The sequence below is a fragment of the Diabrotica virgifera genome, chromosome 4 (genome assembly GCF_917563875.1).
Source record: "Diabrotica virgifera virgifera chromosome 4, PGI_DIABVI_V3a".
NCBI lineage: Eukaryota > Metazoa > Arthropoda > Insecta > Coleoptera > Chrysomelidae > Diabrotica > Diabrotica virgifera.
This window is the reverse complement of record NC_065446.1, coordinates 74,056,760-75,208,426: the sequence shown is the minus strand read 5'-3', so window position 1 is coordinate 75,208,426 and position 1,151,667 is coordinate 74,056,760. Positions and strand designations below refer to the sequence as shown.

The 1,151,667-nt window shown below is 32.9% G+C and overlaps 5 protein-coding genes and 1 long non-coding RNA gene across 6 annotated transcripts; 4 read left to right on the top strand and 2 right to left on the bottom strand.

Moving 5' to 3' along the window:
* The first annotated feature begins 38,154 nt into the window (after positions 1-38,154).
* LOC126883593 (dnaJ homolog subfamily C member 2-like) lies at positions 38,155-57,526 on the top strand. The gene is made up of 4 exons (XM_050649245.1): positions 38,155-38,380; positions 43,820-44,629; positions 52,143-52,894; positions 57,479-57,526. Exons 1-4 carry the CDS (start codon positions 38,155-38,157, stop codon positions 57,524-57,526), a joined length of 1,836 nt encoding a protein of 611 aa, XP_050505202.1.
* Positions 57,527-58,373: 847 nt separating this feature from the next.
* On the top strand, positions 58,374-161,620 carry LOC114335281 (ribosomal protein S6 kinase delta-1). The gene is made up of 12 exons (XM_028285495.2): positions 58,374-58,583; positions 67,615-67,772; positions 83,839-83,950; positions 98,632-98,799; positions 113,459-113,783; positions 126,208-126,326; positions 126,419-126,550; positions 137,415-137,542; positions 140,654-141,217; positions 146,011-146,215; positions 152,973-153,068; positions 161,231-161,620. The coding sequence occupies exons 1-12, from the start codon at positions 58,488-58,490 to the stop codon at positions 161,345-161,347; spliced, it is 2,220 nt and encodes a 739-aa protein (XP_028141296.1). The 5' UTR covers positions 58,374-58,487; the 3' UTR covers positions 161,348-161,620.
* Positions 161,621-206,084: 44,464 nt separating this feature from the next.
* On the bottom strand, positions 206,085-1,044,947 carry LOC114335279 (nephrin-like). Its single transcript, XM_050649180.1, has 13 exons — positions 1,044,745-1,044,947; positions 761,568-761,678; positions 581,513-581,728; positions 575,511-575,662; positions 511,710-511,854; positions 418,451-418,581; positions 403,411-403,570; positions 384,528-384,821; positions 299,432-299,544; positions 285,487-285,682; positions 252,502-252,732; positions 231,119-231,372; positions 206,085-212,043 (listed from the first exon to the last, which is right to left on the bottom strand). Exons 1-13 carry the CDS (start codon positions 1,044,923-1,044,925, stop codon positions 211,780-211,782), a joined length of 2,448 nt encoding a protein of 815 aa, XP_050505137.1. The 5' UTR covers positions 1,044,926-1,044,947; the 3' UTR covers positions 206,085-211,779.
* LOC126883543 (uncharacterized) lies at positions 680,340-684,711 on the top strand. The gene is made up of 2 exons (XR_007697698.1): positions 680,340-680,899; positions 684,641-684,711. It is a non-coding gene; the product is annotated as an uncharacterized LOC126883543 (long non-coding RNA).
* A 15,852-nt stretch (positions 1,044,948-1,060,799) lies between the features above and the next one.
* Positions 1,060,800-1,061,882, bottom strand: LOC126883412 (uncharacterized). The gene is made up of 2 exons (XM_050648957.1): positions 1,061,710-1,061,882; positions 1,060,800-1,061,346 (listed from the first exon to the last, which is right to left on the bottom strand). Exon 2 carries the CDS (start codon positions 1,061,320-1,061,322, stop codon positions 1,060,927-1,060,929), a length of 396 nt encoding a protein of 131 aa, XP_050504914.1. The 5' UTR covers positions 1,061,323-1,061,346; positions 1,061,710-1,061,882; the 3' UTR covers positions 1,060,800-1,060,926.
* Positions 1,061,883-1,092,307: 30,425 nt separating this feature from the next.
* LOC114330981 (NPC intracellular cholesterol transporter 2 homolog a) lies at positions 1,092,308-1,151,387 on the top strand. Its single transcript, XM_028280431.2, has 4 exons — positions 1,092,308-1,092,587; positions 1,127,173-1,127,283; positions 1,143,368-1,143,540; positions 1,150,631-1,151,387. The coding sequence occupies exons 1-4, from the start codon at positions 1,092,491-1,092,493 to the stop codon at positions 1,150,715-1,150,717; spliced, it is 468 nt and encodes a 155-aa protein (XP_028136232.1). The 5' UTR covers positions 1,092,308-1,092,490; the 3' UTR covers positions 1,150,718-1,151,387.
* Positions 1,151,388-1,151,667: the final 280 nt, after the last annotated feature.

Below are 1,151,667 nucleotides of genomic sequence, written 5' to 3'. Positions count from 1 at the left end.
TTTCTCTAAAACGTTTTGCGTTAGTCCAGGAAAATTTGACCTTTAAATCTAATTTCTTTGGATTATTTTTATAAGTGTTTATAAAAAATGTGGAGAACTTCACGTACCTTGGAAGTGTCATAACAGAAAGTGGAGGTACAGAAGACGATATTCGTATGAGGATACGAAAAGCTCAACAAGCTTTCAGCATTCTTAACCCTGTTTGGAGGTCTGGAGAACCATATACTACAAGGACAAAGATCCGAATATTCCAGTCAAATGTTATGTCTGTTCTACTCTATGGATGTGAAACCTGGAAAGTGACAAAATACCTTACAGACAAATTGCAGGTCTTTGTTAACAAATGTCTACGAAGAATTGTTCGTATTTTCTGGCCAAACACCATCAGAAACGAAGATCTGCTACACCTGACCCAACAAAAGAGGGTAGAAAATGAAATCAAATACAGAAAGTGGGGGTGGATAGGTCACACACTCCGAAAAGATAGTTCCAGTATTGCAAAAAATGCCCTAGAGTGGAATCCCCAAGGAAAGAGAAAAAGAGGTCGCCCAGCACAAACTTGGAGAAGATCCATCATGGACGAGATAAGAAGTCAAGGAAAGTCTTGGAATGAGGTGAAGGCCCTAGCGCAAAATAGAACCCGATGGCGCGTTTTCACTGAAGCTCTATGCTCCACTTAGGAGTTCAAGAACATTATGTATGTGTATAAAAAATGTTACTACAGTAAAACCTGTCCATAACGGCCTATAAAATGAAATAACTATTGGCCGTTATAGGGAGGTGGTCGATATTGCTAGGTCTTGTAGTTCACAAATACTTAGATAAAATATAATTGGGACATTTATTTTGTTAATTAAAACAAATACAATTCTATACAGAAGGCAGAACGAATTACTAACGAAGAACCGAGAATTACTAACGAAAAAGGCAGAACAAACTACCGAGCGAATGGAAAAACAGCATAACAATCCCCATTTTCAAAGAAGGGAGAGAAAACACATCCAGGAAACTATACGGGAATATCACTGTTTAACAGCACTCTCAAAACATTCACTGGAAGAAATCGCCCAAACTATAACCATACGGGAAGAACAACAAGGTTTCGGGAAAAATAGATCTACAATTGATGCAATATTTGTTATCGGACAGATAGAGGAAAAATCCACAGAATTTAAAAAAAGTTGGAAAACAGAGGCCTGCAATGGTACGGGCATGTGCAAAGAATGCCAGAGCACATATAGCCGAAAAGAATATTGGACTGAGATCCGCCGGGAAAAAGGCGGAGAGGAACCCTGCTACGAGATGGAAAACTTACATGTGAAATGCTATGATAGATAGGGACCTCAGAGAAGGGAACAGGGAGAACAGAGTGGAGCTTTTGCACTGGAGAACAGAGTGCTGTGGAGGACCAAAAACAGCGAAGTTGTATTGGGAAAAGCCGAAGAAAAAGAAGACAAAAACTTTACCAAAAGCGTACGTCATACTTGACTTTTAGCGTTCTGATGTACGCTCAAAGTACATCAAGTGTAGCGTTCAAAGTACTTAATGGAAACCAATTCAGGTTCCAATTAATGTAGTGACTGTGCAGATAGTTTATCTGCGAGATTATAAATACAGAGTGAGTTTTATGTATGGAAACACTCAATTATCTCGAAATCGGCTTGCACGATTTTTATAGATTTTGGTAGATAGGGGTTTTCTAATGCGGCCGATATTATAGTGTTAATTACATTGTTGTCATATTTTCCTTTCCGTTTTTCTGGAAATCTAATGAACTTTCTTATTTTAAATGAAATACCCTGCATATTTTTTGTATTTTGATGTCCTTAAGAAATACTGATTATTTTTCATGTTATATTCCCTATACCTAAATGCCATAATTTCGAAGTTATTGCTACATTTATTCCAAAAAAAATTTTTTAAACAAATTATAAAAATCAATTTTTTGGCCCGGGTAAACACTATTTTGGGTTCTTTGGATCATTTTGAACAAAAAAGATATTTTGTAATTTTTCTCTAAAATTAATCGTTTCCGAGTTATAAACAATTTAAAACTGAAAAAAAATCGAATAATGACGATTTTCAAGGTTTAAGAACACAAATTAAAAATATTATTTTTGAAACTGCGAAGTACCCATATTCAAGCCTTATTTTATTAGTTACCGATAATTAATTTGAGATTCATTTTAAAACATTAATTTTTAGTTGTTAAGAGGACACAGTAGCGATCAACAGGTAGCGAAAACGCGTTCCAAGATTGCAGCTGTAATTGTGAATATTTTTTCGAGATATTTGGCACACGTATTCGTAATATAATAAAGAATGGCGGTACAGAGCCCAATTTGAAAAATATATTAATATGTAGAAATTGCTCTGTAATTAAATACAATATTAAAAAACGAGCCTGTACCGCCATTAAGAAGCACAAAAAAATACACTTTCTTCAAATAAACTTTTTTATTCCATGCCTAGATTTTCTGTCATTTTGGAACTACTAAAATTTTTTATTTCATTAGTAGTTCCAAAATGACACAAAATCTAGGCATTGGATAAAAAAGTTTATGTGAAGAAAGTGTATTTTTTTGTTCTTCTTAATGGCGGTACAGGCTCGTTTTTTTAATATTGTATTTAATTACAGAGTAATTTCCACATATTAATATATTTTTCAAATTGGGCTCTGTACCGCCATTCTTTATTATATTACGAATACGTGTACCAAATATCTCGAAAAAATATTCAAAATTACAGCCGCAATCTTGGAACGCGTTTTGGCTACCTGTTGATCGCTACTGTATCACCTTAATGCTAGCCCGATCGCCCGTCCTCTCATAATATGTACTTCATTAAAAATTAAAAAGCAATGCTTTAGAATAAAACGATCCAAAAAATCTTATGGCAAGCTATTAGAAGAAAAGTTGTACTTGAATTCAGGTACTTTGTAATTTCAAAAATTATATTTTTTACTTGTATTTTTTAACCTTGAAAATCGTCATTATTCGATTTTTTTTGTCAGTTTTAAATTGTTTATTACTCCAAAACGATTAACTTAAGATTACCAAAAATTACGAAAGACCTTTGTTGTTTTCCATGATCCATAGAACCTAAAATAATGTCTACCCGGGCCGAAAAATTTGATTTTTATATCAAAAATAAATAACCATTTTCAATTTCGTTGCAACACGAAACTACAGCCGCATCATTATTCCAGTTCAATCAGAGAGTGCAGCAAGCACCTCTACCGGTTTCGAAACTTATTAGTCTCTCATCAGGAGGCGCATATGCTGCTCTCTCTGACCCAACTAGGACAAACGCCGGCGTGCAGTCACGGATTGCAACGAACAAAATGGCAGGGATGCCCTAGCGACAACTGATAGCAAAATAAAACTAAGTTTTCAATCTAATAGCACATAAAACAACATCCAAAAATGTTATTCTACATTCTACCAGACTGAAAACAATGGGAACCTTCTCTGGTAACACCTCCGAGGCTTCTACAATTTGCAAGTCATAGCGGATGCTGAGACTAAGGAAGATGAGGGAATTTTACAATTTATAATTCACGTCCCATCTGCTCAGCGCGGTAAAGTTCCAACGAGAATGGTTCCCTTCGTACTCAAATCAGAGTAAACATGTAAATCAAAAATGAATACCCATTTTCATTTTCGTTGCAACACGAAACTACAGCCGCATCATTATTCCAGTTTTTTTATTTTTATAATTTGTTTAAATTTTTCTTTTTAATAAATGTAGCAATAACTCCGAAATTATGGCATTTAGATATAGGGAATATAACATGAAAAATAATCAGTATTTTTTAAGAACTTCAAAACGCAAAAAATATAAAGGGTATTTCATTTGAAATAGGAAAGTTCATTAGATTTCCAGAAAAACGAAAGATCTGATAACAATATAATTAGAACTATAATATCGACCGCATTAGAAAACCCCTACCTACCAAAATCTACAAAAATCATGCAAGCCGTTTTCGAGATAATTGAGTGTTTCCATACATAAAACTCACACTGTATATACGATTTTAAACAAAATTATACTTAATTCCCAATAAATACATAAATATAGTAATTTATTTTTATGAGCAGAAAGATAATATTCTATTATTGCAGTGTAAAGTAACAAAACAAAATTTGTGGCATGCTTGTCGCGGATAACGAAAATCGCGGATAAGCCGTAAATGGAGGTCAAATACATAAATGCAAAACATAAAAATAAAAATCCAAAGTCTAAATAAATGCGTGACTTTGGATTTTTATTTTTATTTTTTGCGTCTATGTATTTGACCTGCGGCCAAAGAAAATTGTCTGTAATGAATACATACTTCCAACACCACCCACGAAGACTCTACACTTGGAAATCCCCAGGCGACAGAACAAGAAATCAGATAGATTTCATAATGATCAATTCAAGGTGGAAGTCCTCAGTTACTGACGCAAAAAACTTATCCAGGTACAGATTGTGGAAGCGACCACCAACTCCTTATAGCTGTATTCCGAATCCGTTTTGGAAACAAACACAAGCCCACTCCTAGAACTCCCAGGTTTACAGAGACTGAACTTTTAACTTTCAAATAAAGAATAAACCCAGTGTTAACTGAGACCAGGTTTACCCCCATAGATGATATCGAGACCTTCAGGGGACGTTTTAAAAGAGATATATTAGATGCAGCTAAGCAAAGTCGCCAGCCCATAAAAAACAACAGTGGTAAACCATGGATCAGTGACCAAACATGGAAAATTATAGAACAAAGAAGGCAACTTAAAGTTTGCAGTTTTGATTTAAACGACTATCGAAGCCTATCAAGAAAAATTGCCGGAAAGATAAAGACAAATATTTGTCTAACATTTGCCAGGAAGTAGAAATCCACTTACATCGAAATGAAATAAGAGATCTCTTTCAGAAAGTAAAGTTACTGGCTCGGGAAGTCAAACCCAGAAATTACGCTATAGAGGATGAGACAGGTAATATGGTAAGCGATATGGATGCGGTTCTGGAGACTTGGAAGAAATACTGCACAGAACTCTATAAAGCTGAAACCTCTAACATTAATCATATAACAGCACTGCAAGTCTCAACAACAACCCTAGAACCAGATATTCTAAGGTCTGAAGTCGATGAAGCCATAAAACACCTTAAAAGAAATAAATCACCTGGTTGCGATGATATCACGGCAGAACTTTTACAGAACATGGGTGAACATGGTCTCCAATTAATGTGGAGACTGTGCAATCTGTATGGAGAATCGGCAAATGGCCCAGTGATTGGTGTACTCCCATTCATAAGAAAGGCGTAACCACAAAATGTAGTAATTACCGAACCATTTCACTAATTTCACACCCAAGTAAAATTCTGTTGAGAATCATTAAGTGTCGCATGCAGACATACCTGGATAGACAAATACCACAAGAACAGGCAGGCTTCGTGAAGGGTAAAGGCACAAAGGAGCAAATTCTTAATATATGACAACTCATTGAGAAAGTACAAAAATTCAAAATTCCGATGATCATCTGCTTTCTGGATTATCAGAAGGCATTTAACTGTGTAAACTGGACAGTTTTGTGGAAAGTGCTACATGAGATGGGGGTTCCTGATCATCTGTCAGCTCTGGTGAAAAGCCTATATGAGAACAGTGAAACCAGAATAAGAATTGAAAACCATAAGTCCGATCCTTTTAAAATAGGTAGAGGAGTCCGACAAGGATGTATTCTATCTCCAAGTCTTTTTAATTTCTATGGGGAATATATAATGAGAAAAGCACTCGACAAATGGAATGGCGGTATTTCTATCGCAGGAAAGAAGATCTCAAATCTCCCATATGCAGATGATACAACATTAATAACTGCATCCGAAGAAGAAATGTCCAGCCTGCTGCAGCTAGTGGAAACCGAAAGCAATAGATGTGGTCTCAAGATCAATAAACAAAAAACAAAAATTATGATAGTAGATTATTCAAATTCACTTCAGACAACAGGAGCCTTAGACCAGTTTGAAGTGGTTAACGAGTTCAATTATCTAGGATCCTACATCAGTAATACAGGATCTTGTGAAACAGAAATACGTAGGAGAATAAGCATGGCCAAAACGCGGAGTCGATTACCGAAAATCTGGAAAGATCGCTCCTTGTCGAAGAACATCAAAATAAGATTAGTACGTGCCTTAATTTTTCCCATATTTAATTACGGATCTGAAACATGGACAATGAAATCGGACGACAGAAAAAGGATTGACGCCTTTGAAATGTGGTGCTGGAGAAGAATGCTTCGGATCTCATGGACGGAACACAGAACAAATCACTCAATCCTCCAAGAACTTAATATTCAGACTCGACTTTCCTCGATTTGCATCTCCACCGTCTTAAAATATTTCGGCCATATTGCAAGAAGAAGTGATGATAATCTTGAGAGACTTATAATTTCGGGAAACGTTGAAGGGCGCAGAAGTAGAGGTCGCTCACCTACTCAATGGACGGATCAAGCACAGGAAGCCAGTGGAAAAACATTCACTGAATCCATGAGGGAAGCTCAGGACAGAAGCCGATGGAAAGAGATAGTTGCTCGTATTATAGGGAATCACGACACTCAGCAATGAGGAAACGACTGATGAGAGAAGGATTTGACCTCCATTTACGGCTTATCCGCGATTTTCGTTATCCGCGACAACCGTGCCACCCAACCCCATGGATAAACGGGAGTTGGCTGTATTTAAAATAGCTGGATTTTTTGCCGATTAGTATAAAAATAAACTAAGCAATATTTCATCAAGAGTAAGATCGGTAAAAACTGAGATAATTCCTCATTATTAATTAGCCTTTCAGTGACATTCTTCAGATATATATGTGAGCGGCCGTAGCGTAACGGCATAATCGCTGGCCTCATACGCCAGTGCATGTGGGTTCTAGCCCTGCCAAAGACAAACAATGTTTCATTTCTAAAAATGATACGAGCCGTCTCACCGTGCCTCGGAGAGCACGTTAAGCCGTCGGTCCCCCTGAGCTAGTGTACATCGACACTAGTTACTTAAAACAGGGTTAAAGATGTAAATAGCGCCGGAACAATCCGAAAGGATCTCCCCGGCAAAAATGCCATAAGATATTATTATTATTATTCAGATATATATGAATTTTTACTTGTTAGCTAATAATACTGGCTCTAGTTTGTGTAGAATAAAAGAATATTTTCTTAAGTATCGATTACTGGTTACGATTTTTTCATTTCTATGCAACTTTTTAAAATTACGAAATTAATGAGAAATTATTGTTAAATTATATTCAACTTTAAAGTGGATCAATTTCTAAAAAAGAATAAAAAATATATATATACTCTTTGATGTATACCTAATATTATTTCACATCATAAGCTACTTTTTCTTTAAAATTACTTTTTAGATTTCATCTCTGAACAATTTCTGTTAAAAAGTTCTGCTCCGAATAAAGTTTAATTTCACCTAGTTGCCATTCTTACAACAATATTTGTATCGTAGCTACTTATTGGATATTTATCAAGATATTTAATAATAAACAGGATTTTCTGACGAGACTTGATAGAAAAGAATTCAAACAAAGTTACAAGAAATCTAAAAAATAAAAAAAAACTACAGACAAATACCTATGAAAAACTACAAAAAAGAACTAATGTTAGGCTAGGATTTTTTCAATTCAATAGTATGGTAATAACAGTAACCGGTACCTTTTGCGTACACAAAGATATAAATAAATACAAAAGGAGAGTTAAGAAGAATAGAGAAATCTATTATTATGAATACCTAACTACATACTAATAGTAAATAAAATACACTGCGGGCCAAAATTAACGCATAATATTAAAAACCCTGGTAAATCCAATAATTTTAATGTTACGATTTTTGCGAAAGGATCTACAATACCGTGGATACAATAGAATCCAAATAGTTTTTATGATACGGGCGCACTATAAAGAGGGACAGTAGAACTGCTCTCCGAAAAATTGGAAGTAAAATATTTCAACGCGCATGGCGACCGCGCAAGCTTCCCAGTCGCTAGACCACCAATCTTGCATTGCTAGTCGCATAGAAACGTACGGGTTTTAACAGAGAAAACCCGAATCCACATCCATCACTGCGTCCTGCCGGTATTACTTCTTGAGATCAAAGTGCTGACATAGAAGAGATTTTACTGTCCATCTTTATACTATGAACGATGGCCAAAACAGGCTTTAAACTATGTTCCATGGAATAGAAGAAGGAGAGGAAGACCAGCACTGGAATGGAGAGAAGGAATCAGAGGAATAATGAGAGATAGAGCCATAAATGAGGAATATTGGACCGCCCGAAAAAGGTGGAGATCGAAATGCGGGATGCGGCAGAAGCTGTAGGACACCCGTAGATAGATAGATTTTTTCGATAATATTTTATTGTTTTTCAGAAAGCGACTGTATTAGAATCGTTACTCTTCGCGACGGATAAGTAGGTCAAGTAGAACTCGCTGAACGTTTTAACGTCACTCAGTCAACCATTTCAAAAGTTTTAACACGTGTTTCTCTGTTACTGGAAGTAACTCAATCTTTCCTTGGATGACTAGTTGAGGGATTGCGTATTTTTCTCCTCGTAGGATATGGCCCAGGTATCCAATTTTTTGTGGCTTGATCTAGTTGAGCAATTCTTTCTCAGTAGTTGCTCTTCTTAGGACTTGCTCGTTTCTCACCCTATATGTCCATAGTATGCGGAACATTCTTCTCAAGGTCCACATTTCGAGAGCTTCCGTATAACAATATCGATCATACACAGCTCTTAACCATTTTGTAACGGAGATTGAAGGAAAGATTGCGGTTACAAAATAGCAGTTTAAATTTAATAAAAGCTTGTCTTGCTTGTTCGGTACGGTATTTTACTTCGTGTTCAGGATCCCATTGGTCATTGACCATCATTCTTAAGTATTTGATTGTTTTCAGTTGCCTGATTGGAGCATTATCTACTTGTAGTTGTACTCTATAAAGTACGCCCTTTCTTATTGCCATGCGTTTGGTTTTTCCATCATTTAATACATTCCTCTATATTCTCTATAATATATATCCTATATTCTCTATATTCAATTCTTTCATTAAAGAACTTACTTAACTTTGAATAATTCTTGATAATTATAGTAAATTCTTTCACGGTTTTTGCTCTAAATTTTATACAACCGCTTGGATTGACATGAAATTTGGCATACGTATAGCTTACATGTCAAAGAAAAAAAGTGATATTGTGCCGATGTGTGCTTTCGCCCTGGGGGTCACTTTCACCCCCTCTTGGGGGTGAAAAAATATATGTCCAAAATAAGTCCGGAAATGGGCAAACTGACTAATTTTAAGTAACTTGTGTTCTATAGAGCTTTCTCGCCAAGTCAACAAGTTATTTGCGAGTGAATATGTTCATTTTTCAACAAAATAACCACATTTTTAGACGGTTTTTCGCAAATAACTCAAAAAGTAAGTATTTTGTCGAAAAAAACGTTCTTAGCAAAATATAGCCTATAAAAAATTTAAAAAAAAATGGCGTACGCGTTAGGTCTCTGCATCTCGTAGAACCAGAGTTATAGCCAATGAAAAATAGATTCATATTCACCAAATTTCAAATAGAATATTTCGACGTGAAATATCCAAAAAATTATGCACTTTTTGGGGAAAACCCGTCATAACTTTTTTAAAGTGTTTAAAAAAAGCTTTATTTCTGTTTTTACAAAAAGTTCGGAGCGTTAAATTTAAGCAAGTTACGCTCAAAATAAAGTTGGTCCCTTTTGTTTTGGCAAAAAAAAATCGGGAAGATCACCCACTAATGAGCTACTTAAATGAAATTACTCCTTACCGCTCCACAAATTATTTTACTTATGTTGTGTTTATATGATCTGTAAGTTTCATTGATTCAAAGTGCTTATTTTTGAAAAAATTTGGTTTCAAAGTAAAATTTTTAAAAATTTTAATTTTGAAAAATATGCTTTTTTTCAACATAACTTAAAAATTGTTAGAGATACCAAAAAGCTCGAAAAACAAAAAAAGTCAGCATTGCTTTTCTGAATATCATGCATTTTTTTGTTTTTCTGTTAGACAAAAATTAATTAAGATTTGGTGTTTCTAAATTTGCATACATTCGTGATCAGTGACTCGTTCAACCACTTTTAACTACAGCCTTTTCAATAATAAGGACTTTGAACCGATGAAACTTACAGATCATATAAACAAGACATACACGAGTCAAGAAACTTGTGAAGTCGTAACGATTAAGTTCATTTAAGATACTAATTAGGGGGTGATTTTCTCAATTTTTTTACCAAAACAAAAAGGGACTAACTTTATTTTGGGCGTAACTTGTTTACTTTTAACGCTAGAAATTTTTTTATAAAACAAAAATAAAGCTTTGTTTAAACACTTTAAATAAGTTGTAATGACTTTTCCCCGAAATGTGCTTCATTTTTGGTTATTTCACGTTAAAGTATTCCATTTGGAATTTGACGAATATGAACCTATTTTTCATTAGCTGTAACTCTGCTTCTACTAGGTATAGGAACGTGATATATACAAAAATTTTTTAATTTTCTTACAGGCTATATTTTTGTTAAGAATGTTTTTTCGACAAAATACTTACTATTTGAGTTATTTGCGAAAAACCGTCTAAAAGCGTGGTTATTTTGTTGAAAAAATGAACATATTCACTGCCAAATAACTCGAAAAGTATTGACTTAGTGAAAAAACTCTATAGAACAAAAGTGACCTAAAATTTCCTGACTTACTTTGGAGGAATATTTTTTCACCCCCAACAGGGGGTGAAAACCACCCCCAGGGCAAAAGCACATATCGGCACAATATCGCTTTTTTTCTTTGACATGTTAGCTATGTGTGTGCCAAATTTCATTTCAATATAAGCGGTTCTTTATAATTTAGAGGTTTTTGCGATATTTTACTTAAAGAACGGACTATTAATTGAAAGAATAATTATTTATGAAATAATATATTTATGAAAATAAGAATTATTTTTGATTCGCTGTTAAAATAATCGGTAACAATAAATAAGAAAATATTCTTTTCGTATTGATCTGCTCACCACACAACACCTCACAATGACCTTTCCTTACAATCAATGTAAGAATATTAATAAAGTAATATATGTTAAAATTGAAATTCACCATAACATTAAGTTATTTTTTTTTGAAAAAAATTATAATTCTGGTTGATAATCATCATGATGTAGATATGATTTATAGACTCAACTTTTTGTATAAATAAATATTTAATGTTTAATATTGTCTTATTTACTAAAGAATTTCCTGTTTAACACAATTCGAAATTTTAGATCCGATAATCTACTGAACTGGACTAATTTCAGGTGACAACCCAAATTCATTCCTTCTAAAATTTGCAACGCAAACGAACGATAAAAAATAAGAAGGAGACTAGATAGTCGGAGAGATAGAAGCGGATTTTGTGCGTGATAAGTAATATGGAAAAACTATATGGGGATATGTTGAACTAGTTGTGTACATTACTTTCCCCAACGGCCGGAAACCAGAGTGGGGACCGAGGGTAGATATAAGGGGTCAAAGTCGCGGTTTTTATTATTTTTGTTGTGACGCTCTTGATAGAGATAGTGCACCAAAATTTGGGAATAAGTAGTTCATGACGTAACTAATTAAAATCTCCAGGGGCGGAACGCTGCGTGGCCGACAAAGGGGTGGGGGAAGGGGTGAATATAAAAATTATAATTGGGTTTTTTGTGACGTTCCTGATCGAGATAGTGCACCAAAATTTGGGAATACGTAGACCATGACCTAACTAAGTAAAATCCCCAAAGCCGGAAACCAAAGTGGGGGACGAGGGTAGTTATAAGGGGTCAAAGTCGCGGTTTTTATTATTTTTTTTGTGACGCTCATGATCGATATAGTGCATCAAAATTTGGGAATAAGTAGGTCATGACGTAACTAATTAAAATCTCCAGGGGCGGAACGCTGCGTGGCCGACAAAGGGGTGGGGGAAGGGGTGAATTTAAAAATTATAATTGGGTTTTTGTGCCGTTCCTGATAGAGATAGGGCACCAAACTTTGGGAATAAGTAGATCATGACATTACCAAGTAAAATCTATAGGTGCGGAACGCTGCGTGGGGGACAAATGTTGTGATGCGTCACAAAAAAACAATACAAACTGTGACTTCGACCTCTTAAAACTACGCTCATCCCCAACTCTGGTTTCCGCCCCTGGAGATTTTGCTTAGTTACGTCATGATCTACTTACTCAAACATTTTGGTTTACTATCTCGAATGTGAACGTCACAAAAAATCCCTTATAATTTTTATATTCACCCCTGTCCCCACCGCTTTGTCGGCCACGCAACGTTCCGCCCCTTGAGATTTTACTTAGTTACAAGATGACCTACTTATTACCAAATTTTGGTGCACTATCCCCACGACGAACGTCGCAAAAAACCCTTTATATTTTTTTTATATTCACCCCTGCCCCACCCCTTTGTCGGCCACGCAGCGTTCCACCCCTGAAGATTTTACTTAGTTACGTCATGACCTACTTATACCCAAATTTTGGTGCAATATTTCGATCATGAGCGTCAAAAAAAAAATAATAGAAACCGGGACTTTGACCCCTTATAACTACCCTCGTCCCCCACTCTGGTTTTTGGCTCTGGGAATTTAACTTAGTGTCTACTTATTCCCAAATTTTGGTGCACTATCTCGATCAGGAACGTCACAGAAAACCCAATTATAATTTTTATATTCACCCCTTCCCCCACCCCTTTGTACCCCAAGCAGCGTTCCACCCCTGGACATTTTACTTAGTTACGTCATGACCTACTTACTCCCAAATTTTGGTGCACTATGTCCATCAAGAGCGTCACAAAAAAATAATAAAAACCACGCTAATAAATATCACGCACAAAATCCGCTCCCAGCTATGCGTCATTAGCGCTAGCCCTAAATAGTCTTTTTCCCTTATTTGCCAGTTCTTTTCCGCTTCTTGCAATGAGAATCACATCATCAGCATACGCTAAGCATTGGTCTTCCTTCCTTGTAGAAAAGAGTCTGGGATCTATTTATTCCACTATAAATCACAATTTTTTCTACAGCTATTTTGAATAACAAAGTGGACAATGCGTCTCCTTGACGAACCCCTTTTTTAACTTCAAATTCTTCAGAGACTGTACCATTGCATTTCACAGCACACCTGGTTTTTCTAGAGGTAATTTTTACCAATTTTATAAAAATATTCCTTAATAGAAATACTTATACATAGGTACTATTCTTGGGCAGCCTACGGAAAGCTGAGAAACAAATTTAGGAGCAGTATACCGATTAGTTTAAAAAAATACTGTTATATCAATGTTGATACACTGTTTTATCAATGTGTGTTACCGGTAATGACATATGGAGCAGAGACATTGACTCTAACCAAGGCAACAGCGTCAAAAATGAGGATTGCTCAAAGACGTATGGAAAGATCCATGCTGGGCGTAACCCTACACGGGATAAAATAAGAAATGAAGATCTCAAACAAAGAACTGGTATGATAACCAGATGATATCAGGCGGATTAGTAAAAACTGGCAACAATCAGCACAAAAACGTAAAGTGTGGAAACAATTTGGGGAGACCTATGTCCAGCAGTGGACGTAAATTGGTTGGATGATGATGATGACGATACTATGATTACCGCACTTAGATCGAATTCGAACAACTCATGTAAAGTACAGATGTCCTGTCTACAAGATGACGCCACCAGAAGTGATATTTCCTTAAAAAAGTCATCAGCTCGACATACTTCCACTATCTCTAATTCCACCGAAATCCATTGATTTAAAAAAAAGGATAGTAAAACTTATTGGAGACATTATTTATGTCTAATTGGACGCCTTGGGCTCAAGATAAGATCTGCAAACATTAGTTGACAGTGTCAGTGTCGTTGAAAGCTGTAAGGAAGCAGGTCTGGATCTGAACATACGGAAAACCAAAATACTCGTTATAAGTTAAACAACAGAATACAAAACCGACTAAATATGTAAATAGTACCAAACTTGGGTAAGTTGATCAAATTGTTTACTTTGAATAACAGTTAAATTGTAACGCAGAGAGTCACGGTAAAATTAGATCCAGAATTGGGCAGGCCAGAGCTGTTTTTATTAGGATATCCAAGATATATTATGTAACAGAGACCTAAAATTGAAAGATTTGAGAGAACAGTGGATGAAAAATTACTAGAAGAAAACAGAGCAGAATCCACAATAGAAAATCAATGGAACACCATAAGCAGTATCATACTAAACACAGCGAAAGAAGTCATAGGAACAAAGACACAACGGAGAGAAGAAACATGGTTCGATGAAGAATGCAAACAAGCTATACAGGAAAGAAATGAAGCACATAAGAGTTACATACTCAGACGTACTAGAGAGAGAAAAACAGAATTTGAGAACAAAAGACGAAGAGCAGATAAACTGTGCAGGCAGAAAAAGAGAAAGTACGAAAACCAACGGATACTAAACATAGAGAGGGAGTTTTAGGAAAACGAAACACGTAGTGCATACCAACTTATTAAACATTTAAGACAGGGATACAAACCGAAGACTAGCCTCTGCAAAAATAAGAAGGGTGAAATCATTAGCGATATGGACGAAATTAAGATAACCTGGATGACATATTTTAAGGAAGTATTAAACAAAGGGACACAACCACCATTACAACAACAGAGACAGCAGCAGGCACGGCAGGAGGTACAACAACAAGAGCTGGGGGAAGATGGAGAAGAAAATGAATTAACTAGACCCCCAACGCTAGAGGAGGTCCAAACGGCAATCCACATACAAAAAAGCCATAAAGCACCGGGAATAGATAAAATACCGGCAGAACTGCTCAAGCAAGGAGGAAGGAATTTGACACAACAGATGTATCAGCTAATACGAGAGATATGGATAGAAGAAGAAATCCCCAACAATGGAAGAAAAGTATAATCTGCCCTATTCATAAAAAAGGAGGCAAACTGTTGTGTCAGAATTATAGAGGCATCTCTTTACTTTGTTCGGGATACAAAATATTCACAAACATCCTTAATCGAAGACTTCAACCTCTCACGGAAAAAATCATCGGGGAATATCAAGCAGGGTTTAGGCAAAATAGATCTACCATTGACCAACTATTTACAGTTAAAATAATACTAGCTAAAGCATGGGAATATGACATGGACGTTTACAATCTCTTTGTAGATTTTAAACAAGCCTATGATTCAATAGATAGAACAATTCTACCTAATATATTGGAAGAATTTGGCATACCATCAAAATTAATACGACTAGTGCAAATGACAATGACAGAAACAGAAGCACAAGTATGTATTCAAGGACAGATCACTGATGCGTTTACGATAACGCAAGGACTGAAACAAGGCGACGGACTGGCTCCAACGCTTTTTAATCTTGTTCTTGAATATGTAATTAGACGGTTGACGGTAAGAGGAAATAACATACTTACAAACAAATCTACCCAATTAGTAGCATACGCGGATGATATAAACATAATGAGCAGAACAATGAATGCAGCGGAAGAAACCTACGTTGAGTTGAAACAGAGTGCAGAAGCAGTAGGGCTAGCAATAAACACAAATAAAACAAAACTACTCATACAAACCAGATCAAATAGACCGGCGCAACAACACTTTAGTGACTATATAGAACATGTGAATAGATTCACGTACCTAGGAATGGATCTGGTTGCAAGCAGTGAAGAAGAACCGGAAATAAATAGAAGGCTTGTGCTGGCAAATAAAGCCTATTTCGCGATGGGCCACATATTCAAATCGCGAGACGTACACCGGAAAACAAAACTCCGGGTATATAAAACAATAATCAGGCCCATAGTAAGTTATGGCTGCGAAACATGGGTGGTGACACAGAAATCTGCCAATGCATTAGATGTGTTTGAAAGAAAAGTATTACGTAGGATACTGGGCCCAATAAGGGAAAATAACAACTGGCGAATTAGGTATAATAGAGAAATATACGAGCAATATAGCGAACCAACTCTAGCACAACACACTAAACTGCAGAGATTACGGTGGACAGGGCACGTGGTCCGCATGCATGAGAATAGAATCCCCAGAAAATTGCTGAATGCAAGAATTCAGGGAAGAAGACCGGTTGGAAGACCTAAAAAGAGATGGGAAGACGAAGTCGATGAGGATGCCAGGAACTTCCTGGGAACGCGTTCATGGAAAAGAACAGCGGTAAATCGAAATGATTGGAGAAGCTTATTGAAGGAGGACAAGGCTCGATTTGGGCTGTAGTGCCATTGGATGGATGGATGGATGGCAACAATCAGCACAAAAACGTAAAGTGTGGAAACAATTTGGGGAGACCTATGTCCAGCAGTGGACGTAAATTGGTTGGATGATGATGATGACGATACTATGATTACCGCACTTAGATCGAATTCGAACAACTCACGTAAAGTACAGATGTCCTGTCTACAAGATGACGTCACCAGAAGTGATATCTCCTTAAAAAAGTCATCAGCTCGACATACGGCCACTCTCTCTAATTCCACCGAAATCCATTGATTAAAAAAAAAAGGATACTAAAACTTATTGGAGACATTATTTATGTCTAATTGGACGCCTTGGGCTCAAGATAAGATCTGCAAACATTAGTTGACAGTGTCGTTGAAAGCAAGGAAGCAGGTCTGGATCTGAACATACGGAAAACCAAAATACTCGTTATAAGTTAAACAACAGAATACAAAACCGACTAAATATGTAAATAGTACCAAACTTGGGTAAGTTGATCAAATTGTTTACTTTGAATAACAGTTAAATTGTAACGCAGAGTCACGGTAAAATTAGATCCAGAATTGGGCAGGCCAGAGCCGCTTTTATTAGGATGTCCAAGATATATTATGCAACCTCTCTCTCCTGTCGTTTCCCCATTACTGAGGATCGTGATTTCTTCCAATATTCCTAACAATGTTTCTCCATTGGTCTCTATCTTCAGCTGCTCTAAGAGCTTCGCAGAATGAGTTTCCAGCTGAATGCTTTATTTGGTCAGACCATCTAGTTGGTGATCGTCCTCTTGATCTTCACCCCGGAACGTTTCCAGAAACAATTAATCTCTCCAAACTGTCGTCACCTCTGCGAACCACGTGACCAAAGAATTGCAGAATTCGTTGCAGACATATTGTGGACAGCCTTTTTTTAATATTGAGTTGGTTTAGAATGGAAACGTTTGTCCTATGAGCTGTCCAAGATATGCGCAGCATTCTTCTCCAGCACCACATCTCAAAGGCATCAATTTTTTTGCGCTCGCATGCGCGAAGAGTCCAAGTCTCTGCTCCGTATAGAAATATTGAGAATACAAGGGCATTCACCAGTCTCATCTTGATATTTTGAGAGAGAGATCTGTCTTTCCAAAGTTTAGTTAGGCGACTCATCGCATTTTTTGCCATACCAATACGTCTCCGAACTTCTGCTTCACAGTTACAATCGTTAGTTATACTAGACCCGAGATAGACAAAGGTGTTTATTATCTGGTATTCCTGTAATATGTTAGTCAGTTGAATAGTGTCAAATCTGTCGACCACCATTATTTTTGTCTTAGCTTTATTGATTTTCAGACCAACTTTATTGCTTTCGTACTCAACTTTTCGCAGAAGATCAAACATTTCTTGCTCATTTGCTGCTATAAGTGTAGTGTCATCAGCAAATCTTAAATTGGAGATTTTTCTACCAGCCACTGTTACTCCACCGGTCCATCCTTCTAAAACCATCCTCATGACACATGTTCACCATAAATGTTAAATAAGTCATGTGACAACACGCATCCTTGTCTAACACCTCTCGCGGTCTTGAATTGGTTTGAGAACTTCTGATCTAGTCGTACTGTCGCTATATTAGACTGGTACAGATTTTTAATAAGTGTCACCAGGTGCATTGGTGCGCTCATTTCTATTAAAATTGACCACAGATTTATCCAGCTTACACAATCAAATGCCTTTTGGTAGTCAACGAAGCATATAATCATAGGTACTTGAAATTCTCTAGACTTTTCAATGAGTTGTCTCAGGTTCAGGATTTGTTCCCTTGCACCTTTACCCTTTACAAACCCCGCTTGTTCCTGAGGTATTTGGTAATGTAGATAGGTGTTTAATCTGTTTTTGATGATATGCAACAAGATTTTACTAGCATGTGTTATTAGTGACAGTGTGCGGTAGTTTTCACATCTGGTAGTAGTTCCTTTTTTGTGTAGTGGGATATAAATTGAGGTACACCAATCAGATGGCCATTTACCTGAATTCCAAACAGCGACCCAGATAGAATGGATGATATGTAATCCTTTGTCATCTAGTAACTGTAGTATTTCACATATGGTATTGAATCAATGCCTGGGGATTTATTTCTCTTTAGTGATTTAATTGCATCTTTGACTTCAGCGAGTAAGACAGTAGGTTCTCTAGGGTAGTCAGAAGGCCACTGATTTTCTGCTGATACCTCGTTATTTTTATATAGCTCGCCACAGTAGTTTCGCCATGTTTCCAATATTTCATCAGTATCGGTCTTTAAATTACCTTCCTTATCTATTACAGACCACGTTTGAGGTTTAAATTCTCTGGTAAGGAGTTTGATCTTCTGGAATAAGTCTCTCGGTTCATTTCGACAGCCATGTTCCTCTATCTCTCTGCGTATTTGAGAGATGTAATCAGCTTTATCTTTGCGGCACTGTTTTCTGATTTCTCTCGATAACGTTCTGTATTCATCGTTTGTTCCGTATCTAGTTTTATGTTCTTTTCAGCGTTGAATCACAGTCCACGTATTATCGGATATCCATGGCTTACGGCCAGTGGAAACCGCTGCCTCACAGTCTTTTGCAGCCATATTATGCAACAGAGACCTAAAATTGATCCGCCTACTTCGCTGCTACGTGTTATCGATCTTACTTTATGATGTCGAGTCTTAGACTGTGAATAAAAGTGATCTAAATCGCCTTGAGGCTTTCGAAATGAGGTTTTCGTACTGAGATTATTAACACGTTGACAGGCAGAACGTCTATAGACGTTTAATTTCCATTAATTTAATGTCACACAACGTCTATAGACGTTGCATTTTCCCCTATTCTACTTTGCAAAATACATATAGTGTCACAACACGTGTTTATACATTTGACGCACTGTCCGTCAACGTATTAAAAGCCGCAAGAAGAGAAACTTGGAGTACTTCGGACAAGTAATGAGAGGACCCAAATATAGGTTGCTACAAAATGTTATTCAACAGGAAATAGCAGGCAGACACAGTTCAGGACGAAGAAAGACTTCATGGTTGAAGAACTTGCGAGATTGGTATGATATTGATACAAATATGTTATTTAGGGTGCCAGTGAATAAAATTAAGACAGCTAAGATAATAACCAACGTAATGAAAGGGCATGGTACAAGAAGAAGAACAATAGGATGCTTTCGAATTTATCTCCCGCGGCCTAAAGAGATGCAAGCAGTTTAAAAATTGACAATGCATGAACCGCACTAGCGTATCAGTAGTATTCTGAAGAAAAATAAAAAATATAAAAAATGTTACAATGTAAAATAGTCCAAGTAATGAAGCTTAAAATAGGACAAAACCTCGCAATTTTTACAGAATGGATCGATTTGCTTGAAAATTTGAGAATAAGTAGTGGATAGTCCAAGGATCAAACTCTATATCATGCCGAAAGGCGCTTTTACCATGGGGGTGGTTGCCACCCCATTTTAGGGGTGGAAATTTTTTATTATATTTTAATTGCAAAATGTGGTAAAAACGTTCATTCTAAGTAAAAAACGTTCTATACATTTATTTGCTAAAATTGATAGTTTTCGATTTATTCGCTATCGAAAGTGTTAGGTTTATATCGAAAAATCAGTGTTTTTAATCAGTTTTCTGCTAAAAACTCCAAAAGTTTTCGTTTTATCAAAACAACTTTGTTTAACAAAAATGTACCTTTATAAAAAATAAACAAAACCGTTTTTTTAAATGTTCTTTAAGACCAATAGTAATCGAGCTGTACTTTATTATATGTTGGCTCTTCTTCGTTAAATGCTAAATATTCTAGATTCAAAGTCAAAAGACTGGAAAACTGTGCATTTTTCGAGGACAACTTATTTAAACTAATTTAAAGTACTTAAAAATATCTATCTCGAAATTAAAAACAAGTCTCTATCTCAAAAATTAAGTGACTTATAATGAAAAGAACGTCAATCCCCATTTTTTTCATCGAAAAAATGATCGCAAGCAACTCCCTAATCACCACCCTAATTAAAATTAGTCATTAACCTTATTTGGTCTTTTTTATTTATGTATTTTTAATAGGTTCTAGAAGTTTGATCGGCTCAGAATGATTAGTTTTTAAAAAAACGGAGTTAAAATTGAATAACGAATTTTTGTAATTTGGAAAACAATGGCCTTTTCTTCAGAATAGCAAGATTAGCATCAGAGATACGAAAAAGTGTTTAAATATGAAATTGTAGCTTGTCTAATTGCCAAGAACACAATTTATAAAAAAAGTTTCTGCGGTAAAAATTGAGTGAGCTATTGACAATTAAAGCTTGTAATGACAAACAAAAACCACCTTTACCATCCCTCTAAAAGTCACCTCTTTTTGCGATTGAGGATTACAAAAAGATTTAATATTAATAGCCTTATAGATCTTGTAAAAGCCTACAAATTTATTTTTTACAAAACTTTCTAAGATAAAAAATAAAAGTTACGGTTAAAAAATCAATATATCTTTTTGAAAAAAAAAAAAGAGAAATCCAATTGGAAGCATAATAATGATAGTTGGCGGTATTTTTAGTCATTGATCTTATTCATTCTTATTTATTTATGTATTATTGATAGATTCTAGAAGTTTAACTGGCTTAGAATGATTAGTTTTGAAAAAAATGGAGTTAAAAGCAAATAAGGAATTTTTGTAGTTTGGTAAAAAATGCCATTTTCTTCAGAATAGAAAGATTAGCATCAGAGATACGAAAAAATGTTTCCATATAAAATTGTAGGTTATTTAATTCCCAAAAACTTGGTTTGAAAAAATTTTTTCTAAAAACTGAGTGGATTGTAAATGAGTATATATCGAAAAACATTGATTTTTTTCTATACAAAACTAACACTTTCGATAGCGAATAAATCGAAAACTATTAATTTTATCAAAAAAATGTATAGAACATTTTTTGCTTAGAATGAACGTTTTTATTAACTTTTTCGGTCAAAATATAATTAAAAATTTTCACCCCCGAGATGGGGTGGCAACCACCCCCATCATAAAAGCGCCTTTCGGCATCATATAGATTTTGATTCTTGGACTATCCACTACTTATTCTAAAATTTTCAAGCAAATCGATCCATTCTGTAAAAATTGCGAGGTGAAAAGCTTGAGTTCCTGGCCTAAAATGTATCTACCTAGATATTTAGGTAATATCTGCAAGTAATGAAAAAGGCATGACTAATGCAAAAGGCAAAGCTAATACTTTAGCTTTGCATGGTTTGTCTTTATTTAGTGTGTTTTTTTTACGTTATTCTCAGGGTTTCATTTTGAGTCTTGCACGAGTTATGTAGGTATATATTGGGACCGTCCAAGTTCGGAAGAGCGACAGCTGGTTTCATAGCTCAGCAACATTTTTAGAACTTGTAATTTTATTGGCCAATTATATTAGTCCTGGTTACTGGATAATTGTCAAGGCCATAGCCCAAACAAAGAATAAGAAGAAAAAGTAAAATTAATTAAAATGCAGTACTACAAGCAAGAAAAAATTTTTGGCTTAGATGGCATTATACGGGAGTGAATGGAAGCGTTGTATTTTCTCCTAACTTTAAAAAATTCTGTGGAAAAATTGGAGGGTTGGTTTTGTTACATACTCCTTTTGTATTATCCTGGAGATATTTCTAAGATTTTGCTTTTTGAATTATCCGATGAGTATCTCTTTTCTTGTAAGAGCTGTTTAATTTTTTGTAAATAAAAACACTGATTGACTCATAAAAATACATATTAGAGGTTGGAGTGATAAAATTAGAATGGCCCGCATGCAGCCCAGATCTCAATCCTATTGAGCATTTATTGGATGAATTAAAAATAGCTATTCACGGTCTGCTAGGTCTCCATAAAATTTGGTACAGTTATGGTCCTGGTAGAGGAATATCGGGATATTCCCCAGGCAAGGATAACACATCTTTATTCGATGCCAAACAGATTGCGAGCAGTCGTTGCTGCAAGAGGTGGACATACCCGCTATTGAATTGTTTTGTTGTTAATTTTAGTGCGTTTGATATTTTTAATATACTAAACCTTCAAATCAATGTTTTTATTTACAGCTTTGAAAAGAAAAGAGATATTCGGATAATTCAAAAAACAAAATCTTGTGAATACCTCCAGGATAATACAAAAGGAGTATGTAACAAAAATCAGCCCTCCAATTTTTCCACAGAATTTTTTAAAGTTAGGAGAAAATAGAACGCTTCCATTCACACCCGTATAATGCCATCTAAGCAAAAAATTTTTGTTACCTGAATAATAACAAACGACATTAAAACATGTACCTACAAACTGATGCAAGAATCTTGAAAATCGAAGTACAAATAATAAAAATAAAGTTATAAATTGTCAAACTTAATCAAAAATTTTGGGTGGCGGAATTTTGTGCCGGTGAGTGTATGTTAAAAAGTTGCAAGATTTCTCCGATACTCGCGCACGATCGTTTCTCGTATCCCCTCCCGCCCTTTGTGTTAGATAGCTGTATCCAGTATTTATAGCGGTATCCAGTTTTCACTGGTATACAGTGATGAGCGCGCTAATAACCGGAAAAATAGCTGAAAAGATGAAAAACATAACACATTGCCAAACAAAAAGAGATGGAACTAGTGGAGGTAGAAATTATCGTTATAAACGTATAAATTAACATTACATTACATAGTTCCCCACCTTTAGACGTATCAGAGGAGTATGAAAGTGTCACTTAGTCCAGAAAGCCACTGCGCATCCGCTAGGAAATATATTCTAATTCGGATTTTTTGCACAATCTTACTCAAAAAGGACTCCTTTTAACAAATTTGCATGTTGCCAGGACCAAAAGGTGGTCAAAAATTTTTTGAACGTTTTTTTTTGTTTTTTTCCTAAAATTATTTTTTTTTGCATGGAAAAAAGTTTTCTTAAGTTTTTTGGATCATTCCAAACAGAAAAGGTCTTTACTGACTTTTTTCTAAAATTGATAGTTTTTGACATATAAGCGATTAAAAATTGAAAAATTGCGAAATCGGCCATTTTTAACCCTCAAAAACTATGTGAAAAACTAAAAATTTGAATGTTACCAAGGTGGGTAGATATTCTTTAGACATCTATTGATGAAATCCCGAAGAGTTTTTGCAATACAATATTCAAAACTCCTTTGTTTTTTAATTGCTAATCAAGCGTGCGCGACACTTTTCCACCGACAGTATGGTGCAAATGAAAGGAATAAATTCGTTATTTCGTAAACCGGCGACTTTAAGGAAAAATCCCGAAACAGGTCGATTTTTATTTTTAAGTTGTGATATTGTGGCATATATGGTATACTAGTGACGTCATCCGTCTGGGCGTGATGACGTAATCGATGATTTTTTTAAATGAGAACAGGGGTCGTGTGGTAGCTCATTTGAAAGGTTCTTTAATTCTCTATTCAGTAATGTAAACATTTATATAATTATTTATACACGGTGTCCTTCTACTTCTTTTTTTGTCAAATAATTTAATTTAATAAAAATCTTTTGAATACCCTGTATAAATAATTATGTAAATGTTTATATTACTGAATAGAGAATTGAAGAACCTTTCAAATGAGCTAGCACACGACCCCTATTCTCATTTAAAAAAATCATCCATTACGCCATCACTTCCAGATGGATGACGTCACTAGTATACCATATATGCCACAATATCATAACTTAAAAATAAAAATCGACCTGTTTCGGGATTTTTTTTTAAAGTCGCCGGTTTAAGAAATAACGAATTTATTCATTTCATTTGCACCATACTATCGGTGGAAAATAGTGTCGCGCACGCTTGATTAGCAATTAAAAAACAAAGGAGTTTTGAATATTGTATTGCAAAAAACTCTTCGGGATTTCATCAATCGATGTTTAAAGAATATCTACCTACCTTGGCAACATTCAAATTTTCAGTTTTTCACATAGTTTTTAAGGGTTAGAAATGGCCGATTTCGCAACTTTTCAATTTTTAATCGCTTATATGTCAAAAACTATCAATTTTAGAGAAAAGTCACTAAAGACCTTTTCTGTTTGGAATGATCCAAAAAACCTAAAATAACTTTTTTCCATACAAAGAAAAATCATTTTAGGAAAAAACAAAAAAAAACGTTTAAAAAATTTTTGACCATCTTTTGGTCCTGGCAACATGCAAATTTGTTAAAAGGGGTCCTTGTTAAGTAAGATTGTGCAAGAAATCCGAATTAGAATATTTTCCCTAGCGGATGCGCAGTGGCTTTCTGGACTAACTGTGATATAGTATTTTTACTACAAAAGCGATATTACGTAGGTCAAAATTTTTGACGTAAGAGAACTGTCAAAACATTAGAATGTGACCTTTCATTATTGCCATGTTTATAATAAACATGGCAATAATGAAAATCACATTCTAATGTTTTGACAGTTCTCGTACGTCAAAAATTTTGACCTACGTAATATCGCTTTTGTAGTAAAAATACTATAGTAGACTTTTATAAAATACTCCTGTCACAGACGTCTAAAGGTGGGAAAGTATGTAATGTAATGTTAATTTATACGTTTATAACGATACTCCATTTATAACGATATCACCTCCACTAGTTTCATCTCTTTATTTCGCAATGTAGGTATTACGTTTTCCATCTTTTGAGCTATTTTGCCGGTTATTAGCTCGCTGTATCACTGTATACCTAATTTTATTCAAGTCTGACCCGTGACAATGAAAAGTTAGGCAGTAAAAAATATAATTTATTGTCCAAGAAATCCATTACCTGCTTCGTTTCATCTATTATCCAATTTTTATTGGGTTTTTGCTGTCTGGATATTTAAGTACTTTTAATCGATGAACGAAGGTATGTATGGGGTAATTTAAAAGTGATGTCCTATAAAACTAAGATTATTGATCTAAACGCAAATTAGTCTGATAACTATTTATGTGTTTTAAATGGAATGAAAATAAATTAAATTTTATGATCTCTGGAAAATACGGATCAGTTACGAAACTGTGAAAAGAACTATGGATCTGTGCCCTATTTAAATTGGTTACTATTGGAAAACATTTTCTGTTTCCTTAAACATTCATCTACTTTTCGTAAGACTGTCGTATTCAGATAGCATGAGAGATTTTTTCATTGCTAGAGTAGGCATGAGAGTAGATAATTTGTCCATTAATTTATCGACTCCCTATATCCTGTTATACCAAAATCACAATAAAGATGCACTATTAGAAATAAACAAACAAAAACACGTTTAATGTTACGAGTACTCCCGAATCATGATTTACAATGTACAAACTTTGTAAATCATGATTTGGGAGTGCTCCTTATAGCATTCAACGTGTCTTGGTTTGTTTATTTCTAGTGCATCTTTATTATGATTTTAGTATAATGATGGTAAATTTTAAAAATATGTAAATTTCTTTTTGAGTACTAATAAAGTATAATATTACATTTATACACAATAGGAATTTAACTTTAACTTAAACCTTAATATTTGCTTAAACCTTCCACATGAAAACAGTTTCAGAATCAAGACAGTTGCTTTTATTATAGAAAAATAGTTTTGAGATCTGCCTCTTTGTGATATAAACCTTATTAGGTTGTAAGCTGTAAAACCGCTTCTGACAAAAGACTTAATATTAACTATAGATGTATAGTTTTTGTGGAAGAGCAAAAGAAACAGCCTATGTAATATTTACTACAACCACAATCAAGATGCACTAGAAATAAACAAACCAAGATACGTTGAATGTTACTATATAGGAGCACTCCCGAATCATGATTTACAATGTATAAACTTGGTAAATCCCAAATCATTATTGAAATGCGTTTTGCGAGAGACAACCATAAACACTTGACTTTTTGCTGCCGACTTCAACTTCAAAAATTGGTTCGTCTGTAAGGGACCTAATAGTAATCGCATAAAAATAGAGCGCGGGGTTAAGCAGGCTGTATGACACTATGCATTTTCTTGTATCGTTTCTGAAAAAATGCATAGTGTCATGAGTGTCATACACAGATACAAGAATTTGTGTCAGACACAGATTCTTGCATGATATAATGAAGCCCTAACCTAAATTTATTGTATCATGAGATTCTTGTACAAGAACTGCGCCAATTTCTGCGCAAAGAGCAAAAACGTAAAACCTGCTGGTAAAACATCTAAATGTCATAATGGCGGCTGAAAATGGGATCATAATTCTTGATCAATTTGTGTTTTTGTAAGTATTATTTATAAATCTTTTATTGATACTTAAATATATGAACTACTGTTCTACTAATAACCATATATTTAGCTCCTAGTAAAGTTCAAACTGTAACTTTGGATTTCATATTGCATAATTTTTTAATAGAGGAAAATACAATGGTTGAATATAGTCCTGTCGCCAGGGGGGGTACAACGGCCTCCTTAATTCAGATGGACTTACCCAAGTTTTTTTTATATATTTTGACCCGTAGAATACGAATTTTTTGGGCAACAGTTGATCCGGATGTCGATAAGATTGTTATAGACAAAGAACTTGAGGAATTACATAACAGCGATTTCTCGCAAAACAAAACATCTTTTTGTATTTTTTGGGTCATTTTAAGCAAAAAATATTCCTACAAGTTTTTCCGTAGAATGCATAGTTTTCGAGATAACCGCGGTTGAACTTTAAAAAAATCGAAAAATTGCAATTTTTGAACCCGAATAGCTTTTGATTAAAAAATAAAGTAGCAATTCTGCTTACCGCATTTGAAAGTTTAAGTCAAATTATATCGGTTTTGATTATTTGCATTGCTAAAAATTAATTTTTTTATTGTTAAACTAATCTATAAACACATAGGTTTCCCGTGCCTAATACATGCGTTTTAACGCATGCTACGTAGAAATTGCCTCGCTTGCACTTGTAGCTACTCTACCTACTTGTTCGATTTTAAATGAGAAATCATAGAAAACATCACTCACATACTAGGTGTTTACTACAGTTTACAGCTTTGTTTAACAATAAAATAATAAATTTTTAGCAATGCAAATAATCAAAACCGATATAATTTGACTTAAACTTTCAAATGCGGTAAGCAGAATTGCTACTTTATTTTTTAATCAAAAGTTATTCGGGTTTAAAATTTACAATTTTTCGATTTTTTGAAAGTTCAACCGCGGTTATCTCGAAAACTATGCATTCTACGAAAAAACTTGTAGGAATATTTTTTGCTTAAAATGACCCAAAAAATACAAAAAGATGTTTTGTTTTGCGAGAAATCGCTGTTATGTAATTCCTCAAGTTCTTTGTCTATAACAATCTTATCGACATCCGGATCAACTGTTACCCAAAAAATTCGTATTCTGCGGGTCAAAATATATAAAAAAAACTTGGGTAAGTCCATCTGAATTAAGGAGGCCGTTGTACCCCCCCTGGCGACAGGACTAATAGTTCCTAATTTGGATCAAACTGAAGATAATTCTAATGCAAATATTTTAGCACAAATATCAAAACAAAATAAAAACACAAATAATCAACCTCAAACAGTCAACGTAAAAATTCTGGTGCACACATTAAATTGTTAAATTTATAAGTTTTTAAAAGTTTATAAATTTTATAAAATCAGCTGTAGACGCAGTACTACCATACCAATGTAACGTGACACAGGGTGACAAACAAAATTTCTAACAATCACGTGCCGAATTACATACAATTTTCGATACAAGAACTTGCAGTGTCATACAGGGCACAAATGTACGTACAAGAAAATGTATATAACTTTCTAATATCAGAAACGATATTAGAAATGATACAAGATAATGCATAGTGTCATACAGCCTTTTGACAAGAAGACCCAATAATGTCACCTAAACTTTTTAATATGGTGATGGAACATGCTTTTAAGAATTTGGATTGGCCAATAAAGGGAACAACTTAGGAGAATATCTAAGCAACTTACGTTTTGCAGATGATATATGTATTCACAATAGCTGAGGATCTAGAAATTACAAGAGAGATGGTACAGGAAGTCGTTGTGGCTACAGAAAATGTAGGTTTAAATATAAACATCGCGAAAACCAAAATAATGACACATTTAGTACCCAACCAGAACATCAGTAGGTAATGGTAGACAAGAAATTGATCTCGTAGATAAATATAAATATCTGGGACATAAAATTATGATTGTTAGGGATAATCGGACCAATGAACTGAAGAGAAGAATCGATATTGGGTGGGCAGAGTATAGAAAACTGAGAGACACTTCACTTAAAAGTGAATAATGTCTCAACACAATAATATACTTGATGGATTCGACCTATACTTGATGGAATTCATTTTACAATAAAGCTTTCACCAGCTTTCAGAACTAGCAGGAACTTAAGTAAATACATTAAGAACAATAAGAGCCGAAAGAGAAAGCAACTACAGAGGGTGTTTACAAACTGACTTGTGGCTGTTCGAAAACTTACATCGGTCAAACTGGCAGAACCCTTGAAAATCGGATAGCAGAACACAAACGGACTTTCAATAATAGAAAAACAGACACTTCTACATACGCACTTCACCTTCTAGATCATAATCAATCTTTTAATCATCCAGCCTCAAAAGTCCACTGCTGAACATAGGCCTCCTCCCCTCGTTTCCAACCCCATCTATCCTGCGCCGCTCTCATCCACTTTTTATTTACCTTTTTTAAGTCGTCAGTCCATCTTGTAGGCGGTCGACCGACGCTTCTCTTGTCTTCCATTCCAATAACCTCTTCGTCCATCGCCCATCTGTCATTCTGGTCATGTGTCTTGCCCATATCCACTTTAACCTGGCTATCCTCTCGATGACGTCAGTCACCTTTGTTCTTCTCCTGATTTCTTCGTTTCTGATTCTGTCTCGCAGAGTTATTCCTAACATTGATCGCTCCATTCTTCTCTGCGTGACTCTTAGTTTGGTAGCCGAGGCTTTAGTTAAGTTAGTAAGTGTTTCTGATCCGTACGTCAAGACAGGGAGGACGCACTGATCAAATACCTTTCTCTTTAGGCATGTGGGCAACTCACTTTTAAAAGTTTCTCTCAGTTTTCCAAATGCTGCCCACCCAAGACCGATTCTTCTCTTCAGCTCATGAGTCTGGTTATCCCTGCCAATCGTAATTTCATGTCCCAGGTATTTATATCTATCTACGAGTTCTTCTATATCTATCATTCTTTTAATGAACAGTTTCAAATTCCTCATATTCAAAATAAAGGCCTTAAGCTATCTTTATTAGAATCTATGGAAATTAATAAATTGAAAAATACAGATATAATTCTGAATCACCAACTTGAGACAAACTGCTTCCCACTCCTCAACCTATTCAGTTAGAGACTTTAAAATGCAAACACATTAAAATCGATCACTTGAGAAAGGCACTTTGCGTAAACAGCTGTAGTCACATAGTTTTATAATAAATTTTGTGGAAGTATCCAAAATATAAGTTTTCATTGTTTTATTGCTAGATACAATAATATACTCTTATTTAAACTTGATGTATATTACAAAATTATTCTATTACAAAAACAGTCTTTCAGTAAATAAAAAAAAAAAATAAATTCACTACATATTTTAGAAAGATACTTTTAGAAAGAAATATTTACAAAAAAAACTAGTTTATACAAACATTTATATTATTGTAACAATTTCCTAGTTTATTATATAAGAGGTTTTGTACATTCTGCTAGTCAGTACATAATCAGTGTAAAAAACAATAATTCATTAATAACACATGAATGACAACAAATAAGGTAGTTAGAATGGCGAGAAACGGTTTCCAAACAGGAAGACGATCAGTGGGAAGACCACAAATACGACGAAATGACAACTTACTAGAGGCACATTGAAAAAAAGACAAAGATAATATTTGTATCAATTACGTTGGTATTATTAACACATTGCGTGCCACGCCTTAATCGGGATAATACTCTCGGGGGCCACGGCATATCCACAGCAATGAAAGTCAGTCGTACGTGTATATCAAAAATGAGCGACGTGGCCCCTGGCAGAACATCTGTGTCTCTCATATATGAGCGACGTGGCACGCAATGTGTTAAGAAACAAAAATTACAAAGTTTGATTGAATGATCCTTCGGTCAGGATAGTTACAAAATAATATCTGGGATTTTTTAAATTATATTGGCGATTTATGTAATTTTAGTAAATTGTTTTGTTTTCATGACTCGTTGTAAGCTTTGTCGATAAAATTGTACAATTTTCCATGACAATAAAGCACATTTCTATTCTATTCTATTGACCTCGGAGGTAAACTACACTATGTCGACATGGTGTTGCAATAAATTCCTTTAATCCACTTATTGCTCCTCCGCTATAACTTTTCCCATGCGTCACGATTCATTTTCAAACAAATTTAGTCAAAACATAAAGTGAAACGTACGCCGATGTGTGTAGTATATAGTATACAGAATATGAAATGTATATACACATCGACGTTCGTTTCACTTTATGTTTTGACTTAATTTGTTTGAAAATGAATCGTGACGCATGGGAAAAGTTATAGCGGACGAACTATATGTTATTAGTTGGATTATACAAATTGGTTATATATTATCATTGAAACATGGTCATATTGTCTTTCAACCAATTATGGGATATATAAGATTTTTATTAACATCCTATCCTAAGTTCTCTAAACTGTGTTGCAAAAACAAACTAAACAGAGTTGCTCGAAATGAGATAGTGTAGTTTGTCTCCGAAATAGACATGTACTTTGAGACTGGAGATATGACCCGAAAATTATTTAAAATTATTTAATACAAAATTATAGTAAAATAAAAATTACAGAAAAATAGTATAAAAACATGTTTAGACCAGGCGATATCTGTTATGGGTTCGGTAAGTCGAATATCATCTATTCTTTTTTTTTGCTTAAATCGCCTCCAAATATTATTAGCAATACCTAATAATTTCAATTTAAAAGGTGGGCCAAACCTTTCATTAAACAATTTGTGAAAAAAAAAAGAATGTTTTCTCCTTCTTTCGTTTAGTTGCAATATCTTGGAAGCCATGCATTTAAAAAAATGTGGAGACGGAAAAGTGTTGCAATTAAATTTCTTACAAAATAGAATTGATTACAAATTGAAAAAATTACGATTATTATTTCAAATTAGCAAAAACCATTAAAAAAAGGTTAAAAAAATACATATGTTTTTTCAATAATATTTTTTCAGGTATTTAAAAGCTAGTAAAATAAAAATTCTACAATATTTATAAATTGCCGATTTTCCCTATAGAATAAAAAAAAATTACATAAAAATAGTATAAAAAACATGTTTAGACCAGGCGATATCTGTTATGCGTTCGGTAAGTCGTATATGACCTATTCTTTTTTTTGCTTTAATCGCTTCCAAATATTATTAGCAATACTAATTTCAGAACCAGTACATACTTAGAACCTTCAAAAATTATTTAGAAAATCTCTTTAATATAAAAAACACTACACAAAATTTCAGCTTAATAGTTTTTGCAAAAAAAATTGCATTCCAACTTTTTGAAAAAGATCTTGAAATCGCGAAAGTTATTTTATAAACAATTTAGCACACCTTTTGTGGTAGGTATCTGTATAGTGAAATTATCATTTCTAATAATATTTCAATACAAAGCAAAAAAATAGGATCATATTTATACGATTTACCCAAATGAGTGTTTTAGAACAGATACTGCCTTTCTTAATTAGTCTATCTAGTAAATATGCAATTGAATCCGTCAATTCAAAAAGGACACCAGTCCACAAATGAAACTTCTGTTCCGTTACCTAAGAAAGGGTGGCCAGAAGTCCAAGACTGGTGTCATTTTCAAACAGACTTCAATTTCTGTTTGCCTTGTATGTTGACTTGTGGTATATAAAGATGTGCCCTTTTCACAGAAAACATGTAAGTAAAATGCTTTAAAAAATAAAATGGTACCAAAAAGTGATTTTTAAAAAATGGGACTTATGCCCTTTTCGAAATGACGGGTTCAATTAACAACAATCATGGTGGAACATTGGAAGACACAATAGACCAATACACACTTTGATTTTTCTCTTATCTACCACAATTCACTTACAGATTTTTTATTTATAAAACAATCTTTAAAACCCTTAACTAAATCTTTATACTTATACCAGGTTAGATTTTCTAACTGTTCCGTATCACAATTGACTTTATTAAATATATTTAAACTATTATTCGAATCTTCAAAAACTGCTAAATTCTTACAACAATTTTCATCTGGTGCTACATCTGAATATAAAGATATTTGAACATGTTTTGTTTTGGCCGAAAAACTAAGGGGAGCTGTTGGTAAGAAAGAAGTTGAATGTTTTTCTGCATCTTCATTTGACTCATTTGCATCCTTTATTAAATATATGTAAATGTTCGTACATGATATGGATGCATCAATTTTGTCCAGCCAGTCTTGGGAAAGAAATATACTCCTATGGACAAAAAAATAAATTGTAATTATTGCCTACTATATACCGGAAATAATATACAGGGTGTTAGTAAACAAGTATGAAAAATTTTAAGGGCTAATTCTACATGAAAAATTAATACCAGTTTGCTCTATAAACATATGTCCGCAAATGCTTAGTTTCGGAGATACGGGGTGTTGAAATTTTTATTTCAAACTGCCAATTTATTTATTGCTCTAAGACCAGTTGAGCTATGAAAATGAAATTTGGTGAGTTTTAGGAAGTAGTTATTACGAATTTTTTGACATACAATTTAGAATTTTGTATTCATCATTGGCGCGCCTACGGGCAATGGTCTGAATTATTTTAAAGAAAAAAATAGTACGCCACTGAGATATTTCGAATTAAAAATTATTTTTATATTCCACGTCTAATTTATGATAAAAAACCTTTCTTGCCTTTTTTTCATATGATGCACCGTTTTTATGCAGAAAAATAAAACATCTTGGCGCGTATTTTTCATTTCTTTACATCATCAAGAACTATCCAATATAATAATACTAAACTAGAACAATAACAGAAAATATTACTAATAAGATTTCAACTAGGTGCAAAGCTGCAAGAAATGTTTAAAATGATCTCCTTTGCAGATAACAGAAGAATTTTATATTCATCATTGGCGCGCGTACGGGTAATGGTCTGAATTTTTTGAAGAAAAAAATAGTACGCCACTGATATATGTCAAACTAAAAATCATTTTTGAATTTCTCGTTCAATTGACGACAAAAAATCTTTCTTTCCTTATTTTCATACGAGGCGCCGTTTTTATACAAAAAAATAAAACATCTTAATTACCAAGTATTTGAGGTAGTTTCCATATGCATAGAAACTTAGTTCAAATACTTTGTAAACGTTAAGATGTTTAATTTTTTTTGCATAAAAACGGCGTCGCATATGAAAAAAAGGCAAGAAAGATTTTTTGTCGTCAATTGAACGAGGAATTCAAAAATGATTTTTAGTTTGAGATATCTCAGTAGCGTACTATTTTTTTCTTCAAAAAATTCAGACCATTACCCGTACGCGCGCCAATGATGAATATAAAATTCTTCTGTTACCTGTAAAGGAGATCATTTTAAACATTTCGTGCAGCTTTGCACCTAGTTGAAATGGTATTAGTAATATTTTCTGTTATTGTTCTAGTTTAGTATTATTATATTGGATAGTTCTTGATGATGTATTAAGAAATGAAAAATATGCGCCAAGATGTTTTATTTTTCTGCATAAAAACGGTGCAGCATATGAAAAAAGGCAAGAAAGGTTTTTTATCATAAATTAGACGTGGAATTTAAAAATAATTTCTAATTCGAAATATCTCAGTGACATACTATTTTTTTCTTTAAAATAATTCAGACCATTGCCCGTAGGCGCGCCAATGATAAATACAAAATTCTTAATTGTATGTCATAAAATTCGTAATAACTATCTCCTAAAACTCACCAAATTTCATTTTCATAGCTCAACTGGTCTTAGAGCAATAAATAAATTGGCAATTTGACATAAAAATTTCAACACCCCGTATCTCCGAAACTAAGCATTTGCGGACATATGTTTATAGAGCAAACTGGTATTAATTTTTCATGTAGAATTAGCCCTTAAAATTTTTCATACTTATTTACTAACACCCTGTATTTAAAATCAATTATAATAGCCCAGTCATTAGAGACTTGATGTCTAAAAACGAGACGAACAAGTTGGATTTTGCTGAGAATGTTCATTTTGGGACATCATGCAAAGAAATAAAACCATTCTAGTAGGGGAGGATGGGAAACACCAGTGCTTTACCAAGAATCTGTACACAAAAAAATAGTGGAAACAAGAAATATAGCTTAGATAATTTTTTTAACAGCACAACCAATTTCCTAAATAAATTTTTTATCAACTTGACAGTAAAAATTTGTTATCTTTTGATCAGACTGTCCTATTTACTAAAATCAGAATGCATTTTAACCTTGGATTCGTTAATCTAAAATTTTAACACATTTGCTGCCACTTATACTCAATTATTTTAGTATGGAGCCATATGTAAAGAACCTTATTTAATTCCACAGGTTATGAATGCAAAAAGGTGTCAGTGGCATCTGACTCACGCACACAAAACGCCTTTTGGCCTCAGGTGGCAACAAATGTGTTAAAGGTGAAGAGTGCCGCTTTCGTATACAAGTTTTGCATTTTGCGACAAATGAAGTCCACCTCTGTACTTAAAAAAGCTATTAAATAAGTACCTACATGTTGCTCAATTTTTGCCATTTTTGATAATTGACATGAGATCCATAAAATTTATTACTTTCATTGACCTGTTGAGGTGGAATTTCCATTAGAGCCTAAACTTCGAAACCTATATCATGAAATTTCGATGTTGAGTTCTGACAACAAATATGAGGCATTTGAAATAGGCCTAGCAAACTATGAATGTAAACTTTCACATTACAAAATTATCTCACATCACGAGAACTGGTTTCACTAAGAGAGCAGTGAATGGAATTTTTAACTGAAGTTTCGTAGTTTTGGAAAACATACTTGTGTAATCGAAAAGAAGAAGTTTTAAACCTTTTAGATGGTTTGTAATTTCAATGTAATGTGAAACACTTCCGTATCAGGTACTATGTTATCTGTCATTTCTCTATAAACAATTATACTAATTTCATGTTATTCTGAAGCTATTTCCTTGTGGCATTTTTTATAATGAACTATTTTAAATGGGAAATAAGCCACAATTTTACCAAAAGAATGAATTTATTAACGTTTCGACGCCCAAGTCGGGCGTCGTTGTCAAAATACAAAATAATACTAAATAAACAAAAATGTTGTGGCTTAGTAAAAAATTCTTCTAATAATTTATTTAATCTGACTCATTTATATCGGCAATTCAGGCATGTATTATACAATAATTCATATTGAATTGCCGATATAAATGAGTCAGATTAAATAAATTATTAGAAGAATTTTTTACTAAGCAAAAACATTTTTGTTTATTTAGTATTATTTTGTATTTTGACAACGACACCCGACTTGGGCGTCGAAACGTTAATAAATTCATTTTTTGGTAAAATTGTGGCTTATTTCCCATTTAAAATACTTCATACTAATTTCACTCTTAATATTACTTTTCCCTACATAACACAATTTGTATCCTTCACCTACTTTTTGCACCCTTTGCTCATTGCACCTCATCTTTTGAATGCATGCAATGGGTGAGTTCAGACAACCTCAGCAACTAGACAGTTAACTAAGTGGTATCGTTTTAAGCCACCTCCATGGCAAGCCTCTTTAAGTCAGCATTTGTTAAACTTACTAAGCATACTTTATATCCTCTAGAGATATATTTTTGCAACCTGCGAGAGTAGTCACAATACTAAGAAATAGACATTTAAGTTTAAGTAGACAGTTTATTACCGACATTTTCAAAAAATTTCGAAATAGCAACGTGCACAAGACTTTAACGTTTTTCAATAATGACCACTTAATTGCTGAGTCACAACATGGGTATCTCAAGGGAAGGTCTGTTGAAACAGCTACATACGAATTCGTGGATAAGATTTTGAATGGATGGGATAACGGGGAGATTTCCTTGGGAATGTTCCTGGACTTATCAAAAGCATTTGACAGCATAGATCATCATATTTTGATCGACAAACTGGAAAGATATGGAATTCGTGGCCCTGATCGGGACTGGATAAGAGATTACCTCACCGACAGACGACAAAAAGTTATTGTAACTCGAGAAGGACAACAGTTTTCTTCAGAAGAAGGGAATTTACAACTTGGTATTGCTCAGGGCAGTGTCATGGGACCACTTCTTTTTGTTTTCTACATTAACAATCTTGGTAGCGAAATACTAAGCAGTGAGTCACACCTTGTAAATTTTGCAGATGATGCAAACTTATTAACATTAGCATCAACATTTGAGGATCTTCTGAGTATTTCTTCAGATCATTTAAAAACAGCTTAGAAATGGTTCTTAAAAAATAAATTGGTTTTAAATACCGAGAAGACTAACTGTGTTTGTTTTCACACAAAGCAAAATAATGAGATACTTCCAGAGGAGATTGAGTTGGATGATCAAACTGTTGTATTATCGACAAATACAAAATTCTTGGGTATTTACATAGATCAACATCTGAATTGGTCAGAGCATCTGTGTGTTGTTCGCAAAAGAATCAACACCGCATGTTATTCATTACGAGTAATGTCTAAGTATTTGAATTTACAACACCTTAAGACAGTTTATTTTGCGAACATCTACTCAGTGCTCAGATATGGTATTATTTTCTGGGGCGGAGGAACTGATGTTGATAGAGTATTCATTGCTCAGAAGAGAGCAATAAGAACAATGCTCAAGATAAAAGCTCGAAGGACTTATCAGGGAAAATTTAAGGAGTTAGGATTATTAACGGTGGCAGGGCTTTATATATATGAGTGTTTACTGTTCCTGTTCAAGAATAAGGATAGGTTTACACATTCCGAGCCAAAACACAGTATACCCACTAGGTATGTAGGGCCCAATTTCCCTATATATAGGCTAGTCACAACAGAGAGAGGACCTACATATTCGTGTATAAAAATTTTTAACAAATTACCTGTTAGAATTAAATTGCAACATAATTTTAATATATTTAGAACTGAAATAAAAAGCATTTTATTGAATTTAGAACCATATTCTGTGTATGAGTTTTTAAATCACATATTTTAACATTTAACTTATAGTAGTTGTAATTGTAATTTTGTATGTACATTAGGCACTTATTATTCAATTGTGACAATTTGCTATAAGTGTGTTGTTTACAATTTTTTTAATAAAAGATATTTTGAATTTGAAGTTTTTGTCAAAACTTTTTAAACTGTACTTTGTTTCAAGTTAAGAATAGAATGTTACGTTTATGGAGATCAGTGTTGAAACCTCTCACGCATGGGTGGATACTTGATTGCTGATATACGATTCATTCTAGTTGGTACGGAGTGGCATCAGCACACTTCTATCGTTCATAAGAAATACATGGGGCTATCTTCGCAATGTTCTATTCTTAATGTGAAACTCTCTATAGAGAATTCTTAGATTATTTTTAATTTCATTCATTTATGTAGGCTAATTTAAATAAATAATTTTAAAAGCAATATAATGATTTGTTTTGTTTACACAAACCCATTAGCCTGTTATTAAAGTGTGGCCCACACCCAGACCAAAAGTTTCTAGTTTGGTCATCAATACCTTGTAGGTAAGTTGGAAACCTCTGTGCTACATGAACTCTGAGTTCATGAAAATAATGAGATTTAATTAGGTATAAGTTTTTAAGTAAAATTTTCGATTGATTGTAAAAATGAATTTACAATAGAATTTTGGAAGTACAGTAAGAATGGACAACGACAGAACACCTAGAAGAACACTAAGCACAACTATGGTGGGACCTCGGCCAGTAAGAAGACCAAGGTAGAGATGGATAGACACAGTGAGAATGGATGATAAAGAGATAATATTGTGGGTGGGTCATTGGAGGAGAGCAGTCAGGGACAGATATACTTGGGAGGCGGATGTTAGGAGAGGCCAGGGCTGTAGCGCCATGGAAGAGAGAGTAGAAGGGCAGTATGGTACTGAACGAGAAAAATTTATTTACACAAGTATTCATGTAAATGAGGTGCGTTTCTTTGAAACATCAAACATTAAATGCAATTGCCAGACAAGTGAGTTCAGAAGGTTTTTCTCTACTGGTTATAAGCCACTGGTATGGTGTATTCCACGAATATACGTCTGTTTTGGATTATCGCGACAACGAATATTTTAGTGTGCAACATAAGAAGTACGAAAGTATTTTGCTCTAATAATTACTCCAATAAACAACAATATAATTTGCAATTTACTTTCGTTCTTCATATTTTGCACAGTAAAATATTCGTTGTCGCGATAATCCAAAACAGATGTATATTCATGGAATGGGGTATAACAACCAGTAAGCCGCTCTGTGCTTAAAGTCAGCTGATGAGGGCTAGTGAACATATGCAAAAGTGCATCTATCAACTTGATATGACTTCCAGGTAAGGGCGCATTCTCACGGTTCAATTTTAAGATAAAATCGGTCAAGTTTTGTTCACACATTTGTTCACAAAATGGCGCCCAGTATATGTAAAAGTATAAATAATATTAGTAATTTACTGATTCAGCAACTCACGAAAATTATATTAAGATGGAACAAAGAACATAAAAAACGTCGTTGAACGAAATTATTTATTATTATTTTATTTATCAACGGGCAATCACCCAATTAAAATACAGTATAAACAATAATCACAGGAGATTTTTAACCTAACCCACATTAAATTTAAAAATTTTAATCATATAAACTAGGAACATTCAATAACAAAAAATGTACAAAACACAAGGACATTAAGCTATCACACATAGTTTTTAAGCTGAGCTTGAAATTCTTTTGGAAAACTATAACAATCTAAACTTTGGGAATAGTGGTTAGCAAACCGTGGTGTTATAGACATGAAGGAGTTGTGTCTGCAATTTGTGTGATGGGGTCTAACGTAAAAGGGTTGATTTAGCCTCGTTTTTCTACTGGGAACATGGAGGCAAATTTTCTCCAATAGTTGAGGACCAAAATTATTGGAGTGTAGTAAACTATATAACATTGTGAGATCCTTATGCATGCGTTGGATTTGAAGAGAAGTTATGTTGAGACTTTTCCATATTTGAATAGTTAATTTCATCAACCTCTGGTTTTGTTTAAATGCAACAAATCTTAAGAACTTGTGTTGAACTCTCTCAATAGCTTGAATATGGGTGTTATAGTATGGAGACCAAACACATGAACAGTAAACTAGGTGAGGCTCTCTCAATAGCTTGAATATGGGTGTTATAGTATGGAGACCAAACACATGAACAGTAAACTAGGTGAGGTCTCACAAGTGAACAATATAATATTTATATGGATGGGATATTTAAAAAGTCTTTAGCACAACGTTTGATAAACCCTAAAAGTTGAAGTGATTTTGAGACAATAGATGAGATATGGAGGATGTAGGATCAGCTGGAATCGAGCACAACACCTAGGTCTTTTATCTGAGATACAGAGTCTAAAGGACAATCCTTAATAGTATAGATATGATTTGTAGGAGTTCTATTTCGACCAAAAACCATTAAGTGGCACTTTTTAACATTAAGTTCCATTCCGTTGCTATCACACCAATAGCTCAACCGATCCAAATCAGATTGTAATATTTGATAGTCACCATCATTCTCGATTTTCAAATATAATTTTAAGTCATCAGCAAACATTAGGAAAAAATCAAAGTAGAAACAGGAGGCAATATCATTAACATGATATTGAATAGAAGGGGTTCCAGATGTGACCCTTGTGGTATGCCTGAAGGTACCTTAATTTCAAATGAGTGAAAACCCTGAACACATACTATTTGTATTCTTTCAGATAGGTAGGATAACAACCATTCTAAAAGTTCACCCTGGATACCCAGAGTTCTCAACTTATTGATTAAAATCTTGTGAGTTACCTGGTCAAACGCCTTCGTAAAGCCTTTGTATACAGCATGAACCTGGAAACCACCTTCCAGATAATCCATAAGGAAGTCGGTAAATGTCAATAAATTAAGTTCAGTGGAGCGGCTAGAGAGAAATCCAAATTGCTGGTCGATGGTGATGTAAGAAGAGAATATTCTCGGCGAGAATTTTCTATATTTACAAAAACCGAAATAAAAATAAAAACTAGATATGGGTCAAAAATATTGTAATTTAAAAAATATGTATATTGTTTTTTCGATTACATGTCCATTACATGTAATTATTGTTTGATATATTAAGCATGTCAATGACTGAAAGAAGTTTCAGTACTTATGGTTTTTTATTCACTCCTCTAAAATAAACCGGCTTACTGCTGAACAGGCTAGTAAGATTGCTTACAATTGAAAATTGTTAGACGTACTGTCGTAGACCAATCCATGATTGAGCAGGCGACTAGTGAAAAACATAATCCCACAACTTCTTATCAGTACATTTAAATGCAGAATGTAGATGACCAGCATGAGCTAATGATAGAAATAGGTTCTGAATCTGGGGCCTCATCTTTTTCAGATTACGCACATTCATTATTTGCTGTTAAGAAGAAAATTTAATTTTTTAATCAAATAAATTTTGTGTTTTCCTCTGTTTTTGTATTTTCTTATATACAAAGAACACTGTTGTTTCGTCTCATAATTTTGTATCTAATTTCATGATACTACTGGTGGATAAAACAGCCTTTGAAACTTGCTGGTAAATAATAATAATAATAATAATAATATTTATTTTCGAAAATTGTACATACATATTATTGTGTTTTCAATTTTATCAATCAAAGGCAAAATAAAAATTAAATTAAATTTTTTTTCAAATAACGCGGGCACATAAATTTGATACACCCTGTATATTGAGCTGTAAATATTTATTAGAATTTAGTTTGGATGTAAGTAGATTTCTCTTATTATGAGCTTTCCGATGAACCATTAAAGACTTTTGTGAATAATTAAAGTGAAAAGGACGATGTATTTAGATTTAAAATGAAAATAGATTGTTTATTACGAGAACTATAGAATCCACAGGTAGATGTAATTATCACTTTTTGGGAAAGTGGTTTAAAAAGAAAGTTTGGAATTTTAATATCTTTGTTCAACACGAGTAAATGTTGTAGAGTTTCCCCGAAAGTAATTAGGATGGTCGAAATAATTTTGAAAATGAATGTTTGTTTGTCGAATGGAAAAGATTGTTTCTGATTCTTGGCAAGTTGGAAGGGGAAAGGTAGTTTGAATGATTGAGAGAGTTTGAAAAAGAAGTCATTATGTTTTTGGCATCGCTTAAGAGCAGTTCGACGTTTTCGTGGATAGATAGTTAGCAAGTACCAGTGGCTGTTTGATAGTGGAGAATAGTGTTGAAAAGTGGAACGAGAGACAGATCAAATAGAGACGAAATACCTCTTTGATTCTGTATTATTGTGAGAAGGAGAGCAGAGAATTTTTGGAGTTTTTTTTGAATCGAGTACGTGTCAAAAGAGGCCCGACTTGTTGGAGAATTGGTGCTGGTATGCTGATAGTTTTGAAGCTGGAGAACGGAGAGGGCTTTGATGAGTAGCCTTTAACATAGTCAACGAGGGAGAGCTGTTTTGGGTCACGAGAAGACATCAGAGTGAGTGAAGCAAAAGGTCAGTCAATTTATGTGAAAGATATTTTTATGTTCGGAAACTAAAATTTTGAGTAAAAAGCATATGAATTAAAATTCCAATATTTCTAAAAGTAAATAGGAAGTATAGCTAATCTTGCGAATACATAAATTGGTTTTGTTTAGTCTGTTTTACCAAAGTCATCGGGAACAAACCGATAAATTGTTTTTTTTAACTATAATAAATTTAAGTGGTAAAAATTTCATTCGGACATCTGTGTCCACAGGTTTTAGATTTGATAGATTTTAGAGTATTGATTTTGATAAATAAAAGACAATTCTGTATGTTTATTTTAATATTTTGCTTTATTTCTTTTCCCTATTTTATCCCGATTAGGATCAACTCAGAGATACTGAACCCACGAGAGAAGATAAGTATAACGTGAGATAATTTAGATTTTTTTTTAATAGTATAAAAAGGCACCCTGAGATTTTTTATTCATTTTTTATGTATGATTTGCGACAATTAAATAATTAATCAAATAAATAATAATTAATATAAAAGTTATAAAAAGCAGATCATAACAACATGGCGAACCAACGTAGGACATAAAAGTATCTCTAGTTGTGAATTTGAAGGGAATAGGAAACGGAAAAACAGGTGAAGGAGAATTTATTTGCCCGTCGGAAAAAGTTTGATATATTTAAAATTTTTGAAATATTTGTTTGACTTAATTTTTTATCTAGGTACAATTTTACATATTTATTTTATTTTTGATTGATTTGAATTTTGAAATATTTAAAAATTTGTGGGATAAATTGATTACATTTGGGGAGAGAAAAATTTTCGTCTCGACAGCATACAAGGTATTTTCGAATTTCATATTAGGCGGGGATAAATTTTAAATACATGTCGATAACAACCAGAAGCAAAAGCAAAGAAAACAAAAAACAAGAAGAACATATAGAACAAGAAGACATTTTTAAAACAACAATCATGGCATCAGAACAAGAGGAATTATCAGGAATAGATAAAGTAATACAACTGATGCAACTCCAGTCACAAAAAATGGAACAGAAAATGGATGAAACACTACAAAAATGGGATGAAATATTAAATAAAAGGGATAAAAATCAGGAAGAAACATCAAAGAAGATGGATAAAGTGAATAAAATGCAAGAAAATCAGGAAGAAACAAAACGAGCGATGAAGGAAACACAACAAAAAATGGATAACAATCAACAGGAAACAAAACAAGCAAAAGAAAAAGAACGGGACATTCTGGAAATGGACAAGGAACATGAGAAACGGAAAAAGGATAATTTTGACAAAAAACAAACGGTGGAAATGAATTTGGCAATGAAGCAAGGACAGAGAAGAAAGAGGAGAAAGCAACAGAAGATAAATAAAAACGATGAAGCCTGGGATTCCTCGAAAAAAGAGATGAGCCCAGAAGAAGAAAAAGAAGAAAAAAGAGTGACAAAGGAAATTGACGATTGGAATTCCTCGAAAAAAGATATGAGTCCAGAAGAAGAAAAAGAAGAGAGAAGATTGATAAAAGAAAATGAAGATAGGATTCCTCGAAAAAAGAGATGAGCCCAGAAGAAGAAAAAGAAGAAAGAAGATTGTCAAAAGAAAATGAAGATTGGGATTCCTCGAAAAAAAGAGATGAGCCCAGAAGAAGAAAAAGAAGAAAGAAGATTGTCAAAAGAAAATGAAGATCGGGATTCCTCGAAAAAAGAGATGAGCCCAGAAGAAGAAAAAGAAGAAAGAAGATTGACAAAAGAAAATGAAGCTTGGCATTCCTCAAAAGAAGAGATGAGCCCAGAAAAAGAAAAGGAAGAAAAAAGATTGACACAGCAAAATGAAGCTTGGGATTCCTCAAAAGATGAGATGAGCCCAGAAGAAGAAGAGATCAGAATAGAAAAAGAAGGCGAAAGAGATACCTTTGAAACTGTGTTATTTGAAGAAGAAGTAAACAAGGGAGAAGCCAGAATTGAAAAAAGTGGTATTTGCACAGCAGTCGCGCTGAGATATTATTTTATTTACGAAAATGTAGGCGGAGGAGAACCTGAACTTCGTTTTGTGCAACATCCCTTAATCGAACTAGAAGTTGATATTCCAAAAGAGGACAAAGAGGAAGAACTAACTCCAGAAACCGTGGACTATGAAGACGATGTAGAATATTTGAGAAGTTTAGACCCTAAAGAATGGAAGTCACAAGATCATTACAAAGTCCTAGGTATTCCAAATATAAGATACAAAGCAACAGATGACATTATCAAAACTGCCTACAGGAAGAAAGTCTTAAAGCAACATCCTGACAAACGTAAAGCGCTAGGGGAAGAAATCAAAACAGATGATGATTATTTTAACTGTATAACAATGGTTTATGAAACTCTAGGAAATATAAGTAAGAGAAGAGCGTACGATTCTGTTGATCCACAATTCGACAATGATCTACCTTGTACTAGTGATAAAAAAAAAGACTTTTATAAAACGTTTACGTATTATTTTGACTTAAACTCCCGATGGTCTGAAAAAACACGGGTGCCCAAATTAGGGACTGAAAATTCGACAAAGGAAGAGGTGGAACACTTTTATTCGTTTTGGTATGATTTTAAATCATGGAGGGAATATTCCTATGAAGATGAAGAGGATAAAGATAAATGTCAAGATCGTGATGAGAGAAGGTATGTGGATAAGTTAAACAAAGCTGAGAGATTAAGAAAGAAAAAAGAAGAAATAAAATTGATATGTGGAGAAGAAAAGGAGAAGGAACTGCGTGTAATATGGAGGGAATGTGAACATTTAATAAATGAAGAAAACAGAGTAGCCAAAAAGTATGAAAATTCATTTGAGACTAAAGACTTAGGAAATTTTCGATCGAAAACTTATCCTATCCCATCTAAGTACAGACACTGGGAAAAAGAAAGTAATTGTTTTTCAGGTGGGACCAAATATTTTGACACAATAGAAAAGTGTTGTTGTCGAGAGAAAATCATATTTTTGTTGCACTTATTAATACTGATTTTATCTCAAAACAAGGCGGGGATGTTATTGTGTTTTCAATTTTATCAATCAAAGGCAAAATAAAAATTAAATTAAATTAAATAAACCCTGTATATTGAGCTGTAAATATTTATTAGAATTTAGTTTGGATGTAAGTAGATTTCTCTTTTTATGAGCTTTCCGATGAACCATTAAAGACTTTTGTGAATAATTAAAGTGAAAAGGACGATGTATTTAGATTTAAAATGAAAATAGATTGTTTATTACGAGAACTATAGAATCCACAGGTAGATGTAATTATCACTTTCTGGGAAAGTGGTTTAAAAAGAAAGTTTGGAATTTTAGTATCTTTGTTCAACACGAGTAAATGTTGTAGAGTTTCCCCGAAAGTAATTAGGATGATCGGAATAATTTTGAAAATGAATGTTTGTTTGTCGAATGGAAAAGATTGTTTCTGATTCTTGGCAAGTTGGAAGGGGAAAGGTAGTTTGAATGATTGAGAGAGTTTGAAAAAGAAGTCATTATGTTTTTGGCATCGCTTAAGAGCAGTTCGACGTTTTCGTGGATAGATAGTTAGCAAGTACCAGTGGCTGTTTGATAGTGGAGAATAGTGTTGAAAAGTGGAACGAGAGACAGATCAAATAGAGACGAAATACCTCTTTGATTCTGTATTATTGTGAGAAGGAGAGCAGAGAATTTTTGGAGTTTTTTTTTAATCGAGTACGTGTCAAAAGAGGCCCGGCTTGTTGGAGAATTGGTTGCTGGTATGCTGATAGTTTTGAAGCTGGAGAACGGAGAGGGCTTTGATGAGTAGCCTTTAACATAGTCAACGAGGGAGAGCTGTTTTGGGTCACGAGAAGACATCAGAGTGAGTGAAGCAAAAGGTCAGTCAATTTATGTGAAAGATATTTTTATGCTCGGAAACTAAAATTTTGAGTAAAAAGCATATGAATTAAAATTCCAATATTTCTAAAAGTAAATAGGAAGTATAGCTAATCTTGCGAATACATAAATTTGTTTTGTTTAGTCTGTTTTACCAAAGTCATCGGGAACAAACCGATAAATTGTTTTTTTTTAACTATAATAAATTTAAGTGGTAAAAATTTCATTCGGACATCTGTGTCCACAGGTTTTAGATTTGATAGATTTTAGAGTATTGATTTTGATAAATAAAAGACAATTCTGTATGTTTATTTTAATATTTTGCTTTATTTCTTTTCCCTATTTTATCCCGATTAGGATCAACTCAGAGATACTGAACCCACGAGAGAAGATAAGTATAACGTGAGATAATTTAGATTTTTTTTTAATAGTATAAAAAGATACCCTGAGATTTTTTATTCATTTTTTATGTATGATTTGCGAGAATTAAATAATTAATCAAATAAATAATAATTAATATAAAATTAATAAAAAGCAGATCATAACAATATATACAGAGACACATACATATACGCAGAGCGAAATATTCGTCAACATAAAAAACAAAATTAAAATTACAGAAATCCTGTTAAATATTAGAATTCATAAAATCTATTACCTAATATGGTTCAATCTGCAATAGTAATTTACGCACAGCTTTTTTATATTGAGTTAATTGTGTTATTTTTCTAATGTCGTGGGGCAATTTATTAAATAATCTCATGCAAGAATATTTGGCACCCTTCTCTGTCACAGTTAATCTGTGAATAGGATAAATATACTTAATCTGCCTATTGTTGTAACAATGTGTAGGTAGATTCATTTCAAACAGATATTTATTTCTAAAGAGGAATAGTAGACATTCCTCGATATATATTGCAGGTATTGTTAAAATATTATTAGATTTGAAAACTCCTCTGCAAGACGCTCCGAATCTCATTTTTTTAAATAATTCTTAGCACTCGTTTCTGACAAATAAATATTTTATCAAGTTCATTGCTTCCACCATAAAAAATTGCTCCATAACGGACTAAAGATTCAAAATTTGAAAAATAAATTGTTTTAAGGTCATCTTGACTTAAATATTGCGATAATACTCTAAAAGTATAGCATACTGAATTCAACTTTTTATTAAGTTGCTGTATGTGACTTTCCCATGACAATGTTATATCAATTGTCATGCCTAAAAATGTAGTTTTAGTGCCAAATTCAACGTTTGTATGATCTAACAGAAAATCATTTGGACATTCCACATTTGATCTAGTTGTTCTAAAAATTAAACAATTCGTTTTTTGTTTATTAATAATTAATCCCTCACTGGAGAACCACTTAGACATTTCTTCATAAATATCAACAGATTCATTTAGTAGAATCTCCAAATGATCTCCTGTTACTAGAACATTCGTATCATCAGCATTATTAATTAGACTACAGTTGTTACTAGTAATACAATGCGACATATCATTTATACACAAAATGAAAATTATCGGTCCAATTATGCTTCCTTGACTAATTGTATAGGTCTAATTTCGGATTTAACATTCTTATTATCTTTTGTTAAAATTACTCTTTGTGATCTTCCTGATAAGAACGATTTAAACCAATTATGAGCTACCCCTTTTACACCATATAAGTTTAGTTTTTTCAGTAATAATTCGTGATTCACACAATCATATGCTTTTGTTAAATCTAGAAATAACCCTAGTACAACCTCATTCTGTTCTAGTGATTGTAAGACATTTTGAGTGAATTGATATATTGCTGTATGTGTCCCTTTGCCCTTTAGATATGCATGTTGACTATTATGAAATACATTGTTTTGTAACATATATTCCATCAATCTGTTACTCATACATTTTTCAAAGACTTTCGAGAAACTTGGCAACAAGCTAATTGGTCGATAATTCTCAATTTGTGCCACACTGCCTTTCTTGTGTAAAGGTCTAATAACTGCTAATTTCAGTTTATCTGGGAAAACACCCGACTTAAAAGAAATATTTACTGCATATGTTAATGGAATAACAATCTCATTTAAACAAATTTAAACAAAAAATTTAGACAAATAGTCACAAACAAGGCTCTCAAAAATTTTCTCAAAACAAGGCGCTCAAAAGCAACTCAGAATGCTAATCGGATGATAATTGTTCACTTGAGACTTAGGTATCTCCAGATTTTAGTATAGGGGTAATAAAGCTAGTTTTCCAGTAGGCTGGGAACATCCCTGTCTTTAATGACAGGTTAAAAATGTAAAAAAGAGGTCTAGAAAGTAAAAAGCTTGAGTGTTTAAGAAAAGGTGGAAAACCATCTGAACCTGGCCACTTGTTGCTATCCAAAATGGAAAGTTTTTCATATATAGATGAAATAGAAATGCCAAATTGAGATATAGTAAATTGTGATCAGTTGATGTCACCAGAAAATAAAATATTATCCTGCAAAATACAGTGTCTATTACTATAAGTTTTTGAAAAGTATTCAGCAAACAAATTAATAATTTCTGTACCACTAGAACCAGTGATATTATTACAGTGTACAACTGATGGTATATTCTTCTTCTTGTAGTGTCTATCCGTTTCGGATGTTGGCGACCATCATGGCAATCTGTACTTTGCACACTGCTGCTCTGAAAAAATTTGTAGTAGTTGTGTTGAACCACGTATGTAGATTTTTCAGCCACGAAATCCTCCGCCTTCCTGGTCCTAGCTTTCCCTCTACTTTTCCCTGTAAGACCAGTTGCAGCAGTCCATATCTTTCACTGTTCCTCATGATGTGACAGAGGTATTCGATTTTGGCTGTTTTTATTTTGATTAACAGCTCTTTTTTTTGCATTCTCAGCAAAACACCCTCATTAGCAATGCGGTCAGTATAAGATATCTTCAGGATTTGACGATAAAGCCACCTCTCAAAAGCCTCAATTTTCTTGCAGGTGGCGTCTGTAAGAGTCCATGACTCAACTCCTATACAACAGTATAGGAAAGATATAATGTCGTAGATGGCATATTAGGTTTGCTATTTTTATTACTAACAAATTTCCAAAAATTTTTTATATTATCCCTGAGAGATAATTCAGTTAATGCAATGTAATCATTCTAAAATTGTTGTTTTAAGCGTTTATATTGAGCCCTTAATGCAGAAAACTCTTAAAGATGATTTAGTTCTCAGATATTCTTTGTGAACTTTCTTTTTCTGAATAATTGTAACTTTGAGATCTGAAGAAAACCACACCGGAAATTTCTTTGCTGAATACTTTTTAACAGGAACATAAACATCAATTGTTAAGTATATAACGATGGTTAAGAGCACAGATATAGTATGTCCACTTTTTGCTGATTTTAAGATAACATTATAAAAATATTCAGTAGGGTCATATGAATGTTCTGCATAATTATTGCAAGTCCAGAATGATTGTAAATGGGTTAAACGGCCTTGCCAAAATATAGTATTTCCCATTTGTACTAAAAACCGACTTGCACAGATATTTTATGTCCGTTTGGAAGTGAACAAACATAGTATGTTTTGGGACATACAATATTAGTGCTCACGCGATCAAACTTATCATGGCTGTAAATACTGTTTGTCCGGGCATGCAGTAACATACCTTATGTTGTATGTCCATACACATTTTCAAAAAAAATATTTTTTAACCCAATAATACATATTATTTTAAAAAATATCTACATTAAGCTAATAATGATACCCAAACTTATTACCCAAACATTATGATATATCGGTATATCAGCAGTATCAAACAAAAAGTAAAGTGAAAACTTCAAAACGTTCTCCTCAACAATTAAGATATTTGGACATACTATATCTGCGCTCTTAACCATCGATAATATGGTAAAAAATACTGATCATATCATCAAGAGTTGATCAAATTGGATTAAAAGAAGAAATTAATATGGTGTTTCAGAAACTTTGCTAAACAAATTTGGGTAAATGTTTACATTAGTTAGGATCCCTAAAAATGCGTATTTTTTTCAGACTTAGCCTAAAAATTGGAAAAAAGGCAAAATTTTCATTACGGAACATACAAAAAGTATAGAAATGTTTAAAACCATTGAAAAAAAAATTATAAAATTTAGAAAATTGAAAATTAACCAGATTAAAATGCTATCAAAGTACGAAATCACGCTTTAGTTATTATAACATACCTAAACAAATTATAAATACCATTCATGATTTTCGCATTAAATTATACAAAAATAAACAATATTGTAAAATGGCCAAAAATTAATTGTTTGGAAAAGAAGTCCAGCGCCTGCCTTTGCCCACAATATACCATATTCTGATCATGTTCAACATTGCCAAATATACATTTAGAGTAAATATTAAACTTCAATTTTAATCAAAGTTACCTATTATTATGTGTTGTTTTTTGGGATTACATAATTATTATGTTGAATTTAAATATTAACAACAGCAGCACATATGAGTTATTTTTTTGGGGTGTAAATAAATAATTGAATTTAAATTTGAAGTACAGTGGAACCCCGATAAGTCGGCCCCCGATAACCCGGAAGTCCGGCTAACCCGGACCGATTTTCATCAGATAAACATTTAGATTCTCAATATTTTGTATTTTTCAATTTAATTGTGGCTTATTTCCAATCAAAATAGTTAATTATCAGACAAACCTTTCAACAATAAAAATGTATGTAATATAATATTTGAGAGATAATGTGTATATGTGTATGACTAAAATGACTCATAGCACACGCCGCATAAACAACAGCCACCTGTCTGTAGTATCTATTCCTTTTTATTTCAAACTGTCAGCATTGTTTAGGAAATACTATTTAAAAAATTATTTTATAAACAATGGTCTTTAGTATTGTGTGTCTTGTATTGTTGGGTTTGGTGTTTTTTTTAGTAATTTTAATGAATAGATACTGTGCATATTTATAAATATATTTCATGTTATTTCAATTCTAACGGAGTTTATCTGTAAGTATACCGTATTTTATTAATTTTTACCATATTCTCTGGCTATCTCGGATTTTCGATAACCCGGATTGGTCGCGGTCCCGATTAATCCGAGTTATCGAGGTTCCACTGTATTATTAAAATTACGGAGTAAATAATATTCATCATTAAAGTTGAATGTTCTGTTTTATTTATTAAAAAGAACTCATAAATAATAAAAGTTTACTCTCAAATATAGGTTATTAATGTTTTGGCTAATATCAACTTCTATATTTCAGTGTTTTCTCCAGTAACTACTTCAATATTACGTAAAACAACAAGGTAATATTATTCTTTGAACAAAAGGTAACTAGCATTTCATTCCACATGTTAATATGAGAAATCTCTTCAAAATACCAAATGTTCTTTCAACAACAATTATTATTCTTCTCTAGTATTGGAATTAGTAATTTCGCAACAAACAATAATTTTGAAAGATGTGGCAACATTGCTTCAAAAAAGTATGCAATAGGCACATGCATGTCGTTGACAGCAATTAAAATGGCGGATTCGGTTTGAAATGGATGTCAAAATATCAGTTTTTTTGAATGAGAAATACAGAAAAACTATAGCTCAGCGCGAAAAAATGTATAGGATATAAAGTGAATAAAAAGTAGCCAAGAATATACTGTGCAAATTTCAGATCAATCCGAGTAGCCTTACTAATGTAGCAATTTACCCAAATTTGCTTTGGAAGATAGAGGATATAAAAATCTGAACATAACACTCTCTGACCACTTTAAACTCATTTTGTTGATTTGAAGGATAGCTCTTTAAACAAATTGACGTGAGAATAGTGATTCAAGTCTAACAACAAACGTTCATATGCTAAAAAAAGACGTCAAATAAACGTCAAACTGATAGTTATAAATTTAATCTGCTCTCAAAAAAAATTAACTTTTTTAATAATAAAAGTGTGTCAGTATATAAAAAAATTAGTGAATTTGACGAAGAAAATCGTGGCTTTAAACTGATGAACTAACGTGCTAAATATAAACTAATTTAACTATTTTATTTGTGTTTATAAGTGACGAACAAAAAAAAAAAACAAGAACAACAGTGTTAAGTGCTAAACAACAGGACAGAAAGGGGCTCTTGGCCCACGAAAGAGCCTTCCAGACACCGGATGACGACTAAGCTAAGTACCTTAGATGATTTTATAGACAATAATATTTTTGAAAGCTTGCCTGAATTGACAGATGACGAATTAGCTAATGATTTAGAAAATTCAAAATTAAATAAGACAAATAAAGTAAATTCAAATCATACTAATAAACTAAAAACAAAATTAGGTCCATCAGACAATTTAAAAATAATAAATAATTCACAAACAAATAAAAAGAAAATAGATATTGCAAACATTGAATTCCTAAATAAAGCTAATTCTACATATTCTGTAGGTAGCATAGTAACATTAGTTACTGATTCCATGTCTAGTAATAGTAATATATCCACATGTATTTCCCATAATAATTCTAGCGAGGGTGAAATAAGTGAAAGGGAAGATGAAATCAGTGAAAATAGTACAAATATAAGCAACGTACAAAAAGAGAAAAGAAAAAGACTCAATTCCTTAGGAAGCGGCTCAGACAAAGGAGAAATTAAACGTGCCAAAGAAATGGACACATACCACAAAGAACTAGTTCGATCATTGGACACATTAACTGAACAGATGAAAAAAATGGAGGCGGAAAATAAGCGCCTAATGAATCAAATCCATCAAATGCAAGAAGAAAACAAGTTCCAAATGGTCAAACTAGAAGAGAAAATAACCGGCAAAGATCAAGAAATACAGAAACTAACTCAAAAGCTACTTGAGATGATAGACAAACATGCGGAAAAGGAAAAGCTGATTTTAAAATCGAACGAAAAACCAACGCAAGCTGAAAAACAAACGCAGAAGAAAACGACGGTAGAAGAACCAACAAATATGCATGAAAAGGAAAGACGTAGAACTTCTGCTAATAGTCCAAATAAAGAAAACTTAATTGAAATGGAAAACAACAATGCTGAATGGACAACCCAGCAGCACCAGAAGAAAAAACAAAACAAAAAAACCAAAATAACAGAAAAAAACGTCACAGAAGAAGAACCGAAAAATATTAGCGCTGCTGAAAAGCAGACATTAATAATACAAAAGAGAAATGAAGAAGCATGCGTAGCCAGAGGAATGCTAAGAAAGAAATATGAACAAGAGAAAGATCAACACACTGAAATAGAAATGGAGACTGAAAACGAAAATGAAAAAGAAAAATCGAAAAACAGTATTCCCAAATTACCAGCGCAAAAACAAAATACCGTAACAACAACAGAAAAAGAACAGCCAACGAAGGCTGCACCTAGACCACCGGCGATTATCCTCAAATCGATAGGAAAAAGCCAAGAGATATTACAAAAAGCCGCAGAAAGGGGAATCGGATCCGCTAATAAATTCGCTAAATCTGGAAGGTCAATCGTGATCCAGACAAATAATAGAGAAGGGTACCTAGCAATGATCAAGATACTTGAAGAACAAAATACAAAGAACCCTGAAAGCCCTATTGAATACATCGCATATCCAATAGATTCAGAACGCACCACAAGATTAGTAATCAGAGGATTACATGAAACAACAGAAACAAGCAATATACAAAAAGAACTTAACAAAAACGGAATCATGGCCATTAAAGTAACAAATATGATCTCCAAGAAGGAAGACAAGAAAAAATTGCCACTTTTCTTAGTTACAATAAACGAAGAAGATAAAGAAAAAATGAAAAGCTTGACAACTCTCTGTTACATGAAAATATATATCGAAGAAGAAATAAGAAAAAATACAGAAGTTATGCAGTGCTATAACTGCCAAGGATTCTACCATGGATCCAAAGCCTGTCACTGTGGAACTAAATGCGTTAAGTGTGGCGGATCACACATTAGCAGCGAATGCACAAAGGACAGGAACACCGAACCAAAGTGCGCAAACTGTGGCGAAGCCCACACAGCTAATTACAGAGGATGCTCCAAAGCACCAAAAAGAAAAACATACACCGCACAGGCACAAACAAGAAACAGAACAGAAGAACACACACCTACAGACAGAAGTACCAACAAAAGCTACGCACAAATAACAAAGACGACAGATGAATCTAAACAAAACAACGAAACGGCAAATCTCATGGCAATTGTAAATGAACAGATGAAAAACTTCATGTTCATGTTCGAGAGGATGACCAATGTAGTGAGTGCTATGGGCAATATTGGTGTAAACAGAACTAACTAATCAGTTGGGCGATCTGCGTATAGGGTCATGGAATCCAAATGGGCTAAAACAGAAAATTAACACCTTGGACGAGTTTTCCAACAGACTCGAACTAGACATCATAGCCTTACAAGAAACTAAGATAACGGAAAAAACAAAAACAAAATTTCCAGGTTATGATGTCTATAGAAATGACTACACAGCCACATCAGGAGGCACGGCGATCTTGGTGAAAAAAGGAATCAAACACCAAGTAATTCCTACACCAGACGGACTCATCACTATGGAAGCCACCATAGTGAGGATCAAGACAGGAAAAGATATGCTGAAAATTGTTTCAGCATATGTTAGACCAAATGATCCAATCTTCAAGGAAGACTTAAATGTCATATTAGACACAGTAGAGCCCTCTATCATTATAGGAGATCTGAACGCAAGATCTCCGAACTGGTTCGATAGAACCACAAACCGCAACGGGAGAATATTGTGTGGCTATCTCGAAGAACGACCAAACACGATGGTGGCGGGACCCATAGAACCCACATGCTTCCATGGTGGAAACAGACTTCCCACATTCCTAGACATAGCAATTCTACAAAATGTGGGTCAACAATACGAAATATATTCAATGAATGAGGGTGACTCAGATCACAACCCAATTGTACTGACCCTGGGAGCAGTAGAAACAAACAACTTGCAAACCTATAAGAAAAAACGAACAAATTGGCCAAACTACAAAAGAATAGTAAGTGAAACTATTGGTGCAATACCAACAATAAATACAAAAGAAGAACTAGAGGAATGCGTTAAACATCTAGAAAAAACGATACAAAACGCTATCGAGGCCAGCACCACAGAAGAAAAAACTCCAACAACAAAAGGAAGATTCAGGGAAATCAGCAATGAGCTGAAAGAACTGATAAACGAGAAAAACAGGAAAAGAAGAAGAGCCAACAGAACAAGAAACCCAGAGGACAAAAGAATTGCTAATGAACTGAATAGGGAAGTCAAAAAACAATTAGACGATCATCGAAATGAAAACTGGGACAACTATATCCAGCAACTAAACCCAAATAAATCCGCGTTCTGGAAGCTATCTAAAATACTAAGAAAAGATAAAAAACCAATCCCTCCTTTACACGGTGAAAATGGAATTGTGTACACAGAAGAAGACAAAGCGGAAGTAATGAAAAACACGCTAGAAAGAGAATGTAGGGAAAACTATCATCCCGATGAAGATCTAGACTTCACAGAAGAAGTCGAACGAAGATGTAGAATTCTAAAAAGAAGAAAGGGCATTATAGGTATTACACACACCTCCCCTGAAGAGGTCAGACAGCTGATCAAGCGTACTAATGCTAAAAAAGCTCCAGGACCGGACAAGATTACAAACAGAGCTCTGAAAAATCTGCCAGGAAAAGCAATAGTGTACATAACAAATTTAATAAACAACATCTTAAGACTAAGACATTTTCCTGACAGATGGAAAGAGGCTCACGTAATCATGATTGAAAAACCAGGAAAAAATGGTACATTTCCACAGAATTATCGACCGATAAGCTTATTATCAGCATTAAGCAAAATCGCAGAGCGGGTCATATTAGTTAGGCTAAAAGAAGAATCTGAAGCAATCGGAACAATACCTGAAGCACAGTTCGGATTCAGATCCGAGCACTCGTGTGAACTTCAAGTGCTGAGGTTAACAGAATATATCACGAAAGGGTTCAACGAAAAGAAATATACAGCGGCCGCCTTTCTAGACGTCAGTAAAGCATTTGACAGGGTATGGCACGACGGCCTGCTGTATAAAATGAACCAATATGGTTATAGTGAGGCGATGACGTGTCTTCTCTCGTCATACCTAGCCAACAGGAGGTTCAGAGTTCGGATAGGGCCAACCCTGTCCGAAGTTGGGACCATGGAGGCTGGTGTGCCACAGGGGGCAGTGTTGTCGCCATATCTATATACCATATATACGGCAGACACCCCAACTGAACCCAGATCGTTGCTAAGTCTATACGCAGATGATACAGCGATAGCTTTTAGCAGTACCCACCCAGATTTTGCAACAAGACATCTACAAAGAGCTCTTGACGAACTACAAGAATGGTGTGTGCAGTGGAAAATAGCTGTCAATCCTGACAAAACACAGGCCGTTATGTACCAAAAAAGAAGAGGCAGACCAAATGAGGTACTATCCCTATTTGATACCCAAATTGAATGGTCAAATCAAGCCAAATACCTAGGCGTAATGTTGGACAAAAGGCTGACCTTTACAGAACACGTAAAACAAACGGTCAACAAAGCTAAAGCCCTTAGGAGTCAACTGTCATCGCTAATAGGTCGAAAGAGTAAACTGAGATTTAAGACAAAGATTAGGATGGCAAATTGTATAATTTTGCCAACTCTAACATACGCCTCAGCCGCATGGGGGCACACGTGTAAAACCAATAAGAAAAAAATACAAACCATCCAAAACCACATGATCAGGGAAGCTCTGAATATACCTACATATGTCCCATTAAGATATGTATTTGGACATACGCAACAAAAGAAAGTCCTGAGAATGATAGACGAAAGAGCACATGAAATATTTAACAATATCAGACACCATCCTAGCAGATTATTAAGAGAATTGACTAACTACGACGAAAACCAAAGAACGGTACATAGACGGCCTAGACAGCAGTTAGCTGGATATAGAGGAAACCCTTAATGAAAAATTGAGATAACCACAGAATATCGAAACACAAATGTCGCCCTTCAGGCACTAAGTACCCTTCAGGTAGGTCAAATGGACCATAGCCGCGGAATGTGAGCATCAAGGTCACGTACCGACAGACGTGGGCTTGATGGCCACACCTTTCGGGCGCTCAGCCGTCGAGGAGAACAAAATTTATTTTGCCAATTCGCCGGCTGAGTGACCGAGCACACACGGTCTGGACAGCAAGACACCGATTTAGATTGGTGCCTTGATGTCCGGAACACATTTTTTTAGGACTCAAGTCCAAAGTAAAGTAAAAAATTAACTTAGTCATTAATAGGGAGAAAAGCTCTTCTAGCTACCCCTAAAACCAGGTGGCTTAACCACATGAAGTAATACAAAGGGTGTCCCATTACCCAGGGCATCCAAAGTAACATTAAGATCAACGCCTCCCCATTCGGTATGTCCTTCGATGGGGAGGGGTGGAGGTATAGCTTGGGGGTCAGATAGGTACCACTCCATTACGGGGTGTGACCGGTTTGATCTTCGGACATGTGGGTTCCACTTTTCCATTGGAACACACATGTTCCCCGGGGCTGGGGTTGATACGAGCATGTGTGTGTGTGTGTGTGTGTGCGTTCATATGCTTTAAAAGTGATTCAACTTGAGTGAAAAATGTCAAGTTGACTGATTAAAATTGAAACATATCAGCTCAGTGAAACAGTGAACCTAGCTCTCACAGCTAGGTTCTAAATGATCAAGTAAAATCGAACCGTGAGAATGTGCTTTAACAGTATAGAGTTGATAGATGTGAAGAAGGAGAGTATTTACAAATTCTGTGAATTAGCATTTTGTACAATAAAAAATACTTACCTCAAGATCTTTTGTTGATATTTGTTCAATTGACTTATATGATTCCTTTCATTATGTCCATCAATTAGAGAAGATACAGAAATACTGAACACTTCACTTGGCGTCACTGGTGTCGTACCCAGCACAAATAAGACCTTTTTAAGACTTTTATTAAAATGGATAAATTCATTTTTAATATCAGTCATTACTGCTTCTAGAATATCAAACACCTTAGATACAGATCTGAAATGATTCTCAGCCTTAAAATTAGTTTTTCCACTTATTTCGATATCAGACTTTTCTCGTTTCTTTGTCACTATGGTTTTCATCCAGTTATAAGGATAAGGAATTTGGCACCTCTGGTAAAGAACTCCTTTTAGTACTTCATTGATTATGGATGCACATGAAAATGGTGTTAAAACAATATCTGTAACATTTACGTTTATATTAGACAAATCGTCAATACAACTTTCTGTCTTCATTTCGAAAATATCAGATATTTGTATAGTAGATGTAATTTGTAAGTAATTTGTATATTTGTTTAAAATTTTAAATTACATTTTCTGTTAACTGAAACGTTAATAAAAGGTTAATTCAAATGTCAACACTGTCAAAAGTCATATGCCTAGGCAATTTTTAAGTTTGTATGTACCCGTTTTGGGAAATTATACTTTTTTATTTCTAAAAAACAGATAAAAAAGGTAGTTATTAAATACAAGTTTATCAGAGGCACTTTTATCGCGTAACTATCTGCTGCATGCTTTAACTACTTGTATGATTATAGATTATTTAAGATTTTTCTAAAAATATAGAAACTGTTTTCTAAAAAATAGCTATCTTGTCATTGGTCATAAATGTCAATATCAGCTGTTGTGGGAGGTGTAATTTTGATTTGAAGTTGTTATTAAACTAAAAAATATAATATTTAAATAACCAAAAAATTGTTCAATTATGGTATCTGTTCATGATAAATGGATAAGAATTTTTGATGTACCAGATGTTCGAAAACACAAGAACGGTTTTACAATTTACAAAGTGGTTTCTATGGTAACTATAAACCTTTTGATGTATAACAACTGTCAGCCACAGCAAAGCTCTAGGCGAAAAGTTTACACATTAGATAGATAATTTGTAACAATAATACGGTAAAACATACAAAAGAAATGTAATAAGCACTAGAAACTGCACTGGGACAATATTGTAGTTATGATTTTTTAGTTTCATAGATAAACACCTTGATTTTTGTTAAAATTATATACATTTCAGTAGAAGTCCTACCCTCTTGCTAAACTAGTGCCATAATCACTTTTAACACTTACAATTAAAGTCAATTACAAGAAATTAACATTAATGTTGGAAAAAAATAGTTATACTGGATTCGCTCTACCGAGATTCACTTTGACACATTCGGAATAGGAAACATACAACACAAAAATTCCTACCTCACACTATTAACTGCTAAAATCAACTTAATCTTTCATTAAAAAAAGGAGAATTATTAGAAATAGTGGGAGTGTCTACTAATCTCATAAAATTTTGTGTGTTCTGTGAATTGTAGGTTCTAAGTGGTGAATTTATAAAATCACATCTGGCAACTCTGGTGGTAGCTGTAACAAATTTTCCCTGGCATTCTCTGTCTCTCTCTAGGACGTCTCTCTTGTATGTTGGCCGCAATCTCGCTTCACTGTTTGAATGGGACGGGGCAATTCCATCAGTATTGACAGTTCGTTGGTACTTATACGTTTAATACACCTTTGCCAATATTTGTAAATACTTCTTACATTTTCTTGGGGATATTCAGTTACACTATATAAATATGTAGCTATTATTCAGCTATACAGTGTCTGCGTACTAGTTAGAGGTGAAAACATGTAGAAACAGATTTGTCTGTCTTCACAAACATTTTCTTCTTATAGGTGGTACAAACTAAGATGTACATCCATACCATTCTCTTAGGTTGCTCAGTCATGATATTCTATGTCTCCTTATGCTTTTTTTTCCTTCAATATTTCCCTGCATATTCAGTTGGCCAGAGCAAGTTGTATCTCTCTCCACATGTAATATGTCAGAGATATTCCAATTTTCTTGCTTTGATTGTACTGAAGATTTCCATTTCTTGATTCATCTTTCTCAGAAGCTCTTTGTTTGTGACATGTTCTGTCTGCAATATTTTCAGAATTCTTCCAAACACCCACAACTCAAACGATTCCAGTTTTTTTTTTCATTGATGCCTCATTCAAGGTCCAATCTTCATTTTCATAAGACAAAGTCACCTAGCCAACCTAACTCGTAGCTCCAACTTCAAATCTCTTGTGCAGAGCACTCTTCTGATCTTGTTAAAGTTTGCTCTAGCCTTTTCTATTCTGATTTTTATTTCCTGGAAGTCCTTCCTGGAAGTAATCATTTGTGGAGTTGACCAAGATATGCATATCTGACTACTTATTCGACATTGGTTTCGTTTATGAGAAGATTGTTGTTATTTCTTTGAGTTTTTGATATTCTCATAAATTTTGTCTTCTTGAAACTCATTGTTAGACTGTGTTCTTCTCTATACTTTTCTATGTCTGGTCACCAGATTCTGAAGATCTTCAATATTTTCGGCTAAGATGACAGCATCATCCTCATAGATATATCTAATGTTTACTTACCTTTCACCTAATTACCTTTCCATTAACAATAGCTTCTATCTGCAGCCCACCACGCCACACCATCAATCTGGAGGAATACAGAGAGTTTTTTGAAGAACTTGGCTCACATTTCCTAGTGGCTGGGGACTGGAATGCAAAACATACAACCTGGGGAGCAAGACTAATATTTCCAAAGGGCAGAAATCTATTAAAGATCATACAGGATAATAACCTGAAATATCTAACAACTGGTACCCCACATACTGGCCCACTGATAACAACAAAATTCCTAATCTGTTAGACTTTGCTGTAACTAAGGGAATACCTGAAATACACAGCGACATCACCCCCAGTTTTGATCTACATTCCGACCACATTCCCATCTTGATTACCTTAAGTACCAATGTAATTTGGAAAACTCTTGCACCAAGGCTATGTTCCAGTAACACGAATTGGGTTCAATTCAAAGAATAAATCAATGAAAAAATATCTCTTGACATTCGACTCAAGTACATGAACGATATTGAAGAAGCTGTAAAATATTTAACGGAACAAATACAACAGGCCACTTGGAAAGCTGCTCCTATAAAGGAAAAAACCATTGATGAAAGGTATAGTATACCCCTCCACATTAGAACACTAGTAGAAGAGAGGAGAAGAGCCCGTCGCAAATGGCAAAGAACAAGAAACGTGATAGATAAAACAAATCTAAACAGGCTCACACACAGACTTCATTCCGCTATCCAAACAGCCAAAAACGAATTCTTTGAAAGATATGTCACAAACCTTTCTCTTGACGACAACTCTATTTGGAAAGCCACAAAGAAATTCAAAAAGCCGGTAGTAATGAAATCACCAATTAGGAAAAATGATGGAACCTGGGATCGATCAGATATAGAAAAATCCAACAGATTTGCAGAACATCTATCAACCGTCTTCTCCACCCCACAGGCCAACGATATTAACGACGAGAAAATTAGAGACTTCCTCAATGTACCCTGTCAGCTATCATTACCACTAAAATACTTCTCGCCAAACGAAGTCCGTAACGAAATCAACCTGCTCAACCCTCATAAAGCTCCAGGATTTGACCTTATAACTGGCGAAATTCAGCTATCATTACCACTAAAATACTTCTCGCTAAACGAAGTCCGTAACGAAATCAACCTGCTCAACCCTCATAAAGCTCCAGGATTTGACATTATAACTGGCGAAATCTTAAAAAAACTCCCAAGAAAAGGTGTCGTCTTAATAACCATAATTTTTAATAGCCTCCTGAGACTATGCTATTTTCCAATGCAATGGAAGTATGCACAAATTATAATGATACCTAAACCTGGTAAACCTCTAACTGAAGCCAGTTCGTACAGACCAATAAGTCTCCTTCCGACTTTATCAAAAGTCTTCGAAAGGTTAATCCTTAACAGAATAGAAACAATAATACCTATAGAAAACCTTATTCCAGATCGTCAGTTTGGTTTTCGCTCAAATCACTCAACCATACAACAGTGCCATAGATTAGCCAACAAAATAAAAGGGAGCCTAGAAGGGAAACAAATCTGTCTATCAGCATTCCTCGATATACAGCAAGCATTTGATAGAGTGTGGCACGAGGGTCTTCTCTTTAAAATAAAAACTCAGCTAACTGACCAAATCTACCTCCTCCTTAAATCATACTTGTCCGACAGATACTTCCAAATGTTGTTCTGAAGCTATTTCCTTGTGGCATTTTTATAATTACGTATTTTTTATGGGAAATAAGCCACAATTTTACTAAAAAATGAATTTATTAACGTTTCGAAGCCCAAATCGGGTTTCGTTGTCAAATTAATAAATTCATTTTTTAGTAAAATTGTGGCTTATTTCCCATAAAAAGATAGAATAGAATAGAATAGAATACTTTATTGGTATAGCTTTACAGCTGCCATCATAAAGATGGATATACACGTCAGATATACAACACAATATAGTCACAGACACATAATCAAATACCTATACATACACTTAAATTTTAGATTTAACATAATGTACATTGATAAATATGAAAATTATTAATATTAGACAGAACTCATAACAGCAATCTAGTTGCTAAGTATTCTTCTACACTGTAGAATGCATGTTTACATAGTATACTTTTCACAACTCTTTTGAATTTCACCGGATGCAAAGATCTAACTTCATTTGGAAGATGATTATATAGCCTGACCCCCACATAATCTGTGGACTTCTCAAATTTGGATAGTTTGTGACCAACAGTAACAAACTGATTGGCATTCCTAGTTGAGTATGCATGTAAATCAGAATTTCTCTTGAATGAATGTAAATTATGCTTAATATACAATATGGATTTCAAGATATATATGGAAGGCAACGGTGAGATATTGTTATTAATGAAAACTTGCTTACAAGTATGCCCAAAAGGAATATTGAAGATAAGTCTAATAATTCTCTTCTGTTTAATAAACACTGTGTCTGATTTTGTGGAATTACCCCATAACGTAACATTATAAGTAAGGTGACAATAAACCAAAGAATAATATACATTAATGAGAGTTTTAATACTGAGTGTTCTCTTCAACTGTACTAAAGCATAGAATGAACAATTTAGTTTCTTATTAACATATTCAACGTGAACATCCCAACTCATAAACTGGTCCAAGAATACACCTAAAAATTTTATGTTTGGAATATTTACAATTTCAGGAATAGACACAACTGGCATATTTCGTTTGCATCTAAAATGTATATACGATGTTTTATCAATATTCAGTTGTAGCAAGTTTTGTGTACACCATGTTTGGAATAATCTGATAACCCTTGACACTCTATTTTGAAGCTCTACGTATGTATGTGCTGATACAATCACAGATGAGTCATCTGCGTACATTACAATGTGGTCATGAGTAATATGATCGGGTAGGTCATTGACAAAAATAAGAAATAGCAGTGGTCCCAACACAGATCCCTGCGGCACTCCTACATCTACACTGAAGATGTCTGACCTTTCCTTGTTTAATTCAACATAGAATTTCCTCTCCAGAAGATATGAGTTCAATAAATTTAACATGTTACCTCTTATTCCGTGGACATACAATTTGTTAAGGACAAATTCAAATTTAAGACTGTCGAATGCTCTGGAAAGATCAAAGAAGATACCCACTACAAGAAGACCATCATCAAGATGCCTATAGACAGATTCCATAAATACTTCAGTAGCCCCCTCTGTTGATCTTCCGGATCGAAAGCCATGCTGTTCTGAACACAGTGCATTATTTTTTCCAAAAACTGTATGATCCTAGTGTAGTAAGCTCGTTCAAAAATTTTTGAAATTACATTTAACAAAGAAATAGGTCTATAATTATCAATACAAGTGTGATCGGATTTTTTATATACTGGAACAATTTTACTTAATTTTAGGTTTTCAGGAAATTCACCTGTGTTGTATACTAGGTTAATTAAATATGCCAGCGGTTCTGATATAACATCCTTGATGTGTTTGATCATTCTTGTGTTTAATTCATCATTTCCAAAAGAATGTTTATTTTTAAGACCACAAATAATATCAAGAACTTCATCAGATGTTACTGGAAAATAAACAAAACTGTCTATAGTCCACCTATGTGATAAAGTACAGTTTTGAGGGTTATTGTCAAGCCTATTTTTTAGTGCATTATTTTTGTCATTGAAATGGCATGCAAAATATTGAGCTAAATTTTTATCATCTGATATTAGTTTGTCTTCAATTTTGAGTTTAATTTTATTAGTACTTTGCTTTCTCCCTATAGTTTTATTTACTATACTCCACATAGTTTTTTGTTTATTATTACTACTTATAATTTGAAGATAATTGAATTCCCTTTTCTTTTCAGCAATAAGATTATTGTATTCCTTCTTGGTAGCTTTATACTCATTCCAGATGTTACTATTATTAGAGTTTTTAGCTTCATTAAATAGGTTTTTTAATTGTTTACTCCTAGCATATATGTCATGATCAACCCAACCTTTACTTTTATGCACGTCCTTACCTATTTTACTTTTAAGGGGACAGTTTGAAGTAATAGCAAAGTTTAAAGTATCCATAAATTCGATAAAAGCGTTATTAATATTACTTTCATTGTATACCTCGTAAAAACCAATCCTCATCAAGTCTTGTTTTAGGATGTCTAAATTATTATCATTTAAACACCTAAAACACTGCTGTTTTATATTAGATTCCATCCTATCCTGATTACGACTTACAACAATGTCAAAAATAATGGCAAGATGGTCACCCATATTGGGTTGATTGACTTGACAAGTATGATTCATAGTGATATTATTAGTAGCAATGTAGTCAATTTTTGTTTTAGTTACTTTATTGTTATTCATGAAAATACGTGTTGGTATATTTGGGATATTAAGAGACAAACCAAACGATTGAAAAAGATCATCTAATCGAAGTTTTTCATTGCTCTGAATTAAGTAGTTGATATTAAAGTCTCCACAGAGATAAATTTTATCAACACGGTTGTGAAAATGACCTAAAATATTAAAACAATTATTTATAAAAGAATCTAGATTGCTGTTAGGCGTTCTGTACACATTAATGACTAGAAATTTACAGTTACTGATTAAAATAGTCACAGCACAACATTCAAAGCTTTCTTCCTCAGAGAATTTACGGCAATCAACGACTGAGACTGCATACTTGTCTGTCCCAGATTTAGATAAAATAAGAGTTCCACCATGTATTTTATTTTTTCTAGTAAAATGGGTTACTAAAGTGTACCCTGGGATATAAATAAGATTAATATTATCCTCATTACACCAGTGCTCCTGAATACATAGAATGTCAGGTTTTTCAGCATTAGAAAAAAGCTCAAGATTTAAAAGTTTGTTTGTTAAACATTGTACATTAACCGAGATTAACTTCAATTTAAAGTCATTTACTATACGTGAAATAGTTGTATTGCTTGAGGACCCACCTAATGCGACAGCGTCCTCCTCATCTTGAAAAACGAGACTAATGCTCCACTGGGCCAGATTTCTCGCTTCCATGCATTCTTAATTAAGTCTCGTCTAATGGTCACTTTCATGGATGCATATATGTCAGGTTTTTTGGACTGATGGATTTCGCATTTTACGCCATCTAAATGATTTTCCAGGAACTTTTCTAATTGCTCCGGTTTTGTGTCAGGCTTTAGGCGAGTCACATGTAGGTTGATCATTTGTGGAACAGCCTCAATGTTGCAAGGTGACTCGGTACTTCCAACTAAGAACTTCCTCTTTTTTCTATGAGCTACCTGTGTCCACGCACCGTTGCTTGAAGACTCTGAAAGAACCGGAGCATTATTTTCAGTGTTCAATAGATTATGTAAAACAGTTTGAGTTTTGGCTTCTTGCATTGCGGCACTCATTTGTCTTGATGTAATGTATTTTTTTTCATTTGGCACTTCATTTCCAAAGTTTGTCGATGTTGAGGATCGCGCTAGCGTTCCGTCTGCGGGAATTTTAGTCACTACTAATTCAGTTTGTTTACTATTAGTAAGGTCATTAACATTTTGTAGTTGTTTATCATCTTTACCAGGGGAAGTCCAGTTTTTTCTTTTGTCAACGTTAATTACCTTGAATTCAGGTTCTTTAGTTTTTTGTTTTACTTTTTCTTCAAGGAGCTCGTTAGTTCTTTTTAACAATTGATTATTATCAAATAAAATTTTATATTTTTCCTCTTTTTCACTTAAAATTGTTTTTAGAAAATCAATTTCCAACTGTAGGATATGTGCATTTACCTCTTGAGTATGACTTACTGAGTTTCCTTTGGGATTTTCAGATTGTTCACATGTCTCACATACAATTCTAGTATCACATAACTTTATACATTTCTGCTTTTTTCTTGATGAACAAGATAAATGAAAAATACTTCCACATTTTATGCACACTATAACGTTAGTAGTTTTCTGGCAACATTTGAATGCTTTTTCCTTAAAATTCTCATCATTTACAGAGAGGAGTAATTTCACGTGCGCATCGTTCGGCGCCATCTTGATATATGAATATACTTGATACCTCTTGATACTTCCAAGTTAAATACGAAGGTACTCTATCCAACTACCACCAAATAAAATCCGGAGTACCTCAAGGCAGTGTACTTGGCCCATTCCTTTACCAAATCTTCACTGCTGATATTCCTGTTAGCGAAAATACAGTAATGGCAACATTTGCGGATGACACTGGTATACTAGCATCAGACATCAACGAAATATTGACATTTAACAAATTGCAAAATCATCTCAATGAACTAGAAAGACTGGCTTAAATGCTGGAAAATTAGAAAATTAACGTCAACATAAACAAGTCTTGTCAAATAAATTTCACAAATCGAAGAATTAGATGTCCACAACTACACCTAAATAATTCACCTATACCAATAAAAACAGAAGTAAAGTACCTGGGCCTTCATCTAGACGAAAAACTTACTTGGAAATCACATATTGCAGCCAAACGAGGACACCTCGACCTAAAAGTTAAAAATATGAGCTGGCTAATCAACAGAAGATCGCAACTTTCATTAGAAAACAAACTGACCATCTATAAAACAATACTCAAACCAGTGTGGACATACGGAATCGAGCTGAGGGGCTGTAGCAAACCATCCAACACCAAAATACTACAGACATTCCAGTCAAAAACTATTCGTATGTCAGTTAAAGCCCCATGGTATGTGTCAAACCAAACCCTTCATGCAGACCTCAACATCCCCTTCATTGATGATGTGATTGATGACCACTCCAGAAGATACAGGAATCGCAGCGCAGACCACCCAAACCATCTCATAGACGAATTATTCAACCCCCCACTGGTTGACAGACGTCTGAAAAGACTTTGGCCAGAAGACCTAGCTGCTAGGTAAATTCCAGAGAGTCGTCAATGGACGACACCTGCCACAAGCCAAGAACATACATCATATTTACTTATTACTGTATTGAAGTAGATTGTAAATTAGCAATAAATAAATAAATAAAATAAAAAATATCTAATGTTGTTAATGGGAACTCCATTCACCTTTCTTAGACAAAACACATCTCTGCCTCACCCCATGTCTAATTTCAATTTCCTCTGATAGCTGTTGGGTAACATACTTTTGCTCGCTGCTTATAGTATATAAACTCGATGTTCATTATACTCTTCCCTAAATTTATTTGTATAATGTACAAGTAGAAATGATCTTTTTGAGGTAATTTAACTAAAGTATTAATTATGTATTAACATTTTTCACCACTCAATATTTTTTTGGTTTATGCAGCTCTTGCACATTTTTATACTTGTGTGATTATATGGTATATCTGTGTATCTTATGGACTCTATGAACTTCTACATTTTTTATTTCATCAAAATAAAACATGTTTTGCATGTATGATACAAGACACATGATTTACTGGTGCAGTAACAGTAATGTATGAATTCTATTCCAGTTATATCCAGAGAACTGTCCAGATGCTGTGACAAGGGTTATTGTGTGGAAGAGATTTAATGACTTCAGGAAATTACATAAAGACTTAAAATCGCTGTATAAAAAGTTGACCAAAAGCAAGGATTTTCCAAGTCTACCTGCTAAAACTGTATTAAAAAGGCGAGTTATTCTTTTTTGTTACTTATTTTTATACTTCTTCAATATGTATTTTGCTGGCTTGGCTGTGAGTATGAGTAAATATTAATTTTATAATGGGGATGTAATTTCAAATATTGTGACCACTACATTATAGCGAAAATGGATATTATATTGTACTTAGCAGTGTGTTTCAATGCAAAACACATATGATCCTATGTTCTAGCCAAAATGGATATTTTGGACACTTGGTGAAACAGTAGATATAACCACATATTAATGTATAAAATATCATTACCTATGTAATTTACTGTTTTAAGTATTTGGGAAATAAGGCTACAAATAATAATTGAAAAATTAAAAATTAATTAAATAGTATTAAAACAAAACTAGTAGGTGTCTTATGTCTCAAAAAGCTACTTTGTCCCTGATCATGAAACCAAATATTAGTATGGACAACAGCGACATTGCTGCTCAATAATAAACACATAAAGAACACTGATGTAGACTTTTTTTGGATACACTTTTATTATGTAACAGGTGGGATGAAAAGTTCGTGTGCTGACACATAGATGGCACTACAGTTGACTACAGGTATGAAATCCATATGATGTTTAGTCAACCCTAACCTTTAAAAGATGCGTGTATAAATTTGACAGCTGTCTAACTTTATGAGATATAGCATTTTGAGTAAAGCAACTTGTGTTAGTTTAAAAAAAAAGAATGTGTGTGTAATTTGTACTCATGTAAGAAGTTATACTTCTATTATATGATTCCAACGAAATTAATATACAATACGTACTTTAAACAGTTTATTTATATTTTATTTAAATTTAAAATTTATTTATATTTTAATATTTACCACTTTCCAAACATTTTTATTAAAACAATACCAAAAATTAAAAGAATAAAACACACACAAACACATTGAAAAATGCCACAAAGAAATGATTTCTGAACAATAATTGTTGGCAAAAATTTTAACTAAATATGCATTTTCTGAAAAAAATATATAACAAATATATTTACAATCATAAAATGTATAAAAAAAATAAAAAACTTACACACACCCGTCACCCGACGTAACCACTTACACGTAATTGGCATGTGGGAAGATAGACTAACTCAAAGTGTTACTGTTTGACAGTTCTGAAGTGTGTGTGTGAGTGTGTGAGTGTGTGTGAGTGTGTGAGTGTGTGAGTGTGTGAGTGTGTGAGTGTGTGTGAGTGTGTGAGTGTGTGAGTGTGTGAGTGTGTGAGTGTGTGAGTCTGTGAGTGTGTGAGTGTGTGAGTGTGTGAGTGTGTGAGTGTGTGAGTGTGTGAGTGTGTGAGTGTGAGTGTGTGTGTATGTGTGTGTGTGTGTGTGTGTGAGTGTGTGTGTGTGTGTGTGTTCACAAAGGGAATTAAAATATTAAAATACAACAAAACATAGAGTAAGAAAACAATAGGTATATTAGATGAAGAGTGGTAGAAATTTTGTTGGTAATCAAATTGTAAATCAAATCATTGTTGATGTAAATCAAAGCATTACCTAGGTGTACCATGTTACCATTACCATGTACCATGGTACATATATTTTCCAAATAGGTAAGTACCTATATAATTTTTTAATACAATACTGAAACATTTACAATTAAGTACGTACCTGTTGCTTTTAAAAAATATTTCATTCCCATTTCAGAGGTCAACGAGTAAAGTACTCCTCGCTTATCGCGTCTGCTAATAGTATTTTATATAAAAACTAGTTAGTTAATTAACAAAAAGACAACCAAAAAATTAGGCCAGTTCTTACTGGCCATACATATTTAATATTTTGGCATCCAGAATATTAAAATTAAATTATGGCATCCACATCATCTCAAACATCATCACAAACAGTACAACGTAGCTTCGCTGCAGTAACAAAAATCACACCAAAAAAATCTACAACAGCAATATCATGTCCCAGTAGAACTTTCGCCATCGTTATGAACGCTCTTCCAGACGTCGTGCTATTTGATTACATCAAGGCAATTGGCGAGATTGTTACCCCTAAAGAAATAACCTTTGCTTCACGAATTTCTAACCAGCGTATATGCATATATCTTTCTTCCTTATCCGTAGTGGATAATCTTCTACAAAATTATCCGACCATTACTGTCAGAAATCAAACAATACCTATTCGCAGACTTATTACACCTGCAAAGAGGCTACTACTGTCCAACGTGAGCCCTTCGATCCCGAATTCACTCATAGAGCAAGCACTTAAAGACGAACTTCGATTACAACTTGCTTCCCCTATCTCTTTTATCCGATGCGGTTCACCTGAGGACGAATACGCTCACATTTTCAGTTTTCGACGCTCTATCTATATTATATCGGATAAAGAAAACTTTGAATTAAATACCTCAATTGTAATATCGCATGAAAATTCCAATAATAGAATCTTTATCACTTCGGATAAACTTGAATGTTTTTTATGTAAACAAGCTGGACACACGGCAGACTCCTGTCCTAACCCTCAAGAAATACTTAGCAATCCTTCTCAAAATACAACTTCTAGCCTAATCCCATTTGAACCTCCTTCTACTATATCTCCTACTTCCTCCTCCTCAAAAGAAGAAATCAATCCAACTAATACCGACTTAACAATTCCAAACGAACAGTCTCTAATGTCAGTGTCCTTGCCTTCAAATCCTTGCATCAAAAGAACTTATTCTACCGACACAAGCCTCGAATCACCCACTTTATCGGTTACTGATAACCCCCCAGACTTAAACCCTATAAATGCTCAATCTTCCACAGCCTTTGCAACTCCTAAAACAGCTCCTAAAAAGAAATTAAAAACTGATGACAAAGAACTTGGTAAAATTACTCCCTCTGCTCAATCAACTATTGAACAATTAATTAGTGCTAATCCAGAAAAATTTTCGTTGACATCATTAAAACTTATTGCCTTCCTGGAAAATTCCTTTGGTAGCAGTGATCCTCTCAAAGAAGCTCATAACTTTACCACCAACATTTTCTAATTATAGATGCTTGATTTGTTTTTTTAATTCATAACCAGGCTCTCTTTACTGTGTTTTTAATTGTGCATGTTTTTGTTATAATATGTTACTTGTATTTATTCCATCATAATTTTTGTTTATTTCTAACTGTACACCACGACACATTAATTGTTGGTGCAGTTTTGATGGGTGTATATACATTGTTTTCTCTTTATTTCTTGTGTTTTTTTTTGGACTCACCCTTCTGGTGAGCCATTTGTTTAATATATTGTTTTTTATATATTTTACTAGTTTTATTTATCTCCTCATAATAAATTCCCTGATAATAAATTACCGCTAAATATTTACTAATTAACTGTCTATATCTTTTCTTGTATTTGGTCCCAGAACCTCATTATCTTTCCTTACCTACCTGTTTTCGTTTCTAAGGTTTCTTAATTTTCCCCTTTCAACCCCAAAAAGTTAAGTGGCGCCCTGTATCTCTTCTCTTATCTTAGGTAACTTTACCTATCTATCTTTTTATCTGTTTCTCTCTCTTCTCTTATCTACCTTCTCTTGTCTTATCTTTACCTATTTCTTCTATTGGCTCCCTTCCACGTTCCAAAAGCTAGTTTCGAACCCACGACTCGCTCTCCACCTACCATCTGGCTGCCGTCGCAGTGTCTCCATTGGTGACCTTTCTAGCACCATCCAAAAAAAGGTTTCCGAGGTTACAACCTAATAAAATAAATAATATCTACTCATTTCAGAACAATATTAATTGGATTTCATATACTATTTGTTTAACAACCCAAGTAGCAATTTTTCGACGCATTGGTCGTCAGTACAAACAAATGCACTGTATACAACGTTGCCTGAGAGCATTTTCAGTTGTTTCGGCCAACGTCCCCTATCCCGACTGACATTACGATGTTACAACCTTTAGTTATACGGGCAACTAATTTATTACCATTGTGTCACAATGATTGTGACAACTACATAATATCACAGTTCAGTGTGGTTCAGTTTTTTCAACAATCACAACGAGTTAAAAATGTTATAATGCTAAACTAATTTACGCCTTGGCTGACTCTGTAGTTGTAGTTGAGTAGTTAGTTATCTGTCACGTCACGACCCTTGTGTTGTTCTAGAGGTGTGACACGTTTGCGGCAACTAGGAGAAAAAGAATTTACTTTATAACCTTATGTTTTCCTTATTATTATATATTTTATTTTGATGGAAATTTTCGATTTATTTAACAACCTGTTTATTTGTTTTTTTAATAGCTGGTTTCCATTCCATTGTTTTATCAGTAGATTTGAGATTTGATAATCTTTGTATCAGCTTTCGCAGACAGGGTTGCCAGCTCAGTTTTTACTCAGTAGTTTTGTTTTCACAAAATCAGTAGATTCTTTTTAGGCCATGTAAATATACAGTAATACAGTGATATGCACATCCGTTCTAAATGCCCCAAAAGGAATTCCACAAAATTGGAAACCTAATTATTCCAAACCACCAACTGGTAATTACCATTTTTTAGCTAAAATCTACTAAATCAAAAACTAAAATATACTTAAAGATTTTTGGGATATATTTGGGATTTTTTATAATAAAAACAACAGCTAACTTAAGGGGATAAGCGCAAAATATCGTCTGTTAAAATGTTCAATGTATTTTAAATGTTTTCATTTTTTGCGAATCCTTAGAAAACTAATAAGTATTTTTGAAAAACTTAAACGCACAAAGAAAGATTACGTTATTACCGAGGACCGAAAGTCCCTGAAAACTTCTATAATGTTTATTTTAATAAGTTACAGGGGTGAAAAAAAGAAAAAATTTAGTGTGACTTTTAATTCCAAATATCTCGTTCAAAAGAAACGTTTTGGTTTGTCTAAATAATGCAGTCTTTCATTCTGCGTTTAAATTTTTCAAAAATACTTATTATAGTTTCCTCATGATTCGAAAAAAATGGATCAAATTCTGTTGAAATATACCAAAAATCTACTAAAAAATATTGCCTACTAATGGTTTGTTTTTAACCAAGAAGAGTGATTCAAATTTACCGCGCTGTAATGCTTGTTTGTAATTGGTCCAACTGCAGGCAAGTTTACTCCACTCTTATAAAATTTTGACACTAATGACATTTATCAAATTTTGACCCTAGTGGAATTTCATAGGTTAGTTAAGATATACAAGCGATTTTTTGTGTTATCTGTGTTATTCCTTTAATTTTTAGATTGTTAGTCTGCTTTTATATAAAAAGCAGTCGTTTTTAGAACTCTTTAGCGACGTATTAATATAATATAATATTCATGGATTACCGTTGAGGGCCGACATGATCAACCAAAAAAGAAGATGTATTTGGTTATTATTCTAGTGACTTTCTTAGGCGTGAATCTGCCTTTTAAGTTTATTCCTCCTGGTTAAAAAATAAACTATAGAATTTAAAAAAAAATATCAAAAATCTACCAAAAAAGTAGAAATCTACTAAATGTGGCAACGCTGTTAATGAGAATGATACACTTTTGACACTGGTCACATGACCTCTGTCACCCAATAAGAGGGTGCGTTCTAAAATGGTTTTGATAGTCGGCGCAGCCGGGTTTGGTTGGCGATTGGACTTCTAAGTTGTCTTATCCGTCTAAAGGCTAATTTTCACAGATCCGATATCCGAAGACACGAAATACGAAATTTTTTCGTACGATTATATTTGATTGTCGTGTCCGAAATTTTTTGACATTTGTGTAATATGTCAGATTATTCCATGGATTGATATTTGATACAAATGTTTGCTGTTGGATATCATTGGATATTGAACAGGAACATATTATGTATAGATAGTTTTATTTCGATTTTATTCTTATTATTGTTTGGATCATCATGGATTCGTCAAATTATCTGTTTGAAGAGGATAAAAATGTGAGTTATTGTTAGAAGTACCATCACATCCATTTATAATTAACTGTTTTTAATGGGAAATACAATTTTACTAAAAAATAAAATCTTTTTTTTTTATTAAAATTGTGGCTTATTTCTCATTAAGAATAGTTAATTACAAAAATGCCACAAGAAAATAGTTTCAGAACAACATCCATTTATAATTACGATTTTGTTGTTCCATTTCAATATATCAAAAACATAAACACTTCACAAAAGTAAGGTTATCAAGACTTTCATGATAGAATGTCATGTCAAAATTCATCCGATTTTCGTGCAAAAGTTAAAATAATTTTAACTTCTTCCGATGACTTTTTAATTTCGTACGAATACCCAACTGTCACTTTTTAGCCAATGAAATTCTCTGAAATTTCTATCGTATCATCGTATCGTCGGACATCGGATCTGTGAAAATCCACCTTAAGGTTGGTGATAAGGTATTTTTTTAGTAATATTGGTAATATTGTTTAATGCGACATTTTGGTTTTACTTGAGATTTTTGGGATGTAAAGAAAATGAAAACACAGAATATAAAAAATGCAGGCATTTTCTGATATCTTTAAAAGCACCATAAATACATTAAATTTATACAGAACATCTTTAACATAAATTTTGACTTTTATATTAAAATTTGATTTTTTAAATTTGCATATTTTTTGTCAAAAGTGTCATAAAAAAAGGAGCGCGTGTGTTTTTTAAAGGTGAATATCCATATTTGACGGTAATCCGAGATGCGTTTATAAATTTCACATCAGGTAATAAGTCTTCTATGTATTTATATAAATTTAAATACCGAATACGATGTCAAAACAGTTTACTTTTTGGTTTTGGCATTCACCATATAGGTGTTAAAAATATAGGTAAAAAAACATAACTAGTCTGACTCCTTGAGCAACCATTGCACGCGCAGGTGCTTTTTATAGTCGCTTCAGTTGTCTTATGCAACGCGTACGAAACGATGTTGCTTAAACAGGAGGTTGCCTAGGCAACGTTAAGACAACTCAAAAATCGTCCACCAAATCAGTGCAGAATAGGGTCGTCTTATAGGCAATAACAACGTTGTAAGAAAACGTTGCCACGCGGTAGATAACGTTGTCGCGTCGACTAATTGCTACTTGGGAAGTCATATAACAACTGAGGTAAGTAAAAATATACCTAGTAAATTTTTTATTAATAATACCGGTTTTATACCGGTATACCGATATTTCAAATATCAAATAGCGGTATTCAGATTTTAGTTCGGTATTGTAAGCCCTAATTGAATCTAACTTCAGCCCGTGAGTAATGAACTATTACTCACAGGTCAGTAATGGGTGCTATTATCTATTAAAAAATAGCGAATAATGAGTATGTTATTAAACGGTTGTAGGAAAAGATAATATTATGTTACTTTAGAGATTGGCATCGGCCGCGCGCATGTCGTGCAAAACACTCGATAACGCGGCAAATCGAAACTCAATGCTCTATATAAACGGATATTACAGTAGGAAAAATGAAAGAATACCCATGAACGAACATATAAAACACGCTGTATTTTCCTGTCACCGGGTCATACAAAAAATTGGCCAGCGCAAGTACATGTAATAATTATTATTACATGTACTTGCGCTGGGAAATTTTCTTTGTGACACGGTGACAGGAAAATACAGCGTGTTTTATATGTTCGTTCATGGGTATTCTTTCATTTTTCCGACTTTATGTTATTTTCAAAACTTACAGTATAAATTATTGAGTCACTATCATCGATTTGAAAATAATCCACTTTGGTTTTTCACTGAAAAAATTTCATTCCGTACCAATTTTCATAGATATACAGGGTGTTTCATTAATAATTGTCCATATAGTAACTGGAGAAACTTTAGCACAAAATACGAAGATTTAACCTAAAACACTTAAATACAATGTGGTTCCTTACTGAGTTACAGGGTGTTTTATCTAAAAATTTAAAAACTATTTTTGCTCAGCATTTTAAAACTATTCGACGTATCTTTTTCATACTTGGTAGAAAGTATAGGTACTGTACAAACTACTAAATTACGTTAAACAAACGTTTCTGGCTATTACCAGAGGCGTACGACGGGGGAAAGTGAATGGTTGAACCTTTCCAAATTCTACGCCACTGGCGCAATTGCTATTTTAGTTCAATTTTTGGATTCTCCAATACTTTCTATGAAAATAATATACTCTTCATTCGTAACCATAAAGTCATTAGTTTTCGAGATCTTTGAAGTTAAAAATGAAACGACACGGTTATTTTGGTTAATGTATTGTGTCGCTTCATTTTTAATTTCAAATATCTCGAAATCTAATCATTTTATCGTTACGAATAAAGAGTATATTATTTATATAAAAAGTATTGGAAAATCAAAAAATTACACTAAAATAGCAATTTCGTCAGTTGCGTAGAATTTGGGAAGGGTCAACCAGTCACTATCCCCTGTCGTACGCCTCTGGTAGTAGCTAGAAACGTTTATTTATCTTAATTTAGTAGGGTGTACAGTGCCTACACTTTCTGCCAAGTATGATAAGGATACGCCAAATAGTTTTAAAGTACTGGGTACAAATAATTTTTAAATTTTAATCATATGAATCATATAAATTAATTAAAATAACTGTGCCGTTTCATATTTAAATTCAAATATCTCGAAAACTAATAACTTTATCGTTACCAATGAAGAGTATATTATTTACGTAGAAAGTATTGGAGAATCTAAAAATGGCACTAAAATAGCAATTCCTCCAGTGGCGTAGAATTTGAGAAGGGTCAATCATTCACTATCCCCTGTCGTACTCCTCTGGTAGTAGCTAGAAACTTTTGTTGATCATAATTAAGTAGCTTGTACAGTATCTATACTTTCTGCCAAGTATGAAAACGATACGTCGAATAGTTTTAAAATGCTGAGCAAAAATAGTTTTTAAATTTTTAGATAGAACACCCTGTAACTCAGTAAGGAACCACATTTTATTTGTGTTTTAGGTTAAATCTTCGTATTTGGTGCTAAGGTTTCTCCAGTTACTATATGGACAATTATTAATGAAGCACCCTGTATACTTACCTATTCACGTATTATCAGAAACTGTAGGAAAAACTTTTAACGCTCTCACTGGCTATGATATAGTTTCATCATTATTTTATATAGGCAAAATACTGTTTTTGAAAATGTTTGCATTGAAAAAATGTCAAATCTATGCAACGTGCCAATTGAAAGAGCCATAGAAGTAGTAACCCTTTTTATGTGTTACCTTTATGGTCTACAACAAAATTCCAAAGTTACACCAACAGATATCACTTCTTTAAGATTTCACTAGCTATTTCTGAAAATGTATGTATATGCAGTAAAATTTTCAAAAGGAAATATTTACAGCGACCAAAGATGCAGCGAAGTAAAGTGGAAAAATCATCTTAATTGATTTTTCGCATTTTTGCATAAAATTTTATTTTTGAACATGTTCCACTAATTCTGGATAAGAATAAACTTCATATTCGTATTCAGCGACCTCGAAAACATAAAGAGTGACCAAAATTCACCTTAAAGTTGACTGTCGTGGTCGGTATATGTAATATTATTTTAGGGGTTGCTGCCGCTCACCTACAAAATATGCATTACATTTATTTTAGGCTAAGTTATCCATATCATAAAACCTTGACATAGATAACGAATTTCTATGATACATTTTTTAAATAAAAGATAAACCCAAAGTATACAGTGTTTTAAACTTTTAACATTACACTATCATATAAAAGCTGATGTAGGTCATCTTATGTGCCCCTAACCATTCACTTGTCCACATTCTATGTACCAGATAGGCTAATATGTTCTTAGTAATTTTGTTGTTTTCTGCGTATTAATACCCAAGGATTTTTTAAGGGGACTTTTTGTTTAGGGCTTTTTAATTTGTATTGTTTTTTTGCAGCAAGAGTAATAAATTATTATAACATTTTCACCGGTCGTATGTTATAGAAAATTCAATTATAGCTAGTTTATTTCATTACGACTTTGCTCCAAAAGAATTGTTTGAAAATCATAAGCAAGGAAAGTAGAAACAATGTTAGTCATTTTTTAGTAAATATTTAAATTTTTTGTTAATATTCTCGACCTATTTGTACGAGAGGATAAGTGAATTATTATTACTGAAGTTATCACAGAACTTTTTCGGCAAAAATCGGAATACCACCTCTTACAATCCCCTCAAAACAGATTGGCTATGGTCTAAAATTTTAATAGCAGAAAGCAGTATATTATGATAGACTGTACTCCGATATAATAGTAATATAATTTTGATATAGTTTATATAATTATAAAATGATTTTGATATAGCTTACATATACAGGGTGTAACAAAAATACAGGTCATAAATTTAATCGCATATTTTGGGACCAAAAATAGTTCGATTGAACCTAACTTACGTTAGTACAAATGAGCACGGAAAAAAAGTTACAACCCTTTGAAGTTACAAAATGAAAATCGATTTTTTCCAATATATCGAAAACTATTAGAGATTTTTTATTGAAAATGGACATGTGGTATTCTTATGGCAGTAGTATTTTAAGAAAAAATGATAATGAAATTTGGACACCCCATAAAAATTTTATGGGGGTTTGGTTCCTTTAAACCCCCCCAAACTTTTGTGTACGTTCCAATTTAATTAATATTTTAGTGCCATTAGTTAAACACAAGTTTTTAAAAACTTTTTTGTCTTCTAGTACTTTTTCCAAAAGTCAGTTTTTATCGAGATATTTGAATATTTGTCAAATCCACCACATTTTGTATATGGTAAAGTACGATTATGGAGACTTGGTAATAATATGAAACTTTATTTATGATTTACATTTTTAAGTATATTTTGAACCATATTAAAAAAGAAGCCACATCTCGATAAAAGATGCTTTATCAAAAAAATACAAAGAGGCAAAAAAGTTTTAAAAACACTGTGTTTAACTAATGGTACCGCAGTAATAGTTTAATTGCGACGTACACAAACATTTGGGGGGTTTAAAGGAACAAAACCCTCATAAAATTTTTATGTAAACATATTAAAAAAGAAGCCGCAACTCGATAAAACTGCCTTATCGAAAAAATACTAAGAGGCAAAAAAGTTTAAAAAATATTTAATTTAACTAATGGCACCACAATAATAATTTATTTGGAACGGACACAAAAGTTTGGGGAGATTTAAGGGAACAAAACCCCCATAAAATTTTTATGGGGTGCACAAATTTCATTATAATTTTTCTTTAACATGTTCTTTCCATACAAATTCCACATGTCCATTTTCAACAAAAAATCTCTAATGGTTTTCGATATATTCAAAAAAATCGATTTTCATTTTGTAATTTCAAAGGGCTGTAACTTCTTTTGTGTGCATATTTGTACTAAGGAAAGTTAGGTTCATTCGAACTATTTGTTGTCTCAGAATATGTGCTTTAATTTATGACCTGTATTTTTGTTACACCCTGTATAGAAATTTATAAAAAAACATTCATAAATTCGTAAATAATTACATAACTTAAAGCGACATTGACTTACTTTTGCATATTGTTATCATTTTAAATTTTAAAAATAAAAACAGTTTATCTAATTAGTATTTCGTAAAGTTGGTGCTTCTATAATTATTAATGACAAATCAAAAATATAATAATTCCTATCATCAACAAAACAAATTATAATGTTTGGCTAACATTGTGCGTGTCATCAATATTTTTGTTTTTCGAAAGTTCTGCGAACTTTCAACAGTGAGGCAACAGTGCGTCGGTAATTCGACACTAACAGTGACATTTTTTATACTATCAAAAACAATAATTTTTATACTAATAGGCGCGAAATGTTGCCGAGTCAGCCACGTTCGATTTCTTATATAGAAAATCGATTTTTCGTAGATCCAATGTGACACAAAATCTAGGCATGGGATAAAAAAGTTTATTTGAAGAAAGCGTATTTTTTGTTCTTCTTAATGGCGGTATAGGCTCCTTTTTGCAATATTTTATTTATGTCGGTAAAGTCAGCAGCACCATTTTATAAGACCTAATTCCGACTAAGACTATAATTTATTGCTAATTTAATTTATTACCGAAAGAAAAAATGTATTGCTGTAGCTGTTTCCGAGATACAGTGGGTGCTGCTAGCTTTACGGTAAAGCTAGCAGCACCCACCCTATATCTCGAGAATGAAAAGGAGTACAGGACCCATTTTAACGGCATATTTTATTGCTAATTAATTGCTCTTGATTGGTATATTGAGAGGATGGGTACGTATTTTCGGCTGCAATGGCTATTCAAATGGGGCTTCATTTTTTTTGAATCCTGAGAAAACTAATAAGTATTTTTGAAAAATGTAAACGCAGAATGAAAGATTACGTTATTAGCGAGGGCCGAAAGTCCCTGAGAACTTCTATAATGTTTATTTTAATAAGTTACAGGGGTGAAAAACTAACAGAAAATTTAGTTTGATTTTTAATTTCAAATATATCATTCAAAATAAACTTTTTATTTATTCTAAGGGACTTTCGACCCTCGGTAATAATTTAGTCTTTCATTTTGCGTTTAAATATTTCAAAAATATTTATTGGTTTTTTCAGGATTCGAAAAAAATTAACACAATGTCCGTGGTAATATTTTCCAAATCAATCTTTGTCTTACAACGCACTCAGCCGAATAGAATATTGTCAGCATAATTGTCAATCAAACAGTGACAATCAGTGACAATTTTAAATATTTGACATGGTATCGGTAATATTTTGCGTTGTTGATTAAATAATATAGAAATATAGTGTATTTGATAAATAATTGATTTAAGACGTGAACTTAATAAAAAGGGATTTATTGTGTATTATTTGTGGAAGATCCAAGCAGAGAATACATCAGGATAATATATTCTGTGATCCAAGTATTTTGTTGTTAAAGATGTTCAAAATTGTAGGCGTTCCATAGTTATAATATATTATTAAAAAATCACTTTAACACTTTTCCTCTTTTCTCGATTGAGTATTGTACATATAAATTATTACAATCACTGAATACATAGTTAGTGAAAAAATGATCACATTTATTAACTGAATTAATAATTTGCAATTTTACAAATAACAGATCCAAGAACATTCAAAAGCCATCTCTTTAAGTTAATGATGACATTTTCAAGTAGAATGACATTCTAGTAATGTTTACATATCCATTCCAGTGTGAATTTTACTACACGTAATTTGCCGTATAAAGACAGAAAAAGTAGGGATAGCCGTAAAATATTTGCGAATTATGTACCGATAGCCTTAACGAATCCCGAAAAACTACCCCATCATACCCTAGCGTAAATATCACCCCCGAAAAAATGATTCAACCTCAAGGAATTAATTACTAATTTATTGCTAATTGATCACAGAAAGAAAAAATTTATTGCTGTAATCGTTTCCGAGAAACAGTGGGTGCTGCTAGCTTTACGGTAAAGCTAGCAGCACTCATCCTATATCTCGACAATGAAAAGGAGTACTTTGTCTTACAACGCACTCAGTCGAATAGAATATTGTCAGCATAATTGTCAAACAGTGACAATCCGTGACAATTTTAAATATTTGACATGGCATCGGTAATATTTTGCGTTGTTGATTAAATAATATTGAAATATAGTGTATTTGATAAATAATTGATTTAAGACGTGAACTTAATAAAAAGGGATTTATTGTGTATTATTTGTGGAAGATCCAAGCAGAGAATACATCAGGATAATATATTCTGTGATCCAAGTATTTTGTTGTTAAAGATGTTCAAAATTGTAGGCGTTCCATAGTTACAATATATTATTAAAAAATCACTTTAACACTTTTCCTCTTTTCTCGATTGAGTATTGTACATATAAATTATTACAATCACTGAATACATAGTTAGTGAAAAAATTATCACATTTATTAACTGAATTAATAATTTGCAATTTTACAAATAACAGATCCAAGAACATTCAAAAGCCATCTCTTTAAGTTAATGATGAAATTTTCAAGTAGAATGACATTCTAGTAATGTTTACATATCCATTCCAGTGTGAATTTTACTACACGTAATTTGCCGTATAAAGACAGAAAAAGTAGGGATAGCCGTAAAATATTTGCGAATTATGTACCGATAGCCTTAACGAATCCCGAAAAACTACCCCATCATACCCTAGCGTAAATCTCACCCCCGAAAAAATGATTCAAATCGAAAATTCAACCCCAAGGAATTAATTACTAATTTATTGCTAATTGATCACAGAAAGAAAAAATTTATTGCTGTAATCGTTTCCGAGAAACAGTGGGTGCTGCTAGCTTTACGGTAAAGCTAGCAGCACCCATCCTATATCTCGACAATGAAAAGGAGTACAGCGCCCACTTTAACGGCATATTTTATTGCTAATTAATTGCTCTTGATTGATATATTAACCAATCCCGAAAAACTACCCCATTATCCCCTAGCGCAAAACTTACCACCGAAAAAATTATGAAAATTTAAAATTCAACCCCAAGGAATTAATTGCTAATTTATTGCTAATTTATTACGAAAAGAAAAAAATTATTGCTGTAGCCGTTTCTGAGAAACAGTGGATGCTGCTAGCTTTACGGTAAAGCTAGCAGCACTCACCCTATATCTCGACAAGGAAAAGGACTACAGGGCCCATTTTAACGGCATATTTTATTGCTAATTAATTGCTCTTGATTGATATATTAACCAATCCCGAAAAATTCCCCATCATCCCCTAGCGCAAAACTCACCCCTGAAAAAATGATGAAAATCTAAAATTCAACCCCAAGGAATTAATTACTAGTTTATTGCTAATTTATCACGGAAAGAAAAAAATTATTGCTGTAGCCGTTTCCGAGAAACATTGGGTGCTGCTAGCTTTACGGCAAAGCTAGCAGCACCCAACATATATCTCTGCAATGAAACGTTTAGAAACTTAATAGAAATATGAAAAAGACTATATTTCCTACTGTTTATTTCCCTACAGCATATGTCTATCACCCACCGTTTAGCGGGGACGGCGCCCAAAATTGACAAGTTTTTAAAAAAGATGTTTAAAAAAATATTTTTCCCTAACTGTAATGGAAATTAAGAAGGAACCCTGCGGCAATTAATCACAAAAAATTGTCTGATTTCTGGTATAGGTTTTATTTAAGGGCAACTGCCCATTTTTTAATTACAGGGTGTTACATTTTAAAAAATCCCTTTTTCTACCATCTGAACCGCCTATGCTAGAGTAAAAAAACTTTCAGCAATTACCCATGTACTGGTGTTATTTCCTAATTTCTAAAATGCAACCCCCATTTTTTTCCCGGAACCACCCCAAAAAAAAGGGAGAATTAATAAAGAAGGTGATTTTCTTGGAATCTTTCACAAACCATGCCCTTTATTAAAATGCTTCATGTATCATTTTGTGCAAGTTCTTATTACTCATGCATGGACACTAAAAGCGATTTCTTGGTGCAACCCCTGTAGCCAAAAAAATAATAGAAAATGGGGGGTTGAAAAAAAAATTTTTTTTGCTTTTTGACCCATGTGGGCCTATGCTCCATCAACAGGGTTTTTCATAAATATATATGGTTATTGCAACATCCCTGCGGAAACTACCCCTATCCCTTGGCGAGCATGTTTTTACGATTTTATATTAATATTTTGCGTCACCCCAATTCCTAGATACATGTTATTAATGTTAACAAATTTTGTAATGTCCTAAGGATAAATTGTGTCAACATTTCGCTGTGCAAATTTGTGACAACTTCTTTATCAGTTTGGAAACATTTATTTAATTTGACAAAATTTTGGTAAAACCCATTTCAAAAATAAGTAACAAAGTTCCCATTCCAGTTCATCCACTAATTTTAATTTTATTTTACGTCTCGATGTTGAAATTTAGGTCCTAAAAGATGTTTGTTTTCACTTCAACGTTTGCATATGTTACACCATAAGAGTAAATTTTATTCCTTTGTCTATATTGTTTTCTAATTTTTGGACAGACTGTATAATGCCTTATCAGTAGACGCGACTCTTTGAACTCATTAGATATACATACCTTTATTATTATTTGAAATACACATGAGTAAGAAATACACTCTTTGACCTTCCAGTTTGATAAGAGACTATTTTAGTAATGTACCTTTACCAACATACTATTATTTTTAGTACACACTAACCTAACACTAACAAGTAAATACGCAACTTTTTTTTAGGTTTGATGATGACACCATTCATGAAAGGAAACAAAGTGTTTTAAACTTTCTAGAATTTGTAGGTGGAAATTACCAGTTGTTTACATCCAAAGAGTTCGTAAAATTTTTAGAGGTATGTAATGACACTAATTTCAAATTAGAGTTTCAGTTCTTGTTAGAATTAAGTATAGGGATATACGGTGTGGGCCAAAGAAAACAGTCCACCTCGATATTTGGCAGTATTTATTAGATTTTAAGGAAATTAAGAAACGTCGATTTTTGATCTAAGAGGGACACAATTTTACGGTACATACATCTGTCATTTGTCAACCCCCTCCCTTCCATTTCCCTCACCCCTAATTTTTAAATAGGAAATAGGGGCCGTGTGCTAGCTTATTTGAAAGGTTATTCAATTATCTATTCAGTAATATTAACATTGCCATAATTATTTATACAGGGTGTCCAAGAAAAATAATTTTGTATTAAATTAATTGACACAAAAAGCAGAATGTATTAGACAAGGCGAAAACGGCGGGTTCGTTGGAAAAAATATTCCCATGAGATTTTTTTGCATAATCACATTTGTGAGACACCCCAGAATAAGGTTCAAGAAGTCGCCCACGCGAAAACTGGTCCAAATTTTTTTAACATTTTTTTTAATAAAATTGTAAAAATAAGTATTTTTGGCCCAGACAATTTTTTTTAAGTATTTTGGGCCATTCTGGATAAAAAAGGTCTCTTGCAATTTTTCTCTAAAGTTGATCGTTTTAGAGTTATAACCAATTTAAAATTTGAAAAACGCGAATATGGCCATTTTTAAGACTTAATAACTGGGTTAAAAATTATTATTATGAAATTAAGAAAATGACCAAATCAAAGATTAAAGTATTCACTACATGATCCTGAAGAAATTTGTGTCATTAATTTATTACTAAGCTGTTATTTTTAATTATTAATAATGAGCCGTAAGATCGTATTGACGCGGCTGTAAATGTGAGTGCGAGTAAGATGCACCATTGACTGCCGGAATGGCATCTCTCCCGCACTCATCATTACCGGCCGCCCAATACGTGCATGGCGCTCATTATTTTTACTTAAAAAACAGCTTAGTGATAAAATAATGACAAAAATTTCTTCAGGATCTTGTAGGGCGGGCTTTAAACTTTTATTTGATCACTTTCTGACTTTCATAATAACATTTGACCGAGTTATTAAGCCTTAAAAATCGCCATTTTTCGTTTTTTTTTTTCAATTTTAAATTGCTTATAACTCGAAAACGACCAACTTTAGAGAAAAATTATAAGAGACCTTTTTGTCCAGAATGGTCCAAAAAACCTGAAAAAATATGTCCGGGTCGAAAACACTAATTTTTGCAATTTGATTAAAAAAAAATGAAAAAAAAATTTGAACCACTTTTCACGTGGGCGACTTCCTGAACCTTATTCTGGGATGTCTCACGAATATGATTATGCAAAAAAATCTCATGGGAATATTTTTTCCAACGAACCCGCCGGTTTCGCCTTGTCTATATGCAATTTATTTAACTCAAAATACATTCTTCTGCTGGCAGAAAACTGGGAAAAAATGTTTAGTTGATAAATAATCATTGTTTGTTGCTTAAATTCGATATTCAACCTATAGACTAAGAGCCGCTATAGGTGAAATTTCTTAATCATTTTAGGCACGATGGGACCCTATAACTTAAATAGTAGAACCTAAAAGAAAACGTTTGAACACTGTGCCGTCACTTTTCAGTGGCACATGCGTCGACAGTGGCGCATCAAACTTTCCACTTATGGACGGGATAAATAAATTAAAAGTTAACAGAACTTACTAACAGAATTAAATTTTTTTTATTTTTTTAAGTTCTATGTGATTAACACATAGGATTCATCGTGATTTAAACCCACCACCCCCTTCCCCCTGCCCCCACCATCAAAAACTTCATTTTTGGTTTTTATTTTTTTTTGGTGGGATGCAATCAATTTTAAAATTTCAAAAAATTCACACGCATAGTTGAGGCTTTTATAAAACATTCCTATTTTTTATAGACCCATAGGTAGAGTGTACATAACCTCAAAAAATTAAAAGAAAATTTTTTTTCCAAAAAAGCGTATAACTTTTTTTGAGGAATAGCTGCCGGTCTAATTTTTTCTTAATCTTGTGTGTTTTATCAAATACTATATTTTAAATTTTTTTCAGATTTTTCCGTAAGTCTCCCCACCTTCAAAAATCCGAAAAACTGTTTTTTGGGGGGCTTTGGGGGATTTTCCCTATTTTATAGACTTCATAATATATCAAATCAATTTTGTTTTTATAGGTTATATGTAACTTGAAGTAACTGAGTTCTTTAGAATATTTAAAAATCAGAAAAACACGTTCAAACCCCCCAAAACCCCCTTAAAAAACAGTTTTTTGGATTTTTGAAGGTGACCAACGTTACAGAAAAATCTGAAAAAAATTAGAAATATAGTGTTTGATAAAATACATAAGACTAAGCAAAAATTAGATCTGCAGCTATCCCCAAAAAAAAGTTATATACTTTTTTTCAAAAAAAAAATTTTAAAATTTTTTTGAGGTTATGTACACTCAACCTACAGGTCTATAAAAAATAGACGTATTTTATAAAACCCTTAACTATGTGTGTAAATTTTTTGAAATTTTAAAATTGATTGCATCCCACCAAAAAAAAATAAAATCGAAAAATAAAGTTTTTGATAGTCGGGGAAGGGAGAAGGGGGTGGTGGGTTAAAATTACGATGGATCTTATATCTTAATCACATAAAACTTAAAAAAATGAAAAAAATTAAATTCTGGTAATTAGGGAGGGTATTTTTTAATTTATGTATCGCGTCCATAAGTGGAAAGTTTGATGCGCCACTGTAGACGCATGTGCCACTGAAAAGTGACGGCACAGTGTTCAAACGTTTTCTTTTAGGTTCTACTATTTAAGTTATAGGGTCCCGTCGTGCCTAAAATGATTAAGAATTTTCACCTATAGCGGCTCTTAGTCTACTACTAAGAGGCAAATGGGTGACAGCTTGAACATTTAAATTAAACGAAAAGCAATGTTAATTTATCAAAAAACTTTTTTTTCGGTTTTGTGACAGCAGTAGAATGTATTTTGAATTAAATAAATAAATCACATACATTCTTCTTTTTGTGTCAATTAATTTAATTAAAATATTTTTTTCTTGGACACCCTGTATAAATAATGATGTTACTGTTTATATTACTGAAAATTGAATAACCTTTCCAATGAGCTAGCACACGTCCCCTATTCCCTATTTACAAATAAGGGGTGGAGGAAGTGGAAGGGAGAGGGTTGACAAATGACAGATGTATGTACCGGAAAAATGTGTCCCCCTTAGATCAAAAATCGACTTGTTTCGTCATTTCCATATCAATAAATCTAATAAATACTAAATTTATTATTTATTATTTCAAATCTAATAGATACTGCCAAATATCGAGGTGGACTGTTTTCTTTGGTTCACCCTGTATTATTAATTGTAGAGATATATGTACTTTAAATTAATTTTTTTGTGCTCTCACCCATTTTAAAAAAGGTGTTATAATGGGTGGATTAAATATGAGGATGTCAAAAATCAGTTCCATGATGAAGTACTGACCATCTACGACAGATGTTCCAGTAACGACATGAAGATAAAAATTGGAGATCTTAATGCAAAAATGGGGAAAGAGATAGAATATATAGGCCATACATCGGAAAATGAAGTGCTCATGATGTTACCAACTACAATGAAAATAGAATGATAGAATTTGCAGGTTCCAAGGGCATGATCGTTGGAAGTACCTACTTTTCCCACAAGAATATCCATAAAGTAATTTGCCTGAAGCTAATCAAACCAATATCTTTGAAATTGTTTAATATCTTTGAAGTGGTTTAATATCTCTGAATTGGTTTAATATCTCTAAAGTTTATACAGTCGCCATATACAGGAGTATTTTTACGTATACTTACCCTTACCCTTTTTCCCATTTAAAATGTGCTATACAGTGCGCTGGAATAAGTGTCACCCCCCTTATTAACTTATTTATTTTTAGAACATAAGCCAAACGCTCGGACAGGTCGATTTTTAAAATAATCATAGTATATTATAGCATCAGTGTTTCGAACTTTACGCGATCCGTCTTCAGGTGACAGGCATAATTTTGACTTTTTTAAATGGGAAAGTACATCAAGTGACATCTCATTTAAAAGCTTTTGAAATGCTGATTACAAAAATGTACAATACTTTACTCCTATTTGAGAGCGTAAACGCAAAATTTCGATCGAATTATTTTTAAACGCATTGAGTTTTTTCGAATACTGAGAAAACTAATAAGTATTTTTAAAAAATTTAAACGCAGAATGAAAGATTAGATGACTACGGAGGGCTGAAAGTCCCTTAAACTAAACAAAAAGTTTCTTTCTTTTAAATGATATATTTGAAATCAAAAATCAGACTAAAGGGCCTAGCCGGGTAAGATGGTGAAAAGTGCCCCCAGCTCGATTTAAATTCCATATAGGCCAATTTTTAGCACATATAGAGGAACTCACTTTCTGAAATTTTTAGCCCCCTAGGTGGTCACGTGACCCCCCTAGAGCCTAATTAGGCTTTTTATGTTTTTATTTTTTATCTCAGGCGCATCAAGAGCTAGCCAAAAACTTTATTAAAAAAAGTTGTAAGTTCCAAAAAGATCTATAAGAAAAAATTTTTTTTAAATTTTTTGGCGGGAAATTCGAATTTTTAGAACAATTTTAAACTTTTAAATGATTCTGAAAAAAAAACTAAGACACTCGTTTTTACGAAAATTAATTATAATGTGTATTTTTGCACAATCTTTCACCCTGAATTTTTTCAGACTTTTAAAATTGGTGAAACGTACCTTTAAAAATAAAAAACCGCATTTTTTCAGTTTTTTTTTCGTATTTTGAAACAATTTTATACATATTTTTCAAAAAAGGTAACACTGTTACTAGAATAGGTAAAAAACTGAAAAATAATTGGGGTTTGCTTAATAAAAATTTTTTGTAAAGCCATCCATTTTCAAAATACAGGGCGTTGAAGAAAACAAAATTTTACACATTTTTTACGATTTTGCTGAAACTACTGGCAACATTGTAATAAAACTTGGCGGGATTTAAGAGCTGGTTATTGTGCATATTTTGACATACAATTAATGATTTGATATTCATCATTGGCTCGCATAGGGGTAATGGTCTGAACTTTTTAAAGAATAAAGATAGTACGCCACTGACATATTTCAAATTAACAATCTTTTTTTAATTTCTCGTTCAATTTGTGACAAAAAATGTATCTTCTTATTTTTTCATACGACGCGCCATTTTTATTCAAAAAATAAAAGATCTTAACCCTTACAAAGTATTCGAACTTCTAGTAGTTTCTACATCTACATACATAATAAACTCATACATCCATTATCAAAATTAATTCGAATACTTTGGAAGCGTTAAGATATTTTATTTTTTGCAGCAAAACAGCGCGTCGTATGAAAAAATGAGAAGATAGATTTTTTATTGCAAATTGAACGAGGAATTCAAAAATGATTGTTAATTTGAAATATGTCAGTGGCGTACTATCTTTTTTTCTTTGAAAAGTTCAGACCCTTACCCCTATGCGCGCCAATGATGAATATTAAATCCTTAGTTGTATGTCAAAACATGCACAATAACTACCTCTTAAAACCCGCCAAGTTTTATTACAATGTTGCCAGTAGTTTCGGCAAAATCGTAAAAAATATGTAAAATTTTGTTTTCTTCAACGCCCTGTATCTTGAAAATGGATGGCGTTACAAAAAATTTTTATGAAGCAAATCCCAATTATTTTTCAGTTTTTTACCTATTCTAGTGACAGTGTTAAATTTTTTGAAAAATATGTATAAAATTGTATCAAAAAAAACGAAAAAAAACCGAAAAAATGCAGTTTTTTATTTTTAAAGGTACGTTTCACCAATTTTAAAAATCTGAAAAAATTCAGGGTGAAAGATTGTGCAAAAATACACATTATAATTAATTTTCGTAAAAACGAGTGTCTTAGTTTTTTTTTCAGATTTATTTAAAAGTTTAAAATTGTTCTAAAAATTCGAATTTCCCGCCAAAAAAATAAAAAAAAAAATTTTCATATAGATCTTTTTAAAACTTACAACTTTTTTAAATAAAGTTTTTGGCTAGCTCTTAATGCGACTGAGATAAAAAATAAAAACATAAAAAGCCTAATTAGGCTATAGGGGGGTCACGTGACCACCTAGGGGGCTAAAAATTTCAGAAAGTGAGTTCCTCTATATGTGCTAAAAAGTGGCCTATATGGAATTTAGATTGGGTTGGGGGCACTTTTCACCATCTTACCCGGCTAGGCCCTTTTCTCTTTTCTTCGCCCCTGTGAGTTATTAAAATAAACATTATAGAAGCTCTTAGGGACTCTCGACCCTCGATAATACTGTAATATTTCAGCCTGCATTTAAATTTTTCAAAAATACTTATTAGTTTTTTCAGGATTCGAAAAAAAAATTAATACATTTAAAAATAATTCGACAAAAATTTTTCGCCTACGCTCTCAAAGAGGATTAAGGTATTATACATTTTTGTAATCAGTATTTCAAAATCTTTTAAATGAGGTAACACATGATGTACTTTCCCATTTAAAAAAATCAAAGTTATGCCTGGAACCTGAAGATGGATCGCGTAAAGTTCAAAACATTGATGCTATAATATACTATGATTATTTTAAAAATCGATCTGTCCGAGCGTTTTGCTTATGTGCTAAAAATAAATAAGTTGTTAATAAGAGGGGGGGGTAACACTTATTCCAGCGCACTGTATATGTGTCCATGGTTGGAAAATAAATATACAGAAAACCAAAGTAATGATCATCGATAGAATCAGAAACAACCAAACAGAGATAAGAAACATGGCAGGGTACGAAGTGGTCAGACAATTTAAATACTTAGGCTCCGTTATTACTAACATTGGAGGATACGAAGACGAGATCCGTCGACGTATCACAATGACCAGATCGATAAAAACCAAAGTTAAAAAATATGGAAGAACACACATTACTTCTTGTCTTTTTTCCTTATGCCTATTACGGCGTCGGATACACTGACATTACAAAAAACCCAAAATTACGCCTTGTTCGAGTAATAATATTTTTCCTATCGACACCTACGCTTTAGAAACTTTATCTTCTTCTTTTTGTATAAACATGACTCTGTTTCTGTCATGTGTATAAATAGAACGACACGAAGAGACCGGATAGGACAAAATGTGACGGTAAACACCTTCAATTTCGAAAGAGTACAACGTTTTAAGTATAATCTGGGGGCCGTAATCACAGGTAACAACGATATTACTGAAGAAATAAAAAACAGAATCCAGTCAGCAAATCGCTGTCTATTCGCACTGGATAAGCTTATAAAGTTATCTAAGTACGGTAAAGTACAGTGACGTTATCTATAAAAGCCAAATTCCGCCTTACTACAATGAAATTATTTTCTAACAAGGTTAAAACATGTTATTTAAACTCACATTTACCGCCAAATATGTTTGATATACTTATTAAAGAGGAATGGTCAAATTTTCAGTACATATTTACCGATGGGTCAAAAGACGCAAATGGAACGGGCTGTGCAGTGTTCCACAAAAATAAAAATTACCATCATCAATATAGCCTACCTATTGAATGCTCAATATACACAGCAGAAATGATAGCAGTAATGTTTGCTGTTCAGTATGTACTACTGAAACCAACTAGTAATTATGTTATATTTACTGACAGTAAAAGCGTGGTGGACAGATTGAGTAACATTCAAACAGTCAAACATATAAACCACATTGAATTGAATATTCTTAAAACTCTGTTTGAAACTATACAATTGGGAGTAAATGTAACAATTGCTTGGATTAAGGGCCATTCTGGAATAAAAGGCAATGAAATAGTTGACAATTTTGCTAAATCAGCTTATATGATCAGAGAAAAAATAAACAAAAATTTAATTCCAGCTTCAGATATCGATACTTTTAGCAGACAAAAGCTTAAAAATAATTGGCAAATGTATTACAGAGAATGTAATACTGGCTCAAATTTTGCTCATTGTAACCCTAGGATATTCTCAGGAAGATGGTTTTACACAGAATATAATAGACATTTTATAAAGACCATTAATCGGCTGAGAGCCAATCATGCTCTTACGCCATTTTACATGCATAGAATCGGCTTGTCAGATACTCCTAATTGTACTTGTGGCAAAATCGGAGATCTAACACATGTCATATTAGAATGTCATTTACAAATAAATAATATAAACGACCTTTATAAGGAATTAAAAGATTTAAAATGTTTTTTCCCAATAAACCTTAATACTTTAATATTTACAAATGATATGGAAATTCTTCATCTCATTTATAAACATGTTAAATTATGTAAATACAAGTTGTAAATGTAATATATACCTACTAACTAGGCATAATTTGTTAATGTGGTTCGAAAACATTAAAAAAAAAGAAAACAAAAATATATAAAAAACACATAGTAAAATAATAACAAAAAAAAATAAAAAAAAATAATAAAAAAAAAGAAACAAGAATAAAAAAAAAAGAAAAATAAAAAAGTAAAAAAAGTGTTTAGCACAAATTAAAATATATATTAAAAAAACAGTAAAATAATTAAAAAAAAAACAAAATAAAAAAAAGCAACACAATGTACCTATGTATCTAAAAATAATATTGCAGTATGTACTTATGTTATGAAATAAGAAATTTATGACTATGAATCTGCAATCAATCACAAACAAGTCTGGCTAATTGGCTCTGCCAAAGCCATTTTTCAAAAAAAAAGCTTATAAAATCAAAAAATCTTACAAGAAGTTCCAAGAGCAAAATCTATAAATCCATCGTCAGACCTGTACTAACATATGGATGCGAAACGTGGATCATGACCAAATCAAACGAAGAAAAGCTCAGACGTTTTGAACGAAAAATACTTAAAATTTTCGGACCTCACCACGACATTAACACAAACCAGTATAGGATCAGAACTAACATCGAATTTAAAGCACTCTACAATGACACCGATATTGTCCAAGAAATTAAATCACAGCTACTAAGATGGGCAGGCCACGTGCACAGACTTTATAACGAGAGACTTGTAAGACTGGTATGGGAGGAGATTCCTACAGACAAAACACCACTCGGACGTCCCAGAATGCGATGGAAAGATAACATCCAATCAGATCTCCGAAAAATGAACATTCCACTTGACCCTAGGTTGATGGAAGACCGAACAAATTGGAAGAAAGTTGTACAGTCAGCCAGGACCCACCCAGGGTTGTAGCGCTACGTGATGATGATGATGACTCTGTCTGTTTTTTCAATGTGCCTCTAGTAACCACCACAAGAAAGCCTCTAGTAAGTTGTCGTACCATCGTTTTCGTGGTCTTCCCACTGATCGTCTTCCTATTGGGAACCGTCTCTCGCTGTCCTTACTACTCTATTTGTTGCCATTCGGCTTATGCGGTCATTCCATTCTATTCTTCCGTTTCTTACCCAGTTATTAATGTTGTCCACCTTGAATTTCCGTTGTATATCTGTACTTCTAGCTCTGTCCCATAGAGTCTTACCATCGATTTTTCGAAGAGTTTTTATCTCCGCTGTTTCAAGCAATCTTTTTGTCCTCTCTGTGTCTCTGTGTCGAGTCGTATTTCTGCCGCGTATGTCATTATTGGTCTGATGACTGTTTTGTAAATTCTGTCTCTCATTTCTTTTCCGATATTTTTATTTCTCCATATTGTGTCATTCAGGCAACCTGCAGCTCTGTTTACTCTATTCACTTGATCTTCCACTTCTGTTTCAAGCCTTCCGGAGCTAGATAGTGTGATGCCTAGGTATTTAAACTCCATCACTTGTTCTATTATCTGATCATCCAGCTCCAATTTACATCTTATGGATTTGCTGTTATAACCACGCATTTTGTCTTTTTTGGGGAAATTAAGACATGTTAAATTTTCTGACGGTTATGTTATATTAGTGCAGCATATGTTGTAAATCATCTTCACTTTGAGGGATTTGTATTGCATCGTCTTCATAGCAGATTATTGTTGTTTGTCTCCCACTTTAGAAACTTGGACCATCAAAAAAGCCAATTTGAAGCGTATAATGGCTTTTGAAATGTGGGTGTACCGTAGAATGTTGCACATACCATCTACCGAACATCGCACAAAAAATAATTTAATACTAACAGAACTTAACAAAAACTAGACTCACCACAAGAATTAATCAAAAAATACCAATAGTGCAGTCACTTGAGGTGGATATAAGCTATTATAGTCCGTTCGCTAAACTCAGACGCAACTGGCTAGATATTTTAGTCGATATTTTTTTTGTTTTTTGTCAATTTTGCAAAAATTGGCAAAATTACTAAATATTTAGTGATTATTAACTATTTAAAAATTATTTTTTGCCAATTTTGCTAAAATTGGCAAAATTACCGACTAAAATATCTATAAAGTTGCGTCTGAGTTAAACGAACAGACTATACCTCCGATTTGGCTGAACCTCAATCGATTTTCATGAAAATGGGTGACTGGTTAGAGGATACCTCAAAGAACAAAATTGACATGGTGCCAACTTGCGCTTTTACCGTGGGGGTGGATGCCACCCCTTCTCGGGGGTGAAAATTTTTCTATTAAAAAAACCACATAAATTGATAGAGAGTCAGATTATAAGCAAAATTTGTTATGTAGAGTTATTAAAATAAATCAATACTTTTTGAGTTATTAAAGATCAAAAATTTTAATTTTTATTGAGAGAAATGCATGTTTTAAATCGGTTTTTCATAAATAACTCAAAAACTATAAGTTTTAGCAAAAAAGTTATTATTGCCAAAATTGAAGCAAATAAAAAAATAAATAAACTCCTTACTTTAAAAACTATTGTTACTATGTTAACTAAAAGGGAGTTGCAGGTAATTGAACGTATATATTTTTTCCGCGTGTATGTAAATCTAAGTATTAAAGCTTAAATAACGGGAAAATTATGCATTTTATAACATATACTTATTAAACATTTGTCAAAGTAGTTAGAAATATCTATCAAATGAGCTCCCGTAGAAGTTTATGGCATGTGCTAAATAAATATGCTTAAAAACATAACTTATGCTCCAAAAATTTTTCAAAATAAATCTTCTAAAAATTTTTCCAGAAAATGTTATTTTTTTAGATTAATTTCGTTATTTTTAAGCTGCCAAGTTCATCTAAAAACCACTTGAAAGTTAATTTCATGGGCTATTAAACCCTATTAAATTTAATCTTCTAAACCCCTTACTTTTTTAAATATAAAAGGTTAAAGGGCCCCGGTTACACGGTTCTCGCAGTAAAATTTAAGCTTAAACGTTTCTATCTCGATTATTTGTTATCCTATAGAAATAGTAAAAAAAGTAAAATAGTTTTTAAAGAAAAAACTACAATTAGGTCTTACATCATGTTTCACGTATATTAAGTATTTTTGGAGTTATTATCAAAAGAATTTGAAAATTACAAAAAATTGGAAAATTCTGATTTTTTTAAATCATATCTTTTTTCAAAAATATGCATGCTATTCCGGTCAAAATTTTTGAGATCATTACTTATGCTCATAAAAAGAGATTCTAAGAGGGATTATTATAAATTTTAATTTTGGTGGAAATGGCGACTATTTTTCACTTTTTCCTAAAAAATCCGAAGAGGGTTCTGTTATTTTCATCAGGACTTGCTTAATTTTAATGCTATCAACTTTCTCTGGAGCTCATTTGATAGGTATTTAGAAGTACTTTGACAAATTTTTCTAGGTAGGTATATTTTATAAAATGCATCGTTTTCCCGTTATTTAAGATTGAATACTTAGATTTGGATATTCGCCGAAAAAAATATACATTCAATTACCCATAGCTTACTTTAAGTTCACACTAAATGATTTTTCAAGTAAGGAATATATTTAATTTTTTATTACCTTCCATTTTAATAACAATAAGTTTTTTGTAAAAGGTTACAGTTTTTGTGTTATATGTGAAAAATCGCTTTAAAACTTGCTTTTCTTCACGAGATATTAAAATTTTTGAACTTTAATAATTCAAAAAGTGTTGATTTATTTTAATAACTTGATATAACAAATTTTGCTTAGAATTTGTTCCTTGATCGATTTATGGGGTTATTTTTAATAAAATAATGTTCACCCCCGAGAAGAGGTGGCATCCACCCCCGGGGTAAAAGCGCAAGTTGGCACCATATCACCTTTGTTGCTTGAGGTATCCTCTAACCACTCACCAATTTTCATGAAAATCGATGGAGGTTCAACGAAATCTGAGGTGAATACCTTCAGTCACTGCACTACAAGATATTTTGGACATATAACTAGAAAAAAAGAAGACATGGAACGAATGATAGTTGAAGGCAACGTAGCCGGCAAAAGATCCAGAGGAAGATCTTTAATAGGACAAAATAAAGGTCATGATTGGTTACTCATTCTCCGAAGGAAAACAACACGCACAGGAGAGAGATGCTTGGACAGAAATAGTTAAACAGATTACATGACTTCACTACATCCTTCCGAGAAGGAGAAAATTTATTTATTTAGCGCATGGCTACATCACAGTTTTTATACATAAATAAAAAGTCATTGTAAATAATAATTAATTTTTACATACAAAAATTTAGTTGACATATTCAATCGACTGCCATCGTAGGATATGATGGGACAGTCCTCCACTAAATGTTTGCTCTTCTCATGCGTTCGATACTAAATTGCCATGCTCGAACAGTCCATTTATTAGTAGTTGTCTCATCTTTAATTACTTAAAAAACTGTTATATCTTTTTGCCTCTTGTGCTAGTCCATTTAGATTATCCAGGGTGCACGTGCAGTATTATCCTGCGTACGCGAACTAGCTTTACACCCCAGGAGAAAAGATAGAGGAGGATGCGTATAAATATATTCGTTGTTAATGCGGTTCAGAATCGATCTCTAAAAGTTTAGTTACCATCAAAAATATTCGAATAATCGAGTAATCGTGACATCACAGTTTTGTTTTTGTTTAAAAGAAATGAGTGGCAGCGAGTTATGCATTTCGTCGGCATACTGCCAAAAGTGACCAAGTCAAAAAAATCTCATTTTGATAGCCATTGACCAAATAACTTAAAATTATAATATCTTTTCAGAAAAAAATGCCCAAGTCGCAATACAAATATGGTTGCCTAATTTCAGGTAGCTCTTAGAATGCTCAAGTCATAATACTGGTATTCGCTACTGCGAAAACTGACCAAGTCGACTTGGTCACTTTTTTCGGTAGAGAGTTGATATTGAATTTGTCTGATCAATTTAACTTAGTAGACGTTACGTATAAGTATACTTAATTTTGTGTCAAAATCATTGGTCTAACGCAAAGAAATTTCAAAATCAAGGTTAGAACAAATACAGATATTAATTTTATAAGTGCAACTCTTGATCTACAATCTTTTGGTTTTAAATCTTCCAATGTCTGACGTTTCTCAAATGTATTATACAAGGAAGTTATCTACCTACAATTTAACTACTCATGAAACTGCGAAACCCAATAATGCTTATTGCTTTTCTTGGACAGAATTAAGTGGTCAAAGGGGAAGGTGAAATGGGAACTGCTTTACTCTGCTGGATTAAAAGTATTAAAACTACTATAAAAGAAATTAGTGTTTTTCTGAAAGCTGAAGTGGACAGAACCGAAATCAATTTATTTTGGCTCTTTTTTGTATATTTTGCAGCACATGCTGTTTGATGCTATCTAACATAACTTTTTGGAGAAAGGGCGCACATACATGGAAGTATACTCCAGACTGGATGCATTCTGCAATAAAAAAAAAGCAAAAAAATGTATGCATCTTTACATACAATGACCTTTGAAACGTTTTCCAACTTGCACGTTCCAAATGCAATAAAAATAAAAGTTGTAGTCCCTATAACGTTCACGAATTAAGATTTTCTGATTTCTTCTCTTCTTTGTGTGCCCTGTCCGTTGCGACCCTTGGCTATTAACATGGAAATTCTGATCTTGCCTATGGCCCTTCTGAATAGTTCGATCGGGTGTCTTCTCCTGCCTGGCCCTCGCTTACTGTCTATTTTCCCAAAGTTCGAATGCTTCTACTTTTTCATGCGCGTCTCTGTCAGAGCCCAGACCTCCGTACCATAGATTCTGATTTCATTTACTTCAAATATCTAGCAAGTAACTTGGTTAAAAATAAAAGCAAAGATAAAAGAGGCTATAATGTTGAATGGCTTAAACTGAAATGCATGAAGAATGAAGTGCCCAAGGATGTATTTTATTTAAATATAGATCTTCAGAGACCGAGTTTCATGTTTTTCGGGTATTTTTTTATCGGTAGCTACGTTCGTTTTGCTAAAGTTTGTCATGTCCACGTCATATTAATTAATTTTATCTTACATCGGAAGTGACCAAGTCATATTTATTGCATTTTTGTTAGCTTATGATAAGAGCTATTTTATTATTAACTACATTATTTGCTTCTAGATGACTAAGCCTAGGAACAAAAAACCTTCAAAACTGTGTAGTTATCATGTTGGATTATATAGTTCCTTCTAAAACTTTACACTTCATTTTCTCGAAACTACCCAAGACTTGGTCACTTTTGGCAGTATGCCGACGATTTAAGATTTTATGTATAATTAATCAATTGTTTCGTACTTCTTACGTACTAAATATCGTAGTGAAATCTTGTATCTTCTTTCAGCTTTTCATATTTAAATTTATATTTTTTTGTTGATTTTTAGACTAGTCATACACCAGCAGAACTTCTCAGTAGCAACATAAATAATATAAGGGCTGAACTGCAGTTACCTGAAGATCCCGAAGTATCTACTACTCTTTCTGATGATGACGTAACGATAAGTGATACCGATTCGATATCTACAATGTGCAGTTTAGCGAGCCCGGTTCAGGTTAGTTTTATATTTTACACAACACACTGGAAGTGATCTCTTTCCATTCTATGTGTTAAGATAAAATTAATATCTACAACAATAGGAAGAACATGAAGAACGTCCTAAAAGAGAGAGAGAGAGAGAGATGTACAAACATAAGTTGCTGGTTGAAAAATATGAGACTCTTACCTGTGTTGTTCTGAAGCTATTTCCTTGTGGCATTTTTATGATTAACTATTTAGATGGGAAATAAGCCACAATTAAATTGAAAAAATAATTTTATTAACGTTTCCAAGCCCAAATCGGGTTTCGTTGTCTAAATACAAAATACTACTAAAATAAACAAAAATGTTGTTGCTAAGTAAAAAAAATCTTCTAATAATTTATTTAATCTGACTCATTTATATTGACAATTCAGACGTATATTATACATTTTATAGAAGACTTTAAAATAATATTGCCAATATTTATGAGTTGCGTTCCTGGGACGACTTCACTAAAAGATAGTTCATTCGATTACATGAAATCAATCCCAACTCAAGAATATCCGTCACAAAAAAATCATAGCATGTGATCTGTCTTTAAAAAGACAACCAAATGCAACGATAACAGTAAAATTCTCGCGTTAGAGATTCCATAGTAAATCACGAGGGAAGACACCAGGAAAAAACCTCGTGATACTATCCTGACATCATATCTGGTCTTACATTTAATTTACTTTCAAAAAACTAATACCAAATTCTGACTTTAATATGTTTAAATTATAAATAATATTAATAATACATAGATATACAATAAGTAATATTAAAATATAACATTTGTACTAACTCGATATGTTAGTGACTTACTATTCGTTTTATTTTCTTTCTATTCACTTCCTCTTTCAGTATGGGTAACCACATCCTACTACATTCTACTGAGGAATTTGCGACACAATTGGTTTCAGTTAGCATAATTAGAGCTGCTTCTTTGATTTTTCTCTTTTTACTATCTGATTCTTTCAGGACTATACTTGAATCTCTCCACTGAACTCTATGTTCATTATCCCATGCGTGTTGACATATTTGAGATCTATCAAATTCTCTATTTTTAATATAAGACTGATGTTCACTTATTCTAACGTTTAATGGTCTTGACGTTTCACCTAAATAAAATTGTTCGCATTCACAAGGTATTTTATAAATGCAATTTTTTGTTCTTTCTTGTCCATTGTTAGGTTTAGTTTTAGATAGAATATATCTCAATGTATTTATTGTTTTGAATGTTGTTGAAATGTTGAATTTATTTCCTATTGTTTTAAGTTTCTCGGATAGTCCTTTTATATATGGTATTAATATTTTCCTCGTATTATTTCTTGTGAATGTTGTCGGATCCCGTTCTAAGTTGTTCTGTTCCATTCGATCCAATCTTGATAATTCCTTATTTATAAACGATAAAGGATAATCATTTTTTAATAAAACATATGTTAACAATTGTTTTTCTTCTAAAAATGAATTTTCGTTAGAACAAGTAATTTTGGCTCTATCATATAAGGATTTAATGATTCCCTTTTTAACGTTGATGTTGTGATTTGATTTGTAATTGAGATATCTGTTGGTGTGTGTTGGTTTTCTATACACTTGAGTCTCATATCCGGTATCATTATTTGAGACTAAAACATTGAGGAAAGGCAAAGTGTTATTGTATTCCTTTTCCATTGTAAATTTTATTGTCTCTTCTTGATCGTTTATAATATTCAGGAATGTATCCAACAATTCTGATCTATGAGGCCATATTGAAAACACATCATCTACATATCTCCACCATACTGTGGGTTTTAAATTTTATTTAGAAATGATATTAGTTTCGAAATCCTCCATAAATATATCAGCCAATAATGGAGATAAAGAAGAGCCCATTGATAGACCAAAATTTTGTTTATAGAATTCATTATTTAGTTGAAAATAGGTATTATTAGTACATAATGTCAATAACTCCATTATAGCTGAAACATTTAGTCTTGTCCTAGTTGTCAATGCATTATCATTCTCTAATAAATTTCGTTTTGATTATGTTTAAAGTTTTATCTAATGGCACATTTGTAAATATACTGTTTATGTCAAAACTTACTAAAATATTATTTGCATTAAATTCAATAGTTGATAATTTGTTTAAAAAATGTTTTTAGCAAATTAAAATAATTATTAGCAAATGGTTTTATAATGTTTAATAAAAATTTTGATAGTTCACTACAAGGAGAATTGATGGTACTACAAATGGGTCTAAGTGGTATGTTCGCTTTATGAATTTTCGGCACTCCATAAAAATGTGGTGTGTTACTGTAGTGAGGTGTCATAATAAATTGTCTGAATTTATAATGACACCTTTGTAAATAAATTATAAATGTCTGAATTGTCAATATAAATGAGTCAGATTAAATAAATTATTAGAAGATTTTTTTTACTTAGCAACAACATTTTTGTTTATTTTAGTAGAGTATGTTGTCAACATTTTGACAACGACACCCGATTTGGGCTTCGAAACGTTAATAAAATTATTTTTTCAATTTAATTGTGGCTTATTTCCCATCTAAATAGTTAATCTTACCTGTGATATCCTCATTCAATTTTCGCTTATCTACTACTGGACATAGATCTCTCTCATAATTTTCCATCTATTTCGATCTTGTGCCTCTTGTATAAAATTTCTATGACAACGTTTTTTTTAGGTCGTCAGTCCAACGTGTTGGTGGATGACCCCTGCTTAGGTAGGCATCATCTCTTGGTTTCCATTCCAGTATCCGCTTTGTCCATATATTAACTGTAATTCGAGCCACGTGACCTGCCCAGTTCCATTTCAGTATTGCTATTCTCTCTACTGCATCATCTACCTATTCTTTGTCGTAGCTGGTGGTTTGGGATGTTGTCTCATAGTGAAACAAAAAGAAAATAATCGTTTCGTTCTGATTCAATTCGAGTCTCTTGCCATCCTCTGACATCTGATGTTTCGGAATCTATTCCTTGTCAAAGAGGCTTTACAAGAAGACTGAATTGAACCATAACGAAACGCAGTGGCGGCTCGTGACCTCAGTATGCGGGTAGGCTACACATATACTTCGGGTAGGCGACAAAAAATATCCTACAGTTTGTAATACATTTTGAGCCGTCTTGCAATACTAAATGTAATCTATGAGCGCAACAATGTGTAAAAATTGTTTTTGGAGCATCTACTTTAATTTTTGATTGTAATCCGTTTAAAGAGCCAGCCATTACACTTACACCATCGTAAAATTCAGAAATTAATTTATTTTTGTAATCATATGGCTCAAGCACGTTTGAAATTAAACTATATAGAGCGTCTGCAGATCTATTATCGCTAACATCAAAAAACCCTAAAAATCCTTCTGTTACCTGACCAACTTTGTTAACAAAACGGATTGTTAAAGTACACTGTGATTTTTCGGTTATATCAGTAGTATCGTCAGCTAGTATAGAAAAAAATTGACTTTCATTAATTTCTGTTGAAATTTCATTTTTTACGTAATCGGCAAGACAATATATTAAATCATTTTGTATTGTTTTTGACAAACCCATGAACACCCCTTCTATTTTTTAACATGATCCTGGATTTCCTGATCGCGTTTAACTACTAAATTAAACTGATAAAATTTCTTTAAAATTACCCATGTTTGAAGAATTATGGCTCTCATCACGACCGCGAAATGTAAGTTCTTGTTTTGCTAAAATAATTGTAACATCAATTTCTTCAACTTCTTCAATCTTTTTCAACTTCTTCATTATATATCTTATTAGATAGAGAAATATGTCCAGCGAAAGCACTGTCAGTAGTTTGTTTATTTTTTTCTAACCGTTTTAAATCTAAGCAATTGTTTAAATGTTCTTTCGAAGATTCATGTTTTTTTTTTACTCATCCCTGACTCACCCAAACATTTTGCTTCAAATTTGAGAGCAACAGACAAGGCCAACAGAAAAGTGAATTTTTAAAATAACTTCCGCTTAGCCATTTATGATTTTCATACCATATTGTTTTAAACGATCTCGAAAATGGTTGATTGTCTTTTGTCTTATCTGTGGATAAAATTGTTAAATTTTGTAAAGGCCGGCCCATTGAAATAATTACTAATCTTTCTTGATTTTGGCGCCTTGAAAAAGGCGTCTCGATCAAACTGCATATTAAATGACAAACTGCATAAATAAACGATGACTAAAGTTTTTCCACCAATAAAACTAACACACCTACGTTTCAACAACGTCAAATATTACTTATTTTATTTATGTATCAAATAATAATTTACTATTCGAATAAATTGATAAGTTAACAATTAACCTCGCTTTAAATTTTTAATTATCTATATAATCTAATAACACATTATTCAGTTTTCATAAACAAATTTAAATTGTCCTACCTAGTTTTATTCAATACTTAACCTACTAATCCTAGCCAAAATCAAAAAACAATTATTTTAAAACAGTTTCACAAGACACAAGAGAAGCAACTGATAAAATTTTGTAGGTCCGGCTATAAGATTCTGTGCCTATCCGCCCGTTCAAAATCGTAGAATACGGTCGCTACGAGCAGACCTGCAGCAGCCCTGCTCGCGTAAACAGAGAGAGATCGCACGTCAATTCGGTGTTGGGGTCGTTCTATTTCTGGCTACGTTCCCGAGTGCCTGACCAAAGAGAATATAGAATCTATACAGTACTACTGATACTACAAGGAGCATACAATAATTATAACTACGGAGAAAATTTTTTGGATATTTTTAAAAATAATTTGGATAATTTTTGCTATTTTATTGTAGATATTGTGTCAAAATTTATAAATTACAATTTTGAAATAAGTAATTTATATTAATAATTTATATTATTGTACTACATTTGAAGAGGGTAGGCGGCGCCTACCTTGCCTACCCCGACGGGCCGCCCCTGACGAAACGAAGAGGAAGTGCAAATATTAAAATATTTGCACCGGAGTATGGTTAGACTGTCCTCTGACGGGGAATGATGAAATGAGTGAAAAATAATTTCGACCCCGTCCAAGTAATCTGTTAACCGAGATACACGAGTACCAAGCGGCGCCGCTAGAACACTCCAATAAGAGGTAACACAGACGGGGCGGCGTACGTCGACTGAACCCCCGCTGAGATGTCGACAGCGACGCATCCCTTACTATACTTTGATGCAGTAACACACACCAGACGCTCTTAAAATTTTCGATGCAGCGGCTTACTGGCGACATGTCCTTGAACCCATCCACCGCCAATCGGTTTTATGACTTCGACGGCATATCATAAATGCGTCTATCGTTGTATGACACACACGTTTGAGCTGTTTTCTAGCGAATTCTGTAGTGAGTGTTGTCAGATCGTGTTTTTGTGATGGTAAATACACATGTAGAAAAATTAATTAATGAAATTCAGATGAGACCAGCCATTTGGGATATGCGCATTGATGAATATTCAAACAAAATAATAAAAAAACCTTATTTATTATTTTATTTATTTATTTATTATTTTATTTATTATGCTCTACAGGCCTTGTATTTACAATTTTAGATAATACAGTTTATGCTAATAATTTATATATAATTTTATTTGATGTCTATGTAAAAATTGCTGAACTATGGTTCTCCACTATATCCTATTTTTCAGCTCCTCTTTCCAGTGTGTAATTTCCATCGATACTACACCTTCCTGAAACTTTCTTGCCGTCTTTTTCTTGGTCTACCTCGTCTCCTAGTCCCAACTGGTCTTCTGTGCAGTACCATCTTTAGCATTCTTCCCTTATCCATCCTCTCGACATGACCTGCCCACCTGATTCTTTATGACTTTGTGTATCTTGTTACACTTGGTTCCTTGTAAAGCATCATTAATTCTTGATTGGTGCTTCTATGCCAGCCGTCTTCTGTATCTGTATTCTTTCCCCTGAAAATAGCTCTTAGCACGTTCCGTTCTCAACTCTATATCTTTTTTTCTTCTGTTTTATTTAGCACCCATGTCTCACATCCGTAGGTGGCTGTTGCTCTTATTACGGTTTTGTATATTCTGGTTTTCGTCTTTCTCGATACGTACTTTGGCTTTAATTTGAATAATTTTTTTAATCAATTTAACACCTGTATTGGAATGCCTCTTAGCGTTATAAATAGTTTTTCTTAGGTGATATGCTTTCCCTCATAACGGTGTTATTTCTTGAACACGGCTTTTATTTTAATAATAAAATGGATTTTAATCTAAATAAAATATTATAAAAATATAATAATAAAATATAGTAATACTCACTAATAATTATTTTATTAATGTTAATATAATGTGTATAAAATCCCTTATAATTTCGTTCCTTTATGATCGGATGTATCCAATATCTGCGTTTCTTTTTTTTTAATCTAAGATAAAATACACTTGTATTTATTACAAAAGACAAATCGTCATAACTTTCAGACATCTTATCGTACAGCAGCCAACACGCGACTAAATTTGGCAACAACGAAATACAAATACTTTAAATCGTAGCATAGCTGCCGCTGTTATACCGCGCCATGTGTTTTACGCTGCCTCGACGTCGATTCGACGCGTGCCGCCTGGTGTGTCCTTGCTCTAATGCGTCGCAGATTACTTATATGATAGTGAAACGCCCAACATAGCACGCTCCATCGCCCTTCGAGACACACGGATGTTTTGTACTGTTCTCTTTGTCATGGTCAACGTTTCCGCACCTTAAGTCAACACTGACTAAATGTTTTTCTGGCTAAACACACTGATTAAAGGATTTTCTTTTTATGCATATTGGTATGTCAGACGATTTGAAAATATGGTTCAGCTTGCCGAAGGCTGCCCTAGTGAGTCTTATACGACGGAGAAGCTCAACGGTTTGGATATTTTTTCCTATGCGAATCTCACGACTTAGGTATTTATCGGCCATTACCAGGTGTATGGATCTTGTTCCTACGCATATATCTTCGCTGACTACAAGATTTGTCATCATCTGGATTTTAAATATATTTATTTTCAATCCCCCTTCTAGCGAGGAAAGGTAGAGCTGATTTAAAAGTTCTTTGGCCTCATCTATCCTATCAGCTATACAATGTCATCTGCAAACATCAGATTGCTAAGCTTTTCTCCGTTTATGTTTATGGCCTTGTCGGTCAGTTTTGCCCTTTAACGTATATTCCAAAAGTGTAGTGAACAGTTTCGGCGATATGGTGTCCCCCTGACGTACTCCACGTTCTATCGGGAATTTCTGTGTTTTACGATCACCCACTCTAACTCGGGCTGTTGCGTTTTGTTGTATGGGTTTAATTATATTTTGTGACGATAATATCATTTTATCGTCGAGAGTACGCCAATGAATTAAGTAAAACACGTTTTTGTACTGTTTCGAACGATATAAAAATCGGATCGAAAGGCCTAGTTGATTATTATTCTTGGAGCGTTGATCGAAGAATAATAGACAACAGCGAGGTACAAGAGGTGAGTTTATGTAGGTAGTATTTCCCGATTATTTTCCGCTGTCGTTTTGGCGAGCTGAGCGAATCCGACAGTTTTCTTCTTACCTATCCTTTTACCTATCCTTATATGAGCGGTGATCGTATATCCTTTTCAATCCGGCGAGGTGAGCGGGATCTCCTTTCTCCCCTTTCCTTATACATTCATGTCGTATTAATAAAAGCAATTCCTATTTCGCGCGATCGTCAAAATCATTCATTCATGTACAAAAATATCGTCACATCGGCCCGAACAGTAAGCTCGATTGCGTAGAAATTATAAATATATTTTATTAACGAACTTAATGAGTAATTAAGGCTAATTATCTTATCTTCTGTTTATTTTGATTCCAAATAAAAATGTTTTAAAAAGCGAACTCTTTTTCTTCGACTGATAGTTACCTGGAGCAACAGCAACGCAACGACCTCATTACATTGGCGCCCGAGCAGATATTTTAAAAGGGTTTAAGACATTTAAACCGATTGTACGAATTTTTATTAAAATATGGCGGAATCAGACGGCACGGTGGGTTTAGAAATAGCGGATGAGACGGTAGGCTGGGTATATAAATTAAAGAAAGAGGAATTAATCAACGTTTTGGCAGAATTTAACTTAGATACGACAGGTAAATTAGACGATCTTCGATCAAGAATGGTCTTACACTTACGCTCAAAAAAAGACTGACACAGTTACCAATATCGAAACTGAGGATCCTAAAACAGACAACACACAAACGGAAAATGAACACAGTCAAATAATGGACACAGTTAGAAAATGGGGCTTATATTTTGACGGATCCAAAGACCCCACAGAATTTTTGGAGAGGCTATACGAACTTAAAAGCTGTTACCGGATTCGAGACGATGTTTTATTGACAGCACTACCAGAAGTATTTAGGGGAAAAGCGATACTATGGTTCCGAAACAACGTCGACTCCTGGGAAAACTGGAACAATTTTACGGAGGACTTTAATCTTGCTTTCAAATCAGCAAGCTGGTATATATGTACCAGTATATACCCATAGTCAATTCGTCATTCTGTCAAGGCTTCCAACATTTTTTGTTGATTTTCTAAGTCAAAGGCCTTTTCATAGTCCACAAATATTAAAGCTAGTGGTTTATTTACTGTAGTATAGGTATATCTTAGCATCATGACTGTCTGTACTTTGCACACTGCTGCTCTGAAAATATCTGTGGTTGTTGTGTTTAACCACGTACGTAGGTTTTTCAGCCAGGAAATCCTTCTCCTTCCTGGTCTACGTTTTCCTTCTACTTTTCCCTGTTAAAATAGTTGAAGCAGTCCATATCTCTAGCTGTTCCTCAGGATGTGACCGAGGTATTCGATTTTGGCTCTTTTTATTGTTACTCTGGGCTAATTAGCAAAATACAAGAAAAATTTATTTACCAGCAATTTTATTGCTGGAATCGAATCTTCCGCAGATAGTGTGCTACTTTTTTATTGTCAAAATAGCGCCTGAAAATCGTGTTTTTTTTTTTAATTTTTGCTCTAGAACTCCAAATATTTTCACTTTACACCAAAAACACCCAAATAAAAATTCACGGTAATTAAACTCTGCATAGAGAACATGTTTTTCCCGATTTACTTCGACGAAAATTATTCCCGGAAAATGCGGGTTTTTCCAACAAAATCTTTAATTTTCAACTAAAATTTTAGATAAGTAATTGTCTATCAATAATTAAATAACTTGGCAATATAAAAGCTCTTTTCGTATAGATTATAATTCCAGAAACCGATGGAAATTGAATGAACAGTTTAGCAACAATTGAATTGTTAATTAAAAATTTACGGTCGATATAATAACCACAATAATTATGATACATAAGAATAACTATGATTTCTGTATAAAAAGACACTGTACCTATCTAATGTACTTTACAGAATTGAAATTGGACTATTTAAGCGGCCTCAGGAATATTTTAAAATTATAAACAATTTCTTGGCTTATAAACAAATAGAATATCTCGGAAAATATTAAATTAGATTAAATCATGAAAACGGTATTGGAAAAACAGCGACAAGACGCTTCTTTTAAAAGAAAAAACGTTTAATTGTAGTGAGCGGTTCCTGAGATACAACCGGTCGATGTTGACCGGAGTTTTCGGCAAAGATATAAACAATAGAATCATGATTTTCGCACCATCTCCTTTTCATTTTTGTCCTCTTTCTCCACACCAATTTTCATATCTTTAAAATACTCTATATATAACATATATTATTATAATAAAAACTATCGATTTTACGAGTGAAAATTGACAAAAATAGCAAAATTCCAATCAAAAATTAGGTTGGAGAAAATGTAATCTCAAAGTTCAAATTCGGTATACGTTAAAGAAATGCATTTTCTCGCCTTCCCATTCGGCATTCTTTTTTGTTCCTAAGTAACTCGAGTATAGCCATCTAACTAACGCATTATTAAGTGTCAAACTTGCTTTTGTTTTGTTATAATATATTAATTTATTTATAAGAAAAGAAAACTGTATATTTTTTCCAGTTGTAGACTTTTTTTTAGATAAACTTACTACAAGTGTACCTTTTAACGTTAAAAACACAAATATTCTCATTTAAAAGCTGTATAATTATTTAAACATTCTTTATTTAAACAAATTAAAAAATTTTGTTGTAATAAATAAATAAATTTATTATAACAATACAAAAGCAAGTTTGACACTTAATAATGCGATAGTTAGATGGCTCTACTCAAGTTACTTGAGAATAAAAAAATAATGAAGAAAATTGCTCCATGGAAAGCCGAGAAAATGCATTTTTTAACGTATACCGTTTTTAAACTTTGAGATTACATTTTCTCCAACCTAATTTTTGATTGGAATTTTGCTATTTTTGGCAATTTTCACTCGTAATATCCATAGTTTTTATTATAATAATATATGTTATGAGTATTTTAAAGATATGAAAATTGGTGTGGAGGAAGAGGACTCAAATAAAAAGGTGATGGTTTGAAAATGATGATCCTATTGTTTATATCTTTGCCGTAAATATCGGTCAACTTTGACGGGTTGTATCTCAGGAACCACTCATCACAATTAAACGTTCTTTCTTTTAAAAGAAGCGTCCTGCCGCTTTTTTCGAATACCGTTTTCATGATTTAATTTAATTTAATATTTCCCAAGGTATTCTATTTGTTTATAAGCCAAAAAATTGTTTATAATTTTAAAATATTCCCGAGGCCGCTTAAATAGTCAAATTTTAATTATGTAAAGTACATTAGATAGGTACAGTGTCTTTTTATACAAAAATCATAGCTATTCTTATGTATCGTAATTATTGTGGTTATTATAGCGACCGTAAATTTTTAATTAACAATTCAATTGTTGCTAAACTGTTCATTCAATTTCCATCGGCCTCTGGAATTGTAATCTATACGAAAAGAGCTTTTATATTACCAAGTTCTTTAATTATTGATAAACAATTACTTATCTAAAATTTTAGTTGAAAATTAAAGATTTTGTTGGAAAAACCCGCATTTTCCGGGGAAAATTTTCGTCGTAGTGAATCATAAAAAACACGTCTCTATGCAAAATTTAATTACGGTGAATTTTTGTTTGAGTGTTTTTGGTGTAAAGTTAAAATCTTTTGAGTTATAGAGCAAAAATTGAAACAAACAAGATTTTCGGGAGCCAGTTTGTTTATGAAAAAAGTAGCACACTATCTGCGGACTTTGCATACCTATATTATTAATATATACAATCATAAGATTCGACTCAAGCAATAAAATTGCTGGTAAATAACTTTTCCCAAAAACGGCCTATTCTCCGATAATTTGCCCAGACTATGTGGTTAACAGCTCTTTTTCTATTTTTGTATTCTTAATAAAACAACCTGCTTAATAACATCGTGGGTATAAGATATCTTTAGCATTCGACGATAAGGCCACATTTTTAAAGTGTCAATTTTCTTGTACGTGAAGTCTGTGAGAGTCCACGACTTAACTCCTTACAACAGTATAGAAAAGATAATAATATAACATCATAGTAACCTGACCATTATGGATATTGATAAATCATACTGGGGGACATTATGGATACTTAAAGAATGGGGAACAAAGAAATCCAAATATTATGTTATGAACCGACGCCGCATTAATCGCCGAGACAGAAGACGATCTCCAAAGATTAACACACATCTTCAATACAACAGCCAAGAAATACAATATGATAATATCAGCAGAAAAAACCAAATGTATGACAACATCTAAATACCCACTACGATGTAAAATCGAAATTGATGGGAAAATAATAAAGCAGGAAGGAAGGTTTAGATATCTGGGAATAAATATAAACAGTTACGGAGATGTTGAAGAGGAAGTACGACAACGAAGCTTAAAAGCAAGTAAAGCGGTGGGATCTCTTAATGACACAATCTGGAAGAACAAAAACCTAAGACAAGAGACAAAAGCAAGAATCTATAAAGCAGCAATTAGACCTATATTGACATGCACGGCGGAGACAAGACCTGACACTTCTAAAACGAGACGACTACTAAAAACAACAGAGATGAAAATACTTCGACGAATATCAGGAAAAGTCTGTTGGATAGGGAGAGAAGCGAAAACATAAGACGATCATGCGATGTAGAAGACATAAATGGATGGGTGACAAAACGGAAACAGGAGTGGAACGAACACATTAGTAGAATGGCAGAGGATAGGATAGTACGAATAGCACGAGATAAGTCACCAAATGGACGAAGAAGTATTGGCAGACCAAGAAAAAGATGGTGCGATAACTTAAACAATTTAGAAGGCTAATATTAAAGAAGAAACAGGCTTTCAAGCCCACATACAAGAAGGAAGAAGAAGAAGGTAAATCATGACATTTGAATAGCTAAGCCATTTTTTGAAATTCATATCTTGCTTTATCTATCCTACATTTGATTCCTAGTGAATTGCCCCAATTTTCATTGACGTTCGTACCAAGGTACATGTATGTTTTTACTCTTTCCATTTGTCGACCCTTTACACTGATTCGCTAAATTTACTGTTCCTTCTAACTATACGATAATAATTTGTATTGCTACTATTTTTTATATTTTTTTTAATATTGATTATTACATTTCAATTACCATTTACAATAATGAGTTTCTCGTGTTGATTTTGCGTTCGTAAGTGATTCTTTTTTTGTAAATATCTGATATTATTTACTGTTTATTCCCTTTAATTGTTTATTGTTCGTCATTTCTTATGAGTACAAACAGTAATTATTTTCTTTTATTTTGTGCTGCTTGTTATCAGCTATTTGTTATTATAGTAAATATAGAACTTTTCGACTATCAGTTCCTAATTAGACACTATACATTTGTCTTGATAATTACAATAATATGCATTATAAATAGGCTTGTATTGAACTGGAATAAATATTCATTTAAATAAATTAATACTAATAGTCCGTTCACTGATGGTAAAATATTGAAAAACCTATAAATTTTAAAGAACCGCTTATATTGACATGAAATTTGGCATACACATAGGTGATATGTCAAAGAAGAAAAGTGGTATTGTACCAATGTCTGCTTTTGCCATGGGGGTGAGTTTCACTCCTTCTCGGGGGTGAAAAAATATACGTTCAAAGTGAGTCCGGAAATGGACAAACTGACTTATTCTAGCAACTTTTGTTCCATACAATTTTTTCACCAAGTGAATAGGTACTTTTCGAGTTATTTACGAGAAAATATGTTTTTTCAAACATTTTTCAAAAAAACGCGTTTTTAGACGGTTGTTCGCAAATAACTTAATAAGCAAGTAATTTACCGAAAAAACATTCTTAGCAAAAATATAGCTTCTAAAAAAGTAAAAGAAATGGTGTGTGTATGAACTCTCTAGCTATACCCAGTAAAAGCAAAGTTGTAGCTAATGAAAAATAGTAGTGAAATAGAATATTTCAACGTGAAGTAACCAAAAAATGAAGCGTTTAAAAATGCTTAATTTTTGTGTTTTAAAAAAGCTTTTAGCATTAAAACTCTACGTTCAAAATAAAGTTCGTCGCTTTTTTTTTGGTAAAAAAAAAACGTGAAAATGACCCGCTAATTAGCATCCCAAATGAAATCAATCGTTATCACTTCACAAGTTGCTTTACTTGTGTACGTATTGTTTATATTTATGATCTGCAAGTTTCATCGCTTTCAAGTGCTTATTTTTGAAAAGGGTGTAGTTGGAAAAGAAAGTAGTCGATAATTACGAATGTATGCAAATTTTGAACAGCAATATCTTAACCAATTTTTGCCTTACAGAAAAACAAAAAATCCAAAATATTCAGAAAAGCAAAACCTACATTTTTTTATTCTTTGTGATTTTTGGTATCACTAATCAATTTTAAGTTATTTTGAAAAAAAAATCTTATTTTTCAAAACTTAAGCCTTTTGAACCGATGAAACTTACAGATCATATAAATAATACATAAGTAAAGTAACTTGTGAAGCAGTAACGATTAATGTGATTTAAGATGCTAATTAGGGGGTGATTTTCTCGATTTTTTTTTTGACCAAAAAAAGGACAAACTTTATTTTCAGCGTAGCGTAACTTGCTTACTTTTGATGCTAGAAACTTAAAAAAATTAATAAATATAGTTTTAAATACTTTAAAAAGTTGTAATGAGTTTTCTCCAAGAAATTGAAATATTCGCTTTGAAATTTGACGGATATGAACCCATTTTTTCACAAGCTACAACTTTGCTTCTACTCGGTCTAGACTGTTTAGACAGTTCCTACATACACCATTTATTTTTCACTTTTTTTAAAGCTATATTTTTGCTAAAAATGTTTTTTTTTTTCAATAAAATTCTTACTTTTTGGGTTATTTGCCAAAATCCACCTAAAAACGTGTTTCTTTTTGTTTAAAAATAAACATATTTGCTTGCAAATAACTCGAAAAGTATTAACTTAGTAAAAAAATACCACAGAACAAAAGTTTCTTAGAATCAGCCAGTTTTTCCATTTCCGGATTTATTTTGAACATAAATTTTTTCACCCCGAGAAGGGATGAAACTCACCCCCATTGCAAAAGCATACATCGACACAATATCACTTTTACTATTTGAAATATTATCTATGTGTATGCCAAATGTCATGTCAATCCAAGCAGTTCTTTAAAGTTTGGAGCAAAAACCGTGATTCAGTGTACTATAAGGTAGATTAGGCACTAGTTTTACGTTGTTTAATTTTTAGGTCGATATGTTTTCGGAATCGGCGAAGAACACTTTACCTCATCCAAAACTGAAAAAATTCAATTCTTCAACATCTATCAATTCCCATACTTCGTCAAATATTTCAGATTTATCTAGCGTAACCAACATTTTCGACAATATTAGTATAGTAGATGGACAAGGATTCAACATCCCTTATATTAAAAGTTTAGATGACAATATTCAGTATATTCTAGATGCTTCGGTTCATATAAACTTAGCAGCAGAATTGGAAGAAGATCGATCATTTGCTGAAGCACATGTAGCTTATAATACAGCAATTGATATTTTAATGAAACATGGAAGTGGTAAGTATATTAAAATTTTGTTACTGTTATATCGACTTTAAGTTGTTGAGATATTGCGAATCCAATCGTCACCTGTTTCAGTACTCCAAAAGCAAACTGTCGAGTTGCAGGGTTGTCATGTCGAGTTGTCGTGTTGGATCCTCAACGGGACGAAAGGGAGAGCCAACTATTGGACCTTGGGAAAACACTGACTCTAACTTATAACTTTATTTACAGGTTGCAACATCCATCAACGTAAGGTTACTAAGATGTTGTTTCGCGGGGTAGTCTTTCAGACACCCTTCTCGCACGACTACTAACTAGCATAGTAACGATCTTAATATTAACATGAATAATAATAACACTATAATGCCTATATTAATCCCTCTGTGGGCTTCTTATATCTTCTTCTAATTTGGACTTTGAAAGTACATGATACGTGAGTCTCCACGAGGTTACACAAACAAACTCCGTCAATCAACCTTCGTTTTGTTTGTGATTGTAGAAACAACATATTTTGTAACGACCTAATTATACTTAAAATATATACATTTTTTAGATACATATTATATTATACAGTAAGGGTTTTTCCCTTACTGTACAAAACATCCTTAGCATATTTTTCGTTATCTCTAATTACAACTATTTATACCAGCGGAGACCTACCTAACTAATGGATAGCCCAATTCATTGTTCATAGCTCTACCTAAGAAGACAACAGCAAAAACCTGGGCTAATTATACCACCATCAATTTGTTAAACCATTTTTAAAAAAATTCTGCAGGTAATACATAGCCGTATTTACAATAAATGCGAGGAATACCTAAGTGACACACAGTTTGGTTTCGGTAACGGGTTTGGAACGATAGAGGCATTGTTTGGGATGAATGTACTTGCTCAAAAATGTCGTGATATATCTGTTGTAACGGTTACAAAGGTCATAGAATATCACCCCTTTATTTTTTTTTTGTGTTAAGACCGTAAGTACGCCCCTAGTGTTATTTTTTGTTCCGCCCTGTATATTGAATCGATGAATTCTTATTTCTTCAGTTGTGTGTTTTGTCGATTCTAGGTTCTCACGAATGTTAAATTTATAATCTGTTGTTACGCAGAATGTGACAGTAGTTGTTTTTGAGTGTCCAAGTAGTGTTTGCCTGGAAGCTCACCACCAAAGAAGTTAAAAGTCATAAATCTTTCAGTAAATTGTTTTTATCGACATATAGTCTGAATTTTGTTTATATTATCTCACAAGTGTTTGGCGATAACAGCTCAGTAGAGCACACGTGCAAAATTACTGACTTAGCATTTTTGGTGGGAATAACATTCTCTGTGAGAGCCCAGAAAAAACAGCTTACCGATTATAAGAGGTCTTCTATTGGTGGAGAAATTTTGCATAGCGTCAAATTAGATGGTTGGCTTAGTATGATTTTGGTTTTGTGATTGGCCAAGATTGATTGATTGAGGAATTTGAATCTGTAATTGGTTGATGGGATGGATCCTGTGATGATTTTGAGAGGGCGTTGATTTTGAGAGATGTTAGTTCGAGGAGATCGAGTTAATCAGTTCTGTTAGGTCTTTCATCAAGTCAAGTTTAGTTTTCAAGTTGAGTTAGCCTGGGAGGGTCCGTTGCTTGCAGCGGTACCTGAAAGGTTGAGTTAAAAGTCTAGTTTGGAGTTGCAGTGACGTTAAAATGTAGTTACCAGTTCTTAGGCCGGCTGAGAACTCAGCGCGGCGATGCAGTGTGATTACAATGGAACTCCGGCAATTTTCGTTGCTGTCAAGCGAATTGTCGATAATTTATAAATACCATTTTTGGTATTCCTTTTTTTATGCAGTCAGATCCAGGAATTATGCAGAATAAGTTTTCTTTTTGTGTTCCAACACCCTAGTTAAAGCGAAGTTTGCTTTGATTTTAGTAATTTTAATCCCCATTTCATGTTACATAAAATGGCGCGCAACGTGCCGGCTATCTTTTGTCTAACTCTTATTAGCATTCTACAGTATTTTCCATTTATTTTTCAGTACCTATATTTGATTTTCGATACATTTTGTTTGTCTATTTGATCATAATATCATTACCATCAGCTGTGACCTATATTAGCGCATTATTTTTACCCGAATTCGTTGCGGTTGAATGTCATGCCATCTCCGATCGAGCATCGACCTTCGTTGGATCATCTGTGAAATCTTATAGTGCGAGAGCTTGCGACAGCGTCTCGTAATTTATTAATTTGTGTTTATGATTGATTTGTGAAAATAAATACTATTATTTTCAAATTTTATTATTTTTTGTGTTGTAACTTATCTACTCAGCTAAATATCTTACTTAATTTATTGTTTGTGTTTATTTTACAATGTGTTGTAAAAAATGTTTTTTTCGTTAAAGTAACGAAGAAAACCCTGTAAAATTTTTTTTATTTAATAGAAACATTCAGCTAAAATTTTGATTTTTGGACAATAAATTTTTTTGTCTAAAATAACATATATTCAATTTAATTTTCATTTTTTGTCGTTAATATTTTTATTTGCGACTTTAGTTTATTTTTGAATAACAATTTTTAAATATTTTCATATCATTTAACAGATTAACTATTAGGTAAAGCTTATATATTTTGTTTTGCCATTTTGTTTTCGTATTTTTGGAATCTGTTGAGATGTTCGACGGATTAATAATCTGTTAGGTTTGATAATTATTTTTTTTTTGAGTTATTTTGTGTTACGGTCCGAAATATTTTTTATTTTTTACTTTGTAGGAGATCTGCTTGATAAACGCGTTTTGTCTTTGATAGCGAACTTTCCTGTAAGTTTAATTTTTTAGTATGGTCGATTGTAGTACCTAATTTATTTTTTTTTGACATCAGTATTTGTGGTTTAATTTTTGTTTTCTTAAGAGATTTTCTGAAATTTTTCAGAGCCCACAGTCTTTTAAGTTCATTATCTTCCGATGGTAGATACACTCTACACGTTCGGTCATTATCTTCCGATGGTGGATTTTTGAGAAAAATCTACACGTTCAGTATATTTCGTTTCGATGGTGGATTTTTGAGAAAGGTCTACACGTTCGAATTTTTGGTTCGATGCACGTTTCGTCTGACGTTCTTAACAATCGATTTTGTTTGAGTTGTTATTAGAACAAATTTTTGGGTGTAGCCACAGCCTATGTTGTGTTTGTTTGTTAGTCAACTCACCTTATTGTTAGACCACCTTGATATTTTTGTACTACATTAGATTGACCCAGTAAGAAAATATACTGTTCTTTATATTATTTTACGTTTTTTTGAAGTTTTGCCGGTGGATGGTAGACATTTTTTGCTTTTGGTTTGCTTATGGGGCCTACGAGTTCCGATTTTTTTGTTGGTAGGAGTTGTTGTTTGGCGGTGTGAATGACCAGACACTGGGAAAGTTTAGGGTTTTGATTTGGGATAAACTCGCCAGTTTGACCCGTCGGAATGAGAAGTCGTTCATGGTTGCAATTCAGCAACTGATCCAGTGCTTTTCGGAATTCTTGCGCTTTGTTAGTAAACTTGTCACAAGCATATCTTTGAATCCAACCAGGTTGTGAAAATGTTTTGCTGTTCAGTTATTTTCTGTATGTGTAAAATCGCAATTTTTATTTTTGGACAGGACCGTAATCTACTATTTCAAATCAGTTTTGTTGTGAAGAATAGTTCTTAAAGTATTCTTTATTTTCTTTTTAGTTTTTGATTGTATCGATTCCTTTGACTGCTTGCTTATTTTTTTCATTTCTTCTTCTTAAAAAAAAAAAAATTCGTTTTACGCCTTTGCGTACTTTATCTTCCATAATTTTTATTTGTCCGTGTTACAGGAAAAGTTACACTTATGTGAACTTTGTCCTATTTTGTGTAAATATTTGTATATAGTTTAGTTTTTGCTTATTTTAGTTTAGTCAGATTTTAGTTCTTGCTACCCCGACCAAACTTTTTGTTGCTTTTAAGGATATTAGTAAAACTTGGTCTCATTTTATTTTTTTCTATATCTTTGGTGGAATATGGTATTTTTTTTGTTGTGTGACCCGGAATATTAGACACTACCGACTATGACCCCATCTACTGATTATGTCGGTACCTGATTATGAATTATCGAATATGTCCCTATTATAGGCGTCTGATAACGCGTTAAATATCATTTTTTCCGGTTACTACAGCAAAAATTAAGCATCCACCACCCCATTTATAGATACCTTTTTCCAGTTGCCAAGATAGTTTATCTTTGAGGAACTAAAATGGTTCGTAAACTATCGGTAACTCCTTTTTGTGTGTGTATGTGTTCGTTTTGTTTGATAACAGCTTGTAGCGTTATCAAACTATGTTGTCCTTGGAGTTAGTCGTAAATGAAAGACTACGCATCCAAAACAAGGACAACATGTTATTTTGTGTTTTTTATGGCGTTAATGATGCACACCATCATTATTCGTATGTTATTCGTGGTGTTAGTCAGGGATGAGATACTCCCATGCGTCCATTATAACGGTAACATACCTTGGCTAGATTTTGTTGATGATGACGTAGAACGTCGTCGTCTTTTTATGCGTTAATTTGTTAACGATGACGCGCAGTGTCGTCGTATTTTACGATTGAGTTTTATTTGTGTGTAGGATGACGCGTTGCGTTATCGCATTTTTTTGAGTTTATTTGAGCTTATGATGACGCGTTGCGTTATCGTATTTTGTGTTTCGATTTTGTCTATGCGTTGTGAGTGTATTTGTTAGCGTGAGCCTAAGGTCTCTGAACAGTTACACGACGATTTAGTTATTTGTGTTTTGGGACAACACTGTCGTGTTGTCATTGCTAAAATATTTTAGGGGTCCTGGGTCAATGAATCCTTGACATCTCCTGTATATAGTTATTTTAGTTTAGTTTGTCTAGCTCTCTTGTTACTAGTGTTACACTATGACAAATTACTATTTTGTTTATTTTAATTTTGCCTTTTTTTATTTTAGTTTTGCTTTGTTCTTTTGTTATCAGTGAACTCACTATAACGAATTGCTTATTTAGTAGTTTGCTTTTGTTTATTTTTTTTGTGTTGAATCAATTCTTTCTGTTTTGGTTGGATTGATATCGTTAAGAACTTTTCTTCTTGACATTTGTCCTTTTGTTTTCAAAATTATATTTTTGTTTTAACGTTTTTTATTAAGAATATATCTCTTGTCTTTCTGGGAGTTTCCTTATTTGTGAAATTTTCCGTCGCGATTAATCCCGGAAGATTTTTAAGGAACATTTGGCCATCCTTTCTTCTTCTTTTTGTTTTGTAGTTTCAACTTGTAGTTGGAAAGTTTCAATTGCTGGTTGGAAGCTGATTTTTTTTTACTTTTTGATGCGAATAGCTTACCTGTTGGCCACCCGCCTTTGCTGAGCTGGAAGCACCATACTTTTCCGTTTCCAGAAACTTCAGCACTGATCTGTGCCACCCTTTTGGTTAGGTTAGAGCCATTTTATTAGAAATCTGCCATTGGTAGTTGTGCTTAAGAGTCAACGAACCGCTCCTGGAGTCGACTCGTCAAGTCGAATGTCCGGTTTAACTTTTTTGTTTTGGGATTACATGATGTTAGCTTTTTTGTTTTGACCGTTATAATTTTTTTGTTTTGGTTCCGATTTCAATCTGTGGTTGGCACCAAGTTGAAATCGTGGGGGAGGCTGTGTAACGGTTACAAAGGTCATAGAATATCACCCCTTAATTTTTTTTGTGTTAAGACCGTAAGTACGCCCCTAGTGTTATTTTTTGTTCCGCCCTGTATATTGAATCGATGAATTCTTATTTCTTCAGATGTGTGTTTTGTCGATTCTACGTTCTCACGAATATTAAATTTATAATATGTTGTTACGCAGAATGTGACGTAGTTGTTTTTGAGTGTCCAAGTAGTGTTTGCCTGGAAGCTCACCGCCAAAGAAGTTAAAAGTCATAAATCTTTCAGTAAATTGTTTTTATCGACATATAGTCTGAATTTTGTTTATATTATCTCACAAGTGTTTGGCGATAACAGCTCAGTCGAGCACACGTGCAAAATTACTGACTTCTGATTGGCCAAGATTGATTGATTGAGGAATTTGAATCTGTAATTGGTTGATGGGATGGATCTTGTGATGATTTTGAGAGGGCGTTGATTTTGAGAGATGTTAGTTCGAGGAGATCGAGTTAATCAGTTCTGTTAGATCTTTCATCAAGTCAAGTTTAGTTTTCAAGTTGAGTTAGCCTGGGAGGGTCCGTTGCTTGCAGCGTTACCTGAAAGGTTGAGTTAAAAGTCTAGTTTGGAGTTGCAGTGACGTTAAAATGTAGTTACCAGTTCTTAGGCCGGCTGAGAACTCAGCGCGGCGATGCAGTGTGGTGTGATTACAATGGAACTCCGGCAATTTTCGTTTCTGTCAAGCGAATTGTCGATAATTTATAAATACCATTTTTGGTATTATGCAGAATCCAATAATTATGCAGAATAAGTTTTCTTTTTGTGTTCCAACACCCTAGTTAAAGCGAAGTTTGCTTTGATTTTAGTAATTTTAATCCCCATTTCATGTTACACTGTAGACATATACTGTTGTTTTATTGACTTCCAAAAGTAATTTGATCGTGTTAAGCACTCAATGTTAATCGAAGTTCTAAAAGACATTGGCTTGGATGGTAGAGACGTTCGCATAATTTCAAATTTGTAATGGAATCAAACAACATCAGTTTCAGTAGACGCTTTGGAATCACAGGCTTTTAATATTAAAAGAGGATTACGGCAGGGATGCTTCTTGCCGCCCCTACTTTTCAACGTTTACTCAGAAAGAATTTTCAGAAATGCACTTTCTGAAAAACAAGAAGGGATAATCGTGAACGGTGAAGTCATCAATAATTTGCGATATGCGGGCGACACAGTACTCCTAGCTTCTACCCAAGAAGATCTGCAAACATTACTAGTGTCGTTGAGAGTTGTAAGGAAGCAGGTCTGGATTTAAACATACGGAAAACCAAAATACTCGTAATAAGTAAATAACAGAATATAAAACCGTCTATATATGTAAATAATACCAAACTTGAGCAAGTTGATCAAATTATTTACCTTGGATATCAATTTTTTTTTAATGTTGTAATATTTACAATCTATCCTCAACTAAGAACAATAGGTAAATTATTTGACAAAAATTGAAAATTTGACCTATAGAGGGAGATCCAGTGATCACCCTCTTTACATAAATTAAATTAAAACAAATTAAAATAAGTTTAGTTATCACAGATTATTCGAATCTTCTTGTTAGGTCCACTACTTTGAATCTCTTCAGGCGTCGTACATCATTGTGGTCATCAGTGAGGTTGCTGGCTAACTCGTTTGGATGAGATTCTAGTCTCTTGGAATATTTTTTGTAATATTCCGTTATTACTGTTTTTATGGATGGCACATTGAGGTCTTGCTCTATCACATAGTTTGGCATGTACCAAGGGGCATTCAGCATTGTTCTAAGGACTTTGTTCTGGAATCTCTGCAATGATATCAATTAAATTGTAACGCAGAGACTCATGGCGTAATTAGACCTAAGATAGAGTGGACCAGAGCCGCTCTTAGAAGGATGTCCAAGGCATTATGTAACAGAGACCTAAAATTGGCATTGAGGATCCGCCTACTTCGCTGCTATGTGTTCTCGGTCTTACTTTATGGTGTCGAATTCTGGACTGTGAAGTATATCGACCTAAATCGCCTTGAGGCGTTCGAAATGTGGTGCAATCGAATAATTTTAAAATTTTCTTTGGTGGAGAAGATTCGAAACTCCACAATACTAGAACGTCTCAGCAAGACTACTCAGATTATAAGAAGCACCAAGAAGAGAAAGCTGGAGTATTTCGAACATGTAATGAGAGGTCCCAAATATACGTTGCTACAAAATATTATGCAAGGGAAAATAGCAGGCAAACGCAGTCCAGGACGAAGAATAACCTCAGGGTTGAAGAACTTGCGAGATTGGTATGGGGTTGACACAAGCATACTATATAAGATGGCAGTGAATAAAATTAAGATAGCTAGGATGGTAACGAACAAGGGAAGCTTTGTTCTCAATGTTAACATTACTTCAACGATCATGGGAAGTACAGAAACCAATTTACGTCTGCTTTATATATTTTGAGAAGGCGTTTGATAGAGTTCAACATGATAGGTTGTTTGAATATCTAGAAATGATTGGAATAGATGATAAAGATCTGAGACTTTTACAACATCTATATTGGAATCAAGAAGCTTCTATTCTGGTAGACGGCAAAGAAACAGACAAAATTTGCATTCAAAGAGGTGTCAGACAGGGTTGTGTGTTATCCCCAACTTTGTTTAACGTATACTCAGAAATAATTTTTAATGAAGCCTTGGAAGGACAATGTGGAGTTCGAATCGGGGGAGAAACTATTAACAACATCAGATATGCAGACGACACCGCGATCATGGCTGAAAATATCGAAGATCTTCAATTCCTTATTGATCGAGTCACTAGAGAATGCTCCAATAACGGACTTAACATAAATGCAACAAAGACAAAGTTACTTGTGGTTAGTAAACAAGACGTCGGCCCTATGCAACTAATTGTCAGTGATGAATCAATAACAAAAGTTAACCATTTTAAATACCTAGGATGTTGGATAAACGAGACACTAAATCCGGATGAAGAAATTAAAACTCGTATAGAAATTGCAAGAGGAGCATTTATGAAACTTAGATCTATTCTGAGCAACTCTCAGCTGAACTTACAACTAAGAATCAAGTTCCTAAAATGTTATGTGTATCCTGTATTACTATATGGATGTGAAACCTGGATCATGAAGGTTAACATGATGAACAAATTAGAAGCCTTTGAGATGTGGTCGTATCGTAGAATGCTCAGAATATCTTGGGTTCAACGCATTTCAAACAGAGAAGTCTTAAACAGAGTAGGTCAAGGCGAAGGTGACTTAATGAAGATGATAAAAAAGAGAAAACTTGAATATCTGGGGTATATAATGAGAGGTAGCAGATACAGGATGCTGCAGTTAATACTCAATGGAAAGATCGACGGAAAAAGAGGAATTGGTCGAAAGAAATATTCATGGCTCCGAAACCTTCGTCAATGGCTTATCAGCAGATCAATTGTTACATGTCGCACAAGATCGAGAACGATATCGGCAAATTGTTATGGAAGCTACCCACGCCTAAAAATTTGGGCACGGTACTTAAAGAAGAAGAAGAAGGATGGTAACCAACGTTCTGAAAGGACATAGTACACGAGGAAGAAGAATTACAACTAGGTTTTTTAGTCACTTTAATTAAATCGTGTCATTTGCACACTTTAATAGCTTCGGTAGACTATTTTATCGGTATTGTCATGTTGGGAAGCCATTACATTTCAATTATAAGGCGCTTTTGTTAGTGTATTGGCGTGGATAGTATCGGTTGTACACCGACGCCTGCAGTTTTGTTGGGTGTGTTGGGATACAAGTTCGGATAAAGGAGTATGGGGTTTACAGCTAGGTTAGCACCCTACTGACAGACTTTAAAACCTTACAGCTCATAGAGACAGGATTATGCCTCGTAACAGGAATTATTTCATTATGGTGACCAACGCGAGAAACAGGACAACGAATTTATGGAAAGCGAGAAGTACTTCGAATCGGTACTTGGAACGTGAATTCTCTAAACACAAGAGCCAAGGAAATTACAAAAGAATTTGTAGCAAAAAATATAGACAATGTGAACTACAAGACATGAAAAAAAAAAAAAAGAAAAGAGCCAAATTATGCTGGATGACTTTCTGATGATTTACAGTGGTGTTGCAAAAGAAGCGAGAGCCAAAGAAGAACCTTGTTAGTACAAAATTTTTACACCAAGTACAAGAATGTAAACGTATTTCTGAAAGAATAGTTATTCTAAAAGCGAAACTGGATGTTAAAACTGTGCATGTGATAACAATCTGTGTACCTAAGAACAAAAGATATACCATCACAAGAGACAACTTCTATGAACACCTTTAGATTCTAATAAAGGAAACACTTAATGACCAATTTATAATCATTATGGGTGATTTTAACGCCCTTGTTGGTAATGATATAGTTCTAGGAATAAGATAACGATATAATGAAAATATAAGAAATGAAAACGGAGGCATTCTGACGGACCTCTTCAGCATAAACGAAATACTTATTAATAATATATTTTCCCCCATACGTAAGAGCACTAAGATCAGAAGAAATAGGAAGCGATCATAAATTGGTATTATGCAAAATCCGAATGAAAGCACATATAATAAAAATGATAACAAAACACCAGAATATACCATAAAGATAAAAGTCGAAAACTTACAGTGTGACGGTAGTTCTTTCAGGACAACAGACTCAGTAAAACACAGGTTTAAAATAAATAAATATATTATGGGTATTTATCGTGCTATTAAAGTCATTTATTTAAAATAAACGTGATTGAAGACGATAATTGCAAACATTGTGGAAAACTGGGTGATCGTGATCATATCTTTTTTGAATGTATTAAGTTTCAGCAGCATTAAAACTCCCTCTATAAAAATTTAATCAAATTTTATATGTATTCAATATCCAATCTCTGCTGGCTACAGGCTCGCAACAAATATACAACATCATTATAAATTTCTTGTCAGACACATCCACGGTTATATAAGATTTATACGCGTGTATGGAATTTTTCATACTCGTATAGAAATTTAGATTTGCATCCTTTGTTTATCCTAAATGTTATAACACCTTATCCGTGGTCCAGTATTGTTTGTCTACTAAAAATGTCTTGATGGGCCCCTAGACGAGAAGCAAGTGGCCCCGTATTTTCCTAATCGTATTTTCTTCTATTAATTATCCGTTAATAGGTTTGTGTATTTGTCTGACTGAAAAATCTATTGCAACTGGCTGAATGAGTAATGTCGATGCCATAAAAAAGGATATTTATATAAAGATTAAAATGAAACTAATAAAATAAAATTAAATTATAGCTTCGCTTCGCTACGAAGAAAGCTCCCTTGGCGGACGTCGCGCGTCGCAAAAGAAAAAGGAAATTGTATTTACTATTATCAAAAGAAAGTGCAATTAATGTAATACAAGAAGCATTAAATTTAATACAGAATTAATTACGCACAGACCTCGCACCTCATTGCACTTCAATCCAGTGTAATGATATACGCTCTCACAATCAAAGTATCAATAACTATACAGATACTAATTTCTGATCGGAGATAGCAGTAACGCAGTCAAATAGCAGTTTTGTTTAGTTACGAGCGGAGCATCTCTTCACTACAGAGTTCCTCCACCCAGATTGGCCTATCGGTTCAGTACACTGGTTAGCCAGGGACTCTGGAGCTTAACGCCGCAAGGCTGATTTTTCTTCCTCGGTTCTCTTCTTAAATACCATTTCGGTGACCCCACACCTGGCTTCCATCGGTAGAGTGGAGGGAGTCTAGTGGAAGTGCGTTGGAATTGATGCGGGCACGGTATTTTGCTGGTGATCTGCTGAGAGGCCCATCGTTACAACAGGACGACCCCACAAGATACCTATTCCAAAGGAGAATAACAGAAAAATTGCTATTTTTGGAGGTCTATGCTGAGCATGCTCTTGTAACGATGTGATGCCACGACAAGCGATCAGCTGTTTTACTAGAGACGACTGGAGGAGCATCCGTGTTGGCGCATAGCGCCGCTGGGGGAAATCGAAGGAGTAGTGGCAGCCAGAGCATATTTAAGGCGAGCCAGGAGAATAATAAAATCAGTTGTGGCTAGCGAATTGAACTAACCATGGCTCAACAGCTGCTGCTAGCGTATTGAACTAGCATTAGCTGGCTTGGCAAAAGATGCACCGTATGTGAGGTGGGACTATGCCTAGGCGGACGCCAAAGTAGTGACGTGGGTCTTGCCATGATCGTTATCGCAGTAGTAGCGAGGAATGATCTCCGGATCGGAATATAGGGCTATATTGATTTAACGTAGCGAGATTGTTATTGTATATAAATATACTGTTTATCGTATTATTTTAATGTTGCTATTATGATCGGATAACTGTAATAAAGTTTAATATTGTTTTTCCTTTGCAGAAGACGGAATTATATTTTATTTTATTTGTTTTAAATTGTATATAATTATCTTTAATATATTTACTTTATTTTTAACTTGTGTTTTACTGAGTCTGTCGTCTCGAAAGAACTACCCGTTACACTCTATGTCTATAGATCTTATGTCAGAGATGAAGCAGCGCATTCTAAATGGTTGATTCCGTTTTTCTGAAGATCATGGTTCTGAAACTATTTTGTGGTGGCATTTCTATACTATCTACTTAATGGAAATAAGCCGTAGTTTTAATTTAAAATATGTTATATTTGACGTTTTGATTGAAACTGAAATTATGTGTGAAATTCCTATTGATTTCTGCGCAATTTTTTTTTACTTTTACCACTGCTCTTATTAATTTAAATATCATTTTCAGATGATCCAAATTATGATAGAAGGCAGTTAGTTAAGTATAAGATGGACAAATACAAAATACGCGCCGAAAAAATTTACAATATGTATTTGGCACCAGAAATTAAGAATCTTCAACTACTAGTAAGTGTCGATTTATATTTTTCACATTAAAAATGTGCATTTACTTTTTACACAAACTTATAAATATCTGCTAATAACTTTTTTATTTTTAGAATAGACCCGTTGAAGAAGACCCCTTTAAAAAACCATTATTTGATCTCTACAAATTTAAAGCAGTAAAGATTATAGATGGAAAAGGAATATTAGTATTACATTCAGAGCTTCAAAAGTTATTTTATATAAAAGTAAGTAAGAAAAATATTAAACATTCAAACTGTGAACGAATGCTTCTATTACATTTCTACATATTTCTTGAGAAATTAATTCTTTGCCTTAGCTCTGCAAAACTTGCCGGTTTAGTTTTATAAATGATAAATTTCAAGTATCCCCAATAAAAATAGTCTTTGAGATTTAAATCGGGTGAACAAAGAGGCCATTCAATACTACCTAATCTACCAGTCCATCTTCCGGGAAATGTCTGATCTAAATATCGCCTAACATTTACACTAAAATAAGCTGGAGCTTAATAAGAAAGTTACAATATATGAGTCACGTAATGAGGGGACAGCGATATGAAACGCTAAGACTGATAATATAGCTAAAGATAAGACGAGGAAGGAATACGCACCAACAAGCACATATAAAGATAAAGATATTGAAGACTTTTACGAAGAAATATTCTAATTCAAGTAATTCTTTTAATTCGTTAATATTACCTCACTTTTTATATTGTTATTCATTGATTTATACAGGATGTTCTAATTATGACATGCTTCAAATTCTCCAAAATAAGGCTATGCGAGTAATATTGAGATGCAATCGATATACTCGAATTCAAGATACGCTGAAAACTTTAAATTGGTTAAAAGTTGAACATTTTATGTATGTCCAATCTATGGCATTCTTATTTAAGATGGTAAACCATTTATTGCCTGAGTATTTGAACAGTCAGTTGGTCCCGTTAGCAAATGTTCATGAGCATAGCACTAGAGCTGCAAATTCAATAAATTTTTATGTTAGAACAACCAACAAGTCCAGTTCAATGAGAAGCTTGTTTCATAAAGGAATTGTACAGTTCAATAATATACCTTATCACATTAAAAATAGCCATAATGCAACTATCTTTAAGAGATTATTAATCCATTATATTAAAACTAAGACCTAGAAACCAATTGGCAATGTTTGTTGTACTTCCAGTGTTTTTATTTTTATTTTATTTTTTATTTTTTTTTATTTTTATATTGAATGTTTCTGATTAATTTAATTTGACAATGTTTATTTCTTTGTTTGTTTAGTCTCATGTTTTTAATTTTTGGAATACTTTATGATAATTATACAGCGCTCCTTGCCTTGACAATTCTTATGTAATTTGTGCAGGTGTGGAGTGCAATGTTTTTTTTTGTGTATTATCTATTATGATAAATAAATAAATATCTTATCTAATCTAAAAATAACACTCGCTGTAGAAGAAAAGAAAACTAAATTGACGCTAATAATTGGAGACTTCAATGCCAAATCAGGGAAAAGAATAGACGAAGGCGAACACAGAATAGGACAATATGGATACGGCGAAAGAAATAATAGAGGACATACATTAATGAATTACTTGGAGGAAAGACAACTTTTTGCTATGAACTCGTTTTTTAACAAAAAAACCTTAAAGAAAATGAACATGGATAAGTCCCAACGGTAATACTAAAAACCAAATAGATTACATCCTTACAACACAAAAAGCCATCATCAAAGATGTTACAGTACTGAACCGTTTCTCAATCGGTAGTGACCATAGACTTGTCAGAGCCAAACTCAGCATTAATAGCCAATTCACAACGAAAAAGAAAATGGAAAATAGATCGAAACGAGATATGGGAAAACTTAAGAAAGCAAAAGAGGAATATAAATAAAAAAGAAGGGAAAGTATACCGGTCACTAGAGATTTGGAAAACAAAATATCGATAAAATAAATCAGCTATTAATCGATACATTAGCAAAGGCGGGAAAAGAGGTAGCACAAACAAGTATAAAAAAGGAAAACTATATATCCCAAGAAACAAAAAACCTCATGAGCAAAAGAAAAACATTAATAGAACAAGATGAGAGAAACACAGCAGATTACAAAGAGGTAAACAAAGCTATCAGAAGTAATATCAAGAAAAGTCAAAGGAGAGTACAGGAAGAAAAAATAGAAAAAACCATTGAACAAAATTAAAATATGAAATACTAAAACCACAGCTTGGAACCATACAGATTAATAGTATAAAGAACAAAGAAGGTATAGAGACCAATAATATAGAAGAAATTAAACAGATAACACAAGAATATTATAAAAACCTCTACAATACAAAACAGAAACTAACACAAGAAATCCTTAAGCAACTACAAATAAAAATAAAAAATGTCAATTCCGACTTACAACCAGAAATCAGTAAGAATGAGATAAAAAGAGCACTCAAGGAGATGAAGAATGATAAATCGCCAGGAAAAGACGGGATAACTGTAGAAATGCTAAAAAATGGTGGGAAAACAACTGAGAAGTTTTATACACACTTATGAATAAAATATTAATGACAAAACAAATACCCAACACTTGGAACGAAGCAGTAACATTGTTACTATTTAAGAAAGGAGATAAAAAGGATCTAAAGAATTACAGACCCATAACTTTTCTAAATGTGATGTACAAACTATTAACCAAGATATTAACAAACAGATTAACAACTAAATTGGATGGATACCAGACAAGAGAACAAGCCGGATTTAGAAAGAGCTTCAGTACAAGTGACCACCTTTTAACGATGAAGATATTAATCGAAAAAGGTAACGAATATCATATCCCGCTATACATGGCATTTATTGACTTCGAAAAAGCATTTGATAGTGTGAAACACTGGGCAGTAAAGAATTCCCTACAAAACAGCAGAATAGACTACAGATATACCGACTTAATTACAAATATATATGATAGGGCAACAACAACTATTAAGCTAATGAAACAAACGGGGCCTATTAAAATAAACCGAGGAGTCAGACAAGGAGATACCATCTCGCGCAAGGTATTCAACCAAGCGCTAGAAGATGTGTTCAAACAACTACACTGGGATGGCTTGGGTATAAACATAAACGGGGAATATCTGAATCACTTACGATACGCTGATGATATTGTATTAATAACAGAAAGAAGTGAAGAATTGCAAAGAATGCTGGAAGAACTAGATAGACAATCGACAAAGATAGGACCGAAGATGAATTACAGTAAAACAAAAACCATGACCAATCAACAAGAAGAACTAATAATTACAGTGTCATAAACAAGAATAGAACAAGTAAAAGAGTATATATATCTAGGACAAATCACTAGATTGAATAAAGAAAATCAAACCGAAGAAATAAAGAGAAGAATAAGATTGGCCTGGGCATCATTCGGAAAACTGTCTTATATTCTAAAAAACAGAAAATACCCGCAATACCTAAAAACAAGAGTATTCAATCAATGTATTAGTATAAGAGCTGTGAGACATTTTTTAGTAGGTGTTTTAGGCAACCTGAAAATTTTTCAGGTGACTCTTCTATGGTAGCCTAATACAAAAATGCCGGTCTGGCTGGAGGGTAGCGGTTATTTTCCCCAAAAATCCCCCCCAAAAGTTAAAAAAGGGTAAAAATTGTTATTACAAAAAATATCATTGATATGACTTGAAAGTAAATTTAAATATTCGAATATAAAGAAAATAAACAGGCCAGGCGATTTGAGGACGATTTTAACTCTGCAAGATACATGCATGGGCGCCCCAGGATTATTTTCAGGGGGTGCATCTGAACTTCAGAAGATATCATCTGAATCTGTACATACTATTAACGAGTATAAAATATACAACTATACACTATACATGCATAGCTATGTACATTCGTTCCGGACAGGGAGGTGCAATTGTTATTTTGACAGGGTATTTTTTAATTTTAAAAATAAATATTCTACAAAAGACAGGTTTTTTTTGGTGAAATTTTCCAATTGCCATATGATCAAACAAATTACGCGTGCATATAAATGAAAACCGCTATAAGTAAGCAGCAGTGTGAGAAAGAGCGTATACCGATAGCTATTTGCGTCCTCTGTTGTAGTTGAGTGAGTCCGTTCACTCGAGAAAATCACGTGAACTGACGATATCCATGTTGTTGTGCCTCGAAACGTTAGAGTAATTATTATATATATTATAGTTTTTTAAGTAATTTTTCTTAATTAAAGGAAAATAATACATACTATACAATAGATTTTGCAAATATGACAGAAAAAGACAAATTTGTTATTATAAATATATAGGTAGAAAATATAAAACTATAAACTAAATTAATTCGGTGTCCGAATCTTGTACTTCTTCTTTAAACTCCTCATCTGAGCTTAAATGTTCATTCTGTTCTTCTTCATCAGACTCCCCTCGAGACTCAGATTCCTCTTCTACATGATCTGTAAATAGTTGTAATATGTATTTAGAATTAATTAAAAATTAATCAGTGATTAATTAATTGAGTTGCTACGTATTCTCTGTTCTTTTATACGGAGTCGAAGCCTGGACAATCACGGGCGTATCTGAAGAAAGACTTACCATTGTTGAGATGTGGTGTTATCGAATAATGTAAAAAATATCATGGACACAACACTTAAAAACCAAGGAAACATTAAGAAAGATGAAAAAGGCAAAAGAAATACTCAACACTATGAAGGAAAGAAAAATGAGCTAAAATAAATATTCATTCTCTTCTCCTTCGTCAGACTCCCCTCGAGACTCAGATTCTTCTACCTGGTCTGTAAATAGTTGTAATATGTATTTAGAATCAATGAAAAATTACCAATGCTTAATACTTTTCCTTATATAACCAATCACATCACGTTTTTTATTTCTTAGTGTAGGTATGACCAAAGTAGCTCATGTTTCTTTCCTTCATAGTGTTGAGTATTTCTCAACATCGATACATTATTCGATAACTCCACATCTCAACAACGGCAAGTCTTTCTTCAGATGCGCCCGTGATTGTCCAGGCTTTGACTCCGTATAAAAGGACGGAGAATATGTAGCAACTCTACTAGTTAATTACTAATTAATTTTTAATTAATTCTAAATAGGTACATATTACAACTATTTACAGATCATGTAGAAGAGGAATCTGAGTCTCTAGGGGAGTCTGACGAGCAAGAAGGTAATGAATATTTAAGCTCAGCTGAGGAGTTTGAAGAAGAAGTACAAGATTCGGGCACAGAATTAGTTTAGTTTATAGTTTTATACTTTTCTACCTGTATATTTATAATAATAAATTTGTCTTTTTCTATCATATTTGCAAAATCTATTGTATAGTACGTATTATGTTTCTTTAATTAAGAAAAAGTTATTTAAAAAACTATAATATATTATAATAAATACTCTAACGTTTTAAGGAACAACAACATGGATATCGCCAGGTCACGTGATTTTTCTCGAGCGAACGGACTCGCTCAGCTACAACAGAGGACGCAAACAGCTATCGGTATACGCTCTTTCTCACACTGCTGCTTACCTATAGCGCTTTTCATTTATATGCACGCGTAATTTGTTTGATCACCTGGCAGTTGGAAAATTTCACCAAAAAAACTGTTTTTTTTAGAATGTTTATTTTTAATATTAAAAAATAACCCGTCAAAATAACAATTGCACCTCCCTGTCCGGAAGGAATGTACATAGTTATGCATGTTTAGTTGTGTATTTTATACTCGTTATTAGTATGTACAGATTCAGATGAAATCTTCTGAATTTCAGATGCATCCCCTGAAAATAATCCTGCGGCGCCCATGCAAGTATCTTGCAGAGTTAAAATCGCCCTCAAATCGCCTGGCCTGTTTATTTTCTTTATATTTGAATATTTAAATTTACTTTAAAGTCACGTCAATGATATTTTTTGTAATAACAATTTTTACCCTTTTGTTTAACTTTGGGGGGGATTTTTGGGGAAAATAACCGCTGCCCTCCAGCCAGACCGGCATTTTTGTATTAGGCTAGCATGGAAGAGTCACCTGAAAAATTTTCAGGTTGCCTAAAATACCTACTCAAAAATGTCTCACAGCTCTTGGACCATATACTCCCTGTTCTAATATATGGCTCTCAGACATGGACGTTTACAAAAGAAAATATGGAAAAAATAGCACAGACAGAAAGATCCATGGAAAGACAAATGCTGAAAATTAAACTGTCAGACAGGAAAAGAAACGAATGGATCCTTAACAAAACAAAAGTGAAAGATGTCTGTACCCAAGTAGCAAAGCTTAAATGGAAGTTCGCCGGACACACCCTACGGCGGAAGGATGAAAGATGGACTAAGATGATTATTATACATTGGAGATCGTGGAACCACAAACGAAAAAGGGGAAGGCCACAGTCGGATGACCTGAAGAAATACACTGGGTCAAATTGGATGCAAATTGCCCAAGATAGAGCGGCATGGAAGGAAGAGGAGGCCTATATCCAAGGATGGATGTTTAGGGCTGATTAGATAGAAGACGAGAAACAAGTATAGGAAGTAGGAGGGGTCATGGTTGAAGAAATTAAGGAACTGGTTTAAATGCAGTTATATAGAACTCTTTAGAGCAGCGGTAGATAGAGTGCAGATAGTGATGATGATATTCAACATCCTATTGGGCGTCCGCACTTAAAGAAGCTGGAGCTCCGTCTTGCTGAAACCAAATATCTCATTAAAATTGACTCCAAAGTTATTTTCAAGGACAAGTACAATTTCATTCCTATGTAGCATTTCATAAAAAAAATGTCAGCTTTCAAAATTAATGTCAAATCGTTTAAAATAGATTTTTATATTTATATCTTATTCATATATATAATTTTATACATTTAAAGGGGTGTAACGCTAGTTCACGTCCGCAGGTAATACTGCACGTGCGTCGTGCACCCTGGGTAAATCAAAGAACTAGCACAAAAGGCGTCAGACAATCTTTCCAAAGATCTCCTGGCAGAAGTATATCGCAGTTTTTTTAGAATAATTAAAGATGACACAGTCAATGAATGGATTTTCCAAGGAAGAAATTACAAAAGAAATTGGATCCAATGTAAGAGTTTGCCAATTAAATAATAGAAGGTATAAGTAGAGCAAAATGTCAAATTCTATACAGACTATTAAAGGATATCGATGTTGATCCGGTCGCAATGCAAGAATCACTCACAGAAAACAAATTTCAACTAAATTTTCGTTTATAAAAATTCATTATTATTTATAATGTATTGTTATCTTTATTTGTATATGTTACAGTTCAAGTTGATTCTCAGTTAGAGTTGACTCCAACTAGTTGGAGTCAACTCCAACTGAAACGAGCAGTAAAAGTTGATTTTAAAAATTTAAATCAACTTTTACTAGTTGGAGTTGACTCTTCCTGGATCGATTCAGTAAATGTTGATTATACGAGAATCTCAAGTGCATTTTTGATGAGTGTGCGTTTCTTTGTTTTGACCGTTTCAACTACTTATTAGTATAGTCTGTAACGTCGCCCCCGTTGGGTAAATTATTCTGATTCGATTTTTTGCACAAACTTACTCAAAGAAATACATCCGTATAACAATCCTTATAACAAATACACAGGGTGTCACACGGTACCGCCGTCGAAAAATTGTTTAACCAACTTCAGTAAAGTCAGTCAGTAAAGTGACTCTTTATCGAACGAGTCTGATATTACGAGCAGAGGAACAGACGCGTTTGATAAAGAGTATTGAGGTGGTGCGTACAAAATTGTATCGTCAATCATAAAAAACATTAACACTTACTTACAACTTTGAGGAAATTTTTTTAGTTTTAGACGAAATAAAAAATTCGTATGACAGTAATGACAGTAATCACAGATCACTTTTGCATGATGGCCGGTTTTGATGATTAATCGATAGTTATCAATATTGTATACCTACCTAATTACTAAATCTGTAAAGTTTTGATTTATTTTGTATGAATATAATTGCGAAACACTACAGAATTTTACTTTTTGACATGAATTTTATTAATAATAAGATAAATTTTGTACCACATTTTTAATAATTAAAGTAAATAAATTTTAATTTCATTCAAATAAATAATCGATTGTTGCCATTGACCACTTACATTCAATCTCGGTTGATTAATTATCGCGGCAGGTAAAGTTACATTCTTCTTTCAATACAACAAAGTGTTACTTTACTGCCGAAAATGGGGGCAAATGAGTACAATAATGAATGATTTTAGTGACGTTCGGCGATAAACAATGATTTTAAACAAATTCGCAAAAATACACACACCGGCAAAATTAGCCGAACACGTTAAAAATGGGATATGTTTGATGTCTCGAGTTTCCTAAAACACTGATCCGATTTGAGTGATTCTTTTAGTACGTTATAAATTAGTACGTTATTATTTAAGAATATCGTTGTAGTGAAATTGTTGCTAGACAGGTAAATATCATTTTATACCGGGTGTACAAATCATGCTGTGTTTTTTTTCTTAAAGTTTGGAACACCCTGTGGAATATTCTAGCACATGAAAAATATTAAAATTAACACTCGATTGTGGATTTAGGCTCTCTTAACATTTTTCTTTTTGATTCATTAACTTATGTGAGATAAAAAAAAGTTATGTGTGTTAACAACTATCCATGTTTTTCATCAATAAATCCTCATAGTAGGGGAGGAAAATATACTAAATTTGCAGTTACTCGAGCTTTATGGGAACCTATTGGATTGTGAAGAGCATACTTTCCTCCCCTACTATGGAGATTTATTGATAAAAAACATGGCTAGTTGTTAAAGCACATAACTTTTTTATTTTCCAACATAAGCAAATGAATAAAAAAAGAAAATGTTAAGAAAGACTAAGTCTACAATCAAGTTTTAATTTTAAAATATATATATTAGAATATTCCACAGGGTGTTCCGAACTTTAAGAAAAAAACACAGTATGATTGTAACACCCGGTATAAAATGACATGTACCTGTCTAGCAACAATAATATTACACCGATATTCTTAACTAACAAGGCTATAACTTACTAAAAGAATCACTCAAATCGGACAACAGGTTTAGGAAATTCTAGACATCAAACATGTCCAATTTTTAAGGTGTTCGGCTAATTTTGCCGGTGTGTGTAATTTTTTCACTTCGTCACAAATTTTTTTTAGATCCGTTGGGCCTTTTTTTTCTCTAAAATTTACTGTTGTCGAGGTACTAGCGACTTAAAATTAATTTGAAAAACGCCAAAATAACCATTTTCAAGGTTTAATAACTCGGTTAAAGATAATTATTGTGAAAGTCGAGCGAGCGGCCGTGGAGTAACGGCATAATCGCTGGCCTCATACGCCAGTGCACGTGGGTTGGAGCCCTGCTAAAGACAAACCATTTCCATTTCCAATAATGACACGAGCCGTCTCACCGTGCCTCGGAGAGCACGTTAAGCCATCTAGACACTAGTTACTTGAAACAGGGTTAAAGATGTAATTGGCGCCGGAACTGTCCGAAAGGCAAAAATGCCATACGATATTATATATTATGAAAGTTAGAAACTAAAAAAAATCAAAGATTAAAGCTACCTCCATAAGATCCTAAAGAAATTTTTGTCATTATTTCATTAGTAAGATATTATTTTTAATTAATTATTAACAATGAGCGCTAACCGTGTATTGAGGCGGCCGTCAATGTAAGTGCGAGTGAGATTCACCATTGGACGGCTGAAATGGTGCATCTCTTTAGTACTCACCATTGACGGCCGCCTAATACGCACTTAGCGCTCATTGTTAATAATTAAAGATAAAGCTTAGTAATAAAATAGTGACAAAAATTTCTGCTGGATCTTGTAGATGAGGCTATAAACTTTGATTTGGTCACTTTCTGACTTTCATAATAATGGATTTTAACCGAGTTATTAAGCCTTGAAAATGACTATTTTTGCATTTTTCAAATTTTAAATCGCATATAACTCGACAACAATCAATTTTAGAGAAAAATCACAAAATACATTTTTTGCTCAGAATAACCCAAATGATCTAAAAAAAATTGTTCGAAGTGAAAAAATTATTTTTGTGAATTTGTTAAAAAAAAATTGTTTAAACAATTTATCGATCAAGGTACTGCCTGGCACCCAGTAGATTTGTTATAAGGACCTCTTTTTGAGTAAGTTTGTGCAAAAAATTTGAATCGGAGTAATTTACCTAACGGGGGCGACGATACAGCCTAGACTAATTTGAACAACATTTAATTTCTAAAATCGGCTGTTTGTCTGAATTTGAATCAACTTTTACTAAATGGCATTGGGAAGAGTATACTTTTCCTAGTTGGAGTCTACTTTTACTAGTAAATGTTGAATATAAATCTTCATTTTATATTTATAATCAACTTTTACTGAAACCAGCCGTTAGAGTTGACTCCAACTAGTTGGAGTCAACTCCAACTGGATAATCAACTTGAACTGTAACATATACAAAAACTGTGTTATAGCCATACGCTAAATAAAATAAATAAATAAATTTCATAATTATCGCTTGTTAAATGTCTTTCTATAAAAACGGTTCAGTTAACTGAGTACCCAATATACACGACCATATATTAGTCGGGGTGCGAGCTCCTACGTCACATAGCGTGGGCAGCGTGTGGGAAACTGAACTATGTATTTAAGTAAATCGGACTTACCCATATGCCTGAAAAGAAAAATCTTTGACGGTATGTTATCGGTAACTGGATACGAACCGCACAAAACAGCGACAGATGGAAAGAGCTGAGGCAGACCTATGTACAGCAGTGGATCCGTACGATTTGATGATGATGACATTTAGTTTTTGTGGTCTTTGAGAATGGTTTTCACATTGAATAATGCATTAACAGATGCCATCGATCATCATCAGCCTCTCTCAATCCACTGCTGGACATAGGCCTCCATAGGTTTGTCCCCAAAGTGTTCTATCTTGTGCTTTCTGTATCCAGTCTTTTGTTGTCTTTCGTAAGTCGTCTTGCCATCGTGTTGGGGGTCTTCCTCTGCTACGTTTATCGTATGGATGACGTGAAATCTAGAAATATACATAAAGTCCGATTGTTTTATCATGTTTTGTAAATAATGAAAACGTCTTTTTAGGTTATCCACAAAACGATGCAATTCCTGAACGAGAATTTAATATTGCCTGAGAACGTGCCTTACATGGTCAAACTAGATAGTCACTATAATTGCGAAAATGCATTATTTTTAGTCTTAGAATATTGTAGGTGAGTTCTTATATTCCAATCATAACTTACTATATTTTCTTTTTCTTATAAAGCGCCATGTTTCCTCCAGAAGGAATAAATAAATCATCAGTTTGTAAGAAAAATTTCAACATCCCGTATCTCGGAAACGAAACATTTGCGGACGTTTATAAAGCCAACTATCATTATTTTTTCATGCAGAATTACCCCTTAAAGTTTGTCGTACTTATTTAGAAACACCGTGTATTGATGAAGAACATGTCTAGTTGTTAAAGTACCTAACTTTTTTATTATTCAACATAAACGAATAAATCGAAAAACAAAATGTTAAGAAAACCTGAGGCTATAGTTGAGTTGCGAACTTTGAGAAAAAAACACAGTTTGATTGGTACACCCGGTATACAATGAAAATTTACCTGTTTAGCAACAATATTATTATTGTGATATTACGAGTGTGGTATTACTGGATACGAGGCCACCACTTAACACCACAAAGTATACGAATACTGGCCCTAGTATTTTAAAAGCGGAAGTAGAGAAAGCCATCAAACAGAGCAAAAATGGGAAATCTCCAGGCCCTGACCAAATACCATCAGACTGGCTCAAACTTCTGGATGACGATAATGTCTCACAATTAACAAACATTTATAACCATATATACGAGACTGGAATGATGCCACAGATGTGGTTGGAGTCTACATTTATTCCACTCCCAAAAAAGCCTAATACATCATCATGTAAAGACTTTAGACTAATTAGTCTCATGAGCCACTCTCTCAAGCTACTTCTTAAGATAATTCTTAATAGAATCAAGCAGAAATGTGAAGAGACAATGGGAAACAAACAATTCGGTTTCAGAGAAGGATTGGGAACAAGGGAAGCTTTGTTCTCAATGTTAACATTACTTCAACGATCATGGGAAGTACACAAACCAATTTACGTCTGCTTTATAGATTTTGAGAAGGCGTTTGATAGCGTTCAACATGATAGATTGTTTGAATATCTAGAAATGATTGGAATAGATGATAAAGATCTGAGACTTTTACAACATCTATATTGGAATCAAGAAGCTTCTATTCTGGCAGACGGCAAAGAAACAGACAAAATTTGCATTCAAAGAGGTGTCAGACAGGGTTGTGTGTTATCCCCAACTTTGTTTAACGTATACTCAGAAATAATTTTTAATGAATCCTTGGAAGGACAATGTGGAGTTCGAATCGGGGGAGAAACTATTAACAACATCAGATATGCAGACGACACCGCGATCATGGCTAAAAATATCGAAGATCTTCAATTCCTTATTGATCGAGTCACTAGAGAATGCTCCTATAACGGACTTAACATAAATGCAACAAAGACAAAGTTACTTGTGGTTAGTAAACAAGACGTCGGCCCTATGCAACTAATTGTCAGTGATGAATCAATAACAAAAGTTAACCATTTTAAATACCTAGGATGTTGGATAAACGAGACACTAAATCCGGATGAAGAAATTAAAACTCGTATAGAAATTGCAAGAGGAGCATTTATGAAACTTAGATCTATTCTGAGCAACTCTCAGCTGAATTTACAACTAAGAATCAAGTTCCTAAAATGTTATGCGTATCCTGTATTACTATATGGATGTGAAACCTGGATCATGAAGGTTAACATGATGAACAAATTAGAAGCCTTTGAGATGTGGTCGTATCGTAGAATGCTCAGAATATCTTGGGTTCAACGCATTTCAAACAGAGAAGTCTTAAACAGAGTAGGTCAAGGCGAAGGTGACTTAATGAAGGTGATAAAAAAGAGAAAACTTGAATATCTGGGGCATATAATGAGAGGTAGCAGATACAGGATGCTGCAGTTAATACTCAATGGAAAGATCGACGAAAAAAGAGGAATTTGTCGAAAGAAATATTCATGGCTCCGAAACCTTCGTCAATGGACTGGTTTATCAGCAGATCAATTGTTACATGCTGCACAAGATCGAGAACGATATCGGCAAATTGTTATGGAAGCTACCCACGCCTAAAAATTTGGGCACGGTACTTAAAGAAGAAGAAGGTATTGTTAAAGAATCAGGCTATAACATGTTCAAAAAATCACTTAAATCGGCCAACAGGTTTAGGAAATCAGGACATCAAAAATTACAAAAATTTTAAGCGGGGCGATTTCTATGCTCGTAAGTTTATTAACGAATTATTAAAATAATACACTACTGCACTGAACAGATATCAATGCAGATAACAGAACATAATATATAAGATAATCGTGCTATTACCAACGAACCGTCAAAACTGATGGAATGGCCCCGTCCCATTCAAAGAGTGAAACAAAATTGCGGCCAACATACAAGAGAGAGGTCGTAGAGAGAGACAGAAAAGAGTCAGGGAAAAATTGGGCCGTGTACCATGACCCCTTAGATCCTCCATAATCGGCCCCCCAAAATCCCCCAACCATTTCTGAGAAATTCCCCTAGACGTTTTCAAATTACTCCAAAATTGTGGGAAAATACCCCAATCAGTCTACCACTATCATTTTTTTGTTTGCAAAAGATGGCGATTATCTTCCCTCCTTTTCTGACTATCTTCTATCTCATCCTGGCCGCATTAAATTCGCTTCGTGTCCATTTCATCAGTATTGACAGTTCGTTGAAAGTGACTCTTTCTCTATGTTGCCTAATCAGTTATTAGTTATATGTTCGATTTCTTGTTAGAGATAAAATATTTTAGTAGTTCCGATGTGACACAATATCTAGGCATGGGATAAAAAAGTTTATTTGAAGGAAGTGTATTTTTTTGTTCTTTTTTAACGGCGGTACAGGCTAGTTTTTTTTAATATTGTATTTAATTACAGAGTAACTTCCACATACTAACATATTTATCAAATTGGGGTATGTACCGCCATTCTTTACTATATTACGAATATGTGTGCCAAGTATCTCGACAAATTCAAAATGAAAGCCGCAATCTTGGAACGCGTTTTCTGTTTTGATGGAGCGCTACTGTAGCCTCTTAAAAAAGTAATAAACTACTTTTATTTTAATATTTAGACGTTTCGGTTTGTTCCACTAGTTAGTAAATATTATTTCGTATTAAAATACATGATTTTACACAACACGCAATAAAGCTCTAAAATCTCTTTCAGTGGCATGAAGTTATCAGACTATCTTAAACGACAAGTTGATGATACAACCTTTAATAAAACCACCGAAGTTTTAACAAGCCAATTTCACGAGGAATCAGACAACGAATCCGAGGGTAGTTTTTCTGAGCTTGTCTCTGAGTATCACAACAGCAGAATATTGAATCGATCTTCTAGTCAAAATATGTTTAAAGACGAAATCAATGCAGACAAAGATGATATTAGTAGCGACGGCAGCTTTGAAAAACTTGATCTGGAAGACAACGCTCGAGACAAAATTATTTCTGACCAAATTTGGAGAGACGCTGAACCGCAATCTTCCAGTGATGCAACCCTTAACGAACAAATTTTTCATCAAAAGTACACTAGACGAAAAGAGACGGATTTGGACACAAGTATTATTAGTAGAAAACAAAGTACAACTAGTAGCCAAAGAAGTCAAGTTTCAAGTTTCGATACGGACTGTTTTAGAGATAGAGTAGTTGTCTCAGAGAAAGTTGTGATTAAATGGGCAGCTCAGCTTTTGCTTGCTTTAGATAAGTTACATACATTGGGTATTATATGCAGGTAAGTTTAGATATACATAGTAATATTTTTTCGTAATGTTTTTACTGTGGATAGTGTTTTCTGATAGGAAATTTTAATTAACCCATTAAATTTGACAATTGATTTATTAGAATGGATTAAAAACACATAAATTAAGACTAATTTTCAACCAAAAAAATTTTTTTTTCTCAAGAAAGGAAAATCAGATGGGTGCGTATACGCACCTTTGGCCGAATACGAGTACAATTTTTAATAAAGTAACATATTGTATCTTAAATGTAAATTAAATTTTAAGATGTTAATTTTCGAAACATTTGGGGGTGTATATTATGTGCTCTACACTTTTTACTTAAATAAATAGTATTAGGTACTTTTATTGTTGTTCTGAAGCTATTTTCTTGTGGCATTTTTACAATTTTAACTATTTATAATGGGAAATAAGCCACAATATTATTAAAAAATGATTTTTATTAACGTTTCGACGCCCAAATCGGGGCCGTTGTCAAAATACAAAATACTACTAACATAAACAAAAATGTTGTTGCTTAGTAAAAAAATTCTTCTAATAATTTATTTAATTTGACTCATTTATATCGGCAATTCAGATACATATGATACATTTTAAAGTAGAAGACTTTAAAATGATATTGCCAATATTTATGAGTTGCGTTCCTGGGACGACTTTACTGAAAGATAGTTCATTCGATTACATGAAATCAACCCCAACTCAAGAATATCCGTCACAAAAAAATCATAGCATGTGATCTGTCTTTAAAAAGACAACCACATGCAACGGTGACATTAAAATTCTCGCGTTAGAGATCTCATAGTAAATCACGAGGGAAAACCAGGAAAAACCTCGTGATACTATCCCAACATATTATTTATAATTTAAACAAAATTATAGTAAAGTCAGAATTTGGTATTAATTTTGAGAGTTAATTAAATGTAAGACCAAATACTTACGTTGTCGGGATAGTATCACGAGGTTTTTCCTGGTTTTCCCTCGTGATTTACTATGAGATCTCTAACGCGAGAATTTTAATGTCACCGTTGCATGTGGTTGTCTTTTTAAAGACAGATCACATGCTATGATTTTTTTGTGACGGATATTCTTGAGTTGGGGTTGATTTCATGTAATCGAATGAACTATCTTTCAGTAAAGTCGTCACAGGAACGCAACCCATAAATATTGGCAATATCATTTTAAAGTCTTCTACTTTAAAATGTATCATATGTATCTGAATTGCCGATATAAATGAGTCAAATTAAATAAATTATTAGAAGAATTTTTTTACTAAGCAACAACATTTTTGTTTATGTTAGTAGTATTTTGTATTTTGACAACGGCACCCGATTTGGGCGTCGAAACGTTAATAAAAAATCATTTTTTAATAATATTGTGGCTTATTTCCCATTATAAATAGTTAAAATAGGTACTCTTATATATCCTACATTTTTTTCTTGCGCTATTATCGTCCCTTTTTATAATATGGCCAATATTGCCGAATCTAGTTTCATCTGGTAAAGCAAATTTAGATGGACGTCCATTTACAGAGTTTGACACTGATGTAATGGTTTCTTCACTATTCTCTACATGTCCACTATATTTTAGTAAGTTAAGAACCAATCTCGAAAGAGACTCCAGTTGGGAAATTTTAGAACCCAATTTTTTTAAATCTATGTCATTCATTTCAAAATCCTGACGGTTATTCTGCGATGCATAAATATTTTTTGTAAAATATCGAATGCTCTCAACTACTTTTCTATCAAAAAAGAGTGAAAAAACTTCGATAGGTGATTTGCCTCCATGTATAGCTTTTATATTTTCTAAATATCTATCAGACTGATATTGAATTACTGCTGAGCATGAATCAGTATCTGATTTTACCCAACTTTGGACAAATTTGGACTTATTATGTTTCAAAACGGGAACTGGTGTATGTTTTGAAAGACTGATAGTGTGTAAATAAATTTATTAAAATCAGCTAAGTACTTTCAGCATTTTTAATGCCATCATCAGAGCTATCGTCTTATGGTTGTAAACCATAGGACGTATCGTCCATCAGGACGATAGCTCTGATGATGGCATTAAAAATGCTGAAAGTAGTTAGCTGATTTTAATAAATTTATTTACACACTATCAGTCTTTGAAAACATACACCAGTTTACATATAAATCAAAACATATACCGTTTTGATTTATATAGAAGTGTGTACAAGTCAAACAGTCTTTTTCTATTTATTATGTTTGCCTGGTTCTTTTTTTGGACGTTTTGATCTGTGGTTCATAGGAATATCATAATCAGAATCGTCAGAATTCCCATTCACTTCCATTTCATATGTATCTGCAATATTCGTTTTTATTCCTTCTTCACCAACAATATTATCACCAATCTCTTCTACATCGGAAATTTCATCTGTTTCTCATGGCAAATAAACCACATCAAGTGAGTCAGCATTTTTACAATCGGAGTCGTCTTCTAACAAAGCCATTAACCCTTTAGTCGTTAGTGCCCTCTTCATTTCATATTTCGCGAATTTACTAAAAGAAACAAAAAAAATGCCCTCCTAAACACGCATCCACATGATAATAATTTAGCTTACTTCATTTCAATTTATATGGAATGTAAAACAAATAAACACAAGGAAACCCCATATCAAACTGATTCAAGTTAAAAAGAAATCAAATATAACGTTTACAGCACATAGCAATTCTATAAATGAATCGGTTATTTCAGAAACAACCTAAGTCACATTTTAGCGATTTTGAGTTTATTACACTAACATGTTTTTCTGTGGGACTAAGGTGGTTTCCGAAATATATATAAATATTTTAAATCGTTATAAAATCAACTATGCTTACGGGACTTAGGTGTATTCTGCATTATATATATTATATGTAACCCACAGAAATATAATGTTATCGTATAAACATTCAATTATAGGCCTTATTTTTAAGAATGAGTGAATGAGTTTTAGAATAATAAAAATTTCAACATATGTGTATAATTATAGCATACAACATATGAATTATGTTTATAATTAGTTTCGGAAAAAATTGTGTATGAAGCTGTGCATAAATCATTAAATTATGTAAAATTATAATAATCTTAAAATATTTAAAAAGTAATATTTTTGTTAAAAGAAAAATGATACTATATACCTCAATCTATTGAGATGTTATTTAAACAAAAAGAAAACATTAAAAAAATTATCCTCGGGCCAAAAAAAATTAACAATAAAGGTTACTCAAAAATGAATAACCATTTTCAATTTCGTTGCAAAACGAAAATACAGCCGCATCATATTCTAGTCCAATCAGAAAGTGCAGCAAGCACCTCTACCGGTTTCGAAACTTATTAGTCTCTCATCAGGAGGCACATATGCTGCTCTCTCTGATCCAACCAAAACAAACCCCGGCGTGCAGTCACGGATTGCAACGAACGAAATGGCATGGATGCCCTAGCGGCAACTGCTAGCAAAAGACTAAGGTTTCAATCCAATGGCATATAAAACAATATAATGTTATTCTACATCCCACCAGACTAAAAACAATGGGAGCCTTCTCTGGTTACACCTCCGAGGCTTCTACAATTTGCAAGCCATAACGGATGCTGAGACTAAGGAAGATGAGGGAATTTTACAATTTATAATTCACGCCCCATCTGCTCAGCGCGGTAAAGTTCCAACGAGAATGGTTCCCTTCGTACTCCAATCAGAGTAAACATGTAAATCAAAAATGAATAGCCATTTTCAATTTCGTTGCAAAACGAAAATACAGCCGCATCATATTCTAGTCCAATCAGAGAGTGCAGCAAGCACCTCTACAGGTTTCGAAACTTGTTAGTCTCTCATCAGGAGGCACATATGCTGCTCTCTCTGATCCAAACAAAACAAACCCCGGCGTGCAGTCACGGATTGTAACGAACGAAATGGCATAGATGCCCTAGCGGCAACTGCTAGCAAAAGACTAAGTTTTCAATCCAATGGCATATAACCATTCCCGTTGGAACTTTACCGCGCTGAGCAGATGGGACGTGAATTATAAATTGTAAAATTCCCTCATCTTCTTTAGTCTCAGCATCCGTTATGGCTTGCAAGTTGTAGAAGCCTCGGAGGTGTAACCAGAGAAGGTTCCCATTGTTTTCAGTCTGGTGGGATGTAGAATAACATTATGTTGTTTTATATGCTATTGGATTGAAAACGTAGTCTTTTTAATAAAGGTTACGTTTACGCACCTTTGGCTATAAATGGGTTAAACTAGTTCGCAGATAGCCAAGCAGACCAGGCGCCCGAATTGTATTTCAGTTTACTGTAAATCTACGACTTAGACTAGAATACGCTGGTGTCAGATCGACGTATGTAAAAATGGTAATAATTTACCAAAATTTTAGGTAAAAATGTAATTGTCATTACAATCAACATTAGCTAATCCCATATAAACATAATATTTAAATTTTTTTAAGCCATCTGACCGAAATACTATTCGCTTTTTTTAACCTACGCACAATATTTGGACCGGAAATGAATGATTGGCGATCGCGTGTGCATGTCAACGCAACTATTACTTATTACTCATTAACTTATTATTTATTACTCGACGATTCCTTTTGAAGCGTCTCCAAAAAACCGCAAAATCACGGATCGTCTACAGTCATGGGCGATCATAGATGATCATGGGCAACTATAGCCGAGTATGCCCTCTACACAATCGTGCTCGCGCTTGATCGTCTGTAATCGCCGATTATGTAGAGGAGCCATTACACTATACCATGTTAATATTTAAACACTTACCAGTTCTTGTACTTTTAGAGATCTCGAATTGAAAAATTTACTCATAAATGACACAGGAGACTTAAGTTTGACGTATATGTGCAACAATAAAGAACTAGGGGATCTATTTTCTGTTAACATAAATTACAATCTTGCACCAGAAGTTTACAGTTTCACCCCAGTAACAAACTCTGCTGATTGGTTTAGCTATGGAACTATCCTATATGAACTTCTTGTGGGCATTGTAAGTATTTTTAAGAAACATTTTTAGCTTTAAATGAATGACGAGGACAGGCCAATAAGTCCGTGACTTTTTGAAATTCCCGCCTCTTATCCACAGCCAACTCTCATTTGACTCACAGGTCTAAATTTGAACAAGTTGCGTCATCCAATTTTTGTTTGGCAACCGCTAATAGCAGACTACCTCGCGTTTTGAAAAGAAAATCCGTAAAAGTTTTCACTAGTAATACCACTAGAGGTCAAATTATTTCCGGAAATTTTTTTGAGATCATGAATATTTTGAAAATTTCCCGAGTCGCAGACGAGGGAAATTTTCTAAAAATATTCATGATCAAAAAAAATTTCCGGGTATTAATTTGACTTCGCGTGGTATTCGGTAAGAAAATTCCACACCAAATTTGCATTTGAAAATCCATAGCTGCATGAACAGATTAATAGCGCGCCATAGCTTTGTCAGCAATTATTTAGGCTTTCAAATTCGTAATTTCTACTCATTGTAGTTGCATGGGAATACCATTTCAAGATAGAAAATAGTATATTCTTCAATTTTACATAAGTTTTGAGTAACTACAAGTGATAGAAAATGAATCAAAACTAAATTATGTAAACAAATAAAAACCAGTCTGTCAAAAATGTTCTGTTATTGTAAACGTCAAAAAATGTCCACTATAATTCGCTGTTGGGTACCCCACGAGCAAAAAATTTCCGATAAAATACCTCCGTTGCCATGGTGATCTGTCAAAATAACGTATTTTGATTGGTTCAAAATTACAGGTGTGGAATTTTCCGTAAAAAACCAATCACTTAAACCAAGGCTAAGGCCCAGTTTTTCAGTGACCGGTTAAAATTTTGGTTAGCTAACCTAGTTTAAATTTTAACCAATATTTTAACCCTCATAGCGTTTGTCAGTGCTTTAAACCAAGTTAAGAAACTCGCTAACCACTATTAGTGGTTAGCGAGACTACCAAATAGCTAACCAATATTTTTCTTCTGTTGGCAGCAGTGACTGTACTTGCGCATGTGCAATTCGAGAAATAATGATCAATTTGACAGAAAAATAAATAAATATCAACTTCATAACCCAATTAAAAAAATTATTAATGCATTATCAAGTTCGGAATCTTTATGTAGTTCATAACGTCTACCTCGGTTTCATAACAGAAGAGACCATTTACAAATACTGGGACGATTTATACTTTTTTTGCCGATTTCGTTTGACAAAGACCACGGTGTTATCACTATTTGAACAGATTGACCAGGAAATAAGGAGTCAAACTGTTTGGTAAATAATTATTTTGATGTATAGACAAATATAAAATTATCTTTTTAAAATACTACTGAGAATCATGCATTAAATTCTGTTACAGATATGTAAAAATAGGTACCTGTTACAGTTATAATATATTTCCTTATAATTCCTTCCTGTATAATAACGAATAATAATTTATAATTTAGATAAAAATATATTTTAATTTCCTTATAATAATAAAGAGGTAGAATACTTCCCGCGATAAAAACAAAATAACATAACCCAACTAATCTCTTCTGTCCGACAGGTACTCAAAATAAACATCTGATGCATTCACTGCATCCATGCGCAAACGTAACCGCAAAATTCGGAGTTAAACCATCTAACGAGGATCGGTTAAAATCTTGGCTAACTTAAACGAGTTTAAACTCTAACTTAGTACTGAAAAACTGATTAACCACGAATATTTCGGTGACCGAAAAATAAATAGGTTAACCCAGCACTGAAAAACCGGCCCTAAGCTTGACAAATATGGGAACTCTACGGATGACCGCATTTGGCCAAGAAAAAAGTTATTTTCCACCAGGACAATGCAAGATGCAAGGGTGCACACATGTGCAGTTTCCATCGCAAAACTCTATGAATTAGGCTACGAATTGCTGCCTCATCTGCCCCATTTTCCAGATTTAGCCCCCGAGTGAATATTTCTTGTTCCGAAACTTAAAAAATGGCTCGGTGGAAAGAGATTTGACTCCAACAACGATATCATCTCACAAACGAATGTCTATTTTGATGACCTCGACAAGTCATATTTTTTGAAGGTATAAACAAATTTGAGAAACGTTAGACTAAGGCCGTCCGCCCATGGGGCGACGCTCGAACTACTCGACTCGATTCCAGTCGCGTAAGTCTCTCCCCGCCAGTCAAGTTCCTGCGTTGTGGCATTGAGCTCCGTACACGGAGCGTTTAGGATTGCAAATCTCTTCGTCTTGTACGACTCTCGTCGCTTGCGATCCGTAGCGCACGAGAAAGTTCGAGTGAGACGCACGTTTCCAGTCATGTCATATAGGTAGTTTATTTTATTTGTTTCCTTCGTTTTTTGTTGTTTTTTTGCGCTGAATGAAATTTTAGTTTTATTTTTTAAAGATCGGTGCATGATATGTTCGTTGATTGTAGTACTACCTACTAGCTTTGTGGAAATATATTGTTTGTAATATAAAATTCTGAAAACATTGAACTTCTGTTTCTAGGTGTTTAATATAAAATTCGTTGGGGAAGTAGAAAATTGTCCACAGTATAATTATAATGCTCATTGTATTCAAGTTATATTAAAAATATAACAATACCGTACTTTTCACAGCTAATAGTCGTTCTGGTTAATATATTATTGTGTATCAATTTATCAATCAAAGATAGAATGAAAAATTTTATTTTTTTTTTAATATAACGCGGGCACATAAATTTGACACACCCTGTATATTGATTTGTAAATATTTATTAGAAGTTAGCTTTCACGTAGTAGGTTTCTCCTTAATGAGTTTTTCCCTGAAGACTTAAAGACATTTGTAAATAAAAGTGAAATGAAAATTATTTAGGATTATTATTTTAAACCGATTGTTTATTACGGGAAAGGTGGAAGCCATAGGTAATTAGTTCTTAGAAAATTAAGGTAAAGAAAGTTTGGAATTTTAATCTCTTTTTGTTTAACCCCGAGTAAATTTTGTAGAATTTCCCGAAAGTAATTATTATGATGGTAGGAATATTTTTGAAAGTATATGTGGTTTTTTTCGAATGAAAAAAAGAATGGGGAAGGAGAAATGTCTCTGATTGGTTTGGCAATTTGGAATAGGAAGGAGAGAAGGTGGAATTTTCAGATAGTTTTGGAAAGAGACATCATTATGTGATCGGCATCGCGGAAGAGCAGTCAATGTTTTCGTGGATAGTTAAAAAGCAAGTACCAGTGGTTGTTTTGATAGTGAGAGTAGTTGAAAAGTGGAACGAGAGACAAATCAAATCGAGAAGAAATACCTCTTTGATTCTGTAAAGTCCAAGAGAGTAAGTTACAAGAATTATCGTTATTAAAATTATTTGTGACACCAAGTAAAAAAGATACTTGGGTCTCAGGAGATTATTGTTGAGAGAAAAAGAGGAGAGAGTTTTGGAGTTTATTGAACGAGTACTGGCAAAAAGAGGCTTGGCTTGTGTTTTGGAGAAATAGTTGCTGGTATCTTGCTGGATTGTTTGCTGAGAACGGAGAGGGCTTTGATTGGTAGCCTAACATAATGGTCAAGAGGAGACATCATTGTGTGTGAATCAAAAAGGTCAGTCAATAACCTATTTGATAGATTGTCTTTATAATCAGAAGTTAATTTTTTTACGTAAAAGCATATGAATTTTAGATTCCAACATTTCAAAAACTTAATAGGAAGTATAAGTAATTTTGCGAATACCAAATTTGTTTGTTTAGCTTTTTTTATTAATGGTATCAAGAACAAAGCGATAAATATTTGTTTGAATTAGTTTAATTTATATGGTAAAAGTTTCTTTTGGACAGTTATGTCCACAGGATTTAATTGATAAATTTACAGAGCATTCCTTTTGATAATAAAGGTATTTGTATTTGTTTATTTATGGTATCTCTATTTATTTCCTTTTCCTATTTTATTCCAATAAGGATCAACTAAGAGATACTGAAGCCACGAGAGAGGATAAGACTATAACCTAAGAGAATTTAATTAAATTTTTTATGACAAAAGGCACCCTGAGATTTTTTCTTAATATTTTTTTATGTATGATTTGCGACAATTAAATAATTAATCAAATAAATACTAATTAATATAAAAGTAATAGAAAGCAGATCGTAACAATATAAAAAATGCGTTCTTCCTGGTTGGAAGATGTGAGCAAACTGAATCGACTTGTGTGCGGAGAACAATCGCTTGTGCCGCAGGGTTCGTACAAGACGAGTAAGACGCGCGAACTTCGAGACATGTCTTCGATCGACCCATGTGCGGACGGCCTAAGTGTATAGAACTCAAAGGAGACTATTTTGAAAAATAAAATAACTTTTTATATAAAAACCTGTGTTTCATTTAAAAAGTCACTGACTAATTGATCGGTCCTCGTATATTAATTTTTCTATGTAGTTTGTTTTGGTCAAGAATGTAAAAGTTTAAATTTCGATCAAAACCGATCAAGTATCAGGCGCTCAGAGCATCAGTGGCCAACCAATACTTGAGCCACTCTGCATCAGAAAATACTTAAATAAGGGATAACTTTAAAGTAATAAAAGCGTTTTGGTAAAATTGTGGGTTGTGGGTTAGGCCACTGTTGAGCCGGATTTATGTTAGGACGGGGCGTGGACGACACGGCTGTCTTACGGGGCACGTTGAAGAATCGTCTGGTATGAAAAGCATTGGCTAGTTTATGTTACAACGTGACGGAGCGACAACGGAGTGGGGACGTGCGCTTTCTATTGTTCTACGGTACGTATCGTACACGCCCCGTTCTAACATAAATCAGCCTTTGCTCTGAGCGCCTCATATTATGTAAAAGAGACTACGGTTTACAAAAGGACATCGCACACATCTTATGGAAAATATAATGTCACTCAAATTCAATAAAATTTATACGATTAGATTCGTTTTAATATAACGATCAATTCTTATCATTGCGCCAACTCTTAATTATGATTAATTACGGCGCAAATTGTAATTAAAGTTTATCGAAATCACATGTTTGGAGTCCATAAAATGTTAGTTTACAATTATTATTGCTCTGAGTGCTATTCATAACAGCTTAAATCCCGCTGGGCCTAAGCGGATTAGTGAAACTAATCCGCTGACTTATGGAGTACCGAAAATCTGGGTATTTTAAAATATTTTTTCTCTCTCTAACTTATGTACCTACCCATTTGATTTCAGATTTATTTATATCAATTTCTGCTCTTATTTTTGAAAATAGAGAGTTGGCGCAATGATAAGATTTGATCGTTAATTTAAAACGAATCTATTGGTATAAATTTTATTGAATTTGAGTGACATTATATTTTCCATAAGATGTGTGCGATGTCCTTTAGTCATATAAAATAATCGAGGTAAGAAAGCACTGAATCTCAGAAATAAAATCGACAAGACGGATCTTAATAATTTTTTTTGCATTCGATTCGTGAATGCGCTAGGAAACTTTGTGACCCCGAGCCATAATATAATATTGAAAAACTGCATACAAAAAATGCATTCTTAAAGTGCATCTCAAACAGACAATAAAAAAATTCAGAATTCGCCAATTATCGGCGGAAATGAGTTCAATTTTGTTACTCTGGGGTTTTGGGGTCGCTGAAAACGAATATGACGTCGTAAGTTATCTCCGGAGTACCTGGTGCCAAGGGTACCTACTGTTTACCTCGTCATTAAAATTCATTAAAAAATTAGTCAAAATCATTACTCGGGGGGTTTTTAGGGTCACTAACGATGAATATGACATCGGAAGTGATCTACGAAGTACCTCGTGCCCAGGAGCCCTCGTCTTGTGGAGTTTTCGTCAAAAAATGTATTAAAAAACTAGTCAAAAATCATTACTCGGAGGGTTTTTGGGGTCGCTAACGACGAATATGACATCGGAAGTGATCTCAGGAATACCTGATGCCCAGGATACCTACTGTTTACCTCGTCTTCCGGAGTTTTCTGCAAATTCATTAAAAACTTAGTCAAAAATCATTACTCAGGGGGTTTTTGGTGTCACTGACGACGAATATGACATCGGAAGTGATCTTCGGAGTACCTGGTGCCCAGGGTATTTACTGTTTATCTCGTGACTAATTTTTTAATGAATTTGCCGAAAACTTAAAAAGACGAGGTAAACACTAGGTAGCATGGGCATCAGGTACTCTGGAGATCACTTCCGACGTCATATTCGTCGTCAGGGGCCACAAAAACCCCCTGAGTAATGAGTTTTGACTAATTGTTTCATGAATTTGCCGAAAACTCCCGAAGACGAGGTAGACAGCAGGTACCCTGGGCACCAACTACCCCGTAGATCACTTCCGATGTCATATTCGTCGTTAGTGACCCTAAAAACCCCCCGAGTAATGATTTTTGACTAATTTTTTAGTGAATTTTAATGACGAGGTAAACAGTATGTACACTGGGCACCAGTTAGTCTGGAGATCACTTACGACGTCATATTCGTTTTCAGCGACCCCAAAAACCCCCGAGTAACAAAATTGAACTCATTTCCGCCGATAATTGACGAGTTCTGATTTTTTTTATTGTCTGTTTAAGAATGCATTATGCAGTTTTTTAATATTATATCATGGCTCGGGGTCACAAAGTTTCCTGGCGCATTCACGAATCGAGTGCAAAACGAATTATTAAGATCCGTCTTGTTGTTTTTTTTTCTGAGGTAAGGCCGATTTTAGTGCTTTATTGCTTCGCCTAAAAATACACTTTTGATATGAGTTTTAACATGCCTAGATCTGCGCAAAATTAACATATTTTTTTATTACTTTTAGCCATTTTCAGAAATTCATTTGAGTGGTCTAACCAGTAATACTTTCCTAAAAATTCCTCGATATGTTTCTCCAGAGGGAAGATCGATTCTTAAACAGGTGAGTTCTTGTAACTTTTAGTTACGCTTTTTATTTTTGGAAAACAAAACTTATAATTATTAATAATTGAAAGATTCTAGAAACGCCTAATTATTTCTTAAATGGATGTTACGAATTATAGACAAACTAAAATATGCCTATTCTGAATTAATAAAATTAAAAATAAACTTGGTTTTGGAGAAAAACGTTATGTATAAAAACAGAGTCAAAAATAATGTCAAGATTATCAACAAAAAAAAATGAAATATGATCAACTACAAATACAAAATAAAACACATGTGAGCTGATATGTGAAATTAAACATAAAATTAGAAACAAATATGTAACATTTATTTGGGCAAAAAGTCACAGCGGGATAAAAGGTAATGAAATAGTTGACAGGCTTGCTAAGAATTCCACGCATTCTGGTATACAAGAATATATTTACACTGTAACGTGTAATTAATAATTTGCTCTGAAAAATGAAAATATCCCGAAAACTAATAAATTTATGTTATATAAAAATTAAAGTACGGTAATGGTACTTTTCGATAGTGATATTAAAAGGGTGTTTTATTTAATATTACTGAGAAAATAATGTACGTGCGTTTTGACTCACCCTGTGTTCAATATAAAGAAAATTAGCAATATCGATCATTTATGAAAATTTTGACAATAAATAAAAAAATATGGCATCAATAAACCATTGTCGTTGTGCTCATTTTTGTTTATACAAGGAGTTAAACTTATTGCGATTTTCATATAAAATTGGTTATAACTTTGTAAATACCCTGTATAACATACCAAACCTTTATATTTTTGTAATGGAGAAGTTCTACGAAGATTGCGAATATAAAATAAAATACAGGGTGTTCCATTTGAAAAAATATAACTTTGATCTGCCACTATGTTATCGAACACCCTGAAACATTCTAACTAATTTTGTAATGTGTAGTTGGTTCAAAGTTGGCTACAATTTTTGTCATTAATTTTTATCGCTATCCATTACTATAACTGATATACGGAGCTTTACCCCACTAATCAATCACCCTACATAATAGCAGTTAAATATTGCATTGTTAGCTAGTTCTAAGCTGTTCTGAACGTTTCAGTTACCTAGGTAGCATATAACTATTTTTAAAATGAATTACAAAATTTGCGGAGTCCGTGACACAGACCAAGCCAAGTATATAAAAACGTTTTAATTAAAACAAGTTCTTGGTTCAAGATGGCGCTGTAAGTGTAGGTTGTGCTAGGTTGGCTCCTGTATATAATTGTGAAAAGTAGTGGTTAATATTTGTTAATAGTTAAAATTTATGATATTTGGTCTTCATCAAGTAATTATGACCGAAAATATAAGAAAAACCCGTCAACAACAGAAGGAGCAACAGCAACTTGAAAGTCAGGTTAAACGACTAGAATCTGACGTGAAAGGTGGCATTGAGGAACTAAAATCGCTTATAGGAGAACAAAATATGGATGAGAGTTCCAAACCCAATTCCAGTAGTAAGAATATCTTAGAAAGAATTAAAATGCTGGAAGATAATTTTAATAGATCCCTTAACAGTATCAAAAGCGAGATAGAAAAACTAAGAGACACGTCTAATTCCTCTAAAAAAAGGATGGAATATCAACATCAGAACTACTTGCTAAACGGTATTGTGTTTAACAATATTCCAGAGAGTGAAGAACAACTACATCAACAGGTAGCAAAAATCATTAGTAATAAATTAAACATACAAATATCCGAAAACGATATTAATTTTTGCTATCGAATTGGCAAAAAACAAGAACGAGCTGTCAGTCAAAGAAAACCTCGACCAACGGCAGTTATGTTTATAAACAAGTGGAAGCGTGATCTAGTGTTCACAAACAAAACAAAATTGAAAGGCAGTGGACTTGTTATGATGGAACTCCTCACAAGAGAAAATCAAGCTCTTTATAAATACGCGTGTGACAAGTTTGGCTATAAGTGCTGTTGGTCGTGGAAAGGCCAAATTTTTGCAAGTGTCGGTGGTGAAAAGAAACAAATCACGAGTTTGGATATGGGAGACTAAATCATAATTTAACCAGTGAGTAAAAAAATTTATTTGTTGATTTCTTGCTATTAACAAAAAGTTGAGCTGTGGGGCCAACTATGTGCCATTTTTGACAATCAAAAACACAAACTTTACGTAGAGTCCTAGTTTTTTTTTTGTTTGTTTTCCCATTAATTACTTGTTTCTGTTTATTTATTATTGTAAAAATAAATGTACAGTTCTACAAATTTAAATATTATGCCTCTACCTATTAGTGCGATATAATTATTATTCTCATATTAAATTAGATATAAATAAATTCTTCTTTTTATATTATGATTACTTTTGGTCATATTAATGTAAGATCACTGACTGCACATTTTATTGAATTCAAAAACTGTGTTCTCTTAAAAAAATTTGATGTACTAGCAGTTAGTGAAACTTGGCTTACAAATTTCATTACCGACAAGGATATAGGTATAGATGGGTATAATGTGATAAGAAGGGATAGAAATGGAAATGGGGGAGGTGTGGCATTCTATGTTAGATCTCAAATTAAATATAAAGTTCTACAAACAAATAATAACAGTATTGAACACCTTTGCTTGGAATTGTTCGTAAGTAATAAATCGTGTGGATTCTGTGTTGTATACAAACCACCTAAATTTAATGTCCGACATTTTTTTGACGAGTTTGAGAATATTCTATCTGATGTTTTGCCGTTGATTGAAACATTTTATTGTACTGGTGACTTCAATGTTAATTTGTTAAATACTGATTGCCCTGATACTAGAGTTGTCTGTGATTTTTTTGAAACAATGGGGTTACATCAAGTCGTAGATCAGCCGACTAGAATTACATCTAGTACGGCAACCCTAATTGATTATATTTTAACTACAAAACGAAGAACAATTCTTGATGTTGTCGTGGAATGTGTTGATTTTAGTGACCACGAGTTGTTGATATCTAATATAAATATAGAGATTAAAAAGAAAGAAATTGTTTATAAGACTGTAAGAAACTTTAAGGCGATAAATCAGACCGTATTCTATAAGGAATTACAATCTCTACCGTGGCGAAATATTTTTGATATTGAGGGTCTTGATGATAAAGTCGAGTTTCTTACCAATAATATAATATGCTTACTGGATCGTCATGCTCCCTATGTAACCTATAAAATTTCGAAAAATTATGCACCATGGATGACTGACACTTTACGTATTATGAAAAAAGAAAGGGACAAAGTATTGAGTTTATACAAGAAATACAAAAACATCCAAACTTGGGAGGAATACAAATCAATTAGAAATATGTTTACTTTAGCTGTCAGAAGAGAAAAAAAGGCTTTCTATTCAAAAAAATTGGATAATAAAAACGGGAAGGATCTTTGGAAATCCTTAAAAGTTATAGGTCTTGGTAGGGAAACTCAAAACAATACGCAACTGTCAGAAAATTTAAGTGATATTTCGGCAATGAATGACTACTTTATAAATTGTGTTCCCAATATGAATCCTAATTTAACACTTAAAAACTTTTATAGTCATAATTGTCGTGTGGACGTGGAAGCCAATTTTTCATGTGTTGAAGAAAGTGACGTTTTAAATGTCATTAAAAGTATAAAGAGTGCTGCTACCGGATATGATAAAATAAATATACTAACAATTAATATGTGCCTTCCCTTTTTATTGCCTTATTTGACACACATTATTAATGCTTGCATTCTAAGAGCCGAGTTCCCGTCAATGTGGAAAGTTGCAAAAATTATACCGGTACCGAAAACAACTAATCCGACAGGATATAACGAAATCCGACCAATTAGTATACTGCCCACTTTCTCAAAGATACTAGAGAAAATTCTAAATCAGCAACTACAGGTTCACTTGAGTCAACATAAAGTTCTACCAGAAAATCAGTCTGGTTTCAGAAGGGATCACAGCTGTACTAGTGCCTTGTTAAAGATAACTGATGACATATTTGATGCCTGCGATAATGGTTTAATCACAGTGCTGATACTTCTGGATTACTCGAAAGCATTTGATACGCTTGATCATTCGCTATTAACTTCAATGTTTAAGTATATTGGTATGTCTCAGCGGGCATCGGATATGATATCTAGTTATCTCAGTAATAGAAGTCAAGCTGTTCATTACAACGGTAGGACATCAAACTATCTTAATACAAATAAAGGGGTACCACAGGGCTCTATTTTGGGTCCCAAATTGTTTAGTATTTACACTTCAAACTTTCCTGCAAACTTTCTCTCTTGTAACCAACACTATTTTGCTGATGATACTCAAATATATTTATCTTTTAAGCCTGATGAGTCTGAACAGGCAGTGGCAGCAATCAACTATGATTTAGAAAGAGTTTCTCAGTTTTCGACTAGCCATTGTCTTCGACTTAATAACAACAAGTCGGTAGGCATAGTGTTTGGTTCAGCGGCGCGGAGAGAAATCTTTCTGAGAGACTTTGCTCACATGATCACCATCGATAATTCTTCAATAGAGTTTAAGGAAACTGTGAAAAACTTAGGTTTACATATAGATCAAAACCTAAGATTTGGTGGTCATGTGGCCAAGTGTTTGCAGAAAAGTTATTTGAACCTGAAGTTTTTATTCCAATCTCGTCATATATTTACTAAAAAATTAAAAAAATTGCTCTGTGATACTTTGGTGTTATCACACTTTAATTACTGTGATACCATTTATAATTCCTGTATCACAGAACGTGACAGTTATCGGATACAAAAAATGCAAAATTCTTGTCTGCGTTTGATACATGGTATCCGTAGATATCAAGCAATTAGTTACAAACTTAAAGAAACAGGGTGGTTAAGTATGAAACATAGAAGACATGTACATTCAGCTTGTCAATTCCAAAAAATTATTATTTTCAAAACCCCCCCGTATCTCTATAATAAAATAAAATTCCGTACTGATGTACATAATATTAACATAAGACATAAAAACACCATTTCTATTCCTTATCATCGTACACAGCAATACAAGCGGTCTTTTACATATCAAATAGCCCAAGTTATGAATAAATATACTACTGGTACTAATTTTACTCAAAACAAATTTAGAAGGTTCGTTATTGAAAAATTAGGAAATATTGCATGGGTAGAGTTGGCTGACATGGTATGAGTAGAGCTTACATTCAAAGCGCATATTGGTAAACTGTTAATTAATGTTACATTTTGATTTATTTTTATTTAAATGTTAGTAGGTAACCTATTATACATAATCCTAGATATATTTTTTTTTATTATTTGTTTTGCCCAGGTTAGCTGAACAGACAGGACATGTATTCTGCCCCGCATTATACATCTCCTGAGCTGAAACTCGCCTGGAGCTTTTTTTTTTTAAACTAATATTCATTATGTGAATAATATTATAGAATGAATAAAGGCCTTTATTATTATTATTATTATTATTAAAAATAAAACTACCCACCTCACTTTTTGAACAAACTCACAGTACATGTAAAGAGGGACAGTAAGGTCTGGCGCATATTGAACCTAAGCGAGTCACAACCTGCGCTGGTGGGACCGGTGACCTGTGCAGTTATTTTTCTAGCGTGGCGCATATTGATCACAAGCTAACCCGACCGTCGGCTGTCGCTGTAACGAATAGAGACGGGCAAAATAAGTGGAAACGTGTAACGGTTACTATTGATACCGGTTCTCAGTGGTACTGAGTACAAATACTGATTACAAAATACTGATGTATCTGATCCTTGTACTGAATTGAGTAGGCAACTAAAAAACGGTAGTTCCGTACATGTAACTAGTAACGTTTTAAAAATATATTACAGGTCCCTAGTAGTCGTAGCGGTATGACTTTCGAAAACATCGAATTTGATCATAAGCGGCTGCATAAAAAGATATCTTACACTGAGTATTCTATTTCTACATACCTTTATAATAACAAGCATAAGTTAAACACTGCATTGATTGTGATTGCAAAAACGGTTCGCATGTTTTAAATAAGATTTTTGCTGATTATGTTTTTGCTAAAATATTAAATAACACAAAAAATACAATTCACAACCATCATTTATTTTTACCATGAATCATTTTCCAATGATTGTGTGGATTTAGAAATACATACTAAACAATTTTTTGATCTGTATAAAGGAGATTATAATTATGACACATTATGGTACTCCTTATTTTTCAAATAATATGCTCTTGTTGTAAACTCATAACTTTGATTTATTGGCTAAAGCCACACTAACTACAGAGCCGTGCGGTACATCTTTTTAATATGATGCAAGTCTTCGAAATGCCGCCTCTTGATTATTACAGAAACTTAACTTTTATTTTTATTAAATGAACCTACACAAATTGAAGGACATCTTTTATTTTAAAAGCAAAACATACTTTATAGACCTGGATCCGGCAAACTGAAAATATGTTAGTAGCTTAACGGTGTCTATTCGGACAAACTTTGATGTACAGGAACACTGGAACAGGGGAAGGTTTAATAGTGGAACAGTTTAAAAATTTGGAACGTTACATTACGAAAACGTCCCATGTATTTTGTCGGACAGAACAAAAAATCGATTTGTTACCCTTTCATTAAACTCTCATGCAAAAATCAGACTGCTATTACTAACAAACATGATTCCTGTTATTTGACATTTTCTTCCTGTTTCACTCATTACAATGCCCAGTTAGTGATAAACACCAGTCTACTTTTTCCATGAGAGTTTAATGAAATGGTAACAAATCAATTGGAAGTTCTGTCCGACAAAATATATGGAACGTTTTTGTAGTCTGACGTTCCAAATTTTTAACCTGTTCCACAATTAAAACTTCCCCCGTTTCAGTGTTCCCGTACATCAAAGTTTGTCTGACGAGACACCGTTAAGCTATTAACAAATTTTCAGCTTGCTATTAATCAACTTTTTGTTGGTACGCGGGATCCAGGCCTAGAAATACTATGTCACAAATGATGGCGTATCCCTTTTCTATAGGTATAAAAATTTTGTAAATATCATTCATTTCTTAAATCTACACAACATTATCATTAAAAATGATCCATTACTAAAAACCGTTAAGCATATCTGTGAATATCGCATAACCCTCGAATAAAATGTGTCATCATACCGGGCTTGTTCATGCTTAAAAATAAAATATGTAGACAAGATATAAATATATGTAATAGGTAAGCAGTTTTTGCAACGACAATCTAATCACAATCAGTGTTGTTTATAATAATAGTAATTCCGAACGAGTTCTATTAGCTTTTCTACGTCCATCTCGAAAACAAAACCGCAACTGAGAATTGAGTCACGCGTCCCACGACACCAGAAAACTGTACGCCGATGACAAACGTTCGCATGGCTAGACCTGGCACCGTATTGACTGATATTAGGATGCGCAGAACTCTCTACGCAACTCGCAGGTGCCAGGTTGTGTTCGCTTAGGATCAATTTGCGCCGGGACTAAAACATCTTCCACGTCGGTACTTTGATCTCAAGAAGTAATACAGGCAGTACGCAATTGGTAATTAACCAGTGGTGGATGCGGGTTTTCCCTGTTAAAAGCCGTACGTTTCTATGCGAATACCAATGCGAGAGTGGGGCAAAAGCGACTGCCAACATTGCGCGGTCGCCATGCGCGACTATAGATTTTACTTCCAATTTTTCGGAGAGCGGTTCTACTGTCCCTCTTCATACTGTGACAAAATGTAATGAATTTTAGAGAGAGGCATGATAAATAGATGAAGGTTTTCATAAAAATATTCCCTTTCTATTATTTTGAAGTAACATTGACAGACGGAAGTCAAGAGACTGAGAGGGCGTGGACAACACAGAAATTTTATATGCCAATAATTAAGTTAGCTGTTGCATTTGAAAAAGATATGGACAGAAGATTATTAATTGAAAGATGAAACAGGATAGTTGGTTGATAAAATAATTAAGCGCCAACTATTTGGTGAAGAAAAATAGTAAAACAAAACAGAAAGTTAACAAATGAAGAAATTAGAATAAAATAATTATTATGTTATTATGTATTTTGTTTTATCTTCATTTTTATTTAGACCGATACCTAATTGTTCAAATCTTGAGAAAATATCCGTTCTTGTTTATATTTTGCAAATGTAATATGTGTACGGCATTTTAAATATTTTTATTAATCGTATAATTCTGTTTTAGCTATTGACGTACCAATCCGAAGATAGATTAGGTAGTGGTATAAATGGCACTGAAAACATCAAGTCACACCCTTTCTTCAAGTCAATATCGTGGAGTTCGTTAAATTATTCAGTTTGATATGTCGTGCTTTTACAGTATATGTACTTGATTTTATTGCATTTGTGGTATTATATTTATCTACCTATTTCATATGTTCAATTTGGTATCATCTTGGACACTTAAACGTTAACAATTAAAAGCACTTAAACCTAATAATACTTTAATACTCAAATACTATTTATTTAGTTTTAAGAAATCAGAAATTATAGTCTAAGAGCTAGTGAACCCTCCGACTAACGGTCGTCCTGTAAGGCTAGAAATCTGTCTAGTGATAATTCATAGCATACCAAGGCTAAAATCCATGACCTGGCAGGCATCAGCCGTGCACTTGTATCTACCAGGTGAATCGAAAAGTGCAAATTTAGGGGGTAAAATAAACTTTCTCCTGTAAAGTTTTAATTTAAGTATGTGTTTAAGTAAGTCATTTAGAAGAAATGTGTACAATGACAGGCTATTCTGAAGAGCATAAGACCTTGCCAGGCGAGGGGAAAGATTATGGGTTTTTCCTAAAATTATTTTTTTTTTGCATCGAACAGTTTTTTTAGGTTTTTTGAATCATTCCAAACAGAAAATGTCTTTGGTGATTTTTCTCTTAAGTTAATAGTTTTTGTTATACTTATAAGCGATAAAAAATTTTGAAAATTGCGAAATTGGCCATTTTTAACCATAAATCGGACATTTAACTAAAAACTTCAATGTTGCCAAGGTAGGTAGATATTCTTTAAACATTGATTGATGAAATCCCGAAGAGTTTTTTGCAATACAATATCGAAAACCCCTTTGTTTTTTAATTGCTAATCAAGCGGGCGCGACACTGTAGTATAAGTGAGGACGTTTGAGTTTGCATAAATTCATTATCTCGAGAAAGGGCAAATTTAAAGAGAAATCCTCAGACAGGTCGATTTTTATTCTTAAATTAGGACTTTTTGGCATATATATAATACTAGTGACGTCATCCGTCTGGGCGTGATGACGTAATCGATAATTTTTTTAAATGAGAGTAGGGGTTGTGTGATAGCTCATTTGAAAGGTTATTTAATTTGCTATTCAGTAATATAGACATTAACATAATTATTTATACAGGGTGTACAAAAAAAAATTTAATTAATTTAGACAAAAAGAAGAAAAAAATTGTTTGTACACCCTGTATAAATGATTATGTTATGGTTTATATTACTGAATAGAGAATTAAATAACCTTTCAAATGAGCAGTCACATAACCCCTACTCTCATTTAAAAAAATCATCGATTACGTCATCACGTCCAGATGGATGACGTCACTAGTATTATTATATGCCAAAAAGTCCTAATTTAAAAATAAAAATAGACCTGTCTGAGGATTTCTCTTCAAATTGGCCCATTCTCGAGATAATGAATTTATGCAAACTCAAACGTCCTCATTTATACTACAGTGTGGCGCCCGCTTGATTAGCAATTAAAAAACAAAGGGGTTTTCGATATTGTATTGCAAAAACTCTTCGGGACTTCATCAATCAATGTTTAAATAATATCTACCTATCTTGGCAACATTGAAATGTTTAGTTAAATGTCCGATTTAGGGTTAAAAATGGCCGATTTCGTAATTTTCAAAATTTTTAATCGCTTGTATAACAAAAACTATTAACCTAAGAGAAAAATCACCAAAGACCTTTTCTGTTTGGAATGATTCAAAAAACCTAAAAAAACTTTGTTCGATGCAAAAAAAAATAATTTTAGGAAAAACCCATAATCTTTCCCCTCGCCTGGCAACGTCTTATTCTCTTCAGAATCGCCTGTCATTGTACACATTTCTTCTAAGTGACTTACTCAAACACATACTTAAATTTAAACTTTACAGGAGAAAGTTTATTTTACCCCCTAAATTTGCACTTTTCGATTCACCTGGTAGATACACGTGCACGGCTGATGCCTGCCAGGTCATGGTTTTTAGCCTTGGTGTGCTATGAATTATCACTAGATAAATTTCTAGCCTTACAGGACGACCGTTAGTCGGAGGGTTCACTAGCTCTTAGACTATTAGGTTGATGACAGTAAAGATTTTTTTTATTTGTAATTAAGGTGTCTCGAAAGCTAATGATCATTGACACGAATACAGTTTACAGTAGTATACATATTATTATACATAGAGACTTCTTCTTCTTGTTCTGGTAGCACTACAACCGAGGGTGTGTCTTGGATGACTACAAAACTCGCTTCCATCTCGAACGGTCGTCCATGATAGTTGCGTCAGTGGGTAGCCCCAGTATTCTTAAATCTGACCATATATCGTCTCTCCATCGCATTCGTGGGCGTCCTAAGGGCCTTCTTTCTGTGTGGGCTTCCTCCCAGATTAACTTAGCAAGGCGGTTATTAATGAGTCTATGGACATGGCCAGCTATGGACATTAGACATCGAGATTTAATTTCTTGGACTACGTCGCTCGCCCTATACATCTGTTTGACCTCAGCATTTGTTCTCATTCAGTATTGGTTGATATTAGGGTCGTGATAAGATCCAAAGATTCTTCTGAGGATTTTTCTCTCAAAACATCTACTTTCAATTGCTTTGGTCTCAGAGTCCACGTCTCACACCCATACATAAGCACCGGTCCAATCACTTTTTATATATTCTGATCTTTGATGCTCGTGTTAAGCTCATAGATTTAATAATATTGTGGAGGCTATACATACATTTGTTTGCTGCCTGAATTCTCCTTTTAATCTCTTCCGTGATATCGTTATCTGCAGTGATTGTTGCTCCGAGATATTTAAAATTCCCCACTCTTTTAAAGTTATATGGGTCTATCGTAACGTTTTGTCCTATTCTGTCGCGTCCCTTTTGTCTGTTGATGCACATGTATGTATTTGGTTTTCTCTTCATTTACCCTTAAACCAGTTTTCTTTGCCTCTACCTTCAATTTATTGAAAGTCTCCTTCACGTTGGTGACTGTTTCCCACAATATCAATGGCATCCGCGTATGCTGGTAGTAATTTTGGTATATTTACTGTTGTCCGTACATACAAACATTTAGCATGAACAATTATTAGTGCTGAAACCGAACTAAAATACAAGGTGATTCAGTGAAACGGTACGATTTGACAACGCTTCTTCTTCTTCAAGTGCCATCTCCGCTACGGAGGTTGGCAATCATCATAGCTATTTTAATTTTTGAAACAGTAGCTTTAAATAGTTGTTTTGAGCTACATCTAAACCATTCTCTCAGGTTCTTCAGCCATGAAATTTGTCTTCTACCGATGCTTCGTTTGCCATCTATCTTTCCTTGCATTATGAGTCGTAGGATGCCATACTTCTCGCCCCGCATCACATGTCCGAGATACTGTAGCTTTCTTTCTTTAATTGTAAGTTCAACTTCCTTCTCTTTACCTATTCTTCTCCGTATTTCATTGTTCGTAACTCTATCTACCCAGGAAACCCTCATAATTCTTCTATAGGTCCACATTTCAAAGGCGTTAAGTCGTCTCATTATCTCTACATTTAACGTCCATGATTCCACTCCATAGTATAGTACACTGTATACATAACATTTTGTTAGGCGTACTTTAAGAGCTAATGTTAGATCTTTGCTACATAGGACCTTTTCATTTTTATAAAATTAGAACGTGCTTTTTCGATTCTGACTTTTATTTCTGTAGTGTGGTCATTATTTTCTGTTATAAGTGTTCCTAGGTAAGTGTACTTTTTTACTCTTTCGATCTGCTGGCCCTCTATTATCAAGATTTCGTTAGTATTACGGTTGTTTTTACTAATTTTCATAAACTTCGTCTTTTTGATATTGAGAGAGAGTCCGTACTCCCTACTACACCTTACTATTTTACTTTGGAGTCTTTGCAGGTCTTGTAAGCTATCGGCTATTATTACTGTATCATCTGCATATCTGATGTTGTTAACTAAGATTCCATTTACTCTTATGCCGACTGTTTCATCTTCCAGAGTTTCTCGCATTACCTCTTCAGAATAAGCGTTAAATAATAGAGGTGATAGTATGCAGGCTTGCCTGACTCCTCTATTTATTTCCATTTCTTCAGATGTTTCCTTTTCAATTCTTACTATTGCTCGCTGATTGTAATAGAGGTGTGTTATTAGTCTTAAATCTCTTTCATCTAGGTTTTTATTTTTTAGGATTTCCATGAGTCGATCATGTCTTACTTTATCAAACGCTTTATTGTAGTCTATAAAACAGACGTAAAGAGGAGGGTCAACATCCAAACATCTCTGTGTCAGCACGTTGAAGGAGAATAATGTCTCTCTGGTACCCATACCATTGCGGAACCCATATTGAGTGTCACTAATATCCAGCTCCAGTTTAGAGTGTATTCTGGCGTGGATAATTTTCAATAAAATTTTCCAGGTATGTGACAATAAGCGTATGGTTCGGTAGTCACTGCATTCTTTGGCATTCACTTTCTTTGGCAAACACACAAATGCTGATGTCAACATTTCTCTAGGGATGATTCCTGTAGTATAGATAGCGTTGAACAGTTCTACTATTATTTTTTTCTCCAGGTTTTTCTCGTTGACCAACTTTATCAGCTCGCTAGGTAATTCATCTGGACCAGCAGATTTATTGGTTTTCATAGAGTTTATTGCCTGACTAACCTCTGATTTGGTTATCTCTGGGCCTACATATCCCGTTTGGCTATCTACGGATGTACTAGCTTCTCTCTGGTCATGAAATAGTTCCTCGACGTACTTTTTCCATCGTCGTAGCTTTCGTTCTGTCTCCATTATAATATTTCCATTTTTGTCGAGCAATATATTTGAGGTTCTTCGATTTCCTATTCCGGCTAGTTCTTTGATTTTATGTAGGTTGAAGTTGTCATATGTGTTTTGCAGTTCTTCTATCTCTTTACATTTTTTTAGAGAAGTAGGTTTCTTTAGCCTACCTAATTTTTCTTCTTATTTGGTTTTGAAGCTGTTTATAGCGGGTCTTATTAATGGTTTGTTTTTTCTTCTTTCATTCATCAACTCTATAATTTCCTCCGTCATCCGGTCATTGACAACGCTGCTGATGATAAAATGAAGGAGCTGCGGGCTTACGACGTAAACGTTGTGAATCTAGAGAGTGGGAAGTTTAGTTATCATGAAGACGTGGCTGGATGAACAACGCGTATTTGCTATGAAAGCTTATTACAAAAATGGTGAAGCTTTGTGCATGTACAACAAGCATTGCGTTGACACTATCATTTGCCGCCCCACGCTGCAGTTTCTTCTAACACGGCTATTAAGACTTGGGTTAGGAACTTTAAAAGTAGTGGTTCAATGTCACAGAAAAGAGGTGACAGTGTCAGAACTGCTCGCACACCACAGAATATTGAAGCGGTGCCAAATTCATTACATGCGAGTCGTCGCAGAGATCTTCGAACACTCGCGTGTAATGAATTTGGCACCGTTTTAATATTCTGTGGTGTGCGAGTAGTTCTGATACTGCCACCTCTTTTTTGTGATGTTGAACTAGTACTTTCAAAATTCCTAACCCAAGTCTTGTGACTTGGTCTTGTGGACGGGGCGGCCAAGGGTAGTGTAAACAAAATGCTCGTTGTACACGCACAAAACTTTCACCATTTATATAACAAGCTTTCAGAGCAAATGCGCGTTGTTCACAAAACCACGCTTCCATGATAACTAAACTTCCCACTCTCTAGATTCACAACGTTTACGTCGTAAGCCCGCGGCTCCTTCATTTTATCATCAGCAGCGTTGTCAAATCGTACCGTTTCACTGAATCATCCTTTACAAAAAAAAAACGACCACCTTGGAGGACGCCTTAGATTACGATAAGCATCGTGTCTAGGCCTCCATTCTAAAATTTTCTTGGTCCATCTTCTGTCTTTGAATCTGACAACATGACCCTCCCAGTTTTATTTCGCGTTGTAATTCTTTTAACTGCACCCTCAACACCAGTTTTCCTTATTTTATTTGAAACTTTGCCTCTGAGGGATATAGATACAGACTGTTTGACTTCTACAAACTTCTATATAAATCAAAACGGGAACTTGTGTATATTTTTAAAGACTGATAGTGTGTAAATAAATTTATTAAAATTAGCTAAGTACTTTCAGCGTTTTTAATGCCAATATCAGAGCTATCCTATAAAAAGACTTAGTTGAAGAATCTTATTCATAAAAAATTATAAAATGAAACTTACGTCTTATAATTGTAACTACCTTAAATGAAGAGAAAACTTTGAACAAACACATTCTAATATTAAAAATTAACCCAGGTATCTAACCACTCGTCAGGGTAAAAACCCTTAAATGTATAAAATAATCACATTTAATGTGTTTTAAAAAATGGCTACCATTTTTACAATCAACAGCTGTTACTGACAATATGCAAAGACGACAGGATGCGCGGACGGAAACATAAGTTCCTAGCGTCATCTATGTTATTAAGAAATAATTAAAAATTTGAGAATGACTAAGTTGTCATATGTAGGTTAAATTGGTTTGAAGTTAGAAGTTAATATGAAATTTTAAAGTTAAATTTAAATGTTGTTCTGAAGCTATTTCCTTGTGGCATTTTTATGATTAATTATTTATATGGGAAATAAGCCACAATTAAAATGAAAAAAATAATTTTATTAACGTTTCGACGCCCAAATCGGGTGCCGTTGTCAAAATACAAAATATTACTAAAATAAACTAAATTAATAAACTTTAGTTTATTTTAGTAATATTTTGTATTTTGACAACGGCACCCGATTTGGGCGTCGAAACGTTAATAAAATTATTTTTTTCATTTTAATTGTGGCTTATTTCCCATATAAATAATTAATTAAATTTAAATAACAATCGTTAAGTTTAAAGTAAAACGTTAAATGTGAAAATTATCAAAACTATCAAAGTATTATTAAATTATTAAAAAATTAAAAAACAAAACAGTCAGTTCTGACCAAATATAGAAGTGAGATAGATGAAAAAACCAAGGAGATGTACCGTTGGACAAGCTCAGAGTTCCAAAGCTGTTTCTTTAAGAACAATATTACTATTAAATTATGCCAAATCGAAAATATTTACTTATTTGTAATCAATGAAAGAAAATTCAAACATATTATAAAGTAATGTTCAAAAAACTTGAGCAATTGTTGGGCATGCTGAATATAAAATTATTAAAGAAACTTCTTAAAGATTGGATCAAATTTACAATTTAATTGAATCTGGGTGTTAACACAATTTTGAGGGTTTTTTTTTAGTTCCCAGCTAACTTCTAAGCCTTCTAATAAATTAATTTTTGTATAGTTGTTAATGGGTATACTATGTAGAATCCTACTATCTCTTTGTTAGAAGCATGTAAGTGATTACCAAAACTAGATTTGTCAATCTTAGACAAATTTTCTTTAATGCGTGTTTCCAAAGGTCGGATAGTTCTACCCACATATGTAACAGGGCAGTCTCCACAGGACAATTTATACATATATACCACTTGTTGATGTTTTTTCAATTTTATCTTTGGTGTGAGAATAGATTTGATATTTTCTTTATATTTGAATGAAAGTTTAAGGTTGGGGATGTTATTTAAGATTTTGGCTATATTATCTGAAGGATAACCTATGTATGATATTGATTTCTATACATAACTGCTGTAGTGGAATTGTTAAGGACAGAATTGTAAGCTAGGGATCTATTCCTTTAATTCCTTAATTTGTTGAGTATGTTACCAACCAAAGTAGGGGAGTAACCATTGCTATATGGTATATGCTATATATTGGTAATCACTTACATGCTTCTAAACATAACTTTAGTCCCCAAAGAGATAGTAGGATTCTACATAGTATACCCATTAACAACTATACAAAAATGAATTTATTAGAAGACTTAGAAATTAGCAGGGAACTAAAAAAGAAACCCTCAAAATTGTGTTAACACCCAGATTCAATTAAATTGTAAATTTGATCCAATCTTTAAGAAGTTTCTTTAATAATTTTATATTCAGCAATTGCTCAAGTTTTTTGAACATTACTTTATAATATGTTTGAATTTTCTTTCATTGATTACAAATAAGTAAATATTTTTGATTTGGCTTAATTTAATAATAATATTGTTCTTAAAGAAATAGCTTTGGAACTCTGAGCTTGTCCAACGGTACATCTCCTGGGTTTTTTCATCTATCTCACTTCTATATTTGGTCAGAACTGACTGTTTTGTTTTGTTTTTTAATTTTTTAATAATTTAATAATACTTTAATAATTTTGATAATTTACACATTTAACTTTTTACTTTAAACTTAACGATTGTTATTTAAATTTAACTTTAGAATTTCATATTAACTTCTAACTTCAAACCAATTTAACCTACATATGACAACTTAGTCATTTTCAAATTTTTAATTATTTTTTAATAACATAGATGACGCTAGGAACTTATGTTTCCGGCCGCGCATCTTGTCGTCTTTGCAATTTTGCATATTGTCAGTAACAGCTGTTGATTGTAAAAATGGTAGCCATTTTTTAAAACACATTAAATGTGATTATTTTATACATTTAAGGCTTTTTACCCTGACCAGTGGTTAGATCCCTGGCTTAATTTTTAATATTAGAATGTGTTTGTTCTAAGTTTTCTCTTCATTTGAGGTAGTTACAATTATAAGACATAAGTTTCACTTTATAATTTTTTATTAGTAAGATTCTTCAACTTAGTATTTTTATAAGATAGCTCTGATGATGGCATTAAAAATGCTGAAAGTACTTAGCTGATTTTAATAAATTTATTTACACACTATCAGTCTTTGAAAACATACACCGGTTCCCGTTTTGATTTATCTGAGGGATATGTTCAGCATTGACCTCTCCTTTGCTGTCTGAGCCACTTGTATTTTATTGATTACTTTTCTGATAAGGGTCAATGTTTCTGTTCCATACGTTAGAGCTGGGAGTACACATTGATCAACGACCTTCCTTTTCAAGCACATGGGAATATCTGATTTAGAGAGTTCCCTCAGTTTTCCGTAAGCTGCTCATGTCAGTCCTATTCTCCTGTTTAACTCTGTTGTTTGATTGTCTCTTCCTAATTTAATCTCATGGTCCAGATATTTATCGGTATACACTTGTTCAATTTGCTTGCTCTTAGTTGATATATGTTTGGCCAATACAAGGTCATGTATTGTGTTTTGGAAATGTTAATTTTAAGGCCAACTCCTATACAAGAGCTCTGAAGGTCGTGAAGCAGTTGGCGGGATGATACATATTATATACTGTTTGCTAATTTAGAATGCTAATGAGCTAATTATATTAAGGTACTAGTACAATTTAGAAGACCAAAAATAAGCATTTCTTCAAGATTTGTTTTCTCAGAACCTGTATTAAAAATGAACATAAAACATTTTACATAATAATAGAGAGTTATCAAGTAACCCTAGGAGAATACGGTAACGCTATTTTACTGTATACTTTACATGTTATGTATAACGTTACCGTATTCTCATAGAGTTACTTGATAACTCTCGAATATCTAACTCTTAGAGAATACAAAATATATATCTTTTTTCATTTATGCACGTACACTAATATTGTAGAGGGCGCCAAAATCGAGGCCTCGAAAAAAAGTAGTTCCGATGGCGGACAGTTAATCTCAGGATTGGGATCTCTGAAATAAAAAAATCTTACGGCATTTGAAAAAGTAAGGTTTCTAACGTGACAATTTACCACCGTGAGTGAAAAATTCTGCAAAAAAAAATATTTTTTGGAAATTTTAAAAATTTTTGTTAAAAAATCGCCCGTTTTTCTTTAGTTTTTCATGGTTAAAAAATATATTTTTTTTATATTTTTTGGTCAAATTATGGTAAATTGTCACATAAGAAACCTTTCTTTTTCAAATGCAATACGATTTTTTTATTTCAGATATCCGAATCCTGAGATTAACTGTCCGCCATCATTTTTCGAGGCCTCGACTTTTGTGCCCTCTACAATATTAATGTACGTGGATAAATGAAAAAAGATATATTTTTGTACTCACTAAGAGTTAGATATTAATATGTAAAAAGTTTTATGTTCATTTTTAATAAAGGTTCTGAGAAAAATATTCTTGAAGAAAATGATTATTTTTGGTCTTCTAAAGTGTACTGGTACCTTAAATACTGAGAAACCTAATTTTTTGGTCAGTGATTGTAGTTATCGTTTCATAGTTTAGTTGCTATACGTAGTAAATTTAAGTATGAAGTAAATGCTTTAAAAATTTTTAATGTATGCGATAGTAACTGTGATTATCTCGTCTATTGATTATTTTCTAAAATGATACCAAATTATTATTTCGTAAAATGTTGCATTTTTATATTAAAAATAAAGCATGTATTATTTATAATTTTTTATTTTTTTTGCTCGATTTTGAAATATGAGTGAAAGACAAAAAAAAATTTATATGAAGCGGTATCAATAATTTTTCAACGACAATTTTGTGTTCGTTTATAAACAGACAAAGTCTGTTAGTCCATGCGTTGCCGCCCCTGTAATACTTGGAGCCGATCTACCGGTGAATTTCTTTGTCTCCTGATTCCGAATCTTAAAACGGCATTTCGATATCTCAAACCATCTTCGAGATAACCGACTTCAAAGTCAACTTTCTTCTCGGAATAGCAATTTAGGGTCTTTTAACAATTTTATATAGCCAGATAATTCTGCAATGGGACACTGCTAAAAACGCATTAAACTTAATGTGTGTAAAAATGTAAATGAAAATTTCATACGACTTCAAACTAGCGCGTGACTTCGACTGACATCGGCTCTAAACGCTTGTGATCAGGACCCTAAACTGTCCCGAAATTCAAACTCTAAATTTTTGTCCCGAAATTCAAGTATTTGTTTCGTTTGACACATAAACGTCAAGTTGAAATGTCAAATAAATTAATTTCATTTATTAATGTTAATATAAGGTTTGTTCTAGCATCAGTTTCAAACGGTTTGAAACCATCAGCGAAAAGTTATTTACCAGCAATTTTATTGCTGGAATCGAATTATAAGATCCTATATATTAATAATATAGGTATGCAAAGTCCGCAGATAGTGTGCTACTTTTTTATAAACAAAATGGCGCGGACAAATCGTATTTTTTTCAATTATTGCTCTATAACTCCGAAGATTTTAACTTTACAACAAAAACACTCAAATAAAAATTCACCGCAAATAAATTCTGCATAGAGATATGTTTTTCCCGATTTTCTTCGACGAACATTTTCCCCGGAAAATGCGGGTTTTCCCAACAAAATCTTTAATTTTCAAATAAAGTTTTAGGTAAGTAATTATTAATCAATAATTAAATAACTTAGTGACATCAAAGCTTTCTTGGTATAGATTATAATTCCAGAAGCCGGTGAAAATTAAACGAATATTTTAGCAACAATTCAATTGTTAATTAACAATTTACGATTGCAATAATAACCAAAATAATCATGATACATTGATCAAACTTATAAAGATTATAAAGATGAGATGCTTATGTAATATTTTGTCGACAAAATAAATTTTTCGTTTTTTTTGCATAATCTTTAAATTTTGAAAAAAAAAAATAGTTATAATACGCTCGTCTAATTAGTAAAGTACAAAGAAAGGTTATTTATCAGCAATTTTATTGCTGGAATCGAATATTATGATCCTATATATTCATAATATAGGTATGCAAAGTCCGCAGATAGTGTGCTACTTTTTTTATTATCAAAATGGCGTCCCCAAATCGTGTTTTTTTCAATTATTGGTCCGAAGATTTTTAACTTTACACTAAACACACTTAAATAACAATTTACCCCAATTTAATTCTACATAGAGGCATGTTTTTCCCGATTTGCTTCGATGAAAATTTTCCTCGGAAAATGTGGGTTTTCCCAACAAAATCTCAAATTTTCAAATAAATTTTTTAGGCAAGTAATTATTTATCACAGAATAAATAACTTGGTGAAATAAAAGCTTTCTTGGTATACGTTATAATTGCAGAAGCCGGTGAAAATTAAATGAATATTTTAGCAACAATTCAATTGTTAATTAACAATTTACAGTCGCAATAACAACCAAAATAATCATGAGACATTGATCAAACTTTGAAATATTATAAAGATGTGATGCCTATTTAATATTTTGTCGACAAAATATACATTTTTCATTTTTTTGCATAATCTTTAAATGTTTAAAAAAATAGTCATAACCAAATTAACATTTCTCAGAAATTGTTTATTATATTATAATTTTAAAAAATACTTAAAATGCGTATTTCAAAGGTTTTGAAAATGAATGCTTTAAAAAAATTTTCCAACCATTTGCAACAAAGTTATGAAACAGAAAAGTAAACATACGATTACTCCGTTGTTTATAATTTGTTTTAATTGTTTCAAAGCTTAAAAGTGAGTTTATGGTACTAACTAATTACTCTCAAAAAATATCAAACATTAGTTCAATGGCTATCTTTTAATGAAAGATTAAAAATGTTTTTTTTTTGTAATTTTTAGCGCGAAAGTAGGCTTGATACAGAGCCGGAGATTTTACTGCTATCAGAAAACAGGAAATAATGTTTATTTGACAAATAAATATTGTTTTTTTCTTAATTTCAATATCAAAGCCGCCACCCACCTTCCTCTGGACAGTTTGAACATTTAGTTTAGGCGAAAAGCAATGAATATTTTTCAAATAAACATTTTTTCGGTTTTCTGAGAGCAGTAAAATGTATTTTGGATTAAATAAATTACATGCATTCTTCTTTTTATGTCAATAAATTAAATTAAAAAAATGTTTTCTTGGACACCCTGTATAAATAATTAGGTAAATGTTTATATTACTGAATAGAGAATTAAATTACCTTTCAAATGAGCTATCACACAAACCCTATTCTCATTTAAAAAAAATCATCGACGACTTCATCACGGCCAGATGGATAACGTCACTAGTATGATATATGTGTCAAAAAGTCGTAATTTAGAAATAAAAATTGACCTGTTTCGGGATTCTTTTCCAAAATTGTTCATTCTCGAGAAAATGAATTTATTCCAACCTTTACGTGCTCACTGTATATGTGTATATTATAAATATGTGTTTCATATGTGTGTATATGTGTGTGTATATATGTGTATATTTTTAAGCATGACATCATATAAATAATTTTTTGCCCTTTGTATACATTCTCTTCTTTTCTCTTTTTGACAACGTTATGTGAGCCGTATTATGCATGACAGACTCGAAGTTACATCTACCAAGGAATTATACCGTGTGCACCGGGGGTGAAGGGGGTGGACTTTAGTTGGTAGGCAGTTAGCCAGAGGGTGCCAGTAGGCAAGATTTCTTCGGGGGCAATGCATAGGGGTAAACTCTTCCTTTCTGAAGCTAATACACGCTAAGCCATCCTTGAGTAAAAAAAAGGTAAAAAAAAGATGAAATAATTCTTTATTACATTTATTTAAATGTTCACAAGTAATTTGTTCAGATAACAGATGATTTTTGGTAAATATAAAACGTAATTATATATACAGTATGTACAATTTTTACATTAGTTACTACGCACACCTGCTGTTCCTCTTCACATAGATATATTAATTTTTAATAAATTAGACTAACAAGGCACAATTATTCTAGTTTGTAAGAAAATTAAATAACTTGTATTAGACCCTGTAGATACTACTAGATGGTAAGTTTCATACAAAATAAGGAAGTTGAATAAACTATATTGTATAATGGTCTAAATATATACGTATAGACATATACTTTACGTATACGTATATGATATACACGGAATAATAAGAGATAGGCGGAACATTTTAAAAATAACCCAACAGCTTTACAATTAGTTAAAATTGATCAAAATATAAGTCTTATTCCAGAGATGCAAAGACGTCAATTGCGATGTATACGCATGTCTTTTTAATTGCGAGAAAAGCGTTTGATCGAGTACAGCACGTAAAGATAATTAGTCTAGTCGCAACATAGGGGGTCCCGTGGACACTTTTAGTTCGTCGCGATTTGATGGTGGTATCATAGGTTTTTTGGGTCGCTGAATCCAATGGAAGTGGTCTGGAAGCCCAAATGTGGTGCGTTTATTTGTTATTAACAAATTATGGTAAAATTAGGTGTTTTTCAGGAATTATTAGAAGCCCTGTAAATAAATTGATAGTGTTAAGGTCTTCTCTGGTGTATTTTTGATCGCTGAATTCGAATACGACTAGTCGCGATTACTTAAACTATGTTCTTATTTTGTTACTACCAAAATAATAGTTTATTCGCCGAAAAGCTCGAAATGCGCTATCTACAGTAAGTTTGTAGTCTTTTCCATAGTATTTTTATACGCTAAATCGATTGCCGCGAGTCGTGATAGTTTAACCACGTTGCGACTTTGTTATTAATAAATTATTGCAAAAATAACGGTTTATAGTACGCTCACTCACGGTTTTTGCTCTAAATTAAAAAAAAACACTTGGATTGATATGAAATTTGTCATACACGTACAGTCGGAAAAATGAAAGAATACCCATGAACGATCACATCAATCACTTATTTTGTATTTGCTGTCTTTTTCTATAAATATCAAAGGTTTGTTATAGAAAAAGACAGCAAATACAAAATAAGTGATTGAAGTGATCGTTCATGGGTATTCTTTCATTTTTCCGACTGTAGCTAACATGTCAAACAAAACAAGTGATATTGTGCCGATGTCTGCTTTTACCCTAGGGGTGAGTTTTACACCTTTTCGGGGGTGAAAAAAGAAACCTTTAAAATAAGTCCGGAAGTAGATAAACTGATTAATTCTAAGCAACTTTTGTTCTATACAGTTTTTTCACTAAGTCAATACTTTTCGAGTTATTTGGTTTTTTTTGTTGAAAAATGAACATATTCACTCACAAATAACTCAAAAAGTATTGATTTAGTAACAAAAACTGTATAGAACAAACGTTGCTTAGAATTAATCAGTTTATCCAATTCCGGACTTATTTTAAAGGTTTCTTCTTTCACCCCCGAAACGGGGTGAAACTCACCCCCAGGGCAGGGCCGCCGAGAGGGATGAGAGGGCCCCGGTAAGAAGTGAAAAGCGGGCCCACGGCAAAAATTGAATAGCGAAAAAAATTGTATAATTTTTATAGAAACAAAAATTATCAATAATAAATAATAATAAACATTTCAAATATAACTTTTATTAAATTTTGATTATAGTTTTATAATATGTAGTGAAAATATTCACCATATCGGTACCTACTTTTAGAGGTTTTTGATTGGCAAAGATGTCTATAATTTTCGAAAAATCGCAGGATTTTACCAAATTATTCTCAATGCACAAAGTTGCTAGGCCAGTTACCCGATCCTGTTTCATTGTAGATCTCATAGTATTTTTTAGACGAGAAAGAAAACTAAAGGATATTTTCCCTTTTGCGACTACCACAGGTAATGTGCAAAATATTTTTGACGCTATAAGGACGTTAGGAAATAATGATTCCAATTTGGGATGTTTAATTTTATGTAAATCTATTGGAGAGAGTTGAGATTCACAAATATTCTCCTTGTATATCTCGATCGTCTCCATAGAGACTCTGAAGACTCTATCGTCTTCTTTATAAAACTCGCTTTATTTTTTTCTTGTGTTATTTTTTTTTTCTTAATATTGGCGTTATCTTCATCTCAGAATGTCCATAAAATGGTAAATAGCGAATGAATTTCATTTGCCGCATTAAATCTTCTGATTAAGTTGCTTATGATAAAATCTATGACAATATTAAATATTTGACAGTGAAATATTGCGTCGGGCTCAAAATTATCAGTCGCCTCAATAATAGGCCCTATATTTCAAAATAGAGGTAAAGGTTATATTAAATGTAGCTGAGTATTAACAAAATGCATTATGCACATAAAGTGAGGAGCAAAAGAAAACGGGAAAAATTACGTCTGTGGTCTGCTCGACGCCGGGCCCCGGTAAAATGTACCGGCTGTACCCCCCTCTCGGCGGGCCTGCCCCAGGGTAAAAGCACACATCGGCACAATATCACTTGTTTTGTTTTATATGTTAGCTACGTGCATGCCAAATTTTATGTCATTCCAGGTGGTTTTTTTTTAATTTAGAGCAAAAACCGTGCGTAAACGTACTATAAACCGTTATTTTTGCTATCACGACTAGTACAATCGATTTAGCGTATAAAAATACTATGAAACAGACTACAAACTTGCTGTAAATAACGCATTTCGAGCTTTTCGTCGAATAAACAATTATTTTGTTATTAGCAAAATAAGAACACATTTTGAGTAATCGCGACTAGTCGCATTCGATTCAGGGACCAAAAATACACCAGAGAAGACCTTAACACCATCAATTTATTTACAGGGCTTCTAATAATTCCTGAAAAACACCTAATTTTACCATAATTTAAACGCACCACATTTGGGCTTCCAGACCACTTCCATTGGATTCAGCGACCCAAAATACCTATAATATCACCATCCAAATCCTAAAGAATCAGGAATCACCAACCAATATCCGAAAATAATTAAAAACCTTTACTTGAATCAACCGCAAATCTTAGACTTAAAGGTGAACACAACGAATATGTGAAAATCATGCATGGTGTGAAGCAGTGGTGTGAAGACTGAAGAAGATATTCTACTAAACTGGTACCTGGTACCGCCTAAACAACATCAGGCATGCAGATGATAAGATTTAATGACAAGTATTTGATGATAACCTACAAGACCTACAATTCCTTATGAACAAAATCACTTATTACGGTCAAGAGAATAGAGTAAATATAAACGTAAAGAAGACAAATCTTATGATCATTAGCAAGAAAGAGACAACAGAAGGTCATCTCTACATCAACCGAATCCCCATAGAAAGACTGACGCACTACAATTACCTCGGCACCATAATAAATGAAGAATGGACCAATAACCAAGAGATAAGAGCGCGCACTGGAAAAGATACATCCACCTTCAACTGGATGGGGACCTTCTACAAGAGTCACAAGCTCTCCCTTGGCATAACAGTAAAAATACTGCAATACTACGTCTTCTCTGTTCTTTTTTATGGTGTTGAATTGCGGACCTTGAACGAAAATATGTGTAGAAAATTGGAAGTATTTGATACGCGGAGAATACTCAAAATCCCGTGAACTGACAGTCCCGTGGGTCACAAATGAGGAGGTCCTCAGAAGACTGAAAAAGAACCGAGAGGTACTGATTTCCACCAAATCTCGAACGTTACAATACTTCGGACATATTGGGAGAAGATAATCCAGATACGAACTCCTATACAAGCAATCCTACAAGGAAAAATATTTGGAAAGCTAGGTCCAGGAATAAGAAGAACATCCTTGTTAAATAACCTCAAAACCTGGTTCAACACAACATCTGTGAAGCTTCTCTGCGCTGCTACAGATAAGATAAACATTGCCATGATGCTCGCCAACATTCTTCACGGATAGGCACATCAAGAAAAAGAAAATTGACCAAATTGTACAAGAATGGTTGTCGACACAATTAAAACCACTTATAAACCAAGTTTACGAATAAATTTTAACCCTTTCAGTCAAAGAGTTTTCATAAGAGGACACAAACTATTTAAGGATCACCAGCATATCGCCAGGGCCGTAACTACCTTGGGGCAACAGGGGCAGTGCCCCGGGACCCCCGGCCAAGAGGGCCCCCGCAGAGGTCCTTGTTTGTTTGGCCGTGCATAGATTGTAACGAGGTCATATAAACTTTTTAAAGTACTTTCAGTCAAGTTCTACTTCGAGTAGTTGTCTGATTGTGAATAGTACACGGCATATTAATAATTCTAACAACTTCAATGGTCGATTTAAACCTATTTCAACTGCAAAGCAGCTCCGTCGTTTAAATGGCTTCTTATAATATCTTTGCAGTCTTCGAAGTTCTGCATTATGTTGGAATTTGTTTTTAAAGATTTTAATGAAAGGTACCGGATGTCGTTTCCTAATATCTCCGCCAAATTGGATTCTGCTCTCATTAGAGCTGTATACAATTAGTTCTCGGCGGTCTCCTCCTTTTTGGCATTTTCCTATCTCCTTCAATTTTTCTTTCACCTTTTCCATATCGAATTTTAACGCATTCTTGAATTTTTCTTTCACCTTTTCAATTTTCTGGATCTTCTCAGCAATGTGGTTTACCTCTTCCTGCATTTTCTCTAAACAAACCTTCATATCTTCATATTTTTCTAACTCCGAACGAACCATATCGTTCGTTAGGAGACACTGAAGTTCTCATACCAATCTGAAAGATGTTCCTCGAAAGTGACTCTAAAACCTCTCAATCCAACACGCTGGGCTGGAAGATTTGATGCAGTCAATACATTGAAACACACATTTTGTGATGTTTTGAAGTGCCTTTCAGGTCTAGTTCTGACTAGTAACAAAAGAAATGAAAGAGACAACTAAAAAAAAAAGAAACTAGAATCATTCAAATTTGTTTTGTTACTAGTTGTGCAAAATAAAATTCTTGAAATCCTTAACATAGTCTCAAAAAAACTGCAATCAAAATCTCTGGACCATATAACAGCTTACAGTTTACTTAAAGAAAGCCTCTTAAAACTAACTGAAATTAGAGGACAATTTGAAACCTTCTTTCAAGAGACTTCAAATATGTGTCAACTTTGGGGAATACCAGTAGGGTTCGCTCCAAAAATAATGCAGAAAACGAAAAAACGTTTAGATGAACTGTGCGAAGATGAAAGACTTCAAGATCCTAAGTTATGCTTTAGAGTAACCGTGTTTTACTCAATGATCGACACATTATGCCATCAGCTAGACACTTGCTTTTCAGGAATAAAAGCAGTGTTAGATACGTACCGAATTGTTCAACCTGATTTTATTTTGAATGCAAACGAATAAGACCTTCAAAACGAAGCAATCAACTCGTAAAACGTTTTCCAGATAATTCAAGATGAGAGATGTGGTTTAGCCACTCTTCCGCTGGGGGATAAACCCCCGAGACCCCCGGTAGGGGGCCCCCAGATCAGGTTTGCCCCGGCGCCCCCAACATCGTACTTACGGTCCTGCATATCGCCGAATGGTGGAATTTAATCTTCTAAAATAACATGTTCCCTGAGGAAGGACAGTATATTTACAGTAGTACCAGCTATCTAAGAGACTCATATTTAGCTCAGCGGTGTACTATTGTTCGACTTGTCGGATTCCATAAAAAAGGGATCTAACTGTTTTATGGAATGATCCTTTGTTTATGTAATTTCACACCTTACACAATAGTATTCCTCTGAGCTGAATATTAATTAATAAGATGAGTTTCTTAGATAGCTGGTCATACCATACATATTTATGAATGATGGTGCTACTTATAAGCGAGCGCAATACCAATGCCATAAAGTCGATCAGTTTCGCGCGAACTCTCTAACTAGACGGAGAGCTACAGCCGAAATCATAGTCATAAGTAATATGGAGTTTGTCTTGTGAAATGCTTTCATTGAATATGGATAATTCTGATCCCTTTCTGACTGACACCTCAGTGGATACAGGAAGTAGCAATAAGGGGTGAAAGTGGAAAATTAGTTCAGTGACTAAAGGTTTTCACCTCCGATTTCGTTAAACCTCCATCAATTTGCATCAAAATTGGTGAGTAGTTAGAGCAGTCCTCAAGAAACAAAAGTGACATGGTGCCAACTTGTACTTTTACCCTGGGGGTGGATGCCACCCCTTCTCGTAGGTAAAAATTATTTTAATAAAAATAACCCCTCAAATCTATAGAGGAAGTAATTTTAAACAAAATTTATCATATTAAGTTATTAAAATAATTCAATGCTTTTTGAGTTATTAAAGATCGTTTAATTTTTCGTGAAAAAAATTCATGGCGTAAAGCGGTTTTTCATAAATAATTCAAACTCTCTAACTAGACGGAGAGCTAGAGCCGAAAAATCATCGTCACTTAAAAAATAGTAATGCTTACTAAAATTAAAGGTAATAAAAAATTGAATAGATTCCTTACTTGATAAACATATTAGAATTAATTAAAAGTGAGTTTTTAATCACAATAAATACAGCCAAAAGCGAATACCTCGGTCACATCATGGGGAACAATGAAAGATATGGACTGCTGCAACTAATCTTGCAAGGAAAAGTAGAAGGAAAGCGAGAACTAGGAAGGCGTAATATTTCCTGGCTGAAAAATCGACGTACGTGGCTCAACACAAATCTGCGATTAGAGCAGCAGTGTGCAAAGTAAAGATCGCCATGATGTTCGCCAACATCCTAAACGGGTAGGCACTACAAGAAGAAGAAAAATGAGTTATAGGTGATTGTGAAATAGAACGAGATAAAACTAGTAGAGGTGTAAACTTATCGATATAAATCTATAAATTTACATTACATTAGGTACATATTGTTCTTCCGCTATAAATTTTCCCATGCGTCACGATTCATTTTCAAACAAATTAAGTCAAAACATAAAGTGAAATGAACGTCGATGTGTATATACATTTTGTATACTGTATACTATATACTACACATAGCGGCGTGCGTTTCAGTTTATGTTTTGACTTAATTTGTTTGAAAATGAATCGTGACGCATGGGAAAAGTTATAGCGGACGAACTATAGTTTTCCACCTTTAGACGTCTGTGACAGGAGAATTTTATAGAGTTCTCCTGCCAGTTGTCATACTCCTCCTATACGTCTAAAGGTGGGAAACTATGTAATGTAAATTTATAGGTTCGTATTGATAATTTTACACCTCTACTAGTCTTATCTCTGTTTATTTCACAATGTACTATGTTTTCCATCTTTTGCGTTATTTTGCCGGTTACTAGCGCGCATCACTGTATAATATTTAGAAGAATGAATACTGTAGTTTCTGAAACTGCCCCTTGAATTAAATATAGGATCAATAATTATTGTATATTTACAATACAATATATATTTTATTATAATATACCTAACCTTTTCTCTAATAAAACAAATTATTGTATTATTTCATGTATATCATAAAAATTTCAATAAAACTTCGCTTGTTTTAAACTTGTCGGTAAAGGTAGTACATATAACAATATTATTGTAAAGGTGTAATTGAAACAGCACGATGTTGTAGTTGTCTCCTTTTTACAAAATTAAGTTACATATATAAATCACATGGAAATTGTATATTCTTTCATTCAAAATATGTAACAAATGATATTTACAAACAATTGAAGATACAGATTATTACAATTTATTTTTGATAGGGAATAATTGTAACTTTTGTAAACTAATCAGTGATCAATGTCGAACTATACATTTCAGATGATCAATTGAAAATAAGTAAAATAAGTGTATTACTGAAAAAAAAGGTGGCCAGATATTTAGGTTTGATCTTTGAATAGCCCACACCCAACTCCTGAGTGTTGGGTGGAGGTAATTTTAAAATCTTAAATGGGAACCTTCAGTTTTTTTATTGCAGATTTGTACTGACTTCTGACTCTAGATTAGTTTTTATGCGATTAGAGCGCATCTACGGCAAATAGAAAAGAATCAGATAAATCTTGTTTACTTTTTCACGTACAATCCGAATCTACAATAAAAAATACGATGTTCCATTTAGTATCTCAAAGTCTCCCTCCGTTCCACGCCCAAGGGATGGAGGCGGTATTAGTTCTTGAAAAATATTGATTATCTATTTTGATTTAATAGATGTTTTCATGGTCTATCAAAGTACTTAGCTCGCAAACGTCAGTCCAAAAAAACTCATATAAACCTGTAGAGAACATCGATAGTCCCCGTTCTCACATATATGGATCAGAGGCATGGAACCTAACCAAAACAGATGAATCCTCTCTGTAGATGTTTAAACTGAGGTACCATGCAAATAATTCGGAACGATCTGTGGAAACGGAACACGGAGGCGTAGATGTAACTTTGAACTGCAGAATATCTACAAGCATACGTTTGGTGGAAAACATATTATAGTCTATTCTAACAAGCTAGCTAAAATACTCATTAATATTCAGCTGAGCGGGGCGCTATTGTTGAGGTGTGAAATTGCATAAACAAGGGATTAACCTGTTTTATGAAATGATCCCTTGTTTATATAATTTCACACCTCTAACAATATCATCCTACTCAGTTTAATATTAATGAGTCAGATAGTTAGTTAGACTTTATCTGCAGTGGGCAAAACATATGTATGTAGCCCGGGCTCCGGAAACGACTGAAATTGATATGACTAAAGATCTCTGCTTGTACTTGTCATGGAATACCTATTGCAATAAAACTTTGTATTGCTATTATTTTGATTTTATTATTTGTGCTAGCTGTCCTTTGAAAAAACTTGAAAGCCAAAAAAAAATTTAAAAGGCAAAGTTTTCAACCTAAAAGAAACATTAATAATAGGTTTGTTCTAGCAAACAGTCAAACTAGTCAGAAACCGTCAGCAAACAGCTGGTCAGTGAGAGAACATAATACAGTCACCAGTGTTATCCCCTCTACTCGCGCTGGTCCACTATTCGCTGATGGTTTCAAACCGTTTGAAACTGATGCTAGAACAAACCTAATATTTCTAAACGATTTTTAATTGAAAACTTATTGGTTCGTTTCCCTGGTAACACCTCCATGGCTTCTAAAAATTGCAGGCCAGATGGATTCCAGGAAATTCCAACGGAATATGGACCTAGTTAGTCAAAGGAGTAAAGACCAATAAAAAATAGAATAAAAATTCCATTTTTTTACGCAACTAAATAAAAATGGAATTTTTATTTTATTTTTAACAAAATTTAAATTAAACCATAAAATTCTGAGAACTCATTATTTACGAATCAACGGAATTTTCAAGTTTCGTGGAATTTATGATTTTTAGAACTATGTGGGATTTAACACTCAGATGGGATTCAGAAAAGGCCTGGGAAGCTCTGTTTGCAATTATCGTTCTCTCACAAAGATGCTAAGATATAAACCAAGAAATTTACACCTGTTTTATTGATTTCGAAAAGGCCTTTGATAAAGTACAGCATGAACCATCAAGGCAAGTTCTAATAAACAAAACAAACAACTATATTGGAATCAAACAGCAAATCTGAAGGTTGAGGGTAGGCTAACAGAAGAAATTCGAATCCGTCGAGGAGTCCGACAGGGATGTATCTTATCGCCACTTTTATTTAATCTGTATAGTGAAGCCACCTGTCAACAAGCACTCGCGGAAGAAGATGTTGGTCTGATAATAAATGGTGAGACGATCAACAATATATGGTGTATATGCTGACGATACGGTTCTCCTATTCGCAAAATTAAATTCCAACAGAGGGCGCTCAAAATTTCAAAGATGGACGACAACGCTAGGAAAACAATTCATTTTGTCATTTGAATTCACAGTTCTAAAACGTTAAATTAAAATCATTTACAGGAGTGTTTTGCCAAAGTAACCACTAAGTTTTGCAACTAAGACATCTTATAACTTAAAGACGACTCAAAATTATGTTTAATCTGTATGCATTCATTAAAATTTGATGCTAACTACTGATTTGTTTTTACCTTTTTTTCATAAAAAAATCTGGCCCCCGATAATCACACAGCGTTCTAAAAATTATTAATACATCTTAGGATTTCTAATTTTGTTTTTAATTTAATTAATAGGTGCACTACAGTTTATTTTACACCGACAGATAACAATTTTTAATTAAATAAAAACTGGAAACTAAGTAGGTGAATTTATTTTATAATAATTGTGTTCTGGAAATTACGAAGTGGTCGGGATATTTTTCATAACAATGTACATTCTATGTACAGAATATATACTACATTTTATGCATTTATTTAATTTTGCAGTCGCTTAAACATTAAAAAAATACTACGTTTAATCTTCTTCTTCAAGTGCCGATTGTCCTAATCGGAGGTTGGATATAAACATCACTATCTTTACTCTATCCACCGCTGCTCTAAAGAGTTCAAAGAGTTCTACAGAACTGCATCTAAACCAGTCCCTTAAATTCTTTAACCATGACACTCTCCTTCTTCCTATACTCCTTCCGCCTCTTATCTTTCCCTGTATTATCAGTCTTAGCATTTCATATCGCGGTCCCCTCATTACGTGTCCCAGATATTGTAACTTTCTTATTTTTATTGTGTTTATTATTTCGCATTCTTTACCCATTTCTCGCAGTACTTCCGTGTTCGTTTTCCTATGTGTCCATGCTATTCTAAGCATTCTTCTGTAACACCACATTTCAAATGACTGTAGCTTATTTATGTGTTCTTGCTTTAATGTCCAGCTTTCAAGTCCATATTGTAGTATCGAGAACACGTATCATCTCAAAGCTCTTGCTCTCAGTTCTAAGCTAAGGTCTTTGTTGCAGAGAACTGTTTTCATTTTTACAAACGCATTTCTTGCTATTTCTATCCTGGTCCTTATTTCTGTTGTTTGATCATTTTTCTCTGAAATCCAGGTTCCTAGGTATTTGTATTTATCAACCCTTTCTATCGGTACATTTCCCAAATATATGCTTGTTTGTATGTTTGTTTTCTTAATTATTATCATGTAGTCCTGTCGCCAGGGGGGGTACAACGGCCTCGTTAATTCAGATGGACTTACCCAAGTTTTTTTTATGTATTTTGACCCGTAGAACACGAATTTTTTGGGTAACAGTTGATCCGGATGTCGATAAGATTGTTATAGACCAAGAACTTGAGGAATCAAATAACAGCGATTTTTGGCAAAACAAAACAATATTTTGTATTTTTTGGGTCATTTTAAGCAAAAAATATTTCTACAAGTTTTTTAGTAGGATGCACAGTTTTCGAGATAAACGCGGTTGAACTTTCAAAAAATCGAAAAACTGCAATTTTTAAACCCGAATAACTTTTGATTAAAAAATAAAATAGCAATTCTGCTTAGCGCCTTTGAAAGTTCAAGTCAAATTATGTCGGTTTTGATTATTTGCATTGCTAAAAATTTATTGTGTTATTGTTAAACAAAGCTACAAACAACTAGTGCGTGAGTGATGTTTCTATGATTTCTCATTTAAAATCGAACGAGTAGGTAGAATAGGTACTAGTGCAATCAAGACTATTTCTACGTTACATGCGTTAAAACACATGTAAAAGCACGGGAAACCCTACGTGTTTATAGCTTTGTTAAACAATAAAAAAATAAATTTTTACCAATGGAAATAATCAAAACCGATATAATTTGACTTAAACTTTTAAATGCGGTAAGCAGACTTGCTATTTTATTTTTTAATCAAAAGTTATTCGGGTTCAAAAATTGCAATTTTTCGATTTTTTTAAAGTTCAACCGCGTTTATCTCGAAAACTGTGCATCCTACGAAAAAACTTGTAGAAATATTTTTTACTTAAAATGGCCCAAAAAATACAAAATAGTGTTTTGTTTTGCCAAAAATCGCTGTTATTTGATTCCTCAAGTTCTTGGTCTATAACAATCTTATCGACATCCGGATCAACTGTTACCCAAAAAATTCGTGTTCTACGGGTCAAAATACATAAAAAAAACTTGAGTAAGTCCATCTGAATTAACGAGGCCGTTGTACCCCCCCTGGCGACAGGACTAATGTATTTGGTCTTTTTTATATTCATTTTTAGTCCATATTCTTTACAGAAATTGTTTGTTTTGTTCAGTAGCAGTTGGAGTTGTTCAGCAGAGCTTGCTATAATCACGGTGTCATCTGCATATCTTATGTTGTTAATAGATCTTCCGTTAATTATTATTCCTTCACTTTGAGATAGCAATGCTTCTTCAAAAATGGCTTCACTATATGCATTAAAGAGTAATGGAGACATAATACATCCCTGCCGAACTCCTCTCCTGATTTTAATTTCTGGACTGGGTTCGTTATCTATTACAATTTGTGCTCTTTGATTCCAGTAAAGGTTTGTTATTATTCGTAAGTCCCTACGAATTAAACTACGTTTAAAACAAACGTTAAATTAACAAAATGTGTGATTTGGCATGGGTTAATTTAGGTCATTACGTAGAGCATAATAGGAATGAATACTGAGGAACACTGCAATAGTTTTTTTAAGTCGAAATTATTGTTAATTACAACATAAACTGACCGCAAATATGTACACAAGTTAATGGCAAAGTCAATGTTTTCCTTGAGTTGATGCTTTTCAAATGCGCCACCAGGCGTCGCCCACTTTGCGGTTCCTCGCCAGGGAACGCTAGTAGAACTATAAAATCTTGTTCAAAATATCATGGATGGACCGCGTCACTAACATGCAAGTACTAAAAACTTTAGACAAAAAATGCGAAATTATAAATGGTATAAAAACTAGAAGGATGGAATACTTGGGGCACATTATGAGGTGTGAAAAGTACGAATTAAGAAATATCATGCAGGGCAAAAGAAGTGTGAAAAGAAGAAACATATCGTGGCTTCGCAATCTACGTGAATGGTTCGGATGTAGTTCGATTGAACTTTTTAGGCGCGCTGCTAACAAAATCGCAGTGGCCATGATGATTTCCAATCTCCGCTAGGAGTGGCACGTGAAGAAGGAGAACTATGTGAACACTTTTGTAGTGTTCTAAAGAGTTTCGAAGATGTCTAAGGTCCGCTTGCTCATTCGGAGTTCAACTTAAGTTTAGCGCCATTACACAGTTCAAGGCATGAAGTGCGTACCACCGTACAACGCGCTTCATGCCTTGAACTCGGTTAAAGCGCTGAACTAGAGTTGAACTCCGAATGAGCAAATCCGTTGCAAGATAATTCGGACGGAATTAAGTACATATTTTGTCGGAATTCCACCAGAATTATCTTGCAACGGATAGTACTTACAGTGAAGTGTTTTTCTTAATAACGATGGAAAAATATCATAAGTATGTTCATATTGTTACATTGTAGAAAATATTATTGCTGGAAAATATAGCAAGCCAGGAGAATGTGACAAGAAAATTGAATCCCAGGCAACCAAGTGACGTCAATAACGTCGAGGAAACGTCAGTTTTTGGTTGAATATATACACGTGTTTGAACATTACGTCGTAGAAACGTCTTTTGTAGGTGATTTTAAATACGTAAGATTAATGACGTTAAAATACGTTTAAAAACAGGTTTTTACTTGATAGCCTAAGTCTGACGTCACAAAATTGGGAGGAGCTTAAAGACTTAGTTAATGCTTAAGACTCCAAACAATTTCTATAATAAATTTTTCATTTATTGTTTACACGCTCAAATGGATGACGTCACTAGTATATGTATGCCAAAAAATAGTAATTTAAGAATAAAAATCAACTTCTGTCGGGATTTATTTCCAAAATCGCCCATTAGTGAAAAAATAAATTTAATCCAACCTTTACTTCATTCTAACTATTTTATGTCATTACAAAATTTGTTTTTTATACATTTATACATTGAATTTTTTTTATTTTAAAAGTTTTGCAATCTATTGAGCGTCAACAATAAACAAAAGTAATCACATTGACTAATCGCTGCCTAAGTATTACAAGGGTGTATGTAACAAAATTAAAAATCAGCAGTTTTAATATAACCATGTTCTATATATCATAAGGCACCCATAGAACTTTGTAAATCTAAAATAGATGCATGCAATGCTCCAAAATTAATCGAAAATCATTGGTGTATGTTGTGAAAATATGTAAAGAGCGCAACATAGTCCTATGTTAAACATAGGACTTTGTTTTTCGCAAAATTTTAGTGAACTTTCCAAACTCAGTATAACATGGTCCTATGTACGAGGATTTCATAAAGGAGAAGGACTTGATCCAGTAAAAATTAATGTTTATCGCAAAATATTTTGCAATGAATTCAGTTATTCATTTAATAAACCTCCAAAATATCTATATGACCTATGTACTGAAATAGACTGCATGAATAAAGAAAGCACCCTTAATGGAGAAAAGAAAAAGGAATATGAAAAATACTTGTACTTTTATTGAGAGAAGAGAAAAAGACGGATATTGAAAATGGTAAGGCAGTACTGTGTTTTGACTTACAAAATGTATTGACATGTCTAAAACGAGACGTCAAAAATTTCTTTTATAAAAGTAAGCTAAATGTGTATAACATGACAGCCCACCTTTCCATAAACCGGACTGTTTATTGCGCGACATGGCCAGAGGCAATGCATGGTGGGGCTGGGAATGATATTGCCAGTGCTGTATACAGAATCCTGAAAAGAGTTGTAGAAGATTATCCGTTATTGGAGGATTTGACTTTGTTTAGCTATAGTTGCGTTCCGCAAAATCGCAATAAATTTGAGTTTTGCTATTGTACATATTTTAAAAACTAACACGAACTTAAAGAAAATTCAAATGAAGTATGACATTCCTGCATACAAGAGGTCGATTCAGTTCACAGCGCAATTGAAGGCAGTTTGAGAAAATCTGAATACTTTTCTCCACTTTCGTTATTAGGAGTCCTTTTGAAAGTAAACACAAGAAAGGCTTACACCATACTTCAATTGAAAGAGCAAGATTTTCTGGATTTTTGAACCTATTCATCAAAACTGAATTACACTGAGACATACTGCTGAAAATGACGAAATACCCATATCAATAAACAAAAATGATATTAAACCACCTTGGCATAAAACAAGGTGGAAGCTCTGAAATCTATGTACAGGTGGATGCCAGAATTAGACAAATACTTTTATGTTCATATGCTTTCCAACATAACTAAACATAAACAGTACAACTGAGATTGCTGATCAGAAGATACTGTTACAAAGACTTATGTTCCATGTTTCTGCATTTTTCGTTTTTTGTTAGAGTTGCAAAGTTCTATGTTATTTTATTTTTTCAATAAAAATATGGGAAAAATTAAATATTTTTTCTTCGTTTTTTTTTTAAATGTGCTCTTGTAGTTGACTTTTAACTATTACGTTTAAAGCAAAAGTAAATATACTTTGCTTTATATGAAATCTAAGGGTCAAAATATTTAAAGTTATTTTTCTCAGTTTCATCATTTTGTATCATAAAACCTTGTAATTCTTAGGCAGAGTAATGACAAGAAGGATTTTGCCCACTGGTAAAATCAAAGTACAATTTTTATAAAGTTGTATAAGAAATAGTTACATTTTGTAACTTCTAACTAATTAGTTCATAAGTTTACTCTCAATGGTAAGTCCAGTGGTTTGAACCTGTTTAACCTACGTTGTTCTTGGGAATTGTCTAGAGTCTAGAGTGTCTAGGAGGTTAAGTGCAAACTGGTTTTCATGATACTCCAACTTGGCAATGTATGCAGCGCTACGTTTTTTGATGAGTTCTTGTACCATACCCGTATTAAGGTCTTGATGAATAATTCTATTATTGATGTACCAAGGTGCATTAGTGACGGTTCTGAGGGTTTTTGATTGGAAGCGTTGGATGAAAATATATATACATTTAATACGTAGATATTTATACATTTGTATTTAATACAAAGTTATTTAATAATAGCGTTAAAATGTAAATTGACATTGTACCGATCATCATTTACCATGTATAGTATCGACAAAGATCAGCTACACGCATTCATTATCTTTATATATAATTTGGAATATTTACAAAAGGGAGAAATAGAGATATGTGAACACTTCTTTTTATATACATTCGAAGATTCCAAAAAACCTTCACGTTTTTGCATTTACATCACTTTAAGCTTACTAGTGAAAATGCTGTATGAAATAATTATTTTTGCTATAAAATGGTTTAACATGTATTTAAATTGTCTATATTTTATGGGGTTGAATCAACATTTTACACCATGCCACTTGTCTCATATAGAACACAGAGTAATACTTTTTTGTCCTAATTAGTTGATTAAGTACGCCAATCATTTATATTTTAATTTCTTTCTTTGCGTAGTTTTTGTTTTTTGTCAAATATGTCACACTAAGTGAATTATATTATAATAGGATCATAAATAAAGAACGTGAAATTACAGGATTCTTCTGTGTGCACATCAGTTGTAGTCTTTGATAATTTAGGTCCTGGGTTCATTTCATTCCTGAGGGGGTAGCTGCTATTTCATTGTATTTTATTAACAATAAATGTGCCAATATTTCAACAGTTCAGCAATTTAATGAACGACGTCAAGGTAAACATGTCAGTAGGAAGTAAGTTTTGGAGTGAGAAGAGAACAGTATAAAGAAAAAAAATCAGGAAATTAGGAATGTAGGTAATAAAAAACGAAAATTTGAGGTGCATGTAGTTAATGAAGCTAGTGAAGCTGCAATGTTAGGATATGTTCACCTAGATTACATGTTAAGTACTAGTCAACTAGGAATTAACCTAACTATGTAAAAGCCAGAGTTAGAATGCAGTGTTATTATTACGACGCGCATGGAATCGGCACAGTGGTAAATTGTTGTGTGCGCGTATATACCAGTGCTTAAATCCGGTCCTAATGCACCGCTCGGGGCAAACCGGCAATGTGGTCGGCCGTTCTCCGGTAAGAAATATCTGCTACCTGCACTGCATTCTAAAGGAGCAATTCCATTGAGGCAACACTGAATGACATGAGGCAAGATACACGTATCCACTTGTCGCCTGCTTCAAGGTTTGTGACTTTGAGCCACAAATTTTAAAAGGTCGCATGCGTCATTTGTCTCCCTTGATCGCATGCGCCTTGTCGTATGAGCTTGTAGCATGCGTCTAGACATGATTCCATTCAGGCGACTTCAGTTTAGTATGCTATGTCTTTGCAAGCAGTCGCGGCAGCATCATATTTAGTCATTGCTTTGAATGGTAAAAAGAAAAGAAGTAAACTACGGTGGTGGAAAAGAGAGCTATAATATGTTGGTAGTCAAGAGACGCAGAATAATTTCTATATAAAATTGATTGCAGACGACGAAGCTTTATTTCGAAATTTCACACACGAATGAGTTAAGACGATTTTGAGTACTTGAGATAGTGTGACCAAAAATAAAAAAAGATGATATCAATTTTTACGAATCATACCACCGCGTGTGAGTTCCTTATGTATTTGAATGACTGGGAAAAGAAAAGTATTTTTGAACTGTGTAAAATTTATTACTTCCTAGCTGAACCCTTTCGGCTTAAAAAAGCCATCTTCAAAGCTATGGTCAAATGTTTAAGTACCACAATAAAACTCCGAGGAAGCAGAAAAGAGAATCATGGAGAAGGTACTGTGAGGATATAGAAAGAACTCCAGAATACGCCAGACTCCATAAGATTCTCTCAAAAGGACCTCAGAGCCCGATATATACTCTCCAAACAGAAAACGGAGAGTACACAGAAACAGGGGAAGGAACTATTAGAGAACTGCTGAAAGTCCACTTCCCCGGTTCCCAAGTTACAGACTTAACTTTGGAGAACTGCCAGAAATCAGAACTAAATACCCCTCTGTGGGCATCCAAGGAGAAATGGCAGGCAGCAAAGAAAGTAGTAACTGGGGAAAAAGTAAAATGGGCATTACACTCATTCGAACCTTATAAATCGCCAGGATTAGATGGGATTTATCCAGTACTGTTGCAGAAGGGATCCGACCTTCTGGCAAATAGAATATGTACAGTGCTTCGGAGCAGTTTGGCTCTAGGATATATTCCAAAGGCATGGAGAATGATCAGACTAACTTTTATACCAAAACCTGGAAAAACTGGACAGGATGGGGCAAAGTCTCTGAGACCAATAAGTCTTATGTCTTTTCTGCTTAAGACGCTAGACAAACTGCTAGATAGGCATATACGGGATGGCGTATTGGAAAACAGACCGATACATAAGAACCAGTATGCATATAGAGCAGGAATGTCAACAGAGACAGCATTACATCAGCTTGTAGAAAAAGCTGAATATGCTCTCAAGCACAAAGAGGTACTATTAGCGACCTTTTTGGACATAGAAGGAGCGTTCAATAACATATCCTTAGAAACAATCTCAAGAGCATCGAGGAGAAAAGGGATCGATGAAATTTGTTGCAAGTGGATAGACCACATGCTACAACAGAGACTCGTATATACGTCCATTCTAGGGGAGAGCATTATCGCCCAGGTCCGACGAGGGTGACCGCAGGGAGGTGTTCTGTCCCCGCTAATATGGAACCTTGTCATGGACGATTTGCTTGAGTCCCTGGAATTGAACGGCCATGAAACCCTGGGCTATGCAGACAAAATGGTAGTCCTTGTTCAGGGAAAATTCCAAAACATAGTAAGGGAACGCATGCAACAGGCCCTTAATATTGTCACCAAATGGACTAAGGAAGAAGGGCTAAGAGTCAGTCCTTCCAAAACAGTCACAATTGCGTTCACCAGAAGAAGGAAGCTGGAGGACTTAGGGCCTCTGATCCTTAATGGTGAACAATTGGAGCTGTCTAAAGAGGTAAAGTATCTAGGGGTTATACTGGACCCAGAACTTACCTGGAACCGACAGCTTGAAAGAGTAATTAAAAGAGCGGAGGCGACATTAATGCTGACCAGACGCACACATGGAAAAACATGGGGACTCTGTCCGAAAATGGCGTACTGGACATATACAACGATAGTGAGACCCATGATAACATATGCATCCTTGGTATGGTGGACAAAGATGCAGCAAAGAACCGCTATAAACAAGATAAGCAGGATACAAAGACTTGCATGCTTGGGAATAACGGGAGCAATAAAAACAACACCGACGGCGGCACTGGAAACCATGTTAGACCTACCCCCTCTTGATATATTTATCAAAGGGGAAGCGAGGATGGGAGCATACAGGCTGCAAGGAAAACCAAGGGATAAATACGAGAACCTTGGGCATAATCAGATTTGGAACTATGGTGGGGTAAGTATATCTGATACATACACTGACCACATGGTACCAAAATACACATTTAATAGGAACTTCGGAATAGAAATCAATGACCGAAGGGAATGGAACAGCATCAGTAGCAAAATCAGAGGAACGATCTAGTATACAGACGGATCAAAAACCGATGAAGGCACTGGAGCCGGTATTTTTAGTGAAACAGAGAATGTAGGACTCAGTTTCTCACTAGGAACATACACAACTGTGTTTCAAGCGGAAATGTACGCAATTCTGCAGTGTGTCGCAATGAACAACTTGAGGGCCTATGAAAATAGACGGATCAATATACTCACAGACAGCCAAGCATCACTGAAGGCACTAATGAGCCCGAAAGTGACGTCAAGGCTGGTATGGGAATGCCAGCAAGAACTGGAAGAACTGGCCGAAAGAAATAGTGTAACTCTATTCTGGGTGCCAGGACACACCGGGATAGACGGTAATGAGAAAGCAGATGAGCTGGCAAGGAACGGTTCATCAACTTTATATTTTGGCCCAGAACCTGCTCTAGGAGTACCTAAAACAATAATTAGGGGACAAGTCAGGGAATGGGTCAAAAACAAACACAAAGAATACTGGGGGAACGTACCTGGTCAGCGACACGGGAGGCCCTTAATAAGGGAACCCTCAAAACGGAGAGCTGAGGAACTAATAAAATTACATAGGAGTCAGCTCCGCATAATTACAGGTCTTCTCACGGGTCACTGTGCCCTAAAAGGACACCTGAATAGAATTGGGCTGTACGAAGGGAACATTAACTGCAGACTGCAATAGGGGAACTGAAACAGCACATCATGTACTGTACGAGTGTGAGGCTTTGGATCACAAAAGACAGGCTATTTATGGACAACCAAAATTAAGTCCAGCAGAATATGCCACCCAACCCATGCTAGGGATGTAAAATTTGGTACGTGGAACCAAGCTTGTGGATTGGGTGACATAAAAGGTAGGATGGTTGGCACAATAAGCCCATGAGGCTGCAGTGCCATCGGAGACATATGTCAGACGACCTCCAAAAAAAAAAAAAAAAAAAAAAAAACACTATAAAGAAGGGATCCCATTTTGTGTGTTAAAAGTGTGTTAAAATTCCTTGTGTTGTTTTTAGCAAGCTTGGTCGGAGGTTGAATTTTGAATTTAATAAAGTTGTAAAAAGGTTAAAAACATCAGAACAGCACATGGGGCTTTCACAAAAATACATTTTAATCATGGTAGGGTTCAAAGACCCACCATCTTAAGATGAGGCAACTCGCCTCAACGAGATTCGAATGCAAACCTTTTCCCCTTTTTACTAGAAGATGAACCGCTCTTTAAATTTAGTTTTTTCCTCTCACTGTGAAATTCACACGGTAAATTATTGATTTTCTTTTTATATCACGGTACATTCATATTTATCTGATAACTGCTTCAACTTATCAATCTTTATCTTGTTGTCTTTATAAAAAATATTATTCTTATTCCATAAATCAGGTTAGTTATGGGAGTCTTCAGTAAATAATATTGTTTTTTCAATCTTCCACTCCATGTCGCACGATAAAAGCCGCACCGATCCGTTGACTGCCGGATAGCGGTGACACTGTTCAACACGTTGGTATTTGCCGAAAGGTGATGCATGCGTCCCAGCACCAACAGTCAACATGTAGCATGCGGGAAGGCGACTTGATTCGTGTCGCTTTCTGTCTCTTGAATGGAAAGACTTTGTGTAGCATGCGGCAATGACGCATTGTTACGGTTTTTTTTAAACCTTCACAATTAATTTATATGTGTTGGACTGAAAGATGTTTAACCCGGCACCTGCCACGTGGCTTTGCAAGGTGCCAACTGCCACGTGGGGTGCTCACAGCACCCCGTAAAAATTGTCTGTGATCTACTTGATTAAAAAACAAAATAATGTGTTCAGTAACACAAGAATATAAAAAAAAACATGTTTTATTAACTTATTAGCCACTAATATGTTATAAAAGTTAAAAAATAAAATGAAAAAGGTGTTATAAGCAAATTAGCAAGTACCAAGCCATAATAAATGAAATCAAGTAAAATATCTAAAAAAAAATAATATTTAGTGAGTATATAGTCTATATTAATAATTTAAATCAGTTATTTCAATAAAAATGTAAATTTGACCTGTTTATCAGAAATACAAAAAAAAAAAAAATTAAAACTTAAAGTGCCAGATGATGACACCCCAATTTGACTTTAGAGCTACAAGTTTAGAATGACACTAAATAACCACTTCAAACACTAACACATCTATGCTATATAATATTATAGAAAGCTACTATGACGCACAGCTCGGTTACCAAACTTGAAATACCAAATATTTGATAAAAATATGTTATGGGGTGCTGGTAGCACCCCACGTGACAGGTGCCGGGTTAAATGCTTTAAAACCCCCTGGTTAGCCTATGGTAGTTACTATAAAATGGTTGGTTCGTTTGCAAAATGGGTCTATTGAGTTGTTTTAGGAATGTCTGAGAACATAGAACTGCGTGTGTCTTTTTCTGGCTCACGGCCTTGGGTGGCTCACGGTGTAGGTTCTTGTCGCGTAACTGAGTCAACCATGGTGCACTTCGATGTTCGTTTGGGGATCGAATGACATGGAGGTAAGACGGATGACATCCGGTCGGTCCATCTTGGTTTTGGTCTTGACGACAGTGCTCGGAATCCTTTTTCCATCGGTGAGAAAATACGGTCCAAGTTTATGAAAACTTATCGTCTGGAAGAGTTTTGCTAGTGACGGAGTTGGGGCCGTATATTTTGTAGTGCCGGTGGAAATTTTAGTTTCTTACGAGCATAACCTCAACAACCCTTATTCTCTTGTGGCCGCACCTAATACCAACAGGCCAATTCCTTGGGGGCATTTACCACGACACCTAACAACTAGTCACCACGAAACCTAGCAAGTAGTCACCACGACACCTAGCAACTAGTACCCGGTAACAAGCACCACTAACCAGCCATAGTAACCGACATCTAGTACCAGAGTAAGCAAGGACAGAGAAAGTCAATACCCTTAAATATCTTTCTTTTTTATAGATACCATATTTATATTCCATAGTGTGTCTGTACCTACCATTTTTGTACAGATCTAGGTCCTTCCTCTACCCTCATTGTACACCTGGATATAGCTATAACCGAGTAATCACAGGGTGTATATATTAAATTGTACTTAGTTAATTTCACGGGTAGACTTACAGAAGTAGGTATTTGACACTTGATGGTATAAATTATTCACATTATTTTTGGTATAATAATATTAATATAGTATACTACGGTACATATCTGAGTCTTGCTGAACGGAGGTACATTTTTACTATTTAGGGTGTAGTGTATATTTATATTGACCATATTCCTAGGTATTAAGTTGTATACATATGTGATAAGTTAGGGTTTTTAAGCCTTAACAGTACTTTATATTATTTTATAGTTAATATTTCAATAGTCATTATACATGTTTTTATATTTTTAATTTAATTCCCCCATTCTATGTTTTATTTTATAGTTTTTTATGTTAAATAAATCTTCGTAGCTATGGGTTGTTTAATGCTCAGAAATAACCGGATCACCTTCTACTAACCCATAATAAATCCCTGAGATGAGATAGAGAGATTAAGAGCAAACAGTAGCGATCAACAGGTAGCAACAAACGCGTTCCAAGATTGCGGCTCTAATTTTGAATATTTTGTCGAGACATTTGGCACACATATTCGTAATATAATAAAGAATGGAGGTATAGAGCCCAATTTCAGAAATATGTTAATATGTGGAAATTACTCTATAACTAAATAAAATATTGAAAAAAGGAGCCTGTACCACCATTAAGAAAGACAAAAAAGACACTTTCTTCAAATAAACTTTTTTATCCCGTGCCTAGATTTTGTGTCACATTGGAACTACTAAAAATCGATTTTTTTATAACAAGAAATCGAACGTCACTGACTTGGCAACATTTCGCGCCTATGGGTATAAAAATTATTGTTTTTGATAGTATAAACGTCACTGTCAGTGTCGAATTACTAACGCACTGTCGCCTCACTTTTGAAAGTTCGCAGAAATTTCGCAATCATGGACCACGTTTGTTGCTACCTGCTGATCGCTACTGTGTGCTCTTAACTGAATTTTGTAATATTTGGAATATATATTGATACTCATTGTATTTATTCAGTAACATCTCTCGATCTTTATTTTTCTGTAACAGCATGCCTTATGTTACCTAAATGTTGCCTCAATGGAATTGCTCCTTAAATGTGGCTTCTACTTTTACCGTCCAAGACATTTTGAAGAAGAACAAATTCCATCCAAATAAAATACAATTACAGAACCTTAATGGAAATGATTATTTATAGTTTACAGTTTTGTGAAAAAATGAGTGACCGATTCACAGTTTCGCTTTAATATTTTTTTCTCCGGTGAATGCACTTTTTTCCATAAATGGAACTTTAAATCGTCACAATTTCAGTCACAACTCACAAATAAAACTCCAGGATTTTGCTTATGACTTGACTGATGTTATTGAAAATGATCAACAATATGATCAACAGAGACATTCTAAGGAATTACGACCACATTTTGGAGAAACCCAGCAAACAATCTTTTATTACAGGGGGACAGATTTTTCCGGTATCTTTGATTATTTTACTTTTACCTCTAAGGCAAAATAATAATCACCCAAACATTTTTTAACGGCAATGGGGGCCGAATAAAATATTGTTTGAAAGTCCTTGAACAATGGGGGTTAAATAAGATATCGTTGGAAACCCTAGCAATTCCCTATACATTAATCTTTAAAGATTTAACTTCGGTCTAATCCTTTATTTTATTTATTTGAAAAGACTTCTCAACTTTAAATTGTATACCCTACCTGATTAAGTAATTTATTTAGTACATTAATGGTTAAGATTTTAATTTTGGTTTTTTTGTCGCATTGGTCAGACTCATAAATGGTATGATACTAATATATGTACATAGAATGTGAAATTAGATCAGGATGATGATTAGATGATTACATATTACATGTAAATATCAGTTGAAAGCATTAATTTGTAGTTTTAGTAGTTGGCTCATTTTTTTACCTGGCAAGTTGACTGGCAAAATATATTTGCAATTACTGGAAAACGCGATTACTTATTTCTTGATTTATATTATTATAAATGATCAACAATATTATGAAGATTATTTGACTTTTTAACAGAACAGTGCTCCTCCGCAATTTGCTTTACTTGTTCGTTAATCTTTAGATCAAAAATTTCCACGGCATTGGATTGGTAGGAGAAACAGCATCAAATGGATTCGTAGCCAGATTTCCTCCAATGAATATTTTTTGGTGGTGACACCTAAGAAGTAAAATCTATATTACACCTCCCGTAACTTTAGAAAATATACGCCATCGAATTGTCAACGAATGTCTACGAATCACCGCGCAAATGATTCGAAACCTGGAAGAACGTTTCGAACAAATCTTTATCATTGCATGGGTGCCAGAGTTCATTAGTTTCACCATTTAATCAACTAAGAAATAAGTAACAAGTTAAAAAATATTAATTTTACAATGTATTTTTTTTAATAACTCAAAAAAAGTAATGGACCGAATATAACAGTTATTTAAAGACTTGTATAGGGAATTTCAAACAATATCTTTCAAACAAGGGCTTTCAAACAATATCTTATTCACCCCCCATTGCTAATAAAAAATGTTGAGGTGATTCTTATCCTGGCTTAGGGGCAAAAGTGAAATAATAGAAAATACAGAAAAAATGTGTTCCCCTTTTAATCAAAAAATGATCTGTTAATGGGGTTTTTCAAAAATTATGTAATAGTTCCTGATATTGTCTTTGTTTCATTTTTGTCCGGCCACCTGTATATGAAAATATTTTCTAGCGGTTATACTCTTTCTCGTACCTCTCTAATGTTTACTTAGACAAGTAGCATGTATGCTTTTGTTTATAACTTAAGATTATTATGTTACTCTTTACTCTAATCAAAACAGTCTAAACTTTTTTCAGATAAAAAAAATTATTATTTTTTTATATTATGTAGTTTATTATAATCGTTTCGAATTTGAGAAGCTCTAATACAGGTAGCTAGGTATATATCTATCTGAATGTGGATAATTTTAAGTTTCTGTTGCATTACTCAACTAATAAAATAAAGGGTGTCTCTGTGGGAAAGTACTGAGTTAACTGTAAAAACAATTAGACGATCTCAAAAATCCCATACTTATGTAATAGATTTTACTTCATCAATAATAAAGACACTGGGTGTTTCATCTTTTTTGCCAACTTCTTATTTCCATCATAATTCTTGAACCACACGGTATATCTTCTTTATATTTAGCTCGCGTATATTCTTTAGGATGTCCAATCGATTAATTTATTTATAATTTTATAAGATATCCACGTACGGATTGAAAAATATTGGATAAATATTCCGACCCAAAAACAATACCTTGTACATTAAACTGTTTAAAAGTGGATTCTCTATTTGAAAAGTTGATGAAAAACTAAACTTGGTAGTACATATTATACATACTTTGAATTTTCGGCAAAATGGTTTTTCTGGTAAAATTTTTAATTGGAATTCTGAAATTATGTGGATTGCGAAAGATCGAAGGAGAAAAAAATTTAAATGCGACTAAATTTTAACTAACACCATTCATCATCAGGATTTTCATTCCGGATGGAATGTTTGCCGCTCTTACTTAGAGCTCTCTGATTCGCTTATTGCGGCGAATCACTCCGCATTCCACTTATGTGTTGTCAAAGTTTGTTGTATGACTTGGCTTTCGTCACAATTTTCTTCCACTCATTTCGATATGTGCATAGTTCCCTCCAGTTTCTTACTTCCAGAATTTTGATATCTCTCATGACCTGGTCCTCCCATCTCTCTCTGAGTCTTCCCCTTGGTCTTCCAGTTTCTGGTTTCCATCTGGTGATCTTCTTAATCAGTAAGCCGTTTTTCCTTCCCTCTATGTGTCCCAGCCATCTCAGCCTCTGTGCTTTATAAATATAACTATACCTTCTCCCTTCATTATGTCTCTTAGTTTATGGTTCATTCTTCTTCTCATTTCTCCGTTGTCCATTCTTATCGGGCCCTAATCCGTCTGAGGATTTTCCTTTCGAATATTCTCAATTTTTCTTCATCTTTTTCCATAAGGCACACTGTCTCATCTGCGTACGTAACTACTGGTCTGATTGCAACTCTGTATATTTTCAGTTTTATATTTCTGGATAAGTTCTTGTCCTTCATAAGCCTATGATATCTCCAGTATGTTTTGTTGCCTGCTAGTATTCGCTCCGTTACTTCTTCACTTCTCTTGTTTTGACCATTCACTATTACTCCCAAATATTTAAATTGTTGGACTCTTTCAAAAGTGTAGTTTTCAATTTTGATTTCTCTCGTCCTGTTGTCTTCTCTTCTAGAGCAGAATAGATATTTTGTTTTTCCTTCGTTAATTTCTAGACCTATTTTCCGTGCTTTCTTTGCCAGTATTGTTACTGCTTCTTTTAAATTTTCCTTGTCTTTTCCCATAAGAACTAAATCATCTGCATATGCAACTATTTGTGTTGAGAAGTGGGCTATAGTTCCTTTAATTTTTCTTGACAGCCTTGACTGTTCCCTCGGCTGCTATGTTGAATAATGCGGTTGACAGGGAATCGCTTTGTCGCAATCCTGTTTCTATTGCCATTGATTTTGTGCGACCTTCCTCTGTTGTTACTTTAGCTCGAGATCCATCCATAGTCCTTTTTGCTAATCTGATTAACTTTACTGGTATATCTTGATTTTTCATTTCAATAAATAATTTATTTCTTCCAATATAGTCAAATACTTGTCTAAGTTCTACGAAAAGGATGTGGAGTTCTATGTTGTGTTCGTGGCATTTTTCGATTGTTTGTGTAATTATGTAGATCGCATCTGGATTTGCCTTCTCTGAATCCTTACTGGTAGTCCCCAATTTTTTTCTTTGTGAATTGAGTGGGTTTTTGTCTGATGAGAGCTGTTAGAATTTTATATGTTATACTCAGTAGAGATATTCCTCTATAGTTGTTACAGTTTGTTACTTCTCCTTTCTTAAATATTATTATAATTATATAAATAATATATATTCATCTTCAATTAATGAATACATAGTTTACCAATTTAGATTAAATAATGGTATTAATTAAAATTGAGTTACATATAAGTTTTTTCTCTACTCCGAGCTGTCGCAATTTACATAATTTCAGAATTAAAATTCAAAATTTTACCAGAAAAAACATTTTGGCGAAAATTCAAAGTAAACTACTACTTGAGTTTTCATCCTCTTTTCAAGGGAGAAATCTACTTTTATATATATAATATACAGGGTATTGTTTTTGGGTCTAAATATTTTTTTAATATTCTTTGATCAGGACCTGGATTTCTGATAATTATAAATCAACATCATCATCATCATCTAGCCGTTATAGTCCACTGCTGAACATAGGCCTCCTCCAAGTTTCTCCTCGTCTCCCTGTCTTGAGCTACCATCATCCAGTTTCCGACAGTTCTCTTTATATCTTTACTCCGGGGCGCTCGTGGTAGACCTCTTGCTTCGTTTGTCCGCCCGCGGTCGCCATTCCAATAATCTGCTAGTCCACCTGCCGCTCGGTGTTCTTGCCACATGACCTGCCCATCTCCATTTCTTTTTTGCTACATGTTGTACTATGTCTTTGATTTTTGTTCTTTGTCTTATGGCATTATTTGGTATCCTGTCTCTCCTTGTGATTCCTAGCATGGCTCTCTCCATGGTCCTCTGGGTCACTCTTATCTTTTGTGCTGACATTTTCGTTAATATTAGGGTCTCTGCTCCGTATGTTATCACCGTAATAAGCACTGTTCATAAACTTTTCTCTTCAGACATAATGGGCATATAATTTTTAAAAATTTTCCTGTATCTTACCAAACGCAGGGAGAGAAAAATGCAAAGAGCAATATATGGAGATGTGAAAATAGAAGGTCAGTGAAGAAGAAGAACCAATAAATAATTGGAAGAACTATATCAAGAGTCAACGATCACGACGACGATCAAAGCACAGAGAATACGATACTTGGGGCACATCGAGAGAATGGGAAGTAAACGAATGCCAAAAATGGTACTCTCACGAAGACCAATACAAAAGAGGAGGAAAGGCAGGCCAAGGAAAAGATGAAAGGACAGTGTGTATGAAGACTTGAAGAAAAGTAACATTGAGAGATGGAAAGAACTAGCATTGGACAGAAGGAGATGGAGGGAAGTGGTGAAGGAGTGTATAAAAGACTGAAGTGTAATTAAATAAAATCTGTAGGTAAGTTTTATAAGTTATTTAAGTTATATTAAGTTATTTATTCTATTATTTATGTAATGAGAAATGTAAACATTTTAGCCCTAGGCTTACAAGGCCTGTTGCGCGTAATAAATATAAAATACCAAACGCAGCTCAGCCCAAACCTATTCTGCGCTGTATCTCGTCCGTTTGGTTGTTCTTTCCAATTTGTATCTCATGTCCAAGATATTTATACACATGTACTTCTGTTATGTCGGCGTCGTCTATTCTGATGTTTTGTGCAAGCACTAAATATTTATAAAAACTTATAACTAAATTGGTTACAATAAATTGAAAGAATAGTCGCGTGATAAAAATAAAGAAAATATACAGTGTGGTTAAAAAGTAATGAACCAAATAAGAAGTTGGCAAAATAGATAAAACAATCAGAATTTTTGTTACGACCCGGGCCCTGACTCTAAATAAAATTTCGACACTAAACAAGTCGCTTTCAATATGGCGACGTCGAAATGCGACTGTGCAAGCCTTGTGGATTTTAGTTGAACTAACGAAATGACGTCATGAAATAGCGACTATCGAAATTAATAGCGACTCCAAAAAAGTGGTTGATATTATAATTTCGATGTCGAAATTATTTGACACGGAGATGAATGAATGGCCAAAAGCGAGGTTAGGTTTAGTTTAGATGTGTTTTGTTTATTTCTTGCAAGGAAAACTAAAGCAAAAGGTAATATGGCTGGGCTGGGTTTAATTGAAATTTGCTTGTTTTGAGGAATTATATAGAATAGTATTAAATTAGAAATATAATAATTGAGAATGTCCACAACATGAATCATCAACTCAATGAAAGATGTAAGGTAATAATCTGGGAAAATTAGTAAAATACAAGGAAAATTAATTACCAGCTATTTTATTGCTGGACATGCTGAAATCAAATCTTAAGATTTCCTATATTAGTAATATAGCTGTGCAAAGTCCACAGAAAGTGTGCTATTTTGCTTATAAAAAAATTAGCTCTCCGAAATCTTTTTTTAATTATTGCTCTATAACTCCGAAAATTTTAACTTTAAACCAAAACACTCGCATAAAAATTGACAGTAATTTAATTCTGCACATTGATAATTTATTCCAATTTCCTTCGACGGAAATTTTCCTCGGAAAATTCGGGTTTTCCAAACAAAATCTTTAATTTTCAACTAAAATTTGAGAGAAGTAATTATTTATCAATAATTAAATAATTCCCTAAAATTTTAATTGAAAATTGCAGATTTTTTGGGAAACCTCGGATTTTCTGAGTAAAATTTTTGTTGAAGGAAATCGGAAAAAAAATAACTTTGTGCAGAACGAAATTACGGTGAATGTTTATTTGAGTGTTTTTGGCTCAAAGGAAAAATCTTAGGAGTTACAGAGCATGCACTAATTGAAAAAAAAAAGAAGATTTAGTAGTGCTAATTTGTTTATAAATAAAATAACACACTTTCTGTGGACTTGTCATACCCCATATTACTAATATATGCAATCTTAAGATTCGATTTTAGCAATAAAATAGCTGGTAAATAATTTTTCCCAAAAATGGCATTTTTTCGATAATTTTCCCAGACTATCAACAAATTCCAATAAACCGGAGCGCCAACCCAAATTCTGAGTAGTGTCAACATGATAAGGTTAATATCCCCAGTTGTAACTAATATCGAAATGAATAAGAATCGCTATACTCTGCGGCTGTCATGGCGGTGTCGAAATGAAATTGCGACTGTCGAAATGAATTAGAATCAGGCCCCCGATGTTGACGTATTATTCTTTCCAAAAAAAAAACACCCGTTTATAACGCAATAACTTGTGTATCTGCAGGCGCGTAGATAGGTTTTTTTTCTAGGGGGGGTACTTAGTATCTTGTTGACGTTTTATAGTTGACATTTTAAAACTTAAAAGACAATGTAATAAAAATTGGTTTTTAAGCGAATAAGATTGAATTTTTTTGATGAGGGAAGTGTATCATTAATTTCTCCTACATCTTTTAGTATTTTATTGCTTCTATTAGAATGCTTCTTAGGGGGTGGGTACTGTCCCCCAGTACCCCCCTTATCTACGCTGGTGTGTATCTGGACCTGGATAGTCAGTAATAATACATAAAGTACTTAAAGGCACAGGCGCAACATTTCGGCTCCAGTGCTTTTTAAATGAATTAATGTTTGTCGAATCCTGAGAAAACTAATAAATATTTTTGAAAAATTTAAACGCAGAATGAAAGATTACATTATTACCGAGGGCCGAAAGTTCGTTAGAATAAACAAACAAGTTTCTTTTGAATGATATATTTGAAATTAAAAATCACATAAATTTTCTTTTTTTTTCACCACTGTAACTTACTTAAAATAAACATGATAGAAGTTTTCAGGGACTTTTGGCCCTCGGTAATAACGTTTTCTTTCATTCTGCTTTTAAATTTTTTAAAAATACTTAGTTTATTAATAAGTTTAGTTTATTAATAAATAGTAAATACCTAAATTAGTTTTCTCAGGATTCGAAAAAAAAAAAATGAATATATTTAAAAAGCATTGGAGCCCAAATTTTGCGCATGTCCCTTTAAAGTATTTGTAAATAATGAAACTATTATTATTTTTTAATTCAAGGGTAGGCAAGTGGTCATAAGTTCGTATCCTGTAGAGCTGATACTTACAATCATACCAAATTATCCATTCTTGTTTGTCAAGTCGACAATTCTATTGTAGTGGTGATAAATGGCTCGGTATTTAAATTCACTGCAGTGCTTGGGGCAAAAAATCTGAATGGGACAATTGCCAATGGATCGATAGATATAATTGCTATGGACCTAGCAAAAAATAAGTATCGTGTTCGTTTGTTTTTATTTGTTGAGTGTACATGACAGATACAAAAAAATATTCCTAAAAAAGTTTGCTGTATTCATTTAGAGTAAAGATCATACATAAATTTTGTAATTGATTTTACATGATAAGTGGAATGCAACCCATTTTTAAGAGATTTGTTGGCTACTTTAGCCAAATCAAGGATTTATAAATAAATGGTAGTTAAAATAGTAAAAGAAATATTTCGTGATAATTCAGATAAAAATTTTAATGTTTCTTCTGCTACTTTGTTCTCTTGGGAATAAATGAGTCGTCTTAATAACCAACATTATTATGTTAAAATAAGTATATTCCCGGTATTTATTAGATCAGAAAAATGAGCAAAAAAGCCTTTTTTACTCTAATACAGGTATCTAAGAACTATTTTTGATAAAATTGGTGATACCAATATGTAATAAACAAAACATGCAAATGATTAAACATTTTCATTCATTTTCAGCAATTTGTTATTTATAAATAGTATAATGTAAGATCGGTATTTGATTTTAAATACCAAAGTTGAACACTGGTAAATTATACGAAAAGGTGACACAATTTTACTGAAAAAGCATAGACAATCCTTTAAAATTACAGCTATATAAAGTTGTTTTTGCTAATTTGTTGCAAAAATAGCTTCAAAAGTCGATTTTTTTTCAAAATATTAATAACTATTCTAAAAATGCACAACAAACTTTAATTTCGCGTAAGAATGGGGACAATATCACAAATATTCAGTTATAGAGATTTCAAGTAGATTCACTTAATAGTTCGATATTGCAAAGTTAAAATTATTTATCCCAGAAAGTAGGTATCTGTTAATCTGTATAAACGTCTACATTTTTTTGTTTGTTTAACAAAAATTGGCATTGTTTAAAAAATACTAGTAGGTCAACACAATGAATAAATTTGTTTGATTCTAATAAATTGAGACAGTCAACAGATGTCACCACCATTTCTGTCACGTTTGCAATGTCACGCGTAACTAAAGTTGGATACGACCTATTCATAACACACCAACTCGCATACATATTAAGAAAAATAAATATATGGAAGAATATATTTAGAAATTGAATTAATGATATCACGCTACTTTACCTACATTATACAGTGCGCTGGAATAAGTGTTACTCCTCCCTATTAACTTCTTTATTTTTAGCACATAATCAAAACGCTCGGACAGGTCGATTTTTAAAATAATCATAGTATATTATGGCATCAATGTTTCGAACTTTACGCGATACTCTTCAGGTGACAGGCATAACTTTGATTTTTTTAAATGGAAAAGTACATCATGTGACAACTCATTTAAATTCTCTTGAAATACTGATTACAATATTGTGTAATACTTTAATCCTTCTTGAGAGGGTAGGCGCAAAACTTCGGTCGAATTCTTGTTAAATGCATTCATTTTTTTTTCGAATCCTGAGAAAACTAATAAGTATTTTTTAAAAATTTAAACGCAGAATGAAAGATTAAAATATTACCGAGGGCTAAAAGTCTCTTAGAATTAACAAAAAGTTTCTTTTGAATGATATTTTAAAATAAAAATCACACTCAGTTTTCTCTTTTTTTTCACCCCTGTAACTTATTAAAATAAGCATTATAGCACAAGTTCTACAGCTTGAAACCCTCGGTAATACTGTAATCTTTCATTCTGCGTTAAAATTTTTCAAAAATACTTATTAGTTTTCTCAGGATTAAAAAAAAATGAATGCATTTAAAAATAATTCGACCGAAATTTTGCGCCGACGCTCTCAAAAAGGATTAAAGTATTACACATTTTTGTAATCAGTGTTTTAAGAACTTTTAAATGAGGTGTCACAGACACGATGTACATTCCCATTTAAAAAAATCAAACTTATGCCTGTCACCTGAAGAGGGATCGCGTAAAGTTCGAAACATTGATGCCATAATATACTAAGATTATTTTAAAAATCGACCTATAGGAGCGTTTTGCTTATGAGCTAATAGTAAATAAGTTAATAAGGGGGTAAAACTTATTCCAGCGCACCGTTCATATGGGTGGCCGGAAAGCCCCTTTACATTAATGAATTGCTGTTGTTGTATTACAGAGGGAAAAATAATAATATAATTTTGTTTGTAAGTTAATTGTTAGTTATTTATTTATCTAAAATATCTGTGTGCATATATCCATTGTCGCAACACAACTCTTCCGTCTCAGCATGTTCGGAGTTACTTAGAGGAAAGTCGCCAATTATGGAATACCATTTTGTTTTGGGGATATAAAATAATACCTTTATAGAAATGAAAACAATTTAATGTTATGACACATCAGTCATACATTTTTATGTAGTAATTAAAAGCCTTCTATTAAATATCTTAATTAACAAAAAAAATCGAACAAAAAAACAAAATCCCAAATGGGTAACCAAATATGGAATAGGTACCCATATATGGAATATAGGCATAAACCAACATATCAATAACAAAAATAGACATAAACATCTGAGATCAAATAAATTTAAATAAGAAAATTTTGAAAAATGGAAGAAGTAGCTTAATTCACTTGCCGACATCACAGATCCATGTATGAAACTCTGGACCAGCACAATCATAATGAGCCCACTTACACTTAATCCACTATTCCATAATTAGGCACCAACGACTGTCCATATTTGGATTTGTACATTAGTTCAAACTAGTATCAACATTTTTTCAAGTCGTAATGTTTTAATTACAGAAGGTCATAAAATATCAAAATAAAGGTACTATTGATATACGCAACAGCATAACAAGTCTGTATTCATGCATAATAACCAATAATACTCGTTGAATATATTTACCTTTGAAATTTTCTGCGAGACGATATAACAAAACGCGCCTGTCAGACACGTATCGTTCGCGCATCTGACACAGAGGTGTGAATACGATAATAAAGAGAGCGACTGAAATAGAGGATGGTCTTGTAGTGCGCTTCCAACTTATATTTTCGGAGAAATCAAGGAATTCCATATTAGGGAACTATTCCATATTTGGTTACTTTCCTCTACGTAAAAGCTTGGCGAACTCCGTTTCGCAAGTCCTCATTTGAAACATATTATCTGCCTTTTCTAATCTCCTCTTTAATTAAACCACACAGTACATTGTCCGGCGTTGTCAAATATGGACTTTTTGGAAGCCAAGGATTGGACAACCTCGTCCTATCAATCGGTCAGGTAAAATTTCATTCAGGCGATTGCGAACAGTGAGAGCAAAATTAGGTGAGGCGCCATCTTGTTGAAAATAAATAAAGCGTTTCACCTTTCGCATGTGATCTTGCCTTGTTGGGAGGTCATGGGTCTTAATGGTGATTTGTGGGTTTACAATTATGGGGGGGGGGGGTCATGACCCCCGTGACACACCCCCTGAATCCGCCAGTGGCAATATCAAACTCCGCAGAGCGTTTCCGTGTCGACTTCATCGGTGAACGTTCAATGGATTAATCACTGCCGGCACATGTTTTCGAGTTCTTGTTCTTTCACTTCTTCGTGCATCGAGAACGGTTCCCAATGAAAAAGCCTTCTTCTCCCTTGATAGAAAAGTTGGTCTGGATGGTGACGGTTTTTCAAAACAAACAACAAATTCGTTCATACTGTCGGCCATTGTTTTATTGTTATTACGACGTTCGTGTATCTACACCGCAGCGACCAAACGGTCTTCAATTTGTAGGTATACTCACTTGTGTCCGCCATTACTTTTCAATCGCAACTATTGTTGTCTGTCTGCGTGACCAGATAGATGCCCTTGACAATGCGCATGCGTCAAACCGCCAACAAACATTGGCGCGGTGTTGAAACATTATTATTTTTAGTGTAAAGGGACTTTCCGGCCACCCTATAATAGCATGACATCATTAAATGAATTTCTAAATATATTTGTCCATATACATTTATTTTTCTTAATATGTATGCGAGTTGCTGTGTTATGAATATGATCGTATCCAACTTGGTGTGTATGCATTTTGGATTTTTCGTATGTACTTACGCGTGGCGTTGCGACCCTGACAGAAATGGTTGTGACTCAATTAGAATCAAACAAATTTATTCATTGCGTTGACCAACTATTATTTTTTAAACTTATGGCTTAAATGTGTTTATCTGCTTATGGGTTTACATAAATTCTAAAGATACCAAATTGAAGATAAAGGCTTGTATTATCAAATTAAATCTTTTAACGGTTAAAAAGTTAATGACAAACATTGTAAAATAGAGTTGCAAAGGTATTGTGGGTTTAACATTATAAATATTTAAAATAACTTATACGCATCAATATGTAGGAAGTAAATTTTTTTATTCGAAATGTTAGCTTTTTCACACGAACTTAAAAAAATATACAACATTCTACGACCCTTAAAACCCAGCGTTTTTTTAATTCACCAAGGCTTTATTTATATAAACATTAAGGCATTTAAAAACCAGCATTTGAAAGATTAAAAGTTTAAGTGTTAATAAAAAAATTTCAAAACGATTCCTTTGAACCCAAAAGATGAAGGTTTTAAAGGGAATCGATTCACCTCGCAAAAACTTGAAATTTATAAAAGTTAATGAGAAGATAACTGAAATTACAATTCAATCGAGTCAAATACACCCAAAAGTACTGTGTACAGTAAGAAATTTGTTTGAAAAGCTTTTTACTGACAATAAAAATATAATTTAATTCATTTTTGAATTATTTATTTAACTCAGTACCTATGTAATGTATTTAAATCCTTTAAAATAGTATATTGTACGACAAGTGAGAAAAAAGACATATTCCTCACGAGCGCAGAAGTTTGTTGGCACGAGCCGAGGCTCCAGTCGAGTGCTGCAAATCAAGCGAGGGAGAAATAATATGTCATTTTCTCATGTGTTGTACACTGTACTTTTTCTATGGATGCGGTTTTGTCAAGAGTTCCAACTTTAAAATTAAATTATATAGGTGCTTTTAGGTATATTATCTGCATAAATTGAAATAAAATACATGTACATGGAGGTATTTAATATTCTTAAAATTTCTATACGTTATTTAATTAAAATTTTAATTAACAATTATTTTTGAACAGTTGTGAAAGTTAATTCCTGGTAAGTTTTTTTGACATTATATTTAACAACATTAATTGTATTTTTATTGTGCATGTTACCATGGAAACGGCAATCATATTAAAGGAAAACCTGCGAGAACCCGTGAGAAAAAATATTTCTTAGTGCAATGGCCGACCTTTCTTACTGCGTGCGGAATTATTCGTTTTGAATTTATATAAGTAGTGAGAGAAGTTGCACATTGTATAGCATCCATAGAAAAAAAAAATTATTTCACAAAATTTTACATTTCCCTTATTAGTAGTAGAAAAGTTTATTAAATGCTAGGTAACTTAAATAATTATGCATTAAAGTTATAAATTATATCTCTCAAGAATAAATTTTACAAAATAATAATTTTTTATTTGAAAAAATAAAATTGATTTTGATATTTTTAAATACAAGGGTATTACCACATCTTCACATATTTTATAATGAAATCTCAAAGTGATGGGTAGAATCCACTCAACATGTTTATAGAAAATTAAACCTTATGGTCCTACTTTTAACACCCAGTTCAGAATAAAAATCACATTACACCAAAAACCGACATCTTTAATATTTAGAGAAACCCTGTCTTATTGTGCTGGATACTGATAACGATTAGATTGGAGAGATTTGTCAAACAGTGCTTTCTCTTTTATTTGGCACCAAAGGTGTTTCGGCCGAAGGCTCGTCTTCAGTCATCGATAACGGTTGTAACGCTATGGGGGGTTCCCTAGTCTGCGGATGGGACCGCTGCGATTGAAGTGGACCGCTTCGATAGGCTACAGGATACATCCCCGGAGGTAAGTGACTCATTGGACCGTAGAGCCACTGTTGGGGTGGTTGACGTGGCAGTGTGCACGATGTGTATGGACTCATCATTTGTTGCGGTGCCGGAATCTAAATAAAAAAATAAATAATTTGTTGTTAGCCTTCGTGTTTTTATTAGTTAACTAGCTAACTTCATAATATCAGGCCTACTATCAGACGAATTTAAAGACCATTGGATATAGTGCAGTCATTGAAGCTTAAAATAGGTTTTTACCTCCGAAATTTTTTACTATGAACCGATTAATACAGGGTGAGTCATGAGGAACTGTACATACTCCTACCTCGTATAGAGGCCCCTATGGGGAATAACAAATGACCATTAAAAAGTGTCTGCTCCCATTGTTTAATAATATACAGGGCGAGTTTCGCATTTTGACACAAAAATTGTATTCGTCATAATTTTTGAACGGTCAGATCGATGTGTCTCTTATTTTGGTCAATCGTTACACTATTGCCACCTAACCAACTGATTTATTCAAACAAGAAAAAAATCAGGTCCGGCTTTAAAAAAATTAGTTCGTTTGGGTCTTAGACAAAATTTCACCCTGTATAAGCTTTTTGAAAACTCTAATATGAATTTTACAAATTAGACAAATAGGCAATGAAAACAACATATTTATTTTTTTCCGCACACGATTGCTTAATTTTTTATAAAAAAATCAAATTTGATTATGAATTAAAAGTTTGGTAAGGTGAACCACAGATTTAACAAAATTAACTTTTATTACCAAAATTAATTTTTTTTGAACAAATATTTAATTTATGTTACCAAAAATCAACTGATTTATTCAAACAAGAAAAAAATCAGGCCCGGATTTAAAAAATAAGTTCGTTTTGGTCTTAGAAAAAATTTCACCCTGTATACGCTTTTTGAAAACTCTAATATGATTTTTACAAATTAGACAAATAGGCAATTAAAATGGCATATTTATTTTTTCCCCACACGATTACTTATTTTTTTATAAAAAAAAATCAAATTTGACTATGAATAATTAAAAGTTTGGTAAAGTGAACCATAGATTAAAAAAAAATAACTTTTAGTGCAAAAATGAATTTTTTTTTAACAAATATTTAATTTATGTTATCACCCAATCAACTGATTTATTCAAACTAGAAACAAATCAGGCCCGGATTTAAAAAATTAGTTTGTTTGGGTCTTAGAAAAAATTTCACCTTGTATACGTTTTTTGAAAACTCTAATATGAATTTTACAAATAAGACAAATAGGCAATTAAAATGGCATATTTATTATGCATAAAAAGTTTGGCAAAGTTTTTGCATAAATTTAAAAAGATTAACTTTTTTTACAAAAATTAATATACAAAAACAACGTTTTTCTTAAAATTAAAAGTTTCACCATTTTTTTCTATAACACGTCTACATTTAAAACTTCCCATAACACTTCTTTTGGACTCTATAGTTTAACATAGACGTGATCAAATTGATAAATTTTAAATTTTTCCACCTAATTTTTGCGATTTACAAGTTTGCAACTTTTACAAGAAGAAGACTGAAAGTCTACAACAATTTTCATAGTCTTCACAATGGTAAGAGGTATATGCTGTAAAAATTTCAGAAAAAAAATATTAAAATGGAACAGAGTTGTAGCGAGTTAAACCGTGGGTTCATTTTTTTTTCATTTTTAGGTTAAAATTCGGATTTTGACAAATTTGATTTTTTAATAAAAAATTAAGTAATCGTGTGGGGAAAAAAACAAATATGCCATTTTAATTGCCTATTTGTCTTATTTGTAAAATTCATATTAGAGTTTTCAAAAAGCGTATACAGGGTGAAATTTTTTCTAAGACCAAAACGAACTAATTTTTTAAATCCGGACCTGATTTTTCTCTAATTTGAATAAATCAGTTGATTGGATGGTAACATAAATTACTTATTTGTGCAAGAAAAATTAATTTTTCTAATAAAAGTTATTTTTCTAAACGCTTTTATTTAGTTCAATAGTTTGCGTCAAATCTTTAGACGTTAATTTGACTGCCTTTTCTTCAATGCAAATGAATGAAAATTTGCAGACATATGCATTAGCAGGAACAATATACGAATAATCATTAAAAAAATTTTCATGTTTATTAATTGTTTAAATAAAAAAACGATTTTAATGGAAAAGACTTAAATTCTCTTGTTTTTTACAATGTAAAAACTTAAAACTTTTACGAATTGTACAGCTAATGATATGAACAATACATAATTTCACTTTTTACGTTAATTGTTTACGTTATGCTTCATTAATAAACAATAAAGTTTCAAATTTTTTGCCGATTCCGACCACTTTTCATGTTAGTACATTCCGACCACTTTTCATGTTAGTACATCATATGTTTTATACATATTTTAATGGGTGAAGTCGAGTTCGCTCCGCTTCGTTCAGGTGTATTTTAGAAGGGTACGAATTGGCTCCCGCATGAATGCGGGTAGGCTCTCATATAATCGCGGAAACATTGAACATTGTTGCCAAATCGTGTAATATTTATACTGCTTAGGAAATTTACATAGTGATATAGACTTTTTATAGGAAAATTATACTTTTAGACAAATACTTTTAGAGTTTGTTTTAGTTCAACATTGGCATATGTGGCAATTTTAACACAAATTATCGGTGTCGGCGGGTATGCGCTCGACCGTTTTGCGCTCTTACCTGAAATCGGCCGGTTTGCGCTCTACACTCTAATACCCGAAAGTTAAGTTAGGACCGAAGGGTTAGGTCTTCCTCCTTTCCCATAGATATTTCTAGGAAGGTACCTGTTTCTAACAAAAAGAGAAAATTTGAAAGAAGTGACAACGCTGGGTGATATTTTCGACATGTTTAGGTAAAATAAATTTTGTCTATGGGAGCCAATTTGGACTCTACCTTTTTTAGTTCAGGTAAAATTCTAACCATTGGGAGCGAACTCGACCCCGTCCATTTTAATACACATGACGATATATTTTAATGTTTGAAAAGTGTAAGACTAAAAAGTAAAAAATAAAAAAATATGAAAAAAAATTTTTAGGAAACGCTTTTCTTTAGTTACGAGTGACTAAAATTTAAAAAATAGTAAAAAAAATCAACTAAAAAGCAAGAAATAAAAACAAATTGAAAAAATCTAACACATTCAAAGAATAGCGTGGGGCCAAAACCGTTTATTCGATGAACACGCCACGCTTTTCTTTGACGAAAGTGTTAGATTTTTTCAATTTTTTTTTATTTCTTGCTTTTTAGTTGATTTTTTTTACTATATTTTTAATTTTAGTCACTCGTAACTAAAGAAAAGCGTTTCCTAAAAATTTTTTTTCATATTTTTTTATTTAAATCTATGGTTCAGTTTATTTACCAAACTTTTAATTCATAGTGAAATTTGATTTTTTTATAAAAAATGAAGTTATCGTGTGCGGAAAAAAATAAATATGCCATTTTAATTGCCTATTTGTCTAATTTGTAAAATTCATATTAGAGTTTTCAAAAAGCGTATACAGGGTGAATTTTTTTCTAAGACCCAAACAAACTAATTTTTTTAAAGCCGGACCTGATTTTTTTCTAGTTTGAATAAATTAGTTGTTTAGGTGGCAATAGTGTAACGATTGGCCAAAATAAGAGACACATCGATCTGACCGTTCAAAAATTATGACGAATACAAATTTCTGTCAAAATGCGAAACTCGCCCTGTATATTATTAAACAATGGGAGCAGACACTTTTTAAAGGTCATTTGTTATTCCCCATAGGAGCCTCTATACGAGGTAGGAGTATGTACAGTTCCTCATGACTCACCCATGAGATTTTGGAATTAGGCTTATCTTTCCCTTAACTTCAAAAGTGATATTGACCCGACCTCCGTTTTTTTATTTTTAAGGGGTGAAAACAATCCCTTAACCTTCCGATGATCAACCTTTTTTTGTTACACGGATGACCAAGAGGGCGGGGGGAGAAATGACCCCAGGTGAAAAATGTTAAAAATGACAATTAACAAAAAAATGATATTTTTTTATATGGCATGGACTTTATGTCATTCAGCCAGTCACAACATGAGTATTAGTGTCATGTGCAGTGTGTATGTTGAGTAAGTGTCTTGTTACTTTGCAAAGTCGACGTCATTAGCGTAAAACTACTTGGAATTACACATAATAGACGGTATTTTACTAAACATCAACTTCAGAATATATTTTTTATTCGTAAAATATAGGGAATTTTTTTCATTTCAAAATATGACGATATCTAGAATAATATTAAAGTCAAATAAAAAAATAATGAGTTAAAAATTGAAAATACTTTTGAATTTATTAAAGAAAAACATACGCTGGAGTCACAATTTTCCCCGCTTGGTCATCCGAAGGTTAATGGAAAAATTGACATTGAGCAATTTTATCGCCAGAAAACGTGTTTAATAATAGAGATTGACATTGTGCAGTGTTTTATAACACAACAACCGCATGTTACACTCATTTTTATCCCCTTGAAAACCGTACAACCCTTGCAAACATCCCCTAAATCGAAAAAACTTACAAAAAATTAATTTAGAATGACATAAAAAGATTTAAATATAGAATATATGATATATTACGTTCTCTATCTTATTATCCTGTTAACCCTTTTAACCCTTAAAAACAACCCCCAAATAGAAAAAATTTAAAAAATATTAATTTGGTTTGACAAGAAGGCTTAAATATAGAGTAAATAATATTTTACGTTCTCTATCTTAATTATTTAAATGTTAACCCCTTTCAACCCTTAAAATCAACCCCTCGATTAAAAATTTAATAAAAAATTTCTTTTGATAAACTGAAAAGGATTTAAATATCGTTCCACGTTCTCGAAAAAGCTATGCTGGAAAATCATAAAGCTCCTTTAATTACCTTCAAAATGGTTTTTTATTTTTTTAAAGTTCTTTAACCCTTAAAACTAACGATAAATTAAAACATTGAATATTTAGCATTATACATTTAAAAATAATTCATTTATAGAGTAAGAAATCACCATTTATTGAATAAAATATAAACTTAGAGGAAAGGATGCAAATATGGGCTACCCATTTTATTTTTCTTTGTAAAAAAAGAATAAAAATTATATTTTATTTCCAAAGGTATGCAAGAATACCTACATTTAGTTACTTATAACCTGCCCAAAGTGCAAATTGATTAAAAAATATACAACTGTTTTAAATGTATAAATAATGAAAAATTGTACTTTTGCGCCGTTTGAATAATGATCCTAAATATGGGCTACCCCGAAAAATGTGTCTTAAATTTGTGTGAAATGAGATAAATGCGTGACAAATATATTTTAATATCTAAAATACAAAAAATACATTAAATATCTCATAGGCTAAAACTATTTGCAAAAGTCACACACATATTCTTCTTTTTCGGCCCCAGCGCACTCGTTATGTGCCCACAAATGGAACAGAAGCACTTGACCCATATTTCACCAAGATTATCCTCTGAAAAAAGTACTTCGCAAAACATACACGTTACGTCAGCTGCGTCTTGTGGAGGCTGTGTGGAAGGAAACTCATTGTAATCGCTTTCATCATCTGCAGGCACATATTCCTCCTCATCCTCGCTACTAGAAACCGATTTCTTTTTTTGGTTCTTTGTGACTTTGGTAAGCTGCTTACGTTTTCCTTTTTTTATTTCTTTTCCTTTTCTTTTTTCTTTGCCTTTTCCTACTTCGTTTTGCCTACATTGCTACATTGTTCTAAATATGGGCCACTAGCCCATAATGAAAACAGAGGCATAGCCCATATTGTAAACACGCTTGCTTTGCACAACAAAAGAAGTTATGTCAAAAAGCAGACAATTTGAAGAAAACTCATTAGCATATATCAAAGACTAATAATAGAGCTTCAACGTGACACAGACTTTTCTTTGAAATTCGTGTTTATTTTTAAATACTGGAATTTATCAACTTACCCGAAAAAGTTTTGACACTCGCACCAACCGACAAACAATTATTATAAACTGGGAAATATCTACCACAGTGGTGCCATCGCTACGGTGATGGTTTAACTTCGTCAAATACCATTTGAAATAGTCAAAATGTAGAGATCTGCAACGAATAGCTGTGAAACCCACCTAGCCCATATTACAAGACCAGCCCATATTTACAGCCTTTTCTCTACAAGTTACATGGAAGTGTACTAGATTAAATTAGTACTAGTTTTTGGGCCATAACTACTTCAATTTGAAGCTATCACAACTTATAAAAAACCATTTTGAAGGTAATTGAAGGAGCTACAACTTTTTTCATTATATTATGTAGTGAAAAACCTTTTATTTTGAAACGGTGAAGGGTCAAAATGCTCGAGAGAGTTTGTGGTTTTGTCAAAAAAACCTATTTTTTATTATTACACTTTTTTACGCATCTTTCATTATTTTTGAGATATTGTGAAAAAAAGGGGGTTTTTTAAAAATTCGAAAATTTGTTTCTCTTGAAATCGTGATTTTTTAAAAAAATATGTGTTCTAAAGCAGCGAAACTGCTAGAATTTATCAAACTCTTTATATTAAGTTGATTCTAGACGGCATACGATTAATTTTAATTTTGGTGTAAATGGCACTTATGAAATCCATTGATTAAAAAAAAACATTAGATGGTTCTCTTTTTTTCATTACAGCTAACTCATTTTAAGTACAAAAGACTTTTAACAGTGCTCGCTTTAAAGCTTATTTTAAGCACTATAATATCCTTTCTTTAACATGCATACAATTTATTCGCTCTCTGCTAGATGGCATTGAATACATCGATTAAATTTCATACAAAATAAAAAACGGCTTTGATCTTCAATATCTCGCTTAATATTGCACTTAGAAAACTCTTTAAAAACCAATTTGTTCATTTTTTTTACCTGCTACAATATTGTTCATTATACTATTATCGTTAGAATGTATATTTTTGGAGATATTTGCAAAAAACTGTTGAAAATCGTGAGAAAATTCCGAATTTTCAATTGCCAATAACGTGAAAAGTATTGGGTTTTTGAAAAAACTTTATACAACATTTTTTGCTTAAAATTAGGTCTTCCATCGATATATGAGGTTAATTTGAATAACAAAATTTCCACCACCGAAAAGGGGTAGCAACCACCCCCAGGGTGAAAACGGAGTTTGGGTCAATATCACTTTTGAAGTTAAGGGAAGGAATAAGCCTAATTCCAAAATTTCATGTAAATTGGATAAGCCTAATTCCAAAATTTCATGTAAATTGGTTCATAGCAAAAATTTCTGAGCTGAAAAGCTTCAATGACTGTACTAATAGTAAGACAAACTATGGAGCACATATTAATGTACGTATCCATACGTTGGTGCTCCGTGCTACGTGTATCAGCTCCACATAGTAGATACGTTGGTGCTCGATGCTATTCAACTGGGGATTCATTTTTTTCGAATCCTGAGAAAACTAGTAAGTATTTTTGAAAAATTTAAACGCAGAATGAAAGATTACGTTATTAGCGAGGGCCGAAAGTCCCTCAGAACTTCTATTATGTTTATTTTAATAAGTTACAGGGGTGAAAAACTAAGAGAAAACTTAGTATGATTTTTAATTTCAAATATCTCATTCAAAATAAACTTTTTATTTATTCTAAGGGACTTTCGGCCCTCGGTAATAATTTAGTCTTTCATTCTGCGTTTAAATTTTTCAAAAATATTTATTAGTTTTTTCAGGATTCGAAAAAAATGAAGACAATGTCTGTGGTAATATTTTCCAAATCTATCTTTGTCTTACAACGCACTCAGTCGAATATAATAGTCCAGAGAAATAAGATTTTTCTCGTGACACATCCCCCTCCAGGCCGAAACCAAATTTTTTGAGTAGAATGGACATCTATATTATTAACCTATATGTTTCCTGCAGCTGATTTTGATGATATACATAGTTATAAACAAATGAAGATCGAAAAACGGTAAATTATCGCTTTTTTCGTCTATTACCAAAAAGTTAAGCACTTTAAACAAATTTGAGAGTAAGAAACTCATAAATCGTATAAAAAACTTCAATATGGCATTCGCTGAATATGTCCATCCTTATTAGTTGCTTAGAAAATTGCAAAATAAATCATAAATTTTGAGTTTTTATAAATATTCATAACTTAGGTAAAAATTAACTTAGAATCTTCTTATTACACGGAATGCCGAGACTTCTTGTACTTAAATTATATTTTAAATTTCAAAGCAATTGGTCAAATAGTTTAAAAGTTATTTAATTTGTTTATTCCAAATTCATTTTTTTTGCAACACTATAAGTCAGAAAATTACGAGGTTACAATAATACTTCAGACAGTTTATGAAAGAAGAACATTTATACTATTACCTTAATTAAAAACAAATGACAAAAAATAATTTTAAACAGTGTAAAATTATTTTGCAAAAACATGTGGATTTTTTGCTTACTTATAAACAATTAGAATAACTTTTTAACCGTTACCCGTAGAAAAATTATTTTTTCACATTTAGAAAGACTGAATTTTTATACACATTTAGAAAGAAAAACAACTGTTCTAGGACATTTAGGGACAAAGTTAGCCCCCCCATTTTTTTAATTTACATGTTTTCGCAAAATTATTTTGCAATATTTATAATTATTTTTTGTCATTTTTTTTAATTAAATAAATACTGTAAATTTTCTTCTTTCATAAACTATCCAAAATATTACTGTAACTTCATCATTTTCTGACTTACAGTGTTGCAAAAAAAATTAATTTTGGAAAAACAAATTAAATAACTTTTAAACTATTTGACCAATTGCTTTGAAATTTAAAATATAATTTAAGCACCATAAGTCTCAGCATTCCGTGTAATAAACAGGTTCTAAGTTAATTTTTACATAAGTTATGAATATTTATAAAAACTCAAAATTTATGATTTATTTGGAAATTTTCTTAGTTACCCATAAGGATAGACATATTCAGCGGAAGCCATATTGAAGTTTTTTATACGGTTTATAAGTTTATTACTCTCAAATTTGTTTAAAATGCCCAATTTTTTAGTAATAGACGAAAAAAGCGAAAATTTACCGTTTTTTGATCTTCATTTGTTTATAACTATGTATATCATCAAAATCGGCTGCAGGAAACATATGGGTTATTATTATAGATGACTATATTACTCGAAAAATTTGGTTTCGGCCTGGAGGGGGTTGTGTCACCAACACGATATTTTTTTCCTTATTTCTCTGAACTAATAATGTCAGTCAGACAGTGACAATCATGCAGTGACAATTTTAAATATTTGACATGGCATCGGGAATATTTTGTTGTTGATTAAATAATATTAATATATAGTGTATTTGATAAATAATTGATTTAAGAGGTGAACTTAATAAAAAGTTATTTATTGTGTATTATTTGTGGAAGATCCAAGCAGAGAATACATCAGGATAATATATATTCTGTGATCCAAATCCAAGTATTTTGTTGTTAAAGATGTTCAAAATTATTGTAAGCGTTCCATAGTAACAATATATTATTAAAAAATCACTTGACCACTTTTCTTCTTTTCTCTATTAAGTATTAGTTTTTTTGTACATATAAATTATTACAATCACTGAATACAAGTTAATGAAAAAATTATCACATGTATTAACTGAATTAATAATTTGCAATTATACAAATATAACAGTTATCCAAGAACATCCAAAAGCCATCTCTGTTAAGTTAATGATAACATTGTCAAGTAGAATGACATTCTAGTAATGTTTACATATCTATACCAGTGTGAATTTTACTACACGTAATTTGCCGTGTGAAGACAGAAAAAGTAGGGGCAGCCGTAAAATATTTGTGAATATGTACCGAGGGCCTTAAGTAATTAGTATGTAAATATGTCACTAACTTTATCCCAATGTCATACAGAGTAATTTTAATACAGCTGGATGTCAAACCTGTAAATAATATAATCCAAGTTCTTGCTCCCACTGTTGACGCAGATGAGCAGAAAATTTAAGAATTCTACTATTAAATAGAAGAAGTGCCAAAAATAACAGAGAAACACGAAACAATACAAATTATAGGAGACTAATAGGAGATTACCGCTAAAGTTGGACAGATGATAAAGCAAAACATCAGCGGAAATTTTAATATAGGTACCTCCGGAGTTAGAAAACTGAAAAATGCTCACGCACTTACTTAAAAACGAAAACGGAAAAAATTTTGATCACGAGCAACAGTGCAAAGAATGGGAGAGATTCATCAGTTAGTTTTTTAAGATACTTCTCGAGAACTACACATTCACATAATATAGTCGGTTCGCTAAAGACATAACTGGTTAGCTATTTTAGTAATTAATTTTGCCAATTGGCAATAAAAAATTGGTAAAAAAAATAATTACTAAATAGGTAATAATTACTAAATAGTTAGTAATTTTGCCAATTTTGGCCAAATTGGCAAAAAAAAAAATACAAATTACCTACTAAAATCACTAGCCAGTTGTGCCTGAGTTTAGCGAACCGAGTATACTACCTGTGACAAATATTTAGACATAGGTCCCAGTATACTGCAATCAGAAGTCGGAAAAGTAATACAGCAAGCCAAAAAAAATACCTGGAGTAGATTAAATCCCTACTAGTCTAAGAGCTAGCGAACCCTCCGACTAACGGTCGTCCTGTAAGGCTAGAAATTTGTCTAGTGATAACTCATACCACACCAAGGCTAAAAACCATGACCTGGCAGGCATCAGCCGTGCACGTGTATCTACCAGGTGAATCGAAAAGTGCAAATTTAGGAGGTAAAATAAACTTTCTCCTGTAAAGTTCAAAATTTAAGTATGTGTTTGAGTAAGTCATTTAGAAGAAATGTGTACAATGACAGGCGATTCTTAAGAGCATAAGACCTTGCTAGGCGAGGGGAAAGATTATGGGTTTTTCCTAAAAGTATTTTTTTGCATCGAACAAAGTTTTTTTAGGTTTTTTGAATCATTCCAAACAGAAAAGATCTTTGGTGATTTTTCTCTTAAGTTAATAGTTTTTGTTATATTATAAGCGATTAAAAATTTTGAAAATTGCGAAATCGGCCATTTTTAACCCTAAATCGGACATTTAACTAAAAATTTCAATGTTGCCAAGGTAGGTAGATATTCTTTAAAGATTGATTGATGAAATCCCGAAGAGTTTTTTGCAATAGAATATCGAAAACCCCTTTGTTTTTAATTGCTAATCAAGCGGGTGCGACACTGTAGTATAAATGAGGACGTTTGAGTTTGCATAAATTCATTATCTCGAGAATGGGCCAATTTGAAGAGAAATTCTCAGACAGGTCGATTTTTATTTTTAAATTAGGACTTTTTGGCGTATATATAATACTAGTGACGTCATCCATCTGGGCGTGATGACGTAATCGATAATTTTGTTAAATGAGAGTAGGGGTTGTGTGATAGCTCATTTGAAATGTTATTTAATTCTCTAATCAGTAATATAAACATTAACATAATTATTTATACAGGGTATACAAAAAATTGTTTTCTTCTTTTTGTCTAAATTAATTTACTAAAAATTTTTTTTTGTACACCCTGTATAAATAATTATGTTAATGCTTATATTACTGAATAATGAATTAAATAACCTTTCAAATGAGCAATCACACAACCCCTACTCTCATTTAAAAAAAAAATCATCGAGTACGTCATCATGCCCAGATGGATGACGTGACTAGTATGATATATATGCCAAAAAGTCCTAATTTAAAAATAAAAATCGACCAGTCTGAGGATTTCTCTTCAAATTTGCCCATTCTCGAGATAATGAATTTATGCAAACTCAAACGTCCTCATTTATACTACAGTGTCGCGCCCGCTTGATTAGCAATTAAAAAATAAAATGGTTTTCGATATTGTATTGCAAAAAACTCTTCGGGATTTCATCAATAAATGTTTAAAGAATATCTACCTACCTTGGCAACATTGAAATTTTTAGTTAAATGTCCGATTTAGGGTTAAAGATGGCCGATTTCGCAATTTTCAAAATTTTTAATCGCTTATATAACAAAAACTATTAACCTAAGAGAAAAGTCACTAAAGACCTTTTCTGTTTGGAATGATTCAAAAAACCTAAAAGAACTTTGTTCGATGCGAAAAAGATAATTTTAGGAAAAACCCCTGACCCCTAATCTTTCCCCTCTCCTGCAAGGTCTTATGCTCTTCAGAATCGCCTGTCATCGTACACATTTCTTCTAAATGACTTACTCAAACACATACTTAAATTTAAACTTTACAGGAGAAAGTTTATTTTATCCCCTAAATTTGCACTTTTCGATTCACCTGGTAGATACACGTGCACGGCTGATGCCTGCCAGGTCATGGTTTTTAGCCTTGGTGTGCTATGAATTATCACTAGACAAATTTCTAGCCTTACAGGACGACCGTTAGTCGGAGGGTTCACTAGCTCTTAGACTATACTGAGATAGTTAAACTTTTGGACGAGAAAAACATTACTTAACGACTTAACCACTTGCTATAGAATGTTTACAACGTAGAAAAATACCAGATGACTGGTTGGAGTCCCGGTTTATAACATTACTTAACAAAAGCAGGCCCACCAAATTCAGCGATTTTAGACTAATCAGTTTGATGAGTGGCGCACTTAAAACACTTTTATGAATTATACAAAACATTATTTATAGGTGAAAGTAGAATGGGTAATGACCAATTTTGGTTTAGAAATGGTCTAGGAACTAGAGAAGCACTATTTTGTATGCGCGTTCCCTTACACAGAAGTTATGAGTTCCGAAAAAAATTTATGTGTTTTCATCGACTTCGAGAAGACATTCGACTGAGTCCAACATGATTTATTTCTCGATTGCCTGCGGGTAATACTACACACTACACTACAATATAGACTGCTAAAATACCTATAATCAAGTAGCCTGTATTCAAACTGGAGATAGTTGTACTGAAAAACTACCCATCAAACATGGAGTATGACAGTCTTTTCAATCTATACTTTACAGAAATCTTTACGGACGCTTTGGATGACAGACAAGAGGGAATAAGACTAAGCGGAGAAATAATCAACAATATGAGATACGCTGACGGTACAGCCGTTCTGGCATTGGAAGCATTCTAATTCTGGTGCTATCGAGATGTTCTGAAAATATCAAAGGTTTCACACACTTCCAATGAAGAGATTCTTAAAATGACGATTTCAGGACGTCTGTTTATAAAGAAAAAGAGGAGAAAAACTAAATACTTTGGCCATATAATTAAAGGACCTAAATACCATCTGCTTTGTCTTATAATACAAAGAAAAGTAGAGGGAAAGAGATGGATTGGTATGCTTTGTTAACGTTTATAAACACCTATGAAGGGTACTCTATAATTTTTTAGTCAGAAGTATTTTCACTTAGTTTCATCGGCTTTAAATCGTTTCATTTTTACAATGTGTTCCGTCCCCTTATAGTTTAGTTAATTTTAGTTTTTCAATTTTATTTTACGATGTAAATTCATATCAGACCATTCTTAAAGTTTGGGTAAATTATTTTCCAGAAATCTTTTAAAAGTTTAAAATACATTCATTCTTACCTATATTTCTGGGTAACATTTATCATAATCCTCTTTAGAAAGTAGGTATTTGGAGAGTTATGCGAGTGAAGCGATATTGTCAGCTTCTGAGAAGGACAGTGATGACGATTAGTTAATTACGTTTTTTCCAAAGTGAAATTTTGTAGGACAGATATAGACATTTTTTGTTTTCCCCACCACCAGGGGATTTATGTTCGAGAGCCGTTTTGTAATTTTAGTAGTATTCAGTAGCGAGCGAAAATTAGATCTGTAAACACCTATAGCAATCAATAAAGAGTTATTTTATAGCAATCAATAAAGTAATATTTTATAGCAACCTATACTCACGGTAAACTAATCGTGGGTCAAACGCAATGTTTTACAATTTTATAATGTATATTTCATATTAAATCCAACCACTCTTTGGTTCTGGGGCTATTTATCTGGGGCAAGTAAAATAAGTTCACTAGGATATACTGATAGGTCCGAAAATGTTCTGAACTTACGTAATCCATATGGATTTATTAATTTTTAATTCTTAATTTAGATTAAACCAATTACAAAAGGAGTTTTTACTTCGACGTTAAAAGTTATTTAACTAGGGGAGACCGGGGAATACAGGACCACGCCTCGGGGCATATAGGAACATTGACAAATATGAAATTATTTATTTAAATTTCGCATTGAATTTGTTTCGAATATTGTTACCAGAGGTTGGCAACAATAAACCGTGCTGCAGTATACAGAGTCAGTGGACGCAGGTATTGCAAAGTGTCAATTTTATGAGATTATTTCATTCATAGGAGATTCTGACCAATAGAAAGCTACAGAAATCTGAATTAAATCGATAATTTTTGATAATCTCCCGTCGTTAAGTATATTACGTCAGATGCCCTTCGTTGCTACGAAAAAATACATTCAGTGACATTAATGACAATTAATGTTTTAAAAATTATAAAAGTGATGACTACAATGATAAAAGTAATGACAATTAATGTTTTAAAAATTATAAAAGTGATGACTTTCAATCCTCAAATATTTATAAAAACTGTGTGTTTAATGGTACTTACATAAATAAATTACAATAAAATTTTGGTTTTGAACAGTTTTATTCATGAAATAATCGCAACAAATTGCACTCGACCTCTGAAATTAATATAGAATTTTTGCTCTCGTTACACTTTGACATAAAACTGTCAAAGTGTCACTCGGGAAAAATTCAATAACTTCAGAGCTCTTGTGCAATTACTACTGATAATTTGTCAATTTAAAGTAATTTTTCTAATCTTTACTAAACTTTCATGATATTTTATTACAAAATACAGTACATATGCAAAAACCCGCTGCACGTACACATTTCTCACCTTCGTTTCACACGTTAATCGTTAATTTAACTAAACTTTTTGTGAGGTTATGCTTGATAATGTTTTTCACGCAATGGGGCAATGAGGACTACCTACGTTGGGGCATATATTACCGCTGGTCCTATATATCCCTGTATATTTTGTAACGTTACAAACGTCACATCTTTGCTATTTTATTTTGAAATAATTATTTTACTTACTTTTTTTTTTCAATATTTCATTAATAATTATCTGCTGTATTCGTTTTAACTTGTTTTTCCTTTAAAAACCTGTTTGGTGCCCGTTCTATAGGCAACTCTCTTTTCATCTAACATCTATAGCATCATACGGAACGTACTTCATATTTTCTTACTCACTAGATATATATTTTAATACGGAACATGGTTGTCCACCTTTCTACAATTCACTTTATCATATCCCCGCAGACGTTCGGATACAATTAGCGTCTCTTTGCAAAGAGAATGACGTCGACTTTGCAAAGTAACAAGACACTTACTCAACACACACACTACACATTACACCTGAGTTAGTGATAAGTTATCCAATTACGTGGCTAAAAGTTCTAGTTTTAAACCAAGGCCAGAATCAGAGAAAAAAAACTTTATCATATCAATGAGTGCCACAATTCTCAAAATGGAGGTGGTAAAGTTATAAAAGCCAAAGGAGATTGAAAATAAATCATTTTTACTCAATAAACGATCTCTCTCTTGGGGAAAGAATTCTACTTATTACAATCATTATATTCCTATGTGCATACCTAGCTTTTTATAATAGTTTTTATAGTATCTAACCTCCCATCTTCTAAACCCATGTGTTCTGATATTTATTTTCATCTATTAATATGCGTTTAGTAATCACATTTTAAATAGTAGTATCAATCTTAATTCCATTTAATTTACCCCTTGCCATCTGTTACTTTTTAATACTTTTTGGCAAGGTACCTTTCTTCTTGATGTCAAAACTTATACACGTTTTGTATTCTAGTTTTTGAATATATTTGTTAATGCGTTTAATAAGTCATATTTTTTTATTATATCTTAATCGCACAGTAAACAGGTTAAAATATTGTTTTGTTTGCTTCCATTCTGAATTTTCATAGTTCATATTTAACATTATGACAAGACGAACACGCACCTTGAGAGACTGTGCTAAGCTAGGGTGGTAAGCGATAACTATCCTAGTTGGTTGAAGTATTATCTTCGGATATCATTTCGATTATCTAGGGTAGTCCAGCTTTTTGTTTCAATTTAGCAAAATTGCTTAGTGTATTATATCTTTTCAGATGCGGAATTACAAGAACAAAAAGGCTTGAATGGCATGAGTTTGCGAGCTGTAGCTGAAAAGTTCAAGATTCCAAAAACGTTCCTGATACAACGCTTAAAATTAGTAAGGTCTGACAACGGTACCATTCAGGAGGTATTTTAAGCCTCTTTTTAGTGAAGAAGATGAGAAAATTTAAGTAAAACATCTTTAAGATTTGCAAAATAGATTTTACGAACAGACATATCTGAATTTCTGACTTTCTGTCTTCAACAATATTTGATGCTTCTTCCCAAATTTTTGCATATCGGAAGATTTGTCCACGTCAGCATTGCATCAATCAGATCCGATAATTATTCTTCTTAACCTGGCACCAGTAAGCAGGCTGATGCAGACATCAGTGCTAGTTCTTTCACAGATATACTTCAACTGCTCTTTCGAAAACACAGTCAACATAAGAAAAAGCACAAAACCAATACTAAAAAGGAGATATCGAAAATTTTAACAAGCACCCCAAATAAAGATGGTCTTGAGAAACCAAGGGAAATTAGCAAAGCAACAAAAGCAAAACAAAAGAGGCAAAATAACAAAACCAAACCACGCAAAGAATTTCAGAAGCAGATCCAAAGAAAAACAGCCAGTGAAGGAAGCAGTGGTATAGTCCAGGAATCCAAGCTTTTCACCTCGCAATTTTTAGAGAATGAATTGATTTGCTTGAAAATTTGAGAATAAGTAGTGGATAGTCCAAGGATCAAAATCCAGATAATTCCGAAAGGCGCTTTTACCACGGGGGTGGTTTTCACCCCATCGCGAGGGTGGAAATTTTTTATTATATTTTGACCGCGAAAGTTGATAAAACATTCATTCTAAGCCAAAAATGTTCTATACATTTTTTTGATAAAATTAATAGTTTTCGATTTATTCGCTATTGAAAGTGTTTTGCCGTATAAATTTTTTTTTTAAAACCAATTTCTTGGGAATTAAATAACCTACAATTTTATATTTAAACATTTTTTCGTATCTCTGATGCTAATCTTTCTATTCTGAAGAAAATGGCATTTTTTACCAAACTACAAAAATTCTTTATTTGCTTTAACACCATTTTTTTTAAAAAGTAATCATTTTAAGCCAGTCAAACTTGTAGAATCTATTAATAATACATAAATAAAGAAGAATGAATAAATCCAATGACTAAAAATATCGCCAACTAACTATTACTAACTTACTAGTACATTATTATGGTTCTAATTGGATTTCCCCTTAAAATAAAAATATATGGATTTTTTAACCGTAACTTTTTTAGTTTTTATCTTAGAAAGTTTGGTAAAAAAGAATTTTGTAGGTTTTTATAAGACCTATAAGACTATTAATATTAAATCTTTTTAAAATCCTCAGTCGCAAAAAGAAGTGACTTTGAAAGGGTTGATAAAGGTGGTTTTTGCATGTTATTACAAGTTTTAATTGTCTCTCAATTGCTCATTCAATTTTTGCGGTAGAAAAAACTTTTGCAAACCAGGTTCTTGGAAATTAAATTAGCTATAATTTCATATTTCAACATTTTTTCGTATTACTAATGCTATTCCTTCTATTCTGAAGAAAAAACCCTTTTTTCCAAACTACAAAAATTCGATATTCGTTTTAACTCCATTTCTTTTTAAAAACTAATCATTCTAAGCCGGTCAAACTTCTAGAACCTATTAATAATACATAAATAAAGAAGACCAAATAAGGGCAATGGCTAATTTTAATTAGGGTAGTGATTAGGGGGTTGCTTCCGATCACTTTTTATCTGAAAAAAATAGGGACTGACTTTCTTTTCTTTATAAGTCCCTTAATTTTTGATTTAGAGACTTTTTATTTATTTATGAAGATATACATTTTTAAATACTTTAAATTAGTTTAAACAAGTTATCCTCAAAAAATGCATAGTTTTCCCGTCTTTTGACTTTGAAACTACAATATTTAGCATTTGACGAAGAAGAACTAACATATAATAAAGTATAGCTCTATTACTATTGGTCTTAAAGAAAATTAAAACAAACGGTTTTGTTTATTTTTTACAGGTACATTTTTGTTAAGTAAAGTTGTTTTGATAAAACGAAAACTTTTGGAGTTATTAGCAGAAACTTTATTGGATTATTATTTTCTCGATATAAAACTAACACTGTCGATAGAGAATAAATCGAAAACTATTAATTTTATCAAAAAAATGTATAGAACGTTTTTTGCTTAGAATGAATGTTTTAACCAACTTTTGCGGTCAAAATATAATAAAAATTTCCACCCCGAGATGGGGTGGCAGCCACCCCATGGTAAAAGCGCCTTTCGGCATCATATAGATTTTGATCCTTTGACTATGCACTACTTATTCTCAAATTATCAAGCAAATCGATCCATTCTGTAAGAATTGCGAGGTTTTGTCCTATTTTAAGCTTCATTACTTAAACTAATAGTAGCAAAGATTCAGATTCGGAATGTATCTATTGCAATGAACCTTATACCCGGAGCAAGAAGGAAGAGGGCTGGATAAAGTGTCAGCAATGCAATAAATCGGCACATGATGCATCTGCTGGTGTGGAAGAAGACAAAGATATATGATATATAAGTCTATGCGATATATAATGCGTCTTTGCGAATTGCAAATAAAAGTTGATGGCCCCATTTGCCCCGTATACTCTGGTATACAGGACCGGACGCCATTTTCATTTTAAGTTGTAGTTTTTTTAAACGCGTTACTTGCTTTACATTTTTTGTTAAGCATTATAATAAAAAATGTTGTTCAAAACTATCGTTAGGGTGGTGTTTTCATTACTTATTAAGTTTAACAAGATGCAAGTAAAAGAGTGTAAGGTGGTCCTTTTTGCCCCGGTCTCCCCTACTTATGATATACAGCCAACTCCCGGTAATTATCCCGTTTTAATTTATATTTCTAAATATAAACCCCTATAATATAATTAATAATAATTCTTTATACTACTTAATCTCCTATTCCCGAGAGTAAAGTAAAAATCAAATCAAATCACTTAATCAAAACAGCAATTACCAATTTTTGTTGAGCTGACAAATCATGCGATGGCATTCCATTTCTAAGTGTGCAATATCCCATATAACTAGAATTTCCAGGCTGATGCTGCATACCACGGCTGGGTGATGTTTCTATCGTAGACACGTGTTGTCTTTTTCTGGAATAGTCGGAATTCTCGTCTTCGTCTAGAGACTGAGGAATGATATCAGGATTCTTTTCGTCGCTGTCACATTCACCAGCGCTGGAATCGTGTTTGGAAATTGGACTGCCACCTGTAACATTGAAATATTCATTTATATGTTTTTTTTTGTTTTTTTTTCTGAAATATACCCTGAAATCACTAACTTAAAATTATCTATTATAAATTGCGCGCCAAAATTAACGCATAATTTTAAAAATCTTGGTAAATCAAATATGTAATTCTATTGGTTCAGTTTTTGTGATAATATTATAATATTATTATTACCTCAGATATATTGTAAAATTTATTGAAAGAACGGTAACAAAGCTGATTTTTGATCATTTTTTGCAAACAAATTAAAACATGCTACAGTTGTGATTTATTTTAATTCGAAGTTAGTTAGGTTGGAACACGTGGTGCGAAATGTTAAAAGACGTTTTTCAAGTTTATTAAGTGTGCTTTCCTTTGAAATGAATTAACCAGTAGCAAGAAAATCGAAATTTGTTAGAAAGTGACTGTATCAGAATCGTTACCTACTCTTCGCGACAGTGCCAGTTTATCCACTGGGCGCTTGGGGCGGGCGCCCAGGGGCCCGTTCCTTTTAATTGTAAAAAAATTAAGACGCTAAATAATCTACATATTCTCCGAAAAAAATCTCATACTCAAATACGCCAATACACTGCAAAAGCCTATGTTCTATTGTTACATCTCTTCATGCCTACACACAGTGGCGTAGCCTAGCCCGATAGGGCGGCTGCCCCAAGTAGAAACACTGTATATCCATTTTGTTCAAAATCACTTTTATTGCATTTTTGGAATACAGATAGGAGAACAAATAGCTAAAGTATGGAAAGAATACTATGAAAACAAATTTAGAAATGCAATAATAGATGATAGAAATGAAACATATCAAGATAACGAGAACAAAGAATTAGAGCAAATAAATAGAGAAGAAGTAATATTGGAAGTATCAAACGTAAAAATAGGTAAAGCTGGAGGGGATGATGACATAGACCCGGAAATGGTCAAGTACATGGGAGAAGAAGGGATAAACTGGTTGTTGAAAATATACAAAGAGGCATGGGAAAAGCAGCAAATCCCAAAAGACTGGCAAAGTATAGTGCCAATATACAAAAAGGGAGAACACGTCAACTGCGAAAATTATAGAGCAATATGTTTATCATCGGTATGTTTTAAAATATACACGAAAATAGTAGAGAAGAGGCTAAGACAAGAGGTAGAAAAAGAACTGGGAGAAGAACAAGCAGCGTTTGGACCAGAAAGACAGACAAACGATAACATTTACATCATTAGGAATATAATAGAAAGAAGTATTGACTCGGGGGGAAAGCTCATTCTAGCATTCATAGATCTAAGGGCAGCATTCGACTCTATAGTAGACAAATTATATGGAAATGCTTGCAGAACATGAAAGTACCAAGTACACTGATAAAAATAATTGAAAATATATACGGAGTAGTAAAAGGACGTGTACAGATAGCAGGAGAAAGATCTGAAGAATTCAATTGGGAAAGAGGTATCAAGCAAGGAGACAGTCTTAGTCCGCTACTATTCATAATAGTCATGAATGAATTGACTAGAAATACTGGAGAAAGAACGAACCAAATACAGACAACAATAGGATACCAAAGATTACAGCCAATAAAAATAGAAGCCCTATTGTATGCGGATGACATAGTCCTTATAGCAGATTCCGTGACAAAAATGCAAAAACTCATAAATATATGGACAGAAGAAATAGAGAAATTAAAAATGGAAATAAACATCGAGAAAAGTAAAATAATGGTCATCGGCGAAAAGGAAGAAAATGAAGTAATTATAAAATGCAAAAATACTCAACTGGAAATAGTTACAGCATATGATTATCTTGGAAGTATTATTACCAATGATGGGAAAATAGACCTCGAAATAACAAACAGAACTAAAAAATCAAATAAACTGTACTACGCACTAGCGCCAATTCTGAGGAAAAAAGAATTGTCCAACGAAACAAAAATTAAAATATATAATACGATTGTGATACCGACGATACTGTATACAAGCGAAAATGGGACTTTACAGAAAAAGCATAATAGTAGGATAAATGCAATTGAGATGAGACATTTACGTGCTATAGCCGGAAAGACCAAATGGGATAGAATAAGAAATGAGACAATCAGAGGGATAACTAAACAGGAACCAATAATGAATAAAATAATAAAGAGGCAATTAAACTGGTATGGACATCTGATGAGAATGAAACCTAGTAGACTAGCAAGGAAAATTCACGAAACAAGGAATATTACAAAAAAGAAAAAAGGCAGGCCGAAGAAAAAATGGATACAGCAAATAGTAGAAGCAGGAAAAATCAAACAGAAAACGCTAGAAGAAATGAAACTAATAGCACAGGACCGAAAAGAATGGAAGAGATGGGTGTCAAATCCGACACCTGAAAGGGTATAAGGAAGGGGAGAAAGAAAGAAAGAAAGAAAGTTTATTAAGTGTGCTTTCCTTTGAAATGAATTAACCAGTAGCAAGAAAATCGAAATTTGTTAGAAAGTGACTGTATCAGAATCGTTACCTACTCTTCGCGACAGTGCCAGTTTATCCACTGGGCGCTTGGGGCGGGCGCCCAGGGGCCCGTTCCTTTTAATTGTAAAAAAATTAAGACGCTAAATAATCTACATATTCTCCGAAAAAAATCTCATACTTAAATACGCCAATACACTGCAAAAGCCTATGTTCTATTGTTACATCTCTTCATGCCTACACACAGTGGCGTAGCCTAGCCCGATAGGGCGGCTGCCCCAAGTAGAAACACTGTATATCCATTTTGTTCAAAATCACTTTTATTGCATTTTTGGATTTAGGGTGTTGTTATCTACCAATTACCAAGGAAGAAAAAAATAAAAAATTAGTAGAACCACAATTTAACATTGCTATGAAACACATTATATCACATTCCATCTTAACTTCACCAATTTAAAACACATTATATCCACATCCCCAAGTATAAACACGGTAAATACGGGATAAACAATGTTTTTATTTGGTTTTTGGGATTTACAGTGATTTACCGTGGGAATCGCATGATTTACATTTTACATTCGCTAAGACCATTGATATTTCCAAGGCAATTTTTAGTTGTTTGTTAGTTATTGATGGTTAATGGTTATTGTGATAAGTGCAGTAGAAATTTGTCGTGCATAAAATATTTAAGTTTATTGTATTAATTATTTAAAATATATTTTTAAAATTAAACTCGGTGTTACCTATTAATTATCAAATATGAATAAAAATCGAATAATATTTTGACCTGCTGAATTCGAATTTATAACTTTCTTTTGCGCCGGAAGTGACGAGAATTTATTATAAACAATTTAATTGTTTAAGTTATTATAATTCGTAAACTAGCCAATATAAATAGTCTTTACAAAATGAATTTTGTTCTTAAAAAAATCTACAAAATAATGTTTGGTAAACCTTGACCAATAATTAGAAACACAGATGATGCAAAAACATTGCAAAATTACAGAATTTAGTCGATTATTCACTTGTAAGTCGGCTGAATTTTGAGTAACATAACTTTATAATAGCCCAAATTAATAAAAAAAACTACAAGCTGTAAAACTAAACCTTAATATAATTATTATATAATACAAAGTTATAACAATAAACGAAAATTTTTTATTAAAAACTGCATAATATAATTTGTTTATATAGAGAATTTAATATAATTTTTATAAATATGTACCTATACAGAAATAATAGAGAAATTTATTTCTTTGATGCCTGAAAACGGATCGTTTTGGCGTAATTGGTCAGTCTCAGAGACACTAATGGACAAGCTTTTCCATAAACCTGGATGACAGCAATTACATAACCCAGACACTGACCATTAAATCGTTGCAATTTGTTATTATATTTGTTAAAGGAACTTGAATAAAGTATCATTTGTGGTACTTAATGTCTTTAAAAAGTAGGAAATTTTAAACTATATTTTCAGGTTTCCCAAATAAAAACACTGTTTGTGTTCAAAACCTAGTCAGGAAATAAAATTCAGACATAAAAATATTTACTGAAAAACAGGAGTATTTTTTACTAAATTAATGTGTGTTCACTTTTATTTCAAACAAAATAGAAATTTGAAATGATGAGTCCTTTACGTTTTCTACTCTGGTGAACATTTTTCGAATTGGCGCTTACAGTGTTTCTACTTGGGACAGCCGAGGGGACCCGTGTCAGTGTTTGTGGCAGGGCCCTTTTCCAAAAACTACAGAAAGTTGTCAGATTTAGCTATGCCTCGAATTGTATCCAAAATAATCACATAAACGGAGTTTTTTTAGTTTCTAATAGTTTCATTTTGAATTGTGGGGCTTATATAATAATAGGTATATCCCAATTTTCGGCTTTAAAATAAGTTCTTTTAAAATAAGAAGAAAATAAGTTCTTTTAAAATAGTTAAACGAAAGACAAAAATAGATATACAGTAGAACCCCGCAAATCCGAACCCCGCAAATCCGAACTTTCGGCAAATCCGAACCAACGGAAAGTGAAAAATTTTTTAAAAATTCAAAATAAAAATTTAAAAACATGTTTATTATATGTACAGAGAACCAGAAAATTTAACAATGTAAAATTAATAGGAATTTGGACATGTGAAATTTATTAAAAATAAATACACGTAGTATCTACATACTTATAAAAACTTAAACACAATCAATAAAGGAATGTGCATAATACACATTTCCCATAGTATACTATGAACGAAAACATTGAAAAAGATAAGAAACATGAGAAACATAGTGTAATCAATATCCAGATTACAAATTAAATGAATCATTTACATAACCGAATTCCCATGTCCCGTGACTAAACAAAACTACTGGCGTTAGCGATTTAATATTTCAGTGATCTAAATATTTTTCAGCTTTAGAATATTGGAGGCATAAACGTGCTGATAAAGTTTCATAAAGGGATCGGTGGCAGTTCAAATCTTTTAAAAATCATCTTCGTTAGCTTCTTAGGCTAACTTTCGGATAATCCGAACTTTTCGGAATCCGAACAGGCTGTCCCCCCAATTAGTTCGGATTTGCGGGGTTCTACTGTACATACATCTAATTTATAGATAAAGAATAGATAATTCTTGAAAATGCCAATACCCAAACAATAGGTACACACTCTTTCAAACATTCAAAAGTAAAGCGATTACAAAAATTGCAATTTGGCATTATACAGTGGCCTCTAAGGCTAGCACTCCACTTGCGATTTGTAGTCGCGGCGACAAAAAAATTGCTGTCGCAAAAAATTTAGAGTCTAGAAAATTAGTCGCTGTTTTCAGAATCGCGAACTAAATGCTACAAGGGTGTGACATCAGCTTTTAGGTGTATTTTTTCTCTAGATAAAGAAGAAGTCAAGACGTCAATTAATACTTTATGCGAGAAACATAAAAACGATGTTGATGAAACCAAAGAGACTTGCATAATGAAATTACCCATTTTGTAACGTTATGCCAAAATTTGAATAAACATATAATTTATGAATAATTTTATGTCATCCAGGATGTAAAGACATCTTTTTCAAATATCTTAACTTTACTGCAAATTTATTTGACGCGTCAGGTGAGCGGTCTTTTTCGGCTTTAAAAAGAATAAAAACATATTTAAGGTTAAATTTGGGTCAAAAAAACCTAGACATTATTACTATTGTATATAGAGAATGAAGAACTGGAGAAACTGAATTGAGATAATATTATATGGCAGTTTGCGAGTGCCAAGTCAAGAAAAAAAGTGATCTAACTTTTGTCTTTATTTATTTTTTTGAATATGTTTTTTTGCTTGTGATGTGTGGTTTTTGTTGTTTTGTGGAACTTTCTGTTTTTATTTATGTTTGCAAAAATATTTTTTGGATTATTTTTTACGTTTGCTATTCTTCTTGCTTGTTTAAAACAAATTACTTTATGGATTTTACAATAAATCTTTATAGTTAATGCATGTGTTTTCTTGGTAAAAAACTGACAACGAATAGCAATGTAGGGGGCCCGTAAGCCTCCAGCGCCCAGGGCCCGAAGTTAGGTTATACCGGTACTGCTTCGCGAAGAAGAATATCGTCAAGTTGAACTCGCTGAACGGTTTAATGAGCTGGAAGTAACCCGAGAAGACCCGTTCAAGGCCGTAGAAGGGGTACAACTCCTAATCAAAACCGGTTTTGGACACTTCTTAACTAAGTACCCTTTCAGACCAACACACCGGCAGCAAAGCATTGTTTTAAACGAACGACTAAAGAGCCACTTGTTCTGAAATTGCAGAGTCTGGCTGATTTTAGTGGCTCAACAATAATCCAATAAATGACCGGTTTGGGCAATTTGGGTAATTTTCAGGGGCAACTCCGAATTGCATGAAAATTTGGATATAAGTTCTATTTATCCTCCACTTCAAAGTTGAATTTGTGCCGTTGGTTACTTTTACTTGGGGGTGACATTTACCCCTTCTAGGGGGTGAAAAAACATACGTTCAAGATAAGCCCAAAAATGGATAAATTGACTAATTATAAGCAACTCTTGTTCTATAGAGTTTTTTACGTGAGTCAATACTTTTCGAGATATTTGCGATTGAAAATGTTTATTTATCCACAAAAAACTACGTTTTTAGACGGTATTCAGCAAATAACTCAAAAAGTAAATATTTTAACGAAAAAAATATTCTTAGCAAAAGTGTAGTTTATAAAAAACCTAAAAAAATGGTGTATCAGTAAAGTCTACAAACCGAGTAAAAGCAAAGTTGTAGCTCATGAAAAATACGTTCTTATTCGTCTAATTCCAAATCGAATATTTCAACGTGAAATCACCGAAAAATTAAGCAATTCTCGGGAAAAACTGATTATCATTTTTAAAGTGTTTAAAAAAAGCTTTATTTTTTTTACACAAGTTTCTAGCATCAAAAATAAACGAGTTACGCTGAAAAAAAAGTTGGCCCCTTTTTTTTGGTAAAAAAATTGTGAAAATCTCTATTTAGCACCCTAAATTAAATTAATCGTTACCACTTTACCATTTACTTTAAATGTATGTATATTGTTTATATGATCTGTAAGTTTGAATGGTTTGACCTGCTTATTTTTGAAAAAATTAGGTTGTATATTAAAACAATTTTTTCTAAAAATTTTGGAAAAATATCCTTTTTTCGAAATAACTTAAAAAGTATTAGTGATACAAAAAATCTCAAAGAGTAAAAACATGTAGGTTTTGCTGTTATAAATATGGTAGTTTTATTTTAATTTTCCGTAAGACAAAAATTGGTTAGGATATGGCTATTCAAAGTTTGCGTACACTCGTGCGTAGTGACTCGTTAAAGCCCTTTCAACTAATAACACTTTCAAAAATAAGCACTTTAAACTGGTGAAACTGATAGATCATATAAGAACTAGAAAAGTAAAGTAAATTGTTTGTAAAGCGGTAACGACTGATTTCATTTGGGGAGCTAAACACGGGGAGATTTTCATGATTTTTTTACAAAAAAAGGGGGCCAATTTTTTTTTGAGCGTAACTCGCTTATTTTTAATGCTAGAAACTATAAACAATTAAAATGAAGCTTTTTGTAAACACTTTAAAAAAGTTTAAATGGATTTTTCCCGATAAGTGCTTAATTTTTCGGTGAATTCACGTTGAAATTTTCGATTTGGAACTAGACGTCTTCCAACGTATTTTTCATGAGCTAAAACTTTGCTTTTACTAGGTTTATAGATTTAACTGATACATCACGTTTTTAGTTTTTTTAAAAGTACACTTTTGCTAAGAATATTTTTTTCGATAAAATATTTACTTTTTCAGTTATCTGGAGAAACCCGTTCGAAAACGTAGTTTTTGTGTCAAAAACTAAACATTTTCAATCGCAAATATCTCGAAAAGTATTGACTTACATAAAAAACTCAATAGAACCAAAGTTGCTTATAATCAGTCAATTTATATGTTTCCGGGCTTATCATGAACGTTTGTGTTTTTACCCCCGAGAAGGGCTGACTATCACCCCCCAAGTAAAAGCAACAAACGGCACAAATTCAACTTTGAAGTGGAGGGTAAGTAGAACCTAAATCTAAATTTTAATGCAATTCAGAAATGACCCTGAAAATTACAAGGTATCGCCGTATTTCCCGTTCATTTACTGGGCTACCAATGCAAAGACACCAGTGTCTTAGTCTGAAAGGGCACTAAGACAAAGGTTTGTTACCAGTACGCCTCTACAAAATGAATTTTTGGATCGTTATAACTTTAGGATAAGTAAAATACGATAAGGAGAAGATTTGCAGCAAACTTTCTGCGCCCTGGAAGGGCACCTACTGACACATTATGGACCAGAGATGATAGAAAGCAAAGATTGCATTTTGCTGGTGAACATGTTGTTAGGAATAATGACGATTGAAGAAGAATATTGTTCACCGACGAATTTAGGTACTGTCTTTCGGTTCTGATGACATACAGACCAGAGTGTACAGAAAGCATGAGGAACGCTACGCACAGTGTAACACTGTAGGGACTGTAAAGTATGGTCTGGAATCGGTAATGGTGTGGGGTCGTGATTAATTTGTAGGCTCGTACGTAGTTAGTTAGAATAGATCACTGGCGGCTTATGTCACATAGGCACATTACAGACATTTTAAAAGAGCATGTCGTGCCATTTGCACCATTTCTTGTGGATATTTTCATGCTTATGCAAAATAATGCCAGGCCACACATTGCAAGAATTGTGCAGCAATATCGCCATGAGGTTGGGATTCCTGTCATGATTTGGCCTGCGAGAAGTCCCAAAAAAATTAATTTTTGCATGAAAAGTTACATTTTTTTACATATGTGGTTCACTTTGCCAAAGTTGTAATTTATAGTCAAATTTGATTTTTTTAATTAAAAATTAAGTAATAGTGTGGGGAAATATTAATACGCCATTTTAATTGTATATTTATCTAAATTGTAAAATTCTTATTAGGGTTTTGAAAAACCGTATACAGAATGAATTTTTTTTTATGAACAAAACGGGCTAATTTTGTAAAACTTGGCATGATTTTTTCTAGTTTTAATAAATTTGTTGATTAGGTGGTATTTATTTATTTATTTATTATTCATTTACGGACCGAAGTCCATTAGTACATGATACAATTAAAATTTTTTACAATTAAAATGTCACACAAATTAGAAAAATAAGATCTAGTAGATACAAAATTGGTAAATACATAACAAACAATAATAAAGAATAAACTTACTTGCTCTCATTCAACAATTGAGAGCTAGAACATTTTGAAATTGACAAATACAACTTATCCTAGAACAAAGACAATAACAGTAGTTGACAAATCAGTCTTGAAATTAGAACATTAAGTTAAGTATAAATATAATTGTGTGGAAAACGCAGTAAAGTCGTTCACAAAGAAATCAATTTGCGGAGATAATGTGTTTGCTAATTTAAGAGTTTTAGAGAGATAGGAACTTGAACTATAATTTGTGCGGTTAATGACCTCGTGGAAGGTGGTCACAGAACGGGTGGTTCTTGAAGGTACATGTAGACCAATTTTATTTAAAAGTGGGATACAGAATTTATGACCATGAATTAAGTTATATAAGAAGCAAAGATCTTTATGTTGACGACGACTCTGTAATGAGTCAAGTCGAATAATTTGCAGTAAAGACTCATAACTTTGACCAGTGAGATGCATCTTATAAGCATAATAACGTAAGAATTTACGCTGAACTTGTTCGATTTTATTAATATGACAGTTATATTGAGGTGACCAAACACATGATGCATAATCTAAATGTGGTCTAACCAAAGAACAATAAAGAAATTTTAAAGAACGACCAGTCGTAAAGTCATAGCTGCATCTTTTAACAAAGCCAAGCATCTTTAATGACTTAGAAACCATGCTATTAATGTGTAGGTTGAAATTTAAGTTAGTATCAAGAATAACACCCAGATCTATAACTGAGTCAACTAATTGTAACCTAGTGTCCCGTATAAAGTAAGAATTATTCTCAAAGTGTCTTAGTCGAGTAAAAGTTATAACATGGCATTTGTTTGCATTTAAGTCCATACCATTAAGTGAGCACCATTCCACAAGACCATTAAGATCTGATTGCAAATTGTAGTGATCCAAATCAGAGGTAATTATGTGAAATAATTTAAGGTCATCAGCAAATAGAAGAAATTGAGCAAAATTGAAGCTTTTATTTATGTCATTTATAAATAAATTAAAAAGGATAGGTATAGTATAACAGTAGATATAGATATAGTATAATAGGTATAGGTATTAGTATAACATTAATTTGACCAAAATATGAGACACATTGAACTTATAGTTCTAAAGTTATGAATCTGAAGTTCCTATGAAGTTATCTGTTACTATTAGCGTGTCATCAGCGTATCGTATACTGTTAATTAATTCTCCGTTAATGTTCATATCAATGTTTTGCTCCAGGAGCGCTTCCTGACATATTGTTTGGCTACACATATATTGAATAGTAATGGAGAAATAACACAACTCTGACACACATCTTGACGAATCTCCATCTTTTCGGTTCTCATTGTCAACCTTGATTTTCGCTGTTTGCCTCCAGTACAACCTGGATATGATGTCAATGTCGCGACTGTCGATGTTTTTGTTTTTTAGGATTTCATACAGTTTTTGTGCCCGACTTTATCGAAGGCCTTCTTAAAGTCTATGAAACCTACATAGAGATCTTGGTTGATATCCAAACATCTCTGAATTAACAGACACAGACCAAACAAAGCTTCCTGTGTTACCAGTCCAATTCTGAATCCAAACGGTGTGGCACTTATGTCCTTTTCTAATTTGTTAAATATTCTTTTGTGAATTATTTTTAAAAATACTTTCAATGCGTGGCTCATTAATTCTATAGTCCTGTGGTCTGAAAACTCTCTGGCGTTATTCGTCTTCGGGATTGTGGCAAAAGTAGAGGAGAGCCATTTGTTTGGTATGATGCCTGTTCTATCAATTGTGTTAAAGAGGTTCATTATTATTTCAAGTGTGTCGTCGTTTACAAGTTTCAATATTTCTACAGGAATTTCATTTGGTCCCACAGTTTTGCCCCTTTTAGTGTTCCTTATAGCATATTCTATTTCGCTTTTTAGGATTTCAGGCCCTGTTGTGTCTTCTGTAGGTTCTGCAACATCTATTTCTGGTCTTTCGCCTGCAAACCCTTTTTTAACGTATTCTGTCCATCTCATCAGGTTTTCATTTAAATCTGTAATTATTTTACCTTTTTTGTCTTGTACGATTCATGTTTGTTTTACTCTTTTACTTGTTATTTTACTTGATATTTTTATGCATAGCTATCGTACATTATTTCATACTCTTCTATTTCCTTGCAGTTTTCCAGAACCCACTTCTATTTGGATTCTCTAATTTTTTCTTAATCCCTCGGTTCACTTCTTTGTATTTTGTCTTGCTAGTTTTGTATCTTCGCCTTTCCTCGATGAAGTACAAAATTTCATTTGTCATCCATTCTTTTTCTTAATTTTGCTTGGAGCTAAAGAGCCTTCACCAGCTGTCAAAAGGGCCTTTTCTATCTCCATCCATTTGTCCGCTACCTTTGTGCCTATTTTGTATTGCTATCAGATACCATCAAAAGTCTAAAATTGAATATTTTGGATGTAGGTACGCATCCAAAGTGCAAATTTTCATATCTTTATTTTTCCGGTTATTTTTACATAATATGCCTTGGAGTGAAACCTCCTGTATTTTTGAAGTTATACTTCTTTAGGCGCGATTTCATTGAGGGTGAAATTTTATTAATCTGCGCGCATGCGCACACAGGCAGTATGGAGTTAGTTACTAAATGTTTTAATTTATGTATGTATCAGTCCAGAGAAGGTGTGGAAAGAATATATTAGTGTTTTTAAATATATTTTTCTACGAACGTGTTAAAAATGCAATTTTTGGCACTCTATAGGAGCGTTAAAAATGCTACTTTAAGGAACTAGTGCTTTAAAAATTTTAAGGCACTGCAGTTAAAAGTGAATTGTCAAATTGTGAAACGTCCAAATATTTATATTTCATTTATTAACATTAATATTAATAATACAACTTGCGCAATTTGAAAAAGGTGGTTTAAAACGTTTTTTACTATAATTTTGTGTCTTTGGATTTGTCTTCCTTGGGCGTAAAATAATAAAACATCTATTTTTATATTTCACTTGTCGCCGTGATGTGTAATTATGTATATCTGAAACGTCAGTAGCATGCGCCTGGATGGCCTTGTTGGTAGAGCATTGGACCACAGATCGAGAAATCGCGAGATTGCGGGTTCAAATCCCGGACGATTCATACTTTTTCTTTTTTTTTTAATATTTGGCATTGTTAAGTTTTGGTTAATTTTTGGTAATTATTGTTAATTTTTTGTATTGTAACTGTTAAGTAGGTATATTTATTTCGTTGAAATTATATTATAATAGAAGTATAACTTCTTACGTGCGTACAAAGTACACACACATTCTTTTTTTTTTTTTGAGAAAAAAAAAATTCATTCTCTCAAGTTCAGTGTTTCCCAAGGTGGGGCCTACGCCCCACTGGGGGACAATTTGATGATTAAGGGGGGCAATTTGAATATGGATTTGATACGATTTTAACCCTTTTACTCCGGACATTTAAATACAATGCTAGATTTGTGTTCTTGATGCTAGTTATCAAATTTCTTTATTCATCGCTAAAACTGGAAAATATACTATAGGAGAGAATTTAATAAAATTGTCAATAAAGTCGGTTCGCTAAACTCAGACACAACTACTGGCTAGTGATTTTAGTAAGTAATTTTGACAATGTCGTAAAACTGGAAAAAAATAATTACTAAATAGTTAATAATTACTAAATAGTTAGTAAATTTGCCAATTTTTTCAAAATTCGCCCAAAACAAAAAAAACTACCTACTAAAATCACTAGCCAATTGTGTCTGAGTTTAGCAAACAGACATTTTTTAAAGCATTTTTTAAAACGGTTCTTGAAAAAGACGACAAAGCTGTAATAGCTATGTTCCACACAATAGCAAAGCAATACTGTTAGCAGAATAATAGACGAAATAAGTGACGATATTTAAAAACAACTTGTTGAAAAGCTAAAAAGGAAGAAAGACATTTCTCAGTGCAAATGGTTGAATCAACTTTGAGAGACAGTGATGAAGTATTGATAACCTGCGTAAGATATATTGATAGGGGGTATTTTGCTGAAGAAATGTTATTCTGTAAAAGATTAGAAAGTACAACTACTAAAATAAGCTAAAAACTACTTAGATGCTAATTATATACGAATGAAAAATGTAACATATTGTGCTGCTGATAGTGAAGTAGGTACTGCAGTAAGATGGCTATCGAAAGGGAATTGCTGGAAAATATTTATGGAACTGTTTGATACTGTTAACGATTTCTTGAGCGACAAATCTGAAATGTGAGTACACCAGGGGCGTGCGCTCCATGGAAGCAAGGGAAGCATTGCTTCCCTTGGTTTCCTTAGGTAATACCGTACCAACTGAGTAACTGAGATTATTTAAAAAAAATGAAACATAAGCAGAAGCAGGATTTTAAGTTGCATACGGGAATATTTAATTAGGTAATAAAAGCAGTAAGTAATAAGAAAAGACAAACGTATTTTACTCTATTTTTGTCATATAGTAAATAACAAAGCAATGAAATACTCTAAAAGCAGCGCTGCATGCTGCATTTCTAGCTTTCGTTCCGTATGCGGACCCATAGGCCATGATCGTATTTCTACGTTGGTATTCGGAGTCATGTCGGCAGCAGATTCTGATTTCAAATTTGCTTCTCCTCAGCCTATGTAAAAATTACCGGGGTTACACGCAGAGTGGTGAGTTCAAATTTCGGGCATATCTATCGCTTATAGGCAATTTTGTCAACTGCATACAAGGAGCTGTTTTCGTGATTAACGTGATACAAGGAGCTGTTTTCGTGAAAAAAATTAGCGAATTTAAAGACGTTATTAACAAAAAGAGAGAGATGACTTTGAAAAATGTTGGAATAATATGATGGCAAGAAGTTTTGAGCCTAAAAGGAAACGCATACGCACTGATAATGTTGGAGATGTTTAATATTGCTACCGCCGACTATTATAGTCTATAATGCTATCAGATTTTACATCAAATATGCCAACGAATGGAAAATAGGTTTAAGAATTTTGATGACCGAGACTTTCGTTCGGGTAGAAGAATTGAATTACATTATAAATAGGTGTTTTTACAATATTTTTATAAATTGCTTCCCCTGTTTCAAATTTCACCGTACGCCCCTGGAGTACACATTTGTTAAAACTCGATGGTAAAGCATTTGTTATTTGCTATTTTGCAGATATATCCGATTTAAAACAAATTGTCGGATTAGATGCAGCCAATGTTATTGGACTTGTCTAATATATCAAATATGTAGAATCAAGACGAACTCGCAGAATTGCAAAATGATGAGTCAGTTAATACTTTTACTAAAAATTTAATATAAAAGGAGCAACGGCATGTCTTTGTGAGGAATCAGAAATCAAATACACAAATTCAACCCAACGTGCAATATAACTATTGCTACCGCTTCTATATTCATATTTAGCGAATTGTGGATTTAGTGCTGTAAATGATTTACAGGTAAAAAAATTAAATCGGCTGGATATAACATAACGTGGAGACTAAGCCTGAAGCTAACCAAATTGGAACCTAATATAAAATCTCTGTGCAGCAAGAATCAAGCGGAAGGTTTTCACTAAATTAAAATAATATATTAATACAGAAAAAATTTTATTAAAATTATTCGGAATTTGCATTTGAAATGTTCATTATACGTTTTGAAAAGTTACTTACTGGGTTTCGTTAACAATTCCTCGCGATTTCTTCCTATAACCTACGATTTAAGTTTCTTAGGTGAACAATTATTATAATATATATAAAACAGCGGTAATACATGCCTTATAGGCCTACGGCTTCTAAATTCTGGATAATATTTCTAACAATTAATAAACATAACAATTATTCAATTTTTTAATATTAAAAATTATGTATGTTCCATAATAATCCGGTCAACTTAGACATCAAAATGCTTGGCAAATAACAAAAATTGCCGGAGAGCCAAATTTTGGTGGAGAGCTAGGGTATAACTTAACAAATAAAGTTTAAAAAGTCCCCATCGATCCCATGTGTGCGTCAAAAGTTATTCGGGGTCAAAAGTCAAAATTTAAGATTTTTTGGATTTTTTTCGAAAACGGTAAGTTTTATCAAAAAAAAAAACCTTAAACCAAAGTTGTAGATCTTAAAATTCTCTACAAAAATAGTCCTTACTATTTTTTTCCTAAGAGTTGCCATTCCTGAGATATCGCGATTCAAAGAGTCACATTATACATGATTTGCACACGTTTTCACACCACCTGTGAGGTAGTGTACTCGGCGCGTTTTTTTTTACCGTGGTTTCCCCTGTAGGCCTACTCCACTAACTGTTTTGACAATTTTAGGATAATTTAAGGAAACAATACCGGTCAAGTTCTAGATATTACCTTATTATTGATATTGATTATTGATATTGCTATTGATTATTAGGTTTACTATTGTTTTGATTTCTTTAGATATTTTAATCAGATTCATATTCTTGAAAGTCTACTTCAACAGTCAAGTCTTCTTCGATTTCATCTTCTTCCTCTTCCTCTTGCTGGATGTTCAAAAATTGTTCAAATGTGACTGAGTCATTGGTCTCTTCATTAAAATCACAGGAGTCTTCCTCTGTTGAACTAAACTGGACATTTGAGCAAGACTGACCTTGGCAGTTGGTACACACTAGAGAACACAGCAACCCGACTTTTTACATCCACATTTGGCACTACAATCCTTTTTGCAATTGCAAAAAATAGTGTTAATTAAGAAGTTTTTCTGGAGCAGGTGGGAGTAAGGTTTTAATCGGTTCCAGAGTATTATCTATTAATTTCCAACCCCAGTCTTCTGGATTCAGTTCATTGCCTAGCCATGTTTGAACTTGATAATATACTCGATACAAATGTTGAAAAGCAGATGCTGATGTTGGAGGAAGACATGATAGTTGTACTTGTTTCATGTTTCGCGTATTTTTTACAAAAGTTAAGTATCGGTATTTATCAAGACAAATAATTTTTTTGGAGCTCCATAAACCGCAAGAAGAAAGCGAATTCCTTCCGTAATTATTGTTTGCGGTGTAGAATCAAGTTCTGTAAAAACTTTACACAGTCAGTCAAATCTTTTTTTTTTCGAATTAAGTACTGACGTTTTGTCCCTTCTGTACATTGCGGACGTAGTGTCGCAGCCGGTTATCGCATGTAAAAATAAAATGTACTTTTGGCATTTGGGATAAGCCGATAAACTATTCGAAGAATATATCTCTGTTCGCTGTTGAGCCCTTCCAGGTTTCAGAAAATAAATAACTTTATTTACTGGAGTCCTTGCAGTAATCAGTACCAACAAATCAACACCTTCACCAACTACAATTGTTGTGTTTGTTGCCTTAAATTCAATTGCTGTCTCAATTATAAGGACATCTGCGTCATTTTTAGCTTGTTTCACTTCAATATTCGCAGCTGTTAATTTGTCAGTTAACATTTCAGCCTCCTTTCAGCTTTCTTCTTGCGGTTTATGGAGCTCCAAAAAAAATTATTTGTCTTGATAAATATCGATACTTAACTTTTGTAAAAAATACGCGAAACAAGAGACAAGTACAACTATCATGTCTTCCTCCAACATCAGCATCTGCTTTTCAACATTTGTATCGAGTATATTATCAAGTTCAAACATGGCTAGACAATGAACTGAATCCAGAAGACTGGGGTTGGAAATTAATAGATAATACTCTGGAACCGATTAAAACCTTACTCCCACCTGCTCCAGAAAAACTCCTGAACACTATTTTTTGCAATTGCAAAAAAGGTTGTAGTGCCAAATGTGGATGTAAAAAAGTCGGGTTGCTGTGTTCTCTAGTGTGTACCAACTGCCAAGGTCAGTCTTGCTCAAATGTCCAGTTTAGTGCAACAGAGAAAGACTCCTGTGATTTTAATGAAGAGACCAATGACTCAGTTACATTTGAACAATTTTTGAACATCCAGCAAGAGGAAGAGGAAGAAGATGAAATCGAAGAAGACTTGACTGTTAAAGCAGACTTTCAAGAATATGAATCTGATTAAAATATCTAAAGAAATCAAAATAGTTAACCTAATAATCAATAGCAATATCAATAATCAATATCAATAATAAGGTAATATCTAGAAAATATAGTAATGAAACACAGACTTACTCACAATCATTTAATTATACTTTGACGACCGGTTTCGATCTCTACAATATACAGATCATCTTCAGGTCGGCGTTACAAGTAGTTAAATGCTACAATAAGAGAAAACTTGTGTTAGACCAGTGTCTGATTGAAGAGATGTTAATAGAAAGCCAAATTTAAAAAAATTTTTATAAAATTTTTTGACATAAAGGTTTGCAACTGTTGACATTTCAGAATATTGGTATATACAAAGTCAAACCTATGAGTAAAAATGCTCATAGTCATGTATGTGCAAATGGGTGCATACAGTTTGAATTTGTTGAAATTAAAATTTTTAACCATTAAAAAACAAAATAAACATAAACTGACTTAAATATGCTTCCAAATTCAAAGTAGTAATAATAAAAGAGATAGTAATATTGTTCTAATCTACTTACATGCCGTTACAAGGATTGCGTTGCAACTTAGTTGTTGTCATATTAGTACGTCCAAATTATGCTAATTGGTTTGTTGGGATAGTGATAGGGTAAACAGACATGTTACGTAGGTTAAGACACAGTAAGATTTCGAATTTGGAATGGATCCTGAAGGAAGATGCGTATGTGAAACGGGTGATGTTTTGTTAGAATGGAGAAAGACAATGCTCCAGGAGTTGCGTATTAATTGTAGCAAAGTATGAAATGTTATTCTAGGCTCTTGTACAAATGTGATGGTCTTAGCTCGTAGATGTTATACGATGCGGGCAGAGGTCAAAGCATAGGAAATGACAAATAGGAAAATGTTGTCATAAATTAATCTAATTTAAGATATGTTGTTCTCAGTAAGTTAACTGAGGGATGTCATAAGTATAATAATATCATAATATTATGAAGTAGTAAGTGCCATACACTGTGAAACTATGAAGTGTATAGAAATTAAAGGAAAGCTAGTTAGTTAAATGAAAAAATATTAATATCAAAACATCGGTTAAGAAACTTTAAATTGAAAAATTGAAAAAGGTAAGAAATTGATAAAATTAAAGATTATTTTGTTTGAGCTATTGTATAATGGGATATGTACAAAGAAAAAGAAAGAAACGAAATATTAATGGAAGGGTGTAGGCACTTACTTGAGAATAGTTTTTAACTAAATAAATAAATTAACACATAACACATAGGGTTTAAAAGCACAAAGACATAACAATTATTGGTAAAAGGTTTTTTTAAGGGAGGTAGCACTACATTTCCCCAATTACTATTTAACTTAGTTTTTACTTCCTAAATTGAAGTCTAGTTTTTGTGTTTTCAAGAGGGAATATTGACAGTGTAGGCAGATGTAGGTTATCTGAAATGTCAAAACACTTCTTCTCAAATGTTGTACAGTAGTTGCCTATTTTAATTAAATCTCTTAGTAACATAAAGTATACAGCATTTTCAAATTTTACAAAAAAGATAGTTGTTAATTTATAGCATTAATAACAAAATCTAAACTATATGTGTAACCACTATTGTGAAAAAACTGTTGTAACAATAATAAAAATACATGATTAATTATTCTACATTAGTATTCAAGTAGAGAAGAATTAAAGTAGAGAAGAAGTGTTGAGTTTAAGTTTAAGTAGGCAGTGCATAATCTAACGTACAAGCATATCACCTGTTGCATAATTGTAGATGAGTAAGATAAATTATGATATGCTTGTACGTTAGATTATGCACTGCCTACTTAAACTTAAACTCAACACTTCTTCTCTACTTTAATTCTTCTCTACTTGAATACTAATGTAGAATAATTAATCATGTATTTTTATTATTGTTACAACAGTTTTTTCACAATAGTGGTTACACATATAGTTTAGATTTTGTTATTAATGCTATAAATTAACAACTATCTTTTTTGTAAAATTTGAAAATGCTGTATACTTTATGTTACTAAGAGATTTAATTAAAATAGGCAACTACTGTACAACATTTGAGAAGAAGTGTTTTGACATTTCAGATAACCTACATCTGCCTACACTGTCAATATTCCCTCTTGAAAACACAAAAACTAGACTTCAATTTAGGAAGTAAAAACTAAGTTAAATAGTAATTGGGGAAATGTAGTGCTACCTCCCTTAAAAAAACCTTTTACCAATAATTGTTATGTCTTTGTGCTTTTAAACCCTATGTGTTATGTGTTAATTTATTTATTTAGTTAAAAACTATTCTCAAGTAAGTGCCTACACCCTTCCATTAATATTTCGTTTCTTTCTTTTTCTTTGTACATATCCCATTATACAATAGCTCAAACAAAATAATCTTTAATTTTATCAATTTCTTACCTTTTTCAATTTTTCAATTTAAAGTTTCTTAACCGATGTTTTGATATTAATATTTTTTCATTTAACTAACTAGCTTTCCTTTAATTTCTATACACTTCATAGTTTCACAGTGTATGGCACTTACTACTTCATAATATTATGATATTATTATACTTATGACATCCCTCAGTTAACTTACTGAGAACAACATATCTTAAATTAGATTAATTTATGACAACATTTTCCTATTTGTCATTTCCTATGCTTTGACCTCTGCCCGCATCGTATAACATCTACGAGCTAAGACCATCACATTTGTACAAGAGCCTAGAATAACATTTCATACTTTGCTACAATTAATACGCAACTCCTGGAGCATTGTCTTTCTCCATTCTAACAAAACATCACCCGTTTCACATACGCATCTTCCTTCAGGATCCATTCCAAATTCGAAATCTTACTGTGTCTTAACCTACGTAACATGTCTGTTTACCCTATCACTATCCCAACAAACCAATTAGCATAATTTGGACGTACTAATATGACAACAACTAAGTTGCAACGCAATCCTTGTAACGGCATGTAAGTAGATTAGAACAATATTACTATCTCTTTTATTATTACTACTTTGAATTTGGAAGCATATTTAAGTCAGTTTATGTTTATTTTGTTTTTTAATGGTTAAAAATTTTAATTTCAACAAATTCAAACTGTATGCACCCATTTGCACATACATGACTATGAGCATTTTTACTCATAGGTTTGACTTTGTATATACCAATATTCTGAAATGTCAACAGTTGCAAACCTTTATGTCAAAAAATTTTATAAAAATTTTTTTAAATTTGGCTTTCTATTAACATCTCTTCAATCAGACACTGGTCTAACACAAGTTTTCTCTTATTGTAGCATTTAACTACTTGTAACGCCGACCTGAAGATGATCTGTATATTGTAGAGATCGAAACCGGTCGTCAAAGTATAATTAAATGATTGTGAGTAAGTCTGTGTTTCATTACTATATTTAATATGGACTCACATATGCAACCCATTCAATATTTTAATATCTAGAACTTGACCAGTATTGTTTCCTTAAATTATCCTAAAATTGTCAAAACAGTTAGTGGAGTAGGCCTACAGGGGAAACCACGGTAAAAAAAACGCGCCGAGTACACTACCTCACAGGTGGTGTGCAAACGTGTGCATATCATGTATAATGTGACTCTTTGAATCGCGATATCTCAGGAATGGCAACGCTTACGAAAAAAATAGTAAGGACTATTTTTGTAGAGAATTTTAAGATCTACAATTTTGGTTTAAGGTTTTTTTTTGATAAAACTTACCGTTTTCGAAAAAAATCCAAAAAATTTCAAATTTTGACCTTTGACCCCGAATAACTTTTGAAGCACACGTGGGATCGATGGGGACTTTTTAAACTTTATTTGTTATGGTATACCCTAGCTCTCCACCAAAATTTGGCTCTCCGGCAATTTTTGTTATTTGAAATGTCTATATAGACCGGGTTATAAGGGGCATGACAATTTTAGAAAGGCTAAGGTGGGGCATTGTATAAAAAAGGTTGGGAAACACTGCCCTAGTCTAATCTAATGTAACTAAAAAATAAAAATGAAAAATAAAACCGTTTTAAAAAATGACAATAGCATACTCACCGCCTTTGTCACTCAGCGTTGGAAGGCTGCCCGATCCCCTGTGTTCCAGATTACTCCTGCTGACCACCGTGGCGCTATTTTTATGCCCTTTTAACCGGATCTCGTTGTGATGAGAGCACTGCATACGCAACACCATTATGACTACCAAAGCAACAATCAACAGAGCAGAAACGACACCAATCAGTATGCTCATCATAGGCGTAAAGTGGAAACTGCCAGAACGGCTGCTTTCTGCGTTGTTAAATGAAAAATAATAAAAAAGTTATTGAGTGTTTTTATAGTAATTACTTCTCACTAATGAATGCAATATATACTTTTTTAAAATGCATTTAAATTGTTTTAAAAAATGAAATAAAATCTAAAAAAACATCTTGTTAGAGATAATTGGAATATTTTGAAACAAATAAATTGCAAGTACTTTTTAAAATGGTTAATTACAAAATAATTTTAGTGAAATATAAAATGTTGGATATTTTGCGTATACGATAGTTTTTAATAAATACCGTTAAATAATATAAATTACACTTTTATAAAAAAGAACTTTTTTATAATAAAACGTTTTTATTATTTATAGGAGAGATTATAAAATAATTTTACGATATAAAATGCTTAAAATTCCAAAAATTACACTATAATAAAAAAGTACTTTTTATAATAACACGGTTTTGTTATATATAGGACACAACATGTTTCGAAAGAATAAAATATGAATTTTTAGTAGGTGTATTAACTGTTAAAATTATAATTCCAAAAATTACACTAATATAAAAAAGTACTTTTTATAATACCACGGTTGTTTAAAATGGTATAGATATATAATATTTATATATTAGTATATTATTCAATGAGCATGTAATGATGTGAGTCCATTACATGCGAGTATAATACTATACTTTTTCTACGACCTTTTTTTATTTTAATTGGTAAAAAATATAATTATCAACTACTCGAGATTTAAATTATAATAATTTACAAAAATACCTAAATGCTGTTTACCCCTAGTACGTGAATAAATAATTGGTTGCCTACTATTACCAAATTCTTATTTATTGTAAAAATACAACAAGAAATAGTCAATCCAAGTTCTATTCGTTTCCGAAAAATTATAAGCATAAATTTTTACCTACTGTCAGTGATTCTAATAAATAGGAAATAGCTATTGTCGGTGGACGTATTTTATAGTTATATATAATGTATATTTACATTTACCTATATAGTATAATATAATAGAACTATATATAATATGTTATCTAACATATTTAACACAATATAGCTTGAAAAATAAACACAATATTAGTTATAAATTCGAATTAACACAAACAAAATGCGCTAATGTCACTGTCACTGAAATAAATGATAAACGTCAAAATTTTTAGTAAACAAGATATAAATGTAAAAAATATACTGACATTGTTACAGTTAAAACTCCTTTAACAATTTTTCGAAGTTAATTATTGATATAAATTACAATAATTATTGTATTAAATAAAGAAGTTTAAGTAATTTTATTTGCAGTTTACATACGATTAATATTAAAAGTGACATGTGCCACTTGAATCTAACTTCAGCCCGTGAGTAATGACCCGTGAGTAACTTCAGTCCGTGAGTAATGAACTATTACTCACGGGTACAGTAATGGGTGCTATTATCTATTAAAAAATAGCGAATAATGAGCATGTTATTAAGCGGTCGTAGAAAAAATAATTAACTTATAAAATAGGAATTTTAAGTATATCAACTTTGATTTATTTATTAAAAAAATTATATACTAGGGAACTCTCGGTCTGCAGTCTAATGCCACTGACCCACCATCAATTTGTAGATATCGATTTATTAACGTACGTTAAAATATCATTGCAATAGCCACATTTTTAAAATGGGCGGAGGTAAATTCCTCACCAACCAGTAAAAACATATAATCCGACAGGTATTTTCCTCACCAAATTTAAAGGTTCCTATTAATCCGGTAGGTATTTTCCTCACCAACTCACTCAGGTAATAAAATAAAAATATAGGTTTAATTTAAGAATGTGTATTATGAAAGCATCCGAAATCCGAATACAAGACATTAATTTCCTTACATTATAATAATAGTTTATAATATAGAGAATATGCAAGACGTATAAATTATTATTTAATATTTACTATAATAAGACAGACACTTTACAAAATCCATTCTAGTCATTTGATTAGACTGATATCTTAATAATAAATTTACTATATTTTTCAATTTCAGTTTAACTTGTTTATCTTTGATAGGTTTTGCAATATGCAAACTTTAAATTTTAACATACGTATCTACCTGAAATTCTTTAATTTTTTCAAAGAAAATATATATGGATCGATGCGTATTACAAAACGATAAATTAAAATTCGAATGAAAAGATTCGCAAGCATTCGTAATACGAATAACAAAAGAATTTGCCTCTGTCCACAAATATGGGGAGAATATGGCATTTTCGTCTATATAAGTTTAAACTAAATAATCAACATATCTGTCTTAAATTTCATTTGGGGGCGTTCAAGTATTACGTAACGCAGTTTTTGACTCCCCCTCCCCCCCCCCCATGTAACGCGCCGTAACGTTATGCAAGACCCCCCTCCCCCCAAGATGCGTTACGTAATACTTGAACGCTCCCTTTCCTAGTTTGCATGACATTAAATCAAACACAAAACATTCTGATACGTCTTCTGGTTTTATATGTAAGGCCAAAAGTATGTTTGAGCCACTTGCCTCTTTCAGAATCATTTTTATATTCTGATATTAAATCAAGAGACCAAGACATTTCTATACCAAGCTTAGTGTAGGTGAAATTTACAACCATGTATTTCAGTGTTCGGACACATTTCAATAATTGCACTCCTTTTCTAAATCTTCAAAAATTTTACTAGCATTAAACTCAATTTTGAGAGCTTTAAAAATTTCTGATTTTAACACATAAAAAATATTGTTGTAAATTTCTGTTTTTTTGGTTGGTAGTAAACAGTATAATAAAGAAATATAATGCCCATTAATTAGCCCATGAATAATGAATAATTGCAATGTGCCATCCATATAATAAAATTCAATGTGGCTAAAAGTCTTATATTTGTTTCACAACTAAATACAATTATCCTACTTTTGACACAGTTTATAAAGAGAAAATTTTCTCTCTTGATTGTTTTTTGAGCACACCCCGTCACAAATTCTTGAACCTCATCAATATTGGAAGGGAGTCGACCAGGCATCATTTTTCGTCGATAATTATATATTTTTTCTTATGTAACTGACAACAATCGTAGTAATTGTTTCAGACAAATTAGCTGCAAGTGCTTGGCATATAATTTTTGCTGGTTTTTCAATTATCTTGGGCTTTACGTTTACAATAGTTATAAACAATTTTTCGATATAACTTCTGACAATTTGGTTCATGATTATGTTGTCGGCTACTTCTAGATATTGTAAAAGTTGCACCAATAGTAAAAAATTTCGCACTACAAGTTGTTTTATCCTCCAGAATATTTCTTCACTTTTTAAAACTTTCACTTTATAAAAAATAACATTTTCAAATACCAATACCGCGTAAGGTTTACCGCTTTCACTTTCTATTAAACATTCCATTTTTGTCAAAATTCCAATTGTCACTAAAAATAAAATACTATAATTAATTAATTAATTATTATAATTATAGGTACCTACTGTAATTTAATAGTAGATAAATAATTCAATTGAATGCCTTTTAGTAAAATCTACCTGAAATAACCATTTTGGTCTTGGTGAGGAAAATACCTGTGGGATTATGACAGACCCTTATAAAGGCAGGCAAAAGATTATTTTGGTGAGGAAATTACACCCGCCGTTTAAAATAGTTTGAAATAAAAAAAAATCGATTTATCCATTCAGGGTGATTGATTAGTGGGGAAAAGCTCCGTAGATCCGTTATAGTAATAGATAACAATAAAAGTTAATAACAAAAATTGTAGCCAACTGTGATTACAGATTGATAATCAGTAATCGTAAATTGTCAGTTTTAGACAATTCAGTTTACCTAAAATTTGGAAAGATTTAGACCCGTAATTAATAATTTGCTCTGAAAAATGAAAATATCTCAAAAACTAAAAAATTTAGACATGGGGAATGTTCGGGAAAGTACGGTAATAGTACTTTTCGATAGTGATATAAAATACAGGGTGTTTCATTTAAAGTTACTAAGAGAAAAATGTACTTGCGTTTTGACTCACGCTGTCTTCAATATAAAGAAAATCAGGAATATCAATCATTTATAAAAATTTTGACAATAAGTAAAAAAATATGGCATCAATAAACCACTGCCGTTGTGCTTATTTTTATTTATACAGGGAGTTGAACTTGTTATGATTTTCATATAAAATTTGTTATAACTTTGTAAATACCCTGTATAACATACCAAACCTTTATATTTTTGTAATGGACAAGTTAAGAAGATTTCGAATATAAAATAAAATATAGGGTGTTCTATTTAAAAAAACACAAGTTTGATCTGCCACTATGTTATCGAATACCCTGCAAAATTGTAACTAATTTTGTAATGTGAAAGTTGGCTACAACTTTTGTTATTAACTTTTATTATCGCTATCCATTACTATAACGGATCTACGGAGCTTTACCCTACTAATCAATCACCCTGTATAATAGCAGTTAACTATTGCATTGTTAGCTAGTTCAAAGCTGTTCTGAAAATTTCAGGTACCTACGTAGCCTAGAACTATTTTTAAAACGGATTACAAAATTTGCGGAGTCCATGACACTGTGACACCGACCAAGCCAAGTTTATAAAAACGTTTTAAAAAGAGGGATCATGTATAATTTATTATAAATTTGACACTACGTAAGTTTTGAAATATTGAATAACAATACCAATATTCAATATTGAAATTTCACTGTAAAACTGAACAGAGAGTCGCAATTAAATATTATGTTTACATGGGATTAAACCACAGTTAATTGCAATGAAAACTACATTTTTATACTGTTTGACGTTTCGACTTCCTCTCCGGAAATCTTCTTCAAAAAAAGATCTATTCTGACCAAAACAAAAGCTTACACATGTCCAAACAAAATGCCAAAATGCTAAAAACTTATCAGCATCCAACTGCTGCACTTTTGCTACCCATAATCCGAGAGGTATAGGAAACAAATCGCATTTCAGCGATCTAGAAAATGGTAATTTCCAAAAAAGGCAACCTCACACTGTAAAAATTGGAGAGGAATAGCCTTGCTTACCGCCATAAATAAAATTTTCACGACCATCCTACTGAGAAGATTAACAAAAAAGGTTAAATAAAGAATGTTTTAGACCAGAATCCTTCTGCATAGACCACATTAATACTGTAAGAGTAATATTGGTAAAAAAACAATCGGTTCAATGGAACATACCCCTATAGTTGGTTTGTGTTGATTTCAAGCTTATCTAATGCGGCTTTATGAAAAATTTTAAAGGTAACAAACATCCCTTAAAAAATAATTTTTATTATAAAGTCACTATATACTGAGGCTAAACGCAGCGTTCCAAGAGAGTATCTTGGAACAACAATAACTGAAGACAATAACGGATCACAAGAAATAAACAACAGGATGCAGGCTGGCAACAGATGTCTTTTTGCCCTCCAAAACCTTATAAAATCAAAACAACTAACAAGACGTACGAAGATACAAGTCTATAAAACAATCATACGACCCGTTGTGATGTATGGAAGCTAAACGTGGACGATAACAAAAGCAAACGAAGACAGACTACTTGTTTGGGAAAGAAGAATCCTAAGGAAGATCTTTGGTCCTTTGCTGGATGAAGCATCAGGACAATATATATATATATATATATATATATATATATATATATATATATATATATATATATATATATATATATATATATTCAAAGTGATTATTTCGACCAAAAGCAATAAATAAATCTGTAGGAAATATCAGGTATGTGGTCTATAATAAAAAATCTTTATTTTTTTTTAAAAACTCAATATTTCGCACATTTTTTTGATGGCTTCTTCAGGAGTGTACTGTAACAACAATTTTAACAACTTACAAAGACGTACAAACTAGATTTTAAAATACTTACAGAAAGTTAAGAGATTTCACAAATAAATAACATTGACATTAAAATAAAAATTGTTACTGTCATATATTAAAATGCATCTTAAAATTAATATAAGGGAAGGTCTGAAGCACGTTCGTTACAGTAATAAGACAAAACACATAAAATGACTCAAACGCAAAAAATAACAACAAAAGAACAATTAGAGGAATACTATTACTTTAATTATTAAGGTTAGTTGTTTATTAAGGCGAGTGTTAACTTAATGATTATTGTAAATTTTATTCAATATATTACAATATATGTTACTTAACTGTCCAGTGTCTGTTTTGTAATTTAAAGTTTTTTTATTTTTGTTAATGTGATACATCTCCAGAAATAATCTACTTTTATAGTTATCAGACTGTGCCAAAATACGAGTATTATTATAGTCTAGCATATGACCGGTGTTTTCATAATGCTCAACTACTGCACACGTATTTTTTCTTAAGCGGCAATCACTTTTATGTTGTGTGATTCTTTGCTTTAACCATTGTGATGTTTGGCCAATGTAACTATTCTGACATCCTAGACATGGTATTTCATAAACAACATTACTTCTATACAAGGTTGGTACTGGGTCTTTAATTTTTGAGAATAATTGTTTGCTGTTCATAGTATTGTATTTGGCTATATTAATATTGGGAACATCTTTAAATATGGATATGACTGAATGTGTTAGACCATTAATAAAGGGGAGTTTTTTGTATATAATTGACTTATTGTTGGAATCATGGACGGGACCATCATAGATGGTCTATGATGTATATAGTCAAAAAAATCTAGACATATTATACAAAATCTTCCGCAACAATGGATATCCTAAACATATTTTAAAAAAACTTATTTACAGCAGTAATTTCTATGATGGTCCCGTCCATGATTCCAACAATAAGTCAATTATATACAAAAAACTCCCCTTTATTAATGGTCTAACACATTCAGTCATATCCATATTTAAAGATGTTCCCAATATTAATATAGCCAAATACAATACTATGAACAGCAAACAATTATTCTCAAAAATTAAAGACCCAGTACCAACCTTGTATAGAAGTAATGTTGTTTATGAAATACCATGTCTAGGATGTCAGAATAGTTACATTGGCCAAACATCACAATGGTTAAAGCAAAGAATCACACAACATAAAAGTGATTGCCGCTTAAGAAAAAATACGTGTGCAGTAGTTGAGCATTATGAAAACACCGGTCATCTAGACTATAATAATACTCGTATTTTGGCACAGTCTGATAACTATAAAAGTAGATTATTTCTGGAGATGTATCACATTAACAAAAAAAAAAAACTTTAAATTACAAAACAGACACTGGACAGTTAAGTAACATATATTGTAATATATTGAATAAAATTTACAATAATCATTAAGTTAACACTCGCCTTAATAAACAATTAACCTTAATAATTAAAGTAATAGTATTCCTCTAATTGTTCTTTTGTTGTTATTTTTTGCGTTTGAGTCATTTTATGTGTATTGTCTTATTACTGTAACGAACGTGCTTCAGACCTTCCCTTATATTAATTTTAAGATGCATTTTAATATATGACAGTAACAATTTTTATTTTAATGTCAATGTTATTTATTTGTGAAATCTTTTAACTTTCTGTAAGTATTTTAAAATCTAGTTTGTACGTCTTTGTAAGTTGTTAAAATTGTTGTTACAGTATACTCCTGAAGAAGCCATCAAAAAAATGGGCAAAATATTGAGTTTTTAGAAAAAATAAAGATTTTTTATTATAGACCACATACCTGATATTTCCTACAGATTTATATATATATATATATATATATATATATATACATATATAGGATAAGAACTAACAAAGAGCTCGAAGAACTTTACCCAGACGCCAACATCATAAAAGAAATAAAGTCCAGAAGACTCCAATGGGCGGGACACCTCAGAAGACATTTTGACCAAAGAACAGTAAGACTGGTGTGGGAGGAAGTCCAAAACTGAAAGGAGACCACGCGGATGCCCACGACTCCGGTGGCGAGATAATATAGTAGGAGACCTAAGCGCGATGGGCGTGGAGAATTGGATGGAGGTTGGTCAAGACAGAAAATAGTGGAGGCATGTTGTCGACTCAGCCTAAAACCCACGAAGGGTTGTAACGCCACGGAGTGAGTAAGTAAGTAAATACAGCGTGACACACAACGAGATCAACAGTGACGAATTTAACGAACTTACTGGAGTCAGACAGGGATGAGTGCTTTCTCCGTTTCTTTTTAACATAGCTGTAGACTATGTACTCTCCGAACTAGAGTTCGAGAAAAGAGGGATACAATAGACGTTAACCACAGGCCTAAGCGATCCAAAATGTCAAATAGAAGGTCATTGTGTCTATGGGACAATGGTTCCAATATGTGGCTGAGCAATTCACTCATCCGGAAGAAAAGTGACAAAACTCAAAAAATGCACGAATCGAGTTATCTTGTTAAATTGACTCAAAATATCCTATACTTTTACCAGGAAAAATGTCACACAGATATCTACTACCAATTTAGAAAGATGACGGTAGTGTCATTATTCCTTTGGTGGTAAAATGAATACTTTTATTCCGGAAGAATGACACTTTTCAGTTGGGCTCTGACGTTCGAAGTGAACGTATCGATTTCTATCAAGAAAACCGTTGTATTTTGAGAAGTGTCCCAGTATTTTTCGGCGTTTCGACGGAGAACTGAGATATTTAGATTTGTGTCGTTTTTCTTGAAGAGGGAGTAGGTTTCTTATTACATTTTTATTAAAATATAGTCATATTTTGAGTTATGTAATTATTCATGAAGTATTTGATAAAATAAATTTTACGATTTTGTTTTTTTTTCACATGTGACATTGTTTTTGAAAAAATAGATTTACTATTTATCGTCACTGTTGAAATATTTAGAGAAATTACTTTTTCTCGTATATTTATCTACTTTTTTTTTAAATAAATGAACATTTATTTTAATAATTACTGATGGGCAGAATCAAATAACTACTTATAAGTTGATTTAAAAAATAAAAAAGACTCTTAGATTTACTGAAATATGTTTACAGAATTGGTCGTTTTGATGATCTTGAGTTCTTGAGAATAAGCATGATTTCTTTTTTGAATAAAATTTTTTAAAAATAAATAATAATACTAGTATCAGTTCTGCAGTCGTGAACGTTTATAATCTAACTATCTGCAACATTCAAACTAAAAATGTTCAATGTTACATGTCACATGAAGGAGAGGCTCTAAGAGGATTAAATGAAATAGGTTCATGTATACTAAAATACCTCAATAGTTTAGAAAAAGAGAAAAATAGGAATATTATATTTTTTCTGATAACTGTGCAGGCCAACAGAAAAACCGTTTTATGATAGCTGCATTCGTATACGCCATTTTGAATATCAATGAGCTGCAGAGCATAGCACATATGTAAGTTTTTGATTACAGGACACAGTCAGAATGAGGGAGATAGTGCTCATTCAGATATTGAACGTCAAATTAAAAGATCAAAAGGTCAGGACCTGTATGTATATATCCCTGATCAGTATGTGACGCTTGTACGTAGTGCTAAATAATCTGGAGAACCATACAAAGTTGATGAAATTTGTTATCAAAACATCTATGATCTGAAGCAATTAGCAGCTGATATGAGTTTAATCTCTTTTTCCAAGAATACTAATGGCGAACCCGTAAAAATTTCTGATATAAAAGTTATAAAAATCACAAAAGAATTCCCTGGAAGAGTGTTTCATAAAACCTCTTACCAGCAAGAACATTTTGATAGTGTGTTGCTATTGAATCAAAGAAAAAAAATATCAAACCAAAATTGAAAAAGGTTTACAAAAATAAAGTAGGGATATCAGAAAAAATGAAGAAAGGACTGATGTCATTATTTAAAAAAAATTGTATCCCCAAGTCCTATTTGCCAGTCCTATTTATGAGTCTTTGTAGATTACTATTTATGTACCTGTTATATTCAAGTATTTTCGTTTTATCAAGTGATAGACATAAAATGTTTATTTTCGTTTATATATGTTTAATAATATTTTTTTATACTTGTAAAATTTTATTTCTCAAGTTAATACTTTCATTAATTTTTAAAAAAGTGACCAACATTTTAAAAGAAAAGTGACATAAGTCAAAATTTTTAATCTTTTTTCTTAGTTAAATCAGATATCATATTTTTTTGGTTTTGCTTCTTACACAATTAGAAACATTCACTTATCCATATTCTTCATTTTTGATTTGAAAATTTTAGCAATTACCGTTTAAAACTGACAGTTAAATTAAGATCTAAAAAATCTATTTTTGTCTCTCCTGAAAAATGATGTTTTTTGACTTGTGACACTATTCTTCCGGATGAGCGAATTGGGAACACTTTTAACTAAATAAGTTAAGTAATAAGTTTAAATAAAAAAAAATAAGTTTAAGTAAAATAAGTTTGAAAATTAATTTAATAAAACCAAATACATGAGAATAAATGCAAGAAGCAACATACAATTTAACATTAACAAGATGCAGATTGAAAATGAGGAAAATTTTACGCATCTCTTATGTGTCAGAACAGAAAGCGGAGGTACAGAAGAAGATAATCATATGAGGATACGAAGAGCTCAACAAGCATTCAGCATGCTTAACCTTGTTTGGAGGTCTGGCCACTATACTACAAAGACAAAGATCCGGATATTCCAGTAAAATGTCATGTCTGTTCTACTCTACGGATATGAAACCTGGAAAGTGACAAAAACTTCTTCTTCTTTTCGGAGCACTATAACCCGAGGTGGGTCTTGGCTGACTGAACATCTCGCATCCATCTCGAACGGTGGAAAGAGAGTAGAAAATGAAATAAAGTCCAGAAAATGGAATTGGATCGGTCACAAATTCCGAAAAAATATCTACAGTTTTTCAAAGACTGAGCTACAGTGGCATCTCGAAGAAAAACGAAAAAGTGGCGGCCCAGAATAAACTTGAACAAGATCCATCATGGACGAGATAAAAGGTCAAGGAAAGTCTCGGTGAAGGCCTTAGTGCAAAATAGAAATCGATAGCGCGTTTTGACTGAAGCTGTATTAGGGATGGGAAAAACCGACCGGTTATAACCTAAAACCGGTTTTTTACTTCGAAATAACCGGTTTTACCGGTTGATTTTTGTCCCAGTTATAACCAGTTTTTTCATTTTAAAGCAATAACCGGTGAAAAACGGGAAAAGTTATTATGCATCTGAAAAAAATATTAAATTCGGAGAAAAAATATTGTTTGTTTTAAATTAACCGATATTCTTGATTTGTTTAATGCTTATATTTATATTCGGTAATTCCATTCTTTCACGGTTTTTGATCTAAATTTTAAAGAACCGCTTGGATTGACATGAAATTTGGCATACGTATAGCTTACATGTCAAAGAGAAAAAGTGATATTGTGCCGATGTGTGCTTTTGTCCTGGGGGTGACTTTCACCCCCTTTTGGGGGTGAAAAAATATATGTCCAAAATAAGTCCGGAAATGGGTAAACTGACTAATTCTAAGTAACTTTTGTTCTATAGAGCTTTTTCTCCAAGTCAACACTTTTCGAGTTATTTGCGAGTGAATATGTTCATTTTTCAACAAAATAACCACATTTTTAGACGGTTTTTCGCAAATAACTCAAAAAGTAAGTATTTTGACGAAAAAAACGTTTTTAGCAAAAATATAGCCCATAAAAAAGTAAAAAAAAAATGTGTACACGTTAGGTCTCTGGATCTCGCAGAACCAGAGTTATAGCCAATGAAAAATATATTCATATTCACCAAATTTCAAATAGAATATTTCGACGTGAAATATCCAAAAAATTAAGCACTTTTTGGGAAAAATCCATTATAACTTTTTTAAAGTGTTTTAAAAAAAGCTTTATTTCTGTTTTTACAAAAAGATTCTAGCAATAAATTTAAGCAAGTTACTCTCAAAATAAAGTTGGTCCCTTTTGTTTTGGCAAAAAAAAATCGGGAAGACCACCCCCTAATTAGCAATTTAAATGAAATTAATCGTTATCCCTCCACAAATTATTTTACTTATGTTGTGTTTATATGATCTGTAAGTTTCATCGATTCAAAGTGCTTATTTAAAAAAAAATTGGTTTCAAAATAAAATTTTTAAAAATTTAAATTTTGAAAAATATGTTCTTTTTTTCAAAATAACTTAAAAATTGTTAGAGATACCAAAAATCTCGAAAAACAAAAAAAGTCAGATTTGCTTTTCTGAATATCACGTATTTTTTTGTTTTTCTGTTAGACAAAAATTGATTGAGATTTGGTGTTTCTAAATTTGCATAAATTGGTGATCAGTGACTCGTTCAACCCTTTTAACTACAGCCCTTTCAATAATAAGGACTTTGAACCGATGAAACTTACAGATCATATAAACAATATATACACGAGTTTAGAAACTTGTGAAGTCGTAACGATTAAGTTCATTTAAGATACTAATTAGGGGGTGATTTTCTCGATTTTTTTACCAAAACCAAAAGGGACTAACTTTATTTTGAGCGTAACTTGTTTAATTTTGATGCTAGAATTTTTTTTTATAAGAAAAAATGAACATATTCACTGCCAAATAACTCGAAAAGTATTGACTTAGTGAAAAAATTTTTTTTTATAAGAAAAAATGAACATATTCACTGCCAAATAACTCGAAAAGTATTGACTTAGTGAACAAAAGTTACTTAAAATTAGCCAGTTTATCCATTTCCTGACTTTCTTTGGACGAATATTTTTTCACCCTTCATGAGGGGGTGAAAACCACCCCCAGGGCAAAAGCACATATCGGCACAATATCACTTTTTTTCTTTGACTTGTTAGCTATGTGTATGCCAAATTTCATGTCAATCCAAGCGGTTCTTTAAAATTTAGAGGTTTTGCAATATTTTACCGTTAAAGAACGGACTAAATGACTCTCACAAAATCGGCATCTACTGTTAAAATAGCTGCTGACATCCGAGTACCGAGACCGAATATCTTAGTTATCTACCTAATCAGCCCTAAACATCCATCCGTGGATATAAGCCTCCACTTCCTTCTTCCATGCCTCTCTATCTTGGACATCTTGCATCCATTTTGACCCAGCATGTTTCTTCAGGTCATCTGACCATCGCATTTGTGGCCTTCCCCTTTTTCGTTTGCGGTTCCATTGTCTCCAATGTATAATGATCTTAGGCCATCGTTCATCCTTCTGCGTTAGGTATGTCCTGCAAACTTCCATTTAAGCTTGACTACTTGGGTTGAGACATCTCTCACTTTTATTTTACGATTTTGTTTTTGTTAGCTAAACCTTATATAAGCTAGAGGCTTCGCCAGCTAGAGGTTTAAGTCTCGAGACATCTCGATACCTTGCAGGAATCGAATACTAGTCGTTTTTTAGTATTCGAGAACCCGATCACTAGAAAAAATGAGGAAATTTTTCGCCCTAAAAAAATAATCAAATCAGAAACCGATTTGAAAACATTAATGACTGACTGTCGATCCCAATTAGCTAGTTCGAACGTCCAGTTCCACCTTTCCTATCCCACTATGCAATACCCAATTCACGTCGACGCCGTTTATATAACGTGATTGAACGATATTACAAATCGGCACTTCATTAAAACCTTAAATAGGGCAAGGAATAAACATGGTTTATATCCAGTCCACAAAAATAAACTAGGGTTGGCCACTTCTCAAAACTGCACTTGCGGGGTACCAGATGCTGAATAAGCAGTTATGCAGGGTGTCCAGAAACTCTACCGACAAACGAAGACAGGAGATTATTCAGATAATTTTAAGATATTTTAACCTAATTCACCTAGTCCGAAAATGCTTCCTAAAGGAGCTAGAGCTCTTTGAAGATGGCGTCGTGTAAGTAGTTTTTCTTAAATAACTCCAGAACGCTTATATTGAGAAAAACGAAAATTGGTACACACATTTACCTTCCAGATATAAATCGACTCCATGCATTGCGAATTTCTATTACCGATCATAGGCGTCCGTTTTGGGTAGGGCAACAATTATTTTATCGCATAACTTTGTTATCTTTAACTTTTAAGCATTTTTGACTCTGGATTATTAAATTGTGAGATATTTTACAACTAAAAGATACTCTTGTTTTAGGTCGATAGGATACACCGTTTTCTAGAAAAATCGATTTGAAAAATTTTTCTTTTGATTTTTCAAAAAAAAAATTCAAAAAAAAAACTATTTAGAAATCTGAAAACTGGTACGTTTATTTATATTTCAGATATGAATCGATTTCATTAACTGCGAATTTCTAGTACGGGTCATATGCGTCCGTTTTGGGTAGGTCAACGGTTATTTTATCGCATAATATTTTTGTCCTTAATTTTTAAGAATTTTTGACTCTAGATTATTAAGTTATGAGGTATTCTAATACTAAAAGTTACTCTTGCTTTAAGTTTATACAATACACCGTTTTTTTTTGAAATTTTTTTCAATTTTTATTCAAATTTAAAAACGAAAAATTTTCAATTCGATTTTTCTAGAAAACCGTGTATCCTACAGACTTAAACCAAGAGTACCTTTTAGTACTAGAATACCTCACAACTTAATAATCCAGTGTCAAAAATGCTTAAAAGTTAAAGACAAAAAAGTTATGTGATAAAATAACCGTTGCCCTACCCAAAACGGACGCCTATGATCGGTACTAGAAATTGGGAATGGATGGAATCGATTTATTTCTGAAAGATAAATATACGTACCGATTTTTGTTTTTCTAAATTGAAGCGTTCTGGAGGTATTTAAGAAAAATTAATTACAAGAAGCCATCTTCAAAGAGCTCTAGCTCCTTTAGGAAGCATTTTCGGACTAGTCGAATTGAGCTAAATTGTCTTAAAATTATCTGAAGAATCTCCTGTCTTCGTTTGTCGGTAGAGTTTCTGGACACCCTGTATAAGAATCTACAAACAGTAGGAGTTACTCTCCTGACCAATTTAAATTCCATTTTATGTACACGAAATATAAATTTGTATAAAATTGTTTATAACCACTTAAAAAATATGAAAATTGATACTAAAAAAATATAAAAAAAAACAAAAAAAAATATATGAAAAAACCACAAAAAAAGAAAAAAAATAACAAAAAAAAAGAAATAAATATTAAAAACCAATAAAAAAAACAAAAAAAGCAAAAAAAAAATCAAAAAGAAGGCCTAAACCTCCGAGAGGTTGAATCGGGTTTAGGTCTTAGCGCTGAAAAAAAAAATTTAATATCAATTAGTGGTTTAGTATAAGTATTTAGTAATAGTGTTTAATATTAGTACCTATGTATTTTTAATGTAATGTATGTAATATATGTTTGTAATTATTAAAATATAATGTATATTAGTTAAAATTAGGAAATTGTGTCTATGAAAAAGATAAAAAAAAATTTGAGTTGGCCAATTGGTTCAAACCAAGGTCATACATCTAAACACACACACACACACACACGCACATAACAATTAATTATCTTGGTATCGATATCGGTAGTATCGATATGAATAATATTGATATCGATTCGACTGGAGCATCGAAAACCAAAATCCAATGAAAATGTAACGTTGTAACCTATTGGGCATTGGATATTGATTCAAAAAACCAAAAACCAGTGTTTTTAATAACCGGTTTTTTGACCGGTTATAACCGCCAGGTTAAACGGTAAGTAAAAAAAAAACGGTATAACCGAAAAACCGGTGTCAGTCAGTAGAGTATTAGTTCGAAACACCTGTAGACGCTAGTATGTAATTGAATATAGATTTCTGGTCAATACTGAGGAATGCATGTTATCAGAGAGTGGTGGGCATGAATCTGTCGGGCAGTGTGTCCGTGTGGTGTAGTGCGGGCCCCATCAATATGTCTCTTTCGCCCTTGTGAATGACCGAAAAACCGGTGTTTTGTCAACAACCGCCATCCCTTAGCTTTATGCTCCTCTTGAGAGTTCAAGAACCTTAAATGCAACACCATTATGACTACCTAAGCAACAATCAAAAGTAGATGGGAAACTGCCAGAACGGCTGCTTTCCGCGTTGTTAAATGAAAAATAATAGAAAACGGTACATATTGAGTATTTTTATAGCAAATCACTAACTGTTAGAAAAATGTAATATATACAGGGTGAGTCACCACTAACGGGACGGAAGATTACAGCGAAATGGTAAGAGATTTGAGAAAAATTTAAATTGAATAGTTTGTAAGTTGATTATAGCTACATTTTAAAATTATTTTGAAATATACAGGGTGTGTCAATAAATGGCGACGTATCAAAGTTATATTTTTTCTTATGGAATACCCTGTATTTTATTGCATTTTTTAATTATCCGCAAAAAATAAGGTATAGTTTCATAAGGCTTCCCTATACCTATGTACAGAGTGTTCTGAGTTATGTTGACTTTTCTTAAAATGTAAAGTTTTAAACGAAGGCTTATTCTCAAGTTATTTAAGAAATTACCAAAACATTACTTTTACATCTAAATAGTTGGATATTGGTTGAATGTATTCCATGATTAATTATTACACATTTGTCTACAGGGTGTTCAAAATTTACAGTTTCATTATTGGCCTTTTCAATGTGTCATATGATGCTTATTTTAAATGGAACACCATGTATATTAATACATAATTATACTAAATAAATTTACCTCTTTTGAATGGTATATGGATGTCCTATAGCTAGGTTTCATAGTTTTTGCGTAATTTAAAATTATTTAAATTCTTAATCTGTAAATCGATTTTAAAACAAAAGATGTAGTTAACTAATGTCATTGTATGACATTGTCAGTTTATGACAGTACGGTCTGGTAATTATCAAAACTATAAACATCCGTGTATGAAATTCAATTTTTTTACTTAAAAATGACTTTGGCAGAGCCAATTACATTCAAATTTAATTGTTCCTAAAAATGAATAATCACGCTATCTATGAAAGAGTGGACATGCTACTTTGCATTGGGGAATATTTTTAAAATTGTCTCAGCCTCTAAAGATTACGCTTAAAAGTATCCTGATAGAAGACACCCAAAAAGGATGTTTTTGAGAGATTTCTCGATAGATTCTGTGCTACTTGTAATGTTGCATAGGTACGAAAAGTTAAATAAAAATAAATCATTTATTTTTGATGACGTCAACGAACTTGATGTCCTGCTTTCTGTTACGGAAAACCCAAATACTAGTACGAGAAAAATTTCGGGTCGATTGGAAATCAGTCAAACAAGTGTATGTAGAATACATAAAAACCACTATCATCAGTATAAAACTCAACTACAACAGCATTAGACAGAACAGGAACGTTTAACTTTTCATTTATAGACTTTAGAATTTGGAGAAGACCCTAATTATTTTTAGAATGTGTACAGACGAATTTCCCTACTTTTCATAATAATCGTCTAGTTAATAGACATAGCTTTCACTTTATTATGATACAGGAAACAAACATTTTACTGTTGTTCGCCAACACCGATGTAGTGTTAATGTTTGGGGCAATATTCTGAGCGAGTACGTTATCGACCCATATTTTGTTGACGAAAATCTGAATGGAGCAACTTTTTTAAGTTTCTTAAAAAAAGTTTTTTGGATCCTTCTTAATACCTTCCACTTAGCGTGCGAACAAACATGTGGCTCCAATTGGACGGAGCTCCTGCTTATTTTTGACGTGATGTTAAGAACAACCTCAACATAAAATTTAGAAATAAATGAATAGATAGATTCGGTCCATATATTTGGCCACCTAGGTCACCAGGATTGACCAAGATGAATTTTTTTAAATGGGGTTATATTAAAAATATTGTAAATGCTACACTTCCTACCCTACTACTTCAGATGGGATTTTTATGAAATTAAGAATTTCGGACGCTTTTACGTCTATAAATAACACCAGCTATGTTAAATAATGTAAACAAATCATTTAAAATCGCTTGTTGTATAAACATTTTGAACATGAAATGTATTACATAAGTGGTGAATATCCATGGTGTTCTGTAACTGTAAATTTTGAACACCCTGTAAATAAATGTGTAATAATCAATCACGGGATGCATTAATTATAAGATAATTACCAGACCGTATTGTCATAAAATGACAATGTCATACAGTGACATTAATTAACTTCATCTTTTGTTTTAAAATCGATTTACAGATTAAGAATTTAAATAATTGTAAATTACGCAAAAACTATGACACCTAGGTATAGGACATCTATATACCATTCGAAAGAGGTAAATTTTTTTAGTATAATTATTAATTAATGTACATGGTGTTCTATTTAAAATAAGCATCATATGACACATTGAATACTTCAATAACGAGACTGTAAATTTTGAACACCCTGTAGACAAATGTGTAATAATTAATCATGGAATAAATTCAACCAATATCCAGCTATTTATATGTAAAAGTAATATTTTTATAATTTCTTAAATAGCTTGAGAATAAGCCTTCTTTTAAAACTTTACATTTTAAGAAAAGTCAGCATAACTCAAAACACTCTGTACATAGGTATAGGGAAGCCTTATGGAACTGTACCTTATTTTTTGCGGACAATTAAAAAATGCAATAAAATACAGGGTGTTCCATAAGAAAAAATATAACTTTGGAACGCCGCCATTTATTGGGACACCCTGTATATTTCAAAATAATTTTAAAATGTAGCTTTTATCAACTTACAAACTAGTAATTTAAAATTTTTTGCAAATCTTTTACCATTTCGCTGTAATCTTCCGTCCCGTTGGTGGTGACTCACCCTGTATATTTTTTAACGCATTAAATGCGTTTAAATTGTTATAAAAAATGAAACAAAATCTTGTTAGAGATAATTGGAAAATTGTATTACAAATAAACTGCAAGTACTTGTTAGATTCAGAAATGCCAAAGAACATAAAATTCATAAAAATTCAAGACAAAAAAAATATTTACTAATTTTAACTGAGACCCCAATCAAAATATTTTTTGAAGAAAACAACAGAAAAGACAAGAACGAGAAGAAAAGGAAAATAACAAACAATTAGTAAAAAGAGCAAAGAAGAAAAATGATAAAACCCCTAAAGAAAAATCAAAATAGAAGATTTTTGCGTTGTTAGTAGAAAACAAAAATAATCAACCGTTAAGTAAAAAAATCAGAAATAAATTAAAACCGCCAACAAAAGCCAAAAGTAAAAAAGTCGTGTTATGTTATTATTGTTATAATAATGGTGAAATATAATTCCTATATAGAAAAATACGTATAAAAACACGGAAATAACGAATAGCTGGAATCAAATTCACCTCGTATCGAACTCCAATTTACACTTTCTTTGAAAGAGGAAGTAGCAGTATCCACTTTATTAGTCCTCAATACCAATTCCACCACAAATATATTTAGGTTGTCGACTAAAGCAGTCCCCATAAAATCAAAATCCAATTTTTCCTTTGACTTGATCTACACAAACGTATTTTCGTTTTACAAAGAAAAAATACTCATTCAACCGTACTTGGCTTTTCGATAACCTCGGGACCTGTTCTTAATTAGATCAAGTGAACACGAGACTGGATGAAAGCAGAAAAGATGAAAAGTATAGTCGTACTATATAAAAAAATAATACGTTTGTTTTTTGTGAAATTTCCTTTCACTGGCATTTTTAACAGCTTTTTCAATTTGTATACGTAATTATAAGCCATAATGTATTAAGCCAAAATTAATATTACGCTTTTTACCAAAAATTATTAATATTTGATTTTTTCCCCAATATTAAAATTTGTAAGCATTTTAAAAATAATATTGGCCTTCTCTCTTTATAATAACGTGTGGTGTAGTCGGGATAGGCGGATATATTCCTAGTTATAGTATAATCAATTTTTTTGCACAGCCATGCTATTCCACGTCCCCATACTTCTATCAGAGATTCTCTGAAATAGATCACTCTCGAAGTTCCTTCCTTGATCACTGTGGATCTCCAAAGGTACCCCAAATCAGCTGATGTACTCTTTGATCAACACATCTGCAATAGTGGCGGTCTTATGATCTGAAATTTCGTAGATTTCGACCCATTTCGTGAAGTAATCCATTACGACCAACATATATTTGCATCCATTTTTACTTTCTGGTAATGTCCCTGCAATATCCAACGAATTTCTTTCTAACGGACTTCCAATATTCTACTGTCTCATAGGAACCTTTCTTTACTGGTAAGGTCCGTTATTCGTAGCACAGGTAGTACCTATATTTCTTACACCCGTCCTTTACAGCGTCGGAACTAATCATCCAATATAACCGTTCCCGAATTCTGTGAAGGGTTTTCTTAACACCAAAATGCCCATTTGATGGACTGCCGTGTAACGAGAGAAACAGACTGCCGAGAGGCCGAGAAAAGATGGCGGGTGAAGCAGTGGACACTTCACCTGCTCCCAATGAAAATGTAAATTATACATGTAAACATTGCTCCAAAAAAGTTAAAAGTAAAGTGACGTGCAAAAAGTGCAGTGAAATATTCCACCCAGCATGTTTAAAACAAGCTAGTGAACTAAAAAAAAACAGACTGTAAACATGAACCATCTCAACAAGTTGCTGAGATTGACATAAATGAAGACACCTTAGAGAAGAAATCAAATTCTTGAAGCAAATAATAACAGGCAAAGACACTATAATATCCGATAAATGTCAGGTAATCCTTTTGCTCAACGAGAAAATATCATCATTAGAAAATGAAATTTCATCATTTAATAAAAATCTACCAAGACTATATGAAAATAGCAACCAACCAAAAAACTTGCTTTCAATAGATAGGGTAAGTGATACAAAAACCTTATCTGTAACAAAAAACCAAATCAACAAAAATAAACATCAAGGCAATTTGTCATCACCAACACATATGGGAACTCCTAATTTACAGGGTGATCCAATAATAAAGGTTAACCAGGTAGCAACTGAAATCATGAGAGTACAAAGTGAACAAAAATTAAATGAAGTAATCAACCTAACCAATGACAATCTGGCAGGAATGAAATCTTTAACATCAAAAATAAATGAAGCTAATCATCACCCGTCGGAAGCAGAAGGTTTTACCTCAGTAAAAAGGAAAACTAGGAAAACCCGTAACCATAATATAGACAGTGGAGATGGGGATGAAAATTTCCAGGGTATAGGTAAAACTGAGAAGAAAATCTGGCTTTTCTTGTCACGAGTCCCTGATACTGTAACAGAATACAATATAAAGGCCTATCATCATCATCATCATCAGCCCATAGTCGTCCACTGCTGAACATCCTCGAAAAACTTCCATTCAGATCTATCCTGTGCTGCTGCAATCCAGTTGGTACAAATCCTCTTTATGTTGTCAGTCCATCTTGTGGGTGGTCTTCCCGGGTTTCGTCTATCCGCTCTCGGTCTCCATTCCAAGATTTTTTTGGTCCACCTATCATCTCTCATTCTAGCGACGTGTCCTGCCCACTTCCATTTAATTTTGGCTATGTGTTTTATTATGTCGTCTACACCACTTCTTCTACGAATTTCTTCGTTTCTTACCCTATCGCTTAACGTTATGCCCAACAATGATCTTTCCATTCTACGTTGCGTCACTTGTAGTTTTCGTGCAGATGTCCTTGTTAGGGTAAGTGCCTCTGCGCTATATGTAAGAACAGGCAGGACACATTGATTAAAGGCTCTTCTTTTAAGCTGATAGGTATATCACCTTTAAAAATATCACGTAGTCTTCGATATCCTGCCCATCCCAGAGTTATTCTTCTTAGCAGCTCAGCAGTTTGATTGTCTCTGCTAATTTTTACCGTATGTCCAAGGTATATGTAGCTGTCAACAACTTCAATTTCGACATCTTCTACCTTTAAAGGATGGCTGGGAACTAAATTCGTCATCATTTTGGTCTTTTTGTAATTAATATTTAGACCTACTTTACGTGCTGCATCGCGGAGTTCATTCAACATATCATTGGCAGTTTTTAGGTCATCTGAAATCAGAACAATATCATCTAAGAATCGTAGATGACTGAGCATCTCACCATCGATATTTATTCCTTTATTTTCCCATTCCAGTGATTTCAAAGCATGTTCAAGTACAGTAATGAACAACTTAGGCGACATAGTATCTCCCTGTCGAATACCTCTCCTGATATATATCTTATTGGTAGGACCGTGCAGATTTATAGTTGTTGTAGCATTTCTGTAAATATTTTCTATAATATTGGTGTACCTATGATCAATTCGACACTCTTCCAATCCCTTACGTAGTGCGGGTAATTCGATAGTATCAAACGCTTTATGGAAGTCTATAAACGGTAGAACTAGAGGTCTATTGTATTCAATTGATTTTTCAATCAAGACCTTGATGCACTGTAGGTGGTCATTTGTACCGTAGTTGGGGCGAAAACCAGCCTGTTCTTTTGGTTGGTACAGCTCAAATTTTGCTTCCAATCGATTGGTTATTATTCTGGTGTACAGTTTGTATAAATGGTTGAGTAGAGAAATTGGCCTGTAATTCTCTAGGTTCATGTTGTCACCCTTTTTATGCATAAGAATTGTAATTGGGTTATTCCAAGCTATAGGAATTTTTTGACTATACAAGCAGAGATTGAAGAGGTCTTGTATTTTTTCCGAAGAGAAGTTCCGCCAAGTTTTATAGCTTCTGTAACTATTCCATCATCTCCATAAAGGCCTATATTACGAAACAATCAGGCGAACAAAATACTTATGTAAAGAAACTTCCAACATACTTTGTCCGATCCAATAACCAAGCCTTTATGATAGGAGTCGATCCCTCTCTACAGGAAAAACTTTACGAAAAAAATTTCTGGCCGAAAAACGTATATTTTAGTCGATTCAACTTCAGGCAAGGTCAACGGTTCCTGGAACATCCTCAACCTCAACCAAGGGGAAACTTTTCAGATCAGTTGAATGGAAATTTTAATAGCTAGCAACTGATTTCGATATTTTTATACTTTTAACATTATTTTATCAGTCTCGTAATCTTGTTCTCTACTAAATGGTTGTTACCATTAATGTTTTTAATAAGATAACTTTAGTTTACTTTAGTGTAGTATTTTTTAATAACCTACTTATTGTACTATAAAAATAATTTATCTATCTATCTACTATAAGTATACCATGTTTGTGACTTGTCTTATGTCATGTAAATGATACAAAAAGATCAATAAATTTATCTATCTATCTATCTATCTATCTATCTATCTATCTATCTATCTATCTATCTATCTATCTATCTAACTTACAAAGTATTTTGGCTTTTCTGCTATTTGGAAACACCAACTATGCTTTATTCGCTGAACCATTAACATTTTCCAGTACTCTTTTAAGCAAGCTGTCTTCCATGATAAAGGAGTCCCACTGGGCCCAATATGTCTTATCAAATGAGCATAAGCTTGATATCTCTTGCCAAGATGGTCGACGATTTTCTTCATTCCATTTTTTTACTTGGTCTGTTGACCAGCGTTGTTCTTAGAATCGCTGTTTCCTTTGATGTTGTTTTGTTGCAGTGGGAACACTCTACAGGGCACGAACTTCTAGAAAGAGAATCAGCGTGCGTATGGCTAACTACGGCCCGATGCTCAGTCTTAAAAACATATTCTCTAAAATTGTTCAATCCAACTGGCTATCTGACCATCTGGATTCTTAAACTGCATTAACCACTTAAGGACAGCATAGTCGGTTCTAATTAGAAACTTTATTCCATAGAGGTATCGATAGAAGTGTTCTACTGATTTCACTATTGTTTGAAGTTTTATTCTTGTGACGCAATAATTTCGCTAAGGTTTTGAAAGCACTTTACTAAAATATGCAAAGACTCTTTCGTGTTCCCTTGAATCTGAGATTCTTAATTAGTTCAAGTGAACACGAGATTGGGTGAAAGCAAAAAAAAGATGAAAAGTATATACTACTATACCATATACTATACGTACAATATAAAAGAGTAATACTTTTTTTTTTTTTAGAAATGAATTTCACTGGCATTTTAACAGCTTTTTTAATTTGTGTACGTAATTATAAGCCATAATGTATTAAGCCAAAATTAATATTACGCCTATTACAAAAAATTATTAATATTTGAATTATTCCCCAATATTAAATTTTATAAGCGTTTTAAAAATATGTATTGGTATTCTATTTTAATAATAACGTATAGTAAAAATCGGGATAGGTGTATAATATATTTTTCTACGAGCGTGTAAAAATGTCTACTTTCGCGCACGCATTTTAGTTTAGAAAGTTTCACTTTTCCGCAGGCGTGTTACTTTTCCGCACGCGGTACTTACTTTTCCGCACGTGTGTTAATTTAGATATGTTAATATGGCCTTAAAGTAATTATAATACATGCAATAAACTAATATTTAGATATTATTTACTAATTTATTTCAAATACATCTTATTGTGTTCCTGTTTTAATGAAATTAACGCGACAATTCGATGAAATAAAATTATTTTGACATAATATTCGAAAGTCAAATCGGTAGACAATAACAGTCGTTTTGAATCATCGTCATGAAAACCAAGATCATCGTCATGCTAACTAATTATATTGAAAGTTTGGTTTTGACAACCTTGTCAAAGAAGTAATTTGTGTATGTATTTTCATATTAATTAAATTAATTGATTAAGATTTGGTAATTTTTTAAAGACTCTTAGAAAAAATATTGTTCCTAACTCTTGCAGAAAGTCTCTTTTCCGCACTCGACTGCTTGTCGAACTCCCGCTTCGCGTCGTTCGGCAAACTGCAGTCGCGTGCGGAAAAGAATGACTTTCTGCACTTGTTAGAAAAATAACTATTTTAGTTACAGTACGGTCAATTTTTTTGCACAGCCACAATATTCAACGTCTCCCTATGCTTCTATCTAAAGTTTCTTCCTTGATCACTATAGATCTCCAAACGCACACAAAAGCGGCTGATGTACTCTTTGGTCAATACATCTGCAATATTGGCGGCCTTCTGTTCTGAAATTTGGTAGAATTTGACCCATTTCGTGAAATAATCCGACAACATGTACTTGCATCCATTTTCACTTACTGGAAATGGCCCTGTAATATCCAAATAATTTCTTTCAAACGGTCTTCCAACATTCTTCTGTCTCAGAGGAGTCTTTCTTTTCTGGTAAGGTCCGTTATGCGGAGGCTTACCATATTAACGAAGAGCTAAACCGGACGCAGAAGAGGAGGAGGCTAATTTTCGTTTCGTTTTTCGCTTAATTTGTATTTTTTAAAGTTGAAATGCAGTGCAAACAGAGATAAAGTACAATTAATATGAACGACACTAAAAATTTGTCCAGTTTTATTATTGGCTCTTGCTTGTTTATTATTTTTCACTAGAATCTAGAATGCACATTCTTCAGAATATTCTTAACGTACTTAGTATAAAAGTCACTGCATGACATGTTCAAGTTGAATTTGCACGTAAGCAAAGCTTCCACAACGCATTTTTCCATCCTCCCCCGATCGTCAGACCATATTTTTTTATCAATGAAAAAATTATTTCCACTGGCGCTGAAGAACCTACCCGGTAGACACATTGCAAAGTCCACATTTTTTTTAAATTTGGCACCTCAATGCCTGTTGTGAAAATGGGTGAGTAGCTGGACCCATTTCTCGGATTAACTAGCTTCATTAGAATTTTAGCAGAAGCATCTTTCTACTAATTCCTAATCAAATAGCTCATCAATCATTATGATTTCGATTGACATTTTTGCATTTTGATAAAACTTAGTACGACAAAAACAGAGTATTTGGAATGTTCATTTAAAGATGGAGTTACTACAAATAAAATGGTGTCTTTGGATGGTGAAATGATTGTGAAAAGCAATAGTTTTAAGTACCTAGTATCGGTATTACAGAGTAATGGAGAAATAGATGGAGATGCATGCAGTAGAATTAGGGCTGGATGGATGAAATGGAAAGAAGCGAGTGGTGTGTTATGTGACAGAAAAATTCCAATGAAGCTGAAGGAAAAATTCTATAAAACAGCCATAAGACCGGCTATGATGTACGGAACTGAATGTTGGGCAGTGAAAAAGAAAGAGGAAGAGCGAATGCATTCGGGAGAAATGAAAATGCTTAGATGGATGAGTGGAGTGACAAAGAAGGATAAAATTAGAAATGAGTAACTATATTAGGGGAAGTCTAGGTGTGGTACCAATTGATGCCAAAATGAGAGAGCATAAGTAAAGATGGTTTGGTCATGTTCAACGTCGAGACGTTAATCACCCAATACGAAGAATAGCTGAAGTGCAGATTCCTGGAAGGAGTAGGAGAGGAAGACCAAGGAAGACCTGGGGGGAAACGATAAGGCAGGACATGTTGGTAAATGGGATTCACATTGATATGACCCAAGATAGAATTGTGTGGAGAAATGCAATTAGGGAAGCCGACCCCGCATAGGTATAAGGTAAAGAGAATGATGATGATTGATATTTTTGCATTTTATTTTATATTTCTGGTTGTTTTTTCGATTTCATTCCAGCTAAGCTCATTTTTCAAGCAGATTCTCTCAAAATCTTTGGCTCCGTCGAAGCTCTTCTCTCACAATTCTAAATATGAAATGCAGCGCTCATAAAAAGCGTGAACGTCACCCATGAAATTTTCGACATTTATGGAATCTTCCAATTTATTTAAGAGCTGCTTGTGGAAGAAATTTGCTTTTCATCTTGTTTTAAAGATTAGTTTTTAGCTTTGTCTACTTCATACCTACATCTGTCGCAGTTGAGTTAGTCTTCTCCATAGACTAAATGGTTTCGTTGGATACATTTAACTTCTTCTTCTTAAAGTTCCCTCTCCTATCGGAGGTTGGATATCATAATGGCTATGGTCACTTTGTTGGCTGCTGCTATGAATAGTTGTAATGAACTACAGTTTAACCATTCTCTAAGGTTCCTCAGCCAGGAGATGCGTCTTCTTCCTATGCTTCTTCTCCCTTGGATCCTTCCTTGCATAATAATTCTCAGCAACTCTTATTTTTCTCCTCTGGTAATGTGACCCAAATATTCCAGTTTTCTAGTTTTTATATAATATAGTTTTCATAATTTCTAACTCCTTATTTAAACGTCGTAGCACTTCAACATTGGTAATCCTTTGAACCCACTGAATTTTTAATATTCTTCTGTAACAATAGATTTCGAACCCTTCTATTCTTCTTATGTGTTGTTTCTTCAATGTCCAAGCTTCCATTCCGTATAGCAATAGAGAAAATATGTAGCATCTTAAAGTCCTCAATCTGAGAGGCAACTGAAGGACTTTGTTTGTAAGGAGTGTCTTCATTTTTATAAATGCTTGCCTTGCAGTTTCAATTCGGACTTTTATTTCTTTGCTTTGGATACATTTAACTGTCCGAGCACAAACAAAAAATAAAGTGCTCCAATTTCTGATTTTAGGCCTTCGTATAGTGTACGATCCTTCGTAGGATCTTTTCCACAGCTGGTAATAAAGACAGAAATCTTGTATTTCCATGTTTTACTAATTTTTTGCACTCGATATCTGCTGTCTCACAAAACTTTTTTATATTTGTAACGCGTACGGCATTTTTACAAAAATATTTGTATATTTTTAAAATGATAGCCTCTATTTCGGCAGGAAGGCCATAAATTGCATGATGTATTGTACTGTGAACTATTATGTGCGTTGCAACCAATGCCTTTTATGTTAATGCCGAGACATTTATTTTGCCTGGAATAGATGTTTTTGTTGCCTCTTCTGTTTACCTTTTCGAAATTCCTATTACAGTTATCACCACAGCCACCTCGTTTTCTAGTTCTTTTTTTTTGCTAAGATTTCAGACGTTTCTTCTGCGAAAGATCCAAAATCGAGTAACTTTACAAATATATCTCTCTCAGGTACAAATTACCTAACAACTATCAGTGCCAATTTAACATCTTGTCTGTTTGATGTATCTGATGAACTTCTCAAAATTGCAGTCTTTTAGATCGTTGTGTAAGTTCATCTTTTGCTTGTTAATCTCTTCATTCAAAATCAGATGTTTTAAAACCTGTATCTTGCATTGCTCTATGGAATGCAAAAGTAGCTTCTTTAGGAGCAATGGAAAGTTCTCAAAAAAAGATCTCAAACCGGGACCGTCCAGGTCAAACTGGGACGTATGGTAAGCCTAGTTATTCGTAGCACAGGTAGTACATTTCTTATATCCGTCTTTTACAGCGTCGGAACTAATCATCCAATAAAACTGTTCCCAAATTATATGAAGAGTTTTCTCAACACCAAAATGTCCTTTTGATGGACTGCCCTGTAACTGACGAAGTACTCCGGCTTTTCTGCTCTTTGGAATCACCAACTATGTTGAACCATCATCATTTTCCATTACTCTTTTAAGCAAGCTATATTCCATGATAAAGGATTCCCACTGGTCCCAAAACGTCTTAAATACTGAGCATAGGCTTGATATCTCTTGCCAAGATGGTTGACGAGTTTTTTCTTTTCATTTTCGAATTTTCTGTAAAACTGGATTTTTTACTTCTTTTACCTTGATAGTAGTGGGCGTCCACTGACTTGTCGTTGTCCAGTTTTGTTGCAATGAGAACACTCTGCTGGGCACGGTCTTCTAGAAGGAGAATCAGCGTTCCTGTGACTAACTCCGATGGCCCGATGCTCAATCTTGAAATCGTATTCTTGGAGTTGTTCAATCCATTTGGCTATCTGACCTTTTGGATTCTTAAACTCCATTAACCACTTAAGGACGGCATGGTCGGTTCTAATTAGAAACTTCTTTCCATAGAGGTATTGAGAGAAGTGTTCTACTGATTTCGCTACTGCTACAAGTTCTCTTCTCGTATGAAACATTGTATTTTATAAAAGGCAGCTATGGCTTTATAACTGCGGTAAATATTCAAGAAAAACTGGGCGAGGCCATTTCTATATTTGGGTCGAAGGCACAGTAGGAAAAGGAGTACAAGAACTAAGTTTAATTTGATTAAAATATTGCAATAGAACCTATAATCTCAAATAACTAAATTGATATTATAGTCTGACAGTTGCGGAGGACAAAACCTCAATATTAAAATTGTGATGCTTTTAAAATCTGCGCTTGAGCTTATACCATCTTAAAAAAATAATGATGCGCTTTCTAGTATCAGGACCAATATTATGCCCAATGACTCCGAATTTGGGGACATAGAGTCAGCATTGAAGCTTCAAAATCGGTTATATACTCTAGATCAGTGTTTCCCAAACTTATCTAAAGCGCGACCCCTTTTTGTTAAAAAAATTGTTCACGACCCCCTACTCATCACCCAAACCAAAATAGCGACAAAAATAGCGTGCCTAATTTACAACTGATGGTTTCTCAAATTTTATTTTACTTTACTGTTTAAATTCAAACTAAATACATTTAAAAAATTCAACAATTATTTTAATAATTGCGATCTGTCCCACTAGTACACTAGTAGTACTTCTGCCAGACTAGCATTTACAATAAAAATAAATAATAAAAAGTCGACTGCACATTGTACACCGCGACATCTTTGTGTCTATATCGCAATACTTTTCAATGATATTCACGAAGGCTCTACTCCTTACTTCGCTACTAGATGGCACTCTGGAACGTTCTCGTAGCCTCGTTTTGGCTTTATATAAGCGGCGATGTGCAATGAGACCTCAGTTCGAAACAGCACGTTGTGGCGAATGCAGCGGTATTAAGTAATGAGTAAATATTTTGCGACTTACGTATTCCCGTTTACGTATTTACGTCTACGATAAATTACAAATTATGGATAAGTTTTTAAAAAGAAGTGCAGAACCATCTACGTCTGAAAGTGGCTGTAATAAAAAGAAAAACAGACTTTACAGTGATGAATATCTTAAATATGGTTTTACCATTATTTCCAATAAACCACAATGTGTTATTTGTGGAGAAGTATTGTCAAACGAAAGCATGAAGCCATCAAAGTTACTTCGACATTTAAATAGCAAATATCCAGATAAAAAAGACAAACCCGTAGAATTCTTTGAAAGAAAGCTGAACGTCCTTCACAAACAGCAAGATACTTTTCAATTGGCAACCACTACTAACGAAAAAGCATTATTAGCAAGTTATAAAGTGGCTTATTGCGTTACAAAACTAGTAATCCGCACACAATTGCTGAAAATCTGATTTTGCCAGCAGCTGTTGAAATGGTACATATAATGATTGGTGAAAAAGAGTCTGCAAAGTTAAAAACAATACCTCTGTCAAATAATACTATCCAAAGAAGAATTAGTGATATGGCAGAAGATATTCAAGCGCAAGTTGTGGAAAATCTTAATAAATACACGTACTTCTCTCTTCAAATCGACGAATCCACGGATATATCTAACTGTGCCCAATTTATTACGTTTGTAAGATATGATACAAATAATGGCATTCAAGAAGATATTTTATTTTGTTCCTCATTGGAGACCAATACTACTGGAAAATGTTTGTTCGACAGTTTTGTGAAACGCACAAGTAAATATGTTATTGACTGGGGAAAATGTATTGCTATATGCACAGATGGCGCTAAAGCTATGACAGGACATCAATCTGGTCTTGTCGTCAGATTACAAGAAATAATGCCTAATGTCACATGGAAACATTGTTTTTTACATCGAGAAGCTCTGGCGTCAAAAGCTTTACCTCCTGAAATGGACTGTGTTATGAAATCCATCATTAAAGTTGTAAATTCCATTAAAGGAAAAGCTTTACAGACCCGTATTTTTCGAAAAATCTGCGAAGACATGGGTGCTATATTTCAAAATCTTCTTTATCTCACCGAAGTAAGGTGGCTTTCAAGGAGCAACGTCTTAAAAAGAGTATTTGACTTAAGAGCAGAGCTTTTAATGTATTTGAAAGATGAGAAGTCCCCATATGAAAATCAATTTTCCGATCCTATTTGGCTTTTGAAACTAGGTTTCCTTGCTGATATATTCGAACAATTAAATATTTTGAACAGTAATTTGTAAGGTCGCGACATTAATATAATTACAGCCACAGATAAAATTCAGGGGTTTATAAGAAAAATCGATTTATGGTCAACTTCACTTGGCAAAAAGCAGCTCGATTCATTCCAGTGCGTTTAGGAAATTATAGAAAATGTATGTTACAGTGCTACAAATTTTGAACAAGTTTATGCAGGCATGCAAGTTACTTTGCTTAATTTAAAACAACAGCTCTGTGATTATTTCCCCGAAGAAATTCAAAACAGTTACGACAGTTGCAGATGGATACTGAATCCGTTTTTAGCCGATTCCTTTCAACATGCTGAAATACCAATAAACATGAAAGAACAACTTATTGAAATATCAAGTGATGGAATGTTGAAGCTCCAATTTTTTTCCCAGAACCCGGACGAATTTTGGACCAAAAAGATGCAGGAATAACCTCAGTTGGCGAATGAAGCTGTAAAATGTTTGGTTCCATTTGTAACATCATATTTATGTGAGTTAAGTTTCTCGTCTATGACTGCCATTAAAACAAAAGTGAGAAATCGTCTCGTACTTGAAAACGATATAATTGTGTGTGTCTCAAATACACAGCCTAGATTTGAAAGACTAGTTTCAAAAAAACAGGCGCATGGGTCTCATTAACATTGTAATATTTGACTTTATTTTTTTCTTTTACTTTTAAGGACTTTTAATATTTAGTTTTATGTTTCGTTTGATAATTAATTGTTAATTTTTATTTACGGCTTTATTAAAATAAAAATACATGATTTAACAAAGTAGTGTTTTTGTCTTATTTTGGAAATTTCCGGCGACCCCCCTAGTACCTCATTGCGACCCCCCAGGGGGTCGCGACCCACACTTTGGGAAACACTGCTCTAGATGATTATATAAACGTTATCAAAAAATGTAGAAAACGAAACAAGTTAACGGTTCAAATGGCACAGAAAGAAGAGCTTAAAGGAGTTTGCGATATTTAAAAAATAGTGTAAACAGAAAGAACGATATAAATGAGAATTCGATTAACTGGCTTCAAACTAAAAAATACTGCTCTTGAAAGAAAATCCTTTCAAAATATATTTTAGCAAAAATCTCGGTGGAAATTTTCCAGAAGTAGACATAAGTAAACGAGTCAAAATGTACAACCAGAAGTACATAATTTTTGTATTCCTCCAAACTGCAAATTTTGTGGCCTAATGGAAAACCTGTCTCTATCCCAAAATAAAAATAAAAATACATAAAAGAAACTTGGGTAAGTCCATCTGAATAAAGGAGGCCGTTGTACCCCCCCCCTGGCGACAGGACTATCATGCATATCTTAAAAAATCATTAACGAATTAAACGGCCTTTGATCGAATAACGTTTAAAATATAAATTATTTTTAAAAAATTTAAACGACATGTAAGAATTTTTTTATATTAACCTGTCAAATACGAAACATGTCATTTATAGATTTTAGAAATAGCACCAAAAACAAATTTAAAATCTTTAAACCCGTTTATCTCAAAAATACATTGTGGTACAATCCGCTATTACATAAAGCGGTCCAATTGTTCTCTCGTCCGATCACCAAAGTCAAGCAGTATCGGGCGCGATTAACACTTAGATGGGTGACCGCTTGAGAATATTGCATGTTGTTGCCCCTTTTTTTTTGTTTAATTAGCGCAATTACAGAACTTTGTGGTATTTATATTTTACTAGAGTTAAGATTAAATAGGTAATTTTGAATAAATTTTTAAAATCTATTTAAATCGTAACAAAGAAGTATAACTTCTTACGTGCGTACAAAGTAGATACACTTTTTTTGTTGTTAACTTTAACGCTTTTTCACCATGTAATTATTTTATAAAATTTGAGATTAAGTTTTCTAAAGTGGAGTTTTTCTGTCAACTAACTCAACTTTCAACCATTAAGAATTTTATGCTATACTAGTAAACTCTACACTCTACCCTATATTTCATAAATTGCGGTGATTTCAATATGAAAAACCAAATTTACCTTTTTCTGCCGTCAACTGTTTTTCTGGAAGTCGCAAAGTCGCCGCTTGTATCACTGCCGGTTCACTTCGACCTTTAGCATTAAAAGAAAATAATACTGCATGGTACTGTAGCCCAGCTGCTAATCCTGTTACCGAAAAACGTGCTACAGGAGATGTTAAGTTATTTTTTAATTCCTGACTTTGACTTTCTCTAACCTAAAAATTAAAAATAATATTTTAATAACTTAAAGAGATATTACGTGGCTTATTCAATTGAAACCCATCTTTGCTTCATAAAAAAGTATTGGCACATATATCTTCGAATAATTATCAGTAGCACTTAACTACTGACGTAAATGTTTCTGGACGTAGATTCTGACATGCGGTATGTGATACCGTTGCCTATTCTGCTTTGTTTTCAGTATGAATTTGTCTTATTTTACTGTATTTGTTTTTACATCATCTACGGAATGACTCTTCACATTGCTGTAAAATAAAATATAGACAAGGCAACGGTGCATTAAACCTAGGAATTTTGTACAGTAGGATGAATCGTCATGCCACTTTTTGCATTCGATTCGAGAGAGTGTCAGGCAATTTTGTGAACTGAATTAATCTCCGGCAAAAATTTTTTGTGCGAGAAAATGCATCTAAAAATCTAAAGTGCATCTCGAAGAGATGAAAAAGAAAAAATTTAGATCTCAGGAAATATTAACCGAAATGAGTTCAATTTTTATACTTGGGGGCTTTGGAGGTCACTGAATACGAATTTCATGACAGCGATGATCTGTAACGGTCCATCCGTTATAATATCATTTTTAGCGCTTTAATTATTTTTTAAAATTATTTTCACTTGATCGCTTAATTAAATTTTTCTAATTTTCTGGTAATTCTCAATTTAGAAATACTATTTTCTCTTATATTTTAAGAAAGTTATTTATTTTCAATACGTCACCATTAAACCAATTTAAGGCAGCGGCCCTCTGGTGGTCGACATTCTTTCGCGTTCTGTGAGTTTGACATCGTACTCTTGGAAGGAGAGAGGTAGTCCAGAAAGCCACTGCGCATCCGCTAGGAAAAATATTCTAATTCGGATTTTTTGCACAATCTTACTCAAAAAGGACTCCTTTTAACAAATTTGCATGTTGCCAGGAACAAAAGGTGGTCAAAAATTTTTTAAACGTTTTTTTTTGTTTTTTTCCTAAAATTATTATTTTTGCATGGAAAAAAGTTTTTTTAGATTTTTTGGATCATTCCAAACAGAAAAGGTCTTTAGTGACTTTTCTCTAAAAATGATAGTTTTTGACATATAAGCGATTAAAAATTGAAAAATTGCGAAATCGGCCATTTTTAACCCTCAAAAACCATGTGAAAAACTGAAAATTTGAATGTTGCCAAGGTACGTAGATATTCTTTAAACATCGATTGATGAAATGCCGAAGAGTTTTTTGCAATAGAATATTCAAAACTCCTTTGTTTTTTAATTGCTAATCAAGCGTGCGCGACACTATTTTCCACCGACAGTATGGTGCAAATGAAAGAAATAAATTCGTTATTTCGTAAACTGGCGACTTTAAGGAAAAATCCCGAAACAGGTCGATTTTTATTTTTAAGTTATAATATTGTGGCATATATGGTATACTAGTGACGTCATCCGTCTGGGCGTGATGACGTAATCGATGATTTTTTTAAATGAGAATAGGGGTCGTGTTGTAGCTCATTTGAAAGGTTCTTCAATTCCCTATTCAGTAATGTAAACATTTACATAATTATTTATACAGGGGGTCCTTCTACTACTTTTTTTGTCAAATAATTTAATTTAACAAAAAATTTTTGGACACCCTGTATAAATAATTATGTAAATGTTTTTATTACTGAATAGAGAATTGAAGAACCTTTCAAATGAACTAGCACATGACCCCTATTCTCATTTAAAAAAATCATCGATTACGTCATCACGTCCAGATGGATGACGTCACTAGTATACCATATATGCCACAATCTCATAACTTAAAAATAAAAATCGATCTGTTTCAGGATTTTTCCTTACAGTCGCCAGTTTACGAAATAACGAATTTATTCCTTTCATTTGCACCATACTGTCGGTGGAAAATAGTGTCGCGCACACTTGATCAGCAATTAAAAAACAAAGGAGTTTTGAATATTCTATTGCAAAAAACTCTTCGGCATTTCATCAATCGATGTTTAAAGAATATCTACCTACCTTGGCAACATTCAAATTTTCAGTTTTTCACATAGTTTTTGAGGGTTAAAAATGGCCTATTTCGCAATTTTTCAATTTTTAATCGCTTATATGTCAAAAACTATCATTTTTAGAGAAAAGTCACTAAAGACCTTTTCTATTTGGAATGATCCAAAAAACTTAAAAAACTTTTTTACATGTAAAAAAAAATAATTTTAGGGTAAAAACAAAAAAAAAACGTTTAAAAAATTTTTGACCACCTTTTGGTCCTGGCAACATGCAGATTTGTTAAAAGGAGTCCTTTTTGAGTAAGATTATGCAAAAAATCCGAATTAGAATATTTTTCCTAGCGGATGCGCAGTGGCTTTCTGGACTAAGGAATGTTCGTTACTTGACTTGTGGCTGTATGTGAGGTTGGTTGTACCATAAAATGGCGAATGAGTTCCATCCTACTTATTTGATGTAACATCAATTTTAAAGTTTAAAGTAAAAAGTTACCACCAAGGATTGTCTGGAGTAGGGAGACATGTGTGTGACAAAACTCCTGTTGGAGCCTGAATAGGAATAATTCGGTGAAATTTATTTTTTTGTAATAATTTTTTAGGTAGCCATTGTCATGTTTTTTGTTGTGGAATATTTAAAATATTAGTCCCATCGTTAAACTTTATTAGTCAATCTATTAAGTAATGGTAGGGGAGCCCAAGCGGGGATTTTTATCATATGGGAGAAACCTGGTACCGTGCATATGTACCTCTACCATATATTGGCTCTTAACACAAGGGAGTTCGTTAAGGGGGGCCCGAAAAAAAAATATATCCTTAAAAAACCCCGAAATTGTCAGATTAAGATATGGTAAGTTAAGTACATGCAAAAGAGTGTATATTTCAAAAATCTGACGATTTGAGCCGGGCGTAAGGAAATGGGCGAGTCCCAAATTTTCACAAGAAAAAAGCGAATATTTCGCGAAATGAATGACAGATTGAAAAACTAAAAAATATGTGCTCAATATTTTTTAAAAATCTCTCGAATGATACCAAACACGACTTCCCACGGAGAGGGGTGGTGGGTAAATTTAATATTTTAAATACGAATCCCGCGATATTTCGCGAAATGAACATCAGATCGAAAAACTGTAAAATAGACTTATTTAATATTTTTAAAAAATATATCGAATAGCACCAAACACGACCCCCCACGGAGGTGGGATGGGGGGTTACTTTAAAATCTTAAACAGGAGCCCTCATTTTTTATTGCAGGTTTGGATTCCTTACGAAAAAATAAGTAACTTTTATTCGAAACATTTTTTCGAATTATGCATAGATGGCGTTATAATCGGAAAAAAGGATTGTTGGAAGTGTAAAATTAAATTAAAAAACGGCAAGCTCCCCTAAAATGGAAAATGTTACTTAACTTTTTTTGGTTTTAGGAGCTACTCTTCACAATTCAATAGGTCTCCAAAGCGCTCGAGTGACTGCATATTTAGCATACTTTGCTCCCCTACCATAAAGGATGTAGATTATTTTGATTTTATTTAATATTCATTTAAGAGAAATTATAAGTATATTAATATGTTTTTGCTTTTGCATAACCAAACATTTTTTGAAGTCCTCAAATTAATATTGGAATTAATTATCATTACTTCTCTGTACGTTTTAAACCGATTGAGCATCCTATATATCTATAAATTGTCAAATAACTATCTTTGCCTGATTCCATACCATTTCATAAAGGTATATAAAATGTATGTAGATGGCTATTATTATATGAATATCATATTTTCTCAGATAAATCATATTTTATATTCCAATTTCAACTTCAATGTCATTATTTGTTCATGTCTTCACACCCAAAATAGTTCAAGGTTACCTGAGATTAGTTTTTGTTCCATTTAATGGTTGTTTTTTCTATATTATTGCTTCTAAAAAGTTTCCTCAATTATTTCTTCTTCTCTTTACTTTTGCTCACCGGTTTATATGAGAAATAAAACTGGGAATGTTTTTTAGCCATTTTGGAGAAACCACATGGTGAAGTCGTAGCCCTTTGACCACCTAGGGAAACCATTACAGCCACAGTCAAGTCATCATGGGAATAGGTCTATTTGGGAACAAGCTATGGGACGTTCCAGTCCCATTTTCAGTCATCTGTACACCTGAACCTACAGGAAACATGGTTCAGCACCTCCTCTGGTGCTAATTTTATGGATTTCAGCATCGGTCTTCACCTTGAGGTCGTTCGATGAAGGGATTGGTTTGGGAACATTTAGTGTTGTGCTTTAAGTAACTATTGGTTTTTACATTTCAGACATTTGGTTTAATGCACTATGTTTTTTTTCAGATTTAGTTTACCTTTGTTTTTTATATGACATACTTGTGTATATTAATATTTGGTTCCCAAACTATTGTACTTGTCTGTGTAAGTTACTTGTGTGCACAAGGTAATAGCCTAGAAAATTAGGTTTTTATACGTTATTGGTTTGATATTTAGTTTGTAATATTACTTGCTTGTTTCCCAAATATTTATTTGTTTATTTGCATTATTTCATTCGTTCGGTTAATTTAGGTCATCGTTTTGGTAATTATCTTAGCTTCATTTTTATAACTTTTATTAATTCATTTGCTTAATTCTTCATTTAGTATTTTCCCTTAGTCAGGCTCATGGATATTTATATATAACGTGTGATCCAAAATTATTGTCACCATAGGTGGCTCTGAACGACAGAGAAAGCTATACAGTGCATGTCTATTATAAATTCAGATATAGTTTCTAGTTTACGTCAACTTTGACAGAAACTTGTCAGTGTACGAACGTCATCTTAAAGAAACACTATAATTGAACATAAAAAGTAGCAGAGGAAGCAAAATTTTAGATTTATATGAATGAAAAGGTCTTGAGATTGGATACTTATCTTTTCAAGTTGTTTTCAATCTGTATTCTTTGTTTGGAAAAGTCATCATAATAACACTGAACATAGCCGCAGTTGGCCGTGACGTCACACTCTGGTGGCCTTTCATTTTAAAACAAGACATACGTGTTTTTTTGCACGGATAGCTTTGATCCCAATAATTGTGGATCGCTCGTTATATTAGTCCTATTTTTCGGGTTTTAATTTTAGTCGTACGTAGCAAGCGTACTATCACCAGTTGGTAGAAGACTCATGTGAGTTGTACCCTATTAAGATGTATAATTTTGTACATGCAAGTACCAGTATTATTGTTATCTTGAATATATAATGTTTAAGTATAACGTATGTCATTTTAGAGTCACATTATATTCAATTTGATCTAACTCAGAGATTGTTAAAAATCTGGTAGTTAATTTTTAATAAATGTTTATTTATTTTGTATATCATTTATTCTTATTTCCTTTATATTTCCATATACTCATATATTTAATATATTTAATATTTGACAGCAGTGTAAGATACCTGGGAGAATGATCGAAGATCATTTTCATGGCGCCCATGATTAGTTAGGGGAAGGGAGGGCAAGATGGAAGGCTTAACTTTATGATGTGTAAAAAAATAAAACAACGTAATACAAAACTTTCATTTTAATCATTCTTTAAAGAGACCTTATACAGTTACAAAAGTCAGCCATTAAATATTATTAATAAGTAGAATTTTTTTTATGAGTAATTAAAAAATAATGTCAAAAATTCCATCTTGCCCTTACCCTGAGGGCAGGATGGAAAGCTTGTTCGGGCAAGATGGAATGTAGAGGAAAGCACTACATTTTACAGTTTACACACATAAAACTGCCATCTTCTGTGTCGGTACACAATTCATGTGCCCAACCATTACATACAGGACATTGTACCCAGTCCTCTGTGGGTGGTTCAACATAACGTTCACCACATACAAAGAACACATCATTTTGTGAAGACTGTTCTAAATGTTGTACAATATTTTTAACTTTTTCTGTTTTTGTCCCTTTTCCTTTACCTTTTCTTTTATTCTCGCAGGTTCCTATTTCCTTGCTGATATTTTTGCCTAACTATTATCTTCCAACTTGCCATAAGTTGCAATTTTCCATCTTGCCCATATGCCCCTTTCCAATAAAAATATCAATATTTTAAAAATGCTTTATTATTTCTCTTATTTAAATATCAATTCAGATAACCTGTACCTAGTAGATACTTTGTATAAATGCATAATAATAATATTATACACCTTGTTTAAATAATCGGATCACAAAAATTCAATAATTGCGTATTTAACTGCAAAAATAAGAAGGAAGCGTGTACACTCATTAGCTGACCTGAACTGATTGAGCCGTCGTTTGTAAATGGAAGAGGTTCGCCTGCATCTGTGTGAGTGTGGATCCGGGCGCTTTATTGCGCAGTTCGGGTTTTATAGGTAATTTCCATCTTGCCCTATCCTTCCATCTTACCCTCCTTTCCCCTAGTTTTATTTATTTTGTTCGTCTTTAGCAATTATTCATCTTCATTCATTTTCAGTACATTATTCTTATTTTATTATTTCACCTTTTAGTCATCATTACTATCTACTTAGAGCTACTGTTCTTCGACAGGCATGCAAACGAGCCGTATCCATCCTTGAGTGTCAAGTTGTTCTCTTGCATCTCTTGCTAGCCAACTCTATTCCGTTTGCCTCTGTCTCTTCATACTTCTACTTCTATCCCTTATTATTCCCTTTCTTCAGTACTACTGCAACGTAGTATTTTTCCCTACTGCGGTTTCTCCACATAGAAGCCACTTCACTCTCTTCTTTACATCCCAAGCCCCTTCATTTTTGTAGTACTAGTTACTGCCTTTTTCCTTACTTCTGTTGGAGTATATCTTTCTTTTTACTTTCACTCCAACAGAAGTTTTCTTTTACTTGTTACAGGTTTCCGAGGTACCTGGGCTGCAGGGTGGAACTCGTCACCTGGGACTACCAAATAATTCGCGGGACGATCGACCAATTCGGGAAATGAAGATTGAATCGAAAAACTGAAAAATAACTGTTTAATATTTTTCAAAAATCCATCGAATGACACTAATGACGACCCCTCCACTCCACCCTCTGGAGGTGGGGTGGGGGTAACTTTAAAATCTTAAATAGAAACCCCTTTTGTTATTGCAGATTTGGATTGCTTACGTAGAAGTAAGCAACTTTTATTTAAAATTTTTTTCCGAATTGTGGATAGATAGGGCTATAACCGGAAAAACGGGTTTTTAGTGATGCGATAGGTAAATTATAGAAACGGTCTAATATCTCGAGAAATACGCTTCCAAATAAAAAACCAAAAAATACGTGATTAATATTTTCAAGAAACTATCTAACATCATAAAACACGACCCTCCACTCCACCCCCTGAAGTTGGGGTGGAAGATAACTTTAAAATCTTAAATAGGAGCCCCCATTGTTTATTGCAGGTTTGGATTCCCTACGTAAAAATATGTAACTTTAATTGGGGACATTTTTTCGAATTATGGATAGAGAGCGATATAATCGGAAAAATACTATTTATTAGCGCCATCTATCAACAATTCTTAAAATGTTTCGAATAAATGTAACTTATTTTTCATGAAGAATCCAAATCTGCAATAAAATATGGGGATTCCTATTTAAGATTTTAAAGTTATCCCCCCCCCACCACCGTGTTTGATGTTATTTGATAGGTTCTTAAAAAATATTAAATACTAAACACATATTTCTTGGTCACCCCACATTGGAATCTTATTACCCAGGATTCCATTGTGAAGAGCATTTGACTACGATAGTTGTGCCCCCATCGCGCATCAGCGTGCGTGGGGTGATCTCTGTTTTAAACTCGGGTCAAAACACCTCGCCCCAATGAATTGTTACACCCGAATGTACCTTTTCGATAGGGTGGACATCTCCCACAGGTGGGGTTGAATCAAATTGCTTGCTTGCTTGCTTGCTTATTTCTTGGTCTTTCGTTTGGAAGTGTATATATTTCTCGAGATATTAGACCGTTTCTATAATTTACCTATGGTATCCCGATAACGTCTTTCCGATTATATCGCCATCTATCCCAAAATTCGAAAAAATGTCTCGAATAAAAGTTGTTTATTTTTACGTAAGCAATCCAAATCTGTAATAACAAATGGGAGTTTCCATTTAAGATTTTACAGTTATCCACGCCCCACCTCCGGGGGGTGGAGTGGGGGGTCGTCTTTAGTGTCATTCGATAGATTTTTGAAAAATATTGAAAACGTATTTTTCAGTTTTTCGATCCAATCTTCATTCTCCACCCGCGGCACCAGGTACTTCGGAGACCATCGCCGTCATGAAATTTGTATTCAGTGACCTCCAAAACCTCCAAATATAAAAATTTAACTCATTTCCGTTAATATTTCCTGAGACCTAAATTTTTCATTTTACATCTCTTCCAGTTGCACTTTAAAAATGCATTTTCTCATGCACAAAATTGTTTGCCGGAGATCAATTTAGTTCACAAAACTGCCTGACACTTTCTCGAATCGAATGCAAAAAGTTGCATGACGATTCATCTTACTGCACAAAGTTCCTAGGTTTTGGGCTTGTTAGTGCTTCGTTGCTTCGCCTAATACGGCTAGAAATAAAATAAACTTTATCTTTTCAAGAAAATTATGAACACGACATGCTTATTATTAAAAAATGGTGGAGGTTCTTACAAAATCCTTTATAAACTGAATTACAGTAGAACCCCTCTAATCGTCACCCTCGGGACTAGGAGTATGGTCGGAACGCAAAAAAGGTCGGATTATCAGAAAAAGTCATTAAATACGTCTGTACAAGATAAAAAGCCTGTATTATTCTCTTCAGTGATATAATAACCATACATATGTACATAATTATATTGCATTAAAATGCCAGAATTCTTTGTTAGGTATTTATTAAATTAATTGCAAAAAAAGGTACATATGTACTGAAAAAATTAGTAGTCTACTTGGAAAAAAAGTCAGTGATAGATTTCTGTTTACAAGACGAAATTCTGGACTTAGCTGCAACGTTTCTCCAATTTTTGATCCACAAGATGTCCATCGGTGTTGATGCTGGATTCTGCTCTATGTACTGAAGGCCGATTTCAAATGCATTCTTGGCATCGGTGTGTGAAATCTGGACAGGAGGTTCGTCAACATCACTGTCGGATTCTGAGTTCACGTTTTCATCACCATCACGTTCCAAAACCGCGGCAACAATGTCGTCATCATTCAGCACTTCACTGGTTTCGCAGTTTTTGTCGCATTGTTCAATCCACTCTTCAACTTCAGCAGCAGGGATTGAATTATTCAGGGTTTGAAGATTTTTAACGATTTCCTACATGTCGTTTTGCTCATCTTCGATCTGGTCAATTTCGGTCATAACTTCTGGCCAAAGCTTACGCCAAGATTTTCTCAGCGTGTCAGGATTCAGTTCTGCCCATGACTTTATTTGTGTGCCCATTGTATAGATAGCATCTTTAATGTTGAAGGATTTCATGGCTTGAAAAATGTCATATCCTTCTTCGGATTTTTCTAAGATAGAACTTATGTATTTTCGGCGATAACGCCTCTTAAAACATTCTATCACTCCCTGGTCCATTGGCTGGATAAGTGATGTGACATTTGGTGGGAGGAAGATAGCTTTTATATCTCCTTTTACTAAATCCTCCTCAGAGGGATACGATGGTGCATTTTCCAATAGCAGTAGAGCTCGAACGGGAAGATTTTTCTTTTTCAAATCCTTCTAAACACGTGGCACAAACTCGTCAAAAAACCACGATTTGAAAAGATTGCAGTCCATCCAGCAGATTTTTGAATGCGGTAATAAACCGGCAATAATGATAAATTTATGTTTTTGAAAGCCCTGGGCTTCTTAGATTTACGTATAACAAACAGGGAAAGCTTGTGTGTACCATCGGCATTGCTACAAGGAGCAACAGTTAACCTATCTTTTAAGAGTTTCGTTCCCGCTACGGTTTCATTTGGTGCAGTTAAGGTTTTACTGGGAAGAATTTTGTAATTTAGGCCTGTCTCGTCTATGTTATAGACTTGGCAAGGTAACAGTTCATTTTCTTTTACGATTTATTGAAACTTCACCGAAAACTCGTTAGCCGCCTCAGCATCAGCAGATAATTTTTCACCACAAATTGAGATAAACCGGATACCATGACGGGTTTTCCAGCGATCAATCCAGCCTTCACTAGCTTTAACTCACTTCCGACTTCTAGTTTTTTGTGCAAAATTATTGTCTTTTCTTTTATGATTGGGCCAGATATCGGAGTTCCCTTCCTTCTTTCTTGGCTGAACCACATCCATAATGCACTATCAAGCAGTTCAAGTTTAGGCTTTTTCAATGTTTTTCGATTCTTAAGAGCGTTTTCTCCATCTATCGTCATTGTATGTGATTCAATGTTTTTCCGATTTTTCCTCCAATCCTTAATTGTTGTCACGCCTACGTTCAGTTCCTTGGAAATTTTTTGTAGTGATTCACCTTTATCCAGCCTTTGAAGCACTGCAAGTTTTTTACTTAACGAGAGAGTAATGTGTTTACGTTTCGCAGACATTTTGAAAACATACGTACACACCACAAGGTTCGAAATAACACTGAAAGAATTTCGAGCAGGCACTGAAGGAATTTGCCGGGGCATGCGGGCAGGTCGGATTACCCGGAGCGTCGGACCATACGAGGGCGGATTAGAGGGGTTCTACTGTATATGTAAAAAACTTACGGCGGTATCACGTACGTGATACCGCCAGAAACTTTACGTCAACGTAGCTCAAAGACTAAACCATACTAAAACTGCAGCAGTTGAGAGCAGGTACAAATTACACACCACTTGAAGGTACACATATGGTGTTCTAGGAATCTGTTATAAAACAGGTTTTACAACAAAATATATCGGCGCGGTATAGTATACCGCATGTCAGAGGTTAAGGGCTAGAGGTAAGGAATTTATCCCATTGTTTTACGAACCGATGTACAGCCTGTTTAGAGAAGTCTTGCGGCTGCTGCTCGAAAAAATCTTTTACGCTGTGTCTAGGTACACGCTAACGTGTACGCAAATAAAAAAATTAGGTACACGCGAAACGTCAAGTCAGTGAATAAAATACTGCTCCAAATAAAATAAACTATATTTTTCAAAAAAATATGAACGCATGCATAATATTAAAAAATGGTGGAGGTTCTTACAAAATCCTCTAGAACTGAATTAAAAAAAAACTAGGATCGGTAAAGTAAAACAACTGGATGAACTTGCTGCCGTACTAATTAATGAAAGAGTACTGAATGGGCTGCTTTTAACTATAGAAACTTAAACAGTGACATGCTGTACGTGATACCGCAAGAAAACTTTACGTCAACATATCTCAAAGACTAAAGCGGGCCATTCATAATCTGATTTGTAGTACCTCTAGTGGTACGACATATTATGTTGGATCTAAAATCAGTCCGTGAATGGGTTGTAGTACTACTAGTAATACCACTAGTGGTACGACTAGTGGTATTACTAAGAAAGTTGGAACGTGAATGCCGATGTTGGATGTTGGATTAAAAATTTCTACTACACTGAAAGTCATAAGTTAAGGATATAGAAAATGTATGCTCATTTTCATAGTTAATTTTTTCGTGAACGGATTAACGGATTTCGCTAAATTTTTTTTATTATCTTAGATATTTCTTTAGTATTTACACAGTTGTGCAAAGATTTAATTAAACTTATTTTTGGTACTTATACCGGGTGGAAGAAAAGTAATGTTTTTCTTATGTTTGTAGTCTTACGTTTTGTGAACATTTTGTTTTTTGAATCTCCCTGATATCTTTAGCTATCTAAAGATAAAGAAAATAACAAAGAAAATAGGTGGTTTTACTCCTTAACGTGTATTTTAACTGACTAAATTAGCACTAACAAATAACAGTTAACAAAACCTTAGAAACAGAAAGGCACATAACGTAAATGATTGTCGATCAGGTAAGCGGTATGCACAACACAACATAAGAGAGACGAGATTGTTTAACGGAGGCTATATGATGTTTTGGGGTGGAATTTCCTTGAAAGTAATACGGATTCGGTATCTACCTGGAGGCTCTTTAAATATCGAGCGGTACATTACACATATTCTTTTTCTTTGAACACTCTTTTTCTTTAGCACTATATAAAGGAAATAATTTCGTCTTAGTGGTATGATAAGCCACGACCTCCTCACGTATCGCAGTCGTCAGTTAAAACACATATTAAAAAGTAAAACCGTCTAGTTTCTTTGTTATTAAAGATATCAGAAAAATTAAAAAAATAGACGGTTTACAAAAGATGAGCCTACAACACAGTATCGATGCGCGACACCACCATTTTACCTTTTCCTCCCTAAAGGGAGTCTCAAACTTTTGTTTCAGTTAAAACACATGTTAAACTACAAAACAGTATATTTTCTCTGTTTCTAAAGATATCAGGCACATTCAAAAAACAAAATGTTCACAAAACATAAGACTATAATAAGATTCCAATGCATACTCATTATTTTACCTCATCCTCCCTACAGGGTGTTTCAAACTCAACATAAGAAAAACATTTCATTTCCTCCACCCCGTATAAGTACAAAAAATCAGTTTGAGTAAATATTTGCACAACTGTGTTAATACTAAAGAAATATCTAAAACAGTAAAAAAAATTAGCGGGATCCGTTAATCCGTTCACGAAAAAATCAACTATGAAAATGAGCATAACTTTTCTATTTCCCTAACTTATGCCTCGCAGTATATTACGTATGGGTTGTCTACAAGTTTCTTTACGCAAACATTCCTAGTTTGCAAATATTTAATAAAAAATAAACTGTCACAAAAATTACCCTTATTAAAATACACGATTATTTATTATCTAATTTTTGTTGGGAAAAAACCTTTTTCCTTTCTGTAAATAAAGACCAGTTTCTTATTAATCTAAAACTATTTTCTTTTGGCATCTTATGCAAATTTACTATTCATTTTTAGATGCAAATCCCAGCTCTAGTTTAGTTTACTAAAATAGAATATAACTACCCTACATCTTAACAAGTCGTAAAAATTACAAGAGTCGTAAAAATTAATTAGTTCATATCAGCCCTAGACAAATGATAGAGAAACGAAACTTATGGCATGCTTAATTACGAAACCTCAACTCATGTACCCAATTTTTAAAAACACAAATCCTCCGAATTATATTTTGCATAGACTTTACTCGATACATTTTTTAGTGTACACCACCGTGAAAACAGGTGGCTGAAAGGTAAGACCTTTGTTGGCGACTAAAAAGATAAAATGTTGGGGCGTGAATAGTCTGGTAGTACGACTAGAGGTACCACAAAGTAGTATCACTATCTCTCTCTTGTCGTACCACTAGCAGTGGTTCCCAACCTTTTATGTCTGGCGACCCACCTTCTGATGTTTATTCATATTCGCGACCCATCCCTCACCCATGTTGATACGCTATTCTGTACTCTGTACGTCACTCAGCTACTGTAAGAGCCACGCCACGACCCACCCGAAATCTGTCCGCGACCCACTAGTGGGTCGCGACCCACCGATTGGGAAACGCTGCACTAGAGTTACTACAAATCAGAGCGTGAATGGCCCGTTTAAACCATACTAAAACTGCAGCAGTTGAGAGCAGGTACAATTACACACCACTTGAAGGTACACAGACGGTTTTCTAGGAATCTTTTATAAAACAAGTTTTACAAAATATAATTTTGGCGGGGTATGTCATACCGCATGTCAGTGGTTAAGGTCAGGTTAAGACCTTTGTGTCATACAACGTAATGATGCAAAAACAAACAATACAATATTTTTATGTACTTACTTCTAATAAAAATGATTGAGGAAGACCACCATTAAATCCTTCTGAACATCGAATATTAAACGACGTCATTGAGATATTGAGCAGAGTACAGTTATGAACTTGATCTGGTCGACCTGGAACAAAAAAAGGTATTTTAAGGAAAACAATTTTCAAAAAGGTCGGAAATTTTTTTCCCGTGGAATATATTTAATATTAAGAGACAAGAATATTTAATAATATTATGTCATAGAACCATAACAACCGTGTTAAAATAGTTATTTATGAAACAGTTCGCGAATTATGCTTTTTGCGAACGCACGCGATTTATATATACCGCGTAAGTTCGCAAAAAGTACTTAAAGCTCAGATTCATACAATATTTTATCTACGATAAACAAATAAATAAACTGTAACTCTTCGTCACTGCAATTCATTTCTATTCTACAATTTTTAGAACTTTGACATTTAAAAATCCTAACTAATTTCAAACCACAAAACTGTCAAAAATTCTGTTGTAAGTCATTGCTCGTATTGTCATCACCATGACAACGAGTAAGTTAGGGATATTTGATTATATGAAAGTGTGCCAAAAAACCCATTGATAGTGTGCGAAAAAGTAAATCCCATTTAAATTACATTGTTACTTCACGCACACTTTAAACCCTTCACGCAATGCTATCTATAATGACAGTTTTCACAAACTAAAAAATTATACATAATATGACATAGAGTAGATAAATGTAATTTTTAGCACTCCATACGAACGTTAAAAAAGCTACTTTAAGGCACTAGTGCTTTAAAATTTTTAAGGCACTGCAGTTAAAAGTGAATTGTCAAATTGTGAAACGTCAAAATATTTATATTTCTTTTATTAACATTAATACTAATAGTACAACTTGCGCAATGTGAAAAAGGCTGTTTAAAAGGTTTTTTTAAATTTAATTTAAACTGTATTATTGCATTTTTAACACGTTCGTAGAAAAAAAAATATTAAAATTTGTTAGAATATACAACAATAAAAGTAAGATGCTATTCTACAGTTATTATGATTTACGTATTGACAGTTTAGGCAGTTTTGATTTAATGTCAAGAAAAATATAAAAATGGAATATCAGTCAAGTTCAAGTAAACGTTTTTGTAGATATTGTCTTGTAATTGAGAATGAATAAATTATAATTGTTGATATATAAGACGTTTGTAGAAAAAATATTGTATGATATACGTGTTAAAAAGTACATTTTTAAGGCACTCATGTGAATTGCAGAATTCGCTTCGCTCATTCTGCAAACTTTCACGTGCGTGCCTTAAACGTGTACTTTTAACACTTATATAATAAATAACTATTATTGAAACAGTGTATATTTCATTATTTTTTTATTATTAAATATTTAATGTTACTTAATATGCTTGTGCAAGTACAGTCTGCAGCTTAAACATCTTTAATCCTTCTTCTTCCTCTTATATTTGTTGTAGATCTGTCGATCTGTTAATTCCGACGTTGAAGTATTTCTTGAAAGGTAAACTGCCATCTATCTCTCCATCTTTTTGGTGGTCTCCCAAATGCTTGTCAGCTGCTTTTCCTTCTAGCGCAACTCTTGGTAGTCTGTGCTCTTCCATTCTTTTTACATAACTGAACCATTCTCTTCGTCTTTGCATACCCCATCTTACTATATCTTGAACGCCATACATACCTGACGATGTTGTTTCGTATTCTATCACTTCTTGTCTTCCCCGCTATTGCTCTTATTGTCTTCATTTCTGCTGTTCGTAGCATGCTTTTGGTTTTATTGATGCCTTCTCTTGATTCAACACCAGAGGTCATAACAGATCTGATGCAAGTTTTATAAATTCTAACTTTGCTGTCCATTCTCATATATATGATCACATCTCTGAAACATCCGGGAATAATTACGGCCTTGTTTATTTGTTCCCTTAGGTCTCTGGCTGGGTCATGATAACTTGGTAAATCTACACCTAGATATTTGAACTGGTTTAGCTGTTCTACGGGTTTCCTCTCTACCACGAGCTGGCATCTAATTGAACATTTCGCAATAGTAATGCATTTTGTTTTTTTGCATGGATATGTTCATGGTGAATCGTCGACATACTTGGTAGAATCGGTGAAGTTGTCTTTGTAGGTCATCTTCATTCTCTGCAATGAGGACTGCATCATCCGCATAGCACACTATAGTGATTCTACTGTAACCGAGTGTATACTAGATGTAGCGATTCCACATCTATTATTTCATCCATTAGAATATAGCTGAGGCTATCTCCTTGTCCGATTCCCCTTGGTGTTGGTATGTTGGCCGTAGTGGTGTCGTTCGATTTAATTTTTGTTGTGTTCTTATTGTTCTTTTGTCTTATAACTTCCAAAATGTTTGCCGGTATCCTCTTTGCTTCATTTTCTGTAATTTATCGCTAAATCTGACTGTATAAAATGCTTTTGTTAGGTCTATGAAGCAAATATATGCGGGTTTGTTGTATTATATCGACTTCTTTTTCACTTGTTTAACCAAAGGTGAATTAACTAGGCAGTAAATTTAATAGCATATTTTTATTTCCCACCTCAGTTAATCCATTAAAGAGAGGACTTAAAAGATTATTGGTCAAAGAGCTTAGTAAGACAATTTTCGTTGTTTAGAATAATACCTTTTAGGGGAGTGCAATTAGAACGAAAATATGCATTGTTTCGGAAAAATTCAAACAAGCTTATATTTTTCTAAAACCTTTTTTGTTAATTTATATACATGTTAAAGTAAAAAGTTCTACTCGCGGATTTGGCTGCTAATTGTTTATTAATTTTTTAAACAATAACAATTGCTTTGTGTTAATAATTTTAAAAATATCGTTAAATTCATCATTTTACTTTGATCAAATATGTTTCTATTTTGTTTTTGATTATACTGAATCCGAATATGGCATTAAAATTTGAAAATTCTTATACATAAGCTATTATACAGTATGTCTTCGTAGATAGGAACCACATGGAAACATTTTTTTTTCAATTTTACGAAAAAAAGTTATTCTACATAAAATGCTCTGGATAGTCGAAAATCTAAAACTTAACCATCAGATATCAAAGTTTATCAATTTTATACGAGTTATGTCAAAAATATAAATTTCGTTAAAGAGTAAAGTACCTTTATATTTCAGAATATCAAAAAATGCTATTATGAAAAGTTGTTTGAGATTAAAAACTATGTTTAAATATACCATTACATTATTCTAATCAAAAATTGTTTTTCAATTTTTTCTCAAATTACGGATACTCATCATCATTTTATTACAATTATGATAACTATTTTATTATCATTTTAGGAAAAAAAATTATTCTTCATAAAATGCTCTCCCTGGTCTAAAATCTAAGATAAAATCATCAGATATTAAACTTTTTTTAATTTTATACGAGGTATGTAAAAAACATGCATTTTTCTTAAGAGTTAAGTGCCTTTATTATTCACAATATTTTAATTAGAAGGATGTAATTGAACACTAAAACAAATTCTATAACTCCAAACAACGTTACTTAATAACAATTTTCGATATTGTGAAATTTAAAGATACTTTACTCTTGAGTGAAATTCATATTTTTTGACATACCTCGTATAAAATTCATTAAACTTGATATTTGATGATTGTATCTTAGATTATATACGATGTAGAGTATTTTATAAAGAATAAATTTATTTCGTAAAAGTGATAATAAAAAAGTTATCAATAGGTTCCAAGTTACGCAGACATAATATATAAGAGCTTAAAAAATTTTTTTGCTAAACATTTATTATTTTTTAAGTTTATTATCAAATTTATTTTAGGTAAGTTTTACAGAACAAAGTTTTGATCACTTTATATAAACATTTTTTTAGCTGGTAATTTTCGGTTTTTGTATTACATTTTTGTTATCTGTCTTAATTTTCTCAAAAAGAAATAGTCTATTTCATTTCTAAAGTAAAATAATTCAGTGCATTTTCAATATTACATCCTAATCTTTAAAAAAGCACTTATAAAATTGTAATATATCTATTCAAACTTGAGTAATACCGTCTTAAAGTGGGGGTAATTCTATAAAACTACGAAGATTTCAAAAATTACACTTTTTAAGACGTCATGTCATTTGAATTAAATTTTTGAGATTTTTTTTAATGAAACATCATTTAGTACGATGCTTGAAAGGTAAGTTGTGCAAAATTGAGGATTTTATAAGAAAAATTGTATTAGTTACACATTTTTGAATCATTTTTAAACAAAATTCATGTAAGGCTCACTTTCCGCCCCCACCGTACTTATGCCCATACATTTTATTTCTTTTTATTATAGCCATAAGATAGCTTAATTACTCTTCTTTTAGGTTCAATTTGTAAAATACCATTTGATCCATTAGTTAAAGAATTACATTAAAATAACTCAACCGTGCACTTCGCCGTACGCTAGTTTACAGTGCGCCAATGTTTGTGAGAAGGGTGACTTTAGCGTTATAAATAAAAAATTATAGAAGATACAGATTTAATTTTAGAAAATTCTTTATATAAGGTTGTTTTTGTAAAATTTTCTGAATTTTTTAATGGTCAAATCAGTTTTGTTCTGAAATTTATATTTTCGGAGTTATTTAAAAAAACATCAAACTTCGTAGTTCATTTGTTTAATAAAAAATGAAGCACCCACTTCTCGAGTAGAACTTTTTGATATGTTGTTTATTAAACATTTCTTAATGAAATTACAAAAATATTGTTTGATTTTTTCCGAAGTGAAAATCTATATGCACTATATGCTATTTATCATTATTTGATATATTTGATACGGTATTTAAACTGCTCGTCAAAAGTTAGGAATATAGAAAATTATGCTCATTTTCATAGCTGATTTTTTCGTGAACCGATTAACGGATTCCGCTATTTTTTTTTATTATTATACGAGTATATTTTTATTTAGTATTTAGATTATTTACACAGTTGTGTAAAGATTTACTCAAACTTCTTTTTGTACTTATACCGGGTGGAAGAAAAGAAATGTTTTTTTATGTTAGTTTTGTGACACCTTGTAGGGAGGATGAGGTACAAATGTTAGTATACATTGAAATAGTATTGAGTCTTACATTTTGTGAACATTTTGTTTTTTGAATGTACCTGATATCTTTAGAAACAAAGAAGATAGGTGGTTTTACTCTTTAACATGCGTTTTACCGGAAACAAAACTAAATTAACAATAAAAAATAACAGTTAACAGAACTTTAAAAACAGAAAGGCACATAAGGTAAACAGTTCTTATTGACACCTATAAGAGTTATTTGTCGACTAGGTAAGCGGTAAGCACAGCGCAACATAAGGGAGACGAGATGGTTTAATGGAGGCTCTGTGACGTTTTGAGGTGAAATTTCCTTGAGAATAAGTACTGAGTTGGTGTCTACGTGAGGCTCTTTAAATATCGAGAGGTACATTACATAGATTTTTTTCTTTAAACACTCTGTTCTTTTCGCACTATATGTAGAGAATAGTTTCATGTTAGTGGTATGATGGCTTCCTCACGTATCGTATGTAGTCAGTTAAAATCCATACAGTCCAGGGTAATAAGGTTTTTTCCATGACACTTGAACAGCCAGGGTACTGAAGAGTTTTTTCGGCAGGTAATACCTATAAGAGAAAATTTCCTGCGTAGGATCTTGCGGCCATTTTTATTTATAAACAATTAAGTGTCAAAAATGTCATTTTTCATTTTTTTTTCAAATCAATGGAAAACAGGGAAATTTCTGGTTATTTTAGTACAAATATCTTCGAGATTATGGAAAAATCTTTAAAATGACGCATTACAAAGTTTGATATACTAATTTATTGTTAATATAATTGCGAAAAAAGGTCAGAATTGCAAAAAAATGATTTTCGCAATAACTGTTGTAAAAATTAGTGTACAGCTTTGAAATTGTCAAATAAGGGTTCTTTGGTGCTTAATATGTGACAAAAATTTCAAAACGATTCATTCAATTGTTTAAATTTTATTCAAATTATTTATCCCAGAGAGCATTTTTTTGCAATAACATAAGTCCGAAGGAAATGACGTTAGAACCATTCCACGAGTGTCAAATGAAAGAGCATAAGCTATATTTTCAACTTGGTTTAAAAAAAGTGAATAAATAATGCATTTATTAGTAATAAATAATTATGCAAAAGTATCGTAAATCTTTCCTTATAAACTTTTTATTCTGTTATATAAGAAATTATACATATTTATTACAATTTTTTATCTATTATGATATAGATTACATTACTTGGTAGTTGTGCACTTAAAACAGGGTAAAAAAGTTAATTTTTTTGGAAAAAGTTATTCAAAAAGTTTTTAAAGAAAAATTGACGATACTTTTGCAATATTATTTATTACTAATAAATGCATTTTTTATTCACTTTTTTAAACCATGTTGAAAATGTAGCTCATGCTCTTTCATTTGACACCTGTGGAATGGTTCTAAGGTAATTTTTTTTTGACTTATGTTATTGCAAAAAAAAATGCTCTCTGGGATAAACAATTTGAATAAAATTTAAACAATTGAATGAACCGCTTTGAAATTTTTATCACATATTAATCACCAAAGAACCCTCATTTGACAAAATTTTCAAAGCTGTATACTAATTTTTACAACAGTTATTGAGAAAATATTTTTTTTTTGCAATTCCGACTTTTTTCGCAATTATATTAACAATAAATGAGTATATCAAACTTTGTAATACGCCATTTTAAAGCTTTTTCTATAATCTCGAAGATATTTGTACTAAAAAAATCATGTTTCACTTTTTTCCGTTGATTTGAAAAAAAGGGAAAATGCCATTTTTTGACAGTTCTTCTTCTTCTTAAAGTTCCCTCTCCTATCGAAGGTTGGATATCATAATGGCTATGGTCACTTTGTTGGCTGCTGCTCTGAATAGTTGTAATGAACTACAGTTCAACCATTCTCTAAGGTTCCTCAGCCAGGAGATGCGTCTTTTGACAGTTAATTGTATATAAATAAAAATGGCCGCCAGATCCTACGCAGGAAATAGTTATAACTTGTTCCTATAGGTATTACCTGTCGAAAAAACGCTTGAGTACCCTGGCGGCTAAAGTGTCACGAGCAGGGTATATTTTTGTCTTATTACCCTGGCCTAATATTAAAGAGTAAAACCGTCTACATTTATTGTTATTGAAGATATCAGAGAAATTAAAAAAAAAATAAATATATTATCAAAATATGAGCCTAAAACATAATATTGATGTATACCCATCTTTGTGCCTTTTCCTCCCTACAAGGTGTCCAAAACCTTTGTTTCAGTTAAAACATATTATGTTAAACTACAAAACCCTCTATATTCTTGTTTCTAAAGATGTCAGGGACATTCAATAAAAAAAAATGTTCACAAAATATAAGACTACAATACTATTCCGATGTATACTCAAACATGTATTTGTACCTCGTCCTCCCTACAGGGTGTCTCAAACTTACGAAAACATTTATTTTCTTCCATCCGGTGTAAGTACAAAAAAGAAGTTTGAGTTAACCTTTGCACAACTGTGTAAGTACTAAAGAAAAATCTAAAATAATAAAAAAAATGAGCAGAATCCGTTAATGTGTTCACGAAAAAATCAACTATAAAAATGAGCATAATTTGATATATCCCTAACTTTTGACGAGCAGTTTATTTACCTTTTTTTAATTTTTTCCTAAGTATTTTATTTGCTTATTTTGTGAAATTTATCATTTTGATATTTTTGAATATAGTGAGTTATACCGTTTCTTATTTTAATAATATTTGCCTTCTTTTCCTTTGATTCGTAAACAACCCCTAAACAATGGCGCCCTTTCTCATCTATTTTTGGAAAAGCTGCTGTCTTCTTTATTTCCTTTTTTTGTTGTTAAGGTTCTATTCCTTACTGGGTTTCTCACCTCAAAAAACGACCCCGCCCATAATCTACGTAGAGTGAGCAACAGTGTCCTATAATTAATTCAACGTAATCTAGATCACTAGGTATATTGATTCAGTCAACTCTCCATCCATGCTAATAACTGATTGTTAATTGTTATCCTGCTATATTGGCAATTGGGACTCCCAATCGGGACAAAAGAGATCAAGTTTACATGGATAACAGGAGACATGGATAATATGCAATATACAGTTTCACCTATTATAGCGGAGTAAGTCTAGATTCTACGTCTTGAATCAGGAGCCTAGATAACAACTTCTGCTCAAGGTGACGGATACATAGTTTCCTCATATTGACTGGATTATAAACAACTGAGAAACACTGGATAATATGATTCTCTGCAAATTAATCAATACGTTCGCATGACAGTGGAGTCTCCACAGATATATTACACCAATTCCCATTACCGATACATTTTTATAATATACTAGCTGACCCGGCGAACTTCGTACCGCCTTAGAAATAAATCAATAATTTGTCAAAGTTCCATAAATAAAAATTAACATAAAATCAAAAAATACTTAAAAAATATACAGGGTTTTTGTTAAAGAATGGGCCATAGCTTAACCTTAGATTCCTGAGCTTAAAATAGGTCGATTTAAGCTAACTTACCTTAGTACGAAAGTTGATAATAACCGAAATACAGGGTCAAAGTTAAACTTGAATAAAATTCTTGAATATTTTCTGACAGGCATGGGATAACAACACGAAATTTGGTAAGCGGGGGTTTTTTGGGATAAGAAATCTAAATTAGCCACCAAAAATAAGGTATTGCCAAGAGGGCGCCACATACGTCTTTCAACGCTCATTTAATAAGTTTAATTTTTTTATTTCTCACTCTATATAGTCGGAGAGATAGAAGCGGATTTTGTGCGTGATAAGTAATATGAAAAAACTATACGGGGATATGTTGAATTAGCTGTGTACATGACTTTCACCAACGGCCGGAAACCAGAGTTGGGGCCGAGGGTAGTTATAAGGGGTCAAATTCGCGAATTTTATTATTTTTTTTATGACGCTCATGATCGAGATAGTGCCCCAAAATTTGGGAATAAGTAGGTCATGACGTAATTAAGTAAAATCTCTAGGGGCGGAAAGCTGCGTGGCCGACAAAGCGGTGGGGGTAGGGGTGAATATAAAAAATATAAAGGGTTTTTTGCGCTGTTCGTGATTGAGATAGTGAACCAAAATTTGGGAATAAGCAAATCATGATATTACTAAGTAAAATCCCCAGAGCCGGAAACCAGAGTTGGAGATGAGGGTAGTTATAAGGGGTCAAAGTCGCCGTTTTTATTATTTTTTTGTGACGCTTATGATCGAGAGATTGCACCAAAATTTGGGAATAAGTAGGTCATGACGTAACTAAGTAAAAGCTCCAGGGGTGGCACGCTGCGTGGCCGACAAAGGGGTGGGCAGGGGTGAATATAAAAAATATAAGGGGTTTTTTGCGTCGTTCCTGATTGAGAGAGTGCACCAAAATTTAGGAATAAGTAGACCATGACATAACTAAGTAAAATCCTCAGAGCCGGAAACCAGAGTTGGGCATGAGGGTGGTTATAAGGGGTCAAAATCGCCGTTTTTATTATTTTTTTGGTGACGCTCATGATCGAGATAGTGCACCAAAATTTGGGAATAAGTAGGTCATGAGGTAACTAAGTACAACCTCCAGGGGTGGACCGCTGCGTGGCCGATAAAGGGGTGGGTGTAGGTGTAATATAAAAAATATAAGGCGTTTCTTGCGACGTACTAGATTGAGATAGTGCACCAAAATTTGGGAATAAGTAGACCATGACTTAGCTAAGTAAAATCCCCAGAGCCGGAAACCAGAGTTGGGGATGAGGCTAGTTTTAAGGGGTCAAAGTCGCAGTGTGTATTATTTTTTTGTGACCCGGCACAAGATTTGTCCCCCACGCAGCGTTCCGCCCCTGTAGATTTTACTTAGTAATGTCATGATCTACTTATTCCCAAATTTTGGTGCACTACCTCGATCACGATCGGCAAAAAACCCCCATATATTTTTATACTCACCCCTGCCTACTACCCCTTTGTACCCCAAGTAGCGTTCCGCCACTAAAGATTTTACTTAGTTACGTCATAACCTACTTACTCCCAAATTTTGGTGCACTATCTCCATCATGAGCGCCACAAAAAAAATAATAAAAACAGCGAATTTTATCCCTTATAACTACCCTCTTCCGCCACTCTCGTTTCCGCCTCTGGGGATATTACTTAGTTATGTCATGGTCTACTTATTTCCAAATTTTGGTGCAATATTTCAATCACGAACGTCGCAAAAAACCCCTTACATTTTTTCATATTCACCCCTGCCATACCCCTTTGTCGACCACGCAGCGTTCCACTCCTGGAGGTTTTACTTAGTTACATCATGACCTACTTATTCCCAAATTTTGGTCCACTATCTTAATTACGAACAGCGCGAAAAACCCTTTATATTTTTTATATTCACCCCTACCCCCACCCCTTTGTCGGCCCCGCAGCGTTCCACCCCTAAAGATTTTACTTAGGTACGTCATGACCTACTTATTCCCAAATTTTGGTGCACTATCTCGATCATGAGCGTCATAAAAAAAATAATAAAATCCGCGACTTTGACCCCTTATAACTACCCTCGGCCCCAACTCTGGTTTCCGGCCGTTGGTGAAAGTCATGTACACAACTAATTCAACATATCCCCGTATAGTTTTTCCATATTACTTATCACTCACAAAATCCGCTCCCAGCTCTTAGACTAATATACTTTTTGAATCAAAACTTTTATTCTCTTAATATTTTTACTTAAAAAAGGTATACCACATTCATCTCGCTAAACTCAACTGTTTTCGAGATAAACGCATTTTAAATCTGCGATATAACATAATTTCTTGCATAATATTATTGTAGTTACACCCAAAAAATCAACTTGAAACCATAAGAATTATGCCAGTTCTCATATTTATGTCATTGCGTCGCAAATTCTATTTTAAGAAATTTGCGATACATTTTTGGAGATTTTTATGGTTTTAAATTGTTTTTCGGGTGTAACTACAGACTTAAAATGCGTTTATAGAGAATATAAGAGAATAAATGCTTTGATTCAAAAAGTATGTAGAGTGGGCAATAAAAAAATTGAACCTATTAAATGAGCGCTGAAAGGCGTATGTGGCTCCCTCTGTACACTACATATATCGGTTTGGTGGCGAATTCAGATTTTTTGTCCAAAAAACCCCGCTAACCAAATTTTGTGTTATTATCCCATGCCTGTTAGGAAATATTCAAGAATAAATAAAATAAAAGCTTAACTTAGACACCCTGTATTTTGGTTATCAACTTCCGTACAAAGGTAAAATAGCTTAAATCGACCTATTTTAAGGTCAAGAATCTATGGTTAAGCTATGGTCCATTGTTTACCCAACACCCTGTATGTATATATTACCTAATATAAAAGTATCTATTTAATTCATTCTGATAAGTAATATTTTTTGCGGTGCGTAAATATTAAACGATGGCGGTTTTTCAAGGCACGAATAATTTTCCTTGAAAGAAACATGGACACTCAAATTTTTCCGCAAACTCCCAAAAAACTTGCGATTATAAACGTCACTGCTAAGCTTGATACATACATACATCAAAAAATATATTACTGTTTACTAAGTATAAATAATTATGGGGGGGGGGACAAGCCCCCTTTTTACTTAGGTTGGAGGTACCAACTCATAAACTATCCCGGGCTCATGTACAACAACTTTTATTAAGGTCATCATATGATGAAATGCATAGTTTGCGAGTCTATAAGGTACATACATACATATAAACATTCATTTTTATTTATATAGAAGAGGAAATATTTAGATGGCTCTCAAAAAATAACGGTTGGTGATAGAAAAGTGAAAATTTAGAGTTAAACGTACATTTCGGTTCTACATCATATAAAATTAAAAAAGAACAGTTTAAAAAAAAAAAAAGTAATTATGGGGGGCAAACCCCCTTTTTACTTAGGTTGGTGGTACCAACTCAGAAACCATACCGGGCTCATGTACAACTTGGATTAAGGTCAACATATGATGAAATTCATAGTTTGCGAGTCTATAAGGTACATACATACATACAAACATTCATTTTTATTTATACAGAGTGGCCCAAAAGTCTGGAAACGGCCAATTATCTCGTAAATTGCTAGACATAATTGTACAAAATTTGAGGTCCACCTATTTTGGGATACGGAGATTCCATATTTGATATTTGCAATGTTGCCAGATTTGCCGTTTTTCTTATATTATTAGTAACTTTGGTTTTTCAAATTCATCATCCTGTATATTCAGTCACTATTGGAATCTCCTATTCAATACGAGTTCAACCATATGTAACACTAATGATTTTATGTAGTCTGGAAGGTCTTAAATACATAAAACAGAAGTCTGGCAACGCCTAACTGTCTCAATAAATTTTTTAATACTAACTATTTTCAACTACATTAAAACGTAACAATTGATAGATTACAACATTTTTTAACATAATGGTTACTTTATCAAGTGTTCAAAATATGCTCCATTTGTGAGTTGACAGTACCCGAGTACCCTAATCGATGGTAGAATGCGTCTACCACATTTCTCCATGATTGTCTAGAAATTATTCGTGATTCATCAATAATTCGTTGCCTCAGCTCTGCAAGACTTGCTGGTTTAGTTTTGTAAACTGAATTTTTCAAGTATCCCCAATAAAAATAATCTTTAGGATTGAAATCAGGTGAACGTGGAGGCCATTCAATTCTACCTCGTCTACCAATCCATCGGTCAGGAAATATCTCATCTAAATAACGCCGAACATTTACACCAAAATGAGCTGAAGCTCCATTTTGCTGAAACCATATCTGATTAAAATTGGCCCCAAACAAGTTTCTCAGTGTAGGTACAATTTCATTTCTAAGTAACATTTCGTAAGAATGGCCCAATTAACTGAGTACCTACTATACCTGACCATATAGTTAATTTTTGTGGTCTTTGAGTATGGTTTTTACGCATCCAGTGTGGATTTATGTCGTTCCAGTATCTTAAATTGTGTCGATTTACACTTCCACACAGTGTAAAGGTTGCTTCATCGGAAAAACATATTCTGTTACGAAATTTTCATCATTTTCAATTTTATCCATCATTATCTCAGTAAACTGTAATCTACGATCGAAGTCATCTTCACTTAATTCTTGCAATAAGTTAATTTTGTATGGTTTAAATTTATTCTTACGTAATACACGTAAGACTGAAGAACGACCTACATCATGTACTTACTTATGCAACCCTGCGTGAGGATGTATGTGGATCTTCAACAAAACTTTGTATTATATCTAAAGTTTTGTTGTCATTCATAACTCTTTTCGGTCTACCTGATCGGTATCTATCTTTTACTTCTCCAGATTCCTCAAATCGCTTTACAGTTTTTTGTACCGTCGCCTTATGAACAGGAGAACGGTTTGGGAAAGTATCATTGAACAAGTTGGCTACTTCACAATAAGATATTTTTCTGTCACCGTACCCTCTCATCATTAGAATAGTAATTCATTATTTTTCGTTAAGCGCCATTTTACAGAAGCAATTTATCTTGCAGAACTTTTCAAAACATAACTACTGTCAGTTTTAGTCAATAATGTAAATGGTGAACAAATGTCAAAATCACAGCATTCTACATTTAAATATTTAAATTTATTATAATCTACATATTTTGCACTGTTTTATGTATTTAAGACCTTCCAGACTACATAAAATCATAAGTGTTACATATGGTTGAACTCGTATTGAATAGGAGATTCCAATAATGACTGAATATACAGGGTGATGAATTTGAAAAACCAAAGTTACTAATAATATACGAGAAACGGCAAATCTGGCAACATTGCAAATATCAAATATGGAATCTCCGTATCCGAAAATAGGTGTACCTCAAATTTTGTACAATTATGACTAGCAATTTACGACATAATTGGCCGTTTCCAGACTTTTGGGCCACTCTGTATAGATTAAGATTCGGGCGAGGACTGAAGACATGATAGACTACGGCATTTAGCACAAAATTAATCGATTTTTAAATACAGCACCTAGGGACTTGTGTTCATTGTGTTCAGGATAATGTATGGAAATAAATCTACTAGAGAAAAATGGGTGGAAATGCATATATGCATTTTAAATTTCACAAAATGCATCCAAAAGTGCATAAACATGTCAAAATTAGTACATTAAGGGCCAGAGTTTATTACTCGGGAGTTTTTGGGATCGCTAAAGATGAACCGATAACCATCAGAACCGATCACCGCAGCACCTGGTGCCCAAGTTCACTGCTAAGGCACATCATCTAACGTTTCGAGGGTTTTCGGCACTAAATTGATGCAAAAAGCATATTTGGGGTGGGGGTTTGAGGTGTATGAGCAAGAATGCGCCATCAAAACCGACCCATCGGTACACCTGGTGCCCAAAAACCCTCCAAACTCAAGAACATAACATGCCCTAACCGTGACCTTGGGCACAGGTGATCTGTAGGTCGATTAAGGTGGCGTAATCGTCTTCAGCGATCCCAAAAACAGCCTAGTAATCTACTTGCATGCATTCAAGGCCGAAATTCTTCGAAACTCCTGAAGATAACGTGCCTTAGTAGTGACCGTGGGCACCAGATGCTTCAGGGGTCAGTTCTGATAGCGAATTAGTGTTCAGTAAGCCCTAAAACCACTCTGTTGATCTGTTTAAATCAATTTAGTGGCGAAATTGCTCGAAACTCTAGAAGATGACGTGACGCTAGACACCAGGTGGTCTAGGTGTCGGTTCTGATAACGTATTCGTTTTCGGCAACCCCAAAAACCGCCCGAGTAATTTATTTGCATCATTTTAGTGCCACAAGCCCTCGAAACTCCAGAAGATGACGTGCTTTAGCAGTGATCCTGGGTGCCAGATGCTCCGAAGGTCGGTTCTGATGGCATAGTCGTGTTCAGCGACCCCAAAAACCCCAAAAAGGGTTAAAAAAGTAACAAAATCTGACCCTTAATATGCTTATTTTGACATGTTTATGAACTTTTAAGTGAAATTATCATTTCCACCCATTTTTCTATAGTAGAATTTTTCCTGACATCATCCTGAATACAATGCAAAAAGTTGTAAGTGTCTAGGTGTTGTATTTAAAAATCGATTTATTTCGGTATTTTTAGTGCTAAATGCCCTGCTATGAGAAGCAATAAACCTACAAAATTTTTACATTTGAATGAATCTCAATGAAATTTTTTGCATTCGATTCGTAAGGCATATCAAAGAAACATGAAACGTAAATTACGTTTCATGGAAATACTGCTAAACAAATATACGTCCGGCCATTTATGAAACTCTCCGAAAATAAAAATGTGTCATGAGCATGAATCACACTCGTTTCATTGGTAGGCGGTAGATTTGTTTAGCAGTGTTTTATTTTCATGAAACATGTTTCACGTTTCATGTTTCATGTTTCATGTTTCATGTTTCTCGTTTCATGTTTCTTTGGTGTGCGGCTTGCCTGAGGGCATTAGGAAACTTGTAAATAATTTTTTTTTGAGAAAGGAAAATAGATGGTTTTGCTTGTATTTGTGTTTCAATTTGTTAATTTTTTTTTATTTGATACACTGTATTTTTACAATCTATTCTATACAAAAAGTAAGAAGTAAATGGTATGTAAGTCAATTAACGTGAGTTAGGTACCGTCCAGTGACAGTTATCTAAGTATTATTGTGGTAGGTCGTTTGGCCATATTCTCTTCAGTCTTCTTTTAGTAAGTGGTTGGGAGAATAAATTATTTATCATATCGTTGGTGTGGTCACTGTTGCAATTTTTGTATTTTATTGAAAGATTCTTTATTAAGTCCTTGATTAGTGGGGTGTCCAGATCATTGTCAAGTGTTGGATACGTACCATGGATCTTTACTTATCATATGGAGTATTTTGGGCTGGAATGTTGTGAGTATCTTCGTATTTGAAGGTTTATTGCAGCCCCATTGTTCTATTCCGTATGACCAAACTGGAATAAGTATAGCTTTGTACAGAAGCAGTTTATTTTCAAGGGATAACTGAGACCTCTTGTTAAATAGCCAGTTTATATTTTTTAGTTTAATATCTAATTGTTTACGTTTAGTTTTAATGTTTGTTTCCATATGAGTTTCTCATCCAGATGCAATCCCAAATATTTGACAACTGGTTTGATGGGAATCGGAGTATTATTTATAGAAACTTGAGGACATGCAGATTTTTTTGTTGAAAAAGTAATTTGTACTGATTTGCTGGCATTAACGTTTTTTATTTTCTATCGCTTGAGCCAAATTGTAATTGATCTAAATGATTTTGTACTTTTTGTGATGCTACATCAGGGTTGACATCAACTGCTAAGATTCCCGCATCATCGGCAAAAGTAGCTAAGAAGGTATCATTTCTGGTTGGAACGTCGGCTGTAAATATCAGTTACAGAAATGGGCCGACAACGCTACCCTTTGGTACGCCAGATTGGATGATGTGGTAATTTGAGAAGTTGCCTTTGAAGTTGACGTAGCTGCTAAGGGTGGCATAAACGTTAACTAACATAGTTGATTCAAATATTATTTTACAATAGTATTTCAATTTTCTGTGGTAGTTTACCGTTACACGAATGGCACCCAACGCCTTTAGAGGTGAGACGATATACGTTACACGTTCTTAAATCCTTCGTGCTTCTTCTTCTTCAGATGCCATCTTTGCTACGGAGGTTGGTAATTATCATAGCTATTCTAATTTTTGAGGCAGTAGCTCTAAATAGTTGTTTTGAGCTGCATCCAACCATTCTCTCAGGTTTTTCAGTTATGAAATTCGTCTTCTTCCGATGCTTCTTCTGCCATCTATCTTTCCTTGCATTATGAGTCGCAGGATGCCATATTTCTCGCCCCGCATACCATGTCCGAGATACTGTAGTTTTCTTTCTTTAATTGTAAGTTCAACTTTCTTCTCTTTAACTATCCTTCTCAGTACTTTGTTGTTTGTAACTCTATCTACCCATGAAACCCTCATAATTATTCTATAGTTCCACATTTCAAAGGCGTTAAGTCGTCTCATTGTCTCTACATTTAACGTCCATGATTCCACTCCATAGTATAGTATACTGTACACATAATATTTTGTTAGGCGTACTTTAAGAGCTAATGTTAAGTCTTTGCTACATAGGACCTTTTTCATTTTCATAAAACTAGAACGTGCTTTTTCGAATCTGACTTTGATTTCTGCAGTGTAGTCATTAGTTTCTGTTACAAGTGTTCCTAGGTGAAAGAACTTTTTTACTCTTTCGATCTGCTGGCCATCTGCTATCAAGATTTCGTTATTATTAGGGTTGTTTTTACTAATTTTCATAAACTTCGTCTTTTTGATATTAAGAGAGAGTCCGTACTCCCTACTACACTTTACTATTTTACCCATGAGTCTTTGCAGGTCTTGTAAACTATCGGCTATTATTACTGTATCATCTGCATATCTGATACTGTTAACTAAGACTGCATTTACTCTTATGCCGACTGTTTCATCTTCCAGATTTTCTCGCATTACCTCTTCAGAATAAGCGTTAAATAATAGAGGTGATAGTATGCAGCCTTGACTGACTCCTCTCTTTATTTCCATTTCTTCAGATGTTTCTTTTTAAATTCTTACTATTGCTCGCTGATTGTAGTAGAGGTGTTTTATTAGTCTTAAATCTCTTTCATCTAGGTTTTTAGTTTTCAGAATTTCCATGAGTCGATCATGTTTTACTTTATCAAACGCTTTATTGTAGTCTATAAAACAGACGTAAAGAGACCGTTTAACATCCAAACATCTCTGTGTCAGCACGTTGAAGGAGAATAATGCCTCTCTAGTACCCATAGGTACCATTGCGGAACACATATTGAGTGTCACTAATATCCAGCTCCAGCTTAGAGTGTATTCTGGCGTGGATAATTTTCAGCAGAATTTTCAAGGTATGTGACATTAAGCTTATGGTTCGGTAGTCACTGCATTCTTTAGCATTCACTTTCTTTGGCAAACACACAAATGCTGATGTCAACATTTCTCTAGGGATGATTTCCGTAGTGTACACAGCGTTGAACATTTCTAATATTATGTCCAGGTTTTTCTCGTTGACCAACTTTATCAGCTTGCTAGGTAATTCATCTGGACCAGCAGATTTATTGGTTTTCATAGAGTCTATTGCCTGACTAACCTCTGATTTGGTTATCTCTGGGCCCACATCTCCGGTTTGGCTATCTACTGATGTACTAGCTTCTCCCTGGCCATGAAATAGTTCCTCAATGTACTCCTTCCATCGTCGTAGTTTTCATTCTCTCTCCATTATAATATTTCCATTCTTGTCGAGCAATATATTTGAGGTTCTTCTATTTCCTATTCCGGCTAGTTCTTTGACTTTTTTATGTAGGTTGAAGTTGTCATATCTGTTTTGCAGTTCTTCTATCCTTGGTTAGTTTCTAGCAATATAGTTAATTCGCCTAGCCAGTATTGTTCTGATACTATATTAATTTGAAAACAATTGATAATAATTCCTCTCTACTTGAGTCATTTAGAAACAAGAATAGCTTATTTCTGGTTCTGAGTGGACGTGTCGAATATTTTTCAAAACATTTATTATAATTCCATCCTAAATAAACCACATTTTGGGGTCAGAGGATAACTCTCAGTTCAAACCAGAAGAATAAAAAGTGTAATACGAAATCAATAGGGTTTAAATTCAAACATATTCTTTTTGTGAGTTTCATTTAGGGCCATTTTTGAAGCTGGATGAACCGAGAAATGTTAATCCAACAGGCGAGCTAGAAACTACGCATATTGAAAATAAATCAGTTTTATTTTTTTTTGATTGACCAATCCTGTGTCGACTTCGATTTTGTTTTTTTAATTTACGGTTTTAACGGCATGGGAATATTTTCCTGACTGAGTAAACAATTAGAGCCTCGAAGTATTTTCCATAAATAAATTAGTTTGTTTAATGCCGACATTGGATCTGTAAATATACAGGGTGTTTGGTAAAGGATGGGCCATAGCTTAACCTTAGATTTCTGAGGTTAAAATAGGTCGATTTAAGCTAACTTACCTTAGTACGAAAGTTGATATGTAATAACCGAAATACAGGGTGTCAAAGTTAAACTTTTATTTATTCTTGAATATTTCCTAACAGGCATGGGATAATAACACGGTAAGTGGTAGTGGTAAAATTTGGTAAGCGGTAGTTTTTGGGCCGGCGTAGCTCAGGCGGTAGTGTGCTTGACTAGGGTGCTGGTAGGCCGGGGTTCAAACCCAATATCGCCGGCAAGAATAACTAGACATCTTTAAAAATATCTATAGACCGCAGGTCGACTCAGCCTGAATAAAATAAGTACCTTGGGTAAAACCAGGGGTAATAATATACGGTTGAAGAGTAGCACTTGCCCTTTTACCTTCCTTGTATACCGTAGGCACTAGATATAACAGACTACCCTGCTATAATCCCAAAACCACGAAAGCGGGATAAAATGGGAGACTATTATTAGTTTTTTGGGACAAGAAATTTAAATTTGCCACCAAAAATGATGTATTACCCAGAGGGAGCCACATACGCCTTTCAGCGCTCATTTAATAGGTTCATTATTTTTTATTATTTACTCTACATACTTTGTGAGTCAAAACTTTTATTCTCTTAATATTTTTACTTAACAAAGGTATAGTACATTAATCCCGCTAAACTCAGGGTGTCAGGTTTGAGGTAAACGCTTTTAAACTCTGCAAGGTAACATAATTTTTTGCATTATATCGTTGTAGTTACACCCGAAAAATAACCTAACACCATAAAAATTTACAAAAATGTATCGCAAATTTCTTCAAATGGAATTTGCGATGCAATGACATAAATATAAGAACTGGCACAATTAGTATGGTTTCAAGTTTATTTTTCGGGTCTAACTACAATGATATTATGCCATAAATTATGTTGTATCGCAGATTTAAAATGCGTTTATCACGAAAACAGTTGAGTTTAGTGAGATGAATGTAGTACACCTTTTTTAAGTAAAAATATTAAGAGAATAAATGGTTTGATTCACCATTCAACAGTATGCATCATTTTTTTGGCGAATTTAGATTGCTCATCCCAAGAAAACCCCGTTTACCAAATTTCGTGATGTTATCCCATGCCTGTCGGGAAATATTCAAGAATAAATAAAATAAAAGTTGGCATACAAGTTAGCTTAAATCGACCTATTTTAAGCTCAGGAATATAAGGATAAGCTATGGCCCATTCTTTATTAAACACCCTGTATAACAAATGAATAAATAAAAAATTATTAAGAAAACAATGTTAATACCAATTGAAAATTTATAAAAAGAGACTAAGTTTTCACTCTAATGACATATAAAACAACATAATGCTATTCTACATCCCACCAGAATGAAAACAATGGGAACCTTCTCTGGTTACACCTCCGAGGCTTCTACAATTTGCAAGCCATACGGATGCTGAGACTAAGGAAGATGAGGGAATTCTACAATTTACAATTCACGTCCCATCTGCTCAGCGCGGTAAAGTTCCAACGAGAATGGTTCCCTTCATACTCCACACAGAGTAAATGTAAATCAAAAATGAATAACCATTTTCAATTTCGTTGCAAAACGAAAACACAGCCGAACCATAGTACAATCAGAGAGTGCTGCAAGCACCCCTACCGGTTTCGAAACTTATTAGTCTCATTGTTTTCATCATAGAGAAGGTTCCCATTGTTTTCATTCTGGTGGGATGTAGAATAGCATTATGTTGTTTTATATGCCATTAGAGTGAAAACTTAGTCTTTTTGCTAGCAGTTGCCGCTAGGGCATCTATGCCATTTCGTTCGTTGCAATCCGGGACTGCACGCTGGGGTTTGTTTTGGTTGGATCAGAGAGAGCAGCATATGTGCCTCCTGATGAGAGACTAATAAGTTTCGAAACCGGTAGGGGTGCTTGCAGCACTCTCTGATTGTAGTAGAATATGGTTCGGCTGTGTTTTCGTTTTGCAACGAAATTGAAAATGGTTATTCATTTTTGATTTACATTTACTCTGTGTGGAGTATGAAGGGAACCATTCTCGTTGGAACTTTACCGCGCTGAGCAGTTGGGACGTGAATTGTAAATTGTAGAATTTCCTCATCTTCCTTAGTCTCAGCATCCGTATGGCTTGCAAATTGTAGAAGCCTCGGAGGTGTAACCAGAGAAGGTTCCCATTGTTTTCATTCTGGTGGGATGTAGAATAGCATTATGTTGTTTTATATGCCATTAAAATGAAAACTTAGTCTTTTTGCTAGCAGTTGCCGCTAGGGCATCTATGCCATTTCGTTCGTTGCAATCCGGGACTGCACGCTGGGGTTTGTTTTGGTTGGATCAGGGAGAGCAGCATATGTGCCTCCTGATGAGAGACTAATAAGTTTCGAAACCGGTAGGGGTGCTTGCAGCACTCTCTGATTGTACTAGAATATGGTTCGGCTGTGTTTCCTTTTGCAACGAAATTGAAAATGGTCATTCATTTTTGATTTACATTTACTCTGTGTGGAGTATGAAGGGAACCATTCTCGTTGGAACTTTACCGCGCTGAGCAGATGGGACGTGAATTGTAAATTGTAGAATTCCCTCATCCTCCTTAGTCTCAGCATCCGTATGGCTTGCAAATTGTAGAAGCCTCGGAGGTGTAACCAGAGAAGGTTCCCATTGTTTTCATTCTGGTGGGATGTAGAATAGCATTATGTTGTTTTATATGCCATTAGAGTGAAAACTTAGTCTTTTTGCTAGCAGTTGCCGCTAGGGCATCTACACCATTTCGTTCGTTGCAATCCGGGACTGCACGCTGGGGTTTGTTTTGGTTGGATCAGGGAGAGCAGCATATGTGCCTCCTGATGAGAGACTAATAAGTTTCGAAACCGGTAGGGGTGCTTGCAGCACTCTCTGATTGTACTAGAATATGGTTCGGCTGTGTTTTCGTTTTGCAACAAAATTGAAAATGGGTATTCATTTTTGAAAATTTATAAATTTTCTGAAAAAACTGATTTAGTTTAATTTCCCACAACTACTTAGCTATTCTGGTATAATGTTATGTACTATATAATAAATTTAATCAAATCGCAGAGTTTTATTAAATAACCTATAGGACGAACTCCCTATGATCGTAAGGGGGCAATTTGAAAATTAAACTTAATTGAATAGTTATAAGAAAACTTTTAAAGATACATATCGCTTATGTTAGTTTTATTTATCAGTTTTAACACGGATTGAAGTTTATTATGCAAATGTATGTTTGTATAATGATATTATACAAAAAATTATGTTGTATCGCAGATTTAAAATGTGTTTATCTCGAAAACAGTTGAGTCAAGATGAATGTAGTACACCTTTTTTAAGTAAAAATATTAAGAGAATAAATGGTTTGATTTAAACGGAATGAAGAGTGGGGGATAAAAAACATTGAACGTATTAAATGAGCGCTGAAAGACGTATGTGGCGCCCTCTGGGTAAAACATAATTTTTGGTGGCGAATTTAGATTGCTCATCCCAAGAAAACCCCGCTTACCAAATTTCGTGAAGTTATCCCATGCCTGACGGGAAATATTCAAGAATAAATAAAATAAAAGTTTAAATTTAAAATATTTCGGTTATTATCAACTTTCGTACTAAAGTAAATTAAATCGACCTATTTTAAGCTCAGGAATATAAGGTTAAGCTATGCCCCATTCTTTACTAAACACCCTGTATAACAAATGAATAAATAAATAATTATTAAGAGGCTACAGTAGCGATCAACAGGTAGCAACAAACGCGTTCCAAGATTGCGGCTCTAATTTTGAATATTTTGTCGAGATATGTGGCACACATATTCGTAATATAATAAAGAATGGCGGTACAGAGCCCAATTTCAGAAATATGTTGGTACGTGGAAATTACTCTATAACTAAATAAAATATTGAAAAAAGGAGCCTGTACCGCCATTAAGAAGAAAAAAAACTTTCTTCAAATAAACTTTTTTATTCCATGCCTAGATTTTGTGTAATCTTGGAACTACTAAAAATTTTTATTTCTAACAAGAAATCGAACATATTATAACTAAATAACTAATTAGGCAACATAGAGAAATTATCACTGTCATTTTGACAAACCTGCGTCAGATTTTCTCTAATCTGTTTTGTCATCTGTATCGATATCTGTTCAGTGCAGTAGTGTGTTAATTTAAGAATTCGTTTTTGTTGTTTCATAGGAAAGTAATAGTGTTTTCCGGAAATCGCCAGGAAATTTTGACATTCCTGTCAAAATTTCTTGAAGAAAAAGTCAGGATTTCCTTACTGTAAGGAAATGATATTTCCGTACAGTTGTTAGTGTTCTACATAAATGATAGAAAACACATTGCTATTAAAACCTTGTAAATTACCTTAATCATTAAATTTTCTTTATCTGGAGCTTCCTGGATAAATTTTTCAATTTCTTCCTTCGTTAAAATCTTAGATTTCTTTGCCCTATAACCTTGAGCTTGCCGTTTCAATAAAGAACGAAGTTTTGAGTATGTAGAATATCTACATTGTGTTTAAGTGCAAGGGTTGACTTCAGCATTGAATAACTGGCCCATAATGTTGAAGATTTCATCTTTAAACAAAGGTCTAGGAAGTATGCCATTACAACATTTTCTGAGAAAGAACTCGTATTTTTACTCATGCGATAATCCATAAAACGTCTGTATGCATTTTCGTACTTTTCTCTTGATTTCTTTGGCAATAATTCTAATGAAGCAGTATTCACTGCCTCAACCAGCTCTGGAAGAGTCCCAGGAATGGAAATTTCATCATCACTTATCATTTTACTTTCGAGAACACCAGCAATTAAATTTATAAGCGTAAAGTTTGACAATTCAACCTCAATACGTTTCCATAGTAACCCAAGTAATTTTATTAGGAATTTCAAAGCACCATTTATTTGGGAACAAAATTATCGCGTTTTTTTTTAAATCAATCAATATCTGTCGAATTTTAAACGATTTGCGGAAAAATAGTATGTTTACCTCGTAGGAAAAGCCACATTCCTGGACTCTGTGTTGCTAAGTCTCGGCTTGCGCCTCGACTTAGCAATCTTCACAGTCGTCCAGGAATGTTAAGCTTTTCCTACCCGGTAAACAATGTACTATTATTGATAGTTGATTTATTATATATTTGTTGTTGTTGTATAAGTTGTTTTCCTCTTTGAAAGAATAGATTGTTGTTAATTATGAGTTTTAGTTATACGTAGGTAGGTAAGTATATTTTACGTAAAAATGTTTCGAATTCTAATGCGAGTATATAAAGTTTTAGGAGGATTTTTTATTCTAAACTATTATCAATAGTTTAACAAAATGGAAATAGTAAATCAAACGAAAAATAAAGTGAAACCTTCCAAGAAAAAGTCCATTAACCCGCCGTTACACGCGTCTTCTATTGTGACGTGGTTGCACGCGTATGAGCGTCGCCCTCACCTACATAAATTCGACTTATTTCGAGGAAGAATGAATGTCAACCTGTATAAATATAAAATGGGTTGTACTCACATATTATAGAAAGTCTCGTAAACCATTTTTTTTTATTAATTTAACAAAACAAAAGTAAAAATAATATAGATCAAAAGCAAGTTTTCTTGATTTTCAATTTCAGCAAGCCACTGAAGAAATTAACGTTCTTTACGCGAATTAATTTTACTAAAAATACAAATTAAAATTAACAACTGTTCTGAAGCTATTTCTTTGTGGCATTTATGTAATTAACTATTAATATGTTGTATTTTGATAACGACGTCCGAGGTGGAATTCGAAACGTCAATAAAATCAATTTTTCAATTTAAATTGTGGCTTATTTCCCAATTAGAATAGGTAAATTTAAAAATGGGTTCTTAACCAGTGGCGCACCTAGAATTTTCCTCTGGGGGAGGGGGGGAGGGGGTTTGCTTGGGCACCGAAAGTTTTTTGTATTATTTGTGAAAGACAAGTTACATTTTCCTACTTTCTTTTATATATATTTCTATATGCTCTGGGTGGGATTTTAACCCCCAAACCTCCCCTCGGTGTGCCACTGTTCCTAACCTAATCCAAACAATAATATTTTAATTAAACCTACCTAAATATTAAATAAAAACCTAAAAGTTTCTTTGAGATAATAGAAACGTGATTTCACTGTGATTGCACGCGCAGTGAGGAATTCCCTCACTTGAAGAGGCATGTCTCTTCCTTCAACTATCACACAGCACACTGACCGCCTGAAATATTCTATAACTTTTTCATACCCTCTCATGAACCATGCTAAAGGCATTCCTGGGTGCTTAAGGTTATCGTATTAGTTTACACAATTTCATTGGTTATAAACAAATATGGTGAGGGATTCCCTCATAGCGCGTGTAATGGCGGGTTAAAAACCGTGCCAAAATTATGCGAAAATCGAAATTTGTTTCGCTTCACAACAAAAAATGATATTTATTATTGTTTTATTATTAGATATTTCATGCAAATACCTTTCTAAATACCTATCTTAACATAAAATGTTCACCCATTTTGGTTTATTTTTTATAAATATCTGTTTATTAATAATAAAATCGTTTTGTATTACTTCCATTTAGCGCGACTGTGATATTGTCAAAATATTAATCTTAAATAATGTCAAAGATTACCACTGTTGCCAAAGTTTATGATACTATTTCCCGAAGTTATATTTTGTTGCTACCTGTTGATCGCTACTGTTTACTCTTAAGAAAACAATGTTAATACCAATTGAAAATTTATAAATTTTCCGAAAAAACTGACTTAGTTTAATTTGCCTACAACTACTTAGCTATTCTGGTTATGTAGTATATAATAAATTTAATCAAATCGCAGAGTTTTATTAAATAACCTATAGGACGAACTCCCTATGATCGTAAGGGGGCAAATATTTGAAAATTAAACTTAATTGAATATAAGAAAATTTTTAAAGATAGATACATATCGCTTATGTTAGTTTTATTGATCAGTTTTAATACGGATTGAAGATTAGGACTTGATTTTTTATCAAATTGAACTTGTAAGCAAACAAAATGATTATTTTATGCCAAAACAATTACAAAGAAAGATACTTATCCTTTTTGAAGTTATACTTCTTTACCGGCGATATGAGGGTGAATTTTTATACGTTAAAACCTATGATCCCGGCGCATGCGCATTATAACTTTGTTCTGATTGGATGTTCAAATGACATTTCAAAAATTATTCAATATGGCGGCTGTGGCACAGTTATAGTTAGATTATTTATGGTTGTTGCGTTTTAAAATTTGTGTGAAAAGAAACAACAAACAAAAGTTAGTTAATAGTTATACTGCCTTTTTAAATAGTTTTCATATACCTACATTTTTGGACTTTTGGTTTTTATTATAATCATATTGTAATTATACATTTGGACTAGGTTGAAATACAGTAGAGCGTCGATTATCCGAACTAATTGGGGGACATAGGTGTTCGGAAAACCGATTTGTTCGGATAATCGAACTACAATAAATTGATACATATTTATAGTCATACATATTTATCCACAATTATATAAAAGCCATATTTATATACCTACATATTTATTTATATTTTGATAATGACAACTAGCAACTAAACAAAAAAGTGCAGTCTTTGCAACAACATAATTATTTTTGGATACAATATTGAAGAAAATTGAAGATATTTTAAGTGTCAATTACTAACTCTTGCTCGGTATTCGAGTGCGGGACGCGGGAGTCGATAGTTCGAATAAGCGGTCGTTCGGTTGATCGACGTTCGGATAATCGACGCTCTACTGTACATTTATTCTCTCAAGAATGGGGATTTTAGAGAGAAATCCCAAATTAGGTCCGATTTTTATTTTTAAATTATGATTTCTTGGCGTAGATTTATTTATCTAGTAGGTATGTAATGCTTTGATTTACATACTTAATTTGATTACCAACAAAAGTTCTACCAATCTTCATCTAATATATTGTTTTCTTACTGTGTTGTTATATTTTAATATTTTCTTCCATAAAATTTAAACTACATAATTTAATTATATTCAAAACAACTGTCAAACAGTAAAACGTTCAGTTACCCTATTTTTCCACATGACAAATAATGTGGAATTGGAATAGCGCCACGAAATTCACGGGTTCGATTCCCGATGCAAGTTTTTATTTTTTTAAACATTTTATGATTGTAAGTATATTTGTTATACAGTGCTAGTCAAAAGTCCGCACCCCCCCTTGTATCTTTTGAACGGTTATACCTATAATAGTGAAATTTGGAGGGAGGAAATAAACGGACGTAAGCTTCTTAACTAGTTGTGACAGGTGACGTAATAGTGACAGATGACGTTACAGGGCCACTGTGACCGATAATTTTAAATAGGACCTTACGGCAAGTGATACTTCGTTTGAAAGGTATTTAAAATACCTATTCAGTCTTACTAATTTTTTTGGGTTTAGGTTGGTTTTGATTTTGGTGAATAAATTAAATAAATATAATATTGTAGTTTCAAATTTAATTAATTAAAATTCAAATGTCCGCCTATGGATTTTTTGTCAACAATGTTGACGTTTTTTAATTCTCTAGTAGTTTTTACGTCAACGTCAACCTGTTTGACAAGTAATCATAGGCGGAATTTTGAATTTTTATTTATTAAATGCGAAACAACAATTATATATTTATTTCATTTGTTCGTCAAAATTAGCTTAAACTCAAACAAAATTAGTATGACTGGATAGGTATTTTCAATATCTTTCAAACGAGGTATCACTTGCCATAAGGTCCCATTTAAAATTGTCTGTCACAGTGGCGCTGTAAAGTCATCTGTCACTATTACGTCACCTGTCATGACTAGTTGAGAAGCTTACGTCCGTTTATTTCCTCCCTCCAAATTTCACTATTATAGGTATAACCGTTCAAAAGATACGAGGGGGGGTACGGACTTTTGACTAGCACTGTATAATTTTTTTTTCAGAAAATGCGTATTTAAAATTTTTGCCAACAATTATTATCGTTCAGAAATCATTTTTTCTTTGTGGAATTTTTCAATGTGTTTGTGTGCGTTTTATTCTTTTATTTTTTTAAATTTTTGGTATTGTCTTAAAAATCACACAATATGTAGTAGAAGTATAACTTCTTACGTGCGTACAAAGTACACACACATTCTTTTTTTATTTAATTAATTACTGTGTATATAGTTATGTGCATAATTTCCTTAACAATGAATTTCCTCAACTATGATTAGTACATTCATCCATATATTCCTTTATTTTGACACACATGATTGAGCCCTGAATTCAAAACTAAGCGATGAAAAAATTTTGTCATTGCACAGACAGATAACGACAACACTATTTCAAGCTTCTAAGCTTTCATCAAGCAGTTTATATTAAATTCCTTTTACTAAACAATTTAGTAAATAAATTTTAAGGAAATGAAGAAAAAAAAAACAGAATTGCTGATTGCTGAAATTGGATATTGATTTGTATTATATATACAGGGTGCAACGAAAAGGCAGGTCATAAATTAAATCACATATTCTAGGATCACAAATAGTTCGAATGAACCTCACTTACTTTAGCACAAATGTGCACATATTTAAAAAAGTTACAGTTCTTTGAAGTTACAAAAAGAGAATTTATTTTTTCTAAAATATCGAAAACTATTACAGATTTTCTATTTAAAACGGGCATGTAGCATTCTTATGACAGGAACATCTTCAAAAATATAACAGTGAAATTTGAGCGCTCATAAAATTTTTATGGTTCTGAAGGTGTTTCTTTGTGGAATTTTATGCAATTTACTTTTTTATTGGGAAATACGCCACAATTATTTAAGTTTAAACTGTAATTTATTCTAAAGTAAATTTAAGTTGAAAATGAAATTTATTCTAAAATATATTTCATTTTTAACTTAAATTGTGGATTACTTCCCCATAAAATAATAAATTTCATAGAAATTTTAGGGTGGTTTTGTTCCCTTAAACCCCCCAAAATTTTGTGTACGTTGCAATTAAATTATATTGTGATACCATTAGTTAAACACAATGTTTTTAAAACTTTTTTGCCTCTTGGTACTTTTTCAATAAGCCAGGTTTTATCGAGATATTTTGAACATTTTTAAAGTCCACCACATATTTGTATATGGCTAAGTAAGGTTATTAGTCTAGTAAAATAAAATTACACTACATGTAAATCAAAATGTAAATTCGTACAGGTTGAAACAAATTTTATGTCAAAGTTTAGGTGGGTACAAAAGATATTTTCCGCCGAGGTCATAATTAAAAAGGGGTCATTTTTGCAAAAAAATTACTTTTTTAACCGCTGAGGTCATTCAATTACTAATAAAGGTTTATAGGACTGTTTTCCGCAAAGTTTAAGGGTAAATCTTTCACATAAGACTTACTAAATTAAATTTGACCCCCTATTTATTTAAATAATAATACATAAAACTTTAAAAACAAATTTGCAAAAAATTATTTTTAGCGTTTTAAATAAGAACTATAAAATATCTTATTTTACAGGAGAACTTGAGCTATGTTATCAGTATTAATAAAGAAAAATTGGTCCAAAAATATTTAATATTTTTTGAGTTATTGAATTTGTTTTTTAAATGTTACTCTATTTTCAATTGCGAAAATGCGGTTGTTTCCAAAGAAATACTCACATGTATTAACTCTTATTATTTTTATTTTTATGTATATTTTCGATAAGTGTATTGATAAATTCAAATTTCAATTAAACTTCCCCCTAAAATGGCATTTGAAAATTATTCAAATTTGTGTATAATTTGTTTTTTTAATAACGTCGCGGGGATTAAATATTTTGAAATGCCGTTTCGATAATTGGGTTCCTAGGAATTTTTGACTAATTAACATTTTTTTTTCTTTTTTTCCTCTTCTTTTTTTTTTCTTGGAGTTATATTACTACGGGCCCTTTTAGGGTTAAGAATATCGAAGGCACATTAAGAATGTCGAATCTCTAAGTTGTAGATTCTAGACCTAAAAATATTAAGATTGATCTAAAATCACTTAAATAAAATGTGGCTACTTACTGAGTTGCAGGGTGTTTTATTTAAAAATTAAAAAAATATTTTTACCAAGTACTTTCAAACTATTTGACGTATCTTTATCATACTTGGCAGAAAGTGTGGGTACTATACAGACTACTAAATTGTGATAAATAAAAGTTTCTAGCTACTATCAGAGGCGTACAACAGGGGATAGTTAATGGTTAACCCTTCCCAAATTCTACTCCACTGAGGGAATTACTATTTTAGCAAAATTTTTAGATTCTCCAATACTTTCTATGTAAATAATATATTCTTTACTGGTTACGATTAGGTCATTAGTTTTCGAGATATTGGACGTTAAAAATGAAACGGCATAGTTATTTGGATTCATTCATTCATTCATTTTAAACTTCCAATATCTCTCAAACTGATGGCTTTATCGATACCAATAAAGTTATTTACGTACAAAGTATTGGAGAATCGAAAAATTTCGCTAAAATAGTAATTCACTCAGTGACGTAGAATTTGGGAAGGGTCAATCATTCACTATCCCCTGTTGTACGCCTTTGGCACTAGCTATAAACGTTTATTAATCACAATTTAGTAGGGTAAATAATAGCCACACTTTCTGCCAAGTATGATGAGGATACGTCAAATAGTTTGAAAGTACTTGTTCACAATAATTTTTAAATTTTTAAATAAAACGCCCTGTAACTCAGTAAGCAGCCACATTTTATTTAAGAGATTTTAGTTAAATCTTAATATTTTCAGGTCTAGAATCTACAACTCAGAGATTCGACATTCTTAATAAAATTTAACCCTAAAAGGGCCCCTAGTAGTATAACTCAAAGAAAAAAAAAAAAAAAGAAGAAGAAAAAACGACAAAAATTTTTTGTTACTTAGTAAAAAATTCCCAGGAACCCAATTATCTAAACGGCATTTCAAAATACTTAATCCCCGCTACGTTATTAAAAAACAAATTATAAACAAATTTGAATAATTTTCAAATGTCATTTTAGGGGGGAGTTTAATTGAAATTTGAATTTATCAATACATTTATCGAAAATATACATAAAAATAAAAATAATGCGATCTTAATCAGGTGAATATTTTTTTTGACAACAACCGCGTTTTTGCAATTGAAAATATAGTAACATTTAAGAAACAAAAATATCTCAAAAAATATTAAATATTTTTCGACCAATTTTTTTTTGCTTAATACTGGCAATATAGCGCAACTTAGTCTGTAAAATAAAATATTTTATAGTGCTTATTTAAAACGCTAAAAATATTTTTTTGCAAATTTGTTTTTAAAGATTTATATACAATTATTTAAATAAGTAGGGGGTCAAATTTAATTTGGTAAGTCTTATGTGAAAGATTTACCCTTCAACTTTGCAGAAAAAAATCCCATAGACCTTCATTAATAAGTGAATTACCTCAACAGTTAAAAAAGTATTTTTTTTTGCAAAAATGACCACTTTTTAATTATTTAAACAATTATCCCCTTGTATGATTTGGATACTTTTTTAAAAATATCTTTTGTACCCACCTAAAATTTGATATAAACTTTGTTTTAACCTGTACGAATTTACATTTTGACTTTTTTTTATTTTATTAGGCTATATAGAGACCTGGTAATATATGCGGCAAAATAAAGAGTACTGAAATGAATATTGAAATATTTATGATTATTTATAATCTTTAGTATACCTTGCATTACATAGCCTTGCAAACATTATTCACGACAAAGTTCCCGATAAAACAGATGTTGTTAGAGATGCTCTCTGGCACGAGAGAATCTTTAATTCTAAGCATTTCCCATATGTACGCATCATGTGGCGTTAGGTCCGGTGAGCAGCGATCTCTGAAAATGATCCTACAGTATTCGAAGAGACTCCCTGGCAGTGTCACAGGTTGTCCCGTCGTCGTGAAACCATTGTTGATTTTAAGCTGCGACCGTTTTCGTGACATTTTCCGTATGACCGAAAATAGTACTTCACGATAAAAATTTTTTCTGCAAAACTGAGGACCGTCCTGAAGCACTTAACATTAACATGACATTCATATACGTTATAACAACGTTCGGAAACCACTCAGTACTCAGTACGTTTCGGCGCATGACAATTCAAGTTTGAGGTATACGAATTTCAGTACTATTTTTTTTGCCACATGCTGTAATACGAAAATTAATTTATAAATTAACATTTTAGGTATATTTTGAAACAAAAAGAAGCCGCATCTCGATAAAAACTCTCTTATTGAATAAATACTAAGAAGCAAAAAGTTTCAAAAATATTGTGTTTAACTAATTGTACCACAATAATAATTTAATTGAAACGTACACAAAAGATTGGGGCGGTTTAAGGGAACAAAACCACCATAAAATTTTTATGAAGTGTACAAATTTCACTGTTATTTTTTTAAAGATGTTCCTGCCATAATTATGCTACATGTCCCTTTTCATAAAAAATTTCTAATAGTTTTCGATATATCAGAAAAAATCTATTTTCATTTTGTAGATTCAAAGGTAAGAACATAAAGAAATAAAAACGTTAATGGAAAAACGGAGAACACAAAAGCATCAAGAAAAAGATAAAAGAAGAGAAAATAAAGAAACAAGAAGAACAAGTTGAAAAAGTTATTCAACAAAACAATAGTATGAAGTGCTTACGACCAAAACTGGGAAAAAACAAAAATAAATGCCATCAAAAATACTCAGGGAGAAGAAACCAACAATATACATGAAATATTAGCAATAACACAACAGTAGACTTATAAGTATAAGTATAATATCAAAAGACATTATATCAAAAGACATTAGACTTATATCAAAAAAAGCAACCACCGACACAAAAAACTCTTCAAAAATTGAAAACTAAAATAAAAAATGCTAACTCTGACCTACAACCAGAGATTAGCAAATCAGAAATAAAGAAAGCCCTGAGAGTGATGAAAAATATTAAATCACCAGGAAGAGACACAATAATAAAACATTAACAGGTGGATAAAAACAAGAAAAAAACTGTAAAAACAAAAGCTGTATAGCAGAAGACCCGTTGAAAGGCCGCCGAAAAGGTGAAGACAATGTACAGTCAGCAACAATTGAAACAGAATAAGATGCAGACAAACAGGAGTAATCCCAGTCGCACGAAGAAGAAGAACGAGAAGGACGGAAATAATTTTAGTCCATATAACAAAAAGCTCACTATAATAAAAGCTCATAATAAAAACATCGCAAAGTTTCAAACAGTTGGTTATTTAGTTGATAAATATTACTTATTTGAAACTGGAATAAAATGTTACCAATAAAATACCTGCTTGTATGGAAAACATTAATAATTTAAAAAATAAATGTTTTGAAACACGTGCTAAAAGTTTGTAACTCGTTTGAACGAGTAAACATTCTGAAAAGTTTTTTAAAATGAACAAAGGGTGTTCAGTAAAATAGACAAAATTCAAAAAGTTGCATAAGCCGTTTTTCACGGGCCAAAATAATCACGTAAACTTTTATTTTATGAATAATTCGAACTATTTGAACAAATCGAAAACCCGCCGTGCATTTTCAAAAGATTTTATGTCGGTATAAGAAAAGTTTTCTTTATGTGGATACTTGAAAGTTGCAAGACTAGCATTGAAGGAAAAAACAACTGTCGACAAGTTGGGTAATAAAATTTAGGTTGTGAAGTTTCAAGATTCCAAATGTAAGCCCTCAGGAGCCGTTTATTCCAGTTCACGGTCGGTTAATTTTGATATGGCCAGACTAGTGCATACATCAGAACAGGAAGTTTAAAACGGATACAAAGAAAGGACTCAAAACATGTTAGCGGATTTATCTGGCCCTAGGACCCATTGTTAACGAAACGGAGCATTACTAAACAGATGAAATTTCAAAAAACAAATGAAGAGGTACATTTACAATTCACAGAATATTATGATAGTACGGGACTACGCGACTATTAAATTTAACTGATATCTATTAAAAAAAATTTATTCATAGTCTAGTTTGACTTCTATACCCAAAAAATAGGTGTATGTTAACTTGGGAAAGATCACTCAGGAGCAATGCAACCAATTTGTAGCTGTAATGTTAGAAGACCCTCATGAGTCGAGAGCAACAACTAACATATCCAAGGAGGAAGCTACAGCTATCTGGAAAGAAAATCCAAACGTTGAGAACGTTTCAAAGAATCAAACAACAAGAAGAGGTTAATGCTAGTTAATAGTAGATTCAAGGTGAAAGTAGATATCGGCATGGCTCGCAACAGGTATGAAAAAAACAAACAAAATATGCATAAGATGGAATGCAACCATAGACATGTGTTTCTGACTTACTAGTCGTCATCAGTATGGTATAGCCAAGTTAGAATGGTGTATATTAACTAGGGAAAGATCACTACAGGAGCAATGCAACCAATTCGTGGCTGCAATGTTAGAAGACCCTCAGAATTCGAGAGCAACAACTAACACATCCACGGAGGAAGCTACATCTTGTGCATATTTTGTTTTTTCTTTTCATCCTTGTTGCGAGCCATGCCGATATCTACTTTTACCCTGAATCTACTATTAACTCGCATTAACCTCTCCTTGTTGTTTGATTCTTTGAAACGTTCTCAACGTTTGGCATTCATTTTTCAGGTAGCTGTAGCTTCCTCCGTGGATGTGCTAGGTGTTGCTCTCGAATTCCAAGGGTCTTCTAACATTACAGCCACAAATTGGTTGCATTGCTCCTGTAGTGATCTTTCCCAAGTTAACATACACCTATTATAACTTGGCTATACCATACTGATGGCCACTAATAAGTCAGAAACACGTCTATGGTTGAATTCCATCTTATGCATATTTTGTTTCCTGTTTCTTAAGTCAGGTAGTTCCGCTTCGCGCTGTTGCTTGAAGTAAACGGAATATTTATTCGCGATACGGTCACTTATATTGTGACTGGCCCTCGTGATTGGCCCAGTATAGGTTGGGGAGGCAGGAGGGGTAAAACGCGTCAATGTTCTTGCCTGATTTATTTTGGTTTTTTTCTTCAGTACCGTTTTCCATGTTATAGGAAGCCATTGAGCATCGTCTCTTTGATTTAGTCCATTGGGAAAGAAAACATACTTATTATTGAAAAACAAAAAATAAGCATAAAACAAAAAATATCTCGAGAGTATTACCTCACCAAATGTCTAAAGAAAATATATGCAAAATTTTAGGTGGGTCGGTCCAGTAGTTTTTGAGTACAATGTCCGCTGCCTTTGAAAAATACAGTTTTGAGAAAAACGCGTTTAAAGTATTGTCAACTTTTATTTTCAATCTCTTTTTTGGCTCTCAAATCTTAAAGTGGCGTACACCGCAATATGTTTTTAAATCGCGTCGTAATTTACAAAAGAGAATAGGAACAGCTGTTGAGCGTTGCTTACTATGCTCAAGCACGCTGGTGCAAACAACTCTGTTTAGCAAGTTTCACCCATTTGTCTATCAATAAAATTTTATGGAAACTAAAAGTTAAAAATATTATTATAATATAGGTCTATGAGGTATTGCCTAGGTGTACACATTGGACTTCCTCGAAATAATGTTACCATCTATCAAATCTTATCATCTTCAAATTAATCATAATATTATGGTATTGTTTACATATATTATGTATTGTTGTAAAATGGTTTTTTGGAAAAATTCAGAAAATAAATTTATATCATGGATCACGAGATCATAGATTTTCTTCACCCTGTATATGACCAAAAATTGTATAGAGTATAATTTAGTTAATAAACAGTGCTTTTTCGGGGAAGGTGAAATCGTTAATGTGGTTTTCGTTAATGGGTTTTTTGACAAGGATTTACAGACAATGGTTCGAAAATTTTGAAAAGTGCATGTTATTTCGTTTTGTGAACATCAATAGGATTTTTGCAAATAATTCGTAGAAGGTCTAAACGATAAACAAATTTTATTGAGTTTCGAATGTAAGGCCTTTTTTAAGTTTTTTGAAAAAACGATAGTAATTTGATGTCTCTTAGAATTTTAACAAAATGGAAAGTTGGATACAAATTAAGTTGGTTTTCTTAGGAGAGGAAAGTATGCATGTTTTGGGTAGAGAGGTTGTTTTTGATTGGTAGAGAAAGATCGTGGAAGGGATGAGAATGTGGAGTCGGAATTTCAGAGAGAAAAGAGAGTCTGTTTGATGAATATCGGGAGAGAGCAGTCCAGTTTTTGAAAACTGAGAAGTCAGTGTAAAGTGGTGAAATCGGCCTTTGTGAGCAGAATCAAGTTGAAACGAAATTGTTGACCGGTTGAGAAGTAAAATTTTCCTGTGTCCGAGGAAGATTACTTTGTTTTGTCTAGAACGAGTAGCTGATTGGTATCTATTGGCACAAGATATCGAGCAAGGAGAAAACTGAATGAAGAATTCGAGCGAGTCCTGGCTTTGTTTGTTTTTGAAGCAGTTTGGACGAGAGGGACCTTGCCGCAACATTAAAAGAATACGTGTGGGAGAATCAAGGACAACGAAATCTGGGAAAAGAAGGAGTGAAGAAGCAAACAGGTTAGTCAAATCATTTGTCCAAACGGAGAGAGCTTGTTTATATCCACACCATAATATATGCTCATTTTTTGTGTAAGTATTGAACAGTTCTATAACTCAGTTTGTCATTCCAATTTTAAGTAATCAATTCAAAAGGAGAAAAGTAAATTTTATTAAATTTAGTATGAATAAACAATAATTTATTTAAATAACTTGTTTTTGTTAAAACAAGGAGACGGAAATCAGAATTAAAGCGTGATTTATTGAGTAAGAAATTGTTGCAACAAATTTAGATTTTAGTATTTTTTTTTCAAATCTTATTTATACAGCATATTGGATAAATATATAATAGATTACATTTATATGATATTGAATGTGTTTAATTTCCCTGTTTTATCCTGGAAGGAGTAAGCAACTAGAGATACTAGAAGCCACAAATCAAAGGTATTGCATCGAATACAAAATTAGCCCTAAGAATAAAGTTTATTAGAAAATTTAATTAGGAAATTAAAATAATTGAGTAATTAATTAAATTAAGAATTTGCTAATCAATCTAATAAAAGAGATAAAATAGAGCAGAACAGTATGTATATATTGTTTATAAGAAATTTAAAAAAAATCCAATCACATAAAATGTGTTGTAACTCGTTAAGTAAACAATACCAATATGATTAATTTGAATTACCATCGAGTAATAATCGATACTCATCATCGATGCCAACGAATGCTTAAATACACATATGCTGAAATATTAACAAATCAGTTTTGTGGTTTTGTGTTGACAAAATAAATTTAAATTTAGATTGCAATGAATTTAAAATCAAAGCCAGGATGAAAGTTGTCAGCCGTAATTTTGGTGAATTGAATTTTCTGAAACTTCTCCAACAGAAATATTGCATATTTTGTAAAATATAATAAAAATAAATGTTTAATAGGTTATAAAGAGGGATGAACTAGAAATTTAGATAAAATAAAACTAACCGTATAGTTTTTTGAAGTGAAAACTTCTTTAGGGACGTTGTGCACTTTTTAGATGGGGAAAAAGTATTGAATTAGCGACCGTCATTGCTTCGACGAAATAATGTTTTGAAGTGATTACTTCTTTAGGGACGTTTTGCCCTTTTTAGATGGGGAAAAGGTATTGAATTAGTGACCGTCATCGCGACCGTCATTGCTTCAACGAAATACATTTTTTAATTAAACACTTCTCTAAGGAATTTGTGTACTTTTTAGATGGGGAAAAAGTATTGAATTAGCGACCGTCATCACTTCGGCGAAATAAATTTTTGAAGTGAAAAGTTCTTTAGGGACGTTGTGCTTTTTTTAGATGGGGAAAAAGTATTAAATTAGCGACCGTCATCGCGACCGTCATTGCTTCGACGAAATAAATTTTTGAAGCGAAAATTTTTAGGGGCGTTATACACTTTTTAGATGGGGAAAAAGTGTTGAATTCGCGACCGTTATTGCTTCGGTGAAATAAATTTTTGAAATGAAAACTTCCTTACGGACGTTGTGCACTTTTTGGATGGGGAAGAAGTATTGAATTAGCGACCGTTATTGCTTTGGTGAAATAAATTTTTGAAGTGAAAACTTCTTTACAGACGTTGTGCACTTTTTAGATGGGGAAAAAGTGTTGAAATAGCGACCGCCATTGCTTCTGCGAAATAAATTTTTGAAGTGAAAACTTCTGTAGAAACGTTGTGCCTTTTTTAGATGGGGAACAGTACTGAATTAGCGACCGTCATCCCGACCGTCATTGCTTCGACAAAATAAATTTTTGAAGTGAAAACTTCTTTAGGGACGTTGTGTACTTTTTAGAAGGGGAAAAAGTATTGAATTAGCGACCGTCATTGCTTCGACGAAATAATGTTTTGAAGTGATAACTTCTTTAGGGAAGTTTTGCCTTTTTAGGTGGGGAAAAAGGGGTTTAGGACGTTTCATCGCCGCCGTTTCGATGCCGCCAGTTCGATGCCGATACCGACCGATTCATCGCCAGTCAATTAATCGCTATCTGATATATTTCCGAATTTTCGACAGTTACAATTATTAGTTATTTTTAGTATTAATTAGGAATTCTGGCAAATGCGAGATATGACGGCGATAAAATGGACTGGCGATGAACCGGCGGCATCGAAACGTCCCATTCCGGGGAAAAAGTATTGAATTAGTGACCGTCTCATCGCGACCGTCATTGCTTCGACGATATACATTTTTGAATTGAACACTTCTTTAAGGACTTTGTGCACTTTTTAGATGGGGAAAAGTATTGAATTAGCGACCGTCATCACTTCGGCGAAATAAATTTTTGAAGTGAAAAGTTCTTTAGGGACGTTGTGCTTTTTTAGATGGGGAAAAAGTATTAAATTAGCGACCGTTATTGGTTCGACGAAATAAATTTTTTAAGTGAAAACTTTTTTAGGGACATTGTGCACTTTTTAGATGGGAAAAAAGTGTTGAATTAGCCACCGCCATCGCTTCGATGAAATACATTTTTGAAATGGAAACTTCTTTACGGACGTTTTGCACTTTTTCGATGGGAAAAAAGTATTAAATTAGCGACCGGCATTGCGTCGAAGAAATAAATTTTTGGAGTTAAAACTTCTTTAGGGACGTTATGCCCTTTTTAGGTATGGAAAAAGTGTTGAATTAGTGACCGTCATCGCTTCGGCGAAATGAATTTTTGAAATGAAATCTTCCGATGACGACCGTCATCGCGACCGTCATTGCTTCGACGAAATAAATTTTTGAAGCGAAAACTTTTTTCGGGACGTTATACACTTTTTAGATGGGGAAGAAGTGAAGAAGAAGCGACCGTCATCGCTTCGGCGAAATGAATTTTTGAAATAAAAACTTCCTTAGGGACGTTGTGCACTTTTTTGATAGGGAAGAAGCATAGGCGTAACCAGGCGGTGGCTTTGGGGGTTATAACCCCCCCTTTTGGATGTACTTTGACCTCTATACGATTAACACCATTATTATTCCGTACCCCCCAAAGACCTTCAAGTAGATGTAACCCCCCCTTAGGATCATCCTGGTTACACCTGTGGGAAGAAGTATTGAATTAGCGACCGTTATTGCTTCGACGAAATAAATTTTTGAAGTGAAAACTGCTTTAGGGGCGTTGTACACTTTTTAGATAGGAAAAAAGTATTGAGTTTGCGGCCGTCATCACTTTGCCAAACTAAGTTTCGTACGTTTATATTATGTGTAGGTATAGCACTTCTTTTTGGATGGAGAAAAGCATTGAGCTTGTAATTTATATACTATAAGAATTTATCATTTCTGTCGGCACTCCCATGAGTGCTTCAATTTTTTTTTAACACAACTTTAATGCTACGTCAGTAAACTTTCAAAATGTCAACTATTTAAGAATTAAATAGGATATGATTGAATGCTCGAATATATGAATTTTGCAGAAATACCTGGCCTGTCTTTTTAGTTTTGCATATGTACCACCAATAAAACTGGTCGCCCATGTTTCTCCAACTGACATCAATACGACTAACTTCACGCGTAACTTTCATACGAGAATTATAAAAAAATATGCATTGAAATCCAGATCCCGTAATTTTTAGAGCGTTATAAAGTGAGTACAAAGATATACATATTTCTTTTTTTGTAATTACACCTTCAATTTACCGTACACTTCTCGACTTCTCGTAGAATCTGCCGATAAAGTAGAGTCGTGTTGGGGAAACCTGGCGTGCCCCAATAAAACCTTCCGGCACAAACGTAACCTCAATCTGTTTTTTACATAAATCGAGAGGTTCATTGCGATACAACAAATCGTGTAGATACAGTGAACATACAGTGAAATAACTGAGTTATTTAGTGAATTGGGGAAATGTAGTGCTACCTCCCATCAAAAATTTTTACCAATTATTGTTATGTCTGTGTATTTTTAAAATCCTATGTGTTATGTGTTAATTTATTTATTTATTTTAAAACTATTCTCAAGTAAGTGCCTACACCCTACCATTATCTTTCTTTCTGAACATACTCCATCATACAATAGCTCAAATAAAATAACCCTTGCCTTTTCAGATCAATTTACAGTTTCTTAACCAATTTTTTTTGACAATTTCTTTTTTTAAACTATCTTTTTCATCTAATTACTTTTCTAATAATTTCTATACATTTCATAGATTTCAAAGTGTTAGGCACCTACAATTTTATTAAATATATGACATCCCGTAGTCCTTTGACCGGGAACAAGACATTTTAATTTAATTTAATTAAAATTTTTTTCCTATTTGTCATTTCCCATGCTTTGACCTCTGCCCACATCGTAAAACGTCAACGAGCAAAGACCATCACATTAGTACAAGTGTCTACAATAAAGTGATTTCAAACTTGGCTACATATAAAACACACCCACTCGAACGTTGTCTTTCTCCTTTCTAACACAACATCCTCTGTTTCTCAGCACACATCTTCCTTCAGGATCCATTCAAATTTCAAAAAAATTTACTATGTTTTGACCTACGTAACATGTCCGTTTGTCCTGTACCTCTCCCAGCTAACCAATTCGCATAAGTTGGACGTATAAACATGTTATCAACGAACTGGCAACGCATCCCTTGTATCGGCATCATTTAACGCCGACCTGAAGATGATCTGAATAATGTAGAGATCGAAACCGGTCGTCAAAGTATAACTAAATGATTGTGAGTAAGTCTGTGTTTCATTACTACATTTAATATGGACTCACATATGCAACCCATTCAATATTTAAGTTGGTTTTCTTAGGAGAGGAAAGTATGAATGTTTTGGGTAGAGAGGTTGTTTTTGATTGGTAGAGAAAGATCGATCGAAGGGATGAGAATGTGGAGTCGGAATTTCAGAGAGAAAAGAGAGACTGTGTGATGAATATCGGGAGAGAGCAGTCCAGTTTTTGAAAAGTGAGAAGTCAGTGTAAACTGGTGAAATCGGCCTTTGCGAGTAGAATCAAGTTGAAACGAAATTGTTGACCGGTTGAGAAGTAAAATTTGCCGGTGTCCGAGGAAGATTACTTTGTTCTGTCTAGAACGAGTAGCTGATTGGTATCTATTTGCACAAGATATCGAGCAAGGAGAAAACTGAATGAAGAATTCAAGCGAGTCCTGGCTTTGTTTGTTGTTTAAGCAGTTTGGACGAGAGGGACTTTGCCGCAACATCAAAAGAATACGTGTGGGAGAATCAAGGACAACGCAATCTGGGAAAAGAAGGAGTGAAGAAACAAAAAGGTTAGTCAAATCATTTGTCGAAACGGAGAGAGCTTGTTTATATCCACACCATAATATATGCTCATTTTTTGTGTAAGTATTGAACAGTTCTATAACTTAGTTTGTCATTCCAATTTTAAGCAATCAATTCAAAAGGAGAAAAGTAAATTTTATTAAATTTAGTATGAATAATCAATAATTTATTTAAATAATTTGTTTTTATTAAAACAAGGAGACATCAGAATTAAAGCTTGAATTATTAAGTAAGAAATTGTTGCAACAAATTTAGATTTTAGTATTTTTTTCAAATCTTATTTATACAGCATATTGGATAAATATATAATAGATTACATTTATATGATATTGAATGTGTTTAATTTCCCTGTTTTATCCTGGAAGGAGTAAGCAACTAGAGATACTAGAAGCCACAAATCAAAGGTATTGCATCGAATACAAAATTAGCCCTAAGAATAAAGTTTATTAGAAAATTTAATTAGGAAATTAAAATAATTGAGTAATTAATTAAATTAAGAATTTGCTAATCAATCTAATAAAAGAGATAAAATAGAGCAGAACAGTATGTATATATTGTTTATAAGAAATTTAAAAAAAATCCAATCACATAAAATGTGTTGTAACTCGTTAAGTAAACAATACCAATATGATTAATTTGAATTACCATCGAGTAATAATCGATACTCATCATCGATGCCAACGAATGCTTAAATACACATATGCTGAAATATTAACAAATCAGTTTTGTGGTTTTGTGTTGACAAAATAAATTTAAATTTAGATTGCAATGAATTTAAAATCAAAGCCAGGATGAAAGTTGTCAGCCGTAATTTTGGTGAATTGAATTTTCTGAAACTTCTCCAACAGAAATATTGCATATTTTGTAAAATATAATAAAAATAAATGTTTAATAAGTTATAAAGAGGGATGAACTAGAAATTTAGATAAAATAAAACTAACCGTATAGTTTTTTGAAGTGAAAACTTCTTTAGGGACGTTGTGCACTTTTTAGATGGGGAAAAAGTATTGAATTAGCGACCGTCATTGCTTCGACGAAATAATGTTTTGAAGTGATAACTTCTTTAGGGACGTTTTGCCCTTTTTAGATGGGGAAAAGGTATTGAATTAGTGACCGTCATCGCGACCGTCATTGCTTCAACGAAATACATTTTTTAATTAAACACTTCTCTAAGGACTTTGTGCACTTTTTAGATGGGGAAAAAGTATTGAATTAGCGACCGTCATCACTTCGGCGAAATAAATTTTTGAAGTGAAAAGTTCTTTAGGGACGTTGTGCTTTTTTTAGATGGGGAAAAAGTATTAAATTAGCGACGGTCATCGCGACCGTCATTGCTTCGACGAAATAAATTTTTGAAGCGAAAATTTTTAGGGGCGTTATACACTTTTTAGATGGGGAAAAAGTGTTGAATTCGCGACCGTTATTGCTTCGGTGAAATAAATTTTTGAAATGAAAACTTCCTTACGGACGTTGTGCACTTTTTGGATGGGGAAGAAGTATTGAATTAGCGACCGTTATTGCTTTGGTGAAATAAATTTTTGAAGTGAAAACTTCTTTACGGACGTTGTGCACTTTTTAGATGGGGAAAAAGTGTTGAAATAGCGACCGCCATTGCTTCTGCGAAATAAATTTTTGAAGTGAAAACTTCTGTAGAAACGTTGTGCCTTTTTTAGATGGGGAAAAGTACTGAATTAGCGACCGTCATCCCGACCGTCATTGCTTCGACAAAATAAATTTTTGAAGTGAAAACTTCTTTAGGGACGTTGTGTACTTTTTAGAAGGGGAAAAAGTATTGAATTAGCGACCGTCATTGCTTCGACGAAATAATGTTTTGAAGTGATAACTTCTTTAGGGAAGTTTTGCCTTTTTAGGTGGGGAAAAAGGGGTTTAGGACGTTTCATCGCCGCCGTTTCGATGCCGCCAGTTCGATGCCGATACCGACCGATTCATCGCCAGTCAATTAATCGCTATCTGATATATTTCCGAATTTTCGACAGTTACAATTATTAGTTATTTTTAGTATTAATTAGGAATTCTGGCAAATGCGAGATGTGACGGCGATAAAATGGACTGGCGATGAACCGGCGGCATCGAAACGACCGGCGATGAACCGGCGGCATCGAAACGTCCCATTCCGGGGAAAAAGTATTGAATTAGTGACCGTCTCATCGCGACCGTCATTGCTTCGACGAAATACATTTTTGAATTGAACACTTCTTTAAGGACTTTGTGCACTTTTTAGATGGGGAAAAGTATTGAATTAGCGACCGTCATCACTTCGGCGAAATAAATTTTTGAAGTGAAAAGTTCTTTAGGGACGTTGTGCTTTTTTAGATGGGGAAAAAGTATTAAATTAGCGACCGTTATTGGTTCGACGAAATAAATTTTTTAAGTGAAAACTTTTTTAGGGACATTGTGCACTTTTTAGATGGGAAAAAAGTGTTGAATTAGCCACCGCCATCGCTTCGATGAAATACATTTTTGAAATGGAAACTTCTTTACGGACGTTTTGCACTTTTTCGATGGGAAAAAAGTATTAAATTAGCGACCGGCATTGCGTCGAAGAAATAAATTTTTGGAGTTAAAACTTCTTTAGGGACGTTATGCCCTTTTTAGGTATGGAAAAAGTGTTGAATTAGTGACCGTCATCGCTTCGGCGAAATGAATTTTTGAAATGAAATCTTCCGATGACGACCGTCATCGCGACCGTCATTGCTTCGACGAAATAAATTTTTGAAGCGAAAACTTTTTTCGGGACGTTATACACTTTTTAGATGGGGAAGAAGTGAAGAAGAAGCGACCGTCATCGCTTCGGCGAAATGAATTTTTGAAATAAAAACTTCCTTAGGGACGTTGTGCACTTTTTTGATGGGGAAGAAGCATAGGCGTAACCAGGCGGTGGCTTTGGGGGTTATAACCCCCCCTTTTGAATGTACTTTGACCTCTATACGATTAACACCATTATTATTCCGTACCCCCCAAAGACCTTCAAGTAGATGTAACCCCCCCTTAGGATCATCCTGGTTACACCTGTGGGAAGAAGTATTGAATTAGCGACCGTTATTGCTTCGACGATATAAATTTTTGAAGTGAAAACTGCTTTAGGGATGTTGTACACTTTTTAGATAGGAAAAAAGTATTGAGTTTGCGGCCGTCATCACTTTGCCAAACTAAGTTTCGTAGGGATATATTATGTGTAGGTATAGCACTTCTTTTTGGATGGAGAAAAGCATTGAGCTTGTAATTTATATACTATAAGAAGTTATCACTTCTGTCGGCACTCCCATGAGTGCTTCAATTTTTTTTAACATAACTTTAATGCTACGTCAGTAAACTTTCAAAATGCCAACTATTTAAGAATTAAATAGGATATGATTGAATGCTCGAATATATGAATTTTACAGAAATACCTGGCCTGTCTTTTTAGTTTTGCATATGTACCACCAATAAAACGGGTCGCCCATGTTTCTCCAACTGACATAAATACGACTAACTTCACGCGTAACTTTGATACGAGAATTATAAAAAAAATATGCATTGAAATCCAGATCCCGTAATTTTTAGAGCGTTATAAAGTGAGTACAAAGATATACATATTTCTTTTTTTGTAATTACAGCTTCAATTTACCGTACACTTCTCGACTTCTCGCAGAATCTGCCGATAAAGTAGAGTCGTGTTGGGGAAACCTGGCGTGCCCCAATAAAACCTTCCGGCACAAACGTAACCTCAATCTGTTTTTTTACATAAATCGAGAGGTTCATTGCGATACAACAAATCGTGTAGATATAATGAATTTTTGAAATTAGCAAGTCGGTCGAAAAATGGATCTTAGCCGAGATAATTTTCGAGCAATAATTTTTTACATTTTCGGAGAGGATTATCCCAACAGCAACGTCACGCTGAAATGGTTTCTTCGTTTGAAAATGGAGCCTCACACCAGTCAATTATTTCCCGCTGGTATTGCGAATTTCAACGTGGTCCCTCCAGTCGCTTCAAGTCATTCGCGACGAATCCAGGCCAGGTCCACCCAAAACATCAGTCACACGGCAAAACATTGATGCGGTTCGTCAGCTAATTAAGTATGACCGCCGTGAAATATACCGGGAGATAGAGGCATCTTTGGGCATTTCTAAGACCTCGATCCAAAAGATCCTACATAAAGAACTTTGTGTTAGGAAGTTGGTTTGCTGTTGGATCCCTCATTTGATTACAGAAGAGCAAAAAGCGGTTCGCGTCAATAATCCGGTCAACTTAGACATCAAAATAGTTGGAAAATAACAAAAATTGCCGGAGAGCCAAATTTTGGTGGAGAGCTAGAGTTTACCCGGTTTTGTTCCCGGTCAAAGGACTACGGGATGTCATATATTTAATAAAATTGTAGGTGCCTAACACTTTGAAATCTATGAAATGTATAGAAATTATAAGAAAAGTAATTAGATGAAAAAGATAGTTAAAAAAAATTGTCAAAAAAAATTGGCTAAGAAACTGTAAATTGATCAGAAAAGGCAAGGGTTATTTTATTTGAGCTATTGTAATGGAATATGTTCAGAAAGAAAGTTAATAGTAGGGTGTAGGCACTTACTTGAGAATAATTTTAAAATAAATAAATAAATTAACACATAACACATAGGATTTTAAAAATACACAGACATAACAATAATTGGTAAAAATTTTTGATGGGAGGTAGCACTACATTTCCCCAATTCACTAAATAACTGAGTTAGACATAACAATAATTGGTAAAAATTTTTGATGGGAGGTAGCACTACATTTCCCCAATTCACTAAATAACTGAGTTAGACATAACAATAATTGGTAAAAATTTTTGATGGGAGGTAGCACTACATTTCCCCAATTCACTAAATAACTGAGTTATTTAGTGAATTGGGGAAATGTAGTGCTACCTCCCATCAAAAATTTTTACCAATTATTGTTATGTCTGTGTATTTTTAAAATCCTATGTGTTATGTGTTAATTTATTTATTTATTTTAAAACTATTCTCAAGTAAGTGCCTACACCCTACCATTAACTTTCTTTCTGAACATATTCCATCATACAATAACTCAAATAGAATAACCCTTGCCTTTTCAGATCAATTTACAGTTTCTTAACCAATTCTTTTTTGACAATTTCTTTTTTTTCAAACTATCTTTTTCATCTAATTACTTTTCTAATAATTTCTATACATTTCATAGATTTCAAAGTGTTAGGCACCTACAATTTTATTAAATATATGACATCCCGTAGTCCTTTGACCGGGAACAAGACATTTTAATTTAATTTAATTAAAATTTTTTTCCTATTTGTCATTTCCCATGCTTTGACCTCTGCCCACATCGTAAAACGTCAACGAGCAAAGACCATCACATTAGTACAAGTGTCTACAATAAAGTGATTTCAAACTTGGCTACATATAAAACACACCCACTCGAACGTTGTCTTTCTCCTTTCTAACACAACATCCTCTGTTTCTCAGCACACATCTTCCTTCAGGATCCATTCAAATTTCAAAAAAATTTACTATGTTTTGACCTACGTAACATGTCCGTTTGTCCTGTACCTCTCCCAGCTAACCAATTCGCATAAGTTGGACGTATAAACATGTTATCAACGAACTGGCAACGCATCCCTTGTATCGGCATCATTTAACGCCGACCTGAAGATGATCTGAATAATGTAGAGATCGAAACCGGTCGTCAAAGTATAACTAAATGATTGTGAGTAAGTCTGTGTTTCATTACTACATTTAATATGGACTCACATATGCAACCCATTCAATATTTAAGTTGGTTTTCTTAGGAGAGGAAAGTATGAATGTTTTGGGTAGAGAGGTTGTTTTTGATTGGTAGAGAAAGATCGATGGAAGGGATGAGAATGTGGAGTCGGAATTTCAGAGAGAAAAGAGATACTGTGTGATGAATATCGGGAGAGAGCAGTCCAGTTTTTGAAAAGTGAGAAGTCAGTGTAAACTGGTGAAATCGGCCTTTGCGAGTAGAATCAAGTTGAAACGAAATTGTTGACCGGTTGAGAAGTAAAATTTGCCGGTGTCCGAGGAAGATTACTTTGTTCTGTCTAGAACGAGTAGCTGATTGGTATCTATTTGCACAAGATATCGAGCAAGGAGAAAACTGAATGAAGAATTCAAGCGAGTCCTGGCTTTGTTTGTTGTTTAAGCAGTTTGGACGAGAGGGACTTTGCCGCAACATCAAAAGAATACGTGTGGGAGAATCAAGGACAACGCAATCTGGGAAAAGAAGGAGTGAAGAAACAAAAAGGTTAGTCAAATCATTTGTCGAAACGGAGAGAGCTTGTTTATATCCACACCATAATATATGCTCATTTTTTGTGTAAGTATTGAACAGTTCTATAACTTAGTTTGTCATTCCAATTTTAAGTAATCAATTCAAAAGGAGAAAAGTAAATTTTATTAAATTTAGTATGAATAATCAATAATTTATTTAAATAATTTGTTTTTATTAAAACAAGGAGACATCAGAATTAAAGCTTGAATTATTAAGTAAGAAATTGTTGCAACAAATTTAGATTTTAGTATTTTTTTCAAATCTTATTTATACAGCATATTGGATAAATATATAATAGATTACATTTATATGATATTGAATATGTTTAATTTCCCTGTTTTATCCTGGAAGGAGTAAGCAACTAGAGATACTAGAAGCCACAAATCAAAGGTATTGCATCGAATAGAAAATTAGCCCTAAGAATAAAGTTTATTAGAAAATTTAATTTGAATTTGGTTTTGTTTTTACATAGGCAGAAATTAAAATAATTGAGTAATTAATTAAATTAAGAATTTGTTAATCAATCTAATAAAAGAGATAAAATAGAGTATAACAGTATGTATATATTGTTTATAAGAAATTTAAAAAAATCCAATCACATAAAATGTGTTGTAACTCGTTAAGTAAACAATATCATATAATTAATTTGAATTACCATCGAGTAATAATCGATACTCATCACTCATCATCGATGCCAACGAATGCTTAAATACACATATGCTGAAACATTAACAAATCAGCTTTGTGGTTTAGTGTTGACAAAATAAATTGAAATTTAGATTGCAATGAATTTAAAATCAAAGCCAGAATGAAAGTTGTCAGCTGTAATTTTGGTGAATTGAATTTTCTGAAATTAATAAAAAAATATCTCCAACAGAAATATTGTATATTTTGCAAACTATAATAAAAATAAACGTTTAACCCGGCACCTGCCACGTGGGGTGCTATCAGCACCCCATAAAACATTTTTATCAAATATTTGGTATTTCAAGTTTGGTAACGGTGCTGTGCGTCATAGTAGCTTTCTATAATATTATATAGCATAGATGTGTTAGTGTTTGAAGTGGTTATTTAGTGTCATTCTGAACTTATAGCTCTAAAATCGAATTGGGATGTCCATCATCTGGCACTTTAAGTTTTAAATTTTTTTTTGTATCTTTGATAAACAGGTCAAATTTACATTTTTTATTGAAATAACTGAATAATATAGACTCTATACTCACTAAATCTTAAAATTTGTTTAGATATTTTACTGGACTTCATTTATTATGGCTTGGTACTTGCTAATTTGCTTATAACACCTTTTTCATTTTATTTTTTAACTTTTATAACGTATTAGTGGCTAATAAGTTAATAAACATGTTTTTTATATTCTTGTGTTACTCAACACATTATTTTGTTTTTTAAACAAGTAGATCACAGAAAATTTTTAAGGGGTGCTGTGAGCACCCCACGTGGCAGTCGGCGCCTTGCAAAGCCACGTGGCGGGTGCCACATTTTTTATTGAAATAACTGAATAATATTGACTCTATACTCACTAAATCTTAAAATTTGTTTAGATATTTTACTGGACTTCATTTATTATGGCTTGGTACTTGCTAATTTGCTTATAACACCTTTTTAATAAACATGTTTTTTATATTCTTGTGTTACTCAACACATTATTTTGTTTTTTAAACAAGTAGATCACAGAAAATTTTTAAGGGGTGCTGTGAGCACCCCACGTGGCAGTCGGCGCCTTGCAAAGCCACGTGGCGTGTGCCGGGTTAATAAGTTATAACGAGAGATGAACTAGAAGTTTAGATAAAATAAAACTAACTGTATAGTTTTTTTAACACAACTTTAATGCTACGTCAGTAATTTTTCAAAATGACAACTATTTAAGAATTAAATAGTATATGATTTAATGCTCGAATATATGAATTTTACAGAAATACCTGGCATGCCTTTTATAGTTTTGCATAAATATGTACCACCAATAAAACGGGTCGCCCATGTTTCTCCAACTGTCATCAATACTACTAACTTCACGCGTTACTTTGATACGAGAATTAAAAAAAAAATATGCATTGAAATCCAGATACTGTAATTTTTAGAGCTTTATAAAGTGAGTACAAAGATATACATATTTCTTTTTTTGTAATTACAGCTTCAATTTACCGTACACTTCTCGACTTCTCGCAGAATCTGCCGATAAAGTAGAGTCGTGTTGGGGAAACCTGGCGTGCCCCAATAAAACCTTCCGCCACAAACGTAACCTCAATCTGTTTTTTACATAAATCGAGAGGTTCACTGCGATACAACAAATCGTGTAGATACAATGAATTTTTGAAATTAGCAAGTCGGTCGAAAAATGGGTCTTAACGGAGATAATTTTCGAGCAATAATTTTTTACATTTTTGGAGAGGATTATCCCAACAGCAATGTCACGTTGAAATGGTTTCTGAGTTTGAAAATGAAGCATCATACCAGTCAACTATTTCCCGCTGTCAAGTCATTCGCGACGAATCCAGGCCAGGTCCACCCAAAACATTAGTCACATTATAGCAAAACATTGATGCTGTTCGTCAGCTAATTAAGTATGACCGTCGTGAAACATACCGGGAGATAGAGGCATCTTTGGGCATTTCTAAGACCTCGATCCAAAAGATCCTACATGAAGAACTTTGTGTTACGAAGTTGGTTTGCTGTTGGATCCCTCATTTGATTACAGAAGAGCAAAAAGCGGTTCGCGTCAATAATCCGGTCAACTTAGACATCAAAATAGTTGGCAAATAACAAAAATTACCGGAGAGCCAAATTTTGGTGGAGAGCTAGAGTTTACCATAACAAATAAAGTTTTAAAAGTCCCCATCGATCACATATGTGAAACAAAATTTATTAGGGGTTAAAGGTCAAAATTTGAGATTTTTTGTATTTTTCTCGAAAACGGTAAGTTTTATTAAAAAAAAAACCTCAAACCAAAGTTGTAGATCTTAACATTCTCTACAAAAATAGTACTCACAATGTTTTTCCTAAGAGTTACCATTTCTGAGATATCGCGATTTTAAAAGTTACTTTATACATTATATTATGTGTTACCGTTAAAACCCGATTTCAGTTAAAACCCGAATTTACTAGGAAAAACTAGTTTTAACTATGCGCTTTAGACAATTCTAGTTTTAACTAGTCAAAACTACATTTGACTGCTAGATTCAGTTAAAACTAGAAATCCCGAAAAAATTTCCTTTAGAGTAGTTATACTAGTTCAAACGTTCAAAGAATACTAAAAATCGTTGAGAGAAGAGACAAACACGATTTGGATTTCTCGGGGTAGGGGTAGTGACGAAGGCGGCGGGTCGGTAAAAAACTAGTGTGTGCAATTGTTGATTTTTCTGCATCGTTTTTATTGGTTATACATATTACACTACTGTGTATTATTCACCATGAGTGATAATGTCGAAGATCAGGTTGAGAACAGAGATGTAAGAACATGGAAAGAACGATTTTTGGAAAAGATCTTACAAAAGGAACAGAGCGAAAAGAACGAAATTTACTACAATGTTGTGATCAAAAGCATTATATAATAAATTAATAGCCGAAGTACAAGATGCGGGACTGTCTGCCAAGAAAACAATAAAACGATTTAGAATAATAATTGTTGAAAGTGGCGCAATAAAAAAGTTGGCTTGTAGAATTGAACCCATCAAATATTATGTACCTACCTTCTGAAGAAATTTTTCTGTTGGTCATGGAAGTTGGGATAGGTTGAAGACTGAAGCCGTCAAAAATACGCAAATATAACAATTATTGATATGTTCAATAATTTTATATCAATTTGTGAAACCTGCCAACGGAAAAAGATTAATTTTTAGATGACAGAACTATAAAAATACGATTGAAATTAAAGTATGGTAGTAGAATTATTATGAGAGAAAAGCGTGGAAAATTAACATTTATTTGTTTTATTGACAATTACCAGGATATTTTAAGTCGAGTCTGGTCTGATAAAAAAGACTTAGACGAAAAAGACATTTCAACATTTGTATCGGGTATATTATCAAGTTCAAACATGACTAGACAATGAACTGAATCCAGAAAACGGGTTGAAAATTAATAGATACTAAAAATGTTGAATGGGTTGCATATCTCAGTTTATTTTAAATGATGTAAAGAAACACAGACTTACTCACAAATATTTAATAATAATTCGACGACCGGTTTGGATCTGAACACTATTCAGATCATCTTGAGGTCGGCGTTACAAGTAGTTAAATGCTACAATTAAAGAAAGCCAGAGTTAGAACATTATCTGGTTGTATCAAAATGCAAATAGAAAGCACAAAATTTTTTGAAAAGTATGCAACTGTTGACATTTCAGAACAACAAACTGATAAATACGTATGCACACATATGAGAAACAGGTACTCATAAGCACGCATACGCACATAGATGCATGCGGTTTATGACTATTTGTTGAATTAAGTTAAATTTTAAAAACTGTTAAAACTTTTTTTTAAAAAACTAAAACACTATATAATTTTGTTCCACTTACATGCCGTTACAAGGGATGCTTTGTAAGTTCATCGTAAACATGTTTAAACGTCCAAATTATGCTAATAGGATAGCTAGGTGAGAGAATAGGTAAGCGAACATGCTTCGTACGTCAAAACACAGTGAATTGGAATGGATCCTGAAGGCAGATGTGTGTTGTGAAACAGACTTCAATTAATAGATAATACTCTGGAACCGATTAAAACCTTACTCCCACCTGCTCCAGAAAAACTAGTATACACTATTTTTTGCAATTGAAAAAAAGGTTGTAGTGCCAAATGTGTATGTAAAAAAATCGGGTTGCTGTGTTCTCTAGCGTGTACCAACTGCCAAGATAAGTCTTGCTCAAATGTCCAGTTTAGTACAACGGAGGAAGACTCCTGTGATTTTAATGAAGAGACCAATGACTCAGTAACGTTTGAAAAATTTTTGGACATCCGGCAAGAGGAAGAGGAAGAAGATGAAATCGAAGAAGACTTGACTGTTGAAGTAGACTTTCAAGAATATGAATCTAATTAAAATATCTAAAGAAATCAAAACAATAGTTAACCTAATAATCAATAACAATATCAATAATCAATATCAATAATCAATATCAATAATAAGGTAATATCTAGAACTTGACCGGTATTGTTTCCTTAAATAATCCTAAAATTGTCAAAACAATTAGTGGAGGAGGCCTACAGGGGAAATCACGGTAAAAAAAACGCACCGAGTACACTACCTCACAGGTGGTGTGGAAATGTGTGCATATCATGTATAATGTTATTCTTAGAATCGCGATATCTCAGGAATGGCAACGTTTAGGAAAATAATAGTATGGACTGTTTTTGTAAAGAATTTTAAGATCTAAAACTTTGGTTTAAGGTTTTTTTTGATAAAACTTACCGTCTTCGAAAAAAATCCAAAAAATCTCAAATTTTGATCTTTGACCCCGAATAACTTTTGTTGCACACATGGGATCGATGGGCACTTTTAAAACTTTATTTGTTATGGTATATCCTAGCTCTCCACCAAACTTTGGTTCTCCGGCAATTTTTTTTATTTCAAATGTCTATATAGACCGGGTTACAATTGGTGTCGAAAAACATTGGAACGGTTCAGCAAAGGAAGCTCAAACAACGTTTATAATATTAATAGTGGCGATGGATCTTGGATTTTCTCCTACGGACCGAAAAATAAACGCCAATCCGCTGGTGGGTGTTTCACGATGAGGAAAAATCAACAAAAGTGATCCGTTCTCAAAGTGTGTCAAAGAAAATGGTCGCAACTTTTGTGTCAAAATCTGGTGATCTGGCAATAATTGCTTTAGAGGATCGAAGAACGGTTACTTTTGATTGGTATACAATAGTTTGTTTACCAGAAGTTATCGCGAAACTCCAACAATGCAACACACAACGGTGAATCATCCTACATCATGACAATGCAAGTGCTCACACTACCCAAAAGACAATAGAGTTTTTGAGGCTTCAAAACATCGAATTGTTCAACCATCCACCTTATAGCCCCAACTTAAGTCCCAACGACTTCTTCACGTTCCCAAAGATCAAGAATTCAATACGTGGGCGGCGCTTCCAGTCGCCAGAAGAAGCCATCGATGCCTTTAAAACAGCGATTTGCAAATGTCAACTGAAGACTGGAATGTTTACTAATTGGTTTGAACGTATGCAAAAGTGTATCGATCTTGGTGGTAGATATTTTGAATAGCAATAAAGTACTATATAAATCTATATATTTTTTGTTTTTATGGCTATATGCAAAACCAAACAGACAACCCGTGAAACGAATTAAATGCGGCTACTATATTGTTCGAAGATGGAGGTACAATGAATGTGAATTTTACTTCCATCTTTGAAAAATGTAGTAGCAGCATTTAATTTTAATCAGTTTGTCCTTTGTCCAGTGTGTGTTATATGTTAGTTTTTTACCATTAATTTCAAACAAATGTCTACGACATTCCGAGATATCTTCCTATCTGAAGAAATGCTCCTGATAAAGCTCTGTAAGCGAAAGTAAACTTGGGTAAGTTTTAATAAATTACGGTGCTCAATATCTGCCTTTTATTTCCCTAAAAAAATATCTAAGAATACACTAGACTAGACAATTGTTGGCTATCCACATATTATCTTCAAATGTGCCATCCAAAAATTGGTTTACCATTTTAGAACAATGAGGAGCTCGATTCCCCATATCCATAAAATAATATAATTGGACAAATTCTATTATATTATTGTAGCCTCTTTCCTTTCAAGTTTGAACTGGGGTGTAAAAATCTTTTTCTTCTTCTTATAATAAGCCTCTTGACCTGTTCCGACTTTGAGCTTGTTTTCGTAGCTGTGATGTTAACTACCAGCTATCTCACCACCTTTTAAAGAGCTTTTCTATTGGTTTCTTGCCTGTTGGCTCTGAATCTCTGGCTATATGGGCTATTATTCTGTCGCTGTCCATTCTCGTCACATGCTGATTCCACTCTCGTCTTCCCTGTCTTCTGCGGTGTAGGAATAGAGATGATATTAATATGCAGGAAATAAATATCTTTCCTTTAAACAAATAAATAAATAAACTACAATTATCTCAAAAAGTATTAACTTTCTATATAGGGAACCCTAAGACTATTTGAAAGATAAGTGACTTTTTTCTGACGCGAATAATTCTATGTGTCAGTATGAAGTTTTGCACGTGCCCGAAATCCTATTTGGCGTCATTCAAAAAATCGAGACGCGTGCAGTAGCCTTGCGGTATACAGTAATATACATAATATATATAATATATATTAGGCGCGTGCAGTAGCCTTGCGGTATACAGTCATATACATAATATATATTATACAGTTATTATTTTGATTTTATATAAAATATTTCTTTACAAAACTTGGGAACGAATGGACCGATTTGGCTAATTTTAATTTTAAAATAATAGCCTACAATAAGATAAAATGAATTAATGCCTGGTTGCACCAACAGATCTTAAGCTCCAGCTTAGCTAAGCTCTGCTTATAGATAGGACCACCGGAAGTATCACTTACGTTGCACCATAATTTTGGATTCTTACCTTGTTATAAAGTATATCTATTATTACATTATGATATTCCTATTATATTTTATTGTAATTATATTACATTAATTCTTATGATATTCTCGGCTTAAGCCTAAGATCTGTTGATGCAACCAGGCATAAAAGAATTAAAGAAAATTACATAAGATGAACTAAAATTATTTCGCCTCTCGCATTTAAATTTCCACCTTTTCCGGTCGGTCTATTCCTCCTCATTTATGGCTCTATCTCTTATTATTCCTCTGATTCCTTCTATCCATTGTTAACTAGAATTAAATTAAATCAAATAAAATTAAGTAAAATAAATAAAATTAAATAAAATTAAGTACCTAAAACTAAATAAAATTAAATAAAACTAAATAAAACCGGGGTTTGTAAAGGGTAAAGGTACAAGGGAACAAACCCTGAACCTGAGACAACTCATTGAAAAGTCTAGAGAATTTTAAGTACCTATGATTATATGCTTCGTTGACTACCAAAAAGCATTTGATTGTGTAAGCTGGATAAATCTGTGGTCAATTTTAACAGAAATGGGTGCACCAATGCAACTGGTGACACTTATCAATAAAAAAATATGTACCAGTCTAATATAGCGACAGTACGACTAGATCAGAAGTTCTCAAACCAATTCAAGACCGAGAGAGGTGTTAGACAAGGATGCGTGTTGTCACCTGACTTATTTAACATTTATGGTGAACATGTCATGAGGATGGTTTTAGAAGGATGGGCCGGTGGAATAACAGTAGCTGGTATGAAAATCTCCAATTTAAGATTTGCTGATGACACTACATTTATAGCAGCAAATGAGCAAGAAATGGTTGATCTTCTGCGAAGAGTTGAGTACGAAAGCAATAAAGTTGGTCTGAAAATCAATAAAGCTAAGACAAAAATAATGGTGGTCGACAGATTCGACACTATTCAACTGACTAACATGTTACAGGAATACCAGATAGTAAACACCTTTGTCTATCTCGAGTCTAGTATAACTAACGATGGTAACTGTGAAGCAGAAGTTCGGAGACGTATTGGTATGGCAAAAAATGCGATGAGTCGCCTAACTAAAGTTTGGAAAGACAGGTCTATCTCTCAAAATATCAAGATGAGACTGGTGAATGCCCTTGTTTTCTCAATATTTCTATACGGAGCAGAGACTTGGACTCTTGGCGCATGCGAGCGCCAAAAATTGATGCCTTTGAGATGTGGTGCTGGAGAAGAATGCTACGCATACCTTGGATAGCTCATAGGACAAACGTCTCCATTCTAAACCAACTCAATATTAAAAAAAGGCTGTCCACAATATGTCTGCAACGAATTCTACAATTCTTTGGTCACGTGGTTCGCAGAGGTGACGACAGTTTAGAGAGATTAATTGTTTCTGGAAACGTTCCGGGGAGAAGATCAAGAGGATGATCACCAACTAGATGGTCTGACCAAATAAAGCATTCAGCTGAAAACTCATTCTGCGAAGCTCATAGAGCAGCTGAAGATAGAGACCAATGGAGAAACATTGTTAGGAATATTGAAAGAAATCACGCTCCTCAGTAATGGGAAAACGACAGGAGAGAGAGAGAGAGAAAGAACGATAGAGAGAGAGAGAGAGAGAAACAAAACCGAATCGGATCGATCCTAATCTAATCGAATTGAATCAAATCGAATCGAATCGAATCAGACCACATGAGTAATAAACTTAGTCCCGTGCGTGTTTTGCTTTTGTGGCAATACAGACTACATTATGTCTACTCACCTTTTTTGTCTATTAAATTGTAATATTCTTAAAACACTCCAGCATAACACATTCAGGAATAAAAAAAACATTCTTCTTCTTCTTACGGTGCCTATCGGTTCCTGATATTGGCGATCAGCATATCTATCCTAACTCTGCTTGCTGCTATTCTGAGTAATTCGGTTGTCGATGGATTAAACCACTTTCTCAGGTTTTGAAGCAAAGATATTCCTCTTCTACCTGGTCCTCTCTTTCCAAATACCTTGATCTGAAGAATTATTTGGAATAAGCCATATCTCCTTGCTATCCTAAGCTATCAAGGAGACGAGGTAGACCAAGAAAAAGATGGCACGAAAAGTTTCAAGAAGATATAAGATCGATGGAAATTACAGACTCGAAAGAGAAAGCACAAATAGGATACAGTGGAGAAAAATAGTGCAGCAATTTTTACATAGACATTAAATCAAATTATATAATATATATAAGACATTAGTATATAATAATATCGTTTTCACCCAATTTTGAAAAAATGCGAAAACTTTGAATTATCCACGTCCGTCTGTCCGTCTGTCTGTCCGTTTGTAATCACAACTCTTCCCTCAATATACCAGCTAGAATGACAAATGAGATGTCAAATGAAAGCTTATAATCCAAGGATGGTAATAAAGGTGAGAAATTTTACATAGGCTGTCTTACCGTCGGTCTGTCCGACCGCGAATATAACTCCTACGTCATTGTACCAGGTAGAATGACAAATGAGGTGTTAAATGAAAGCTTATAATCCAAGGATGGTACTAAAGGTGAGGAATATTACCTAGGCTGTCTGTCCGTCGGTCTGTCTGACCGCGAATATAACGCCTCCGAGCTTATACCAGGTAGAATGACAAATGAGATATCAAATGAAAGCTTATAATCCAAGGATGGTACTAAAGGTGAGAAATATTACCTAGGCTGTCTGTCGTTCTGTTCGACCGCGAATATTATCTTCTATTGTATCAGGTAGAATGACAAATGAGGTGTCAAATAAAAGCTTCTAATCCAAAGATGGTAATAACAGTAAGAAATTTGACCTAGGATGTCTGTCCGTCTGTCCGTCCGACCGAGAATATAACTACTCCGTCATTTTATCAGGTAGAATGACAAATAAGATGTCAAATGAAAGCTTATAATCCAAGGATAGTACTAAAGGTGAGAAATTTGACCTAGGCTGTCTGTCAGTCTGTCCGTCCGACTGCGAATATAAGTCCTCCACTATACCAGGCAGAATGACAAATTGAGGTGTCGAAAGAAAGCTTAGAATCCAAGGATGGTATAAATGTGAGAAACTTGACCTAGGACTTCCGGTTTTAGAAATGCGACCAGAAGTACTGTTTTAAAGTCACCGGAATAGTAAAAGTGATATATTATTTGGCGCGACTTCGCAACAAGAGAACAAATTAATATATACTTCTGGTTTCATGACTGTCTGCCCGTCTGTCTTTTTTCTCCGTTATTAATACAGATAGAATGACAAATGAGGTGTCGAATGAAAGCTTATAACCCAAGGATGGTATTAAAGATGAGAAATTTGACATCGGACTTCCGGTTTTAGAGTTGCAACTGTAAGTACTGTTTTAAAGTGACCGAAATAGTATAAGCGATATTACACTCGAGGTGCCTTAGCAAGATGAGAACAAAAAATGTAAAATTTTGGTTTTTATATCATTTCCGGAAAAGTAGTTCTAACAAGTGCCGTTAAAGTTGCAGAAATATTACATGTAACACAACAATCGAAGCGTATTGAAAAGTTGAGTTTTGAATCTTTAGTTTCGGTTTTAAAATTATTTCTGTTTAAACAATGCTGACCTTAAGTTTAGTAAAAATGACTCAAACTTAGTAAAATCGCTTATCAATCGGCGCAAAGTTATATACACGAAGCGTTCAAATATCGACTTCCAGTTCTACTTTCGATTACTTTGGGTGAAAACCTAGGACTTGCGAAGTCCAATTACTTGTTGTCATTTGTATTATGTAAAATTGTAATTATTAAGTTGTAAAGCCCTAGGCCTACAAGGCCTGTAGAGCATATTAAAAGCTCTGTTTTCTGTTCATTCCTAATATTAAGGCGTTCCTAATAATAAAGAATATTAAAAGCATCTCTGTTCATTTCTAATGCCATGGCCAAGACATTCTAGTTTGCGCTGTTTGATGGTTTTAATAATCTCGCATTCCTTGCTTATTCTACGTAGGATCTCAACGTTAGTCACACGATCCACGCACGAAATTCATAAAATATGTTGTCTGTAACACCACATCTCGAATGCCTCGAGTTTTCTTAAAGAAGCCTCGGAAAGTGTCCAGGCCTCTACTCAGTATAATAACGTTGAAAATACATAGCATCTGATGATAGAGATTTTGGTAGTAAGTGGTAAGAGACTTCTGAAAAGAGTCTGTATTTAATATTTCGCGCTTACTGACTACCATGTACTTTGTTTTTTTCGTATTGAGATCAATTCCGTGTTCTCTACTTATATCTGATATGCGCGACATTATTCTTTGCAAACCATCTTGAAATCTAGACTATCAAAAAACTACTGTGTCGTCGGCATATCTAATGTTGTTTAGACGCATTTCGTTGACTAATACGCCTTCCTGTAGTTCTCCCAGCTCTTGCTTGAAGATATATATTCAAAGTACATATATATTAAACAACAGCGGGGACAGAATGCATCCTTGCCTTACTCCTCTATCTATGGAGACTGTCTCTGTCAATTGGTCGTCCACTTCAATATTATCGGTTTTATTTGCTAATATAAAAACATAACATTTCAAAAAATAAACAATTTCAAAAATAAACAAAAAATAATTATTGAAGATAAAATATGCATTTTAAATTAAAATTATATTAAAATATGCAATCTGTTTTTCTGTGAGTATATTTTAAAACAGTATCCATCTTAGATATTCTATAAAGTTTTGTGGCTTTTATACTAAAAATAATATTTTTGGATGTTATCAACGCAACCAAGCGCTTATCACAAAATAAAAAAGTTCGTGAAGAAGAGGTCGCCATAATTTACCCCTATAAGGGTAAAGACTGGCCATTACGTGAAAAACAAGAAACTTTTCACGACAGTAATGTATGCGGAGTGGTAAATCTGAAGCAATATTTCAACCACCCAAAAAGCAGACGCCGTCGATAAGAATATGAATCTACAGTATCTTGATCTATGTATCGGACATTCGATAAAGTTAGCAGGCTTTGAATTGACAGTGGCGTACACAGGAAAGGAAATATGCTCGATGTAGTAAGGTTCCTCACCCTTAATCATCGAACAGAAAATTATATGAATAATATAATAACATAATATAATATCATGTAAATATAACAAAAATATTAAATTATATCAAACAATAAAACATTGAGAACGTTTGGTTTCGATACTTCCACAAAATTTATTATGTACATCTATGTGACTACAGCTGTTTCGGCAGAGTGCCTTTCTCAAGTGATTTAGTTTACTATGTGTTTGCCTTTTTAAAGTCTTTAACTGAAGAGGTTGAGGAGTGGGGAGCTGTTTGTCTCGAGTTGGCCATTCAGAATTATATCTGTATTTTTCAATTTATTGATTTCCATAGATTCTAATAAAGATAGCTTAAGGCCTTTATTTTGAATATGCAGAATTTGAAACTCTTCATTAAAAGAATGATTATGATCTAGAAGGTGAAGTGCGTATATAAAAGTGTCTGTTTTTCTATTGTTGAAAGCGCTTTTGTGTTCTGCTATCCATTTGTCAAAGGTTCTGCCAGTTTGACCGATGTAAGTTTTAGGACAGTAACCACAAGTTAGTTTGTAAACACCACTCTGTAGTTGCTTTCTTTTTCGGCTCTTATTGTTCTTAATATATTTGCTTAAGTTGTTGTTAGTTCTGAAAGCTGATGTTGTTCCGTTCTTTTTATGTATCTGGCTATTTTTGTTGTTATCTTTCCAGTATATGTGATAGAGCAAAAGGTACTGGGTTCTTTCTGTGGTGGTTGATAGACTAATTTTAGGGCTTTCTTACGGAGTTTTTGGTTTAAAATTTTGTTAATTATTTGTTAGTTATAGCCGTTGATTACTGCTATTTGCTTACTGATGTTCAGCTCTATCTCGAAGTTATTTTTGACATGGGAACTTCAAGATGGAACCTGAACATCATTAAGCAAAAAGCAGTAAACAACGGCTATAACGAACAAACAATTAACAAAATTTTAAACCTAACACTCCATAAGAAAGCCCGGAAATTAGTCTATCCACAACCACAGAAAGAACCCAGTACCTTCTGCTCTATCACATATACTGGCAAGATAACAACAAAAATAGCCAGATACATAAAAAAGAAAGGAATAACACCAGCTTTCAGAACTAACAACAACTTAAGCAAATATATTAAGAACAATAGGAGCCGAAAGAGAAAGCAACTACAGAGTGGTGTTTACCAACTACCTTGTCGTGACTGTCCGAAAACTTACATCGGTCAAACTGGCAGAACCTTTGACAAACGGATAGCAGAACACAAAAGAGCTTTCAACAATAGAAAAACAGACACTTCTACATACGCACTTCACCTTCTAGATCATAATCATTCTTTTAATGAAGAGTTTCAAATTCTGCATATTCAAAATAAAGGCCTTAAGCTATCTTTATTAGAATCTATGGAAGTTAATAAATTGAAAAATACAGATATAATTCTGAATGACCAACTCGAGACAAACAGCTCCCCACTCCAGTTAAAGACTTTAAAAAGGCAAACACATAGTAAACTAAATCACTTGAGAAAGGCACTCTGCCGAAACAGCTGTAGTCACATAGTTATAATAAATTTTGTGGAAGTATAGAAAACAATCGTTTTCAGTGTTTCATTGTTAGATAAAATGAACTTGCATCAAGTAACTGCTGGACATAAGTCTCTCCCATTTTTCGCCACTCTCCACGGTTCTGTACGTCTTGTTGCCATTTCTTGGATATCCGTTTAATGTCGTCCATCCAGCGTGCTGGTGGTCGTCCTCTGCTGCGTTTGTCTTCTCTTGAGCGACAGTCAATTAGTTTTCTGGTCCATCTTGAGTCTTTCAGTCTCGCTATGTGACCTGCCCAATTCCATATCAGCTTGACTATACGTTCGACGGCATCAGTGATACCTGTTATTTTCCTTAGGTCTTGGTGCCTTATTTTGTCTTTTTTGTCAATCCGAGAATCCATCTTTCCATGCGCTTTTGTGCCACTCGCATTTTTAGTGCTGTTGTTTTTGTGAGCGTGAGAGTTTTTGCTCCATATGTCATAATAGGAAGAACGCATTGGTCAAATGTCTTCCGTTTCATGGCTATTGGGATTTTGCTCTTAAAGATGTCTCTTAGTGAACCATACGTTGCCCAAGCAAGTGTTATTCGTCGTTGAAATTCGCAGCTCTAATTGTCCTTCCCTATTCTGATTTCATGACCAAGATATATGTACTTTTCTGTCAATTCTACCACTTGATTTTGGATGGTTAGGTGTTGGCTGGGAACTAAATTTGTCATAAATTTGGTCTTACTGATGTTAATTTTTAGACCTATTGTTGAAGATACGATTTCTAGTTCTTGTAGCATTTGTTGTGCTTCACCCAGATCTTCGGTAATAAGTACTATAACGTCGGCAAAATGCAGACGATTGAGCATTTCTCCATCTATTTTTATTCATTATCTATTTTATTTCTTATCTGTTATCTATTTTCCCACTTTAGCATTTTAAAGGCGTATTGGAGGATCGTTATAAATAATTTAGGTGAGAGAGTGTCACCCTGTCTCACACCTCGCTTGATGTGAATTTCTCTGGTGGTATCATGTAGTTTTACACTCATTGTTATATTATGTTAATGTTTGATTGAACTTGAACTCAGGTTGTGTTGTCATTTAAATATGTATAAATAACGCCGACAATCAGCTCTGTGATGTGATGAATCACTCACGTTAAATATAACGTAAAGTTAACCTGTAGTTAAGTTATAATCCTCGAATTGGTGTGATGTATATCATATTTAACTTAACCACTTGCGTTACTTCTTGACAGTTCTTGAGTTATGAGATAACTCTGTAGTTATGTTAAGGATTGGAAGGTTAGGTTTATGTTTTGATTTGCTTTTAGATAGAAATCAAGTGAATATTTAACGTAGAACGCTGCTTCAAGTTGTCCCAGGACCTTGTGCGGTATTTTATTAATTTAATAAATCAAATTTAATATCAAATATAAAGCAGCACAAAATTATCAAAAATATAGATCTAAGATAACAATTAAAAACACGCCATTAAACACATGGTTATGGAAATTGGACAAATGCCAGACGAATGGAGAAGCACGATATTAGTACCTGTCTACAAAAACAAGGGAGACATACAACAATGTGCAAACTACAGGGCTATAAAACTACTTAGCCACACCATAAAAATATGGGAGAGAGCAATTAGTGATAGACGGATACGTGAAGGAACCGAAATATCCGGTAATCAATTTGGCTTTATGCAGGGTAGATCAAAAACAGATGCAATTTTCATTGTAATGCAATGATGAGAAAATACAGGAATAAAGAGACCAACGCTCATATGATATTCATTGACCTTGAAAAAGGATGTGATAGAGTTCCTTGAGAAATTCTGTGGTGGGCACTCACTAAGAAAGGAGTCTTTGGCGAATATGTACATATTGTGAGAGATATGTATGAGAGAGTAACGACTAGTGCTAGGACAGGTGTGGGAGAGACTGATAAATTTCAGGTGAAAGTAGGATTGCACCAAGGATCGGTGCTTAGTTCTTATTTATTCTCATTAGTTTTGGACCAGATAACAGCGAAACTACACGGTAGCATTCTATGGTGCCTAATGTATGCTGATGATGTAATGTTAATAAGAAATAGTGAAAGATACTTAGAACCAAAACTGGAACAATGGAGACAAGCTCTGGAGGAAAAAGGTTTAAAACTTAGTAGGACAAAAACAGAGTATTTGGAATGTTCATTTAAAGATGGAGTTACTACAAATAAAATGGTATCTTTGGATGGTAAAATGATTGTTAAAAGCAATAGTTTTAAGTACCTAGGATCGGTATTACAGAGTAATAGAGAAATAGATGGAGATGCATGCAGTAGAATTAGGGCTGGGTGGATTAGGTGGAAAGAAGCGAGTGGTGTGTTGTGCGACAGACAAATTCCAATGAAGCTGAAGGAAAAATTTTATAAAACAGCCATAAGACCGGCTATGATGTACGAAACTGAATGTTGGGCAGTGAAAAAGAAAGAAGAACAATGAATGCATGTGGTCGAAATGAGAATGCTTAGATGGATGAGTGGAGTGACAAAGAAGGATAAAATTAGAAATGTGTATATTAGGGGAAGTCTAGGTGTGGCACCAATTGATGCCAAAATGAGAGAGCATAGGTTAAGATGGTTTGGTTGTAACGTTTCAATCAGCCGATTGAACGCTACACCAAGCTCCGCTTGATATTTGTCCCTCGGACTATATATTTCTATAAGCGACCCTACTATCGTCAAATCAATTAGTACATCTCTTCGAAGGTATTTAATCCGATAAAATTTGTACTTGCTGGTTTTGCCATTGCCACGTAAATCAGGCACAATATTGGCATACATTATCGTGTTTGTGTGTAGACCGTTAAACAATGGCCCCTACCTCAAGAAGAAGACTTTAATCAAGCACTACCTGGAAAAGAAAACACACTACCTTGAAGAGCGGAACTGGCTTACAACCGTATCCTGATGCATCAGTAGAATGAATTAGACAAGACAGCCCTACAGAGACAAGACAGTCCAACAAGGGAGCCCTAGGCTTCCCATAACTGCCGGCGACGACGAATTCTGCAGGGATTGGGGACCTCCTTTAGGAACTGTGACGGAAAGACTTAAAGCTGAGTAAATTTTTATCTTTATAACTTTTGTACTGATTACCAGCAGGGTCTCGGTCACGGGCTCAGAAAATTAACTTGGTTGTCTGTATACAATAAAATGATTTTTGTGAAGTTTTTTTTATATCTGAATAAATAGTGCATTTAAAATGATTAGGTAGACTTTTTGTTTCCTGTACCTTTCTGGGATGGGTGTGAAGGAAGAATGAACAGGGAACGAACCCAGGGCTGAGCAGTCGGGCAGAACACCATTCTGATGGATGGAACGGTGGACGTTTTTCTTTTGAATATCCTAAGGGATGTTCGAGGAATTCCTCCCCTCGTTTCTCCCAGCAGTGTGGTGTTGCTTAATGCCCTAGTCTTGTTAGGATCAGGATGTTACATGGTTATGTTCAACGTCGAGACGTTAATCACCCAATACGAAGAATAGCTAAAGTGCAGATTCCTGGAAGAAGTAGGAGAGGAAGACCAAAGAAGACCTGGGGGGAGACGATAAGGCAGGACATGTTGGTAAAGGGGATTAACATTGATATGACCCAAGATAGAATTGTGTGGAGAAATGCAATTAGGGAAGCCGACCCCGCATAGGGATAAGGCAAAGAGAATAATGATAACAATTAAAAACACGTAGGCAATAAAATTAAAACAATAATAAAAATGAAAAAGCTTATAAATTTAAAATAGAAGGGTTATGCCTTTTTAAAAATTATACAAAAATCAAATCGAGAAATAGTATGGTATAGTTAGACCCAAACCCAGACATCCAAAATGAAAGTTATCCTCCAACACCAAATTGTTCTATATGGTCCACATAATGTTCAGAAAGAAGTCACACCATTTTAAGCGTCGGGTTTGGTGGGGGGGGAGAAGGGGGGAGAAATCGGTAAATTGGTAGTTTTTTACGTTTTTCGTCAATATTTCTAAAACTATGCAGTTTAGCATGAACCACCTTTTATACAAAAATGTTCTACATTAAATTTGAAATAAAAAAGGTCCTATGCATAATCCTTCTAAAATGAACGGTTCCAAAGTTACGGAGGTAGTATAATATAATTGGTCCAAAAAAAGGCCTAACATAGACATCCAAAGTAAAAGTTTTCCTTTTAACACCAAATTGTTCTATATGGTCCACATATTGTTCAGTAAAAAGTTACACCATTTTGAGCGTCCGGTTTGGGGAGGAGATGGGGGAGAAGTCGGTAAATTAGTAGTTTTTTTAAGTTTTTCGTCAATATTTCTAAAACTATGCTTTAGCGTAAGGAATGTTCTATAGAAAAATGTTTTACATAATATTAAAAACAAAAAAGGTTCTATACATAATTGTTATAAAATCAATGGTTCCAGAGTTACGGAGGGTGAAAAGTGGAGGTTTTCGATACTTTTTATATCTACCTATTTCTCCCCCCTCTCCCCCAAACCCGACGCTCAAAATGGTGTGACTTTTTTCTGAACATTATGTGGACCATATAGAACAATTTGGTGTTGGAGGATAACTTTCACTTTGGATGTCTGAGTTTTTGGTATAGTTATATCATAAATATTGCCCAAAGAATATAAAAAGTGTCGAAAACCTCGACTTTTCACCCTCCGTAACTCTGGAACCGTTGATTTTATAACAATTGTGTATAGAACATTTTTTGTTTTAAATGGCATGTAGAACATTTTTGTATATAACATTATTTACGCTAAAGCATAGTTTTAGAAATATTGACGAAAAACGTAAAAAAAACTACTAATTTACCGGTTTCTCTCCCATCTCCCTCCCAAACCGGACGCTCAAAATGGTGTAACTTTTTACTGAACAATATGTGGACTATATAGAACATTTTGGTGTTGGAGGAAAACTTTTACTTTGGATGTTTGGGTTAGGCCTTTTTTTGGACCAGGTATACTATACTACTTCCGTAACTTTGGAACCATTCATTTTAGAAAGATTATGCATAGGGCCTTTTTTGATTTCAAATTTAATGTAGAACAATTTTGTATAGAGGGTTGTTCATGCTAAACCGCATAGTTTTAGAAATATTCGCGAAAAACTTAAAAAACTACGAATTTACCGATTTATCCCCTCTCCCCCCCCAAACCCGACTTGACCTGATCTGATTCTATATAAGGTTGTCTTTTTAGAGAACTTAATATTTTCTTCCTTGTATAACGTCTAAGAAATAACTCATCTCATAACGGGGGATGCTCCATCACACGGAATTTACCTTTTAAAGTTACGGAGATAGTTATATGTCATACTTATCATAACTTTAAAGCAAACGTTAAAAATAACTTCGGTAATTAATCACAGGGCTGAATAGCAAAGGGAGAATAAGTCAGTATTGTTATAGTAATTTGATAACGCGTTCATAGGCGTTATGGTAGGGGAGCCCAAGCGGGGATTTTTGCAGTTACTCGAGCGCGTCAGATTAGCATATGGGGAGAAACCTGGTACCCTGCAGATGTACCTCTACCATATATTGGCTCTTAAGGCAGGGGAGTTCGTTAAGGGGGGCCCGAAAAAAAATATCTGTCCTTAAAACAACTCAAAATTGTCAGATTAAGATAAGGTAAGCTAAGTACATGCAAAAGAGTGTATATTTCAATAATCTGACGATTTGAGCCGGGCATAAGGAAATGGATGAGTCCCAAAGTTTCACAAGAAAAGTGCGAATATTTCGCGAAATGAATGACAGATCGAAAAACTAAAAAATATATGCTCAATATTTTTTTAAAAATCCATCGAATGATATCAAACACGACTTTCCACGGAGAGGGGTGGGGGGTAAATTTAATATTTTAAATACGAATCCCGCGATATTTCGCGAAATAAACATCAGATCGAAAAACTGTAAAATACACTTACTCAATATTTTTGAAAAATCTATCGAATGGCACCAAACACGACCCCTCGTGGAGGTGGGGTGGGGGGTTACTTTAAAATCTTAAATAGGAACCTCCATTTTTTATTGTAGATTTGGATTCCTTACGTAAAAATAAGTAACTTTTATTCGAAACATTTTTTCGAATTATGGATAGATGGCGTTATAATCGGAAAAAACGATTGTTGGAAATGGAAAATTAAATTAAAAAATGGCAAGCGCCCACTAAAATGGAAAATTTTACTCAACTTTTTTTGGTTTTAGGACCTACTCTTCACAACCCAATAGGTCTCCAAAGCGCTCGAGTGACTGCACATTTAGCATACTTTGCTCCCCTACCATTAGGTATTCATGGTCATTCTTTAAGTATTTTATATACACACGGCGAGTTACAAGTAGTAGCAAGAACCAAACAAATAATCTAATACAGTATATTAACCCGTCAGTGGTCGCTATATGAGATTTTCTCTCACGGTTTCAGAAAACTGTGCACAACTTTTTTTCTGGGAAATTATACGCCCTGTAGTTCCTTCTAGTCTCCAAACTATTCTCCCTCGACAATCTAATAGACTCGTCCACTCAGATAGTGACTCAGTTTACTTAGTATCGCCATATTGTTGAGTCAGTGCGCTTCATGTGAGAGATTCTCTCATCAAGCGACCACCGGCGTCACCAACTGTGTATAAAAATTAATTTTATTTTCCTCCTTAAAACCTAAAATAATATCCTTTTATGATGCAATAAAAGGCGCCGTGAATTTGGTCGATGATATGAACATCCTATATTCTGTTTCACAGGTTAGTGGTAGATGGTCACTTATCATATATTTTTCAATGTTAAATATTGGCGGCATCAGTAGTCACATTTTATATAAAGATAATAATAATAAAACAGAAAAACGTCGTGTCTTTTTAAAGCAAATGGCTTTATCATTGATGAAACATCATCTTTTTTGTAAAATTTTGTAAACAAAGGCAAAAGTTGATAATGTGAGAGAAAATCTCACGCGCGACCACTCGCGTAACAACCTACCTAGCGACCAATGCCGGGTTAAAAACATTTAATGAATTGATTTATCTAATGCCCAAAAGGATACCCATGTGCCAACGAGTAAATTTCTCACTACATCTAGTCATTTTTTCTAATCATCTTTTTCGATGAATTCGTCTGAAAGTTGATAAGAATTTTACTAAGAGGCAACAGTAGCGCGTGAAAAACTCGGTCGAAGATTGCGGCTGCAATTTTGAATGTTTTGTCGAGATATTTGGCACACATATTTGTAATATAATAAAGAATGGCGGTACAGAGCCCAATTTGAGAAATATGTTAGTATGTAGAAATTACTCTATAACTAAATAAAATATTGCAAAAAGGAGCCTGTACCGCCATCAAGAAGAACAAAAAAATATACTTTCTTCAAATAAACTTTTTTATCCCATGCCTAGATTTTGTGTCATATTTTAACTACTAAAAATCGATTTTCTATAACAAGAAATCGAACGTGACTGACTTGGCAACATTTATCGCGCCTATGAGTATAAGGTTTGTTCTAGCAAACAGTCAAGCTAGTCAGAAACCGTCAGCAAACAGTTGATCAGTAAGAGAACATAATACAGTCACCAGTGCTATCCCCTCTACTCGCGCTGGTCCACTATTCGCTGATGGTTTCAAACAGTTTGAAACTGATGCTCAGGGCCGTCTTAAGCACACACGGCGCCCGGGTGCAATACTCATCTTTGCGCCCCCTTTGGTCAGAAGATAATATAGGTTATAGTTACAGTAAAATTAAAACTAATTAAACTATATTAAAAAAAACGTGGTTTCAGTATTCAAACAAGATCAATTTTATAACACATATCAAAGTCAATTTTTCTAGCTTTTAATTTGGCAAAAGTTTTTATTACTTCGGTGGTATCTATTTTACTTGCTTTTCTATATTTAAGTATTAAAGCCGGGTTTGTTAATATATCTTGGGCCATTGTTGAGTGCAGATAACTTTTGATCAATTCAAGTTTAGAAAAAGACCTTTTATCTTCAGCTACTGTTACTGGAAGTGTTAAATATATTCTTAGACACATCGAAAATTTGGGAAAACACAGAGTAAATTATTAGAATATTCATATAACTGATAATATCGAGTGGGGTTATGTCTTTATTTATAAAAAATATTGGTAAGAAATTCTAATTCATTCTCATTTCATCCGCTAGTTTTATTTTTCAATTTAAACATTGCGTTGTTTTTAAGTTTTTTTCTGAGTTTTTCCAACTCAATACATTTTCCAGGAAAGAAAAATTATAATTAGGTTGCTCAACATTTTAAATCTTTCACCTAATTTTGCAAGGACAATGTCCAATAAATAATAATAAGTTAACTTTAAAATTTTGTTCTGAGTCTAAAAGAGGCTCGTATGCAGCCTCGTAATTGAGATGTATTTTTCGGGGACATGGACGAACAGTTTCAGAAAATTTAGTTTCACAATCTAGTTCTTTACCAATTGATACTGAGTCAATTAATATCTGCTCAAACGCAGTGTCAGTGTGGTTATTGACAGGGCTAGATTTACACATTGTCTGAATAGGCTATAGCCCAGGGCGGCAGAATTTAGGGGGCGCCAAAATTTCGCTCGGAAATAATAATATCGCTCGTTTGCAAAGTTTTGTTGATAATAATATTAAACCTTTGCTAAAATATTGTACCATGTCACGACAGAGCCGATAAACTTAAAGTTCTTTAATTTTGTCATCAATCAGCTTGCGATGTTTCTTGTGTCATTGTCGTAGTTGTTGTCAACATATGAGGATAATACATCGTAAATTTTCCCCATATTAAAACGAAGTATTTTTAATGAGTCAATTCTACTCTCACATCGCGTATTTGAAAGCGCTTTTAATGTAAAAGTGGGTATCTTATAGTCTGTTCGCTAAACTCAGACGCAACTTTCTAGATATTTTAGTCGGTAATTTTGCCAATTTTAGTAAAATTGGCAAAAAATAATTACTAAACGGTTAATAATCACTAAATAGTTAGTAATTTTGTCAATTTTTGCAAAATTTGCAAAAAACAAAAAAATTATCGACTAAAATATCTAGCCAGTTGCGTCTGAGTTTAGCGAACCGACTATATTCATTATGACATTCAACCGTAATATTGTTTTGAAGCTATTTTCTTGTGGCATTTTTACAATTTTAACTATTTATAATGGGAAATAAGCCACAATATTATTAAAAAATGATTTTTATTAACGTTTCGACGGCCAAATCGGGTGCCGTTGTCAAAATACAAAATACTACTAACATAAACAAAAATGATGTTGCTTGGTAAAAAAATTCTTCTAATAATTTATTTAATTTGACTCATTTATAACGGCAATTCAGATACATATGATAGATACATTTTAAAGTAGAGGACTTTAAAATGATATTGCCAATATTTATGAGTTGCGTTCCTGGGACGACTTGACTGAAAGATAGTTCATTCGATTACATGAAATCAAGATTTGGGCGTCGAAACGTTAATAAAAATCATTTTTTAATAATATTGTGGCTTATTTTCCATTATAAATAGTTAAAATTCAACCGTAATGTTGATGAGAAAAAAACATAAATTTCTTGAACAATTGAAAAAACAAATTGTTATGTTATTTCCGATGAGCATTTAACAGCATAATTTTAGCACTAAATTAAGGTTTTGAGCTGCACAAGGAACATAAGAGCACCAGGATTAATCAAGGCTAAACATTTTTTTGAATGCCCATATTTTTTCCTCTGATATTTATCCCATTATCATACCCTTGGCCTTGGCGTCGTAAATCATCTAAATCAATATTAATTAATTTCAAACATTCTAACAAATAATTTGCTAATCCTTGTTCGGTAGTATCAGTAACCGGTAAAAAACTGACTAACTTTGGCCATCATAAAAGATTCTAAAAATTGTAAAAAATACCGAAAGTTCACTTGTATTATTTTCTTATTTGGAGTATTTTTAAGGACAAGAAGCGTAAGTTTGAGTCTAGCAAGAATTCGGCTTGCGCCCCTAGGACTTGTCGCCCGGGTGCTTCGCACCCCTTGCACCCCCGGGTTAAGACGGCCCTGCTGATGCTAGAACAAACCTATAATAAGTAATTATTGTTGTTGATAGTAGCATGACTCTCACTGTCGTTTTGCTGACGCACTGTTGCCTCACTGTTGAAAGTTCGCAGAACTTCCGAAAACCAAAATATTGATGACGCGCTACTGTGTACTCTTAAAATGTCTTCTAATGTATTAAATATAATAATTCAATTTATTATTATTTAAAGATCGTTTGATCCGTTTAATGGCGGGACACTTACCTTATACGCAATGTTTTCATTTTGCACATCATTTGCTATAAAGGCTTCTTTGTAGTATTGATTCAACTCGTGGTTGAACCTGAAGACAATTATAGTGCATACATGATTAAATAAACAATAATTGTAATACAACTGGATACTATTAATATGCTCATGCATATAACCTCAAGTAGTGATACTTTGACCTTCTATTGACGTAAGTTTAATTTTTTGTCCTTTGTCTGATTTTTCTTATAAGATTACTTTTTGATTGTAGCATTAGTTCCGATGACAATTTTGTCGAAAGCGCGTAGCTAAGAAAATAAATACATTTTATCGCCAATCGTCACTAAAGTTGTTCATTATTGTACTTATTTGCCCTCATTTGCGGCAGTAAATTATCAATTTATTATACTGAAAGAAGAATTTTACTTTACCTGCCGCGATTAATAAAATTAACCAAGATTGAATGTAAGTGGTCGATGGCAGTAATCGAATGGCGAGTATTTGAGTGAACAACATTTATTTACTTTAATTAATAAAAATAAAAATATTGTTATGTAAAAATATGTACACAATTTGCGATATTATCAATTTTTACGTCAAAAAGTTGAATTTTGTAGTATTTTGTAATTATATTCATATAAAATAAATTAAAACTTTACCGATTTAGTAATTATTCATTATTGATAACTATCGATTAAAAATCGAAAGCAGCCATCTTGCAAAAGTTATCTGTCATCACTGTCGTGAAATTATTATGACGTCTAAAATTTAAAAAGTTCTTAAATTGTAAATTGCAGGTAAGTGTTAGAACCAATATCACATTATTGTAGAAAGTGAAATTGTAGATAAAATATATTTTGGCATTGTCCAAGCTGCCAAGCTTTCAGCACTTCGTTAGTTTTTCATTCAGGGATTATTAAAATTAAAGATGATTAATTTGATGAAATAATGAAGATAATCAAATTAAAAAAAATTGTATAGTGTTATAGTGAGATTTTAAAGAAGTTAAATAAACGACAGATTTTTATTCAATTTTTTTTATAAATTTTATTATAGTTTTAAATAATTACAGAGACCAAACTCTTACGTTCTCAACTTTAAGGTGCGAATAATCGGAATTCAAATTCCAAGTTGATTTCCAATCAAATTATGTTGGCGATAAAATTTTGTATGCACCACATCAGTAAAGACTCTTTATCGAACTCGTCTGTTACTCGCCTCGCTCGCTACACTCGCTCTTCTCGTAATATCAGACTCGTTCGATAAAGAGTCACTTTACTGACTTGGTGCATAAATAACTATTGTACACCTTGACATACTATTTTTCACTTCATTTATTCATTTAAATCTGTACCTTTATCAGTCTTTCAACTATCTCTAATCTATGTAGATAAAAGGTTACATGGAGAAACCACATCTTTGCCAAAAGAAAGCAGACTCAAACTTCAAAAAATGTACTGGATTGTGGGTAAACATTCAAGACTGTCAATTGAAAATAAATTAGTGGTATATAACGCCATAATTAAACCTATATGAACATACAGCCCAAAGTTGTGCGGCTCAGCCAGCAACTCTAACTTGGAAATCATGCCACGTTTTCAAAATAAGGCATTGGGAACTATAATGAACCCTCCATGGTACTTCCCCAACTCAACGCAATAATAGAGAGGAACTTGAAAGTTCCAACATCAACGAAGAGATCAGAAAATACAGTAAAAAGTAGGTATAAAGAAAGACATAGTTAGCATCTAAGAGATTTCGAGAGGGAATTATTAAACGCGGAGGATGAAGTTCGCAGACTGAAGCATTATAAATCAACTGACTTATCAAGTAGATTTTTCATCAGTACAAAGGAAAGTTTTCATTGGAATTCTTACCTACATATTCCATTTTAAGAAAATCATAACTTCAACTTGGACGTTTCAAGACCAAGAAGGCAAAATATTACCAATAATGAACATAATTTCTAAATAGTAAACGAGTTTAAATATCTGGGCGCGGTAATCATAAATGACAACCACATGGAAGAAGAGGCCTCGGCAAGAATAGTTGCGGAGAATAGAGCATTATACTCCCTACCGTATTATTTATTAATGTATAAGTTGCTAAAAATAAAATCTAAATTGAGAGGGTACAGGTCAATTATATGCCTAGATGTTACATATGGAAGTGAAATATGGACTCTACATCAACCGGAAATAAAAAAGCTGTTGGTATTTAAAAGAAGGGTTCTCAGAACCCCTTTTTTACTAGAATATTTTTGTCACTCAAAGAGATGAATTAACAGGATAGTGGAGAAGACCAGTAGTTCTGAATTGGTGACTGTATGACACTGAAAACATAGTCAGATATACAAAAACTAACCGGATAAGACGGGCAGATCATGTGGTAAGATCAGAGGAAGACAGAGTGTTAAAGACAGCATTTCTTGAGAGACCAGACGGTAGAAGAGCAGTAGGCGGTCCCAAAAAAGGAAGGATATTGTTGAAGCTGATTTATCAAGGATTGGGGTACACCAATGGAAAATGTAAGGACAAGATCGTAGAAGATGAAGGGCTATAGTAGATGCGGCAAAGACTCAATCAGAGTTGTAAGGCTAGTCAAAAATAAGACAATATGAAAAAAACATTTTAAGAAACGCTTTTATTTAGTTATGAGTGACTAAAAGTTAAAATATAAAAAAATCAACTAAAAGGCAAAAAATAAAAAAAATGAAACTCGACGGATTATTCGAAAATAACGTTCGTTAAAAAATTTAAAAAATCTAACACATTCGTTAAAGAAAAGCGTGTGTGAATGTATTAGATTTTTTCATTTTTTTAACGAACGTGTTTTTCAATTAATCCGTCGAGTTTCATTTTTTTATTTTTTTCTTTCTAGTTGATTTTTTTATATTTTAACTTTTAGTCACTCATAACTAAATAAAAGCGTTTCTTAAAAATTTTTTTTCATATTGTTTTGTTTTTTACTTTTTAGTCTTACACTTTTCAAACATTAAAATATACCGTCACGTTTAAAAAAGGGATGTAGGTATATGACAGATACCTTTTTGCATTTATTTTAACTTTTGATACATACATTCTACATTTTCTGTAATTTCTTCATACATTTCTTTAATCAAAATCATTATTTGCGACTATTACAATTTTCGCAGTATTTCCATCTCTTGTAATACTTTACTATTGCACGGTATAGACGCTGTTAATTTCTCGCAATGCAGTTCTTCGATGCACAAGCCGTCTAAAGGTACGTATCCATACAAGGGTAAACCTCGCTCGGTGTAGTAGCTCCACTTAGTGGATACGTCGGTGATCGCCGCTTGGTGCGTATACTCTTCGTTTCAACCGGTTTGCGGTTTATATGTAACGGACGACATGCTGTATCCATTTGAGCAGCTACACCGAGCGGGGTTCACCCTCGTATGGATAAGTAACTTAATGATCGCACTCGGCTCAATGAAACGTAAGCTTTGCAGGCTCAATGCAGGTTTTTAAGCCTGTCCTCACGCAAACACTTTCGGGCCCAAGTTCACGACAGCGCAGCGTAGTCAACAGTCGAACCTTGTATTTTATGGACAGTCGAAGCCCACGACAATACTATGGGCAGCATTCGTCCCTCTACGGTACCATAACTTTTTTTCGCTGAAAACTGGATAGAAATCGGACAGAAACTGGATAAATTTGAAACTTTATTGTTTATATATAAAGCATAACGTAAACAAATAACGTAAAAAGTGAAATTATGTATAGTTCATATAATTAGCTACAATCTGTAAAAGTTTCAAGTTTCTAGATGGCAAAAAACAAGAGAATTTAAGCATTTTCCATTAAAATCGTTTTTTTTTTATTTAACCAATTCATAAACATAAAAAAATTTTTGACCGACTATTCGTCTATTGTTCCCGCGAATCCATAGGTCTGCAAAATTTCATTCATTTCCATTGAAGAAAAGGCAGTCAAATTAACGTCTAAAGATTTGACGCAAACGATTGAACTAAATAAAAGCGTTTAAAAAAGAATAAGATAACTTTAACTAATTGTTCCTTACGGTATAGATTGTACAATAAAATGGGGTAATAAAAAAATCCTTGCACTTTTTAAAAATTGTTTTTAAAGAGCTTTTAACTTTTTCATTTAAAATTAAGTATTAACAAAAGGTGCATTCCCACTATCAGCAAAAGGACCGCAATAGACAATATGCATTCTGGTAATTGTAATTTTTCCTTTTATGTAACCCGAGAAAACTGGCAGTATTACCTAATTTCGCTTCTGCACAATCTAAAATTCCCCAACAACGTTAGGAACAAAACACTTTGATCTTGGGGATTGAAGAAAAAGTTCTCCTTTAAACCGTCCTTATAACTGGGTAAAAAGAGGGTGCAAGTCTCCCCTTTGAATTATAGTTTACTTGAAACAATTACTTTTAAAAGAGGCTAAGTACGAAGCCGGGGCGCAACTCAATTACTGGAAAAGTAACTTTTTTGACATAAACGATACTCATTTTCCAGCTGCATCTCGATTACACATTCCGACTCCGGTTGGTGTTTTGTTTCTTTTTCTAGACGTCAAGATAAAATGCGATCTTTGCAAGTAAATGAAATTAACAGAGAAACGTTTGGACAAGGGTGGATGGGCCGGTTTGAGCCAGAGACTAGCTTTGGACGTAAATAAGTTTTAATTAAAATCTTTTAGTTAATGAGGATTTATTATTTGAACTGTTAATCAAGCGTGACAAACAATTAAATTTAAAACTTTAAACAGTGTAAACCCTGTAGTTCGCCGTATACCTTTCCCACATAACAATGATGTTCGCATCATGTTCAAAACATATACTAAGTACCAACATTCGTCGGAGTATATTCTTTTTATTATATGCGTAGTACATGCATAGCATGTACCTTAAAAACATTCTAAATTTCATGGTCTTTGCATATACTTCAAAGACTATTCTCGTACCGAATATACTGATCACATTCGTGTACGTAGTATCTCAGAATATTCGTAAAAGTTTATTCTTAGAATATACCTTTATCGAATATTCTTTAAAAGTATATTTGAGTATATTCTTAACACATACTTATAAGTACATACATAATTTTAAAATATCTTAAAAATATTATATAATAATGTTAGCTTTATGGATAATTAACTTCGTTATTTATAGAATAATTAATAAGATTTATGTATGTAGTAGTCCATTCTTTCACGGTTTTTGCTCTAAATTTTAAAGAACCGCTTGGATTTACATGAAATTTGGCATACGTATAGCTTACATGTCAAAGAGAAAAAGTGATATTGTGCCAATGTGTGCTTTTGCTCTGGGGGTGACTTTCACCCCCTCTTGGGGGTGAAAAATATATGTCCAAAATAAGTCCGGAAATGGGTAAACTGACTAATTTTAAGTAACTTTTGTTCTATAGAGCTTTTTCGCCAAGTCAACACTTCGAGTTATTTGCGAGTGAATATGTTCATTTTTCAACAAAATAACCACATTTTTTGACGGTTTTTCGCAAATAACTCAAAAAGTAAGTATTTTGTCGAAAAAACGTTCTTAACAAAAATATAGCCTATAAAAAAGTAAAAAATGGTGTACATGTTAGGTCTCTGGATCTCGTAGAACCAGAGTTATAGCCAATGAAAATAGATTCATATTCACCAAATTTCAAATAGGATATTTCGACGTGAAATATCCAAAAAATTAAGCACCTTTTGGGAAAAACCCATTTTAACCTTTTTAAAGTGTTTAAAAAAAGCTTTATTTCCGTTTTTAGAAAAAGTTTCTAGCATTAAATTTAAGCAAGTTACGCTCAAAATAAAGGTGGTCCCTTTTGTTTTTGCAAAAAAAAATCGGGAAGACCACCCCCTAATTAGCAACTTAAATGAAATTAATTGTTACCGCTCCACAAATTATTTTACTTATGTTGTGTTTATATGATCTGTAAGTTTCATCGATTTAAAGTGCATATTTTTGAAAAAATTTGGTTTTAAAATAAAATTTTTAAAAATTTATATTTTGAAATAATGCTTTTCTTCAAAATAACTTAAAAATTGTTAGAGATACCAAAAATCTCAAAAAACAAAAAAAGTCAGATTTGCTTTTATAAATATCATGTATTTTTTGTTTTTCTGCTAGACAAAAATTGATTGAGATTTGGTGTTTCTAAATTTGCATACATTCGTGATCAGTGACTCGTTCAACCCCTTTTAACTACAGCCCTTTCAATAATAAGGACTTTGAACCAATGAAACTTACAGATCATATAAACAATATATACACGAGTCAAGGAACTTGTGAAGTCGTAACGATTAAGTTCATTTAAGATACTCATTAGGGGGTGATTTTCTCGATGTTTTTACCAAAACCAAAAGGGACTAACTTTATTTTGAGCGTAACTTGTTTAATTTTGATGCAAGAATTTTTTTTATAAAACAAAAATGAAGCTCTTTTAAACACTTTAAATAAGTTGTAATGAGTTTTCCCCGAAATGTGCTTCATTTTTGGTTATTTCACGTTAAAGTATTCCATTTGGAATTTGACGAATATGAACCTATTTTAATTAGCTATAACTCTGCTTCTACTAGGTGTAGAGACGTGATATATACACCATTTTTTTTAATTTTTTACATGCTATATTTTTACTAAGAATGTTTTTTCGACAAAATACTTACTATTTGAGTTATTTGCGAAAAACCGTCTAAAAGCGTGGTTGAACATATTCACTGCCAAATAACTCTAAAAGTATTGACTTAGTGAAAAACTGCATAGAACAAGAGTTACTTAAAATTAGCCAGTTTATCCATTTCCTGACTTTCTTTGGACGAATATTTTTTCACCCCCAAGAGGGGGTGAAAACCACCCCCCAGGGCAAAAGCACATATCGGCACAATATCACTATATATATTTTTTCTTTGACTTGTTAGCTATGTGTATGTCAAATTTCATGTCAATCCAAGCGGTTCTTTAAAATTTAGAGGTTTTGCAATATTTTACCGTTAAAGAACGGACTATAGTTAGTATTAGACGAATTAATTTCTTAAAATTGTTTTAATTGTATGGTAAAAAAGTTGAAACATTAATTGTATTAACGAAAAAAAAAATGTTCGTTTTCATAATTGAAATGAATTTACCATTTCGAGTTTACCATGAGTATTTTTACACCGTTGGATTAGGTACATTCAGTTATAAAGAACTGAAAGAATACAATATCATCCACCATTTTTATCACCAGATCGTAAAAGCAAGTATTTATAAAAGATCGAATCGGAATTATATCGACGTGATATAGACCATTCCATTCAATTGCAAACGGTCAGTCTCATTCTGACCATTTCCTACCTGGATAGGGAACGGTACGCAATGGTAAAATATGAAAACGAAAACATACATTTGTGTCTAATTATGCAGTGTTAAGGATGAAGGCGAACGATAAAGTACTAAAAGGAGTAGGACTATTAGGAACATACATAATCTCTTTATTTTGTTTGCGGTGCTTCAAAATATGTTTCATTTTGGTAACTCTCTTACTTAAATAGTAGGTAAGTACATATACTTAAGTATATAAATTTTAGTTACTTATAGGTTATTTTAGACAAATATTATATAATATTTATAATAAATAACTGAAATTTATACATACTTACTTTTTAAGTAATATTGTAGAATGTACTAACTACATTCTTATATGCAATTAAAATATGTAACTAGGTACTTGGTAGAACCAGTAGAACCTAAGATGAGATTAGGTGATGCTGAAAACATACTTCTGAGCAATATAGCACTTCCTTGGGATATTCTTAAAAGTATATTCTTCCCAGATACTAAAAAGATGTACGGTAGTACGTTCTAAGTATATAAATAAAAGGTTTATAGCACGTTCTTGGAATATCCTAAAAAGTATATTCTTAGTATATACTGAAAAGAACTTCGGTAGTACATTCTAAGTATATACATAGAACGTTTAAGTACTGTAATGTAGTATATACTCAGTATGTGCTCTGCACATTCCCAATAGTAATTACGCATATTCTCAGTATATACTTTTTCTGAAAAGTATTTTCTATGAATCTACTAAGAACATGAAATTGTTATGTGGGTCGATAAGATAACGTAGAATGAAGTAAACACTTATGTTGTATTTAGGTATATGAATTTATTAAAAAAAGTTCCTTGAAATTTATCCACAAGGTAGTGTAAATTGCACAAAACGTTTTCGGCCAACACTGACCATCATCAGTGTGAACCTGAAAATAAGTAAGCCACTTAAATTGAAAGCAAAAGAGTGAACTTTTGATAGTTGAAAAAATAAAAAATGTGGTTACTTACGTCCAGTGTACAAGTGTTTCAAACTAGCTACTTCAATAGGTGTAAAAACCCCTAAATTGCATTACTGCTACATTAAACATTAAAACGTGGTCAACATTAACTCGATGTCTTAAGATTTGTGACATAACATGTGGATGTGGATGTACTTCATCCTTGCTCGAAATTGCACATAGGTAGTGCACAAGTGAGAGGTTGACGGCCAACTAGTTGCTAGACTGATAGGTGCCAAAGATGCATGACAAGATGTCACAGGTAGGTGGTTTTTCAAGAGTTATAACTCATAAGGTTTTCACAACTTTACTGTAACCCAGAATTTTATTATTATTCCGCTCAGTTAATTTTCGGAAAAACAATTTATGACGTCACAAAGCATGAGGGCAGAATTTTGCTATTAAATTACAGTTTGAACCAATTAAGATATTACAGCTCATTAACTTTTATTTACATAGTGGAATTCATAAAAAATTTTTAATAATGTCTATTAAGCCAGAATAGCCATTTCATAAGGGAGCTACGAGACTTATCCCATATTTTTTTGCTATTTTATTGCTAATTTATTACGCAAATTAAACATTTATTGCTTCAACCCCTTCAGAGGATCAGCCAACATTTATATTTCCGGAACGAAAGTAGATAGAGAGTCGCTTCCGGCTGCATATTTTATTGCTAATTAATTGCTGCAAGATTGGGTATACAAGAATATACAAACTCACCCCCTTCAACCCCTACCGATATCATCATTACCCGAAATCCACAAAAAGTGACAATAACCAGTTTAAAACCCTAAAACCAAGTGGGTATTTTTTTGCTAATTAATTGCTACAGGTCTACGCCAAAAATAAATTTTTTGCTTCATCCCCTAACGAGCAACAAAGTCTACTGTGGTTTAATACCTAAGCTACAATACCCAACACTCCTATTTCAGGAACGAAAGCAGGTAGGGGGTCGCTTCCGGCTGCATATTTTATTGCTAATTTATTGCTGAAAAATGGGGTATACAATAATTTACAAACTCACCCCCTCCAACCCCTACCGTTATTATCATACCGTAAGCTTTTTTTTTAATAGACACTTTTATCTATCTATTCCCAAATTTTCATTCTTGATCTATTTTTTGGGTAATACTGTTTTAATTAATCAAACAAAAGTATTATTATTGAAGAGCGATGAGAGCAACAAGGTTAATGTGAATTGGCTCATTTGTTTTTCATATAAAAATATTTTATTGGAGCTTGAGCTTATCGAGAGCAGAGCGATATTATTAGACAAGGCGAAAACGGCGGGTGCGCTGGGAAAAATATTCCCATGAGATTTTATTGCATAATCACATTCGTCAGACATCCCAGAATAAGATTCAAAAAGTCGCTCACTTGAAAAGTGGTTCAATTTTTTTAACAATTTTTTTTTAATCAAATTGCAAAAATCAATGTTTTTGGCTCCGAAAAATTTTTGTAGGTTTTTTGGACCATTCTGGATAAAAAAGGTCTCTTATAAGTTTTCTCAAAAGTTGATCGTTTTCGAGTTATAAGCAATTTAAAATTGAAAAAAAAAACGAAAAATGGCGATTTTCAAGGCTTAATAAATCGGTTAAAAGTTATTATTATGAAAGTCAGAAGTGACTAAATCAAAGTTTAATGCCCGCCCTATAAGATCCTGAAGAAATTTTTGTCATTATTTTATTACTAAGCTGTTATTTTAAAGTAATAATAATGAGCGCCATGCACGTGGTAGGCGGCCGTAAATGTGAGTGAAGTAAGATGCACAATTGGACTGCCGGAGTGGCATCTCTCTCGCACTCATTATTTACGACCGGCTACCACGTGTATGGCGCTCAATATTATTACTTAAAAATAACAGCTTAGTAATAAAAGAATGACAAAAATTTCTTCAGGATCTTGTAGGGGGGCGTTAAACTTTGATTTAGTCACTTTCTGACTTTCATAATAATAACTTGTGACCGAGTTATTAAGCCTTGAAAATCGCCATTTTTCGTTTTTTTCAAATGGCTTATAACTTGAAAACCATCAACTTCAGAGAAAAATTATAAGAAACCTTTTTTATCCAGAATGGTCCAAAAACCTACAAAAAAATTGCCCGGGCCAAAAATATTGATTTTCGCAATTTGATTAAAAAAATTGTTAAAAAAAATTTGGCCCACTTTTCACGTGGACGACTTCTTGAACCTTATTCTGGGATGTCTCACGAATGTAATTATGCAAAAAAATCTCATGGGAATATTTTTCCCAACGAACACGTCGTTTTCGCCTTGTCTATATGGCAGACAATCATGAGTGAAAGGGAAACCGGCATCAGTTACACAGAACTAACATCAATCAAATAAATTACGGGAAACGTCAATAAATGCATGTTGGTAGTATGGCATGGCGGTGCGGAAGAATAAAACAAAACATGCTCTCAGAGGACGCACGAACATCAAAGGAATCACACCGACTAATTAAAAGCGCGTTTTCAGACACGAAACAGAAACAAGCATGGCAACAAGTCTAGGGTTGAAACTTGTTTGGAATTAATAATGGGATTCACTAATATTAGCCTTTGCAGGGAAAATCTATCCTTAAGGCAGACCCGACTCACTACAGAATTTTCTTAAAGAAGTTGCTCACTTCATTAGTCGTCTTTTTAGAGTATTATTAACTTGAAATTGAACTCGTTGTTTGCTAATTATCGATCTTTTGATCTTTAAATTTTAAATAGACATAAAACCGAGCTTACAGTTTAAACATGAATATATTATAGTATCAGGTGCGGACTAGATCTGGTAACCAAAAAAAAATTATATTTCACAGAATAGTATGATAATTATGATATTAACTAAATTTTTTCTTTTTAATTTATTCTGCCGTTTAACGATCCAAAAAATATATAAATTTTTATTCAGGCATTTCAATTCTTATTCTGTAATAGCTATTTGTATAAAAAGGGAGGAAAGTGCTAGTTTTCATCCCGAGAATGAAGTTTACTGCCCGACGCGTAGCGGAGGGCAGTAATCATTTAAGAGGGGAAAAGGCACTTTACTCCCATGTTATACATATGGTTTTTCCACCTTCCTCAAATAACAAGTCATTTTTTTATTTCTACTTAATTTATTTACGTAACTAACTAACAAAATTTATTAGAACTAAAACAAACAAGTAGGTACAATATAACTGTCAACTGTCAAATATAAGTCAAATTATTAATGTAAACATTTTTAAATCAAAATAACAATTTACTGTTTTTTACCATTCTACAAAATACAGGGTGTGTTATAAATAAACGTTAAAATGTCTAGATACTTACGTAATAGAAAATAGATATTGTACAGGGCGTCCATAAGTTGTATTTCATGAATGAAGTACCATGACGTCACTTTTACTTTTCCTCCCTAGGGAGGAAAAGTACAACTTTTAATTTGAGGAAGGTGGAAAAACCATATGCCTAACATGGGAGTTAAGTGCCTTTTCCTCCCTTGAATGATTACTGCCCTCCGCTACGTGTCGGGCAGTAAACTTCATTCTCGGGAACAAAAATTAGCACTTTCTTCCCCTGTTATACAAATAGCTATTAATGTGCGCCTTACAAAAATTCAATCGGTAGTTTGTTATATACATTCAAATAACTTCGGAGCAAAACATTGTAGTGTCTCTTCGATTGGAATAAACAAAGTTCAACCATTGTTTATTAACATTGATAGCGGTCGCTAGCAAAATGCAGTGTTTATTTAATGCTCACTGAAACTGAACTTAGATCAAATTGCCGGCTTGAAGATATTATTAAAATAATTGAGATCTGGCCTTTGGCGACGCTAGTTCTGAGATCTTCAACACTCATATCATTCATTCCCGAATTAGATCTTGAGTGGGTCTATGAAGGAGACAAGCCACATCACATTTTTAGCCGAGCGCTTGTTTATTGTTTGAGTGCTTGAAAATCTTTTGAGATAAAAAGTGTCTTTGGCAGTAGTTGTATTTGGTGATGAAAAGTATTTTTGCACTCTATGAAGTTTTTGGTGAAAACAGGATAAATTGTAAGTTATAATATTTTTTTTTTGTTTTGTTTTTGTTGACATTTGGTTAACCCAGTTTTTTACCAATAATAAAAACTTGCCAGTGTTTAATGGTAGTGCTGTGAAAAATCCGATAGTACATCTGGGTTTTTTATATTAGAATATAGAATATAGAAAAAATAAGATTTTTCGAACCTTCATGAATTATTAAAAAATGTAGATGACTACTGATATAAAAATAAAAGATACTTTTTAATTATTTGTAATGGAGATTCACCAGCAAATGGTACAAAAACTACAAAAATCATATTATCTCCGTCTTTTTTTTTTTATCAAAATTATAGATTTAAACTTACCCGCAGCTATGATATGAAATACACAAGGACTTCGTTGTGCACCAATCCTGTTGGAGGCGTAGCATAGTAAAGTACCATAGTCCAGTTCAGTCATGGGAGTATAGGAAACTACGCTTGCAGTACCACTACGGGCAATGTAGGATTGACTAACATCAACCGAGTCAGCAGAATTATTGAACGTCCATTTGAATTCAATATCAGGTGGGTTGGCATCTACGTGGCAACTGATCTGCGCTCTCTCTTGTTTTGCTACACCGTAGATTCTAGTCTGATTCGGTTTACAACTAGGTGCATCTGAAATTAGATGTAAATATTTAGTAAATAAAACGAGTGTAAAGATCATAGTACAGAAAATGCTTTAAATAAACAGAAAGGATAAGAAATAAAGTATGATTAGTATTGCTGATTCCGTCCAGGACCAACGCTGGACGTAAAAACATGCGAAACGCCGGCGTCAATGATAGGGTTTGAAATAAAATCCGCTACCTATAGGTTAGCAGAAAAAACAGCAAGCGAGTCAAACAACAAGTTATTTACATGACGAAGGTGTTGTGCAGGAATATTCTTATAAGAGAAACGATCGAGACAGCGCATGAAATAGATTTTGTTCATTACAATACCTGCATGCAGAATTTTGTATGGAAGATATTTCGGCACATCAGGTCACCTAGGGTAATACGATGAGTGAGAAGAGAGAGACAAGAAGAGCATGCCTAGAGGATATAGAAAAGAATGTATCTCGAGATGGTGTCAAAATAGTGATATATTCTACCAGAATTTTCTTGAAATTGCAGACCAAGAGATCGCGAATGAAAATATCCATAGTCTGAGCGTCGCACGACAGCAAAAAAACTCACAGGCACTCGACAGTTGCAGAGAAGCTAAAAACCAAAAACAATAGTATTCAGAAACTCTGTGGCACAATATGGGGCGTATCGGCATGCACACTAAGGTCTTTAGGATTAGCTATTATTTATTTTGTAGCTGAATATTGCACCCAATATGGATCAACAAGGCTCACGTTTAAAATATTGATGTCTAGCTAAACAAACCATGAGAATGACCGCTAGAGTAATCAAATCCACACCAACCCATTGCTTACCAGTGCTGAGCGACATTCCATCACCACACGTTCGCCAACTCGATTTGCTAACCAAAGAATATAAAAATATCCTTATAGGGCAGTCAATGAGGGTATTTGGCTCCGAATTTCATCCTACTAGATCGATTTACTTGATATTTTTACAGTAAGTAGGGAATAGCTCAAGAAACAAAGTCTACCCTATGCCTATGTGCGCTTTTATCTTGGGGGTGGTTTCCACCCCTTCTCGGGTGTGAAAAATGTTTTGGTTAAAATAGCCACGGAAGAGGCTAGATAACCTAATTCTAAGCAAAAACTGTTCTATAATTATTTTTTGAAAACTCAATACTTTTTGAGTTATTCGTGGTTGAAAATTGGCAATTTTCATTGGAAAATGACACCTTTTCGGACGGATTTTTGCGAATACCTTAAAAACCATGCATCTACCAAAACAACTATATAAAATATTTCTGTAGGTTATAAAAAAACAAAGAGATTCGTTCCTTCATAAATCTTCTAGTTACAATACAAAGAGGGATATGGTAGGTAAGGAGAGTTTGTTTTTTGCTGCATGCTCAAATCGGTGTATTCAACTTGAAATAACAGAGAAACTTTCGATTTTAGGTGTATAATGATACTAATAACTTTTGTAGTGCTTGAAAAGAACTTTAAAGTGAGCAATATTAAATGTCGATTACGTTTAAACTAAGCGAGATATTCTGCAAAACAGTTGATGACTAATGTATTTTAATAAGAAATAAGAAGTATACGTACTCCTCATCCATCAGAATTTAAATACATCGTTTTCCTTCTACAATACTTTTTATTATAGTGTTATTTCTATGTTAAAAAAGTTAAACTGAATTAAAATGGTTTTTGAAAAATGTAAGATCAAATTATTGAGCGCATTTTTAAATTTTCTTAAAAATCTTCCTTTTCCTTCATGTAACTCGAAAAAATAAGAGATGCGAAAACAAGATACCACACAAAAATGTAGGACTTTTTCAGATAAAAATTTCCTTTTTCTTTTTCATTACTGTATCTCTTATCATTTTCAAGTTACATGGAGAAAAAGAAGATTTTTAAGAAAATTTAAAAATGCGCTCTATAATTCGATCTTTTTTTTTAAAATCATTTATTTTAAACCCGTCCAACTTTTTGAACATAGAAGTAACACTCTAATAAAAGGTATTGTGGAAGGAAAACGATGCATTTACATTTTGGTGGATGGGGGTTAAAATTACTTCTCATTTTTTCTTAAAATACATTAGTTATCAATTTTGTTTTCTGCATATCTCACTTAGTTTTAATGTAATGGACCATTAATATAGATCACTTTAAAGGTATTTTCAAGCACAACAAAAGGTATTAGTATCATTATACACCTAAAATCGACCATTTCTGTGTTATTTCAAGTTGAATACACCAATTTGAGAATGTACCAAAAAACAAACTATTTTCACCTACCATATCTATTTTTATATTATAACTAGAAGACTTATGAAGGCAAGTGTCTCTTTGTTTTTTTATAACCTACAAAAATGTAATATAGTTTTTTTAGTTAGATGCATAGTTTTTAAGGTATTCGCAAAAAACCTTTCGAAAAGGTATTATGTTTCAATGAAAATGGCCAATTTTCAACCACGAATATCTCAAAAAGTATTAAGTTTAAAAAAAAATTATAGAACAGTTTTTGCTTAGAGAACCACCCCTAAGAAGGGTTGGGAACCACCCCCAAGATAAAAGCACACATCGGTATAGGGTAAACTTTGAATTAGGAGATAAGTAGAAGCTAGGCCCAAAATTTCATTAAAATCCATGCAGTAGGATAGAATTCGGAGGTAATATCCTATTATTGCTCCCATTGACTGGCGTATTAAAAACAGGGCGCTGCCGAATCATAACCATATAGAAGATGCAATTAAAAGTAGACTGTGCTCTAGAAAATCTCCCATACAAACCGCAGAATCGGCCGCAGCCACTTGGTTGCGGAGGCGGATCAACATGATCACCAAATGGACCCATGAATGGTCGGAAGCTTATACAAATACAATTATAATTTTCATCACAGACACCTTCTGGAGTTAACCTACCACGTAAGACATGGTGCACACTCAATCGCATCAAAATTCCATATGGTCGATATGTTATAATTGCATAAATCATCAAGCACATTATTGAGGAGTGCCACCAGCGAGTCTACGAGGGCGGTTCCCAAGATTTCCTGTTTGTGACGCGATATGATTTATGATAAAAGTGACAATGGCGAAGATGATATCAGCAGTAAAAATTCAAAACGACTCGTCAACCCCATTTGAAATACATAGGGGGTTAAAGCAGGGAGATGCGCTGGCGTGTCAACTTTTTAATGTAGCATTAGAAAAGGTCGTACGAGACGCTAATATAGATAGCAGGGGAACAATATTCAATAGATCTGTCCAAATTCAAGCATATGCAGACGACGTGGACATTATAACAAGAACCAGAGCGAGAACTGCGGAAATCCTAACCGAGCTACTAGCAGCAGCACAACGAATGGGGTTACATATAAATCAAAATATAACCAAATTCATGGCGACTAACACAAACACAAGAGCTGGAAATATTGACGCAGATCTAATCATCAATGACCAAAACTTCGAAGCGGTCAAAGAGTTCATATATTTGGGGACATCAGTTAACCCCAATAATAACACATCAGGGGAAATAAAAAGACAAATATTAATTGCAAACAGGTGTTATCATAGTCTATCAAAGTACTTAGCTAACAAACGTGTCTAAAAAACTCGTATAAGGCTGTATAGAACATTGATAGTCCCCGTTCTCACATATGGATCAGAGGCATGGACGCTAACTAAAACAGATGAATCCGCTCTATCGATTTTTGAAAGAAAGGTGCTACGTAAGATATTCGGAGCGGTCTGTGAGAACGGAATATGGAGGCGTAGATATAACTTTGAACTGCAGAATATCTACAAGCATACGTTTGGTGGAAAAGATATTATCACTATAATTAAGCGAAACCGCCTGCAGTGCGCAGGACATGTAGCCCGGGCTCCTGAATCGAACATGATAAAAAAGATTCTAACAGCGCAACCCGTGGGAATGAGAAGACGGGGTAGACCAAAGCTGAGGTGGATGGACGGGGTAACGCAAGATACTGAGAAGATCGGATTCGGCAACTGGAAAATGCAAGCAAGGGACAGAAAAGAATGGCGTAGAAAGCTTGAGAAGGTCGAGGCTCTCTAAGGTCTGTAGCACCAAGATGATGATAATGATGACGCGATATGATTATTCTCGCGATTAAAGAGACCCTGGCTCTACTGGGTCTACAAAAAAGGTCAATTCAACTGAAAGGCAGTGGTTCGATAAAGTGTGTCGCAACATAACAGAGAGAAAAAATATTGCATATCAACGACTATAACAACGACATAGAACACGACAGGCCGAGGAGGAATACAGAATGCTAAGCAGAGAAGAGAAGAAAATACATCGCAGAAAGAAAAGAGAACAAATAGAAAAAGAACTCCGAGAAATGGAAGAACTAAGTAAACCAACAGAAACCAGCAAATTTTACCAAAAACTTAACAAAAGCAGAAAAGAATTTAAACCAAGAACAATGATGTGCAGAGAAAAATAAGGAGATATAGTAACTCAACAGAGTGAAATACTACAAAGTTGGAAATAATTCTTCAAAGAAAAGTTTGAAAAAGAAAACGGAGATCCTCTCTATGATGGAATTATACTGGATCAAACGGATACCAGAGAAACAAACCCATCTTCAGTAGCTGAAATGCAAGAATCAGCTACCAGACTGAAAAACAACAAGTCATCTGGATTAGACAACATTAGCATAGAATTAATAAAGGAAGGCGGAAACTCCCTATTGAATGCGATACACAAACTAATAGTGAATATATTGGGCGAGCAGCAGGCACACCTAAACTGACCATGTACTGACCACGGAGAGGTGAATGGCTAATTTTAGTCATACTTTCCACATACAGAATCTGCACTTTTTATTTTAAAAATTCATAACTTTTACTATAATAAGACTAAATGCTTAAAACATGTTACATTGTCTTTAAAAAAGTGAGCAATTATATTTATATTGTACACGCTTTAGAAAAAAAAAACATTAAAATAGGACAGAGTTGTAGCAAGTTAAACGCAAAAAAAGAAATTTCATTTTTTTTTATTTTTAGGGTAAAATTGCGATTTTCACAATATTTCCCCACCTAAAATTTAAAATAAACTTCATTTTAGTTTTCATCACCATCAGAAATATTAAGTAAAACCAAAATTAGCCATTTATCACCCATGGTCAGTTCTCGAAAAATAAGCGTTATTTTGGGGATTTATAACGTCGATAGTAAAAGTTGCACCATTTTTTTCTATAAAATATTTTGATCTAAAACTTTCCAGAAAACTTCTCTGTAGTCGACGTTTTAACACAGATGTGATTAAAAAGCTAAATTTTAAATTTCGTCACTCAACTTTTGCAATTAATCATTGCAATTCAGGAATCTGCACCGTTCACATTAAAAAATTCATAACTTTTATAGAATAAGATTGAAAGCTTGAAACAGGTAGCGTTGTCTTCAAAAAGATGAGTACTATATACTGCAAAAATTTCAGAAAAAAAATATTAAAATGAAACAGATTTGTAGCGAGGTAAATGCAAAAAACCTGATTTTATCTTTTTTTAGGGTAAAATTGTGATTTTGACAATGTTCCCCCAAATAAAATTCAAGATAAACCTCATTTTCGTTTTCAGCACCATCAAAAACATAAAGTATGACTAAAATTAGCCATTCACCCCACCGTGGCTAGTATCTCGAGAAATAAGCGTTTTTTTGGGGGTCTGCCGTTCGTCTATATGGAATAATAAACAACTGCCACAAGACTGGAATACCGGAGTAATGGCAGCTATGTACGCCGTTGCTCCCGATTGGCGGTGCTAGTGTAGTTGTAGTTGGAGGTCAACGTTTTGACAATTCGTGAAGTTTGTATATGGTGTTTTTGATTACGATTTAATAAATAATAAATTATTGCCGAAAAATACGGACCTTGGACTGCTTGTGCGTTAAAAAACGAATTGAGGAGAAGAAATGCGAGAGTTACTGGAAAAAGGGAAGCCCTTATCGAATGATAAACTATATTAATCATCGTCTCAATGTTGTATTTCTATAGCTCAGAGGGTATAGAACTGAGGGTATTTATTTGGTATTGATTCACTCCCCTCACGAGTCTAACAACTGTGTATATATCTGCCTTACTTTTTTATCAATTTAAAATTTTTTCAAATAAGTGCGCTCAGCATTAATTTTTGTGTTTATCTCATTTAAAAATGTGATATTTTTCACATATTTTCAAAATGTGGCCTCCATGACAGTTGCGCATTTGGTGTAAATTTGGTTTAAGCATGGGTTGAGCGCAGTTGATTCTGCAATGTTGCCTTATTTAAAAAAATATAATTCCTTATGGAAATATAGAATGTGTTAATTTAATTAAGTATAATTTTGGATGTTTGTCTAGGTGAAAGGCGACCTTAAATTTAAGGTGAAATTAGAAAAATTCAGGTTAGGTTTGAATAGGTTATGTTTTAGTCACTAAAGAATATTTGAAGGTCACTTTAATTTTCGGTTATTAACTTGTTTATATTATTTTCGATGACGCTAGGTTAGGTTTCGTCGGGTTTTGTTTTAGTGACTAAAAAATATTGAGAACTTGAGAAATATTTCAAATTATTATTTCACATTTTTCTATATTATTATTGCAAATATATTTTTTTATATTTTCACTCCGTAAAAAGCGATTGTACATGTGGCAACAGTGTGAATGTATATAAAATTGCATAAATATCTTAATCCCTGCGTTTATAATAAATTTTAATATGAGTTTTATAGTGAAGTATTCAATTTTTTACAGTCGAATCTCTAGGGGCAATACGTAATCTGTTCCAACAAAATGTTTATTGCAGATACGTGCATTTATTGTTGGCACATATTTATCCCTTCTTATTGCTACAATCCACTTTTTTCTCATCAGCATATCTTTGGGAAACCTGTGTCCTGACTTTCTCGATGAGCACAAATGCACAGCACAATATTGAGGGATTTTATTTTTTTAATTTTAATTCACACAGCGAAACAAATATGCAATATTTATTTACAAAAAGATTGATTTGAAGTATTGACGTAAGTTAACGTGACCTCCAACTACACGAGCGCCACCTACGTTGAGCTTTCCAGATTAGCTGCCATTATTCCACTACATAAAAAGGGAGATCAGCTTTAATGTAAAAACTACCGGGCAATAACGCTACTGACTGTGGCATATAAAATGTTGTCAAATATTGTGTATGAGCGATTGAGACCATATGTGGAACAAATAGTTGGGGGAAATCAATGTGGTTTCTGCAGGCAGTAATCCACAATAAATCAGATCGTCGTCTTGAGGCAAATCTTGGAAAAGACTAGTGAATTTAATATAGACACACATAATCTCTTCATTGATTTTGAGAGTGCCTGATGTGGCTCATGATAGCATCCATCGAGAATTTCTGATCCAAGCCCTAAAAGAGTTCCAGAGAAGATATTCCAACTCAATGATATAGTAAAATAATCACTTAAAGTAAAAAGCAAAATTCGAATTCAAAACGCACTGACAGATACAATCGATGTTAGAACGGGCCTACGACAGAGAGATGCCTTATCTTGTATTATATTCAACATCACGCTAGAAAAAATAATTAGAGAGTCAAAAGTCAACACCTGAGGAACAATAATAACAAAAAGTGTACAAATATTGGCATTTGCAGATGATGTTAATATCATAGCTAGAAGCGAAAGAGAGATGATAGAAGCATTTAATGCGATAGAAAGAGCGACACAAAACTGTGGCCTAAACATTAATGAAATAAAAACCAAATACATAAAGGCTAGCAAATCGACAGGCCAAATAAACTTACAGAATCTGACAATAGGAGACTATAACATGAAAAGCGTGAAAAAATTTAACATATATACATAGGTTCACTAGTTACCGCAGATAACAATGTCAGTGAAAAAGTTAAGAGAAGAATATATGTATTGCTAATAATACATATTATAATGCACTAATAATTAAACATCTAAGATCTAACATCATCACAAGAAAGACCAAATGCAAAATATACAAAACCCTGATAAAACCGGTTCTTTTATATGGATCAGAGACATGGACACTGTCGACAAGCGGTGAGAACCTATTAGGTACGTTTGAACGCAAAATCATTAGACACATATATAATGGGGTGAAAGAAAATGAGGTACGGCGCAGAAGATATAATTTTGAACTATACGCAGCATTCAACGAACCCGACGTCATAACATCCATAAAGATCGGACGTCTGCGCTGGATGGGCCATGTTGAACGGATGTTTGGAGACTAAAATAACAAAATATATAATGAGGCAGACACCAGTAGGGAGAAGGTCATAGGGAAGACCCAAACTTAGGTACGTGGAACAAGTGGAATATGATCTGAAAACACAAGGGCACCCGAAGTCCCATGTAAGGACAATATTAACATTATGTCACATAGCTCTGTAACCAAAGAACTTAGAGACCTAATTTTTTTTATTTTGACACTAGATGTATTGTCTAGTCCCGCCTAGAGTTTTGTAAAGTTATAGTGAAAAAAAGATTTATTTTAAGATTTTTTAAAATACTCTTACAAAAAGCTCAAAAGAGTTTATTTTTTATTGTACTTGTTTTTGTATATTTTTCAATAAAACTTTAAGCGGAACTTGATATTGTCTATCTACAACTACTATAAAAATTTGGACTTTCTATCATCTAAGGATCCAGATATATTTGGCATCAAAAGTTAAAACCCTAGTGTTCGGGAAATTGCAAAAACATAAAACACTCTAATAGGCTATAAAGGTACCGGTACATGGTAAGTTGAGTGCAGACTTTCAAAAAACAAATAATTCTGTAACCATGGATATTTTATACTATATTGTCTTATATATCGTTGGAAAGAGAAGATTTCAGAGAATAATTTTCAATCATAACCGAGAAAAACTTAAAAATTGAATTTTCGACCTTTGCTGCTTTGGCTTTCGGACTTTGGATTGCCAACTGGAAAAACAAAGCAAGCAACAGAACAGAATGGCGGAAAATCCTAGATCAAGCCAGGACCACAAAAAGGGTTGTCGAGCTACTGATGCTGATGATGATGATGACCTAATACTAATTACTCTTTGACTTTGTTAAACAGTTGGTGACCAACAATTCGAAAATGTGGTGTCGTTTATCAGTAGAACTGATTTTACTCTCCATACTATATTGCTGTGTCACATGGAAGTAATAAATATGTACTCCTATACATGTATAGACGACATCGGTTCCATATTCCACGTTAACACCGCTACCTTTGATGTTTGGAATAACCAACGACGGACAGCTTAACCCGAAACCACGGTTTCGATATAATGGATGAGATATCTGATCACACTTCACGTCGGCGTCGCTTCGTGTACAAAATCGCTGCATGTTGCAACATATACTGCTCAACAATTGAGGTGGATATTTTTATTACTCATAATTTTGCCTTAAATAAGTATTCCGACTGAATTGCAATGGATACGGCTCTGAACAAAAATTGATAGCCAATGCTTTTTACAAGCTACTTTTTATTTTTTGGTTTTTTTACTTTTCTGTAAATAAAACTATGGTTTAATACACTTGAGAGCAAAATAATCGACTCACTTGCTGAATAATTATACACGTGGAATTTCCTAAACCTGTTGTCCGATTTGAGTGATTTTTTAGTATGTTATAGCCTTATTATTTAAGAAAATCGATGTAATATTATTGTTGCTATACAGGTAAAGGTCATTTTATACCGGGTGTAACAATCATACTGTGTTTTTTCTTAAAGGTCGGAACACCCTGTGGAGTATTCTAGCATATAAAAAATATTTAAATTAAAATTCAATTGTAGGCTTAGGCATTATTAACATTTTCTTTTTTGACTCATTTGCTTATGTTGGATAATAAAAAGTTAGGTACGTTTAAGAAAAAAAAACACCCTATGATTGTTACACCCGGTATAAAATGACCTTTACCTGTCTAGCAATAATAATATTACATCGATTTTCTTAAATAATAAGGCTGTAATATATTAAAAAAATCACTCGAATCGGACAACAGGTTTAGGAAATCCGAGACTTCTAACGTGTACAATTCAGCAAGTGAGTCGATTATTTTGCTCTCAAGGGTAGTTATTTATGTATCAAGGGCAATAAATAGATGTTTATACCCTAAGGGCGACAAGCTAATAAACTCGAGGGCCTCTGGCCCGAGGGTATAAACATCTAATAATTCACGTGGTGCATACAAAACTTTATGTCATTACCGGTTCATTGCATCAAATAAAGTTTTAATTTTATTTTATATTAATTAGAAGTAATATTGTATCGCAGCAGGTATTTAGTACCGTTGCTAGGAAAGTAATGTTTGTTAGTAATTTGTTATCAGTAGTAATAACCCAAGGACATTGATAATTGTTCGAAAAAATTTTATAACAGATTTCGAAAGCTTGTTGCTTGGAAACAGACCGACGCCGTAGGCGGAGGTCTGTTGCCTGTAAGCAACAAGCTTGAGAAAGTTGTTAAAAAATTTTTGAGCATTTATCAATGTTCGAGAGTTATTCGGATAGAAACAATTTATTTAAATGTGCAATTAACAATTCTTCCACCGTCCGATTTCCATCTAATTCATATTTTCTATCATTGCAAAAGTCCATAAACGCTTTCCATACAAATTTTTTACTGTAAACAGTATTCTTTGGTATATTTGATTCGATAATTTCATTCATATTCTCATCAGTATTACAACCAAATCGTGACATTTTGAAATATTGAATATTTGAAATGTCAAAATCGAAATGAAACGAAATGTAGGTATCCATAGCTACATGATTGGTCGAGACGATGAACCGAACGATGGGTAAACACTTGTCCAAAGTTGTATCTGAACATCAGCGAGATTGGGATCAACACATTCATTTATTCCTGATGGCCTACCGCTCGGCCGTGAATGAAACTATAGGTCAAACACCAACCTGCTTGATGTTGGGTCGTGAAGTTCGTTTGCCCTGCGACCTAGAGTTTAGCTGCAGACCTTCCGAGGAACATGTTGCAGGCGAAGAGTACGTCGACCGCCTGAAGTTACGAATGAACAACATTCATGACCTTGCCCGACAACACATCCAGATAGCCAGTGGCAGAATGATAGATTCATGTGATTCTCGATGCAAGAATGAAAGCTTCGAAGTAGGTGATCTTGTCTGGCTTTATAATCCACAACGTCGTCGAGGCTTGCGTCCTAAACTGCAAAGACAATGGGAAGGTCCGTATGAAGTTAAGAAGAGAATAAATGACGTAATATACAGAATTAAGAAGTTGCCAAACGGTAAACCAAAAGTTATTCACACAAATCGTCTTGCACCATATGCTGGCTAAAACGAAACAGAATAAGCCCGAGTCCTCCAACAGGAGATGAAAGAAGCCGCACAGCCAAGTTTTAATCAATTTATGTCAAATTACGCAGAGAGAAAGAGTGCTAGATTCGGCGTGACCACAGAAGTTCAGTAAGATCTGTTTGGTGTTCCAGAAAACGTCTCTCTAGCCCACTGTGTTGCCCAAGACCTCGAGATGACTAAAGGAATCTCGTCCGTATTCAATAGAAAGTTCGGCCGCCTGGACCAGTTAAGAAATCAGCAGCCTAAAATTGGAAGAGTACTGCGATTGGAAGATGGTCCTCGATCTTTGCTGTATATGGTGACCAGAAAGTCTTATACGGACACGCCAAACTACGAGAACATATGGCGTGCTCTAACTAATTTGAAGAAAATCGTGTGTAATTATGGCATCAAAGATTTGGCTTTACCAAAAATAGGCCATGCAGTAGAAAATCTGGATTGGAAGATTGTGAGAAGCATGCTTGAAGTGATCTTCAGAGAAACTGGCGTACGAATTACTGTGTATTGCATGAACCCAAAGATGTCATACCCTTCAAAGACAGTAGACTGTTACTTCTTTTCTAGGGGTATATGCAGAGCTGGAGAATCCTGTAGATTCCGCCATCCTGGGCCATCTAGAGTTGCTGATCGGGACGCTCAGCTCTTAAAAAGGGAGCAATGTAGCAAAACAATGAATCACCGGCCGCCATTAGCACCTCGAGACGTAAGCCGAGAATATTCTGGTCGAAGCACGATATACGAGGAATCGACGCGCGGTGGTTGGAAGGTCACACGATAGTCAGAGAGCTAGCTGGCTTAGCCTGGAATGATCGAGAATAATGGCTAGGGTATAAACTAACCGAGAGTATTATTTTAACAATAATCACGCTACAATATAGAGGCACAAACTCGGAAAATAAGATTTATCGGGTATTCCAATTCCTTGAGTTACTGGCTATCCAACGGCGACCTTTACTTTGACCTTGACCTTCAACGGACATCATCTTCTAGAGTTTCGAGGGTTTTTGGCATTAACCTTTAACTACACGCGCTGGCGTACTTTTTACGCCAGATATAATAATTCTACTGGAAATATATTTAAAAATTTAATTTTTGACCTTGCTTATTTTTCTAACCTATCACTGGAATGTGCTTTACAATTTGGTTTTAGTTTCGTTATAATCGGCGTTCTGGAAAGATCGTAATTTACATTTTATTATTTGTTGTTTCCGGTGGTGGACAATATACCCCAGGATTATATTACTATAAGTCGTAATATAAGTACATATTTTAATTCTTTTTTAGTCATTATGGCAAAAAATATATTTTTCTTTGTAAACAATACTTTTTCTTCTGTAAAAAATCACATTTAAAAATTTTTTTTATTAGTAATTTTATTTATCATGGAATCTAGTTATTCCATGATTCCAGTTATAAATCCCAATTGGCTTACTGAAAAGGAACTCCAAGTATTCACTGATGCCGAATAAGGTTTATAACAAACAACTACGTGTATTTTTTCAAAAAAAAATTAAACAAATCCGCTGTTTTTAAGTGTATTTTCTTGTGGCGTACAAAGTACGCCACGCGTGTAGTTATGTTATAACTTGATGCGCGGTTAGTTAAAGGTTAAATTGGTATAAACAGATTACTCATGGGTTTTTGGGATCGCTAAACACGAATATGCCATCAGAATTGATCTCCGGAACACGTGGTGGCCAGAGCTAATGCAAGAGACGTCATCTTATAGATTTAGATGTTTTCGTCTTTTAATTGATGCAAATGAATTACTGGAGGGTTTTTGAGTTCGCTAAACACGAATATGCCACCAGAACCAACTCCCGGAGTACCTGGTTTCCAAGGTCAATGCAAGGGGCTCCCGGAGTATCGAGAGTATTCGGTACTACATTAATGCAATCGGATTAGTTATAGGTTTTTGGGTTTGCTGAACACGAATACGTGATCAGTACAAACACAGGAGCACCTGGTGCCTAAGACAGATTATCTTCTGGAGTTTTGAAGGAATCAAAAGGATTACTCTTAGGTTCTTGGGGTTTCTGAACATGCATGCACTATCAGATTCGACCCACAGATTCGGATTGGTACACACCGAGTACTCTGAGGTTTTCTGAGTTGCTGTTCAAAGAAAGCGTACAAATTGGTGAAAAGTTTTTTTCTAATTGTAGATTTTTATTAAAATAATGTTTATGTATATGGTATATGTAAACTCAATTTATATCTGTCAATGTTTTTCCTTCATTTATTTTAAGATCGATTTACTTATATTATATTTTGATAGTATTATTCATCGTGGTCACTAGATACTCCAGAGTCATTTATCTAAGTCATTTTCGTGTTCAGCAACCCCCAAAACACAAGAGTAATCAGCTTGCATCAATTTATTACCGAAAATTCTCGAAACCCCAGAAGATGACGTGCCTTAGGCACCAGGTACCCCGGTGTCTGTTCTGATGGCGTATTTGTGTTCAGGAGCTATTTAATTCCGAAACCTGTCGAAACTTCAGAAGACCTGCATTAGGCACCAGGTGCTCCGTGGGTCGGATCTGATGGCGTATTCACGTTCTGCAGCCCCAAAAACCTGTGAGTAATCAGTTTACATTAATTTAGTACCGAAAATTTTCGAATCTTTAAAGCATCACCTGCCTTAAGCACCAGGTACTCCGATGTCTGTTCTGATGGGGTATTCGTGTTCAGTAACTGCAAAAACCTATGAGTAATCCGTTTGCATCAATGTATTACCGAAGACCCTCGAAACTCCAGGAGTCCCTTACATTGACCTTGGAAACCAGGTGCTCCGAGAGTCGGTTCTGGTGGCATATTCGTGTTTAGTGACCTCAAAAAACCCTCCAGTATATCATTTTCATCAATTAAATGCCGAAAACCATCAAAACTCTAGAAGATGACGTCCCTTACAGTGGCCCTGGCCATCACGTCCTCCGGAAGTCAATTCTGATGGCATATTCGTGTTTAGCGATCCCAAAAACCTATGAGTAATCTGTTTATGTCAATTTAATGCTGAAACCCCTCGAAACTCTAGAAGATGACATCCGTTGAAGGTTAAGGTCCAAAGTAAAGGTCGCTATTGGATAGTCAGGAAAAAATCCTAGACTACTAGTACTTTTATTTAATCCAAACTTCTACATGTTGTCAGATAACCAGTAATTCAGGGAATTGGAATACCCGGTAAATCTTATAATTTTACGAGTTTGTGCCTCTATATCTTGAAATCACGATAACACGATTGAGATGTGACCATAAGAACTTTTTATCAGGATGCTTCAAAGAGTATTTTCCCAAAGTATGAACTAAATCCACTGGGACCTAATTTCCATAAGGTTTGTGCGGGGTAATTTGTTCGGAGTAAATATTAAAAAGGAGAGAGGAGATAACACATCCCTGTCGTACACCTTTTCTGATCCTTATGTTCTCTGTGAACCAATTGCCAACTTTTAGCCTGTCTGATTCCAGTAGAGACTTGTCACCATTCGGATATCCTTACCATCAATTCCTACGTTTTGGAGAATTTCGATTAGCTGGTCATATCTTACATTGTCAAAGGCCTTCGAGTAATCTACAAAGCACACATAGACATCCCTGTCGATATCTCTACATCTCTGTACCAATACTTGCAAGCAAAACACTTCCTTCGTTGTGTCCAGAGCGTTTCTAAAACCAAATTGTGACTCGTTGATTTCCGCTTCACACTTGTTGCAGATTCTGTTATATATGATTTTGGTGAAGACTTTGAAAATCGTTAAAAAAAGATTAGAAACTGTGCAACTTAAACAGATATTGCGTTGAATATAGAAACGATTGGTAAAATATGGGAAGTTTCTTTCAAAAATAGATACTTCGCCTCAACGCCTCTAAAATCCAAGTAACCTGTTTCCAACTAAACAAAAATTTGGCCTCCAGAACACTTAACGTTCACTTTGATAATACACGACCCAACCACAGTAATTAACAAAATACCTAGGCGTAACTTTGGACAGAACGTTAACTTTTAGAGAACAGCATTTAAGTATAGCTGTCGCGAATATAAAACCCATAAATTACATCATTCAGAAGCTCTGCGTCACAACATGGAGGCATTGGCATCCATACTCCGATCTTTACGCTCATCTATTATTTATTGTGTAGCTAAATATTACGCTCTAATACGGATCAACAACGCTTTTGGTCAAAAGATTGATTTTGAGCTAAACAACACTATGACAATGATCGCTGGAATAATCAAATTCACTTCAACCCATTGGCTATCATTACTGAGCGACTTTTCACCACCACACCTTCGCTGACTTAATCTGCTAACCTAAGAATACAAAAAGATCCTTAACAACACGCCGCTGCCGATTCACACCTATATTTACACCTCGTCTGCCTGCCATTCTGTGGAAAGTGTTTCGCTAGTATAAGTTCATTACATAAAACTTGCTGGTAAAGTCGAAGTATCAGTCATTCACTCACTAGTGCAATCTGATTTCTATCAAAGCAACCTACTGCATCTACTTTAAACAAAGTATAAAAATAATGCAATGGCAGAACCTGCTGATAAAGGCGACGTAAAGAGAATGCGCTTTCATACAGGGTGAGTCATGAGGAACTGTACATATTCCTATCTCATATAGAGGCCCCTATGGGGAATGACAAATGATCATTAAAAAGTGTCTGCTCCCATTGTTTAATAATATACAGGGCGAGTTTCGCATTGAAAAAATTTCACCCTGTATACGCTTTTTGAAAACTCTAATATTAATTTTACAAATTAGACAAATAGGCAATTAAAATGACATATTTATTTTTTTCCCACACGATTACTTAATTTTTTATAAAAAAATCAAATTTGACTATGAATTAAAAATTGGGTAAAGTGAACCATAGATTTAAAAAAAATTAACTTTTATTACAAAAATAAATTTTTTTAAACAAGTATTTGATTTATGCTACCACCCAATCAACTGATTTATTCAAACTAGAAAAAAATCCGGTCAGGCTTTAAAAAATTAGTTCGTTTGGGTCTTAGAAAAAATTTCACCCTGTATACGCTTTTTTAAAACTCTAATATGAATTTTACAAATTAGACAAGTAGGCAATTAAAATGGCATATTTATTTTTTTCCCCACACGATTACTTAATTTTTTATTAAAAAATCAAATTTGTCAAAATCGCAATTTTACCATAAAAATAAAAAAAATTAAACAACGTTTTTCTTAAAATTAAAAGTTTCACCATTTTTTTTTTCTATAACACGTCTAGATCTAAAACTCCCCATAACACTTCTCTTTGAACTCTATAGTTTAACATAGACGTGATCAAATAGATAAATTTTAAATTTTTTCACTTAATTTTTGCAATTTAACTTTGCAATTCACGAAGCTGAACCTTTTATTTTTAAAAATTCATAACTTTTACGAGAAGAAAACTGAAAGTCTACAACAATTGTCATAGTCTTCACAATGGTAAGAGATATGTGCTGTAAAAATTTCAGAAAATTTTTTTTAAATGGAACGTTGTAGCGAGTTAAACCATGATGTCATCTTTTTTTTTTCATTTTTTGGTTAAAATTCCTATTTTGACAAATTTGATTTTTTAATAAAAAATTAAGTAATCGTGTGGGAAAAAATAAATATGCCATTTTTATTGTCTATTTGTCTAATTTGTAAAATTCATATTAGAGTTTTCAAAAAGCGTATACAGGGTGAATTTTTTTCTAAGACCAAAACGAAAAAAATTTTTAAATCCGGGCCTGATCTTTTTCTAGTTTGAATAAATCAGTTGATTTGGTGGTAACATAAATTAATTATTTGTTCAAAAAAAATAAATTTTTGTAATAAAAGTATTTTTTTTTTAATCTATGGTTCACTTTACCAAACTTTTAATTATTATTCATAGTCAAATTTGATTTTTTTTATAAAAAATTAAGTAATCGTGTGGGGAAAAATAAATATGCCATTTTAATTGCCTATTTGTCTAATTTGTAAAATTAATATTAGAGTTTTCAAAAAGCGTATACAGGGTGTAATTGTTTCTAAGACCCAAACGAACTAATTTTTTAAAGCCGGACCTGATTTTTTTTTTAGTTTTAATAAATCAGTTGATTAGGTGGTAATAGTGTAACGATTGACCAAAATAAGAGACAGATCGATCTGACCGTTCAAAAATTATAACGAAATAAATTTCTGTCAAAATGCGAAACTCGCCCTGTATATTATTGAACAAGGGGAGCAGACACTTTTTAATGGTCATTATTTGTTATTCCCCATAAGAGCCTCTATACGAGGTAGGAGTATGTACAGTTCCTCATGACTCACCCTGTATATCGGTGGCTCATCAGATCAGGTATTCAGACGATACAGTTATTTTACGTGATGACATGAATGAATTACAATGCCTTTTAAATGCCATTGACACAGCGGAAAGAGAGTTTGGCCTAAACAACTGTTCAATTATAATTCAAAGAGTATCCAGTTTTAAATATCTTAGTTGCCATATTACTGAAGAACTTAGATCAAGAAAAAGAAATAAAATATAGAATCGAGATAGCTGGCACATTTTTAAAAATGCGGTCATTCTTCTGTAATGATAACTTGCAACTTAAACCTCGAAAGCGCATGATTAAATGTTACATTTTTGGTCAGTCCTCTTATACGGTGTCGAAGCATGGACATTAAAAATATCCACCATTAATCGTTTGGAGGCCTTTGAAATATGGCTGCACAGACGTACACTAAAAATACCATTGACGGCTATGGTGATAAATTAATGTGGCAGTCCTTATGAGAGGAAATGCTGCTCGCGAGCTGCTTGATAACATCAAATGTAGAAAGATGGCCTATTTTGGACACGTAGTAAGGGGAGACCGATATAATATTCTTCAACTTATTATGATACGTTAAATCGAAGAACGCAGAGGAATTGGTAGAAAACAGGCCCCTTGGTTGAAGCATATTAGGGAGCGGACGGGAATAAAGAAAGCAGTGCAAGTATTTAGAATGGGTCGAGACAGAGACAGTTTCGACATGTTAATCGCCAACGTCAAGGGGACTTGATAGGGCTCTTTAAGGAGATATCGGTGGTTAATACAAAACCCTGCATTCTAACATATTTCTTCACTTCAAGTGTTGAGCAGTATATTTTTAAATCAAAAGCACCTAGCGTTTTCATCAAGACTCTAGACTTTAAAGTACACAACAGATTTTCCTTCATTATGCTTATTAATCTTAATATACCTATAATTAAATATTTTAGTCATTAGGGTGTACATACATAGGACGTTGAGGTAGAATGGATTACTCTCTCCGTCACCTTCGGTATTGTACCCCACACATGTATAGTTTCCGGCTGTGGATCTTGATACGCCCTGCAGCACGAGACTTTGATTGCTGATAATTATTCCGGCATTCACGTTTATGTTCAGAAGTTTTCCCTGCAATGAAAGCAAATTATTAGAAAAGCAAAAAAGAACAACGATTTTCATTTTGATTAAAGTTTTCTACATGCTATGAGGAATAGAGTTCTTGCAAATATATTATTTCTAAACTTAAAATTTATATGTTTACCCCATTCCACGAATATACAACCCTCTTGGGTTATCGCGACAACGAATATTTTACTGTGCAAACTATGAAGAACGAAAGTAAATTGCAAATTATATTGTTGTTTATTGTAGTAATTATTAGAGCAAAATACTTTCGTACTTCTTATGTTGCACACTAAAATATTCGTTGTCGCGATAATCCAACACAGTCGTATATTCGTGGAATACACCATATCGCACTGTTGTACCAGTTGACAAAAACTCTTTTATCTTAAATATTTTGTTCAATTTTCCACATGGGAAAAATTATATGTTTTTGCTGTAACAAATCCTAAATTACCACGATTATTTTTTTCACCTGTCAAATTCTGACGTTTTTGCTTTTTCAGCAAATCACCACGCGTCGTTTTAGCCAATTATTGAGTGTAATACTGATAAAACAGCCTCTTCCTTGATAAAACAGTCTCTTCCCTGATAAAACTTAAGGTACCCTAAATTTCACATAATACGTACATATCTGTGTTTACTAACTTAATTTATGAACAGCCCTGGTACATAGATATTTTAAAAACACTAACCTCGATATACTCAGATTTTCTACAGTTTTTATTTTCAAAATAAATATTTCTAAACTTTTCATAAACGTTATAATAATTGTTAATTTTCGATTTAAACAGTTTTTTTTTAATGTATTAACAATATAATAAATAGGTGGACCGGCCCTGGCAAGGTATGGTGAAGTTGTACTGATATTGTTGTTTAGGCAATACGTAAAGTATCCTTAACAATAGTAACCTATACTTATTGTACGGTTATAGAGTATATTCCCATAGGTAAGCTGGTTAAGAGTAGATAACGATTTTTCATATGTAATTTAAAGTATTATCTGCATAAATGGCACAAAGAATATTTGCTACGAGAGGTATATGGTTCAAAATGCATACAGTATCACGACTAATAAGTTATGTTCACATACATGTAGAGTACTTACAGTTTTATTCCTTGATGACGTGTCACATCAGAGCTCTGATTGAATTCCATAATCCATTTGGTTCATTTGTAAGGCACTCACTAATACGCTAAATAAATCATCGTCGATAATACTGAGCAGATTGAATTATCTGAGCGGTATAAAACGATAGCAAAAAAAAGCCGGTAAAATGCGGCCTTTTTACGAATAGCGGGAGCGTCGATAGATTAGAGATGATTCTCGTTAGGAAGCTTTTGACGATCTGCCCCGGCGAGGGGTTCAAATGCGAGTCTCAACAATAATCTGGAGTTTCCAGAAAGGTTACATAAATACTACTTGAATTTTAAGTAATCAGTAGTACAGGGGCGTAACTAATTATTTTAGTGAGCCGTGTATAATATATTTATTGTACATATTGCCGGGGGCGACAGGCGAGAGAGATGGCCTATATCACCTCGAAGAGAGGGGATTGGCAAAGATGTGCACAACGATAAGAAATGTTTGAAGAAATTAGAGTTTATATACACAAGGGGTAACAACGATAAAATGGAGGAAAACGATAAGTTTTCCCCCTAGGGATAGATTTTAATCTTCCAGGGGAATCACAGCGATTTTCGTAATACCACGAAGAAAATCACCGTGAGTAGTGTGAATCTTGACAGTACGAACTAGACCATCCTTACCAGGCAATACATCTATTACCCTGGCAGTTGGCCATAAGAGTGGAGGAGTACCATCCTCCTTCAACAGAACCAAATCCCCGATCTTGACAGGGTCAGTAGGGTCGGTCCATTTATTTCTTTGCTGCAGGAGGCAAAGATAGTCTTTTTTCCACAATTTCCAAAATTGCTGTTGAATTTTACTAATACGCTGAAAAAGATTCAACCTATTTTCAGGTATCTCTGAAACACTTGGTTCAGGGGGCGCGGTTAAACTTCTTTGAACTAAGAAGTGAGCTGGAGATAGGAAAGCGAAGTCATTGGCGTCAGACGACATCCTAGTGATGGGTCTCGAATTTAGAATAGCCTCGATTTGGCATAATACTGTGTTAAACACTTCAAAGGTGAAGTGGGAATTTCCTATAATTCGATAGAGGTGATACTTCACACTCTTTATTCCTACCTCATGGAGGCCGAATTGATGGGGGTTGCGGGGAACACCCATCTTGAAAGTTATGGAGTTTTGAGTACAGAATTCCTTAATCTGTTCCGAATTATTTTGATTTAAGAAAAAATCATAGAATTCGCGCATTTCATTTTTTGCCCCATGGAAATTTGTGGCATTGTCGCTCCAAATAATACTGGGCGTGGATCTTCTGGCAATAAACCTTTTCAGAGTAAGAATATAGGCTTCTGCGCTTAATCCTGTGACGAGTTCGATATGAACACATTTAGTGCTCATGCAAATGAAATAGGCTACGTATGCTTTGTAAAGCGGTGCCTTCCTCAAATGTGAGGACTTAATTAAGAAGAACCCCCCATAGTCCACTGAGACGACTTGGAAGGGTCTAGTGGGGAGTACACGATCGGGATGCATATCTGCCATCTGTTGAACAGAATTGGGTGTCATGAATCGGAAACAGTTTACACACTTACGAATTAAGCGTTTAATCTGTCTTAATCCGTCAATTGGCCAGTACTTCATTTTGACATACGAAAGTACTGTTTGCGCGCCTGAATGTAATAACTTATGATGAGCTTGAGTCAAGATTAGTTCTACAACTCGACATTTAGAAGGAAGTAGAATGGGGTGTTTTTGATTATACGATATGGGGGCGTGTCGGAGACGTCCTCCCACACGAATCAGCCCATCATTATGTTGTAGGAAGGGGTTGAGTTTACGAATGGCTTTATTGGTCACGAGTTTAGCATTTTTCAATTCAAGAATCTCTTTTTTAAAGTAGATACTTTGGATATACCTGATGATCGCGTGATCAGCGATCTCCATTTCGGGTGGCGTCAATATATCCGTATCTCGTGGAGAGTTATTTATTTTCTTTTTAATATTACTGATGAATCTAAAAAGATAAGCGACAATTCTTTGAATTTTACGAAAAGAAGAAGATTTAGCGAATAGATTTTCAAAGGTGTCGTTGAGTTCGTGATTTGTTGCTATGTTTGAGACAACTAACTTCCTTAATTCAGGAAGATCATCCTGAAAATGAGGAATTTGATGAAGAGAAAAATCGATGGGATTGTCTCTAATAAAGCTAGGTCCGCATAACCAGTCTTCGGTGGTCTGGGGATTATCAAAGACATTTATCCCTCTGGAAGCGGGGTCAGCGATGTTTTCGTGACTTCTGACGAAATGGAAATCACAAGGAAAAGTTTCCAACAAGGAATTGACCTTTTGAATTCTGTTTTGTACAAAAATGTTCCAAATGTGTTTTTTAGAAAGTATCCAAGACAAGGCAATTGTAGAGTCAGCAAAGAGATGAGATGAAGATATACTCAAATTTTTCTTGAAGATGTGAAAAAGTCTATGAGCCAGAGTGACTCCCAACACTATTCCACAAAGTTCCAATTTGGGGATGGTGAGTTTATTTTTTAGCGGAGAAATTTTGTTTTTAGAAGCGATAAGCCGCGACGATACAGAAAAGTCTGAGTATGTCGCTTTGAGATACACACAAGTGCTGTATATTTTTTCCGATGCGTCGGTGAAAATAATTAATTGAACATCAACAACTTTCTTTTGTAAAAGTAAGCATCGAGGTACCTTGACCTCTTCTATAGTTTTGAATGTCGATAAGAGGTTTTGCCAATTTTTCATAATGATGGGTGAGTCAATGGGTTGATCCCAGTCCAATTTCTGGGACCATATTTCCTGTATCAAGAGCTTAGCGTTCACAAGGACAGGGGATAACCATCCTAGCGGGTCATACAAAGTAGCAATGTAGGAGAGAATAGTACGTTTAGTAACAACATTAGCCAATTTGAAGATAGGAGTTTTAAACGAAAAGTGGTCGCGTTCTGAATCCCAGAATATGCCTAAGACTTTATCAGATCCCGTGAAGTTAAGACTGACTTCAGAGACGGGATTTAAATTGTGTTGAGACAGAAATTCTGAAGAACTGCAGTTCCACTTGTGGAGGAGGAAACCATGGGTTTCTAGCAAAGAAGTTAATTGTTCGAAAAGACAACTTAATTCATGAAGACTGTCAGCACCGCTGATCAGGTCATCCATATAGATAGATTCTTGCAGAACACTAGTAGCAAGTTCGTGGGTATGTTTGTTGTTGTCAGCGATGTGCTTGATAACTCTTTGAGCGATAAATGGGCTACTTGGGAGCCCGAAGGGTAATCTTTGAAATTGATAGCACCGTAAAGGCTGCTGAATATTGTCCCTAAAGAGAAAATTTAACAGAAATGTTTCAGTGGGACAAATGGCGATTTGTAGGAACATAGCCTTGATGTCGCCTACTAGTGCGAATTTAAACTGACGAAACTTAGCGAGAATGTCAAAAAGTTCATGTTGGACGACATAACCTTTGTCTATGACGTCACTGAGGGAGATTCCCGTAGACGATTTATTGTTTGGATCGAAAACTATACGAGTGGAAGTAGTAGAGTTGGATTTGAAAACGGGAAAGTGAGGGAGAAAGTAATTAGGTTTACCTGAGTCATTTAGCATTTTTAACGGCACTTGAATTATTTGTCCGTTATTGAGATATTCCGATATAATGTCCTGATATTTTTCCAATAAATCAGGGTTGAGTTGAAAACGTTTCTCGAGACTGAGAAAACGTCTTTTTGCCGAGAGAAACGAATTTCCCATGTCTATATCTTCGATAGGGAGTTTGAGATTGAGTGTGGACTCATATCGTCCATTGGGGAGAACATTAACATGTTTTACAAAATTAATTTCAGCGGGGTGATCATTAATGAGATCGGTGTTCTGAGGAGCGGCTTCTTCCAGCTCCCAGAATTTTTGTAAATGATCGGATAGTTCCTCGTTGGACACTACCGGCTCATTTACGGCGGAAGGAGTGTTATGAGAACAACAAGTAACGAGAGAGTTTGAATAAAATTCCAAAGCCTTTTTAGTATTTTTCGACTTAAGAGCAAAGTCTGGAACTGACCCTGATATCGTGTACCCGAGTAGAGTGCGTTGAAGAACGGGAAGACCTTTTCCCAAACGAATTATTTCAGGTTGAATGATATCGTTATACAGGTCTGCACCGAGCAGGATACCAATTGGGGATGTTACATGGAACATCGGATCACCTAATGGTATCTCTGAGGGTATGTTTAGTTTGCTCGCCGAAATAGAAATTTGAGGAAGCGGATTTGTTATCTTTGGGAGTACAGAGCACGAGATGTCAAAAGGAACGTCGTTAGCGACAGCGAAAATTGTTGTATCTACAATAGATTGAGACGAGGATGAGGTGGAGTTAATTCCATTGATCCGTAATTTTCCATCTCTAGTGGTGAGTGACAGTTCCTTTACGAGGTCAGCACTAATAAATGAAACCTGTGAGGCCGAGTCTAAAAGTGCCTTTGCGAAGACCCTCTTGCCGCTAGGAGCGACAAGATAGACCTGGAGTGTGCTTAATAACACCAAATGATTATCAAGCGAGGCTGCAGATAGAGCCATTGAATGTGGAGTCGAATTTTGAAGATTAACTTCCGTTTCAGGAGCTCTAACATGTGAGGGCCCCTGTTGTGAATTACCCTGTGTATGGGAGTTATTTGAGATAGCGGTTTTATTATGATTATTTGAGTTGTGTTGGCCAACAGCCGCGGAAGGGTTACTATGACCCGTTTTGTCGAAATGGAGCAACGTGTGATGACGAGATTTACAAACTATGCAAGAGAATTTGGATTTACACTGATCGAGCATGTGAGACCCAAGACAATTAATACAAAATTTATTTTGTTTGACAAAACTAAAACGTTCTTTAGAATTCAACTGCTTGAACTGAGGACAAGAGTAGATCGAGTGAGAGTCGTTGCAATAGGAACATTTCTTAGGACCTAAGCGAGGCGAAAGGTTACTGGTAGAAGTGTCTGAGGCTAGGTGTAAAGAGTGTCTGGAAGTAGTAGTCGATTTTGGTTTTGATTGAGATTGAATATTCTCAAGATGAACAACGCGTGTCTCGATTTCCCCTAGAAAATGGACAAAATCAGGGGTAGCTTGGCTACCACCGGATTGGAACTCAAGAGCCCTAATGGTAGGTGCGTCGAGTTTCTGAGTAGCGATATGTATGAGAAGTAAATGCAAGAGATCTGAAGGGGGCCTATTCAAGTTCAATAGGGCCTTGAAATTATTTGACATGACCGTATGAAAATTTCTTAATTGTGAGTGATTTGCGTTTCCAGAAATAGGAGGCGCATCAAGAATTTGAGAGATGAGAGTTTTGATAAGCGATTTAGAGTTGGCGTACCTTTGTGTCAGGTTATCCCGGGCTATTTTGTAATTGTCACCTGTGAGTGGGATATGCTCGAGAAGCGTCAAAGGCTCGGAAGTTAGAAAACTTTTGAGGTAAATGAGTTTTTCCAGATCACTTAATGTAGTATCAGATCCTATTATTGTATCAAAGGTCTCAATGAATGAATTGTATTCAGTAACTAAGCCACTAAATGGTTTTAACTGAATACGAGGGAGGTTTACTGTTCGTTGCCTAGCCATAGACTGTGAGGTTAGAGAAGAATTAGGGTCAAATTGGAGGGAGGGGGTAGCAGTCACATTAGAACTTTCAATGACCTCTAACCTTTCTTCCAATAGAGAAATTGTATCCAAATATTTATCAAAAACCACAGAGGAATCAGTAGAGGGGGTAGGTTCCTCGGGGATCGTCTCCAGCACATTTTGAGCATCGCGGAAAAGTCCGTAAGAATGTTTGAGTTGTGAAATTATTTCACGAATTTTATATTTGTTTAGAGAATTAAGAGTTGTGGGAACCGAATCAGCCAACTTGGTTATATCAAGTTTTGCGGTGAGCCTCTGTCGGTTATATTTTGATCGGTCAGCCATGTTGCGAGAATGTGAGATTAGATAGATTATTTGCAAATGTCTAAACCTATAAATCGATGCGAAAATGAGAGAATATGTACAATATATTATATATTACACGTTTAATAGTGTGAGATTGGCTTAATAGTATCACCCTGTATGAGCGCAGATTAGTATATGAAATGCAAAACTATAAAATTTCAAAATATATGCAATTTTCCAAAATGGGTATTTTTCAGCAAGTGTGAGACACCCTTAACAAGTATTTAAATTAATTAAATTGAAGGAAAAAACAATTATTTATTTTCTATAGTTTTCTAGAAGTGTAAAATGAGCTTAAGCGAAGCTAAATGTAGCAAAAACTTACAATTTATGCAAGAAAACAAAATTATTTTTAATAATTTTTGTAACCTGTGAACCAGGCTTAATCGGATTCAAAATTATAAATTTAATTTAAATCAAAAGGTTGAACAAACAATGTTAAAATTATAACACCCGTACTATCAGCCAAGAAATGAGTACACTTTTTGTATACTATAAACAGAAAAATATATTTACGAAAATAAAATAATGTAATATATGCAAATATTTTTTCATACAAACAAAACGACTCCTTTATTTGAACAAAGCAAGTAGTTTCTGAAATTGCACGTGTAGACCGGGCTTAACAACCTACCAGCTATTGTAGAGACGTGCTGGGTTAAATACTGAGAATTTGAGTGCAGAAAGAGAGGAATATTTTATTTTTGTGCCGGGGCGGCGTGGCTTGGAAATTTCCAAATGCAACAGAAAGACACTATAAATGAAAAACCGTTATTCTCAGAATAGAGATTATCAAAATATGCAAATACGAAGGACCTTGAGGATTTAATTAATAAATAATTAATATGATACGGCTCGATGGAACAGAAATGTTTAGGCAATACGTAAAGTATCCTTAACAATAGTAACCTATACTTATTGTACGGTTATAGAGTATATTCCCATAGGTAAGCTGGTTAAGAGTAGATAACGATTTTTCATATGTAATTTAAAGTATTATCTGCATAAATGGCACAAAGAATATTTGCTACGAGAGGTATATGGTTCAAAATGCATACAGTATCACGACTAATAAGTTATGTTCACATACATGTAGAGTACTTACAGTTTTATTCCTTGATGACGTGTCACATCAGAGCTCTGATTGAATTCCATAATCCATTTGGTTCATTTGTAAGGCACTCACTAATACGCTAAATAAATCATCGTCGATAATACTGAGCAGATTGAATTATCTGAGCGGTATAAAACGATAGCAAAAAAAAGCCGGTAAAATGCGGCCTTTTTACGAATAGCGGGAGCGTCGATAGATTAGAGATGATTCTCGTTAGGAAGCTTTTGACGATCTGCCCCGGCGAGGGGTTCAAATGCGAGTCTCAACAATAATCTGGAGTTTCCAGAAAGGTTACATAAATACTACTTGAATTTTAAGTAATCAGTAGTACAGGGGCGTAACTAATTATTTTAGTGAGCCGTGTATAATATATTTATTGTACAATTGTACTCCTAGTTTTTACTAAAAACAAGTGGTATTATTAAATAGTTTTTTAAAATTAAAGTGTTTATCTACTAGATACTACTACGTAAGTCATCTATACGTAATTATTACTTTATTATTGTGAAAAGAAAACGTCAAATAATAAATATACACCACCGTTCAATCATTTTGCGAGGTTAGCTAGCATGCGGTTGGTTTGTCGCTTACCAGAGCCGGACTGAAGCTTTCGCCACCGCAGCTAAAATGACTTCACACAATGTAAACACACCTTCCGATCTAACCAGTCCAGTAAATCAACGTTCGAATATCACAAACAGTTATGCATCAGCCGCTTCAAACTCTTTTCCGAGTAAGACCCAAGCAATTGTATTTAGTTGTATCGATAATGCTAAATTGCAGGATTATTAAATTCCGTTGGGCACAATAATCAACCCAACAAATATTATTTTTTCATCTAGATTATCTCATAATAGAATCTGCATGTATTTGGCAAACAAAACCGTAGTAGATAATTTCATGCAACAACATGGCTCTATAGAAGTACTCGGCGAAGTTGTAACAGCACGGAGACTTGTCTCTCCAGCAGAAAGACTAGTCTTGTCTGGTGTCTGCCCGTCAATTCCTCATCAAGTATTAGTTGAAGAATTACAGAATATTGGTTTAAAGCTTATTTCCCCAATAACATTTCTGAAAATTAGCTCAACTCTTCCCGAATATAGTCACAGATTGAGCTTTCGGAGGCAAGTTTATGTAAGCCCTATAACATCACCAATTCCAGATTCTATTCTAATAAATTTCGACCAAACACCTTACCGCATATTTTTGTCACAAGGTACACTCACCTGCTTTATTTGCAAAAATACAGGACACATATCATCCCAATGCAATAACACTTCAGTAACGGAATCAACTCATATTGATTCAAACAATGAAGTACCAAATCAAACAGATCCAACAAGTATATTACACAAGTTACCAAACACTCAGCAGTCATCAAGTTATGCATTATCAAATCCGAGCATATCACCTACACCTACAAATCTCCATGACCAAGAAATTACTAATACTCCTACTCATAGCAACACTTTCAGTCATCCACATTCAGCGGCAATACCGTTTTCACAAACTCCTAAAGCAATATCCTCGAATCTATCAGCACCTCTTCCATTAGATACAACTGCAGAAAACTCCAAAAAAACTGATACATCACCACAATTTTCCGAAACAACCATTTCAACCAATCTTACAATCAAAACTTCAAGCTCGACTTCTGTCATTACCAATGAGTCTGCTCCAGTACTTCCAAAGGTAATAAAGCCACAACATCTAAGTGAAAACTCTAATAGCACTTGCGAAAACGCAAGTTCTTCCATAAAACGCAGTATTGGTGAGATCGATACTCCTCCTTCAGACTCAGCAATTTCATCACAAAATCTGTTTGCAAAACCCAAATCTTCTAAACCAAAAAAACCGCGCTCATCTAAAGTCCCATCTACACGGGAAACTCTTGAAAATTTGATTGATAATCATACCCCACCATTCGTTTTAAATTACCACCAATTGTCCTTACTGATTGATAATGTCCAAGGCTCCCCCGACACTATTAGCGTCGTTAAAGAATTTACAACTGATATGCCTGGTTTACTCTATCTTTTACAAAGCAGCTATCAATATGCAAATGATAGATCTACAAAAACTAAGTTTACAAAACTTAAAAAGAAACTTCTTAACCATTTAGGGAAAGAGATTTCTGACTTAGACAGTGACTCTTCTGTAGATAATTGCTCAGTATCATCTAACTCCGAATCTGTTAACAACATTCAACTCGATACTTCAATGGAACATTGATGGATTGTTCCATCGTCTTCCTATGCTACAGCTTCTTTTATCCGAATATTCTCCAGATATTATTTGTCTACAGGAGACAAACTTAAAGACCAATCAGTTGTACAATTCAAAACATTTCAATTGTTTCCGCAAAGACCGTACAGATGCAGGTCGTGCAAGCGGTGGTGTAGCGATACTAGTAAACAATCTTCTTTTCTATTTACCACCAGCATGTAGCACCATTTTCAGCTGAACTCTACGCCATATACCGTGCTGTGAAACTTCCTAACGAGCTTACACTCACCAAAGCCCTGATCATAACAGATTCCCTTAGCTCTCTAAACTCATTAAAACAGATTTTTCCGAAACATCCTTTTGAAAAGTTGCTAAAATACCAGCTTTCCCAAGCTCATGAACATGGAAGAAGCGTTCAATTTGTATGAGTTCCCTCACACGTCGGAATAACAGGAAATGAAGAAGCTGACAGGTCTGCACGAGAGGCAATTTTAAGTGATTTTTCGGAGCCGATAGACAAGTGTGTCTCCAGTGACTTAAAAGCTTATTTTAAAAATAAAGTGTTGTGTTTGTGGCGAAATGAGTGGTCTCAATCTAATTCTAAGTTAAATAAAATAAAAAATAATGTGTCTCAGTGGTTTCCATCGTCGCGCAATAGAAGAGAACAAATTGCGGTTGCGCGTTTACGTCTAGGACATACCAGGTTAACGCACTCTTACCTTTTCACAAAGAGTAATCCACCTATATCCGATCAGTGTAACGTCCGATTAACAGTCGAACACTTTTTAATAGTTTGTAGTAAATATGACCAAGAAAGACAGCGCTACAAGATCCCAAACGCTAGGTCAAAACTATTCCTGCGACAATATAGTTAATTATCTAAAATCCATAAACATTCTGTACAACCTGTAGTTGTTTACTTTTGTTATTTATATTTTGTTCCGTCGCTAATAACCTTTTGGTGGATGCGACTTCTTTTTCTAATAAAAAAAAAATAAAAAAAAAATATAATAAATAAATTGGTTCATTTTTAAATCACAAAGTAATTTATGAATTTTCTCTTTTTCACCTAGCACTACCTGGTTATCCTGATTAACTATAATAGTTGGTCTTCGTTTTCTGTATATTCCAGCAGTCTCCTTAAGCTTTTTATGTAAATTCCGATCGTCGTGCTGTCGTTGTAAATGTTCTAGATCGATACATTGTTGCTTAAGCCATTCATTTTTTGCTATTCTTATCTTTGCTTTTATTTGCCTGTTAATGTTTTTATACATATTGCTGCCATCTGGGTCATTTTTGTGTCGTCGTCGTTCATCCATTAGTAATAGTATTTCGTCTGTCATCCATTTTTGCTTCTTGTTCTTTGGTTTGTACCCCAAGGCATATAAGCGACTGAAAATTTAAAAATTGCAAAATCGGCCATTTTTAACCCTCACAAACTGTGTAAAACACCAAAAATTGCAATGATACCAAGGTACGTAGATATTCTAAGAATATCTATTGATGAAGTCCCGAAGAGCTTTTTGCGATACAATATCGAAAACTCCTTTGTTTTTTAATTGCTAGTCAAGCGGTCGCTACACTATTTTTAACCGTAGCATGTATACAACATTGTATGTTAATATGCGTAAATAATGTGCGGAAAAATATTCTGATTTAATTTTTTTTCACTATCTTGCTTAAAAAGGTTCCCTATTAACAAATTTGCAGGTTGCCAGGGCCAAAAAGGTGTCAAAAAAATTTGACACAATTTTTTTAAACTTAAAATGTTCTCCGATTACATATACACATGCAACGGTTGAAAATAGTGACGCTCCCGCTTGATTAGCAATTAGAAAGAAAGTAGTTTTCGATATTGGATTGCAAAAAGCTCATCGGGATTTCATCAATCGATATTCTTAAAATATCTATGTATCTTCGTATCATTGCAATTTTTGGTGTTTTACACAGTTTGTGAGGGTTAGAAATGGCCGATTTTGCAATTTTTAAATTTCAATCGCTTATATCTTGAAAACTATCACATTTACGGGAAAATTACTTAAGGTCTTTTCCATTTGGATTGATCCAAAAAACCTAAAAAAATTGTCCGATGCAAAAAAATTAGATTTGGGAAAAAAAACAAACCTTAAAAACTTTTGACTTTTTGATCCTGGCAACATACAACTTTGTTAAGAGGGGATCTTTTTAAGCAAGATGGTGAAAAAAATTGAATCGAAATATTTTCCGCACATATATTTAGGCATGCTACATATACATGCACTTGATTGGCAATTAAAAAACAAAGGGGTTTTCGATACTGTATTGCAAAAAACTCTTCGGGATTTCATCAATCGATGTTCAAAGAACATCTTCTTACCTTGGCAACATCGAAATTTTTAGTTTTTCACATAGTTTCTGAGGGTTAAAAATGGCCGATTTCACAATTTTTAAATTTTTAATCGCTTATATGTCAAAAACTATCAACTTTAGAGAAAAGTCACTAAAGACATTTTCTGTTTCAAATGATCTAAAAAACATAAAAAACTTTGTTCAATGCAAAAAAATAATTTTAGGAAAAAAACAAAAAAAAACGTTTAAAAAATTTTGACCCACTTTTGGACCTGGCAAGATGCAAATTTGTTAAAAGGGGCATTTTTGAGTAAGATTGTGCAAAAAATCCGAATCGGAATATTTTTCCTAGCGGATGAGCAGTGGCTTTCTGGACTATTACTAGGAAAAGAATATAATAAATCCACAAATCCATTATAACGTTCGTAAAGATTCATCTTATACTGCAACAACAATTTTATAGCAGAATCGTTGATACTTAATTAATAAAGACATATCGCATGTCCCTGGGGATGCATCAAGAAAATACAAATTATTATTGCAAGTACTACATCACTTGTTAATCAGAACAAACACGGTATGTAGAACTCGTCCTGAAGTTTGTAAAGTTTGTACATTAATACTAGAACTTCGCTACACACCAAACTTGAACAAATTCCGAATTGCATTACGCTCGCTGGTTTGACGTTTTCCTGTTACTAAGTATTATATTGCGAGTAATGAATTTCGATCCTCGCTGACAAATTATTTAGTTTAGTTTCATCTTCATTGGAACTGATCTAGATAGATATAACCAGAGGTCGGATTTATAGTCAACAAAAATTGATGATAAAGGCGCCTCGGCGCCTGTATAGGCAAAGTTTATTAAAAAAGCAAAAATCTTGACGCATAGACAATATATTGGTATTACAGGCACATAATTTATTATTTATTGTACAGAATAACTTAACTCTATAACGTAATGGGATAAGACAGGGGGATTCCTTGATTCTTTTATTGTTCAACCTGATCATTGACGAAATATTAAAAAAAGTAAGAACTAAAAAAGGATACCCAATGAGAGAAAAACAACTTAAAATAATTGGTATGCAGACGATCCAATAATAATCTCTCAAACTGAAGATGATTTACAACGTATGTTGCACCAATTTAACATAACCGCCAGAAAATTTAACATGTTAATTTCCCCAAAAAAGACAAAATGGATGGTTATAACAGCAAATCCAATAAGATGTAAATTGGAGCTGAAAGGTCAGATAATAGAACAAGTGATGGGGTTTAAACAACTAGGCATCACACTATCTAGCTACGGAAGACTCGAAAGAGAAGTGGAAGATCAAGTGAATAGAGCAAACAGAGCCGCAGGTTGCCCGGATGACACAATATGGAGAAATAAAAATATCGGAAAAGAAATGAAAGGCAGAATTTACAAAACAGTCATCAGACCAATAATGACATATTATGTACGTGGTAGAAACACGACCCGACACAGAGAGGACAAAAATATTGCTCGAAACAGCGGAGATAAAAACCTTTCGAAAAATTGATGGTAAGACTCTATGTGACAGAGCTAGAAGTACAGATATACGACGGAGATGTAAGGTGGATAACATTAATAAATGGGTAAGAAACAGAAGAATAGAATGGAATGACTACATAAGCCAAATGACAACAAATAAGGTAATCAGGACAGTGAAAGACTGTTCCCCAATAGGAAGACGATCAGTGGGAAGATCACGAAAACGATGGAACGACAACTTACTAGAGGCACATTGAAAAAACGGACAAAGTCATGTCTATACAAAAAGAAAAAGAAGAAGAAAAGACAAGTTTGTCGTGATAACATTTTACAACAAATTCAAAACCTATGAGTTATACATATACGAAAAAACTAAAACCAGATTTGGTTTAGTACATAAATACAAGACCTTCTACTAAAGTCAAACAAGTGTTGAAATTGAAGGAATCTATTGTGTTAATCTAAATATTATCAAAATCCAAGTAATACGCATATACTAATGTATTACATAAAATGTTATTTATGCCCTTACTTGAATTATTACTTATTATTTATACATACTTTAAAAAACCCGTTCTAAATATAAATAAAAACCATAATTAGGCCGTAACTACTTACATTATGTCTCCACTCCACTTTGTATACAGGAGGATGAGCTTTAAGAATGCAGTCAAAATAAACGTCAGTACCTTCCCTAATGGTGTTGGGATTAAGGGAAGTGCCCAGGAGAATCCTGGCCTCTGGAGTATCTGCAATATTAGAAATAATTAGGGAAAGTTGTAAAAAGCTTAGTTAGCCCAAGGGCTTATACATTTAACCCACTTTACTTGCAAAATGAGGATTTTCCTGTTGAAAAACACTTTTTATAAGCTTCGTAATTACCTCTTTGGAAAATGAATAATTTGTAGCGTAGTTGGTGGGCAAATAGTAGTCATATTCATTTGTCCACGACAGTTTTAAAATAAATCCTTTTTAATTTTCCCTTAAGTAAAATTTTTAAATTGAGCATTACTATGGTCTGTTTTTAAACCGAGAGGAATAATTCAAATTTACTGCGCCGTAATGTTTGTTTGTAATTGGTTCAACCTCAGGCAAGTTTAGTCCACTGTTATGAAATTTTGACACCAATGACATTTATGAAATTTTGATACTTCTGGCCTTTCATAGGTTAATTAAGTTATATCTGAAGTATTAGAAATAATTAGGGAAAGTTATAAAAACTTAGTTAGATCAAGGGCTTATATATTTAACCCACTCTACTTGCAAAATGAGGATTTTCCTAATCAATTACTTTTAATGGGAAATAAGCCACAATTTTACCAAAAAATGGTTTTATTAACGTTTCAAAGCCCAAATCGGGTTTCGTTGTCAAAATACAAAATACTACTAAAATAAACAAAAATGTTGTTGCTAAGTAAAAAAAATCTTCTAATAATTTATTTAATCTGACTCATTTATATTGGCAATTCAGACGTATATTATACATTTTAAAGTAGAAGACTTTAAAATCATATCGCCAATATTTATGAGTTGCGTTCCTGGGACGACTTACGATTACATGAAATCAATCCCAACTCAAGAATATCCATCACAAAAAAATCATAGCATGTGATCTGTCTTTAAAAATACAACCAAATGCAATGATGGCAGTAAAATTCTCGCGTTAGAGATTCCATAGTAAATCACGAGGAAAAACCAGGAAAAAACCTCGTGATACTATCCCGACATCATAAGTATTTGGTCTTACATTTAATTTACTTTCAAAAAACTAATACCAAATTCTGACTTTAGTATGTTTAAATTATAAATAATATTAATAATACATAGATATGCAATAAGTAATACTAAAATAACCTTAATAAAAGCCTTAAGAAATTTGTATGAAGGGTCAACATCACAAATAAAAACTGGAAACAGATTATCGCAAAGCTTCCTGGTTAATAAAGGTCTACGTCAGGGGTGTTGTGTATCACCGACCTTATTTAAAGTATATGTTGCAAAAGCATTGAAAGAGTGGAAACGAAAATGCAGAGGCATGGGCGTAGACCTTGGAGAGATTTGCTTATATACGTTGCAGTTTGCTGATGACCAGGTTGTTATAGCAAACGATAAAGATGATTTAGAGTACATGGCAAGGAAATTACAAGAAGAATATAGAAAGTGGGGACTAGAAATTAATACAGAAAAAACAAAATACCTGCCAATAGGTACCGAACTATCGATAATAAACATATAATGTCAAAAATAATGTATTTCGAATGTCACTTCTAAATATTTAAATTGTAAAAATTATTGTGAAAATGGATAAAACACCTTCAAAATATCATGAAAATTCTTATAGAAAACGAAGTCCCGCCAGAAGAATCCCGTCGGAAGTTTTTGCAATCCTTTGTTGAATTTTATTAGAAATTTTTGTAGGTCCGATAAACAAAATTTAACGTTAACTGAATTAGTAAGAAGAGGAGCCCAAATTTAAAGACAGATGAGAGAACAAGAATGAACAAGATTATATTCGATTCCTTTTTGTAAACTTTAAGATAAATTCATGTTGTTTTATAATCTAAATTTAACCCTCACGCACAAGTTGTAGTCCATGTGACTAACAACTTCAGTGAGAAACTGGGTTTATTTATTATGTACTAGGTTGCTACAAATAAACTCTATTATTATTATTATATTATTATTATCGAACATCACATTAGAAAATAATGAAATCATCATGCCCTGCGACCATTACACATATCTAGGAATCGTTTTTGACACAACCGGGAAAGATGATGAAGAAATAAAGAGAAGAATAACACAATCCAGAAAAACAATAGGTTGTCTAAACAGCGTACTGTGGAATCATGAAATAGGAAAAAGAAGAAAACACAATATCTACGAATCTCTTATTAAAAGCAGTCTATTGTACGAAGCAGAAACTTGGCGGATAACCGAAAACAACAGAAGAAAACTGGAGGCAGTAGAAATGGACGCTTTTAGAAGATCAGTAGGAGTGTCACGCAGAGAGAGAATACGTAATGATGAGATAAGACAGCGAATGGGGGTTGACAGCTCTCTAACAACAGACATAGAAAGAAAACAGCTGATATGGTACGGACACGTCCAGAGGATGGATAACTCAAGACTCCCTAAAATAATTATGCAATGGGTACCACCAAACCGCAGAAAGAGAGGAAGACCCAAGAAATCTTGGAGAGAGGGAGTAACGAAGGCGATGAGCGCAAGAGATCTTAGAGAGGGCCAATGGGATGATAGAGTGTCGTGGAAATTAGGCATTGGACAACGTCGCAAGACGTTTTAAAACTGATTGATATATATATATATATATATATATATATATATATATATATATATATATATATATTGTTATATTTCTATTTGATATAAAAATTAAAATTTGATAATTATAAACAAAATTCACTTTAATATAAAATATTTTTAATTTTCTCAACCTCGGGCATATAAATTTAGAACAACCTGTATACAACAAATTGTTATATTTAATTTTAAGAAGTGATTAGAATAAGCGTACGAAACTCGGAACAATGTGCTTAGATAAACAAAGTGAATGACGCGTACCATTATCGTTCTTCTCGGAAGGTCGATCATTAGCCTATGCTAAATAAAACTCAGTGAAATAGATGATAGTTCATTATCGTTTTTCGCGGAAGGTTTCGATCATTAGCCTATGCTAAATAAGACTCATTTGAAAGAGAGAATAGGTCATTAAAATTTGTAAATAGTTAGAAAGTATTTTAGAATGGGAATTAAATATTTTCTTTGGAAATCCATTAAGCATATTTAGAAAGTTTAAAAATTGGTTTTGAGGAATACTGCGAATGAGAGTTGGTGGTGGAAGGTTGATTTGTGAATCTGGAAGGGATATTTAGAAAGTAGGGGAATGAATGAAAAATAGAGAGCAGAATGTTTTGAGCTGTCGAGAAGTGAAGTCGAGTAGTAGACGGTAGTGTACGGAGAGTGAGAAAGCCGATGTAGTTCCGTGAGTGTGGAGTATCTATCGTGGAACGAGAAGTAGGCCAGGTCGAGAGTAAAAGAACCTCTTTGAGCCAAGAGTGTCCTGGTAGCTGATAGCAGTTTCGAGAAAGGTAGAACACAGCATCACGACAGACGCAGGAACGAGAGCTATACGAGCTAGTTTTTCAAAGGAGAACATTACTGGAAGCCAGGACGAGGTTTGATCGCAGCCAAGGATAGCAGGAAACGGGTCTTGTGTGAGGACAATTTCAGTTCACCAGGAAAAGGTCAGTCTCATTTGTTTGGACATGAATGTATGGGTTTTTCGTATTAAATTCCACATAAAAAATTGAATAACATAATCAATAATATCAGAAAAGCTTCATCAAACTTAAATAGAGTTGTTCCTAATAACTCCTAATAGTTAAATGTTAATAAAAACTTTCAATTGAAAACCAAAAGGAAATAAGATTCCCATTTGTAAATGTTATGGTTAAGAATAATAAGAAATAGCAAATATTAAGCATTGATTGCCTTTTTAAATAAAATAAAAAATATTTTGATTATAATTGTAACCCATATGTGTATTTTTTTTACTCTTTTCTTTTCTATCCCGATTAGGAACCATTAAGAAATATTTAGAAGCCACGAAAGTAAGTAATTAATTTATAATTCGCCCTGAGATTGAAAACATATTGATATGTGATCTGGTTAATTAATTAGATTAGTATTAATACATTGATTAAATTAAGTGACATATAAGAATATTATCTCATATCAATAATCAAGATCACATCAACTGTCGTCCAACGTGGAAAGCATTGTAAAGTATTTCTAGTGGCAAATTTGAAGGATAGAAAGAGTAAAGCCGATATTTGAAAATTTATATGCCTGTGGTAAAAAGTGAGATACTTACATTTGATAACATAAAATTTTAGATCTCTTTAGGTACAAATTTTACATAACTGATTTAATATTTTATTTTTACGATATTTACATTTGATATATTTATTGACAATTTATAATATTTGGGTAAAAAAAAAGTCGTATTGGTAACATACTAGTAAAATTTCATATTTGGCGGGGATAATACTTCTTGAAAACAAATATCTGTGACAAGAAGCCAAAGCAAGGATAACAAAAAACAAAAAGAACATTCAGACCAAGAAGATATTTTAGACACGACAATCATGGCATCAGAACAGCAAGAATTATCAGGAATAGATAAATTATTACAAATGATGCAACTCCAGTCACAAAGAATGGAACAGAAAATGGATGAAACACAACAAAAACTGGATGACAATCAAAGAGAAACAAAACAAACAATGGAGAAAAATCAGGAAGAAACATCAAAGAAAATGGATAAAGTGGATCAAAAAATGGAGGAAACACAACGAAAAATGGATGAAACACAACAAAAATTGGATCAAAAAATGGATGAAACAAAAAGAATAATGCAAGAAAATCAGAAGGAAACAAAACAAGCCATAGAAGAGAACAACAAGAACATGGAGGAACGCATAGAAAAGTATGAAATGAAAATTCAAGATAAAATAAAGGAGTTAACGAATGGCCAGAAAAAGGAACTAGAAAATTTGGAAAATAAGTTGGAAAATGCTATTCAAGTAGACAGAGAAGAAGTGGAAAAAAGAATCACAGAAATAGAAAAACAAGTCACCGAAAACCGGACGCAACAAAATGTCGGAGAAAGAAGAGAAATGGTTATACATAGCACAGATGACGTGAAGATAAGGTTTGGCGGGGATGGAAGAAGATTACACCCAGTGCCGTTCATAAATAGCCTGAAAAAGAAAATACAGCACATCGGAAATTTCGAAACAGCAAAAGAAACTATCAGAAACCATCTCAAAAATGAAGCAAGCCTATGGTTCGATTGCAAAGAAGAAGAATTTGACAGTTGGCAACAATTTGAACAAAAATTTTTGAATTATTTCTGGGGAAAAGTGCAACAATTGGAAATTAACAAGGAATTGCAAAATGGGAAATACAATGATAGGATGGGTATATCAGAAAGGACATATGCATTACAAATTTACTATAACGCAAAACATTTACAATATAATTACTCATCGGAACAATTAGTCGAACTGATTGCAAGACATTTCGAAGAAACGCTGGAAGACCATATCACATTGCAAAACTACAAAGACATAGATAGTTTATGCCAATTCCTACAAATAAGAGAATTACGTGTAAGAGAAACAAAATCAAGAAGGTCGCGAGAAGATTACAGGCCCCGAGAAACACAGGATTACAGAGATAGAAATCAAAATAGGACGGACTATACAAGACGAGATTTTAATCCCAGAAGGGAAAACGAAAATAGAGACAACGGAAGAGGAAATTATGAACAAAGAAATAGGCAATGGAATGAGGACAGAAATCGAGAATACCAGAATAGAAACACCACACGCTCAAATCAAGAAAACAGAAATAATGGTAGACAAAATGAACAGGGATATCAAGAAAACCGAAACAGATCCGACAGACCAAGAGAAAATAGAAGAGAAGTAAATAATACCCAGACAGATGGATATGACGGAGAGAGACATTATGACGAAAATATAAACAACGATGAGCAACCGGCGTTTTTTCACGACGGCGCTCACTAAAAACCAAAAATCAAACAGGAATCTTTTGTAACCCCAAGGAGTTTATTAAATTGGCAAGAAACAACGAAAAGAAAAATGGAGTTAATTTAAAATTTGTGGATGGATTTATCAACGAGAAACCAATTAAAATTATGATAGACACTGGATCTGAAATAACATTGGTCAACAGAAAACTAATAGAAGAAGTTAACTTAACAAATTTAATTTACAAAATACCTAGGGTAAATTTAGTGGGCGCAAACAAACGGACATTGGCAACTATAAATGAAGGCATACGAGTAATGGTACGACTGAGTAAGAAGATGTATGCACTACAATGTGTAATAATGCCAAACATGTCACATGACATGATAGTAGGAGTTGACGAATTGGCAGAAAAACATGTAGTGATAGATTTTAAAAATAATACGATGAATCTAACAGAAGAAAAAGAAGAAGAACAGGACAAGGAACAGGAGAAACAAAATACGGACGAATCAGGTAAAGAACAAACAGTGGAAATGAATTTGGCAACGAAGCAAGGACAAAGAAGAAAAGGGAGAAAAAGTCAGAAAAAGACAAAAGAAAATGAAACCTGTGGCTCCTCAAAAGAAGAGTTGAGCCCAGAAGAAGAAAATTTGAGAGTATCAGAAACAAAGGAAACCTGGGATTCCTCAAAAGAAGAGACGAGCTCAGGAGAAGAAGAAATAAAGCAAAAAAATGAAAGCGAAAAAGATATGATCGAAACAGTGGCATTTGAAGAGGAGGCATATGAAAACGAGGATGCAGAATACACGATAAAAGTATGTGAAAAATCTGAGGAAAAAGACAGAAGATTAATATGGGAAAAAGGGAAAGACAACATAATAGCCGACACTCTAACACAGGATGAGGACACTGAAAATAAGGAAACAATTACTCTACAGGTGGGACTAATTAGAGTAATACAAGAAGAAGGGGTATAAGACGTAGATTAAAGTAAGGAAATATACAGGGAGTTGGTTTTGCCTCGAGAAAATTTATTTAAAAATGCAGATAAATTTTATCGAATACAAGGCGGGGATTTGTTATATTTCTATTTGATATAAAAATTAAAATTTGATAATTATAAACAAAATTCACTTTAATATAAAATATTTTTAATTTTCTCAACCTCGGGCATATAAATTTAGAACAACCTGTATACAACAAATTGTTATATTTAATTTTAAGAAGTGATTAGAATAAGCGTACGAAACTCGGAACAATGTGCTTAGATAAACAAAGTGAATGACGCGTACCATTATCGTTCTTCTCGGAAGGTCGATCATTAGCCTATGCTAAATAAAACTCAGTGAAATAGATGATAGTTCATTATCGTTTTTCGCGGAAGGTTTCGATCATTAGCCTATGCTAAATAAGACTCATTTGAAAGAGAGAATAGGTCATTAAAATTTGTAAATAGTTAGAAAGTATTTTAGAATGGGAATTAAATATTTTCTTTGGAAATCCATTAAGCATATTTAGAAAGTTTAAAAATTGGTTTTGAGGAATACTGCGAATGAGAGTTGGTGGTGGAAGGTTGATTTGTGAATCTGGAAGGGATATTTAGAAAGTAGGGGAATGAATGAAAAATAGAGAGCAGAATGTTTTGAGCTGTCGAGAAGTGAAGTCGAGTAGTAGACGGTAGTGTACGGAGAGTGAGAAAGCCTATGTAGTTCCGTGAGTGTGGAGTATCTATCGTGGAACGAGAAGTAGGCCAGGTCTAGAGTAAAAGAACCTCTTTGAGCCAAGAGTGTCCCGGTAGCTGATAGCAGTTTCGAGAAAGGTAGAACACAGCATCACGACAGACGCAGGAACGAGAGCTATACGAGCTAGTTTTTCAAAGGAGAACATTACTGGAAGCCAGGACGAGGTTTGATCGCAGCCAAGGATAGCAGGAAACGGGTCTTGTGTGAGGACAATTTCAGTTCACCAGGAAAAGGTCAGTCTCATTTGTTTGGACATGAATGTATGGGTTTTTCGTATTAAATTCCACATAAAAAATTGAATAACATAATCAATAATATCAGAAAAGCTTCATCAAACTTAAATAGAGTTGTTCCTAATAACTCCTAATAGTTAAATGTTAATAAAAACTTTCAATTGAAAACCAAAAGGAAATAAGATTCCCATTTGTAAATGTTATGTTTAAGAATAATAAGAAATAGCAAATATTAAGCATTGATTGCAGTGGCGGCTTATCTTTATGTGCTGCTGAGCTGCAGAACTACCAAACAACCATAGCAAATCTTAATTATTAAAGAATAATTAATATAGTTTTATTTCAAATCTGCCATATTATCATATTAAACATCAACTGTTAATAATAATTCACCAACAACGATGATTAATATTATTTTTTTTACGTATTTACTCCTCTAGTGAAACCGTATAATTTTTTTACGTATTTGGTGCTCCAGTGAAGCAATCTTTTTACGTATTTGCTGCTCCAGTGAAGCCGCGTCGATAACAACCGAAACACTGGCAGCGGTAAAATGCATTTATTAGGCAAACGGCGATCTTAGCCGATGTGCTTCGGCAATCGGCTGATTAACGGCCTCGGAAATGTGTTTGCGAGCTGCAATTCACGACAGTTATTCGTGACCGTTGCATCTGTGCGGTGTTTAGAAATTCTTAGGTTACAATTTTGTTTAATTTGTTTTGTTCGAGCGTGTTTAAAACAATGGAGTTTCAATTTAAATTAGGTGTAAATAAATTTCAAAAACTTCACTATCAACAACAGTTGATTATAAAAGAACGTGGCCGTCCTATGCCTGATCTTAATATTGAAGTGTCCGGTAAAAGCCGTGGAAAAACATATACGCGTAAATTTAATAAAGACATGTATCTACGAAATCAGTGGATTTGTGGATGTTCCGAAAAAAATGCTTTTTTCTGTTTTCCGTGTGCATTATTCGGCGCAGATAAAGAGGAAAAATTGTGGCGCGAGACAGGAGTGCGGGATCTAGTGCATTTAAGTGAAAAAATAAAGAAGCATGAAAACACGCAAACTCATATGAACAATGAAATGCGATTTGCATTATTTGGGAAACTTAATATACAGGCCCAACTTGACTCTGCTTATTGGATAAATATACAAAAACACAATGAAGAGGTGACGAAAAACAGGTATGTTTTGTCAAAAATAATTGACTGTATAAAATTCTGTGGGGCTTTTGAGCTCGCCTTACGAGGACACGATGAATCTGAAACATCAGATAACCCTGGAATTTTTCGTGGTTTAGTGAATTTTTCTGCTGAACTTGATAAAACACTTAGTGAACACCTTACAAATGCGACAATTTTCAAAGGTACCTCAAAAACAATACAAAATGATATTTTGGATTGCATGCTAGAAGTATACGCTGAGGAGATTTTAAACGAAATCAATGAAGCCCCATTTTTAGCAGTGATAGCTGATGAGACAACGGATGTTTCTATGAAATTTCAAATGGTCATTGTTTTTCGTTATGTAAAAAACGGTGCTCCAGTTGAAAGGTTTTGGATTTTGGACTTTTTTGCTTCCAGAAAAACATGATGCTGAAACCTTAGCTAACACAATTTTGAATGTTTTAGACCCAATATTAAAGAATAACAAAAATAAGCTCATTGCACAAAGTTATGACGGAGCAGCTGTTATGAGTGGGATACATGGCGGAGTGCAAACAATAATTAAGAGAAAATATGAAACTGCTCATTTTGTGCACTGTTACGCCCATCAATTGAATCTAATAATGTCAAGAGCATGTTCTATTAATTCCCAAGTACGCGTATTTTTTGGAGATTTACATGATATACCTGGATTTTTTAGTCATTCACCTCAAAGAATAGCTGTCTTAAATCAAATAGTTGGAAAAAATATTCCTCGTTCAATCCCTACACGCTGGAATTTCAATATTCGTACAGTAAATGTCGTTTACGAATATAGAGACTTTATTATTGAGTGTATGGAGCAACTAGAAGAAGAGTCAAATGCTATTACTTCCAAGGAAGCAAGAGGACTTAGACGTATTCTGGAAGATCAAAATTTTACTTTCTGGCTGACTGTTTTTCATTATATTATGCCACATGTTGAAGTTTTGTACAATAATCTTCAAAAAAAGAACATGGACCCAACCGAAGCACAGAAAGCTATACATGTTTTTGAGCAAAGTATTAACAATGTCCGAAATAAAATAGACCCTATCATACATCAAGCTTCAAATTTAAATGCGGCGCCTAGTGTCCAAAAAAGGAAACGCCCAAATAACAGCCAACAGGATCACCGTATTGCCTGTCTAGAAGTTTGTGATGTTATTATAAACAATGCAAAAGAACGGTTTGCATATACAAATCATCTAGTTGCCGCAACACTTTTATCTTCAGAACATTTCGAAAAATATAATAATAAGTTTCCTGAAAATGAATTGGATTTAACTTGTACAGCTTATAACTTCTTTGATAAAAACCGTTTGCGAACAGAACTGTCAGTTTTGTATTCCAATATCGAGTGTAGAACATTAAAAGGTGCAGTGCCTTTACTAAAATTTATAATTTCTAATAATTTAGAGGACACATTAACAGAAACCAAAAAGTTGATACAAATTCTGGTGACTACGCCAATGACCACAGCAGAAGCTGAACGTAGTTTTTCAACTTTAAAACGGATCAAAACATTTTTAAGAAATTCAATGCGCGAAGACAGATTAACAGCCCTTTCCACACTCTCGATAGAAAAAAAGTTCATCGCTTCAATACCGAACTTTAACGATAAAGTAATCGAAAAGTTTGCGACAAAAAAGGACCGGCGTATTAATTTCCAATTTAGAAAAATGCAATAAATGTAAGTTAATCAGATTTTTATAGCATGTCGTTATTAGTTACTATTAATTAGTATTAAAGCTAATTTTATTGTTTTTGTTTTCGTATGTTATTCTATTTCTATTATTTTATATTGGCCGTGGTTCATGCAGCACACCCTATAGCAGATGTCACGAGCCGCCACTGATTGATTGCCTTTTTAAATAAAATAAAAAATATTTTGATTATAATTGTAACCCATATGTGTATTTTTTTTACTCTTTTCTTTTCTATCCCGATTAGGAACCATTAAGAAATATTTAGAAGCCACGAAAGTAAGTAATTAATTTATAATTCGCCCTGAGATTGAAAACATATTGATATGTGATCTGGTTAATTAATTAGATTAGTATTAATACATTGATTAAATTAAGTGACATATAAGAATATTATCTCATATCAATAATCAAGATCACATCAATATATATATAATTTTAAGTTTCTGTGGGTTGGAGTCAATAAAAAAGGGCTTTTAGAAAACTATTTTATATCTCTCAAGCTTTCGAATGTTAATTACATTCCTTTTCAAGAGCTAAAATACAGAGTTGCTAATAAAGTGGAAACAAAAATGATGTAAAAAATATAACTCACCAGATAAATTTAGGTTGGTTATTAAACTGCTAACTTAAGTAACATCAAATATAAATTATTATCAAAATGTATATTTCCCAGACTGTAAGGAAAATTTATGAATTTTTATTTAATTTTGAATTTAAAATTATCGATAAAATAATTTTTTTTTATAAAATTCAAAGTCAATGTCAAATAAAAAGTCATCCTACATAGACAAGTAAATGAAAGTGGGGTATATTTAAGTATATTACCAAATGATAATTTATTAAAAAGAAAGAAAAAGAAGATTTAAATAAGTAGAAAAATATTTTGTTTTTATATTATAGTTTACAGAAGTGCAAATTTTTTTTAAAAAAGGATATAAAAAATAGAATAAAAAAAAAAATTTTTGGAATCAATGTGTCTTATGGTTTTATTATTTCGCATAAAAGCGATTGTAGAATAAAAAAACCTTCTTGTGCTTTGGCAGAGCATGTAATTGACAAAAACCATATAATGGATTTCGATAATACTAAAATTTTGTGCAGTGAAGGTAATAAATTCAAAAGGACCTTTTTGGAAATGGTATTTATTAGTAAAAGTGATAATAGTTTAAATAAAAGATCAGAAATTCAAAATTTAAGTAAAATTTATAACTACATCATCTCTTTATAATTCAAATATTTCACCATAAAACCATAAGACACATTGATTCCAAAAAATTTTTTTTTATTCTATTTTTTATATCCTTTTTTAAAAAAAATTTGCACTTCTGTAAACTATAATATAAAAACAAAATATTTTTCTACTTATTTAAATCTTCTTTTTCTTTCTTTTTAATAAATTATCATTTGGTAATATACTTAAATATACCCCACTTTCATTTACTTGTCTATGTAGGATGACTTTTTATTTGACATTGACTTTGAATTTTATAAAAAAAATTTATTTTATCGATAATTTTAAATTCAAAATTAAATAAAAATTCATAAATTTTCCTTACAGTCTGGGAAATATACATTTTGATAATAATTTATATTTGATGTTACTTAAGTTAGCAGTTTAATAACCAACCTAAATTTATCTGGTGAGTTATATTTTTTACATCATTTTTGTTTCCACTTTATTAGCAACTCTGTATTTTAGCTCTTGAAAAGGAATGTAATTAACATTCGAAAGCTTGAGAGATATAAAATAGTTTTCTAAAAGCCCTTTTTTATTGACTCCAACCCACAGAAACTTAAAATTGTTTTTTAAATAAGTCAACATAGTACTTCTTTTTCTATATATATATATATATATATATATATATATATATATATATATATATATATATATATATATATATATATATATATATATATATATATATATATATATATATATATATATATATATAAATCCTACTATCAATTTGGCATCGATACATTATGCATTTACCATCAATTTGGCATCGTCTTGCAAAGTGGCATCTGTATATCGATGCCACTTTACACTACCTTAATAACTTTTTTCCTGTACTTGTTAGCAGAAGTCTAATCAACTCTGTAGTTAGAGATTTGATTCCTTGATGTTACTTTAATATATCAGCTTTCTTTGTTTATTCCTTACTGACTTATATAAGTTTATTCCATAAAATGTTTGAGTTCAAAATGATGGCACAGTGAAAATATTATATACATTTAGTTCAGTGTTTTACCGTTTTGTCGCTGCCGCTATATACATGAAAACGTATATCCCACTTTCATTATCAATCATTTTGGCATCAGAAATTTGGCATCACTGTTGAATACAATATTATCCACAACGAAAAATAGGCAATTTGAGAATGTATATATTATTTTCATCAACAAATCATTCTGGCATCAAGTTGTTTTCACCCAATTTTGAAAAAATGTGAAAGCTTATAATCCAAGGATGGTACTAAAGGTGAGAAATTTGACCTAAACTATCTGTCCGTCGGTCTGTCCGACCGCGAATATAACTCTTACGTCATTATACCAGGTAGAATGACAAATGAGGTGTCAAATGAAAGCGTATAATCCAAGGATGGTACTAAAGGTGAGATATTTGACTTAAACTTTCTGTCCTTCGGTCTGTCCGACCGCAAATATAACTCCTCCGTCATTATACCAGGTAGAATGACAAATGAGGTGTCAAATGAAAGCTTATAATCCAAGGATGGTACTAAAGGTGAGAAATTTGACTTAGGCTGTCTGTCCGTCGGTCCGACCGACCGCGAATATAGCTCCTCCGTCATTATACCAGGTAGAATGACAAATGAGGTGTCAAATAGAAGCTTATAATCCAAGGATGGTACTAAAGGTGAGACATTTGACTTAGGCTGTCGGTCCGTCCGACCGCGAATATAACTCCTCCGTCATTATACCAGGTAGAATGACAAATGAGGTGTCAAATGAAAGCTTATAACCAAAGATGGTACTAAAGGTGAGAAATTTGACTTAGGCTGTCTGTCCGTCGCGTCGGTCAGTCCGACCCCGAATATAGCTCCTCCGTCATTATACCAGGTAGAATGACAAATGAGATGTCAAATGAAAGCTTATAATCGAAGTATGGTACTAAAGGTGAGACGTCGGTCCGTCCGACCGCGAATATAACTCCTCCGTCATTATACCAGGTAGAATGAAAAATGAGGTGTCAAAAGAAAGCTTATAATCCAAGGATGGTACTAAAAGTGAGAAATTTGACTTAGGCTGTCTGTCCGTCTGTCCGTCCGACCGCGAATATAGCTCCTCCGTCATTATACAAGGTAGAATGACAAATGAGATGTCAAATGAAAGCTTATAATCCAAGGATGGTATTAAAGGTGAGAAATTTAACTTGGGCTGTCTGTCCGTCGGTCCGTCCGACCGCGAATATAACTCCTCTACTATACCAGGTAGAATGACAAAAGAGGTGTCAAATGAAAGCTTATAATCCAAGGATGGTACTAAAGGTGAGAAATTTGACTTACGCTGTTTGACCGTCGGTCCGTCCGACCGCGAATATAGCTCCTCCGTCAATATACCAGGTAGAATGACAAATGAGGTGTCAAATGAAAGCTTATAATCCAAAGATGGTACTAAAGGTGAGAAATTTGACTTAGGCTGTCTGTCCGTCGCGTCGGTCAGTCCGACCCCGAATATAGCTCCTCCGTCATTATACCAGGTAGAATGACAAATGAGATGTCAAATGAAAGCTTATAATCGAAGTATGGTACTAAAGGTGAGACGTCGGTCCGTCCGACCGCGAATATAACTCCTCCGTCATTATACCAGGTAGAATGAAAAATGAGGTGTCAAAAGAAAGCTTATAATCCAAGGATGGTACTAAAAGTGAGAAATTTGACTTAGGCTGTCTGTCCGTTTGTCCGTCCGACCGCGAATATAGCTCCTCCGTCATTATACCAGGTAGAATGACAAATGAGATGTCAAATGAAAGCTTATAATCCAAGGATGGTATTAAAGGTGAGAAATTTGACTTGGGCTGTCTGTCCGTCGGTCCGTCCGACCGCGAATATAACTCCTCTACTATACCAGGTAGAATGACAAAAGAGGTGTCAAATGAAAGCTTATAATCCAAGGATGGTACTAAAGGTGAGAAATTTGACTTACGCTGTCTGACCGTCGGTCCGTCCGACCGCGAATATAGCTCCTCCGTCAATATACCAGGTAGAATGACAAATGAGGTGTCAAATGAAAGCTTATAATCCAAGGATGATACTAAAGGTGAAAAATTTGACCTAGGCTGTCTGTCCGTCGATCCCTCCGACCGCGAGTATAAATCCTCCGTCATTATACCAGGTATAATGGCAAATGAGGTGCCAAATGATAGCTTATAGTTCAAGCATGGTATTAAAGATGAAAAATTTTACCTAGGCTGTCTGTCCGTATGTCTGTCCATCCGCGAATACAACTCCTCCGTTATTAATACAGATAGAATGACAAATCGGGTGTCGAATGAAAGCTTTTAACTTAAGGATGGTATTATTAAAGATGAGAAATTTGACGTCGGAGTTCCGGTTTTAGAGTTGCAACCGTAAGTATTTACTATTTTAAAGTTGCCGAAAGAGAATAAGTGATATATTATTCAACGTGGCTTAGCAAGATGAGAACAAATGTAAAATTTTGGTTTTTACGTAATTTCCGCTTAAATAGTTATAACCGGAAATGCCATTATTCGCGGTGTGCAAGTACTTGGAACGGATACGAGAAACGATCGTGCGCGAATAGCGGAGAAATATTGCAACTTTCTTAAATAATTCATATTGTCCATTGAAATTGTCAAATTGACGTACATTTCATACCTACTGTCATTGAAGAAGAAAAATTATATGTTGCTCTGCAATATTGATATTATATGCAATTATTATATGAAGGCAAATTAAATTAATTGTATTTTGCTTGCAGTACTGCATTTTAATAACTAATTTTATTTACTACATACAATTGTTTACGTTTTAATAACATAACCTGAATCTTATTTTTTCTTCTTATTATTTTTTTGGATTATGGCCTTGACAATTATCCAGTAACCAGGACTAATATAATTGGCCAATATAATTAAAAGTGCGAATAAAGTTGCAGAGCGTAGAAACCAGGTGTCGTTTTGCCGAACTTGCACGGTCCCAATAGACTCAGAAATAGTATACGAACACATAAATCGAAGCGTATTGAAAGGTTTGAATCTTTAGAGTTATTTCTGTGTAAACAGTTTAGTAAAAATGACTCAAAATTAGTAAATTTGTATATCAATCCACGCAAAGTTACACGAAGAATTCAAATATCGACTTCCAATTCTACTTTCGATTACTTTGGGTGAAAACCTAGGACTTACGAAGTCCAATTACTTGTTTTCTTTAAAAATAAGACATGTCATAAATATGCCTTAGGCATCATAGAAGACAATGACACAGAAAAATCAAACAAGCAGCAGGTCAAAAGGGCCTTAGTTATGTATCTTCGGTCCTATTGGTTCAATCGTGACGTACAGCGCCTGAAACGATGGGATTTAACTGGCAGAATACGATGGTGTAGACAAATGAAAATGACGGCATGTAATAACACTTTAAAATTGTAGAAATAAAATGGATTAACGCACATGGTATGACATATTATGTGAGAGTATTTAACAAATAGAATACGATTACATACGTCCAGTTTTTGACAAGCGACTTCTCTACATATGATAAACGCGAAAGGGCCCCAACGTTCACTGTTCGACATAGGCCTCCCGTTCACTGCATATACCCACTGCTTTCTGACGCTGTGACTTAAGAGGATAGGATTTAACGAATAAAACGACAAAGAAGACTAAACAAGGCAGATCACGGGAAAAACACAACTGTCCGTTTTATACTCCACAGGGAAGCATCAAATATTCAACGTAAGGATATATTATAGTATAACGGTATGATAAATCTTTTTCTTTTTTTTTTTTTCATTTAGTGCATTCCGTACGTTTTTTAAACATAATCAGGAGAAGTTGTTGAATTTCTGAAGTCTATAAAAGAATTTCTTAACAAACCTTTTTTTAATTGTGTTATGGATTATTTTTAAGAATGTGTTTAAAAGGTAGCTCACAGGCTTATTGTTCAATGGTCTTATCACTTTTAAACGCCTGTCTTTTTTGTAGGACTATTAATTGTGATTTCAAACATTCTAGCGGGACAATGCCTTTTGTGTAACTGAAATAAATATTGTTATCCATTTAATTTTTTTCCTCAATTAATTGAATGCCTCCTACTGGTGTTTGGTCTAAGCTTACCGCTTTTCCCCATTTAAGCTAAACTGCTCGTCAAAAGTTAGGGATATAGAAAATTATGCTCATTTTCATAGCTAATTTTTTCGAGAACAGATTAACGGATTCCACTAATTTTTTTTAATATTTTAGATTTTTCGTTAGTATTTACACAGTTGTGCAAAAGTTTACCCAAACTTTTTTTTGTACTTTTACCGAGTGGTATAAGTACAAAAAAGAAGTTTGAGTAAACCTCTTGTTAGGTATTAGTTACGTATCTTCACTCCCATTGGTCCAAACGTGTCGTACGGCGGCTCAAATGATAGGAATCAGTCAACAGAATACAATGACACAGAAAAATCAATTACAGTAAAATATTGAAAGGGCCTTAGTTACGTATATTCGCTGCTATTTTTCCAATCATGACGTACGGTGGCTAAAATGGTAGGAATTAACCAACAGAATACAATGACACCCAAATCCGGTGTCGGAAAGCTGGTCGAGAACACTTCGTCGACGGAAAATTGGTCGACAACAGTTGGTCGACAAACAGTTGGTCGAATGCACAATTCATCGAATGGACAATTCATCGACGAACATTTGATCGAATGGAATTTTCGTCGACAAACTGTTATTTATCTTTAGGATAAAGGGATTAATGGTGACAAACGACGGGTAACTGGAATATTGTATTATATATTTTTTTTTGGGTTTTGTTAATTTTGTACCTAAATCTTACCGGAGGTATTGCGCCTTTTATAAATGTGTAGTTGTGAATTAAGTTTTTGATAATAAAATCAAGAGGGTAAGAATCGCTTTACTTTTAAACTCTTCACTTTTGGCGCATCATGGACGGCTCGTTTTTAAAAGAATCGTTTTAATTTTTTTTTGTATAAACATGCTCTTTCATTCGTTTAAATGTTGCTTTTCAAATTTTCTAATATTTATAAACAAAGCCCCGGTGAATTTTTGAAAAAAGTGGCTAACTCGGGTTTTAAGGGTTGTAGGGCATTAAATTTTTGTTTCAGTTTCTATAAGAATACCAACATGTCGAATAAAAAAAATTAACTTCCTACGTGTTGTTGTTCTGAAGCTATTTTCTTGTGGCATTTTTGGAATTAACTAGTTTTGATGGGAAATAAGCCACAATTTTACTAAAAAAACTGATTTTATTAACGTTTCGACGCTCAAATCGGGTGTCGTTGTCAAAATAAAACCATTTTTTTTAGTAAAATTGTGGCTTATTTCCCATCAAAATTAGTTAATTCCCACATGTTAATGCGGTTGTTATTTTAATTGTTTATTCGCGAACTCAATCGACTATAGGTGGCAGTGCAGTTGCATGAAAATGGCCGATGTAATTGGGATAATGCATTTTGATATAATTAATATTTTTATTGATGTAATTAATTAATATAAATAAATCATTCATTAAATGAACACACCAGACAAGCATTCAATCGACATTGATATATAGGTTAACGGATGTTTTGTTTAAATCTTCATCCCAATTCCTCTAGTTCAAAATAAGCGGCAGCACCCTCGCTTGAGTTCGCGAATAAGCTTAAAATAACACTACTTTTTCAAAATTATTTTATAATTATTTATAATATTTATTATAAACTTTTTATTCAAGACTTGATCTAATTTGATAAATTGAACCTTTCTCTTTGGTTTGATGTCTTTAGAATTTATGTTGACCTAATAGTTTATGCATAATAACGCTGTAGATAGAAGCTTTTTGGGATAAACAATTTCAATTTTGCAATAACTATTAGGTAAAACTTCTTGAAATTTTAACGGCTGAATACTTCTAATATTGTTCCTTTACTTACGCGAAAATAAAGCTTTTAGTGTATTTTTAGAAAAGTTATTAATTATTTTCAAAAAATCGACTTTTGAAGCTATTTTCCCAATAACTAAGCAACAAATTAACAAAAAGAACTTTCCAAACACTCATTTTAAAGAATTTTCTATGCTCTTCAGTAAAATTGTATCACCTTTCCATACAGCATACCGGTCTCCACCTTTAATATTTACAATCAAATAGCGATCTTTAATTGTTTATATATTGTTTATAAGTTAAAAAGTACGTTTGATTTTTTGCATAATTTTTATATTGGATACTGTTGTAACTAAATTTACCCTAATGCCATAAGCAGTTCTTAGATACCTGTATCAACGGATGTCACGAAAGAGGCCATTTATTTGCTAATTTCTCTGGTCTATCACACCCTTTCTTATCTGTGTTTACAATCCAAATCATTAAGCCACATAAAGAGGTAGGGCAATAAACTCACTATAGCTATAGAAATGCTTTTACTACAAAATTTTAAAAGATAAGAGTTATAACGGAACAAGTATGCATACCTGCATTTTAAGACCCAGGTAGATTTTTGGGGATGACACAATGACACTAAAAGATGGCTTTGCCGATGATTGCATTCAATTGAGATGGTAAGTAGGTATGAATCACCTCTAGTTATATTTTAATGGCTTTGTAATTTAACTTCATGGGGTACGAAAGAATTAAGAAACTTTTAAGAATTTGAAAAAACATAGTTTTTGGGGGGTTTAGGTGTTTTACACAATTTTTGAATATCCCTAAAAACTCAGTTATTTCAAATTATATATACGTAACCTATAAAAAACCTTGAGTTAGTCTATTTTGAAGTATATAAAATGGAGAAAATCCCAAAAAACTACCGAAAAAACCAGTTTTCCGGATTTTTGAAGATGGCGCACCTTACGAATAAATCTGAAAAAAGTCAGAAATACAGATTTTGATAAAATTCACAAAACGCAAAAAAATTAGACATGCAGCCATCGCCAAAAAAAGTTATACGTACCTATTAAAAAAACAAAAAACATTGAGGTTATGTACACTCGACCTTCGGGTCCATAAAAATATATGTTTTGTAAAAGCCTCAGCTGTGCGTGTGAATTTTTTGTAATTTATAATTTAATTGCAAACCAACTTAAAAAAAAATAAAATCGAAAAATTGACATTTTTTGATGTGGGGAAAGGGGAAGGGGGTGGTGGGCTAAAATTGCGGTGATTCTTAATTTTTTTAATCACATAGAACGTAAAAAAATAAAAAAAAATATTCAGGCTGTATCGACTTCAAAATAATACAGCATCATGCCAAAAGGGCCTTAGTTATGTATGTTCGGCCCTATTGATCCAATCGTGACGTACGTCGGCTGAAATGATAGGAACTAACCAATAGCATACAATGACATAGAGAAATCAAATACAGCCTCATGTCAAAAAGAATAGAATAAACAAAAATTTCTTTTGAATTAAATATTTGAAATAAAAAATCACACTAAATTTTCTTTTTTTTTCACCCTTTCACTTATCAATATAAACATAAAAGTTTTTAGAGAGTTTCGCCCTCGGTTATAATGTAATCTTTCATTCTGCGTTTAAATTTTTCCAAAATTCTTATTAGTTTTCTCAGGATTCGAATAAACTGAATGCATTTAAATAGCATTGGTCATAATTTTGCGCCTACTCCCTTAAGGCTTAAAAAATGTAACATTTCAAAGGAATGGAGATATTTCAAAGATTCGCTGAGACTATAATTTTTATCTAATATACATATATCTGTAGTCCATCCACTCACGGTAAATATTGCAAAACCTCCGAATTTTAAACAACCGCTTGGATTGACATGAAATTGGGTATGCACATAGCTGACAGGTCAAAGAAAAAGTGATATTGTGCCGACGTGTGCTTTTGCCTTGGGAGTTAGTACAACCACTTTTATAATGTGAAAAGACATACATTCAAAATAAGTCCTAAAGTGGATAAACTGAGTAATTCTAAGCTAGTTTTTGTTCTATAGATTTTTTCTTAACATACTGTTTGAGATATTTGCAAGTGAATATATTATGTTCGTTTTTCAACAAAAAAGTCACGTTTTTAGACGGTTTTAGAAAAAAACTCAAAAAGTATTTTAACGAAAAATATTCTTAGCAAAAATATAGCGTATAAAAAAGTGAAAACAATGGTGTATGTATGAAGTCTGTAGACCCTGTAAAAGTAGAGTTGTAGTTAAGAGGAAACAGTAGCGATCAACAGGTAGCGAAAACGCGTTCCAAGATTGCGGCTGTAATTTTGAATATTTTTTCGAGATATTTGGCACACGTATTCGTAATATAATAAAGAATGGCGGTACAGAGCCCAATTTGAAAAATATATGAATATGTGGAAATTACTCTGTAATTAAATACAATATTTAAAAACCGAGCCTGTACCGCCATTAAGAAGAACAAAAAAATACACTTTCTTCAAATGAACTTTTTTATCCGATGCCTAGATTTTGTGTCATTTTGGAACTACTAAAATTTTGTATTTCATTAGTAGTTCCAAAATGACACAAAATCTAGGCATCGGATAAAAAGTTTATTTGAAGAAAGTGTATTTTTTTGTTCTTCTTAATGGCGGTACAGGCTCGTTTTTTTAATATTATATTTAATTACAGAGTAATTTCCACATATTAATATATTTTTCAAATTCGGCTCTGTACCGCCATTCTTTATTATATTACGAATACGTGTGCCAAATATCTCGAAAAAATATTCAAAATTACAGCCGCAATCTTGGAACGCGTTTTGGCTACCTGTTGATCGCTACTGTATCACCTTAATGAAAAGCAGGTTCTACTTCGTCAAAATACAAATCGAATATTTTAACATGAAATAACCATAAAACGAAGCACTTTTCGGGAAAAACTCATGACTTACAACTGTTATAAAATGTCTAAAAAGTTTTATTTGTATTTTTATAAACGTTTCTAGCATCAAAAGTTAGTTAGCATCAAAATGAAGTCTCTTTTTTGTTAAAAAAATGTAAAAATCACCGCCTAATTTACTTATGTATTGTTTATGTGATATGTACATTTTTTACTCTTTGAGATATTTAGTATCACTAATGTTTATGTTATTTTAAACCAAGGCATTTTTTTTCAAAATTAAAATTTTTTTATTTTAAAACCAATTTTTTTTAATAAGCATTTCTTGCCAATAAATCTTATAGATCATATAAACAGTATAATATAAGTAAATTAACTAGGGCGGTAACTATTAATTTCATATGGAATGCTAATTAGGTGGTGATTTTCACGATTTCTTTTAGCAAAAAAAGGGACATATTTTATTTAAAGCGTAACTTACTTTTGATGCTGATGGTGATAGAATAGATACTTTTTAAATAACAAAAATAAAACTTTTTTAAACACTTTAAAAAATTTGTGGCGAGTTTTCCCCGAAAAGTGCGTTATTTTTTGGATATTTTACGTTGAACTAGTCGATTTGGAATTCGACGAATAAGAACCAACTGTTGTTCAGCTCCAACTCTGTTTTTATTGTGTGTCCAGACTTCATACATACATAATTTTTTTTACTGTTTTATAAGCTTTATATTTGCTAAGAATAGTTTTTTCGATCAAATACTTACTTTTTGATTTATTTACGAAAAACCATCTAAAAACAAAAAATACAAGGAATTTAATTAGTTTATCCACTTACGGACATATTTTTACCTATATTTTTTCACACTCGAGAAGGGGGTGGTACTCATCCCCAGAAAAAAGCACACACTGGCACAATATCACTTTTTTCTTTGACATGTTAGCTATGCTTATGTCAAATTTCATGCCAATCCAAGCGATTTTGTAAAATCCAAAAACAGTGAGTAAATTGTCCAATGATATCTTTAAAAAAGACTAGTGCATTTTACAAAAACTTAGGTCAATAAATAATATGAAAACAGCGGAATATCAACCAATGTTGAATGTTTTTACAAAGTATTGTTTATTTTTCGCTACTCGAAGGGGACAACTATTAAACTGGTTTCTTCCACTTCCAGACAATTTTTTAACCGCATATGACATCAAAACCAGAATTAAAAAAATTCGGTTTCGACCTCTTAATACACGTAAATTGATCAAGTATATTTTTCTGTGACTATGTGTGTCACTTCCGGGTACACCATTTTAACCGGAAGTGGTGTAAAACTAAAAAAAGTATTTCTTTGTTCTCATTTTTCTAATGCGCGTCAAATTTCTAATCGCTAGTACCATCTATGGGTTATAATCTTTCATTCAACCTCTGTGATTATATCTGACAGACGGACGGACAGACAGGCATAAAACCGGACAGGCATAAATATTTGTTCTCGTCTTTCTAAGGCGCGTCGAGTAATACATAGTTTGTACTATTTCTGCGAATTTAGAACAATACTTCGGGTTGCAACTCTTTATCCTGAAGTCGGAGGCCAAATTTCTCACCTTTAGTACCATCTTTGGGTTATAAGCTTTCATTCCACATCTAATTTGTCATGTTTTAACCCGGCATCCGACAGGTGAACTTTTTTGCCACTAACAGACAGGTGGGATGTGACAAACCCCAGCATTGAAAGAGTTAAAGAATCTCAAAAAATATCTCTACGTTTAGATTAGTTAACAGAAACAGTAAAGATGCAGTAGAAATAAACAAACCAAGACACGTTAAATGATACTAGGAGCACTCCCGAATCATAATTTACAATGTGTAAACTTTGGAAATCATGACTTGGAATTTACAATGTATATACTGATGTGATCTTGATTATTGATATGAGATAATATTCTTATATGTCACTTAATTTAATCAATGTATTAATACTAATCTAATTAATTAACCAGATCACATATCAATATGTTTTCAATCTCAGGGCGAATTATAAATTAATTACTTACTTTCGTGGCTTCTGAATATTTCTTAATGGTTCCTAATCGGGATAGAAAAGAAAAGAGTAAAAAAAAATACAAATATGGGTTACAATTATAATCAAAATATTTTTTATTTTATTCAAAAGGCAATCAATGCTTAATATTTGCTATTTCTTATTATTCTTAAACATAACATTTACAACTGGGAATTTTATTTCCTTTTGGTTTTCTATTGAAAGTTTTTATTAACATTTAACTATTAGGAGTTATTAGGGACAACTCTATTTAAGTTTGATGAAGCTTTTCTGATATTATTGATTATGTTATTCAATTTTTTATGTGGAATTTAATACGAAAAACCCATACATTCATGTCCAAACAAATGAGACTGACCTTTTCCTGGTGAACTGAAAATGTCCTCACACAAAACCCTTTCCTGCTATCCTTGGCTGCGATCAAACCTCGTCCTGGCTTCCAGTGATGTTCTCCTTTGAAAAACTAGCTCGAATAGCTCTCGTTCCTGCTTTTGTCGTGATGCTGTGTTCTACCTTTTTCGAAACTGCTATCAGCTACCGGGACACTCTGGGCTCAAGGAGGTTCTTTTACTCTCGACCTGGCCTACTTCTCGTTCCACGATAGATACTCCACACTCACGGAACTACCGGCTTTCTCACTCCTCGAACACTACCGTCTACTACTCGACTTCACTTCTCGACAGCTCAAAACATTCTGATCCCACTTTGTCATTCATTCACCTACTTTCTCAATATCCCTTCCAGATTCACAAATCAACCTTCCACCACCAACTCTCATTCTCAGTATTCCTCAAAAACCAATTTTTAATCTTTCTAAATATGCTTAATGGATTTCAAAAGAAAATATTTAATTCCCATTCTAAAATCACTTTCTACTATTTACAAATTTTAATGACCTATTCTCTCTTTCAAATGAGTCTTATTTAGCATAGGCTAATGATCGAAACCTTCCGCGAAAAACGATAATGAACTATCATCTATTTCACTGAGTTTTATTTAGCATAGGCTAATGATCGACCTTCCGAGAAGAACGATAATGGTACGCGTCATTCACTTTGTTTATTTTAAGCGCACTGTCCCGAGTTCCGTCTAATCACTTCTTAAAATTAAATATAACAATTTGTTGTATACAGGGTGTTCTAAATTTATATGCCCGTGGTTGAGAAAATTGAAAATATTTTATATTAAATTGAATCCTGTTTACAACCATCAAAATTTAATTTTCATATCAAATAGAAATATAACAATACATTGTAAATAATTATGATTCGGGAGTGCTCCTAGTAGCATTTAACGTGTCTTGGTTTGTTTATTTCTACTGAATCTGGATTTTAAATTTAGTATAAATTTCTACGTATTATGACTGTTTCTTGTTGAGAATAAAGAAAAAACTTCACCAATTATGGTTTCATTTCGAAAACAACGCACACATCTTATGGAAAATATAATGTCACTCAAATTCAATAAAATTTATACGAATAGATCCGTTTTAATTTACCGATCAAATCTTATCATTGCGCCAACTCTCTATTTTCAAAAATAAGAGCAGAAATTGATACAAATAAATCTGAAATCAAATGGGTAGGTACATAAGTTAGAGAGAGAAAAAATATTTTAAACTACCCAGATTTTCGGTACTCCATAAATCAGCGGATTAGTTTCACTAATCCGCTTAGGCCCAGCGGGATTTAAGCTCTTATGAATAGCACTCGGAGCAATAATGATTGTAACTTTAACACTTTTAACACTTTATGGACTCCAAAAATGTGATTTCGATAAACTTTAATTGCAATTTGCGCCGTAATTAATCATAATTAAGAGTTGGCGCAATGATAAGATTTGATCGGTAAATTAAAACGGATCTATTCGTATAAATTTTATTGAATTTGAGTGACATTATATTTTCCATAAGATGTGTGCGTTGTCCGTATTATGACTGTTTCTTGTTGAGAATAAAGAAAAAACTTTACCAATTATGGTTTCATTTCGAAAACAACATAAGTCCACAAACTTTAAAACATAATATCAAAAAAATAATTAACATTTAAACTTTTTTGGTCTTTCAGATATAGGTCTGGATCCCGCGTATGAAAAAAAAGTTGATTAATAGCAAGCTGAAAATTTGTTAATAGCTTAAGGGTGTCTAGTCGGATAAACTTTGATATATGGGAACACTGGAACAGGGGCAGTTTTAATTTTGGAACAGGTTAAAAATTTGAAACGGTCACACCACGAAAACGGCACATGTATTTTGTCCGACAGAACAGACTTAAACTCTTCGAACAGAGATTAAACTCTCATGCAAAAATTAGACTGCTATTTATCACCAATGAGTAGAGCATGTAGAATATGTCAAATGACAGGAATTATGACAGGTGATAAATAGCAGTCTAATTTTTGCATGAGAGTTTAATCTCTATTCGGAGAGTTTAAGTCTGTTATGTCGGACAAAATAAATGTGCCGTTTTCGTGGTGTGACCGTTCCAAATTTTCAACCTGTTTCACAATTAAAACTGCCCCTGTTCCAGTGTTCCCATATATAAAAGTTTATCCGACTAAACACCCTTAAGCTATTAACAAATTTTCAGCTTGCTATTAATCAACTTTTTTTTCATACGCGGGATCCAGACCTAATAGATGCATTTATAACCCATAATACTTATATAAAATATAGTATTACTATCAGAATCTCTAACTACTAATGGAAAGATTTTTACGTTTCCTGAAAAATTTACACATTGTAACATACAGTGCTTCCATAAAGTAACGCATAATTTCATTATTTCGTAAACCGGCGACTTTAAGGAAAATTTTCGAAACAGGTCGATTTTTATTTTTAAATTACAATTTTTTGGCATATTACATATCATACTAGTGATGTCATCCATCTGGGCTTGATAACGTAATCGATGAATTTTTTAAATGAGAATAGGGGTCATGTGATAGCTCATTTGAAAGGGTATTTAATTCTCTATTTACTAATACAAACAATAACATAATTATATATACAGGGTGTCCAAAAAGAATTCTTTAATTAAATTAATTGAGACAAAAAGAAAAATGTATGTAACTTATTTAATTCAAAATTCGTTTTACTTTTGTCAGAAAATTAAATGTTAGAGCTGCCATCCACCTGCCTCTTGGAAGTTTAAGATTACGCTTAAGCGAAAATCAATATTTAGGTTTTAAATAAAACATTTTTATGTTTGCTGGCACCAATAAAATATATTTAGAATTAAACAAATTACATACATTCATCTTTTTATACCAATTAATTTAATTTAAATAACATTTTTTGGACACCCTGTATAAATAATTATATTAACAATTATATTATTGAATAGAGAATTACATACCCTTTCAAATGAGCTATTACATGCCCTTTATTCTTATTTAAAAAAATCAACGATTACGTCATCACGCCCAGATGGATGACGTCACTAGTATGATATGTATGCCAATAAATTGTAATTTAAAAATAAAAATCGACCTGTTTCGGTATTTTTCCTGAAAGTGTCCGGTTTGTGAAATAATGAATTTATGCGTTACTTTATGGACGCACTGTATATTGTTTCGCAATGACCCATTAAATTATTATAAATGCAATTAACCATTGACCATGTCATGAAAATGGCAATATAAAATTAATTTTTCAAATGTCAAACTTTAAAATTTGTTTTTGTTAACAAAAAAATAATTTAAATATCTATTATGAAATTCGTTACAAACAAAATCTGATATTTCAACTAAACGAAACAAAATACACAATAAAAGTGAATTATTAAACTCATTCAGGGACCCGTTCAGACAAAAGAGCCTACAACTGGTTTTTACCTGAGTGCGAGTGGAAGACTTGTAACGTGAAGCGATCGATATTATGTATCTAACTAGGTACTGTCTTTTCCGTAAAAATGTATATCTTGGCAACATCCTGTTGTTGCCAAAGTGATGTTTAAGCAATGTTTTTGACCTACGGGGGTCAAATTGTCGTTATAGTGTAAGGAATAAAATATATAAATAAATCGGATTACTGAAAATCCGACAACGGTGCCAAGCTTAAAGAAGTGTACTAAGCGAACATTCACGGATTATACCTAGAAAATGATAGCATTTCTAGGTGATGCCAAATGACTGCAACGTGAAAAGATGCCAATTTAATAGCGGGATGTATATATATATATATATATATATATATATATATATATATATATATATATATATATATATATATATATATACATCCTACTATCAATTTGGCATCGATACATTATGCATTTACCGTCGATTTGGCATCGTCTTGCAAAGTGGCATCTGTATATCGATGCCACTTTACACTACCTTAATAACTTTATTCCTGTACTTGCTACCAGAAGTCTAATCAGCTCGGTAGTTAGATATTTGATTCCTTGATGTTACTTTAATATATCAGCTTTCCTTGTTTACCTCTTACTAAGTTATATAAGTTTATTCCATAAAATGTTTGAGTGCAAAATGATCGTACAGTGAAAATATTATATACATTTAGTTCAGTGTTTTACCGTTTTGTCGCTGCCGTTATATACATGAAAACGTATATCCCACTTTCATTATCAATCATTTTGGCATCAGAAATTTGGCATCACTGTTGAATACAATATTATTCACAACGAAAAATAGACAATTTGAGAATGTATATATTATTTTCATAAAGAAATCAGTCTGGCATCATGTTTTATTGTTTTCACCCAATTTTGAAAAAATGTGAAAACTTTGTATTATCCACGTCCGTCTGTCCGTCTGTCTGTAACCACAACTCCTCCGTCAATATACCAGCTAGAATGACAAATGAGGTATCAAATGAAAGCTGATAATCCAAGGATGGTACTAAAGGTGAGATATTTGACCTTGGCGGTCTGTCCGTCGGGCTTTACGACCGCGAATATAACTCCTCCATCATTATACCAGGTAGAATGACAAATGAGGTGTCAAATGAAAGCATATAATCCAAGGATGGTACTAACGGTGAGATATTTGACCTAGGCTGTCTTTCCGTCGGTCCCTCCGACCGCAAATATAACTCCTCCGTCATTATACCAGGTAGAATGACAAATGAGGTGTCAAAAGAAAGCTTATAATACAAGGATGGTACTAAAGGTGAGATATTTGACTTAGGCGGTCTGTGACTCGGTCCCTCCGACCGCGAATATAACTTATCCGTCATTATACCAGGTAGAATGACAAATGAGGTGTCAAATGAAAGCTGATAATCCTAGGATGGTACTAAAGGTGAGATATTTGACCTAGGCTGTCTTTCCGTCGGTCCCTCCGACCGCGAATATAACTCCTCCGTCATTATACCAGGTAGAATGACAAATGAGGTGTCAAAAGAAAGCTTATAATACAAGGATGGTACTAAAGGTGAGATATTTAACTTAGGCGATCTGTGCGCCGGTCCCTCCGACCGCCATTATAACTCCTCCATCATTATACCAGGTAGAATGACAAATGAGGTGTCAAATGAAAGCTTATATTCCAAGGATGGTAATAAAGGTGAGATATTTGACCTAGGCTGTCTTTCCGACGGTCCGTACGACCGGGAATATAACTCCTCCGTCATTATACCATGTAGAATGAGAAATGAGGTGTCAAATGAAGGCTGATATTCCAAGGATGGTACTAAAGGTGAGATATTTGACATACATGGTCTGTCCGTCGGTCCGTCCGACCGCGAGTATAACTCCTCAATCATTATACCAGGTAGAATTATAAATGAGGTGTCAAATGAAAGCTTATAATCCAAGGATGGTACTAAAGGTGAGCTATTTGGCCTAGGCAATCTTTCTGTCGGTCCGTACGACCGCGAATATAACTTCTCCGTCATTATACCAGGTAGAATGACAAATGAGGTGTCAAATGAAAGCTTATATTCCAAGGATGGTACTAAAGGTGAGATATTTGACCCAGGCTGTCTTTCCGTCGGTCCGTACGACCGCGCATATAACCCCTCCGTCGTTATACCAGGTAGAATGACAAATGAGGTGTCAAATGAAAGCTGATAATCCAATAATAGTACTACAGGTGAGCGATTTGACCTAGGCTGTCTTTCCGCCGGTCCGTACGACCGCGACTATAACTTCTGCGTCTTTATACCAAGTAGAATGACAAATGAGGTGTCAAATGAAAGCTGATAATCCAATGATGGTACTACAGGTGAGCGATTTGACCTAAGCTGTCTTTCCGCCGGTCCGGACGACCGCGACTATAACTTCTGCGTCTTTATACCAAGTAGAATGATAAATAAGGTGTCAAATGAAAGCTTATAATCCAAGGATGGTACTAAAAGTGAGATATTTGGCCTAGACAATCTTTCTGTCGGTCCGTACGACCGCGAATATAACTTCTCCGTCATTATACCAGGTAGAATGACAAATAAGGTGTCAAATGTAAGCTGGTAATACAAGGATGGTACTAAAGGTGAGATATTTGACCTAGGCGGTCTGTCGGTGGGTCCGTCCGACCGCGAATGTAACTCCTCTATCATTATACCAGCTATAATAATAAATGAGGTGTCAAATGAAAGCTTATAATCCAAGGATGGTACTAAAGGTGAGATATTTGAGCTGGGTACTCTTTCTGTCGGTCCGTACGACCGCCAATATAACTCCTCCGCCATTATACCGGGTAGAATGACAAATGAGGTGTCAAATAAAAGCTTGTGGGTGAAAACCTAGGACTTACGAAGTCCAATTTAAAAATAGGGCATATCAGAGATATGCCTTAGACATCATAGAAGACAATGACACAGAAAAATCAAACAAGCAATATGTCAAAAGGGCCTTAGTTATGTATCTTCGGTCCTGTTGGTCCAATCGTGATGTATAGCACCTCAAATGATAGGATTTGACAAACAGAATACAATGAGAGAAAAATCAAATACAACCTCATGTCAAAAGGGCCTTAGTCGCGTATCTTCGGTCCTATAAGACCAATCGTGACGTACGGCATCTCAAATAAGAGGACTTGACAAATAAAATACAATGACACAGAAAAATCAAATACAGCAACAAGCCAAAAGGGCCCTAGTTATGTATATCTAGTCCTATTGGTCCAATTGTGACGTACAGCAGCTCAAATGGTAGGGTTTAATGAACAGAATACAATGGCACAGAAAAATCAAATACAGCAATATGTCAAAAGGGCCTTATTTACGTATCTTCGCTCCTATTGGTCCAATCGTGGCGTACAGCACCTAAAATAACTGGATTTGACTAATATAATACAATGACGTATGAAAATCAATTACAGCATCATGTCAAAAGGGCCTTAGTCTTGTATCTACGGTTCTATTGGTTCAATCGTGACGTACAGCGTCTGAAATGATGGGATTTAACTGGCAGAATAAGATGGTGTAGACAAATGAAAATGACGGCATGTAATAACACTTTAAAATTGTAGAAATAAAATGGATTAACACACATGGTATGACATATTAGGTGAGAGTATTTAACAAATAGAATACGATTACATACGTCCAGTTTTTGACAAGCGACTTCTCTACATATGATAAACGCGAAAGGGCCCCAACGTTCACTGCTCGACATAGGCCTCCCGTTCACTGCATATACCCACTGCTTTCTGACGCTGTGACTTGAGAGGATAGGATTTAACGAATAGAACGACAAAGAAGACTAAACAAGGCAGCTCACGGGAAAAACACAACTGTCCGTTTTATACTCTACAGGGAAGCATCAAATATTCAACGTAAGAATATATTAGAGTATAACGGTATGATAAATCTTTTTCTTCTTTTTTTCATTTAGTGCATTCCGTACGTTTTTTAAACATAATCAGGAGAAGTTGTTGAATTTCTGAAGTCTATAAAAGAATTTCTTAACAAACCTTTTTTTAATTGTGTTATGGATTATTTTTAAGAATGTGTTTAAAAGGCAGTTCGCAGGCTTATTGTTCAATGGTCTTATCACTTTCAAGCGCCTGTCTTTTTTGTAGGACTATTAATTGTTACTTGTGATTTCAACCATTCTAGCGGGGCAATGCCTTTTCTATAACTGAAATGAATATTGTTATCCATTTAATTTTTTTCCTCAATTAATTGAATGCCTCCTACTGGTGTTTGGTCTAAGCTTACCGCTTTTCCCCATTTAAGCTAAACTGCTCGTCAAAAGTTAGGGATATAGAAAATTATGCTCATTTTCATAGCTAATTTTTTCGAGAACAGATTAACGGATTCCACTATTTTTTTTTAATATTTTAGATTTTTCTTTAGTATTTACACAGTTGTGCAAAGGTTTACACAAACTTCTTTCTTGTACTTATACCGAGTGGTAGGTATAAGTACAGAAAAGAAGTTTGAGTAAACCTCTTGATAGGTATTAGTTACGTATCTTCACTCCCATTGGTCCCAACGTGTCGTACGGCGGCTCAAATCATTGGAATCAGCCAACAGAATACAATGACTAGGGAGCGGATTTATATGCGATCAATTTTGATGAAATATTCGCATATATATGCGGTAAAAAATTACGAAATATGCGCAAGATATGCACAAAAATTCAAAAAATGCGCATTTCGGGAAACCACAAATTTTCTGTCTTATTTAGTAATCTTATTTATTATTTTTCAAATAAAATCATTTTTTATATATGCAATTTATTCACAGTTTTTACAAAAACTGCTACCAATAGTTACCTATTTAAAATAAAACAACAATATCACTATAAATATATCTTCGATTATAATTCACTACAATGTGTTTTTCCAAATTCTTTACGAGGAAACATATTCTTTGATCAGATAAAATATTTTTATAACTTGAAAAACTCCTTTCAACATCGATAATTGGTGCGTATTTAAAATAACTTGTTAATTTCCGTTAGAAAATCGTAAAACTTTGGCTAAAGGTGTAAATTCTCTTAACAATAGAGGATTTAAAAAATCACCAGAATTATAGGTAGGTACCTACCCTAATAGCACAAGGACGTCCAATGGACGTCCTTCACGGACTTTAGGGACGTCCATTGGACGTCCGTTTTCGTCCGAGGAACGTACTTTATACGTCCTATTTTGGTCCAAATGTCGCGCTACCGAACGTCCATTGGACGTCCATCTAATGTCCGAGGGGACATATATTGGATCTTAATCGGACGTAAATTGGACCTTAATCGGACGTCCTAGGGGACGTAAATTGGACCCTAATCGGACGTAAATTGGACCTTAATCGGACGTAAATTGAACCTTAATCGGACGTAAATTGGACCTTAATCGGACGTAAATTGAACCTTAATCGGACGTAAATTGGACTTTAATCGGACGTAAATTGGACCTTAATCGGACGTAAATGGGACCTTAATTGGACGTAAATTGGACCTTAATCGGAGTAAATTGGATCTTAATCGGACGTCTTAGGGGACGTGAATTGGACCTTAACAGGACGTCCAATTTTGGTCCAAATTCCACGTTGCCAAACGCCCAATGGAGGTCCACCTAACGTCCGAAGGGACGTTCGGTGGACGTCAATTGGGCCTTCATAGGACGTCCCAGTTTGGTCCAATGTATTGCTGCCGATCATCCATCTAACGTCCTGGGAGGACGTTCGGTGGACGTCTAGAGACGATATTTATACCTGTGGAGAATGTATTGTGGGAAATAAAAAATATATTTTTTAAGGAACTTGTATTACATCTTATATTAATTTACAATTATTGGATATTAGATTATTTACATTAAATTATAATTACATTTCTCCAAGAAATTAACGCACCACCTTAAAAATGGGCCATTTTTGATGTCTCGAATTTCCTAAAGCCATTGTCCCATCTAAGTGATTTTTTTAATAATATTATAGCCTAGGCTATATGGGCTACCTCCATAAGCTTGTCATGCACGGGGAGCTATACTGTAATAATATTATATCACATCGCTGAGGGAACTCTACATTACATATACTTTTCGAATCAAAACTTTTATTCTCTTAATATTATTACTTAAAAAATATATACTACATTCGTCTCGCTAAACTCGAAAAATAACTTATAAACCATAAAAATCTCCAAAAATATAAATGACATAAATGAGAATTGGCACAATTATTATTATGGTTTTAAGTTGATTTTTCGGATTTAACTACAATATTATGCAAAAAATTATGTTATATCGCAGATTTAAAATGGGTTTATCTCGAAAACAGTTATATTAAGTTTAGCGAGATGATTGTAGTACACTTTTTTTAAGTAAAAATATTAAGAGAATAAAAGTAGACTGGTACGCAGTCTGATTTTTGCATAAGAGTTTAATGAAATGGTAACAAATCAATTGGAAGTTCTGTCCGACAAAATACATGGAACGTTTTCGGTAGTCTGATGTTCCAAGTTTTTAACCTGTTCCACAATTAAAACTTCCCCGGTTCCAGTATTCCCGTACATCAAAGTTTGTCCGACTAGACACCGTGAAGCTATTAACAAATTTTCAGCTTGCTGTTAATCAACTTTTTTTATTACGCGGGATCCAGGTCTATAAATGAATACAATAAATAAGTAGGTAGGTACATATTATACACTTATTTATACGAGTACAATTAATAGTAGAGCTGGTTTTTGGGATGTTACAAGCAGCATTTGCATTTCCACAGAGATACTTATGACAGAAATAATAAAATACCGAGACGGACTATTATTATAATAATTTACAATAGGACCCGACGGCCGACGCTATAGGGACAGGTAAAATTTATGACTGAACAATGCACCGAGCATCGATACAAGCAATATGTACTGGTCGAAGGTTATTTTTTATTGTGCCAAATGGACGTATATAGTACCTACCTTTAAAAATCGAATACACAAATTAAAAGATATTTAACAACCATAAAGATTTGTCAAACTCTATCACCGACTTCATGAAAACAAGTATTACTACATTCTTTGATGGTTTTTGCTGTAAATTTTAAAGGATTGACATGAAATTTGGCATACGCATAGCTAACATGCCAAAGAAAAAAAGTGATATTGTGCCAATGTGTGCTATTGCCCTGGGGTGAGTTTCACTCTTTCTCTGGGGTGAAAAACGTTCAAAATAAGTCCGGACTTCGATAAACTGATTAATATTAAGCAACCTTTATTCCATACTTACAAAGTATGTGTACTTACAAATTAGTATGTGAATTTGGGGGGTGAGTTTCACCCCGAGGAGGGGTGATATACAAAATATAGATAGATACACAAAAGATATACAAAAATGTTTCAAAACATCGAAAAAATGTGGTAAAATGCAAATATACATATCATATTATGATAAAATTGCGATTTTGGCGATTTGCCTTTTTGGATAGAATGATGATGATGTTGATTAGGATAAAATTGCGAAGAATTTTTTTATCGAAATATAGTAAAAAATATGAAAAATATACCAAAAAGCTTGAAAAAATATGTAAGTATGTAAGGAAAAACATAAATAATTAAATAAACTTTTGACAACACAACACAAAAGTTTGAAACACTCACTATTTGGATTGGTTGTCCTGGCTTGTGATTTTCTTCTTTGCAGATGACGCTCACGGATCGATGTCAATGTCCAACGGACGTCCGAGCACGGACGTCCAATGGACGTCCAAAGGACGTTCATATTTATTCAACACGTAAGTACGTCCAACGTCGGACGTCCGAAGGACGTTCATTTATAGTCCATCCGCATTAGGACTAAAACTGGACCTATTTTGGGCACACGTACGCTCAACTTCAAAAAGATGCTCTCAATATTCATCTGTAGTAAGGATACATTGATAAAAATTATATTTTTGCTTATTAGAATTAACCACCAAACTTCTATCATCTTGGTAACGGGAATAATAAAACATTATAAAGTCCACTTTACATCAACAATAATTGAACAAGAAATTGACGACAAGTTATTCAAGGTCAAATTTGGCTTATACAAAACACAATTCTACTTCCAATTTTGCCGTGAATAAACAGAAAATAAAGAAATTTGACAAAATAAAACATATCCAATTGTTCTATTTCATCAAATTCCTTCATTTTCTTTTACAAATCATACATTTTGTACTCGTCAAATTTGGCCTTGAATAACTTAGTCAATTTCTTGTTCAATTTATTGTTGATGTAGAGTGGACATAACGAATAATTTACCGATCAGATTTTCACACTTTACATAAAAACAAAAACATGTATTAGATATTAAACTACATATACAGTTTTGAATTAAATATGATTTATAATCTTTTCCATTTAAACTATTTTATTAACATAATTAAGTTAATATTTTATTAAATAATTTTGCTGTTTAATCCCCTTATTGGTAGAATATGTCCAATATGGACGATTGGAAAAGGTCCGTATTTCGTCCGAGTACGGACGTCCAAAGGACGTTCATATTTATTCCACCCGAAGGACGTCCAACACCGGACGTCCGAAGGACGTACATATTTAGTCCACCCGAAGGACGTTCAACGCCGGACGTCCAAAGGACGTACATATTTAGTCCACCTGAAGGACGTCCAACGCCGGACGTCCAAAGGACGTACATATTTAGTACACCCGAAGTACGTCCAGCGTCGGACGTCCAAAGGACGTCCGTTTATGGTCCATGGACGTTAGGACCAAAAATTGACCTATTTTGGACGTCCAAAGGACGTCGTGTGCTATTAGGGTATTAAATATAACAAAAGTATATAAAATTCGGATTTCCGGGTAAAACATCCTTCGTCATTTTAACATCCTACAATCATTTCATAACGGCGGCGTATTATCCTATAAGTACTTTGTGTAGAGATCGTTTATTTTCTAAGAAAAAATGAAAGGCGGTTAATGAGCTGTCTCTCTTGGTTCTCGAATTAATACAGACCACAGCCTGTGCGTGGAAATATTTTGTCGAATTAAAAAATTTAAATTTTGTTTTGGACTAATGAAATAAAACATTTTAGTAGTTCCAAAATGACACAAAATCTAGGCATCGGATAAAAAAGTTTATTTGTAGAAAGTGTATTTTTTTGTTCTTCTTAATGGCGGTACAGGCTCGTTTTTTTAATATTGTATTTAATTACAGAATAATTTTCAAATATTACCTAATATATTTTTCAAATTGGGCTCTGTACCGCCATTCTTTATTATATTACGGATACGTGTGCCAAATATCTTGAAAAAATATTCAAAATTACAGCCGCAATCTTGGAACGCGTTTTGGCTACCTGTTGATCGCTACTGTATCACCTTAAACAATTTTTTAAACAAATTCACAAAAATAATTTTTTCATTACGAACGATTTTTTTGATAAGTTGGGTTATTCTGAGCAAAAAAGGTATCTTGAGATTTTTCTCTAAAATTGATTTTTGTCGAGTTATATGGCCATTTTCGCATTTTTCAGGTTTTAAATCGCGTATAACTCGACAACAATCAATTTTAGAGAAAATTGACAAGAGACCTTTTTTGTTCAGAATGTCCAAAATTATCTAAAAAAAATTGTTCAAAGTGAAAAAATTATTTTTGTGGATATGTTTAAAAAATTGTTTAAACAATTTTTCGACCACGGCACCTTGTGAATATGTTATAAGGACCTCTTTTTGAGTAAGTTTGTGCAAAAAAATCGAATCGGAATAATTTCACTAACAGGGGCGACGATAAATCCGGGACTATAGCGCTAATTATTAATAATTAAAAATAACAGCTTTGTAATAAAATAATGACAAAAATCTCTTAAGGACCTTGAAGCAAGGGTTTGAAACTTGATCTGCTCACTTTTTAATTTCATAATAATAACTTTTAATCGAGTTATTAAGACTTAAAAATGGCCATTTTCGCATTTTTCAAATTTTTAATCGCATATAACTCGACAACAATCAATTTTAAACAAAAATGGCAAGACACCTTTTTTGCCCAGAATGACACAAGTTATCTAAAAAAAATTGTTCGAAATGAAAAAATTGTTTTTGTGAATTTGTTTCAAAAAAATTTTTTAAACAATTTTTCGACCAATGCACCGCCCGGCACCCTTTGGATATGTTATAAGGACCTCTTTTTGAGTAAGTTTGTGCAAAAAAATCGAATCGGAATAATTTCGCTAGCGGGGGCGACGATACTGCCCGGTCTACTTTTGATGCTGATGGTGATAGAATAGATACTTTTTATATAACAAAAATAAAACTTTTTTTAAACTCTTTAAAAAATTTGTGGCGGGTTTTCCCCGAAAAGTGCGTTATTTTTTGGATATTTTACGTTGAACTAGTCGATTTGGAATTTGACGAATAAGAACCAACTTTTGATTAGCTCCAACTCTGTTTTTATTGTGTGTCCAGACTTCATACATACATCATTTTTTTTACTGTTTTATAAGCTTTATATTTGCTAGGAATAGTTTTTCGATCAAATACTTACTTTTTGAAAAAGACTAAGTTTTCACTCTAATGGCATATAACATATCCCACCAGAATGAAAACAATGGGAACCTTCTCTGGTTACACCTCCGAGGCTTCTACAATTTGCAAGCCATACGGATGCTGAGACTAAGGAAGATGAGGGAATTCTACAATTTACAATTCACGTCACATCTGCTCAGCGCGGTAAAGTTCCAACGAGACTGGTTCCCTTCATACTCCACACAGAGTAAATGTAAATCAATCAAATTGACTTACTTTTTGATTTATTTGCGAAAAACCATCTAAAAACAAAAGTTACAAGGAATTTAATTAATTTATCCACTTACGGACTTATTTGGACCTATATTTTTTCACACTCGAGAAGGGGGTGGTACTCATCCCCAGAAAAAAAGCACACACTGGCACTCTGATGTTCATTTCGCGAAATATCGCAGGGTTCGTATTTAAAATTTTTAATTTACTCCTCACCCCTTTCCGTGGGGGTTCGTTTTTGGTATCATTCGATAGACTTTTGAAAAATATTGAACACGCATTTTTTAGTTTTTCGATCTGACGTTCATTTCGCGAAATATTCGCTTTTTTGTGAAACTTTGTGACTCGCCCATCATTTCTTCAGATTTGGGAACACTTAATAATCGGAGGGGGCCAAGTCAGGAGAGTAAGCCGCATGAGAAAGTAATTAGAACCCCAACTCGAATTTTTGCTACTGTCACAACGCTCTTGTGAGTCGATGTATTGTCTTAGGTCTGGAGAACACTTTTTTCTTCTGCTTATGGAGTCGTTTTTCATTCATCACATACCGGAACTCACCACATAAATTTTGAAGACCCTGACATCAAAACTGTATTAAATTATATGTGATCTAAGTAAGTTAATGAAAAGTCAGAATAGATAGAGTAGAACACTTATAAAAAAAATTGTAACAAGCAATTGGACATCGTAAGTTCTAATTTTTCACAAAAAGTGACCGGAAGTTGAACCGGCAGTCGATATTTGAACCCTTCGTGTAACTTTTTGTCAGCTGATATGACGGATGAATTTTGTTCACCTACAGATATGGACGAACAGACAGGCATGAAACCGGAAGTATGTATTTGTTCTGGTCTTTCTTAGTCGTGTTGACCAATAGTTTGTACTATTTCGACGAATTTAAAACAGTACTTTCGGTTGCAACTCTGGAACAGGCAGTCCGAGGTCAAACTTCTCACATGTAATATCATATTTTGGTTATAGGCTTTCATTTGACACCTTATTTGTCATTCTTTCTGTCCTACTAATAGACGAGTTGTGTTTATTGACGGACAGACATGGATAATTCTAGGTTTTCACATTTAATGATAAAAACAATAATTATACAATTCAGTTAACCTGACTATATCATTGTGATAATGACTTCTTATCTAAAAGTGACAACGGCAATAATTGCCGTTGTAATAATTATTATTCCATTCACTCACGATAAAATATCGCAAAACCTCCAGATTTTAAAGAACCGCTTGGATTGACATAAAATTTGGCACACACGTAGCTAAAATGCCAAAGAAAAAAGTGAGATTATGCCGATATGTTCTCTTGTCCTGGATGTGACTTTCACCCCTTCTTGGAGGTGAAAAAACATACGTGCAAAATAAGTCCGGAAGTGGATAAACTGACTAATTCTAATTCTAAGCAAATTTTGTTCTATAAAAGTTTTAGGTCAATACTTTTCGAGGTATGTGCGAGTGAATATGTTTATTTTTCATAGAAAAACACGTTTTGGACGGATTTTCGCAAATAACTCAAAAAGTAAGTATGTACATATTTTATCGAAGAAAATATTCCTAGCAATAATATAGCTTATGAAAAAGAGGTGTCAGTATAAGGTCTGTAGACCCAGTAGAAGCAGGGTTGCAGCTAATGAAAAATAGGTTCTTATTCGTCAAATACCAAATCGAATATTTCAACGTAAAATAACCAAAAAAATAAAGCACTTTTCGGGAAACACTCATCATAACTCTTTTAAAGTGTTTAAAAAAAATTTTTTTTGGTGTTTTTAAAACAGTTTCTAGCGTGAAAAGTAAGCAAGTTACGCTGAAAATAAAATCGTTCCCTTTTTTTTGGCAAAAGAAAGTCATGAAAATTAATTGTTACCGCTTCACACGTTACTTTAGATAAATGTATTGTTTATACAGGGTGTCTCCGAAAATAGTGCGTTCCTTTAAGGTGTGGATATAATACACAATTTAGAACAAAAAGGTGTTGTAACATTTTTTCCTAAAGTTAACCGTTTCAACAAAAATTACGTTGTTCTCCATAAGAGTAAATTTTTATTTTCATAAATTTATATGACCTGGCAACATGGCGTAGAAGAACCTGTGACTGTGAAATTTAATCTAATGGGACCCCTTGTTTATTTACTAATTGAGTATCAATTTGCATATCAAAATGTATTTTCGTTTTTTGGTCAAACGGCTGAATTTAGAATAAAATGTTATAAGACTTTTTTGCTCTACATTGTGCTTTCTATCTATACCTTTAAAGAACGCACTATTTTCGGAGAAACCCTGTATATGATCTGTAAGTTGCATTGGTTCAAAATGCTTATTTTTGAAAGGGGTTTTGTTGAAAGGCCTCGAACGAATCACTAGTCACGAGTATGTATATGCAAATTTTGAACAGCCATATCTTAACCAATTTTTGTCTTCCAGAAAATCAAAAAATTCCAAATATTTAAAAAAGCAACACCTACATTTTTTACTCTTTAAGATATTTGGTATCACTAATAATTTTTAAGTTATTTTGACAAAAGTCTTTTTTTCAAAATTAAAGATTTAAAAAAATTTACTTTAAAACCAAATTTTTCCACAAATAAGCACTTTGAACTGATGAAACTTACAAACACAAACAATACATAAAGTTACTTGTGAAGTGGTAACGATTAATTCCATTTAGGCTGTTAATTAGAGGGAGTTTTTAGAATATTTTTAACCAAAAAAAAAGGAACAACTGTATTTTGAGCGTAACCTGCTTACTCTTGCTGCTGGAAACTTAAAAAAAAATAAACGTTTTCTTAAACACTTTAAGAAAGTTGTAATAAGTTTTCCCAGAAAAGTGTTTCATTTTTTTTATTTCACGTTAAAATATTCGATTTGGAATTTGAGATATAAGAGCTTATTTTTCACTATAGTCTGTTTTTAAACAAGAGGAGTCATTCAAATTTCCCGCGCCGTACACCTTGTTTGTAATTGGTACAACCTCAGGCAATTTTACTCATATCAAATTTTGACACTATTGGCATTTCATAGGTTAGTTTATTTATTTTATCAGCAATTTTTGTATTTTCTGCGTTCTTCCTTTTATTTTTAGATTTTTAGTCAAGATTACCGTCAAAGGCCGATATGATCAACCAAAAAAGAAGATTTATCTGATGATATTTCTAGTGACTTTCTTGGGTGTGAATCTGCCATTTAGTTTACCTACTCCTCTTGGTTTTAAAACAAAGCTTAGCAATAACTCTGCTTCTACTGGGTCTACAGACCTGACACATATACCATTTTTTCACTTTTTTATAAGCTATATTTACTATTTGCTAATTTTTTTTTCAATAAAGTACCTACTTTTTGAGTTATTTGCGAAAAACCGTATAAAAACGTTTTTTTTTTGTTGAAAAATGAACATATTCACTCGCAAATATCTCTAAAAGTATTGACTTAGTGAAAAACGCTATAAAATAGAAGTTGCTTAGAATTAGTCAGTTTATCCAATTCCGGACTTATTTGAACGTATTTGTTTTCATACCCTATAACCGACGAAACTCACCTCCAGATCAAAAGCACATATCGGCACAATATCACTTTTTTTCTTTAACATATTAGCTATAGGTACGTGTCCCAAATTTTATGTCAAACCAAGCGTTTCTTCAAAATTCTGACCAAAAACCCTAAGTAAATTAAACGAAAATATAAAATGAATTTTTCAAACAAATATTTTAAGTCGGTATGAGAAATTTTAATTTAACAGATGAAATCAAATAAACACAATTCAACTCGTAAAATATTTAGACCCTTGCTTGGTAATCCAGCTGAACAGGTAAAGAACCTACCTTTTATGTAGTTTATAATCTGAGAGGATGGAATATTTTACCAAAATATTCCATCCTCTAAGTTTACAATAGACCTTTTCTACCTGTCCTCAAAAGATCGGTATTTTTAACTCGTGGCAACGTCGAAAAGCGGCAAAATGATGGGAAATACACATTTTTATGTGGTGGAAGTCAAAATGGTTATGAAGTGTAAAAATTTTTGTATATAATTTAAATTTTTAAAATTAAAATTTTAGAAAACTGAGCACGATACAGGGCGTTAAAAAATGCGCTCAACAAACATACACGAATTAAAATTCGAAAATGATAGTATTTCTTGGTGATGCCAAATGACTGCAACATGAAAAGATGACCTAATGATAGCGGGATGTATATATATATATATATATATATATATATATATATATATATATATATATATATGGCTCACAAATGATAGGAAGCCCGCTACAACCTGCCGATGAATGGAAGCCCGCGGTTTACGGGGTAAGGGGATTGTAGCACTGTCTTATTCCTACAGTCTTACGAAGCCCACTCGTATAAACGCGTTCACAGTGTATATGGATTACGCATTATACGAAGCCCGACGATGTTGCCATGTTTTAATTTACGTTTAAATAATACGACTGTTCTACGAGATCCTTATATGTGTATATAAGTCGTCATATTGCCTGTTATAAGAAGCCCAATTCTATTCAGCAATCTATACGAAGCATTTTAGAAGAGTCAAGATAGAACGAAAAGATGCATTGTTTCGGAGCAATTCAAACAAGATTATCTTTTTCTAAAACTTTTTTTGTTAGTTTATATACATGTTAAAGTAAAAAAGTTCTACTCACAGATTTTGCCGCTAATTGATTATTATTTGTTTAAACAATAACAATAATTGTTTTGTACAGTGTGTCCAATTAACACGTTGTCGGACACTGCGTCAAATGTATAAGCAAGTGTTGTGACACTATATGTATTTTGCAAAGTAGAATAGGGAAAAATTCAACGTATATAGACGTTGTGTCACATTACATCAATGGAAATTAGACGACTATAGACGTTCTGTTCGTCAACGTGAAAAGTTGTGCATGGTCTAAATTAAAAATAGAACCATCGGTTCATTTTTTTTAAGCCGTATACGAGATATTATGTCAAAAAATATGAATTTTACTCAAGAGTAAAGTAGCTTTATTATTCAAAATATTAAAAATTGTTGTAATGAAAAGTTGTTTGGAATTAAGAACTATATTCTAATGTTCCACTTCATCTTTCTAATTAAAAAAAAGTTGAATTTTTTTAATTATGGATATACAACATTATTTTCAGTTATTTCAATTATGATAACTATTTTATTATAGACCAGTAAGGATTTGTGAAAAAACGTCTATTTTTGGATGTGAAAGGTGGCATTCGAATTTTTGCAGATAAAGTAAGGTGATAACTTCGTTAATAATAATTTACTTATGCTCCTTCTCAAATATGGCCGGAACATTAATAAAAAAAATAAAATATTTAAAAATTCGAAAAACGTCGATTTTTTTCTGTTTCTTTGCTTATAACTTTAAAACGATTCGTTTTGGAACAAAGTCGTAGAGAAATAAAATAAAGATAATTGAATTTTGTATGATATCCGACTGGTCAAAAATGTCTTAACTTATTACCTTTTCTGCAATATAGCAATAAATACAAAATAAGGGGGCAAAATATGCCTGTTGTTATTCAATGTTTTTAACCACTTCGGTGGTACTTAGAACCTTAGTAATTCGCTTAGGAAATTCTTTGTAACATACTTAAACTGTGTACCAAATTTCATTAAAATCGACCTAATAGATTTTGCATAATAAATTTGCAATTTAAATGTTTTTAAAAAAGTTCAAATTTTTTAAAATCTTTCTGAACAAAAAGTAGACCATTTAGAAGTTATCTAATTTTTTTACATATAAAGAGGTGCTTTACCTATCTAATACACTTTACAGAATTAAAATCGGATTATTTAAGGGGCCTCAGCAATGTTTTAAACTTATAAATAATTTTTTGGCTTATAAACAAATAGCTTTGTTTAATAATAAAAAATTAATTTTTAGCAATGCAAATAATTAAAACCGGTATAATTTGATTTATACTTTCAAATTCTGTCAGCAGAATTGCTATTTTATTTTTTAATCAAAAGTTATTCGCGTTCAAAAATTGCACTTTTTCGATTTTTTGAAAGTTCCACTGCGTTTATCTCGAAAACTATGCATCCTACGAAAAAATTTGTAAGAACATTTTTTGCTTAGACTTACCCAAGAAATATAAAAAAGTGTTTTATTTTGCGAAAAATCGATGTTATGTAATTCCTCAAGTTGTTTGTTTATAACAATTTTATTGATATCCGGATCAACTGTTACCCAAAAAAATCGTGTTCCACGGGTCAAAAAATACATAAAAATCTTGGGTAAGCGCATCTAAATAAAGGAGCCCGCAGCACCCCCTCCTGGCCACAGGACTAATTTGTTTATAAGCCAAAAAATTGTTTATAATTTTAAAACATTGCTGAGGCTGCTTAAACAATCCGATTTTAATTCTGTAAAGTGCATTAGATAGGTGGAGTGCTTCTTTATATGTAAAAAGATTGACAAATCTTTGTATACACTAGTTTTTGTTGTGCAAGATTTTAAAAAAGTTTAATTTTTTAAAAAAAGTTTAGATTGCAAAATTATTATTCAAAATCTAGTAAGTCAATTTTAATGAAATTTGGTGTACGGTTTTAGCACATTACAAAAATTTTCTAAGCGAATTAGGAAGGTTCCAAGTGTAACCTAAGTGATGGAAAATAATTGAATAATAACAGGCTTGTTTTGCCCCCTTATTTTATATTTATTGCTATTTTGCAGCAAGGGTGATTAATTAAGAGACTTTTAACCAATCGCATCTGATAGAAAATTTAATTACCTTTGTTTTATTCCTATACGACTTTGTTCCAGAATGAATCGTTTTAAAGTTATAAGCAAAAAAATTAGAAAAAAAAAACGAAATTTTTTGAAATTTTTAAATATTCTATTTTTTTTATTAATGTTCCGGGCATATTTGAGACGGAGCATTAATCAATTATTAATAACGAAGTTATCACCTAACTTTATCCGCAAAAATCTGAATGCCACCTCTCACATCCATCTAAAAACAGATCCTTACTGGTCTATTATTAATTATACGAAAAAAAAGTTATCCTTTGTAAAAAGTTCTGCATGGCCAAAGACTTTAAATACAACCATCTTATATCAATTTTGATTAATTTTATACGAGGTATGTCAAAAAAGATAAATTTCGATCAAGAATAAAGTACCTTTATAGTTCAGAATATTTCAATGAGAAGGATGGAATATTGGAAGATGGTTTTTAGTGTTGTTCTGAAGCTATTTTCTTGTGGCATTTTTATAATTATTTTGATTCGGAAATAAGCCACAATTAAATTGAAAAAATAATTTTATTAACGTTTCGACGCCCAAATCGGATGTCATTGTCAAAATACAAAATATTACCGAGTAAATATTAGTAATATTTTATATTTTGACAACGACATCCGATTTGGGCGTCCAAACGCGAATAAAATTATTTTTTCAATTTAATTGTGGCTTATTTCCCAACCAAAGATAGATTCCCAACCTAGCGACCCGGCATTGGTCGCTAGGTAGATTGTTACGCGAGTGGTCGCGCGTGAGATTTTCTCTCACATATCCAAATTTTACCTTTTTTTACAAAATAAAGTTTTTAAAACAGTTTTTAAACTTTTTTTCTTAACTAATAATAAGAAAAAAAAAATGTAACATAATATAGATAATAATATAATAAAATAAAAAGAAATAATCGGAATTAAACCAATATTAATCAATCTCCGTATCTTGATAATTTACGGCACAGCACACAAATATAACAAGAATGCTCTGGAAAAATTGATTGATGACAATTACAATTTTTTTTACATTATTTTAGGTTTTAAGTGCCAAAATAAAATTAATTTTTATGTACAGTTCGTAACGCGGGTGGTCGCTTGATGAGAGAATGTCTCACTTGAAGCGCGCTGACTCAACAATTGGGTGATATTAGGTCAACTGAGTCACTATCTAAGCGGACGATTCTATTAGATTGTCGAGGGAGGATAGTTAGGAGACTAGAAGGAACTACAGATCTTATAATTTCCCAGAAAAAAAATTCTGTGCAATTTTCTGAAACCGTGAGAGAAAATCTCATATAGCGACCACTGGCGGGTTAATTATGGTTTTTAGTTCTAAACAACTTTACATAAGCACAATTTTCAATATTGTGAAAAATAAGGGTATATTATTTAAGTACTCTTGGGAAAATTCATATTTTTTTTATATACCTCGTATAAAATTGACAAAATTTGATATTAGACGGTTGTATTTTAGGTTTTAGACCCTGTAGAACATTTTATAAAGAATAACTGTTTTTTGTAAAATGAATAATAAAAGAGTTTTCCACCTACCTCTACCGAAAGTATACTTTTCCGGACCTGATTGTAGGGAGCAAAGTTGTACTTTTCCTCCCTAGGGAAGAAAAGTAAAAGTGACATCATGGTATTTCATTCATAAAAATATAACTTATTGACGCCCTGTACAATATCTATTTTCTATTACGTAAGTTTGTATACATTTTAACGTTTATTTATAAAACACTCTGTATTTCACAGAATGGTAAAAAACTGTAAATTGTTATTTTGATTTAACAATGTTTACATTTTTATTTTGACTTATATTTGACAGTTGACAGTTATATTGTACGTACTTATTAGTTTTAGTTCTAATAAATTTTGTTGGTTAGTTACACAAATAAATTAAGTAAAAATGAAAAAATGACTTGTTATTTGAGGAAGGTGGAAAAACCATATGTATAACATGGGAGTAAAGTGCCTTTTCCTCCCTTGAATGATTACTGCCCTCCGCTACGCGTCGGGCAGTAAACTTCATTCTCGGGAGGAAAAGAAGCACTTTCCTCCCTTGTTATACAAATATCTATATATATCATAATTGAAATAAAAAACTAAAAATAATGTTGATTAGAAAAATTTTCAAAATTTTTTTTTCCATTAGAAGGATGAAATTGCATATCAGAATATAGTTCTTAATTCCAAACAATCATGTTAAATTATATAATTTAAAATAATTTTAAAAATATCGTTGAATTTTGTTTCTATTTTGTTTTTGATTATGCTGAATCCGAATATGGCATTACTATTTGAAAATGCTTATAAAGAAGCTCTTCTACACTATGTCTGCGTAGCAAGGAACCATATTTGAAACATTTTTATTACAAATTTTACGAAAAAAAGTTTATTCTTCATAAATTGCTCTGCATAGTCTAAAATCTAAAACCCAATCATCAGATATCAAGTTTTATCAATTTTATACGAGGTATGTCAAAAATACGAATTTTGTTAAAGAGTAAAGTACCTTTATATTCCAGAATATCAAAATATGGGTATTATAAAAATTTGTTGGGAATTAAAAACTATGTTTTATTATAATTACATCATTATAATTGAAAAAAAAATTCAATGTTTTCTCAAATTACGGATACCCATCATCATTATTTTATTTCAATTATTTCAACTATTTTATTATTAATTTTACGAAAAAAAGTTATTCTTCATAAAATACTCTATTCTGGTCTAAAGTCCAAAAAACAACCATCAGATATCAAACAAATATGACTTTTGCTTAACAGTTCAGTATGGTTTGTTCAACAGTAAATGGTTGAGTTCAATTAGTGCGGTCGTAAATATTATTAAATTTATCTGACCTGGCCCATTGTTAAGACCCACCCGGAGCGATAAGCAACCGAGGTAGACAGAGTTGGGGTCTTTTGACAATTAACACTGACTAGACGGTAATCCCATAATAAAGCAAAGAAATTGTACCAGAAAACATATTTAAATTTTACCTGAAACCGGACCTTTTATACTATTATCGGTTATTCCAGGATGTTTATAGTGGTAACTAATTGAACTCGACCATTTACTGTTAAACATACCATACCTTTATAGTTCACAATATCTCATTTAGAAGAATGTAATTAAACAGTGAAACATATTTTGTAATTCCAACCAACTTTTTTTAATAACAATTTTCGATATTGTGAAATCTAAAGGTACTTTACTCTTGAGTGAAATTCATATTTTTTTACATACCTCGTATGTCAAAATGTAAAATCGTATGTAAAACCTCGTATGTAAAATTAATAAAATTTGATATTTGATGGTTGCATCTGAGATCATATACGATGCAGAGTATTTTATAAAGAATAACTTTTTTCGTAAAACTGGTAATAAAAAAGTTATTAATAGGTTCGAAGTTACGCAGACATAATGTTTAAGAGCTAAAAATATTTTTTTGTTGAAAATTTATTATTGTTCAAGCTTATTAGTAAATATATTTTAGGTAAGTTTTAGAGAAAACATTTTTGATCACTTTTTATAAACAATTTTTTAGTTGGTAATTTTCGGTTTTTGTATTAGGTACATTTTTGTTATCTTTCTTAATTTTTGTCAAAAAGGAATAGTTTCATTCATAGTTTCATAGTTTCATTTCTAAAATAAAATTATTGAGTAAATTTTAAAAATACATCAAATGCTTTAAAAAATCACCTATAAAATTGTAAAAAATCTTTTCAAACTTGAGTAATACCGTTTTAAAGTGCTGGTAATTCTGTAAACTACGTTTTTCCTTAAAACTTACGTAAAAGTTTTCAAAAATTGCATTTTTGCGTCATATCATTTGAATTAAATTTTTGGCATTTTTTTGAATGAAACATTGTTTAGTAAGATGTTTGAAAGGTAAGTTGTGCAAATTTGAGAGCTTTATAAGAAAAATTTTATTAGTTACACATTTTTAAATAATGTTTAAACAAAATTCAGCCCACACCGTACTTATGCCCATACATTTTATTTCTTTTTATTATAACCATAAGATAGCTTAATTGTTCTTCTTTCCAATTAAGCTATTCTTTCTTGTTCCTTCTCTTAATTTCCTTCTTTCTTGTCCAATTTGTAAAATTTTATTTGATCCATTAATTAGAGAAATACACTTAAATAACTCAGCCGTGCACTTCGCTAGTTTACAGTGCGCCAATGTTTGTGAGAAGGGTGACTTTAGCGTTATAAATAAAAAATTATAGAAGCTACAGATTTAATTTTATAAAAATTTTAATCTTATATTTAGGTTTTTTTCAATTGTCTGAATTTTTCAAGTCAAGTCAGTTTTTTTCTAAAATTTCTATTTTCGGGGTTATTTAAAGAAACATCTAATTTCGCAGTTCATTTGTTTAATAAAAAATTAAGTGCCCACTTCTAGACTAGAACTTTTTAATATGTTGTTTATTAAACATTTCTTAGGGCCATCGGTACATAATTCGCAAATATTTTAAGGCTATCCCCACTCTTTCTGTCTTTACACCGCAAATTACGTGTAGTAAAATTGTCACTGGTATGGATATGTAAACTTTACTTGACAACTTCATCATTAACTGTAAAGATGGCTTTTGAATGTTCTTGGATAACTTTTACTAGTATAATTAATTGCCTTAATTGTTAATTCAGTTAATTAATATGATTATTTCATATTTCCGACCAATAGAAAGCTACAGAAATACAAATTAAATTGATCATTTTTGATAATATCCCATCGTCAAGTATATTACGTCAGTTGCCCTTCGTTGCTGTGAAAAAATACATTCAGTGACATTAATGACAATTACTGTTTTAAAACTTATAAAAGTGATGACTTTCAATCGTCAAATATTTATAACAACTGTGTGTTTAATTGTACTAATTTGTACTTACATAAATAAATTACAATAAAATTTTGGTTTTAAACAGTTTTATTCATGAAATAATCGCAGCAAATTGCAGCTCGATCTCTGAAATTATTATCGAATTGTTTCCCTCGTGCCACTTGACGTAATTTCACTCCCCTTCGGGTCGTGAAATTAATACTGTCAAAGTGTCACTCGGGAAAAATTCGATAATTTCAGAGCTCTTGTGCAATTACTACTGATAATTTTTTCACTACCTATGTATTCAGTAATAATTTATCTACTGTACAACAAAAGCTAATAATCAATCGAGAAAAGAGGAAAAGTGATAAAGTGATTTTTTAATAATATATTGTTACTATGAAACGCTTACAATTTTGAACATCTGTAACAACACAATACTTGGATCACTGAATATATCCTGGTGTATTCTCTGCTTTGGATCTTCCATAAATAATAAACAATAAATAACTTTTTATTAAGTTCACGTCTTAAATCAAGTATTTATTAAACACATTATCAATATTATTTAATCAACAACTGAAAATATTCCCAATGCCAGGTCAAATATTTAAAATTGTCACTGTCTGACTGACAATATGCTGGCAATATTCTATTTACTACTGACAAAGATTTGGAAAATATTACCACGGACATTGTGTTCATTTTTTTTCAAATCCTGAAAAAAAAAACAATAAATATTTTTAAAAAATTTAAACGCAAAATGAAAGACTAAATTATTACCGAGGGCCGAAAGTCTCTTACAATAAATAACAAGTTTATTTTGAATGAGATATTTTGAAATTAAAAGTCACACTAAATTTTCTTTTAGTTTTTAGCCCTGTAACTTATTAAAATAAACATTATAGAAGTTCTCAGGGACTTTCGGCCCTCGCTAATAACGTAATCTCTTATTCTGAGTTTAAAATTTTCAAAAATAATTATTAGTTTTCTCAGAATTCGAAAAAAAAAATGAATTCCATTTGAGTAGCATTTCAGCAGAAACTACGTGCCCATACCCTTAATGAAATTAAAAAACCTCTATATTGTTTGATTTTTTCCGAAGGGAAAATCTATATGCATTATTGTATTAAATATTTTGTATTTGTATTAAATGAGGCGCTCAGAGCAACAGTGGCACAGTCCACAAATTGAGCATTTTTAGATTAATACATCAATAAAAGCAGAAAAATTGGATATATGGTTCAACAGTGGTCTACACAATCTAGCTCTATATTTGGCAATATGGCACTACATAATGTATTGTTGCCTTGACAAATACTAAAAATACGAATGAAACAGTGGCCTAACCCTCAATTGTGTGGCTCAGACCCATCAAACAAGTGTTCATCGTATCAGAATCAGAATAATACGCATAATTCATAAGAATGACTATTTTTAATTTTATAAAGTAATATTTAATAATAATAACTTTAACTCCGTCCTTGACTGAGTGGTAAGAGCGCCTACCTTTGGATCGAAAAATCCGAATGGTTGTGAGTTCGAATCTCACCAGGGTCAGAAATGTTTCATTTATTATAAATTAATAAATGAAAATAGTTTCTGTCCTTGTGGGATCGGTACTCACCGGAGGAACCGCAGACGTTCGGATACAGTTAGCGTCTCTTTGCAAAGACAATGACGTCAACTTTGCAAAGTAACAAGACACTTACTCAACACACACACACACTACACATTACACTAGGTACCTAACTGTTAAAAATTACCGTACCTACCATGCCAATGGCCATTAGTTGTCGAGGCATTAACCTTTTTTAAATAAAAAAAAACAATAATTTAATTTGTCATATTAATTTCCTATTTGGTAGCAAATTATGTGGCTTATTACAAACTAAAATAGTAAATTAGTAATACAAAGTATTAATTTGTATTAATTGTATCAATTAAAATAAATAATTCTTTTGCGATTCAATTTTTAAATCTTTTTTCTGTCGGTATCTTACTGTGTACAGGTAATGCTAAGAATTACCATAATCTGTTCTCGGGAGTCTTAGTACACAAGATTAATGACGATGAACGACCCAAAAATACAAAAAATGTGCATTGCCAGGTAATAATAAAAATGTTTACAAGCTAATAGTACTTTGAGGAATATGCAAAAACGTTGCCAAACTTCAGGGCTTCTTATAATCGGTAGCTCAATGTGGGCTTCCTAACGCTGCTGAACTTCTACAGAGTATATACTTCTTTTCGCAGCGCAAACTGGTGGTAGATACCATGAACTACGAGTGTATGTTTTGATAATAATTCCAGGCATAAGCAGCCCGGGCTTCGTATTGTTAATCATGATTTCAGAGCTACCTATGGTACATTTCTAAAATTTGTCCGAATATATATGAAGCCCAAGCGTATTCACATGTTCTGAACTTGGTTAAAATATCGAGAGATGGTGTAAAGTACGTTTTTTGGGGAAATAACATTAAAGAATTACGAAGCCCGAATCCGGGCTTCGTAAGGAGGTGTCGGGCTTCGTATGACCGGTGCGATATAGCGTTTTTGGCTTCCTAAAGTCGGAATCCATATATATATATATATATATATATATATATATATATATATATATATATATATATATATATATATATATATATATATATTATATATATATATATATATATATATATATATATATATATATATATGGCTCACAAATGATAGGAAGCCCGCTACAACCTGCCGATGAATGGAAGCCCGCGGTTTACGGGGTAAGGGGATTGTAGCACTGTCTTATTCCTACAGTCTTACGAAGCCCACTCGTATAAACGCGTTCACAGTGTATATGTATTACGCATTATACGAAGCCCGACGATGTTGCCATGTTTTAATTTACGTTTAAATAATACGACTGTTCTACGAGATCCTTATATGTGTATATAAGTCGTCATATTGCCTGTTATAAGAAGCCCAATTGCATTGCAAAGATGCATTGTTTCGGAGCAATTCAAACAAGATTATCTTTTTCTAAAACTTTTTTTGTTAGTTTATATACATGTTAAAGTAAAAAAGTTCTACTCACAGATTTTGCCGCTAATTGATTATTATTTGTTTAAACAATAACAATAATTGTTTTGTACAGTGTGTCCAATTGACACGTTGTCGGACACTGCGTCAAATGTATAAGCAAGTGTTGTGACACTATATGTATTTTGCAAAGTAGAATAGGGAAAAATTCAACGTATATAGACGTTGTGTCACATTACATCAATGGAAATTAGACGACTATAGACGTTCTGTTCGTCAACGTGAAAAGTTGTGCATGGTCTAAATTAAAAATAGAACCATCAGTTCATTTTTTTAAGCCGTATACGAGATATTATGTCAAAAAATATGAATTTTACTCAAGAGTAAAGTAGCTTTATTATTCAAAATATTAAAAATTGTTGTAATGAAAAGTTGTTTGGAATTAAGAACTATATTCTAATATTCCACTTCATCTTTCTAATTAAAAAAAAGTTGAATTTTTTTTAATTATGGATATACAACATTATTTTCAGTTATTTCAATTATGATAACTATTTTATTATAGACCAGTAAGGATCTGTGAAAAAACGTCTATTTTTGGATGTGAAAGTGGCATTCGAATTTTTGCAGATAAAGTAAGGTGATAACTTCGTTAATAATAATTTACTTATGCTCTTTCTCAAATATGGCCGGAACATTAATAAAAAAAATAAAATATTTAAAAATTCGAAAAACGTCGAATTTTTTCTGTTTCTTTGCTTATAACTTTAAAACGATTCGTTTTGGAACAAAGTCGTAGAGAAATAAAATAAAGATAATTGAATTTTGTATGATATCCGACTGGTCAAAAATGTCTTAACTTATTACCTTTTCTGCAATATAGCAATAAATACAAAATAAGGGGGCAAAATATGCCTGTTGTTATTCAATGTTTTTAACCACTTCGGTGGTACTTAGAACCTTAGTAATTCGCTTAGGAAATTCTTTGTAACATACTTAAACTTTGTACCAAATTTCATTAAAATCGACCTAATAGATTTTGCATAATAAATTTGCAATTTAAATGTTTTTAAAAAAGTTCAAATTTTTTAAAATCTTTCTGAACAAAAAGTAGACCATTTAGAAGTTGTCTAATTTTTTTACATATAAAGAGGTGCTTTACCTATCTAATACACTTTACAGAATTAAAATCGGATTATTTAAGGGGCCTCAGCAATGTTTTAAACTTATAAATAATTTTTTGGCTTATAAACAAATAGCTTTGTTTAATAATAAAAAATTAATTTTTAGCAATGCAAATAATTAAAACCGGTATAATTTGATTTATACTTTCAAATTCTGTCAGCAGAATTGCTATTTTATTTTTTAATCAAAATTTATTCGCGTTCAAAAATTGCACTTTTTCGATTTTTTGAAAGTTCCACTGCGTTTATCTCGAAAACTATGCATCCTACGAAAAAACTTGTAAGAACATTTTTTGCTTAGACTTACCCAAGAAATATAAAAAAGTGTTTTATTTTGCGAAAAATCGATGTTATGTAATTCCTCAAGTTGTTTGTTTATAACAATTTTATTGATATCCGGATCAACTGTTACCCAAAAAAATCGTGTTCCACGGGTCAAAAAATACATAAAAATCTTGGGTAAGTGCATCTAAATAAAGGAGCCCGCAGCACCCCCTCCTGGCCACAGGACTAATTTGTTTATAAGCCAAAAAATTGTTTATAATTTTAAAACATTGCTGAGGCTGCTTAAACAATCCGATTTTAATTCTGTAAAGTGCATTAGATAGGTGGAGTGCTTCTTTATATGTAAAAAATTGACAAATCTTTGTATACACTAGTTTTTGTTGTGCAAGATTTTAAAAAATTTTAATTTTTTAAAAAAAGTTTAGATTGCAAAATTATTATTCAAAATCTAGTAAGTCAATTTTAATGAAATTTGGTGTACGGTTTTAGCACATTACAAAAATTTTCTAAGCGAATTAGGAAGGTTCCAAGTGTAACCTAAGTGATGGAAAATAATTGAATAATAACAGGCTTGTTTTGCCCCCTTATTTTATATTTATTGCTATTTTGCAGCAAGGGTGATTAATTAAGAGACTTTTAACTAATCGCATCTGATAGAAAATTTAATTACCTTTGTTTTATTCCTATACGACTTTGTTCCAGAATGAATCGTTTTAAAGTTATAAGCAAAAAAATTAGAAAAAAAAAACGAAATTTTTTGAAATTTTTAAATATTTTATTTTTTTTATTAATGTTCCGGGCATATTTGAGAAGGAGCATTAATCAATTATTAATAACGAAGTTATCACCTAACTTTATCCGCAAAAATCTGAATGCCACCTCTCACATCCATCTAAAAACAGATCCTTACTGGTCTATTATTAATTATACGAAAAAAAAGTTATCCTTTGTAAAAAGTTCTGCATGGCCAAAGACCTTAAATACAACCATCTTATATCAATTTTGATTAATTTTATACGAGGTATCTTATATCAATTTTGATTAATTTTATACGAGGTATGTCAAAAAAGATAAATTTCGATCAAGAATAAAGTACCTTTATAGTTCAGAATATTTCAATGAGAAGGATGGAATATTGGAAGATGGTTTTTAGTGTTGTTCTGAAGCTATTTTCTTGTGGCATTTTTATAATTAGGTATTTTGATTGGGAAATAAGCCACAATTAAATTGAAAAAATAATTTTATTAACGTTTCGACGCCCAAATCGGATGTCATTGTCAAAATACAAAATATTACCGAGTAAATATTAGTAATATTTTATATTTTGACAACGACATCCGATTTGGGCGTCCAAACGCGAATAAAATTATTTTTTCAATTTAATTGTGGCTTATTTCCCAACCAAAGATAGATTCCCAACCTAGCGACCCGGCATTGGTCGCTAGGTAGATTGTTACGCGAGTGGTCGCGCGTGAGATTTTCTCTCACATATCCAAATTTTACCTTTTTTTACAAAATAAAGTTTTTAAAACAGTTTTTAAACTTTTTTTATTAACTAATAATAAGAAAAAAAATGTAACATAATATAGATAATAATATAATAAAATAAAAAGAAATAATCGGAATTAAACCAATATTAATCAATCTCCGTATCTTGATAATTTACGGCACAGCACACAAATATAACAAGAATGCTCTGGAAAAATTGATTGATGACAATTACAATTTTTTTTACATTATTTTAGGTTTTAAGTGCCAAAATAAAATTAATTTTTATGTACAGTTCGTAACGCGGGTGGTCGCTTGATGAGAGAATGTCTCACTTGAAGCGCGCTGACTCAACAATTGGGTGATATTAGGTCAACTGAGTCACTATCTAAGTGGACGATTCTATTAGATTGTCGAGGGAGGATAGTTAGGAGACTAGAAGGAACTACAGATCTTATAATTTCCCAGAAAAAAAATTCTGTGCAATTTTCTGAAACCGTGAGAGAAAATCTCATATAGCGACCACTGGCGGGTTAATTATGGTTTTTAGTTCTAAACAACTTTACATAAGCACAATTTTCAATATTGTGAAAAATAAGGGTATATTATTTAAGTACTCTTGGGAAAATTCATATTTTTTTTATACACCTCGTATAAAATTGACAAAATTTGATATTAGACGGTTGTATTTTAGGTTTTAGACCGTGTAGAACATTTTATAAAGAATAACTGTTTTTCGTAAAATGAATAATAAAAGAGTTTTCCACCTACCTCTACCGAAAGTATACTTTTCCGGACCTGATTGTAGGGAGCAAAGTTGTACTTTTCCTCCCTAGGGAAGAAAAGTAAAAGTGACATCATGGTATTTCATTCATAAAAATATAACTTATTGACGCCCTGTACAATATCTATTTTCTATTACGTAACTTTGTATACATTTTAACGTTTATTTATAAAACACTCTGTATTTCACAGAATGGTAAAAAACTGTAAATTGTTATTTTGATTTAACAATGTTTACATTTTTATTTTGACTTATATTTGACAGTTGACAGTTATATTGTACGTACTTATTAGTTTTAGTTCTAATAAATTTTGTTGGTTAGTTACACAAATAAATTAAGTAAAAATGAAAAAATGACTTGTTATTTGAGGAAGGTGGAAAAACCATATGTATAACATGGGAGTAAAGTGCCTTTTCCTCCCTTGAATGATTACTGCCCTCCGCTACGCGTCGGGCAGTAAACTTCATTCTCGGGAGGAAAAGAAGCACTTTCCTCCCTTGTTATGCAAATATCTATATGTATCATAATTGAAATAAACAACTAAAAATAATGTTGATTAGAAAAATTTTCAAAATTTTTTTTTTCCATTAGAAGGATGAAATTGCATATCAGAATATAGTTCTTAATTCCAAACAATCATGTTAAATTATATAATTTAAAATAATTTTAAAAATATCGTTGAATTTTGTTTCTATTTTGTTTTTGATTATGCTGAATCCGAATATGGCATTACAATTTGAAGATGCTTATAAAGAAGCTCTTCTACACTATGTCTGCGTAGCAAGGAACCATATTTGAAACATTTTTATTACAAATTTTACGAAAAAAAGTTTATTCTTCATAAATTGCTCTGCATAGTCTAAAATCTAAAACCCAATTATCAGATATCAAGTTTTATCAATTTTATACGAGGTATGTCAAAAATACGAATTTTGTTAAAGAGTAAAGTACCTTTATATTCCAGAATATCAAAATATGGGTATTATAAAAAGTTGTTGGGAATTAAAAACTATGTTTTATTATAATTACATCATTATAATTGAAAAAAAAATTCAATGTTTTCTCAAATTACGGATACCCATCATCATTATTTTATTTCAATTATTTCAACTATTTTATTATTAATTTTACGAAAAAAAGTTATTCTTCATAAAATACTCTATTCTGGTCTAAAGTCCAAAAAACAACCATCAGATATCAAACAAATATGACTTTTGCTTAACAGTTCAGTATGGTTTGTTCAACAGTAAATGGTTGAGTTCAATTAGTGCGGTCGTAAATATTATTAAATTTATCTGACCTGGCCCATTGTTAAGACCCACCCGGAGCGATAAGCAACCGAGGTAGACAGAGTTGGTCTTTTGACAATTAACACTGACTAGACGGTAATCCCATAATAAAGCAAAGAAATTGTACCAGAAAACATATTTAAATTTTACCTGAAACCGGACCTTTTATACTATTATCGGTTATTCCAGGATGTTTATAGTGGTAACTAATTGAACTCGACCATTTACTGTTAAACATACCATACCTTTATAGTTCACAATATCTCATTTAGAAGAATGTAATTAAACAGTGAAACATATTTTGTAATTCCAACCAACTTTTTTTAATAACAATTTTCGATATTGTGAAATCTAAAGGTACTTTACTCTTGAGTGAAATTCATATTTTTTTACATACCTCGTATGTCAAAATGTAAAATCGTATGTAAAACCTCGTATGTAAAATTAATAAAATTTGATATTTGATGGTTGCATCTGAGCTCATATACGATGCAGAGTATTTTATAAAGAATAACTTTTTTCGTAAAACTGGTAATAAAAAAGTTATTAATAGGTTCGAAGTTACGCAGACATAATGTTTAAGAGCTAAAAATATTTTTTTGTTGAAAATTTACTATTGTTCAAGCTTATTATTAAATTTATTTTAGGTAAGTTTTAGAGAAAACATTTTTGATCACTTTTTATAAACAATTTTTTAGTTGGTAATTTTCGGTTTTTGTATTAGGTACATTTTTGTTATCTTTCTTAATTTTTGTCAAAAAGGAATAGTTACATTCATAGTTTCATAGTTTCATTTCTAAAATAAAATTATTGAGTAAATTTTAAAAATACATCAAATGCTTTAAAAAATCACCTATAAAATTGTAAAAAATCTTTTCAAACTTGAGTAATACCGTTTTAAAGTGCTGGTAATTCTGTAAACTACGTTTTTCCTTAAAACTTACGTAAAAGTTTTCAAAAATTGCATTTTTGCGTCATATCATTTGAATTAAATTTTTGGCATTTTTTTTTAATGAAACATTGTTTAGTAAGATGTTTGAAAGGTAAGTTGTGCAAATTTGAGAGCTTTATAAGAAAAATTTTATTAGTTACACATTTTTAAATAATGTTTAAACAAAATTCAGCCCACACCGTACTTATGCCCATACATTTTATTTCTTTTTATTATAACCATAAGATAGCTTAATTGTTCTTCTTTCCAATTAAGCTATTCTTTCTTGTTCCTTCTCTTAATTTCCTTCTTTCTTGTCCAATTTGTAAAATTTTATTTGATCCATTAATTAGAGAAATACACTGAAATAACTCAGCCGTGCACTTCGCTAGTTTACAGTGCGCCAATGTTTGTGAGAAGGGTGACTTTAGCGTTATAAATAAAAAATTATAGAAGCTACAGATTTAATTTTATAAAAATTTTAATCTTATATTTAGGTTTTTTTCAATAGTCTGAATTTTTCAAGTCAAGTCAGTTTTTTTCTAAAATTTATATTTTCGGAGTTATTTAAAGAAACATCTAATTTCGCAGTTCATTTGTTTAATAAAAAATTAAGTGCCCACTTCTAGAGTAGAACTTTTTAATATGTTGTTTATTAAACATTTCTTAGGGCCATCGGTACATAATTCGCAAATATTTTAAGGCTATCCCCACTCTTTCTGTCTTTACACGGCAAATTACGTGTAGTAAAATTGTCACTGGTATGGATATGTAAACTTTACTTGACAACTTCATCATTAACTGTAAAGATGGCTTTTGAATGTTCTTGGATAACTTTTACTAGTATAATTAATTGCCTTAATTGTTAATTCAGTTAATTAATATGATTATTTCATATTTCCGACCAATAGAAAGCTACAGAAATACAAATTAAATTGATCATTTTTGATAATATCCCATCGTCAAGTATATTACGTCAGATGCCCTTCGTTGCTGTGAAAAAATACATTCAGTGACATTAATGACAATTACTGTTTTAAAACTTATAAAAGTGATGACTTTCAATCGTCAAATATTTATAACAACTGTGTGTTTAATTGTACTAATTTGTACTTACATAAATAAATTACAATAAAATTTTGGTTTTAAACAGTTTTATTCATGAAATAATCGCAGCAAATTGCAGCTCGATCTCTGAAATTATTATCGAATTGTTTCCCTCGTGCCACTTGACGTAATTTCACTCCCCTTCGGGTCGTGAAATTAATACTGTCAAAGTGTCACTCGGGAAAAATTCGATAATTTCAGAGCTCTTGTGCAATTACTACTGATAATTTTTTCACTACCTATGTATTCAGTAATAATTTATCTACTGTACAACAAAAGCTAATAATCAATCGAGAAAAGAGGAAAAGTGATAAAGTGATTTTTTAATAATATATTGTTACTATGAAACGCTTACAATTTTGAACATCTGTAACAACACAATACTTGGATCACTGAATATATCCTGGTGTATTCTCTGCTTTGGATCTTCCATAAATAATAAACAATAAATAACTTTTTATTAAGTTCACGTCTTAAATCAATTATTTATTAAACACATTATCAATATTATTTAATCAAAAACTGAAAATATTCCCAATGCCAGGTCAAATATTTAAAATTGTCACTGTCTGACTGACAATATGCTGGCAATATTCTATTTACTACTGACAAAGATTTGGAAAATATTACCACGGACATTGTGTTCATTTTTTTTCAAATCCTGAAAAAAAAAACAATAAATATTTTTGAAAAATTTAAACGCAAAATGAAAGACTAAATTATTACCGAGGGCCGAAAGTCTCTTACAATAAATAAAAAGTTTATTTTGAATGAGATATTTTGAAATTAAAAGTCACACTAAATTTTCTTTTAGTTTTTAGCCCTGTAACTTATTAAAATAAACATTATAGAAGTTCTCAGGGACTTTCGGCCCTCGCTAATAACGTAATCTCTTATTCTGAGTTTAAAATTTTCAAAAATAATTATTAGTTTTCTCAGAATTCGAAAAAAAAAATGAATTCCATTTGAGTAGCATTTCAGCAGAAACTACGTGCCCATTCCCTTAATGAAATTAAAAAACATCTATATTGTTTGATTTTTTCCGAAGGGAAAATCTATATGCATTATTGTATTAAATATTTTGTATTTGTATTAAATGAGGCGCTCAGAGCAACAGTGGCACAGTCCACAAATTGAGCATTTTTAGATTAATACATCAATAAAAGCAGAAAAATTGGATATATGGTTCAACAGTGGTCTACACAATCTAGCTCTATATTTGGCAATATGGCACTACATAATGTATTGTTGCCTTGACAAATACTAAAAATACGAATGAAACAGTGGCCTAACCCTCAATTGTGTGGCTCAGACCCATCAAACAAGTGTTCATCGTATCAGAATCAGAATAATACGCATAATTCATAAGAATGACTATATTTAATTTTATAAAGTAATATTTAATAATAATAACTTTAACTCCGTCCTTGACTGAGTGGTAAGAGCGCCTACCTTTGGATCGAAAAATCCGAATGGTTGTGAGTTCGAATCTCACCAGGGTCAGAAATGTTTCATTTATTATAAATTAATAAATGAAAATAGTTTCTGTCCTTGTGGGATCGGTACTCACCGGAGGAACCGCAGACGTTCGGATACAGTTAGCGTCTCTTTGCAAAGACAATGACGTCAACTTTGCAAAGTAACAAGACACTTACTCAACACACACACACACACACTACACATTACACTAGGTACCTAACTGTTAAAAATTACCGTACCTACCATGCCAATGGCCATTAGTTGTCGAGGCATTAACCTTTTTTAAATAAAAAAAAAACAATAATTTAATTTGTCATATTAATTTCCTATTTGGTAGCAAATTTTGTGGCTTATTACAAACTAAAATAGTAAATTAGTAATACAAAGTATTAATTTGTATTAATTGTATCAATTAAAATAAATAATTCTTTTGCGATTCAATTTTTAAATCTTTTCTCTGTCGGTATCTTACTGTGTACAGGTAATGCTAAGAATTACCATAATCTGTTCTCGGGAGTCTTAGTACACAAGATTAATGACGATGAACGACCAAAAAATACAAAAAATGTGCATTGCCAGGTAATAATAAAAATGTTTACAAGCTAATAGTACTTTGAGGAATATGCAAAAACGTTGCCAAACTTCAGGGCTTCTTATAATCGGTAGCTCAATGTGGGCTTCCTAACGCTGCTGAACTTCTACAGAGTATATACTTCTTTTCGCAGCGCAAACTGGTGGTAGATACCATGAACTACGAGTGTATGTTTTGATAATAATTCCAGGCATAAGCAGCCCGGGCTTCGTATTGTTAATCATGATTTCAGAGCTACCTATGGTACATTTATAAAATGTGTCCGAATATATATGAAGCCCAAGCGTATTCACATGTTCTGAGCTTGGTTAAAATATCGAGAGATGGTGTAAAGTACGTTTTTTGGGGAAATAACATTAAAGAATTACGAAGCCCGAATCCGGGCTTCGTAAGGAGGTGTCGGGCTTCGTATGACCGGTGCGATATAGCGTTTTTGGCTTCCTAAAGTCGGAATCCATATATATATATATATATATATATATATATATATATATATTATATATATATATATATAAAACAAATAGATGAAATAGAGAATGTGGAAAAATCCCCTTACGAACAATTCACACATCCACCATTTCGGGCTGGGAAAAATTTTTCGAATAGAATCAAAGATCCAAACACCAGTTCTTAGAAATGTGTTTCGCCCTCTTCAACCTCTCTGGGCTCGTCGGTAAAGACAAGAGGTTGAATATCTTTAGACACATTCTAATCAAAAAACAACATTCGAGACCTAGACATAGAAGGTGCGTAAGTCTACGACAAATCCGACAATGACAGTCTCAAGTTTTAATTCCCTAATTACTTAAAGTAAAATATATGTTTAAAAACATAAGATGTAGATCTTTGAAACACACTCAGTGAACCAAAGATCCAAGGTTATTGGTTTAACGACCACTCGTACGAATATATATATATATATATATATATATATATATATATATATATATATATATATATATATATATATATATATATATATATATATTTATTTTTAGCATCTTATGACGTCCCCCCATGTTAAACCGTAGTCTCTCGTGGCTTCCAGGTCTTCGTGAACTCCGATATACGGTTGCCACGAGGACTTTCCCTAAAATGTATCGCAAATGAAAGGTACCACTTCCTACAATGCTTACACAAAATATTGGCCGGACGTCCTCAGTCACGTTATCTGTATAATAATATACACATTACTTGGAGCAATTGCCGTCAGGCGCGCCATGTTCGCTTGCTGTATATCTAAAATCACTTTAACGGTTTTGATGGCATCCAAATATATATTTATTCAGTTTGCGGTTGTAGTGGTCTCCGTATATTTGAGTTTATGTCCTCATGGCTTCCACTGCGCTGTTGTCACCTCAAATGTTGGAATTTAGACTTCGGATATTTTTATAATTGATTATTGTAGTATGTTGAAAAAAATATTGTTGTGATATATTAATGATATTTTTTTGTATAATTAACAATGTATTTTTTTCACTGCAAAAATAAAAAATTAAAAAGTGTGTTCATTAAAATTGATGAATTTATCATAACCAGTTGCCGAATCTGCTGGTCTAATTGCTCAATTGTAACATATTATAGAAGTGTTAAAATTGAATTCTTAATTTTTTATTACAAAACATTTACCTCGACAGCGTAGGGTACAAGAGGACGGCTTAAGTAAAGTAAGTACAAAATTTTTAATAATATAATTTGTTCAACTAATAGGTGCAAAGGTGTCTGGAAAATAATAAAAATGTTTAAAACATTGCTTACTTATTTCATACACTCAATGTATTTTTTTATGTAAGGATATAGAAAATAATATTTTGAAAAATATTTAAAATATAGTAGTAAGTCTTAAATTTCACATTACATAAAGTAGTTAAGTCTGCTAGTCTACAAAATTAAAAACAAATAGAATACATATTTAAAAAAAATGAAAGCACTCATGCCATACCAAACGAACTACATTCTTACATATTTTAAAAAGAAAAATCTTTAATTTTGCCCAACCCGACTAAACTATCGGCAGGTAAAAAGTCTGCAGTATGCGGGGGCCCTACTGTTGAAATAGATTAGAAAATTAAAATAAACTTATCTACCATTATGAAATTCTAATTTGACACAAAAAACTATATCCTGGATTAAGAACAAGTGTGTAGAATACTCTCGTGAATTAAGAAGCGTTTCTACTGTAGGGTGACCATATCATAAATTTGAAAAAAACGGGACACATCCAAGCAGCAGTAAAGCACCTATAATTTTTCTCTGAGGGGAAGGGGGTTGGCTTGGGCGTCGAAATTTTTTTCTATATTTTGTGAAAGACAAGTTACATTTTCCTGCTATTATTTATATATTTTTCATATGCCCTGGGGGAAAGGGGGTTTAAATCCCAAACCCCCCCTGGGTGCGCTACTGCCAAGAAGGGTTTGGAGCGATAATACACAAACAGGGATTGAAACACCGTCTTTTAGCTAATTTGGAACCTATAAATCCTTTTCAATTTTAAATGTGTAATTTACGTACGATTAAGACTGCGAAACGCAGAAAACTAAAAAACTACGCTAGAATGACGTGGATAAACAACCAATCCGTCAAAACAAAACAGGGAAGAATAAAAAATAGCGAGAAACACAGCAAACTCAACAAATAAAAAGAAGAAAAATGATGGGTTTCGCTGGAGGACATTAAAAAAGACAGAAAACCATCAAATATAACAATTTTACAAAAAAGTCAGATAAAAAAATACGTCCAGCATTAAAACAAGAGTACTAAAAAACAAAAAAAAAAGAGAAACCCTGTTTGAAGACAAACAGATCAGCAGAATATGAGAAGAATATTACGAAAAAATGCTATTCGGTATGAAGGAAACAGATGAAGAAGAACAAGATAACAACGAAGTAGAAATTTTCACAGAAGAAAACGTACAAAAACAAATATTAAAAACATAGAAAACGGAAAAGCAGCAGAAGAAAATGAAATAACAGTGGAAAAAAATACAGAGGAAGAGAATTACATAAGGAAATAAACCAGCTAATACAACAAAAAATATGAACAAAACAGACTACCAGCCGATTGGAACGCAGATATTATAGTAGGTACCTATATACAGTAAAACCCCGCAAATCCTAACTAATTGGGGGGACAGCCTGTTCGGATTCCGAAAAGGTCGGATTATCCGAAAGTTAGCCTAACTAATAATTGAAAGTTTACTTTGTCGTTGATTTTGAGTCGCTGTGCCTGTCTCTCTCCCTCTTCCACCCATCTCAGATTGATGTCACTGATGCAGAGCCAGTGTCATCATTTGTGCTTAGTCGTTAACTCCATGGCTTGATTTCTAATTTGAATAAGCTCCATTTTTCCCCGTTCCCCTATACAAGATGGATCAGAAAACTAAGAAGAAAGTGTAATTACAGAATGGATTGAAGCTGACGACAAAGGGAGCGAAGAATTTACGGATGAATACATTGTAGACTTGGTTCAACCTCAAGGCAACCCTAATGACTAATGAAGATGAAGAAAGCGAGGAAGAAGTTTCCCTGTCATATTGAGTGTCACACGCAGATGCCACTAAAGCTCTGGGTGTGGGTCTACGTTACGTGGAGCATAACTCTGCTGCATTACCAGTAGATGTAATGTTTATGTGTAAATAGAATTAGAATTAAACAATGGTTTCGAATTCACCTATATAAGTTGCAAGTTGGGAGGGTCTGGTAGTAAAAAAGAAAAAGTTTTTCATTAAGAGTTACGAGTTGGCGCGTGTCCATTGGAAGAAGGAGAATGTCACGGTTAAAGAATTTAAGGGACTGGTTTAGATGCAGTTCTATAGAACTCTTTAGAGCAGAGGTGGATAGATTAAAGATAGTGATGATGATATCCAACCTCCGATTAGGAGACGGCACTTGAAGAAGAAGAAGATATTAGATTTTACTGATTATGCCGCTCCCTTGTGATGCCGCCTGATGCGGCTGCCTCACCGCATCATAGAACGGCACGGCCCTGAAAATTACAGTCTTTTCGTTTAAGTCGCTACAGGTAAAAATAAGTAATTAAATATCTTATATCAGATAGAGTATTCATTTTTAGTAGATGAACAAAGGTTTAAAAAGGCAGTTTTTGATTTTTGGTACGATTATTTGTTGCTTCGGAAGTTGCAAAAATAAACTTTTGCAAAAATAAACTTAAGACTGATATTACATGAAAAATTGGGTCAAACAGTCCATGTTCAGTCCAAATATAACAAAAAATTTCAAGGTGATTCGTCAATTAGTTTACATTTTATTCAATTTGTTTAATAAAAAATCCTTTTCTTTGCAATGATAAAGCATGCTTTTCTTCATAAAATAATAATGATACAGCAATTTTGTGGAAACTACATGAAAGAAGAATACTTATGTTTTCAAAGTTTTTAAAAAAATAATAAAAACTTATTTTTATCATTCCGAAAATATTTTAGTAAAGTAGAGTCATTTTTGGCTTATAAACAATTTGAATAACTTTGTTAGTATTGACTGCAAACTAAATTAATCGACTAAGGGATGTAAAAAACCTACCGGTTATAACCTAAACCCAGTTTTTTTAATTCGAAACAACCGGTTTTACCGGTTCTTTTTTTTGTCCCGGTTATAACCGGTTTTTTTCTTTTTAAAGTAATAACCATTGAAAAACCGAATAAGTTGCCTGTGGAAAAAAATTAATTTAGAGAAAAATGAAGAAATTTCTATATATTTTCGATCTTAATCATATATATATATAGTGGCTAAACACCCCTTTAGGGGTTACGCCGCTTACGCTCTCTAGATCTATGTTTTGAGGTAGATCAGTCCTCATGTTCGTTATTTAATTTTCTCTGTTATTTTTCTCCACTCTTTCCTGTCTCTGGTTTTCCCTTTCCAATGTCGTATGCCCGCATTGTTGAGATCACTTACTACTTCTTGTAACCATGTAGATCTTGGTCTTCCACGTCTTCTTTTGCCAGCTGGTGTCCATTCCAATATTGAGTATATCGTCGTAGTTGATCCGGATCTCCATATGTGTCCTAGCCATTTTGCTCTTTGCTGTTTTATTTTACATACTATATCCTCCTCAATTTCTTCCAGTAACTCAAGGTTCGTTCTTTGTCTAAATTCATTGTCATTTATTTTTATTGGTCCTAATATTGCTCTTAGTATTTTTCTTTCTTGTATTCTAAGGTTTTCCTCTTGTTTTTTTGTCATGCTAAGAGTTTCGGCTGCATACATCATCGTCGGTCGAATTATTGTTTTGTATACTTTCATTTTTGATTTCTTACTCAATAACTTATTTTTAAGTAATTTTTTATTTGTATGGAAGCTCTTATTTGCTGTAATAATCCTTTCTTTGATTTCGGTTTCTCTTTCTCCATTGTTTGTTATTAATACTCCTAAATATTTAAATTTTTCGACTTCTTCAAAAGTGTATTCTCCTACTCTAACCTTTCTGTTTTCAAAGTTTTTGTCAAATCTCATTATTTTGGTTTTCTCTTGGTTTATTTTTAATCCCATTACTTTTCCTTCTGTTACCATTTCGTTTAACATTCGTTCCATTGTTTTTCTATTTTTTGTTATTAGCACAATATCATCAGCGTATGCTATTATTTGTCCTTCTCTCGTTCGGAGGGTGCCTTTGTTGATCTTCCTGACGACGTATTCTAGGGCAAGATTAAACAGAGTTGCTGATAATGAATCTCCTTGTCTCACCCCTTTATTGATGACAAATTCTTCTGTGTCGCCTACTTGAGTTTTTATACTAACTACAGTTCTACTCATTGTCATTTGTATTAATCTTCTTAATTTATGTTGTATTCCCATTTCTTTCAGAGCTACCATTAGTTTTGATCTATTTATTGTATCAAATGCTTGTCGAAAATCTATAAAAAGCAGTTCAATTTCTATTTTATATCCATGAGCTTTTTCCATAATTTGTTTAACTGTATGTATGGCATCTGTTGTAGACTTTCCCTTAACAAATCCGCATTGATAGTGTCCTATGATATTCGTGGTAGCTTCGGTCAGTCTTCGTTGTATTAAGGCGGACATGATTTTATATGCTGTGTTTAATAGCGTCAGTCCTCTGTAGTTTTTACACATCTGTTGATCTCCTTTTTTATGAATCGTGATAATTTGTCCTTTGTACCATTCTTCCGGCATTTTTTCTTCGTCCCATATGTCTTTTATTAAATTGTATAATCTATCTTTTAATTCTTCACCACCATATTTTATAAGCTCCATATTGATACAGTCCGATCCTGAGGCTTTACCATTACGGCTGCTATTAATAATTTCCTCAACTTCCTCTTTTGTTGGTATTTGTAGCTGGTTTCCTAACATCATTGTCTCTTCTCCTCTGTTTTCATTTAGGTCTTGATCTTGTTGTTCTGTTAATAATTCTTTAAAATAGTTAGTCCAAATTTCTTTATACTCTTCATCGTTTTCTGATACTTTTCCATTTTTATCTTTTATGCTTTTTATCTTTCCTTTAAACGTTTTGTTCTGCTCACTAATTTTCTTATAGAATTCTTTTGTGTTTCTGTTCTTACTCTCTTTTTCTATTTCTTTTATCTTATCATCCAACCACTCACGTCTAATTTTCCTTATTTTTTTCTTACATGCATGCCTTATTATATTGTATTCTTCCCTATAATCCTGTCTATTTGTTCTTATCCACATTTGTCTCATTTCTACCTTCTTTTTTAACATTTTATGGCATTCTTCATTATACCATTCTTGTCTTTTTTTGTTTCTTTTTATCCCTACGTGTACTTCCGCTGTTTCATTTATACATTTTTTTATATTTCTCCATTCTGTTTCTATATCCTTTGTAGGTTTAGATTGTTCCTTCAGTTTTTTGTTCATGTCATCAGCATATTTAATCCTTATGTCTGGAGTATTCAGTTTTTCTACGTGCCATTTATTTTTTGTTGTCGTGTTTTTTAGTGTTCTTTTGACTTTTTGTCTTACTTTTGCAGTCACCATAAAATGGTCTGTGTCTGCATGTGCACCTCTGTAGGACCTCACGTCTGTTACCGATGTTTGCTTCCTTCTTGTAATCAGAATATGGTCTATTTGTGACCATGTTTTTTGGTCTGGGGAAATCCACGTCACTTTATGGTATTTGGGATGTTCGAATTTTGTACTAACGATAATCATATTGGTACTAGATGCTAGATTACATAATCGTTGGCCATTGTCGTTAGTTTTTTCGTGTATTGTGTGCTTACCTGCTACTTGGTTAATGTAGTCTTCCTTACCTATTTGGGCATTAAAATCTCCCATTACCAGTATTGTGTCTTCTCTAGGTAACTTCTCCATTTCTCGTTCGAGTTCCTCATACAATTTGTCTTTTTCCTCCGCAGTAGCACTTTCAGTTGGGGCATATACGTTTATGATTGATATATTAAATGGTTTGGCGTTAATTCTCAGGTAAGCCATACGTTCATTTATTGGTTTAAATTGCATAATGTTATTTTTTATTTTTCCCATAATTATGAAAGCAACTCCATATTGACCTTGTTTTTCATGTCCCGAGTACTGTAGTGTGTAGTTTTTTCTATTTATTTCTCCTTGACCTGCCCATCTGATTTCTTGAATCACTGCAATATCAATTTGGTATCTTTCTAGTTCTGAGACGATATCCTGCATTTTTCCTGGTTCAAGCATTGTTCTGATGTTCCACGTACTTATTTTTAGTTGATCACATTTTTTCGGTTTTTTATTATATTTTTTTGTGTTCGTATGTTTTATTTTATCTAATCTGTTCAGGTCCTTTTCCTTTGCCATTTTCGTGTCCGTTTTTTGTGTTGTATCCAATATTTGTTTTTTTATCAGTTTTTTGGCGTGTCCTGCTTTGCCCTTTCCAGTTCATTCTTCTCTTTGTTCCATTTCCATTCAGTCCCGTCAATAATTAATTTTTGATAACCTACTCTAGTGTTCTTACCGTTTTCTTTTTGAAATTTTGCAATTCTCCGTATTTCTTGTTGTATTTTCATCTCTTCTTGCGTTAGATCGTTATTGATATATATTTCCGGCTTTGAATTCCTTAGTTTGTTTTTGTTCTTCATAATTTTTATTTTTTCATTTTTGTTTTTTAGTTTTACAAGACATGTTTTGTCCCCTATTTTATAAGCTTCTTCTATTTCTACTTTAATACCTAATCCTCTTTCCACGAAATCTGCCATAACCTCATTGACTACATTTGGGTTATTTGTATCCATCGGTAGACCCTGGACAATAACATTGTTAGCTTTTCTCTCTTTCTCGAACTTTTCTACCTTCATTTTCACTATCTTTAGTTCCTGTTTCATTTCATCATTTTCTTTTTGTAGTTGTTGGTTACTTTGTTTGAATTCATTTATTTCTTTTCTTAATTCTCGGAGGTCATTTCTATATTCTCGTTGTTCTTCTTTTATTCCTTTTACCTCCGATGTTAAACTTTGTGTTTGATCTGTTAAATTTTGCATCATTTTTAAAAGCTGATCAATTTTGTTTTCATCTTTCTGTTGTTTGGTTGGTGTTCTGGATAGTTTCTTGCTCTTGTTAAAAATATTGTCTGCATCTATCTCTAGACTTCTCTTTTTACTGTCTTCTGAGGTGTAATCATTATCACTATCCACCATTTTTTATGTATTTGTACTCTATATTAAAGCAAGCGATAAGCTCTAGTTCCCCAGTCGACCCGGCGAAGGCTCTAGAACTTCTCAAGCAATAATTGAGTATGACTTTAAATATATTAAAATTCTTTTTACTTCGAAATCTTGTTTACTTAGTTTATTATAATTGATTGATTTCCTTTCTTGGATTTTTAAAACTTTTTGGAAAACCGGCAACGTCGCTTTTAATTTGATCAAGACTTGTTCTCTTATCTGTTGTCAAAAGAACTGGAATTTATAAAATGTCGTTTGTTTTGATTAACATAAAATGTTCTATAAGTTACTTATAGGCCGATTTTTGCCACTATTTTTTGCACTTTAGATAGTTTATGACCTTATACAAATGTTCGCATATAGTTAATATTTTATTTCGCACTATTACCTCAAAAATCGGAATAAACTCTGGTGAAAATGTTTAACACTTTTATTTCGCACAATGCGTTGTTGCCACCTCTTAATCATATAATATTATAAATAATAAATGCGAAGTAATTAACCCAAACAACCATAATTCAACTTTTATTTACTAATAGAGAACTGGACGAAAGTGTCACATCAGCTTTTATGAAACAATTTTGAGAATAGTTATTTAGATTAATAAATGTTTCAAAGACTGGTGAAATGGTGCATGTGATGATAATATTTACATAAAAGTATGTGATCTGCTTGAAATCGATATTCCAACCATCATCAGCTAAAAAATTGTTTATACTTGAGTACTTGAGACTTAAGACTCTTGTATAATGTGAATACCGAAATACGATTAGGAATCTCCATTTTGTAATTTTTAAACAATAAATAATTCTTACGAAATAAATGGTAGGTGTTATACAAACGTATTAAAAAATATTACCTACTGAAATTTTTTGATGGCAATAGAGAAGTAAATACTGAATTGGTTTATCGAATTTATTTTGTAAAATACCTATAAGTCATTTGGACATTTTTTAAAGCTTGATAGATCCAAGGGACATTTTGATAGATCGATAGGATCATCACTTTTGGGAATATCCCAATTATTGACAACGCAATATACGCCGACGCCGTCTACAACGAGCGACGAATCAGAGATTGGGGTACTCTGGCCCATTTTTAGGGTAACTTGAAAGCGCCTGGGAAAATTTTTATAGGTTGAATTGGTTGGGGAATTTTTCGGGAGGAAAATTGATCAAACTAAAGTGCAATATAAATGTAACATTATAACTTATTGAGTATTTGCTTTTGATTAAAAAAAACCGAAAACCTGTTTTTGGAAAAACCGATTTTTTGACCGGTTATAACCGCCAGGTTAAACCGTAAGTTAAAAAAACCGGTATAACCAAAAACCGGTTTTTTGTTCAACAAGCGCCATCCCTAGACTTTAGGATTTAAAAAGCTGGTACTTTTACATTATTATTATATTATCGGTTTATAACGTTCTTCGTCTTCCGATACCCGTTCGCCATTCCTCTCTGTCCGTACATTGATCTACTTGCAGACCTCTTTCATCCATGGCTTTGTTTATTCCTGCCTGCCAACTTTTCCTCGGTCTACCTCATCTTCTTCTATCTTGCAGTTTCCATTTTTGCCCTTGTTTTGGGATTCTGTCCTCATGCATTCTTTATACGTGACCAAACCATCGTAGTTGTATTTCGTTGGTTTCGTCATTTATTGTATGTGTGACCTTCATTATTTCTCGTATCCGTTCATTGGTGACATGTTCTCTTCTTGATCTTCCTGCAGCCCTTCTCCAGAAATCCATTTCGGTGACCTCTAACATTCGTTTTGATTTTTCCTTCATATGCCATACTTCGCAGCTGTATGTTATAATGCTTTTCACTACGGCGTTATAGATCTTTTTCTTGTTTTGGTTGTTTACCTGATTGTCCCAGAGTACTGAGTTTAGGAGCCTAATTGCTTTCCTGCCCTGAGTGTTTCGTTCTTTAACGGCTCCGTCTAGTGTTCCATCATTCGTGATTTTCATATTCATACCCAGGTATTTATATTCGTTACATTTACTGATTGTTTCTCCTCCTTCTATAGTCAAGGAAATGAAGCATTTTGACTCGCAATTTTTTCGTCCAGCATGGATTTACTTGAAATTTTCACAGAAGGTAGGGCGTAGGGAATAGGCCAAGGATCATTTTCTATATCATGCTGCTGTACGCTAAAAGCTTGGGGTGGTTGCCACCCCATCTCGGGGACGGGAAATTTTTATTGCATTTTAACCATGTAAATCGATGTAAAAAGTAATTCTAAGAAAGAAATGTTTTTTACAATTTCTTCGTAAAACTAATATTTTTCGAGTTATTCGCGCTTGAAAGTAACAGTTTTTCGACGAAAAAATCGACTTTTTTAGAGGGTTTTTTGAGAATACCTCGAAAAATATGCATTTTATCAAAAAATACTGTAGATATGAAAAATTTATCTTTTAGTAACACAAATTACCCCTGTAGTTATCACATTGTTTTCGATGTGTACTTTTACATAAGTGTTAAAAAAAAACTTTTACCTTGATTATTTACGGTCAAAGTTAGGCACTTTTTTTTATTTAATTCACAGCTAGTTTCTTTATAACAATTAAGAAACCTAACTAGCGCTATTTTAAAGTTCAAGGTATGTATATAGTTTATGTGTAAAAGTTTGAGTAAACTTGAACAGAGTTGTTAATATATCTTTAAAAATGACGTCCTAACGAAATCGACTCGTGGTCCGTGGAGCGGAATTATTAAAATCCGTGCACTCAAAAAATGAAATTAACTTTTCAAAGATATGTTGCGCTTAATATCTCCGGAGTTTGTTGATGGACTTTTATCATTATTTTTTTAATTTATATATACCTAATACCTGTAGTTTTGTAGAGTATGTTATGTACACATATACCCACCTAACAATACAAAATGTTATGTATACATATACAAGTATATGTATACATATATAATTTCATAAAAATCGTTCAAGCGGTATCGGAGGATTATGGCAACTAACATTACGACAGGAGAATTTTATAGATGTAAATAAATAGATAACTATTAAAAAATAGGGGTTGGTGGTAGAAAGGTGAAAATTAAGGGTTGTATATATTTTTAATGGTACATAATATAAAATGAAGGTAGACAATTTTCTCCAAAACAATAAAAAAGTGGCAGGGGGCAACCCCCCTTATAACGTATGGGTGTAAATAATAGATTACCACCTATTTTCAGTCCTACAGAATATACGTGTAAAATTTCATAAAAATCGGTCAAGCCGTTTCGGAGGAATATGATAACTAACACTGTTACAGGAGAATTTTATGTACATAGAAGTAACTGTGAATTAAATAAGTAATAAAAGTGGCTAACTTTGCTCGTAATTAATCTAGGCGAAAAGTTTTTTTTTTGAAAATTCGTGTAAAAATATCAGCTTTTCAAATCCCAACGCAGATTTAGTCAATATGTTAATATGGTTATTAAAATTGTTTAGAAGCCAAAAATGATTCTACTTTCGTAAAATGTTTTCAGAATGCTAAAAATGACTTCTTATTGATTTTTTAAATAAGTTAAAAATATAAGTATTCTTCTTTCCTGTGGTTTCCACAGAATTGCTGTATTATTATAATTTTCTGAACAATAACATTGCAAAAAAAGCTCTTTGTGATAAACAAATCGAATAAAATTTAAACTAATTGACAAATCGTCTTGAAATTTATTGTGCATTATGGACTGTTTGACTCAACATTTCATGCAATATCAAAGTCTTAATTTCATTTTTATAACAATTTTTTTATAAGTTATAACAATTTTTTTATTTTCGAAATTTAGTTTTATTTTGCAATTTCCGAAGTAACAAATAATCGGATCAAAATTTAAAAAATTTTAAACCTTTGCTTATCTACTAAAAGGTGAATAATCTAAATAAGATATTTAATTACCTTATTTTTACCTGTAGCGATTTAAACGAAAAACTGTCATATTTGACCCTTATTTGTTAATTACTAAAATTCTCGTCCGAACTGTGACGGGCATTGTTGTATTTATAATGTAATAGGTATAACTCCAAAAAACCAATTTGCAACCTGGCTGGTCAAGTGTCCCGACAAAAACCTTATTTTTCTGGACTATTGCAACTAAGAGAAGAAAGAAAGAAACTTAAAAAAAAATGTTACAAAAAGAAGCAACCGAAGAAGGAAAAAGCAGTAGAAAGGAAATACAAAGGAAAAATATAGCGGTTAAAAAGCAAGACAGGAAAGACAAAAGATACTATGTATATGATATGGTAAAAATGTCAGAAAAAGCTGCGCAAGAAAACGACCTGAAGATACAGTACAATATCATCCGAAATTTGACAGGGAAAACACTAAACAGTAATAAACAAATCAAAGATAAACAAGGAAATATAATTAAATCAGAACATAAAATAATACAAAGATGAAAACAACACTGCGAGGAAATATACTCCAAACACCAGATATAGACGAAGATAACGTAATACAGGAAATAAACATTAGAACAATTGAAATTACGAAAGAAGAAATACAAAACACACTGAATCAACTAAAAAAATGGCAAAGCCGCTGAAAGCGGCAACCTACCGATAAATTTAATAAAGGCGGGAACAAACAAATTAGTAGAAATGTTACACAAACTCAAGATATGGGCCTACCAGGAGCTCCCACAGAAATGGAACGAGGGTGTAACCATTAAGATACCAAAAAAGGGCGATTTAAATAAATGCGAGAATTGGCGAGCAATAACACTGCTAAGTGCCACATTCAAAATAATGTCAAATATATTGAATAGATTGAAGCCAGAAATAGACAAGAAACTAAGACTAAGAAGCAACCAAGAAGGCTTTCGCGCAAAACGCTCCACTATCGACCACATTTGTACTCTATCAGCACCTCTGTATCTTGTACCTGAACCGCTGTATCTCCTGTACTCTATAATTATCTTGGAACAAGCTAGTGAATGGCAAAAAAATATAAACATAATGTTTACTTTGACTTTGACTTTGAAAAGGCATTCGATAGTATAAAGAGAGAACAAATGTGGAAGATTCCAAAACTATATGGACTACCGATAAAATACATCAACTTAATCAGACTATTTGACAAGAAATATACAGCCAGACTAGAACATGCGGGAAAAATGGTAGTAGATGTAGTTATACAAAGCGGAGTTAAGCAAGGATGTGTGCTATCCCCGACATTATTTCTAATAATAACGGACTGGATCATGCAGAAAGTAAGCAATAATAAAACAGGTATTAGATTGAAATTGCATGACTAGTTGGAGGATTTGTAGTTCCCAGATGACATTTTTCCCCTAACCGAACATAGCAGCCATAAGCAAAAGAAGCTTGCAAAATACTCCAGGGTAATGGGCCTGAAGATACAGACAAAAAAAAACAAAACTTAAAAAACAGCAACCAAGAAACTAAAATTAAAATACAAGGAAGACAAATACAGGAGGTAGATAACTTTACATATTATCTGGGATCAACCATGGAAAAAAAGGCGCTAGTAGATCAGATGTAGAAAAAAGGATAGTAAAGGCACAATGTGCACTCATTATATATTCATAATGCATTAAGGAAAATCTGGAACACACGCGATATATCAGAATTAACCAAAATCAAAATATTTACAGGAAGAGACAGGAAGAAACAACTAGCAAAAAATTAAAAACCTTTATAAATAAATCGTTGAGGAAAATCCTAAAAATATACTGGCCAGATAAAATAAAAAACATAGATCTACGGAGAAGAACAAAACAAGAGAAAATAACAGTCACGATTAAAAATAGGAAATGGAAATAAATTACACGGACTCTGAGGAAGGATCGAAATAATATAACCAAACAAGCACTCGAATACCAACCAGACGAAAGAAGAAGAAGAGGAAGACTGATAATAGCTGGAGAAGAACTGTAATAAGACATCATGAAAGAATTGGCCTGAGATGGAGAGAAGTCAAACAGAGAGCGAGAAACAGAGAGCAATGGAAAATACTTGTATAGCAAATTTCGAAAGAATAAAACAGATAAGGATGCGCTGGGTAGGGATTACAGGAAGAGAGAGAGAGAGAGAGAGAGAGAGAGAGAGAGAGAGAGAGAGAGAGAGAGAAACAGTACCGATTATTATCAAAATAAAATTTAATAATATACCTAACCTAACTTATCGAAAGGCTCATCAAACAATTATTAACTTTAAAAAATAAAAATTTGTCAAGGGTATATAGTGGTATTGTTAAGTATATTACAATATAACTTATTCCATCGAAATCTTCCGAAATCCATAATCTTCTTCCATCGAAATAAAATAGAAATTCTAAAAGTTTAGAAAATACATCATTCATAACTACACCCAAGAAATAAGTTTTTCTAACCTGATTTAAGAGTATAAAAAAACGAAAACAAACAATTTACAGCAAATCCTTATCGTATATCCGAGCAAAACCACCTAATTGGCAAAAGTTATAAATAGAATTTGTCTGGGTTCTACACTAAATTTGCACTTAAACACGACCAAGGTTAAATATTTTACTTGATATTATAAGTACGTTGTTGCCAGTATAACGGATGCCAAAGCGAGCGCTAACTGTATGAAATTATTCTTGTTAATATACACGCTGTATATTGATCGGAAGTCACGAAGAGTCAAAACTATACAGAAGCCACGAGGGACGCAAATACAATATATATATATATATATATATATATATATATATATATATATATATATATATATATATATATATATATATATATATATATATATATATATATATATATATATATGCTTTCTGTTGTTTTCCGGGTTTGACTCCGCGTTGAATAATTTTGGTTTTGAGAAAAACCATTATTTTGACCTTTCTCAAAACCAAAATTATTCAACGCGGAGTCAAAGCCGGAAAACAACAGAAAGCACATATAGCTCCCGCGGAAACATCAAGTGTAACATATATATATATATATATATATATATATATATATATATATATATATATTGATGTGATCTTGATTATTGATCTGAGATAATATTCTTATATGTCACTTAATTTAATCAATGTATTAATACTAATCTAATTAATTAACCAGATCACATATCAATATGTTTTCAATCTCAGGGCGAATTATAAATTAATTACTTACTTTCGTGGCTTCTGAATATTTCTTAATGGTTCCTAATCGGGATAGAAAAGAAAAGAGTAAAAAAAAATACACATATGGGTTACAATTATAATCAAAATATTTTTTATTTTATTTAAAAGGCAATCAATGCTTAATATTTGCTATTTCTTATTATTCTTAAACATAACATTTACAAATGGGAATCTTATTTCCTTTTGGTTTTCAATTGAAAGTTTTTATTAACATTTAACTATTAGGAGTTATTAGGAACAACCCTATTTAAGTTTGATGAAGCTTTTCTGATATTATTGATTATGTTATTCAATTTTTTATGTGGAATTTAATACGAAAAAACCCATACATTCATGTCCAAAAAAATGAGACTGACCTTTTCCTGGTGAACTGAAAATGTCCTCACACAAGACCCGTTTCCTGCTATCCTTGGCTGCGATCAAACCTCGTCCTGGCTTCCAGTAATGTTCTCCTTTGAAAAACTAGCTCAAATAGCTCTCGTTCCTGCGTCTGTCGTGATGCTGTGTTCTACCTTTCTCGAAACTGCTATCAGCTACCGGGACACTCTTGGCTCAAGGAGGTTCTTTTACTCTCGACCTGGCCTACTTCTCGTTCCACGATAGATACTCCACACTCACGGAACTACACCGGCTTTCTCACTCTCCGTACTCTACTGTCTACTACTCGACTTCACTTCTCGACAGCTCAAAACATTCTGATCTCACTTTCTCATCCATTCCCCTACTTTCTAAATATCCCTTCCAGATTCACAAATCAATCTTCCACCACCAACTCTCATTCGTAATATTCCTCAAAACCAATTTTTAATCTTTCTAAATATGCTTAATGGATTTCAAAAGAAAATATTTAATTCCCATTCTAAAATACTTTCTAACTATTTACAAATTTTAATGACCTATTCTCTCTTTCAAATGAGTCTTATTTAGCATAGGCTAATGATCGAAACCTTCCGCGAAAAACGATAATGAACTATCATCTATTTCACTGAGTTTTATTTAGCATAGGCTAATGATCGACCTTCCGAGAAGAACGATAATGGTACGCGTCATTCACTTTGTTTATCTAAGCACATTGTTTCGAGTTTCGTACGCTTATTCTAATCACTTCTTAAAATTAAATATAACAATTTGTTGTATACAGGTTGTTCTAAATTTATATGCCCGAGGTTGAGAAAATTAAAAATATTTTATATTAAAGTGAATTTTGTTTATAATTATCAAATTTTAATTTTTATATCAAATAGAAATATAACAAATCCCCGCCTTGTATTCGATAAAATTTATCTGCATTTTTAAATAAATTTTCTCGAGGCAAAACCAACTCCCTGTATATTTCCTTACTTTAATCTACGTCTTATACCCCTTCTTCTTGTATTACTCTAATTAGTCCCACCTGTAGAGTAATTGTTTCCTTATTTTCAGTGTCCTCATCCTGTGTTAGAGTGTCGGCTATTATGTTGTCTTTCCCTTTTTCCCATATTAATCTTCTGTCTTTTTCCTCAGATTTTTCACATACTTTTATCGTGTATTCTGCATCCTCGTTTTCATATGCCTCCTCTTCAAATGCCACTGTTTCGATCATATCTTTTTCGCTTTCATTTTTTTGCTTTATTTCTTCTTCTCCTGAGCTCGTCTCTTCTTTTGAGGAATCCCAGGTTTCCTTTGTTTCTGATACTCTCAAATTTTCTTCTTCTGGGCTCAACTCTTCTTTTGAGGAGCCACAGGTTTCATTTTCTTTTGTCTTTTTCTGACTTTTTCTCCCTTTTCTTCTTTGTCCTTGCTTCGTTGCCAAATTCATTTCCACTGTTTGTTCTTTACCTGATTCGTCCGTATTTTGTTTCTCCTGTTCCTTGTCCTGTTCTTCTTCTTTTTCTTCTGTTAGATTCATCGTATTATTTTTAAAATCTATCACTACATGTTTTTCTGCCAATTCGTCAACTCCTACTATCATGTCATGTGACATGTTTGGCATTATTACACATTGTAGTGCATACATCTTCTTACCCAGTCGTACCATTACTCGTATGCCTTCATTTATAGTTGCCAATGTCCGTTTGTTTGCGCCCACTAAATTTACCCTAGGTATTTTGTAAATTAAATTTGTTAAGTTAACTTCTTCTATTAGTTTTCTGTTGACCAATGTTATTTCAGATCCAGTGTCTATCATAATTTTAATTGGTTTCTCGTTGATAAATCCATCCACAAATTTTAAATTAACTCCATTTTTCTTTTCGTTGTTTCTTGCCAATTTAATAAACTCCTTGGGGTTACAAAAGATTCCTGTTTGATTTTTGGTTTTTAGTGAGCGCCGTCGTGAAAAAACGCCGGTTGCTCATCGTTGTTTATATTTTCGTCATAATGTGTCTCTCCGTCATATCCATCTGTCTGGGTATTATTTACTTCTCTTCTATTTTCTCTTGGTCTGTCGGATCTGTTTCGGTTTTCTTGATATCCCTGTTCATTTTGTCTACCATTATTTCTGTTTTCTTGATTTGAGCGTGTGGTGTTTCTATTCTGGTATTCTCGATTTCTGTCCTCATTCCATTGCCTATTTCTTTGTTCATAATTTCCTCTTCCGTTGTCTCTATTTTCGTTTTCCCTTCTGGGATTAAAATCTCGTCTTGTATAGTCCCTCCTATTTTGATTTCTATCTCTGTAATCCTGTGTTTCTCGGGGCCTGTAATCTTCTCGCGACCTTCTTGATTTTGTTTCTCTTACACGTAATTCTCTTATTTGTAGGAATTGGCATAAACTATCTATGTCTTTGTAGTTTTGCAATGTGATATGGTCTTCCAGCGTTTCCTCGAAATTTCTTGCAATCAGTTCGACTAATTGTTCCGATGAGTAATTATATTGTAAATGTTTTGCATTATTGTAAATTTGCAAAGCATATGTCCTTTCTGATACACCCATCCTATCATTGTATTTCCCATTTTGCAATTCCTTGTTAATTTCCAATTGTTGGACTTTTCCCCCGAAATAATTCAAAAATTTTTGTTCAAATTGTTGCCAATTGCCGAATTCTTCTTCTTTACTATCGAACCATAGGCTTGCTTCATATTTGAGATGGTTTCTGATAGTTTCTTTTGCTGTTTCGAAATTTCCGATGTGCTGTATTTTCTTTTTCAGGCTATTTATGAACGGCACTGGGTGTAATCTTCTTACATCCCCGCCAAACCTTATCTTCACGTCATCTGTGCTATGTATAACCATTTCTCTTCTTTCTCCGACATTTTGTTGCGTCCGGTTTTCGGTGACTTGTTTTTCTATTTCTGTGATTCTTTTTTCCACTTCTTCTCTGTCTACTTGAATAGCATTTTCCAACTTATTTTTCAAATTTTCTAGTTCCTTTTTCTGGCCATTCGTTAACTCCTTTATTTTATCTTGAATTTTCATTTCTTGTTCTTTCATCTCGTTTTTCATTGTTGTCAAACATCCTTTTACTTCCTTTTCATACTTTCCTATGCGTTCCTCCATTTTATTGTTGTTCTCTTCTATTGCTTGTTTTGTTTCCTTCTGATTTTCTTGCATTATTCTTTTTGTTTCATCTATTGCTTGTTTTGTTTCTCTTTGATTGTCATCCAGTTTTTGTTGTGTTTCATCCATTTTTTGTTGTGTTTCATCCATTTTTTGATCCGCTTTATCCATTTTCTTTGATGTTTCATCCATTTTTTGTTTTGTTTCCTCCTGATTTTTATCCATTGTCCTTTTTGCTTCATCCATTGCTTGTTTTGTTTCTCTTTGATTGTCATCCAGCTTTTGTGACTGGAGTTGCATCAGTTGTAATAGTTTATCTATTCCTGATAATTCTTGCTGTTCTGATGCCATGATTGTCGTGTCTAAAATATCTTCTTGGTCTGAATGTTCTTTTTGTTTTTTGTTGTCCTTGCTTTGGCTTCTTGTCACAGACATTTGTTTTCAAGAAGTATTATCCCCGCCAAATATGAAATTTTACTAGTATGTTACCAAGACGACTTTTTTTTTTACCCAAATATTATAAATTGTCAATAAATATATCAAATGTAAATATCGTAAAAATAAAATATTAAATCAGTTATGTAAAATTTGTACCTAAAGAGATCTAAAATTTTATGTTATCAAATGTAAGTATCTCACTTTTTACCACAGGCATATAAATTTTCAAATACCGGCTTTACTCTTTCTATCCTTCAAATTTGCCACTAGAAATACTTTACAATGCTTTCCACGTTGGACGACAGTTGATGTGATCTTGATTATTGATCTGAGATAATATTCTTATATGTCACTTAATTTAATCAATGTATTAATACTAATCTAATTAATTAACCAGATCACATATCAATATGTTTTCAATCTCAGGGCGAATTATAAATTAATTACTTACTTTCGTGGCTTCTGAATATTTCTTAATGGTTCCTAATCGGGATAGAAAAGAAAAGAGTAAAAAAAAATACACATATGGGTTACAATTATAATCAAAATATTTTTTATTTTATTTAAAAGGCAATCAATGCTTAATATTTGCTATTTCTTATTATTCTTAAACATAACATTTACAAATGGGAATCTTATTTCCTTTTGGTTTTCAATTGAAAGTTTTTATTAACATTTAACTATTAGGAGTTATTAGGAACAACCCTATTTAAGTTTGATGAAGCTTTTCTGATATTATTGATTATGTTATTAAATTTTTTATGTGGAATTTAATACGAAAAAACCCATACATTCATGTCCAAACAAATGAGACTGACCTTTTCCTGGTGAACTGAAAATGTCCTCACACAAGACCCGTTTCCTGCTATCCTTGGCTGCGATCAAACCTCGTCCTGGCTTCCAGTAATGTTCTCCTTTGAAAAACTAGCTCGAATAGCTCTCGTTCCTGCGTCTGTCGTGATGCTGTGTTCTACCTTTCTCGAAACTGCTATCAGCTACCGGGACACTCTTGGCTCAAGGAGGTTCTTTTACCCTCGACCTGGCCTACTTCTCGTTCCACGATAGATACTCCACACTCACGGAACTACACCGGCTTTCTCACTCTCCGTACTCTACTGTCTACTACTCGACTTCACTTCTCGACAGCTCAAAACATTCTGATCTCACTTTCTCATCCATTCCCCTACTTTCTAAATATCCCTTCCAGATTCACAAATCAATCTTCCACCACCAACTCTCATTCGTAATATTCCTCAAAACCAATTTTTAATCTTTCTAAATATGCTTAATGGATTTCAAAAGAAAATATTTAATTCCCATTCTAAAATACTTTCTAACTATTTACAAATTTTAATGACCTATTCTCTCTTTCAAATGAGTCTTATTTAGCATAGGCTAATGATCGAAACCTTCCGCGAAAAACGATAATGAACTATCATCTATTTCACTGAGTTTTATTTAGCATAGGCTAATGATCGACCTTCCGAGAAGAACGATAATGGTACGCGTCATTCACTTTGTTTATCTAAGCACATTGTTCCGAGTTTCGTACGCTTATTCTAATCACTTCTTAAAATTAAATATAACAATTTGTTGTATACAGGTTGTTCTAAATTTATATGCCCGAGGTTGAGAAAATTAAAAATATTTTATATTAAAGTGAATTTTGTTTATAATTATCAAATTTTAATTTTTATATCAAATAGAAATATAAGAATATATATATATATATATATATATATATATATATATATATATATATATATATATATATATATATATATATAATACTAAAATAAAAAATTTATAATAACTCGATATGGTATTGACTTACTAATCGTGGTATTTTCTTTCTATTGACTTCCTCTTTCAGTATGGGTAACCTATATTACAAATATATATACGAAACCCGATTTAGGCTTCAAAAGGTTAATAAAATCTTTTTTTTTTAGTAAAATTGTGGCTTATTTCCCATTAAAAGTAATTGATTATAAAAATACCACAAGAAAATAGCTTCAGAACAACAATGAGGATTTTCCTGTTGAAAAACACTTTTTATAAGCTCCGTAATTACCTCTTTAAAAAACGAATAAGGTGAAGCGTAGTTAGTCGGCAAATAGTAGTTATATTTTGTCCACAACAGTTTAACATAAACTCTTTTTAGTTTTCCCTTAGATAATACTTTTAAGTTATGTGCGGCGGTTTAGAGCGCTGGAATGCCACTGGAGTAATATAAACCTACACAATGTACCATTCCAGTGATCAATGTAGTCAAGTTGAATGGAAGAGTGTGACCAGTACTTAATTGTGACATTAAAAGCTCAGTTACACGATGCTAGTAACTCGTACGAGTTATGGCCGGGATACACGAGGCTAGTTTTTCAAGCTAGGATAGCAAGCTAGATATCCGGGTATCCTAGCCTGAGTTACTGTCTTGGCTTGGCGCATGCTAGAATGGTTTACATGTGGCTAGGAAATTTTCAGCCAGTAGCTAGTACTATTGCGAGGTCAATAGAGCAACAAATCCACCAAAAATGGTAAATATTTCTAAAAAAACAATGTTCGAGTGAACAGACACTTTGGAAACTGCGTCAAATTGCATTGGATGAATTAACAGAAGATTTATCGAAAAAATGCGTTTTGACAAGGCTGAGTCACGAATACACTTATCCTTGCAATACATTTGTACAAAATTTAAATTAATCTCGGCACTTAATTTTGGCATATTAGTTTTAGAGGCACGGGGTTATCTGTTTGAAAAACTAAAACAGGTTGACAATACGCACTTGCAGTTCGAAAACACTAGCTTTGCCAGCCAGACGAGGGTGGTACACAAGCCAGGATAGTAAAACCAGTAGAGGGGGAAGCAAGTAGCTTAACAAAATAGAACTCCATGCTATTAAACTATCCTAGCTTATGACACTGGCTTACTGTCTTTCTCACTAGCTTACTAGCCTAAAAGCTAAGCTAGTTCTGTATACATGAAGCTAGTAATACTAGCTTGCTAGTTTAAAAGCGCTAGCTTGCTATCCTAGCTTGAAAAACTAGCCTCGTGTATCCCGGCCATTACTGAGTCGAGTACTGGAGGCTAGTGTTTCACAGGGATAGTGGCGTCTACACGCTAAAGACTTCTTAACACCTAAACGAATCACTGGTGCCAGCTCCTTAAATCGTGTAACCAGTCTCTACGTTCATAGTGCGTCATACAGTCGAGTACAGTCAAACCCTCTTATTGGAATAGCCTTCGTGCCAAGCAAAAATATTCTTATAACCGGGATATACTCTAATAACCAATCATTGGTGGCTAGCCGTAATAAGTGTACCAAATATACGTAATAATAATATATACTATGTTAATATGTATATGTATATGGTTTTAGGTCTTTTTATGTCAATAATACAATAGCGTAACGTATTTATTAAAGAACCAAATTACATTATATTATGTGGATGCGTACAGTAATTAACCCGCGAGTAGTCGCGCGGTGAGATAGAATCTCAATTTTTATCCTTTTTCGCGATAACTTGATGAAAAATTTTGCAATTTTGAAAAAATTTCGTAAGTGCCTCGAGAAAGGGTGTAGTAATGCGTAGGAATTTTTTTTCTTCTTCTTCTTTTTGTGGAATTTATGGCTTTGGGGAGAGCCAATTAGCTTTAAACCCGCGAGTAGTCGCGCCGTTAGATAGAATCTCACCTTTCATCCTTTTTCGTAATACAGTAAAACTTGTCAGTAACGGCCACTAAAAATGAAAGAACTATTGGCCTATATATAAAGGTGACCGCTATTGCCGGTTTATGTAGTGTACATATAATTGGTTTGGGAAATTTTTAAACTGGCCGTTAGGACAGGTGGCCGATGTTGGAAGGTGGCCGTTAACAAAGGTCTTTTTAATAAAATTGTTAGAACTATATATTTTTAATATAAAAAGTAGATAAAAATAGTACAAAATAAAAATTTGTTTTAAATTCGTATTTTGAGATAGAATCTCACACGCGACTATCGACGTTACAGAAGTGAGCGCGACTACTCCCGGGTTAATATGAAATGTATGCAATATATAGATTATGTAAATATTTTCGTATTAAAATACATAATATACGTACTTATAAGAAAATTACTTATTTAGTCTTGAAAAATAATCGGTAATTGTAGTTTGATTTTTTTTTGTTACATAAAATACTAGTCATTTTTGTTGCTCTGAATTATAAAAATTAGAAAAATCTACAATGGTTTGGCCACCCCAAAAACGTTTTATAACTTTACAAGCTATTAGGATGGGCGAACTGTTTCTTAAAAATTTTATTACAGGCAACTGGGTGGCAATATGTATAGTTTCTAGACAAAGGAAATTATTTTACGACTGAATTTGTCGGTAAACGATGGAATTGGTACTCATAAAAACGCAATAAAATATTTAGGTACTACCTATCTGACAAACCCAAATAATATAAATAAAAAACAGCACTACAGGCCTTCGAAACCCTTGACAAGAAATTATAGTACAAGAAATTATTTAAATTTTTAGGAATTTCGAAAGTATAGGTAAAAATTAATTTGTTGACCTGAAATATATTCTAATAAACGGTATTGTCTTATGAATACGTATTCCAATAAACGGATAAATTTATTAAGGAGTAAATGGAAACGTTTCTTGACCTCGAATTTATATTTCATAAACCGGGATATTCCTATAACAGGTACCGGGTTTGACTGTATTACGTAGGAAAAGTATTGGTGAGGAAACCTACTCATTACAGTAAATAGGATTGCTTTCTATTTACGCGACTGCCATGATCACTTGCAGCAAGTACTATACTGGAATATAAATCAATAATTTACAGTAGGAGAGTACTAAAAGTCAGTACTTGGTTTTAGTGACTCGTCCGAGTTACTAGCATCGTGCCAGTTACTAGCCTTGAATCATTGTCACTATAGTTTTGAATTATTGGAATAACGTGGACGATATATCAAGTCCAGCATTGTACTGGATTAACTCGCTGGATTGCTGGACTGGTATAATGTGAACCTAGCATTAAGGCTCAGTTACACGATGCTAGTAACTCATACGAGTCATTAAAACCGAGTACTGACTTTTAGTACTCTCCTTGTGTAAATTGGTGTTTTATATTCCAGTAGAGTACTTGCTGCGAGTGTTTACGCTGGTAGAGTAAGTAGAAAGCAATCTGATGTACTGGAACGAGTAGTTCCCCCACCAATATTTTTCCCACGCAATACTCGACTAAGGTTAATAGACTGGGCGTAGGTTGTCTCGTAACTATAGACCAATCAAAATGCTCGCTTTTTAAAGGCGGGAATACGTCACCAGTACGACACTTCTGAAATTGTCATAAGTTTCAATGCTAATAAAAGGTTCAAAAACTTTTTGCAATATGTTTTGGGATTTTTTGGATATAGATAATATATTAAGTGGTTCTTATATTGATAATTATATCAGTTTTTCCCTTAAAATCAATAGACTGCCGACAAAAAAAAAAATAGAATTAATCTGAAGAAGATTTAACATTTATTGTGTGTTTTAAATGGAGAAAACAGTTTAATTCGCACAAAAACCCAAAACAAAAAATAGAAAAAGCTTAGCAAAATTACATACTTATTATGGTTTTTCTGGAATGTGCAGTATTTTATCATGTATGTAGTCATCGGAAAAAAAACTAATAATATAAATAATTTATTTTCAGACTAAAATAAAAAAAATTATTTGTCCTTCAAGCACTAATCCATTAAAATGTACCATGTATACGTATTGATTAAAAATTAAACAAATAAAAAATATTAAAGAAAAGTATATAGAAATATTCGGAAACGCAACCACAACCTAAAAAAGAGGGTTAGGTTTGAACCAAAAACAAAAACTGTCAAGTGTCAACCTTGACTTTGTCGTACGAGTGACGTAGTTCTTCCCCTGACCCTCGCTTCCGCCAACATAGTTACGAGACAACCTACCTCCTATGTATGAACCTTTAAATTGTGCTCATAATGAGGCGCCGACCCTCGCTCCCTGGTATCCCTCGTACTATATTATAGATCGCCACATGCATTATTTTAAATGCGCGCGTTCACCAAAATAGGCGAGGATACCATCCTTTGGTCTCCGTAGTAAACAAACCCGACTCGACTATATGACGCTATGACGCACTACCACCGTAACGTAGAGACCAGCTACTCGGCTACACGCCTCTAGTAGCTGGTACCAGTGAAAAATGTTGTTTATGACACTCTTTGATACATGTATCTAACAATTTTTTTTTGATAAATTTGGTGAAAACAATATGCATTAAACAAGATATACAAATAAGTCATTTTTAATTACAGTGCGGTGGAATAAGTGTTGCCACCCCCCTATTAACTTGTTTATTTTAAGAATATAAGCAAAGCGCTCGGACAGGTCGATTTTTAAACTAACCATAGTATATTATAGCATCAACGTTTCGAACTTTACGCGATCCCTCTTTAGGTGACAGGTATAACTTTGATTTTTTTAAATGGGAAAGTACATCATGTGATACCTCATTTTAAAAGCTCTTAAAATACTGATTTCAAAAATGTATAATACTTTAATCCTGTTTGAGAGCGTAGGCGCAAAATTTCGGTCGAACTCTTTTTAAACGCATTAATTTTTTCGAATTCTGAGAAAACTAATAAGTATTTTTAAAAAATTTTAACGCAGAATCAAAGATTAGATTATTACCGAGGGCTGACAGTCCCTTAGAATAAACAGAAAGTTTCTTTTGAATGATATATTTGAAATTAAAAATAACACTAAATTTTCTCTTTTTTTTACCACTGTGATTTATTAAAATAAACATTATAGGAGTTCTCAGGGACTTTGGACCATCGAGAATACTGTAATATTTCATTCTGCGTTTAAATTTTTCAAAAATATTTATTAGTTTTTTCAGGATTCGAAAAAAATGATTGCATTTAGAAAGAATTCGACCAAAATTTTGCGACTACGCTCTCAAACAGGATTAAAGTATTATACATTTTTGAAATTAGTATTTTAAGAGCTTTTAAATGAGGTGTCACATGATGTACTTTCCCATTTAAGAAAATCAAAGTTATGATTGTCACCTGAAGAGGGGTCGCGTAAAGTTCGAAACGTTGATGCTATAATATACTGTGGTTAGTTTAAAAATCGACCTCTCCGAGCGTTTTGCTTATATTCTTAAAATAAACAAGTTAATGGGGGGGGGGCAACACTTATTCCACCGCACTGTATAAATAATATATAAAGAATGTAACATCGCTATTTGCACTGAATATATTACTAAATATGTGAAGCCCGGTAAATTATGCAGAAAAGTGGCACCTTAACAAAATCACAAAAAAACACACAAAGAAAAAACTATAACTGAGCACTCATGTTCATTACTTAATTTTTCCTTGATTCCAATTTCACAGAAGACTGCATTGATCTATGTTGTTGGTGACCATATTATATAGACAAAAGGGCCTTACGTATTCATATTTGGAATTTTCGGTTTAAGAAACGAGAGCATATTGTCATGTGCGTGTATATTTTATCCCTAAAGTTGATCAGTGTGGTAGTGATGTTGATTATAGTTACTTTCGAGTATTCGTTACAAATCGTTACTTTTGTATAAAGTAATCATTTACAGTATTTGTTACTTTGATTACTATGATTACTTTTGTTACTTTTTTATTTGAGTACCGGTATTTCTCAGTAGGTAGGTATTTTGTATAAAGTAATCATTTACAGTATTCATTACTTTAACTACTATGATTACTTTTGTATTTGAGTACCGGTAATCATATTATTGAGAATCATATTTCTCAGTAGGTAGGTATTTTGTATACGTATTCCGATATAACAACGACCTTCACCGATCTGTTTTAAGTATAAAAATGATCTGATTACTATGATTAATTTTGTTACTTTTGTATTTGAGTACCGGTAATCATATCGAGAATCGTATTTCTCAGTAGGTAGGTCTGTATCGGTATTCTGATATAACAACAACCTTCACCAATCTGTTTAAGAGATAAACATGATTTAATTACTATGATTACTTTTGTATTTGAGTACCGGTAATCATATCGAGAATCGTATTTCTTAGTAGGTAGGTATTTTGTATAGGGATTCCGATATAATAACGACCTTCACGAAGTATAAAGTAATCAGAGTAATCAAAGTAGATACAATAGTCATAGTCGTTACTCGCTCTGATACGATTGGTACGAAGTAATCAGAGTAATCAAAGTAGATACAATAGTCGCTACTCGCTCTGATACGATTGGTACAAAGTAACGAAGTAATCAGAGTAATTAAAGTAACGTTTTGCCTCTCTGTATAGTATTCGTTCCTTTTGGTATTCGTAAGTAACGAGTACTTTGTAACGAATAGTTACTTTTTCAACATCACTACAGTGTGGTTGTAGAAAAAGCATTAAAGATAATGTAATAATTTGTTCAATAGAAAGTTTTGTATTACGGACTAATATTTGATTATTGCTTAACACGGAATATGAGATATGAAGTGGTTTTATTTATTGTATATAATGAGAGGGTGATACATCTGGCTAAAATTATCAATACTAGTTCTTTTATTTAGGCTGTTTGATGTTTTGGAATAAGTCACATTTTAAGAAGGGATGTATTAGGACAATTTTGTTGATTGGAAAGTTTTGATCTTTGTGCAATCGATTAGGTGTTTTGTTGAAATGGCATATTGTGCAAGGGCACACGAGGTTTTGGTCATCCTAATTTCGCTATTGTGCGCTGCACAGGGTATATGACAGACAACATTACTGCCGTGCTAGGCCCAAAGGCGGTAACTAACATTTCACAAAATGGTGGCAAAATCGATTTCAAAATTGAGTGCTAAAATTTTGGCCCGTAAGGGATTTATGGACTAGCTAATAGTTTTTATGCATGGATGTATGCCCCAGTTTATTAAGGGAACCATTAATTATATTTTAAAACAAAGTTTTATATAAAAAGAGGTAGATACCGCTAAAACGTTTTATCAAAACTTACTATAAAACTAAGCCTATTAGCGGTATGTGGTTTACAGTTGTGATTGATATGAAATAAAAAGCTTTTCTGTGTATTACAGTTTATTAAATTGAAAGAATTAAAGTACTATTAAATGTTATTATTTTGTTGAGCTACAATATGACAACAACAAATTGACAATATTTAGTTGTAGTTATATCTGTTTCTTTCAAGAGTCAATAAATACATATTGGTTCATTAATATTAATGTTCTATTTGTGATTCAATATAGACAATTTCATAGACCACCAAACAACATAATTTTTGTCTGGTACATATACAAAACCTATTTAGTATTACAATACAATGGTATTACCTCATAATTAATATTTTTTATAAAATCTTTTATAGTGCGTCTAATAATTTGGGCAGAACTGTACTTATACTAAACAGAATTCGTTCAGATTGTTATAGATGTTTAAACATCTGCTGAAGCGTTTTAAAGAATTCTTCAACTGTGAATGTGATTGTAAACCATACTTTTGACTTTCTCAGCTATTTTTATTTTGTTTCTTAGCGACAAAGGTTTGCTATTTTACGACAGGCCTGAGTTATTATAGAGCTTCAAGATTTTTATGATCGCCGACACCTGCCCTAATATTATTATGTATTGTTATATTATTGGGTATTTCACAATATTATATTTGGGAAAATACCATAATTTACAGTAATTAGGGCAAATTTTAACATTTTATTAGTTGTATTGTACAAACTAGTTATATGTTATGATTAAAATATGATGACCATTGTCTTTTAGACCGAAAAATACCTAATTATGGGATATATAAGATTTTTAAAATATGCAAACAAATTTTTGGATTATTATCCAGATACCTGACGCATTCTTAGAAAATTTATAAAGGAATAAAACCAGCATTTTTGTATAAAACTTACGTAAGGAATTCTCAAAAGATTAAATAAAGATATCCCAAATCTACAATCCCGTATCTATAATAGCATTGTATAACTAGACTACTAGGCATTATCTAGTTAAACAATGATATTAGCTTGTATTTAAACAAAAAAAAATGCAATCAATGGGACTGCTAATTCTAATCCCATGTACGACCAACAAATGGTTTAAACATACAGAAAACTGAAACAAACCTTGAAACAAAGTATGAAACAAACCTTGCGCCTGTATAGGCTGAACATAGTTTTTTTTTCACCTCTTGTAATTGCTTTAAAATAATTTTTTCTCTTTCTACAATATTGTTTTAGTGGTATCACCTCGTGGTTCACAGCTCTTACTCGACTCTACTTGATTTTCTAAAAAAACATAATATGTTCCTATTTTAAGTCTCTTTTTCTAAAAATGTTTGTGGACAGCGTGTGGATATATTATTAAGTTTCTAAAACGTAATTAAAAAAAAGACATATTTTTTAAATATGAAAATATCTTACTGCCTAATTCAAGATATAAAAAATCATCCACTTGGGGCAGATTCATATTGTTTAGGACAACATAATTTGGTTAATTCTTGAAATATTATAAACAAAAATGAAAATACATTTCAATAGATATAATAAACTCGAAAATTTCTTACCATCCTCGCTAATTATTTCTTTTACTAACTATCTAATGCCATCCCCTCTTTGTGAACACACACACACAACTCTTTTAACTAACACAGTAATTTATTGTAAAGTTAGGCCGAATTTACTTTGTAATACTAAGGCGATTTGGCGGTTTCTAAATGTAGGCGTAGCATTCTTGAAAGTAGATTAGCGGTAAGTGCAATATGCTAAGGTATATGGACGGCAACTGTAGCAGATACCGTCAAAACGCCATAGTATTTAACATTTGCCGCCAAATGGCTTAGTATTTTAACTGAAAAGTGTAGATACCGCTAACAAAATTGCAATTTTATTTAAAATATAATGCTTTTACAACTCCAAAAACTTTATAAATATATACTAAATACCCTATTTTACCTAAAAATACAAAAATCTCATTTTCGATAAAAAATCAGTTCCCGCCTTTGGGCTTAGCACGGCAGATTAGTGCTCTTACTTTAATGATTTTCAATATCAAATCGACCGAAAAGAGTGAAACTGTCTTCAGTAAATATAAAAGAAAAACAAGTGAAATATACTTAAGAAGAAATAGTATTATATAATACCAAACGTTCTAAGCAACCTTCTTTATTTCAGAGTGGACATAGAAATGTATGGAAAAAGAAAACAGTCCTAGATAAAATAATATGTAAGAAATTGAGAGTTTCATTGAATTTTAAATTTAATCTTTTTTAGGGCTACTTACAGTGAATCTCCAATTTCCAGCCATCCTCTAGGACCACTGACGAAATCATTTTATTTTCTGCTTTACACGCGAGGTACTTCCCATCGTCTTCTTTTTTGGGTACGAAGGCCAGAGTGCTCGTAGTTGTGTTGCCATCCTTAGAAGTCTAATAAAAGATAAAAAAGAAATAGGTATTATTAGGAATCTTTTGATAATGATAAGTTTAGTTAAATACAAGGAAATTTTGATAAAATAAATTTTGCAGGCTACATCTGATCATATATTTTATAGACTGGAGAATATATGGAGAATAGTCTAAAATGTTCAAGTTTATATAGGTGTATTAAGCATAGCATGTATTTCAAACCAATATTTATTGCTATCTATGTATTATTATATCAGATCTACTGAGCTTTATCACACTAATCAATAGGCAAATATGCAAATTAAAATATATGAAATATGCGCATAAATATGCAGTATTTTACCCAAAAATATGCATGTTTATCTAGAAAATAGGCAGGTAATAAAAACAATATTTACAATATTTCTTTATTTACGATCTTCACAGTCGTAACATGTAGGTAGGTACCTATGTATTTTACAAACCAAGCTTATGTAATTAAATATTTAAGTATTTTAACAAATAAATGATACGGTTCATTCTACAAATATACGACTGTTTTGAATTATCGCGACAACGAATATTTTAGTGTGCAATATAAGAAGTACAAAAGTAAATGGCTCTAATAATTATTCCAATAAACAACAATGTAATTTGCAATTTACTTTCGTTCTTCATATTTTGCACAATAAAATATTCGTTGTCGAGGTAATTCAACACAACGAGGAATTGTGGTAACAATAAATTATCAAATGGTGTTCAAAATTTTAATTTTTTTTTTAAATTTAGATACTGCAATAGTTGGTTCTAAATTAAGCGGTTCGGAAAATGTCCCAGCTAGTACCTAGGTACTTGAACCACTTCATAAAGAACCTGGTAACTGATAACCACTGTTTATTTCCATGGTTGCTTTAAATTCTTGAAAAATTTCCTTTCCAATACCTATGTATGACTTTTAGTGTTTTGACACAATGATTCAAATTCTTTTATTAAAAATGTACTATCTAATTATTTATTAAAAATGTAATGTTTTCTAAACAAAACTATATAGTTTGATTTTATGAATGGCACTGAACTGTTTATTTTCGGCATTTTCAAAGCACAATAATTATTCACAATTACAAAGACACTTGTTCACGGATTATTTTACAACAACAGTGAAATGGACCGTCAAAATAAAAATTTTTTCCTAGAGATATAAATTGGCAGATGTTGGAACCCCTGTATCAAGGACAAAATATGACAAAACTATGTATAAGCAAGTATCTTTTATTAGTTACTACATTCCGATACCGACACCAAAAATTTGAATACCAAGAGATTATAAAACAAAATCAAATATTGAGATTTTCAAGCTATTTACCTGAATAAAAAAGATATGTATCTATAGTTACAACTAAAATTTCAAATTATATGCAATTTATGCACATTTATATAAATATATGCCAAATTGTAAATTTTTGCATTTTTATGCATAATATGCAATTTGCATAAGTCTACTAATCAATCACCCTGTATGTACCTATAATAATAATATAGTTTTGCTCATATTATGTCTTTGATTTTAAAACATTGAATAACTGATACTTAACAGTCAAATTTACTAATAAACAAGCCGAAAATGCGATTATTATCATAAAGAAAACTTTTTTTAATTGCGTATTTAAATTCATAATACGGAAAATGGCTATTATAAAAAGTTGTTTAGAATTAAAAACTACGTTTTATTGTGCAATTATATCCTTTTAACTGCAATAATGTAAACTATAAAGTTACTTTATTCTAGAGCGAAATTCATATTTTTTTACATGCCTCGTATAAAATTGATAAAATTTGATATATGATAGTTGTATCTTAGGTTTTAGACCATGAAGAGCTGTTTATGAAGAATAACTTTTCTTCGTCAAATTAATAATAAAATATTTATAAATGAAAATGATTTAAGGTACCTATCCGTAATTTCTGAAACATTTTCAGATTTTTTTATTCTTCTTCAGCTTCCTTCCCCTATCGGAGGTTGGAAATCATCATCGCTATTTTAATTTTATTGGCCGCACTTCTGAATAATTCTAATGAGCTGAAACCGAACCACTCTCTCAAATTTTTTAGCCAGGATATTTTGCGTCGTCCTGGGTTTCTCTTCCCTAGTATCTTCCCTTGCATAATTAACCTAAGTAATACGTACTTCTCGCCCCTCATTATATGACCCAGACATTGAATCTTTCTAATTTGAACATTTTTTATGACTTCACATTCTTTCTTCATTCTTTGTAACACCTCTATATTAGTTACTTCTTCAGTCCACAATATTCTGTGGATTCTCCTGTAGCACCACATCTCAAAGGAGTTTAATTTTTTGATTTCAGACTGTTTTATTGTCCACGCTTCCATGCCGCATAGTAAAGTAGAAAAAACGTAACAACGTAGCATTCTTGTGCGGATCTCTAGATTAAGGTTACGGTTGCAAAGTAAGTTCTTCAATTTTATGAACGTGTTTCTTGCCATTTCTATTTTAGATCTGATTTCTTTTGTTTGATCTCCATCTTCGGTTAGCCACGTTCCTAAATATTTATATGTTGTTACTCTTTCGATCGTTGTATTATTGATGATCAGGTTATCTACATTTTGTGGCTTTTTTGAGAATATCATTGATTTCGTTTTCTTGAGATTCATTTTTGCAGTCCGTACCTTTCACATGCATTGTATACATGTTGTATTATGAACTGTAAATCTTCCATATCACTTGCAAATATGACCGTATCATCCGCATATCTAATATTATTAATGCTATTTCCGTTGACCAAAATACTTTCCACAATATCCAATAAAGCTTCTTGAAATATCACTTCACTGTAGACGTTGAATAAGAGTGGTGAAAGTATGTACCCTTTCACCATTTGCATGCATTTTTTTTATTAGAATAATGTAATTGCATATATTAAAACGTAATTTTAATTTAAAACAAATTTTCATAACAACAAGCTTTTCATTATTGTAAGAAATAAACGTGTTTATTATTAAGCGAAATTCATATTTTCTGACATGCCTCGTATAAAATAGATACAATTTGATATCTAATGGTTCAATCATAGGTTTTATAACATGCAAAACATTTTATGAAGAATACCTTTTTTTATAAAATTAAAAATAAAAAAGTTACCCACAATAAATTATGTATCCAACTTCAGTAGACACGCTGTATATAATAACATAAATATAATAAATATAATTGGATAAACAGCTCAAATAAAAAGATAGTAAGCTTCCATTTAACATTACCTTCATCACACTAAGAGGCTACCTACAGTAGCGATCAACAGGTAGCAACAAACGCGGTCCAAGATTGCGGCTGTAATTTTGAATATTTTGTCGAGATAATTGGCACACATATTCGTAATATAATAAAGAATGGCGCTGCAGAGCCCAATTTGAGAAATATATTAGTATGTGGAAATTACTCTGTAATTAAACAGAATATTTAAAAAACGAGCATGTACCGCCATTAACAAGAAGAAAATAATACACTTTATTCAAATAAACCTTTTTATCCCATGCCTAGATTTTGTGTAAATTTGGACCTACTAAAATTTTTTATCTCTAGCAATAAATCGAAGATATTATACTTAATAACTAATTAGGCATTTAGTGTCCGCAGTCATATAAACCCAAACAAACAACAACTAATTAGGCAACATAGAGAAATTGTCACTGTCATGTTGACAAATCTACTCTACATAAAATCTACTCCTATTACTATTATTGAGATTGAAGCTAAGGAACCACCACTTACTCTACGTAGACAGTTTTGTACAGATAAGTTTGTAGCTAGAGCTATTTCAAAAAGCGTCAACTACTTAAGGACTATTCGTAACTTGAATATATTAGATTTAAGCCACAAATATTGGTGTACTAAAAAAACCCCCATATACGTTGAAAGCTATAGGAAATTGACAATGTATGAACACCAAATGTACAAAAATAAAATACCTCCAATTTACACTAAACCTCCTGAAACTCTCTTTTCCAAGATAATACAAACAAATTACATGGATTCAAACCTTCCAGGCAGTATTATCAACAAAATAATTAAAGACAAGTGGCCTATGTTTCAATATATTTTTACTGACGGCTCCAAAATTCAAAATAGAACCGGAAGTGCAATATATCACTGGAATTCTGAATACAAAGAATCATGCCGATTGCCTAATGAAGCTTCAATATATACTGCCGAATTATCAGCTTTATTACTTGCGCTAAAATATATAGCCTCTGTTGGTATGGACAATTATATCATTTTCACCGATTGTAGAAGTATTGTGGACAAACTCACTTCTATCCAATCGACAAAAAGTCTAAACCACATTGAGATAGAAATTAAGAGTCTATATTATGATATTACTTCCTCGGGCAGTTCAATTATTATTTGTTGGGTTAGAGGACATTCTGGAATATTTGGAAATGAAGAAGTCGACAAATTAGCTAAATCTGTAGCTTTAACCAAACGAAACATAAACAACATACTTCTACCAGTAACCGATATAGATAATATCAGTAAAAACCTTTGCAAACAAAATTGGCAACCTGTATATAACCAAAGTACAACGTGAATAAATTTTAGAAATTGCCAACCACTAATTCCCAATGAGAGATGGTTTAAACAAGAATCAAATAGGCTAGTTATAAAAACAATAAACAGAACGAGGTCAAATCACGCACTAATCCCAGCATACAAACACAGCATAGGTATCAGTGATAACCCATATTGCGCCTGTGGTGGAATGGGAGATCTACAGCACCTCATATTGGAGTGTGGACAGTACAGACAAAATATTAAAGTGATGTATGAAAAGTTAATTGATCTAAATTGTCCTTTACCTGTCAATTTAAACGAAATTATTTTTCCAAAAAATAAGCAGACGTTAAAATGTCTTTACCAATATGTAACGTCCTGTAAATTTAAGTTTTAAATGGGCTTAGATAATAAAATTAAAAATTGTAAAAATATCACACAAAATTGAAAAATGTATCCATTAATATATTATAACACCCTGTAAATTTAGATAATAAGTAGGCTTAGATATTAACTTAAAATTGTTATTGTAATACCATACAAAAAAAACAAATAGTCTGGCTAATTGGCTATGTCAAAGCCATTAATAAAAAAAAAAATGTTGACAAATCTGCATCAGATTTTCTCTTATCTGTTCTGTTATCTCTTATCTGTTCTTATCTGTTCTTATCTGTTATCTTTATCAATATCTGTTCAGTGCAGTAGTGTATTATTTTAAGAATTCGTTATTGTTGTTTCGTAGGAAAGTTGTGTTTATTTGTAGTTAATTTATTATATTTTTGTGCAATAGAACTAATTTCTTGGCCTATTTGAAAAAATATATTACATATTGTTAATTGTGAGTTTTAGTTATATGTAGGTAGGTAAATATATTTTACATAAAAATATTTCGAATTTTAATGCGAGTATATAAAGTTAGAGTGCCTTTGGCGCTCTATGAACTAAATAAAATAAGACAGCTCCTGTTTCGCTTCAAAACGAAATGATTATTTATTATTATTATTTCGAGCAAATATCTATGCTAACATAAAATTTTCACCCATTTTGGTTTATTTTTATAAATATTTATTTACTATAAGCAAATTGTTTTCTATTACTTCCATTTAGCGCACCTATGAGTACAATTATCAAAATATTGATCTTAGAATGTCAAAGATTACCACTGTCGCCAAAGTTTCGCAGACCTTACAGAAAAAGTATTATACTATTTACCGAATTTATATTGATGACGCGCTAGTGTATGCTCTTAATAAATAAGATTTATTCTTCTTCTTCTTCTTCAGTTTATTGGCCTCCACCTACTTGGGTATTTGGCCAGCTCATCGTCTCGTAATAAGGGAAAAGTCCCTTATTCACTTACAATTTGGAGTTAGTACATTGTACAATTTGCTTCTTCTTCTTCATCTTCTTCTTCTTGAGTTAACTGGCAATTTTGGTTGGTGTGGGACAAACATGACAAGATAAAAAAAATTCACGCTGGGGGCAACTGTCTATCAATACACAATCTTTTTTTCTTCTTTGATTTAGTAGACATTTTGAGTTGGCATGGGATAAATACAACTAAACTTTTTTTCAACGAAATTAAACTTTTTTCTCTCGGGGCAACTGATTTATTTATAACTGAATAAGATTTATTTATTTGACATTTCAACTTGACGTTTATGTGTCAAACAAAACAAATTTTGTTTTACAGACAGCAATTTAGGATCCTGATCATAAGAGTTTATAGCCGATGTAAATCGAAGTCACGTGCTATAGTTTTTTTTGGTATACCTATTTCTCATTTGCATTTTTACGTACATTAGGTTTAATGCTATTCTAGCAGTGTCTCTACTGTAGGATTCTCACAATATCTATATTTGCCAAAAGACCCTAAATTGCTGTCCTGAGATGCAAGTTGACTTTTGAGGTCGAAAAAAGTTGAGATATCGAAATGCTGTTTTCAGATTTGGATTCAAGAAATAAAACTAGAGGAATACATCTGTAGGTTGGCTACAAGTATTGTAGGGGCGGCGACGCACGAAGGAACGAACAGACTTTGCGAATTTATAAACGAAAACAAAATTTTCGTTGAAAATTACATACATCTCTTTCACTATTAAATAAGAACGCTACCAAATATATGACGGAAACTTATAAACATCATATATGAGAAATTCTACATCGCATTTTTAAATAATTCGTGACTGTGAATACATGGGATTACCTGAGTTTTCCGTTATGCAATGCAAGAAGCAATAAACCTTTGTTATTCAGTATTATAGGGGTCGCTTTTCTATCTGGGTTCATGTTATTTCTGTGTTTATGTTTTTTTATCCTCTGCTTGTATATTCGCACATACACTCACCTGCACGAAAAACGGCACCCCACAAAATGGGCCAATTTTGTTGTCTCGAATTTCCTAAACCTGTTGACCGATTTAAGTGCTTTTTTAATATGTTATGGCCTTATTCTTTAACAATATCGCTGTAATGATATTTGAAATAAATATAATGGTAAATTTTTAGCTAGAATTTTTTAGCTCTTGTTGCTAGAATGGTAAATTTTTATTGTATACCGGGTGTACCAATCAAACTGTGTTTTTTCGCATAGTTCAACACACCCTGTGGACTACTCTATCATTTATAAAATACTGAAATTTAAACCCAACTATAGCCTCAGGTTTTCTTAACATCTTGTTTTTTAATTCATTGGATAATAAAAAAGTTAGGTACTTTAACAACTAGCCATGCTCTTCATCAATACAGGGTGTTTCTAAATAAGTGTGAAAAATTTTAAGGGGTAATTCTGCATGAAAAAATAATGACCGTTTGCTTTATAAGCATATTATGTCCACAAATGCTTCGTTTCCGAGATACAGGATGTTGAATTTTTCTTACAAACTGACGATTTATTTATTGTTCTAAAACCGGTTGAGATATGGAAATAAAACTAGGTAGGTTTTAAGAGAGAGTTATTGCGCATTTTTTGATATGCAATTAAGAATTTTATATTCTCCATTGGCGTTCATACTTGTAATATCACGTGTAATACTACCCGTATGCAGATCGTAAGAGCTCTCAGATATTCCGTTTTCAATATCCCAATATGGACTTGAGCTGGACATTGAAACAAGAGCAGATAAATAAGTTAAAGTAATTTTAAATGTGATGTTACATAAGGATCCTTCAAATACCATAGACACAGAATAAAATTAACACGGAAATATTTCAAGAAATAAGCAAATAATTCAAAATAAAACACAATTAAAATAATAAAGTTACAATACCTGAGACACGCAATGAGAGGATAGCGATATGAAATACTAAAATTGATAATACAGGAAAGGATTTAAGGAGGAAGGAATGTGGAAATAAGGAGAGGTTGATGGAATAAAAAAATAAGGGAGTTCTTTAAATGCGGTTCAGTAGAACTCTTCAGAGCAGCGGTAGATTAGGGATGGCGGTTTTGAACAAAACACCGGTTTTCGGTTATACCGGTTTTTTTGCTTACGGTTTAACCTGGCGGTTATAACCGGCCAAAAAAAAACGGTTTTTCCAAAAACCGGTTTTCGGTTTTTTTAATCCAATAGGTTACAATGTTACATTAACAATGCACTTTAGTTTGCGATACTCCACTCGACTCGATGCTCAATATCAATATGATCAAAATTAGTACTATCGAAAGAACATCAATATTAATATAAATAAAACACAATTTTTAATAAGACCATTTTATTCTATTAATTATTATATTTATTTATTATTTTATTATTATTATCTATATTTATTGATTATTATTAACCTTTAACTACCCGCGCATCAAGTTATAACATAACTACACGCGTGGCGTACTTTATACGCCACAAGAAAATACGCTTAAAAACAGCAGATTTGTTTTTTTTTTTGAAAAATATACACTTAGTTGTATGTTATAAACCTTATTCAGCATCAGTGAATACTTGGAGTTCCTTCTCAGTAAGCCAATTGGGATTTATATCTGGAATCATGGAATAACTGGATTCCATGATAAATAAAATTACTGATAAAAATTTTTCGAAATGTGATTTTTTACAGGAGAAAAAGTATTGTTTATAAAGAAAAATATATTTTGTGCCATAACGACTAAAAAACAGTTGAAATATGAACTTATATTACTACTTATATTAATATAATCGTGGCGTATATTGTCCACCACCGGAAACAACAAATACTAAACTGTAAATTACGATCTTCCCAGAACGCCGATTATAACGAAACTAAAACCAAATTGTAAAGCACATTCCAGTGATAGGTTAGAGAGATAAACAAGGTCCAAAATTAAATTTTTAAATATATTTGCAATAGAATTATTATATCTGGCGTACAAAATACGCCAGCGCGTGCAGTTAAAGGTTAAATATAATATAACGTAAGATTAATGTATACATATTGCAATAATATACAACTTACCCCAACCATTTCAACTTATAAAAAATTTCCCAGACTCTTTCAATTGGGATTTAAAAAAATAAAGCAACATAAATATTTTACTTAAAAATAAATTGGATAATGCAATTTATCTTTTATTTTTACTACCACCAAAAAAAAATTATCATGTATATCTTTTAACACGTTTGTATCTTTGTATAATAGGTACATTTTAAGGCTATGTGTACATAATTCGCAAATATTTTACGTGTATCCCTACTTTTTCTGTCTTTACACGGCAAATTACGTGTAGTAAAATTCACACTGGTATGGATATGTAAACATTACTGGAATGTCATTCTACATGAAAATGTCATCATTAATTTAAAGAGTGTTATTGAATGTTCTTGGATAACTGTTATTTTTATAATTGCAAATTAATAATTCAGGTAATAAATGTGACAATTCTTTCACCAACTATGTATTTAGTGATTGTAATAATTTATTTGACAACAAAAACTAATACTCAATCGAGAAAAGAGGAAAAGTGTTAAAGTGATTTTTTAATAATATATTGTTCTTATGGAACGCTTACAATTTTGAACATCTTTAATAACAAAATACTTGGATCACAGAATATATTATCCTGATGTATTCTCTGCTTGGATCTTCCACAAATAATACACAATAAATAACTTTTTATTAAGTTCACGTCTTAAATCAATTAATTATTTATGAAATACACTATATATCAATAATATTTAATCAATAACTCAAAATATTCCCGATGCAATGTCAAATATTTAAAATTGTCACTGATTGTCAGTGTCTGACTGACAATATATGCTGACAATATTATATTCGGCTGAGTGCGTTGTAAGACAAAGATAGATTTGGAAAATATTACCACGGCATTGTGTTCATTTTTTTCGAATCCTGAAAAAACCAATAAATATTTTTGAAAAATTTAAACGCAGAATGAAAGACTAAATTATTACCGAGGGCCGAAAGTTCCTTAGAATAAATAAAAAGTTTATTTTGAATGATATATTTGAAATAAAAAATCACACTAAATTTTCTATTAGTTTTTCACCCCTGTATCTTATTAAAATAAACATTATAGAAGTTCTCAGGGACTTTCGGCCCTCGCTAATAACGTAATCTTTCATACTGCGTTTAAATTTTTCAAAAATACTTATTAGTTTTCTCAGGATTCGAAAAAAATTAATCCCCATTTGAATAGCATTGCAGCGGAAAATACGTACCGATCCTCTTAACTCATTTAATACTTCCTGTATGGGTGTATCGTTTTGAAAACGTAGGGAAATCCTTGAAGATTCGTATTCGTAATCGGTAATTCGATATTCATAGTCAGAACATTATTTTTGGTAATAAGAAAAAGTCATTCACCCACTTTCAATGTCAAGAGTCAAGTGTGAAAAAAAGATGATGTTTGCGTCTACTTCAACCAGATCACTTCTTATGTAAATATTATGATTACAAATACCTTTCCAACGAAATATAATAAAACTTAATTGTTTCTGGCTGATGTGAGTTTGCACTTTCAGTTTGCTTCTGTATTTTTATAAAATAAAATTTGAATTATGGTTTTGTTTGGAATACTTACTTGAGAATAATAATTATGATTGGGATCCAAAATAATACCTAACCTAATTTTAATCTCCGTAAAAACCTAATAGCCGGTTTTTAGTTTAAAAAGAACAAAACCGGTTATAACCGGGACAAACAACAACCGGTAAAACCGGTTATTGCGAAGTAAAAAAACCGGTTTTAGATTAAAACCGGTAGGTTTTTCCCATCCCTACGGTAGATAGAGTAAATATGTATAGATAAAATCAGGAAGAAGAGCGAGAAGAGGACCTACGATACGACAAGATGGAGAGTAACAAGAGTATTTGAAAGAAATGGAGGTACCAAACGTAGAAAAGGTAATTTTATTGTATGAACTTTTGAAGTCAGTTTATTTGGAGAAAGAAACATCCGATCATGTGGCTAATAGTAGAGCAGCCCTTGCTTATAACTGCGTTGCCGCTGTCTATGGTATATCAAAACAAGAAAAATAAACTTATAGAGAGAAGATTACCAGTTGACAGATGTCATGTCTTTTTCTGAATTTTAAAGACACAAAAGTTTTTACTATATTTGCATGTGGCATTTTTACAATTTTAACTATTTATAATGGGAAATAAGCCACAATATTATTAAAAAATGATTTTTATTAACGTTTCGACGCCCAAATCGGGTGCCGTTGTCAAAACACAAAATACTAATAACATAAACAAAAATGTTGTTGCTTAGTAAAAAAATTCTTCTAATAATTTATTTAATTTGACTCATTTATACCGGCAATTCAGATACATATGATACATTTTAAAGTAGAAGACTTTAAAATGATATTGCCAATATTTATGAGTTCCGTTCCTGGGACGACTTTACTGAAAGATAGTTCATTCGATTACATGAAATCAACCCCAACTCAAGAATATCCGTCACAAAAAAATCATAGCATGTGATCTGTCTTTAAAAAGACAACCACATGCAACGGTGATATTAAAATTCTCGCGTTAGAGATGTCATAGTAAATCACGAGGGAAAACCAGGAAAAACCTCGTGATACTATCCCGACATCGTAAGTATTTGGTCTTACATTTAATTTACTCTCAAAATTAATACCAAATTCTGATTTTACTATAAATTTGTTTAAATTATAAATAATATCAATAATACATGGATATATAAGTAATACTAAAATATAAAATATGTACTAACTCGACTATTGACTTACTAATTGTGGTATTTTCTTTCTATTGACTTCCTCTTTCAGTATGGGTATCCACATCCTACTGCATTCCACCGAGGAATTTGCGACACAATTGATTGATAAGACAGATCACATGCTATGATTTTTTTGTGACGGATATTCTTGAGTTGGGGTTGATTTCATACAATCGAATGAACTACCTTTCAGTAAAGTTGTCCCAGGAACGCAACTCATAAATATTGGCAATATCATTTTAAAGTCTTCTACTTTAAAGTGTATCATATGTTAAAAATGTGTGTACCATTTTTATATATTCGGCTGCAATACGAAGGAAAAACAATCTTACTTTTTAATTAGAATAAGGAGTGCAGCCAGTCCCTTTAACTGCAGTTTTCTGCTCTTATTGGAGCGTCATCAGAAGGAACTTAGGCACTGTTCTCCTTAATCCAATCAAATCGCATCGAAATGTTTTCCCAAATATTGCAGCCAAAATGATGGTAATGGGTGGCTAGCGCCATCTGGCCGTAAAAATACGAAGCAAGTTTTCAATCCTAATAGCAAATAATTAATATTGAAAAATATCAAAAATTACTAAAAGATTTTTAAATTGAAAACTTACTGGTACATCCCCATGTATACGCCTCCAAGACTTCTACAATTTGCAAGTCATATGGATGCTGCAGTAAAGACGATAGGGAAGGAATTCTACACTTTGCAATTCACATCCCCCGTCTGCAGCCGGCTAGGAACTGAAAAATGCACCATAGTTACTCTACTGAGTAATAAGAAAATAAAATAAAAATGTGTGTACCATTTTTATATATTCGGCTGCAATACGAAGGAAAAACAATCTTACTTTTTAATTAGAATAAGGAGTGCAGCCAGTCCCTTTAACTGCAGTTTTCTGCTCTTATTGGAGCGTCATCAGAAGGAACGTAGGCACTGTTCTCCTTAATCCAATCAAATCGCATCGAAATGTTTTCCCAAATATTGCAGCCAAAATGATGGTAATGGGTGGCTAGCGCCATCTGGCCGTAAAAATACGAAGCAAGTTTTCAATCCTAATAGCAAATAATTAATATTGAAAAATATCAAAAATTACTAAAAGATTTTTAAATTGAAAACTTACTGGTACATCCCCATGTATACGCCTCCAAGACTTCTACAATTTGCAAGTCATATGGATGCTGCAGTAAAGACGATAGGGAAGGAATTCTACACTTTGCAATTCACATCCCCCGTCTGCAGCCGGCTAGGAACTGAAAAATGCACCATAGTTACTCTACTGAGTAATAAGAAAATAAAATAAAAATGTGTGTACCATTTTTATATATTCGGCTGCAATACGAAGGAAAAACAATCTTACTTTTTAATTAGAATAAGGAGTGCAGCCAGTCCCTTTAACTGCAGTTTTCTGCTCTTATTGGAGCGTCATCAGAAGGAACGTAGGCACTGTTCTCCTTAATCCAATCAAATCGCATCGAAATGTTTTCCCAAATATTGCAGCCAAAATGATGGTAATGGGTGGCTAGCGCCATCTGGCCGTAAAAATACGAAGCAAGTTTTCAATCCTAATAGCAAATAATTAATATTGAAAAATATCAAAAATTACTAAAAGATTTTTAAATTGAAAACTTACTGGTACATCCCCATGTATACGCCTCCAAGACTTCTACAATTTGCAAGTCAGTTTTCTTTCAATTTAAAAATCTTTTAGTAATTTTTGATATTTTTCAATATTAATTATTTGCTATTAGGATTGAAAACTTGCTTCGTATTTTTACGGCCAGATGGCGCTAGCCACCCATTACCATCATTTTGGCTGCAATATTTGGGAAAACATTTCGATGCGATTTGATTGGATTAAGGAGAACAGTGCCTACGTTCCTTCTGATGACGCTCCAATAAGAGCAGAAAACTGCAGTTAAAGGGACTGGCTGCACTCCTTATTCTAATTAAAAAGTAAGATTGTTTTTCCTTCGTATTGCAGCCGAATATATAAAAATGGTACACACATTTTTATTTTATTTTCTTATTACTCAGTAGAGTAACTATGGTGCATTTTTCAGTTCCTAGCCGGCTGCAGACGGGGGATGTGAATTGCAAAGTGTAGAATTCCTTCCCTATCGTCTTTACTGCAGCATCCATATGACTTGCAAATTGTAGAAGTCTTGGAGGCGTATACATGGGGATGTACCAGTAAGTTTTCAATTTAAAAATCTTTTAGTAATTTTTGATATTTTTCAATATTAATTATTTGCTATTAGGATTGAAAACTTGCTTCGTATTTTTACGGCCAGATGGCGCTAGCCACCCATTACCATCATTTTGGCTGCAATATTTGGGAAAACATTTCGATGCGATTTGATTGGATTAAGGAGAACAGTGCCTACGTTCCTTCTGATGACGCTCCAATAAGAGCAGAAAACTGCAGTTAAAGGGACTGGCTGCACTCCTTATTCTAATTAAAAAGTAAGATTGTTTTTCCTTCGTATTGCAGCCGAATATATAAAAATGGTACACACATTTTTATTTTATTTTCTTATTACTCAGTAGAGTAACTATGGTGCATTTTTCAGTTCCTAGCCGGCTGCAGACGGGGGATGTGAATTGCAAAGTGTAGAATTCCTTCCCTATCGTCTTTACTGCAGCATCCATATGACTTGCAAATTGTAGAAGTCTTGGAGGCGTATACATGGGGATGTACCAGTAAGTTTTCAATTTAAAAATCTTTTAGTAATTTTTGATATTTTTCAATATTAATTATTTGCTATTAGGATTGAAAACTTGCTTCGTATTTTTACGGCCAGATGGCGCTAGCCACCCATTACCATCATTTTGGCTGCAGTATTTGGGAAAACATTTCGATGCGATTTGATTGGATTAAGGAGAACAGTGCCTACGTTCCTTCTGATGACGCTCCAATAAGAGCAGAAAACTGCAGTTAAAGGGACTGGCTGCACTCCTTATTCTAATTAAAAAGTAAGATTGTTTTTCCTTCGTATTGCAGCCGAATATATAAAAATGGTACACACATTTTTATTTTATTTTCTTATTACTCAGTAGAGTAACTATGGTGCATTTTTCAGTTCCTAGCCGGCTGCAGACGGGGGATGTGAATTGCAAAGTGTAGAATTCCTTCCCTATCGTCTTTACTGCAGCATCCATATGACTTGCAAATTGTAGAAGTCTTGGAGGCGTATACATGGGGATGTACCAGTAAGTTTTCAATTTAAAAATCTTTTAGTAATTTTTGATATTTTTCAATATTAATTATTTGCTATTAGGATTGAAAACTTGCTTCGTATTTTTACGGCCAGATGGCGCTAGCCACCCATTACCATCATTTTGGCTGCAATATTTGGGAAAACATTTCGATGCGATTTGACTGGATTAAGGAGAACAGTGCCTACGTTCCTTCTGATGACGCTCCAATAAGAGCAGAAAACTGCAGTTAAAGGGACTGGCTGCACTCCTTATTCTAATTAAAAAGTAAGATTGTTTTTCCTTCGTATTGCAGCCGAATATATAAAAATGGTACACACATTTTTATTTTATTTTCTTATTACTCAGTAGAGTAACTATGGTGCATTTTTCAGTTCCTAGCCGGCTGCAGACGGGGGATGTGAATTGGAAAGTGTAGAATTCCTTCCCTATCGTCTTTACTGCAGCATCCATATGACTTGCAAATTGTAGAAGTCTTGGAGGCGTATACATGGGGATGTACCAGTAAGTTTTCAATTTAAAAATCTTTTAGTAATTTTTGATATTTTTCAATATTAATTATTTGCTATTAGGATTGAAAACTTGCTTCGTATTTTTACGGCCAGATGGCGCTAGCCACCCATTACCATCATTTTGGCTGCAGTATTTGGGAAAACATTTCGATGCGATTTGATTGGATTAAGGAGAACAGTGCCTACGTTCCTTCTGATGACGCTCCAATAAGAGCAGAAAACTGCAGTTAAAGGGACTGGCTGCACTCCTTATTCTAATTAAAAAGTAAGATTGTTTTTCCTTCGTATTGCAGCCGAATATATAAAAATGGTACACACATTTTTATTTTATTTTCTTATTATTCAGTAGAGTAACTATGGTGCATTTTTCAGTTCCTAGCCGGCTGCAGACGGGGGATGTGAATTGCAAAGTGTAGAATTCCTTCCCTATCGTCTTTACTGCAGCATCCATATGACTTGCAAATTGTAGAAGTCTTGGAGGCGTATACATGGGGATGTACCAGTAAGTTTTCAATTTAAAAATCTTTTAGTAATTTTTGATATTTTTCAATATTAATTATTTGCTATTAGGATTGAAAACTTGCTTCGTATTTTTACGGCCAGATGGCGCTAGCCACCCATTACCATCATTTTGGCTGCAATATTTGGGAAAACATTTCGATGCGATTTGATTGGATTAAGGAGAACAGTGCCTACGTTCCTTCTGATGACGCTCCAATAAGAGCAGAAAACTGCAGTTAAAGGGACTGGCTGCACTCCTTATTCTAATTAAAAAGTAAGATTGTTTTTCCTTCGTATTGCAGCCGAATATATAAAAATGGTACACACATTTTTATTTTATTTTCTTATTACTCAGTAGAGTAACTATGGTGCATTTTTCAGTTCCTAGCCGGCTGCAGACGGGGGATGTGAATTGCAAAGTGTAGAATTCCTTCCCTATCGTCTTTACTGCAGCATCCATATGACTTGCAAATTGTAGAAGTCTTGGAGGCGTATACATGGGGATGTACCAGTAAGTTTTCAATTTAAAAATCTTTTAGTAATTTTTGATATTTTTCAATATTAATTATTTGCTATTAGGATTGAAAACTTGCTTCGTATTTTTACGGCCAGATGGCGCTAGCCACCCATTACCATCATTTTGGCTGCAATATTTGGGAAAACATTTCGATGCGATTTGATTGGATTAAGGAGAACAGTGCCTACGTTCCTTCTGATGACGCTCCAATAAGAGCAGAAAACTGCAGTTAAAGGGACTGGCTGCACTCCTTATTCTAATTAAAAAGTAAGATTGTTTTTCCTTCGTATTGCAGCCGAATATATAAAAATGGTACACACATTTTTATTTTATTTTCTTATTACTCAGTAGAGTAACTATGGTGCATTTTTCAGTTCCTAGCCGGCTGCAGACGGGGGATGTGAATTGCAAAGTGTAGAATTCCTTCCCTATCGTCTTTACTGCAGCATCCATATGACTTGCAAATTGTAGAAGTCTTGGAGGCGTATACATGGGGATGTACCAGTAAGTTTTCAATTTAAAAATCTTTTAGTAATTTTTGATATTTTTCAATATTAATTATTTGCTATTAGGATTGAAAACTTGCTTCGTATATTTATATGTATCATATGTATCTGAATTGCCGATATAAATGAGTCAAATTAAATAAATTATTAGAAGAATTTTTTTACTAAGCAACAACATTTTTGTTTATGTTAATAGTATTTTGTATTTTGACAACGGCACCCGATTTGGGCGTCGAAACGTTAAAAATCATTTTTTAATAATATTGTGGCTTATTTCCCATTATAAATAGTTAAAACTATATTTGCAATATATTATTATAGTCTATACTTCAATAACAAAATATAGGGTATTTGAATTCTATTAGTTGAATAAAGCATAAAACTGGGGAAGTACACGTAATCTTCTCTTATGAACGGCAAGCGATTTCGCCCTCTATTCTTTATAAGCCCTCATTTTGAAGTATGTTCAACTATTATTTTAGTTAAGTATGTAGTTAAATCCAGATATTTTTAACGATGAGTGCAGTATTATAAGGTGAAAAGGGTTCATTTAATGTATAATTGCAGAGGAAATACTATACAGTGATGAGCGCGCTAATAACCGGCAAAATAAATCAAAATATGGAAAACATAATTAAGTTGTGAGATGAAAAGAAATGAAACTATCACAGTTGCGAAATTCAGCGATAAAAACCTATAAATTTACATTATATTTATTGTTCCCCACATTTAGACGTATCAGAGTAGTAAGTCAACTAAAATTGTCACTGTCACAGTGGCAGTTGCCAAACTTGTCCGATACGTCTAAAGGTGGGAAAAATAAGTAGAATGTAAATTTACAGGTTATTAGTTTCATTTCTTTTTATCTCACAACTTAATATGTTTTCCATCTTTTGCGTTATTTTTCCAGTTATTAGGGCGCTCATCACTGTATAAACACAAGGGCTATTATTTTTAATTTTTAAAAGATAAATTTTGAAAAAAATTTTGGAGTGTAAATTTTAATACTACAACTTGTTCAGGGGCTCATTAGATAGATATTTCTAAGAACTTTGACAAATGTTTAATAGGTTTATGTTATAAAATGCATAAATTTCCCGTTATTTAAGCTTGAATTCTTAGATTTAGGTACTAGCCGAAAAAAATATACTAAAGTTTTAGTAAAAACTAAAGTTAAAAACATGCATTTTTCTCACGAAAAATTAAAATTTTTGATCATTAGTAACTCAAAAAGTTTGATATATTTTAATAACTATATATAACAATTTTTACTTAGAATTTGTCTCTCTATCGAATTATGGTGTTTTTTTAATAAAATAATTTGCACCCCCGAGAAGGGGTGGGATCCACCCCCAGGGTAAAAGCGTTGGCACCATATCACCTCTGTTTTTTGAGATATCCTTTAACCACTTACCAATTTTCATACAAATCGATGGAGGTTCAACGAAATCTAAGGTAATAGCTCATATCCACCTTCAGTGAATGCACTGTACATTTTATTATAATAAATATCAGTCCCATTGGCAGACATTCACCGTATATATTTGTTAAAAGTGGAGTAATAAAAAATATTATTTATTACAATTTTATGCACATAAGCTGTAATTTGCTGTGGGTTATCTACTTGATTATACTTTTTATGGGGGTATCGGTGTTATACTATTCCAATACTCATACTAAAAATTCGTTGCGTAAACCACAATCAAGAGTAATAAACATTGTTTGATGATAAAACCCAATATATTTTTTCCACCAAAGCTTTGGCTGGTCATCAAATAAAATAAAAGTAATGGAACACAAGCTAAAAATAGAGCGGTGTCAGCGTATTATTTTATAGACCACAGAGTCAACGATCATTCGACACACAGCAGTTTATTTAAATACTAATCAATAAATTAGTCTATCGAAATGTTACATTTAGGGTTGCATTTCTTAGAAGAGTCAATTTTATTTTTTTAACGTGTAGGGGGTTGAGCAGAAGCTTAAGTTCAAGTTTTTGGGGTCGCCACTCTTGTCCCCCCGGCCGCCTTCTTGGAAAAAGGGGTGAAAATGGCTTTCGCACTGTATCTCCTAAACTAGCAAACCTACAGAAAAATTTAATCACACATAAAATGTAGCAAATTGAATTTTCTACAATTTTATATCTATTACATTTTATCGTCAAGTGACCAACCAAACAGTTATAAACAAAAATAAGAGAAAATTTTGTAAGAAGTTTCCTTTTGGAGGTTATAACTTTTTTTTCCGTTAATTTCACAATAAAATAACATCATAGCAATTTCGTAGAGGATCTTTTAAAGAACAATTTCCACTATACAGTTGTTTAATTTTATTTATTTATCTAGGTTTTACAGCGCTCCGAACTTAACCAGATTCTCTAATTCTCATAGGAATACAATAAAAACAAAACCTTAGGCTTACTTTTCTATCTATATATTTATTTATTATGATCTTAGCATTCCTATGCTATTATTAAACTATTTTTGACCCTTTTCCCCGCCACCTATGAGGTAGAGTCTGGAGGCGCGTTTTTTGTGTGGTATCCCCAATAGGTCTAATCCACGGACAATTTCTAGACAAAATAATATTATTTATTATTATACAGGGTGATTGATTAGTAGGGTATAAAGCTCAATAGATCCGCTATAGTAATAGACAGCAATAAAAGTTAATAACAAAAATTTTAGCCACCTTTGAGCTTCACATTACAAAATTAGTTAGAATGTTACAGGGTGTTCGATAACACAGTGGCAGACCAAACTTTTATTTTTTTAAATGGAACACACTATATTTTATTTTAAATTCGAAATCCTGTTAACTTCTCCATGACAAAAATATAAAGGTTTGTTATGTTATACAGGGTATTTACAAAGTTATAACCAATTTTGTATGAAAATCGTAACAAGTTCAACTCCCTGTATAAATAAAAATAAGCAAAAGAGCAATGGTTTATCAATGCCATACTTTTTTACGTATTGTCAAAATTTTCAGGAAGGATTGATATTGCTAATTTTCTTTATATCAAATACAGGGTGGGTCAAAACGCAAGTACATTATTTTCACAGTAATTTTAAGTGGAATACCCTGTATTTTATATCACTATTGAAAAGTACCATTACCGTACTTTAACTTTTGGATAACATTCCCTATGTCTAAATTTATTAGTTTTCGAGATATTTTCATTTTTCAATTGACAAGTAGCGTGGCCACCCAAATCACCAGAATTTAATAAACTGGACTGATTTTTTTGGGGTTACGTTAATAATGAAATTTATAAAATACCTCCAACAACAAGGGATGAGATGAAAAATAGAATACAAAGTGTTGTCAAATAGAATACTGTCACTTTAGAACCACCCTGTAAATTTTTTGATATTTGGTACACATGTCTCATTATAAGAAAAATCCAGGTCCGGATTAACAAAAAATTATAAAGTAATTTTGAACTTAAAACAACACCCTGTATATTCAAATTTTGAAAATCTGTTTGCATATTTTGAAAAGAGCACAAAAAAGTAAGTTTAATGGTTAGCTTCAATTTTTCGGCCAGACAATTTTATGACTTTAATTTTGAAATTATATTGAATTTTTTAAGAACTCCGACATTAAAAAGCAGATATTATTAACTTTTAGTTATACATTATTAAAGATAATGAATAGAAACTCACTTTAAAAATAATCAATACTTATTTACCACATTGGAACGACCCAATTAGTAATCACAAGAAAAATCCAGGTCCGGATTAACCACAAAAATATAAAGTAATTGTGCCCTTGAAACAACACCCTGTATATTGAAATTTTGAAAATTGGTTTACTTGTTTTAAAAGAGCATAAAAAACTGCGTTAGAAGGTGCATGTCAAATTTTTGCGCAGATAATTTAATTACGGCAATTTTGAAATCATACTGATTAATTCTGTCAAGGTGACAAGAAGCTGCCAGAAAAATTAAGAACAATCCCAATGTAATTAAAAAATCGATTCGAAATCTTTTAAAACGAGCAAGGAAATGCATTGAACAAAATGGTGGACATTTTGAGCAACTGTTTTAGTTCAAATGTTTTTAATTTATGTTGAATTGTTTTAACGAATTTTTTTTTATTAGATATAGCATAGCTGTTCTTTTTAATAATTTATTAATCATTAAAATATCCAATTCTCGCAATTCTAATTTTTAATGATGTGCATACAGCTACAAATCCAGAGAATCCATGAAGCCAGCGTAGTAAATAAGTATTAAGTATTTTTAAAATAAGAAATATTTCATTTATATGAAATATTGATTCATTAACAATAAATTATTAAAAGCTAATAACACCTGGTTTTTAATCTCAGAATTCTATAAACTTTCAATATAATTTCAAAATTGATGTAATTAAATCAACGGCGCAAAAATTAAAATGAATCTTTAATCACAGTTTTTATGCTCTTTTAAAATTCGCAGACAAATTTTCAAAATTTCAATATACAGGGTGTAGGTTCAAGATCACAATTACTTTATATTTTTTTGTTAATCCGGACCTGGATTTTTCTTGTCGTTAGTAATTAGGTCGTTCCAATATGGTAAATAAGTATTGATTCTTGTTAAAATGAGTATTTATTCATTAACTTTAATAATTTATAACTAAAAGTTAATAATATCTGCTTTTTAATGTCAGAGTTCTTAAAAAATTCGGTATAATTTCAAAATTAAAGTCATAAAATTTTCTGGCTGAAAAATTGAAGTAAACCATTAAACTTACTTTTTTGTGCTCTTTTCAAATATGCAAACCGATTTTCAAAATTTGAATATACAGGGTGTTGTTTTAAGGTCACAATTACTTTATAATTTTTTGTTAATCCGGACCTGAATTTTCTTATGGTTAGTATGTCGGCCGTTTGGGTTTTAAATGAGACATATGTGTACCACATATCAAAAAAATATACAGGGTGATTCTAAAGTTATGGCTTAGGAAAAAAATGGGTAAATCGATAAAACACCCTGTAACTCGCTTATAAAAGTCGGTAGGGTAAAAAATGTAGTATACCTAAAACCTGCTCTGTGACCTCTATTCACCGTTAAAATATTTCCGTTTTCCAATGAAACACCTTGTATCTTTTTTATTGGTCATTTGACGATAAAAAGTATTCGAAACAAATTGTAGAAAATTTAATTGCTGTTTTATTACATTTTCCGTAGGGTTGGTAGTTTACGAGATATAGCGCGAAACCCCTTTGCACCCTTTTTTCACGATGTCGGCCGGGGGACAAGGGTGGCGACTCCAAAAATTTGAACTTAAGCTTCTACTGATCCCCCCTATACATTAAAAAAATTAAATTGACTCCTTTAACAAATGCAAGCTATGACCAAAAAAATGTAGCATTTCAATGGACTAAATTTAAATGAAAGGAAAATACATTGGCCTGGAAGAACGAAGAATGAGTTGGCTGTAATAGTTATTTTCCTAACTAGTGCGGAAAGTGATACTTTCACGCACGAGACTGCCGTTGACCCGAACGACGCGATAGCGGAGTTTGGGCAAGCAGTCGAGTGCGGGGAAGACACTTTCCGTATGAGTTAGGAACAATATTTTTTCTTCATGGTCTAAGATTTATGATGCAACCATCATATATCAAATTTTATTATTTTTATTAGAGGTATATAAAAAATATGAATTTCGGTCAAGAGTAAAGTACCTTTATAGTTCACAACATTTAAATTAGAATGCTATAATTGCACATTAAAACATAATTTTTAATTCTAAACAACTTTTCATAATAGTAATTTTCCATATTATGAATTAAAATACATAAATTAACAAAGTTTTCGTTATGATAACGCTCGCAATTTCAGCTTGTTCAATATGTATTAGTAAAACCAAGTCCATGTGAATAAATGCAAGGAACAACACGCTATTTACTATCGAAAACATGCAGATTGAAAATGTGGAAAACTTTACGTATCTTGGAAGTTTCATAACAGAAAACGGAGGTACAGAAGACGATATTCGTATGAGGATAAGAAAAGCTCAACAAGCATTCAGCATGCTCAACCCGTAGGTCTGTGAAGGACAACGATCCGAATATTCCAGTCAAATTCAGGGCCGTAACTACCATTGGGGTAACCGCGGCAGTGCCCCGGGTCCCCCGACCAAGGGGGGCCCCGTGCATAGATTTTAACGAGGAAAATAAAAATATGTATTTTAAAAGCCGATCCCAACGAAATATTTTCAAATGACACAATTTTAAAAAGACCGCAACATAGTTTTAATTTTTCACTGGGGAAATTGGTCTTTTAGACTAAAATGCAATTGGAACAGAACAGGGCCCCTGAGGACTGAGCTAAGCTGAGGCCCCCGAGACCTTTGGTAAACATATAAATTTTGACTGAGGAAATTAGTTATTTTGGCGAAATAAAAACTAAAATGCAACCGGAATAGGGACCCCAGGTCCCAGCTACTTTGTCTTAATCAATTTACTCCAGACCGCATCTTGGTACGTGAAAGAAACCACATATTGAAAAGAAAGGTATACATAAGATAAAATAAGCACATTAGGATCAGTCTCACCAGTACACTGACCAGCTTCACTAAGTGTGCTTGGCTCACACTGCAGTAGCTTAAGGCACCTCAAGGTGCTTTTAAATCAAGATGGATACGAACAAAGGAAGGATACCTACGAATTCGTAGGTGTTCGCTTGGTTATTCGGTCGGTACAAAGTAAGACCATTTACATTGTAGCGAACGAACGCATTCGTTGTTAATCCATTCGCAATGTCAGATACAAATGAAGCTGTAATCATTAGAGCTGCAAATTTTATAGTTATTGCAGGACATGCTGAAAAAAAAAGAAAGAAGGGAGTGTGGTGTTCACATAGGAGGGAAAATGCTCTTTCAAAGGGTTAAATATCAAACATTTTCCGGACCCCCCTTGCGTGGAGGTAAATACCGCAGACCTCCCGGTAGAGGGCCCCAGATCACATTTGCCCCGGGGCCCCCAACATCGTAGTTACGGTCCTGGTCAAATGTCATGTCTGTTCTACTCTACGGACGTGAAACTTGAAAAGGGAGAAAAACCCTTAAAGACAAACTGCAGGTCTTTGTTAACAAATGTCTATGAATAATTATTGTTCGTATTTTCTGGCCAAACACCATCAGAAACGAAGATCTACTACACCTAACCCAACTAAAGAGGGTAGAAAATGAAATAAAGTCCAGAAAGTGGGGTTGGATCGGTCACACACTCCGAAAACATAGTTTCTGTAAGGCAAAGACGGCCTTAGAGTGTAATCCCCAAGGAAAAAGAAAAAGAGGTCGCCTAGCACAAACTTGGAGAAGATCCATCATGGACGAGTTGAGAGGTGGAATGAGGTGAAGGACTTAACGCAGAATAGAGACCGATGGCGCGTTTTCACCGAAGCTCAATGCACCACTTGGGAGTTCAAGAACATTGAAATACACACACATCAAATTTTTCAAAAATATTTGTTAGTTTTTACAGGATTCGAAAAAAATGAACGCTATCTCCGTGGTGATATTTTCCAAATCGAACATTCGCTATCTTTGTCATACAACGCACTCAGTCGAACAGAATGTGGTGACAAGACAGTGACAAACAAGGCTACTAAATATTTGACACGGCTTCAGGAATATTTTGAGTTGTTTATTAAATAATATTGATAGTGTAATTGATAAATAATTGATTTAAGACCTGAAGTTAATAAAAAGTTATTTATTATTTATTTAAGGTCCAAGCAGATAATACGCCAGGATATATTCTGTGATACAAGTATTTTGTTGTTAAATATGTTCAATTTATATAAGTGTTTCATAGTAACAATATATTATTAAAAAATCACTTTTCACTTTTTCTCTATTCTCGATTATTAGTTTTTATTGTATAGTATATAAATTATTGTAATCACTGAATACATATTAATTGAACAAATAATCATATTAATTAAGTTAATTAATAATTTAAGCGATTATACAAGTAACGGCTATCCAAGAACATTCAAAAGCCATCTCTAAGTTAATGATGACAATAACACTGTCAACTAATATTTACATTTCCATACCAGTGAAAATTTTACTACATAGACGTAATTTGCTGTGAAAGAACGAAAAAGCAGGGATAGTCGTAACATATTTGCGCCTATATTATGTGGTTATTGAGATCGCCTAAGTGTCCCATTTTTTCAGCTAACATTATATTTGTTGCTCTTCCAAAGAAACACCCTGTTTTTATTTATTTATCTGCTTGTTTTATGTTGGAATTTATATGCTCTATCTTTGTAGGTTCAATTTTCATTCATACTAAATTTGAAATACAAATGTTAACAATAATAATTATTATGGTTTTGTATAAATGGTAGTTTTGTATTGCAATAAAAACCAAACAATATGTATGAATTATGCATGCAACCTAATAATGATAACCATTTTTTCATAGCGTCGTCCCAGGAGTGTCTAAATCTCGTCATTTTCCGGAATATGATGCAGATGCGGTCGTTTATATGCATAGAATATTTTCTCTAACTGGTTTTCTGTATACTGTATACTGCATTAATGTTTCAAATATTTTCTATTAATTCAGTCTGTTCTAAATCTGGGATCATTCTGGAAATACGGTTTTAGGTCACTAAATGAACGTGAAATACGGCGATACCGTGAAATTTTCCATGTCACCACCGAATTACAGAAAAATATAGACCTCTACTTTATTGTAGGACTTGAAACCAGGGTTGCTTTCACTTGGGGGGCCAAAGTTAAATTGTTCTAACATATATTCCGATTTTGAACTTACAGATTCTATTTTTTCAACCTAGATTTTGATTGGATTTTGGAATTTTTGGTATTTTTTACGAGTAAAACCGATCGTTTTTATTATTATAATATATGTTATGAGTCTCTCAAAAGATATAAAAGTTTGTATATAGAAAGAGTACCGAAATAAAAAGGTAATGCATTGAAAACTATCATCCTATTGTTTATAATTTCGTCGCAAATTCCGGTCAAATTTGACAGGTTGTATCTCAGAAACAACTCATTGCAATTAAACCTTTTTCTTTTAAAAGAATCGTCCTGTAGCGCCCTTTCCAATACCGATTTCTCAGTTTAATTTAGGAGGCCGCTTAGTTTTATTTGAGGCCACTCAAATAGTCCAATTTTAATTATGTAAAATACGTTACATAATTAAATAATTGGCCGTGTGGGATGCGGTCACTAAAAAGAATACTCCCACAGTATCTCCTACTGGTCGTAAGAGGCGACTGCAGGAGCAGCTGACCGCTGTTCCTACACAACATTCCATCTCGTCCTATACCCAACTATTTACCTAGATCCTATCTCAGCCACACCCCGAGTGTCGGATGAGTCCTCTTGACCGTGTTTGAGTGGAAGAGGTCCAATTTGCGCGGGGGGTGTGTGGCATGTACATGTCGCGCACCCTACACACAAGCCGCGCAACTTGCGCCGCTCTCCATTCATACACTCCTAAATTCCTCAATACCGAGTGATCGCCGGTATAAGCGATCTCCCACTTGCTGACCAACGGCTTCGGGCGGATTAGTTGGTAAGTGTAGGACACTCTTTTGTCCTGGAGTTGAGAAATCGGCTTCGAAGGCAGAGGAACTATTAAGTAGTCAACGGCATAAGGATGTGGAAAGCCACGGGATGACTACCACATTATATATCCCTAGTAAAACCATCATGACGAGTAGGAGATTTAAAGATGATATGCAATGCGACCCGATTAGCAACCGGCGTCGTCGAGTTTCCGGGCTGGACGATGTGAAATCAGAGACCGGCCACGCAACGGTGGGAACCAGGCCTTGCGTGGAAAATATGCGACTGGATAAAACAAATGAAAATGTCAGAAAATATACTGTTAAGATAGCTACATGGAACGTAAGAACCCTTTATCAGACTGGAAAACTAAACAACGCAATTAATGAAATGAAGAGGCTCAAAATTGATATTCTGGGGATGAGTGCAATAAGATGGCCAGACAATGGTAAGTGCGCGAAAGAGGATGCAACAATATTTTTTTCAGGCAGCAGAGAAGAAGATGTCAACCATCAATAAAATCAGAAAACATATAAAAAATTTTATTCCATATTCAGAACGTTGCATGTTGACCCAGATAAGTGCGCACCCTCTAGACATAAATATAATTCAGGTTTATGCTCCCACATCTGAGAGTACTGATGAAGAAATTGAAGAGTTTTACGAACAATTAGACGAAATCATAAAAAACCTAAAGAAACAAGACATAACTATGGTAATGGGAGATTTTAACTCCAAAATAGGAAAAGGCGAACTCAGTGACGTAGTTGGCAAGTATGGGTTGGGAACAAGAAATGAACGAGGTGATCGACTAATACAGTTTTGCCAGGAGAAAAACTTAATTATCACTAATACTTGGTTTAAGTTACCACTAAGAAGATTGTACACTTGGAGGTCACCACAGGACAAGTGTGGGTACATCGTTAGAAATCAGATAGACTTTATAACAATTAACAAACGATTCCGTAACGCAATAATATCAGCCAAAACATATCCTGGAGCTGATATAAACTCTGATCATAATCCTCTTGTAGCCCAATTACGAGTCAGACTAAAAACCTTAATCCAGAAACAGAATAACAAAAGATTAGATATTAGATATGGATCATCTTAGAAATCCCGAGATAAAAGTCAAGCTTACAAATAGCATTAATAGTAATGTTGCTTTAACAACAAATACTGATGATATTGAAAGAGACTGGATCAACTTAAGGGACGCTATATGCAACGGTGCGAAAGAAGTAATTGGTGACTACAATCGGAAGAAGAAGAACGAATGGATGACAGATGAAATATTACACCTCATGGACAGAAGGAGGGAAAATAAGAATATTCCCGAACAATATAAAGAACTGGATAGAACTGTCAGCAGAAAGATAAAAGAATCCAAAGAGAAATGGTTACAAGAAAAATGCCAAGAAATAGAAGAGCTAGAACGAAGACACATAGTTTTAACATGCATAAAAAAATTAAGGAGTTTACTTATACTTACAAGAAAAAACAGTTTGGTAAGTTAATAGACGAGAACAACAAACTTATTGTAGATAAAGAAGAACAGTTACAGATTTGGGCAATTTACATAAAAGATCTGTTTACGGATTATCGTCATATTTCTACGAACACTCTTGATCTGAATGGACCAAAAATATTGAAAAGTGAGGTGATAAAAGCTATAGATCAAACGAAAGATGGGAAAGCAACAGGATGCGATGAAATACCAGTCGAATTTTTAAAAGTTTTTAACGAGAACAACATGAATGTAGTATTGGAACTGTTTAATAAGATATACGATACTGGTCAAATTCCATCGGACTGGCTGAAATCTACATTTGTGCCCAAGAAAGTCCCAAGAAATCCAATTCTAAGACGTGTAGCGAATATCGCCTTATAAGTTTAATGAGTCATACCCTTAAAGTATTCTTGCGTATTATCCATTCCAGAATACGAGCAAAATTAAAACACAGTTCGGTTTTAGATGCGGTTTTGGAACTCGAGAGCCTCTATTTGCAATACAAGTCTTGATTCAAAAATGCCTGGATCAACAGAAAGATGTTTACGCCTGTTTTATCGACTACGAGAAAGCATTTGATACTATCAAACATGACAAACTCATAGAACTATTACATCTTTCAGGACTTGACACTAAGGACATCCAGATTATAAAAAATCTATATTAAAATCAAACAGCCCACATAAAGAATGGACATATGGTGAGTGAAAACATAACCATTTCTAGAGAGGTTAGACAGGGCTGTATTCTTTCCCCACTGCTTTTCAACCTGTACACGGAACAAATATTTCTAGAGGCACTGGAAGAGTACAATGAGGGCATCAAGATTAATGGCGTACCAATAAGTAACTTTCGATATGCAGATGATACTGTTATACTGGCCGATAATATCGAAGATTTACAGATGATGCTAAATAGAGTAAATACAACTGGCAACCAATTTGGACTGAAGATCAATAGAAAAAGAAACTAAATTTATGGTGATTAGTAAAAAGAACATTCAACATATCGACCTGAATATTGAAGCCGAACGTATTGAAAGAGTACACCGATTTAAATATCTGGGATATACAGTAAACGATAAGTGGGACCCAGACGTAGAGATTAGGATCCGAATTGAAATAGCAAGATCAAAATTCATAAAAATGAGAAAGCTCTTAAGCAATCGCAACCTAAGCGTTAACCCCCGATGGCGCGCCACAAAATGCTATGTACTCTCTACGCTCCTTTACGGAGTAGATGGGTGGATGTTAACAGTAGCAACTATAAAGAAGTTAGCGGCTCTAGAAATGTGGCTGTATCGACGCATACTGAGAATACCTTGGACAGACAGAGTGACCAACACAGAGGTATTGAGTCAAATGGGTAAAGAGGTGGAATTGTTAACAACTGTTAAAAGGAGGAAAGCGTCATACCTGGGCCATGTGTTCCGTAATGATAAGTACAGTCTGCTACAGCTTATCGTGGAAGGCAAGATTGAAGGTAGAAGAGGTTTGAGCAGAAAGAAGAAATCCTGGCTGAGAAACTTGAGAGAATGGTTTCAAATACCAGAAGCTGGAAACATAATACATGCGGCACAAAACAGAGAAACCTATCGTTTGATGGTCGCCCACCTTCGGTAGAAGACGGCACATAAAGAAGAAGAAAATAAGTTAGATTGGTTAGATAGTCATAATGCCTTTTTATACGAAAATCATAGTTATTCTGGTGTATCATAATTATTATACTTATTATTGCGACCGTAAATTGTTAATAAACAATTTAATTTTTACTAAACTATTTGATCAATTTCCACCGGCTTCTGGAAATACAATCTATATCAAAAAAGCTTGTAAGTTATTTTATTGTTAATTAAACCTAAAATTAAGCTAATTATGTTAACCTAAAATTTTAGTTGAAAATAGAAGATTTTGTTGGGAATACCACGATTTTTCGAGGACAATTTTTCGTCCAAGCAAATCGGGAAACAATATCTCTATCCATAATATAATAAAATTACGGTGAATTTTTATTAGAGTGTTTTTGGTGTAAATTTAAAATCTTCGGAGTTACAGAACAATGATTGAAAAAAATACACGATTTCGCATACCTAATATTCCAAGTTTATAATTAAAAAGAATTATTATATCTTCGATTTAATTTTTATTTAAGTTGTTATACAATTTTATTGACTGCAGTGATATATAATAATATAATGTGCCACAAATATACAAGGCGAAAACGGCGGGTTCGTTGGGAAAAATATTTACATGAGATTTTTTTGCATAATCACATTCGTGAGATACCCCAGAATAAGGTTCAAGAAGTCACCCACGCGAAAAGTGGTCCAATTTTTCTTTAAAAATTTTTTTAATCAAATTGCATAAATCAATATTTTTGGCCCGGACAAATTTTTTTTAGGTTTTTTGGACCATTCTGGACAAAAAAGTCTGTTATATTTTTGCTCTAAAGTTGATCTTTTTTGAGTTATAAGCAATTTAAAATTTTAAAAACGCGAAAATGGCCATTTTCAAGGCTTAACAACTCGGTTAAAAGTTATTATTATGAAAGTCAGAAAGTGTCTGAATCAAAGTTTAAAGCCCCCCTACAAGATCCTGAAGAAATTTTTGCTGCCGTAAATGCTGAGTGCGAGAGAGATGCCATTCCGGCAGTCCACGTTTACAGCCGCGTCAATACGATCTAACCGCTCATTGTTATTAATTAAAAATAACAGCTAAGTAATGATTAATGACACAGATTTCTTGAGGATCATGTCGTAGCGGGAGCTTTAAACTTTGATTTAGTCAGTTTCTGACTTTCATAATAATAACTTTTAACGAGTTAAGCGTTGAAAATGGCCATTTTCGCGTTTTTCAAATTTTAAATTGCTTATAACTCGAAAACGATCAACTTTAGAGAAAAAATATAATAGACCTTTTTTGTCCAAAATTGTCCAAAAAAACCCAAAAACAATTTGTCCATGCCAAAAACATTGATTTTTGCAATTTGATTAAAAAAATTATTAAAAAATTTTGGACCACTTTTCGCGTGGGCGACTTCTTGAACTATATTCTAGGGTATCTCACGAATGTGATTATGCAAATAAATCTCATGGGAATATTTTTCCCAACGAACCCGCCGTTCTCGCCTTGTCTAAAATAACTTCTAGATCAATTATCGTCTTGTCCACATGCGAGGCAAATATGTTAGGTACTGAAGTCACTAATTTATGTTATGTGCGATAATTATAACAAAATATGCAACCATTGTGATATATTTTCATGCTCTTAATCATATAGTTGATTCCGCATTGGTTTATGGAGTAGCTTAAATTGTTATTTTTTTTCTTATTTACATAGTGATTTGTTTAATTAAATTGTTTCCACTCTTTATTTTTTAACATACTGATTGTATACTACCTAAAAATGTATTTTAAATTTTTACCCTAGAAATGGGAAACTGATGGGTGATAAAGCAATGATTTATTTATTTATTTATTAATACATACGATCATAAGATTCGATGTCATCAAACAAATTGCTGGTAAATAACTTTTCCTTGATTTTTCCTAATTTGTCCAAAGTAATTATGATCGGTAATACGAAAAATCTCGAAAAGTAAGAAAATGTAGTTTTGCTTTTTCAAATATTTTAAAAAGGTTTTTCTTTGTAAGACAAAAACTGGTTAAGATAAGGCTGTCCACAGTTTGCATACACTCGTGATTAGTGACTCATTAAAGCCCTTTTAACTACAAACTTTTTAAAGATAAGAATTTAGAAATAGTTATTTATGAAACAGTTCGTGAAGTATGCTTTTTGCGAACGCACGTGATTTTTAGAGCACGAGCGACAACGGAGCGAGTGCTATACATCGCGTAAATTCGCAAAAATACCTCACGCAGAGTTTCATACAATATTTTATGTACGATAAACAAATAAAAAAATTGTAACTCTTCGTCACTGGAATTTAATTCTATTCTACAATTTTTAGAACTTTAACATTTAAAAATCCTAACTAGTTTCAAACTACAAAACTGTCAAAAATTTTGTTGTAAGTCATTGCTCATATTGTCATCACCATGACAATGCGAAAGTTAAGGATATTTGATTATATAAAAGTGTGCCAAAAAAACCCATTGAAAGTGTGCGAAAAAGTAAATCCCATTTAAAATACATTGTTACTTCACGCACACTTTAAACCCTTCACGCACTGCTATCTATAATGGCAGTATTCACAAACTAAAAACTTATACATAATATGACATAGAGTGGATAAAAATAATTTAAATGATTTAATTATCTTATCTCTTAATATAAAAAACCTACGAAATGTTTTTTTTAACATTTCATAGCTTGAAAACTAACCGAGTTCTGAGTAAAAAAACAGTAACATATTTTAGAAGCACTTAGCTTCCATTCGTCGTGGTAGTCAGACGTGCGTAGGAAAGAAGCTTGTTTTTTAAAACCGGTGTTTATAAATTAGATATTTAAATAAATATTTTCTGAATTTTAAAAGTAAATTAATTACACCAAATAAAAAAGCGAAATCGGAATAAAAACATTAAAAAGTTATGAGTGCAGTTAGCGGGGGCGACGCCCCCGATAAAAATGTTTTAGAAACCCAAATGGATACAGAACATGCAACATCTTCAAAGGAGGAGCTATTAGGATTCCAAAATCTTGTTCCAGTTACACAGATAAGTACCACAAAACTTGTTAATAATAAACCCATTATCGATAATGACTTTGCTAATGTACACACTTCAATAACAAATAACATTAACAAAGAAGTAGGAACAAAAAGGGAGGAATTTCTTTACCGACAAAACGACCTAGGACCTTTTTACGCGTATTTAGAAAATAATTCACCCGATTTTAAAGGCAGATTAAACGCGTTAAGGATAGGTGACATTATTATCACAAATTTTAAAGAAATTGATGAAAAAATTGTAAGCATTGATGCAGTAGGAAGAAATAAAATACGTATAAAATTTAAAGATTATAAATCGGCTAACTATATCATATCTAAAAAAAATGAAGCAATATTTATAAAAAATAATCTAGACATATACATTCCTAAGTTTCTTTTAGTTAGACAGGGCGTAATAAAAGATATTTCCACAGAATTTTCAGTAGAGTATGTTAAAAACAGAATAAAAATGTACGATTTACACTGTAAATTTGAAGTCCTTCAAGTCACAAGATTAAATCGAAGACAAGTAGATGAAAACGGTACTCAATACATTCCAACAAAAACATGCGTAGTTAGTTTTAAGTCACAAGTGCTACCAAAATATATAACAATCAACAAGGTACTAAAGAAAGTCGAACCATACAAACAAAAGGTGCTATTATGCTTTAATTGTCTTCGATTTGGACATACAGGTGGGCAGTGTAAGAGCAAGGCTAGGTGCGATAAATGTCAAGAATCCCACAACTCAAAAGATTGTAAAAAGACCGATCTCACTCCAAAATGTTTTAACTGTTCGGGGGATCATTTTACTACAAATTTAAGCGCGTGTCAAGAATTTCAGCGTCAAAAACTTATTAAAGACGCTATGTCTTCCAATAATATTAGTTATCAAGACGCAAACAAACAGTTCCCCAGAAACTCCTATGCAAAAGTAACATCCATAAATACGGAACAAACTACAAACCTCTCCTGCCTCAAAACTTTCCCTCCATTAAATCCCAATAATTATACACCCACCCAATTCCCATCAAATCCAATTAACAAAATGTCAACTAATAATATATTCTACAATAATAATTCAAATAGTACAAATTCTCGAACATTCAAAAGACAGAGACCAAATAGTCCAGATCCAACATTAATTTTGCATAATGAAATTATATCTTCCCCTAGATCTCAATTACCTACGGGAGGAATATTAGACAGCATTAACTATAAGGGAAATATTAATAATAATCCAGTTGCATCTCCTTCAGACTTGAGCATGATAAATTCAATATTAGAATTAGTTATAGAAATTGTCACAAAAGTTTTAGTAACAAAAAGTATAAACATAAATAAGGAAGAACTCGAAAACTTAGTCAAATTAACTATAAATGGAAACACGTCATCACATTCTCAGACCTCAACCGTGCAATAAATATCCTTCAATGGAACTGCCGTTCGGCAGTTTCTAATAAAAATAACTTAGAATATCTACTAGATAGGGGCAACTACTCCGTTGCACTTCTATCGGAAACATGGTTTAAAGCAGAAAAATACTATAATTTTAAAGGCTTCAACAATATTCGCTGTGACCGGGACGACGGGTACGGCGGCTCTGCCATTTTATTAAAATCAGACTTAATATACCAAGAAGTCTCAATTCCAACTACAATCAACTTTGAGCATACTTGTATCTCGGTAAATTTTCCATATATACATAAAAAAATTTACTTTGTTTCAGTATACATTAAACCGAGAACTAGAATATCATTACAACAGTGGATTAACTTTTTGGAACAAATTCCAAAACCATTCATAATTGGGGGCGACTTTAACGCACATAGTTTGGCATGGAACGATGGATATGACGATATCTATGGCAAGATTCTTTTGGAAGCTATCGAACAATGCAACCTAGTAATTATAAACGACGGATCACCTACATTAGCAAACAATAAGAAGTCAGCTGTAGACTTGACCCTCTGTACACAGGATCTGACACAACTAATTACGTGGTGTACTTTAGAAGAACCTTATGGCTCTAATCACTTACCAATACACATACAATTTGGAAGGAATATCCCACCTGCGCAAATTAAACAGACAAAACATAATATATGGAGACTCAAGGCTGCTAATTGGGATGTATACACCGCTACCCTTGAAGCAACAGAACCAAAATCATCACTAATGGGCATTATCGACAATATTAACAAATCTGCCGACAAAGCAATTCCGTTACGAAAATCAAACGCACAAAATAGAAATCATTGCTCAAAGGACTGGTGGAACGAAACCTGTAACATAGCTGCTAAAGCAAGAAAACAAGCTTTCTTAACCTACACACAGGCTCCAAATCTTAATAATCTAACAGAATATAAAAGACTTGATGCAGTAGCTAAAAAAACTTTTAAAGAAACTAAGAAAAAAAGTTGGATAAATTACTGCCAAAATCTAAATCAAAATACACCAATTAAAGAAGTGTGGAACAAAGTAAACCGATATAAAAACCGAAAACAAGCGAATAAACCCCTAATGGACCCCAAAGAAGACTGGATAAGCGAATTCCACACAAAAATCTCACCTCCATGGGTCGAAAACAACATAACTCAACAAATAGCTACTGTAAATAGGAACACTTCTTTCCTACAATCGTTATTTCAATTATGGGAACTCGATCATTGCATTAAATCAACAAATAATAAATCTCCCGGGGCGGATAACATTTCATATATGTTGCATAAAATGCCCTTAGACCATAAGAAAGCCCTGTTGGAATTGTTCAATTCGATTTGGATAAATAGGATTCCTTTTCCACCGATGTGGAAAGAATACATCATAGTACCTATCAAAAAACCTGGAAAACAGAATGGAAATGCAGATTCATATAGACCCATAGCTTTATCATCGTGTATATTTAAAACCATGGAAAGAATGATAAAGAACAGGCTTGAATATTGGCTAGAAAATGAAAAAATATTACCTGACTCACAATATGCTTTTAGAAAGGGAAGATCTTCCTTGGAACCCCTAACGATACTAGTAAATGACATCTATCTAGGATTCACACACAAATACAGCACTTTGGCCACATTTTTGGATATAACTTCAGCATATGATAATGTTCAAATAAATATACTGGAAGAGAAGCTCATCAATATTGGTCTACCAACCTCCTTTGCCAACTTCATAAAATCAGCTTACTCTAATCGATCAGTTTCCTTAAAGATAAATCAAGAAATTTCGGAATCAAGAATATGTAGATCTGGATTACCACAAGGTAGTATCCTGAGCCCAATCCTCTACAGCCTGTACACAATGGATATAGAAAATGTTATATCACAAAAGTCTAAAATCATTCAATACGCTGATGATGTTGTTATTTACACCAGTAGCAAATCAGAGGACAAATGTATAGAAAATATCAACACTGAATTTATAAAAATCCAAAAATACCTAGACAACATGGGACTTTCCATATCCGAGTCCAAAACCAATATATGTATTTTCTCTAGAAACAGAAACAACTATCAAAGACAATTAACAATAGGAAAATATAAACTCTGTATTAGTAACTCTGTAAAATATCTTGGTCTGCATCTAGATAGAAAACTATTATGGAAGGACTGTATCCACCAAATTATCAAAAAAACAAGTAATTCTATAAATATCCTAAGAGCGTTTTGTAGAGCAAAGTGGGGAGCAGACCCAAATACGGCTTTACTATTCTACAAAACAATGGTACGATCAATAATGGATTATGGAAGTCAACTCTATGGAACAGCAGCAGATACACATCTAAATAAAATCGAGATACAACAAAATAAATGCTTAAGAGTTTGCCTGGGATATCTTAAGTCAACGCCCATAAACATTATACAAGCTGAAGCCGTGGAACCTCCTCTTAAACTAAGAAGACAACTATTGAGCAGAAAATTCATGATAAAAACCATTTCAAAAAAAACTTCTTACCTCAATAGTGTACAGTCACTAACAGTTCAAGTTTTGACCCATAGATACTGGCACTTCAAGAAAACCCCCCTCATAGTAGAATCTTTCTCAGAAATAGCTGACATTACAGATATACTCTATTCCAACCAACTCCCTCCAGTTTTAATTTACTCACCTGAACAAATTTTTTCACGTGAAATTAGAACCTACTATTTTGAAAGTGAAGAAGTAGCAAGTATCAATCAAACAAAGTTCAACGAAACAAAAAACAAATACTGGCCAAACTATGATTCTATATTCACTGATGGATCAAAGTCAAAAGAATATACCAGTTGTGCCTTTTACCATTTTGAGGAAAATACTGACAAAAAATTTATTTTACCAAAGGAAGCTTCCATATACACTGCAGAACTAACAGCAATAGTGCAAGCTATGAAATACGTACTCGGCTCTAACCACGACAAATTTATAATATGTACGGACAGCAAAAGTGCAGTAGATAAACTTAAAAATGTTAAAATAAATAGATCAGTTAATCATATTGAAGCAAAAATCCTGTATTTACATCAAACGCACAAAATAGAAATCATTGCTCAAAGGACTGGTGGAACGAAACCTGTAACATAGCTGCTAAAGCAAGAAAACAAGCTTTCTTAACCTACACACAGGCTCCAAATCTTAATAATCTAACAGAATATAAAAGACTTGATGCAGTAGCTAAAAAAACTTTTAAAGAAACTAAGAAAAAAAGTTGGATAAATTACTGCCAAAATCTAAATCAAAATACACCAATTAAAGAAGTGTGGAACAAAGTAAACCGATATAAAAACCGAAAACAAGCGAATAAACCCCTAATGGACCCCAAAGAAGACTGGATAAGCGAATTCCACACAAAAATCTCACCTCCATGGGTCGAAAACAACATTACTCAACAAATAGCTACTGTAAATAGGAACACTTCTTTCCTACAATCGTTATTTCAATTATGGGAACTCGATCATTGCATTAAATCAACAAATAATAAATCTCCCGGGGCGGATAACATTTCATATATGTTGCATAAAATGCCCTTAGACCATAAGAAAGCCCTGTTGGAATTGTTCAATTCGATTTGGATAAATAGGATTCCTTTTCCACCGATGTGGAAAGAATACATCATAGTACCTATCAAAAAACCTGGAAAACAGAATGGAAATGCAGATTCATATAGACCCATAGCTTTATCATCGTGTATATTTAAAACCATGGAAAGAATGATAAAGAACAGGCTTGAATATTGGCTAGAAAATGAAAAAATATTACCTGACTCACAATATGCTTTTAGAAAGGGAAGATCTTCCTTGGAACCCCTAACGATACTAGTAAATGACATCTATCTAGGATTCACACACAAATACAGCACTTTGGCCACATTTTTGGATATAACTTCAGCATATGATAATGTTCAAATAAATATACTGGAAGAGAAGCTCATCAATATTGGTCTACCAACCTCCTTTGCCAACTTCATAAAATCAGCTTACTCTAATCGATCAGTTTCCTTAAAGATAAATCAAGAAATTTCGGAATCAAGAATATGTAGATCTGGATTACCACAAGGTAGTATCCTGAGCCCAATCCTCTACAGCCTGTACACAATGGATATAGAAAATGTTATATCACAAAAGTCTAAAATCATTCAATACGCTGATGATGTTGTTATTTACACCAGTAGCAAATCAGAGGACAAATGTATAGAAAATATCAACACTGAATTTATAAAAATCCAAAAATACCTAGACAACATGGGACTTTCCATATCCGAGTCCAAAACCAATATATGTATTTTCTCTAGAAACAGAAACAACTATCAAAGACAATTAACAATAGGAAAATATAAACTCTGTATTAGTAACTCTGTAAAATATCTTGGTCTGCATCTAGATAGAAAACTATTATGGAAGGACTGTATCCACCAAATTATCAAAAAAACAAGTAATTCTATAAATATCCTAAGAGCGTTTTGTAGAGCAAAGTGGGGAGCAGACCCAAATACGGCTTTACTATTCTACAAAACAATGGTACGATCAATAATGGATTATGGAAGTCAACTCTATGGAACAGCAGCAGATACACATCTAAATAAAATCGAGATACAACAAAATAAATGCTTAAGAGTTTGCCTGGGATATCTTAAGTCAACGCCCATAAACATTATACAAGCTGAAGCCGTGGAACCTCCTCTTAAACTAAGAAGACAACTATTGAGCAGAAAATTCATGATAAAAACCATTTCAAAAAAAACTTCTTACCTCAATAGTGTACAGTCACTAACAGTTCAAGTTTTGACCCATAGATACTGGCACTTCAAGAAAACCCCCCTCATAGTAGAATCTTTCTCAGAAATAGCTGACATTACAGATATACTCTATTCCAACCAACTCCCTCCAGTTTTAATTTACTCACCTGAACAAATTTTTTCACGTGAAATTAGAACCTACTATTTTGAAAGTGAAGAAGTAGCAAGTATCAATCAAACAAAGTTCAACGAAACAAAAAACAAATACTGGCCAAACTATGATTCTATATTCACTGATGGATCAAAGTCAAAAGAATATACCAGTTGTGCCTTTTACCATTTTGAGGAAAATACTGACAAAAAATTTATTTTACCAAAGGAAGCTTCCATATACACTGCAGAACTAACAGCAATAGTGCAAGCTATGAAATACGTACTCGGCTCTAACCACGACAAATTTATAATATGTACGGACAGCAAAAGTGCAGTAGATAAACTTAAAAATGTTAAAATAAATAGATCAGTTAATCATATTGAAGCAAAAATCCTGTATTTACATAATGAGATACACATCAAGAATAAAGTCGTCATATATCTATGGGTAAAGGGACACGCAGGCATAACAGGTAATGAAATGGTGGATGCCTTAGCAAAAACAGCTCCAACATCAGGAGAAGAACTAAATCTTAAACTACCCCCGTCCGATTTATTCTTAAATCAAAGGAACAAAATAAATAAGATGTGGCAAAACCTATACAGTGCATCAACAACTGGAACAAACTTTTGTAAACACCAGCCAAGGATCCCCAGAAAACCATGGTTTCACAAAATACCAAACAGAAATTTTGTCGCCACAATAAATCGAATACGTGCAAACCATGCACTAACACCTTATTATAAGCACAAAATAAAAATTACAGACGATCCACTGTGTAGTTGTGGTAAAATGGGTACATTGGTACATGTTTTACTTGAATGTCCAATAAATATTGTAAACATTAATAATCTATATAAAAACTTAATTCACTACAAGATAAACCTTCCAATAGACCTAAATTGTATTATTTTTTCAGGAAATAATAATATACTTTATGTACTTCATCAACACATCATAAACTGTAAACTAAAATTGTAAAATTACTAACCAATTTTGTAAGCAATTCTGCAAAACAAACTAAATGTAAAGCATTAAAGGAAAAAAAAAGGTGAATACAAAAAAAAATAAAAAAAAAATAAAAAAAATAAACCAAGTAAAAAAAATGAACCAATTAAAAAAAACCAAAAAAAAACAAAAAAAAAACAAAAAAAAACAAAAAAAAACAAAAAAAAAACAAAAAAAAACAAAAAAAAAACAAAAAAAAACAAAAAAAAAAGAAAACAAAAAAAAAAGAAAACAAAAAAAAAATAAAAACACACACAAAGAGGGCTAAAACCTCCGCGGCGTTGAACCGGGTTGATGCTCTAGCGCGGAAGGAAAAAAAAAATTAAACACCTTACACTTTACTAATGCTACATATTACTAACAAAACAAATGAATACATCATGCTCAAGTTTGATACTATGAAACAATTTACACAAACTATTTATACAATCTAACATAGTCTGGCTAATTGGTTCTCACCAAAGCCATAAATTCCACGGAAAAAAAAATATTTTAGAAGATATCAGAACACGTATACTGGAGCATTGTAGAGTATACAGGGTGTTTAATTAAAAATTGGAAATATTTTAACTGTAGATTCCTGGGCTCAAAACATTACGGTTTAATCCAAATCACCTAGTCCGAAAATGGTTCCTAGAGAGCTAGAGCTCTTTGAAGATGGCTTCTGATAATTAGTTTTTTTAAATACCTCCAGAACGCTTCTATTTAGAAAGACGAAAACTAATACGCTTATTTATCTTGCCGAGATAAATCAATTCCATACATTGCGAATTTTTAATACCGATCATAGGCGTCTCTTTTGTGTGGGGAAACGGTAATTTTATCGCATAATTTTTTGTCTTTAACTTTTAAGCACTTTTGCCATTGGATTATTAAACTGTGAGGTATACTAGTACTAAAAGCTTCTCGTATTTTAAGTCAGTGGGATACACAGTTTTCTAGAAAAATCGATTTAAATTTTTTTTTGTTTAAATAAGTACTACAATACCTCATAATCTAATGCCAAAAACGCTTAAAAATTAAAGACAGGATGGACGCATATGACCGTTACTAGAAATTCACAACTGATGAAACCGATTCATCTCTGAAAGATAAATAAACGTACCAGTTTTCGTTTTTCTGGATAGTTTTTTTATTTTTTTTTATTTAAAAAACAAAAAGAAAATTCAAATGGAATTGTCTAGAAAACGGTGCATCCTACATACTTAAAGGAAGAGTGACTTTTAGTACTCGAATAATTCATAATTTAATTAACCAGTATCAAAAACGCTTAAAAGATAAAGACAAAAAGTTATGCGATAAAATAACCGTTGCCCTACCCAAACCGGACGCCTATGACCGGTACTAGAAATTCCAAATTTATGAAATCGATTTATCATGGGAATATAAATAGGACTACCAGTTTTAGTTTGTCTAAATAGAAGCGTTTTGGAGTTATTTAAAAGAATACAAGACGCCATCTTCAAGAGCTCTAACTCTTTTAGGAAGCATTTTCGGACCAACTGATTTGGGTTAAACCTTAATATTTTGAGACCGGAATCTACAGTTAAAATATTTATAATTATTAATGAAACACTCAGTCTATAACAGAACCTACTTTTCATGAGCTACAACTCTCAGTGCCGGAATTACCACTAGGCCGACTAGGCCGCGGCCTAGGGCCGCAAGCAAAAGGGGGCCGCAGCGTTTTGTAAAAAAAAAATTTTTGGTAAAAAAATTTTTACTAATTGCATTGAAATCAGTAAACAATTTTTCAAATAAGAGAATCGCTCTTCTACTAAACACGTGGTACGATATTTTTCAATGTTTTGACAAGAGTAGCAAAACACAGACTTGAATGTGACTTGCAATGCAACATAAAAATCTCTAAAGGAGTACGCATTGAGTCTGAGAGACAACTTTGATTCCTATGAAAAAGAGGAAAAGAGTTGTCTAAAAATGAAACCTATATTCTTGAAATAAAAAGACGCCCGAAAAGAAAAGCTCTCCTTGGCCAAGACAAAGAAGATGAATCCACTGAACCCCAATTTAATGGCAAAGAAGACTTAAAGATTAATACATTCAATATTGTAATTGGCACGCTTTATTCAGAATTGAATGAAAGGTCCGAAGTTTATTTCAATCTTAATGAAAACAGTTTGGATTTTTAAAAAACTTATCGTCAATTTTCAATGAAGAAATCAGGGCAAAAGTTTCTATTTTGATTAAAAAGTATCGAATCGACATAGATGGTAACTTTGGAGAAGAGTGTGTACAGTTCAAAGGCTTTGTTGAAGGTATATTTGATGAAGAAAGAGAACCTCATGACAACAAGATTACCAAGCTTCCGAGGAATACCTACACTTTTGGAGTATCTGAAACTCATTCATGAAAAACAGTTAACAACATTATTTCCGAATATGGATACGGCTTTGCGCATTCTATTATGCGGTGATGACATCTAATGCATCTGAAGAAAGATCATTCTGACTTCTGACTGACTTCTGATTCTGACTTCTGACGAAGATTCTAATCTAGATTGTCTAGTTTGGCTAGTTTTGTTTCAAATGCTGAGCTTTTTCAAGTCTTAGACTTTAAATGTTTGATTAAAGATTTTCAGCCAGGAGCAGTTTCTTCTCTCTGAACCTCTTCTTCCTTCCACTTTCCCTTCCATTATGAGTCGTAAAAAATTTTTTCTTTCTCCTCTGTGAATTATGTCTAGATAATTCGTTGTTCTGCTTTTTACAATGTTTAGGAGTTCTCTCACAGTCTCCATTCTTCTCAGCACTTCGTTGTTGGTCACCTGATCTGTCCAAGAGATCGTCAGCATCCTTCGAAAAACCAACATCTCAAAGGCTTCTATAATTATAGAATTCTTTCTATAAACTTTCTTTTTCAAAATTTCTATAAATATAGAAATTATTGTTAGAGCTGTTTTGGGGTTTTAGCCAAATTTGCAAACCAAGATTATTTAATTAGTGAATACATTTCAACCTATTTATGTCCGTATTCAAATAGAATATTAGAGGCATTTCTATTCATTTATGTTATACTTTGTATTACGAAATTTTAAAAGTAAAATTAAAATAAAAGTTTTAATTATTACTAATATTATTAAGTCTTTGTGCTTTAATTTCATAATCGTGAAGTAGTCCTGTCGCCAGGGGGGTACACCGGCCTCCTTTATTCAGATGGACATACCCAAGTTTTTTTATGTATATTTTGACCCGTAGAACACGATTTTTTTGGGTAACAGTTGATCCGGATGTCAATAATATTGTTATAAACGAAGATATTTTTTTGTATTTTTTGGGTCATTCTAAGCAAAAAATGTTTTTAGAAATTTTTCGTAGGATGCATAGTTTTCGACATAAACGCGGTTTAACTTTCAAAAAATCGAAAAATTGCAATTTTTGAACCCGAATAACTTTTGATTAAAAAATAAAATAGCAATTCTGCTTACCGCATTTGAAAGCTCAAGTCAACTTCTATCGGTTTTGATTATTTTCATTGCCAAAAATTAATTTTTTATTGTTAAACAAAGCTATAAACGTGCTTGAATGGTGTTTTCTACTCGATGTGCCGTTGCTGGTTGCTTTTTGTTGGGTTACACATAGCTTTGTGTAACAATAAAAAAATTAATTTTTAGCAAGGAAAATAATCAACACCAATAGAATTTGACTTGAACTTTCCAATGCAGTAAGCAGAATTGCTGTTTTATTTTTTAATCAAAAGCTGTTCGGGTTCAAAAATTGCAATTTTTCGATTTTTTGAAAGTTTAACCGCGTTTATCTCGAAAACTATGCATCCTACGAAAAAACTTGTAAAAAACATTTTTTGCTTAGAATCACCCAAAAAATACAAAGAAACGTTTTGTTTTGCGAAAAGCCGCTGTTATGTAATTCCTTAAGTTTTTTGTTTATAACAATCTTATAGACATCCGGATCATCTGTTACCCAAAAAATGTTCTACGGGTCAAAATACATAAAAAAACTTGGGTAAGTCCATCTGAATTAAGGAGGCAGTAGTACCCCCCTGGCGACAAAACTAAAGTTATCGGGGGCCGCTCGGGGTAATTTGGCCTAGGGCCGCAAGTACCATAAATCCGGCACTGACAACTCTGCTTTAACTAGTGGGTCTACAGACTTCATAAGTACATCATTTTTTTTTTGTTTTTACAAGCTATATTTTTGCTAAGCAATTTTTTTTGATAAAATACATAGGTACATAGTTTTAAGTTATTTGCGAAAAACCGTCTGAAAACGTGGCTTTTTTATTGGAAAAAACTCTTTAGAACAGAAGTTGCATAAAACTGCTCCAATATTGATAAAAAGGAAGAGGAACCTAAATCCATATTTTCATGAAATTCGGTGGTAAAACGGAAAATTACACGGTGTCGCCGCATTTTACGTTGATTTACTTCTTCTTCTTTTTCTTCATGTGACATCCGCTGACATCTTTCGATACCGCTGCTATAAAGACATAACAGAAGTGCAGTTAAATCAAGCTCTCAAATTGTTTAACCAGGAGATGCATCTTCTTCCACGACTCCTATGTATTTTTCCTTTATTTCTTTCTTCATTTCATCATCATTCTCTTTGCTTTATCCCTATGCGGGGACGGCTTCCCTATCTTGGGTCATATCTAATTCTATCTTGGGTCATATCAATATTAATCTCCTTTACCAACATGTCCCGCCTAATCGTCTCTAATCACGTCTTCCTCTTATAATTCTTCCAGGAATCTGCACTTCAGTAATTCTTCGTATTGGGTGATTCCCGTCTCGACGTTGAACATGAATAAACCATCTTAACCTATGCTCTCACATTTTGGCATTAATTGGTGCCACACCTACATAGACTTCCCCTAATAAACTCATTTATAATTTTATCCTTTTTTGTCACTCCACTCATCCACCTAAGCATTCTCATTTCCGCCACATGCATTCGTTGTCTGCCTTATGGCTGTTTTATAAAATTTTCCCTTCAGCTTCATTGGAATTTTTCTGTCACACAACACACCACTCGCTTCCTTACACTTCATCCATCCAGCCAGCCCGAATTCTACTGCATGCATCTCCATTTGTTTCTCCATTACTTTGTAATACTGATCCTAGGTACATAAAACTATTGCTTTTCGCAATCATTTCACCATCCAAAGACACCATTTTATTTGTAGTAACTCCATCTTTAAATGAACATTCCAAATACTCTGGTTTTGTCCTACTAAGTTTTAAAAAATTTTCCTCCAGAGTTTGTTTCCACTGTTCCAGTTTTTGTATTAGGTCTCTTTCACTATTTTCCACTAACACTATATCAACAGCATACATTAAGCACCATGGAATGTTGCCCTGTAGTTTCGCTGTTATCTGGTCCAACACTAATCAGAATAATTACGGACTCAGCTCCGAGCCTTGGTGCAATCCTACTTTCACATGAAATTTATCATTCTCTCCGACACCTGTCCTAAAACTAGTAGTATTAGGACAGGTACATTAGGTGCACATATTTGTTCCTTCACTTACTGGCCTATATTAATTCGGTCGTTTCTAAATCTGAGATCATTCTGGAAATACGGTTTAGACAGTGCGCTTTCTATTTAATGAGCAAAAATAGAACAAAAATACATGAGAAAATATACAGATGTGACTCAGTTGTTTAGTTTAAGATTTCGCTTCGTGTTTAAGAATTTTCTGCTGGTGCAAAAATATTTGTCGAAGTTGTACAAACTTGTATAAATAGGTTAAAGTTCAACAGAAAGCTTTCCGTTTTTTTCCGAAAAAATTGAGTGGCTGAATGAATGACTGTTATATTTTCATTATTCTCTTCTCTCTTAAACAATGTTTAAAAAAGTAAAACCAGAAAGTGAATATTTCACTGTGATTATTAAAGTAAAAGCTTCATGCTCATGCTGTTTCGAGGTAACAGGTTAATTTTTAGATCAAATTTAAATGAAATAAAAAGATAGCAAACTAGCAAGATTTATAACTTCTACCTCAACAACGGTATACTCATACATATTATTTATATAAACAGAAAGGTTCAAAATTATGGAATAAATTCATTTTTCCGAGAATAGGTCACTTTGGAGAAAAATCCCGAGACAGGTCGATTTTTAGATTTAAATTATGATGTTGACATATTTATATGCCATAAAATAGTGACGTCGTCCATTTGGACGTAGTTACGTAATCGATGATTTTTTAAAATGGGAATAGGGATCGGGTACTAGCTCATTTGAAAGGTTATATAAACAAAAAAATAATTATCTATACTCTAGGGTGTTCAAAAAATTTAGTTTTGAATTAAATTAATTGACACAAAAAAGAATATATTTATGTAGTTTATTTAATTAAAAATAAATTTTATTGCTGCCCAAAAAAAAAGAAAAAAATGTTTATTTCACAAATAGTTTATAATTTTAACTAAAACACAACAATCAAATACATTTCATGAAGAAGTTTTTTGGAACATTTTAAGTCAAAAGTACAATAGGAAAAAAGTTATGTTACTTCATAGACAAACGGCACACCCCAAAAAACTCTTAAATCTCGAGATCCTGACCACGGGGTGGTGAATGGCTAATTTTGATCATACTTTATGATTTTGATATCAAAAATCGTTTTTTGCTCTTCTTAAGAATTTTGCATTTTGCGGTTGCGTCATTCTTCTGAACCGGCCAATTTGTCCTCAAACAACTTCTTGGGCCTTTTCTATATATGCTTAGGGTTATAAGTTTTATAGTGGGGAGAAAGGTCAAAAACAGATTAATAATAGCATAGGAATGTTAAAATCATAATAAATTGCATGAATAAAAAATATGTATAGATAGAAAAGTACGCCTAACTTTTGTTTTTATTGTATCCTTATGAGCATTCGAGAATCTGGTCAAGTTTGGAGCGCTGTAAAACCTATATAAATAAATATAATTAAAACAACTTTATAGTGGAAATTGTTCGCTCAAAAACCCTCTACAAAATTGCTAAAGTGTTATTTTATTTTAAAATGAACTGAAAACAATTTACAACCTCCAAAAGGAAACTTGTTAAAATTTTTTACATATTTTTGTTTATATCTTTTTTTTTTTGGTAACTTCACGATAAAAAGTAATAGAAACAAAATTGTAGAAAATTTCATTTTATGTTTAATCAGATTTTCCGTAGGGTTGGTAGTTTACGAGATATAGTGCGAAACCCCTTTGCACCCCATTTCCAAGATGGCGGCCGGGGGACAAGGGTTACGACCCCAAAAACTTGAATTTAAGCTTCTACTGATCCCCCTACACATTAAAGAAATAAGATTGACTCCTATAACCAATGCAAGGTATGGCTTAAAATATGTAACATTTTAATGGAGTAATAGTGCCACAGCTGTTTTTATAACTAAATATAGATTCTGAATTCTCAATTTTTGGGTAGTTTTAGCGATAAAGAAGACCCCAGCAATTATTATAGAGGTATAAATCTACTAAATACCGCATTTAAGATAACCACAAAAGTCCTAACCAAGAAAACCAATAAACTAACAACTTTATCAGATGAAAAACAAGGATTCAGATCCGAAAAATCCTGCGTAGACGCCGTATTTGTACTAAGACAAATCACAGAAAAGGCCATCGAGTACAATAAACCAGGATATCTATGTTTTATAGACCTGACAAAGGCTTTCGATCGCATCCAAGTTGAAGACGTCTTACACTTACTCTATAGAAGAAACATACCAATCAATATTATACAAACCATCGAAAATATCTACTTCCATAATCAAATACAGGCAAAGATAAATCGAAGACTAGCACAGTTTATACCAGTACAAAGCGGAGTCAGACAAGGTGACTCGTTAAGCCCACTTCTCTTTAATATAATAATGGACGAAATAATAGAACCAGTACGTAAAGGTCATGGTTACAGAATGGGGAACAAAGAAATCCAAATATTATGTTATGCAGACAAAGCCGCATTAATCGCTAAGACAGAAGACGATCTCCAAAGATTAACACACATATTCAATACAACAGCTAAGAAATACAATATATTAATATCAGCAGAAAAAAACCAAACGTATGACAACATATAAATACCCACTACGATGTAAAATCGAACACTCAACGAAAAAGGTACGTAATATCAATAAAAATGTTAATTCAGACAACAAACGCAATACTTAAAATTTGTCCAATTCTTGGTTTTATTGGAACAACAAAACGATGTTCATCAATTCATTATTTTCGTTCGTTGAGCCAATGTATTACGTTTATTAAATGGATGAACATTCATTATGTATACCATAATATCACTTTATTAGTATTAAGAACTCTGTTCACTGAGTCAACGAACACTATTTATTGATATTACGAACTCTGTTCACTGAGTCAACGAACATTATTTATTGAAACAACAATGTCGTTAATTGACCGACGAAGACTATTCGTTGTATCAATAACAGTGTTATTTCTTCTAACGTATTTCGTTTATTTCTACAATTATTTCCGTTTATTGTTACAATTAATTCCGTTTATTTCCACAATAAATACGGTTTTTCTTACAAGCAATTCTATTCATTCTTACAATCAGTTTTGTTCATTCCTACTATGAACGTATTTTATATTAATAATTACTGAATGCAATAGCCCAATGTATGATATTAATTGATTAATAATAATTTTTTAAATCCCCCTTTTTTGTCCTTAACCTAAAGGACTTTACACTGTGTGATTTTTCATATGATTTCACTTATAGAGTGTACTGGAATAAGTGTTACACTCCCCCACCCCCTTATTAACTTATTTATTTTTAGCACATAAGCAAAACGCTCGGTCAGGTAGATTTTTAATATTATCAAAGTATATTATAACATCAATGTTTCGAACTTTACACGATCCCTCTTCAGGTGACAGGCGCAGCGTAACTTTGATTTTTTTTAATAAGAAAGTACGTCATGTGACAGCTTATTTAAAAGCGTTTGAAATAGTGATTCCAAAAATGTATAACACTTTAATTCTTTTTGAGAGCGCAGGTGCAAAATTTCGATCGAATTCTTTTTAAACGCATTAATTTTTTTGGAATTCTGAGAAAACTAATAAGCATTTTTGAAAAATTTAAACGCAGAATAAAATATTACATTATTACTGAGGGCAGAAAGTCCCTTAAAATAAACAAAAAGTTTCTTTTGAATGGTATATTTGAAATTAAAAATCATACTAAATTTTCTCTTTTTCACCCCTGTGACTTGTTAAAATAATCATAATAGAGATTCTCAGGGACTTCAGACCCTCGATAATACTGTAATATTTTATTTTGCATTTAAATTTTCAAAAATAATAGTTAGTTTTCTCAGGATTCGAAAAAAATGAATACATTTAAAAAGAATTCGACCGAAATTTCACGATAATAGACACACAAAAACTTCCTTCTACTACGGACTACACTTGAAAACTAAATGCAATTATTATTCGGCACTTCGGTAGCACAGAGAAGCTAGGGGTATCACGATAAGGAAAAGCCGTTGACTTTCAAATGGTAAAGCAAAACATTTATTGTCTCAACAAATACGATTATTGTCACAATATACGCATTGATTGTGAGTATTAAATGCAGTAGTATTTTGATTAATGCATTCGTTGTCACAATAATCAATTTACATCTATTCAATAATCATATATTACTCTATATTAACAACATTTGTACATTGTTTTAATGAAATCTGTACGTTGTCACGATAAACCAAGGTAATTGCTTGTCATCTACAAAATCAAGAACATGAGATGCTGCCAGAATTAACAGTATTTATTAAATATACGAAACTAAGTTATTTGCTGAATAAATTGAGTGTTATTGATTAATGTACTCTAGTTATTCTCACAATTATTATTCAATCATTGTGACAATAACCAAATACATTCCTCAATGTCTAAAAGTTCGTTGAAACAACAAATTAAATTGTTGTGACAACGAAATACTATTCAGTAATCACTGTTAATCAATATTACGAACTAAATTTTTTGAGTGAAATTGATAGGAAAATAATAAAGCAGGAAGCAAAGTTTAGATATCTGGGAATAGATATAACCAGTTACGGAGATGTTAAAAAGGAAGTACGACAACAAGGCTTAAAAGCAAGTAAAGCGGCGGGATCTGTTAATGACACAATCTGGAAGAGCAAATACCTAAGACAAGACACAAAAGCAAGAATCTATAAAGCAACAATTATACTTATATTGACATACACGGCGGGGACAAGACCTGACACATCTAAAACGAGACGACTACTAGAAACAACAGAGATGAAAATATTTCGACGAATATCAGGGAAAGTCTGTTGGATAGGGAGAGAAGCGAAAACATAAGACCATGTACTGTAGAAGAATAAATGGATGGGTGACAAAACGGAAATAGGAGTGGAACGAACATATTAGTAGAATGGGAGAGGAAAGGATAGTATGAATAGCACGAGATTAGTCACCAAATGGACGAAGAAGTATTGGCAGACCAAGAAAAACATGGTGCGATAACTTAAACAATTTAGGAGGCTAATATTGAAGAAGAGACAGGCTTTAAAGCCTACATACAAGAAGGAAGAAGAAGAAGACTGGATTTGGGGTCATTTCAAGCCTATAGTGGTTAATTTATTCAGGTTTTAAAAAAAGTAAATTGCGATACATGATTTTATGCTAACAGTAAATATAGATTCCAAAATTTCTATGATTGAATGGCTGTTGGATGGTTTCAACCCTGTGTAATTGGTCCATTTTTTTCAAAAAATATGGTGCGACACATGTCTTTCTGGTAAAACAAAGTATAGATTCTAAATTTAATATCATTGGTTTAACCCTATATAGGGGTTGACTTTGTTCAGTTTTCCAAAAGATATAGTGCGACACATTTATTGTGGTAATGTAGAATAAGAATTTTGTATTATTGACTGGGTTTGTTGTTGCTCTAACCGTATAGGTGTCGATTAAATTAAATTAAAATTTAATGAAATAAAATTGAATAGAATCGAATCCTATCTAATCGATTCGGATCGCATCGAGTCGAATGGAATAAAATAAAATATTCACTTTTGTCGGCACTCTCCAAGTGCCACGCTCTTTTTTTATTGTCCTCTGTGATAATTACAATCATTTTTTCCTTCCTTTTTCTATTACTATCCCGTTAAAATTCAAATATAAAAGCCACATCACTCCACTGAAAATAAATATTTTCTTAAACATATTTTCGCTAACCCTAATTGATTTTGTCACATACTTTCGCATTTTTAGGAACCCATCGCATCAAACAGACAAAACTTTGATCGATCTAATAAAAAAGTTATTTGCGGCTCTGTGCCGCCGACCTATCAGCAAGGGAGAAAAATCGCGGCAAACTTTTTTATTGTAATACTGAACCATTGACCCAAAAAGTTATTGGTGTGTAACAAGGGGAATTGTAAATATTGAACATATATCGCTACAGACCTGTCACATAGTCAATTTTACGACTTAAATTTGGTCAAACACTATTTTCATTGTATTCCAGAATATATTGATATACCTATACATATAGCAGTTGTTAACAAAGAGTTTCTTATTTACACCGGTCTACAAAAAAAATCTCCGATCGTTTGAATGCATGATAACGTTATTTTTGGTGCCCTAAATTCGGAATTTACCATATGAATAAATAAACTAAATACATATAATTTTTATAAATTTTCATTTAATAAAATAAAAACGATATCAAAACCTGACAACTATAGAGGAATTGCAGTCACTAGTAGTATCAGCAGAATATATGGGACACTAATAAAAAATCTAATAGAAGAAGAAAACCAAGATATGGAAGCCGAAGAACAGTCTGGTTTCGCGTAGGCCGATCCACAATAGATCATGTTTTCTCCATTACTCAGATAATTGAAAAGAAAGTTACTCGTGGCCAAGAAATCCATCTGATATATCGCTGTCCCGGTGGAACATTGACGTAACTGCAAATTTATAGAAAATGAGTTTATGTGGTCACTGGGTCCAAACTTGGTTACCCCATTCGGCAGATCAGTGACAGACGTGTTGTTCAGCTTTTAGCCACCAGGGAGCAAATGCGTCATAGTTGAAAAATCAGCCGACTTTGGAGAAACAATGACATAATGTACAGTTGTGCTTCGATAAGTCGAGTATGTGCTTGTACCTACGGTGCTACATTGACGCAATTGTATTTTTTGTTATTGAAACCTTGACGTAACTGTATTCTGTGTCATTTTTCATCTGGATTTCTCCTTATTGTGGTTCAACATTGACGTAAATGCATTTTATGTAAGTACTATTTTTATAATATTATTAGATTTAAATGCATGATAAATATTCCAGGTTCCAGTGAACACTATCATCCTTCCACTACTGAGGTATCATCATCATCATCAGAAAAAGAAGAAGCAGACATAAATATACACCAAGATCCCCAAACACCAATACTTGGTAATGCTCTCTTGGTCAAGAATGAATTAATTAGAAATGCTAAAAAAAACCGGAGCTCCTTTAATGGTTAAAGAAATGGATTTCACCGAGTTTTACGATGTAAAGCGCTGTACAATGAAATGGACTGGATGTTAACTTAATGATAACTAAAGTAATGTTACTTTAAATCTTAAAAGGGAAAGATTACTTCCTGTATAAATAAAGTTATAAACAACTAACGTGGACGAAAGTTGATGTTTGCTAAAAAAAGAAAGAGTCGGAGTTCGTCCGAATAGTTTTCACCAAAATGCCTACTCTTCAAAAATTCCTTTAGGTGATAACAAACTAAAAGATTTGAAACAATTGCTTTGAAAACATATAATTCCTGGATTTTGTAAAGCTTTTTTTCTACGAGCCTGCAAAAATGTCTACTTTCGCGCACGCGTTTTATTTTAGAAAGTTTTACTTTTCCGCACGCGTTTTACTTTTCCGTACGTTTTTACTTTTCTGCACGCGTTTATATATTTTAATATATCCTTAAAATAATTATAATACATGCAATAAACTAATATTTAGATATTATTTACTATTTTATTTCAAATATATCTTATTTTATATGTATTTTCATATTAATTAAATTAATTGATTAAGCTTTGGTCATTTTTTTTAAAACTCGTAGAAAAAATATTGTTCCTAACTCTTGCAGAAACTCTCTTTCCGCACTCGACTGCTTGCCGAACTCCTGCTTCGCGTCGTTCGGCAAACTGCAGTCGCGTGCGGAAAAGTATGCCTTTCTGCACTTGTATAAATAACTATTACGATTCAATTTTTCGTTGATACTTTGTTTGTAATTTCAATTTTATTTTTAAGTTCCTTTTTCTTAAAAATGTTTGCTTTTACTACAATTTTCAATTTGGTTAAGAAACATTTTCAATGAATTTTTCTCCTTATTTCCACGCCACCTTTCAGAACTAGCTAGATAACCAAAAAATTTACAAAATGAGTATGTCTGTGGAAATTATTTAGAATATTATATGAAAATTTAGAGTTTAGTTTTAAAGATATTATCTTTAAAACTAAATTCTAAATTTTTCTTTCTAAAACTAAATTCTAAATTCTTAATTTTTCATCCCTTTTGATCTCCAATTGCAATTACGTCATTGTTGCCACAAAATTACAGTGGCAACAATGACGTAATTGCAATTGGGGATCAAATTTAGGAATGAAAAATTAAGAATTAATTTCGAATGTGTAGTAGAGTTACAATATATCACGGTGGCCAAGTATAACTGCAATACTAACCTAGTATCTCCATTATGCTTCATTGCATGAGGTATTAAGTAAAATAATTTTATATTTTTGGCTCTCCTGAAAAGTTACACTTTTGTAGTTGCGTCATTGTTCCACCGGGACAGCGATATGTAGAACTTAAAAAAGCGAATGAGAGTGTTCCGCTGGATAAATTATGGGAGGCACTGGGAAAAACAAAGTAAATATATCGACGCTGCCAAGGTAAAACGGCATAAACGCCAAAATGACCAGTTTTGAGGTAGATGCACGAAAAAATAGGATTTTAATTTCCGCACCAGACAGTCACCGCGGTATAACCGAAAACAAAGTGAAATAGGTGTAATATTGGTTTAAAGTTTTTATAAACGCCAGTCTAGTCACGCATGTGAAGGTCGACGTGAACACCGATTGACACAACCGCCAGTGCCCATAAGATTATCATTGTGTACAGTTCGGTCCAGTAATAATAGTAAAGGTATGTATTTTTACAATTTTTATGGATAAGTAACATGATATTACTTACCTCTGCAATATTTTCAATTTGTATTGATTTTTGAAGCGTAAACACCCTGAATTTCTTTAAAAACTATGAGGCGTTTATGCCAAAACCAAATATTTACATCGTGGTTGACACAAGCGCCATTCCTCAATGGTATTCTTATGCAGGTTTCTTTTTTAAAAATTGCGCAAATAAAAAGTTTATTTTAAAATATTTTATTATAACTTTGTACTAGTGTGATGAACAATTCTTTTTGTACTACAGCATATAGTTCAAATCAATTTTATATAGCTAAAAATGGCGATCGATTTTTGGCATTTATGCCATAATATTTTAGCAGAAGTAAAAAATAATGGTCTTACTAAATGAAAATAAATCATATACCAAAGTAGCACAAAATGATATACAGACTGGCAATAATTCCCCTATATTCCCCTTAGAGGTTTATGACATTTATAATGCCAACATTGCAGAAGCTTTTAGCAATGACATTATCATCTTTGAGGAACCACCAGACGTTGCAGCAGAAGAATAAATATTTAGTCACGATCTCACATCATGTTTCAACTTAGCAACAGAATTATTAAACCAGAGTATCATGCAGAATATTTATCTCTAAAAATGAACAACATAGTTCCAGATCAACTGGATGAAACAGATGTAGAAGATGAAACGGAGAGAATTTTTTTTTAAATTGTTTAAAAGTTAAAAGTTGTTAAATATTTTTCTGTTATTTTTCTGTTTTTTTTACTAACTTTTATTTTGAACTATATAAAATAAGTAAATCTTATGTTATTTTTGTGAATATTTATTTTCTTATTTGTTTTAGAAATTAAAAAATAACTATTTTTATGTACCTCTGATTTTTGTGTTTTCTTAGATTTTAAGTTGTTGTTCTTTGAAAGTGTTTTTTGAGTTTTATTTTTATACCAATTTTTGTATAGCTCTGCTATTTGAGTATTATTTACTTTTAAGTATATCATCCTAGCACCAAAAATATGTTTAAAGAATTTAGAGTTTTGTTTTTAACTTAGAATGTATTTTTGATTAAGAAAAATAGAACCAATCAAAAATCTTCGTAATTTCATAATTTTTCTTGTTGGCATAAACGACAATTTTTAATTTTCGTTTTTTTTTTTTCAATAATTGCATATATCCCTTTTAAGCGCCATTTTGGTTAACCTTACAACAATGCGATCGACGCAAACGCCAGAGGTAAGTTTGGCATATTCACCAATGTTATATATTGATTGGACATAAGCGCCATTTTCTAGTTTTTAATTTATTTCACATAGTATTTTCAGCCACATTAATGTTTACAAAATATTAAAATTTGAAAAAAAAATCACCAATTTTTTTGAGTCAGTTTGCAGATAAGCAGAATTGGTAAAAATAAAAATAATCAGTTTTTTGTGTTTCCTGAAAAATCAAGTTAATGTCGTTTATGCCGTTTTGGCTTGACAGCGTCGATATATAGAATTGGTCGAAGCAGTAAAAGCCTTGTACTACCAACAAACAACAAGAATTAAAACGGGAAATCTTATAACACCTGGATTCAAAGTAACTAAAGGACTAGGGCAAGAATGCTGTATTTCGCCAACACTATTCAAAATATACCTCGAAACAGCACTCAACAAATGGAAGAAAAATGTACGAATATGGACATACCACTAACGGACTCAACTTTGTACACGCTGTGCTTTGCAGATGACCAGGTGATTATCGCACCGGACTCTGAAGATCTTAGTTATATGATGAGAAAACTATTAGAAGAGTTTACACAGTGGGGTTTAAAAGTGAATATGCAAAAAACTGAGAACATAAGTATTAGAGGAGACCAGCATAGCCTACTAGTAGAGGAAAATCAAGAAATAAAATTATGCGAAGGCTACAAATACCTGGGAGTAACACATTAACCATTAAGGAACGAAATATACAGGGAAGGAAAGGTATATCCTTACTGAACAGCTTGCTGTGGGATAAATACTCTAAGAAAAATATAAGAAGAATATACAAAACTATAATAAAAAGCATCACAACATATGGGTGCGAAGTTTGGGCCCTAAAAGACAGAACAGAGAAACTGCTTAGAGCAACAGAAATTGACTTCTGGCGCCATTCTGCGGGAATACCTAGAAGCGACAGAATAACAAACGAGAGAGTCCGAGAAATCAAGGGGGTTACATATTACACATACTATTGTTGACGATATCAGAATGAAACAACTTACTTACCTCAGCTGTTACGGACACATAAGAAGAATGCCGGAGAATAGATAACCAAGACAGATTCCCGAATGGTAACCAAGAGGTAGGCGCAGACCAGGAAGGCCTAGAAGAAGTTGGAAAGAGGGAGTCGATAGAGAAATCAGGAACAAAGAACTGGAGGATAATCTATTGAATGACAGAACGAGCTGAAGATTGGAAATCGAAAGACGTCGAAGAATGTTGTGAACCGATATTATATACAGGGTGAGTCACCACTAACGGAACGGAAGATTACAGCGACACGGTAAAAGATTTGAAACAAATTTAAATTGAATAGTTTGTAAGTTGATAAAAGCTACATTCTAATTTTTTTTTTAAATATACAGGGTGTCCCAATAAATGGCGGCGTATCAAAGTTATATTTTTTCTTAAGGAACACCCTGTATTTTATTCCATTTTTTAATTGTCCGCAAAAAATGAGGTATAGTTTCATAAGGTTTCCCTATACCTATGTACAAAGTGTTCTGAGTTATGTTGACTTTTCTTAAAATGTAAAGTTTTAAAAGAAGGCTTATTCTCAAGTTATTTAAGAAATTATAAAAACATTACTTTTACCTCTAAATAGTTGGATATTGGTTGAATGTATTCCATGATAAATTTTTACACATTTGTCTACAGGGTGTTCAAAATTTACAGTTTCATTATTAGAGTATTCAATGTGTCATATGATGTTTATTTTAAATGGAACACCATGTATATTAATAAATAATTATACTAACCAAATTTACCTCTTTCGAATGGTGTATGAATGTCCTATACCTAGGTGTCATAGTTTTTGCGTAATTTACAATTATTTAAATTCTTAATCGATTTTAAAACAAAAGATTATTAATGTCATTATATGACATTGTCAGTTTATGACAGTAGGTCTGGTAATTATCAAAACTATAAACATCGGTGTATGATATTCAATTTTCTTTTACTTAAAAATGGCTTTGGAAGAGCCAATTACATTCAAATTTAATTGTTCCTAAAAATGAATAATCACACTATTTATGAAAGAGTAGACATGCTACTTTGCATTGGGGAATATTTTTAAAATTTTCTCTTAGCTTCTAAAGTTTACGCTTAAAAGTATACTGATAGAATACACCCAAAAAAAGACGTTTTTGAGAAATTTCTCGATAGATTCCCTGCTGCTGGTAATGTTGCATAGTTAGGAAAAGTTAAATAAAAATAAACCATTTATTTTTGATGTCGTCAACGAAATTGATGTCCTGTTTCTGTTACGGAAAACCCAAATACTAGTAGCTACGTGAAAACTGTCGAGTCAATTGGAGATCAGTCAAACAAGTGCATGTAGGATACATAAGAAAAACCACTATCATCCGTATAAAACTACACCAGCATTAAACAACAGGAACGTTTAACTTTTCGTTTAGAGACTTTAGAATTTGGAGAAGATCCTAATTTTTTTTTAAATGTATTGTGTACAGACGAATCTACCTACTTTTAATAATAATGGTCTAGTTAATAGACATACATAATACAGTAAACAAACATTTTACTGTTGATCGCCAACACCGATAAAGTGTTAATGTTTGGGGCAGTATTCTGAGCCAGTACGTTATTGACCCATATTTTTTTGACGAAAATCTGAATGGAGCAACTTTTTTAAATTTATTAAAACAAGTTTTTTGAATCCGTCTTAAAACCTTCCACTTAGCGTGCGAACAAATCTGTGGCTCCAATTGGACGGAGATCCTGCTTATTTTTGACGTGATGTTAAGAACAACCTCAACATAAAATTAAGAAATAAATGGATAGATAGATTCGGTCCATATATTTGGCCACCTAGGTCAACAGGATTGACCAAGATGAATTTCTTTAAATAAGGTTATATTAAAAATATTGTAAATGCTGCACTGCCTAACCCAGGAACCTGTGTTTACTACAATCTTTGATTAATATACATGGTGTTCTAATAAAATACCCATCATATTATGCTACATTAAATAATCTAATAATGAAACTGTAAATTTTGAACACGCTGTAAATAAATGTGTAATAATCTATCATGGAATGCACTAATTATAAGATAATTACCAGACCGTATTGTCATAAAATGACAATGTCATACAATGACATTAATTAAATTCATCTCTTGTTTTAAAATCGATTTACAGAGTAAGAATTTAAATAATTGTAAATTATGCAAAAACTATGTGACCTAGGTATAGGACATCCAAATACTATTCGAAAGAGGTAAATTTGTTAAGTATAATTATTTATTAATATACATGGTGTTCCATTTAAAATACGCATCATATGACACATTGAATACCCCACTAATGAAACTATAAATTTTGAACACCCTGTAGACAAATGTGTAATAATTAATCATGGAATACATTCAACCAATATCCAACTATTTAGATGTAAAAGTAATGTTTTTATGATTTCTTAAAAAACTTTAGAATAAGCCTTCTTTTAAAACTTTACATTTTAAGAAAAGTCAACATAACTCAGAACACTCTGTACATAGGTATAGGGAAGCCTTATGAAACTATACCTTATTTTTTGCGGACAATTAAAAATGCAATAAAATACAGGGCATTCCATAAAAAAATATAACTTTGATACGCCGCCATTTATTGGGACACCCTGTATATTTCAAAATAATTTTAGAATGTAGCTTTCATTAACTTACAAACTATTAGTTTAAATTTTTTTTCAAATTTTTTACCATTTCGCTGTAATCTTCCGTCCCGATAGTGGTGACTCACCCTGTTATATATAAAACGTTATTATTAGTGTTGGAACATAGGTGTTATTAGATAGTAGATTAAAATATTAATAGGTAGTTTAAAAAAAGGTGTCAGGCAAGAATGTATATTATTGTCTCCACAATTATTGAATATAGGTATACGGGGAGCATATTATGAGAAAAGCGTTTGAAGAATGGGAAAGGGGCATCTCAATACATGGCTGAAAAATAAACAATCAACGTTTTGCAGATGACACAGCCATTCTTGCAGGTATTCAAGAAAAGCTAATTGATCTTACATACTGGTTGAAAGCGAAAGTCAAATATTTGGTGTGCAGGTAATCATATCAAATATCATGATAGTGGATAGATTACATAACAATCACCTGATAGAAACCACGCTTGGTCGGTTTAAGGTTGTGAGCTCATACTTAATAATAGGTTTGTTCTAGCAAACAGTCAAACTAGTCAGAAACCGTCAGCAAACAGTTGGTCAGTGAGAGAGTATAATACAGTCATCAGTGCTACTCGCGCTGGTGCACTATTAGCTGATGGTTTCAAACCGTTTGAGGCTGATGCTAGAACAAACCTATTATATCTGGGATCATTGTTGGGAATAGGTTAAGATATGGCTGTTTAAAACTTGCATACACTCGTGATTAGTGACTCGTTCAAGCCCTTTCAACTACAGCCTTTTCAAAAATAAGCACATTGAACCTTGTGAAGTGATAACGATTAATTTAATTTGAGATATTAATTAGTGAGTGTATTCACGATATTTTTACAAAAAAAAAATGAGACCAACTTTAGTTTCAGCGCAACTTGCTTACTTTTGATGCTAAAAACTTTTTTAATAAAGGAAAATAAAGCTTTGTCTACATTTTAAATAAGTTGTGATGACTTTTTTTCGAGAATCGCTTAATTTTTTAGTTAGTTTTATACGAATAAGAACCTAGTTTTTATACAGAGGTGGATTCGCATTTTACGGAACCTCAACGTTCCGTCACGGACCGGCAACGTCTCGTCAAAATATTCTGTGGTGTAGTTTAAGCCAGAATGGTCTCATATTTCGGGTCGCGGAACGTCCTGGCTTAAAATAAACTAGAGAATAATATGTTGACGGGACGTGTCGGTTCGTGACGAGACATTGACGTTCCGTAAAATGTGAATCGACTCTGCTTCTACTGGATCTACAGACTTCATGCATACACCATTTTGTCACTTTTGTATAAGCTATGTTTTTGTTAAAAATATTTTTTCGATAAAATGCTTTCTTTTTGAGTTATTTTTGTAAAACCGTCTAAAAACTTGTTTTTTTTTGTTGAAAAATTAACACATTCACTGGCAAATAACTCGAAAAGTAGTGACTTACTACCAAAACTCTATGGAACAAAAGTTGCTTAGAATTCGTCAGTAAGTCTATTTCCGGACTTATTTTGAATAGATTTTTTTTTACTCCCTAGAAGTGGTGAAACTCACCCCCTGGGCAAAAGTAGATATCGGCACAATATCACTCTTTTTGACATTTTGGTTATGTGTATATCAAAGTTGCCAATCCAAGCAGTTCTTTAAAATTAGGAGGTTTTGCAATATTTTACCGTGAGTGAATGGGCTCTAAACCTGTTAGCCACTTGTACCTGCCTCTATGTACTCTTCACACTTCCCCAGGAATTTCTATCTTTGACATGATTTTTGCGAATTAGTATTTTATTATTGACATCTTTTTGTCATATTTTATTGTTGTCAACCTACTATTGTCATATTTTTTTACTGTAATCATATTGCTTTATAAAAACTTACGATGAATCAAAAATTTCATTTGTTCATCAGTTTTTACTTCATTGTAAGTTTTTGTTAATTATTTAATACTATTTAATAATATTTAATGAAGTTTAAGCCTTAACACCACTCACACTTAAACGTGTTTTATAAAAGATTTCTAGAACACCATTATGTGTACACCTTCAAGTGGCGTGTAATGGTACTTGTTCCCAACTGCTGCAGTGTTAGCATGGTTTAGTTTTTGAGCTACGTTGAGGTTAAGTTTTCTTGCGGTACCACGTACCGCATAAATGTGTTTACGTTTCTGTAGTTAAATGCAGTCCAGTGTATTATTTCGCTATTAGTACGGCAGCATGTTCATCCAGTTGCCCTATCTCAAATGGAAAGCAATATTTTACTATCTTTGAGTTACCAAAACTCAATTTTTTTTGTAAATAAGTTTAAGAAGGATTTTGTAACAACCTTCACCATTTTTTTAACATTATGCATGCATTCGTAGAGAGGCCTTGGACGAATCAGAAGAAGGTATTGCAGTAAATGGACAACTTATAAATAATATTGAATATGCAGACGATACAGTATTGCTGGCAGATAGTGCGCAGGGGCTCCAAAGGATCATGGATAATGTTGTAGAAGCATGTAACAAATACGGCCTAAAACTAAACTGCAAGAAGACAAAAATAATGATCATTAGTAAAAACACCAACATAAACGCCCAAATTACCGTAAACAATACACCCCTAGAGAGAGTACAGAAAATATGCTATCTCGGCTGCAACATTAAGGATAACTGGGATCATAGCTACGAAATAAGAACTCGTATTGAAAAAGCCAGAAGCTATTTTAACAGTCTTAAGAAAATTCTGTGCAACTTGTCTTTAAGTATCAATGTACGCATAAGAATTCTTAGATGTTACATCTTTAGTGTCCTTCTCTACGGAGTTGAAAGCTGGAGCCTGACAGAAGATGCCATAAAACGGTTAGAGGCGTTTGAAATGTGGTGCTACCGACGTATGTTGAGGGTCTCATATATACACCACACAACTAATATAACTATTCTCCGGAGGCTAAGAAAAGACAAAGAAGTGGTTAACACCGTAAAGAACAGAAAATTGGCTTACTTCGGCCACATTATGCGTAATGAAAAATACCGACTGCTACAGTTGATTCTACAAGGTAAGATTGAGGGCAGGAGAGGCCCTGGACGTAGACGTATATCCTGGCTAGCCAATCTTAGAAAGTGGACTGGTCTAACGTCAACTGATCTATTTCGAGCTGCCGTAAATAGAATAAGATGGGTCAATGTGGTCGGCAACATCTCCAGAAGATAGGCACATTTAGAAGAAGAAGATGCATTCGTAATATTCTTGGAAAAATAAAGTTTATTAAACAAACTGAAGAGTCTTAGATGCAGAATTCATCATTATAATAAAAATTAAAAGGGTAAATAGTTATTTAAACCTGAAACTTTTCTTGTTGAAAGTTCTTTCTGGTAAATCCTTAATCTGCGACTTTTACAATTTATAAGACAGCAGACGACGAATATAGAAAACAAAATGGACTCTACTATATGCAGTCATATTCCGTTTTCATTCGTATAGGAAAAGGACAGAAAGAAACTTCCTAGTAATCAAATCTGTGTAAAGATAGAAAAGTAAAAAGATGGTTTTGCTTGCTTTCGATTCAGAGGGATGCACAATCGCTGGACAGCTGTTTAAGCCATTGCAGGCTTCCTCAACTAGGAATGTTGCTAGGGAGGAATGCTAGAATGCAGGAAAAGAGACCGGTTTTAAAGCCAAGAAAGCGCTGGGAAGATACAGTAAACAGCGACGCAGAAGCCCTTTTAGGAGTCCGTGCATGGAGAAGAGCAGCCACAAAAAAGCAAGGGTGGAGGCAAAAAATAAAGGAGGCCAAGGCTCAATTTGGACTGTAGTGCCGTAGAAGAAGAAGAAGAAGAAGAAGAAGAAGAAGAAGAAGAAGAGGAAGAAGAAGGCTTCCTGAACGGCGCTGGCGCTCACACCTCTGAATCGAAAACCAGTTAGCTCATCTATTTGAGGGAAATTTCAAAGATCATTGAAATCCCCATTGGGACGCAATCCAGCGACATCTCTTAAACAAACTGAAGAAAAGTCTCAGAAGCAGAATTCACCATTATAATAAAAAATTAAATTGGTAAATTTTTTTGTTTAAGAGATGTCGCTGGATTGTGTCCCAATGGGGATTTCAATGATCTTTGAAATTTTTCTTCAATAAATGGGCTAGCTTGTTTTCGATTCAGAGGTGTGCACGCTAGCGCTGTTGAGGAAGCCTGCAATGACAGAGACAGTTGTCCAGCGATTGTGTATCCCTCGGAATCAAAATCAAGCAAAACCATCTTTTTACTTTTAAAGTTTATTTTATTTGGAGCAGTATTTTATCGTACAGTTGTGTGAAGAATCATTACGTAGTTGATGTAAAAAACATATACAGTGATATAAGACACTTTTATTAATATTTTCTTAAATAAACTGTAAGTTAATTTATACACATGCATGCATTTGGAACACATGCACTAATTTTTTAATAAAAAATTGCCATAGCTTCTAACAACTGGCCTAATTACAAAAAACAGTGACTACCTATATGTCGTGCGTTCTTATCCTTACCGTGTGATTCGTCCTTTCGAATCTCTGGCCGTTTTTCCACCATGTTATACTGGCAGGAGGTCGGGAACCGGAACTTTGACATAATAAATCGTGGCGTCTCCCAGCTGACAAGGGTTGATTGGATCCCAAAATTTTTACGTCCAATGGACCGACTGAAAAATTTTGAAGTTTCCTCATGTATGAAATGTATTTTAAAACAGTTTTAAAAGTATTATTAAAAGTAAAAGAGAGAATATACATTGGAATTTCTGAATAAATGCAAGTTAACCAGTTATTTTTCAGAGTATTCTTTAATATAGGGTGATATCCTAGGGATACATTATATAGGGGACTGCAATTAGAACGAAAGCATGCATTGTTTCGGAAAAATTCAAACAAGCTTATATTTTTCTAAACCTTTTTTTGTTAGTTTCTATACATGTTAAAGTAAAAAGTTCTATTCGCGGATATGGCCGCTAATTGTTTATTAATTGTTTAAACAATAACAATTGTCTTGTATTAATAATTTTAAAAATATCGTTCAATTCATCATTTTACTTTGATGAAATATGTTTCTATTTTGTTTTTGATTATACTGAATCCGAATATGGCATTGCAGTTTGAAAATTCTTATACAGAAGCTCTTATACAGTATGTCTGCGTAGATAGGAACCACATGGAAAACTTTTTTATTATCAATTTTACAAAAAAAAGTTATTCTTCATAAAATGCTTTGGATAGTCAAAAATCTAAAACTCAACCATCAGATATCAAATTTTATCAATTTTATACGAGTTATGTCAAAAATATGAATTTTGTTAAAGAGTAAAGTACCTTTAAATTCCAGAATATCAAAAATGCTATTATGAAAAGTTGTTTGAAATTAAAAACTATATTTAAATATACAATTACATTATTCTAATCGAAAAAAAATTTTCAATTTTTTCCCAAATTACGGATACTCATACTCATCATCATTTTATTTCAATTATGATAACTATTTTATTATCACTTTTACGAAAAAAAGTTATTCTTCATAAAATGCTCTCCCTTGTCTAAAATCTAAGATACAACCATCAGATATTAAACTTTTTGAATTTTATACGAGGTATGTAAAAAATATGAATTTTTCTTAAGAGTTAAGTGCCTTTATTATTCACAATATTTTAATTAGAAGGATGTAATTGAACACTAAAACAATTTTTTTAATTCCAAACAACTTTTCTTAATAATAATTTTCGATATTGCGAAATTTAACGATACTTTACTCTTGAGTGAAATTCATATTTTTGACATACCTCGTATAAATTCATTAAATTTGACATTTGATGATTGCATCTTAGATTATATACGATGCAGAGTATTTTATAAACAATAACTTTTTTCGTAAAACTTATAATAAAAAAAGTTATCAATATGTTCTAAGTTACGCAGACATACTGTATAAGAGCTAAAAGAAATTTTTTTGCTGAACATTTATTATTGTTGAAGTTTATTATTAAATGTATGTTAGGTAAGTTTTACAGAAAAAAGTTTTGATCACTTTATATAAACATTTTTTTATCTGGTAATTTTCGGTTTTTGTATTACATTTTTGTTATCTTTCTTAATTTTCTCAAAAAGAAATAGTCTATTTCATTTTTAAAGTAACATTATTCAGTGATTTTTAAAGATTACATCGTAAGCTTTAAAAAAGCTTTATAAAACTGTAATAAATTTGTTCAAACTTGAGTGATACCGTCAAAATTGTGGTAATTCTATCAAAGTACGAAGATTTATAAAATTACATTTTTTAAGACGTCATATCATTTGAATTAAATTTTTGAGATTTTTTTTGAATGAAACATCATTTAGTAGGATGCTTGAAAGGTAAATTGTACAAAATTGAGGGTTTTATAAGAAAATTGTATTAGTTACATATTTTTAAATAATTTTTAAACAAAATTCATGTAAGGTTCATTTTCCGCCCCCACGTACTTATGCCCATATATTTTATTTCTTTTTATTATAACCATAAGATAGCTTCATTATTCTTCTTTTAGTTTCAATTTGTATAATTTCATTTGATCCATTATTTAAAGAATTACATTAAAATAACTCAACCGTGCACTTCACCGTACGTTAGTTTACAGTGCGCCAATGTTTGTGAGTTGGGTGACTTTAGCGTTATAAATAAAAAATTATGGAAGCTACAGATTTAATATTAGAAAAATTTTTATATAAGGTTTTTTTGTAAAATTTTCTGAGTTTTTCAATGATCAAGTCGGTTTTGTTCTAAAATTTATATTTTCGGAGTTATTTAAAAAACATCAAATTTCGTAGTTCATTTGTTTAATAAAAAATGAAGCACCCACTTCTCGAGTAGAGCTTTTTGATATGTTGTTTATTAAACCTTTCTTAATGAAATTACAAAAAGTTCTATCTTGTTTGATTTTTTCCGAAGTGAAAATCTATATGCACTCCCCTAATATATTATGTTTAACATTATTTTTACATTACAAAACAGCTAGGGGGTGCCCAAAGGGGAAGTACTTTCTCCTCTCCTCTGGTCACTCAGGCTAGAACGTAAGTTGGATTTCTATTAGCCAAGAGAGCAAGCAAATGTGTGTTGAATATACAGAAGCCATTAGTCCTGATATTTTTTGACTTCGAAAAAGCTTTCGACATAATAAGTCATCAAACAATATTAAAATCCTTAACGGAGTGCCATATAGATCATCGCTATATAAACATGATCACATACATCTATCAAAATGAGACAGTAAGCATAAACTGGCAGATAAAAAGACCAACGCATTTAAAATAAAACGGGAAGTGCGACAGGGAGACACAATGTCGCCAAAATTTTTTACAACATTATTAGATCATATTATGTTTAAGAACGCAAATCTGAGTGAAAAAGGAATTAATGTCAATGGAGAAATACTTAGTCATTTGAGGTTATCTGACGATATTGTTCTTTTTTTCTGACAGCACCGATGATGCAGTATCGCAACAGGAGAAACTATACCTATAGCCCCCCTACAAGTTGGATTCAAATTCAACCATACAAAAGCAAAAATCATGAAAAATCTGGTTTTAAGCGAAAAGACTTCAGTAAATGGCATGCATATTGAAGAAACCACCGCTTATAAGTACTTATGTAATGAGATACGCATAGGAACAAATAAATAAACGTGCGAACTAAGCCGGCATCTAAGACTCACTTTACAGAAACTTTAACAGTAACCAAGAAAATAAGAAATAAAATTTGTGTTACCCAAACAGCCATGGAACGCTCGATGTTACGCATTTCTCGTAGGGATCGTATTACGAACAAGGAAGTACGACGGAGAACAGGAGTGACAGATGCCATAGAAAGAATTATGACCCTTGAGTGGAACTGGGCAAAGCACATAGCTAGATTATCGGATAACAGGTGGACACAGCGAATAATACACTGGTCTGATGACATACAAAAAACAGCACAAGATAGAGATACATGGAAAATACTAAGGGCCAATATAACAAAAATAAGAACACTTCTGTTGGAGTGAAAGTAAAGGGAAGGATATACTCCAACAGAAGTAAGGAAAAGGAAGTAACTAGTGGGACAAAATGGGACAATAATGAAGAGAGATTGGATGTAAAGAAGAGAGTGAAGTGGCTTCTATGTTGAGAAGCCGCAGTAGGAAAAAATACTACTTTCCAGTAGTATTGGTGGAGGAAAGTGGAAGGATGTAGAGACAGAGGCAAACTGAATAGAACTGGCTAGCAAGAGATGCAAGAGAACAACTTGACACTCAAGGATGGATACGGCTCGTTTGCATGCCTGTCGAAGAACAGTAGCTTTAAGTAGATAGTAATGATGACTAAAAGATGAAATAATAAAATAAGAATAATGTACTGAAAATGAATGAAGATGAATAATTGCTAAAGACGAACAAAATAAATAAAACTAACAAATCATGGGCGCCATGAAACTGATCTTCGATCATTCTCCCAGGTATCTTACACTGCTGTCAAATATTAAATATATTAAACCTGTAATAATGAATATAAAGAAATAATAAAAATAAATGATATACAAAATAAGTAAATATTCATTAAAAATAACTACTAGATCTTTGACAATCTCTGAGTTATACAAAGTGCATATCATGTGACTCTAAAATGACATAAGTTATACAAAAAGTTATATTTGAGATAACTACAATAATGTTATCTGTTACAAGATTACATAAGTACCTCTCACTTACATATAGTGTGTAAACTGGTACATATAGGGTGTGGAACTGGGCAAAGCACATAGCTAGAATATCGGATAACAGGCGGACACAGCGAAAAATACACTGGAGACCAAGACAAGAAGCATATCGAAATATAGGTCATCCGCCAACAAGATGGTCTGATGACATACAAAAAACAGCACAAAATAGAGATATATGGAAAATACTAAGGGAGACCTATATCCAGCAGTGGATAGATTCGGGTGGAATGATGGTGATTATGATGTAGTCACTCGATAGATGACTTGACGTACAGGAGATAGGTGTCGGCCTATGCGGATGATCTAGTAATTGTGATAAGACGCAAAGAAGGTAGTATTCCATCTCATAAACTCAAAAAAAAACAATAAGTATCCTTACTAAGTGGTACGATACTCTGTCATGAGAACACTACATCAAGTATACGACTACACGAAGAGTAGGTAGAGAAGATATAACTATTGACAGTAATACCATACAACAAACAAACACAAATATTAAACAATCAAACACATGAAATACAGAGGCGAGTAGGCATGACATGGACAGCATTTAAGCTTTTCGCTTAAATTAAATGTTCACACTGTCAAGAGGTAGGTGGGAGGCTGTTAGTGATTTAATTTAAGCGAAAAGAAATGTTTATTTGTGAAATAGACACTTTTATTATTTTCTGACAGCAGTACAATGTATTTTTAGTTGTCACAAGACCCCTATTTCGATTTAAAAAAATCATCGATTACGTCATCACGCTCTGATGGAGGACGTCACGTAGTATGAAATGTATCCCAACAAGTTGCAATATAATAAAAATAAAAATGGACCTATTTCGGCATTTTCTTAAAGTCTAATAGGTAAATAATGCCAAATGTCGAGGTGGACTCTTTTCTTTGGCCCACCCGGTATAAATTAAAATTTTGACCATTTGGATTTTTGACCATTTTTTCAGGCCTCTCACTCCTATATGACGTGAGTCTGCAACTCCACATTTTTTACTTCTTGTTCTACTTGCTAGGGGCTAACAATCAGCCAATATTCAATTTTTTTCATCCGTGCCCATCAGGGATGTAATGGGTCAAACTTTGACATTTTTCAAAAAATTACATTTTTGAGATTTTTTTTGAAAACATTTACTTTAGTCTCAAAGCTCAAACTCATTTTATTTAAAGTATGTACGTATGTCTTTTCCAGAAAAAAATTACAAACCATTATCGGATTGCCTTATGCTGTTAATAAAATGCTGAAAATGGAATTTTATCAGTTTACCTTTTCCAAGTTTGAGGTTCATTTAAGGCCTTACAGGTAGTTTAAAATTAAATAATGCTACAGGAAATTTTTTAGGGCATAATTTTCTAAAAAGTTTGGTTATTGATTTATTGTTCTAGGACAAACTTCAGTAAAAATATTGGCTAAAGAGCGAAGCCATGTTTCCCGTGAAAATGATCGACAGGCTTTAACAAAAATGGGCGTCATCGGTAAACTAAATTTTTTAAAAATCAAATTAAAAAAAAACCAAAAATTTTGTACTCTCTATAGACTGAAGTTTAAAAGGTAGAAAAATAAAAAATATTGAAAATAGTCAAGCAACCACCTTTGGACCACTTGGCTTGGATTGACCCTTGATTGTGATGAATATTTTTTTAAGCTGGATATTTTCTGCAACATTCTGCAAAATTCTGCGAAGAAAACCAACGAACATTTTTATAGTGCGATCATTTCCAGACAACGTTGATTCGGTTTGATCTTATTAACTTGCTAGCCGAAAATTTGTATACTTACAGTTCATGTCGATTTTCAGGGAGGCAGTTAATGGGGGTGTTCTTGGATTGTTCGATGCCTGACATGTCAGTTGCTTTCCAACATCGTGTCGACCTAACCTGTTGATCCTTAGTTCGCTCCGCACCTGGCTGACACCGGCGCTATTTCCCAATGATATGCTGGTATTGCTTACTAAGACATCATCACGGTACCACGTTACTGTTGGCAGTGGCTTGGCTGTAACAAGGAAAACACTTTAAATATTTTCAAAGTTCATAAAATGATTAAAGTGAAATAGGTACACCAAAACGGGAAAGTTTCAGAGACGATTATAGCTACGTTACGCTTTTAAATAACAATTTTGCGGTTCGATAAGAAAAACATAATTTTATGATTTAAAATATACTTTATTATTTAGCATAAGCTTGAACATCAATACACTTGTTACAACGAGACGATAATTTATAAATTCCATTCCTGAAGTGAGAATATGGAAGGACTGCCAAATACGCATTGTACAGTAAGGGAAAAACCTTTACTGTATAATATAACAAGAATAAAAAACCGCTAAACGTCGTAAAAATGAGTGGCGCATACAATATTCCAGCTACAAAAGATCTGATATGAAAATTACGTGGCGCGAAAATGCATTTTGATTTTGATGCAAAACAAAATTCTAGTTTTATTTTAAAAGATTTTTCCATAATATTTGCTAAATTTGAAGTAAACACGCCACAAAAGAATAAATTTGATACAGTTTGAATTTTGAAACTCTTTTGTGGCGCGTTTACTTCAAATTTAGCAAATATTATGGAAAAATCTTTTAAAATAAAACTAGAATTTTGTTTTGCATCAAAATGAAAATACATTTTCGCGCCACGTAATTTTCATATCAGATCTTTTGTAGATGGAATATTGTAAGCGCCACTCATTTTTACGGCGTTTAGCGGTTTTTTATTCTTGTATCAGGAGTTTTTCAAGTTATATGCAAATTAAATATATGAAGTTGAATGCAATTTTTCTCGATTACACGTTAAGCTTTATAAATGGTCACCTTTATCGCGTTATCTCCCAAATTATCTAGTGTCCATCGAATGTACACTAGATATTTTTTCTAGTCGAAATAGATTAAATGGAAATATTGGGATGGCCGGTAAATGAACTCGGATTGCCCGTTGCAGATCAAATTTAGCGTCGTAACCACTACAACTACATAAACCATTTCGGGAATAATCGTTAATTGGATTATACTTTTGTAGCTTAATAACTTATAAACGGCTTAACCGCTTTTGATCACTAAACATGAGTTTGAAACGTATTGACAAGTAGTATCTGATGCATCTGAGGTCAAGTATGAAAACTAAAGCTGTTACAGAAATTATTGAGCTTGAAAAACCGTTTTTCCCCATAGGAAATAGATTTGATCATATTTACATTAGATTCGCCTAGAGTCCTTCTACAAACGCTCAGTTATTGGCGCAATTCGTAGGTTGAAATTTTGAGTAATTACCGAAAAACCAAAATTTTCAAAGTTTAGTTTTTCAATTTTTCGGCTATACTGAGCCGTGTGTATGTCTGAGCTTGATCGCCTAGGCACCATTTGAAAGCTTAACTCAACCCTATTGATGTGGTGTATTTGCGATTTTCCTGTCTCTCCTTGAACCTAAGATATATACGCTAAAAAATTTGCCATTTTGTATCTACTTAGCCCTATAGCTAGCTGGCTTACGGGTAGTCAGAAGTCAAAAATTACACCGGTTCTGAATCGGCCCCCACACCCTCTTCAAACACAGAAAAAAAATTCAGATCGGTGTAACTTTTCCACATACATACATACATACATACATACATACATACATACATACATACATACATACATACATACATACATACATACATACATACATATCCACAAACATTTTCCCCTTTTTAAATAAAAATTGAGTTCTAATTCTGAGCTCGGTAACTTTTGAACGGTATAACCGATTTTCAAAATTAAACATGCGTTGGAAAGATAATGATCTTTACTATTAGAAGCCGTAAAGGGCAAACTTAAGTTTTTGAACTTTTTGGGAGTTTTGGGGACGTGAACGAAAAACAGACTCTAAATGGGAAGGGCCGTAAAATCCACAGCCTTGGACCAAAATGGAGAAGTAATATATGGATGGACGAGTCTTTTCCTAAAATTTAAGATGGGATTTGGCTTAACTTTCAATTCAGTCAGGTTTAGAAAATCGAAAATTTCGTGTATATTATAGTGTCGCATGTAGGGGTGTTGTGCGCCTCTGGCGAGAACTGCCGTTCTCTGGTAATTTTCAAAATTAGATGTGCGTTGGAAAGGTAATAATCAGTACTATCAGAAGCCGCAAAAGTCGAACATATATTTTTGAAATTTTTGGTAGTTTTGAGAACGAGAAAGAAAAACAGACCCTAAATAGGAATAGACGTAAAATCCACACCCTATGACCAAAATGAAATGTTCACATATGGATGGGCGAGTCTTTTCCTAAACTTTAATTTTTTAATTCAGTCAGATTTAGAAAATCGAAAATTTCGTGTATATATAGTGTCGCATGTAGAAGGGTTGTGCGCCACTAGCGAGAATTGCCGTTTTCTGGGGTCGCCTTGGTCTCTCCCAAATGATCTAATACTTACGACACCAGTGATAAGACAATCCGAGTTCATAACCCAGACATCCTAATAATTATGTAATTATGGCCGGCAAATGAACTCGGATTGCCCAATCAAACTTAGCATCGTAACCACTACAAGTACATAAACCATGATTGATTAATAACATTGATTTTTTCGATATAAACTAAGTTTCGATAACCAATAAATCGAAAACTATTAATTTTTTCAAAAAAATATAAAACATTTTTTGCTTACAATTAATGTTTATACCAACATTTGCGGTCAAAATATAATAAAAAAATTCCAACTTCGAAATGGGATGGCAACCACCCTATGTTAAAAGCGTCTTTCGGCTTCATATAGATTTTGATCCTTGGACTATCCACTACTTATTGTCAAATTTTCAAGCAAATCGATCCATTCTGTAAAAATTGAGAAATGAAAAGTTTCAGTTCCTGGACTAATTATACTTTTGGAGCTCTATAACTTCTGAACGGCTGAACTGATGCTGATCACTTAACATGAGTTTAAAACGTATTGACAAGTAGTATCTGATGCATCTAAGATCAAGTATGATAACTGAACGTATTACAAGAATTATTAAGCTTGAAAAACGGTTTTTCCTATAAGAAATAGATTTGATCATACTTATGAAGCCTATAACTAAAAAATTCAAATTTTTCCAGACATGACATATACACCGTTAGACGCGTCCTGAGTCCTCCTACAAACGCTCAGTTATTGGCGCAATTCGTAGGTTGAAATTTTGAGTAATTGTCGAAAAACCAAAATTTTCAAAGTTTAATTTTTCAGTTTTTCGGCTATGGTGAGCATTGTGTATGTCTCAGGTTGATCGCTTAAGCACCATTTGAAAGCTTAACTCAACACTATTGATTTGGTGTATTTGTGGTTTTCCTATCTCTCCTTGAACCTAAGATATATACGCCCAAAAAATATGCTATTTTGTATCTACCTAGTCCTCTAGCTGGCTTACGGGTAGTCAGAAGTCAAAAATTAGACCGGTTCTGAATCGGCCCTCACACCCTCTTGAAACACAGAAAAAAAAATCAGATCGGTGTACCTTTTCCACACACATACATACATACAAACATTTTCCTTTTTTTATATAAAAATTAAGTCATACTTCTGAGCTCGATAACTTTTGAATTGTATTTTCAAAATTAAACATGCGTTGGAAACGTAAAATGATCTGTGCTATCAGAAGCCGCAAAGGGCAAACTTAAGTTTTTGAAATCTTTGGGAGTTTTGGGGACGAGAACGAAAAACAGACTCTAAATAGGAGGGGCCGTAAAATCCACACCCTTGGACCAAAATGGAGATGTAACATATGGATGGACGAGTCTTTTCCTATACTTAAGATGGAATTTGGCTCAATTTTCAATTCAGTCAGGTTTAGAAAATCGAAAATTTCGTGTATATATATATAGTGTCGCTTGTAGGGGTGTTGTGCGCCACTGGTGAGAACTGCCGTTCTCTGTGGATATGTATCTAAAGAAATGTAGATAATTTAAGCATAATTAGGTCGTTACGTAGATGTTGTTTCGCGGGGTAGTCTTTCAGACATCCATCTCGCACGACGGCTAACTAGCATAGTAACGATCTTAATCTTAATACAGGGTGAGTCATGAGGAACTGTACATACCCCTACCTCGTGTAGAGGCTCCTATGGGGAATACGAAATGACCATTAAAAAGTGTCTGCTCCCCTTGTTTAATAATATACAGGGCGAGTTTCGCATTTTGACAGAAATTTATATTCGTCATAATTTTTGAACGGTCAAATCGATGTATCTCTTATTTTGGTCAATCGTTACACTATTACCACCTAATCAACTGATTTATTCAAACTAGAAAAAAAATCAGGTCCGGCTTTAAAAAATTAGTTCGTTTGCGTCTTAGCAAAAATTTCACACTGTATACGCTTTTTGAAAACTCTAATAAGAATTTTACAAATTAGACAAATAGGTAATTAAAATGGCATATTTATTTTTTTCCCCACACGATTACTTAATTTTTTATAAAAAAATCAAATCTGACTATGAATTAAAAGTTTGGTAAAGTAAACCATAGCTTTAAAAAAATTAACTTTAATTAAGAAATTAATTTTTTTTAACAAATATTTTATTTATGTTACCACCCAATCAACTGATTTATTCAAACTAAAAAAAAATCAGGTGCGGCTTTAAAAAATTAGTTCGTTTGGGTCTTAGAAAAAATTTTACCCTGTATAAGCTTTTTGAAAACTCTAATATGAATTTTACAAATTAGACAAGTAGGCAATTAAAATGGCATATTTATTTTTTTCCTCACATGATTACTTAATTTTTTATAAAAAGATCAAATTTGACTATTAATAATAATTAAAAGTTTGTTAAAGTGAACCATAGATTTGAAAAAATTTACTTTTATTACAAAAATTAATTTTTTTTGAAAAAATAATTAATTTATGTTACCAACCAATCAACTGATTTATTCAAACTAGAAAAAAATCAGGCCCGGATTTAAAAAATTTTTTCGTTTTGGTATTAGAAAAAATTTCACCCTGTATACGCTTTTTGAAAACTCTAATATGAATTTTACAAATTAGACAAACAGGCAATTAAAATGGCATATTTATTTTTCCCCACACGATTACTTAATTTTTTATTAAAAAATAAAATATTTCAAAATCGGAATTTTAACCTAAAAATAAAAAAAAAATGAAATCACGGTTTAACTCGCTACAACGTTCCGTTTAAAAAAAAATTTCTGAAATTTTTACAGCAAATACCATTGTGAAGGCTATGACAGTTGTTGTAGACTTTCAGTCTTCTTCTCGTAAAAGTTATGAATTTTTAAAAATAAAAGGTGCAGATTCGTGAATATCAAAGTTAAATTGCAAAAATTAAGTAAAGAAATTTAAAATTTATCTATTTGATCACTTCTATTTTAAACTATGGAGTCCAAAGAGAAGTGTTATGGGGAGTTTTAGATCTAGACGTTTTATAGAAAAAAAAAATGGTGCAACTTTTAATTTTAAGAAAAACGTTGTTTATTTTTTTATTGTATGGTAAAATTGCGATTTTGACAAATTTGATTTTTTAATAAAAAATTAAGTAATCGTGTGGGGAAAAAATAACTACGCCACTTTATTTGCCTATTTGTCTAATTTGTAAAATTCATATTACAGTTTTCAAAAAGCGTATACAGGGTGAAATTTTTTCTAAGACCCAAACGAACTAATTTTTTAAAGCCGGACCTGATTTTCTTCTAGTTTGAATAAATCATTTGATTGGGTGGTAACATAAATCAAATATTTGTTTAAAAAAATTAATTTTTATAATAAAAGTTAATTTCTTTTAAATCTAGGTTTCACTTTACCAAATTTTTAATTCATAGTCAAATTTGATTTTTTTATAAAAAATTAAGTAATCGTGTGGGGAAAAAAATAAATATGTCATTTTAATTGCATATTTGTCTAATTTGTAAAATTAATATTAGAGTTTTCAAAAAGCGTATAAAGGGTGAAATTTTTTCTAAGACCCAAACGAACTAATTTTTTAAAGCCGGACCTGATTTTTTTCTAGTTTGAATAAATCAGTTGATTAGGTGGTAATAGTGTAACGATTGACCAAAATAAGAGACACATCGATCTGACCGTTCAAAAATTATGACGAATATAAATTTCTGTCAAAATGCGAAACTCGCCCTTTATATTATTAAACAATGGGAGCAGACACTTTTTAATAGTCATTTGTTATTCCCCATAGGGGCCTCTATACGAGGTAGGAGTATGTATAGTTCCTCATGACTCACCCTGTATGAACATTAGTGCTTCTATTTTACCCCTTCTGCGGGCTTTTTATATCTTCCTATAATTTGGACTTTGAAAGTAAACGGTACGTGAGTATCCAAGCGGTACGCGAGGTTACCCAAACAAGCTCCGTCAATCAACCTTCGCTTTGTTTGTGATTTTAGAAACAACATCTTATGTAACGACCTAATTATGCCATCCACATTTTTTAGATACATATTATATTATACAGTAAGGGTTTTTTCCCTTACTATATAGCATCCATGGCAGTTATGACTTCGTCATTTGATGAAAAACGCTTTCCACGCCAAAATCATTTTTTTCTTCTGGGAACCTTATCTTTTCTTACGAATTTTTTCCATCAGCTGGTCTAAAAGTTTACAAGATACCGAGAATTTTTTATTTTATAAGATCGCAAGTAATCCACAAACAAAATTTGTCTTGCATCCCAAAAAACTTATGATAACGCCTTTTTGGCCGATTTTTGGACACAAGCACGTTTCGGAGCCAAATAATTAGGTTCATACAACTTTTTAGCCTTTTGTTTTGAATCAGGATTACAGTAGTATACCCAAGTCACATCCATAGTTATGAATCTATTAGTACGTTCTCTAAAGGTAAAATTTTGCAAATCCTCTAAATTTTAAAGAACCGCTTAGATTTACATCAAATTTGGCATACACATTGCTAACAAGTCAAAGAGAAAAGGTGATATTTGCCGATGTGTGCTTTTGCCCCTTTTGGTGGTGAAAAATATATGTTCGAAATAAGTCCGTAAATGGATAAAATTACTAATTCTAAGCAACTTTTGTTCTAAAAAGTTTTTTCACCAAGTTAATACTTTTCGAGTTATTTGCGAGTGAATATATTCATTTTTCTACAAAATAACCACATTTTCAGACGGTTTTTTGCAAATAACTCAAAAAGTAAGTATGTGGTCCAAAAAAGTTCTTATCAAAAGTATAGCACGTAAAAAGTGAAAAACATGGTGTATATATTAGGTCACTATACCTGTAGAAGCAGAGTTATCTATAGCTAATTAAAAATAGGTTCATATTCGTCAAATTCCAAATCGAATATTTTACCGTGCCATAACCAAAAAACGAAGCACTTTTTGGGAAAAAATCATTTTAACTTTTTTAAAGTGTTTAAAAAATGCTTATTTTTGTTATTTAAAAAAAATTTTTAGCATCAAAAGTAAACAAGTTACGCTAAAAATATAGTTAGTCCCTTTTTTTTGGTAAGAAATCAGGAAAATCACCCCCTAATTAGCATTTCAAATGAACTTAATTGTTACCACTTCACAAGTTTTTTACTCGCGTATTTTTACGCGATTTTTTAAGATTTTTATCTCTAACAATTTTTAAGTTATTTTGAGAAAAAAGCATTTTTCATAAAAGCACTTTTAAAACGATTTTAAAAAAAGTTTTTTTTAGTTTGTAAATTCAAATAGCTGTACTTTTTTTATGAGCACATTTGTACTAAAGGAAGTTACGTTCAATCGAACTATTTTTGACTCCAGAATATGTGTTATAATTTATGACCAATTTTTTCGGGACACCCTGTATAATCACTATTTTAAATATTTAAAAAATTTTAGATGAAGAATGGTAGGGGAGCAAAGTATGCTAAATGTGCAGTAACTCGAGCGTTATGGGGACCTATTGGGTCGTGAAGAGTAGGTCTTAAAACCAAAAAAAAGTTAAGTAAAGTTTTCCATTTAGTGGGCGCTTGCCATTTTTTAATTTAATTTTCCATTTCCAACAATCGTTTTTTCCGATTATAGCGCCATCTCTGCATAATTCAAAAAAATGTTTCGAAAAAAAGTTACTTATTTTTTCGTAAGGAATCCAAATCTGAAATAAAAAATGGGGGCTCCTGTTTAATATTTTAAGATAACCCCCCCCACCCCACCCCGTGAAAGGTCGTGTTTGGTGCCATTCGATAGATTTTTCAAAAATATTAAATAAGTGTATTTGACAGTTTTTCGATTTGATGTTCATTTCGCGAAATATCGCGAGATTCGTATTTAAAATATTAAATTCAACCCCCACCCCTCTCCGTGGGAAGTCGTGTTTGGTATCATTCGATAGATTTTAAAAAAATATTGATCACATCTTTTTATTTTTTTGAGACTTATTTGGCGAAATATTCGATTATTTCTTGTGAAATTTTGGGACACACCCATTTCCTTACGCCCGGCTCAAATCGTCAGATTTTTGAAATATACACTCTTTTGCATGTACTTAACTTACCTTATCTTAATCTGACAATTTCGAGTTTTTTTAAGGATAGATTTTTTTTTCGGGCCCCGCTTAACCCGGCACCTGCCACGTGGCTTTGCAAGACGTCAACTGCCACGTGGGGTGCTCACAGCATCCATTAAAAAATTGTTCAGTTACACAAGAATATACAAAAAACATGTTTTAATACCATATTAGCTACTAATATATTATAAAAATTAAAAAATTAAATTAAAAACGTGGTATAAGCAAATTAGCATAATAAATGAAGTGAAGTAAAATATCTAAAAAAATTAAGATTGAGTATAGAGACTATATTAATAATTTAAATCAATTATTACAATAAAAAGTGTAAATCTGACCTGTTTATCAAAAACACAAAAACAAATTTAAAACTTAAACTGCCAGACGATGACACCCCGATTCGACTTTAGAGCTACAAGTTCAGAATGACACTCAATAACCACTTCAAACGCAAACAGATCTATGCTATATAATATTATAGAAAGCAACTATGACGCACAGCATGGTTAACAAACTTGAAATACCAAATATTCGATGAAAATGTGTTATGGGTTGCTGATAGCACCCCACGTAGCAGGTGCCGGGTTAACGAGCTCCCCTGCATTAAGAGCCAATATAGGGTAGAGGTACATCTGCAGGGCACCAGGTTTCTCGCCATATGATAATCTGACGCGCTCGAGTAACTGCAAAAATCCCCGCTTGGGGTCACCTACCAGAATGACGTAACTGTAAAAAGGGTTGGCAATGGGATTAAATTAAGATAATGAAATTCGAACCAACTGGATAAAAAAAAATATGAAAAAAAAATTTTAAGACACGTTTTTATTTAGTTACGAGTGACTAAAATTAAAAATATTATAAAAAAAATCAACTAAAAAGCAAAAAATAAGGAAAATTTAAAAAATCTAATACATTCGTCAAAGAAAAGCGTGGCGCGTCTTCATCGAATAAACGGTTTTTGCCCCACGCTTTTCTTTAACGAATGTGTTTTTTTTTATTTTTTTTTTTATTTTTTGCTTTTTAGTTGATTTTTTTTATAATATTTTTAATTTTAGTCACTAGAGACTAAAGAACTAAAGACACTAAAGAAAAGTGTTTCTTAAAAATTTTTTTTCATATTTTTTTTTACGTTTTAGTCTTACACTTTTCAAACATTAAAATATATCGTCATGTTTCCTAAAATATGTATAAAACATATAATGTATCAACATGAAAAGTAGTCGGAATCGGCAAAAAATTTGAAACTTTATTGTTTATTTATGAAGCATAACGTAAACAATTAAAGTAAAAAGTGAAATTATGTATAGTTCATATCATTAGCTACAACACGTAAAAGTTTTAAGTTTTTACATTGTAAAAACAAGAGAATTTAAGCATTTTCCATTAAAATCGTTTTTTTTTATTTAAACAATTAATAAACATAAAAATTTTTTTTATTGATTATTCGTGTATTGTTCCCGCGAATGCATATGTCTGCAAATTTTCATTAATTTGCATTGGAGAAAAGGCACTCAAATTAACGTCTAAAGATTTGACGCAAACTATTGAACTAAATAAAAGCGTTTAATAAAAATAAAAGTCATCATTGTAAGAATAAATTCCATGCCGATGCTCCAGGACCTCGATTTTTGACCCTCCGCTTCGTTATCGATCATTCGCTACCTGTACACTAAACAGATACGAAGCGAATACCTTCGATAACGAAGCGAAGGGTCAAAAATCGAGGTCCTGGATGATTACTTCTCATTTTATCCCTATTTTAAATATTTAAAAATCGTTTTTTGCTCTCCTGAAAAATTTGGCTTTCTGCAGTTACGTCATTATTATTTCGGACCGGCGATATTATAGCATATTCAAAAACAAAACACATTAAACTATTTTGATAAAAACATTTTAGCTCGTTTGACACATGTGCCTTATTTAGTCGTAGTGAAAGATCATAAAAGCAATATGATTTTGAATGCCTTGCATGAATGCACCCCTTCTTAAATTTTCTTCCTTTTCTAATAGGCTAAATTTTTTTGGTCTCAGAAATGATTGGCCTTGGCCTAATAACTTGGTTTAATTAACTCAAATAATATAGAATATATAGAGGTATAAATATTTTAAGATATCTTGATAAACTAGACCACTTTTTTGTTTTTAGTTTTGCTTTTCATTCATAAATATTTTTGTTGTCTTATTCTATTTTTTTGATTACTTAGGCATAATATGTAACGATTTAATTTATTCCTAAAATATATTTACTTTATGCCAATTTGGTTGAAAAAATAAATAAAAAATTCGGCAAAGAAAATATTGCGACTGACATTTATTTCCTAAAATTTTAAGAAGATCGAATGAGTGAATCTGTGTGACCCGATTTGCCAATGTAATGTCGAAAATGTATGCGTGTTTGTCTGTTTTATGTAAATTGACAGGGATAGCGGTTCGTAGATAATGTCACAGGTACATTTGGAATAACAAATATATGCTCAGTATTTCATTTAAGGTTGAATGATAGGTTGTGGCTGATATGTGGCTTACGCTATTTCGGAATGCGTAAGGGTAGTAAATAGCCAAATTGGTAAGTCTGAATATTCAGTAATTTGTCAAAGGAATAACGATAGACAAACATGAAATAGAAATATTAAACATAGATAAATCCTGTTATCTTGACATTTTTTTAGTTTTCCCTGCAACTTTACTTATTTATTTTTTATTTTCACACTTTTATAAAACTAAAAAATCTACAGAATCGAAGAACTAAAGATTTATTATACTGGAAAATAAATTCTGGTTACACCTAAATGTGAGTCTTCTAAAAATTACAGAGCATCCGGCCGATAAAGGGATATACATGGGGAATCTACAATATAGGTACATTCCACGACAATTATACATTACATTTATCAAGGTAGAAATCCAACGAATTTTAGTTCCTAGTACTCCGTTTGTGAGTTAAGGCGGGTTGACATTACTAGTGAATAACGAACGTGGCTCACGCTTACGTATTTTGCCCGTGCTATTGTTAGATATAGTCCGTCCGCTATAACTTTTCCCATGCGGTACGATTCATTTTCAATCACATTAAGTCAAAACATAAATTGAAACGAACATCGATGTGTATATACATTTTGTATACTGTATGTATACTATATACTACATACATCGACGTACGTTTCACTTTCTGTTTGGACTTAATTTGATTGAAAATGAATCGTACCGCATGGGAAAAGTTATAGCGGACGGACTATATTTTATTATCTATTTTCAAATTCGAGCGGTAAATTTGTATTTATGCATTGCATAAATACAAATGTACTGAATATCATCTTTAGCCAAGACTTCCAACATAAGCTTTTCTAAATATTCTTGTTTCTTTTTACAAGAACACACAGCGTATTTTACAAATTATTTCTAAATAAAAATACTACAATTACCTTTTAAAATGTTGTAGAACCCGAATATAAAAGTGATCTTCGCCCCACGAGCATAGTACACAAATGCTCGCACGCGGACCGTCACTCCGCATAAACGACTATTGACCGAAGAAGTGAACGTTTTGACGACAAACTTTATAGGAATTCAAATCAACACAGTTTAGGAGACTACTAGCACGCACTTATTCGTTTGAGTGCGCATTAGGGAGTTATGGTCAAATTTTTAAAAGTGCGGAGCATGAGTCCGCCCTCGAGCTCTGAAAGGTTAATCAAGAAACGCCAGCATCTTTCGTAGAAATCCTTTTTCAAATCATCGTTTAAATCACTAATATTTTGCGTTACCTTAATTCCTAGATACATGTTGTTAAAATATCTTGAGGATCAGTTCGTTAACCTTCGGATGACCCAGCGGGGGAAATTTTGACCCCAGCGTATGTTTTTCTTTAATAAATTCAAAAGTATTTATAATTTTTAACTCATTATTTTTTTATTTGACTTTAATATCATTCTAGATATCCTCATTGAAATAAAAAAAATTCCTTATATTTTACGAATAAAAAATATATTCTGAAGTTGATGTTTAGTAAAATACCGTCTATTATGTGTAATTCCAAGTAGTTTTACGCTAATCACGTCCACTTTGCAAAGTAACAAGACACTTACTCAACACACAAACTACACATGACACTAATACTCATGTTGTGACTGGCTGAATGACATAAAGTCCATGCCACAAGAATAAAAATAAAATAAAAAAAAAATAAAAAAAAACTTAATTTTTTTGTTTATTGTCATTTTTGACATTTTTGACCTGGGGTCATTTTCCCCCCTTGGTCATCCATGTAACAAAAAAAGATTGGTCATCGGAAGGTTAAGGGGGCCCGCAAAAAAAATATATCCTTAGAAAAACTATTACATGCAGAAGAGTGTATATTTAAAACATCTGACGGTTTGAGCAGGGCGTAAGGAAATGGGTGAGTCACAAACTTTCATAAGAAAAAAGCGAATATTTCGAGAAATAAATGTCAGATCGAAAAACTAAAAAATACGTTTTCAATATTTTTAAAAAATCAATCGAATGACACCAAACACCACCCCCAACGGAGGTGGGGTGAGGGGTTACTTTAAAATCTTAAATAGGAGCCCCATTTTTTATTGGAGATTTGGATTCCTTACGTAAAAATAAGTAACTTTTATTTTAAACATTTTTTGAATTATGGATAGATGGCGCTATAATAGGAAAAAACGTTTGTTTGAAATGGAAAATTAAAAAATGGAAAGTCCGCACTTAAATGGAAAACATTACTTAACTTTTTTTGGTTTTAGGACCTACTCTCCACAACCCAATAGATCCAAATAACGCTCGAGTAACTGCAAATTCAGTATACTTTCGTCTCCTATTATTAGTTTGTCTCACATACAGTGGATCCCAGTAAGTAAGCAATAGATATTATACACTAAGCATCAAAATTAACGCACCACCTTAAAAATTGGACATTTTTGATGTCTTCTATTTCCTAAACCTATTATCCGATTTGAGTGATGTTTTTAGTATATTATAGCATTATTATTCAAGAATATCGATGTAATAATAGTATTGCTAAGCAGGTAAGTGTCATTGTATACCGGTTGTAACAATAATAGTGTGTTTTTTCTTCAAAGTTTGGAACACCCTGTGCAATATTCTAGCGCAGTGGTGCTCAGACTTTACTACGTGGGATCTACCACATAAACTGCAAGCGTCCAGCGATAGACTGCTAGTAAAAAGAACAATTATGAAAATAAAAAAACTTTATTGCACATTTCTATGTGATAAAAAGTTGTAAATATAGAGAGTTGGAATTAAGGTCATGTTTTTCATCTTAATTTTATTTGGATGTTGATGCATGGCACTGCATATCATCCACAAGTTTTTCATATGATGGTACGTAATTACCGAGGGACAAACGCAAGCATGATGAGAGATGTTCGTCAGTTAGCCGATTACGATACTTTGATTTCACCACCTTCATTTGGGAAAATGCAGACTCACACAAGTACGTTGATCTAAAGAATGCTGTGAGCTGCAGAGCTACTTGCCTCAAAGATGGATATTTCTCAGACGATATGAAAGACCAAAATTTCGTATCAGTCGCTCTGGATTTAAGGTGTATATCCAAAATTATTTTTAGTACCTCATTTTGGACGGACACGATTTCCATATTGAAAGTAACGGATATTTCAGTTGCAATCTTTTCCACGTCTTCGCAAGAAAATGGATTAGACATAAATGTTACAATATCTGTCAGTTTTTTAAGATCAGCGCAGCGTCTTTCAAACTCACTATGAAGTGCTTGCAGCTCCGTCTCGTAATAGACATAATTCAAATGAGCGGTTACCCTTTTTTTCAACGATGGAAAGTTGTTTAAATCCTTTCTGTTAATTTGTTTAATCAATAATTTTAATTTGTTGACAAAAAAATGTACTGCGCTCATCATATCGATAATTGTTTGTTTTTTACCTTGTAGTTCCAAACTAAGGACGTTCAAATGATTTGTTAAATCTGATAAGAAAGCTAGGTCACTCAGCCATTTTTCGTTCTGAAATAGATGAGTGTCGTCCCCTCGTTCCTCTAGAAAATAAATTATTTATTATTGTTTAGGGAAGTAACTCCTGGAACCTATCTAAAAAATTTCCACGGCTCAACAACCTCACATCTGTATGCAGAAGTAAATCAGTGTGTTCCGCAGAATCGCTAGCTTCCAATTGCGCTTTAAAAAGACGTCGTTGCAAGCTTCGCGCTCTTATTGAATTCACAATTTTTGTTGTAATATTCATAATGTCAATATTAAAAATTTTGGAACACAAAACTTGCTGGTGAATAATGCAATGAAATGAAAAAAACGATGGAAAGTCCTCGTTAGCTCGACATAATGCAACAAATCCATTGTTAACGCCAGTCATGGATGGTGCACCATCCGTTGTAATACACACTAGTTTGTAAATCGGTAGCTCGTATTGTTCCACAAAATTTATAAAAACGTTGTATATATCTTCTCCGCGAGTTTTCTCTTTCAGAGGCAGCATTGCTAACAAATTTTCTTTACATGACATATCAGAAAATACCATTCGAATGAAAATACACAACTGGGCGGTATCAGTCATATTGGTTGACTCGTCAAATTGCAAAGAAACGTATACACACTTCATAATATCACTTTTCACTTGGGTTTCCAAATCTTTGCCCATGATTTCGATACGTCTGGTGACCGTTGGGCGTGACAACTGGACTTCTTTGATAGCAGACATAATATCTCTTTTATTTTCGAAGTCCTCAAATAATACACACGCTGCTTCAATGAATGCTTCTTTCACTACCTCTCCATCTTCAAACGGTTTTTTATGTTGTGCCAGTATATAAGAAATTTTGAATGACGCAATCGTTGCAGCTACTGATTGTTTAACAGGCCTAGTCAACATTGATTGTTCCGTCTTCAAACTACTTTTCAAGTCTTGCACTTCCGTTTTCTAAACAAACTGTTTTGCGGAAAATCATTTTCATAGTTTTTGTGCAAAGTTTTATAATGCCGTTCTAAATTTCCGCGTATGGGAAGAGCAACGGAAGACCGACAAACAAGGCAAACACACTTATCTTTCACCATGGTAAACAGGAATTCTTCTTCCCAGGCATTATTAAAATGATATATTTTACTCTTTTTCGCCGCACTCATATCGAGTTTCAAATATTAACGTATAATGAAATCTTCGACTGGTTTTTAAAATACTTTGGTAATGAATGACTAATGATTGACTAACAGCCATACAATGCCGATACAGCACACTACCAGTTTAAGTTATCTATGAATGCTGATATGCCGAATCGGCATTATTGCAACTTTTGGGTGAGGAGATCGCATATTTTATTTCGCTCATACACGTGTAGTGAGTCAGCGCATTCCCCGTCTTTGCCATTTGTATTAAATACAAATACATACAATAAAAATAAATTTTATTTTTTCCGTGAATCGCGATCGACTTCAAAAACTTTGGCGATCGACCGGTCGATCGCGATCTACTCTTTGAGCACCGCTGTTCTAGCGTTTATAAAATATTGGTATAAAAAAGTTAGGTACTTTAACAACTAGCCCTGTTATTTATCAATACAGGGTGTTTCTAAATAAGAGCGACAAACTTTAAGGGGTAATTCTGCATGAAAAAATAATGACCGTTTGCTTTATAAACATATGTCTACAAATACTTCATTTCCGAGATACGGGATGTTGAATTTTTTCTTTCAAACTGACGATTTATTTATTGCTCTAAAATCGATTGAGATATGCAAATTAAATTGGTTAGGTTTTAAGAAGTAGTTATTGCTCATTTTGTCATACAATTAAGAATTCTATATTCACCATTGGCGTGCACACGGGATGTATTTAAAATGCTTATACCCGTATGTACGCCAATGGTGAGTATATAATTCTTAATTGTATGTCAAAAAATACGCAATAACTACCTCTTAAAACCTACCAAATTTCATTTGCATATCTCAACTGATTTTAGAGCAATAAATAAATCGTCAGTTTGTAAGAAAAAATGAACATCCCGTATCTCGGAAACAAAGCATTTGTCGACATATTTTTATAAAGCAAACGGTCATTATTTTTCATGCAGAATTATCCCTTAAAGTTTTCGCACTTATTTAGAAACACCCTGTATTGATGAATAACATGGCTAGTTGTTAAAGTACCTAACTTTTTTTATTCTCACACATAAGCGAATGAATCAAAAAGCAAAATATTAAGAAAGGCTAAGGCTATATAGTTAAGTTTTAATTACAATATTTTATATACGCTAGAATATGCCACAGGGTGTTCCAAACTTAAAAAAAAAGAATGTGTGTGTACTTTGTAACCACGTAAGAAGTTATACTTCTATTATATGATTTCAACGAAATCAATATACTTTAAACAGTTTATTTATATTTTATTTAAATATTAAACTAATTTTAATACTTACTACTTTCCAAAAAATTCTATTAAAACAATATCTACCAAAAATTAAAATAATAAAAGAACAAAACACAGGCAAACACATTGAAACATGAAACAACGAAATGATTTCTGAACAATTGTTGAGAAAATTTTAACTAAATACGTATTTGCTGAAAATAAAAATACAATAAATATACTTACAATCATAAAATGTATTAAAAAAATAAAAATTTGCATTGGGAATTGAACCTGCGTCTATCAGGTTGTTAGATTATTTTGAACTCACCCCACGCAGAATTTAACCAAAGAGACACGTGAATGAAGTGAGAAGATACTATCATTATGGCATCTAAACGTTTTAAAATTTTTTGACAGTTGCTTATTCTCTTAGTTTAATCAAATAAGTTTGATCCTCGTGGAATTAAAATACAACAAAATATAGACTAAAAAAGCAATATGTTAGATGGAGATTTTTGTTGGTAAATCAAAGCATTACCTAGGTAGGTAAGTAGCTAGGTTAGCTAGATAGGTACATTTTCCAAATAGGTATTTAATTTGTAATTTTTTATTACAATACTGAAATATTTACAATAAGGTCGTACCTGTTGCTTTTAAAAACTATTTAAAAAGTCACTACCATAATTATAAACTTGATTTTTGTCTCTGTCCTCACAACAATAAAAACTAATATACAAAACATTTGTTTATGCATAATATCCATTTGAACAAAATTGACAGATGATTTTAACACCCAATCAGATCCCATATAACGTTTGAGCTACTAAAACCATACTGTCAGTGTGCGCATGCGCCCGGCAAAATAAAAATTCACCCTCTTGCCTAAAGAAGTATAACTTCAAAAACACACTATCATTTTTACACCCGGTATACAATGACACTTACCTGTTTAGCAATAATATTAATACATCGATATTCTTGAAGAATAAAGCTATAATATACTAAAAAAATCATTCACATCGGACAACAGGTTTAGGAAATACGAGACGTCAAATATGTCCCATTTTTAAGGTGGTGCGCTAATTTTGATTGTCAGTGTACATTGTGATGCAAAGAAAATTAGGCAAGGGTCGCATTCAGGAGACGAAAAAGTGAGAGGGTAGTTCCCGATGGAGCGGTAACAGTTGTGTTTCGTCTTGTGAACGCTCCGCTCCGCTATGATGACTTTGTTAGTCGCTATACGGAATAGTTGTGTTGAGGTCTTTCTATACCATGCTCTCAGGTTAGCAAGCCAGGATATTCTTCTTCATACTGGGGCCCTTTTTCCTTCAATTTTACCTTGCAAAATGCACTGGAGTAGCTCGTATTTGCCTTGATTTCTCATTATATGCCCCAAGTACTGCACCTTACGGCCCTTCACGATGTTGACTAAATCTGCGGTTGTGTTCATCCTCCGTCGTACTTCTTCATTGGTGATTTTATCTGTCCATGGTATCTTCAGGATCCTTCTGTACAACCATAGCTCAAAAGCTTGAAGTTTCGATAGAGTTTCCGCCTTCAATGTCCACGTTTCTACTCCGTATAGAAGCACTGAGAACACGTAACATTTAAGAAGCCTTATTTTTGTTTTTAGAGTGATGTCATGGCTCTTGAACACAGAGCTCATAGTCAAGAATGCACTCTTTGCCTTTCCGATGCGACATTTATTCTCTTGAGTATTGTCCCATGACTCATTGATTATAGTTCCCAAATAGTTGTATTGTGAGACACGTTCAATTCTCATTTGGTTCACATACATTATATAATGCTTTTTTATTTTTGAGTAATTTTCTGTTTAATTTGATACCCCATTGTTGATGATCCAAATCTTGTAATAAGGTCCCAACTCAGCAATAGAAAAATGTAAATATATTAGGCGTCATAATGCATTTTAAATCACATGGTACATTATATGTAGGTACAACAGATAAGTAAGCTTTCTAGTTAGCAAGCTTAACAGTTGTAGAGCAATACGTTTATATAGTTACGATGTAATAGAAATTACTCTAAGGGATATATACGCTAAACTAACCCCAATAAACGGTGCCGGGGTATAATTAGTCAGAGACTGGAACTATATACCGAAGTTCCTTCCACTGTCCTGTCTGCTATGTAATAGAATTAGTTAGTCAAATGGACCGTGAGGTGGATGTGAATATGTTTAACTTTACAAACTACATTATTCTTCTTTAACACATGTGTGTTATTCAAAACTAAGAAATATCTTATGATGGAAAATATAATCATATTCTGTGAGCACATAAAGGTTGGAATAAATTAATTTTTTAATTAATGGGCAAATTTGGAAATAAATCCTGAAACATGTCGATTTTATTTTTAAATTATGATTTTTTGGCATTATATTATATCGTACTCTGTAGTGCTCCGCACAAGAGATTTGAAGTTGGAGCTAAGAGTTAGGTCGGCTAGCTGCTACGTTTCCTCGACTTTGTTTTATGGAATGTAAGCTTTTACATTGAATGCGGCATCAATGGAAAAACTAGAAGCATTCGAGCTGTGGTGGGTGTACAGAAGAATTCTGAAAATATCTTGGACAGAACACGTCATAAACAAAGAGGTTCTGAGAAAGATAAATAAAAAAATAAAAATCTTAAATAAAAATAATAATCAAAATTTATTCATCAGTAGGTAATCTTCTTCTTCATGTGCCTTGTCCGTTGCGGACGTTGGCTGCCATCATAGCAATTTTAATTTTGTTTGCGTCGTTTCTGAATATCTCGATCGATGTTAGTCCAAACCATTGACGTAAGTTTTGAAGCCATGAGTGTCTTCTTTTCCGCGTCCGCGTTTGCTTTCTATATTAGTAGGTAATAGGTATTGTCCTTTTCATGATCATTTTTCAGTGCGTAATAAATGATAGGAAAAAGGGTAAGTCCGTGATAATACACATTTATGACATTTATTCTAACATGACATTTTAGTTAAATCTGACAGTTGTCACATTTTATTTTCAATTTGGAATAAAAACAAATCAAATGTGTTCCTTGCATTTATAAAATGGTATTTTCTTTGATTTGTATAGTCTTAAAAATTATACAGATTATATTTTTAATATTATTATCTAATTAAAAAAAATTATTTTTTTATTATGGCGCCATTTATCGACAACTAGAATAACTAGAAGAAATGTTATAAAAATATCACCGACGAAATGTAATCACCGACGTGCCTTTTTTCTGTCACATACAATTTAATGCGTTAGAAAGAAATCGAAAAACTGTGACGCACTGAAAGATGATCATGAGAAATACTGTACACATTTTTTCAATATTTACATATATCTACTAAGTGAATAAATTAACCCGAAGGTATCCGAGGGGTGTGGATACACCTGTTTACAAATACCATCAAAACAAGAAAATTAGAATAGCTCGGATATATTACACGTGGATAAAGATACAACTTGCTCCAATTGATTATGCAGGTAAAGATTCAAGAAAAAAGAAGCATAGGGAGACGCAGAATATCGTGGCTGCGCAACCTGAGAGAATGGTACGGATATACATCAAACTAACTGTTCAGAGCAGCCGTCTCTAAAGTTCTAATAGCTATGATGATTGCCTACCTCTGTGGCGGAGATGGCACTTAAAGAAGAGGTATCGTACTAGTGACGTCATTCATCTGAGCATGATGACGTAATCGATGATTTTTTAAATAAAAATAGGCATCGTGTGTTAGATCATTTGAAAGGTTATTCAATTCTCTATTTAGTAATATAAACATTAACATAATTATTTATACAGAGTGTACAAAACATATTTTTTTAATTAAATTAATTGACACACAAAAAAGGATGTATACAATGTAAATTATTCAATTCAAAATACATTTTACTGTTATAAGAAAATAGAAAAACTGTTTATGTGAGAAATAAACATTACTTTTCGCTTAAATTAAATGTTAAAACTGCCAAGAGGCAAGTCGGTGGAAGCTTAAACGTTGAATTTAAGCGAAAATCAATATTTGTTTGTCAAATAAACATTTTTTTTTCTGGCAGCAGTAAAATGTACTATGTATTAAATACATTGCATATATACTTTTTTCAATTAGTGTATTTCGATAATTTTTTTGGACACCCTGTATACATACTTATGTTATTGTTTTTATTGAATTTGAAACTAAATCACCTTCCACATGAGCTAGCACACGACCCATATTCTCATTTGAAAAATCATCGATTACGTTATCAGATGGATGACGTAATTAGTATGATATAAGATGTACCTATATGACAAAAATCTTCTTTTCTTCTTCTTTTTGTGTACACATGACTCTGTCTGTTTGTCAATGTGCCTCCAGTAGGTTGTCATTCCACCTTTTTCGTGGTGTTTCCACTTATCGTCTTAATATTGGAGAACCGTCTCTCCTCGTCCTTACTACTCTATTTGTTGTCATTCGGCTTATGTGGTCACTTCATTCTACTTGTCTGTTTTTCAACCAGTGTTGTCCACTTTTGAACTTGCATCTGTTTGTGCAACAGTTTTTGTTCCAGCTAGATTTGACAAAACCTTGTCCGATTCAACTGAATTTCTCGTAGCTGCAACCCTTAGCGATATATTTTAGAGATAATTTATCTAACTTCTTGGGGTATTAATGGATAACTTATGCACCAACAGATCTTAAGCTCCAGCTTAGCTAAGCCCTACTTATAGATAGGGCCTCCTTGAGTATCACTTACGTTGCACCATAATTTTAGATTCTTACCTTATTATCAATTATATCTATTATTATATTATAGTATTCTTATTGTAATATATTATAATTATATTATATTAATTCTTATGATATTCTCGACTTAAGCCTAAGATCTGTTGGTGCAACCGGGCATAAGAGATTTTTATTTTTGTTTTCAAATTAGAATTCGACGTTTAACATCAAACTTTTTTAGAGGTAGCAGATATAAAATAAGGCTTTAAAATATCGTTAATAGTTTCTGAAATAACTCAGGTTTCAGCTACGAGAGGTTCAGTTGGATGAGGGGAAGATTTTGTCAAATATAACTGTAACAAAAACCGTTCCACAAATAGATGCAAGGCAAATATAATCCGCAATTCTGTCACCACAACACTCCATGGAAAAATAAGTAATTTTTATAATTGAGGTATAATTATTGCTCTTATAAAAAACGCTGTTTATTTTTTATAATATGATTGTCTGTATTACCAATTTCCATTAATTTTAACGACGAGTCATTATCTTGTAATAAAAATTATATTTTCCAATTACAGAGTATTTTATTCGGTTTATCTATTGATTTTGGTTTAGTAGGGTATATTATAATAGTTATTTATGAAACAGTTCGTGAAGTATGCTTTTTGCGAACGCACGCGATTTTTAGAGCACGAGAGACAACGGAGCGAGTGCTACATATCGCGTAAGTTCGCAAAAAATACTTCACGCACAGTTTCATACAATATTTTATCGACGATAAACAAATAAAAAACTGTAAGGCCGATGTCAGATTATGCGTTTTGACCGGATGCGTTTCCGCCGCATCCGGTGAAAACGCACAGTGTAACAGATCGGTCCGGTTGCTTTGGAAACGGATGCGTTTTGAGTCATCGGTACGCGCTTACAAACTGCACCAGACTAAACGCATAGTGTGACAGGTCGGTCCGGTTGCGTTGGAAACGGATGCGTTTTCACCGCATCCGGTCAAAACGCATAATGTGGCATCGGCCTAACTCTTCGTCACTGCAATTCATTTCTATTCTACAATATTTAGAACTTTGAGATTTAAAAATCCTAACTAATTTCAAACCACAAAACTGTCAAAAATTTTGTTGTAGGCCAAACTAGTTTATCATGTCGAGTTTAGAACTAACAATTTTGGCCTAGGCCAAACTAGTATATCCTAACGCGTTCAGAACAAAACAGTTTGAGTTGGAATAAATTCATTACTTCGAGAATGGGCGAATTTGGAGAGAAATCCTGAGACAGGTCGATTTTTATTTTTAAATTATGACTTTTTGCCATATACAGTATGTCCCTGTAAGTTGTATCCATATGGAAAACTTTTTTTATTATTAATTTTACGAAAAAAAGTTAGTCTTCATAAAAAGCTTTGCATGGTCCAAAACCTAAGATTTAACCATCAAATATCAAATTTTTTGAATATTATACGAGGTATGTCAAAAAGTTTGAATTTCACTCAAGAGTACAGTAGCTTTATTTTTCACAATATTGAAAATTGCTATTATGAAAATTTGTTTGGAATTAAAAACTATATTCTAATATACAATTACATCCTTCTAATTGAAAAACATTTTTTTTTTGAAAAATTATGGATAACTAACATTATTTTCAGTTATTTCAATTCTCATAAATCTTTTATTATTAATTTTACGAGAAAAAGTGACTCTTAATAAAAAGTTCTGGATGGTCTAAAACCTAAAATACAACCATCTAATATCAAATTTTATGAATTTTATACGAGGTATGTCAAAAAGATAAATTTATATCAGAAGTAAAGTACCTTTATAGTTCAGAATATTTCAATTAGAAGGATGTAATTACATACTGAAACATAGTTTTTAATTCTAAATATAACTTTTCATAATAACAATTTTCGATATTGTGAAAAATAAACGTATTTTACTCTTGAGCAAAATTCATATTTTTGACATACCTCGTATAAAATTGATAAAATTTGACATAAGATGGTTGTATTTTAGGTTTTAGACCATGCAGAACTTTTTATTAAGAATCACTTTTTTGCGTAAAATTAATAATAAAAAAAGTTATCTGAATTGAAATAACTGCAAATAATGTTAGTTATCCATAATTTTTCAAAAAAAAATTTTTTAATTAGAAGGATGTAATTGCATACTAGAATATAGTTTTTAATTCCAAACAACTTTTCATAATAGCAATTTTCAATATTGTGAAAAATAAAGCTACTTTACTCTTGAGTGAAATTCAAACTTTTTGACATTCCTCGTATAATATTCAAAAAATTGGATATTTGATAGTTAAATCTTAGGTCTCTGACCATGCAGAGCTTTTTATGAAGAATAACTTTTTTTCGTAAAATTAATAATAAAGAAGTTTTCCATATGGATACAACTTACAGGGATATACTGTATATCATACTAGTGAAGTCATCCATCTGGGCGTGAGGACGTAATAGTCGATTTTTTTAAATGAGAGTAGAGGTTGTATGATAGTTCATTTGAAAGGTTATTTAATTCTCTAATCAGTAATATAAATATTAACATAATTGTATATACAGGGTGTCCAAAATAAAAATTTTATTAAATTAATTGACCCAAAAAGAACAAAGTAAGCAATTTATTTAACTTACTAATGAAGTAAAAACGTCACATGTAGGTAGGTGGTATATAATTTATTAAAAAAATTTTTCTAAAAATGATCCAAGATGGATAAAATCACAAACGTTTTCGGACCAATCAGTCCATCATCAGGTGGTAGAAACCTAAAATAAGCAAACCACTGTATTAAAAAAGCCAAGATGAAATTTGACTGTCTGAAAGTTAGGAAAATTACAACATGTGGTTACTTACTTCAGATCCAAAGTAGTTGGAACTAGCTACATATTTAGGTCAAAAGACCTTAATGTAATAATAATTATGCCATTTAGGCTACAAAAATGTCGACAATAAGTCGATGTCACAAGAAATTAAATTGCAACGGTATTAAAAAGTGGTCTTCATCTTGGCCTCAAACTGACAGACTAAAATATGACATTGAACGGATATTGACAAGACCTTCTAGGGAATTTTATGTGTATGTAGTTATATTGTATTTTAGAAATGCAAAAAATATAAAAAAATATTTTTACTTAACTGAATGAATTTAATTAGATATTAAATAAATGAGTAAGAATAAACAATTTAAATTAATAGTCACATGAAATTATTTATGAAAATTTCATGGCGGTGAAAGCGAAAATTTTGCCAACAGGTAATGACGTCACTTGGTAAAAATAAGAACAAAAAGAAAAATAAACTGAAGAAAAATAAAAATAAAATAAAAAGAAAATTATTAGATAATAATTATAAGGTAAAAGAATTAGTGAATAAATCTGGAATTTGGCTATAATGAAATGTAATATAGTTGATAGTCATAATGTAACAGTATAACTGGTTGTCTAATTTCAAGTAGATGTAATGAAATTAGACAACCAGTTATACTGTTACATTATGACTATCAACTATATTACATTTCATTATAGCCAAATTCCAGATTTATTCACTAATTCTTTTACCTTATAATTATTATCTAATAATTTTCTTTTTATTTTATTTTTATTTTTCTTCAGTTTATTTTTCTTTTTGTTTTTCTTTTTACCAAGTGACGTCATTACCTGTTGGCAAAATTTTCGCTTTCACCGCCATGAAATTTTCATAATTTCATGTGACTATTAATTTAAATTGTTTATTCTTACTCATTTATTTAATATCTAATTAAATTCATTCAGTTAAGTAAAAATATGTTTTATATTTTTTGCATTTCTAAAATACAATATAACTACATACACATAAAATTCCCTAAAAGGTCTTGTCAATATCCGTTCAATGTCATATTTTAGTCTGTCAGTTTGAGGCCAAGATGAAGACCACTTTGTAATACCGTTGCAATTTAATTTCTTGTGACATCGACTTATTGTCGACATTTTTGTAGCCTAAATGGCATAATTATTATTACATTAAGGTCTTTTGACCTAAATATGTAGCTAGTTCCAACTACTTTGGATCTGAAGTAAGTAACCACATGTTGTAATTTTCCTAACTTTCAGACAGTCAAATTTCATCTTGGCTTTTTTAATACAGTGGTTTGCTTATTTTAGGTTTCTACCACCTGATGATGGACTGATTGGTCCGAAAACGTTTGTGATTTTATCCATCTAGGATCATCTTTAGAAAAAAATTTTTAATAAATTATATACCACCTACCTACATGTGAGGTTTTTACTTCATTAGTAAGTTTTTATTATGGTATACAGCCAATGAGAGGAATCTTTTCCTTTATATTCAATTTATTTAATTCAAAAAACATTTTACTGCTGTCAGAAAAACAGGTAATAATTTTTACTTCAGAAATAAACATTGCTTTTCGCTTAATTTCAACCTTTAAATAGCTGAGAGACAGGTGGGTGGCAGCTTTAACATTGAATTTAAGCGAAAAACAATGATTATTTGTCAGATAAACATTTTTTTCAGTCAGATACAAAAAACAGTATTTCTATAATTATCATATTTATATTACTTTTTCCATCTTTATCCAATTTATGTTGGGTCCACTTCTAAGCAAGTTATCAGTCATCAAACAGTTATCCTTAAAAAAGACTAAATTTTCATTCTAATGGCATATAAAACAACATAATGCTATTGTACATCCCACCAGAATGAAAACAATGGGAACCTTCTCTGGTTACACCTCCGAGGCTTCTACAATTTGCAAGCCATACGGATGCTGAGACTAAGGAAGATGAGGGAATTCTACAATTTACAATTCACGTCCCATCTGCTCAGCGCGGTAAAGTTCCAACGAGAATGATTCCCTTCATACTCCAATCAGAGTAAATGTAAATAAAAAATGAATAACCATTTTCAATTTCGTTGCAAAACGAAAATACAGCCGAACCATATTCTAGTCCAATCAGAGAGTGCAGCAAGCACCTCTACCGGTTTCGAAACTTATTAGTTTCTCATCAGGAGGCACATATGCTGCTCTCTCTGATCCAACCAAAAAAACCCCCAGCGAGCAGTCCCCGGATTGCAACGAACGAAATGGCATAGATGCCCTAGCGGCAACTGCTAGCAAAAATACTAAGTTTTCACTCTAATGGCATATAAAACAACATAATGCTATTCTACATCCCATCAGAATGAAAACAATGGGGACCTTCTCTGGTTGCACCTCCGAGGCTTCTACAATTTGCAAGCCATACGGATGCTGAGACTAAGGAAGATGAGGGAATTCTACAATTTACAATTCACGTCCCATCTGCTCAGCGCGGTAAAGTTCCAACGAGAATGATTCCCTTCATACTCCAATCAGAGTAAATGTAAATCAAAAATGAATAACCATTTTCAATTTCGTTGCAAAACGAAAATACAGCCGAACCATATTCTAGTCCAATCAGAGAGTGTAGCAAGCACGTCTACCGGTTTCGAAACTTATTAGTGTCTCATAAGGAGGCACATATGCTGCTCTCTCTGATCCAACCAAAACAAACCCCCAGCGAGCAGTTCCGGTTTTCCCATTTCGTTCGTTGCAATCCGGTAGAGGTGCTTGCTGCACTCTCTGATTGGACTAGAATATGATGCGGCTTTATTTTCGTTTTGCAACGAAATTGAAAGTGGTTATTCATTTTTAATTATCCTTCAGTTAATACTCTTAGAATTGTACACATATGTACACATTACATACAATTTTGTGTTCTTAGACGTCTATACGTATAAGGCCTTTCCCATTATTTGTCTAATTGTATTGATTTCATACCACTAATACAAACTCTATTGGTATTGTTGACTGCATAACTTCTGGTAACGTAAACATTTTATTTTCCTATTTGAATACTTAATTAATGGATTATTTCAAAGAAAAATTTTTTCATCTTTTTCGATCAACTTTAACTCCAACATGTAAATTTGATACTGTTTTTATCTTAAATATTAAAATAATCTTTAAACGTTGTGGCTGAAGTAATAATACAACTAGGTTTCATTGACAGTTCTTAATGTCATTTTGGGTTGCTCTTGAATTCAGTTGTCAGTTGACCATTGAAATCCAATATGTGAGGTTTTCTCAAAAAAAAAATCCAACCACGTGAGAAGAGTCCTGTGTTGCCCTGGGTAACATCCAGGCATATCTTTAACATAACTTGAATTTTATATAAATATGCAAAATAACATAATCGTTTACATTTAAAGGGTTTTTACCCAATACATTTTGGTGGCTCAGGCATGCAATTTTTGTGAGTATGACCTCTTGTTTTTAAAACCTCTGTCAATTTTTAACTTTTCTCTCAATTAATTAGGTTATACTTAATTTTAGGGCTTTTAAAACACTGATGATGGATTTCTTAATCCGAAAACGTTTTGTATTATTGTGACCCTTATTTAGGGTATTTTAAAATATACCTTTTACAAAAAACCTGGTATTTTTGTGAGTTATGGTATACAGCCAGCTACAGGAAGTTTATTTTCCTCGAGGATTTTTTAAATAAACATTTCTTTCTGTTTTCTGACACCATTAAAACGTATTTTAAAATAAATGAATTAAATACATTCTTCTTTTTGTCTCAATTAATTTAATTAAAATTTTTTTTTGACACCCTATATAAATAATTATGTTAACGTTTATATTACTGAATAGAGAATTAAATAACCTTTCAAATGGGCTGTCACACGACCCCTACTCTCATTTAAAAAATCATAGATTACGTCATCACACCTATATGGATGACGTCACTAGTGTGATGTATATGGCAAAAAGTCATAATTTAAAAATAAAAATCGACCTGTCTCAGGATTTTTCTCCAAATTTGTCCATTCTCGAGATAATGAATTTAATCCAACTCAAACGTCCTCACTCTATATTTTCTACCAACTAAAAGCGCTACAATCAAAATATTGTTATACCTATCGTAGAAAATTTAGATAACAATAGAAAACATTAGTTTTAATAGATGAACAATAAGGAACATCTTATTTACCATATCAATATGTTTACGATTATTCATTTGCTACACTTGGAGTTTCATAGGGATTCAATATCTCGCTCAGAAAATCCTCTAGGAGTTATTAGAGAACTGTGACTACGAATACTAATGACCTTTACAAATCCAAATGCATATGTAGCCTGTTTACGTCTCTAATTATTATGCTACATTTAAATAAATTAAATACTACTTGTTTGCATCCCTTACTATGCTTTTAACTACTAACTACTACTAGACGAAGCAACGAAGCACTAAAAAGCCCAAAACCTAGGAATTTTGTGCAGTAAGATGAATCGTCATGAAACTTTTTGCATCCGATTAGAGAGAGTATCAGGCAACTTTGTGAACTAAATTCATCGAGGGCAAACATTTTTGCATAAGAAAATGTATTTTAAAAGTGCATCTCGAAGAGGTAAAAATGAAAAATTTAGAACTTGGGCAATATTGATGAAAATGAGTTGAATTTTTACAAGTGGGGGTTTTGGGGATCGCTGAGCACGAATTTCATATCGGCGATGGTCTCCAAGGTACCTGGTGCCCTATGTGGAACTCGTCGCCTGGAGTTTTATGTTATAATAATTAAAAATCAGTCAATATCCATTACAGGGCGGTTTTTGGAGTCGCTGACCACGAATTTAATGTCGGCGATGGTCTCCAAGATACCTGGTGCCTAAAGTGAAACTCGTCGCCAGGAATTTATAGTTATAATTATTCAAAATTAGTCAAAAACTATTACCCTGGTAGTTTTGAGGGTCCCTGAGTACGAATTTCATGTCGGCGATGGTGCCCAAGGTACCTGGTGCCAATGGTTGGAACTCGTTGCCTAGCGTTTTATGTTATAACCATTTAAAATCAGTCAATAACCATTACTCGGGGGGTTTTTGGAGTCGCTAAACACAATTTAATGTTGGCGGTGGTCTCCAAGGTACCTGGTTCCCAGGGTGCAACTCGTCGCCTGGAGTTTTATGTTGTAACCATTCAAAACCAGTCAATAACCATTACTCGGGGGTTTTTGGGGTCTCTGAGTACGAATTTCATGTCGGCGATGGTCTCCAAAGTACCTGGCGCCTAGGGTGGAACTCGTCGCCTGCAGTTTTATGTTATATTCATTCAAAATCAGTCAATATCCATTACTTCGGTGCTTTGGGGATCGCTAAATATATTTTTCAATAATAATTTTTCTTAAAACACTTTTTATATTATATCCTAAAAAATTACCTATTTAAAAATTATTTTAAAATTTTGTGACTTTTAAAGCAGTTGTCGTTAAATTTTGACACTAGTGACATTTATGAAATTTTGACATAATTGGCATTTCATGGGTAATTAAGTTATATCAGCGATTTTTTTTTGTTTTCTGCGGTATTATTTTAATTTTTAGATTTCTAGTCTGCTTTTATATAAAAAACAGTGGTTTTTAGAACTCTTTAGCGACGTATTAGTATAATATAATGTTGATGGATAACCGTCGAAGGCCGATATGATCAACCGAAAACGAAGATGTATATTTTGGTGATTTTTCTATTGACTTTCTTGGGTGTGAATCTGTCTTTTTATTTTACTACTCCTGGTTTAAAAACAAAGCATAGTATATATGTGAATACCTCCAAGCTACACTTTTATGTAGTTCTGTTTTTTTATAAAATTTTAATTAATTATAAAAAAATATCTAAAAAGTGATACCGTATTTAAAGCAAAGTAAGTTTTTAATGTTGGTGTTTTGAAAAAGTCATATATTTTATACTTATTAGTTTTATTAGTTACAGAATATATAATAATATTATAATGCCAAGCCGTTTAAGAATGGTATTAAATGAATTTTCATTATCTACAGTCTATAGCTGCGCTGTTTTATAATTTTGGTTTTCGAAATTGCGGAAGAGAGAATTTTGTGTAACTTCAAGTAAGTAAATATATTTTTTTATTTTATTTTACTTTTTTGTTATTTTTTTCATTATATTATACAAATAAATTAATTATGAATACGTGCACTAACATTTACTTTAATACGTATTTTTTAGATTATTGTATACCTACCTTGAAGACCATCGCCAACATGAAATTGGTGCCCAGCGACCCCTAAAACCTTCGTAGTAATGGTTATTGACTGATTTTGTATGATTATACCATAAAACTCCAGGTGACGAGTTCCACCCTGGACACCAGGTATCTTAAAGACCATCGCCAACACTAAATTCGTGACCGGCGACCCCAAAAACACCCCGAGTAATGGATATTGACTGATTTTTAATGAATATAACGTAAAACTCTAGGGGCGATTTCCACCGTGGGCACCAGGTACCTTGGAGACCATCGCCGCTATGAAATTCGTGCCCAGCGATTCCCAAAACCCCCAATTATAAAAATTCTACTCATTTCCATCAATATTTTCCCCACGTTCTAAATTTTTCATTTTCACCTCTTCGAAGATGCACTTTTAAAATGCATTTTCTTATGCACAAAATTTTTTGCCCTAGATGAATTTAGTTCACAAAGTTGCCTGACACTCTCTCTAATCGAATGCAAAAAGTTGCATGACGATTCATCTTACTGCACAAAATTCGTAGGTTTTATGCTTCGTTGCTTCGTCTATACTGCTAACTGATAAAAGGAGTTTTGAATTCGAATTTAGGTATTTGGTAATTTCAAAAATAATATCCATTACTTGTGTCTTTAAGCCTTTAAAATTATGTTTTTTCAATTCATTTTCAGTTCGTTTAATTGTTTTTAACTCAAACACGATCAACTAACAAACAAATGCAAGATACCTGTTTTATTTATAAGGATCTAAACCAACGGAATTAATGTAAGAAATTAATGTTAGGAAATCAACGGATTTAATGTCAACAATCTCAGATACGCAGATGACACGGTATTGATTGCCTCCACCAATGAAGAAGACTTACAACGACTAATAAACAGGGTGACCGGATCATGTGATGAATATGAGCTAAAATTTAATATTTCTAAGACAAAACTTATGGTTGTCAGCAAAACGAAGTTACAACCAATGAACACCAAAGCGTATAAAATAACGTTATAAAAAGTCCACAATATTACTTTTTTGATCGCCAACGTTAACGATAACTGGGATATAAATGAAGAAATAAGAATACGCATTGGAAAAGACAGAGTTATCTTCTAGAAACTAAAGAAAATTAGGTCTAACACTGATTTTTTATAAAATCGAAAATGTTTTGTTGTGAAGCCCTTAAAGGGATTTTTAATAAAAAAATTTTATACGTTTTATAAAAATACTTTCCAATTTTTGTGATTGATGGTATACAGTCAACTACAGGAAAATTTTTTCTTTTCCTTGTGGATTTATTCTAAAGAAAATTCTTATTAAGAGAGATATCACGTTAAACTTTAAAATCCGATTAATACGCTGCTACATATTCTCCACATTGCTGTATGGCATGGAGAATGGACCCTTACAGAGACACTAATGAAAAAATTGGAGGCCTTTGATATACGGCTCTATCGACGGGTATTACGGATCAGTTGGGTTGTTTGACTAAGAAATGAAACAGTTTTATATCTAATGAATAATAGCACAGAAATAAAAACAATAAAAATTCGAAAGTTGCAATATTTCGGCCATGTAATGAGACACCCAGAGAGGTAGAACTTTCTACACCTCAATACAGGGCAAGATCGCCGGAAGAAGAGGCCCAGGACGAAGAAGAACATCCTGGCTCCGAAATCTTCTGGAGTGGTATCAAGAGACCACCGCTAATCTGTTTAGAGCTACCGTAAACAAAGTTATTATTGCCAATATGATCGTATCAGCTCATGCACCAACGGAAGAAAAGAACGAAGATATCAAGGATGACTTCTAGATGACCTATCTATGACGAAGATATCTAGAAAGAGTGACAGATACGCGCATACTCTGCGGAGATTTTAATGCTAAAATAGGCAAAGAACCTAGCCTACACCTCACAATCGGTAAACACAGCCTCCACAATATATCCAACGACAATGGCTTAAGACTCACAGAAACTGCAACAGCTAATAATATGTTAATAAAGTCAACTATGTTTCCGCATAAAGACATTCAAAATCAAACCTGGTATCAAACGACCATATTACGCGAAACCAAATTGTCCACATAATTGTAGATGTCCGGCATGGGAATATCATAGACAATGGAACATGGACGAAATACAGAATATAGAGAAACATCAAAAATATATAGAACAACTTAAACAAACCTTGAACTCTGAAACAGTTTACAATGATATAGAAGATCTGTGGGAAACGACTGCCGAAATAATAACCAACATAGCCGACAAGATTTATGGAAGGAGTAGTCAGAAGAGGGCAAAAACATGGTATGACGAGGAATGTCGGAAACAGCCGAAAAAAAGACAAACAGTAAGGAAGACATGGATACAACTACAAACAGACAAAAGTAAAAAGGAATACGACGACTGCCGAAAAGAAACAAGAAAAATGACACGCACAAAAAAAAAAGAAACTATGAAAATATGAAGCTATGGAGAGAGACCAACCCAAAACAGTCTCCAGAGAATTCTATAAAGCAATTTCCACTGAGAAAAGAGGACATCAAACCAATTCTATCCCTACACTGAAAGACAATCAAGACCATATGATAATCGACGGTAAAGAACGAGCAGAAGAATGAAAAGGGTATTTCAGGGACCTTCTAAACATCATACAGGAAGGACAGCACAAAGAAGAGATCTATATCACAGCGGAAATGATCGTCAAAAATCCCTCTTTTGAAGAAACCTTCTTCTTATGGTGCCTATCCGTTACGGATGTTGGACACTAACATGGCTATTCTGACTTTGTTGACTTCTGCCCTGAAAATCCGGTAGTGGTTAAGTTAAACCGTTTTCGCAGGTTATGCAGCCAGGATAATCTTCTTCGTCCTGGACCTCTTTTCCCATGCACTTTACTTTGAAGTATGGTCCGCAGTAGGCCATATCGTTGTTCATTGCGCATTATATGGCCCAGGTATTCCAGTTTGCGACGTTTTATGGTTACAACTAGTTGGCGCTCTATATCCATTCTATGTAGAACTTCTTCGTTGGTAACTCTGTCTATCCAGGAAATCCTCAACATGCGTCTATAGCACCACATCTCAAATGCTTCGAGTCTCTTCAGTGATGCTTCAGTTAAGGTCCATGACTCCACACCATATAAAAGAACGGAGAATACGTAGCATTTTAGTAAATGAAATTTATTTCCAATTTTATATCGTGGCTGTTAAAGATTTTTTTCATTTAGACGAAAGTTGATTTGCCTTCTCGATCCTTATCTTAATTTCCGTCGATTGATCCCAATGTTCATTTAAGTTTGCACCCAAATAACAAAAGTTGGTGATTTGTGTTATAAGTTGTTGGTTAACTAGTAATTGACCAGGTGGTATCCTATTTGTGCTTATAACCATGTATTTGGTTTTTTTATGTTAAAATCGAGCCCAAACCTGCTACTTACTTCTGCCATCTTGGAGACAAGTGTCTGCAGACCTTCAAGACTGTCTGCAAAAATGACAGTATCATCAGCGTATCTTATGTTGTTCAATCGTTCTCCGATTATAAGTATTCCCTCGTCTATGTCCGTTAGCGCTAGGTTCATAATGTGCTCTGAATATGTATTGAACAATAATGGGGACAATATACATCCCTGTCGCACACCTCTTTTTATCTTTATGTCGTCTGTTAACTGATCCCCTACTCTAGCAGCTGCTGTCACTATTTGACACTATTTGATTTCTTCCCCCCCATTCTCACAACATATCATTTTTCGTTTCAAGTTTTCGCCCTAGGTCCAACTTAATTCGAAACAAAAAAAATTCGTTCATATCATAATACTTCCACTCTTTTACCCTTAGAGTTTAAAGTATGATCTCTGGGTCTCCCAGCCTTTCTCATCACACCTCATTAGAGTAAATAATTTTGATATCTAACCATATATTTTTCATTAGTTATTAACTGATATTTACCAACAATGCCAGCTGTATTCCAAAACACCCTCATACATCCATCCAATTTTAAACCTTTTCAATTTAACTCAGTAACTTGTTAAAAATATACCCTAATTCATGAAACTTTTTTTAGTCCTAGATGTTTGTGTTACATAAAATGACCTATAATTTCTACCCAAGTTACGAGTTCAATTGATACCTTGTTTTCACTTCAATTTAATACACACACCTATCTTTAGCCAACCAACCTACATATCTTTATATCATATCAGCCTCCTCTTGTAAATTATACTACTTATCATAATTTCAACACTACTGTGATATCAGACCTCCACACACAATAGACTACCTAATTTACTCTTACAATTAGTACATTTAAACCATTTTTCATTCATAGTAAACTCAACTTTCATCAACACAGTTGGACTCGATTCCATTTTAAATTCGAACCACAATCATCAACCTTTACACATAAATAAAACATTTTAGCAAAAAGATTTTCCCACTTAATTACTGGGTCCCAGATGTTCCTATACATAAATGGATCCATTTCCGCTAATTTATTTATTTTCATTATTATTATGTATAGTTGGTTGCATACAATCTGGCTACTGCTCCATCCACATTATAAAAATCATTTAATACAACCTACAAAATTGGGGTAAACTTTATTATAGCCACATCTTTGTTGATGTTAGTTATTCCTGTTGGAAATTTTTTTTAAAAATATCATATCACAATCAGTTGGCTGAGGTAATACATGGTAACCATTATGTCACATTTTTCGGTTTGATCTTTGACACCTTTCAGAAACATCACCCAACTTTCCTTCAGTTGCCATAAAGTCATCGAAATGTAAACTCAATTTTTTGCATCCCACATGTTGGGAATTTAAATACCTCACCTTAGGACATTATTCCTGTTGCCTTTTGCCTATCACAAGGCATTTTAAGTAAATATGCATCTGTAAAGCATACATTTTATATTTGAAGGATTATTACCCCTATATTTCTTTGGGGGCTCAGCTAGCATCCAGACTGTGAGTATAACCACTTGTTTCAAACCTAAGTCAGAATTTAAATATCAATTTTACATTAATAAAATAGGTTAAACTTACTTTTAGGTCTTACACTGATGATGATTTTGTAATAAAATCGAAAACGTTTTGTTCTGATTTAGCCCTTTAGGGATTTTAATAAATTTTATACCTTTTACAAAGGATTTATTCCAATTTTTGTGATTGATGGTATACAGCCAACTACAGGAAAACTTTTCTTTCCTTGTGGATTTTTTAAAAAATAATCAGTATTTCTTAAGGATGTCAAAACGCAAAAAATATATATAGGGTGTTCTATTTGAAATAAGAAAGTTCAAATTTCAAACTGAAAATTGACTATAGTACGGGATCCGAATCTAGGTTGACCTTCACCCATCGGCTTTCCGGATGAAACATTTTTTTTATTAAATTTCATACTTAGACAATAAATATTACTTGCATGGGTTGCCTATCAAGATCTTGTCATAGCGGCTATCCTTAAGGTGATACAGTAGCGATCAACAGGTAGCCAAAACGCGTTCCAAGATTGCGGCTGTAATTTTGAATATTTTTTCGAGATATTTGGCACACGTATTCGTAATATAATAAAGAATGGCGGTACAGAGCCCAATTTGAAAAATATATTAATGTGTGGAAATTACTCTGTAATTAAATAAAATATTAAAAAAACGAGCCTGTACCGCCATTAAGAAGAACAAAAAAATACACTTTCTTCAAATAAACTTTTTTATCCGATGCCTAGATTTTGTGTCATTTTGGAACTACTAATGAAATAAAAAATTTTAGTAGTACCAAGATTACATAAAATCTAGGCATGGGATAAAAAAGTTTATTTGAAGAAAGTGTATTTTTTTGTTCTTCTTAATGGCGGTACAGGCTCGTTTTTTTAATATTGTATTTAATTACAGAGTAATTTCCACATATTAATATATTTTTCAAATTGGGCTCTGTACCGCCATTCTTTATTATATTACGAATTCGTGTGCCAAATATCTCGAAAAAATATTCAAAATTACAGCCGCAATCTTGGAACGCGTTTTCGCTACCTGTTGATCGCTACTGTTTCCTCTTAAGGACTGGCGTAGGGTTTGAAATCAACATGTCAAACACATTTTTATGATTTTTTTAAAGTACGGTAACAATATTTTATTTTCAAACTAAATAGGCATATGTATTCAGTATAATTAATAGAATATTAAAAGAAAAGAAATATTCAAAGAAAAATATTGAAAAATAAGCAAACGATGGTAAATTTTTAAAGACACCTCAAAAAGCAATGGATTTTGCGGTGGACATCAACAACTAATCATTGGATTATGTGAACCCAAAAAAAAACTTCAAAAACATTTCAATATCTCTTGAGAGATGCCTCTTTAATCAAGTCACGGTCAAGACATACCTCTATAGTCCAAAAATATCTGAATCAGAACTTTGCAGAAGTTATGCTGATGATATTAATCATTGGTTATTTGTATAAAATTAAGTATTTGATGTACACTCTGAGCCAGAACATATACTTTTTCCATAGAATCAAAGTTCTCTCTTATCCTTGCCTTGAAAAAACTATAAAATAAATAAATCATCTGGCGATTTTTAAGGACTAACAGGAAAATTTAACTTGTATTGAATGTCGGCTTGTATGTGTTTAGAATTTGGTCCTCATATTTATCCTTACATCTGAAAGCATTCCTATCTGAACGTAAAGGAATAATAAATAACGGAAGAACTATTGACAACATAAGATATGTAGATGACGCCATGATTATCGGAACTCTGCTGAACAACTACTACTAAACAACACAAGCAATATCTGTTAAAAATATTGACTAAATATCAATATAAAAAAGATTAAGTATGCGATAGTGTCAAAGAAAACAAACATAGACATTTGGGAGATGCTCTGATAAAAAGTGTTAATAAAAAAATAATATTCAAACAAAAATAAGAGGCAGGGTAGAAATAATAAGAAATACGTTTGTAAAAATGAAAATAATTCTCTGTAATAAAGCCCTTAGATAAGAACTGAGGTTAAGACCTCTGAGATGATACTTGGTTTCGATACTACTGACTTGAAAACTGAACACTGTAAAAAGAATACATGAATAAGCTACGATCGTTTGAAATGTGGTCTTACAGAAGGATACTTAGAATAGCCTGAGTATAGCAGATAGCGAACACGAAAGTATTTCGAGAAATGGGCAAATAAAGGTACAAAAAAATAATAAACACAATAAAAATAACAAAGTTAGAATATCTTTTTGCAACACGTAATGAGGTTTCAGCGATATGAAAACACAAATTGAAAATACCTGGAAAGATAAGAGGAGGAAGGAATATAGGAAGAAGGGTAATGTCATGATTGACAAATTTAAGGGACTGGCTTAAATGTAGTTCAACAGAACTCGTCATAGACCGGGAGATATTATACAGAAGTTCAGCCACGATTTTCTCAGTCCTGCCTTTTGCAATACTTGAAGGGTAGACAAAGTACTTACAATCTGTGGAAACATCCACAAATTTCCTGTGACATTTCCCTGTAAAATCTAGATTTTCCCAAAAAATAAAAATTTGCGATGAATTTCTGAGTCCTGCCATATCCGTAGAATGACAGGATACCATCGATTTTATGAAGAAAATTTTTTGGAAAGGAGGGTTGCAAACGGGCTAACGGAGTATATATGTATACAAACATGTAAGGAAAATAATGAAATTTTCATGATTTTCTGGGTCCTGCCAACTAAATAAATTAAACAAATTTATTTCAAAATGATCAAAAAACTATTGGCATGACGTCTCCTAATGTTTAAGTGTACTTGTCGCTTGGAAAATTCTGCGGAAAATTTTCACCCTGATTCAGTGATTTTCTGAGTCCTGCATTTAAAAAGTTTTAATACTCAAATGCAATCAATACTTTTCGGTACTCGACAGGAAGGTTAAACGGTTCTTGTAAGATGGCAAGAGTCCTAGATTTGTAAGAAAATTCGTGAAAAATTCCACGATGTTATGAGTCATGCCATTTTCCATATGTTTCAAGAATCTTAATATACGTCTATTTACAAAGAGACAGGATGGTTTTATGGTTATTTCGTATACAGGGTGGGGCATTAGTGTGACAAAGTCCAATTACTCGTTTGTCGTAAGAGATACGAAAAAAAGTTATTTAGGTAAAACGTGGGGCAAAGATAGGATCATAATTTAAAAATATTTTCTAATATACAGGGCTACCCGTATTGACAGGGCGACACAAACTTTTGTTTTTTTAAATGGAACACCCTGTATATAATTTTAAGATTCCTAAGATCATTTTAAGACAATTTAACACAATTCACCTAATCCAAAAATGGTTGCTAAGGGAGCTAGAGCTCTTTGAAGATGGCCCCTTGTAATTAGTTTTTTTTTGTATCTCCAGAACGCTTCCATTTTGATACACAAAACTGGTCCGCCTTTTTATCTTTTAGAGATAAATCGATTCCATCAATGGCGAATCTCTAGTACCGGTCATAGGAGTCCGATTTGGGTAGAACGACGGTAATTATATCGTATAACTTTTTTGTCTTTCACTTTTAAGAATTTTTGACACCATATTATTAACTTGTGAGGTATTCTAGTACTAAAAGGTACTCTTGCTTTGAGTCGGTAGGATGCACCGTTTTCTAGAAAAATCAATTTTAAATTTAGGAAAAATTTGAATAAAAAAAAAAACGGTGTATTTATCAACTTAAAGCAAAAGTAGCTTTTAGTACTAGAATACCTCATAATTTAATACTCTACTGTCAAAAATGCTTAAAAATTAAAGCAAGTTATGAGATTTCGTTGATCTACCCAAGACGGATGCCTATGACCGATACTACAAATTCGCAATTGATAAAATCGATTCATCTCTGGAAGAGAAATAAACGTATTAGTTTTCGTTTTTCTACATAGTTTTTTTTTATTTTTGTTTCAAATTCAAAAACCGCAAAATTTTTCAAATCGATTTTTCTAGAACCTGGCGTATTCTACCGACTTAAAGCAAGAGTACCTTTTAGTACAAGAATACCCCATAGTTTAATAATCCAGTGTCAAAAATGCTTAAAAGTTAAACACAGAAAAGCTATGCGATAAAATATCCGTTTCCCTGCCCTAAACGGACGCCTATGACCGGTACTAAAAACTGACAATTGATGGAATCGATTTATCTCTGAAAGATAAATAGGTCCTCGACACCGTAAGGTACAAGAGGACGGCTAAGTAAGTAAGTAAGATAAACAGGTGTACCAATTTTCGTTTTTCTATATAGAAGTGTTCTGGAGCTATTTTAAAAAAATTATTACAATACGTAACCTTTAAAGAGCTTTAGCTTCCTTAGGACTAGGTGAATTGAGTTAAATTTTCTTAAAATTATCTGAGGAATCTCCGGGCTTCGTTTGTTAGAAGAGTTTCTGGACACCCTGTATAATAGGTACAATCCCTACTATAATCAATTAATTGTAAGATTATTGATTTTCTTCCTATTTCTTTTATTAAGTTTACTTAGATATAAATATGATCTAATCGCTTAAAATAAAGATCTTAAAATTTGGTATTAGATTTGAAAGGTGTGTAAAAATCCGAGACATTACTCAGGAAAATAATATTTAATACCGTACGATTGATTTAACGATATAAAAATTAATTTTTATGTATTAAATATCTTTGCGATTATCCTGCCACGTCGTAAACGGTTTTAGATTAGTGCTTTTTAAGCATACTTGACATGCCATGACTCAGAAAATTGTGGTGATATGAATATGTTTTTATAACAAACTGCAATAATTTTACAGACTTAAAATTTTATTTTTATATACGAAATAATTACACAACCATCCTGCCTCTTTGTAAAGAGCTTTATATTAACATTCTTGAGATATGTGCAAAATGGCATGACTCAGAAAATCGTGTAACTTTCCACGAATTTTCTTACACATTTTTTAACTATGTATAGGAAAAAAAACAGTAATAAATTCGGTCTCTCTGGGAAGCGATCATAGAATGGTTAGAGCTAAACTGAGAATTGAGTATAGCAAACGTAGAACTAACTTTAAGAACATGACAAAAATAGATACAGAAAAGCTAAAAGCCGATAAAGAAAAATATGCTAGTAAATTAAAAACCGCCCAAGCACTGAAACTAGAACAACCCAGCATAAATAAAATTAACTCAGTTATAACAAAAGAGCTATTGAATACCAGCTCTGAAATAGCGACCCGTCATAAAAATAAAAAATCCAAAATAAGTGCAGAATCGCAGAATATGCTGAAATATCGAAGAGAGCTCTTGTCACGAAACAAAAGAAATACCACAGAATACAAGGAACTTAACCGAATCATACGAAAACAGATAAAAGACGATATTAGAAAACAGCAAGGAGACCATATAGAAGAAGTGATAGAGAAAAATCGAAGTCTGAAATATACCAAACCGAAATTAGGCAAGAAAAATATTATAGCTATAAAAAATCAACAAGGCCAACTAGAAACAAGCAAAACTCAGATATCGAAGGTAATTGAAAACTTCTATACTGAATTATACCATTCCAACAACGATCCCCCCGACTGTTCAAAGCAAAATCTGAAAAGACAAATAACAAACGTAAACTCTGAATTAATGCCCGAAATAAGCGAAGCAGAAATAGAAAATGCACTTAAAGAAATGAAAAAAATAAAGCACCGGGTAACGATGGAATTCTGGCAGAAATGCTGAAAGACGGCGGGGAAGAAGTTATCAGATACCTAAAAATACTTTTTAATAAATGCCTATTTGAAGGAAACATACCAAAGGAATGGAATACTGCTAACACAATCTTAATACACAAAAAAGGTGACAATACAAATTAGATTGACAACAAAGTTCGATGTATATCAACCAGTATGTAGAACAAGCCGGTTTTAGAAAAGGCTTCAGTACATGCGACCATCTTCACACACTAAAGATCCTAATAGAAAAAGTCAACGAATACAATTTACCAATCTACTTAGCATTTATAGATTACGAAAAAGCTTTTGACAGCATAGAATTATGGGCTACTGAGGAAGCACTGGTCAATAGCAGAATCGATTCTAGATATAGGATATTAATACATAATATATACAAACATGCTGAAATGGTAGTCACGATGGATAACGACATGAAAACTAGGCCAATCAAAATCAACCGAGGACTAAAACAGGGAGACACCATATCTCCAAAACTATTTACTGCCGCACTTGAAGACATCTTTAAATCATTAAATTGGGAAACAAAGGGACTCTCGATAAATGGAAAGTATTTAAACCACCTAAGATATGCAAATGACGTGGTACTAATAGCCGACAGCTGGAAAGAACTGAAGGTGATGATCGATGAGCTTCATAGAGAATCCTTAAAAAAGGACTAAAAATGAACTTGAGCAAAACTAAGCTAATGTCGAACAAAGATGATCAACCAACGATAACCATTCAAGGAACAAAAGTGGAACATGTAAAAGAATATATATATCTAGGTCAGAATATCAAGGTAAACAAAGAAAACCAAACTAACGAAATAAGCAGACGAGTAAGAATGGGATGAGCTGCATTCGGAAAACTCTCATATATTATATATGTATGTAGTATAATACTAAAAGACAAAAAGATACCACAATACCTTCGAACCAAAGTGTTCGATTCTTGTATCCTTCCCGTTCTCACTTACGTAGCTCAAACCTGGATATTCACAAAAATGAACATGGACAAGATTAGAAAAACTCAAAGAGCCATGGAACAACAGATGCTTGGTATCTCACTCATAGATCGGCAAACAAACGAGGCAACCCGAAACAAAACAAAAGTAAGGGATGCCGTGGAACAAGCGGCTAAATTAAAATTGAAATGGGCAGGACACAACGAACGTCTGGAAAATGGTAGATGGAGGAACGAAGTTGGAAACTGGCGACCGTACGAAGCGAAGAGACCAAGAGGAAGACCTCAAATGCGCTGGAGCGATGCCATCAGAAGAGTCGCAGGACCAATGTGGAAACGCCTCACACATAACAGAAATGAACGGCGAGAAATGGGAGAGGCCTTTATTCGACATTTCGAATAGAAAAAGGCTATAAAAAAAAATAAAAAAAAAATAGGAAAAAAGGTGTAAAACTAAACATACTGCCATTTCAACTAATGTCTACCTAAATGATTTATTTTATAATACAATTTATTTTATGACTCGGAAAATCACGGAACCAGGGTGAAAATTTTCCACAGAATTTTAAAAGGGACAAGTGCAGTTAAACATTAGGAGACGTCAACATTTTTTTCGATCATTTTCAAATAATTATGTGTAATTGATCAAGTTGGAACGACTCAGAAAATTATGAAAATTTCATTATTTTCATTACATGTTTGTATATCTATATACTTCCTTAGTCCTTTTGCAACCCTCCTGCCCAAAAAATTTTCTTCATAAAATTGATAGTATCCTGTCATTCTATGGATATGGCAGGACTCAGAAATTCATCGCAACTCCCCATTTTTTTCCTCATGAGAAATCTAATTTTCACAGGAAAATGTCACAGGAAACCGGTGGATTTTTCCATAAATTGTAAGTATTTTTTCTATCCTTCCAGTATTGCAAAGGGCAGGACTTAGAAAATCGTGGTTGAAGTTCTGTTAATATCTCCCGGTTTATTAGAGCTGCGGTAAATAGACTACCTAAAGATAGTGATGATGATCTAATCTGCGGTTGGAAGAGGGCACTTAGAGAAGAAAAAGAACGGGATTAAATTATGAAGAACTAACAAGAACATCAAAGAGTATCTATAGAAAAATTTGCCAAAGTGATCGCAAACATTCATTAATTGAAATGGTGCCATCAGAAAAAGAAGAAGAAAACTATTTTTATTATTATTTTTTTTTATCTAAAAAAGACAAAGTCGCATCCACCCGAAGGTTATTAGCGACATTTCTGTAACATTTGTAACAATATTAAATCAAAAATTGGTAAAAATGAATTACGATTTGTAGACAATTAAACCTTTGGAGCAATAATTAAATTCCAAGCACTAACACTTTATTTTTGAAATGAACTTTTAGATCGCTAGCGATACTCCGACACTCTCTTTCTGATGCATCATTAGTGATAGGGTTACGCGCACTACTATCTGCTTGTTCATATTTCCTTCCATGCCTATGTGGGATGGTATCCACAGGAAGTGGATTGTTCTGAAACTTTCTTGAGCTTCCATTAGTTCGGCCGTGGATCTTTTCTCAATAGGGTGTTTACGGTATATATTTTGCGTAGCTTTGACTATGCTAAGAGAGTCGGAAAGGACTGGACAACAAGGGAGGTTTTTAATATATACATGTTTGATGGCTTTAAACAAACCAAAGAGCTCTGCAGTATAGATGCTGGAATTCAGAGAAATATATAGGAGCGTAGCAAGGCGATGAAAAAATCCATCAATATTCTTTTGAAGTAGAAACTTTAATTTTAATGTTGGCTTAATTGAGATGTGTCACTTTCCCAGTCCGATGCCTCACTGCCAAGATAACTATTGATTTTTTTCTTTATGGACGTGAATTTTCGTTTTATGGATCTTTCCTTGAAATGGGGGTAAACTTGACTGAGCATATGGGACAAAGCTGATAGGTCTGCGGTATATTCTTGAATTGTGGTTATACGATCTGCTGGTCCCGTGATATTCGTTAGGAGCATGTTAAGTTATTCAAAGTTTAGAGGGAAAGGTAGAGGGTGATTTTTCTATGAAGTTTTTAGCAGGGTCAAGTAAGAGAGAAAATGAGCATTCAGAAGTTCCTACTGAACTAATTTTAGCTTTTTTAGATTTTGTTTGGGCTTTAGGTGGTGGAAAAATGTTACATTCTTTTGAAGATGGATCTGCTTCAGGTGAAATAATTTCATCAAATTTACGTTTTGATTGATTAATGATGTGATTGTCCTTATTTGATGCATCTACTTTGTTCGGTACCTCCGGGACATTAGAAATAGACATTTGTTCACACTGAGAAGAGTCTGTATCATTGGGTGCTTGTAAAGATATATTTGTTGCGCTAGATACCGATGCTTCATTGTTTTGGTTGGGGTTTAGCTGAGCTAGTGGTTCGGAGCACTGTGATGCAATGTGACCTAGCTTCTTGCATTTAAATCAAACTAAACTGTATCGAGAAATGAATATTCTATATATCGTGTTGTCAAAAACAAGAGTAAATGACTCTGTGGTAGACTGAGTAAATGAGTGGTAGACTGTGAGGACTGATATAGATTTGTCTTCAAAAACTAAGGATACGATTGTACTCAGGCATAGAAGCACTAATTTTGAGGAATGCCATGGGGAAGACAGGAACTATGCCGATTTTTTGTAACTCATTGATTAGCAAGTCGTGCGGTATTGAAGGACATACGCCGGAGAGCACAAGTGGTTCCGCTGGTGTTATTAACCTTCTTGCTCTGACAATTTCACCCTGTATTTCTATTTGACCATGATTATTCATAAAATCATCTACTATTTGTTTATTGGATAAATACATACATATTATGCGATTATTAGATAATCTAGAAGAGATTATATTTTTCGGTTGAATTATATTTCCAAGTGGGAGAAGGTAGTCTTGAAGTTTGGTGTTTTCTAAAGCACTAAAGATAATTGCTTGGGACTTTAAAGGAAATTGCACTCTCGACGCTGTCAGAGAGTATGACTATGATGCGTTTATTTGACTTTGATGGTCTTGTATTGTAGAACTGTTGTGTGATTCCATGTTTGAATTCATTTCGATAAACGTTAAGTGAAAAGTAAGTCCGGCCCTGTACACCTGCTAAAACAGGTATATCGGTCTTTACTAAAAGCAGTTATTTTAACTGGATATGATGTAAAGAGTTTGTACACTTACAGTTTATTTCAATATATCACTGAGATTCACAATTTATAATTTATATTAAACTTTGTTAATATTAAAATATTCGGAGCCCACATTGAAAACAACATTATAGTTATCGATGCAGGACCGGTCTCCTATATTTACTATTACATAAATTAATTTTCATTATAGGTAACAAGTTCATAATATATCATTATGTCAGGTACACAATTTCAATAGAACGCTACAAATACATGTTGTTTTGAATATCTGTAATTACTGAAACTTACATCATCAGCGTAGCTTATCAACATTTATGTACATCGAATTGATACACCACTCTATTGAATATATTGCTCCATTTCAGTCACTTTACTACGTCTTAATTTGGACCTACATCGATATGTTCAACAGCATCCTGACATATTAATGAAGATTAACGTGCATGCTAACTTAATGTTCTTATTAAGTGACTGTACTAACGTTTACTTACTCAAATCAATTACACTGGATGCGGGTAATTTATCACTTTAATGACATTTGTTAAATATGCTCATTAAAAATTACTTAAATACTTTATAATAAGTGCCAAGATTCTAGTTATTACTAAACCTGTTATTAGAATAATATATATTTATTTTAAACTAATTCTAGTACAGAGTGCACCTAAAATTAGGAAACGTCTAATTACTTCCTAAATGGATAATCCCAATTGTACAAACACCAAATGGGCCTATTCTGCTTCTTCTTCTTCTTTTTCTGTAGACATGAATCTGTCTGTTTTTACAATATACCTTCAATAAATTGTCGTTACATCGTTTTCGTGGCCTCACTGATCGTCTTCCTATTGGGGAACCGTCTATCACCGTTCTTACTACTCTATTTGTTGTCCCAGTTGTATCCAGTTATTAATGTTCTCTATCTGTATTTCTACCTTTGTCCAAAAGTGTCTACTATTGATTTTTTGAAGGGTTTTCATCTCTGCTGTTTCTATCATTCTTTTTGCCCTCTCTGTGTAAGACCATATTTCTACCGCGTATGTCATTATTGCTCTGACGACTCTCTATACTGTTTCGTTCAGACAACCTGCCTCTCTGTTTGATTTATTAACTTGATCTTACACTTCTGGTTCTAGCTTTCGGTAGCTGAATAGTGTGATATATTTTTTTATTGACATCCCAATTTATAACAATATGTAGTTTTTTACATAGTAATAAGCATAAAGTAATATTTATTGCGGTTAAACTATTGACATGTTGCGAACATATCCATTAATATGCCGCTGTTAATGTTAGTCTATTAAACTATTATTGGTTCCGGGGAAAGCATGAAATAGCACTACACTTTTTGTTAACTCACACTATACCACTAGGCACTTTACGTTTTAACCTGAGCACTGTACACATCTCCATTAAGTCCCTTGCTAGGTGGTTTGGGCGTTCCCGCAATCGGTCGTTGTATTTTTTATTCGATATTGAATTTCTTCCTTTACATAACTTATTTCTGCATCTCGATGTACGGCGATGTTGGTGATATACCACGGTATATTTAAAATCATCCTTAGCATTTTGGACTGGAACCTTTGTATAATTTCTGCATTAGAATTTGCCGCTGTTCTCCACAGTTTTATCCCATATTATATTGGGGTCTTTTTAATTTTCGAGTAGGCAGTTCCCCATAGGAAGCAGTTTGTTTGTTCAGTTGTATCTAGTTGTTTCAGGTATTCACTGAATTGTAGATTATTTTCCGTTGCTATCATTTCTTTTAGATCCCTTACAGCATTGTTCAACTGCGTTTTTGTTTGTGGCGCTATAGTTGCTTTCCACAGTTTGCTGAGTTTTATCTTCTGAATTATTTTCTATCTTATAGATATAGAAGTATATTCGCTCTTTATTTCATTGTTGCTGGGTGTTGCTAAGTCCCAGGCAGCTTGCTGTATGACTAAGTTTAAGTATTATACACCATGTTCTATCTCTTCATTGGTTTTTAGGAATATGTTTAGTTGGAGTCTCTCCTCCAGTAGATGTTTAAAGATGTTCCAGTTTATTTTTCGGTTATGCAATACACGTGGTTTTTCCCTGTGAAGGATTTTTTTATTTAGTGTTATAATAACTGGCGAATCATCGGAAGACAGTTTATAACATGACAGCATGAATATAGTTTCTGTTAATTTGTTTAGTTTTGCCAACATCCAGAAGATCGGGTGTTTAATTTAAGTCGGTTGGCCAGTACGTTGGTTCTCGTGTTGTTACTACTTCTACATTATCGTTGTTTATTGCTTTGTATAGCTCTCCTCCTCGGGCCGTATTTAGTCTAGAACCCTAACTCTGATGCTTGGTATTATAGTCGCCGCCACAAATGTGACGGTTGCCTAATTCGTCGAAGAACTCTTTAATGTCTTCTTTTGTCATTTGAACTGTGTAGATGCAAAATTCACATTCTCAAAATTTTCATATTTTCAGTTATGCATATAAATGAATTCGTCTTTTCAAGGCGAATCGAACCGTGATAATATTTTGAACCAAAACTCACATTTTAATATCGAAAAACCATACTGAAAATGAAGTTCTGAAACATAAGTCACATTATCCAACACATGATTTGCAGCATAATTAACATTCTCCAATTCGACCAATCAGAGTACGTAGGACGCATCACGTGATTGTCGTCACTCTGGTGATGTTTTGTCAACGGTTTTTTGAACCTCACCTCACTTGTTGCATTTACATGTGTTAAGGTTGATTAATGCTTTTATGATTGTGATTTAAATAATACTACTTTTATTACTAGTTAATAAACCAAATTATTGGTGCATAATGGATGAACTAGTAGAGCCTTCGACTGGTCAAACAAGGAAAAAGAAAATAAATCCCGGTAAGTGGAAACGAAACAAATCTGAATTAGCAAGGTTAGTTGTTAGTAGTCTACAGTCTAAAGCAAAGTTCAAATATTTTGCATCATAACTAACATTATCCATGAGATTTTGGTGCAAAACTCACAGTTAACCGCATTTTGGTACAAAACTCACATTGTCTGAATTTTATATTAAATTGACAAAACAATCTTCATTAAATACACCCATAAAGTTTAGGCAAACAGTTTCTATTACAGCAGAGTTGTTACACAAAAAAAATTGAAGGATCATACCATGGCCGTCAATAGTAAACAGTTTTTCTCATTTTTCCGAAAGTTGAGCAACGTGGAGAATGTGAATTTTGCATCTATACCATTCACTTTGTGCTTTGGAGGGCAATAAACTGCAGAAAAAGTAATGGGGCTTGTCCAGCCTTCTACAACTATGTTTGTGGCTTGTATATATTCTTTTTTAAGACAAGTTGTTGCGAGATGATGTTTAATTGTGGTTTTAATAATGATTTCAGCGCCACCGTGGGCGGTCCCATCAGGATGCATGGTATGGTGTATATAGTGTGATATCTAGATATTTAAACTTTACCACTTACTCTATTATCTGACCCTCCAGCTCTAATTTACATTTTATTCGATTTACTGTTGTAACCATGCATTTTGTATTTTTTGGGGAAATTAACACGTTAAATTTTTTAGCACTTATATTAAATTGGTGCAGCATACGGTGTAAATCATCTTCACTTTGAGAGATTATAATTAGTCCTGTCGCCAGGGGGAGTACAACGGCCTCCTCAATTCAGATGGACTTACACAAGTTTTTTTTATGTATATTGACCCGTAGAACACGAACTTTTTGGGTAACAGTTGATCCGGATGTCAATAAACTTGTTACAAACAAAGAACTTGAGGAATTACATTACAGAGATTTTTGGCAAAACAAAACCTTTTTTTGTATTTTTTTGGTGATTCTCAACAAAAAATGGTCTTACAAGTTTTTTCGTAGGATGCATAGTTTTCGAGATAAACGCGGTTGAACATCAAAAAATTGAAAAAGTGCAATTTTTGAAGCCGAATAACTTTTGATTAAAAATAAAATAGCAATTCTGCTTACTGAATGTGAAAGTTCAAGTCAAATTCTCTCGGTTTTGATTATTTGCATTGCTAAAAATTTAGTTTTTATTTGTTAAACAAAGCCATAAACACATAGTGTTTCCTATGCCTCGAAAACCCCACGCATGCCCCACGCATGCATGCGTTTTAATGTACGTAATCTACGTAGAAATATTCTGTATGCGCGCCTACTCGTTCGAATTCAAATGAGAAATGCATTGAAAACATCATTCAATCACTATGTGTTTATAGCTTTGTGTAACAATAAAAAAATTAATTTTTAGCAATGAAAGTAATCAAAACCGATATAATTTGACTTAAACTTTCAAATGCGGTAAGCAGAATTGTTATTTTATTTTTCAATCAAAAGTTGTTTGGGTTCAAAAATTGCAATTTTTCGATTTTTTGAAAGTTCAACCGCGTTTATGTCGAAAATTATGCATCCTACGAAAAAACTTGTAAAAACATTTTTTGCTTAGAATGACCCAAAAAATACAAAAAAAAATGTTTTGTTTTGCGAAAAATCGCTGTTATGTGATTCCTCAAGTTCTTTGTTTATAACAAACTTATCGACATCCGGATCGACTGTTACCAAAAAAAAATCGTGTTCTACGGGTCAAAATACATAAAAAAAACTTGGGTAAGTCCATCTGAATTAAGGAGGCCGTTGTACCCCCACTGGCGACAGGACTAAATGACGTCGTCTGCCTAAAAAATTGTTTTAAGTTGCTTTTCTCGCATTTGTTATCAGTTTTAGTTCTTCCTTTTTTTGTTATTAATTTCTTGTTTAACATCTTAAAAAGATAAAACGTAAGCCTAGAAACGCCTAAATCTTGTCACGCACGGGGAGCATATAATGTAATACAGTATATCTCATATATTACATCTCTTATCTCTCACTATTCGCTGTGTGCAAGTACTTGGAGGGGGTTCGAGAAACGATCGTGCGCATATAGCGGACAAATCTTGCAACTTTCTTAACATATACAGGGTGTAACAAAAATACAGGTCATAAATTAAATCACCTATTCTGGGACCAAAATAGTTTGAATGAACTTAACTTACCTTTGTACAAATATGCACATAAAAAAAGTTACAGCCCTTTGAAGTTACAAAATGAAAATCGATTTTTTCGAATATATCGAAAACTATTAGAGATTTTCTATTGAAAATGGACATGTCGCATTTTTATAGCAGGAATATCTTAAAGAAAAATTATAGTGAGGTTTGTGCACCCCATAAAAATTTTATGGGATTTTTGTTCCATTAAACCCCTACAAACTTTTGTGTACGTTCCAATTAAATTATTATTGTGATACCATTAGTTCAAATCAATGTTTTTAAAACTTTTTTGGCTCTTATTATTTTTTCGACAAGGCAGTTTTTATCGAGTTGCGACTTCTTTTCTAATATGTTTACATAAAGATTTTATGGGGGTTTTGCTCCTTTAAACTCCCCAAATGTTTGTGTACGTTCCAATTAAACTATTACTGCGATAGCGTTAGTTAAACACAGTGTTTTTAAAACTTTTTTGCTTCTTTGTATTTTTTCGATAAGGCACCTTTTATCAAGATGTGGCTTCTTTTTTAATATGGTTCAAAATATACCTAAAAATGTAAATCATAAATAAATTTTCCTACTATTATCAAGTCTCCATAATCATACTTTGCCATATACAAATATGTGGTTGATTTGACAAATATGCAAAATATCTCGATAAAAACTGATTTTTCGAAAAAGTACTAAGAGGCAAAAAAACTTTAAAACAGTGTGTTTAACCCTCGTAAGGCGGTGCTTAAATTCTTACGTAGACAACGGTGCGGGGTGCATTTGCACCCCATCTGTATATCCATTTTTTTATATGTGAATGTCGGGGAAATTAATTTGAAACATAGTTAGGACTTATTTATTATTGTATGAAACATAATTTTACAAAAAATTACTCATTTCTTCTTAAAAAAAAATATTATCGTTGCAAGACAAACACATGAAATTTTTCACAGAATGAGCAACACAAAGTTTTTACACACAATACAGTTATCCGGGACTTTCGGTCTTTTTTCTCTGACATAAGTAGATAACACCGACCTTTTCCCGTAGCTCTGTTAGCTCCAGGTGAAACATCAGAAACGTCCAATTCAGGATACGAAATTTTCATCATTTGCACCCTACAGTCATTTTCCCAAAAACGCACGTAAATGCAAAGAGTTTTAAAGGCTGTAATGAGTGGAATACGTTTAGAATTGAATTTAATACGAATAAAAAAATGGACAAAAATCAAACGAGGCCTGGGGTGCAGCTGCACCCCGCACCGCCTTACGAGGGTTAACTAATGGTATTACAATAATAATTAAATTGGAACGTACACAAAAGGTTGGGAGGTTTAAAGTAATCAAACCCTCATAACATTTTTATGGGGTGTCCAAATTTCACTATAATTTTTTGTTAAGATACTATTACCATAAGAATGCCACATGTTCATCTTCAATAAAAAATCTCCAATAGTTTTCGATATTTTGAAAAAATCGATTTTCATTTTGTAACTTCAAAGCGCTGTAACTTTTTTTATGTGCACATTTGTACTAAGGTAAGTTAGGTTCAATCGAACTATTTTTGGTCCCTGAATATGTGATTAAATTTATGACCTGTATTTTTGTTACACCCTGTATATCTTGCACTTCTTAAATAATTCATATTGTTAATTGAAATTGTCAAATTAACGTATATTTTATACCTACTGTCATTGAAGAAAATGGAATTTCGCAAATGATGTGTTATAAATTGTAAAAAGTATATGTTGCTCCACAATATTGATATGATATTCAATTATTAAATAGTGTAGGAAACAAAGGTTGAACCTTGCTAAATGGACACAAGTCCGGGTTTATTTTTTTTTTCTGGTATATCAAGGGGTGCTTATTATGAGACTAACTTTTTCTGAAAAAATTTCGCCCGGGAACCCCGCTTTTCACCCCTTTAAAGGGGGTAATTTGTGGTTTTTGCGGAACGTAGCCCTTCCTGTACCTTTCACTAAAAATGTCTTTTATATAAATATGAAGAAAACTATATTATATTCTACGATTTATTTCCCGACAGCATCTGTCTATTATCCACGTTTAGCGAGGGTGGCGCCCCAAAGTTGACAAGTTTTTAAAAAAGATGTTTTTAAAAAAAATATATTTTTCCCTAACTGTAACGGAAATTAAGAAGAAATTCTGCGGCACTTATTCACAAATAATTGATTGATTTTTTGGTATAGGTTGCACTTAAGGGTAATTGCCCTTTTTTTAATAACAGGGTGTCACATTTTAAAAAACCCCTTTTTATACCATCTGAACCGTTTATGCTAGAGTAAAAAGACTTTCAGAGATTACCCATGTACTGGTGCTATTTACAAATTTGTATAATGCATTCCCATTTTTTCCCCGAAACCACCCCAAAAAGAGAAGAATTAATAAATAAAGTGATTTTCTTGGGATCCTTTACACACAATGCCCTTTATTAATATGCTTTATATATCATTTTGTGCACGTTATTATTACCCATGCACGGACACCAAAAGCGATTTGCTAGTGCAATCCCTGTAGCCAAAAAAAAATAAATAAATAAAATGGGGGGTTGAATTTTTTTTTTGTTTTTTGCTTTTTGATCCATATGGACATATGCTTCATCAATAGTGCTTTTCAAAAATATATATGGTTATTGCAACATCCCTGTGGAAACTACCCATATCGTTTCAAATATACTGCAGAAACTACCCCTATCCCTTGGCGAGCATATTTTTACGATTTTCTCATTACCTATGCATTATTTTTAAACAAAACTAATACAGGGTTATAGACCACTATTTACTCTAAAAATTAGGTCCTATCAATTTTTTTCGTATAAGCAACCGTTACGGCACAGTGGCGCCGTAAACCTCATATATGCTTTGGCGGGCTCCAGTTTTTGTTTTTTTTCGTCATCTGTTTGTTTTATTGATAAAGTACTTACGTAAAATAAAACAACACAGTGTAACCTACAAATTATGACTTATGCACATTTTACAGTCTTTGCTCCCCAAAGCCACAGTGGTGGCCCAAAATCAATTTTTGCATATTTTCGCCACCTACACGCATTTTATTGCATTAATGCTAGCTTAATAGCACAATATTTACCCTTACGTGGTCGCTAAGCAGTGGCGGATCCAGGGAGAGGCGATGGGGTGATCACCTCCCCCCTCTCAAACCAAGTGGTATTCTATTCAAAGATTATAAAAATATTCTTTTATTTTTATAGAAATTTTGCCAATTGGCACCCCCCTCTTAACGATACTGGATCCTCCACTGTCGTTAAAGCATAAAAAGTACGCCATTCTTATAAAAATAATAATATAATATAAGTATTTCTATAAAAATTTATGAATGTTTTTATAATCTTTGAATATAATATCACTAGGTTTGTGAGGGGGCGGGGAGGTGATCATCCCCATCACCGCTCCCTGGATCCGCCACTGCTTAGCGACCACTTAAGGGTAAATATTGTGCTATTAAGGTAGCATTAATGCAATAAAATGCGTGTAGGTGGCGAAAATATGCAAAAATTGATTTTGGACCACCACTGTGGCTTTGAGGCGCAATGATTGTAAAATGTGCATAGGTCATAATTTGCATGTTACACTGTGTTGTTTTATTTTACATAAGTACTTTCTCAATAAAATGAACATATGACAAAAAAAAACAAAAACTGGAGCCAAACATAAAAAGCAAAAAAATGAATAGGACCTAATTTTTAGAGTAAATAGTGGTCTTTAACCTTGGTTTTGTTTAAAAAGAATGCATAGGTAATGAGAAAATCGTAAAAACATCCTCGCCAAGGGATAGGAGTAGTTTCTGCAGTATATTTTCAAGGATAGGGGTGGTTTCCACAGGGATGTTGCAATAACCATATATATTTTTGAAAAGCACTATTGATGAAGCATATGTCCATATAGGTAGATCAAAAACCAAAAAACAAAAAAAAATTTCAACCCCCCATTTTATTTATTTTTTTTTGGCTACAGGGGTTGCACTAGGAAATCGCTTTTGGTGGCCATGCATGGGTAATAATAACGTGCACAAAATGATATATGAAGCATATTAATAAAGGTCATTTTGTGTGAAGGATTCCAAGAAAATCACTTTATTTATTAATTTTTCTTTTTTTGGGGCGGTTCCGGGGAAAACATGGGGGTGCATTATACAAATTTGTTAATAGCACCAGTACATGGGTAATCGCTAAAAGTCTTTTTACTCTAGCATAAACGGTTCAGATGGTATAAAAAGGGGTTTTTTAAAATGTAACACCCTGTAATTAAAAATAGGGCAATTACCCTTAAGTGAAACCTATGCCAAAAAAGCAGTCACTTATTTGTGAATAATTTCCGCAGGATTTCTTCTTAATTTCCTTTACAGTTAGGGAAAAATATATATTTTTTAAAAACATATTTTTTTAAAACTTGTCAAATTTGGGGCGCCACCCTCGCTAAACGGTGGATGATAGACATATGCTGTCGGAAAATAAATCGTAGAAAATATAGTCTTCTTCATATTTATATAAAAAAATTTTTTGTAAAAGGTACAGGAAGGGCTACGTTCCGCAAAAATCACAAATTACCCCCTTTAAGGGGGTGAAAAGGGGGTTCCGGGGCGAAATTTTTTCAGAAAAAGTTAGTCTTATAATAAGCACCCCGTGATATAACGAAAAAAAAATAAAACCGGACTTGTGTCCATTTTGCAAGGTTCAACCTCTGTTTCCTACACTAAAAGGAAATTTAATCAATGTTATTTTGCTTGTAGTACAATGTTTACATTTTAATAACATAACCTTAATCTTACTTTTTCTTATTCTTTTTTGAGCTATCGCCTTGACGATTATCCAGTAACCAGGACTGATTATAACGTATGTATATATTAACATTACATATTACATTACATAGTTTCACACCTTTAGACGTATCAGAGGAGTATGACCAATGACCACTGTCACTGTGACAGTAGAATTTTATAAAATACTTCTGTCACAGACGTGTAAAGGTGGGGAACTAGGTAATGTAATGTCAATTTATACGTATATAACGATCATTTCCACCTCCACTAGTTTCATCTCTTTTTGTTTGGAAATGCATTATGTTTTCCATCTTTTGCGCTATTTTGCCGGTTACTAGCTCGCTCATCACTGTATAATATGATGTAGTCTATTATTGTATTTATGTATTATTATATACAGGGTGTCTACTTAAATGGGACACATATTATTATGGCAAACTTTTTTAATTTTAATTTTACGAAAAAGTTATTCTCCATAAAAAGTTCTGTATGGTCTAAAACCGAATATTCAACCTTTAGATATAAAATCTATATTATACGAGGTATGTAAAAAAATATGAAGTTCGATCAATATTAAAGTATCTTTATTTTTCACAATATTGAAAATTGTTATTATAAAAAGTTGTTTGGAGTTAAAAACTTACTTACTTACTTAAGCCGTCCTCTTGTACCTTACGGTGTCGAGGTAAGTGGAGAAATCAGACGTCTTCATGCCTTTCGGTCAGTACCTAGTCTTTCTGCTTCTCTCCACCCAATATTCCTTTTTAGGCAAGCCTTTCCAATATCTGCGTTCCACGTTCTTGCTGGCCTGGCTCTTCTTCGTTTGTTGTCGGATGCCGCTTTCCATACCCTCTTTACAGTTCTACCTTCACCCATTCTCGTCATATGTCCGAACCACGATAACTGTTTCGTTTCAAGTCTGTCTAAGGTCCTTCCAATACCGCACCGTTCACGTATGTCTTCATTTCTTATACGATCACGTCCCCGGATACCGCACGTAAATATCGCATTTCGCATGCTTGAATTTTACTACGGATGTTGTCATTCATTGTCCACGTTTCACTACCGTAGAGTAGCACCGGCTCGTAGACAGTTTGGAACACTTTCATTTTTGTTTTCAGGCTTACTTCTTTCTTCCTAATAAAATTTTTATTTAGCGCACAGTACAATTTTGTTGCACTCATTACCCTGCTGTTTATTTCTGGTTCTATATTTCCTTGTCCATTCATTGTTGATCCTAAATACTTGAAGTCCTGTACTTGTGTAATGGTCTCATTATTCAGCTTTACATTTATATTTTCTTGAGTTTTCGATATTACTAAAGCTTCTGTTTTTTCAATATTTATTTTCATCCCAAATTTCTTAAAGGCTTCATTCCAAACATTTACATTCACTTGCAAGTCTTTTTCTGATTTTGCCAAAATTACCAGGTCATCGGCATATATCAACTCTGACACGTGAACTTGTTGAAGTTTATACACCCCTACTCTAGTTCTTTTTACCTTACCCCTGCATTCTTTTGCAATTTCGTCCATTAGAGTGATGAATAACAAAGGACTCAGAACACCACCTTGTCTTACACCTGTCCTTGTGTAGAATTCTAGAGATGAGCGATTTTTCGTTCTTACATTATTACGTGTATATTTATATATACTCTTTATTGCTTGGATTAACTTCGGTTTCACATTTCTACGGTTTAATATTTCCCAAATCTTGTTACGTGGCGCCCGATCAAATGCTTTTTCCAAGTACACAAAACATAGAAACAACTTACTGTTATGTTGTAGGGCTTTTTCTGATAACTATCTCACCGTGAATATGAGATCGGTTGTACCTCGCCCTGGCCTAAAGCCGCATTGGTTGTCATCCAGTGTGGCCTCGATATTTTCTCGCAGCTTTTTCTCTAGTATTGTTTCGTAGATTTTACTAGCAACTACCAACAATGATATTCTCCTGTAGTTAGAACACTTATGTTTATCACCTTTTTTGTGTAATGGTAGAATAGTGGCAAGAGTCCAGTCTCTAGGTATGCATCCGGTATGCCAGCAGCTCCTTATGATTTTCCATAGTAACTCTAATCCTTCTCCTTCCATATATTTAATTAGCTCAGCCTTAATATTATCGTGTCCTGCAGCCTTGCCATTTTTAATTTTAAAATTGCTTCCCTATATTCTTCGTATGTTATGTCATCATTATCTTGTTGTTCATTTAAATTGTACTCCTCCCTGTCATTTTCTATTTCGTTGTTGTCTCCCATTAATAATTCCATAAAATGTTCTCGCCACCTTTCGGTAATTTCTTCATTTTTTAATAATATGTTACCATCTTTGTCCTCTAAACCTGTTACTCCGTTTGATTTCTTTTGTCTTAGGTTTTTTAGGGTCCTATAGAGCAACTTCGCGTTACCCTTACTATCACTTTCCATTTTATTTCCAAATTCTTCCCATTGACGATTCTTAGCTTCTTTAATTTTATTTTTAACCCTTATTCTCTGTTCCTTATATTCTTGATAATTACCTTCACTTTTGTTACTTATATACTTTTTCCACAATTTTTTCTTCTTCTAAACTTCCAATTTTATGTCATTATTCCACCAAGCTGTACTTTTCAGATATCTTCCTTTCGTTACACCCCATACTTTACTCCCAGTTGCATACACCAGCTCCTTAAAAATATTCCATAATATTTCTATATCCTCCTCATTTTTCCAATTTGTTTTTCGTATTTCTTCATTTAATTTACGACAGTATTCTTTTCTAATATTTTCAGACTGAAGTTTGTATACTTTAATACTTGGTTGTTCATAGCGATTTTCTTCATTTTTAATATTAAATGTCTGTTCTCTCCTTGTCTTTATTTTAGCTTCAACGAGAAAATGATCTGAACTGATCTCATAACCTCTTTTAACACGAACGTCCGCTATTTCATTTTTATATCTGTTCTGTACTAATACTAGGTCAATAACGGATTTTTCGTTCCGCGAATCCATCACTCGTGTGTATTTATGAATCTCTTTGTGTTGAAAAAATGTGTTACTAACTTGCATATCATTCATGATGCAAAACTCGATAAACCTTTGTCCATTATTATTCCTGACTATTTCTCCATATGGTCCTACAGGGTAGTAATATTCTTGACCCTACTCGCCCATTATAATCGCCTACTATTATGACCTTATGACTTATTTGGTCCATTTCGTCCTGCAATTGTTCCCAGAAGCTATCTTTGAGTTCCTTGGCTTCATTTTCCGACGGTCCATACCCTACAATAATTGTTGTCTTCTCGTTTTTACTGAGATCTATTCTAAGAAGTCGTTCCGAAATATTTTTCCATCTGGTGATATTTTTATGCTCATTTCTGTGAACCATTTAGGCAACTCCTGCCCTCGCACGTTCTGACCCATTAACACCTCCAAATATCATGTAGTGCTCATTTCTCATTTTAATACATCCACTTTCTTTTCTCTTTGTTTCAGTTAATGCTAAAAAATCAATTTTTGTGTTTTCAAACTCATCAATAAGTTCATCTTCTTTATCATTTAGACTTTGTATATTCCACAATCCAATTTTCCAATACTTATTTTGTTTTTCATTTTTTGTATTCATAGTTCTTTCATTGTTTGTATCTTTACGGTTTAGTTTTTGTATATTTTTGTCAAGACTCGTATCGATTTTGTTAAATTCTCTCATGTCCATAACCTGTGCCTCGTTCGTATCCATATCCATCCTCGAATTTGCATTAACTAGAAGTTTTTTGAACCAGTTGCTGCTACATTATCTCTGACTATTTCTATATTATTCGTATTATGGTTCCATCTCCATTTGGTGTCTTCAATAACGATAAAACCATAACCCATTTTTATTCTTTTGCCATTTGCCTTTTCTTTTGCTGCTATATGTCTATGGTTTTTCTGCATATCAATATCTTTAAGTGTTAAATCGCTAAGTTAAAAACTATGTTCTAATAATATGCAATTACTTGTATATCATTCTAATAAAAAAAATATTTGAAAATTTTTCTCACATTACGGATACCAATAAAATTTTCATTTGTAACACTTTTATTATTAATTTTACGAACAAAAGATATTCTTCATAAAAAGATCTGCATGGTCTAAAATCTAAGATGCAATATATCAAATTTTATCAATTTTATTCGAGGTATGTCAAAAAATATGAATTTCCCTCGAGAGTAGAATACCTTTATAGTTCACAACATTTAAATTAGGATATAATTGCATATTAAAACATAGCTTTTAACACTAAACAACTTTCCATAATAGAAATTTTCCATATAATGAATTTAAAACGTAAATAAACGAAGTTTTCGTTATGATAATGCCCACATTTTCAGCTTTTTTTCAATATTAAATTTTGAAACCATGTCACGCCACTGTTTCACCAAACGGGCGGCCATATCAAAATGTCTTGATCTAAACGTGACATATTTGTTTCTTGTCTTGTTATAAGGCGGCTTGACTTGACTATCTCTAAACTTCTAAATGCACATTATATAAGTGCGATAAAGAGTTTAGGGATAGAGTAACCCTTATCCAACCAACCCTTGTTCAATTTCTGTCTCATTAGTAATTCAGTCCATATTTAAAGTTGTTTCTGTTTCCGAATAATTTATACTAATAGTAGTTTTTCAATTAAGTTTATGATTACAAAATTAATAAAAATAAGAGAAATGGGTTAAACGCATTCTTCTTCTTCTTAAATAAAAATAAGAGAAATGGCTTAAACGCATTCTTCTCCTTCTTAAATGAAAATAAGAGAAATGGCTTAAACGCATTCTTCTTCTTCTTAAATGAAAATAAGAGAAATGGCTTAAACGCATTCTTCTTCTTCTTAAAAGGGAACACGGAAGGAGCCTCCACGCAAGTGATATTATAAGAACAAAATGTCACTGGCGCTCCCTGGAAACGCCCCTCGGGCGGCCAATCCTTCCACCACTGGATCCGAAGAAACAAACGAGAATCAACGGCTGTTCTCAGAGCCTACATTGACAATGATGACCATAAACATTGAGGGTATTACTAGTAATAAACAAGAAATTTTGTCTGAACTGTGTAAAACCCACAAGTGTGAAGTATTATGTATACAAGAGACTCACCGTGACATATCAGCACATAGACCTAGCGTTGAGGGAATGCAGCTTATCATTGAACATCCAAGTGCAAAACACAGAAGCGCCATCTTCGTGAGGAGAGATATTGATGTAACATCAGCTGAAAAAATATGCTACAACGACATTGAAATTCTGACCGTCGAAATAGGAGCCTGCACAGTGACATCTGTGTATAAACCACCCTGGATAGACTTTGTTTTCTCCCCTCCAAAAAATTTCGCTTCTCAAAAAATCAGATTCTTCCTCGGGGATTTTAATAGTCATAATGTTCATTGGGGCTACGCTTCAACTGACAAAAATGGAGATCTCGTGGAACCGTGGGCTGAACAAAACAACCTGGCACTGCTGCATGACCCAAAACGGCCCTATTCGTTCCAGAGCAAAGTGTGGAAGAAAGGTTACAACCCTGATCTCACTTTCATCAGCATGTCTTTAGAGGACCGTTGCGTTAGAAAGGTATATAATATAAGCCTGACCAAAGACACAACATAGGCCCGTGGGAATAACCGTATATAGCGCTATAAAAGCTCCCAAAATCACTTTCAAACGAAGGTTTAATTTCAAAAAAGCGAACTGGGAAAAATATAGTGATGAATTGAAAACACAAGTGAAAAACATAGTCCCGATCCCTAAAAACTATGATGCGTTCATCAAACTTGTAAAACGAACCTCATGTAAACATATACCCAGAGGATGTCAACAACATTACATATCTGGTCTGAATGACGAAGCAAAAGACATTATGAAAAAGTACACCGAAGAATATAGTAAAGACCCATTCAGCGAAGTTACGGCAGAGATAGGGGAGAGACTGCAGCAAATACTAAGCGCCTCCAGACAAGAACGCTGGAGCGAGACATTAAGTAAAATGGATATGACGCACAGTAGTAAGCAGGCTTGGAAAATGATCAAAAAACTTAATGGTGATCCCACAGAGATGAAAGAGCTATGTGCAATAACACCAAATCAGATAGCCCACTAACTGCTTCTGAATGGCAAAGCAAACCATCGTTGCAAAACGCCAAAGATCATAAGAACTCAAGACATGGTAACAACTCTCTAGCGAAACCCATTCACCATCTAAGAGCTCAAAAATGGTATTGACTGTATGAAAAATGGAAAATCACCTGGGGTGGACGAAATACTAACAGAGCAGATAAAACACTTTGGGGAAAAAGCGAGACAATGGGTGCTCGATCTATTTAACATCTGTCGCTCTACCTACCAGATTCCAAAACTGTGGCGTAAATCAAAAGTAGTAGCCCTTCTGAAACCTGAGAAAGACCCTGAACTACCGGGTGGATATCGTCCGATATCTCTGCTATGCATTTGTATAAATTATATGAACGCCTCATTTTGAACCGCATCCAGGAAAAATTAGATGCAAATCTAATCCCACAACAAGCAGGCTTCAGACCAGGTAAATCATGCACAGGCCAAGTGCTGAACCTAACAGAGTACATAGAGGAGGGATTTGAACAGAAAGAGATAGTGATAGCCTTGATAGACCTCACAGCGGCCTATGATACGATAAACCACAGAACCTTGCTAACTAAGATCTATAACACTGTGCTGGACTATGACCTGGTAAATCTCATTAGATCACTATTGTGTAATAGACGCTTCTACGTTGTGCTAAATGGAAAGAAGAGCAGATGGAGAACTCAAAAAAATGGCCTACCTCAAGGAAGCGTTCTGGCGCCGTCCCTATTTAACATCTACACTAACGATCAACCAATGCACCCTCAGACTGAGAGTTTTGTTTACTTTGACGACCTTGGTATCGCCGTAAAGGGGAAAACACTCACACAAATGGAGTCAACAATGGAAGAGGCTTTAAGCATGATGTCAACTTACTACAAACAAAACTCATTAAAACCAAACCCTACAAAAACCCAAGTATGTGCATTCCATCTCAACAACCATCTGGCGCATGCAAAACTGAGTGTTTCTTGGGAGGGACAACGCCTGGAACATACTGATAGGCCCAAATATCTTAGAGTGATACTAGACCGGTCACTAACTTATAAATTCCACTGTCAGAGCACAAGACAAATGGTTTCTACGAGAAACAACCTCCTCCGGAAACTTGTAGGGAGCAATTGGGGTGCAAACCCCCAGGTCTTAAAGTAAACAGCGGAGGCCTTATGTTTCTCAACAGGGGAATATGCTTGTCCCGTTTGGGGTAGATCTAGACACGCTAAACAAGTCACCACGGCGTTAAATGAAACATGTAGAATAATGACCGGTTGCATGAAGCCTACCCCTCTACCCCTACTGTACCGGAAAGCTGGATTCGCATCACCAGATGACCGTAGGTGCGCCTCACAATATGTGGAGAAGTTCAGGCAAACTTTCGATGAAAGGCACCAATTATACGGGTTTGACGAACCTCCAGGAACGAGCCGACTCAAATCAAGGAAAAAGTTTATGAGAAATGTCAGCGTCGAACCACCCGAACTGTTCCCCCTACATCCAGTATGACCTAATGGAATGAACCTGGACTGGAGAACCTGGCAGACACTCAACCGGATACGCACAGGTGTTGACCCTGTAAAACAGAACCTCATTAAATGGGGCATCAAGACAGATAACGACGCACTTTGTGAATGTGGGAAAATATAGAACGTGGAGCACCTGAGAGTATGCAGACTTTGCCCATCACAGTACACCCTCGATGATTTATGGCTCGCAAATACAAAGGGTGTAGACGTGGCCCGATATTGGGCAGAAAAAACTGTAGTCGGTTCCAGACACGAAAAAGTAAGTTCTTCTTAAAGTGCCCTCTCCTCAGGTTGGCTACTACAATTGCACACTATTCTCTGTCTTCAGTTGTTTTTATTAGCTGTTCAAAATTTATCCCTGTCCATTTGTACTTATTATTTCTCAGTATGTGGCCAATGTATGACGTTTTTCTAAGTTTCACTGTGTTGAAAAGTTCTCTTTCCTTTCCACTTCTTCGTTTGCGATGTCCATGAAATTTTGAAGATTTTTTTAGTAGATCCACATTTTAAAAGCCTCCAATTTATTTACGGTTGGTGTTTTAAGGGTCCATGTCTCAACTGCATATAGAAGAGTCGACCAGACGTAGCATTTTGATAAACGTAGTCAAATTTCGAGTTTTATTCGAGAATCACAAAGCAGTTTTTTATTTTTTTGAAAGATTTTTTTGTCTATTCTATTCTCGACCTTATTTCTAGATCAAGATTTAGGCTGCTATCGATCCAACATCCCAAGTACTTAAATCTGTTCACCTGTTCTAAATTGTGCCCATTTATTTTGCAAGGTACGTTTTGTTTTTTTTTTAGTTTGACGTCACTTTGGTTTTTTAATGTTTATTTTCATACCAAGTTGCTCACAGGTCGAGTTGATCTTGTCGATGAGCCGTTGTAGAACCAAGTCGGACTCTGCAATCAACACCGTATCATTGGCCTATCTGATGCTGTTGATATTTAAGCCATTCACCTTGACTCCATCGTTGGAATCATCCAGTAATGCTCTAAATAGAACCTCTGAGTAAACTTTTAACAGAAAAGGTAACAGAACACAACCTTGTCTAACTCCGCTCTTAATTTCTACTTATGCGGATGAGAAAACCTTCGATCCCAACTCTGGCGTTTTGGTTTCATTTTAATTTACACATTAATTTTGAAGTTTCGGTCAAAAAATGATCCGAATTTTTTTAAAGTGAAAATGTGGTGTGTGTGTATAATTGAATTGAAAAAAAAGTATTTTCACTGGCGTAGCACCTTTACTTTACCTGAGCGTGAGGCGATTTAATTATATTTTCTTCATAATCTACAAAAATATTCTATATAATATCTATATATTTGTTGGGAAAATAAGGCATAAAATAGTTCTAAGAATAAAAACACAATTCACTTCAAACTGCTTCAAATGCACTAACACTTAAATACGTAAATCTGATTTTACAATGTCTTAACACTGTCTGGGCAATAAAAATAGGATATTAAGTATGGAGATCGGTTACCCTTAACGTTCGACATGCTTATAACGTTTTTTGCACGACTGATATCATTATAAATTAAAAAATTAAACATTTTCGTCATATTGACTAGTTTCATTCATTTTATCAAGATAGATACTTTGGTTGTTAGTTTTCTTTATTCTTTCAAAAAATAAATTAAAATTAAAAGATTTTTTAACTCGACGGTAAGTGAATTACTTACCGTCGAGTTGGAGTACTTACCGTCGAGTTGGATTACTTACCGTCGAGTTGCTAGTAAATGTCACCTACTGACGTAAAATCTGTCACGGTAAACAGTCAAAAATGATCAATCGTGCAAAAAAGGTATTTATGTACCGCTACTTTTAATAATTCCACAAAATTCAATGAATCAATAATTGGCAATGGTAGAAAATATTTTTCTACGAGCGTGCAAAAATGTCTACTTTCGCGCACGCATTTTGGTTTAGAAAGTTTCACTTTTCCGCACGCGTGTTACTTTTCCGCACGTGTGTTACTTTTCCGCACGCGTTTTTTACTTTTCCGCATGCGTGTTAATTTAGATATGTTAATATGGCCTTAAAGTAATTGTAATACATGCAATAAACTAATATTTAGATATTATTTACTAATTTATTTCAAATATATCTTATTGTGTTCCTGTTTTAATGAAATTAACGCTACAATTCGATGAAATAAAATTATTTTGACATAATATTCGAAAGTCAAATCGATAGACAATAACAGTCGTTTTGCATCATCGTCATGGAAACCAAGATCGTCGTCATGCTAACTAATTATATTGAAAGTTTGGTTTTGACAACCTTGTCAAAGAATTAATTTGTGTATGTATTTTCATATTAATTGAGTTAATTGATTAAGATTTGGTAATTTTTTAAAGACTCTTAGAAAAAATATTTTCCTAACTCTTGCAGAAAGTCTCTTTTCCGCACTCGACTGCTTGCCGAACTCCCGCTTCGCGTCGTTCGGCAAACTGCAGTCGCGTGCGGAAAAGAATGACTTTCTGCACTTGTTAGGAAAATAACTATTTACAGCTATTTAGATATTTATACGCTTAAACAAATACAGCTTCGCAACTGCTTGAAAAATTGAAAGATTAAAATTTAATGGTCGCTCGTGTCAGAGTCGAGCGTGTACATTAGGGGGTTAAACAACGCATTAGAATCATAAATATCAAAGTGATTAATTTAAAACTTTGAAATTAAAAACATTAATAGGAAAAAATATTAGTTGGTCAAAGCTGTGGTGTATATTTTTACCTTAAATATACTTACGTTTTAAATACTGAATTTAAGTTTTTTTAATACATTGTAATATGTAACTATAAATTAATCTAAGCGCCATCTACATGATAATTGTGAAAGTATCCGAAGTAAGAAATGAATATTTCATTAATAGAACGTTTAAATCATTAGCAATACCTTAAAAAAATCGATTACAATTTAATTACTTTTTGCGTTGTAAATATTAAGCGATAACAATTAAATAATAAATTTAAAAATTACTGGCGAAAGTTGCATTAGTAATCCGCTAGTAGCGACACCAGCGAAGCTCAGGGCGTATACCACAATTAATAGTATAGAATTAAGGGGAACAAAGCAAAATGCAAATTTTTGACGCATGTAAAAAGTGTCAATGTGTTTAAAATATATTTATTTTTTTCGAATCCTGAGAAAACTAATAAATATTTTTGAAAAATTTAAGCGCAGAATGAAATATTGCATTATTACCGAGGGCCGAAAGTCCCTGAAAACTTCTATAATGTTTATTTTAATAAGTTGCAGGGGTGAAAATAAAAGAGAAAATTTAGTGTTATTTTAAAGTGCAAATACTTCATTCAAAAGAAACTTTTTATTTATTATATGCTACTTTCGACCCTCGGTAGTGAAGTAGTCTTTCATTCTGCGATTAAATTTTTCAAGAATACTTATTAGTTTTATCAGGATTCGAAAAAAATAAATACATTTAAAACACATTGAAAATTTTGACATGCGTTAAAATTTTGCATTTTGCTCTCATCCACTTAAGAAAATAATTTAGGTCATATTAAAACCTCTTATTGAGAAAATTAATCGTCAGTGCCCAATTTTGTACGAATGATAGTGTTGACATTGTTTTATTTTCTAATTTAACACTATTTTATTTAGTCTTTATATAAATTTAGTACAGTATTCGAATACCTATTTAAGTTCATTTACACTATAATTTTAATTTCTTTATACTAAAACATAATTAATTTATGTAAGAAAAATATATATTTCCAACTTAACAATACCAGTTTATTATTCAGACTGACTTCTTACAATCAAAATTTCTCTATATCTTTAGTGAACCATTTGGTAAATACACTTTGGTATAAAGTTGTAATTTTGTTTTAAAATTTTAAGATCTAATTGTATATATTATAAATTTTCCCAAAGTGGACCGATTGTCAATACTGAAGTTAATAAAAAAATTTCATTCAATAAATAACTTCAATAGGGTCGATGCTTAACTAAAAAATTTCCAATATTAGGATATTGTTTTCTTGGTAAATAATCTATCAATTTTTCAATGCTCCCCAAATTCCATTTATATAAGATTAATGATGTAACTTTTTGAACTTGCTTTATTGTAATGAACATTCGGCTTCCAACTAAACACAGCGACGTTTTGTCGATTACAAATTAATGGATTGCGACATAAATTGAGTTAAGCAAACAATAAAAAGGGTTTGGTAAGAACATATTTTAGAACATCTCAAATCTATTTATCTCAAAAGTTAAGGAAATATGAAATAGGTCAGTAAATGAACGTCACCACCGAATTTCAAAGAAAATTTGGATTTGGGTTCCTATCAAACATAAAAAACATTGGTTCAAAACAAGTCCGGAAATGAACAAACTAACTAATTCTAACCAACTTTTGTTTTATAGAGATTTGCCACTAAGTCAATACTTTTCGAACTACTTGCAAGTGAAAACGTTCATTTTTTAACAAAAAAACTCGTTTTTGAACGGAATTTCGAAAGTAATTCATCGAAAAAACATTTTTTACAAAATGGTGTATGTGCGAAATCTGTAGACCTAGTGGAAGCATACTTATAGCTTATGAAAAGTAAGTCTTATTCGTCAAATTCCAAATCGAATATTTCAAGCTTTATTTTTATTTATAAAAGTTTTTAGCATCAAGGCTAAGAAAATTACGGTCAAAAAAAGTTGGTCCTTTTTTGCAAAAATAATTATGAAAATCGCTCCCTAATTAGCATCTAAAATGAAATTAATCGTTACCGTTTTACAATTTGATTTACTTATGTATTGTTTATATATGATCTGTAAGTTTGTCTCGTTCCAAGTGCTTATTTTTGAAAGGGTGTAGTTAAAAATGCTTGTTAGAATCACTAATCATGAGTGTAAACAAACTTTGAATAACCATATCTTAACCAATTTTTGTCTTACAGACGAACAAAACCATCGAGAATATTCAGAAAAGCAAATCCTAAATTTTTTTGGTCTTCACGATTTTTCATATCACTAATACTTTTGAAGCATATCGCACCTCCGCTCAAATAGTGTCACAATTCAAAAAAGAATGTGTGTTTACTTTGTACGCACGTACGAAGTTATACTTCTATTATATGATTTCTTAAAAATAAATATACTTTAAACAGTTTGTTTTAATTTTTTTTAAACACCAAACTAATTTTGTGCCTACCACTTTCAAAAAAATAAAAATAAGTATAGGATTGCTCCGGATTCGAACTCAAGACCTCTCGATCTCTAGCCGAATGCTATACCAAATACGCTACGAGGACTGTGCCTGTATCGGTTCGGACGTACCTAATGACAATTCACGGTAACAAACAGACAAGATTGAAGTATAATAAATATACAATAAAATGTTTTAATAATACTCATCTTACTCCTGAGGAAGACAAATCCAAAGACACAGAAAATATAATAAATATATTTACTAAAAACACTAATTAGTCGAGGCATTGAAGCACAAAAAAGGCCTTACTGTCGATTTTTGGCGCAGTAAGACGGATTTTAATGCAGTTTGGTGCGTTGGATTCGTGAGAATGTCAGGAAATTTTGTGAACTAATGTAATGAGTAAGAAATCTGAAATTGCATTTGTGCATAAGAAAAATGCATTTCAAAAAAGTGCATTTTGAAACAGGCAATTATTATAAATTTGTAACTCGGTAAATAGTTGGGCAATAACTCGATTAATTATTTTAATTATTTTTAATCATTTTTTAAGTCCATATAATAGTCTAAGATGTCAATAGCCATTAATAATAAACAAAAAATTTTTCCTTACGGGGAATCGAACCAAGTACTAACACGTCCGTAACTAGATACACATACCGCTAGCCTACTCAGACACTTGCTAGACAAGGGCGATATTAGGCATAAGAACACAAATAGGTAAGCAAATTGTAAAGAAAATTACTACATACTTAACTTAAATGTATTATAAAATTAATATATTCCTAAATTTTAGAAGAAACATTCGTAAATAGGTACATTTATACAATGATATATTTATACATAACTTGAAAGATTTAGCATTTAGACGCCATACTGGCAGTGTGCGCATACGCGCAGTATTATGAAATTTTACTCTCAATCGCGCCTAAAGAAGTATAACTTCAAAAAAAAATAAAAACGGTTTTATTGCACCAACAGCTTAATAAAACTAAAAAAATCTTCTCTCAAAAAGTGTTACCTTTATAGTTCAAGTATTTTTCGTTAGATGACACTAGAGTCAATGTATGATTAACCAAAATCAACGGTGCACCGAACACAAAGAGTATATTGACTTGTGTAGGGCATTTTTCCATCTAAGATGTTTATAAAGCGTTGTTTGTCGAGTTAAGACAGTATAATATGTGATTACTTTATTCAAAACAATCTGCGTATGTGCTCAACAAATGTGACACATTTATGAGTTATTTATCTTTCTTTTTGCAGTATTTTTTGTTTAATGTTGTTAGTTGTATTTAAGGTTACATCAATAAAAATATAAGTCTGTTAACCAGATAATAACAATGATAATATATTTTTCCACCTACCTCTACCGAAAGTATACTTTTCCTGACCCGATTGTAGCGAGCAAAGTCGTACTTTTTCTCCCTATGGACGGTATGACGTCACTTAAAAGTGACGACATGGTATGTCATTGATAAAGAACTTATTGACGCCCTATACAATATTCTATTATCTATTACGTAAGTATCTTTACATTTTAACATTTATTTGTAGAACACCCTGTATTTTGCAGAATGATAAAAAACAAAATTGTTATTTTGGTTTAACAATGTTTACATTAATAATTTGACGTATATTTGACAGTTGACAGTTCTACTGTGCCTACTTGTTAGTTTTAGTTCTCTAATAAATTTTGTTAGTTAGTTACATAAATAAATTATTTAAAAATGAAAAAATGACTTGTAATTTGAGGAAGGTGGAAAAATCATATGTACAACATGGGAGTAGAGTGCATTTTCCTCCCTTGAACGACTAGTGCCCTCCGCTACGCGTCGGGCAGTAAACTTCATTCTCGGTAGCAAAAGTAGCACTTCCCTCCCTTGATTTACAAATAGCTATTGTACTGCAAGAGTCACTTTTAATAAATAATATTTTGAAATATTTCGTTATTTTATGTGTATATTGTTACAACTTTTTTAATATTCTTAGCAAACTTAATACACGATTTTGTAGAGCTTCAAAAACCTTGGTAACTGACTAAAATAGTTATTGTAGTCGGTTCGCTAAGCTCCGACACAACGGGTTAGTGATTTTAGTAAGTAATTTGGCCAATTTGGTAAAATTGGCGAAAAAAATAATTAATAAATAGTTAATAATTACTAAATAGTTAGTAATTTTGCCAATTTTGACAAAATTGGCCAAAAAAAAAATTACCTACTAACATCACTAGCCAGTTGTGTCTGAGTTTAGTGAACCGACTATATACCTAATAATTTTAACAGCTTTTGAATTAAACTCGGAAAAGTTCTAGCACAAATTTTAAACGTAGTTTTCACGATATTTTGCTTTATTGACTTATGACAATGTTTGAGCGGAGGTGCGATATATGCATTTAAAAAACTGGATTGGGCTAATAAAAAGATGAATAAATATTGATGGTGCATATTTGAGCCACTTGCTCTTTGCAGATGACATAGCCATTATAGTCGTGGGTTTAAATGAAGCTCACAAAATGATGGAAGAAATAAAACAGGCCTGAACATAAATTTTCAAGAAACAAAATACACTGAGCGGCACAAAAAATGGCCACCCCACAAAATGGGTAATTTTTGATGTCGTGAATTTTCTAAATCTCTTGTCCGATTTAAGTGATTTTTTTGACATTTTATAGCCTTATTTTTTAACAATATCGCTGTAATAAAATTAGTGCTAGACAGGTAAATGATCATTGTATACCGGGTGTACCAATCAAACTGTGTTTTATTCTCAAAGTTCACCACATACTGTGTAATATTCTAGCATTTATAAAATATTGAAATTAAAACCCAACTGTAGTCGCAGGTTTTCTTAACATTCTGTTTTTCGATTCATTCGCTTATGTTGGATAATAAAAAAGTACTTAAACAACTAGCCGTTCTTCATTAATACAGGGTGTTTCTAAATAAGTGCGACAAACTTTAAGGGGCAAATCTGCATAAAAAATAATGGCCGTTTGCTTTATAAACCCATGTAGGCAAATGCTTCGTTTCCGAGATACTGGATGTTGAATTATTTTCTTACAAACTGACGATTTATTTATTGCTCTAAAACAGGTTGAGATATGAAAATGAAATTTGGTAGTTTTTAAGACACAGTTATTGCACATTTTTTGACATGCAACTAAGAATTTTATATTCACCATTGGCGTGCATGCGGGTAATATTACCCGTCATATTACCCGTATGCGCGCCAATGGAGAATATAAAGTCCTTAATTGAATGTCAAAAAATGTGCAATAACTGTATATTAAAACCTACCAAATTTCATTTTCATATCTGAACCGGTTTTAGAACAATAAATAAATCGTCAGTTTGTAAGAAAATAATTTAACATCCAGTATCTCGGAAACAAAGCATTTGCCGACATGGGTTTATAAAGCAAACGGCCATAATTTTTTTATGCAGATTTGCCCCTTAAAGTTTGTCACACTTATTTAGAAACATCCTGTATTGATAAAGTACATGGCTAGTTGTTAAAGTACCTAACTTTTTTATTATCCAACATAAGCGAATGAATCAAAAAACAGAATGTTAAGAAAACCTGCGGCTATAGTTGGGTTTTAATGTCAATATTTTATAAATGCTAGAATATTACACAGGGTGTGGTGAACTTTGAGAATAAAACACAGTTTGATTGGTACACCCGGTATACAATGATCATTTACCTGTCTAGCAATAATTTTATTACAGCGATATTGCTAAAGAATAAGGCTACAAAATGTTAAAGAAATCACCTAAATCGGACAACAGATTTAGAAAATTCACGACATCAAAAATTACCCATTTTGTGGGGTGGCCATTTTTTGTACCGCTCAGTGTAGATACATGTTCAATTTAGTTCCAAGTGTAGTATGAGAGTAGGTGGACACGAAGTACATCAGGTTTTTAGCTATATCTATTTAGGGCATGAAATTAGTGAGATCCAACGTCGTATAGGCTTGGGATGGGCTGCATTTGGCAAGATACGACATATTCTAAAAGGATGTTATCGATTTGCTTAAAGAAAAAGTTTACAACCAATGCATACTGCCACTAATACCACATGGACCCAAAATTAAAGCTTTGACTTTTGACTAAACACTCTGCAAATAAAGTGAGAATAATCCAAATAGACCAGGGCTCATCTGTAAAAATAGTAGTACATTTGGACGTTGAGAGGTGACTCAAATTTTTTTGCAGAAATTGCTTGAAAATAAATCAAGTAATAATATTTGAGTTATCCTCCCTCTCAAAAAGGTCCGGAACATTGTTTAAATAATCAAAATGTCAAAAAATTAAGGAAAAAGTCGATTTTTTTCTTGGTTTTTTGATTATAACTTTAAAAGTATTCATTTTCAAAAAAAGTTGTACTGACATAAAAGTTGCGTAATTAAATTTACTACAATATAAAATTGGTTAAAAATTTAAAAAATAGTTACCCTTGTTGCAAAATAGCAATAATTGCGAAAAAAACCATACAAAAACAAGTATTCGCATTTTACGTTTTTCAACCATTTATGCTATACTTTCGACCTTCATGTTTGACCCAGAAAAACCTTATGACGTAATAAAATAAGACTGTAAATTTTATTAAGATCGGTTAAATAGATTTTGCAAAATAAATTTTGCAATCCAGCTTTCGTAAAAAATATTCATTTTTTCAAAATGTTACAGGACTGAAAATAAAGCAGATAGCAAGTTGAAAATTTTTTTGCGTATAGAAGTGTACTGTACCTTTCATTCGCAATTTTGCAAAATTAAAATCGATTAACACCACGGCGTCATGAATTTTTTTAAATAACCATTAATTATTGGTGCTACGCGCAGGACAGCGGATAGTTTGCTCTGATTGGGCATTGTAATGACCTTTGATAATGATTGATACAATTTAATTTTTATTACATTTCGATATAAATAAATAAATTTGTTTATTGCAAAATAAAAACACATACTCTATCTTTTGAAATAACACTTCTATTAGCAAAAACTTTATTTGTTCATATATTTTAACTTAAATAATAAAAGTTTATTATTTTTAAACATATGCAATTGTTTAAACAATATTTCACAAACAATAATAAAATTAGTTTGATTTTTTTTGAATTAAAATATTAAAACACAACAAAATATAGAGTAAGAAAATAATATATTAGATAAAGATTGGAAGAAATTTTGGTGGAAATCAACTTGTGTGAATCGAACACCGCTGTCCTGCGCGTAGCACCAAAAATTATTGTTAATTTCAAAAATTTTCTAACGCCGTGGTAATTAATCGATTTTAATTTTGAAAATTGCATATGAAAGGTACAGTACACTTCTATAAGCAAAAAAAAATTAACTTGCTATCTGCTTTATTTCCAGTCCTGTAACATTTTGAAAAAATGAATTTTTTTTGCGAAAGCTGGATTGCAAAATTTATTTTGCAAAATCTATTAAACCGATCTTAAAGAAATTTACAGTATTGTTTTAATGTATCATAAAGTTTTTCTGGGTGAAATATGAAGGTCCTAAATGTAACATAAATGGTTGAAAAACATAAAATGCGAATACTTGTTTTTGTATGGTTTTTTCGCAATTATTGCTATTTTGCAACTAGGGTGACTATTTTTTAAATTTTTAACCAATTTTATATTGTAGGAAATTTAAATACGCAACTTTCATGTCTGTACAACTTCTCTCGGAAATGAATACTTTTAAAGTTATAATCAAAAAACGAAGAAAAAATCGAATTTTTCCTTCAATTTTTGACATTTTGATCATTTAAACAATGTTCCGGCCCTTTTTGAGAGGGAGGATAACTCAAATATTATTATTTGATTTATTTTCAAGCAATTTCTGCAAAAAAATTTGAGTCACCTCTCAACGTCCATCTCAAAACAGATCCGCCCTGGACTAAAAGAAATATGAAAACAGCAATGTTGGGAATGACAACAAGAGATATGGTACTAAATAGGATAGTGAAAGAAAACACTAAAGTGACAGATGTCATAGAAAAAATTGCACAAGCCAAATTTACATGGGCTGGACGTAGCACATTTAACTGATAATAGGTGGACCAAAAGATTCATTTTAACTATTTATAATGGGAAATAATCCACAATATTAATAAAAAATGATTTTTATTAACGTTAAACTTAAACTTTTATAAACGCAATTCATAAATATTGGCAATATCATTTTAAAGTCTTCTACTTTAAAATGTATCATATGTATCTGAAATGCCGATATAAATGAGTCAAATTAAATAAATTATTAGAAGAATTTTTTTACTAAGCAACAACATTTTTGTTTATGTTAGTAGTATTTTGTATTTTGATAACGGCACCCGATTTGGGCGTCGAAACGTTAATAAAAATCATTTCTTAATAATATTGTGGCTTATTTCCCATTATAAATAGTTAAAATTGTAAAAATGCTACAAGAAAATAGCTTGAGAACAACAAAAGATTACTGGAATGGCGACCTAGATACGATAAACGACTCCGAGGTAGACCACCAAAAAGATGGATGGATGACTTGAGATAAATAGTGGGAAATTGGATACAGAAGGCACAAAATAGAGAAAAATGGAAGAATACGTATGAGGAGACCTATATTCAACAGTGGATGCAAGAGGTTAAGAAATAATGATGAATACTTCTAAAGATATTTTGAAAAAAAATTTTAATTACATTTTTTACCAATTTTTTTTAAATAAGCGATTTAAACCAGTGAAACTTACGGATATAAACAATATGTGAATAAAGTAAATTGTAAAGGGGCAAAGATAATTTTTTTTGTGGTACAAGAATTTGTGATGCTAGAAAGTCTTAAAAAAAACACAAATAAAGCGTTTTTAAAAAACACTTAAAACAGTTTTAATGAGTTTTCCCCGAAAAGTGTTTGAGTTTTTGTTTATTTCACGTTGAAATATTCCATTTGGAATATGACCAGTGAGAACTTACTTTTCATTTAATAAATAATTAATTATTAACGTTATCGACGGAATAACAAAAAAATTGTAATGTAGTTTTACGCGGAAAAGGTAACTTTATCCAATATTATTCAAAATTATTAAAGAACCGTCAAATATTGGCTTTGGCGATGTTGTCAGATATGCGTCGATATTAACCTAATCCAGAGTTCAGGATAAGCACACAATTAGGAGAGTTTAAGTTTGAGGAAATAGACGAATTTGTATATCTAGGAGAAAGGATGACAAACACGTGTGAAAAAGTGAAAGAAATTGATGCCTGATTAAGTAAAGCCACTCGATCTGCTGGAACCATGCCCCATTATTTACTAAGCTCAAGGCAGCTCTCATAGCCCTTATTACGCTCCTGAACGTAAATGATTTTAAATATTGAGTTAAAATTTTAGGATAATGTTAGTTTATACCTTAATAAGGAATCAAATTTTTTGCATTTCGAGGACTAGCACAATTGTGTCATACAGTAGCACACAGATAACTAGCACAATTGTGATAATGAAACCAATTTGAGAAAAATGAAACCAAATTTATTGAATAAATTTATTTGCAATGACATTGAACACAACAGTTTTGTTTGTTACTTAAACAAAGATAAACTTCACACTTACTACACCTTATTCTTGATCTACTTTGACAGGTTTCTAGACGACATGTGTTTGTGATTTTTTTGATTTTCATGAACAGACCAATGATCAAACCCATCATACCTTTTGTCACGACAGGGCATTGAAGCGTACTTAGCCGTTTTGATACTGGATTCTTCTGTGTTATCTTCATTGTCTCTTTTTGGTCTTCTGGTTTTTGTTCCACAGATCAAAAATTCACCCAAATTTAATCGAAATTGTAGCAGGTCCAAGATATCTTTTGTTTTGTATTTATTGTTTTTACAATCTTTTCGATATTCCATCCAGCTGTTAATGATGGATAAATCAAATAAATGAAGGATAGTATAAAAGTCCATTTACGAGTTTTAAAAAGGTTCTGTAATATTCAATCATTTGATCGCATACATCGACACCTCCCATCTTTTCATTATATATGTTAACAAATTTGGACAAGTTACTTCGACATGTTTTTTTTCTTGTGTGTCCCATCTCTTGACGTTTTGTAAAGGTTTTACTCCAAAAGCCGAGGAAGCCATAATTACGGATTAATTATATTTCCACTTTGTCAAGCATATCTTTTTGTCACTTCTTACGTATTCTTCTGACTGACCTCTTTTCATTTCTTTGTCTTTTTAAATACACATCCCTTTGTTCTGTTTGGCATAATTGTTCCCGTTCCTTCTATTTTCAGTTCAAGCAATTTATCAAATAATGACAAAGTCGAAAAATATCTATCAAAGAAGACGCAACTTTCCGGAGTCAAGGTTTCTACTAGGCGAAGAACGACCGACGGTCCTAAACCGAGTTCTTTATTTTTCAGCGGAGTCAGAGAGCCTTGGTAAATTTCAAAATCAAGTATTGTGCCACAAGATGTCGTCAAAAAAAATTTTTTAGGCCAACAAGTCTCGGCTTATTTTTTACAAATTGTCGTATTGAACATCGGCCCAAAAAGGGTATCATTTGTTCATCAATTGAAAATGACGTCCCACGTAGTCTCTGAATTTCTAGACATCTAGACATTCTAGACATTTTTTCTTGCTCTATCTATCATCGGCTGAATTTTCCAAAGGCGATTTTGTTGTTTTATCTCTTCAGTTACCGATAGATTATCTACAAGTTGAAAGTTTGTGCGTAATTTGTAAAATCTGTCTCAATTCATTACATCAGCTATGATTGGTAGTCGGTACTTTACACTTCAGTAAAGGTGTATTCTGGGAAACTTAAAACATCCCATGACCGCATGGATACCAAAAAATTGTTTGATTTCTTTGGGAGAAATATCTGGTTTTATTTCCTTGCCAGTCTCTTGCAAATAGTATTGCGAAGTTAGTTTTGCTCCCATTCCAAAAAAAATCATCAGCTATGATTGGTAGTCGGTACTTTACACTTCAGTAAAGGTGTATTCTGGGAAACTTAAAACATCCCATTACCGCATGGATACCAAAAAATTGTTTAATTTCTTCGGAAAAAATATCTGGCTTTATTTCCTTGACAGTCTCTTGCAAATAGTATGGCGAAGTTAGTTTTGCTCCCATTCCAAAAAAAATCATCATCTAAATATCGATTGAAATAACCAAATAGACTCAAAACGTCGTTGATATCATCAGTTCCATTGGATTCTTCCGAAATATTCCTGCTTGCGAATGAATCTTTGGTCCATTTTATGCCTACGGAAGGTACATTTTTGCTCGTAAAAGGTTCAGGATTTTCCTCTTCGATGTTATTTTCCTCATCAGACTCTTCATCAGCGATGTTTGGCTCAAAATAATCATCATCATAGTCGCTTTCAATCTGGAAATCGGACCCACATTCATCTATCAGTTCATAAATTTTATCCGGATTAGCCTTAAGTTTGTCCAAGTTAACCTTTCTTGTATCTCTTGCAACAAAAAACATAGCTGGTTCTGTCTGTTTTTTTTTTTCGATTTCTACTGTGTTAACTCCCGAACCCCACAATTGTGATCTAGCGCCAAAAGTAACTCATAAGAACATAACCTTTAATACATTTAATCATTTTTGTACGAAACTTAGTGAAACTAAACCTATTTAAAGCAATAATACCCATCAAACATGTTTTAAACTGATTCTTAGTAATACTTACTATTTTTTGCCATTGTAGTACACACAAGTCTAAATTATTACGAAATACGTCCCGGTCATACTCTAATCACGTCAAAGAGTGAGAAGGGAGACGAACAGAACGGTACCGATTCAGCGTGACTACTCGCACCTAGCACAGTCATGTCGTGCGGGAGCGATTCGTGAAAATTTGATTTTAAGCCTAAAACAGCATTTACAATAGATTAGACTCACACAATTATAACATCATGGAGCGTAAGGGATAGAATACGAAATTCAGGATTTTTAACACTATAATAAGACCAACAGCAATATATGGATGTGAGACATGGATACTCAACCAAAAAACAAAAGAAACAGTAAAAAGATGGGAAATAAAAATACTCAAAAGAATATTAGGAGGGAGATGAGCAGATGAATGGTATATGAGAAGGACAAGTGAGGGAGTTTATAATATTTACAAAGAACCACCAATAGATCGTAACAAAATCAAGAAGGTTGCAGTGGCTGGGCCATATAGAAAGAATGAGCGATGACAGAGTGGTCAAGAGTTGTCAAGGAGGCTCCGCAGACGACAATGGGTAGACCTAGAAATACTACTATCGGGGGATGTCAGGAGACAAATTTAAATCAAAACGAAACCGTATATTTTCTATTTTTAATAATGCCATACTCTGTATTATTAGAGTACAAAGACTCGATTCAGACAGGTTCTCTGAATCGCAAATTGGAATATTTTCCTAGCGGTGCCTTTTGTTATTGTCATACCTGTGTTAAACAGAGAACTTGAATCGAGTCGACATTCATTTCACTTATTCCCCGTTAGAGGGCGTTCTAACCATACTGCGGTATAAATAGTTTTATTTTATACCGAGAAACTACGGACGTGTTGGTGTAAATTTGTCTTCTGTGGAGCCTCCTCGACAACGGGTAGGCGTAGAAATAGTACTATCGGGGGATGGCAGGAGAACAATTTAAATCAAAACGAAATCGTAGATTTTAGATCTAATCTAATTTAGAATCTAAAAAAAATATTTTTCTGAGGAAAATAGGAGATTTTTTAAATAGAGCGCGCCGCACAGGCAAAAAGATCAGATAAACATGCATATTTGGCAATTAAAAAACAACGGTACAAATTAAAGTTAGACGCGATCACTCTTCAGAATTTTGAAGCTGAATATTTAACCTTCAAACTATGTATCTGGCAACCTAAAATATACTAATTTAAATGTGAGTGTGCCTCGAATATGTGTATTTTCGCATTTTTCAGCTTTCTTGTTTAGAATGACTCAAAAAACCTAAAAATATATAAAAAAAAATACCCGAGAAAAAATTTTTTTCTCGTTTCCTGTAGTTGGCTGTATACCATTTATTACAAAAAAACATTAAATCCTTTATTAAAGGTATATTTGTTAAAATCCCTATACAGGGCTGCATCACAGAACAGAACTAGTTTTCAATCGGTTGACCGATCATCATTAGTGTTTGCGTGAATCTAACATGCTAACCACCAAAGTAAAAAATAATTGGGTAAAAACCCTTTACAATTAATCTGCCATAGGAACATATAAATAAAGTGTGAAATTAAACATGGATATTTAAAATATCCAATGTTTCATGCTCTAGGTATCATTGAGAGGACAAGGACAAAATATTTATTCCCGATCGAAAACGCCTGATCTTTTGTATTTGTTTAAAAAATTTGTTTAAACAATTTCTTCCCAAAAATTCCGCTCGGAACCCTATAGATTTGTTTAAAGGGGACATTTTTGAACAGGAATCCACAAATAAACCGAATCAGAAATTTTTTTCAGACGGGGGCGGTCTCACCACATGGACTAATTAATATAATCAATTTGTATGAGTAAAAGAATTTTATTTTGAGAACGCCTTCGATGATTATAGCAAACGATAAATAGATAATTTATCTTAGAAGTCGTAGTTCATTTTTAGTAAGATATATGGAAAGTACCCTACACCAATTTTTATTGTTTTAGCTGAAACTACTCTAAAAGAGTGTCTCTATAACAGTTATAAATATAGAAGTTAAAATTTCCGGAAACGTCACGAAACAGATAGTATTGAAGCAGTACACTGAATACAGAATTGTTTTTAACCTATTTCAAGATCGGAATTTAAATCAGTTCGTGACGCCAAAATGCAAAATAGTTAGAGCCTTTTGCACAAAAGAGGAATGACAATTCAAGTAGACCGGAAATTCAAAGAATTTAAATGTTATGAAATGTCATGAAATGATAAAAAATGAGCTATTATTAAAAATATTTAATGCAGTTTGGAGAGAAAAACAGATACCGATGGACTGGCAGAATGCACAGATAGTGCCGATTTATAAAAAGGGCGATGGAACAGATTGCAACAATTACAAAGGAATAACACTGTTAAGCACTGCCATGAAAATATACGAAGAAATACTGAACAAAAAAATAATCGGAAAAATTGACAGCACACTAAAGGAATCACAAAGCGGTTTCAGAAAAGGCAGAAGCACCCCGGATCATATATTTACAATCAAGCAAATAATAGAAAAATATCAGCCACAGGAGAAAAAATGTATTCATGCAATTCAGCAAAAAATTGCGCACCCGTCAATATAAACGACATAGTCTAATTCTCAATATTTTGGCTAATACTCCATTGAAAAAAGTTGTATTTTAACTTACGTGTGCTATTTTAGCGTGAAAAAGGCAGTAACACTGGATACTCCCTATGTTAAATATTTAATTTCTTTATACTTGACGATAAACAAGGTTGTTAAATGAGTTACAACTTTGTTGCACGTATGTTTAATTTATTAAGTATTTAAACATATCGTGTATCTCATAAGTCAATTTATCTAAATGATTATAAAAAAAGGATTTAAATATTTTTTCCATATTGATATTTGCGGCGGACAAAATAAATATAGAATAGTTTTTGCTGCATACTTCTATATAGTGAAACAGTGTAATATTAACATTACACATGTATTTTTCGAAATAGCACATTCACAAAACGAGGGTGATTCAATGCATGCCCTTATAGAAAAACGGAAAAAAACATTAAGCCGTATATGCTCCAGACCAATGGATAACCATGATACGATATGCCAAAGCATCAGGCAAGCCTAAATCTGTAACTGAATTAAATCAGAACGAAATTCTAAATTTTAACCTATTTAAGGACACATGTTAATTTTGAAGTAGATAAGTAGATGAAGTAGATTTATAATTTCCAATTGAAATTATGAAAACTCTAAGTTGATATTTTGTTTAAATATCCTTTAAAAACTGATTTTCTCATAGCTCTACTGCAAATAACTCAAAACATACAACCTTTTAATAGTTAAACGGGAAAAATAATTAACAGAGAGAGAGTGTAAAATGGTTGTTAGGCGACTTACAACCTTTTTCTAGGAATACTCATGTTTAATCTCAAGGTTGTATCTCAATCAAACTCAAGATTTTCAATAGTTATTAAAATTACAAAACATACAGTATTGACAGTAATCCCTTATTATGATATAAATATCATACCACATTAGTGTAAAAGAGTCTAATCATTTCGCTACAAAATTTTTAAAAACTCATGTTTTCGTTTTTTTGGCCTCTCCTGTAAAATCGCTAAAACTGACTTACAACCTTGTTCGATGGGGGTGTCGATATAATATGTATAGCAGTTAGTTAAATTTAAGATTAAGTTGTTTTCGTTTTTCGTATTGTATTACAATGTAACATAATGTAATGTATTTTCGCCCTACACCACTATGTGGTAAAAAGTGTGGAAAATATATATAAGTTCTTGTCAATCATTGAAATATTTTTCTTATGTATTAGGTTAAATAATAATAATATCTAATATCTGATTAGTATAATATTCCAATCAACAGCCATTTTCTCGTGGAACTTTGAGAATCAAGGTCGATTTTCTTGAAAACTTGGATTTAGCTAGTATTTATAACCTTTGTTAAAATATAACCTACGCCGAAGCGGGCTCTTACCCTGGGGATAAAAACAACCCCATCTAGGAGATGAATTTTTTTTTAATCAAAATGACTATGGAAGTCGATTGATTAGCCAATTCTGCGTAAATTTTTTTCTATAAAATTTTTTGTTCGTACTTTCCAAGTTATTAGCGATTGAAAATATGCATTTTTAATTGAAAAAACTAACGTTTTATAACCGTTTTTCATGAATTACTAAAAAAAAATATTTCTATACAAAAATCATTAAAAATAAAATTCTAGCTAATAAAAAAACAAAGAAATTCGTGTTAGAAAGACCTATGTAAACCCAATAACAAGTGAGTTATTGCTCTTTAAACATGGTGATTTTCGAAGCACGTCGAAATGGAGAACTTTCAATCTCAAATAACTCGAATCTGGTCAAATTTTTTGGGACAACTTAAGGATCAGTTTTTAAAGCTGATTAAAAGAACTTTTTAAATAAGCTCTGACAAAAGTTTTTTGCTTAAGAACTGACTGACTTATGATGAAATAAAGTCGCTTCCTGCTTTGTTTTTGTTTTGAAATGTAACAATTAAACCCTCGTCATTACATACAATCCTAATAGTAATGAATAGCTTTCCACTTAAAATTAACTTAATTTAGGTTATAATTGATACGATACATGTAGTTTGACCGGTTTGGAATGCTTAGTTTAGATAAAGATAAATAAAAAATAAAGCAATGTTAGAAGAGATGCAATCCTTCAAAAAGAATGATGCTTGGAAAATGACTGACATTCAAGAAACACGCAGTGTAGTAGATTGTAAATGGGTTTTCAGAAGAAAGACCGACAGTGAAGGTATGACCAGATATAGAGCTAGCCTAGTGGCGAAAGGTTTCACACAACAATATGGTATTAATTTTCAGGAAAATTTTCTATAGTAGTGAGGCATTCCCCTTGTTGGTTATTGATAGCACTTTCGGTTAATTTAGGCTTAGATATAACTTATTTGGATATGTCTACAGGTTTTTTGAATGGTCAGCTGGTAGAAAATGTGTTTATGCGGCAACCACAAGGTTTTAAGAGGGTCAGGAAAATAAAGTTTTAAAATTTAAACGTGCTATTTATGGTTTAAGGCAATCGTCTCAGGTTTGGTATACGAGCGATGAAGTAGTTTTGACAGAATTAGGTTATAAACAGGTAAACTATGAATCGTGTGTTTTTACCAAACGAGAATATGATGTAACAATAATTGCTAAAAAATCATCTACATATTATGTAGTAGATGATTTTTTCCTTTTTTCGAATAATCCTCATGAAACTGAGTTTATTAAGGAGCAATTGATTTTAAAATTTAAAATCAAAGATTTGGGACAGGCTAAAACTGTTCAGGTGTTACAATTAATATTAACAAATATAAAAATTTTATAACAATTGATCAACAAAAATATATTGACAATTTATTGGCAAAGTTTAAGATGACAGATTCTAAAACTGTGACAACACCAATGGAAGTTAATCCAATTTTTGAAAAAGGCAATTATTGGCATGCGGTAAAAAGAGTTTTAAAGTATTTAAAGCCTACTAAGTTATTTTGTCTGAAATTTACTAAAAATAACAAAAATTTATAAGGTTTTGTTGATGCTGACTGGGCACACAATGTGAGTAAACTAACTGGATCTGTGATATCCTGGAAGAGTACAAAGCATAGTTCTGTGGCATTTTCTAGTACCGAATCGGAATATATCGCAATTAGTGAAGTTTCAATAGAGGCTATTTATTTGAGAAATATTTTGATAGAACTCTTGGGTAAATCTTTTACTGTTGTATTGTATAATAATAATCAAGGGGAGCAAAAGCTTTCTCTGGATAGTGTATTCCATATATATGATCGAAGAACATAAACGTGCGTTATCATTTCTTTAGGGATACAATATCCAGAAAAGAAATTTAACTGAGGTATTTAGAAACAGCTGATATGCCAGCAGACTTATTCACTAAAGCCTTGCATAGTGCTAAACATTATAAATTTACGAATTGTTTAAATATTGATTGTTTGGTTTCTTAAGGTCATATTGTATTTTGAACTAATGGGGGTGTTGGTAATATGCGGTCCAAAATAATGTTCTGTGAAGGCAAGTCACTTAATGTCATATGCCATATATTATGTGGGGTTATAATAATAAAGTACGGTTGATTATTGAACTCTAACAAGAGCAAATGAAGAGTGCAGGGAAAAAAAAGGAATGTCACTTTTTCATGTATTTTGGCTTTTCTCACCATGTGTTAGCAAAAACTGAGTACTATCGATTAGACTATCGATTCAAAACAATAAGCAGAAAGATCAGTCTATAATATAAATTTTCTAAGAATTTATATCCAGGCGAAGGACCAGGAGTGTCCGCACGTCACTGAACAAAAATACAGAATGTTAGCAGTTTTTTGGTGCATCATTAAATTAATAAGTTAATATAGATTAATATTATATTAATATTAGAGAATAAGAATTGCTAGAATTCTGCTAAGAATATCCTTAATTAGTTTTTAGATATCATAAAAGGACATCGCACACATCTTATGGAAAATATAATGTCACTCTAATTCAATAAAATTTATACCAATAGATTCTTTTTAAATTAACGATCAAATCTTATCATTGCGCCAACTCTCTATTTTCAAAAATAAGAGCAGAAATTGATATAAATAAATCTGAAATCAAATGGGTAGGTACATAAGTTAGAGAGAGAAAAAATATTTTAAAATACCCAGATTTTCGGTACTCCATAAATCAGCGGATTAGTTTCACTAATCCGCTTAGGCCCAGCGGGATTTAAGCTGTTTTGAATAGCACTCAGAGCAATAATGATTGTAAACTAACATTTTATGGACTCCAAAAATGTGATTTCGATAAACTTTAATTGCAATTTGCGCCGTAATTAATCATAATTAAGAGTTGGCGCAATGATAAAAATTGATCGTTATATTAAAACGAATCTAATCGTATAAATTTTATTGAATTTGAGTGACATTATATTTTCCATAAGATGTGTGCGATGTCCTTCGATACCTTCTGTATATTTCTATAGAGAATGATTAGTAAGCCATTTCTAAATAAGAGAAATATAAAATAAAAGCTCCATTTCCTATAAAAAATAAAATAAGAGAAATATTAGAGTGTGCGAAATATTTCAAAAGTTGCAATGCATTAGTTCTAAGAAATGAATGAGTAGATAAAACTCTCTAGAACTTTTTTAATTTAGCTCTTTTAAACAACAAAGAAGGTATTAATAAAGTTGAAATTGATATCTATTTGATCCTTATAGCTTTGAAAATATAAAAGTCTTTTTTAGGCTAAAAACTAAAAGTTTACTTGAAACTCTTGTAAGGTGTTAAGAGCACAATACCAGGAATTAATGTAATATTTCGATTGAAAATTATTTTTGAGTTGACAAGCGAATATTCAAAATTTTAAGCTATTTTAATATAGTAAATATTTGGCATAATATAATTTCAGTTTAATTTATATTTTCAGTTTTTTAACGAAACTGTTATCCACATAATACACCATCATTAGCATATTATGCATACCTACTCATATATAAATATACAGTGAGGACGTTTAGGTTGGAATACAATGATTTTCTCGAGAATGGGCAATTTTGGAGATAAATCCCGAAACAGGTCGATTTTCATTTTTAAATTATAATTAACTATTTTTAATGGGAATTATTAACGTTTCGACGTCCAAATCAGACGCCGTTATCAAAATACAAAAAATATTAATGAATTAAACAAAAATGTTGTTGCTTAGTAAAAAATTCTTCTAATGATTTATTTAGTCTGACTCATTTTTATCGGCAATTCAGACATTAAAACTCAGACATTAAATCAGAATTTAAACTAGAAGACTTTAAAATGATATTGCCAATATTTATGAGTTGCGTTTCTGGGACGACTTTACTGAAAGTTAGTTCATTCGATTTCATGAAATCAACCCCAACTCAAGAATATCCGTCACAAAAAAATATAGCATGTAATCTGTCTTTAAAAAGACAACAACATGCAACGGTGACAGTAAAATTCTCGCGTTAGAGATTCCATAAATCACGAGGGAAAACCAGGAAAAAACCTCGTGATGCTATCCCAACATCGTAAGTATTAGCTCTTACTTTAGTCTACTCTCAAAACTTTGTTTCCAAATTGTGACGTTAATATGTATATAGATTATAAATAATATTAAGAATACATAGATATACATATAAATACTAAAATATAAATGTAGTGACTCGATATATTATTGACTTACTAATTGTGGTATTTTCCCATTAAAAATAGTTAATTACAAAAATGCCACAAGAAAATAGCTTCAGAACAACATTCAATTATAATTTTGTGATATATTATACATCATACTAGTGACGTCATCCATCTTGGCGTAATTGATGATTTTTTTAAAATGAGAATAGGAGTCGTGTGACAGCTCATTTAAAAGGCTATTACATTCTCTATTCAGTAATATAAACATTAACATAATTATTTATACACGGTGACCAAAAAACTTTTTGGATTAAATTAATTGAGACAAAAAGAAGAATGTATGTATTTTATTTAATTAAAAATACATTTTACTGCTTTTAGAAACCAGAAAAAAATGTAAACCTTGCTTTTGGCTTAAATTAAATGTTTAAACTGCCAAAAGGCAGCTGGGTTTCAGCTTTAATAATTAATTTAAGCGAATAACAATATGTATCTGTTAAATAAACATTTTCTTCTTTTTCTCTCAATTAATTTAATCCAAAAATTTTTTTTGGACAGCCTGAATAATTAATTATGTTATTACTTATATTACTAAATAGAAAATCGAATAACTTTTCAAATGGGCTATCGCACGACCCCTATTCTTATTAAAACAAATCATCGATTACGTCATCACGCTCAGATGGATGACGTCGCTAGTATGATATATGCCAAAAAATTATAATTTTAAAATAAAAATCGACCTGCTTCGGGATTTTTTTCAGAGTTCCCCATTCTCGAGAAAATGAATTTATTCCAACTCAACCGTTCTCTCTGTATAGTTATATTATTATGAGGCCTGCCAATAGCAAAAAATAAATAGCAAATAAGGAAATACTCTAACACTCTGTGCATAGCAACTCTAAAGCAAATTTTATATTTTAATAATCAAAATTGTCGGTGATTTATTTTTGTTACTTAATATCTTCTCAGACTAGATAATATTTTTCAATTTCTTTGTTGAACATGTGATGAAAATAAATTGAATCCTTTCAGATTTAAAAAATAGAGCAAGAACAACAGACAACGGATTTTATTAAAATTTCTGTTCCATTATGTTAATTAACCATGTCTTGCCTGATCATGTATAACGAGGATTCGCCACTAAAGTGTTCATACATAACGTTTCTTTAGAGAACCTTTACATACCCCTTTAGAGAGCCCTGTTTGCATAATAATTGAATATCGTAAGGGCCCCGCTACAGTTTTATTTGGTCAAAAAACTTCTATATCTAGATTGTGGATTTCTAAAGGGCAGGCTCAAAATCCGTTTTGTTAAAAGGAAGTGCAAGATACCCTATTGTATCAGACTTACGTGGACAACTTCTTATCAGGCTGTAGTACTGAATAATAAATCATTTCACTGCATCGTTCGATAAGCTCTACTCTTTCTTCAGCTGGTTTCAGCATACACAAAACCAAATCCAGCGTAAAGGACCATGGAGAAAATGCAGGCAGTTCGAGATGGAACTCTGTTATTTCAGAAGCTTTCGAATCTTCTACAAACTTCTCCCGCCTGTTGAGTGGACCGTATTATTTGGAGTGTCTATAGTCGGAGAGATAGAAGCGGATTTTGTGCGTGATAAGTAATATGGAAAAACTATACGGGGATATGTTGAATTAGTTGTGTACATGACTTTCACCAACGGCCGGAAACCAGAGTTGGTGCCGAGGGTAGTTATAAGGGGTCAAAGTCGCGGATTTTATTATTTTTTTTTATGACGCTCATGATCGAGATAGTGCACCAAAATGTGGAAATAAGTAGGTCATGACGTAACTAAGTAAAATCTGTAGGGGCGGAACGCTGCGTGGCCGACAAAGGGGTGGGGGTAGGGGTGAATATAAAAAATATAAAGGGTTTTTTGCGACGTTCGTGATTGAGATAGTGGACCAAAATTTGGGAATAAGTAGATCATGATATTACTAAGTGAAATGCCCAGAGCCGGAAACCAGAGTTGTGGATGAGGGTAGTTATAAGGGGTCAAAGTCGCCGTTTTTATTATTTTTTTTTGTGACGCTCATGATCGAGAGAGTGTACCAAAATTTGGGAATAAGTAGGTCATGACGTAACTAAGTAAAATCTCCAGGGGTGGCACTCTGCGTGGCCGACAAAGGGGTGGGACAGGGGTGAATACAAAAAATATAAGGGGTTTTTTTGCGACGTTCGTGATTGACAGAGTGCACTAAAATTTGGGAATAAGTAGACCATGACATAACTAAGTAAAATCCTCAAAGCCGGAAACCAGAGTTGGGCATGAGGGTAGTTATAAGGGGTCAAAATCGCCGTTTTTATTATTTTTTTTGTGACGCTCATGATCGAGGTAGTGCACCAAAATTTGGGAATAAGTAGGTCATGAGGTAACTAAGTACCATATCCAGCGGTGGAACGCTGCGTGGCCGATAAAGGGGTGGGGGTAGGTGTGAATATAAAAAATATAAGGGGTTTTTTGCGACATGCTAGATTGAGATAGTGCACCAAAATTTGGGAATAAGTAGACCATGACTTAGCTAAGTAAAATCCCCAGAGCCGGAAACCAGAGTTGGGGATGAGGGTAGTTTTAAGGGGTCAAAGTCGCAGTGTGTATTATTTTTTTTTTGTGACCCGGCACAACATTTGTCCCCCACGCAGCGTTCCGCCCCTGGAGATATTACTTAATTATGTCATGGTCTACTTATTTCCAAATTTTGGTGCACTATCTCAATCACAAACATCGCAAAAAACCCCTTACATTTTTTTATATTCACCCCTGCCCCACCCCTTTGTCGACCACGCAGCGTTCCACTCCTGGAAATTTTACTTAGTTACGTCATGATCTACTTATTCCCAAATTTTGGTGCGCTGTCTCGATTATGAGCGCCACAAAAAAAATAATAAAAACGGAAATTTGATCCCTTATCTACCTTTCTTCCCCACTCTGGTTTCCGGCTCTGGAGATTTTAATTATTTATGTCATGGTCTACTTATACCCAAATTTTGGTGCACTATCTCAATCTAGCATGTCGCAAAAAACCCCTTATATTTTTTATATTCACACCTACCCCCACCCCTTTATCGGCCACGCAGCGTTCCACCCCTGGATATGGTACTTAGTTACCTCATGACCTACTTATTCCCAAATTTTGGTGCACTATCTCGATCATGAGCGTCACAAAAAAAAATAAAAACCGCGACTTTGACCCCTTATAAATACCCTCGGCCCCAACTCTGGTTTCCGGCTGTTGGTGAAAGTTATGTACACGACTAATTCAACATATCTCCGTATAGTTTTTCCATATTACTTATCACGCACAAAATCCGCTCCCAGCTCTTAGACTACTATGTGGTAATAAGTAAAGAATACGAGTATCTCTGTGTCTAAAATTTTATTTCTCATGTACTACAGGTAATAGGTCTGGATCCCGCGTATGAAAAAAAGTTGACTAATAGTAAGCTGAAAATTTGTTAATAGCTTAAGGGTGTCTAGTCGGATAAACTTTGATATATGGGAACACTGTAACAGGGGCAGTTTTAATTGTGGAACAGGTTAAAAATTTGGAACGGTCAGACCATGAAAACGGCACATTTATTTTGTCCGACAGAACAGACTTAAACTCTCCGAACAGAGATTAAACTCGCATGCAAAAATCAGACTGCTCTTTATCACCTGTCATAATTTCTTTCATTTGACATATTCTACATGTTCCACTCATTAAAACGCCCATTTGGTGATAAATAGCAGTCTGATTTTATGCATGAGAGTTTAATCTCTGTTCGGAGAGTTTAAGTCTGTTCTGTCGAACAAAATACATTTGCCGTTTTCGTGGTCTGACCGTTCCAAATTTTTAACCTGTTCCACAATTAAAACTGCCGCTGTTCCAGTGTTCCCATATATCAAAGTTTATCCAACTAGACACCCTTAAGCTATTAACAAATTTTCAGCTTGCTATTAATCAACTTTTTTTCATACGCGGGATCCAGACCTATAACAGGTACACTAGGTTATGGTTATAATAAATATGTTGTTACACAATTTTTTTGTCGTTTTCGAAAGCGCTGTGTGAGAGAGAGAGAGAGCTAGGAAAATTGGCGGCAAACTATGAAAGTCACAAGAACAAAATCACAAAATGCGTATTGAAAAGCAACCATGCTTTTTCCCCGAGAGCTTCTAACATAGTGATTTTTTATGGTAGCCGGGGTAAGTCGGGTAATCCGGGGTGCAAAAATGACAGTTCGTCAGCGTATCTTATGTTGTTCAGTCGTTCTTCATTTATAAGTATTCCCTCCTATACGTCAGTTAGCGCTAGGTTTATAATGTATTCTTGTGCTCTTCAGAAGAAACTATCCACCTTAAATAACTTTTAAACCACTGATTTTTAGAAAAAACGCAAAAACACATCAAATAATACTTAAAGGGGGAGACATTATGATATATTTAAGCTTGCCGGTAAAGGCACCCTCTCACGCCTCGTATCATCCCTTAATTTTTTTTTAATTACTACCCCCTTTTTTATTTTCAATTGGATTTTCCTCTTTGCACTGATTTCAAAAATGTATTACACTTGATGCTTAAATTGATTAGTTTATGAGAAAAATAAATACAAAAGCAAGAAAACTGGATTAAAAAAAATGATCTTTTTAACAATTTTATTACATACAAAAATTTAGAATGAACATTACCCAAATTTTTAACAATAATTATTCAAAATGACTTTTGAAATCTTGAATAATCATTATTGTTAAAATTTTTGAATAATTAATGTTAAAATTTTTGGTAGGTAGTGCAAAAAATGTTCACTTAAATGTTAGAAAATTGTTAAAAACATAAGTTTTCTTTCTTTTGTATTTATTTTTCTCATAAAATAATCGCTTTAAGCATCAAGTGTTACACATTTTTGAAATAAGTACAAAGAGGAGAATAAAAATATGAATTAAAAAAATAGGGTAGTAGTTAAAAAAAATACAGGGGTTGAGGGGGTGACTTTCCAGACAAGATTAAATATGGCATAATGTTTTTCCCCCATCAATTATAGCCCAATAAATGACCGTTTTGGAGTGTAATTTTCAGGGGCAACTCCGAAGTGCATGAAAATTTGAATTTAGGTTCTATCTACCCTCCACTTCAAAGTTGAATTTGTGCCGTTGGTTGCTTTTACTTGGGGGGTGACAGTCACCCCTTCTCGGGTCTGAAATATGCGTGTTTAAAATAAGCCCGGAAATGGATAAATTGACAGATTATAAGCAACTTTTGTTCTATAAAGTTTTTTACGTAAATCAATATTTTTGAGTTATCCACGACTGAAAATGGTAATTTTTCGAAAAAAAAATTAGGTTTTCAGACCGTTTTTCGGAAATAACTCAAAAAGTAAATATTTTATCGAAAAAAATATTCTTAGAAAAAGTGTAGCTTATAAAAAAAACGAAAAAATTGTGTGTCAGTAAAGTCTATAAATTGAGTAAAAGCAAAGTTGTATCTCATGAAAAATTCGTTTTTATTCGTCTAATTCCAAATCGAATAATTCAACGCGAAATCACCGAACAATTAAGCACTTTTCGGGAAAACCTTATTAAAATTTTTAAAGTATCTAAAAAAGCTTTATATTTGTTTTTACAAAAATTTCTAGCATCAAAAATAAACGAGTTACACTGAAAAAAAAAGTTTGCCCCTTTTTTTTTGTAAAAAAAATCGTGAAAACCTCCCTCTATTTAGCACCCTAAATAAAATTATTCGTTACCTCTTTACCATTTATTTTAACTGTATGTGTATTTTTATACGATCTGTAAGTTTGATTGGATTGAAGTGCTTATTTTTGAAAAAATTTGGTTTTATAGTAAAAAAAAATTTTCTGAAAATTTTTGAAAAATTTATTTTTTTAAAATAACTTAAAAAGTATTAGTGGTAACAAAAATCTTGAAGAGTAAAACAATGTAGGTTTTGCTATTATAACTATGATAGTTTCATTTTGTTTTTCCATAAGACAAAAATTAGTTAAAATATGGATTTGCATTCTGTTCAAAATTTGCATTTACTCGTGATTAGTGACCCGTTCAAGCTTTTTCTACTTTAAACCCTTTCAAAAATAAGCACTTTAAACCTGTGAGACTGACAGATCATAAAAAATAGATAAGTAGGTAATTTGTCTGTAAAGCGGTAGCGATTAATTTCATTTGGGGAGCTAAACACGGGGAGATTTCATGATTTTTTTACCAAAAAAAGCGGGTCAACTTTATTTTGAGCGAAACTCGCTTATTTTTAATGCTAGAAACTTTTATGAACAATTAAAGTAAAGCTTTTAATAAACACTTTAAAAAAGTTTCACTGTCTTTTTCCCGAAAAGTGCCTAATTTTTCGGTGATTTCACCTTAAAATATTCGATTTGGAATTAGACGAATAAGTACGTATTTTTCATGAGCTACAACTTTGTTTTTACTTGATTGATAGACTTTACTTATACACCACTGTTTTCGGAATTTTATAAGCTTCACTTTTCCTGAGGATATTTTTCGATCAAATATTTACTTTTTGAGTTATTTGCGAAAAACCGTCTGAAAACTTAGTTTTTTTGTCGAAAAATAAATATTTTCAATCGCAAATAACTCGAAAAGTGTTGACTTGCGTAAAAAACTCTATGAAACAAAAGTTGTTTAAAATCAGTCAATTTATTTATTTCCGGTCTTACCTTGAACGTATGTTTTTTCACCCCCGAAAAGGGGTGACTGTCACCCCTTAGGTAAAAGCAACCAACGGCACAATTTCAAATTTGAAGTGACGAGTAAGTAGAACCTAAATCCAAATTTTCATGCAATTCGGAGTTGCCCCTGAAAATTACATGGTTACGCCGTGTTTCCCGTTCATTTACTGGGCTATTAGTATTTGATGTGTTTTTGCGTTTTTTTTTTAAATCAGTGGTTCACAAGTTATTTAAGGTCGATTGTTTTATCTAAAGAACACTATATATTAAATAATACTGGGGACTCTATATAAAATCCTCTCGCATACTTATTTTTATATTTATATCTTCTGTTAAATGATCCCTAACTTTAATATCTGCAATAGTTTCTGTGTTTGTCCGGAATAGAACTTATTTTTTATTACGATATGTATTTAAATTAGGCCAGCCACTAGCAAAAAAATACATAGCAAATAGCAAAATAAATATTCGAACGCCCTGTGCATACCAGCTCTAAAGCAAATTTTATATGTTAATAATTTGTCGGTGATTTATTTTTGTTACTTACCTGCTCAGACTAGATAATACTTTTCTGTGTTGAACATGAGATGAAAATAAATTGAAATGTTTCAGATTTAAAAAATAAAGCAAGAACCACCACACACAATGGATTTTATTAAAATTTATGTTCCATTTGTTTACTAAACCATGTCTTGCCTGATCGTGTATAACGAGGATTCGCCACTAAAATGTTCATTTATTTTGGTAGTTAACGTTTCTTTAGAGAACCTTTACGATAATGCCTATCCCTATTTACATAATAATTGAATATCCCAAGGGCCCCGCTACCAATATCAGGAAGAAGGTTAATGGTGTCTGAATTCAATTTCAGATAACGTGAGTGATTGAATATTGCTTCAAATTGAAATTAGTAATAACGGAAATATATCAAAATATAGCATTATATTATACATATACGATTATATTCCGCGACATGTTTCGGATTTATGTAGTTTTCTGCTTTGGAGGTTTTATTTAATTTAAAATATCCTATATAAATATCGATAAAAGATATATCACGAAAAACTTATTAACTTAATATTTACTTAATAATTAAAAATATAGGCCAGTTTTATTTTATAAGGGAAAATGAAAATGTAGTATGTCAAAGTGTGTAAATAATTTTATTTCCTTAGCTGAGCGCTTTCGACATAAACGTCATCATCGGAGCTAATGATAAAATAAAAAAAAGAGATCTTGTAAGAACAAGAAGTACAAAACTCTTTTTTTACTTACGTCAAATACTAAAAAAGTACCGCTACATAGAGGTGTAAAAAAGTGCATCTTAGGAATGTACATTTGATTTTTAAATTTTGAATGCTAGCTTAGTCCTCCGTACAACAGCAAACAGCAAAAAAACAGAAAGAAACGGCCACATACACGTTGCACAAAAAAAACATATAAACTTTTTTCATGGTCCGGGTGTCGATATCACCCGTCCATCCTTGGCCTAGTAACAACAGCTGACTGACAAGGTCGGATATTCAAATCTGCTTTTATCTGTTCTGCGTTGACGTTGACAGCTGACGTTGAAACATGAATATTTTAAACATATTGAAAGGAAAATTGAAAATTTTTACAATGAAATTGATAAGGAAATGTACCTTAGATGTTTGTACTAATCAACTATTAAATTAATTGATGACATGCTTGATTTTGAGACTAATTGGCCCAACTTACATACACTGTGTTAAGTTCAAAAATTAAATTAAAAAACAAAAAAAAATTATTAAACAGAAAGTAATGAGAAAGATCAATTTTGATTGTGAATTCTCAAATTCAATATTCAGAAGATGTTAGCTTGTTGAAGTTAAAGATTGAGATAATATTATATTGTTGTTATTTATCATCTTTTTTTCATTTATGTAAGTCATTGCAATGACCTTGACTTGGTGTATGGATATTTTATTAAGTTGAAAACCTAATGTTTATGTAGAAATATTAAATGATTTTATTAAATGCTATGATGTTAAAATGGGTATATTCAGTGTCTATTGTTGTAAGACGTTGATGACAAAATAGAAGGATATACTGTTCGGTGGAATTCAATTTTTAACAAAATAGTTTCGAACACTTTTGTTGTTAGGTGTTTTATTTCTAAGGCTCTCATTACTTGTTGGTAGAATCTGTATTAATAATGTATATATAAATCTGACCAATAGTCAAATGTTTTCCTTTTTTTATATAAAGTTATAAAATTAAATTTTGAATAAAAATACAATAGTTTTTATATACATAAAAGATTGCAAGAGGTCACTACTCAACTGTCTCCCACAGATACTTGAAGAGAGGTTTATAATTACAATTTAAATTGATCTGAGTATTAACACAAAAATCAGGATTAGACTTCATCTCTCTAGAAATCTCCAGGTCCTCCAACAAATTCATTAATCTATAGTTTTTAGATGGGATGTTATGCAAAATTTGGCTGTCTTTAGTAGGAGAGAAGGAATGATTGGTAGATTTAACATGATAGCCAAAGTTTGATTTTTCTGGAGTTCTGACATGCTCCTTGATTCTCTGAGAAAGGGTTCTTATTGTCCTTCCTACATAGGTGGTACTACACTCACCACACGATAGCTTGTATATGCCACTCCTATTTAATTTATCTAATTTGTCTTTGGTTTTACTAAACAGTGATTTGATTGAATTTTTAGTTTTAAATGAAATTTTGAGGTTCTCAACTTTATTTGATATTACACTTGACAGTTTATCTGAAATTGGTCCCAGATAGGAAATAGATCTGTAAATGCAGTTTTTGGAAGTGTGTTCTTCTGTGTTAAAGGCTTGATTTAATTTTATTTTGAGCAATTTCTTTCTTATAATGTTGTCTATTATCAAAGGAGAGTAACCATTGTTGATTGCTAACTGTTTTAGTATAGAAACCTCATTATTGTAGTTGTCTTTGGACATAGGGATGTTCAACAGTCTATGTATGTAACAGTGAAAAGCTGACATTTTTTGTTGGTATGGATGATTAGATGAATTTGGGATGATGTGGTCAGTTTGTGTAGGTTTTCGGAAGATTGAGAATTCTAGTTTAGAAGGTGTCTTTTCAATAGTTAGATCTAGAAAGTTAATACTGTTGTTGATTTCAGTCTCTAGTGTAAATTTGATGGATGGGTGTAGACCATTGATCAAAGATAAGATGTGATTGGGTGTGTTGGTGGGACCTTCAATGAATGCTAAAATGTCATCTACATATCTGTGCCATAGAATAATTTCAGGACGTGATTGAACGAACTTAGTTTCAAGTGAATCTAGGAAAAGATCAGCTAGCAAAGGAGAGAGTGGATTTCCCATGGCTAACCCTTCTGGTTGTCTGTATAGTTTGTTGTTAAATATAAAAAAATCTTGAGACAGGCAAAATTGTAACAGAGATGTGATGTGAAGGATTTTTTGAGGATCTATGTTGTTGGATAATAATAAATCACTAATAATGGGTATGGTTTCTTGTCTTGGAACATTTGTAAAGAGATTTGTCACATCGAAGGAGACCATAATGAAGTTGGATGGCAAAGGTATGGAAGACAGTTTAGAGACTAACTCTTGGGTGTTTTTAACTGTATACTTGGGAGAATAGTTAATAAGATCGTTCAGTAGTTTGTTTACAAACTGTGTCAGGTTTGACAAAGGAGTATTAACAAAGCTGACAACGGGTCTAATTGGGAAATTTAATTTATGGATTTTTGGAAGTCCATATAGTCGTGGTGTTAGAGGATTACTGATAATAAATGACTTGGGCTTAGTTTGAAGATGTTCAAAGAAGGTTGAGTGATTAGATAAAATAGCTTTTAAGTCAGTGTTTAACTTATTCATTGGACTTTTGTTGAGTGGTATAAATGCGTTGTCTGATAGAAAATTTTCAACCTTATTTACGTAGTCTTTATTGTACATTATTATTAGGCAATTCCCCTTGTCTGCTTTAGTTATTGTGAGTTCATGTGTTCTTATTTTTTGAGCAATCGACTTAATAATTTTTGTTTGTGAGTGATAAGTAGAAATCAATTTTTTGTTGTTAGTGTATCTATGAGGAGAGAGTGGATTTCCCATGGCTAACCCTTCTGGTTGTCTGTATAGTTTGTTGTTAAATATAAAAAAATCTTGAGACAGGCAAAATTGTAACAGAGATGTGATGTGAAGGATTTTTTGAGGATCTATGTTGTTGGATAATAATAAATCACTAATAATGGGTATGGTTTCTTGTCTTGGAACATTACCCATTACTAGTGATTTATTATTATCCAACAACAGGTAAGAAACCATACCCATTATTAGTGATTTATTATTATCCAACAACATAGATCCTCAAAAAATCCTTCACATCACATCTCTGTTACAATTTTGCCTGTCTCAAGATTTTTTTATATTTAACAACAAACTACACAGACAACCAGAAGGGTTAGCCATGGGAAATCCACTCTCTCCTTTGCTAGCTGATCTTTTCCTAGATTCACTTGAAACTAAGTTCGTTCAATCACGTCCTGAAATTATTCTATGGCACAGATATGTAGATGACATTTTAGCATTCATTGAAGGTCCCACCAACACACCCAATCACATCTTATCTTTGATCAATGGTCTACACCCGTCCATCAAATTTACACTAGAGACTGAAATCAACAACAGTATTAACTTTCTAGATCTAACTATTGAAAAGACACCTTCTAAACTAGAATTCTCAATCTTCCGAAAACCTACACAAACTGACCACATCATCCCAAATTCATCTAATCATCCATACCAACAAAAAATGTCAGCTTTTCACTGTTACATACATAGACTGTTGAACATCCCTATGTCCAAAGACAACTACAATAATGAGGTTTCTATACTAAAACAGTTAGCAGTCAACAATTGTTACTCTCCTTTGATAATAGACAACATTATAAGAAAGAAATTGCTCAAAATAAAATTAAATCAAGCCTTTAACACAGAAGAACACACTTCCAAAAACTGCATTTACAGATCTATTTCCTATTTGGGACCAATTTCAGATAAACTGTCAAGTGTAATATCAAATAAAGTTGAGAACCTCAAAATTTCATTTAAAACTAAAAATTCAATCAAATCACTGTTTAGTACAACCAAAGACAAATTAGATAAATTAAATAAGAGTGGCATATACAAGCTATCGTGTGGTGAGTGTAGTACCACCTATGTAGGAAGGACAATAAGAACCCTTTCTCAGAGAATCAAGGAGCATGTCAGAACTCCAGAAAAATCAAACTTTGGCTATCATGTTAAATCTACCAATCATTCCTTCTCTCCTACTAAAGACAGCCAAATTTTGCATAACATCCCATCTAAAAACTATAGATTAATGAATTTGTTGGAGGACCTGGAGATTTCTAGAGAGATGAAGTCTAATCCTGATTTTTGTGTTAATACTCAGATCAATTTAAATTGTAATTATAAACCTCTCTTCAAGTATCTGTGGGAGACAGTTGAGTAGTGACCTCTTGCAATCTTTTATGTATATAAAAACTATTGTATTTTTATTCAAAATTTAATTTTATAACTTTATATAAAAAAAAGGAAAACATTTGACTATTGGTCAGATTTATATATACATTATTAATACAGATTCTACCAACAAGTAATGAGAGCCTTAGAAATAAAACACCTAACAACAAAAGTGTTCGAAACTATTTTGTTAAAAATTGAATTCCACCGAACAGTATATCCTTCTATTTTGTCATCAACGTCTTACAACAATAGACACTGAATATACCCATTTTAACATCATAGCATTTAATAAAATCATTTAATATTTCTACATAAACATTAGGTTTTCAACTTAATAAAATATCCATACACCAAGTCAAGGTCATTGCAATGACTTACATAAATGAAAAAAAGATGATAAATAACAACAATATAATATTATCTCAATCTTTAACTTCAACAAGCTAACATCTTCTGAATATTGAATTTGAGAATTCACAATCAAAATTGATCTTTCTCATTACTTTCTGTTTAATAATTTTTTTTTTGTTTTTTAATTTAATTTTTGAACTTAACACAGTGTATGTAAGTTGGGCCAATTAGTCTCAAAATCAAGCATGTCATCAATTAATTTAATAGTTGATTAGTACAAACATCTAAGGTACATTTCCTTATCAATTTCATTGTAAAAATTTTCAATTTTCCTTTCAATATGTTTAAAATATTCATGTTTCAACGTCAGCTGTCAACGTCAACGCAGAACAGATAAAAGCAGATTTGAATATCCGACCTTGTCAGTCAGCTGTTGTTACTAGGCCAAGGATGGACGGGTGATATCGACACCCGGACCATGAAAAAAGTTTATATGTTTTTTTTGTGCAACGTGTATGTGGCCGTTTCTTTCTGTTTTTTTGCTGTTTGCTGTTGTACGGAGGACTAAGCTAGCATTCAAAATTTAAAAATCAAATGTACATTCCTAAGATGCACTTTTTTACACCTCTATGTAGCGGTACTTTTTTAGTATTTGACGTAAGTATAAAAAGAGTTTTGTACTTCTTGTTCTTACAAGATCTCTTTTTTTTTATTTTAGCATTAGCTCCGACGATGACGTTTATGTCGAAAGCGCTCAGCTAAGGAAATAAAATTATTTACACACTTTGACATACTACATTTTCATTTTCCCTTATTCATTCAAGTGTGTACAAACTTATCAGTCTTTCAACTATTTTTATACTACAGTATGGTAGTGGACACCGAAAAGTACCTTAGACTGTCTACTAAGAGGGAACTACGTTATATTGACATTTGGTTCATACATCAGTGCCTCAATTTTCATCTAACTCCGAAGTTGGCATCACTTAAAACATCTAAGAACATTCCTATTAAATTAAAGTCTGAAATAGAGAGAAAACTACTTAAGAAACCAATATGTATTCATTATGCTAAAATTAACTCCTTTGACATTGAACTTAAAATTCTGTATGACAAGATTGTAGAGGTCACTCGTTTTCTAGTTTTTCAGCAGATACTTCAAGAACACCATGAAGAATTAGCACTAATTAAACAGGTCAAGTTTGATAAAATTAACAAGAAACTTAATTATTTAAAAGCTGAACGTTCAGGTAACAAATATCCTAATAACTGTAACAATAACAGCAGGAATCAGGTGAGTCACTTTTCTTCTCATAAATTTCATACCAGGATTAAAAACTTATCAAATTGCAACTTTAATAATGAAGAACTTGATTTTCTGAGCAAGGGTTTAAAATTCAGTACACAATCAAAACCAGATACTAACAACATTGAACTGTTATGTGTAGAGATAGATAACATTATAAATAGTTTAGATATTTCAACATCAGTCAAAAATAACATAAAAACAGCATGTCTTTTTCAATTGAATCAACAATATCATAGATACACTAACAACAAAAAATTGATTTCTACTTATCACTCACAAACAAAAATTATTAAGTCGATTGCTCAAAAAATAAGAACACATGAACTCACAATAACTAAAGCAGACAAGGGGAATTGCCTAATAATAATGTACAATAAAGACTACGTAAATAAGGTTGAAAATTTTCTATCAGACAACGCATTTATACCACTCAACAAAAGTCCAATGAATAAGTTAAACACTGACTTAAAAGCTATTTTATCTAATCACTCAACCTTCTTTGAACATCTTCAAACTAAGCCCAAGTCATTTATTATCAGTAATCCTCTAACAACACGGCTATATGGACTTCCAAAAATCCATAAATTAAATTTCCCAATTAGACCCGTTGTCAGCTTTGTTAATACTCCTTTGTCAAACCTGACACAGTTTGTAAACAAACTACTGAACGATCTTATTAACTATTCTCCCAAGTATACAGTTAAAAACACCCAAGAGTTAGTCTCTAAACTGTCTTCCATACCTTTGCCATCCAACTTCATTATGGTCTCCTTCGATGTGACAAATCTCTTTACAAATGTTCCAAGACAAGAAACCATACCCATTATTAGTGATTTATTATTATCCAACAACATAGATCCTCAAAAAATCCTTCACATCACATCTCTGTTACAATTTTGCCTGTCTCAAGATTTTTTTATATTTAACAACAAACTATACAGACAACCAGAAGGGTTAGCCATGGGAAATCCACTCTCTCCTTTGCTAGCTGATCTTTTCCTAGATTCACTTGAAACTAAGTTCGTTCAATCACGTCCTGAAATTATTCTATGGCACAGATATGTAGATGACATTTTAGCATTCATTGAAGGTCCCACCAACACACCCAATCACATCTTATCTTTGATCAATGGTCTACACCCATCCATCAAATTTACACTAGAGACTGAAATCAACAACAGTATTAACTTTCTAGATCTAACTATTGAAAAGACACCTTCTAAACTAGAATTCTCAATCTTCCGAAAACCTACACAAACTGACCACATCATCCCAAATTCATCTAATCATCCATACCAACAAAAAATGTCAGCTTTTCACTGTTACATACATAGACTGTTGAACATCCCTATGTCCAAAGACAACTACAATAATGAGGTTTCTATACTAAAACAGTTAGCAGTCAACAATGGTTACTCTCCTTTGATAATAGACAACATTATAAGAAAGAAATTGCTCAAAATAAAATTAAATCAAGCCTTTAACACAGAAGAACACACTTCCAAAAACTGCATTTACAGATCTATTTCCTATTTGGGACCAATTTCAGATAAACTGTCAAGTGTAATATCAAATAAAGTTGAGAACCTCAAAATTTCATTTAAAACTAAAAATTCAATCAAATCACTGTTTAGTAAAACCAAAGAAAAATTAGATAAATTAAATAAGAGTGGCATATACAAGCTATCATGTGGTGAGTGTAGTACCACCTATGTAGGAAGGACAATGAGAACTCTTTCTCAGAGAATCAAGGAGCATGTCAGAACTCCAGAAAAATCAAACTTTGGCTATCATGTTAAATCTACCAATCATTCCTTCTCTCCTACTAAAGACAGCCAAATTTTGCATAACATCCCATCTAAAAACTATAGATTAATGAATTTGTTGGAGGACTTGGAGATTTCTAGAGAGGTGAAGTCTAATCCTGATTTTTGTGTTAATACTCAGATCAATTTAAATTGTAATTATAAACCTCTCTTCAAGTATCTGTGGGAGACAGTTGAGTAGTGACCTCTTGCAATCTTTTATGTATATAAAAACTATTGTATTTTTATTCAAAATTTAATTTTATAACTTTATATAAAAAAAAGGAAAACATTTGACTATTGGTCAGATTTATATATACATTATTAATACAGATTCTACCAACAAGTAATGAGAGCCTTAGAAATAAAACACCTAACAACAAAAGTGTTCGAAACTATTTTGTTAAAAATTGAATTCCACCGAACACTATATCCTTCTATTTTGTCATCAACGTCTTACAACAATAGACACTGAATATACCCATTTTAACATCATAGCATTTAATAAAATCATTTAATATTTCTACATAAACATTAGGTTTTCAACTTAATAAAATATCCATACACCAAGTCAAGGTCATTGCAATGACTTACATAAATGACAAAAAGATGATAAATAACAACAATATAATATTATCTCAATCTTTAACTTCAACAAGCTAACATCTTCTGAATATTGAATTTGAGAATTCACAATCAAAATTGATCTTTCTCATTACTTTCTGTTTAATAATTTTTTTTTTGTTTTTTAATTTAATTTTTGAACTTAACACAGTGTATGTAAGTTGGGCCAATTAGTCTCAAAATCAAGCATGTCATCAATTAATTTAATAGTTGATTAGTACAAACATCTAAGGTACATTTCCTTATCAATTTCATTGTAAAAATTTTCAATTTTCCTTTCAATATGTTTAAAATATTCATGTTTCAACGTCAGCTGTCAACGTCAACGCAGAACAGATAAAAGCAGATTTGAATATCCGACCTTGTCAGTCAGCTGTTGTTACTAGGCCAAGGATGGACGGGTGATATCGACACCCGGACCATGAAAAAAGTTTATATGTTTTTTTTTGTGCAACGTGTATGTGGCCGTTTCTTTCTGTTTTTTTGCTGTTTGCTGTTGTACGGAGGACTAAGCTAGCATTCAAAATTTAAAAATCAAATGTACATTCCTAAGATGCACTTTTTTACACCTCTATGTAGCGGTACTTTTTAGTATTTGACGTAAGTAAAAAAAGAGTTTTGTACTTCTTGTTCTTACAAGATCTCTTTTTTTTATTTTAGCATTAGCTCCGATGATGACGTTTATGTCGAAAGCGCTCAGCTAAGGAAATAAAATTATTTACACACTTTGACATACTACATTTTCATTTTCCCTTATTCATTCAAGTGTGTACAAACTTATCAGTCTTTCAACTAGTTTTATTTTAGGTTTTTCAATTTTATAGTAATATTTTTGTATTGTATGTTTGTTAAAAAAAACATATATATTACAAATACAGACCTCCAAATTATTGATTTAAAGAAATGGAAAACCCACTACAAAGAAGAACTTCAAGAAAATAGACAGGAATAAATAAATACATCACCTAAACCCAACAATTTAAATGGACAAGAGGTAGAATTATTAAATAACGAATTCATGGAAAGCGTGATAAAACAACTAACAAATAAAAAAGGGTGTGGTCCAAAAGGAATCCCATCGGAACTTCTAAAAAAATGAAACTACAAAATTGATCAAATGAATAACCTTAATTATCAATAACTAAATATTTTGGAGAAAACATACCAAAAAATTTAAAAAAGGGTAGATAACCCCAATACACAAAAAAAGTAACAAGAAAGACTGCAAGAATTATCGCTGTATTACCGTAACCAGCACTTTTAGCAAATTATATGGAAAACTTTGGAAACTCTAATAGATAATGAACAAGCACCTTTCGAGATCGAACAACAAGAAGGATTCCGAATAGAAATATCCTGCATAGACCACATCTTCACGCTCAACCAACTCCAGGAAAAAAAAAGTAGCGAGAGACAGAGAAATACATTTACTATTCGTCGATCTAACTTAGGCATATGATACCGTACCACTGTGTAAATTATGGCAAGTCCTGGAAAATCCCCTATTAATGTAACTTTAATAAAGGCAGTGCAAAAATCCTGTTAGATATATAATAGAATAGAAATATCCTGCATAGACCACATCTTCACGCTCAACCAACTCCAGGAAAAAAAAAGTAGCGAGAGACAGGGAAATACATTTACTATTCGTCGATCTAACTTAGGCATATGATACCGTACCACTGTGTAAATTATGGCAAGTCCTGGAAAATCCCCTATTAATGTAACTTTAATAAAGGCAGTGCAAAAATCCTGTTACAAAACTCACTTTTCTATGATCTTTTAGGTACTAATGTTTAGTTTTAGTTGACTTCATTTATTTTTAATAACTTACTTCTAAATAAATGAAAAACACTGAATTTGTATCCTTTATTTTACAAACTACGAGATCTAATTTATTTATTACACTAAATCTAATAATTTATCTAACTACAAATTCAAAATATACCGCGCCCGTTACATATCAAAGTACACCGACGTTTTCAAATTCACAACTCAACCGCTAATTCCAAAACCCCTATTTATACATTACTACAATGTTCTAGAAATAAACAACATCTCGAAAAAGGTTAAATAATATTTACGACTTTAAGAGAATTTACTTCAGAAGTCTAGAACAATCTAACATCATAACTCATAATAAAAGAAAGGTATTGTTTACATTAAAATTATGATAAATAGTCCAGGTCGTGAGTAGCCTGCAGCGTCACAATTCTATAACACCCAATCAAACATAAAAATTAACAAAAGATTATCCGCAGGGTGAATAAGGGACTACGAAAGGGATGCAGCCTATCGCCAATACTGTTTAAAATTTTATATAAATGTAGAATTGTAAATATTTTATCTTAATTTTTAAGACTCCTGTATATGTTTTTTCTTTAATTATTATTACAAACACGAAGTGAGTGTCCGTCGACGCCCAGAGTGATAGACGTGTGGACAGATGTGTGAAACCAATCATCGGGTGGCAGTTAGAAGATTGTGTTTATTTTCTATCGTCCTTAAGACATAAAAATAACAAGTAGAGCCATTTCAACAAATTTTAATAGGCTAGTTCTCACGAAAGCGAAATAAACCATGAGAAGAGTGAGATTAGAAGTAAGAGAATTTTATTTAGCGTGGGGGTTCGATAGGGAGTCGATTTTAACATCAGGACCTCGACGGACGTGTTATTTGGGATAATCGAAAAAGACACAACTTAGAGACGCTTTAGGAAGGGTATTATGACAAGCCGGTTATAATATTCATTAGACGCAATTATTTCCAAATACATTTATTTTTATAAGAACACGTACAATTTTGGTCGCAATTACACAAACACTTTTACCTTTCGTCAATTTAATAGTATCTATAATTTTAGTTGTATATTTTAATAATTAAAACTGTTAAATATCACACGGACTTTTACTACGATTGTCTTTAACGAATCCTACAAATATGAGGGCTCAGCAGCGGATCTAAGAAAGACAATTTCGTCGTAAAGTTCGCGAAATACCGTAAAGTGACGTATAATTTAAAAAATTGACTCAAGTGACGTGAAGTAATTTTTGAAAACTGTTAATTCTTGAAACTTTCGGACTTTGGGAACTGTCGGTGACTTTCAGACTTCGGAAACTGTTGGTGAATTGTTGTGTTGGTGGAGTAGCAGGCTAGTACAGTGTAGACGACGCTGTTTAGGCAAATACGACGGCTGTTTGGGCAGTGACGGCGACGACGAAGAGACGCAATCATAGCTAGCAGTATTAGTCTAATAAAATAAGATTACACTACATGTAAATCAAAATATAAATTCGTACAGGTTGGAACAAATTTTATATCAAAGTTTAGGTGAGTACAAAAGATATTTTCAACAAAGTATCCAAATCATATAAGGGGATCATTTTTTAAATAATTAAAATGGGTCATTTTTGCACAGTATTTACTTTTTTCTGCTGAGGTAATTTACGTTTAAATGAAGGTTTTTAAGGTTTTTTTCTACAAAGATGAAGGACAAATCTTTCACCTAAGACTTACTAAATTAAATTTGACCCCCTATTTATTTAAATAATTATATATAAAATTTAAAAATCACATTTGCAAAGAAATATTTTTTGCGTTTTAAATAAGCATTATAAAATATTTTATTTAATAGGACAAGTTGCGCTATGCTACCACTATTAAGCAAAAAAATTGTTAAAAAGTATGTAATAGTTTATGAAATATTTAATTTGTTTATCAAATGTTACCATATTTTCAATTGAAAAAACGTGGTTGTTTCCAAAATAATATAAACCTGTTTAAAATCTCATTAGTTTTATTTTTATGAATGTATTCGACAAATGTATTGATAAATTCAAACTTCAATTTAAGTCCCCTCTAAAATGACATTTAAAATTGTTCTAATTTGTTTAAAATTTGTTTTTTTAATAACGTAGCGGGGATTAAAAATTTTGAAATGCTATTTTTTCCCTTATAGTAAAAGATATAGTTTTGCTTATAGAGGGGGTTTCATTAAAAATGTCCAATCTCTAAGTTGTCGATTATAGACCTCAAAATATTAAGATTTAATCAAAATCACTTAAATAAAATATGGCTACTTATTGAGTTACAGGGTGTTTTCTTTAAAAATTATTTTTGCTCTGTATTTTAAAACTATTCGACATATCCTTTTCATAGTTGGTAGAAAGTGTAGGTACTATACACCCTATGAAATTGTCTTAAATACTGGTTTCGGCTATTTCCAGAAGCGTACGACAGGGGAAAGCAAATGGTTGACCCTTCCCAAATTCTACGTCACTGGCAAAATTGTCAATTTAGCCCAATTGTTAGATTCTCCCATATTCTCTATGTAAATAACTTACTCTTCACAAGTAACGATTAAGTCATTAGTTTTCGGCATACTTGAAGTTAAACATGTACCGGCAGTTATTTTGAATCAATAAAACAAATATAGAGTGGTTGGTTTACATCCATACATCTTTGCATGTGGACGTTAAATCCAAATAAGGCCTCTCGTGTACACATGGCATTCCTAAATCCACATTGAGTTTCATCGATATGTTGTTCCACTTTTTTGAAAATTTTTAAATGGATAATTTTTAAGAATATCTTTAGTATAGTCGGTTCGCTCAACTCTGACACAACTGCCTAGTGATTTTATTAAGTAATTTTGCCAATTTGGTAAAATGGGCCAAAAGATAATTACTAAATATTTAATAATTACTAAATAGTTAGTAATTTTGCCAATTTTGGCAAAATTGGCAAAAAAAAATTACCTACTAAAATCACTAGCCGGTTGTGTCTGAGTTTAGCGAACCGACTATATATATATTTTTATATAGGGTGTCCCAAACGTAGCGGAACGGTCGAGTATTTCTCGAAATAAACATCGAATCGAAAAACTGAAAAATACGTGCTCAATAGTTTTCAAAAATCTATCGAATGACATCAAACCCGACCCCCACTCCACCCCTAGAGGTGGGGTGGGGGTTACTTCAATATCTTAAATGGAAACCCCCAGTTTTTATTTCAGATTTGGATTTCTTATGTAAAAGTAAGCAGCTTTTATTCGAGACATTTTTTCTAATTATGGATAGATGGCGCTATATACGAAAAAAAAACGATTAATCGTGATAGCATAGGTAAATTAGAGAAACGGTCTAATATCTCCAGAAATACACTTCCATACACATGAGAGGTGCAACGTGGATATCACATAACTAAATAACATCACTGCAAATTGATATTATGTTATGTGATTTCCACATTGCATCTCTCATTTTAAAACTTAATTACTCAGTCATTTGACAACCGATTAAAAAAAAATTATCGCTGAATAGGTAAATGACCGTTCTTTCAATTTACAAAAAAATATGCTGGGTGTTTCAATAAAAAAAACAACGTTTTTTTTAAATCCGCCATTTTTTATTTAAAAGTGATATAAAAATTTCAATCCATTCAAACAAAACTTTTACTAAAACAAAATATTTCAGCGAAAACAGCATATTTCTATCTTGAATCTTGTAGAAGTTATAGGCAGTTAAAATGGGGGAAAATATAAGTCAACACCCAATATATTATTGGATTATATTACAGGGTGTAACAAAAATACAGGCCATAAATTAAATCACATATTCTGGGACCAAAAATAGTTCGATTGAACCTAACTTACCTTAGTACAAATATGCACACAAAAAAGTTACAGCTCTTTGAAGTTACAAAATGAAAATCGATTTTTTCCGATATATCGAAAACTATTAGAGATTTTTTAATGAAAATGGACATGTGGCATTCTTATGGCATGACCATCCTAAAAAGAAATTATAGTGAATTTCGTACAGCACATAAACATTTTATGGGGGTTTTGTTCCGTTAAACCCGCCCAAACTTTTATGTACGTTCCGATTAAATTATTAATGTAGTACCATTAGTTAAACACAATGTTTTTAAAACTTTTTTGCCTCTCAGTACTTTTTGGAAAAACCAGTTTTAATCGAGATGCGGCTTCTTTTTTAATATGTTTACATAAAAATTTTATGGGGGTTTGTGCCTTTAAACCCCCCAAATGTTTGTGTGCGTTCCAATTAGACTATTACTGCTATATCATTAGGTAAACACAGTGTTTTTAAAACTTTTTTGCCTCTTAGTATTTTTCAGATAAGGCACGTTTTATCGAGATGTGGCTTCTTTTTTAATATTTTTCAAAGTATACCTCAAACTGTAATTTATAAATAAATTTTTATATTATTACCAAGTCTCTAAAATCGTACTCAACAGTATACAAATATGTGGTGGATTTGAAAAAATATTCAAAATATCTCAAAAAAAACTAACTTTTCGGAAAAGTACTAAGAGGCAAAAAAGTTTTAAAAACTTTGTGTTTAACTAATTGGGCCAAAATGATCATTTAATTGGAACGTACACAAAAGTTTGGGGGGTTTAAGGGAACAAAACCCCCATAATTTTTTTATGGGGTGCACAAATTTCACTATATTTTCTTTTTAAGATGTTCCTATCATAAGAATGTCACATGTCCGTTTTCAATAAGAAACCTCAAACAGTTTTCGATATATTGAAAAAAATCTATTTTTATGTTGTAACTTCAAAGGGCTGTAACTTTTTTTAGGTGCAGATTTGGACTAAGGTAAGTTAGGTTCAATCGAACTATTTTGGGTCCCAGGATATGTGATTTAATTTATGACCTGTATTTTTATTACACCCTGTATATATTATTATTATTTATAGGTCTGGATCCCGCGTATGAAAAAAAAGTTGATTAATAGCAAGCTGAAAATTTGTTAATAGCTTAAGGGTGTCTAGTCGGATAAACTTAGATATATGGGAACACTGGAACAGGGGCAGTTTTAATTGTGGAACAGGTTAAAAATTTGGAATGGTTACACCACGAAAACGGCACAAGTATTTTGTCCGACAGAATAGACTTAAACTCTCCGAACAGAGATTAAACTCTCATGCAAAAATCAGACCGCTATTTACCACAAAATGGATGTTTTAATGAGTGAAACATGTAGAATATATCAAATGACAGGAATTATGACAGGTGATAAATAGCAGTCTGATTTTTGCATGAGAGTTTAATCTCTGTTCGGAAAGTTTAAGTCTGTTCTGTCGGACAAAATAAATGTGCCGTTTTCATGGTGTGACCGTTCCAAATTTTTAACCTGTTCCACAGTTAAAACTGCACCTGTTCCAGTGTTCCCATATATCAAAGTTTATCCGACTAGACACCCTTAAGCTATTAACAAATTTTCAGCTTGCTACTAATCAACTTTTTTTTCATACGCGGGATCCAGACCTATTAAGTCTACTAATACATTGATCTGATCTTCTAATATTAATTTAATTATTTCCGTCGGAATTGTGTCAGGTCCCGCAGTTTTATTAGATTTTGCCAGATTTATTGTATGTATTACATATTTCAGCCTTAGTTATATTTGGACCTATATCGTGTTCCTAGCAATCGTTCATGCTATCTTGTTGTGTCGTGTCGTCCTCAAACAATTCTTGAACGTATTCTCTCCATATGTTTAGTTTCCCTTTGATATCAGCTATGGAATTACGAACACTCGATACGAATCGTATCCGCCATGTTTTACCGTAAGGCGCTACAGCGCTATTGGGACCGTGCAAATTCGGAAAGCGACACCTGGTTTCTACGCTCAGCAACATTTTTCGCACTTTTAATTATATTGGCCAATTATATGAGTCCTGGTTACTGGATAATTGTCAAGGCCATAGTCCAAAAAAACAATAAGAAGAAAAAATAAGATTCAGGTTGTTATTAAAACGTAAACAATTGTATGTAGTAAATAAAATTAGTTATTAAAATGCAGTACTGCAAGCAAAATACAATTAATTAAATTTACCTTTATATAATAATTGCATATCATATCAATGTTGTGGAGCAATATATAATTTTTCTTCTTCAATGACAGTAGGTATGAAATATACGTCAATTTGACAATTTCAATTGACAATATGAATTATTTAAAAAGGTTGCAATATTTCTCCGCTATTCGCGCACGACCGTTTCTCGTATCCCGTCCAAGTACTTGCACACCTCGAATATATATAATAATCTATATTCACTGCAGATATTATTTTACCATTCGTATCAACCAGGGTGTTACCTACTATTGTTAGATTGTCTTATACTTGCTAATTCTTATTTTTTTTTTGAATTCAAAACTATCATGATTTCTCCGTAATTCTTCTATTTCTGAACATTTCGTCGCCTCAAAGCAACAGTAAGATATGTCAAATATTGTAGTTTCGAGAAAAATGCAATTGAAATTTTTACGAATTCTTCATTAACTAATAACTTTTTTATATTTGAATGGATTTACATGGAATTTTGTTTGAATATATAACTTTACAGGCCTTACATAAATATTTATATTAATTCATAAAAAAGTGAAAAATAATTGGAAAAAAGTTACTTGTCCTACTGTTGCTCTAACAGTTAATCTGTTTTTTAACGATATCCGTAAATATGTGTTATTAAGTGAGGACGTTTGAGTTGGAATAAATTCATTATCTCTAGAGTGGAAGCATTTGGAGAGAAATGCTGAGACAGGTCGATTTTTACTTTTAAATTATGACTTTTTACCATATATATCATACTAATGACGTCATCCATCTGGTCGTGATGACGTAATCGATGATTTTTTAAATGAGAGTAGGGATGGTGCGATAGCTCATTTGAAAGGTTATTTAATTCTCTATTCATTAATATAAACGTTACCATAATTATTCATACAGGGTGCCCAACAAAATTTTTTGTTTATTAAATTAATTGAGACAAAAAGAAGAGTGTATGTAATTCATGTACTTTAAAATACATTTGAGTGCTGTCAGAAAACAAAAAGAAATGTTTAATTCATAAATAAACATTGTTTTTTGCTTAAATTCAATGTTAAATCTGCCACCCACCTGTCTCTTGGCAGCTTGAACATTGAATTTAAGCGAAAAGTAATGTTTATTTTTGAGATAAACATTATCACCTGTTTTTATGACAGCAGTAAAATGTATTTTTAATTAAATAAATTACTTACATTTTTCTGTTTGTGTCAAATAATTTAATAAAAAAATATTCTTTGAACACACTGTATAAATAATTAGGGTAATATTTACATTACTGAATAGAGAATTAAAAAACTTTTCAAATGAGCTATAACACAACTCCTACTCTCATTTAAAAAAATCATCGATTACGTCATCACAACCAGATGGATGACGTCAGTAGTATGATGTATATGGCAAAAAGTCATAATTTAAAATTAAAAATCGAATTGTCTCAGGATTTCTCTCCAAATTCACCCCTTCTCGAGATAATTAATTTATTCCAACTCAAACGTCCTTACTGTATAAACTTATATTTGTATGTACTGAAGTTTTGTTTAAAATTTTACACATTTTATTATAAAAAACAAAACAATTTTGTTCAAACATTTTATTAGATAAATTATAAACTCAATATACATGTTTTCCGACAATTTTAAAACTCGACAACTAAAATGACAAACAAAAGAAAATGGAAAATTAATCAGAATTAGTTGTGGTTACATCGAATGCAGACTAAAAAATATTGACTTATACTGGATATTTTAGATTATTTTTATAACTTAAATTGGCTGAGGCTGAGGCCAGTGGCGGATATAGGAAAATATTTTGGGGGGGGGCCAATAACCCGGGAATCCGGGGGGGTATGGAATAAGCAGAGGGGGGTTCGGGTATACTCCCACGAAAAAAAATTTAAAGAATTGGTATATTTTTATTTTAATTTAATATTTTAAGTTTACAACTTTATTACAACTTTTATATTTTAAGTTTACAACACAAAATCAAGGTTTCTTGGTACACTCGCAAACTTGTCAAGAACTTCTTCATTGCTTATTGCAAAGTCTCTGTGGATTGAAAGCAACGCTAGCCCATTAAGCCTATTTTCCGAAGTGCTATTTCTCAAGTATGTTTTTAGCCTTCTTAAACTTGAGAACGATCTTTCCACGGTTGCCACAGAAACAGGCAGAACTGCTAGCAGTTTTAATAGAACATAAATGTTTGGGAAGAAATCTTGGTCACATTTTTCAAGAGAGCTTACGGCTGACTTGGGAAGATTTTCATACTTCTCTTGGCTCCACCTTTCTTTCCACAGCATGAACTCGCTTTCCACAACCTCTTTATGGGACAAATCCTCTTCATAGGAATTGAAAGCAGGTTCCAATGCACAGAAATCAGTTTTGATACAAAATTCTGGAAGGATGTTTTGTAAGGATGCAACTGTTTCCTTGTGAGACTCAAAGCGTTCCTTCAGCGAATTGCAAAAATCGTCTAGGTAAGGTAAATAAACAGCTCGGCGATAGTACTCTTCTTTGGTACTGTATGGAACGTTGTTGCGGGCTGTTTGAAGGCGGCAAATTCTAGGAACCTCCTCTTTAATCTTAAGTTTGTCAGCCCGCTCCTGTATTTGACTATACAGGACTTTAAAGTTGTTATCGGCATTTTCCCTTTCTTTTGAAAGCAGATCTAAGACATTCGAAACATTTTTCACAGCCTGTGTGAGATCTAAGTTCTTTTTTTGAAGATTCTCAGATAAGTTATGTGTTTTAGACAGCATATGGCTCAAAACAAAAGTATTTACAAGAAATTGAAATTGAGTGATAGAACTACCTAGAGCGTGTGCCTTAGGCGCTGAGTCACTTGATTCTTCTTCAATTTTCAAAAGGGAAAGACTGACGGGTTCCAATAGTTCCTTAAATAAAAGCACCGAGTCATGCCTCTCCACCCATCTTGTTTCACATAAAGAAATAAGTTTCTTTTTCTTTTGTTCAGGACAACATTCAGTAATGGTTAATTTTAATACTTCAGTTCTTTTGGCTGACTTATGGAAGAATGCGCAGACTTCTTTAATAACGCCCATGCAATTTTTTATAGAAGGTATGTTACTTGCATCTGATAAACATAAGTTTAGGGTATGTGAAGAACAGTGTGTGTACAACGCTAGAGGCAGTTTCTGTTTGATGCACGCTTGCACCCCTCTGAAGGGCCCTCTCATCGTGGAAGCACCATCGTACCCTTGGCCTCTCAATTTGTTCAGGTCAAGCCCTAAGCTTGACAAGGTATCCAAAACTGTGTTAGCTAATGCTGCCCCAGTAACGTCATACACTGGAACAAAAGTCAGGAAATCTTCTCTGATTTTATATGATGAGTCGTCGACATACCGTACACAAAGAGAAAACTGTTCAACTTGACTAATGTCAGTTGTTTCGTCTGCCAAAACAGAGTAAAAAATAGATTTTCTGACATTTGTGACAATCTGACTTTGAATCAAATGACCAAACGTGCTAATCAGTTCATTTTGAATAAAAGAACTTGTGTACATACTCTTACCACCACTGCTCAATAATTGAAGTTTTAGATCATTGTCTCCACTGTTAGCCCTGTATCTGAGCAAAGATCGGAAATTTCCATCATTTTTTTCTGGCTCTTCTAAGCCTATTCGTCCACTGTCACGGTGGCCTCTTAGTGCTATTTGTTGCCTCCCGCATAATCTTATACTTTCTATTATAGGAATAAGCTTTTTCCTGTTTTCTTTAATATCTATTATTCTTTGAGCATTTAGTTGATTGATAACACTCTCCGATTTTTTAGTTACAACAGATTTTGTATTTTGAGCTACCAAAATTGATCGTTTGTGATATGTACATTTTTCGTGTTTACCAAATACTTCTTTTGCCTTTTTCAAATTAGTGAAAGCCTTATTTACCAATGCCCCTGACATTTGGTGGTCTCCTTTTCCTACAGTTTCGGAGTGAGAAAATATTACGCAGTATTTACAAAATGACCCAGATTTTTCCTCGGAATATGCTAACCACTTAAATTCTTCTAGCCATTTCATTTGAAAAGATCTAGCATGGTTTGAACTAGAAATAGTAGGAAATTTATATCCAATCGGAGGTTTCCAAACATTTTCTAACAGTGAATTTTTTTCTTCATTTGTTAAGCTTTGAGTAGAGTTGATTTGACAATAGTGTCCAATATCATATTTGTTTGCTCTTACTTGTAATAAGCCTAACTGGTTACGGTCCTCTGCAACTGGAAATGGATCGGTGCTCGTAGTAGCAACAACAGAAAACGCAGCATCATTGCTAACGGCACAGTTAACTTCACTAGGTTCACTTACGTTTAGCCTTTTCGTAAAAAAGGTTTCAATTGAAGCTTGTCTCTTCATAACGAAATGAGCTGAACTATATAACAACGGATAACAACAAACGAATAACAAATAAAGCAAACTCAACACCACTTAATTGCAGTTTGTAACTGACGCTTCTCTGAAAACAATCAACACAGCATGCGCCGAGAACGTTCCGCACAGCGTTGCCATATCGCTAAAATTAAAGCGGTAGTAAGTAAAATGTACTGGCTCCGTTAAGAACGACTCTGAGCAAAGTTGCCGTTTAGGGAGATCCCAAAAAAGGAAGGGGAGAATAATGCACGGACGTAAGTGAGGGGTTACCATAATTAGCACCTACTTCCGAGTCCGAGCTTTTTCCCCTTTTTCTTGTTTAATGTCTTAACAATTTTTCTATTACATATTTTTCAAAAATTTTGGAATTCATTTGACAATGATAATCTCCACTATAAAATAGTAGTGTAGGCTCTATAAACCAGTTATGCTCCTTGGATAAATCCTTCCGAACAGCCAGCATGCACAACAAACAGTATATATCAATCTCCATAAAATCAATCAATCTCCATCCACTTCAATATTTTGTGTTAACTTGTATTTTTTAACTTCATCAACCATTTTTCATTTATTTATTTTTATTTCGGGAGGGGCCCGGGTCCCCTCGGCCCCCCCTTATATTCGCCCTTGGCTGAGGCTAAATTATTCATTTTTATTCTCACAATACAACTTTTAATATGAATGTAGTAGTAGAACTGTGGTAAGGTTTCTGAAGATAATAAGTATTGTGGATGCAAGCTGTTTAATATAAACAAAGACAAATATTCGCAATTCGGCAATAACTACATTAACAGTAGGATGTGCGTAAGATAACTTAGTGTTGCATTAATATTTTGTGACCAAAATTAGTAAACGACAAAATACAACAGTAGGATATATATATGTTGTCTTAATGTTACATTATAGCATATGAGTTAAAAAAAAATTAAGCTACACAAGGATATGTAATATTGTGAAAAAAGTATTCCACTTTTTATTTATCTTAGTGCTACACTCAACAAAAGGGTTTATTTCCAATCATTTGAAATGGTTATCCCAAAAGTCATTTTTTTTACATATCCTACTTTTGCTTTAAAGCGACGATTTGTCGTTGTACCACTTTTCTTTAGCTGCCCGTATTTTTATCCTGATCTCCTTGTGTGTCGTTTTGTATTCGTTTACATTATTTTTGTTTTTGTGTGATCTTCTTTTGTCCATTAGTTGACAGATCTCGTCTGTCATCCATTGAGTCTTAGGTTCATCGATTTTGTGATTACTCAGCGTTTCTTTAATTGGCCTTATTAATGTGTCCTTAAGTGTTTCCCATTTTTCGTTGGAATCTTCATTTTTAATGAGCATTTTTTTGCCTAACTCCTGGTTTATTTTCAACGTTAGTTCTTCTTTTATATTCGGGTGTTTTAGCAGAGTGCTTATTTTTTGTGTCCTCTGACTTTGAGTTTTATGATTACCTACTGGATTGTGATTTATGACACATCTGTTCCTGGATATGTTTTTGCCGATTTGATGGAGTTACGATACCTTGTATCTATAAAGGCGGAGATACATATCCGCGCCGCGAACTCCGCGCCGTGTGAGCGCCGCGCGTTCGTGGCGCGGTTAAAAATTTTCATTTTGACGAACCTTCCGCGATCCAGAGGAAACTTACGAACATTTAGTAATTGTAGATAATTAGTATTAAATGTGGGTGCCTACATTGGATCCGTTTTTCTCCGATCAGATCAGATCCGATATCGGCCGACGTCGGGAGTAGCTTCTCCTATTCTCATCGAGAAGTGTTTGGTTTCATTCCGATTGGTTGCAAGTTGAATTGCAAGTTGGTTGCAAGTTGGTTGCAAGTTGGTTGCAAGTTGGTTGCAAGTTGGTTGCAAGTTGGTTGCGAGTTGGTTGCAAGTTAGTTGCAAGTTGGTTGCAAGTTGGTTGTAAGTTGGTTGCAAGATGGTTGCAAGTTGATTGCAAGATGGTTGCAAGTTGGTTGCAAGTTGGGGGTTGCAAACTAACATGTTTAAATATATTCAATGTCATCATCTCATTTTCATTTTCGACGGTAAACATCAATAAGTTTGATATTTCCTTCCGACCACTCCATTACTAACAAATATTCAACTCAGGCGCCCCAAAACCAACAAACCACTCGAAAACCCGTCCAAATACGTATTGCGAGCCATCAAAGCATTTGTTAAAAAGCCGACAGAAGTTAGATCGTGGTGCGCCGTGTGCGAGCCGTTTGTGTGCCACTTGAAAACACGTACTAATCTAACAAATATGCTGCGCGCGAGCGGCTCTCACACCGAGCAGAGCGCATATGTATACCCGCCTTAAGGATATAATTTATCTGGTTTCTGATAATTTTTTTCTTTGCTATCCGCAGCTGAACTTTTTTTGTCCTTTTTTGTCCATATGGGTACCTACACTATTTTTACAAAACATTTAAATAAATATTAAAGTATCTTTCAAAATAGATATACCTACATATAAGATAAAAAAAGATAAGGTTTTAATTTTTACTTTGTAATCCCTAAAGGGTTTATAAAAAACACTATGGATGGTACAGCAGCATTTATACCAAACTAAAAATTGTATTTAAATGAGACGCCAAAAATTTAAAAACTATAGTCGCCTAACGTTATTATGATGTTGTCAGCTCCATTGACAGTCATTGTCCAGCCGTGTCATAAAATCAGCGCACATAAATCCATTTGGTAAATAACTCGACCCAAGGCAGTTGTGTAAACAATAATATTATATAGTTCATATGCATTGTTTAAAAACCAGTTAACAAAAGCATCTGCACACGTGGAATATTTATGTGGGGTATGTTGGCTTTCCATCGACCTTTATCTGGCAAATATTATACATGCTATTTGAATATAAATACTGATGCTCTGAAAGAATTTGATTGGGTAATATGAAATAGTATTGTTTTACATACTTCTATTATTATGATTTCAACGAAATAAATATAACTTAAATACGAATGAAAGCGAAATGTGATCGTTTCCCTTTCGTTTTCTATATTCGTCGTCTGCTGTCTTATTAATTGAAAAAGTCGCAGATTAAGGATGTACCAGTAAGAACTTTCAACACGAAAAATCTCAGTTTTAAAATACTATTTACCATTTTTAATTCTTATTAAATTGTTGGATTCTGCATCTGAGATTCTTCAATTTGTTAGTAGATGTCGCTGTATCGCGTCTGATGGGAAATTTGAATTATTTTTCAGATTCCCTTTAAAATGATGGTAGAGCTGTTTTTCGGTCCAGAGGTAGGCACACTAACGAAAGCTACTGAGGACGCCTGAAATGGTAGAAACAGCCTGTCTAGCTGGTGTGCAACCCTCTGGATCGAAAACAAGCAAAACCATCATTTATTATTTTTATTTCCTTTACTCGGATTTGAGTACTGAAAGTTCCTCTGCTGTCCGTTTTTCCTAGACGAATGAAAGCGAAATGTGATCGTGTCCCTTTCGTTTTCTATATTCGTCGTCTGCTGTCTTATTAATTGAAAAAGTCGCAGATTAAGGATGTACCAGTAAGAACTTTCAACACGAAAAATCTCAGTTCTAAAATACTATTTACCATTTTTAATTCTTATTAAATTGGTGGATTCTGCATCTGAGATTCTTCAATTTGTTAGTAGATGTAGCTGTATCGCGTCTGATGGGAAATTTGAATTATTTTTCAGATTCCCTTTAAAATGATGGTAGAGCTGTTTTTCGGTCCAGAGGTAGGCACACTAACGAAAGCTACTGCGGACGCCTGAAATGGTAGAAACAGCCTGTCTAGCTGGTGTGCAACCCTCTGGATCGAAAACAAGCAAAACCATCATTTATTATTTTTATTTCCTTTACTCGGATTTGAGTACTGAAAGTTCCTCTGCTGTCCGTTTTTCCTAGACGAATGAAAGCGAAATGTGATCGGTTCCCTTTCGTTTTCTATATTCGTCGTCTGCTGTCTTATTAATTGAAAAAGTCGCAGATTAAGGATGTACCAGTAAGAACTTTCAACACGAAAAATCTCAGTTTTAAAATACTATTTACCATTTTTAATTCTTATTAAATTGGTGGATTCTGCATCTGAGATTCCTCAATTTGTTAGTAGATGTCGCTGTATCGCGTCTGATGGAAAATTTGAATTATTTTTCAGATTCCCTTTAAAATGATGGTAGAGCTTTTTTTCGGTCCAGAATTAGGCACACTAATGAAAGCTACTGAGGACGCCTGAAATGGTAGAAACAGCCTGTCTAGCTGGTGTGCAACCCTCTGGATCGAAAACAAGCAAAACCATCATTTATTATTATTATATTTATAATTAAAATAGTTTATTTATATTTTATGTAAATATTAAACTAATTTTAATACTTGCTACTTTCCAAAAATTTTTATTAAAGCAATACCAAAAATTAAAAAAATAAATAACACAAACACATTGAAAAATGCCACAAAGAAAAAATTGTTGGCAAAAATTTTAACTAAATACGTATTTTCTGAAAAAAAAATATATAATATACTTAGAATCATAAAATATATATATAAAAAAATAAAAACTAAAAATTTGTACCTATTGGGGATCGCACCCGTTTATATTGCATTATATTTGTGAATCAAGCACGTTAAAATGCACCCAATTAGACACGCCAACTGAATGTTTTAAACTTTTTGACAGTTGGTTATTGTATGAATTAATCAAATTAGTTTGAGTTTCGTGGAATTAAACTGCTAAAATACAACAAAATATAGAGTAAGAAAACAATAATTGGAATAAATCCTTTGTAAAAGGTATAAAATTTATTAAAATCCCTAAAGGGCTACATCAGAACAAAACGTTTTCGATTTTATTACAAAATCATCATCAGTGCAAGACCTAAAAGTAAGTATAACCTATTTTATTAATGTAAAATTGATATTTAAATTCTGACTAAAGATATATATCATCAAAGAAATATAGGGGTAATAACCCTTCAAATATAAAATGTATGCTTTACAGATGCATATTTACTTAAAATGCCTTGTGATGGGCAAAAGGCAACAGGAATAATGCCCTAAGGTAAGGTATTTAAATTCCCAACATGTAGGATGCAAAAAAATTGAGTTTACGAGGACTTGGAAATAATTAAAGAAAAGCAAAGAAGCCCTAATTGTGTCAACTGCCTTGTGTCCTTCAATCGTGACTTCAATCCCTTACATCGTCAACTTTTTTCTTAACTTAAATCTCTGAACTTCTTTGCTGTTTATAAATCCTTTTTTCATTTATATTAATTTTCCTCCATATCTACTTGTCTCACATTGACATTTAAAACATTAAATCATTACCCCTTATCTTCTACTGGTCTTCCAAATTAATCTACTTCAACTTTATTTCTCACAGTTTTGTTAAATCTGTCAGTCACAACTTTGACACTATTTGATTTCTTCCCCCCCATTCTCACAACATATCATCATTCGATTCAAGTTTTCGCCCTAGGTCCAACTTAACTTCGAAACAAAAAATTCGTTCATATCATAATACTTCCACTCTTTTACCCTTAGAGTTTAAAGTATGATCTCTGGGTCTCCCAGCCTTTCTCATCACACCTCATTACAGTAAATAATTTTGATATCTAACCATATATTTTTCATTAGTTATTAACTGATATTTACCAACAATGCCAGCTGTATTCCAAAACACCCTCATACATCCATCCAATTTTAAACCTTTTCAATTTAACTCAGTAACTTGTTAAAAATATACCCTAATTCTTGAAACTTTTTTTAGTCCTAGATGTTTATGTTACATAAAAGGACCTATCATTTCTACCCAAGTTACGAGTTCAATTGATACCTTGTTTTCACTTCAATTTAATACACACACCTATCTTTAGCCAACCAACCTACATATCTTTATATCATATCAGCCTCCTCTTGTAAATTATACTACTTATCATAATTTCAACACTACTGTGATATCAGACACACAATAGACTACCTAATTTACTCTTACAGTTAATACATTTAAACCATTTTTCATTCATAGTAAACTCAACTTTCATCAACACAGTTGGACTCGATTCCATTTTAAATTCGAACCACAATCATCAACCTTTACATAAATAAAACATTTTAGCAAAAAGATTTTCCCACTTAATTACTGGGTCCCAGATGTTCCTATACATAAATGGATCCATTTCCGCTAATTTATTTATTCTCATTATTATTATGTATAGTTGGTTGCATACAATCTGGCTACTGCTCCATCCACATTATAAAAATCATTTAATACAACCTACAAAATTGGGGTAAACTTTATTATAGCCACATCTTTGTTGATGTTAGTTATTACTGTTGGAAATTTAAAAAAAAAAATATCATATCACAATCAGTTGGCTGAGGCAATACATGGTAACCATTATGTCACATTGTTCGGTTTGATCTTTGACACCTTTCAGAAACATCACTCAACTTTCGTTCAGTTGCCATAAAGTCATCGAAATGTAAACTCAATTTTTTTGCATCCCACATGTTGGGAATTTAAATACCTTACCTTAGGGCATTATTCCTGTTGCCTTTTGCCCATCACAAGGCATTTTAAGTAAATATGCATCTGTAAAGCATACATTTTATATTTGAAGGGTTATTACCCCTATATTTCTTTGGTGGCTCAGCTAGCATCCAGACTGTGAGTATAACCACTTGTTTTAAACCTTAGTCAGAATTTAAATATCAATTTTACATTAATAAAATAGGTTATACTTACTTTTAGGTCTTACACTGATGATGATTTTGTAATAAAATCGAAAACGTTTTGTTCTGATGTAGCCCTTTAGGGATTTTAATAAATTTTATACCTTTTACAAAGGATTTATTCCAATTTTTGTGATTGATGGTATACAGCCAACTACAGAAATATCTGCCGCTTTTAAAAACTATTTAAAAAGTCACTACAACTATAAATTTACTTTTATCTCTGTTGTCATAACAATAAAAAGTAAAACACAATATTTGTTTACCAATAGCTGCCATATTGAAAAGTTTTTGACAGGTCATTGCAATGCCCAATCAGAGCAAACGTGTAACGTTCATCTGCGCGTAGGGCTAAGGATTTTTGATGAATTCGCGCACATTTACATTTACTTCCAATCGCGCCTAAAGAAGTGTAACTTAGATAAATAATATTGTTTTAGACAAAATTATACATATTTAAATTCTCACCTTAATAATTATTATTCATAATTAAATAATTATAATTTGTGATACCGGTTATTGGTTGACTCATACTTGGCGTGGTATTCATAAAGCGCAGCTTTCGTATGTAAAAATAAGTAAAACGTTGCAGGACGAATATTTATCACTTCCGTTGACTGGTCACAATGGAATTTTTATTGTTATAGCCTAATCTTGAAAAACCTCTAACATGAAATTTCAATTATTTTGAGTTATGGAGACAAATATGAGGCCTCTGGAATATGATAAAAACGCTGACATTTAAAAAACTTTTACATTACAAACGATCGAAAGTACTTAATTTTTTTTTCGATTGCACGTCTATGTTTTTGGAAACAACACAATTTCAGTGACAAATTACACCCAAATGCAGTCTTCCAAAAGCATTTTACTTGACGTGAGATTGTGGGTAATTTGAAAATTTAAATTATTCAAAATCAATGGGAAAGTCCCAGTAGCTGGCTGTATACCATAATTTAAAATCATACAGAACAAGTAAAAGTTTCGTTTGTATAATGGTATAAATATTTTATTGAAAAAATATTAAAAAGTCATCCAAAAGGATTCGCAAAACGTTTTCAATCTAGATCAGATCATCTTCAGTGCGTTCTGCTTAGTACATAAAACTAGCAACCTTGTAGAATAGGTGACATCAAGAAATATGATTTACATTTTTAAAAACTGATGTTAGTAGCGACTCTAAGTCGATGTTAAACGATAAATTTAAGATAAGTTGGTCTGTGTCCATCGAACTGGCAAGTACCACACGTTACCATCGAGCAGTGAATCATGTTGCCCTTTGAGCACTCTTAAGTTTATCGTTTAACATCGACTAAGAGTCGCTACTAACATCAGTTTTTAAAAATGTAAATCATATTTCTCGATGTCACTTATTCTATTAGGCACATCAAAGAAACATGAAACGTGAAACAATAAACGTGAAACATGAAACACATAGATTGTAAAAAAAGTAACCGTTTCATGTGATAAGATAATCGATAAAACAAAAATAAAATTTGTATAGTCTTCAATGGATAGTGACGTGGTCGTTGCTATCGGTGCCGCTCTTTAATTGCTTTTTAATATCCAAGAAACGTGAAATATGAAACAAAAATAAATTATGAAGAACGAAACCGTTTCATGTTCTATAGTGTAGAGTGTAGGAAACAAAGGTTGAACTTCGAAAATAAGTCCGGTTATATATTTTTTTCAGTACACCAAGGGGTACTTTTAATGAGACTAACTTTTTCTTAAAAGATTTCGCTCCGGAACACCCATTTTCATCCCTTTAAAGGGGGTAGTTTGTCGTTTTTGAGAAACGTAGCCCTTCCCGTATGTCATTGCATAATATTCCTCAATAGAAATATGAAGGGGACTATATTTCCTTCAATTTATTCCGCGACAGCATATACCTGTCACACACCGTTTAGCGGAGGTGGTGCCCCAAAGTTGGTAAGTTTGTAAAAAAGATGATTTAAAAAAAATTATTTTTCCCTAACCGTAATGGGAATCAAGAAGCAACCCAGCGGCAATTAATCACAAATAAATGTCTGATTTTTTGGTGTAAGTTTCATTTAAGGACAATTGTCCATTTTTTAATTACAGGGTGTTAAATTTTAAAAAGCCCTTTTTTATTTATACCATCTGAACCGCTTATGCTAGCGTAAAAAAACTTTCAGCGATTACCCGTGTATAAGTATTATTTACAAATTTGTTTAATTCACCCCCATATTTTCCCCGAAACCACCCCAAAAAAAAGGAAAATGAATAAAGAAAATATGCAAAAATTGACTCTGGGCCAACACTGTGGCTTTAAGGCACAAAGAAAGTTAAATATATATAGGTCATAATAGGTAGCAGACAGTGTGTTCTTTGATTTAGTATATTATTAGTATATTATTAATAAAATGAATAGGTAAAGAAAAAAAAAAAACAAAAACTGGAGCCCGCCAAAACATTTTTGGTTTGCGGCGCCACTGTGCCGTAACTGTTGCTTATACGAAAAAAATGCATAGGAACTTATTTGTAGAGAAAATAGTAGTCTTTAATTCTGTATAAACGTTGTTTCAAAAAAATATATAGGTAATGAGAAAATGGTAAAAACATGCTCTCCAAACTGATTTTCAGGGATAGAGGTAGTTTCCGCAGGGATTTTGCAATAACCATAATATGTAAATGTATTGTTACATTTCTATTTGATATGAAAATTAAATTTTGATAATTATAAACAGAATTCAATTTAATATAAAATATTTTCAATTTTCTCAACCACGGGCATATAAATTTAGAACAACCTGTATACAACAAATTGTTATATTTAATTTTAAGAAGTGATTAGAAGAAGCATACGAAACTCGGGACAATGCGCTTAGAATAAACAAAGTGAATGGCGCGTACCATTATCGTTGTTCGCGGAAGGTTCGATCATTAGCCTATGCTAAATAAGACTCAGTTGAAATAGATAATAGTTCATTATCGTTGTTCGCGGAAGGTTCGATCATTAGCCTATGCTAAAGAAGACTCAGTTGAAGTAGATAATAGGTCATTAAATTTTGTAAATAGTAGAAAGTAATTTTAGAATGGGAATTAACTATTTTTTTTGGAAATCCATTAAGCATGTTTAGAAAGATTAAAAATTGGTTTTGAGGAATACTGCGAATGAGAGTTGGTGGTGGAAGGTTGATTTGTGAATCTGGAAGGGATATTTAGAAAGTAGGAGAATGAATGGAAAAGATAGATCAGAATGTTTTGAGCTGTCGAGAAGTGGAGTCCAGTAGTAGACGGTAGTGTACGGAGAGTGAGAAAGCCGGTGTAGTTCCGTGAGTGTGGAGATCTATCGTGGAACGAGAGGTAGGCCAGGTTGAGAGTAAAGAACCTCCTTGAGCCAAGAGTGTCCCGGTAGCTGATTGCAGTTTCGAAAAAGGTAGAACACAGCATCACGACAGAAGCAGGAACGAGAGCTATACGAGCTAATCTTCAAAGGAGAACATTACTGAAAGCCAGGACGAGGTTTTGATCGCAGCCAAGGATAGCAGGAAACGGGTCTTGTGTGAAGACATTCTCAGTTCACCAGAAAAAGGTCAGTCTCATTTGTGTGGACATGAATGTATGGGTTTTTCGTATTAAATACCACATTATAAATTGAAGAACATAATCAATAATATCAGAAAAGCTTCATCAAACTTAAATATAATTTTTGCTAATAAATCCTAATAGTTAAATGTTAATAAAAACTTTCAATTGGAAACCAAAAGGAAATAAGATTCCCATTTGTAAATGTTATGTTTAAGAATAATAAGATCTAGCACATATTAAGCAGTGATTGCCATTTAAATAAAATAAACAATATTTTGATTATAATTGTAACCCATATGTGTGTATTATTTTACTCTTTTCTTTCCTATCCCGATTAGGAACCATTGAGAAATACTGAGAAGCCACGTAAGTAAGTAATTAATTTTATAATTCGCCCTGAGATTGAAAACATATTGATATGTGATCTGGTAAATGAATTAGATTATTATTAATGCATTGATTAAATTAAATGACATATAAGAATATTATCTCATATCATAATGTAGATCATATCAACTGTCGTCCAACGTGGAAAGCATTGAAAAGTATTTCTAGTGGCAAATTTGAAGGATAGAAAGAGTAAAGCCGGTATTTGAAAATTTATATGCCTGTGGTAAAAAGTGAGATACTTACATTTGATAACATAAAATTTTAGATCTCTTTAGGTACAAATTTTACATAACTGATTTAATATTTTATTTTTACGATATTTACATTTGATATATTTATTGACAATTTATAATATTTGGGTGATAAAAAGTCGTCTTGGTAACATACTAGTAAAATTTCATATTTGGCGGGGACAGTACTTCTTGAAAACAAATGTCTGTGACAAGAAGCCAAAGCAAAGACAACAAAAAACAAAAAGAACATTCAAATCGAGAGAATAATTCAGACCAAGAAGATATTTTAGACACGACAATCATGGCATCAGGACAGCAAGAATTATCAGGAATAGATAAATTATTACAAATGATGCAACTCCAGTCACAAAGAATAGAACAGAAAATGGATGAAACACAACAAAAACTGGATGACAATCAAAGAGAAACAAAACAAGCAATGGATGAAGCAAAAAGGACGATGGATAAAAATCAGGAAGAAACATCAAAGAAAATGGATAAAGTGGAGCAAAAAATGGATGACAATCAACAGGAAACAAAACAAGCCATAGAAGAAAACAACAGAAATATAGAGAGTATTAAGAAGGAAATGGTTAAAAAAATAGAAGAGATTGCAGAAAAGAGCGAGAAACAGGAGATAGAGATTAAAGAAATCAAAATCAAAATAAAGCAGATAACGAATTGCCAGCAAAAGGAAATAGAAAATTTGGAAAACAAGTTGAAAAACGCTATTAAAGCAGACATAGAAGAAGTGGAAAGAAAGATTGCGGAAATCAATATTCAACAAAATGTCGGAGAAAGAAGAGAAATGGTTATACATAGCACAGATGACGTGAAGATAAGGTTTGGTGGGGATGTAAGAAGATTACACCCAGTGCCGTTCATAAATAGCCTGAAAAAGAAAATACAGCACATCGGAAATTTCGAAACAGCAAAAGAAACTATCAGAAACCATCTCAAATATGAAGCAAGCCTATGGTTCGATTGCAAAGAAGAAGAATTTGACAGTTGGCAACAATTTGAACAAAAATTTTTGAATTATTTCTGGGGAAAAGTCCAACAATTGGAAATTAACAAGGAATTGCAAAATGGGAAATACAATGATAGGATGGGTATATCAGAAAGGACATATGCATTACAAATTTACTATAACGCAAAACATTTACAATATAATTACTCATCGGAACAATTAGTCGAACTGATTGCAAGACATTTCGAAGAAACGCTGGAAGACCATATCACATTGCAAAACTACAAAGACATAGATAGTTTATGCCAATTCCTACAAATAAGAGAATCACGTTTAAGAGAAAGAAAATCAAGAAGGTCGCGAGAAGATTACAGGCCCCGAGAAACACAGGATTACAGAGATAGAAATCAAAATAGGAGGGACTATACAAGACGAGATTTTAATCCCAGAAGGGAAAATGAAAATAGAGACAACGGAAGAGGAAATGATCGAAATAGTGGCATTTGAAGAGGAGGCATATGAAAACGAGGATGCAGAATACACGGTAAAAGTATGTGAAAAATCTGAGGAAAAAGACAGAAGATTGATATGGGAAAAAGGGAAAGACAACATAAGAGCCGACACTCTAACACAGGATGAGGACACTGAAAATAAGGAAACAATTACTCTACAGGTGGGACTAATTAGAGTAATACAAGAAGAAGGGGTATAAGACGTAGATTAAAGTAAGGAAATATACAGGGAGTTGGTTTTGCCTCGAGAAAATTTATTTAAAAATGCAGATAAATTTTATCGAATACAAGGCGGGGATTTGTTATATTTCTATTTGATATGAAAATTAAATTTTGATAATTATAAATAGAATTCAAGTTAATATAAAATATTTTCAATTTTCTCAACCACGGGCATATAAATTTAGAACAACCTGTATACAACAAATTGTTATATTTACTTTTAAGAAGTGATTAGAAGAAGCATACGAAACTCGGGACAATGCGCTTAGAATAAACAAAGTGAATGGCGCGTACCATTATCGTTGTTCGCGGAAGGTTCGATCATTAGCCTATGCTAAATAAGACTCAGTTGAAATAGATAATAGTTCATTATCGTTGTTCGCGGAAGGTTCGATCATTAGCCTATGCTAAAGAAGACTCAGTTGAAGTAGATAATAGGTCATTAAATTTTGTAAATAGTAGAAAGTAATTTTAGAATGGGAATTAACTATTTTTTTTGGAAATCCATTAAGCATGTTTAGAAAGATTAAAAATTGGTTTTGAGGAATACTGCGAATGAGAGTTGGTGGTGGAAGGTTGATTTGTGAATCTGGAAGGGATATTTAGAAAGTAGGAGAATGAATGGAAAAGATAGATCAGAATGTTTTGAGCTGTCGAGAAGTGGAGTCCAGTAGTAGACGGTAGTGTACGGAGAGTGAGAAAGCCGGTGTAGTTCCGTGAGTGTGGAGATCTATCGTGGAACGAGAGGTAGGCCAGGTTGAGAGTAAAGAACCTCCTTGAGCCAAGAGTGTCCCGGTAGCTGATTGCAGTTTCGAAAAAGGTAGAACACAGCATCACGACAGAAGCAGGAACGAGAGCTATACGAGCTAATCTTCAAAGGAGAACATTACTGAAAGCCAGGACGAGGTTTTGATCGCAGCCAAGGATAGCAGGAAACGGGTCTTGTGTGAAGACATTCTCAGTTCACCAGAAAAAGGTCAGTCTCATTTGTTTGGACATGAATGTATGGGTTTTTCGTATTAAATACCACATTATAAATTGAAGAACATAATCAATAATATCAGAAAAGCTTCATCAAACTTAAATAGAATTGTTGCTAATAAATCCTAATAGTTAAATGTTAATAAAAACTTTCAATTGGAAACCAAAAGGAAATAAGATTCCCATTTGTAAATTTTATGTTTAAGAATAATAAGATCTAGCACATATTAAGCAGTGATTGCCATTTAAATAAAATAAACAATATTTTGATTATAATTGTAACCCATATGTGTGTATTATTTTACTCTTTTCTTTCCTATCCCGATTAGGAACCATTGAGAAATACTGAGAAGCCACGTAAGTAAGTAATTAATTTTATAATTCGCCCTGAGATTGAAAACATATTGATATGTGATCTGGTAAATTAATTAGATTATTATTAATGCATTGATTAAATTAAATGACATATAAGAATATTATCTCATATCATAATGTAGATCATATCAGTATATATAAATATATTTATAAAAAACCCTACTAATGGAGTAGGATTTTTCCTTACCCCCTTTTAAAGGAGTGAAAATATGTGTTCCGGGGCAAATCTTAAAAAAAGTTAGTCTCATAATAAGCACATCTTGATGTACCAGAAAAAACATATTACCGGACTTGTGTCGAGTTTGCGAAGTTTAATCTCTGTTTCCTACACTAATATACTAATCAAAGAAAAAAAATAAAATTTGTATAGTAAATAATGGAAAGTGATGATGACGAGGTCGTTGCTGTTGTGGCAACTCTTTTATTACTGTCCAAAAATCATAACCATAGTATATAATATTTGGTTGAAAACGAATTAAATAATCATCTTGCTAAACAATCATTTTGCAGAATGAGTATTCAAGCATTTACATTGTTTTATTGTGTGCCCTGGTTTAATAAAACGATATTTTCTTGTTATTCTCTATTCGAGTACCACTTCAGGTTATAATTATTGTACAACTCTCCTTTCTGCTCCACCACAGAATCCAATACAATATTAAATTCTCGGTCGCATTCATTTTACGCATGTAATTAATTAGTTAAAACAATGAAACTGATATCGAAAAATAGAACACGCTCTATTTCATGAAACAGGTTTCAAGAAGATAAAAATGTTTCATGGGCATGAATCACACTCGTTTCAGAGATATGCGGACGTCTATTTGTTTAGCAGTATTTTATTTCCATGAAACGTGTTTCACGTTTCATGTTTCTTTGGTGTGCGCCTTCGGAAGATAAAAATGTTTCACACGCATGAATCACACTCGTTTCATTGGTATGCGGACTACTATTTGTTTAGCGTTGTTTTATTTTCATGAAACGTGAGTTATAGTACAACGACGGCTACCATCCAGTATATTCTACCACGTGGAATCAACACGAGGCTACGCCGCGTCGCAGCGTTGAACATTCTGGACCTAATTGCGACGTATTGGACAGCAAGATCAGCAATTATAAAATTATAAAACACCATGTAAAAATCAATATTTTTCAGTCTGATTTTAAATTATTGAGTTGTATCTAAAATCTTTGTTTGTCGAAATAAAAGTTTTAATTGTGAAGTTTAGTTTTTTAAAAAAGTGTTTTTCCAAAGAACATTCATAATTGGCGCAGTCAGTAGGATAGTGGAAGAGTCTTTACAGATCCTCGTCACTTTTAAGTGTTTGTCCACTGTTCCAAGAACCAGCCCCAGGGAAACCGTTGCAGAGTTCACCCAAGGGAATTAGCAGTTAGAAATAGAAGTTAGGAGCCTTCAGGAGCAAAGGAATGCACATCGGCATCGTCTTTATCCTGTAAGCGATTTTTATTATTACTTAGAATTAAGAAGATTAATTTTTGAAATAGATATTATTAAATCAGACTCCTCTGAGTCCTTAGATTGAATCAGAGCTAGATTAAGAAGATAAAAACAAAGATTTGAATAAATTAATAGAAAGATTAAAATAATTTAGAAATATCTCCTCTAAGTCCTTAGATTGACTTTAGAGCCAGATTTAGAAATTTATTTAAAGAAAAATTTGAATAGCTTAATAAATACTATATATTAATAAACACTAGAGATTAATAGATAAATAATAAACAGTTTAAGATTGATATATTTGAATTACTATACGTATTTGACTATTGACTATATATATTGAAATTTTTTTAAATATGGCAGTTCCACAATTTGACGTGAAAAATTTATGCATTCTTCCAAATTTCGACGGAAACCCAAATGAATTACATGAATTTATTAAAGTTTCTACAATACTTCTAAACCATTATTATGATAGACTAAATGCAGCTAATATCCAAAATAAATTTTTGCTTCATGGTATTATAAGTAAATTAACAGGTAGAGCCAAAGAAGTTATATCTGTATATGGATGCGAAACTTTTGACGAAATAAAAAATGCATTAATTCAAAATTTTGGAGACCAAAGAGACGAAAATTCACTTACAAGAGACTTAGTAAATTTAAGACAAGGAGCAACAGAATCTATCATGCATTTTTACGAAAAAATAATGGGACTTTTAAGCTGTATCAACAATTACTTAGAATTACATACTGTAAATGCACTGTAAATGCCGACATTAAAAGAAGCAAACAGGAATTTTTCCGTCAACAAGCTCTTACAACATTTTTAGCAGGCCTACGAGAACCAATGGGCTCTGTTATCAGAGCAATGAGACCAGGAAGTTTAGCTACGGCGATACAATACGTACAGGAAGAAAATAATGTTAGATATCTTCAAAAAAATCAAATAAGTCAACCTTCAACATCAGGAAGAAGCGAAAATTATCAAGAAAGCCGACCTCAGAGACAGCAAATGCCTTTACCTGTCCAAAAACCATTTTATCAACAGCAAAATTTTGCACCTCCGCAATGGCAGCAACCAATCAGGCAATTCTACCCACAGAATCAGTTTCAACAACCACATCGACAACAAAACTTCAACCAATTTAGACAAAATTCAAACCCTCCAGCATTCAGGACCCAGAACCAGTCAAATGTATGGGCACCCAAACCCGGACAGTCAAAGCAGCCTAGACCAACACCTATGAGTGGAATATCAGAAACCACAACAGGAAGCCGTCAAAAATTTACACCAAATTACCGAGCACAACCAAAATTCACCGTAGAAGAACTGTACAATATTCAATGCCACGGAGATGAGCCAGAAGAGAATGCCGACTACAATGATTACTATGAACCTGAATACGACAATTTTCTACAAGATACATACGAAAATCAACCAACCGAATACGAAGAAAACGTAAATTTTCGAGAGGACCCACCAGAAGCAGCCGAAACGTAATTGAACTTCATTCATTTCCCGACAAGAAGGAGCTACCTTACATTGAAATTTCTGAGCCTTCTTTGCGACTTTTAATCGATACAGGATCCACAAAGTCATTTCTTAATCCAGAAATAGCTTCTTCATATTTTCCAAATTATATAAAACACGAACCCTTCGTCGTCACATCAATTTTTCAAAATTATTCCCAAAAATATTGTGCTGAAATTCCTTCATTTTCAGAATTTAATTCTGACAGCAAAATTAAATTTTATCTCTTCAAGTTTCACAAAACTTTCGATGGCCTTATTGGCCTCGACAATCTAAAACTCTTCGAAGCCCAATTAAACTTTCCTAAATCACTTCTAGTTACAAAAGATTCTACAATCCCTATCAAATATTATGAAACAAACAAAACACAATTTTATTCCATCCATTTGGAACCAAATTCAATTAGCCAAGTCAAAATTCCAGTCAAAGAAGAAAAAGGAACCATCATTATTCCAACTCAAAAGGTACAAGGCGTCGTAGTACGAGAAGCCCTTACTAACGCCGAGAACCACCTCGCCTGGACCGAAATTGCCAACTTCACGTCAGAACCCATTCACCTTTCTCTTATGGAACCACTCGAAAGCCAGGAAATAGACGCTCAAGATTTCCATGTATATTCCATGGAAACAACCTCCGAACCAGACTACAGACAAGATATCGACGACTTAATTAAAACCGAACATCTTAACGAAGAAGAAGAGGATCAAGTTCGTCAGCTATGCCGAAAATTCTCCGATATATTTCATCAACCAGACACTCCTCTCAGCTTTACTAACGAAGTTAAACACCACATCAGAACCAAGGATGAAGAGCCTGTATATACGAAATCATACCGGTATCCGTATGTGCACAAAGAAGAAGTAAAGAAACAAATCTCTTCAATGTTAGAGCAAGGGATCATTCGACCAAGTCAATCGCCATGGTCCTCGCCCATTTGGATTGTGGCAAAGAAACCAGATTCATCCGGTAAAATAAAGTGGAGGATAGTGGTAGATTATAGAAAGGTCAACGAGAAGACAATTGACGACCGATACAGAATTCCTCACATTAGCGATATTTTGGACAAATTGGGAAGATGTCAATATTTTACGACCCTCGACTTAGCGAGCGGATTTCATCAAATCGAGATGGCTGAAGAAGACATTCCCAAAACAGCATTTAATGTGGAAAATGGACACTATGAATATTTAAGAATGCCATTTGGACTTAAGAACGCTCCGTCCACGTTCCAACGTATGATGGACAACGTATTGAAGGGACTTCAAGGAGAAATATGCCTCGTCTATATGGATGACGTAATAGTATACTCAACATCACTACAGGAACACATAGTAAATCTCACAAAAGTATTCCAACGATTAAGAGAAGCCCGACTAAAAATCCAAGTTGACAAATGCGAATTTTTAAAAAAGCAAGTTCATTTTCTGGGACACGTAGTCACACAAGAAGGAATAAAACCGAATCCAGCGAAAATTGAAGCAATAGAAAAATATCCAATACCGAAAACAGCAAAAGAAATTAGAGGATTCCTTGGACTCTTGGGATATTACAGAAAGTTTATTCGAGACTTCGCAAAAATCACAAAACCTCTAACAAAATGCTTGAAAAAGGACGCAAAGATCGAACATACACCCGAATTCGTAGAATGCTTTGAAACATGCAGGAAATTATTAATGAATGAGCCTTTATTGCAATATCCAGATTTTTCCAAACCGTTTAACCTCACAACAGATGCCAGCAATTTCGCTATCGGAGCAGTACTTTCCCAAGGACCAGTTGGCAGTGATAAACCAATTGCCTTCGCTTCCAGAACACTAAATGAAACTGAGACCAAATACTCAACAATAGAAAAGGAAATGCTAGCAGTGGTGTGGGCAACTAAGTATTTCCGACCCTACCTATTTGGAAGGAAATTTAAAATACTTTCAGACCACCGTCCCTTGCAATATCTATTTTCTCTAAAGGAACCCAACTCCAAACTAGTACGTTGGAGATTAAAATTAGAAGAATTTGACTACGAGGTAATTTACAAAAAAGGAAAAGCTAATACCAATGCCGACGCACTGTCTCGAATCGAAATTCACACAAAGGAAACTAAGGACATCGATTCACAAATTAAGGAAGTCTTTGACGACTTAGTAGACATGGAAGACGATGGATGGTCAACGACTAATAATCCAGATGCAGATCGAATAATCGACGCGATTGTAGAAGAAAAAGCAACAGAATTAATCCCAAAAAACATCCCAGAAGACACTGTTGGAAATGAAGATCAAAACATCCCAGAAGACACTGTTGAAAACGAAGATCAAAACATCCCAGAAGACAATGTTGAAAACGAAGATCAAAACATGGATGAAGATGGAAATGAAACAATACATACAGCAGTAGAAAACCCAATTCTTGGTATACCTATTTCGGAAAAACCACTTAACTTCTACAATAACCAAATTATAGTCAAAATCGTCAACTACAATCCACGACCTCCAGCAATTATACAAACCTTTCCGAACAAAAGACGTTATCATATCCAGCTATCGAAAGATCAGTTAAAAGCTGATACCATAAAGATTTTTAAGGAACACCTCAACCCGAAAAAGAAGTATGCAATTTTATTTGAAGCAGAAGAAGAAATTTTTGCAGAAATTTGTGAAATTATCAGAAAAACTTTCAAAAACAACGCATATGACTTAGTAAAATGTAATCTTTTATTGGAAGATGTTAATCTAGAAGAACAACAAAAAGAAATTATAAAAAACTATCATGAAGGTAAAACGAACCATAGAGGAATAGCTGAAACAGAATGCCAAATAAGAAGAAGATATTACTGGCCTAATATGAAGAAAGACATAGAAGATATCATAAACTTCTGCGATATATGTCAAGAAAATAAATATGACAGACTTCCTCCCAAACCAAAATTTATGGTTACACCAACTCCCACTAAACCACTGGAAATAGTTCACATCGATTTATTCCAGGCTGATGGACAGAAGTTTTTAACCATAATAGACGCATTTTCGAAGTATGGACAAGCCTATCCAATAAATGGAGGAAACGCAATCAATGTACTCAACGCCCTACTAATTTTTATAACCCATCATGGACTCCCAACAACGATAGTAGCCGATAATGGTACGGAATTCAAAAATGGAGTAATACAAGAATTTGTAGACTCCCATAAAATCTCAATCCACTATACGACACCAGAGAATCCGCAATCCAACGGGATGATTGAGAGATTTCATTCTACATTAATCGAACATCTTCGAATCCTAAGGAACACCAAGGCAAAGCTCCCGATAAAAGAACAAATGCTATACGCTATAATTGGGTACAATAATTCCATACATTCCGCAACGAAGTTACGACCCATTGACATATTAAACGGCCATATCGACGCAAAAGATCCCTTTGACGTTGACATACAGAAAGTAATACTGAATAATTATATTCAAAATCATAGAGAGATAACAAAGGAATTATACAAGGAAGTAAATCAGCATATACAAGAAAATAAAAATAAACTCATCGAAAATAGAAACAAATCGAGACAAGACCCTATTACGTATAAACCAAGTACAAAAATTTATACCCGAAAAACAGTCACTAGGAATAAATTACTTCCACGATATTCTGCAAAACTTATAAAGAAAAATAACAAAGTTACTGTAAAAACATCAAAAGCTACAGTACATAAGAAGAACATAAAACATCAACCTAAATCAAAAACTAATTTGGAAACTTCCCAACAAGATCAGCCAGACGATAGGAAAGAAATTAAAGATAAAGAAACTGAAAAACAAACCAGAAATAATTCCCCTCAACCTGGGACAAGCAAGGATTTAGATTACTAACAGACAAAAAAAAAAGATAAAGAAAAAAATAAATTTAACTTTTCAAAATATCCGGAGTTATTAAATTCAAGAGCAAACGTTCCAGATAAATCGCGAATACTTTCCAAAAATTAGGACTGCAGAAATTCAAACCATTCAGGATAGACCACATCCCTTTAGAAAAATTCCATAAACTCTCCGAAGGAAGAAGAACATCCAGAAAAAAATAACCCAAAATTATGGAATAGCCATAGCCATTTTTTGGTTAACTCCTGTATAGATTTTTATTAAAATTATTTGCCTTGTATATGTTACAGATACAAAAAATAAATTCTAGCAACGAAATTCCAAGAGATGCCAATCCAAAAGTTTTGTTCATCCCTTACAAAACTTCTTCAGGGGATGGAGTAGTTATAGTACAACGACCGCTACCATCCAGTATATTCTACCACGTGGAATCAACACGAGGCTACGCCGCGTCGCAGCGTTGAACATTCTGGACCTAATTGCGACGTATTGGACAGCAAGATCAGCAATTATAAAATTATAAAACACCATGTAAAAATCAATATTTTTCAGTCTGATTTTAAATTATTGAGTTGTATCTAAAATCTTTGTTTGTCGAAATAAAAGTTTTAATTGTGAAGTTTAGTTTTTTAAAAAAGTGTTTTTCCAAAGAACATTCATAATTCGTGTTTCACGTTTTATGTTTCATGTTTTACGTTTCATGTTTCTTTGATGTGCGGCTTGCCTAAGGTTGCTAGTTTCATGTACTAAGCAGAACGCACTGAAGATTATCTGATCTAGATTGAAAACGTTTTGCGAATCCTTTTGGATGACTTTTTAATAGTTTTTCAATAAACTTTTTATACCATTATACAAACGAAGTTTTTACTTGTTCAGTATGATTTTTAAATTATTCCTTTTTAAGGCATATTTCAAATGCCTTATATTTGTTGCCAAAACTCAAAACTGAAATTTAATGTTATTGGTTTTGAAGACAAGTCTCTAAAAATGGAGATTCCACAGGACTGGTCAATATAAGTGAAAAATTTTATTGATCTTTTATTGATTTTTATTGATAAAAATGGCAAAAATTGCTCAACGTTTATTTATTTGAGAGTATAGGCGCAAATGTTTTACGGCTATCCCTATTTTTCTGTCTTTACACGGCAAATTACGTGTAGTAAAATTCTCACTGGCATGGATATGTCATCAACAACTTACTTGACAATGTCATCATTAACTTTTGAATGATATTGGATAACTGGTACTTGTATAATTTCTTAAATTATTAATTCAGTTAATTAATAGGATGATTTTTCCACTAACTATGTATTCAGTGATTGTAATAATGTATATACTGTACAACAAAAACTAATACTCAATTGAGAAAAGAGGAAAAGTGATAAAGTGATTTTTTAGGAATATATTGTTACTATGAAACGCTTACAATTTTGAACATCTTTAACAAAACACTTAGATCACAGAATATACTCTGGACCCTGTTTTATTATTCTCTGCCTGGATCTTCCATAAATAATAATCAATAAATAACTTTTTATTAAGTTCACGTCTTAAATCAATTACACTATCAATATTATTTAATGAACAACTCAAAATATTCCCATATCAAATATTTAAAATTGTCATTGTCTTGCCACCATCTTATATTCGATACAGTGCGTTGTATGACAAAGATAGCGAATGTTCGATTTGGAAAATATCATCACGGACATGGTGTCCATTTTTTCAAATCCTAAAAAAATTAATAAATATTTTTAAAAAATTTAAACGCAGAATGAAAACTAAATTATTATCGAGGGCCGAATGTCCCTTATAAATAGAAAGGTTCGTTTGAAAGAGATATTTGAAATTAAAAATCATACTACATTTTCTCTTAGTTTTTCACTCCTGTAACTTATTCAAATAAACATTATAAAAGTTTTCAGGGACTTTCGGACCTCGGTAAGGACGTTATCTTTAATTCTGTGTTTCAATTTTTCAAAAACACTTATTAGTTTTCTCAGGATTCGAAAAAAATGAATCCCATTTAAATAGCATTGGAGCCGAAACTTTGTACCGATCCCCATAACAGGTTTATAGAAAATAACAAAATTTCAGCAAAATCCAAAAACTGCATTCCTACGGAAGCTGCACTCTTAGCCTTAACTCATTTTGGTTTTGTTGATAAGATGCTCTGATCAAAAGATATCGTATTTTTACCGTCGAGTTGATAAAAATTTTATTTAAAAAAATAATTTCGCGTGCGTAACTGAAATTCAAAATCGTTGGTAGCTTAAATAGTCGAGGAAATGAAGCATTTTGGCTCGCAATTTTTTCGTCCAGCATGGATTTAGTTGAAATTTTCACAGAAGGTAGGGAATAGTCCAAGGATCATTTTCTATGTCATGCCGCTGTACGCTAAAACCTTGGGGGTGGTTGCCACCATATCTCGGGGGCGGGAATTTTTTATTACATTTTAACCATGTAAATGGATGTAAAAAGTACTTATAAGAAAAAAATGTTTTTTACATTTTCTTCGTAAAACTAATATTTTTCGAGTTATTCGCGCTTGAAAGTAACAGTTTTTCGACGAAAAAATCGACTTTATTAGAGGGATTTTTGAGAATACCTCGGAAAATCTGCATTTAATCAAAAAAACTGTGAATATCAAAATTGTATCTTTTAGTAACACAAACCAAATTATTTTTCTGTTATATCTTTAAGACTAATACAAACCGAGATACGGCATGTTAAAAGTTAGCTTTTTTCGTCAAATGCATAATTTTAAATATTCAAAGTAAAATAACGGAAAAACGTTGCATTTTTCAAGGAAAACTTAAATAATCGTTTTTCAAGAATATAGTTAGACCTTTCAAAAAATAATATTAAAAAGTTTATAGCCTAAAAATTAAGCGACTTATGATCAAAAAAATGTCGGTACCTGCTTTTCTCTATAAAAAAATCAGTGAAAACAACCCACTAACTACCCTCCTAATTAAAAATTGGCCTTCACCTTTCTTTAATTCCTTTTATATTTATATTATCAATACACCCAAGAAGTTTGACCTATTTAAAAGGCCTAATTTTAGAAAAATTGGAGTTTAAAAAGAATTAATTTTTAGGAATTACCCATTTTTCACATTTTACTTCAAAATATCTTCGAAAATACTGGAGATACTAAAAAAATGAGGGACTACTAAATTGTAGCTTTTTAATAACTAAAATTCCCTTGTGCATATATTTTCATTACAGTGAACAGTTAGCGAGATATAGCTGTTTAGAACCTCTATTTACGAGCAAACACCCCCTTATTCGAGCCCTCTAAACCCACGCTAATTAAAAACTAAGGAATTTTACGAAATTTAGCTTACACAATCTTATTACTCTTCAAAAGTCCTACAAAGTCATTTTTCAAAAAACTTTTTATCGCCAAAAATGAAGGAGCTATATTTATAAAACGAGTTTTTTTTCGAATAATAATTCTAAATAAATAATAATAATAATTATCTGCTTATAAATAATTATCAATGTATGCATAATACCACAGAACCGGTTCGTATATTGGAAGATGACTAAAAAGCTATTTGTATTTGTATTTGTACATATTTGTAAATTCTAATTTTTGTGTAAATAAATGTTTTTGTAATTCTTTAATTCTATTTGTTTTTCTGTATTCTGTAAAGCAGATCTATTAAAATATCTACTTATAAAAATTGTAATGTTGTTAAGGGTGGTTGTTAAGGGTTAAAATATTATGAGATTATATCCGAAAGTATAAAACACTCATTATTTAACCAATCAAAACCAAATTTTACCCATATTAAAGTTTAAAATATTTTTATATAATTTTTGACAATAAGGGGTAGTTTACACCCCTAAAAATAATAAACGCCCATAAGAATGATATAGAATATGAAGTACAGGGTGAGATGATCTTAATCCCAAATTTTTATGTAAATAGGTGCAAGCCGAAATTATTCTTTTTGGGATAAGTAAATTTTTTAATACATAGCTCCAACAAGGTTGGTTTTAAGGGTTGAAATATTATGATAGTATATCTAAAAGCATAAAACAATCATTATGTAACTAATAAGAACCAAATGTTGACAAAATTAAAGTTAAAAATGTTATTTTATAATTTTTTACAATTAGGGGTAGTTTTCACCCTTAAAAACTAAAAGCGTACAACGGCTCAATATAGAAAATGAACTAGATGGTGTAATGAGCCTTATCCCAAATTTTTGTACAAATCGATGCTGGACGAAAAAATTGCGACGTTTTGCCATTTTTTCAGCTTTATTTCCTCGACTAAAAGCATTGTTTCTGAGAGAACGGTTCATTACCAATACAGAAGCAATACAGATTTTTGATAAATAAATGTTTTCCGTTTTCCTCCCCTACGAGGGTGTTTTTAGGGGAACCCGGGGATAAGATTGGCAACATTTTTGACATCTCAGAAAAATTCAGTGTGTTCATGTCGTTTTTAGAGATCAAATCTCTGACAACAGGGCTATAAGATTTGAGTGAAATAAAAGTTCGCTTTGACATGGTATTTCCAAAAAAAATTCGGTCTTCACTCGCTTACCTAATCGTTATTTATTTGTTGGTAACGAGCGATCCACAATTATTGGGATCAAAGCTAGCCGTGCAAAAAATTACGTATGTCTTGTTTTAATCTGAATTTATATCATTCGTTTATCATAAAAAACATAAAAACCTGGATAAAACATAAAAATCAGTCAAAAACTTTAACACAGAACTTAAATCAAAAATAAAAAGAATTAACAAAATTATAAGTAACAATAATAAATAAAATCAAACAATATGCTGTATATTATGTCCACCACCACACATAACCTAACTTTCCTTGTTAAGTTGACGTACACTGCAAAGTTGACGTAAACTTCAAAGTATATCTGAATTAAGAACAGACATGCACTGTATAGCTATATCTGTCGTTCAGAGCCACCTATGATGACAATAATTTTGTCATCATTCTTTTAATCGTTTTCGATAATCTTCTTATTTTGTGCTATGGTTACATTTCTGGAATCTTTCCTTACAAATATTTTTAGATTTAGCAGTCAAGTTTTTTGATAAAATTATGAGTAAAAATGAATCTCCAAAAATATGTCCCTCTAGTATCCATAAACCGTAATTTACTGTCTGTCAGGAAAGATATCAAATATTTGGGTATCCATATAGATAGTCACCTAAATTAGGTAACACAAAAATATGATCCAAACGACTACAACTGAGCAGGCTCTACCAGAAAATATATTGGTTTATGAATCGGAAGTTAGGTTTCAGTATCCAGAACAAACTTCTTCTCTATAACGCAATACTACGACCGATCTGGATGTAGGGATTAAAATCTGGAGAACTGCCAGTAATGTAAATATGCAATGACTGCAAAGATTCCAATCGAAAGTCCTTCGTAATGTCTGCAATGCCCCTTGCTATATTATGTCAAACTATGTTATTCATCAGGACCTGAATGTTGAAACTATTAAAGAAGCAACCGTTACTGAGTGTACAAACTACTTCAAGAGACTATCAGCTATTTTAAATCCACTTGCCAACGATCTAATGAGCCAACTACTGCTTATAAAACTAAAGTTGGATGCTTTAGATCTCTCGACCATCGCTAGGAACATAGAAAAAAGTGTTGTGTGATTTGGTAGAATGCGATCTTACCCTTCAAAAAATATGTCACGTATTTCAGCACCTGTTTAATTGGAAGGATACTACAAATCTGGCCTCCACATAAGTGGTCTGTAGCTTCTACATGATAGGTGTGAAATTTTAAACATTCTTGCTGTTGATTGGATAGGAAGAGTGGCATAATCTAGCCTCCATGCTAGGTACATCATAGCCTCCATACGGTACTTCCAGTATTTAATATTTTATTTATTCAAGTGGACAATAAAGGTAAAACACAAACAACTTTTGTTTCTTACTTATTTATTTAAACAATAATGTGACATTTTACATAGAAATATGAGTAATTTGAATTAAATAAATGTTTACTTGTCGAATTTTTCCACCGTCTGCACACAACAGCTGAACGGAGCCATTAGACCTAACAACAAAACGTGAAATAAAATGTGTATTTTAAAACTGTTGGATAAACAGTACCTACAATCAGAAAAACTTACCTTTAAAAAGGTACTCGAATATGAAATAACAAAAATATCAAAAAACACGACTGAATATCAGCTTTTTATGGTGACACAAACACATCACATAACCGACCATATAAAATAAGTACGACAACGAACGAACGAACACGAACACAGATTACAGATTCACAGATAGCGCAGGATTTGTCAAACGTCATGTTCCACCAATCACAAGGCCGACATCAGCGCCACTGACTAAATGGAAGGAAAATAAATACGATTACATGTTTTTTATTAGAGTGAGCGGGGCATGGCTAGGAACTAGATAGAAATTACCCATTTGTATTGGGACCGTGCAAGTTCGGCAAAGCGACCTCTATTTCTACGCTCTGTACTTTTATTCGCACTTTTAATTATATTGGCCAATTATATTAGTCCTGGTTGCTGGATAATTCCAAGGCCATAGTCCAAAAAAATAATAAGAAGAAAAAATAAGATGCAGGTTATGTTATGCAAACGTAAACAATTGTATGTAATAAATAAAATTAGTTATTAAAATGCAGTGCTGCAAGCAAAATACAATTAATTAAATTTACTTTTATATAATAATTGCATATCATATCAATATTGTGGAGCAATATATAATTTTTCTGCTTCAATGACAGAAGGTATGAAATATACGTCAATTTGACAATTTCAATTGACAATATGAATTATTTAAGATAGTTGCAATATTTCTCCGCGACTCGCGCACGGTCGTTTCTCGTTTCCCTTCCAAGTAGTTGCACACCGCGAATAGCGATCTGAAATTTGATAATATTTCTAAATATAAAATATTATATTCTGGGCTAATTAGCAAAATACATGGAAAATTTATTTACCAGCAATTTTATTGCTGGAATCGAATCTTATGTTTGTATATATAGGTAGACAAAGCCCGCAGATAGTGTGCTACTTTTTTTATAAATGAAATATCGCCCCCAAATCGTGTTTGTTTCAATTATTGCTCTATAACTCCAAAGATTTTAAGTTTATACCAAAAACACTTAAATAAAAATTCACCGTAATTAAATTCTCCATAAAGACATGTTTTTCCCGATTTACGTCGATGAAAATTTTCCTCGGAAAATGCGGGTTTTTCCAACAAAATATTTAATTTTCAAGTAAAATTTTAGGTAAGTAATTATTTATTAATAATTAAATAACTTGGTGACATAAAATACCTTTTGTTATAGATTATTTTAACAGAAGCCTATGAAAATTAAGTGGACAGTAGTTTAGCTACAATTAAATTGTTAATCAAAAATTTACGGGCGCTATAATAATTATAATAATTATAATAAATAAGAATAAGTATGATTTGTATAAAAAGGCACTATACATATCTAATGTAGGTACTTTACAGAATTGAAATTGGCTTCAGGAATATTTTAAAACTATAAACAATTTTTTGGCTTATAAACAAATAGATCTCTGCAACTATTAAATTAAATTAAATTATGAAAACGGTATTGGAAAGAACACGGCACGGAGCTTCTTTTGAAAGAAAAAACGATTAATTTTGATGAGTGGTTCCTGAGATAAAACCGGTAAAAATTGACCGGCATGTACAACGAAGATATAAATAATAGGATGGTAATTTTTGAAATATCACCTTTTCATTTCGGTATCATTTCTCCACACTAATTTTCATATCTTTAAAAGACTCATAACATATATTATAATAATAAAAACTAATGGTCATTCAACGAATATACGACTCTCTTGGATTATCTTGACAACGAATATTAAACTGTACAACATAAGAAGTACGAAAGTAAATGGCTCTAATAAAATTATTCCAATAAACACCAATGTAATTTTCAATTTACTTTCGTTCTTCATATTTTGCACAGTAAAATATTCGCTGTCGAGATAATCCAAGAGAGTCGTATATTCGTTGAATGACGCATATCGGTAAGACGGGTGAAAAATACCAAAATTTCAATCAAAAATCAGGTTGGAGAAAATGGAATATCAAAGTTCAAAATCGGTAAACGTTAAAAAAATGCATTTTTTCAGCTTCCCATGGAGCAATTTTCTGCATTTTTTTGTACCCAAGTAACTCGAATACAGCCACCTAACTAATGCATTACTAAATGTCATAGTTGCTTTTGTTTTTTTTATAAAAATTAATTTATTTATTTAAACAATAATTTGAAATTTGTTTAAACAGAGATTGTTTAAATAATTAAACAGCTTTCACATGAGAATATTTGTATTTTAAACGTTAAAAGGTACACTTGTGGTAAGTTTATCTAAACAAAAATCTACAACTGAAAAAATATGCAGTTTCTTTTTCTTATAAATAAATTAATTTATTTTAACATAACAAAATCAATTTATTTAATATTACGTTAGTAAGATGGCTGCATTTAATAATACGTTAGTAAGATGGCTCTACGTGAGTTACTTGGGAACAAAAAAATGAAAAAAATTGCTCCATGGGAAGCCGAGAACATGCATTTTTTTAACGTATATTGATTTGGAACTTTGAGATTCCATTTTCTCCAACCTAATTTTTGATTGAACGTTTGGTATTTTTGGCATTTTATTTTTCACTCGTAATATCGATAGTTTTTATTATTTTAATATGTGTTATGAGTATTTTAAAGATATGAAAATTTGTGTGGAGAAAGAGGCTAAAAATACAAAGGCGATGATTTGAAAATTACCATTCTATTGTTTATATCTTCGCCCTACATGCCGGTCAACTTTGACCAGTTGTACTTATCTCAGGAACCACTCATCGCAATTAAACGTTTTTTCTTTTAGAAGAAGCGTTTTCATAATTTAACATAATTTTAAAGTTGCCCAGATATTTTATCTTTTTATAAGCCAAAAAATTGTTTATAATTTTAAATTATTGCTGAAGCCGCTAAAATAGTAGAATTTTAATTGTGTTAAGTACATTATATAGGTGTAGTACCTTTTTATATAAAAATCATAGTTATTCTTATGTATGGTAATTATTATAGTTATGATAGCGACCGCAAATTTTTAATTAACAATTTAATTGTTGCTAAACTGTTTATTAAATTTTCATAGGCTTTTGGAAATATAATCCATACCAAAAGTCTTTAATGTCACCAAGTTATTTAATTAATGATAAATAATTACTTACCTAAAATTTTCGTTGAAAATTAAAGATGTCTCTATGAAGAATTTAATTGCGGTGAATTTTTATTTGCATGTTTTTGGTGAAAGTTAAAATTTTATAGAGAAATAATTGAAAAAAACACGAAAAAAGTAGCACGCTATCTGCGGACTTTGCATACCTATATTATTAATAAATATAATCATAAGATTCAATTCCAGCAATAAAATTGCTGTTAAAATAAATTTTTCAAAAATGGCCTATTCTCCGATAATCATCCCAGACTAATAGGTAAAGGGTGCCCACCATTGGGTGCTTAATTCTTCTATCTCTGTCAAACACAATATTGTTTATTGTTATATTGGTACCATATGGCAATAAATAGAGGAAGTTAGAGAGTATGTATACAATTTTCTATATTTTAGGCTTCGTATTTCCTTTATTATTTTTCATAACACATAAATTAATATTTAACAAATATTTATTTACATTAGTCAATAATTCGATTACCTTTGGAGCTAAAAGCTTTTGGAGCTTTGTGTTTGATATAAACATGAAAACCGAATTCCAAGAAATGGCTTCCACCACCTCAAACTTTAAGAAAGTAGTTTGAATCGTGGTACGAACGTCGTGAACGAGAATACGAAGACAAAGCTGCTACCCGAAAACTTCATACAATGCTGAAATATTATCCGCAAAGAACGTATCTTTCTTCTGCAACGGGTCATGTTTAGAGCCCTTCCCATTAGTCTCTAGAGTAATCTGAATGCTGCAATCTGTTAAGGAGACGCACTGTTGCCGGTTATGTTAATATTTATTTATGTGATTGCGAATTACTGCACGTCCCTAGAAATGGCAAGGGAAATATTTGCAGTAAACCATTATGAGGTATAAACATTAATATTAAATGTTATGTTTATATGGAATTGGACACAGTTTATTTGTAATGACAATGGCGTTTTTATAGTCCAAGAGGCAGCGCTGAAAAATCTCTTTGAATTTACTAAAGCTAGATTTTTCACAGTTGATTACTGTGATTGTGTAGAGAAACATACTGCAGTCGGTCTAGCGAAACGTAGAACAGGGGTTACTGAGAGGGTATCAAAGTTGCTTTCCTACGAAGGTAATTAAATCCATTTACTCAGTGGCGGCTCGTGATTTTTACAACAGGGGAGGCTATACCTAACTGTAAAATATCTAGACAAATTTGAACTAGCAAAAAAAAACCGCCAAAAAAATCAAATTTGAGGCCCCATTTTTTGACCATTTTTTATTTACTTTTTATAATATCATCATAATTCACAATTTCATAATATCATATCATTTTAAAAATGGTTAGTCTAATTGTAAAAGTGTATTACCAAAGTTTGTGTCGTTTATTTGTTAACAATTCTATCTCTGTAAGTACATACTCATATCAAAATAAATACAGATTTGAAGTTTTGCAGTCCATTCAGGTTGAAAGTTCACATTTTTTAAGATACTCAACTGAATTTTTTTTCATTCTAAAAGCGGCCTACTGCAAATCCAAAAACACTGTAAATTACCGATATTTTGCTTTGCATTACAGATATCGAAAACAGTTATTTGAACAAGTTGTTCCAAATATTATTCTAATCCCACATACCCAAAATTCATCACAAAATTCGCACTTTTAGTTTTTTCATTATTTGTAGTCAGGATCCTAAAATCGCAGAGGAGGCTGCTGGCCGATTAGCCGCCCTTGCCCAATCTCCGGGCAGCGTGTGCGTTAAGCGATAATGCAGCTCTAAGGAGACCGGGTCTCCTTAAACTACCAAGCTTAAACGCTGCTGGGCTGGGCGGAGCATTAGAAAGTGAGATTTTCCGGCCAGCAGCCTCCTCTGCGATTTTAGGATCCTGACTACAAATAATGAAAAAACTAAAAGTGCGAATTTTGTGATGAAATTTGGTATGTGGGTTTAGAATATTATTTGGAATAACTTGTTCAAATAACTTTTTCCGATATCTCTAACGCCAAGCAGAATAGCAAAGTAAACAAAACAGTGTAGCACATGTAAAAAATTTATGGGGAGGCTAAGCCTCCCTTGCCTCCTCTGACCAGCCGCCACTACATTTACTAAGGCTGAAAATCAGTACACACATTTTAAATTAAATATAAATAAAATTTATTATAGTCGGTCAGCTGTATGGCGCGACAGAGCCGGTCGGTCGGCCCCAGTGAATGTACAGGGTTATTCACTATATTTTGACCCCACTCTAAACTGCCTTATTTACAGAATTAGAAAAAAATGTAAAATAAAAAAGTTATTCGATTTTTAAATTATGATTTTTTTACATATATATCGTACTAGTGACGTCATCCATTTGGGCGTGATGACGTAATCAATGATTTTTTTGAATGGGAGTAGGGGTCGAGTGCTAGCTCATTTGAAAGGTTATTCAATTCTCTATTCAGTAATATAAACATTAACATGATCAATTATACAAGGTGTCCAAAAAATCTTTTTTAATTAAATTAATTGTTTAATTAATAATTGAAAAGTTTTTTTGAACACCCTGTATGAATAATGATCTTAATGTTTATAGTAATGTATAGAGCAGGGGTCTCCAAACTACGGCCCGAGTGCCACATCCGGCCCGCAGACAGATTTTGTCCGGCCCGCGGAGACATACTTGAAAACTCCTTAATATTTTTTATAGCAAATAAAATGTTTGTGATAAGTTGGATAAAGAAACACAGAATGGTAATGAGTAAAGACATGTATAATTTATGCAGTAAATTTAACTTCAGCATATAATAACTAACAAATTATTGAAATAAATCCAACTAACATTTTATACATTGTAAGTAATGAACAACACATACCTTATAACAAACATGACATATGAAATGCTAATGAGATGTATGTAATTGAGATTTTCCACCGACAATAGTTTGTAGTTTGTAGTTGTGGACTAATTTTACTTGTACCAATTATTAAAAGAGATTTAAGATGCTCGTCAGTTAATTTAGATCTGTATACATTTTTTGTGTACTTCATTTTGGAGAAGGTTTTCTCACACAAATAAGTAGTACCAAAAACGGAAAACAGCCCACGAGCAAATTTATGCAAATTATCAAATTGTACCAGTGGAAGACTCTTATAAAATTCCAACAAAGATGAGTTTTCATATTTGTTCTTAATTATATCACTGCACTGAAGATCAATCATTTCCATTTGAAGTTCCGGGGCTAGGGTTTCAATGTCAGCATCAAAAGGATTCTGAAAAATCTTAATTTGATTCGCAATGGCATCAAAGTCCGAGAAACGAGTATCAAAATTTATCTTCAAAGCACTCAAAGTTTCGATTGCAAAATCGATAGGAAACTCAGTCTCAGTAGTGTGGCTGAATATTTCACATGTTTTAAAATGTGAAAAACATTTACTTCGTAGTTGTGATTGAAACAGTATCAATTTCATCCGGAATGACTTGATATTAGTGTATAAATCAGGAAGATGCTGGTTTTCTCCTTGCAATCTCCAATTCAGTTCGTTCACATGTTTTGTCAAATCAACATAGAATGCTAACTTCCATAGCCATGCGTTGTTTTGTAATTCAGTAAGAGGGCGGTGCTTTTCATTCAAAAAAATTTCGATCACTGCTCGAAGTTCAAAAAAGCGCTGAAGGACTTTCCCACAACTAAGCCAGCGTACGGCAGTATGATAAGGTAAGTCTGTTTCTCCAATCTCTGCAATAAATTGTCGGAATTGTCGGTGATTCAGCCCAAAAGATCTGATGAAATTAACAGTTGATATGACTGGTTTCAGAACGTCAGACATATCCAAACATTTTCCGCACAAAGACTGTTGATGAATGACACAATGTAAGACTAATGATTTTGAGCCGCCGTCATTTTCTACAGCCTTTGACACAAGAGCGACCACTCCTTTATCTTTCCCACTCATGTTTTTGCCTCCATCAGTTGTAATACATTTCAAGTTTTTCCATCGAAGGTTCTTTTTATTAATGGCCATTTCAACTCCTTTAAAAATATCGATACCAGTAGTTGTGCCATGAATACTATACATATCAAGAAGTTCTTCGTGCACTTCATAGCTTTTATCTACTCCTCTAATATAAGTCAACACCTGAGCAGTATCTGACACATCCGTTGACTCATCCAAGGCCAAATAAAACCACTCAACATGTTCATTTTTGTCGAACAGTTGAGAGGATATATTTTCAGCGATGTTTTGTACCCTTCGAGCCACAGTGTTTGCTGACATACTGACAGTTTTTAATAAATTTACCTTTTCAGGGCACATTTCTTCGACTACTGCAATTATGCATTCCTTGATTATTTCTCCATCGGTGAATGGTTTTCCACGTTTTGCAATTTCAAGAGCCACACGAAAGCTGGCACGAGTTGCCGCCTCTTGTTCAGTTTTGACTTTTGTAAATAAAGATTGCTGCGATTTCAATCCGCACTTCAAAGCTTCGAATTTTTCTGTCCGCACAATTCCTGTATATTTTGAGTAATTTTGAGAATGTTTTGTTTCATAATGACGTTTCATGTTATATTCTTTGAGAACGGCTATGCTTTCATTGCAAATCAAACATAGCGCATTGTTACTGGACTCAATTACGAAATACTGAATGTTCCAATGATCTTTGAATTTTCTGCATTCACTATCAATTTTTCGCTTCTTTTCCATTCTACTAAATCACACACAAAAGCAACAATTCAAATCAAATCAAAATACTGTTACACGCACAAACTTGTTTTAAGGAGGTACGCCCTATTTTATTTCACAACAGTTTCATAGGAACTGACTTGTAGTTACGCCACTATTGTCATCGCCAGCTAACTTGGCGGAGCGCACAAACCCAAAATTGCTTACTGGCTTAGGTGGGGTCTTTAGTCTCCTCCCAGTTATCAGGGGCGTAACACTTAAGTGATTTGCGGCTATTATTTTTCAGACTTCTTATTATTTCGGATAGTTAAGTGTGTTTGTGACAATTTCTAACGATGGCGTTGAAAAATAGTAGAAAGAATAATTATGTTATTAGTGGACAATCTCGGGAGAGATTGGAGATTTCCACTGGTGGAAATATTTTGTTTGTTTATGTCTACCTTGTATTAAATTAAAATATATCAAAAATAGGTGAATATTTGACATACTTAATAATGTTGACAGCTTACCACACTTACAAAAAATTAAATTATTCGTTATTTTACGGGAAAAAATTAAATACAGGAAAATTAATAATATGCAGTGTTGCCATCTTGGCCCTCGGAACTTACAGGAGTAATCAGTATGGCCCTAAGGCTGGAAAGTTTGGAGACCCCTGGTATAGAGAATTGAATAAGCTTTTAAATGAGCTACCACACGACCCCTATTCTCTTTAAAAAAATAGTCGAATTACGTCATCACGCCCAGATGGATGACGTCACTAGTACTGTATATATGTCAAAAAATCATAATTAAAAAATCGAATCACTTTTGTATTTTACATTTTTTTCTAATTCTGTAAATAAAGCAGTTTACAAGGGGGTCAAAATATAGTGAATAACCCTGTACATTCATTGGGGCCGACCGACCGGCTCTGTCCCGTCATACGGCTGACCGACCATAATAACTTTTATTTATATTTAATTTAGAATGAGTGTACTGATTTTCAGCCTTAGTAAATGGATTTAATTACCTTCGTTGGAAAGCAAATTTGACACCCTCTCAGTAACGCCTGTTCTACGTTTCGCTTGACCGACCGCAGTATGTTTCTCTGCACAATCACAGTAATCAACTGTGAAAAATTTAGCTTTAGTAAATTCAAAGAGATTTTTCAGCGCTGCCTCTCCGCCGATTACCTAAAACCATTGACCACGTTTCGATTTCCACTCCGGAAATCGTTATCAACAAAAGAGAAATTTGTTGAAAAAAGGTAGGTATGCATAACCGCCAGTTTTGTTATTGAAGTTGTGTTATACAGTGGAGGATCCAGATATTTTGGGGGGTGGGTCATAAAGCTTGAGGGTGATTTATTTATTTTTCTCTGATGCAAGGTCACTTAGTCTTACCACCCCTAGGATACGTGGGTTTTCAATTATTTATTGTTAGACAGCTCTCGGTTGTTCTTTTTTTAGAATTATTGAATTTATTTTATTTTCGTTTGGGGGGGGTTATGACCCCATGACTCCCCCTCTGGATCCGCCAGTGGTGTTATATCCAGTCAACAAATATTGAGGTGTGAATGTACTTAGCCTATGATGGTTGTAGGCAACAAGCAACTTTGGTTATAAATGTTATGTGACTCTTTGTTTGGAATTGTTCGGAATAATCAGTTTTTGGGGTAAAAAAGTTGTTAATTGTGTACCTATTTATGTATTGTGTGTTGTATACAGGGGATTGATTAGTGGGGTAAAGCTCAATAGATCCGCTTTAGTAATAGATAGCAATACAAGTTAATAACAAACATTGTAGCCAACTTTGAGCTTCACATTACAAAATTAGTTAAAATGTTACAGGTTGTTCGATAACACAGTGGCAGACCAAACTTATGTTTTTTTAAATGGAACACCCTATACTTTATTTTATATTCGAAATCATGTTAACTTCTCCATCACAAAAATATAAAGGTTTGTTATGTTATACGGGGTATTTACAAAGTTATAAATTTTGTATGAAAATCGTAACAAGTTCAACTTCCTGTATAAATAAAAATAAGCACAACAGCAATGTTTTATTAATGCCATATTTTTTATTTATTGTCAAAATTTTGAAGATTTATCCACATTGCTAATTTTCTTTATATCAAATACAGGGTGAGTCAAAACGCAAGTACATTATTTTCTCAGTTATGTTAAATGGAACACCCTATATTTTATATCATTATTATTGAAAAGTAACATTACCGTACCTTAATTTTTATATAACATTCCCTATGTCCAAATTTATTAGTTTTCGAAATATTTTCATTTTTCAGAGCAAATTATTTTAGGTGTCTAAATTTATCTAAATTTTAAGTAAGCCATGACTAAATTGACAATTAACGATTACTGATTATCAATTTGGTAATCAATGTAACAATGTAGCAAATAAAGAAATAAAAATAATTTATTAGTATTACATTTTACAAAAAAAGCACAACCACAAAATGCAACATTTCTGAAACAATAAAAACTACTTTTTGATGTAAATGTAACAAATAAAGAAAGAAAATTAGTAAGAAATTTTACAAAAAAATACACAAACAAAAAATACAACATTTTGTGAAGACAATTAAACACTACTTTTGTATGGAAATGTAACAATGTAACAAATAAAGAACGAAAAATAATTTATCAGTAGTACATTTTGCAAAAAAAACATGTTTGAAAACATTAGAAGCTACTTTTAATAAAATATTTTTAATATCTAATCACATAAGGTGTTCAAAATTACCTCCTAACACGTTTATGCACGCCTAAAAACGATCATTGAATTAGCTACTTACTCTACGAAGAATTTGTAAATTAACACATTAAAATACATTTTGTATTCTATTTTTAATCTCATCCGTTGTTGTTGGAGGTGTTTTATAAGCTTCATTATTAACGTAACCCCAAAAAAATCAGTCCAGTTTAATAAATTCTGGTGATTTGGGTGGCCACGCTACTGGTCCATTGAAAATTCCAGGGAATTGAACTTGTTACGATTTTCATATAAAATTGGTTATAACTTTGTATAACATAACAACCCTTTATATTTTTATGATGGAGAAGTTAGCAGGATTTGGAATTTAAAATAAAATATAGGGTGTTCTATTTAAAAAAACATAAGTTTGGTCTGCCACTGTGTTATCGAACACCCTATAACATGCTAACTAATTTTGTAATGTGAAGTTCAAAGGTGGCTAAAATTTTTGTTATTGTTAACTTTTATTGCTAACGTGTGATCCAAAATTATTGTCACCATAGGTGGCTCTGAACGACAGAGATAGCTATACAGTGCATGTCTATTATAAATTCAGATATAGTTTCTAGTTTACGTCAACTTTGACAGATACTTGTCAGTGTACGAACGTCAACTTAAAAAACACTATAATTGAACATAAAAAGTAGCAGAGGAAGCAAAATTTTAGATTTATACGAATTAAAAGGTCTTGAGATTGGATACTTATCTTTTCAACGTGCTTTCAATCTGTATTCTTTGTTTGGAAAAGTCATCATAACAACACTGAATATAGCAGCAGTTGGCCGTGACGTCACACTCCGGCGGCCTTTCATTTTAAAACAAGACATACGTGTTTTTTTGCACGGATAGCTTTGATCCCAATAATTGTGGATCGCTCGTTATCTATTACCATAGCGGATCTATTGAGCTTTACCCCACTAATCAATCAACCTGTACATATTAGTGTACGATAGATATTTTTGTGCTCACATTTTCCTGTCCTCTATTGTTGGTATATTTTTGTTGTTTACTTCTTCATTGATTCTTGGCAGCCAAAGTCTGCTGCATTCTGCTGATGGATTTACTACACATTTTTCTTCATGTAGTAGGATAAGTGTTGCGTCTTTGATTTTTCTCTTTTTCATGTCTGTTTCCCTTCATGATTATTGATGCAACTTTCCACTGTGGTCTGTGTTTATTGTTCCAGGCATCTTTGCCTATCTGTGATTTGTCGAAATCCCTGTTTCTGATATATCTTTTAATAAAACAGATAATGGAAACATTCCGGGAATTTGATCGTGAGCTTCATCAGATGTTCATAGATTTTAAACAAGCATTTGACAGAGTATGTAGGGCTATACTGTGGACAGCGATGCAGGAACTGGGCTTTCCAAAAAAAACTAGTCAGGTTGATACGGATGTGTATGGAACAGTTACGATGTAAGGTGAGAGTTGGACAACAATACTCGGAGATACTTGAAATAAACAATGGACTAAAACAGGGAGATGCACTTTCACCACAACTCTTCAATTTAGCTCTGGACCACATAATCAGAAGTGCAAGAATTGAAAAACTCAATACAGTATTTCATCGACAAGGATCAAACTTACTACTGGCATTTGCAGAAGATATCTATCTAATAGGTAACACACGATTAAGAATGAAGGAGACTTTTGTGAGGTTCGAGAAGGAAGCAGAGAAGATGGGGCTCCAAATCAACGAAAACAAGACGAAAAATATGTATAAGAGCCGCAATAACCAAAGCAGAGACATAATTGGTCAGAACATCACAATCGATGACTTTAACTTTGAGGGCGTTAGAGAATTCAAGTATCTTGGAACAACAATAACTGAAGACAATAACGGATCACAAGAAATAAACAACAGGATAAAGGCTGGTAACAGATGTCGTTTTGCCCTCCAAAACCTTATAAAATCAAAAGAACTAACAAGACGTACATAGATACAAGTGTATAAAACAATCATACGACCCGTTGTGATGTATGGAAGCGAAACGTGGACGATAACAAAGGCAAACGAAAAGAGACTACTTGTTTGAGAAAGAAGAATCCTAAGGAAGATTTTTGGTCCTGTGCTGGATGAAGCATCAAGACAATATAGGATAAGAACTAACAAAGAGCTCGAAGAATTTTACTCAGACGCCAACATCACAAAAGAAATAAAGTCCAGAAGACTCCAATGGGCGGGACAACTCAGAAGACATTCTGATCAAAGTACAGTAAGACAGGTGTGAGTGGGAGGAAGTCCCAACTGGAAGGAGACCACGCGGACGCCCTCGACTCCGGTGGCGAGATAATATTATAGCAGGAGACTTAAGCGCGATGGGCGTGGAGAATTGGATGGAGGTTGCTCAAGATAGAAAACAGTGGAGGCATGTTGTCGAGTCGGCTAAAACCCACGAAGGGTTGTAACGCCACGGAGTAAGTAATTAAGATATATATCTTTTATGCCCGTTTTTTCTTCTTGGAAAGCCATTTAAAGATTTAATGATTCCTTTTTTGATGTCTATATTGCGATTTGAGAGGAAATTTAAATAGCTGCTGGTGTAGGTTGGCTATCTGTACACTTTGGTTGCATATCCTTTAACTTTTGGCGATCATCACATCCAGGAAGGGAAGTGCATTGTTTTGTTTTTCCTTTTCCACGGCGAATTTGATTAATTCTCCTTCTCCTCCTTTATTGCTGATTTCCGCTAGGAATTTATCCAATGCTTCTGGTCTGTGAGGCCAAATGGAAATGGCCTCATGGAAGGCCGTTTCCGGAGAGAATTAATCGAATTTCGTGTATTATTAACTTTACGAAATAATTGTACATAAAGAAAAATGGGGAAAACTAAATTTTATACAAGTTTGGTCTGCTTAATTTTTTGCTAAATTCAATATTTAAGTTCTTAAGTTCGTTTCTTGTTGATGGCTTGCTGCTGTAGACGTCAGCGTCTAGGGTTCGTTAATCGCTTATATCTCATTAGGCTTGTCATTGGCGTTATCATAAAAATGCTTGTTAATTGTAGCACAAAAAATCAAAGAAATCAAAATTGTATAAAATTTAATTCTCTAAATTTTTGTTTAAGTATGTACATTTATCCATTTATGTCGTAAAGTTGATAATAAATAAGATAATAATTCAATAGTTATACTTAGTCACTATCACTATTTTGCCCTTTACTCCAAAAATATCAACCACTATGGAATTTCTTTATTGGATTTAATTTTAAAGAAAAAAAATAGTCTTAAGTGGCATAAAGTGACATATTTAATATAACCTAACTTCTAGACCTACTGTGGCATTTCTTTATTGGATTTAACTTTTAAGAAAAAAAAAATAGTCTAAAACTCGTTTTAGGTGGCATAAAGTTATATAAAAATTAGACCATAGATTATTTAGTCCACTCGGGTTAGACAAAAAAAGGCCTAACATTGAATGACGAGCTAATTGAAATGTTATTATTCTAACCTTGAGGTGTATAAATGGTAGTGGAAATTTAAAATCGCGACTGAATTCTTCTGTTGCGTTAACCGCCATCTTGATTTGAAATTATAACCGTTTTGTTTAATATCTCTGCCATTTTCAACTTTTTGAAAAAATGGTACCTAATGACTGAAATTGTTGCAAATGCGGTTTCATATATTTTCTACTTTACTATTTAATATTTTTCGTTAGGGGGAAAATTTCGAGCCAGGGAAGAAGCCTAATTATTAATGACGTATGTCTGAAATAAATTTTATTTCGAATTTCTTCTATAGGAGTGATCAACAATCCAACCATCGATAAGTAGGGAGACTTTTTCCAAAGTTTGCTTTAATTAAGTTTATTTTATACACTCTGGGCCAAAATTAACCGCCCACCTTAAAAATATGTAACTTTTGATGTCTACAATTTCCTAAACCTATTGGCCGATTTAAATGATTTTTTTAATATGTTAAAGCATTATTCTTTGGCAATATATCTGTAATAATATTGTTGCTAAAAAGGTAAATTTTCATTGTATACCGGGTGTACGAATCAAATTGTGTTTTTTTTTCTCAAATTTCGTCTCACCTTGTGGAATATTCTAGCTTTAGTAAAATACTGAAAGTAAAGAACTATAGCCTCATGTTTTCTCAACATTTTGTTTTCGTGATTCATTCGCTTATGTTGGACCATATTAAAGTTAGGTACTTTAACAACTAGCCATGTTTTTCATTAATACAGGGCATTTTTAAATAACAGTGGCAAACTTTAAGGGGTAATTGTGTATAAAAAAATAATGACAGTTTGCTTTATAAACGTATGTCCGCAAATGTTTCGTTTCGGAGATACGGGGTGTTGAAATTTTTCTTAGAAACTGACGATTTATTTATTGCTTTAAAACCGGTTGAAATATGCTATTGAAATTTGGTGAGTTTTAAGACGTAAATATTGCACATTTTTTGACACATAATTAAGAAATATATATTCGCCATTGGCGCGGATACGGGTACAATGACCCGTCATATTACAAGTATGCGCGCCAATGGTGAATATTAAATCCCCCTATCTCAGAAAGGAATCATTTTCGGACAAACGTTTATAACATAAACGGTCATTATTTTTTCATGTAGAATTACTCCTTAAGATTTACCATAGTTATTTAAAAACACCCTGTATTGATGAAAAACATGGCTAGTTGTTAAAGTACCTAACTTTTTATGGTCCAACATAAGCGAATGAATAAAAAAACAGAATGTTGAGAAAAGATAAGGCTATAGTTGGGTTTTAATTACAGTATTTTACAAATGCTAAAATATTCCACAGGGTGATGTGAACTCTGAGAAAAAACACAGTTTGATTGGTACACCCGGTATACAATAAAAATTTACCTGTTTAGCAACAATATTATTACACTGATATTGCTAAAGAATAAGGCTATAAGATATTACAAAAATCAACAGGTTTAGGAAATTCAAGACATCAAAAATGACGCATTTTTTAGGTGGATTGTTAATTTTGGCCCAGAGTGTATACCAAAAATGATATAAACAAAGCTAGGACTATTTAAAAAAAATGTAGCTGGCAACATCGAAAGAGGTCAGATTACTTTTCGACGCAGTTCACCTAGGGACGCAGAGTCGGCATTACTAATTTTAATGTTAGTTTAAAACAAATAAACAAATAGGTTAACAGGGAATAACAAAAGTTTCGGGACGCTATTATGTATAGCTGATTGCAGTCCTAACTTTGTTTTGGTTTACTGCATTGGACTGTATAATCTCGTTGTCCTTTATAAAACGTTATGTAAATTATTTGTGTTTTTAACTATGTAAGCAAGGAAGTGGTATTCTAAATCTATAGAGGATTGAATATTGTAAAATTGTAAAATATATTGTTACAATTGTAAAATGTATTGTTACTTGTGGGTTAAGAAATTAAGTGAAAGACCAACTGGTTTAACTAATTTTATTTACCTCAAAGGCTCATTTAAATATAAACACCATAATTACTAATTACATTAATACTTATCGCTTACGAAACAATTCACATTGATGCATATAATCGCCAATAATAATATTAGTCCAAGTAATGAATCTTACAATAGGACAAAACCTAGCAATTTTTACAAAATGGATCGATTTGCTTGCAAATTTGAGAATAAGTAGTGGATATTCCAAGGATCAAAACATATATGATGCCGAAAAGCGCTTTTACCATGGGGTGGTTGCCACCCCATCTCGGGGATGGAAATTTTTATTTTATTTTTACCTCAAATGTTGATAAAAACATTCAGTCTAAGCAAAAAAGTAGTATAGGTATATTTTTTTGATATAATTAACAGTTTTCGATTTATTCGCTATCGAAAGTGTTAGTTTTATATCGAAAACATCAATGTTCTTAATCAGTTTTCTGCTAATAACTCAAAAAGTTTTCGTTTTATCAAAACAACTTTGCTTAACAAAAATCTACCTTTTGAAAAAATAAACAAAATCGTTTTTTTAATTTTCTTTAAGACCAATAGTAATCGAGCTATACTTTATTATGTCAAATGCTAAATATTGTAGTTTCAAAGTCAAAAGACGGGGAAACTCTGCATTTTTCGAGGATAGCTTGTTCAAACTAGTTTAAAGTATTTAAAAACATTATCTATCTGCAGAAGTAAAAAAAGGTCTAGCTCAAAAATTAAGTGACATAATGAAAAGAATGTCAGTCCTTACTTTTTTCAGTAAAAGTGATCGGAAGCAACCCCCTAATTACCACCCTAATTAAAATTAATCATTGACCTTATTTGGCCTTCTTTATTTATGTATTAATAATAGGTTTCAGAAGTTTGACCTGGCTTAGAATTATTAGTTTTTAAAAAAATGGAATTAAAAGCGAATAACGAATTTTTGGAGTTTGGTAAAAAATGCATTTTCTTCAGAATAGAAAAATTAGCACCTGCGATAAGAAAAAAATGTTTGAATATAAAATTGTAGCTTATTTAATTCCCAAGAACTTGTTTTGCAAACATTTTTTCTACGGTAAAAATTTAGTGAGCTATTGACAATTAAATCTTTTAATAACATGCATAAACCACCTTTACCAACCCTTCGAAAGACACCACTTTTTGCGACTGAGAATTTTAAAAGAATTTAATATCAATAGCCTTATAGATCTTATGAAAACCTGCAAAATTCATTTTTACGAAACTTTCTAAGATAAAAAATAAAAAAGTTATGGTTAAAAAATCAATATATTTTTATTAAAAAAAACAAAAGGAGAAATCAGATTGAAAGCATAACAATGTAAGTTAACGATGTTTTAAGTCATTGGCCTTATTCATTCTTCTTTATTTATGTATTATTAATAGATTTTAGAAGTTTGACGGGCTTAGAATAGTTATTTTTTAAAAAACTTGAGTTAATACCGAATAACGAATTTTTGTAGTTTGGTAAAAAATGCCATTTTCTTCAGAATAGAAAGATTATATATAGATAGGTCATTTATTTCCCAATAACATGGTTTGAAAAAATTTTTTCTGTCAAAAATTGAGTAAACAATAAATGAGTACCTATCGAAAAACATTGATTTTTTGGACAAAGTAACACTTTCGATAACGGATAAAACGAAAACTATTACTTTTATCAAAAAAATTTCTAGAGCATTTTTTGCTTAGAATGAATGTTTTTATCAACTTTTGTGATCAAAATATAATAAAAAATTTCCACCCGCGAGATGGCGTGGCAACCACCCCCATGGTAAAAGCGCCTTTCGGCATCATATAGATTTTGATCCTTGAACTATCCACTACTTTTTCTCAAATTTTCAAGTAAATCGATCCATTCTGTAAAAATTGCGAGGTGAAAAGCTTCGGTTCCTGGACTATATTGTAGCTAAAGAAAAACAAACCCTTAAATTAATTAATAAATTATAGTTATTTGCTTTCAGTAGGAATGTAACGTAAATGAATAACAACATTGTGTTATAATTTGATAATAAAACCAAGACATGTTTTGTATACTATTGCTAGATAAACTGACCTCGAAAACTAATATAAAAAGCATACAATGAAACAGCAGAAGTAGAATTCACAATAAATTGCTGATAGGTCGTAATGCGCTGAGCAGCATTAATTACCTTAATTGTTAACATCTACCCATCCTATGACGCTACAGCATAAGTCAGGCTCTAGCCTCATCAGCATCCGCCTCCAATTATCTCTGTCCCTTGCTCCTCTTCTCCAGTTATCCACCCACAATATCTCTTTAGTTTCGACTCTCACTTCGTTGTCCACTTCATTCTTGGTCTTCCTATTGGCAACGTCTCACCATAGTTACACTAACCCTTCTACTAGGTGATCTGTGATTATACATTCTTATAAGGTGACCGGATCTGCGCAATCTTTGTAGGAAGTAAATTGTGATAATAATAATAATCCTCCTCTATCCTTTATCCTTCGTAAGGATGTGGTGACGTTATGATATTTGACAAATGGTTGCTATCCATTCTTCTCTCTCCTGGGCGCGGTGTGTTGCCTCAGACAGAGAGTAACCGGTGGCGCATTTTATTTGGTCTGACCATTGGAGTGGCGATCTTCTTCGAGTTCTTTTACCCTCTGCCTTGCCTTCAACCACCAACCTCTCCATGCCTTCTCTTCGTCTGGTAATGTGTCCAAAGTACCTCAATATATTTTGGTTGATGATGGTGGTAAGCCTAGTGTTGATGTCGAGTTCTGATAATATTGAGATATTTGTGCGATGTGCTGTCCAGGGTATGCGCATCATTCTACGATATACCCACATTTCAAAGGCCATTATACGTCGTGAGTCGGACTTTTTAATGGTCCAAGTTCCTGAAGCATAGGTAGCGATAGGAAAGATAAGCGTCCGTACCAGGCGCAGTTTCGTGTTCCTGGTTATGGCCGTATCTTTCCATATTTTAGTGAGTTTGACCGTTGCTGATCTGGCCATTGTAAGGCGTCGGCGTATTTCTTCTTCGCAGATTTCTTGTTATAACAGAACCTAAGTAACTGAAACGGCTTACCACTTCAAACCCCGCTACGTCTCGTATTTCCGGCTGGTTATTTCTAATTCGATCGATTATCATTACCTTGGTCTTCTGTACATTAATTTTAAGTCCATATTCACGATTAATAGTATCTAGTCTGTACATGATATATTCAAGTTCATTTGTTGATGATGCTAGTACTAAAGTGTCGTCAGCATAGCGGAGATTGCTGATTTTTCGGCCTCCGACTGATATTCCTCCTAGCCATCCGTCGAATACAATGCGCATGATGTGTTCGCTATATATATTGAATAACGTGGGAGAGATAATACATCCTTGACGAACGCCGGCTTTTAGTTTAAAATTATCGGAATATGTGTTGTTGACTCTTACGTTTGCTGTGTTGTTGATATACAGTTGTTTCAGCAGGTATATTAGAAGTTCGGGGGTACCCATGTCTCTCAGTATTCCCCACATTTTATGCTACTTTACATTATCGAACGCTTTCGAGTAGTCGACGAAGCACAAATATGTTTCTAGATTAAATTCTCTAGATATTTCTATAATTTGTCTGAGATTAAGAATTTGTTCTCGTGTGCCTCTTCCAGGGACAAATCCACATTGTTCTTGTGGGATCTGTGGTAAAAGTATTGATTTTAATCTCTCGTTAATTATAGTTAGAAGGACTTTACTTGCGTGGGAGATCAGGGCTATAGTGCGGTAGTTATTACAATCAGTTGGTGAGCCTTTCTTATAAATGGGTATGAAAGTAAGCTTACACCAATCATCTGGCAATTTCTCTGTGTTCCAGATTTCATTACGCAGTTCGAACATCACTTCGACTCCTACGTCTCCCATTTCTTTAAGTGCTTCCGCCGTGATTCTGTCTTCTCCTTGAGATTTTCTAGTGTTCAATTTTCTTATTGCGGTTTCTATTTCCGATTTTAAAATATGTGGTTCCTTTTCGTCATTTATTTCTTCTGGATTCACGTCTTCGTGGTCACTATGAAACAGCATTTCACAGTATTGTTTCCATGTCGCTGCTATGCCCTCTGCATTGGTGATTATCGTCCCCAAGTTATCTTTAATGACCTGAGTTTGTGGTTTAAACTATTTAGTTAAGTATTTCACTTTGGCAAACAGTTCTCTAGATTCTTGACGGTCGGCGTGTTCTTCTAGTTGTTTGCATATTTCTTTAATGTGATTATTTTTGTCTCTTCTACTTAATGATTTTTTGCGTCTGTTTACATCTGTTAACATAGTAAAGTTGTATTAAAAAGTGCGAGAAGTAAAGTCTGTATTTTCTTGAGGGAAAATGTTGAATTGCATCTTTGTTGAGGTCGAGATCTAGGGGGAAGGTGAACAAGCATTACAGTATAATCAAAGGCCGTCTTGACCAGCTTATATAAAAACAACAGATTACCAGGGACGATAATATAAATGAGGGGTGTAAAATCAAAGGCAACAATCTCCACTTTTTCATGTTTTGAGTTTGGGACGCCATTTATTGCGTTTCTTTATTATCTGTTAGATAAAACTATTTGTAAAAACTAAAAGCGGTCTTAACTGTATACAAATCGCAGTGAAAAATTCATATTGCGATCAAAAGCGCCAATGTCCATAGCTGAGTGCGTACCAAACACGGCAATCTCCACTGCAGTCCAATAAGAATCACGTCGCTCCCGCACGTGATCAACTGTGAATGTCGTGAACTGTGTCGAAACCTGTGAATATATACCCGAACTTCTGGATATTTTGGTTTACGTGATATGCATATAAATTGCTTTTACATTATTTTTCAATACTAAAATATATTTTACTTCACTAAGTAACCGGTACAATGATGTTTAATTAGTTTCAAAACTGATAATATCCTTATACATCATTTTCATATTCGTCAATCTCCAAGCGTTGCAAACAAAAGCGGCAATCTCCAAAAAAATATTAAAAAAAGGAAAATAAATAATTTCTTAAGCTCCTCTTTCTGGACGAATATTTAATATTCGCATCGACAGAAAAGGTTCGTGAAATAATTCGGCGGTAAATGAGAACCATATGGCGGGACCAGATATACGGTCTCTCCTAGAGCCGCTGCAACTTGTGTCTCAGATCTTTTCTTCTTGTTGGTTGGTAGAGCCAGACTGCATCACCTTCCTTGAAACTAAGTAAGTAAGTGAATTTTTGATCAACTCTAACCTTCATTCGGTTACTTTTAGACTGCTGATATACTTGGTGAATATCTCTTAATCCGCCTCTACGTCTGTTAGTACGCATGGACATAATAGCATGGACACAAAAGAAAACGAACACCGAAGTATTGCCAGAAATGGGCAAAGAATACGAAATTATACACATAATAAAAATAATAAAGTTACAATATCTGCGACACGTAATGAGGGGACAGCGATATGAACTGCTAAGACTGATAAAACAGCTTAGGTGCTCGGCTGCGTTGATCTTTATCGGGTCAGGTAAACACTGCTCTGCAGACTACAAGAACTTTTTCAAATTTGGAAAGTTAGTGAACGACTCGTTTTCAATCCTTGCCGCCCACAGCTGGGACTTTTCTACCATAGCACTGATCTTATCTTCAACTTTGAACATGTCTACATTTTTCCCTGGCAAACTTAAGTTTAATATATTCAAGTGTTCAAACACGTCAGCTAAGTAGGCAGTTGAGCAAAGCCAAGAAAAGTGAGTGAGAACATCTGCGTACTTGGTGTCAAGAAGAAAATCACGAACTTCATCTCTAAGTTCAAAAAATCTTGTCAATATCCTCCCTCGAGAGAGCCACCTTACTTCCGTATGAATAAGTAGGTGTTCATGCTCACTGCCAATCTCTTTGCACAACAAAGAAAATAATCTGGATTGCAGAGGTCGAGTTTTAATGTAGTTAACGATTTGAACTACTTCGTTAAGTATCTTATGCAAAGGTTCAGGCAATGTTTTATCTACCAAGGTTTCACCGGTTGAACACCACAGAGGCGGATCATTTTATATTACAAATTAGACTTTTTGTATGATATGAATATTAGGCAATTATTTCAGATATTAAGCTTTTTAAAAAAGTTTTCACCATATCACCAAATGGGTTAGAAAATCACCAAATCTGGTGAATTTTCACCAGACCTGGCAACCTTGAGACAGCGACGCATTTTAACGGCATAAAGCCAAAGTAGGGTCCCATCTAGTTCCAGTGCCAGTGGTGGTGAAGAGGGGAGGCCGAATCTGTCTTACACGAAAATATTGTTTTTATGTTTATAAAAAAAATTATAGTTAACAATCTAAAATTTGATATAACTTTAGGTTTGCGCGATTTATAAAATCAAATCAATTAATAAATGTGTGTATTTAGGGTGTCCCGTCTTTGCATACAATTTTTTTGAGCTAAACTATCGCAAAAAGTATCCAAATTTGCGTAATTTTCCAGAGATTAGGAAAAACGTAAAATAAATACGATAACATGTCACCTTCAGGGCTCTACTAGACTTCCAAGTTTTGTAAATTTTACGTTTGTACAGACCTAAATCATATACCTCAAATAGTATACAAATTATATTTAAAAGATATTCAACAAAAACTTTTCGTTTATAAATTCGCAAAAGTGTGTGTGTTATTGCGTTGCCGCTCCTGCAATATCTAGAGGCTACCTAGCGATCGATTCCTATATAGTTTTGTCTTCTGAATCCAAATTTGAAAACGGCATTTCGCTATCTCTAACCATCTTCGAGATATCCGACCTCAAATTCGTCATTGTGACGTCACAAGCCTCCTTTAAATTGTCATTTTCTTCCACCATAGAAACGTCAACTCTACTTTGTTTTCGTCTGACGCAACTAAACATCAACATAAAATTAAAATGTCAGATAATAGTATATTATTCAACGAGCATGTAATGATGGCTTTTACTCACGATGATAAAGTTTGCGACACGAGCCGTAGGCGAGTGTCGTAATTCATCAGGGTGAGTACTAGCCATTATATGCGAGTAGAATACTATACTTTTTCTACGACCTTTTTTTATTTTAATTAGTAAAAGTTTAATTATTAACTACTCGAGATTTAAATTATAATAATTTACAAGAATACCTAAATGCTATTTACCCCTAGTACTTAGCTGAATAACTGGTTGCCTACTATTGCCAAATTATTATTTATTGTAAAAATACAGCTAGAAATAGTCAATATAAGTTCTATTCGTTTCCGAAAAATTATAAGCTTAAATTTTTACCTATTGTCAATTAATCTAATAAATAGGAAATTGCTGTTGTCGGTGGACGTATTTCAATAGTTATAATGTATATTTACATTTAACTATATATAATATAATAATATAACTACTATAAATAATATGTTATAACACATATACACATACAGTATGTGTATGTCATGTTAAGTCAACAAATCTATAGTTTAATGATATAGATGCACTTCTTATGTCATATTTTCAGTTGATCTTCAGGCATTTATTTGGTTACAGTTTTTTACACCACTTGTGGTACTACATTACTTGTGGTACTACATACCCACATGGCGTTCTCCATTAGCTATTGGGACGAGCCGTGTAGATGATGAGAATTTCTTGATCCAAGCTGGAGTACTTTTTTGAGATCTGACCGGTACAATGTTGACATTAGTATCTTTACTTGCAACCGATAGGAGGTAATACCATATGTAATATTATATTGTGTGCAAAGCAATGTCAGCGAAACATAGGCGTACAAGATTTAAAATACAATAAATAAATTGAAAAATAAAATTTGTTTTGATACCTACTTAAAAAAACTTTGTTACAGTTATAAATATTTTATTATTTATTAAAAAATGAACTATTTTATACATCCAAATTCGTTATTGTGCTTTCCTCTTTCAAAATTTTTACATATTTAAATATTTTACCTTTAGACGGAACACCGTAAAAGAGAAAATCTGGCCCGTCAAATTTTTAATATCTCAAGGTTTTACAACCGTTATAACTTCTCCAAGGACTGTCCCTTAATTTCTCCAGGATATAAAATTTAATTTTTCTAATATTCAAATAAACCTTATTTACGACTTAATAATGGCACGAAAAATCCAAGAAAGAGCATGTCTAATGTCAAGTATATATTATAAAGTTTTTCTTTTAATATGTTCGGTATAATTTTTGTGAATGGAGAGGCCCATTCAAAAGATTTATTACGAAAACGACGTCGAAATTTATAAATGTGAACAGATTTTTATTTAAAATCAAATTCCTTGAAGGAAGGAAGCCGTGGGTTATAAATTTCAAGAAGACATTAGAAAATTCCTTGCGGGACTGGCCCGAAGACGGTGAATAAAATCAAGAATGAATTCTTTGTACACAGGACAAAATCCTTTATATAATATGTTTTTCTGGTAAAAGTTTACTCTTAAAAAGCATAGTCAGATACTAATATTTAAATAAAATAATATACTTAATCCAAAAAGAAATAATTTTCAGAGTTACTTTCTCGTATTAATGATTCAGTGAATTTGTACTCTAGGAGCTCCCTAGTGGGAAAGTTTTGGGGTAGTTATGATTTATTTCATTATATATGGATTTTTGGCTGCTGAATCCGAATATGAGGTTTGCGGACAAATTTTTTTGCCGGAACATTGAAAAAATCGCGAAAAAAGCGAAAAATTTCAGCTTTTTTCCGCTTTTTTGCTCAAATCTCGAAAACTATTAACTTTTAGTAAATGGTCTGTCAACAGAAACTAAAGTACTTAAAATTATATACAAATATTACTATTTACTTTTTTTTCAGACGAACGGTTCGGTCTAAAGTGCAAGTTGAAAATTGCCAATTTTTAACGGTCTCGGCAAAACCCAATTTTTACATTCCAAAACTTTAGTTTTTATTAGAATGCTGTCATTTGATAAATTTCTCCTAGTTTTCTGTACAAATAATAAATGTTAGTTCATAATATGAATATGGTTAATCTCTTCTCACAGCTTCCATGAATCCATTCCATCCTAAAATACCGAAAATGTCTCTGCTTTTCTCTTAGAGCCACAGAAGATCAAGCACAGATGGACACACAGTTTCAGTTGGTGTGAACATTCCCTTCGGATCTTGATTTCTGATAAACCTTGAGGTTTTGTGCTTTCAAAATGTATTAGTTGAACAGCTCTCTGACTTCCATAAACCTCAGGTGCGGGTTTAGTTTTTAGGCGAGGAATGGATTGGTTATGAGTTATTGCATGTTTTGGTGCAATACAAGAAATGCCACCCATGACGTAAAAAGTGTGGTATCCGTCGATTGTATGTACGTTAACCCTTTCTGTTCCAACGCTACATATATATGATTTTGAAAAAGTGGGTCTGTATTCCCAGTCGCCGTATATATACGTTCAAGGTGTTATGGTCTCAATTTACCAAAGCCGAAAATATGCGCTTCTTATAAAATTTTAGACTCATTATTGTACTAATGCCGCAGAAATATGTCCGAAAATGTTTGATTATTGTTCCCAAAGCCTCAAAATATTTAGATACATGCTATATTGTAGCACTGGTGGCAACGCTTATAGGTAGCTGCTAGAAGGTGAAGCATTTGTAGCCACAGAAAAGACCAGAAAAAAAAGAAGCGAATCGAGATACATGTGCGCAAGATGCGGAGTCGGCCTTTGCGTAGTGTCATGTTTTGAAGAGTACCAAACGAAAGAAAACTTTTAATGTTAATATACATTACATTATTTTTTAAGTTAGTTACATTTTTTCAAGTTGGTTTTACTCTCTGATGAGTACTTTTGAAAAGAAAACGTTTAAGTTGGTAAAAAAAACTCATTAAAAACATGTCTTGGTCATTTATTTGTTTATGTATATGCGACGTATGTATAAGGCAATGGGACCCTAAGCATGAAAAAACCTTTGGGATTGAGGGACCAACATGCAAATTAAGGCCTGGCATAGAAAGGGTTAAAATCAGCGTTTTCGTACACTTGTTGTGTAAAGCACGGCTGATCAATTTTCTGCGGATTTCCTGCGATTGCTGAACTTCCAGATAAGCAACGCGCTTGCTCAAAGTCTTATAGCGGCAGTAAGGCCCAGATAGTTGGTCTCACCATTTCTTGAAGGGCCGTTTTCTCTACAAAAGTACGGCTCAAGAAAATAGGTTGATGTAGTTTCCTCTTTGGGGTTTTGTTCATCTTATACAGAAGCTGTTCGCCTGGAAGTGTCAGCATTCGCAGGCGATCCGCAGAAAATTGACCTGCCGTATTTTACACAGCAGGTGTACGATAACGCTGATTTTAACGTACATACAATCGACGAATACCACACTTTTCACGTCATATGTGGCATTTCTTGTATTACACCAAAACATGCAGTAGCTCCTTAGCAATCCATTCCTCGGATAAAAAAGAAACCCGCGCCTGAAGTTTATGGAAGTCAGCGAGCTGTTCAACTAATTCATTTTAAAAGGAAAAAACCTCAAGGTTTATCAGAAATCAAGATAACAGATCCGAGGGAAATGTTCACACCAACTGAAACTGTGACTCTAAGTGGTTAAGAAACTGTGGCTTTAAGGGAAAAGCAGAGACATTCCCGGACTCATGGAAGCTATCACAAGAGACATACCATACCTATGAACTAACATTTATTATTTGTACAGAAAACTAGGAGAAATTTATCAAATGACAGCATTCTAATAAAAAATAAAATTTTGGAATGTAAAAAGTGGGTTTTGCCGAGACCGTTAAAAATTGGCAATTTTCTACTTGCAGTTTAGACCCAACGGTTTGTCTGAAAAAAAAAGTAAATAGTGATATTTGTTGATAATTTTAAGTACTTTCATTTCTGTAAACAGACCCTTTACTAAAAGTTAATAGTTTTCGGGATTTGAGCAAAAAACCAGAAAAAAGCTGAAATTTTTCGATTTTTTCGCGATTTTTTCAATGTTCCGGCAAGAAATTTTGACCGCAAACCTCATATTCGGATTCAGCAGGCCAAAATCCATATATAGAGAAAGAAATCAAAACTACCCCAAAACTTTCCTAGTCAAAACACAATTTTATTGAATCATAAAGTTATAATATGTACTATGTTTAATTTTTTCCCACATCTCCAAATGCAGTGCTAACGGTAAACTGTTTTAAAATAGCTCCATGATATTACTCATTGTTTGGGCTATCACGAACAAAATTTAAAAAAACTGTTCGAAAGAGCAAAAAGCAAAAATTAAATAATTATATTATTGCAAGCACGCTTTTAATATCATATTACGTTAAGGCCTCGTTCTCATGAAAAGCGCTTAAGGCGCATTTTAATAATGGGCGATTGCAACTAAAATACATAATACATTTTACTTATAGTATGGTATAATTAGACCCAAACCCAGACATCCAAAGTGAAAGTTATCCTCCAACACCAAATTGTTCTATATGGTCCACATAATGTTCAGAAAAAAGTCACACCATTTTGAGCGTCGGGTTTGGGGGGTGAGGGGGGAGAAATCTGCAAATTCGTAGTTTTTTACGTTTTTCGTCAATATTTCTAAAACTAAGCGGTTTAGCATGAACAACCCTCTAGACAAAATTGCTCTACATTAAATTTAAAATAAAAAAGGCCCTATGCATAACCCTTCTAAAATAAACGGTTCCAAAGTTACGGAGGTAGTATAGTATTATTGGCCCCAAAAAAGGCCTAACCCAGACATCCAAAGTAAAATTTTCCTTTAACACCAAATTGTTCTATATGGTCAACAGATTGTTCAGTAAAGAGTTACACCATTTTGAGCGTCCGGTTTGGGGGGGGGGGGAGATGGGGGAGAAGTCGGTAAATTAGTAGCTTTTTTAAGTTTTTCGTCAATATTTCTAAAATTATGCTTTAGCGCAAGGAATGTTCTATAGAAAAATGTTCTACATAAACTTTAAAACAAAAAAGGTTCCATACATAATTGTTATAAAATCAACGGTTCCAGAGTTACGGAGGGTGAAAAGTGGAGGTTTTCGATACTTTTTATATTCACCGATTTCTCCCCCCACTCCCCCCCCCCAAATCCGACGCTCAAAATGGTGTGACTTTTTTCTGAACATTATGTGGACCATATAGAACAAATTGGTGTTGGAGAATAACTTTCACTTTGGATGTCTGGGTTTTTGGTATAGTTATATCATAAATATTGCCCAAAAAATATAAAAAGTATCGAAAACCTCGATTTTCACCCTCCGTAACTCCGGAACCGTTGATTTTATAACAATTATGTATAGAATATTTTTTGTTTTAATTTTCATGTAGAAAATTTCTGTATATAACATTGTTTACGCTAAAGCATAGTTTTAGAAATATTGACGAAAAACCTAAAAAAAACTACTAATCTACCGGCTTCTTTCCCATCTCCCTCCCAAACCGGACGCTCAAAATGGTGTAACTTTTTACTGAACAACATGTGGACCATATATAACATTCTGGTGTTGGAGGAAAACTTTTACTTTGGATGTTTGGGTTAGGCCTTTTTTTGGACCAGTTATACTATACTACGTCCGTAACTTTGGAACCATTCATTTTAGAAAGAATATGCATAAGGCCTGTTTTATTTCAAATTTAATGTAGAAAAATTTTGTATAGAGGGTTGTTCATGCTAAACCGCATAGTTTTAGAAATATTGGCGAAAAACTTAAAAAACTACGAATTTACCGATTTCTTCCCCTCTCCCCCCCCCCAAACCCGACGCTCAAAATGGTGTGACTTTTTTCTGGACATTGTGTGGACCATATAGATCAATTTGGTGTTGAAGGATAACTTTCACTTTGGATGTCTGGGTTATGCCATCTTTTGGATCAACTATATTATACTATTAAGACCGTTCACAAGCTAACGCGCGTTTTAAGTTATTAAACTTATACTCTGGACTAATTAGCAAAATACAAGGAAACGTTATTCACCAGCAATTTCATTGCTGGAATTGAATCTTATAATTGTATGTATTAATAATATAGATATGCAAAGTCCGCAGATAGTGTGCTACTTTTTTATAAACAAAATGGCGCCCGAAAATCGTGTTTTTTTCAATTTTCGCTCTATAACTCCAAAGATTTTAACTTTAGACCAAAAATACCCGAACAAAAATTCACCGCAATTAAATTCTGCACAGGGACTTGTTTCTTCCGATTTACTTCGACGAAAACTTTCCCCGGAAAAAGCGGGTTTTTCCAACAAAATCTTTAATTTTCAACTAAACTTTTAGATAAGTAGTTGTTAATCAATAATTAAATAACTTTTTAGCGTCAAAGCCCTTTCTGTATATATTATAATTCCAGAAGCCGACGGAAATTGAATGAACAGTTTAGCAACAATTGAAATGTTAATTAAAAATTTGCGGTCGCTATAATAACGACAATAATTATGATGCATAAGAATAACTATGATTTTTTTATAAAAAGATGCTATACCTATCTAATGTACTTTAAAGAATTGAAATTGGGCTATTTAAGCGGCCTCAGGAATATTTTAAATTTATAAACAATTTTTTGGTTTATAAACAGATAGAATATCTCGGGAAATATTAAACTAAATTAAATTTTGAAAACGTTATTCGAAAGACAGCGGCAGGACGGTTCCTTTAAAAGAAAAAACGTTTAATTATGATGAGTGCTTCCTGAGATACAACCGGTCAAAATTGACCGGATTTTACGGCAAAGATATAAACAATAAGATCATAATTTTCAAACCATCACCTTTTTATTTTTATCCTCTTTCTCCACACAAATTTTCATATCTTTAAAATGCTCATAGCGTATATTATTATAATAAAAACTATCGATAATACGTATGAAAATTGCCAAAAATAGCAAAATTCCAATCAAAAATTAGGTTGGAGAAAATGTAACCCTCAAAGTTCAAAATCGGTATACGTTAACAAAATACATTTTCTCGGCTTCCCATGGAGCAATTTCCTTCATTCCTTTTTTGTTCCCTAATAACTCGAGTAGAGCCATCGAACTAACGTATTATTAAATGTCAAACTTGCTTTTGTTTTGTTATAATAGATTAATTTATTTATAAGAACAGAAAATTACATATTTTTTCCAGTAGTAGGCTTTTTTTTAGATTAACTTACTACAAGTGTACCTTTTAAAGATAAAAACATAAATATTCTCATTTGAAAGCAGTATAATTATTTAAACAATTTTTATTTAAACAAATTAAAGTATTGTGTAATAATAAAAAAATTAATTTATTATAACAAAACAAAAGCAAGTCTGACATTTAATAATGCGTTTGTTCGATGGCTCTACTCGAGTTACTTGGGAACAAAAAAAGAATGAAGGAAATTGCTCCGTGAAAAGCCGAGAAAATGCATTTTTTTAACGTATACCGATTTTGAACTTTGAGGGTTACATTTTCTCCAACCTAATTTTTGATTGGAATTTTGCTATTTTTGGCAATTTTCACGCGTATTATCGATAGTTTTTATTATAATAATATATGTTATGAGGATTTTAAAGATATGAAAATTGGAGAAGAGAAAGAGGACAAAAATAAAAAGGTGATGGTTTGAAAATTATGATCCTATTGTTTATATCTTTGCCGTAAATTTTGGTCAAATTTGACCCGTTGTATCTCAGGAACCACTCGTCATAATTAAACGTTTTTTCTTTTAAAAAGGAGCATCCTCCCGCTGTCTTTCGAATACCGTTTTCACGATTTAATTTAGTTTAATATTTACCGAGATATTCTATTTGTTTATAAACCAAAAAATTGTTTATAATTTTAAAATATTCCTGAGGCCGCTTAAATAGTCCAATTTCAATTCTTTAAAGTGCATTAGAGAGGTATAGTGTTTTTTATGAAAAAATCATAGTTATTCTTATGCATCATAATTATTGTCGTTATTATAGCGACCGTAAATTTTGAATTAACATTTCAATTGTTGCTAAACTGTATATTCAGTTTTCATCGGCTTCTGGAATTTTAATATATACGGAAAGGGCTTTTACTTTACCAAGTTATTTAATTATTGATTAAAAACTACTTATCTAAAAGTTTAGTTGAAAATTAAAGATTTTGTTGGAAAAACCCGCTTTTTCCGGGAAAAGTTTTCGTCGAAGTAAATCGGAAAAAAACACGTCTCTATGCAGAATTTAATTGCGGTGAATTTTTATTTGGGTATATTTGGTCTAAAGTTAAAATCTTTGGAGTTATAGAGTAAAAATTGAAAAAACACGATTTTCGGTCGCCATTTTGTTGATAAAAAAAGTAGCACACTATCTGCGGACTTTGCATATCTATATTATTAATATATACAATCATAAGATTCGATTCCAGCAATAATATTGCTGGTAAATAACTTTTCCCAAAAATGGCCTATTGTCCGATAATCAGCCCAGACTATTAGGGCCGGTTGTTCGAACGCTAATCAAAACTGATCATTATCAAATATTTAATTACAATTATATTTGATTAAGCGTACTTCTGACAGATGTCGCATTTTGAGGTTATGTTGACTGATTTATTTTATTATTTTGGTTTTAATTTAAAATAAAACATAATTAAACTCTTTCTGATGTTCATTTCTTGTTTTTACTTACAAATCAATAATAATAATAAGCAATTTTTAATAATTTAAGAGCTGCGGCTATATTTTAATTACTGTTTTACCTACAATCAATAACTGATTAGTGTTTTACATGTATTTTTCATGTCGCGATTTTATTCCCATCAAGAAAGTTGATTACAATAAATGATTGATTATAATCAACTCCTTGATTAGCGTTCGAACAACCGTCCCTTAATGTTATTATATGCGAATCTTGCTACGAAATTAATAAAAAACGTAATTTTCTTTTAAACTGTCCCCTATAACGTAACAAAACTTTATATTTTAATAAAGAAGATAATGAAAGAATATACAGGGTTTCTATTAAAAAAAAACGAAATTATAAGCAACTTCCGGTATAAACGGAAGTAGCAAATAGATGAAAATATTTTCATTAATAGTTCACTCTTCAAGACCCCTGAATTCAAATTTTCGGGATTCAGTTACCTTTAGTTCTTGAAATATTTCTAATTGGCCCTTTATCTGCCTCACCCTATATACGGGGTATCCAAAAACTCTCCTGACCAACGAAGACCAGAGATTCCTCAGATAATTTAAAGACAATTTAATCCAATTCACCTAGTCCGAAAATGCTTCCTAAGGGAGCTAAAGCTTTTTGAATATGGCTCCTTGTAATAATTAGTTTTTTTTAATATCTTAAGATTGCTTCTATTTATAAAAACGAAAACTGATACGCCTATTTATCTTCCAGAAATAAATCGATTCCATCAGTTGTGAATTTCTAGTCCTGGTAATAGGCGTCCGTTTTGGGTAGAGCAACGGTTATTGTATCGCATAGCATTTTTGGCTTCAAACTTCTAAGCATTTTTGACACTGGATTATTAAATTGTGAAGTATTCTTTTACTAAAAGGTACTCTTCCTTTAATTCGGTCGAAAGCACCGTTTTCTAGAAAAATCGATTTGACAATTTTTCAAAATAAAAAAAATAAACAAACGATGTATTTTACCGACTTCAAGAAAGAGTAACTTTTGATACCAGAACACCTCATAATTTAATAATATAGTGTCAATAATGATTAAAAATTGAAGACAAAAAAGTTATACGATATAATAACCGTTGATCTATCCAAGACGGACGCTTATGACCGGTACTAGAAATTTGCAATTATTATTGATGAAATTGATTCATCTCTAGAAGGTTAATAAACGTACCAATTTTTGTTTTTCTAAATAGCTTTATTGTTGAAAAATTTAATTCAAAAAACGAAAAATTTTCAAATTGATTTTTCTAGAAAACGGTGTATCCTACCGACTTACGGCAGCGGTACCTTTTAGTACTATAATACCTAACAATTCAATAATCTAGTATCAAAAATGCTTAAAAGTTAAACACAAAAAGTTATGCGATAAAATAACCGTTGCCCTACCCAAAACGGACGACTATGATCGGTACTAGATATTCGCAATTGATGGAATCGATTTATCTTTGGAAGCTAAATGAGCGTACCAGTTTTCATTTTCCTAAATTGAAGATTTCTGGAAGTATTTTAAAAAAACTAATGACAAGACGCCATCTACAAAGAGCTCTAGCTCCCTTAGGAAGCATTTTCGGATTAGGTGAATTGGGTTAAATTGAATTACAACTACATATTTGAGGAACCTCCGGTCTTCGTTTGTTAGGAAAGTTTCTGACACCCTGTATAAAAATCGGAAACAAAATATTTCCCAACTTCAAAACAACAAAAGGACTGCTACAGGGATGCCCAACGTCATCAACTCTAAAATATTTTTAGAACACTCACTAACCACATGTGTCAAAAATTTAGAGGTATAGGAATACCGATAAGGGACGATTATCTCTACACATTGTGTTTGGTAGACAACCAGGTGGTGATTGATAAAGATAAGGAAGATATCATTTACATGGTTATAAGAGGGGGGAGGTATTTTGTAAATACAAATCGATTCCAGGAGGTCATTTTTGAGATATATTAAAAAAGCCTCAACATTTTGTTAAAAGTTACTAAAAAGCAGTTCGACAGACTTTTGGCAGATTTTTCAGCTTATAAACATTTTTATTAATTTACTCAACCGATCGGATCAATATTTTGTACGTAATAATATGTACTAACATAATAAAAAACATTTAGTCAACACAAACACATACTACACATTACTCCCTGAGCTATATTACGTGGTTAAAAGTTCCATACCATGATCAGGAAACATACCAAAAATAAAACCAAAAAAACAAAAGAAAGCTTTTATGCACTTATTTACTATAACAGGAAACAAACCAAAATAGGCCTGGATCCCGCGTACCAAAAAAAAGTTGATTAATAGCAAACTGCAAATTTGTTAATAGCTTAACGGTTTCTAGTGGGACAAACTTTGATGTATGGGAATACTGGAACAGGGGAAGTTTTAATTGTGGATCATGATTTTAATTGTGGAACGTGTCATCCTGACAAGTTTATGATTGTGAAAACTAGCAAGGTGTTTTTAAGTTCATTCAATAGCAAACTTTATATAATATATGAAAAAATGTTGGTCATTTAGTCCGACACGTAGAACATCTGAAATGACAGGAATTATATTGGTGGTAAATAGCAGTCTGGTTTTTGCATGAGAGTTTAATGAAAGGATAACAAATCAATTGGAAGTTCTGTCCGACAAAATACATGGGATGTTTTCGTAGTCTGACGTTCGAAACCTGTAACCTGTTCCAAAATTAAAACTTCCCCTGTTCCAGTGTTCCCGTACATAAAAGTTTATCCCACTAGACACCGTTAAGCTGTTAACAAATTTTCAGCTTGCTATTAATAATCGTTTTTTTATGCGCGTGATCCAGGCCTAAAAATAAAACAAAAATTTTATGTACTTATTGACTATAACAGGAAACAAACCAGAAATAAAACCAAAAAAAGCTTTTATGTATTTAGTTACTATAATATAATACTTATTTACTATATTATTGTAAAAATAAGTACACAAAAGCTTTTTTCTTTGTTTTATTTTTGGTTTGTTTCCTGGTCTTGGTATGGAACCTTTAGCTTTAGCCACGTAATATAGCTCAGGGGAGTAAAATAGACCAGTAAGGATTTGCGAAAAAACGTCTATTTTTTAATGTGAGAGGTGGCATTCGGATTTTTGCAGATAAAGTTAGGTGACACCTTCAGTAATAATAATTGACTTATGCTCCTTCTCAAATATGCCCGGAACATTAATAAAAAAATTAAAATATTTGAAAATTTCGAAAAACATCGATTTTTTTCTGTTTTATTTGCTTTTAGCTTTAAAACGATTCGTGTTGGAACAAAGTCGCAGAAAAATAAAATAAAGATAATTGAATTTTGTATGATATACGACTGGTAAAAAATGTCTTAAGGTATTACCTTTTCTGCAATATAGCAATAAATACAAAATAAGGGGGCAAAATAAGTCTGTTGTTATTCAATATTTTTTAACCACTTTGGTGGCACTTAGAACCTTAGTAATTCGCTTAGCAAATTTTTTGTAACATACTTAAATTGTGTACCAAATTTCATTAAAATCGACCTAATAAATTTTGCACAATAAATTTGCAATCTAAATGTTTTTAAAAAATTTCAAATTTTTTAACATCTTTCTGAACAAAAAGTAGACCATTTAGAAATTGGCTAATTTTTTTACATATAAAGAGGTGCTCTACCTATCTAATACACTTTACAGAATTAAAATCTGATTATTTAAGGGGCCCCAGCAATGTTTTAAATTTATAAACAATTTTTTGGCTTATAAACAAATAGCTTTGTTTAATAATAAAAAAATTAATTTTTAGCAATGCAAATAATTAAAACCGGTATAATTTGACTTAAGCTTTCAAATGCTGTCAGCAGAATTGGTATTTTATTTTTTAATCAAACGCTATTCGCGTTCAAAAATTGCAATTTCTCGATTTTTTGAAAGTTCCACCGCGTTTATCTCGAAAACTGTGCAGCCTACGAAAAAACTTATAAGAACATTTTCGGCTTAGAATTACCCAAGAAATACAAAAAAATGTTTTATTTTGCGAAAAATCGATGTTATGTAATTCCTCAAGTTCTTTGTTTATAACAATCTTATCGACATCCGGATCAACTGTTACCCAAAAAAGTCGTGTTCTACGGGTCAAAATACATAAAAAAACTTGGGTAAGTCCATCTAAATAAAGGAGCCCGTAGCACCCCCTCCTGGCCACAGCAGTAATTTGTTTATAAGCCAAAAAATTGTTTATAATTTTAAAACATTGCTGAGGCTACTTATATAATCCGATTTCAACTCTGTAAAGTGCATTAGATAGGTATCTTTATATGTAAAAAAATTGACAAAGCTTTGTATGTTCTAGTTTTTGTTGTGTAAGATTTTAAAAAATTTAAATTTTTTAAAAAAAGTTTAGATTGCAAAATTATTATGCAAAATCTAGTAAGTCGAATTTAATGAAATTTGGTGTACGGTTTTAGCACATTACAAAAATTTTCTAAGCGAATTAGGAATGTTCCAAAACCTAAGTGATAAAAAATCATTGAATAAGGACAGGCTTGTTTTGCCCCCTTATTTTATATTTATTGCTATTTTGAAGCAATGGTTATAAATTAAGACATTAGTAACCAATCCCATCTGATAGAAAATTTAATTATCTTTGTTTTAGTCTTATAGAACTTTGTTCTAAAATAAATAGTTTTTAAGTTAAAAGCCAAAAAATTAGAAAAAAAAAACGAAATTTTTGAAATTTTTAATTTTTTTTTATTAACGTTCCGAGCATATTTGAGAAGGAGCATAAATCAATTATTATTAACGAAGTTATCACCTAACTTTATCGGCAAAAATCTGAATGCCACCTCTCACATCCGCCTAAAAACAGATCCTTAATGGTCTATAATGTTTATTGTGTGTGCGTGTGTGTTGAGTAAATGTTTTAGTAAAGTCGACTTAATTGTCTCTACAAAGAGGCGCATATTGAATCCGAACGTCTGCGGTCTCTCAGCTTTCCCTTAGGTGAGTACCGATCCCACAAAAATAAGCATTTTTTTTTTCATTTATTAAATATTTTAATAAAAAAACCACCCAGCCGGGATTCGTCAAGCGAATTACAAGAAAGTCAAATATTGAAGGTTTTCATCTACAATGCGTAGTGTTTTCACAATACTGAAATGAATAAAATAGTCGCCTTCCTTGTTTAAATGTTAATAAAAAACCATCACGCAGTAAAAATTTCGATAACCACGAGACGATACGCCTTTTCTCTTGACTTCCTCCAGATAATCCAGTTAAACAATAGCGGGCCTTAATTTTTCGATTTTTCAAGTGCTTTTTCTGCTTCGTTTCCTGAGGTATAGGAGCTGATTAACTTTGAGTTTCGGTACCTTAGTGAGATGTCACATTATGCGTTTTCACCGGATGTGGTGGAAACGCCTCCATTTCCAACGCAACCGGACCGACCTGTCACACTATGCGTTTAGTCTGGTGCAGTTTGTAAGCGCGTAACGATGTCTCAAAACGCATCCGTTTCCAACGCAACCGGACCGACCTGTCACACTATGTGTTTTGATGGATGCGGTGGAAACGCTTCCGGTCAAAATGCAGCATGTGGCATCGCACTTGGCTACTCAGCGTATCCAGAGGCGCAAATTAACTTCCGGGGATTGATTCACGCACAGTAAAGCTGGATGCACATTTGCGTCTTTTCAAGCCACGTGCACGTTGCTAGAAATCTGCGTGCGATCGCTGGCGGTTCGGCAGTAAAGTTCATTCACAATTATGAACGGACTTAATAATTTTGGGCATTTTCTTCGTTGAGACTTAAACTAATGAAAGTTTTTCGACATTACGCTTGAATGATAATACGTACTTGAACTGATGATATGTATGTACCTACAGTTGACTTGGCTATAAGCCGGTTCTGGCAGCTTGGCTAACTGTGATAATTATGTAACAATAGAGTATTTACAACGGATTATTCAGTTTTACAGCTGTTACTAAAATAAGTATTACAATGAGACATTAAATTTGTAGATAGAATATACATATATGAGTTGAATTTATTAACTGCACACTCGAGCTAAGTTGCGGTCCGCAAGCCGCTTGCAAGTGACTTAAAAGCCGCGTGGACCAAGAGCACCCCAGTTTCTGCTACGCCGCCGCGTGAACGCGGCTTAAAAACCAGTCAGGCGGTTTGGCAGTCTATGCCGGGCAATCAGTGAGTACACGTTGACCGCGCGATGTCTTTTAACATAGATTCAGAGCTGTTTATTTTTGGCGTAGTTATATTGACCTCAATGTGTATTAACGCTCAATGTGTATTAACGGGAAATTTGGCTTGAAAACAAGCAGCTTGCTGGCAGCGTGCACGCAACTTAAAACACGCAAGTGTGCACCGAGCCTAATACAAGTACATAACCTATCAATACTTCTCAATTACCAAACGATGGTGGTAACCAAATCGTCAAATAAACCTAATATTAATTAAAATTAAGATTTTATTAGGTATCAATGTTTTTTATTGCTTCCATCTAATATCGGAGTACCTAACCTAAGAAAAACTATAATTCATTATTCGAATATCCGTAAAACAAAACATTTTATTATGAAAAAAATATGACAAAAAAGAAGCTGAAGATAAACTGTAAATGTTAAAAATAATAGTGTTTCTTTAGATTCTAGAACTGAAAAATTGTATGGTGTCGATAAATTCTCTTATATATTTCAAGATATTGGTCTCGAAAAGGCCTTTTCATGAAAATTATTACCAAAAAGCCTGTGCCATTCCTTAATATGAAAGAAAAGTTTTATATGAAATCTATTTTCCCCAAAGAAGCGCCTTTTTCTTGAATTCAAAGGACCCATCCAAAGATCTAAGTCCGAACAAAAAGCCAATAAAAATCTCAATTTGCCTTGTCAATTAAACTCTTACCTCCAGAAACATCGCAGCGCAGCACAAAGGAGGCCCCTTCGGCGAAGGGGCCCACGAACGTAGTGAGCACTGAGCCCGATTCGTCCATGATCGTCATCTTCTGCGGGGGCACTGGAAAAAATATTCGGAATTAATAAAAATTTAATGAGATCTTTTGAAAGCACAAAATGTTCGATGAAACGTGAGAATATTGAAAGGGCGTGTATTTAGAGATAAAAGTGGTTTTCTTCATTAAAAACACAGTCGCTTTATTTTCGAAACAAAAACATTAAAAAATATAAATGCAATATTTACTAACTTATCTAAAGTTGTAGATACAGGGTGAGTTTTTAGTGGGGGACCGGTCAATAATTCCATTATGGTATAGAATACCGAAAAAAGTTATTTAGGAAAAATGTAAGCAATGATATTCTCTAGGCTTGGAAAATATGTCCATTTCTACAGGGTGATCAATAACTGCGTGGTATATCAAACATATAATTTTTTAAATGGGACATCCTATTTTTTCATATTTATATTCCTCTCATAATTTCTGTTCATATAATATAGGGTTTTGCACTACTATACAGAGTATTTAACAAGTTATGACCATTTTTATTTCGAAATCCCTATGAGATTAACACCATGTATGTAAAGAAGTAATTCATAAACAATAATCTATTTTATATAATAAGATTAACAATGTTCTGTAGTTTTTAAATTAAGTTTGACTGCAATCATTGGCGAATATTTGTATACAGGGTGAACTACAAAACCAAATTACGATTTTCTCAAATTTTTTAAATGGATCACCCTATATCTTATTTTTATAAATATTGTACCTATGATATTCTTTCATTTTTATACAGCATTCCCTATATCTAAACTCGTTAGTTTCCGAGATATTTTCAGTTTACTTCAAATTTCGGGAATACATTCAATTTTTCTACTAAAATTACATAAGTTATTATTGAGTGATAATATAATAAAATTATTTTAATTCAATAAATAACTAACACAGAATACAAACCATAACAATATGCGATAAATGTATCAATAAATATGATATTAAGGAATTATCATATTTCCCTAATATACAAGAATCGTAAAATTCCTACAAAAAAATATGTCTTGTGAGTAGTAATATAACAAGGTTATTTTTATGTAATAAACAACTTACACAAAACATAAATCAAAACAATATACAACTGATGTAACAGTTTTTAGGCTAGATTAGATTTAACAGTTATATCAACAGTATTTTAAGCCAAGAAATTTTTAGTAACACACTCCTAATTGCAGATTGTGACGAGCAGTTATTAATACCAAGGGCGGATCCAGGAGCGATTTTCGGGAGGGGCCATTAAATTTTTTGGGGAGAGGGTACCGGGGGCAATTTTTTAAAATTTGGGTTACAATGGTGAGTTTTAATGCACTTTTCACATACTTTTGAGTGTCATAAAGTCACTCAAAACTTATCGTTATTAAAGTATTATTAAAGTCAGTTCTTTCAATAAGTTTAATATGTACTATTTTTCCCAATGCCTCTCCTGTCACACCTTGTTCTTCCCCTCTTTCTTGATATTCACTAATATTTTTTTTCATGTAATGAAATAAGCGTATAAAGCCCTCATAAGCGTAAATGAACTTGACAAATCTTCACGAATGTTGATATTTGTATATATCTCAAATATATAGAAAGCAGTTCCACGCGGGATACGTCGGTCGTTTCGTCAAATATGACAGAGTAATAATTTGCACTTTATTGAACCTGATTCATTATTTGTTCAATTATTTCTTCACCACATGTTATCAATTGATTTTGGCTGGTGCTACTAATGTATGTTGCTCGGGAAGATGCTGTGAATAGCTGTTGTTTTTGAGAGTCTTATCTCCTGATGCGATTTTAAACTTTAACAATTCGCCTCATTGCTACATCCTTTGTAGAGAAGCTAGCCCAGCCTGAACCTGCTCTTTGTGGTATGATGCTTTTTCATGGGATTGTATGGCCCATGAGTTTGGCGAATGATGTTATAGGTTTAGTGACAAGGCTTTGGGCTATCATCCCTTTAGTATGACCATATTTTGATTAGAAAAATGAAATGCAATACTTGCAAAACAATCCTTTTTGAATGGGCAAAAGTACCAACCAACTCATTTGTTTTAAGTGCTGGTGAATCAAGTAACGCTTCATTTCTTTTTTATTCTTTGCGTATGCAGAATATAGAAATTAATTGATACAATTTTGATGGTTGCCAAGGTCGTTCTAATAATTGGCACTTTGTAAAATTATCAACATTTTGATTTACAAAACATCATATGTCATTATTGAAGCTTCTGTTGCTGCTTTTGTTCAATTCTAGTCCAAAAGACATACTTATCCCCTGCTTTGTACATTTAATATGTGTTTGAAACTCAAAACATTTGAACTGCAAATATTTAAATTTACCTATATATTTTTTAAATTCTCGGAGGGGGCCATGGCCCCCATGGCCCCCTCCCTGGATCCGCCCTTGATTAATACTATAATTTTCATACTAATTCTCATTAATATGCATCAAGAATTCCCTACTTTGTTTACACTCGCAGTCAAACTGGGTGACCTATAAATGTTAAAGGTGCTATTGTTTGCGATTATTTGGTTGGCCCACATTTTTTTGTCGGTTGAGGTTTTTACACGACGGTGCTCCAGTTCTTCCAAAATTGATTTTTTCATGTGGGTCTATATAAAAAACCTTGTATACCAGAAGCATCCAACAACGCCTGATGATATGAAAAATAGGATAAGAGGAGCTCTTAATAATATTAACTTACAAAAATGTTAAGAAATGTGGCTCGGTCATTTGAATATCGGTTACAAAATTGCATAGACGTTGAGCGTGGACATTTTCAACATTTACTTTAGACTTATATCCTTAACATCACATTAATTATTGCATTCATTAAATATTGTTATGGTTTATATATTTTGTTAGAAATTCATTGAATGCAAATATTTGTTATATTATTACACAATACTTATTTTTAAGTTATTTCTACTTATTAAAAATTGAATGTATTTCCGGCAAATGAAGAAAACTAAAAATATCTCAGAAACTAAGAGGTGTAGGTATAGGAGATATATAAAAATGAAAGAGTATCATAAATACAACATTCCTAAAAAATAAAATAGAGGGCGATGTATTTAAAAAAATTGAGACAATCGTAATTTTGTTTTGTAGTTTAAAAGTGCTTATAACATTGAATGTTTTACCAACGGTTTTACTAAAAACTTCTTGGCTTAGAATACTGTTGATATAACAATATAAAAACTGTTACATCAGTTGTATATTGTTTTGATTTATGTTTTATGTGAGTTATTTATTGAATAAAAATAATTTTGTTATATTATTATATACAAGACACATTTTTTGGTAGGAATTATACGATTCTTGTATATTAGGGAAATATGATAATTTCTTAATATCACACTTATTGGTACATTCACTGCATATTGTTATGGTTTAAATTTTGTGTTAGTTATTTAATGAATAAAAATAATTTTGTTTAATTATCACTCAATACTAACTTATTTCTACTAGAAAAAATGAATGTAATCCCGAAATTTGAAGACAACTTAAAATATCTCGGAAAGTAATGAGTTTAGGTATAGGGAATACTATATAAAAATGAAAGAGTATCACAAATACAAAATTCGGAAAAAATAAAATATAGGGTGATCTATTTAAAAAAATTAAGAAAATCGTAATTTGGTGTTGTAGTTCACCCTGTATACAAACAGTCGTCAATGATTTCAATTTAACTTAACTTAAAAACTACAGTATATTCTTAATCTTATTATATAAAACAAACTATTGTTTACGAATTACTTCTTTATATACATGGTGTTAATCTCATGGGGATTTCGAAATAAAAATGGTCATAACTTGTTAAATACTCTGTATAGTAATGCAACACCCTATATTATATGAACAAGAATTATAAGAGGAATACAAATATGAAGAAATATATAGGGTGTCCCATTTAAAAAATTATATGTTTGATATACCACGCAGTTATTGATCTCCCTGTAGAAATGGACATATTTTCCAAGCCTAGAGAATATCAATGCCTACATTTTTTCTAAATAACTTTTTTCGATATTCTATACCATAATTGAACTATCGACCGATCCCGCACTAAAAACTCACCCTGTATAGTACCGTCGCTATAAAATCAGACCGGCATAGTGCAAAAAATCGAATTTTAATATGTTGGTATCAAAAAATGTCTTTCTTTTATTTTTAGTTGCTGTGAATTCGGTTCTTCTACCTTTTCTTCTACGTTATAATGATCTTAATCTTCCAGTTCTTTCAACATCTGATTGATACTTTCTATTGGTTTCTTGTTTAGACGAGATTTGATTCTTGGTTGCTTATTTTTTTTATTTTCAGGGCGGATCTAAAAGCATTTTGCCTTACTCTAACAAAAGAACTCTTCCCTTCTTTTGTGTTAATACTTATTGACAGTTCCATTCAGGGTAAAGTATCAATAATACATACCCACAACCAAACTTATATGGAATCACCATGTATTTCAAAGCAATACTTATATCTTTTGAAAAAACAGGTTATTGTTGCGAATAATAAAGGTTTTTATTGAAAATAAACAAATCGATAAGACAATGGCATAGTACAGCTCGGTACGGTATAGGTTATTTACTTGAGTTGCAAATTGAACGAAAATAAATAAACTAACTTTTGCGCCCAAAAACGAAAATATGCGTCATGTGGGGTTATAGAACTTAAAACTGGTAAAGATTATTGGTCTTGTGGAGCAAGTAATGTTCTCAGAGGGGCATAGCTGCAGGGCTAGGCGTAATAAAGGGCGTTCTGTCCAAAACCTATGCTAAGTATCAGGAAATAAGGAAGCTCAAAAATGACGAAAGAGAAAGTCGTCAAAAATAATAACGGCTCGCCGCGATTGTTTAAAGGTTCACACGCACCGAATCGGCATAGAGTGATCGGCTCAGCTAAGAGCAATCGACAGATTTTGCTATGCATTTAAATAAATGACCCACCGCGCACCGCTCGACAGTCGAACGTTCTTAAGCGGTGCGCGGTGGGTCATTTATTTACATTCATAGCAAAATCTGCCGATTACTCTTAGCCGAGCCGATCGCTCTATGCCGATTCGGTGCGTGTGAACCTTAATTGTCCAATCAGCTGGGAGACACCCAACCATTTCTCAACTGCAGCTCCAAAGGCAGCTTTTGGAAGCTACAGGTGTAACTGTTTCAGTTGAAACGATAAGAAGAAGAGTTCATGCCAAGAAGTATACAGCAGGATATAGTTATGGGCTCCCGAGTTATCCAGGCAGCAGAAGATTAATCGCCTAAACTTGTGTCTTCACCAACAAAACTGGAATATTGGGAATTGACAAAATGTGCTATTTTTAGAAAAGTCAGGATTTGTGTGTAAAATAAGATGACCCACGAAATCGTGTACTAAGAGATCGAGGAAGACAAGCAAGAACTAATACTGTCAGATCTGTTCACAGATATAAAAGGGGAAGTGTAATGTTCTGGAGAGGAATTGTGATCCGTAAAAAAACTCCTTTAATTTTCATCTTATCAACTTTAACTGTTCACAGATATGTTTATAACCTGCAGTTAGGCTCTGGAGAGGTGCAACAGGAGCAAATTTAGTTTTCATGCATGGTAATGGACCTCCACATACCACTAGAGTGACTAGAGACATCACTGAAGCAGAAAGTATCCCTTGTTTGGAGTGGCCTGCTTGCACACCCGAGCTTAATTCTATAGAGTATTTGTGGGATATGCTTAAAAGAAAAATTAGAGGTCGCCGGGATAATCCACAAAACACCGCACGGCTACAGCTGCTCTTGGAGAATGGAGCAATCTACCACAACAAAATGTTGATAATTTGATTAGGAGCATGCCCACGGAAACTAAAGCTTGCATAAGAACTAAAGATGATAACACTGACAAAAAAAAAAACAAAAAAATAGATAAAAGCCATTTAAACATTATTCGTTTTACATGGAAATTTTTTATGCTAATGACTTTAAATCAACTAGATTCAATTTGTTTTTAAATAATTTATTGTTTTTTTACTTGTTATGTATTTGTTACTAAATTGCTTTAAAATAAATATTGTTTGACTTCGTGTGTTCGTGTTTTAAATTCGCATGAAATAATAAGAAATATCAGATGATTCCATATAAGTTTAGTTGTATATATAGGGGCAGACAATTTTCGTCCATGCCAATTTGGGGAATTTTTTCTTCTGAGTAATTTCTCTTAAAGTTTATACAAACACTTCTGTAGGTGGTCCAGAAAATGAAAGATGATGCGTAGCCGACCTCTTTTTCCATGCCTTAAAAAATGGAATGCCTCAAAACAATCCGTCCATTCATCATTTTATCAAAGCCGAAACCCTGCTTTATAAAAATCCTTTGTGTCTACTACAAAAAGATTTTACGTTTTATTAGAGGCAAAGGTTTCAAAAGCAGAAAATTAATTTATATTGATAATGGATACTCGGTTTTGTAAAGTAATTTAGTATAACAATGTCGGACAAGTTAAGTTTTTAAATAAAATATGAAGGATTGAAATTTAGACTGTAAGCTGTGAACTGAACCAAAAATATAAAAACTATTTAAAAACAATTGGTAAACTAGAAGTCAAACAATTAGGAATGCACGTCATATATTTAATGACATCATAACCCACCGGTACAAACTTGATAGAAAGCAAATTCAACAAATTTTTCCTCATATTGTCCTTTTCATGAGCATTTTTCAGTGCGTAACAAATGATAGGAAAAAGGGTAAGTCCGTGATAATACACATTTATGACATTTATTCTAACATGACATTTTAGTTAAATCTGACAGTTGTCACATTTTATTTTCAATTTGGAATAACAACAAATCAAATGTGTTTCTTGCATTTATAAAATGGTATTTTCTTTGATTTGTATAGTCTTATAAATTATACAGATTATATTTGTAATATTATCTAATTAAATTTTTTTTTATTACGGCGCCATCTATCGACAACTAGAATAACTAGAATAAATGTTATAAATGTCACCGACGTGCGTTTTTTTCTGTCACATACAATTTAATGCGTTAGAAAGAAATCGAAAAACTGTGACGAACTGAAAGATGATCATGAGGAAAAGAATACCTATATTAGTTTTTTCGCTACCGTCAAGTTTGGCAGGAAAGCGCTGTTGCCAAATAAAGAACATACGAGTATTATATATATTTATCACATAGAGTTATATATTAGTTTGTTTTTTTTTAAATAATAAAGCTTTAAAATAATAAAGCGAAACGTATTCAAAAAATCAATGAAGTAGCTGACTTCTAGTTTTTTTTGTGCTAACTTTCATGACCGATTAAACCTCTGCAGTCACCAGTTGAATACTTGAAATTTAAATTGACGGTCGTATGCTTTACAACGTTATATACACTAAGCAACAAAATTAACGCACCACCCTAAAAATGGGACATATTTGATGTCTCGTATTTCCTAACCCTGTTGTCCGATTTGAGTGATGTTTTTAGTGTATTATAGCTTTGTTCTTCAAGAATATCGATGTAATAATATTACTACTAAATAGGTAAGTGTCATTGTATACCGGGTGTAACAATGATAGTGTGTTCTTTTCTCAAAGTTTGGAACACCCTGTGGAATATGCTAGCGTATTAAAATATTTAAATTAAAACTTAACTATAGCCTTAGTCTTTCTTAACATTTTGCTTTCCGATTCATTCGCTTATGTTGGATAATAAAAAAGTTAGGTACTTTAACAACTAGCCATATTATTCATCAATACAGGGTGTTTCTAAATAAGTGTGACAAACTTTAAGGGATAATTCTGCATGAAAATAATGACCATTTGCTTTATAAACATATGTCCGCAAATGCTTCGTTTCCGAGATACGGAATGTCGAATTTTTTCTTACAAACTGATGATTTATTTATTGTTCTAAAACCGGTTAAGATATGCAAATAAAATTTGGTAGGTTTTAAGGCTCCCCAAACCAACGCGGAAAATTCGCATTACCTGCGGAATTCCGTACCGCATACGATTCGCATTGAATTGTTTCCACTGTGGTAAGTATACAAGTTCAGACAAGTACGATTTTCGTCGTTCGGGCATGCGTTTTGTCTGCGTATTTATTCGTCCGGAATCTTAGTTCGCACTCGACAGCGTTTTTATCAGTTTCGCAGTGGTTTCGCATGTGAAAAAATTGAAAATGGAGAGAATTATTGAGTTGGTTCGAAAGTATCCTATTCTCTATGACCTTTCTCATGAAGATTATAAAAATGTAAGGAAAAAGGACAAGATTTGGACTAGAATAGGAGAAGAAATAGGCGAAAATGGTGAGTAGTTTTACGATTTGTATTGGTTTATTTTTCTACATCTAAGACTAAAGAAAAGCAGAGGCCTAAACAATACTATATTTACTGCAATAAGAGTCTATTATTTTCATCGTGAACAATTTATTCATAGTCCTGAATTAAAATACGTGGCAAATTTTTCTCGAACAGAAAATGCCAGTCTTGCAGCTCTCCTTGGGTCATTGTCCAAATTTTGAAATGCTCCAAGTTCAGGCTCTGGTGGATCTAAAAGTTCTATGAATCTATCATCACATTTTTTTGTCCTTAGAAAATTATGCAAAATACATGCAATTTTCACAATGAGAATACTAGTATCAATTTTTGTTTCCATTGGTCTGTAGAATATACGCCATTTATGTGCCAATATTCCGAAAGCGTTTTCTAATACTCTTCTCGCTTTACAGAGCCTCACATTATAATTTTCCTTGAAAATATCTGTTCTACTTTGACTGTATGGAAAGGGCCTCAACAAGTATGGTTTTAGTGCAAAGGCTTCGTCTCCAATTAAGACATGGGGGAAAGTTCATTCTGGCCTGGGAGATTTTTCGGCTCAGGTACACCCATCTGATTTGTTTCAAATCTTCTTCCCATGTTGGAAGCTTCGAATATTCCACCGTCGCTGTTTTTACCAAAAACCGCCAATATCAACTGAAATGAATCTATAATCTGGGCCAACAATAGCCATTAATACTGTAGAAAACTTATTCAAATAACACCAATAATTAGATCCTGTTGTGTCTGGACACTTGATAGTAACATGCTTGCCATCGATGCTACCAATACAATTTGGGAATCGCCAGGTATTTCCAAAACCTTCTTCAGATTTTTTCCATATTTCTGTAGTTGGTTCGGGCAAGTAAATATGTTGCAAATTTCTACATAAAGCTTCACAAACTTCTACAACTATGGCACTTACAGTCGAAAACCCGACTCTAAAACTATGGCCTATTGTATAAAATGGATCTCCGGTAGCCAGATACCTAAAAAAGAGTATTTTGTTTCAGGGGATGAGATTAAAAAAAAATGGAGGAATCTGCGCGATACGTACGCTAAGTACATAAGAACTAATAAAACTAGAACTGGACAAGCGGCAAGCGATAAAAAAAATGGATATGGGCAGATCATATGGAATCGTTCAAACCGTTCCTAAATTTTGCTAAGACTGCATCCAATGTCACAGATGTTGATACACAAGAATCTGAAGCATTCCCAAATATAGAATCACCCGAAAATATATTAACGGATGAAAATTCCGCAGTACAGAAACCAACGTGTAGTAAAAATCTACTAACAACTCAGACAGATGAGTCCCAGAATAAGATTCAACCCTCCTCATCGAAACCTACTCGAAATGAAGCTCCTAGGGTTACTCTTTCAAATGAAACTCCTTCTACAGGCAGAAAAAACAGAAAACGCAATTCTGAGCCATCCACATCTGTGAAAGATATGATCAGTTATTTTGAGAGCAAAAAGAGAGTAGTGCATGATGCTACCGATCAACTGTTTTTGGCTCATGCTTCTACGGTAAAATCTTTCTCTCCTAGAAGGCAAATTGAAACAAAAATGAAGATTGCGCAAGTTATCATGGAGCAGGAGTTGCTTCAATTGGAGGAAAGTCCTTTGAAGAGCCATCAATCTAGAGCTGAAAGTACAGACACCTATCAAAACCCCTCTTCCGTCGGAAGTATTTCGGTTGTATCCCTACCTTCACCAAATGACACTGCATTACCTAAACAATCGAATACTTCTGGGTTCTATGAAGTGAATTGTGAAAATAATTATATTACACTACACAACTTGGCGCAGAGTTGCAACCAAGCAGCTTCTCATAATCCATCAGTTTTCAACTATGTCAATTCCTTTGACCCTTACAATACATAAAGTATATTTTAGAGTTATTTTGATCCTTATTCTCTTTTACTGTAGTAAATTAATGATATAAATAATGCCTGCAGTTTTTTTTTTAATTTTCTTACCTTAATGTTATGGCCAACCGTTCTTCGGGAGAAATAGCTTCTCGGTAATTCGTGTCTGATTTTCTAATATCATTTTCTACAAGGTGCAACAGTTCATCGAAACAATCTATTGTCATTCTAAAATAAATGTAGCATCTTTTATCGTCTTTTCGTAACTGAGGCATCAGCGTGTGATATTCCCCACATTTCAGTCTTTCTAGATTGATATCATGAACCCATTTTCTTCTTTTCCTAAGATTAAATTCATAATATAGTCCATATTGTTGTTTTAGAATAACTATAGATAATAATTTTACCTTGAATTGTCGTCCTCCATTGCTAACATTACAAGAGCTTCTTCTTCATCTGATGATGTATACATTTTTGTGAAGAATTGAGATCACTGAGTAGTATTCTTTGTTTTTCGTTGTCACCAACTCTTCTCAATACTAGACACATACGAGTATGACGCGAATATATTCGCTTCAATATGAAGTTCTTTACGAATTCCGTCAGGAATTCGACTGCGAACTTTCCGTCACGAATCCGCTGCGAATAATTCGCGTTGGTTTGGGGGAGCCTTTAAGATGTAGTTATTGCGCATTTTTTGATATACAGTTAAGAATTTTATATTCACCATTGGCGTGCATACGGGTCATATTACCCGGTCACATTACCCGTATGCACACCAATGGTGAATATAAAATTCTTAGTTGTATGCAAAAAAATACGCAATAGCTACCTCTTAAAATCTACCAAATTTAATTTGCATATCTCAACCGGTTTTAGAACAATAAATAAATCGTCAGTTTGTAAGAAAAAATTCAACATCCCGTATATAGGAAACGAAGTATTTGCGGACATATTATGTTTATAAAGCAAACGGTAATTATTTTTTCATGCAGAATTACTCCTTAAAGTTTGTCGCACTTATTTAGAAACACCCTGTATTGATGAAGACCGTTGCTAGCTTTTAATGTAACTAACTTTTTTACTATCCAACATAAGCGAATGAATCAAAAAGCATAATATTAAGAAAACCTAAGGCTACAGTTGAGTGTTAATTTCAATATTTTATATACGCCAGAATATTCCACAGGGTGTTTCAAACTTTGAGGAAAAAACACACTATCATTGTTACACCCGGCATACAATGACACTTCTATGTTTAGCAACAGTATTATTACATCTATATTCTTGAAGAATAAAGCTATTACATATTAAAAAAATCACTAAAATCGGACAACAGGTTTAGGAAATACAAGACATCAAATATGTCCCATTTTTAAGGTGGTGCGTTAATTTTGATGCTTAGTGTATTAGCATAGAGAGAGTGTCATTCAGAGCGAAGCGACGACACCATCTTTTTTATTTGGATTAGTGTTGTTTCACTCTTACGCATAGTAAAGCTGCGACAGTTGACCTCCCCTTCCGTGCCTATGCTCACACTTAATGTCATCTTAGTTTCTCGATACAGTGTGTTAGAAAGAGATGCCGCAAAACAGTCCATGAGATCTTGTCGTCAGGAAGCGCGGAAGGTAGGCTCACTCTATGTTAATATACAGGGTGAGGCAAATAAAGGGCCTATTAGAACTAAAGGCAAAAGAATCATGAAAATTTGAATTAAGGGGTTTTGAAGAGTCATCTATTTAATGAAAATATTTTTATCTATTTGCTACTTCCGGTTATACCAGAAGTTGCTTATAACTTCGTTTTTTTTAATAGGACACCCTGTATATTTTTACATATTTAGATTCTCTTCGATGTCTTCTTTCTTAAAATATGATGTTTTGTAATATTATACAGGGTATTTTAAAAGATAATTACGTTTTTTTATTAATTTCGTAGCAAAATTCACACCCTGTAGAATTGTAGTAGTTTGACATCTAAAACTCTACTTACGTTCAAATGACTTTTAATATAGTCTACTATTGTCAAGAATAATTAGTATAGCTAAATTCCTAATTTTAGTATACAGGGTTGGTCGAAACTCGGAATGAGTATTTTCTGAGTTTTCTTAAATGGGACACCCTGTATTTTAGTATTGTAATGAAATTATATTTTATGATACTGTAACAAAAGAGAAATCTTGGACGACCGCCGTATAACAGTAAATACCTCGAGAATGACGTCATCGAATGATCTAGGCCTCGGCGGAAAGGAGGAGGAACTTCTCGAACATACGACCCGTAGGCGGAACACGCTGATAGCTAGAGATGGGCGTCGATTGTTCCAGAATAACAACTGGGTATAAATACGGGCATATTTGTAAATACAGTTTAGTCTTAAGTTAAAGTTTGTAAAGTAAACTTGTATAAATATAAATAAAGTCGTATATAAATACGAACCGCTAGTTTTATTGTAATTATAAGTAATTACAATAGTCACGTTACAGTTGGTGTCGGTGTTCGGTTAACTTAGTGCGATATAAATAAGTGAATTACAGAGAGACTTTAAAAGACTTTTGAACTTTATTCGTCGGGAATAACCGGAGTGCGTTAATTGTTCGGTATTCGGAAAGACTTTAAAAGACTTTTGGACTTTATTCGTCGGGAATAGTTAAAGTGCGTTGATTGTTCGGTATTCGGAAAGACTGTTAAAAGACATTTTGGAAAGTACGTGTGTGCCGACCAAAGATGTTGCTACAAGAACTTACAGTAAAACAGCTCCGTGAACAGCTAGAGGAACGGGATCTGGACAGCAGTGGACTCAAGATAGTCCTACAAGCACGACTCGAGGATGTCCTCACGAAGAACGGAGAAGACCCAAAGACGTTCCACTTCCAGTCAGCAGAACAAGTAATCTTATCGAAATTAAAAACTGTTTCTGAAACGATCGATGAAACTTCTAGAAGAAGCGACGAGAAACTTGAAGAAGTTAGTAGACCGAACAACGAGAAATTTGAAAGTGTTTCTCAAAAGATCGATGAAACTTCTAGAAGAAGCGACGAGAAACTTGAAGAAGTTAGTAGACAGAACAACGAGAAATTTGAAAGTGTTTCTCAAAAGATCGATGAAACTTCTAGAAAAAGCGACGAGAAATTTGAAAGTGTTTCTCAAGTAATTAAAGACGTTTGTAGACAGAATGACGAGAAATTTGAAGAAGTTTCTAGAACATTCGATAAGATGCAGAAAAGTGTAGAGACCGTAGAAGAAAAGATCAAACAACTAGAGAGCATGATAACCGATACAAAAGTACAACCATCAGTTAATGCAGCAGCGTTAGATCCGGTAGTGAAAGATGAACTACCGAGAGACGAAACGTCGCATAATATGAGATTCAAATTACCACCATTCGATGGAAAGTCCTCTTGGTCCATATATCTTAGACAATTTGAAGCTATTGCGACCGCCAATCATTGGACCGAACAGGAAAAGGCTGTTTCCTTGACTGCTGCTTTGCGAGGTGATGCTGCAGATATATTAAGATCAATTCCTAAGGGTCAAGAAAATTGTTACCAGACCTTGTTCACTCGTCTAGAAAAACGCTATGGAGATGCCCATCTACAACAAGTATACAAAGCACAACTGCGAAGTAGAAGTCAACGAGCAAGTGAGAATCTGCAAGAATTTGAAGCAGATGTGGCTCGTGTGGTGCGGTTGGCTTATCCAGAGGTGCCAGACAGCGTTTTAGAAGAAATTGCAGTAGATACCTTCGTCAATGGGCTGAAAGATAATGAACTACAGAAAGCTTTACGACTAGCAAGGCCGAAAGTTTTAGATGAAGCACTTGCTATTGCATTGGAACACGAAACGGCTAGTCAAACTTCACGAGGCCATAGAATAAGAACCATTGAAGAAAGTGACGAACACAACGATGAACGTCTGGAAGAAATGATACGGAGAGTATTAAGTAATCAGATGCCAAAGAGACGCGAGCCTAGATGTTGGAATTGTGGAGACGTAGGCCACATTCGTCGTAACTGTAAGAAGATCGTACATCCGTCGGAAAACTAGAGCGGGTCGACACCAAGGGGCAACTGCCGACCTCGAGAACTAGAGCCCCCATAGTAACTGTCAACCTTACGTCCTCCGGTGGAATCCACAACTTATACATCGATGGTCGTATCAGTAATAGATGTAGATCATTTTTGGTGGATACAGGTGCAACGAGAACTATCGCACGTCCAGATGTAGTACGAGACCATAATAAATTATCACCTGCAACAGTAAAGCTTAGAACAGCGACTGGTGAGCTAATTAATACATATGGCGAGGCTAATATGTCAGTATCCATTGGCCAGACCACAGTTGAACATCAAGTATTAATTGCCGAGATCTCCGACGAATTCATATTGGGGATGGACGTACTAAGGAAAGTGGGGGCAATATTGGATGTTCAAAATGGAGTTCTCAAGATCAATGGTGAAGAGTTGCCCTTTCACGACGACAAAGAAGATGTCATCCGCTTACTTACTACATGCGACGTAACCATACCCGGTAATAGTGAGAAAATTCTGATGACCATGCTTGATGGACACTGCCGAGAGGGAAGTTTAAGGATGGTCGAAGATGTGGATAATGTCGAGTTCCTAACGGCGAAAACTTTGGTAAAAGTTCGAGATGTGATCCCTGTAAGAGTTATGAATTTAAGGGAAACTGCTATCAAGTTAAGTAGAGGAGCTTTGATCGGGCAGTGTGTTCCCGTGGCTTCAATTTGCTCTGTGAATACTAATGAGAAATCATCGAAGGCGAAGTATCCAAAGGAGCTTGTTGAGATCATCATTGAAAGATGCCAAGATCTTGATCATGAACGAACGGAAAAAGTGACATCTATGCTGATAGAGTATCTAGATGTTTTTGCTATTGACACGAAGGATAAGGGAAAACAAGCATAGTAACGCATAAAATAAATACCGGAGACGCTCAGCCAATCAGACAACGGCCTAGACGACTTCCATTTGCGAAAAGAGATGAAGCCGAAGAGATTATCAAGGATATGGACAAACAAGGGGTAATTGAACCATCGAACAGTCCATGGACATCACCAGTAATTCTCGTAAAGAAGAAAGATGGTTCAACGCGTTTTTGTATCGACTACCGCCAGCTCAATGCGGTAACAAAAAAAGATAGTTATCCTTTGCCCAGAATAGACGATACATTGGATACTCTCTCCGGTTCTCGTTGGTTTTCCACACTCGATTTAAAAAGTGGATATTGGCAAGTAGACATGGAGCCAGCCGATCGGGAGAAAACCGCATTTTCGATAGGATCAGGGCTTTGGCAGTTTACGGCTATGCCGTTTGGTTTATGTAATGCCCCTGCCACATTTGAAAGATTAATGGAGGCAGTTTTAAGAGGTTTAACATGGAAAACATGCCTGGTTTACTTGGATGATGTAATTGTGGTTGGAAGGTCCTTTGATGAACATGCCAAGAATCTAATAGAAGTCTTTCAACGATTGAGGGCAGCGAACTTGAAGTTAAGTCCGAAGAAATGTCACATGTTTCGACGAGAAGTTAAGTATTTGGGACATATTGTATCGAGTAATGGTGTAACAGCTGATCCTGAAAAGATTGAAGCAATTAAAGATTGGCCAGTACCAAAAGATAAACATGAAATTAGAAGTTTCCTTGGCCTATGTACATATTACCGACGATTTGTCAAAGGATTTGCCAATATCTCCAAGCCCCTAACAAAGTTGACGGAGGAGGGCAAAGAATATACCTGGAGTGAGGAGTGTCAAAAAGCTTTCGAACAACTACAAAGGGCTCTGATCAGTGCACCGATATTAAGCTACCCGGGACAGGCAGGAAAATTTGTTTTGGATACCGATGCTAGCAACAGTGCCATAGGAGCTGTTCTCTCACAAATCCAGGATGGACAGGAAAAAGTCATCGCTTATTTCAGCAAAGTCCTGTCGAAACCAGAAAGAAACTATTGCGTTACCAGAAGAGAACTGCTGGGTGTAGTGAAGGCTTGCGAACATTTCCATAAATACTTGTACGGCAGAAAGTTCCTTCTTCGAACAGATCACGCTGCTCTAAAATGGCTCATACAATTCCGTAATCCAGAGGGCCAGATGGCAAGATGGTTAGAACGACTGCAAGAATATGATTATGAGATAGAACACAGGGCCGGAAGAGTTCATTCAAATACTGATGCCCTTTCGAGACGACCATGCAGTGCAAATTGTAATCACTGTGCCAAATTAGAGGAACAATTTTGCCCCGTGAGACGAACCACCGTAGTTAATGAGCAATGGCAGCCCCAACAGTTACAAAACGCCCAAGAAGATGATCCATGTATAAAAAGAGTATTGGATTGGATGCAGCAAGGTGAAAGACCTAGTTGGCAGAACATTAGTGGATGTAGTCCAGAAGTCAAGGCCTACTGGAGCCAATGGAATTGCCTGGTACTAAAAGATGATCTTCTGTACAGAACCTTTGAGAACGATGATGGTACAGAATCTAATCTGCAGTTGATTGTACCTAAAAGTAAAGTGTCAGAAGTATTGCGTCAGTTGCATGACGGTACATCAGGTGGACACTTTGGTATTACGAAGACTCTGCAAAAGGTTCGAGAACGGTTCTATTGGGTGAACTGTAAAGATGATGTAAGAAGATGGTGCCGGAAATGTGAACTGTGTGCATCCGGTAATGGTCCAGTTGGTAAAAAGAGAGCACCCATGAGACAGTACAATGTTGGAAGTCCTATGGAAAGAGTAGCAATCGACATTGCAGGTCCATTTCCAGAAACCGATGCTGGAAATAAATACATTCTGGTAGCCATGGACTATTTTACGAAATGGACCGAGGCCTATGCATTACCGAATCAAGAAGCTACTACCGTTGCAGAGGTACTTGTTAAAGAATTCTTCAGCCGATTTGGTGTTCCCTTGGAGATCCACTCCGACCAAGGGCGAAACTTTGAGTCAGCTCTTTTCCAAAACGTTTGTAAATTGATTGGTGCCAATAAGACCAGAACAACACCCCTGCATCCTCAATCAGATGGAATGGTCGAGAGGATGAACCGAACGATGGGTAAACACTTGTCCAAAGTTGTATCTGAACATCAGCGAGATTGGGACCAACACATTCATTTATTCCTGATGGCCTACCGCTCGGCCGTGAATGAAACTACAGGTCAAACACCAACCTGCCTGATGTTGGGTCATGAAGTTCGTTTGCCCTGCGACCTAGAGTTTGGCTGCAGACCTTCCGAGGAATATGTTGCAGGCGAAGAATACGTAGACCGCCTGAAGTTACGAATGAACAACATTCATGAACTTGCCCGACAACACATCCAGATAGCCAGTGACAGAATGAAATATCAATATGATTCTCGCTGCAAGAATGAAAGCTTCGAAGTAGGTGATCTTGTCTGGCTTTATAATCCACAACGTCGTCGAGGCCTGTGTCCTAAACTGCAAAGACAATGGGAAGGTCCGTATGAAGTTAAGAAGAAAATAAATGACGTAATATACAGAATTAAGAAGTTACCAAACGGTAAACCAAAAGTTATTCACATAAATCGTCTTGCACCATATGCTGGCTCAAATGAAACAGAGGAAGCCCGAGTCCTCCAACAGGAGATGAAAGATGCACCACAGCCAAGTTTTAAGGAATTTATGTCAAATTACGTAGAAAGAAAGAGTGCTAGATTCGGCGTGACCACAGAAGTTCAGCAAGATCTGTTTGGTGTTCCAGAAAACGTCTCTCTAGCCCACTGTGTTGCCCAAGACCTCGAGATGACTAAAGGAATCTCGTCCGTATTCAATAGAAAGTTCGGCCGCCTGGACGAGTTAAGGAATCAACAACCTAAAATTGGAAGAGTATTGCGATTGGAAGATGGTCCTCGATCTTTGCTGTATATAGTGACCAGGAAGTCTTATACGGACACGCCAAGCTACGAGAACAGATGGCGTGCTCTAACTAATTTGAAGAAAATCGTGTGTAATTATGACATCAAAGATTTGGCTATACCAAAAATAGGCCATGCAGTAGAAAATCTGGATTGGAAGATTGTGAGAAGCATGCTTGAAGTGATCTTCAGAGAAACTGGCGTACGAATTACTGTGTGTTGCATGAACCCGAAGATGTCATACCCTTCAAAGACAGTAGACTGCTATTTCTTCTTGAAAGGTGTATGCAGAGCTGGAGAGTCGTGTAGATTCCGCCATCCTGGGCCTTCATCTAGAGTTGCTGATCGGGACGCTCAGATCTTAAGAGGGGAGCAGTGTAACAAAAGAGAAATCTTGGACGACCGCCGTATAACAGTAAACACCTCGAGAATGACGTCATCGAATGATCTAGGCCTCGGCGGAAAGGAGGAGGAACTTCTCGAACATACGACCCGTAGGCGGAACACGCTGATAGCTAGAGATGGGCGTCGATTGTTCCAGAATAACAACTGGGTATAAATACGGGCATATTTGTAAATACAGTTTAGTCTTAAGCTAAAGTTTGTAAAGTAAACTTGTACAAATATAAATAAAGTCGTATATAAATACGAACCGCTAGTTTTATTGTAATTATAAGTAATTACAATAGTCACGTTACAATACTTTTCTATTTCTTAAGCATTCCCTATACCTAACTGCTTTAATTTGTGCTTAATTGTTAATCGCACCAACAATCTTAACTACGTAGATATTTTGATAGCTAAACCATTATTGGTAATTTTAAGGATCAGTCTGGATTAATATGTATTTATTTCTGAAAAATTATTTGTGATTGAATTTTTTCACGGCTAACCTAATAAATATTTACGTATTTTTTGTTGCAATTAATGTTTAGCTTGAATCACCAATAACTCACAAATTAAAGCAATTAGGTATATGGAATACAAAATAAAAAAGTACCATGAAATATCATTTCATTACAATACTAAAATACAGGGTGTTCCATTTAAGAAAACTCAGAAAATATTCATTTCTAGTTTTGACTAACCTTGTATATTAAAATTTCAAAATTAGCTTTACTAATGATTCTTAACAATAGTAGACTATATTAAAAATCACTTGAACGTAAGCAGAGTTTTTAATGTCAAACTATTACAATTCTACAGGGTGTTAAGTTTGCTACGATATTAATAAAAAAACGTAAATATCTTTTAAAATACCCTATACAGGGTGTTTCATTAATAATTGTCCATATGGTAACTGGAGAAAGCTTATTACAAAATACGAAGATTTAACCTAAAACACTTAAATAAAATGGGGTTTCTTACTGAGTTACAGGGTGTTTTATCTAAAAATTTAAAAACTAATTTTGCTCAGCATTTTAAAACTATTCGACGTATGCTTTTCATACGTGGCAGAAAGTGCGACTACTAGACACTCTACTAAATTATGATAAACAAACGTTTCTAGCTACTACCAGAGGCGTACGACAGGAGATGGTGGATGGTTGACCCTTTTCAAATTCTACGTCACTGGAGCAATTACTATTTTGGTGCCATTTTTAGATTCTACAATACTTTCTACGTAAATAATATACTCTTCATTGGTAACCATAAAGTCATTAGTTTTCGAGATATTTGAAGTTAAATATGAAACGGTACAGTTATTTTGATTAATTTATGATATGATTCATATGATTAAAATTTAACCCGCGAGTAGTCGCGCGGTGAGATAGAATCTCAATTTTTATCCTTTTTCGCGATAACTTGATGAAAAATTTTGCAATTTTGAAAAAATTTCGTAAGTGCCTCGAGGAAGGGTGTAGTAATGCGTAGGAATTTTTTTTTCTTCTTCTTCTTCTTTTTCTAGAATTTATGCCTTTGGGGAGAGCCAATTAGCTTTAACCCGCGAGTAGTCGCGCCGTTAGATAGAATCTCACATTTCATCCTATTTCGTAATACAGTAAAACCTGTCAGTAGCGGCCACTAAAAATGAAAGAACTATTGGCCGATATAGAAAGGTGGACGGTATTGCCAGTTTTTGTAGTCTACATATAATTGGTTTGGGAAATTTTTAAACTGGCCGTTAGGACAGGTGGCCGATGTTGACAGGTGGCCGTTAACACAGGTTTTTTAAAAAAATTGTTAGAAATATATATTTTCAATATAAAAAGTAGATAAAAATAGTACAAAATAAAAATTTGTTTCAAATTCGTATTTTGAGATAGAATCTCACACGCGACTATCGACGTTATAGAAGTGAGCGCGACTACTCCCGGGTTAAAAATTATTTGTACCCAGTACTTTAAAACTATTTGGCGTATCCTTATCATACTTGGCAGAAAGTGCATGTACTGTACACCCTACTAAATTAAGATGAACAAACGTTTCTAGCTACTACCAGAGGCGTACGACAGGGGATAGTGGCTGGTTGACCCTTCCCAAATTCTACGCCACTGACGAAATTGTTATTTTAGTGTAATTTTTTGATTTTGCAATAGTTTTTATGTAAATAATATACTTTTTATTCTTAGCGATAAAATGATTAGTTTTCGAGATATTTGAAATTAAAAATGAAGCGACACAATACACTGATCAAAATAACCGTGTCGTTTCATTTTTAACTTCAAATATCTCGAAAACTAATGACTTTATCGTTACGAATGAGGAGTATATTATTTTCATGGAAAGTATTGGAGAATCCAAAAATTTGGAAAGGGTCAACCATTCACTTTCCCCCGTCGTACCCCTCTGGTAATAGCCATAAACGTTTGTTTAACATAATTTAGTACTTTCTGCAGTACCTATACTTCCTGCCAAGTATGAAAAGGATACGTTAAATAGTTTGAAAATGCTAAGCAAAAATAATTTTTAAATTTTTAGATAAAAGACCCTGTAACTCAGTAAGGAACCACATTTTATTTAAGTGTTTTAAGTTAAATCTTCGTATTTTGTGCTAAGGTTTCTCCAGTTATTATATGGACAATTATTAATGAAACACCCTGTATAATATTACAAAAGCTCTTATTTTAAGAAAGAACATATTGAGGAGAATCCGAAAATGTAAAAATATACTGTATAAGAACTAAAAAAAATTTTTGTTGAACATTTATTATTGCTGAAGTTTATTATTAAATGTATTTTGGGTAAGTTTTACAGAAAAAAGTTTTGATCACTTTGTATAAACATTTTTTAGCTGGTAAGTTTCGGTTTTTGTATTACATTTTTGTTATCTTTCTTAATTTTCTTAAAAATAAATAGTTTATTTAATTTATAAAGTGAAATAATTTAGTGCATTTTAAAGATTATATCCTAATCTTAAAGAAACACCTACAAAACTGTAATAGATATGTTCAAACTTGAGTAATACCGTCTTAAATTAGTTTTAATTCTGTTAAAATATGAAATTTTCAAAAATTACATTTTTTGAGACGTCGTATCATTTGAATTAAATTTTTGAGATTTTTTTTTTGAATAAAACGTCGTTTAGATATATGTTTGGAAGGTAAGTGGTGCAAAATTTAGAGTTTTATAAGAAAAATTGTATTAGTTACACATTTTTAAATCATTTTTAAACAAAATTCATGTAAGTCTCATTTTCAGCCCACACCGTACTTATGCCCATATATTTTATTTATGTTTATCATAACCATAAGATTGTCAAATTATTTTTCTTTCATGCCCAATTTGTAAAATTTCACTTGATTGATTAGTTAAAGAATTACATTAAAAAAACTCAACCGTGCACTTCGCCGTACGCTAGTTTACAGTGCGCCAATGTTTGTGAGAAAGGTGACTTTAGCGTTAAAAATAAAAAATTATAGAAGCTACAGATTTAATTTTAGAAAAATCTTTAGATAAGGTTTTTTTGTAAAATTTTCTGAATTTTGCAATGGTCAAGTCAGTTTTTTTCTAAAATTTATATTTTCGGAGTTATTTAAAAAACATCTAATTTCGCAGTTCATTTGTTTAATAAAAAATGAAGCACCCACTTCTCGATTAGAACTTTTTGATATGTTGTTTATTAAAAGTTTCTTAATGAAATTACAAAAAGTTCTATCTTGTTTGATTTTTTCCGAAGTGAAAATCTATATGCACTCCCCTAATAGCAATATGATAGGTAAAGTAATGGTGTTTAAAAACGGTTTATTGATTTTTTTCACATTTTCAATTAACTTGTCCGCATTAATTTCATTTCCTGTTTTATCAGCTTTTTAATATTTGCGAACATATTTTCGGCTCTAGTATTTCCAATGAGTAAAAGCGATTTAACGATTACGATCATTTTAACAATGAAACCAGTTTAAATACTGTTAGATACCAGGAGAGGCTATATATTGCATTATTAAAAAATTTGAATTTTTAAAATCCGAAAAATGCGTGTGCTTATTTTATTTAAACATAGTACCCTAACAAAACATTTCAATAATTATTGATAAATAAAATAACTCTCCTGTCGATTAGTAAAAAGTTTATTAAACAATTAGCCTGAGAAAACTGAAAATATTAATTAAACATGTGTAACATGCGTGTAACCGTACTTACAATATTGAACATAACCTTAAAACTTAATTCTTCTTTTTCTTTATATCTCGAATATTACATTAGTTCGGGAGCTTACATTAACACTCCCACTTATTCAAGATTTGACAACAAATGCTAAAACAAAGACCTAATACACATTAACAAATACAAAGTTTAAATTGACCTATTTAACTTATTCAACAAATTGTTAAAAATTGTCTTTGACAATGTTTTAGTGAACAAGTCCGCTAACTGATTACTCGTATTGGCATAGCTTACATATATGTTCTTGTTTTCACACTCATCTCGAACAAAGTGAACCTTAATATCAATATGCTTTGTTCTGCTATGAAATTGTTGTGCCTGTGTTAGCTTAATGGCAGATTGATTATCAACAAAGATGTTGACATGTGAGACATCAATTCCAATCTCTTTTAAAAAATTTCTAAGCCATAAAGCTTCTCTAACACCAAAAGCCAAGGACACATATTCGGTCTCTGTCGTTGATTGTGCCACTACGTTCTGTTTTTGGTTCTTCCAGGTAATAGGGCCATTGCCTAGTATAAATACATATCCACTAGTAGATTTTCTTGTATCCAGACAGCCAGCATAGTTTGCATCAGTGTAGCCTATTACCTTGACTTGTGTAGTTTTTCTGTACACAATTTTATAATGAGCAGTATATTTCAGATATCTAAAAATTTGTCTTACTGCTTTCCAACGTTCATTACTCGAAGCATTAAAGAATTTGCTTACCTGATTAACTGCAAATGTAATATCTGGGCGACTGGTGTTTGCTAGAAATATTAGTGAACCAACAGCCTCACGGTATGGCAAAGATTTATTACAATTTAAAATATTTCCTTTAGACAAAGGTACACTAGGCTCTGCAGGAATCTTTAATGGGTTAGCATTAGTCATATTAAATTTAACAAGAAGTTTTTCTATATAATTATGTTGATGAATAGCAATTGTACCTGCACTAAGGTCTTGTTCATTCTCAAGTCCAACAAAATGTTATTTTGTTATTTAAATTTACATTTATTTTAAATATTTGCTTTAAAGTTTCTTGAAGTTCATTAATAGCACTTTCTGATTTTGACATGACAAGTCCATCATCAACATAAATTGCTAAATAAGTTTCAGAATTTGCAAAATTACCAACAAAAACACATTGATCACTTTTTAGTTGTCTAAAGTCAAATTTATTAAGAAAAGATACAAACTTCCGGTTCCAGCATCGAGGTGATTGCTTAAGTCCATATAAGCTTTTATTCAATTTACACACTAAGTTGTGTGACTTCTTACTTTCAAACCAGTTGGCTGCTTCATATACACACACTCTGGTAGGTCACCAACTCTCTTCATTGTCACTTTCTTGAATATCGTACATATATCATCATAGTCTCCTTCTTCATTATCATCTAGGAGTTCAAATTTTAATCTAAAGTTTTCCTTTTTATTTTTAATTGTTTCGTCTTCATTGAAATTTACATTGCAGCTCACTTCAATTCTTCTCTTCTCACAATCCCAAAGTCTATAATTTGATGAATATCCATCATATCCAACAAACAATAGTTTTCCTGATTTTGAATCAAACTTCTTACGAAACTGTGATAGTATCAACATGTAAGCTGTACTGCCAAAAACTCTGATGTGTTTAGATCTGGTTTTCATCCAAACCATTTTTCATATGGAGTCATGTTTTGTACTTGACTTGAAGCCGTTCGATTAAGAACATATACAGCAGTATTTACAGCTTCGGTCCACAATTCTTGTGACACATTTTTGTTGATAAGCATAGTCCTCGCACTTTCAACAATTGTCCTTAACTGCCTCTCACTGCGGCCATTTTGTTGAGGTGTATAAGGAGCTGAACATTCATGTAATATACCATTCTTCCTGATAAAATCCTGAAAGTCACTATTGATATATTCTCGTTTACCTTGGTCGCTTCTTAAAACTTTAATCTTATTGCCAGTTTGATTTTCAATCAGTATTTTAAAATATTTAAACTTGTTGAGAACATCTGACTTGTGCTTTAGAAAATAAACACTGCAGTAACCGCTACAATCATCTTTAAATAAAACAAAATATTTTGATCCACTTGGAGAAGAAATGTTTACTGGCCCGCATACATCTGTGTGAATCATTTCACCTGGTTTGTCTGATCTGCTTCTTGTAAGACTTTTATGGGATTTTCTTGACTGCTTCCCATACTGGCATGTCTCACAGAAAAATTCTTCTTTGTAGTCAACTCTAATATTGTCTATCAAATTAGCTGTTTTCTTAATTGTAGTGAAATTGATATGCCCTAGGCGATCATGCCATGACTTTATTGATGTTTTGCAAGCTAAATTACATTCTGCAATAGGCTTAACTCTAAATTGCATGACCCACAGATTATCTCTACGTACTCCAACAGATGAAATGTTTCCATTTGGCTCTAGAAATTGACACCTGTTTTCATGAGAATGATAGGTAAAGCTTTTATCTGTCATAGCTCCCACTGAAAATAAGCTGTGACTAAGTTCAGGAATGTATAGGACATTATTTATAGTACGATCATACCACTCACCTTGTACCAAATGCCTTTATCTCAATAACACCCTTACCTTCTGCAGGAATCAGCTTGTCGTTTGCTATTCTAACAAACGTAGGTTCTGATAGAGATTCTAATTTTAAAAACAACAATTTTTCACCAGTCATGTGTAGGCTTGCTCCTGAGTCACATATCCACTCACTTTTATTTGCGCTGGAGGTTGACAAGTACATGGAAGAAATATCACATATATAAGCTGAACTTGATGCTAGATTACTCTCTGATGACTTATTTTTATCTTGATTTTTGGAATCATGTATTCTTTTTCTACACTCTCTGATCCAGTGTCCCTTGCGTTTACAATAATTACAGGTGGTATTCTTCTTTAAGTCCTGTATATTTGTTTTCTTTTTACTGGTGGCTTCCAGTGTACTTTGTAAAGCCTCTACTTGTAAAGCAAGGCGGGATATTTCAGAGTCATCATTATTCATTCTAGTTTCTTTTTTAAGCAATCTTGCTGCTAAAGTTTCAAACGTTTGCTGATTACTAGCTGCAGAATCCCAGGCTGTACGAAAGGCATTAAATCTAGGAGGTAAACTATTAATTACTTTGGAACAAACAGCACTATTACTAATAGTTTCTTTAACATCTTTTAACTGTCTAACTAATAGCTCTCTTGTTGATATATGCTCTGCAACTTTTGCATTTTCATGCATTTTATATTCATAAAATTTTTGCCATAGTAACTCTCTAGATATTTCTGTCTTTTGTTTATGTATTGTGATCAGTCTTTACCACATTTCAGAAGCATTTTCACAATTTATCAAATGTTGTATTTGATCTTGACATACAGTAGATAATAAAATTTACCTGTGCCTTTGAATTTTTGTCATCCCATTCTTTCCACCCACTGCTAGTCTCGACTGCTGGTTCTTTAACTGTTCCATTCACAATTGAAAGCAGCTTCTCTGCTTTAAACAAAATTGTTACACTAAATTTCCATAGTTGGAAATTTGAGCCATCAAACTTGGTAATATTACCAGAATCAATTTTCACAGCTGAGGACATTTTTGCACTTCACTAAATGTTTATTTTGTAATTGTACGACTTGAACGTAGCGAAAAATAAACACGGGGCCACTCACGACTTGAACGCGAAACAACTAAACTTTTTACCGGCGCGAAGAACAGGCTAGGTTTTAAATCTCACAATACCGTGTCTGGGCAACCATAATCTGATAAATAAAATAACTCTCCTGTCGATTAGTAAAAAGTTAATTAAACAATTAGCCTGAGAAAACTGAAAATATTAGTTGCGTTCGCGAGTACAGTTGACAAATTTTCGCCGACAACTTCTAACCTCACTTATTATACATAATACCGTTAATAGATAAATATGCAAGGTATATTTACATTTAATTAATATTAATAACTAATTATTAAATTATACTAGGTAAATATACCTTGTATATTTATATACCTTGTATATTTATCTATTAACAATATTATTTATATCATTTTAAAGTGCGCATGCGTTTTGCTGCTAATTTGTCGCCGACTAATCGCCGACAGGCACCCGCGAACGCACTTATTAAGTGCGTTCGCGGGTGCCTGTCGGCGACTAGTCGGCGACAAATTAGCCGCAAAACGCATGCGCACTTTAAAATGATATAAATAATATCGTTAATAGATAAATATACAGGGTATATTTACCTAGTATAATTTAATAATTAGTTATTAATATTAACTAAAAGTAAATATACCTTGTATATTTTCTAAGGGTAAGGGTACTTACACAGATATCCTAGGGTGTTTACATAGAAATGATCCTGGATATATTTTGTTTGAGGGCCCCTTACCAGGAGTTTCTTTTATACAATCCAATATTTTCTTAATATGTATACTCTAAAATACTTTTAAATGTGTGGTTAAAATTTTGCCAATAGGTAGTTATAAATAAACAGGACAAATATAGTTACATATTTATCGAAAACTTTTCTTGTCAAACAACAAAACAAAAATTAGATTTTATAGGTTACATTGGCGATATTTAATTACCTGTGACTAAAATATATCTACTTTCTATAAAATAGATATGGTGCACCAAAAAATAAGCAAATTTATTGTTTTATTGACTTGATATCTGACACACTTAATACATAATATAGCATTTATATTATTAAAAGGGAAAAATGTTTATTTTTACTGAAACTTGAAAATAACAACTGTCAGTTACATCACTTGTCAAATATCATTCCAAAAATATTTATATGTCTCAATTAATTTTTATATGGTTAAATCACAATTTTGATTTAACAATCATTTTTATAATGATGGAAGCAAATATCTTTCTGATCCAATCAAAAGTTTACTTGTTATATTTTATATTTTAAATTCAAAAAAAATTATTTATATTCATCAAAAAAAAAAACTGTAATCGTTGAATCCAAATTTTATAATTAAAATAGTCACTATACCTTAAACTTTGAAAATATTCACCTGTCACAACATTACTTCACCATAGGAAAGTTTTGACAGATCACTCATGTCACCATACGTCACTCGACGGATAACTGGAAATTTCCACTGCTATGGTGGATATAAGGTATTATACCATAACAAACAGGAAAATGCTAATTTACCTCTAGTTTTCTAATCCAGGAAACTTAGGTTTAATCCATTACCATGTAACCATAACCAATATTATTATAACCAGTTATAAAGGTTTCATAACAGCTCACCGGCTTCACAAAGGACTAGATACGCTATAACATAAGTTTACAAAAGCATATAATCCAATAATTCACTAATCAACAGAACTGCTACACTATCAAATGATCAAACCATTAAATATTTTCACCAAAAGAACTTTAATGGATCCCAAATTTAACTTGGAAATTCTTTTGCGGAACAAAAAATTGCCGGTTATAATCTAACTTTTTGACATGTTTATCGGTCAAAAACTATTTTGAGACTCCCGTTCTTTGCGATTCTGTCTAAATATTCCTACCCATGTCGTACCAACTTCGTATTTTCGTTCGTCGTAGCCAATCACGACTAACGATTTCTACGCGACATTTGAACAGGCCAATGACTGCTTTAATATATTCTCTCACACTAGAATATTCCAATGACAAAAATGTAATTTTCTCTACAAGAAGAACGCATGGCAAATTATCTCGATTTCCAAAACACGCATTTCTTCTTAGAATGTAACGGCTTATTTAATATTGTGAAACAGTTCAGGGGTGGGTTAGAAATTTTTATTCGACTTGAATTTCTATAAAGAACTGACAAAAATATTTGGATTTACTTAGAAAGGGATTTTAAAAACTATATAAATTAATATATTTATATTTTCGCTGGTTTTATAAATGTTATAATCCTACTTTCGAGCATGGATAAATTTACCCCCCACCCCCCCTCCGTGGGGATCGTGTTTGGTATCATTCAATATATTTTAAAAAAATATTAAACATGTATTTTTAGTTTTTCGATTTGACGTTTATTTCTCGAAATATTCGCTGTTTTCTTGTGAAATTTTATGACTCACTCATTTCCTTACGGCCCCGCACAAACCATCAGATTTTTGAAATAAACACTGTTCTGCATGTACTTAACTTACCTATCTTAATCTGACGATTTCGGGTTTTTCTAAAGATAGATGTCTTTTTCGGACCCCCTTAACGAACTCCCCTTTATTAAGATCCAATATATGGTAGGGATACATTTACAGGGTACAAGGTTTCTCTCCATGTGATTTTCTGACGCGCTCGAGTAACTGCAAAAATCCCCGCTTGGGCTTCCCTACCATTAAGTTTGATACCGATCTCGGCTAAAAAATTGAAATGCTTACAATATTTAAAAAGATTCTGTGGTGACGAAGCAAATCAATTTTTGATAACCTACCCAAGAATTAGAATTATTTCAAATTAATAACTTTTGTCTACTTGTCATTTTAATTTGTTTTTTTTTTACTTAGCCCCTTTCGGCCAATAATGTTTGGCGGTTTGACCAATTAAGGCTTATGTTCTATTTTGCATAATATCAATATAAGTTTAATTTCTTGTGTGTATCTAACTAATTATCCAAGTAACTGATCTAATCAACAGAGTTCATGATACCTATCAATAACAGATCAATAACTGGATTTAAAGTTTAAACTTTGTTTTATACGAAATAAACATTTGGTGACTTAGATCTTTATGGACCTGTATCCTTGTTACAAGTTTAAGAACAAAATGGGAACATTATTTTCTTATTTATTCTTACTATCGTGTGATATTCGACGAGTTATTTTTTAATACTTACATACAAAATTCAAGTCTTTGTATAAAAACATTCAGTGACATTTATCTCAATTAATGTGACCAACATTTTTCAACTTATCAAAGTGAACAGCACATTTTAGCAAATATTCAGATGAAGATATCAATAAAATATTAGTTAAAATTAGTTATAATTGAGTTTTATTCATGAAATAACCTTACCGAAGTAAACTCGAGCCCATAAAATTGCCAATTTATGTTGTCCTCGTGACAATTTGACATTAGATACAGAACTAAAAGTTTATTATGGTTAGTTTTCTTAAATGTGACAGTTGTCAAAACCAGGAAACTCATAATTAAACAGAAGCAATCTACCTAAAAATTATTCCCACTGTAATAACGTAGAGTGGAAAATTACCACTATAATAATAATCTGATTGGAAAGAATTAAACACGTGATGAAAAGTCTTACTACACGATTGGAAGTTAAAATTATTAAAAAATAACCGCTGTAATTATTATTCTTGCAGGTGTCTACTGGTCAGAATCTCTATGAATGAAATAATCATTCTAATAATTCATCTATAGTATGGTATAACTAGACCCAAACCAAGACATCCCAAGTGAAAGTTATCCTCCAACATCAAATTGTTCTATATGGTCCACATAATGTTCAGAAAAAAGTCACACCATTTTGAGCGTCGGGTTTGGGGGGGGAGAGGGGGGAGAAATCGGTAAATTTGTAGTTTTTTAGGTTTTTCGTCAATATTTCTAAAACTATGCGGTTTAGCATGAATAACCCTTGATACAAAAATATTCTACATTGAATTTGAAATAAAAAAAGGTCCTATGCATAATCCTTCCAAAATGAACGGTTTAAAAGTTACGGAGGTAATATAGTATAATTGGTCCAAAAAAGGCCTAACTCAGACATGCAATGTAAAAGTTTTTTTTAACACCAAATTGTTCTATATGGTCCACATATTGTTCAATAAAAAGTTACACCATTTTCAGCGTCCGGTTTGGGGGGAGATGGGGGAAAATTCGGTAAATTAGTAGTTTTTTTAAGTTTTTCGTCAATATTTCTAAAACTATGCTTTAGCAAAAACAATGTTCTATACAGAAATGTTCTACAAGAAATTTAAAACAAAAAAGGTCCTATACATAATTGTTATGAAATCAACGGTTCCAGAGTTACGGAGGGTAAAGTTGGAGGTTTCCGATACTTTTTATATTCTTTGGGCAATTTATTGAAATTTTCTTTAACACGATTGTGCTTTGTAAATAAAATTTGCTATTTCAGTGGCCCATGATTTGTTAGTGATAAGCCCTTGAAGAAACGTCAACCTCACCACCCAAAATCGTCATCAATTGCCCAGATAATATAAAAAGTGTCGAAAACCTCCACTTTTCACCCTCCGTAACTCTGGAACCGTTGATTTTATAACAATTATATATAGGGCCTTTTTTGTTTTAAATTTTACGTAGAACATATTTGTATAGACCATTGTTTACGCTAAAGCATGGTTTTAGAAATATTGACGAAAAACCTAAAAAACTACTAATTTACCGACTTCCCCCCATCTCCCCACAAACCGGACGCTCAAAATGGTGTAACTTTTTACTGAACAATATGTGGACCATATAGAACAATTTGGTGTTGCAGGAAAACTTTTCCTTTAGATATCTGGGTTAGGCCTTTTTTGGACCAATTTACTATACTACCTCCGTAACTTTGGAACGGTTCATTTTAGAAGGATTATGAATGGTATAGGACCTTTTTTATTGCAAATTTAATGTAGAACATTTATGTATAGAAGGTTGTTCATGATAAACCGCATAGTTTTAGAAATATTGACGAAAAACCTAAAAAAAACTACGAATTTACCGATTTCTCCCCCCTCTCCCCCCAAACCCGACGCTCAAAATGGTGTGACTTTTTTCTGAACATTATGTGGACCATATAGAACAATTTGGTGTTGGAAGATAATTTTCACTTTGGATGTCTGGGTTATGCCATTATTTGGATCAATTATATCATACTACTAGAGTATTTAATTGAAATTTCCCTAGAAAATTACAGCATCTGTAAACAAATATAATCATTAGCATGTGATTTAAATGAAAATGTATGTATCTACCAAGTTTCGTGACCAATCAAAACACTAACAGTGTTTACAAATCGAAAGTTTAGCCTTAAATAGATGTAGATTTATTTGCTTATGTTGACTTATTAGTTTGATGTTTGTATTAGGAAATTACTTACAGATTATCAAACAAAATAGTAAATTATTGGATATAAATTGATAATGAATGATATCAAGATTTATCGAATGAAAAAATAATCATGTTCCTTAAAATTCTATTTTTGTTTTTATGTAGGTATAATAAGCAATACCACGTTCTATAAATATGTATAATTTTCTTTTTGTTTCGAAAATTCATTTATTGCCCCTTTATACAGGATGACACATTTAGAGTGAGAAATAGACTCATATCTGAAAATAATTTTATTTGATATGAAATTAGAAAAGTGGCTTTCCTGCAGAACTGTATCTAATTTAGATGTCTAAAATTTTGAAAACTATCAAGTCCGGTAGCATTGAAGAAGAATTAAACATTTTATTTATTGGTATCCCATTTTGATTATTTAAAGTACGCCTTAGCCCGTTTAAATTAAACTTTCAAAAACGCGCTTATTTTAAAGTTATCATGGCAACGTCAACAGTCTTAAATATTGATCCTGACCTGACAGGAATACATACCTTGTAACGTCAAATAAATAAAATATGAATAAAATATTACTAACAAATGTTTCTTCTTCTTCTTCTTCTTCTTCTTCTTTTTCTTCTTCTTCTTCTTCTTATTTTATATAGGCAGTACTGCCTGTTATTCTTCAACGATGCCTTTCATTCTGCCCCTAAGTTTTCATTCCATCTTTTCCTTGGGCGTCCTATACTTTCGTGCTTACGGTGACTTTTCCCTGGCTCTTCTTACTATCCTTGATTCAGACATCCTGCTTATGTGCTCATTCCACTCTTATTTTCTGTTCTTTACCCAGTTATTTATATTGTCTACCCCACCTATGCCTCTGATTTCCTCACTTCATACCCTATCCTGTAGTCCTTTTCCAGCAATACTTCTTAAGATCTCCATTTCGTTGGTTTCCAGATGTCTTCGTGTATTGCTTGTATCTGGTCTTCTTTCGGCCGTGTAAGTCATAACTGGGCTGATAACTGACTTATATATTCGGGTCTTTATTTCCAATCTTAGGTGTTTGTTTTTCCAAATTGTGTCCTTTGGGCATCCGGCCGTTCTACTGGAGGGTTAATAGGCGAGGTTAGCAACCTACCAATCGTAAAATGAAGCAATGCTCAAAGAACCAACGGGATGCCTCGGAACAGGACGGGTAACAAATGTATCAAAAGCTTTATTCAAATATTTGAAAAATCTTATTTTTTTATGAATGTTAAAAATACAGTTGGTATTTATACAGTTGGAAATATTTATACTTCCGTTTTTAAATCAGAGGAAATGCTCGATTCATATTAATATTACAGATCTTCTCGGAAGTCAATGAGGTTGCACTTCCATTAATAGCACCCCAATCTATGGCACCCACACTCACGGGCAGGGGGGGCATGGCCCCCTAGCTTTTCGGGTGCTTTAAACTATATATTGTCATCCAAACTATACAAAATATAGAGAGCAACATCTTCACGTCTGATCCCCCCTAAAAATTTTCATATGTGCGCCCATGCTCCCAATAAAATTTTCTGACGGTAACCAAGCTCAACTCGTTCATCTGTATCTGTTACCTTTTGCTCTTCCATCCATTAAATAAACTGGTCGTATTCTTATTTATAAACGTCTTCCGATTTTTGCGCTCTTAACCGCGAGTCTGCTTTACTATTTAAGTAATCAATGTTAGAACTAATTTTTAGCAATATACAACTAGTATGTACTAATAATTAATTAATCTTATGTGACAGATTGCAAATTAATTTTAGTTTGTCTAATTTCCATAACAACGAAAGGTATACTGATGAATTAAAACATTATTTTCATCAAATTCAGAGTCATCAAATCTCGTGTTTGAAAATAATGGTTCGATAACGAACCATTGGCGGAAGTCGACTTATAAAGTATATAACGTATATATAAGTAAGCAAAAATTCGACGTGTTTTTGCAAAATAATTTTACACTGTTTAAAATTACTTTCTGTATTTCTTTTTAATTAAGTCAATAGCATAAATGTTCTTCTTCCATAAACTGTCAGAAGTCTTAATGTAACCTGATAATTTTCTGACTTATAGTGTGGCAAAAAAAAATGAATTTGGGATAAACAAATTAAATAACTTTTAAACTATTTGACCAATTGCTTTGAAATTTAAAATATAATTTAAACACCAGAAGTTACAGCAATTCGTGTAATAAGAAGGTTCTAAGTTAATTTTTACATAAGTTATGAATATTTAAAAAAACTCAAAATTTATGATTAATTTGCAATTTTCGAAGCAACCAATAAGGATAGACATATTCAGCGAACGCCATATTGAAATTTTTTAGACGATTTATGAGTTTCTTACTCTCAAATTTGTATAAAATGCTTAATTTTTTGGTTATAGACGAAAAAAGCGAAAATTTACCGTTTTTTGATCTTCATTTGTTTATAACTATGTATATCATCAAAATCGGCTACAGGAAACATAAAGGTTATTAATATAGATGTCCATATTACACAAAAAATTTGTTTCGGTCTGGAGGGGGATGTGTCACGAGAAAAATCTTATTTCTCTTGACTACTTCGCGATTATATTTCTAATAATACTCTCTTAACTGAGTTCCAGTCCGGGTTTAGGCCATTTCACAACTGTAAAACAGCACTAACTAATGACATTTTGAGAGAAAGGGATGTAAGTAAAATTACCATTTTGGTTTTAAGTCAATAGGCTTTTCCGTGGATGCATTGAATATGGTTGAGTCTTACTTGCGCCATAGGAAACAGAGCGTCAAAGTAGTCGAAAGAAGCTCTGATTTTGTAAACATTTTGTCAGGGGTGCCTCAGGGCTCAATCATAGATCCAATCTTATTTACTTTATACACCACCAATATTGGGACTTCCCTGAATACCTGTAAATTTCATCTATATGCAAATGATACGCAAATTTACCATTCATTTTACCCTGTTGACAGAACAAGTGTTATTGAGACTGTTAATCAGGATATTAAATCATTGGTTGATTGGGCAAGAAATCATTCATTAAATACAAACTCTAAAAAAACTAATCTAGTGGTTTCTGGTCCTAACCGGGTATGTCTGGAGATGAGTAACACCATTGAAATAGTTGTTGATAATGATATCATTAAACCTGTAACTAGTGCAAAAACTCTAGGTTTAACTATAGATAATCACCTAAAATTTACAAAACATATTAACACCTGTGTGAGTAAAGCATTTCTCAGTTTAAGAACAATTTATCATAATCGCCGCTATCTATCTTACAAGGTAAAAAGGATACTGTGTGAAAGTTTATTTTATCTAAATTTAACTATGGTGATGTTGTGTATGGGCCTTGTATTAATTCAGATGACAGGAGAAGAATTCAGGTCGTTCAAAATTCGTGTCTTCGTCTGATCTGTGGTGTAAGAAGACACCAGCCTATTTCTCACAAACTAAAACACGTAAAATGGTTGTGCATGGAAAAGAGAAGATATCTTCATGCTGCTTGTCTGTTCCATAAAATCATCAAAAACTCATTACCAGCATATATTTTTAAAAAAGTTATATATAAAACTGACATACATAATGTCAATACAAGTTATAAAAATACAATTACAGCTCCACCACATCGTACAGAGCAATTCAAAAACTCATTTACATATCAAATATCAAAAATATATAATGGATTAGCAAAAGAATTAAAATTAAAGTCGATTGTATCTTTTAAGAAATCTGTTAAAACTAAATTGATAATTGAGTAACACATGTGCCATAGTTAATGACCTGTTATGTAGCATGTATAGACTATGTGATAGTTTTTGGACAATATTTAAATACAAAATGTTCCTATTAGTCACGGTTTTCGATTTGTTACAGAACATGAAAAAAATATATCATTTTTTTTTCTCTTGCTTAAGATTTAAGATGAAAAGCAGAGGTGCTGATTTCTTCAAATCAGTACCACCTGATCTTCGGCATTTTTTCTTTCTTGTTGTTATATTATGCATTTATATTTTGTATGTTTTGTGTACTGTATGCACTTGAAGGAAAAATAAAGACCTTTATTATTATTATATTAAATTTAAGAGGGAAAGACTTCTACAATAAAAAGGAATGGCCATTGGGAACAGAAAGGCGTAGAACACTATAATGTGGATATAATATTATACTCTGTTCTTAGCTGTCAGCTCTCAATTTCTAACTCCCATCCCTCTGATATCTTTTATCACTACCATCACTTCCATCTCTCCATTTCTTTTTGTTGCCCTCAGGTACTCTCCAACCAATACTCTTGACTTGTCGATTACCTTCTTTCTAGATATCCGAATAATTCTAGTCTACATTTTTTCACTACTTTTGTTATTGGATGGTAATTTATATATATATATATATATATATATATATATATATATATATATATTTCTACATTAGATAGTCTTTTCCATTCCACCTCTACAATTTTCCACCAAACATTCTGAGAAGTATGGTTTTCAATGCTTCCATCTGTTCTGTATCGTTTTGTTAATAGTCAATGTCTCGGCCGCCTATAGCATTGTGGATCTAATTATAGTTTTTTATATTTTTATTTTTGTATTACAACATATATCTTTGGCCTTAATTATTTTGTTCAGGGCCCCATCATATCTGTTGCTTTTGGTCAGTATCAGATTGATTTCAGTTTCTTCCTTACATGTCTGGTCAATAAGGGTATCTAAGTACATAATATATTCGTCCAACTTTTCAAAATCTAAAACTGATCCATCCTGCACCTCTAATCTAAAGGAGACCCTGGTACTTATCCATTTTTGCTCAAGATTTCCATGTAGTTGGATTTATTAATATTAACTTTCAGTCCCATTTTAGAGCTTTTCCCAAATAATCTTTTTTATATAATTGAGAGTTTCTTCCATTCCTTACAATCAGAACCACATCATCAGCGTACGCTAAGCTAAGATAAATTTGCTCTATTGTATTTGGTAGAATGTAACTTTTAGTTACTGAATTTCCAGTTAAAGAATAAAAAAATACGGTTTTATATTTTTCCCTTTTACTTTTGGTACATTTTCACTCGAATCTCCTTTAGAACTAAAGAGATTACCTATTTTGTGCTTGTTACATTCGTTTTTTATACGAACGACTCAATTTTCTCCGTAAGCCGAAGTCCATAAGCCTACAGCTGGTACATATTAGCTTTGTCTTTATGCCCCTACGAATATATAAGAACATATTTTGTCTTGCGTCTTATTTCTCGAAATAACGCTAGAAATTCCTTACACGGATGCGGAAAGTAACTTTCGTAAATTACATCGTTAAACATTCACCAAAAGGGGCCGCTCTAGTTATATCTAATAAAATTATACCACAGACTTCTACTGCCTCTTATTCATGCAAAAGAAAAATATTTTGCTTCGTTATACATCCAATTACTGTTGTATATATTCTGCTTCTAGAATTAGGTATGTTATGTTACCTCATTATGCCCTCTGCCGCCCCGCGAACACAAATAAATTAACTTGTTTCCATCCACTATGCAAATTAGAGTAAATTACTTTTGTTTATAGCTTTCTTTAGCGACGTTTCTATTGAATAATGCGCCCAAGCCTCGTCTGTGAATATCTTCTTACATATTATAAAAACGCAGTTTTTCTGGATGATATATGCTTTATCTAATAGAAAACACTCTATTCCTTATTACCCTATTCAAAATGAATCAGGAACTGCCCATGACATACGGGTCTTGATTTGCAATCAAGCTTTTTGAACCCTTTATAGGTTATAGATTATGTTCAAAATAAGAGAGCTAAAAGGAACTACAACGTTAACGGAGTTTTATCATATGGTCAACTGACCTCTAAATATGAAAAAACCGCTGAGTGCTACAATTTAGAGGGGTGCGTTTTTGGGAAAGGGGTGAATTAGTCCTTAGGCACAGGGTGCATTAGGGTGAGTTCTATGCACTTTTATTACAAACACGTCTACAGAAAAGTTGTTCCAGATTAAATATACTATCGAAATATTACCTTATAAAGTCAAAAGTATTTTTTTTTACAAAGATATATTCAATAAAAAAACCAAAAAACACGAAAGAAAGCAATTTTGTTTTTTGCAATTGCTTCACAGAAAAAAATTTGTCCTTCCTCTTTAAAATGACGTTTGATGGAAGTCTTTCGGATGTATAATTTCCGAAATATGATTTTTTAAAGTTCGCTCACAGAATTTTGGGGCCATTTTTCCTATTATTTCGATAATATTTTTCTGTAACTTTTTTTTACACGCAGTTTTAGGTATACATAATATGCAATGGTGCATTTGGTAGGAAGAGAAGTCAATTGCCTTTAAATTGGTCCATTATAAAAGGTTGAATAACTATTTTTAAGAAAGATATGGTTTTAAAAAATTTTATACTTTTAAAGATTTTTGATATGTTTTAAGACTATTTTTAAATTTCTGGTTATAACTGATTTTTTTTCTTCATTCAGGTGTATATGTTACCGGCCAAACCCGATTTCAGGACAAACTAGTTTGGCCTAGGCTAAACTAGTTTGTCCTATTGCGCATAGGCCAAGCAGTTTGTCCTAGGCCAAACTAGTTTATCCTGATATAAATACACACACTTCAGGCCAAACTAGTTTGTCCTAGGCCAAACTAGTTTATCCTGATATAATAAAGACTCACACTTCAGCATAAACTAGTATGCCCTAGTCTAAACCAATTTAGCCGAGTCGAAAGTAATTTAGCGAACATGTAAGGAGTTTTACATGAGAAGAATTTCGAAATCACGTCCCAACAGGGATGGCTAAAAAATTATACATAGATATACCTATTGTATCATATGATACATTGAATGAAGATATTGATATATGCTATAAATCTATATATTCTTGTATAATTAAATTATATTAAAAAGTAATAAATTAAAGGATGACGTTTTCTCTGTCCGTCCGTCCGTCCGTCCATCTGTCTGTCTGTCCGTGAACTCAACTCCTCTGTCATTATACCAGGTTGAATGACAAATGAGGTGTCAAATGAAAGCTAATAATCCAAGGATGTTACTAGAGTTGAGAAATTGGACCTAGGCTGTGTGTCCGTCCGACCGCGAATATAACTCAATATTATTGTTTGTTTGTTACGAATAATTAGAATTTTAATAAAAATGAATATTTTTCCAAGAACAAAGTATTCTATTCAATTTATTATTTATAATTAGCCGTACTAGTTCGCTGAATTATTTTCTTCTTCTTGGCTTTTTCCCATTATGAGTTTGCCTTTTTCGTCTTCCATAGCACTCTATTCTCCAAATCAAATCAAATTTATTTAGTCCTTTTACGCTGTAAACATACAGATTGAACGTGTCAAAATATATAATACGTATATAATAATAAGTAATAAGTTAATTACATGTAAATATAAAATACAGTGTGTTAACATACACAACATACACATAGTCAAAACAGAGATAACAATACAAAAATACACATAACACAAAAAACAGTGATTATAAATAAATTACACTAGGCGTAGTTCATACGGCTGTCTTTAAATTCCTGAATGGAATAAAAACATCCATTTACCAGTAATCTTTTAAGTTTTTTCTGAAACAGAGTTGTTGAGTGAGCTCTTTAATTGTTCTGGTGGCATATTATATAACGAGATACCTGAGTATAAAGGTGATTTTTTTGAAAAATTGTGGTATATTTTATTTAAAATAAAATTGTCCTTATGCCTGGTATTGTATGAATGTAGATCCGAAAATTTCAACAAATTATATCTCTTCTTAAACACATATGAAACTAATTTATAGATAAGATGTAAATAGATGGGACTGTTAAGATTTTAAAATGTTCGGAATGGTAAGTCGAATATTAGTCGAATCAGCCGTTTTTGAAGAACGAAAACTCGCTGAACATCGATCGATTGGCCCCATACTATTACATTTATATGAAATACCGGAATATGCATAAGAGTAATAAATGGATAATAATGTATTCCTATCCAACATTTGTTTTAGTGTCAACAGAAGATAAAAGCAATTGTTTAATTTTTTACAAGTAATATTTATTTGTGGTACCCAAAACAAACTGCTATCTAAGGTTGTTCCTAGAAACTTTGCTAACTTGGTTGGGGTTACTAAAACATTATTAAACAAAAAACTACAATCCGGTGGAAATCTTTGAATAGTGTGGAAGTTGACGGAGATTGTTTTATCATAGTTTATCATGAGTTTGTTACTATGACACCATTTTGAAAATTCGTTAAGAACAATGTTTATTTTCTCATTTAAACCTTTTTCTGTAAAATCAGAGAGAATTATACACGTATCATCCGCATACATAAGGACCTTGCCTTCAGATATATAAGAAGGAAGATCGTTAATTAAAATTAAGAAAATTAGTGGACCTAAGACACTTCCTTGTGGGGTGCCCATATCTATGTCGTACGGACTGGATAGTATATCATCAATTTTCACTATCATTTTCCTGTTTTTAAGAAAAGACATAAACCAATCATTGAGGGGACCTCTAATACCTAAAGAACCCAGTTTTTTGCTAACGAATACGTGATCAACAGTATCGAACGCCTTACTTAAGTCAAACATCAAGGATACAACAAAATGACCCTCATCCATCCTATCACTAATAAATTAAGTACACTCAACCAAGCTAGTCTCAGTAGATAATCCTTGACGAAAACCATGTTGATTATTACAGATCAGTTTGAAACTCGATAAGAATTTTTCAACTCTACTACTCACAGCCTTTTCGATTATTTTAGAAAACAAGCTTAATAAATGTATAGGACGATAATGATCCATATTCAGACGGTCACCTTTTTTGAAAAGCATAATTACTGACTTAAGTTTCAGACTAGAAGAAAACTTACCTTGAGTAACTGAAATGTTTACAATATTAGCTAACATGGGTGCTATAATATAACTGGGTTAAAAAACATATTATTGTTCAGTTGTGGACCGCTGGTACAACTGCGTGAGAAATTAGAGCCAAAATGGGCCGTAAGCTTATTAACAACGGCAACTGAGACATGATCACCAAAAGCCATTGCTTTATCAAAAGAATTAGTCATTATTTGATTTTTTTATTCTACTTTTGGTATAGAATTATCGATCTTTTTGCCCTTAATACAATTGACCATATTCCATACTGTTTTATTTTTATTACTGGAGTGATCGATTTTATTTCTAAAATATTCTGTTTTTTTTTCTCTTACAATCATTGAACTAACTTCCTTTTTTAATGATTTATACTCGTTATTGACATTCATGTCAAATGTTCTATTCCTAAGCTAGTTAAGATGTCTAAGTCTCTGTCTTTTGATATTAAGTTGGTCAGAGAATTTAATTTTATAACGTCCATCCAATTTATTTACATTAATTTTTTTCTCCCTCATTTCGTAGGTTATATTAAAATGCCATAAAAAATCATTTCAAAAATTATCGAATATTTCATCTACGTCCTCCTCGGAATTGATAACATAATTAGATCGCGCAATGGACTGGCAAAATTCTGCTATTGAGTGTTCACTAATGTTTCGATCAGCAATAGTTTTATAAATTTCCTCAGGAACGCAGTTTTTAAAGTCAAATTTAAGTACTTGGCAATGATGATCCGATAGTGCCGGATCAAAATTGGAAATAGTGGTGTTTTCTGGTTTGTTTGTTAGTATATAATCAATAGAAGTAAAACTAGTATAGTTTATTGTTGTAGAAATTCGCGTATACTCAGTAATTAGTGAGCTAAGCTTAAACGCATTAAAGATGTCAAAGAGTTTTTTTGACTTACTTAAGTTTTCAAACTGACATATATTAAAATCACCACCAATTATGACATACTTAAATTTACTATAGGTAACAGTTAAAATATGTGTCAATTGCTCGAAAAACTTATCCAAATCCTCGGGCTTATCAGAGGGTCTTCTATAAATATTGATAAGACAGTAGTCTCTCCTGAAAGTTATACCAGATACCTCAATAATCATTTCGATTGACAGTTTGTTAATGAAATTCAAAGGCTGACACTCTCTGCTTAAATCGTTTTTTACAAATATCGAGATTCCACCCATTACGTTATTACAGCGGGAAAAATGGCTGATTAGCCTAAAATTATTTAAAAAAACATTTTCTATATATTGGTTATTATACCAGTGTTCACACAGAAATAAAAAAGAGAACTCAAAATCAGCAACAAAGTTTTCAATTAATGATATTTTGTTAGACAAACCTTGTACATTAAGATTAAAAATATGTAGCTGTTCAGAAGTGGTTATACAATCGTCAGCACTTATGGTACCACCTGATGCACTGGAGTCTTCTGAAAATTTTTTAAAAACTTGTATCTTCTCACTGCACATTGGTGGGGCCCAATTTCAGGATCATATACGTCTCCCACGTTTGACATAGGGAAAGCTACTTTAAAGGAAGAAGATGACTTGTCCGTTTTATCAATTTTCTCACAGATAAAATTAATGTGTGGAGCAGTTTTCGCCAGAGACTTCTTTAACGATTCCTCAGATTTGTTTGCAGACATTCTGTAGACATGTAAATAACCCATTTTCGGAATTGTTTTTATATCAGTTGTTTTATTACTTCCAATAATAATGTTTTGTTTACTACTTTTTCGACGATAATGAACTGTTTGCCATTCATGATCTTGTTCATTTACTTTACTAAATTCCACACTTTGAGAATTTGCGTCATCATTTTTTCCTAAAGTTATTAATTCGTTACAATTGGCCTCTGTTTGTATTTTCAATATACCAGCTGATAGACTTTTATTATCTATTGAGGAATTCCCTTGTTTGTTGTTGGTTTTTGCCATCAAATTTGTAACATTTTTTGTAGTAATTGACTTCGCCTTATCATCAGTAATGGTTTTACGAGATCCAGTTTCTTTTAATTTGTAATTTACGTTTCTCTTGGGAGTTTGTACACTGTTGTTTAAATCCGGTAGGTTACTGTTTAATTGATTATTTGAATTTATTACTTGACTTGTAGATGGTAGCCTACCATTGTCAAAATTTAATTTATTCACTAATTTTAATTGATCTTGAAGAGCATGTATTTAGGGTGGAACGAAAAATTGGAAGTCGTTATTTTTTATGGGGCTAGTGCGAAAAAGTTGTGTTTTGATGTATAATAAAACTGTAAGAAATCTTTTTTGTATTGGACCCTATCTTCAGGTTCCATATTAAATTAAAATTTTTGGAAATAACAAAAAAAAATAAAATTTAAAAAATTACTTTTTTATCAGTTCTTTGAATCTAAATAATTGTTTTATGATACAATATACATTTTAAGATTGGTAGTCTGATTTTGTGTTAAAAAATGGCATAATATTTCTAGACTGCAACCTTGAACGAATAAAGCCATCCCTTGATTCTGCTCCACAAACAGCAACTGATGCTTCAGTTACTAACTTAACAGTTCTTTTCACGGATTTTGTTTGACAAGGGCAGTTTAAGACCTCTATGTTGTTGTAATTCCCAGAATCAATCATATCCCTTACATCTTCATTGGAAATATGTTTTAGCAAAGGAGGAGCCGTAACTTTGAATCCAGAAATAGAAATTAAGTCATTATAATCTACAGCAATAAAATTTAATGTTGATATTTTGAATCTCCGGATCTTTTTTCTTTCTGACCTTCTCTAGCTTTCGGCACTCTGCGTAGTCCTAGCTCCTGTATATGTTTTCGTTCATCTTTCATCATACCGAGTAATACATTTTCGGGATGGGCAAAATAAGCATTCCTTTGGATAACGACATCGACAATTTTTCTTTGCTCAACTGGTAGAAATCGTGAATAATGGATAATTCGCCATTAGGATGCAGTTTTATATAGAACCAAACTGGTGCATACACTTTTTGGATGAAACTTACTAACATAATTAATTGGGGCTGGGACATTCAGTTCCAACATACAATCGAAGCAACCGATTATCAACTGTCAGCCACCTTGCGTGTGATATTTTCCCAGGTTTTTTAAGGCTCAAATCATTAGGACATTTTCCCGCAGCAACTGCTTGACTGATTTGGTACAAAGTACTTCGGATCGATACTAAGGTCTGTTGTTTATAATAATATTGCTAGGTTGTTTTCTATTGCGACAAAATCGACAACAGCCTTCTCTTCACAGCGTTCCAGCAGTTTCCCTATTGACCCTGAAAAACCAAGTGGTCCACTGGTGCGTCCATCTAACTGTTGAATTAAATGACGTAAAGGTATATAGCTCATTGCAATGAAATAAGCATACTAGAGATTGAAGTGAAGTGCCGCAGTATTTGTGACGTAGATGGTTGGACTGTAACTGTTGACAAAGGAGCAATGAATTCTTCTTCATGATCATCTGCATCAGAAGAATTTGAGTCGAGACAAGCTTCTACTTATGGAAGGATTAGAGGAATCAACGGTACATGCTTTAAGAACAATTTCGTCAGTATCATTGTTCTTTCCATTTTCTACCTTATTGCTGCAGATGCTGCAATATCCACTGGTCCAATTGCCATTTTTCGACAGGATCGTTGATCTTGAAGAAAAATTTTCTCATTTTGTGGTACTTTCTTGATTTCTTCACAAGTACACACAACACACACAGTTCCAGTCATGTTTCACTTGCAAGCCGCGATATTCAATAACTTTTTACACACCTTTCGAAACTGACAAATCTTTTCCATTTATGAATCAGATGCTTGCTGAGTGTTTGTGTACTTATCGCTTAAGATTTTGATACTCTGTATAAATATTTTTAATCATATCTTGAATGCGCTTACGCGATAATGTTGGAATAGAAGCTTTTATTCATATTTGTTCTACTTTCGTTGCAACGGCATTCAAGACGTCGGAGATAGATGGATCTTTATTATTATTTGTCAATTTAAGTTCATTACGAATAAAGAGAAAGCACTTTAGAATGTCACACTTAATTGGTAAGACACGATCATTGAAATTTGATTAGAGCCATATTGATATTTTCGACAAAAATATTTTTTTTTGTTTTTTCATTTTTCAAATCAAATATGGAACCTCAACATATTTTTTTATTTCAAAATGCTCTCGTACCAATTGTTTTCATCACCTGACAAAACTTTTAAACGATAGCCACAAGGATTTTTCTTTTCTTTTATTTTTTTGGCCTTTTTCGTTCCACCCTACGTATAGTTATTTGTTGATTTGCTATTATTAATTCATTTTGTATAATAATTTTCTTTAAATACTTTATTTCCAAGATCTTAGGGTCCCAGTCGCCATCTCTGAGGTCTCTATCTATCATAGCATTTCCTATGTCAATTTTCCATCTCACAGCAGGTCTTCCTCTCCGTCTTCTTCCCCATGGGTCCTAGTCCAGTAATCTTTTCTGTTTTTTGGAAAACTAATTTATTATTAATTTTATGAAAATCAATTATTTATAAAATGCTCTACATAGCCTAAAACCTAAGATGCAATCATCAGATATCAAATTTTGTGAATAGTAGGTATACGGGGTATGTTAAAAAACATGAATTTCACTCAAGAGTAAAGTACTTTTATGTTTCACAATATGGAAAAATGTTGTTAAGAAAGTTATTTGGAAATAAAAATTATGTTCTAATATGCAATTAGGTATATTCTTCCAATAAAAAAAAATCAAAATTTTTCTCAAATTACTTCTATCCTTGGACACCGTACGGATATCTTGTTTAAAAATAGTCCTAGAATTTTTTACAATATGTACACCATTTTGAAGTAAAGAAGATAAGCTTTATTTTTTATTCCATAATGTACATAATATATACCTAAATGTACAAGAAAAAAGTTATATGTAATGAGAAATTTAAAAAATAATCGAAAAAGAAAATAAAAATTTGTTAAAAGTATAAAATTTTGAAAAACCATAACTTGCTTTAAAATAGTCGTACAACCTTATACTTTAGATCATTTTAATAGTAATTGACTTGTCTTCCTACCTAGTTTACCATTCCGTATACCTATAACTGCTTAGAAAAAAGTTACAGAACAATGTTTGCGAAATAATGGGGAAAATTGCCCAAAAATGATGTGAGCGGCGAATTTTGACAAATCATATTTCGGAAACTATAGATCCTAGAGACTTCTGCCGAACGTCATTTTAAAGAGGAGGGGTGGGAGCTTTTTTTTCTATGAAGCAATGTCTATATCTCCGTGAAATAATACCTATATCTCCGTGAAAAAAAGTTATGGGACAAAAAACAAAATTGCTTTCTTTCGTGTTTAATAGAATAATTTTTGAATATAAAAGGTATTATTTCGATAGTAAATTTAATCTGGAACAATTTTTCTGTAGATTTGTATGTACCAAAAGTACATAGAACTCACCCTCATGCACCCTGTGTCTAGGGACCAATTCACCCCTTTCTCAAAAACGCACTCCTTGAAATGGTAGCACACCGCGGTTTTTTCATATTTAGAGGTCCATTGACCATATGAAATAATAAAACTCCGTTAACGTTGTAGTTCATTTCTAAAGTACATGATCAATAGCCTAATATAAATTCACACAAAATTATACAGAGTGGACCAAAAGCCTGGAAATGCGTAATTATTAGTCCGAATTATACATGAGCAGTGATACACATAATATCTCGTAGTTTAAAGATTAAAAATTTGATGTTAGTAAGGTTGCTAGATTTACCATTTGTTTGATATTATTTAATCAGAATCATCTTAAAAATATAAAACAAAAGCCTAGAAATGTCTAATCACCTCAATACATTTTTTAATACAAACTATGTACCGGGTGTCCCAATAAGAATGGCCCTCGGCCATATCTCAGGAACCGTTTATAGTAGAGCTTTGAAATAAAAAATTTTATAACAAAAGTTGCCTCAGGAAAAGCCTGGAAATTATTTTCATAATTGTGGGTCCACCGCTAGAGAGCGTAATTGAATATCAAAAATAAAAAAATCAAAATTTTACAAAATTTTCCTAATGAAGGGGCACTGGAAATCCGATGATTGTATTCTTCATCAAATTCTGCGCATATTTAATTTAACAAGTTTAACTCTACCTTTGCAAATAAGAGGTGGGGGTGAGTGGGAACCTTGTTATGAAAAAATGGCTGTAAGTCCGGTTCTGCTAAATCAAATTTTGAAAACTGGGTCTTGTTGAAGACAGATCTTTTTCTTCAATGTAAGCGTGATAATTTTGAACCATCCTAATAAGTAATAAGCCAGCTGGGAGGCGTTATTTAATTTTTTTCAAAAATCTAGTTTTCTTTGGAAAATATTAAATACAAGTATGCATTTTTAATCATACTTTATAAAATTAGATTAAATTAGCAATAGAATAGCGAAAACCGCATGTCGATACCTTTTTTCTATCTCAAGATATCTCGAGAAACGTGTAAATTTTATACATAACTGTTACTATCACCGGTGAGCTAAGTTAATGAAAAGTAGTGTGCTGTGGAAAAAAACAAAATAACATTTTCCAGATGTCAACGTATAAAACTATAATTAATTAAAACAACAATATAAAGAGAGAAAATACTATTAAAATTAAATATAACACAGAACAAAAAGAACTACTTAGTGACGACCTAAATATTCAAATTGTTGCCCATCATACACTACTCTAGGATACATTATCCAGAGAATACTAAACGCCATTCAAAGCATATCGAAAGCAGAAATTGAGACTGCTGTTCAATCTACTTTTGAAAGAGTAAATGTTTGCAACGAAAATGATGGGCAAAAATTTGAACGTTTATGTCATCACTAAATAGTTGTTTTTATTTCTTTGTAATAGGGCTTTTCAACGCTTCTCATTTGTTTCGAGCCTCTGTCATATGCCGTATAATCCGTGTATAATATTAATATACGAGATATGAACGAGGCTCGAAACAAATGAGAAGCGTTGAAAAGACCTAATATACGTTGACAGCTGGAAAATGTTTCTTTGTTGTTTCCATAGCACACTACTTTTAATTAATTTCGTTTACCGGTGACAGTAACAGTTATGTTTTTAAATTTACACGTTTTGTAAGATATCTCGAGATAGAAAAAAGGTATTAACATGCGGTTTTCGCTATTCTGTTGCTAATTTTGTCTAATTTTGTAATATGGTATTAAAAATGCATGTTTGTATTTAATATTTTCCAAGGAACACTAGATTTCTGAAAAAAATTAAATAACGCCTTCTAGCTGGCATATTACTCAGTAAGTTGGTTGGAAATCATAACTTTTACATTGACGAAAAATATCTGTCTTCAACAAGACCAAGTTTGCAAAATTTGATTAAGCAGAACCGGACTCACAGCCAGTTTTTCATAACAAGGTTCCCACTCACCCCCACCTCTTATTTCCAAAGGTAGACCTAAACTTGTCAAATCAAATATGCGTAGAATTTTATGAAGAATACGATGATCGGATTTCCAGTGCCCCTTCATTAGGAAAATTTTGTAAAATTTAGATTTTTTAATTTTTGATATTCAATTACGCCCTCTAGCGGTGGTCCCACAATTATGAAAATAATTTCCAGGCTTTTCCTGAGGCAACTTTTGTTATAAAATTTTTTATTTCAAAGCTCTACTATAAACGGTTCCTGAGATATGGCCGAGAGCCATTCTTATTGGGACACCCGGTACAACTAAATTTGAACATAATAATTAAACGTCCACTATATTGCTAAATTATTGTCTACCTAATCAAGGGTTTAAAATGTCACCCGTTGTTAATTCACCAGTATCCTAAACGATAATAAAATGTCTCTAATACATTTCTCCATGTAACTCTAGAACTTATTATAGATTCAGCTCTTTGCCTTACCTCTGCAATACTTGCTAGTATAATTTTATAAATTTCACTTTACAAGTATCTTTAATCAAAATAATTTTTAAGATTCAAATCGGGTAAACGGGCAGGCCAATTGATACTATGTAATCTAGCAATCCATCATCCAGGAAATGTCTGATCTAAATAACACCAAATACACCAAAATGAGGTGGAACTCCATCTTACGGAAATCATATCTCATTAAAAATGGATCAAAGCTTGTTTTTCAGAGCGGTACAATTCCACTTTTAAGCAGCATTTCATATTTATCACTTGTTAAATATAATTCTATAAAAAACGGCCCAATTAACTAAGTACCCACTACACCCGGCCATACATTTTGTTTTTGTGGTCTTTGAGTATGGTTTTGCAGCGGTTCCCAACCTGGGGTACGCGTACCCCTTGGGGTACGCAACGACCTGGTTGGGGGTACGCCGAAAATATTTGGTAATGGCGGACTTTATGTGTTTGTCGTACGCTACGTACGTGGTGGTTGAAAAGTACAGTACAGTACTGGCGCGCCGAATGGTCCGATGGTCTGACTCACGCTCGCTCGTCAAGGTCAGTTCGCCCTCTGCCGCTCCCCCTCCCCCACTCACTTGCCACTATCACAATGCAGCTACCGTACCGTCAGTCAGTGCTCGAATAGTTCGCTTGCATAGTAGTTGATTGTCGTCTGTCGCTCTTCATTACGTGATTTTATGTTCCGTTTACTTTTTACTTGCTTATTGTGCGTGTTAGTTTTTGACTGATTTGTAAACGATTTAACTGTAATCAAGAAGATGGAAAAGTGGTTAAAAACTGGATCGGTTAAAACAAATCAGACTGATACGGCAAGTCAGGTGCTTAGCAAGCCTAGTACGTCCCGGGACTTAGCAGCAGAACATTCTTCTTGTGTGAGTACCAGTGATAGTAAACCTCAGAAATCTAGTACTAGTACTGGAACTTCCTCAAAGAAACAAAAATATTCAAATGAGTATTTGAAATATGGCTTTTCGTTTACTGGAGAGGAGGAAAGTCCAAACCCACTATGTGTTGTTTGTGGAGAGGTTTTAAGTAATGGTAGCATGAAACCTTCCTTACTTTTGCGCCACCTTGGATCCAAACACGCCCAGCACAAAAATAAAGAAATTACCTATTTTGAACGACTTTCAAAAAATTATGGGAAAGATGGCGTGGTTTCTTCTTATTTCGCATCAGTTAATAGAGATAATGAAAATGCTGTGGAAGCCTCTTTCAAAATTAGCTACCATATTGCAAAAAGTGTAAAAACCACACAATAGGTGAGGATTTGATAGCCCCTTGTATAAAAGATGCTGTTCAGTGTATGTTTGGTCAGAACTTTGTTCGTAAGGTGAACTCCATCCCGCTGTCAAACAACACAGTTTCACGGCGAATTCAAGACATTTCTAGGTACATTGAAGAAAAAGTGGTTCAGCAATTAAAAGACAGTGATTTTTTTCCATCCAAGTTAATGAAAGTACGGACATTGCTGCCCTAGCAATCTTACTTGTTACTGCAAGATATGTAAATCCCAACAAGGAGTTTGAAGAAAATCTGTTGCTGTGCCATGCATTAACTGAGCGTACTACAGGGGAAGATGTGTTCAATGTGATTTATAGCTACTTCTGTGAAAAAGAAATAGACTGGGGTAAATTGTGTGGTATATGCACTGACGGAGGAAAATTAATGTCTGGCAAATATATCGGTTTTCGGGGGCGCGTAAAAGAAGTGGCCCCCCACGTAGCATGGAGCCATTGTTGCATCCACAGACAGAGTCTTGCAGCCAAAAAGTTGCCGTCTTCTTTGAATGATGTTCTCAATGAAGCAGTTAAAATAGTCAACTTTGTTAAAGCCAATGCAACAAACTCCAGACTGTTCGAAGTGCTTTGTGAAGGTATGGGTGGCATTCAATCCACGTTGCTTTTGCACACGAAAGTAAGGTGGCTATCTCGCGGGAAGGTTCTTACAAGACTTTTTGAGCTGAGACATGAACTGCAAGTATTTTTTGAAGAGCATCCTTTTTATTTAGCCTCCAAGTTTCATGATAGTGACTGGCTTCAAAAGCTTGCTTATTTAGCTGATATTTTTTCTCAGATCAATAAACTCAGTTTAGAGTTACAGAACTGGTCAATTACAGTATTCAAAGTTGCTGACAAAATTGAATCCATGCTGAAGAAAATTGATTTTTGGAAAACCTGTATTCAAAACAATCAAGCTGAAGTTTTTGGCACGCTTCATGATTTCTTGAGTGACAATAATCTGCCCATATCTGACAAAGTAAAACATCAAATAGTGACACATTTGACAAACCTGAAGGACTCTTTTAGAAAGTATTTTCCTAAACGAGGTGACGGAGAGAACTGGATTGCAGATCCTTTCAATGAAGAAAACGTCAAGACTGCTACATTGACCGTTCATGAGATGGAAAAGCTCCTAAAACTTTCAAGTGACTTCTCCTTGAAGTCCGAGTTCAAGAAGAAACCCCTTGGACAATTCTGGGTGAGCATTAGGGATGATTATGGACCTTAACCACAAAAGCCCTTCTGGTTTTACTTCCTTTTACAAACACAGAACTAGTTGGGAGATCGTTCTCTTCCTATGCTTTCATTAAGAATAAGTATAGGAATAAGCTAAATCCAAGTCCTGATTTAAGAGTGTATTTATCAACCTTTGATATTGATTTCAAAATATGTGCAACAAAACAGGCCCAAGGGTCACACTAAAACAGTTTTGACTTGTTTTAAGGATAATTTTGATTTCTTTTTTTTTTCAATAAACTTATTTGCTAATTCTAGTATGTGTTTGTGATAAGAAACATTGTATTTACTTTGTTATTATTTTTTACAGTTGGTATTTAGAATTTACTAAGTTTATTAGAAACATATATAGTCCTCATTTTGGAACAATAACTTTATTTTCAAATAAAAGATAAAAAAACTCTTGCGTAAATATTTACTTTCCATGATTAATGTTCTTGCAACTTTTTTTTTTCTTGGGGGTACAATTTGAAATAAATTTATCTCAAGGGGTACGGCAGTGAAAAAAAGGTTGGGAACCGTTGGGCCAATTAATACTATGTAATCTAGCAATCCATCATCCAGGAAATGTCTGATTTAAATAACACCAAATACACCAAAATGAGGTGGAACTACATCTTACGGAAATCATATCTCATTAAAAATGGATCAAAACTTGTTTTTCAGAGCGGTACAATTCCACTTCTAAGCAGCATTTCATATTTATCACTTGTTAAATATAATTCTATAAAAAACGGCCCAATTAACTAAGTACCCGGTCAAATAAACGTCAAATTGAAAAGCAGTTTATTTAGAAGTTCTCCTAAAAATTATTAATTTTTAAGGTTTTTTCTTAACTTTTTGAGTATTACGAGTAGTATAAAGAAGTACTAAACCAGTGATCTGTAAGAAAGTGTGAAATTTAGCGCCTAGAAGTTAAATTTCAGAAAACAAATAATATGGAAGGTATACCACCCGAACCTCCAGATAAAGGTAAATTTTATGTAGAAATGGAAGGAGATGGGATGATGGAATATGAGGAATTAAATAAAAATAACAATAGAGTAAATAATAAGGTAACAAACAAACAAAACCAAACAAGTAGTACTATTGAGGTAAGTAACAAATTTAGTTGCAATAACGATGAAACTTTGACAAATTTAAATCAAACAGATAAGTCAGGTAAGCAAAATTTAAATAAAGTAATAAATTTAAGATTAAAACATAGATATCAATTTGGAGATAATGCACCTTATATAGTACACATAGAAAATAAAAACGGTAACATTGGTCGATTACACAGGATCGGCACGGCCCGTTTGATTTTAAGTGCAGTACCTGAAATTGAAAATAATATCACACAAATTACAGTAGTTGGTAGAAATAAAATCAAGGTAGAACTAAATAATTTTGCTAGTGCCAATAAATTAATTGATTCTCAAATTCTTAAAAGCAAAGAGTATGAGGCATATATTCCAACGTTTTTTACTCAAAAGAAAGGTGTTATAAAATTGGTAGATAAAGAGATAGAAGATAATGATTTATTATCATTAATTAAACCTAGATTTGGAATTAAATTCGAAGTATTACATGTAAAAAGAATTATGCGGAAAGTGATTCAAGATAATGGTAATACTAATTATGTAAAAACAGGAACCGTAATTGTCACTTTTAAAGGTCAGTCTATACCAAAAAATGTAATAATAGAAAAAATGATATACGAGGTGGAAAATTATACACCCAGAATAATCCAATGTTTAAAGTGTTTGAGATTTGGGCATATAAGTGCCCAATGTAGAGGAAAAGATAGGTGTGAAAGATGTGGCGAAGAACACAACAAATCTAATTGTTCCAATCCGAATAATTTACTTTGTGTATTGTGCAAAGGAAAACACAGCGCTACTGACAAGGGAGCAGATTGTACAGAAAGACAAAAACAGGAATATATTAAAAAAGTTATGAATAATGAAAATATAACATATTATGAAGCTAATAATAAATATAAAAAATGTTATTCAACAGTAAGTAAAGACCAAGAAGATACTTCAAATAAATATACAATATCTAAACGAAAAAGATCAAGTAGTATTGATTCTAGTAGTGTAGATAAAGAAACAATGGAAGCACGCAGAAAAATTTTGCAAACACCAAGAATACAAAGTCAGCCTTGTTATAATTTTAATAATCCCATTTATTCTAACACAACACAAACACAAAACGATAATCAAAATAATATAGGAGAAATAATAGTAAACTTTATTTCAGCAACATTAAATCAAATTAGTCACAATTTAGATCAAAAAACGTTGGAATTATTAAAAAACAATATTTCACAATTATTATTACCTCGTGATGGCTAACGTTTCATTTCTTCAATGGAATGCGAGATCAATTAAAACAAATAAGGGTTATTTAGAAAAATTCTTGTATGACAATAAAATAGATATAGGATTAATATCAGAAACTTGGTTAAAAAAAAGTAATTTTATTAACTTTACTGGTTATAATGTCTTTAGGAATGATAGAGATGATGGATATGGTGGAGTAGCCATCCTTTTGAAAAAATTAATAAAATTTTACAACAGTCCTACTTTTCACCAAATTAATGACATAATGTGCAATAGCATATCAATTAAAATTCAATCCGGAAAAAAGTTAAACATTTATTCAATATACGTAAAACCAAATCTTAAAATCACTCTAAATGAATGGAAAAAGTTTTTTAATAGTCTAGAGAAGCCTTTTATAATTGGTGGTGATTTTAATAGCCACAATTATGTTTGGGGTTGTAGTACTGTAGATACTATAGGAAAAAATCTGTTAGAAGCTATTGAGGACTGTAATCTTGTAATTTTAAATAATGGTAAAGAAACTTTGATGCGTAGACCGAATAGCAATAATAAATCTGCAATAGATCTTACAATATGCTCAGCAAATATTAGTCATTTTTTCGATTGGGATGTTGTGGACGAGACATTAGGATCAAATCATTTTGCTATTATTATTAAGTCAAATATTAATGTTAATAAAGCGGAATGTGTAAATACAAAATTCCAATGGAACATAAATAAAGCGGATTGGTCTCTTTTCTCTTCTATCACTGATAATTTCATGGAAATAGATAATAATTTAAATTACCAACAATTTTTAAATAAATTAAACGAATATTGTAAGATATGTATACCGGAGAAGAGAACAGGGACTAATCCACGATTTAGAAAAACTTGGTGGAATGACAATTGTAAAAAGGTAATAGAAGAACAAAAACTAGCTTTACGCAAGTTTAAACTACAGTCTAATATACAAAATTATATAAATTATAATAAATGTGTAGCGAAAACCAAAAAAGTTGTATTAGAGAGTAAGCGTAATGCATGGAGAAATTTTTGTAAAACTTTAAACAAAAATACACCAATTAAAGATATGTGGAATCAAGCCAAACGATTACAAAACATTTTTAAACCACAAGTAAATCCAGTGACTGAAGGAGAATGGGTTGAGGAGTTTTTAAGAAAATTATGTCCAGATAATATATTTTCAAAAATTAATGTAATGGAAAGAAAAAACTCTATGCATCCACTTTCAATTCCATTTAGTTTCTGTGAATTAGAAATAAGCCTTAAGAATAAGAAAAATACTTCTCCAGGTATAGATAATGTACATTATATTATGTTGGCCAATTTACATCAAAAAGGGAAAGAAACACTATTAAATTTTTTTAATCAAATATGGTTATCAGAAGATATTCCAGATAACTGGAGAGAGTACCGGGTGATTCCTATTCTCAAAACAAATCGGAATCCTGATTCAGCAGAATCTTATAGAGGTATTTCATTGAGCTCCTGCATAACAAAAACACTGGAAAGAATGATAAAACTTAGGCTCGAAAGTTGGCTAGAAAAAAACAATAAATTATCACAAACACAATTTGGATTTCGAAAAAATCATTCTACTGTGGAAGCTGTGAGTCATTTGGTAACAGATATAAATTTAGCGTTTACGAAAAATTCTTCAGTAATCGCTCTTTTATTAGATGTTGAAGCAGCATACGACAACGTTAATTTAAATATACTATATAACAAAATGATACAAATAGGTCTGCCAGAATGCTTCTGTCAAAAAATAATAAAATTGTATGACTGTAGAAAAATTTATATATCGGTAAATAATAACACATTTGGTCCAAGACTAGCGATGGGTGGTTTACCTCAAGGAGGAATATTAAGCCCTTTGTTATATTTAATTTACACTTCTGATATAGAAAAAAATTTAAACTCAACAAAAATTTTACAATTTGCAGATGATATAGTTATTTATCAAGAAAACATTAAAATAGAAAATGCAGTCAAATCCATTGAAGAAGGAGACAAACATATTAAAATATGGAGTGAATTACATGGACTAAATATATCTGATTCCAAAACCAAATTATGTATTTTTACAAGAAAACGAAAAGAAATACCCAATCACATCTTAATAAACAATATATCCTATCCTGTACAAAGTTATGTTAAATATTTGGGTATTACTCTGGATAGACAGCTTCTCTGGAAAGAACATATAGACCATATAGTTAAAAAAACAGAAAAAGGAATAAACCTTCTTCGATTCGTATCACACTTACGTTGGGGAGCAGATCCAAATATTTCTTTGTTGTTATTTAAAAATAATATAAGAGCTATATTCGACTACGGATCAATATTATACAGTGACGCATCACAGTGTCATTTAAATAAAATAGACAAAATCATTAATAAATCCCTTAGATTGTGTATAGGAGCCCTAAAAAGTACACCGATAAATAATCTACAAGTTGAATGCTGTGAAATGCCGATGGATATAAGACGAAAAAAACTTGGCATCAACCTTTTAGTTAGATTGTATGAAAAAAAGGCAAGTTTAATTTTCAAAATACATCAACTGTTTTTAGCAGACTTGACAGAAAAATATTGGATAAAAAAGAAAACTCTAAATATGGTAGATTTATATTCAAAAATGACAATATATGATAAACAACTTTATAAATATGACATAAACCCAAATTATAATATTGACTTTAATATTATGGAACAAGTTCAGGTATACTTTTTAAGGGACTATAGCAAGTTGCCTATATCTTTAAGAAAATTAGTGTTTATCTCCGACAGTTCACAAATGTTCAAAGATTATTGTATGCTATATACAGATGCATCAAAAAATATTGAAGGTGTGGGATGTGCCTATTGGGATAGCAGTAATAAAATTAGTAAAATGTTTAAACTAAATTCTATTATGAGTATATACACAGCTGAATTAATAGCGATAATGGAAGCACTAAAATATTTATCTAATATAAATCATTCAAAGTTTATAATTTTTAGTGACAGTAAAAGTTCTCTTAGTAAAATTAGTGCTATAAATCCTAAATCAAAAGTGAACTACATTGAATTATATATCATAAATAAAATTAAAGAACTTCAGCAACAAGGAAAGTCTGTTAAGTTGGCATGGGTTAAAAGCCACTGTGGAATAACTGGAAATGAAATGGTAGATGAATTGGCTAAAAACGCGGTGACACAAGGAGTATTAACCCATTATCTTTGTACGCCAAAAGATATTGAATCAAATTTATTCAAAGAGATTAAGAAAGAATGGAAAGAAAGGTATATTGATGAAAACGTAAATACAGGAAACCACTACAGATCAATCAGAAACTATATAACGGATAAACCTTGGTTTTCTAAAATGGAGTCGACAAAAGATATGATAAGAACCATATGCAGAATGAGATTTGACCACTGTCTTACTCCATCATATTTATTTAAAATTAATATAGCTGATAGTCCACAATGTATTTGTGGACAGTTGGGCAATCTACAACACAAAATTTTGACCTGTTCTCTTATCTCTAATAAAGTTAATATGTTTTTAAATTCACTGTATTCTTTGACTGATGTCCACCATCCCATTAATTTAAATTATTTATTAACATTAGAAAATAATGAGTTGGTATACCGACTATTGTATAAACATATTTTAGATATTAAGCTTAAATTGTAATTGTAAAATATAGAGTAAGTATTTCTTGTAAATTGTTATATGTTAAAAGAAAAAGAAAAGAAAAGAAAAGAAAAAAAAAAGAAAAGAAATATAAAAAAAAAAATAATAAAATAAAAATAAAAAAAAATAAAAAAATAATAAAAAAAAGAAAGATAAAATATAAAAAAAGATATATAAAAAAAAAAATAGAAAAAAAAATATAATAATTAAAAAAATATAAAAAAAAATAAGTAGATAAAAATGAATGACGAACTTGGACAGTCCATAGTAAAATAGCTTTCGAATGAAGTAGAGGGCTAAAGAAGAATGTTGCAGTTTTTGCTGTGGAACTCTGAGAACATCATTTGGAAAAAAATTAATAAAAATATATATATATATATATATATATATATATATATATATATAAAAAATTATTAAAAAAAATACAAAAATAATTATTTATTAGTAGAATTGTTTATTATATTAGTATTAGTTTTAGGATAAGATACGAAAAAATGACTAATAAAATAAAAAATAGTAAAATTGGCGAATGGATTTAGTGTCCGCAGTCATATAAACCCAAACAAACAACAACAACTAAGTACCCACTACACCCGGCCATACATTTTGTTTTTGTGGTCTTTGAGTATGGTTTTAACGTATAAAGTGTGGATTGACCTCACCCCAATTCCTAAAATTTTGGTGACTTACATTGCCACATATTATTCGCTGTGTGCAAGTACTTGGAGGGGATACGAGGAACGATCGTGCGCGTATAGCGGAGAAATCTTGCAAATTTCTTAACATATTTCTTAAATAATTCATATTGTCAATTGAAATTGTCAAATTGAGGTGTATTTCATGCCTACTCTCATTGAAGAAAATGGGATTTCACAAATGCTGTGTTATAAATTGTAATTATTATATGTTGCTCCACAATATTGATATGATATGCAATTATTAAAGTGAATTTAATAATTGTATTTTGCTTGTAGTACTGCATTTTAATAATTAATTTTATCTACTACATACACTGTTTACCTTTTAGTAACATAACCTTAATCTTACTTTTTCTTCTTATTATTTTTTTGGGCTATGGCCTTGACAACTATCTAGTAATCAAGTATATTCAAATAGAAATAAGAAATTTATAAAAAATATACAACATTTTTTAAACAAATTATCAAATATTGAATTTAATCCAAATAATATTTTAGTAAGTTTTGACATAAACAGTTTATTTACAAATGTGCCATTAGATAAAACTTTAAACATAATCAAAACGAAATTAGAAAATGATAATACATTAACAACTAGGACAAGACCAAATGTATCAGCTATAATGGAGTTATTGACATTATGTACTAATAATACCTATTTTCAACTAAATAATGAATTCTATAAACAAAATTTTGGTCTCGCAATGGGCTCTTCTTTATCTCCATTATTGGCTAATATATTTATGGAGGATTTCGAAACTAATATCATTTCTAAACAAAATTTAAAACCCACAGTATGGTGGAGATATGTAGATGATGTGTTTTCCATATGGCCTCATAGATCGGAATTGTTGGATACGTTCCTGAATATTATAAACGATCAAGAAGAGACAATAAGGTTTACAATGGAAAAGGAATACAATAACACCCTACCTTTCCTTAATGTTTTGGTCTCAAAGAAGGATACTGGATATGAGACTCAAGTGTATAGAAAACCAACACACACCAACAGATATCTCAATTACAAATCAAATCATAACATCAACGTTAAAAAGGGAATCATTAAATCCTTATATGATAGAGCCAAAATTACTTGTTCTAACGAAAATTCATTTTTAGAAGAAAAACAATTGTTAACATCTGTTTTATTAAAAAATGATTATCCCATATCGTTTATAAATAAGGAATTGTCAAGATTGGATCGAATGGAACAGAACAACTTAGAACCGGATCCTACAACATTCACAAGAAGTAATACGAGGAAAATATCAATACCATATGTAAAAGGACTATCCGAGAAACTTAAAACAATAGAAAATAAATTCAACATATCAACAACATTCAAAACAACAAACACATTGATATCTATTCTATCTAAAACTAAACCTAACAGTGAACAAGAAAGAACAAAGAATTATATTTATAAAATACCTTGTGAATGCGAACAATTTTATATAGGTGAAACGTCAAGACCATTAGACGTTAGAGTAAATGAACATCAGTTTTATATAAAAGATAGAGAATTTGATAGATCTCAAATATGTCAACACGCATGGGATAATGAACATAGAGTTCAGTGGAGAGATTCAAGTATAGTCCTAAAAGAAGCGGATAGTAAAAAGAAAAAAATCAAAGAAGCGGCTCTAATTATGCTAAATGAAACCAATTGTGTCGCAAATTCCTCGGTAGAATGCAGTAGGATGTGGTTACCTATATTAAAGGAGGAAGTCAATAGAAAGAAAATACCACAAGTGGTAAATCAGTAACATATCGAGTTAGTACATATTTAGTATTTTAGTATTATTTAAAATTTAAAATATCAAGTCAGAATTTGGTATTAGTTTTGAGAGTAAACTAAATGTAAACCCAAATACTTCCGATGTCGGGATAATATCACGAGGTTTTTCCTGGTTTTCCCTCGTGATTTACTATGGAATCTCTAACGCGAGAATTTCAGTGCCATCGTTGCATTTGGTTGTCTTTTTAAGGACAGATCACATGCTATGATTTTTTGTGGCGGATATTCTTGAGTTGGGATTGATTTCATGTAATCGAATGAACTATCTTTTAGTAAAGTCGTCCCAGGAACGCAACTCATCAATATTGGCAATATCATTTTAAAGTCTTCTACTTTAAAATGTATAATACGTGTCTGAATTGCCGATATAAATGAGTTAGATTAAATAAATTATTAGAAGAATTTTTTACTAAGCAACAACATTTTTGTTTATTTAGTATTATTTTGTATTTTGACAACGACACCCGACTTGGGCGTCGAAACGTTAATAAAATCGTTTTTAGGTAAAATTGTGGCTTATTTCCCATTTGAATATACTTGATTATAAAAATGCCACAAGAAAATAGCTTCAGAACAACTATCTAGTAACCAGGACTAATATAATTGGCCAATATAATTAAAGTGCAAAAATGTTGCTGATGCTATGACAATAGGTGTCGCTCTTCCGAACTTGCACGGTCCCGATAAATATTAGAAAGGTATAAATAAACACTGATCACACAATTGAGAGCTATTGACATATACGAAATAATTTACAAATCATGAGGAACAAGATAAGAAAATATACATTGATAAAACTTAAATATTAAAACAATAGCCAAATAACCTCTATCATAAAGATGTGACAATTAGATAATGGCCAAAGAGATGAATAGAATCAGATTGTTTTGAATAAAGTAATCACATAACAAACTGTCTTAACTTGACAAACTACGCTTTATATACATCTTCGATGGACAAAAATGTTTGCACAAATCGATATGTGACACTGTTTATATTCGGTGCACCGTTGATTTTAGTTAATTATATAATGACTCTAGTGTCATCTAACGACAAATACGTAAACTATAAACGTAACACATTTTGAGGTAAGAGTTTGTAGTTTTATTAAACTGTTGGTGCAATAAAACCGTTTTTATTTTTTTTTGAGTTGTGACATTATTTGAGAAGAGGTGCGATATATTGAGATGTTAAATCTGCCTCTTATAAAAGTCAATTTTTTATACAAAATTTTATAGCCATGCTTCTATAGTTTTAGTTTAAATAAAAATTGTTCTCCTGTCAGTGATGTAATTTCCCACAATAATAAAGCAAAGCTTAATTGAAAGTGCAACACGCAGAGTGTAAAAGAGTATACAGTAATTAGTAAATGTTTTCATGCTCTAGCTATTTCGGTTGTTACAGAAATGGAAGCCCTAATCACCCTCTTTCTATTTTCAGCCAACAAAAAATTTCTATAACGAATGATATATGCGAACAAGATAATTACAGCGAATGATGTGACCATTTTCCCCTTTTTTTTTTTCAAAAATGTAAATAGTTGCAATACCGAAATGAAATTTTTTGCCAGAAGACTTTACGTGTTGTTTAAATAATATTAGGAATACCTATACACAGTGTTTGAGAAATAATGGACCATAGCTTAACCAAGTACCATAAGGATATATCAAATAGTTTTATAGTACCCGGTACACATAGTTCTTAAAGTTTAAAAAAAAATAAATTATTTGAAAAAAATACTTTAAAATAATTTGACGTATCCGTGTGATACTTAGCAGAAAGGGTAGGCACGGTACACCCTACTAAATTAAGATAAATAAACGTTTCTAGCTACTACCAGAGGTGTACGACAAGGCAAAGTGAATGGCTGACCCTTCCCAAATTCTACGCCACTGATGAAACTGCTATTTTAGCATAATTTTTAGATTCTCCAATACTTTCTATGCAAATAATACTCTCTTAATTCGTAACGATAAAGTCATTAATTTTCGAGATATTTGAAGTTAAAAATGACAAGGCACACTTATTTTTGATTAATGTATTATGCTCCTTCGTTTTTAGCTTCAAATATCTAGAAAACTAATGGCTTGATCGTTACGAATGAGGAGTATGTTTTTTACATAAAAAATATTGGAGAATAAAAAAATTGAACTAAAATAGGAATTCCGCCAGTGCCGTAGAATTTGGGAAGGGGCAACCATTCACGTTCCCCCGTCGTACGCCTCTGGTAGCAGCCAGAAACGTTTGTTTAACATAATTTAGTAGACTGTATAATACCAGCACCATTTACCAAATTTCGTGTTGTTGTCCCATCCCTGTCAGCGAATATTCAAAAATAAATTAAATAAAAGTTTAAGTTTGACACCCTGTATTTCGGTTATTATCAACTTTCGTACTAAAGTAATTTAGCGTAAATCAATCTATCTTGTAAGCTGTCAAAGCAAAGGAAGTTTAGCTCGGTGGTAGCGCGTTCGACCGGAGATCGAGAGGTTCCTGGTTCAATTCCGTGTGTTATCTAACTTTTTTTTATTTTTAGTATTGTTTTAGTAAAAATTTTTGGAAAGTAGTAAGTAAAAATTACTTTAATCTTTAAATACAAATAACCTGTTGAAAGTATATTTATTTCGTTGAAATCATATAATAGAAGTATAACTTCTTACGTGCGTACAAAGTACACACACATTCTTTTTTTTTTCTAAAGTAAGCATTTTGAACCATTGAAACTTACAGATCATACAAACACAACATAAGTAAAGCAACTTATGAAGCGGTAACGCTCAATTTCATTTAAGATTCTAATTAGGGGGTGATTATCCCGATTTTTTGTTTGCCAAAACAAAAGGGAACAACTTTATTTTTAGCGTAACTTGCTTAGATTTGATGCTAAAACTTAAAAGAAAACAGAAATAATTCCTTTTTAAAAAAAATTTTAAAAAAGTTGTAAACAGTTTTCCCCAAAAATTGGTTAATTTTTTGGTTATTTTACGTTGAAATATTCTATTTGGAATTTGACGAATATGAACCTATTTTTAATTAGCTATAGCTCTGCTTCTACTAGGTCTCGAGACCTAATATATTCACAATTTTTTTTAGTTTTATATTTGCAAATATTATTTTTCGATAAAATACTTACTTTTTGAGTTATTTGTGAAAAAAAGTCTAAAAACATGTTTTTTTGTTGAAAAATGAACATATTCACTCGAAAATAATTCGAATTGACTTAGTAAAAAAACTCTATAGAATGAAAGTTGCTTAGAATTAGTCAGTTTATCGAATTCCTGACTTATTTTGAACGTATGTTTGTTCACTCCCCAGAATGGGTGAAACTCTACCTCTTGGGCAAAAGCACACATCACGGCACAATAGGTATCACTTTTTTTCTTTAACATGTTAGCTATGTGGATGCCAAATTTCATGTCAATCCCAGCGGTTCTTTAAAATTTGGAGCAATAACCGTTATTCAATGTACTATAATGTTAAAATTTAATTCATGAATATTATTGCCACAAATAAGAGAACCCCTTAACCTAAATGCAGATGCTAAAAAGCACTTACTAATCTGATACAAATGGATAACTTTAAAATTACAAAAGGCAAATCAAATTTAAAATTCCATCTACTACAACCGCAGCCAAGCAAGTTTTTTAGAAAGAATATAGCAATTAGTTAAAGTAGATTTTACTGAAAATGGAAGAACAAAATGCATTTCATAATCATAATTGTTTTTACAGGGTTACTACTAAGCTGTCTCTTTTGAAATTAATTTGACTAAGTGATAAACAAGTTAAGTACACACAACCAAACATACAGGGTGAGTCATGAGGAACTGTACATACACCTACCTCGTATAGAAGCTCCTATGGGAAATAACAAATGACCATTAAAAAGTGTCTGCTCCCATTGTTTAATAATATACAGGGCGAGTTTCGCATTTTGACAGAAATTTCTATTCGTCATAATTTTTGAACGGTCAGATCGATGTGTCTCTTATTTTGGTCAATAGTTACACTATTACCACCTAATCAACTGATTTATTCAAACTAGAAAAAAATCAGGTCCGGCTTTAAAAAATTAGTTCGTTTGGGTCTTAGAAAAAATTTCACCCTGTATACGCTTTTTGAAAACTCTAATATGAATTTACAAATTAGACAAATAGGCAATTAAAATGGCATGTTTATTTTTTTCCGCACACGATTACTTAATTTTTTATAAAAAAATCAAATTTGACTATGAATTAAAAGTTTGGTAAAGTGAACCATAGATTTAAAAAAATTAACTTTTATTACAAAAATTAATTTTTTTTTGAACAAATATTTAATTTATGTTACCACTTAATCAACTGATTTATTCAAACTAAAAAAAATCAGGCCCGGATTTAAAAAATTATTTCGTTTTGTTCTCAGAAAAAATTTCACTCTGTATACGCTTTTTAAAAACTCTAATATGAATTTTACTAATTAGACAAATAAACAATTAAAATGGCATATTTATTTTTTCCCCACACGATTAATTAATTTTTTATTAAAACATCAATTTTGTCAAAATCGGAATTTTAACCTAAAAATAAAAAAAGAAATGAAAATGTTTAACTCGCTACAACTCTGTTCCATTTTAATATTTTTTTTTCTGAAATTTTTACATTAAATCTCTTACCATTGTGAAGACTATGAAAATTGTTGTAGACTTTCAGTCTTCTTCTCGTAAAAGTTATGAACTTTAAAAAATAAAAGGTGCAGATTCGTGAATTGTAAAGTTAAATCGCAAAAATTAAGTGAAAAAATTTAAGATTTAGGTATTTATTTATTTTCTAATTTAAAATAAAATAAACTATAGCGTCCAAACGAAGTGTTATGGGGACTTTAAAATCTAAACGTGTTATAGAAAAAAAAATGGTAAAACTTTTAATTTTAAGAAAAACATTGTTTTTGTAAATTAATTTTTGTAAAAAAAGTTAATTTTTTTAAATCTATGCAAAAACTTTTCCAAACTTTTTAAGCATAGTAAATTTTGATTTTTTAATAAAAAATTAAATAATCGTATGGGGAAAAAATAAATATGCCATTTTAATTGCCTATTTGTCTAATTTGTAAAATTCATATTAGAGTTTTCAAAAAGCGTATACAGGGTGAAATTTTTTCCAAGACCATAACGAACTAATTTTTTAAATCCGGACTTTTTTCTAGTTTGAATAAATCAGTTGATTGCGTGGTAGCCTAAATTAAATATTTGTTCAAAAAAATTAATTTTTTTAATAGAAGTTAATTTTTTTAAATCTATGGTTCACTTTACCAAACTTTTAATTATTCATAGTCAAATTTGATTTTTTTAAAAATTTAAGTAGTCGTGTGGGGAAAAAATAAATTTGCCATTTTAATTGCCTATTTGTCTAATTTGTAAAATTCATATTAGAGTTTTCAAAAAGCGTATACAGCGTGAAATTTTTTCTAAGACGAAAACGAAAATATTTTTTAAATCCGGGCCTTATTTTTTTTAGTTTGAATAAATCAGTTGATTGGGTGGTAACATAAATAAAATATTTGTTAAAAAAAATTAATTTTTATAATAAAAGTTAATTTTTTTAAATCTATGGTTCACTTTACCAAACTTTTAATCCAAAATCAAATTTGATTTTTTTTATAAAAAATTAAGTAATCGTGTGCGGAAAAAAATAAATATGCCATTTTAATTATCTATTTGTCTAATTTGTAAAATTCTTATTAGAGTTTTCAAAAAGCGTATACAGGGTGAAATTTTTTCTAAGACCCAAACGAACTAATTTTTTTAAAGCCGGACCTGATTTTTTTCTAGTTTGAATAAATTAGTTGATTAGGTGGTAATAGTGTAACGATTGACCAAAATAAGAGACACACCGATCTGACCGTTCAAAAATTATGACGAATACAAATGTCTGTCAAAATGCGAAACTCGCCCTGTATATTATTAAACAATGGGAACAGACACTTTTTAATGGTCATTTGTTATTCCCCGTAGGGGCCTCTATACGAGGTAGGAGTATGTACAGTTCCTCATGACTCACCCTGTATGTAATCATCTGATATTTCTTTGTGCGAATTAAAAAAAAAGTCCAACAATATTTATTTAAAGCAATTTAATAACAAATACAAGACAATTAAATAAATTATTTAACAAACAAATTGAAACTAATGTAGTTGTTTTAAAGTCAATAGCATAAAAAATTTCAATGTAGAACGAATAATGTTTAAATTGTTTTTATTTCTTTTTGGTAGTCAGTGTTTATCTCTAGTCCTTATGCAAACTTCAGTTTGCGTGGGCCCTCTCCTAATCAAATTATCAACATTTTGTTGTGGTAGGTTGCTCCATCCTTTGAAAGCAGCTTGTATTAGCCGTGCGGTGTTTTGTGGATTATCCCGGCGAGCTATAATTTTTCTTTTAAACATATTCCACAAATACTCTATATAGGGTTAAGCTCGGGTGAGCAAGCAGGCCTCTCCAAACAAGGGATACCTTCTGCTTTAATGATATATCCAGTAACTCTAATGGCATGTGAAGGTCCATTATCATGCAAGAAAATTAAATCGTCTCCTGTTGCACCTCTCCAAATGCTAATTACAAGTTATCAACATACCTGTGAGCAGTTAAAGTTGATTTGATGAAAATTAAAGGAGTTTTTTAGAGATCGCTATTCCTATCCATAACATTTCACTTCTCCTTGTATATTTGTGAACAGATCTAACAAGTTTATTTATTTTCATTCAATTTGCAACACAAACAAATAACCTATACCGTACCGAGCTCTCCTATCGTGATTGTGTTATAGATTTGTTTATTTTCAATAAAAAAGAATGTGTGTGTATTTTGAACGCCCGTAAGAAGTTATACTTCTATTATATGATTTCAACGAAATTAATATATTTAAACAGTTTATTTATATTTTATTTAAATATTAAACTAATTTTAATACTTACTACTTCTCAAAATTTTTTATTAAAACAGTGCCAAAAATTAAAATAATAAAAGAATAAAACACACACAAACAAACATATTGAAAAATGCCACAAATGATTTCTGAACAATGTAGGAAACTTTTTTATCTAATAATAAAACACTGAAAACGTTTGTTTTCTATACTTCGACAGAATTTATTATAACTAAGTGACTACAGCTGTTTCGGCAGAGTGCCTTTCTCAAGTGATATAGTTTACAATGTGTTTGCCTTTAAGTCTTCAACTGAAGAGGTTGAGGAGTGGGGAGCTGTTTGTCTCGAGTTGGTCATTCAGAATTATATCTGTATTTTTCAGTTTATTAATTTCCATAGATTCTAAAAAAGATAGCTTAAGGCCTTTATTTTGAATATGCAGAATTTGAAACTCTTCATTGAAAGAATGATTGTGATCTAGAAGGTGAAGTGCATATGTAGAAGTGTCTGTTTTTCTATTGTTGAATGCCATTTTGTGTCCTGCTATCCGTTTGTCAAAAGTTCTGCCAGTTTGACCGATTAACGTTTTCGGACAGTCACCACACGTTAGTTTGTACACACCACTCTGTAGTTGCTTTCTCTTTCGGCTTTTATTGTTCTTAATATATTTGCTTAAGTTGTTCTTAGTTCTGAAAGCTGGTGTTATTCCTTTCTTTTTCATGTATCTGGCTATTTTTGTTGTTATCTTGCCAGTATATGTGAAAGAGCAGAAGGTACTGGGTTCTTTCTGTGGTGGTGGATACACTAATTTCAGGGCTTTCTTATGGAGTTTTTGGTTTAAAATTTTGTTAACTGTTTGTTCGTTATAGCCGTTGTTTACTGCTATTTGTTTAATGATGTTTAGTTCTATCTCGAAGTTATTTTTTGTCATGGGAATTTCTGTCAGTCTATGTATCATGCTATGGTAGGCTGCTAATTTGTGTTGTGTAGGATGGGATGATGAATTGTGTATAGTTGTGTCAGTATGGGTAGGTTTATGATATACGGAGAACTCATGTTTGTTGTGTAGTCTGGAAATCGTTACATCTAGAAAGTTTATGGAGTTATTCTGTTCTGTTTCTATTGTAAACTCAATATTATTATGAAGTGAATTAATATATGATAGAAATTGGTCAAGTTGTCTGTTAGTTCCTGTAAAGCATACTAGTATATAATCCACGTATCTCCACCAATATAAGAACTGTTTAAATACGGGATGTTTAGAAATTGTTGTTTCAAGTTGGTTCATAAATATATCTGATAGCAATGGGCTTAGAGGATTACCCATAATAAGTCCTGCACTGTTTTTTGTGTATATTTGATTATTGAATTCAAAATAGTCTTGATTTATGCAAATTTCAAGAAGGTGTAAAATTTCAGATGCAATGATCGGATTTGTACTATTAACTAAATTAAATTTTTTTAACTAAATACGTATTTTCTGAAAAAAAAAACTATATAATAAACTTACAATCATAAAATGTATAAAAAAAAAATAAAAAAATAAAGGTTTCCATTGGGTTTCGAACACGCTTATCAGCGCAGTTAGTATTGAAATTCATTCACCTTAAACTTTTACCCACGGAGACCATGTGTCATCATGTGCGAAGATCAACTAACTAAACGGATTAAACTTTTGAGGGTTCTGACTTAAACCAAATTATTTTGATTTTTAATTGAAATTATTTAGAATTGAAAGAAATATTAGAATACAACAAAACATAGACTAAGAAAACAATATATTGTTTGAATATTGATAGAAATTTTGATGGTACTCAAATTATGTAAATCATAGCATTACATACTATTTTAGTAGGTTTTTTTTTATTTTCCAACTAGGTAGGTCCTACCTATGAAATTTTTTATTAGGATACTGAAACATTTACAATTATTACGTACCTGTCGCTTTTAAAAACTATTTAAAAAGTCACTACAATATTACAAACTTGCATTTTTCTCTGCCGTCACTACAATAAAAACTAATATACACAACATTAACTTGTTTATCCAAAATTTCCATATTGAACAATTATTGACAGATGATTTTAACACCCAATCAGATCCCGTACAACCTTTATACCATACTGTCTGTGTGAATTATAAAATTTTACTCTTAATCGCGACTAAAGAAGTATAACTTCAAAAACCTTTATTCTTCGCAACAATAACAAGTTTTTTCAACAGAAATAAACATTATTTTGAAACACATGGATTCCATATAATTTTGGTTGTGTGTGTAGTTTTTTATGGGATTAAGCCAAAACTATTGGTGTAATGAAAAATAGTTATTTATGAAACAGTTCGTGAAGTATGCTTTTTGCGAACGCACGCGATGTTTAGAGCACGAGCGATAACGGAGCGAATGCTATACATCGCGTAAGTCGATGCATGCCTTCCATGTGCGGCCTAGTAAATTATTGAGTTGTTGCAAATCATAAATAATATTTGGTTGTCGCACATCCAGTGCTGAGGTTTTGTTCTTTTATATTTGTAATAACATGACATGTGTGGGACCTGGCTCTAGTTTCATAAAACATATTGCCATAAGATAACGCATTCATTCGAATTAATTCAATCAGTCAATACGTAGATTATTCGTATATCTTCATTTTAGATTATTACAAACAAATTAGTGTGAGAGGTAACATTATTCACGTACATTACTCTCCCGAGTCAGGGACAGACAATAAGCGCTGTATATTTGGGGTCTGACTTTCATTACATCCATTTCGCTCCTAGAACTATATTTAATTATGCAAGCCCTCATTCATATTCGTACTAAAAAATTTACAAAATCTGTCATAATTACCGACTCTCTCAGGGCATTACATACGATAGAACAGTTATATATAAGTAATCCTATAGGCATTTTAATAAAAGAACAATTACATTTCCTAAAGAGCACGAGGCAGCAAGTAGGCTTTATATGGGTTCCATCACACCTTAGACTTCAACATTTCAAGGAAACGAAAAAGCAGTTTTTCATACCAGAGAAACAACACACAATGCGTTTTCAATGTTAGTGAACTAGTCTGTTCCCGACTACAAATCGTTCCTTAAAAAAACCAGTGATAGGTAAACAAACGGGAAAATACTCAATACCAACATTCTAAATAGCCCGAAATAAAGAACAATCTGATCCCCAAAAAAAATAAAGGAAGGATGAAAATTTGGGAATAGGTAGTTGAAATTGTCTATTATTATATAGGAAAAAGTTTAAAATTCTACATCCCCTCCAATTTTCAAAAATAGAGGGGAATACCCCCCTCTCGAAGGTGAAAAATATACATTCAAAATAAGTCCGGAATTGGATAAAATGATTAATTCTAAGCAACTGTTGTTCTATAGAGTTTTTTCCCTAAGTCAATAATTTTTGAGTTATTCTTAAGTAAATATGTTCATTTTTAACAGAAAAAAACATGTTTTTGGAAGGTTTTTCGGAGATAAATCAAAAGGAACGTATTTCAGCGAAAAAAATATTCTTAGCAAAAATATAGCATATAAAAAACTGAAAAAATGGTGAATGCTTGAGGTCTGTAGACCCAGTAAAAGCAGAGTTGTATCTAATGAAAAGTAGGCTTTTCTTCATCAAATTCCAAATCGAATATTTCAATGTGAAATAACTCAAAAATGGATCACTTTTCGGGGAAATTAATTTCAAATTTTTTAAAGGGTTTAAAAAAAGGATTATTTTTGTTAAAAAAAAACCTGTAACATTAAAACTAAGTGAGTTACGCTCAAAATATTGTTGGTCCCTTTTATTTTTTGGTAAAAAAATCGCGAAAATCACCCCCTAATTAGCATCATAAATAAATTTTATCATTACCACTCCACAAATTACTTTGCTTATGTATTATTTATATCATCTGTAAGTTTCATCGGTTCAAAGTGCTTATTTTTGTGAAAACCTTTAGTAAAAATGGCTTGAACGAGTAACTAATCAGGAGTTTAGGTAAATTTTAAACAGCCATAGCATAATCAATCTTAGTATAACAAGAAAACAAAAAAGGAGAAATATTCAGAAAAGCAAAACACACATTTTATTAACAATTCTCTTTTTTTTTCAAAATAAAAAAAAATGTTTTATTTTAAACCCAATTTTTTTCAAAACTGAGCACTTTGTACCAATGAAACTTATAGATAATATAAACAATATATAAGTCAAGTAATTTGTGAAATGGTTACGATTAATTTTATTTGGGAAGCTAATTAGGGGGTGATTTTCGCGATTTTTCTACCAAAAAATAAAAGGGACCAACATATTTTGAGCGTAACTCACTTATTTTTATTGTTAGAAATTAAAAAAAAAATTAAACTTTTTTTAAACACTTTAAAAAAGTTGAAATTAATTTTCCCCGAAAAATGCTCCGTTTTTTGGTTAACTCACATTGAATTATTCTATTTGGAATTTGACGAAGAAGAACCTACATTTAATTAGCTACAACTGTGCTTATACTGGGTCTGCACACCTCACGCGTACAACATTTTTTTCAATTTTTTATAAGCTATATTTTTACTGACAATATTTTTTTCGCCAGAGTACTTACTTTTTGAGTTATCTGCGAAAAACCGTCCATAAACATGTTTTTTTGTTGTTAAAAATGAACATATTCACTCGCAAACAACTCGAAAAATATTGACTTAGTGAAAAAACTCTATAGAACAAAAGTTGCTCAGAATTAGTCATTTTATTCAATTCCTGGCCTATTTTGTACGTATATTTTTTCACTCACGAAAAAATATTTTTCACCCCGTATTTCCCAATTTTTGTAAAATGGAGGGGATGTAGAATTGTAAACTTTTTCTCATATAATAAAAGACAATTTCAACTACCTATTTCCAAATTTTCATCCTTCCTTTATTTTTTTCGTAAAATTTTGTGTTCCCTTATCGGCCTAAAAAGCAGTCTTAAGACCACACTGTAAGCTTACAAATTATTTGAAAGACATTAATAATTTAAACAAACTGTAACCACTGTTAACATTTTGTAAATCCCATTTGTAATTTGTAAATTATGCTATCGTTTCTTAAATGTGAACATTACTGTATTAGGTTTAAGTAACCATGTATTAGCCAGGGAGGTAGTGTCAAATTTAACCGGAGCATTTTAGCATGGCTGTTTTCTTTTTATTTAGTTAGGTGTTCCAAAGCTTATTAACAAATGATGTGTCAGCTGGCCAAAAACCGAGGATTTTAGCCAAGAAAAGGTAAAATGTGAAACTTGATGGAAAAAGCTACCACTTATATGTCAAATATTTATCTCCGTGACTTACGTGTATAATTAGCAAAGAATGCCTAGCTACTGGCTTTCACCCAGAGGGCTCGGGTTCAAATCCTGGCCTTGAAAATCCTTTTTGTTTTTAAAATTGACATTTTGATTTGAAAAATAGTTATTTTTTGGTAATACCACGTTTTTATTATTTATACGACACAATATAAAAAAGTCTGTATGTCTTTTATAGAATCGTAACCTAATACTAATTTGATCATAATATGATAATATCATAGGTAATGTTATTATGATTGACCTTCCTTAATAAACAAAGTTGTTGTACATAATCCCCTAAAGCTTCCTTAGCTTTCCTAACACCCCACCCCTCCAGTATACGCAATATGTTTGAGTATTTTTTGGCTTTTTGGTAATTTTTAGGTACCTATTTAACTTTTAAACATTATTTTTTATTTCTAAGGCGGTAAGAAGTTTGCCGGACCAGCTAGTTAATAATAAAAAAATATTCTTGAACTATGTAGTTTGGCAAAGATTAAAAAGTGTAAAATTAAAATTTATGAATTTTAGATTGTAAAAAAAAGCATCAGTTGAATATATATTATGATCAAATGCAAAGTTTACGATTCTATAAAAGACATACACATTTTTATATTGTGTCGTATAAATAATAAAAACGTGCTATTACCAAAAAATAATTATTTTTCAAATCAAAATGTCAATTCTAAAAAGAAAAAACATTTTTAAGGCCAGGATTTGAACCCGAATCGTCTGGGTGAAAGCCAGTAGCTAGGCATTCTTGGCTAATTATACACGTAAGTCACGGAGATAAATATTTGACATATAGGTTCAAGTTTCACATTTTACCTTTTCTTGGCTAAAATCCCCGGTTTTGGGCCAGCTGACATATCATCTGTTAATAAGCTTTGGAACACCTAACTAAATAAAAAGAAAGCAGCCATGCTAAAATGCTCCGGTTAAATTTGACACTACCTCCCTGGTTATATTAATTATAGTACAGCTAATAACCCAAAGTGGTTGATGCTGTTATCAATAAAAGAAAAAAAATCGCTCCTACAAAGATTCGAGGCTCAGCTTGTTGATCCTTTTCAATAAGTTTTGTTCAATTTGAGATTTAAAAAGTTTACATCTTCTTCTTCTTTTGGCATCATAACCCTGGATGGGTCTTTGCCTATCTGGCTATATCCTTCCAGTTGGATATCTCTTGTGCCCTTCTTTTCCATTGCCTGGTTTTCATGGTTTTCCAATCCACTCATGGTTTTCAGGCCGTCTTCCACGTCGTCCAATCCTCTCGTTCTGGGCCTTCCTTATTTCCGTCTTCCTATCGGCTTCCATCGTAATATTTTTTTTGTTGTTTTTCATCGTCTTTTCTCTGCACTCTGCACAATTATGTCCCAGCCATGACAGTCTTTGACTCTTCACAAATCGTACAATATCTATATCCTAACCTTCATTTATTCATTATAACTTCGTTGTTTCTCCTGATTCTCCATGTTCCGCCTTCCTCTTGCACCGGGCCATACACTTTTCTCAGTATTTTTCTCTCGAATTTCCTGAGTTTGGCTTCATCCCTTTTCGTCATTATTCAGGTTTCACAATTATAATTTACTACGGATGTAATCAATGTTCTTCTTCTTCTTCAAGTGCCGTCTCCTAATCGGAGGTTGGATATCATCATCACTATCTTTACTCTATCCACCGCAGCTCTAAAGAGTTCTATAGAACTGCATCTAAACCAGTCCCTTAAATTCTTTAACCATGACACTCTCCTTCTTCCTATACTCCTTCCGCCTCTTATCTTTCCCTGTATTATCAGTCTTAGCATTTCATATCGCGGTCCCATCATTACGTGTCCCAGATATTGTAACTTTCTTATTTTTATTGTGTTTATTATTTCGCATTATTTACCCATTTCTCGCAGTACTTCCGTGTTCGTTTTCCTCTTTGTCCATGCTATTCTAAGCATTCTTCTGTAACACCACATTTCAAATGACTGTAGCTTATTTATGTGTTCTTGCTTTAATGTCCAGCTTTCAAGTCCATATTGTAGTATCGAGAACACGTAGCATCTCAAAGTTCTTACTCTCAGTTCTAAGCTAAGGCCTTTGTTGCAGAGAACTGTTTTCATTTTTACAAACGCATTTCTTGCTATTTTTATCCTGGTCCTTATTTCTGTTGTTTGATCATTTTTCTCTGAAATCCAGGTTCCTAGGTATTTGTATTTATCAACCCTTTCTATCGGTACATTTCCCAAATGTATGCTTGTTTGTATGTTTGTTTTCTTACTTATTATCATGTATTTGGTCTTTTTTATATTCATTTTTAGTCCATATTCTTCACAGAAATTGTTTGTTTTGTTCAGTAGTAGTTGGAGTTGTTCAGCAGAGCTTGCCATAATCACGGTGTCATCTGCATATCTTATGTTGTTAATAGATCTTCCGTTAATTATTATTCCTTCACTTTGAGATAGCAATGCTTCTTCAAAAATAGCTTCACTATATGCATTAAAGAGTAATGGAGACATAATACATCCCTGCCGAACTCCTCTCCTGATTTCAATTTCTGGACTGGGTTCGTTATCTATTACAATGTGTGCTCTTTGATTCCAGTAAAGGTTTGTTATTATTCCTAAGTCTCTTTTGTCTATGTTTTTTGTCTTTATAATTTGGACTAATTTTTCATGTCTTACTTTTTCAAAAGCTTTCTCAAAATCAACGTAACAAACATGCACATCCACATTCATGTCCATGCATCTTTGAGCTAACACATTAAAAGCAAATAACGCCTCTCTGTTTCCTAGTCCGTTTCTGAACCCAAACTGACTATCATCTATTCCTTCTTCTAGTTTTTTGTTTATACGACCATGTATTATTTTCAAGAATAATTTGAGAATGTGACTTATTAATGATATTGTTCTGTATTCACTGCAATCTATAGCGTTTGTATTTTTAGGGATAGCACAAAAGGTTGAGAGTAACCATTGTTTTGGTATGTTTCCTGTTTTGTACACTGTGTTAAACAAGTCTACGATAATGTCTAAGGTTTCATCATTTATGCATTTTAAGCTTTCTACTGGGATTTGGTCTGGACCTGCTGCTTTACCATTTTTGCTGTTTTTTAATGCCGATTTAATTTCTTCTTTTAATATCTTCAAAACCGTATCATCTTCTACTTCGACTTCCATCTGCTCTGTTCTATTGTCTTTGAACAATTCATTTATGTATTCTGTCCATCTCTTTAATTTTTCGTTAGTATTCAACACAAGTTTCCCATCTGTATCTTTTAGTATTCCCGGTTTTCTTTTTCTGTTGATCTGAGTTAATTCCTTAATTTTTTTATATGTGTTAAAATTATCATATCTTTTCTGGTGTTCTTCTATTTCTGCGCATTTTTCTTTTAACCACTGTTCTTTAGCCTGTTTAATTTTGGATTTTATTTGTTTATACACATTTTTGTACATCTGATTATCTTTGTTTTTATGTTGACGTATTTCTTCCATTAAATCTAAGATTTCCTCCGTCATCCATTGTTTCATTTTGTATCTGGTTGGTGTAAGAATTTCTTTTTGACATTTATCTATTTCTGTCTTTATTAATAACCATTTTGTCTCTGTTTCAGTATTTTGCTGGATTTGTTGTTTAACATTCATTAAACGGTTATTAATTTCATCTGTCAGGCGTTGTTTTATGAGTGGGTTTCTTAGTTTACTTGTATCGATTTTTACATCTGCTGTTCTGCGTTTTATTATTTTCATTTTGAGCCTAATTTTGGTCACTACTGGGTTGTGATCTGATCCTATGTCGGCACCTGGATAGGCACATAATCTATTTGGTTTCTTACAATTCTCCCTTCTTGATCTGCTGGTGACTTCCAGGTATATAGTCTTCTCTTTGGCATTTTAAACAATGTATTAGTTATGACAAAATTATTGTTTTGGCAAAATTCGATAAGCCTGTCACCTCTTTCGTTTCTGTTGCCCAGACCATATCCTCCTGTACATTCTTCTACTTTTTCGTCTCCAACCTTTGCGTTAAAATCTCCCATTATAATTGTAACATCCTGTGTTTTAATGGATTTTAAAATATTGTCTACGTCTTCGTAGAATGTTTCAATATCACTCTATGGTTTGTCCGCCGTCGGAGCATAAACTTTTATTATGTTTAATTTGGGTTTATTCTGATTTAATTGTAAGAGGATAATTCTGTTGGAGAATGGAATGAAATTTACTACAGCTTTATCAAGGTGTTTGTTTGTTCAATCAATGTTCTGTAGATAGTCATTTTGGATATTTTGTCTAATAATTTCGATGTCATGAATCTTTTACTAGCATAATATGTACGATTCCCGCTGGAAAGACGTGCATTAATTTCGTTATTTACGGAATTCTGTTGATTGATTTCTGTGCCCAGATATGTGAAGGCATCCACACGTTCAATAGTATAGTCATCTATAGTGGTTCATTGTCAGGTGTTCTTTTGACGGTCATGTACTTTATTTTTAATTCGTTTATTTTCAGCCCCCTTTTCCGTGCTTCATGATCAATTTCTTTGAAGGCCTCCATTAGTCGTGGCTTGCTCCTACTAATGATAGTTATGTCGTCTGCATATGCAGTAATTTGTACTCTCTTGGTGTTTATGTGGCCGGTTACATTGGTTTTTCTGATGACTGGCTCAGGAACTAGGTTGAATAGCATGGTTGATAGAGCGTCTCCCTGTCACTCACATGTTGATGTCAACAGGGGGTCGGTTCGCGAACTATCTGACTGCGACTTTTGAACCCTGTAACGTCATTTTTATGAAGCTGATATATTTATTAGGTATACCTACCTAGATTATGAAGGTCTTCAAAGATTTTGTCTTTTCACACTATCAAAAGCTTATTTAAAGTGTTGAATGGGTTGCATGTGAGAGTTCATTTTGAATGAAGTAAAAAACAGACGTACTCTCAATCATTTATTGTAACTTCCTACGACCGGATAAGATTTCTCTAATATACAGAGCATCTTCAGGTCAACTGCTACAAGTCACTAAATGCTACAAATAAAAACCAGAGTTAGAACAATGTCTGGTTGTAAAAGATGCTAAAGATCCATAATATAAGATCAAGCCAATATTGAACAACATACATAAAAGTAGTTAAGACAGCAGACAAATACATATGAGGTACAAACCTTAAAACCAATATGGACATATGGTGTACAACTATGGGGTACGGCTGCAAACTCAAACATAGAGATATTGGAACGCTTCCAGTCGAAGGTACTACGGACCATAACAAATGCACCTTGGTTTATATCTAACAGAGAAATCAGAGACGATCTTCAAGTAGCCACAGTAAAGGAGACAGTGAGTGAATACAGCAGTCGCTATTTGGTAAAATTAGAAAACCACCCTAATAATCTTGAACTGAACCTGCTAGATAATAGTGAGCAGACTCGGAGACTGAGGAGGCACAAACCACTGGAGCTACCACATAGGTTCTAAGCAGCAGTGAAGTGAAGTGTCGTGCAGTGCAGTGCAGTGAACTACTTACCCTTTCAGGGCACAGTTCAATAATTGAAGAGGCTAGTGGAGTCTTTGTTATCATTGGATAATAAATCCAAATTTATACTTACACCCGTTTGAACAAACAACTAACATGCTTATAATTTTTTTGGTTATTGATTGCATGTAGTGCATAACCTATAATAAAAAAAATGTACAATTGGGGGCGGCAACAAACGTCCCCCAAGCATAACATGCATATGCACATGTATGCCGTCTGTAATCATGCAATGATAACGTGTCATACTTACATTCGGCTACAAGGAGCTACTTCATGAGTATTCATTAACATGATATCTTGCTCAAGTTATGCTAACGGGATATGGTGGAGTAGATGGAGAATGTTGTAAAGGTTAACAAATTTATGGAAATTCTTGAGGGAGGTGGGATAGTTTGTGAGAGAAAACCAAAAAATCTGTGCCTGCTATTTTGTTTGTGAAGTAGACTGAAGTGAATGTGTTATATACTATTTTAATATGTGATGGTTTTAAAGATTTTTATTTATATTTATTAAAGATTTTTATTTATATTTATTAAAAGATTTCTATTTATTTATTTCTGTATGCGTTGGTGTAAGGCTGACAACGTTTGGATCAAAACGGGTTAATATCTAATATTAATGTTAGCTCTGGATGTGCAATTGTAACCCAATTGTTAAGGTCTATACTCCTTGATGTTCTGATGAGGGGAGTAGTGGTCGCAAAAGGGATGATAAATGAAATAGTCGGAAAGCTTAAATATTGTAGCTTAACCCTTAAACGCCCAAGGGTGGGTAAAAAATGTCCACCTAATACGTATTCCCTTGTAACATATATATTACGTGTTTAATTTTTTTTTAAATTATTTATTGTTAAAAAGACAGCCCATTATCGAATGTTAATTTGGTTCTACCAATATTTTTGAAAATAAAAGCAGCATCTTGAGTTAAATATGGATGGGCATAAAAAGTGCACCCTTGGCAAAACTTGTTACTAAAGGTTTCTATATAATTTCTCGTTGGTAGGAAGATAATCCATATAATTATCAATGTATAATTACATAATCTACATAATTATCCGCCAATGAGGAGGCTAAAAGAAAGAATATGGAGAAAATCGACAAATCTGAATTACTGGTATGTTAATTTTGATGTACATTGTAATTTAGTTGTAAGGTTTGTAAATTGTTTATATTAATATTTTAGAAGATGCCATGTTTATTAAGCATACGATTCTTAAGCATAATCCATTTTCAACAACTCTCAATAAGTATATTAGCTATTTTCGAGGTGGACATTTTTTACCCACCCTTGGGCGTACATGGAACCTAAAAAAGGTTGGGCGTTTAAGGGTTAATGATTGTATTAGCAGTCATGTAATAAAATATTAATAAAATGTGAATTTTTAGACAACAATATAGGTATTTGAAATGAGATATAAATAAAAAAAAAGGTAGAAATAGAAAAGAAAGTTAAAACTTGAAAATGAACATCAAGTTGAAAGTTAATTGACTGTAAATTGAGACTATGTTTTAATGGTTTAAAGCAGTAAAGAAATGTTATGGTCGGCTCGCTAACCTCGGACAAAACTGGCTACTTATTTTAGTCGGTAACTTTTTTGTTTTTGGCCAATTTTGCCAAAATTGGCAAAATTACCCTTTAGTAATTATTTACCATTTAATAATTATTTTTTTTTGCCAATTTTACTAAATTGGCAAAATTACTTATTAAAATCACTAGCCAGTTGTGTCTGAGTTTAGCGAACCGACTTATAGTAAACTGTTGAATCAGATAAAAGAAAGGAAATAATGAAATTGGAGTACCTACTTTGCGTTAAAATTCGTCAATAAATAAATAAGTAAAATACACATTGAAAACAAATAGCAATTGACAAAAACTCTATATTTAAAGTCTTATTTAAAGTCTATATACATATTATGTAGTTCTATGTCGTATTCACAAGCTTATTCTTGTATTGTTCTTAGTATGAATATAAATAATATTATCTCTAGTGGCTCTATTTGGTCTAAATACATTTTGATAATCACCAATTATGTATATTCTCGGAGTATTCCAACAATCGATTGTAGATTATACCAGAAAATTTTTTGTATATTATATTTAGCAATGTAATTGGTCTATAATTCTGGTATTCACTCTTAATTCCTTTTTTATATATTGGCTGTATAAAACCAACTATCCATTCCTCTGGCATTTGCTTCTTGTTCCATATCAACGTTATTATTTAATAATCTAATGAATTCTTCCAGCTGTTTTAGTAAGTCTGCTTGCTTAAATTCCATCCGTTTATCGTACCGTTATCATTGGCGTCCAACGATATAATATTAGTGGAGTCACTGAAGGTTTTCACCTCCGCTTTCGTCGAACCTCCATCGATTTTCATGAAAATTGGTGAGTAATTAGAGGATACCTCAAGGAACAAAGGTGACATAATGCCAACTTGCGCTTTTACCCTGGGGGTGGATGCCACCCCTTCTCGGGGGTGAAAATTGTTTTATAAAAAATAATACCAGACATCGATAGAGGGACAAATTATAAGCAAAATTTGTTATATCAAGTTATTAACATAAATCAACACTTTTTGAGTTATTAAAGACCAAAGATTTTATTTTTTCGTGAAAAATGCATGTTTTAAATCGGTTTTTCACGTATAACTCAAAAATTATAAGCTTTTACAAAATAGTTATAATTACTAAAATTGATGATAATAAAAAACTCAATACATTCCTCACTTAAAGAACTAAACTAATGTTAGTTCAAAGTGAGTTATTGGCAATTGAATGTGTATTTTTTTCGACGAGTACTCAAATCTAAGTATTCAAGCTTAACGGGAAAACGATGCAATGTATAAAATATAACTGCTAATCATTTGTCAACGTACCTCGGAATACCTATTAAATGAGCTTCAGAACAAGTTACTAGCGTCACATTTAAGAAAGTTATGATGAAAATAAAAGAACCCTTTCGAATTTCTTAGGAGAAATTGAAAAATAATACATACGCCATTTCCACACAAATTAATATTTATAATAATCCTTACAATAACTTCTTTATATTAGAATAAGTAATGATTTCAATAATTTTGACCGGTTTAGAATGCATATTTTTGAAAAAAGATATAATTAAAAAAAATCATAATTTTTAAAATTATTGTAATTTTCATATTCTTTTGGTAACACCTCCAAAAATACTCAATATACGTAAAACATGACAAATACCCAAATTTTAGTCTATTCTGTGTCAAATATTTTACCTGTTTTACTATTTCCATAGGGTAATAAATAACCGAGATAGAAACGTTTAAATCTTAAATTTTGCTGTGAAAACCATGCAACCGGGGCCATTTAACCTTTTATTTTTAAAAAAGTGAGGGGGTTTAAAGATTAAATTCAACGCGGTTTAATATCCCTTGAAATAAGCTTTCAAATGGTTTTCAGGCGAACCTGATATCGTCAAAATTAACGGAGTTATTAAAAAAAAAACAATAACATTTTTTGGAAAAATAAAAAAAAATAAATTTTGAAAAAGTTTTGGTGCATAAATTTTAATGCTATCAACATGTTCGAGGGCTCATTTGATAGATATTTTTAAGTATTTTGACAAATGTTTAATAAGTTTATGTTATAAAAGCATCATTTTCCCGTTATTTCAGCTTGAATACTTAGATTTTTTTACTCGCCGAAAAAAATATATATTCAATTACCTATAACTCACTTTTAGTTAACACTAAAAGGTTTTTCTAGTAAAGGATTTATTTCATTTTTTATTACCTTCAATTTTGGTAATATTAACTTTTGTGCAAAAACTTATAATTTATGAGTTATTGATGGAAAATCGGTTAAAAACATGCATTTTCTCAAGAAAAATTAAAATCTTCGATCTTCAATAACTCACAAAGTTTTGATTTATCTTAATAACATTATATAACAAATTTTGCTTAGAATTTGTCCCTCTATCGAATTATGGGATTATTTTGAATAAAATAATTTTCACCCCCGAGAAGGGGTGGCGTCCGCCCCCAGGGTAAAAGCGCAAGTTGACACCATGTCGCCTTTGTTCCTTGAAGTATCCTCTAACCACTCACCAATTTTCACGCATATCTATGGAGGTTCAACGAAATCGGAGGTAGTAGCTCATATCCACCTCCAGTGACTGCACTATATGAAGATAATGTGTTATTTCTCAGTATAATACCGCAAATTCAATAGATTAATGCTCTTACACAATATAAACCTCTAACGACAGACCCACACAGATTTATGTCGCTAATCTTACTTTTATCACTCTTGTGGTAAAAAATTTCATTTTGGTATTGAACCTATTTCAATTTTTGCAAAAACCGAGTAAAATCGTCACGTCATTCGCTCTGATTACCTCGTTTGCATATCATTTGGTATAGAAATTTTTTTTGCTGAAAATAGAAAGAGGGGGTAAATTGAGCTTCCATTTCTCTCACAGACGAAATATCTGGAGCATGAACACATTTACTAATTATTGTACGCTATTTTAAACTCTCCGTGTTGCACTTTCAATTAAGATTTATTTTGTTGTATTGTTGTACTAAATAAAATAACTGACAGTCGAAAAGTTTTATTCTAAAACTACAGAAACTACAGATATTTTTTAAAAGGCAGATACAATTTCTCAATCTAAAATTATGTATAATAAATAAAAAAAATGTGGTAATAAAAAACAGGCATGGGTGTAAACATGAAACATTTAATAAAAATAAATCTTCCACTTCTCCATTTCAGTGTTTAGACATCTTTAGTGCATTCAAGCTATAATTCTGTACCCCAGAGCTAAACTGTATTAACTCCATTTTTGGAATTATAGTCCTCAGAGCAAAACTGTATTAACTCCATTGTATTATTTCACTTTCTACGTATACACCAGGGAAATAAGGCAAAAATATTGAATACCATGTTCGGGACACTTGAGCAGCCTGGTTGCAAATGGGTTTTTTGGGTCCTATATACCTAATACATTATAAATACAAAATTGCCCGTCACAGTTTGGAGGAGAAATTTAGATATTAACAAATAAGGGTCAAAAATGGGAGTTTTTTCGTTTAAAATGCTACAGGTAAAAATAGTGTAATTAAATATCTTATTTATAATATTTTCCTTTAAGCAGATGAGCCAAAATTTCTAGAATAAAAAATTTGCTGTAACTTTTGCGAAAATGAATTTAAGACTTTCATATTGCATGAAAAGTTGAGTCAAACAGTCCACACAATGCACAACAATTTTTAAGACGATTCGTCAATTAGTTTAAATTTTATTCAATTTGTTTATCGCAAAGAGATTTTTTCGCAAAGTTATTCTTCAGAAAATAATAATGATATAGCAATTCTGTGAAAACAATATGAAAGAAGAATAGGCATATTTTCAAAGCTTTAAAAAAATAATTGAAAAGTCATTTTTGTCGCCCAGAAAATATTTTAATACAATAGAGCCATTTTTGGCTTATAAACAATTTGAATAACTTTGTTAATATTGACTGGAGGCTAAAACTACAATGGGATTTGAAAAACTGGTATTTCTATATGAATTTTCAAAGAAAAACTTTTCGCCTAGATTAATTACGGTCAAAGTTAGCCACTTTTTTTATTTAATTGACGGCTACTTTGTTTATACCAATTAAGCAACCTAACTTGAGCTATTTTTAAATTGAAGATATATAGTTTATGTGTAAAAGTTTGAGTAAACTTTGAACCTAAACAGAGTGGTTATTAAAGTTTTAAAAATGGCATCCGAACGGAATTAATTCGTGGTCGGTGGAGGGGAAATAATAAAATCCGTGCACTCAAAAAATGAAACTGATTCTGCAAAAATATGCTGCGATTAATATCGCCGGAGCTTGTTGATGGATTTTGATCATAATTTTTTTAATTTGTATACACTCTTAGTCTTATATAGTACACACGTTATGTACACACATCCCCACCTAACATTACAAAATGTTAGGGGGAACTCCCCTTGTCACTCAGTGATATGAAAAATAGATTAGGACCGATTCTAAGACCTACCGAATATACATATTATATAATTTCATAAAAATCGGTCAAGCGGTCTCGGAGGAGTATGAAAACTAACACTGTGACAGGAGAATTTTATAGATGTAAATATGTAGATGGCTATTAACAAATAGGGGTTGGTGATAAAAGAGTGAATATTAAGGGTTGTATGTATTTTTTAATTCTACATCATATAAAATTAAGGTAGATAATTTTGTCCAAAAAAATAAAAAAAATGTCAGGGGGCAGCCCCCGTTTATAGCTAATGGGTATAAAAAATAGATTAAAACCTCTTCTCCGTCCTATAGGATATACGTGTAAAATTTCATAAGCATCGGCCAAGCCGTTTCGGAGTAGTATTGTAACTAACACTGTTACAGGAAAATTTGATGTATATATAAGTAACTGCGAATTAAATAATAAAAGTGGCTAACTTTGAGCCTAATTAACCTAGGCAAAAAACTTTTTTCTGAAAATCCGTGTAAAAATACCAGCTTTTGAAACCCTAAAGTAGATTTACTCTATAGTCAATATTAACCTTCCGATGACCAACCTTTTTTTGTTACACGGATGACCAAGGGGGGGGGGGGAAATGACCCCAGGTCAAAAATGTCAAAAATTATGTCATTCAGCCAGTCACAAAATGAGTATTAGTGTCATGTGTAGTGTGTATGTTGAGTAAGTGTCTTGTTACTTTGCAAACTCGACGTCATTAGAGTAAAACTACTTGTAATTACACATAATAGACGCTATTTTACTAAACATCAACTTCAGAATTATTTTTTATTCGTAAAATATAGGGAATTTTTTTTATTTCAAAATATGAGGATATCTAGAATGATATTAAAGTCAAATAAATAAATAATGAATTAGAAATTAAAAATACTTTTGAAATTATTAAAGAAAAACACACGCTGGGGTCACAATTTCCCCCGCTTGGTCATCCAAAGCTTAACAAAGCTATTCAAATTTTTTATAAGCCAAGAAATGACTCTATTTTACTAAACTTTTTTCGGAATGATAAAAACGACATTTTAATGATTTTTTTCAACACTTTGAAAACATAACTATTCTTCTTGCATGTGGTTTCCACAGAAATGCTATACCAATATTATTTTCTGAACAATAACATTGCGAAAAAAAAAGCTCGTTGCAATAAACAAATTGAATAAAATTTAAGCTAATTGACGAATCGTCTCAAAATTTTTGTGTATTATTCGGAATGTTTGACTCAACTTTTCGTGCAACAGGAAAGTCTTAAGGCCATTTTCGCAAAAGTTATAGCATATTTTTTATTCTTAAAATTTTAGTCTTTTATTGCAATTTCCGAAGCAAAAAATTATCGGACCAAAATTTAAAAAACGCCATTTTAAACCTTGACTGATCTACTAAAATACCAATACTCAGTAGTAATTACACAAGAGCTCTAAAATTCTATAATAATTTTAGAGTTCGAGTGCAATTTGTTGCGATGATTTCATGAATAAAACTGTTCAAAACCAAAATTTTATTGTAATTTATTTATGTAACTACAAATTAGTACAGTTAAACACAAAGTTTTTATAAATATTTGACGTTTGAAAGTCATCACTTTTATAATTTTTAAAACATTAATTGTCATTAATGTCACTGAATGTATTTTTTCGTAGCAACGAAGGGCATCTAACGTAATATACTTAACAACGGGCAATTATCAAAAATTATCGATTTAATTCAGATTTCTGTAGCTTTCTATTGGTCAGAATCTCCTATGAATGAAATAATCTAAATAATTTATATAATTACCTATTTTTACCTGTAGCGATTTACACGAAAAAACTGCAATTTTTGACCCTTATTTGTTAATAACTAAATTTTTCGTCAAAACTGTGACGCGCATTTTTGTATTTATAATTTATTAGGTATATAGTACCCAAAAACCCATTTCCAACCTGGCTGCTCAAGTGTCCCGACAAAAACCTCATTTCTCTGGACTAGTAACAGACTTCACATATTTCATATACGATACGATATTAATTTAATCCTATTTAATGTGGTTCCAAAGATAGGCAACGTTAAAGTGTATTAAGTCCGTCCGTAGTTCCGAGCTAAACAGTTGTTTACCAGCAAAATAAAAGTATTATCAGTAGTAATTGCACAAGAGCTCTGAAATTATTAAATTTTTCCCGAGTGACACTTTGACAGTTTTAATTTCACGAGCCGAAGGCGACTGAAATTATGTCAAAGTGTCACGAGAGCAAAAATTCTATATTAATTTCAGAGGTCGAGTGCAATTTGTTGCGATTATTTCATGAATAAAACTGTTCAAAACCAAAATTTTATTGTAATTTATTTAGTGAGTACCATTAAACACACAGTTATTATAAATATTTGACAATTGAAAGTCATCACTTTTATAATTTTTAAAACATTAATTGTCATTAATGTCACTGCCGGCATTCTCAGTGCCGGATTTAGTTCATGGACCGCTGGGGGCTAAGTCAAACTATACCACCACTCTCCAGTAGATATAGATACGTCTTAACAATTCATTAAAACTATTTTAGTATTATTAGGTAATTTATTACAAATATACAAAAAAGCCACAAAGACACAAACTCACAACTTCTAAAGTAAATTAACATAATATTTACGAACAAATTTTCCTGGACTTCCTACTTGCAAACAGGTCGATGATTTTGTTAAAATCTAATTTTGTAAGCAGATCATCATTAATATTATTTAAAAACAGCGAACAAATTTAAGGCTATGGGTACATAATTAGCAAATATTTTACGTGTATCCCTACTTTTTCTGTCTCTACACGGCAAATTACGTGTAGTAAAATTTACACTGGTATGGATATGTAAACATTACTAGAATGTCATTCTACTTCAAAATGTCATCATTAATTTAAAGAGATGGCTTTTGAATGTTCTTGGATAACTGTTATTTTTATAATTGCAAATTATTAATTCAGTTAATAAATGTGATTATTTTTTCACTAACTATGTATTCAGTGATTGTAATAATTTATTTGTACAACAAAAACGAATACTCAATCGAGAAAAGAGGAAAAGTGTTAAAGTGAATTTTTAATAATATATTGTTATGGAACGCTTACAATTTTGAACATCTTTAACAACAAAATACTTGGATCACAGAATATATTTTCCTGATGTATTCTCTGCTTGGCTCTTCCACAAATAATACACAATAAATAACTTTTTACTAAGTTCACGTCTTAAATCAATTATTTATCAAATACACTATATATCAATAATACTTAATTAATAACTCAAAATATTCCCGATGCAATGTCAAATATTTAAAATTGTCACTGATTGTCAGTGTCTGACTGACAATATATGCTGACAATATTATATTCGGCTGAGTGCGTTGTAAGACAAAGATAGATTTGGAAAATATTACCACGGCATTGTGTTCATTTTTTTCGAATCCTGAAAAAACCAATAAATATTTTTGAAAAATTTAAACGTAGAATGAAAGACTAAATTATTACCGAGGGCCGAAAGTCCCTTAGAATAAATAAAAAGTTTATTTTGAATGAGATATTTGAAATTAAAAATCACACTAAATTTTCTCTTAGTTTTTCACCCCTGTAACTTATTAAAATAAACATTATAAAAGTTTTCAGGGACTTTTGGCCCTCGCTATTAACGTAATCTTTCATTCTGCGTTTATATTTTTCAAAAATACTTATTAGTTTTCTCAGGATTCGAAAAAAATGAATCCCCATTTGAATAGCATTGCAGCCGAAAATACGTACCGATCCTCTTAATGTTTCTTCCGTCATCGTATTTCTTAAATAATTTTTGACCCATTTTAAAGTGAAAAATGCTCTTTCACCAGTTGCGTTAGTAACCAGCAACGATAAGAAGATTCTTAGTGCTATTTCTACGTTTGGGAAGGTTGCAATTATAATATTTTTACGCAAAAGCTCCATCACAAAAGTAGCACTGTGAGTTGTTGGATTTTTATATTCAACTTGGCCTAGTAGTTACATTATAAAATGTTTTAATTGAATACACTCAATTGCTAGAGATGTATCCAAGTAATTCGAATAAATATTCACTAATACCGACGCTTTGTCTGAAACCACGTTATCGTCTGAAAGAGGCAGAAAAAATAAAAATAAGAAATTGTCGGCAAGATCTTAAAAGCTTTTTGTCTAGATTTCAGATTATTTGCCAATTAATCAATTGTTTTATACAGCAATTGGGTTCTAATCTTATTTTACTATCTGGTATTCCTGTAATATGTTAGTCAGTTGAATAGTGTCAAATCTGTCGACCACCATTATTTTGGTCTTCGCTTTATTGATTTTCAGACCAACTTTATTGCTTTCATACTCAACTCTTCGCAGAAGATCAAACATTTCTTGCTCATTTGCTGCTATAAGTGTAGTGTCATCAGCAAATCTTAAATTGGAGATTTTCCTACCAGCTACTTTTACTCCACCGGCCCATCCTTCTAAAACCATCCTCATAACATGTTCACCATAAATGTTAAATATGTCAGGTGACAACACGAATCCTTGTCTAACACCTCTCTCGGTCTTGAACTGGTTTGAGAACTTCTGATAGTCGTACTGTCGCTATATTAGAGTGGCACAGATTTTTAATAAGTGTCACCAGGTGCATTGGTGCGCCCATTTCTATTAAAATTGACCACAGATTTATCCAGCTTACACAATCAAATGCCTTTTGGTAGTCAACGAAGCATATAATCATAGGTACTTGAAATTCTCTAGACTTTTCAATGAGTTGTCTCAGGTTCAGGATTTGTTCCCTTGTACCTTTACCCTTTACAAACCCCGCTTGTTCCTGAGGTATTTGGTAATGTAGATAGGTTTTTAATCTATTTTTGATGATATGCAACAAGATTTTACTAGCATGTGTTATTAGTGACAGTGTGCGGTAGTTTTCACATCTGATAGTAGTTCCTTTTTTGTGTAGTGGGATATAAATTGAGGAACACCAATCAGATTTATATATAGTTATAAACAAATGAAGATCAAAAAACGGTAAATTGTCGTTTTTCGTGTATTACCAAAAAGTTAAGCTTTTTAAACAAATTTGAGAGTAAGAAACTCATTAATCGTATAAAAAACTTCAATATGGCGTTCGCTGGATATGACTATCCTTATTGGTTGCTTTAAAAATTGCAAAATATATCTTGAGTAATTTTGAATTTTTATAAATTTTCATAACTTATGTAAAAATTAAATTAGTACGTTCTTATTACACGGAATGCTGAGACCCCTGGTGCTTAACTGATACCCTAATTTCAAAGCAATTTGGTCAAACAGTTATATATATAATCTAAGTTGCAAGAACATGTGAATAAAAAGGGGGGGGGTAACTTCGTCTCTAATTGTCCTAGGGCAATTATGTTTCTTTCTAAGTGTGTATAAAAATTCCGTCTTTCTAAATATGAAAAAAATAGTTTTCCTACGGGTAACGGTTAAAAAGTTATTCTAATTAATTGTTTATGAGTAAGCAAAAAATCGACATGTTTCTGCAAAATAATTTTACACTGTTTATAATTACTTTTTATCTTTTTTTTTTAATAAAGGTAATAGTATAAAAATGTTCTTCTTTCATAATCTGTCCGAAGTGTTTTTTTTTCTCTTCCGGAAGCCGTCCGTGCATGCACCCCGGTGGCACTGCAGCTTTTCAGCTTATTGTGCTTCCTTCCATTTGTTCTCATGACACCCAATCCAATAATGCAGTGCCCTTTACTAGCCTGTAAAGGTCCATTGGGTTAGTGCCATACACTGTCGGACTTGGTTTGCAGTCTCCATACATTGCTTGTCTCTTACGATCCAGCGCCTCGCAATCGCACAATAAATGTCTGACTGTCTCGATCTCTCTATTGCATAGTCTGCAGCTGAGATCTCCGTTATATAGTCCTATCGTGTGTAGGTGTCCTTTTACTGGAAAGTGTCCAGTTAAGAAACCTGTAATAATTTTGAGCTGATTCCTGTTCATTTTGAACAGTTCTTCAGCTCTTTTTGCGCATGTCTGAGGTATAAATCTCTTCGCATGCTTTTGCGTGGGAATTTCTTCCCAGTATTCTTTGTGCTGTCTTCGTATCCAGCCTCTTAATCGGTCTCTGATTGTGCTTTTGGGCACTCCCAGTGCCGGTTCTGGACCGAAGTATCCTGTTGCTGATCCTCGTCTAGCAAGTTCGTCAGCTTTTTCATTACCAGCGATCCCTTGATGTCCAGGCACCCAAATGAGTTTTACCTCATTATGTTCCGCCAGGGTGTCAAGTTCTTCGCGGCATTCCCATACAAGCCTTGAGGTTATCCTTGGGTTCTTTAAAGCCCTCAAGGTCGCTTGGCTGTCTGAACAGATATTGATTCTCTTATTAGTATAAGTCCTCAATTTGTTTATCCGTGCACAGTGCAGGATTGCATATACCTCCGCCTGAAATACAGAGGTATATTCTCCTAGTGGGATGGAACCGTTATAGTTCCTATCCTCACTATATACTCCTGATCCCGGACCATCTTCTGTCTTGGACCCATCTGTATACCAGGTGTGGCCCTCATACTTCACATGTCCGCCAGGATCTTCCCATACCTCTCTGGAGTGTATTTCCACCTGAAAAGGTATTTCCATTTTATATTTGGGGATACAATGGTCTGTTATCATCTCCCATATTGGATCCCCGCATATATCATTGATGCTGCAGTGTCCTTTGCCCACTGCAATTTTGCTTTGATTACCCTGCAGTCTATGTAACCCCATCCTTGCCTCGCCCTTCACTGTGATGTGTAAGGGAGGAAGGTCTAGTAAGGCTTCCATTGCTGCAGTTGGTGTGCCTCTCATTGCTCCTGTTATGCTGAGACAGACAAGCCTTTGTATCTTGCCTAACTTCTCTATAGCATTTCTCTGTTGCACCTTTGGCCACCAGACCAATGCTGCATACGTTATTGTGGGCTTTACCATCATGTTGTATATCCAATACATCATGTCCGGTTTAAGTCCCCATGTTCTGCCATGTGTGCGTCTGGTCACCATTAAAGTGGCCATCGCTCTTTTGGTTATTCGTTCCAGGTGTTGATTCCAGGTAAGCCTTGAGTCTATTATGACTCCGAGATATTTTACCTCCCTCTCCACCTTTAGGGAGATCCCCATGAGATTCACAGGTCCTATTCCCTCTAATTTTGTCCTTCTGGTGAAGGCTACTATTTTGGATTTGTGAGTGCTTACGGACAATCCTACCTCACTTGTCCATTTTGATACTACATTCAGGGCCTGTTGCATGTTATCCCTGACAGTTGTATTGAACTTGCCCTGAGCCAGAATGACAAAATCATCTGCATAGCCAAGGACATTATATTTTTTCCTGTTGAGCGTTCCAATCAGTCCGTCCATAACCAGATTCCACACTAACGGAGATAATACACCTCCCTGTGGGCATCCTCTGTCAACCCGTGCTGACATGGTCTCGCCCATCAGTGTCGAATATACCACGCGGCTTTTAAGCATGCATTCTATCCACCTGCAGCTTATTTCATCCACTCCTTTCAGCCGGATAGCCTTTGTGATTGCATCGAATGAGGTGTTGTTGAAGGCTCCCTCTATGTCGAGAAAGGCTCCCAACATCACCTCTTTGTTTTCCAGAACATACTCCACCCTCCGTACTAGATGGTGCAGTGCTGTTTCTGTTGATACACCTGGCCTATATGCATATTGGTCTTGTTCTATTGGTCTTTCAACCAATATTCCATCCCTAATATGTCTATCTACCAGTTTTTCCAATGTCTTTAGTACAAAGGACATCAGACTTATTGGTCTAAGGGACTTCGCAGTCATACGTCCACCCTTACCAGGCTTAGGTATGAATGCTACCCTTGTCGACCTCCAAGCAACTGGTACATACCCCAGCGCAATACTTGCACGAAGTATTGTACACATTTGCTTGTACATTGCTTCTGTACCTTTTTGCAAAAGTACAGGATAAATCCCGTCCGTTCCCGGTGATATATATGGTTTAAATGAACTTACTGCCCATTTTATTTTGTCTGGTGTCACCATCTCTTTTGCAGCTCTCCAGCTTCCCCTATTTCCATATTTCATGGTAACTGGTCCTTCTTGCTGTAGAACTTCTGGTGTCATCATTCTGGCGACCGACCCAGGGAAGTGAACATTGAAGAGTTCCCTCAGCGTCTCTTCACTGGTCTGTGTGTAATCGCCTGACTCCATTTGGAGCGTGGCGATATTGCTCTTAGGTTCTTTCGAGAGAACCTTTTGGAGTCTAGCCACTACTGCAGTCTGTTCTATCTCCTCGCAGTGCTTCCTCCATGATTCTCTTTTGGCTTTCCGTAGAGCCTTGTTATATTCAGTCAGAGCTTTGCGATATTCGCTCCACTCGCCTGATCTCTTGGCAGAATTGAATTCTTTTCTCGCATCTCTCCTTCTTTTAGCAAGTTCATTGTTCCACCAGGGCACTTTCCTGTTGGAGCTCCTCACTGTTACGGGACAGTTATCTTTATATGCTTCTATGACTATATCCTGAAATTGTTCAGTAGCCATATCTAGCTCTATTGTGTTCCTTATCCTCTTTATAGCCCCACGAAAACTATATGTCAGGTCTTCTTGATACGCTTCCCAATCAGTTTTCCTGGGGTTTCGATAAGTCTCTGTTTCGTGCTCATAGCCCGTTATTTCAAAGTATATGTGTCTGTGGTCTGAGAAACTCGCCTCATCAGACACATGCCAGTTCCTAACGATGCTGCTTGCAAATGCAGTCGCCATCGTTATATCGATAACCTCCTTCCTATTAGCAGTCACAAAGGTAGGTTTGTTGCCTACATTTAGTATGTCTAAATTATATTCCATAATAAATTGTAGTAAGTGCTCACCTCTTTCGTTGTTTCCGGTGCTCCCCCAGCTGATGTGATGTGAGTTGGAGTCACAACCGATGATTATCTGTGATCCTTTGCCTCTGCAGTCTCTCATCAGCTCCTCCAATTCCCTTGGTGGTGGTGGGTTAGGATCATCATAGGGCAGATAGGCTGATCCGAGTATTATCTCCTTCATCCTACCTCCCTCTGTAACTTTTAGTATTACTGCTGTTAGATCCCTAGAACAGAAATTAGTTAACGGCAGTACCTTAATGTTGCTTTTAGCTATTATGCAGGTTCTTGGTACTTCAGCGGATCTACTGTAAATCAGTTCTCCACTTATTCCTGAGCGACCTTTTATTTTACCCTGGTTTACCCAGGGTTCTTGGATGAGAGCAACATCAAACCTTTCCATCGCCACAGCAAGTTCTGCCGAAGCTGCCTTACTGTGTTGAAGGTTGGCTTGGATCACTCTCACCTTTGTCATCTCCATCTGTCTCCCGCACGATCTTGAATGCTACCCTTCCCATCCTATAAAAGGCCTTGAGTTGGGTCTGCTTCAAAGCCCTAAAGGAGACCTTGTCGATCGAGTACGCAAGGATTTCTCCTTGCCCCTCGACCTTCTGGCTTTTCAGTGTCCAGTCTGTCGTATTGAGCCCTGCATTCTGCTTGCCCAAGCGACTCCTGAACACTTTTTCGCTTATGCCGGTCTCAGGCACGTGCACAAGCACAATCGGTCTTCTCAAGTCCTTGGATTCGATCAACTTCAAATCCGCCGACTCCCAGAGATCCCGAAGCTCTCGTACCGTCCCCTCCAGCCAAGATTTGGTAGGCTCATTCGCGCAGTGGATCCACAGAATCCCCGCGCTGAATGTAGTTCTTAGGAACTGCAGTGGATTCTGACTTCCGCCGGGTGCCTTATCCACTGCCTCTTCCAGTTTTGTTCGAACCAGTTCTGCTTGTTCCTGGTTCAGTTTTACCTCAGGATGACGTCTGTCTACCACCGCCATCCTCAGTTTGTCTGTCACTTCGCCGTAAGTGCCAGTCTGCGTTTTACTGCCCCTTACCTCTTTAGCGCTAGCAACTGTGCCAGTCTGCGTATTACCGCTCCTGGTCGCGTTGTTAGCTGCTTGTTTCGTAATTCCCTTCGGTCTTTTGGCCTCGGGGTTTTTTGTTGGGGTCGAGTTGTCAGACCGGGTCCTTTTCACTCCCGTGGTCTGGTCACTTTTCCCCTTTTGGCCTTTGGTCTTATGTGGGTTCTCTTTAACCCACGTCCCAGCAGCTATTTTTTCGGCTTTCTTAAGCCTCCGTTTTTGAGCCCCAGATAGCTTTTTTGTCCCGAGACTTAGTTTCTCGAGGTTTGTCTCTAGCTGGTCAGCTTCAATACCTCTCTCCTCGGCATGGTCTGCTGTTTCCACAGCTCCCTTGTCCGTGTGTTCTATATGGTCTGCTGCTCCCGCAGCTTCCATTCTTGTTTCTTCGGAGAGGTCGCCCATTTCTGAGTCCCTCTCCGCTTGTTTAATGTTTCTCTTTGGTTCCACGATTGTTCCCACGAGTAGGGTCGAAATAGGGTCCGAAGTGTTACTGTAACCTCATAATTTTCTGACTAATAGCGTTTCAAAAAAAATGAATTTGGATAAACAAATTAAATAACTTTTAAACTATATGACCAATTGCTTTGAAGTTTAAAATACCGAGTGTCCACTTATATTTTCCCCCATTTTAACTGTCTATAACTTCTAAACGGTCCAAGATAGAAATATGCGGTTTTCGCTGAAATGTTTTATTTTAATATAAGTTTTGTCTGAATTGATTGAATTTTTTATATCGCTTTCAAATACGAAAAAAAAATGGCGGATTTTTAAAAAAAATGTTGACTTTTTCTAATAGAACACCCAGTATATTTTTTTTCTAAATTTAAAGAAAGGTCATTTGCCTATCCAGCGATAAAAAGTTTTTCAAAATCGGTTGTCAAATCACTGAGTAATTAATTTTTAAAATGAGAGTGCAACGTGGATATCACATACTACTCTGGGCTAATTAGCAAAATTCATGGAAAAGTTATTTACCAGCAATTTTATTGCTGGAATCGAATTATAAGATCCTATATATTAATAATATAGGTATGCAAAGTCCGCAGATAGTGTGCTACTTTTTTTATAAACAAAATGGCGCCGACAATTCGTATTTTTTTCAATTATTGCTCTATAACTCCGAAGATTTTAACTTTACAACAAAAACACCTTAATAAAAATTCACCGCAATTAAATTCTGCATAGAGATATGTTTTTCACGATTTTCTCCGACGAAAATTTTCCTCGGAAAATGCGGGTTATCCTAACAAAAACTCTAATTTTCAAATAAAGTTTTAGTTAAGTAATTATTAATCAATAATTAAATAACTTAGTGACATCAAAGCTTTCTTGGTATAGATTGTAATTCCAGAAGCCGGTGAAAACTAAACTAATATTTTAGCAACAATTCAATTGTTAATTAACAAATTACGATCGCAATAATAACCAAAATAATCATGATACATTGATCAAATTTATAAAGATTATAAAGATGAGATGCTTATTTAATATTTTATCGACAAAATATAAATTTTTCTTTTTTTTGCATAATCTTTTAATTTTGAAAAAAAAATAGTTATAATACGCTGGTCTAATTAGTAAAGTACAAAGAAAGGTTATTTACCAGCAATTTTATTGCTGGAATCGAATTATAAGATCCTATATATTATTAATATAGGTATGCAAAGTCCGCATATAGTGTGCTACTTTTTTTATAAACAAAATGGCGCCGACAAATCGTATTTTTTCAATTATTGCCCTATAACTCCGAAGATTTTAACTTTACGCAAAAAACACTCAAATAAAAATTCACCCCAATTTAATTCTGCATAGAGACATGTTTTCCCGATTTGCTCCGACGAAAATATTCCTCGGAAAATGTGGGTTTTCCCAACAAAATATCGAATTTCCAAATAAATTTTTTGGGCGAGTAATTATTTATCAATAATTATATAGCTTGGTGAAATAAAAGCTTTCTTGTTATAGATTATAAATTCAGAAGCCGGTGAAAATGAAACGAATATTTTAGCAACAATTCAATTGTAAATTAACAATTTACAGTCGCAATAACAACCAAAATAATCATGAGACATTGATCAAGCTTAGAAAGAATATAAAGGTGTGATGCCTATTTAATATTTTGTCGACAAAATATAAATTTTTCATTTTTTTGCATAATCTTTAAATGTTTAAAAAAATTGTTATAAACAAATTAACATTTCTCAGAAATTGTTTATTATACTCTAATTTTAAAAAATACCTTAAATGCGCATTTCATAGGTCTTGAAAATGAATGCTTTAAAAAAATTTTCCAACCATTTGCAAAAAAGTTATGAAACAGCAAAGTAAATATACGAATTCTCCGTTGTTTATAATTTGTTTTAATTGTTTTAAAGCTTAAAAGTGAGTCTATGGTACAATCTAATTACTCAAAAAGAATGTCAAAAATTAGTGCAATGGTTATATTTTAATCAAAGATTAAAAATACTTTTTTTTGTAATTTTTAGGGCGAAAGTAGGCTTGATACAGAGCCGGAGATAAAATGTTCACTCGAAGCGACTGACACGCTTAAACTCGCGCGAGTTGTGTATATGGGCGGGTAGCTACGGTACTGTATTATTCTACTTTCGCGCGTATAAATTACAAAAAAATATATTTATAATCTTTAATTAAAATATAACCATTAAACTGATAATCGATATTTTTTTATAAATAATTAGCTTGTACTTTAAACTCACTTCTACGCTTTGAAAGAATTTTAAAAAATTATAAATGCCGTAGTAATCCTATGTTAACTTCGCTGTTTCATAACTTTCTTGCAAATGGTTGCAAAAAAGTTTTAAGGCATTCATTTTCAAGATATTTGAAATGCGCATTTTAGCTATTTCTTAAAATTATAATATAATAAAAACTTTCTGAGAAACGTTAATTTGTTTATAACTATTTTTTTTTAAACATTTAAAGATTATGCAAAAAAATAAAAAATTTATATTTGGTCGACAAAATGTTAAATAGGTATATCATCTTTATAAAATTTCAAAGTTTAATCAGTGTATCATAATTATTTTGGTTATTATTGCGACTGTAAATTATTAATTAACAATTGAATTGTTGCTAAAATATTCGTTTAGTTTTCACCAGCTTCTGAAACTATAATCTAAACCAAGAAGGCTTTTAAGTCACCAAATTATTTAATTATTGGTAAATAATTACTTATCTAAAACTTTATTTGAAAGTTAAAGATTTTATTGGGAAAACCCGCATTTTCCGAGGAAAATTTTCGTCGGAGCAGATCGGGAAAAACACGCCTCTATGCAGAATTTAATCGCGGTGAATTTTTATTTGCGTGTTTTTGTTGTAAAGTTAAAATCTTCGGAGTTATAGAGCAATAATTGAAAAAAACACTATTTTAGGGCGCCATTTTGTTTATAAAAAAAGTAGCACACTATCTGAGGACTTTACATACCTATATTATTAATAAATAGGATCGTACAATTCGATTCCAGCAATAAAATTGCTGGTAAATAACTTTTTCCAAAAATGGCCTATTCTCCGATAATCAGCCCAGACTATACCTAAATAACATTATAAGTAAATTGATATTTAGGTCTGGATCCTGCGTATGAAAAAAAAAGTTGATTAATAGCAAGCTGAAAATTTGTTAATAGCTTAAGGGTGTCTAGTAGGACAAACTTTGATAGATAAGAACACTGGAACAGGGGAAGTTTTAATTGTGGAACAGGTTAAAAATTTGGAACGGTCAGACCACGAAAACGGCACATGTATTTTGTCCGACAGAACAGACTTATACTCTCCGAACAGAGATTAAACTCTCATGCAAAAATCAGACTGCTATTTATCACCAAATGGGCGTTTTAATGAGTGGAACATGTAGAATATGTCAAATGACAGGAATTATGACAGGTGACAAATAGCAGTCTGATTTTCGCATGAGAGTTTAATCTCTGTTCGGAGAGTTTAAGTCTGTTCTGTCGGACAAAATAAATGTGCCGTTTTCGTGGTCTGACCGTTCCAAATTTTTAACCTGTTCCACAATTAAAACTGCCCCTGTTACAGTGTTCCCATATATCAAAGTTTATCCGACTAGACACCCTTAAGCTATTAACAAATTTTCAGCTTGCTATTAATCAACTTTTTTTTCATACGCGGGATCCAGACCTAATTACTTTATGTGATTTCCACATTGCATCTCTCATTTTAAATATTAATTGCTCAGCCATTTGATAACCGATTTTAAAAATTTCTATATCGCTGGATAGGTAAATGACCATTTTTTCAGGTAACGAAAAAATATACTGGGTGTTTGATAAAAAAGTCAACAACGTTTTTTTCAAAATTCCGCCATTTTGTATTTAAAAGCGATATAAAAAATGGTCATTTACCTAAAAACTTGAAAAAACGTTCATTTACCTATCCAGCGATATAAAATTTTTAAAAATCGGTTGTCAAATGACTGTCAAATGAAACTTTCACATACCAGCTGCATTAGCGAAAACCATACTAAACTTTTACACTTGCAGAAAAATTTATCTGAGATCTAATAATAATAGACTGATAGGTCCTCGATATAATAACCTAGGACTTCCACAGGGGTCAGTTTTAAGCCCTCTATTATTTAATCTGTATACAGCTGACTTACACAATATTTCAATGGTAAATAACAGCTTTAATATAATACAATATGCTGATGATTTTCTGATATACTCATCTTCCAAATCATACGAAAAGTGTTTACAGATTTTAGGAAAAATGGTCGACTTCTCTAATAGCTGGTTCAAAGAAAATGGATTTGAAATAGCACCGAGCAAATCCAGTATATGTATTTTCACGAGACATAATCTCCCAAAAATAGACAAAATAACAGTAAGCAGTCGTGAGTATAATTTATGTGCCTCAATTAAATATTTAGGGATGATTCTTGACCGTAAATTAACTTGGAAGCTACACATTGAATTCATGTTAAACAGATGGAACAAGGGATTAAATTTCCTTAAAGCAATTTCTAAAACTTGGTGGGGAGCCGATGTAGAAACGGCATTGCTTTTTTATCGATCGTACATAAGATAAATCATCGATTATGGATGTGTTTTGTATGGTTCAGCAGCTAAGTATATCTTGGGAAAAATAGTTGTGTTTCAAAATACAATATTACGTATTTGCCTGGGTACTATGAAGTCAACTCCAACAAATTCGTTATATGTTGAATCTCTTGAATTTCCATTGAGATATAGAAGACAATATCTTAGTCAAAAATTTCTGATTAATATTTGTCATAGAAACTCCTCTCTCTACTCCAATATTAGCAAACTTAATAATTCAGATTTAATAAATAAATATTGGATCCACAAGAACTCCCCTCCAATTTGTGAGGCTTTTAGGAATCTCTCATATTGCGATTACACCAACTCACATACATATAACAGCTCAAACTTTGAAGATTTTGATGCTTTTTTGGAAACTATTACGGTAATTAAACCAAGGTACCATGTAAATACTGCAATCAGCTTCAATATTTTAAGAAATTTATTAGAAAACTGGCCAGAATCAACAGTTATTTACACAGATGCATCAAAGTCTTCTTTTGGCACTGGATGCGCTTTTTATATCCCCTCAAAAAGTATAGAAAACATGTATACACTGGATCATAATTTTTCAATTTTTACTGCTGAAGCCATAGCAATTTATGAAGCATTAAAGCATTTTAAGAGTTCCAATGACAGCTCCGCAACAATTGCGTCTGATTCTTTGTCGGTTCTTTTAGCCATTGAGACTATGTTTTTACCCAGTAAAAACACAAATATTTACATTCTTCTAATTAAAAAAATTATTTTTGAATTACACCATGAGCAAAGAACAGTTAGATTTTTGTGGATTAAAGCTCACATAGGGCTCGAGTATAATGAGCATGTAGATATATTAGCTAAGAAAGCCATCGCTTCTGGTGTGAAAACAGATTATAAGCTCTGCATCCCAGATGTATTTATAAAAATCAAGAATGATCTAAACAAACAGTGGAAACAAGAATATTATGAATATAGTCAACACTCCAAGTCACAATATGCACTGATACAACCCACAATCCCGAGTGAATTTTGGTTTAAAAATTACTCTGTCCCACGTAGATACATTACATCTATTATCAGAATGAGATCTGGACACGCGTGTTATCCAGCCCATCTAGCAAAACTTAGAATTTTAAGTTCCATTTTGTGTGAAGATTGTCAAAAAGAAGCAGATTTAAACCATATTTTCTTTGAATGTACAAAATATATACAACAAACTGATGACTTAATAAAATATTTAATCAATCATAAAATCCTTCCTCCCTATAACATTTGCTACTTTTGTCATTAAATAATAAAACTGTATATGACTATTTAACAGAATTTATTTCAAAAAGTAACCTTAACTTGTGAGCACAGTTAAACTAGTAACCTTTGTTTTACCCCATTTGTTTAAAACCTTCTTTCCGTGACCCAGTCTAGTTTGTGTATTATTTTAATATCTTGATGGGTCCCTAGACGAGAAGCGAGTAACCATGTTATTCCTTACTGATAATCAAATAGGTATTGTGATAATTACTTTCTTTTCTTTTCTTTAGGAAGAACTTAAAAAAGTTGTGACTGGCTGAATGGCAAAAGCCTATGCCAAAAAAAAAAAAAAAATACTGAGCATTTCATTTTTAAAATGAGAGATGCAATGTGGAAATCACATAACATATCAATTTGCTTAGTTATGTTATTTAGGTATGTGATATCCATGTTGCACCTCTCATTTTAAAAATTAATTACTCAGTGATTTGACAACCGATTTTGAAAAACTTTAATATCGCTGGATAGGTGAATGACCTTTCTTTCAATTTACAAGAAAACATACTGGATGTTCCATTAAAAAAAGTCAACAGCGGTTTTTTCAAAAATCCGCCATTCTTTTTTTCGTATTTGAAAGCGATATATAAAATTCAATCAATTCAGACAAAACTTTTACTAAAATAAAACATTTCAGCGAAAACCGTATATTTCTATCTTGAGCCGTTTAGAAGTTATAGGCAGTTAAAATGGAGGAAAATATAAGTGGACACCCGGTATAATTTAAGTACATGAAGTCTCAGCATTCAGTGTAATAAGAAGGTTCTAACTTAATTTTTACATAAGTTATGAACATTTATAAAATCTTAAAATTTATGACCTATTTTGCAATTTCCTAGCGAGATAAAGGAAAGACATATTCAGCGAACGCCATATTGAAGGTTTTACATATATGGGTTATGAGTTTTTTATTCTCAAATTTATTAAGAATGCTCAGTGTCGAATTAAGGGGGGGCTATGGGACTATTAGCCCCCGGCGGTAAATTTTGAGAGGCGGTACGTCACTCCCATTACGTCTTAATTCTATATGTAGATATTTCAAATTTATGGGGTTGATTTTCTGAAATAGCATGGTCACATGGTCACTTCGTCTCGTCACAAGTTCGTAATGGTTCGTAATCATTCGTAATGTCCGATTAGTTTGAATTGTTCGCGGTTGTAATCTAAGTGTAGTTTACATTTTATCTTTGATAGTAGTTATTTTGACAGGAATCCCGACACTATATTTATTTCGAATACATTGAAGTTTAATGTTATTTTGCTAATTGAATAATTTCATCACAGAATATATACAAATCTCATTTAACTTTAACAAGAATTCAAATTCAATTTCCGGTCTCCAGTTACGTCATCATGCGCGAACTCGGACGTATTTGCCCAACGGGAAGATACTATCTTGTTATTTATGTTTTCTGGAAACGTTCCGGGGAGAAGATCAAGAGGACGATCACCAACTAGATGGTCTGACCAAATAAAGCATTCAGCTGGAAACTCATTCTGCGAAGCTCTTAGAGCAGCTGAAGATAGAGACCAATGGAGAAACATTGTTAGGAATATTGGAAGAAATCACGATCGTCAGTAATGAGGAAACGACAGGAGAGAGAGAGGTGTATATCATCAAAATTGATTGTAGGAATCATATAGGTTATTATTATAGATGTCCATACTACTCAAAAAATTTGGTTTTGGTCTGGAGGGGGTTGTGTCACCAACAGGATATTTTTTTTCCTTATTTGTCTGAACTAAGTCTGAAAAAAAAATTTCTATAGTGTAATTATAGATAAATTTAATTTTATATATCGTTTATTTTACTGACAGATTTTAAAATTTTTCATATTATCAGTATAATGGGTATACACGCAAAAGCTTTTTGAATTTTTATATATAATGTATTCATTACCTTTGAGTGCAGATATCATTTTAACTGACACTTGAAGTTTAAAATCGTGTTCACTTTAAAATGAGTGGATTACACTGCAAATATATTGCGCAATGTTGTTTGGATGCTGATAAAAAGTTTTCAGTGATATAATTATCTGCATATTATTATGTAGAAAATTTTAAATTCTGTGGTCTCAGGGTAAAAGTTCTTAAGCCAGAAATCGCCGTATTGAGATTCGATTCGAGAAATCGCAAGATTCGACAATTATTATTTTCGCAGTATATTCTTCTTCTTCTTCTTCTTCTTCTTCTTCCTCTTTATAAGCAATTCTGCTTGTTCATTGGCGGATTGATACCTCTATGGAAGGTTGTCGCTCCATCTTTTGCGCGGTCGGCCGATACTTCTTCTGCCGATTGGTGATTTATCTCGTGCTATTTTGACCACACGTGTCTCCCCCATTCTGGTTATATGGTTGTTCCATTCTTTTTTCTATTTAGTGTCCATTCGTTTATACACTGTACGTTACATTGTCTTCTAATATCTTCGTTCCTCTTTCGATCTCTCAGTGTATTTCCTGTAATTCTTCTCAGTACTCTCATCTCTGCCGTTTCCAGTAGTCTTTGTGTTGTGGCTGTATCGGGTCTTGTTTCTGAAGCATATGTCATTATTGGTCTTACACTGGCTTTATAAATTCTTGACTTCATCTCAGTGTTAATATGTCGGTTTCGCCATATAGTGTTATTAAGGCATCCTGCCAATCTATTTGCTTTTTGTACTTGATTTCTCACTTCTTTGTCTAGGTCTCCGTAACTTGACAATGTAATTCCAAGGTATTTTACTTCCATTACTTGTTCAATACTGATACCATCAATTTCTATTTTGCATCTGATTGGTTCTTTACTGATTACTAAAGTTTTAGTTTTTTGAGATGAAATTGTCAAATTGAATTCTTTGCTCTTATGTTAAATCTGTGGACTAATCTTTGCAGACTATCTTCATCTTGGGCTATCAATATTGCGTCGTCTGCTAGCAGAGTATTTTTACTTCTTTGTTTCCCATTCTATATCCTCTTCCTTTGTTGACGTTTTTGATGATTTCATCCATGATTAAATTGAAAAGCAGAGGACTCAATGAGTCTCCCTGTCTTATTCCGCTGCCTATATCTACAGGTTCTGTAAGTTGTCCATCTATTCTGACTTCCATCTTGTTATTTTGGTAGATGTTCTCAATAGTTTTTATGATATCTAGAGGGATTTCTCTATTATACAGAAGGTGGATTACATCCCTGAGTCTTACTCTGTCAAATGCTTTCTTTAAGTCAATCAGACATAGAAATGCTGGTCTATTATACTCTAGTGATTTCTCAGTAATTTGCTTTATGACGAATATTGCATCTGTACACGATCTTCCAGTATGAAAACCCTGTTGTTTAGCTGCTAAACTTATCCTCTGATTCATTACGTCTTGTAAGATTTTAGTTGTAAGTTTTAGGGTAGTATTTAACAAGTTGATACCTCTGTAGTTCTCTGGCTGCTTTTTATCTCCTTTTTTGAATAGTAGGATTAGTTCGCTCGCTCTCCATTCTTCCGGTATTTTACCGTGTTTTATGATTTTGTTAATTAATGTTGTTAATTGTTCTGTCATTGCTGCTCCACAATATTTCAGTAGTTCGTTTGGTATTCCATCCTTACCTGCAGCTTTTCTGTTCTTCAGCTTTTCGAGTGTTTTTCGTACTTCCTGTGCACTTATACTAACATCTTCATCTGTGGTAATTTCTGGTGTTTCCGGTTCTAGCATTATTTGTTTTTCCTCTGCATAAAGCTTTTTTAGATAGTCAATCCATGTATCCTTTTCTATGTGTTTTGGTTCTATTAGTTCCTTTACCTCCATTCTGTGACCTCTTATAAAGCGCCATATTTCCTTTTGGAGACCATAAAAATCATGTTCCATTTCTTTCGAAAAACGTTCCCAGTGATCGTTTTTTATTCTTCTTACTACTGAATGTGTTTCGTTTCTTATGGTCTTATAATTATCGTATGCCTCTTGTGTTTTAGTTGACATGTATTTTAGGTAGGCTTTTTTCTTCTCTTTACATTTTTCCTTCACTTCTGTACAAAACCATGGAGTTCTTCGTCTTGGAAGCGATTTATTTTTATTAATGTTTCTTTCACCAAGAACTTCCTTGGCTGAGGCTAAGATATTAGACTTAATTTTTGCCCAGCTTTCTTCGACTCCGTCACTTTCTGTGATATACATGTTATTCAGTAGTAGCAGTATATTCTGTATTCTTTAATCGTTGTATTATACGACTTAGGATTTTTTACCCAAAAATATAGATCGTCATCTATCCGTTTGTCCACTTAACTCAAAATGACGATAACTTGACTTAAGACCTTTTACAATGAAAGCACAGAATTTTTATCATTAAGTAACATTTTCATTTGTATAGATAAATATTGGGAAGTCAATGTAGATCGAAAATTTGCATTGTTTCGGAAAAAATCAAACAATTTTATATGTTTCTAAAACTTCTTTTTTTGATTTACAAATATATTAGAGTAAAAATTTCTACTCACAGATTTGGTCACTAATTGTTTATAAATTGTTTAAACAACAAAAGCTGTTTTGCAAAAGCATTGATCAAAAAAGTTTCTATTTTGTTTTTGATAATGCTGAATCAGAATCTGACGTTTCAATGTGAAAATTAAAAAAAAAACGTGTGCTCTTATACAGGGTGTCCAGAAATTCTACCGACAAACGAAGACAGGAGTCCGAAAATGCTTCCTAAGAGAGCTACAGCTGTTTGAAGATGGCGTCTTGTAATTAGTTTCTCTTAGATCCCCTCCAGAACGCTTCTAGCTGGAAAAACGACAATTGGTACACGTATTTATCTTCTAGAGATAAATGGATTCCATTTATTGCAAATTTCTAGTACCAGTCATAGGCGTGCGTTTTGGGTGGGGCAACGGTTATTTTATCGCATAACTTTTTTGTTTTTAACTCTTAAGCATTCTTGATACTGGATTATTAAATTATGAGGTATTACAGTACTAACATGTACCCTTGCTTTAAGTCGGTAGGACACACCATTTTATAGAAAAATCGATTTGAAAACTCTTCGTTTTTTGAATTTGAAAAAAAAAACAAAATAAAAAAATAAAAAAAAAACGGTGTATTTTACAATCTTAAAGCGAGAGTAACTTTTGGTACTAGAATACCTCATAATTTGATAATCTAGCGTCAAAAATTCTTAAAAATTAATGACAAAAAAGTTATGCACTAAAATAACCGTTGACCTCCCAAAGCGGACGCATATGACCGGTACTAGAAATTCGCAATTAATGAAATGGATTCATCTCTGCAATATAAATAAACGTACCAGTTTCCGTTTTTCTAAATAGCTTTTTTTAAATTCTTTTTGATATTCAAAAAACGAAAAATTTTCAAATCGATTTTTCTAAAAACGGTGTATCCTATCGACTTAAAGTAAGAGTACCTTTTAGCACTATAATACCTTACGTTTTAATAATTCAGACTCAAAAATGCTTAAAAATTAAAAACAAAAAAGTTATAATAAGATAATTTAACGGTTGCTCTACCCAAAACGGACGCCTATGACAGATACTAGAAGTTTGTCATGAAAGGAATCGATTTATCTCTGCAAGATAAATATGTGTACCAATTTTCGTTTTTCTAAATCGATTTGTATCTGGAAGAAAAATATGTGAACCACTTTTCCTTTTTCTAAATAGAAGCTTTCTGGAGATATTTAAGAAAAACTAATTAGCAGACGCCATCTTCAAATAGCTCTAGCTCCTTTAGGAAGTATTTTGAACTAGATGAATTGGGTTAAATTATGCTAAAATTATCTGAGTAGTCTCCTGTCGTCGTTTGTCGGTAGAGTTTCTGGACACCCTGTATGATATATCTGCGTAACTTGAAACCATATGGGAAACTTTTATTATCAATTTTCCGAAAAATCTGCATGGTCTAAAACATAAGATAGAACCATCAAATATCAAATTTTATCAATTTTATAATGGATACATACACCAAAAATAGTGTTGCATTATCCAATGAAAGTGAAAGCGTTATGAAAGTAGGAGTACTATTTTTTTGTAGACCGTGATTTATCATGCAACGTCCTTTTTCTCGCTAAAATAAACGTATCTACAATTTTGTAATTTATAATACTTTAATATCTCCAACCCTTATAAATACCTATTACTTTGAATGTACTTAAATATGCATATACAGTGATGAGCGCGCTAATAACCGCCAAAATAGTGCAAAAAACGGAAAACGTTGTGAGATAAAAAGAAATGAAACTAGTCGAGCTGGGAAATTTAGCGATATTTACCTATAAATTTACATTATATTGGTTGTTTCCTACCTTTACTTACACGTATCAGAGGAGTATGTCAACTAATACTATCACTGTGACAGTGGTAGTTGACATATCCTCTGATACGTGTAAAGGTGGGAAACAATCAATATAATGTAAATTTATAGGTTAATATCGCTAAATTTCCCAGCTCATTCCTTTTTATCTCACAACTTAATACATTTTCTATCTTTTGTGCCAATTTGCCGATTATCAGAGCGCTTATCACTGTATTTATATAAATAAATATTTGTATAACGGATGAAATATTCATCGACTTTGACGGAGAAAAAACAGACCACGATGTAAATTAGCAGAAGCTTTCTTAAATTAGCGATGATGAAAGAGAAAATATTATTTTGGACGATCTGACTACTGAAGGAGTAGACCTTGTAGGAAACTCTAAGGAGAAGGAAAGCAACTAAATTCCAGGTGAAGATTTTGTGGGGAAAGACAAAAAAACTAAGTGGAAGAAAACAGCAAATTCTCGGGTACGTACACGTACCTACGAGTACACAATACTATTTATTATAAATCAAAAACCAGGACAAGCAGGACCTTATCATGATTTACTTGATTTGGTTACTATTTAAGATTGCTTCGTATCCGTTCACATGTTGAATTTACGTGTTGAATACACAAATATTTATATAATAAAGAAGAAAAATATTAAAAATTCAGTAAAACGATGTATAAGGGTGGGCATAAGTCAGTTAACCAATTTGCATACCAAACAAGAAAATAAAAACTATACAGAAAACTAGTTTATTGCTTTGATTATTTGTAGTAATTATGGTTTTAAAGTTACTGTTTGTGTTCAAACTATAGACCACCTTCTTCAATGCAACTATGCCACCGCTTATTTCGCTTTTGCCGGTTCTATCAAAGAATTCTGAAATGTTCCAATATCACGTAAGGAGGTGGCAAAACTTTTGTTTTTGAGTACTTCCCACAGACCAAAATCGCATGACGTTAGGTCGGATGATCATGTTGGCCACTAAATTCTTCCTCTTCTTCCTATCCGTATGCCAAACTCGGCATTTAGGTATTTGCGAACTGCAAGACCGAAGTGCCGCGGAGCGCCGTTTTGTTGAAAATACGAATATCTGCAAACTCTGGATTATTTTCAAAAGTACCCTTTAAATCAATAAGCAGTTTAATCATTATCATCATTATCAACCCGTACACGTCCACTGCTGGACATAGGTCTCCCTCAGCTCTTTCCATTTATCTCTATTTTGTGAGGATTGCATCCAGTTGCCGATAACATGCTTCAAATCATCGGCCCATCTGGTTAGTGGGCGCTCTCTGCTCCGTAGTGCTTCTTCTCTAGGCCTCCAGTCGACAATACGTTTTGTCCATCGGTTGTCTGGCATTCTGGCGACGTGTCCTGCCCAGTTTCACTTAAGCGACGCGATTTTTTCGGCAGCGGCTGTTGTTTTTGTTCTACGGTGTATTTCTTCGTTTGGGATTCGGTCTCTCAGGGAGACACCCAACATCTGGCGCACTACCTTATTTGTTAGGGTTAATGTTTTGGCTCCATAAGTGAGTACAGGCAACACACACTGGTCAGAAATTTTCCTTTTGAGGAATATGGGCAAGTCCGATTTAAATACATAGTTCAGTTTACCAAACGCTGCCCAGGCTTATTATATGCGACGTGGGAGTTCGCACGTCTGGTTATCTCGTCCCAACCAAATTTCATGTTCCAAGTACTTATTAGATGCAGTCTGCTCAATATCCATTTCATCAACAACACTATTAAGATTTAGCACCAGATTAGTCATTATTTGCGTCTTGTTGATGTTAATCTTTAGTCAGACCTCTAAGGACAGTCGTACTTCAACAGCGTAGGTGAGAACATCGTTAAAGTATAGAACAATTATTAATAGTGTAGTAGTAATATTAATTATTATTTAATAAATATATTTAGAGTTATAAGGATATTGTGAGTTCCTAGTGCATTTATATGGAGGTGGATACTGAGGGGAAACCCCCTCCTCAACCAGATCCTGGAGAAAATATAGATCCTGTAAATCAGATAAGTGGTTCAAATAATTTAAATTTAGTTATAGATTCTGCTTTAATAAATAAACATGCAAATGAACAAAACAACAAAAATCAGTTTGTATCGAAAGAAAAGTTTGTAGATTCTGGTTTAAATCCAACACCGAGTTTATCGGTTTCTAATGACAACGATAAAAAAGATAAAACAACATTCTTTTATCAGTCTACGGACACGGCTCCTTTTCAAATTTATATTGAAAACAATACGGATAATTATACAGGGCAGTTAAATGCAATAAAAATTGGAGAAATAATATTAACATCATATCCGCAATTAGATAATAAAATAAAACAAATACAGTCTATAGGGAAAAATCGTATTCGGGTATTGTTGAAAGATTATTTAAGTGCTAATATATTAATAAAATTACACATTTTAAAAAATAAAAATTTGTCTGCATACATTCCTAAATTTTTAATATTTCGTTTGGGAATTATTAGACACATTGATAAAGATTTACCAGTTGATTATTTGAAAAATAAAATTAGGGCCTATGAATTTCATCGTAAATTTGAAGTTGAATTTGTTAAAAGAATGAATTGAAAAATAAAAAATTCAAATAACGAAATAGAATTAATACCCACAAGTACCATTTTGGTTTCTTTCAAAAGTCAAACTCTACCTAAGTATGTAGAAATAAATAAGGTTCTTTACGAAGTAGAAGTTTATAAACAAAGGGTTGTAATGTGTAATAATTGTTATCGTTACGGACATATTGGTAAGCAATGTCGTTCTAAAATAAGATGCTTGACATGCTCTCAGAATCATGACACAGTAACCTGCTCATCAGAAGAAGTTACAGTAAAGTGTTTTTCTTGCAATGGAAACCATTTTACAAACGATTTTAGTAGATGCCCAGAATACAACTAGCCGGAATAGAAAATAGAAGAACCTCAAATATATTGCTCGACAAAAATGGAAATATTATAATGGAGACAAAACGAAAACTACGACGATGGAAAGAGTATATCGAGGAAATATTTCATGACCAGAGAGATGCTAGTACATCCGTAGATAGCCAAACGGGAGATGTAGGCCCAGAGATAACCAAATCAGAGGTTAGTCAGGCAATAAACTCTATGAAAACCAATAAATCTGCTGGTCCAGATGAATTGCCTAGCGAGCTGATAAAGTTGGTCAACGAGAAAAACCTGGACATAATAGTAGAACTGTTCAACGCTATCTATACTACAGGAATCATCCCTAGAGAAATGTTGACATCAGCCTTTGTGTGTTTTCCAAAGAAGGTGAATGCAAAAGAATGCAGTGACTACCGAACCATAAGCTTAATGTCACATACCTTGAAAATTCTATTGAAAATTATCCACGCCAGAATACACTCTAAACTGGAGCTGGATATTAGTGACACTCAATATGGGTTCCGCAATGGTATGGGTACCAGAGAGGCATTATTCTCCTTCAACGTGCTGACACAGAGATGTTTGGATGTTAACCATCCTCTTTACGTCTGTTTTATAGACTACAATAAGGCGTTTGATAAAGTAAAACATGATCGACTCATGGAAATCCTAAAAAATAAAAACCTAGATGAAAGAGATTTAAGACTAATAACACACCTCTATTACAATCAGCGAGCAATAGTAAGAATTGAAAAAGAAACATCTGAAGAAATGGAAATAAAGAGAGGAGTCAGGCAAGGCTGCATACTATCACCTCTATTATTTAACGCTTATTCTGAAGAGGTAATGCGAGAAACTCTGGAAGATGAAACAGTCGGCATAAGAGTAAATGGAGTCTTAGTTAACAACATCAGATATGCAGATGATACAGTAATAATAGCCGATAGTTTACAAGACCTGCAAAGACTCATGAGTAAAATAGTAAGGTGTAGTAGGGAGTACGGACTCTCTCTCAATATCAAAAAGACGAAGTTTATGAAAATTAGTAAAAACAACCATAATACTAACGAAATCTTGATAGTAGAGGGCCAGCAGATCGAAAGAGTAAAAAAGTACACTTACCTAGGAACACTTATAACAGAAAATAATTACTACACTGCAGAAATAAAAGTCAGAATCGAAAAAGCACGTTCTAATTTTATAAAAATGAAAAAGGTCCTATGTAGCAAAGATTTAACATTAGCTCTTAAAGTACGCCTAACAAAATGCTACATCTACAGTGTTCTATACTATGGAGTGGAATCATGGACGTTAAATGTAGGGACAATGAGACGACTTAACGCCTTTGAAATGTGGACCTATAGAAAAATTATGAGGGTTTCCTGGGTAGATAGAGTTACAAACAATGAAGTACTGAGAAGAATAGGTAAAGAAAAGGAAGTTGAACTTACAATTAAAGAAAAGAAGCTACAGTATCTCGGACATGTGATGCGGGGCGAGAAGTATGGCATCCTACGACTCATAATGCAAGGAAAGATAGATGGCAGAAGAAGCATCGGAAGAAGACGAATTTCATGGTTGAAGAACCTGAGAGAGTGGTTTGGATGCAGCTCGAAACAACTATTTAGAGCTACTGCCTCAAAAATTAAAATAGCTATGATGATTGCCAACCTCCGTAGCGGAGATGGCACCTGAAGAAGAAGAATACAATAGACAAGAAAAAATTAAACAAATTATGTCACAGTCAAATTGTTCCTTCAAGGATGCAAATAGTAGTGTTCCTAAAAAAAGTTACGCTGATATAGTATCTAAGCATTTAACTACAACCACAATTGATAATAAAATAGTTAATTCTAATCTAGAACAAAATTCATTATTAAATTCAGTTAATGTTCATGTACCGTCTACATCGTCCAAGTCATTTCCACCAATATCGTACCAGTCCAATACGCGACCCATTTCTCAACGATCAAATCCACATTCATATTCTCAAGCACAATTAAATAGCTTTCCAAAAAAAAGTAAAAGATCGTATCCTTTATCTCCCGATCCTACATTGTCAGAGCACCAGTCCATTGTTAGTTCAGTTAACCTTCCGTTTAAAAAAGGAGGAATTTTGAGCACAGAACAATATCTTTCCAATATCCAAAAAGAAAATAATTCAGAAAACGAAGGTAATGAAATTTCAAACTTAATTTTTCAGATAGTTTTATCAACCATAAATATAATAAAGAGCAAAAATAAATTCGATATACAAGAAAACGAAATTACAAATATTATTAAAGCTAGTTTAAATAACCTTTTTGAACATGGATCAGATAACTCTTTGTCAATGGAATCTTAAATCGGCAAATTCAAATAAAGAAAACTTACAATATTTGTTAAATGAGAAAAACATTGTTAATCTTCCAGGCTACAATATTGTGAGGGATGACCGTTTAGACCGCAGTGGTGGTGGAACGGCCATCCTTATTAAGTCGAAACTTTTGTATACGGAACTACCGATCTCTGTTCTCCTTCCTAATTGTAATCAAACATCCATTATTGTAAAATGTAATGATAAAAAAATATTACTATTGTATCGCTATACGTTCCACCAAAAACTAAAATTTCTTTGCATATTTGGGATAAATTCTTCAGTTCTTTTAAGCCACCTGTAATCTTTACAGGAGATTTTAATTCGCATAATATTGCTTGGGGTGGGCCAAACACAGACTGCCACGGCATAACACTTATGAAAGCCCTAGATCGAAATAATCTTGTCTATCTAAACGATGGAACAGCTACATTTATAGGAAATTATTTACAAACTCAGTCAGCTATCGATTTGACAATTTGTTCTCCTTGTATAAAACATTTACTACATTGGCAAACATTGAAGGATCTTTACGGGTCTGATCATATTCCATGCATTACACGAATATATATGTCTCCCAAAATTAATAAATCATTATCTTGTAGAAAATGGAATATTAAAAAGGCTAACTGGGATCTATATTATATGGAGTCCCATGAACAGTTTAGTAAAACAGAAGTTGGTGATTACAATTCTTTTATACAAATTGTAGAAACCACAGCAAACCTTTCTATACCTAAATTTAAATCCAATCAATGTTCAAATAAAAATAAACAATGGTGGAATGAAAAATGCCAGTATTTAGTACAGAAACGAAAAAATAGTTTTCATAAATATATGAATAATCCCACATTAGATAATTTGTTAGAATATAAAAGAACTGATGCTATAGCAAAAAAAACTTTTAAGCAAACTAAAAAAGATAGCTGGATAAATAATTGTAAATCTCTCAATATATCAGTACCCCTTAAGACTATATGGAAAAAGGTAAATAACTTTAAAAATCGCAAAATCTCTAATCAAACTCAATCAGATCAAGAAGAATGGCGAGCGGAATTTCATAACATTTTAACTCCTCCATATGTATCACCTGATCCAATCTTTCTGGACTGTCCAGGGGTGACAGAACATCATAGTAGTGTCAATTATCTCACCAATCAGTTTTCAAAACAAGAATTAGATACGGCTTTTAAAATGTCTGCCAATACAGCCCCAGGTTTTGATAATATGCATTATTCTATGTTGTTTAATCTTTCTAAACCAGGAAAAATTTTGCTTCTAAATCTACTAAACGATATTTGGTTAAATAAAATCGACATACCTTCACAATGGAAAAACTATATTTTAGTTCCGATACTTAAGCCAGGAAAACCAAAAAATCAAGCATCGTCATATAGGGCCATTTCTTTATCATCATGTGTTTTAAAAACATATGAAAGAATGATAAAATCACGACTAGAATTTTTTTTAGAATCTAATAACCTTATTCATAGTTCTCAATTTGGGTTTCGAAAAAAAAAATCGGCATATGAAAACCTGGCCAATATTGTTACAGATATTCAACTATCACTTTCAAATGACCAGTCAACATCAGCTTTATTTTTAGACATAAAAGGGGCATATGACAACGTAAAATTAGATATATTATATTTAAAAATGTGTCAAATGGGAATTCCTCAAAGTCTAGCTAAACACGTATATATTCTATACAACAACAGAAATCTATTTTTCAGAGAAAATAACTCATTCTCTGAATGCAGACAAACATCTATGGGGCTGCCACAAGGTGGTATATTAAGTCCTATATTATATTTAATTTACTCAAGTGATTTAATTGTTGACATCCCACAAAATGTATCTATTTTGCAATATGCCGATGATATTGTTATTTACACTCGTCACAAATCCATTGAGATAGGCCATAAGCAACTTAATTATGCAGTAAAAAATTTAGACAATTGGACTTTCAATAATGGCTTATCAATTTCCGAAGAAAAATCAGTATTACTTACTTTTACAAGAAAAAGATTTCGTTGTCCTTCTCAAATAAAGTTATCAAAATATGTATTTCCTTACAAATCTTCTATTAAATTTTTAGGAGTAATTTTAGATTGTAAATTAAATTGGAAAGAACACATAAATTATGTAATCAAAAGAACAGAAAATAGTGTAAATTTATTAAAAACTTTCAGTCATTCCTCCTGGGGAGGAGATCCAAAAATAATGTTACTGTTTTATAAAACACTTGTCAGATCTATTTTAGATTATGGTTCTTTATTTTACCATTCAGCAGCGGAATCAAATCTTAAAAAAAATAGATCAAATAAAAAACAAATGTCTTCGACTCAGTATTGGATACTTGGGAAGCACGCCTATAGACGTCATGGAAGCTGAAACATGTGAACCACCACTGAACCTGCGTAGAAGATTTTTGTCTGACAAATTCGTATTAAAGTTAAGTTCTCAGAAATCTAAGGTGTTGGCTAAAATATCCAGTTTAGCCAGTATGGTTTTGACATCTAAATATTGGGAGAAGAAAAAAACACCGTTATTAGTTGAAAGTTTTATTACCAATGTACACAGATATGAACAACTTTATCAATCCAATGGTATCCCTTTATGGAATTATCCCTATGAAATGTTTCTATATCCAGTAAAGACTCATATTAATGTTAGATACTTGTGTCAAAACAGTGATATTATACAAAAAGAACGTTATCGGGAATGCACAGTTAAGTGGAAGGAGTATGGAAAAATTTATACTGATGGATCGAAATCGGAACATGGAGTTGGTTGTGCCGTTTATTACCCTTCTAAAAATATTAAGTTAATATACAAACTACCAGAAATGTTGTCAATTTTCAGTGCAGAGCTTATTGCCATAAAACTAGCAATTAGTATGTGTTTAGAACAAGAAGATGATAAATTTGTTATATTCACAGACTCTAAAAGTTCTGTAGAAAAACTTAAAAACATTTGTTTAAATCCTAATTTAAATTATATACTTCTTGATATTTTGGAATTGTATCACAATGTATTAAGTATGGGAAAACAAATTTATATTTCATGGATCAAAGCCCATTCAGGTATAGAAGAAAATGAAGAAGTGGATTCTTTAGCAAAAAATGGTGCGAAAAATGGAAGAATACTCGGATCAAAAATACCAGAGTCTGACTTTATTCCAATTTTTCGAAAGGAACTAAAGGAAAATTGGCAGCTAAAATATGAATTAGGAGAGAAGGGACAGTTTTTTAAGAATATACAACCAAAAATAAGGGACAAACCATGGTTTGAGAATATATGTAATCGTTCAATTATTCGGATTATAAGTCGAATGCGCTGTAATCATGCCTTATTTCCCGTGTATAAATGTAAAATAGGTTTGTTAGATAATAATAAATGTCTTTGTGATGAAATTGCCGATTTACAACATTTTATTTTAGAATGTCCTTTAAAAAAATTAGAAATTGACAAGCTTTATCAAAATTTAATATCTTACAATATGAAATTTCCAATAAATGTTTCAAACCTATTGACATTAGAGGATAATAGTATTTATAATATTATATATCAGTATGTAAAATCTACTAACATTACATTGTAAGCAGTATTGCGACAGACAAAAAAAATTTTTTCATTGTAAGCCTAAACCGAAAAAATAATTAAAAAATAAATAAAAAAGACAAACAACAAAATAAAATATGTACTAAAAAATAAAATAATAATAATAATAATATAAAAAAACAAAACAATAAAAAAATACATAAATCCTAATAAAACGAAGAGAAATAAAAAAATTAAAAAAAAAACCAAAAAAAAAAAACAAAAAAAATACATAAAAAAAAATAATAAAAATATGCAAACAAAATCATTAGGCATTTACTAACATACCAATATTGTATTGTATACAAATTATTGTTACTCAATGTACCACGTATATAAATGTAAGTATAAGTAAGCAATGGTTGATAAAACTATAAGAAAACATGACTGGCCTTTTGGCTACGCCAGTGCCATTAACTTAGTTAAAAAAAAAAGACCTCTAAGGAGGCGTAATATAATTTGTTTAACATTATTATTGCATCATCCATGCGATCGGCTATAAGGACGATTTCATCTGCGAATATCAAATGAATGAGCTTCGCTCCATTTATATTGATACCATATCGTTTAGATCTGCCTTCTTAAATGTGTGCTCTAAAAGGGTTGTGAATAGCTTTTGTGAGATGGTGTCTCCCTGCCGTACTCCTCGCTGTATACAGAATGTATTTGTTGGTTGTTCAGACAGTCTTACGCTAGCCGTTGCCTTTTGGTAGATATATTTGATCATGTTAATGTAGCGATGGTCTATTCGGCATTCTGTCAATGCTTTTAACATTTTCTGCTGGCTTATGATATCGAATGCTCTCTCGTAGTCCACGAATAGCCAATGGTTTTTTGTATTCCGCAGACTTCTCTATTAGGTTTTGTATTACCAGTAAGTGGTCGTTAATGCTATATCCAGATATAAATCCAGCTTGTTCTCTAGGATGATAGAAGTCTAACTTAGCCTCCAGTCTTTTTTTGATAATTTTTGTGAAAAGTTTATATATGTGTGATAGCAAACTGATAGGACGGTGGTTTTTTAGTTCTGTTATGTCACCCTTCTTGTGTAATAAAACAATGACTGCATTGTTCCATTGAGAAGGAGTTTTTCCTTGGTTAATGCATTCGGTGAAAAGTTTGGCCAAAGCCTGGATAATTTTATTTCAACCTTGTTTGATTGCCTCGATTACTATTCCGTCATCGCCAGGGGATTTATTATTTTTCATTTCTGAAAGTGCCTTTTCAACTTCATGTGGTGTTACTTCTGGTATTAATTCTGATCCCTGGTTTGTCATTTTGGGCAGGGACTGATCTTGCCTTTCGTTGGTGCTCTCATACATTTCGCGATATAACGATTCGACAACCTTGACGATTTCGGCTTTATCCATGTCAATGTTGCCATCTTTGTTTCTGATTTTGTACATATTTTTGTTACCGATGTTATTCGTATTTGGCCTCAAACCTTTGTTTTCTTGAATTATGTGGGTTATTTCTCTTGTGTGGTTTTCTTTTATGTCTTTTCGGATTGATCGGTGGATATCTTTATTTAATTTCTTCAGTCTTGTGTAGTTGGAGTCGTATTTTTCCGTTAACTGTCTTCTTTTACTTATTAACTCTTTGGTATTTTGGCTAAATTTTTCTTTATGGGTCACGACAATCGGGCAGCACTCTCTTTCTGTTTCTTTTAGTGCTTTCGTTATGACATTACTTGCTTGTTAGTACATCTTCATAGAAGTTGTTGTTTTCTGGGAGAATCCATTTCTTCTTTCGTGGTCTGAAGATCATATTGGTTATTTCGAAATTTACATTCAATCGTATCTTTGCTCGGATTGATCTGTGGTCGCTTCCTACCGAAAATTTGTTAAGTATTTCAATGTCTTTAATTATTTCTTTTCTGTTTGTTATGATAAAATCTATCGCATTTTTGACACTGCCATCTGGGCTTATCCATGTCCATTTACGCTGAGGTTTTTTATCGAAAAAATAGTTAATCATGGATAAATTTTCCTGGTGTAAGAAATTAAGCAGTCTTTGTCCTCGTTTTTCCTCCTCTTTGTCCAATTTTCGCATTAAAGTGGCCCATAATTATTGTGTAATATGCTGGTATAGTATGTAATGCTATTTCTACGTCATCATAAAATTTTTCAATTTATCATCTGAGGAGTTTAAGCTAGTGCAATTTACGCTGCCTTTAAAAAATACGGACCAACTAGACCACCATCGTGAATCCTAGCTCCCACTGTTACTCAATACTCAAGGAAGATTTAACTCATGACCAATGGTTTCGTGAAAGTTCTCACCTGCCCAGTGCACACAAATGTGTCAGTTATTCCGTCCATTTAGTTTGAACTGCTCCTCATTTATTCAAAGAATTTGCTTATAAAATTGCGCTTCGTTTTCTGCGCAAGCAGTGTACCATTCGTAAAATTTCAGTTTTAGGTCAGGGTCATCTTCCGTTAGCGCAGGTATCAAACGTTGACGATAACAGTGATTAGATAATTTCTTTAAAATGCGACGTAAACTTCGGCGAGATATACCTAATCGAAGCGATTCACGAACTTCAAATTGCTCGGGAGCCTCAACAAATGTTTGAGCAACGAGCTCAATATTCTTCATCTGTCACTACCACGAAAGGGCGACTACTACGCTGGGCGTCTAATACTGATCCACTTTGTTGGAATTTCTTATGCAACTTGTAAACCATCTGCCTTATAGGAATAGGCTTATTTGGATACTTCGTGGTGAATTCATTAAATATCGTATGGTAATCTGCATGATACTGCAGGTAAGAAGTCAACAGATTTGTTCTTTTGTAGTGTACTTTACACCGGCATGGGATTCCATGGCGACGTGAACACGGTGACCTAGAATCAAAAACTAACAAAATATGCCGCACTCCCCATCTCTCATCTTACCTATTCTGTAAGACAAACACATCGAGAGAGAGAGAGAGAGAGAGAGAGAGAGAGAGAGAGAGAGAGAGAGAGAGCCGTGCATCGGTTTGCTATACTTAGCAGGACTTTACAAGGCAAATAGGTTGAACTTGGAAGATCTTTGGGAAACTGATGGAATATGTCTGAAAATTTTTTGTTTGACTAAAACTCTCCAAAAGATTCAGATTTTTTCCGACTTGCTTACCTTCTTCTTCTTCCTACTTTATAAACAGGCACAATGCCTGTTTTACTTCGGTTTTTAGACTTAATTGACATTGTTTGACTATGTTTTCCTCGGTCGTTCCAATGATCTTCTTCCATTTGGCGATTTTCCTCTTGCTATTCGTACTATTCTATTTTATGTCATTCTTTCTATGTGTTGATTCCATTCTAATTTTCTTTTTTCTATTTTTCTATTTTTCTTCTTTTGGTCCACATGTTTATTTCTTCTATACCACATCTCGCTCGTATTTCCTCACTGCTTACTCTGTCTCTTAGAGTTTGGTTTGTTAGTTTTAATAAGACTTTCATTTCTGCTGTTGCCAGCAGTCTTTGTGTTTTCCCCGTATCTGTTCTTGTTTCCGCTGTGTACGTCATTATCAGTCTTATTGTTGATTTATATATTCTGGTTTTCGTTTCCATTGTGAGGTATTTGTTTCTCCAGATTGTGTTGTTGAAACATCCTACTGTTCTGTTCGCCATGTTCACTTGTTTTTGTACTTCCACTTTTCCGCAGCTTGACAGTTTTATTCTCAAGTATTCCGTTTCCATCATTTTTTCTATTATTTTGTTATTTGACACAACTTGCTTATGATTTACAATATTCACACAAGGACTGAAATACGACAGTTTAATAAGCTCGCGCCAGTGGCGTAGCGTAGTGGGGGCGGCAGGGGCGGCCCGCCCCGGGCGGCACTTTTTAGTGGGCGGCAAAATTTAACAATAAATAATAAAATATTTTGTAAATATTTGAACCATTTTATATTTTTATCGCAACTACAAATTCGGACCGACTGAAAGGAGCACGGAAATTTTCATTACATACTTATTTTGTGACGAATTCGGGGAATTACTTTTATTTGAATGATTTTTTGTAGCGACTGGCAACAACGTCTATAGTCTATACTGACTTGTGGGAATTCCCCATTTATGACTAACCATCAGCACAACTTTTTTCGGCACTTTAGAACGTTGCCTATTCTTTTTTTTTTTTTTCTTATCGACACATCGTTGGGAAGTTCTGATAGCAGCTACAGGCAAAAGAAGGATTCAAGACACGCAGTGGAGTGCAAGAGGCGATGCCGTAAATGTGACATGGCATCATTACAAATACATTCTCGTCACTTTGGAAAAACTGACAGAGGCAGGTGAAAGCTTAAACACTAGGACAGATGCAGGTGCTTTACTAGTTTCGATGCAGTCATTTTCCTTTCTTTGTTTTTTGGGCCTCTGGCAACCGGTGCTACACGAAGTGAATGATATACCAAAATATAAACAAGGGGACTTGACATAAGATTCAGACTCACTTGAATTATTTAAATTTATTGTTAAATCCAAGCTGAAAGATACTCTGCCCAATAATTTAATAATGTTCCGAATAATTTTCACAGTTGCTATAAGCAATTCCAGCTGTGAGAAGAGTTTTTCAAAATTGAAAATGAAAGATATTTAAGATCGACAATAATAATAGGTACTCTAAGTAAGACTAACTAATTTGGCTATTTTGTCTATTGAGCAAGAGGTGTGTGATGCGATAGATATTTAAGGTGCAATAAAAGACTTTGCTCTTAAAAAAAGTAGACGTATAAATTTTTAATTGAAAAAGGAAGCTTTGTTTTTAATTCTAACAAATACTCTTTTCAATAAAAATAAAAATATAACATTATAGTATCGTTCTACATATATCCTATATTCTATTTTTTTTTTAATTCTAATTAAAAATTGATTTTAAATTTTGTCGATCGTCAAGGTGTACCTAATCTTAAGTGATATATACCTATGATATCAATGTATCTAATTGGTTAAAATAAAAGAATTTTTGTATTAATAAACGTGATTGTAAAACTTAGATAAACTTTTTTATTTAAAATCTAACCTGTATAATGCAAAATAATGATGACTGTTCTCGCCGACAAGTTCTCTATAATTAATGTATGTAATGTTATACAATAAATTGAAATACCTAAATAACAGGGCGGCATAATTGTCTTCCGCCCCGGGCGGCCGACACTCACGCTTACGCCACTGGCTCGCGCTTATTAGATAATTTTTTGTATTGCTGTCAAGAATTATAGAAACAATTATACCCATCTGAGTTCGTGACTTTTGACGAAATGCTGTCCCCTTTCCGAGAAAAATGCATTTAGACAATACCCTATAAGCCTTCAAAGTATGCAACGAAGATTTTAACGAAAATATTGTATGCAAGAAACATAGAGGTATATACTGGGACTTTCTGCCTCAGCAATTTACCATATGATATGGTGCAAAAGTTAATTGATCCAATCAAAAATACAAATCGTAGTGGGACGTTAGATAACTAGTTTACTAGTTACATTTTGACTATAAACTTGTAGCACAACAATCGCACAACTATTTGAAAGAACAAAAAAAATTGCCTACGGAACTGATAAGTGCGAAGAGGTATTTCTCCATATTTGCTTTCTAAAAACAAGCAATTATCGCCTCGTACATCCCAAAAGTAGACAGTAATGTTGTGCTTGTAGTCCTAGTGAATGATGCTGTATTTTGTCTTAGAGAACAACAAAATGGAATGCCACAAGAATCGATTATAAATCCTACTCTATTTTTAATAGCAATTAACGATATAATAAAAAGCGATTATCGAAAATTGAAAAACCGCTTATTATGGTGTGGTGTGATAAGCGAAATATTTTTAAGATTTTCATATTTACTTACGATTTAACTTTACTTAAAATTTACGAAATCACTTTTTTTTTCAGAAAAGAGCTACTGCAAAGCTGCATTGCTGGACAAAAGTTAAGCTTTCAACAAAGTTTGGCACCCCGGATTGCTTTTAGACCTGGATCCCGCGTACCAAAAAAAAGTTGATTTTTAGCAAGCTGAAAATTTGTTAAAAGCTTAACAGTGTCTAGTCGGACAAACTTTGATGTATGGGAACACTGGAACAGGGAACGTTTTAATTGTGGAACAGGCTAAAAATTTGGAACATCAGACTACGAAAACGTTCCGTATATTTTGTCGGACAGAACTTCCAATTGATTTGCTACCATTTCATTAAACTCTCATGCAAAAATCAGACCGTTGTTTTTAACCAACTGTCCATTTTAATAGGTGGAACACGAAGAATATATCAAATGACAGGAATCATATTGGTTAGTAATAGCAGTTTGCTTTTTGCATGAGAGTTTAATGAAAGAGTAACAAGTCAATTGGATGTTCCGTCCGACAAAATACATGGAACGTTTTCGTAATCTGACGTTCCAAATTTTCAATCTGTTCCACAAATAAAACTTCCCCTGTTCCAGTGTTTCCGTACATTAAAATTTGTCCGACTAGACACCGTTAAGCTATTCACAAATTTTCAGCTTGCTATTAGTCAACTTTTTTTTGGTACGTGGAATCCAGGTCTATTTATATACCAACGAAAAAGCTATTCTATATACTACATCCTGTTCAGATCTTACCTTGACGGAACACACTACCAAATACCATGATAATTTTACAACAAACGAAAAAGCTATCCCATACACTACATCCTGCTCAGATCTTACCTTGACAAAACACACTACCAAATACCATGATGATTTTACAACAAACACAAGAAAGTATACTTGGTCCCATACTTTATACTTTGTTTACTGCTGACTTTCTAACCGATGACCACTGTCTGACAGCTACATTTGTGGATGATACTGCAATTATAATGAAACACAAAAATCCCGAAATGGTAACCCGAATTTTACAAATAAGACCAAATGAAACACATAAATGGGCTAGTAGATGGAGAATAAAACTAAACGAGAAATAAGCAGCCCATGTAAATGTAACTTTTACCAAGTGCCAAAGTTGTACATCATTAATACACTATAATAACAACCTAATACCAAAAAAGGTAGTTCCAAATACATGGGACATCTAGAGGAAGGCTAACTTGGAACACACATATATGGAATAAACGTAAAAACCAGGAATTATGGTTAAAACACACCAGTGACTGCTTGAAAGTAACTCACTATTATCATTAAAAAATAAATTTCTGGTCTAAAATTCCGGCATAAAGTATATTTAAACATAGATTGTACATTTATGGGGTATAGCATCTCACAGCAACGTGGCGATTCTAGAACGATTCCCGTCAAAAACATTAAAAAATATAGCGACTGCTCCTTGGTTTTTCTCAAATCAGATCATTTACAGTGATTTAAAAATCCCTAAAGTTAAACAAGTGATTGCGCAGTGTAGTGACAAAAATATCTAATGCATCTTGAAGTGCACCTCAAACAATCTTGCCATCGATCTCCTTAATAAGACCGGTCTCAAGTTGACACGCAGCTTCGTGAGGTGACAGAGTGCGCTACGCAGTTCTCATTCTGCAGATTGTCACGGTGTGTGGAGGTAAGATCCACGAACTCTACAGGAAAGGAAAACGTCACTTAGAACAATAGGGCCAAACTGGTTTCAATTTGTGGTGATCCAGTCACCAGAATTTTCTCCACCATGACTCATCTGCGTCACCTCACGAAGCTGCATGTCAACTTACATTTACAGGGTCTAAATAAATAAGTATGAGAAATTTTAAGGAATAATTCTACATCAAAAAATAATGGCAGCTTGCTCTATAAACGTATGTCCGCAAATGCTTTGTTTCCGAGATACAGGGTGTTGAAATTTTTATTTCAAACTGCCAATTTTTTAATTGCTTTAAGACCGGTTGAGATCTAAAAATTACATTTGGTGGGTTTCAAGAGGTAGTTTTTGCGCATTTTTTGGCAAATAAATAACAATTTTATATTCATCATTGGCGCGCCTACGGGTAATGGTCTGAATTAAAAAAAATGGTACGCCACTGAGATATTTCAAATAACAAATATTTTTGTATTCCACGTTTAATTTATGAAAAAGAACTTTTCTTGTATTTTTTTTCTATATTGCACCGTTTTTATGCGAAAAATAAAACATCTTCGAGCGTATTTTTCATTTCTTAATACATTATCAAGAACTCTCCAATATAATAATACCAAAGTAAAACAATAACAAAAAATATTAGTAAAAAGATTTTAACTAGGTGCAAAGCTACAACAAATGTTCAAAATTGCCTCCTTTAAAGGTGACAAAATAATTTTATATTCACCATTGGCGCCCGTACAGGTAATGGTCTGAAATTTTTAAAGAAAAAAAATAGTACGCCACTGAGAAACGTCAAATTAAAAATCATTTTTAAATTTCTCTTTCAATTTACGACAAAAAATCATTCCTGTCCTTTTTTCATGTGCGGCGCCGTTTTTATACAAAAAAATAAAACATCTTAACGCTTACCAATGATTCGGGTAGATTCCATATGCATAGAACCTTTTTCAAATACTTTGTAAACGTTAAGATATTTTATTTTTTGAATATGTTTAATTTTTGAATGAAAAAAAGACAAAAAATATTTTTTGTCGTAAATTGAACGAGGAATCCAAAAATGATTTTTAATTTGACATATGACAGTGGCGTACTATTTTTTTCTTTAAAAAATTCGAGCCATTACCCGTACGCGCGTCAATGGTGAATATAAAATTACTCTGTCACGTTTAAAGGAGGTAATTTTGAACATTTGTTGTAGCCTTACACATAGTTAAAATCTTTTTGAAATATTTTCTGTTATTGTTCTAGTTTGGCATTATTATATTGGAGAGTTCTTGATAATGAATTACGAAATTAAAAATACGAGCGAAGATGTTTTATTTTTTTGCATATGAAACCATATGAAAAAAAGAAAAGAAAGGTTCTTTATCATAAATTGATGATTATAAAACTGTTGTTGGTTTGCCAAAAAATGCGCAATAACTACCTCTTGAAACCCACCAAATTTAATTTTCATTGCTTAAAAGGTCTTGGAGCAATAAAAAAATTTGCAGTTTGAAAAAAAAATTCAACACCCCGTATCTTGGAAACGAAGCATTTGCGGATATACGTTTATAGAGCAAATTGTCATTATTTTTTATGTAGAATTACCCCTTAAAGTTTTTCAAACTTATGTACTAACACCCTGTATAAATTTATTGGGATAATATTGGGATTAAGATAGAAGAACTTGGGAAAACCCAAGTATTTCTTATGTGTTTTTGGCTGCTGATTACGAATTTCGAGGGTGGATTTCGATCCGAGTGCTAAAAAAATTGGTATAAACGGGCGATACGAATCTGGTCACATCAGTCAGGTAATGAGGATTTTGATGTACGAAACTGGTCACACTGGCCAAAAAAGAGGGCTACGAATCTGGTCACATCAGTCAGGTAATAAAAATTGTAAGGAAACTGGAAACATTTTTTTTTTATTTATAGAAATTTATTTATATCGTAGTAGGTACAAGTATAATATTATTATTTTAGAAATCATACAAAAAAAATCATATGATTTAATTCTGTTTACCGATGCTTCTAAAACTACCACTGGTGTTGGCTGTGCTGTCACCACTAAACATGAACTTGTAAGATCTTCTCGGCTACCTTCAACATGTAGCGTTTACACAGGTAAACTATATAGTATTCTGTTGGCATTTCAATCTCCCATCAAAACAAACATGTTGCCATTTGTACGGATTCCCTTTCATCTATCCATTCAATCAATACAATTTTTACTGACCATCCATTGGTTCAAAACATTCATGACATCTTCCAAAATCTCTCTGCTCAAGATGTAACAGTCTCTCTCATATGACTACCTTCTCATACTGGAATTACTGGTAATGAAACAGCAGATCATTTTGCCAAAGAAGCTACCAAACTCAATACCGGAATAACTACAATTCAACTAGCTAGCGATCCCAACCTAGTTTTCAAAAAGCCAGTAAATGATGCCTGGCAAAACTTATGGCAACAGAGTAAAACAACTCTACACGAACTCCAACCATATATTGGTAATTTCTCCTTGGACTTTCTAACTAGAAGAGAAGCATCGATTATTAGAAGACTCCGAATTAACCACACCAAACTTACCCATGGTTTCTTGATGTCCTCAGAAACTCGTCCAACTTGCCCCCATTGCAATGTTTTCCTGACTGTGAAATACGTCCTCACCGAATGTAACTCTTTCACCAACCTGTATACATCACTTGATATGAAACCTACTGTTAAAGAAATGCTCAACAGCCCTACAGAGATCATGAAAACTATATCGTTTTTAAAAACTACTCAGCTATACAAGAAGATTTAATAGCATAGTCATTAGTAGTTAAAGTTATATTATAATTATTATATGTTTTCGTTATTTAATTATGTATTTGATGTTAGTGTTCTTGTACCGATGGCCATAGTTGTCGAGGTACTTTATGTAAATAATAAAAAAAAAAATTAAAATACAAAAAATATATCTTATTTTATTGTAGCACAATATATGTGAGAAACACTTTTTACAAAATGCATGGTTGTAATTTGATTGTCCTTAAGATCTTGTAAAAGATTCTCCAAAAAGCGCTTTCTTCGTAAAGTACGCGAATTCCTCGATTTTATAGGAGTATTTATACTGTTACATTTGATATAAACCTCATTTTGAAATTTAGTCAAAACTGTCATGAAATCAAAAATTGATGGCGAACAGTAATGAAATGAATTGTTTCAAAAAAGTGTGAATGGAAAGATTCACATGCGTTTGTTGTTTGATTTAATTCGGCACTAGCATCCGCCCAAATGTTTGGGGGAAATTTAGATTCTTCGGAAATATAATGATCAGTTAGATAGTTCGCAAACTGTATAACTCGCGTATCATTTGGCATCACTTCCATCATCTTAAATACAAAAAAGTCACTAACAATATTTTTATCTAGGAGAACCATACCAAAACACAAACGCAACCAATTTCCGATATCAGAACTTTTGTCTTTATATTCACAAGATAAGCCTAAACTTTGAATTTTGCGCCACCAAGATTGCGTTAGGTGAAATCTGCACCCATGGATTATGATGTCAGTCCATACATATTTCACGGCATTGTGAACAGCAGTTTCGAAGTCTAATACAATTTTTGTGGGTCGAAGAAGCAAATTATGTTCAGAACACAGATTTTTAACTTCCTGTAAGCACAACTTGTATGTTAACTCGCACTTATCTTTAAGTAAGCAGAATAATAATGGAATGTAGTGTCCATCAAAATAACCATGCACAGTAAAAAGTTGTTTAAAAAATTTTGTACAATATTGGAAAGTTCCGTCCATATATAAAATCTCTGATTCAGCTAAAACTGCTAAATTTGCTTTACATCCCAAAACAATTATTCCTTGTGAACATTCATTGTATAGAATAAACTCTTCATTTTTGGATGTCTTGTAATTATGATGAAAATCACTAAGGAACTTGTGTACTTCCTCTGCGTTGCGCGGTATAGTCGGATACGTTTTTCGACGTTGATTGTACATATTCTCCCTTATACATTTTAAGTCGTTGCAGGTTAAAACACTAACGTGGTCTGTTTTATCTATAGCACTTCGAATAATTTTTGCTGGTTTTTCCACTATATCACTTTCTGCTTTCCTCTTGCATGCTGGAGTAACAATTTGTCTTTCACTGAAGTAATAACTAAGTTTTCAATCGGGCCCATTGTGTAAATAAACACTTTTGAAAATTTTCGATTGGCACATCTCCACACTATTTCATTAATCATTTCAGTTTTAATTGTTCGATGTATAGAAAATTTATAATGTTCATATAAAATTTGGCTCTGCCTTCGCTGACTCGACATAACTTCAACATTAGAAAACATATTCGCTAACAAAATGTTTTCACTTGTTTGCACTTCAACCAGTGGCGGCGCCTGGTGTAAAATATTGGGGGTGCACACATAATGTTAACATATAAAAATACCTTAAGACCCTATTTCCGTAGGTAAAGGTTTTTGAGTGACTTCAAATTGTAAAAATCAAAGGACCTTATTAAAAATTACAATAAATAATGTATTTTATTGACTTAAAATTATAATTTAGTGTTTAAATGTTACAAGCAAGTTTTGTAACGAAAGTCAGTCGCCTGTTATTTTTTAGATAAATTATTCACAAACAAATTCAGTAAAATTTGGAATTTCTTGAATCATTTTTTTTATTGAAAACATTGCGAGGGCAGTTAATCGATCCTGGCCCATAGCTATTCTAAGGAAAGTTTTGATACGTTTCAATGCAGAGAGACATCGTTCTGTTTCTGCAGTTGTCACTGGCATCGTAACAAGTACATAATTGGAGAATTCCAATCTGGAATTCCAACTGGATAGTTAAAATCGTATCTTCTATTTTATTCATTATGCTTCCTCTTCACCAAATATGTGCTTCACACCTACACAATTTGTAAGTTTTTACACAAATCTCCATTTTAAATAATCATTTATAATCCCGACGTTTGCACTTTGGTACATTCTTAATTAACAAATTTGGTTTCGTAATTTTTTATTTTTCTTCTAAATATAATGAAGAAAACTTAATTGATTTTAAATATTCCACGCTAACATTTACGTCCACAAATCCTTCCATTCTTAATATACATAGTTCCGAAATTCGAACTTCATGAAAGCAAAATTTAAACATAGGTGTGCCGTGCACGTTGAAAACACCAAAGATCATGCCATAAGAGCACATCCAACTTGTGATCCTGTGGCCATCTAAACTTGTGGGCTAAAGCGGGTAGCGGGGTGGGTGGTGAGTTGTATTTCGTCGTATGAAAAGTCATTGGTGTAGGAACCACTGTGAGAGCGGTGAACGCGGGGTTCTGTCTAAGGCCTCGCATCCGTGAACTTTCTCCTTTGAAATAGAATAAAAATAATTAAATGTTACCTATTAGATACTTATAAACTCCTTGGATCTGTTATTTCGAATTTCAATTACTGTATAGTTAGATTAAAATGTTATTTATAGAATGATAAATATTACATATATGAATGTTGGTGTAAAAATAATTTTGGGGGTTCACGTGCACATGTGCACTTATGGAGAAACCGCCACTGACTTCAACCTCTATATTGGAATTGATGGATCGCCAGAAAATATTAAATAAAGTTATTAAATATGTACGAAAGTCATTAAATTTAGATTAAAAGGTATTTAGTGCCTACCTAATTAGGGACGGAGTACCTGCGCTTGTTGTGACCACTTTCTGGCATATTTATTTGTTACCTGCACTTACCGGAAGGTAAAAGTATTAAAATGTGACCAGATTCATTACGCCCGTATAAACAATTTAATTGTTTATAAATTGTTTATAAGTGTCTAGCTCGTAATTAAAAATAGAGAAAGTTTTTCAAATAAAATGTATTCGTTAATAAAAAACAAAGAAAATGGAGTATACTAAACTTAAATCCAATAATTAAAACACAAGATATTCTAAGTAAAATTAGTGGATAATGCAAAGTGCAAATTAATAATAATAATTAATAATAAATAATAATAACTTTAATTGTTACATAAAATTAGGCTTTTTAAATTTTTCCATATTTATTTTTTTATTTACATGACGTAATTGATATAAAACATAGTAACTATATAATCCATTTAACCCGTCAACCCGTAATATTAAACGTATAAAATAAACAAAAGCATTTTATATAAATATGTTCGCTACCGAATGTCCACTATAGACGCAAATATTTGCTAGCAATGGCTTCATGCACAAACCAGAAATAAATAAACGATAAATGAATGGCAAGTTTTTAGAAGCTACAATTGTAGCAAAACTAAAAATAATATTGTTTGTTTTCCAACATAATAGAAATAAGTTTTTTAGAAAAAATGTATTCAGGAGAGAAGAATTGAGCAAGAAATATTATCCATATTTCAATAGATATCTTGTTTATATTCCGTTTTGATGGAAAAAGGAAACCCATCGAAATTTCTTATTTTACATTATAGAAACATTAAACCGCTGGGAAAATATGATCCTTTTGAATTCCACTGAGATCGTAGAAATTATTTACAGCTGATTTAAAAATAAAATCCTCAGTTGCTTGTTGACCTTAGTATTATGTATTTGCATATTTATTATTATATTTTAAATAAATTAATTTATATAAAGATAAAAAGAAACGACGCGTGGCACTTGGGGAGTATCGACAGAAGTGAATACTTCCCCAGCCAGCAAGATAACGTTACCTTAACGTTGAATTTAGGTTTTTTGTATTATTACGTAACATCTATCAAAAAATGACGTTACTGATACAAAATTTTAATACGTATATTATACGTTTGAATTTATTCGTCCCTAAAACGTGGCTTTTTGCCTTTTGGTAGGTAAGGCCACGTAAGGCAATTTCGTTTTAGACTGCAGCGCCATCGCGTATTTATCTCGAACCTATCAAATAGACATTAACCTTACATTTCCGTGCTTAAAATGTGTTTGTTTCAATTGAGTTATGGCAAAAAATGAAATTATTATTGTTGTGTGCCTCAATCTGATTCTTGGATAAAGCGTAATATACAGGGTGTCCCAAAAATATTGGTCATAAATTATACCACACATTCTGGGGTCAAAAATAGTTCGATTGAACCTAACTTACCTTAGTACAAATGTGCTCATAAAAAAAGTTACAGCCCTTTGAAGTTACAAAATGAAAATCGATTTTTTTCAATATATCGAAAACTGTTAAAGATTTTTTATTGAAAATAGACATGTATCATTCTTACGGCAGGAACATCTTAAAACAAAATTATAGTGAAATTTGTCCACCCCATAAAGAATTTATGGGGATTTTGTTCCCTTAAACCCCCCCAAACTTTTGTGTACGTTCCATTTAATTCATTTTTATGGTACTATTAGTTAAACACAACGTTTTTAAAACTTTTTTTCCCCTTAGTATTTTTTCGATAAGCAAGTTTTTATCGAGATCCGGCTTCTTTTTCAATATATTTACGTAAATATTTTATGGGGGTGATGTTCCTTTAAACCCCCCAAATGTTTATGTACGTTCCAATTAAACTATTATTGTGGTACCATTAGTTAAACACAGTGTTTTTAAAACTTTTACCTCTTAGTTTTTTTGTCATAAGTCACCTTTTATCGAGAAGTAGCTTCTTTTTCAAAATATAGCTAAAAATATAAATTATAAATAAATTTTCAGAATAAAAAGGTCTCTATAATCGTACTTTACCATATACAAATATGTGGTGGATTCGACAAATATTCAAAATATCTCGATAAACACTGGCTCATCGAAAAAGTACTAGGAGGCAAAAAAGTTTTAAAAACATTGTGTTTAACTAATGGTGCCACAATAATAATTTAATTGGAACGTACACAAAAGTTTGGGGGGGTTTAAGGAAACAAAACCCAAGAAAATTTTAATGGGGTGCACAAATTTCACTTTAATTTTTTTTTAAGATGTTGCTGCCATAAAAATGCCACATGTCTATTTTCAATAAGAAATCTCTGAGAGTTTTCGATATATGAAAAAAAAATCGATTTTCATTTTGTAATTTCAAAGGGCTGTAACTTTTTTGTGTGCACTATTGTATATAGGTAAGTGAGGTCCAATCAATCTATTTTTGACCACAGAATCTGTGGTATAATTTATGACCAATCTTTTCGGGACACCCTGTATATAAAGCGTAATATAATAGTAATTTATCGTTTCATTCTTTCCCTAAAAAGAATAAACAAGATATAGAATTATATTCAATGGCAGTTTATTTGAAAAACGAAATGTATGGAAATATCGACGCTGCCAAGCCAAAACGGCATAAACGCCAAAATGACCAGTTTTGAGGTAGATGCACGAAAAAATAGGATTTTAATTTCCGCACCAGACAGTCACCGCGGCATAACCGAAAACAAAGTGAAATAGGTGTAATATCGGTTTAAAGTTTTTATAAACGCCAGTCTAGTCACGCACGTGAAGATCGACGTGAACACTGATTGACACAACCGCCAGTGCCCGTAAGATTATTATTGTGTACAATTCGGTCCAGTAATAATAGTAAAGGTATGTATTTTTACAATTTTTATGGATAAGTAACATGATATTACTTACCTCTGCAATATTTTCAATTTATATTGATTTTTGAAGCGTAAACACCCTGAATTTCTTTAAAAACTATGAGGCGTTTATGCCAAAACCAAATATTTACATCGTGGTTGACACAAGCGCCATTCCTCAATGGTATTCTTATGCAAGTTTCTTTTTTAAAAATTGCGCAAATAAAAAGTTTATTTTAAAATTTTTTATTGTAACTTTGTACTAGTGTGATGAACAATTCTTTTTGTACTACAGCATATAGTTCAAATCAATTTTATATAGCTAAAAATGGCGATCGATTTTTAGCGTTTATGCCATATTTGTGTTGCAGATGAATAGCAGAAGTAAAAAAATATTGGCCTTACTAAATGAAAATAAACCATATACCGAAGCAGCAAAAATGATATACAGACTGGCAATAGTTCCCCTATATTCCCCTTAGAGGTTTATGACATTTATAATGCCAACATTCCAGAAGCTTTTAGCAATGACATTATCATCTTTGAGGAAACACCAGACGTTGCAGCAGAAGAAGAACTATTTAGTCACGATCTCACATCATGTTTCAACTTAGCAGCAGATAATGGTTTGGGTGCCGGTATAAGTAGTGATCAAAATAAGGAAAATACAAGCAATCAAATCAATACGGATGTTGAACCAAATATTGACAGTGATTGTGAATTAGAATCCGCCGATTCAGAAACAACTGATGATTCTGATGAGGACATAAATCCCGATAAGAAAAGAAAAAGAGAGTAAAAGAATAAAAATAAAAGCAAAATAGAAAACCATAGAAGTGAAGATTGTGATAATAATAATGAAGAAGATGGTATTGTTTGTAAAACAGACAAGAAGAAAAAACAAGAGTTTTTAAAAGATTCTGGAAGAGAATATATTAACGTCCGCGGAAAAATTGTGAATAATTATTTTCTTATTTGTTTTAGAAATTAAAAAATAAATATTTTTATGTACCTCTGATTTTTGTTTTTTCTTAGCTTTTAAGTTGTTGTTGTTTGAAAGTGTTTTTTGAGTTTTATTTTTATACCAATTTTTGTATAGCTCTTCTATTTGAGTATTATTTACTTTTAAGTATTTCATCCTAGCACCAAAAACATGTTTAAAGAATTTAGTGTTTTGTTTTTAACTTACAATGTATTTTTGATTAATAAAAAATAAAACCTATCAAAAATCTTCGTAATTTCATATTTTTTCTTGTTGGCATAAACGACTATTTTTAATTTTCGTTTTTTTTTTTCATTAATGGCATATATCCCTTTTAAGCGCCATTTTGGCTAACCTTACAACAATGCGATCGACACAAACGCCAGAGGTAAGTTTGGCATATTCACCAATGTTATATCTTGATTGGACATAAGCGCCATTTTCTAGTTTTTAATTTATTTCACATAGTATTTTCAGCCACATTAATGTTTACAAAATATTAAAATTTGTAAAAAAATTCACCAATTTTTTTGATTCACTTTGCAGATAAGCAGAATTGGTAAAAATGAAAATAATCAGTTTTTTGTGTTTCCTGAAAAATCAAGTTAATGTCGTTTATGCCGTTTTGGCTTGACAGCGTCGATATCTTCAAAAAATGGGATAAGCCTAGTCCTTAAATGAAAGTGTGTAGTTTACACTTTAATAATTAAGATTACTTTAAGGGTATGTTTATGTATTATATAAAGTAGCTATTAGGGAGTTTTTGTGCACACAAATACGTAAACGTAACGCATCTTTTTGACATACATACGCTTGCGCAGTAATGGTTGAACTCCCGTATCTCGATACGTATTACCTAAAGTAACGCTCTGATACGTACGTTCAGTCAGACGCATCCTTATCGAGACGAAAGTTACCGAATGCACAAGCGGATCTTACCATGCACAAGCGATTACCTACCAAATTAACCAAATCAACATTTCGTCAGACTATCAGAGGATTGCCCGTGTATAAACATTTAAGGTTATATTCATTTAGTCTATTTGAGTAAAATTATTCTATGTTTGTTATTGGAAATTGGAACTTCATAATTTTAAATGAAAATAGTTTCTGTCCTTGTGGGATCGGTACTCACCGGAGGGACCGCAGACGTTCGGATACAATTAGCGTCTCTTTGCAAAGACAATGACGTCGACTTTGCAAAATAACAAGACACTTACTCAACACACACACTACACATCACACCTGAGTTAGTGATAAGTTATACAATTACGTGGCTAAAGGTTCTAGTTCTAAACCAAGACCAGAATCAGAGAAAAAAAAAGTTCATAATTTAAAATTTGATTGTTTTTTAAGTTGTCTATTAATAAATCAACACAAACAAGTATTGTATTTAAGAAATACACTGATCACCACAATAACTAGATACACAAATGGTCTAATTTCAGTAAAAATTTCAAATAAATATGAACAAACTATTTACATTATACTAGACTTCTGATTTAGGTAAAATAATTTACAACTAAAAAGTGGGTATAAACAAAAATAAAAAATTTAAAACTAAGGAAAAATAATATTTTTATATTTAAATAGAAGCAATTAAAACCACACAATTTCGTGATTCACCTTTACCTTTTTTATATTTATACACTCACCGGCACAAAATTCCGCCACCCAAAATTTTTGATTAAGTTTGACAATCTATAACTTTATTATTTCTACTCCGATTTTCAAGATTTTTGCATCAGTTTGTAGGTACATGTATTGGTATCGTTTGGTATTCTTCCGGTAACAAAAAAAATTTGTTTAGATGGCATTATACGGGGGTGAATGAAAGAGTTGTTTTTTCTCTTAAATTTAAAAATTCTGTGGAAAAATTGGAGAGCTGATTTTGTTTCATACTCCTTTTGCATTATGCTGGGGTATTAATAAGGTTTTGTTTTTTGAATTATCCGAATATCTCTTTTCTTGTAAGAGCTGTAAATAAAAACACTACTTTGAAGGTTTATTTAATTAAAAATATCAAACGCACTCAAATTAACAAATCAAAACAAAATTGACAACAAAACAAAACAATTAAATAGCGGGTATGTCCACCTCTCGAAACAACGACTGCTCGCAATCTGTTTAGCATCGAATAAAGATGTGTTATCCTTGCCTGGGTAATAGCCCGATATTCCTCTACCAGGGCCATAACTGTACCAAATTTTCTGGATGCCTAGGATAACAGCGAATAGCTTCTTTTAATTCATCCTATAAATGCTCAATAGGATTGAGATCTGGGCTGCATGCGGGCCATTCTAATTTTATCAATCCAACCTCTATTTTACGGATCAATCAGTGTTTTTATTCACAAAAAATGGTACAGCTCTTACAAGAAAAGAGATATTCGGATAATTCAAAAAACAAAATTTTAGTGAGACCTCCGGAATAATATGACATCCATTTTTCCATAGAATTTTTTAAAGTTAGGAGAAAATACAACGCTTCCATTCGCCTCTGTATAATGCCATCTAAACAAAACTTTTTTTGTTACCAGAATAATAACGAACGATATTAATATATGTACCTACAAACTGATGCAAGAGTCTGGAAAATCGGAGCACAAATAATAAAGTTATAAATTGTCAAACTTAATCAAAAATTTTGGGTTGCGGAATTTTGTGCCGGTGAGTGTATATTAATTGTATCTATATTGTGTAAACATTGTTTTATTTTTTTAATATCAACCGAAATTAAAAATGACTACGTTGCGTTAGGCAGTTATAAAAACTACCTGTTAAAGTTCATCATTCTTACGGTACGTTAGTGCTTTACGTATAGGGAGATACATTACGTTACGTAGTTACAAAAACTCCCTATTAATAATTTTGTATCTTCCTCTCACATAAAAGTCAAATACATATATAGTAATAAATGTTTATTTCAAATATTTAATAAATGTGTCAGCATCATGTCTGTGGTTTTATTTACACAATAATTTTAAGTCCATTTTTTATATATTATTTATACCGAAAACTCAACTAGAAAGTCTTGTTTATGTGACGTTAAAAAGGTTACGTAGAAATAACGTAAAACTGTTACGTAACATCGCTGTGACTTTTATACATATATTTTAGGTAAAATTTGATGTAACTTTTGACGTAACTTCTCACAAAATGTTGACGTTTGTTTGACGTCATATATACGAACATTGTTAGATGGGTCTTATAGCAAGTTATTACTATATTTGTGCCGATCAAATTGTATCTGTGCTTATTACTGAATTGTTAAAGTTATTAAGGTATAAAGGGTATTATAAGGATAATAACGCTTGAGGTCAATGGTGTATACACCGAAGGCCTATGGCCCGAGGTATATACGTTGACCGAAAGCATTTTTATCTATAATACCCGTGGTGCCTTCAACGTTTAATGTCCGACTAAATTCTCCTTTAAAACCAAAAAAATTGAATGAATTTTGCATTAATTTTTTTTTAAATAATTATATTTACCAGCAATAATAGTCGTAACGTAATTGTGGTAACCATAGTTTTACTTAGGTTTTTATTTGTCAACTTGACAGTATTTAACTAGTTATTTAAATTTAATGCTCAAGGGCGTTGTTTTTCAAAATAACGGCCTAGAGCATTATATCATATTTAACTGACTTCGAAATCATGTCATTATTTGTCAAATAATATACCAGTCGGACATTAACACTTTTTATAATAACACCAAACATTTAAGTTGTTTAAAATTAAAGAAATTTTAATTCTTTTCTTGAAATTTTGTTCAACGATTTCAATAATTTTCAAAATTTGTTAAATATAATATAGAATTATTTCGTTATTTACATTTCGATTATTACCTTTGATTACTACAATTTTCATTATACTGGATTTAAAAAGATTTCTCCTCGGCGGGGAATCGAACTCCAATCACTCGCGTGAATTAAAAAAAAAAATAGACGTGAATATAGCCACGGTTTTAGGGACGTCGATCCAAATAGTAGGTATATAAATTTTTCTTCTTCTTATACTTCTTGGAGATATTTCGATCTCTTTAATTCTGAAGCTGCTTCTGGTTAATTTCCTGGAAAGTAGACTGCCAGCCATCCCTTCATCTTCTAGGTGGTCTTCTGGGGGTCTTGAATCCGGGCGGATTGTTTTCTAGGGCAATTTTTGGGACTCTATTCTCATCCATTCGTCTTACATGGTTGTACCACATTCTCTGGCGCTGCTTACCCCATCTTACAATATCTGGAAGTTTGCATTGCTCTCTAATGTATGTATTTCTCATTCTGTCTCTTCTTGTTTTCCTCACTATGTTCTTAGGGTTTTCATTCCGGCAAATCTTCTGTTTCGTTTTGTTGGTGTCTTCGCGCACTTCTATGTCACATATCATAATCGGTCGTACGCAAGTCTTGTAGATTCTAATTTTAGTATCTGTGTGCATATACGGATTTGACCAGACTATCTCCCGCAGACATTCTGACAATGTAGATTCTTTGGTGATCTGACTCCTCAGGTCCTTTACTGGGTCGTGAGTGCTTAATATATCTATGCCCAGATATCTGAATTGCATCACCTGTTCTATGGGGTGGTTCTCAATCACTAACTTACATCTGAGCGGATCTTTTGCTATAGTCATAGGTACATTTAGTTTTGTTGGTAAAAATGTTCATATTTAATTGGCGGCTTATTTGAAAGAGAACTGAAAGAGCTGTCTCTGAAGATCATCTTCTGATTCGGCAATAATTGCTGCATCATCTTCGTAACACAACATACCAATTCTTTTGTTGCTCATTCTATATTCGAGATTAAGATATGTTACTTTGTTTATAATTTTGCTTATGAGTCGCATAAACAAGAAGGGGCCTAAACTGTCGCCTTGTCTAATTCCTCCCGGTGTTGGAATATTTTCAGTGAACTGGTCTTCTGTTCTAACGTTAGTTACGTTGTTGGTATTTAGGTTATGGACTATCTTTGTTATGCTGGTCGGTGTTTTATTTTCTATTAATATATTTAGAATGTCTCCCAGGCAAACTCTGTTAAACGGCTGCGTCATATCAATGAAGAAAACTCTATAGCTTTTTCTTTTATTTGTTATATTAAAAAATTGCGTCTGTTATATACCGCCCCTTTGTAAAACCTTATTGTTCTTTAGCATTAGTGATTTGCCTTTCCAATTTGTCCTTAAGAATACCCGTGAAAAGTTTCATAGTTGTATTTAAGATGGTTATTCCTCTAGAGTTTTGTGGGCAAGTTTTTTGTCCTTTTTAAATATGGGATTGTGATGCTCTTATGCCAGTCCTCTGGTGTTTCTGTTTCGTTTAAGAGTTTTTTGACATGTTACTTGCAAGTTCAGGGCCTCCATATTTTAAAAGTTCATTGGGTATACCATCCGTTCCATGTAATTTTCTGTTTTTTAGCTTCTTGATCTTTGCTTCTACCTCGTCGTCATTAATTGTAGCACTTATATGTGTTCCGTATTCGTTTATATTCAGCGTTTCTTCAGCATCATATAGCTCTTTAAAATGCTGTTGCCATGTCTCTATAGGTACTCCCTTGGTCTGCACGAACTCGTTAACTGCTTTTTTTGTTCCGAAGCGTTTTTCATACTATCTTTTGGGCACGATATAGATAGGTCGTAGTCCATCTCACTAGTGAATTTAGCCCAATGTTCTACTTTGATTGATTTAATTCTTGCGTTTACTTCGTTTCTTACTTGGACATATTCTGCGAGAGCTTCTTTAGATTGCATGGTTTTATATTAGGGTGGGCCGACAAATTTTTTGCTGTAAAATAACAACACCTGAGCTAAAAATATTTTTCTTCACTGCCACAAAGGCTCTATATTATTTTAATATAAAATGTCATTGTGGCAGTGGAAAAAATAAAAAAATTAACTTTTTCAAACACAGATCTTCATATTTTTTTATTATCTAATTTTTGAAACATCAGGGTTATTTATTTTGTACCCCAAAAAAAGTTTAAATAAAATCTGTATTGTTGTGCACAAAATTATTTAGTTCCTTTGAGCACAATAATAATCAACCCAAAAAATATTATTTTTTCATCTAGATTATCTCATAATAGAATCTTCATGTATTTGGCAAACAAAACCGTAGTAGATAATTTCATGAAACAACATGGCTCTATATAAGTACTCGGCGAAGTTGTAATAGCACGGAGACTTATCTCTCCAGCAGAAAGACTAGTCTTGTCTGGTGTCTGCCCGTCAATTCCTCATCAAGTATTAGTTGAAGAATTACAGAATATTGGTTTAAAGCTTATTTCCCCAATAACATTTTTGAAAATTAGCTCGACTGTTCCCGAATATAGTCACATATTGAGCTTTCGGAGGCAAGTTTATGTAAACCCTATAACATCACCAATTCCAGATTCTATTCTAATAAATTTCGACCAAACACCTTACCGCATATTTATGTCACGAGGTACACTCACCTGCTTTATTTGCAAAAATACACGACACATATCATCATAATGCAATAACAGTTCAGTAACGGAATCAACTCATATTGATTCAAACAATGAAGTACCAAATCAAACAGCTCCAACAAGTATATTACACAAGGTACCAAACACTCAGCGGTCATCAAGTTTTGCATTATCAAATCCGAGCATATCACCTACACCTACAAATCTCCATGACCAAAAAATTACTAATACTCCTACTCACAGCAACACTTTCAATCAACCACATTCAGCGGCAATACCGTTTTCACAAACTTCGAAAGCAAATTCCTCCAATCTATTAGCATCTCTTCCATTAGATACAACTGCAGAAAACTCTAATAAAACTGATACATCACCACAATTTTCCGAAACAACAATTTCAACCAATCTTACAAACAAAACTTCAAGCTCGACTTCTGTCATTACCAATGAGTCAGCTCCAGTACTTCCAAATGTAATAGAGCCACAAAATCTAAGTGAAAACGCTAATATCACTTGCGAAAACGCAAATTCTTCCATAAAACGCAGTATTGGTGAGATCGATACGCCTCCTTCAGACTCAGCAATTTTATCACAAAATCTGTTTGCAAAACCCAAATCCTCTAAACCAAAAAAACCGCGCTCGTCTAAAGTCCCATCTACGCGGGAAACTCTTGAAAGTTTTATTGATAATCATACCCCACCATTCGTTTTAAATTACCACCAATTGTACTTACTGATTGATAATGTCTAAGGCTCCCCCGACACTATTAGCGTCGTTAAAGAATTTACAACTGATTTGGCTGGTTTAATCCATCTTTTACAAAGCAGCTATCAATATGCAAATGATAGATCTACAAAAACTAAGTTTACAAAACTTCAAAAGAAACTTTTTAACCATTTAGGGAAAGGGATTTCTGACTTAGACAGTAACTCTTCTGTAGATAATTGCTCAGTATCATCTAACTCCTAATCTGTTAACAACATTCAACTCGATAATAATAATAATATCGTATGGCATTTTTGCCGGGGAGATCCTTTCGGATAGTTCCAGCGCCAATTACATCTTTAACCCTGTTTCAAGTAACTAGTGTCGATGTACACTAGCCCAGGGGGACCGACGGCTTAACGTACTCTCCGAGGCACGGTGAGACGGCTCGTGTGATTATTGGAAATGAAAATGGTTTGTCTTTGGCAGGGATCGAACCCACGTACACTGGCGTATGAGGCCAGCGATTATGCCGTTACTCCACTTCCGCTCACATTCAACTCGATACTTCAATGGAGCATTGATGGATTTTTCCATCGTCTTCCTATGCTACAGCTTTTTTTATCTGAATATTCTCCAGATATTATTTGTCTACAGGAGACACACTTAAAGAACAATCAGTTGTACAATTCAAAACATTTCACTTGTTTCCGCAAAGACCGTACAGATGCAAGTCGTGCAAGCGGTGGTGTAGCGATACTAGTAAACAAATCCATCGAGGCGGTACAAATTCCAATAGTCAGTGATTTGGAGGCCGTTTCTATCAAAATCATATCTACCAGTTTAGTATCTATTTGCAATGTTTACCTTTCTTGTGACATACAAGTAAGTTCTGATAGCCTTTGCAGGTTATTAGAGCAACTGCCACGTCCTCGTATAATTCTAGGCGACTTTAATGCTCACAACATAATATGTGGTTCAGATCACAAATCTGCCAGAGGTTTAAGTATTGCCGATATCTTAGATCAACTTAATATAAATTTTCTTAATGATGGTAGCCCTACAAGGTTCAATATTTCAACAGGGTATTCCTCATGCATCGATTTAACTCTCTGCGACCCAAATTTAGCTCATTGTCTCAGTTGGGATGCTCAGACCTATACATATGGTAGTGACCATTTTCCAGTCCTAATTAGAAACCATAATTATCCCTCATCAGGTCCCATATTCATATCTAAGTGGAGAATAAAAAATGCAAATTGGCAAAAATTCTCCGAATATATCGATAATAATATTTCCAGTTTGGATATAACAGGCGATGTTAACTCGAATATAGAGCAGTTTAATCAACTTATCTTAAGCGCCGCCCACAAATTTATTGGTAAATCTAAATCTGTTAAACGCCGATGTCCTGTACCATAGTGGCACGACAGTTGTGCTACAGCAATCCGTGAAAGTAAATCAGCCCTAAACCGATACAAAAAACATAAAACATCAGAAAATAAATTAAAATTCAAAATTCTAAAAGCAAGGGCACAGCTAACTGTCAAAACTACTAAACAATATTCATGGAACAAATACGTATCGCAAATTAATAGCAATTCCCCCTCTCTGATGTCTGGAACAAAGTTAGGAAAATATCTGGTTTACACACTTCATATAACTTTACGGGGCTAAAAGGAAATAATAATTTCATAAAATCGAGAAGCGATATTGTAAACATTTTTGGAAGAATCTATCAAAGCCACTCATCCAATCAACAGTATACCGCCAATTTTCTCAAAGCCAAAGAATTCGCCGAACAAAATCCCATTTATCCGTTTGAAGCACAAAATAATTCATTAAACTATCCCATCTCTTTTCAAGAGATAAACTCATCTATTCTTTACTTGAAGAACTCTAGTCCTGGGCCTGATGATATTTCTTCAGCATTTCTGAAACATCTCCCTGCTTCAGCCATAACGTGTATCTTAAACATATTCAACAGAATTTGGCTTCACCACCAATGGGCAGCTATTTGGTCAAATGCAATAGTCATTCTTCTCCTAAAAACTAATAAACCTAAATATGACCCAGAATCATATCGACCCATATCTCTGACATCGACAATCTGCAAATTACTAGAAAATATTGTTAACTCCAGGCTCTCATGGGTTTTAGAAAATTCTAATTTCTTAATCTCCGAGCCAAATGGCTTTAGAAAAGATCGGTCAACCACAGACAACATTTTAGACTTGGAAAGTGAAATACATGAAGCTCTTGCAACAAACCAAAAATGTGTTGCTATAGTTTTTGATTTAGAACGTGCATTTATTAAAGCTTGGAAGTACAACATTTTGAGACAACTTCATAAATGGAATATTCAAGGTCACTGCCTTGCTTTCATCCAAAACTTTTTAAATAACAGATCTTTTCAAGTAAAAATAAATAATATCCTTTCAAATATTTATAGTTTGGAAAATGGTACACCCCAAGGATCCATACTTAGTCCAACACTATTTCTGGTAGCAATAAATGACATCATCAAATCATTCAAGCACCCTTACAGGCTCGTTTATACGCTGATGACCTAGTGGTATCTATTAAAGGTAAAAATATTTCCTCAATATCGTCAATTCTTCAAAACTTTTTAGATACTCTCGAAAATTGGTCCAACTTTACAGGTTTTCAATTTTCAATAGAAAAATCAATAGGATTCTTATTCTCTTCAAGCTCCTTGCCACAACCTCCTAACCTAAGAATGTATGGGAAACAGTTGGAGTTTAGAGATCACCACAAATTCTTGGGTTTAACCTTCGATTCAAAGTTAACATGGAAAAATCACATCTCACAACTCATCCTTTCCTGTAATAAAAGATTAAATGTATTAAGATCTCTCTGTAATAAAAACTGGGGCTCAGACCAATCCACTCTACTCCTCCTGTATAAATCTTGAATACGTTCTAAGCTAGATTATGGAGCAATTGCCTATTCCAGTGCTAATCAATCTCTACTGAAATCATTAGATATTATTCATAATAAAAGTCTTAGATTAATCCTAGGGGCTTTCCCAACTACACCTGTATCCAGCATTTATGCTCTTTTAGGAGAACCATCGCTACATCACCGCCGCATTTACCTCGCTATATCACATGCAGCCTCAGTTCCTTGCAATATTTCAAAGCCAATATATCAAAACACTTTTACAAACAAATATGTAAACATATTCCAAGATATTCGCTATACTAAAAAACCATATTACGAAAGAATTAAATCCATACTTCAAAACCTAAACATTAATTTTCCGGAGGTTTTCTCCTCGGATATTAAAAACCCCGAGCCTTTTTTGATCGATTTACCAACCTGTGATGCATCTCTGGAGTATTTTGATAAATCTAATACACACCATTCTCTGATTCGGTCCAAGTTCGAGGCCCTCATAAATAAGTACCCCGACTACCATAAAATCTACACAGATGCGTCTAAGTGCGAAGACGGAGTGGGGGCATCAATCGTTTCTTCAGAAAACAATCTTCTTTTCCATTTACCCCCAGCATGTAGCACATATTCAGCTGAACTCTACGCCATATACCGTGCTGTGAAACTTCTTAACGAGCTTACACTCACAAAAGCCCTGATCATAACAGATTCCCTTAGCTCTCTAAACTCATTAAAACACATTTTTCCGAAACATCCTTTTTAATAGTGGCTAAAATACCAGCTTTCCCAAGCTCATGAAAATGGAAGAAGCGTCAAATTTGTATGGGTTCCCTCACACGTCGGAATAACAGGAAATGAAGAAGCTGACAAGATTGCACGAGAGGTAATTTTAAGTGATTTTTCGGAGCCCATAGACAAGTGTGTTTCCAGTGACTTAAAAGCTTTTTTTAAAAATAAAGTGTTGTGTTTGTAGCGAAATGAGTGGTCTCAATCTAATTCTAAGTTGAATAAAATCAAAAATAATGTGTCTCAGTGGTTTCCATCGTCGCGCAATAGACGAGAACAAATTGCGGTTGCGCGTTTACGTCTAGGACATACCAGGTTAACGCACTCTTACCTTTTCACAAAGAGTAATCCACCTATATGTGATCAGTGTAACGTCCGATTAACAGTTGAACACTTTTTAATAATTTGTAGTAAATATGACCAAGAAAGACAGCGCTACAAGATCCCAAACGCTCTACCACAAGCTCTAGGTCAAAACTGTTGATGTGACAATATAGTTAATTATCTAAAATCCATAAACATTTTGTACAACCTGTAGTTGTTTACTTTTGTTATTTATATTTTGTTCCGTCGCTAATAACCTTTTGGTGGATGCGACTTCTTTTTCTAATAAAAAAAAATTAAATTACAAAGGTAAGCGATATTTCATAGTAGCAGAATTATTTCTTTATGCGCTAAGGAATACTTTGAGATTATCAACTGTCAGAAAGTTTTATGAACAGAGCCTCGTGTAGCTATGAAGCTATCAAAAGACCAACTAAGGAAAGTTGTTGAAAATCCCGACACCAGTCTTTTGGCATATGTAACAGCATACTATTGTCACACACAAGCGATTGAGAGGGCGTATTTTCGTTTACTTTTTGTTTTCAAACCAAAGTCAGCTTTAGCTCAATTTATTTTTTTTCTATGCAAACAAAATCTACCATACAAAAAAATATAGTTTTTTTGAAAAATCCTTAGTTTATATAGCTCTGTGGTAGTGGAAAAAATTATTTATCGGATAAAAAATATACTATGATGGCAGTTATCTTATCAAACACGTTTTTTGACTCAGGCGACCATAATAAATTAAAAAAAAAGAGAATTTGACATTTATTAGATGATTAGATTCTTTCGAAAAAATCTCATTCCTATACAGCTCTGTGGCAGTGGAAAAAAATTAAATTAATTATAAAACAAAACAATTTAAAGTAAGTTATCTTATCGTACATCTTTTCTGGGGTCAGGAAACTTAATTAAAAAAAAAAAAACAAAATAAAAACACATTACTCAACGGCCCACCCTATTTTGGTGGTGTGACCCAAACCACGGTTTGGTGTGATTTGTGCTCTAGTGTTAATTTTCCGCTTTCCAATCGCTTCTTCTGCTTCGTTGATGTATTCCTTAATTTTTTGCCAAATATCTTCTACTTCCCATTCTGGTTGTAACTCCATCTCTTTTAGTTTGCTGGTAAACCTGTTCTCATAAAGGAGTTTTGTACTCTCTGTTGCTAGCGACTCTATATTGTATTTTTTGATGAACATTGGGGATTTTCTGTTTCGTTGAGGACGTTCTAGTAGCATCTTGCATGAAACAAGGTTGTGATCGGTCCTCAGGTTAGCAGATGTAAGGGTTATGACATCAAGTAATTGTGACGGTGTTATCACTAGATTTGTTATTATAAAATATATTATTGATCGCTGGCCTCGATTATTTTTAAAAGTAAGTTATAAAGTGAGCGGCGAAATTAAGGAATAAATTAATTTTTTGGAGAATGAGCGATTTTGGAGACAAAATACCGAAACATGTAGAGTTTTATTTTAAATTACAATTTTTAGGAATACATACATATACACACACCGGCAAAATTAGCCGAACACCTTAAAAATGGGACATGTTTGATGTCTCGAATTTCCTAAACCTGTTGTCCGATTTGAGTGATTCTTTTAGTATGTTGTAGCCTTATTATTTAAAAATATCGTTGTAATAATATTGTTGCTAGACAGGTAAATATAATTTTATACCGGGTGTAACAATCATACTGTGTTTTTTTCTTAAAGTTTGGAAAACCCTGTGGAATATTCCAGCACATATAAAATATTGAAATTAAAACTTAATTATAGCCTTAGGCTTTTTTAACATTTCACTTTTTAATTCATTTGCTTATGTTGGAAAATAAAACAGTTATGGGCTTTAACAACTAGCCATGTTTTTCATCAATAAATCCTCATAGTAGGGGAGGAAAGTATGCTAAATTTGCAGTTACTCGAGCGTTATGGGGACCTATTGAACGAGCGTTATGGGAACTTCAAACCCCACCTCCGTGGGGGGAATTGGTGCCATTCGATAGATTTTTAAAAAATATTGAATACGTGTATTTTGCAGTTTTACGATCTGATGTTCATTTCGCGAAATATCGTATTTAAAATTTTTGAATTTACCCCCCACCCCTCTCCGTGTGGTGACGTGTTTAGTATTATTCGATAGATTAAAAAATAGTGAAACCCCCACGTATTTTTTAGTTTTTCGAGCTGACGTTTGTTTTGCGAAATATTCGCTTTTTTTGTGAATTTTTGTGACTCACCCATTTTCTTACGACCCGCTCAAATCGTCAGATTTTTGAAATTTACACTATTTTGCATGTACTTACCTTACCTTATCTTAATCTGACGATTTCGAGCTTTTCTAAGACTAGATTTTTTTCGGTCCCCCCTTAATGAATTCCCCGGTGTTAAGAACCAATATATGGTATAGGTATATTTACAGGGTACAAGGTTTCTCCCCATGTGATAATCTGACGCGATCGAGTAACTGCAAAAAAACCCCGCTTGGGCTCCCCTACCATCATGATCTGCTTAGTTTAATAAACAAGAATAAAAAGAAATTGAATAGATGTATGTATTAAATAAATAAATTAATAAGCGATGTAAGCGATGTCACAGTGACGACCTCACGTGGATATCAGATGAACTAGTTTCGAGGGGGTTTTAATATCAAACGCTGAGCGCACATGCATTGTAATATTCAGTATTTATTTTTGCACGCTTTTTTACAAATTTTATATAAAACATCGACGAAAAATGAACATCAGATCGACAAACTGCAAAATACACGTATTCAATATTTTTTAAAAATCTATCGAATGGCACCAAACACGAGCCCCCCACGGAGGTGGGGGTGGGGGATTTAATTTAAAATTTTAAACAGGACCCCAATTTTTATTGCAGATTTGGATTCTTCACGTAAAAATAAGCAACTTTTATTCCACACATTTTTTTTTGAATTATGGATAGATCGCGCTATAATCGAAAAAAAGCGATTGTTTCAAATGGAAAATTAAATTAAAAAATGAAAAGTCCCCCACCATATTGAAAACTTAACTTAACCTTTTTCTGGTTTTCGCACGTACGCTTTACAATCCAATAGGTCCCCATAACGCTCGAGTAACTGCAAATTTAGCATACTTTCCTCCCCTACTATGAGGATTAATTGATGAAAAACGTGGATAGTTGTTAACGCACATAACTTTTTTATTATTCCACATAAGTAAATGAATGGAAAAAGAAAATGTTAAGAAGGCCTAACTTTACAATCAAGTAATAATTTTAATATTTTACATGTGCTAGAATATTCCACAGGGTGTTCCAAACTTTAAGAAAAAAACACAGTATGATTGATACACCCGGTATAAAATGATATGTACTTGTCTAGCAACAATATTATCACAACGATATACCTAAATAATAAGGCTATAACATACTAAAAGGATCACTCAAATCGGACCACTGGTTTAGGAAATTAGAGACATCAAACATGTCCCATTTTTAAGTTGTTCGGCTAATTTTGCCGGTGTGTGTATATTACACTAGTGACGTTACCATCTGGGCTTGATGTATGTAATCAAACGTACAATTTAAAAAAGTAGAATGATTTCTGCACAAATTCACATATAACTAAATTCTCAAATACAGTGCTAGCCAAAAAACCTAAAAATATCATTTTCGCCTCCCGCCTCTCCAACAACCTGGTTTGCATGTACCTCGTGAATAAAAATATCCTAGATCAGCTTTTAGATAACTATGGCCAAATCACTATCCGAAGAGAACTTTAAAAGGCTAGACGACTTATAACACCAGCCGAACGAATTATCATGTCAAATGTATCACCGACCATTCCACACCATGTTCTTGAAAAAGAATTGCTAAAAATCGGTCTACATCTTGTACCTCTCATAACATTTCTAAAAATCAGAGCAAATCTTCCCGAGTATAGCCATATCCTAAGCTTTCGACGGCAAGTATATGTTAGCCATCAAAATTTAACCATCCCCAGCGCCATAACAATAACATTCGAAAACACAAACCAAACAATATTCTTTTCTCAAGATGGAAACGTCTGTTTCAAATGCAAAAAACCAGGACATATGGCAGCAGCCTGCACCGAACCTACAAATATATCTACGACACAACAAACTCCACTAAGCTCTACAGGTTCAAATACTACAACTGTAGCTGATTCACCTGCACAAACAACCACAGCATCGATTCCTACGCCAACCCTTACCAGTACGACTAACCAACCTGAAACTTCCCAATCTAATCAAGCTTCAACTACATCCTCACACCAAAGTACCTTTTCATAACATAATGAGTCAAAACTACCAAACGTAAATACAGAAGTAACCGAAAACAAAGACACTCATTTAAAACGCTCTATTAGTGAAGTCGCCTCTCCAGAAACCGACAATACATTTCAAGAAAACCCATTTACAGTACTTTTCGCAATCCAGCATCTGTAGCCTGAAAGCCCTTTAGAGAAACTAATAAAAATTGAACTAAAAATTGCCCAAGAGAATAACACAACTCCGAAATTTATATGGATCCCATCACATATAGGAATTATCGGCAATGAAGAGACAGACAGAAGTTCTCGTAATGCAGCAACAAGTGCGAAATTCGAACTAGTGCGCGAGTGTGTTTCTAAAGATCTTAAAACCTTTTTTAAACAAAAAGTGGTCGGTCAGTGGCAATGCGAATGGTTTCTATCGCAATCTAAACTAAAATTGGTAAAACCAGACACACGACAGTGGAAAACAAGTGCTAGTTCGAGGTTTATTCAAACGGTTCTAACGCGCATACGTATAGGGCACACCAAGAATACACAATTATATTTACTTTCAGCCAGTGAACGTCCCATGTCCGACCTATGTGCTACGCCTCTTACCGTCACCCATCTGTTAATTGAGTGTCCAAAATATCAAAGTGAACGTTCAATGAACAATCTACCAAACACTCTACCAGCTTTCGCATTTATATAAATTGAAATTCAAACAGCCCCTAATGTTTATTTGCCAAAAAATAATTAAAAAACGTCAAATTTTTGGTCAAATATATTACAATATTCCTATCAAGCCATGTCACGTACGTTAGCAATATATACACTGTTTTGGCTAAATTGGTATTATATTTTATCGCTAAATAAAGCTTTTATATTATTGATTCATTGACTTGGAAATAATGCAACACAGTAAATTTTCAATACTTGTTTGGTCAGTTGTATATATTTGGACCACTGTAAACATTACGAATTAAAAGTGTTTTGAATTCTACTTTAGCGGACAGGTAGGTATTTTTTTTGTTTTTCAGTTTGTTTTTGTTTTGTTTGACGTATATTCTCTTTTATAACCGACAAGATAAATTTTAATGAATAGCGTCATGGCACCATTATTCGGCCACTTAACAAGTAAAGTAATTTTTTGAGCGCAAAGCTACATTTGGAAGGAGGAAAACACTCATGAACATCAAAATATTTTTAACAAGATCAACCTTAGTCTGGAGTTCAGAATCCGAATGATCAGATGTTAAGTTTTCTTTGTCTTGCTGTATGGTTGTAAAAGAAGGACAATGGACTCTGAAACAGAAAAAAGAATAGCTGCCTTCGAGATGTATATATACAGACGGATGATGAGAATTTCATGGGTACAAAAAATTACCAACGATGAGGTACTTCGGCGCAAAAGTAAACAAAATGAACTACTAAGCATGATCAAAGAGAGAAAAATACAATACTTTGGTCACATATATGCTGAAAGGGAAAAATATGAATAACTCCGAATCATATTGGAAGGTAAAGTAGGGATGGGAAAAACCTACCGGTTTTAAACTAAACCTTTTTTTTACTTCGAAATAATCGGTTTTTTCGGTTGTTTTTTTTTGACCCAGTTTTAACCGGTTTTTTCATTTTAAAGTAATAACCGGTGAAAAACCGGATAAGTTACCTCTGGAAAAATAATTCATTCAGAGAAAAAATGGAGATGTTCTTCTATATATTATGGGGTTCATAATATACAGGGTGTCCCGGAAAGATTGGTCATAAATTATACCACAGATTCTGGAGTTATAAATAGGTTGATTGAACCTGATTTACCTATATACAATAGTGCACACAAAAATAGATACAGCCCTTTGAAGTTACAAAATGAAAATCGATGTTTTCCCATATATCGAAAACTCTTAGACATTTTTTATTGAAAATAGACATGTGGCGTTCTTATGGCAACAAAATCTTAAAAAAAAATTAAAGTGAAATTTGTGAACTCCATAAAAATTTTATGGGGGTTTTGTTTCCTTAAACCCCCCCAAACTTTTGTGTACGTTCCAATTAAATTATTATTGTGGCACCATTACTTACATACAATATTTTTAAAACTTTTTTGCCTCTTAGTATTTTTCGATAAGCCAGTGTTTATCGAGATATTTTGAATATTTTTCGAATCCACCACATATTTTTACATGGTAAGTACGATTATAGAAACCTGTTAATAATCTGAAAATTTATTTATAATTTCCATTTTTAGGTAACTTTTGAAAAAGAAGCCACATCTCGATAAAAGGTGACATCAAAAAAAGACTAGGAGGCAAAAAAGTTTTAAAAACACTGTGTTTAACTAATGGTACCGCAACAATAGTTTAATTGGAACGTACACAAACACTTGGGGGTTTAAAGGAACAAAACCCCCATAAACTTTTTATGTAAAAATATTAAAAAAGAAGCCGCATCTCGATAAAAACTGGCTTATCGAAAAAATACTGAGAGGCAAAAAAGTTTTAAAAACGTTGTGTTTAACTAATGGTACCACAATAATGAATTATTGGAACGTACAGAAAAGTTTGGGGAGGTTTAAGGGAAAAAACCCCCATAAAATTTTTAGGGGGTGGACAACTTTCACTATAATTTTGCTTTAAGATGATCCTGCCATAGGAATGATACATGTCTATTTTCAATACAAAATCTCTAATAGTTTTCGATATATTGAAAAAAATCGATCTTAATTTTGCAACTTCAAAGGGCTGTAACTTTTTTTGTGAGCACATGTGTACAAGGTTAGTTAGGTTCAATCGACCTATTTTTGACCCCGGAATGTGTGGTATAATTTATGACCAATCTTTTTGGGACACCCTGTATATTAATCCACTCTCATATATTTACAGAGAAACATCTATAAACTGAAATAAAAGCATCTATACATCTAGATGGCTAAGGTATTGTTCTTCGAACCTAGTATTGACTGGAGAATAATCACGGATTTTATTAGTATAGATCGACTGTCTTTCCATCACTGTGCAAAAATTGTAGATTATTGTAAATATAGAGCACAAAGATCATAGTGATTATCAGGAAAAAGATAACAGAAGGCTAGACTACGCCAACCAAACCCCAGTAAAAAAAATGAACTACAGCTACCGCGGCACCATAACGAAGATATGTACAGAAAATGTGAAGTATTTGAGATATTGCTATGTATATAAAAAATACTTAAGATCTCGTGGGCTGATAAATCGTAAATGAGGAGATCCGCAGAAGAATGTAGACATATACTGTTGTTTTATTGACTTCCAAAAGGCATTTGATCGTGTTAAGCACTCTATATTGATCGAAGCTCTAAAAGACATAGGCTTGGATGGCAGAGATGTTCGAATAATTGCAAATTTATATTGGAATCAAACAACATCAGTTTTAGTAGATAGTGTGGAATCACAGGCTCTTAATATAAAAAGAAGATTAAGGCAGGGATGCCTCTTGTCACCACTGCTTTTTAACGTTTACTCCGAAAGAATTTTCAGAAAAGCTCTTTCTGAAAAACAAGAAGGAATACTTGTGAACGGTAAAATCATCAATAATTTGCGATATGCGGACGATACAGTACTCCTAGCTTCTAGTCAAGAAGATCTGCAAACACTACTTGATAGTGTCGTTGAGAGTTCTAGGGAGGCAGGTCTGGATCTGAACATACGGAAAACCAAAATACTTGTAATAAGTAAACAGCAGCATATAAAACCGTCTATATATGTAAATAATACCAAACTTAAGCAAGTTGATAAAATCGTTTACCTTGGATAGCAAATAAATTTTAACGCAGAAAGTCACGGCGAAATTAGATCTAGGATAGAGCAGGCTAGAGCCGCTTTTAGAAGAATGTCCAAGGTGTTATGGAACAGAGACCTAAAATTGGCATTGAGGATCTGCCTACTTTGCTGCTAGGTGTTCTAGGTCTTACTTTATGGTGTCGAGTCCAGGACTGTGAATAAAATCGATCTAAATCGCCTTGAGGCTTTCAAAATGTGGTGCTGTAGAAGAATTTTAAAAGTTTCCTGGGTGGAGAAGATTCGAAACTCCAAAATGCTAGAACGTATCAGCAAGACTACTGAAATCATAAAAAGCATCAAGCAGAGAAAGCTGGAGTACTTCGGAGTACTTCAGGTTGCTACAAAATATTATGCAAGGAAAAATAGCAGGCAAATGCGGTCCAGGACGAAGAAGAACCTCATGGTTGAAGAACTTGCGAGATTGGTATGGTGTTGATACAAGCATGCTATTTAGGGTGGCAGTGAATAAAATTAGGATAGCTATGATGGTAACCAACGTTCTGAAAGGACATGGTACATGAAGAAGAAGAAGAAGCAGAAGAATGAAGAATAACCGAGCCCGCCATCAAATACCAAAAGATAAATTTCGAACACATTATGAGAAATGAATTCATCTATGTGATTTTGCTCTGCTATAAGCCATCCTTAACCGTTTATATATCGATTAATTATCTTGGTATTGATGTATCTTCCAATGTTATCGTTATCGATAACATTGATACCCATTCTAATGCAGTATTGCAAAGTACAGTGCATATAAATATAAGTACTTGGTATTGGCTATTGATTAAAAAAACCAAACACCGGTTATTGGAATAACCGGTTTTTTTGACCGGTTATAACCGCCAATGGTTGACCGTAAGTAAAAAACCGGTATATCAGAAAACCGGTGTTTTGTCAATAACCGCCATCCCCAAAGTCTAGGGAAAAAGATCAGTAGGAATACGCCATAACTCCTAGATGGTTTCACAGCTCATCTACAGAGATTATTTGTGCATCAGTTTCTAAAGCTACAATTGCCATTTGGATCGCCAACCTTCGAAAGGAGACATCGCAATAAGAAGAAGAAATCAATTTCAAAATATTACATAATATTTGTAAAAGCGGTGGCTCTTCCCATTAATAAAAATTGTAGCGAATTCCACATAGAGAGAAAATTACATTTTTGCACGATTGCTCATTTTTGACGGTTTACCGTGACAGATTTTACGTCAGTAGGTGACATTTACTAGCAACTCGACGGTAAGTAATCCAACTCGACGGTAAGTACTCCAACTCGACGGTAAGTAATTCACTTACCGTCGAGTTAAAAAATCTCTTAATTTTAATTTATTTTTTGAGAGAATAAAGAAAACTAACGAATTATTTATAAATATTGAAACTTATGGTACAATTTGTTAAATTATTTAATGAAATCCCACTTGTTTGGGCTGTGGTTTCACTTCTAACAGAAACTCCTGCAGAATCGCATACATTAGTAGTATCCAACATTTTTCTCTTCAAATACGCGATCAAAGTTGAAAACTTGGAAATATCAATGCCATCATAAAGAAAAACGGTGGATTTAATCATTGAATATTCTGCCCAGAGGCTTCCAGGACCTTTCAACTGCATATGTCTTTGAACGAAATATGTCAATAGAGTCTTTTCTTCGATTCTTAAATTCTTGCCTTCGCACCATTTTTTAAAACTTTGGTAGGTATTTTGATAAGGGATTTTGGATTTTTCGGGAATAATTGCGGAACACCCTTCTTCCCAAGCCCGTTCAATTTCTTCAAATTCACTTTCGCTCATATTTTAATTTATAATAATCAAAATTATACTTAAAATTATTGACAACTAAATAAAAACTCAATTCTCCATTGTTGTTATGCACCCTAGTTACTACCTAACAACCAAAGTATCTATCTTGATAAAATGAATGAAACTAGTCAATATGACGAAACTGTTTAATTTTATAATTTATAATGGTATCAATCGTGCAAAAAACGTTATAAGCATGTCGAACGTTAAGGGTAACCGATCTCAGACAATAATTGGAGTCGTCGCTCCGCTCCTCCTCCAAACAATTGTCTTCGATCGGTATAAAACCCTTACCGTTCTCCATACTTAATATACTATTTGTGCTTTAGAAAATACTTATAATTAGAGCTTCGGGAAATATGCCAAATGCATATTAAGTGCTGTTAGATTTTAATTATGGTATGGACTGTAATTATGTGCGCAGGAATGGATATATTGCATTAAAAAAACTATATTTAAATTTGAAGTTTATTCTGACAACTTGGTAAAAATTCAATTATTTCTATATTGTTTATCAAGGTGCATGCATCACCATGCAAACATAAATCTTCTTTTTATTTTCTTTTCATCTTCTACGAAACTGTCACATAACAAAAAAAGTCAAAAAGTTTCTAACATACTCCCCGCGTTGAAGTACACCTCAAACAAGTCCACGACACATATTACACTTGGGAAGTTGTTATAATAGTTAGAGGATCACTGAGATTCTTCTAAAGGCAATTGGGCTAGATGTCTGGAGGATCTGGTGATGATGCCTTTCGAGGTTTTAACTTGAACAACCCTGATTTTTCCATCTTTTCCAGGAAATACCTTCTCTATTCGTCCTAAAGACCATTTACATGGAGGTAAACTTGAATCATGGATAATCACTAAAGCACCTGAATTGAGAGGTTTCGATGAATTCTGGTTCCATTTATAAGACTGGTGCAATTGGCTGACATATTCTTTTGAAACGCGAGCACAGAATCGTTGATGAAGTTGCTGAACTTGTTAGAAACGATTAAGTCTGTTTGTAGGAATTGATAGAACATTGGGTTCAGGAAGTGAAGTTAAAGGACGTAATGTCAAAAAATGGGAAAGAGTTAAGGGTCAAGCTCAGATGGATCTTCTGAACCAGCAAAAAGTGGTCTTAAATTTAAAATACACTCTATTTAGGTTAATAAAGTAAAAAATTCTTCATATGTTAAATTGATATTGGTAATTGTGCGTTTCATATGAAATTTCATTTGTTTTATAGACGATTCCCATAAACAAACCGCCAAAATTTGGGCTATATGGTGGAGAAAAATGCCATGCAATATTTTCAGTTAAAGCAAAATTGTGAATGGTATGGCTATTTGTTTCCAAAAAATGATAAATAGACTTTAATTCTCTATTGGCTGATTCAAAAGTGGAACCATTGTCGGAGTAAACATTTGTGGGAATACCCCTGCGAGATATAAATCGTTTAAAACATGATGAGAAACAGTCAGTTGTCATATCAGTTAATAATTCTAAATGTATAGCTTTTGTAACAAAGCAGACATATATGCAAACATAACCTTTTAGAATTTTGCTTCTTCGTCCCTTTTTCTCCTTTAAAGGGAACGGTCCTGCAAAATCTAATCCCACATTTTCAAAAGGGTGTGATATAGTAATTCGTTCACTAGGAAGTGGACCCATGGTCACTGAAGTATTAGGTGGTTTTACTCGAAAACACTTAATACATTGTCTCACTATTTGCTTGGTTAATACTTTTCCTGATATTGGCCAATAATTTTGTCTGATTAGTGACAATAATAATTGTGGTCCTGGGTGCAAATAGTTTACATGGTAATGTGTACATACTCCTTTTATTAAAGCATGAAATTTTGGTAATAGGATTGGAGTTTTTATATTATTTGGTAACATTTTATGTAAAAGTCGTCCTCCTACCTTTAATACATCATTATCTAAAATAGGTGATAAATGAATTAATTTGGATTTTTTATTTAATGATTTTTTATTTGCCAAGCTAACAATTTCATCTTGAAAAATTCTGCTTGAACAAGTTTTATTAATATTAAAAAGGATTCATTTAGTTCTTTTACACTTAAAAGCATGCTGTCTGCTCTAGTTTAATTTTAATAGATATTGTAAATCTTATAAGATATGCAAATACTCTTTTTAGTTTATGTAAATTTGAAAATCTACTAATAAGATTCGAAATCCAACTTATATGTATATTGGAAGATAAGGTGGATTGGACTGACTGCTTAAGTTCTGGTATTTCTGCTAGTTCTCGAAGCGAATTAATCGGCAAATTATTGGGATGTTGTCTCAAAAAATGTGGCCCATGAAACCAAAGGTTGGATTCAATCAAAGATTTAGGAAGAATTCCGCGACTAGCAATATCTGCCGGATTTTCCTTAGTGTTGACATAGTGCCAACTGTTCACAGTGGTGAGAGAGTGGATTTTAGCTACTCTATTAGATACAAATACCTGTAGCTGGTGCGGCTCTAGTTTCAACCAACATAATACTATATTTGAGTCAGACCACATATAAATTGGAACATTCACAACTGGTAAGGCTTTTACAACCTTATTAATAAGTTAAGAACCTAAGAGAGCTGCACATAATTCAAGTTTCGGGATTGTTAATTGTTTGAGAGGTGCAACCTTTGTCTTTGAACATAAGATACAATTGTACTCATTATTTTTACCAACACTGGATATATAAATGCTACTTGCATAAGCTTTAAGAGAAGCATCACAAAAGCAATGGATGCCAATGATTTGACTGTATGGTCCAACAACGGATCTTGGAATACGTAATGAATTTAACTGAGACAACTGGTTATATAACTGCCTCCAGGATCTATTTAACTCTGAATGTACAGGTTCATCCCATGGTTTTTGAAGTTGGAACAATTTTTGAATAATTATTTTGGCAAGTATAATAACTGGATCATTGTTATCAACGTGAACAAGGGTATCAGGAGTATTAGAAATCCATTTTCTTAAGATAAAATTTCCAGATTTCAATATTTTAAAAATGGTTTTGCATTTCAATTGCAATTCTTCTAAGTCATTTGATCCAGTGAGTAGATCATCCACATACAAGTCTTGTATCACAGATTTTGCAGCTAAAGGAAACTGAGATTGAAAGTCTAGGGCCAATTGGCGCATACATCTCATGGCTAAGAATGGAGCAGCCTTTTGTCCATAAGTTACTGTGGTTAATTTCAATGTGTCAAGACTATCAGCTGGATTTTCTCTCCAAACAATTTGTTGAAGGGTTTGGTCCTCTTCATGTACCATTATAATACTAGAGCAAACCCAAATAGAAAAAGTAAAGACATACAAATATCTGGGAACCTGGGTTGATGACAAAAATGACCAAAGCAAAGAAATTAAAGTCCGAATTGAAACTGCAAGGCAAGCATTTATAAAAATGAAGACACTTCTTACAAACAAAGACTTTCAGTTGCCTCTCAGATTGAGGGCTCTAAGATGCTACATATTTTCTATATTACTATACGGAATGGAAGCTTGGACATTGAAAAGGCAACATATAAGAAAAATAGTAGCGTTCGAAATGTGGTGTTACAGAAGAATGTTGAAAATTCAGTGGGTTCAAAGGATTACCAATGTTGAAGTGCTACGACGTTTAAATAAGAAGTTAGAAATTATGAACCGTATAAAAACAAGAAAACTAGAATATTTGGGTCGTCACATTACCAGAGGAGAGAAATATGAGCTGCTGAGAGTTATTATGCAAGGAAGGATCCAAGGAAAAAGAAGCATAGGAAGAAGACGCATCTCCTGGCTGAGGAACCTTAGAGAATGGTTTAACTGTAGTTCATTACAACTGTTCAGAGCAGCAGCCAACAAAGTGACCATAGCCATTATGATATCCAACCTCCGCTAGGAGATGGAACTTTAAGAAGAAGAATGTACCATTACTTGTCTGTACATTTTTGACACATCCGCAGAAACAACGTGGGTGTACTGTATAAATCGTACTAGAATGTCAAAAATATCGTTTTGAATTTTGTATCCTGTATACTTAAGATAATTGAGGGACCAACCAGAAGTACTAGGACAGAAGCCATCAACTCTGAGTCTAGTAGTAAGACTGGTGTCTTTTAAAACTCCATGGTGGGGTAAAAAATAGGATTTAGAAGATATATTTTTCATATCGACCTTAACCATAGGTCCCAGGTTTTGATATTCTTTAATAAAGTCATGGTATAAATCACTTAGTTCTGGATTTTTGGTAAATCGTTTTTCTAATAATAGAAATCTGCTGGCAGCAGTATCTAAGGAGTCTCCTAACAAATCAGCAGATAACTTCAGTGGAAGTTTTACTACAAATTGGCCACTTTCGGACCTGGTAGTGCTTTTTTGAAATATTTCTTCACATTTGTCATCATCTTTCGACCATGGTATAGAATCTTGCATTTCTTCCATTTGCCAGAAATGTTTTAACTGGTCATCTTCGGCGATGGCTCTGGTAAAGTTATATGACACACGAGTTGTCTCATAGAGAACAACTCCATTTACAATCTAACCTAAACGTGTATTTTGCAAATTTGGTAAACCTTTTCCGAGCTTGATTTTGCCATCAATAAGGAGGTCCCAGAATAAATTGGCACCAATAATGTCATCAACATTGTTGGATTCATTAAATAAAGGATTAGAGAGCAGCTGAATATTAGATGGGATAACAAAACTTGAAGTATCAAAACTAGTTTTGTAATGTTATATGAGGTAGTTGAAAAGATAATTACGTTTTTTGGTTAATTTCGTAGCAACATTCACACCCGGTAGAATTTTAGTGATTTGACATCAAAATTTCTATTTATATTCAAACGATTTTTAATATAGTCTTCTATTATAGTCTAATATATAGGATTGGTCAAAACTCGGAATGAGTATTTTCTGAGTTTTCTTAAATGGAACAACCTGTATTTTAGTACTGTAATGACAAGATATTGTCTGATACTTTTTTATTTCTTAAGTATTCCCTATACCTAAGTGCTTTAATTTTTGACTTATTCGTGATTCTTTAACCCTTAAACGCCCAAGGGTGGGTAAAAAATGTCCACCTAATGCCACCCAATGTCCGCCCTTGTAACATATTATATATTACGTCTTTAAAAATTTTCCAAAAATTATGTATTGTTAAAAAGACAGCCTTTTATCGAATGTTAAATTGGTCCTATCGATATTTTTGAAAATAAAATAATATCTTGAGTTAACTATGGGTGGGCATAAAAAGTACACACTTGGTAAAACTTGTTACTAAAGGTTTCTATTTAATTTCTCATTGGTAGGAACATAATCCATATAATTATCGACGTATAATTAAATAATCCATATAATTATCCGCCAATGAAGAGGCTGAAAGGAAGAATGTGGAGAAAATCGACAAATCTGAATTACTGGTTTTACTGGTATGTTAATTTTGATGTACATTGCAATTTTGTTCTAAGGTTTGTCAATTGTTTGTATTAATATTTTAGAAGATTCTGTGTTTATTTAGCATAAGATTCATTAAGAATAAAATAAGTTTAATCCATTTCCAACAACTCTCAATAAATATATTAGCTATTTTCGAGGAGAATATTTTTTACCCATCCTTGGGCGTACATGGAACCTCAACAAGGTTGGGCATTTAAGGGTTAAGCCAAACATTAATTGCAACACAAATTACGTGAAATTTTATTAGATGGCCTCTAAAATATTAAATAAAAATAATTTTTCGAAAAAAAAAATAGATACATATTAATCTAGAATTATCCTTAATTTATTAATATTGGATGAGATTTCCAAATACCTACGTAGCTAAGATTGTTGGTGCCTAAAATATTAATAAAAATACACAATATTCTACCTACAGGCTAAAATACAAGGTATTCTATTTAAGAAAACTCAGAAAATACTCACTCCGAGTTTTGACCAACCCTGTATATTAAAATTAAACATTTCCCTATATTATTAATGTTTAACAATAGTATACTATAGTAAAAATCGTTTGAATATAAATAGAAATTTTGATGTCAAATCACTACAATTCTACAGGGTGTGAATTTTGCTAAGAAATTAACAAAAAAGTTAACTATCTTTTACACTACCTCGTATATTATCACAAAACCCTATATTTTAAGAAAAAAGACGTCGAGGAGAATCAAAAAATAAAAGAATATACAGGATGTTCCATTTACAAAAACATAAGTTTGTGTTTATACACTGTGATATACCCTTTCAATACGGGTGGCCCTGTATATTTGAAAATATTTTTATATTATGGTTCTATCTGTGCCTCAACTTTGACCTAAAAAAACTTTTTTTCGTATCTCTTACACCAAACGAGTAATTCGACTTTGTCACACTAATGTCCCATCCTGTAAGTACCTAAATGTACAAGAAAAATATTATATTGAGAAATTTCAAAAATAATCGTAAAAAATATCAAAAATCATTAAAAGTATAAAATTTTTTGAAAACCATAACTTGCTTATAAATAGTCGTACAACCTTATACAAACAGTAGACCATTTTAAGGGTAATTGACTTCTCTTTCTAGGTCCTTTGACCATATTAAACAATAAAACCCCGTTAACGTTGTAGTTCCTTTTAGCTTTCCTATTTTAAACATAATCAATAGCCTATTAGAACAAGGAGGAGAAAATAATTGAGTAACCAGCTGAATATGGACAAAGTGTACTCTTTTTTACTTATTCCAATATATTTTGCCCATTCTCATGGGCATCCTTAGGGAAAGCTACAGTGGTGGTTATTAGGTACATAAGATGAATTGGCCATATACTTAGTGTAGTAGTAATTCTCACTTAGTACACTAAGTGCGAAATGTTGTCACGATGTTTTAACATAAGAAGTAAATATAAATAAATTAAAATGATAAAAAACTAAGGTACAGAAATAACATATTACAAACGTCCACAATTTAAAATATACGTCATCATGTTAGATAAAATTTATAAATTGACACAATAAATTGAAAAGAAGGTCTGACATTGTTTATTTATTTAATGTTGATTGTCAGTCAATTTTTTTTGGTCATTATCCTATTATTGATCAGTAAGGATCTGTTTTTAGGTGGATGTGAGAGGTGGCATTCAGATTTTTGCGGGTAAAGTTAGGTGATAACTTCGTTAATAATAATTGATTTATGCTCCTTCTCAAATATGCCCGGAACAATAAAAAAAAAATATTTAAAAATTTCAAAAAATTTCGTTTTTTTTCTACTTTTTTTGCTTATAACTTAAAAACTATTCATTTTGGAACAAAGTCCTATAGAAATAAAACAAAGATAATTAAATTTTCTATCAGATGCGATTGGTTAAAAATGTCTTAATTTATCACCCTTGCTTCAAAATAGCAATCAATATAAAATAAGGGGGCAAAACAAGCCTGTCTTTATTCAATGATTTTCCATCACTTAGGTTACACTTGGAACCTTTCTAATTCGCTTAGAAAATTTTTGTAATGTGCTAAACCCGTACACCAAATTTCGTTAAAATTGACTTACTAGATTATGCATAATAATTTTCCAATCTAAACTTTTTTTAAAAAATTAAAATTATTTAAAATCTAGCACAACAAAAACTAGAACATAAAAAGATTTGTCAATTTTTTTACATATAGAGAAGTACTCCACCTATCTAATGCACTTTACAGAATTGAAATAGATTTATTTAAGCAGCCTCAGCAATGTTTTAAAGTTATAAACAATTTTTTGGCTTATAAACAAATTAGTGCTGTGGCCAGGAGGGTGTGCTACGGGCTCCTTTATTTAGATGGACTTACCCAAGGTTTTTATGTATTTTGACCCGTAGAACACGAATTTTTTTATTAACAGTTGATCCGGATGTCGATAAGATTGTTATTTAAACAAAGAACTTGAGGAATTACATAAAATCGATTTTTCGCAAAATAAAACATTATTTTTTGTATTTATTTGTATTTTATTTTGTAAACAGTATTTCTTGGGTAATTCTAAGCAAAAAATGTCCTTACAAGTTTTTTCGTAGTATGCATACTTTAAAACTATTAGTTTTCGAGAAAAACGCGGTGGAACTTTCAAAAAATCGAGAAATTGCAATTTTTGAACGCGAATAAGGTTTGGTTAAAAAATAAAATAGCAATTCTGCTGACAGCATTCGAAAGTTTAAGTCAAATTATACCGGTTTTAATTATTCGCATTGCTAAAAATGAATTTTTTTATTATTAAACAAAGCTATTTGTTTATAAGCCAAAAAATTGTTTATAAATTTAAAACATTGCTGGGGCCTCTTAAATAATCCGATTTTAATTCTGTAAAGTGTATTAGATAGGTAGAGTACCTCTTTATATGTAAAAAAATTAGCCAACTTCTAAATGGTCTACTTTTTGTTCAGAAAGATTTTAAAAAATTTTAACTTTTTTAAAAACATTTAGATTGCAAATTTATTATGCAAAATTTATTAGGTCGATTTTAATAAAATTTGGTACACGATTTAAGTATGTTACAAAGAATTTCCTAAGTGGATTACTAAGGTTCTAAGTGCCACCAAAGTGGTTAAAAAATATTGAATAAGAACAGACTTATTTTGCCCCCTTATTTTGTATTTATTGCTATATTGCAGAAAAGGTAATATCTTAAGACATTTTTTACCAGTCGTATATCATACAAAATTCAATTATATTTATTTTATTTCTCTACGACTTTGTTCCAAACGAATCGTTTTAAAGTGATAAGCAAAGAAAACAGAAAAAATGGATGTTTTTCGAAATTTTTAAATATTTTAATTTTTTTATTAATGTTCCGGGCATATTTGAGAAGGAGCATAAGTCAATTATTATTACTGAAGGTGTCACCTAACTTTATCTGCAAAAATCCGAATGCCACCTCTCACATCCAAAAATAGACGTTTTTTCGCAGATCCTTACTGGTCTATTAAGTTAAACAGTTCAAATAGGTTCAAACAGCAATCAACTTTCTTAATTATTTAAGTGACAGATATTAGTCAAACCTGTTAAATTTTGATATTAATTTGTTTTCAATTCATTGTGTCAATTTATAAATTTTATCGAACATCATGTATATTTTAAACTGTGGACGTTTTTAATCTGTTATATCTGTATCTTAGTTTTTTTATCTTTATAATATATTTACAGTAGGAAAAATGAAAGAATACCCATGAACGAACATATAAAACACGCTGTATTTTCCTGTCACCGTGTCACACAAAAAATTGGCCAGCGCAAATACATGTAATAATTATTGTTACATGTACTTGCACTGGGCAGTTTTCTTTGTGACACGGTTACAGGAAAATACAGCGTGTTTTATATGTTCGTTCATGGGTATTCTTTCATTCTTCCGACTGTATATTTACTTCTTATGTTAAAACATCGTGACAACAATTCTCACTTAGTAAGTGTACTGCTAATTCATCTTATGTACCTAATAACCACCATTGTAGCTTTCCCTGAGGATGCCCTTATTCAGCTGGGTACCCAATTATTTTCTCCTCCTTAAACATTTAAATTGAATTAGCTGTTATTAAACCAACTTTCCTATATACACTCACGGACAAAAATATTGCATATTTTGAAATTAACGTGTGAAATAATTTTTTTTGTGCTGCCCCCAGTGTCATAAGAATAGGATTTATTTTCCCAATGTGATGTGTTGAAGTATCTTATAAATGGTATAATCGGATTTAAATTTGATATGGGCTATATAATGGCCAATATAATTTTTAGATTGAATCTCATCAAGCAGTGCCGGATTTAGGGCCGCAAGTACCCTAGGCCAAATTACCCCGAGTGGCCCCCGATAACTTCACGATTATGTAATTAAAGCACAAAGACTTACTAATAATAGTAATAATTAAAACTTTTATTTTAATTTTACTTTTTAAATTTCGTAATACAATGTATAACATAAATGAATAGAAATGCCTCTAATGTTCTATTTGAATACGGACTTAAATAGGTTGAAATGTATTCACTAAGTAATAATCTTGGTTTGCAAATTTGGCTAAAACCCTAAAACAGCCCTAACAACAATTTCTATATTTATAGAAATTTCGAAAAAGAAAATTTATCGAAAGAATTCTATATTTATAGAAGCCTTTGAGATGCTGGTTTTTCGAAGGATGCTGAAGATCTCTTTGACAGATCACGTGACCAACAACGAGGTGCTGAGAAGAATGGAGACTGAGAGAGAAAGTACAGATGACAACAAAAGACTAAAAAAGCCGAGTTGAAAAGACATTATAAGTAAAAGAACAAGCAAAATAATATGTACTAACTGTACTAGTAATAGACTAAGGTATTGAAAAATAAAAATATTAATGCCTGGTTGCACCAACAAATATTAAGATCCACCTTAACCCAGCTCAGCTTAGAGATAGGGCCGATTTAAGTGTCACATAAATACATTGCACCAAAATTTTGAATTCTTATCAATGCAATCCACATGCCAATCCATTGTAGCAAGCTGAAAATTTTTCTAAGGCTCAATGGTGCAACGCATATATTTCGTTAATGCACTCCTTAAGCTTAAGATCTGTTGGTGCAACCAGGCATAAGAATACAACAAATAAACCTCTAGATCGTTCAATTCATTATTCACTATTCTCTTAAACTGAAAAACATCAATGTCATGTTCTTAAATTTAAAATTTGTATAAAGTTAAATTAGTGATTAACATTGACACTCACTCCACTCCATACTCATAATAAATATCATATCTACACTATAAATACCCACTTTTCTAGCTTTTTTGGCTGCAAAATCTTTGATCCAATTTTTAAAGTCTAAGGCTTGAAAAAGCTCAGCATTTGAAACAAAACTAGACAATCTAGGATCTTCGTCAGAAGTCTAGTTCCTCAAGTAGTTCAAATGCATTAGATGTCATCACGCATAGTAGAATGCGCAAAGCCGTGTCCATATTCGGAAATAATGTTATTAACTGTTTTTCATGAATGAGTTTCAGATACTCCAAAAGTGTAGGTATTACTCGGAGACTTGGCAATCTTGTTGTCATGGAGTTCTCTTTCGTCATCAAATATACCTTCAGCAAAGCCTTTGAACTGTACACACTCTTCTCCAAAGTCACCATCTAAGTCGATTCGATACTTTTTAGTCAAAATAGAAACTTTTACCCTGATTTCTTCATTGGAAATTGACGATAAGTTGTTTTAGACAACTCTTTTCCTCCTTTTTCATAGGAATCAAAGTTGTCTCTCAGACTCAATGCGTACTCCTTTAGAGATTTGTATGTTGCAAGTCACGTTCAAGTCTGTAACAGTTTTTGCAATGTTTTGCTACTCTTGTCAAAACATTGTAAAATATCGTACCACGTGTTTAGTAGAATAGCCATTCTCTTATTTGAAAAATTGTTTACTGATTTCAATTCAATTAGTAAAAATTTTTTTAGCAAAAAAGTTTTTTTTTTTTACAAAACGCTGCGGCCTCTTTTTGCTTGCGGCCCTAGGCCGCGGCCTAGTCGGCCTAGTGGTAAATCCGGCACTGTCATCAAGGTAAGTATTCACTATTCTACCGAGATGAAGACCTGCGTCATGGTGCATTAACAGGAATTTGCTATCCAATATGACACGACATCACGTCAACCACTACACTCCCTCCGGGAGTCAGGATTGAAGAGAGAGATGGCTGGCAAATGGTAAATAATGATTTTCTAAAATGTTTTTAATATACATATTCAGTCGTGTGATGGATGACCGAAGTTAAGTTTAACGTTTGAGTTAAAGTTAAGATAGCTCTCAGGAATAACGTGCTCATAACTGTATAGGTAAAATTTGGTGTGATGTATCGCTCCCAGTTATGAAATAGTTATATCATCAACGTTATATTAGAAAGATGTTTTGAGGAACAAATTTTGAAGTAACAAAGAGAACCTTATGTACATATAGTACAAGTTGGAATGAGCGCGAGAGATTGTTCCGAACATACCCGTCGTCGGCTACTGCCGATGACCGAACAGCAATCAGCCGTTTGTTCTAAGTTGCTTTCAAACGGTAGATAGAAACAGGGTTGCCAGATTGGTGTGTTTCCCAAAATTTTGGGTTAATTTGAAAGCGTCTATTGAAATTTTTCTAAGCAGAAATTGTAGTGGGATATTTTGGGGGCGGAAAATTATGGATGATTTTAAGGGGTCATGGTAAATTAAATTTGCGAATGTACATAGAACTGTATATTATACTCCCATATAATCGAAGACGATAGGAACTATGAATTATTTCCATGGCCCTCGTTGATATTGTAGTATGAATTTTGCTTTACTGTTCTCTTCATTTGACTAGTAATTTATTAAAATGCGGCAACAATTTAAATTTGGGGACTTTGGGGTATTTGAGCTTCAATTCCAGGGAATTTCAGTTTCTAAGTGGGGGATTTATAAAATATCATCTGGCAACTCTGGATAGAAAGCTCAGTAGGTACTTAAAATAAAATTTCAACTTATATCGCTCGATTTGATTTTGTATAATTTTGAAATTGTATTACCCTTCTATTCTTAATTATTAAATTACTAGCTTCTAAATTTACTTGATTTCTGTCTAAAAACAAGTCAAAAGATGAACCTAACCTTGCATAACTACAGAGTTATCTCATAACTTGAGGTTTAACGTCGCGTTATAAAGTGACCAGATAACTCAAGAACTGTTAAGAAATAACGCAAATAGTTAAGTTAAGTATGATACATCACACCAATTCGATGGTTATAACATAACTACAGGATAACTTTACTTTAACGATAACTTCGGTCATCCATCACAGGGCAGATTATCAGCTGCCATTTAACTAATCCGTGACCAGACACCTCGTAATGCGACAGTTCGTAACCGGACAGTTGGTAACGAACAATTCGTAAAAGCGACAGTTCGAAACGGCGACACATGGTAACGGCGACAGTTCGTAACTATACAAATTCGTAACGGACAATTCGTAACGTCCAAATTGAATTATTATGTTTATTTTTGTTAACGTGGAAACTAACTGTTATTACAGTTATAATTGAAATTATGTTTATCAATTTAAAGACTCAGTACGGATAAACATGTTTAACACATTTTATATGTCGTGTTTCAGAATATTTAAAAGTCTTTTTCTACAACCGTGTTAGAAATGCAATTTTTAGCACTCCATATGCGAGTTAAAAATGCTACTTTAAGACACTAGTGCTTTAAGAAATTTTTAAGGCACTGCAGTTCGTATTGACCGTATATGTAATTTTGATGTAATGTTAAAAAAATATAAAATTGGAATGTCAGTCAAGTTCAAGTAAAAGTTTTTGTAGATATTGTCCTGTAATTACGTTTGTAGAAAAAATATTGTATGATATGCGTGTTAAAAAGTACATTTTTAAGGCACTCATGTGAATTGCAGAACTCGCTATCGCTCATTCTGCAAACTTTCACATCCGTACCTTAAACGTGTACTTTTAATACTTATATCATAAATAACTATTAAAAAAAAACAAATATATTTTTCTACAACCGTGTTAAAAACGCAATTTTTAGCACTCCATACGAGCGTTAAAAATGCTACTTTAAGGCACTAGTGCTTTAAAATATTTTTAAGGCACTGCAGTTCGTATTGACCGTATAGACACTTTTGATGTAATGTTAAAAAAATATAAAAATGGAATGTCAGTCAAGTTCAAGTAAAAGTGTTTGTAGATATTGTCCTGTAATTACGATTGTAGAAAAAATATTGTATGATATGCGTGTTAAAAAGTATATTTTTAAGGCACTTATGTGAATTGCAGAACTCGCTATCGCTTATTCTGCAAACTTTCACATGCGTGCCTTAAACGTGTACTTTTAACACTTATACCATAAATAACTATTAAATACATAGAAACTTTTAACATTATTTTTAAAATTTTATCACTCTTCTTGTTACTTAAATTTGCATATACCTAGACAAAGGAACAATGAAGTACTTAATTCCTGTAATCTTTAATCTGACAACCACCGTCTTTAGATATTCCAAACTTTTTAAGGTACTAGTACACTTTAGAAGACCAAAAATAAGCATTTTTTCAAGATTTTTTTCTCAGAACATTTATTAAAAATGAACATAAAGTTTTTACGTATTAATATCTATCTCTTATGGAATACAAAAAATATATATGTTTTCATTTATGCACGTACACTAATATTGTAGAGGGCGCCAAAGTCGAGTCCTCGAAAAAAAGTAGTTCCGATGGCGGACAGTTAATTTCAGGATTGGGATCTCTGAAACAAAAATATTGTACGGAATTTGAAAAAGGGAGGTTTCCAGGAGCGTCATTTGAAATTTTCTTTGGGGGAGGGGGCAAGCACTATATATACAATACATTATATATTATGTTATGGTGAATATTGATGTATTTTCTGTAAATTTCAGTCATTTTCAGGTCCAGGGGGGCAAATGCCCCCCCTGGACGCCTAAATAACGCCCCTGCAGGTTTCTTACATGACAATTTACCACCGTTGATGAAAAATTACGCAAAAAAAATTATTTTGCGGAATATTGAAAAAATTTTTTGAAGAAATCGCCTGTTTTTTGAATTTTTCATGGTTAAAAAATATTTATTTTTTTTTTTTTGGTCAAATTGTGGTAAATTGCTCGTAAGAATCCTTCCTTTTTCAAAAATGCAGTACAACTTTTTTGCTTCAGATATCCCAATCCTGAGATTAACTGTCCTCCATCATTTTTCGAGGCCTCTAATTTTGCGCCCTCTACAATATTAGTGTACGTGCATAAATAAAAGAGATATTTTTTTTACTCTCCAAGAGTTAGATATTAATATGTAAAAAATTTTATGTTCATTCATAATAAAGCTTCTAAGAAAAAAATTCTTGAAAAAATAATTATTTTTGGTCTTCTAAAGTGTACTAGTACCTTAAATAAACATTTTGTAAAGGAAAGATTATAATTACCTGTTATTATAATAAACCTTGTGATTGGTAATAGCTTTGGGGCATTCAATCAACGGTTATAGTTGATAAGAGGGATTGCTTGTAATACTTTAATACTTGGTTTAGCTACTTTTATTATACATATTTTGAAACACGAAATATGAAATGCCTTAAAAATGTTTACCCATACTGATTCGTTAAATTAATAAACATAATTTCATTTATATTTGTAATAACAGTTAGTTTCCACGTTAACAATAATAAACAGAATAATTCAATTTGGAGGTTACGAATTGTCCGTTACGAGTTTGTATAGTTACGAACTGTCGTCGTTACGAAGTGTCGCCGTTGCGAACTGTAGCTGTTACGAATTGTCCGTTACCAACTGTCCGGTTACGAACTGTCGCGTTACGAGATGTCATGGAACCCAACTAATCGCCTCCGCAATTTCGGTATCTCCTTTCAAAGAAATACCACGCAAAAGCACTATGCCGCCACCACCAATATGAATACTCTGTATAAGCTTACATATTATGGCATACCGTCCATGTTCATCATATTATTATGGAAGCAAGATTTACAAAACTTTGTCTATAGAAGAGTTGGCGAACAGTATATCAGTTGTAACATCATACAGAGCGTTAGTTTTGTTGGTGGCGACATAGTGATACGGAGCGGTATTGTTTTGAAAGAACATACCGAACACGTGAAAGTGATTAGGCGAATATCATCTGATATGTACATTGAAAACATTTAAGAAGATCATGTTTTGCCATTTGAAATCTATATTGGATATGACATATTGGTGTTGATGCACGTTAGCATAGGGAAGACTTACCTTGTTGAGATTCAATTTAAAAATTATAGTGGCCAGCTTAAAGCCCAGATCAGATTTAAATCCGATTATAGCATTTATATGATACTTTAAAATATTTCATTCGGAAAAGAAATCAAATTCCTATGATACAGGCAGGCTAAAGGTAACGGCACAAAAAATTTCATTCCATTTGCATACGCAATATTTTTGTCCGTGAGTATATATGCATATCTTTTAAAATTCTTTAGATCGATTGGCAGCATAGTCATCCTTTTATTAAGATACTTTTGGCATTTCCCAATATTCACAAACTTATAAAAAATAGCCATAAAATCACAGAGATCAGAAATACGCGAGCAAACTAGAAAGTAGGTCAGCTTAAAGTCCAAACAGGGCTTTGTAAACCTCCGGATGTCTCCAGAAAACGTGGAGGTCGCGTAATCGAAACAAGATAACAACTGTAAACAATTTGTCTTAAATTAAAAATCCTTAAGCGCTCGTTGTACCTGAAATTCTCGAAAGGCAAACGATTTAAAGGATAAGAAATACTTCTATTTCACTTCGAAAATTGTTTCAGGCAGTTAAAGGTATTTTTATGTACTTTGTCTTCAATGCCGACGATTATTTTTTAATGATTTTAACTTCCAATCGTGTAGTAAGATTTTCGTCACGTGTTTAATTCTGTCCAATCAGATTATTATTACAGCGGTAATTTCTATTGTACATTATTAGAGTGGGAATAATTTAAATAAATTTTAATAATAATTTTAAGTATATTGTTTCTGTTTAATTGCAAGCAGTTTCCTAGTCACATTTAAGAACATATCCATAATAAACTTTTACTTCTGCATCTAATGTCAAATTGTCACGAGGAGAACACAAATCGGCAATTTTAAGCGCTCGAGTTTACTTCGGTAAGATTATTTCATGAATAAAACTGTATTTATAAATAATTTTGACTAATATTTTATTAATATCTTCGTCTAAATATTTGCTAAACTGTGCTGTTCACTTTGACAAGTTTAAAAATGTGTGTCACAATAATTGGTATCAATGTCACTAAACGTTTTTATACAAAGACTTGAATTTTTTATGTACATATTAAAAAATAATCTGTGGAATATCAAACGATAGTAAGAATAAATAAGAAAATAAAGCTCTAATTTTCTTTAATCATTGATTTCCAATTGGAAGTGATTGGGAATCATTATACAGGGTGTAACAAAAATACAAGTCATAAATTAAATGACATAGTCTGGGACCAAAAATAGTTGAACCTAATTTACCTTAGTCCAACCAATGTGCACCTAAAAAAAGTTATAGCCCATTTAAGTAACAAAATGAAAATATTTTTTTCCAATATGTCGAAAATATTAGATATTTTTTATTGAAAATGGACGTGTGGCGTTCTCATAGAAGAAACATCTTAACAAAAAATTATAGTAAAAATTCTGCATCCCATAAAAATTTTATGGGGGTTTTGTTCCCTTAAGCCCCTCCAAACTTTTGTGTACGTTCCAATTAGATTATTATTGTGGTACTATTAGTTCAACACAATGTTTTTAATTTTTTTTTGTATCTTAGTACTTTTCCGAAAATCCAGTTTTTATCGAGATATTTTGAATATTTGTCAAATCCACCACATATTTGTATATAATAAGTACGAACATAGAGACCTGTAGTCCAAGTAACGAAGCTTAAAATAGGACAAAACCTCGCAATTTTTACAGAATGGATCTAGTTGCTTGAAAATTTGAGGAAAAGTAGTGGATAGACCAAGGATCAAAATCTATATCATGCCAAAAGACGCTTTTACCATGGGGGTGGTTGCCACCCCATCTCGGGGGTGGAAGTTTTTTATTATATTTTAATCGCAAAAGTTGGTAAAAACTTTCATTCTACGCAAAAAACGTTCTATACATTTTTTTGATAAAATTGATAGTTTTCGATTTATTCGCAATCGAAAGTATTAGTTTTATATATAAGTTTTCTGCTAATAACTCCAAAAGTTTTCGTTTTATCAAAACAACTTTACTCAAAAAAATGTACATACCTTTTGAAAAAATAAACAAAACAATTTTGTTTAAATTTTCTTTAAGACCAACATTAACCGAGCTATACTGTATTATATGTTGGCCCTTCTTCGCCAAATGCTAAATATTGTAGTTTCAAAATTAAAAGACGGGAAAACTATGCATTTTTCAAGGACAACTGATTCAACTGATTTAAAGTGCTTAAAAATATCTATCTCCAGAAATAAAAAAAGCCTCTAGCTCAAAAATTAAGTGACTTATAATGAAAAGAATGTCAGTCCCTATTTTTTCAGCGAAAAAGTGATCGAAAGCAACCCCCTAATCACCACAATAATTAAAATTAGTCACTGAACTTATTTGGTCTTTTTTATTTATGTATAACTAGTAGGTTCTAAAAGTTTGACGGGCTTAGAGTGATTAGTTTAAAAAAAAAATGGAGTTACAAGCGAATAACGAATTTTTGTAGTTTGGAGAAAAATGGTCTTTTCTTCAGAATAGCAAGATTAGCATCAGAGATACGAAAAACTATTTAAATATTAAATTGTAGCTTATTTAATTCTGGTTTGCCAAAATTTTTTCTGCGGCAAAAAATTGAGTGAGTTTTGACAATTAAAACTTGTAATAACATGCAAAAACCACCTTTACCAACCCTTTCAAAGTCACCTCTTTTTGCGACTGAGGATTTTAAAAAGATTTCATATTAACAGGCTTATAGATCTTGTAAAAACCTACAAATTATTTTTTGCCAAGTTATTCAAGATAAAAAATAAAAAAGTTACGTTTAAAAAATCAATATATTTTTTTGAAAAAAAAAAAGGAGAACTTAAGTTGGAAGCATAATAATGTAAGATGGCGGTGTTATTAGTCATTGGCCTTATTCATTCTTATTTATTTATGTATTATTAATAGATTCTAGAAGTTTGACTGGCTTAGAAAGATTAGTTCTTAAGAAACTGGAGTTAAAGCGAATAACGAATTTTTGTAGTTTGGTAAAAAATGCCTTTTTCTTTAGAATAGAAAGATTAGCATCAAAGATACGAAAAAATATTTTAATATAAAATTGTAGACTATTTAAATCCCAAGAACTTGGTTCGAAAAAGTTTTTTCTACGGCCAAAATTGAGTGAATCGTAAATAAGTATATCGAAAAACATTGATTTTTTCTATACAAGACTAATAACACTTTCGATAGCAAATAAATCGAAAACTATTAATTTTATCAAAAATATGTATTGAACATTAGTCCAATAAATGACCGCTTTGGAATGTAATTTCCAGGGGCAACTCCGAATTGCATGAAAATTTGGATTTAGGTTCTACTTACCCTTCACTTCAAAGTTGAATTTGTGTCGTTGGTTGCTTTTACTTGGGGGGTGATATTTACCCCTTCTCGGGGGGTGAAAAACGCGTGTTTAAAATAAGGCCGGAAATGGATAAATTGACTTATTTTAAGCACCTTTTGTTCTATAAAGGTTTTTAAGTAAGTCAGTACTTTTCGAGTTATTCGCGATTTAAAATGTTGATTTTTCGACAAAAAAACTACGTTTTCAGACCGTTTTTTCCCAAATAACTCAAAAAGTAGATATTTTATCGAAATAAATATTTTTATCAAAAGTGTAGCCTATAAAAAACGAAAAAAACGGTGTACCAGTAAAGTCTACAAATTAAGCAGAAGCAAAGTTGTAGCTCATGAAAAATACATTCTTATTTGTCTAATTCCAAATCGAATAATTCAACGCGAAATCACCGAAGAAAGAAGCATTTTTCGGGAAAACCTTATTAACATTTTTAAAGTATCGAAAAAAAGCTTATTATTTGTTTTCTACAAAAGTTTACAGCATTAAAAATAAGCGAGTTACACTGAAAAAAAAAGTTGGCCCTTTTTTTTGATAAAAAAAATCGTGAAAACCTCCCTCTATTTAGCACCTTATTTAAATTAATCGTTTGGCTTTACCGTCTATTTTAACTGTATAATGTGTATTGTTTATATGATCTGTAAGTTTGATTGGTTTGAAGTGCTTATTTTTGAAAACATTTGGTTTTAAAGTAAAAAAAAAATTTCCAAAAATTTTTGAAAAATTTAATTTTTTCAAAATGACTTAAAAAGTATTAGTGATAAGAAAAATCTTAAAGAGTAAAAAATGTAGGTTTTGCAGTTATAAATATTGCTAGTTTGCTAGTTTCATTTTGTTTCTGTGTAAGACAAAAATTTGTTAAGATATGGCTGTTCAAAATTTGCATACACTCGTGATTAATTCGTGACCCATTCAAGCTTTCTCAATTATAACCCTTTCAAAAATAAACACTTTAAACCGGTGAGACTGACAGACCATTTGTAAATTGGTATCGATTAATTTCATTTGGGGAGCTAAACACAGCCAGATCTTCATGATTTTTTACAAAAAAAAAAAGAGGGCCAACTTTACTTTGAGCGTAACTCGCTTATTTTTAATGCTAAAACTTTTGTTAACAATTAAAACAAAGATTTTTATAAACACTTTAAAAAGGTTTAAATGGGCTTTTCCCGAAAAGTGCTTAATTTTTCGGTGATTTCACCTTAAAATATTCGATTTGGAATTAGACGAATAAGATACTGGGCAAAAGCCACAGACTTTGTTTTTGTTAAAACTTATCCATTTAATCTACTAAAATATATACATAAAATCGGGCAATTTACCTACCATGATTAAAGGTTTTGTTAGATTTTTTTGTCTATATTCGACAAAGTCATTTGTAGTTATTAAACATACCCTTCGATATATAATTTTTACTAATGGTCATATCATTTTCTTTAAATAACTAGTTGAGGGTTAATATACTAATCGAGTCTTCAATTATATGGAATGACATATATTTCCCCAGTTTATTTTTTTTATCACGCAAATAAACGATTGTCACTTCAAAAATCATTAAATCGATAAACCTCGTAAAGGTAATTTTTATCATTAGCATTTTCTTAAGGACATCTATTTTTAAATGTTTATATAGGAGTTATTGACAGAGTAATACTCAAAGATATAATTCATCTTCTGTATAATAGAGAAGTTCCTCTAGATATCATAAAAATATTTAAAACATCTACCAAAACCACAAAATGGAAGTCAGGACAGATGGAAAACTTACAGAACCCTAAGATATAGGCAGCGAAATAAGACTACTCTGGGCAGATTATTATCGGTGAATAGGCCATTTTTGGGAAAAGTTATTTACCAGCAACTTAACCCTTTTACAAAAAAACTTTACAAAAAAAACACCCAAATAAAAATTCACCGTAATTAAATTCTGCATTGTTTTAAATTCCGCAAATCCCTAGTGTTTTCCCGATTTACTTCGACGAAAATTTTCCCCGGAAAATGCGGGTTTTTCCAAAGAATCTTTAATTTTCAACTGAAATATTAGATAAGTAATTGTTTATGAATAGTTAAATAACTAGGTCATATAAAAGTTCTTTTCGCATAGATTATAATTCCAGAAGCCGATGGAAACTGAATAAAGAGTTTAGCAACAATTGAATTATTAATTAAAAATTTACGGTCGCTATCATGATCAAAATAATTATGACACATAAGAAGAACTGTAATTTTTGTATAAAAAGACACTGTACCTATCTAATGTAGTTTGCAGAATTGAAATTGGACTATTTAAACGGCCTTAGGAATATTTTAAAATTATAAACAATTTTTTGCTTATAAACAAATAGAATATCTCGGGAAATATTAAATTAAATTAAATCATAAAAACGGTACTGGAAAAAAAGCGACTGGACGCTTCTTTTAAAATTAAAAACGTTTAATTGTGCCAAGTGGTTCCTCAGATACAACCGGTCAAACTTGACAAACATTTACGGCAAAGATATAAACAATAGGATCATAATTTTCAAACCATCACCTTTTCATTTTTGTCCTATTTCTCTACACCAATTTTCATATAATTAAAATACGCATAACATATATTATAATAAAAACTATCGACACCACGAGTGAGAATTGCCAAAAATAGCAAAATTCCTATCAAAAATTAGGTTGGAGAAAATGTAATATCAAAGTTCAAAATTGGTATACGTTAAAAAATACATTTTCTCGGCTTCCCATGGAGCAATTTTCTTCATTCTTTTTTTGTTCCCAAGTAACTCGAGTAGAGCCATCTAACTAACGCATTATTAAATGTCAAAGATGTTTTTGTTTTATTTTAATAAATTAATTTTTTTATAATAACAAAAATTTTTAATTTGTTTAAATTAAGATTGTTTAAATAGTTATACAACTTTCAAATGAGAATATTTTTGTTTTTAACGTTAAAAGGTACACTTGTAGTAAGTTTATCTAAAGAAAGTTTGCAACTGGAAAAATATGTAGTTTTTTTTTCTTATACATAAATTAATCTATTATAACAAAACAAAAGCAAGTCTGACATTTAATAATGCGTTAGTTAGATGGCCCTACTCGAGTTACTTGGGAACAAAAAAAGAATGAAGAAAATTGCTTCATGGGAAGCCGAGAAAACGCATTTTTTTAACGTATACCGATTTTGAACTTTAAGATTATATTTGCTCCAACCTAATTTTTGATTGGAATTTTGTAATTTTTTGTAATATTTTATGAGTATTTTAAAGATATGAAAATTGGTGTGGAGAAAAAGGACAAAAATAAAAAAGGGATGTTTCGAAAATTATGATCCTATTGTTTATATATTTGCCGTAAATGCTTTTGACCCGTTGTATCTCAGAAACCACTTATCACAATTATAGTCCGTTCTTTAACGGTAAAATATTGCAAAACCTCTAAATTTTAAAGAACCGCTTGGATTGACATGAAATTTGGCATACACATAGCTAATAAGTCAAAGAAAAAAAGTGATATTGTGCCGATATGTGCTTTTGCCCTGGGGGTGGTTTTGACCCCCTCTTGGGGTGAAAAAATATTCGTCCAAAGAAAGTCAGGAAATGGATAAACTGGCTAATTTTAAGTAAATCAATACTTTTTGAGTTATTTGGCAGTGAAAATGTTCATTTTTTCAACAAAATAACCACGCTTTTAGACGGTTTTTCGCAAATAACTCAAATATTAAGCATTTTGTCGAAAAAACATTCTTAGCAAAAATGTAGCCTGTAAAAAATTTAGAAAAATGGTGTATATATGATGTCTCTATACCTAGTAGAAGCAGAGTTATAGCTAATGAAAAATAGGTTCACATTCGTCAAATTCCAAATGGAATACTTTAACGTGAAATAACCAAAAATGAAGCACATTTCTGAGAAAACTCATTACAACTTATTTAAAGTGTTTAAAAAAAGCTTCATTTTTGTTTTATAAAAAAAATTTCTAGCATCAAAATTAAACAAGTTACGCTCAAAATAAAGTTAGTCCCTTTTGGTTTTAGTAAAAAAATCGAGAAAATCACCTCCTAATTAGTATCTTAAATGAACTTATTCGTTACGACTTCACAAGTTTATTGACTCGTGTATATATTGTTTATATGATCTGTAAGTTTCAGCGGTTCAAAGTCCTTATTATTGAAAGGGCTGTAGTTAAAATGGGTTGAACGAGTCACTGATCACGAATGTATGCAAATTTAGAAACACCAAATCTTAATCAATTTTTGTATAACAGAAAAACAAAAAAATACATGATATTCAAAAAGCAAATCTGGCTTTTTTTGTTTTTCGAGATTTTTGGTATCTCTAACAGTTTTTAAGTTATTTTGAAAAAAAGCATATTTTTCAAAATTTAAATTTTTAAAAATTTAAATTTGAAACCAAATTTTTTCAAAAACAAACACTTTGAATCGATGAAACTTACAGATCATATAAACACAACATAAGTAAAATAATTTGTGGAGCGGCAACGATTAATTTCATTTAAGTTGCTAATTAGGGGGTGGTTTTCCCGATTTTTTTGCAAAAACAAAAGGGACCAACTTTATTTTGAGCGCAACTTGCTTAAATTTGATGCTAGAAGCTTTTTGTAAAAACAGAAATAAAACTTTTTTTAAACAGTTTAAAAAAGTTATAATGGGTTTTCCCCAAAAAGTGCTTAATTTTTTGGATATTTCACGTCGAAATATTCTATTTGAAATTTGGTGAATATGAATCTATTTTTCATTGGCTATAACTCTCGTTCTACGAGGTCCAGAGACCTAGCGTGTACACCATTTTTTTTTACTTTTTTATAGGCTATATTTTTGTTAAGAACGTTTTTTTCGACAAAATACTTACTTTTTGAGTTATTTGCGAAAAACCGTCTAAAAATGTGGTTATTTTGTTGAAAAATGAACATACTCACTCGCAAATAACTCGAAAAGTGTTAACTTGGCGAAAAAGCTCTATAGAACCAAAGTTACTTAAAATTAGTCAGTTTACCCATCTCCAGACTTATTTTGGACATATATTTTTTCACCCCCCAAAGGCGGTGAAAGTGACCCCCGGGGCAAAAGCACACATCGGCACAATATCACTTTTTTCTTTGACATGTAAGCTATATGTATGCCAAATTTCATGTCAATCCAAGCGGTTCTTTAAAATATAGAGCAAAAACCGTGAAAGAATGGACTATTAAAGGTTTTTGCTTTTAAAATAAGCGTTCTGCCGCTTTCTTTCCAATACAGTTTTCACGATTTAATGTAATTTAATATTTCCCGAGATATTCTATTTGTTTATAAGCCAAAAAATTGTTTATACTTTTAAAATATTCCTAAGGCTGTTTAAATAGTCCAATTTCAATTCTGTAAACTACATTAGATAGGTACAGTGTCTTTTTATACAAAAATTATAGTTATCGTTATGTGTCATAATTATTGTAATTATTATAGCGACCGTAAATTTTTAATTAACAATTCAGTTGTTGGTAAACTGTTCACTAAATTTCCATCGGCTTCTGGAATTGTTATGTACGCGAAAAGAGCCTTTATATTACCAAGCTATTTAATTATTGATAAACAATTACTTATCTAAAATGTTTGTTGAAAATTAAAGATTTTTTGGCAAACTCGCATTTTCCGGGAAAAATTTTGGTCGAAGTAAATCGGTAAAAACACTTGTCTATATAGAATATAAGTACGGTGAATTTTTATTTGGGTGTTTTTGGTGTAAAGTTAAAATCTGTGGAATTATAGAGCAAAAATTGAAAAAAACACGATTTTCGGGCGCCATTTTGTTTGTAAAAAAAGTAGCACACCATCCGCGGACTTTGCATACCTATATTATTAATATATAGAATCATAAGATTTGATTCCAGCAATGAAATTGCTGGTAAATAACTTTTCCTTGTATTTTGCTAATTAGCCCAGAGTAGACAGGGAAATTATCAAAAGCGTTAAGAAAGGAAGAGGACACAGAATGGGAAACAAAGAAGTAAAAATAATCTGTTACGTAGACGAGGCAATATTGTTAGCCCAAGATGAAGGTGTCTGCAAATATTAGTCAACAGATTTAACGTAAGAACAAAAGAGTTCATCATGACAATTGCATCTCAAAAAACTAAAGCAATATCAGGAAAGATCTAATCAGACATAAAATAGAAATTGATGGCATCAGCATTGAACAAGTAGTGAAAATAAAATACTTTGGAATTACACTGTCCACCTACGGAGACCTGGAAAAAGAAGTGAGAAATCAAGTACTTCTCCTTCTTTCTCCAAACTCCTTATGCTCCTTAGGGGCGTCGGAGGTTTTATTCATCTTCTATCCATCTCTTCCATTTATTGCGGTCCTTTGCTAATTCTTTCATTTGTTGATGTGTTTTTCCTTTTTCCTGTCCAATTTCTATAATCTGATCGATCCATCTCTTCCTTGGCCTCCCTTTCCTTCTTTTACCATATCTTTTCGATTCCATCACCTGCTTTGGTAGTCTTCCCTGGTCCATTCTGTTAATGTGTCCATACCATTTTAATTTTCTTTTTTGTATCATTCCTGTTTCAGTCTTTGTCTAATATCTTCATTTCTTATTCTGTCCAATTTCGTTTTTCCTGCTATTTTTCTTAGCTGCTTCATCTCCGCTGCGTTTATTGTACTGTCTATTTTTGCACTGTTTACCCATGACTCACTTGCATATATTAAAGTTGGCACAGAGATTGCGTTGTATACCTTCAGTTTTATTTCTTTATCTATTTCTTCCTTTCCAAATATTGTTTTATTTAGTGCACAGTAGATCTTATTTGCTTTTTTCGCTCTGTATGAGATTCCTTGATCTATTTTTCCATCCTCTGATATTATTACTCCAAGGTATTCAAACGTCGAGACTGTTTCTATTATTTCGTATTTGCACCTAAATATCGTTTTGTTTATTTCTTCCCTTTTCTTTTGGGTTATTATCATTGTCTTCGTTTTCTTTACATTTACCTCCATTTTCAAATTTTCTATTTCCTCCACCCACATATTGATTAGATTTTGCATTTTCTCTTTATTGTCTGCTATTATTGCTAAGTCATCTGCATATAGTAATCCCTCCATTCTCACTGGTACTAAATTCCTGTACCATATTATTGACTGTAATTGTCTTGACCTTCTTTTAGCGCTCTTCATTACTCTATCCATTACTAATAAAAACAAAACTGGGCTGATACTGTCCCCCTGTTTTATTCCTCTCCTTAGGTTTATCTTTGGCGATCTGTTTCCATTTATTTGTACTTTAGCAAGTACGTTTCTATACGTACTTTTTACCAAGCTTACTATCTTTTGCGGGATTTGCAGATCTTCCATTACTGACCATATTACTTCTCTATTTATAGAATCAAAAGCAGCTTTAATATCTATAAACGTAATATATAAGTCCTCCTATTTCGTTTTTCCTTTCAGTTATATTTCTCAGTATGTATATATTATCTGCTGTTGAAATCAAGTACAAAAAGCAAATAGACCAACAAGATGCCTTAGTAGCACTATATGGCAAAACCAACATAATATTAGCATTGTTTATATAGGGAGATAGTCAGCCCAATAGGAAAAGTTGTTTGATTCAAATTGAGACAGTCACCAGATGTCCCCACAATTTCTGTCAGGGTCACAACGTCAAAATGCATAGACACCAAGTTGGATACGATCCTATTCATAACACCCCAACTCACATACATATTAATAAAAATAAATATATATATATATATATATATATATACCTGTTAACTATATATATATATATATATATATATATATATATATATATATATATATATATAGAAAACTTGGTTTAATAATAGCTGACTCAATTTAAATTATTTAAGGAGGAGAAAATAATTGGGTAACCAGCTTATAATAATAATATATAATTATAATAATAATATAATAATATTAATATATTATTATAACTTATAACCATTAATAATAACCAACATTGTAGCTTTCCCTGATGATGCCCATGAAAATGGGCGAAATATATTGGAATAAGTAAAAATATATATATATATATATATATATATATATATATATATATATATATATATATATATAATAGTTTATTTAGAAATTGAATTACTGATGTCATGCTACTATACATTATACCTATATATAATAGCATGACATCACTTATTCAAATTCTAAATATATTCTTCCATATATATTTATTTTTCTTAATATGTATGCGAGTTGGGGTGTTATATGACACTTGACCAATAGTGGTATGATAATATTGACATCGGCCTAACAGTAGCGAAAATGCCGGAGTACACGTTGTATGCAGGGCTGAGCTAAGCTACAAGCATTAGCCAGCCGTCCGAAAAAACTCAAGTTCAACTACATCTTAATCTTCAACGGCTCAAACTAAACTGTTCTACAGCTCAAACCTGACTCCTTTGCAGCTCCAACGTAACTACTTGACGACTCAAACGTAACTGAATTTTAGATCTCCCAAACTCAATCTTCAGAAACCAAACGCCCCTTCCAAAATCATTTGATTTCCCCATCAATAATCCCTAACAACCAATAACAGATTTAAGGCACTCACTTAATCAAAATCTTAACCAATAGGAGAATGCAAAATACGCTCTGGGTTAAACCTTCTGGCGTAAACCAAAACAGCTCATCCAATCACCAAGAGGATAAACAAAACCGATTTTAGTAGTTCCTGCAACCTTCTTCCCACGAAAATTGCCAAAACAATGAAAAAGATACTTGGACTCGTTGGTAACACTTAAAACTACTTATCTCTAATAAGATCCAATTTTCCAGTTTCACAGTCGCCAAAAACGCATAAGTGAAATATTTGTAGCTAAAGATCACTTTGGCGGTACAACACACATCGAGACCCCTCAGATAAAAGAGATATTCATAAATATCATGAGAATCGAGAACAAATTACGCAATACCATAGTTTTGTGAGAACCGACAATTCTCTGAAACACAAACTTGGTTTTACCGAATTTAAAATACAGGGTATAGCGAAAGTGTCAGTGATTCGAAAACACTAGTGACCTTCGCACCGTTACACCTTGCATAGGAGTATCAATCCGTCAATGAACATGCAGAATTGCTTATAAAGAGGACGAACAGAAAGAGTTTTAATTTTCACAAAAACGTTTAAGAATTAAGACGCCACCAATTAAAGCGTCTTAAACATATTGATGTTGCTTTGAGGTTGGATAATAATAATTATATAGCAACTTCCATTACACAAATATTAAATTTTGCATTATCCATTTCGTGCATATTCTATAACAATTAATCTCTATCACAGAGTGTAAAATATTCTCGCCCCCCGGTAGAGGAAAATTAATAACCCGCCGAAATAAAAACCCTTTCCACCCGCGAGCTTTTTCCAAATTTCAGGCTTAATCATTAATCACCCTCGGGTATGTAAATAAAACCATAAATCTTTGCTCAACGCACCGATAACAGTCAGGTTGACTCTGCTGTTTCTCGTCTGGCCGATTTTGGAAGTCCACTCTACACCGGTATGGTAGGGGAGCAAAGTATGCTAAATGTGCAGTCACTCGAGCGCTTTGGGGACCTATTGGGTTGTAAAGAGTAGGTCCTAAAACCAAAAAAAGTTAAGTAAAGTTTTCCATTTTAGTGGGCGCTTGCCATTTTTTAATTTAATTTTCCATTTCCAACAATCGTTTTTTCCGATTATTGCGACATCTATCCATAATTCGAAAAAATGTTTCGAATAAAAGTTACTTATTTTTACGTAAGGAATCCAAATCTGCAATAAAAAATGAGGGTTCCTATTTAAGATTTTAAAGTAACCCCCCACCCCACATCCATGGGGAGTCGTGTTTGGTGCCTTTCGACATATTTTTCAAAAATATTGAATAAGTGTATTTTACAGTTTTTCGATCTGATGTTCATTTCGCGAAATATCGCGGGATTCGTATTTAAAATATTCAATTTACCCCCCACCCCTCTCCGTGAGAAGTCGTGTTTGGTATAGTTGGATAGATTTTTAAAAAATATTGAGCATACATTTTTTAGTTTTTCGATCTGCCATTCATTTCACGAAATATTCGCTTTTTTCTTGTGAAACTTTGGGACTCACCCATTTCCTTACGCCCGGCTCAAATCGTCAGATTTTTGAAATATACACTCTTTTGCATGTACTTAACCTACCTTATCTTAATCTGACAATTTCGAGTTTTTTTAAGGGTAGATTTTTTTTTTCGGGCCCCCCTTAACGAACTCCCCTGTGTTAAGAGCCAATATATAGTAGAGGTGCATCTGCAGAGTACCAGGTTTCTCACCATATGCTAATCTGACGCGCTCGAGTGACTGCAAAAATCCCCGCTTGGGCTCCCCTACCATAGTATGGTGAGCCTAACTGGAACGAATTTAGGAATAGATTAATTATGATGAATCAGTTTCGTCCGAAAAAATAACTCAAGTCATAGACATGCACATGAAAGCAGCATTATCACAATACCTGTATATAAAAATAATGTAGTTATACGGATAGTATATACATTTAAGAAAAAATATAGATAGGTGGCTTTAGTTACTGAAAGACCGGTTAGTACCTATCTGACTGAATGTGTGACTTAGTGTATATTAAATTTCATAAACATTGAGGCGCAAAAGTCTTGATCCACGCCTATTTTATAGAGAAGAAGACACATTTTTGGAAATGCCACTTATGCAGAGATTTAAATAGGAACATTAAAAATGTGAATAAGAAATAAAATTTACAAATAAAAAAAAATTAATTATTTTAAAAATATAATATGCCATTATTCGAAAATCACAAAAATGGAAAATAGCTTGTTTAATATAAAACAGCAATAACAAACAATATTAATGGCATTTCTTTTTAATTAATACCTATAATTTGCTTCTTCAGCTTATAAAGAGTTATGTCTTGCACTCCAAGTAAATAAGGCAAAAATATAACATGCTGGAGACACTTGACGAGGCAGATTGTAAATGGGTTTTTTGGGTACTTACTAGAGAACGGCAGTTCTCGCCAGTGGCGCACACCTACACCCCCTACACGCGACACTATATACATATACACGAAATTTTCGATTTTCTAAATCTGACTGAATTGAAAATTGGACCAACACCCATCTTAAAGTTCAGGAAAAGACTCACCCACTCATATGTCAACCATCCATTTTGGTCCAAGGGTGTGGATTTTACGGCCCTTCCTATTTAGGGTCTGTTTTTCGTTCTCGTCCACAAAACTCCCAAAAACTTCGAAAATTTTACTCCGACCTTTGCGGCTTCTAATAGAAGAGATCATTATTACCTTTCCAACGCATGTGTAATTTTAAAAAATCGATTATTAGTCCATGTGGTGAGACCGCTCCCGTCTGGAAAAATTTCTGATTCGGTTTCTTTGTGGATTCCTATTCAAAAATGTCCCTTTTAAACAAATCTGAAGCGTGCCGGGCGGAATTTTTGGGCAGAAATTGTTTAAACAATTTTTTTAAACAAATACCAAAGATCACCTTTTTTGGCTCCGGAACATATATTTTTAGTTTTTGTGGGTCATTCTAAACAGGAAAGGTATCTTGTAAATTTTCTCAAAACTTGATAGTTTTCGAGTTATAGGTGATTTAATATCTGAAAAATGCGAAAATACGCATTTTCGAGGCCTAAAAACTCATATTTAAATTAGTATTTCTGAGGTTTCCAGATACATAAATTGAATTTTAAACATTCAGCTTGAAGATTCTGAAGAGTGATTGCGTCTAGCCTTAATTTGAACCGTTGTTTTTTAATTGTTAAATATATGCATGTCTATCAGATTTTTTTGCCGGTGCGGCGCGCCCTATTTCAAAAATCTCTAATTTTCCCCGGAAAAATATTTTGTCTAGATTCTTTGGGATATTCTAAATAAAATAAGTTTCTTGACATGTTTCTCAAAAGTTAGCAATTTTAAAGTTATAAGCAATTTAAAATACAAAGATGCGTTTTTTGGCATTTTTCGGGTTTTAAATCGCTTATAACTTTAAATAAATAAATTCAAATAATTTATTCAACCACTTAGTTATTATACAATATACATATAACAGACCTAATTAATATACTTATACTGACTGATTCATCCGGAGGCAGACCTAGACACAAGGCATCTGTTTGTCGGATACCTCCCACTGATGTCAGTCAATATAATATACAATGTACATATAATTTATTAAATACACTGTCTATAATATGTATAAATTAAAGTAAAATATAAATCAAAACATTCAATAACAATAGCAAATCGATATATTTCTTTTTAGATTTTAACTGTTTATGTGATTTAGTTTTTTTTTTTTTTTATTAGATGATTATTAGATGATTAGATGAAAGAGTAAAAAAGGAGAAAATACGAATTGGTTGTGCAAATCAAATTCAAACATTTTCAAATATTTTAAACATTTCCGGGTTACTGATAATTAAACTCTTTACTTCTTTACTAAATTTATGTCTTATATTAATTTCTTTTAAATGCGTTGGTAACATATTAAATAGTTTAGGACCATAATAGGAAAATGATCTCTGCGTCACAGTTTTTTTAAATAAATTAGTATTTAGATGTAGATTAGTAGCTGCTCTAGTAATTGAAGTTTTTTTATTGTTTTTTACTTTTGAAAATTGGGTCCTTAGGAGACATTGGTGTATATAAATTTGACGTATTTTGAATAATTTTGTTTCTTGGTAGAGTAGAGATGTTGAGTGTAATCTAGGTTTTTTAAATATTATTCTAAGTAAAATATTTTGTGTAGTTTGCAAATTTTTTAAATTAGTAGAGAATGCACCACCCGAAATAGTTATACAATATCTTAGAACTGATTCAACTAATGAATTATACATCATAATAAGATTGGACTTAGATAGGATGAACCTTACTTTATAAAATTTATGTATTAAAGCTCTTATACGTTTAGAGACATAGGTAATATGATGTGACCACCTTGTGTGATGATCAATCATAACACCCAAATATTTTATTACAGGGGTTTGTTCTAGTATGGGGCAATCACATATATTATCTTTACATCTGGGATTATGCAGTCTAATCTTTAAAGATGGTTGGTCCGTAACTGTTGGGGAAAATGTTACATATTTTGTTTTCTCGACATTTAAAGTTAAAACATTATGATTTAGCCAAATTCTAATATTTTTAAGACAAACCTCTGTCGCAAAATGCACTTCTTCCCAAGTATTTCCTGTAATTATGAGTGCAGTATCATCTGCGTAACATACCAACTGTCCCTCAAAATTCTGGATTGTTGCAATACTATTTATGTATACGAGAAATAAAATAGGTCCTAACACCGTTCCTTGTGGTATCCCCATCTGAACATTAATATTAGTGCTTATTTTGTCACCGATTTTAGTTTGCTGCGTTCTGTTTGTTAAATAATTTTTAAAAAGATCTAATGCAATACCCCGAATACCATAATTATTCAATTTACCTAACAGTTTGGCATGAGATACCGTGTCAAAGGCTTTAGCCAAATCCAGAAAGACTGCTAGGCATTTTTTAGAATTATCGAGAGCTTTAATTATTGTTTCAACTAGATTCAATGCGGCATCTTCTGTACAGGATTTTTTTCTGAAACCGTATTGAATTTTAGAAAGAACATTATGCTGATCCAGAAAGCTAACCAATCTATTTGTTAATACTTTTTCAAATAATTTAGCAAAGTTATTTATTACAGATATCGGTCGATAATTAGTTAGTTTATTTCTAGAACCGCTTTTGAAAATGGGAGAAACTATAGATTGCTTCCATTGCGTAGGTATTTGTCCTGTTGAGAGACTGAGATTTATTATATGGGTTAATGGGCCCAATATATTAAGATGAATATATTTTATTAATTTGCTACTAATCTTATCGGGACCAGGAGAACAATTATTCTTTAAATTAGATATCAAAATAGTTATTTCGGCCTCCGTTACCGGTTTTAAGAAAATAGACGATTCTATATAAACATCTCTCAACAAATTATCAGGTAAATTTGAATTTTCTATTTTATTTGCCATTTTCATTCCTAAGTTTATAAAAAAATTATTAAACACATTTGCCTTATCTGTATTATTTTTAACGCAGTCCCCATTTTCATTAACAATATCAATATTAGAAATATCTAGTGTATTTTTACTTCCTGCAACCTCATTAATAATATTCCATAATTTTTTAGTATTCCCATGAGTACCGTATAATTTTTGTTTATAGTAATCATTTTTCGGTTTTTTTATTAACACATTAAGTTTATTTCTATATTCCTTATGCTGTGCTTCTAGAATGGGTGTAGGCGTTTTATTTAGTTGTTTTTTGAGGATATGACGTTTATGAATGGATGTTATTATTGCCGTAGATATCCATGGTTGTAATTTTTTGTATTTGTTATTTTTGTTGACAACAATTTTAGTGAAAGAGTTTGTAATTGTGTTTATTTTATTAATGAAATTGTTGTAAGAAATTTGAACATTATTATTATTAATTACTTCAGACCATGATTCATTTTTTAAATAATTATTTATTTTTTTAAAGTCAATTTTTTTGTTGTAATTTTTTTCTTTATGTTCTGTATTTATACTGTCACAGCTTTTAAAGGATATCAAAACAAATGGCGAAAAATGATCTGTCATATCGGTTTGAAAAACTATCGAATCTATATCAATTTTACTTTCTATATTATTAGTTTTCCTAATAAATATATGATCTATTGTTGTCTTAGAATCAGAAGTAACTCTTGTAGGTTTATTTATATAAGAGATGAAACCATATGTATTTAATATGTTTAGATACCTAGTTGTATCGGGTGTATAGGATTTTAACAAGTCGATATTTATATCACCTACATAAACTTCAAGATGTTGCATATCCAACTGCTGCAGATATTGTTCCAGATCGTTTAAGAATATTTGAGTATTTGTTGCAGGTGGTCGATAATAGGCAGTTATCCCAACTGAATAATAAGTATTTAAATGTTTCGTTAAAAATTTCACGCGGAGAAATTTACTATCATTTATCTCTATAGTACTAATTGTAGATGATATACTATCTTTTATATAAATCACCGTACCATCGCATTTATTTATACACGATTCATTATAATATATTCCGTAATTCGGAATATGAAAATCATTTATATTTACCTCCCTAGTTTCGGATAAAATAATTATGTCCAAAAGATCCTTACCTGATTCTAAATATATGAGCAGTTCATCAAAATGCTTTTGTAAACTTCGAATATTAAAGTGAATCACACCAATTCCATTCACCCATTTTACCCTCTCCAGTTCAAGTAAGTAATCTTGAAAATTATTATATTCTTTTGTATCGATTTCCTGACTATTATCTAAAATTTCTAGATATTCAAAACTATTGACTTTTGAGAAAAATGCCAAGAAACTTATTTTATTAATAATGTGCCAAAGAATCTATAACAAATATTTTTTGAAGGAAAATAGGAGATTTTTGAAAATAGTGCGCGCCGCACCGGCAAAAAAACCGGATGGACACGCATAATTAACAATTAAAAAACTACGGTCTAAGTTGAAGTTAGACCGATCACTCTTCGGAATCTTGAAGTTGAAGGTTTAATCTTGAATTTAAGTATCTGGCTACCTCAAAAATACTAATCTAATTATGAGTTTTTAAGCCTCGAAAATGCGTATTTTTTCATTTTTCAGATTTAAGATACCTTTCTTGTTTAGAATGACCGAAAAACCTAAAAATCTATGTTCCAGAGCAAAAAACGGTGTTCTTTTGTATTTGTTTAAAAAAATTGTTTAAACAATTTCTGCCCAAAAATTCCGTCCGGCACCCTTGAGATTTGTTTAAAGGGGACATTTTTGAATAAGAATCCACAAAGAAACCGAATCAGAAATTTTTTCAGACGGGACCGGTCTCACCACATGGACTATATACCGTTCAAAAGTTACCGAGCTTAGAAGTATGAGTCAATTTTTATTTAAAAAAGGGAAAATGTTTGTGGATATGTATTATATATGTATGTATGTATGTATGTATGTATGTATCTATGTATTGTTATATTTCTATTTGATATAAAAATTAAAATTTGATAATTATAAACAAAATTCACTTTAATATAAAATATTTTTAATTTTCTCAACCTCGGGCATATAAATTTAGAACAACCTGTATACAACAAATTGTTATATTTAATTTTAAGAAGTGATTAGAATAAGCGTACGAAACTCGGAACAATGTGCTTAGATAAACAAAGTGAATGACGCGTACCATTATCGTTCTTCTCGGAAGGTCGATCATTAGCCTATGCTAAATAAAACTCAGTGAAATAGATGATAGTTCATTATCGTTTTTCGCGGAAGGTTTCGATCATTAGCCTATGCTAAATAAGACTCATTTGAAAGAGAGAATAGGTCATTAAAATTTGTAAATAGTTAGAAAGTATTTTAGAATGGGAATTAAATATTTTCTTTTGAAATCCATTAAGCATATTTAGAAAGATTAAAAATTGGTTTTGAGGAATATTACGAATGAGAGTTGGTGGTGGAAGATTGATTTGTGAATCTGGAAGGGATATTTAGAAAGTAGGGGAATGGATGACAAAGTGAGGGCAGAATGTTTTGAGCTGTCGAGAAGTGAAGTCGAGTAGTAGACGGTAGTGTACGGAGAGTGAGAAAGCCGGTAGTTCCGTGAGTGTGGAGTATCTATCGTGGAACGAGAAGTAGGCCAGGTCGAGAGTAAAAGAACCTCCTTGAGCCAAGAGTGTTCCGGTAGCTGATAGCAGTTTCGAAAAAGGTAGAACACAGCATCACGACCGAAGCAGGAACGAGAGCTATTCGAGCTAGTTTTTCAAAGGAGAACATTACTGGAAGCCAGGACGAGGTTTGATCGCAGCCAAGGATAGCAGGAAACGGGTCTTGTGTGAGGACATTTTCAGTTCACCAGGAAAAGGTCAGTCTCATTTGTTTGGACATGAATGTATGGGTTTTTCGTATTAAATTCCACATAAAAAATTGAATAACATAATCAATAATATCAGAAAAGCTTCATCAAACTTAAATAGAGTTGTTCCTAATAACTCCTAATAGTTAAATGTTAATAAAAACTTTCAATTGAAAACCAAAAGGAAATAAGATTCCCATTTGTAAATGTTATGTTTAAGAATTATAAGAAATAGCAAATATTAAGCATTGATTGCCTTTTAAATAAAATAAAAAATATTTTGATTATAATTGTAACCCATATGTGTATTTTTTTTACTCTTTTCTTTTCTATCCCGATTAGGAACCATTAAGAAATATTTAGAAGCCACGAAAGTAAGTAATTGATTTATAATTCGCCCTGAGATTGAAAACATATTGATATGTGATCTGGTTAATTAATTAGATTAGTATTAATACATTGATTAAATTAAGTGACATATAAGAATATTATCTCATATCAATAATCAAGATCACATCAACTGTCGTCCAACGTGGAAAGCATTGTAAAGTATTTCTAGTGGCAAATTTGAAGGATAGAAAGAGTAAAGCCGGTATTTGAAAATTTATATGCCTGTGGTAAAAAGTGAGATACTTACATTTGATAACATAAAATTTTAGATCTCTTTAGGTACAAATTTTACATAACTGATTTAATATTTTATTTTACGATATTTACATTTGATATATTTATTGACAATTTATAATATTTGGGTGAGAAATAGTCGTCTTGGTAACATACTAGTAAAATTTCATATTTGGCGGGGACAGTACTTCTTGAAAACAAATGTCTGTGACAAGAAGCCAAAGCAAAGACAACAAAAAACAAAAAGAACATTCAAATCAAGAGAATAATTCAGACCAAGAAGATATTTTAGACAAGACAATCATGGCATCAGAACAGCAAGAATTATCAGGAATAGATAAATTATTACAAATGATGCAACTCCAGTCACAAAGAATGGAACAGAAAATGGATGAAACACAACAAAAACTGGATGACAATCAAAGAGAAACAAAACAAACAATGGAGAAAAATCAGGAAGAAACATCAAAGAAAATGGATAAAGTGGATCAAAAAATGGAGGAAACACAACGAAAAATGGATGAAACACAACAAAAATTGGATCAAAAACTGGATGAAACAAAAAGAATAATGCAAGAAAATCAGAAGGAAACAAAACAAGCCATAGAAGAGAATAACAAGAAAATGGAGGAACGCATAGAAAAGTATGAAATGAAAATTCAAGATAAAATAAAGGAGTTAACGAATGGCCAGAAAAGGAACTAGAAAATTTGGAAAATAAGTTGGAAAATGCTATTCAAGTAGACAGAGAAGAAGTGGAAAAAAGAATCACAGAAATAGAAAAACAAGTCACCGAAAACCGGACGCAACAAAATGTCGGAGAAAGAAGAGAAATGGTTATACATAGCACAGATGACGTGAAGATAAGGTTTGGCGGGGATGTAAGAAGATTACACCCAGTGCCGTTCATAAATAGCCTGAAAAAGAAAATACAACACATCGGAAATTTCGATACAGCAAAAGAAACTATCAGAAACCATCTCAAATATGAAGCAAGCCTATGGTTCGATAGTAAAGAAGAAGAATTCGGCAATTGGCAACAATTTGAACAAAAATTTTTGAATTATTTCTGGGGAAAGGTCCAACAATTGGAAATTAACAAGGAATTGCAAAATGGGAAATACAATGATAGGATGGGTGTATCAGAAAGGACATATGCTTTGCAAATTTACAATAATGCAAAACATTTACAATATAATTACTCATCGGAACAATTAGTCGAACTGATTGCAAGACATTTCGAGGAAACGCTGGAAGACCATATCACATTGCAAAATTACAAAGACATAGATAGTTTATGCCAATTCCTACAAATAAGAGAATCACGTCTAAGAGAAAGAAAATCAAGAAGGTCGCGAGAAGATTACAGGCCCCGAGAAACACAAGATTACAGAGATAGAAATCAAAATAGGAGGGACTATACAAGACGAGATTTTAATCCCAGAAGGGAAAACGAAAATAGAGACAACGGAAGAGGAAATTATGAACAAAGAAATAGGCAATGGAATGAGGACAGAAATCGAGAATACCAGAATAGAAACACCACACGCTCAAATCAAGAAAACAGAAATAATGGTAGACAAAATGAACAGGTATATCGAGAAAACCGAAACAGATCCGACAGACCAAGAGAAAATAGAAGAGAAGTAAATAATACCCAGACAGATGAATATGACGGAGAGAGACATTATGACGAAAATATAAACAACGATGAGCAACAGGCGTCTTTTCACGACGGCGCTCACTAAAAACCAAAAAGCAAACAGGAATCTTTTGTCACCCCAAGGAGTTTATTAAATTGGCAGGAAACAACGAAAACAAAAATGGAATTAATTTAAAATTTGTGGATGGATTTATCAACGAGAAACCAATTAAAATTATGATAGACACTGGATCTGAAATAACATTGGTCAACAGAAAACTAATAGAAGAAGTTAACTTAACAAATTTAATTTATAAAATACCTAGGGTAAATTTAGTGGGCGCAAACAAACGGACATTGGCAACTATAAATGAAGGCATACGAGTAATGGTACGACTGGGCAAGAATATGTATGCACTACAATGTGTAATAATGCCAAACATGTCACATGACATGATAGTAGGAGTGGACGAATTGGCAGAAAAACATGTAGTGATAGATTTTAAAAATAATACGATGAAACTAACAGAAGAAAAAGAAAAAGAACAGGACAAGGAACATGAGAAACAAAATACGGACGAATCAGGTAAAGAACAAACAGTGGAAATGAATTTGGCAGCGAAGCAAGGACAAAGAAGAAAAAGGAGAAAAGGTCAGAAAAAGATAAAAGAAAATGAAACCTGTGGCTCCTCAAAAGAAGAGTTGAGCCCAGAAGAAGAAAATTTGAGAGTATCAGAAACAAAGGAAACCTGGGATTCCTCAAAAGAAGAGACGGGCTCAGGAGAAGAAGAAATAAAGCTAAAAAATGAAAGTGAAAAGAATATGATTGAAACAGTGGTATTTGAAGAGGAGGCATATGAAAACGAGGATGCAGAATACACGATAAAAGTATGTGAAAAATCTGAGGAAAAAGACAGAAGATTAATATGGGAAAAAGGGAAAGACAACATAATAGCCGACACTCTAACACAGGATGAGGACACTGAAAATAAGGAAACAATTACTCTACAGGTGGGACTAATTAGAGTAATACAAGAAGAAGGGGTATAAGACGTAGATTAAAGTAAGGAAATATACAGGGAGTTGGTTTTGCCTCGAGAAAATTTATTTAAAAATGCAGATAAATTTTATCGAATACAAGGCGGGGATTTGTTATATTTCTATTTGATATAAAAATTAAAATTTGATAATTATAAACAAAATTCACTTTAATATAAAATATTTTTAATTTTCTCAACCTCGGGCATATAAATTTAGAACAACCTGTATACAACAAATTGTTATATTTAATTTTAAGAAGTGATTAGAATAAGCGTACGAAACTCGGAACAATGTGCTTAGATAAACAAAGTGAATGACGCGTACCATTATCGTTCTTCTCGGAAGGTCGATCATTAGCCTATGCTAAATAACACTCAGTGAAATAGATGATAGTTCATTATCGTTTTTCGCGGAAGGTTTCGATCATTAGCCTATGCTAAATAAGACTCATTTGAAAGAGAGAATAGGTCATTAAAATTTGTAAATAGTTAGAAAGTATTTTAGAATGGGAATTAAATATTTTCTTTTGAAATCCATTAAGCATATTTAGAAAGATTAAAAATTGGTTTTGAGGAATATTACGAATGAGAGTTGGTGGTGGAAGATTGATTTGTGAATCTGGAAGGGATATTTAGAAAGTAGGGGAATGGATGACAAAGTGAGGGCAGAATGTTTTGAGCTGTCGAGAAGTGAAGTCGAGTAGTAGACGGTAGTGTACGGAGAGTGAGAAAGCCGGTAGTTCCGTGAGTGTGGAGTATCTATCGTGGAACGAGAAGTAGGCCAGGTCGAGAGTAAAAGAACCTCCTTGAGCCAAGAGTGTTCCGGTAGCTGATAGCAGTTTCGAAAAAGGTAGAACACAGCATCACGACCGAAGCAGGAACGAGAGCTATTCGAGCTAGTTTTTCAAAGGAGAACATTACTGGAAGCCAGGACGAGGTTTGATCGCAGCCAAGGATAGCAGGAAACGGGTCTTGTGTGAGGACATTTTCAGTTCACCAGGAAAAGGTCAGTCTCATTTGTTTGGACATGAATGTATGGGTTTTTCGTATTAAATTCCACATAAAAAATTGAATAACATAATCAATAATATCAGAAAAGCTTCATCAAACTTAAATAGAGTTGTTCCTAATAACTCCTAATAGTTAAATGTTAATAAAAACTTTCAATTGAAAACCAAAAGGAAATAAGATTCCCATTTGTAAATGTTATGTTTAAGAATTATAAGAAATAGCAAATATTAAGCATTGATTGCCTTTTAAATAAAATAAAAAATATTTTGATTATAATTGTAACCCATATGTGTATTTTTTTTACTCTTTTCTTTTCTATCCCGATTAGGAACCATTAAGAAATATTTAGAAGCCACGAAAGTAAGTAATTAATTTATAATTCGCCCTGAGATTGAAAACATATTGATATGTGATCTGGTTAATTAATTAGATTAGTATTAATACATTGATTAAATTAAGTGACATATAAGAATATTATCTCATATCAATAATCAAGATCACATCAGTATGTATGTATGTATGTATGTATGTATGTATATGTGTGTGGAAAAGTTAAACCAATCAGAATTTTTTTTCTGTGTTTGAAGAGGGGGTGAGGGCCGATTCAGAACCGGTGTAGTTTGTGAGTTTTGACTACCCATAAGCCAGCTATAGAACTTGTTAGGTACAAAACGGCATATTTTTTGGCGGTATATACCTTCGGTTCAAGAAGAGACAGGAGAACAGTAAATACACCAAATCAATAGCGTTGAGTTAAGCTTAAATTTTCTTGTTTTTTACAATGAAGAAACTTGAAACTTTTACGAATGATAGCTAATTATATGAACTATACATAATTTCACTTTTTACGTTAATTGTTTACGTTGTGCTTCATAAATAAACAATAAAGTTTCAAATTTTTTGCCGATTCCGACTACTTTTCATGTTTGTACATATTATAGGTTTTATACTTATTTTAATAAACATGAGGATATATTTTAATGTTTGAAAAGTGAAAAGTAACAAATAAAAAATATGAAATTTTTTTTAAGAAACGCATTTTTTTAGTTAGGAGTGACTAAAATTAAAAATATAAAAAAGTCGACTAAAAGCAGAAAACAATTTTTTTTTAAATCTAACACATTCGTTAAAGAAAAGCGTGGGGCAAAAACCGTATATTCGATGAAGACGCGCCCCACGCTTTTCTTTGACGAATGTATTACATTTTTTAAATTCTTTTTATTTTTTGCTTTTAGTCGACTTTTTTATATTATTTTTAATTTTAGTATCTCGTATCTAAAGAAAAGCGTTTCTTAAAAAATTTTTGAAGTTATACTTCTTTACGTGCGATATGAGGGTGAATTTTAATAGGATTAAAACCTTTGATCCCGGCGCAGTCGCATTAAAATTTTGTTCTGATTGGATGTTCAAATGACATGACAAAAATTATCCAATATGGCAGCTGTGGCACAGCTGTGGGACTGTGGATTGGTTATGTATGGTTGTTGCGTCTTAAAATTTGTAGGAAGAGAAACAACAAACAAAAAGTTGGTTAATGCCTTTTTAAATAGTTTTCGTATTATATTTTTGGACTTATTAACATAGAACAGATGATTGTTGCATGCCAATGTGAAAGCCCATCAAACTGTGACTAGTATGAGTGCCGCAAAATTACTGATAAAAAACCTATTAGCTCGAAGGCGTAGAGAACTGTGGATAACAACAATCAACCGGGACGATCTACGATCTCGCTTATTCAAAGCTAAAAATCTTACACTGGTAAGTGTTTTAAAAATAGTTGATCAAATTTTGTTATGATATTTGAACATAGCCACTTTGCACGATGCAAGTGATTGCGAAATTTATTAGTCGTTATACGGGCTTTGATTGGGTGTTAAAATGATCTGTCAATAATAAATAATTGTTCAATATGAAGGTAAACAAATGTATAATATATTAGTTTTATTGTTGTAAGGACAGAAACAAGAAAGTTTATAATTGTAGTGATTTTTAAATAGTTTTTAAAGCAACAGGTACGTAATAATTGTAAATGTATCATAGGTACCTACCTATTTGAACCTACCAAAATACATATTATGTAATACTTTTATTGATATAATTTGATTACCATCAAAACTTCTATCAATATTCACCTAACATATTGTCTTCTTACTCTATGTTTTGTTGTATTTTTTCAATTCTAAATCATTTCAATTCAAAATCAAAATAATTTGATTTACATAATTCAAAAATGTCAAAAGTTTAATCCGTTTAGTTAGTCGATCTTCGCACATAATGACACACTGTCTCCGTGGCGAAGCGTTCAATGCGAGTGAACCCCAATACAACGCCAATACCAGCCGCGCTGGTAAGTTGGTTCGAATCCCAATAGAAACTTTTATTTTTTTATTTTTTTTATACACTTTATCATTGTAAGTATATTTATTATATAATTTTATTTTCAGAAAATACGTATTTAGTTAAAAAAATTTTCCGACAGTTAATGTTCAGAAATCATTTGTGGCATTTTTAATGTGTTTGTGTGTGTTTTATTCTTTCATTATTTTAATTTTTGGCACTGTTTTAATAAAAATGTTTGAGAAGTAGTAAGTATAAATTAGTTTAATATTTAAATAAAATATAAATAAAAAGTATATTAATTTCGTTTATAATCATATAATCATATAATAGAAGTATAACTTCTTACTTGCGTACAAAGTACACACACATTCTTTTTTTTTTTTCATATTTTTTTATTTTGTTTGTGATAACTAATTTTTGTACCAGGCCATTTTATTTGAACAGAGGGGTTGTTATTTGCGCAAACCTTTCTTAAGAAAATATTATGGTGTTATTTGTATAATAGTAGAGAAACAAGTTTATCGTATATTAATAAGAATATTCATTACTACTTAGCAATAAACATTTTGCCTACGAACGGTTTGTTGTCGTTCACTATTATGTGAAAATCCTTCTGAGAAAAGATTATGGTGTTGTTTAACCGCACAGCTAAATCACATCCCTCAATAGACCGCAAGTTATAGCAGAAACGCAACGGTAGACCGCATACTATACTGGCACCCAGACACGTGTTGATGGTAACAATTATTTGAAATGTAGATAGAAGATTTAGTTTTGAAATTATTTCTTAGTTACTTTCTACCACTCAAAGTTTGGGATTCTTTATTTTAATACTACTGCTCCAAAAAGGTTAACAATATTACATTCAAACCAGGTCATCTAATTATTTACTCAGAAAATTCCTCCCTTTTTATTGTACCATTCCTTACAGTATTATTTGAAGCAAATGAGCCCCTTGGTAGTGACTATTATTTTTGGAGGAAAAAGTCTATTTGCTGACAAAATTTACAGTTACTCTTTTGGCTGTTTATTCGTTTCTAATTGAAATGATTAAAAAATTAAATCGTTATCAAAAATTCATGATATTATTATACGTCTTATGGTCATTAATAATTTGGGTAAAAATATGAATCAAACCTTTTTCTCAAAATTTATCGAGAGGTTATACGATATTTTAGCTATAGTCCAGTCATCAGAGACGTAAATTCCACTGAACTTTTAATGGCCAGTTTCACAATCAGTGGTTTAACCTAGCTGTCAACCTGTATATGTTTATTTATCAAAACAAAGCAGATGGTAAATTTGTAAATGGTAAAATTTATGATGCAATTGTATTTTAAACATTTTGCTTTACATATGTTATAATAGAAAATATTAAAAAAATAACACGGGGTAGTTCCCGAGAGTTGGCTGTATATAATCGACTTTAAGTCGCTTTATTTTCACTTATTATTTATTATAATGTAGATTGAACATTTAATCTAAGCAGTGTTTGGCATTATGATTATTTTGCAAGGACACAGAGTTCACTGATGATGGACTGATAAGTCCGAAAACGTTCGTTCTGAACAATCAAGGTAACCCTTTTGGATTATTTAGAAGTTTTAATTTTTAACTAAATTTTATACCAACTACACATGGTAGTAATAAAAAGAGACTAAGAATGATCCAAGATGTAAGGTCATATCGAGGCGCGGATGTGGACTCTGATCACTTCCTTGTAATAGTAAAGCTTAACCCTTAAACGCCCAACCTTTTATAGGTTCTATGTACGCCCAAGGGTGGGTAAAATATATCCACCTCGAAAATAGCTAATATATTTATTGGGAGTTGTTACAATAATGCTAGAAATAGATTAGATTTACGAATCTCATGCTTAGTAAGGACACCATTTTGTAAAATATTTATATAAACGATGTACAAACCTTTAAAAAAATTAAGATGTACATCAAAATTAAACTACCAGTAGAAGTCAGTAATTCAGATTTTACGATTTTTTCCACATTCTTCCTTTCTGCCTCCCCATTAGTGTGGCGGATAATTATGTCCATTATGTAATCATACGTCAATAACTATGTGGGTTATGTTTCTGCCAACGAAAAATTACATAAAAACCTTTAGTAGCAAGTTTTACCAAGAGTGATAATTTTGTTCCCACCCATATTTAACTCAAAATATTACTTTTATTTTGAAAAATATCGGTAAAACCAAATTAGCATTCGATAAAGTCTTTTCGATATTGTCTTTTTAACAATAAACAATTTATAAAAAATTTCGGAAAACCTAATAAATATTTTACAAGGGAATACGCATTGGATGGACATTTTTTACCCACCCTTGGGCGTTTAAGGGTTAAGCTAAGAATGATAGATATGGAGAAAAAAGAAAACAAAAGGAAAAGATGGAGAATAGAAGAGTTAAAAACAAAGAAACGGCAATATCAACAAGAAATGGAAAAACAACTATTGGAAAATATAGAAAATGAAAACATTAAAACAGACTGGGAAAATATACGAAGAAGTATAGAAAACACAACAAATACAGTGCTAGGAAAAAATATGTAGAGAAAAGGAATGACTGGTTCGACAATGAGTGCGAAGAAATATTAAAGAAGAAAAAATCAGCAAGGCTCAAATGGTTAAGAACGGGAGTCACAGGTGATTACAGAATATACCAAAAAATCAGAGGAGATACCACAAAACTAATAAAACACAAAAAGATGAGGTAGATTGAAGAAACTATGGATGCATTGGAAAAAGACACAAAAAACAACAGCAAGCTGTATAAATATATTAACAAGCAAAATAAAAAATTAAGTATGGCAACAACAGAAAAGAAAGAGTTGCAAAATTATTTCAAAAATCTCTTAACTCAAGAAAACATACAAGCAAATGAAGCAAAAGAAGATGAAATTTTGTAAATAACAGAAGAAGAACGGCTTGAACAAAACATACCAACGGCGGAGGAATTTGACGAAGTGATAAGCCAACTAAAACAAGATAAAGCAGGAGGAACAGACTGTTTATTTAATGAGTTGATTAAACATGGAGGGACAGCCATACGGCAAAGATTGTATAACCTGATTAAACAGATTTGGATAAAAGAATCAATGCCTAAAGAACGGGAAAAAGGGTTAATTGTTCCGATATTTAAAAAGGGAAACCCAAAAGTTTGTGAAAACTACAGAGGTATTACTTTTCTAAATGTGGTTTATAAGATATTGACCACAATAATAAGTAAACGATTGATGGAGCATGCAGATATAAAAATAGGGGATTATCAAAATGGTTTTAGAAAAGGAAGATCTATTGTAAGATGCCATACAAATAGCGACACAGACAGTCGAGAAATTCTATAAATATGACATGTGGCTACATATCCTTTTTATTGACTTTAAGCAAGCATTTGACAGTATCAAGAGACCAGAAGTAGTAAACGATATGAGGAACATAGAAGTACCTGGAAAGATAATAAGACTCGTGGAAATGACGATGAAAGAAACAAATACATCCGTATTAACGAAGGAAGGAACAACAGAAGAATTCGAATACAATGAAGGAGTAAGACAAGGAGATGAGCTGTCAACTACGCTCTTTAACATAACTTTAAACGCCATAATTAAGACTTGCAAACTCAATGAGACGATCACCAACAATTCAGTGAAGATAGTAGCATATGCTGATGACCTAGCGGTGCTGGCGAGAGAAAAGAACCTTAGAAGATAGGCAGATAGGCTTAAAACCAGACAAATTGAAAAGGAAGCGGTGAAAAGAGGCTTAACAATAAATGAAGAGAAAACTAAATACATGAAAATAGAGAGGAAAAACAAAGATACAGAGGAAAGAAATATAAAAATCGGGAATTATAATTTTGAAATAGTCAGTAATTTTAAATACCTAGGAGTCATAATTAACAACAAAAATGCAAGAAATATAGAAATTACCCACAGAATACAAGCGGGTCATAGAGCATATTATAAATACAAAAGTATTTTAAAAAACAAAAAAATCAGCAGAGTTACGAAAACCCGAGTATACAGAACAGCATTTCGAACAGTGGTGATATATGGGGCAGAAACCATGAGCCGAACAAAGAGAGAAGAAGAAATATTAAAAATATTTGAAAGAACAATGTTAAGAAGAATTTATGGACCAAAGAGAACTGAGATTATGAAAGGCTCTTGAATTTAGAAATAAGAGACTTACTGGGAGGCGAGGATATAGTGAAAGCTATAAAAACCCAGAGACTACGGTGGTATGCACACTTAAAAGAATGGTCGAAGAAAAAGATGTAAGGAAAGTGACAATGTGGAACCCAAATATAACAAGGGCGAAAGGAAGACCAAAAAATAGGTGGGAAGACCAGGTATTACAGGGCATAAAAACATTGAAAGTGCCAAGATGGAGACAGAAAATACAGGACCGGGATATATGGAGGAAAATAACAGAGAACGCTAAGAGGAACCCTAGATTAGACTAAACTGGAGAGAAGAAAGAATGTGGAGTGACTCACCACAATAAATGAGTCAATGAGCTCAATAAGAGTGGCTCCAACTCCGTACGGAGTGTATTACCCCATGCTGTGGGTGAAAAAACGTGATATAATTCAGGAATCTTTGAAACCTATCAGGTGTTGTAAATGACGATCCCAGCAATAACTTATACTAAAATGTAACCAAAAATTTTGTGCGGTTTTTTATTTATGACGATTTTCATTTGTTAAATTTGCAATTTTTCAAGATTTTTAATTTTGCAGCTTAGGATATTCATTTTAGAGAAAAACTTTTAAATAGAAAATTGTAGTAAATTAAAAATCGTACAACTTGAGCTATGGCAAGTTTATTTTCGTTAATACGTTATTGCAAAACAGCCTGCGAAATATCCAAAATGGCCGTTTTTGCAATTGCCTTATTTATTGTAAAAATAACTTTTATGTATTTTTTAAGGCTTTAAAATGAAGATCTTTCAATACTTAATATAGAAAAAATTGTAGTGCCCGATTGGTGAACTTGTTGCTTAGATATTATAATTTGTTTATCCCAAGAGGTCATATGTCCAAGGCTATAACTTTTTGAAAGAAAATCGTACAGAGTTAACAGAAGATCCACTCTCCTTCTTAAGACTCGTGTTTTCATATTCTGATGTAAATAAATGCGTATAACATTTTTCAACCTCTTATTTCCGGTTTGAAAATAAGGGGGCAAATTTCGTTATAAACATTTAGAACTGAAGCCGCCCCTGTACATTATATGAGTTTCTAACTTACAGGTTATTGTTGCTGAAGACAAAATAAAGATTCAAAACCGAATAAAAATTTTCTACGACCAACTTAAGCCGAGATAATTATTTTTGTTTCTTAAATCGTAGTGACTTTATTTATAACAATTAAGAAATTATTTCACAGCCATTGACTAAAGAAAGACTTGTATTATCTTAAAATAAAACTTATTTTAACCGAAAATTACATTTAACTATTCAAAATGATTTTTAAAATGTAGTGTAGATTTATTTTTCGTTACGACTGTCATTTATTGTGTCTGTCATTGATTGCCCTTAGCAACGGCTAGCAACTTATAATACATTGAATCACGGTTTTATTTTAAAGCACCGCTTGGATTGACATGAAATTTGGCAAACACATAGATAACATGTTAAAGAATAAAAATGATATTGGGCCTCTGTGCGCTTTTGTCCTGGGGGTGACTTTCACCCCTTATAAGGGGTGAAAAAATATATGTTCAAAATAAGTTCGGAAATGGATAAAACGTCTAATTTTAAGCACCTTTTTTTCTATAGCATTTTTTCACTAAGTTAATACCTTTCGAGTTATTTTCGAGTAAATACCTTCATTTTTCAACAAAAAAAAACACGTTTTTAGGCGGTTTTTGACAAATAACTCAAAAGTAAGTATTTTATTGAAAAAAGAGTTTTACCTAAATATAGCAAATTAATAATTGAAAAAAATGATGTATGCATAAAATCTCTAGACCCAGTAGAAACAAAGTTCTAGCTAATATAAAATAGGTTCATATCCGTCAAATTTCAAAGTGAATTATTTTAACGTGAAATAACTAAAAAATCATGCACTTTTTGTTGTTTTACTAGTGTATGTGTGTTTATGTCTGTAAGTTTCATCGGTTCAAAGTGTTTATTTTTGAAGGGGCTGTAGTTAAAAGGACTTGAAATAGTCAATAATCACAAGTGTATGCTTTAGAACAACCATCTCTTAACAAATTTTTGCCTTCCAAAAAAAGCAAAAAATCCAAAATATTCGTAACAGCAAAAACTTAATTTTTTTACTCTTTGTGATTTTTGGTCACACTAATAAATTTTAAGTAATTTAAAAAAAACATTTTTTTCAAAATTAAAAATTATAACAGATTTACTTTAAAACCAATTTTTTTAAATAAGCCCTTTGAACCGATGATACTTACAGATCATATAAATCATCAAATTATTAATTTGATTTAAGATGGTAATTAGGGGGCGACTTTCCCGAGTTTTTTGACCAAAAAAAAGAGATCAACTTTATTTTCAGCGTAACTTGCTTACTTTTGACGCTATAAACTTTTTAAAAAACAGATATACATATTTTTTTAAACACTTTAAAAAAGTTGTAATGATTTTTCTCCAAAAAGTGCATGATCTTTTGGTTATTTCACGTTGAAATAATTCACTTTGAAATTTGACGGATATGAACCTATTTTTCATTAGCTAGAACTTTGTTTCTACTGGGTCTAGAGATTTCATGCATACATCATTTTTTTTTCAATTTTTAATTTGCTATATTTTTGTTAAAACTCTTTTTTTTTTCAATAAAATACTTACTTCTTGAGTTATTTGTCAAAAACCGCCTAAAAACGTGTTTTTTTGATTTGTTGAAAAATGAAGGTATTTACTCGAAAATAACTCGAAAGGTATAAACTTGGTGAAAAAATGCTATAGAAAAAAATGGTGTTTAAAATTAGACGTTTTATCCATTTCCGAACTTATTTTGAACATATATTTTTTCACCCTTTATAAGGGGTGAAATTCACCACCAGGACAAAAGCACACAAAGGCCCAATATCATTTTTATTCTCTAACATGTTATCTATGTGTTTGCCAAATCTTATGTCAATCCAAGCGGTGCTTTAAAATTTAAAGCGAAAACCGTGATTCAATGTATTATAAGTTGCTAGCCGTTGCTAAGGGCAACCGACATAATAAATCAGAGTCGAAACGAAAAATAAATCTCCACTACATTTTAAAAATCATTTTTAATAATTAAATGTAATTTTCGGTTAAAATAATTTTTATTTTAAGATAATATAGGTCTTTCTTTAGTCAATGACTGTGAAATAATTTCTTAATTGTTATAAATAAAGTCACTACGATTTAAGAAAACAAAACCATTATCTCGGCTTCAGTTGGTCGTAGAAAATTTTTATTTGGTTTCGAATCTTTATTTTGTCTTCAGCAACAATAACCTGCAAGTTAGAAACTCAAAGGATGTACAGGGGCGGCTTCCGTTCTAAATGTTTATAACGAAATGTGCCCCCTTATTTTCAAACCCGAAATAAGAGGTTGAAAATGTTATACGGATTTATTTACATTAGAATATGAAAATACAAGTCTTTAGAAGGAGAGTGGATCTTAGACTAACTCTGTACGATTTTTTTTCAAAAAGTTATAGCCTTGGACCTTTGACTTAAAAGGCAATTAAAAAAACGGCCATTTTGGACATTTCGCAGGCTTTTTTGCAATAACGCATTAACAAAATTAAACTTGCCATAGCTCATGTTGTAGGCTTTTTAATTTACTACAATTTTCTGTTTAAAAGTTTTTCTCTAAAATGAATATCCTAAGCTGCAAAATTAAAAACCTTTAAAAATTGCAAATTTAACAAATGAAAATCGTCATAAATAAAAAACCGCACAAAATTTTTGGTTACATTTTAGTATAGGTTATTCCTGGCATTGTCCTTTACAACACCTGATAGGTTTCAAAAATTCCTGAATTATATCCTGAAATCGACCTATTTTTCATCCACAGCTTGGACTATATAGCCTGTATATACACATGGTAGTTTTCACTTCAAGTTAAAAGTTAAAGAAAAAAATTAATTTTATTAAAACACAATTGAAAACTAAAATTTGGAAGGACCTACCTAATTAATAAGGTAACCAGTTTATTAAATTTATCGCTTAAACAATTTAAATACTGCTATTAAATAGAGGTAACCAATATTTCATGAAATCCATTTTTTGTAATAAAACACTGATTCTGCTTTTGATGGATGTTATACATCAATCACACGCCTAGATCAGTTTCATACACCAGTAATATTTTTGTCGCGGATATAAAATCCAATAATTTTATATTTTTGCTAGTTCAATTTAAATAAAAATCAAACTGATTGATCGTCTATGGATAAAAAAATTGGTAATATAGAAAAATAAGGTTAGAAATGTTAAATTGATTTAGAGAAGTGTTAAATAATATCAGCTCCGATAAAACATGTTTTTGTTGGTTTGTGGAATATTATAGTCAAGCTTGTTACTTATAGTGACATTATACAGTGATGAGCGTGCTAATAACCGGCACAATAGCTCAAAAGATGGAAAACATATTAAATTGTGAGATAAAAAGGAATAAAACTAGTAGAGTTGTTAAATTTAGCGACAGTAACACATAAATTGACATTATATTGATTGTTTCCCACCTTTAGACAGATCAGAGAAGTATGTCAACTAAAACTGTCACTGTGACAGTGGCATTTCTCAAATTTGTTCTCTACGTCTAAAGGTGGGAAACAATCGATAATAATGTCAATCTATAAGTTACTATCGCTAAATTTAACACCTCCACTAGGTTCATCCCTTTTTTTCTCACAACTTAATTATGTTTTCCATATTTTGCGTTATTTTGCCGGTTATTAGTGCGCTCATCACTGTAATGTTTTCCTAACTAGAGAAAAGAAAACTTATAAGTACTTACAGTTTTTATTCAACCCATACAAAACCATTTGAAACATTACCACCAGCATCACTCTAAAATTAGCAGACGAAGAAAATAGAAATTAAAAATGGATAGCAATTTAAACACTAACCACCATCATAAACACTGCATTCTCAAAAAAATTTGAGATTTTGAGAAGCCTAGTGCAGTTTCCAAAATAGTTTTCTTGAAAATTGGCGTTCTGAAGCTATTTCCTTGTGGCATTTTTATAATCAACTATTCTCAATGGGAAATAAGCCACAATTTTACCAAAAAAATGATTTTACGCTTCGGGACTGCACGCTGGGGTTTGTTTTGGTTGGATCAGGGAGAGCAGCATATGTGCCTCCTGATGACAGACTAATAAGTTTCGAAACCGGTAGAGGTGCTTGCAGCACTCTCTGATTGGACTGGAATATGGTTCGGCTGTATTTTCGTTTTGCAACGAAATTGAAAATGGTTATTCATTTTTGATTTACATTTACTCTGTGTGGAGTATGAAGGGAACCAGTCTCGTTGGAACTTTACCGCGCTGAGCAGATGTGACGTGAATTGTAAATTGTAGAATTCCCTCATCTTCCTTAGTCTCAGCATCCGTATGGCTTGCAAATTGTAGAAGCCTCGGAGGTGTAACCAGAGAAGGTTCCCATTGTTTTCATTCTGGTGGGATATGTTATGTGCCATTAGAGTGAAAACTTAGTCTTTTGCTAGCAGTTGCCGCTAGGGCATCTATGCCATTTCGTTCGTTGCAATTCGGGACTGCACGCTGGGGTTTGTTTTGGTTGGATCAGGGAGAGCAGCATATGTGCCTCCTGATGAGAGACTAATAAGTTTCGAAACCGGTAGAGGTGCTTGCAGCACTCTCTGATTGGACTGGAATATGGTTCGGCTGTATTTTCGTTTTGCAACGAAATTGAAAATGGTTATTCATTTTTGATTTACATTTACTCTGTGTGGAGTATGAAGGGAACCAGTCTCGTTGGAACTTTACCGCGCTGAGCAGATGTGACGTGAATTGTAAATTGTAGAATTCCCTCATCTTCCTTAGTCTCAGCATCCATATGGCTTGCAAATTGTAGAAACCTCGGAGGTGTAACCAGAGAAGGTTCCCATTGTTTTCATTCTGGTGGGATATGTTATGTGCCATTAGAGTGAAAACTTAGTCTTTTGCTAGCAGTTGCCGCTAGGGCATCTATGCCATTTCGTTCGTTGCAATTCGGGACTGCACGCTGGGGTTTGTTTTGGTTGGATCAGGGAGAGCAGCATATGTGCCTCCTGATGAGAGACTAATAAGTTTCGAAGCCGGTAGAGGTGCTTGCAGCACTCTCTGATTGGACTGGAATATGGTTCGGCTGTATTTTCGTTTTGCAACGAAATTGAAAATGGTTATTCATTTTTGATTTACATTTACTCTGTGTGGAGTATGAAGGGAACCAGTCTCGTTGGAACTTTACCGCGCTGAGCAGATGTGACGTGAATTGTAAATTGTAGAATTCCCTCATCTTCCTTAGTCTCAGCATCCGTATGGCTTGCAAATTGTAGAAGCCTCGGAAGTGTAACCAGAGAAGGTTCCCATTGTTTTCATTCTGGTGGGATATGATATGTGCCATTAGAGTGAAAACTTAGTCTGATTTTATTAACGTTTCGAAGCCCAAATCGGGTTTCGTTGTCAAAATACAAAATACTACTAAAATAAACAAAAATGTTGTTGCTAAGTAAAAAAATTCTTCTAATAATTTATTTAATCTGACTCATTTATATTGGAAATTCAGACGTATATTATACATTTTAAAGTAGAAGACTTTAAAATGATATCGCCAATATTTATGAGTTGCGTTCCTGGGACGACTTTACTAAAAGTTAGTTCATTCGATTACATGAAATCAATCTCAACTCAAAATAAAATTATGGCTTATTTCCCATTGAAAATAGTTGACTTGGAAATTGGCATGTCTGAATCCCAATATATTATCCCTTCATATAAATGAAGGTTGAATCATCGTCAAGTATTCGTTACTTCAAAAATGTATGGAAAATAAATGACACCATTCCAAATCGATTCTAAACACTATTCTTAAGACTAAAATATCATAGTGTCAGACAAGTATTGACCATCAGTCATAAGTAGCTCGTTTGCATATAGGGCACAGCAGAACAGGCCTGGATCCCGCGTAAAAAAAAAAGTTGATTAATAGCAAGCTGAAAATTTGAATAACTTAACGGTGTCTAGTGGAACAAACTTTGATGTTGTAGCAGATGGATTTCCGCTACAATGTTTTGTAAATAGTATCCATTAATTTTATATCCTCTCCCAAGAAAAATATCTATTTTTCTAATTTATTTTGTGAGTTTATATATCATTAAAATATTCTGAACCGCCCCTGGTTCTGAATATTACGGTTTATTTCACAACATTGTAAAACTTAGGAAATTTCCTGTTTATTTGTGAAAACATTCCTTATTCTAGAAGAATTCCTTGAAAAGTCCCGATTATTTTTCCATTTCTTTTGAGCGCGAAGCATCTTTTAGTATTATTGGTGTGAATTTTGAAAGATCGTTGAGTTTTCTCCGCCGATTGGGCAATGTATTCGTCCGAGGCTTTACGCGCTAGAGACGTGACTACGCGACGAAGAAAGAGGAGTTAGTTCTAAAAGTAAGTTTGAAGGTTGAACATGTTTTTGGGTAGAACTCAACAGACTCGCAGAAAATCGCACTTGCCGGCTTGGAAATGGCTTTTTTCGTTATGGTAAACGAAGAAAAAGACTTGCAAATTGCCCTATAAATATTAAGGAATATTGGTGCAAAATTTCACAGCATTACGTTGATATATTCATGTGAAATTTGAGTATACAGTATTGTGTCGTAGTTATGCCGGCTTACCGAGGTGAGGATTTCAGTAATAATACAATATACAGAGTGTTATATTTAAAAAATCAAAGTGGTTAATGGTATCAGAAAAATAATAAATCTTGCAACATTACAAGCACCTTTAAAATCTTCATATATTTATTACAAATTTTATTTTGTACAATTCGGACCATCCATTTAAAAGAGATAATTGTGAGTTTTCAAAGTTTTATTGTATTCTCTATACTACATTGTTATACATAGTGGGCCAAAGAAAAGAGTATACCCCGATATTTGGCAGTACCTATTAGATTTTAAGGAAATGACGACGGAGGTTGATTTTTGACCCTCCGTTCCCCTTCCCCTACCCCTATTTTTAAATAGGGTATAGGGGTCGTGTGCTAGCTCATTTGAAAGGTTATTAAATTCTCTATTCAGTAATATAAACATTAACATAATTTGAATCTATAGGAATAAAAGGCAGATATCGAGCATCTAGTTTTGTTAAATCTAGCCCAAGTATACTTTCGCTAACTTAGCATCATAGCATCATCAGAAATTAATGCTAACTTAGCATCATCAGAAATTAATAGGAGAGCAAGAAAATTAATAGCATGGGCAGGATTTGGAAAACTTGGTTGGATACTTAAGAACCCCAAAATACCTCAATATTTGAGGACCAAAGTGTTCAACCAGTGCATCCTTCCTATCATGACATATGGGTGTCAAACCTGGATCCTAACCAAGGCAAATATGAATAAACTAGCTACAACAGAAAGAGCTATGGAAAGAGCAATGTTAGGTATACGACTGTCAGATACAAAGAGGAGCGACTAGGTAAGATCAAAAACAAAAGTCGAGGATATAACAACAAAAGTTGCCAAACTTAAATGGAGCTTTGCAGGCCACACTGTTAGACAAAAAGACCAACGTTGGAATGTCACGATACAACATTGGAGACCTTACCAAAGTAAACGACCGAGAGGAAGACCACAGATGAGATGGGTTGATGATATTAAAAGAGTAGCCGGAACGAATTGGAAATATATTGCTCAGGATAGAGACCGATAGAAGGAGTTGGGAGAGGCCTATGTCCAAACGTGGACGATAGAAGGCTAAGAAGTAAAAGAAAGAAACTTAGCATCATCAGGGGCATTTCGTCCATTCATTGTTCTTACATTTTGACTTGAAAATGTAGCACCCGGCATAATTTTAATTAATTTTGATCTGTTTGTCTTTTGTGCAGTGTGTGTTATATGTTATTTTTTAGTTGCAAATTTTAAAAAATTTCTTTCTTGCCAATGTTGCATTTTGCTGGGATATCTTCCTAATTTGACGAAATGCCCCTGATGATGCTAAGTTAGCGAAAGTATACATGGGCCAGATTTAATAAAACTACATGCTCGATATCTGCCTTTTATTCCTATAGATTCCATATATTCGAGCATTCAACCTACTTCCATTTTATTAACATAATTATTTATACAGGTTGTCCAAGAAAAAATTTTTTTTATTAAATTAATTGACACAAAAAGAAGAACGTATGTAATTTGTTTAATTCAAAATATATTCTACTGTTCTCACAAAACAGAAAACAATGTGTTTTGATAAATAAACATTGCTTTTCGCTTAATTTCAATGTTCAAGCTGCCACCCTTCTGCCTCTTATTAGGTTGAATATTGAGTTTAAGCATCACACAATGTTTATTTATCTAAGAAAGATTTTTTTTTCTGTTTTCTGTTAGCAGTAGAATGTATTTTGAGTTAAATAAATTACATGCACTTTTCTTTTTTTGTCAATTAATTTATTTCAAAATAATTTTTCTTGGACACCCTGTATAAAGAATTATGTCAATGTTAATATTACTGAGTAGAGAATTGAATAGCCTTTTAAATGAGCTAGCACATGACCAAAACCTTATTCCTATTCCCTATTTAAAAATAAGGAGTGGGGAAAGTGGAAGGGAGGGGGTTGACAAATGACAGATGTATGTACCGTAAAAATGTGTCCCCCTTGGATAAAAAATTGACCTGTTTCGTCATTTCCTTAAAATTTAATAAATATTGCCAAATATCGAGGTGGACTGTTTTCTTTGGCCCACTCTCTATATTGTAATAATTGAGTTTTTGCCTAATAGTACATTGTGTACCTAGTAGGAAAAGATTAACATTCCCGGACGATGTAAAGATTGCCGTCGAGGCGCAAGCCGAGACAAGGCAATACAGAGTCCGGAAATTTGGCTTTTCCTACAAGCTATACATACTATTTTTCCGAAAATCGAACACATAAATTATATTAAAATAAATATGTTAAAATTTTCAAATAGACATATTTATTATTTTGACTCAAATATTCGTGATACCACCAAATACAGGTTTTGTGACTGTAGAAACAAAAATATTGAATTGTCAAATTTGAGGCATTTGCTTATTTCTGACAGTATTTTTGGTGTTGTCTCGTGTTTTCTGTGAATGTATTCATTTTAAAAAGAAAAATTACCTAAAATTAAAATGTATACATTATACATACCATAATATTTCTATTAGTATGAAAACTTTGGCTTTTACAAAAATTACCTAATTGAATCATGAGTGACGATGAGTGTTCGATTCTTGGTACCCCTCCAGAAATGATGGAAGTAGTGAATAATGGCACGCTTACACGGATCCAGTAACTGGCGCCAGTCGCACTGACACGACAGCGCTGGCATGGTAGTGGCACCATGTCAAACACTTTCTGGCGCCTGTCCAGCGCTGTCTGGCAGCGCTGTCTCAAATAGAAAGGTGGTCTATTTTTCATGCCACTGGCATCCTAGTGAGACTGGCACCAGTTACTGGATTCGTGTAAACGTGCCATAATGCTTCATTTGATTTATTTCCAACAAAATCCAGAGACAAATAATATAACTATTCATACAACCGTTTCATGGACTATCGTGAACATTAAAAATGTAAGTTCTTTCTCAGAAAATGTTGTAATGGCATACTTATTGTATTTAATTATTACATTTTTGGTTTCAGACTAATTTATAATGTGTTGAAGTTATTGAAAATAAAGTTGTTCTTTAATAAATTTGTTCTGAATCTGCTGTAAGAAAAAAATATTTCCTTACAGTAAGGAATAGTATATTGTACAACAAGAGAGAAAAAAGACATATTTCTCACGAGCGCAGAAGTTTGTTGGCACGATCCGAGGTACAAGCGAGGTACAAGCGAGAGAGAAATGCGTCATTTTCTCTCGTGTTGTACACTGTACTTTTTCTATGGATGCGTTTTTGTCAAGAGTTCAAACTTCAAAATTAAATAAATTAGGTGCTTTTAGGTATATTATATGCCTAAATTGAAATAAAATACATATATACACATAGGTATTTAATATTCTTAATATTTATATACTTTATTTATTTAAAATTATAACTCACAGTTGAACAGTCGAAAACGGGGTAATTTTTGATAAGTTTTGACAAGTTGTTTGACATTTTGTTTGTCAAAAATAATTGTGTTTGTATTGTGCATGTTACCATGGAAATGGCGATCATATGTATGTAAACCGGCGGCGAACCCGTGAGAAAAAATATTTCTCACTGCAATGGCCGACTTTTCTCACTGCCTGAGAAATTGTTCGTTTTGAATGTATGTAAGTAGTGAGAGAAGTTGCACATTGTATAGCATGCATAGAAAAATACCATTTCCGTACAGTTATTTTTCGTTTCCAGGCAACGGCTAGCTAAGTATAAAGAAATATCGAATGTTTCTTTTAAAAATGTCTAAACTCCTGACCCATTTTCGGAAAAATAATATTTTTAATGATTAGACAAACAAAAATGTATTAGCCTAAACAAATAATGAAATTAAAGCTTCTTTCAAATCCGATAGCTTATCACTTGGAACCTATTTGATATAACTATGTCTTATTGGGATTACATTTTTGGATTCAGACTATTTTATAATATGTTGAAATTATTGAAAATAAAGTTGTTCTTTGATAAACTGGTTCTGAATCTGCTGTAAGGAAAACATATTTCCTAATAATAGTAGTAAGAAAATAACATTTCCGCGTACAGTTATTTTTCGTTCCCATGCAACGGCTAATATGAGGAAATATCGAACGTTTTTTTCAAAAATATTGTCAAAAATGTCTAAATTCCGGACCAATTTTGGAAACAAAAATATTTTTAATAATTAGACCAACAAAAATTTATTAGCCTTAACAAATAATGAAAATTAAGCTTTTATTTAATTAAGCTATTAATTTAATTATTATTTCCTTTAAATCTGATAGCTTATCACTTGAAACATAACGTTGTTTTATGGCTAGCTTCAATAACATTTGACATTATTGATTTTTGTTGGATTTGACTAATTGGTTGAAGGCACATATTTCGACACTAAATTTTCTCTAATGACGTGAACGAATTCCGTAAAAGCTGTCGGTGATTTTCCAGAATTTCAGTGCGAATCCGTTTTGTAATGAGTTCGTTATCGTTCGCTCTGGATTCCACACAGTCGACACGATGACGTGTCTCGCACGAATTCACATCACGCGCCGTTGCCAATGTAGTGTGTGGCCCGCCGCAGTTGGCGGTTCGTTAGCCAATTAAATTGCTTTCAATCGTACCAGAGCTGCCAACCGTCGTTTAATTTGTTATTACATTGTTCTCCCGTTTGATACAATATACACTTGTAGTTATTCCCTGAATTCGGGACGTCAGCTGCCATCTGGATCTGCTTTAGCCGGATATGTTGTTCTATAAACATTGTTTATCAGTCGCCTGTACGATTCCCCGATTCGATTCACCTTTCCGGCAGATTTAATGCTAGGTCAAAATTTCTAATTAATCAAATTACTAGTTATCGTTTACTGCGTTTTCCTCTAAGTGCTATATGTCAAGACTAAAGATAATTTGATTGTAACATAATTGATTGGGAAAGTATGCAGTATGCAGCATTATTTAAATATTTTGTATTCTTATTTTTAATATTTAACATAATATGACCCTACTAGTATATTTATGTTAGGTACGGTAAAAGTAGATATCTGGTAATTGTACACAATTACCGGTAATTGTAATTGTATACAATTACCAGAGTCGACGGTAAATGTAGGAAATGTTCTTTAAAAACCCTTTATTTTCTACTTTTACCGGTAATTGTATTGGCGGTGTGCAAGTACTTGGAGGGTATATGAGAAACGATCGTGCGTAAATATCGGAATAATTCAATACTGTCAATTGGAATTGTCAAATTGACGTATATTTCATTGTACATAACTGTAGAAATCATAACAATCTATTTTAGTCTAGGCGCCAAATAGAGGTCACCCTGTCATTTTCAATTCTGATGGACAAACTCAACGGTTTCTTATGGATTTTGGTCTGCTGATTACGAATTTCGAGGGGGGATTTCGATCCGAGTGGTCAAAAATTGTTATAAACAATTCAATTGTTTATAAATTGTTTATAAGACTCTGGCTCATAAACTAAAAGAGATAAAAAAAATGTTTCAAATAAAATTTGTTCCCGAATAAAAAATGAGGAAACAACTGTTTACTAAACTTAAATCCGACAATTAGAACTCAAGATATTGTAAAATTAGTGCACAATGCAAATTGCAAATTGCAAAATAAGTATTTTTCGAAGCTTTACCGATCGTAACTCGGCTTCTGCTCATGCAAATGAGCCTTATAAGGTGTCCTTTTAAAGCTTAATTAAGGGGCTACCAAACAAAGTTTGTTAAATTATTTGATCTTCATCTGTTTTAAAGTTATACCCGTTTGAGGTTATAATTTTCTTAAAAAAATTGTACATTAATTTGTTTATAAAGGTTTCAAGCAAACTTGAGCTATAAACATTTATACTTTAATTAACAATAATGATAAAACAACTCAAAAGAAACAATTTGAGCTTACGATAATGTTCGTAAGTTTATTTTTGGCTAAGATGTCGAAATTTCAATGGCGCGCTATGAGGCGCAAGATTGGCTCACAGTAAAGTAAGTATGTATTCTTCGACGCTTTAACGATCGTAACTCGGCTTCTACGCATGAAAATGAGCCAATATGTGATATCCATATAAAAATGGATCGAGTTCTTTTGCAGCATCATCATTGCATATAAAACGAGCATTTATGGTGTGGCGGCATACACACAATTGACGGGACTTGATGATGCTGCAAAAGAACTAGATCCACTTTATATGGATACCATATAGATAATTAGACTCTGAAGCCTCAAAAAGTTTTAGTGTTACTGCCTACAAGAACAGACTTGTACCACCATGTAACTGTTAAAATTTCGCTAAGAACTTATGCAGATGTAAAAAAGCTGATATTCCCTCTATATCTCTATGCAGATTTGCAGATGCATGAAAAAAATATTTGTAAAAATAGTATTAATAAATAATATCAACTTACTTTTTAGTTATACTTCTAAAATATTAGTTTTTAATGTTTTTTCTCATTTACTGCAAAAAATAGAAGACAATGTAAATAGAATGAAAGGTGATAGGAGGTACAGTATGATGATTTAATTTAAGAATGATATGATAAAATTTTATTAGGATCTTCAAAAATGAAAAATGAAGATAACGTATGTATACATAGAAATTATAATTTGCATCGAGAAGTTAGCGCGTGAACCTTTACGCGGTGAGCAAATCTTGCGCCTCATAGCGCGCGCCATTAAAATATCGACATCTTGGCCAAAAATAAACTTATGAACATTTTCATAACCTCAAATTTTTCCTTTTGAGTTTTTCTATCATTATTGTTCATTAAAGTATAAATATTTATAGCTCAAATTTGCTTGAAACCCTTATAAACAAATGAATGTTCAATATTTTTAAGAAAATTGTAATTTCAAACGGGTATAACTTTAAAACAAATGAAGATCAAGTAATATAACAAACTTTTTTTGGAAGCCTGTTAATTAAGCTTTAAAACGACACCTCCTAAGATTTATTTGCATGCGTAGAAGCCGAGCTACGATCGATAAAGCTTCGAAAAATATATTTTGCAATTTGCAATTTGCAATTTGATTTAAAACATTTTTTTTTCTCTTTTATTTTATGAGCCAGAGCCTTAGAAACAATTTATAAACAATTAAATTGTTTATAACAATTTTTGACCACTCGGATCGAAATCCCCCCTCGAAATTCGTAATCAGCAGCCAAAAATCCATAATAAACCGTTGAGTTTGTCCATCAGAATTGAATATGACACGGTGACCCCTCTGGCGCCTAGACTATTTGGATCTGTGCGAAATTTGCCAGAAAAAATCGAAAGTTCCCAAAAAAGGTTTAGTAGTGAAACGTATACAAATTCAAGTTAATTATGTCTACCAAGATCACTTAACAAAATTTGTACAATTACGTCCGTTGAAAACTAAGCGTGCAGAAAAAGTTGCGTTAGTTCTCCTTGACATATTTTGTACCTTTGGAGCTCCTAGCATTCTTCAAAGCGACAGTAGACCAGAATTCTCCAACATAATTATAGAAGAACTGTGCTCCATGTGGAAAAATTTAAGGATAGTGCACGGTAAGCCAAGACACAGTCAGCCACAAGGATCTGTTGCGAATAAAGACATTAAAAATATACTAAGTTCCTAGTTGGAAGAACAAACAACCAAGTTGTCAGAGAATCTTCGATCTGTACAATTCGCCAAGAACCGAACTTACCCTTATGGCAACAAGTGCAGTCCTTATGAAGCTATGTTTGGGATTCCTGCAAAAATCGGTTTCAAAACTTCCTCACTGCCAGAAGATCCTCTAGAAAATATTTTGACTGAAGAAGGTTTGGAAATAGAAGAACAAGTAGAAGAAACCCAGTCAGGTCTTGATTCTGAAGAGCGTGAAGAAGCAGAAGTGGAGGAAGCAAATTAGCTTCTAATACAACAAGAACCAGAAAAACCTGAGCAACCATCAGTGAATGAATCTAATGCGATCCTAGAAGAACTATTTTCTAATCAAATTTCAGAGAGGCGAGATTATGTTACAATTAAACGGACACATGCAAAGGAAGGCCTTGAAAAGCAAGCGAAGAAAATTTTTAAAATATTAAAAAGGTTTGGCTGTTTTTATGAGTGTTTAAACCTAAATATAAGAACTGGGTGAAGAAGGGCGACTGGTACAGTTGTATAGCAGAAATCAATTGACCATCTGCAAAAAATCATTAGTTTCTTTAGGCATAGTTCCAAAACTAAACATTTTTCATTGCGATTATGTTAGAAAAACGTCTTTGTCGGGTGGGCAAGGTTTTCAGCAATATGATTGCTAAAGTAAATGTAGAACAGATAAGTGTAAATGTAAAAAATGGAAAGTTGTGTAATTTCAAGTTTCACGAGAGTTTGCTATGTCATAACAATTAGTAATTAAGTAAAGTGGTATGTATTAATTCAGGCAAAAAAGCTCAACGATTCATGTTAAACAAAATAACTCTTGTTTTCAATTCAGTTCAATAAAAATTACACTTCTTGAATAGCTGATGGAATTTATTGTTTTTATTCATCATTTTACTAACTTTTACCACTGATCCTTGGTAATTTTATACAATTACCAGTAAAAGTAGATAATTGAAAATACCGGGAATTGTATACAATTACCAATTATCTACTTTTACCGTAACATAATATATATTACATATTTAAATTATACATATTTCTGCCTTATACTATCGGATATTACCGATACCTCGCGAGTACTTCGCACTTTACCCGGGTAATCCTAGAATTACACGTTTACCTAACTTTACCCGTAACGTATTATAACACCAGTTTATAGCATCCTGCGATATGATCCGAAGACCAGTTGACCGACCAAGTGAAGATCATGCGAGGAGTAAGGCAGGGCTGTGTGCTCTCGCCGACTCTTTTTAATATATACTCTGAGGAAATTTTTACTGAAGCCCTCACAAACCTAGAGATGGGAATCCGAGTGAACGGTGAATACATCAATAATATCCGCTACGCCGATGACACTGTATTACTAGCAACCAGCCTAAATGATCTACATCACATAACTGTGAGCGTAACATACGGACTGAACCTTAATATTAAGAGAACTAAATTCATGGTTGTCAGCCGTGTAAATTTAGATCCCGGGGCACTAATGGCAGATAGCGAAGAGATCTAGAGAGTCGACAGATTCACTTACCTTGGAACTACCCTCAGCTCACAATGGGACCACGCTCAAGAGATTAGATCCAGAATTGAAATGGCACGGTCTACATTTATCAAGCTGAGATACTTGCTGTGCTGCAGTGATCTCAGTTTGGGAACAAAGATGCGGATAGTGAGGTGTTGCGTTCTTCCGGTGCTACTGTATGGAGTTGAAGCCTGGACACTGACGCAAGCCACTGAAAAGCGGATTGAAGCCTTCGAGGTGTGGATCTACAGGAGGATACTAAAAATACCTTATGTGGACCATGTCACCAACATTGAGGTCCTACAGCGCATGACAAAAGAAAAAGAAGTGCTTAATTTAGTAAAACAACGTAAGCTTGAGTACCTTGGCCACGTGATGCGGAACGAAGAAAAATATGGAGTTCTTCAACTCGTCATGCAGGGCAAAATATTTGGCAGGAGAGGACCGGGACGCCGTCGTGTCTCGTGGTTGAAAAACCTCCGACAATGGTTTGGGATAACCTCAGCGGAGCTGTTTCGCAGAGCAGTCAACAAAACAATGATAGCCTTGATGATCGCCAACATCCGGACCGGATAAGGCACTGAAGAAGAAGAAGATAGCATCCTTCCAGTTCCTATCCTAAAGCCGCGTCGATCTGTCCAATCTCCTGGTTGTCGGTCTCTCTCAGACATAGCTTTTTGGATTTCACTTATCCAGGTAGTTTCCGGTGTGTCTCTTTTCCTTCTTTCCGGGGGTTGCCAGTCAATTATCAGCTTTGGGGTCGATGTTTTTCCACTCATTTTACACGGCCAAACCAACAAAGTTGTTTTTCTTGGATTTAATTATTATGTTTGTTTTTCTATTCATAATATCTCGTATTCATTCATTCGTTATGTATGAGATTCTAGAGAGGCAGGCTGATCTTCGCCAGAAGTCCATCTTTCAAGTGCGAGCAGTTTCTGTTCTGTTCGCGTATTCAGTTACCAGGTTTCACATAACTACAATATAACGCTTTTAAAGGTGTTATTGTATAGCTGTGTTTTTTTTTCCTTTTCATATAATATTTGACCATAGTAGTGTAGAAGAAGTGAGTTCAAAGCTTCTGTTAGTTTCTTTCCTTTCATAATTCTTTCCACTCTTTCGAACTCTGTACTTCCCATTTGTTGGACCCTCGTTCCAAGGTACACATAATCAGAGGTTGGTTCGATAACTATATCATCCTCTATAGACCGATCAAATAAAATTATAATACATGTAAATCCAAATGTAATTCCGTACAGGTTGGAATAAATTTTTTATCCAAGTTTAGGTCCAAGCAAAAGATATTTTCAAGAAAGTATATGATTCATATGAGGGGATCATTGTTTAAATAATTAAAAATTGGTAATTTTTGGTCAAAATTTACTTTTTTCACTGTTGCGGTAATTCCTGTTTTGATTAAGGTTTTTACAATTTTTTTCTGCAAAGCTGAAAAAAAAAGCTTTTAAATGAGACTTACTAAATTAAATTAGACCCTTAATTTATTTAAATAATTGTAAATCAAAATTGAAAAACGATTTTCCAAAAAATATTATTTGCATTATAAATAAGCAATATGAAACATTTTTTTTGCAGAAAAAGTTGCACTATGGTACCAGTATAAACAGAAAAAAAATTGGTTGACAAATATTAAGGAGTTTATGAGATATTTAATTTGTTTATAAAATATTACCATTTTTTCAACTGCAAAAACGCGGTTGTTGCCGATAGAGTATACAAGTCTTTAAGACCTCATTATTTTTGCTTTTATATATATTTTAGACAAATGTATTGACCAATCAAAATTTCAATTAAACACTCCTCCAAAATGGCGTTTTTTAAATTGGTGTAATTTGTTTAAAATTTGTTTTTTTAATAACATCGCCGAGATTAAAAATTTTGAAATTATTTTTCGATATTCGTGTTCCTGGTAGTTTTTGATATATTCACAAAAGGAAAAAAAATTCTAAAACCATTTTTTGCCGAGATAGCTTTTCCAGGTTTAAAAATTCATAATTTGTTTATTTATCAATATTAACATTTAAAAGTGCGTGAGTAGATCCATTAACCCTACTACTTAACAATGCCGTTTATACACATAATGAAAATTGTAGAATATTTTGAAAAATAATGATTTTCATAGCACCTTAAATCAAAACTTATTGCCTGAAAATGGGCGGAGAAGTACTTTGTAATATCTCCGTTAATAATGGACCAGTTTCAATGTTATTTTTAATTTGGGGTAGCACATAAAAGTAATAACATCTGCATGACCCCTTTTGCAATAAATATTCAATAATTTGTTATACTTAAACAATATTTTTTTCAAAATTTTTTTTTCTCTTATATTGTGATAAATAAAAGTTGTCACCTAAGATAACCACAAAACAGTATTAAAACAAATTTTTATTTTAAAATTTTAACAAAATAATAAAATTTTGTTAAAGAAACATAAAAACTTTTTTCTTTGTAGAAATCATTGGTAAAATCTCGCAAAGTTGATGTGAATACAAAAGAAAATATATAAAAAATGGAGGACAACCTCTATATAAATATATGTATAAAAGTTAATAACAAATTAAATTAACCAGTGTAAATTAAATATATACACAGTTTTTAGTGTACTACCCGTTATAAAGATTATAAAATTAAATGTAACATACATACATGAAGTAACGCATAAATTTATTATTTCGTAAACCAGCGACTTTAAGAAAAAAATCCCGAAACAGGTCGATTTTTATTTTTCAATTACGATTTTTTTGGCATAAATATCATACTAGTGACATCATCCATCTTGGCGTGATGACGTAATCGATGATTTTTTAAATGAGAATAGGTGCCATTTGAAAGGGTATTTAATTATCTTTTCACCAATATAAACATTAACATAATTATTTATACAGGGTGTACAAAACTTTTTTTAATTAAATTAATTGACACAAAAAGATAAAAGTATGTAATTTGTTTAATTTTAATATATTTTACTGCTGTCAGAAAACACAAAAATATTTTATTTAAAAAATAAACATTGATTTTCAGTTCAACGAAATGTTCAAATTGTCAAGAGGCTGCTGGGTGGCAGCTTAAACACTGAATTTAAGCGAAAAGCGATATTTATTCGTCAAATAAACATGTTTTTTTCCATTTTCTGACAACAGTAAAACGTATTTTGAATTAAATAAATTCCATACATTCTTCTGTTTGTCTCAAGTAATTTAACAATTAGCACAAACAGTTATGTTAATTTTTATATTAGTAAATAGAAAATTGAATACCCTGTCAAATAAGCTATCACAGGACCACTATTCTTATTAAAAAAAACATCGATTACGTCATCAAGCCCAGATGGATGACGTCACTACTCTGATATATATGGCAAAAACTTGTAATTTAAAAATATAAATCGACCTGTTTCGGGATTTTTCCTTAAAGTCGTCAGTTTACGGGATAATGAATTTATGTATTAGTTTAAGGACGCACTGTATAATATATTTTAGTATTGTATAAAGAAAAAAGTCTTTAAGAAATTTTTAATGTTATTCAGTATTATTTGGTAAATTTTTTTTATAAAAAATCTTTTGTGTCAATTTATTGTAAAAAGTGTCATTCAGATGTTAGTATTATTTATATATGCTACCTACCCTAAACTAAAAGAAAAACCGTGAAATTGGTCAATTATTAACGAAGATATTGCAAAGTACCACTGCACCACTCTTCATGCAAAAAGTTTTCGTTTAAGGTCGCTACGAAAATCATTCTTTTTTAAGATATTCTAAAATTTTAACTCTACAATATGCATAAATGATGTATAAATGACATTCTTGAGTAATAGGGTTGATATATAGATGTACTTATGCATTTTAAAATGTTAGTATTGATAAATAAACAAATTATGAATTTTTAAACTTTGAAAGGCTATCTAGGCAAAAAATGGATCTAGATTTTTTTTTAATTTTGTAAGTATATCAGAAACTACCAGGAACACGAATATCGAAAAATAAATTAAAAATTTTGAATCCGTCCGATGTTATTAAAAAGCAAGTATTAAACAAATTACACCCATTTCCAAACACCATTTTGGAGGGGCGTTTAACTGAAATTTTGATTTGTCAACACATTTGTCTAAAATATATATAAAGGCAAAAAAATGAGATCTTAAAAACTTTTATACTCTATCGGCAATAACCGCGTTTTTGCAATTAAAAAATGGTAATTTTTTATAAACAAATTAAATATCTCATAAACTGCTTAATATTTGTCAACCAATTTTTTTTGGATTTATACTGGTACCATAGTGCAACTTTTTCTGCAAAACAAAATGTTTCATATTGTTTATTTATAATGCAAATAATTTTTTTTGGAAATTTGTTTTTCAATTTTGATTTACAAATATTTAAATAAATTATAGGTCAAATTTAATTTAGTAAGTCCTATATAAAAACTGTTTCTTCAGCTTTACAGAAAAATTTTTTAAAAACCTTTATAAAAACATGAATTACCGCAGCAGATAAGAAAGTAAATTTTGTGCAAAAATTACCCATTTTTAATTATTTAAACAATGATCCCCTCACATGAATCATATACTTTCTTGAAAATATCTTTTGTTTAGGCCTAAACTTTGATAAAAAATTTATTCCAACCTGTACGGAATTACATTTTGATTTTATTTTATTTTATTGGGCTACTAGTTTTAACTCATTTTTCTCTCAGATATATGTTTGCTTGTGTGTTGTAATATAATTTTTTTACTGCTTTTAATAAAGTTATATTAATAGGGGATTTTTACAGGATTTGCCATTATTTACGCAGTAGTATGATATCATACCACTTAGTTAGATCGACAAATAGAATGTATTTCTCTGTCTCTGGCTGCTTTTACTTCGTTGAGTTGGTTGAGCGTGAAGATATGGTCGATGTACGATCTTCATGCTTGTTGTTCGATCTCTAAAGGTGCATATTCATTTTCTATTAAAGTTTTTCCATATAATCTGATAAAGGTGCTTTTTAAAGTAATACAGCAATAGTTCTTGGAGTCTTCCTCGTTACCCTTTTTGTGTATTGGATATCCACCGTTTTTTCCAATTTTCTGGTATATTTTCTCCGTTTGTGTAGTTGTTGAAAATTAAGGTTATTCATTTGACCAATTTTGCAGTTACATCGTTTATAAGTTCCGCTGGAATTCCTTCTGCACCACACGTTTTTTTATTTTTTAGTGATTTTATCATTCTCTCAACGAATTCGTGATTAAATTCTACCTCTTGCCCATTTAAATTGTAGTGCTTTGGTGATATAGTTATGTATTACTGTCTATTTTTTTGAGGTTCTTTTTGTAGTGGGTATTCCATCTCTTAGATTAATAATTTAAAGGTTTGTATTATTTTTGTTATCATTTCTTAGATTTCGAATGAACCTCCAAGCTTCTGGGGATCTGCTTCCACCAAGGTGATATTCCACTTCCTGAAATCTCTGTTCCCAGATATCGTTCTCATTTTTTGTTAACATTTTTTTATATTTGGTTATCATAATCTAATTTTAAAATAAAAAAAAACTAATAAATACAATTAATGTGTACATTGTGTCAATTTTGAAATATAAAATGGGCTATATCATACGAACAAAAGTTGATATCGAAAAATTCTTAAAACCGTTTCTAGGATAGTAAGGAGGAACTAAAATGACATGATAGAGAACTCACTCCCATCAACCCCCTAGGCCCAACCCACCACAACCAAAAAGTTTAAATTGCAAACCCCTACTTGTGATACACCATTGTAATTAGAGGATAAAAGGCTTACAGCGCTTAACGCTGGCCTATTAGAAATCGGAACATGGGAAGAGACAAACCCGCCAAAAAGAACAAAAAAGAAAATAAAGTGGACTAACTATAAAAGGTTAGTAAGTGAAGGAATAAACATAGTGCCAGTAATAAACAATCCAGAAGAAATAGAAGGAAAAGTCCTAGAGTTCGAAAATATCATCCAAGAGGCAATTAGAAACAGCACAACAGAGGAAGATGTCGAGATATTCATGGGAAGGTTCAAAGACATACCACAAGAAACACAAGAGTTGATAAGGGAAAAAAATAGAGCAAAGAAAACAGCAAAAAGAACAAGAAACAGAGTAGATAAATCCTGGGCAAATATTTTAAATAGGGAGGTCCAAACGGCCCTAAAACTCCACCGTAGCGAAAAATGGGACAACTTTGTACAAGAGATGGAAGAACAAGACTCAAACATGAGAAATGTCTGGAAGCTCCAGAAAATGTTGAGAAGCGACAGGAAACCCATCCCCCCACTACATGGAAGATACGGCATGGTATACACCATAGAAGATAAAGCAGAGGCAATGAGGACTACACTCGAAGATGAATGCAGACTGAACTTCCACCAAGATGAAGACGACGACTTCCTGGAAGAAGTCGAAGAACAAGAAGAAGGACCAGAAGACCCAGAGGACTTCATCCCCCCAACATCACCGGAAGAAATCAATGAACATATCAAAAATAGTTCACCGAGAAAAGCGCCTGGCCTCGACGAAATAACCAACAGAGCCCTAAAATATTTGCCCAGAAAAGCTATAGTGTATTTCACAAATATTATAAACGCAATATTAAGATTCAAGACATTCCCAAACAGATGGAAAGAGGCCCGTGTCATCATGATTCCAAAACCTGGCAAGAATCACACATTCCCACAGAACTACAGGCCAATCAGCTTACTTCCAGCGATCAGCAAGATAGTGGAAAGAGTCATCCTCAGCAGACTGCAAGCGGAAACAACCCGACTAAATATCATCCCAGAGGCTCAATTCGGATTTAGAGCAGAGCACTCCAGCGAACTACAAGTCCTCAGGCTAACCGAGTACATAGCAGCCGGTTTCAATGATAAGCAGTACACTGGAGCAGCGTTCCTGGATGTAAGCAAGGCATTCGACAGAGTCTGGCACAAGGGGCTCCTATTCAAAATGCGGGATTACGGGTACAGCGGAGCGATGACGAGGCTAATCTCGTCGTACTTGGGCGGCCGGAGGTTCAGGATTCGGATAGGACAAGTCCTGTCCGAACTCGGAATCCCGGAGGCTGGAGTACCACAGGGAGCGGTCTTGTCACCCCTGCTGTACACGATATACACCGCAGATGTACCTAGAACACCAGGTACCCTCATGAGCCTCTACGCCGACGATACAGCAATAGCGGCCAAGCATAGAAACGCAGATATAGCAGTGACCAACCTACAAACTGCACTAGAAGAAATTGAAGCATGGTGTATCAAATGGAAGATAGCCATAAATTCAGAGAAAACACAAGCGGTTCTATACAAGAAAGGGAGACAGCAGCCAGAGGAACAATTGAGGGTGCAGAACAGGCCCATCGAGTGGAAAAACGAAGCCAAATACCTAGGAGTCATTATGGATAAAGGATTAACCTTCCAAAAACACGTAGAAGCCACAGTCCAGAAGGCCAACATAGCAAGAGCGAATCTAAGAGGACTCACAGGCAGAAAAAGTAAACTAACACTCAAAACAAGGTTAAGATTGATAAATAGTATAATCCTACCGGTATTAACTTATGCGTCTCTCGCATGGGGACACGTATGTAATACACACAAGAAGAAGATCCAAGCAGTCCATAACAACAGCTTGAGGGAGGCCGTCAGAGTCCCAAGATATGTAGCTGAAAGATTCCTGTTCAGAGAACTCCAACAGGTGAGAGTCACAGAAACCATGACAGACAAGGCAAGGGTCAAATTCGCAGAATTAGAACATCACCCAAATTACATACTGCGAGAGACGCTAAGATACGACGAGTTCCACCGATGGAAGCACAGACGCCCGAAACAACAAATTATAGGATAAACTAAAAGTGATAAGTGATAGTAGTGTGTTCGTAGCTCGAAACAAGTGCCGAAGATAGCGTTACCCACGAAGTCCAAGTACCACGACCACCTCCAAGGTAAGCAAATATTAGAAAATTAGAAGGGCCTTAAGCCCCCAAAAAAATTCATATAAAATAAAAAAATGGTGAAAGCCCCCAAAAAAATTAAAAAAACCAAAAACACAAAAAAATTAGAGCATCGAGTCGTCGGGCGGGGCCCAGCAGGGCCCAACAGGGCTCAGTGGGGCTCGGCACGATGACTCGGGGCCCAAGCAAGCAATTTTTAGTACCGCGGATAAGTTATTAAGAAGATAAAGGCATAGAGCGCATTACGCTGGGCCTAGTTTTTTGCATTCGATTAGGATACCACAGTGGAATCTTATTACCCAGGGTTCCATTGTGAAGAGCATTTGGCTACGATAGTTGTGCCTCCATCGCGCATCAGCGTGCTATGGGGAGGAAAGGGATGGCCTGGGGCATTGGAGCGAGGTGGGGTGATCCCTGTATAACTCGGGTCAAAACACCTCGCCCCAATGACTTGTTACACCCGAATGTACTCCTTCGAGAGGGTGAACAAATCCCACAGGTCGGGTTAAATCAAATTGCTTGCTCGCTGGCCTAGTTTTGCATTCGATTAGGGTACCACATTGGAATCTTATTACCCAGGGTTCCATTGTGAAGAGCATTTGGCTACGATAGTTGTGCCCCCCATCGCGCATGAGCATGCTATGGGGGGGAAAGGGATGGCCTGGGGCATTGGAGCGAGTTGGGGTGATCCCTGTTTTAGACTCGGGTCAAAACAATGGCCCCAATGAATTTGTTACACCCGAATGTACTATTTCGAAAGGGTGGACATCTCCCACAGGTCGGGTTGAATCAAATTGCTTGCTTGCTTGCTTGATACATCATTGAAAAGACTGTAAAAAATGCTATCCAATGGTATAAATAATAACTATACCGGGTGTTAATATCGGCCGGCTTACTATGACTTTTTTATTTGTAACGTAAATATATTATATTTGAATACTTTATAAATTAAACATACGTGCAACAAAGTTGTCACTCATTTAAAAACCTTGTTAATCGGCAAGTGTAAAGAAAGTAAATTAACATAGGGAGTATCCAGTGTTACTGCCTTTTTCACGCTAAAATGACACACGTAAGTTAAAATACAACTTTTTTCAATGGAGTATTAGCCAAACTATTGAGAATTAAACGATGTCGTTTATATTGACATGTGCGCAATTTTTTGCTGAATTCGCCTGTGTTGAAATCTGAAAAAAGGTCTAACTTGAGTTACAACCTTGTTCGATGGGGGTGTCGAAATAGGCTGTATTATTGTTTACAAAACAACCGAACCCACTTTGAACAGTTACTTAATTGACATTTTTAACAAATTTGGAATTCAACAAAACCTCATTAAATTTTCCATTTAAACCAAAGTTTCACAATTATTGCTTCACCCTGTATAATTATTATTTATACCATTGGATAGCATTTTTTTAGTATTTTCAATGATGTATCAAGCAAGCAAGCAATTTGATTTAACCCGACCTGTGGGAATGTCCACCCTCTCGAAAGAGTACATTCGGGTGTAACAATTCATTGGGGCGAGGTGTTTTGACCCGAGTGTAAACAGGGATCACCCCACCTCGCTCCAATGCCCCAGGCCATCCCTTTCCCCCCCATAGCACGCTGATGCGCGATGAGGGCACAACTATCGTAGCCAAATGCTCTACACAATGGAATCCTGGGTAATAAGATTCCATGTGGTACCCTAATCGAATGCAAAAATCTTAGGCTCAGCGTGATGCGCTCTATGCCTTTATCGTCTTACTTACTTAACCGCGGTACTAAAAATTGCTTGCTTGGGCCCCAAGTCATCGTGCTGAGCCCTATTGGGCTCCGCCCAATGACTTGTTGCTCGATTTTTTATGTGTTTTTTATGGTTTTTTATATTTTTTTGGGGGCTTACGCCTTTTTATTTTTATATATATATATATTTTTGGGGGCCTGCGCCCTTCTATAATTTTCTAAAATTGTCTTACCTTGGAGGTGATCGTGGTGTTGGATCTCCGTATGTAACGCTATCTTCGGCACTTGTTTTGAGCTACGAACAGACTACTATCACTTTTCACTTTTGATCACTTTATTCCACTATTTGCTGTTTCGGTCTTCTATGCTTCCATCGGTGGAACTCATCATACCTTAGCATCTCTCGCAGTATATGACTTGGGTGGTGCTCCAGTTCCGCGAATTTGACCCTTGCTTTGTCTGTCATGATTTCGGTGACTCTCACCTGTTGGAGTTCTCTGAACAGGAATCTTTCTGCGACGTATCTTGGGACTCTGGCGGCTTCTCTCAAGCTGCTGTTGTGGACCGCTTGGATCTTCTTTTTGTGGGTGTTACATGCTTGTCCCCATGCGAGAGATGCTTATGTTAATACCGGTAGTATAATGCTGTTTATCAATCTTAACCTTGTTTTTAGTCTTAGTTTGCTTTTTCTGCCTGTAAGTCCTCTTAGTGTTGCTTTTGCTATGTTGGCCTTATGGACTGTGGCTTCTACATGTTTTTGGAAGGTTAATCCTTTGTCCATGATGACTCCTAGGTATTTAGCTTCGTTTTTCCACTCGATGGGGGTGTTCTGTAGCGTCAGCTGTTCCTCTGGTTGCTGTCTTCCTGTATGTATCACAAGTAGTGGTTTGCAATTTAAACTTTTTTGGTTGTGGTGGGTGGGACCTAGGGAATTGATGGGGGTGAGTTCTCTTTCATGTCATTTTAGTTCCTCCTTACTATATAAGAGACAGTTTCAAGCATTTTTCGATATCAGCTTTTGTTCGTGAGATTTTATGAGGTTTTATCAGACTACATTTTAAGTAGTTTCCAAATTGACACACTGTATATTATACTCTATTCTAAGATAGACAAAAGGGCAGCTATTTTATTGCCGCCCTTTGTATAGATAAAATTAGATAGATTTTATTAAATTTTATTTAATTTCAACATTATTCTAGTGCTAATAATATATCTAAGTACAAAGTGTGAAATGCTTTAGGGTTAACCGCAATATCTGAATTCCAAATAGGAAGCTGAGATTCGATTTTGGTGTTTGGTCAAAGGAATGTTCGGAATTTGAAGGATGTATTATGGAGTATTGCGATTATTTTACAATAATAGTACACAATTGAGAATTGTTTGAGTCTGAAACGGGTAACGTGTAGGTACATAGGTTAGGAAAATTAACCTCAAACTTAAAAATGTTATACACATGTTGGGACCAAGCCATTAGATTATTACATTATTTCGGAGGGAGAGTTAGGCATACTAATACTTATACTTATTTCTATAAACAACTAGATATGACATGAAAACATTTCATTTTATTATATATCTACATATTTAATAAAGCTGTCTGTGTAAAAAAGAAAGATAAAAACTTTATTTAGAAAACTTAAAAAGAAAAAAAAAATACAAAATACAGAGGGATTCGAAACAGAAAGAGCTTTGAAAGGACTAAAACATATTAACCTGGCACTGGTCGCTAGGTAGGTTTGTACGCGAGTGGTCTCTCTCACATATCCAACTTTTGCCTTTCTTTACAAAACAAACTTTTTAAAACCGATTTAAAACTTTTTTTATTAACTAATAATAAGAACATAATAATATAACATAACATATATAATAATATGATAAGATACAAAAAAAATGTTCGGAATTAAACCAATATTAATCAATCTCAATATCTTCATAATTTACGGCCCCGCGCTTTACAAAAGTATAACAAGAATGCTCTGGACAAATTGGTTGATGACTAGAATTAAATTTTTTTTTACTTTTCTATTTTTGCGGCGAGGACAAAATCAACAAAACTGAATATCCGATGGTTCAGGTTGTAATGAGTTCATTAATGTTATTTTGGCAATTCTTGCAATAGAATTCCGAAGGCTTAAAGTTAAGTTTGAAATTGTCGAACGATTTATAAGATGAGGTTACATTAACGAAAAAGCCAATTCCCTTAAAAAGACACCATGTTAAAAGACACCCTAAAAAGACAAGACATTCTTCTGAGTTATTATTATTATCATTATATACAATGTGACTGTTGATGCCGCCAATATTTAAAATAGAAAAATATATGGTAGGTGGCCATCTACAACTAACCCTTGAAACAGAATATAGGGTTTTCATTTCATCGACCAGATCCACGGCGCCTTTTTTTTACATCATGAAAGGAAATTATTTCAGGTTTTAAATGGAAAAATAAAATTAATTTTTATACACAGTTGGTTGCGACGTGGTCACGCGATGAGTGAATCTCTTACATGAAGCGCACTTACTCAACAATCTGGTGATACTAAGTCAACTGAGTCACTATCTGAGCGGACGAGTCTATTACGATTGTAGAGGAAGGATAGTTAGGAGACTAAAAGGAAATACAGCGCGTATAATCTCCCAGAAAAAAGTTGTTCGCAATTTTCTGAAACCGTGAGAGAAAATCTCATATAGCGACCACTGCTGGGTTAAAACTCCAGGACACGATGGTATAATTGCCCAGATTTTCAAAACAAGTAAGACAGTAACAATCCCAATACTATCAGAGCTATTGCATTGATGTCTCCATTAGTACGATCATTAAAGACTGGAACGGAGGTCTAGAGTAATACTTGTACACAAAAAAGGGGGCAAATGTATTCTAAATAATTATAGACCTACATCTTTGCAAATTCAAGAGTACAAACTCTTTGTGAGAATTATTAACAAGGTGTTGACTTAAAGAATGGATTATTATATTACCAACAAGTAGAACAGGCTGGCTTTCGCAAAGGATATAGTAGATCAGACCATCTGTTGACAATGAGAGTACATATTATTGACAGAGAATGTAAATGAATACCAACTACCCGTATTTCTTGCCTTCGTAGATCATGAAAACGTATTTGACAGTAGAGAGATGTCGGACATAGAACAAGCTATTAGTAATACCAACTATCCGTATTTCTTAGAATAAAATAGAATAGAAATATGCTTTATTGTCCTTGAAAATTGTACAATTTGATAGACAAAAAATCAAAAAACAAAACAATAACAAATAAAATTTACTAAAAGTACATAAATCGTCAGTTTAATTAAAATATATTATTAAATAAGTAAAATAAAAAACAAAATATTGCAAAATTTAAATAAATTGCAAATAATCAACCTTAAGAAAGAAGTAATATCTAGAACTTGACCGGTATTGTTTCCTTAAATTATCCTAAACTTGTCAAAACAATTAGTGGAGAAGGCCTACAGGGGAAACCACGGTAAAAAACGCACCGAGTACACTACCCCACAGGTGCGTGGTGTGGAAACGTGTGTATAACATCATGTATAATGTGATTCTTAGAATCGCGATATTTCAGGAATGGCAACTCTTAGGAAAAAAATAGTAAGGACTATTTTTGTAGAGAATTTTAAGATTTACAACTTTGGTTTAAGGTTCTTTTTTGATAAAACTTACAGTTTTCGAAAAAAATCCAAAAAATCTCAAATTTTGACCTTTGACCCCGAATAAATTTTGTTGCCCACATGGGATCGATGGGACTTTTAAAACTTTATTTGTTATGGTATACCTTAGCTCTTCACCAAAATTTGGCTCTACGGCAATTTTTGTTATTTCAAATGTCTATATAGACCGGGTTATAAAGGCAATATTTTAATTTGTGTTTAGTCCGTTTAACGACAATCTGTTTGAGGTTGCCAGATCTGCTAACAGTTCTCGATTTTTTGCATTAATATTAACCAGATCAACAGATAGCAATCATGTGATAGGCTCAATGGTTTCAGAACAACACGTGCTAAAACTAGATAACTAGAGTTAGCTAGTTATAGCATTCAATGTACGATTATTTCGATTAAACAATAATTTGATAACTCATCTTGTCAAGTTTTAGCACTGAATGTTAAGGGCATTTTAATGCCCTAATAATCAACTTTCGTTAATCATAAATAAATGCTTAACCCGTTTGAAGCGAGTTATCAAGTTTTTACACAATATGGAGGCACATAAAATACATATTGTGAACTAGTTATCTCAAAAACGCCAATTTTGAAGTTATCAAGTTATAGTACTAAGGCGACAAATATAGGGTGTCCCAAAAGTAGCGGAACGGTCGAATATTTCTCACATCGTATCGAAAAACTGAAAAATACATGTTCAATAATTTTCAAAAATCTATCGAATGACATCAAACCAGACCCTCCACTCCACCCCCTAGAAGTGGGGTGGGGGTAACTTTGAAATAATAAATGGAAACCCCCCAGTTCTTATTTCAGATTTGGATTCCTTATTTAAAAGTAAGCAGCTTTAATTCGAGACATTTTTTCGAATTATGGATAGATGGCGCTATAATCGGAAAAAAACATTTATCGTGATACCATTGGTAAATTATAGAAACGGTCTAATATCTCCAGAAATTCACTTCCAAATGAAAAACCTAAAAATACGTATTTAATATGTTTTAAACACCTATCGAATATCGCTAAACATGAATCTCCACCTCACCCCCTTGAGGTGGGGGGAGGGGTAATTTTAAAATATTCAATAGCAACGTACATTTTTTATTACAGAGTTGTATTCGTCATGAAAAATTAAGCAACATTTATTCGAAACGTTTTTTAGAAATGTTTATAGATGGCGCTAATAAATCGTCTTTTTCCAGTTATAGCGCCATCTATCAAAAATTCTAAAAAAAGTTTCGAATCAATGTTGCTTAATTTTCATGACGAATGCAAATCTGTAATAAAAAATTGAGGTTGTTATTTAAAATTTTTAAGTTACCGCCCACCCCACTTCTAGGGGGTGGGGTGGAGGGTCATATTTATTGTTGTTCGATAGGTTTTTGAAAAAATATTAAACACGTATATTCTGGTTTTTCAGTTGGAAGTGTATTTCTCGAGATATTAGACCGTCTCGAGTAAATGTCTCGAGTAAAAGTTGCTTACTTTTATATAATGAATCCAAATATACAATGAAAACTGGGGGTTTCTATTTCTATAGCCTATTTAATGTCATTGGATAGATTTTTAAAAATGATTGAAAACGTGTATTTCACTTTATCTATCTGAAGTTTAGTTCGCGAAATATTCGACCGTTCCGCTACTTTTGGGACACCTTATATAACTCACAGTACATAAACACAATACGAGCACTCACATAGAAATCATACAGAAACACACATAGTAATCAGAATTCGATGTACCTAGGGCAGTAAATAGCCACCCTCAAATCTTTTCAGCCAAGGAATGGTTACAACACCATGATCAAGTATGTCAACCTAAATATTGAAAAGACAAAACCTCCTCAACATCTTGGCGGTTATAAACTCTTTTAACACAATTTGTTTAATACATATTCTTTTAAGAATCCGAATTCCGTAGTGGAAATCGAACCGTCAAATTTTTTCTGTAAAAATGTAATTGTCATTACAATCACCTGTGGCTAATCCCATATACACACAATATTGAAAATAGTGCAAATAAACTAGAGGCAGCTTTTCAAAATTTTAAGTTATTTTATTAAAAAGGCACTTCCCTTAGCTTTTGGCAACGATATCAAATATCAAGTAAAAAATCATAAAGATCGTTTTTATATTATGATTTTTTCGAAAGCAGATATACGAACATCGTAAAGTATAAACTTTTTCTACCAGTCGATGGTCCATTCACATAAATAATCCAGATAGAAAAGATTGTGCTTCCCAATAAAATCCTTCTTGCGTTCTTGCATACAAAAATCAATCCCAAGAAAATATGAAAACATAAAACTAAGGCTGGTCATTGGCGTGGAGGAAATACGCCGATTTAAGGCTGTGGTCCCAAAAAATGCCGTAGGTTGTGTACAGCGTCATGCCGTAGGAAAATTGTTAATTTTCGTTACTTTTAATAAATTTTGAGGAAAAAAAACTATCTTACAAACGAGAGTAGATAAAAAAGAGTAACTACAAAATAAATTCAAATTACGGGGTGCAGTGTAGTGACCACTGACTTAGCCTGTGTTATCCAATAGACTGCGTAGTAGGCTCCGTACAAACAATTATGTAAATGTTATATATTATTGAATAGAGACTTGAATGACCTTTCAAATAAGTTAGCACACGACCCCAATTTCTATTTAAAAAAATCATAAATTACGTCATAACACCCAGATGGATGACGTCACTAGTATGAAATATACGCAAAAATATCGTAATTTAAAAATAAAAATCGACCTGTTTCGGGATTTTTACATATAATCGCCGGTTTACGAAATAACGAATTTATTCCTTTCACTTTCACCATACTGTATAGAACCGAGTATACCTTCTATGCGAAAGTAACAAGGAAATACAGAGGCACTATTTTGTATGCGCGTTCTCTTCCAAAAATTAAAGTTCATAAAAACGGGTAGATTTGTTTCATCGCTTTTGAAAAGGCAACCGAGTCCCACTGAGTACAACACGATTCACTTTTCGATTGCCTTCAGCCAACAGAACAGGCACTACGATAAAAGACTTCTAAAATACTTAGTAGTACAGTCTAGTAGTATCTATCCAAATTGGAGATGGTCGTACTGAAAAACAACCCGTCGAACGTAAAGTACATGTTTGATTTTTGTCACCAGCTTTTTAAATCTGTACTCTGAAGGAATCTTTGGATGACAGACCAAAGGGAGTAAATGCATTATTAGCACGTGTCGTGTTAACACGTGTCAACATGGCACATCAGAATGCGACATATCAGATAGGCCGGACACATATCTCTGTTGCAAAACATGTGTTATGCTGACATTTTGATGTTCTTAAGCCAGTGAAATAGTACTTACAATATATTGGAGCACCTACAAGAAGAGATGGATTGGTTAGATGAAGAAAAGGAAATGGTAGCTGTTTCTGCGGCATTGCTTATGCTACCAACCATTCACCATTCAGCAACACAATTTAACCCGATATTGTAATAAAAAGGAGAACAAACTTTGCAAACAAAAACATTAGTACAGATCAATTTCAACTAGTAGCATAAGCAGATGATCTAGTTATCATGTCATCATAACGAAGACGAAGATGACACTCACTTACAAAAGCAGTTGAAAAATTAAATAAGAAAAAGAGATAAACAAGCACAAAACGAGATACATGATGATCGGGAAGAACAACACAGCAATTCAGAAATATCTAATAACATAGAACCATAAATTTGAAATTGTATCCACCCTTAGCTACTTGGAAGTAACAATAGGGAAAATAAAACACCTCAAAATAGAGAACAGAGGAAAGAATTCTGAAAGGCAAAAAACATATATGGAATGAATAGAAATCTGCTGAGAAGCAAGACTCTAAAACAATAGAACAAAGATGAGCCTATATACAACCTTAATAAGACATATTGTTACACATGGGATGGAAACAACGACGAATAACAACAAAGATGAAGACGGCCACATGAAATTTGAAAGAAAAATAATGAAAACCGTACTGGGCCACAATGTAACAAGAGAGGGAGAAATAAGACTGAAAATAAATGCCGAAATTAAAGAAGAATTAAAGAGAGAAAGTATACTCAGATACATAAAATCTCTTCGCTTAGAATATATAGGACATTCTTCTACAGAGACGCTCACAATCAGATATGTTGAGAAGAATACCTAACTGGACACTATTATGGCCAGGTGTAAAAGAAGACCCAGAAGAAGACGTAATCTCAAAGTTCAAAATCGGTATACTTTAAAAAAATGCATTTTCTCGGCTTCCCATGAAGCAATTTTCTTCATTCAGTTTTTGTTCCCAAGTAAGTCGAGTAGAGCCATCTAACTAACGCATTATTAAATGTCTTGTTGCTTTTGTTTTTTTTATATTAAATTAATTTTTTATTATAACAAACATTTTTAATTTGTTTAAATAAAGATTGTTTAAATAATTATACAGCTTTCAAATGAGAATATTTGTGTTTTTAACTTTAAAAGGTACACATGTAGCAAATTTATCTAAAAAAAGTTTACAACTGGAAAAAATATGTAGTTTTCTTCTCTTCTGAATAAATGAATCTATTATAACAAAACTAAAGCAGTTTGACATTTAATAATGCCTTAGTTAGATGGCTCTACTCGAGTTACTTGGGAACAAAAAAGGAATGAAGAAAATTGCTCGATGGGAAGCCGAGAAAATGCATTTTTTTAACGTATACCGATTTTGAACTTTGAGATTACATTTTCTCCAACCTAATTTTTGATTTAAATTTTGCTATTTTTGGCAATTTTCACTCGTAATTTCGATAGTTTTTATTATAGTAACATATTTTATCAGTATTTTAAAGATATGAAAATTGGTGTGGAGAAAGAGGACAAAAATAAAAAGGTGACGGTTGGAAAATTATGATCTTATTGTTCATATCTTTGCCGTAAATGCCGGTCAATTTTGACCGGTTGTATGTCAGGAACCACTCGTCAGAATTAAACGTTTTTTCTTTTAAAAGAATCGTCCTGCCGCTTTTTTACCAATACCGTTTTCATGATTTAATTTAGTTTAATATTTACCGAGATATTCTGTTCGATTATAAGCCAAAAAATTGTTTATAATTGTAAAGTACCTTAGATAGCTACAGTGTATTTTTATACAAAAATCATAATTATTCTTATGTATCATATTTATTGTGGTTATTACAGCGACCGTAAATTTTTAATTAACAGTTAAATTGTAGCTAAACTGTTCATTCACTTTCGATCGGCTTCTGGAATTATATCGGAAAGAACTTTTATATTACCAAGTTATTTAATTATTGATAAACAATTATTTATCTAAAATTTTAGTTGAAAATAAAAGATTTTGTTGGAAAAACCCACATTTTTCGGGGAAAGTTTTCATCGAAGTAAATCGGGAAAAACCCGTCTCTATGAAGAATTTATTTACGGTAAATTTTTATTTGAGTGTTTTTGGTGTAAAGTTAAAATCTTTGGAGTTATAGAGAAAAAATTGAAAAAAACACGATTTTCCAGCGCCATTTTGTTCATTAAAAAAGTAGCACACTATCTGCGGACTTTGCATACCTACATTATTAATATATACACTCATAAGATTCGATTCCAGCAATAAAATTGCTGGTGAATAACTTTTCCTTGTATTTTGCTAATTAGCCCAGAGTATAGGGAATGTAATGCATAATAAATGAAAGCAGGTATCATTATAGAGTATACAAATAATATAGTATACTTCTCCACCTAGTCTTACTCCCTTTGGTCTGTCATCCAAATCCTCCCTAAAGATTCTTTCAGAGTACAGATTTAAAAAACTGGTGACAAAACACAACCATGTACTTTACGTTCGACGGGTATTTTTTCAGTACGACCATCTCGAATTTGGATAGGTACTACTTGATTGTACTATTAAGTATTTTAGCAGTCTTTTATCGTAGTGCTCAAGTTCTGCTGCCTGAAGGCAATCGAAAAGTGAATCGTGTTGTACTCGGTGGTACTCGGTTGCCTTTTCCAAAGCAATGAAACAAACCTACCCGTTTTAAGGAACTTTAATTTTTGGAAGAGAACGCGCATACAAAATGGTCCCTCTGTATTTCCTTGCTACTTTCGCATAGAAGGAATACTCGGTTCAATATAATTCGTAAAAGTATCTTAAGTGTGTGGCTTATCAAACTGATTAATCTAGTCTAGTCTGTATTGCTTTTCTGACTTCTGATTTTAGTATAATGGGATCTCTGTCTAATTGATTGTCACAGGTAGTCACTGTATGTGCAGCATTTTCTCGAGAAGAATCGTCAAAATGTCGCTGATCTATCTCTCTCGTTCTTTGAACGGCCGTTTGTGATCACAAAGTATTTCACCTACATTTGTAGGTACGTGAGACCTTTTCAGTTTTTTAATTCAGAGGGTAGGTATATTTAAGTTTCTTGTAGATTTGAAACTTTAGTGTTTTTTGGAGGTAGTATATTTATTTATATGAGTTGTTTAGCTATAATTTTACGAGTTTATTGAGTTCTCGGTATTTGTATATTTCTATTTTTATGCTGTATTGGTTATGTATTATTTTGTCGATATCAAGTCTAGAATTTTCTGTGTCTTCCACTCATCTTTTTCTAATATTGTGGGTGTTTTCAAAGACTCTCTTACTTTCTCTAAAATCGAGTTGTGTATTTCGTACCAACATTCATTTATGGTAATAAAAGGAAGGGAATATTACCCTCATATGGAGTTGGTTATAAGGAATACAGTTTATTACTCATCTGTACCTAATTTATAGTTGGTTAAATACAACGTATTGTACCCAGCTGATGACGAGAGTGACTACATTCTATTCTAAATGGTAGTAAAGCCAAACTTGGTTGAAACGTCCTCAAAGCCTGACTGATCCATTAGAGTTAATAATCCGTGTTATTTTGTATACCTATTTTTATATATGCGTGTTTGTTTATATTTTCACTTTTAATGCAGTTTGCAAGTATAATATCATAATACGATTCTGCTGAATTGGCGGGATTTCTTTGTGTCACCAAAGACCAAAATGCGTATGCCCTTGATAATTGTAATACATTGATGGTATGTTATTTGTATATAAACTACACAATATCGTATTAAATATAAATCTGTTAATAATTAATCTTTTTTGAAAAGGATTTTTTAGAAGTTTCTGAATACTAAGTTAAATCCCGTTACACGTTGATGGCTCTGTTTTCGTTTGGTGCAGTCGCTATTCTGCGTATTTCTCTGTTTATTTGCTGTGATATAAATATGTCTTCACGTGTTCAAGAGTTTCTAAAGGCGTAAAGAGTTATCTTACTACTAGGCTTAGTTGGCTTTGTTAATTTCGTTAATTTATTTTGTTTAAATGGATAAAGAGTAAGCTATGAATTGAGTTTATATCATCGCCGGGGTAAGTTTTTACACATTTAATATTGTTTCAAAATCTGTGGTTTTTCTTACGTGAAATTGATTTCTACGTGTACAGATGCCTTTCTAGAGATCAAAACCAGGAATTTGTAATGACGCAGTCATTTTTTTGGCAGAATTCGTTTAGACGCTCAGCTCTTTGATTTTTCTCTCCCAAATTAAAGTTTCCGGTATTTCCTTTGTTATTTTTAGTACTTATTTTATTCAACGGTAGAATTCTTCAATTTTCTGCAAACCTGCGTTTAAGTATATGCTATTTCATAATCATTAATACTGCGTTTCGATGCATATGATCTTAGTTTAAATAAAAATAAACTGTGCACCTGTTTGCTATGAAATTCTCTGTATTTGGCCATTTTGTTTCAATCATCATATTTTAATGGTGAATAGAACCCCAGAATTACATAAATACTCCGCCTATGGACTACTATACCTCAGTTCTGTAGGAGACACTTTTGATGTTCTCGAGTCTCTGCAATATTTTTCTGGGGCAAGTTTTTATTGTGAAAGTGTGAGCCTTAGGGATATTATATAGAAAATGTCAGAATATACCATAAAATGGAAATAGGGCTGATGTTCCGTTCATATAACAAAAATTTAATTAAACATATGGTACTAAGATTCATAAAAATCAAAAATTAGATCAGAATAAATCTTGATATACGATACAGAGTGAGTTCTAAATATGGAACGCCTCAGTTATCTCGGAAACTACTTTAACAATTTTTATAGATTCTGTTGTATAAGGTATATTACGGTGGTATTTACACTGTTGTCAGATCTTCTGTTTTTCAGGAAATCTAATGAACTCCCTTTTTCAAAGAGATTTTCATGTATACGTTTTAACTTTTGAAACACTGATTATTTTTCATGTAACTTTATGTTCCTTATGTAACCCTATACCTAAATACCATAATTTCGGAATTATTACTATATTTATATATCTTCGCAGAAGTTAAGATAATACTTTAAGGGGGTAAACCCTGTAGTTGGCTGTATACCTTCAATATAACAACGTGGAATGAAGTAAACACTTTTGTTGTATATAGGCATATGAATTTATTAAAAATCCTTTTAATAAAAATCCTTTAATCCATTAATCTTTTGAAAAATTTATCCACAAGGGAGTTGAAGTAAAAAACGTTTTCGCTCAAACTGACCATCATCAGTGTAAACGTCCAGTGTACAAGTAATTGAAACTACCCACTTCAATGGGTATAAAAACCTCTAAATTATATTATTGTTACATTCTATATTAAAAAGTGGTCGACATGGAGTCGATGTCTTAAGATTTTACAGATCACATGTGAATGTATTTCATCCTTGCTCGAAAATTGCACAAGGTAAGTACTTGTTTTAACTATTTATAATGGGAAATAAGCCACAATATTATTAAAAAAATGATTTTTATTAACGTTTCGACGCCCAAATCGGGTGCCGTTGTCAAAATACAAAATACTATTGAATATAAAATAGTAAAATAGCTTCAGAAAAACAGTAAGTACTTGTGTTCAAGTGAGAGGTTACCAACCAACTATAGTTGGTAGGTAAGCAATTTTCGAGCAAGGATGAAATACATTCACATGTGATCTAGAAAATCTTAAGACATCGACTCCATGTCGACCACTTTTTAATATAGAATGTAACAATAATGTAATTTAGAGGTTTTTATACCCATTGAAGTGGCTAGTTTCAATAACTTGTACACTGGACGTTTACACTGATGATGGTCAGTTTGACCGAAAACGTTTTGTACTTCCACCCCCTTGTGGATAAATTTTAAGAATTTTTAATAAGTTCATATGATACATACAACAGAAGTGTTTACTTCATTCCACGTTGTTAAAATAATACATTTAGATGTCCATGACTGTTACAATAACAATTTTGACGCTTCAATAAATTAGTATTGTTGGTGTTTATTTAAAATTAGAATGATAGATCTTATATTTTAATGGTATTAGGATAGGATGATATGCGTAGTAACAAGGAATGTGTAAAATATTTAATAATTTATATCCTAACTGGAATCACACAACAAGATCTACTATCAGTAAATCAGTAAAAAAGTTTAACGAAACTGGTTCAACAAAAGAGTTATACAGAAATTAACCCCCAGGCCACGTCGCGATTTTTTTAATTCATATCAATATTTAGTTGTTTGAATATATTTCCGGCGTGCAGTCACGGATTGCAACGAACGAAATAGCAGGGATGCCCTAGCGGCAACTGCTAACAAAAACTAAGGTTTCAATCTAATAGCACATAAAACAACACCAAACGATGTTACTCTACATCCTACCAGATTGAAAACAATGGGAACCTTCTCTGGTAACACCTCCGAGGCTTCTACAATTTGCAAGCCATAACGGATGCTGAGACTAAGGAAGATGAGGGACTTTTACAATTTATAATTCACGTCCCATCTGCTCAGCGCGGTAAAGTTCCAACGAGAATGGTTCCCTTCGTACTCCAATCAGAGTAAACATGTAAATAAAAAATGAATAACCATTTTCAATTTCGTTGCAACACGAAATGTTTTAAGTTCAATTTTAACAAAATATTAAAATGATGGTGATCGTTATCTTTGCCAAAGTCCTGTAACTACATTTTATATTTTTCCAGACCATAAAACGGTAAACTGTAAAAAATGCTTTAATTAATTCTAAAAAGCATATTTCCCTTGAAAAGACAGAAATAACTAAAGGAAGCTTATTTATATTCAGAGCGACTCAAACATTTCATATTTTCATAATAGACATACGCTGCAATTGCAAAGTAAATATCTGAGGAGATTCACCGTTGACTTCATTTACTGTCCGTTTCTGAACATATTCCACTATTGAAGCTGAGATTATTTTTTTCTTTGTGCTACAACATTTTATTAAAAATTTTCCATTATACTCAATACCGTATTGCTTTAATATATCAAGGGAAAATAAAATGATGATCTAAACTAAAGTTGTTGTTGCTATGCTATGCAAATGCATATGCTATTAAAAGTGTTACATCTAAATTAAAACAGGAGCTTGGTTCTAAAACGGCCAAAGTCATAAAATGCTGTTTTAGGGAAACTGCTTTGGAAGATTCTTAAATCCAGAATGATCTACAGTTATTGCTAATATTTTTTTTACTGCAACACTATTTGTTTGTCTTGTCATTGTTTCATAGATTATGGAATGTTTAGAATCAGTAAAACAAACTGGTCTACATTTTTGTTTATTTTATTAGTAAATATGAGATTGGCCATTTTAGAATATAAAAAATAGGCCAAAATGTGACTTTGGCCCAATTAAGGAATAATACCATGGCAATAATAATATTATCGTATGGCATTTTTGCCAGGGAGGTCCTTTCGGACAGGTCGCGGCGCCACGTGCATCTTTAACCTTGTTTTAAATAGCTAGTATCGATGCTCACACTAGCCCAGGGGGCCTATGACTTAAAAATCCCTCCGAAGCACGGTGAACGACTCGTATTATTTTTAGAATTGAAAATGTCGTTGTTATTGCCGGGAATCAAACCCGTGCGCTCTGGCTATGAAGCCAGTCGGTGGCACCCAAAATTCCGACAGCCAAAATCCCGACACGCTAGAATCCCGACACGCCAGAATCTCGACGCGCCAAAATCCCGACATACCAATATCTCAACATGCCAAAAATTCTGACATGCCAAATAATTTGAATCATTATATTTGTATTCACATATTTATCTACCTTATGATACGCAATATGTATTTGATTCATATGAAATTAACAATAAGCAATAAAAATATTAATATACTGAATGCGCTCTGCCGAGATTCACTTTGATACATTCGGAATAGGAAACATACAACACAAAAATTCCTACCTCACACTATTTTAACTGCTCAAATCAACTTAATCTTTCATTTAAAAAAAAAGAATGTGTGTACTTTGTACGCACGTAAGAAGTTATACTTCTATATTATGTATTCATATTATGATTTCAACGAAATCAATACACTTTACACAGTTTATTTATATTTAATTTAAATATTAAACTAATTTTAATACTTACTACTTTCCAAAAATTTTTATTAAAACAATACCAAAAATTAAAAAATAAAAGAATAAAACACACACAAACACATTGAAAAATACCACAAAGAAATTATTTCTGAACAATAATTGTTGCCAAAAATTTTAACTAAATATGTATTTTCTGAAAAAAATTATATAATAATATACTTACAATCATAAAATTTATAAAAAAAAATAAAAAAATAGTAACTTGCATTGGGAATCGAACCCACTTCCCGTCGATCGAATATGAAAGCGCTTTCCCAGTGCGCCAAATTCGCGTATCTGTCATGTGGGAATATACGCCAACTGAACGTTTACACCATAAACTTTTTTTGATTTGATTTTTGTGGAATTAAAGGAATATTTTGTAGAATAACAATATATTAGGTGAATATTGGTAGAAATTTTGATAGTAATCAAATTATGTAAAATCAAAGCATTACATATACTATTTTGGTAGGTTCATTTTACATCTTCGAAATAGGTAGGTAACTATGTACTTTTTTATTAGGATACTGAAACATTTACAAATATTGCGTACCTAAAAGTCACTACAATTATAAACTTACTTTTTTCTGTGCCATCACAACAATAAAAACTAATGTACACAACATTTTTTTTATCTATAATCTCCATATTGAACAATTATTAACAGATGATTTTAACACCCATTCAGATCCCGTATAACGTTTGAGCGACTAATACAATACTGTCGGTGTGCGCATGCGCCAGGGAATGTAAAAATTCACCCTCGTGTCTAAAGAAGAATAACTTCAAAAAGAAGAATTATTAGAAATAGTGGGAGTGTATACTAATCTTATAAAATTTTGTGGAGTTTATTTCTACAAAACATTTTTATTTTGTACAATAAATAATTTTCTGATTTGTTATCAATAGATTATACTGGTGTAAATAAATAATTTATTGATTGGCGTAAGGGTTATGTTATTTATGTTTGTTTAAAATTAATAATATTGGCTAAGAGCAGGTATGTTTGATTGTGTAGTAATTTCCAGTCACGTCCAGCAACTGAACTTCCCAAAAAAGAAATTACTAACGTCACTAGACATTTTTTATTTTATTTATTTATTTATAGTACTATACAATTATTGACCTGGCCTCTTGTGACTAATCCAGGCCGTTTCCTGATGGGATTACAGTAGTTTATTACAATATTATTATTTTAAGAATTTTTTCTATTTGACTAATTAACAATAGCCCTAATCTACTACTAATTATGAAAACTACAAATTGTAAGAAATTCTAATAAACAATTCTAATGAACAAATGATAACAAATAAACAAAAACTAATAAACAAAAGATAAATTATTACTTTTTTTTTTAACATATAATTTTAATAAAAGTGCTCCCGTTTCTCATTCTCAGATGAGAAATGCCAGCACTACTCATCTAAAAATAGTCACGAATAATTTTAAGTGCAGGTCTAATCGACTTTATGATATTCTCAATGGTATTTCGGTGAGCCTCAGACCATTGAGTTTTAAAATTTCAGGTTTTTAGTTTATTTTTTTTTGTTTGATTAATATATTTTTTTTATTTTTGATTTATTTTATTTTATTTTATATTTGATATTAATTTTTAATTATTTATTATATAAATATTTATTTAATTATTCCAATATTTTATTTTATATTTTTATATGTAATTTTATTTTTTTTTTGTATAATTTCTTATTCAAATTCATAGAGGTTGGATATTATTTACTTGATTTCTTCTTCGTCTAATATTATATAATTCTAATTGTTTCTTTGATATTATGTCCGCTAAATTATTTAGTGTATTAAATAATTCTTCATTTTGTATTATATTTTCTATATTTATGCCAACAAGGTCTCTTCTCATTCTTTGTAGTTATGTTTTGTCATAATTTTTATAGTCACTAGACAGTTATGTTTTGTGCAAGTTGTGTCTCAGAAAAGCTAATCGACTTTAATATTCATTTCTCTTGAGACAAGAAATATACAATTAATAGCCAGTGTTTATTAATGTCACTGAGGAATTTTTTTGCATACAAGATTAATAAGTTTCACGATCCAGAAACGTAGGCATTTTTAAGCGTCAAACATTTTTAATTAACTATTTTTAAACGTTAATGACCCAATATAATAAGTAAAACTGAATAACGTTATCCATTTAAAACTGGATTATTTTTAAAAAATAATGCAAAAATTCTTCGATAATTAATCAGTTTTAAATCATTTCCAAGCAAATGATGAATATTAGTTAAATATAAATTGTCCTTCACATTACATTTCGAACATTTGTACTAATGGTAGTGGCATTTTCTGGCCGCTGATCACAGTTTAAAGAAGAAGAATAAGAAAAAAGAAGATATTAGGCTTCTTGACACGTGACGTGCGCACATCACTGTTTTTTTCTGTGCGCGGCTGATCACACGCGTGTTCGAAATAATTTTATGAAAGTTGTTAAAAATGCGTTTAAAATGCCAAAAAGATCATCAAAGAGTGATTATTTATCCCGAAAGCGGCGGAAATATGAAGAGTTGCAACAGAAATTGGTAAAGTTGAGAGAGGAAATGGATGAAAAGGACTCAGGTATTTATATGATATTTTTTTTTGATTTTTTTATGGTAGTTAAATTAAATGTAGCGTGAATAAATAGAGCTATATTTATTAATTATTTACAAAGTGACACTTTTAATCAAATTCAAACATGGAGTATTTTATTTTGTTGTTATCAATATATTTTTCTGTTGCTATAGTGCCTGTTTTTTCGCCATCTTCTTGTTCGAATATAAAACAGGCACTATGTTGCCGGACTGCACTGGTTTTCCTATTAATGTTTATTTGGTAGAAAATGGGTTAACATAAATGACATGCAAAAACGTCACATTTTGCAAAGAAAAATTATATTGTTTGTCTCAATAAGGGTGCCTTAAGGTAGTCCAAAGTAATACAGACTAAATAATTAAGGATATAACAATAAATCAGAGGGTACTTTTAAGTTGCCCAGAAAATCTTTATGATTATTTGACCTGCTTCTATTATTTCTCAGAGGCACTTTATAGTAGCCGAGAAGTATAGAATGGAATATATTTTTATTTAACTAATTTTACACATTTTACTTCGAATTTACATCACAAGAATAGCAAGTTACTTACACAAAATTTGTGTTTGGCTTGTCTTCAAACAATAATACTAGGGGAGCGGGTATTTTTTAATAGCCCGGAAAATCTTTATGATTTATTTGAGATGCTCCTATTTCTCAGAGGTATTTTATAATAGCCCAGAAATTTAAAATAGAATACATAATATTTATTAAATATTTTTTTTCTAAATTTTACCTTGATTTCACTTTTCAAGCGTAGCAAGTTTACTTACACTAAATTTTTGTTTGGTTTTGTCAAAATATTAAAAATAATATTACAGAAACAATTGTGGAGGTGCATAGCCCGTCAGTTTCACTAAATAATACAGAAAATGAGATCCAATGCAATTTGAGCATAATTGAAGATTTTGCAACAACCAGCTACCAGCAACCTGCTACAACCAGCAGTATTGAGGAGTCGCAACAGCAGACAGAAAATTTTTTCATTGGAGAGGTACCTACACAAAAATAATCTATTTCTCTAAATATGATTAACTTTGGGGAAGACCCATTAAAAACTAACCTTAATGCTTCTGAAATGTTGCCAGATGTAGCAAAAAGGCTAAACTATTCTCTTTCCAAAGGCTTAGACAAAAGTATTGTGGGTAAACTTACAGAAAAATTCTTACCTGTTTCAAACTGCGAAAGACTTTGCCCACCTCAGTTGAATTCTGAGATTTTATCTGCCATAAAAGATAAAAATAAAATTAGGGAATATAAATACTTGCAAACTATGCAAACAATTTTAGGTGCAAGTATTATGTCCCTTTATATATAGAAGTGTTCCAATTCCATAAACTTCAATATAGAAGTGTTTTATAAGATGTCCTTGCACAGAAGATTTTTGCTCAGTTCTTCATTAAATTTAAAATTTAAAAAATTATTAGATAAGCAACCTATAGAAAAATATTTATTTGGGGAGAATTTGATTGAAATGTTGAAAGAAAGCAAAGATACAAGATCAGCACCTTTTCAAGTCAGCTCTATAATGAAGCCCCAAAAAGCCACTTTTTATCCGAAGACCGCGCCACAACGCCAAGCTGTTTTTTCCATTCAACATCCAACAAGAGTTCTTCCAGAATCTAACAACTTCAATCAGCAGAGTTTAAACTTCAATCCAGCCTCGAACAGACCAAGATTTCGACAAAGCCAGTACCCAAATCATCCTCAACCAACATCGAGATACAAACAGTCGCGCAGACAACAGCACCAAAACCCAACCAGAACAACCAGGAGATCATACTAAAGGTAAATAAAAAATCAGCAGGAAATGTGGCTAATTATTTTAAAAACTGGAAAAAGATTACCTCAGACAACAAAGTTTTAAGTTGGGTCCAAGGTTTTAATATTTTATTTAAAACAACACCGTCTCAAGAGAGAGCACCAAAAGTTTTTCATAGACCCAAATGAGTTGTATGATTTAGCTATTACTTGATAAGGGAGCTATTTCTCCTTCTTCACATACAAGAGAGCAATTCCTTTCTTCATATTTTCTAGTGCCCAAAAAGAACGGAAGTCATAGATTTGTTTTTAAATTTAAAACAGTTAAATTGCTCTATAGAAGCCCCACATTTTAAGTTGGAAGACTATAAATCAGTTCTCAAGCTCATTTTCAAGGGTTGTGTTATGGCAAAAGTAGATTTACAAGATGCCTATTTTGCTATTCCTCTTCATGAAAATTAAAAAAAAAATATATTTAAAATTTGAGTGCAAAAATATTCTATATCATTTCAACAGCTTACCATTTGGTTTGAATATCTCGCCTTTTATATTTACAAAAACCTTTAAACCAGCCTTAAACAATCTGAGAACAAGAGGCTTTACTTCTGTCATTTTTTTAGATGACATTTTACTGATTTCAAAATCATATTTAGAATTTAAAGAAAATATTGTTGAAACTTGTTCTATGTTTTCCCGCCTGGGATTTACTATAAATAAAGAAAAAAGTATACTTTCACCCACACAAATTATAACTTTTCTTGGTTTTACGTTTGATTCTAATAAAATGATATATTTTGCACCTGCTGACAAAAAAGAAAAAATAATTAATAGTATTCAGACCATCAAAAATAAAAGTACATATATGATAAGATCATTTGCAGCTTTAATCGGTCAGTTGGTAGCAGTTTGTCCTTCAGTTAAATATAGAAAATTATACTTAAAAAACTTAGAAAAAGAAAAGTGGCTTGCTCTTTCTAAATCCAATAGTTTTAACAAAAAAAAATGATCATACCTAAATACTTGTAAAACGATTTCAATTGGTGGTTACATAACATACCATTTAGTGAACAAAATATAAAAGAATCTAATTATGTACTTGAAATATTTTGTGATGCATCTCTTTTAGCATGGGGAGCATGCTCTAATGATAATAAAACTCATGGTTTTTGGAGTTATGAACAGCGAGAACTACATATAAATATACTTGAGTTACTGGCAGCATATAATAACTTGAAATACTTTTCCAAGGAATATAAGAATTGTAATATTTTGCTAAGAATAGATAACACAACAGCTGTATCTTGTATTAACAAGATGGGGAGTGTGCAATACTCTAATCTTAACATCATTTGCAGAGAAATTTGGCAATACTGTGAAAATAGAAATTTAAAAATATTTGCATCTTATATCAGTACAAAAGAAAATATTATTGCTGATTCAGAGTCAAGATCTTTGAAAATAGGAACAGAGGATTCTTTAAGTGATAATTGTGTTAATATAATTTTTAAGCAGCTTCATATTCCAGAAATCGATTTGTTTGCCACATATCTTAACAAAAAATGTGCAAGGTATGTACCTTGGAAACCTGACCCCGAATCGGAGAAAGTTGATCACTCTAAATTGACATGGATTAAAATTTTATGCTTTTCCATTCCACCTTTTGCTATTGTTCCAAGAGTTTTAGAAAAAATCATATGTGACAAAGCAGTAGGAATTGTGGCAGTAGCAGAATGGCCAAATCAGCCTTGGTAAACAACCTTTAATAAACTGATATCAGGCAAAAAGAAAATTTTAGTACCTGATAAAAATTTAATTTTGAACCCTTTTAGGCTTCCATATCCGGGACATCAACATCTTACCCTGAATATCGCATGTTTGTCAGGCAATCTTTTTTAAGAAAAGGTATTCCTGAGCATTCCATCGCAATTATGATTGCATCTATTACAACAAAAACACTAAATTTATACGATACAGTTTTCAAGAGATGGTGGAGGTATAGTATAGAAAAAATATGGACCCTTTTGCTTATGAATTATCAAATATTATTAATTTTATTAAATATATCGTAGATCAGAATTCTACAAATAGCTCTATAAACATTCAATAGATGTACCAGAAAATCATAAAAACATGTTTAAAAAATTTTACAAAGGTATATATAATCTCAAACCTTCATTGCCCAAATATCAATTTACTTGGGACCTTCAACCAGTATTATTTTATTTAGAAACATTATTTCCTCTCACAGGTCTTTCCTTAAAAGAACTTACTTACAAACTTTTAATGTTGATTGCTCTGACTACAGCTCACAGGTTGCAAACCCTATCCCTAAAAAAAATTCAAAATATTTTCATGGATCAAGATAAAATTGCGATTTTGATACCAGATAGGATAAAGACTTCTTCGAAAAATAAAAATCAACCTATTTTAAGATTTCTCTATTTTAAAGAAAAACCACAGTTGTGTGTAGCATCGACTTTATGTCACTATTTAGAGATTTCTAGAAACATTCGTCCTCAATCAGAGGACAAGTTGTTTATAACAATAAAAAAACCATATAAAGCAGCATCTACGCAGACTTTGAGTAGATGGCTAAAAGATGTTTTAAAATTATGTAACATAGACACCAATATTTTTAAAGGGTATAGTGTTAGACAAGCATCTACGTCAGCAGGAGCTAGGGCTGGATTAAATATAGAAACTATTAGAGAGACGGCGGGCGGGATGGACAGAAAATTGTCAAGTATTTAATATTTTTTTATAATAAACCTCTAGCAAGAGATTACGGACTCTTTGCAAAAACTATATTGTCTGTTTAGTCCATGTATGCTTCTGCGTTTGTTTATTGCTTGTTATACGTTTGTATTTATATGTTTATGTTATTATTATTACATAAGATCATTAATTTTCTTATTATTTACAAACATTACTCTTAATTGTTCTAATATATTCTTTCTTTTTTTTTGGTAAAGTTCCTAATAAAAAAAAATGTAAAGTATCGATTTTTGGATTGCAATGTAGTTTTGTTTAATTATCGCACAATATTGCTTAATCTTTCAACAGCCTACCATTAGTACAAATGTTCGAAATGTAATGTGAAGGACAATTAATTGATTGGTTGACTTACCTGTTAAGGAAGGACAATCATAATTGTCCTATCTTACATTTCGAACATTTGTACGCTCCCTCCCTTTGATTCTTTCGAACCCACCCGTTTTTGTGCGATCAAAATATAAAAAAAAAAACAGTGATGTGCGCACGTCACGTGTCAAGAAGCCTAATATCTTCTTTTTTCTTATTCTTCTTCTTTAAACTGTGATCAGCGGCCAGAAAATGCCACTACCATTAGTACAAATGTTCGAAATGTAAGATAGGACAATTATGATTGTCCTTCCTTAACAGGTAAGTCAACCAATCAATTAATTTAATATACATAAATTTCATTTTTGAAACTAATATTGTAACGTAACAAAAATAGATACAGTCGGAAAAATGAAAGAATACCCATGAACGATCACATCAATCACTTATTTTGTATTTGCTGTCTTTTTCCATAACAAACGTTTGTTATTTATAGAAAAAGATAGCAAATACAAAATAAGTGAAAAGACTAAGACAAAATAAATGAAAATGGTTATTCATTTGTGACAAAATAAGTGATTGATGTGATCGTTCATGGGTATTCTTTCATTTTTCCGACTATAGATACTATGTATTATAGTTTTGAAACTCTGACGGGATTTTTGTATTGTCGGTATTTTGTCGTGTCGGGATTCTGGCGTGTCGGGATTTTGGCGTGTCGGGATTATGGCGTGTCGGGATTTTGGCTGTCAGTATTTTGGCTGTCGGAATTTTGGCTGTCGTGATTTTGGGGTAGACCCGAAGCCAGTATCTAGCCTCTCAGCTACGACCGCCCACTTAACATTGCAATAATTTCAAGAGATTAATTATTTATATTTTATAAAAACATATTCACAATGCGTGAATATCAAGATTTACAATGCCATAATATCGTGGCTGCACAACCTGAGAGAAAGATACGGATGCACATCAAATGAACTTTTCAGAGCAGATGGCACTTGAAGAAGAAGATTCGCAATGCGTCTCAAAAACGGTAAGATTCAGAGTCCACAATTTTCATTTATATAATGAAATACTGCTTTTTAGGTGAGGAGGCAAATCCTCCTCACCTAAAAGGAGTTTTTGTGGGTCAAAACTGAAGACTACCAAATTTGGATTAAGTTTGCAAACCAGTTTATCTTTCTTTTTCTCTTCATAAGCGAAATAAGCGTAACGGCTTTAAGAAGTAAAGGAAGCTTATTGTAAGTAGTACACATCATTATTATCTCAAAAAAGGTGGCAATTTTCAGTGTCCAATCTTCGGAATATTAAACCGAACATTCAACCTTCGAGATGTTTCCCCACCAAAAGACGAGATTAAGTGACAATAACCCGTCTTAGATTAGGTCATACGAATGCAACACACAAGTTTTTAATCACAAAACAACCCGAACCCAATAATGGTGTGCAGTAGAGTGCATCGAAAAAGGCGAAAAAAAGTTTTTTTTTTTGCTATGGAAAAGTAATACCTCAGAAAAGTTGCCCAATCAACTGTCAAGTATTTTGGTAAATTTTTTTCGAAAATGGAAAATATCTTCTGCGCCCCCCCCCCCCCAAGACAATTAAAAATTTTGAAAATATGTTAACAGACGAAAAAAATTTTTATTTCGAAACGCAAATGTATTAGCTCACAAAAGTTGCCTAACACACTATTTAGGATTTTAGTAAAATTGCGTTGAAATAAAAAAATATTTTCTGCCTCCCCCACGGCAACTAAAAATTAGAAAAAATACATTAATAGGCGAATTTCTTTTGTAAGGGAAATGTAATACCTTATACAACTTGAATAAATAAATTCCGTTTAAATTGGAAAATCATTTCTGGTTTCACAAGGCAATTAAAATTTTACTTAAGACACCAAGTATACTAAAACTTTCTTTTTATAACAAAATAGCCTATCTTATCCATCTACCTGACGTCACCCAAGTTTTTTAATATGTGAATAAATATAAAGTAAAGTACAAAATTAGGTATACACATATTACCAAAAAATATGGTAAAACATTATATTCGAAGATGCCTTCCGATTTAACATTAAAGTGAGGCATAGTTTTTCTGGAATCAATTCGAGTTTTTATAAATCTATCCCTCGAATACGATCCACAAACTGCTAGAGGAGCTTATGTCACAAGCTTGACACATCGTTCTACACGTTGTTTGTGGCAGTGATATTTCTCAATATCAATGTTAAAAGGGTCTAAGTTAGGATTCTTAATAGAATTTCGCAGATTGCAGATTGTCACTCGAAAATCTAGAGAATATAGGTGGTTCTGTAAGGTGATATTCTTGTTAGTTACTTAACTAAAAGTAGTCGTTTGAATCAAAATTTTTATAGGAGAAAGTTTGAAGACCCTCACGTTTTTTGATTTGGTCACTGGCAATCTTCTTTTGATCATTCCAACGGGTAGATCATGTGAATGTCGCAGACATACAAACCACTGAAGCGGTTTTTTAAGATGTTCTTCTAACGGCCGTATTACATCACCCATAACGCCAGTATTTACGACTGTTTTGTCACATGCAATAGCTGGATTTGATACTTTCTGATATACCAGACAGCGGATACCCATATCCGAAACATTTGCACCCTGGCTCATGCACAAGTGTTATGTGTTCGTCCACGATCGATTGACCATAAAACTTGTATTGTTTTTTACTTGCGCTGAACTTTGGTCTTTGCGTCGGTAACTTTCTTCTTTTGTTCTCTCTGATTATATTTGTTTTTGTTTTTCCTATCGATCGAGCTTATCACCATTTTTCTGGGACCTCTTTGATTTAATAGAAACTTGCGCTCATCAAGAGGCACTGTTTGAGATTTGCTACAAAGACAATTAATCGGAGTGTCACATTTTCATTCTTCAAGATCGAAACGTGTAGTTTTACTTTTGTTCTTAAAGCATTGAATTTTATTTTTGTAAAATTCACTGTTTTGCCTGTTCTTAAATGGTTTCATAAATTTCATATATTTGTCATGATAGGCTATTAACCCGGGAGTAGCCGAGCTCACTTCTGTAACGTGAATAGTCGCGTGTTAAATTCTCTCTCCACATGCGAATTTAAATACGAATTTACAACAAATTTTTATTTAATAGTATTTTTATTTACTTGTTATGTTAGAAATATTATTTCTAACAATTATTAAAGCTAATTGGCTCTCCCCAAAACCATAAATTCCACAAAAAGAAGAAAAAAATAAGAAAAAAAATTTTACGCATTACTACACCCTTCCTCGATGCATTTACGAATTTGCACAATTTTTCATCAAGTTATCGCGAAAAAGGATAAAATGTAAGATTCTATCTAACGGCGCGAATACTCGCGGGTTAAAAGCTGAATAATTATTGTATGTTAAATTATTGGAATTAAAGCCTTTTTCCGTATTTCCTCTCCAATTTAATTGCAACCTGTTCGGCAATACCAGAAAATTCTGGCTCTTTCTTGCTGAGTTTTTTATCCTCTTGCAACAGCAAAACTTCATCGCTTGTTTGTATTTCGGTAAAACATTTTCAGGTATATTTGGTGGTTGCCCAAAAATGGGGCGATCCACAGCACATCTTGATTTTATTCCCCATGGTCCTGGTTTATCTATTTTAAAAATCTTTAATTTACAAACAACAATAATAACAAAGTAAGGCATCGCACCAGACATAAGTGAACATTACACGCACGGACTCACGAAGCGGGACATTTCAAAAGAATTGGGGAGACTGAAAAAACAAATAAAACTTTAAATATCGTTTAAATTTGTAATTGACAACATTTTAAGTTTTCCTTAATTGATCTTAGATCGAGTTAGCACATATTTTATTCCAAATAATATAAATTGAATTTTCCATAAAAATCAGATATTTAAAAAATTCAAGGTCGTTGGGGGGGGGGTGCAGAAAATTAGCTTAGAAATAAAAATTAAATTACTAATATGCTAAAAAATAACACTAGCAACATTTTCACGCTATTAGATATAACATTTCCATCTTTTATTTTTTCGATGCACCCTAGTGTGCAGTGCAACGTCAAAATCTCGGTGAAACATAAAATATTATTACAGACCATGGTATGTACAAAGACGACTTTCGTCTTTATACCATGATTATAGTTTTCTAACTAGCAAGAAGAAATTACGGTATCCCAACAAATCTAGAGAAAGCACTTGTTGGAAATTGTTCGTTCACCATTATTTTAAATTACTTAAAGTATATTAATTTTGTAAATATTGTAAATTTGCTTCTCGCTAATAACCTTGTTGCGAATTTGTAAATAATAAAAAAAAACGTATTTTTAGGGGTAAACCGCTAGCTTAATAGTCAATCAAATGTGTAGGTGGGTCAAAGAAAACAGTCCACCTCGATCTTTGGCAGTAGTTATTCGATTTTAACCCTTATCCGGGCAACACATTTTACTTACGTAACTGGGCAACTCGGGTCCGTTGGGCCCACGACTGTTCTTGAATGTGCTATTCATATTTACCCATATATTTCTAATATTCGTTTTTGATTATTTATTAAAGTTAAATTTAAATTGACTAGATTAAACAAAAGTGCTACTATATATAGTATGCAGTCTACCTCGAGGGTGCGATCTACCTGAAAGATTTGAACAAAATAATGAAATGCAAGAAAACTTTTGTAGAAAAAATGTTATCGTAAAGATTATAAATAATCGATACGGAACAAGTTGCTCATCTACCGTTATGTTTTTCCTGATAAATAGTATTTCTGAAAGTTTTGGTTGACTTGATTCCACACATCGCGTATTGCTGCTAATTTGTCGTTTCTTCTTCGTTCAGACCTCGTGTCTTTATCGTCAAATCGAACAAATCTTAGCAAATTTTTGAATCGTTTTAACCCCATGGTAGCTTTAAATATAGTATGGCCATAAAACTTACTCCAAAATATATCTACATTATGATTGTTGACACTCAGGTGCCCTGCAGTTAGTAGGAGTCCAATAGAGGCATATATCTCTGTAGAGTCGCAATATGTCCAGTTGTGGTATATTATGAACCCTCTGTACAAATCATAATTTAAATATGATGTTATTAACCTTTAGAGTATTGAACATACATAAAAACAATAGCTTATAGTTTGTATCACATGTTTATTACGAGTGAACTTGAACTATATTTGTTATGGTTCAGATAGGTATAAGAACACGCTGAGCAATCAGTATGGATATAGATATACAAATAATTATTAGAAGTTAGTATGTAGTAAGGCGAGGCGCTATGAATCATTAATGTTATTGTTTAGATATTGGATACCAGTGAATAAAATATAATGTATAGTAAGACGTGTTTAGTCTTTCTAATTAATTAGAACCAGAAGGCAGTAACAACACACTATTTAATACATTGCTGATCCTACAGACTAGAGGAGGTCTTCTGAAAGGAGCAGAGATGGAGGCACCAGCTTGGAAACGAAGACGGCGAAAACTGACCAGGACCCAGGAAGAATACAGGAACCGAACCCAGTGAAAAGACAAAGTGGAAATAAAATGTAAGTAAGAATGTCTATCTTTATTAAAAATGCTTCCCTCGTTTTTATATTATTATTGAACATTAAATATTTATCTTTTCTGATTTTTGAATAATTTATGAAGTATCGATTTTTTTTTAAGAATATCTATGAATTTTGAAACATGAAGTGATTTTTGAATTGAATATTTTTATCAAAGTTTATTATATATGCTATTATTGAATTTTGAATTTTATCGAATTTATTTGAAAAATCTCTATCCGATTTCTATTTCTAGTACGGTTATTTTTGAATATTTTATGGAATATCGAATTTTTTCCAAAAATTTCTATCGAAGTATGAGATATAAACTTATTTTGAATATTTTTATCTAACTTTTGCATATGCTATTTTTTTATTGAATTTTTGTCGAATATGTATACTATTATTGAATTTTTATTAGCCAGTTGTTTTTATTATTGATATTTATTGATTATATAGATACATTTTCATCGATTTTGTGTTAAATTTTGTATGATATGAACCTGAATTAATAATTTTTGTGTGACTAATGATATATAAATGATTTTTTTTAATGAATAATGATTAGGGATGACATACAACAAACATTGCTATAAGCAAGAGATATATTTTTAACGAACCGACCTGATGAGTCGAGATAAGGAATTTGAAGAAGAACTATATAGATAAGAAGAAGAACTAACAATATTATAAGCTAAATATTATGAGGCAACTAGAGACAATAAGAAACCCACTGCTCTTGTCAAATTAGGAAGGTACTAAGTGATCTATAGAAGCTTGAAAGCTTATTAGAGACCCACTCTGTGTTTTGAAGGGTACCTATTTTATTTATGATTATTCGTGAATAAACAACGGCCTCAAAGCAAGGGATTGAGGTTGTGATATTTTTAGAAGAATTTGAACCGCATAAAATACCTATTTCGTGTTTTGAGTTAACTATACCACCTAAATGGTGCGTACAGATCAGGGCGAAAATTCGGGTTAATATTGGCGGAGAACTAAGACATCCGGGTGAAACCTCTTTTATTAAGGTAAAACGAAGGTATCGGAGCTAGTATATGAAGTGATGATTATGATGTTATATGAAATGATATATGAGATAAATGATATATGATTGTTATATGAAATATGTATATGAAGATGAATTATGTACACTGTAGAAGTGCTATTATATGAAGAAAAATGAATTATATGAGTTGTAGTACCAGACAAGAAGAAAAGAAAGGAAAAAAGAGAATTTTATTAAAATATGTGGGAAAAATGAAAGAAGAGACATAAAATTTGTAAGAAATGTCAAAATAAACAAGCAGAATTAAGAATAATATACTAATCAAATAAGTATCTAATTATTGAATTGTGTTTAAGAATTAAAGTTGTAAATTTTTTTTCTCTAAAGTAATGTTAATTATAAATAACTTATTTTTAAATGTAGATAATGAATTCAGGTTAAATTTTCGCGGAAAATGGAAGTGTTTGAATTAAGGATAGACAATACCTTACAATAGTGTTAGTAGATAGTAAGCAAAGGGAAACAAAAAGTGAAGTTCTTAGAGAGCTTAAATCTTTATTATAGGTACAAGAGAGTTATTAGAAGTTTTTCAGAGACACATTAGAAGTTTTTTAGAGAGATTACATTTTTATTATAGGTACAATATTTTAAAGTTAGTAAGGCGTATATAAAGAAATCAAAAGAAGACTGAAATAGGAATTATTAATAGAGTAAAGGATACATTTTTTACTTATTCGAGTAATATTAGCGCAGCTTAGGACTTTTAGTTAGATACGAGATTTTTAGTTAGGTAGATTAGATTATTCCCCTGCTTATAGGAGATGCATATAGGCACTAAAAGACTATATTAAAAATCCCGATAGGTTTAGTCACTGTTTTTATGTGGACACTGTTTTGTGAATGGAGAAAAGACTAAAAAGCAAGACGGAACAGAAAGTGAATTAGTTATAATAATAAACAATTTTTAGGATTAAAAAAAAACTCTGAAACGTACCATGTTACAGTTAGTTAGGATAGTTAGGAAATTTAATTTTTGAAAATAGTATTAGGTAACCATAAACATTTTGTAAAAGGGAAAGAGGAATATACCATCAGATATTCTTCTTCTCTTCTTAGGACTTTCTTTTTTAAAAACGGCGGAGATGTGGTATATTATGAACCCTCCGTATAAATCATAATTTAAATATGATGTTATTAACCTTTAGGGTATTGAACATACATAAAAACAATAGCTTATAGTTTGTATCACATGTTTATTACGAGTGAACTTGAACTATACTGAGCAATCAGTTTGGATATAGATATACAAATAATTATTAGAAGTTAGTATGTAGTAAGGCGAGGCGCTATGAATCATTAATGTTATTGTTTAGATATTGGATACCAGTGAATAAAATATAATGTATAGTAAGACGTGTTTAGTCTTTTTAATTAATTAGAACCAGAAGGCAGTAACAACACACTATTTAATACACAGTTCTCTATCCCCAGGACTTTTTCGGCTTCTTTATTTGTACACTTCACTATTTATTTCGCAATTTTTTCGTCCACAAACAAACAAAGGAATCAACAGGATCATCCACACTTTGACCAGGGGCTAACATTAATTGTGCACTTTGCTTTTTATTATGTCGCAGGATCGCATACGTCCTTTCGGCTGTGGTTGACTCTTCCAGTTAGTTCCATCCTTAGTTTCAAAAATTACACACTCTGAAATCTGGGAACTGGTAGCTAAACCCTATTCCACGAACATACGCCTGTTTTGGATTATTTCGACAACAAATATTTTTACTGTACAAAATGCAGATTACATTGTTATTTATTGGAATAATTATTAGCGCCATTTACTTTCGTACTTCTTATGTTGCACAGTAAAATATTCGTTGTCGAAGTAATCCGAAACAGTCGTATGTTCGTGGAATGGCCCATACACATTCTTCTTCATTATCACTCAATACTACTTGCTGATCATCCTCTTCCCTTGCTTCCGAAAGATGATCTTCAATTTCAGAGTCACTTTCAATGCCAACTACTTCAGGAGATTCTTCATCATCGGAATCCCACAAATTATTAGCAATATCTTGCAGTTTTGCAGCTGTTAATGGTTTTCGGGACATTTTATTCGCACTATTTACTTTCACTGTAAATCAGTATAATTTTACTGGCTTAGTAGTTTTCGACACTAACATCGGTATCAAACGACTGATAGCAGATGCATTATTTATTTCAAAATATGTATAGCTACCTACCTAAAAATACTATTACATTCCAACAATCCTTATCAGTTTTTACAATTCATTTTGAATATATATAACACCTATTGTAAGCATCTCTTTGATGTTCACATTAACGAGATGTTTAAATTGTTTGTTGCACGTTTAGACTTTATTATTGGATTTCCGGAATCATAAAAGTCTTTTACATAATCTACACAAATATTACCTGACTGCCAGATTAACTTCTGTAACAAAGATTTAGACTTTAGATATACAAGTAGGGTCCGACAGGCCCGTATTACCCCTTTACGTGACAAAATTCTTTCGACGAAGTAACTTTAAAAATGATAATGAATATTTTGAATAGCTCATGACTATGTTGAAGGAAACCAACTTCTAAACAAATTCAGTGATGCATAAAATTCAATAAAATTTTTTTTATCAGTTTATGATAAAAGAATTGGCGTCTCGGGCCCGCCGGGCCAACCTAGCCCGGATAAGGGTTAAGAAAATGCCGAAACAGGTCGATTTTTATTTTTAAATTACAATTTTTTTATATATATTTCATACAAGTGACGTCATTCATCTGGGCGTGATGACTAATTAATATTGGGCATAATTGATAATTTGTTTAAATGGGAATAGGGTCGTGTTGTAGTTCATTCGAAAGGGTGTTTAATTCTCTATTCAGTAGTATAAACAATAATAGATCAATATTTAGGTGTCGTTGCAGATGCGGTCGTAGCATTTGCGATCACGGCTATTATCGTTGCATTTGCGGTCATACAAAAATATGTTGATTTTATCGTTGCATGTGCGGTCATTGCCTAATAAACAAATAATATTTTTACCTTTTTCTACCACTATCACATGAATAATTATATAACCAAATTTTTGTAAGATTTAAATAATATTTACCAAAGACGTTGATAAGTGGAGAAAATGCTTACTAAGAATTTTATTACGGCAAAAAGTATTTTGATATAAAAAAAAACTTGCTTCTTTTGAGAGTTTAGTGAGATTATGTGCACTAATTAAAAAAAATGAAGATAGTAGATTTAATAAACGTTAGTGTCACATAAATAAAATATTAGCGAATTTTTGATTATTTCTATATAAATTGGCTACCTTACCTTGTACTGTTTGTGTCAAATGTTAAAAAGTATTATAAATTTAAAAATGGGAGTTCCTTCCCTAAGATGCTTTCATGTCTTTTTATATTTAATGTGTATTAGTTAAGTACAAACATAAAAAAAATCCTTCACATTTTATTCAGGCTTAGGACTGGCTATGATGAATCATAGGCATGTTTAATTTTTGTTTTTTTTTTATCTTTTTTTAGCTTTCTTTATGAATTTTTTCTGTTTTTTTGTCATTTTTTTTTAGTGAAATTTTTGAATATTTGCCACGGACACCAAAAATGATTTTATATCACAAGAGCGCTGAAATAGTTCTGTTGCACTCTTTATCCTATTATCCAGTTGAATATACATTTTCTTTCGTTTCTTATTTACTAGGTTTAAGTCCATTCTATTTAATATATGAAATCGAAATATTCTGCTCCTTTTCTTAAATTTTTTATGAGAATGTATATGTTTGGATGAGGTTTCTTTAACATTCTGTTTAACCGGTTGTTCCATCCTTCCACGGCATTATTTGTTCGGTGTCGGAGGCCATGGCAGTTCCACATATTTATGCTAATCACTGGATTTTCTAGCCATTCGTTAACGAAGTAATCATAAAATTTTGTCAACTTTTCATCTTCCGGAGAATCAGATTGAATAATTAGCCACCCGTCTTCTATTTTCTCCAAAGGTAAATATGCCAATGCAGAACACATTCTTAAATGAAGTCTAACGTTATCGTCGTTAATGTATTGTGTTGTCAGTCCGATCGACTGAATGTTCCTTCAAAGTGACTGATTAAAATAGTAGTTGCATCCATGCAGTCTAACATCTGGGAAAACAGTTTTGAGAGCTTGAATAACAGTATTTTCAAAATCAAGCGTCACTGTTGTTGGTTTCCATTTGCCTAGATTTTTTGTCAGTATTGTAAACAGCCTTCTATACGTTTTCATTTTTTTGTTTGGTAGAAGCGCATACAACACAGGAACAATTCTTGTTTCGTCGTCAGTGCCGCCCATATCAACATGCGTGGTATATATTTGTATAAACTGTTTGGAGGAGCTCTTAAATGTACCGTCGACAAAAAAATCTGTTTTTGTTGCTAACGTTTCCTTTGCTTTCGAAGTCGAAAAACATAAAATTATTTCTCCTTATTCAGTGTCGTCAAAACACAAAAAACTCTGACCATCTTCTAATGTCAACATTTCCAGTGGGATATCTATTTCAATAGACGACGCTGGTTCTGGTCCGACACCAGTTTGTAAATGTCTTGAACGACAAAATGTAGACTTACTTGAGACATACAAAGGAATTTCACTTAAAAAATCGAGTCCTTTTGTAAATAGTTTTTCGAACTCTGCCCTGTAAATGTCTGGGGTGGGAGTGTCTTCTTCTCGAGCTCTCTTTTTTCACGTAGCCTTTTCACTTCTAAGAGAGCTACATCGGGGACACAAGTGTGTTGGTTGACTTCGACTAATTCCGTCAGTTTTGTCTTCATCCTCCCTTTAGAGTGGTGACGTTCTTTTACACATACCCAAGTCACAGTATAAAGAGGGACAGTAGAACCACTCTCCGAAAAATTGGAAGTAAAACCTGTAGTCGCGCATGGTGACCGCGCAATGTTGGCAGTCGCTTTTGCCCCACTCTCGCATTGCTATTCGCATAGAAACGTACGGCTTTAACAGGGAAAACCCGCATCCACCACTGGTGAATTACCAATTGCGTACTGCCGGTATTACTTCCTGAGATCAAAGCGCCGACAGAAGAGTGATTTTACTGTGGAACCTCTATATACTGTGCTTAAGTTACAACATCTTCCTTATTCTTCCTATATTTTCGATACTGATATCCAGCGTGAAGAGCAGAAGGTTTTCCCTTGGTGGTTTCAATCACTTCAAAATTTTCCATTATTAAAAGTTGTTACGTACTGCACTAAACAATCTCTCAAATAATATACAAATAATTTGTATTTAGATTTTGGTAATTCTCCCCCCAATCTTTATAATTAGGCAAATACAAACTTTCCAAAAATTCGTAATGAGGGGATTATTGTGGTTTGGTCATTACTGTTTTCATTACCTATTGTTCGAAATATAGATAAGCGGATTAAATAAATATTTCAATAGGGTCGACCGGGCCTGCTAATAACTCGGGTGCTTACTAATTTACGACCTTCTTACATTTACATTTCTAGCTTTTAAGTAAAAGGTCTGATCGCAAGTGCAACGTTACCTGCCAAAATATTTTGGATTGGCCGCTTTTGCAACGAAAATTAGCTTGACCCCATATGCAACGACCACATCTGGACCTATTTCCAATATTTATACAGAGTGACCAAAAAAATATTTTTTTAATTAAATTAATTGACGCAAAAAGAAGAACCTATGTAATTTATTTAACTCAAAATACATTCTATTGCTGTCAGAAAATAAAAAAAAATATTTATTTGTTAAATAAACATTGCTTTTCGCTTAAATTAAATGTTCAAACTGCCAAGAGGTAGGTAGGAGGCTGTTTGTGATTTAATTTAAGCGAAAATAAATGTTTATTTGTATTTTTCTTTATTTTTTGACAACAGTACAATGTATTTTGAGTTTAATAAATTAGCTACATTCTTCGTTTTGCGTCAATTAATTGAATTCAAAAATTATTATTTTTTTGTCACCCTGTATAAATAACGATATTTATGTTTATACTACCGAATAGAGAATTGAACACCTTTTCAAGTGAGTTACCACACGACCCCTATTCCCATTTAAAAAATCATCGATTACGTCATCACGCTCTGGTGGATGACGTCACTAGTATGAAATATGTGCCAAAAAATTGCAATATATAGATAAAAATCGACCTGTTTTGTTTTCCTTAAAATCTAATAATTACTGCCAAGTACCGAGGTGGACTGTTTTCTTTGACCCACCCTGTATAATATGTAACTGTTTTATTATTGAATTTATTAAGAGATCCGATGGATTAAAAAATTAAATAAAAAGCAAAAGAAAGTTTCTGGTCATTAATAATAGCATATTTCATTATACGCCTTAAGGTATTAGGGCCCGTCTAGACATGCTTGACATTAAATGAAAAATGAATTTAAAAGAAAACTAAAACGCGACATGTCAAACAGAAAATGTATGAAAGTTTCTAGATCACAGGGCATTTTCTCTTTTGTTCTGGAGACAAAACGCCTTTATTCTGACATACGTCAGTAACGTTACTTTTATGTATTAAAATTGTTTCTATAGATCTTTCAATTTTTAAAATTGCATAATATACATGGTGTAAATCAATTATCCCAACCCATTTAAAAGTGCTGTAATTTTCCCGGTATTTGAAAGTGGTAATTAATGAAATTTAGAAATTATCAGTAATAATTGCACAAGAGCTCTAAAATTATCGAATTTTTCCCTAGTGACACTTTGACAGTTTTAATTTCACGACCCGATGGGGAGTGAAATTATGTCAATGTGTCACGAGGGCAAAAATTCGATAAAAATTTTAGAGATCGAGTGCAATTTGTTGCGATTATTTCATGAGTAAAACTGTTCAAAACCAAAATTCTATTGTAAATTATTTATGTAAGTACAAATTAGTACAATTAAACGCACAGTTGTTATAAATATTTGACGGTTGAAAGTCATCACTTTTATAATTTTTAAAACATTAGTTGTCATTAATTCACTGAACTTATTTTTTCGTAGCAACGAAGGGCATCTGACGTAATATACTTGACGACGGAATATTATCAAAAATTATCGGGTATAATATCACAAGAGAGTGAGAATAAATTGAAAATAATGCGACAGTTTTTCTGTGGCTATTGCCCAATGACAACAAATTTGAGTAAATATGAAGCATTATTTTCTTATTTATTCTTACTCCCGTGTGATATTTGTAAGAATGTTTTTTAATACGTATATTATGGATATTTTCTTAAATGTGACAGTTGTCAAAACTAGGAAACTGGTTGCCATTAAACAGAAACAATCTACTTAAAAGAATTGTATCAGTAATTTTCTACAGTAGATAATTCTCAGTATAATTTTAATCTGATTGGAAAGAATTAAACACGTGATCAAATATCTTACTATACGATTTGAAGTTAAAATCATCAAAAAATAATCAGTTTAATTTTTATTTCTGTAGCTTTCTATCGGTCAGAATCTCCTATGAATGAAATAATCATATGTAAATATCGTAACATTTTACCCATAACAGACTAATATTTTGGTTTGGTGTATAATAACCTCTAAAAGGGTGTAGCCAATTCCATACTTTCTTAATCCTATTTTAGGCCATACAATTTTTGAGCTGCGTCGTTTTTACTAAAAAAATATGTTCTATGATTAATAGGTAACTAAATGATTGAAGATTCACTTCTTTTTAAAATCGTTTTACGTGTTTTTTTTTGAGTTTACTGTACATTTGTGAAAACAATAATAATAAAGACGCCTTTCTGAAAAAAACTAAAAAAATCTGTAATTCTGCAGTAAATAATCGTTAAAAAGTACTTAACTATAATTTGAAAATTATTCTTTTACCTTGTCATAATACACTCTTATTGCTTTAAGCGGCAGTTTCACATAGCAGTTCACTGTTATCGCAGCGGCTTCTAGCGGTGGGGATATATCTACTGCGATGGGTCTTACTGCTACATACCTACTGATTCACTACCCGTGTGTCCAAATGAAACAGTCAGTTTTTAAAGTGTAGTAATGGTGGTGTAAAAATACAAAAATATTATGAAAAAAAGTACCCTCGGTGGTGAAATGAATATATCTTCAGTAAAAAAATATATTGGATGAAAACACCGTTATTAATGATAAACAGACGTCGCCGTCGCTTTGACATGCAAATAATTTATTAACAGAAACATTAAAACCATGGTACTGTTGGACAGTAAATATTATGTTTGCTCATTCCTGTTGAATGGCTATCATGAATCTTCTTTTTTTCTAGTAGACACGTTGTTCTTATGGAGGCTATCTTCTTTTTTATAGTTTCTTCATCTATAATCTATACCCACCTTTTCCGCAATTTTTACAATTGCATCCTTTCTCTTAAATTATTAAAACCATTTTTTTTCGTCCGAGAACGTAATGCGTTTTACAGATTTTGCCATTTTTATTTTATAAATAAGTTACAGCGATAGCAAAACTAGAATTATTTCTACTTATCGCAGTAATTCTTGTAGCAATCTACTGCGATCAAAGTGGATTGATACACAACGAAGAAACGGTGACAGTCAAACCACGCCTACCTAACAGTCGCTGTGATAACAGTGAACTGCTATTACTCCAGGGCAGTGGTCGGCAAAGTGCGGCTCCGGAGCCGCGTGTGGCTCTTTGGCTCCTTAGGTGCGGCTCTGGCACACATATCCACGGAAAGCGTTATATTTTCATTAAAAAAAACTTGGTAGGAAAAACATTACCTACATATTATTCTGATAAATTAGCTTTTATCAAACTTTAGCATTGTCAAAAATCCTCTTAATGCTACGAACACTAAGTTGAAATTTGCATTAACAGCTTTGAAATATAATTTCTGGATTTAAGAACAAGGAGATATGACGCTCTAAATTCGAATGTATTTGTGTTGAGTTGGAAATATTGGAGAAGAAAAAAGTGTTCACAATACAAGTGGTCTACTTTGAATGACCTGGAGAAGGAAGACATTATTATTTTCAGCGCTTGGAATAGTATTCCTGATTCTTATGATCAGCTGAAAAAGCTCACGTTTGCTGTTCTTTTCCCTTTTCGGTTCTACATATCAACATTAAAAAAAAATAGATTTTGCACCAAAATTTTTTTAAAAAATATAGTGTTGTAGGAAATAAAACCGTTGTTCTCTGATAAAACTTTACAAAACGAAACGTTTCTACGATGATTATTAACGAAGATGTCGCCAAAATTCGAAAAGCACGTTTTAATTTTTTGGGGAGTTATGGATGGGACTAGGAGTTTAAAAATTTTTTTGGTCGAATACTTTTTGATGTAGAACATGTGGTTTTTTTTTTCATGGAATATCGCTGGAAGCATTTTTCACTATCTTAACCGAATAAACCCTTTAGTTTTATTTAGTGTATTAAAAGTTTGCTGAACACACAGATTTGGCTCCCAATTTTTTTAAATAGTTATAATTTTCATATTTGGCTCTTTGGCTAAAAGTTTGCCGACATCTGCTCCAGGGTAATAAGCTAGAAATAGACTATGTTTGGGACACTCAAAGATCCAGGTAGCTGACTACTTTTTTAGTTATTTAGTGGAGTCAGTGAAGGTGGATATGAGTTATTACCTCAGATTTCGTTGAACCTCCATCGATTTTCATAAAAATTGGTGAGTGGTTAAAGGATACCTCAAGGAACAAAAGTGACATAGTGCCAACTTGCGCTTTTTGCATTTTAGGGGTGAAATACACCCCTTTTTTAAAAATTATTTTTTAGATATCTGAAAGTGCAGTCACTATAAGTTTTCACTTCCTATTTTGTTGAACCTTCATCGATTTTCATGAAAATCGGTAAGTAGTTAGAGAATACCTCAAGCAATAAAAAATATATAGCACTAACTTGCGCTTTTGCATTTTAGGGGTGTAATACACCCCTACTTTTTAAATTGTAAAAAATGCAGATTTCCGCATTGTGGCGCAAGTAATCTCGTTTAATTAAGAAAAATAAATATTTTTTTTATATTTATGTGCATGAATTACATTTTTTAAATTTTTTAAACCTTATAGCAACCAAAAATCCGAAAATTAACTAGTCGAAAATCACGAAAACCTTATTCTTCTATATTTCTGAAAGTGTAGTCACTGAATGTTTTCACCCACGATTTCTTTGAACCTTCATCGATTGTCATGAAAATTGTCGATTAGTTAGAGGATACTTCAAAAAACAAAAGTGATATGGCACCAAGTTGCGCTTTCTCCATTTTAGGGGTGAAATCCACCTTTTTTTTTTTTTAATGATAAAAATGCAGATTTCAGCATTCTGGCTCAAGCAATCTCGTTTAATTAAGTAAAATAAATATTTTTTTACATTTATGTGCATGATTTATAATTTTTATTAACTTTTTAAACCTTATAGCAATCAAAAATCAGAAAATTAGCAAATCGACAATCACGAAAAAAATTAATCTTTTATATTTCCAAAAAGGCAGTCACTGAAGGTTTTCACCCCCGATTTCGTTGAACTTCCATCAATTTTCATGAAAAATGGTATGTAGTTAGAGGATACCTCAAGAAACAAAAATGATGTGGTACCAACTTGCGCTTTTATCCTGGGGGTGGATGTTACCCCTTCTCAGTGGTGAACACTATTTTATTAAAAATAACCCCATAAATAGATAGAGGAGTAAATTCTAAGCAAACTTTCTTTTATCAAGTTTATAAATTTTTTATTTAAATAATATTTCATATTTTAATAAAATATTATTGGTACAGTCAAACCTGACAATAACGGCCACTAAAAATAGAAAACAATTGGCCGTTATAGAAATGTGGCCGCTAATGCTAGATTTCCTTTTCCACAAATACATAAAATATAATTGAAAATTTATTTATTTTAGTAATTAAAGCAAATCTAATTAAACATAATTCTACAAACAAACGGAACATACTAAAACTAAATTCAATTTACTACAATATAAAACAATATCTATACGAAAAACAACTACAAGAAAAACAGAAATTTTGTTTGTTTTACATTTTTTTAGATAAACGAAACATACTAAAACTAATTTAATATAGGTAATACATAATATAAAACAACATACTATAGCTACTACGAAAAATACGCTTATCACTAAAGTATCGTCGTGCTTCCATGCTATATTCAACACAACCAACTTGGTAGGGCCTTTAATTAGATGTCGCAAATCACTTTGGCTGATTTTGTCTGCATATATATTATGTTTGAGGAATCCTTTTTTTTTGTGTGACTGGATATAGGACATTTCTCAAGTATGAATTCACATTCATGGTATATCGTTGCTATACAGGGATAATAATCTGTGCAATGTTATGGTACAGGCTACGTTAAATATGAAGTAAATGTGGAAGATATTTAATTTGATTGTTTTTTAATCGTTTACAATATTTAAAATAATTAAAGACATAAAGTTAGGGATTTCAAAAATAAATTCAGTTCTCACTGGCAGGGTGGGAAATAATAAAGTGCCATACAATAGCATTTCATTACAATGCTCATTACAGGCATTACAGGCTGCTCCGTTTGAGAAAACTCATACTCTCAAACTTTGAGAAAACACTCATTCAGTTTCGACCAACCCTGTATTAGCTAAAATTAAACGTTTTGCTAGATTAATAATTTTTAACAATAATAGATTATAATAAAAATCACTTGAACATAAATTGATTTTCTGATGTCAAATCACTACAATTATACAGGGGGTGAATATTGCTATAAAATTTGAAAATAAAAACGTAATTATCTTTTAAACTGCTTCGTATAACATCACAAAACCTGATATTTTAAGAAATAAATATAGAGGAGAATCCAAAAATGTAAAAATATACAGGGTGTTCCATTAAACAAAAGATAATTTTGTTTCACCCTGTCAATATGGGTGGCCCTGTATATTTGGAAATGTATTTAAATTCTGATATTATCTATGCCCCAATCTCACCTAAATAAACTTTTTTTGTATCTCCTACAACAAACGACTAATTGGACTTCCCACAACCTGTATACATACATCTCCGCTATAAAATTTTTTCAAAGAAAATGTTATTGGTTTTTTTAAAATAACTCCGTTAAATTTTGAAATATCAGATTTATCCAAAAACCACTACAAAGCTAAGTAAAAGTTCTATAACGCTGTATTAAACATAATTTTCTAAATCCTTTATTTTTTTTAAATACAAGGTGAAAGGGCCCCGGTTACATGGCTCTCGCAGTAAGATTTAGGATTTAAATGTTTCTATCTCGGTTATTTTTTGTCGTAAAAAAATATTAAAAAAAGAAAAAGCTTAAAAAAGGTTCAAACTAAAATTTTGTTCTCTACCATTTTTTTAAGTATATCGAGTATTTTTGGAGTAATTATCAAAAGAAAATGAAATTCACGAAAATTTGAAAAATTCTAATTTTTTTTAATCGATTTTTTTTTTCAAAAATATGCACTCTAAACCGGTCAAAATTGTTGAAGTTATTACTCATGTTAAAATAAATAAAGTTTTAAATGGGTTACTATAAATTTTAATTTTTGTGGAAATGATGTATGTTTCATTTTTCATTCTTCCCTAAAAAATCTGAAATGGTCCTCTTATTTCCATCATAACTTGCTTAATTTTGATGCTATCGACTTCTTATATATCTTTTTGATAGTTACCTTTAAGTACTTTATTAAAATGTTTAATATCTATATTTAACAAAGTGCATCGTTTTCCTGTTATTTAAGCTTGAATACTAATATTTGAGTACTCCCGGAAAAAAAATATACATTCAATTGCATATAACTCACTTTTTATATGTAATAAAGGATTTTTCGAATAAGGAGCTTATTTATTTTCATATTATCTTCGATTTTGGTAATAACAACTTTTTTGAAGAAACTTATGGTTTTTGAGTTATTTATGAGAGACTGCTTTAAAACATGGATTTTTTTCAGGAAAAATCAAAACTTTTGATCTTTAATAACTCAAAAACTATTGATTTATTGAAATAACTTTATATAACAAATTTTACTTATAATTTGTCCCTCTATCGATTAGTGGTATTATTTTTAATAAAATAATTTCCACTCCCGAGAACGGGTGGCATCCCCCCCCCAGGGTAAAAGCGCAAGTAGGCACCATGTCACCTTTGTTTCTGGAGGTATCCTCTACATACTTACCAATTTTCATGAAAATCGATGGAGGTTCAACGAAATCGGAGGTGAAAACCTTCATTGACTCCACTAATTGTATACCTATAGGATGAAAACCTACCTGTTTCCTGCCTAGAGTTTGCGTTCGTTTTTTAATTATTAACAATTAAGTACAAAAATCGCGATTTTTTCGATTTTTTGCACATCATTGAAAAGCTAAATAGTTGACATAAAATTACAAAATTTAGTTTTTTAGAACATTAAAAAACCTTCAAAATGCCGATTTTTGAAAGTTAAAAAGTTAATTTGTTGCTACGCAAACTGCAAAATAATTGAAAATCGTTATTTGTTAATAACTTTTACTAAAACTACCTTAAAACTTTAGTGTTTCACCCAAAGTTCGGTTACTTTAAGTACTTAGTCAGCTACCTGGATCTTTAAGTGTCCCGAGAAAATCCTTATTACCCTGGACTATATGTGAAACTGCAGCTTTAGGTAGAAGCTAACTTGAGCATAAGTCTACCCCTAAATCCTTGACATATTTTTATAATCTGAAATAATTCCAACTATCTGCAAATTAATTGGTAGATACAGTAAAACCTGTGTTACCGGCCACCTGCCAAAATCGGCCGCCTGTACTAACGGCCAGTTTAAAAATTCCCCCAAACAAATTATATGTAGACTACAAAAACTGGCAAGACCGGCCACCTTTCTATATCGGCCAATGGTTCTTTCATTTTTAGCGGTAGTTACTGACAGGTTTAACTGAAGTTGGGTTCAAAAACTCAACAAGCCCTAATTATTTTCTAATACTGACATAACTCAAAAGAATATTACAACTCATTTTCAACATAATTTCAACTTCGTCACAATATCAACACAATCAAAATAATGCATTATTCTTCACAGAAGGTATTATATTATTGTCTTGTTGTGTATTCGAGGAAGGATGGCGTATCTCAAAATTCAAAATACGATATGATAATATATATTTGTTTTTTTATTAAAATAGACATGACTCAAAAAGATGCAGTGTTCCACAAAAGGAGTACGTCCTCTTAATATGTTACCTGGGTAACAACACAAATATAACATAATATATTGTGGAAAATCTAAAACCAACTTTTTGAATAACTATAGCTACACTTCTGCGATCTGACGGCCATAGGCATAAACCAACTTAATGACTTTATCACCCAAAAATTATAGACTATGTGAAATCTCTTCATTAGCATAGCCTATTTTTTACTTTTTTTAAGATATGACCGTCTTCGTCCAAGGTCGAAACCTAAATATCCGTTAATCAATTTGGTTTTATGCAGGGCAGATCAACAACAGATGCAATTTTCATTGTAAGGCAACTGATGGAAAAATACAGGAATAAAGAGACCAACGCTCATATGGCATTCATTGATCTTGAGAAAGCATATGATAGAGTTCCTCGAGAGATTCTGTGGTGGGCACTCAATAAGAAGGGAGTCCCTGGCGAATATGTAAAGATTGTGAGAGATATGTATGAGGGAGTAACGACTAGTGTTAGGACAGGTGTGGGAGAGACTGATAAATTTCAGGTGAAAGGAAGATTGCACCAAGGCTCGGTGCATAGTCCTTATTTATTCTCATTAGTTTTGAACCATATAACAGCGAAACTACAGCGTAGCATTCCATGGTGCCTAATGTATGCTGATGATGTAGTGTTAATAGGAAATATTGAAAGAGACTTAGAACAAAAACTGGAACAGGGGAGACAAGCTCTGGAGGAAAAAAGTTTAAAACTTAATAGGACAAAAACAGAGTATTTGGAATGCTCATTTAACCCTTAACTACAGACATCCGGTATTTTTTACCGGCGGGCATTCCCAAAATGTGGATTTCGTGGTAACCTCACAACTTACAAGTTCATGTGTCTCTGTACCTCTCGGGCAGTTTGTATAACAATGCTAGTCAAAGCGTGTATTGTGTATTGTCAATATTTTCTTTTCTGGTACACATCAAAAATCTTAACCGGTAAAAATTACCGGATGTCTGTGTTAAGGGAGTATTTTTATATGAGTACTATATTTGTAAATCTGAAATGTTTACATTATTTTTTTGTGTTTTTGGGGAAAAAGTAAAGAAATGGACTATGGAAGACATCCTGGACCTTCAATGAAGGTTAAATTTGAAGATAAAAATTTTGAGGCCACTTTGCAAAAATGGAATTGCCATTTAATTTTATTACAATTTTACCCCTTGCAGATTTTTTTTCATGGATGTAAAATTTTCGTGGATGCTATTTTATATTTCCTTTGTGATTCTATGTTACGTTTACTTGTTAAAAAAAAGTTAAAATTTTTGTCCATAGCATTTATGGCCGTTTGTTTCAATAGACGAAAAATGTTACCAAAATTCTGGTTTAATAGATTATTCTTCAAAAATCTTGTATTATATTATTCAAATCACTCATTTTACCATTTTTCCCATATCTAGAGACTCCATAAAAACACATAATGCAAAACGTTTTTGTTTTTATTATTAACTTTACATTTTGACTCTATTTTATAATGACCGGTAAAAAATACCGGGAGTCTGTAGTTACGTGATAATATTGGGATGTCTGTAGTTAAGGGTTAAAGATGGAGTTACTGCAAATAAAATGGTATATTTGGATGGTGAAATGATTGTAAAAAGCAATAGTTTTTTGAAGTACCTAGGATCGGTATTACAGAGTAATGGAGAGATAGATGGAGATGCATGCAGTATAATTAGGGCTGGATGGATGAAGTGGAAAAAAGCGAGTGGTGTGTTGTGTGACAGAAAAATTCCAATGAAGCTCAAGGAAAATTCTATAAAACATCCATAAGACCGGCTATGATGTACGGAACTGAATGTGGGGCAGTGAAAAAGAAAGAGGAACAACGAATGCATGTGGCGGAAATGAGAATGCTTAGATGGATGAGTGGAGTGGAGTGACAACGAAGGATAAAATTAGAAATGAGTATATTGGTGGAAGTCTAGGTGTGGCACCAATTGATTCCAAAATGAGAGAGCATAGGTTAAGATGGTTTGGTCATATTCAACGTCGAGACGTTAATCACCAAATACGAAGAATAGCTGACGTGTAGATTCCTGGAAGGAGTAGGAGAGGAAGACCAAAGAAGACCTGGTGGGAGACGATAAGTCAGGACATGTTGGTAAAGGGGATTAATATTGATATTACCCAAGATAGAATTGTGTGAAAAAATGCAATTGGCGAAGCTGATCCCTCATAGGGATAAGGCAAAGAGAATGATGAATGATGATGACGACCGTCTTCGTCCAAGGTTATTTTCAACAAAGCGAAGCGTATTGTTGATAATAATAATCATAAAATTATTAATGTTTTTGGTTACTATGCTGCTTATTCCGAAACATTATTACGTTGTTAAGCGAATTAAAAATAAACAAAAATGGCATCCCTATTATTTGAACTACAGTTCAAAGTTTAAAGGAAACATACTATAGAAAAATATTAGATTATCACATTAGGAAAATAGGAGTGGATGATAAAGAAGAAAAGGATAATTACCACATACTTCTGTTTGTTGGTTTGTTAAATTATAGGCTCTAATTGTTTTATAATCTACTATTTCTAGCTTCTGGTCATTATTTGTTTTAATTTTCATATTCGCATGTTTAATTTTTTCAATCAGTAAAAGGTGATTGCTTCCTCTTTCATAAACTCGTCTTATTTACACATTATTATTGCAACCATAATATAATATTATTACAGTCGGAACAATAAAAGCGACGAAAATAAAAGGTACTATAATTATAACATCGAAGTCGAAACTTGTGGCGTATGCTGACGACGGGTCTACCCCAAAATCCCGACAGCCAAAATCCCGACAGCCAAAATCCCGACAGCCACAATCCCAACGGCCAAAATCCCGACACGCCAAAATTCCGACATGCCAAAATTCCGACAGGCCAGAATCCCGACAGGTTTGATTTGATAAGTTTCTTTTTAACATATAATTACATTTATTTCTTGTTTTTTGTTTATGGCCATCTATTTTTATTTTGTGTTACTAAACAAAAGTATTTATCATTTAATATGAACTAATTTTCTAAATAAAATTTCTAACATGGCTATATGAATTAATTTTTTTTGCCAATATATTATACTCCAATAATATAAATGTATATTAAAATCCTGAATTCTTCAAGTTTATTTTCATATAATAGATATTAGGTGTGTTCTAGCATCAGTTTCAAGCGGTTTGAAACCATCAGCGAATAGTCGACTAGCGCGAGTAGAGCAGCGCGATAGCTCTGGTGACTGTATTATGATCTCTCACTGACGTCATCATCTTGTTTGCTGATTGTTTTTGACTAGTTTGACTGTTTGCTAGAACAAACCTATTGTCATGTCACTTACAACCTTAAATTTCAGTAAGTATAGCTTTTATATTATAAAATTAAGTATTTAAATTATTTTTTCTTTTAAAATACATAATAATTAGTAAGTAACAACCCGTACTAATTAGCAAGTAATAATTTTTCAATTTCAATACTCTATAATATGATTTGGTATTGCATTTGAAAAGGAAACAATAAATATTCAAAATGTAGTAGTCGGAATTTTTACTTATGCGAGGATTGTTTTATGTCGGGATTTTGGCCTGTCGGGATTCTGGCGTGTCGGGATTCTGGCATGTCGGTGTTTTGGCCGTCGGGATTTTGGCTGTCGGGATTTTGGGCGCCACCGGCTGACGACCTAGCATTGATTAGCAGAAACCTAAAGAGTTTAAAGGAAGAATTTGAGAAGTTGTGCAAGGAAGCATCCAAAAGGAGTTTAGCAATAAATCAAAACAAAACAAAATACGTAATATGCTCAAGAAAAAATTAAGTTGATGTGGCATGTGTAAATATTGGTGAATATGAGTTTGAAAAGGTGGAACACTTTAAATATCTTGGGATCTTAGTTATTAGAACAAATTATAGAAGCATAGTAATCAAAAAAAGAATCCAGGCAGGAAACAGCACCTACTGGAAATACAACTTTCTTAAAGATAAGAAGCTTACTCATACATAATACTAAACTGAAAATTTACAGAGCAACAATTAGGCCAGTAATCACATATGGCACTGAAGTAATGTATCTGACAGAGAAAGATGAAGAAAGATTGAGGATCATAGAAAGGAAAATAATTCGAAGGATAGCAGGCCCACTAAAATTAGATAATAATGAATTTAGAAAACTGATAAACCGCGAAGTAAAACAACTTTAGAAATCGTCAGATTTATCAAGGCACAGTGACTCAGATGGATGGAACACATTAAAAGGAAACATCCAGAAGCCGTTATCAATAAAATTACCAGATGGAGACCTGTATCAAGTAGACAACGATGAAGACCAAAAACCAGATGGGAGATCCAGAGAGTCGAAGACTTTAAGAAGATGGGGGTTAGAGAATGGGTAACCATACGCGAAAACAGAAACGAATGGAGAAAAATTGTGAGAGATGCCAAGTCATACAACCAATTTTAAAACCAAAATGTTAATCAGTGAAAATAATTTCGACCACGAGTCCACTACTCTGTTAACCAAGGTACAGTAGTACCAAGCGGCGCCGCTAGGAGAACACTCCAATAATGCGTCGCAGATTACTTTAATGAAACGTGGTCATTTTGTACTCTATAACCGAGTGAGGCAGGCGCGGATCCAAAGGGGGGTTAATGGAGTCAATTGCCCCCTCCTTCAGACCTCGCCTGATGTCAACTGACACTTTTTTTCTTTCTTTATTTGTTATAATCCTTAGTGCCCATCAGGGCGTTGGAGGTCGGGGCCCGTGTCCTATTATTTTCTTCCAAGCGCTTCTATTGGTGGCCAGGTTCTTCATATCTCTATACCCATGTTGTCTCCTTTCACCTATATCCTGAATCTGGTCCATTTTGGCTTCATGTACCTTTTTTGTTAGTCTCTTTTGCTCTATTTGTTGTACGTGGCCAAACCAGCCCAATTGTTTGTTTTCTATCTTCCTTATTATCGGTTCTTGTTCCAGCTCTCTTCTTATATCTTCATTTCTGAATCTATCAAACGTCCTTTTTTTAAGAAAGAGATAATTACGATTTAATAAAACCCCCTGAATAGGAGCCGCTTTTAAAAGTATGTCCAAAGTATTATGTAACAGAGACCTAAAATTGGTATTAAGGATCCCTCTACTTCGCTCCTACGTGTTCTCGGTCTTACTGTATGGTGTCAAGTCTTCGACTGTGAACAAAATCGACCTAAATCGTCTTGAAGCTTTCGAGAAGTGGTGCTATGGAAGAATTTTAAGAGTTTCTTGGGTGGAGAAGATTCGAAACTCCACAATACTAGAACGTCTCAGCAAGACTACTGAGATCATAAAAAGCATCACGAAAAGAAAAGCTGGAGTATTTCGGACGTGCAAAGAGAGGCCCCAAATATAGGTTGCTACAAAATATTATGTAAGTGAAAACAGCAGGTAAACGCAGTCCAGAACGAAGAACTTTGTGGTTGATTTAGGATGGCAATGAATAAAATTAAGATAGCTATGATAGTAAACAACCTTCTGAAAGGACATGGTACATGGAGAAGAAGAAAATAGCAGCCCATCCCGAAAAAGAATCCTGCGTACGCCATTGACAAGAAAATTTTTATTTCATTGCCCCCTCCTTCAAGGTTGCTGGATCCGCCGTTGGGTAAGGTATGACAAAAAAGAAAATAATCGTTTTCGTTTTGATTCAATTCGAGTATCTTGCCATCCTCTGACACCTGATATTTCGGAATCAAAACGAAAACCATTATTTTCTTTTTTGTCATACCTCACTCGGACCAAAAAATGACCACGTTTCATTAAAGTAATCTGCGACGCATTATTGGAGTGTTCTCCTAGCGGCGCCGCTTGGTACTACTGTACCTCGGTTAACAGAATACTGGACTCGTGGTCGAAATTATTTTCACTAATTTCGTCATTCTCCGTTAGAGGACAGTCTCACCACACTCCGCTGCAAATATTTTAATATCTGTAGTTCTTCTTCGTTTCGTTATGGTTCAATTCAGTCTTCTTGCGAAGCCTCTTTGAAAAGGGACAGATCCCGAAACATCAGGTGTCAGAGGATGGCAAGAGACTCGAATTGAATCAAAACGAAAACGACTATTTTCTTCAAATTGTTAATACGGACTGATTCCCCGCAACAAATGGATCCGAAGAGCCCAAAAAGAACGGCAATCACTCCGCTAGGTGTATAAATGCGATGATGATGATGATTTAATATCATTGATTTCTTTTGTGTGCGTTGTTCTACTATAATGTACTTGTATATTTGCTTGTTTTCATAAACGTTGCTCATTATGGTCGAATGGTAGTTGAAAATGGAGACCAATAATATTCTTTCGTCTGTACTATGCATTTCTCTACCATATTTTGCAATTACTTTTATATGCTTCATCTTTTTCATACCCATTTTATTGAAACTATTGCTTGCAGCTAATAATTAATTTTCGTTATCTGTTTCCATTTATAGAGGTAATTCATCCCAAAAAGCATGTAACACTGCTTTTTCATCTCATTCAGATAGGTAACTTACTAAAATTGTTGTCGTATGCGTTCTATATTTTAATTATATTCTTAATATTCGCTCCTTTACTGTCTTACAATTATTTATTCTATTTTGAACGCTCTCGTATATTAAATATCCGAGATTAATGCCTCTAAGCTTATAATATAAACTTTATATTATGAAATTTATTCAACAGAGACTGAAAATTTAACGCAGCGTTAATAATCCTACCATGACGCTTAACATAGATAATAGAAATATGAAAAATAAACTATTTTTGCTCCAGGCTAGGCCAGCTCTGAGCTTTAATAAGCACAGAGATTAATTGCTACTGAATATTTAGGGCGAGTTTCGAAAAGATGCTTTAAATTTTTGATGACCTCTCGTTTCACTCAACGAAAATATTAGATACTATGATCTTGATACAGGCCGCTGACCACATAAGAGCTCTTGGTAATAAGTTTGAAAGAGCTTATAATATGTATGCTTGTATACAAAAATACTTAAAATTTTACAAAGCACAAAGAATCTGTAACATTAAGGATATTTTAAGGATAAGTTCGAATAAATTATTTTAAGTTATTCCTTAAAAAGGGCGTGCCTATTAAAAATATACACGTTGTAATAAAGATGTAATCAGGGTATAAAAATAGGGAATTGGTACACTATATGAAAACATTATTGATTTAACAATAATTATTTTGTTCCATTAGTATATTGAATTACGGTTTTTGCCCCAAATTTTAAACAACCGCTTGGATTGACATGAAATTTGGCAGACTCTAGCTACCATGTCAAAGAAAAAAGTAATATTGTGCTGATGTGTGCTTCTGCCCAGGAGGTGAGTTTCACCCCTTCTGAGGGGTGAACAAGCATATGTTCAAAATATGTCCAAAATTCGATGAAATGAGTGATTCTAAGCAACTTTTATTCCATATATTTTTTTTTACTAAATCAATATTTTTCCAGTTATTTGCAAGTGAACGTGTTTATTTTTCAACAAAAAAAAACACGTTTTTACACGGGTTTGTGCAAATAACTCAAAAAGTAAGTATTTCATCGAAAAAAAAAAATATTAGCAAAAATATAGCCTGTAAAAATTGAAAAAAATTGTGTGCGTATGAGGTCTCTACATCTACATAGTAGAAGTGGAATTATAAAATTGGTTCATATTCGTCAAATTCCAAATAGAATATTTCAATGTGAAATAACCAAAAAATTAAGCACTTTTTGTGAAAAACTTTTTTTTTAATTTCTAGCATCAAATGTAAGCAAGTTACGTTCAAAATAAAGTTGGTCCCTTTTAAATTTGCCAAAAAAAAATCGGGAAAATCACCTCGTCATTAGCTTCTTAAATGAAATTTATCGTTACCGCTTGATAAGTTGTTATACTTATGTTGTGTTTATATAATCTGTAAATTCCAACGATTAAAAGTGGTTACTTTTGAAAATATTTGGTTTTAAAGAAAACTTTTAAAAATTTTTAATTTTGAAAAAAATGCTTTTTTTTAAATAACTTAAAAATTATTATAGTATGGTATAACTAGACCCAAACCCAGACATCCAAAGTGAAAGTTATCCTTTAACACCAAATTGTTCTATATGGCCCACATATTGTTTAGTAAAAAGTTACACCATCTTGAGGGGTGTAGGGCTGGAGGGGTGGAGTTGCGAAGCCGGTAAATTAGGAGTTTTTAGGTTTTTCGTCAATATTTCTAAAACTATGCGGTTTAGCGTGAACAATGTTCTATATTCTATACAAAAATGTTCTAAATTACAATTTTAACAAAGCACAATCCTTCTAAGACGAACGCAACGGTTCCAAAGTTACGGAGGTAGTATCGTATAATTGGTTCAAAAAAGACCTAACCCTGTCATCCAAAATAAAAGATTTCCTCTAACACCAAATTGATCTATATGGTCCACATATTATTCAGTAAAAACCTGCACCATTTTGAGCGTCGGGTTTGGTGGTGGTGGAGGGGAGGGGCCGTCGGTAATTTAGTAGCTTTTTACCTTTTTCTTCAATATTTTTAAACCTAACCGGTTAAACGTGAACAATATTCTATACAAAAATGTTCTATATTAAATTGAAACGAAAATTTTACTCTTGAAAAGATATTCATGCGACATTGTCCATAGAAAGTTCAGATTGAGTTTCTTCGTACTAGAGATTTATATGGCCTAGGCCTGTAGAAGCCTCTTGGTGAGGTTGACGTTCCTGTAAGGGCTTATAATTAACATAGCACCTGCCAATGAAATAGCAAATTTTATTTAGAAAAAACAATCCTGTTTCAAAAACTAGTTTCGTCAGTAATAATATTATAATTTTTCCAAATAATATAAAAAATATGGAAAACCTCCACTTTCCACCGTCCGTAACTCCAGAACTGTTAAAAACTATTAATTTACCGACTTTTCCCTTTCCTCCCCCTCCCCAAACCCGACGCTCAAAATGGTGTAGCTTTTTACTGAAAAAGATGTGGACCATATAGAACAATTTGGTGTTGGAGAAAACTTTAATTTGGGATGACGGGGTTATGCCTGTTTTTGGACCAATTAATTACTAGGTATACTACCTTCGTAACTTTGAAACCGTTCATTTTAAAAGGATTATGCATAGGCCTTTTTTTGTTTAGAATTTAATGTAGAGCATTTTTGTATAGGACATTATTCACAATAAACCGCAAAGTTTTAGAAATATTGACGAAAAACTTAAAAAACTTTTAATTTACCGACTCCTCTTCCACCTCCCCCCAAAACCCGACGCCCAAAATGGCGTAACTTTTTACTGAATAATATGTGGAACCTATAGAACAATTTGGTGTTGAAGGATAACTTTCACTTTGGATGTCTGGGTTATGGCTTTTTTTGGATCAACTTTATCATACTATTAATGATACCAAAAATCTCAAAGAGTAAAAAAAGTCGGCTTTGCTTTTCTGAATACTTTTAATTTTTTGAGAAAACAAGTTGTGAAGTTCTAACGATTAAGTTCATTTGGGATGCTAATTAGGGGGTGATGTTCTAGATTTTTTTTACCAAAAAAAAGGGACCAACTTTATTTTGAGCGTAACTTGCTTCGTTTGGTGCTAGAAATTTTTTGAATCAAACAGAAATAAATTATTAAATACTTTTGAAAATTTTTAATGAGTTTTTCCCAAAAGTGCTTCATTTTTTGGGTATTTCTCTTTAAAATATTCAATTTGGAATTTACCGAATATGAACCTATTATTCATTAGCTATAATCCCGCTTCTACTGAGTCTAGAGACCTAAGACATACACCACTTTTTTCGACAAAATACTTACTTTTTGAGTTATTTTCGAAAAACCTTTAAAAACGTGGTTCCTTTGTTGAAAAATTAACATATTCACTCGCAAATAATTCGAAAAGTGTTGACTTGGTGAAAAATCTTTATAGAACAAAATTTGCATAAAATTAGTCAGTTTATCCACTTCCAAGCTTATTTTGTAAGTATAGTTTTCCTCCCCAAGAAGGGGTGAAACTCACCTCCAGGGCAAAAGCAGACATCGGCACAATATCACTTTTTTTATTTGACTTGTTAGCTATGTGTATCCAAATTTCATGTCAATCCAAGCAGTTCTTTAAAATTTATAGGTTTTGCAATATTTTACCGTCAGAGATCGGACTACATCCGTACTACTATCTTCCGTTTTAACGGATTTTATAATTTATTACTTTTTCAATTATACAAACTATTAGACCATCTTCATTGCTCGTATTACTGTCTTTTATATGTCATAACTTGTGAACATACTGTTAATTTTTTTGCCACATAATTATCAAGTGGCAATCATCTCAATAATGATATAGACTCACATGATAAGGATTTTAGACTCTATAAATACTCTGCTTCCTTTTCGTCAATGGAAGGATGGAGAAATGAATGGATGATTGTTCTCTCCCTCAAACCAGGGTTCGCTATACTAACAGTGTTCAAAGAAATACTACAATAATTGCTGATGTATCTTAAAGTGAGTCTTTATTGGACGTTTCTATTAATGATGGTTGCGCATAGAAAAAAATCTGATGATGATTTCAAATGTTTCTAACTTTATCGGCTTCAACAGTCACACCGTAGGTCAGACCGAAGGCCATGTCTATAGGCTCTATAATAACCCCTTGTAGGGATGGCGGTTGTTAACAAAACACCGGTTTTTGGTTATACCGGTTATTTTTACTTACGGTTTAACCTGGCGGTTATAACCGGTCAAAAAACCGGTTATTCCAAAAAACCGATTAAATTACATTAAATACCCATTAGATTACAATGTTACATTTTTATTGCGCTTTAGTTGATTCTCCATTCTAATCGGTTACAGTATTATCGATATCAATACTATTGAAAGAATATATCGATACCAAGAGAAACGGTCGATACATAAACGATCCAGGATTGCTTGTAGCAGGACGAATCTGGTGGTCTTGGTTATTTTTCATTCTTCTGAGGACGTCTTCTTTTACGACTCCTCAGTCCACGAGATCTTAAGTATTTTCCAACATAGCAACATCTTAAATCCTTCCAATATTCTGCACATATCTTCGTTCAAGACCACGATTCAACACCTCAAAAAAGGACAGAAAAGATATAGCATAGCCACATTCTCACTTTTATTACACCGCTGATTACACCGTCTCTTCTTGTGTATAATTTTTTCTCCTTACTGAGTATCGAGACCAAGTTTTCGTTGGAATTTTGCCACATTGAATCAGGAAGTGTGACCTCCCCGTGTCTTCTTTTATTCAGCATTCGTTTAGTTTTCAAGAAATATAAAACACAAAAGCGTAACAAGAAATTTAGTAGGTCTCATTAGTAATTTTATTTCTCCGATAAAATGATAAATTTTTTACAAATAATCAATCTTTTTTAAAGGTTGTTTTTTTATTGAATAGGGCAGTCAATGAGAGCAAAAACAGGTTATTACCTACGAATTCTATCCTACTGCATTGATTTTAATGAAATTTTAGGAATAGCCTGAAAATATCTCTTTATTCAAAGTCTACCCTATGCCGATCTGTGCTTTTCTCTTGGGGGCGGTTCCCACCCCTTCTCGGGGGTGGAAAATTTTTTGGTTAACCAACTACGGAAGTTGCTAGAGAACCTAATTCTAAGCAAAAACTGTTCTATAATTTTTTTCGAAAACTCAATACTTTTTGAGTTATTCCTGGTTGAAAATTAGCCATTTTCATTGAAATAATATAACAACTTTTCAAACGGTTTTTTGCGAATACCTTAAAAATAATGCATCTAACTAAAAATTTATATAAAACATTTTTGTAGCTCATAAGAAAACAAAGTGATTCGTTCCTTCTTCAATCTTCTAGTTATAACACAAAAAGAGATATGGTAGGTAAAAAAGTTTGTTTTTTTGGTGCATGCTCAAATCAGTGTATTCTACTTGAAATAACAGAGAAACGGTCGATTTTAGGTGTATAACGCTACCAATACCTTTTATTGTGCTTGAAAAGTCCTTTGAAATAAGCAATATTAAATGTCGATTGCATTTAAACTAAGCGAGATATGCTGCAAAAAATTGATGACTAAAGAATTTTAAGAAAAAAATTGAGAAGTATATTTAACCCCTCATCCACAAGAATTTAAATGAATCGTTTTACTTCTACAATACATTTTACTACAGTGTTGTTTTTTGTTTAAAAACTTGATCGGGTTTAAAATGAATAGTTTTTGAAAAAAATAAGATCAAATTATAGAACGCATATTTAAATTTTCTTAAAAATCTTATTTTTCTCTATGTAATTTGAAAATGATAAGAGATACTGTTATAAAAAATAAAGTCAAAATGTTTATCTAAAAGAAAACTAAATTTTTGAATGGCATCTTTTTTGGCATCTCTTATCATTTTCGAGTTATATGGAGAAATAAGAAGATTTTTAAGAAAATTTAAAAATGGCCTCAATAATTTGATCTTATTTTTTTCAAAAACCATTCATTTTAAACCCGCCCAACTTTTTGAACATAAAAAGAACACTATAGTAAAATGTACTGTAGAAGAAAAACGATGCATTTATATTCTTGTGAATGAGGGGTTAAATATACTTCTCATTTTTTTATTAAAATACGTCAGTCATCAAATTGTTTACAGTTTATCTCGCATAGTTTTAATGTAATCGACATTTAATATTGCTTATTTTAAAGATCTTTTCAAGCACAGCAAAAGTTATTGGTAGTACACCTAAAATCGCCCGTTTCTCTGTTATTTCAAGTTAAATACACTGATTTGAGCATGCACCAAGAAAACAAGTTTTTTCACTTACCATATCTCTTTTGATATTATAACGAGAAGATTCATAAAGGAAGTAATCTCTTTGTTATTTTATAGGCTACAAAAATGTTTTATATGGTTTTTTAGTTAGATGCATAATTTTTAAGGTATTCGCAAGAAACCGTTTGAAAAGGTGTTATGTTTCAATGAAAATGGCCAATTTTCAACCAGGAATAACTCAAAAAGTATTGAGTTTTCGAAAAAACATTATAGAACAGTTTTTGCTTAGTAATAGGTTCTCTAGCAACTTCCGTGGCTATTTAAGCAAAAAATTTTCCACCCCCGAGAAGGGGTGGGAACCGCCCCCAAGACAAAAGCACACATCGGCATAAGGTAGACTTTGTTTCTTGGGCTGTTTCCTACTTACTGTGAAAATATCACGTAAATCAATAAAGTAGGATGGAATTCGGAGCCACATACCCTCATTGACTGCCCTACAAATCACATTGCAACATTTCGTTTACCCATGATGTATTTTGTTTAAGATTTTTATCCCAGATTATTCTTGTTTAAATACCTGGAGCTATTCACACGTTTATAAATGAATACCTGGCGCCTATGTAGAATAGTTATTGGTTAGTAGATTCCTTTTGAAACTTTGAGAAACTTCCTTGGAGGTTAAGGACACTTGGAGGTTAAGGTTTCTTAATAAAGTTAATTTTTGTAGCCGGAGTGTTGAGCTTAACTTGAGTTTTGATTGCTACTGTAGTAACACTTAATAGTAACAAAGGTATTTTGTATCTTGCACCTTAAATTAAATAACAAATAATACACTTACCGATAACGGTGAGATTGACTCTGCTGTTCTTGGTTTGTGCTATTTTAAAGTCTACTCTACATCGATAGACAGCTTGGTCAGATTCTCTGATGTGATCTACTCCTAGTTCTGCTGGTTGTTTTTCGGGCATAAAGTACGCCCTGTTGGCAAAAACGTTTTCGTCCGACCATCGTTCGGCCATACTAAAATCTCGTTCTCGGGCATCAACGCTAAAATAAATAAAAGCCAGTTAATAAAACTTAGGTTTTTTGAATTATATTTTAGTAAAATAACATTTTTAACAATGAATAGTAAATAAAAATTAAAAAAAATATTTGAAAAAAAATAACAAACAGACGAAATATTTAAAAATTCAAGTTGGCACAATGTCCAAACCGGACGTCTGACCAGGAAGATCACAAATACAATTACTCTGGGCTAATTAGCAAAATACAAGGAAAAGTTATTTACCAGCAATTTTATTGCTGGAATCGAATCTTATTATTGTACGTACTAATAATATAGATATGCAAAGTCCGCAGATAGTGTGCTACTTTTTTATAAACAAAATGGAGCCCGAAAATCGTGTTTTTTTCAATTTTTGCTTTATAACTCCAAAGATTTTAACTTTAGACCAAAAATACCCAAATAAAAATTCACCGCAATTAAATTCTGCATAGAGTCGTGTTTTTTCCGATTTACTTCGACGAAAACTTTCCCCGGAAAAAGCAGGTTTTTCCAACAAAATCTTTAATTTTCAACTAAACTTTTAGATAAGTAGTTGTCAATCAATAATTAAATAACTTGGTAATGTAAAAGCCCTTTCCGCATGTATTATAATTCCAGAAGTCTATGGAAATTGACTGAACAGGTTAGCAACAATTAAAATGTTAATTAAAAATTTACCGTCGCTATAATAACGACAATAATTATGATGCATAAGAATAACTATGATTTTTTAATAAAAAGACACCATACCTATCTAATGTACTTTACAGAATTGAAATTGGACTATTTAAGCGGCCTCAGGAATATCTTAGAATTATAAACAATTTTTTGGTTTATAAACAAATAGAATATCTCGGGAAATATTAAACTAAATTAAATTGTGAAAGCGGTATTTGAAACAAACTGGCAGGACGCTTCTTCTAAAAGAAAAAAATGTTTAATTATGACGAGTGGTTCCTGAGATACAACCGGTCAAAGTTGACCGGAATTTACGGCAAAGATATAAACAATAGGATTATAATTTTCAAGCCATCACCTTTTTATTTTTGTCCTCTTTCTCCACACCAATTTTCATATCTTTAAAATCCTCATAACATATATTATTATAATAAAAACTATCGATAACACGTGTGAAAATTGCCAAAAATAGCAAAATTCCAATCAAAAATTAGGTTGGAGAAAATGTAACCCTCAAAGTTCAAAATCGTTATACCTTAACAAAATGCATTTTCTCGGCTTCCATGGAGAAACTTCCTTCATTCTTTTTTTGTTCCCTAATAACTCGACTAGAGCCATCGAACTAACGCATTATTAAATGCCAAACTTGCTTTTGTTTTGTTATAATAGATTAATTTATTTATAAGAACAGAAAATTACATATTTTTTCCAGTTGTAGGCTTTTTTTAGATAAACTTACTACAAGTGTACCTTTTAAAGTTAAAAACATAAATATTCCCATTTGAAAGCTGTATAATTATTTAAACAATTTTTATTTAAACAAATTAAAATATTGTGTCATAATAAATAAATTAATTTATTATAACAAAACAAAAGCAAGCTTGACATTTAATAATGCGTTAGTTCGATGGCTCTACTCGAGTTACTTGGGAACAAAAAAAGAATGAAGGAAATTGTTCCATGGGAAGCCGAGAAAATGTATTTTTTTAACGTATACCGATTTTGAACTTTGAGGGTTACATTTTCTCCAACCTAATTTTTGATTGGAATTTTGCTATTTTTGGCAATTTTCACACGTATTATCGATAGTTTTTGTTCTAATAATATATGTTATGAGGATTTTCAAGATATGAAAATTTTTGTGGAGAAAGAGGACAAAAATAAAAAGGTGATGGTTTGAAAATTATGATTCTATTGTTTATATCTTTGCCGTAAATTTCGGTCAAATTTGACCGGTTGTATCTCAGGAACTAGTTGTCATAATTAAACGTTTTTCCTTTTAAAAGAAGCGTCCTGCCGTTGTCTTTCGAATACCGTCTTCACAATTTAATTTAGTTTAACATTTCACGAGATATTCTATTTGTTTATAAGCCAAAAAATTGTTTATAATTTTAAAATATTCCTGAGGCCGCTTAAATAGTCCAAATTCAATTCTGTAAAGTAAATTAGATAGGTATAGTGTCTTTTATGGAAAAATCATAGTTTTTGTTATGCATCGTAATTATTGTCGTTATTATAGCGACCGTAAATTTTTAATTAACATTTCAATTGCTGCTAAACTGTTCATTCAATTTCCATCGGCTTCTGGAATTGTAATATATATGGAAAGGGCTTTTACGTTACCAAGTTATTTAATTATTGATTAACAACTACTTATCTAAAAGTTTAGTTGAAAATTAAAGATTTTGTTGGAAAAACACGCTTTTTCCGGGGAAAGTTTTCGTCGAAGTAAATCGGAAAAAACACGTCTGTATGTAGAATTTAATTGCGGTGAATTTTTATTTGGGTATTTTTGGTCTAAAGTTAGGTCTTTTGTTTGTTTTGTTTGTCTTTCTGTTTTATCTTTGGAGTTATAGAGCAAAAATTGAAAGAAACACGATTTTCGGGCTGTTTTTGTTTGACATAATAGATCTATCATTCCATTGACCAATTTTTAAAATATTTTGTACAGCTATTAGAAGCTATTATTGTTTACAGTATTTAAAACCTGTTCTAATTCATTAATTATAGTCTTATCGTGTAACGTTTTTATATCTTCAATTGAACGAATATGTTCTAAAAGGTTCATTAGAAAATGTGTTAAAATTTTTGTCAACTGATTTTTATTTTCAACTTTGTTATAATTGGGTTTATGTGGATTAGCTTTACCGGCTAATCAAGGCTGGGCAGGTCCAAATGTAAAGGGAAAATATGTTAATGAATAGGAGGTTGTATCATAGGAGAGTTTGGTTTCCTTTTCTTTCCTACAGATACATGTGAATTATTGTTGTTGAGAAGATATTAGAGAGCGCGATTTATTGATCTGTGGACCTAGCTGAGTGGAGACAGATTTTTTATTAATTTTTGGAAGGGAAGGAAATTCTTTTTCATTATTTTCAAGCAAAGAAAAATAATTTTGATTCATAACACCAGAAAATGATTGTTCACACAAATGTTGTGCCTCTAAAAAAGTAGCCTTTTTTTCGATCATTATGCTTTTAATTTTTTTTTTTTCATAAAAGGGACAATTTTTGATATTGTAACATGCTCATTACTTTTGCAATGTATACAATACATAGCTTTATCGCAAGTATGATTAGTAGTTTTCGTTTGCCCACATTGAATACAAAATTCCTGGGAACTTTTACATTGTTTTGACTTCTTCTTCACGTGCCATATCAGAACTATCCGACGTTGGCTATCACCATTGCGAAGGCTTCTCGATCTTCTGCAATATGAAATAGTTGTCCTGGATTTTATATCTGAGTCCATTAACGAATGTTTTTTAACCAAGAAACTTGTTTTCTTCCTACACCTCTACGGCCCTCTATTTTGCCTTTAAGGATCAATTGTAATATTTTATATCGACTTCCCCTCACTATATGTCCCAGATAAGACATTGTTTTGACACATGACCGAATTTCAACATTTATAGCATTGAACGACCCTACCAGTAAATTGTTCTACCGGAAAATAAACTCTATTAAAACATATATATTTGGGTAGAATATTATTATTATTATCCCAGATTTAGCCATACGGCTCACACTCCCTCTAAGGGGAAAATTGACTCATCCCAGATACCTACGGTATCAAAAGGATTGAGCTCTGGTGGGACTCTTTCCGTGTTATCGAGCCCTAGGTGACTTGGAATGCAGGTGTATCTCCCAGAAATTTTCGTACGCATCTGGCCGTCGCGAGTAGTACAGTTTTCTGCATGGTCTTATAAAGATGTTCATTCAGACCCAGCTTTTTTATGCTTTCGAGGAGGGTCTTCGGAATGACTCCAGTAGTAGACATAATAATCGGTATCGTCTGGGTACTTTGCATTCTCCATTGCCTTCGTATTTGAATTTCTAGATCTCTGTACTTGGCGATATTTTCAGTAAATTTACTACGTAGATTATTGTTGTTAGGTATCGCCACATCAATTAGTGTTGTTTGTCTTGTTAATTTATTAACTAGTACGAGATCTGGTCTATTATGTGCCACTGTTTGGTCTGTGAGCACAGTGCGGTCCCAGTATAGCTTGTAGTTGCCATCCTCAAGCATACTCTCAGGGACGTATTGATAATACGGGAGATGGTCTGTTTGGAGAAGTCCCAGCTTATTATTATTATTATTATTATTATTATTATTATTATTCCCCTAAATGTGGCAACTATAATTTTTTATCTACGAATTCAAGCTTTTCCTCTTTTTGGATTCCACGCTTTGTCCTATAAATATTTACAACTTTGGAAGTAGATTCAATGTTTTCATAAGATAATTAATGTCAGATTGGGGTGTCTACATCCCTTACAAGCCCTTTAACTTCCAATAAGTGATTTGGAATGTGCGCTCTTGAATTTTGAGCGTTTAATAATTTATTTTTGACAAGATTATTAGCTTCCAAACGTGATGACAGCAAAACTTTTATACGATTACGGCCAATGCTTTTTATCTCTTTAATATGTGTAAGTTTCAGGGTCTTGAATAACAGGTGACTTAGCGTCATAGGATGCAATCTAGACAAACCACTTTCATTCCCAATGATTTCAATATAAACCCAAATATTTTCTAAATTGTACTTATCTGAGACCAAGTTGAAATCTTTAAAATTCTTTTTGGTTTTTTATCTGAAAAGTAGCACTAGGTTGAAAACTATTATTTTCCATTACACTTTCTTCATTATTAACTACGTCTTTCGTCTGAGAAGACGTCCCTAATGAACGTTGTTCCCCCATAATGGGGGAATCAGTTTAATTTGTTTAAAAATTTAAAAATTCACTGGACTATAAAATGTTATTTTTAACGAGTTTTTAATAATTCAACAAGAATTGATAAATCCGGTTCTCTCTTTAAACGATAGCCTGCGATCGATTCAAAGTTACGAATTGGACTTATTATTTCAACATTACGAACACTTCCTTTCATTTATATGTGTATATCCCGAAACTGTCAATTTCTCTTAAGAATTCTGCATTTCTGCTGTATGCCTACTCTCTTGAGTACGGTTTCAAACGCACAATTCATCCATCCAATCTCTTTATGAATCACCCAACACGAATGATAGCCGTATCAGCCGGACTCATATTTCAACCCCGGGAGAATTAATCACGATGGATTTGCCACAAAAAAGCGACCCCACACCGATGCTTTCTTCTCAGCGGTCAAACACACAATTTATACTACTAGAAACTTGTAGAAGTGCGACTCAAAGTATTGGTTTTTATTATTTCTTTTTTTTGTGTTTTTGTAAATTAAAATTTCATTTTTTACTTATATGCATGTATACCTGTTATGACATATACTAAGCGATGTAGACATCCGAATACCCATTAAAAATTATTGTATTTTGAAAATGTGGTAAAAAATGATACGGGGTAGCAAAAACGATCAAATTTTCAGTAGTAATTGCACAAGAGCTCTAAAATTATTGAATTTTTCCCGAGTGACACTTTGACAGTTTTAATTTCACGAGTGAAAGGCGAGTGATATTCTGTATAAATTTTAGAGTTCGAGTGCAATTTGTTGCGATTATTTCATGTATAAAACTGTTCAGAACCAAAATTTTATTGTAATTTATTTATGTAAGTACAAATTAGTACAATTAAACACAAAGATTTTATAAATATTTGACGATTGAAATTCATCACTTTTATAATTTTTAAAACATTAATTGTCATTAATGTCACTGAATGTATTTTTTCGTAGCAACGAAGGACATCTGACGTAATATACTTAACGACGGGTATTTATCAAATTTTATCGATTTAATTCAGATTTCTGTAGCTTTCTCTTGGTCAGAATCTCCTATGAATGAAATAATCAGTAGTAATTGCACAAGAGCTCTAAAATTATTGACTTTTTACGAGTGACACTTTGACAGTTTTAATTTATTATGTCAATTATGTCAAAGTGTCACGAGGGCAAAAATTCTATATGAATTTTAGAGATCGAGTGCAATTTGTTGCGATTATTTCATGAATAAAACTGTTCAAAACCAAAATTTTATTGTAATTTATTTATGTAAGTACAAATTAGTACAATTAAACAAACAGTTGTTATAAATATTAATTTAACGTTTGAAAGTCATCACTTACCAATACTCAGTAGTAATTGCACAAGAGCTCTAAAATTCTATAATAATTTTAGAGTCCGAGTGCAATTTGTTGCGATGATTTCATGAATAAAACTGTTCAAAACCAAAATTTTATTGTAATTTATTTATGTAACTACAAATTAGTACAATTAAACACAAAGTTTTTATAAATATTTGACGTTTGAAAGTCATCACTTTTATAATTTTTAAAACATTAATTGTCATTAATATCACTGAATGTATTTTTTCGTAGCAACGAAGGGCATCTCACGTAATATACTTGACGACGGGATATTATCAAAAATTATCGATTTAATTTAGATTTCTGTAGCTTTCTATTGGTCAGAAAATCCTATGAATGAAATAATCAATGTAATAAACTTACTACAGGGCTAAATCAATAATGTATTGATGCACTTCGGTGGGCAACACACTCTTGGATGTGCCTGGGTTTGCTCCTGATTTGGTGGTCAATATGCTCTTGGGTAATTTCGTTCCATACCCGAATTAATTCCTTCCGAAGTGCTCCCGCAGTTTAAGGAAGATGCTCCAAATTAAGAAGTATCTTTGGGATAGATCTTGGGGATCTGGGTAAAATATTGATTCAAGCCTGCTCAAAGAAGTCCATGGTGACTGTCGCAATGTGTTGCCTTGCGTTATCCTGCTTAAAGATTCGATATTAGAGCGACTGAAGGTATATGAGTCATAGATGAGGTACCAGAATCTCTTCCACGAATCGCTGAGCTACTAAAAAAGTAAACCGAGGAATTGGTTTTCCATGTGCTGCACACCAATAATTTGTAATAGACCTGGTAGTAGAGAAGTGGTATCTTAGAGCCATTAACATTAGGCGAGAATCTTGATGCTCTGTTGTTTCTCTCGATCTTCGTGTTCATTATTCTGGAAGTCATGCCCGATAATATCTTAACACAGTAGCTAAATACCTGTGAACCGTATTCGCAGTTTCCTAAAAAAAAGTCATGCTTCTCTTAGGCCAACTATCCAACCTTCCAAATACTGTGTTTTGGTCCTACTAAGTTTTGAACTTTTTGTCCCAAATATATGTGTCCACTATTCTAGATTAATTCTAACTCGCTTCCTCTAATACATCATCAGCATATTTAAGTACCAGGGAATGTTATGAACTGTATCCTGTAGTTTTACTGTTTTCGGATCCAAAACTAATGAGACTAAATAAGGACGATGCATCGGTATTTTCACATGACGTTTATTAGTCTCTGCCACACATGTCCTAAAACTAGTTGTTACACCCTCATATATGTCTCCCACAATTTTTACATATTCACGTTCACCGGGAACTCCTTTTTTATTGAGCCCCTACAACAGAAACTCTCAAGGGACGCTAGCATATATGCTTCTAAAGATCAGTAAATACCATAAGAGCGTTTATTTATACGTAGACACCATAAGGGTGTGTCTCTATTCTGAATACATCAACTGCCTTATAATGAAAATGTGATTGATCTGCCCTGCATAAAGTAACCTGATTATCGGATATTTCGGGTTCTTCACGTATCCGTCTATCAATTATTACTCTCTCCCATATTTTCAAGGCGTGATTAAGTAGTTTTGTCACTGTAGTTTGTGCATTGTGCATTATTGTCTTTTTAAAGTGGTATTAATAAACTGAATTTCTATTCATCTAGCATTTGTCCAACTTCAAAAATTTTATTAAATAACTTAACCAACTTATTCCTATCTCTTTTGATGCTGTCTAAATTTCACCATAAATATCATCTGGTCTCACTGCTTTTTATCTAATCAGCACTAAACATCCAGCCTTGGACATAGGCCTCCTCTTCCTTCTTCCATGCCTCTCTATCTTGGGCAATTTGCATCAATTTTGACTCAGTGTGTTTCTTCAGGTCATCCGACCATCGCAACTGTGGCCTTCCCCTTTTTCGTTTGTGGTTCCACGGTCTAAAATGTATGATCATCTTAGTCCACCTTTCATTCTTCTGCCGTAGGGTGTGTCCGGCGGACTTCCATTTAAGCTTTGCTACTTAGGTAGAGACATCTTTCACTTTTGTTTTGTTACGGATCCATTCGTTTCTTTTCCTGTCTGATAGTTTAATGTCTTTTGTCATTTGTCTTTCTATGGATCTTTCTCTCTTTGCTATTTTTTCCATATTTTCTTTTGTAAACGTCCATGTCTTAGAGCCATATATTAGAACAGGGAGTATACATTGCGGGTATTTTCTGTTCTTTAGAATATCAGACAGTTTTCCGAATGATGCCCAGGCCAATCTTATTCTTCTCTTTATTTCTTCGGTTTGATTTTCTTTATTTACTCTAGTGATTTGTCCTAGATATTATATACTCCTTTACTTGTTCTATTCTTGTTTGTGCCACTGTAATTATTAGTTCTTGTTGTTGATTGGTCATGGTTTTTTTTACTGTAATTCATCTTCAGTCGATTCTCTATCTAGTTCTTCCATCATTCTTTGTAATTCTTCACTTCTTTCTGTTATCAATACAATATCGTCAGCATCTCGTAGGTGATTCAGATATTGCCCGTTTATGTTTATACCCCAGCCATCCCAGTGTAGTTGTTTGAACACATCATCTTTTAGCGCTTGGTTGAATAGCTTGGGCGAGATGGTATCCCTTGTCTTACTCCTCGGTTTATTTTAATAGGCTCCATTTGTTTCATTAGCTTAATAGTTGTTGTTGCTTTATCATATAATATATTTGTAATTAAGTCGGTATATCTGTAGTCTCTTTTGCTGTTTTGTAGGGAATTCTTTACTGCCCAGTGTTCTACACTATCAAATGCTTCTTCGAAGTCAATAAATGCCATGTATAGCGGGATATGATATTCGTTAGCTTTTTCGATTAATATCTTCATCGTTAAAAGGTTGTCACTTGTACTGAAGCTCTTTCTAAATCCGGCTTGTTCTCTTGCCTTGTATCCATCTAATTTAGTTGTTAATCTGTTTGTTAATATATTGGTTAATATTTCGTATATCACATTTAGTAAAATTATAGGTCTGTAATTCTTTAGATCCTTTTTATCTCCTTTTTGAAGTAGTAACAATGTTACTGCTTCGTTCCAGGTGTTGGGTATTTGTTTTTTTCATTAATATTTTATTCATAAGTATGTACAAAATTTCTCTAGTTGTTTTCCCACCATTTTTTAGCATTTCTACAGTTATCCCGTCTTTTCCTGGCGATTTATTATTCTTCATCTCCTTGAGTGCTCTTTACCGCACTGCTTTACTTTTCTTAATTTTCTAGTGCTTGACCCATTTCTCCTTTGATATTTTAGTGACCATTACTATTACTGTCTCTACTCTACTGTTTCTAAACCATCCAAGTACTTTCCTCATATTATCATTTTATATCCCTTTCATGAACTGGTATTTTAGTATTTTTATCTCCGATATATCCAACCTGATTAAAATATTTTTCTCTAATTGAAAATTATTATATGTTTATTTTTATTTCTTCTTCACTGATATCAATTTAGTCGTATAGATTTCTAAACAATTTATTATTCTAAATGGGAAATAATAAATTATAATAAAATATATAAAAATAGAATAATAAATTACATAAATGCAACAAAGAAATAGCTTTAAAACAAGAGTTATATACACTCCTGCTACTGCTTCTTTAGCTTCCTCTTTGGGAGCAATATAGTTTTGCCCGATTTTTTATTTTTTTCTTGAACTTGCTTTGACTAACACCACTTTCTTTCTTCTCAAACTTCAGTATCTCTAATTCTCTTGAAATCCATCTTTCTCCAATTATATTATGACTTCTTATCATGTTGAAGCGTTTTAAAAGTCTGCTCAGATGGGTCAGGGATAATATTAACTACGTGGATACTGGGGGTCGAAATGGGGCTAAAGAAGAAGGAACATACACCCAAACCTTCTTTTGCGAACGACAGCTCAGTGGTTGCTCCAACACATTTTTGTTTACTCAGATTTTTACTCATATTGCGTTTTATAATTTTAATTTTATATGTTTTTGAGAAAGAAAGAATTATACAGTGGAAACCAAACCTGCTATGTGGCTTAGTAGTAAGAGCGCCAACCTTTGGATCGAATGGTTCGAATGGTCGTGAGTTCGAATCTCACCAGGCTCAGAAATTTTTCGTTAATTATAAATTAATAAATGAAAATAGTTTCTGCCCTTGTCGTGGGATCGGTACTCAGCGAAAGGAACCGCAGACGTTCGGATACAATTAGAGTCTCTTTGCAAAGACAATGACATCGACTTTGCAAAGTAACAAGACTCTTACTCAACACACACTACACGTGAACTAGGTACCTAACTGCAAAAATTCACCGTACTTACCACCCACATAACAATGATATTCGTATCATGTTCTAAGCATATACTACCAACATTCGTCGGAGTATATTCTTTTTAGTATATGCGTAGTACAAGCATAGCATGTACCTTAAAAAACATTCTAAATTTCATGTTCTTTGCATATACTTTAAAGTAAATTCTCCTACCGAATATACTGAGTACATTCGTGTACGTAGTAACTCGGAATATTCGTAAAAGTTTATTCTTAGAATATACCTTTATCGAGTATTCTTAGCACATACTTATAAGTACATTCTTAACACATACTTATAAGTAGATACTTTCAACTTCGTTATATTTTAGAATAATTAATAAAATTTATATTTGTAGTTAGTATTGGACCAGTTTCATTTCAAAATTGTTGTATGGTAAAAAAGTTTAAACATTATAGTATATTAAGTATGGAGAACGGTAAGGGTTTTATACCGATCGAAGACAATTGTTTGGAGGAGGAGCGGAGGTAGTTATGTTATTTAGGTATGTGATATCTACGTTGCACCTATCATTTTAAAAATTAATTACTCAGTGATTTGACAACCGATTTTAAAAACCTTTCTTTAAATTTACAAAAGAATATACTGGATGTTCCATTAAAAAAAAGTCAACAAAGTTCTTTTCAAAAATCCGCCATTTTTTATTTAGTATTTGAAAGCGGTATGAAAAATTCCATCCATTCAGACAAAACTTTTACTAAAATAAAATATTTCAGTGAAAACCGCATATTTCTATCTTGAGCTGTTTAGAAGTTATAGGCAGTTAAAATGGGGGAAACTATAAGTGGAAACCCGGTATAATATAGCACTTGATAGCACTTTCTTAGAATATCCTTAAAAATATATTCTTCTAATACAAAGATGTGCAGTAGTACGTTCTAAGTATATAAATAGAAGGTTTATAGCACTTCTTTGGAATATTCTAAAAAGTACGTTCTTAGTATAAACTAAAAAGGTGTGCGGTAGTACGTTCTATGTATATAAATAGAAGGTTTATAGCACGTCCTTGAAATGTTCTAAAAAGTATATTCTTAGTATATACTGAAAAGAAGTGCGGTAGTACATTCTAAGTATATACATAGAACTTTTAGGTACTGTAATGTAGTATATACTCAGTATGTGCTATGCACATTCACAATGGTAATTACGCATATTCTTAGTATATACTTTTTCTGAAAAGTATGTTCTATGAATCTACTAAGAACATGAAATTGTTATGTGGGCATGCCAATGGCCATTAGTTGTCGAGGTATTAGCTAAATAAAAAAAATTAAATATTAAATAAATGCTCTGACGCGAGAATTCTTGAAAGACATAAGCGTATTTTTTTAGTAAAAATAGTATAGGTATTGTTTTTGTTTTAATAAATTTTTTTGTTTGTACCTACATGTATATTTTTGTTATCTTTTTTTCTTGCAATCCAATAAGTACATAGAACTACCAACTATATGCTTTGAAACCAACTAACAAACGCAAAATATGAGTCATGACTCATGACTGAAAAATAGGTACTGAATAAAATGTTATCTGGTGCCCTCTTCTTTCTAGTCCGCCACTGCCCACAAAGGTTATAGAGCAAATAAATAAATGAAAAAATCTCTAGATAAAAATATTATAATATTTAAAATTTAAACTTTTGAGAATGAGTCTAAGAAACTTTTGATATTGTGTACTTTTATCTGTATTAAACATCTTGAAAGCAATATAGAATTTGGTACATATGTACTGGTTTGTACTTAGTATTCCACCATGCGTCATAATAAAAACATAAATTTTAAAATACAACGCAATACTTGTCAAATATTTTTGTTAACTATTAGTATATTATATACAAAAAAGTCAAGGACTATGGTGTAAATACCAGTAAACGTAACGAAATGAAAATAAAAGGTATCAGTTATACAAGAGATAAAAATTATATATGTACTCTAAATCAAATCACGGCATATTAATTTTGCTTATAAACAGAAGAGGAAAAAACTATAGATTTTATTCGATCCGAGCATGACTGACGCGATGAGACGTCAGAACATATTATCTGCAATTGCAGAGTAATTGTTCGGCAACGCCATAAATATCTGGAACAGGTATTCCTTGATCCTGATCAGATTACAAACCTAGCTCCAAAACGGATAATGGACTTTCTTAGAAGCCTAGACCTTTTGGACTAAAATATAGATGTAGGGTATACACAAAAGATCTTATAGGTCGCAGTGTAGTAAGGTCAACTGGGCCAATCGACCCCTTTTGCAATCTACAATCTACAATGCCTGACGCGACACCTAGCGACATTTTTGGAGACCACAATTTGACGTTAAACATATGATACACATATGACATATTTAACGTTAATATGTAATATTTATTAACCATTTTTGGTCAAATTTATTATCATATACAAACAATAAGTTCTAGTGTCAAATAAACGTCAAATTACAAAGCGGATATTTGGAAGTTCTCTGAAAAAAATATTAATTTTAAGGGTTTTTCTTCACATTTTCGTTATAGTTTAGTTGTTGGTGTAACATTAATTAAGTGTACATCGAAAGAAATTAGGCAGTGTGAATTATTAGTACCAGATTTTAACATCAGCTGGGTCTATTGAACTATTAATTTTGTGTGGGTAACACAAAATGTAAATAGGTGACGATAGGAATATACCACCAGATCGGGGAAAAAAAGAAAGTCAGTATGAAAATATAAATAATAAAAATCAAAATTGCAATAATAAGGTAAGCAAAATAGCTATTGAAAAATAATATTATTCAATAATTATTTGACAAAATTGTCATATTTCGCCGCTACGGACGCTGGCATAGTTTCGTGTATCCCCACCATGGTCACCCACGGAGCGAATACTGCTGTAAATATTCTGATAGTTTCATATTATATATATATATATATATTATATATATATAGTTCATATTAGAACGTTCATGTTTAGATATTACATTGAAAATGTTGTTTTTTTTTATCATAGAACGACGTCATTTAACTTGGATAAGATAAGCAGGACTGTAGGCCTTTTTCAATGTCAAATGAGGCAAACTAATGTAGCTAAGTGCATGGGAATCTTCCAAAGTGCTTTAAGTCAATTATGGCGGCGTTATGTGGCACTGGAAGTCCAACCGAACGTCACCTAGGAACTGAGCGCGCTACAACTGCAGCTCAAGACCAAGTTTTAGTGTTAACCTCTAGAAAACAACGAGCAATTGCAGCACCAGAATTGGTTAGCGACCTGAAGCGTGAACACAACCACCATAAAACCATAGGGCATAATCTTGTAAGGAATCGTCTCCATCAATGCAATCTCCACAGTCGAAGGCCATTGAGATATCCACCTATCTCGAGGCAATCGCTGCAAGATTAGAGTGGTGTCAAGAATATCAAAACTAAGATGCAAATGATTGGGCTATAGTTTTATTCTACGACGAATCTATGTATATTTGGATTACATCCAGATTCTCGACGAATAGGAGGGTAGAGATGATCTGGAAATGTGGAACGATTAAAACATGTACAGGACTTTTACACATACAGAGATGGTACAGTGATGGTATGGAGTGGAATAATAATCGATGGAAGAACTTACCTCGTTTTCTCAGACCGCATCCTTACAGCTCAGCAGTACCTCGACACCATTCTACAATCTATCACACGTCCGTTTGCGAGAGCGGTTAGTCAAAACTTCCACTTCTATAGCATTTAACCTCCATTACGAGCTGGCCCAAATTTTATTTTTGTAATCTTTAGGGAAGGTCAATAGTAGTGTAAATTTAAAATCTAGACTGAATTCCACCGCTGAGTTAGCCGCCATCTTGATTTTAAACGTGAACCGTTTTTGCTCAATATCTCCGCCATTTTCAACATTTCGACAAAAAGTGTAGAAACTGAAATTATTAAAAATGTGATTTTCCATAATTTATTTATTATTATTTTTTTTCCTGCGGTCGATAATTTCCGAGTTATGGGGGGAAAATAGTGACAGTTAGAGACCCCTGTTGAGCTACCCCCCCTCACTTGCAGAAATTAAAAAACAAATAGCCCTGATTTATGAGCTATTTATGAGCTCTCATATTCAGCAAATTAAAAATTTTAAGCTCGTTACACTGAGCAGGAATTTAATATTTTAGTGGATAGGAATATTGAACCGATTTTTGAGTCAGAATTACGAGCTATTTATGAGCTCTTGAAATGATATAGTTTCGATTTTTGAGCTCATCGCTTTCACCTCCAAACAACCCTTTAATTGATTTTACTTAAGAGAAACATGCTAAAAAAAATTAAAATAGTCAGCCCTCCCCCCCCCCTAAAATATTAAATTACTGCTCAGTGTAACGAGCTCAAAATTTTTAATTACGGAATATGAGAGCTCATAAATAGCTCATAAATCAGCGCTATTTGTTTTTTAATTTTTGCAAGTAGGGGGGGCAGCTCAATAGGGGTCAATTAGAGCATAATTATTGAATTATCTCGTTTATTATTAGTTTTAGAACAAATATATACCTATACAAAAACGAAGAGAATTAAATTTTGTACAAGTGTGCTCTCGTTAATTTTTTGATAAAATCAATATTTAAGGTGGTACGTATGCGGTCAAGGTGCGAGTGTAAGACCCAATTGATTTTATAGCAATTGTTTTTGTTCAGTATCTCCGCCATTTCCAACTTTTCGACAAAAAGTGTAAAGACAGAAATTGTAAAAAATTACGATTTGCTACAATCTTTTGAGAGAATCAGTGGCGTGTCTACGAGGGGGGAGTAGAATGGGAAAATTCCCCCCAACAGGATCCAAAATAAAAAAAAGTTTGAATATAAAAATATATTAGCTGACAGAAAACTTATCGACAGGCAAATTCAACCAATAAAACCGGCTAGTTAATAAAATTAAGTGAACTTAATGAATATGTTATTATTTCGACGCTGTCAAGCCAAAACGGCATAAACGACATTCACTTGATTTTTCAGGAAACACAAAAAACTGATTATTTTTATTTTTACAAATTCTGCTTATCTGCACAGTGACTCAAAAAAAATGGTGATTTTTTTTTCAAATCTTAATATATTGTGAATATTAATGTGGCTGAAAATACTGTCTGAAATAAATTAAAAACTAGAAAATGGCGCTTATGTCCAATCAAGATATAACATTGGTGAATATGACAAACTTACCTCTGGCGTTTGTGTTGATCGCATCGTTGTAAGGTTAGTCAATATGGCGCTTAAAAGGGATATATGCCATTAATGAAAAAAGAAACGAAAATTAAAAATTGTCGTTTATGCCAACAAGAAAAATTATGAAATTACGAAGATTTTTGATAGGGTTTATTTTTTATTAATCAAAAATACATTCTAAGTTAAAAACAAAACCTTCAATTCTTTAAACATGTTTTTGGTGCTAGGATGAAATACTTAAAAGTAAATAATTCGAGAATAGAAGCGGATATCTAATAATAGTGGATTCTAGTTCATAATCACTGTCAATATTTGGTTCAACATCCGTATTGATTTGATTGCTTGTATTTTCCTTATTTTGATCACTACTTATACCGGCACCCAAACCATTATCTGCTGCTAAGTTGAAACATGATGTGAGATCGTGACAGAATATTTCTTCTTCTACTGCAACGTCTGGTGGTTCCTCAAAGAAGATAATGTCATTGCTAAAAGCTTCTGCAATGTTGGCATTATAAATGTCATAAATCTCTAAGGGAAATATAGGGGAGTTATTGTCAGTCAGTATATCATTTTGTACTGATTCGGTATATGTTTTATTTTCATTTAGTAAGGCCATTATTTGTTTACTTCTGCTATTGATCTACAACAAAAAATGGCATAAACGCCAAAAATCGATCTCCATTTTTAGCTATATAAAATTGATTTGAACTCTATGCTGCAATACAAAATGACTTGTTCATCATACTAGTACAAAGTTACAATAGAAAATTTTAAAATAAACTTTTTATTTGCGCAATTTTTAAATAAGAAACCTGCATAAGAATACCATTGAGCAATGGCACTTGTGTCAACCACAATGTAAATATGTGGTTTTGGCATAAACGCCTCATAATTTTTAAAGAAATTCAGTGTGTTTACGCTTCAAAAATCAATACAAATTGAAAATATTGCAAAGGTAGGTAATATCATGTTACTTATCCATAAAAATTGTAAAAATACATACCTTTACTATTATTACTGGACCGAAATGTACACAATGATAATCTTACGGGCACTGGCGATTATGTCAATTGGTGTTCACGTCGGTGTTCACGTGCGTGACTAGACTGGCGTTTATAAAAATTTTAAACCTATATTACACCTATTTCACTTTTTCTGCGGTTATTCCGCGTTGACTGTCTGGTGCGGATATTAAAATCCTATTTTTTAGTGCAGCTAACTAAAAAGTGGTCATTTTGGCGTTTATGCCGTTTTGGCTTGGCAGCGTCGATTTATGTTTTTATGTACTTAGTTTGGTTGGTGTTTCACTGGAAGTTTCAAAAATTGTATAAAATATAATTCTCATCATTTTTGTTTATGTACAATTATGTCGTCAAGTTTCTCCGCTTCCATTATTTTCCCCCTTAACTCGGAAATTCTTGATCGCATAAAAAATTGTGTAAAACAAATTGTCGGAAATTGCATTTCCAACAATTTTAGTTCCTACCGGTTTTGTCGAAAAGTTGAAAATGTCGGAGATATTAAGCAACAACGGTTCTCCTTTATTCACACTAATATTTGACTAAAGGATAGAAATATAAAATTTGGGACAGCTCAGAAACAAGATTCAATTCAATAATGATGCTCCCCCCAACCCTTTTTACTATTTTCCCACTTAACCCAGAAAATATCAACCGCATGAAAAAAATTGTTGAAAATAAATTGTAGGAAATCATATTTGGAACAATTTTAGTTAAAAATAGCATAGATATTGAACAAAAACAATTGCTATAAAATCAGTAAGGTCTTACGCTCGCGCCATTACCGCATACAAATATTCATTTTAGCAAAAAAATGAAAGAGATCAAAATTGTGTAGCATTTAATTCTCTCTATTCTTGTATATGAACATTTTTGTCGCAAAACTAATAATAAACGAGATAATTCAATAATTATGCTCTAACTGTCACTATTTTCCCCCATAACCACGCAAAAATTGTAATGATAGAAATTATAGAAAATCACATTTTCAACAAATTTGGTTCCAATACTTTTTGATATTGAGCAGAAAGGGTTCTCGTTTAAAATCAATATGGCGGCTAACGCAACTGCGGAATTCAGTCGAGATTTAAAATTTACATTACTATTAACCCCCCCTAAAGATTTCAAAAATAAAATTTGGGCCTGTTATTCATCTAACCCGACTGGACTACTAATAAAAATAGAAAATTGTATTATAAATGCCACAAGAAAACAACTTCAGAACAAAACAGGGAAATTATTTTCAAACATCTCTAAATCTTTTACTAACTAACATTCATCTGCTAACAAGACTATATTTATCTTCACATTACGCAAACACTTCCTTCTACTAATTTGTAATATTGTAAATAATTAGGACAGGTAACATTTGTTGCGGTAAGTTATTCACAAGAACACACGAGAGAACACATGTTCCGCTATTAAATGCAACTCCGAAGCCCCTATCCTTTTAATGCAATTAGGAGTTGAAAGTCTTAAATCTAAATAATGAAGCTAAATGTGCTCTGATATTCCAGCACACCAGAGCTTCAGAACCGGATTAATTAGATTAAAATTCTCTTAAACTGCAGAGGAAACCAAAAGAACGATAAAGTAAGTGACTCTCATTTGACTACTTGAACAAGCTTTTCTCCTGAGATCTGAGAATACTACAAAGAAAATACTTAAAAGACAAGTTATACTAAAACCGCTCTTCAATCAGTTTTGGTTATATCAATATACATATTTTTGAAGTTAAAATTCTTTGCTTTCTTAGTTTTTTTATTTTACTTCAGCCACTCAGGATTATTAACATAACAAGGTAGAAATAGTAATAAAACAAAAAATATACATCATACATCGATGGTTTAAAGCACACTTATTGTATGTCAGTGAATGTACTTTTTGATAAAATCGATTTTAAATGTTTAAGCTCTTGTAGAACATCGTTACATTAAATATTAAACTTTACGTATTTTTTTTATGATACGTCATTAAATGAACCTTGAAATGAATAGGTAAGAAAAATGAATACTTTTCCTCACAAAAAAAAAATTAAAGAAGACTTTAAAAAAAGTATGGACAATATGGACATACAATGGTTGGCAATAAAAGTATGGACATATAATAAGTATACATCATGATTTTGATTTAATTATTGGACGTTTTATGTAAAAAATATAACAAATATATTTAGTCATGTTAACACAATAAAGAACGTCAACAGTCTATTGCACTTTCAGACTATCTATTGGAACTATGTCTTGCAAATTGCCTTTGGTCGGTAGAGAATTTTTCGCGCCTTTGTAGTCTTTTGGTATAACTCAAACATTACACAAGTATAATAGATCTTTTTTCTTGGCCATGGATATTGGCAGTTGCTTGGGGAATAATTTTTTCACTTCCCAGGTAGGTGATTTTCTTGTACCCCTTCTTGTGGCTGACACATCCAAATAGTAAAAATCTTGTAGTAGAAATAAACTGATTTGTGTTTTTCTGTGCCATTCTGTCGATAGTGGCATGAATTGAATCTGCTTCTAAATACGAGTGCCCAGTTTCCATGAATTTTAAATAAATCATATCTAGATGTTGTATTACCAGAGAACGGCAGTTCTCGCCAGTGGCGCACACCTACACCCCCTAAAAGCGACACTATATGTGTATACACGAAATTTTCGATTTTCTAAATCTAACTGAATTGAAAATTGGGCCAACTTCCATCTTAAAGTTCAGGAAAATACTCACCCATTCATATGTCAACCATCCATTTTGGTCCAAGGGTGTGGATTTTACGGCCCTTACTATTTAGGGTCTGTTTTTCGTTCTCTTCCCCAAATCTCCCAAAAACTTCGAAAATTTAACTCCGACCTTTGCGGCTTCTATTAGAAGCGATCATTACTTTTCCAACGCATGTCTAATTTTGAAAATCGGTTATACTGTTCAAAAGTTGCCGAGCTCAGAAATATGAGTCAATTTTTATTTAAAAAAGGGAAAATGTTTGTGGATATGTATGTATGATGTATGTAGGTGTGTGGAAAAGTTAAACCGATCTGATTTTTTTTTCTGTTTTTGAAGAGGGAGTAAGGGCCGATTCAGAACCGGTGTAGTTTGTGAGTTTTGACTACCCATAAGCCAGCTATAGGTCTTGGTAGGTACAAAACGGCATATTTTTTGGCGGTATATATCTTCGGTTCAAGAAGTGACAGGAGAACAGTAAATACACCAAATCAATAGCGTTGAGTTAAGCTTTTAAATGGTGTTTAAGCTGTCAGGATCAGACATACACACGGCTCAGTATAGCCAAAAAACTGAAAAACTAAACTTTGAAAATTTTGTTATTTCGACAATTACTCAAAATTTAAACCTACGAATTACGCCAATAACTGAGCGTTTGTATAATCACTCTAGATGAATCTAACGGTGTATACCTTTTATTCGGGAAAAACGGTTTTTCAAGCTCAATAATTCCTGTAATAGCTTCAGTTATCATACATGACCTTAGATGCATAAGATACTACTTGTCAATACGTTTCAAAATCATGTTTAGTGAACAAAATCGGTTAAGCCGTTTAGAAGTTATTAAGCTACAAAAGTTTAATCCAATAACGATTATTCCCTAAATGGTTTATGTAGTTGTAGTGGTTACGGCGCTAATTTGATTGGCAACGGGCAATCCGAGTTCATTTACCGGCCATCCCAATATTTTTTTCAATTTATGTCGAATAGAAAAAAAAATGTAGTGTACATTCGAAGGACACTAGATCATTTGGGAGATAATGCGACAAAGGCGACAATTTATATAGCTTAACGTGTAATCGAGAAACATTGCATTTAACTTTATACATTTAATTTATAAATAACTTCTGAAAAACTTCTGATACAAGAATAAAAAACCGCCAAACGCCTTAAAAATGAGTGGCGCATACAATATTCCAGCTACAAAAGATCTGATATGAATATTACGTGGCGCGAAAATATATTTTCATTTTGATGCAAAACAAAATTCTAATTTTATTTTAAAAGATTTTTTCATAATATTTGCTAAATTTGAAGTAAACGCGCCACAAAAGGGTTTCAAAATTCAAACTGTATCAAAGTTACTCGTTTGTGACGCGTTTTACTTCAAATTGGGCAAATATTATGAAAAAATCTTTTAAAATAAAACTAGAATTTTGTTTTGCATCAAAATTAAAATACATTTTCGCTCCACGTAATATTCATATCAGATCTTTTGTAGCTGGAATATTGTATGCGCCACTCATTTTTACGGCGTTTAGCGGTTTTTATTCTTGTTGTATTTACCGCATGTAATATTCAATTGTCATATTTTTGTTGCGATTCTGATCTGACCCCTGTCAGTATCGGAAAATATGCTTACATGTTTAACAGTACTAGGAACAGGATGCAATTTCAGACGATTCTTTTCCTCGATTTGTTTCGTCCCAGATATAACAATGTCCGTCGTATATTACAATAATCAAATATTGTAAAGTTATAGACAGAAAGCGTGGGTCTGTAGTATAATATTTGAGCATCACCAGCATACGGCATTGATAAAACTGCCTGCAAGTCAAATGAAACAGATCGAAATGGTACACCTTTGTTATCTATTGACCGTTTCTTATCATCACCCTTCATTTTAAGAGAGTCAGTTTCTCTCTCCCTTTTTATGATCTTATGAAGGTCATTTTCTAAGGCGGACTTGTCTGAAGCATTTTTATAACTATTTCAGAGAGAACACTGATCTTTTTTGGTTAAAAAAAACTTAATAGAGATTCTTAGCTATTGAAAAGAAATCTGTATACATTTATAGTACACTTAGGTATATTATTCTCCTGGTCAAATTGTTCATAGAGTCAAAGAAAATCGCAAGTATTTTCTACAATAGTGACTTTCCACACTAGGAAAGGAATCAATGTGTTCCTAAGCTTTAACAATTATAATTTGCATCTGTAGTAATAGGAGCCTTACAGCCTTTTCTTTTATCTGTCCCTACATAGATCATGTATGTTATACAGTGAGCACGTAAAGGTTGGAATAAATTCATTTTATCGAGAAGGAACAACTTTGGAAAAAAATTCCGAAACAGGTCAATTTTTATTTTTAAATTACGACTTTTTGCCATATATATCATACTAGTGACGTCACCCGTCTGGGCGTAATGACGTCATCGATGCTTTTTTTAAATGAGAATAGGGGTTAAGTGATAGCTCATTTGAAAGGTAATTGAATTCTCTATTTAGCAGTATAAACATTAATATAATTATTTATACAGGGTGTCAAAATTTTTTTTTTTTTTTAATTTATTTATATAAAAAGAAAAATGTGTGTAATTTATTTAATTCAAAATACATTTTACTGTTATCAGAAAACAGGAAAAAATGTTTATTTGATAAATAAATATTGTTTTTTGCTTAAATTCAATATTAAAGCATCCATCCACCTGCCTCTTGACAGTTTGAACATTTAATTTAAGCGAAAAGCAATGATTATTTTTCAAATAAACATTTTTTCTGTTTTCTGAGAGCAGTAAAATGTATTTTGAATTAAATAAATTACATACTTTCTTCTTTTTATGTCAATAAATTTAATACAAAATTTTTTTTTCTGGACACCCTGTATAAATAATTATGTCAATGCTTATATTACTGAATAGATAATTGAATTACCTTTCAAATGAGCTATCACAGGACCCCTATTTTCATTTAAAAAAGTCAACGATGACGTCATCACGCCCAGATGGGTGACGTCACTAGTATGATATATACGCCAAAAAGTCGTAATTTAAAAATAAAAATTGACCTGTTTCGGGATTTTTTTGCAAAGTCGTCCATTCTCGAGAAAATGAATTTATTCCAACCTTTACGTGCTCACTGTATGTATTGTAAAAAATACAACAAGAAATAGTCAATTCAAGTTATATTTGTTTCCGAAAAATTATAAGCACAAATTTGTACCCACTGTAATTGTAATAAATATGAAATGGCTATTATTGGTGGACTTATTTTATAAAATTATAATGTAGGTACATTTATATTTATATCTACTTCTTCTTCTAATGGCGATACAACCCTTTGTGAGCCTTTGCCTGCTTAACAATGTTCTTCCGTTCTGCCTTGTCGGATACTTTCTTTCGCCACTGCCCGATTTTCATGGTTTTAAGATCCCCTCTACGTCGTCTATCCATCTTTTACTGGGCTTTCCTCTTGTTATATTTCCTTGGGGCTTCCGTCTCTGGATTACTTTCACAGCTCGATTATCTGGCATTATTTTTAAGTGACCAAGCCAGTTTAGTCTTTGTGACTTTACAAATCTAACAATATCTGCGTTCCGCATTAGTTCATACAGCTCGTGGTTCATTTTAAATATCCACGAACCATCGCTGCAATGTGTTGGTCCAAATAATATCTTCCTTAGAATTTAATTTAAATTTAACTACATAAAATATAATAATATAACTAAGTATAATTCACCGGTCTGGAATAAGAATGACGTAACTTCCAAATTTCTCAATAGAGCAAAATAACGATTTTTAAATATTTAAAAGAGGGATTAAACGAGGAGTAATCGTCCAGGAGCTCGGTATGGCGTTTATTCTCAACATGATAGCTTTTTTGTATCCCTATTGGTTCGAATTTCATTCTCTTAATTTAATCCCCCACTTTAACCCATTTGATCCCACGACATTTATTTTTTGATAATACAAAATTTTTTTGAATGTACTTGTTGAACCTGGGTTAAATAGCAAAAATTTATCGTTATTTGACATAAAAAAATTGAATTTTTAGCAAAAAGTAGGTGTACTCATACGAGTACAATGGGCTGATCGGAAGTCAAAATATAAAACATTGTATAAAAATGAAAATGTTTTATTTTCTTACAATATAGGTAGGTACATACGTACTTGGGTATATCATGTATTATAATCTAACTATCATGAAATTGTACAAAACTCACGTTTCAAATACAGAGTCACTTCACACTTTATACTATAAGTCAGCGTTTCTCAACATTTTACCCTTTGCGACCCAATCTTCCATAATTATTTTCAACGCGCCCCCCTCGTTCAATAATTTTGACAAAAAAACAGTAAAACCTTACTTTTTAGTTTTGAGTGCTCTTTATGATTATAACTCCTATTCAGTGTTTATGTGTTTTTTATTTTTTATTTTGTCAGAATTTTGTTTTGCTTTGATTTTAGTAAATTAGTTCATGATGTTGGTGTATTTTTTTATATGCTTACGCTCCCCCATTACTAAAAGCGCGCCCTCCTAGGGGGGCTCGCCCCACAGGTTGATTGAGAATCGCTGCTATAAGTCCAACGCACTTTGGTGGCATAGGCTACATCGAAGTTGTTTGTCTATTCTCTTTGGAAAATGACAGCTTTCATTGATTTTTAGACTAATTGGTACAAATTCTGCTAGTCGTTTTTTAGAAGAAGTAGATTTTTTAATGCCGGTATTTTTAAATTTCTTGGAAACGGGTTCACGAAATTGTACTAGTCACCAATAATTGCTCTCTCGTGCATATGGTATCCAGTAAAAAGTGAAATAGCCAGAAATATCTTTATCTCTTCCTGCGTTACATAATGTGATGATTATTATTTTGAGCGGCATATTTACTTGACTGTTCTGTAATATAAGTATTCAATAATTTCATTCTCAAAAAATTTCTCGAAATAGTTCGATACGAGATTTACCTTGGATTTACTCTTTCATATCATCCAGACGACCCTTGTAACCTGTTGTAGATGTTATACTAATATCATTAATTTTTTCTGTTCTGTCAGATTCTTTGATTTTATTTTGACCCTTCGATAAATTTTCTTTTCTAATGGCAAGGGGAAGATTGTCTTATTTATCGTTGTCAGAGTCATCACCCATGTAATGAACTATTTCTCTATTTCTCCGGGAATATCATTCAGAAAGCATTGGGTCTGAAGATCATCCTTATCTATGTCCTCATTTTTAGTTTGATAGTCAACCTTAGGAGGAATAACTACCGCCGATACATCTTATGAGTGAAACTCGCTATGTCATTTGAAGCTAAAGCGGGTGTTTTATGTTTTCCATAAAATCCGATGGGACTCATAGGCCGCAATTCTTGAAAATCAATTCCAATACAAATATTGAACATGAAAGAATAAAAAACCAAATAAACCTATTTGATCTCATACTAACCCACTGTACTCAAATGAGTACATATCTATTTTGTAACATAAAAACAACAATAATAAAAAAATTCTTACACTGTATAAACAAATATTACCAGTACTTATCCTTCCAACAATAAAAGTTAAAAAAATGATAAATAATATCAAAACCACAAAATAGCAACACTTCAATGATTCAACAGAAATATGGAGGTTAGCTTTTAATTACTGCGTCACAGGTTAGGAAGAGGAGCGCTTCCGAGGTTATAATTTGTGAAAATCTATTAGAACACTTCCTAATAGGATCGGATATATACATGGAGCACCACTCCTTTGCAAGATGTGTCACTACTAGGCCATTTTTTCTGGTGTACTCGGACGAGTACAGTGGGACCAAATGGGTTAAACCTATCTACAATTGCGTCATGATTCATCTAAAAAATTTTAAATTTAAAATAGTGATTAAATAAATACATAGTAACCGTCCATAAATATTTACCGTCCAGGAGCATCGGTATGGCGTTTATTCTTACAATGATGGCCTTTAGTTTCATCCCTATTGGTTCGAATTTCAATATCTTAATTTAATCCCCCATTTTCATACCCATCTACAGTTGCGTCATTCTTCATCTTAAAATTTTTCTGTACAAAAAAATAAATTTTAAATATTTAGTATGTCGTTTATTCTTGCAGCGATGGATTTTATTATCATCCCTATTGGTCCGAATTTCATTATCTTAAAATTTATCCCCCGATTTTCAACCTTATTTACAGTTGCGTCATTATTAATCTGAACAAGGTCTAAAATAACGCGTATTTCAGTAACGACGCAACTACCCTGTAGTGGCTCAGCACATTTTAGTTACAGTTCTCTCGCTTGTGTATCATCTGTACACAGTATTTTAGAAGTTAATTACGCATAAACAGGAATTTAGAAAATTTGCAGTTACGTCATTCTTGTTCCGGGCCGGCGATGTTGTAATGTATTTAACACAATATAGTCTGGGCTGATTATCGGAGAATAGGCAATTTTTGGGAAAAGTTATTTACCAGCAATTTTATTGCTGGAATCGAAGTATAAGATCCTATATATTAATAATATAGGTATGCAAAGTCCTTAGACTTGCTACTTGCTACAGTGTGCTACTTTTTTTATAAACTAAATGGCGCACGAAAATCGTGTTTTTTTCAATTATTGCCCTATAACTCCGAAGATTTTAACTTTGCAACAAAAACACGTAAATAAAAATTCACCATGATTAAATTCTGCATAGAGACGTGTTTTTCCCGATCTGATCCGACAAAAATTTTCTTCGGAAAATGCGGGTTTTCCCAACAAAATCTTTAATTTTCAAATAAAGTTTTAGATACGTAATTATCTACCAATAATTAAATAATTTGGCGACTTAAAAGCATTCTTGGTTTAGATTATAGTTCCAGAAGCTGGTGCAAATTAAATGAATATTTTAGCCACAATTGAATTGTTAATTAATAATTTATAGTCGCAATAATAACCAAAGTAATTATGATATACTGATTAAACTTTGAAATATTATAAAGATGAGATGCCTATTTAACGTTTTGTCGACAAAATATAATTTTTTTATTTTTTTGCATAATCTTTAAATGTTTTAAAAAATATTTATAAACAAATTAACGTTTGTCAGAAAGTTTTTACAATACTATAATTTTAAAAAATATCTAAAATGCGCATTTCAAATATCTTGAAAATGAATGCTTTAAAACTTTTTTGCAACCATTTGCAAAAAAGTTATGAAACAGCAAAATAAACATACTATTCCTACGGTGTTTATAATTTTTTTTAATTCTTTCAAAGCGTAGAAGTGAGTTTAAAGTACAAGCTAATTATTTACAATAAAAAATCTATTATAAGTTCAATGGTTATATTTTAATTAAAGATTATAAATATATTCTTTTGTAATTTACACGCGCGAAAGTAGAATAATACAGTACTGTAGCTAAAATTTTCACTCGGAGCGACGACCGGCGGCCGCTCGACGTACACTTTTAATAAATAATTTATGCTGCGTGTCAGCCACTTCGAGTGAACATTTTAGCTCTGACTCTGTATCAGGCCTACTTTTGCGCTAAGAATTACAAAAAAAAGTATTTTTAATCTTTGATTAAAATAAAACCATTGCACTAATTTTTGACATTCTTTGTGAGTAATTAGATTGTACTACAGACTCACTTTTAAGCTTTGAAACAATTAAAACAAATTATAAACAACGGAAAAATCGTATATTTATTTTGCTGTTTCATAACTTTTTTGCAAATGGTTGGAAAAATTGTTTAAAGCATTCATTTTCAAGACCTATGAAATACGCATTTTAATTATTTTTAAAATTAGAATATAATAAACAATTTCTGAGAAATGTTAATTTGTTTATAACATTTAAAGATTATGCAAAAAAATAAAAAAATTATATTTTGTCGACAAAATATTAAATAGGCATCACACCTTTATAATCTTTCTAAGTTTGATCAATCTCATGATTATTTTGGTTGTTATTGCGACTGTAAATTGTTAATTAACAATTGAATTGTTGCTAAAGTATTCGTTTCATTTTCACCGGCTTCTGAATTTATAATCTATACCAAGAAAGCTTTTCTTCCACCAAGCTATATAATTATTAATAAATAATTACTGGCTCAAAAAATTTATTTGAAAATTCGAGGTTTTGTTGGGAAAACCCACATTTTCCGAGGAAAATTTTCGTCGAAGCTAATCGGGAAAAACATGCCTCTATGTAGAATTAAATTGGGGTGAATTTTTATTTGAGTGTTTTTGGTGTAAAATTAAAATCTTCGGAGTTATAGAGCAATAATTGAAAAAAATACGATTTGTCGGCGCCATTTTCTTTATAAAAAGAGTAGCACACCATCTGCAGACTTTGCATACCTATATTAATAATATATAGGATCTTATAATTCGACTCCAGAAATAAAATTGCTAGTAAATAACCTTTCTTTTTACTTTACTAATTATACCAGCGTATTATAACTATTTTCTTTTCAAAATTTAAAGGTTATGCAAAAAAAAAGAAAAATTTATATTTTGTCGATAAAATATTAAATAAGCATCTTATCTTTATAATCTTTATAAGTTTGATCAATGTATCATAATTATTTGGTTATTATTGCGATCATAAATTGTTAATTAACAATTGAATTGTTGCTAAAATATTCGTTTAATTTTCACCGGCTTCTGGAATTACAATATATACCAAGAAAGCTTTGATGTCACTAAGTTATTTAATTATTGATTAATAATTACTTACCTAAAACTGTATTTGAAAATTAGAGTTTTTGTTAGGAAAACCCGCATTTTCCGAGGAAAATTTTCGTCGGAGCAAATCGCGAAAAACATATCTCTATGCAGAATTTAATTGCGGTGAATTTTTATTTGAGTGTTTTTGTTGTAAAGTTAAAATTTTCGGAGTTGTAGAAAAAAATACGATTTGTCGGCGCCATTTTGTTTATAAAAAAAGTAGCACACTATCTGCGGATTTTGCATACCTATATTATTAATATATAGGATCTTATAATTCTATTCCAGCAATAAAATTGCTGGTAAATAACTTTTCCATGAATTTTGTTAATTAGCCCAGAGTAATATAACTTTATTAAATAAACACAATATAAGTGATAATATAAACTCCAATAAACACAGCAAATAGGCTAATGTCATTGTCATGGAAAATAATAATTAACGTCAAAATTGATAGTAATCAAGTTGGTAAAAAATATACTGATCCATTGTTACAGTTAAAAATCCTTTAAAAATTTTTCGACGTTAATTGATATAAATTACAATAATTATTGTATTTGTATTACATAAACAAATTTAAGTAATTTTATTTGCAGTTTACCTACATACGACTAATACTAAAAGTGGCAAGCACCACTTGAACCTAACTTCAGCCGGTGAGTAATGAACTATTACTCACGAGTAAAGTAATGGGTGTTATTATCTATTCAAAAATGGTGAATAATGAGCACGTTATTTAGCGGTCGTAAAAAAATATTATTATGCCATCAGCGTATAACATTGACCTTGCGTAGGCTTTGATCTTTTTGTAGATATTGACATCATTTATCGCTATTGCCAAATGTGTGGACTTACTACAGATCCCAGTGGTGTTTCATTAGGTTCAAACTTAATGCAGAAAAGTTTTCTACTGGCACGTATTGAAAATTGGCGACCGTAAACCAAGTATTTTTATAAAAGCTTAAATAAATTTAATATTTTTACTGGGAATAAATTAAAGGGAAATCGAAACGTAAAAATAAACTTATTTAAAGTAAAATTGTGAAATGATTATGCATTTTCTCTATTGAAAAAATAACCGTATCCATCATGAGGTGATTAGTAGGGACAAAGTGAAGGTAGAGGGTAGACATATCGAATGATTTAAATTTTATAATACAAACCTATTCATTTTACATAATTTACAATATCAACATAATTAAAGCTGAACCTAAAAGGTAATTGATATTGTTTGGAATAATGAACTCCTCCCGCTTGCACTATTTCCCCGATGGCTTTATCTGCTTAGCAAAAAATCTATGCAAAATTTTATTGATATTTTAACCGATTTTCTACTGATTTTAAATTGTAAATTAGGTACAATCAACCTGATGACGTTGCTTTATTTATTTTCGAAGAAACAGTGATACCGGCACGAGGTTAAAGTTTATCGTAAAGACAACAGACATAATGAACGTTTATCATATAGCTTACAAACATTTCTACGTACTTGATATAATTTTTTTAAATATCTAAGAATGTACCGAATGTTTTATTTATAATAGTAGGGGAGAAAAGTATGCTAAATTTGCAGTTACTCGAGCGTTATAGGGACCTAGGGGTTGTGAAGATTAGGTCCTAAAACCAAAAAAAGTTAAGTTAAGTTTTCCATAAAGTGGGGGACTTTCCATTTTTTTAATTTAATTTTCCATTCCCAACAATGGATTTTTCCGATTATAGCGCCATCTATCCATAATTCGAAAAAATGTCTCGAATAAAAGTTACTCACTTTTACGTAAGTAATCCAAATCTATAATGAAAAATAGGGGCCCTTTTTATTATTTTAAAGTTACCCCCCCCACCCCACCTCCATGGGGAGTCGTGTTTAGTACCTTTCGATAGATTTTAAAAAATATTAAATAGTGTATTTTTCAGTTATTTGATCTGATGTTCATTTCGCGAAATATAGCGGGGTTCGTATTTAAAATTTTAAATTTACCCATCACCCCTCTCCTAGGTGGGTCGTGTTTGGTATCTATCGATAGATTTTTGAAAAATATTGATCGAGTTTGTTTTAGTTTTTTGATCTGACGTTTATTTCGCGAAATATTCCCTTTTTTTTTGTGAAACTTTGTGACTCACCCATTTCCATACGGCCCGCTCAAATCGTCAGGTTTTTAAAATATACACTGTTTTGCATGTACTTAACTTACTTTATCTTAATCTGACGACTACGAGCTTTTTTAAGGATAGATTTTTATTCGGACCCATCTTAACGTACTCCTCCATATTGGGAGCCAATATATGGTAGAGGTACATTTACAAGGTAAAAGGTTTCTCACCATGTAATAATCTTACGCGCTCGAGTAACTGCAAGATTCCCGGTTGAGCTTATATCAGACAAAACATATCTTGGAACTCTATGAAACTTGGAAGGATGTATGTACTATGTAAAAACAATCCTGTCCTGTTATTTAACTTGATCAATTTGACCAGCAAGAAAATCTATGCTTCTTGTAAATATATAAATTCAACTTTTATATGGTACTTTCATGGCTCAATAATTGTTTTGACGACCTGCTTCACGTCACAGAGCACTTCACATTTCCAGAGAACGTGTGAGGAGTTTGTTCCTCTATTTTGTATTTTCTGCCTTTACAATGGTCGTAGTAAATCTAACTATATTTTAGAGATAATTACTTAGGTGAAAGTGTTCAGTCATATATCTACGAAATTCTTTAGCTGTGGCTTTGCATCTCAGGATGTACGACTCTTAAAAATGTTAACCCTCAACTGGTGTGGTACTTTTTGGGCCAACTAACCACGTTACGGAGGTCCTTTTTTATGGAAAATTGGAACATGTTTAGTTTTTAGTTTGTTAGGCGAATTAATCGCTTTTACTTCTTCATCGAAGCCCTTTGGGAACATTTTAAAATGAATTCGTAACAAACTCGTAACTAGGGGTCCCGGTGAATTCGTAACTATTTTAATCCGCCATCCTAATTACAGGCCAACTGGTAACTCTGACGAGCAGGTAAATTTTCGGTAACCCATCAAGTACCGGTGAATTTGTAACTTTCTTTTCTAAGTAATTACTAACGATGTTGATAATCTAATACCGGTATTCCAGGTATGTACTTGTATAAATTATCCTCTTTGAAGGTGGTGTAAAAGTTATTCATCGTTTATGTATTGTCTCTTGGACGAGTTACATGAGAAAGTCGAAATATTTTTTAGTCGACTTAGCAGTTTTAACATTTAATTTAAGCGAAAGGCAATGTTTATTTTTCAAATTCACATTTTTTTCTGTTTTCTGACTCTGACTGCAGTAAAATGTATTTTGCATTAAATAGATTACCTACATTCTTTTTTTGTCTTAATTAAATTAATTCAAAAAAAATTTTTTGGGCACCCTGTATAAATAATTATGTTAATGTTTATATCAGTGAATACAAAATTGAATAGCCTTTCGAATGAGCTATCACACGGCCCCTATTCTCATTTAAAAAAATCATCGATTGCGTCACCACGCCCAGATGGATGACGTCACTAGTATGATATGGATACCAAAAAATTAGAATTTAAAAATAGAAATCGACCTATTTCGGGATTTATCTCCAGAGACGTTCATTCTCCAGAAAATGAATTTATTCCAACTCAAACGTGCTCACTGTATTTGTTTATAATCCAAAAAATTGTTTATAACTTTAAAACAGTGCTGAGGCCTACTAGATAATCCGATTTTAATTCTGTAAAGTGTATTAGATAGATAGAGAGCCTCTTTATGTGTGAAAAAATTAGCAAGCTTCTAAATGACTTTTTGTTCAGAAAGCTTTTAAAAAATTTGAACTTTTTTTAAAAAAATTAGATTGCAAAATTATTAAGCAAAATCTATCAGGTCGATTTTAATGAAATTTGGTGGACGATTTAAGTATGTTACAAGGATTTTCTATGCGAATTACGAAGGTTCTAAGTGCAACCAAAGTTGTTGAAAAACACTGAATAAAAATAGGCTTATTTTGCCCCCTTATTTTGTATTTATTGCTATTTTACAGAAACGGTAATAATTTAACACATTTTTAACTAGTCGTATATCATACAAAATTCAATTATCTTTATTTTATTTTGCTATGACTTTGCTCCAAAATGAATCGTTTTAAAGTTATAAGCAAAGAAAATAGAAAAAATCAATGTTTCTCGAAATTTTTAAGGTCCTAAGACACTTTAGAAGACCAAAAATAATCATTTATTTCAAGAATTTTTTTCTCAGAACCTTTATTAAAAATGAACATAAAACTTTTTCCATATTAATGTCTCTCTTAGATAGTACAAAAAATTAACCTTTTTTCATTTATGCACGTACACTAATATTATAGAGGGCGCAAAAGTCGAGGCCTGGAAAAATGAGTGCGTACAGTAAATCTCAGGATTGGTATATCTGAAACAAAAAAATCGTACTGCATTTGAAAAATAGAGGTTTCCTTCTTGACAATTTCATCAAAAAATAAAAAATAAATATTTTTTAACCTTGAAAAACTGAAAGAAAACGGACGATTTTTTCACAAAATTTGTTCAAATTTCCGTAAAATCTTTGTTTTGCAGAATTTTTTAATAACGGTGGTAAATTGTCATGTAAGAAACCTTCCTTTTTCAAATTCCGTACGATTTTTTTGTTTCAGAGATTCCAATCCTGAGATTAACTGTCCGCTATCGTAACTACTTTTTTTCGAGGCCTCGACTTTGGCGCCCTCTACAATATTAGTATAAGTGTATAAATGAAAACATATATACTTTTTGTATTCTCTATGAGATAGATATTAATATGTAAAAAATTTGATGTTAATTTTTAATAAACTTTCTAAAAAAAATCTTGAAAATATGCTTATTTTTGGTCTTCTAAAGTGTACTAGTACCTTAAATATTTTAATTTTTTTTATTAATGTTCCGGGCATATTTGAGAAGGAGCATAAGTCAATTATTATTATTGAAGTTGTCACCTAACTTTATCTGCAAGAATCCGAATGCCAGCTCGCACATCCGGAAATAGACGTTTTTTTACAGATCCGCCCTGGTCTATACATATCATATTTTTTCAGTTATTTTATTAAGGCTATCGGTACATAATTCGCAAATATTTTACGGGTACCCCTACTTTTTCTGTCTTAACACGGCAAATTACGTGTAGTAAAATTCACACTGGTATGGATATGTAAACATTAGTAGAATGTCATTCTACTTAAAAATGCCACCATTAATTTAAAGAGACTGCTTTTGAATGTTCTTATATAACTGTTATTTTTATATTTGCAAATTATTAATTCAGTTAATAAATGTGAAAAGTTTTTCACTAAGTATCTATGTATTCAGTGATTGTAATAATTTATATGTACAACAAGAACTAATACTCAATCGAGAAAAGAGGAAAAGTGTTAAAGTGATTTTTTAATAATATATTGTTACTATGGAACGCTTACAAGCATATTTAACAAAAAAATACTTGGATCACAGAATATATTATCCTGATGTATTCTCTGCTTGGATCTTCCACAAATAATACACAATAAATGACTTTTTATTAAGTTCACGTCTTAAATCAATTATTTATCAAATACATTCTATATCAATATTTATTATTTAATCAACAACTCAAAATATTCCCGATGCCATGTCAAATATTTAAAATTGTCACTGGTTGTCACTGTCTGACTGACAGTATGCTGACAATATTCTATTCGACTGAGTGCGTTGTATGACAAAGATAGATTTGGAAATATTATCACGGACGTTGTGTTCATTTTTTTCGAATTCTGAAAAAACCCATAAATTTTTTTGAAAAATTTAAACGCAGAATGAAAGACTATATTATTACCGAGGGCCGAAAGTCCCTTAGAATAAATAAAAAGTTTATTTTGAATGAGATATTTTAAATTAAATACAGCACTAAATTTTCTCTTATTTTTTCACCCCTGTAACTTATTAAGATATACATTATAGAAGTTCTCATGGACTTTCGGCCCTCGCCAATAACGTAATCTTTCATTCTGCGTTTAAATTTTTCAAAAATACGTATTAGTTTTCTCAGGATTCGAAAAAAATTAATCCCCATTTGAATAGCATTGCAGCCGAAAATACGTACCCATCCTCTTAAGAGAATTTAATTTTTGTTATTTTTTTAAAGGTACATACATATATACACAACATGTTTTTAAGCAAACCAAGAAACATTCGCTTACATAATATGCTATATTCCCCGTGTTGGCTTAATCCGTTACTGTTCAAATTTATTTCTTACCTTTTAATATATCTACTCAGGGTATTAAAATTAAACAATGGTTTCGAATTCACCTGTATGAAGTTGCGAGTTGGGAGAGTCAGGTAGTCAAAAAGTTACGAATTGGCCGGTGTACATTTTGATTTGAAAAAGTTTGTCATTAAGAGTTACGAGTTGGCGCGTGTCCGTAACTAGGTATCAGTTTGCCGTCAAAAAGAATATTTTTCTAAAAATTTTTAGTCAGTGTGCATAAATAATATTTCAATAGCTACAAAAACAATTTTATATGTTGTCCTTTAGCCTTGTAAGTTATAAGATAATCAGTCACAACTGCAGAATTTTTTCATGAACTTTATCACTCGTGTCCAATATGTGTATCTGCTTCTTTGAGTTATTTATTTTTAGATATTTAATTTCTCGAATTTGTTGACCTTCTTCATGCACCATGTCCTTTTAGCACGTTGGTTATCATCATAGCTATCTTCATTTTCTTCACTGCTGCTCTAAATAGCATGCTTGTATCGGTATCATACCAATCTCGCAAGTTCTTCAACCATGAAGTCTTTCTTCGTCCTGGACTGCCTTTGCCCCCTATTTTTCCTTTGCATAAGAGTTTTTAAAAAACTATATTTGGGTCCTCTCATTACATGTCCAGATTTCTCTTGTTGATGCTTTTTATAATTTTAGTAGTCTTGCTGAGACGTTCTAGTGTTGTGCAACCAAGAAATTTTTAAAATTCTTCTATAGCACCACATTTCGAACGCGTCAAGGCAATTTAGATCAGTTTTCTTCACAGTCCAAGACACGACTAACATTTTATTAGTATATTTGCCTTATTCAAAGAATCATTTAAAATAGTAAATTAAACGAGATCTGTTGCTTTGAGTTATACTGGCTTGTAGCAACATAATTCTTACGAATAACATATTATCGCTTGATTGAATATAGGCAACGAGATGAGCATGTTGACGATATACATGTCATTTAAAACAATTTGTCGCGCAACCGTGAACAAAGTTGCGCGACTTATACTGTGTATCTTCAGCTACATCATCAATTCGACGGGAAACAGTCGAAGTATAAGTAGAAAAGTACAGCTCAAACTTAAAGTGCCCTACCAACAGAGAAAAATAAGCATAATAGATCTCAGAAAGGACGGTCTTTTCCAAGCAAACAAAAATTATGACCTCTTTTCGTAAGGGTATATCACAAGAAACTTGGAGGACTATTAAACATTGAATAACAAAACCAATTAATTTATCAAAGTGAAACAATCCTGTGAAACACTGGAAACAGATAAAATCCTTAAAATAATTGAAAATAGAAGAAATCTTTGTCCAAGTGGTTTACATACTAAAAGGGAGAAAGAACGATACTTTAAGAAACCTCAACAAAGAAATAAACCGAAAAGGCAAGACCACACACACGTGCATGTCACAGAGTAGCCCGCTCATTCTTCGGACCTTATCCCATTCGATTTTTTTCTTTGGAGAATTATAAACTCACTTGTTTAAATTAGATCAACCTGCTTGCAGGATTTAAAATAAAGAATTGCTGATGAATGTAAACTGTGGAAAAGTCTTGGAATGAATGATACATGAATTTAATAATAGGCTTGCATAATGCCAGGGGCTGAATGGAGATCATTTTGAAGATTCACTTGAAGGCTATTCAAAATCGGCGATCTCTTAAAGCGTTGTTTCTGAGATGGCTACTAAACATTTTTGTTTAAAATTATCTCAGCTATATTTGTTTGAAATATCTATTTCTACGGCGCGGGTCAGATTCTTGGAAAATTAATGTTTTCCGGTCCCCCGTACCAAGAGGAAAACTCTCGGGGCTGGAAGTAAAAACCTTTGTTGCATCTTTTTTGGGATTGCAAAAAAATTGACGATCTCAACAAAATTCAGCTTGATGTATGATTTTTAGAGGTTCAGATGTCTCACCCAAACGTGGGTCTAGGAAAGTTGGTCGACAACACTTCGTCGACGGAAAATTAGTCGACAACATTTGGTCGACAAACAGTTGGTCGAATGCGTAATTCATCGAATGTACAATTCGTCGATCAACATTCGTTCGAATGGATTTTTCGTCGACAAACTGTTATTTATCTTTAGGATAAAGGGATTAATGGTGACAAACGATGGATTATTGGTTTTTATTTTGTTAACTGGAATATAGTAATATACATATCTGAATTTATATATTTCTTTTGGGTACTGTTAATTTTTTTCTGAATTTTAATTATTTTTAAATTTAATTAAAAAATTGGCTGCGGTGTGTAAGTAGACAGCAAAAAATATAAACCGATATTTTAATTATAGACCAGGAAGGATCTGTTATAGGTGAATATGAGAGGTGGCATTCGGATTTTTGCGGATAAAGTTAGGTAATAACTTCGTTAATAATAATTGACTTATGATCCTTCTCAAATATGCCCGGAACATTAATAAAAAAAATAAAATAATTAAAAATTTCAAAAAATTTCGTTTTTTTTTCTATTTTCTTTGCTTATAACTTTAAAACGATTCATTTTGGAACAAAGTCGTATAGGAATAAAACAAAGATAATTAAATTTTCTCTCTGATACGATTGGTTAAAAATGTCTTAATTTAACACCCTTGCTGCAAAATAGCAATAAATATAAAATAAGGGGGCAAAACAAGCATGTCCTTATTCAATGTTTTTCCATCACTTAGGTTACACTTAAAACCTTCCTAATTCTCTAAGAAAATTTTTGTAATGTGCTAAAACCGTTCACCAAATTTCATTAAAATTGACTTATTAGATTTTGCATAATAATTTTGCAATCTAAACTTTTTTAAAAAATTAAAATTTTTAAAATCTTGCACAACAAAGACTAGAACATACAAAGATTTGTCAATTTTTTTACATATAAATACGCACTCCACCTATCTAATGCAATTTACATAATTGAAATCGGATTATTTAAGCAGCCTCAGCAATGTTTTAAAATTTGAAACAATTTTTTGGATTATAAACAAAATAGTGCTGTGTCCAGGAGGGGGTGCTACGGGCTCCTTTATTCAGATGGACTTACCCCAGTTTTTTTTATGTATTTTGACCCGTAGAACACGAACTTTTTGGGTAACAGTTGATCCGGATGTCGATAAGATTGTTATAAACAAAGAACTTGAGGAATTACATAACATCGATTTTTCGCAAAATAAGACATTTTTTTGTATTTCTTGGGTAATTCTAAGCAAAAAATGTTCATACAAGTTTTTTCGTAGGAAGCATAGTTTTTGAGATAAACGCGGTGGAACATTCAAAAAATCGAAAAATTGCAATTTTTGAACAAGAATAACTTTTGATTAAAAAATAAAATAGAAATTCTGCTGACAGCATTTAAATGTCAAATTATATCGGTTTTAATTATTTGCATTGTTAACAATTAATTTTTTTATTATTAAACAAAGCTATTTGTTTATAAGCCAAAAAATTGTTTATAATTTTAAAACATTGCTGAGGCCCCTTAAATAATCTGATTTTAATTCTGTAAAGTGTATTAGATAGGTAGAGCACCTCTTTAAAAAAAAATAGCCAACTTCTAAATGGTCTACTTTTTGTTCAGAAAGATTTTAAAAAATTTAAACTTTTTTAAAAACATTTATATTGCAAATTTATTTTGCAAAATCTATTAAGTCGATTTTAATGAAATTTGGTAGACCATTTAAGTAAGTTATAAGAATTTTCTATGCGAATTACTAAGGTTCTAAGAGCCACCAAAGTGGTTAAGAAACATTGAATAACAACAGGCTTATTTTGCCCTCTTATTTTGTATTTATTGCTATATTGCAGAAAAGGTAATACCTTAAGACATGTTTGACCAGTCGTATATCATAAAAAATTCAATTCTTTTTATTTTATTTCTGCACCAATTTGTTCCAAAACGAACCGTTTTAAAGTTATGAGCAAAGAAAGCAGAGAAAAATATTTTAATTTTTTTATTAATATTCCGGGCATATTTGAGAAGGGGCATAAGTCAATTATTATTACTAAAGGTGTCCCCTAACTTTATCTGAAAAAATCTGAATGCCACCTCTCACATCCAAAAATACACGTTTTTTTCCAGATTAGTCCTGGTATATTAGTGATGCTGTACCGTTCTTCTTTTTGATGTCGGCGCACTTGCGAACGGAGCATTTCCGGACAATTGATACTTATCAACATTTTAGACTACAGCAGAAAATTTAAACAAAATCTTGAAAAAAATAATAAAAATCAATAATCCTTCATTTGTCACCATTATTCCCTTTGGGTCTTGGTCGACGAAAAATCCATTCGATCAAATGTTTGTCGACGAATTGCACATTCGATGAATTATTGTGCATTCGACCAACTGTTTATCGACCAAATGTTGTCGACTAATTTTCCGTCGATGCAGTGTTCTCGACCAACATTCCTACACCGCTCAAACGTCTGGAGTAATATCGAAATGAGGAAGAGGAGTGGATACAGAAGACACAGCAATGTTGCCAAAATGACTTATAAAGTTACATAATAAATTCCTAATAATAATAAAAAAAATTAAAAAATTTGTTTTTATGTATGTATTATGAAAATCTGTTCAATGATTCGAAAATGCATTTTATCATCGGTAACAAAAACCTTCTGGAATGTTTTCCTGTTTATAAACAATGTGATTTAAACTTTAATTTTAGATGACTAAAATCAAGTGCCGTAATTAATAGATTATAATTAAACATTCTGCTGGATGTGACCGATAACATGCAAATTATTACAACGCAATTTCAAAACGCGGCTGCTACATCGGTCTAACATTTAAAAAATCATTGTAATCTATTTGTAATTAAACAGATCGTTGAACTGAGTAACACTTAATTAAACACCATTGTTTACCTGTAAATAGGCGTCCCCAGGTCCTCCCTGTACCATAACACCAGCAGCACTTGGTCGCCGGGCTCGATTGTTGATATATCACAAGGGAGATATACTGGGTCTCCCACTACGGCGTCGATATGAACTATCGGCACTGAAACAATAAGAATGCATAGATCAGTAAACGTTGAAATAAAGACAATATACAGCATGATGCAAAAGTATGGAATAAATTCTTTATTTCAGAAACAGACGAACTTCAAAAAAATCTTAAAACACGTCAACTTTAATTATTTTTCAATGGCCATCAATTGCTATAATATGACCTAAACATTACATTATCAGTATATTGGCGTAATAACGTCATCGACCGCTTTTTAACTACAAACCGAGATCAAGGAACACCTCATTTGAAAGGTCTTCCAATCGTTTTTCTACGGTTAATCCCTCCATACATTATTCTTAGTATTCCTCCATACATTCTTCCTCCATACATTCTTCTCCAATAAAAAGGGAGCACTGGTAGAGTTTCTCAAAACAGATGGAACATGACTTCCACGGAACACAAAAAGAAGTATGGAGAATGATCAGAGGGCAAAGAAAGGAGATGAACGAATTAATAAAAGCGAAACACATTCAGAACGAAACATGGGCAGACTACTTCCGATCTCTATTTGCTAAAGGCGACGATAATGAACCACCAACACCGGAAGTTACAACAAACGAAGAAATAAACATCGAGGAGGGAGAGGTAAAGGAAGAATTAAGAAAATTAAAAAATAGAAAATCTTCAGGAGAGTACAGAATATCGAACGAACTCCTAAAGTACGGAGGACAAGATCTAACTAATCAACAATTAAAACTAATACAAAAAATAATAGAACAAAACAAAATACCACAAGAATGGAGATCAAGCATCATAATACCTTTCTTCAAAAAAGGAGATAAATCGGGCCCGGAGAATTACAGAGGAATTAACTTATTAAACACAACATTAAAATTAACAACCAAAGTGATAACAAAGAAATTGAATGAAATTATAATATTAGCAGAAGGACAACAAGGTTTTAGGTCGGGAAAGTCATGCACGGACGGTATATTTATGAGGCAAGTTCAAGAGAAATCGTTGGAATACAACAAACCGGCATATTTATGTTTCGTGGATCTTAAGAAAGCATTTGACAGGGTCACATTAAAGGACGTTATCCATTTGTTATACTTGAGAGAGGTACCTCTAGGAATAATTAAAACTATCGAAAACATTTACCAAAACAACACAATAAAAGTAAAAGTGGACGAAGAATTAACTGACCCAATTGAAGCCGCCAATGAGGTAAGACAGGGGGATTCCTTGAGTCCGTTAGTATTCAACCTGATCATGGACGAAATGATAAAAAAAGTAAGAACTAAAATGGGAGAAAAACAATTTAAAATTATCTGCTATGCGGACGATACAATACTAATCTCTCAAAGTGAAGATGATTTACAACGTATGCTGCACCAATTCAGCATAATCGCCAGAAAATTTAACATGTTAATTTTTTCACAAAAGTCAAAATGCATGGTTATAACAGCAGATCCAATAAGATGTAAATTGGAGCTGGAAGGTCAGATAATAGAACAAATGATGGAGTTTAAATACCTAGACATCACACTATCTAGCTACGGAAGGCTCAAAACAAAAGTGGAAGATCAAGTGAATAGAGCAAACAGATCCGCAGGTTGCTTGAATGACACAATATGGAGAAATAAAAATATCGGAAAAGAAATCAAAGGCAGAATTTACAAAACAGTCATCAGACAAATAGTGACATACGCGGCAGAAACACAACCCGACACAGCGAGGACAAAAAGATTGCTCGAAATAGCGGAGATGAAAACCCTTCGAAAAATCGATGGTAAGGCTCTATGACACAGAGCTAGAAATACAGATATACGACGGAGATGCAAGGTGTATAACATTAATAACTGAGTAAGAAACAAAAGAATACAATGGAATTACCACATAAGCCAAATGATAACAAATAGGATAGTCAGGACAGCGAGAGACGGTTCCCCAATAGGAAGACGATCAGTGGGAAAACCACGAAAACGATGGAACGACAACTTACTAGAGACACATTGAAAAAACATACAGAGTCATGTATATACAAAAAGAAGAAGAAGATACATTCGTCTTAGCATTTTTTGCTCAAAACATTTAATCAGTTATTGGCCCTTCTGTGTAAGTGACCACCTTTTTGCTCCATATATTACCACTGTCCTTATTAGTACTTACAGACGGTCACTTCAATTTTCTGGATAGATTCGAGGACATCTGTCTTCTCCAGCCGTAGTAATACTTATTGGCAAGCATTATTCGTCTCTTTAACTTCTTTGTTGGTGTTATTTTAAGTCATTACAAAACCTAGGTATATGAAAGTGTCCATACCTTCTAGTTCTAAATCGTCAACTATTATTCTTCTAGCTGTCTGATTGCTTGACCTAGTACTACACATATTTGGTATTTAGGTAGGGTTACCATACGTCCGGATTTCGTCCGGACAGTCCGGATTTAAAAGAGATGTTCGGATTGGCGTCCGGATATGAGAAATGTCCGGATTTTTTTCTTTACTAAAAAAAAATGGAAAAAACTTGGCCCAACGGTGGGAAATTTCATTCTGCGCTAAATCAAATGGTTAAGGCTACAAGGTGACCCTACCTGGAAAGAGATGGAAGAGAGCGTTTTAACTATTGTCAGCGTTGTACCGAATTCTGTCAATGTGGATGAATTATTTGATGAGCGCTTGTCACTTTTCCAAGATATAAAAAAGCTGAAACATAAATGGACTTTACTACCTAAAGAAAAAAATCCCAAACACTTATGACAAATGGCAAGAAATATTTGAAGCATTTTCTAAAAGCAACGTTTCCTTTACGAATATTTTTAAAATAATAGAATTCATCTTTTGTCTGCTTTGTACTTCGGCTCTTACTGAAAGTATCTTTTCGATGATGAATTTTATGTGGACGGATGAAAGAGGAAGATTATCTCTGCCTGTTGTAAAGGAGCTTCTCAATATTAAAGCAAATTCTGTAATGTCATGTTCCGAATTAAATGACAAAATAAAAAATGACAAGCCACTTTTGAGAAAAATTATGTCTTCTGAAAAGTATGAAAGAAGAACAGGTGAAGAACATTCTATCCCTGGGCCCAGTACAGACTAAGCATTTCGCATTTGTGTACAATGTAGAGGTAGCAACACAGTCAAATTCACATTTTACATTTTCTACAACCCCTTGGACTATTCCTGTCCGGATTTGGTCTTAATAAATTATGGTAACCCTATATTTAGGGCATTTATATTTAGTCTCATTCTCTGTGCAGATACCCTTAACAACCAGAATACATCGGTTATAGACATTGTGGACCTAGCTATGATGTCAATGTCATCTGTATATTCGACAACTTGTACAGATTTGTTAACCCTTAAGTACTAACATCTTAAATCAATGACATAAACACTAACTAACCTTCCGACAGATGGGTTTAATATTTTAGTGGTTATTTTTGTTTTTGTTGAATATTTGAATATTTTAATGCAAAAAAATATCTCGATGACTTACTGAAAGTAATGATTATCTAAAAAGCACAGTAATTAATCTAGTTTTTCTGTATTTATTAAAATAAAAAACATTATAACGAGAATAGAAGGATTATTTGTGTACCTTTTTACTCCTCAACAAAAGTGTGATAAAAATTAAACAAATTAAAGAATCTTAATAAAAATTTATAATCGAGTTAAACAAAGGGTAAGAAAACTGAAAATAAAAAGGTATTTAAAAATGTTAAAACAAAAAAACTGACAGGTACTATAGTTAGTCCAATGTAGCAATGGTAGTCAGTGGCAACATTTTTCTCACAAATTGATTCCACTTCGCTTATGTCGTCTTCTACCTCATCAAATCATTTCAAAAGAGTTTCCTCAGGGTCTTTATTCCCTTATTTGATGTTTTTTGACGAACTGGGGTACATTATGTGTAATGACGAACTGGGCGCAAACACTAACACCCCGTATATTAGACGGAAATCACAGATTGAGCCTAAATATCTGTCGAATAACAACCTGCCGCAAATTACCGAATTCAATACTACTAAAGACAATCCAAACTTGAAAAGTCATAAACGGTTGACCTTCAAAATTTTCTAGGAAGAGAAATATCACACTTTCGACAAGCGATGCCGTCTGAGAGACGTTAGTACTTAAGGGTTAAAGATAGTGCCATTTGTGTTAATCTGGAACTCTCGTATCATCTTTTTTAGGGTAAGATTAAGGTATGTGGTAAAATTTAACACATTCACGAGTGGATGGAAATGGTTGACAAAGAAGACTTACATAAGTTACAAACACCAGGAAAACTAATAGTAGCAAGTAAATATTCCTATAAGATGTTAAAATGAAAGTACATGTATAAGAAAAGAGATCACGGGAACCTAACATGAGCAAAGGGATATAAAAGGGAGAGAGTCTGAGTCCGCTCGTATTCATAACATATAAAGAGAGATATGAGAAATGGAAGCCAATCCATTTGTTACGATCTTCTCTATCCAGACTAAGAAGTTCTTATGGCAAATTAAAAAAATATATGCAAATCAAATGCAAAAATTTATTAACACCTGGAAGGACATGATAAAATAGGGATAGAAAAAATAGAAAGAAATATACAAAAACAAGTAATTAGACTTCGTGAGTCCTAGATTTTCACCCAAAGTAATTGGAAGTCGATATTTGAACCCTTCGTGTAAATTTGCCTAGATTGATATATAACTTAACTAATTTTCAGTCATTTTTACTTAACTTTGGGTCATCATTTTTTAAACAGAAATGACTTCAAAACCAGAACTAAAGATTGAAACTCACCTTTTCAATATGCTTTGAATAATGTTTTACATGTACTATTTCTTCGACTATAATGCCATTTCTGGTTAGAACTTTTTAACCGGAAATGATATAAAACCAAAATTTTACATTTTTTCTCATCTTGCTCGTCGGCACGTCGAATCATATATCGCTTTTACTATTTCGGTGACTTTAAAACAGTACTTAGTAGCTGCAACTTTCAAACCGGAAGTCCCATGTCAAATTGCTCATCGTTAATACCATCATTTGGGTTATAAGCTTTATTTACACTATTCTATGTGTATTAGTAACGGAGGAGTTGAAATCGCGGACGAACAGACAGATGGTCAGACAGTCATGAAACCGGAAGTATATATTTGTTCTCGTCTTAAGAATGCCCGTCGAATAATATATCACTTGTACTATTCCGGTGACTCTAAAATAGTACCTCTGGTCGCATTTCTAAAACCAGAAGTCCTAGGTAACGTTTCTCACATTTATTACCAACCTTGGATTATAAGCTTTCATTCGACACCTCATTTTTTATTCCACCTGGTATTGTGACGGAGGAGTTATATTCGCGGTCGGACAGACAGACAGACATACAGACAGCCTTGGTCAAATTTTTCACCTTAAGTACCATCCCTGGATTATAAGCTTTCATTTGACACCTCATTTGTCATTCTACCTGGTATAATGACGGAGGAGTTACATATATTCGCGGTCGGACTAACAGACCGACAGACAGACTAGGTTAAAGTTATCAAATTTATACCATCCTTGGATTATAAGCTGTCATTCGACACCTCATTTGTCATTCTACCTGGTATTGTGACAGAGGAGTTACAGTCGCGGTCGAAAGGACAGACGGACGACAGCCTAGGTCAAATTTATTATTTTAGTGCCATCCTTGAATTATTATAATGTTTCATTTGACACCTCATTTGTCATTCTGCCTGGTATAGTGACGGCGGAGTTATATTCGCAATCGGATGGACAGAAGGACAGACAGGCTAGGTCAAATTTCTCACCTTTAGTACCATCCTTGGATTATAAGCTTTCTTTTGACACCTCATTTGTCATTCTGCCTGGTATAATGACGAAGGAGTGGTGTGGACGTGGATCATTCAAAGGTTTTACATTTTTTCAAAATTTTGCACATTTTTTTCAAAAAACTAATAATATTTAACGAGCAACAAATAAGGGACCAAGACATGAACAAAATTAAGTACAATGCGAGGAATCTAGAAGAGATAACCACATTCTAATATTGTGTACAGTGTTAAACAAGGACAAGAAATGCAAAAGAAATCAAAACAATAATAGGGGATAATACAATCAAAACTAGAAAAAAAAAGAGAATCTACAATACTGTAACTCTACCAATTTTATTATAACACAAGCTAGTGAAATAGGGATACTAAACAAGAAACAAATAAAAGAGGAAACCAAAAGAAAATCAATAGAGATTGAGTTTATTAGGAAAATAATGTTGACAAATATCAAAATAAACATAACTGAATCGATTCAGTCAAGTGGTAAGAATCGATTAAACTTGACTGGTACATAGAATACTGGAAATGGAAAAGTCAATGAAAAGAAGAGGCAGGCCAAGAAAGAAGTACAAAAATATGAAAGAGAAAAAGTAAACCGTAGAGGAGATGAGAGAATTAGCAGAGACTAGAAGAGAGTGGAAAAAAATGGATAAAGGTTAAACCGGAATCACTTTCCGATACCTGAGAGTATATGGGGAGGAGAAGAAGAAATTTAGGTTTACAACAAATCAAGGGCCTAAACAACCAATGACGAGATTACACCTGAAGAAAAAAAAAGAATGGGTGTTTACTTTGTACCCACATAAGGAGTTATAATTTTATTATATGATTTCTAAAAAATAAATATACTTTAAACATTTTGTTTTAATTTTTTTAAACACCAAACTAATTTTGTTCTTACCGCTTTCAAAAAAATAAAAAAAAGTATAGAATTGCACTGGATCCGAACTCAAGACCTCTCGATCTCTGGCCGAATGCTATACCAAATACGCTACGAGGACTGTGTCTGTAACGGTTCGGACGTACCTAATGACAATTCACGGTAACAAACAGACAAGGTCTGGTGAAGTATAATAAATATACAATAAAATGTTTTAATAAAATACTCATGTTACTCCTGAGGAAGACAAATCCAAAGACACAAAAATTATAATAAATATATTTACTAAAAACACTAATTTGTATAATCTTTTTTAACCTTTTCTTGCACTGATATATTTATACATAACTAGAAAGATTTAGCAACTAAACGCCATACTGTCTGTGACGCATGCGCGCAGTATTATGAAATTTTACTCTCAATCGCGCCTAAAGAAATATAACTTCAAAAATATTATTAATACGATAAATTATCAATGAATATTTCACATAATCTAAAAATAAATCTACATGTGTATAGAAAATGAAACAACGAAGTCAAAAATGGACAAATAGTATATGGAAAAATAATATCTAGCGAGCGATTTAGATAAAAATAAAGAACATCTAAAAACTATAATACTTACTCATTTGTCTATTAATGATTGCATATAATTAATTCTCAAGAGGGAAAAATAAAAGGATGACATGAGAATATTACAAAAAATAATCAGGACTGAAGTGCTTTTGGAAATGTATTTACAAAAGATAAAAAAACTGAATCAAAACCAGTAAAGAAAGCCAATAATAACAGTGAAAATTGCATGCAACAAGAAGAAAAATACACGATAGTGTATAAAAATTATGTTATCTTTTATTAGTGCTATTCCATAATAATTATAAACAAAAACACAATTTAAGAGGGTAGGCGCAAAATCTTGGTCCAATGATATTTAAATACATTCATTTTTTCAAATCCTTAGAAAACTAATAAATATTTTTGAAAAATTTATATATTTTTTTCAAAGTTACAGGGGTGAAACAAAAAGAGAAAATTTAGTGTGATTTTTAATTTCAAATATTTGATTCAAAAGGAACTTATTGTTTATTTTAAGGGACTTTCAGCCCTCGGTAATAGTGTAATCTTTCATTCTGCGTTTAAATTTTTCAAAAATATTTATTATTTTTCCCATTTAATCCCTATAAGAATTTGCCAAGATCAAAGTCTAAAACCAAATTAAATTTTTAAACTCCAAGTACATCGTGTGTGCTAGCACAAGTCGCTTTGAATTGGTCAAACATACGATTAAAATCATTTACACTAATTTCCGTTGAATTGAAGATAATGCGAGGCTAAATACAGTGGTTGTCGATGATTTACTCTCATTATCTAAGTCGTTAATTAGTTGGACGGTCTTGTGTCTTTGCTCTTCAAAATGGGATCGAAAAAAGTGGTGATAAGTGCGATGTGTTTAATTTTAGTTTTAGGTATATCATCCTGTTTAGCAGATACTGACGATATTGAGGATTGTGGTAAGGTTTAAGCCTTAATGTTAATGTTCTTTTAGATAATTAGTCTTTGTTAGCTCGACAATATAATTATGTTAATTAGTGCATTTGCTGACGGTTTTTGCTGTAAATTTTAAAAAACCGCTTGGATTAACATGCAATTTGGCATACACATAGCTAACATGTGAAAAAATAAGTGATAATGTGCCGATGTGGTTTTTACCTGGGGGTAAGTGCCACCCCTTCTCGGGGTTAAGAAGTATACGTTCAAAATAAATCCGGAATTGAATAAACTGGCTAATTCTAAGAAACTTTTGCTCAATGAAGTTACTTTTTGAGTTATTTGCGAGTGAACATGTTTAATTTTCAACAAAAAAATCAAGTTTTAGACCGTTTTTTAAAGTGTTTAAAAAAGCTTTATTTTTGTTTTTTAAAAAAGTTTCTAGCATCAAGTGTAAGTAAGTGACGCTTAAAATAAAGTTGGTCCTCTTTGTTTGTTAAAAAAACCTAAAAACCACTCTTAATTAGCATAACAAATGAAATTAATCGTTTCAGTTTCACAAGTTACTATGTATTGTTTATATGATCTGTAAGTTTCATCCGTTCAAAGTGCTGAGTTTTAAAAAAAATTGTTTTAAATTAAACATTTTTTCCTTTAACTTTGAAAAAAATTCCCTTTTTCTCAAAATAACCTATTATAACCAAAATTATTAGTGATACCAAAAATTTCAAAGACTATAAAAAGGAGGTTTTGCTTTTCTGAATATGTCAGATTTCTTGTTTTACTATAAGACAAAAATTGGTGAGGATACGGCTGTTCAAAATTTGCAAATATTCGTGATTAGCGACTCGTTCAAGCTGTTTTAACTACAGCGTTTTCATAAATAAGCACATTGAACCAATGAAACTCACAGATCATATATAAACAATACAGACTTAAAGTAACTTGCGAAGCAGCAACGATTAATTTCATTTGGATGTAAATAGGAAGTGATTTTCCTGATTTATTTTTACCAAAAACATTATTTTGAGCGTAACTTACTTACTTTTGATGTTAGAATCTAATTTAAAAACTAAAATAAACCTTTTTTTAAATAATTTAAAAAAGTTGTAATGCGTTTTCCCCGAAAATTATTTGATGTTTTGGTCATTTCACGTTGAAATATTCGATTTGGAATTTGATGAGTAAGAAAATACTTTCCGTTAGCTACAACTCTTCTTCTACTGGGTCTACAGACTTCGTATATAAACCATTGCTTTCAATTTTTTATAGGCTATATTTTTGCTAAGAACAATTTTTTTGCATATAATACTTACCTTTTGAGTTGTTTTCGAGAAACCGTCTAAAAACGTGTTTTTAGACGGAATCGACTAATACACGCATTTTACAACAATATTTTAAATAAGTTAGGTTAGGTTAGGTTTTCAATCTGGTAGGATGTAGAGCAACATTTTTGGTGTTGTTTTATGTACTATTAGGTTGAAGACTTAGTCTTTTGCTAGCAGTTGCCGCTAGGGCATCCCTGCCATTTCGTTCGTTGCAATTCGTGACTGCATGTCGGAATTTGTCCTGGTTGGGTCAGAGAAAGCAGCATATGTGCCGCCTATGGAAAAGTATCACCAAGCAGAAAGCCCTTATACCTTTCCGTACCGCTCCTCCATAGGCCGATCAGACACCAGTTTACTTCAGACCAAGTCGTAGATTCTATTAGAATTTTATACTACGACGTTGGTCTTACTATTTTTCAAATGACCGGGCTGGGACTCAAACCTCGATCGTATATCCGCTAGATTTGTCGATCGAAGGCGCCTTTGCCCACTGAGCCGTCTGACCGTCGGCAATCATCGTAGCTATTCGGACTTTAGAGACGGCTGCTCTGAAAAGTTTATTTAATGTACATGAATACCATTCTCTCAGGTTGCACAGCCATGATATTGTATGTCTCCTTATGCTTCTTTTTCCTTGGATCTTTCCCTACATAATCAGTTGGAGCAAGTTTTATTTCTCTCCACATGTAATATGTTTGAATTATTCCAATTTTCTGGTTTTTATTGTATTTAAGATTTCCTTTTCTTTATTCATCGTTCTCAGGAAATCTTTGTTTGTGACGTGTTCTGTCCATGATATTTTCAGAATTCTTCTTTACACTTCTTCTTCTTCTTAACGTGCCCTATCAAGTCCCCTTGACGTTGGCGATTAACATGGCGAAACTGTCTCTGTCTCGAGCTATTCTAAATAGGTGTTCTGCTTTCTTTATTCCTGTCCACTCCCGGATATTCTTCAACCAAGAGGCCTGCTTTCTACCAATTCCTCTGCGTCCTTCGATTTTACGCATCATAATAAGTTGAAGAATAGTATACCGGTCTCCCCTTACTACGTGTCCAAAATAGGCCATCTTTTTATAATTTGATGTTATCAAGCAGCTCGCGGGTAGCATTTGCTCTCTTAAGGACTGCCACATTTGTCAGCATAGCCGTCCATGGTATTTTCAGAATACGTCTGTGCAGCCACATTTCAAAGGCCTCCAAACGGTTAATGGTGGATATTTTTAATGTCCATGCTTGGACATTATACAAGAGGACTGACCAAATATAGCATTTAATCATGCGCTTTCGAATTTGAAGTTGCAAGGTATCATTACAGAAGAATGACCTCATTTTTAAAAATGTCGTGCGGGCTATCTTGATTCTACATTTTATCTCTTTATCTGGATCTAGTTGTTCAGAATATGGCAACCAAGATATTTAAAACTGGGTACTCTTTGAATTATATGACCATCAACATGACAACCGTGAATCTTGATGGGCCAAACGGCTAAATACCATGTATTTTGTTTTTGAACAGTTTATATTTAGGCCAAACTCTCTTCCCACTGTATCAATGGCATTTAAAAGGTGTTGTAATCCATTCATATCATCACTTAAAATAACTGTATCGTTTGCATATCTGATTGTATTTATCAGATTTCCATTAACCTTCACACCCCATTCCAAATTATGCAGCGCTTCCTTAAATATTCTAACTGAATACAAATTGAACAACAGTGGTGACAGTATACAACCCTGTCTGACACCTCTTCTCTGACCTCACCTCTGTCTTCTTTACACCCACAACTCAAATAATTTCAGTTTTTTTATTGATGCCGCATTCAAGATCCAAGCATCCATTCCATACAACCAAGAAGAACGTCGAGAAAACGTAGCATCTAGCTAACCCAACTCCTAGCTCTAACTTCAAATCTCTGCTGCAGACCACTCTTCTCATTTTGTTAAAATTTGTTCTAACCTTTTCTATTTTAATTTTAATTTCATGGAAATACTCATTTGAGGAGTTGATTATTGTTCCAAGATATATGCATACTGGTCTACTCGTTCGACATTGGTTCCGTTTATGATAAGATTCTCGTTATTTCTTTGACTTTTAGGTATTCTCATCAATTTCGCTTTTGTGTTGTTCATTGCTAGACCGTATTCTTGGCCATACACCCTATTCTGTTCACCAGTCTCTGAAGATCTTCAATATTTTCGCCTTAGATGACACTATCATCCACATAATATATCTAATGTTGCATACCATTATTCCAGCTGTTTCGTCCTTAATAGGATTTAGGATCTCTTCCGAATAGGCATTGAAAAGAATTTGCGATAATAATACACTTTCCTGCTTCACCCTACGTCTAATTGCAATTTCCTCTGACAGCTGTGCGTTAACACTTACTTTTGCTCGTTGCTTGTACTAGTAATATAGATTCGATATGATCCTGAGGTCATTGTAGTCTATCTTCTTTTATTTTAGGACATTCATTAATTGATCATGTCCTACTTTATCGAATGCTTTTTTGTAGTCAACAAAACACGTATATATTATGTATATCTTGATTGACGTCCAGGCACCTTTGTATTATTGTAAAGATAATAATTGTATTGTAATTTACTGACGTTTATTTATTGACGACCACATAAGCCGAACGACAACAAATATAATAGTAAAGACGGCGAGAGACGGTCTCCCAGTAGGAACACATTCAGTGGAAAAATGTCAGTCATGTCCACACAAACAGAAGAAGAAGAAGAAGAGGGTATAATAGGTACAAATATATACAGACACATTTGCTGCAGTATATTTGCCCTTAAAAGGGGATAGGCGCAAAATCTTGGTCAAATACTATATAAATACATTCATTTTTTTTCGAATTCTTTGAAAACTAATTAATATTTAAAAAAATTTAAAACGTAATAAAATTTAAAACTTTTAAAATTTATAAACGCAGAATGAAAAATTACATTATTACCGAGGACGAAATTCTGTTAAAATAAACAAAAAGTTTCTTTCGAATGAAATATTTGAAATTAAAAATTACACTAAATTTTCTATTTTTTCCAACCCTGTAACTGATAAAAATAAACATTATAGAAGTTTTTCGGGACTTTCGACCCTGAGCAATGATGTAATCTTTCATTCTGCATTTAAATTTTCCAAAGATACTTATTAGTTTTCTTAGGATTCCAAAAAAATGAATGCATTTAAATGGCATTGGACCAAGATTTTGTGTCTACTCCCTTTTTCACCATAGTTCATACTGTTTAATATTTTGTGCTATACATACATCATTGGAAGTCTTACAAGGCTATCTTCTCTTAAGGTTTGTCTTATTAAATAATACTCATGAAACTGATTTTCATCTTTACAATAATCATTCTTTACAATATTATCTTTACATTCTACAAAAGTAGAAACCCAAATTGTGTATCATTAATATCTATGTCTATGGAAGAATATAGTCTAATACCAAAGAATATAGACCTTATAGAAAGGTACTGCCCTTTAACGTTTCAGCATAGGATTGTGTGCACCAACTGAGTTGGTGCATGTGGCCTGACAATGACTACAGAGGTCTGTTCGTACAGGAATCAGAAACTATCACTGACTATCAGCAACTGCACGACGCATGCGTGTTTCAATTGTGCGAACGCTAATATTGAAACAGGCATGCGTCGTGCAGTTGCTGATAGTCAGTGATAGTTTCTGATTCCTGTACGAACAGACCTAGTATTTTCAAGGGACAAATAAACGTGACCATCCGTTCCATTCAAATTCTTCTTCTAGGAGAGTTTATATTCTTTGCTAATACTAATAGAACAAATCAATATTTGGAGAGAAGTTGGCTATCGCAAATATTTGGCAAGTACATATAAACATCGTAAATTCATGCACAGTTTTAAGAGCCTTCCAGATTTCTTTAAGTTTCAACAACAAACTATATAAAATCAAAGGAGCTATTAACCCGGAAAATGAGAAAAAGTAGGTTAAACGACAATCTATGGAGGAAACTTTGATATGTCTTACCCACTAAACAGAACTATAAATTGAAGAAAAAGCTTCTGCATAAAAGATATATTTATTTTAAAACCACCCAAAAAGGGCTACAAATACAATACAGAAGGTTTTCGCTCTAAAAAGAGCATCATCAGTGTTTTTTGCTAGCTCTACATGCTAAGCCACCAAAAATACATGGGTTAAAACCCTTAAAATATCGACTAAATAGTCCTGTCGCCAGGGGGGGTACAATGGCCTCCTTAATTCAGATGGACTTACCCAAGTTTTTTTTATATATTTTGACCCGTAGAATACGAATTTTTTGGGTAACAGTTGATCCGGATGTCGATAAGATTGTTATAGACAAAGAACTTGAGGAATTACATAACAGCGATTTCTCGCAAAACAAAACATATTTTTGTATTTTTTGCGTCATTTTAAGCAAAAAATATTCCTACAAGTTTTTTCGTAGAATGCATAGTTTTCGAGATAACCGCGGTTGAACTTTCAAAAAATCGAAAAATTGCAATTTTTGAACCCGAATAACTTTTGATTAAAAAATAAAGTAGCAATTCTGCTTACCGCATTTGAAAGTTTAAGTCAAATTATATCGGTTTTGATTATTTGCATTGCTAAAAATTAATTTTTTTATTGTTAAACTAATCTATAAACACATAGTGTTTCCCTTGACTAATACATTCGTTTTAACGCATGCTACGTAGAAATTGCCTCGCTTGCACTTGTAGCTACTCTACCTACTCGTTCGATTTTAAATGAGAAATCATAGAAAACATCACTCACATACTAGGTGTTTACTCCTGTGTACAGCTTTGTTTAACAATAAAATAATAAATGTTTAGCAATGCAAATAATCAAAACCGATATAATTTGACTTAAACTTTCAAATGCGGTAAGCAGAATTGCTACTTTATTTTTTAATCAAAAGTTATTCGGGTTCAAAATTTACAATTTTTCGATTTTTTGAAAGTTCAACCGCGGTTATCTCGAAAACTATGCATTCTACGAAAAAACTTGTAGGAATATTTTTTGCTTAAAATGACCCAAAAAATACAAAAAGATGTTTTGTTCTGCGAGAAATCGCTGTTATGTAATTCCTCAAGTTCTTTGTCTATAACAATCTTATCGACATCCGGATCAACTGTTACCCAAAAAATTCGTATTCTGCGGGTCAAAATATATAAAAAAAACTTAAGTAAATCCATCTGAATTAAGGAGGCCGTTGTACCCCCCCTGGCGACAGGACTAAAATGTGACATTAAAATATTAAGTGCTAAATCCTCACAATGGATGAAATTACTAAGGATCATCCCTAAGGCATTATATGATCTTCCACGAAACACGTGGGTTGTTGAGTTAAATTCTCTCTCTTCACATAGAGAACGGTAAAAGCTAAAGGAGTTGATTTTTACCTGGATGGAAAAAAATTCTTCTGAAGCTGGTTATAATGTCTAATGAAACAGCCATAGGACTGGTTATGACGCATTGAACTGGATATTGAGCAGTTACAAAGAAGGAGAAACAACGAATTCATGTGGAGACAAGATAATGCTTAGATGGATAAGTTGAATGCAAAGTTGAGTTGAGTTGAGTTGAGTTGAGTTGAGTTGAGTTGAGATAAGACAAAAAAGTATAAAATTAAAAATGAGAGGATTAGGGGTTGTCTAGGGGTGGCACCAATTGACGCCAAAATCACAAAGCATATGCTAATATGGTTTGGTCGTGTTCAATGTTAATACAATCACCCAACACGAAGAATTGCTAAACTACGGGTTCCCTGAAGAAGTGGGAGAGGAAGACCTGGGGGAGACGCTTAGACAAGACATATCTTTTGATGGGAGTGATGAAAGGTAATAGCGTTGTAAAGAGGTGTTATAAAGGTAAAGATAATGATGATGATCAGTCAATAATATTGATACATTAAAAATAACTTTAAATTTAAAAAATGCATGTAAAAAGTAATATAGGTCAGGAAATGAAGCATTTTGGCTCGCAATATTTTTGTCCAGCATGGATTTACTTGAAATTTTCATAGAATGTAGGGAATAGTACAAGTATCATTTTCTATATCATACCGTTGTACGCTAAAACCTTGGAGGTGGTTGCTACCCCATCTCGGAAGTGGGAATTTTTTGTTACATTTTAGCCATGGAAATAAATGGAAGAACTGATTTTAAGAAAGACATCTGTTTTACGTTTTCTTCGTAAAATCAATATTTTTCGAGTTATTCGCGGTTGAAAGTAACAGTTTTTCGACAAAATAATCGACTTTTTTATAGGGTTTTTTTTGAGAATAATTCGAAATATATGCATTTAGTTAAAAAAACTGTCGATATCAAAATTCTATCTTCTAGAAACACAAATAAAATCCTTTCTTTAAAATTTTTCTATAACCAATACAAACGGAGATACGGCATGTTAAAGGTTAGCCTTTTTCGTCAAATGCATAATTTGAAATATTCAAAGCCAAATAAAGGGAACACCTTGCATTTTTCGAGGAAAACTTACAAAATCGTTTTTTAAGTATACAATTAGACCTTTCAAACAAGATAAAAAAAGTTTCTAGCATAAAAATTGAGCGACTTATGATTAAAATAAAGTAGGTACTTAGTTTTTTCTAAGATAAATCAGTGAAAACTACCCCCTAACAACCCTCCTAACCAAAATTGATCTTCACCCTTCTGTAATTCTTTTACATATACTTAAGTTGGAAACATATGGGAAACTTTTTTATTATTAATTTTACGAAAAAAAGTTATTCTTTATAAAAAGTTCTGCATGCCCCAAAACCTAAGATTCAATCATCAGATATCAAATTTTCTCAATATTATACGAGGTATGTCAAAAAATATGAATTTCGGTCAAGGATAAAGTACCTTTATTTCTCTCAATATCGAAAATTCTTAGGAATTAAAAACTAAGATCAAATATCCAATTACATGCTTCTAATTGGAAAAAAATTTTTTCTCAAATTTATGGATACCCAACATCGTTTTTAATTACTTCAAATATGATAACTCGTTTATTATTCATTTTATGAAAAAAAGTTATTCTTCATAAAAAGCTTTGCATGGTCTAAAATCTAAGACACAACTATGATATATCAACTTTTATTAATTTTATACGAGGTGTGTCAAAAAATATGAAATTCGCTCAAGATTATAGTACCTTTATATGTCACAATATTTCAATTAGAAGAATGTTATTGCATATTGAAACATAGTTTTTAATTCTAAACAACTTTTTTAATAACCGTTTTCAATATTGTGAAAAATAAAGGAACTTTACTCTTGAGTGAAATTCATATTTTTTGACATAACTCGTATAAAATTAATTAAATGTGATATCTGATGGTCACATCTTCGGCCTTAGGACATATAGAGCTTTTTATAAAGAATACCTTTTTTTCGTAAAAGTAATAATAAATGAGTTATCGTATGTGTAATAAATAAAAACGAAGTTAGTATCAATAAATTTGAGAAAAATTTGGAAAATATTTTTTTCCAATTAGAAGCATGTGATTGCATATTTGATCTTAGTTTATATTTCCAAATAACTTTTCATAATAAGAATTTTCGATATTAAGGGAAATAAAGGTACTTTAGTCTTAAACGAAGTTCATATTTTTTGACATACCTCGTATAATATTGACAAAATTTGATATCTGATAATTGAATCTTAGGTTTTAGAGCATGCAGAACTTTTTATAAAGAATAACTTTTTTTCGTAAAATGCATAACAAAAAAGTTTCCCATATGTTTCCAACTTAAGTAGACACGCTGTATATTACGAATACACTCAAGAAGTTTGACCTATTTAAAAGGCCTAATTTTAGAAAAATTGGAGTTTTAAAGTAGACTGATTTTTTGCAATTCCGTATTTTTTACCATTTTGTTCAAAATATCCCCGAAAATACTGGAGTTGCGAAAAAACTAAAAGAGTACTAAATTGTGGCTTTTTTAATATCTAAAATTTTTCTGTACATAGATTTTCTTTACAGTGAATATTTAGTGAGGTATAGCTGTTTAACACCTCTATATACAAGCAGACACCCTCTTATTTAAGCCCTTTAAACTCACCCCACTTAAAAACTAATATATCATACGGAATTTAATTTACATTGTCTTATAGCTCTTAAAAAACACTAAAAAATCATACAAAACTTTTTGTCACTAAAAATGAAGGAGCTATGTTTATAAAACTAATTTTTTTTTTTCGAATAGCCCACTTGGAGGTGTAACAGAGCATTTTCAATGTATGTATATAATACCACAGAACCGGCTTTTCAGCAGTAATACGTTATATTCCACTTTCTGCATTCAAATCAAAAGACAGAAAAGAAGAAACATCTGCTCATGTATCTGCGTGTGTGAGTGAATATTTCGTTGATTCGTCGCCAATGTTATTAAAAATTGCAATGTTATTAAGGGTGGTTTTCAAGGGGTGAAATATTATGATATTACATATATCCTAAAGAATAAAACAATCATTATGTAATCAATCGAAATCAAATTTTACCCATATTAGATAAGGTTTACAATGTTTTTATATAATTTTTGAAAATAAAGGGTAGTGTACACCCCCAAAAAATAATCAACGGCTTCGAGCATGATATATAATATGAAGCACAGGGTGAGATGATCCTAGTACCAAATTTTTTATGCAAATCGATGCAAGCCGAAACCATTATTATAGGATAAATACATTTTTTATATAGCTCCAACAAGGGTGGTTTTAAGGGTTGAAATATTATGATAATATATCCTAAAGCATAGAAGAATAATTGTTTAGCTAATAAAAACCAATTGTTGACCATAATAAAGTTTTATATGTATTATAATTTTGTACAATTAGGGGTAGTCTTCACCTTTAAAAAACAAAAGCGTACAACGACTCAATTAGAAAATAAACTAGAGGGTGAAATCGATTTTTGTACAAATCGATGCTGGACGTAAAAATTGCGGGCTTGACCTTTTTACAGCTTCATTTTCTGGCCAAATATAGAAATCAAAAGTTTTATCAAGAAAAAATTAAAATGGTTTTATCACAAGCATTACAAAAGGTAAAACCCAGAGATTATTTATCTTACTAACCAACTAGTAAACTATAAAGGTCAGATGTCATTTTTGCTGGAAATTGTGTTAATGAACCCTAATTAGAAATTATTGGGCAAATAGTTTTCGTTATTACTTAACTCAAAGATAACAATCGTATTTCCTGGTATAATTGGGTTAATCATGTTTGCAGTCCTTTGAAACGTAAAAGTTGTAATCACTATTGTATTGTCATCTAAATAATGAATAATAAGTTTCCCTAATGAAAGTACAAAAGAATAAATTGTTTAGATATTATCAGTTGTTGACACAATACGAGTATAAGTAAACTATTCATTACAAATAATGAGTGGATTTATTGTTTAGGTATTATTTGAGTTAATAATTAAACAAAAATAGTCGAAATTGCCGATATATACTACTATAATAATGTTTAATTACAGTGCTATAAAAATAATATCCAGGGTGGTCCTGTAATTGTACAAAACGAAGCAGTGAAATATCTACCTTAAGATATTCCGATTTCAGTCAACTTAATTTAATGCAGTGTTGATGTTAAGTAAGATATATATGGTGTTAAAAGTGGAGATTAAAAATTGTCGGTAGAACTTTTATGTTTGCGGACATTTAGGGGATACCGGGCAGAACGGGATACTTAAGAAAGATAACATCATAGAAAGAAAACTGAACTGTGTATTTAAAAATAACCAAGTCAGGCAGGATCACTTGCTATTAAACTTAATACAACTTACTTTATTTATAATCCAAATTGCTTAGTTACTTGGTTATAAAGAACTTAACTTATCAGTTCAAAATTCTATGGGGCAAAATGGGACTGTACTTTAGTCAGGCTGGCAGAGTTCATAAATATGAGCACCTTAGTCTTCATCATTCACACCTGCGCAGGAATTATGATCCATCTATGGCAGACACTACACACTACCCATCCTTCAGTTGATTGTAAATATAAGTATCCACAGTAAATGCAACCACAATCTTCATCATCTTTTGATGAGTCAGTGTCCATATCGTTGTCTTCTTTAGTTTTCTTTGATTTTTTATTAGTTTAAGTTTTAGTCAGACTCTTCTTACAGAGTTTAAATGCTCTAAAGTAGTGGCAGTTTAGGAGAGCGGGGCAAGATGGGATAATATCTCATCTTGACACGACCGCTTTGCCCCAACAGACATCATTTCAAATAAAATTAGCAATTTCTAACATAAAAAATATACCTACAACGATTCATAGCAAGCAATATTAAAATACGTGATTAAACTTGCTTACTCACTTTATAGAACTTCTATAAATATCACCAAAATTTATAACGAAACAAAAGAAAACGGATCTTATGTCTGAAAAAAGCACATTACGTGACTAGAAGTTTCTTTCTGACCGAAGTGAGTCAACCCACGTTCGTTCAAATGGCGCTATATTGCCGATATTATGACGACTATAAGTTATGCACACCGATTCATTTCCCGTTCTACCCCGAGCCCCGTTTTGCCCCGGTCTCCCCTAATTTATTCCTCTACAAATTTATAACTGTGGTTTTTGAGTATGAGGAATTATAATTTCATGCATACTTTGATGAAGCTGATAGAATATTATAAAAACATTATTTCAACCAACACTGCCATTTATTTTTTTTCCTGCCATTAACATGGTGTCGTCTGTCTACCTCAAGTTATTAATAGGGATTATGTTTACTGCAATGCCAGCTATTTCGTTGTCCATCACCTCTTGCATAACTTCCGAGCACAAGTTAAATAGCAATGGAGAGAGTCTTCAACTTTTCCATACCCCTCTTTTAATTTTTTCATGTCCTCAGATTGTGTGTTGTCTATTTTTATGTGCGCTGTCCGGTTATAATACAAATTTTTTTATTATTATTATCTCGCTTGTCTATTTGCTTTTGTTTCAAAATTGTCATGAGTTATAATCTGTAATGTAGGCATATACATCTTTGCCTCTCTAATTTCACTTTATTGCGAAATCCGAAATGTGTGTATATATATATAAAAAATGTTTAAGGTGTCGACCACAACCCGACAGAAGCCAACTTTATTGCAATTTGTATATCATTATCATACAATCTTGCACGTCCATACTGAACGTGATAGGGGAGGAAAGCATGCTAAATTTGCAGTTACTCGAGCGTTATGAGGACCTATTGGGTTGTGAAGATTAGGTCCTAAAACCAAAAAAAGTTAAGTAAGGTTTTCAATTTAAGTGGGGCTTTCCATTTTTTAAAGTTATTTATTTTTACGTAAAGAATCGAAATCTGCAATAAAAAATTGGGGCTACTGCCTAAGATTTTAAAGTAACCCACCTCCCAACCTCCGTGAGGGGTCGTGTTTAGTGTCATTCGATAGATTTTTCAAAAATATTGAATACGTGTATTTTGCAATTTTTCGATCTGACGTTCATTTCGCGGAATATAGCGGGGTTCCTATTTAAAATTTTAAAATTTTAAATTTACCCTCCACTATTCTCCCTGGGGATCGTCTTTGGTATCATTCGATAGATTTCCTTACGCCCCGCTCAAACCGTCAGATTTTTGAAATATACACTGTTGTGCATGTACTTAACTTACGTTATCTTACGATTTCGGGTTATTCTAAGGATACCTATATTTTTTTCGGACCCCCTTAACGAACTTTCCTGTATTAAGATCCAATATATTATTGTAGTGATACATTTACAGGGTTTCTCCGCATGTGATAATCTAAAGCGCTCGAGTAACTTCAAAAATCCCCTCTTGGGCTCCCCTATTATAAGCTTCTCTCACCTGTTTCGAACTCTACCTATTAGTATGATAGAATTGATCCAAAAGATGGCATAACCCAGACATCCAAAGTGATAGTTATCCTCCTACACCAAATTGTTCTATATGGTCCACATACTGTTCAGAAAAAGTCACACAATTTTGAGCGTCGGGTTTGGGGGGAGAGGGGGGAGAAATCGGTAAATTCGTAGTTTTTAGGTTTTTTGTCAATATTTCTAAAGCTATACTAGGGTGAAAAGTGGAGGTTTTCGATACTTTTTATATTTTTTGGGCACTTGATGATAATTTTGGGTGGTGAGGTTGACGCTTCTTCAAGGGCTTATCACTAACATACCATCGGCCACTGAAATAGCAAATTTGATTTATAAAAAAACAAAATCCTGTTAAAGAGAATCACTAGGGAATTGCCCAAAAAATACAAAAAGTATCGAAAACCTCCACTTTTCACCCTCCGTAACTCTGGAACTGTTGATTTTATAACAATTATGTGTGAGACCTTTTTTGTTTTAAATTTTATGTAGAACATTTTTGTATAGAACGTTGTTTACGCTACAGCATAGTTTTAGAAATATTGACGAAAAACCTAAGAAAACTACTAATTTACCGATTTCTCCCCCATCTCCCCCCCATACCGGACGCTCAAAATGGTGTAACCTTCTACTGAACAATATGTGGACCATATAGAACAATTTGGTGTTGGAGGAAACCTTTTACTTTGGATTTTTAGGTTAGGCCTTTTTTGGACCAATTATACTATACTACCTCAGTAACTTTGAAACCGTTCATTTTAAAAGGAATATGCATCGGGCCTTTTTTATTTCAAATTTAATGTAGAACATTTTTGTATAGAAGGTTGTTTATACTAAATCGTATAGTTTTAAAAATATTTACGAAAAACCTAAAAAACTATGAATTTGCCGATTTCTCCCCCCTCCCCCCGCCCACCTGCCGCTCAAAATTGTGTGACTTTTTTCTGAACATTATGTGGACCATATAGAATAATTTGGTGTTGGAGGATAACTTTCACTTTGGATGTATGGGTTTTGGTCTAGTTATACCATACTATATCATGTGCCGCTATTATCCAATTTTCTATTAATTTTGGCATCTAATTTTAGGATCAATTTGTGCCGCTCCTAGACTTCCCCCAATATACTCATTCTTAATTTTATTCTTGTTGTCACTTCACTCATCCATCTAAGCATTCTCATTTCTGCCATATGGAGTCATTAGTTATCTTTATTTTTAACTGCCTAACATTGAGTGCCGTACATGACAGTTGGCCTTACGGACCTTTTATCGAATTGTCCCTTCAGGTTTATTGGAATTTTTCATTCACCCATATCTAACATCACCATAATATCCATTCAACCATAATTTTACTGTATATCTCTCCATCTATTTTCCTATTAGTCTGCAATAACGATTCTAGGTACTTAACACTATTACTTTTCACAATCATTTCACTATTCAAAGATAACATTTTATTTGTAGAAACTTCATCTTTAAATACTGTATTTTTGTTCTGAGAAGTGTTAAACTTTTTCATCAAGATCTTGTCTTCTCTGTTCTAGGTTTTTTTCTAAATATCTTCTAAATTGCTCTCACTATTTCCTACTGTTATTGACCAGAGTGTTTAGCACTAAAAACACTGAAATAAATCGATTTCTAAATACAGCACTTAGAGTTAGAGACTTGTAACTTTTCGGATTGGGCTCAGGATGATGTCAAGAAAAAAGTCTACTATAGAAAAACGGATAGAAATTCATCATTGTATTTTAAGAAGGTGCATAAGCGCAAAAGTCTACTGTAGAAAAATGGATGGAATAGTAAGAGACTTGTAAATTTTTGGATTGTGCTCAGGATGATATCAAGAAAAAAGTCTAATATAGAAAAACGGGTAGAAATACTTTTCATTTCATTTCACTATTCAAAGATAACATTTTATTTGTAGAAAATTCATCTTTAAATAAACATTCCAAATACTGTATTTTTGTCCTGAGAAGTGTTAAAATTTTCATCAAGATCTTGTCTTCTCTGTTCTAGGTTTTCTTCTAAATATCTTCTAAATTGCTCTCACTATTTCCTACTATTATTGACCAGGGTATTTAGCACTAAAAACACTGGAATAAATTGATTTTTAAACACAGCACTTAGAGTCAGAGACTTGTAACTTTTCGGATTGGGCTCAGGATGATGTCAAGAAAAAAGTCTACTATAGAAAGACGGATAGAAATACATCATTGCATTTTAAGAAGGTGCATAAGTGCAAAAGTCTACTGTAGAAAAATGGATGGAAATGTATAATTGCATTTCAAAGTTCATAAAATGCATTCAACAGTACATAAGCATATCAAAATAAGCATATTAATGGCAAGATTTTGTCACTGGGGGTTTTTAGGGTCAATGAATAAGACTACGCCATCAGAATAAACCACCGGAGCGCCTGGTGCCCAGGGTCACTGCTAAGTCATCTGAAGGTTCAAGGGTTATCGGCACTAAATTGATACAAACAGATTACTTGGAGGTTTTTGCAGTCTGAGTACTGAGCACCTGGTGCCAGATGTAATTAGTGTCACTGCTAAGGCACGTCATCTTCTGAAGTTTAGATGGTTTTGGGCACAAGGTGCACCGGGGGTCGGTTCTAATAACATATTCTTGTTAAGCAACCCCAAAAACCAATTTAATAGTACCAATTTAGTACCTACCGAAAACTCTTGAAACTTCAGATAAAGTGCCTTACCAGTGAACCTGGGCACCAAGTGCTCCTGTGGTCGTTTCTGATGACGTATTCGTGTTTAGTGACCCCAAAAAGCCCCAAGTAACAAAATCTGTCCCTTAAAATGCTTACTTCGACATTATTATGCACATTTACATGCATTTATGCACTTTAAGATGCAATTATGCATTTCCACACATGTTTCTATACTAGACTTTTTCTGTTATGATCCTGAACACAATGCAAAAAGTTGCAAGTATTTAGGTGCTGTCTTTAAAAATCGATTTATTTTGTGTTAATGTCCTGGTAACTCCTAACTAAATCATCAGCATACATTACGCACCAGGGAGTGTTACCTTGTAGAGCGTTATAGAGCGTATAACATTGCGGAGATAGCCCAATGTATTTCTTATGGACTATAGAAGCGCGCCGATGCCACGGCGTACTGATTAGAATGAATCGTATATCGCCAGTCAAGTAGCCACCCGTGTCCGAGAGGTTTGGCAACACTGATCTCCATAAGCGTAACATTCTATTCTTAAATTGAAACAAAGTATAGACACCGTAGTCCAAGCAATGAAGCTTAAAATAGGGCAAAACCTCGCAATTTTTACAGAATGGATCGATTTGCTTGAAAATTTGAGAACAAGTAGTGGATAGTCCAAGGATCAAAATCTATAAGCTGTGGAAAGGCGTTTTTACCATGGGGATGGTTGCCACCCCATCTCGGGGGTGGAAATTTTTTATTATATTTTGATCACAAAAGTTGGTAAAAACATTCATTCTAAGCAAAAACGTTCTATACATTTTTTTGATAAAATTAGTATTTTTCGATTTATTCGCTATCGAAAGTGTAAGTTTTAGATCGAAAAAATCAATGTTTTTAATCAGTTTTCTGCTAATTACTCAAAAAGTTTTCGTTTTATCAAAACAACTTTGCTTAACAAAAATGTACCTTTAAAAAAAATAAACAAATCCGTTTTTTAATTTTCTTTAAAAACCAATAGTAATCGAGCTATACTTTATTATATGTTAGCTCTTCTTCGTCAAATGCTAAATATTGTAGTTTCAAAGTCAAAAGACGGGAAAACTTTGCATCTTTCGAGGAAAGTTTGTTCAAACTAATTTAAAGTAATTAAAAATATCTCTCTTTAGAAATAAGAAAAGTCTCTAGCTCAAAAATTAAGTGGCTTATAATGAATAGAATGTCAGTCTCTATATTTTTCAGCAAAACAGTGATTGGAAACAACCCCCTAATCACCACCCTAATTATAATTAGTCATTGACCTTATTTGTTCTTCTTTACTTATGTTGTATTATTAATAGGTTCTAGAAGTTGGGCCGGCTTAGAATGATTAGTTTTAAAAAATGGAGTTAAACGCAAATAACCAGTTTTTGTAGTTTGCTAAAAAATGTCATTTTCTTCGGAATAGAAAGATTAGCATCAGAAATACGAAAAAATATTTAAATATTAAATTGTAGTTTATTTAATTTCCAAGAATAAGATTTGCAAAATTTTTTTCTATGGCAAAAATTGAGTGAGCTATTGACAATTAAAACTTGAAATAACATGCAAAAACCAGCTTTACCAACCCTTTCAAAGTCTGCGACTGACGATTTTAAAAGGAGTTAATATTAATAGCCTAATAGATCTTGTAAAAACCTATAAAATTATTTTTTGCCAGACTTTCTAAGATAAAAAAGTACCGTTAAAAAATCAATATATTTTTTTGAAAAAAACAAGGAAATCCAATTGGAAGCATAATAATGTAAGTTAGCTGTGTTTTTAGTCATTGGCCCTATTCATTCTTCTTTATTTGTGTACTATTAAGAGATTCCAGAAATTTGACTGGCTTAGAATGATTAGTTTCTAAAAAACTGGAGTTAAATGCGAACAACGAATTTTTGTTGTTTGGTAAAAAATTATATTTTCTTTAGAATAGAAAGATTAGCATCAGCGATACGAAAAAATGTTAATATATGAAACTGAAGGCTATTTAATTCCCAAGAACTTGGTTTGAAAAAATTTTTTCTACGGCAAAAATTGAGTTAATTGTAAATGATTACCTATATCGAAAAACATTGATTTTTTCCATATAAAACTAACACTTTCCATAGCGAATAAATCGGAAACTATTAATTTTATCAAAAAAGTGTATCGAACCTTTCTTGCTTGGAATGAATGTTTTTATCAATTTTTGCGGTCAAAATATAATTTTTATTCCCGTGACGGGGTGGCAACCACCCCCATGGTAAAAGCGCCTTTCGGCATCATATAGATTTTGATCCTTGGACTATCCACTACTCATTCCCAAATTTTCAAGCAAATCGATAAATTTTGTAACAACTGTGAGGTGAAAAGCTTCAGTTACTGGACTACCGAGCCTTAATCCTACTTTCACATGAAATTTATCAGTATTTCTAGTCCAGAAAGCCACTGCGCATCCGCTAGGAAAAATATTCTAATTCGGATTTTTTGCACAATCTTACTCAAAAAGGACTCCTTTTAACAAATTTGCATGTTGCCAGGACCAAACGGTGGTCAAAAATTTTTTAAACGTTTTTTTTGTTTTTTTCCTAAAATTATTATTTTTGCATGGAAAAAAGTTTTTTTAGATTTTTTGGATCATTCCAAACAGAAAAGGTCTTTAGTGACTTTTCTCTAAAAATGATAGTTTTTGACATATAAGCGATTAAAAATTGAAAAATTGCGAAATCGGCCATTTTTAACCCTCAAAAACTATGTGAGAAACTGAAAATTTGAATGTTGCCAAGGTAGGTAGATATTCTTTAAACATCTATTGATGAAATCCCGAAGAGTTTTTTGCAATACAATATTCAAAACTCCTTTGTTTTTTAATTGCTAATCAAGCGTGCGCGACACTATTTTCCACCGACAGTATGGTGCAAATGAAAGGAATAAATTCGATATTTCGTAAACTGGCGACTTTAAGGAAAAATCCCGAAACAATTCGATTTTTATTTTTAAGTTATAATATTGTGGCATATATGGTATACTAGTGACGTCATCCGTCTGGGCGTGATGACGTAATCGATGATTTTTTTAAATGAGAATAGGGGTCTTGTGGTAGCTCATTTGAAAGGTTCTTCAATTCTCTATTCAGTAATGTAAACATTTACATAATTATTTATACAGGGCGTCCTTCTACTTCTTTTTTTGTCAAATAATTTAATTTAATAAAAAATTTTTGGACACCCTGTATAAATAATTATGTGAATGTTTTTATTACTGAATAGAGAATTGAAGAACCTTTCAAATGAACTAGCACATGACCCCTATTCTCATTTAAAAAAATTATCGATTACGTCATCACGTCCAGATGGATGACGTCACTAGTATACCATATATGCCACAATCTCATAACTTAAAAATAAAAATCGACCTGTTTCAGGATTTTTCCTTAAAGTCGCCAGTTTACGAAATAACGAATTTATTCCTTTCATTTGCACCATACTGTCGGTGGAAAATAGTGTCGCGCACACTTGATTAGCAATTAAAAAACAAAGGAGTTTTGAATATTGTATTGCAAAAAACTCTTCGTGATTTCATCAATCGATGTTTAAAGAATATCTACCTACCTTGGCAACATTCAAATTTTCAGTTTTTCACATAGTTTTTGAGGGTTAAAAATGGCCGATTTCGCAATTTTTCAATTTTTAATCGCTTATATGTCAAAAACTATCATTTTTAGAGAATAGTCACTAAAGACCTTTTCTATTTGGAATGATCCAAAAAACCTAAAAAAAGTTTTTTACATGTAAAAAAAATAATTTTAGGACAAAAACAAAAAGAAAAACGTTTAAAAAAATTTTGACTACCTTTTGGTCCTGGCAACATGCAGATTTGTTAAAAGGAGTCCTTTTTGAGTAAGATTGTGCAAAAAATCCGAATTAGAATATTTTTCCTAGCGGATGCGCAGTGGCTTTCTGGACTATTCCCACATATCTCCAAAATCTAGTTGTCACTCGCTCATATATATCTCTCACAATCTTTACATATATTTAGCGGAACTCCATTCTTATTGAGTGCCCATCCAAGAATCTCTCAGGGAGCTCTGTAATATGCTTTCTAAAGATCAATGAATACCATATCAGCGTTTGTTTCTTTATTCCTGTATATTCCCTTAACTTCTTTATATTGAAAATTGGAACTGATGTTGATCTACCTTGCATGTGGCTAAACTGATTATTATCGGATGTTTGGGTTATTTCACGTATCCGTTTTTCAATTACTCTCTCCCATATTTTCATAGTGTGACAAAGTAGTTTGACGGCCCTTTAATTTATACATTGTTGTATATCTCTCTTTTTGAAGTTATACTTTTTAGGCGTGTTGGGAGTAAATTTATATGTGTGCGAAATCATCAAAATCTTGGTACCCGGCGCAGCTTAAACATTATACGTCCTCTGATTGGGTAATTACAATGACCTGTCGACAATTGTTCAATATGTCGGTTATTTTATTAATACGTCAATGGTTATCGGTAAACAAATTGTATGTAATATATTAGTAGGTATTTATTGTTGTGAGGACAGACACAAAAAGCAATTTTATAATTGTAGTGACTTTTTAAACAGTTTTTAAAAGCAAAATGTACGTAATTTTAAATGTTTCAATATTGTAATAAAAGATTAGGACCTACATACCTCTTTGGAAAATGTAGGTACCTATAGTAGGTAATGCTTTGATTTACATAATTTGATTACCAATGCAATTTCTACCAATCTTCATATCTAATAAATTGCTTTATTAGTCTATATTTTGTTGTATTTTAATATTTTAATTCCGTAAGAATCAAACATATTTAATTAAACTAAGAGAATAAGCAACTGTCAAAAAAGTTTAAAACGTATAGTTGCTATATCTTTCCACATCATTCAAATGTCTCGCCAGCTGTTCTTCGTGCGGTGACTTAAAAGTGAGTTCAAAATCTAACAACCTTAGAGACGCAGGTTCAATTCCCAATGCAAATTCTTATTTTTTTTTATTTTTTTATACATTTTATGATTGTAAGCGTATGTATTATGTTTTTTTTCAGAAAATACGTATTTAGTTAAAAATTTTTGTCGACAATTATTGTTCAGAAATCATTTCTTTGTTTCATTTTTCAATGTGTTTGCTTGTGTTTTATTCTTTTATTTTTTTAATTTTTGGTATTGTTTTAATAAAAATTTGTAGAAAGTAGTGAGTATTACAATTGGTTTAATATTTAAATAAAATATAAATAAACTGTTTAAAGTATATTGATTTGGTTGAAATCATATAATAGAAGTAACGTGTGATCCAAAATTATTGTCACCATAGGTGGCTCTGAACGACAGAGATAGCTATACAGTGCATGTCTATTCTTAATTCAGATATACTTTCCAGTTTACGTCAACTTTGCGGTGTACGTCAACTTAACAAGAAAAGTTAGGTTATGTAGAGATCTTGTTTGATTTTATTTATTATTGTTACTTATAATTTTGTTAATTCTTTTTATATTCGATTAAAGTTCTGGTTTTGACTGATTTTTTATGTTTTATAATGTTAATCAAATTTCATTGATAAACCAATGATAAAAATTCAGATTAAAACACAACATACGTAATTTTTTGCACGGATAGCTTTGATCCCAATAATTGTGGATCGCTCGTTATAACTTCTTACGTGCGTACAAAGTACACACACTTTTTTTTGTTTTAAACATTGACTAATTAAATGAAAAATTAAAAAACAGGTAGGTAATAATTAGATTAAATTAAATTAAATATACCGTTTCTCCATTCGTCTGACATTTATTGTCCCAATCCCAGAATTCTAATTATGTATTTAATAAATACCTAAATTAAATTATTATAAAATAGTATGTGGTCTGCTAATTATTGTTTCCAAAAACTGACTAAATAGTTTTCAGCCGAGAGGCAGTTAATTACTGTTCTGATATTTCCCGAATTATCACTCTGGCTTTCGTGTTCGGTTCCCCATAATTTTAATCATAGTATAAATGTAGGTTGTGAGTATAATAAAGTTAAAGTTTCCTAGAAATCATTATTTGCGTAAACGGAAGTCGATCACTAGTCCATGACATATTTGGATGACTCAAAAATTCGACAAACTTGCTTTATGCAAGGATTGCAAGGTCACTATTATTGGTTGGTCAAGTTGAGAAACACAAACTTCTGTAATTTTATACAAAACTTTGTTAAATTTTTAAATAGCGCCTTTAATCCTGATGTCCCGTTCGTGTCAACTACACAAATGTACTGTCCGGGTCAATATGACCAAACTATGGTTTACTCTCCTTAATCGAAATAAAAAAAGCTAATGGTGCTAAACAAAACTTTAATATGCAATTTAACATAAAATTATGATTAACTAAACAAAAATTATGTTGTTAATGTAAATTAAACCTTAAAATTAAACGGTATTTTTTTCTTCGATTATCCAGAAAAGCCTAATAACCAATAACTACAAAAATTTAATTCAGTCTACAACTGGAACAGTAACAAAAAGAATGGGTTCTACAAATATGTTTATGATATATGTATACAAAATAATATTATATTAGTCTTGTTATGTTATCGTCTTTAGAGCAAGTTTACAGCGTACATGCTCGTTTAGCAGGCGGAGTTAGGTTATCCATATAGGGTCTACTAGAATTTCCATCTTGTCCATTCGTTTCTGCTCGTGTTCTTTTTATTAGTTATTGTGACCCTTTGGTTATTTATATCTTTTTGCTGGAAACGATAACTGGTTTCAACAGTGTCTTTTCCAATTCCTTAAGAAAAATTCGCCGTTTTTTTCTGTTTATTTGAATTCTATTGGAGATTTGTTGATGTCCATAAAACAAACGCGTTGTAGGCAGAAATGTTCAGCGGATTATAAAAAACAATCATTAGCCAGCTATTTGTCTTCATCTTATATGTATATGTACCAACAAGCTGATTTTGAGTATCCACTGCTCCCTTATTGGAGTTGTAATCTAAAACAATTTGGGGCTTTTTTTCATTTCTGACATTAATATCTTTTCCATGATGCAAAGTAATCGTAAGCACAATATTTTTATTATTTTTAAAAATATTGTCAACAACAGTGGTATCTTGTGTGAAGCAAAAAACGAACTTATTTATTCGCGATTTTTGCTGGAAGCTCCGGTTTATTTTTCTTAGTGTCCCCAGCATTGTACTATTTTTTAGAAGAAATTGTCCTAAATTGTACGATGTAAAAAAGGTATGAAAACTAATATTGTGACCTTTAAAATCACGACCCAAGTCACACACCACATGCATTACCTGATTTTATTCTGGCGCGGCACCTGCTTTCCTGTATATATCTGCAATTTGAGAGCATAAGACGTTTTACTGTTCATAAGTACATACAGACCAAATTTTTGTGCCATATTTCGCTGGCTTGCTTGAAATGTCCTGTTTGAAAGGATATGCTAAAGGCAACTAGTGGCTCATCGACGGTAACATTTTCATTAGGGTTAAAAAATTTTGGTAGATTTTCTACCCATTTTTCCCAAATTTCATGTATTGCAGAAAGTTTATCAAAACGTCTCCTATCCTGTCTAGTGGTCTTGTTATCAAAACATATTATTTGTAATATTTTTGTAAATACTTCAAGGGACATTGTTGATCGAAATATAGTAGTACCAATAACTTCTTTCTTCATTCCACAAACTTTTAATTGATTAACTATGGGACTTAAAATCTTAAGCTAAAAATAAGAGACCAATGCTTGGAAACCAATTTTATCCAAGCCTTTCCAGTTGGTTCCACAAATATTGGTCATATTATCTAAAATTTGGTTTGCAACTATGCTTGCAACATCGTTCAGCTATACTACAATTATTTTTCAAGTTCTACCTTGCAGAAACCTCTTTTTATTTATAGACGTACCCGACTGACAAACACTGTTAAAAAATATAGAATACTGCCAACTAAACATACGTACAGAGGTATTTTTTAACAGTTTAAATACGCGGGTCATATTAACCCGAACGTAATATTGGTAACAATTTAATTTTTATCAAAAAAATCAGTAAGTTTGTTCTAGCAAACAGTCAAACTAGTCAGAAACCTTCAGCAAACAGTTGGTCAGTGAGAGAACATAATACAGTCACCAGTGCTATTCCCTCTACTCGCGCTGGTCCACTATTCGCTGATGGTTTCAAACCGTTTGAAACTGGTGCAAGAACAAACCTATTATGTCAAAGTAATTCTATTTGAACGAATAATCGCGTTAATTTCATTAAAACTTGAACGCGATAAGAGAAATTTAAAATAAATTAGTAAATAGTTCTAAATATTATATTATTGCATATATTATAATATATTATAATGCCATATTACAAGGTATTCTACTTTCCCGCACGCCGTGTGGGAAAGTGCAACTTTCGCAAACGAAATGCGTGCAGGAAAGTGAGGTTTTAGCACGGTCGTAGAAAATAGTATATTGTGCAACAAGTGCAGAAAGGTACTAATTTCGCACGAGCTTGAAAAGTTGCGGTACGAGACCAAGCGAGTGCCGCAAGTGAGAAATTACCTTTCTGCACGTGTTACACACTATACTTTTTATACAACCACAGTTTTTGCTAAAAATCACAATTTCCAAACGAAGATTTAGTAAAATAATATACAATTGTATTTAACTAATACTAATCAATTTAAATTTCTTATAGCTAAACAAATTATATACAGAAATCAGTTAAAAAATTAATGCATTGCCTTAATTTGTTAACTATTTTAAATAATTATTACAATATAATGTTACATTTGACGTTATATTTATGCAGTCACTGATTTCCACCATACCTACTTCATTCGACGTATCTTGCTGCTAAATCCTTATTGGTTAATTGATAATAACTATAAAATATTTTTTTACGGCCCTGCTAAAAGAGCCACTTTCACGCACGCATTTCGTTTCCGAAAATTGTACTTTCCCGCACGGCGTGCGTGAAAGTAAATTTTCCCGCAAGGTGTGCGGGAAAGTAAAATACCTTGTCATATGGCATTAAAATATATTATAATACATGCAATAAACTAATATTTAGACATTATTTGTTAATTTATTTCAAATTTATTTTATTGTGTTCATTTTTTAATGAAATTAGCGCGATTATTTCATTCATAGGAGATTCTGAACCATATAAAGCTACAGAAATCTGAATTAAATCGATAATTTTTGATAATCTCCCGTCGTTAAGTATATTACGTCAGATGCCCTTCGTTGCTACGAAAAAATACATTCAGTGACATTAATGACAATTAATGTTTTAAAAATTATAAAAGTGATGACTTTCAATCGTCAAATATTTATAAAAACTGTGTGTTTAACCCTTAAACGCCCAACCTTTTTTAGGTTCCATGTACTCCCAAGGGTGGGTAAAAAATGTCCACCTCGAAAATAGCTAATATATTTATTGAGAGTTGTTGGAAATGGATTAAACTTAAGGATCTTATGCTTAATAAACACAGCATCTTGTAAAATATTAATATAAACAATTTACAAACCTTACAACAAAATTACAATGTACATAAAAATTAACATACCAGTAAAAGCCAGTAATTCAAATTTGTCGATTTTCTCCACATTCTTCCTTTCAGCCTCCTCATTGGCGAATAATTATGTCGATTATATAATTATACATCTATAATTATATGGATTATGTTCCTACCAACGAGAAATTATATAGAAACCTTTAGTAACAAGTTTTACCAAGGGTGTACTTTTTATGCCCACCCATATTTATCTCAAGCTATTACTTTTATTTTCAAAAATATCGGTAGAAACAATTTAACATTCGATAAAAGGCTGTCTTTTTAACAATAAATAATTTTTGGAAAATGTTTAAACACGTAATAAATATGTTACAAGGGAATACGCATTAGGTGGACATTTTTTACCCACCCTCGGGCGTTTAAGGGTTTTAATGGTACTTACATAAATAAATTACAATAAAATTTTGGTCTTGAACAGTTTTATTCATGAAATAATCGCAACAAATTGCACTCGACCTCTGAAATTAATATAGAATTTTTGCTCTCGTGACACTTTGACCTAATTTCATTTCAAATTAAAACTGTCAAAGTGTCACTCGGGAAAAATTCAATAATTTCAGAGCTCTTGTGCAATTACTACTGATAATTCGATGAAATAAAATTATTTTGGCATAATATTTAAAAGTCAAATCAGTAGACAATTTCAATGGTTTTGAATCGTCATCATAGAAACCAATACCGTCGTCGTGGTAAACCCATATTAAAGGTTTGGTTTTGACAACCTTGGCAAAGTATTAATTTTTGTGTATTTTCACCTCTAAATAAAAATTGATAAATCTCTATTTTTTGGCTTTTTTCCAAACGTACGGCCCTAGAAATAATATTGTTCCTAACTCATGCCGAAAGTGTCTTCTCCGCACTCGACTGCTTGCCCTAACTCCGCTTTCGCGTCGTTCGGGTCAACGGCAGTCTTGTGCGTGAAAGTATCACTTTCCGCACTAGTTAGGAAAATAACTATTTTCCAAGCAGTGAGAAAAGTCGGCCATTGCAGAGAGAAATATTTTTTCTCACGGGTTCTCCATACATATGAGGGCCGTTTCCATGGTAACATGCACAATACAGATATATAATATTGTTGTTAAACAAAATGTGTTGAAGCAAAACTTGCCAGGAATTACCTTCTAAAACTGTTGAAATGTAACTGTTAATTATAATTGTAAATAAATAAAATATAACATAATATTTATATTATAAATATTGAGAATATTAAATACCTACATATAGTGTATATGTATTTATTTCAATTTATTCATATAATATACCATATACCTAATAGCACCTAAATTATATTTAATTTTGAAGTTTGAACACTTGAAAAAACCGCATCCATAGAAAAAGTACAGTGTACAACACATGAGAAAATGACATATTTCTTTCTCGCTTGATTTGCGCTCGTGAGAAGTATGTCTTTTTTCTTACTTGTTGTACAATATACTATTCCGGCCCAGAAACGTCACTTTTCTGTAAACTAATGTCATATATCTTATATGTACTGTGAGAAAATATCAAGTATAACATAAAACTGTACAGAAAAGTGCATTTTGAATAGTGGTTGTAGAAAAATAATATTTTTACAAAAATATATTTTTTAATCGCGTACGTCATTTTTATACGTTCACAGTAATTATTAAAAAATATATCGTATAATTTGTAAAAATGTTTTAACTATGTGTCAGTATAAAACTATTATCAGTATTCATTTCGTAAGGCTTGATTATTGCTTTAAAGTTTACTCTTATCTTTTGTAAGCATGTATTGCCTCGTGGTATTTGTCAGTGCTGTGATTTCGTTTTTTATTTCATACTTGTGTTTACCCAATATATCTGTGGTTTATACAAGAGATTGCGGTACTGTAATTACTACACTATAACCTATAACACTAATTCAATAAAACAGTCACTCTAATATCTTTCCATCAATAGGAAATGGATGATAATATTTATACGAACACACCTAATCTCTCCTCTTCTACCGTCGAGGGAGTACGTCTAGCTTTTGATGAATTTTCTTCATTCTTTTCTGTTCTTCGGCATTTGTGTTGCTTTTTGCAACATTTTCCTTCATTTTGTAAAATCTTTCCTATGTCGCTGTTATATTACTTTGTTGGTATTTCTCTTCTGTTTTCCTTATTGAGTTAGCTTCCCACACTCTTTTCACTTGCCTCTTACTGTCTATTCTTATAAATTCCTCATAAATTTTACCTTTTTTCGAAAAATTTTATTTATTCTCCATGTACGTTTTATTTATCGCTATAGTAAAATTTATTTACAGTTTGCATTGTTGAGTAATAAAAACAATAGTTTTACGCACTTAACGAATATCTTCCGATCCCGCAAGGTCAATAAAAATTTGAAATTGTTGATGATTTTGATAAATTAAAAAACATTGTGAAGCTCTTCGCTTGTTTAGATATTGTATAATAACATTTAAACGACCCAGAACTCACAACAAGAAGGTGGTTGCACTTTTTACTCCATTCACACCCTTCTCTCCATACAACCAATGAGTGTGTGTTCTTTACATTATTTATACAGTACATTTCTTTTTCATTTGTTTGTGTCCAGCTTTTCAACGTCAACTTTGAATTTTGATTTGGTGGTAAAATCTGGCAGCATGGACCTTAATTTAAGTGTTGCCTTAATGAATCCATCACTTGATTGGTTCCGACATACATTAGGCGATACTTCCGTGATTAACTCTACGTACCGCTAGACAGCTTGCGTATGACAGAGATGGTTTTGCACATTCCAGTCTGGAGTGTTGCCTGATATAATGTAGGAACTTAGATCTTCATTTGAAACGCTTTGAAGAACTGGTGGAAAAAATAGTTTTGCAACATTCCAATCCAATATTTCAGTGTAGTCCTCTGCTTCAAAATTTAAAGTAGGAGGGATGAAATTTCTAATACGTTTGCCCTTCGCTTTAGTATATCCGGCTTTTAACACTCTCCTTAGCCCTAGCTCTCTAATGTGTTACTTTTGAAGCACGGGACTAAACTGAAATAATAGACTGGAATATAATGTTGCAAAACTATTGCAGACTGTTGCAAAACTGTCTTCTCCACCACTTCTTTGAAGTGTCAAATGAAGATATAAGTTCTTGCATTACATCGGGCGACATACCAGACTGGAATGTACAAAACTATCCCTGACACACGCAAGCTGATGAGAGGTGCCTAAAGTTGGTCACGGAAGCATCGTCTAATGCAGGGGACGCAAATCCGTCGATCGCGACCCCTAGGTCAGTCGATCGATGGCAAGAAAAAATTATCTACCTACCTACCTATCCCCGTCCTAAATATTACGAAAATTCCTAGTCGGTAGATCGCAGAGAATTAGAAAGGCAGACAGTAGATCTCGAGTCCGATTAAGTTGGTCACCCCTGGTCTAATGTATGTGGGCCCCAGTCACAAGATGGATTCATAACGGCAAGACTTAAATCAAGGTCCATGCTGCCAGATTCTACCACCAAATCACACTACAAAGTTGAACTTTAGAAGCTGGATACCAACATGAAAAAGAAATTTACTATGTAAATAACGTAAAAATCACACTCATTAGTTGGTTGGAGAGAAGGGTGTGTGTGGAGATAGAAGTGCAACTACCTCCTCGTTGTGAGTTCTGGGTTGTTTAAGTATTGTCATACAATATATAAACAAGCGAAAAACTTCACAATGTAGGAGAAAAATGAGATAACTAAATGTTTTTTAATTTATCAAAATCATCAAAAATTTCAAATTTTTATAGATTTTTATTGACCTTGCGGGATCGGAAGATATTTGTTAGATGCGTAAAACTGTTGTTTTTATTACTCAACCATGCAAACTGTAAATAAATTTTACTATAGCGATAAATAAAGCGTACATGGAGGATAAATAAAAATTTCCGAAAAATAGGTAAAATTTCACTTTCTTCATAATCTTTAGGCCCGTTGCGGGATCGGAAGATAAAGTCCGATTTTAATAATTTTTGTTTTGTTTTTCTTGTAACTACCAATCGCAACTTTTCCGCACTATAGCGATACGGGATTATCAACTTTACTTTTTTCGCACCACCCTAATGCATATCTCTGAATTTGTCATTTGCATTTTACATCATCTTGTACAGTAAGTTTTTAAAAATTTTCTTACATTATTTCAATATCTCATCTAATACATTTATAAAAAGTACTGGGTTTAAACTACCTCCTGGTCTAACTTCTTGCGTTCATTCAAATGGTGGCGAATGCATATTTTTGTGTTCTTATTGTATTTATTGTTTTCATATACATAATATATTTAATATACTTTTAGTTACACCAGGTCTTCACTTACTTGTTTCTTTTTCAGACTCTTCCTTATAGTTTTCCTTTTGATTTTATGAATTGCCTTTTCCATGTCTATAAAATTTTTGAATAACTACTTCCCTATTTTTCTTTCTCTATGCTATTTTTCCTCTTAATGCTATCTCTTTTACTTGGTGCATAGTGCATAGTGAATGTGCGTTATGCCCTTTTCCGAATCGGCTTTGAACGTCCTCTAGATTATGTTTTATTTATCTTGACTCTTCTTTCCTTTAATATATATATCGGGTTGCTGCTACACGTCATAGGGATATGCCTCTATAGTTATGACAATCTCTTCTATTTCTCTTCTTGTTAACTGATAAAATTATTAGCATTTTTGATCATCCTCTAGGCAATATTTTGTTATTCCATATTATACATATTTAGGATATTATAATAATCTTTTATAGTTTATCTCATCCTCTAGGCAATATTTTTTTATTCCATATTATACATATTTAGGATATTATAATAATCTTTTATAGTTTATCTCATCCCCTAGGCAATATTTTTTTATTCTATATTATACATATTTAGGATATTATAATAATCTTTTATAGTTTATCTCATGCTCATTTTCAGTTTATTCTTTCGTAAATAGATTAACGCATGACATTCATTTTTTTTATTATTTAAGATTTTTCTGTAATATTTACACAGTTTTGCAAAAGTTTAATCAAACATCTTTTTTGTACTTATACCGAGTGAAAGAAAATGAATGTTTTTCTTATGTTCAGTTTGAGACACCATGTAGGAAGAACGAGGTACAAATTTAATGTGAGTATACATCGGAATCGTATTATTGTGGTCTTATATTCTGTGAACATTTTGTTTTTTAATGTCCCTGATATCTTTAGAAACAAAGAAAATATAATAGTTTTGTAGTTTAACATGTGTTTTAACCGAATAAAGCGTTTGAGACAGCCTGCAGGGAGGAAACAGTATGAAGGTAGGATTCATCGATATTATGTTGTAGTCTCATCATTTTTGAACATTTTATTTTTGAAACTTCTCTGATACCTTTAATAACAAAGAAGGTAAGGAGGTCAGCTCCTCAGAAAAGCTGAGCTCCATACAGTGCGAAAGGAACAGAATTTCCAAAGAAAAAAAACTCTATAATCTACCTCTCGCCATTCAAACAGCCTCCACGTAGACACCAAATCCGTACTTACTCTCAAAAAAAAAATCCACCCTAAAACATCACATAGCCTCCATTATGCAACCTTGTCTCTCTTATTTGAGCTATTCATACCGCTTACCTGCTTGACAAATAACTCTTATGTGTGTCAATAAGAACTGTTTACGTTATGTGCCTTTGTGTTTTTAAAGTTTTGTAAACTGTTATTTTTCATTGTTAATTTAGTTTTGTTTCTGTTAAAACACATGTTAAGGAGTAAAAAAACACCTATTTTCTTTGTTTCTAAAGATATCAGGGAGATTCTAAAATCAAAATATTCACAAAACATAAGACTATCACACGATTCAGATGTATACTCACATGTGTACATCTTCATTCCTTGAAGGTGCCTCAAACTTAACATAAGAAAAACATTTTTTTCCACCTACCTCTACCGAAAGTATACTTTTCCGGACCTGTTTGTAGGGAGCAAAGTTGTACTTTTCCTCCCTAGGGAGGAAAATATTTTTCCTCCCTAGGGAGGAAAAGTAAAAGTGACGTCATGGTATTTCATTCATGAAATGTAACTTATTGACGCCCTGTACAATATCTATTTTTTATTACGTAAGTTTCTATACATTTTAACGTTTATTTATAAAACACTCTGTATTTTGCATAATGGTAAAAAACAGTAAATTGTTATTTTGATTTAACAATGTTTACATTATTTATTTGACTTATATTTGACAGTTGACAGTTATATTGTACGTACTTGTTAGTTTTAGTTTTAATAAATTTTGTTGGTTAGTTACATAAATAAACTAAGTAAAAATGAAAAAATGACTTGTTATTTGAGGAAGGTGGAAAAACCATATGTATAACATGGGAGTAAAGTGCCTTTTCCTCCCTTGAATGATTACTGCCCTCCGCTACGCGTCGGGCAGTAAACTTCATTCTCGGGAGGAAAAGTAGCACTTTCCTCCCTTGTTATACAAATAGCTATTCTTCCACCGGTAAGAGTATAAAAATGGAGTTTTAGTAAACCTTTGCAGAAATGCGTAAATACTAAATAAAAATCTAAAATAATAAGGAGAAATTAGCGGGATCCGTTATTTTATTCCGAGCCAAATTTTTTTATATCCCTAATTTATATCTCGTAGTATATTTTAACATCCCTAGACTAACTTCACAAAAAAGCCATAAAGCACCGGGAATAGATAAAATACCGGCAGAACTTCTCAAGCAAGGAGGAAGGAATTTGACACAACAGATGTACCAGCTAATACGAGAGATATGGATAGTAGAAGAAATCCCCCAACAATGGAAGAAAAGTATAATCTGCCCTATTCATAAAAAAGGAGACAAACTGTTGTGTCAGAATTATAGAGGCATCTCTTTACTTTGTTCGGGATACAAAATATTCACAAACATCCTTAATCGAAGACTTCAACCTCTCACGGAAAAAATCATAGGGGAATATCAAGCAGGGTTTAGGCAAAATAGACCTTTGACCAACTATTTACAGTTAAACAAATACTAGCAAAAGCATGGGAATATGATATGGACGTTTACAATCTCTTTGTAGATTTTAAACAAGCCTATGATTCAATAGATAGAACAATTCTACCTAATATATGGGAAAAATTTGACATACCATCAAAATTGATACGACTAGTGCAAATGAAAATGACAGAAACAGAAGCACAAGTATGTATTCAAGGACAGATCACTGATGCGTTTACGATAACGCAAGGACTGAAACAAGGCGACGGACTGGCTCCAACGCTTTTTAATCTTGTTCTTGAATATGTAATTTAGACGGTTGACGGTGAACGAAAAAATAACATACTTACAAACAAATCTACCCAATTAGCAGCATACGCGGATGATATAAACATAATGAGCAGAACAATGAATGCAGCGGAAGAAACCTACGTTGAGTTGAAACAGAGTGCAGAAGCAGTAGGGCTAGCAATAAACACAAATAAAACAAAACTACTCATACAAACCAGATCAAATAGACCGGCGCAACAACACTTTATTGACGATATAGAACATGTGAATAGATTCACGTACCTAGGAATGGATCTGGTTGCAAGCAATGAAGAAGAACCGGAAATAAATAGAAGGCTTGTGCTGGAAAATAAAGCCTATTTCGCGATGGGCCACATATTCAAATCGCGAGACGTACACCGGAAAACAAAACTCCGGGTATATAAAACAATAATCAGGCCCATAGTAAGTTATGGCTGCGAAACATGGGTGGTGACACAGAAATCTGCCAATGCATTAGATGTGTTTGTAAGAAAAGTATTACGTAGGATACTGGGCCCAATAAGTGAAAATAACAACTGGCGAATTAGGTATAATAGAGAAATATACGAGCAATATAGCGAACCAACTCTAGCACAACACACTAAACTGCAGAGATTACGGTGGGCAGGGCACGTGGTCCGCATGCATGAGAATAGAATCCCCAGAAAATTGCTGAATGCAAGAATGCAGGGAAGAAGACCTGTTGGAAGACCTAAAAAGAGATGGGAAGACGAAGTCGATGAGGATGCCAGGAACTTCCTGAGAATGCGTTCATGGAAAACAACAGCGGTAAATCGAAATGATTGGAGAAGCTTATTGAAGGAGGCCAAGGCTCGATTTGGGCTGTAGTGCCATTGGATGGATGGATGGATGGACTAACTTCATTGCTACCAGGATCTTCCTCAGACTTTATGTTTCCTATTGCTTCCTCTAGTTCTTTTTTATGTATAGTTAGCTTAGTTTCCTCCGTGTTTTCATCTAATCCACCAATTATGTTGTTTTAATTTTTATTTACTTTTCCTTGCTAACCGTCCAACAGTTTTTCGAAATGTTCTTTCGAAATTATATGTTGACCGAGAATCATGTCGGTCAACATAAAATTACTAAAGCAATCGGAAATTGTTAACCTCTGATCATGTTCCTTGATTATGTAAAGTAATGTTCTTATCAGTTAGTCCACTATGGTTCTCACAGCCTCTACTTTTAATTGGTTATTATTGTCTGCTAGTATCAATGAAATAAAACTGCGGGTCTCTTCTAAAATACTACTACTACACCGATTCTCGTAGTGTCCTGGAAATCCTTTATCTGGTTGTTTAGAGCTTTTCTGTATAAACCTTTGCTTAGCTCTGTTTTATTTTGAAACTGCTTGTGATGAGAATGGTTTTTAGCTTATTGACTGTTTGCCGTAATTCTCTTCTGCTTTATATTTTTTTTTTCTTACCTGAGGTCTCACAGGCTGCTTTTTAACACAAATATTAGTTCATCATTTATATCTGGTTTCATTCTGTATATCTTACAGTTTCTTCTTTCAAACTATGCCATTGAAATACATACTTGCTGTTCTCTGAGTAGTGTTAAATATTTCTTAATTTTTCATTAATTCCATGAAGTATGATTGACAAAATACATATTCATGTGGACACACGATATCAGAGTTAAATAAACTTTAACGTAAGATGTGACTGTAACGTAAGATGAAAGAGATCTTAACAAAATTGGTGCCCTTTGACCACGCGATGATATACTAGTTTTTGTGTTTTCCAGTATTTTACTAAATTTATAACTAGTTTTAAGATTGTACTCAAATTTCTTGGATTAATTAGAATAAATTTATTCGCACAATACATCAGGCATTTTTATACAGTATTTTAAGTTTAAAATCTTTTTTAGGATCCGTGACTGGCCAAATAGTCAAAGTAGAGCTGGCAGGTTGTGAAGGCGAAGATCGATGCCCATTAAAACGAGGCACAAACGCATCAATGGTGGCGACGTTTAAATCGAGTAAGCTATTAATTAACAATATTGTTCCAACAAAACGATTATCTGTTTCTAAGTATGTAATAGAACAAAAAAAATAAAAAAAATTGCACCCGTGTCCACTGTAGCTACTAATCATAATTATCATAATGTAATCATAATTATTTACCATGTTGTACCCTAAATATAAAACCAATGTGGTTGAAAGTTATATTTTACGTGTTGCTACCCCCTATTTCTAGCAGCAAAGAATAAAATTCACTTCTTATAATTTTATAAATTTTCCCTTACGTCTATTGACCATTAATTTAGACAAGTTAAATATTTTAACAAATTGAAGAGTCTCAGATGCAGAATCCACCAATTTAATAAAAATTAAAATGGTAAATAGTAATTTAAAACTGAGATTTTCGTGCTGAAAGTTCTTTTTGGTACATCCTTAATCTGCGACTTTTTCAATTAATAAGACCGCAGACGACGAACATAGAAAACGAAAAGGAAACCATCACATTCCGTTTTCATTCGTCTAGGAAAAAAGGACAGAAGAAGAACTTTCAGTACTCAAATCCGAGTAAAGATAGAAAAATAATAAATGATGGTTTCGATTGTTTTCAATTCAGAGGGTTTCACACCCGCTGGACAGGCTGTTTCTACCATTTCAGGCGTCCTCAGCAGCGTTCGTTAGCGTGCACTCCTCTGAATCGAAAAACAGCTGGACCATCAATTTAAAGGGAATCTGAAAGATAATTCAAATTCCCCATTAGGACGCGATACCGCGACATCTCATAACAAATTGAAGAGTCTCAGATGCAGAATCCACCAATTTAATAAAAATTAAAATGGTAAATAGTAATTTAAAACTGAGACTTTTCGTGTTGACAGTTCTTTCTGGTACATCCTTAATCTGCGACTTTTTCAATTAATAAGACCGCAGACGACGAACATAGAAAACGAAAAGGAAACCATCACATTCCGTTTTCATTCATCTAGGAAAAAAAGGACAGAAGAGGAACTCAAATCAAAGAACAGTACTCAAATCCGAGTAAAGATAGAAAAATAATAAATTATGGTTTTGCTTGTTTTCGATTCAGAGGGTTGCACACCCGCTGGACAGGCTGTTTCTACCATTTCCGGCGTCCTCATCAGCGTTCGTTAGCGTGCTAAATTGATGGTCCATCTGTTTTTCGATTCAGAGGAGTGCACGCTAACGAACGCTGCTGAGGACGCCTGAAATGGTAGAAACAGCCTGTCTAGCGGGTGTGCAACCCTCTGAACCGAAAACAAGCAAAACCATCATTTATTATTTTTCTATCTTTACTCGGATTTGACTACTGAAAGTTCCTCTTCTGTCCTTTTTTCCTAGACGAATGAAAATGGAATGCGATGGTTTCCTTTTCGTTTTCTATAGTCGTCGTCTGCGGTCTTATTAATTGAAAAAGTCGCAGATTAAGGATGTACCAGAAAGAACTTTCAACACGAAAAGTCTCAGTTTTAAATTACTATTTACCATTTTAATTTTTATTAAATTGGTGGATTCTGCATCTGAGACTCTTCAATTTGTTATGAGATGTCGCTGTATCGCGTCCTAATGGGGAATTTGAATTATCTTCCAGATTCCCTTTAACCCGGCATTGGTCGATAGGCTGGTTGTTACGCGAGTGGTCGCGCGTGAGATTTTCTCTCACATATCCAACTTTTGCCTTCCTTTACAAAATTTTACAAAAAAGATGAGGTTTTATCAACGATAAAGCCATTTGTTTTAAAACGACATGACGTTTTTCTGTTTTATTATTATTATCTTTATATAAAATGTGACTATTGATGCCGCCAATATTTAACATTGAAAAATATGTGGTAAGTGACCATCTACAATTAACCCGTGAAACAGAATATACGATTTTTATATCATCGACCACATCCACGCCACCTTTTTTTACATCATAAAAGGATATTATTTTAGGTTTTAAGGGGAATAATCAAATTAATTTTTATTAAACTGGCGTCACCAACTGTGACGCCAGTGGTCGCTTGATGAGAGAATCTCTCACATGACGCGCACTGACTCAACAAAATGGCGATACTAAGAAAACTGGGTCACTATCTGAGCGGACGAGTCTATTAGATTGTCGATGGAGGATAGTTAGGAGACTAGAAGGAACTACAGCGCGTATAATTTCCCAGAAAAAAAGTTGTGTGCAATTTTCTGAAACCGTGAGAGAAAATCTCATATAGCGACCACTCGCGGGTTAAATTGATGATCCAGCTCTTTTTCGATTCAGAGGAGTGCACGCTAACGAACGCTGCTGAGGACGCCTGAAATGGTAGAAACAGCCTGTCCAGCGGGTGTGCAACCCTCTGAATCGAAAACAAGCAAAACCATCATTTATTATTTTTCTATCTTTACTCGGATTTGAGTATTGAAAGTTCCTCTTCTGTCCTTTTTTTCTAGACGAATGAAAACGGAATGTGATGGTTTCCTTTTCGTTTTCTATATTCGTCGTCTGCGGTCTTATTAATTGAAAAAGTCGCAGATTGAAGATGTACCAGAAAGAACTTTCAACACGAAAAGTCTCAGTTTTAAATTACTATTTACCATTTTAATTTTTATTAAATTGGTGGATTCTGCATCTGAGACTCTTCAATTTGTTATGAGATGTCGCTGTATTGCGTCCTAATGGGGAATTTGAATTATTTTTCAGATTCCCTTTAAACTGATGATCCAGCTGTTTTTCGATTCAGAGGAGTGCACGCTAACGAACGCTGCTGAGGACGCCGGAAATGGTAGAAACAGCCTGTCCAGCGGGTGTGCAACCCTCTGAATCCAAAACAAGCAAAACCGTCATTTATTCTTAAATATTTTAATTTATAAGGTTTTCAAATGCTCTGGGAGTGAGGGCTTCTAAATCCTCCCTCTTTTACGTCCTTTCTTCCCCTACATCCCAAAAAGTGCAATTTTTTCGTTTTTAATTTTTTTTGTTGGGTTGCAATTAATTTAAATATTTCAAGAATATCACACGCATAGCAGAGACTTCTACAAAACTTGACACTTTTTATTGACACGTAGGTTGAGTATGCATTTTTTTAACAAAAGCGTATAAAGTTTTTTGGCGATGGCTGTCAGTATAATTTTTTTTATTTTGTCAACAAATAGATTAATACAGGTAAACAGAGAGAAGTGTACTTTTGAAGTGTGTAAAATAAATAATTCCTAGCTGAGCGCTTTCGGCTTTTAAAGTCATCTTCAGAGCTATGGTACAATAAAAAGGTCTCTAATGAATAATTGATCTTAGAATTCCAAAGTTTAACTTACGTCAAAAAGTTCAAAATACTTCTATTTTTTATGCAGTTTTTTAATGAAAAAAACCTTGTCTGTCTGTTGAAATGTCTAATAATTTTTAATAGATTATTAATTTTTTTCAGAGTTTTCCTTAAAATAAAATTTTTTTACGATCAAAAACACGAAAATCTGGTATTCTAGTGATTTTTAGAGATTTTCCCCATTCTGCAGACATAAAAATCGATCAAATCAGGTTTTTTTAAAGGTTATAATATATTACGTCATTACACTGAGTTCTTTAGGATATTCAAAAATTGGACATAAAATAACTCCGAAAAATCACGTTTTCAAGGACTTTAAGGGCTTTCGCGAGGATTTGGAGTTTTAATCATATTTTTTGAGATCAGTCAAAAAACTAAGCCTCAAAAAGCATTTATTGCTTATTATACTGTACTCTTTATTCCAGTATCAAAGTCTCAACCCCCGTTCAGTATACAACCAAGTGTTTAACACTAGAAAGTCTGGCTTAGCATACCTACCTAGAAAGCCCGAAGGGATCATTTTGGCCCCAAGTTCTTAAATCAATTAAAACTGAGTTTAAAGAAATTATGTCAACTCTAGACGATAGAATCTGATTTTATTTTTTAGTTTTATTGTTAAACATTTTCGCAGCCTATCAAAAATATTTGGAACACCATACAGTTTGAAGTTTTTGACATTTTCCACACATTGCCTTGTTAGAGCCGTGGGACTAATTGGAAGTATGATTTCCTTTACAAAATATTTTCAGCTGACTTTTTTTCGTTTTTGGATAGTAACAGTGCTGGTTGTTGGTAGAACCGGTGTTGCTGGGTGTAGTACCAGATTTCGAGAGGCAAGTCTTGAAGCAGCTTTTGTAGTATAAAAACGCGCCATTTGGTCATCTACACCAACCCCATATTTGGATGGTTTCTAAAAATTTATTGTTTCAGGATTTTTTTCCATAGCCAGCAATATCCAGCTCAACAAAATCACATTTTTGTCACTCTTTCCTTGGTATCCAGTTAGTGTTATTTTTTCGTCGCTCTGGAATATAAGGGTAACATAAAATTTTCTATTTTCACACTTCACGCATAGAAAATCTTCCTTTCTGTTGATTTCTTTTGCAATGCCTTGGCCAATTTTAACAAAGTGAAGTAGTTACCTGTTATTACATTCTTGCCCTTTTCCAGTTGATTTTCCATTATCCGCAAAACAGCGTGTTCACCAACAATTGTCTGGCTAATTGGCTCGGCCAAGTCCATCAAATTCACACACACCAACAATTGTATCTTTATTGCGTAGATGATCAGTACCTGTATAAGGGTAACCATTTAAAATAAACAAATAACAAACACACATAAATATAATTTTACCCATTCGACAGGAATTTGAAAGAAAGTCAAATTTCCGAGAAAACACTAATAACTTACACAGGGCCAATTTGGCCCCTTCAGACTTCTATGGTAGACTTGTTAGAAAAACCATTTAATAAATTTAGTAAACAATATTTTTTTTTTGTTTGTACCAAATATTAAAAGTCATAAAATATGAAATCATTATTGCCTCAAATAAAAAAACTAGAATAAGTTCAATTCGCAACAGGGGCCAAATTAGCCCCTCCGACTTTCTAGTGTTAAACTGATCGACTTCTTTGATTTCTTCTCCAGCGACATATATATTTACGTTTGGATAATAATTTCGACATATAATTATTGTTTTTATCTTCTTGATATCTATTTTCTAACTGAGATTTCTACTTGCAAGAGTTAGATCACTTAAAAAGTATTGAAGATCTTCGATGCTATCTTCCACTATCGCTGTGTCATCAGCAAACCTGATGTTGGTAATATGTATATATGCCGTTACTTTATATTCTTTATAGACTGCTACTGCTTCTGCGAGGCCTTTTTCGACGTATTGTTAAAAAGGATTACAGAAAGTATAAAACCTTGCCTTACTCCTTTTTTAATTGAAAAACCTTTGCTGTTTTCGTTGAAATTTTAAAATATTTCGTTGCTGTCCTCCTGTAGGTATTTTATTATTTTGATGATTATGATTTGATAGAACAGAAAAAGTTTTGGTAAATTGCAGGTAATGCTTTTGAATATTTTCACGTGTAACCAGCGACCATTTTGTCAAGCGAATCATATTTTCACATTAATCCGGTTAACAAGGAGCTAATTATTAGTCTAAGTATGTACCAAAAACACTCTGACAAAGTGTAACAAATGCAATACCTACAGGCGAAATTTAATTAACACACTATGCGAGCCCAGCTCAAAGTTCAATTGTGCTGAGGTGTATAACAACGGAGCATAATAGATATATTGTGTGTATATTGCATTTAAAGTTACAGTCATAGCAACCAAACAAAGTATTCACAATAGATATTCATTAAATTTTCCACAAACCTAAAATTAAATTGGTTTCTTTACAAACATCACACCAAAAGACAGCAATATGTTCAGAATTTAACTGCTATTAATCGCTAATAAGTTTTAGTAAAGGGAACTAAGGATTTTCTCAGGACACTGAAATATCCAGGTAGCTAACAATTTAGCGATTCTAGACCTATCGGAAGAAAACCTACCTGTTTCCTGCCTAGAGTTCGTAGTCGTTTTTTAATTATTAACAAATTAGTGCAAAAACGCGATTTTTTCGATTTTTTAATTAAAAAGCTAAATAGTTTTTTATATCATAAAACAAGCCTTAAAATGCCGATTTTTGAAAGAAAAAAAAGTTAATTCGTTGTTTCGCAAACTGAAAATTAAGTGAAAATCGTTATTTGTTAATAACTTTTATTAAAACTAACTTAGAACTTTAGTGTTTCATCCAAAGTTGGATATTGGTGTACTTAAAAAACTATCAAAATTTGAGACCGATACTTTACTTAGTTTAAAATTTATTCTGTTTGTTTATCCCAGAGACTTTTTTTTGCAATAACATAAAGCATAAAGTAATAAAGATAAGGTAATCCTGAGTATGCCAAATGAAAGCAAAAGAAGTAAAATTTAATAAAAAATGTTTGTCCTGGTAAAAGGTGTATTAGTTTAAAAAGCCCCTATAGGGCTACAAACATAGAAATAAAACTTTTCCGCTCTGTAACAAGAGCATCATCAGTGTTACCTAAAATAAGTATGACCGTATTAATTAAAGAAAATTGTTAAAGCTAAAATTATGACTAATCTAAAAGCTAAGTTTGTTTATACTTACAAGAACATGGTGAGCCACCCAAAAATACAAAGGTTCGAACCTTTTAAAAATAGACTTAAATCATCTTGGAGGAGACTACTAACTCAGTGAGAGCTTTATTAGTGGACTGTTTAGCATAGGGTGAATTTAAAATAGAATAAAAAAAATAACAGTAAAAAAACCAGACCTTAAAGTAAATTGTAATAAAAATATTTCCTACCTTGTCATTTCTCGTTGCACAAGCTGGAGCAGGCCTGCTATTTTTCGTACTGCTATTGCTGAGTAGTATGAATCACTCGCGAGGACTATATTGAGTTTCTATACACTTTTCGGAATAATTGTAAGTGACTGTTAACCAAGAGAGTTGGTTGGCGAATTGTCTTTTTAAAATGAGGCGAGTAGGCAGGTAATTACATACAAAAAACTTTAGGGTTTTTACTTGAAAATAATGATAAAAATTAATACATACTCACTGAATTAGGTATTGGCCTACTCGTATATACGGGGTGTCCCATAATATTGAAAAGAAAATGAATTAAAATATTCTTTACAAAAACAAGAAAATTAAAAATTGTTATTCCTACTTATGTGGACGAACCACAACCGCCCACCACAATACGCAGTATTGTTACGGCTCAAAAGGCAAAGGACATAATTTTACTATAGAGCGTTTATATATACCACTATTAGTTTTCACTGTGGCCACTCTAACTATACCATCAGATCCAGGATGAACCTCAATTATACGGCCCAAAGGCCATTGTAGCGGGGGAATATTATTTTGGCGGATTATCACTAAGGTACCTAGTTGGACGTTTGGAGACGGAGAATTATTCCATTTAGCCCTTTGATGAAGAGTTTGGAGGTACTCCTTAGACCACCGTTCCCAAATCTGTTGGTGCAACTTATTTAATAATTGCCAACGATTCAACCGATTGTGCGGAACATCGAGCAACGTTTCTTCGGGCGGAGCACTCAAAGGCTCCATGGTCAAAAAATGTCCTGGAGTTAACGCACTAAGATCGTTTGGGTCTAAACTTAACGGGCATATTGGCCTCGAATTCATGATGGCCTCAATTTGAGAAAAAATAGTATATAACTCTTCAAAAGTTAGTACTTGTTCTCCAATTGTGCGAATTAAATGACCCTTTACCGTCTTAATATTAGATTCCCATAAACCTCCAAAGTGTGGAGAAGAAGGGGGAATGAGATGCCATTGAATAGATTCATGAGAAGCAGCTTGTGATGCCAATCTGTTAAGTTCTGCTCTGGCTCCAACAAAGTTAGTGCCATTGTCACTATAAACATGTTGACATCGGCCTCTACGACTGACAAATCGCTTAAACGCAGCTAAAAACGCGTCAGTGGATAAATCAGATACGAGCTCTAAATGAAGAGCTTTTGTTGAGAAACAAATAAAAAGCGACAAATACGCTTTAAGAGTTAAGACTTTCGAAGTTTGGAAGCTCTTATAGGAAAAGGGCCCGCAAAATCAACTCCAACATTACTGAAAGGTTTTAGTTGAGATATTCGAGCTAGCGGTAGATTTCCCATTAACGGAACTGGAGACAAAGGATTCACCTTAAAACATTTAACACATTTAGACAGTACTCTACGAATGGCTCGTTTGGAAGATATAATCCAAAAACGCTGAGAAATTAGGTATTGAACAGTTTGTAGCCCGGCGTGTAGATATTGCAGATGAGTAGATTCAATAATCATATCAGTTAATTTACAACTGTTAGGAAGTAATGCCGGAAATTTGCGATCATACGAAATGGGCGCATCAGCTAGGCGACTACCTACACGTAGAATTCCCTTTGCATCGATAAAAGGTGAAAGCTTTCTTAAATTTTTTGGAAGCAGCTGTTTATCTTGGATAAAATTTATTAAAGTATTAAAAAAGATCTGCTGTGTTCGTTTAACAAAAACCAGTAAGGAGTTATGTTGCTCCAATAAACTTAAACAACCTATTTCCAGATTACCATATCGGTTTTTGGTTACATAATTGAAAAAACGAATAATGTAACACAAACATCGAACACACCTATTTAAAGACGAATGACGATCCAATAAAATATCTAAAAAATTATTGGGAATTTCAGCAATCAATGCGACAGTCCGCACTTCCAAATTTACATTAGTAGACTCCTTTGAATTAAGTTCAAAGAACGTTAGCGGATCAGATTGTAAGAAGGTTGGCCCCACCCACCATTTGGAACAGTTAATTAACTCAGAGGGTAAGCAACCCCTTGAACCAATGTCAGCAGGATTTTCTTCAGAAGGAACATAGTGCCAACATGAAGAAGTTACTCGATCCTGCACAAAAGCTACTCTATTGCTCACAAAAGTTTTCCACTGATGAGGGGAAGATTGTAACCAACGTAATGTAACAGCAGAATCAGAATAACAGTATATTTCCTTGATTTCTACTTTATCTTTAATAACAGAAGAAACAAAGGAGACTAGTCGAGCCACTAAAACCGCAGCAGACAATTCTAATCTGGGAATAGTAAGTCCCTTATTAATGGGTGCGACCTTAGATTTAGCTATAACAAAAGGAACAAAAGGTTGGCCTGAAGGTGATAAGCATCGAAAGTACAAGACAGCGCAGTAACCTTTCTCGCTAGCGTCACCAAAACAGTGAACTTCTAAGCGTAAAATATCGTCAATTAATAAACGACGAGGTAAATTTAATTTACTCAAATATGCTACATCATCAATGTATTTTTTCCACAAACGGATAATTTCTTTTGATGGAGCATCATCCCAACCAATCTTTTGAGTCCATATTCTTTGAATAAGGTGTTTAATTAGAAATGTTATTGGAAATAAAAATCCAAGAGGATCAAATATTTTTGCTAAATTGGACAAAAGATGACGTTTTGTACAAGAAGAGTCTAAAACTTGAACTTTAAAAGCAAATGTATCCGAAGAAGCGTCCCATTCCAACCCTAATACTTTAAGTGTTTTGGACGAAATATCATCATTAAATGTAAGAGGTTTTATTGCTAAATCTGATACAGCTAATCCTTTCAATAAATCGGGTACATTACTGGACCATTTTTTCAACTCAAAACCTCCTTTGGCAAGTAAGGCAATAAGTTCGTCTCTTAGTGCTAAGGCATTTCCGAAACTAGGACAGGAAGAAACGATATCATCAACGTAGGTTCCAGTTTTAAGTGCCTCGGCTGCTAGAGGAAACGAATCCCCGTCATCATTAGCCAACTGATGTAGACATCTAATAGCAAGATAAGGAGAACAAGAGAGACCATAAACAACTCTGTTGATACGAACAGGTTCAGAATTATTAGAACGCCAAAGTACTCTTTGATAATCTGTTTGAGTAGGATTAATTAAAATTTGCCTATACATTTTAGAAATATCGGCCGTAATTACATAACCATGCAATCGAAAATTAATCAAAATTGTACAGATGTCAGTCTGAAGCTTAGGACCAGTGAATAATTTGTCATTGAGTGAGGGTTGATTTGGAAGATGCCCGGAACCATTAAAAACGACCCTTAATTTACTTGTTAGACTTTCAGGTCTTAAAACACAATGATGCGATAAATAGTAAACATAAGGTGAATCGAAGTTATTCAATGGGACAGGTTCCATGTGACCGAGCTCAACAAATTCCTTCATAAAGGTGCGGTATTGGTCATAAAGTTCAGGAGATTTTTGAAGCCTTCTTTCTAATGAATAAAACCTACTAAGAGCAAGTGATCTAATATTAGGAAAGACAGGATTTTCTTCCTTAAAAGGTAGATCTACTACAAAGCGTCCTGAATGTTCACGCGTATAAGTATTCATAAACATATTTTCCACTTTAGCGTCATCAGGAGCTAAGCAAAAACTTCAGGGACTGCTTCTAATTCCCAGAATTTCTTTATTTGCTGATCCAAAGAAACCGTATCTTCAACTTGGCAAAATAAAGACGTAAGAGTAGGTGCCTTTGAAATATTTACTTTTCCCATAAGCACATAGCCAAATATAGTATTAATTGCATCAGGTTCATCTTGATTGCCGTAAATACGTCCATCCAAAAGAATTGTAGAGAATACATCAGCTCCTAAAAGAATGTCTATGGATCCTCTACGAAAGAAGTTATCATCTGCTAACTTTAAATTAGCAATATGGGGCCAAGTATTAACTTCTAAATTACATAAAGGCTGATCCTCACATATTTTTGTCAAGACTAACGCATCGGTTGTCAAAATAGGAGAAGATTTACGTACTGGTTTAAAAGAAATGGTAACCCCACCTAAATTAGTGTTCGACTGCATAGAACCTAATCCTTGGATGTTAGCTGAAGTTTTCATGGGACGTAAACCTAAACGCCTAAGGGTCTTTTGACAGATGAAGGACGTCATGCTTCCCGAATCTAACAGACACCTAACAGGTTGGTAGTTACCGTGACAATCAAGCACCTCAATACATGCAGTGGAAAGCAAAGTACTTTTATCAGCGGAAGAAAAACACACAGAAACGGATGATCCAGTCGTTGAATTTAAAGTGGATGCCGCCGAATCTTGAACATTCTCTTCTTTCTTAGAAGAGGAGAAGCAAAGTAGTGTATGATGTTTTTTATGGCACGAGTGACAAGTCCATGTAGATTTGCATAGGCTAGAACGATGTGATCCAAGACAGTCAATACACATCTTGTTCTTTTTTATTAATTGAAATCGATCTACAGGAGATTTTGCCAAAAAAACGGAGCATTTATAAATGGCATGAGTATCATTAGTTTTACAGATAGAACATTTTGGTTCAGGTTCTGTTTGAGCAAGCAATGATGTAGATTTGGAAGAATTAGGTTTTTTAGAAAAGTTAGATTTTGGTTTAGTGTGAAAATCAATATTATCTAAAGCGAGACAACTTTGATTTAAAAAATCAATCAGTTTTGTATAGCTTGGGATGGTTGAATTATTATGAAAAAGCTCAAAACGTGTTACTAAAGAAACAGTTAATCGTTTTAAAATCATTTGAACAAGTATAAAATCCCAATGTACTGTGGGTAGTCCTAGCTTATTTAGAGATGCCACATTTTTCGAAAATGTATCTAACAACTTGCGTAGTTCTTTTGGATCTTCTGAAGTCAGTTGTGGTGAACTTTCAAGGTTATTCCATAAATTGGCAGCGATTACCCTAACATTATTAAACCTTTCACAAAGCAGATCATAGGCAATTGGATAATTGTTTGCTGTGATGTCAATATGATCCACAGCATCGCGCGCTGCACCCTTTAAACACGATAGTAACAAATTAAATTTGTCAATTGGTTGTAAGTAAGTAAGAGTATGAACGCGAGCATCAAACTGATCTATAAAACTTCTAAATTCAGTTATTTTTCCACTGAAAGATGGCAATTCCGGTTTCGGTAAATTAAAATAATTTATAGGTAAAGGATTTTGAGACTGTGAAGTTGATGTAGTTTGCTGACTTGATGTTGAAGATTTTCTAAAGGCTTGCACGTATGTTAATTTAATTTTATAATATAATTTGTCAAAATTACTACGGCAATCATCTTCGACTTTAAATAGCGCGTCCTCATTATCGTGCTCAGAAACTAACATAATTATTTTATTATGAAGATCATAAAAATTGTCACGAATTTTTTCCAATCCTTCATACATAACTTCCAAAACCGGGTAAAAATTCTTATCGTCAGCAGCTACCTTTAAAGCAACAGCATGAATTTCAGTCATTTGTTGCACTTCAACTTGTCTTAAAGATTGATATTTTTTAATTTTATCTGCCATTTTGTAAATTTAAATGTAGAATTAATAAATTTAGAAAAATATGAAATTAGCGTTAGGAAATAAAATAGGTTCACCACACGAAAATTAATAAAATACAACCGAACTTTGTGCTAATAAAATAGATAACTATCTATGTCCTCTGCTATTTGAATATTTATAGACAAAAAATAATTATAAAACATAAACCCTTTAAATAAAAATTACTGTGTAAAATAAACACACAGTTTCATCTATAATAGAGTCAACCTGTATAATAATTATTATAACAAAATTTGTCTATTGGCCGACGTTGACAATTTAATAATAATTACTTTTACATTAATGTGTTCCTTTTTTACTTAAAAAACAACATTAACTGAGGTATAGGTACCACTAACGATCGGCACAAACAAAAAACCAATTTACTAATTGATACGTGATTTTAATTTTGTAAAGAATATTTTATCGCCTTATGTTAAAGAATAACAAAAAAATAAAGTCAAAGGAAATGCGGTTAAATAACCTGAATTTGATTCTGATCTTTGTAAATTAGCAAAGTATGACAATAAAATCAAACAATTCAGGTTTAAAAGAAACTTTCCCCGACTATATTACCCTCTTAGAAAAATGAAAAATGCAAGAAAAAAATATAGAAAATGGATCTATCAGGCTCGTAACGGAGCAATAAATCATCTTGGAGGAGACTACTAACTCAGTGAGAGCTTTATTAGTGGACTGTTTAGCATAGGGTGAATTTAAAATAGAATAAAAAAAATAACAGTAAAAAAACCAGACCTTAAAGTAAATTGTAATAAAAATATTTCCTACCTTGTCATTTCTCGTTGCACAAGCTGGAGCAGGCCTGCTATTTTTCGTACTGCTATTGCTGAGTAGTATGAATCACTCGCGAGGACTATATTGAGTTTCTATACACTTTTCGGAATAATTGTAAGTGACTGTTAACCAAGAGAGTTGGTTGGCGAATTGTCTTTTTAAAATGAGGCGAGTAGGCAGGTAATTACATACAAAAAACTTTAAGGTTTTTACTTGAAAATAATGATAAAAATTAATACATACTCACTGAATTAGGTATTGGCCTACTCGTATATACGGGGTGTCCCATAATATTGAAAAGAAAATGAATTAAAATATTCTTTACAAAAACAAGAAAATTAAAAATTGTTATTCCTACTTATGTGGACGAACCAAGACTAAAAGTCTCATATAAATATAAAAATCATAAAATTCAAAGGATGGATAAAATTCCTATGGATGTGGCTTTAGAGCAACATATGACTCCCACACGTGGTGAGTGGGTTAATTAATTAGGTCATTGTGTTGTAAGAGGTGACAAGTAACTAATAGATGATATTTCAAAAGCGAATCTGTCTGATGTCAGAACGAAAATTGTCAATGAATTTTATAGTTCATTGACAATTCTCCCCATATTAATAGTCCCCCAGTTATAGTTCATCCCCATAACGCTCGATTGACATATCGATAAAGATCATTTCAAATATCTGCTATGCTATATTACAGACCAACTAGACTCAAATAAAGAGATAAAATGCACAAGTAAAGCAAGTCTCACATTGTTTCGAAAAATGAAATCATTACTCTGTAACCACAGCTTATTGAACCTAAAATTACGTCAAAGCATGACCAAATGCTATATAGATTTCGTCAATGTTAGATGACATCGAGACCTGGGCCCGGATTACGTACACTCGATACGCATCGTATCTGCCATGTTTTCCCATAGCGCCTTACGGGAAAACATGGCGGATACGATGCGTATCGAGTGTACGTAATCCCTATGCTGGAATCTGCAGGCTGATAGTGATGTAGATTATAGTTACTTTTGAGTATTCGTTACAAATCGTTACTTTTGTATAAAGTAATCATTTATAGTATTCGTTACTTTGATTACTATTACTACTTTTCTATTTAAGTACCGGTAATCATATCGAGAATCGTATTTCTCAGTAGGTAGGTATTTTGTATAGGTATTCCGATATAACAACGACCTTCACCGATCTAATTAAGGGATAAAAATGATTTGATTACTATGATTACTTTTGTTACTTTTGTATTTGAGTACCGGTAATTATATCGAGATTCTCAGTAGGTAGGTATTTTGTATTTTGTATAGGTGAGGATATAGATCTAGATAAAAATATGGGTTCTCGCATTCGATCTTTGTTAATGACATACATTACATATTTTATCTCCATTATACCTCCCTCTCTTTCATCTTCTATCTTCTCCTCAGCCTCACAGTGTGAGGCTCTGAGGCTTACACCCTTAAGACGCTTCATACTGATAACGATATTCGCTAAAAAAAGTAAAATACCGGTCCATTCCGTTACTCGCTGGGATACGATTGGTAGAAAGTAATCAAGTGTACTGGTTGTAGATACAATAGTCGTTACTCGCTCTGATACGATTGGTACGAAGTAATCAGAGTTATCAAAATAACGATTTGCCTCCCTGTATAATAATCGTTACTTTCGGTATTGGTAAGTAACGAGTACTTTGTAACGAATATATACTTTTTCAACATCTCTACAGGCTGATACGATACTCGTCAAGAGGCGTTTCAAATGTAGTTTCATCAAAGAATGCTCCGACTGGACAGAGACGCAGAGCAACGAAGCTGTGTTAAATAGAGCAAATGTCTTTCGTGAGTTAATGACTCTATATTGAGATAAGAAAAAATTTCATACTTAGGGTATGTTCTTAGAGGAGACCGGTATCGAATCCTTTAGCTTATCATGAAAGGTAAAATCGAGTGTCGCAGAGGAATTGGAAGAAAGCAATTGTCATGGCTAAAGAGTATACCTGATTGGACAGGAATGTATTTTTAAACAACTATTCCCTTAGCTGAAGAAGCAGTTTGGCTTGAAATAATTCTCAGCAAAAATCGTGAAACAAAGGATCGTCCCTCCGGGACTTATTCTCGCCTTTGGTTCGTGAAATTAAAACTGTCAAAGTGTCACCCGGGAAAAATTCAATAATTTCAGAGCTCTTGTGCAATTACTACTGATAATTACCCGGAAAGGATGAAAGGATTTGATTTCAGTTCAGTGCCTCTACCCAGGTGCTCCGATGAGGAAACAGCTATTCCGAAATACGTATAAGCGCATAGTAGAGGTGCTGTACTGTTATTCAATCTAAACCATCCTTACTTTTCTTTTAGTTTATACTTTATTCACTTTTGTGGATATAAAGGGAAATAATTCGCTAAAATTATTATCACGGTGAATGACAGGACGTGAAATGCATTTTTAGATTTCCCTTGTCGAGTATTTCGCCATCCGTTATGCTTTATTTTTTCCAACTTTAAAAGCTCAGAGGATAAGTAATTTCGAATTTTATTTCCTGACTTAAGTTTCGATTCATATATGGTGCTGGCAAGTTGGTAATTATTTTGATAATTACCCGGAAAGGATGAAAGGATTTGATTTCAGTTCAGTGCCTCTACCCAGGTGCTCCGATGAGGAAACGGCTATTCCGAAATACGTATAAGCGCATAGTAGAGGTGCTGTACTGTTGTTAAATCTAAACCTTCCTTTCTTTTTTTTTTATTATGTTAATGTTTACATTACTGAGAAAGAATTGAATTGCCTATCAAATGAGTTAGCACACGACCCCTATTCCCATTACAAATCATCGATTACATCACGCTCAGACGGATAACCTCACTAGTATGATATTTAAATGTGTCAAAAATTCATTCAAAAATTTGAAAGTATAAATCGACCTTTTTCAGGATCTATTTCCAAAATGAATTTATTTCATTTGGCTTTGTCACACTGTATATTATTTATATATTACTTTTTATGAATTATAAAACACCGATATTATATTTTAGATACCAACTCTAAAACCTTAAAGACCCTCGTCATTGGTAAACTTGGTCTACTTAAACAAAAATTTAATTTGCCAAATCCAAATGCTTGTGAAATGGGAGTGACGTGTCCAATAAGCTCCGGAGATACCTACACCTATACCGTCAGCATGCCTGTAAAAAAAAATTATCCCAGGGTAAGTTATACGTATCAATAAAAATAGTCTGCTTCTATATTTTCAAAAAGACAAAAAAGTAGTACAGTAGACTCAGTGGCAGGCCTAGTCATTTGCTTTGGGAAACCTTGCCTGGGGGGGGGGGACTTTCAAGGAAACACCTATGCAAATGCATTAAGTTCCCTTAACTTTCCTAACTAGCTGGTTTCGCCCCCCCCCCCTCTCTCTCTCTATCTCTGTCTCTCTCTCTCTCTCTCTCTCTCTCTCTCTCTCTCTCTCTCTCTCTCTCTCTCTCTGTGTGTATGTATTATTGTGTATCAATTTGGCAATCAAAGATAGAATAAAAATCTAATTTTTTTAATATAACGCGGGCACATAAATTTGATACACCCTGTATATTGATTTGTAAATATTTATTAGAAGTTAGCTTTCACGTAGTAGGTTTCTCCTTAATGAGTTTTTCCATGAAGAAATAAAGACATTTGTAAATAAGTAAAGTGAAAGGAACATTTGTTTAGGATTATAATTTAAGATTGTTTTGTTATTACGGGAAAGGTAAAACCACAGATAACTGTAATTATTAGTTTTTAGAAAATTTAAGGTAGAGAGATTTGGAATTTTAATTTTAAGGATTGTTTGAAAGAATGGCTGGGTTTTTCGAATGGAAAAGAGAAATGTTTCTGATTTGCTTGGCAATTTGGAAGGGGAAAAGAGAAGTTGGAATGTTGGGACAGTTTGGAAAATAAAGTTGTTGTGTTACCGGCATCCGAGAAGAGCAGTCAAAAGTTTTCGTAAGTAGTCCAGAAGCAAGTACTAGTGGTTGTTTTGATAGTGAGAGCCGCTGAAAAGTGGAACGAGAGACAAATCAAATCGAGAAGAAATACCTCTTTGTTTCTGTAAAGTCCAAGAGAGTAAGTTACAAGAATTATCGTTATTAAAATTATTTGTGACACCAAGTAAAAAAGATACTTGGGTCTCAGGAGATTATTGTTAAGAGAAAGAGAGGAAAGAGTTTTGGAGTTTATTGAATGAGTACTGGCAAAAAGAGGCCTGGCTTGTGTTTTGGAGAAATAGTTGCTGGTATCCTGCTGGATTGTTTGATGAGAACGGAGAGGGCTTTGATTGGTAGCCTAACATAATCAACAAGGAGGAGCTGTTTGGGTCAAGAGGAGACATCATTGTGTGTGAATCAAAAAGGTCAGTCAATAACCTATGTGATAGATTTTCTTTATAATCAGAAGGAAATTTTTGTTACGTAAAAGCATATGAATTTATGAATCCAGCATTTCAAAAACTTAATAGGAAGTATAAGTAATTTTGCGAATACCAAATTTGTTTGTTTAGCTTTTTTTATTAATGGTATCAAGAACAAAGCGATAAATAATTGTTTGAATTAGGTTAATTTATATGGTAAAAGTTTCTTTTGGACAGTTATGTCCACAGGATTTAATTGATAAATTTACAGAGCATTGCTTTTGATAATAAAGGTATTTGTATGCGTTTATTTATGGTATTTCTATTTATTTCTTTTTCCTATTTTATTCCGATAAGGATCAACTAAGAGATACTGAAGCCACGAGAGAGGATAAGTATAACCTAAGAGAATTTAATTAAATTTTTTATGACAAAAGGCACTCTGAGGTTTTTTCTTAATATTTTTTATGTATGAATTGCGACAATTAAATAATTAATCAAATAAATACTAATTAGTATAAAAGTAATAGAAAGCAGATCATAACAGTATATAAAATTCCCTCATTTTTCTATAGTCTCAGAATCTGTATGGCTTGCATTTTTAGAAACCTCGGATGGTGTAACCAGAGAAAGTTTTCCATTGTTTTTGATCTGTTATGATATAGAATGGCATTTTAAATATCATTTTGTGTGCTGTTAGATTAAAAACTTAAACTTTTTCTAGCAGATGTCGCCAGGGCATTTCTGCCATTTCTTTCGGTGAAATCTGTGACGGCAGGCGGAGTGTTTCCCTGGTTTAAGAGCATATATGTGTCTGAGATGTATATGTAAGTAGAAGAGTATATGTATATGTATCTGGGATGTATCTGAAACGAGGTGACTCTATCTCACCCACACTATTTAAACTGATATTGGAAGTAATAATAACGAGGACAAACTTTGCAAACAAAGACATTATTACAGATCAACTTCAACTAGTAGCATACGCAGGTGATGTAGTCATCATAGCGAAGACGAAGATGGCACTTATAAAAGAAGTTACAAAATTAGATAAGGAAGCAAAGAGAATAGGGCTAGAGATAAACAAGCACCAAACAAAATACATGACGATAGGGAAGGACGACTAGGGATGGCGGTTTTTGACAAAACACCGGTTTTCGATTATACCAGTTTTTTGCTTACGGTTTAACCTGGCGGTTATAACCGGCCAAAAAAAAACGGTTTTTCCAAAAACCGGTTTTCTGTTTTTTTAATCCAATAGGTTGCAATGTTACATTTACAATGCACTTTAGTTTGCGATACTCCACTCGACTCGATACTCGATATCAATATGATCAAAATTAGTACTATCGAAAGAACATCAATATCAATATAAATAAAACACAATTTTTAATAAAACTTTTTATTATATTAATTATTATATTTATTTATTATTTTGTTATTATTATATACTTATTCATTATTATTAAATATAATATAGCGTAAGATTAATATATACAATACATATTGCAATAATATACAATCTAACCCAACCATTAAAAAATTTCCCAGACTCTTTCAAATGGGATTTAAAAAAAAATAATATCAACATAAATATTTTACTTAAAAATAAATTGGATAATGCAATTTATCTTTTATTTTTACTATCATAAAAAAATATCATGTATTTCTTTTAACACGTTTGTAGATTTGTATAGTAGGTACATTTTAACTCATTTAATACTTCCTGTACGGGTTTATCGTTTTGAAAACGTAGGGAAATCCTTGGAGATTCGTATTCGTAATCGGTAATTTGATATTCATAGTCAGAACATTATTTTTGGTAATCAGAAAAAGTCATTCACTCACTTTCAATGTCAAGACTCAAGTGTGAAAAATAGATGATGTTTGCGTCTACTTCAACCAGATTATTTCTTATGTAAATATTATGATTACAAATACCTTTTCAACTAAATATTATAATAAAACTTAATTGTTTCTGGCAGATGTGAGTTTGCACTTTCAGTTTGCTTCTGTATTTATTAAATAAAATTTGAATTATGTTGTTGTTTGGAATAATTACTTGAGAATAATAATTATGATTGGGATCCCAAATAATACCTAACCTAATCCTAATAACCGTAGAAACCTAATAACCGGATTTTACATTAAAAAGAAAAACCGGTTATAAACGGGACATTAAAAGCCTGTAAAACCGGTTATTGCGAAGTAAAAAACCGGTTTTAGGTTAAAACCGGTAGGTTTTTCCCATCCCTAAGGACGACACAAAAAATCAGAAATATCTTATAACACAGAACCGTAAATTTGAAACTGTATCCAACCTAGCTACTTGGGAGTAACAATAGGTAAAACCGGAAAAGACAGAACAGAGGAAAGAATTCTAAAATGTAAAAAAAACCTTTGGAATGAATAGAAATCTGTTGAAAAGTAAGACTCTAAGAGAACAAAGATGAACCTATATAAGACCTGCTGTTATATATAGGATGGAGACAACGACGATTAATAAGAAAGACGAAGATAGCCTTCTGAAATTTGAAAGAATAATAATGAGAACAATACTGGGTCACAATGTAGCAAGAGAGGGAGAAATAAGAATGAAAACGAATGCCGAAAGTGAAGAAGAAATAAAGCGAGAAAATATAGTCAGATAAATAAAACCTCTTCGCTTAGAATGGATAGGACATATACAGAGACGCCAACAATCAGATATGTTGAGAAGGATAACTAACTAGACACAACTATGGCCCAGATGTAGACAGAGACCTAGAAGAAGATAGCTGGATGATGTAGAAGAAGACTGGTTCTGGTCCAACAATGAATGTGAAAGACTGGTTCAGTGTAAGGACAGGAAGAAATCGAAAAAAGTCACGAGTACAGTAAAGACACACAGCAAGCTATAAATGACAGAGGAGTTAAGCCACCTCACCCAAGAATACGATTTTGAACGCCATGGCGTTAGCTATAATTCCTAGGGATTGTAATGTTTAATGAATGAATTTGTCCTAGGTTTTTCCCGAAGCAATTCGATGTCCCCAACCATTCCTATTCCTGCCTACTATATTTTATATACATACTACATGTATATACATCCGTTCCGGATGTTGGCGATCAGCATGACTATCCTAACTTTGCTTGCTGCTATTCTGAATAATCCGGTTGTCGATCTATTAAACTCCTTATTCTCGTGTTAAACTCCGTATTCTAGTAGGTATATGATAATAATGTACACTAAGCATCAAAATAATTAACGCACCACCTTAAAAATAGGACATTTTTGATGTGCCGTATTTCCTAAACCTGTTGGTCGATTTTAGTGATTTTTTTAGTATATTATAACCTTATTCTTTAAGAATATCGGTGTATTAATAATACTATTCCTAAATAGGTAAGTGTTATTGTATACCGGGTGTAAAAATGATAGTGTGTTTGGAAATCCCTGTGGAATATTCTAGCTTACATAAAATACTGAAATTATGCAATTAAAACTAATTTGTAGCCTTAGGCTTTCTTAACATTTTGGTTTTCGATTCATTCGCTTATGTGGGATAATAAAAAAGTTAGGTACTTTAACAACTAGCCATGTTATTAATAAATTCAGGGTGTTTCTAAATAAGTGCGACAAACTTTAAAGAGTAATTCTGCATGAAAAAATAATGATCGTTTACTTTATAAACATATGTCCATAAATGCTTCGTTTCCGAGATACGGGATGTTGAATTTTTTCTTACAAACTGACGATTTATTTATTGCTCTTAAACTGGTTGAGATATGCAAATTAAATTTGGTGAATTTTAAGAGGTAGTTATTGCGCATTTTTGACATACAATTAAGAATTTTATATTCACCATTGGCGTGCATACGGGATGTATCTAAAATGTTTATACGCGTATGCAAATTTTGGTTTTCGATTCATTCGCTTATATGGGATAATAAAAAGTTAGGTACTTTAACAACTAGCCATGCTATTCATAAATACAGGGTGTTTCTAAATAAGTGTGACAAACTTTAAGGAGTAATGGTGCATGAAAAAATAATGACAGTTGGCTTTATAAACGTGTGTCCGCAAATGTTTCGTTTCCGAGATACGGGATGTTGAATTGTTTCTTACAAACTGACGATTTATTTATTGCTCTTAAACCGGTTGAGATATGCAAATGAAATTTAGTAGATTTTAAGAGGTAGTTATTACGCATTTTTTGACATTCAATTAAGAATTTTATATTCACCACTGGCGTGCATACGGGAAGTATCTAAAATATTTATACGCGTATGCACACCAATAGTGAATATAAAATTCTTAATTGTATGTCAAAAAATGCGCAATAACTACCTCTTGAAATTTACCAAATTTCATTTGCATATCTGAACCAGTTTTAGAGCAATAAATAAATCGTCAGTTTGTAAGAAAACATTCAACATCCCGTAAATCGGAAACAAAGCATTTGCGGATATATGTTTATAAAGCAAACGGTCATTATTTTTTCATGCAGGATTACCCCTTAAAGTTTGTCGCGCTTATTTAGAAACACCCTGTATTGATGAATAACCTTGCTAGTTGTTAAAGTACCTAACTTTTTATTATCCAACATAAGCAAATGAATCGAAAAGCAAAATGTTAAGAAAGCCTAAGGCTATAGTTGAGTTTTAATTTCAATATTTTTTTATACTCTACAATATTCCACAAGGTGTTCCAAACCTTGAGAAAAAAACACACTAACATTGTTACACCCGGTGTACAAGGACACTTACGTCTTTAGCAATAATATTATTACAGCGATATTCTTGAAGAATAAAGCTATAAGATACTAAAAAAATCACTCAAATCGGACAAAAAGTTTAGGAAATACGAGACATCAAAAATGTCCCATTTTTAAGGTGGTGAGTTAATTTTGATGCTTAGTGTATTTTAAACTTTTAAATATATTTATAATCTGTTCAAATATGCATTTTTTTTTAAACATTATTAGGTTTAATCGACAACTGATTTGTATATGTTTATGTTACGTCTAGTATTTATACAGTGTGGGCCAAAGAAAAGAGTCCGCCTCGATATTCGGCAGTATTTATTAGGTTTTAAGGAAATGAAGAAACAGGTCGATTTTTGATCTAAGGGGGACACATTTTTACGGTACACACATCTGTCATTTGTCAACCCCCTCCCTTCCACTTCCTCCACCCCTTATTTTTAAATAGGAAATACGAGTCGTGTGCTAGCTCATCTGAAAAGTTATTGAATTCTCTATTCAGTGATATAAACATCAACATAATTATTTATACACGGTGTCCAAAAAAATTTTATAATTAGAATATTTCACACAAAAAGAAGAATGCATGTAATTTATTTAATTCTAAATACATTCTACTGCTGTCACAAAACGTAAAAAAATATTTTTTGATAAAGAAATATTGCTTTTCGCTTAATTTCAATGTTCAAGATGCCACTCATCTCCCTCTTGGTAGGTTGAATATTGAATTTAAGCAACAAACAATGTTTATTTATCAAATAAATATTTGTTTATGTTTTCTGTCAGCAGTAGAATGTATTTTGAGTTAAATAAATTACATACATTCTTCATTTTGTGTCAATTAATTTAATTGAAAATATTGTTTCTTGGACACCCTATATAAATAATTATGTCAATAATAATATTACTAAATAGAGAATCGAATAACCTTTCAGATGAGCTAACACACGACCCCTATTCCCTATTCAAAAAATAAGGGGGGGAAGTGGAAGGGAGGGGGTTGACAAATGACAGATGTATGTACCGTAAAATGTGTCTCCCTTAGATCAAAAATCGACCTGTTTCGTAATTTCTTTAAAACCTAGTAAATACTTCCAAATATCGAGGTGGACTGTTTTCTTTGGACCACATTGTATATTATTATCTCTAATTCTGAAAAATCATTGTTTCAGGTAACAGTAGATATTGAGCTACATTTAATTGACGAAAATGACAAAGACGTAATTTGTGCTTTGATACCAGCTAAGATTGTAGCTTGAGCCAGAAAATTCCCATAGTTCCTCAAAATGAAAAACGATACAAGGATACGATCAGGATAACTCTCTACACCTAGTCTAAAATCCTTTTAAAGTTTCAATGCTAACACAGTTCTATATTTTTTAATTTTCACACCTTTTTGTATTATATATATTTTAAATAAGTAGAAAAATAATATATATAGTTATTTAAGACTTAAAATTAAGAATAACTGGTTGATACATTACAGGTAATATTTAAGTCATAATATGTAGAAATAGTATTTTTTAATGAAAAATTAATAGAAAGACATGGTAAATTAATATTAATAGATCCCATTTCGTTACCAAATATGTAATTAGGTAGCTGGTCAGGGTCACATAGGCTAAAACTGATGTTAGCATTAAGAACTAAACAAATCTAAGAAAGAATAGTAAAAATGAGATTAAAAATGAAATGTTATTTAGAGCGTTTATGTACCTATGTGGTTAATATAGTAGGAATAAAAAAATGTATAGTTCGGAATATGAAGGAAAACTAAAAAATATATCAGAGAAGCTGTGGTAGTATATTAAAAAATCTATTTGCCTTAAAACTAATTAAACTGTGTAATAATAGCCTACAACTCTTAACGTAGTCTAATAGTAGAATGTATAATTATAAATTAAAATTAAATAAACGTTTTATAGGAAACATTTTTCTTCTACAACAAACCCACCAGTCTCATGTATTACTTGATTATTGATCTGCAGTAACACTAGGAAGCGGAATTATCTTTCATCGGAAATATCTTTCATCGGAATCACTAGTAATATAATCAGATCTTGCTCAGAGACTTGGCTCAGCATGTGTATTTGATCACTAGTGTGCAGTGCCGGATTAACCATTAGGTAAAGTAAGCAGTTGCCTAGGGCCTCGACCCCAAAGGGGGCCTCGCAGGGCCCAAAGCGAAAAAATAATAATTAGAATTAAA

Bases quoted from the DNA above. Each gene is read 5' to 3' on its own strand.
- LOC114330981 (XM_028280431.2), top strand. From the start codon at position 1,092,491: ATGGGATCGAAAAAAGTGGTGATAAGTGCGATGTGTTTAATTTTAGTT. The intron at 1,127,284-1,143,367 runs GTAAGCTATTAA...ATTATATTTTAG, and splicing joins GGTGGCGACGTTTAAATCGA to ATACCAACTCTAAAACCTTA. The intron at 1,143,541-1,150,630 runs GTAAGTTATACG...TCATTGTTTCAG, and splicing joins TAAAAAAAAATTATCCCAGG to GTAACAGTAGATATTGAGCT.
- LOC114335281 (XM_028285495.2), top strand. From the start codon at position 58,488: ATGGTATCTGTTCATGATAAATGGATAAGAATTTTTGATGTACCAGAT. The intron at 58,584-67,614 runs GTAACTATAAAC...ATTCTATTCCAG, and splicing joins TTTACAAAGTGGTTTCTATG to TTATATCCAGAGAACTGTCC. The intron at 126,551-137,414 runs GTAAGTAAGAAA...ACGTCTTTTTAG, and splicing joins AAAAGTTATTTTATATAAAA to GTTATCCACAAAACGATGCA.
- LOC126883593 (XM_050649245.1), top strand. From the start codon at position 38,155: ATGGATGATAAAGAGATAATATTGTGGGTGGGTCATTGGAGGAGAGCA. The intron at 38,381-43,819 runs GTGAGTTCAGAA...TATTTGAAGAAG, and splicing joins TAAATGCAATTGCCAGACAA to AAGTAAACAAGGGAGAAGCC. The intron at 52,895-57,478 runs GCATGCGTAGCC...GTGCTTTAACAG, and splicing joins TACAAAAGAGAAATGAAGAA to TATAGAGTTGATAGATGTGA.
- LOC126883412 (XM_050648957.1), bottom strand. From the start codon at position 1,061,322: ATGGCCTTACTAAATGAAAATAAAACATATACCGAATCAGTACAAAAT.
- LOC114335279 (XM_050649180.1), bottom strand. From the start codon at position 1,044,925: ATGGCCGAACGATGGTCGGACGAAAACGTTTTTGCCAACAGGGCGTAC. The intron at 418,582-511,709 runs GTAAGTAGCCCT...CTAATATTGCAG, and splicing joins CTGGAAATTGGAGATTCACT to ATACTCCAGAGGCCAGGATT. The intron at 384,822-403,410 runs GTATGTACACCC...ATCTAATTTCAG, and splicing joins ATTCTACCTCAACGTCCTAT to ATGCACCTAGTTGTAAACCG.